Here is a 1,153,433-nt window from a genome sequence, read left to right on the forward strand (position 1 = left end):
AAAAATACAAAAAGAAATTAGCTGGGTGTGGTGGTGGGCGCCTGTAGTCCCAGCTACTCAGGAGACTGAGGCAGGAGAATGGTGTGAACCTGGGAGGTGGAGCTTGCAGTGAGCCGATCTCGAGCCACTGCACTCCAGCCTGGGAGACAGAGCAAGACTCTGGCTCACACACACACACAAAAAACTCTTAGAAGAAAGCATAGGAATAATCTTTGTGACCTTGAATTATGCAAAAGCTTCTTAGACTTGACATTAAAAGCACAAGCAATAAAAGAAAAAATAAATTAAACATCAAAATTAATGTATTTAGTGCTTCAAAGGGCACCTTCAAGAAAGAGAAGGCTGATGCGGTGGCACATGCCTGTAATCTCAGTACTTTAGGAGGCCAAGGCAGGAAAATTTGCTTGAGCCCAGAAGTTCAAGACCAGCCTGGGCAACAGAGAGAGACTCCAAATCTACAAAAATAATAATAAGTAAAAAGAAAGAGAACAAACAACCCACAGAACTGGAGAAAATATCTGTAAATCATGTATCTGATAAGTAACTTGTATCCAGAACATATAAAGAACTCTTACAACTCAAAAATAAAGATAAAAACTCAATTGTAAAAGGAGCAATGGATTTGAACAGACATTTCTCCAAAGATATACAAATAACCAATATGCACATGAAAAGATCCTCAATGTTATTGGCCATTATGTGAATGCAAAAAAACCTAAAATGAGATACCACTTCACGCCCCTTAGGATGGCCAGAGTTAAAGAGACACTAACAAGTATTAGTGAGAAAGTGGACAAATTACAGTTCTCACACATTGCAGGAGGGAACGTACAAAGGCATGGCCCCAGTCTATGGCTATACCACCCTGAACATGCCGGATCTCATCTGATCTCAGAAGCTAAGCAGGGTGGGGCCTGGTTAGTACTTGGATGGAACACTGCCTGGGAATACCAGGTGCTGTAAGCTTAAAGGAAAAAAAAGAAAAAAAGAAACAGAAGAGACAAAGGGAACTGTTTTCCATTTGGAAAACAGTTTTGTGATTCCTCAAACTATTAACCATGGTGTTGTCACCTATGGCTCAGCAATTCTATTCCTAGTACGTACTGAAAGAAATGAAACCATGTTCACATGAAAACTTGTAGACAAATATTTGCAGCGGTATTACTCAGAATAGCCCAAAAGTAGAAACAACCCACATGTCCATCAACAGATGAATAAATGAGATGTGTGGTCTATCCATACAATGGAATATTTAACCATAAAAAGGAAGGAGGGACTGACATATGTTGCAACAGAGATAAACGTTGAAAACATTATTCTAAGTGAAAAAAGTTGAAACAGAGCCCCTTGAAATTTCAGCACCCCAACATTTTTAGTGACTGAAATAATGAAAATTCTCATAGGCCCTTGCTTGCTTACACAAAAGTCAGCATCCCTTGTTCCCACAATATAATTATAATATAAACTGCTGATGTGCTGTTTCTTTGTCAAGCAGAAGATAACACCAGGGTCATGACAAAATTTTTCAGAAGAAAGGGGCAGGCGCCGTGGCTCACGCCTGTAATTCCAGTACTTTGGGAGGCTGAGGCAGGCGGATCACCTGAGGTCAGGAGTTTGAGACCAGCCCAGCAAATATGGTGAAACTATGTCTCTACTAAAAATACATAAATTAGCCAGGTGTGGTGGTGGGCACCTGTAATCCCAGCTATCCGGGAGGCTGAGGCACGAGAATCGCCTGAACCTGGTTGCAGTGAGCCAAGATCGCACCATTGCACTCCAGCTTGGGTGACAGAGCTAGACTCCATCCTCCCCCCAAAAAAAGAAAAGAAAAAATCAAAAACGAAAGAACAAAATCATGTCCTCTACTGCAACATGGATGCAGGGGGAGGCCATTATGGTAAGTGAATCAATGCAGAAAGAGAAAACTAAATACTGCATGTTCTCAATTATAAGTGGGTGCTAAACATTGGGCACTCGTGAACATAAAGCTGGCAACAAAATGAACATAAAGATGGCAACATTGGGGCTTCTACGGGGGGAGGGAGGAAAGGAGACAGGAGTTGAAAAACTACTGAGTACTATGCTCGGTACCTGGGTGACAGGATCATTCATACCCTAAACCTCAGTATCATGCAATATACTCATGTAACAAACCTGCATATGTATCCCCTGAATCTAAAATTAAACTTGAAACTATTTTATTTTATTTTATTTTGCAGAAGGAATGAACATCCTTTAAGGACGTTGTAACTGGCTGCTGCAACCCAGAAATCTGCTTATTCAAGGTGTTATCTGAGGCTGAAGAAACGCAGACTTTTCCCCCTCAGTTCCTTGAAACTCCCCCTACCTTACTCGCTAGCCACATAAAAACTACCTGCTTTTCATTCTTGATAGACAGAATTGAGAGAGTCTGCTTTTCCACCTTCTTGCTTTAGCCAAATCAAACAAACCTTTCTCTCTCTCCAAGCACCTGTGTGTCAGTGTTTGGCATCAACTGCACGCCAGGCACACAAGCCTGAACTTGGGGTTCTATTTCAAGGTCAGTCACAAAAGATCACATACGATTCCATTTATATAAACTGTCTGTAATAGGTAAATCTATAAAGATAGAATGGAGATTAGTGGTTGTCTAAGACTGGGGACATTCACATGTAACTGCTAATGGTTACAGATTTCCTTTTTTTTCTTTTAGAGACAGGGACCCATTCTGTCACCCAGGCTGGAGTGCAGTTGTGCTGTCACTCACTGTAACCTTGAACTCCTGGGCTCAAGCAATCCTTCTACCTCAGTCTCCCAAAACGTTGAGATTACAGGCATGAGCCAATGCACTTGGCCTTGAATTGTACATTTTAAATGAGTAAATGAGTAAATTGTATGGTACATGGATTATATCTCTAAAAAGGTTGTTTTAATAAGTTAACAAAACTAAAACCTATGAAACCTACGAACTCAAGGTAAAAAATGTCAAACTCGGCCAAGCATGGTGGCTCACACCTGCAACCCCAGCACTTTGGGAGGCTGAGGCAGATGGATCACTTGAGGTCAGGAGTTCAAGACCAGCCTGGCCAACATGGTGAAACCCTGCCTCTATATAAAAAAAAAAATACAAAAATGAGCGAGGCATGGTGGCATGCACCTGTAATCCCAGCTACTCAGGAGGCTGAGGCACAAGAATTGCTTGAACCCAGGAATTGAAGGTTGCAGTGAGCCAAGATCATACCACTGTACTCCAGCCTGGCAGGGCAAGACTCTGTCTTAAAAAAAAAAAAAATTAAACTCTAGTCTTAATAAAAACTCACACTTTCCAACATCATAGCTCCATCACATTCCTGGTGTCCACGGAGCACCTACTGAGGTAAAGACACCTCTGTCCCTTCTGTGTACCCACTTTGCTACCCAATGAGTCTTAGACAGTAGCAGCTTCTGCCACTAAGAGCAATCTCAGGGAATAAGAGGAAAAGAAAGAGTTCTGGACCCTCCTTTCTTCCTCTGTGCATTCACTCCCAAGGTGATCTCATCCAGTCTTTGGTATCAAATCCATCTATACAAGGACACTCCGAAAGGTATGTCTCATCCTGGACCTCCATCTCAACTCCAGACTATTATATTTATTACCTGACATCTCCATTAAGATGTCCAAAAGATATCTTGAATTTCACAGACTCAGAACTAGCCTCTTGATTACTGCCCCCCATATTTCAGTTACTCAGACCTAACATCCTCATCACCCTTGGGCCTCTCTCACTCCTCATATCCAAGCCATCAACAAGTCCTGCTAGTTCTGTACTTCTATTTTTTGGATTAAGGAGGTGGATTGTTCACATGCATGTAATTTTACATCCTCACAAATTTCACTAAATTGCTGTAAAGGGAATTTTTTTTTAAGGGCAAACCATCTGTACAAGGAGAACAAGAGAAAGAAAATTACAGAATGTCAGAAACTCAGGCCAGGCACGGTGGCTCACACCTGTAATCCCAGCACTTTGGGAGGCCAAGGTGGGTGAATCACTTGAGCCCAGGAATTCCAGACCAGCCTGGGCAACATAGTGAAACCCTGTCTCTACAAAAAAAAAAAATACAAAAATTAGCTGGGTGTGGTGGCACACACCTGTTGTCCCAAGCTACTTGGAGGGCTGAGGCAGGAGGATCACCTGAACCTTGGCAGGATGAGGCTACAGTGAGCCATGGTTGTGCCACACTGCACACTCCAGCCTGGGCAGCAGAGTGAGACCATGTCTCTCAAAAAAAGAAAAAGAATGTCAGAAACTGAACAGAAAATAGACAAGCGATAACTGATGAAAGACTTTTGAAAAGTTAAGTCCCAGCTCATGCTTGTAATCTCAGCACTTTGGGACGCTAAGGTTGGAGGAGCTCTTGAACCCAGGAGTTCAAAACCAGACTGGGCAATAGAGTGAGACCTCATCTCTACAATAAAATTGTATTAAGAATTAGCTGGGGGGCATGCCCAAGATGACCAAATAGGAATAGCTCCAGCCTCCAGCTCCCAGCGTGAGTGACACAGAAGACAGGTGATTTCTGCATTTTCAACTGAGGTACCAGGTTCATCTCACTGGGGCGTGGCGGACAGCAGAAACCTCTGCAGATGTAAATGTCCCTGTCTGATAGCTTTGAAGAGAGCAGTGATTCCCTCAGCACAGAGGTTGAGATCTGAGAACAGACAGACTGCCTGCTCAAGTGGGTCCCTGACCCTTGAGTAGCCTAACTGGGAGACATCCCCTACTAGGTGCAGGCCGGCATCTAACACCTCACACGGTGGGGTACACTCCTGAGATGAAGCTTGCAGAGCAAGAATCAGACAGCAACACTCACTGTTCAGCAATATTTTATCTTCTGCAGCCTCTGTTGCTGATACCCAGGCAAACAGGGTCTGGAGTAGACCTCAAGCAAACTCCAACAGACCTACAGCTGAGGGTCCTGACTGTTAGAAGGAAAACTAACACACAGAAAGGACACCCACACCAAAACCCCATCAGTATGTCACCATCATCAAAGACCAAAGGCAGATAAAACCACAAAGATGGGGGAAAAGCAGGGCAGAAAAGCTGGAAGTTCAAAAAATCAGAGCGCATCTCCCCCTCCAAAGGAACGCAGCTCATCGCCAGCAATGAAACAAAGCTGGACGGAGAATGACTTTGATGAGTTGAGAGAAGAAGTCTTCCGCTGATCAAACTTCTCAGAGCTAAAGGAGAAACTACATAACCAGCACAAAGAAACTAAAAACCTTGAAAAAAGAATGAATGAATGGATAACTAGAATACTCAATGCAGAGAAGACCTTAAAAGAACTGATAGAGATGAAAACCATAACACGAGAACTATGTGACAAATGCACAAGCTTCAGTAACCAATTTGATCAACTGGAAGAAAGAGTATTAGCGATTGAAGATCAAATGAATGAAATGAAGCAAGAAGAGAAGTGTAGAGAAAAAAGAGTAAAAAGAAATGGACAAAGCCTCCAAGAAATATGGGATTATGTGAAAAGACCAAATCTACATCTGATTGGTGTGTCTGAAAGTGACGGGGAAAAAGGAACCAAGTTGGAAAACACTCTGCAGGATATTATCCAGGAGAACTTCCCAAATCTAGTAAGGGAGGCCAACATTCAAATTCAGGAAATACAGAGAACACCACAAAGACACTCCTTGAGAAGACCAACTCCAAGACACATAATTGTAAGATTCACCAAAGTTGAAATGAAGGAAAAACTGTTAAGGGCAGCCAGAGAGAAAGGTCAGGTTACCCACAAAGGGAAGCCCATCAGACTAACAGCAGATCTCTCAGCAGAAACTCTCCAAGCCAGAAGAGAGTGGAGGCCAATATACAACATTCTTAAAGAAAAGAATTTTCAACCCAGAATTGCATATCCAGCCAAACTAAGTTTCCTAAGTGAAGGAGAAATAAAATCCTTTACAGACAAGTAAATGCTTAGAGAGTTTGTCACCACCAGGCCTGCCCTACAAGAGATCCTGAAGTAAGCACTAAACATGGAAAGGAACAACAGGTACCAGCCATTGCAAAAACATGTCAAAATGTAAAGTCCATCGATGCTAGGAAGAAATTGCATCAACTAGTGAGCAAAATAACCAGCTAATATCATGATGACAGGATCAAGTTCACATATAATAATATTAACCTTAAATGTAAATGGACTAAATGGTCCAATTAAAGAACACAGACTGGTAAATTGGATAAAAAGTCAAGACCCATCAGGAGACCCATCTCACATGCAGAGACACACATAGGCTCAAAATAAAGGGATGGAGGAAGATCTACCAAGCAAATGGAAAACAAAAAAAAGGAGGGGTTGCAATCCTAGTCTCTGATAAAACAGACTTTAAACCATCAAAGATCAAAAGAGACAAAGAAGGCCATTACATAATGGTAAAGGGATCAATTCATCAGGAAGAGCTAACTATCCTAAATATATATGCACCCAATGCAGGAGCACCCAGATTCATAAAGCAAGTCCTTAGAGACTTAAAAAGAGACTTAGACTCCTATACAATAATAATGGGAGACTTTAACACCCCACTGTCAACATTAGACATATCAATGAGACAGAAAGTTAACAAGGATATCCAGGAATTGAACTCAACTCTGCACCAAGCAGACCTAATAGACATCTACAGAACTCTCCACCCCAAATCAACAGAATATACATTCTTCTCAGCACCACATCGCACTTATTCCAAAATTGACCACATAGTTGGAAGTAAAGCACTCCTCAGCAAATGTAAAACAACAGAAATTATAACAAACTGTCTCTCAGACCACAGTGCAATCAAACTAGAACTCAGGACTAAGAAACTCAATCAACGGTGGCTCAAGCCTGTAATCCCAGCACTTTGGGAGGCCGAGACGGGTGGATCACGAGGTCAGGAGATCGAGACCATGCTGGCTAAAGCGGTGAAACCCCGTCTCTACTAAAAAACTACAAAAAAATTAGCCGGGCGAGGTGGCGGGCGCCTGTGGTCCCAGCTACTCGGGAGGCTGAGGCAGGAGAACGGCGTGAACCCGGGAAGCGGAGCTTGCAGTGAGCCGAGATCCCGCCACTGCACTCCAGCCTGGGCGACAGAGCAAGACTCCGTCTCAAAAAAAAAAAAAAAAAAAAAAAAAAGAAACTCAATCAAAACCGCTCAACTACATGGAAACTGGACAACCTGCTCCTGAATGACTACTGGGTACGTAATGAAATGAAGGCAGAAATAAAGATGTTCTTTGAAACCAATAAGAACAAAGATACAACATACCAGAATCTCTAGGACACATTTAAAGCAGTGTGTAGGGGGAAATTTATAGCACTAAATGCCCACAAGAGAAAGCAAGAAAGATCTAAAATTGACACCCTAACATCACAATTAAAAGAACTAGAGAAGCAAGAGCAAACACATTCAAAACCTAGCAGAAGGCAAGAAATAACTAAGATCAGAGCAGAACTGAAGGAGATAGAGACACAAAAAACCCTTCAAAAAATCAATGAATCCAGGAGCTGGTTTTTTGAAAAGATCAACAAAATTGATAGACTGCTAGCAAGACTAATAAAGAAGAAAAGAGAGAAGAATCAAACAGATGCAATAAAAAATGATAAAGGGGATATCACCACCAACCCCACAGAAATACAAACTACCATCAGAGAATACTATAAACACCTCTATGCAAATAAACTAGAAAACCTAGAAGACATGGATAATTTCCTGGACACTTACACTCTCCCAAGACTAAACCAGGAAGAAGTTGAATCCCTGAATATACCAATAGCAGGCTCTGAAATTGAGGCAATAATTAATAGCCTACCAACCAAAAAAAGTCCAGGACCAGAAGGATTCACAGCCGAATTCTACCAGAGGTACAAGGAGGAGTTGGTACCATTCCTTCTGAAACTATTCCAATTAATAGAAAAAGAAAAGAAGGAATCCTCCCTAACTCATTTTACGAGGCCAACATCATCCTGATACCAAAGCCTGGCAGAGATACAACAAAAAAAGAGAATTTTAGATCAATATCCCTGATGAACGTTGATGCAAAAATCCTCGATAAAATACGGGCAAACCAAATCCAGCAGCACATCAAAAAGCTTATCCACCATGATCAAGTGGGCTTCATCCCTGGGATGCAAGGCTGGTTCAACATATGCAAATCAATAAACGTAATCCAGCATATAAACAGAACCAAAGACAAAAACCACGTGATTATCTCAATAGATGCAGAAAAGGCCTTTGACAAAAGTCAACAGCTCTTCATGCTAAAAACTCTCAATAAATGCAGTATTGATGGAATGTGTCTCAAAATAATAAGAGCTATTTATGACAAACCCACAGCCAATATCATACTGAATGGGCAAAAACTGGAAGCATTCCCTTTGAAAACTGACACAAGACAGGGATGCCCTCTCTCACCACTCCTATTCAACATTGTGTTGGAAGTTCTGGCTAGGGCAATCAGGCAAGATAAAGAAATCAAGGATATTCAGTTAGGAAAAGAAGAAGTCAAATTGTCCCTGTTTGCAGATGACAAGATTGTATACTTAGAAAACGCCATTGTCTCAGCCCAAAATCTCCTTAAGCTGATAAGCAACTTCAGCAAAGTCTCAGGATACAAAATCAATGTGTAAAAATCACAAGCATTCTTATATAACAGTAACAGACAGACAGAGAGCCAAATCATGAATGAACTCCCATTCACAATGAGAATAGAATAAAATACCTAGGAATCCAGCTTACAAGGGATGTGAAGGACCTCTTCAAGGAGAACTACAAACCACTGCTCAGGGAAATAAAAGAGGGTACAAACAAATGGAAGAACATACCATGCTCATGGATAGGAAGAATCAATATTGTGAAAATGGTCATACTACCCAAGGTAATTTATAGATACAATGCCATCCCCATTAAACTACCAATGACTTTCTTCACAGAATTGGAAAAAACTGCTTTAAACCAAAAAAGACCCTGCATTGCCAAGACAATCCTAAGTCAAAAGAACAAAGCTGGAGGCATCACGCTACCTGACTTCAAACTATACTACAAGGCTACAGTAACCAAAACAGCATGGTACTGGTACCAAAACAGAGATATAAACCAATGAAACAGAACAGAGCCCTCAGAAATAATACCACACATCTACAGACATCTGATCTTTGGCAAATCTGACAAAAACAAGAAATGGGGAAAGGATTCCCTATTTAATAAATGGTGCTGGGAAAATTGGCTAGCCATAAGTAGAAAGCTGAAACTGGATCCTCTCCTTACTCCTTATATGAAAATTAATTCAAGATGGATTAGAGACTTAAATGTTAGACCTAAAACCATAAAAACCCTAGAAGAAAGCCTAGGTAATACCATTCAGGACATAAGCATGGGCAAGGACTTCATGTCTAAAACACCAAAAGCAACAGCAACAAAAGCCAAAATTGACAAGTGGGATCTAATTAAACTAAAGAGCTTCTGCACAGCAAAAGAAACTACCATCAGAGTGAACAGGCAACCTACAGAATGGGAGAAAATTTCTGCAGTCTACTCATCTGACAAAGGGCTAATATCCAGAACCTATAAAGAACTCAATCAAATTTACAAGAAAAAAACAAACAACCCAATCAGAAAGTGGGCAAATGATATGAACAGACACTTCTCAAAAGAAGACATTCATACAGCCAACAGACACATGAAAAAATGCTCATCATCACTCACCATCAGAGAAATGCAAATCAAAACCACAATGAGATACCATCTCACACCAGTTAGAATGGCAATCACTAAAAAGTTAGGAAACAACAGGTGCTGGAGAGGATGTGGAGAAATAGGAACAATTTTACACTGTTGGTGGGACTGTTCAACCATTGTGGAAAACAGTGTGGCGATTCCTCAAGGATCTAGAACTAGAAATACCATTTGACCCAGTCATCCCATTACTGGGGATATACCCAAAGGATTATAAGTCATGTTGCTATAAAGACACATGCACACGTATGTTTATTGCAGCACTATTCACAATAGCAAAGATTTGGAATCAACCCAAATATCCATCAGTGACAGACTGGATTAAGAAAATGTGACACGTATACACCATGGAATACTATGCAGCCATAAAAAAGGATGAGTTTGTGTACTTTGTAGGGACACATCTGCTCTCCTGCCCCAGCAGTTTCTTCTGCTCACTCTCATCACCTTTCCTGCTCCCAGGCTCGCCTGGTCATGTGTCCTTCACTATCCTCTGAGTCTCCCTCTTTCCAAGCCACCTCCACTCTACTTGACACACTCTCCCTTAAGATACCAAAGTATGGCCGGGCGCGGTGGCTCAAGCCTGTAATCCCAGCACTTTGGGAGGCCGAGACGGGCGGATCACGAGGTCAGGAGATCGAGACCATCCTGGCTAACATGGTGAAACCCCGATTCTACTAAAAAATACAAAAAACTAGCTGGGCGACGTGGCAGGTGCCTGTAGTCCCAGCTACTCGGGAGGCTGAGGCAGGAGAATGGCCTAAAACCTAGGAGGCGGAGCTTGCAGTGAGCTGAGAGATCCGGCCACTGTACTCCAGCCTGGGCGACAGAGCAAGACTCCGTCTCAAAAAAAAAAAAAGATACCAAAGTACACAAGCTCAAGTCCCTGCACCTCACCTTTACTCCCAGACGTGGGAGGGAGATGACATGAAGACCCAAACGCCACTTGGCAAGAGATCTGGGGTGTGCAGAGGGGCAGGTCTGAGGTTGTGGAAGCTGCATTGAAGCTGGCTATTGAATGTGACTCTGAGCTGAGGCCTCTTCTTGAAGCTCCAGACCAGGAGCCAGCTGCCAGCTGGACCCTCCATTTGGTGCCTCAGAGAAACCTCGCACTCTGTAGGTCTAACTCCGAACCCAGAAAATCCCCCCATCTCAGCCCTGTCTCTTAGGGAAAGCACCACCTCAGACCCAGTTCTGCACCAAACCCACATTTGAGTCATGGGGCTCCTGCCCTGCACAGTGAGCACTCTGGATAAGCCAGTGCCGAGGGGGAAAGAGCTCTAAATGCCAAGCCAAAACATGAGTTTCAACTCCACCTCCAGCTCTGAGAGCTGTGGGCAGGGAAGGGCCCTAGTCCAGTTTGCTGTAGAGAGACCAGTCTGCCACTGCAGGGCACATGGATGGCAGGGGCAGAATGTGGGTGGAGAGAACAGAAGGTGGGCAGGGTGGAGGAGGCAGGGACATGGCTGTAGCCATGGAGATGGGAGGACAGACAGGACTTGGTGGCCACTTGGATGAACCAAGGGAGGGGTCTGGAAGAGACACCCAGTTTTGTATCAGATGTGTAGAGCATGGGATGCTATTCACTGATCGAGAGAGGAGGAGGAGGAAGAGGTATGGCATGGGAGGAGGTAGCTGAGCTCTGTCATTAATGTCATTTGAAGTCCCCACAGAGAGCCAGACCCGCCAGCGCCTTCGCTGCTTCAGCCGGCCCTCAGGGTGGCTGTGCTCCTTGGCCCTCTCGGCTCCCGCTTCGTAGCTGTCAGCTGCAGTGGGGGACAGTTGCACAAGGGCCCAGCATGTCTGTGTGTTTACCCAGGGGACTGCTGCATGGCCCATGCCGAGCAGAAGCTGATGGATGACCTTCTGAACAAGACCCATTACAACTACCCGATCCGCCCAGCCATCAGCTTGTCACAGCTCGTCTCCATCGAGACGGAGCTCTCCCTGACCCAGTGCAGCAGCGTGGTAGGTGCAGAGGGAACCTGTGGCTCAGGCTCAGGTGAAGAGGCAACTCATGCCCAAGCCCCAAGCAATCAATATCCAGAGGAATGAAATGACTAGAGTTGACTTAGACTCATGAATACAGGGCGGGGAGGCCAGAGGAGAGTCCATGAGGTTTATAGGTGTCCAATATTTAATGAGGTCATGGTTTTGTCAACAAGAAAGAAATGAGGGTGGGAGCGGGATCACCACTGGCTAGGCAACCAATGGGCCTGCATAAACTCTGCTCCACTGAGTCTCCAGCACAACCATAAGCTCCTCCTCCTCATCCTCCCAGCCCCGCCCTACTCTCTCCCCCAGCTTGCTCAGCAGGTGACCTTACAGGCTCCCTACTTATTGGGGGAAATACAAAACCACACTTGGGGAACTGACGGGTACAGAGGCCCAGGTGTAGTGGTGGGACCACAGGCAGTGCAGCACCTACTGAGCCAGGTGGGTAAGGGTGTGGAGAGTGGGCATGGCTGCTGCAGGCATGGAAAGCAGGCGCAGATATGGAAAGGAGGCGCAGATGGCGGCTCTCCCAGGGACCATTGTCAGGGTCTCCATGTGTAGACATGTGCAGAGGTGGGGGTGCTGAGGAGGAAGGAGGTGCAGGGAATTTCTCATCTTCTCTCTACTGCCTCTGAGTTGGAGATGACAGAGGGAGCCGTGGCCCACTGTAAACTAACACAATGTCCTCACCCACAGGGTTAGAATCCCCCCCCTGGAGGCAGCTCTGAGAGGAGCAGTCACAAGTGAAGAGTGCCGGGTGCTTGTGTCCTGCAGGGGGAAGGAGGTCACCAAGGGGGCTGACCCTCCTCTGGCCAGGTGGCTGCCTCCTGACACACCAGCCTCTCTCTCTAGCATGGTGGCCCGCACACACTCAGCCTGTCAAACCTACAGACCCCAAGAAGGCTTTGGCCAAATTAATGAGTGACTCCCTCTCCCAAGAGGAAGCACAGCTGAAGGATGTGGAAGGCAGTAGAGTTGTGTGTGCTCCACCCCCTCTCTCCACAGTCGGACCGGAAAGAAGGGGGCTTTCAGCCAGGCTCACCCAGGCTGGGGTCTGAGTGTCACTGTCCAGCTGTTGGCTTCTTGCTTAATGGGTGAGCCCAGCTGCTCCTGTGCAGTTTCCACCCTAGTGAGGGTGAACAAGCAGGCAAGTTCCATTTCTGAAAGCGTGGATATACAGTAAGTATTAGGCTGTGGGCTGCTGGGCCAGGAAAGGGTGTTTATTTTTCAGGGTTTATTTATCTATTGACTTGATGAGGGAGGGTTGTAGGTACAACCAGTTTAAAGATGGAAATTTTGAGAGAGCAGGCAGGGATTTCGCGCTGGGGAAAGCAAGCAGGCTTGTCAAAGCAGCTGTTTTGGGGAGGCCAGAATCCTGTACCAATGTCCTCAGCACGTTCCTCAGCTGCTGGGGGAGTGCCAGATGGGATTAAAGCACAGAATTTTCTGGATGATAGAAATGTTCTGTATCTTCAAAGGAGGTGGGTTACATGGGTAATGCATTTGTTAAAACTGATCAAAATGTAAACCAGATCTGTGCATTTCACTGAATATAAATTATGCCTCAAATTAAAAACATGTTTTAAAAGACAGATGGGCCGGATGCAGTGGCTCACGCCTGTAATCCCAGCACTTTGGGAGGCTGAGGCAGGCAGATCACTTGAGTCAGGAGCTCGAGACCAGCCTAGAAAACATGGTGAAATCCTGTCTCTATTAAAAATATAAAAATTAGCCAGGCATGGTGGCACACGCCTGTAATTCCAGCTACTCAGGAGTCTGAGGCAGGAGAACTGCTTGAACCTAGGAGGCGGAGGTTTCAGTGAGCAGAGATCATGCCACTGCACTACAGCCTGGGTGACAGCGAGAATCCATCAAAAAAAAAAAGGACAGATGAAGGTTTTCAACTTTCACTAAAGGCAGAGTAGCTTTTACAGATTAGCCTCCCCACAAGAGCAGTTAGAAAAACTGGACTAAAATGTGCCCCAGCAAAAACAATTGTTTGAAGGTAATTGGAGACCTCAGCCAGGACTTGTGTGACCAGTCCTAGGAGGTGACCCTGAGTCTGTAGTGCTTTTCCCACATTTGGTGATTGGTAAACAGTAGAGGACTAAGAGGCTAAGAAAGTGAGTATGAAGTTGTAGTTAACAGGCTGGAAAGCCTAGCTGAATATTCGGCACTCTCACAGGCTGAAATGACCTAATGAGAATTTGGGTCCCACTAAGGAGACGGGACCCTGGAAGGGCCACCCCTAGGAGTCCAAGTAAATACAAAACAGACCACCCATCACAAAAACTAAAACCTTGAACCCAAACTAGATGAAGGTGATCTGCCCTTACTCCAATTGTGTGCCATAAAGTCAAAGTCAATACTCTCTGGAAGCAGGTAAAAGTTTACTAGGAAATGCCATAAGACAAGATAGGACTAAATGAGAAAGACCAAGAAAAAAAACCAATAGAAACATAAATGTAAGGAAGAAACTTTTTTTTTTTTTTTTTTTTTTTTTTTTTGGAGACGGAGTCTTGCTCTGTCACCCAGGTTTGAGTGCAGTGGCACGATCTCAGCTCATTGCAACCTCTGCCTCCCAGGTTCAAGCGATTCTCCTGCCTCAGCCTCCCAAATAGCAGGGACTACAGGCACGCACCACCACGCCTGGCTAATTTTTGTATTGGCCAGGCTGGTCTTGAACCCCTGACTTCAGGTGACCCATTCACCTCCGCCTCCCAAATTGCTGGGATTACAGGTGTGAGCCCCTGCGCCTGGCCAGTATTTTGCCACAATTTAAAATAAATACTTTTTTTTTTCAGGTTTGTGCTCAGACTATATTGTAAACAGTCACATGGCAGCTTACTCTTCTCCAGGCCTTGCTGCCAGCTTTTCGCTGTTTATGATCTTTGCCTTCTTGTGGTCTCCTCAGTAGAAGAACGGCATGCAGGGCTTGCTGTAAAGAGCTTTGGAGGGAGAAAGGCAGGGCACTGAGTGCCGTGCAAGCCCTCCCTTGCTCCTACCTGCCCACCTCACCCAAAGGCTCTACTCACCACCCTGCTTGTTGGCAGCTCCAAGATCCTGAGGGACTGGGGTCCCTGGTGCGGACTCATCAGCGGGGTTCTGGGCAGCTGCCTGCAATCCGCCATGCCTCTGGTTACGGTCACCCACAAGCGGAAACACCAGCTCCACCTGGAGGGAAAGGTGGTCCGTTGCCACGCCCATGCCCACGCCCACCTCCACCCCCACCCCCGCAGAGGTGTGGCATGTCTTAGAGGGTCCAGAGAAATCAGAAGGTGGGAAACCAAGAGCATGGGGGGGTCTGGGAGGGACCACCAAGGCAGGCAGCAAAGGAGGGGCAGGAAGTCAGGCTCACCATGGCCTCCTGGCTCTTCAGTTCCTCTGGGATGCTTGGCATGGGCCGAGGTGCCTCCTCCTCCTCCACCTCCTCCCTGTCCACTCCATCTCCTGTGGGGGGTTGCCAGAGGGCTCCTCAGACAACCCAACAAGGGAGGTAACAGTGGGCCCACCTTTGCCCCCACCCTCACTGTGTAACCCTGGGCCAGCCCCTCCCCAGAGGGAAATCAGCAGCTGTTCTTTATTTTTTTTGAAGAGACAACGTCTCCCTGTGTTGCCCAGGTGCAGTCCCACTACCAATCAACACGGGAGTTCTGACAGGCTCCATTTCCGACCTGGGCCAGTTCACCCATTCAGAGGCAACCCTGGTGGTCCCCACTCCCAGGAGGTCACCATATCTATGCTGAACTTAGTGCGGTTACCCGGTCGGCATAATGACCAACTGTTCTAAAGAGCTCTTCCAACTCCTCAGTCCTACGCTCCTAACAGTCCCCCCTTCTTCCTGGGGCTCTCTCCTCTTCCTCTGAGCGGCCTCCCATACCTTCCCCAGCGAGAGCCAGGAGGCTCAACTGGGCCTGCAGCTGCTGGTTCTGCTGGATGGCAGCTTCCAGGTGTTCCTAAGAGGCCAGGAAAGAGAGTGAGACGGCACGGAGGTTGCCAGGTCGTCGCCCTCGGGGCCCCACCCTCATCAACTCCCTCAACTGGGTCTCCTGCAACTATTGGTGGGCCATCTCAGCCACCACTTTGCCCTGAGCTTCCTGCTGCTGCAGCTGGGCAGTGCCTCCTTCTTAGAGGCCAGCTGCTGATAGACGGCCACGTACTGCTGCAGGGGACCCAGGTAATGGTCCCGCTGCTGCTGCAGACTCTGAGCCTCTTGGCTCTTCAGCTCTACCTGCAGGATAGATGTCAGGGTAGCTAGTGGCTGGCTTCCAGATTCTAGGCCCATAAACAGGGTAGCAAGGGCACTGTGGGACTCTGTTGCCTGCCCAGGTCCCTGGCCCCTGGCCCCTTCCTCCAGGCCTAAGTGACTGCCTCCCTTGCCTAGAGGCCATGCCTCCCTCCCCAGCCTCAAATCTCACACCCTACCTCCCACCATTCAAACTGCAGGCCACAAACTGGTGGAAAAGCAGAGGGAGCCAACCATCATCTGGTAATTTGTGGTGAGATCGTTCTGTATGATCTCCATGGTTTGCACACGCCTCCACCGGCTCCCTCCAGAGCTCGGCCTTCTGCCCCAGCTCCCCCAGCCTCTCCTCCAGCTCCTGCAGCTTCACCTCCTGCTCCTGCATCTTCTCCTGCTCCTGCAGCCTCACTTCCTGCTCCCACATCTCCTCCTCCTGCTTCTGCATCTTCTCCTCCTGCCTCCACATCTTCTCCTGCTTCCGCATCTTCGCCTCCTGCTCCCACAGCTTCTCCTCCTGCCTCCACATCTTCTCCTCCTGCTCCCGCATCTTCTCCTCCTGCTCCCGCATCTTCCCCTCCTGCCTCCACATCTTCTCCTCCTGCTCCCGCATCTTCTCCTCCTGCTGCCGCATCTTCTCCTCCTGCTCCCACATCTTCTCTTCCTGCCTATATATCTTCTCCTCCTGCTCCTTCTTCTCCAGCTCCTGCATCATCTCCTCCTACTCCCACAGCTTCTCCTCCTGCCTCCACATCTTCTCCTCCTGCTCCCGCATCTTCTCCTCCTGCCTCCACATCTTCTCCTGCTTCCGTATTTTCTCCTCCTGCTCATGCATCTTCTCCTCGTGCTCCTGTATTTTCTCCTCCTGCTCATGCATGTTCTCCTCCTGCTCCCGCATCTTCTCCTGCTCCCAAGCTTCTCCTACGGCTCCCGCATCTTCTCCTCCTGCTCCCGCATCTTCTCCTCCTGCTCCCACATCTTCTGCTCCTGCTCCCACAGCTTCTCCCCCTGCCTCCACATCTTCTCCTGCTCCCGTATTTTCTCCTCCTGCTCATGCATCTTCTCCTCCTGATCATGCATCTTCTCCTCCTGATCATGCATCTTCTCCTCCTGCTCCCGCATCTTCTCCTCCTGCTCCCACAGCTTCTCTTCCTGCCTCCATATCTTCTCCTTCTACTCCCGCAGCTTCTCCTCCTGCTCCAGCAGCTTCTCCTCCTGCCTCCACATCTTCTCCTCCTGCTCCTGCAGCTTCTCCTCCTGCCTACACAGCTTCTCCTCCTGCTCCCGCATCTTCTCCTCCTGCTCCCGAATCTTCTCCTCTTGCTCCCGAAGCTTCTCCACCTGCCTCCACATCTTCTCCTCTGGCTCCCGCAGCTTCTCCTCCTGCTCCCGCATCTTCTCCTCCTGCCTCCACATCTTCTCCTCCTGCTCCCGCATCTTCTCTTCCTGCCTCCACATCTTCTCCTCCAGCTCCAGCATCTTCTCCCCCTGCTCTCGCATCTTCTCCTCCTGTCTCCACAGCTTCTCCTCCTGCTCCAACAGCTTCTCCTCCTGCTCCCGCAGCTTCTCCTCCTGCTCCCGCATCTTCTCCTCCTGCCTCCAAAGCTTCTTCTCCTGCCTCCACATCCTCTCCTCCTGCTCCCGCATCTTCTCCTCCTGCCTCCACAGCTTCTCCTCCTGCTCCCGCAGCTTCTCCTCCTGCTCTTGTATCTTCTCCTCCTGCCTCCACAGCTTCTTACCTGCCTCCACATCTTCTCCTCCTGGTCCCGCATCTTCTCCTCTGCTCTCGCATCTTCTCCTCCTGCTCTCGCATCTTCTCCTCCTGCTCCCGCATCTTCTCCTCCTGCTCATGCATCTTCTCTACCTGCCTCCATATCTTCTCCTCCTGTTCCCGCATCGTCTCCTCCTGCTCCCGCAGCTTCTCCTCCTGCTCCCGCATCTTCTCCTCCTGCTCCCGCAGCTTCTCCTCCTGCCTCCACATCTTCTCCTCCTGCTCCCGTATTTTCTCCTCCTGCTCATGCATCTTCTCCTCGTGCTCCTGTATTTTCTCCTCCTGCTCATGCATGTTCTCCTCCTGCTCCCGCATCTTCTCCTCCTGTTCCCACAGCTTCTCTACTGCTCCCGCATCTTCTCCTCCTGCTCCCACAGCTTCTGCTCCTGTCTCCACATCTTCTCCTACTCCCGTATTTTCTCCTCTTGCTCATGCATCTTCTCCTCCTGCTCATCCATCTTCTCCTCCTGCTCATGCATCTTCTCCTCCTGCTCCCGCATCTTCTCCTCCTACTCCCACAGCTTCTCCTCCTGCCTCCACATCTTCTCCTCATGCTCCCGCATCTTCTCCTCTTGCTCTCGCATCTTCTACTCCTGCTCATGCATCTTCTCTTCCTGCCTCCATATCTTCTCCTCCTGCTCCCACATCTTCTCCTCCTGCTCCCGCAACTTCTCCTCCTGCTCCTGCATCTTCTCTTCCTGCTCCCGCATCTTCTCTTCCTGACTCCATATCTTCTCCTCCTGCTCCTTCTTCTCCTGCTCCCGCATCTTCTCCTGCTCCCACAGCTTCTCCTCCTGCCTCCACATCTTCTACTCCTGCTCCCGCATCTTCTCCTCCTGCTCTCGCATCTTCTCCTCCTGCCTCCTCATCTTCTCCTCCTGCTCCCGCATCTTCTCCTGCTCTCGCATCTTCTCTTCCTGCTCCCGCATCTTCTCCTCCTGCTCATGCATCTTCTCTTCCTGCTTCCATATCTTCTCCTCCTGCTCCCGCATCTTCTCCTCCTACTCCCGCAGCTTCTCCTCCTGCTCCCGCATCTTCTCCTCCTGCTCCCGCAGCTTCTCCTCCTGCCTCCACATCTTCTCCTCCTGCTCCCGCATCTTCTCCTCCTGCTCTCGCATCTTCTCCTCCTGCCTCCACAGCTTCTCCTCCTGCTCCAACAGCTTCTCCTCCTGCTCCCGCAGCTTCTCCTCCTGCTCCCGTATCTTCTCCTCCTGCCTCCACAGCTTCTTCTCCTGCCTCCACATCTTCTACTCCTGCTCCCGCATCTTCTCCTCTGCTCTCGCATCTTCTCCTCCTGCTCTCGCATCTTCTCCTCCTGCTCCCGCATCTTCTCCTCCTGCTAATGCATCTTCTCTTCCTGCCTCCATATCTTCTCCTCCTGCTCCCGCAGCTTCTCCTCCTGCTCCCGCATCTTCTCCTCTTGCTCTCGCATCTTCTCCTGCTCATGCATCTCCTCTTCCTGCCTCCATATCTTCTCCTCCTGCTCCCACATCTTCTCCTCCTGCTCCCGCAGCTTCTCCTCCTGCTCCCGCATCTTCTCTTCCTGCCTCCATATCTTCTCCTCCTGATCCCGCATCTTCTTCTCCTGCTCTCGCATCTTCTCCTCCTGCCTCAACAGCTTCTCCTCCTGCTCCAACAGCTTCTCCTCCTGCTCCCGCAGCTTCTCCTCCTGCTCTCGCATCTTCTCCTCCTGCCTCCACAGCTTGTCCTCCTTCTCCAAAGCTTCTCCTCCTGCTCCCACAGTTTCTCCTCCTGCTCCCGTATCTTCTCCTCCTGCCTCCACAGCTTCTTCTCCTGCCTCCATATCTTCTCCTCCTGCTCCCACAGCTTCTCCTCCTGCTCCCGCATCTTCTCCTCCTGCTCCCGCATCTTCTCTTCCTGCCTCCATATCTTCCCTCCTGCTCCTTCTTCTCCTGCTCCCGCATCATCTCCTCCTGCTCCCTCAGCTTCTCCTCCTGCCTCCACATCTTCTCCTCCTGCTCCCGCATCTTCTCCTCCTGCTCCCGCAGCTTCTCCTCCTGCCTCCACATCTTCTCCTCCTGCTCCCGCATCTTCTCCTCCTGCTCTCGCATCTTCTCCTCCTGCCTCCACAGCTTCTCCTCCTGCTCCAACAGCTTCTCCTCCTGCTCCCCCAGCTTCTCCTCCTGCTCTCGCATCTTCTCCTCCTGCCTCCACAGCTTCTTCTCCTGCCTCCACATCTTCTCGTCCTGCTCCCGCATCTTCTCCTCTGCTCTCGCATCTTCTCCTCCTGCTCTCGCATCTTCTCCTCCTGCTCCCGATTCTTCTCCTCCTGCTCATGCATCTTCTCTTCCTGCCTCCATATCTTCTCCTCCTCCTCCCGCATCTTCTCCTCCTGCTCTCGCATCTTCTACTCCTGCCTCCACAGCTTCTCCTCCTGCTCCCGCATCTTCTCCTCCTGCTCTCGCATCTTCTCCTCCTGCCTCCACAGCTTCTCCTCCTGCTCCAACAGCTTCTCCTGCTGCTCCCACAGCTTCTCCTCCTGCTCCCGTATCTTCTCCTCCTGCCTCCACAGCTTCTTCTCCTGCCTCCACATCTTCTCCTCCTGCTCCCGCATCTTCTCCTCTGCTCTCGCATCTTCTCCTCCTGCTCTCGCATCTTCTCCTCCTGCTCCCGCATCTTCTCCTCCTGCTAATGCATCTTCTCTTCCTGCCTCCATATCTTCTCCTCCTGCTCCCGCATCTTCTCCTCCTGCTCCCGCAGCTTCTCCTCCTGCTCCCGCATCTTCTCCTCTTGCTCTCGCATCTTCTCCTAATGCTCATGCATCTTCTCTTCCTGCCTCCATATCTTCTCCTCCTGCTCCCACATCTTCTCCTCCTGCTCCCGCATCTTCTCCTCCTGCTCTCGCATCTTCTCCTCCTGCCTCCACAGCTTCTCCACCTGCTCCAGCAGCTTCTCCTCCTGCTCCCGCAGCTTCTCCTCCTGCTCTCGCATCTTCTCCTCCTGCCTCCACAGCTTCTTCTCCTGCCTCCACATCTTCACCTCCTGCTCCCACATCTTCTCCTCCTGCTCTCGCATCTTCTCCTCCTGCTCCCGATTCTTCTCCTCCTGCTCATGCATCTTCTCTTCCTGCCTCCATATCTTCTCCTCCTCCTCCCGCATCTTCTCCTCCTGCTCCCGCATCTTCTCCTCCTACTCCCGCAGCTTCTCCTCCTGCTCCCGCATCTTCTCCTCCTGCTCTCGCATCTTCTCCTCCTGCCTCCACAGCTTCTCCTCCTGCTCCAACAGCTTCTCCTGCTGCTCCCACAGCTTCTCCTCCTGTTCCCGTATCTTCTCCTCCTGCATCCACAGCTTCTTCTCCTGCCTCCACATCTTCTCCTCCTGCTCCCGCATCTTCTCCTCTGCTCCCGCATCTTCTCCTCCTGCTCTCGCATCTTCTCCTCCTGCTCCCGCATCTTCTCCTCCTGCTAATGCATCTTCTCTTCCTGCCTCCATATCTTCTCCTCCTGCTCCCGCATCTTCTCCTCCTGCTCCCGCAGCTTCTCCTCCTGCTCCCGCATCTTCTCCTCTTGCTCTCGCATCTTCTCCTAATGCTCATGCATCTTCTCTTCCTGCCTCCATATCTTCTCCTCCTGCTCCCACATCTTCTCCTCCTGCTCCCGCATCTTCTCCTCCTGCTCTCGCATCTTCTCCTCCTGCCTCCACAGCTTCTCCTCCTGCTCCAGCAGCTTCTCCTCCTGCTCCCGCAGCTTCTCCTCCTGCTCTCGCATCTTCTCCTCCTGCCTCCACAGCTTCTTCTCCTGCCTCCACATCTTCACCTCCTGCTCCTTCTTCTCCTGCTCCCGCATCATCTCCTCCTGCTCCCACAGCTTCTCCTCCTGCCTCCACATCTTCTCCTCCTGCTCTCGCATCTTCTCCTCCTGCCTCCACAGCTTCTTCTCCTGCTCCCACAGCTTCTCCTCCTGCTCCCGCAGCTTCTCCTCCTGCTCCCGTATCTTCTCCTCCTGCCTCCACAGCTTCTTCTCCTGCCTCCACATCTTCCCCTCCTGCTCCCGCATCTTCTCCTCTCCTCTCGCATCTTCTCCTCCTGCTCTCGCATCATCTCCTCCTGCTCCCGCATCTTCTCCTCCTGCTAATGCATCTTCCCTTCCTGCCTCCATATCTTCTCCTCCTGCTCCCACATCTTCTCCTCCTGCTCCCGCAACTTCTCCTCCTACTCCTGCATCTTCTCTTCCTGCTCCCGCATCTTCTCTTCCTGACTCCATATCTTCTCCTCCTGCTCCTTCTTCTCCTGCTCCCGCATCATCTTCTCCTGCTCCCACAGCTTCTCCTCCTGCCTCCACATCTTCTACTCCTGCTCCCGCATCTTCTCCTCCTGCTCTCGCATCTTCTCCTCCTGCCTCCTCATCTTCTCCTCCTGCTCCCGCATCTTCTCCTGCTCTCGCATCTTCTCTTCCTGCTCCCGCATCTTCTCCTCCTGCTCATGCATCTTCTTTTCCTGCTTCCATATCTTCTCCTCCTGCTCCCGCATCTTCTCCTCCTACTCCCGCAGCTTCTCCTCCTGCTCCCGCATCTTCTCCTCCTGCCTCCACATCTTCTCCTCCTGCTCCCGCATCTTCTCCTCCTGCTCTCGCATCTTCTCCTCCTGCCTCCACAGCTTCCCCTCCTGCTCCAACAGCTTCTCCTCCTGCTCCCGCAGCTTCTCCTCCTGCTCCCGTATCTTCTCCTCCTGCCTCCACAGCTTCTTCTCCTGCCTCGACATCTTCTACTCCTGCTCCCGCATCTTCTCCTCTGCTCTCGCATCTTCTCCTCCTGCTCTCGCATCTTCTCCTCCTGCTCCCGCATCTTCTCCTCCTGCTAATGCATCTTCTCTTCCTGCCTCCATATCTTCTCCTCCTGCTCCCGCAGCTTCTCCTCCTGCTCCCGCATCTTCTCTTCCTGCCTCCATATCTTCTCCTCCTGCTCCTTATTCTCCGGCTCCTGCATCATCTCCTTCTACTCCCACAGCTTCTCCTCCTGCCTCCACATCTTCTCCTCCTGCTCCTGCATCTTCTCCTCCTGCCTCCACATCTTCTCCTGCTCCCGTATTTTCTCCTCCTGCTCATGCATCTTCTCCTCGTGCTCCTGTATTTTCTCCTCCTGCTCATGCATGTTCTTCTCCTGCTCCCGCATCTTCTCCTCCTGCTTCCACAGCTTCTCCTCCTGCTCCCGCATCTTCTCCTCCTGCTCCCGTATCTTCTCCTCCTGCTCCCACATCTCCTCCTGCTCCCACAGCTTCTCCTCCTGCCTCCACATCTTCTCCTCCTGCTCCTGCATCTTCTCCTCCTGCTCCCGCATCTTCTCCTCCTGCTCCCACAGCTTCTCCTCCTGCCTCCACATCTTCTCCTGCTCCCGTATTTTGTCCTCCTGCTCATGCATCTTCTCCTCCTGCTCCCGCATCTTCTCCTCCTGCTCCCACAGCTTCTCCTCCTGCCTCCACAGCTTCTCCTCCTGCTCCCGCATCTTCTCCTCCTGCTCTCGCATCTTCTCCTCCTGCTCCCGCATCTTCTCCTCCTGCTCCCGCAGCTTCTCCTCCTGCCTCCACATCTCCTTCTGCTCCCGCATGTTCTCCTCCTGCCTCCACAGCTTCTCCTCCTGCTCCAACAGCTTCTCCTCCTTCTCCTGCAGCTTCTCCTCCTGCTCCCGTATCTTCTCCCCCTGCCTCCACAGCTTCTCCTCCTGCCTCCACATCTTCTCCTCCTGCTCCCGCATCTTCTCCTCTGCTCTCGCATCTTCTCCTCCTGCTCCCGCATCTTCTCCTCCTGCTCATGCATCTTCTCTTCCTGCCTCCATATCTTCTCCTCCTGCTCCTCCTCCTCCTGCTCCCGCATCATCTCCTCCTGCTCCCATAGCTTCTCCTCCTGCCTCCACATCTTCTCCTCCTGCTCCCGCATCTTCTCCTCCTGCTCCCGCATCTTCTCCTCCTGCTCTCGCATCTTCTCCTCCTGCCTCCACAGCTTCTCCTCCTGCTCCCACAGCTGCTCCTTCTGCTCCCGCAGCTTCTCCTCCTGCCTCCACAGCATCTCCTCCTGCCTCCACAGCATCTCCTCCTGCCTCCACATCTACTCCTCCTGCTCCTGCATCTTCTCCTCCTGCTCTCGCATCTTCTCCTCCTGCTTTCGCATCTTCTCCTCCTGCTCCCGCATCTTCTCCTCCTGCTCATGCATCTTCTCTTCCTGCCTGCATATCTTCTCCTCCTGCTCCCGCAGCTTCTCCTCCTGCTCCCGCATCTTCTCTTGCTGCTCCCGCATCTTCTCCTCCTGCCTCCGTATCTTCTCCTCCTGCTCCCGTAGCTTCTCCTCCTGCTCCCGCAGCTTCTCTTCCTGCTCCCGCATCTTCTCTTCCTGCCTCCATATCTTCTCCTCCTGCTCCTTCTTCTCCTGCCTCCACATCATCTCTTCCTGCTCCCGCATCATCTCCTCCTGCCTCCACATCTTCTCCTCCTGCCTTCACATCTTCTCCTCCTGCTCCCGCATCTTCTCCTCCTGCCCCCGCATCTTCTCCTCCTGCCCCCGCATCTTCTCCTCCTGCCCCCGCATCTTCTCCTCCTGCTCCCGCATCTTCTCCTGCTCCCGCATCTTCTCCTCCTGCTCCCACAGCTTCTCCTCCTGCCTCCACATCTTCTCCTGCTCCCGTATTTTGTCCTCCTGCTCATGCATCTTCTCCTCCTGCTCCTGCATCTTCTCCTCCTGCTCCCGCAGCTTCTCCTCCTGCCTCCACAGCTTCTCCTCCTGCTCCCGCATCTTCTTCTCTTGCTCCCGTATTTTCTGCTTCTGCTCATGGATCTTCTCCTCCTGCTCATGCATCTTCTCCTCCTGCTCATGCGTCTTCTCCTCCTGCTCCCGCATCTTCTCCTCCTGCTCCCGAAGCTTCTCCTCCTGCCTCCACATCTTCTCCTCCTGCTCCCGAAGCTTCTCCTCCTGCTCTCGCATCTTCTCCTCCTGCCTCCACATCTTCTCCTCCTGCTCCCGCATCTTCTCCTCCTGCTCCTGCATCTTCTCCTCCTGTTCCCGCATCTTCTCTTCCTGCCTCCATATCTTCTCCTCCTGCTCCTTATTCTCCGACTCCTGCATCATCTCCTTCTACTCCCACAGCTTCTCCTCCTACCTCCACATCTTCTCCTCCTGCTCCCGCATCTTCTCCTCCTGCCTCCACATCTTCTCCTGCTCCCGTATTTTCTCCTCCTGCTCATGCATCTTCTCCTCGTGCTCCTGTATTTTCTCCTCCTGCTCATGCATGTTCTTCTCCTGCTCCCGCATCTTCTCCTCCTGCTTCCACAGCTTCTCCTCCTGCTCCCGCATCTTCTCCTCCTGCTCCCGTATCTTCTCCTCCTGCTCCCACATCTCCTCCTGCTCCCACAGCTTCTCCTCCTGCCTCCACATCTTCTCCTCCTGCTCCCGCATCTTCTCCTCCTGCTCCCGCATCTTCTCCTCCTGCTCCCACAGCTTCTCCTCCTGCCTCCACATCTTCTCCTGCTCCCGTATTTTGTCCTCCTGCTCATGCATCTTCTCCTCCTGCTCCCGCATCTTCTCCTCCTGCTCCCACAGCTTCTCCTCCTGCCTCCACAGCTTCTCCTCCTGCTCCCGCATCTTCTCCTCCTGCTCTCGCATCTTCTCCTCCTGCTCCCGCATCTTCTCCTCCCGCTCATGTGTCTTCTCCTCCTGCTCCTGCGTCTTCTCCTCCTGCTCCCGCAGCTTCTCCTCCTGCCCCCGCATCTTCTCCTCCTGCTCCCGCATCTTCTCCTCCTGCTCCCGCATCTTCTCCTCCTACTCCTGAAGCTTCTCCTCCTGCCTCCACATCTTCTCCTCCTGCTCCTGCAGCTTCTCCTCGTGCTCCCAGAGCTTCTCCTCCTGCCTCCACATCTTCTCCTGCTCCCGTATTTTCTCCTCCTGCTCCCGCATCTTCTCCTCCTGCTCCCGCATCTTCTCCTCCTGCTCCCGAAACTTCTCCTCCTGCCTCCACATCTTCTCCTCCTGATCCCGCAGCTTCTCCTCCTGCCTCCACATCTTCTCCTCGTGCTCCCGCAGCTTCTCCTCCTGCCTCCACAGCTTCTCCTCCTGCTCCCGCATCTTCTCCTCCTGCTCCCGCATCTTTTCCTCCTGCCTCCACAGCTTCTCCTCCTGCTCCCGCAGCTTCTCCTCCTGTTCCCGCAGCTTCTCCTCCTCCTCCCGCAGCTTCTCTTCCTGCCTCCATATCTTCTCCTCCTGCTCCTCCTTCTCCTACTCCCGCATCATCTCCTCCTGCTCCCACAGTTTCTCCTCCTGCCTCCACATTTTCTCCTGCTCCCGTATCTTCTCCTCCTCCTCATGCATCTTCTCTTCCTGCCTCCACATCTTCTCCTGCTCCCATATTTTCTCCTCCTGCTCGTGCATGTTCTCCTGCTCCCACATCTTCTCCTCCTGCTCCCAAAGCTTCTCATCCTGCCTCCACCTCTTCTCCTCCTCCTCCCGCATCTTCTCCTCCTGCTCCCGCAACTTCTCCTGCTCATGCATCTTCTCTTCCTGCCTCCATATCTTCTCCTCCTGCTCCCGCATCTTCTCCTCCTGCTCCCACAGCTTCTCCTCCTGCCTCCACAACTTCTCCTCCTGTTGCTGGTTCATGTGGTTCCACAACTCGTTCTCTTCCACCTGGGCTTGCAGCTCTGCTGCCACACTCTCCAGCTCCTTACACAGGTGGTCAGCATCCGCCTGCAGCTGCTGCTTGAACAGTGAAAATGTTGGTTTGAACCTCAGAAGGAAAAAGACTCATGAGCTAGCGATATAAATGTAATCTATAAAATAATGGTTTTCATCCAAAATCCTTTAAAAAAAAATTTTTAAGCCCTAACTCTGAGATTCTGATATCCCAGGCAGGGCCCCAATTTGTATATTTTTAGCACACTCTAGAGGATTCTATGCAGGAGAAGAACAAGGACCCAAATTTTTGAGCTCCTGGCTGGACCTCCCCATAACCTGCATGATCCCTAGACCAAGGTCCCAGCCGGATGGGGCTCCCACAACCCCCGGGGCTGCAGCCACTCGCCTGTGGCAGTAGGAGCTTGGCCCTCTCCAGCTTTCTTTTTAGCTCCTTTACGTTGAGCTGGATCTCAGACTTTTCAGATTCTACAAGTCGAAGTTTTTCTAGCAGTTCGGCATTTTTCTCCTTCAGCTCCTCATTGGTTATGCTATGGCCAGAGGCAGTAGAGAAAGGAATGAATGAAGAACAGAAAGGACCACTTTGGTGATGAACCCTCTACTTTTGCCCCACAACCATAGAACCGTGGCATTGGAAGGGACCCCAGGAATTAAAAGTCCCGGGTGGCAGGCCAGAGAGAAGACATGAGTTGCCTGAGGCTACCCATGAGTCAGTGGCACAGCTGGCACTAAAGCTTCCCTGCACACACATGAAAACCTGTGTGAGCCTCTCACCATGCTCACCTGTACCCCCCACCTCCCAGCACACCACCCATGCTAAGGGCCTCCAGACCTCCCATCCCACCTTCCCCCATCCTACATGTTTCTGTACAGCTCCAAACTCAGGGCGTCCCTCTCCTTTGTTAACTCCTTGATGTACTGCAAATAGAGACAGGTGAAGTCAGGACACAGCAGGCAGAGGAGCAGCTGGCCAACCGGGAACAACAGCTCTCGTGACTACTCCACAGTAACACTTCCTCACTCCCAACCACACCTCACATGTTCTCAAGGCATTTCCAAGCCCATGGTCTCATTTGCTTTTCTTTCTTTGTTTTGTTTCTGTCTTTTCTTTTTGTTTTTTTTTTGTTTGTTTGTTTTGTTTTGTTTTTTGAGGCAGAGTTTCGCTCTTGTTGCCCTGGCTGGAGTGCAATGGCGCAATCTCGGCTTACCACACCCTCTGCCTCCCAGGTTCAAGCGATTCTCCTGCCTCAGCCTCCCAAGTAGCTGGGATTACAGTCATGTGCCACCACACCCAGCTAATTCTGTATTTTTAGTAGAGATGGGGTTTCTCCATATTGGTCAGTCTAGTCTTGAACTCCTGACCTCAGGTGATACGCACGCCTCAGCCTCCCAAAGTGCTAGGATTACAGGCGTGAGTCAGAGCACCGGCCCTCATTTGTTTTTCAAAGAACTCAGTAAAGGTGGAAGAGACAGGGAAAGAGATTGAATTTATAGCTGGCTAACAGGGGCCCAGAGAGATCAGATAATATTGCTATTGTTATTACTGTTATTGCTACCACTGTTGGAACCTTTACTGAGTGCTTCACCAGGCACTGCGCTAACAGTCCCATTTAATTCTCACAACCTCCATAGGTGATGGTTACCATTATTACCTCTATTGTGTAGATGAAAAACGTGGGGTATTAAAGGTTAAGTGCTTGCCTAAGATCACTTAGAGCTGGGATTTCAACACCCAGGTATATCTGATTCTCTAAGCCCATTCTTTCACCGAGGGTAGGGGCACAGACAAGGAGGAGGAAATTAATCTTTTATTGACTTTTTAAAAGGATGATACATTCCCATAGTGCAAAACTCAGAAAGTACAGAAGGGAAATATCTCCCCCACAACACTGTTCCTCTCTCCTGAGTTTTTTATGAATCCTTACAAACATGTTTTATGTATATTACCATAATACATACACACACACATGCGTGCTCCCTCTCTCAACACAGATAATAACATACTCAAGATACTCTTCCGTACCTTTATGGTACAAGTACCCTAACCACCACTTAGGCCACCACTTGTGGCCAAGGCCACAGCCAAGTATGGGCAGGGCAGGCACTTGGCCTCCGAGCTCTCTATCCAGTGCTCGCTCCCCACAGTACCCCCCAACTCACCCACAGCAGCCGACTCAGCCCCCGTCTGCCTCTAACCACCACACACAAAAAGCAGCAAGAAATGGCCATGCTACCTTCTGGGCAGGACACTCCATCCTACAGAAGGGACCTTTAGGCTCACTCCTCCATCTGCGAAGCCAGGGTCCCAGGGGACAGGGCAGGTGGTTGGACTCACCCTGTCCACCTTCTTCTTCTGGGTAATGACAGCAAAGAGAGACCGCTCTAACTCTCCTGCAAACTTCCATGAATCATGCGGGCAGCTGACCAGATCCCTGGACTCTCCTGGAATGGGAGACATTCAGATGCGGCCCAAAGGACTCCCCCTAAAGGCCTGTCAAATGCCAGGTTGAAGGATGACAGGGTGCCAGATTCCCACCTTCCAACTGCTGGGCAGCATGCTGGCTGTAATAGAGTGCCGTCCGAAGCTCACTTTTCTGATATGTAAGGATTCGTATGGTATGAACCTGGGCCTTTGGGAGAAAAGACAAGCAAGTGCTGAAAGAGAAGTGAAGAAACATTCTCCAGAGGACAGGAGGGAACTTCACACCCTCCACTCACCTCTAGCTCCCTCCTTAGGGCTTCCTGATATTGCAGGCTTGCCTTCTTTTTCTATAGAAAGAGGAAGACAGAGCTCTTCCTAGGGGGAGGCAGAGATGGCACAGCAAGAGACATGCCCCCAGAATGGCACCACTGCCCCAGGACAGGCCCACCCATGGGACCAGGTTATCAGGGATCCTGTGGGGATGGGGTGGAATCTGGGGGGTGAGCCTTCTTCCTCAGGCTGGGAGTGGGCGGGATGAGACTGGGGCCTCTACATCTGAGTGTCCCCCCAAACCCAGCAGTCATGTCATGAGCAAACAAATCACGTTACTTCTTCCAGCTGAGCTCGGTTCTGTTGTTTCTGTGGGGAGAGTCAAAGGAAGGTGACTGAGGGTGGCCCCCTCGACTCTATTCCCCAGGCCAGGAAGCGATAGGCAGGGGCCAGGAATGGATTTTAAAGGCGAAGTTCTCAGACCCAATGGGAACACGAACTGGTAAACTCTCCTCAACTCCCAAAGAAAAAGGATTTGGGTCTTTGTTGGTTTTTGCCCATAGCCACAGAACTGAAAGTGTGAAACCAGATTCTCTCAAAAAGACAGTAACATAAACCTTCAGAGATGGAGTGTGAGAAAAGCCCACCCTTCTGCCAGCTTGTGATTTAGAAAGGTGCAATCATTCAACAAACACTGACTGAGCACATACCGACCAGGGATGGTTCTTCACAGCAAGGATATAGGACGGAAAAGGCAGACAGGAGCCCTTGGCCCCGAGGTTTCCATTCTAGTGGGCCTTCAACTCTCAGACTCTCAGAGCTAACAGAAACCTCTGATACTCTCTAACTACTTCAGGAAATGCAAGCCCAAGAAGGAGAGTTTACAGCAGGCCCTGGACTGGGGATTAACATAAAAACAACAATGACAAATCTCATTTAAACTTCACAAATGTAAGTAAAACAATACTACTCCTATTTTACAGAAGTGAAAAGACAGGCCCAAAGGGCTCAAGCAATTTGCCCTAAATCATATCCCTAGCAGATGGAGAGGTAAGATTCGAACCCAGAATTCTTAAGCAGTACCTGGCAGTTCTTTCAGAATCTTAACAATTACCCTCCACCACCCGTTGGGCCCTCTGTCCCTAGGAGCCTGGCCAGCCAAGACCCACATCCTCAGGTGAGTGGCAACCACCAGAAGTGGTTGTCCCAGGGTTAGTGCCATTATTTGTTTTCTTCTTTTTGGTGTCGGTTGCTCCTTTACCAACACTAGGGTTGGTCTGGGGATGATAGTCTCTCAACTGTGTAAAGGAAGAGCAGTGATACTCATGAGCACTACAAGCTCCTACAGTCACATCCGGCTTTACAGTTTATACAAAATACTATTATAGAGCATCCGATTTAATGCCACCAACAACTGTAGAAAGTGTTGTCACAATCACTTAGTGACAGAGGGATTGATACTACGGCTGAAGAAAAGGCAATGATGGAACTTAAACACAGTCTTCTGACTCTGAGTTCCAGGATTTTGCCACAAATCAGCAACTGCCAGGGACCAAAACCAGAGGCAGAGGTAGAAAAGCAAATATTAAACAGGCAGGAACTGTACATTGTGTGGTTTACAGTCAAATATCCTCACACATCTGTTAGTGTGAAGAAGTGCACTAAAACCTCTCAAGCTTTTACATCAATGTATCCTCATGGCAGAAGACAGCCTTTCTGTTAAATCTGAGAATTTAACAGAAAGAGGACAACCCAACCCTCATTTCAGGGACAAGTCTTGTATACTCATAGATCTATGTGACTGTCATCCCTAAGTACATTAATGTTTTCTCTCTCAATAGAATCAAGGGAAACTGATGCTTCAGAAAGATGCCCCATATTTATCCTGTGACACTCAAAGCGCCCCAGGTTGAGATGAGATGAGGAAGATTCAAGCTGTCAAGTTCAGTTTCCCAAGATCTGTTCCACAGAAGATAAGCAGATCTCACTCTAGAAACTACTGACTGAGGGGCCCTCTGGTCCCAGAACAATGGAGAATTCAAATCTGAGGTGGAGAACTCAGAAACAATGTTAAAGTTCCTCCAGAGAGTAGAGCCTGGGAGAAAACCAAACCAAACCCAGTCTCCCATTGCCACCCAGAGACACTGTCAACGTGTTGAGCTCATAGGGGAGGTGTAGGCTTTTCACACTGTCAATGTGTGTGTGTTAAGGAAGTAAGGCAGCTTGAAACCTCTCTCTCCTAGGTCCCACAGTCCCATTCCCCTTCCAGCTGGAAATCTGTGCTGCAACCAGAGGAACTAGAAATGACAAGAACACTTAGGGTACTGGGTCCTAAGACCAAAGGCCAGTCTGGTGGCAGTAATGACAGTTTCTAGAGGGGCTGTGACATCACTACATTCCACTCCTTGGTGGAGTGGCCGGGGGGACACAAGAGTGCAATGCCCAAGTTGTCACTTTGAGATTGGGGAGGGGGTCACAGGATTGGGACCCAGGTCCTTGGACGCGCGAGCCCATAGAGCCCACGGAGGTCAGGCTTGGGGCGGTGGGAGGTGAGGGCCAAGTATGGAGCAGGGAGCCTCAGGAGTCACCTGCCCGAAGTCACCCTGGGGCAACTGGTGAGGGCAGGTTCTGGGGCACCCAGGTCCTTGGAGACGTGAGCCCAAAAAGCCCAGGGTGCTCGGGTTTGGGGTAGCAGGAGATAAGGGTGGAGTACGGAGTGGGAAGCTCCAGGAGTCACCAGCTCAAAGTCGCCCTGGGGTGACTGGCGAGGGCAGGGGCAGGACTCACGAGGGGGGTGGGCTGGCTGACAAGATTTTGGTTTGGTGAGTCCAGAGGCACTGGGGGGCCCAGCCCAGTGTGCTTCAGGAGTGGCACGGACTCTGGCAGCAGTTTGGCTGTCAGAGGGGGCCTGGGGCTGGGTTGGGGTGCTGCAACCTGGTGCATTTTACCTTTTCCTTGGCCTCAGCCAATTTGCCCTTTCGGGTTTCTTTGGACATCACCGGACGGGTAGGAAGGTAGGGTTGGGGCCACATCAGCACAATCCAGGCGAGGACAACTATACACCTCCAGTCACCTACACGTAGCTGTGTGACTGAGCCAGAGGCCGCGTAACCAGGGCTGCACTAGAATGCAGAATAGGGGTGTGGCCTTAATGCTTCAAGCCCATTGGTCGATGAGAAAGATGAAAGGGAAAGGAGGCGTGGCCAGACAGCAGCACGTCATGAAGGACCTGTGATGTCACAGGGAAAGCCACTCCATGCAACTGCTGTCCCCGCCCACTCCCAGAGAGGGGCGGGGCTGGCTTTCACTTTAAAAACTTTAAAACTTTATTACCTCAATTGAGGTACGAATCCTATTAAAATGGAAATTTTATAGTGTGCTTGATGATTGTTAAAGCAGACTATATTATCCAACATTCCAATAAGATAAAATAATCACAATGATTTCTCTTTTTTGGAAAAACTTTCTCTGATTCTTCTACATTATTGTTAAGTTAAAAAATAAAAAAAAAAAAAACATGTCTAATATCTTTAAAAACACAAAACTTTTGAGCCAGGCATGGTGGCTCATGCCTGTAATCCCAGCACTTTGGGAGGCTGGGATGGTCTCACCAGAGTTCAGGAGTTCAAGACCAGCCTGGCCAACATGATGAAACCCTGTCTCTACTAAAAATACAAAACTAGCTGGGCATGGTGGCAGGTGCCCGTTATCCCAGCTACTTGGGAAGCTGAGGCAGGAGAATCCCTTGAACTTGGGAGAAGGAGGTTGCAGTGTGCCAAAATCATGCCACTGCACTTCAACCTGGGCTACAGAAGGAGACTCTGTCTCTAAGTACATACATACATACATACATATATACATACACACACACACACACACACACACAGAGCTTTCCATTTAATAAGCACTCAAAGTTCTTTGTAAGTTTAAAACAAATACAGGACCCTTCTAAAGTAAGGCTAAATGCTAAGTGATGGGGGAGAGAAAAAGGACATAAATAACTCCTACTCTCATGAGGTTAATCACTAAATCCTATTTTTCTAGAATCACCCGGCCTCTCTAAGCCCTGCAAATGAAACTGAATTTCTCACTCAACACTTGGCTATGACTTGCAATGATGAAAACCAAGAATTGTGTTATGTCACTGTGTATTGCTTGTTACCTGAGATCAAGGGTTGACTTTTTCATGATTTGCTCCATTACCTGTGTGCTTCTTATCCCAGACCAAACTAAGCTTTTTCTATAGTTCTACAATTTCCAGTTAGTATATAAGAGTGGTTCTCAAAAATATAGTCTCTGGACCAGGAGCACCTGGGAACTTCTTATAAATGTAAATTATCAGGCCCAACCCTAGACCTGGTGAATCAGAAACTCTGGAGTAGGGCCCAGCAATCCGTGTTGCAATAAGCCCTCCAGGTGTTCAGGAACCTCTGGCATGCAGCAGGTAGAAAAATGTGTTTCCTTCTGTAGGTCCAAAGCCAAGAATACAATATGTTCTGTCTCGATATGAAACAATGGCATGCAATTAAAAGACATAAATCTCCTTCCTACTTCCACCCTCCAGCCAGTGTGTTTTATTTTTATGAGTTCAACAAGAAAACGAGTAGCAATCAGAGATTTCATCTAAAAAGTATATTTACAGGCATCAGTTCTCATTCATCCTGATCTCATCCAGTATCATTTATGTCCTCTTACATCTAAAGTTTTAGAAAAGGATCTTCACAATGTAAGACTCAGGCACACACTTCTATGATAAAAGACCAAGTAGATCTGAATGTCCAAACTTACTAGAGAAGAAAAGTGGAATCACTGGCTATATTTTCAAATTGCATTCAATAGGAAATTAAAGTTTTGAATTTTTTTCACCTTCATCCTTCCAAGTTAATAGAATTAAACCAGAATACTCCATTCTTCCAAAGCCTCTAGCAAGGCAAAGTTTTACTGTATTACTTCTTGCTTTTCAATGGATATAAAGCAGAGTCCTGGTAGGCACATTTTGTATACCTGCGAAGATGCAAAACTAAACAGTTCCCTCTGTTCGATATTGAAACAAAAGTCCTGTAAACCTCAGATGGTGAGTGTAACACTTCAGCACTAGCACAAAAGCCTCAAATATAAAAAGATACCAAGAACACCACTAGCAAACAAAAGTAAGCTCTTGGCCGGGAGCAATAGTTCACGCCTGTACTCCCAGAATATTGGCAAGCCAAGGTGGGGTAAGTCAGGAGTTCAAGATCAGCCCGGGCAGCATAGCAAATTCACATCTCTACAAAAAAATGTAAAAATTAGCTGGGCATGGCGGCACACACCTGCAGTCCTAGAGCTACCCGGGAGGGTGAGGTGGGAAAATCGCTTGAGCCCAGGAGTTTGAGGCTGCAGTAGCTAAGATCATGCCACTGCACTCCAGTTGGGGTGACAGAGTGAGATCTAGATACTACATTCTGTCCTGCTCCTGTTTCAACTAAAACCACTAAGTTAAAATGTTTTCATTCAGCAGGATAAAAATTAAGTGAAATATGACTTTGGTGCTTTGCTAGCAAAAAGTAAATAAAGTGAAATGACAAATTACTTATTGGGAGAAAGTATTTGTAACCTCAATGACAGATAAAAGGTTTATATCTTTAGCCTATAAAGAAATCTTTAAAATTACTCAGAAAAAAAAAATGAATGATTTCCAGCAGAAAATGAGCAATGGAGAAACCAGCACTTCCCACAAGAATAAAAATGGTCCATGAGCATATGAAAAAGATTCAAAAGCACTAGAAATCAAAGAAATGTAATGAAAACAATGAGATTTTCTGCTGAAAGACCAGCAAAGATGACAAATGGAAGGGGAACCTGGAGCTCTGTCCCTGTTGATGGGAGCATAAACTCAACCAATTCTCCTACAGGATCATTTGAACATTTCTTTTAAAAATCCTAAAACTGTTTTATATTATTTTCCTCTAGAAATTCTACTTCTACGAATTCAGTAAAAAATCCTTACTCGAGTCCATTAAAATATATAAAGAAAGAAATTCACCTCTGGGGTGGCAATAATTTACTTAACATGCATCCAGCTGTTAAAAATGATGATGCCAGGATGTATTTCTGCCATAGAAGCATGCTTAAAATATAGTAAGTGACAAAAGACCATATATTATGATTTTACTTTTTAAAATGTTTATATGCATAAAAAGTATAAAAAGCAACAAACCAGAATGTTTTGAGTGGCAAAATTAAAGATTTTTCTTTATATTTTGTCATCCAAATTGTTACAAAAAGAATGTGATTTCCTTTGTAATCAGGGAGAAGTGTTATTTTCATTTATTTATATTTACATTTCTTTTCTTTTTCTCTTTTTTCTCCTGTATGTATCCCATGTAGGCTAGAGAGCTGAAATCCCTGCCCCTTGAGGGAAATCAGCCCATTTTCAGGACGTGCAGTACACAAAGCTGCCACATCTTCCCTTTATTTTTTTAGTTTTATTGATTGATTGATTGATTGATTTTGAGATGGAGTCTCACCCTGCTGCCCAGGCTGGAGTACAGTAGCACATCTCAGCTCACTGCAACCTCCATCTCCCAAGTTCAAGCGGTTCCCCTGCCTCAGCCTCCCGAGTAGCTGGGACTACAGGCATGCACCACCATGCTCAGCCAATTTTTGTATTTTTAGTAGAGAGGGAATTTCACCATCTTGGACAGACTGGTCTCAAACTCCTGACCTCAAGTGATCCATCTGCCTTGGCCTCCCAAAGTGCTGGGATTACAGGCATAAGTCACTGTGCCTGGCCTGTCATATTATTTCTAAAAATTTCAGTGACATTTCAATTAAGTTAAATTTAATTCTTACTGACCTGATCCCTTATCCTCTGTTTAATGATAGCTTCCAGTTGAAAGGTGTTTCCTCTGTAATCACAGGCACTAAAGGAGATGCAACATGTATTCATTAGGTAGATATCCACCAAACCACTGATTCTCGCATTGTCGTCCTTAGACACTCAGCATCGGCAACATGGGGGAACTTGTTAGACATGCAAATTCCTGGGCCAGCCCCACACCTCCTGAATCAGAAAGTGGGGAAGAGGGACAGCTATCTGTGCTTTAATAAGCCTTGAGATGCTCCCTGAAGTTTGAAAACTACAGAACTAGAATATATATGGTAGTAAGTGCTCATACTCTACCCAAGATACCTAGGGACCCTTCCCCTCTTTTCCATTCTCTTTTCCATTGAAATAAAATGAGAGCTCATTTTGACTTAATGGGTATAAGAAAGAAGGCAATGAGATGACCAGGGTTTCAAGTTAAGAGTTCAAAATTTAATCAGTGGACAGTGACAGGATGCAAGCCTTCTAAACAGATTACTGCAAGAAAGCTGATCATAATCTATACATTAGGTTGCAATGAGCTGAGATCGTGCAACTGTACTCCAGCCCGCACAACAGAGCGAGACTCTGTCTCAGAAAAAAAAAAAAAAAAAATTAGGGATACTAAAATGAAAACATTAGTGTTTGGAGAGAAAACCAAATGGATAAAGTGAATTGATATTAGAAAAATAAGAGAATTCTGTAAGGTAGCTGAAAAAGCTGGCATTTTATTCACTGAAGTCATAATTGTTGTCTTTTAGAAGTTAGAGATAATAAAAATTTGAGTTTAGAGTAGTGTGTGAGTTCCACAATCATGTCAAGCATATTAAAAATTCCTTAAATTCCTTTTTTTTTTTTTTCAGAGTCTTGTTCTGTCACCCAGGCTGGAGTGCGGTGGCGTGATCTCGGCTCACTGCAAGCTCTGCCTCCGGGGTTCACGCCATTCTCCTGCCTCAGCCTCCCAAGTAGCTAGACTGCAGGCGCCCGCTGCCATGCCCCACTAATTTTTTGTATTTTTTAGTAGAGACGGGGTTTCCCCGTGTTAGCCAGAATGGTCTTGATCTCCTGACCTTGTGATCCGCCCACCTCCGCCTCCCAAAATGCTGGGATTACAGGTATGAGCCACCGCACCTGGTGTAAAATGTCCTTAAATTCCTAATTACTTTTTCCTGTCTTTTTTCAAAACAGGATTTAACTTCATCAGAATTTTTCTTTACATTTAAAACACCTGCATCTTCAGTTGTGTCATGATATGGCAAAGTAAAGGTCACTCTCTTCAAGCTTTATTTACATTGTTTACTGTCTTCCCTTTCTTCCAGGTCATCATCTTCATTCCTACACTACCAAAACTCTGATAAAAAGGAAGAAACTGTTTTCCATTAGAAAAACAAAGGAAGCATATTTTCCCTTAATAAAGTTCTTTTATATGCCTAATGCAACCAAATACTCAGCACTTCCAAAATCATTCAGTTATTGAAGAAGAGAAGGTATCGTTTAAGTGAAATACTACATAAGAAACAGAACAAAAAGCGTCTAATATATAGAAAATAAATTATTCATCAATCTATAACACAAACCTCCTAGCTCACAAAAATAACGGGATTTTTGGGGCACAAAACCAAATCAAAGTTCCTGGTAAGAAAGGTTTGATTGTTACTGCCAGTAATATTTTTCTTCATTAAGTGATCTTTAATGTCCCTTTAAATCCAGTGACTTTCCTCTGGCTATCTTGAGAATATCTGATAGGAGAGTATCTAACTTCTTAAACGTATCTGAAAACCACAAGTACAAACACATGATTGGGCAATTCTAGCTCACAATGTAAAGGATGGTTCAAAATACTCACATTTCAGAAATGCTTAGTTCTTCTGCTGCTTCTTCAGCAATTTCATCATCTTGTTTGAACCCAGCTCATCATCATGATCACTTGCTGTGTCTTCATCACTTTCAACTGGATCAAAAAAATCTTTGTACCTCACATTTCTGGAACTTTCATCTGACTAAAATAAAAAGATTTTTAAAACTATTAATTAGGAATAGAAAAATACATCATTAACACATGCATATATATTTGTATGTATACTGTATGTCTGCATTACTTTCTAACTTAATAACACTACAAGTCAAAAACAGTTACTAGGTGAAATTGGCAACTAAAAACACTACCATAAAACTATTATAAGAACAACTGTAACATAAACTGAATGGAAGTACAGATTCATGTATAACCGATTGAGTATAATATTTCTTAGCTCTAAATCTTCTAAATACATATCTCCTAGAAAAACAGAACAAAAGCTAATTTGAAGAGGAAAGTGCTCTCTCCTCTCTCAAAACTTTACCTTAAGTATTTTTACTTCCAAACAGTCCCCCTTCATCTTCACCAGAATCAATATCTTCAAAAAAAAAAAATCAGTATCTTCCACCTCATCATCATTATCATCTTTTCGTTCCTCTTCTTTTTCTGTTTTCTAAATAGGCCTCCATTTCAGAGAGTTGGGAGAATTTCTCGTCTACTGTGGACTTTTCTCTTGGTTTTCCAAGTCCTTTGTTTTGCACCTTGCTCTGCTGTTCCAATCTGTTGATATCAAAGTCAAGGTCAGAATCCACATCACTGAAAGCTGGGCTTTTCCTCAGTTCAAATTTGTTGAGTTTTTAGCTTTCTTACCCACCTCAGGATTGTAACCACCCATATCTGACACTTCCTCTTTCTCCTCTAAATCTTCTAGGTCCTCCTGGCCACCAGCCTCTGTCTCTGAACCAGCCTCTTCACGCTTCTGTTCTTCACTCTCTGGGAGAAGACTGATATCTTCATCTGCGTTTCACTAACTGCATTTTGGAAGTGTTGTAAAATTGGTTCATTTCGCATTTCCAGTTGTTGTAAAGTCTGCTCATCATCAAAACTTTCTATCACAAGTTTTTATAAAGGGCTTCCACGGATCCCACTATTCTCTAATTAATTTTATTAAAGTCATAAAGTACTTTTGTTAAAGAAGTGAACTTTGATGCCAGTCCATCTTGAATCCTATTGGGAGGAATTAAATGAGATTTAGAATTATAGGTAATAATTTCACAGCCCTCTTAATTAAAAGAAAAATAAAAACTCCAACTCTTCTGTAAAATCAAATTTGAATGAAGTGTAAGTATAGATGCTGGCCCCAACAACATATAAGCTGATGAGCCACAATGATATATAAAACCTGTCAACCAAGGATTTGTGAATCAGCTGTATAGATTTTAGGCAGGAAAAGCATTATAAATCGACTTACTTGGAGATATATAGTGAATTAGCCTTAAATTATCAACTCTGCCACATTATACATCACTCCATTCATTCATTCATTCCCTTATTTCTTCAGTGATCAACATTTGCTTTGGCTACAGTGGTCAAGGAAAACCTCTCTTAGATGTGACATCTCAGATGAAACCTACAGATAAGGATAGTCTCATACAGATTGGGTAACATGTATTCCAGGCAGAAGAAATAGCAAGAACAAATTCTCTAAGATGCAATTGAGTTTGGTAAGCCAAAGGAATAAAAAAATGAGCATGGCTAGAGTGTGATGGAGGCAGAAGGCGAAGCTGGAGAGACTGAAGGGAGCCAAATTCTGCAGGGCTCAAGGGAAAGAGTTTGCCATTTTAAGTGTAATAAGAAAACATGAGAAGATTTTAAGCAGAAGGACGAAATGATGATTTACACGAAGGAAGAAGAAAGGGAGGAAGGAGGAGGAGGAAAGTAGAGTGATTAGAAGGTTGATGCAGCATCCCAGGCAAAGGATGATGGTGATTTAAGCTGGAGTTAGAGCAGTGAATATGCTGAGTACAGTTTAGAGGTAGAACTGACAGGATTGCTAAGGAATTAGATACAGAATAAGAGAAAAATGAAGACATCAAAATAGCAGCCTAGTTTTATGTGTGAGCAACTGGAAAGACAGAACTGCCATTTACTGCGATAGGCAAGGCTTGAGTGGTGGAGCATGGGGAAAGGACTTCAGGGGATGGCAGAGTACAGGTGGGTAGAAACAACATTCTACTCTATTTTGGACACAGTGAATTTGCGATGTTGAAGGTACCAAAATTTAAGAAATTGTTAAAAGCCTTACAGTGCGGATATCCCAGTTGTGTGCTACTGAATTCCAACTAAGCTCAGTCTGTAGTTGCTGTGAGCCAGGGACTCAAAGGAGAGGTTGGAGTTAAATGAGTCATAATTTTACAGATCATATTTGAAGTTCTTCAACAAAGTACGCATAAAACGCTTGTGCACGAAACAGACATGAAAGTTCTAATTCTCAAGAAGCTTAGTTGGGGTGGACAAACAAGTGACAAATATGTACTTTCAATAAAGTATGACAGTAAACACTGAGTGCCTTAGGAGCACATAGGCGGAAGGAGAAACCAACACAGTTCGTGGGGCGGGGGGGCAGTAATAAGCCTCAAGGGGAGCTTCTAGGCGTTAATAACTGAGGTTAGGTTCATTTCAATAACATTCAACTGAGAGAGCCATACTGTAAAAATTTTGAACCGTTTTGAAAATTTTGATAGCCTAGGAAAGTATAAACTCTGAAATGTGGGGAAAAGTGGTTTACATTTCCCCTTACCTTCCCTCAGCTCCACAATTTGCCAGGAGTCTGCAACTCGCGTCCACGTGCGACCCCAGTCCCACCCGAGCTCGGGATCTGCGCACTTACGTGAGGATGCACTGGTGCCAGCCGGTGGCTTTGCCGACCTCTGTGAGACACCGCTCCAGGGTCTGTCAGCGCCAGGCCCGCGGGGCCATGGCTGTCTGCTACTCTGGACACAAGCTGCAAACAAGACGAGAGAGCCGCTAGGAAACGCACAGCAAGGATGCGCCTAGCACAACTTGGAGCTCAGAGTGGAAAGTTCAGGGCTCGCAGGTTCCGGACTCACCCCCAGCGGGAGCCAATGGCAGCGCAAGCGCTTTCGCGTGTGCAGGGGGGCGGGAAACAAAAATTGCCACTGGTCAACTTAAGCGCCTTTGAACTGTCCCCAAACTTCGTTTTGTACTTTTCAGGGGCCCACAAGGGATGGCGCCTCTTGGCTCTAATTTCTGCTTTAGGTATAGTGGGTGTGTTATATGCAGTAGGAAATCAGCGGCCTTCGCCACGCCCCCTGCCGGGTGGGGGTCTCCCCGCCCCGCCCCGCCCTCCAGGGCGCAATTAGCTGGGTCAGCCGCTACTGGGGTCGCAGTGGAGATGGCGGGCGTGCTGGAGGCTGCGGCCGCCGACGTCTCTAGGTGAATACCGGGCGCCAGTGAAGGTCGCTGTGGGTCGGGCATGTGGGAACGGAGGCCAGGGGGAGAAGGAGGCCTCAAGGTGGTCAAAGCACCTTGATGATGCATTCTGTCCCCCGGGGCGCGTTCCACGGCTGCTGCCGGCACCTAGGCAGAGGGTACCTTCCAGAAACACCTCAGCTTAGCTCGGGGATGGCCTCGTGCGTGAGTCCCATTGCCACTTGGGAGCTGTGCGCCCTGGGCGCTGCACCTTCTAGTATGTGGGCCGGAGAGGCAGGGGATCTTGCCCAGCGGGTCCGGCAGGGCAGGGACGGAAGTAAATGGAAGCCGGGAGGTAAGTGTTATTTTACCGGGCACCCATAAAGAGGCTGGGGAGAAACCAGAAAGGAGAGCAAGTCTTGTTAAAGAAAAAAAAATTCAGCTGAACTGCAAGCATGACCAGCATTCTGTTGGGAACACTCAAAGAAAGGTCAGTGTTGTGAGGAATACAGAAGGAGTTACTTTTCCACGTGCCCTAGTAAGTTTATCATCGCGTGCATAAATGGAAAGATAAAGCATGTGGTTTTAGAAACTTACTTGATTTCTCTCTTCCTTCATTTTTTTAATTGTCTAGATAAAATAAGTTATGACAGAAACTAGAGTTTTCTGAGTCTCACTTTCTTTTCATCCTTTTTTTCCTCTTTCTCCTTTTATGAGAGGCAAGTGTTTCCCTTAATCTGAGATTACGCGCCAAGTGGTAAAGGCCCAGAGTTACTCCGGGACATTCGTGATAAATCCTTCTAGCACCAGAGCCCACATTCTTAACCATGAGGCATACTCACTCACTTCTTAGGTGATACACGAAATCGAAAGGTGAAAATATAAATAAAAAAATGAATATTCGGGAAAAGGTATTTTTATATCTGTATTTTTAGAACTGTACACTTTAATGATTGACGGTTTGGGAAGAGTATGACTTCCAACAGGCCATATACTTAGTGCAAGAACTGAATGCAGATAAAGATGCATTTTTGTTTTGTAACTTACACTTCTTGGCATAAAGTAAAGGAAAAATGAAAATAGTGTATTCCGAAAACTGATTTTGATTTGTCCTGTTAAGATACGTGAAACTTCATGGCTCCATTTGTGTGTGTGTGGTCGAATATATGTAAAGTAAAATTTTTAACATTTTTGAGTGTATAATTCAGTGGCTTTAACTACACTCACTTTGTTGTGCAACAGTCACCACCACCCTTCTCCTGAGCTTTTTCATCTCACCAGAACTGAAACTCTGTTCCCATTACACAACAGCTGCCCATTCTCCTCTGACCCAGCTCTTGGCAACCACTGTTCTACCTTCCCTGTGAATCTGACTACTCTAGGTGCCTCATATAATGTGGAATCACATACTGTTTTTCTTTTCTGTGTTTGGCTTGTTTCACTTGGCATCATGCCCTCAAGTTTCATCCATATTGTAGCATGTGTCAGAATTTACTCTTTTTTTTCTTTTTTTGAGAATGAGTTTCACTTTTGTTGCCCAGGGTGGAGTGCACGATCCCAGCTCATCGCAAACTCTGCCTCCCCGGTTCAAGCAATTCTCCTGCCTCAGCCTCCCAAATAGCTGGGATTACAGGCATGCACCAGCACACCTGGCTAATTTTGTATTTTTTGTGGAGACCGGGTTTCTCCATGTTGGTCAGGCTGGTCTTAAACTCCCGACCTCAGGTGATCCGCCTGCCTCAGCCTCCCAAGTTGCTGGGATTAGCAACCACGCCTTTTTTATTAACACTTCTGTTCTTAAGTATCTTATGCATTTATCCACACATGGTTGTACACTGTATTTTATTCATGCAAAGCAACCTTTATTGGAATAATTGGAATAATCACAAATTATATAATATGGTATTCAAAATAATGCAATTCTGCTGCACCATTCTGAAATGGGAGGCAGAGAGACCTAAAACTGAAGAGTTGTGAATTTCTACCAATTGAGGGCCAACCTGAAATAAAAATATCTTTAAAAAGTTAGCCTGATTGTCAGTAATCATTTCATAATTTATACATATATTAAAGCATACATTGCATACATTGTATTCATTGAAGATACATAATTTCTATGAGTCCTCATACCTCAAGCTGGAAAAATGTTACTACAAGTCAAAGGAGAAAATATAATAATTAAAAGTTCAATTCACAACAAACTTTTCAGAACACATTTTTATCAGATATAAAGCTCTGTTTCATTTTAACTCCTTTATTCAGGGTTCTCCATCCAGTTTGCTTGGTCTACACAGTTTCACCTTTGGATTTTTATTGTTGGATCATCTCTTCTTTTTTTCTTTCTTTTTTTTTTTTTTTTGAGGTAAAATTTACATGACAAAATTAATCCTTTAAAAATGTACAATTTAACCGCAATGATCACATTCACTGGGTTTATGTGACCATCACCTTTGTCTATTTCAAAACATTTTCACTGGCCGAGTGCAGTGGCTCACGCCTCTGGTCCTAGCACTTTGGGAGGCAAAGGGAGGAGGATTGCTTGAGGCCAGGAGTTCAAGACAAGACCAACATGGCGAAACCTTGACTGTAAAAAAATACAAAAATTAGCCAGGCGTGGTGGTACATGCTTATAGTTGCAGCTACTCAGGAGGCTGAGGCCAGAGGATCACCTGAACCTGGGAGGTCACGGTTGCAGTGAGCCATTATCATGCCACTGCACTCCAGCCTGGGTGACAGAACAAGACTCCGTCTAAAAAAAAAAAAAAAAAAGAAAAAAGGTGTGTTTTATGTGATCTTTTATCTTGAAGACCAGGAAGAGTTTATCTTTAAATGTCCCATTTTACTTCATGTGCCCTTAACTACACAATTGTAACTTACTCTTCACCTTTTGTTTTTTTTTTAATCCTAGTACGTGGATAGTTATGTTGATATATTTGGTTTTAGCCATAGCAAGTTTTGATGTGCATTCTTGTCAATATTGTTTGGTTCAAAAATCTATAAAGGCTCATGATTTTACTAGCTTATGACTTAAAGTTTACTGTTTTAGGAGAATTTTCCCAAATACTCAGTTGACTCGAGTTTATTTCAGCATAAATTTCTTGCAACATACTTTAAAATATTATCTCTTATTAGTTTATGCCATTGTTTTATTACTTTTTTCCTGGGACTCCAATTTTGTGAATAGTGCCTTTGCTTAACTTTGATTTCTACCACTTTTCTGTGACCTGTTTTTTCCTTATGTCATTTTCATTCTCCCGGTTGTTCTTCTACCTTTCTTCAATGCTAGTCATTATTTTTTCATTTGAGTCTATTCTCTTTTGTGGTTCTCTTTTTCTTTAGAAGGTAACTTTTTCTTTCTTTCATTTCTCTTCCAGCTTTAATTAACTATATTTTCATTTCCTTATGTTTTTGCCCATTTTTGTTCTTATTTTTTAGATATCAGGTCGGGACAGTACTTATCAGTTCAACTACACCAAGGTTTCTGAAGACAATGGTGTCTCCACCCAAGCAGGTTGTAAATAAATTCCAGATAGAATCTGGCATCACCCTGGAGGAATTCTAACTTCACACTGTTGAGTGTGAAGTCAATACAACATCACAAATTTACCAAGATGGCTTCAGAGTAAACCAGCTTTACACAGCACATTTGAAAAAAAAAGGCACATTTATTCAGGGTCATGATCAGACTATTACATTTAGCAATCAACAGCATGAGTGCAAAAAAAAATCTACATTAAAACCCTTCGCTGGAATGTTTTACACTTTCCACATAATAGAAACTAAAATAACCTGTTTTACAATTAGTTGAAAATACAGTCCTCGAGTTTTTTGCCCATACACATGAGTATTTGTCTAAAACATGTTTTAATATGTCTTAACACGGACATAAAACATGTCTTAACATGGACAGCTTAACCTAAAAGCCTGAGTCAAAAGGTGAAAGTTACAGAAGACTCTGGGAGGGAAACGTGCAAAAATAGGTACAAAATGCCTTTTAACATAGGTCAGTGGGGAAAACAAGGGCTTAGGTAATAGGGCAGCTAATGGGCCTAGTGGATTAAAATGTTCACTTTATTCCTGAAACCCAGACTGGCTGCTGTAAGTTGATCTGGTGCCTTGGACATTCGTGGCGTCTTTCTTCTATGTCAGCTCTGTCTTCTCTATGCTTCCTCTGGAGGAGGAAGCCTTGACACAATTACACATGGATTGTGTGTTTTTTTTTTTTAACTTCTGAAATTCTATCTTAATTACTCAGCTGATTTGTGCTCGCTTTTTAGAAAAGGGAAAATGGATTAGCATTTGATAAGCACCTACTGTTAGGTACTTCTAGAGACTTTATCACTTCCTGTATTTATGTCTTAGGGGAACTGTAAAAGGTAGTTAATTATTTCCGTTTTGAAGGTGAGGGAAAATTTAGAGATATTAAGTGCTCATGGTCACAAGATGTTAAGTTGTAATTAATAAGTAATTTGTGGGAAAATATTTTGAAGATATTTAAATTTCTTTCTATCAAAATTTTAACCACTACCTATAGCATTCCTATATAATGATTCCTATATAAGCCAGTTATTACAATGAAGACTGAAAAATGGTGACTTTTAAAATGCTATTCTTTCTACATTTGTAATTATTTCTTCTATGAGTAAGAACTTTCCCTTCTACTTCATTTATTTATTTTTTTATATCGGTAGGCACTCATAGATCTTTATTTTATTCAATAGGTTATGACATGTTACTATTATTATTGATTTTAATGCTGAAATTACCCAGATTTCTTCCATGGGAGTCCATTCAAATTGGCTTCTGTATCCTTTTGACATATACCTATTATTTTTATTGTTTCCTTATTTTTTATTTTTTATTTTTTTTGCCCAACGAGATATTTTAGGCTTATTTTGTTCTTTCCCTGTCCCAGTCCTGGAATCTGCCATTTCTCCAAAGAGCTTTGATTCCTTTTTGTGGTGAATGGAATTGTTGAAACCAAATCTGGGTGCTAGGTGTACACATTGCCACTACAGTATCATCACTTACAGACTCTCCCAGGGAACAAATCTGTATAAACATCCATACACACATACATATGTATACACACATATCTTTGTCTGTCTATAAAAAACTTTAATTCATGCTGAGACTAGTCTAGTACCATGGAGTTCATGCCTCTCCTTCCTGGCTGCTTGTGTTAGTCCTTTCTTCAAAATGGAGAACCAGGCTCCCATTATCCTAAATATGTTTACTCATTTGCTCAATCGTACAATCCTAGTTTTTCTTTTAACCCATATGCCTGGCCTATGGAAAGCAAACCTACTAACTATAATTTAGCATTTGCGTATGATTCTTATCATCTTTTTGTTTTTTTTTGAGATGGAGTCTCGCTCTGTCACCCAGGCTGGAGTGCAGTGGCTTGGTCTGGGCTCATTGCAAGCTCCGCCTCCTGGGTTCACACCATTCTCCTCCTCAGCCTCCTTGGGACTAAGGCACCCAAGACTGTGCCCGGCTATTTTTTTTTTTTTTTTGTATTTTTCTAGAGACGGGGTTTCACCGTGTTAGCCAGGATGGTCTCGATCTCCTGACCTCGTGATACACCCGCCTTGGCCTCCCAAAGTGCTGGGATTACAGGCATGAGCCACTGCACCTGGCCTGTAATATAGTTTTGTTCGTATTCTGGTTATGGGCTGGATTGTATCACCCCAAAATTCATATGTTGAAGCCCTAAACGCTAGTACCTCAAAATGTGACTGTGTTTGGAGATAGGGTTTTTAATGAGGTAAGTAAATCAAAAGGAGGCTGGTAGGGTGGGCCCTAATCCAGTCTGACTAGTATCCTTATAAGAGGAAATTTGGACTCAGGCACCCACAGAGGGAAGACCATCTGCAAGCCAAGGAGAGACCCCTCAGAAGAAACCAAGCTGCCAACACCCTAGCTGGTACTGCCAGTTTCCAGAACTGTGACACAACTGGGTAACTGTTATTTAAGCTGCCCAGGCTGTGGTGTTCTGTTATAGCAGCAACAGCCCAGGCTAACTAATACAATTCTATTTAGAAATGTCCCTCTGTTCTTCATGATTTTTTAAAATTATATGTGACGTTAATAAGAATCCAGAATTCAGAATTACACAAAAACAATTCATATGGAATTATCATTCCCCCTTTCTCCTTCCATTTCTTCCTCATCCAATCCGCTCCTATAGGTAGTCTCATTAGATTCAGTTTCATTTTTTTATTTTTCCTTGCAAAAATTAGCTAATACATGTAAATTTTGTTGATGCTTCGTTTCATACAAAAGGTAGCATCCTGTAATTTTTTTGCATTTTACTTATTTCACCTAACTGTATCCTAGAAATCACTGCATATGAATTCCATGAAATTTTGCTTGTTCATTTTTATAGTACCGTAGTATGCATTGAGTATGATATTAGTTTGCTAGGGCTGCCATAATTAAGTACCACAAACTGGGTTGCTTAGCAGAAATTTATTCTCTCATAATTCTGCAGCTAGAAGTCTGAGACCAGGGTGTTAGCAGGGTTTGTTCCTTCTGAGGTCCTTCTGAGAGAATGTGTTCTGTGCCTCTGTCCTAGCTTATAGTGGTTTGCTGACAGTACCATTCTTTGGGTTGTAGACACATCACTCCAGTCTTTGCCTTTATCTTCACGTGACTTTTTTTTCTGTGCACGTGGCTGTTCTGTGTCCGATTTTCTCCTTCTTAAAAAGATACCAGTCATATCGGATTAGGGCTCTCCCTGATCACTTCATCTTAACCATCTGCAAAGACCTGTTTCCAAACAAGGTCACATGTACAGGTACTGGGTGTTAGGACTCTAACATCCTTTTGGAAGACATAGTCTACCCATAACAAGTATGTACCATACCTTATTCAACCATTCTATAGAAGAGAATTTAGGTTATTTTCATTATTCTGAAACTCTAGACACACTGCATGTTGTCCACATGTATTTTCATATTATTCAATGTGTGCCTTTCTGCTTCTGTACCTTTCAGAAGTGTGTTTAAGTTTTCATCACAACGTTTTTGTGCATTTCTAATTAACCTTTTTCCTAAATTATTTTTTGCTACTGTAATGGGATTTTTGTAGTGTTATTTTTTCTAACTTATTAATTATATGTTTGAAGACTATTGATATTTGTTGGTTAACTTTTTATCATTTTACCTTGCTGAATTTATTGTTTGAACTACTTTTATCTTTTTATTGTTAAGGCTTCTGGATATGCTGTCACATCACTTGCAAAAAGGAATTGCTTTATGGTATATTTTTCAATTCATATATGCCTCTGATTGATTTCTTGAATCTGAGTTTATTTCCATGTTGATCTTGTATGCTCATATTGCTGAAATCACTTATTAGTTGAATGAATTATTTTGAAGATCCTTTGGGATTTTCCCCATAGTTCCTTATATTATTTCCAAATAGGGACAGTTTTACATCTTCCTTTATAATCTGTATGTTTTTTTTTCTTGACTTACCATGCTTGCTAGAAATTCCAGTATTGAATAATAGTGGTGAAAAGTGGACATCCTTGTGTTTTCCTTATCTTAGGCAGAACACATACATTCTTTCTTTAAATATTATGTTACCTATAGGTTTGGGGTAGATGTTCTTTATCAAGTTGTGGAAGTTCTACGCTGTTGATAATTTTCTGAGCGTTTTTATCATGAATAAGTATTGAGTTTTATCAAACGCTTTTTCTACATCAATGAGTATGATCATGTGATTTTTCTTTTCTGACATGTTTGTATGGTTAATTACATAGATTTTTAAAATATTGAACCAGCTTTGAATCTATGGAAGGAATCCCCCTTGGTCATGCCATTTGATTCTTTTATAAAATGTTGAACAATATATATTTGCTTGCATTTTGCTAAGAAATTTTGCATCTAAATATAGAGAGATACTGGTCTGTTGTTTTGTGTGTGTGTTTTTTTTTTGTTTTTCTTGTCTTTGCTTAATTTTGGTATTAAGGTTACTGGTCTCATTAAATACACGGGAAGCAGTCTCCTTTTCTATTTCCAGGAAGGCATTGTGTAGAATTGGTGTTAGTTCTTTAAGCATTTGGTAGAGTTTGGCAGTAAATCTGTCTGTGACTGGAGATTTCCTTTTGGGAGTTTTTAAATTATGAATTTGACCTGCTTTTTTATTTTATTTTTTATTTTTTTGAGATGGAGTCTCACTGTGTCACCCAGGCTGGAGTGCAGTGGCATGATCTCAGCTCACTGCAACCTCTGCCTCCCAGGTTCAAGCGATTCTCCTGCCTCAGCCTCCTCAGTAACAGGGACTCCGGGCATGCGTCACCACACCCGGCTAATTTTTTTTATTTTTCGTAGAGATGAGGTTTCCCCATATTGGCCAGGTGGGTCAAGAACTCCTGACCTCAAGTGATCTGCCTGCCTCGGCCTCCTGGAGTGCTGGGATTATAGGCATGAGCCACTGCACCTGGCCTGTTGTGTTTTTTAGAAACAGGGGCTTGCTCTGTGGCCTAAGCTGCAGTGCAGTGATGTGATTATAGCTCACTGCGGCCTCAAACTCCTGGGCTCAAACAACCCTCTCACCTCAGCCTCTCAAAGTGCTGGGATTATAGGCATGAGCCACTGTGCCTGGCCTTGATTTTCTTAATAATTTTCTTAATGATTTCTTAATAATTATTTGAGTAGTGCTATTTAAATTGTTTATTTCCTAATAATAGATGTTTGTGGTTATTTGTGTTTTTTGAGAAATTAGCCCATTTCATCTTACTTGTCAGGTTTATTATATCTGGAGAATTATTCATAATATTTCCTTAATATAATTTTTATATCTTCATGATCTGTGGTTATATCCCCTGGTGCATTCCTAATGTTGGTGATTTGTGTCTTCTCTCTTATTATTTCTATTAGTCATATTAGAGGTTTATCAATTTTACTGGTCTTTTAAAAAATGCTTTTTTTTCATTTTTCTCTATTTTTCTGTTTTCAATTTCGTGATCTCATTTGTATTGTTTTTTGCTTGCTTTGGTGTTGCAGGAAGTCAGGGACCCCGAATGGAGGTACCGGCTGAAGCCACAGCAGAAGAACATAAATTGTGAAGATTTTATGGACATTTATTAGTTCCCCAAATTAATACTTTTATAATTTCTTATGCCTGTCTTTACTGCAATCTCTGAACACAAATTGTGAAGATTTCATGGACATTTATCACTTCTCCAATCAATACTCTTATAATTTCCTATGCCTGTCTTTAATAATTTCTTGTGCCTGTCTTTACTTTAATCCATACTCTTAAAATTTCGTATTCCTGTCTTTACTTTAATTTCCTATGCCTGTCTTTACTTTAATCCCGTCATCTTTGTAAGCTGAGGATGTATGTCACCTCAGGACCCTGTGATGATTGCATTATGTCCACAAATTGTTTACAAAGCATATGTGTTTGAATAATATGAAATCTGGGCACCTTGAAAAGAATAGGATAACAGTGATTTTCAGGGAACAAGGGAGATAACCATAAAGTCTAACTGCCTACAGTGCCAGGCAGAACAGAGTCATATTTCTCTTCTTACAGAAAGCGAATAGGAGAAATATCGCTGAATTGTCTTCTCAGCAAGGAATAGTCCTGGGAAAGGAATACGTTCCCAAGGGGAGGTCTCTAAAATGGCTGCTCTGGGAGTGTCTGTCTTATGTGGTTGAGGACAAGGAATGAAATATGCCCTGGTCTCCTACAGCTCCCTCAGCCTTGCTAGGATTAGGAAATTCCAGCCTGGTGAATTCTAGTCAGACCAGTTGTCTGCTCTAGAACTCTGTTTCCTGTTAAGATGTTTATCAAGACAATACGTGCCCAGTGGGACATGGAACCTCATCAGTAATTCTAATTTCGCCCTGGTCTTGTGATCTCACTCTGCCCTTCTGCCCTTGTAATCTTTTATTGCTCCTTGAAGCATGTGATATTTGTGATTTACTCCCTGTTCTTACCCCCCTCCCCTTTTGAAATTTCTAATGAAAACCTGCTGGTTTTGTGGCTCAAGGGGCATCACAGAACCTGCCAATATGTGATGTCACCCCTGGAGGCCCAGCTGTAAAAATTTATCTCTTTGTACTCTTTCTCTTTATTTCTCAGACCAGCGGACACTTAGGGAAAATAGAAAAGAACCTACATTGAAATACTGGGGGCTGGTTCCCCCAATACTTTGGTTTTATTTTTCTTTTTGTTTTATTTTCTGTATGTGGAAGCTTCAAGTATTGATTTGAAATGTTTTCTAATATAAGCATTTAGTGCTATAAATTTCCCTCACAGCTCTTGTATACTGGTATATCACACATTTTTATGTGCTGTATTTTCATTTTGTTCTAGGTAGATATTTTTGTTATTCTTTGTTTGTTTGTTTCTATTTCTCATGAGATTAGACTTCTTCTTTGACCCACGGATTATGTAGAAGGGAGTTGATTAGTTTCTAAGTGTTAGGAAATTTTCCTGTTACCTTTTTCCTATTGATTTCTAATTTGATCCTATTTTGGTTAGAAAGCATACTCTGTATGATTTCAGTTTTTTTAAAGTCACAGGACATAATCCCAAAAGTCCCTGTGGATCTATTTCTTCTATTTTTGTCTCCCTTCTCTCTGTTGGTCAGGGTAGTTTCTATTTTCAGGTTCACTGGTTCTCTCCTCTCTCCTTTCCACTCTGTTGTAGAGCCTGTCTATTGAGCTATTTATTTCAATTCTTTCATTTTGTTTTGAAATTTTATTTGAGATGGAATCTTGCTCTGTCACCCAGGCTGAAGTGCAGTGGCATGATCTCTGCTTACTGCAACCTCCACCTCCCGGGCTCAAGTGATTCTCCTGCCTCAGCCTCCCAAGCAGCTGGGATCGTAGGCACCTGCCACCACACCTGGCTAATTTTTATATTTTTAGTAGAGACAAGGATTCATGATGTTGGCCAGGCTGGTCTCAAACTCCTGATCTCAGGTGATCTGCCCACCATGGCCTCTCAAAGTGCTGGGATTACAGGTGCAATTATTTCATGTTTTTATTTTTTATTTATTTATTTATTTTTAGATGGAGTCTTGCACTGTTGCCCAGGCTGGAGTGCAGTGGCGCAGTCTTGGCTCACTGCAAGCTCCACCTCCCAGGTTCACGCCATTCTCCTTCCTCAGCCTCCTGAGCCAACAGGACTACAGGTGCCAGCCACCATGCCCGGCTAATGTTTTTGTAATTTTAGTATAGAAAGGGTTTCACCATGTTAGCCAGGATGGTCTGGATCTCCTGACCTTGTGATCCGCCTGCCTCAGCCTCCCAAAGTGCTGGGATTACAGGCGTGAGCCACCGTGCCCAGCCTCATGTTTTTATTCTTAAAATTTTTATTTGATTTTTCATTATCTTCTATTTTACTTCTATTTTTCTACCTTTTCTTTTGATTCAAGCATTTATGTAATTGCTCACTGGAGCCTTTTCATGGGAAGTGCTTTAAAATTCTCTTGTTAGACAGCCCTGGGTGGTGGGGTGAGCATGGAAGTCTGCCTCCCTGTCCCCTCCTTAGCTGAAGGCGGTGGGGATGGAGCCACATTTTTTTCCCCTCGGTGTTTTCCTAGAGCTGGGTGGTTACTGTGTAAAAGTTTTCTGGCTTGTTAGGCTGATCCTTTACTGGGGCTTTTTTTTTTTTATCATTACCAGGTTGATTACCATTTCCAGGTTGATTCTTCTTCAGCTGCAACTATAGAATACATGAGATGACAAAACCACCCAAGTCTCAGGGGCCCTAGCCAGCCTGCCTCTCTCCACCTTTCATATTCATCTTATGTTTGTTTTTTGGTTTTTTTAATGTCAATTTTTTTTTATTATTATTTTTTAATTATACATATGTTCTAGGGTACATGTGCACAACGTGCAGGATTGTTACATATGTATACATGTGCCATGTCGGTGTGCTGCACCCATTAACTCGTCATTTACGTTAGGTATATCTCCTAATGCTATCCCTCCCCCCTACCCCCACCCCACAACAGGCCCTGGTGTGTGATGTTCCCCTTCCTGTGTCCAGGTGATCTCATTGTTCAATTCCCACCTGTAAGTGAGAACATGCGGTGTTTGGTTTTCTGTTCTTGCGATTGTTTGCTGAGAATGATGGTTTCCAGCTGCATCCATGTCCCTACAAAGGACACAAACTCATCCTTTTTTATGGCTGCATAGTATTCCATGGTGTATATGTGCCACATTTTCTTAATCCAGCCTGTCATTGATGAACATTTGGGTTGATTCCAAGTCTTTGCTATTGTGAATAGTGCTGCAATAAGCATACGTGTGCGTGTGTCTTTATAGCAGCATGACTTATAATCCTTTGGGTATATCCCCAGTAATGGGATGGCTGGGTCAAATGGTATTTCCAGTTCTAGATCCTTAAGGAATCACCACACTGTTTTCCACAATGGTTGAACTAGTTTACAGTCCCACCAACAGTGTAAAAGTGTTCCTATTTCTCCGCATCCTCTCCAGCACCTATTGTTTCCTGACCTTTTAATGATTGCCATTCTAACTGGTGTGAGATGGTATCTCATTGTGGTTTTGATTTGCATTTCTCTGATGGCAAGTGATGATGAGCATTTTTTCATGTGTCTGTTGGCTGCATAAATGTCTTCTTTTGAGAAGTAGCTGTTCATATTCTTTGCCCACTTTTTGATTGGGTTGTTTGTATTTTTCTTGTAAATTTGTTTGAGTTCTTTGTAGGTTCTAGAAATTAGCCCTTTGTCAGATGAGTAGATTACACCATGCCCAGTGAATTTTTTTGTAATTTTAGTATAGAAAGGGTTTCACCGTGTTAGCCAGGATGGTCCGGATCTCCTGACCTTGTGATCCGCCTGCCTCAGTCTCCCAAAGTGCTGGGATTACAGGCGTGAGCCACCGTGCCTGGCCTCACATTTTTATTCTTAAAATTTTTATTTGATTCTTCATTATGTCTTCTATTTTACTTCTATTTTTCTACCTTTTCTTTTGATTCAAGCATTTATGTAATTGCTCACTGGTGCCATCTCATGGGATGTTCTTTAAAATTATCTTGTTAGAGAGCCCTGGGTGGTGGGGTGAGCGTGGAAGTCTGCCTCCCTGCCTCCTCCTTAGCTGAGGGTGGTGGGGATGGAGCCACATTTTTATTTTTTCCTGTGGTGTTTTCGTAGAGTTGGGTGGTTACTGTCTAAAAGTTTTCTGGCTTGTTAGGCTGATCATTTACTGGGGCTTTTATATATTTTCTTCTATTTCCATTACCATTTCCAGGTTGATTCTTCTTCAGCTCCAACTACAGAATACATGAGATGATAAAAACACCCAGGTCCCAGGGGCCCTAGCCAGCCTGCCTTTCTCCACCTTTCATAGTCATCTTATGTTTGTTTCAAATATAACTTCCAAGATGGTTATCTACACTTAATAGGAGAAACAGAGAAAGGTGTTTACTCCATTTTGTCTGGAAGTGGAAGTCCTTTATTTTTATTTTTTAAACTATATTATTTTAACAATCAGCAGTACATAGTAGTTTGACAAAGCAGAAAGTGCATGCATTTCCCGTCAGTGTTAACTTTGAACATCTGGCTGTCTCTCTCCATGCCCATTTATGGAGATAAGTGTTGGGCATTGTAGTAAGGCAAAAAAAGAGATGAACAGATGAATGAATGAAGAGACAGAAAGAAAACTGGCATTGCTTAGTAATAAATAGGTTTAATAACAAAAAATTAATGTTACTCGAATTTAAAAAGAAAAAGTAACTAGAGAACTAAAGAAATTGCTGTTCTTCAAGAGAACTATATTGAACAAGAGAAAATTCTTGTTTTTGTAATATTTCTCTAAGAGTGAAAGAAAAAAGGTAAGACAGTTATGAGAGACTCACGGTGTTTGTGTCCACATGATTAGACATTCAACCTTGCTTTATTTATTTATTTATTTATTTATTTATTTATTCTCCCTCTCTTTTGTACTCTATGGACTGTTTTTTAAATTGTTGCAAGATTATTTTTACTTTGTCAAGATTTACTTATTTAAGTTTTCGTTCTGGACCCATATTTATTCCTGTAACTGTTTTTCTCAATTTAACATCTAAAGTCTCATTATACTATGTGTTCTACATTGATCAATTAAGTGGTTCCAACCACCCTCTTGCAAGGACAAAAAAGAAAAATATGTCTGGTCTTAACAACAATACAGTAAGCCAAGAAAGAAAAATAAAATATATAAAGATTGGGGAAAAAAACAGCCCTCATTACCATTCATTGTGTAGTAATTTTATTCCCTAGTTCTTCATTGTGATCCTTCCTTTTTTCTTGGGTGGGGTGGTGGATTTCAGTATCAAGTAGTTAAAATGTTCTTCTCTCAACCTATGTCTTGAATAATGAGAAGAAAATGTTCTTCTCTTTGTCTTTGCATGTTTGAGAATCCCTACTAAATTTATTAGCTCCATAATACATTTTTGTTCTCAGAGTAATTCATAGCTTTCCATCTCTCTTTATAAAAAAATCATGTTGGATGGTATGTGTATTTCATTAAATTCATGTCCTTATTGAATTACTCTATAGTGCAAGCATTTTTAGATTTCTTGTATTCTTCAGATCTTAGTTTTCCCAGAATGTGTTTATCCTTTGCTGTTTTTCATAGCATGTTCTTTCTCTCCTGTATTGTTGTCATTTCTGTGCATAATGATAATGACAGGATCCTTTTTAAAAAATGCTATTGATCCTAACGTGGCTGGTTTTAGCCAGACCCCTAATTGGCTGTGATTAGTACAGATGGGTTCTTGTAGACACTCCTCCAAAACTATTTGTGACATTTATCTTCTCTTCTAAGCTGCATCTAATGCATTTGATGTTGCATTCTCTGTTCCATTTTAATAGCAGAGGCCTTGGGGTGGGGGAGAACCTGTCTAAGAAAACCTTTAGCTCTTTGTTGTAGACCTGAAAACTATTCTTTCCCCTCCCAAGTTTGAATAAATACTCCTGGGGTCTCATTCTCCCAACTCTACCTGTTGCCTCAAAAATTGGCAGGCCCCCGGCAGCCCCTCCCAGTGTATGCAGGAGCGTAGTGTATAAGGGCTTCTGCTCTTGATGGTATATTTCCTTGACTTTTCTTCTCAAGCTGCCTACTCTACCTGCATCTCCCCATGTTTTAATAGTGCCTATTAAATGATGGCCCATCAGCATTGTTACTGTCATTCCTAAACTGATTTTCAAAGGATTCTTTTTTTTCTGTCAGATAAATCATTTAGGAAGAGATTCATTTGAACATTCTTGTTTATAAGCCGAAGAAGGGTTTCCAAAGAGGAATAGTTTGAAGATTGACAAAAATGGGGATAATTTGTGAGAGTGAATGCCTGGGGAGTATCAGAGAACACCTAGAACACGCAATAAGAGGATACATAGAAGGGGAACTTTTCCTTTGAGACAGGAAGGGAAAGACATATGGCTGAAATGAGTGAATTTATATAGAGTTGGAATTTCCTCTCGGTGGCTTCTTCTTCAGGTAACCACAAAGTCTGAGCACTGTCAAAAATACTTCGGGGGCCAGGCATGGACTCCTGGTGGATTGCCTGAGCTCAAGAGTTCGAGACCAGCCTGGACATCATGGTGAAACCCCATCTCTACTGAAAATATAAAACAAGCTAGCCAGGCATGGTGGCGTGTGTCTGTAATCCCATCTACTTGGGAGGCTGAGGCACAAGAACCACTTGAACCTGGGCGGTGGAGGCTGCAGTGAGCTGAGATCGTGTCACTGCACTCCAGCCTGCGTGACAGAGCAAGACTTTGTCTCCAAAAAAAAAAAAAAGGGCATGGTGGCCAGTGCCTGTAATCCCAGTGCTTTAGGAGGTCTAGGCCGGTGGATCACCTGAGGTTAGGAGTTCAAGACCATACTGGCCAACATGGTGAAAAGTTGTCTCTACTAAAAATACAAAAAAGTTAGCCAGGTGTGGTGGCGGGCACCTGTAATCCCAGCTACTCAGGAGGCTGAGGCAGGAGAATAGCTTGAACCCAGGAGGTGGACGTTGCAGTGAGCCAAGATTGCACCACTGCACTCCAGCCTGGGCAACAAGAGTGACACTCCATCTCAAACAAAACAAAACAAAACAAAAAACCCAAAACTTTCTGTTTGGTTTCTCCTCCACCTTTCCTGTGACTATCAGCTTTACACATTGTGTCAGGAACACTTTCTGGATAGCTAATAGAGGGTGAATATGCTTATATTTTAGGAGCCAGTGACATTCAGGAATGTTGTTGTAGACTTTACTGAGGAGGAGTGGAGACAACTGAGCCCACCACAGAGGAATCTGTACAGAGAAGTGGCGCTGAAGAACTGTAGGAATCTAATCTACGTGGGTAAGAGCCATTTTCTTTTGTAACTGAAAATCTTCCTATTTGAGGGTCTTTGCTTCCTCAGTTATTAACAGCCATGCGTCTTCATAGCATTTTACTCTGCTGGGCTTATATAGTCCCCAAAACCAAAGGTTTTAAAGTCTAGTTGGCCCCCAAGACACAAGATGTTCCAAATACATTTTCCCCCAGGTAAACTGTCTTTATTTTTAAAGAGTTGATATTAGGAGCTTTCTGTACTAATCCTTCGTTAAACCTCACAGTAGCCGTCATTCAGTGAACCAAATACTAAGGGGTTAGGGCTGAATTTTCAGATATTTGTTATATCTTTCTTTCCCCATGGGTGGGCTGTCATCCCTTCAAAGCCAGTGTTATCTCCCAGCTGGAGCTAGAAGAGGAGTTGTGGATGATGGGCTGGGCACCCCTAACAGTCACTTGTCCAGCTGAGAAATAGAAGCATGAAGTTCTTGGAATTGGTCAGTGAAGAAGGCATTTCTTACAATGTTGTCTGAGGAATTCATCTCATAGTCACATCTGTTTTAACTTATTCTTTATCTTGCTATCCTATTAGTTTCTCCTTCATATTTCTCAGAGGAAGATGTGTTATTCCTTAACTAAGTTCACATTTCCTTTTGTTTTCAAACTTCCTTCCCTCCTTTACTCACCCATCTCTTCCCGCTCGTCTCTGTTCTATGGCTTTGCAGGCATGATGACGCCTTCTTACTCCAGCATTCTCAGCTTTGTCTTGCACAGCCTCCTTTCTTTAGGCATTTAGCTTTTCATGAGTCTGTCACCCAATAAATAGAAATACACATACTGTACATTGTCAATCTCACTGCTTCAGAGCAAGATTTGGTTAAAACTTCCTACAAAGGAGTTTAGCCACATGTATCAAGAGTTTTAATAATACCCTTTTAGTCATTCTTCTGACAGGACACCTGTCTTGTAGATATCATAGAGGTCAACAATGAGTCATGAACAGTTCTGTTCCCTTGGCATTGTAAGTACGTGATTTCAATATCATGGCATTGTGTATGCAAATTATGCAATATCTAAACATTGAAAAATTATAATGTTATTAGAAACATGATAGTCACAGAAATTTTCAATGATGTGGATAGTGCATTATGTAAAGAAAGATAGGAAATTTTAACTACACTTAAATTTAGCAATAGAGGGAAATATTTAAATCAAATAACACTTATTATATATTGACTCTCCTCCCACCTTTAAATGCAGTTATTATGATAGGCTATTAAGTGTAATTTTTCTCCTTATTTTCTACCCAGGCATTTCCTAAGACTTGCTATTTCTGTCCCTCCTTCCTACTTCAGTGTGCTGACATCCTTGTGTATTTTGGCTCTTTTGCCCCCATTTGTTCAACAAACATTTATTGGACACCATGCAGGAAAGGATCTAAAGGGAGCACTCCAAGATGTTGAGGATAGGGATTGCTGTTGAAGCTGCAAGTGATTTTTCTTTCCTTCTTTATTCTCTTTCATTTATTCTAAACTTTCCACAATGGGCATATTTTCATTTAAAAATCCAACAGAAAGAAACACTCTGTATGATATATACTGTTACCATGTGCATTTTTCCATAATTCCTTCCTGATTAAGTTCTTTTTGCTTCTCAACCATTATTTTGGTTTCTAAAGACTGTCCTTCTACTGAAATTACTTATTCAGAGGCAACCATTAAATTTCTTCTAAAAATAGGCTAACCTTTTTCCAGCTTTCTTCATCTTCAGTCTTTCTGACATACTTTGATTTGCCATTTTGATTATTGACTTTGGGTATAATAAAAGTGTATTGTGGAAATTTTAGAAAATACAAATAAGCAAAAACTGAAATTTGAAATCAGTGATCTCATGTCTTGGAGAGAGATAACTCATGGGCATATGATATGTTTATTTATTATCTAATATCTAGAATAATCATTAGTCATCATATAAAATAACTGACAGACATTTAATTTTATGGATTTATCATTACTGATTAAATTAGGTACCTGAGATTGAACATTTAGGTTATTGCCAATTTCTTCCTTTTATAAATGATACAGATTTAAACATCCTTGTAACTGTCTTGCACATTTGTTCCATCAGAGCTTAGTATAAAATTCTTAGAAAATGAACTTTTTGCAGCCAAGATGATAAATAATAATCACTTAAAGCTTTTGTTAACATGTTGTTGATTTTTTTTTTAAGAAGGGCAATACTAGTTTGTTTCCCTATCCCTCAGTTATACCTGCATGTGGCCTGGAACACATTACAGTTCATGGTTTTTCATTACATTTTTATTACTGCTGAATTTTTTACATTTTTCAATGTAGTTACTGACCCTTTACTTTTTATGTTTTATAAATTGTCTGATCTTCTCATCAACCCATTTTTTCATTAATGTGAAAATATGTTTTCAGGATACAGATCTGCATTGTACAGTACTAATGCATTTGGCTCTTAAGGCAACTGAAACATGGCCAGTTCTCATTGGGATATGCTATGAGTATAAAATACACCCCAGATTTTGTAGACTTAGTAAGAAAAGAAAGACTGTAAAATATCTCAATACTTGTTATACTGAATCCCTGTTTAAATGATAATATTTTGGATATATTGGGTTGAATAAAATATATTCTTAAATTAATTTTACCTGTATTTTCTTACCTTTTTAAATGTGGCTACTGGAAAACTTAAAAATAAATGTGTGCATCACAGCACTTGTGGCTCTCATTATATTTCTGTTGAAAAGCAGTGATACAAATAGTAGATTCCTGTATATTTTGACTACTTTTCTCTTTTAGCTTTTTTTGAGTTCATTATTATTACAAAAATAAAACATGCTTGATTAAAACATTCAAACCATATAGAAATTTAAAAAAATACAAATCCGCTATAAAAAATCTTTCATCCCGGCCAGGCATGGTGGCTCATACCTGTAATCCCAGCATTTTGGGAGGCCAAGGCAGGCGGATCACGAGGTCAGGAGATTGAGACCATCCTGGCTAACACGGTGAAACCCAGTCTCTACTAAAAATACAACAAATTAGCCAGGCGTGGTGGCGGGAGCCTGTAGTCCCAGCTACGCGGGAGGCTGAGGCAGGAGAATGGCGTGAACCCGGGAGGCGGAGCTTGCAGTGAGCGGAGATCGCACCACTGCACTTCAGCCTGGGTGACAGAGCAAGACTCCGTCTCAAAAAAAAAAAAAAAATTTCATCCCTCTGTAGTTCCAGTGATAGCCAGTATTAAGCCATTGAGTACAGAATCTGGGATATGTTTTGCTTATCATAAGGTTTATGTGTGAAGCCACATTATCCCTAATTTTCTACCCTCAGCCTGCGGTTACCAGAGGACTGAAAACTCAGCCCTATCTTCTGAATTATTCCTTCCCTCCACCTAGGTTGTATAGGCCGCTTAGCCCCATGGGGATTTCTAAATTTTGAAAAGTAATGGCCTTCTTTTTTTCAGAAAAAAGCAATTTTATTATAATAGACAATTTTTTTCTAATACAATAGTGAAACACTACTTATTTGTATTAATGATACCAAGTTGAGTCTTCTACTCATCTCGGGCTTTGCTGATGCTAATCACAGTTATGCACTGTTAAAAATGAAGCTCCTGTCTTTCCAAGAATTTGTCCTAGGCTCGAGCTAACTGCTAACTCAGTTGAAGTGATATTGTATTGGTGGTGACTATATCTTGTGCATTGGTTTGTATGTTTAGTTTATTTATTCCACAGGGATCTGTTGTTCAATGTGGTTGATTTAAATTCCAAGCTTTAATTTTGTAATTTAAACAACATACATGCACATGTGTGCTTGTAAAGACAGAAGTCTGCTATTGGTCAGAATCATATAGACTATGTCACAGATAAGGAAGCACCTGCTATTGGTTGTTTCATTACTATGGAGAAGACCTTGCCACCTAAGTGAAACAGTTAAGGGATGGGTTTAGGATGCAGATTTGCCCCTATTGCACAGGAGAAATCCCAGGTTCTATGTGGGTGATGGGAATTTGGATTGAGCTGATAAGGGTCAGTCTAGGAAAATTTCCCCTAACATTCTTCAGATTTTTCTTATTGCATCCTTCACAACTTGTCTCAGTTATTGGTCGAATCTATTTTTTTCTTCCTGATTGGAGATCCCATCTTTATCAAGTGCTGTATTTCCATTAATTGATTCAATAAATGTGTAATGAGTCTTGCGTCTGGAGATGTAACAGTGAAGAAGACCTAAAAAGTGCTTTCTTTGAAAGAGCTTACATTTGATCTGGGGTAAAGGGGTGCAAAAATATGGAGGAGACAAACAATAAATAGAACGTTAGGTAATGATGACAGCTTTGGTGAAAACAAAACGGGATATTGTGAGAAAGTGACTACAGTGAATGACTACTTAAGACTGGGTGGTAAGGGAGGGCTTTTTCAGATGGTATCATTTAAGGTGAAGCATGAATGACAGAAAGGACCCAGCCCTTCAAAAACCTGGTATGAGAGTATTTCAGATGCTAAGGCAAGAAGAGTAAGCTTGGTGAGGGTGGTACTAGACTGCTAAGGAGTGAGATCCGGCCGGGCGCGGTGGCTCACGCCTGCAATCCCAGCACTTTGGGAGGCTGAGGTGGACGGACCACGAGGTCAGGAGATCGAGACCATCCTGGCTAACACGGTGAAACCCCGTCTCTACTAAAAATACAAAAAAAAAAAAAAAAAAAAAAAAATTAGCTGGGCGTGGTGGTGGGCGCCTGTAGTCCCAGCTACTCTAGAGGCTGAGGCAGGAGAATGGCATGAACCCGGAAGCAGAGCTTGCAGTGAGCCGAGATCGCGCCACTCCAGCCTGGGCGACAGAGCGAGACACCGTCTCAAAAAACAAACAAACAAACAAACAAAAACTAAGTGAGATCCAAGAGATAGAGAGGGATTTGGTCTCATAGAGCTATAAGAATCCAGGTGAGGATCTGAGATAGGAGGGCAACATCTGGATTATGGGGAGCAAGAAGATCCTCAGGAGACCTTTTGGGGTAGTCTAAGCAAAAGATGGTGAGGGCCAGGGCAAGAGTGGTGGAAGTGAAGACAGAGATAAATAGAGTTAAGATACAACAGGGCAGGATTTGATAAAGTTGACAAGAATCTTCAATTATTAAATGTAAGAGGTAAGCTAAGGAAGGGATATAATACTTATAAGGTTTTGGTTTGAGTAACTGTGGGGATAGTAGTGAAATTGACAGAAATGGGGAAGAACATAAGAACATGTTTGGGGGAGCTGCAAATCAAGAATTCTGTTTTGCACATGTTAAGTGTGAGATGTTCATTGTACATCTGTATGAGTGTGTCAGATAAACAGTCGGGTAAAAGGCCAGAGTTCAGGAAAGGAGCAGGCGTGGAGGTGAATTTGGAAGTCCTTGTGATATAGATGGTAATTACAGCCACAGTACTGGATGCTGAATGAAATAAAGAGATAAGAGGGATTCCAGGACAGACCTGTGGGTCAGCCCATTTGCTTGGACCTTCTGTTATTCTGGGTTACCTATAATCACTAGCTAAGTTTCTCGACATTATTTCTTTTGGATATTTATGTGTATATTTACCTTTCACCTGATTAAAAAACCTGCAGAAGGTTTGCATGGCACCTCAACATCTCCTGTAATTTCAGGGCTCTTTATGACCTGGCCTTCCATAATCTAACCCTTTTCCATCTTAGCCAATCATCCTGACATCCTCTGTGGATACACTTACTTGTGTTTGAGCCTGTTATGTGTCTTTCATCTTTTTCTGTTGTCTTAGAGTTGAATTTAGATTCCATTTTCCTCATGAAACATTTGACTTCTTCAGTCCAAACAGACCACTCACATCTCTAAACTATTACTGTAGTTACAGTCTTACTTTTAAATACTTATTATTTTTTATTTTCACAGATTATAATATACATGCTTTCTTTTCAATCCAAAAGAAAAGTTATTTGAGTTAAGTATACACGTGGCTTACAATCATACATAGAAAAATTCAATATCACTGATCATTAGAGAAATACAAATCAAAATAACAATGAAAAACTATATCTAAATGAACTAAGTATCCTTTAAAAAGGCAGAAATGGTTGGAATAGGTTAAAAACAACAAAACTACATGCTGCTTTTAAGAAATGAACTTTAAACATAAATTCACAAATACTATAGACAAACATGTTTGAAAAAGATACGGCATGCTCATCTTAAAAGAAAGCTGGAGTGGCTATATTAATAACAGGCAAAGTAGATTTCAGAGCAAAGAATATTGCTAGAGGTAAAGAAAGAAAAATGATATAATCATCTCAATCGATGCAGAAAGGCATTTGACAAAATTTAACATTAATTCCTGCAAACAGTATTAGAAAGCACCTTCCTGAATCCAATCAAGGACATATAAAAATAAAAGCTACAGTTAACAGCAACTGACATTATTCTTAATAGTCAAAGAATGAATGCATTCCCCCATGGTTAAAAAAAAATGGATGCCTCTGTTCTATTCAATAGTATTGGAGTTTCTAGCCAATGCAATAAGGAAAGCAGAAGAAATAAAGCACATGGAGAATGGCAGGAAGAAGTAAAACTGCCTTTATTTGCAGATTATGTGATTGTCTACATAGAAAATCCCATGGAATTTACAGACAGGCTGCCTGACTTAGTGTTAAAGGCGTGCCCAACACATACCCAGAGGCCCTTGGCAAAAACTGAGAGACTTTGCTTCCCAGTGTTTAGAGAAATCTCTCCAATAGTTTGCTGACCACTAAGTGAACTGATCCAGTACTTCAGTACAACAAAAAATACAGACTTTACAGATTTATTTCAGAAATGTTACTAAAACGATGCTAAATAATCACAATAACGAAACCTGGGGCAGGTGGGCAAATCTGATTTCCAGAGTTGCCATGTAATTTAAAGTGTCCAGTTTCCAACAAAAATATATTAAGAAGCATGCAAGTAAATAAGAATATATGGCCCAAAGGGTGAAAAGCAGTTAGTAGAGAATTGTTCTTGAGGAAATCCAGACATTGGGCTGACTAGACAAAGACTAAGTTGGCTATTTTAAATCAGTTATTTCAAAGAGCTAAAGGAAACCATGTCAGAAGAACTGTAGGAAAGTATGAGTGCAGTGTCTCAGAAAATAGTAAATATTGGATCAGGAAAAATAATCAGTACTAGGCCTAATAAGTAGGTGATGAAATAATCTGTACAACACCACCCTCATGACATAAATTTGCCTATGTAACAAACCTGCACATGTATCCCTGAACTTAAAGTTAAAAAAAAAAATAGAAAAATTTTTTAAAGAACAAAATAGAAAATCTGGAGTGGACAAGCACAATAACTGAAATAAAAAATTCACTAGATTGGCTAAATAGCAGAGTTGAACAGTCAGAAAAAGAATTAGGGAACTTAAAGTTAGGTCAATTGAAATTATATAATTAGAGTAACAGAAAGAAAAAGATAATGATTGAAAACTTCCAAAATTTGATTTTTTAAAAACACCAAAAGCTCAACAAATTCCAGAAAGTATAAACTCAGAAATACATCATGATAAAAAATTTGATAGACCTAACATCAAAGTATGTTCTCCAAACACAATGGAATAAAATTGGGAAACAATGATAGAAGAAAATTAGAGAAATTCACAAATATGTAGAAATTAACCAACATGCTACTCAAAGGACAGTAGGTCAAAAAATAAATCACAAAGGAAATTAGAAAATACCTAGAGATGAAGAAAAAGAAAACACAACAAAACCTATGGGATACAGCTAAAGCAGTGCTCAGCGTGAAACACACAGCTGTAAGCACCTATATGAGGAATAAATCACCAAAATTTCACTACAAGACAGTAAAAAAGAAAGACCAACTAAACTCAAAGCAAATGGAAGGAAATAGTAAAGATTAGAGTAGAAGTAAATACATTGGAGAATGGGAAAATGTAGAGAAAATCAACAAAGTAATACTTTGTACTTTGTAAAGATTAGGAGAATTGACAAACTTATAGTTAGACTCACCAAGAAAAGTAGAGAGAGCAAAAAAAGAGAAGGAAAGGGAGACAGAGATGGAGAGAGAGAGACACAAAATATTCAGTTATTACAACTGGGCATAAAAGGACATTGCTGCTGACCTTACATAAATAAAAGGATTATGAGGAAATAAAATTAACAATTGTATTACAACAAATTAGATAACATAGATGAAATGGAAAAATTTCTAGAAACACAAACTACCAAAGTTGACTAAAGAAGTAATAGAAACGTGATTCATGTATTTTGAAAAAGTTTGGCAGTTTTTTTTTAAAGAAATATGATCTGATTATTCCATTCTTAAGGATTTAGCCAAGAACAATATATGTTCATACAAAGATTCATATATTAATGTTCATTGCAACTTTATTTTAATAGCCAAAAAGTGAAAACAACCCAAATTTCTATCAACAATTGAATGGATGTGTTATGTTCATACTTATTATTAAGCAATAAAAAAGGAATGAATCATTGATCAATGCTACAATATAGATGAATCTGAAAGTAATTATGCTGGATGACAGAAGACAGAAAAAAGTACACACAATGCATGATTTCATTTATATACATTTTAAAGAATGCAAAATTTCACAGAAAGCAGATCAGCGATTATCTGGAGTTAAAGAGTGGGACAGGGATGAGTGGGAAGAAGGAATTGCAGAGACACACAGGAAAGTTTTTGGAGTGATATAAATGTTTTTATTGTCCTGATGGTTTCACAGATATATACATAGAGCAACCTATGAAACTGCACACTTTAATTATGTTCACTTTATTGTATTTCTTTTGTGCTTCAATAAAGCTGTTTAAAAATGACATATGCGGCCGGGCACGGTGGCTCACACCTGTAATTCCAACACTTTGGGAGGCTGGTGAATGGCGTGAACCCGGGAGGTGGAGCTTGCAGTGAGCCAAGATCGCGCCACTGCACTCCAGACTGGGCGACAAAGCAAGACTCCGTCTCAAAAAAAAAAAAAAAAAAAAAGACATGCATGATTTAATCAGTAGCTATAGAAATGCTCATTTTTAACTGACCTTTTGGAAACCATCAAATGTATGTTGAGTATGGGTGTCTGTGCCTGTTTTAAGGTTTTTCATTTCTCTCTCTCTCTCTTTTTCTTTTTTAAGAGGCAGTCTTGCTCAGACTGTAGTGCAGTGGTGTGTGATCTCAGCTCACTGCAACTTCCGCCTCCCAGGTTTAAGGGATTCTCCTGTATCAGCCTCCCGAGTAGCTGGGATTACAGGCGCCTGCCACCACGGTGGCTAATTTTTTGTATTTTTAGTGGAGATGGGGCTTCACCATGTTGGCCAGGCTGGTCTCAAACTCCTGACCTCAGGTGATCCGCCCGCCTCAGTCTCCAAAAGTGCTGGGATTACAGGTGTGAGCCACCTTGCTCAGCCTCATTTCTCTTCTTAGTAAAGCATTGTTCAAGTAAAATCTCTGTATCATAATATCCATCTATCAGACACTGTCTTCATCCTTTGAATCGTGGAACTTTTATCCTCAATTGGCCTAGATTATTGTACCAATTTCTCAGCCACTTTTCCTGTGTTCCTTTGCTTTAGTTTCATATGTATTTTATTTTGGCACTAGAAATGATAAGAAAGCTAGGGCCTCCTGAGGGCAGGATTATATGAGATTTCAAATAACTTCAATAGAGATAATGATAAAGGAAACTATAGAAAATAAACAATTGATAAGAAGTAGGGGAATACTGCCACCTTTGGACTAGAGAGAATAGTTAGCTTCATTTTTCTTTTGTTAAGCCTTTTTGTGAATCTTGAACTTAATAAAAATATTTCTCATGGGCCGATATCATGCCTTTTTAAAATACACTTTTAAGTTCAGGGGTACATGTGGAGGCTTGTTACATGCCTATGTAACATACATACCTATGTAACAAGTGTCATGGGGGTTTGTTGTACGGATTATCTCATTACCCAGGTATTAAGTCTAGTATCCATTAGTTATTTTTTATTTTCTCCAAGTGTTCTCATCATTTAGCTCCCACCTATAAGTGAGAACTTGCAATGTTTCATTTTCTGTTCCTGCGTTTGTTTGCTAAGGGTAATGGGACGACAACCTAGGCAATACCATTCAGGACATAGGCACGGGCAAAGATTTCATGATGAAGATGTCAAACACAATTACAACAAAAGCAAAAATTGACAAATGGGATCTAATTAAACTGAAGAGTTTCTGCACAGCGAAAGAAACTATCATCAGACTGAACAGGCAACGTACAGAATGGGAGACAATTTTTACAAACTATGCATCTAGTGAAGGTCTAATATCCAGCATCTATACAGAACTTCAAACTTCCAAAAGAAAACCAAACCACCCCATTAAAAAGTGGACAAAGGACATGAACAGATACTTCTCAAGAGATGTCTCTTTCCCATCTTGCAAGATGGTGGGTGAAAAAGTTGAGAAGCCAGATACTAAAGAGAAGAAACCCGAAGCCAAGAAGGCTGATGCTGGTGGCAAGGTGAAAAAGGGTAACCTCAAGGCTAAAAAGCCCAAGAAAGGGAAGCCCCATTGCAGCCGCAACCCTGTCCTTGTCAGAGGAATTGGCAGGTATTCCCGATCTGCCATGTATTCCAGAAAGGCCATGTACAAGAGGAAGTACTCAGCCGCTAAATCCAAGGTTGAAAAGAAAAAGGAGGAGGAGCTTCTTGCAACTCTTACAGAACCAGTTGATGGTGACAAGAACGGCGGTACCCGGGTGGTTAAACTTCGCAAAATGCCTAGATATTATCCTACTGAAGATGTGCCTCGAAAGCTGTTGAGCCACGGCAAAAAACCCTTCAGTCAGCATGAGAGAAAACTGCGAGTCAGCATTACCCCCGGGACCGTTCTGATCATCCTCACTGGATGCCACAGGGGCAAGAGGGTGGTTTTCCTGAAGCAGCTGGCTAGTGGCTTGTTACTTGTGACTGGACCTCTGGTCCTCAATCGAGTTCCTCTACTAAGAACACACCAGAAATTTGTCATTGCCACCTCAACCAAAATCGATATCAGCAATGTCAAAATCCCAAAACGTCTTACTGATGCTTACTTCAAGAAGAAGCAGCTGCGGAAGCCCAGACACCAGGAATGTGAGATCTTCAACACAGAAAAAGAGAAATACGAGATTACAGAGCAGCGCAAGATTGATCAGAAAGCTGTGGACTCACAAATTTTACCAAAAATCAAAGCTGTTCCTCAGCTCCAGGGCTACCTGCGATCTGTGTTTGCCCTGACGAATGGAATTGATCCTCACAAATTGGTGTTCTAAATGTCTTAAGAACCCATTAAATAGCTAACTACAAAAAAAAAAAAAAAAGAAGAAGAAGAAGAGATGTCTTATGAATTATAAGTAAAAATTCTTTGAGGTTCTTCATTTTTTTACTTTCATTCCAAAGCTTGACAGATTTACCACTATAATATCTTGCTTTAGAATAACTTGTGTAATTGCCCATGAAATTCCCAATTTTTTAGTTAACTATATTTAAAAATCTACATAAATATGCATGGAGCAAATGACTCTTTTTTAGTTATTCAGAAATTCTACAATAATTTTAAATATAACACCATCTCATGGATGTATTAATATAGGATCAGAAATATTTTTTGTGTATGTTTCATCCACAGTTGAATAAGACTCCATATATCTGAGTACTCCAGGACTTTAATAATTTAATAAGAATGTGTAGACATTGCGGCCATAGGCCATGCTTCCCTTTTGTCCACAGTCACTGACACGTTTTCTTATAACTTGTGTACAACAGGTTCCCCACCTTTCCTTAAGAACTCTTATCTTTTAGGGAGGTACACAATTATTATTTACTAATTTCTACACTCTTTATAACTGTGTTTTCGGTGTTTTGTTGTTTTTACAAGTAGTGTCATTATGTTTTAAAAATTCTAGAGAATGGGAACACACCTGTGTCTCTTGCCCCCTCCTTTGATTCATTCATTTAGTCATGCAGTAAATATTTGAGTGCCACCTGAATGACAGGAGCCCTTCAGGAAATATGGTTATGAAGCTACACAGGTAAAGCCACCATCCAGGTGAAGCATATTTTCTAATGAGAGGCAATATACAGTAAGCAAGTAAATAATTGGAAATAATTGGATATGTAATAAAATTTTTGGTAGTAATAAGTGCAAAGGAGAAAAAGAAAGCAGAGTGAAGAGATTGGGTACGGCAGAGGAGCTTTTTTGTTTGTTTGTTTGTTTTTTGTTTTTAGGTTTTTTTTTTTTTTTTGGCCAGAGTGTTCTGGGAAGTGCTTTTTAAAGAGATACTTCAGCATAGACTAGAATTAAGTAAGTGAAGGAACCAAGGGAAAATCTAGGAGAAGAGTAAGCAACGTCAGAAGGCCAGAATAGAGGAGAGTGAGCAGCGCAAGAGGAAATGAGCATCAAAGTGCATAGACACCAGAACCCTGCAAGCATTTGAATTTTGTTCCAAGTGGTATAGGAATTTTGCCATTAGATCTGAGTTCTACATTAAATGATCACAATAGCTGCCGTGTGAAGAATAGGCTGCAGGGAGGCAAGAACAGAAGTAAATAAAAACCAATTAAACTATTCTAATTATTGCAGGCACGTGGTAATTATAGCTTGGTTAAGGATGCAAGTGTCAGAAATAGTGAAAAGTGGCAAGATTGGGGATATATATTAAAGTTACAGCAAATAGGATTTGTTCATGGCTTGGCTATGCAGGGGTATGGGAAAGTGGAAAGAATTGTAGTTTTTAAGTATTTTTGTCTCAGCAGCTAGAAGCTGACATCAGCTGAGATGGGTAGGACTAAAGGAGGAGAATGTTAGTGGAAATGGATGGCTGTAATCAAGAATTTGTTTGGGAGCATATTAGGCATAAGATTCCAATTAGAGATTTCAGTGGAAATTTTGAGTTTTGGTGGGAATTCAACAATGGAATACAGGGAAGGAAAGATAAATTTGGGGCGTGTTCTGTTCATATACATGCTATCTAACTAATGCCTGTGACCAGATGGAATCACTTATTAACATGAATGTGAATAGCAGAAAGATCATTAACAGGAACTAAAGGTTAATGTTTTCTTATGTTAGGAGGTTGGGTGAAAGAAGAAGAACAAGCCCAGCAAAGTGCCTGAGAAGGAAGGTATGAAAACTTGGAGAGTATTACATCTGCCTCCTGTTCCCCTTTCCTTTTTCCTTTAAATGAAGGATAAAAACACAGGGATGTCTTTGGCCTATGGATGTCCAGTTGCACCATCACCATTTACTGAAAAGGCTATCCTTCTTCTATTGCGTTGCTTTTGCAATTTTGCCATGTCAAGTACTGCCAACAAATTTAAGAGGAAAAGAGTTGTCCATTAGATTTCTCAAGGTGGAGGTCACTTGCGACCTTGGCAAAAATGATTTCAGATGAGTTGTGGGGATAAAAATCTTAAAGTAGATTCAAGAGAATTGAGAGATGAGTCATATAATTTTTTTCTACAAAGGGAAGTGGGGTAAAAAATTGATAACTTGGATTAATACAGAGAGGTGCATATGTATGTGTGTGTTTGTGCATGCACACCTGTGTGTTTTGGTGGAGATAGTACACACAGCATGCTTGTGAGGTGATTGGAATGGTGCAGGAAGAGAAAAAAATGAAGATGCCAGAGAAAGGGAAACTATTATAGAAACAAAGTATTTGAGTGAGTGAAAGGGGATGGGATGTAGTGAACAAGCATTATCAAAGGCCTTTAATACATTGTAGCAGCAAAGAATAGGTGTATTCTTATGTATACATGAGAATGTATACATACATACAAATAAATGTGGATATATATACACACATATATATGTATATTCCTCTTAACAGACTGAGAAAAGCTGTATGATCTTATCAACAGATGCAGAAAAAGCTTTGAACAAAATTCAACACCGCTTGTAATCAAAATATCTAAAGAAACCCACTCAACTACAAATAGACGGGAACTTCCTTAACCGAATAAAGTATGTGTATGATGTCTGTGGCTAATGTTAGAATTCATGGCAAGAGACTTAAGTATTTGCCTTCTAAGATTATTAAGAAGTCAAGGCCAGACATGGTGGCTCAAGCTTGTAATCCCAGCACTTTGGGAGACTGAGGTGGGCAGATCACGAGGTCAGGAGTTCAAGATCAGCCTGACCAACTTGTTGAAACCCCGTCTCTGCTAAAAATGCAAAAAATTAGCTGGGCGTGGTGGCAGGCACCTGTAATCCTAGCTATTCAGGAGGCTGAGGCAGGAGAATCCCTTGAACCCGGGAAGCGGAGGTTGCAGTGAGCCGAGATCGTGCCACTGCACTCCAGCCTGGGCAACAGAGTGAGACTCTGTCTCAAAAAAAAAAAAAAAAAAAAAAAAAGTCAAATATGTCCTCTCTAACTCCACATACTCAACATCATACTGGAAGTCTTAGCCAGGGAAATAAGACAAGAAGAAAAATTATATAGATTGGAAAGGAAGAAACCAATTTTTATTCATAAATGAAATGATGGTCTATGTAGGAAATTGAAATGAATGTAACTTCTGGACCTAAGTGGGTAAGTATAACATACAAAAGTCAATTGTCATATGTAACAAAAAAGAGCAATAGAACAATTAAAATGTGAAATTTAATTTAGAAAACATTATTTAAAATAGTACACACACAAATAAATGAAGTATTGAGGTATAAAGCTGAAACATTACTTTAGTGTCTGTATGTGAAATACTACAAAACACTGATGATGGAAATCAAACAAGATCTGATTAAATGGAAATATAGTCAATATTCATATAGTGGAGGAACTGATATTGTTAAAATGCCAATTCTTTCAAACTTGCGCTATAGATTCAACACAATCCTAATCAAAATTCAGGAAAGCTATTTTGAAGATATTGGCAAACTTATTCTAAATTTTTTTATAGAAAGGTAAAAGACCAATGCAACATTAGAGAAGAGCAAAGTGATAGGACTTGCATTACCTGACATTAAATACATCACAGTGTTCTATAAATCTAAAGCAACGAAGGCATCATGGTATTGGTGAAAGAACAGACATGCAGATCAATGGGACAGAATAGAAAGTCCAGAGACAGACTCACAAATATAGTCAACTGAGATATATATATGTGTATGTGTGTGTGTGTATATATACACACATATCTATATATACACACACATATATATCTACACATATATATACACACACACATATATATATCACAAAGGCAATTCAATGAAGAGAAGACAGTCTTCTCAACAAGTGCTGCTGAAACAATTAGACATACATACGTCCTCTCCCCTAAAAAATGAACCTAGACACACATCTTATACCTTACACAAAATTAACTCAAAATGTGTTATAAATTAAATGTAAAATGCAAAGCTATACCACTTGTAGAAGAAAATGCAGGAGAAAATCTATGTGACCTTGTTGGATATTTGTACCTTGATGAAATTTTAAGTACAACCCCATGAAACAAAAAATTGACAAAAGCTTTATTAAAAGAAAAAAGCCCTTTTTACTTTGTGAAATATTATGTTAAGAAGGTCAAATGGCAAGTCATAGACTGAGAATATATTTTCAAATCACAAAGGACTTGGGTTCAAAACATACAAATGACTCTTAAAATTCAACAATAAGAAATTAAGTAACCTAACTATAAAATGAGAAAAAAACACCAGACGTGGTGGCTCATGCCTGTAATCCCAGCACTTTGGAGGCCGAGGCGGGCGGATCACAAGGTCAAGCGATCGAGACCATCCTAGCTAACACGGTGAAATCCCATCTCTACTAAAAATACAAAAAAATAGCTAGGCATCATGGCGGGTACCTGTAGTCCCAGCTACTTGGGAGGCTGAGGCAGGAGAATGGCGTGAACCCAGGAGGCAGAGCTTGCAGTGAGCCGAGATCATGTCACTGCACTCCAGCCTGGGAGACAGAGTGAGACTCTGCCTCAGGAAAAAAAAAAAAAAAGAGAGAAAAAAACAGTTGATCTTTGACAAAGTTGCAAAAGCAGCTCAATAGAGGAAGGATAGCCTTTTCAGTAAATGGTGGTGGTGCAACTGGACATCCATAGGCCAAGAAAATTGAACCTCAGCCTGAACCTCACATTTTTACAAAAATTAACTAAAAAATTGATTATGTACTTACATGCAAAACTAAAACTACCAAACTTCAGAAAAAATAGGAAAATGACTTTGCATCTAGGGCTAAGTAAATAGCTCTGTTATTTTACACCAAAAGCATGAACCATTGAAGGGAAAATGGGGAAAATGGCAAGTTGGACTCCATCAAAATTAAAAGTGTTTGCTCTTTGAAAGACTATGAATAGAAATAAAAATAATTACAGACCACTAAAAATATTTGCAAGCCAATATTCACAAAGGAACTCATGTATAGAATATATAACAAACTCTAAAACCACAGCAGAAAAACAAATAATCCAATTAGAAAATGTGAAAAGGACATGAAGAGATATTTCACTTAAGAGGATATTCAGATGGCAGGTAACCTATTGGGGGAAAACCCCACCCCCAATATTTATTGTGGGTTCTTTTCTATTTCCTAAGTATCTTGGCTGGTTTGAGAAATAAAGGGAAAGAGTACAAGAGAGAGAAATTTAAAGCAGGATGTCTGGGGGAGACATCACATGTTGGCAGGTTCCATGATGTTCCCCAAGTCATAAAACCAGCAAGTTTTTATTAGTGATTTTCAAAAGGGGAAGGAGTGTTTGAATAGGGTGTGGGTCACAGAGATCACATGCTTCACAAGGTAATAAAATATCACAAGGCAAGTGGAGGCAGGGCAAGATCACAGGACCACAGGATGGGGCGAAATTAAAATTGCTAATGAAGTTTCAGGCACACATTGTCATTGATAACATCTTATCAGGAGACAGGATTTGAGAGCAGACAACCTGTCTGACCAAAATTTATTAGGTGGAAATTTCCTCGTCCTAATAAGACTGGGAGCGTTACAGGAGACCGGGACTTATTTCATCCCTTTGGCTTTGACCGTAAAAGGTGGCCACCCCCACGGGGGCAGTTCATAGGCCTACCCTCAGGAGCGCATTCTCTTTCTCAGGGATGTTCCTTGCTGAGAAAAAGAATTCAGCAATATTTCTCCTATTTGCCTTTGAAAGAAGAGAAATATGGTTCTGTTCCATCCGGCTCACCAGCAGTCAGTTTAAGGTTACCTCCCTTGTTCCCTGAACATTACTGTTACCCTGTTCTTTTTTCAAGGTGCCCAGATTTCATATTGTTCAAACCCACATGCTCTACAAACAATGTATGCAGTTAACGCAATCATCACAGGGTCCTGAGGCGACATTCATCCTCCTCAGCTTACAAAGACGACAGGATTAAGAGATTAAAGACAGGCATAGGAAATCACAAGGGTATTGACTGGGGAAGTGATAAGTGTCCATGAAATCTTCACAATTTATGGTCAGAGATTGCAGTAAAGACAGGCGTTAGAAATTATAAAAGTATTAATTTGGGGAACTAATAAATGTCCAGGAAATCTTCACAATTTATGTTCTTCTGCCGTGGCTTCAGCTGGTCCCTTTGTTCGGGGTACAACAGTAACCAGGTGAAAAGATGTTCCATATCATTAGCCTTTAGGTAAATGCATTAAAATGACAATAAGATATCATTACCTATCACAATAAAAAACAGTAACAATAAAATGTTGGCAAGGATGTGGAGAAACTGGATCACCCATACATTATTGATGAGTTTGGCAATTCCCTACAAAGATAAAATGTTCTATACCTTGACTGCATCAACTTAAATATCAAGTTGTGATATTGTACCATAGTTTTACAAGTGTTATCATTGGGGGAAACTCAATAAAGGCTACAGAGGATCTGTAGGAAGTTGTATTTCCTACAACTTCATGTGAATCTACAAAATTTTATCTCAAAATAAAAATTTGATTTTTAAAGTGGGCAACATATCTGAAGAGACACTTCATCAAAAAATATATACAGGCTGGGCGCGGTGGCTCACATCTGTAATCCCAGCCCTTCGGGAGGCTGAGGCAGGCGGATCACGAGGTCAGGAGATCGAGACCATTCTGGCTAACATGGTGAAACCCCATCTCTACTAAAAATACAAAAAATTAGCCAGGCGTGGTGGCAGGCGCCTGCAGTCCCAGCTACTCAGGAGGCTGAGGCAGGAGAATGGAGTGAACCTGGGAGGCGGAGCTTGCAGTGAGCCAAATTCACACCACTGCACTCTAGCGTGGGCCACAGAGAGAGACTCTGTTTCAAACAACAACAACAACAACAAAACAAAGATATACAGATGACAAATCAGTATATAAAAATTTGCTAAATATCATTTTTTGGGAAATTCAAATTAAATCAACAATGAAGATACCACTACACACCTATCACAATTGTTAAAATCCAAAATCAGGAAAATTGCAATTGCTATTAACAGTTAATCTGTGGGGTGCTGGAAACTCTCATGTATTGCTTGTGGGAAAGCAAAATAGTACAACCACTTAGGACAGCAATTTGGCAGCTTCTTACAAAGTAAAACATAGTCTCCTCACATGATCCAACAATAGTGTCCCTAGGTATTTGCACACTGATTTGAAAACTTACATGTGCACAAAACCTGTACACAAATGTTTATAGCAGCCATATTCATATTCACCCAAAACTGGAAGCAAATAAGATGATGTTCAATAAGTGAATGCGTAAACAAACTACAGTACATTTTACAATGGAATACTAGTCATTAACAAAAAGGAGCATAATGCAAAACATGGATGAATCTCAAATGCATATTTCTAGGTGAAACAAGGAAGTCTGAAAAACCTACATGCATAAATTATTGAAATGATTGATTCCATTTATATGATATTCTGGAAAAGGCAAACTATAAAGATCATTGTTTGCCAGAGATTTGGAGGACAAAAGAAAGATAAAGCCTGGGTGCGGTGGCTCACGCCTGTAATCCCAGCACTTTGGGAGGCAGAGGTGGGTGAGTTGTCTGAGGTCGGGAATTTGAGACCAGCCTTGCTAATGTGGTGAAACCCCATCTCTACTAGAAAAAAAAAAATTAGCTGGGCATGGTGGCACACACCTGTAGTCCCAGCTACTTGGGAGGCTGAGGCAGGAGAATTGCTTGAACCCAGGAGGCAGAGGTTGCTGTGAGCCGTGATGGCACCATTGCCCTCCAGCCTGGGCGACAGAGCAAGACTCCATCCAGCCTGGGCAGCTTGGTGAAACTTGGTCTCTCTCGTGTGTGTGTCGGAGTTTTGCTCTTGTTGCGGAGGCTGGAGTGCAGTAGTGGCGTGGTCTCCACTTACCTCCGCCTCCCGGGTTTGGGTGGTTCTCCTGCCTCACCCTTCCCAGTGGCTGGGATTGCAGGCATGAGCCAACATGCCCGGCTAATTTTTTTTGTTTGTTTTGTTTTGGTAGAGATGGAGTTTCTCCATGTTGGTCAGGCTGGTCTCAAACTCCCGACCTCAAGTGATCCACGAGCTTTGGCCTCCCAGGGTGTTGGGACTGCAGGCATGAGCCAACATGCCCTGCTAATTTTGTTTTTGTTTTGTTTTGTTTTGTTTTGGTAGAGACGGGGTTTCTCCATGTTGGTCAGGCTGGTCTCAAACTCCCAACCTCAGGTTGAGAGATGACATTGTGCTAGCAGCCCTCCCTCTCAGCACCTCCGCAACCTCAGAGTCCACTCTGGCAGTGCTTGAGGAGCCCTTCAGCCCGCCACAGCACCGTGGGAGCCCCTCTCTGGGCTGGCTGAGGCTGGAGCAACCTCCCTCTGCTTGCCAAGAGGTGTGGAGGGAGAGGCGCGGGCGGAAACCAGGGCTGCCCGCAGGGCTCACGGGCCAGTGCGAGTTCTGGCAGGTGCCGGCGTGGGCTCTGAGGGCCCCGCACATGGAGCAGCCAGCTGGAGCCGCTGGCCCAGAACAGTGAGGGGCTTAGCACCTGGGCCAGCAGCTGCTAAGGTTGCTGGGTCCCCTAGCAGTGCCTGCCGGCCTGTGCCACACTCAAAATTCTCGCGGGGCCTTAGCTGTCTCCCTGTGGAGCAGGGCTGGGACCTGCAGCCCGCCATGTCTGAGCTCCCCGCTGTAGTGGGCTCCTGCGAGTCCTGAGCCTCCCTGACCGGCTCTGCCCCCTGCTCCGTGGCCCCTGGTCCCATGGACAGCCAAAGGGCTGTGGAGTGCAAGCCCCGCTATGGACTGGCAGGCAGCTCCGCCTCCAGCCCTGGTGCAGGATCCACCGGGTGAAGCCAGCTGGGCTCCTAAACTGGATGGGGACTTGGAGAACTTTTATATCTAGCAGGAGGATCGTATGTGCACCAATCAGCACTCTGTATCTAGCTAACGCTGTATCTAGCTAACCAGCACTCTGTGAGTCTCCCTAGCTCAAGGATTGTAAAAGCACCAATCAGCACTCTGTCAAAACGGACCAATCAGCTCTCTATAAAATAGACCAATCAGCTCTCTGTAAAATGGACCAATCAGCAGGATGTGGGTGGGGTCAGATAAGGGAATAAAAGCAGGCTGCCCCACACAACAGTGGCAACCAGCTTGGGTGGCGTTTCCTACAGTGGGAGCTTTGTTGTCTCCGTATTTGGAATGAATCTTGTTGCTGCTCACTTTTTGGGTCCACGCTGCCTTTATGAGCTACTGTAACAGGCACAGGAACGTCTGCAGTTTCTCTCCTGAAGCCAGTGAGACTACAAACCTGCGGGGAAGAATGAACCACTCCAGAGGCACTAAGAGCTGTGACACTCACCATGAAGGTCTGCAGGATCACTCCTGACAGCAAGACCAGGAACCTGCCAGAAGGAAGAAGCTCCAGACACGTCTGAACGTCTGAAGGAACAAACTCCGAATTCACCATGTTTAAGAACTAACACCGGGAGGGTCCATGGCTTCATTCTTTTAAGTCAGTGAGACCAAGAACCCACCAATTCCGGACCCAAGGTGATCCCTTGGCCTCGACTTGCCGCTGTCCTGGGATTGCAGGCGTGTCACTGCGCCAGGTCTAATTTATTAATCAGAAATGAATAGATCGGCCTGGCCTGGTGGCTCACATTTGTGATCCCAGGAGTTTGGACGGCCGGGCGCCGCGGATCACTGGAGCCTAGGAGTTCCAGACCAGTCTGGGGGATATGGTGAAACCTGGTCCTTTTTTTTTCTTCTTCTTTTTTGAGGCGTGGTTTTGCTCTTGTTGCCTAGGCTGCAGTGCAGTGGCGCGGTCCCGGCTCGCCGCGGTCTCTGCCTCCCGGGTTTGGGTGGTTCTCCTGCCTCATCTTCCCGAGTGGCTGGGATTGCAGGCCTGAGTCACCCTGCCTGGCTAATTTTGTATTTTTTTTTTTTTCTTTTTTGGTAGAGACAGGGTTTCTCCGTGTTGGTCAGGCTGGTCTCAAACTCCTGGTCTCTGGTGATCCGCCTGCCTCGGCCTCCCAAAGGGCTGGGATTGCAGGCGTGAACCACCACGCCCACCCTAATTTATTAATCAGAAAGGAATAGATGGGCCTGGCTTAGTGGCTCAAGCTTGTGATCCCAGGACTTTGGACAACCGGGCGCCGCGGATCACTGTAGCCTAGAAGTTCCAGACCAGTCTGGGCGACATGGTGAAACCTGGTCTTTTTTTTTTTTTTTCTTTTTGACGTGGGGTTTTGCTCTTGTTGCCCAGGCTGGAGTGCAGTGGCGCGGTCTCCACTCGCTGTAGCCTCTGCCTCCAGGGTTTGGGTGGTTCTCCTACCTCAGCCTCCCGAGTGGCTGGGACTGTAGGCGTGAGCCACCTTGCCTGGCTAATTTTGTAGTTTTTTTACTTTTATTTTTTTATTTTTGGTAGAGAAAGGGTTTCTCCACGTTGGTCGGTCTGGTCTCTAGCTCCCGACCTCAGGTGATCCGCCCGCCTCGGCCTCCCGGGGTGCTGAAATTGCAGGCATGAGCCACTGAGCCTGGCCCATTGATTAATCAGAAAGGAATAGATCGGCCTGGCATGGTGGCTCGCGCTTGTGATCCCAGGACTTTGGCACTTTGGACTGCAGCGCGCGACGGATCGCTTGACCCTAGGAGTTCCAGACCGGCCTGGGCAACATGGGGAAACCCGGTCCCCTCCCCTCCCCCTCTTTCTCCCTCCCTCCTTTCTTTTCTTTTTTTCTCTTTTTTTTTTTTTTTGTTTGAGACGGAGTTTTGCTCTTGTTGCACAGGCTAGAGTGCAAAGGCGCGATCTCAGGTAACCTCAACCTCCGCGTCCCAGGTTTAGGTGATTCTCCTGCCTCAGCCTCCTGAGTAGCTGGGATTACAGGCATGAGCCACCATGCCCGGCTATTTTTGTATTTTTTTAGTAGAAAGGGGGTTTCTCCATGTTGGTCGGGCTGGTCTGGAGCTCTTTACCTCAGGTGATCCGCCCGCCTTGGCCTCCCAAAGTGCTGGGATTTCAGGCATGAGCCAGCGGGCCTGGACTGAAACCGGGTCTCTTAAGGGAAAAATGAAACAAAAACCACAAAGATTAGCCGGGCGTGGTGGGCAGCGCAGGTAGTCCCAGTTACTCTGAAGGCTGATGCAGATGAGGATTGCTTGAGCCCCTGGGGGTCGAGTTGGCAGTGAGCTATAATTGCAGCTGCTGCAGTCCAGACTTGGCGACAGAGCGGGACTCTCAGGAAAAGGGAAAGAAAAAAAGTAAAAGAAAGTAAATGAAATTGCTAAATCAAGGAACAGCTTAACAGTATATTAGAGAGAAATAGAGGCAAAGGTTAGCAGACACCAGTGTTCACTTAGTGGGAACTGCAGGTGTTCCCCAGAGAGGAGGCTGCTACTTTTCCAAAAAAAATCTATTATTGACTACCAGTAAAAAAGCTTGCAGGTTTGTTACGATATACAAATAGCTAAACTTTATATAGCAATGACCCTATTCTAACACTGCTGTAAGCCTTTTCCTGCTCTGAAATAGCTACTGTTGTTACCTCCATTGTAGAGAAAAGAGATCCCAGAAGTTGTTGTGGAAGGACCCTGGAAACTGACTATGAAATTGACTTGTACATTTCAGAGTTAAATGTTCTTCCTGCTCTGCTGCTTACATTGCCACATTTTAGTTAACATACCTCTTAAAATACTGGTCCGAGGGACTACTTGCAATTTGAAGTTTTATTTTGTTGCACTAAGTATTTGGTCATAAGATCATCTGCGTTTTATGTCAGTTTAAGTACCTCTTTAGACATTCAGTTAGGAATGTAAATAGGAGCTAGCATTGTGTGTAAAAGGAAAGAACAGCTACTTAAAACCATTTTTGTTTCATAATACAAATATAAATCAATATATATAAAACTCCATCTCTGCTTGGAGTTCAGCACTGGGTCTCTTTTCCCTTCCACTTTCCTTGACAAGGCTGCCACAGTGACAGAAGCACACAGGGCTGCCTTTTAGTGACACCTGCTGGGACAGACCTGGCAGAAGGGATTGCAGATTTGCATGTTTCCTAGCTGCCTTTGCTAGCCCCTGAGTCAGCAGCCCACTCCATGCTGAGCTTGGACGGCTCAGGTTTGAAAAATTCCCCCTTCACTTGGAGCAACCGCTTTCCAGCCTCTTCATCATTCCTAAAGGAGAATGACCTACATGCCAGCATAACAGATACCCAGAAATTTATGGAAGCTTCATTGTGAGCCTAAATCCTTAACGGGCTCAAACTGCCAACACCGAATGAAGAGAGGTTTTGCAGGAAAGCAGGAAGTCATTAAAATAATGAATCACCAGGCTAGGTTTTGAGCTTGTTTCCCACTAATTTAATGCAAAGATTTATTGTCTTTACAATGTACAATGCCCATCATCAGTTGAAAATAGGAGCCGAAAATGCTTTTAAGGCTGGGTGCAGTGGCTCACGCCTGTAATTCCAGCTCTTTGGGAGGCAGAGGCGGGCGGTTCACCTGAGGTCGGGAGTTCGAGACCAGCCTGGCCAACATGATGAAACCCCATCTCTACTAAAAATACAAAAATTAGCTGGGCATGGTGGCACACGCCTGTAATCCCAGCTACTGGGGAGGCTGAAATAAGTTCATAAATTCAGCAGCTGTGAGGTAATTGGCCTAATTGCTATGCTACTTTCACTGTTTGAGGATGAACAGTGCACAGGAGAGTGCAGGTTTACAGGTCTCTGAATAGTGTCATCCAAAAATGGTGAACAACCCCACCCTGAAAAACAGTTTGGTGTGTCTTTTTCACAAAATAGAAATGTGCTTAACTGTTTACCAACTAACTGCACCCCTGGCCACTTGCCCTAGAGAAATAAAAGTTGATATTCATGCACAAACTTGTGCATGAGTTTTCAAAGAAGCTTTATTTTTAGCAACCAAACTGTAAATAACCCAAATGTCCTTCAACAGGTGGATGGCTAAACAAACCGTGGTACAGTCATACAATAGAATAGTACTTAGTAATAAAAAAGGAATGAACTATTGAATGATTTGCAATGACCTCAAAGGAATTAAACTTTAAAAATTCAATCTCAGGCCGTGCATGGTGACTCACGCCTGTGATCCGAGCACTTTGGGAGGCCGACATGGGCGGATCGCGAGGTCTGGAGTTCGAGACCATCCTGGCCAACATGGTGAAACCTCGCCTCTTCTAAAAATACAAAAATTAGCCGGGCGTGGTGGCACCTGCCTGTAGTTCCAGTACTTGGGAGGCTGAGGCAGGAGAATTGCTTGAACCTGGGAGGCGGAGGTTGCAGTGAGCCAAGATCGTGCCACTGCACTCCAGCCTGGGCGACAGAGTGAGACTCTGTCTCCAAAAAAGAAAAGGAAGAAAGGAGCTGGAAGTGCCTCGTGGGGGCATAAGGAAGGGACTGGCTGATAGCAAGGAGAGAAAGATTTCATCCTGACTTAGGTAGAAGACTTTACATTTTGAATGATGACTGAGGAATCCGTCCTACCGGCATGGTAGATTTAATCTCAGGAGCACAGAATTCAGCTGTGGCCTGGAAGTCAGTCAAGCCAGGTATTTAGCTTCATCAGTTGAGCAACTATTTAGCTCTAAGCACTGTTCTCGGTTCTTGGGAGAGAGGTATGTTACTGCCCTCCTTAGCCTAAAACCCTAAGTGGCTTCTAATCACCTTTGGAATCAAGGCCAATATTTTCCCCAGGCCTTTGACCTCATCCCTACCCACATCTTGTGCCTTTTTCCTTTCACTTTTTACACTTAAACCACGTTCACATTCATTTAACTCCCTGAAGCAGCCATGCTTTTCCCTGATTCAGGGTCTTTGCATAATAAGCGTGTTCCTCTACCTGAAACAAATCCTCCTTCCCTTCCTTTAGCTATAACTTTCAGATGCTTCCCCAGGGAAATGAAGGGCAAGAAAGAAAAACCTTTGTCCACTCCTACCTACCCAATCACCCCCACCTCACCCCTTCTCTCTCCCTCCCTCTTTCTGTCTCGCAAACACATACATGTGGTTAAGGTCTTCTGTGATGCACTCCTATAGCTCCCTGAAGTTTCACTTTTGTGATATGTCATATTCGCATTTGCCAATTCTTGTTCTGGGTCTGTTTTCCCCATGAGATCACAACTGTATAACGGCAGGGACCATACTCATCTAATTTACTACTATATCCTGTGTCTGGCAAAGTATTTGACATATAGTAGGCACTTACTAAACATTTGTTGAATGTTTTAATGGATGGATGGCAGGCTTTCTGGTTAAATGAATAAATTACTAATCAGACTCCAAGAACCAAACCTCTTAAACTCAATCATTAACATTCATGCCCTCTACTCAAGATATGCTCTCACCCGTGGCCTTTTCTTTTTTTTTTTTAAATCAGGGTCTCACTCTGTTGCCCAGGCTGGAGTGCAGTGGTGCAATCATAGCTCACTGCAGACTTGAACCCCTGGGCTCAAGCAATCCTCTCACCTAAGCCTCCCAAGTACCTGGGACCACAAGCATGCACCAGAACGCTCGGCAAATTTTTAAAATTTTTTGTAGAGATGGGGTCTTGCGATGTTGCCCAGACTGGTTTCAAACTCCTGGACTTGGATGATCTTCCCATCTCAGCCTCCCAGTGTTTTAGGATTAGAGGAGTGAGCCACTGCACTGGCTACTCATGGCCTGTTAATCCTTAACTTGATACATATTCCCAGCCACTTTACTTACTCTGTTAGCTAGTAGCCCTCCCCACAATAAAAGAAAGAAAAGCCGGGTGCAGTGGCTCACGTCTGTAATCCCAGCGCTTTGGGAGGCCGAGGCAGGCAGATCACGAGGTCAGGAGATCGAGACCATCCTGGCTGACATGGTGACACTCCGTCTCTACTAAAAATACAGAAAATTAGCTGACGTGGTCGCAGGCACCTGTAGTCCCAGCTACTCAGGAGGCTGAGGCAGGAGAATGGCATGAATCCGGGAGGCGGAACTTGCGATGAGCTGAGATCACACCACTGCACTCCAGCCTGGGTGACAGAGCAAGACTCTGTCTCAAAAAAAAAAAAAAGAAAAAGAAAAAAAAGGGTTGCCAAGAGATCATATGGTGAGCCCAGTGAAAAGAAACATCTTATAGGCTGAATGCAAGAAGGAAGACAACAATAGGTAAAAGTGTCTGTGTTAGGCCGTTTGTGTGTTGCTGTTAAAAAAAAAAAACACCTGAGGCTGGGCACAGTGGCTCATGCCAGCTCTTTGGGAGGCCAGCTCTGGGAGGCCAACGCAGCGGATCACTTGAGGTCAGGAGTTTGAGACCAGCCTGGCCAACATGGTGAAACCCCATCTCTACTAAAAATACAAAAAAAAAAAATTAGCCAGGCATGGTGGCACACGCCTATAATCCCAGCTACTTGGGAGGCTGGGGCAGGAGAATCGCTTGAATCCGGGAAGCAAAGGTTGCAGTGAGCCAGGATCCCACCACTGCACTCCAGCCTGGGTGACAGAACGAGAGTCTGTCTCAAAGAAAAAAAAAAAAGAAGAAGAGAACCAACAAAACAACAACAAAAAACCAAACTGAGACAGAATAATTTGTAAAAAGAGGTTTAGGGCTGGGTACGGTGGCTCACACCTGTAATCCCAGCGCTTTGGGAGGCCTAGGCGGGTGGATCACCTGAGGTCAGGAGTTTGAGGTCAGCCTGACTAACATGGTGAAACCCTGTCTATACTAAAAAAAAATACAAAAAAAAATTAACCAGCATGGTGGCAGGCGCCTGTAATCCCAGCTACTCGGGAGGCTGAGGCAGGAGAATCACTTGAACCCGGGAGACTGAGGTTGCAGTGAGCTGAGATCGTGCCATTGCACTCCAGCCTGGGCAACAGAGCAAGACTCTGTCTCAAAAAAAAAAAAAAGGTTTAATTGGCTCACAGTTCTGCAGGCTGTACCAGTGCCAGAGGCATTACAACCAGAGCAACTCCATCTTGAATAGGGGTTGGGTAAAATAAGGCTGAAACCTACTGCACTGCATTCCCAGGAGGTGAGGCATTCTAAGTCACAAGATGAGATAGGTCAGCAGAAGATACAAAGACCTTGCTGATAAAACATGTTGCAGTAAAGAAGCCAGCCAAAACCCAACAAAACCAAGATGGCTATGAAAGTAACCTTTGGTTGTTCTCACTGCTCATTATATGCTAATTATAATGTATTAGCATGCTAAAGACACTCCCAACCAGTGCCATGACGGTTTACAAATGCCACAGCAATGTCAGGAAGTTACCCTATATGGTCTAAAAAGGGGAGGAACCCTCAGTTCCGGGAATTGCCCACCCCTTTCCCAGAAAACTCATGAATAATCCACCCCTTGTTTAGCATATAATCTAGAACTAACAATAAGTGTAAGTAGGTAAACGGCCCACGCTGCTGTTCTGCCTGTGGAGAAGCCATTCTTTTCTTTTATTCCTTTACGTTCTTTTTTCCTTTTTTTGTGAGGGGACAGAGCCCTGCTCTGTCACCCAGGTTGGAGTGCAGTGGCCCGATCTCGGCTCACTGCAACCTCCACCTCCCAGGTTCAAGCGATTCTCCTGCCTCAGCCACCAGAGTACTTGGGACTACAGGCGCCCACCACCACAACTGGTGAATTTTTGTATTTTTAGTAGAGGTGGGGTTTCACCATGTTGGCCAGGCTGGTCTCAAACTCCTGACCTTAGGTGATCTTCCCGCCTCAGCCTCCCAAAGTGCTGGGATTACAGGCGTGAGCCACAGTGCCCGGCCTATTCCTTTATCTTTTTAATAAACCTGCTTTCACTTTACTCCATGGACTCTCCTGGAATTCTTTCTTGTGAGAGATCCAAGAACACTCTCTTGGGGTTTGGGGTCTGGATTGGAATCCCTTTCCTGTAACACAAGCACAGCGTTGGTGTCTGCTAAGATTCTGGGGAGGCCTCGGGGAACTTTTAAGCATGGCAGAGGTGAAGTGCAAGCAGGCACATCACATGGCAACAACAGGAGCAAGAGAGAGAGTGTGAGGAGCCACGCGCTTTTAATTGACCAGATCTCGTGACAACACACTCACCATTTGGAGGACAGCACCAAGCCATGAGGGCTCCGACCAGATGAGACCTCACCTCCCACCAGGTCCCACCCCTAACATTGGGGATTACATTAAACAGAAAATTTGGGTGGGGACAAATATTCAGCTATATCAGTGTCTGAAACCTCAGTGCTACAAAGCAGTTGAGGGTAGATAATACCATACCATAATACCATACCACTCCAACATCCTTGTAGGCACCATAAGGCAATAATTGTTTTTTGTTTTTGTGTTTGGTTGTTTGTTTTGAGACGGAGTCTTGCTCTGTCATCCAGCTGGAGTGCAGTGGCACAATCTTGGCTCACTGCAACCCCTGACTTCTGGGTTCAAGTGACTCTCATGCCTCAGCCTTCCAAGTAGCTGGGATTACAGGCACGCACCACCATGCCCGGTTAATTTTTGTATTTTTAGTAGAGACGGGGTTTCACCATGTTGGCCAGGATGGTCTCTAACTTGACCTCGTAATCTGCCCGCCTTGGCTTCTCAAAGTGCGGGGATTACAGTTGTGAGACACTGTGCCTGGCCATAATTGTTTTGTTTGTTTGAGACAGAGTCTCGCTCTGTCTCCCAGGCTAGAATGCAGTGACACAGTCTTGGCTCACTGCAACCTCCGCCTCCCAGGTTCAAGCGATTCTCCTTTCTGAGCCTCCAGAGTAGCTGGGATTACAGGCATGCGCTACCACACCCAAGTAATTTTTGTATTTTTAGTAGAGATGGGGTTTGGCTATGTTAGCCAGACTGGTCTTGAACTCCTGACCTCAAGTGATCCACTCACCTTGGCCTCCCAAAGTGTAGGATTACAGGTGTAAGCCACCACACCCAGCCACAGTAATTGTTTATAATGACACCAAGGGCTAAAAGGGCAGTGTGTATTTATTACCAATTGCCTGCGCTTCCCTGTGTATAAAATTAGCTATTTGTTTGTAATTTATACTGTGGGTTGAATTTTTAGCAGACAGATTCTCGTTCACAATAGCAAGAGCTGGTTTGAGGGGTAGGCCTGCTGGGCTCAGAGTATCAGTCCATAAGGGCCACAAATACCTGAATGGAATTCATCAGAGAAAAGGTGCTGGTTAACTGAGATCTCCACAAGAGACTCCTCACATACCAGGGAAAATGTAAATTTGCCTCAACCTTGCCTGAGTAAGATAGCATCTGCAAGTAAAAAATTGAAATTGATCAAAGAAAACCTTCAACTGAATTAAATTTAAAGGAATTTAATTGAATAATGAACAATTCACAAATCTGGCAGCCCCCAGAATCACGACAGATTCAGAACCTCCAGCGCAGTCACGTGGTGGAAGAAGATTTATAGACAAAAAAATTTTCTTAATATTGAGAGATTGACCAAAACTTTAGTTATTGATGTCACTATCACCATTGTAAATGTACTTATTTGGTCTTGAAACCCACTGAGAAACAGTAGAACAGTGAGTTTTGCAAAGGTAGGAACAAGGACTGAGTAGAGGAGATCTCCTTATGCTGGAACGTCCTGTTTACAGGAGAAAAACAAAACCTGGGGTTTTCTAAGATATATGTGTTTCCTCAAAGTCTTAGTTTGATTATGTCACATTTAGCATGTGCAACTCCATTTTAGTTTGGTTTGGCCCGTTGGGTCCTAGTTCATGAGCTTAGTCCAAAACAATGGCCTCCAATTTTTTGTTTTAAAAATCCCCCCTTTTTGGTTAGGTTCTCATTTAGGTGAGAGTGTGACCAAAACTTAGGGCCTTAATACCACTCTCTGTTACCATCATTTTGGGTTTCCAGTCTCAGCGTGTCATTCACAGGTCATGGTATCCTCATGGTTGCACATGTTTTTCAGCCCTTGTCATTCCAGTTGAAGAGAGACTATTTGACATTCTAGAGATGGCTGCATGCAACCAGTAAAAACTTTGAGAGAATACAGCACACCAGGGAGACTATTATTATGACTATCGGGAGGATAATACCAAGAGTTTGGAGTATGCTCATTATGCAGGGTCCCCATAAACCTAACGACCTAAAATTACGTAGATTAAAAAATGAGCTAGATGGAGAGTCTCTTCACTTGACTATTCGCTTGACTCAGTGGTTTTTTCATAAATCCCCTACAACTGAATTTTTATAATCTACATTTGATGCATTTCTTCCTAGGCTACAAGTGTTAGCAGCTGCATAGGTACTTTTCTTTTTAGCCAATTCTAATATTTAGCAAAACTTTCACAAGAGAATTGAAAGTTTGTTTTGTAACCATAGCCTTTACAGTAGAATTTGCTGTAGAGCCTATCATGAGAGATACATTTTTAATTACTGCCTCTTTTATTGTAAGCCATGAAAGAAGGACCTAACAAATGATGTCCTTCTGTAAGAGTGAAGGCCTCCTGGCAAAGTTCTCTTTAACCCATGATGTGGGTTAAGAGCAGTTTTGACTGAAAATGAGATGTCATATGTACCATTAAAGTTTCTTAAGGCCGAGTGCAGTGGCTCACGCCTGTAATCCCAGCACTTTGGGAGGCCGAGGCGGGTGGATCAGGAGGTCAGGAGATCAAGACCATCCTGGCTAACATGGTGAAACCCCATCTCTACTAAAAATACAAAAAATTATCCGGGCGTGGTGGCGGGCGCCTGTAGGCGCCTGTAGTCCCAGCTACTCGGGAGGCTGAGGCAGGAGAATGGCGTGAACCCGGAAGGCAGAGCTTGCAGTGAGCCGAGATCACGCCACTGCACTGCAGCCTGGGCGACAGAGCGAGACTCCATCTCAAAAAAAAAAAAAAAAAAAAAAGTGGCTCAAGCCTGTAATCCCAGCACTTTGGGAGGCCGAGGTGGGCGGATCACAAGGTCAGGAGATCGAGACCATCCTGGCTAACACGGTGAAACCCCGTCTCTACTAAAAATACAAAAAACTAGCCGGGCGAGGTGGCGGGCGCCTGTAGTCCCAGCTACTCAGGAGGCTGAGGCAGGAGAATGGCGTAAACCCAGGAGGCGGAGCTTGCAGTGAGCCGAGATCGCGCCACTGCACTCCAGCCTGGGTGACAGAGCAAGACTCCGTCTCAAAAAAAAAAAAAAAAAAAAAGGTTTCTTACCTACATTGGATCTTCTTTTATCTATCAGAGTATAAGGTTACTCAAGTATAAGGCTGACTGCAAAATCCTTCACAAATAAAACTATACCCTATAAATGCACATAATAGACCCCCTTTTCATTTCTGTTGTTCATAGAGGCATAAACAAGGGAAAATATTCTAAGATAAGAGACTTATTGTGTCCAGAATTGGTGGGTTCTTGGTCTCATTGACCTCAAGAATGAGGCCTAGGAGGCGCCATGAGCGAGCGAGGGCTGCTAGCATGTTGTCACCTCTCAATCCCCTCTCTAAACAGGACACCCCAACTGCTGTTGGGAATCTGGCCAGTGACTGCTCTAGCTACTTCCTGCTGGATAAGGGTGAAGATGTGGCCCTGCATTTGTAGTGTCCTCCAGAGGGGAACTCTTTAGGCCAATGGAAGGGCCAGTGGGTCGGTCCAGGGGTCCTTGGTAGAAGTTTTTAGTTGAGCTCATTTGGGGTTCCATTTGTAAGACCATCTGTAGGTTGATGGCCTAGATTCTAGAGGAAACAAATTTGACAAGAAGGTTAAAAATATAGGGTCCAAAGGCAAGTAACAGCAAGATGGCTGCCACGGGATCTAGAAAGGGGAGAAGTCATGTTGCCCAACTCCAGAGGTTGGTATAAGAGTTTGAAAGGCATTGTCTGATTTCAGAAGTCTTTTCCTGTAAACGCTGGGCAGTATCTCATAGTATCCCTGACTGGTTAGTGTAAAAACAACACTCTTCCCCTAAGAAGGTGCAGAGTCCTCCTTTCTCAGCAGTGAGGAGGTCTAGGCCTCAGCGGTTTTGGAGAGTCACTGCTGCTAAAGAGTCTATTTGGGATTGTAGAGTAAGGATAGATTTCATTATTTCTTGCAGATTCTCTGAGGAAGCCTTTGAGAGTGTGTGGTAGTAGGATAATGCATGCTACACTGTTAACTTTTGGCAAACTTTACTTTTGTTGAAAACCACGTAAGTTTGGGATTTTAATTTTTCTTTGCTATTAATAAAACATCGTTCAGTCCATATTAACTTAGAATTGGTATAGATGGTTCCTTCCTGATTCTGTGAGTACTTTAAGATTTGGCTGAGTGCAAACAACTCACATGTTTGTATGGTAATTAATTAAGATTTAGATCCCCTGTTAGGAAACCTGCTGGGTAAAGGATTTTTGATAGGAAGGCTGTGGGTTGCCAGTGGCCTCAGTGCTTTAGGGGTATGCCCTTGTTTGCACTGACAACAAGGTGGTATTGGAGTGTTATAGAGAAGACCTTCAATTATCAATTATAGGTTTTAAAGTTACCCTGGCTTTTAAAGGAGTAGGGTACACTGTTTTTTTCTTTACTACTTCTATCTCTCTGTTTCTCTCCCTTTGGCTTCTTCTTTGTCTGTCTCTTTCTCTCTTTCCTTCTTTGACTTTCTGTCTCTGTCTGTCTCTCTTTCTCTTTGACTTTGTCTATTTCTTTCTTTCTCTCTGACTTTCTCTCTGACTCCCTCTTTGTCTGTCTCTTCCTCTCTCTGTCTCTCTCTCTCATTTTCTGTATTTCTCTCTTTCCTTTCTGCTGGTCTTTCCTTGCCTGTGCCAGCTGCGTATGCTGCTGTTCTCCACTCTCCTTCTCCTTTTGATGGCTTTGGCAGTGTAAGACTGCCACCTCCTTGGGTTTTTGCACTGCGTGCAATAGCTCCATGGTTTCCTTGTAATATTTAATGGAAGTTCCCCCAGAGGTTAGGAACTCCCTTTCTTTCCATATTGCAGCATGGGCATAAAGGATTAGATAACCATACTTGCTATCTGTATATATATTTATTCTTTTTCCCTTTCCCAGTTCTAAGGCTCAGGTAAGTGCTACTAGTTCTGCTAACTGGGTGCTGGTCCCTGGGGGAAGAGGCTTACTTTCAAATACGGTTACATCACTAACTATGGCATAACCTGCTCTTCGTATCCCATTCTCCACAAATGAACTTCCATTGGTGTATAGGTTAAGGTCAGGATTAGCTAAGGGGACTTCTAAGAGATCATGTCAGGCGGCATAAGTCTGAACTATAATTTGTTGGCAGTCATACTCGATTGGTTCCCCATCTGGGAGAAAAGTGGCAGGGTTGAGGATCACGCACCTATGTATTTGAAGCACCGGTCCCTCAAAGAGTAGTGCCTGGTATCTAAGTAGGCAGTTGTCTGATAGTCATAAACTTCCTTTGGCATCTAGTATGCCATTCACATCATGAGTAGTTCAGACAGTGAGATCCTTTCCTTGTATTATTTTGATAGCATCTGACACTAAGATGGCCACCACCGCAACTACCCATAGACAGTGAGGCCAGCCTTTTGCCACTACATCAATTTCCTTACTTAGGTATGCCACTGGTTGTGGGGTGGTCCCACGAGTCTGAGTAAGGACTCCAAGAGCTATCCGTGCTCTCTCTGTGATGCATAAAAAGAAGTTTTGTCCTGTGGGAAGACTTAAAGCTGGAGCTTGTAGTAGGGCCTGCTTTAAGGTTTTGAAGGCTGTTTCTGCCCCTGGTTCCCATTCTACAAGATAAGTATTTGCCCTCTGGGTCTCCTTGATTAGAGTATAGAGGGGCCTGGCTTTCTCGTTGTATCCAGGGATCCGTAGTTGGCAAAACCAGTGATTCCAAGGAACCCCCGCAACTGTTTTAATGTCTTAGTGTGAGGATAAGCCAGTATAGGCTGTTCCGTTCCTTGCTGAGGGCCCTGGTCCCTCTGACTAACATTAGGCCTAGATATTTGACCTGCTGTAGGCAAAGCTGGGCCTTTGACCTAGACACCTCGTACCCTTGATTAGCTGGAAAGTTCAAGAGATCTAGAGTAGCCTGTTGGCACGGGGCTTCTGAACTGGTAGCCAAAAGTAAATCATCCACATACTGAAGGACCAGAGTGCCTGGACTTGAGAAGTGGCCTAGATCTTGGGCCAGTGTCTGACCAAACAGGTGAGGGCTATCCTTAAACCCTTGGGGCAAGACTGTCCATGTAAGTTGGGATGTGTGGTCTGTGGGATCCTCAAAGGCAAAGAGAAACTGGGAGTCAGAGGGCAGGGGAATACAAAAGAAGGCATCCTTGAGGTCCAGAACAGTGAACCATTCTGCTTCCTCTGGTATTTGAGAGAACAGGGTATAGGGGTTGGGTACAACTGGATATAGAGGAATTACTGCCTCATTGATGAGTCTAAGAACTTGCACTTAGTCTCCACTGACCGTTTGGTTTCTGTACTCCTAGAATTGGAGTGTTGCAGGGAATGCTGCATTTCCTTACTAAGCCTTGAGCTTTTAAGTGTTTAACAATATCCTGTAATCCTTTATGGGCTTCAGGCCTTAAGGGATATTGCCTTTGATAAGGAAAAGTGGTGGGGTCTTTTAGCCTGATTTGGACTGGGCAGGCATTTTTTGCCCTTCCAAATTGTCCTTCCAATGCCTAGACTTCAGGGTTGATTCTCTCATCAAATAGGGGACAGCAAATGGGTAACTTGTTCCATATTCATGTAGATAATAGCTCCAGCTTTGGCTAATATATCCCTCCCTAGTAAGGGTGTGGGACTTTCAGGCATAACAAGAAAGGCATTCGAAAAGAGCAAAGTCTCCCAAATTACAACTGAGAAGGTGGGAGAAATACCTGGTTAGAGGCTGTCCCAGGATTCCTCGGATGGTAACAGACCTTGAGGACAGTCGTCCAGGACAGAAGATTAACACTGAGAAGGCCGCACCAGTGTCCAGGAGGAAGTCAATTTCCTGGACCTCGATGGTTAAACATACCCGGGGCTCAGTGAGGGTGATGACATGAGCTGGCGCTTGCCCTGGGCACCCTCGGTTCTGTTGTTGGATCATCTAGTTGGGGGCTTCTGACCCAGAGAACCTTTGTCTTTTGGGGCAGTGCACCTTCCAGTGATTGCCTTGGCATAGCGGACATGGATGAGGGGGTGGCTTGTTTCTCATTGGACAATCTTCTTTAAAGTGTCCTTGTAAACCACACTGATAACAAGCCCCACCAGGTGATTGGCCTGCTCCATTTTCCGTCCTCTCTGAACCACCAAGGTTTATCTGAAGGCCATGACTAAGGCGGCAGCCTTTCTCTGATCTTGCTTTTCCTTTTGGGCCAGTTCCTCTTGGTCCCTATTATAGAACACTGAGGTTGCCAGGTTTAATAGTGCCTCCAGATTTTGTTCAGGGCCCAGGGCTTGCTTTTGCTTTTGGAGCTTTCTCCTGATACCTGTGGCTGATTGGGTAATAAACTTATCTTTTAGAATCAATTGATCCTCAAGTGATTCGGGTGACAGGGGAGTATATTTTCTTAAGGCTTTCTGTAGCTGCTCGAGGAAGGCAGAAGAATTTTCTTCCTTTGCCTGAGTTATGGTGGACATCATTGAATAATTCATGGGCTTTTTCCTAATTCTCCTTAGTCCTTCTAGAACACAAGTCAACAGATGTTTATGACTCCAATCCCTATGATTTGAGTCAAGGTCCAGGTGGGGATCCATACTGGGGATGGCTTGCTGACCGATAGGGAATTTGTCCCTTTCTTTGGCTGTCATTCTGTCATTTACTTGACTAAGATACCAGGTATCTCCAAACTCTTGGGCTGCAGCTGAAGCTGTACTCTTTTCATTAAAGGCCAGGATTTGATCTAACAGTAGCATGACATCTCTCCAAGTGAGGTAGAAGGTTTGCCATATACTCTGTAGGACATCTATGTACCTATCAGGATCATCTGAAAACTTCCCCAGGTCTGCCTTGATCTGTTTGAAATCAGAGAGGGAGAAGGGGACATGTACCTGGGTTGGGGCAAATTCGCCTCCCCCTACAGCTTGAAGGGGACCTAACCAATAGCCCAGGGATTTTTGTGGTCCTTTGAAGGTTTCTTTTCTTATTTCCTTCTGGGCAGGGAAGATTAGAGGAGGCTTATCATTAATTGGAAGGGGAGCTATAGGGAGGCTAGGATATGGGGGTAAGCTGAGAGGTCCTCCCGTGGGATGTAAATTGCAAGCTTTGCTTAGTTGTGTATTCTCCTTCAATAAAAAGAAAGCTTGGACATAAGGTATTTCACTCCATTTGCCTTCCCTCTTACAGAAAAGGTCAAGCTGCAGGATACTATTGTAATTTATACTTCCCTTGGGTGGCCATTTTTCCCCATCAGAGAGAGAATATTGGGGCCAGGCTATAGTGCAGAAAAAAATGAGCCACCTCTTTTTCAGGTTTTGTGGGTCAAATTAGTCTCAGTGGTTTAGGATGCATTTCAAGGGTGAGCCTGTTGATGCCTGAGTGTGTCCCACCTGAAAGACAAAACTGCCCATGGTTTTGGCTTGTTTTGTTTCTCCCCCTGCCCAAGAACCCACAATGGTCCCTGGACCCTGTTGATCAGAATAGTTGCACTCACCAACACAGCAGCAGAAACAACCCCTGCCCAAGAACCTGAAATGGTCCCTGGACCCTGCTGATCAGAATAGTTGCGCTCACCGACGCAGCGGCAGAAACACTAGTTTTCCCCCCAGACCACAAGGAGGCCCAAGGAAGGTCAGATTTAGTGGCCCTTACTCATGCATTCTCGAAAACCTGTTAGATTCCTAAGCATTATCTTGTTAGTATTGGGACCATACCTATGTCCTATAAAGATGTTATGCTCCAAAAATGTAGTGGACGGCCATACCCTGAGGGAGGGGAGGGATCTCCAGGGTTGAAAGAGTGACATCTTTTGTCCTCATTTATATAAATAGGAAGGATACAATTTCTGAGGCTCCCCATATCCTAGTTTCAGTAATAGCTTTTGTTAGGCCTTCTAGTCTGAGGAGGGATCCTAAAATTCCAGATAGTCCCCGCTATGATGGGGCTTTGGGCAAAAATTATGTCTTTCTGATTGGTAAGCCCGGGTGCCTAAAGAAGGGAACAGAGTCCTGGAGTTTATACTAGAAGTCATTCTTACAGGAGAAACTAGAAAAGCACCAGAGACAGGGAGTGGTTTTCAGAAGTGGGGCTAGCCTTGGAGAAAAGAGGCAAGAGGAAGTTTGTCTGGCAGGCATTAGGACCCTGGGGGCAAGGGTCAGGATAGATAGGATAGATGGGTGAGTCTCACTTGGGCAACATGCCTTTGACAGTTCCACTCATGGCCACAGGGTCAACCAACTTATTGTCGGGACCCCAGAGCTGAATGACTTTCCTCTCTGTCGACCCTTGGCTCAGCCCAGAAGTACAGGAAAAGCAGAAGCTGGTTTCAGGCAAACCAATGCTTCCAACTCTGAAGCCCTTTCCCAGAAAGCCTCACACCCATGTGTTTAGTCTGGTGGCTGTGCTAGTCACTTTTAACTGGCTGACAGGTGCCCATATTTAGCCCCCAAATTCTAAGGAAAAATAGGACAGAATAGCAAGCAAAAGGGGTCTGATGGTAGTCACTGCTTGGTAATACGCAGTAGTCTCACTGCTTGGCGATAGGCAATTGTCTCATTTGGGTCACCAAAATGTGTCCAGAATTGGTGGGTTCTTGGTCTCGCTGACTTCAAGAATGAAGCTGCGGACCCTCGCAGTGAGTGTTACAGTTCTTAAAGATGGTGTGTCTGAAGTTTATTCCTTCAGATGTTCAGATGCATCCGGAGTTTCTTCCTTCTGGTGGGTTTATGGTCTCGCTGGCCTCAGGAGTGAAGCTGCAGACCTTCGTGGTGAGTGTTACAGCTCATAAAGGCAGCGTGGACCCAGAGTGAGCAGCAGCAAGATTTATTGTGAAGAGTGAAAGAACAAAGCTTCCACAGCATGGAAGGGGACCTGAGCAGCTTGCTGCTGCTGGCTGGGGTGACCTGCTTTTATTCCCTTATCTGACCCCACCCACATCCTGCTGATTGGTCCATTTTACAGAGAGCTGATTGGTCCATTTTACAGAGAGTTGATTGGTCCATTTTGACAGAGTACTGACTGGTGCATTTACAAACCTTTAGCTCGAGACAGAGTGCTGATTGGTGCATTTACAAACCTTTAGCTAGACAAAGAGTACTGATTGGTGCATTTACAAACCTTTAGCTAGACAAAGAGTGCTGATTGGTGCATTTGCAATCCTTTAGCTAGAAAAGTTCTCCAAGTCCCCACCCATCCCAGAAGCCCAACCAGCTTCACTTATCACTGGCACTTGCCATGGGACTTTGCGGTACCTAGCCTGGGCACTCCAGCAGCCCAGAGGGAGCTTGTCCCAGACAACCAAGAGGAAAAGAGGGGAAGTGAGAAAGAGACGGAGACCTGCCATCGTGGCCAGCTGAGTGTGGGGCCCAGCTTCTATGAATCCTTTCATGACTTATACAGAACATCTATGACATGCTTGGACTTTCTGACTTGCCCTAAACATCCCTCTTTTTAAACAACCAGTCATTGTACTTTAGGACAAGAATTTACCATACCAGATCCTTTTTGTATAAAATTTATTTTCTTTATAATCTTCTTGCATAGTTGGGGGCATGGCTAATTTCATATATCCCCAGGTCTTATTTAGAATGTAATATCTGCAAAATAAATTGAATGATTCTTTTAAAGTTAAAGCAGTTTATGATCTTAAAGCATTTAGCACACCTAATATCTGACCTGCATATTTTAGACTAATGTCCTTATTTTATTAATAATCTTTAAAGCTATTTTTATTTCCTAAAGATTACTAAAGTTACATGAACTAAAAGGCATTAACATTTTTATTTTTCTTTTAAAACATTTAAGTGCTTATTTTTGCTTAAGCCAATTAATTAGTTTTTATATGACAACACATACATAACTACACAGACAGACAGAAGAAGATTGCTACAGTAGTTGTAAGATTTTTTTAGTTGCCAGTTTTTTAGTTTTTTAATTGGTTATTGGCTTTAGGGTGGAGTCCTCAGAAGAACAGAGCCCAGAAAGGGTCTCTGGTGCCTCCTGTTTTTCCCATGGTGTCCCAAGCTATTAGATCTTGAATATCTACTTTTAATTAATCTCTCTTTTAACCATAGCACTATTTAATAAACTTATTTTAAATTTTTAAAATTTCTTTTTACCCAACTTTAGCCAGGCAAAATGGCCAATATTTCTGGCTTTTAAACTTTACCAGAAGTAACCTCATAGGTGCTCTGAGAAAGGAAAATTCAAGACATTTCATGGAGGGAAAGAAAATTAAAAATGCAAAGGTCACCCAAATATGAATCAGAAAGGCTCTTCCCATAAGCTAAGGGTTGAACTGGGCCACCAATGTGAAAAGAGAAAGCACAGCCACATGGTTACAAGGTCCAGCTCCCAAGGACATACAAGACAAGAAGGAAACCTCATTCAATTTGCTAGGGCATCTTGAACAGTGGGCTTATGGGAGTCCTAGGTACCCTTCTTTTATGACAGAATGATACAGAAAGACACAAACCACACTAGATTCACTATAGCTTAAGACCAGCCTCAGAATTCTTTTTTGTATTAATTAAAACTTTACAGAGGAGATAAGCAGTGATTTTACTGTTCATGTAACCAGTTTGCACAGAGAAAAAGAGGAAAAAAAGCCAGAAATCTGACTGGTAAGAAATTATTACCCTTTGCCAGCATGCCAGGCTACTGGGATTGTTGTCCCTAAGTGTGGCCCTAGTGACCCAACTTACCACACCATGGCCCTGGGGGCAAACCACATCATGAAGGACAATTATTATTACTTTTTGTTCTGGTTGGAGCAAAATGCATATGATAAAACACAGACATTATCCACTCCTTAGCCCACAGTATAAAACTGACAAGGCTTAAATATGCCCCACATGAGCCCTGTTATCTTTAATCCCATCTCCAACTCGGAGTTTCAACATGTGGTCCCTGGGCAAAGTGGTTGCCCTGAGTAATAGAAAAGATAAGTAAGGGAAAGGAGAGAGGAAACCATGGCCTATGGCAGGGTGGGGAAGGTGAAGAGCTTAGGGAGGTCAGAGAAAGACCCAACCATTGCAGCAACACTGAAAAGTTCAGGTGGCTCCTTTTCAGTAGTGAAAGGATCTTTTTTTAAGCAGTACCATCAGCTCTTAAGTTTCCCCGGTGGGGAGGAAAAAGTTCCCCATGTCCCATGGTTCTGTACATGCCTGATCCTGTTATTATCCATAGCCATCAGCAAAAAGTTTAATCCAAATAGCAGGTAACATCCCATAGTGCCAATCCCATTCTTAGCCAAAAGGGACTTTGCTGAGAGCAATCCTCATTTTTAAATATACTTCATTTTTAAATATAGTCATTTTTAAATATACTTCAATGTATATTTAAATGTATACTTCAATGTGTTGTTGTTCATTTGAAATATTCCCCTGTAAGTCATCTTTAGTAAGATTTTGCCATTTCTGTAAGACTTCGTTGCCTTCCAGGCCTAATGTATAAGCCAAAAGGAACTCAGTTTTCCAGAAATTAAGGGTCACATTTTTACCTAAAATATTGGCTTTACTCTCAGGTTCTCTTGATTAACTTAGCCAACAACTTTTTCCTACCTAAGCATGCAAGAAAAATGAAACAAAGGGGTAGAACACGAAAATCCCATTGAATTTTTAAAAGCCAAATTTTATAATTTAATGAAAAATTTTAGATGTTAAAATATGCCAGGAGGTAATTCCATTAGGAAAACATGATCAAAAAGTTTGTAGACCACTTGTTTTATTGTATAAAATATTTATGTGTGGTTTCACAATTATGCCATTTATTTTAAGGTGATATATACAGTCAGCCCTCCATATCTGTGGATTGCACAACCACAGATTCAACCAATCATGGACCAAAAATATTTTTAAAAAATTAAATACAATTAAAAAATAAAATACAAGCTGGGTGTGGTGGCTCATGCCTGTAATCCTAGCACTTTGGGAGGCTGAGGCAGGCAATCACTTGAGCTCAGGAGTTTGAGACCAGCCTGGCCAACACGGTGAAACCCTATCGCTACTAAAAATACACCGGGCATGGTGGTGGGTGCCTGTAGTCCCAGCTACTTGGGAGGCTGAGGCAGGAGAATCACTTGAACCCAGGAGGCGAAGGTTGCAGTGAGCTGAGATCGCACCATTGCACTCCAGCCTGGGTGACACAGTGAGACTCTGTCTCAAAAAATAAATAAATAAATAAATACAAATAAAACAATACAGCATAACAACTATTTACCCAGCATTTACATTGTATTAGGTATTATAAGTAATCTAGAAATGATTTAAAGTACATGGGAGGATGTGAGTAGGTTTATGCAAATACTATGCTATTTTATATGAGGCTTGAGCAATCTTGGATTTTAGTATCCTTAGGGTCCTGGAACCAATCTCCTGCAGATACCGGGGATGACTCTATAATGCAAAGGAAAAATTCATTTTTAGATGACTGACACATATGTTCTTTGGCATTCTGTTGTGCTATCAGATCACAACATGAGTAAGAATTTTACATCCACAAAATCTGAGGCTTCAATAAGAACAAGATATATCTTGATTATAATCAGTCACTTATTCGATAAGTATTATAGCAAGTCAACTCCATGTTCAGCCCCATATTGGGCGCTGCAGTTATAGCACAGAACCAAACAGCCACTTCTCATAATCTCATAGTACTTAAAGCATAGGGAAGAAAATAGACATGAAATCGTTAAACATGTAAATAATTTATTATGGTTATAATAAGCATCATGAGAGTATTCAATAGAAATACCAGAGAGACATTTAAGGTTGTACCTAACTGTTGGAAAAGGGTGACACAAAAAGGGGTGGGGGAAGTGTGGGAGTGCAATTTTCAGTGAGGATGAAGGGGCAAGAGGGAGGGAACTCATGGTATGGAAGGGGTAGACTTTGTGCCAAGAACAGCAAGAAAACCAGCTAAGTAGGGGAAGACATGGTCAGATTTGTGTATTAAGATAGCCATTCCTGCTTCTGGGAGGACAAGGAGGTAAGATAAGGGAAAGAAGTGTTGGGTTAGCATAGTTTAGGACTCTTATTTTGAAACCATCTTGCAAAAATTATGACAGTGAGAAAATGACGATGGTGTAAGAGACCTCACCTAACCATCTCATCTTGTCTTTAAACTCCAAACCGCCCTTGTTCATTCCTGGGCATAGGCCAAGCTAACTATAGGAGGGATTTAGTTTATAGTTTAATTTGAAACAAAAATAATAACAGCTCTTTCCTCAAACAAACCCCTCCTTGCCTAGAAACGAGACTGCCTTTGTAGAACTAACAAATTAGCCCTAAAATTAGAAATTATGATTTAGGGGTCTTGCAGCCAGAGGCTACAAGATTCCTAACCTCCCCAATTGCTCCTAGGGATAACATCACTATTGTAAAACCTAAGATTGGTGTTTGAGATATTTTTAGACCCTGCATTCTGATGGAGCAGCTGGCACTACCCAGATGAGTAATCTGGCTCAACCAGTTCTGCAATCCCACCCAGGAACAGAAGACAGCAGAAAGAACCTGCTTAGACTCCCTGTGATTTCATCCCCAACTCCACCAGTGTTCCCACTCCCTAGACCCCTGCCCAGCAAATTATCCTTAAAAAACCCTACTCTCCAAATTTTCAGGGAGACCGATTTGAGTCATACAACTCCGGTCTCCCGTTTAGCTGGCTGTGCGTGTATTAAACTCTTTCTCTATTGCAATTCCCCTGTCTTGATAAATCGGTTCTGTCTGGGCAGCAGGACAGAAAAACTCACTGGGCAGTTACAATTTCAACTCCTAGCATCTTGCTCAAAAACTAAGATGAATCAGTTAACTTCCACGATCAAAAATGGCTGTGACTTAAAATCTCTTTCTTTGAAGGAATGTTAATGTCAAACATCATTTTTTGTCCCACAGATTTCAGTTGGGCAGGGCTCAGTGGGAAGGTTCATCTCTATTGTATCAGCTGGGGCAATTTGACTAAAGGCTGGAGGATCTGCTTCTGCTTCCAAACTGGCTCATTCAACACAGCTGAGGGTCAAAGGCCTTGGGTCCAATCCATGTGGTGATAACTGCAGAATTCTTGGCACATAAAGACTCCTTCCAAACCTCTGCACTTAAGAGATGACCATATCTTATGAGCAAAAGAAAAGAAAAGAAAAAAGAGAGAGAGAGAGGATCAAATTTTTGCATTGCTTCTGGGAGCTTAGGGTCAATTCTTTGGAATGATCCTGGGCTTCCTGCCCCCACTCTCCCATTGAAATCCTCAGGAAGAATAGGGGTTCTGTCTTCCAGTCTGTGTAGGGGACAGTAGCCTGATTTTCATAGTTACTGGCTAGTAGACACAACTAGCCTAGTGACATTAACATTGACCCACCCTTTGTAATTTTTTACTCAAGCTCTGCTCTCTCTCCCTCCTCTTTTACTCTTTCTTTAAAAGACCCAGTCACATCTACAAAAATTGAAATGAAGCTCAGCTCTTCCCCTGCTGTCTGTTAGTAGTTACTGAGTAAAATCTGTTTTCCACACTTTAACTAACGTTCGGCTTTGTTTATATTTGACAATAGGAGATAACGTTCGGCTTTGTTCATATTTGACAATAGGTGACCTGGTCTTTCCCACAGTATTTTGGCTGGGTTCAAAGGGTGAATGAAGAATGACTGAGAGAATGAGAGACAGAGAGAGCACATGTGCCAGTCAGATGAAAGACCTCTTACATTTTATGACTAAGCTTCGTAAGTCAAATAATAACCTCAAGGAAATTTAACTTCCCCATATCAGAGGTGTCCAAACCAGAGTGACTCCACCTTGAGTGAGGGCTAGGAAAAATGAGACTGGGACTTGCTGGGCTGCATTCCCAGAAAGTTAGGTATTCCTAGCCTCTAGATGTTCATAGATAAGGGAACACATTGGTAACATTTACTAAACAGACCCAGACTTAGGAGTGTCCTGATATCCTGATATCTTGAGAATAGAAGCATTCCTAATTTTGCTTTAAAGATAATGATATCAATTCTTGCAAAATATGGTAATTAGGAAGATTAATCCTTTATCACAAATCCTTGTAGCAGAGCACATCTCCTCATGATCTTTTTAGATCCTATATATAAACAAGTATTGTACCTAGGGTGGACGCATTCCTCCTTTTACTTTTGGGAACATCCTACTCTCTATGGAGTAACTGTTCTCTCATCATTTTACTTTCTTAATAAACTTGCTTTCACTTTGCACTGTGGACTCGCCCTGAATTCTTTCTTGCATGAGATCCAAGAACCGTCTCTTGGGGTCTGGATGGGGACCCCTTTCAGGTAATACTCACACCTCCATCCCACCCCCATTCTAAAAGGCTTTGAAAACATTGGTATTAACAAGCAAAGGATATTTTAATAAAATACTTATTTGATGGTTTATTGCCACCAATTTTACTTACATTGCAATAAGTATTTAAATTACATTTTTACTAAAAATAGTAAAGATAATTTCACATCATTTATTTAAGTTAAACAATTTGAAGTTAAACTTTAATTGTTAAAAGAATTTAAGTTTTTCTCTTAGTTGCTAAAAGAAAAACTTTGGACAAGCTAACAGTTTATTTAAGCAAAGAACAATTCATGAATTGGGCAGCACTTAAGAGATTCAGAGAGCTTCACCCTGCAGGTGAGCAGTAAGCTTTAATAGAAAACTAAAGCAATTACTTGATTAGCTACAGCTGGGTGTTTGCCTTATTTGGGTGTGTGAGCTGGGCTCAGTGGCTCATGCCTGGAATCCCAGCACTTTGGAAGGCCGAGGCGGGTGGATCATTTGAGGTCAGGAGTTCAAGACCAGCCTGGCCAATGTGGTGAAACCCCCTCTCTACTAAAAATACAAAAATTAGTCGGTTTTGGTGGTGGGCTCCTATAATCCCAGCCACTCTGGAGGCTGTGGCAGGAGAACCGCTTGAACCCGGGAGGCAGAGGTTGCAGTGAGCCGAGATTGCATCATTGTACTCCATCCAGCCTGCGTGACAAGGCAAGACTCTGTCACCAAAAAAAAAAAAAAGGAAAATCCCTAATTAGAGGTTAGTTGGCAGTCTGATTGGTTAAGCTTAAGTTTTGTTTTACTGTTGTCTTACTGTTTACATTGAATTCTGGTTTGCTTATATACAAGCTCCAGCTACAGAGACAGATGATATCAGGCTCATGGCCTTCTTATTTGCTTTGACATAGTAAAGTGTTGATAATGATTTCCAAAGGAAGCAATATCATTATTTTAAAATTAATATCCCCAGTGTATATACAGGTAAAATACCAAGATTTTAATACACTTATTATTTATTTATTTATTTATTGAAATGGAGTTGTTCTGTCGCCCAGGCTGGAGTGCGGTGGCATGATCCCAGCTAACTACAGCCTTAGGCTACTGGGTTCCAGCAATTCTGCCTCAGCCTCCTGAGTAACTGGGATTACTGGTGCCAGCCACCACTCCTAGCTAATTTTTTGTATTTTTAGTAGAAATGGGGTTTCACTATGTTTGCCAGTCTGGTCTTAAACTCCTAACCTTAAATGATCTGCCCGACTTGGCCTCCCAAAGTGTAGGGATTACCGGCACGAGCCACCGCGCCTTGCCAAATTATTTATTATTATTATTATTTTTGAGACAGGGTCTCACTCTGTTGCCCAGGCTGTAGTGGCATGGTCACAGTTCACTGCAGCCTCCCCAGGCTTAGGCAATCCTCCCACCTCAGTCTCCCAAGTAGCTAGGACTACAGGTGTGTACCATCACACTGGGTTAATTTTTCTATTTTTCGTAGAGACAGGGTTTCACCTTGTCGCCCAGACTGATTTTGAACTCCTGTGCTCAAGCAGTCCAGCCACCTTGACCTCCCAAAGTGCTGGGCATTGTGAACTCCAACGCCCAGCATATGTACTTATTTTCAGATACTTCTAAACCATTTGTGTTCAACTTCTGTTCTTGCCCCATAGTCACCTTGAGACTCATCACTTAGCCAACTCCAAAAGCATTGCTGATTACTGTGAATTTTACTAAGGTTTTCTTAAGAGGGTTTCATTGTCTCAAAATTGTTCCCGAAATATCCTGTTACCTGTCTCTACCTGATTTTCTCCTATCTTCAGGGTTCCATTTCCTGTCCTCCCGCCTGTCATCATACCTTCCATAAGCCCCTGCTTTTGTCCCAGCAGTTTTCCCTGTGTCAGTTTACATGCCCCAGGAAGCAAAACAAAAATAGCAAAACAGTAATGCCTTCTTACAGCTCCTCAATCTGGAAGATGTTTTACATCAAGCTCATTTATAAATCAAGGATTGGCAATTTTAAAAATTAAAGAAAGGAGAATTCGAAATAAAATGAATTGGTCGCTCAATTCATTTTGATGAATGGTGGCTCAGGTCTGTAATCCCAGCACTCTGGGAGGCCAAGGCGGGCGGATCACTTGAGGTCAGGAGTTCGAGACCAGCCTGGTCAACATAGTGAAACCCTGCCTCTATTGAAAATATAAAAATTAGCCGGGCGCGGTAGCACGCACCTGTAATCCCAGATATTCAGGAGGCTGAGGCAGGAGAATCGCTTGAACGCGGGAGGCGGAGGTTGCAGTGAGCCAAGATCGTGCCACTGCACTCCAGCCTGGGCGACAGAGCCAGACTCTGTCTCAAATTTAAAAAAAAAAAAAAAAAAAAAAAAAAAAAGGACTGTCTGCCCTTCAGAGTCAGCTGAAGGGCAGACAGGAGTTTGGTTATTCAAATCAGCCTACCAGAAAATTCGGAGACTGGGGTTTTTAAAGAATGACTTGGCGGGTAGGGGGCCAGGGAGTGGCGAATGCTAATTTGTCAGGTGGGAGGTGAAATCTTAGGGGGTTGAAGTGGGCTTTTGCTGTCTTCTGTTCCTGAGTGGGACTGTAGAACTGGTTGAGCCAGATTATGGTCTGAGTGGCGCCAGCTCATGCTTAGGAATGCGGGGTCTGAAAAGTATCTCCAGCACCAATCTTAGGTTTTACAATAGTGATGTTATCCCTGAGAGCAACTGGGGAGGTTAGGAATCTTGTAGCCTCTGGCTGCAAGACTCCTAAATCATAATTTCTAATCTTGTGGCTAATTTGTTAGTTCTATAAAGGAAGACTGATCCTCAGGCAAGAAGGGGTTTTTTTTGGGAAAGGGCTGTAAAAATCTTTGCTTCAAAGTGAAACTACAAATTAAATTCCTCCTGTAGTTAGTTGGGTCTTCGCCTGGGAATGAACAAGTGCAGCTCGGAGGTGAGAAGCATGGAGTCATTTAGGTCAGATCCCTTTCACAGTGGTAACTTTCTCACTGTTAGGATTTTTGCAAAGGCAGTTTCGTGAAGGTACACAGACAGGCCCTTGCTATTATCCTTGTTTTTTAGATAAGGATATCCAGGCGATGAGGAAGTTTTACTTCTGGGAACAGCCTGGATGCGAAACCTTCACACGTCAGTGTCTTTTGGACATTTTCTCGTCAGTACAACCCTGTTGAATGTTCTCACGATGGGGAGGTATGTGCTTAAAATGCGGAGAAGGTGCTTTTATTTCACTCCTGGTGAAACTAGGCGAGCTAATTTTTTTAAACATGATTTTTGGCCCCCTTGAACCGTCGGCCTGGACTACATTTCCCAGCAGGCCGTGCTCAAGACAACGGGTGCCTGCAGGAGGTCAGCGTCGTTGGCAGCGGCGCAGGCGCAGGCGCGGAGCGGGCGGCGGACGGGCGGGCGCTTTGCGGTTTGAATGGCTGCGGGCCCGGGCCCTCACCTCACCTGAGGTCCTGCTGCCCAGGGGTGCGCTATGCCGTCGGGAGGTGACCAGTCGCCGCCGCCCCCGCCTCCCCCTCCGGCGGCGGCAGCCTCGGATGAGGAGGAGGAGGACGACGGCGAGGCGGAGGACACCGCGCCGCCTAACGAGTCGCCCACCCCTCAGATCCAGCAGCGGTTCGACGAGCTGTGCAGCCGCCTCAACATGGACGAGGCGGCGCGGGCCGAGGCCTGGGACAGCTACCGCAGCATGAGCGAGAGCTACACTCTGGAGGTGCGCTCGCAGGCGGAGGGGCGCTTCCGGCCTAGTCGGCGTGAACTGGTGCCTTCCGAGCCGCGTCGCGCGCCACGAGAGACCCTCGGGCGGGTTGCGGGCTCCCAGCCGGGAGAGGCGTGGGGACCCCCTCTGCGCTATTCCGAGGCACTTAGCCGCTACGAGGGCGAACCTGCTCTCGCCGCGCTTCCCCGCGGCTTCCGAATGGGGAACGCGTTTTGCCCTAAAGTAACATAGGGAAGCTGAGATCGCGCTGGGGTCCCGATGAGGAAGATGGGTGTGTGGCCCATCTGACCCCCCGCCCGCCTTGTTAGGAGAATGAACTAGTGTCATTGTCTAGACCGCACGGAGAAGGGGAGGGGACTTGCCCTTATTTGCACCGCGATTAACCGGGCTGTGGCACCTGGGTCTCCAGGCGTCTCCGTCTGTTCGCTTCCCCCTGTTAACCAAATTGCCTTTGCCCAGACGTTGCTGGCGTTTGAGTCAACGAGCTGATGCGTTTTGGGCTGTGTTTACGTCTGTGTAAACAAATTAAGACTTATTTTCCCCCAGGCCACATGAAATGAGCCCTCCGCCGACCCGGATATAGATACATGCCCCCATTTGTCACTAGGCTCAGGATTGTGGCTACCTCGAGGGCTTTTTGGTCACCCCGGGCATTGCACAGGACTCCTGTTGTCGCGATCTGGGCGTGTTAGGTCGCAGCCTTCGGACTGGGCTTGCAGATGAGAAATATGGCCATTCTAGCCAGTGACTGTTAGCTCTGTAGGCACCTCCCTTTCATGGGCCAATGGGAAGTGACACGGAAGTACGGATTGTTTATCAGCTCTTTTACTGTGTGTGTGTGGCATTTAAACCTGAGGCCATTTAATTTCTCAAGTAGTTTTATAATTACTTTGGATAAAGAGGGGGCCAAATAGGCCCAGGATGCAAAGCCTAACCAAGGTATTATTTAAATATGATGTTTTTGGCTATGTGTACTGATGAGTGAGGTTATTTTTAATTTGTATTTGCATTAATAGAATTTTGATCCAATTACGATTTCCCTCTTTGAATTGTTACATCTGCAGAAGAAAGATAGTGTATGGTGGCTTTAGAACCCGACAGACCTGGGTGACTGAACAATTTACTTAACCGCTGGAAAGTTGAGTTTTGTGATCTCTAAACTGGAGATATGTGTGTTTACCTCACAGAGCTGTTCTGAAGATTAAATAAGGCAATAATGTAGTTTCTGGCACATAAAGCACCCATATGGACGGTGCTTTCAAGTTTCCTAAGCTCTTTGTATATTTACGTGATCTGGCTGAGTAAACTTCCTGTGCATCTCTCAGTGCCTTTCTGTAGTCTGGCAAAGAGAAGGACTGGTTGACTTTTTTTTTTTTTTTTTTTTTTTGCTTTTTTTTCCTTTGGTAAAGGGCCTTAAAGGCTTCTAAATAAGCTTTTATTTTACCCTCAGGATGATCCTGTAAATTAGATAGAACAAGCATTATCACCATTTAGTTGAGGTATGTCAACTCATAGTGGTTAAGTTGTATGAAGTCCAGTGATACATGAGCAAATACCACGTAAGAGCTGGTTAGTAAATTATTTTTGAAAACACGTTTGATTACTCAATTCTTTTGATTGCTGAGACTTTAGTTTCAGCTTCTTAGCCCAGTTTATTCAGTAAATGATTTACTCAGTAAAATATTCATCAAATATTTCTTGAGCACCTGTTCTCAGTGCTACACACTGTTCTCAGTGCTGGATATAGAGCATCAAACAAAGCCTAAAAATACCTGCCTTTGTGGGGCTTATAGTGAGCTACGCTGTGAGATAATGTGGGATGTCATTCTCATGGGAGTGTAAGGGGAAATAAAGCTCTTATGATATTTAATACAGAATACTGGTTATGGAAATTTAATTTGATTCATTGTATTTTCTGTGCATTTTTAACCTATAACTCATTCTTACAGTCCTCAGCCAAAAAAATGCAGCCTCTGAGACTGTTTAGTAATTTTCCCACTGTGTTATAGCTACTGTATGGCAGAGCCAGAATTTGAAACCAGATCTATTTGACCCTATAAGATATGGCCACGAGATGTTAATTTTGAGGATAACTATTTTTTAGTATTATGGAATTTTTCAACAAATATTTTTTAGGACCAAAGATAAACTAGGCAGAGTCTACTCTTTGCATAAATTGTTTAAAAGAGCTTCCCGCTCCGTTTTACCATCTAAGCACGGTAAAATTCTCACAAGACTAATTCTTTTCTTCTTTTTAGGAAAGATATAGTTGTAGACTTTCTTTTTTTGTCGTTGTGGTTCTCTCTCTGCCATCCAAGTAGTTGTGAATTTTCTAGAGCCAAAATAGAACATTATAGATTATCTTTTAAACCCTTTATTGAAGCACAGGATAATGCTATGACTGACTTTGTACTTTCTAAGAGATCTTGATAGAGTAGAGAAATGCAGTAGTTATGCATCTAAATTTGCTTTTACATCATAAATCAAGAATATTATGAAACCATCTCCCACAGACATATGTAATACATGAATCTTGGCTGTTTTTTTGGACAATAGAACATCTATGCTATTGATACATATAAGTGGGTTTGTAAGACAGTCTATGTGTAAATGTGAAAAATGAAGAATTTCCAGTTTTTCTCATTTTCATTTAGACCAGTAAAGAATACAGTGAAGCTAAAGGACATCTTCCATCCTTCCTCGCTTTTATAGGAAGAGGAAAGTTGTATCACTTCTTGAATAAAAAGGATTGTGAAGATGATCTTTTAGAAACAATGCCTTAAAAATTATTATTTTTGAATGATATCTGGTAGGGGATCCACAATAGTCTCATTTGGTTATAAAAATAAATTTTATGTATTCATGTATATATTTTGATTAGGTATAAAATTAGTGGCTGAATATCCATTCAAGCTTAATTTTGTATTTCTATCACTTTTCTAGATTTTGTGCAAGATTAAAAATATAAACAATAGGCCGGGCGCGGGGGCTCACGCCTGTAATCCCAGCACTTTGGGAGGCCGAGGTGGACGGGTCATGAGGTCAGGAGATCGAGACCATCCTGGCTAACACATTGAAACCCAGTCTCTACTAAAAATACAAAAAATTAGCCGGGCATGGTGGTAGGTGCCTGTAGTTCCAGATACTTGGGAGGCTGAGGCAGGAGAATGGTGTGAACCTGGGAGGCGTAGCTTGTAGTGAGCCGAGATGGTGCCATTGCACTCCAGCCTGGGCGACAGAGCAAGACTCCATCTCAAAAAAAATAAATTAAAAAAAAATAAACAATAATATTTTTCCATTACTATGGCTATGTAACAAATTGCCTTAAGGCTTTGGGGCAGAAAACAATTTGTTTGGCTCACAGCTTCTGTAAGGAATTCAGGCTGGGGACAGTGTAGATGTTATGTTTCTGCATCAAAATGACTGGTATCTCACCTGGAAGACTTGAGCAACTAGGTACTGGCAGAGCTGGAGCTCATTGGGCATCTCTGTGTGTTTGTTCCATGTGGTCTCACCAGCATGGTCATCCAGGGTAGCTAAATTCTTTCATGTTAGTTCAGTACTCCCAAGGTACATGTCCTAAGAGAGGGAACCAAGTGGAATCTGTATTGCCTTGTGTAATCTTTAGAATTACATAGTTTCACTTCCACCTCTGCTGTTGATAGAGACAGTTAATCAATGTGAGAGATGCATACCCTTGCCCAGGTCCAAGGTGAGGGAACCCTCTCTACCTCTCAGTGGAATAATGTCAATGTCACATTATAAGAAGAGCATATGGAACTGGGTACAGTGACTCAAACCTGTAATCCCAGCACTTTGGAAGGCCAAGGTGGATGAATCACTTGAGGCCAGGAGTTCAAGACCAGCTTGGGCAACATGGCAAAACCCTGTCTCTACAAAAAATACAAAAATTAGCCAGGTGTGGTGGCGCACGCCTGTAGTCCCCGCTACTTGGGAGGCTGAGGTAGGAGGATTGCTTGAACCTGGGAGGTGGAGGTTGCAGTGAGCCAAGATCGTGCCACTGCACTCAAGCCTGAGTGACAGAGTGAGACTCCATCTCAAAAAAAAAAAAAAAAGAGCATATGATATAGGGTCATCATTGAAAATAAGTTTCCCACAAAAATATAAACAACACTTTAAATTTAAACGTACTTTAAAAAATATTGAAATATATATATGTAGCTTATTAACTAAAAATCAATTTTCTCTTCTTTTACAGGGAAATGATCTTCATTGGTTAGCATGTGCCTTGTATGTGGCTTGCAGAAAATCTGTTCCAACTGTAAGCAAAGGGACAGTGGAAGGAAACTATGTATCTTTAACTAGAATCCTGAAATGTTCAGAGCAGAGGTAACTATGTTAGAGTTTGAGAAGTAGAGTATGGCTAATGTAAGCTCATAAATCATAGCGATAGTAAGAATTATGTCTGTTCATCATTTTCTGAGCATTTGTACCGGTGGACTGGTGAAATTAGATGCTAAAACTAGCATCTAATGATTTTCCTTTATTTGTATCAAAGTTAGTATCCCTTATATTTTACTTCTTTGGTGAAAATATTTAAATTTTAATATATTAGGCACTTGTATGGAAGAATTTATTCTTAAAGGTTAGGACATTGTGTAATATTGGGAGAAATGAAGGATATTGAGAAACTTTAGGAGATACTCTAAGTTGAAAAGGCAAATAAAATATTATTTGCTATTATACTTAGAAATATGTGCACAGGACTTGTGGTCTTAATATAAATAGAATGTGTAAGTATTTCTCAGTTTCCTGTTTGGAGGATAAATGACATGATTATAATCCATTTTAGATAGGGTCAAATACGTTTAAAAGAAGAGGCAGAAATTGCTTTATCTGTTGTGTAATTAAATTGATTACATTTATTTTTTGTGCCTTTTAGGTGAATTTTCTTACATGGCTTATTAAAGATAAGTGGAAAAATGATGTTTAGCATTTTTGGGGAAATTATGACTCAAAATTTATGGATTTAATGGTTTTTAAAAAATCACTTACTAAATAAAAAAATTAACTGGGTGTGGTTGTGCATACCTACAGGCCTAGCTACTTGGGAGGCTGAAATGGGAGGATCACTTGAGCCCTGAATGTTGGAGCAGTACTGCACTCCAGCTTGGGCAACAGCAAGACCTTGTCTCCAAAACAAACAAAAAAAAAGGTTACTATTTAAATAATTAACAGGCTGGGCGCGGTGGCTCACTCCTGTAATCCCAGCACTTTTGGAGGTCGAGGTGTGTGGATCACTTGAGGTCAGGAATTGGAGACCAGCCTGGTCAACATGGTGAAACCCCATCTCAACTAAAAAAAAACGAAAATTAGCTGAGTGTGGTGGCGTGCGCCTGTAATCTTAGCTACTCAGGAAGCTGAGGCAGGAAAATCACTTGTGCCCGGTAGGCAGAGGTTGCAGTGAGCCTAGATCATTGCACCATTGTACTCCAGCCTGGGTGACAAGAGTGAGACTCCATCTCAAATAAAATAAAATAAAATAATTCACAACGTCATGTTTTAGCTGACGTTGTCAATTTTGGTAATCTTTTTTTAACCTTTAACTCCATCCTGAGTTACATTGGCCAAAGAATCAGTATCCAGAATTATATAAGGAACTACTAACAGGGTTAATAAAATGAATAAAGAATATGACTTCACAAAGGTTATAATTCGTATAGCTAATAGATACAAGAAAAGATACTCAATGTCACTAATAAAGACTTTCAAAGTAGAAATATAACTTTTTTTTTTTTTTTTTTTGAGGTGGAGTCTTGCTCTTTCACGCAGGCTGGAGTGCAGGGGCGTGATCTCAGCTCACTGCAATCTCCACCTCCCAGGTTCAAGCAATTCTCCTGCCTTGGCCTCCCAAGTAGCTGGGATTACAGGCGCACGCCACCACACCTGGCTAATTTTTTAGTAGAGACTAAAAAATTAGTCTCTACTAAAAATTTGGTAGAGACGGGGTTTCACCGTGTTGGCCAGGCTGGTCTCCAACTCTCGACCTCAGGTGGTCCACCCGCCTTGGACTCCCAGAGTGCTAGGATTACAGGTGTGAGCCACCGTGCCTGGCCAACATTTTATTCTTATCATTGGGAAAATTTGAAGTCTGTTACGCCAAGTTTGGTCACTGTACAGGGAAACAGGAACTCTCTTTTTTTTTATTTTTCAATTCCTTTTTTTTTTTTTTTTTTGAGATGGAGTCTCACTCTGCTGCCCAGGCTGGAGTGCAGTAGCTTGATCTCTACTTACTGCAACCTCTACTTCCCAGGTTCAAGTGATTCTCATGCTTCAGCCTCCCAGAGTAGCAGGGATAAAGGCACACGCCACTATACCTGACTAATTTTTGTATTTTTTGTGGAGACCGAGTTCCATCGTGTTGGCCAGGCTAGTCTCAAACTCCTGACCTCAAGTGATCCGCCTGCCTTGGTCACCGGAAGTGCTGGGATTACAGGCATGAGCCACCGCGCTTAGCCAGGAACTCTATATTGCTGCTGTACATTGGTGAAAGTCAAAATTGGCATAACTACTTTACTAGGAAATTTGGTGGTATTTAGTAACATTGAAGGTACACATTCTCTTACTCTACTTCTTGGAGTAGTCCCTAAAGAAACTCCTGCACATGTGTATAAGGATGTTTTCATTACAACACTTTTTGTTATCATGGAATATTAGAAACAACCTAAATTTAGGTTGGGGGATGAATGCAAAAAATCCTTGTATGTTCATATGAAAGAATGTTTTTAGCAATTAAAATGAATATATCTTACATATCAACATTAATGTCAGAAACGTTATTGAGTGTGAAAAAGCATGTTGCAGAATACCACTGAAGTATGATACCATTTATATAAAATGAAAAAACACATAATAAGTAATAAGATATTGCTTATTGTTTACGCAGACATGTGTATGTGTAGTAAGTGTGAAAACATAGGAAGGATTAAGACCAACTTTGGAATGGTGTTTATCTTTGGGGAAGAAGGGTAGGGATGGGATTAGGGAGGAGTATAAAATGGGAATTTTGATTTTTTTTTTCCTTTTTTTTTGAGACAGAGTCTCGCACTGTCGCCGGGCTGGAGTGCAGTGGCGCGATCTCTGCTCACTGCAACCTCCGCCTCCCAGGTTTAAGTGATTTTCCTGCCTCAGCCTCCCGTGTAGCTGGGATTACAGGTTCCCACCACCATGCCCAGCTAATTTTTTGTATTTTTAGTAGAGACGGGGTTTTACCACGTTGGCCAGGCTGGTTTCGAACTCCTGACCTTGTGATTCTCCCGCTTTGGCCTCCCAAATTGCTGTGATTACAGGTGTGAGCCACTGTGCCTAGCCTTGGCTGTTTCTATAGTGTTGCTGGTTTTAAAAAAAATCTGAAGTGGCGGGGGGTGGGGGAGGTGGCTCATACCTGTGATCACAGTGTTCTGGGAAGCCAAAGTCGGAGGATCACTCAAGCCCAGGAGTCTGCAATGAGCTGTGATCTTGCCACTGAACTCCAACATGGGTGACAGAGCGAAACCCTATCTCTTAAAAAAAAAAAAAAAAAAAAAAAAGAAGAAGCAAAAATGACAAAATTTATTTAATATGTTAACATTTAAAAAATCTGGCAGTGAACCAATGTGAATGTTGGTTAGGTTACTCTTGTTAATTTTGGTTTGTATTTTCAAATATTTCATAGTTAACAAATACTTTAGGTAACCTAAACAAAATTAATTCGGAGGATCAGAGGAATATACCAATCTGTAAGAAATTAAGCTAGTCAGAGACACCAGTTATGATTTTATTTCACTGTCTAAAAGTAATATAATTTAGTGAGATAATATTGATTTACTTTTGAATACTTACTTTTGTATACTTTACCTTTATGTTAATTATGAAATATCTTATTGTTTTCTTTAATACCAGCTTAATCGAATTTTTTAATAAGATGAAGAAGTGGGAAGATATGGCAAATCTACCCCCACATTTCAGAGAACGTACTGAGAGATTAGAAAGAAACTTCACTGTTTCTGCTGTAATTTTTAAGAAATATGAACCCATTTTTCAGGACATCTTTAAATACCCTCAAGAGGAGCAACCTCGTCAGCAGCGAGGAAGGAAACAGCGGTAGGTTTTCATGTTGGTTCATCGGGAATACACATTAGTCTGTGCTGCAGTGTTAATATTTTGCTAGTTTTTCTTTTTCTAGTTTTAAAAAAGAAAGGAGATTTTAAAAATCTTTTTCCACAATAGTTTTCTTTTAATGATACTTTTTTTGCTTTTCATTGTGGATTAGCCATGAAGAGTTTGGCTTTTTTCATGTTGCTAAATGTATATGGGTCTTTGTTTCTATAAACTTTCATTTTTGTTATTTTATTTTATTTTATTATTATTTTTCCCTCAGTGATCCTTGTTCTGAAACCTTCCTTTTTCATTTAAGCAACAAAAAATGCAAACTGTACAAGTCAGACTTCAGGGATTTTCACCCTTTAGCTGCCTTGGAGATGTATCTGTATCTAGATATATATATTTTTTATTGCACAGGGGCCGTGCTAATCAATGTATTGTACCAATTTTAGTATATGTGCTGCCGAAGGGAGCACTGCCCTAGATATAGATCACTATATTAACCACTATATTTTCTACTAGTGACTGTATAGACTATTTTACTTTTGTGTCAAACTGAGTAATAAATAATCCCCTTGAAATGACTTCTCTAGTATTTTGATGTTTCTAATGAATCAAGAATAGAGAGACTGGATTGGGAAAAGACAGGAGAACTGAAACTATTATGAATTTGTGCTTTCTGATCACTTCTGCAAAGTCTATAGGCATGCTCTGACTCAGTGTTTTCTACCTTTCCTCATACATAAAGGCAGTTTTGGGATACACATTTTCCTTCTTTATCATTGAAAATTTTTTCATAAAGTAGAAATGAAAATTCTAACTATTAGAAAAGTGTTGACAAGAAAAGTAAAGGGAAAGGAGTTAAAGTTATTTGGCTAGAATAGATAATGTTTGCTTCTCTTAAAATGTAAAAGTTTTCCCAGACTGTGAAGGATGTTCACAGTAAGTGTAACCTTTTAAAAATAAAATGGGGGAATGACAAAGCAGGAGGAAAAAAATTTTTAAAAACTAAAACTATTTACATTTTAATATAGATGGCACCACTGATACAGAAGCATCTGGTCGAGCTCACTTACAGTTTTGGGGAATTGATTGTTTAAAATGAAGTATTCTGAGCCAGGCGGGATGGCTCACACCTGTAATCCCAGCACTTTAGGAGGCTAAGGTGGGCGAATCACCTGAGGTCAGGAATTCAAGACCAGCCTGGCCAACATGGCAAAACTCCAGCTCTACTGAAAATACAAAAATTAGCTCCACGTGGTGGTGCACGCCTATAATCCTAGCTACTCGGGAGGCTGAGTCAGAAGAATCCCTTGAACCGAGAGGCAGTAGTTGCAGTGAGCCAAGATCACGCTATTGCACTCCAGCCTGGGCGACAAGAATGAAACTCCATCTCATAAATAAATAAATAAATAAATAAATAAATAAATGGAGATATTCTGGCTGGGTGCCTGTAATCCCAGCACTTTGGGAGGCCAAGGCAGGTGGATCACTTGAGGTCAGGAGTTCGAGACCAGCCTGGCCAACATGGCGAAACCCCATCTCTACTAAAAATATAAAAATTAGCAGGGTGTGGTAGTGGGTGCCTATAATCCCAGCTACTTGGGAGGGTGAGGTGGAAGAATCACTTGAACCTCAGAGGTGGAGGTTGCAGTGAGCCGTGATCACGCCACTGCACTCCAGCCTGGGCGATAAAGCGAGACTCCGTTTTATTAATAAATAAATAAATAAATAAAATGACATATTCTCCTAGCACTTTGGGAGGCCGAGGCAGGTGGATTGCTTGAGGTCAGGAGCTCAAGACTAATTTGGCCAACGTGGCAAAACCCCATCTCCACTAAAAATACAAAAATTAGGCAAGTATGGTGGCATGTGCCTGTTGTCCCAGCTACTTGAGAGGCTGAGGCAGGTGAACAGCTTGAACCCAGGAGGTGGAGATTGCAGTGAGCTGCGATCGCCCCACTGCACTCCAGCCTCGGTGACAGAATGAGACTTCGTCACTAAATAAGTAAAAAATGAAGTATTCTAAAGTTTGGATAGAAGCTTTGTGTTGAGTCTGAGTGAGGCCAGTGTGATCATTTATAGGAAGATATCTTTTTTGGAGTATCTGGAAAATAATTTCAGATTGCACTTTTTCGATATTTCTTAGGATGTGTATACTACCTAATTCTAATTAAGATAATTTTAAAAGGCCGTGTGCAGTGGCTCACACTTGATCCTAGCACTTTGGGAGGCTGAAGCAGACGGATCACTTGAGCCCAGGAGTTTGAGACCAGCCTAGGCAGCATGGCAAAACTTCATCTCTACAAAAATTAGCTTGGAATGGTGGCTCACACCCGTGGTCCCAGCTACTGGGGAGGCTGAGATGGGAGGATCACTTGAGCTTGGGAGGTTGAGGCTGCAGTGAGCTGTGATCATACCACTGTACTCCAGTTTGGGTGACAGAGCAAGACCTTGTCTCAAAAAAAAAAAGTAAATCACTTTATTAGAGATTTTACATTTTTATCACTTTGAATACTTTCTAGTAGCTCTTTCTGCTACCCGTAGTCATGATGTATAGCACTTACTGAGCATTTGTTTTGGGGCAGGGACTCTTAAGACTTCAATATGTATTACTTCAGTTAATCCCTCTGACAACCTTGTGATGCTCATACTGTTATTACAGATAGAGAAAATAAGCTGCTAAGAGGTTAAGTAATTTGGCCAGAGTCACACAACTGAGTGGAGCTTTTATTGAAACTGACTGCAGAACCCATGTGCTTTACTGTGACTGTATCCTGCATCTCTCACACACTATTTGAAAATTTGTCACTATTTGTTTAGCACATATCCACAGGAAATATGGTTAGGTATTACCTAGGACATAGGCATTTTTAAAACACCAAACCCCACAGTCTTTGTCTTCTGAGAGCTTACAGTACAGTCAGCGAGATGAGGCAGGTATGAAGATTCCAGCGCATGCAATGCAGTGTGTTATAAAAGTCCCATGACTACAAGAGGGAATAGAAATGTAAAAAGACACAAAAGCAGTAAAACAAGAGAAAATGTGGGAGGTTAGTCAAGTTTTTTTTTTTCCCTAGAATTCTCAAGTAAAGCCAAAATTAAGAGTAGCTTAAGTGTTAAGCTAAAAAAATTTGAATTTTATTTTGGTAGGCAACCAAATTAGAAATAGTTTATCATGCGCCTATGGTAGAGAGGCTGCTTTTAAAAGCAGAACACTGACATTTAATCCTTGCCATGGACTGGTGAATTAAGTACAGTATTGTACCCAAATAGAATAATCTTTTGACAGATGAAATGACTAAGTCCAAGTGAGCAAGTGTACCCTAGCTAATGGTAATGCTGAACTAAATCTAATCTAATCTCCACGGAATTTCGTTCCTCTCGGCACCTTGTTAGAATAAGGCTGTTGGGATGTGGAAACCACAGATTTCTTGTCTAAAAGTTGTCAGAGGTTTTGGTAGAAAAGCCAAGCTTAAAGCAGGTCTGAAACTTTAGCAGACAACTTGGCAATATACAACAGGTACTCTTAATGAATGGAAGTATAAGGAATTATAGGAAGCTCATAATTTACATTAAAAAGGCCTTTTGTGATTTGATATAGTCTGGAATATCTTTAGGAGGGGAGGGAGGGATACAGGTCATTAGCTATGATAAAGGAGAAAAAAATGAGGACGTATCTGACTGCATATAGTGGTCTTAAAGCAGCATAGCATTGCTATGTCATCAAAAGAACTATTTTTATTCATTTTATTTTCCACCTTACCTATCTTGCCCTCAAAAAACTTTAAAAAAAATTCTTTAAGAATTTTCTTTTCTTTGAAATGGGCTCTTTCCCTGGATCCCAGCTGTTTCCTACCAGTATTTTGTTGAGGCAGAACGTCCATGTTTTCCATGTGAAGCTGAATGTGGTCTCTCTCCTTTAACTGTGGGTTTTGACACCTAATTTATAGTCATTTGGGATGTTTTTTTTGATTTTTCTGTTGTCTCATGACTTTTTTTTTTCTTCCCCAAAGGCGACAGCCCTGTACTGTGTCTGAAATTTTCCATTTTTGTTGGGTGCTTTTTATATATGCAAAAGGTAAGAAAATAGTAATATTTGTTTAGATATTAATACGTCTATTTATGTTTTCAGGTATTAATTTTGTCAACTTCTAACATGTATCAGGAAAAGATTTCCACTGAAAATTTTCTGAAGGATTTTAATCCTAGATTCTTTTTTAAGTATTGCCTTTTTATCAAAGAATCTATTGGATTTCTTTACAATATCCAGATCTTCTCTTATTAAATGGAAAGTTCTTTAATTTTGTTGTATACAACATCTTTACTACCCAAAGCGACTCTTTTAAATTATGAGCTGAAAACACATTATTCTGTATATGCTTGTATTGTGAACTCTATTTTTCATGAGATGTATCTTATTTACTTGAGTGCAATTACTGATCTACCTCAGGATAGTTCAGATTTTTTTTTTTTTTGTATCTTTTTCAGATAAGTATACTTAGTCAAATACTTTTATATACTACTTATTTTCTTTCCTTTTTTCTCATTTTCTCATCTCATTTGACCTACGCAAGGTCTGCATTCAGTGAAATACATGTCTCTATTATTTTTTGTCCTTTTTGTATTTATTTATTTATTTATTTATTTATTTATTTATTTATTTTGAGATGGAGTCTCACTCTGTCTCCCAGGGTGGATTGCAGTGGCACAATCTCGGCTCACTGCAGCCTACACCTCCCAGGTTCAAGTAATTCTGCCTCAGCCTCCCGAATAGCTGTGACTACAGGTGCCCACCACCATACCCAGCTAATTTTTGTGTTTTCAGTAGAGATGGGGTTTCGCCATGTTGGCCAGGCTGGTCTCGAACTCCTGATCTCAGGTGATCTGCCCACCTTGGCCTCCCAAAGTGCTGGGATTATAGGCGTGAGCCATGGCACCCGGTTCCTTTTTATATTTCTATGTAGAAGCAATTCTTAGTAATCTAAAGTAGATAGGAAAGTGCAGTTATATTATTACATAGGTTTCTTCTGTATACTATGTGGAATGCCTTTGCCATTAAGATAGCTCAATAAAATGCAAAGTTAACAAAGAATCATAGAGCTGGAAGGAGTTTCATAAATATAAGAGAGATTCTCATTATTAGATTAACTAGCTTAGCTTAATTTTTTTTTGAGACGGAGTCTCACTCTGTCGCCCAGGCTGGAGTGCAGTGGTGCGATCTTGGCTCACTGCAACCTCTGTTGCCCGGGTTCAAGCAATCTCCTGCCTCAGCCTCCCAAGTAGCTGGGATTACAGGTGCCTGCCACCGCGCCCGGCTAAGTTTTTGTAGTTTTTTGTAGAGATGGGGTTTCACCATCTTGGCCAGGCTGGTCTTGAACTCCTGACCTCATGATCCACCTGCCTCGGCCTCCCAAAGTGCTGGGCTTACAGGTGTGAGCCATCGCACCTGGCCTAGCTTAACTTATTTACTTTATTTTTTATTTTTATTCTTATTTTTGAGACAGGGTCTTGCTTTGTTGCCCAGGCTGGGGTGCAGTGGTGTGATCTCTGCTCACTTCAACCTCTGCCTCTTATGTTCAAGTGATTCTTGTGCCTCAGCCTCTTGAGTAGCTGCGATTGCAGGCATGCACCACTATACCCGGCTAATTTTTGTATTTTTAGTAGAGTTGGGGTTTTACCATGTTGGCCAGGGTGGTCTTGAACTCCTGACCTCAAGTGATCCACCACCTCGGCCTCCCAAAGTGTTGGGATTACAGGTGTGAGCCACTGTGCTCAGCTAGCTTAGTTACTTTAAAGATGAGGCAGCTGAGCCCAGAAACTAGCTGCTGGCAACAAAGCTAAGACTTGAACTCAGATTTCCTGGTTCCTGGTTCTTAGTTTCATACTGGCTGTGAAGGCCTCTGGGAAGAATGTGTGATATTGTTGGTCGCCAGGTTTGATTTATCTTAATTACAACTGGTCCCTCTCTAGCTAGTTAAGGTGAGAGCTGCCATCCTTCCTTCCCTAAGCTGCGTGCTTGATTCAAGAGAAAAATCTTCTGTCATACATGACACTGGCATGTTTCTTTAGTGATGACAAAGGTGACATGATCAGTGGCATGAAATAAAGGTTTTGGAGTATATAAACCATTTTTACAGTGGCTACAAATTTTAGAATGTGTGACTGCTATTATATATGATGGTAATCTTTTCATATGATTGTATTGGGCAAGTATGTCTGACTTCTAGGATTTTTATCTGTTTTGTCTGTCTCTTATGGCATATGTGTACTTAGAAGTAAATGTATTTGGTACTGTAATAATATGTACAATACAATAAAAAATAATTTCATTGCCCTTATTTTGTTCTCACTGGACCCGTTGGGGTGGTTTTTTCTCTGTAATTAGCTCAGTGTTTGAATTTTATCTCATTAATTCAGTTTATAGTAATTCCATCTTAAGAACCTTTGTGGGTTGGGCATGGTGGCATATGCCTGGAATCCTAGCTACTTGGGAGGCTGAGGTGGGAGAATTGCTTGAACCTGGGAGGCGGAGGCTGCAGTGAGCTGAGATTGCTCCTCTAGTCTGGGTGACAGAGCGACAGAGCGAGACCCTGTCTCAAAAAACAAAGAACCTTTGTCCTCTCACAATCCACCATTGATCTTTTATAATGCACGGTGATCTTTTCTAACAGTCATTTAATTGCTTTAATTCAGTTCTCATTTATTTTGGGGAAAGGGTTACTCTTTTGTAGCCACCTTTCTAATGACAAGCCAACTCCGGAGATGAAACATTTCTATTTACTTGTTATCTTTATTGATTAAAAGATAAAATATCTCACACAAAGTCAGATTTATTTGTAAGGTCAGGATTTGAAATATAAAATACTTCATGTTGAGAGAGTCCTAGAATTTAATTTAAATTAGATTCTGGTCTCTAGGGGCATTTCAGCTTTTTATTAGACATTACAGTGCTGCTGGGTTTTTTTGCCTTCTATGGCAAGTGCACACCAGTAACAAGTTTAGGCTTGTTGGTGTGATGGGCTTTGTAGCTTGACATCAGTAGGTGCTACTTACTTCCTTTTTTTTTACATGAGAAACCAAGTATATTTTAATAGTAAACCTCTTTATAGAAGAACCAAGCAAGTTGGTTTGGCTATATCAATGCACAGTTTAATGTCTACTTCCTTTTTTTTTACATGAGAAACCAAGTATATTTTAATAGTAAACCTCTTTATAGAAGAACCAAGCAAGTTGGTTTGGCTATATCAATGCACAGTTTAATGTGTTGATTATCATTTGCCTCTTTGGCAACAGAAGAATTTTTTTTCTCTTTAATTCATTTAAGTTGATTTGTTGAATGTTTCCATCTATACAAAAAAAGAATTGTTTTGTATGTGCTGAGGTAAGTGGTAACTTTCTCTGGAGGAACAGAGAGAAAGGGAAACCTGAAACAAAGCTGCGGGTGTGTGTGTGTACGTATACACTTGGGTAGGCATTACGTGTGAAAACGCTAAGGTTTGGAAATAATTCTTCATATGCATGTTAGCTATTTAAACTGAATTTGATGATACAAGAATGTAAAATCACCATGAAGCATACATGTGCGGTGTTTAACCAAAAAAGGGATGGGCTTGAAGTTATAAAATAATTAGAAATCTTAATTTCTAGGAAATTAAGATAATAATAAAATGGCTTAACTACATGTAAAAATGCGTTCAGTGTTAGAGTTCAACCAGCACTGCAGAAATGACGTGTTTCTGTCAGTTTAGGTTTTTGATTTCTTATTTCCTTGTTACCAAGCATCAGCAAATTATTCTTGGGATTATTAACTCTGGAATTGAAAGATATTTAATGGTACTCCTGTTGCATTAATTTGTCTGAGATTATATAGAAAAGTATTAAAAATGTTACTGTTGGAGTCTAATCAAAAGTTCTGGTCTTTTAAAAATATGTATATGAGAAATGGCATGAACCTGGGAGGCAGAGCTTGCAGTGAGCTGAGATCGTGCCACTGCACTCCAGCCTGGGTGACAGCGAGACTCAGCTTCAAAAAAAAAATGTATATGAGAATAATTATATGAATGATTTTTTCGGCTGTCTCCTAAGTATTTCTAATAATTTTCATGACAGAAAAATGTTTTCATGCAAAACAGTTTCTTACAGTTTGAGATTATTTATGAATTTTTAGTGTTCAGAATTTTCAAAGACCAATAATAAAGTTTTAGTCAGCTACTAGGTATTTAATAAACAATGAATGAATGAATGGCATTTTTAGTAAAGTTATAGTTTTCACTAAGCTGTTAGACATTTATTAAAGGCTGGGCATGGTGGTTTACACCTGTAATCCTAGCACTTTGGGAGGCCATGGCAGGAGGATCATTTGAGTCCAGGAGTTTGAGACCAGCCTGGGCAACATAGGAAGACTCCATCTCTAAAAAACGTTTTTAAATTAGCCATGTGTGGTGGTGTGTGCCTGTAATTTCAGCTGCCCAGGAGGCTGAGACAGGAAGATCCCTTGAGCCCAAGATGTTGAGGGTGCAGTGATCCATGATCATACCACTGCACTCCAGCCTGGGTGACCCACCAAGACTCTGTCTCTTAAAAAAAAAAAAAAAAAAAGTGTGTGTATATTTATTTATTTATTTATTTATTAAGATATAAGAGTAATATCTCAAAATTTAAATTTGCCAAAACACTTATTGTAATGAGTCAATTTTGTACAATGTTTTATAATGTCATAATAATTAAAGGAAGAAATTGTTTTTAAAATGTTGTAAAGTCAATGCTAATTTAACTCTATAAGTGCTTATAATCCTTCAGGTAATTTCCCCATGATAAGTGATGATTTGGTCAATTCTTACCACCTGCTGCTGTGTGCTTTGGACTTAGTTTATGGAAATGCACTTCAGTGTTCTAATCGTAAAGAACTTGTGAACCCTAATTTTAAAGGTAGGTTTGTAAATCAAAGGTTTTTGGACCATCTGCATTTCTGTGTTGTGTTTACCCTTGGAGTTGTACAGGTTTCCTATCGTCAGTATTTTGAAAAGCTCCTGTCATTACAGTTATCCAAGGTACTTATAACTAAGAGTCAAGCTTCCTGTAAAAATATTTTTGGAAAAACATTTGCAGATACCACGAAGTTTAAAGTCTTAAATGACAACTTTAGAAATTTCTGAAATATATACTCAACAAGGAGAAGGCATTTAGAAACTCAGAGTTGCAAAGATGACATTAAAGCCGATAGTGTTTTTCTACATTGGCAAACTTTGTGCCTGACACATTGTAGGAGATCAAAAAGAATTTGCTGAAAGAATGTTATTTCAACTTTTGGTACAGAAGAATAGTTATGGTTCTAAAATAAATAAAATGAACTTTCATCTTTTAAACTAACATATATGGAAATGATGATTTTGGCATTGCATTTAATAGAACTTAGGTATATAATTTCTATGAATGATAAGTAGTTAGTCCAAATTATGATTTACAAAGCAAATATTAAAAAGTGTGTATAGAGTTAAAATAAATATTGCTGCTGCTATTTGAGTAATATTGTAATAGGATTCTGGGTGATTCTCAGTTTTGAGGTGATTTCAGTTAAAATTTCAGCTTGTCTATCAAGGTAGATTTTTAAAATTAGTGGAGTTAGTTACTTCAGTTGCTCCTGGTATGGTAAATTTAATGTTCCTTATATTCTTTTCTGTTCTTTCTCGCATTTCTGTCCTAACTCCCTTTTATATTCCCAAAAAGCTTCCCCCTTTCACTTTTACCTTTTTTTTTTTTTTAATTAAAAAGAATTTGTTTTTGAGACAGGGTCTCACTCTGTCATACAGGATGGAGTGCAGTGGTGCAATCACAATTCACTGCAACCTCAACCTCCTGGGCTCAGATGATCCTCTCATCTCAGCCTCCCAGGTGGCTGGGACTCCACCACACCCAGCTAATTTTTTGTATTTTTTAGTAGAGATGGGGTTTCGCCATGTTTCCTGGGCTGGTCTCAAACTCCTGGATTCAAGTAATGCACCCACCTTGGCCTCCCAAAGTGGATTATAGGAATGCCTGACCTTTACCTCTTTTATTTTCATTTGATTTTTTTTCTTTTGTGCTGAGTCTAGGGCAAGAATAAACTGTAAATTAGTGTGAAATACATCTAATACATTCAAATTAAAGTGTATAATCTCTGAACAGTGTAATTTTTTAAAGTGGTGTTTTTTGTTTAAAAGTAGACTTACTTGCAAAGTTATATTTTATTTTTGTGGTTTTTAGATCTTAGTATCCTAAAATTTAATATCCTAAAATTTAAGTTTTAAGTTTCCCTTAACCATCTCTACATAGATAATTGAATAACTGAAATCTTTCGAGTAATGATACACTTTACTTCTATTTGCTATTTTTTGACAAATTCTCAGGGTTAAAATAGATGCATATATACTGTTTCCTATACATTCATATGCTAAGTGGTATACTGATTATAAATAAAATGTTAAGTTTATTACAAATTGGCTTATTGTATGCTGATATCTCTGTTTTTTGATTCTGTACACTATAGGCCTATCTGAAGATTTTCATGCTAAGGATTCTAAACCTTCCTCTGACCCCCCTTGTATCATTGAGAAACTGTGTTCCTTACATGATGGCCTAGTTTTGGAAGCAAAGGGGATAAAGGAACATTTCTGGAAACCCTATATTAGGAAACTTTATGAAAAAAAGGTTTGTAAGTAGCAAAGAAATAACGTGAAAATGTTTTCTGGAGAAAAACTTGATTTAACATGACGACTTAAGGATCTCTTCTTTTATCATAGCTCCTTAAGGGAAAAGAAGAAAATCTTACTGGATTTCTAGAACCTGGAAACTTTGGAGAGAGTTTGTGAGTACTTCTGTATAAAATGTCTTAATATTTTAAATTGTATACTTAGGAAACTTCAGAGGCTAGTGTTTTTATTGTTTGTACTCTGGAAACTGAGAATATGTTTTGTGAGAGAATACGGGGAAGCAAAAATTCTGTCACCTAATATAAGCATACTTTTTAAATGTGTTCAAAATTGTATGGCTGTTCTTTGAAGTTTCATTAAGCTTCTGGATTATAAATTTTGAAATAAATTCTTTTGGAACTATATGGGTGAAAATTGACGATGTGTAAGTGTGGAAGTCTCCAGGCGTGGCTAGAGCAGCTAGACAGATAGTTAAGCTTCTCACCAGAAGCTGCACCTACCAGCAGCTGAAACACTGTCAGCAAAATACTTGTACTGTGAGATGGATGAGCATGGGGATAGCAAGATTACATGTGATACTATCCAGTTTTTGTTTTGTTTTTTGAGATGGAGTCTCACTGTGTCGCCCAGGCTGAAATGCAGTGGTATGATCTCGGCTCACTGCAACCTCCACCTCCTGGGTTCAAGCAATTCTTCTGCCTCAGCCTCATGAGTAGCTGTGGATACAGGCACGCACCACCATGCCCAGCTAATTTTTATATTTTTAGTAGATACAGGGTCTCACCATACTGGCCAGGCTGGATTCGAACTCCTGACCTCGTGATCCACCTGCCTCGGCCTCCAAAAATGCTGGGATTACAGGTGTGAGCTACTGCGCCCAGCTATACTATCCAGTTTTTATAACTACAAGTTACCCTACCAAAGTTTAACTTTCAAAAAAATTATTAGAACTTTTAGTAAATAAAAAAATGAAATAATTAATTGAAATGGCAGTTCTGTGAGAGAGTACATTTTGTCTGTATTTGTTTTTCCTATAGTAAAGCCATCAATAAGGCCTATGAGGAGTATGTTTTATCTGTTGGGAATTTAGATGAGCGGATATTTCTTGGAGAGGATGCTGAAGAGGAAATTGGGACTCTCTCAAGGAGTCTGAACGCTGGTTCAGGAACAGAGACTGCTGAAAGGGTGCAGATGAAAAACATCTTACAGCAGCATTTTGACAAGGTGAGTTTAGCCACACCAGAAGAGTAGAAATACAGGAGCAGTTAAGCCAGGGGTTCTTTTTTATTTTGGTAATTTCATGTTTGTGTTTTACTTGCCTACAGTATGAAGGAGAAAATTCTCATCATACTTCTCTTAATTGAAAAAGGTATCTCTATGATATTTGATTTGTTAATATCAACTTTCATTCATTTTACTGAGGTCTGAGAAAAAGAGAAATTAATATAAATTTAAACAAATGTGTCATGCTGATAATTGTTGGTTTTAAAAAGATGGGCCAGTAATATATAGTCTTATATGTAGTGAACACAGTAATATATAGTCTTATATGTACTACTTTTAGGCATTTAGAAAGTGATAATTGACCTGATTGGGGCCTTCATTTAAGAGACTGGAGAAACTGAGGATCTATAGTCTTTAAGAAAATTCTTTTAAACTGAATTTCAGGACCACGTGGTATTTTTTCACACAGACATTTAGGGTGATGCAGGCCATGAGTTTCCCTTCTGCTATGTGGTGGTAACAGAAAACACAACTTCTGGCAAGTGCCCCCAGAGACACTGGGTAATCCAAGAGCCAATTCACCTGGAAGTAAGCTGCTTCAGACTTGAGACTAGTCTGCTTATTCATTCAACAAATATTCCTAAAGCATTTTATATGTCAGGTTGTGTCCTGGACACTGGAGATACAGCAGTGAACAAAATAGCCATGATAACCCTGTTCTAAAGAAGCTTATATTCCAGTGTGGGGAGATGGACAGGAAATAAACAAGTAAATACATAGTATGTTGGGTGATGACAGATGAAGAAAATAAAATAGAGTAGTAATACAAAATATTGAGGGAAGGGGAGGATGGGATGGGTGGTCTGTTGTAGGTAAGGTGGTTGGTAAGGGTGTCACACACCAGAAGTAAGCGAGGAAGCAAGCCATATGAATAGCTGGGGAAATGTATTTGAAGCTGAGAGCATAACAAATGCAAAGCCATGAGATTGGAACAGGATTAGCTTTTTGGAGGAACAGTGAGAATGACAGTGTGGTAGGAATACAGTGAGGGGAAAAAGTGATAAGAAGTGAAGGGAGGCCAGGTGTGATGGCTCATGCTTGTAATCCTAGCACATTGGGAGACTGAGGCAGAGGACTGCTTGAGCCCAGGAGTTCAAGACAAGTCTGGGCAACAAAGCGAGACCCTGTCTCTACATAAAATATTAATACAAAAAATTAGCTGGCCATGGTTGTATCCACCTGTGGGCTCAGCTACTTGCGAGGCTGAGTCAGGAGGATCCCTTGAGCCCAGGAGTTGCAGGCTGCAGTAAGCCGTGATCGCATCACTGCACTCCAGCCTGGGTGACAGAGCAAGAGCCTGTCTTTCAAAAAAAAGAAAAAAGAAAAAAACGAGAAGAAAAAGAAGTGCAAGGAAGAGGGAAGAACAAGAGAGCCAGACAGACCATGTAAGCTTTGGAAGCCATCGTAAGAACTTTTGCTTCTGCTGTGATTGAGATGAAAGCCATTAAGAGGGTGTTATTAAGAAGAGTGACTGATTTACATTTTTAAAAGTCTTGTGGGAAAGTGGGGTTCGAGGCAAGGGTGGAAGTAGGGAGTTAAGAAGCTATTGGAGTGATTATGGCAATAGTTTATGGTGGCTTGCTTCAGAGAATGGTTTGTATCTGGGCCATATTTTGGAGATAGCACCCACAGGATTTACTGATGGTTTGGATCTAGGGTTTGAGAAAAAGAGAACAGTGATGTCTCCATTTGGGTGAATGGTATAAAAGCTAAAATCCTGACAGGTGCCTGTAAGGTTGTAAGTTATCTGGCCCTGGCTCTCTCTGAATTCATCTACTACTATCCTCCCTCCTCACCCACTAATGCCACATTAACCTCCTTTTTTGTTCTTCAGATATGCCAAGCATGCCTGCAACACAAAGCCTTTGCCTTTGCAATTCCCTCTGCCTAAAACGTATTACTTCAAGATATTCATGTGGCTTCCTTCTCACTTCATTCTGGTCTCTGATAACCTGACTGCTATGTCAATAATAACCACAACGTCCTCCCCAACTTCCTTTCCCCCTGACTCTGCTTGGTAGTGTTTCTCTTCGTATTTATCACTGTTTGACAGTAAGTAGGGAGGTAGGTAGAAAGAATTACTTATTGCCTGTCTCCTTGCATTAGAATATAAGCTTCACGAAGGCTGTGACCAATGTTGTATGCAGCGCTTGGCACATAGTAGACATTCTGGGAACATTTACTACTGAAATTTATTAAGAGGGAAGAGCAAGTCTGGGGGAAGAGGAATCAAGAGTTAGGGTTATTAGTATGTTAAATTTGAGATGTCTTTTAAGCATCCTAGTAGAGAAGTTGAATAGACAGTTGAGGAATAGAAGACCAGAGTTCACAGTTCACAGTAGAGGTTAGGGGTTGTGTATATATGTCCTGGGGTCATCAGGATACAGATGGCTTTTTTTTTTTTTTTTTTTTTTTTTTTTGAGACAGAATCTCACTCTGTCACCCAGGCTGGAGTGCAATGGTGCAATCTCAGCTCACTGTGACCTCTGCCACCTAGGTTCAAGCGATTCTCCTGCCCCAGCCTCTTGAGTAGCTGGGATTACAGGCGCCTGCCACCACGCCCGGCTAATTTTTTGTATTTTTAGTAGAAACGGCATTTCACCATGTTGGTCAGCTGGTCTTGAACTCCTGACCTCATGATCTGCCTGCCTCGGCCTCCCAAAGTGCTGGGATTACAGGCATGAGCCACCGCGCCCAACTGTAGATGGCTTTTAAAGCTCTAAAATGAGGAGAGATTACTTAGAGGTATGAAATAAGAGAGAATAAAAGAGGACTAAGGGCAAAGCTCAGAGTCACTCCAAATTTTGTAAGTCTTTATTTGGAGAAGGAACATCCTAATATTTTTAAGATACCGACTTAATATTTGCACCCAAGTTAAAGAAAGATTCCTCTTGATCAGAATGAACAGGAAGCTCTAAGCTAAGCACAGTGCTATCAAGAAACACCATGTTGACCTTGAGGACTCTGGCAGGAAGCTGTTTGTGGTTGTCACACCTAGTTTCCTCTGTGAAACTATTGCTGCCTGTGGGTGATGTGGTTATATGCTGCTGGCTGCTGTTGATTCTCCTGTTCGTGTACAAGGTGTTTTTCCCTCCCAGTGCCTCCCAGTGTAGGCATTGGTTCATGCACAGTGAAGTAGGTGGCTGCAAGAAACCTTGTAAGGCAGGGAGCAGCCTTTTGAATGCGATTAATCCACCCAGATCATTTTATTGATTTAATTATAGAATGAATTTCTTTGAAACAAAGTGGAAGTCTTAGTTGTATTGCACTTTAAGACAGAGAAAACATGTAGGTTTGTTTCTATATATAGTAAATTTCTGTGCTTTTCTGTATCTTAGGAAACTTGAATAGTTGGCTCTGTTGCCAGGTGAAAATTTTGCTAGGTTTTTTAAAAAATTAGAATAAGTACATTTAATACACAGGGAAATTTGGTTTATCTTGAATATTAAAAGACACTGTTAAGTTATCTTAACCTTTCAGAGTTTATTTGAAAAATCAGAAAGATGTTTTACTAGCTCCTTTGACACCAAGTCACATCTTTTCCATATTTATTGTCAAGAATGTTGACTTTAACTTGTTTCTCTGAAGACCTGTCTACTTTAATGGGAAAAACTGTGATAGATTCTGGTAACTAAAGGTAGAGGAGGGCCAGGAAGACCAATGAAGGCTGTTCTGCATCAAGTTGCCTTTTTAGGGAATGTTCATTTTATTATCTCTCTCTGAAGCAAATTTGAATATTTGGATAGTGGGTGTATTAGTTCATTTTAATGCTGCTGATAAAAACATACCTGAAACTGGGAACAAAAAGAAGTTTAATTGGACTTACAGTTCCACATGGCTGGGGAGTTCTCAGAATCATGGTGCGAAGCGAGAAGCACTTCTTAACATGGCGGTGGCAAGAGAAAAATGAGGAAGAAGCAAAAGCGGAAACCCCTCATAAGCCCATCAGATCTCGTGGGACGTATTCACTATCACAAGAATAGAACGGGAAAGACTGGCCTCCATGATTCATTTACCTCCCACTGGGTGCCTCACACGATATATGGGAATTCTGGGAAATACAATTCAAGTTGAGGTTTTGATGCAGACATAGTCAAACTATATCAGTAGGCTTTTCTTAAATGGATTTTTTTCAACCAAATTTAATTCACAATTTTCTTTTATCTTTGAGTGTCTGCAAAAATAGCAGTAGATGGGAATTGTGAAATTCTGTTTCTCAGAGCTGAGAATAATCTTAATTTTTTCAGGTGAGCAGAATGCTTATCTTTGCCTCTGAGCATAAATTTTACAAGAGGGAATGTAGGGAGCTATACCTTATTTTAGAGTTGTAACTTTTTTGAGATGGAGTTTTGCTCTGTCGCCCAGGCTGGAGTGCAGTGGCGCGATCTCAGCTCACTGCAAGCTCCACCTCCCTGGGTTCATGCCATTCCCCTGCCTCAGCCTCCCAAGTAGCTGGGACTATAGGCGCCCACCACCTCGCCCGGTTAGTTTTTTGTATTTTTTAGTAGAGACAGGGTTTCACCGGGTTAGCCAGGATGGTCTCGATCTCCTGACCTCGTGATCCGCCCGTCTTGGCCTTCCAAAGTGCTGGGATTACAGGCTTGAGCCACCGCGCCCGGCCTAGAGTTTTAACTTTTAAGAGACAAACTTTTAGTTAGCTAAAACACAAATTATTCTTTCAAGCCTTCATCTTCACATGGATATTGGCAGATCTTAATGCTGTTACGTTTAAATTCCAAGAATGGTGACATTTGAGTCAGTAAAATGTATTGATATTGTAAAGATAAAGTTTTAGTCGTTTGAAGTCCCATTTGTAAAGTGAATTAAAGTCTTTCTGGCCTAAAATAATGTTCTTTTAAAAATTTTTATTCTATGTAACTGTTTTTTTCTCTAGTCCAAAGCACTTAGAATCTCCACACCCCTAACTGGTGTTAGGTACATTAAGGAGAACAGCCCTTGTGTGACCCCAGTTTCTACAGCTACGCATAGCTTGAGTCGTCTTCACACCATGCTGACAGGCCTCAGGAATGCACCAAGTGAGAAATTGGAACAGATTCTCAGGTTAGTTTGAGCCCTGTCTGCTTGCTAAGATTTGGTTATTGACCATTTTCCAGTTTCCTATTTTTTCATTATTAATGCCTTAATTCACCCATGAATAATTTTATATCAATTGTATACTGAGTCCTGTTGTGAGTCTGTAGAGGACCTAGCAATAAGATGTATACGTGGAAGATCTTCTTTCCTCAGATTTTTTAAATATAATACAAGACACAGTAACTGATAACACCAGACACTGTAGAATAAAGCACAGAACTGTCTTTGCCAATTGTTCTTTCAAGATTTCAGGGAGTGGTGGGGTGGGGGCAGAGGGAAGCTCAGTGAAGATGGGAATTGTCAGAGGCCTTTGTGAAGAGGGTTAAACCTGAGGTAAGTTCTGAAGGGTGACTCAGATTTGAAAAGATTAATGGAGTTCCACATGTTCATAAAGCAGGACAAAAACCACTGTAACTTTTGTAAACTCTATAAAACATCCTTATCCTGGAAAGGAAGTTCACTGCATTTAGTTTCTTTGATCTCCCTGAGACTGGTAGGGATATCACTGAGTTTTAGTTAAAAGCCCAGTAGGCTGAATCTAATCATCTTATGCATAACCTTTGGCAAGCTGATTTGAAAAGTTACCTCCAAGGTCTCTCTCAGTCCTAAAACCTTATGATATGATGACGTAGACCCAAAAGGACCCCATTTTATTTCTGATGGTGGTATATCAAGAAGACCCTATATGTACACATAAGTAATTTCCCACTCATAGCCAGGCTTCTTAAATGCCAACTACTTTTCCTTTACATTTTTGTGAAGTCTACTTTATTCATAAACTTGATTGTGATTTATACTTAACAAGTTATATCTCTGTGGCCTCTTCCTGAGTCATGTTTTTCAGATGCACCTTGTTTGCCTTGAATTTAGAAGCATTTTGTAAATACATTTCAGAATCCATCTTAATCTCTGTATCTTCCAGATCTCTTTACAGTTTCTAACTAGGCATAACAGCGTTTTAAATCTTAGGTACCATTAGTGGGGTTAAATACCAGTAAATACTAGGTAAAATAAAGGGTCCTGTTTTTGTAGAAAGGTATGTGTGTGTGTGTTCCCAGAAAACTTGTGCTTATATATGTATTCAATAGTTATCTCTAGCAGGACTATAATTGATTTTATTCTCTTTATAATTTTTTAAACTTCATTTTCACAAAGAATATGTATATAATTATATATTTTTGATCAAGATAAAAACAGCTGTTACAAAAATTTACATGGTGATAATTTGTATAATGCTTCTGCATTGAGCATATATTCCTTTCTAATAATAAAAAGACTGAAATAAACCTCATTTGTGGGGAAAAATGTAGAATGCCAGGAACAATTTATATGAGTCTGTAGTATGGGTTTTACACTCCTTCATTCTATTTTCTTCCAGGTGTTCTTAATGGGAGTTGTACTGCCCTCTACGGAAGTAGTTAAGGGCAATTTTGGATCATCAGTGACTGGGGGATGTGAAGGACAGGTGGGGGACAGTCATAGACATCGAATGAGCCCAGGCCAAGGTTGCTAAACTTCCTGCAGTGAAAGGTGTAGCCCCGGCCAGGCAAGGTGGCTCATTCCTGTAATCCTAACACTTTGGGAGGCTGAGGCGGGTGGATCACTTGAGGCCAGGAGTTCGAGACCAGCCTGGCCAACATGGCCATCTCTACTAAAAATACAAAAATTAGCTGGGCGTGGTGGCAGGTGCCTGCAGTCCGAGCTACTTGGAGGCTAAGGCAGGAGAATCACTTGAACCTGGGAGGTGGAGGTTGCAGTGAGCCAAGATTGCACCACTGCATCCCATCCTGGATAAGAGTGAGACTCTGTCTCAAAAAATAAATAAATATATAAAATAAAAGGTGTAGCCCCACACAAGAAAAGTTTTTTTTTTTTTTAATTCCAACTGGTAATACCACCACCTTTGAAAAGGAAGTATAGGATCTCTTGGATTAATTTGGGAAGTGTATAGTTTCTGTTCAGAGTGTTTTATAGGTATATGTTAGTGAAATTATAGAAACATTTTATCCCCTTGTGACTTGCCAGGACCTTTAAATTATGTTATTTCTCATTACCTTTTTAGGACATGTTCCAGAGATCCAACCCAGGCTATTGCTAACAGACTGAAAGAAATGTTTGAAATATATTCTCAGCACTTCCAGCCAGATGAGGATTTCAGTAATTGTGCTAAAGGTAAGATTTAATATTGTTATTCTGCTCTTATGTTTGAAGTTTAACTAAATGGAGTCATTTCTTACTAACTAAGAAAGATGAGGAAGAGATTTATGACTTTAGACTGAGGGCTAGGATATGGCTGTCCAATTTTTCTGGTCAACCAAGTGATTTCTGAGCCCTTCTCAGTAAGATAGAAATTTTAGAGTGGTATTTTTATTTTAATGGACTTCTGATGCTTTTTTATCTGCAAATCTTTAGTTTTTTGTTTTTTGTTTTTGTAAACTGGAAATGAAATAGAAGCGTAGTGATTCTTCAACATATTGAGAATAAGGACAGAAGATATCACTGTTATGGGCCCTGGCCTAGGAATTGTTTGATGTCAGGAATTGGAACTAAGTAGGTGTGGAATAGTAAGCCAGTTACATACCTCTTAGCGTGGGTTTGTTTTGTTCAACCATAGAGGGGAAAAAAGGGTGTAAGTCTTAAATAATATTATAGTTCTTTATGTGCAAATTAATTTAATAATTTTAGAAAAATGTGACTGTTACCATGAAGAAAATTAAGGTATCTTAGGGATAATTAAAACACCAGTCATAAGAAGTTTGCATATCTAAAGTATTGGGTTGGTTTTTAAATTTTATTTTGTGAGTAAAGAAGGAGGAATGGGCCTTTATTTTCTTTGTGTGCCATTTTTGTGGATTTTTTTATTATTTCTACAGAAATTGCCAGCAAACATTTTCGTTTTGCGGAGATGCTTTACTATAAAGTATTAGAATCTGTTATTGAGCAGGAACAAAAAAGACTAGGAGACATGGATTTATCTGTGAGTAAAATAACCAATGTATTGATCAGCGCGGTAAAACATAATTTCCTTCCTGCCCCATTCTGTAGGTTGTTTTTTTACTTTATTTATAGTCTCCTTTCATGCACAAAAGTTTTTAATTTTGATGAAATCCAATTTATTTTTTCACTAGTTGCCTGTGCTTTTTTTAAAATGTGTGTATATATGTATGTATGTATGTATGTATTATTTGAGATGGAGTCTTGCACTGTCGCCCAGGCTTGAGTATAATGCCACGATCTCGGCTCAATGCAACCTCCGCCTCCTGGGTTCAAGCAATTCTCCTGCCTCAGTCTCCTAAGTAGCTGGGATTATAGGCACGTGCCACCATGCCCAGCTAAGTTTTGTATTTTCAGTAGAGACGGGGTTTTGCCATGTTTGGCCAGGCAGGTCTGGAACCCCAGACGTCAGGTGGTCTGTGCGCCTTGGCCTCCCAAAGTGCTAGGATTACAGGCGTGAGCCACTGCGCCTGGCCTGTTGCCTGCGCTTTTGGTGCCTCAGTAGCTTTTAATTAAAAAATAATAATTGTTTACAGTGTTGGAAAATTATAAGCAAAAAGAAGAAAATAAAAATCACCTATGATTAATGTCATCCTGTGATAAACATATTGACTTTTGGTACATGGTCATCTAGCCAGTCACCTGCCTGCTTGCCTTTCTGTTTTTTTGGGTTTGTTGTTGAGACAGAGTCTCACTCTGTTGCCCAGGCTAGAGTGTAGTGGTACAATCTTGGCTCACTGCAACCTCTGCCTCCCATATTCAAGTGATTCTTGAACAGTATTGCCCAGGCTGGTCTCAAACTCTGGACCTCAAGTGATCTGCCCGCCTCGGCCTCCCAAAGTGCTGGGATTATAGGTATGAGCCACCCGCCTGGCCCCTTTCAATTTTTTTTTTCTTTTTTTTCTCTCTTTTTTTGAGCCAGAGTTTTGCTCTTGTTGCCCAGGCTGGAGTGCAGTGGCGCAGTGTTGGCTCACTGCAGCCTCTACCTCCTGGGTTTAAGTGCTTCTCCTGCCTCAGCCTCTGAGTAGCTGGGACTACAGGTGTGTGCCACCACACCTGGCTAATTTTCTATTTTTAGTAGAGATGGGGTTTCACCATGTTGGTCAGGCTGGTCTCGAACTCCTGACCTCAGGTGATCTGCCCACCTTGGCCTCCCAAAGTGCTAGCATTACAGGCATAAGCCACCGCGCCCGGCCCCCCTTTCAGTTTTTTATAGCACTGACTGTAAATACTGTTTTGAAACATCTTTCTCTGTCATCGTTCTTCTAAGCATCAGGGTGTGTGTGTATTTTGGTTAGAGATGTAATCTCTTTTAAGATATAATAGGTAAGGTTTTAAAAGTCTCATACATTCCTTTAACATATTTCCTCTACTAAAAAATGGGCTTTATTTCTATAATTAAGAAAGTTTTGTAAGAAAATAAGCATACACTTTGCACTCAGTCAGAAAATGAGACTTTCTTTGGTATTTTCACTTAAATTCACTGGGTATGAAATGACTTTTTAGATTAAGTAAATGTTTCTGAATGCTAATAACTTTATTTTATAGGGTATTCTGGAACAAGATGCCTTCCACAGATCTCTGTTGGCCTGCTGCCTTGAGGTCGTCACTTTTTCTTACAAGCCTCCTGGGAATTTTCCATTTATTACTGAAATATTTGAAGTGCCTCTTTATCATTTTTATAAGGTATTTTTAAAAATATGATATAATGTGGATATTGTAGATGAGACCAACTTCCTGTTGTTAGTCATTTAGTTCAAGTTAACATCTAAGTGTATTTATGCTGTTTTTAATTACATAATTAATCACTAGTTGTGGAGTAAAGAAATAGAATCTTAAGACCTATGTAAATTTTTTAATATTGTATGAAAGATCCATTTTGGGTAAAAGCTTTGATTCCTCTCTTTATGTAATAACAGTTTTTAGAATACTGTGATTTTTATGAGATGAGAAGTCTTAAAAAAAGTAGCACACATGTCACTAGCTAATCTTGTATAGCAGCCTTTTTTTATTTTATGAAAATTAAATACCACTGAAAATGTCAGAAAAAAATGAAAGTTCTCTTTCATGTGTTACAGAGAGGCATAGAGTTAAAGCATTGATTTGGTAGCTATTTCTTGATACTGAGTTAGCATATGAGTTTATCTTAACTCTCATAAGATAGTCAAAACTAATTTTTATAGTGGCATAGATTAAATGTTTAGAGATTTTTATATGAAATTTTAAGAGTAATGTTTTTCAACCTCAATATACATATATTTTCATTAAAAACTTTTGAAATACATCACAATGTAAACCATTTTATATAATTCACATGGTTTGAACTATAATTATTTACAAAGACAGTAAAAGGAAGAGCAGCTGTTTCCAAATATTTCAACTTGTAATTTTTGACTAATTTCTTGTCTAAATATTTAAAAATATTTAATTATTATTATTCAGTGAACCAGGACATTTTTTATTTCAGGTGATAGAAGTATTCATTAGAGCAGAAGATGGCCTTTGTAGAGAGGTGGTAAAACACCTTAATCAGATTGAAGAACAGATCTTAGATCATTTGGCATGGAAACCAGAGTCTCCACTCTGGGAAAAAATTAGAGACAATGAAAACAGAGTTCCTACATGTGAAGAGGTTTGTGAAAATAACATCTTTTTATGAGAAAAATACATCAATATCTAATCTATTAATCCTTTTGGGGATGGGAGGGTGGCAATTGGGTTTAATATGTTATAATTAATTACACCTTGTTATGAGAAAAACTTGGGACTGTAACGTCGTCCCTCTCTACCCGCAAATTGGGAAGGTGCCAAGAGACAAAGAATGACTCAGACAAGTCCAGCTTGGCAAGTAGATATGTTTATTAAGACTTAGATATGTAGGGGCTGGGCGCGGTGGCTCATGCCTCTAATCCCAGCACTTCGGGAGGCAGAGACCGGTGGATCACCTGAGGTTGGGAGTTTGAGACCAGCCTAACCAACATGGAGAAACCCCGTCTCTATAAATATACAAAAAATTAACCAGGCGTGGTGATGCATGCCTGTAATCCCAGCTACTTGGGAGGATGAGGTGGAAGAATTGCTTGAACCCGGGAGGTGGAGGTTGCGGTGAGCCGAGATTGTGCCATTGCACTTCAGTCTGGGCAACAAAAGCGAGACTCTGTCCCAAAAAAAAAAAAGAGACTTACATATGGAGGAGGCAGAGGTGGTGGGGAAAAATAAAAGACTTATATACAGCGTACTTATAGGTAGCAGCAGGACAGCTCTAGAGATCCTCACCACCTCCCATCACTAAGCTGCTAATTTTCTGGCTCTTTGCCTACTGTGTGTGTGCACGATGGGACTGTTTTCCTTGGTAGTTTCTCAGATCCTCTCTGGGATGTTTGGGTTATCAGGGACACCTGCTCCTTGGCTGGGCACCATGGCCTTGGCTCAGTACCCAGCCTTCAGGGTTTAGGCAGCAGACATACACCCTTAAGTAAGGTAAGTGACCTATCATACTTCACCCCATGTCAATGAGGAAACGAGTCAGATAATTTATAGTTGTCCTAAGATTTTGGTGACAGAGTAAAAATTCAGTGTTCTTTCTTGATTTCCTTATCAAGTTTCTCTTCCATAGAGCAGTGGTCCAACCTTTTTGGCACCAAGGACCAATTTCATGGAAGACAATTTTTCCATGGACAGGGTTGGGGGTGGGGGAGATTTTGGGATGATTCAAATGCCTTACATTTATTGCACACTTTATTTCTATTATTATTACGTGGTAATATATAATGAAATAATTACATAATTCACCAAAATATACAGTCAGTGGGAGCCCTGAGCTTGTCTTCCTGCAACTAGATGGTCCCATCTGGAGGTGGTGGGAGACAGTGACAGATCAGCAGGCATTAGATTCTCATAAGAAGCATGCAACCTAGATCCCTTACGTGTGCAGTTCACAATAGGGTTCACACTCCTATGAGAATCTAATGCCACCACTAATCTGACAGGAGGCCAGCACAGGTAGCAATGTGAGTGATGGGGAGCAGCTATAAATACAGATGAAGCTTTGCTCGCTTGCTTACTTGCCTGCCGCTCACTTCCTGCTATGTTGCGTGGTTCCCAACAGGGTCCATGGCCCAGGGGTTGGGGACCCCTGCTTTAGAGTGGTTGATATTCAAACTCTCCAAACCAGTAATGAAGGTTGACTCATATTTAGTATGCAATTACAAGGTTTTGCATTTTTTGACTGCCAAAAGTTTTTTTTTTAACTTTATTATGAAAATGGGAAAGACAGCTGATTTTATTTAGATGGAATAATCGTTAAGAGACTTTTTCCGCCTTAGATTACTACTGGATTTCTAATTAAAGTGCTGTTTTGGATCCTGGCATTCTGTGTAACCAATTCTTCACAGGTCATGCCACCTCAGAACCTGGAAAGGGCAGATGAAATTTGCATTGCGGGCTCCCCTTTGACTCCCAGAAGGGTGACTGAAGTTCGTGCTGATACTGGAGGTCTTGGAAGGAGTAAGTTTAAAATACTAGGGGAATATTTTGGGGCTTACTATCTGGAAATTTAAATTTTATTTAACCCTATAAGTAAAGTTAATAGGGTATATATTAGAAGAAAATATTCCATGCATTTTTGTGTCACATGAATCACTTAAAAGAAGGGCCTTTAAAGACTATTTAAGAACACAGGAAAATGCATGATATAACAGGTATCTTTTTAAAAGGATAGACGATAGACTGCTATATTTATTTAATTTTTTTTTTTTTTTTTTTTGAGACAGAGTCTCGCTCTGTCGCTCAAGCTAGAGTGCAGCGGCCCAATCTCAGCTCACTGCAACCTCTGCCTGTCGGGTTCAAGCAATTCTCATGCCTCAGCCTCCTGAGTAGATGGGACTACAGGCATGCGCCACCACGCCTAGCTAATTTTTTGTATTTTTGTAGAGACGTTTTGCCATATTGGCCAGGCTGGCCTCGAACTCCTGACTTGAAGCAATCCGCCTGCCTCGGCCTCCCAAAGTGCTAGAATTACAGGCATGAGGCACCATGCCTGGCCGACTGCTATATATTTAATATGATCCCTATTTTTAAAATGTATGTTTATTTATGAGCATGCAAAATGGTGGAAATGGAAAAACCAAACTGTTAAGATCATTGTTGGGTGATAGAATTCCTGGTGATTTCTGTAAAATTTTTAAGGCAAATACATATTACTTTTAAAATCAGGAGAAATAGAAAAGCCTTCTTAAAGATAGAGCTGCATGATCCAGTTAGGTATAGACAAGGCAGTGAGTTAAGACAACTGAGTATGTTCTACTGTGTTGAGCTATGCTACCCTAGTTAATGACATTAGTGCTGGCCCAAGAAATACAGAAAAGGGCAGTTTTGCTATCCATCTGGTTTATATTTTTTAGGCAGCTGTTTAGAAGATCTGCAAGGTGAAAGGTTTTAGTTTACATATGTGAGAGAGAACTGCTTTTTAAAGAGCAATTCAGTAAATCCAGAGAGTTCTAAATCCTTGGATCCAATTCAAAGAATATCCTTATTTCTAGATCACCTTTATAATGTAATTGGTAAGAACTGGCTACAGAAGAAATACCAGTTTTAAAGTCAGGAATCACTCTAGGCTGGGCATGGTGGCTTATGCCTGTAACCCCTGCACTGTGGGACACCTAGTTGGGAGGATCGCTTGAGCCCAGGAGTTCAAGACCATCCTGGGCAACATAGCAAGATGCCATCTCTACCCCCCCCCTAAAAAAAAACAAAAATTACTCTAGGTCAGTGTATACTTAATAGACTTGGATGATCCTTATGAAGAGTCCTCATTTTTGAAAGATCTGACAGTTGGTCTTTCTTAGTCTATTTTTGTAGAATTTTCCCTTCCCTAATCTACAGATTAGGAAGACTTGGCTTTAAACTTCATTTTCTTTGTACTTATCACTTCTCAGTTTTCCTGAGATCTCTTGATATTTTACAAGAAAAAATGATCATAATCTATTCTTTCTGATTCTGCAGCGTTGTATCAAATACAAATCTAGTAAGTTTATTTACTTTTGTATCATCTGGAAATTGAAATGTTAAGCCACAGTTTATTAGTATTTACTCCTATCAATACTTCTTACAAACTTCCTACATATATTTTAAAATTTAAAAACACACTGATGCACAGCTCTTAGAGGTGGACACAGAAGAAGGAAGAAATGCTTCTCAAAAATTCATACATTATTGTGAATACTTAAAAATAGACTAAGCCTTAATAGGTTGTTCAGATAATGAAGAAGTTTTACAAACAGTGGTGATTGTTGTGGCCACATTGTAAATGTAATTGATACCACTGAATCGTACACTTAATCGTACCACTGAATCATATACTTAAAAATGGATGAAATGGTAAATTTTGTTATATAAATATATATACAAATATATATATTTATATATATACACAAATATATATTTATATATACACAAATATATATATTTATAAATATATATAAATATACAAATATATATTCATAAATATACGTATATACAATTTTTATATAAATATACAAAATACATATATAAATATTAATATATATATAAATATACATATTTATATATATATTTTTTAAACCCACAATTTTAAAAAACTAGCCTGTAATACCAGCACTTTGGGAGGCCAAGGCGGGTGGATCACCTGAGGTCAGGAGTTTGAGACCAGCCTGGCCAACATGGTGAAACCCCATCTCTACTAAAAATACCAAAATTAGCCATGCCTGGTGGCATACGCCTCTAATCCCAGTTACTCAGGAGGCTGAGGCACAAGAATCACTTTAACCCAGGAGGCAGAGGTTGTAGTGAGCCAAGATCAGGCCACTGCACTCCAGCTGGGGTGATAGAGTAAGACTCTATGTCTCAAAAAATAAAAAAAAAATAACAGTTTACCCCAAACCATTGAATTGTACAATTTAAGTGGATGAAATTTATGATATATAAACTGTTTTAAAAAAATAAATTATGCTTAATTGAATCCAAATCATGCATGTCTACCTTGCTTAAGAACATTATTGAGTTTTAATAATTTTTATGTGTGGAAAAAGACAAAGATCAAAATTGATAAAACTGGTGGCGGAATGCTCCTAGATGACATACTACCAATCATGTCCCCTTAAGAAGTAGTGGCTCTGTAGTAAAATCACATCTTACGTGAGTGGTAGGTGGAAACTAAATATGGCAGAAAATATTATAGAAAAATGTAGTACAGAAAAAAGGGTAATTCCTTAAATCATGAAGGTTCTTTAGTAGTGGAAGACAGAGTCGGGTCTGATTTGGGAAAGGGGGAGTGGAGAAAGGAACACTGCAAGACAAAAAATTCCATTTTAAAATTTGCTCTCAGTTGTGTTCACTGAACACTAATGAAAACTCACTAATGGATATAGGTAAGATGACTTCTGTAATTCTTGTTTGCTTTTTGAATTATGAAGTATTTCAAACACTGTAGTTATTTTTGAACATAACAGCTTGGATGAAAGTCAGATCTGAGTCTCCTTCAGTGAAATGCTTTGTTTGATTTGTTTTGAACCTAGGCATAACATCTCCAACCACATTATACGATAGATACAGCTCCCCACCAGCCAGCACTACCAGAAGGCGGCTATTTGTTGAGAATGATAGCCCCTCTGATGGAGGGACACCTGGGCGCATGCCCCCACAGCCTCTAGTCAATGCCGTCCCTGTGCAGAATGTATCTGGGGAGCCTGTTTCTGTCACACCGGTTCCTGGACAGACTTTGGTCACCATGGCAACCGCCACTGTCACAGCCAACAATGGGCAAACAGTAACCATTCCTGTGCAAGGTAAGGAAGGCAGAGTTGGATACTGAGTTCTTTCTCTGTGGCGTGTATTGAAAAGTTACCTGAGGTTTGGCTAGAGTGACATAGGGGACAGAGGAGTGATGGGGAGAGAGGGTTTGGGAGAGGAGAAATTGTAAACCTCTGCCCGGAGAATCTCTTATTATCAACATTTTCTTCATGCCTTTTTTCTCTATCACAAACTAGGTATTGCCAATGAAAATGGAGGGATAACATTCTTCCCTGTCCAAGTCAATGTTGGGGGGCAGGCACAAGCTGTGACAGGCTCCATCCAGCCCCTCAGTGCTCAGGCCCTGGCTGGAAGTCTGAGCTCTCAACAGATGACAGGAACAACTTTGCAAGTCCCTGGTCAAGTGGCCATTCAACAGATTTCCCCAGGTGGCCAACAGCAGAAGCAAGGCCAGGCTGTAACCAGCAGTAGTAACAGACCCAGGAAAACCAGCTCTTTATCACTTTTCTTTAGAAAGGTAATTTTTCACGTACTCTTACCAGAGCATGAGCTTGGGAAATACAAGTGTTAAACAAAGTTTGAAATGTTTTTGTTTATCTCCTAGGTATACCATTTAGCAGCTGTCCGCCTTCGGGATCTCTGTGCCAAACTAGATATTTCAGATGAACTGAGGAAAAAAATCTGGACCTGCTTTGAATTCTCCATAATTCAGTGTCCTGAACTTATGATGGACAGACATCTGGACCAATTATTAATGTGTGCCATTTATGTGATGGCAAAGGTGAGTACCATTTTGGAACTGTAAAGGCAAATATAGGTCTTCATTACTGAGAACATTTTTTAACCGCTTTCTTGAAGTACAATTTACATGCTCTATAATTCATCTATTTAAAATGCACAACTAAAAGGGTCTTAGTATATTCACAGATATGTGCAATACTCACCACAATTTTAAAACAGAATATTCCATTATATAGTTATATGAGAGTATTTTTATCCATTTATTAGGTAATATATATTTTAGTTGTTTCTACTTTTGGCTATATGCATAATACTGCTATTAGCATTTGTGTTTGGGTTTTTGTATAGACATATATTTTCATTTCTCTAGGGTATATACCTAGTAATGGATTGCTGGGTCATACATTAACTATGTTTTAACCAGTTAGGGAATTGCCAGACTGTTTTCCAAAGTACTGTACCATTTTACACTTACACAGGCAGTATAATAAAGATTTTACTTTCTCCACTTTCTCATTAACACTTATTATCTTACTTTGTTTAAATAACTTATTAAGGAGAAATTCACATAACAAAATTAACTGGGTTTTTTTTGGGTTTTTTTGTTTGCTTTTTGAGATATTGTTTCACTCTTGTCACCCAGGCTGGAGTGCAGTGGTGCATCTCAGCTCACTGCAACCTCTGTCTCCCAGGTTCAAGCGATTCTCCTGTCGTAGCCTCCCAAGTAGCTGGGATTACAGCCATGTGCCACCACGCCTGGCTAATTTTTGTATTTTTAGTAGAGATGGGATTTCACCATGTTGGCCAGGCAGGTCTCAAACTCCTGACCTCAGGTGATCCGCCCGCCTTGGCCTCCCAAAGTGCTGGGATTACAGGCATGAGCCACCGGGCCCAGCCAAATTAACTATTTTAAATTGAACAATTCAGGAGCATTTAGCACATTTACAGTACTAAGTGTAATCAATGGTTGTATACTCACCACTTCTATCTAGTTCCAGAACATTTCTGTACCTGCAAAGTAAAACTCCTTTCCTGTTAAGTAGTTGCTCCCCATTCTACCTCCCACAGCACGTGGCAATCAGCAATTGGCATTCTGGCTGTATGGATTTATCTGTTCTTAATCGTTTATAGAAATGGTACAATAAGTGACCTCTTGTGTATGGCTTCTTTTACTTAGGATTATATTTTCAAGGTTTATCTATGTTGCAGCATGTATCAGTACTTCATTCCTTTTTATGACTGAATGATATTCCATTGTATGGATAGGCACAATTTTTTTCTCCACTCATACAGTGATGGATATTTGGGCTGTTTCCACCTGTTGGCTATAGTGAATAGCGCTGTTGTGAACAGGTATATCATGTACCTGTTTGAGTGCCTGATTTCAGCCCTTTTGAGTTTATTCCTAGCAGTGGAACTGCAGGGTCATATGGTGATACTATGTTTAACTTTTTTGAGGAATCCACCATACCGTTTTCCACAGAAGCAGCACCATTTGACATTGCTACCAGTAATACACAAGCGTTCCAGTTTCTCTGTATCCTTGCCAACTTATTATTATTATAGCCATCTTAGCGGGTATTGGGTGGTATATCATTGTGGTTTTGATTTTCATTTGCCTGATGACTTAAGGATGTCAAGCATCTTTTCATTTGCTTACTGGCCATTTGTATATCTTATGTGGAGAAATATCTTTAAATCCTTTGCCCATTTTTAAATTGTGTTACTATTGAGTTGTTGGAGTTCTTTGTTTTGGATACAACTACCTTCTCAGACATATGATTTGCAAATATTTTCTCCCATTTGGTGTATCTTTTCACTTACTCGGTAGTGTCATTTGAAGCATAAAAGTTTTTAATTTTGATGAAGTCCAGTTACCTGTTTTTTGGTTTGTTACTTGCACTTTGGGTGTCCTAAGAATCCATTGCCAAATCCAAGGTCACTAAGATTTATCCCTGTGTTTTCTTTTGATTTTTATAGTTTTACCTCATAGTTAGGTATTTGATCAAATTTGAGTAATTTGTGTATGGTATGAGGTAGTAGTCCATTTCTATTCTGATTATGTGGCTGTGCAGTTGTCTCAGCACCATTGAAGATTTTTTTCCTCACTGAATGGCCTTGGTGGCCTCCTTGAAAATTAGTTGACCGTTGACAACATGTGGGTTTATTTCTGGACTCTAAATTCTATTCCATTGGACTATATGTCTATCCTTATGCAATACCATATTCTCTAGATTAGAGAGTTGCTTTCTTATAAAGTTTTGAAATTGGGAAATATGAGTGCTCCTACTTTTTTTTTTAAGATTATTTCAAGAGTCCCTTGAAAAATGAATTTTAGAATCAGATTATCAGTTTCACAAAGGAATCAGCTAGGATTCTGATAGAGTTGCACTGAATCTGTAGATCAATTTGGGGAGTATTGCCATCTTAACAATTTTATGTCTTCTGATCCATGAACATAGAATGTTTTTCCATTTATTTAGATCTTCAGTTTTTTCCAACAATGTTTTGTACTTTTCAGAGTATGTTTGCAATTCTTTTGTTAAATTTATTCCTAGTCTTATTGATGCTATTCCAAGTGTAGTTGTTTCATTGTTAACGTGTTCATTGCAAGTGTATAGAAAAACATTTTTGTATAGTGATCTAGTATCCAGCAGCCTTGCTGAACTTATTAGTTCTAATAGTTTTCTAGTAGATACCTTAGGATTACTATGTAGGAAATCATGGAATTTGCTTATAATTTTACTTCTTATCCAAACTGGATGCCTTTTATTTCTTTTTCTTTCCTAATTATCTTGCTACAACCTCCAGTACAGTTGAACAGAAGTGTCGAAAGCAGAAATCCTTGTCTTGATCTTAGGTGGAAAGCATCTAGCTTTTCACTATTAAATTATGATTTTTTCCATAGTTGCCCTTTATCAAGTTGAGGAAGTTCCCTTCTTTTCCCAGTTCATGGAGTGTTTTTTATCATGAAAGGGCATTAGATTTTGTCAAATGCTTTTTTTGTGTCCATTGAGATGATCGTGTGTTTATTGTTTTTATTATTCTATCAATATAGTATATTACACTGATTAATCTTCCTATGTTAAACCAGCCTTGGATTTCTGTTGTAAATCCCTCTCAGTCATGGTGTATAATTCTTATTTTTTTCTTTTTTTGAGACAGTGTCTCACTCTGTTACCCAGGCTAGAGTGCAGTGGTGAGATCATAGCTCACTACAAACAGCCCTCCCATCTTTGTCTCCTGAGTAGCTGCGACTACAGGCACATACTACCATGCCTGGCTAATTTTTAAAATTTTTTGTAGACAGGGTCTACCATGTTGCCCAGGCTGGTCTCGAACTCCTAAGCTCAAGCAATCTTCATGCCTCAGCCTCCCAGTGTGTTGGGATTATAGGCATGAACTACTGCACCCGGCTGCTATAATTCTTTTCTTTTTTGTTTTTGAGATGGAGTTTTGCTCTTGTTGCCCAGGCTGGAGTGCAGTGGCACGATCTTGGCTCACCGCAACCTCTGCCTCCCAGGTTCAAGCAATTCTCCTGCCTCAGCCTCCCAAGTAGCTGGGATTATAGGCATGTGCCACCACCCTGGGCTAATTTTGTATATTCAGTAGAGATGGGGTTTCTCCATGTTGGTCAGGCTGGTCTCGAACTCTCAACCTCAGGTGATCCACCCGCCTCGGCCTCCCAAAGTGCTGGGATTACAGGCATGAGCCACGGTGCCCAGCCTATAATTCTTTTTATATGTTGCTAGGTTTGGTTTGCTAACAGTTTGTTAAGGAATTTTTTTTTTTCAATTAAAAACCTTACTTATTTTTTCAAGTTTCCACATGCAGCAGTGATTCCTAAGGAATTTTACCCTTATTCATAAGAGGCATTGGTCTGTGGTTTTCTTGTTATGGCTTTGTCTGGTTTTATTATCAGGGTTATACTGGTCTCATAGAATTGAGTAGGAAGTGTTCTCTCCTCTTCTGTATTTAGGGTTTTTTTTTTTCCTTTTTTTTTTTTTTTTTTTTTAATTTACAGCTGTCTGAAAGACTCATGGATATGAGCTTCTTGGTATTAATGTTTTAAAGTTTGGTAGAATTCAGCAGCGAAGCTGTTGAGACCTATCTTCCTTGTGGGAAGTTTACTGATGAATAATTCCGTCTCGTATTTGTTACAGGTCTATTCAGATCATCTGTTTCTTCTAGAATCAGTTTTGATAATGTATGTCTTTCTAAGAATTTGTCTGTTTCCTCTGGGCTAAACTGTTGGCAAATAATTATATTTCCTTCTGTTCTTTTTTATTCTTTAAGGTCAGTAGTAATATCCTTTTCCTTTTCTGATTGTACTTTTTGTTTGTTTTGTTTTTTGAGACAGAGTCTCACTCTGTTGTCCAGGCTGGAATACGGGGGCGTGATCTTGGCTTACTGAAACCTTGGCCTCCTGGGTTCCAGCAATTCTTGTGCCTCAGTCTCCTGAGTAGCTGGGACTACAGGCCTGTGCCACCTCGCCCAGCTAATTTTTATATTTTTAGTAGAGATGGAATTTCCCCATGTTGCCCAGGCTGGTCTTGAACTCCTTGCCTCAAGCAATCCATCCACCTTGGCCTCCCAAGTGCTGGGATTACAGGCGTGAGCCACCGTGCCCTGCTCTTTGTAGTAGTTTGAGTCTCCTCCCTTTTGTTCTTGGTCTAGCTAAAGGTTTGTCAATTTTCTTGATCTTTTTCTTTTAAAAACCAGGTTTTTGGTTTCATTTATCTTATCTATTTTTGTGTTCTTTATTCATTAGTATATAATCTGTTTCCTTCTTTCTGCTTACTTGAGGCTTACTTTTTGCTCTTTTCTATTGTTTTAAGATGGATGATTAGGTAATTCATTTACTGTTTCTCTTAATATCTTTTTCCCCAAATCCTTTATGTAGATCTGAGTATCTTTTAAAAGATACCTTTCCAATATCTCAGTCTCTTTTATTATTATTATTTTTTTAGACAGCATCTTGCTCTGTCGCCTAGGCTGGAGTGTAGTGCTCACGGCAGCCTTCCTCCAGGGCTTAAGTGATCCTCTTCCCTAAGCTTCTTAAGCTGGGACCACAGCCGTGCACCACCATGCTCTGCTAATTTTTTGCAGAGATGAGATTTTGCTGTGTTACCCAGGCTGGTCTCAAACTCCTGAGCTCAAGCAGTCCTCCCTCCTCAGCCTCCCAAAGTGCTGGGATTACATGCGTGAGCCATTGCCCTTCTTCATTTTTAATGTAAGCATTAACAACTATAAATTTTCCTCCATGCACTGCTTTAGCTGCGTGAGTGTTGGTACAGTGTGTCTTCATTTCAAAAGTATTTTCTGATTTCTGTTTTTGACTTCTGTTTGACTCACTGGTTATGTAGCAGTATGTTGTTAACTTTGTATTTGTAAGTTTCCCAAATTTGTTATTGATTTCTACTTTCATTGTGGTTGAAAACACACTTTGTTTTATTTCAGTTATTTTAAATATATTAAGAATTGTTTTATAGCCTAGCATATATGGTCTATCCTAGAGAATTTCAAAGTACATTTGAGAACACTGTGTATTCTGTGGAGGTTGGGGAGAGTGTTCCGTAGATGTCTGTTAGGTCTAATTGTTTTATATTGTTAGTGAAGTGTTCTGTTTCCTTGTTGATCTGCCTAGACCTTCTCTCCATTATTGAAAGTGAGGTACTGAAATCTGTAAATATTATTGCTGAACTGTCTACTTTTCCCTTCACTTCTGTCACTTCTCACTTCAAGTATTTTGTGCTGTGTTAAGAAGTGTGTGTATAACTGTTATAGATTCCTGATGGCTTGACCCTTTTATCATTATGGAATGTCCCTTTTTAATAACTTTTTGTCCTAAAGTCTGATTTATAGTGTGATACATATATATATATACACACACACACACAGTCACCCAACTTTCTTACAGTTGCTGTCTGTATATCTCTTTCCATCCTTTCATTTTTGAATGTATTTGTATTTTTTTAATCTAAAATGTCTCCTGTGGATAAAATACATTTGGATTTCTTTTGCCTTTTGACTATGTATATAATTGGATTTATATCTGCCATTTTACTTTTCGTTTTCATGTCTTTCCCTTTGCCTTTTCAGCTTTGCTTTTGCATTAGGGTCAATATTTTGTAAAGTAGCATTTTCATGTCAGGTTTCTTTCACTGTGTGTGTGTGTGTAGTGGTAGCCCTAGGGCTTGCCATATATATCTTAATTTATCAAAAATCAGCTTCAGATTATACTAATTTTATGACTTCTAAAGTAGCAGAAAGGAAAGGAGTATAAGCATGTATTTAAAACTTTTGCTTTTAACCTTATTAATAATTTCTGGTTTCTTTCTGGTTTTCTTTCTTTCTTAAGACAGAGTCTCGCTTTGTTGCCCAGGCTAGAGTGCCGTGGTGCAAACTCAACTCACTGCAACCTCTGCCTCCCGGGCTCAAGTGATCCTTCCCGCCTCAGCCTCCCATGTAGCTGGGCCTACAGGGTGCAGGCATGTGCACCATGCCCGGCTGATTTTTGTATTTTTTTGTAGAGACGGGGTTTCGCCATGTTGCCCAGGCTGGTGTCGAACTCCTGGCCTCAAGCAATTCACTTGCCTCAGCCTCCCAAAATGTTGGGATTACAGGTGTAGCCACTACGCCCACCCTACTTCTATTTCTGTTATTCATTCCTGTGTATGTGAGTTGCCATCTGGAGTAATTTCCTTTGCCCAATATGGCTTTGCTCCTGCCTACGTCCATTGTACTGTTTTTGGTAAATATATTACATTTTTGTATGTTACAGGTACATTATATATATATATTATTTTATACAATTGATTTTTTAATCAGTTAAGAAAGGAGAAGAAATTGCATTTATACTCTATTTATGATTACATAATTATCTTTACCAGTGCTCTTGGCTTTCTTCATGTATAGTATTGTCCAGGGGCATTTGCTTTTTTGGCTTGAAGAATTTTGTGTAGATTTCTTGTAAGGGGTTTTGCTAGCACCAAATTCTGTTTTTGTTTATCTGAGAGTACATTTTTTCACCTTCATTTCTGAAAGATAACTTGCAAAAATTTTGAATATTGATATTTCACAGATAAAAATCTTGAGTAACTTTTTAATAATGGATTCTTAGCTTAATATTTTTTCTTTCATCACTTTGAATATTATCCCACTGCCTCTTGGCCTCTGTAGTTTCTGATTAGAAGTCAAATTTTATTGTATTGGGGTTTCCCTGTAACTGAAAAGTTGTTTTTCTCTTGATGCTTTCAATATTTTCTCTTTCTTCGGCTTTGAGCATTTTTACTGTGATATATCTGGTTATAGATGAGTTTATCCTACTTGCAAGTCACTGAATGTCCTGGAGATGTAATTTAATAAATTTGGGAAGTTTTCAGTATTTCTTTGAACATTTTTTTCTGCTGCTTTCTCTCCTCTCCTGATTCTCCCATTACACTTATGTTGATTTCCTTAATGCTGTGCCACATTTCTCTGAGGCTGTTTATTTTTCTTCATTCTTTCTCTGTTCTCAGATCACACAATCTCTTCATGTTTGCTAATCTTTTTGTTTTTTGTTTTTTTTTGCTACTTCAAATCTATTTTCCCTAGCTTCTAGTGAATTTTTCATTTCAGTTACTGTAATTTTCTACTCCAAGTCTTTTTTTTTGAGACGAGTCTTGCTCTGTTGCCCAGACTGTACAGTGGCTCAATCTCAGCTCACTGCAACCTCTGTCTCCCGGGTTCAAGTGATTCTCCTGTCTCAGCCTCCCTAGTAGCTGGGATTACAGGCACATGCCACCATGCCTGGCTAATTTTTGTATTTTTAGTAGATACTGGGTTTCACCATGATGGCCAGGCTGAACTCCTGACTTCAAGTGAGCCACCCTCCTCGGCCTCCCAAAGTGCTGGAATTACAGGTGTGAACCACCGCACCCCACCTCTAAGTCTTGATTCACATATTATTCTTAATGAATTTTAATAGATATTCTTGAATCGATGTATCTTCATTTGCTATATGCCTTTAACACCATTTCCAGAGACTTTAAATAGCTTTTATATAATTTTCACCCCTTTTACTGGGCAGCAGGTTCACACAGCTCCTCACACTATTATGGTGGAAGTTGCTGTATCTCTCAGAGCACTCTTATTGTTTGCCAGGTCACAAAAGAAGATAAGTCCTTCCAGAATATTATGCGTTGTTATAGGACTCAGCCACAGGCCCGGAGCCAGGTAACTACATTTTCTCTATGGGCTGAAAATAACTCTTAAAGTCTGTGATGAATACAAAAAATTAACCATAGTTGACTCTGTGGCCTTTTTTTCCAAGATAAACACCTGGGACTCTACTTAAGGGAAATTTCTGCTTTAATCTTCTTTATTCTTGATGTCACATGTTGATTAAGTTCTCTTTTCCTCAGAAGGCAACAATGTTAAATATTTGATTGCCTTCTCAATTCAGAAAAATCACAAGATAGATAGGAATTAAGAAGTTCCTTGGTTTCTATGTCACCATTCTGGTTTAGTAAACATACTGTACGTTTAACCAAGAGAATGTCACATGGAAATTTAAAACCCACTTTGCCTTTATTACCATTCGTCTTTGAGAGGCAAATTGGCCAGATCTGTGTATCTGACTTAGAATGACTTGACTTTATGGTTGGGTGCTGTTACCGCGGCGTGGTACTGCAAGTAGTACTTGGCATGTGAAGCTAGATGGGCTTTGATTGAATCTTAGATCTGTTATAATTTGAGTTATGTTTCTTAACCTCTTCTGAGGATAACTATTGCTACACAGATTATTGTGAAAAGTAACATATGTCAAGGTCCTATCACCAAGGGTGTGCTCAACAAATACTAGTTTACATCCCCTTCTCATTATTTCTCTAAAGGTGTATAGAAGTGTTTTGATAAAAGGGAAAAGAAAAAGAAGAAATTCCGGCAGCAGTGATAGCAGAAGCCATCAGAATTCTCCAACAGAACTAAACAAAGATAGAAGTAAGTGGGATCTTTGTGAACTACAAGACAAAATTAGGAGCTTTTCTTACTTTTTAGGACTTGAAGTAACCATTACTAAATGAAATAACTATAGGAACTATGAAAGTGTATAAGCAAAGGGTTTAATGGATCAGTAAACCAAATTCTGGGTGGCAAAACTGTCCATTCCATAGCTTTGGGGCACATATTCTATAACATTTTTCTCCAGGAGAATTAGAGCTTTCAGTGAGGAATCTGCTTGCCTGAGTTTCAGAAAGGACTGACATGTCAGTTGGAGCCATGCTATGGAAATACCATCCCCTACCTGTTGGTTTGTCGTAGGGCTCAGGTCCTAGAAAACTTGGTGTAACTTATTAATGAATACTACTCAGAAAGCCCTTGCTATGCTTATGGCATAGGGATATCAAGTTAAAATCCTAGCTGAGCTTTGCTTTTTGGTGTGAAGAACAGAGTGCCTATTCACTGTTATTAGCAAGTAATGCAGGTAGCTGTTCCCTTTCTCCTACTTTTTAAAAATTAAAACAATCTATACTAGCAGCTTTTGTATTGACACCCTGTGTTCTCCTGGCTGCAGCCAGTAGAGACTCCAGTCCAGTCATGAGGTCAAGCAGCACCTTGCCAGTTCCACAGCCCAGCAGTGCTCCTCCTACACCTACTCGCCTCACAGGTGCCAACAGTGACATGGAAGAAGAAGAGAGGGGAGACCTCATTCAGTTCTACAACAACATCTACATCAAACAGATTAAGACATTTGCCATGAAGTACTCCCAGGCAAATGTAGTAAGTATGACAGGGATCATTTCATGCTTTTTTCATGAGTATTGAGGAATTATTTATGATTTATATATGGACCATTCACCTGGTCCATATATAAACTAGTTTTGGCCAAGCGTGGTGGCTAACACCTGTAATCCCAGCACTTTGGGAGGCTGAAGCGGGCAGATCAGTTGAGGTCAGGAGTTCGAGACCAGCCTGGCCAACGTGGTAAATAAAACCCAGTCTCTACTAAAAATACAAAAATGAGCCAGGCGTGGTGGAACACATGTGTAATCCCAGCTACTCTGGGGGCTGAGGCAGGAGAATTGTTTGAACATGGGAGGTAGAGGTTGCAGTGAGCTGAGATTGCGCCACTGCACTCCAGCCTGGGTGACAGAACGAGACTCTGTCTCATAAATAAGCTAGTTTTACAAATAATTCTATTAAGTAAAACTGAGGAGGTCTGTAATTTACCTAACCAACATAAGTTCTGTTGTTAAGCATTAAACAAGAATAAGATTGTATTTGGAGTCCCTACCAAGTATAGTAGTACAAGAGACAGGCTACATGGGTTCAAATTGTCTAGTACTTAACAGTAGTGGTAACCTTGCAAATCATTAAATTTTCTCTGTACCTTGTTTCCTCATATATGTAACATGGGAATAGAACTAGTTCTTAGCATATGGAATTGTAAGGATGAAATAACATAATGTATAAAAATTGCTTAAAATAATAACTGGCACAAACTAAGCACTTAAGGTTTGCTATTAGAATGTTTTTCTTTAGGTTAAATTAGTGCTAATATATCACTCTTAGTAAAAATACCTCATTATAAATTTCTTAGAGTTACTTTTTTTTTAACAGATGGATGCTCCTCCACTCTCTCCCTACCCATTTGTAAGAACAGGCTCCCCTCGCCGAATACAGCTGTCTCAAAATCATCCTGTCTACATTTCCCCACATAAAAATGAAACAATGCTTTCTCCTCGAGAAAAGATTTTCTATTACTTCAGCAACAGTCCTTCAAAGGTGAGCCTAACATCAATCTTGGCCTTTACTAACTCCAAAATGCTTCAGATGCTAGAAAGAGTGTTTGTGCTAAGCCTAGGCGCTCATTAGAGTGATGAGAGCTACCAGGGAGCAGTGATCAGTCAGTTCCCATGCAGCAAAACCCAGGATTTGTTGGTTTTTTGCTTTTTTTGAGGGTGGAATTTTAGGGTTGGAAACAGGGTAAGGGATTTGGATTTCTTTTTATCCCCTCTCCCATTTATACATTTTGAACATTTTGCTATAAACCTGAAGTTTGTGTTTATCCCATTTGTAACAATTTTCCACATGTGTTAGGGAAATAAATTTTGGATTCCTTACCAAAGGCCTATTTCTGGGACAGGCAGTGTCCTCTGGACTCTGGCTAAGGGGAGAAGTTGACATTTTGGACATTGCAGTGCAATAGTCATATTAGCACAGATGTATGTGGCAACAGCCGCCTCATTCTAACAAGGGGAAGGAAGCTTGAGTCAGGCCTTAATGTTGAAAAGTCAGGGAGCTGCTGAGGTATGGAAGGGCATTCAGTAGGAAGCAGGTAAGGGGAAGAAAACAGTATCCTTGAGGCAGTGATCCAAAGCTCGAATACAGGTATCATGCTATGTTAGCGAGTGGAACTGGATTGTGAAGGCCCTTACATGATGAGATTTGTATTGATAAAGGTTGCTTAGAGGCTGGGCGTGGTGGCTCACACCTGTAATCCCAGCACTTTGGGAGGCCACTGTGGGCAGATCACCTGAGGTCAGGAGTTCAAGACAAGCCTAGTCAACATAGTGAAACCTCATCTCTATTAAAAATACAAAAATAAGCTGGGCATCGTGGCATGCGCCTGTAATCCCAGCTACTCGGGAGGCTGAGGCAGGAAAATTGCTTGAACCCGGGAGGTAGAAGTTGCAGTGAGCCAAGATTGCACCATTGTACTCCAGCCTGAGTGACAAGAGTGAAACTCTGTCTCAAAAAAAAAAAAGATTGCTTAGAAATACACACACATATATAGGGCCTGAAATCTTCAAAAAAAAAAGGTATCATGAGAAAATGGTAGAGAATGGGGAAGGTATCATAGAGGAGACTAGGGAGACATGACACCCAAATGCAATGCATGATTTTTGATCCTGCATAGGAAAACACTGCTATAAAGGACATTTTGAGGAAATTTTGAATGTGGCCCTCAGTGTATTTTTTTTTTTTAAGTTTCTTTGGTGTTGATGATGCCTAGTAGATTATGTAGGAGATGGTGCTGAAAGTATTCAGAGGTAAAGTGACTCAGTGTCTGCAGCTTACTTTCAAACGGGTTGGTTGCAATATATTTAGGTAGGGAGAGAGTGACAGCAACTCTCAGACATTAATGATTGATAAGTGGGTGCTCAATGTACTATTTTTCCAACTCTTTGTAGGCTTGAAATCTTTTAAAAAGTTGATGAAAACAGTCCGGGTACAGGGCCTCACGCCTGTAATCCCAACAGTTTGGCTGGCTGGGGTGGGAAGATTGCTTGAGGCCAGGAGTTGGAGACCAGCTCAGGCAACATAGCAAGACCTCATCCCTACAACAAATAAAAATTAGCTGAGCATGGTGCCATGCACCTGTAGTCTTAGGTACCCAGAAGGCTGAGCCCAAGAGTTCAAGGCTGCAGTGAGCTATGCTCACACCACCACACTCCAGCCTGGGTGATAAAGTGAGAAACCCTGTCTCTTTGGGGGAAAAAAAAAAAAAAAGTTGAGGAAAACAAGTAAACAAGAACAGCAAAAATCTGTTAGAAAATGTAATAATGGGCCGGGCATGGTGGCTCATGCCTGTGATCCCAGCACTTTGGGGGGCCACGGTGGGCTGATCACCTGAGGTCAGGAGTTCAAGACGAGCCTAGTCAACATGGTGAAACCCCATCTCTACTAAAAATACAAAAATAAGCCATGCATGGTGGCGGACAATTGTAATCCCGGCTACTCAGGAGGCTGAGGTGGGAGAATTGCTTGAATCCCGGAGGCAGTTTGCAGTCAGCTGAGATCATGCCATTGCACTCCAGCCTGGGGGACAAGAGCAAGACTCCATCTCCAAAGAAAAATAGAAAATGTAATAATGGAGAAACTTTCTATCATAGTAAAAACAAAAAATGGGTGTAAAGGTGTCACATGCTTTGGAATAAATTTATAACTTTTGAAAACTGGAATAAATGAAGAGATACCAGTGTTTCTGAATAAGAAGACCAAATATTTAAAAGATATACTTTCTCCGTTACATAGGCTTAGTCTAATTCCAATGATATTCCTAGTAGGACTGGTTATGAAACATGGAAACATAAATTGGCAGTAACAGCCCCAAAAAGCAACTGGAGTTGGAGGAAATGATTCTGATGGCTTAAATTAGACTCTCATCCTGAAACCTATAAATTCTTTTTTTTTTTTTTGAGACAGAGTCTCACTCGTCGCCCAGGCTGGAGGGCAGTGGTGCAATCTCGGCTCACTGCAAGCTCTGCCTCCCAGGTTCACGCCATTCTCCTGCCTCAGCCTCCCTTCCTGAGTAGCTGGGACTACAGGCGCCCGCCACCGTGCCCAGCTAATTTTTTGTATTTTTATAGAGACGGGGTTTCACCTTGTTAGCCAGGATGGTCTCAATCTCCTGACCTTGTGATCCGCCCGCCTCAGCCTTCCAAAGTGCTGGGATTACAGGTGTGAGCCACTGCGCCCGGCCTGTAACCTATAAATTCTAAATGGATTACAGAGTTAAATGGAAAAAAGGAACAGAATAATATCAGGTAATAGACAAAGCAGATGAATTGGAATCATAATACTCAAAAGGCGTCTTAAAAAGGAGGAAAAAAGGAACATACAGGAAAATAGCATTTAAATGTAAATGGTCTAATAAGTGTACCAATTAAAAGTTAGAATTTATCTGATTGGACAGAAAAGCAGGACCAAACTATATGTTGTTCGTAAGTTATATACTTTAAATATAAAAATGTGTATTCATGAATGGAATATTACTTGGCAATAAAAAGGATGAAGTACTGATACATGCTACAATATGAATGGACCTTGAAAACACTGTTAAGTGAAAGAAGTCAGTCACAAAAGAATACATATTTTATGATTCCATTTATATGAGTTGTCCAGAATGGGCAAATATCTAGAAGCAGAAAGAAGATTCGTGGTTGCCAAGGGTTGTGGGGAATAGAGTTTCTGCTTATGGACAAGAAGTTTCTTTCTGGGGTGATGAAAGAATTCAAAAATAGAATGTGGTGATGGCTACTCTGGGAACATACTAAAAGCCATGGAGCTGTACACTTCAAATGGTTGTATAATAGTGTAAGAATTATATCTCAATAAAGCTGGAAGGGTGGAAAAGGTTATACCATGCTACCACTCATCAAAAGAAAGTTGGAGTGGCTGTATTAGTATCAGAGAAAGTAGATTTCAGAGCAAAAAATATTACCAGTGACAAAGTGGGTCGTTTCCTGTTATAAAGAGGACATATAACCCTAAAAAAAAAAAAAAGATAGTCAAGAGATTTCAACATAATTGGTATAACAAATAGAGAAAATCAGTAAGGATACAGAAGATGTAGCATTATCAATCAACTGCCATTTATAGAACACTATCAAGTGCAGAGAGAACATTTACCAACATAGACTGCATTCTGGACCATAAAACAAGTCTTGATAAATGTTAAAGGGTTGAAATACTGTGTTTTCACTGATCACAATGGCATTAAATCAGAAATCAGTAAGAGAAAAGATACCTGGAAAATCCCCCAATTCTTGGAAACTAAATTACATATTTCTGTTGGTCAAAGAAAGCACAAGAGAAATTAGAAAATATTTTGAACTAAATGAAAATAAAAACCCAAAATATTAAAATTTGTGGGATGTAGCTAAAACAGTGCTGAGAGAGAAATACATAGCACTGAACACCTATGTTAGAAAAGAAAAAAGGTCTCAAATTAGTGACCTAAGATTTCAGCTTAAGAAAGCAGAAAAAGTGTAGGACTCACTGAAATGGAAAACTGGAAAGTAGAGAAAAACCAAGGCAAACAAAAGCTAGGTTTTTTGGGGGCCCAAGTGCCGTGTCTCATGCCTGTAATCTCAGCACTTCGGGAGGCTGAGGTGGGTGGACTGCTTGAGGAGTTCGAGACCAGCCTGGGTAACATAGCAAGACCTTGTCTCTACTTTAAAAAAAAAAAAAAGAAAAAAAAAAAAAAAACTGGGTGTGGTGCTGCACACCTGTGGTTCCAGCTACTCCGGAGGATAAGGTGGAAGGATGGCTTGAGCCCACGTGTTGAGGCTACAGTGAGCCATGCTCACGTTACTGTACTCCAGCCTGAGTGACAGAATGAGACCGCCCGCCCCCCCAAAAAATTGATACCTCTATGTACAGAATAAACAGGAAAAAGAAATGACACATTACTAATGTACATTAAAAGTATAATGAAAGATAAAGAACTTAATGCCAGCCAGATGTGATGGCTCATGCCTGTAATCCCAGCACTTTGGGAGACCAAGGCAGGAGGATCCTTGAGCCCAGCAGTTCAAGACCAGCCTGGGCAACATAGCAAGAACTTGTCTCCGGGGAAAAAAAAAAAAAAAAAAAAAAAAAAACAAAAAAAAACGCCAGGTGTGGTAGGGTTGGTGAGGTGTGCCTATAGTCCCAGCTACTCAGGAGGCTGAGGTGGCAGGGTCGTTACAGCCTGGACAGTCAAGGCTGTAGTGAGCTGTGATGGCCCCCCTGCACTCCATCCTGGGCAACAGAGTGAGACCCTGTTTCAAAAAAAAAATTTTAAAGAACAACTTAATGCCAATAAATGTGACAATGCACATGAAATAGACAAATTCTTGAAAGACATAAATAAAACTCAAGTAGTAGTAGTCTCAATAGCCCCTGTATCTACTAAAGAAATTAATTTGTGGTTTAAAAACCTCCTGTCAGAAAACTGTAGGCCCAGATGGCTTCAATGGTAAATACTACCAAACATTTAAGGAAGAAATATGCCAATTCTATAGAAACTCTTACAAAAAGTGAAGGTGATAAATCATCTTAGTGTTTGAAGGAAAGCATCTGACAAAATCCAACATTTATTAATGTAAAATCTCTCAAGGAACTTCCTCAGCTTGGTAAACATTTACCAAAAGCACCTACAAATATCATACTTAATGGTAAAAGACTGAATGCCTTGCCCCTATGATCAGGAACAAGGCAACAATGTCCACTCTCACTACCCCTATTCAACATTGTAACTGGGGGTCCTAGCATGTGCAATAAGACAAGAAAAGCCATACAGCCTGGATTGCCTACATAGAAAAATCACAAAGAATCCACAAAAAGCTACTGGAACTAATAAGGGAGGTTATGTGATCAATATACAAAAATCAAATGTATTTCTGTATGCTAGCAGTGAACAATCAGAGGTAAAATAAAAAATTGAATACCGTAACATTTAAAAATTACTTAGGGGTATGATAAAAACTATGCAAGACATGTATCCTGAAAATTATCAAAGCTTGGTGAGAGAAATTAAAGCCTGAGAAAATAGAGAAATGTGTTCATGACATTGAATGAAAATGATACCTTATTTTCCAATTCATGGAAAATAAAACAGCAGTTTTCTCCCAATTTCAAACCAATTTCAGTCAAAATCCAGATTTATATAAAAAACTGATTCTAAAATTTGTAATTTACAAGGCAAAGGAACTCAAATAGCTAAAATAACTCAAAGTTGGAGGATTCACACTAATTACGAAGCTACACAAAATATCTGTATTATAATACCACAGTAATCAAGACAGTAGTGTTGGTGGAAGTATAGACACAGAGATCAACAGAACAGAACAGAGTCCAGAAACAGACAACATGTATATGGTAAACTGATTTTCAACAAAGGTGCAAAGGCAATTTGATAAAGGATAGCCTTTTCAACAGATGGTGCTGGAACAATTGGATATGCATTTAACAAAATAATAGTGAATTTGTTCCCATGCCCTGCACCATATACAATAACTAAAAATGAACCACAGACATAAATGTAAAATCTCAAACTACAAAACCTCTAGAAGAAAACAGAAAATCTTGGTGAACATGTTTTATGGGAAAATTTTATATACAACATCAAAAGTGCAATCCACAAAATACTGTTAAAATAGATTTTATCAAAACGAGTAATTTCTGCTCTTTGAGACACTGTTAAGAGAATTAAAAAACCAGCCATGGACTATTAGAAAATCTGTACACATTCCATATCTGATGAAGCATTTGTAATTCAGTAGGAAAACCACCAAATGTAAAAGTGAGCAAAAGATTTGAACATGCTTTACCCATTACATGCCTGTTAGAATGGCTAAAATCTAAAAAGTGACAAATCCTAAGTTCTGGAAACAATGTGGAGCAATTTTACATATTGCTGGTGTGAACGTAAAATGGCATCACCACTGTGGGAAGTTGTTTCTTAAACATGCCATTATCGTACAACCAGCAATCTCATTCCTTGGTATTTACATAAATGAAATGGAAGCTTATGTTTACACAAAATCATGTACATGACTGTTTATAATGACGTTCTTCCTAATTGCCAAAAAGGGGGAAACAACCCAAACGTCCTTCAGCTGGTGAATGCATATAAATAAGCCTGTGGTGCATCCAGACAATCGACTGCTACTTTGCAATAAAAAGGAACTGATACATTCAACGTAGACAAATCTCAAATGCATCAATGCTTAAGTGAAAGACACTGGATTCAGTAGGCTACTTATGATTCCATTTCTGTGACAATTGGGAAAAGGCAAAACCATTGGACAAGAACATCAGTGGTGGCTTGGGATAGGCGGACAAGGGAGTATGGGGGAATTTTTCAGAGGAAAAGAACAGTTTTATACGACTAGGTATTTCTAGCACAGAATCAGGAGTCTGTGCAGTAAAATGAGTGATTATTAGACTGTTGGTTGGAGAAAGATTTGTCATCTTCACTTAACAGGTGATAGCTGAAACTTAGGGGGAGAATATTACAAAGCAAGAAGTAGCTTATGTCTAGAACCAACCTATAATGTAGTAACATTTATACTATGAGAAAATAATTATCAACTACTGTACAAGATCAGTTAAGATGAAGACTGATCATTAGTGATACTTGACAGAGCAGTGTCAGTGCATTGGTGTGACTTGTTGAAAAATAAATTATAGTAGCATTGCTTATACACAATTAACAATGTATACAGTAAACAGTGTAAGAAATATTCAAGCAAATGGCAGACTGCAGAGATAGCAAATGCAGACCAGACTGTTAGGAAGGCAGAAAAGGGGCTAGAAGAGAAAGAGTTGAAGGAAAGCTTTCTTCAGATACTTAAGATTTTGTGGCCAGGTGCAGTGGCTCATGCCTGTTACCCCAGCACATTAGGAGGCCAGAGCAAGAGGACTGCTTGAGCCCAAGAATTCAAGACCAGCTTGGGCAACATAGTGCAACCCCATTTCTATTGTTAATTTTTTTAAAAAAATGAAAAACACTTGTGAAGGTACATCTGTTGATAATAAAGAACACTGACTTTCATTAAAACCCCAAAACGTTTATGACTTTAAAGAATAAAAATAACAAGTGTCATGGTAAAATATGTCTGGGATTTGTTTTAAAATAGTCTGAGGAATGGAAGTGAATGGAAGTATAAATCAAACATGCTGAAGTAGAGGAATAGGTAGGTATGTGAGGATGCATTATGCTGCTTCTCTACTTTTGTATGTTTACAATTTCCTGTAATATATGTCTGTGAATTTGCTTAGTATGCTTTCTGTAAGCAAACATGGATGAAGCAGCACATGAAAAAGAATTTTAACCAACAAACTACCCGAAAATAATGTGACAGATGACTTTTAGAGGCTTTGGAGAAACTGAATGGTAAAGGCACTGTACAGCCAGTCTTTCTGGCATTCTGGCAGTGTCTTTCTCAACTGCAGCTCCTCATCTGAGCCACTATCCAGAAAATAATTGAGTAACTTTCCTCAATTGTCCCAAGGATAATATATAGTTAACTAGTATCATTCTAGATTTTACTAATTTATTACCTACAATGAATACCTTAGGGAATTAAGGCCTACTTTTCTAGTGAAATCCCAGTTGAGAATGGCTGCTAAAAACTAACATTAGACTGAAAAAAAAGAGTATTGTATAAAATTGTACTTTAAAAAAGAGAAAAAGATGTGTCTGTCTAAGTGACTATCGGATAGCAACGTAATGCTCCATAATTGTAAAAAAATCACAAATTTGTGAACTCACAAATTATAGAAAGGTATAGGTCAAAAGTACCTGTGGAAGAGCTTGTTAAAAATAGAACTACTCAGCCCCTTCTCAAATAGCCATCAGCCTCAGCCAGCTGAAAAGGAAAGTTGGCAGGTTATGTAACTTAGTGTTTGTTTTCTCTGTAGATGTGTTCAAACTCTTCCAGATAAATTGCTTAACTCATTTAAGATTCTTTGACTTAATACTGGGCTGTGTGCATTTGCATTTTAAAATTTTTATATCTTTTTCCCACCATAGAGACTGAGAGAAATTAATAGTATGATACGCACAGGAGAAACTCCAACTAAAAAGAGAGGAATTCTTTTGGAAGATGGAAGTGAATCACCTGCAAAAAGAATTTGCCCAGAAAATCATTCTGCCTTATTACGCCGTCTCCAAGATGTAGCTAATGACCGTGGTTCCCACTGAGGTTAGTCTCTTGTATTGAAACTCTTTTCACAACATGTTTAGCCGCATCCTTTAATGCATCTAGATTATGGAGCTTTTTCCCTTAATCCAGCTGATCAGTTACAGCCTGTTAGTAACATGAGGGGATATTTTGGTGAGAAATGGGACTTAACTCCTTCCAGTATCCTTAGAACATTTTAATTCATCCCAACTGTCTTCTTTTCCCTACCATTCAGTGATTACTGTCAAGGCTGCTTAGAATCCAAACTTGGATTTTTGACTCTGACAAAGCTTTTAAAAGTACTACAAGAAAATGATGTGTACCCAAATGTGAGCATACGAGGCTTCTGTTGACATACTCCAACAGAAGAACTGTTTCAAGTTCACTCCTACCTGTTTTGTGGTCAGCTGTAGTCCTCATAAAAAGCAAAACAAAAATTAGGTATTTTGTCCTAAAACACCTGGTAGGAGTGTGTGATTTTTACATTCCTGAAACAGAACAAAGGAGAGCACACCCAGGTTTGGAGGTCCTAGGTCATTAGCCCTCGTCTCCCATTCCCTTTGTGCACGTCTTCCCCCTCCCCATTCGGTGTGGTGCAGTGTGAAAAGTCCTTGATTGTTCGGGTGTGCAATGTCTGAGTGAACCTGTATAAGTGGTGGCACTTTAGGGCTGTAAAATGCATGATTTTGTAACCCAGATTTTGCTGTATATTTGTGATAGCACTTTCTACAATGTGAACTTTATTAAGTACAAAACTTCCAGGCTAAACATCCAATATTTTCTTTAATGCTTTTGTACTTTTTTAAACTGTTAAAGCCCCTATAGTCACCTTTTGGGAATATGTTTTAATTTCTCCAGTTTTTTGTTATATAGGGATCAATCGGCTAAGAAAAGATTTTAAATCAAGTTGAATTGAGGGGATTAATATGAAAAATTATGACCTCTTCCTTTAGGAGAGTTATCTAAAAGAAATGTCTATTAAGGTGATATATTTTAAAATATTTTTGGGTGTTCCTGGCAGTTTAAAAAATTGGTTGGAGAATTTAGGTTTTTATTAGTACCATAGTACCATTTATACAAATTAGAAAATGTTATTTAACAGCTGTTGAATTATCTATACATACCTTTATTAATCACTATTGTTCCAGCAGTTTTCAAGTCAAATTAATCATCTTATTAGGGAGAAAATTCAATTGTAAATTGAATCAGTATAAACAAAGTTACTAGGTAACTTCATATTGCTCTGAGAGAAATATGGAACTTACACTGTTCAATTAGAATAGTGTTCTGCAAAAATATTTATAAAACCTCTCAAGATACTTACTGCTACTGTAATTTTATATGAAGATGTGTATTTTTCAATAAAGCATTTATAAATTAGCCTTTGTTTGGTTATATTGAGAAAAGGGTAGTTTCCTGCATAAATGGCAAAGAACAATCATTTATTGGTTTATTTTGTCTCTACTAAACACATTAGTCATTCATCATTTAAATACCGGACTTCATTAGAAACCGTTTTAACACTTTTTCTCCCTCCTGCCATAAAAATACAGTAAGTAATTTGCTTAAAAAAACAACACAACACTAGGAACAAGTGTTCTGGTTTCTCTCCCCCAACTAAAGACATTTCTCAGTGATTTCAGTTTGTAAATCAGTAAGACAGTGCAGGCTACAAATCAGTGCAGGCTGAAGACTGAGATTCAAATGATCTTCCACTTAAAAGTGCTGAGCTATGGAACCTGCTCTCTCTATACCTCTCCATTTCCTAACATATATACAACTGAAACCACTGATTTAAAAACTATTAAGTAGTGCTGAATTCTGTCTGCTCTATTAGTTTAAATGAATGCAACTTACCTTTAGCATTATATTCAGAAAAATACTTAAGCCTCAAGGTCCCCAATAATTTGGAGTACTGAACTAGATAACCACCCTAAGACACTTCTGACAGAAGTAATGCATTACTTAGAGACAGGTTTCCAAACCCTGCTGTTAGAACCTATGCATACATGGAAAACACTGGCAGTCAGTCATTGTTCACACAGTTTTACTCTTCAGGCAGTCCTCTGCCATTGGTCAGCTTGAACTAGGCCAGAGTCCAGCAGGAAAGTGCATGGTGCACCAGATTCACCATCTCTTAAGTCGCCACTGTTTTCTCTTCTTTACTGAAAGGCTGTACTGAGCCAGGCTTTACCCATGACAGGCCAGCAACATGAACACTTTTATTGTGCTGTTCTTCAGGCTTCTTCTAGGCACAATCAAAACAGATATTAAAAAAAACTACTGATGAGGAGACTTCAGCACTGTACAAACTTGTTTCCCAAAAAAGTTACTTGTATGTAATGAGCAGTCTCCAAATGAAGACATTTAGAAAAGAAACAACGAGTTGGCCATTTCATAAGTAGTTATCCACTTACTTTCTGAGTCAGCATCTTTTCTCTGGCTTCATCATGTACAGAAGGATTCCATGGAGAAAAGCTTAAGGAAGAGAAAAGTATTTAAAAACTGTTTGTTGGCTCACTAAATTTCTATAACATTCATTTTGCAGTAATTAAGTTTCAAGCCAATTCCCCTAACTTAATAAAGAAGGGTGCTTTTTTTTGTTTTCGACAAGTATGTTTTAGACATTATCTAATTAATTTTCTCACATAACTATCCTTCATACATGAATGATCTCATTTAAGCCTCACACCAACCCCTGAGTACTATTATTTAAAGATTAAGAAAGCAAAGCAAAATTAATTGCTCTGGATTACCAGAGCTAAAAAGTACAAAAGCGAAGTAGTCCATCTGCTGAGTCCATGCTCTTTTTTTTGAGACTGAGTCTAGTTCTGTCACCCAGGCTGGAATGCAGTGGTGTGATCTCCGCTCACTGCAACCTCCGCCTCCTAGATTCAAGCCCTTCTCCTGCTTCAGCCTCACTGGGACTACAGGTGCGAGTCACCATGCCTGGCTATTTTTTTTTTTTTTACTTTGAGATGGAGTTTCACTCTTCTTGCCCAGGCTGGAGTGCAACGGCAAGATCTTGGCTCACTGCAACCTCTGCCTCCCAAGTTCAAGCGATTCTCCTGCCTCAGCCTTCCAAAGTAGCTGGGATTACAGGCATGCGCCACCACACCCAGCTAATTTTGTATTTTTAATAGAGACGGGGTTTCTCCATGTTGGTCAGGCTGATCTCAAACTCCCGACCTCAGGTGATCCCCCCCACCTTGGCCTCCTAAAGTGCTGGGATTACAAGTGTGAGCCACTGTGCCCGACCAATTTTTGTATTTTTAGTAGAGATGGGGTTTGGCCATTTGGTCAGGCTGGTCTTAAACTCCTGACCTCGTGATCCACCCACCTTGACTTCCTAAAGTGCTGGGATTACTGGCATAAGCCACCACGCCTCGCCATGAGTCCAAGCTCTTAACAGCTATACTCCACTGCCTTCCCAAGCAGTACCAATGTTGCCAAAGAGCAAAATCACCAATTCGTCCATTCCCAATACTCCTCCAGACACTGTTCCTTAAATCAAATGTCATAGTGCTTCAGGAACCCACCATTCTCACGCTATTCAGTTTCCCTCCTTTTACCACATCTGAATGTCAATGAGGGTGTGGCAGTTTAAGAGGGGCTCCAGCTAAAACTGCAAGCTGAAAAGAGTCCTGACATGTGAATGAATAAATACGTCATAAGATCCCTGGGAAACCAAAGTCACCAGAGAATGTGCTGTCAGCACAGCCTGTCAGATATAAAGGTTTTTGTTTAAGAGCCTCAGAGGCATCAGAATTCGAGTTGGCACCAAGTTATAAAGGTTGTAGGCTAACAGCTTATGCATGTGCCTTTTTAAATCCCTATTCGGAGACCACCTGGAGAAAGGAAGCAGTGTATTGGAAAGGACAGCAGACAATTCATTTGGGAGATGCACCACTTACCTAATTGCATAGGGGTCTTCTATTTTAGGTTGGTCAAACAAACGAGCAGTGCACACCTTAACACTGTCAACAACTTTACTTTTAAAAAGCTGAATATCTTTTTCATACCTGTGTTAAAAGTTTAAGTCAAAAAGTTACTTAATCTACTTAGCTGCATCTTCAAATTTATTTTAAATAACAAAGCAAAAGTTACATACAGTACTGCAGCCTCTGGGTTCAGGGGGCTTGCTGTATCAATCTTGTAGAAAACTCTCCTTGCATACATTAATACCTGCCAAATATGATTATGGTTCCGCCTAAAGGGAAACATGGCATGATTACTGAGGCGTCCTTTTGCAGTATTATGTCACTAAAACAAACCCTAAAACAAACCCTTTACTTACTTACCTCCATTTTGCAAATGCTCTCTTCACATCCAGCTCACCTGAGGTGGGATCAACTAGCGGGTGAAAAACGGGAATATCGAACACCAAGCGCTGTATTTAAATAAAAAGAGACGTGTCCTTTAATGGAAGCAGTGGCACTTACGAGACCCATAGGAATCGTGATAAAAAGAGCTTCAGGACAAGGCAGTCACGTTATTTAAAGCTAAAGAGCTGCCTCAAGAGGGATACTTAACTACTTTTACCATTTTCCTGAAAAACTAAATTTTGAGATGAAGCGGGGAAAACTCCCTCTCCACTACAGCCTGAGGGCCACCATTCACCTGGTGAGTGCTACAGGATGGCAGGCAGCCAGCCTCCCTTGCAGACCCTGAGCAGAGAAACAAAGCTCTGATGGCATGCCGGAAGCTGCCGCAAAGCACAGAAGTCCCCCTGGACAACTACTGGGTAGATATATCATAAAGGTACCAGGTCAGGAAAAGAACTAGGAAAGCTGTAAGCCCTTTTAGCCCTTCTCGCTGATCCACAAATGAAGCCAGACTGTGTCTCCAACTTACCGGACAGTCACCATCTGGATAGTTATCAGGGATGTAAACTGTAAACTTAAATACGCCATCTTGGTAAAGTCCATGCCGTATGAATATTACTCCAAACCACACTGTAGGAAAAAATAAAAGAGTTAAGGCCTAAATTTGTGTGGGAGGAACTAAATGTGCCCATAAATTAAGAATGAATCCTCATCTTACTTAATGCAGAGCGATAAGATGGCTGCACATAGACGCCTGGTAGCTTCTGCTTCACAACCAAGGTACTACAACAAAAGCAGAGTAATTAATTTGTGTGGATACAAATGACACATGAAGATGAAACCACCCCACATTCACTTAGAGACAATGAATGGCCCCTCAAGGGGCAGCTGATGCCCAAACCCTGCAAGCCAAGTTCTCACAATCTCTCACCTGACACGATCAGAGCCCTGGCCCTGACCGCTGCCCACTACCAGCTTCATAGCAGCAGCTCACAGAGAAACAAGCAGGCCAGCAGGGGCCCCACAGTAAGAACTAAAGCCAAACAGGGAAAAATGAAGAATCAAGTTTCCTCCCAGAAATCCGCTCTTCCAAAACATCATCTTGGAAACCAGCCTATAGGTAATTCCAAATAATGCAACCCGAGGTAAGTTATGTACAGTTGAGGTCAATGAGAGTATCTGTAAAATTATGCTTTTGTGACTGTGGATGATCATTCAAAAACTTTTAAAATACAATGTTAGATAAATTAAGATTTCTTGGAATTGGGTCACAAAGTTGTCATTTTACATTTTAATCACAAGATCCCACAGCAGAGGGCAATGTTCAGACTCGCAGTGCTGCCTGGGGAGGGCAGGCATCCTTGTGTGGCTCTCACACGCCCTGCTCTAAAACGGACCCCCTGATGCAGACACCTGAACTCCGTGGGCCTTGCCAGAAAACGGGAAACTAGGTGCTGAAAACAAGAAACAACAAGTGCACTGACACAAAACCTACACTGGTTCTTCCAGGACCCAGTTACCCACCCACAGCCATTCTGGTCACTAACCTGCCAATCCTGGATTTTATGAAGAACTAGTTTATCAGGCCTTAAGTTTATCATCTTTATTACCTACTTTCCATTCACTTATTTTTAATCATTTTTATTATCTAGTTCATTTTTAAGTTGCTAAAATTTAGCATGTCAATAGCAACATGGCTGGCAGATGTCTCTACTACAGTGAAGTTTGCCAGAAAAGGCAGTTCTGTGTTCTAATACAGATTTAATCACCACAATAGAGGCCTGTCCAACTCGCTGCCCAGCCTCAAACACAAGGCCTCCATTATAGAGCCAAAGGGGCCATTACTACCAAATCACACCCAGCCAATTACACTGGGGCCTCAGACCCTCTGACCATTACAACATTAATACACTGAGGGAAGGGACAAAGATGCCTTTTTTTAAAAAATTTTTTTTGGTTTAAAAAAAAAAAAAAGTGCAGCACACCAACATGGCACAAGTATACATATGTAACAAACCTGCACGTTATGCACATGTACCCTACAACTTAAAGTATAATAATAATAAATTAATTAAAAAAAAAAAAAAAAAAAAAGATGAGGTCTCATAGGCTGAGTGTGGTGGCTCACACCTGTAATCTCAGCCCTTTGGGAGGCCGAGACAGGCAGATCATTTAAGGTCAGGAGTTTGGGACCAACCTGGCCAACATGGTGAAACCCAGTCTATACTAAAAATACAAAAATTAGCGGGGTGTGGTGGCGTGCACCTGTAGTCCCAGCTACTCCAGAGGCTGAAGCAGGAGAATCACTTGCGCCCAGGAGGCGGAGGCTACAGTAAGCTGAGGTTCTGCCACTGCACCCCAGCCTGGGTGACACAGTGAGATTCCATTTCAAAAAGAAAAAAAGATGAGGTCTCACTATATGGCCTATGCTTGTCTCACATTCCAGAGCTCAAGTGATTCTCCCACCTCAGCCTCCTGAGTAGCTGGGACTATAGGTCCACAGCTGGGAAATTTTTAATTGTTTTTTAGAGACAGGGTGGTCACTCTGTTGCCCAGGCTGGTCTTGAACTCCTGGGCTCCAGTGATCCTCCTGCGTCAGTCTCCCAAGTAGCTGGGATTACAGGCATAAGCCACTGTGCCTGACTGAAGGATGCTTTTAAAATAACTGTATACAAAGGAATTTTTAAATTATGGAAATTAAGAATTATCCACACTTTCTATCCTTTTAACAAATTCTCGAATGAAATGCCATCTGCGTCTGTGCAGTGCTGGAGCGCCCGTGTGTGCCAGGCACTACAGGGTCGCTGCCAGCACTCTGCACCCTGCTTGGCTTCTTGCACTCCACAACCAGGCGCAACTGCAGCCCAGTTGCAGACCTCGGTGACCAGTCAGCGTCTTCCTTACATGGAGCCCACATCTTTGTCTCTTCCCTAGAATTGCCAAGTCCTGCCTTTGGGAGTCATATAGAATAAGTCAGATCCTTCCTTGTGACAGACCTTCAAATATATTAAGACAACTTTAATACATGCTTAAACTTTCTCTTCTCCAAGAAAAATTCTCCAGTTCCTCCAACTGTTGATCCCTAAGGTCTGGTTTCCTGGTCCCTCCCTGCTAGGCCTTGTCCTCCATCTGTCAGGAGGCTGACTACAAGGCGACAACCAAATGCAGCACCACCTTCCAGATACGCCTGACCAAGAAGGCAGAGACGGCCACTCTCCCACTGTCCTGCTCTCCAGAAAAATCTCTCCAGGAGGCAGGTTCCTCACTTCACATAAACCAAGACCGCATTTATTAAGCTCCTAATCTACTGTAGGTTCTTTTTTTTGAGATGGAGTCTCGCTTTGTCGCCCAGGCTGGACTGCAGTGAAATCTTGGCTCACTGCAACCTCCACCTCCCGACTTCAAGCGATTCTCTGCCTCAGCTTCCTGAGTAGCTGGGATTAACAGGTGCCCGCCACCACACCTGGCTAATTTTTCTATTTTTAGTAGAGACGGAGTTTCACCATCTTGGCCAAGCTGGTCTTGAACTCCTGACCTCGTGATCCACCTGCCTCAGCCTCCCAAAGTGCTGGGATTATAGGCATGAGCCACCGTGCCCGGCCAATCTACTGTAGGTTCTTAATAAACCTTAGTTTCTTCCTTTTTTTACTCTCCAACACAGACATGGAAATTAAAGTATCCTCTGCCTTTAAATCGTATTCACCCGAGCTCTAAAGAATCTTTAAGAGAGGCTACTTTTATAACTCTACCTAGGTCTTGGTTAAAAAAGATTTTATCACTAGCAATAGCCTATAGTTTTATATTTATTCAGTCTGATACTGGAAAGGGACAGGTTTGAGCTTTGAGATTAAATGTCTGCCCTTTACTGCGTCCATCAGAATACATTTCATTCTTCACTTTAAAGGATCGTTCCTAATTTAACCAAATAGTTTGTTAAGAACTTACAATTCTGCAAGAAGAGAGTATTCCAGGTAGAAGGGTCCATAGGACGCATGCGTGCCATTTGTTGACTGTGCTGCTGGGGCAGGAGACGTAGGCTTAGTTATGGGCAAAGCATTTTTGGGAATAGAAGGCAGCTGTTTCTTTGGTGCAGTTCGTGGAGGACTGGTTTTCACGTCCCCTGTTAATGTCTTCTCTTCACCTTCAGATCGCTATACAAGATGAAGTTGTAAGAATATCTGTTAGGATGATTCTTAAATCACAAGAGTACATTATTAGCTCCATGGCCTAAATGCTGGAATTGCTCCTTTACAAGCACATTCTAACACCATGACCAAAATGACTAGAAAGTCCTTTGGGCAGGCAGGTCATATAAAGAGAAGACAAAGCTGAAGCAAGACCAAAGCATTAGAGAAACTCTTTCATATAGGGAAACTCATCCTATAAGGATGATACAATCAGTGTGTACAGGATTAACTGAAACACACAAAGAAATGGTTTTTCCTAGTGGCCCCAAAAAGAGGGCAAGGGGTTTCTAAGCAATTAGACAACTGTACAAGGCTAGAAAAGTCCCCCAGCACTTAGATGCTACAGAAGGTTAGGTGCTAAGCAGCTCAAAATAGTGTGGATGAAATTAGTCACTGCCTGTTAGCACTTGGGTTAGAAACAAAGAGTGAAGCTATTCTCTCACTTACTTGGGTCTGATTTTGATTTGTCCCTACTGGGTGTTTTGACATTTCAAATATCACCAGCATAAACCGTCATCCTTCATCAAAGACTAGGTCGACATGAGTCAGAGACTCAACTACCATCTCATAGGTACTTCCTTGGCACAAGTACAACCAAAGGCTGTTTAATTAGCTATATAAAAACATGTATATCATATGCATTGCTCTAGTGATGGGTGCATCTAAAGGCCCTGACTTCAGCACAATACAATATGCCAATGTAGCAAAACTGCACTTGTACCTCATTACTACGTACAAGGAAGGAAGAGATGTATGTCGTGTACATAGAAAAAAAGTAATAGTGGTGGTTGTTCTCCTAAAGGTGGGATTATGGTTTTTCCTTTTTTTTTTTTTTTGAGATGGAGTCTCACTCTGTCGCCCAGGCTGGAGTGCAGTGGCGCGATCTCAGCTCACTGCAAGTTCTGCCTCCCAAGTTGACGCCATTCTCCTGCCTCAGCCTCCCAAGTAGCTGGGACTACAGGCGCCCACCACCACACCTGGTTAATTTTTTTGTATTTTTAGTAGAGACTGGGCTTCACCGTGTTAGGCAGGATGGTCTCAATCTCCTGACCTCGTGATCTGCCCGCCTCAGCCTCCCAAAGTGCTGGGGATTACAGGCGTGAGCCACGGCACCCAACCGGTTTTTATTTTCTTATTTGCCTATTTTAATCTTTCCTAAAATGAAAAAATATTTTTTAAAAAATCATTTTATTTAGAAAAATTAAATTAGTGCCCGTCAAGTCTGACTTAATGATATCAGACTAGCCTTTCCCACAGCTGTTCTAACTGTAGAACCTTGTAGTAGAAAACTACAATATGTCACAAATTTCATCATGTGTAAATATAACCTCAATCATCTTAGAATTGTGATGACCAGAACGATTTCTATTTGCGATGCAATCCCAGTCTCAGAAACACACTTTAACCAACAAAATAATTACTTCTCAAGAGTGTAAGACCTTAACTAGAAAAATTAGGTAATTTTGTCAAGATTACAGGTGACCGTGACAGATTATTTTAGCCTTCATTCTGATCCTGTTTTCAGACACAGAAGCAAATGGGTTTCCTTACTGAATTTATCACTATACCTACTTTGCGTACAGAGCTTGTAGACATGCTCCAGAAAGGGTTCATAACGTGTATTCCAAACAAAGAAATTCAGTGGCGTGTCATCCAAATCTTCTGTCTTCAGCATTCACTTTACCTTAAAACAAGATGGGGAAACATAGAAACAAGCCAACACCAACAATTAAGAGTTTTTTTGTTTTTTTTTTTAGATGGAGTCTCGCTGTGTTGCCCAGGCTGGAGTGCAGTGGTGTGATCGTAGCTCACTGCAACCTCCAACTCCTGAGTTCAAGTGATTCTCCTGCCTCAGCCTCCTGAGTAGCTGGGATTACAGGTGCCTGCCACTATGCCCAGCTAAGTTTTGTATTTTTAGTAGAGACAGGGTTTCACCATGTTAGCCAGGCTGGTCTTGAATTCCTTACCTCAAGTGATCCACCCACCTCAGCCTCCCAAAGTGCTGGGATTACAGGCGTGAGCCACCACGCCCAGCCAACTGTTAAGACTTCTGAAATAATGAATAACTAATTATGATACCCTGGATATACAATATGTTATATAACAAAGGGTTGTAAAAACCTAGGAAAGGGTCTTCAGGCATCTTCAGAAATAGTTTCCTTCTATACCCACTTCCTTTTCTGGTTCTAATTTCTTTCACACTTTTAGATGTCTATAAGAATCTGTGCACCAGGTCCCTTGGCCAGGATTCAGATTACTCAGTGACACAGATGAGCCTTGGTGCCAGAAGTTCAGAAGATACGGACAACAGTTGCTACTAGCACATCTCGGCATTTAACTAACAGGAAAGCCAGATTCAGAATGCACTGTACCCACATACACAAAAGTTGTATCACTGTTCCCAGGGTTATGGGAACAAACAATAAAGATACAAGGAGGCTGATTTAAGAGCTGCCCCAACTCACTTGAGTACAAAATGATTCCTCCAGCAAATATTAGTCAAAGAAATAAGAGAAAACAGGGAAGGCAGAGCACACGTATGTCACTAAGACGACAGAAGAAGTTACCTGAGTCCTGTCAGTACCATCCCCCAATAAACTGCCTTCTACAACTTCGAAACATACAGAAACTGCAGGATCATGTACTTAAGGAACTGCCAAGCAATCCAGACAAATACAACATGAGGCACGCAAGAGCGACGGCAAGAGAGACGTTTCACAAGTACAGATCTTCCAGCCGAAGCTTCAAGTCGTGGATAAGAAAGCATGTATCAAAGCTCATAAAGTCAGTGGGTCATTTACTAAAAATACAAAGAAGCAAAGGAAAAGCAACCAAGCCCAGCTGTAAGAACAGCAACTTCTTTGCCCTGGTGATTTTCCCCCAGGCTCTGTCACCTTTAAAGCAGAGCTCCTTCTCTGAATTCCTACTTGCACCAGTCAAAAGGCTGAAGGTGAAAAGGGTCAAAACTAAGCAACGTTTTCCTAATTTCTTCAGCAGGTCATGAGCAAACTATGTACTAACTGTCCCCAGTCAGCAATAATTTGTCTTTTCTGACGAGCTTGTGACATCCAGGGACGTACTCAACCCAGGTCATCCATACCTTGCCAGTGCCTATTATTGCTGTTTTCTTTTCCAAGAGAAAATGCCACCCAGTAATTAAATCAGAGGAATGAAGATCCTGGTTCTTCTACTAGCATGGATAATATCCAATAAGTAAAAACAGCTCTCCGCAAATCTGCCTTTAAAGGTGAGTATGACACAGTGAATACACTTGGGATATCAATAATGTGCGGGGGAATGTTCCCGTTTGGCTCAAATGAAGACACTGATTTTCAGATCTAGTAGTAATGTGCAGCACCCCAGTGTCCTCTAGGACACACCTAACACGGGACCCTATCCCTTGGGACACAGTGGTGCACTCCACCACATACATTTAATGGGTTGGTGCAAACCTGTAAAGTCTCTTTCAGGTCAAACGCGTTAGGATTCTCTTTAAGAATTCTCCTTTAAGAATCCAATAAATTTTGTCCCCAGTTCTGCCTATCATTAAGCAGGAGATATTGTCTTCTGCTGCTTAACTTTGCCATGGATCTTTTAATCCGATGTTTCCAGCAGCAACATAATCACGAGACAGTGTAGTACACTTTTCAGGGTCTAGTCTAGGACAAGCACAGCATACATGTTCTGAGAAGAATGACATAGATGGAAGCACGACATAGGTTACATCCTTGTCATTGGGAAACAATTTTAGAATTTCTGCCTGTTCAGCCACGGCTGCATTCCTTTGCATCACCCAGCTGAGAAGTCTGGGTCTTCAGCCTGCGCGAATAATAGTGCATGGCAGAGCTAAAACTAGGCTAAAACATGAGTGCTGCTGTTACTCTTCATGCCACAGCGCACTCACATCACCCCGAATCGGACTTAAGAAATTACACGTTAAGAGGAGACAGAGCAGCGGCCAAAAAAAGATGAAAACGGCCCGGGCCAGGCTTGCTGGGGACAGCAGGGACCTGCGGCGGCCTCGGACCGGCACCCTCACCGCGGGCGGAAACCCGTCTCTGAGCACTCAGGGAATCCGGACAAACCTGTCTCGAGGTGATGCAAGGCGGGGGCCCTGTCCTGGCCTCGCAGTTAGCTCGAGGCTGGCCCGGGAGCCGCAGGACCCTCCAGTTGGGGGCTCTGGGGCCCGGCGACGCCCCCTTAACCAGAGCTCGGGATCGGGACCTGGCCGGGGAGGGCGGGCACGGGCTGGGGCGAGCCAGCTGGGCCTGCCTCTCTCCCGCGGGCCGGGCCGGCCCAGCTTGAGCCGCAGTCCCCAGCAGCGGTCCCGGGCTGCGAGGCGGCCAACGCAGCAGGTGCCTGCAAACGCGCACAGGTGCCCGGCCCCGCCTCCGTGTCCCACTGCGGCCGCCGTCGCCGCCGAGTCGCGAGTGCCCAGGATGGACAAATGCCGGGCATGTGGAGGCTGGCGGCCAGATTTACCGACACCTCAGTCCTCGCGTACCTACCAGCCTGCCTGGCAGTGCGCCTCCCCCCGTGCCTTCAATGCAGAGCTCCTGGCTGCCGAGCGCCGTCGCGGCCCGACAGCATCTCCGGCCGCAGCGCCAGCCCTGCCCCTGCTTGATCCCCGCCCCGCCCCACCCTGCCCAGCCCTCCGCACCGGGCTCCGCCCCGTGGTGCACGCTCCTGGGGCCCGAGGCTTCCGCCTTGCCTCCCGGCGCCAACTGGCTCTCACACCTGCCCGTCAAGGACGTTCTTCCGGGGGCGTTGGAAAAACCACGCTCCGTCCTGCAAATCAAATCACCCCAGTTTGGGTGGGGCTGCACTTTACCCTCCCCTTACGTAATAGCGCCTGGGATGGCCTGTCAGTCATGGAAGTATCGGCCCCCGCCCGGGGAGGGATGGGCAGAGACAAACAAGCACCGGGTCACAATTGGCCAGGGCGTCTGCCAGTCACGATGGAGACCCGCCCAGAGGTTTGTACGCTCAGGCCACAGCGCAATCGCCATGCACAGGGTTTGGGGTGTAGGAAGGCGTCCCTGACCCAAGCTTTGTGGGAGGGCCGGGCCGCGAGACTACTCCGTGGCTCCCAGCGCAGGGTCCTACTGCTTTGGGCGGCGCTGCGAGGCCCGAGGCCGCCACGTTGGGCCCACAGGGTTGCTGGGGTCAGAAGGACGCTTGGCGTAGGGCCAAGAAACGCCCGTTCGCTCGATCAGTGCAGGAGCTGAAGGGAGCTCAGCTGTAAGTCGGCGCCGGGCACTGCAGCAACCGGAGGAGCCTTGTAAACCTGTGCTTGTCGCCCCAGCCTGCAGCATCCGAGTGGGGGCCAGGGGCTGGGGGGAGGGGGGAGGCTGAGGACCAGGAATCCACATTTGTCACGGTTCCCTTGCTGATTCTGGCGCACACTAAAGTTGGAGAAGCTCTCCTATGGCAACGTAGTTCCTGGTCATTCTTTTTTTTTTTTTTTTTTTTCAGTTTTTTGTTTTTTTTAACTCACATGCTTTCACTTGGATCTCCTGTCTCCTTTCCCATAGAGGTCTCTCTCTGGCCTGATTCTGTGATCGCTGCCAGCGGCTTTCCAGGCCTCTTCTTACCAACGGTACCTACCCGTGGTTAGTCCCTCCAATCTCGGCACTCCACTTCCACACTTGGGCGACAGCCCTCTCCCCGCAAGCCGCTGCCCCTTCTCTAGACACCAGAGGCACTGACCTGTCTGTGACACCGCCTCAGTGTCTTACACTCATAAGAGAAGACACATTCTCTGGCTGGGTTGTTTGGTCCATTTTTGGTTGCCTCCGAGATCCGGGTAAGTGACTTATTGAAGGGCAGGAAGCCAGATTCTCCTGATGTTAATCCCAGGGGTCGGTTCTGAAACCCAGCTTCCTCCCCCAACTGAAAACACTTCTTAGCCACTTCCTTTTGTCCACTTAGGACACATTTAGGAATGTTACAATGCCTTTTAATACGAGTCTTAATACAGAAAGGCAGGCGAGCAGGAAATCCTTTTTTAGGCCACAGGTGGTGTTTGGCACCTCTGTGGCCCATTTCCTCCCAATCTTCTTTGAAGCTCATTATCCTCTTCAAAGCTTTTTTTCTGCTTTCATCCTTTCCCCAACCTTCAGTTTTCACCGAGGACCCACATAGGTATTTCTCCAGCTCACATCTATCCACTGAGCTTCCAGTGCATGTCGTCAACTGCCCACTTGGCACCGGATGCCTCAGACACACACTAGCATCAGACTGCACATGGCAGAAAAGTCAACTCAAACCGGCTTACTTAGCAAGGGGATTTCTCTCGCATGGGAGGCTTGTCTCCAGAGGTGGTGCCCTGGTCTTCAGGCTCTGCTTTCCTTGCAGTCCCTGGAATTGTACTTTCAGGCTGGTAGCAAGATGGCTGTAGCACTCCAAGCACACCCAGGATCTCACAAAATTAAAAGTATCCCTTTCTTCCAGTGGTCCCTTTTGAAATACATGAATACTTTTCCCAGAAGCTCCGCAGAAGAAATGCCCGCAGGTTTCAATGGCCAGAAATAAGTCTCTGGCCACAACGAAACCAGTCAACGGCAAGTGGAGTGAGTCCGCCATGATCGGCTTGGGCCGATCTTGAGATTTTCCCTAGATCTCTACCTGGACTTGAGGCAGAGGAGATCCATGATCAGATTTGTATTTTGAAAACATCACTTTGTGTGGAAAACAGATTGTAGAGGCAATTGAGAGGGTCACGGAGCAGTTGAGAAACATGGCAGTAGTTCAGGCAACAGCCAATCGCATGAATTTGAAGGTAGAGATGGAGAATTGAAGGAGTCCCAGAGATGTTTAACATAGGATGATATCGTTTACATATGGTTTGACCCTTCCAAGCCTCATGTTGAAATGTGACCCCCGATGTTGAGTGAGGCCTGTGGGAGTATTTGGGTCATGGGGGCTGATCCTTCATGAAAGGCTTGGTGCTGTCCTGGCAGTAGTGAGTTCTATTAGTTCCCGAGAGAACTGATTGTTAAAAGAACCTGTCACCTTCTCCTCCCCCGACCCCTTCCTTTCTCTCTTGCCAAATGATTCCTGCTGGCCTCTCCTCTGCCATGAGTGGAAGCTTCCTGAGGTCCTCACCAGAAGATGCTGGTGCCATGCTTCTTATACTAATGTACTTAGCTGCTTCTGTCTTTCATTTGACATATGTGTATTGCATACTTATGACATCTAGGCTTTGAATGCTGGGGAGGCAATGGAGAACAAAACAGACATTGTTCCTCCTCATCGAGCTATGGGAGATAGATGCCAGTCAAGTCATCTCCCAAATCAATGGCTAATTGCCTCAAGGAAGTGGGCAATGAGCCAAATAAACCTCTTTTTAAAAATAAATGACCCAGCCTCAGGTATTCCTTTATAGCAACACTGATGGACTCATACAGGTGGGATGGACAGAGCTTGGCCATGGACTAGGTATGGGGGATGAAAAGGCAGATATGGCTGACACCTAGATTTTTAGCATGAGCTACAGGATGGATGGTGAGGCCATTCACTGAGGTGAGAAACAGTGAACCACACGCAGGTTTGGAACAGTGGGAAATGGGAAAATCTGGGTTCTGTTTTGGGTAGGTATGTTTGGGGTGCTTCTGTAAGCACTGTTGCCTGTGTACCCGATACCCACTTCTGCCTTTTTCATTACTGATGGAACCTCCATTTTGTTGAGGAATTTAAGCCCTTCAGTGGTTCCCCAATGGGCAAAGACAAAACTCCTACCCATGGCTGTGGTCCAGCCCCGGTGGCCACAGACTCCAGCCGCTCTGGCATCTTCCAGTTCCTCGGAAGGGAGATGCTCCCACATCTCCCTACCACAAAAGGGGCCTTTGCAGTGAACGTTCCCTTTGCCTGGTCCATCCTCTTGTCTCCCCTACACAGATCTCAGCTCTAACACCACTTCCTTGGGGGCAATTTGCTGTTGATTTGGGAGATGATTAGTGTCTGTTTCCCACACTGTAAGCTCCCGGGGAGGAACCATTTTTTCACTTTCTATTGTCTCCCTGGCACCCAAAAGCTAGATGTTGTAGGCACGCAATAAATATTTGCCAAATGAAGGACAGAAGCAACTAAAGTACATTTGAAACACCAACCTGCACGCCCACAGCTCTGCACCAAGAAAGCAACTCATTATGAAAATCAGGATGATTTATTCAAAAGGAAATGAGGAGGTGGCCTCAAGGTACCATTTCTTTAAGACTAAAACATAAAGTGCTGAGAAAAATCTCAATGGACCCAAAACCTTACCTATAAAACGTCTTCAGTCGCTTCACATTACATTTACTATTCTAAATTTTTGAAGCATATTTGATATATTTGCATCAAAAGGTTCTCTTTGCATCTGGACTTAATAGATATGTGATCTGAGTATTCGGGACTTCTGCTTATGTTCTAATCAGCAAAATATTCCCTGAATCATACATCTTTCGGACTCTGGAAAAGTAATTGTACAAAGTGTTTAAATCACTGGCTTACTACTAAAGCCCTTCACAGAAAGAAAGGATAAAATGACGAAGGTTAGTTAAAATGCATATGTTTCATACACAGGCACACATATAAGCCAGTGTTTTTAGCTCAATCCATTTGCCCCCAAGTCCTTTTCTGAAAAGTAGATTCCTGTATACATGCGACTGATTACGTCTACTGTTCAAAATATGAGAGGATCTAGCTATGCATATTAATGTCTTAGAAAAAATATAATTAGCACATTAAAGCCACGACTTTATGGGTAATAATGTTTAGGATGAGACCAAAGTAGGCATTTAGTGTTTTTTTTTTTTAAGTAAATGGATTTAAGGGAGGCTATCAGATAATTGTCCTGTAGTTAATAATGATCCTCAGACATGACAGAAATCACACATTTTTAAGAATCATTGAAGGTTTAGAAATACTGCTATAGACGGATGATGTGGCTTTTTTTCTTTCCATATCCTCATCGAGCGACATAGTTCTTGCTTGTAAGAACGTCACAAACGTGCTTCCAGGTTTTGGTTGCATCATATTTTCCTCCCTGCCCCATTACCCATAGCTCCCATCCCTGAGTAAGTGGGTGGGTGGGTGGAAGAATGAATTTTACAGAGAGACTACAAAATTTCAAAATGAAATCAGAGTAGCTGATGGACCACTGTGAATATTTATGTCTTAAGGAAAAGCAACCAATATATGATACTGCTGCTCATTCAGGGCTGAAGAGAACTGATTTCCTTTTATAATCAAACAGCATTTTGAACATGGCCTGACACCACAAATAACCCCCACTCCCTCAGCATGCTGATGACTGTACCCACAGTCATAAAAGCAATGTTCTCTTTGATTGGGAAACCACCTCACTCTGTGGTTTCAAAGCATTTGGAATGATGATAAAGGCTTGAGTTAGTTTTATCTAGAGTGGCACACTCAGAAAACCAAAGAGAGAGAAAGCAATACTCATTCAGGGAAGGGGACTATTCCAGGCACAGACACCTCTTCTTTCTTGCAATAGGTAAATGGTGATTCCGTGAAAGATAGGGAAGCTCAGTGATCTTGAGTTACCCACCCAAAGCAAATGACACTGTGACCATCATTTATTCCAATATTTTACTATAAAAATGCTCAGTCATACCGAAAAGTAGAGGACAACAAACTCCCTTACGCTCACCATCTGCATTCAGCAATGTTAATGTTTTGCCATATTTCATCTTCCTATTTTTCCTCCTGAGTCATTTAAAAATAAGTTGCCGTCATCATGCCCTTCACTCCTTAGTGCTTCACAGGGTGCTTCTCTTCAGAGCAAGGATACTCCCTTATGGAACTACAGTGCCAGTCACCCCTAAGAAAATTCACATTCCTAGACTTTTGTATGCTTTTCTTTTTGGTTTTTTTTTTTTTTTTTTTTTTTTTGAGACAAAATCTTGTTCTGTTGCCCTTGCTGGAGTGCAGTGGCACAATCATGGCTCACTGCAACCTCAGCATACTAGGGTCAAGCAATCCTCCCACCTTAGCCTCCTGAGTAACAGGGACTACAGGTGCATACCACCACACCGGGCTTTTTTTTTTTTTTTGTAGAGACGGGGATGCACCATGTTGGCCAGGCTGGTCTCAAAATCTGCCAACTTTTGCCTCCCAAAGTGCTGGGATTACAGGCATGAACCACCGCACCTGGCCTTCAGACCTATTAAAATTGCCCTAATTGTCACACATCAAGAAAAATACTTCTATAGTTAAGGACTGAATGTCTGTCTCTTCAAAATTTATATGTTGAAAACCTAATAACTAATGTAATAGTATTTGGAGGTGAAGCCTTTTGGAGATGACTGAGTCATGAGGGTGGAACCCTCATACATGGGATTTGTGCCCTTATAAAAGGGACCCCAGAGAGCGACCTTCCTTCTTCCACCACATGAGGACACGGTGAGAGGATGCTATCTCTGAAGAAGCAAGAACTCACCAGACTCCTAACCTGCCAGCACCTTGCTCTCAGACTTCCCAGCCTCCAGGACTATGAGAAATAGATTTCTGCTGTTTATAAGCTGCCCAGTTTATGGTATTTTGTTCTAGCAGTCTAAACAGAATAAGACAGTTTCTTTCTCTAAACCAGGATTCAATCAAGATTCAGTCATTGCATTTGGTTATATCTCTTTAATCTCTATTCTAGAACAGCCCTCTCACGTTTTCCCCCCCAATAATATTGACAATTTGAACAGATCAACAGATCAGAGTATTCTGCATTTTGGATTTGGCTGGCTGTTTTCTTGTGATATTTAACTTGATCCTCTATCCTTGTATTTCTCATTAACTGTCAGGTGTGAAGGCTTGATTGGATTCATCAGTTTTGGTAGGAGTGCTTCATGTGTGAGAAGCTTACTGTGGCTCCTGGAGCTGTCTACAGGGTTTCCCTTTGTCTCCCACGATAGAGTGCAGTGTTGCGGTCAGAGCTCACTGCAATGTCAAACTCCTGGGTTCAAGCGATCCTCTTGCCTCAGCCTTCTGAGTAGCTGGGACCACCGGTGTGTACCACCACCTCACCCAGCTAAGTTTTTTTTTTTTTTTTTTTTTTTTTTTTTGTAGAGATGAGGGTCTTGCCATGTTGCCCAGGTTGGTTTCAAACTCCAGGCCTCAAGCCATCTTCCCATACTGGCCTCCCAAAGTGCTGGGATTACAGGTGTGAGTCATGGTGCCTTGCTGAAGCCACTGATTTAGTAAGAATTGCATCCTAATGGTTCTGCATGAACCAACGATTAAAAACAGAAATGTACTCTGCTAAGAAAAGTTACCTGAACATCTGGAACTGTACAATAGTCAGTAAATAACGAGGCTTCCGGGAGGGTATTAGGGTCCTTCCTACTTCCCACTTAATTTTAAGACGGAATTCCTGGCAATAACTTTGTTATTATGAATGTCGAAGTCCATAACCAAGATTTTTATGCTCATGGCCCTTGCTGCCTACTTCATGCTAGCCAAGTGGAATCCAGTTTTAAAATACGCCGGATGCGGTGCAGGAGACACGAGGTGGCGAACTGCGGTTGCCCTGCTGCTGAACTTTAGTGAGGGAAGCCCCCGCTTGGGTGATTACACACTCCGCACTCGGGTATTGCCGCATCCGACCTCAGGCCAAGTCAGGCCTGGGGTCCCTGATAACTGGTATGCCCTAAACTCGCTCTGCAGAACGTCCTTCCCCCCCCCCCCCGATGTGACAGGGTACGAAACATTCCTTAATGTGCCCAAGAGGAAATAAAGACTACTGGAAAGAATATTAAAGCCAGGCACACAGTTTTCTCTGGGAACGTAACACAGCAAACGTGACCGCAGAGAAACGGTGGCTGTACATCCTACTGGGCTCGCATGACTGAGAAAATTTGTATTTTTCTCAGTCACAGGCAGCAGCTTCTAGATGTCCCCTTTCAGGAGACACTTAGCTGGTCAACCTTCCCCTATTCTAACTCAGCTCCAGCCTGGGAAGGTGCTGGGTGCGGTTGAGGAACTCACGGTTTAGGGAACTCCGGCTGGCGGGTGCTTGAGTGCCCTCTGGTGGGCAGTAGGAAGAATGCAAGTAGCCAAGCCGAAATTATCTTCTCAAGTTGCTCATAGAGATTTTAAACAAACTCATTCCCTTAAAAGAAAAAAATCCTGAGTCTACATTGGTATTCCTAAAAGTTTTATATTTTCCTTAACCAAAGGGTTGAATAGTCTCAAGCAGGGTAGCATCTCCACCAAAGGTTTGAGTACATGGACATGAGGGGTGAATTCAAGGAAAACATTTTTACTGAGCCTTCCACATAAGACGCCCTAAAGCTCCTGTAAGAAGTCATTCCGCAGGGCTGCCCCACCTGAGGAAATGCATGCCTTTAGCCCCCAGAATCTCCCCATCTACAACTACGTCTCTCCCTCCACATCAAAAGCAAACCACTCCCTAAATATAAATGACTAATGAGTTTAAGCCTTCCACATGCATTAGGGCTTCAAGCCCTACATTGAAGAGATCAATCAATAATGGTGGAGTTTCCAGTACTGGCCCAGAGCATAATGACGAATTCTCTCCTCCATCACAGATGGTCCGAGGAAATGAGGGGATGGTGAAGGGACTGGGGAGAGGCTGGGAGCTGTGAGTGAGAAGCGGGGATCACTACACCCCTCCCTGAGGCTCCACGCTTACACCATGTAGGAGCGTGGTAACATGGCCTAGGTTGAAGGCCAGCCCCAAATTTGCCTATGCGATTAAGGATGAAGTGTGTAAATGAGGACACAGCATCTCTGAGTAAGGTGTGTTTAGGCGGAAATCAGGGGTGGAGGTGCCACTGGGGGAGGTGCAACATTTCTAGTGATACAAGTCACTGAGGAGCCAGGCCATCACCCAAGGCTCGTGTGACCCAGCTTCTCAGGACAAATATTTATGTAGTCACTGGCCAAATAGAACCTCATTGGGTTGCACTGGGCTGTCGGTATTAGTGGATTTAGGCAGGAAAACAGATGAAGCCAGGCGGTGAGCCCTCGGGGGCCAAAGAGAGTGTGGGAGAGCTCCCTCAGCCCCCAACCACCACCTGTCCACATCCTCATAATGGACCCCAGTGCTTCCTGGGGTGCCTCTACCTTAAGTCACATGGCATGGGGCATGGTAGCTGACCCCGTTAAGCCTCTGCTTATCTTCCCTTCTGGAACAGCCACAGCCACCTGTGTCGGAGGCAGTCCTTCTAGAAACGTGAGCCGATTAGAGGGTGTGCTGCTATTGCTTCCGGACCAGAAATATCGCTCTCCAGCAAAGGGCAAGGTCACGCATGGAGGGAGGGCAGTGGGGGGAGCAAAGTTTACCCCACAAAACAGGCAACCCCTAAATCGTTCCTACACCTCCACTGTTACTACCCTGGTTTGAACACCGTGCCCTATGCCCCTTGGCCTGGGTGAGGGTGCCAGACTCCTTGCTGGGCTCTGCCTCCCCTCCATCCTTCTCATCTGCCCTCAGCTTGGCCAGCAGAGTGACCATGCTGGACCCGGGTCAGGACAGGTCACTTTCTGCTCAGACCCCTCTGGAGGTTCCCCATCTCACACGGACTAAAAGCCTATGAGGGGGCCAGGCACGGTGGCTCACTCCTGTAATCTCAGCACTTTGGGAGGCCGAGATGGGAGGATCACTTGAGGCCAGGAGTTCGAGACCAGCCTGGGCAACATAGTGAGACTCTACAAAATAATAAAAATGTAGTCAGGACTGGTGGCTTATGCCTTCATGCTCGTAGTCCCAGTTGAGGTGGGAGGATCACCTGAGCCCACAGAGGTTGAGGCTGCAGTGACCTCTGTTGTGCCACTTGCCCTCCAGCCTCGGTGACAGAGCAAGACTCTGTCTTAAAAAAACAAAAAACAAAACAAAAAAAACCTCCCAAAACAAAATAAAAAAAACCTATATTAGTCCATTTTCACACTGCTGATAAAGACATATCTGAAACTGGGAACAAAAAGAGGTTTAATTGGACTTACAGTTCCATATGGCTGGGAAGGCCTCAGAATCATAGTGGGAAGTGAAAGGCACTTCTTACATGGCAGCAGCAAAATAAAAATGAGGAGGAAGCAAAAGCAGAAACCCTGATAAACCCATCAGATCTCATGAAACTTATTCACTATCACAAGAACAGCATGGGAAAGACCAGTCCCCGTGATTCCGTTACCTCCCCCTGGGTCCCTCCCACAACCTGTGGGAATTCTGGGAGATACATTTCAAGTTGAGATTTTGGTGGGGACACAGCCAAACTATATCATTCTGCCCCTTCCAAATTTCATGTCCTCACATTTCAAAACCAATCCTGCCTTTCCAACAGTCCCCCAAAGTCTTAACTCATTTCAGCATTAACCCAAAAGTCCACAGTCCAAAGTCTCATCTGAGACAAGGCAAGTCGCTCTCGCCTATGAGCCTGTAAAATCAAAAGCAAGCTAGTTACTTCCTAGATACAGTGGGGGTACAGGTATTAGGTAAGTACAGGTGTTCTAAATGGGAGAAATTGGCCAAAACAAAGTGGTTACAGGGCCCACGCAAGTCCGAAATCCAGCAGGACAGTCAAATTTTAAAGCTCCAAAATGATCTCCTTTGTCTCCAGGTCTCACATCCAGGTCGTGCTTTGCAAGAGGTGGGTTCCTATGGCCTTGGGCAGGTCTGCCCCTGTGGCTTTGCAGGGTACAGCCACCCTCCTGGCTGCTTTCATGGGCTGGCATTGTCTGTGGCTTTTCCAGGCACACAGTGCAAGCTGTTGATGGATCTATCATTCTGGGGTCTGGAGGATGGTGACCCTCTTCTCACAGTTCCACTAGGCAGTGCCCCATTAGGGACTCTGTGGGCGGGGGGGGGGGGGGCTCTGACCCTGCATTTCCTTTCCACACTACCCTAGCAGAGGTTCTCCACTAAGCAGAGGTTCTTCTCTGTAGCAAGCTTTTGCCTGGGCATCCAGGCGTTTCCATACATCTGAAATCTAAGTGCAGGTTCCCAAACCTCAATTCCTGACTTCTGGGCACTCGCAGGCTCAACACTATGTTGAAGCTGCCAAGGCTTGGGGTTTCCACCCTCTGAAGCCACAGCCTGAGCTGTACCTTGGCTCCTTTCAGCCATGGCTGGAACAGCTGGGACACAGGGCACCAAGTCCCTAGGCTGCACACAGCATGGGGACCCTGGGCCCAGCCCACTAAACCACTTTTTCCTCCTGGGCCTCCAGGCCTGTGATGGGAGGGGATGTCTAGAAGTTCTCTGACATGGTCTGGAGACATTTTCACTGTGGACTTGGAGATTAACATTAGGCTTCTTGCTACTTACGCAAATTTCTGAAGCTGGCTTGAATTTCTCCACAGAAATGGGGTTTTCTTTCTTATTGCATAGTAAGGCTGCAGATTTTCCAAACTTTTATGCTCTATTACCCTTTTAAAATAGAATGCTTTTAACAGTACCCAAGTCACCTCTTGAATGCTTTTCTGTTTAGAAATTTCTTCCACCAGATACCCTAAATCATCTCTCTCAAGTTCAGAATTCCACAAATTTCTAGGGCAGGGGAAAAATGCTGCCAGTCTCTTTGCTAAAACACAACAAAAGTCACCTTCACTTCAGTTCCCAACAAGTTTTTCATCTCCATCTGAAACCACCTCAGCCTGGACCTTATTGTTCATATCACTATCAACATTTTTGTTAAAGCCATTCAACAAGTCTCTAGGAGGTTCCAAACTTTCCCACATTTTCCTGTCTTCTTCTGAGCCCTTCAGACTGTTCCAGTCTCTGCCTATTACCCAGTTCCAAAGTTGCTTCCACATTTTCGGGTGTCTTTTCAGCAGTGCCCCACTCTACTGATGCCAATTTACTGTATTAGTCTGTTTTCACACTGCTGATAAAGACATACCTGAAACTGGGAACAAAAAGAGGTTTAGTTGGCCTTACGCAGTTCCACATGGCTGGGAAGACCTCAGAATCATGGTGGGAGGTGACAGGCACTTCTTACATGGTGGCGGCAAGAGAAAAATGAGGAGGAAGCAAAAGCAGAAACCCCTGATAAACCCATCATAACTCGTGAAACTTATTCACTACCACGAGAATAGCACAGTAAAAACCATCTCCATGGCCGGGCGAGGTGGTTCACGCCTGTAATCCCAGCACTTTGGGAGGCCGAGGTAGGTGGATCACGAGGTCAGGAGATCAAGACCATCCTGGCTAACACGGTGAAACCCCATCTCTACTAAAAATACAAAAAAAAATTAGTCGGGCGTGGTGACGGGTGCCTGTAGTCCCAGCTATTCTGGAGGCTGAAGCAGGAGAATGGCGTGAACCCAGGAGGCAGAGCTTGCAGTGAGCCGAGATCGCGCCACCGCACTCCAGTCTGGGTGACAGAGTGAGACTCCATCTCAAACAAACAAACAAAACATCTCCATGATTCAATTACCTCCCCGGGGTCCCTCCCACAACCTGTGGGGATTCTGGGAGATACAATTCAAGTTAGGATTTGGGTGGGGACACAGCCAAGCCATATCAAAACCCAAGAGGAAATTTAGACACACAAAGAGGCACAAGGGACCTGCACTCAAAGAACGAGGACCACAGGAAGAGACAGCGAGAGAGTGGCCATCTGCAAGCCAGGGACAGAGGTCTTAGGGGAGGAAACCAACCCTGCCAGTACCTTGATCTTGGACTTTCAGCCTCCAGAACTGTGAGAAAATAAGTTTCTGTTGCGTGAGCCGCCCAGTGAGTGGTGCTTTGTTACTGTGGCCCTAACAGACCAATAGGGCCCTGTAAGTATTTGTTGACTGGAAAGCTGGAAATGACTGCCTCCTCTACAGCTGCGGATAAGCCTCATTGTTCTTCTTCTTCCTGTATGAAGATGAGCATCCACTGTGCAGTCCTCACTCCTGAGGAATCTGCTGACCCCAGGAAGAGCCACACTGTGATTAGGAGGTTTCCCCAGTCTGTATCAAAGTGTAGACGGGCCACATCAGAGGCTGTCAGGACATGATTGTACCAAGGTTTTTTTTTGAGACAGAATCTGGCTCTGTCACCCAGGCTGGAGTGCAATGGCGCAATCTTGGCTCACTGCAACCTCTGCCTCCTGGGCTCAAGTGATTCTCCTGCCTCAGCCTCCCAAGTAGCTGGGATTACAGGTGTGCGCCAAGACGCCCGGCTAATTTTTGTATTTTTAGTGGAGATGGGGTTTTGCCATGTTGGCCAGGCTGGTCTCAAACCCCTGACCTCAAATGATCCACCTGCCTCGGCCTCCCAAAGTGTTGGGATTACAGGCGTGAACCACCATACCCAGCAAGAGGTGTTTCTTTGATTATGAAAAATACTCTCCCCCATGATCCTCTTGGCATGGCCCATAGGCACCCATGACCTGTCTCATTGATTCAGGAGAAGGACCACATTTTATTATTATTTAGCACTTTGCAAACCTATGGGCAAAGTGCCAGGGTAAGTATTTAAAACACAGCTTATAACAATGAGAAAACAGCCCACTCAGGAATAAGAAGGTGTGTCCACCAGCTGTGGCCTTCTGTGCATTGATGGCCGTTTCTGTGCAGTTCTACCACCTGTACCTGATAGGAGCGGGGCATCTCAGAGCCCATATTGCAGGGAGTTAATGGGAATATTGTGGCGCATTGGCAAAGCCTTTGTGGGACCTGGGGAGGCCTCCAACTGCTATGCATGCCTCTGCTTGCATGGGTCACAGCTCTTAGCTCTGCTCACACACGGGGCATCTGACTGCACACTGTGAAAAAGGAATTGGAGAAAGATGGGTTTCAGCACAAAAACAGTCTGCAGAATAAGCGCCTGGTGACACTGGGTTTAGTTTGACAGCCCTGGGGACAATGTGAAGAGTCTTTGATTACAGCAAATACCTCTGCTTGTCTCTTCTCTTCTGCAAACTATCCACCCAGGAAGCACATCCAATAGTGGAGGAAAAGGCGGAGACATGCCAAAAGAGCAGCCTCATCTGAAATAAGATCATGAGGACAGGCACGGTGGCTCACGCCTGTAATCCCAGCACTTTGGTAGGTTGAGGTGGGAGGACTACTTGAGCCCAGGAGTTTGAGACCAGCGTGGGCAACATAGTGAGACCCTGTCTCTAAAAAAAACAAAAAACAAAAACAAAAACAGAAAAAAAAACCTCTAAAAATTAGCTGAGTGTTTCTGCAGCCGCGGTCACTCGGGAGGCTGAAGTGGGAAGAATCGCTTGAGCCCAGGAGGTCAAGGCTTCAGTGAGACATGATCATGCCACCACACTCCAGCCTGGGTAAAAGAGAGAAAACCTGTCTCTAAAAAATTAAATAAAAATGAAATAAGATCATGAAACAAGACACACATTTTGGCTCCAGAGAACCATGAGCTGAGGGATCATGAACCATTTCTGCATAATTCAGCTGGGCCAACAATTCATTTAAGTTTGCAACTGGGACTTAGAGGGGTGAGGACTCTAGGAACAGGTGCCTCCCTCTGAGATGCAGACCTAAGTTAACCTCGCACTGCTGCTGCACCATACGCGTTTTGTCAGTGCCTGATACGGTTCCCAGCACACCTACAACTCTAGGAGCCCAGAAGAGCTGGACTCACGCTTCAGATTCTATGACATCCACACCCTTCATGAGAGCACATGCAACCGTCTGCATCATTCGTGGATTATCGTTTTCTTTTTTTTTTTTTTTTTTTTTTGAGACAGGATCTCGCTCTGTCATCTAGGTTAGAGTGCAGTGGGATGATCATGGCTCACTGCAGCCTTGGCCTCCTGGGCTAAGCAATCCTCCCATCTCAGCCTCCTGAGTAGCTAGAACCTACTGTAGTAGGTGTATACCACTGTGCCTGGCTAATTTTTATAAATTTATTTATAGAGATAGGGTCTATGTTGCCCAGGCTGGTCTTGAACTCCTGGCCTCAAGTGATCCTCCTGCCTTCGTCTCTCCAAAGTGCTGAGATTACAGGCATGAGCCGCTGCCCTGCCTGGCCGATTTATATTATTTTTCAAGACATTTGAAGACTCCTTCAGGGTCTGTCTACCCAACCCATTGCTCCAGCAACAATAGGAAGACACCTTCCAGCATGGCCACTTGCTGGGGTACCCCAGAGAAAGGCCTTTGATGCCTTAAAATCTCTCTGCTCTTGGGACAGAGAAAACTAACCTCGGGCTGCAGGGAAGGGAGGTGTAGTCAAGAATGCAGTCTCAGTCCTTGTCCCCCCATCATTGCTGCTATTAGCTGGGACCTGTCCAACTGCTGGTGGAAGAGCCTTCTCTTCTAAAACTGAATTGTGGAGACTGAGCTCCCTCATCCCTCCCCAGCTCTAAACTGTGATTCTACAAGATCTCAAGTTAGAAAGGACTTTAAAGACAAAGTGGTACAAATCTCCAATTTTGCAGAAGAAATGGAGGCCCAGGAAGATGAGAAGTTTTGAGAGTCTCACGGATAATTAGCTGCACTTGGGAGAGTGTGGGACCTGAGCGTGCAGCGTGTGCACTTTTGTGTGTAGGGGGAGGGAAGAGAGGGGTGCAGAGAGAATGCCTTTCTTTTTACAGATCCCTGTAGAGATTTTCTTGACTTTACAGGTGGAACTGAAGATAAATGGATTAGCTAGGTGAATAAGCCTGTATTAAAAACTTTCTGAAAAATCGATTTGAGAGGAAGATTTGGGAAAATAAAATATGATCAGCTGTGTCGGATAACTTGAATAAATCGATGCCTGCTAGCCTGATAAACAATTTCTGATCTACGACTCCCACCGTCTCCTCGCTGGCGATAGTTACCTCACTAATTGGACTGTGGGATGAGGCCAGGCCAGAATGAAAGCCATTAAAAATGATGTTTCTTCAAGTGAAAATTAGTTTATTTGCTGACCAACAAAGACCAAAGTAATTTCAGAATTTTAAGGATGGCGAGACATCATAAAAGTGTTTACACTTTTTACCCCCTCTTTAAATTAGACGTGGAAATGAAAAACAGACCTCTCTGTGCCCACGCGTGCTATGCCAAGTACAGAGGCAACTGACTCATAATAAGAGTAGTTTCCCGAGCATCTGACAATTTCAGGAGCAAACGTGAAGAGAGGTACGGCAGGATCCCAGGTCGCGCTACAAGAACCAATATCTCCATGCATGGCAGGAGGGAAATCAAAACAACGTGGACAGTCAGGAGGGGTTTTCTTCCCTGCTCTGGACTTTCTCCACACAACAGCAGGAGAAGTTAGAGAGAAGTCACTTTTGGCACTGGAATCCATCAGCCTCAAGAAAAGATCAAGTCCATTGCTGAGATCAGATTAAGACCTAAGACTGTGTGGTTTGCACCCTAGCAGGAAAGGCAGGCAGGATGTGGGAAGAGAACGGAAGGAAATGATGCGGTTGGCCCTGTGGTGACGGTGGGGTAGGCACCTTTGATTCGAAAGGCTCAAGAAAGTCTACAGAGCAGCCAGATGGTCTTAACAGCAATCAGAGCACACCACTCTCTGGCTTAACCCAGGGGTATGAGGAGCCACTCATCGCTTGTAATGTTTTGTTTTATAAAATGCCCTTTAAGTGTATAAAGCCGCATACTTTCAATAAAACCAATCCAGAGAAGAAAGGAGCCATCATTTTCATCCACGGATGTCTGTCTGTACACATCTCTTTTTAACTCTAAGTTTAGTGAACACTTTGGGAATTTGAAATTGGTCATCATGGGAACAGCTACACCATAGAAGTCGGCAAACACTCTCAGTCAGACTCCACGTCCCTACTCCACAGCCAGGTAAACACTTACCAGCACTCCATTGCTTAAACCCTTCTCCGAGCTTCAAACTGCAACAAAAGACCATCTGATTCTTCACGGTGGCCTTTGGGGCCACTTCTCCATGCTCAGTTGTTATGTCTCCCCCTTTCACCTACCGTCAACTAACTCACAAGCCTTACTTCTGCTTCTTGGACACCCTCTTAGCCTGTCTGCTCTGCCTGGGTTCCTTCCCCAGGTCTTTGCCTGTCTTCTTCTCTTTCGTGCCTCAGCTAAAGCGTCACCTCCCCAAGAGGTCTTCTCTGACTCCGTCTTTTTTTTTTGGTCACTGTTACATCATCTTTTTATTTTCTTCACAGCACTTATCTCTCCTTTTATATATATGATTATATATTTATGTATAATATATATGGGGTCTTGCTCTGTTGACCAGGCTGGAGTGTAGTGGTGCAATCATGGCTCACTGCAGACTTGAACTCCTGGGCTCAAAGGATACTCCCACTTCAGTCGCCTAAGTAGCTGGGACTACAGGCATGCACCACCACACCTGGCTACTATTTCATTTTTTTTTTTTTTTTTTTTAGATACAGGGTCTTGCTACGTTGCCCAGGCTGGTCTGGAACTCCTAGCCTCAAACCATCCTCCACCTCAGCCTCCCAGAGCACTGGAATTCTAGGCACGAGTCACTGTGCCTGGCCTTTATCCCTCCTTAAAATCCTCATTTGCTTGCTTGATTGTTGTATGTCATGCTAGAACACAAAACTTCCTTAAGCGTGGGGCCTTCAGTTTCTCATTTCCTCCAAGCCCAGCTCCGTCCCTGCTACACACTAAACTCTCCATCAATAGTTACTGAACTGAATGAATAAATGGTGCAGATCCTCAAACACGACCATGGGCAAGTCAGCCTTCTGAGGTAAGCAGTGTGCCTCCATTTCTGTCCTCTAAGTCAGTAATTTCAGAGAATATCCCACTTTTAGTGACTAAATCCCTCAAGGGAATACGTTTCTCTACTTAGCTCCTCCTGGGTGAAAGGGGCCAGAATAGCCATGGAAGAGGCTGAGCAATGAAAAGGGGCGTTGCATGCAAACCCAGCCCAGTAACTTCTCTGTCAAGTGACACTTCCCGGTGCCCTGTCAAAAACTACAGGCAGGCCGGGCGCAGTGGCTCACGCCCTGTAATCCCAACACTTTAGAAGGCCGAGACAGGTGAGTCACCTGAGGTCAGGATTTCCAGACCAGCCTGGCCAACATGACAAAGTCCTGTCTCTACTAAAAATACAAACATTAGCCAGGCATGGTGGTGAATGCCTGTAATCTCAGCTACTCAGGAGGCTGGGGCAGGAGAATCACTTGAACCCAGGAGGCAGAGGTTACAAGAGGCAAAGGTTGCAGTGAGCCGAGCTTACACCACTGCACTCCAGCCTGGGTGACAGAGACTCTGTCTCAAAAAAGAAACAAAACAAAACAAAAGCTACAGGCAGCCCCACCAATGGCAAGAGAAGTGCAGACTGAAATTCCTTTTTTTTTTTTTTTGAGATGAGATGGAGTCTCGCTCTATCACCCAGGCTGGAGTGCAATGGTGCGATCTCGGCTCACTGCAAGCTCCGCCTCCTGGGTTGATGCCATTCTCCTGCTTCAGCCTCCCGGGTAGCTGGGACTACAGGTGCCTGCCAACATGCCCAGCTAATTTTTTGTATTTTTAATAGAGACATGGTTTCACCATGTTAGCCAGGATGGTCTCGATCTCCTGACCTCATGATCCGCCCACTCTGGCCTCCCAAAGTGCTGGGATTACAGGCATGAGCCACCGCGCCTGGTGTGAAATTCCATTCTTTAAAACTCTCAGATGAAAGAGAAAGAATTTGGTAACAGACTATGCTGGAAAATGTATCAAAACATGAACTCTTACATGTGGCTTGTGGGAGCTTAAACTGTACCACCTTTGGGGATCTCTATTAAAAATGCAAATACACATCCCCCTTGACCTAACAATTCTGCTTCTAGGAATTTATCCAACTGATTTATATTCACACAGGTGCAAAATTAAGAGCAAGGTTATTAATTGCAACAAAAGATGGGAAGCAACGTAAAGGTCCCTGGGTAAGGGGTTGGTTAAGCAAATTACGGCACATGCACAAAAGAGAAAAAAGAGAACGAGGAAGTTCTTTATTTGTATATTAGTACACCATCTTCAAGGAATGGTCTTCAAGATGTGTTAAATGAACAGCGGGTATATGCTATCATTTGTGAAATGAAGGGCAAAGGGAGGAGTGTGTGCTCGCACCCCCACCCCCCATACCACCATGCTTGTACAGGCATGCCTGAGAGATATTGAGGGATTTAGATCCAGACCACTGAGATAAAGCAACTCACATACATTTTTTTGGCTTCCCAGTGCATATAAAAGTTACATTTACAGGCCGGGCGCAGTGGCACACGCCTGTAATCCCAGCACTTTGGGAGGCCGAGGAAGGTGGATCACAAGGTCAGGAGTTCGAGACCAGCCTGGCCAATGTGGTGAAACCTCATCTCTACTAAAAATACAAAAATTAGCTGGGCTTGATGACATGCGCCTGTAGTCCCAGCTACTTGGGAGGCTGAGGCAGAAGAATCGCTTGAACCTGGGAGGCAGAGGTTGTAGTGCGCCGAGATCGCACCACTGCACCCCAGCCTGGGTGACAGAGGGAGATTCCATCCCAAAAAAAAAAAAAAAAGGTTGCGTTTACACTGTACAACTGATTTATATATATATATTTTTTTCTTAAGACAGGGTCTCACTCTGTCTCCCAGGCTAGAGTGCAGTGGCACCATCAGCTCACTGCAACCTCCTACTTCAGCCTCCCTAGTAGCTGGGACTACAGGCACACACCACCACACCCAGCTACTTTCTGTATTTTTTGTAGAAACGGGGCTGGTCTTGAACTCCTGGACTCAAGCAATCCTCTCGCCTTGGCCTCCCAAAGTACTCGGGTTACAGGCATGAGCCACTGTGTCCAGCGTTATATACTGTAACCTTTTAAGTGGAATAGCACTGTCTTTAACAAAACATACACAGCATACACCAAGAACACTTCTAGAAGACTATGAGAAATTGGGGACCTGGCTGACTCTGGGCAAGAGGTCAGGGGGCTGAGGAGCAAGGGTGAGGGGAAGACTGTTTGCTGTGCTTTTTGAAGGTGAACCCTATGGTGAGTATATCTCCTATCCAAAAATTATATTAAAACATTTTAAGCTAGGCCAGGCATGGTGGCTTACGCCTGTAATCCCAGCACTTTGGGAGGCTGAGACGGGTTAATCACTTGAGGTCAGCCATTCAAGACCATCCTGGCCAACATGGCAAAACCCCGTCTCTACTAAAAATACAAAAATTAGCTGGGTGTGATGGTGGGCACCTGTAATCCCAGCTACTCAGGAGGCTGAGGCAGGAGAATCACTTGAACCCAGGAGGCAGTGTTTGAGTGAGCCAAGATTGTGCCACTGCACTCCAGCCTGGGTGACAGAGAAAGACTATCTCAAAAAAAGCAACAAAAACAAAACAAACAAACAAACAAAAAATATTTTAAAGCTATAGACTTGGCCCCAGTCTACGGTGCCAAAATCCCTTGGGAGGCAGAAAATTCTTTATTTTAGTTTAGTTATATAAAGAAGTCAGGGTCTTGCTCTGTCACCCAGGCTGGAGTGCAGTGGCGTGATCTCAGCTCACTGCAACCTCTGCCTCCCGGGTTCAAGTGATTCTTCCACCTCAGCCTCCCGAGTAGCTGGAATTACGGGTGCATGCCACCATGCCTGGCTAATTTTTCTATTTATTATAGAGATAGGGTTTTGCCATGTTGCCCAGGCTGGTCTTGAACTTCTAGGCTCAGGCAATCCTCCCGCCTCGGCCTCCCAAAGTGTTGGGATTGCAGGCATAAGCCATCACACCCAGCCCCTAGCGAAACTTTTTTTACTTACTTTCTTCCCTGTGGAAGATAAACTCGAGAGGAACAACTCCTAACTGACTCGCTGCTCTCTTCACTGACCTGCTGGTGTCTCCAACTGTCCTTGGCTTCTCAACGTTGGTGAGCTTAGGGCTCAGCCTGAGACCTCACCTACGGTCACCTGCTTGGTGACACACCCCGGGCTCCAGCCAGGACCCCTCTCCTGATCTTCTGACTCCTGAACTCCAGGCTTCTGTAACCAGTTGCCACCTCCTCATCTTCACTCGAACTTGGTCATCTCAAAGCCAACACGTCCCCCTGCCGCAGTGTACCTCACCCCTACGGGCCTCCTGTTTTGTAAATGGCAATGCTACGCTTCCAGCTGTTTGGGTTCATAGCCCTAGGGTAATCCTCTCATCTTGTGTCCCACACGTCACTTGTCAGCAGATGCAGGAGCCCCATTTTCGTCTGTATCCAGAATCCAGTCACTTCCCGCTGCCTTGCCTACAGACATCCCTCCTCCCCACTCCCTTCGCTCACCTAGATGACTGTTAGAGCCTGTGGATTGACTTCTCCACCTTCCTCCCCCAAACCCAGTCACCGTGATCTAATCCGGTTAAAGCCTAACTCAGGCCACTCTTCTGTTAGGCTCCCAGAGCTTTCCTATCTCAAAGTCCAGAGTGCTTGTGCCGTGCCATCAGGCCCTGTCCAAGTTTCCTCCTCCCTCGCCCTCGTCTCCTGCCACTCTCCTCCCGGGCTCCTGCAGTGGCTGCCACAGTCGTGGTCCCCTCTGGCTCTGCCTCCGGTGCACCAAGCACAGGGCATTTGCACTTGCCATTCCCTCTGCCTGAAATTCTTCCAGACAACTACATCGCTTGCCTCCCCACTTCCTTCAGGCCTTTACTCAAACAGCACCTCTTCGAGAGGTCTTCCTTATCCCCTGTATCTACAGCTGTGAGCCTCCCGCCCTCAGCCTCCTCCTCTCTGCCTACCTCACGCCAACACTCCCTCTCCCGCTGTTCCCTAGCCCTTCTTGCCATGCAGCAAACCATGTGCTTTACTTATTGTGTATATTACCTGGAAAGGGCACTCCATGAGAACAGGAATGCTCACAGCTGTCCTAGCGTCTGGAACAATGCACCTAGTGGGTGCTGAATTACTATCTGTGGAATGAGTGAGTCCTCTGCTCGGCTCCTGGTCAGTGGCCGCCAGCCTGCCTGTGTCTGTGCTGCACCGTGGACAGCCCTCAGGGGCTTCTCTGACAGGTGCACACTGCAGGCCTGGGCATCACACCCATGCATGGGCACCACCCTGACTGCACTTCCCAGGCAGAGTCCTAATGTCTGCTCTGCCTTTGGAGCTGCTCTGAAGTTACCCTGGAGCATGGACCAGATGTCTGGATGCCCACGGAGGCTAGACAGGGCACAGAAATGAAGGACTCGGGCCTGGCGAGGGAAGGTACAGGCCCAGCCCGAGGGACGGCCATTGCTCAGCTCTGGCCAGTGGGTACCAGGCATGGATGTGTTTTACAGTCATTAAAAGTCTTTGGTTTTTCCAGGGAAACTGGCATTCTGGATTTTTTTAAAAAATGGGATGGCTGGGCACCATGGCTCATGCCTGTAATCCCAAAGCTTCACGAGGCTAAGACGAGAGAACTGCTTGAGCCAGGAGTCTGAGGCTAGCCTGGGCAGCATACCGAGACGCTGTCTCTATAAATGATTTTTTAAAAGTTAGCTGCATGTGGCAGCGCATGCCAGTGGTACCAGCTCCTCAGGAGGCTGACGTGGGAGGAACACTTGAGCCCAGGCAGCCGAGACTGCAGTGAGCTGTGATTGTCCCACTGCCCTCTAGCCTGGGTGACAGAGCTAGACTCCATTTCATAAATAATAAAGAGGCCAGGCATGGTGGCTCACACCTGTGATCCCAGCACTTTGGGAGGCTGAGGCAGGCAGATCACTTGAGGTCAGGATGTTGAGACCAACCTAGCCAACACGGCAAAACCCCATCTCTACAAAAAATACAAAAATTAGCTGGGTGTGGTGGTACATGCCTGTAATCCCAGCTACTCAAGAGACTGAGGCACGAGAATCACTTGAACCCGGGAGGCAGAGGTTGCAGTGAATCGAGATCACGCCACTGCATTTCAGCCTGGCAGACACAGTGATATGGTATCTCAATAAATAGACAATTCAATGCCTCCTAACTTTTCAAAGCAGAAGACTTAAACATTCTCAACATGTATATACCTACTACATATCCACAAAATTTTGTTAAATGAAGTTAGAAAAACTTTCAACACTGAGAGTTTAATCAATGGTGTACATCTTCAAGGTCTTTAGTCTGTGGCATCTTTATAGACCTTGACCAGAAAGCTGAGACCTTCTGACACGGTAAAGAGGAAATGTCCTGTAATAGAGTTTATCTGCAGTGTAACTTGGTAGGAAAAATTCTATTTTACCATACTCCATAGTTTTTTTTTTTTTCTTTGAGATGTAGTCTCGCTCTGTCGCTGAGGCTGGAGTGCAGTGGCGTGGTCTCGGTTCGCTGCAACCTCCACTTCCTGGGTTCACGCCATTCTCCTGCCTCAGCCTCCTGAGTAGCTGGGACTACAGGCACCCACAACCACACCCAGCTAATTTTTGTATTTTTAGTAGGGACAGGATTTTACCATGTTGGCCAGGTTGGTCTCGAACTTCTGACTTTAGGTGATCCACCTGCCTCGGCCTCCCAAAGTGCTGGGATTTTTGCAAGTGTGAGCCACTGCGCCCGGCCTCTCCCATACTTTTCTAAGGAGGGAGATCCCGGGAGAATCTTGTTCATGGAGCTCAGGACCACCCTCTTTGTTGCATGGCCTTCAATGGCCTTTTCTCTGCTTGAAGAAAATATGAATGAGTCCATGTAGGGAGGCAGGCTTGGAAGACCCAGACTGAGTTCTACTGCTTTTGTGGAAAGGAGCAAAACTTGGGGAGAAGATTGGGAGGCAGGTGGACGATGGGTTGGGGATGCAGGAGGGAAGAGAGACCGAGAATGAGGCAGGTGAAATGGAGATTTTTATTCACTGAGAACTGCAGGGTGTTCAGTATCGACCCCTCCCCGCTTGCTCTTCATACAAAATCTTCAGCAAAATGTACGCTGTTGACTCAATGTCTGTCCCAGTGGAATTCACCTTGGGGGGAACTTGAATGGGGAGGGAAGGCAACCACTGACATAAGCCATTGTGGCAAAAATTAGTTTTAAATACTGATCGGAAGTTAGCAGCACTGACCCAGCAATTCAACTCCTGGGCATATATCCAGAATTGACGACAGGTATTCAAACAAAAACGTGTACCGAGTGTTCACAGCAGCCCTATTCACAAGAGTCAAAGCTGGGAAGCACCTAAATGCCCATGAACAGATGAGCGGCTAAACAAAGCGTGATAGACAGTCGTGCCTTGGTATAAGTGAGGGCTTAGGGTCCAGGAACCCCAAGTTTACCAAAATCCGTGCATACTCGAGTCCTACAGTTGGCTCTGAGGAACCCATAAGAAAAGTTAGCCCTCCATATATACAACTTTCACATCCCACAAATACTGTATTTTTGATTTGGTTGAAAAATATCCGTGTATAAGTGGACCCTCACAGTTCAAACCCACGTTGTTCAAGGACCAACAGTATTTCTACAATGGAATATTATGTGGCCATAGAAAGGAATGAGATTTGATACAGGCTACACGTGGATGAACCCTGAAAATGTCATGCTAAGTGATAAGACCACCTGTCATGATTCTATTTCTCTGAAATGTCCAGAGTGGGCAAGTCTATAGAAACAGAAAGTCAATCAGTGGTTGTCTATGGCTGGGTGGGGGCCTGTGGGGGTAGTAGTCAACTACAGGTAAGCAATTTCTTTTTGAGGTCATGAAAATGTTCTAAAATTGACTGTGGTGATGGTTACACTACTCTGTGAATATACAAAAATTCATGCATTGTATACTGTAAATAGGAGAATTGGCCGGGCATGGTGGCTCATGCTTGTAATCCCAGGACTTTGGGAGGCTGAGGAGGGTGGGTCACTTGAAGCCAGGAGTTTGAGACAAGCCTGGGCAACATGGCAAAACCCCGTCTCTACTAAAAATACAAAAATTAGCTAGGGGTGGTGGCATATGCCTGTAATCCCAGCAACTGGGGAGGCTGAGGCAGGAGAATTGCTTGAATCAAGGAGGTGGAGGTTGCAATGAGCTGAGATCGCACTACTGCACTCCAGCCTGGGTGACAGAATGAGATCCCATCTCAAAAAAAAAAAAAAAAAAAAAAAAAAAAAAAAAAAATTGTGTGGTGTGTGAATTATATCTCAATAAAGCTGTTTAAAAATGTCAAAGTTGATGGCACACCTGTGGATGATTCACAAAACACCACATGGCATGGTGTGTCCACCGGAAACCACAGCCTGAGACATGCTCAGGTGCAGGGAGGGCCTGGACTAGAAGCTTTCAGAAAGAACTCTCTCCCTGACCAGGATTCAGCTCCAACTCTGGGGTTCCACAACCCTTGGATGGAACAACAGCCTCTTCAGCTGTACCGAAGCAAGGAAGGGATGGAAGAACAAAGAATTCCCAACACCCTCTCCCAGCCAAACAGCCAAGAAGGCCTCATCTCAACCTTCCACAGCCCCTGCGTGCATGCTGTATTTTATAAACTCAAGTCAGCACCCAAGATAACATGTGCGTGCTTAGAATTAAGTCCTTTTTAATACTAGAGATGGGGGGAACAGAAATCAGTCAAGAGGAGGAAGAGGAGGGACTTGAATGTTCCCCGTCTTGCCTTGCATGTGCCTTAAAACCTGAGGGCCTGGCCAGGCGTGGTGGCTCACATCTGTAATCCTAGCACTTTGGGAGGCCAAGATGGGCGTATCATCCAAAGTCAGGAACTTGAGACCAGCCTGGCCAACATGGCGAAACCTTGTCTCTACTAAAAACACAAAAATTAGCCAGGCGTGGTGGTGTGAACCTTTAATCTCAGGTACTCAGGAGACTGAGGCAGGAGAATCACTTGAACCCAGGAAGTGGAGGCTGCTGTGAGCTGAGATCACACCACTGCAAGTCCAGCCTCACGACAGAGTAAGACTCTGTCTCAAAAACCACCGCCACCGCCACCAAACAAACCTGAGGACCTGTGGCAGCATAACCAGTGCAGCCGTGGGTTTGATCAGAAACAGCCCAGCTTGGTAGAGACTGATGAGGGTCAGGACACAGGACTCAGGGATCCTCTGTGTTGATTTTTGAGCACTAATGCCTTTGAACAAAGTGCATAGGAAGCATTTTGGAGTCCCGGGGCTTGGCTGCAAATGTTAAAGTGCTACTGACGGGGGTGATGACACGCATTCTCTTGAGGATGGTCTGTCACTGGCTTCCTTGAATACTGGACCTTCTTGGAAGGCAAAGCAAGCCTAGATCCTCAGTGACAACCTGGTGACAAGACTGCTGGTGACAAGCAGCAGCCTGAGCTGCTGTGGCTGCTGCCTTTCTCTGCATTGCTGTACTCTCAGGGCCTGCTCCTGGCCACACCCCTTCCCTGTGTCCCCTTATAGCCTTGACCAGCCGCTTCCAGAGCCTTCATCACCTCAGTCTCCTTAAATCTCAGCATCTTCACTTTTCATCAGCAGGACAAGAATGACACTTACCTGAGACAGTTGTCTTTATGGATGTTTAATGAGCGGATTCACGGGAAGCACCAACCACAGGGGCTTAGTGAGAGGCTGCAATAGGTAGAAAGTTTGTTCCCACCTGAATGTTACACTGGACAGGAGTATGGTACCCCAATATGACCAGGCTCTAGCTGAGCTGGCGAGACAAGGTCTTGGGTGCCGCTCCCTCCTTCTGAATGTCTGACTGTGCTCCAGGAAGAGCCCTCCGTCTATGAATACCGAAGCATAACCCTTAGCCACTTTAAGGTAGACTGTGGCTTCTCCCCAGCCACGCCCTGGCATTGCCCTTCCTCCTGAAGGGTTACACAGCAGCCCCAGGGCCCCAGATGAAGTCACCCTACAGCTTCCAGCTGGCTGGCCCCTCCTGTCCTTGCAGGCTGGCATCCTGTCTGCAAGCTTGCCTTAGCACGCCATGGGGGGGGGGCCACATGGGTCTCCACCCTCCTAACTGGCAATTGACTGTTCCCAAGAAGCAGGCTACGCTCGAGTGCAGCTGCCGAGTGGGCTCTGAGCACAGCCCTGGGCTCCGCAGCCACGTGCACGCCCCTCTCTCTGAACGCCAACCTGGGTGTCCGGCCACCATCAAGGTGACTGTGAAGTACTTAAGGCTGTGCGCTTTCCATTCCACAAAAATCATCACTGGGAGCCCCTTTGATTTCCAGGGAAATTGGGGCTTCTTGCTACACTTCCTGTCAGGCCGGCACTTTGAACAAGCTCACTCCATAATTTCAAGTTTGAATCTCGTTTTAAATGGCAGTTAAAAATTGTATGTGGCAGTTCACAATGAAATTTAGCTTGACAGCTTGGACATAAAACTAAAAATAAATGACTTCACATCCAAATAATAAGTAATAACAATGTTAGCCTGCATAAGAATAGCAGAGCTGGATTCAAATACAATATTAATTTTAGGAATATGAGTGACTGGGGAGAGACAGAGGCAAAGAAACAAATCCTTCATATAGCAATCGGCTCCTCTTATCCCCCAGGCAACTGGCTGCCTTTCACCTCCGCGGCACAGCAATTATGTGGTGTAATGGAGGCAGCGCAAATAAGCAGAAAGATTTTATTAAACCAAATGAGCAAATCATCTGCGTATTATTGCGATTTGATTGACACTGACAAGTGTCGAGCAGACGCGGATGTGAATATGATAAAGAAGCTTGCAGCAAAGCTCTTGATAATGTTACTCTTGATAAAGTTGCCTGGCCACCCTCTCTAAGTAAATAAAGGGGAGAGGAATATGACGCATATTAATTCACCCAGTTTGCAGCCTACTGGAAGACAAGAGGGGAAAAAAAAGTTGCAATGGGTTCAGCGCGTGGCATTTTATATGAATACCAAAATTGCATTCATGATTCACATAGACTTTACGATAATATATTAATATTAAAACTAAAGGTCATTCCACATAACAGTTAAGCTGCCTGAGCTTCAACCTTTATACCAATAACAGACTCTAGAAAGTAAGGAAGAAATATTTGAATACTCTAAAAAAAATTTTTTTTTTTAATTTGGAAGGATTGCTGGCTAACGCTAGCACAGGTGGCCCCTCACCCACCTGCCTTCTCCGGGGACAATTAAAGGGCTATCTCAAGGATGGCTGCATTTGAGACAGCTGGTGCTGCCGAGCGAGGAAAGGTGATTAATTGCCACAGGCCTTCGGGCCCTCATACAGGGCTACGTCTCACTAATGATTCCCTTATGAGCTGGAGGAGCGCCTGCCATCGTCAGAGCTCCACGGAGTCAGCACAAAACTTTACTCAGCTGCTCAGGGCGCTCCGAGCAAACGGCCCAGCATGAGGAAGGCTCTGTCTAGGACGATTTAGGGGGAGACCTGCCTGGAGGCAGGGGGCTGGCCACGATGACCTCTGGAGCTCCCCTCAGGGGGTGGTTTGCTCCCATTCTGTCAGTCGGGCTGGCTCACACAAAAGATTGTCCTGGGTGGGTGGACAGACCCTGAGAATTTTCCTGGAAGAGGGGCTTAAAGAAGAAAATGGAGACAAGGGTAGTCTGTTCGTCCACACTGAGGTGCTGTTCACGCAAAGCAGACAGCCATTTCCACAGAGTAAGTGAAACCAGTGTGAGAGAAAGGAACATTTATGCTGGAAAGTTGATCTGGCCCTCAGACTCATGGGCAGATTCAGAGGTCTTGCCTACTGAGACTGGGCAGCCAGGGAGCCTGGTGGCTAGAGTCAGCTTGTCCAGGCTCAGAGCCCACTGTGCCTCATTTAAGATAACTCTGCATCCAGTGACCTCTACAGTAGCTTGAAATTGGTGGCAGTAGTTACACCATGGAAATTGGCCATTGTGGGTGTAGTTACACCATGGAAATTGGCAAGCACTATAAATCAGGACTCCTCCCCAACAGCTCATTTTAAAACATTTTAACAGCACCCCACTGGCTGACTCAGGGCACAGATACCTGGCTATTTTATCTAGAACTGACTGAGTCTTTATGAAAGCCAATTTGGTGCAAAACAAGAGGGAAGAAAAAGGCTGAACTCACTTCAGCCTATACAATAATGCTAACAACTTCTCTAGGTGATTTTCTACCTCTTTTGGGAAAGAATTCGAGTACTCTGGCTTCCAAGGTCCTCTCTAAGGCAGCGCCAGAGTAAATGGGGTGGGACGTGGGGGTGTTGCTGAAAATGCCTGGGTCTTGTGGAAGGTGTCCTTGTCTGCTGATTACCACTGACCTTGCTGGCATCCTAAACGGGTGAACTCAGGCTCTGGTCTCCCTCGGCCTGGTCACTCTCGGGGCCTGGCTCAGCCTCACCCTCCCCCAGCCTTCTGGCCTCGTTAGGCCTCCCTCATCTGCTGTGGAGTCACCTGGCCCATGCTGAGGGGGAAGTGCCTGGGTTGTGTCCACACCTCCAGGGAGCAGAAGGCCGCTCAGAAATCCCATGCAGCTCCTCTGCTGGACCACGACCACCCACCCTACTTTGCTTATCCAGGTGGATGGAGAGCGAGCAGGGGATCTATTTCCAGGTTCTCAAGAGGAGTTGGGGCAGAGATAACCTCTTCCTTTAGCCTCCTCTTATTCCTTTATCTTACACCTTTCCATTTCCCGGCCAAGATGTGAAGGAGAGAGGTCAGGACACACGTCCAACTTCACCTCTCGTCCATCTCTGTCGCTCCCACCTTCCTCCTCTTGCATCTGCCAAGGTCAATGTTTTCCAATGTTTTCATGCTACCAGTCATGACCTATTCCTAGGAGAGTGACTGAAGTCAAGGGGTTATGACCAGCATTAATACACATTTAAAAAGAATTTTTAAAATGATAAATTGTCACAAATAAGGCTAAGAATTGTTTTCTAAAATTTGTTTTGTGTACATGTCTGTGTGCACACATGAATGCCCTGCTGTGGGTCATGGAAAAAATATGTGGCAGCCACTCTTCTGCATGATATTCTATCACAGAGCGACAGGCTGCTTATCCCAAGGCATACACGGTTGTCTTCTCCACATGGGAGATCTCCAAGCACTGAGGCTTCCTAGCCTAGCTCTTGACTTGCTGAGGATATTTTTCTTTTTTAAAAAAAAAGGAAATCTTCAGGTCTGGTTTGCCATGCAAAGTCCACTTATGAATGTCAAAACCTGAGCATACTTCTTTCTCTTGCATTTCCACTGTAAACAAGCGTAACCTCTCCCACTCCTTGAAGATGACCAATGCCTCTGGCCAACTGGGGAGAGGCTCGTTTTCAGAAAGGCCAAAGAAAAAAGGAATTAATATATTTTTTCAAACAACGTCTCTTGTTCTATGCTAATGGTGTAAGAGGCTGTCGGGCTGACCCCCCATCTATGGGGCCCTCCTCGCTTCGCCAGCGGCACATGGGTAGCGATGGACACTGAGCTGCACTTTCTCAAGAGGTGCTCAGGCTAAACTGATCTGCATCTGAGAAGCCTCTGCTGTCCATCCTGTTGCCAATGCCATGAGCCACACTTGGCTTTAACGATGCAAATCTATGTGCGATTGTGCAAAAGCCGAGTTAAGTGGCTCAGAGGTTCCTTCCACCAGGACTAAGCCAGGTTGTTCTTGTCATCACTTTTTGCCACCTCCCCTCCCCTCTAGAGGGTCAGTTTTAGGAGGGTAGAGAATGTGTCTGCTTAACTCATCCTCACCCTCAGTCCTAACAGAGCATCTGAGGCATTTGGTATTGAAGTTGTGTAGAATAAATGAATGTGGGATGGGTGTAGTCGCTCATGCCTGTAATCCCAGCACTTTGGGAGGCTGAGGCGGGCGTGAGGTCAGGAGTTCAAGACCAGGCTGGCCAACATGGCCAAACCCATCTCTACTAAAAATACAAAAATCAGCTAGGTATGAGTGGTGGGTGCCTGTAATCCTAGCTACTCAGGGGGCTGAGGCAGGAGAATCGCTTGAACCCAGGAGGCATAGGTTGCAATGAGCAGAGATCGCACCATTGTACTCCAGCCTGGGCGAGTGCATCCATCGCTCAGAATGAAGAGACTCCATCTCAAAAAAAAAAAAAAAAAAAAGAATAAATGAGTGTGAACTTATGTGGGAAAAGTGCAAATCTCCTATATTCCTTTAAAATATTTCTCTAATGTGGGGGTATCTAATTTTTTGGCTTCCCTGGACCACATCGGAAGAAGAATTGTCTTGGCTTACACATAAAAAATACACTAACACTACAGATAGCTGATGAGCTTTAAAAAAATTCCCCAGAAAGCTCATGTTTTAAGAAAGTTAGGCCTCATTCAAAACCGTCCTAGGCCACATGCAGCCTGTGGGCCAAAGGTTGGACGAGCTTGCTCTAACGGGTTCCAGGGATTATTAAATTTGGTGTCTTAATCATGCCACAACAATAAGGCCAAAACACTTCTTGTGTGTTCTTTTACAAATCTGCAAACAGGCAGAAACCTGAGAGACAAATTAGGTGATTTCTGGTGTGCCAATCTTTTTATAAAACGTTATCACTTTTGTTTATTGTTTCAGAAGAGTATTTTAACAGCCCATCATTTAAAGTAAATGTATAGCTCACTGTGCACCACAGCAGAGGATTGTGTATCCTTTGTGTCTTTAAATACTACCATTACTGCTAGTAAAAGTGAGATACACACCCATCAATATGTTTTATGCCCTTCTGTTCAGGAATACATACAACGATAACATCATTCCCTATTTAATTTTGAATACTAGTCTGAGGGGAAAGTAAACAAGGCTATATATTTTTTGGAGTAATAGGTCTCTCAATTCTACAAAATTTCAAGGGATAAAATCAGTCAGATATATCTTAAATGCTAACTGCCATTTCCCTGTGCTCTTAACAGGATTGAAAACCACAATGGTAGGATATTCAGTGTCTATAAGATATATGTATTCTAATCCTTGCTTTATGGCCTACAATAACCAAAACCTTATTTTAAATGAACAGACAATTTTCCCAAAGTACCATTTTCAATACTATTTTCCTATTTCCTATGCACAGTGCAGACTTTGTAACCTGGTGCTGAAGACACATATAAGCTGAACCTTTGTTACTTCCCCAATCTTATTGACTCATTTGTATTAAGTTCCAGAATACATGTTAGGTTTTGGCAAGACAGATAAGACCTGTACAAGAGGGAAACAAAATTCCAGATAATGGTAGGTGCTGCGAAGGAAATACACGGGGTAAAAACGGACAGACAGCACTTTGGATGGGAGAGGGTGGCTTTGGGTAGAGATGTCAGGGAGGCACTGGGGAGGCGCTATGGGATCTGAGGGCCAGCTGTGGGAAGGACCAGGTAGTCCCAAGGCCTTAGGAAGGGGAGTACCTGGCCTATTCAGAGTGAGTGGAGGGGGACGGGTGACCTGAGAACAGGTGCGTGTGGTCAGATCACACAAGGCCTCCAGAATCACAGTGAGAAATGTCCGTTTTATGTTAGAGAAATTTGAAGTTAAATATTGCATAGTGGCTTTATTCTTCATTGCCAAAAGACAGGGAAAAACTCAAATGTTCCTTGCCTGGTGGATGGGTAGGCAAACTCTGTACATCCTTTTAAAGGCATACTACTCAGTAATGAAAAGGAATGATGGGTACACGCAAAAACATGGGTGAATTTCAGATGCGTTACGCCAAGGAACAAAAGCCAGACTTTGCGGGAGTCATCCATTGCTGCCAACAAAACGATTCCTGAACTTGGCAGGAGCAGGGAAGTACAACCCTACTGTGTATTTGGAAGGAAAACTTGAAGGACAGCACAACAGCCTGTTGTAGAAGTTGTAACTGCCTACTTGGGAGGCTGAGGTGGGAGAATCGCTTGAACCCGGGAGGTGGAGGTTGTAGTGAGCCGAGATCACGCCACTGCACTCCAGCCTGGGCAACAGTGAGACTCCGTCTCAAAAAAAAAAAAATTACAACCGTGTCTCTATCTTACTTCTAGGGAGAGTCCTGTGATTCTTCACAAATGCACCTGCTCCTTGGCGCTTTGCGAGGTGGAAGAGACAGAAGCGCACCATTCACAGTACTTGTTATTCACATTACTCATTATTCACATTACTGGAAGCAAAATGTGCTATTGTATTGAGTCAGCTGGCGAAAGAGAAGTGTCCCGTGACATAGCACAAGCTGTGACAGGCAGTGAGATGGCAGGGACTGGGGTGACCAATGCAGGGTTGCACAGTCACAGAGTCCCGTGCTGGTTCTCCCACTGACACCTGTGTTTCCCCAGACTCTCAACACTTCACTTATTATTTTTTTTGGAGACAGAATCTCGCTCTATTGCACAGGCTGGAGTGCAGTGGCACCATCTCAGCTCACTGCAACCTCTGCCTCCCAGGTTCAAGTGATTCTTGTGCCTCAGCCTCCCAAGTAGCTGAGATTACAGGTACACACCACCACACCTGGCAAATTTTTTTTTTTTTTTTTTTAAGTGGAGACTGGATTTTACCGTGTTGACCAGGCTGGCCTTGAACTCCCGACCTCAGATGATCTGCCTGCCTTGGCCTCCCAAAGTGCTGGGATTACAGGCGTGAGCCACTGAGCCTGGCCCCAGACCCTCAACACTTCAGAGCCTCAGTTTCCCTCACCTGCGAAAGTTGTGCCTAGGATCTCTAAGGTCCCTTCCATCTATAAACTGTTAGTCATCATTCTGTGATTTAATGACACACTGCTTCTTGTGCGACAAGCTGGGAGCTCCCTCAATCCCTGAAGCACATGCCCATGCCTCTTCCAGGGTCATTTGGATACCACCTGTGTGATTTATGCCACATCTGCTGGCCACCTGCTCTACTGGTCGCTTATCCTGTTCCTTCAAATGAACTCACTTTTTAAAACAAATTTAAATGGGTTTATTTTAAAAGTAAACTTTTGACAGGGCACACTGGCTCATGCCTATAATCCCAGCACTTTCGGAGGCCAAGGTGGGCGGATCACTTGAGCCCAGGAGTTTGAGACCAGCCTGGCAACATAGTGAGACCATGTGTCTACAAAAAATACACACACACACACACGCCAGGGATGGTGGCACATGCCTGTAGTCCCAGCTACTTGAGGGGGTGGAGATGAGAGGATTGCCTGAGCCTGGAAGGTTGAGGCTGCAGTGAGCTGTGATTGCACCACTGTGCTCCAGCCTGGGTGGCAGAGAAGTACTGTGTCTCAAAAAATAAATAATAGTAAGCTTTTTTTTTTTTTTTTTTTTTTTGAGACAGAGTCTCACTCTGTCACCCAGGTTGGAGTTCAGTGATGTGATCTCAGCTCACTGAAACCTTGGCCTCCTGAGTTCAAAGGATTATCCTACCCCAGCCTTCCGAGTAGCTGGGATTACAGGCATGTGCCACTATGCCTGGCTAATTTTGTGTATTTTTAATAGAGAAGGGGTTTCACCATATTGCTCAGGCTGGTCTTGAAGTCCTGGCCTCAAGTGATCCACCTGCCTCAGCCTCCCAAAGTGTTGGGATTACAGGCATGAACCACCACACTTGGCCTAGAAGTAAACTTTATATCACAATGATAAATGGGGGAAAAAGTATCAGTGAGACTAGCCGATTAGAAGCCAACTAAAAAAAATACCATGAAAGCAAAGCAATGTTGCCAATTTCTGGTGTGATACTATTACAGCTGGAGACTTGAGTCTGTCTGCTTGCTTTTTTTTTTTTTTTTTTTTAAAGGAGGTGTGATTGAAGAGGTGTTAAAGACCTATTAGCTCCAAACTGAGACTTTCTCCTTGCTTTCTCTGAAGGCTTAAAAGATAATTGAAAAGGGAGTAACTTTGTCCTTTGGTGACTCAGTGTTAATACTGTCTACCTGCTACCTAATACAATTTCCCATTACACACAGGTCCGCCTCCCACACTTTGAGAAACGTTGAGTTTGGCGAGCATTATAATTTATACAGGAGCTGGTTCCCTTGCTTCCCCTGACTGAGCTCCCAGAGGCCAGGTGGGTTCTGGTTCCTCTATCTCTGCAGCCCTACCAGACGCCCCTTCTGACCTCCTGGCAGAGGGCTTGGCGGCATCTAGAGAGGTCAAGCCTTACAGAGTTGTGACAAGAGTGAGCCAGGGAATGAAGCAGGGGCAGCTACTGTCACCAGCAAGGGGGGATCTCAGTCCTGGTTGCTGTTGCACTAAATTAATGAGTTTTGTCTGAAGTTCTAAAGAAGGGGGAAAGGGGTACAGCAAAGGAGGAGTCAGGCCTGAGTTCAAGAGCTGTTTTGAGATGATTTTCAGAGATACTCGAGTCTTAGTGGGTATAAGTCTACAAAACAATAATTACAGAATGAATGCTTAAAATAAGTAAACATTTTAGATAATTTTTTAAATGAAAAAACACAAGGTTTAGGGTCTCTCATAGCTTTTTCATGAAAAATTAGAGCCGAGCCTCCCCTGCAATGGGACAAATGGAGACCCTACCTGGACAGCTCATAGCAGGCGCTATGGGGGTGCAGCTGGCCTCCACAGTTTTAAAACTTTCCCAGGTGATTCTGACAGGCAGCCAAGGCTGAGAACACTGGATCAGAAAATTCACAAATAAAGAGAAAAACTTGGCCCAGATGAATGTGTTTGCTCGTTACCACATGGGCCCCCTCCGTACCAGATAACTCCTTATGCCCCAAAACACACACCTCATCTGCATTTTGTGACCTCTGAAAGTCAGCTACACTCTTAACATCATTCGCCATTAGGGAAATGCTAATTAAAACCACAATGAGGTGCCACTTCACACCCAGTAGAATGACTATTATCAAATGAAAAATAACAAGTGTTGGCAAAGATGTGAAGAAATTGGAACCCTTGGTGCACTGCTGGTGGGAACGTAAATGGTGTAGCTGTGATGGAAAATGTGGTGGTTCCTCAAAAAGCTAAATGTAGAATTAGCCTATGACCCTGCAATTTCACACCTATGTATAGGCAGGAGAACTGAAAACAGGGACCCAGGCAAGTACCTGTACACACACAGTAGCCAAGCGGTAGGAACAATTCAAGTGTTCATCAACAAATAAATGGATAAACAAAGTGGCATACACATATACAATTATTCAGCCACAAAAATTGAACATTATTCAGCCATAAAAATAAATGCAATTCTGAGAATCCTACAAATAAGCAAACTTTGAAAGCGTTATGCTAAGTGAAATAAGCCAGACCCAAAAGGAAAAATATTGTACAATACCACTTACGCAAGATACGTAGAATAAGCAGATTCATAGAGGAAGTAGAATAGGTTAGCAGGGACTGGGAGAGGTTGGTGTCTAATGGGTTTGGAGTTTCCGTTTGGAATGATGAAAAAGTTCTGGAAATAGGTAGTAGTGATAGTTCACATGAAATTGTAAATGTGCTTGTAGGAGTCCATTCTACATTGCTATAAAGAAAAAGCTCTGGAAATGGGTAGTGGTGATAGTTACATGAAATTGTAAATGTGCTTGTATGGGTCCATTCTCACATTGCTATAAAGAACTACCCGAGACTGGGTAATTTATAAAGAAAAGAGGTTTAATTGACTCACAGTTCCACAGGCTGTACAGGAAGCATGACTGGGGAGGCCTCAGGAAACTTACAATCATGGCAGAAGGCGAAGGGGAAACAGGCACGTCCCCCACGGCCAGGGAAAGAGGAAGAGAATGAAGGTGGAGGTGCTACACACTTTTAAACAACCAGATTGTGTAACAACTCACTCCCTATCACAAGAACAGCAAGGGGGAAATCAGCCCCCAAGATCCGATAACTTCCCACCAGGCCTCTCCTCCAACATTGGGGATTACAATTTGACGTGAGATTTGGGCAGGAACACAGATCAAACCATATCACTGCTTAATGCCACACAACTGTACACTTAAAAACATTGAAATAAATCTTATATACATTTTAATCACAATCTTTTTTTAAAAAATGAATGAACTGGAAAAAAGAAAAGCCAGTTACAATGGGCCTCTCTAGGTATAGGGAGATCTTTCCAAACTCCATAGGGAACAGACCCATCAAGTCAGCGGAGACCCATAGAGTCAGTATGCACCTCCTGGGATCAAATCCCATGGATGCAGGCTGCTCTCTCGATCTCTGTGCCTCAGTTTTCTTAATAAAGTGAGGATACCAACATTGTTCACCTATTTGGTATGTAACAAAACTGAGTGAAATATGTATTCATATTGCATGAACAGGCATACATAAATATGTAAAGCATTTAGCACAGTGGCTAGTATACAGTAAGCGCTCAATGATATTAATAGCTACTGGTACCACTATCATCACCCATGCCTACAGTGAAGTGTCTACCTTGACCCTGATCTCCATTCCAAAGGCAGGCTGCATTTTGAGGGTGATGAAAATATTCTGGAATTAGTTAGTGGTGACGGTGACACAACCTTCTGAATATACTAAAACCCACTGAATTGTAGTATGCTTTAAAATAGTGGATTTTATAGTACATAAGTTATATTTTTTCCAAGGAAGATTATACAGTCATGTAAAGTTTTCTGTGATGTAGACAGAATTGTGTGTAGGGAGCCGGTACATATTTGCTAAGCCTCAAAGTCACGGACACCACACTCAAGGGCGATTTGCCAGCATAGCAGAGAAAGGCTTGTGTGCTGCTGGTTTGTAAGAGCTCCCCTGGGGGTGTCGGAGAGCAGCCTGCCTCAGACCCTGGGAGGCCCAGTCATCTCTGTTCTCTCAGCAAAACAAGAAGCCACAGCATGGACCCATCATCTTGCAACACGTGTGATAGCCTCCTCTGAACCTCCAGGCCCGGCATGAAGGATGTCACGCCTGTTTAGCCACCTGTGGGGGTCGATACCTGCCACACATTCAGTTGGCTGGAAAGGTGGCCAGCCTGAGTCTGAGGTCGCCTCTGACCAGGCAGCAACATTAGCAGCCACAACAGTGTCAACACCTGCCTGCCAGCAGGCACCATGCATCATAGGTGGCTTGTTTTCACCGACAAACTCTGAAGATGGGGGACCAGTCCCCTCCTGCCCTTGCCTGTTTCCACCACAGCCTCGGGGCCAGCCATGTCTGACTCTCTAGTTACCTACTGAAATGGAGGAGTGGAGTCGGACCTTCCACTGGCAAAATCCAACAAAACCCCCTGGGGTACGGGGGATCCTGCTGAAATACAATCAGGCTCAGCAACATCCCAAATCCATCATCTCCCTGCCCCTTCCACCTTCACACACACCGCCTCCAGCTTTTGCCCTGTCTTGTCCCTGGAATCCCTTCTTACCTTGGTTCATAGGACAAACCTCCAGGGCAAGAGGGATGGAGGAAGATCAGCCACGAATCAGCAATCCCAGTCTCACTTCTAAGCAGGGGTAACACCGGCCTTGAAAGACAGCTCGAGCAGAAGGTGGGACCGTGCTGATCACCTTCGTGGGCTCGGCCATCTTGAAGGAAATGCTCAGAAGGGACACCTGCTTCACGGTGTTAACAAGAATGGGCAGCACCTGCTTCGGCAGCGCCACGAGGTCAGCATCTGCGTGGGCCACGCCCCGCACCTGGCGGCTGCTGACACAGCACCGGGACGCATTTCCTGCCTGGGTCACTCAGAGGCGCTCAAGCCTGGGATCCAAGCTGGAGGGCTGGGTGCGGGGAGTATTTGGCAGGTGTTGTGGGAAGGTGGGAGGTGTGAGCAGAGGACGGATTCGAAATTTTCTTGTAACCCAGAGACTGGAATTTCGTGAATATGTTGGAACTGTTTCCTTCTGGGGCAGGAGAGACAATTCCTGCTCATACTGTTTGTGTGATAAGGAGGAAATCTAGAAACACCCAACCCAAATCCATCAAGAGAAGAGTTGGAAAATGTGTCGGCTCTCAGGACAGAGGAAGAGAGAATAACCAGTCTTTCAGTCTGGAGGATGATCTCCAAGGCTCAAATCTAGGTATTCAGGGAGACATTGCCCCACACACAAAAACTTCAATTCTACTATGATTATTTAGGAAAGATGTCATGCTTAAATATTCACAGTGTATTGTCTGCCAATCATACCTCAATAAAGCACTTGAAATTTTAAAAGATATTAGCTGGGCGTGCTGGCTCACACCTGTAATCCCAGCACTTTGGGAGGCCGAGGCGGGTGGACCACGAGGTCAAGAGTTTGAGACCAGCCTGGCCAACATGGTGAAACCCCGTCTCTACTAAAAATACAAAAAATTAGCTGGGCGTGGTGGCAGGTGCCTGTAATCCCAGCTACTCGGGAGGCTGAGGCAGGAGAATCGCTTGAACCCAGGAGGTGGAGGTTGCAGTGAGCCGAGACTGTACCACTGAACTCCAGCCTGGGCAACAGAGTGAGACTCTGTCTCAAAAAAAAAAAAAAAAAAAAAAAAAAAAGATATTATTAGCGACCTGCCCCTTGAAGTTTAGGTATCAGGTTCACGTTTCGTTGACTTCTTGAAGAGGGAGGAAGGGCAGGTGTGACCCACACCGCAGGGCGGAGACTCCTGGTGTTCAGGTGATTTGTTGGAGGTTGGACAGGCAGAGTGGTGGAGCTGGGCCTCTGCGAAGTTTCCACGAACATTTATGAGCTTGCTGTGGGCTGGTTGGTGGGAAAAGTATCAGGGAAATATTACAGCGAGTGTTAAGAGAGGGTTCCTCTTCGGGAGTTGCCCCCGACTTGCTGTGTAACTGAGCAGCTGACATCTTTCTGGACCTCCGTTTCTTCATCTGTAAAAGGGCCAAGAAAGGGCTCTCTGAGACCCCTTTTTTGCTCTGGGAAGCCAAAGGTGATCTGTGAATAGTTTTTCTAACTTAAAAGCAACGTGCCAGGTGCAGCGGTTCATGCCTGTAATCCCAGCGCTTTGGGAGGCCAAGGTGGGCAGATCACTTGAGGTCAGGAGTTCGAGACTAGCCTGTCAACAGGGTGAAACCCTGTCTCTACGAAAAATATAGAAAAATTAGCCAGGCATGGTGGCAGATGCCTGTAATCCCAGCTACTCGGGAGGCTGAGGCAGGATAATTGCTTGAACCTGGGAGGTGGAGGTTGCAGTGGGCTGAGATCGCACCACTGCATTCCAGCCTGGGCAACAGAGCAAGACTCTGCCTCAAAAAAAAAGAAAGAAAAAAAAAAGTAACCTCTCCATCCCACCCAAATATCGAAAAGAAGGACCCATCTCCTTTCCCAAATTAAGCGGCACTTTTCTTTCTAATTACAACTTTGATTCTGCTCTGAAATCGGCAGAGCAGAATCAAACTTTAGGATCTCTCACTCAGGATCCTAAAGTTATGAGTTATCTAATTCCAATGTCTTAGTCATGAAAGTGCCAGCAAATTATGTGTATGTGAATCAAAGCATACTTTTGGATTTAAGACTAAAAGGTTCGAATATCTGGTTTGTGTCTGTGTGTGTTTAAGAAAAACGATGCATATCAGCTGTTAGAAAAATCAGCTCACTTTGAGACCTCCATGCCATTATTGCCTCCTTTAATATTGCTGACAGTCTCTTGCAAATGTATCACAAGTTGGCATTTATTAGTGCGAGGCACAAGTAAGGGGCATGTTATTTGATTTGAATAACAGCTCGGAGCTACAGTTTGAGTCCAGAAATATATTAGTCAGAAACAATCTCATTTAATAACACAGAAACTAATAAAAGAAAAGTATTCCAACTGATTCAGAATTGAATTTATGAATATTGCTTTAGCAGGATTAATGATCAAAACCCCAACCTGTTTGTCACGTTATAACTGACTTTTCCATTTAAATGCAAAACCAGAAGTCAATGAGTCCAAAAGATTGTATATTGCTTTGAAGAAAACCAGTTCATTTTACATGTAAGCTTCCAAATTGGCAATAAACTTTAATTACAGGGTCAGATAATCAAATTATAATCAAATAGCCTCACATAAAAATCTATGTTTGAAATTAATGAGACACAAGCCTGCCACTTGGTATCACGGCACCTCTGTAACTTACTAACAGACATTTCATTTTCATTTAAAAGTCACCTTAAGGACTTCCTCCTCAATTTCCACCGTGCAGCTTAATTTGATTTAGAAAACATTTCATTCTTAGACCATGCAGTCCTTCGGATTTTCATATTCAGCTCTACGTTCCCCCGCCTCCTCTCACCTTGGGGAGGTCTGGTTTACAATTGATGATGGGATTTCCAAATTGGGACGATGGTAACCCTTTCCAACTGAGAGGTGTCTATACTGGGAAGAACCCTTGATCTGGTGTCAGGCATCATCGGACAGAGGCAGCATCCACACCATGGGACTGAGTGGCCTGGAAAGTTTTGCCAGAAGAAAAAAATGTGTATAGCAAGCTTGTCCAACCTGTGGCCCAGGATGGCTTTGAAGCCAGCCCAAAAGAAATCTGTGAACTTTCTTAAAACATTATGAGACTTTTTTTTGTGATTTTTTTTCTTTTTTTTTTTTTCGCTTATCAGCTATTGTTAGTGTTAGTGTATTTTATGTGTGGCCCAAGACAATTCTTCTTCCAACGTGACCCAGGGAAGCCCAAAGATTGGACACCCCTGGTGTATAGCTTAGAAATACTTAAGTTATTTTGAAATCAACAAATACATTGGCAAATGAATGGCATACCTGCTTCACTGTCTCATGAGATCTGAACAAGCAGAATGCGAACTAATGCTTCAAAATCTCTTTTTTATCTTTAAAAGTGGTTTCTTTGTCTTCTTCAGTAACAGCAGCGTTTTTTGTCGGCATGATAAAAAGCCAACTGCTTCCTCTTCCTGGCAAGCAGGCGAGTGGTGGCCATGGGAAAAGAATGAGGAGCCCAGCAGCCCGCGGAGGGGAATCTAAGATGTGCACGCTTCTACCATTGGCACACTTTCTTCCTCTAGGGATTAGACGTTTCTCATAGCTCTCCCATAGAATAAAATAAATGGGGTGCAAAGCATCCGACAGCGTCACCAGATAAAAATAAATTTTTTGTATATCCCAAATATTGGATGGGATATACTAAAAAAAAATTCCTTGTTTATCTGAAATACAAATTTAAGTGGGCATCCTATATTTTTATTAGCTAAACTGGAAACCCTGGCCTGCAATAAGAATGGCAATAAATGCTCCTTTAAGTGTTCAGAGCTTGACATCTTCTGAAACATTAAAGGATTTCACAGTGATTAACTTAACGTTTCCCAAACTTGCCAATGATCACCCAATCATAAGAATCAGCTGGGAGCCTTATAAAACTACAGAAGCCCAGCTGGCACGCTGGCTTACACCTGTTATCCCAGTACTTTGGGAGGCCAAGGCAGGTGAATCACCTGAGGTCAGGAGTTTGAGACTAGCCTGGCCAACATGATGAAAACCCATCTCTACTAAAAATACAAGAAATTAGCTGGGTATGTGGTGGCGGGTGCCTGTAATCCCAGCTACTCGGGAGGCTGAGGCAGGAGAACGGCATGAACCTGGGAGGCAGAGGTTGCAGCGAGCTGAGATTGCGCCACTGCACTCCAGCCTGGGCAACAAGTGCAAAACTCCATCTCAAAATAAATAAATAAAACTACAGATGCCCAGGCCCATCCTACAATTACTTATTCAGTAAGTCCAGGGTTTAAGCTGGAAGTCTGTATTTGGACAAGTTTCCAAGAAAAGTTTGGAAAACACTGCAAATATCGCAAATATCTCTTGTCACTACGTCCCTGAGAAGCAAGTGGTGATGGGGTTTGAGAGGTGAGGCAAAATTATTAACCGTCACTTTCAGCTGGGGAAATCATGGCTGAGAAAAGCTTTCAGCTGTATTTGTAACTTGGACCGATTGAAATGCCAACCTCAAAATATTTTATTTCATTGCCACGTGAAGTAAAAGATCATACGGTTAAGAGAAGGACAGGCAGGAGGCATCTGACCCTGCAGGTTACTTCTATCAGCATAATTATGATCTTTGCTGTTTTGTCTGGTGTGCCCAGGGGTCCCACTGGGAGCTATTAAAGAATGAGGTATTGATTACCTCTGCCTTGGGTGTTTTATCTGCAGTAAGGAGATCCTCCCGACCTCAAGCTTTCTCCATGTTTTTAACCCTGGAACAAAAAAATAGAGTGTGATGGACCAAAAACCCATGAGAAGTTCCATCCATCAGAGCATAGAGGGTGGAGGGAAGGTGCTACGCAGGTGAGCAATTCTGTCCCCTGGCAGCCACTTTTAGCCCCTGTCCCATTGAACATCCACAGGCCCCAGACACACATGGAAGGCGGGGACAAGTAGGAAAAACAGAACTCTCAAGATAGTCATTTGCACTCGCAGCATGATACATGTGCACTAAAAGGAAACTGCAAGCATGTCAGGGTGATGAGAGCATTCAATACAAACAGAGAGGCCCCAGGGTTACGTCCACCCTACCCTGCTCTGCACAGTTTACTGCCAGGGCAGGAAAACTGGGTTTCAAGCCAACAATTTGTCTCCTTCTCCTGAGAGGTGTTTGCCTGCAGAAGGATGAATCAGAGAAAAGAATGAGGTCTGGTTTCACCCTCCATGGTCTGTGTCACCCTGGCCAAGCACACAAGGGAACACATGGCACGAAATTGTTCCTTTCCAAGAGACTCTAGCCTCTAGAAGGAGCCCTGCTGCTGGTTCCCCATATGCAGTTGAGTGTCTTCTTGCTCTGTAACAACTAAGGCAGTCACATTTTACTTCTGTAGTGAAGTCACCCTCTTTTAAAATGATCACTGAGCCAGTAGTTAGAAAGACAGCTTACACCCATCTCTTACCATGACCATGACCTTGGGCAGCCCTTGTCTCTGCCTCAACTTCCAGTCACGCTAGTTACATTAGGTGCTAACTTTATGGGATTCTCTGCTGACGTTCTTCCTTTGCGTGTGACTGACGGGACACTGTCTACCAGGCACACAGTAAGATCAAAGCTTCTCTTTCCAAAATTAAGCCAAAACTGACTTTTGCTGTGCAATCATACTCTTGTAAAATCTGCTTTTCATATTCCCTTGAGTTGTTGCCACAACTCTATATGAACCCAATGACTGAAGGGATAATACGGAAAATGTTTCATTTCCAAAGAAAAAAGCTCAAGTCTTCCCAGAGTCAGTGTATTGAGTCCTTAAACCACATCTCACATCTGAGAGGGGCCAGGGTTTTTCTAACACCCACTGGATGTAGTTACCACTGCTCTGTGACCTCAGAAGACCCAGCTTCACCTTATAAGACATATAGGAGAGGACAGGGTAAAGTATCTGTGGGCACAAACTGTGGACAGAATGTGGGAACAGGAAAAATAAGCCAGGGGTGATATTAATCATGACAAGTGGTGTGATTTGGGTGATGAAGATACATTAAAATCATCCTATCTTTCTTAATCTCCTGAGCCCTTGGTAATGCTCTATTGACTAAATACTTACCAGGTTAAAAACATGTCTTGCTTCCTGCTTTCCTGGAGGCACTCCAGTCTAAATCATCTACAAGGTAAAGAATTTATCGAAAACCACTCTGATAGCTTTGACTACCTCCAGCTGGGATGCCCTGTAAAGCTCCCCAAACACCAAAGATCACTACTTACCATCATACTCTTTCTGGAACAGTGAACGCTCTGGGCTCCTGAAGTTAGATTTTGTTTTCAGATGTGATGTTAAATTCTAGGAGGCTGACCCTGGATGGCAACTTGATATAAATCTCAGAGGCCTTGAAACTACACGCCCTCTTTGATTCAGAAGTTCCAGAGCTAAGAGCGTATCTTAAGAAATGTCGTCAGTACAAACCTTATCATTGTTAAAAGTCAGTAATCCTGTGTGGCATAAATAAATTATGGTATGCTCATATGAAAGAACACTCTGTAGCCATGCAAAATCATATAGAGGAATATGCAGTGACATGAAAGAAAGTTCCTCTCCTATGGGTTAATGAAAATTATAGTACCATGTAAAGTTAACAGCGGTCTTTGGTCGATAGGATTATAACCGAGATCTTTAGAATTCCTTTTTGTCTTGTTTTCCAAGTTTTCTGCACAAAGCAAATATTATTTATTTATTTATTTATTTATTTATTTTCAGTGACAGAGTCTTGCTCTGTTGCCCAGGCTGGAGTGCAGTGGTGCAATCGTGGCTCACTACAACCTTGAACTCCTGGGCTCAAGCAATCCTTCCGTCTCAGCCTCCCAAATAGCTGGGACTACAGGCGTGTGCCACCGCATCCAGCTATTTAAATTTGTTTTTTTGGGGGAGGTAGAGACAGAGTCTCACTATGTTGCCTGGGCTGATCTCAAACTCCTGGGCTCAAGGGATCCTCCCACCCAAACCTCCCAAAGTGTTGGGATTATAGACATGAGCCACTGCACCCAGGCTGTTGTGCAGTGGTGTGATCTTGGCTCACTGCAGCCTCAACCTCTCAGGCTCAAGCGATCCGCCCACCCCAGCCTCCCAAGTAGTTGGGACTACAGGTGTGCACCACGACACATGGCTACTTTTTGTATTTTTGTAGAGATGGGGCTCTCCCGATGTTGCCCAGGCTGGTCTTGAACTACTGGGTGCAAGCAATCTGCCTGCCTCGATCTCCCAAAGTGCTAGGATTAGTGGTGTGAGCCACCGTACCTGACCCCAGCTGGTAACTTTTTAAGTAGGAAAAAGCTAATTCCACTTCTGAGGAGGAAAAAAATAATAGAACAAGATCTTACTGGCCTTTATGGGACTGACTTCCAGCTTCCACTTTGTCATGAAAAGATTCTATGTTCCTTGTGTTTCTAACTTGTCCCAAACACTGTATTCACAGTTGTCTCGGTTCTTCCTCTCTCACTATTCCTGTGGAAATGTTCCAGACATAAAGGACAAGTAGCAAAAATACCCTCTGATGAGTAAATAATAGGATGCATTCAGATCTGACTTAATTATTGCACTTAACATAGAACCAGACACATAGTAGGTGCTAATTAGCTGTTGAATGAACGAAAGAAAATGCAATGTTAGTATTTTAAGGACTTTTATTTTTTCCATTGTTAAAATAGGGAAAATGTGTTTTTTTAAAAAACCATTTAACTCAATTCATAACAAACCGTGGTTTAAAATAGAAATTCCAAACCAATTTTGGCTAAAAAGATGCTAGTATATTCTGAACAGCTGCTGTTGTAGACACAGTCTGAAATAAATAACTTCCAGTGTGGTTCCAAGTCTGCGTTGAATAAACAGCACAGATACAGGAATGAGCTTTATTAGCGTTAATTGCAATGAGCTTGTGCAGCTCAAAGGCCGGATTCTTGCTCATGGCGAAATCGAGCAGTGACGATCCTTCCTCCGGCTGTAGATGGAGCCATAACATTACTAAATACGATCCTACCACGTGCGTTGGGGGTTTTGTGCTGTAAAAGCCAGATGTTTGGAACTTTTCTGGCTTTAGTTTCTGAGTGTGAACAACCAGAAAACTCAGACGTCTATTTTCTCTGACGCTGACTGGGCTTGGAGAAGCCAAGAGACTCGCTGGGGTGGCTTCGACTTTCATTCTCCCAGCAATTATCACCTCCTCTCACCTTCTTCTCTGACAATTTCTCTGCTTGAGGGCATCCCGGGGCTGTCAGTCGTGCCTCAGCTGGTGAATTTGTTTAGAAAAATCAGACCTGAATCCAACTTTTCCTCACATTCTCTTGCCTTCTTTTCACAAGAGCCACTCACAAGCGAGGCGCCTGGGGCTCCCCGGACTTCCTGGGCCAGAGAAGTTCAGGGTGGGTTTTCACACCCGCAAATGGGGGCCTCTGCGAGCTGGGCGGGCGCAAACTCCACTGTCTCCCCACATCTGTTCTTTCTCCCCCTTCCTGCTCCATCTCCCCTCTTTCTGCACCACCCCCACCTCCCTCACTTCTTTCTTCCCCATCTCCTCCCTCTTCTCTTTCCCACTCTCTCCACACACACAGCCCTGCAGCCAGAGTCTTGAGACAAAGGACATTTCCACATGTGACTCTGCATGACTCCCCACTGGCCTGCGGTGTCTCATCATGTCACTCCTTCCTCTGAAGTATTCCATGGCTTCCTCTCTGCCCTCATTCTGGGGAAGTCCAACCTCCTTGGCTGAGGTTCTAGGCTATAGATCTCCCTTCTCCCTTCCCCAATCCCAGGCTGGGGAGATGAGGCCGACTCAGGCTACCTGGATGCTTCGTGCCTTGGGTCCCATTCCTCCTCCACCAGCTGAGATTTTACTCATCCCCTGAGACCAGGTCACATGCCCCTGCCTCCTTCAAGCAGCCCTCTTAGCTTGCCTCAGGTGGGAATTTCTTTCTCTCTCCTGTGGAAGGACTTTGTGACGGCACTTGATGGTATTCTAGATTCACCTTGGATTTTGATTACTTGGGTGCGCATCTGGGTGATGAGATGACCATTTGAAGGTCATCTCATCTGCACTGCAGTCTTTCCTGTTAACTTGGTGCATTCTTGCGAGGCTCATTGTTGCAAGAAAAGTGAGCAAGGAATTTATACCAGAGACAAAGGCATTGGAGCTGCCAAAGTGACTCCATATAGCTTTAGGTGACTGTGAGCCTTGAAAGAGGATGTCAGGCCTGGTGCGGTGGCTCACGCCTGTAATCCCAGCACTTTGGGAGTCTGAGGCAGGCGGCTCAGTTGAAGTCAGGAATTCAAGACCAGCCTGGCCAACGTGGTGAAACCCTGTCTCTACTAAAAATACAAAAATTAGCGGGTATAGTGGCACATGCCTGTAGTCCCAGTTACTGGGGAGGGTGAGGCTAGAGAATTGCTTGAACCCGGGAGACAGAGGTTGTAGTGAGCTGAGATCATGCCACTGCACTCCAGCCGGGGCAATAGAGTGAGACCCTATCTCAAAACAAAAAAAAAAAAAAAAAGAAAAGAAAAGAAAGAGGATATCTTCACATCCTTGGGCTGGCTAGGAGGAGGGCAGAGGGTGAGTTGAAGAGGATAGTGCAGATGCTGCTGGGTCCTTGAGAAGGTGCCCTGTACATGCCCCATAGACCTAAACCTGGGGGCAGTGGGTTGGGAAACCACTGATTCCCAGACAACTTTGTTGGATCTGAGTAGAGAGCTCTGGAGTCTTGCTTTCTGGGTAGGCGTTGGAGAGGTGAACAGAGTCTCAAGGCAACCCAGCTACTGGATGGGTCTTGGTAGAAAAGGCCTTAGCCTCGCAGAGTTTCCATCTCCCATGGTGGCACAGAGGGACTCAGGGACACAGAGTCAGGCCTTATAGCAGAGGCAGGAGGTCCCACCAGTCCCCATGGCCCTGGGGCTGTGATTTCTCCTTGCTGGCTGGCCTGACATCAGCTGCCAGCACCCAGGTCTGTCTGCCAGAGAGGTTTCTCTAGTTGCCAGGGCCGGCCCTGCCCAAGCATGTGGCAGGCCAAAGTGTTGGGAAATTGATGGAACAGCAGCCCTAATCCAATGACCAGTGGGAGCTGGTGTATAAATACCCCAGCTCCCTCGCTCCTTGTGTGGGATAACTGAGATGCACGCATGCTCTGCACTGTTTTCCAGAGCTCCCCCAAGAGATTATGCTCAGCTGGCCACAGGCAACTTGCTGAATAACACTCTCTCTGCTGGCTCTTCCTTCCCTTCTCTGTCTCACACCCCTGCTCATTTGGGGGATCACTTCCATGTAAACTATCTCATGCTCTGGTTCAAATTGATATAAACTTAAAAGAGGCTCCTGGAGAGGAACCAAGGGTGCTGCCATTGTCGGAACACATGGGGACTGATGACAGGGTGGGAGCAGAACTCTCTCAGCTGATTTCGTCACAGACAGATAATGACTGAGACCAGCTATGCCCCAGTTCCCAGAGCTCGCATCTGGTAAGCCCTCAAAGAATCTTCAGAACAACTAGAGAGAAAGGGAATGAGGGCATGTGCTTTAAATTAAGTTGATTTGTGGAAAGAGGAAACTTGCACTTTAAAAAATCGGAGTTTGTGGGCACCTCCTCCATCCATGTCTCTCTTCATCTTGCCCTCTCTTTTAGCTGCTCGAGGGTAGGGAATGGGCCTGGCTCAGTCTGTGGCCTCCCATACACTAGTGTTTTCCACGGGAATTGAGCCAAATTCAGCCCACCTGGCAATGTGACAAAGCAGGCAGATGGTCCTTAGGGAGCTGAGAGTCCCCCCTCCCTGCCGCCAGCTGACCACTAGCAAGGAGATGGGACCCCAGCCCTAGACTGGCAAGGAGCTGAAATCTGTCAGCAACCTGAGTGAGCACAGAGGCAGCTTCTTCCCAGAGTTTCCAGTTAAGAACCCAGGCTGGCCAACACCTCGCTTTCGGCATTGGGGGACCCTAAGCAGAGAGGCCAAGCAAGCCCAAATAGCATTCCGACCTACAGTACTGCAAGATCACAAATTTGGGCTCCTTTAAGTCACCAACTTTAGAGTAACTTGTTATGGCAGCAATAAGAAACTAATAAACAGGGGGCTAGGGCCAGTGAGGGCCACAATTTGTGGCAACTTTGATTGAAACGCAAGCTCTAGAAATGCCCTATTTCTCTCCATCCTAAGAAGCACGTAGGTCAGTTATGGAGAACTTCCCATCAGGACAGCTTACTAAGAGTAATGAATGAGGCTGGGCACAGTGGCTTGAGCCTGTAATCCCAGAGCTTTGGAAGACTGAGGCAGGAGCGTCCCTTGAGGCCAGGAGTTTGAGACCAGCTGGGGCAACATGGGGCAAAGATGTAAAGACCATCTTTACAAAAAGTAATAATTAAAAAATTTAGCAGGGCATGGTGGTGCCTGCCTGTGGTCTTAGCTATTCAGGAGGCTGAGGCAAGAGGATCACTTGAGTGCTCCAAGATTGCTGGGCTCAAGGGTTAGAGTTTGAGGCTGCAGTGAGCTATGATGGTGCCACTGCACTCTAGCCTGGACAACAGAGTGAAACTCTGTCTCTAAACAAACAAACATAAAGAAGAATGAAGAAAATTGACTCCTTTTGGATTTTTTTTTTTTTTTTTTTTTTTTTTTTTGAGATAGAGTCTTGCTCTGTCCTTCAGGCTGGAGTGCAGTGGCGCAATCTCGGCTCACTGCAAGCTCTACCTCCAGGGTTCACGCCATTCTCCTGCCTCAGCCTCCCGAGTAGCTGGGACTACAGGCGCCCGCCACCACGCCCGGCTATTTTGTGTGTATTTTTAGGAGAGACGGGGTTTCACCGTGTTAGCCAGGATCGTCTCGATCTCCTGACCTCGTGATCTGCCCACCTCAGCCTCCCAAAGTGCTGGGATTACAGTCTTGAGCCAGCCTCCTTTTGTATCTTAAGGGGAGAGAAATGGCTGCATATCTAAGATGGCTTTAGGTAGGTTTGGTGTGATGTGGAGGTTAGGTGGGGATGAGGTGATCACTGGGATGACTTTTGCATCGCGGAGTTTGATGAATGCTACCATGACTGACTACCCAGTGGTTTTTGGCAGATGCGGGCCCTGGGATTTGCCAGGAAGTCTGGTTGTGTGCACATAAGCAGACTCCCATGAGCATGTTTGACAGTGCCCTGTCCCATTCGTTTCTTGGTCTGGGTGGTGTGATGGGGCCAAGGTGCAGCTTCAGGCTCACTAATGCTCTTTTGCTCCTCTTCATCCAAGCAAAGGGTACTTGGAACTCAGGGTTGGAATCTGATTTTCCTCCTTAATAAAACTTTTCTGTTTCAACAGATTTCAAGCTAATGGTAGCTACAGCTGCCAACTGGAGCTGTTCATATGCGTCCTGGGGGTTGTGGTAGGGACAGGAGTTCACACTTTGATCTTCGCAATGAGGGTAAATAGCATTTTCCAGTCCCCAAAATGGAGGAAGTGGGAGCTGGTTTCCTGCCCTAATCACAGTGCTCTGTGGAATCTACTTGTCTGGGATGGAAAACCCTTGTACTGAGGCTTGACTTTCATGTCTCTCACTGGTTAATACAGAAAGATGGTGAACTGGGAAAGTAACCAAATATTCTCCTTTCTGTTGTGGAAAATGTCAACCCTATACGAAAACACAGCATGGAAATAATAACTGCCATGCAGTGGTTACTCAGCCCCAGCGATGGTCAGCTCATAGCCAGTCTCATTTGTCTGTACCGCTACCTACTCGCCTATCTTCTACGTTCTTTTAAAGTGAATCCAAGACATCACATTATTTCATCCACAAATATTCAGTAAAGCATATATCAGTTTTATAATTAGAAATAAAAAAGATTACCTGACTCATCCTGAAACTCCGTACCACACACTCTCCTGTAGAAGCTCCAGAACAGCCTGGAAATAAAAGGTAGCTCTTCATCTTTGGGGGATTTGGAAGAAATGTGTTCTCTGCCCATGTCTGTTAACAATGTTTAGGCCAGGTGCAGTGACTCATGCCTGTAATCCCAGCACTTTGGGAGGCCTAGGAGGGCAGATCACTTGAGGCCAGGAGTTCAACACCAGCTTGGCTAACATGGTGAAACCCTGTCTTTACTAAAAATAGAAAAAAATAGCTCAGTGTAGTGGCATACGCCTGTAGTCCCAGCTACTTGGGAGGCTGAGGCAGGAGAATCGCTTGAACAGGGGGATGGAGATAGCAGTGAGCAGAGATTGTACCACTGCACTCCAGCCTGCGTGACAGAGCAAGACTCCACCTCAAACAACAACAACAACAACAAATTAGCGGGGTGTGGTGGCACACACCTGTAGTCCTAGCTACTGGGGAGGCTGAGGCACGAGAATCACCTGAACCCGGGAGGCAGAGGCTGCAGTGAGCCAAGACTGTGCTGCTGCACTCCAGCCTGGGTAACAGAGTGAGACTCCATCTCAAAAAAAAAAAAAAAAAAGTTTAATCCAAAGGAAAGAATATCTAACAGTGGAATTGCCAATCTCTATGGGATGGGCTGCATTTTGAAGCAGTGAATAGGGGAATATCATCAGCTACTCATCTGGGCAGTTCCGGTCCCGGTAGGAAAATTGCAGTTCATTTTCTTCCCCCAAACCTTCTTGTACCTCAAATGCAAAATCCCTTAATAAGTACTGGGAAAATTATTTTGAATGATCTCTCAGGAGTTCACCAGTCTCTCTCCCCTCATCAAACAGTGGGAAGGTTTGGCATTCCAGTGGGTATAGCATGCCATCCCCCTCGTCAAATTGTGCTCAGCTGATGTCCACTGAACTCACAGCCCTACCTGTTGCCCACTGGGCTCTCTCTTCGACTTAATATCAGGCCTGAATTGTCCTCCTGCCTTGTCCATTTGGATTAGAAACCCCATGGTGTTCAACTGGGCTTACATTTTCCTTTCCCTTTTTGAAACAATAAAAAATGTTCTGGAGAGATTCTGGAGTGCATTAGAGAATCATTTTCAATTTTCATGGGGGACATGTGGAAAGACTCACCTTCGCTTACAGCTCATCCCCGGAGATGGTCTGGCTGACGTCTGATCACTACCAAATGGAGAAGACCTTTTCTGGCAGTCGGCGTGTAAGTACATCTCCCGCCTTCATCCTGCGTTGACCTCAGCACAACTGGGATTCAGAGGTGTGCGGGACTTTAGCTGAGGATCCAGGCCATGGAACCTTTCAGGCCCGGGGTGCCCCCTCCTCACTGAGGCTGGTGCTCACAAAAACTCTACAAAATGAGACGGGGCCTGAATTTGGGGGATGGGGGAGGGCATGGTGATGGCGCAGGTGTTTCTTTCGGTGGACAGAGAAAGACCACCAGGATTTGTTGGATTTGGCTGTAGTACTTCCTTTTTGCCCACTTGAGTTAATGGAAAAAAGCCATTAAATGCTGTCTACCAGGCACACTATATTTTCCTTGCAAATACAAATGTAAATTACTCTAGCACAGAGAGTTTTAATGGCTGAGTAAATGTTTGACCTTCAGTAAGACTCCAGAATTGAGGTGTCTGCATCATTAGAAAACATGTGCCTGCACATTGACAAGTGACAGAGGGAAAGACAGATGAGATCGTTCGCACAGTCGCGGAGTCACAGGGTGGGGAGCTGGAAAATTGGGTGTCTGCTTTTGAGGGGTTCATGAGCCTTTTGTGTGGGGATTAGGATTAACTGCAGAAGGGCCTGCAGTAGAGAGATTTTAAAGGAAATTTTCAGGTGAAGGAAAGAATGGAAGCAGACCTTGCTCTCTGACCAGGGGTGGCGGTGGTTTGAGAGTGTGCATACGGCGGGGATGTCCAATTTTTGGGCTTCCCTGGACCACATTGGAAGAAGAAGAATTGTCCTGGGCCACACATAAAATACACTAACACTAACTGTTGAGCTTAAAAATAATCACAAACAAATCTCTTTTTTTTTTTGAGACAGAGTCTCAGTCTGTTTCCTAGACTGGAGTGCAGAGGCATGGTCTCAGCTCACTGCAACCTCCTCCTTCCGGATTCAAGCAATTCTCTTGCCTCAGCCTCCCCAGTAGCTGGGATTACAGGTGCATGCCACCACACCCAGCTAATTTTTGTATTTTTAGTAGACATGGGGTTTTGCCATGTTGGTCAGGCTGGTCTTGAACTTCTGACCTCAAGTTATCCACTCATCTTGGCCTCCCAAAGTGCTGAGATTACAGGGGTGAGTCACTGCACCTGGCCAAATCTCATAATGTTTTAAGAAAGTTTATGAAATTTGTGTTGGGCTGCATTCAAAGCCATCCTGGGCTACATGTGGTCCATGGGCCATGGGTTGGACAAACTGTGTGTAGAGAGAAGAGAAAAAAGAGACTTAAGGCTGTCTTGGAGTGTGGGGACTCAGGGGAAGATCGTGACAGGATTGAAGAGACAGAGGAATGACTGTTAACACATTCTGCTGTAGAAAAGCCTGGAATCTTTGAGTGTCTCCTCAGGGACTCCTGTTGAGAGGGATCTTCTCCATGACTCTCAGTTGCCATAGTGACACTGACTGACTGTGATGCTGATGGAAGCCTGAGGTGGTCCACATATATTTGGGTTACAGAAGATGTGCTGGCACACCCTTCTTGAAGAAGGGAGGAGAAAAGCAAAATGTAGCCTTGGGAGACTGGTTGTCACTAAGAGATGAGCTGTGGGATCAGGTATGGTGGCTCATGCCTGTAATCCCAGCACTTCGGGAGACCAAGGCGGGCAGATCACTTGAGAACAGAGAGTTCGAGACCAGCCTAGGCAACATGGCGAAACCCTAGCTCTACAAAAAAAAAAAGCAAAAATTAACTGGGCATAGTGGTGCATGCCTGTGGTCCCAGCTACTCAGGAGGCTGAGGTGGGAAGATCACTTGAACCTGGGAGGTGGAGGCTGCAGTGAACCGAGATTGTGCCACTGCACTCCAGCCTAGGCGACAGAGCCAGATACTGTCTCCAAAAGAGAAGAGAGAAATGATCTGTGGTCTTTGGATGGAAGAGTAGAGCCCTCTTTCCTTTCTGATGAGGAATGGATCACGGACCCTCTCATCTAGCTCCTGGCACTTGGATCCAGGACCACACAGCACATTCCAAGCACCTTTGGAGACCTGGTCTTGTAAGAAAGCACTGGTCCTTTGGAGCTGGTTTTCCCAGTGTAGTGCTGAGCACTGCATGGATCCAGCCCGCTATGCTGAGACACAGTGTAGCATGCAGGCAGGGAAGGGGAGGCGGAGAGCAGAGCAATGAAGGACAAAGGCACATGTCAGCAAGTCCTCCATCCCTTCGGTCCTGGGGACTTGGCGGGCCAGCCAGAGTTTCCTGGCATTTGGTTCTGAAGTAGGTAAGGCCAGCTGGCTCTGGAGTTTTGTAGAGCTTATGTCAGACTGCGTCTTGGGGTCTTGTTTGCTGCCTGGGAGGTGACGATGCTGGCTGGCTGAGTCCCAGCAGTTCCCTGGGGGACCCATGTGGAGGCTTAGGACTCTGATAGGTTCTTTCAAGCCAGTAGAGGAAGGGGTACAGGAAGGTAGGGCTGGGGATGGAAAGTAGAGAGGATCTAACAGCCAGAGCTGGGCTTCAGGACTTAAGCGAGACATTGACTGTTGCAAGAAGGAATTCTTACTGACCTGGAGGCTAGACAGGGAACGTTGCTTCTTCCCCTCCTACTGTGAAGGATTCTGCATGCATCTTAGGCCCTTCCTTGGGGGGACAGGGATCTTCCCCATGGGTGTGATGCATGCTTTGAAAAGGCCTTCATAACCCCAGTACCCCCACAAAGCCTGCTTCCTGGAAAAAAAAAATGCACTGAAGTCCAAGTTTAATGCAAACCCTGAGGCAGGCAGTCTTTCTGCCTCTTTATATTACTATCACTTCAACACACCTCCACCCCAGGCCCGGCCTCGGTGGAGGGAGCTTGGGGTTTGCCTCTGAAGCCACGGATCTGTTTCCAGCGATGTTTGTGTACACTTGACTCCCACTGCTCAGGTCTTAAAGGTCATTTGCATGTAAAGTTTCTCCTTCTTTGGAGCAAAGAGATCTTTTTCCAGGACCCTCCAATTCCTCTAATGCTACCAGGAATGACAACACCCAAGGCAACCAAGAGTGACTCACAGAGCATCCTCAGCCCAGAGTTTCAGACACACTGAGCCAATCCGCCGCTCTGCCTTCTCTACCATGAAAGATAAATGCCCCACAGGCCACGAGGAAAGGAGAGTGGCTGATGTCCACTGAGTGCTTATCACGTGCCAGGCACTCTTCGAAGTGCCTTGCATGTCATATCTCATTTAACCCTCATAACAGTAACCACTGGAGATAGTATTATGGATGACCCTATTTCAGGGAGGAAGGAACTGAGCCTGGAGAGACTGTCGGACACACAGGGTTGTGCTGCAAGGGAACAGGGATTTTTTTTTTCTTTTCTTTCTAAACAAAACAAAACAAAAAACAGGGCCTCAGTCTGTTGCCCAGCCTGGAGTGCGGTGGCACAATTATAACTCTCTGCAGCCTCGAGTTCCTGGGCTCTGTAAGATTCTCCCCAGGGCCTGAAAGCTTAAGGGGATGAGTAACTCCTCCCTTCTCAGGCCCAGTCCCAAGGCTCAAGGCCACTTGCATCAGCAGCGTGTGATCTAAGCAGGAAGAGAGCAGGAGACACCTACCCCGGCTGGAAGACACGCACCCCTGAAGATCGAGAAAGAGGTCGTCCGGGTACAAGGTAGCAGTTACATCCGACTAGGACACTTCCTGTTTATAGGAGACTATAAAACCTTTGCCCCGTCCTCACTTGGGGCTGACGCCATTTTAGGCCTCAGTCCGCCAGCACCCAGTGTGTCTGCTCATTAAAACAGCATGTTGCTCCACACTGCCTCATGTTGTGTGTTGGCACGCTCTCAGGGTTCAAACGGATACAAGAACCTTACAGGCTCAAGCAATCTTCCTTCCTTAGCCTCCTGAGAAGCTGGGATTACAGGTGCACACCACCATGCCTGGCTAATTTTTACTTTTTTGTGTGTGTGTAGAGACAAGGGTCTCACTATGTTGCCCCAGCTGGAAAATCCTGACCTCAAGTGATCCTCCCACCTCAGTGTCCTAGAGTGCTGGGATTATAAGCTTAAGTCACCAAGCCTGGCCAGGGAGCAAGGATTTGTCAATAGAAAAATCAAATTCTGTAAAATAGTTAAAGAGGTTTATTCTGAGCCAGCATGAGTGACCATGGCCTGGAGAACAGTCTCAAGAGGCCCTGAGAAAGTGTGCCCCAGGCAGCTGGATTAGTTTGGTTTTATAAATTTTAGGGAGACAGAAGTTACAGGTAAAGACATAAATCAGTACACATAAGGTATACGTTGGTTCAGCTGGAAAGGTGGGACATCTTGAAAGTGCGAGGGAGTTAGTGGGGTAGAGGGTGAGGGGGTGGTGTTTACAGGTCATAGGTGGATTCCAAGATTTTCTTTTCTTTTTTCTTTTCCTTTTCTTTTTTTTTGAGACAGAGTCTCGCTCTGTTGCTCAGGCTGGAGTGCAGTGGCACAATGTTGGCTCACTGCAATCTCTGCCTCCTGGGTTCAAGTCATTCTCAGCCTCCTGAGTAGCTGGGATTACAGGCATGTGCCACCACGCCCATGATTTAAGGATTTTCTGATTGGCCTGAACTCGTGTTTCAGGTTAACTTTAGAATGGCCTTGGCTGAGGAGGGTCCATCTGTCAGTTGAAGGGCTTGGAGTTTTATTTTTGGTTTACAAGGAGGGAGCCGTTGGCTAATAAGATCTAGGAGAGTACTAGAAGCTTGCAACTAAAGCCGTTCCCTGCTAGCACAGCAATTGTTTACTATAGTCACCCACTGCCTTCCTGATCCCCACCCCAAGGATCTGAAGTACAAGTCAGTCATATGCAGTCACGTGCACTGGAGTTGATGGTGAAGTCCAGGCAGTGATAAGCATAGGAGGCCTGAGGCAGGGCCAGGCAAGATGGTTAGGAGATAAATAACAGTAGAGGAAAAGGAACAGCGCCCACAGAGTGAGGAACAGATCTGTAACAAACCCTGTCTTCTTCCACTGCCCTGGAAAGGTGAATCTTGAAAATGTAGGATGGAGCAGGGTATGGTGGCTCATGCCTGTAATCCCAGCACTTTGGGAGGCCAAGGCAGGCAGATCACCTGAGGTCAGGAGTTTGAGACCAGCCTGGCCAACGTGGTGAAACCCTGTCTCTATGAAAAATACAAAAATTAGCCAGGCATGATGGTGGGTGCCTGTAGACCCAGCTACTCGGGAGGCTGAGGTGGGAGAATCACTTGAACCCAGGAGGCGGCGGTTGCAGTGAGCCCAGATCTACTGCGCTCCAGCCTGGGCAACAGAGTGAGACTCTGTCTTAGGGAAAAAAACAAAAAAACAAAACAAAACGAAAAAACAGAAGAAAGAAAGTGTGGGATGGAGGAGGGGAGGCTAGATCCTGTTAGTACCTAGTGTGTGTTGCGGTGCTGGGACTAGGGTGAGGAAATGAGGCACTTGCCTCAGGCACAACGTTTTGGGGTGTGCCAAAAAACTCATGCAGCCAGATGATCCTATTTTAATGCAATATTTAAAAAAAAATGCCAAAATAATCTGTGATAAACTATCAAAATGTTAAATAAAGAGAGGACTGGCATTAATGATTTTTCCTTTTACCTTAGGTTCCAACATGGCTGAGCCATGCTCTAAATCCTGTCTTTATGTAATATTCTAATAGTTTATGCATTATGGTGTTTTGTGTTAATTTTGGTCTTTAAAATATTGCAGTACAACATGATTTAGCTTGATTGCCAAGTTTTGGGCCACACCCCTAAATATCGCATCTCACTTGTCTCATCCTAGTTCTGGCCCTGCATTGGGACTCAACACATTTTATCTGACTATAAAGAAAAGAGTAATCTGGGTCGGGATCAGTGGCTCACACCTGTAATCCTCGCACTCTGGGAGGCCAAGGTGGGCAGATCACCTGAGGTCAGGAGTTCGAGATCAGCCTGACCAACATGGTGAAACCCTGCCTCTACTAAAAATACAAAAATCAGTTGGGCATGGTGGCACGTGCCTGTAATCCCAGCTACCCGGGAGGCTGAGGCAGGAGAATCACTGGAACCCGGGAGGTAGAGGTTGCAGTGAGCCGAGACCGTGCCGCTGCAGTGAGCTGAGGTCGCGCCACTGCACTCCAGCCTGGGCAACAGACAGAGAGAGACTCCGTCTCAAAAAGAAAAAGAAAAAGAAGATTAAGCCGGTAGGTTTGTGGGGAGGGGCAGATACAGATACTTGAGTGAAGACACTTTCACAGAATACCTGCAGAGACCCTGTATCACCTTTGACAAAATATGTCTCTCTTCCTGCCGGTGAGTGCCCCTGGCTGGGGACAAGCCCTGTGTTCACACATCACTGCAGGCAGCAATGCTGGGGCCTTATTGGGATTCTGGACCCAGATGGTGGGCACAGCGCCAAGGTACCCACTGGTCCAGGAGGGAAGTGTTTGGGGGGTGGTGGGTTGATTTGATTTTGTCTCAATGGGAACTTTCTTTGGATCTCTTTCCCTGACTTCACTGTACATTTCAAAACAACATTCTTTTATGAACAAGCACCAGGACATCAAATACTTCCACACCCTGTGCTAGAAGCGCTTCAGGCCATGTTGTTCTTTTTCTTTTAAAGGCGTACATGTAAAATCAGATGTTAACTCTCTCTGAATAAATCCGAGTGGAAAGCCTTTTTTTTTTTCTTTATTAACACCAATGACAATCCAAACAGGTGGGAAAAATATGTGCCTCCTACCAAACAATGTACAATAGTTTAGAAGGAAAACACTACGTAGTTACATGAATAAGACGCAGTTCTTATTTATTGATGGTGAGAAAAATGAATAACAAAGCTTCAAGGGAAACTATATTAGCAGGGAGAATGATTTATTTCTTTGAACAAGGCCTATTTCTTTTATAAGTGAGTTTTGTTTTGCACCATGGTCAACGTCAGCATCCCCTCTCTTTTTATTTATTAAAGTTTATGTTGGGTCCATCATGTATTACAGTCAGCAAACCACAAAACAGACAAAAGAACCAGCATGCGGGACTTGAATGATGTGCATGGACTCCCGGAATTCCAAAATTATAGAACGCTGGGGCTGCATATGGTGTCTTGGAAGTCGACTGGTCCAACGTTACAATTCCCTCCTTGACCACATCTATATCCGTCCCCATTTTGTTGTGAGGCAAATGAGACTCGAGGGAAAAGGATTAAAGCCAGAATCACACAGTTGGCTGGTGGTGAAAATGGATCATTTTTCAAAGAGATGCTTTGTAGGGGGAGACTCAAAACCTAGAGTTCTGGTCTTTGTTCTTTCCTTTAATTTTTTTCCTCAAGTACTGCGTAAAAGATCAACTTCATTCATTGTTATTGATTATAGTAAATGTGGCTTACCCAGAAGCAATCAAATCTTTGTCTCCCTCCGAGGATTACCTTATTCAAGTTAGTGTTCTATTATATTTGTCTTTTCTTCTCTTTTTGTTGAGAGAAGGTCTCTGCTCTGTCACCCAGGCTAGAGTGCAGTGGGGTGATCTTTCATTTTCAGACACTTAAAGTGCACACAGAGGGCTGCAAGGAGCCTTAGGAAGAACTCTAATTGTTGCTAATGGTGATCCAAATGGATGATAAAATGCTGCATACTGGCTGGGTGCAGTGGCTCCCAGCACTTTGGGAGGTAGAGGTGGGAGGGTCATGTGCTCATGAGTTATAGACCAGCCTAAGCACGTGCCTGTCCCAGCTACTCAGGAGGCTGAGGTGGGAGGATGACTTGTGCCCAGGAGATGGAGGCTGCAGTGAGCCATAATTACTCCACTGCACTCCAGCCCAGGCAACAGAGCAAGACCCTGTCTCAATTTTTAAAAAATGCTGCATACTGCTAAAAGGCAAGATGAAGTAGGAAGACTATCTTTCTCTCTGCAGTCCTGGGCCTGACAGAGCTCCAAAAATGTTTGTCTTGAATATTGTTGAGTCTTGAAAATGTCATGCTAATCAACTGCTTCCTGTTGCAATAACACATATTCTTCTCTGAGTAAATACACAGGACCAGAGAAAGAAAAGTTCCTACTTGTATTCTTAGAATTTTCCCATGCTCTGAGGCATGGCCTTCAGTGCCCACCAGGTGATTCGACATATCATGGTTTTCTGCCTTTTTCCTTGATAGTGTTCATTTGATTCCTGCATTTCCAGACTTCTTCCCCATCCTATCTTTTGTTGCTGGGCTTATTTGTTTTGTTTTAAAAACTTTTATTTCACAAATAAGATGTATTCATTTTAGAACCAGAAAATACAGAAAAAGGAAGAAAAGAAATAGAAATCAGCCATAATCCTACTGGAATATTATTTCTAGCCTTTTGGTATTAATTTGTACACACTCAAGGTCTACGTTCTCTTTCTTCCCTTCTTTCTTTTTTTCTTTCTTTCTTTTCTCTTTCTTTTTTCCTTCCTTCCCTTCCTTCCTTTCCTTCCTTCCTCCCTTCCTTCCCTCCTTTCTCTCCCTTCCTTCCTTCCTTCCTTCCTTCCTTCCTTCCTTCCTTCCTTCCTTCCTTCCTTTCTTTCTTTCTTTCTTTCTTTCTTCTCTTTCTTTCTTTCTTTCTTTCTTTTCTTTCTTTCTTTCTTTCTTTCTTTCTTTCTTTCTCTTTCTTTCTTTCTTTCTTTCTTTCTTTCTTTCTTTCTTTCTTTCTTCTCTCTTTCTTTCTTTCTCTCTTCCTTTCTTTCTTTCTCTTTCTTTCTTTTCTTTCTTTCTTTCGTTCTTTCTTTCTTTCTTTTTTTCTTTCTTTCTCTCTCTCTTTCTTTCTTTCTTCTTTTTTCTTTCTTTCTTTTTCTTTCTTTTTTTTGACAAAGTCTCACTCTTGACCTCCCAGGCTGGAGTGCAATGGTACAATCTTGGCTCACTGCAACCTCTGCCTCCTGGGTTCAAGTGATTCTCCTGCCTCAGCCTCCTGTGTAGCTGGGATTACAGGCGCCTGCCACCATGCTCAACTAATTTTTGTATTTTTAGTAGAGACAGGGTTTCACCATGTTGGCCAGGCTGGTCTTGAACTCCTGACCTCAGGTGATCTGCCCACCTTAGCCTCCTGGGATTACAGGCATGAGCCACTGTGCCCGGCCTCCTTCTCCCTTTCTTTCTTTCCTTTTTTTTTTTGAGATGAAGTTTTGCTCTTGTCACCCAGGCTGGAGTGCAACGGTGCAATCTCGGCTCACGGCAACCTGCACCTCCTGGGTTCAAGCGATTCTCCTGCCTCAGTCTCCCGAGTAGCTGGGACTACAGGTGCGCATCACCATGTCCAGCTAATTTTTTTGTACTTTTAGTAGAGATGGGGTTTTGCCATGTTGGCCAGGCTGGTCTGGAACTCCTGACCTCAAGTGATTTCCTCTCCTCTCTTTTCTTCTTTTTTTCTTTTCCTTTTTTCTTCTTTTCTTTCTTCAATAGCCCTTGTCCTAATGCAGGGGTGTATCTTTTCAACAACAAAGATGGGATTATCCGGTGCCCACTGTTGCACCGCTGTTCTTTTCACAGACTGTACCCTTGTTTTAGAATTTGCCAGTATTGGCAATGGCACTTCTTTCTGGGCTAGGCTTTTAATTTGTTTCAATACAAAGAGAGTGAAGTTTCCACATATAAGAATCAGGGACCCATCAGGTAGATTTTGTTTTCCCTTTCCCTTTGGTAGGGACCAAAAAATTTTTCCCTTTGCCCTCCAAAGTTTCACTGAAAAAATCAACTCACAAAAAGCAGACTCTGTAAGCTATTTAATGTGTACACATGGGAGCCTTCAGAATTAAGACCCAAAGATACAGTGTCCTTTTTTTTTTTTTTTTTTTTTTTTTTTGCGTAGGTTCAATGAAGTCGGGACAGCCATACAGAAATATACTTGGACCAAAGAGTCTGATCTAGTGCTAACAGACCACAGGGGGAAGCCCAGCAAGGCCTGTCTAGATTCTTCTTGGCCTCTCTGAGCAAGCATTTCTTCCTTCTGGGTCTAGGGGAGGACTTTCTCTGGAATGGGGTCTTATGACCTACAGTCAAATAAGGAATGTCAGATAACATCTTTATGGCCAGTTTTACACAGAGAGGCAGAAGGAAAGTTAAAGTAGTAATTTTAGGTTTTATGGCTGGCTTTGGGGAAAAGCGATTCTGGTTTCTATGACCCACCTTGGTGAAAAGGAATTCCAGTTTCTATGGCGAGGCTCAGGGGAGAATGAAACTGGGAGAGAGCAGGGCAGAAGATGATCAGAGAAAAACTTCAGCTTCGGAGGACTTCATTTGGGGTATTGTTTTCTGAGTCCTTAATGCCCTATTTATGACAATGCAAAGCATTGCTTTCAGCCTTGTGCTGGAAGTGGGATTATATCCAACCTTGAGCAGCCATAGATAGCCACACAGTCCTGGATCTCCCACTGCCTCCACTCTATCAGTACCAAGGGAAAACACAGTGTAGTTTGTCCACCACTCACAGCCACACTCCATGAATGTGATCGGATAAACTGTCAGAGGCATTTGAACCAGAACAACTTCATCTTGAGTAGGGACTGGGTAAAATAAGGCTAAGACCTGAGGGGCTGCATTCCCAGGAGGTTAAAGCATTCTTGATCACAGGACAAGATAGAAAGTCCGCACAAGATACAGGTCATAAAGACCTTGCTGATAAAACAGTTAGCAGTAAAAAAGCTGGCCAAAACCCACCAAAACCAAGATGGCAACGAGAGTGACCTCTGGTCATCCTCACTACTACACTCCTACCAGCACCATGACAGTTTACAAACGTCATGGCAACATCAGGAAGTTACCCTATATGGTCTAAAAGGGGGAGGCATGAATAATCCAGCCCTTGTTTAGCATACAATCAATAAATAACCATAAAAATGGGCAACCAGCAGCCCACGGGGCTGCTTTGTCTGTGGAGTAGCCATTCTTTATTCCTTTACTTTGTTTATTTTTCAGAGATGGAGTTTCACTCTTGTCACCCAGGCTGAAGTGCAACGGGGCGATCTCGGCTCACTGCAATCTCTGCCTCCTGGGTTCCAGTGATTCTTTTGCATCAACCTCCTGAGTAGCTGGTTATAGGAGCCTGCCACCACACCCAGCTAATTTTTGTATTTTTAGTAGAGATGGGGTTCCACCATGTTGACCAGACTGGTCTTGAACTCCTGACCTCAGGTGATCTGCCCACCTCAGCCTCCCCAAGTGCTGGGATTATAGGCATGAGCCACCATGCCTGGCTCCTTTACTTTCTTAATAAACTTGCTTTCACTTTACTCTGTAGACTTGTCCTGAATTCTTTCTTGTGCCAAGATCCAAGAACCCTCTCTTGGGGTCTGAATCGGGACCCCTTTCTGGTAACGAAATGTCCCAAGGAGGGAGTATGTAATGCCTCCTTTTGTGGCCAGAATGGTTTGGCTTCTGCTGAAGTAACAAACCTCCAAATCTCAGTGTCTTGAGAAAGGTTTATCCCCCATGTCCATCATGCTGTACATGCTCTGACTTTGGAACACAGGTTGATAGCACATTCACTATCTTGAACATTGCCTGCTGGATTCCATGTCGGGAGGAAAAAGAGTTTTCATTGGGTGAATTTTCTGTCTTCCAAGTTATCTTGGAGTTATCACCTTCCAAGTTTTACCAAGTTTTGCCATTGCAAACCTGGATCAACGACCATCCAGGCACCAATAGAAGTCTCCATGAAGTTGGATGCCTGCATTTAAGCCTGTGCTATCTATTTCCTTTTCTTGTGGTCACCATTTTCTAGGTACTCATCTTGGTATCAGTCAGGATAGCCTAAGTTACGCTGTGGGAAAAAACAAGCACCCAAACTCACTCAGACTAAATGTTCATTGAAGGTTGGCTGGGTCTGTGCTGTCTCTGTGCTTTCATAATTGTGATGGTTGGTTGTATGTGTCAATTTCACTAGGCCTAGGGTGCCCAGGTTAAATGTTATTTCTGAATGTGCCTGTGAGGGTCATTCTGGATGAGATTAGCGTTTGAATCAGTGGGCTCAGTGAAGTAGATGGCCCTACACAAGGTGGGTGGGTATCATCCAATCTTTTGAGGACCTGAATAGAACAAAAGGTGGAAGAAGAAGAAATTTCCTCCACTTTTCCCTTCTTCACTGCTTGAGCTGGGATATCTCATCTCATCCCCTCCTGACCTTGGATACAAATTTACACCATTTCCTCTAGGCCTTTAGATTCAGAATGAATTATATCACTGGATTTCTATGTCTCCAGCTTGCTGATGACAGATCATGGGCCTTCTCAGCCTTCATCATTGCATTAGCCACTTCCTTATAATCTCTCTCTCTCTCTCTCTCTCCCCTCTCTCTCTTTCAGCTTTTTGCCTGAAGTCAGGCTTCACTCAGCCACCACCCAGGTGACTAAAGCAGAGAAACCCTTAGCCTAAGAGGCACGAATATGTAGAGGAGTTTAGGGTGACCACAGCAGCTGGAAAACAAAGGAAGGGGTTAAAATATGACAAAAGAGATGCATAAATGGGGAGCCCTAAATTCGGTGTATATACTGGCTGTCCCCTGACCTACACATTCATAGGGCAGATTTCAAGAAGTCTAACATAAGGAGGAAAAAACTGAACTTAGATTTCAGTTGCTACCCACCACAGAGGAGATAGAGTTTGGAGTTCGACTACACCCAACTGCTCATTAAACAAACAAAAAAAGTCAATAATCTTAAAAAAATATAATGAATCCAGAGTCTTACAACGTATCATTTCTAGTATCTAGGATATTATCCAAAATTACTAGACATAGAGACACACAGGAAAACAATATCCATACATAAGAGAGAAGGTCACCAATGGAGACTAACCACAGGATGACCTGGATGCTGGAACTGGTAGACAGGATTTTTAATACAGCTACTATAACTATGCTCAATGATGTAAAGAAAATATGCTTGCAGTGAATGACCAAAAAGGAAATCTCAGCAGAGAAACAGAAACAATTAAAAAGAACCAAGTGAAAATTTTAGAACCAAAAAATGGCATGTCTGGAAGATGCCTTGAGAGGAACTATCTAACCCAAAGAGTACAGAGAAAAAACGATTTTTAAAAATGAACAGATCCTGAGTGATCTGGGGGAAAATACAACAAGGTCTGATATACATGCAATTGGAATTCTAAAAAGAGGAGAGATACAATGGAGCTGGGAAAAAAATATTTCAAGAAAGCAAAAAAGGATAAGAACAAAGTAAACCATCATTAGCCACGTCCCAGTCAACCTGCGGAAAACCAAAGACAAAGAGCAGCCGAAGGGAAATGACATATCACATATACGGAGCACTGCCACAAATGACTTCATCATTAGAAACCATAGAGGCAGGGAGACACTGGAAACATATTTTAAATTCTGAAAAGAAAAAAAAAAAACCTGTCAGTGCATAATTCTATACCCAGCAAAAATACCCTTCAAGAGTGAAACAAAATGAAAACACTTTCTACGAATAAAAGGTAAGAGAATTTGTTGCTGCAAACCTGCATTACAAAAAGTGCTAAAGAAAGTTCTTCAGGCTGAAGGGAAACAACACTGGAGAGAAACTCCATTAAACTTGCCACTAATAAGGTAAAAGAGTTACAAATGAACATTATCATGGGCCCATTTCTTCCCCTACGCAGGTAGTAGAATGTGAGGTAATCACTAGTGCTGTTCACCAAATATGTCTGGTTTTCCTTCTTTCAGGCATATGGTAGAATTGCCACTCCACTTACTGGGGTGGGGCATGGCCATATGATTGCTTTAGTAAATGAGATGTGGCAGAAACTTTGTCAGAGGATGCAATTTGCCTCACTGCCTTTTTTTTTTTTTCTGGCTTTAAAAATCATCGTATTAGGGTTCTCCAGAGAAACAGAACCAATAAGAGAGTTGGGGCTTAGAAACCAATACCCCCAAAACACGGCATTTTGACCTGCTGACTTGAAGAAGAATTCCCCAGGTCTCTGACCTCTGCCTACTCCTGTCTCAATTCTCTGTTTCTCCCAAAGCACAGGATGAAATGGTTCTCTGAAGTTCTCTTATCTGCCTAATGTCTGGACCTGCCAAAGAAGAAAACAGTTACCTCTGGTCACTTTCCTGATCATTAACTAAAGTCATATCTCAGGAAGAAAGACTGAAGTCTGTCAACACATCTGGACAGACTTGTTGCAAATTATTGTCTGTTCTTTTGGCCCAGCAGACTTTGTTTCAGGCCACCGTATGTTCTTCAAGCCCATTGAATTCACCTAAAAGTCATTTACTATCCCTCTAAAATCATCCACACTTCCCTATCTTCCTCTCCCCTAAGAAGAAGGGTATATAACCATCTGTACCCCGTTGTGTGGTGGGGCAATGACTCTGTGATTCTCCCCTGTGCATGTTAACACATTTGTATGCCTTTTTTCCTATCAACCTGCCTTTTGTCGGTTGATTTTCAGTGAACCTTCAGGGGGCAAAGGTGAAATTTTCTTCTATTTTATAAAACTCTTCTTCACTTACCTTTCGTTCTAGCTGTGTCCCTTCAGAATATCCACACTGAATAATTCGTTTGAATCTTCCACATTGGGGAGAAATCTGGCCTTGAGAATCTCTCTGTGTGAATCACATGGACCTTCCATCAGCTCTGGACCCATCTGCTGTGAAGGACAGAATACCACCAAGTTTGCTGCCTGAAGTCTCCTGATTCTGAATACACTTTTTTTGCACAAGTCTGGGCCTGCAATCTCTTTCCTCCTGTTTATTCAGTACAAGTCACTACCTGACTTCCAAAGTTATGCTCCCTCTAGCATCACTGGATCCACTGTGACAATAGTCTTGAAAACTTACCACTTTATCACTATGGAAATAAAAAATGGAAAATCAAAATAAATAAATCATATTTTCAAGGTGCAGGTGGTGCAATATTCTCATATTCACATTGAGGTGCAAGATCCAAGAAAGCTGGCCTAATTATGGACATGCACTTAGTTAGCAGTGAACCTCAGTCAGTGGACTCAGCTGTTTCAAACTTTTTTTATATGGTTTGAATTCACATGTTTCTACTGTCACCCAAGAATCTTATATGAAAGAGCTTTTTAACATCCAAACAGCTTCAGTGCTTCAAAGAGGAGGCATGTTAGGACATATGTAAAGCTCTTCTGCAGTTTTTTGTTTTTGTTTTTGTTTTTAAAGTAGACTTTGTTTTTTACAGCAGTTTTAAGTTTGTAGCCAGGAGCGGTAGCTCACACCTGTAATCCCAGCACATTGGGAGGCCAAGGCAGGTGAATCACCTGAGGTCAGGAGTTCAAGATCAGTCTGGGCAACACGGTGAAACCCTGTCTTCACAAAAAATACAAAAATTGGCCAGGTGTGGTGGCATGTGCCTGTAGTCCCAGCTATTCAGGAGGCTGAGGTGGGAGGATGGCTTGAGCCTGGGAGGTCGCAGCTGTGGTGAACCATGATTGCATCACTGCACTTCAGACTAGGTGACAGAGCAAGACTTTGCTTCATAAAAAAAGAAAGTACAAAAGTACGTAGAATTTCCATAAACTTCCTACCCCTACCCATGCACAACCTCCCCCACTGTCAACATGCAACCCCAGTGTGGTACATTTGTTACAATTGGTGAATCGACATTGACACATCATTATCATTCAAAGTCCATAATTTACATTAGGGTTCACTCTTGGTGTATGTGTACCCACTATGATAGTATCATATGAAAGAGTTTCACTGCCCTAAAATGCCTCTTTTCCCCCAACTCCTGGCAACCCCTGATCTTTTAACTGTCTCCATAGTTTTGCCTTTTCCAGAATATCAAGTAGTTGGAATCACACAATATGTAGCCTTTTTAGATTTACTTCTTTCGCCTGGTAATATGCATTTAAGGTTTCTCACGTCTTTTCATTGCTGGACAGCTCGTCTCTTTTTATTTTTATTTATTTATTTTGAGATGCAGTCTCACTCTGTCACCCAGGGTGGTGTACAGTGGGGTGATCTCGGCTTGCTGCAACCTCTGCTTCTCGGGTTCAAGTGATTCTTATGCCTCAGCCTCCCAAGTAGCTGGGATTACAGGCGTGCGCCACCACGCCCAGCTAATTTTAGTATTTTTAGTAGTGACAGGGTTTCACCATGTTGGCCAGGCTGGTCTCGAACTCCTGGCCTCAAGTGATCCGCCCGCCTTAGCCTCCTAAAGTGCTAGGATTACAGGCGTGAGCCACCATGCCCAACCGCTCTTCTCTTTTTAGTGCTGAATAATATGCCATTGTCTGGGTATGCCACAGTTTATCCACTTACCCACTGAAGGACGTCGTGGTTGCTTCTAAATAGTGACAATTATAGATAAAGCTGCTATAAACATCCATGTGCAGGTTTTCGTGTGGACATAATTTTTCACCTTCTTTGGGTAAATATTTAACATCAAAGAGTATGATTGCTAGATCAGATGATAAGAGTATATTAATTTTGCAAACTGTCTTCTATAGTGGCTGTACAATTTTGTGTTCCCACCAGCAATGAATGAGAGTTCCTGTTGTTCCACATCCTCACCAGCATTTGGGGTTTTAGATTTTCTCCATTTAAAAAGGTGTGTAGTAGTATCTCAGTTTTTATTCTATTTATTAATTAATTTTTTTTTGAGACAGAGTCTCGCTCTGTCGCCCAGGCTGGAGTGCAGTGGCACGATCTCGGCTTATGGCAACTTCCACCTCCTGGGTTCAACCGAGTCTCCTGCCTCAGCCTACTGAGCAGCTGGGATTACAGGCACACACCACCATGCCCAGCTAATTTTTGGATTTTTAGTAGAGACGGGGTTTCACTATGTTGGTCAGGCTGGTCTCAAACTCCTGACCTCGTGATTTGCCCACCTCAGCCTCCCAAAGTGCTGAGATTACAGGCATGAGCCACCACACCCGGCCTTATTTTTGTTTTTTGACAGGGTTTCACCATGTTGCCTAGGCTTGTCTCGAACTCCTGGGCTCAAGAGAGCCACCTGCCTTGGCCTCCCAGAGTGCTGGGGTTACAAGCACGAGCCACCATGTTTGGCCTCATGTTTTTTTAATTTGCGTTTCCCTGATGACATACGTTTGTTGAGCATGTTTTCGGATGCGAATTGCCGTCTTATATCTTCTTTGGCGAGATGTCTGTTCAAGTCTTTTGCCTGTTTTCAGTCAGGTTGTTCATTTTCTTATTGTTGAGTTTTAAGAGTGTTTTGTCTATTTTGTTTAATAGTCCTTTATCAGATACCTCTTTTGTAAGTGCTTTTTCTCTGTCTATGGCTCATCTTCTCATTCTCTTGACAGTGTCTTTTACATAGCAGGAGATTTTAATTTTAATGAAGTTCAGATTATCAATTATTTTTTTCATGAATCCTGGTGGTGTTGTTCTATAGTTGGTTCTAATAACAAAAACAAGGACAACAACAAGACTGACCCAAAGTGGGATGTTAATTGCCACAAAAGCAGTCATTTGACATCAACCTGAGTTTTGTGGTAATGTTTTATTTGGCATGTAAAGATCCTTTTATGCAAATCATTTCCATGGACATGTAATATAAAAACATAAGTATTTCCAATTACTATATCAGTGTAGCTATTCCAAATGAAATGTCTACAGTAGCAACAGACAGACCAGACTGCATATATCAGTCCTGACTGGAGACTAGCAGGCAGCAACCACTTCCCAAGCTGCTGCTCCTGACATGTTGCTTGACTCAAAGCCAGGAATGATCAACAAAGGTGTTTTTCCATCCCGTCGGAGTCTAGTAATGGTGTTCCATAGAAGAAGCAGAGACTACTGCTGCTAATGACTGTAGACATGTTGAACATTAGGGTTTGTAGCAAGAGTTGCCTGCCATAGCAAGTACGGACGAGTGGAGCAAGACAGTCATGCTCCAGGCAGGTGGACTCCAATGAAACATGTCTCAGGAGACCTTTGGGAAAGGGGACTGACAGTCTTGTTTAAGAAATACCACTTCAGATTGGGCGCACTGGCTCACATCTGTAATCCCAGCACTGTGGGAGACCAAGGCAGATGGATCACCTGAGGTCAGGAGTTCAAGACCAGCCTGTCCAACATGGCAAAACCCCACCTCTACTAAAAATAAAAAAATAAAAAAATAAAAATAAAAAAATTAAAAAAAAAAACAGGGTGTGGTGGTAGGCACTTGTAATCTCGGCTACTTAGGAGGCTGAGGCAGGAGAATCGCTTGAACCCAGCGGGTGGAGGTTGCAGTGAGCCGAGATCACGCCATTATACTCCAGCCTGGGTGACAGAGTGAGCTCTGTCTCAAAAAAATAAAACAGCAACAACAAAACGAGATACCACTTCATTCTGTTGATCTGAGGCCTGTGTGTTTGTCAGCCAATATGCTCCAATGGGCAGGTAACTACAAAGGAACTGAAAGGAAAGGGGGGACTTCCTGAGGGCTACACCAGGAGTTCTCATAGCATCACTTCCACTGTGTTCTCTTGGTCAGAGCAGCCACATAGCACAGATTCAAGGTGGAGGGAACATAGATCCCACCTCTTGTTGGGTGCAGTGACAAATAATTTGTGGCCACGTGTAACCCACTGGCTGTGGAAAGTCTTTTATTCTTTTCTTTTTTAACCTATTGCTCCATTGGCATGAGGAGTCCAATGGTCACGCACTCATTGTGACTTTGGTGGCTCTTAGGTGAAATGGCTCTCCTATCAGAGACCAGGACTTTACAGAGCCTATGATTGTGGGGACGGGAAGCATATATTTTGCAAGTAACTAACGGGGAGTGGTGGTAAAAGGGGCATTCCTTTCAAATATATGGGTTTGTGGACCCATATATTTTAGTTACTGGAGACAAAGCACCTTACCAGCTACAGACTCAGCACAAAACTTGCATCCTGTTGGCAACTGACCAGTGCTTCAACTTGCTCAGTTGTATCTGAGCAGGCATTTCAACTGAGCCTGTAATAGGCCATTCCACCATTGTCTTTTTTTTTTTTTTTTTTTTGAGACAGAGTCTCACTCTGTTGCCCAGGCTGGAGTGCAGTAGGCTTATCACAGTTCACTGCAGTCTTGATCTCCTGGGCTCAAGTGATTCTCCCACCTCAGCCTCCCAAGTAGCTGGGAGTACAGTCGTGTGCCACCATGCCCAGCTGGTTTTTTATTTTTATTTTTTTTGTAGCTCACTATTTTGCTCAGGTGGTCTTGAACTCCTGGTCTCAAGCAATCCTCCTGTCTGGGCCTCCCAAAGTCTTGGGATTACAGGCATTAACCATCATGCCCAGCCCATTTATTTTCTTTTTTGAGACAGAATCTTGCTCTGTCACCCAGACTGGAGTACAATGGTGTGATCTTGGCTCACTGCAGCCTCCGCCTCCCGGGTTCAAGTGATTCTCCTGCCTCAGCCTCCTGAGTGGCTAAGACTACAGGCACACAATACCACACCCAGCTAATTTTTGTATTTTTAGAAGGGACAGGTTTTCACCATGTTGACCAGGCTGGCCTCGGACGCCTGACCTCAAGTGATCTGCCTGCCTCAGCCTCTCAAAGTGCTGGGATTACAGCCATGAGCCACTGTGCTGCACAAAACCATTTCATCATTTTATTAGGGTGGCTGCTTTGGGCATGACAGTATAGGGTAGAACCAATCACATGTCCTCTTTCATAACAGGGGCCAGTGATCTGAGGCAATATTACATGGGATCTCATTGGGTAAATCAGGCCTTTGTTATCCCTCTAATGGTGGTATTGGTAGAGGCGTTGTGGACCTGGAAGACAAACACATATCCAGAGGAGGTATCAATTCCAGTAAGAACAAATTACTGCTTTCTACAGAGTAGAAGGAGTCCAGTGTAATTAACTTGGCATCAGATGGCCGGCTGATCTCCTTGAGGAGTGGTACCATACAAGCAAGGACTCAGTGTTAGTTGAGTTAGGCTGGGCATTCAGCAGTGCGGCAGTTGGGACCAGCCTTGGGAGAGGGAGACTATCATATTGGGCCATGCATGTCTTCCAGCCATGCTACTGTGGGCACTCCGTTCACAGGTGTGTTGAATTAGCACTAGAATGGCCAAAGAAAGAGACAAGTTAGACCAGTCATCCCATCTACTGGGTTGTTAAGGGCCTACTTCATGGTAGATAGTTTCTGGTGGGCATGGACACCAGACACAAAAATAGATGTTATTTGTGCCCCTTCCCATGCTGCTTCTCCAGACCTCTTTGTTTCCAGTCTGCCTATTTGTTTCCCATTCTGCCTCTTCCAGGTCCTTGACCAATCAACCAACCATCTGTCACTCTGTAGGAGTCTGTGTACCTCAGGCCACTTCTTCCTTCATCAGAGTGAATGACCAAGGGTGTTACTCACAGATCTGCCCACCGTTCTCTACTCCCTCTCATCACTGTCCTTTGGAGCCATCCTTGAGTGAGGCTATTGTGTGGTGCAATCCATTTTCAACTTACACCAGCAAATCAAGACTATGGATCCATAAACAAAGCCTGAGTTTTTCTTCCTCTGATATTTGGTTGTGGGTAATACCTTTCCTGTCCCATGAGACCACAGGTGTGAGCTGAGAAAATGGCATTGGTATAACATAGTCAGGTGGCATGGCAGTGTGAGCCATCTGCTTGTTGATCTTACCAGCGCTCTCTAGATTTCTCTCTGGATTGGACTGTTGGACCTGATCCTAGAATGTTCCATTTCCATCACATAATAGCTGGCTGTGGCATGTGTACAGGCTGAGTAAACTCCTACTGTTGTGCATAGTTTCAGAGAAGTCCCAGTGTAGAAAGCAAAGAAAACAGTATGCACCCGAGGCAAGATGTTGTTAGAGTGAAGTAAATGGATACTTTTGCAGAGTTGGCTACCAAAGCCACAGCAGGAATCTGAGATGTGGCAGAGGGGATGAAGTAGGCCCCTAGCAGTATCTAATATATCCCCCATCTGTTTCGGTTCTATTGTTACAGGATCTTTGGGTGTTGCTTTTCTGGCTAGAAACCTCTGTGGCTGGTGGTGCCTTTGCCCAAGTTCTTGTTTTGTGTCCAGGAAGAATGAAGTATGCAGACAAGTAGAAGGCGAGCAAGACAAAGAGGAGCTTTACTGAGGTTAGAACAGCCCAGGGTAGCTCCTCTCTGTAGGCAGGTCATCCTGTCAAGTGTTCAGCTCTCAGAAGAGAGGAAGTCTGGAGTGGGTGGCTCCTCTCTGCAGACAGGTCATCCCAACAAGTGCTCAGTTCTCAGCAGAGAGAGTAGCTCCTCTCTGTAGCTGGTCATCCTGATGTCTGCTGCTCTCAGCAGAGAGGAGGCCCTGGAGAGGGTAGCTCCTCTCTACAGCTGGTCATCCCAATGTCTTCTCTGCTCTGGCTGAGTCCGGAATTTTTATGGTCTTCAGAGAAGGGAGGTGCGTGCTGCCATGGGTGGGCCCAAGAAGAAGCAACAGAGTTCCCTCTTCAGTCTGCAGGAATGGCAGCCTGGCCCCCAGGCTTCAGGCCTTCCCCCTGAAGGTGGGGCTTCAGTGGAGACCTGCCCCCTTCTGCCCAAGAGCCTGTCTGCCTCCTGCTACAGTCCATGGTGCCTAGGCTGCTTGGGCCAAGAGGCACCTGCAGGCCACCACTGAGCTGCCTTCAGTGCTCCCAAACCCCAGCTTCCCTCCCGTGCTTGTTGGTACCGAAAGTCCAGAAGGCGCTGAGGCAGCAGGGGGCTAGCATGTCAGCACTGCCCTGAGCATGCGTCCACCTGGCCAGGCTGCGACAATACCTGGGCTCAGCCCCACCCTTGCTCCACAACCAGAGTGAACTCTGTGAGCAGGGAGAGGCCAGGCAGTGGCAGCAGGCACTTCTGAGCCCCTACCAAGAGCACCAGCATGCCCTGGTCCACAGCCGGACTTAGGCAGCTGCAGCAGCACCCAGGGAGGGGGGGACTCCTGCATGCTCTGCTTTGCCCTGTGGTGCAGGAGGCCCGGGTCGTGCCACCCTGCTGCAGCCGGCATCTTGGCAGCAGCCACTCTAGATGGGTTGCTGCTTCCATCACTATTATCCAAAACTGATTTAGATTCTCTGCCCTCATTCTCTTCCAAGTTTTGGAGGAAACACAATGATCAGAGTGGGAAGCAGAGCAAGAGACCTTGGTAAATCTTTAGGACCACATGACACCCAGTATCTAGACCGCACCCTCTGTTAAAACACTTGATATTAAGTTTTACTTTGCTGTTTGTGGCTCCCTGCTTTTAAGGCTATTCTTTCTATACGTATGTCCAGTTCTGTATCTCTATAAAATGATTTCAGAGCTTCAAATAAAGTTCCTATGAATTTTTTAAAATTGAGCAATCTGTTCCATTTACTGTATATCGTTATATTTATCAGCATATTATTATATATTGTCCAATATAAGCCAGTGAATATTCAGAGGGTTCCTGACATCAATGTCCAACTCTCCGCTTCCTCATTCTTAAGAAACTGATATCACTGCTGTTTGGTTGGTTGGCTAAAAAAAGAAAAAGCAGGCTGAGCACGGTGGCTCACGTCTGTAATCCCAGCACTCTGGGAGGCCAAGGAGGGTGGATCACCTGAGGTCAGGAGTTCAAGACCAGTGTGGCCAACATGGTGAAACCCTGTATCTACTAAAAATACAAAAATTAGCCAGGCGTGGTGGCGGGCGCCTGTCATCTCAGCTACTCGGGAGGCTGAGGCTGGAGAATTGCTTGAAATTGCTTGAATCCAGGAGGCGGAGGTTGCAGTGAGCAGAGATCATGCCACTGCACTCCAGCCTGGGTGACTGATAAAATGCTAACTCTGTGTTACCAGGAGATTGGTTATGCATCTTCCTTTAGTGTGTCTCACATTGGCCTCAGTCTATTCAATGTACGCTAGAATGTGTCCTGCTTTCAGGGCTTAATTGCTGAGTCCTCAGTTGATATTTTAATTAATGCATCACTGTTTTACTTCTTCCCTCTTACCTGTCCTTGTGTGTTCCCTCCACCCTTCCAAACCATTGTTAGCACTCTTATATGCATCCATCCATACATTTCTCCATGCTCATACAGCCATCTTTCATTTATATGTACATGGTGTCAGGCAGTCTTCCCATTCCTCCTTGCTAGTAGAATCCTGATTTGGAATGCAAGGTGCTCAGCCCTGGCAATGGGTCATGACTGGTTCAAGTCAATAATGATAATTTGTACCCCATATTTCCTGGCCTATTCTGCAGCTAGTGGTAGTCATGTGATCCAGTTTTGACCAATGAAATATCAGTGGAAGTTAGCTGAGTGGACATTTTTGCTGACTCATTTAGCAGAGTCTCTTGCCCTTCGCTCTTCTTCCTGCCTAGAATGCATCGATGATGCTGAGTTAGTGCTGCAGGCAGCGTGTGACCGCGAAATGACAAACCAATACATTGAGGATGGTGGAGTCAAAATATGAAAAGAATCTGAGTCTTTCGGGGTCCTACTGAGCTGCTGAACCAGTGGCAGAAACAGAAATCTTTAGGGTACCAGTCATAGGAAAAAAACCCTATTTTTTCGTACCACTGTTAGTGTGGTTTACTATTATTTTGTATCCAGAAGCACTTATAACTGATACAAAATGCATATGAATGCACACACACAAGTTGTCTGGTGTTCAATTTACAAAAATACGGCCATATTACTCATTATATTTTTATATATTTGTCTGTATAGTACCTTGCTTCAGATTATAATTTGTAATGGAAACCTCTCTAAGTCAGTGAGTATAGCTCTAATTTATTATTTAAACAATGTTTTATTGATTATCTTGCATAGGTAATACCAGAACCTGGTTTAAAATTCAAAATGTATAAATGGAAAGTGATGCAGCCACTTTGGAAAACTGTTTGGCAGCTCCTTAAAAACTTAAATACACAGTTGCCATATAATCCAGAAATTTTACGTGTAGGTATATACCCAAGAGTAATGAAAACACATTACTTATACACAAACATTTGTAGAAAATGTTTATCAGTTTCATCAATAGTGCCCAAAAAGTAGAAAGACTTAAAATGTCTATCCACTGATGAACGGATAAACAGGTTGTGGTATATTCACATAATGGAATATTATTAAACAATAAAAAAGAAGGAAACACTGATGCATGCTACAGTATAAATGAACAATGAAAACATTATGGTAAGTGTGATGGTTAATATTGAGTGTCAACTGGATTGGATCGATGGATGCCAAATATTTTCCCGGGTGTGTCTGTGAGGGTGTTGCCAAAGGAGATTAACATTTGAGCTGGTGGACTGGGAGAAGGAGACCACCCTCAATCTGGGTGGGCACCATCTAATCAGCTGCCCGCACAGCTGGAATAAGGCAGGCAGAGGAACGTGGAAGGACTAGACTGGCTGAGTCTTCTGGCCTCCATCTTTCTCCCATGCTGGATGCTTCCTGCCCTGGAACATTGGGCTCCAAGTTCTTAAGCTTTTGGACTCTTGGAGCTACACCGGTGGTTTTCCGGGGGGCTCTCGGGCCTTCCACCACAGACTGAAGGCTGCACTGTCAGCTTCCCTACTTTTGGGGTTTTAGGACTTGGACTGGCTTCCTTGCTCCTCAGCTTGCAGACATCCTACTGTGGGACTTCACCTTGTGATGGTGTGAGTCAATACTCCTTAATAAACTCCCATTCATATATACATCTATCCTGTTAGTTCTGTCCCTCTGGAGAACCCTGACTAATACACTAAGTACAACAATTCAGTCACAAAAACCACATACTGTATAATTCTATTTATGTGAAATGTCCAGAATAGGTGAATCCATACAGAAAGATTAGTGGCTACCTGGGGCTGGGGGTTGGGAGTTGGGAATGGAGAATGACTGCTAATGTGTTTGTGGTTTCTTTTTGGATTGTTGAAAATGTTCTAAAATTAGATTTTGGTGATGGTTGCAAAAGTCTGTGAATACATTAAAAACCACTGAACTATACATTTTAAATGGGTGGATTTTATGGTATGTGAAATATACCTCAATAAAGCTGTAAAAAAGGTTTAAATGGAAATACAGTAAAAAGCAAGTTTCTCTTCTATCTCTTCCCCTACCTACCCAGTTCCCTTTTCCAGAGGTGATCACTCACTAACTTCCTGGTATGCTTTCAGAGGTATTTTATTTATATTCACACACATGCTCATAGGTGGGTTTACATACTTTCTTACATGTACCATACACTATTTTTTCCCTTAAAAATATATCTTGGAGACACACACAGACAGAGAGGAGAATGCCCTGTGAAGACGGAGGTGGACTGGAGTGATGACTCTAAATCAAGGAGTGCAAAGGACTTACCAGCAAGCATCAGAACTGGAAGAGAGGCCTGGAACAGATCTTCCCCTCGCCCTTCACAGGGAACAGACCCGTGACACCTTGATGTTGTACTTCTAGCCTCCAGAACTGTGAGAGAATAAATTTCTGTTGTTTAAAGCCAAAAAACAAGCAGACAAAAAATGTATCTTAAATATTATTCCATATCAGCACATTTAAGGTGGATACCTTCTTTTAATAGCAGTGTAGTTTCATGATTATTACATAATTTATTTGATGAGTTCCTTATTGGATATTTGGGGTGTTTCCAATGTTTGCTTTTTCAAGCAATGCTGAAATAATAACCTTGTCCATGCATAATTTCTTACCTTGGCAAGTATACTTTCAGGACAAACTCTTGGAGGTAGAATTGTTGGATTAAAAGATAATTATATTTCTAGGCCGGGCATGGTGGCTCATGCTTACAATCCCAGCACTTTGGGAGGCTGAGGTGGACAGATCACTTGAGGTCAGGAGTCTGAGACCAGCCTGGCCAACATGGTGAAACCCCTTCTCTACTAAAAATACAAAAATTAGCCAGGCATGGTGGTGCATGCCTGTTATCCCACCTACTTGGGAGGCTGAGGCAGGAGAGTCACCTGAATCCGGGAGGCAGGGGTTTCAGTGAGCTGAGGTTGTGCTACTGCACTCCAGCCTGGGTGAGAGTGAGACTCAAAAAAAAAAAAAAAAAAAAAAAAAAAAAAAAAAAAAAAAAGAAAGAAAAAAAGATAATTGTATTTATTATTTGAATTGTCAAATTGATCTCCATAGTGTTTGTAGGAAATTACCCTCTCACCAGTAATGTATGAGTATTCCTGTTTGCCCACAGCTGTGCTAATACCATGTGTCATATAATTTTTGATCCTGTCAATCAGGTAGTTGAAAATTCCATATAATTGTGGATTTAATTTGTATTTTTCTCATTAGGAGCATGTTAAGCATCTTTTATATATTTCATATCATCGATCAATATCATCACACTCAATAGTATTAATGTCACATTCACTTCATTAAGTCATTTGAATTTTCTTTTCTGAACTTTTTTTCATATCCTTTACCCATTTTTCTGCGGGTTGTTGCTCTTTTTCTTATTGTTTTCTTTAGGAGCTCATTACATATTAAGAAAATTAGCTTTTGTTCCAATTTTAGCAAATATTTTATCAAGTTTTTTGTTTTTTGACTTTATAATTTCTTCTTTTTTTGCCATGAAGAAGATTTTGTTTTTGCGTAGTCAAATTTAATACTATTTTCCTTTATTGCTTCTGGATTTTGTCTTCTACTTAAGTCATCCTCACTTAAGATTGTAAAGAATTATGTTTATTTCTAGGGCTTTTATGGTTTCATTTTTTACATGCAAATCTTTATAAAATTTATTTTGTGTTAAGTAATGGTGTAGAGATCTAATTTGTTTTTTTCTAGGTGTCTTTTTAATGTCCAACACCATTATTGAGTAGTCTACTTCTCCCCACTAATTTGATATGCCACTTTTCCAATTTCCTGTATGCATTTGCATCTGTTTCTAGACTTTCTGGGCCACGCTGTTTGCATTCCTAAAATAAACACCTCTTAATCATGATGTATTCTATTTTTAATGAGGTGTTCAATTCTATTTGTTAATATTTTACTTAAGATTTCTGCTTCAATATTCACAAATGAGTTTAGTCAATAGATCTATTTTGTGTACGGATGTGTAGTGTTTATTGGGTTTTCAAATCAATGACATAGTCATTTCATTAAAAGATTATAGAATCCAGCCTGGACAACATAGTGAGACACCTGTCTCTTAAAAAAGACTATCGGTTGTTTAAAAGCCTGTTAGAATTTCCCTAAAAATCCATCTGGGCCTGGTGCTTTTTTGGGATTAGCTCATTAATATCTTTCTATCTTCCATGGAAATTGATCTTTTAGATTTTCTATCTCTTTTAGGGTCAGTTTTGGTAAGCTGTATAGGACTATATAACTGAGACATATGATATTTTAGAATATCCTCTGATTCAATGGTTACTCTCCCATTATCATGTTTTTTTTTGTTTTTTTGTTTTGTTTTTTTGGTTTTTTTTTGTTTTTTTTTTTGTGACAGAGTCCCACCCTGTTACCCAGACTGGAATGTAGTGGTATGATCTCAGCTCACTGCAAACTCTACCTCCTGGGCTCAAATGATTCTCATGCCTCAGCCTCCCAAGTAGCTGGGATTACAGGCACATGCCACCACACCCAACTAATTTTTGTATTTTTCAGTAGAGATGGGTTTCACCGTGTTGGCCAGGCTGGCCTTGAACTACTACCCTCAAGTGATCCACCCACCTCAGCTTCCCAAAGTGCTGGGATTACAGGCATGAGCCACCACGCCCGGCTCCATTATCATGTTTGAATTTGTGTGTGTCTTCTCTTTTATAATGATTAGATATATTATGTTGATTATTTAAAATAACTATTTTTTTTCGTTCTAAGTTCTATTATGTGGTTTTAAACTCAATTAACTTCTGCTTTTTTCTTTATTACTTTCTTCTCTCCACTTTCATTGGATTTACTTTTTGTTCTTTTTCTCACTTTTGAGATAGATGCTTAATTCATCTATTGTCACACTTTCATGTTTATTTTTATAAATATTCTATGTATTTTAACCTTTGCTTTTCTAAGTTTTAATGTTTAATTTTTTGAGATGGGATCTCACTGTGTTGCCCAGGCTGGTCTCAAACTCCTGGGCTCAAGTGATCCTCCTGCCTCAGCCTCCTGAGTAGCTGGAATTACAGGCACACACCACCACACTCAGCTTAAACCTGTGCTTTAACCATACGTCAAGATTCTGATATGTATAATCATTATCTTTGAAAGAAATTATACCGTTTCGCGTCTTTGACTAAAGAGTTGCTTAATAATTTTAAAAATTTCCAGATGGAAAAGACTTCTCACCTTTTAATTTAATTTTATTGCATTGTGGTAAAATGATGTTTCTTTTAGTTCTACTTAATTGAAATTAAAGTTTTCTTGATTATCTCATATATGACTAATTTTCATGTATTTGAAAAGCAAATATATTCTCTTTGATAAGGCTGAAGAGTTCAATATATAGCCATAAGATCTACTTTGCGGTTATGTTGCTTACGTTTTTAATTCTTTTTTATTTCCCCATTTTCCCCGTCTTGAACCGAGGGCGGATCTTAGTCTTCTCTAATTAATGTACTTCCATGTGTTTCTCTTCTTATCACCTGTATTTATACTTTATGAAGGTTGCTGCTGTGTTATTTGATGCATAATTATTAACTTTTATATTTTCACTATGAATTATGGACTTTAGTAGTACAAAGTATCCTTCTTTGTCTCATTAAGCACTTTTTTCCATCCATAAATATTTCAACTTGTCAGATATCAAGTTCACAATTAACTATTTTAAAACAGTTTTTAAAATCAATTTGGTGGTATTGTCTTCATTCACAATGTTGTGCAAACTTCACATGTATCTATCTAGTTCCAAAACATTTTCATCACTTCAAAATGAAACCCCATAAACATTAAGCTTTCTTTATGTGTTTTTGCCTGTATAGTTTTATACTTTCTTTTAATTGTATTTATCTTTGTTTTGGGAATGTCTCTTAAAGTACAGAGTTGGATTTTGCCTTGTAAGCCAATCTGAAAATCTTTTTTCTTCTCATAAGTTAGTTAAGACCATTTACATTTATTGCTACACATTAAATGCCTGGTCTTAGATATATTCTATTATTCTATGTTATATTTACTATGCATGTTAAATTTACTATGTGTTTTTCACTCTGTAGTCTGGGTTTTTTTTTTTCTTTGCTTCTTTTAATTGAAAAAATTTTTGGTGACTAGAATGATTTGTATTTTTGTCTTAGTAATTATCATTCCACTAACATATTTATATAATGCTCACATTTTCTTTAGGCTCCTATGATATGGTTTGTCTGCTTGAAATGAGACATTTGACTATCACCTATGGTTTATATAAAAACAGTGAATATATTCAATTTCCCATTTCTTTTTTCTTTTCCTCTCATTTAAAAAATTTGTTGCTTGTACTTTGTCAGAGTACACAGCTACAATCTTTTCTTTCACCCTTACCCCCATCTTTGATTTGTTTAAGATCCATAGTTAAATATAGTCAATGCTCACTACCAGACCAGTCCTTTTAACAGTTTCCTCATTCATCTCTTAGTTGGATGAAGTTCCACCTCTAGAGAATTTTTCAGGAAGGACTTATTAGAACAACATACACTGAATTTTTTCATGTTTCACATATTTTTAAAAAATTATTTTTCTATGGCTAAGCACATGACAAGATGCTCAACATCATTAGTCATTAGGGAGAACTACAAATCAAAATCACATGAGATACTACTTCACACTCATAAGAATGACTATTTTTAAAAGAAACAGAAAATAAGTGTTGGAAGTATGTGTTGAAATTGGAACTCTCATACATTGCCAGTGGGAATGTAAGATGGTTTAATTCCTATGGAAAACAGTTTGGTGGTTCCTCAAAAAGTTAATATAGAATTGTCACATGACCCAGCAAGTCCATTTCTAGATATATACCCCTCAGAGTTGAAAACAGGTACTTAACCAAATCATTGTACTCAAATTTTCATAGCAGCACTATTCATAATAGCCTAAAGGCAGAAATAACCCAAATGTTCATTAGTGTGTGAATAAACAGATGGTGGTATGTCCATACAATGGAATATTATTCAGCCATAAAAAGGAATGAAATGCTGTTACATGCTACAATGTGGATGAACTTTGAAAACACTATGCTAAGTGAAAGAAACCAGAGGTCGTATATTGTATGATTCCATATGTATGAAATATCTAGAATAGATAAATACAGAAAAACAGGTAACAGGTTGGTAGTTACCAAGGGCTGAAGGGAGAGGTGATAGGCAGTATATGCTTAATGTTTATGGGGTTTCATTTTGAAGTGATGAAAATGTTTTGGAACTAGATAGATACATGTGAAGTTTGCACAACATTGTGAATGAAGACAATACCACCAAATTGATTTTAAAAACTGTTTTAAAATAGTTAATTTTATGTTACCTGAATTTCATAACAGATTTTTTTTTCTATACTCTTGATATTTGAAGGATAGTTGAGTTAGATGAAAAATCCCTGCTTCACATTTTTCGACAAGATTGTTTCACTACTATCTTGCTTTGTAAGTTACTCTTGAGGAATCTGATGCTCACTTGACTTTATTTTCTTTACAAACGTCTTGATCTTTTGTCTGAAGTAGCAGATAATTATTTTTCCTTAAACTGTAATGTCTACTAGTAGTTTTAATAGGTTGTTTCAGAGTTGATTGCTTTGAAGCAATTTTCCTACATGGTGGGCCTTTTAAATACATAGATTCAGTTTTTATTTCAGGAAAATTTTCTTGAATTATAGTTTTATATATTAGTTCTATTTCAGTGTTTTTTTCTCTTACGCATCTCTAATTATATTATGTTTTGTCTAACTACTACATCTATCATTTTCTTACTGATTCTTTCTACCTCTTTCTTTAATTTCATTTTCTTGGCTTTTTTTTTTTTTTTTTCATTTCTATCCACTATCTATCTTCCTTCTTCTTTAGTCTACTTTCTATCATACTTACTTTCTCTTAAGCACCTTATACTTTAATAATTTCAAGGTTATTGCTTTATTTAGTTTTGAGGCAGAATCTCACTCTGTTGCCCAGGCTGGAGTGTAATGGTATCATCTCGGCTCACTGCAAGCTCTGCCTCCTGGGTTCAAGCAATTCTCCTGCCTCAGCCTCTTGAGTAGCTGAGATTACAGGCACCCACCACCACATCCGGCTAAAGTTTTGTATTTTTAGTAGAGACGGAGTTTCACCATGTTGGTCAGGCTGGTCTCGAACTCCTGACCTCTGGTGATCCACCTGCATGAGCCTCCCAAAGTGCTAGGATTACAGGCGTGAGCCACCATGCCTGGCCAAGGTTATTTCTTTTTCTTCAGCTTCTTTCCTAATATCAGTTTCCCACTTTGTAAGTTCTAGTTTGTCCATTTCTATTTTGAGTTTTTAAATCCCTGATGTGTTTTTCCCTGTGTGCAACTGCTTAATTTTATTTAGTTCATTTGGGAATACTGTGTTACATTTTTTTTTTTCCATAAGGGCTAGTTTTATTTCTTCTGGAGTTTCTTATCCACTGAAAAGTTTGTTTTTATTTTTTAGAGACAGGGTCTTGTTCTGTCACCCAGGCTCCATGGAGTGCAGTGGCATGATCATAGCTCACTGCAGCCTCGAACTCCTGGGCTCAAGTGACCCACATTAGCTCACTGCAACCTCCGCCTCCCAAGGTCAAGTGATTCTCCTGCCTCAGCCTCCTGAGTATGGTAAACTTCTGAGTAGCTTGGACTACAGGCATGTGCTGTCATGCCTGGATAATTTTTTTATATTTATTTTTGTAGAAATGGGGTCTCATTATGATGCCTAGGCTGGTCGTGAACTCCTGGCCTCAAACAGCCCTCCTGCCTTGGTCTCCCAAAGTGCTGGGATTATAGGTATGGACCACCACAACTTGCCAAGTTTTTTTAAACTTAAAAAAAATTAAAGTATAATGAATTCAGAAAAGTAAATAGCTGATAACACAAAGCTTCACTTTCCCCCTGCATTTATTATACCTTACCATTTATTAATCTTCCACCATTAAGAATCTATCACATGACAGGGTATACTCTCAACACCACTTACCATAAATAACGTCATTATTTTTTGCCATCTGATTAGTGAGTGACCCTGGTTCGAGTCTCATTTTGATGTCTACTTTCTAGGGCTATTCCTGATTATCTACTCTCTTAACCTGGGCTTCCTAAAAGAAGAGTCTGAAACAAGGGCTTGCATGCAGATGGCTTATTTGGGAAATGATTCTAGAAAGAGTGAGTGGGAAGAAGAAAACATAATAGATGGAAAAGCCAACAGGAACTTGTATTACCAAGTTGATCATCTTGTGAGTGTGGCTTAATCCTGCTAGACCCTCTGAATAGCTATATAGAATGCACCTTAATTGTCCATTAAAGGATGGAAAGGAAGAGTATTTATCCACTGGCTCCTGGTCTCATGGGTGAAGAGGATCCCTGGGATGTTTTCTCCATTGTGTTTGGATAAAGATGGGGAAGGGGGATGTGAGGTAGGGTCCAAAGGTGTTTCATACTATTTTCTAATGGCTTCCACTGTTGCAGTTAAGACATCAGCTCTTGGGCCCGGCATGGTGGCTCATGCCTGTAGTCCCAGCACTTTGGGAGGCCAAGATGGGCGGATCACCGGAGGTCAGGAGTTTGAGACCAGCCTGGCCAACATGGCAAAATCCTGTCTCTACTAAAAAATACAAAAATTAGCTGCGCATGGTGGCAGGTGCCTGTAATCTCAGTTACTCAGTAGTTGAGGCACGAGAATTGCTTGAACCTGGGAAGTGAAGGTTGCAGTGAGCTGAGATTGCGCCACTGCACTCTGACCTGGGCGACAGAACAAGAGTCCATCTAAAAAAAAAAAAAAAAAAAAACCCAGAAATTTCCTCCTGGATCTTTAAAAACATAATGTCTCATTTGATGTCAAATTTCTCAAGATTGTCTTTGAATTCCATAAACATATCAAACATTGTTATTTTGAAGTTCATAGACGATGACTATTATCTGAATTACGGATGTTTCACTCGTCTGTTATCTTAGTCTTCATTCATGTGATCTTGTCTCCTTATATGCCTAGTTATAGTTAAAATATGTAGCAAACATCATACGTTAGTGTAGTGATAATTTGAAGGCCTGGATATCTTCTTCTAGAGATTTGTCTTTGCTTCTGACAGATGGCTAGGCTAGTTGTTCTAGCAATCTCAGATCACCTTAATCCATTCAGAGATTGAGAAGGTTCAGAACAGGGCTTCAGTGTCAGTGAGTGCTAGTCTATTTCCTATTCACTGTTATTCTCATGGTTTAGCCTTTCAAAGTCACAGCTTAAAGCCTGGGGATTTACTGGGGTCTCCATCTTTGGTGTGCCTTAATTCCAGTCTTGTCCCTCAAAGTCTCATGAGTCTGTGGAAGCTCCATTCAGCTTCTCTCACCCTTGCTTTCAGATTGGCAGAGTCTCAAGGGGAAAATCAGCCTAAGTATCTGGCTCACCCTCTGGGCTTTCTTTGTTCCCAGATCATGTTCCTGAAATTTATTACTGACTTAAATAGCTTGTGGGCATTCAAACCCTTCTATATATAATGTGTATTCTGGTTTTTCTAGTTGTTTTCAACAGGAAAGCTGGTTCAAACCATCACATTTACCATTACTGAGGGAGAGCTCCAAACTGCTGAAAAGGTTTTTCTTTCTTTTAAAAAAAAACATGGACTAATTTGTCTTACAGGCAGGCTCATGCCTGTAATCCTAGCACTTTGGGAGGCCGAGGCGGGCGGATCACCTGAGGTCAGAAGTTGGAGATCAGCCTGGACAAGATGGTGAAACCCTGTCTCTGCTAAAAAGACAAAAATTAGCTGGGCGTGGTGGTGCATGCTTGTAGTCCCAGTTACTTGGGAGGCCGAGGCACGAGAATCGCTTGAATCCCGGTGGTGGAGGTTGCAGTGAGCTGAGATTGTGCCACTGCACTCCAGCCTGGGCGACAGAGTGAGAATCTGTCTCAAAAACAAGAATGAAAAAAAGCAAGTTGTATAAATAATGCCTGCAGCCTGACATTTATATAAATAAAAAAATAATTCTACGCCTATTCTGTGGGTACGTGTACATACACAGAATGGTAAACTCTTGGTGGGCAGCAGATCTGGATAAGGGTGGTATTATTCAAGGGGATTTTACATCTGTATTATTCTGATTTTAGTGAAAATATGGTCATGTATTATTTGCTATTTTCTTTTATTAAAAACATCATCATTATTAGAGACAGAGTCTCATTATGTTGCCCAGGGTGCAATATAATGGCTAGTAACAGGTGTGATCATAGTGCACTACAGCCTTGAACTTCTGGGCTCCAGTGATCTTCCTGCCTCAGACCCCCAGTAGCTGGGAATACAGGTGCATGTGCCTAGCCACTTGTGTTGTTTTAAAAAATGTTACTCATACATAAGGAAAAGACAGGAAGCAAGCATGCCAGATATTAATGGCTAATTCTGGATGGTGGGGTTATAGGGGTTACTTAAAAAAATTTTTCTATATATATACATATAAATTTTTCCACATATATATATACATATATATATGTTTAAGACGGAGTCTCAGTCTGTCTCCCAGTCTGGGGTGCAGTAGTGTGATCTCAGCTCACTGCAACCTCTGCCTCCCAAGTTGAAGTGATTCTCCTGCCTCAGCCTCCCGAGTAGCTAGGACTACAGGCATGTGCCACCATGCCAGGCTAATTTTTGTATTTTTAGTAGAGATGGGGTTTTACCATGTTGACTAGGTTGGTCTTGAACTGCTGACCTCAGGTGATCCACCCGCCTCAGCTTTCAAAAGTGTTGGGATTACAGGCATAAGCTGCTGCACCCAGCCAATTTTCTTACACAGCTTTATTGAAGTATAACTGACAACTGCTGAAAAGTTTTGACTTTCATTTTGTTTTCTTACAGAATATGGATGTAGGATTCTCTTTTTTATTAAAACTTATTTGATTTGGAATTTTTCTGGACCAGGTAAGATATCACATGGGTGATGGAAGGATTTGGGTGGCTTACAAGTTTCTTTCTTTCTTGACAGAGTCTTGCTGTGTAGCCCAGGCTGGAGTGCAATGACATGATCTCGGCTCACTGCAACCTCCACCTCCTGGGTTCAAGCAATTCTCCTGCCTCAGTGTCCCAAGTAGCTGGGATTATGGGTGCCCACCACCACACCCAACTAATTTTTTGTATTTTTAGTGGAGACAGGGTTTCGCCATGTTGGCCAAGCTGGTCTTGAACTCCTGACCTCAGGTGATCCACCTGCCTTGGCTTCCCAAAGTGCTGGGATTACAGGTGTGAGCCACCACGCCCGGACAAGAGGCTTACAAGTTTCTTAGCTCAACAATGTCCTCTGCTGTTGTTAGTGAAGGGCCACTTCCTTTAATAAAAAATTGTATTTATTTTATTATTTACTTACTTTTTTTCAATAGGTTTATGGGGAAGAAGTGGTGTTCGGTTACTTGAATAAGTTCTTTAGTGGTGATTTCTGAGATTTTGGTACACCCATCACCCAAGCATTTTACACTGTGCCCAATGTGTAGTCTTTTATCCATCACCCACTTCCCACCCTGATACGGTCTGGCTTTGTGTCCTCACCCAAATCTCATCTTTAATTGTAATCCGAATTGTAATCCCCATGTGTTGAGGGAGGGACCTTGTAAGAGGTGATTAGACCATGCGGACTGTTCCTCCATGCTGTTCTTGTGATAATGAGTGAGTCTCATGGAATCTGATGGTTTTATAAGGGGCTTTCCCCTCTTCATTCTATACTTCTATTTCCTGCTGCCATGTGAAGAAGAACATGTTTGCTTTCCCTTCCGCCATGATTATAAGTTTCCTGAGGCCTTCTCAGCCATGAGGAACTGTGATTCTATTAAATCTCTTTCCTTTATAAATTACTCAGTCTCAGGTATTTCTTCAGAGCAGTGTGATAACTAACACACACCCTTTCTCCTGAATCCCCAAAGTCCATTGTATCATTCTTACGCCTTTGCATCCTCATAGCTTAGCTTCCACTTATGAGTGAGAACATACAATGTTTGGTTTTCCATTCCTGAGTTACTTCAGTTAAAATACTGGTCTCTAATTCCATCCAGGTTGCTGTGAATGCCATTATTTCATTCCTGTTTATGGCTAAATAGTATTCCATGGTGTGTGTGTGTGTGTACTTACACACACCACAATTTCTTTATCCACTCATTAATTGATGGGCATTTGGGCTGGTTCCATATTTTCACAATTGTGAATTGTGCTACTATCTTGTAAATTGTGCATGTGCAAGTATCTTTTTCCTATAATGACTTCTTTTTCTCTGGGTGGATACCCAGTAGCACAACTGCTGGATCAAATGGTAGTTCTATTTTTAGTTCTTTAAGGATTCTCCACACTGTTTTCCATAGAGGTTGTATTAGTTTACATTCCCACCTGCAGTTTAAAAGTGTTCCTTTTCCCACCACATCCACAGCAACAGCTATTATTTTTTGATTATGGCCATTCTTGTAGGAGTAAGGTGGTATTGCTTGTGGTTTTGATTTGCATTTCCCTGATTATTAGTGATGTTGAGTTTTTTTCATAGGTTTGTTGGCCATTTGTATATCTTCTTTTGAGAATTGTCTATTCATGTCATTAGCCCACTTTTTGATGGGATTGTTTTTTTCTTGCTGATTTGAGTTCCTTGTAGATTCTGGATAGATGTATAGATCCTCTGTCAGATATATACATTGCTAAGATTTTCTCCCACTCTGGAGGTTGTCTGTTTAGTATGCTGACTGTTCCTTTTTCCATGCAAAAGCTCTTTAGTTTAAGTCTCACCTATTTATCTTTGTTTTTGTTACGTTTGCTTTTGGGTTCTTGGTCATGAAGTCTTTGCCTAAGCCGATGTCTAGAAGGGTTTTTCCCAATGTTATCTTCTAGAATCTTTATGGTTTCAGGTCTTAAAGTCTTTGATCCATCTTGAGTTGATATTTGTATAAGGTGAGAGATGAAGATCCAGTTTAATTCTTCTGTGTTTTGCCAATTATCTCAGCACCATTTGTTGAGTAGTGTCCTTTCCTCACTTTGTTTTTGTTTGCATTGTCGAAGATCAGTTGGCTGCAAGTATTTGGCTTCATTTCTGGGTTCTCTATTCTGTTCCACTGGTCTATGTGCCTATTTTTATACAAGTACCATGCTGTTTTGGTGACTATGGCCTTATAGTTTGAAGTCAGGTAATATGTTGCTTCCAGATTTGTTCTTTTTGCTTAGTCTTGCTTTGGCTATGTGGGTTCTTTTTTGGTTTTATATGAATTTTAGGATTGTTCTTTCTACTTCTGTGAAGAATGATGGTGATGTTTTGATGGGAACTGCTTTGAATTTGTAGATTGCTTTTAGCAGTATGGTCATTTTCACAATATTGATTCTGCCCATCCTTGAGCATGGGATGTGTTTCCATTACTTTGTGTTGTCTATGATTTCTTTCACCAGTGTTTTGTAGTTTTCCTTGTAGAGGTCTTTCCCTTCCTTGGTTAGGTGTACTCCTAAGTATTTTATATTTTTCTGTAGCTATTGTAAAAGAGGTTGAGTTTTTGATTGGATTCTCAGCTTGGTTGCTGTTGGTGTATAGCAGAGCTACTGATTTGTGTACATTAATTTTGTATCCTAAAACTTGCTGAATTAATTTATCAATTCCAGTAACTTTTTGGAGGAATCTTTAGGGTTTTCTAGGCCTATGATCATATCATCAACAAATAGTAAGTTTGACTTTCTCTTGACCAATTTGGATGCCCTTTCTTTCTCTTGTCTGATTGCTCTGCCTAGGGCCATTTCCTTAATAAATGGCCTTTTATTGATACTGATACCACTTAATGATATTATCTCGTCGCACTGGGGCACATAGTTTCTGGTGGTTCCTTCTTTCATTTCACTATATCTCCAGAGATAGATTCACCTTCTAAAATGCCCCCTTTCTCTTCCAGAAGTGCTTTCCAAAGCTGCCACCTCTGGTCCTAATCTATCTTTCAGTCGCCTTCCTTTTACTTCCCCTGTAGCTAATGCTCTGGTCCACCAGCCCTCAGATCAGTTCTCAGTGTTTCCCCACTCAAAGTGGCCCTTCTCCTTCTGTGGGAACCTTAGTTGATATTATTTGCGTTCTGCCATCACTAGAATGCTGCCACACTCTCCTCTTATGCTCAATCCTTACCTTGCCTCCCCATCTGGTGTGGGCTTCTGAGCTGATGTGTATTTCCCCCTTTTACACATAATGCATGTAGAATTTTGTCTCCTAGTTATGTTGTAGGAAAGGGTTATTTCTTGTACTATTAGGACCCAGAATAGTAATAATACCTCCATAAATACGTATAATTTTTGTCAACTAAAAATATAAAACAAATATTTTTACCTTTTAGGTAGGATTGTTTTAGCTATCCTTTTGCTATTGATTTCTAATTTTGTTGCATTTTGCTTAGAGAAATATATATTGTAAGACTTCAATTCTTTGGAAATTGAGACTTCCTCTATGGCTGAATACATAGTTGATTTTTTCTTTCCATGTTCCATGTGCATCCCATATTCATTTTAGCAATCATGTTAAGCAAATCTAGACTTTTTCTTACATTTTTGGTCTGCCACGGACAGTGAAAAGCTATTACTAAAATGGATGCAGCCATAGTATTTTTCCATAGTTCTGTCAGTTGTTGCTTCATGTATTTTGAGGCTATACTGTTTGGTGTTACATAAGTTTACATCCATATATCTTTAACTTGTTCTTCCCTCTAACAGCATAGAATATCCTTCTTTGTTGTCTTTTTTGACCTGGAGCTCTATTTTGTCTGATATTAAAATTGTTACCCTGTCTTAATCTTTACATAGTCAATATGCCTTTGCTTTATAGCTGTCTTTCCTCTCTTTGTTAGTAAAGTCTTCCCAATCTTAGGTTGTATGTACAGTGTCTTACATTTTCTTCTAAAATTTCTCTTTTTTTTCCACCAACCTGATGAACAAAATTAAAAAATGTGTAAAAAATTTCTCTTATTTTCATTGTCGTTAATGATGACATGTGTACCTATGACAAAACAACATTTGCACCAAATCAAGCTGCATTTTAATGACATATATCCTTGAATTTTTAAAAAACTTCCTTATGCTTCAGTTCCTTACCAGTGATTCCTGAGAGCTTTCCGAGTTCCAGCCTCTGTTACTTCACTATAAAAAGATACAAGAAGCAAAGATACAAAAATTAGCTTGTTGTTTCCTCAGTTTCATAATGGCTAAAAGTGCTCCTGTCATGTTAAATTAAGACAAATCTTAACACAAAGGAACATTTTGGGAAGGCCACTGGAGCTGTCACAGATGCTGGTATCTCAAGAAGTGGCTGTCTCACCAAGAAAAGAAACAGTAAAGAGAAAGGAAAAAAACAGCAAAGGGGAAGGGAAAAAATGTGATTTGACTAGCTAAAAATAAGTAGGAGAACAGACAGATGGGAGGAGATGTTCAGTTGAATATAGATGTGAACAAATTAGATAGTAGGAATATAAAAATCAAGATGTTAAATTTTATTTAAAAAGAAAAATGGTGCGCAGTGAAGACAGAGGTAACGCCGTTTTAGGGATGAAAAAAGTGAATCTCAATAGAGTGAGAAGAGACAAAAAGCAGAAAAGTCAAACAGCATCTACCTCAGAAAAGAGGTCATGATCAAAGTCTAAGAGTACCAGATTGCACTTCCAAAAGCCTGAAGGAAAAACATAGCTTGATATATTAGCGAATGTCATATGGAAAATGAAAGGGCAAGAACAAGAGGTATAAGAATACCAGTAATATGGGCTCAATTTTCCAGGTGGTCAGGCTGGAAGGTGCAGTCCACTGGTGGCACTTTGAAATGGAAGTGAAAATTCTACCTTGTAAGATAAAAGAGACTAGGATGAGGAGATGTTTTCTAATTCTATATTTTTAGTTTTCAAAACACTTGTTTCTCTTGCTTTGATATTTTCTATTTCTGGTTGACCTGGAGGTTGTTTTTGTTCTGAACAAAGGGGATGTAAATCTGTGTTTGCTCCCATTCATGGATTTAATTAGGCATGTTGCCCAATCTCTAATAAATCACGGGTTTAGTTTTTCTTTGTTAAGGTAGCCAGAGGCCTCCAGGCATGAGTGACTTATTAAAATGTACTCTGATTGTTGGGGATGAATTATCATCCTGATATTGTCAATCACTCGATAATTTTTTATCCCAAAATCTCTCTCCTGGTTGTTTTGTCCTACACAAAGATGACATTTTATTTTCATATTTGTTCACAGACATGATTCACATTTTTCTATCTAGTGCATAAGGAAATAATTCTACATTCAGCAATAGTGCCAGTTTGACTAAAAAAAAAAATATTTTCCATATCCACAAAAATGTTAATCAGATTCTTGTTAGAACATGTGTAAGAACTGGTTTTCATTTTCACAGCTCTTGATGTCAGATTACTAAAATAATTTATGTTTTGTTGTGGGAACATGAGTGCACGCAAAACCTCTCCAATCACATGACCACTTCTCTGCCCACACGTCTTCATAACACATAGAGATTATTTCTGTTTTGTGGTAACGAATGAATGGCAGGAACAGCAGAATTTCAATGTGGCCTTTCTTTATTTGATTAAACATATTCTCTATTTATTCTTAAAAAAAACTAATTTAAGTTAAATGGCAGTAAACCATGATAATTTAGAAAACATGTTGAAACTGAGAGTGAAGAGAAATGTTCTTTACGTAAACCACACTGTAAACCATAAAACTTATTTTTGTCAACTGCTTTTCATGACAGTGGCTGGGAATTTGACATTTCTACTACAGTAGGCAAAAAAACATGTAAAATACACTCTCCCACGTACCACATCACATCTCTATTTATATTTCCAAACTAAAAGCATTACAGCCCAAAAAAGTGCTGAGTGCACTGGTCCAGTTACACCAAGAACTGTACATTCACACCAGCAACACCTTAAGCTGGTATCTGTGTGGTAAGGCCACTGCTGGTGGCCCCTGACACCAAGCCCTCTTCAATGGATCCAGTTTGGCTCACCAAGAGAAAACCACTGCTCTTTAACCCAAAAGGTGGTAAGCTTTTCAATGGCCTCAGGTTACCACAAGATAAAACAAACACAATTCTCAAACAGATTATGAAACCCAACTGAAGTATCCACACGACAGCATTTAATACTACCTTGCCACTTCAAAATGTGTCAGCAGCAATTAGCTATGAAAATGAGTGTTGTGAAAATTTGCAATAGTTTGAAACTGAATATTTTAAAACTAGAAATCTTTAATACGACAGTAAACAATGTGACAGAAACATGGCTGCTTCTCTAATCTTGTCTAAGATATGCATTCCGTACAGGTGACTGGGTCCCAGAAGTTTTCTAAGAAACACTTTTCCTTTCCACTTAATGATCCTAAGAAGTCAGTGCAATCTGGTTCTTCTCCTTGCAGAAGGGTTATTTAGTTTGGGATGTAACATTTTACAACAATAATACAAACCTCCTGGGAGAATACCACAATAAATGTCTCAAAAACCACTCAGTTAATCCCAGGGTATAATCTGGCTGTTTTAAATTACTGCAGGGAATATTATGGGCCTTAATGACACTGTAACTGCATAAAGCCAAAGAAAGCTAGAAAGAGGGGCCAAAAAAATGAGCTCAGAGCCAGCCTAAGTGACAACAAACATGTGGTTGTTTACTAGGATTGGAGAGGTTTAGTCTGCAGATGTTTGTGGTCTCTAGAAGGTTCCAGAGGAATGAGTTATTATGAAGATTTGCCGAGTTGGATGAGAGCAAGATTCTTCTCGGAGAGGGCAGGCCCCAGGACAGACAGGCCCAGTGGCATAGACAGAATTTATAGATTTCTGTGGTCAGATCATACTCTACTGGTCCCACAATGTACATCAACAAATTAATATTGTACGGATGTCATTTCAAAGCCTCCTAAAGACGAGAGTCATTATTGAAGCCATTAGAGCACAGATGGTTCAAACTATATGCAGATATTCATACTTGCATTTTTGCATTATAGCTGCTTTTTTTTTCTATTGAACTGTAATGAATTGTCTCATAATCTATTCCATCTTCTTGCCATTAGCAGGCTTTGAATGTTCACAAATAGGAGCAAAGAACTCATTTTCCAGAGCTTTAATCACACAAAGAGGGAATGCCTAATTCTCTAAATGAAATGGTCTGTGATCACTGAAGCAGAGATTTAATATATCACGGCAAATTAGGTAGATTTTAATAAATTACTTATCTCCCTGAATACTTTACATATGCTTAAGAAGGAACATAGCCTGTTTGCAAACAGTGAAAACCCACAGCCTATAAAAATCCTTTGAAGAAAATGACAAATAAAAAAGTAAATTAAAAAATGAAATGCATTATATCCTAGACCTCTAGAGACAATTCCTTTGCAGCATTGATTCACAGCTCCATTAAAAATATCAATTAAATCCTTCAGTGAGATTGGGTAAAAGCTAGAAAATTAACTTTCGGAGCTGCTTTTCGAGGATCTGGTTACCCAGATACACCCCGGCACTGTACTGGCTTGATGTAAATTTAAATAATGATAAAAAGATACTCCTTTCACGTCTAACTAAGCATATCAGAATTTGAGTTATACTTTTCATAATTTCTTTCTATGTCATATGCTGTTTTCAACGTGTAAATTTCACATCTATCTATATACCTATCTCCTTTTTATATATACAGCCTTGGATCCCATATCACCATTACAAATACATGAAAATAATACAAATAGAATGAACTTTTACGAAAGAAAAACAACAAACTTGCAGTCATTGAATAAGTTGGTGCTAAGTTTCATTCTTTATATTTAATTGATAGAAACTGCATGCATCAAAGAAAATGCATACTGAGCTTTAATGTGCATAAAATGGATATTAGCATTTTAAAGAGAAAGATTAACACATTAATCCAAGTAATTTTCATATATTGCTTCTAATAAAATCTTCACAGTATAAAACTCTTAATGAGGCTAATCATAGGCATTCCATTTAGTGGGACAATTAGGGATAACATAAAAGTATTTCTTTTTCATAGCTTTTCTAAGATTTATGCTTTTGCTTATTAAAAATAAAAATGGGAATTACGTTTCAGTTCTTCCTAAGAAAATGTTGCAAATGCAAATAGACTTTCTCATGCTATCATGTAGGTATACATTATTGAGAAGGTACTGCCCATTATGGAGAACTTAAGTCCTGAGGGTTGGCAGTTATGAGAAGGAGGGAGTAGAGAAATAAACAAATGAAAAAGTATACAAAACTTCAACACTTCAAACCCAAGTCTCCCCACTCCCAGCTTCCCATGAATTATGTAGATTATATACACCAGAGTAATTACAAAAATCTCATGTAGGAGCTTTCATGTGAGCATTTACTCAGGAGTAGGAGATGCTTCTGGAGCAGTTGCTTTCAAGCCTCCAAGTCATCTCTGTATTGCTTGTAGACAGACCGGAGGGCATGGAGAGCTTCGACTGTTACCCTGAGCTTGCCAATACCTTTACCATCTGCTCGTGCATCAAAAACTAGGGAGAAAAGAGCAGGAATGTGTTAATATTGTTCAACAGATTTTTCTTTGGAAAGGCTCGCAGACAGAAACAGTAGTTGAAAAGATGAAAATAGTTCTACAGAAGTCCAAAGTTCACTGGCATCTTGGGTATTTAAAGAATAAACCTTGTCACGTGTGCATGGAGATGAGCATTTGAGATGTACTGCATGGACCTGGACGTGCAGCTAAAACTAATGAGTTAATCCTGAAGTTTACCGAGTGAAAGCCTCTAGGATAATGACCCTCACATTGCAATCAGAATTTTTAAGCTAGTGGCTGGGTGTGGTAGCTCATGCCTGTAATCCCAGCACTTTGGGAGGCCGAGGTGGGGGGATCACCTGAGGTTGGGAGTTTGAGACTAGCCTGATCAACATGGAGAAACCCCGTCTCTACCAAAAAAAAAAAAAAAAAAAAAAAAAAAAAAAAAAAGCTGGGCATGGTGGCGCATGCCTGTAGTCCCAGCTACTCAGGAGGCTGAGGCAGGAGAACCGCTTGAACCCAGGCAGTGGAGGTTGCAGTGAGCCGAGATCATGCCACTGTATTCCAGCCTAGATGACAAGAGCGAGACTCCTCAAAAAAAAAAAAAAAAGTATTTTTAAGCTGGTAAGCAGTAAGTCTAAAGGGAATTTATGATAATCTATACAGTGTTTCAGAATGGCAAACCGCTGTATAGATGCTACACGATCATAGCTTGAATTACTTATTTATCTTTCTGAGGAAAACATTCCATTTAAAATAGATTTTATGTGGAATTAGAAAAGATTAAAATGGCAGACCCAAGAATCTTAAGGTCTGTGAGTTTGAGTATACGTGGGATTTTCTTGGAAGAGGGGCCACTCCTTTCAGAGGTGTCCCAAAGGTAGACTTGGGCTCAAGTGATCCCCACACTGTGGCCTCCCCAAGTGTTAGGATTAGAGACCTGAGCCACTGCACCCAGCCCGGAAGGTGGACTATTTGACTGGAGCCAAGGGCATTATCTGGGCTCAGTGGTGGGAGCCAGATGGGATGCTGATTAAACCCCTGAGACTCCATCCCTTCTGGACAACGATAATGGCTAGTGACTCAAGGCCAGAAACCTGGACTTTCTAAGTTTGATAGCACTTATCACTTATGGGTCTTTATATAGTTTCCTTTTTTTTTGACAGTGTCTGGCTCTGTCACCCAGGCTGAAGTACAGTGGTGTGATCTCGGATCACTGAAACCTCTGCCTCCAAGGGTCAAGCCAACCACCCACCTTAGCCTCCTGAGTAGCTGGGACTACAGTTGGGCGCCATCATGCCAGCTAACTTTTACATTTTTTTGTAGAGATGGGGTTTCGCCATGTTGCCCAGGTTGGTCTTAAAACTCCTGAGCTCAAGCAATCCACCTGCCTTGGTCTCCCAAAGTGCTGGGATTACAGGTGTGAGCTACCACACTGGCTTAGTTTCCAATTTATAATTCCTTGTGGTTTTCCTTGAACTTTAATATATGTGTGTGTGTGTGTGTTTTTTTTATTCCAAGAAAATTTGTTAGAAAGCCTTAAAACTTGATACATAAAGAGTTAGGTGCAGAAACTGAGCATTGGTGAAGTCAAAATGGCACGAGTGGTCCCCAGCTCATTCTCTGGAGCTGTCATCTCTGCTTTGGGACTTCTCACTTCTATGCTTGCCACAGAACAAAGCAGTAAAATCCCAACTTCACCTATGCCTGATCTTCTGGCTCTTTCCCAAAACATGGCCACAATAGTTGGCCGTGTCAGATCAGTGGGTCATATGTGATCTCACAGAAGAAGATGGGTTGCTAAACAACTGTCTGGAAAAAATACCAAGAATATAAAGTAGAGATAATTGTGGTATTTTTGTCAGACTTTCTTGGTCCTGGTAGTGTTTAATAGGGTTCAGGCGAATATTTCAATCCTCTCATCTTTTTCTCTGTGCCAAAGTTGGGACCAACTGCCACGTGGTTAGAAATGTACAGTTTATAAAGATTTCCCATAAGAAGTTTCTAATTTGGTTATTTGGTCTACTTTGGCTAATTATTTGGCTTGAGCCTGACTTTTGAGCACTTGACACACACCTAGGACAAGCAGCTTGACCATGAACCAGGGCTGAACTACAGCGTAAGCAGAATGCCTGGCTCTTAAGAGGTGCTCACTTCAGTGTCTGTTGAATGCACAAGAGAATATGTAAACAAGTCATGCACATTTTTCCAGAGATGGCTCTGCTAACTCAACAAATGGGACTAGGAATCAGCTTTATTTCTCTATTTACTACATAAAGCCTAGGCCATCTCTGATTATGATTTTAAAAAGTCTGATTAATAAAACAATTTAGCATGTTCTAGAAACAGAAGAATAGAGAATAGAAATTAAGCATTGTTGGGAATCACAACTAGTGAGGTAAAAATCCAGGACAGCACATTTGTCAGGAACAGATCAAATGTCATTACTCCTCACAAATTCCTGGTGGGAAGTAAGGTATCAAAACTACTTCCTTGCTGTGACTGTATCACTACATTGCAACACTGAATTAAAGAGAAGCCTTGAGAAAGACACTATCAGGATCACTCAGAATAACACGCTTAAGGTTAAGTACCTTAGTAGGAATAAGGCTTCCATAAACATTAACAGAATAACATGCTTAAGGTTAAGTCTTAACTGAAATGTGGCTTCCATAAACCTTGGAAAAACATCTGGCCAGGCTCAGTGGCTCATGCCTGTAGTCCTGGCATTTTGGGAGGCTGAGGTGGGCAGATCACTTGAACCAAGGAGTTAGAGACCAGCCTGGGCAACATGATGAAACACTGTCTCTATACAAAATACCAAAAAATTTAGCTGGGCGTGGTGATGCACGCATGTAGTCCCAGGTACCTGGGAGGCTGAGGTGGGAGAATTGCTTGAGTCTAGGAAGTTGAGGCTGCAGTGAGCCAAGATTGTACTCCAACTTGGGTGACAGAGCACAACTCTGTCTCAGAAAACAAACAAACAAACAAACAATGGCCAACTTTTTCTCATACCTTCACCCAATACTAAAAAATGAATAATTCCTTGTGAAGCTCAATTAATTATTTTACAATTTCTGTTCATTCAAAGGAAAGCAGGTGGGGAAGGCAGGAAAAGGATATTGGAAGACACCTCAGCTTCAACAAGGCATCAACTTGAGTTGTAAAGGATTCAAGTAACGGGTGACTCAGCACACTTGGAGCCAGCAAAAAGAAGGTTTCAATAAAGAGTATGGAGTTCAGCAATTGTTGGTTGCACAAACTGAGTAACATTTTCACCCATACCATCGATGTTTTGCTCAATGAGGTCCCTCCCTTCCTGAAACATGTTGGCAAGGTCAATGTGAGCCACGCCAATGTCCTCACACTCCAGGTCCTGCTCATCCTCTGGAGGGTCACTGACCACGGTGAAGCAAATGCTGGTAAGGTAGAGATCAGAGAAAGTCATCACCAAGTGAGAAGAAATCACCACAAGACAAAACTCCCAAATGGGGTGTGATCACTAGGTATAAAATGTTAAAGTTTCCAATTATCCCAATAAAAAGAAAGGTACACTAGGTTAGATAAGTTATTATATGAACTATTAGAATTGTTATAAAACACCCAACCTTCAAATGAACACTAATCCACTTTCTAAGCACTGATTAACATTTATCTCTATAATCTGAGAAAATTACTAGGCAAAGAGAAGGACCAGATGTTCACTCTATTACATACTATCTGATTGTATTTTGACACCTCTACTTTTAAGGCTAAAAGGATGAAGTGAATAAAGACCATGGAGGTTTTCAGCATTTTCCATAGAAACGTAACATTTCCTATAGAAACACACAACTCTGGAGTTGCTACTAAGGACTTTAACAAAACTGTATGTATTCTACAAAACGCAGAGATCATGCTCCCAGGGTAACATTTGAATCATGTTAGATAAATGTTGTAACTCTGCCCAACAGTTATATCAAATGTTTGTATTACTTCAGCAATCTTTAACTTACAATCATAGCATCCAAGTTTTATTTTACTTTAAGACATATAATTGTAGGGTTCTGATGGAACTGATTTGAATTAGTGGCTTTTGCGGAGGCCAAATGCACTTGGATTGACCAAATGACAGGAATTTACAGTTAAGTACTCTTTTGATATGTCTTGGCAGCATAGCTTAAACCATAGATGCTTGTAAACTTTACCATTTTAAACTTTTCAAAATGTATCCATCCCAAATCAGAAACAAAACAAGAAACATAAAAATCTACATCTCTGAGAAATCATGCCTTGAAAAACACAAATAAAATCCTTTCCAAACGCTTATAGGTAAACATGACAATACATTTAACCAACTTGCTGAAAGTAAGTATTCTACATTGAATTCTTTTACTAAGTCTCTGTTTTTAGCTAGCAATAAGAATTTTTTTGGTTTTGTGTTTTTTTTTTTAAACAGAGTCTTACTCTGTCACCCAGGCTGGAGTGCAGTGATGCAATCTTGGCCCACTGCAACCTCTGCCTCTTGGGTTCAAGCGATTCTCCTGCCTCAGTCTCCCTAGTAGCTGGGATTACAGGTGCCCACCACCACATCCGGTTCATTTTTGTATTTTTAGTAGAGATGAAGTTTCACTATATGTTGGCCAGGCTGGTCTCCAACTCCTGATTTCAGGTGATCTGCCCACCTTGGCCTCCCAAAGTAATGGGATTACAGGCATGAGTCACCGCACCCGGCCTGCAATAAGTTTTTATTAGAAAACAGAAATCCTTTAGGTCAAAATCACAGTTAACACCTACTCACAAAATAATTATAGAGCGTACAGATCTTGGCCTTCAATGTGGTACAATGGAATTTTTATAACATGTATAAGACAGAGGGATTAAGATGGAGTGGTTAAGGGCATCCATTCTGGGCTCAAATTCCTGCTTTCCTACTGCTTAGCTGTGTGACCTTAGACAAATTACTTAACCTCTCTCATCTCAGTTTCCTTACCAGTGGAATGGAGATAATTATACCTATCTTACAGGGCTCTTGTGAGGATCAAATGAGATGATACAAGTGAACTGTTGTCTGGAACACAGTAAGCACTGAGTAAAGTTTGCGCTTTTTTTAGTAGTATTTTTAATATAGATAGAGTTGCTTATGCTTCTACATTTCTAAGGGGAGAGAAAAACGTGGCATTGGAAAAGCTTGTTTGAATTGAAATTTTAGTTAGATTCCGAAATTATACATTGATTATATCATCCAATTAAGTAAGATGAATGATGATGAAATAAGTTTTCCTAAAATGAATTAGGAAAAGAGGAAGAATTAAAACTGCTTGGAAGAGGAGGAATTAAAAGTAACATATAATGCACATACTATAACACAAGACTTACAGAAAAGACTGAGGCTATGCAGACTGTAATAATAATGTTAAGTGTTATCTTCATACAGTGTCTCATATCTAAGGATCATGTCTGTATCACTTTACAAATGCAGACAATTACCTCCACTGAATATATGAGAATTCTGTGGCAAAAGAAAGCCTTCTAAATGCCAGAGAAAGAACTAGAAATTTAAAAATGCAATATTTCTGGCTTTAAATTCTATATATAGGAAAATAAGATGTCAAAAACAAAATTAAGAATCCAGAAAGTTAAGCTGAAAAGGGAGGAAAAGTACACTAAAATCATTTAAGAATTAAAACTAATTTTTAAAAAATAACAAAAAGACACACACAGAATCTTACTTCTTACTTCCAACACTGCCAAAACAAAAAGGAAAACTTTGTTCCATGTCTGAAAGAACGCTTACAGTCTAGTCTGAGGACCTGGATCAACACAGGGGGCAGATGTCAAGCACTCAGGTGGAAGGAAACACAGGAAGTGCTACCTGAGCTACTTCCGCCTCCTCTTCCCACCTCTTTCTCCTGCCACTCTACTTCTCAGTGAGACCAGACTTGCTAACGACCTCTGCCTGGTCCTGGAACACATCTCTCTATACTCCTTCATGCCTGGAGTTCCCTCTGCCCAAAACGATATTCTCTGAGCTTTTTGTGACTTGACTGAGTCCTCTCATCCTTCATGAACCAGCTTACGTGTCACCTCCTCAGATTCAATGCTGAGGATTCACTGAATTTGATTCAGCTTTCACTGTTATTTTCTATTTTGGCATTTAACGTGTTTGGTTTTCTCTTAGTCTTACTGCAAATGTAATTAGTTTATCTGTCTATTTATTATCATAGTCTGTCTTCCTCAGGGGTGGATCTGTTCAACAGAACACTGTTAACAAGAAAAAACTGAAACCAAAAAGGGACCTCAAGTCAGTGTTAAACTATGACTTCAAATAAATACTGTTTGAAGGCATATTTCAATATATTACCTCCCTTTTAAAGTGACACATGTATATCTGCAGATACAGCATGGGGTGGCATGCAAAGGTACTATATATAATTTATTATACAATGTCTATAACTTTAGACATGTCGGGGAAGATACATCAAACTTCTCCAACCGTCGTTTTGTAGGTTATCACCAATATTCAACAGGGTTGCTGTCTGAGAAAGTGAATTCTCATAAACTAGGAGCTACTTTAAATAATGTGACCTCTGAGTATTTAAAAAAGGTGAGAACGTTTGCTGGAATAACAATTGGCTTTTGGCTGTGGAAAAACATACATGGAAATGCCTATTTCCCTTAGGAAAATGATACTGTTGAGGGAGAGCAGTAAATGGGGCCATCCTCTCCCATGGTGGTTCGAGGAGTGCATGGCCAGCACTCAAACACTCATCCATGGTTGGAAGCCCTGAGCCAGTCACTTGGCACCTGCAACACCTCTCTATTTTTCTAAAAAATGACATGAACATTTGTTTCTTTGGCGGGTGTTGACAGAAACAACCATGGGAGAGTGGGAGTCATTACAGTTACTGTGGACTTTTCTCTTTGACACAGGGTCTTGCTCTGTCACCCAGGCTGGAGTACTGTGGCGCAACCATTGCTCACTGCAAGCTCGAACTCCTGGGCTCAAGCGGTCCTTCCTCCTCAACCTTCACAGTAGCTGGGACTACAGGTGCATGCCACCATGCCTGGCTAATTTTTAAAAATTATTTTTAGTAGAGATAGGGGGTCTCACTATGTTGCTCAGGCCAGTCTCTAACTTCTGGGTGCCAGGGATCCTTTTGCCTTGACTTCCCAAAGTGCTAGGATTAGAGGTATGAGCCACCGCACCTGGCCTTTTTAAATTTCTTAATCTATTCTGGTACAAATAAGTGGGTCCTCTGAGGAAAGGCAGGTCTAATATGAAAGCAGAACTTGCTTTTAAATTTTTAAAATAAACACTTTTGGGGTAAAAAAAATTGTCTCCCAATATGTTACAATATGATCTCACATTTCAGAAACAAAGCGAACACAGAGGCAGACAAAGAAGACTGAATAGGCTACTGAATCGCAGCCCAGGACTTGTCCATGGGAACTGAGCTCCATCCTAGACAGCCATGGTGCAGCTCGCTGACCGTGGGGAAGCAGGTGCCACGGCCACTGCTGTTTATTCCCTCGTCACTCATGACCTGGGGTGACCCTGGGGGACTGGTGGTTTTGAAGGGGGCCCTGAAAGAAGCTGAAGCAAGTCAAACCGGAGTGATTACCATCCTGGAAAAAGTAGAGCCTCAGGCTTAACAGGATTTTACCTTTCCTTCAGAAATAAAAACTGAGATCCAAAGAAATGATGTATTTCAGGAGCTAGTGAAAGAATAGTGATAAAGCTATATTATCAGATCCCAAGAGCTAAGAATTCCAGTCTCTCTTCTTCAAACAGAAGATAAAATGCTAGTTTGGAAGCTCTTTTGAAAAACATGTCTTTAACTTTATGGCCCTCTGGAAAGGAAAGAACTTGAGTCTCCCAAGGCGGCAGAGTCAGTGCTGTTTTTGAGGCAGTGATAGGCTGTGTTATCAGTAGGTCATAAGGCAAGGAGAAGTGGGCAATGGAGACAGAAAAGGTGTACTCAGGCTGAGGGAGGAGGGCCAGCAAGGGGCACTGGAGAAACCAGCTTGCGGTTAACAAGCAGCACAGGGGTAACTCCTCAAACTCTGTGGCAGAAGCTCACACAGAAGCACTAACTTTTTAAGAAAACTGTTTTTTTTTTCTTCTGAATATTATATACATATATTTTCTCTACTGAACCAGAATTGCAAGGTATCTTATTTAAATTAGAAAAAAATGCCTTCAAAAAATAATGAAATGATGGCTTATTAAACAGTGACAGTAAGATACAAATTAGTCTGAAAGGCTGATGAGCCATTACAAACAGTAATACTAATGTCACTACTTACAATGATTGCGATTAACACTCACTGTGCGCTACGTGTCAGGTACTATACTATCTGTGTTACATACATATCTTATTTAATCCTCACACCAACCCTCTATGGTGTTATCATCTCCATTTTAACGTTGAAGAGAGAGAGGTGCAAGAAGGTTAGGTAACTTGTCTGAGGTCAGTCAGCTAGAAAGCAATAAGACAAGAATTTATACCCGAGGCATGTGACTCGAGTGCACCCACCTTTCAACCTGTTAGTCTTTACAACTACAGGAGTGGCAACAGGATACTTTATACATGTTGCCCAGTCTTTGGTGTTCAAAGTCCTATAGGATCGTTACAATTACTTTGTATAGTAGGAAGGGCCATTACATTTCTAGGAAGAAGGCAATCTACAGAGATCCCGAACTCATTCAAGGACACAGAGTGAGTCACAGAACCCCAGTGTTCTGCTTCCTTATCTTGTGCCTTTTATTTTAACCACATCCTGCTACAGAGATCTACTTTATGTAAACCATTAGATAATTTGGACTGCCAAAATGTACCTTCTATTAGGCATCTCCTGTTTTTGTAGTATAGCTTTTAAGATGTCTCTCTTTGCTTGGTTGTTTTCTTTATCCACGTAGATCACTATACCAAAAGAAAAAAAATTCCAAAAAGAAAGTCACTCAGGAATAGGCTATATTAGTACCATTCTGTATTTTTAAAAATGCCTGTTTTTAAAGACACAAGTCATGCCACCTCACTTGTATGCCTGGGAAAAGAAAACAGCTCCAGAAACCAGAATCAAATCTGAACAGTCATGTGATCTAATGTCATGTCCCTGGCAGGTTTATGTGCACACTGTCAGAAAAGATACAAGCAACATCTAAGAGTGCCACATCACTGTCACTGCCTGTTAATGGCACTGGCAGTCATGACAGTAAAAGCCAATGGTCTTTATTGCTTTGTATTTGAGGGATTTACTGCATTTTCTTTCACCCAAGAAGCAAGTGATAATGATAATGTATGGCAGAGTGCTTGTCCTTCCTGACAGCCTCAGTAATTTAATCCTTCTCTCCTGCCACAACATGCAATAAAAGAGGCGTCTAGTGCATTGGGTTGAGGAAATCCACAGGCTGACGCCTGCTGGTTAGGGGTATGGGAGAGAAAGGTGCAGGGAGAGAAAGGCTTTTTAGGGTGTGAGGTTTTTGGTTTTAAAGGCACATGCTGGCTTCGAGGAATGTGGCCAGACTTCACTTGGCTGAAGCATGAGATTAGATAACTGACCTCAAGTCTCAACAGAAAGAAGATGGTAAACTCTTGACATTGTAAGTAAGCGTCTGCACTTTGGGAAAATGGCATCTCAGTGTGCGAACACTACAATTTTCCTCCTGATTATTTTTTCTCAGCTTGGCAGCCTTTCAGCCATGCATTAGCTTCTGAAGGCATTTCCTTTTCATATGCCATTTTGGATGTAAAGGCTCCCCTGTGACCAGATCTCAACTTAGAGATTATCCCTGGTGAAAAGCACACAAAGGGTGAAAGATATCATGATAATTCTAAAGCCAGTTCTCCTTAGGCTGTGCCAGGAACAAACATCTTTTATGTTGAAAATGTTTCCCTGAACAATTTTAGTTCAATTCCAAATTATGATGCTATCAACTCATTTGTTTGGCTCAGTTGAGCAAATATTAACTGAGGGCCAAAGGCACTGAGTAGGCACATAGTGGGAGAGACATAAAGGTACAGGTATAGGGATGGGTTAGTGGTTTCAGAGAAGAATCATCCAAGACATAATAACCAAGTTAATAATCAACTCTGGATAGCCAAAGTCAAACACGAGCTCCTAGCTTACTGCTCTTTGCATGGTATCATATTAGTAAATGTGGCTAGTTATATAGGTTACTGAAGTTTATAGAAATCAATACAGATTCAAAGGTTCAGAGTATTTTGTTTTATTTCTCAATGCCAAAAAGTCATGCTAACAGATCACTGGAAGATAGTACTTTGTTTTTTAGAAGCTGCTAGTTACACAATGCTAAAGGGGAACTTTTTTTCCAAATGGGATTTTTTTTTTTTTTTGCTGTTAATTACCAATTCAAGATATGGTACACCATATTGTTTTTGACTTCAGAGTTGTAAAGCTTTTATGTCATACTGGCTTCCATTGTTTGAAGACAAGGGTAATCTCAGTGGTTAAATAAAAAAGACTGAATTTAAAATGCCAGCATTCAAATAAAGGGTCTTCCAATTAAACCTAGACCAGATGTGATAAATTTCAATGGCTTAAAACTTTTTTTATTGTGGCAAAATATGCATAACATAAAATTTACCATCTTAAATTAACAATTAAGTATTCAGTTTAGTGGCATTAAGTACCTACACATTGTGATACAACCGTCACCATTATCCATTTCCAGAACTTCTTCATCTTCCCAAACCAAAACTCTATACTCATTAATCAATAATTTTCCATTCTTCCCTCCTCCCAGCCCATGGTAACCACTTTTTGTCTGTATGAATCTGACCACCTGAGGTATGTCATGTAAGTGGAATCATACAGTATTTGTCCTTTTGTGTCCAGTTTATTTCATTTAGCTTTGGTGTTCTCAAGGTTCATACATCTTGTAGCATATGTCAAATTTCATTTCTTCTTAAGGCTGTACAATATTTCATCATATGTATATACCACATTTTGTTTATCCACTTACCCTGTGACACACATCTGGATTGTTTCCACCTTTGACTATTATGGATAATGCTGCTCTAAACACGGGCATACAAGTATCTGAGTTCTTGATTTCAATTCTTTTTGGTATATAACTAGAAGTGAAATTGCTAGACCATATGGGTCATTCTAAATTTACTTTTTTTTTTCCCTTAGAGATGGAGGTCTTGCTCTGTTACCCAGGCTGGAGTGCAGTGGTGTGATCATAGCTCACTGCAGCCTCGAACTCCTGGGCTCAACTGAACCTCCCACCTTAGCTCTTAGCCTCCTCCCAGTAGCTGGGACTACAGGTGCACATCACCATGCCCACCTAATTTTTGTTTTTTGTAGAGATGGAGTCTCCCTATGTTGCCCAGGCTGATCTTGAACTCCTGGCCTCAAGTGATCTTACAGTCTTGGCTTCCCAAAGTGCTGGAATTACAGGTCTAAGCCACCATGACTGGCCTAATTTTTCTTTTTAAAACATCCTTACCATTGAAATTGGTTTTAAAAAGTGGTGTCATTGGGGATTCCCTATGCTTCTGCTTTATCCAGTTGGCCAGCATACTATATTTCCTATTCTCTTAGTAAAGATAAAAATGACTGCCACTATTTACTGGGTAATATTTATGTGCTAGGTACTACACTCAATACTTTTACTGTCATCATGTAGGTTAAGAACCTGACCCACATTTTACAGATGATTAAATGGATCCAGAGAAGGTTAGGAGTTTGTCCAAGACCACCTAGTTAGAATGCGGCAGAGCCAGAATTTGAATCCAGCAATATTAGCCTCAAGAGTCTGCTCTCTTAACCTCCATGCTACATAACCTCTCCTTCCTCCCTGTGCAGCCAAAGTTTTCCTGTTTAAGCTCTGGTCATTTTGTTAACACAAGGCTAGAGGGTAAGAGAATGTTTCATAACAGTATCAAGTGAAGTCACCTCATTTTCTTTTGTTTCATAAAGGAATACTGCTTAGATATACCTAGTCTAGGTGTGTCAAATCATATTTCTTGGCAGAAAACTTTCAAAATATTCTTTTTGAAAATACTCCAGCTACTTACCAATAAGCTTAGTTCTCCAAAAGTGTACCAAGTTGGAACTCTCCTGCTTCCACAAACAAGGCCTAGATTGGGCATCTTTATCTAGCCCAATGGTTCTCAGTCTTCATTGTGTATCACAACCCCTTAAAGGGCTTGTTAAAATGCAGATTATTGAGTTGTATTCCCAGAGTTTCTGGTTCAGTAGGTCTGGATGAGGGCCTGAGAATTTGCAATTCTAACACATTTCCAGCTTCTGTTGCTGCTGGTGGTGAGGGTTCTACACATTGAGAACCATTGTTTGGCCCAATATTCATTTGCCAAATTTTTAAATGGGATCAGGAGATAGTGAACACTTTTGGGTTGAATACTGTGGGGAAGAGGAACACTTTGGCCGCCTCTGATTATGTCATGATATCCTATGACTAACCATGGTTCATCTGGTATTCTAAAATCCTAGAGGGTTAAAAAAAACTTACAATTTCAAAACCTGAAATACATCCTATAAAAAGTGACTCTGGTGATTATTAAAAGTATCAGAACTCTCCAAAAGTTAAGGTATTTACCTTTCATTCCCCTCAGAAATCACATTTGTTTAGGACTTGTATGATTTTGACATAAACTTACTGAAAGCATATGTCTCAAAAAGGATACAAACTAGTAGTCCAAATACTTTAGTTGATCTTCAGTCAACTACCATTAAAAACATATCCTTTACTTCTGCAAGCTGGATAAATCCTTATATTCTGTTATCAATGTCATATGGCAGAAGAAATGCAGATGGCTTAATTATAAGGAGTTGATAACCTTGAATCTCAGATAATGTTTGTATTAAAGAGTTATCATCCCTATCATCCTTATCTTTGTCAAATTTCTCCTCCTATTAGTCACAAAATCTGATGTTTTACATCATCTTCATCTTTTGAATTAAACTTCAATTGTTCCAAAAGACAGACTGTTCCAAAAGACAGACTGTTCAGAGGCTAAGGGTCCAGACCTGTATAAGTCTCATAAAAACTTTGGATGATTTCATTAATCTTTTTCTTCCCACTGTCAATTCCACTGTAGGCTTTATTCGGCCCAGACAACATTCTTCAGACCTACCATTAATCTTATTTTTTCCCAAACTATTTTCTTGCTTTCTCAGCATTCTCTGAGCAAAATTTTCAGGCCCAATAAAATACAAATGTTTTGTTCTTGATACCACTGTCTGGCAAGTAAATTCAATTTTAGTTTTTCAGTGTTGGTATTCCTAAGAGATATATACATATATATATTTATTTATTTGAGATACAGTCTCTCTCTGTCACTCAGGATGGAGTGCAATGGCACAACCTTGGCTCACTGCAACCTCCGCCTCCTGGGTTCAAGCGATTCTCCTGCCTCAGCCTCCTGAGTTGCTGGGATTACAGGCGCCTGCCGCCATGCCCACCTAAGTTTTGTATTTTTAGTAGAGACAGGGTTTCACCATGTTGGACAGGCTGGTCTCACATTCGTGATCTGCCCGCCTCGGCCTCCCAAAGTGCTGGGATTACAGGTGTGAGCCACTGTGCCGGGCCAACTTTTGTATTTTTAGTAGAGGCGGGGTTTCACCATGTTGGCCAGGCTGGTCTTGAACTCCCAACCTCGTGATCCGCCTACCTCAGCCTCCCAAAGTGCTGGCATTACAGATGTGAACCACCATGCCCAGCCAGGAGATATATATTTTCTTTGTGTGTAGGTTACACTGGTTTTAATACCTCTTAATAAAGGCTGAATTCAATTATGAATAATCTAGGGGATCACTAGTCTGCATCTCTCATTTTATGTACTTAATTTGGGCCTGAACATACAAGTCTCTTTTGTACAGATTCAAGTCACAATGTAGGGTAAAATCATTGCTAGGTTCAGCTAACCTCTCTACTGCATGGTGTTCAAACAGAAGATAGCATGTACTAATTGTCCTCTAAATTATCCATTTGAATTAAAAAGTCAGTTTGGAAATAAAATTACTTTCATTGATATTTAATGAGATTTGGAAGATCTAAGTCTACATTACATTGACCTTCTGTATCAGGTAACAAGTGAATGGTAAATCATTACAATAATTACATGAGATAGTTACTTATTAACCAAAGACTCAAGGAGATCCCCCTGCAATGGAGATGCAAATATAATAATTTGAAAATAAACATCTTCATTATGTCATACTTAAATGAAAAATAAAACATTCAACAAGCTTAATATTAATTATTTCTCAAATTTGCTGATGACCTAGGAGCTCATTTTTTCAGATATAACAGATATAAAACAGCATTAGTTTGCTTCTAAGCACGGAGTACATTCCTTTCCCCTCCTCCCAGAAAAATATCCTTAAAATTATTTTCAATTAATCTTGAAAATTCTACACAGTCAAATCTCATTAGATAGGAAAAGAAACCAAAAAAAGGTATAGTAAACACTTTTACTGAATTCATTTCTAACAGATTACTGGTTTCCTTGCTGCTATCAAATGATTAATTCATTAGAAACATAAGTAACTGTTAACATACCAATTAGACAATAAAATACCCTGCAGTAAAGGGAAAAAACAAACCAAAAAGCACCAACAGGCTGGGCATAGTGGCTCACACCTGTAATACCAGCACTTTGGGAGGCTGAGGCAGGTGGATCACCTGAGGTCAGGAGTTTGAGACCAGCCTCGGCAACATGGCGAAATCTCGTCTCTACCAAAAATACAAAAATTAGCTGGGTGTGACTGCGTGTCCCTCTAATCCCAGCTACTTGGGGGGCTGAGGTGAAAGGATCGCTTAAACCCAGGAAGTGGAGGTTGCAGTAAGCCAAGATGGTACAACTACACTCCAACCTGGGCAAAAGCCTCAGACCTCAAACAGACCTAGAGGTAACCATGTGAGAATGTAAAAAATTTGGGCCATTTAAGCATATATCACAGTTTGACCTAAAGAAAGATCTGTATTGCTCTTCAAGCAAATGGAAACATCTATTCCTTGACATGGCCAAGTTTCTCAATACACAATTAATCTCTAAAAAACAATTTTGTTGCCAGTCCAACCAAATATTCTACTGCTGACCTTTACAAAGAATAATACAAAAGCCAAAGAGTTTGTCATTTTTCTTGGGGTATCTTTCTTAAAACTAGTTGACTGAACAGTTCTTTCATTATTAATAATATTTTGATATGGTTTTCTTTTCTGGTACTCTGCAATTGAGGATTTCCAGGAAGCCTGAGAAAATACTTTTGGAAATGTTTTCTTTATATTAAGTGCATGAAATGAAGGAGGAATCAGATTCTTGTCCTGTCCACAATACTTATTTCACATGTGATTTCTTAACACACCTGTTATTGTAGAATTTAAGCTGGAGTGGATCTTAGAAAGCACCTTACTTTTCAAATAAGAAACCAAGAAATCATGAAACTTAAAACATCTTGCCTTAGTTCACATAATAGTAAAAACTGGGGATACAGGGAGGACTAGACCACTAGGCCACATCTCTGGATACTTAAGACTACTGTCTTGAGGAATGAACATATTTCTAAAAATGCCAGATGGGGGGAAAAAAAGGTAATCATGAGCATTTGTAATCCTGCTGATACAACAGCATGGTTATACTGTTGATTAAAATGCAATTTCTAAGATTAGTGAGGAAAAAATAACGATGAACTAGCATGAGATGGCCTATTTTGCTAAAAATAGCACGACACTCCATTTTTATGGTTTGTTTTAATGTAGAGCTCTAGGAGAACATACTAAGCTGTTTTAGCTTAGGGTCATGGTAGCCTGATATTAGTTTTTATTTCTCTCCAATTATATACTAACAATCACACAATAAAGTTGATTGATCTCAGAATTTATAGGGTACCTGTCGGGTCTGTGCTGGTGTGGTAAACTTACATGTCAACTGGCTGCTAGATCAAGCCCTAAGACAGAAAACCTGCCTGCTGCTATGAATGGATGTGTGTGCTATATGATGAAAGGTGTAGTAAGAACTTACGCTTCACTCAATTAAAATCTTGAACATCTAGACACTGAGAGAGATATACACACGTATTGTAAAAACATCCATGTGATGACATTGATCAGAAAGGTAGACAAAAAATAGGACATTGAAAGCTTTGAATTATATGATTAAAAAACTACTTCTTTGAAAGATATTTCTTTGAAATATCATATGTTTAAATTAAACTCCTAATTATAGACCCAGCTGACATTTTTCTGTTGAACTGTTATATAGCAGGACCATCTTAGAAATATTTTTTCACATTGTTTTGTTTTCTCTTAACTTTGGTATTACCTCAACTTTCTTTTCCTTTCTTTTTTGAGACAGGGTCTCACTTTGTCACTCAAGCAAGAATGCAGTGGCAAGATCTTAGCTCACTGCAGGTTCACCCTCCCAGGCTCAAGCAATCCTCCTGCCTCAGCTTCCTGAGTAGCTGGGACTATAGGCGTGTAACACCATGCCCGGCTAATTTTTGTATTTTTTTTTTTTTTTTTTGTAGAGACGCGGTTTCGCCATGTAGCCCAGGCTGGTCTGGAACTCCAGAGCTCAAGTGATCCACCTGTCTTGGTTTTCCAAAGTGCTAGGATTACAGGTGTGAGCCACTGTGCCTAGCCCAACTTTATTTTCTTAATCTTTATGCTACTGGTTTGACTTTTATTAATCAATTCTGACAAGACTTCCACGAATTTATGTGAACATTAGAGAAATAAACTTTCTCTCTGTTCTTTCTGCTTCTTTCATAAATAAAAAAGACAAACATAAAAGTCTGTATTACAAATGAATCATACATACCATTGCTATAGTTATAGTAGACCCACTGCCCACTCTTGGGTTTTGGAAGCGACATGGGTGTCTCTTCAGCAGGAAGACTGTAGAATCGACACTCAACGAACAGCCGCTGGATAGTGTCATCCATGGTTACTTGAGAATCATTAAGGCATAGAGCTATGATCTCAATCCGAATTTTTTCTGATGGCTGTTTAAAGCGCAAAAACAAAATAAAACAAAGAAATAAAATAATTGAACAAAAAGATCCACTATTACTTTCCACTATCAATTTTAAATAAAACACGAAGGCCAATGGGCTTCTTTTCTTGAATGCAACGTACACTACTGTATGTTACACATGATAGATTATTCACGACAGAGAGCGAGAATGAGATTCTAATGCCCCAGGGTTTGAAGTTAACAGTGTCATGGCAATAGTCTCCTGATTTACATTTGAGGCTATAAATACCCCACTAGTAGTCTATCAGGAGTGAAGATTATGAGATCTTCATCTCCGATTGCTTTCAGAATGACAAGTTGTCCTTGTTTCAAACTATGTAATGAAGTACGTGTTTATCACTGCTTTTACTTAATCTACAGTACCTGAGAAAGTTTCAGTTATTCAGAGATCAAAGCCTGTTGAACACTTTATAGGTATTATGCTAATACGTGTAGCTATATGAATCAATATTAACTAGAGCAGAAACTACAGTTCATTCTCTCATATTCTGTCATAATATATTTTGTTCAATAAATAATACATTTTCAAGCAAAAGAAACAATTTTATGTCAACTTGAACATTTTCTCACAATTTATTTTTAATTTTATTTTTACAAAATTAACAACTAAAATGGTGTTTATTTAATTTTCACTTTAATTCTTGCTTAATAGATTTTGGTGTCATAGACATCAACATGGGAATTACAAATGTTTCCTCGAGTAATGATTTCAAATAATTAATAGACTAGGATTAGAAATTGTATCACACTCCAAGATAACTCCTCAGTTAAATCTGTTTTTTATAATTTAAAGTTTGTCTTTTAGTATTAAAATCCTATTTTACTAAATTTAGAGACATGCTATAAATTATATAACTTCACATAACAATTAGAAAAACCTGAAAATAAGACCTGTTTTTATGACCAGCTTTTAGGAATTCATTGTTTAATGTAAATCAGTGTGTAAATTCACCATAGTGGTTACTTAGATATTTCAAAGCATATAATTAATCAAATTGAAAAGTATAAGTATCCTATTATAAAAATATTACCATAAAGAACAATTTCCATTGCTGTCAAACCCCCTCAATATTTGATGAAGTAATTTTGCCCCCTTCTTTCAAAAGACATTTTCTTTTATTATGTATTCTAAGACACTTTAACTAAAAACCCAAATCTGAATATTTCAATAAGGTTATTTTATTATTCAGTAGATTCATGGAAATTTTACTAGGATGACAGAGAAAATTCCACACCATTCTGTCTCCACTAATACAGGTACAAGGCTGCAGCTGGCAATATTACTAGGATTAGCATAGTATGATGAAATATTTAAAGGAAAATTTTTTCTAAAACCTAATAAATCAAATGACTGCCAAATGTCATTAAAGTGATGGTCTTTGACTTGAATATGCTTTTCATATTCAAATTTGAAAAGAAAGAGATGAAAGCCTGGAAAGGTTACTCGGTTTCAACTAATAACCTCAAGCCCTCTCCGTTCACGTGCATAAAAAATGAAGTTGGCTCTATTGTCTAATCTCACTTCAGAAAACCCCTTCTCTGCTCATTGAAGACTACATGGTAAAGAAAATATTTTAAATGATATATTTTTTCTTAAAATGTATTACGGTTGTGAAAATACTGTAATACATATATTTTATAATTCTGGTCTAAGTGCAACATACTGTATAGTTAATTCTACATAAGTTGGAATTTGACAAACTTAGATTTATTATAGCAATAACATCTTATAAAACATTTATGTTTCTGCACAAAAGAATTAAAGAAAAATAGCTACAAAAAGAAAAAAGTAGTATACATACTTATTTCTACTCTGTGAAAATAGGAATTTAAAATTGTTTATCACAGAACCTAATAAAGAAGTAAACGAACTTGTAAATAGCAGGGGAATCAAATTTATCTAAGTGGTTATTTTATTAATAATATATTAGCTATACAATCCCCATATGAAAACTTGCATTATTGTAAGAACCAATTTAGGCTGTCAAATAAGACTACATGCAACTCTTTGAAGTTTAAAATACAATCCTAGATAAAAGTATTCACTTGGATCCCAGCCAAAACACAAAAACAAAATAACAAAACCCCAAACACCAAAACAACAAAAAAGAAAACTCACTGTATTATCAAAAAAGTCAAGAACTTTAAAATTCTTTTCATGATGTCCATCTTATGTCTGGTCAATTTTTTATATTTATTTGTGTGTCTCTACATTACTGCCATTACTTCGATCAAATGTCCTTTTCAATTCTCTGACCAATACACCTGGCAGAAATGATCAGTTACTGGTTCTTCATTCATTTAATGCTACATGAATCAACTTGGAATAAATCCAAAAAGGGGTAAATTTTAAGCAGCTTTTACCTAAGAAAGTAAGCTCTAAATAAAGAATTTTTCCAAACATAAATTTTGACAAACGAAGCTAGACAATTTATTTTTCAGCACTGGAACAATTCTAGTTGTGTTCAAGCCCCTCTGATTAAAAAGTTCCACCAGATTTTGTATAAAGATCTGAAGACTGGCCAGGCGCAGTGGCTCATGCCTGTAATCCCAGCACTTTGGGAGGCTGACGCGGGCAGATCACGAGGTCAGGAGTTTTGAAACCAGCCTGGCCAACATAGTGAAACCCCGTTTCTACTAAAATTACAAAAAATTAGCTGGGCGTGGTGGTGGGTGCCTGTAGTCCCAGCTACTTGGGAGGCTGAGGCAGGAGAATCGCTGGAACCTAGGAGGCAGAAGTTGAGCTGAGATTGCGCCACTGCACTCCAGCCCGGGCGACAGTGTGAGACTCTGTCTCAAAAAAAAAAAAAAAAAAAAAGAAAACTTTATCTCAACATGTCAGAAATGAACTCATTCTCGCTCCTCTCCCCCAATCCTATTCATCTTGTGTTATTTCCTACCTCAACTGATGACATCACCATCCACCTAGTCCCCTACAACCAGGAGACATAGCAGCATCCTTGCCTTTCCATTTTTCTCACACCCACTATATCCTAAAGGTCACCCATTCCTGCTCATTATACTTTCTAAATATCTCCACAATTGGCCAGGTGCAGTGGCTCATGCTTATAAATCCCAGCATTTTGGGAGGCTGAGGGGGGCAGATCGTTTCAGCCCAGGAGCCCAGGAGTTGGAAACCAGCCTGAGCAATACGTCAAAAACATGTCTCTCCAAAAAATAAAACAAAAACCACACACACACACACACACACACAGGCCAGGCCTTGGAGTGGCATGTGCCTGTGGTCCCAGCTACCTGGGAGGCTGAGGTGGGAGGATTGCTTGAGCCTGAGAGGTTGAGGCTGTAGTGAGCCATGATTGAGCCACTGCACTCTATGCACTCTGGCCTGGGTCACAGAGTGAGACCCTGTCTCAAAAAAAAAAAAAAAAAAAAAAAAAATCAATGATTCAGTGAATTGTTGAAAGCATATGATATTTCAGACATTGTTTTAACTGTTGGGGATATAAAGAAAAATAAGATGCTGTTTCTTTTCTATTTTTTATCTCAAGAGAACATGCTAAGTTCCCATGGGGGTAACTAATACAATAGCTTCCTAGTTATTAGAAGGTAGAAATCTGACAGAACAAGGAGGGAGAAAATAGAAGGATCTGACATAAGAGATTTGAGAGCAAACTGGTAGCCGATTGATGAGCGTTATGAGACTGTAAGCTCAGTGACGGCAGGGACTATTAGATTGCTCACTGCATTATGTAGTACACAATAAACAAGTGGATCTACTCTCATGACAGAGAGAGGTGAGGCACTCATCTCTAATCTCTGGTCTGCAGTCCCAACCATTCTCCTTATTGTAGCAGAACCAATCAAATATCATCTTTCCATCTGAAAAATCTTCTTATTGCCTCACACTCTAGCCACTCCTTTAAACTTGCGGTGTGCTGTTTTATATTGCTCAGTTTTTGCATCTGTTATTTATTGTGTGAAATCTTTTCCATCAAAATTCTACTCCTGTGAGGCCCTGAACCACACATCCTCTCCTTTATGGCAGTAATACTGATCTCCAGGAACGAGTTGGTTGTTTCCTCCTCTGGGCCCTCACTGCCCTTCTCCACCACATTGTACTACATGGAACCGTTCACATATTTGCCTCTCTCTATAGACTCTGGGTTTCAGGAGGGCAGGACCAATATCTTACTCATTTTTTGCTACTTCACATCCTCCCCAACATAGGCTCTCAATAAATATTTAATGAAATAGTGGAGACTATATATCTTTTATATATTCAGAATATCTTTTATTTTTCTTCAGGGTCTTGCTTTGTTGTCCAGGCAGAAGTTCAGTGGCAAGATGACGACTCACTGCACTCTCAATCTCCCAAGCTCGAGTGATCCTCCCATCTCAGCCCCCTGAGTAGCTGGGACTAGAGGAGCAAGTCAACATACCCAGATCATTTTTAATTTTTTTTTTTGTAGAGATGGGGTTTCACTATGTTGTCTGGACTGGTCTCAAACTCCTGGCCTGAAGCAATCCTCCCACCTGGACCTCTCAAAGTGCAAGGATCACAAGTGTGAGTCACAGTGCCCAGCCTAGAATATATTTTATTTATTGCCAGAACTATGTGAAGCTGCAGGTATTATTGCCTTCTCATTTAAAAAATATTTATTACGGCTGGGCGCGGTGGCTCATGCCTATAGTCCCAGCACTTTGGGAGGCCAAGGCAGGCAGATCACGAAGTCAGGACATTAAGACCATCCTGGCTAACACGGTGAAACCCCGTCTCTATTAAAAATACAAAAAATCAGCTGGGCATGGGGGCACGCGCCTGGTACTTGGGAGGCTGAGGCAGGAGAATCACTTGAACCTGGGAGGTGGAGGTTGCAGTGAGCTGAGATCGTGCCACTGCACTCCAGCCTGGGCGACAGAGTGAGACTCCACCTAAAAAAAAAAGGATATTATGTGCCTCTATGTTTTGGGGAGTGGTTATTATTAACTGCTAACAAATATATAGAACTCTTGCTCTTCTAGATTTTAATGAAATAAGGCTATCACAAGACAGCTGAATATTGTTGAATCTAAGTGGTAGGGTACTATTATTTCTACTTTTCTGCATGTTTGAAATTTTTCATCATAAGAAAATGGGGAAAAGTTTCACTCAGGTGAATTGGAAGAGGTCCTAAATAATATACTGATTCAAATGACAGTGATTGAAGCAAAGGCTTTTAAAGAGATGAATAATAATGGTTGTTCAGAATTACTAGAGCAACATAACGGGTCATTCCTCTGCAGGATATCAGCATCCTTTGATACAGGAAATTGGCCAGACAGCATAGGCTTTAGACTTTTCCTGTTTTGTTTCCCCTCTACATGTATGAACTTTTGTTACCAGGTAAGATGCTTCTTCTCAGTTCTTTTTTTCTTGTTCACCAATTACCCTATTAGCGTCGTCAGTCAGCAAGATGTCAGTATCAGCATGTAAAAAGAACATTTGTAAATTTTGATTGTGGGCTGGCTGTGGTGGCTCACGCTTGTAATCCCAACACTTTGGGAGGCCGAGGCAAGTGGATCACTTGAGCCCATGAGTTCAAGACCAGCCTGGCCAATATGGTGAAACCCCATCTCTACTAAAAATAAAAAAATTAGTCAGGCGTGGTGGTGTGTGCCTGTAATCCCAGCTACTCGGAGGCTGAGGCACAAGAATCTCTTGAACGTGGGAGGCAGAGGTTTCCGTGAGCCGAGACTGCGCTACTGCACTCCACCCTGGGTGACAGAGCGAGACCATGTCTCTCGGGGAAAAAAAAAAAAAAAAAAAATTTTATTGTGGTGAACAGAAGTCATTCAAATAAGAACTGCATGCAACTTATTTTTAGTTGTCTGTATAGATGGACACTATATATTATGTGATTAAATGATCTAGAAATGTGATGACAGCTTATATTACTCTAAAAAAATAAATTATAGCTCTTGTAATTTTGGCTCAATTCCACTATTGCTTCCTGACTGATGATAATTCATATTTTGGATCATATTTTTCTATGTGATCTAAAGTGTTTACTTAGGCTCATTATTGGCATGCTTAAAATTTTCACGTCCTACTTCACAGGATTGTGTGGAATTCTTCCTCTGGTTTCAGCCCTCACAGCAGCCACCCTGGAGTTGAATTGTTGGGCTTCTGAAAACTAATTCAACCTGACAACCCTTAAAAACAGTACTGCATAATTGAGAATGGCCTATGATAAAGGTCTTGCAACTTGTTTCAGTCAGTTATATTTAAATCTAGTTATGGTGAGATTACAGGTGAGCTTAATTGCATTCCAAGTTTCTGCAATGAATAGGCATTTCTTTAACTTTTTATTATAAAACATTTCAAACATGAGAAAGTAGAGAAAATAATGTGGCATATTCAAGTAGTCAGCCATCTCAAACAGATGTTACCATTTTTCTATAACTGATTTAAGTCTTTTTATTGTTGTTGAAGAAATAAAGTATTTCAGATACAGGTAAAGCTACCAGCTGCCAAATCGCTTCCCCTCCCTACCTCATTCCCCCACGGTTACCACTATCTTGAAGTTGGTTGAATCATTCCCAAACATGCCTTTATATTTCCTACTACATATGTGTATATCTATAAACAACATACAATATTGTTTTCTGTTTTTCGGTTTTATATTAGTGGTATCACACTCTTACTAACCATTCTGCAATTTCTGTTTTTTTATGCTCAGTACTATATTTTTGAGATTTATTCATATTTATTTTTCAAATCCAACTTACTCATATTAACTGTTGTATAGAATCCTATTTATATTGCATATATAATCTACAGTACATTTATTTACCTGCTGATGAACAATTACATTGTGTATAATTTTTTTGCTATTACAAACAACGTTGCACTGAATATCCTTTTATGTTTTCTTGTATACACGCATGATTCCCTTAGGAGCAGAATTGCTGGGTAATAGGTAAGAGAATTTCAACCATAAAGGATTATCAAATTAATCTCCAGATAACTATAAATTGGAGTATTTTATATATTTTATACTTATAAAAATACTGTGTGTGTGTGTGTGTACATAGATGCAAATACAGCCTACCTGTAGGAGCCACAGTATGTAGAACTTGTTACTTTGTAACAAAACAACAGAGACAAAATGGAACTAGAAGGCCGAGATCTATGTCAATGCTCTTGAAGAGTACAAATTTTAATTGGGGTGAGCTCTAAGACAAGCTCAAAACAGTTGGTTAAAATAATCAGACTTAACCACTGGTATTGACAGAGCCATATGTAAGTAGGGTAGGAATGCATGTTAATTAATGGTGATTCTTACAAGTTCCCTTCTTCAGGCTGGGCATGGGCAGAGACATCATCTCAAAGACTCAAAAAAGTCCCCTTGAGTCCCTCACACTAGGCTCCAAAGCTTCCTCTTACATTGTGCATCAAATCCACTCTTCATACGAGTTCTGGTTAAAGCATTTTGATTGTTTTAAACAATAACTTTTTGGGGGAAATAAATACATAGAAAGGTGATGTCTCCAGAATCTCAAACTGTTAAGGCAATAAGGTTTTTAACAAACAAAAGAAAACTACCCAGTTGTCATCAGTGGCAGTAATCTATCTTTTCTAACATGTTCTGTTAAAATGTACTATATTAAACAAATAAGGTAAATGTTGCAAACTTCAGTGATGGGGATCAAAACAGTGCTAGCTTTAACAGTGCTTACTTTTAGAACATTGTCACGGTGCCCTTATATGCCCTATAAATTACTATGTCCATGCAGTGACTTGGATTATTTTTTCCTACCCTAATATCAAATTAATCTCAATATAATTATGCCAAATAATTATAAATTGTATTATTTTATCACCATAAAAATGGTGTGTGTGTGTGTGTGTATAAATAGATACAAACCTGAGGGACATGACACATTTCCATCATTAACTGTGGTTTACTATGGCAGCAATGTGAAAGGAGAATTTAAAAAAAATCACCCTCAATTTCAGGTGATTTTGATCTGCTACTCTCCTTTCACCATCATTGAGAACAGATGTTGTAGTATGGTGGCTCTCGATTTTGGCTGCACATTAGAATCACCAGGGGAGCTATAAACAAAATTCTGACTTAATTTATCTGGGTGGAGCCTGTGCCCTGGCATTTAACAATGCTCCCCAGATGATTCTAATGTGCAGCCAAGGGTAAAAAGTACTGCTTTTTTCTAAAGCTATGGTTCTTGCACTTTAGCATACCCCAGAATCATTTGATAAAACACAGATTGGTGGACTCCATAGAACTTCTAATTCATTAGGTCTCCGGTGGGGCGAAGGATTTGCATCTCTTACAAATTCTCAGGTGATGCAGATGCTGATGTTGAACTCTGGGGATCATACTTTGAGAAATATTGCTCTAAACCAAAAAAGATTCATCTTCCACCGATGGAGACTTCTAACATCTTTATAAAAAAGCTTCCACAATATTCACGTTAAACTGTTATTTTGCTATTATTCAACATTTTAGTACAGAATTAGCTAACTAACGACTTCCTTTTTTGAGTCAATCCAAGCTCACCATTAAAAATAATCCAACAATATAAATTACCAAATGTCAAATACAGAAGTTCCTTGTTTCATTCTACCACCTAACTCAGGAGGTGGCAATTTTTTTTTTTTCTGTAAAAGGATGAATACAAATGTTTTTGGCATTGCAAGCTATATGGTATTCAACTTTGCCCTTGTAGAGTGAAAGCAGCAATAGATAATATGTAAATGAATGAGTGGCTGGGTTTCCATAACAGTAGAGGGCTGGATTTGGCACATGGGTCATTGTTTGCTGACTCCTGCTTTAGAGATATTCACTGCTAACGCTGTCTGATGTACATCTTCCCAGACATTTTCTTTGCTTACATAAAGCTAAAGGTCATGTCTGTATGCACAAATAAAAATATATGTATAGACCTTTTTGTTTTTCTTTTGTGTGTGTGTGTGTTGGAGAGACAGGTTCTCCCCTGTCACACAGGTTGTAGTGCAGTGGTATGATCACAGCTCACTGCAGCCCTGAACTCCTGGGCTCAAATGATCCTCTAACCTCAGCCTTCAGAATAGCTAGGACTACAGGCATGTGTCACCAGGCTCGGCTAATGTAAAGAAGTTGTTTCTGCAGAGATGGGGATCTTGCTACATTGCCCAGGCTGGTCCTGAACTCCTGTCCTGAAACAATCCTCTTGCCTTGGACTTCCTAAAGTGTTAGGATTACAGGTGTCAGCCACCACATCTGGCCCCATTTATTTCTTTTTAAATGAAATCATCACTGGGGCATAATTTATCCATTAGTTTGGCTAATGGATCGTGTCAAATAGGAGAAAACATGAATTTTCAAACATTGTTATATATAATAATGTTCATTTTAAGCAAAAATATTTATATTAGCAAAAAATGATAGAAACTTAAGGGTCCATCAAAAGGGGCTTATTTAAATAAATATAGTATAGCCATATAATGAAATATTATGGGTATGTTGAAAGAAATAGAGTATGCTGTCATGGAAAAATGTTGATGGTATATTAGTAATAGTTAGTTAAATTGCAAAGCACAAAAAATAGTTTTAAAAGCAATTTCTACCAGGAGAGTATGTCAACATTTCTGGTTTTACATAAAATATATTTTATTTTTATTTATTTATTTTTGAGACAGAGTCTTGCTCTGTTGCCCAGGCAGGAGTGCCGTGGTGCGATCTCGGCTCAATGCAACCTTCACCTCCCAGGCTCAAGGATTCTCCTGCCTCACCTCTCGAGTAGCTGGAATTACAGGAGCCTGCCAACACACCCTGCTAATTTTTGTATTTTTAGTAGAGACAGGGATTCACCATGTGGGTCGGGCTGATCTGGAACTCCTGACCTCAAGTAATCTGCCCAACTCACCCTCCCAAAGTGCTGGGATTACAGGCGTGAGCCACTGTGCCCAGCCAAGTAAAATATATTTTAAAATCTACTTTCTATCTAGCTTAAGCTTCCACATGTAAAACATTTGAGAGTGGCTTATTTTATCCACTGATATCATATTTGATTCCTAAGTGATTTAATAATTTTTCATATGTGAATTCTAACGCTAGTGAATTGCTTTTTGCATTGTGCCTTTCAAAGTTTTAAACATATTTTGCTGAACATCATTATTGTAATCACCTGGGAATGCCAGCTCATTGTTCAGAGAACCTAGTTTCCAGGTAGAATTGCAATTTAGTCCAACTGAATATGGCAGTTTTTACAAAACTGCTGGGAGTAGGAACAGAGAAAGAGAATGATGTAAATATGCACTGCACAGAAGAGTCCATTGCTCTTTCAGTCTGTAATTTCCCATTCTCACCTGTGGGCACATTTTAAGACAGCTGTGAGTTCATGGCGATACATTTTGTTGTGAAAAATGAAAGCTGCAGTATTGAATAAAATTAGAAATAATGCAAAAGACAGATTGTTAATTTTTTTAATGCCATGGCAGATGCAATGTTCAGTTTTGATGTCTATTTTGAGGACCTGAAACAAGGCTTTTAATCGATGTATTATACATCAAATTTATACTGTTAACTTCTGATTATTCAAATTAATAAAATATTCATAGAGAAATGTCCAAAGTTTTACATTTCTCAGACTTCTGTCCCCCCACCCTCGCCATTAATTATCATGCCTAGAAGCTTTTTAGTAAAAGCAGCAGTTGTCAGGCTGACGGAATCTGACAGGCCAGAAAGGCCCAATTACACTTGCGCTATGTGGCACTTTGATGTCCGGGAAACGAAGAGAGATAGGGGCAAATTGGGTGGCACATTATGTTAATGACTTGATTTAATCCAGCCACTAAACTTTGTGTAGCCTGTTAAAAAAGATGCTAACACTAATTACGCCACTTTGGAAAGGAAAGGAGGGGACAAGCATTTCATACCGACAAAGTGAAGCTCATAAATGTTGTAAATGAAATGAAACAAAATGAAGTAATCTATGATTAATTATACATCACAGACATGAAGAAAACAGAAATAACCACGTAATATGTAGAAGTACTGGGAAATCTGTTAGATTCCTTCTAAGGATCAACGTTTCTAAGAAATAACTATGAACTGTCAGATTCTGTAACATGAAGAACAGAAACTGAATGATCTTAAATTGCTTACACAGTATATCAGATAATTCAAATTCACACTGTAACTGGCATAAATGATACTTATCTAGGACACTACTTCTAGAGCTAATTTTGTGACATTATAAAATAGAGGCAATTTTTTAAAAAGTGGGAATAACTATAGAGTAGGGTTATCTAATTCCTTTTTAACTAGTTTGTGCCTCTAATCTATTTTTTACACTATTGACAGCATGATCTTTCAAAATGTGATCTAAGCATGCAAACTCCTTAAGATCAGGAGCTTAATTTTTTGTATTCGTGGATCTATTCCCAGTCCCTAGAACAAGGCTAGGAACACAATAAATGTTCACTACATATATATCTGTTTAATGAATGAGTGATCTTCTATCCTCATTCCTTAAAAATCTCAGAGGCCTCAATGCTCTGGATTATGCCTACGTTTTCAGCCTATTCTCCTGGGCTCCCTAAGCATACCATAATGGCTTGGCCCACCCGGAAACCATTCTGAATTCCAGAACAAGCCATGCACTATGTTCTCTAAGATTCTCATGCTTTTCATTCCTTTGGCCTATGATTTTCTCACCCTTTTCATGAACTCCTAATCATCTTCAACACTGGCTCCAGCTTTACTGACTGTAGGAAGTCATCCTTGATGAAGGGAAGGCCCCTCAGGTTGTCTTAGGGACCCCTTCTGAATGCTCCCATAGCACCCCATGCATTCCATTCTCCTGGTGCAGACCACTATACATTTTAATTGTGTTTCCCCTACAGACTATGAATTCTTTGAGGGAAGGAACTGCTTCTTGTATGCCTGCCTGACACACAATGGATGCTAATAAAGGAAGAATTGTTGTGAGGAAATATTAACATAGGATGTACTTAGCACATAACAGGCATTCAGTAATACATTCTTTCCTATGAAAGCTATGTTTCACTGTTCTGAGATTTTTACCAGAAGCAGTTCTTAAAGAGAAGACAAAAGAAAAAACTAATGAACCACAAGTACTTTTAAGCTTACAAAAGGATTTATGAAACAATACTACAACCAAAGTTAACACCATCAATAATTAGGCAAAATGACATTTTCTGCCTCCTGATGTGACGCAATGAAGAGGACATAGTATCGCTTCTGTATTCCTACCAAAATGCATAACTGGAATCTGATCTTGAGGAAACACCAGACATATCCAATGAAGAATATGTTACAATGTAAACGGCCTGTATTAAGGAGTGTCACTGTTATAAAAGACTACAAGAAAGCCTGAAGAACCATTACAGATTAATGGAGGCTACAGAGGCATGAAAACGAAATGCAATGTGTGATCTGGATTGGATCTTGGACCATATGAATAAGATGCTATAAATGATATTACTAGGACAACTGACAAAATTCTAATGAAAACTATAGATTAGATAACAATATTATATAACTGTTCTGAAGTGTTTAGAATTAAAGGGGCATGATTTCTGCAACACTCAAATGGTTCCTAACAATTATGTATGAAAGAATGTATGTTTATAAGTAAATACCTAAGTATGTGCACTATAGGCATATACAGGAGACAAACTAGAAATGATAAAACGAATAGAGTAAAAACTTAAAATCTGCGAATCCAGGTAAAGAATATACAGAAGTTTTTTGTACCACTTCCTCAATCTTAAAAGAGAAAGGTTCTATTACTCATACTAAATGACTTGCTAAAGTAGTACACACAAAAACTGGTAAAATCAATAGAAAATCCTATATTTCACTGTCTTAGTCCATTTGTGCTGCTACAACAAAGTATCACAGACTGAGTAATTTATGAATAACAGAAATTTATTTCTCAGAGTTCTGGAGACTGGGAAGTCCAAGATCAAAGTGTCAGCAGGTTTGGTGTTTCCTGAGGGCTGCTCTCTGTTTCCAAGACTGTGCCTTGTTGCGGCATCCTCTACAGAGGAGGAATGCTGTGTTCTCACATGGCAGAAGAGCAAGAGAACTTCTCTTCAATATCAAGCCCTTTCATAAGGGTGCTAATCCCATTCATGAAAGCTCTGTCCTCATGACTTAATCAACTCCTAAAGGCCATATTTCTTAATAATGTTGCATTGGGGATTAAGTTTCAACATGAATTTTGCAGGGGACGCCATCATTCAAGTGATATCATTAGCCACTATGATTTCTTGAGTTTTGTTCCCAGGCTTTCAGATGATGCCATTTTACTATATTTGGTATATAATTTACCAAAATTAAATTTCACCTGTTAACAATATGCTATGGTATGAATATGGTTTGTCTGTCTCCACCAAAGTCATGTTAAAATTTAATCCGCATTGTGGCAGTGTGGGGAGGTGGAGTCTAGTGGGAGGTGTTCGGGCCATGGGAGCAAATTCCACCTGAATAGATTAATGCCCTCACTCTGTTAGTTCCCTTGACAGCTGATTATTAAAAAGAACCTGGCAACTCTTACCTCTCTCTTTCCTGCTTCCTCTCTTGCCATGTGATCTACACATGCCCTGACTGCCCTTATCCTATGCCCTGAGTGGAAACAGCTTGAGGCCCTCACCAAATGCAGATGCCAGTGCCATGCTTCTTGAACAGCCTGCAGAACTGTGAGCCAAATAAACTACTTTTCTTTGTAAATTACCCAGCCTCAGGTATACCTTTATAATAACACAAAACAAACTAAGAACACATAGGATGCTGGTCAGTGACTGTTGCTGAAAATAGAATTTTTTAAAGCCCATGGGAGCTGAAGCATGAAGAATTGCTTGCTTTAAATGATGTTCACATTTGAGATAGCATCTGAAACCATTATAGGAAATCAAATTTTGGAATGGTAGTGAAGACCGTATCAGGCTGTAGCAAAGTAACACAAATTATTTTCCCTTAAGTAACGAGAAAAAAAAATCCAGTTTATTACAAAGAAAAAATATATGTATGCCAGAATTATGTGAATATTTTAGAAAAATAGTTATTTCTTTTGCTAAATTTCTTTGTTAAAGTTTATTATACCTTAGTTAAGAGCAATGAGATGCTAGCAATGTTGCCAACATACACATGGTTCTATTGCAGGTCTAAGTAGGAGTTTTCATACATTAGATGCTGTTATTGTAATTAATAAATATGTAATAATAATGATAATAAAACTTTGGACAGATAAAATGTTCTATTTGTATTTATCATGCATAGAAACAATGGATATCTCGATTTCCTGGAGGAATCTGTGACAACAACTGAAATGTTCTGTTCTACTGTTTTGTTTTATTTCTTTATTTTTTTAGAGACAGAATCTCACTCTGTCACCCAGACTGCAGTGCAGTGGTGCAGTCACAGCTCACTGCAGACTTGAACTCCTGGGCTCATGTGATCCTCCCGCCTTGGCTTCCCAGTGTTGGCATTACAGGTGTGAAGCACTGTGTCTGTTCTGTGGTTTTGTCTTAAAGAGAGACTAAGCTAAGAATGTGTGAAGGAAGAGTTAAAAGAAATATTCCAATTCTTATCAATAAAGTAAAAGTTCTACAAAAGAAGTATAATTAATCACAAGAAAAATTAATGTAGATGCACAGAAAAAGCTAGAGCTTTTTACTCACATTTACTTTATAAAAACTTTTTCCCTCTTGCAATAAAAAAATGCTCTGGTAAATAGTATACCTCCCATAAATATTTTAAAAAATATAATTCTCTTCTCAAAATTTCAATTTGCATACTACTTTTCAGCCATGTGCTACAAGAAAAGCAAAGTATACCAGTGCAAGATTAATTGCTTTCTAAGAAGCCTTCATTTGTTTTGGAAGAAATGAAATAACTGTAACATATTATCAGTGGATATGTCTAGGTAAGAGTAGTCTATGAATTCACATAGGCAAACTACTAGAGTTTCAAAGGGCATCTCACATTTTGAGTTCTTTAAAGTTCAAATCTGTTTCAACACATCTTGGTATGCTAGTCTTGAAAAGGAGTCAAGAAGTCAGCTAGTTTTAAGCAAATAACTATTGTAGGTACAGATTTAAGGCACTCTTTGTGAAAATAATGCTTGTATGTTATAGTCCATTACATAATGAAACCATAAATAAAAATTTCTTGTACTAGATGACTACTTGGTTAAGATTATGATAAACATTAAAGTTTTTCCAGAAACAGTTTTCCTTAAGATTTTTATATATGAAGACTGCGCATGTACTGTGAATGAAAGGCAGCCTTATTTCAGAACATTTCTAGTTGACATCAAGTTACTGACCTGTTTGATATTCTTGGAGATAGGACCTGGAATAATACAGTCATCACTGTCAGAAGCTGACATGTCCTCTTCAACTGTTAAAAAATAAAAGGGTAACATTTACACAAGTTAAACCAATTCTACTTATACCTTGTAAAATAAAGAGAAACAAGCACACACCATAAGATAACCTTAAGAAACACGGTAATTATATCTAGATCTTTTTTAGTAGCAAATTTGTTTACAGACACATTACATTTTAGGAAAAAAAAAAGACTAAAAATTTCAAGGTTAATTTTGGTAGAAGCAAAGGAAATGCCAATACAAATACAGCTTATTGTGAAATTTAAGAAAAAATTTTTAAAAAGAGAAGCATAGGGTAATAGATGTTTTTTAATAGTCTGACCAGTAACGTTATGTAAGTCAATGCTATTCTTATTAGAGTTTTAAAATTTTTATTGCTTTATTGAAATAAAACTGACAGACAATAAGCTACAGACAATTAAACTGCAAAATTTGACACACACACACACACACACACACACATACTTTAATTATTTTTAGAGACAGGGTCTTGCTATGTTACCCAGGCTGGGGTATAGAGGCTATTCACAGGCACCATCACAGCACACTGTAGCCTCAAAGTCCTGGGCTCAAGTAATCTTCCCTTCTCAGCCTCCCAAGTAGCTGAGACTACAGGCGTGCAACACCATGCTTGGCTAAAATTAGATGTTTTGCCCTAAGTGTAACTCTGTGAAACCAACACCACAGTTAAGATAGTGAACATGTCCATCACCTCAAAAAGTCTCCTCAGGTCCCCTCTTCCTTTCTGCCCCTCCCCATTCCTATTCTTACAGATTAGTTTGCTTTTACCAGATTTTTAAAAATACAGTAAGTGGTCATTTTTGGCTGGGTTTCAATTTTTAAAAAGTCAAGACCTCTACACTAACGCAGACAATAATACTGAACTCAAAGAGAAAATAAAACTGTTTAAAACATAAATTGGGAACACGGTCAGCAACAACACTTGTATTCTATTGTGGAGCTCCAAGTTGAAATAAGAAGAGATACAACAATTCCACCTAACTACAACTAAGCAGATGGAACTATATTCTATCATTTCTGTCAAGAAACAGGTATTGGGAAGTAGATGCTACTATTAAATGAAGAGTTCCATGATGCACACTCTAAAAGACAAAACAAAGCACAGAGTTAACTAAACAATGTTAGTTTAAATAAGAAAGTCACCTTCTGGTTCCAAGTTCTCTGTTATTTCTGTTTCATCTTCAGAAGATGTCAAGCTTTGTTCTGCAAGCTGACCTTCAGATAGTAAAGACACATCATCTTTTCCTTGCTGCATTTTCTCAGTATTTTCTTTTACCTCATTTACACTGCTTTCTTGTGAAACCTGAAGAAATAAAAGCACACTGGTATATTTATTATTGCTTGGATCACATTTTATAGCATTATTGCTGGAACAATTGAATAATAAAGCATGTAAATTTGAGACTTAAATATACAGATATGTGATATGTATGAGACTCAGAAAACAACCACTTCAATTTGTACAGACAAATGACAATATATAGATAAATGGAAATCTGAATATGTACTAAGAATAAAAAATGCATTAATCTCAAAATGAATTTTACATTAAGACTTTAATTCACATATCCATATATTACCTGCCAATAGCAGTATAATTATAGCTGTTACCCTTGTCATATTTTTGACTTTCTATTCCAAGGAAGTCATATATAAAAATAGGAGAAATGCTATGACTTCCTGAGTCATGTCAAAACTTATAAGACAAAGTCTTTAAGAACCAAATTAAACCTTCCAAAATAATTTTAACACAAACACATACCTCGGGAACATGTGGAACAGTTGGCATATTAATTTCTATTTCTGGTATATGCTCTACCTCTGGTGAAATTTCCTTCATATCTTCAGGAGGAGGAGAAGTCTCCTTATATTAACGTGAAAACATGCATATATGTTATTTTTTATTTATTACTAAATCCCAAATCATTCTATTACATACATATTGAACTAATAAAAATTGGCAGCAAATATAATACTCATATGACACTGAATTTACTTAATTTCAATAAAATGGTATTTATAGTCTTTAAAATATAAATATATATAATATATATGTAATTTAAGAACTGCAAGTTCAGTTCATTGAAGCACTGTTTACAATAGCAAAAAAAACTAAGAGCAATGCAAACGTCCAATAGGGCATTAGTTAAATAAAATATGCTATATCCAAATACCTGAGTTCTGTCTTACTATGAAAAAATATGATGTAGATCTGTGTTTATTAACATTACAGAGAATACATAACATGGTATTGAGTAAAAAAGCTACTTACAGAACAATATATATAGTTGTATTATGTTTGATTAAAATACAAACGAGCAAGTAAACGTATGTATGTGTATATTTCCATGGGAAAAAGCATGAAAGGAAATTCATCCAAACAGTATCTCTGAGTTTTCGATTTGGGAACATTAGAACATTAACTTTTATTTTCACTGTTTTTTTTTTCCTTCTTTGTATTTTCTAATATTTCTGTGATGATTATAAATTACTCATGTGATTTTAAAAATGTCATATGTTAGCACAGGTATGTATTCCTTGTGATCAATGCCACCTTTTTATTTCATCAAATATGAATTTATAGTTAGCTATTATTCCTGGGTTAATAAACTAACATTTAGTTTTAAAATGTAGCTTATGACTTTTACTATTTTTAAAAGTAAACATGGCCAATATAGGAAATGTAAAAGATAAATATAAAATAAATCAATATAAATCTAGTACTCAACGGTGGTATCTATTAAACTTCTTAGATTTCTATTTCTTTAAAACTAATTTTTGATGGAAATAAAAATCTTGGTTACACAGTAATAACTGCATTATAAATACAATATATCCTGTTACATTTTTTAAAATTTAATATCAGAACATAAATATTTTCTCCTGATATGAAACTTGGAAAACATAATTTTAAATGACAATAGAATATTATATTGATGGGTGTACCATGGCTTAATGAACCATTTCACTGCTGTTAGACATTTAACTACTTCACAGTTTTTAGGTATTATGACTAACATTGCAACAAACTCCTCTATGTTTGTGTCTTTTTAATGTTAGTGGTCATTTACTCAGGAATCAGGCTGTGTTCAAAGCCCAGTTCTAATACTTTGGCCATGAGCAAGTTACTCAACCTCTCTAAACATCACTTTCCCCATCTTAAATGGGAATAATTCTAGTATGAACCACATAGGGTTGTTGTGAGGATTAAATGAGTCCAATGTATATAAAGCACATAATAAGCACTCCATAAATACTAGTGATAGAACATCTACTGAATTATAATTATTGAATTCATTATTTATCATATACATATTAAATGCTCTGAATGTGCCAGGTATTATTTTAAGCTCTGGAGAGACAGAATATTTTGAGGTGGGTGGTAGTTACACAGGTGTATACATATTTAAAAATCCATTGAGCTCTATGTCTTATGATTTATGTCCTTTACTATGTAAGTTATATGCGAATTACAAAGAAGATATATTTTCTAAAAAGTCCACCAAAGAGAATGGTAACAATCTGAATACAGTATACATTTTTAAAGTACAGCTGACACCTTTTGTGGATGACCTGGGTGTGGGGGTGAGACAAAAAGAGGAGTCAAGAGGACGCCTCCAAAATTTCATGCCTGTGCAATCAAGTGAGTGATTATGTCATTTACAGAGAATGGGAAACAGTGAAAGAGGCAAACATTTTGGGAGAGGGTTGGTATAATCAGGAGTTTGGTTTCTGACATGTTAAGTTTAAATTCCTATTAAACATTCATTGCACATTAAATAGGTAGTAAGAAAATGAATATGAAATTCAGCAGTGAGGTCTAGACTAAAGATTATAGATATGAAAGTGACAGCATATAGATGCTTTTTAAAGCCATGGGGCTGTATGAGATCTCTTAATGTAGATATGGATTGAGAAGAGGTCTAAGGATTGACTACAGAGGCACGTCGACATTTAAACATATGGTTAAGGAGCGTGAGAAGTATAATAGTAAACTTGGAGGAAAGCTAGGAAGGTATGGTGTCCCAGAGGCCAAGAGAAGAGAGGCCCGTATTCCACTGTGTCAAATGCTCCTGGGAGACTAAGACAGGCACTGACTATGGCATATGGCAGAGAGAAAGTCACTGAGACCTTAGTTAAGAGTAGTTTTATGAGGATGAAAGCTTGACTGAAGTGAGTCCAAGAAACAATGTGAAGTGAAGGAGACAGAATTTAGAAAACTTTTGAAGACTTTTTTTTTAAATAAATAGGAGCAGAGGATTGGGGCAGAAGCTAAAGAGAGGTAAGGGCCCAAAAAAGGGTTTAGATAAGAAATTTGAACAGTTAACACTTACATATAGTGCCAAAACACAAAGCGATCATTTTAATGGGAAAAGACATACTTTATTCACCTGTTTCCATTTAAATTAGGTAGGGAATAGTATGCCTATATAATTTATTTCAAATACTTGTTATGAAAAAATCACTATTTTCAGTGTTGACTACTTACATCACTCTGACGTGGCATAATATCCACGAAAGATACCTTCTTATCTACAGGTGTTAAACGTTGTCTTGGTTTAGGTCTTGGTGCCTAAGACAAACCAACCAATATGTCAGACTGAGTATGATGACCATTAGATTTCAGATAAGACTTTAGCTATTACTATTAATTTTTTTTTGGTGGGGGTCACAGGCTTAGTTCTTAAGTTTTATATTCAAAATTTTATACCTGCTAAAATAATTAAAAGTCACTGTTACTCACTACAACTAGTGTACTAACAGAGGACGCTGGAGGAAGTCTTTGAACAACTTCTGGCTCTTCTCTGCGAATGAAATTTCCTAAGTCTTCCGTTGTTATTGATCCACTTGGTGGAAGGTAAGCAAATTTCCATTTCAATATAACATGGATGGTGCCAGCAGGATGCTTTTGATGGTCTGTTAACTCAAATATTCCTGTCAAATTACAACAATTTTAATTAATGCTAGGGTGAAGTTCTATTACTGTAAGAATTAAAGAACAAAGAACTCTCTACTTTAAGAGACTCATGCTATACCGACTGAGCTAGCCAGGTGGTTGTACCCCCTAATTTTGGCTTTTACTCAGAATTCAGAAGGCTTAGAGAGTAGGATAAACACAAAATGATCTATGACAGGTTCATCCCTCAAGTAGACTTCCTTCAGAAGTTAAGGCCTCAAAGATAATACTGAGAAAATTAATTTATAAATAATTTAATTCACTGAAATTAAATTCAGAGATTATTCAGAATTCTTAGCCTTCCTTCGAGAAGGCTCAAGTATCTTCCATTTTGACTTGAAAGTTTTTGCAAGGCTTGTCTCTAAAGAAAAATATATTAATACTTTAAAATTTCAAATAATTTACACATCTAAAGAAATTTTTACGTTACCATATAATTCTATTATAATTTTAAATGTATTTTGTTGGGATTTGTTAAATCACTCCAAATTAACAGTAGCACAGAAAAAGTCCATAAAATAAACGGACCATCTACAGCAAATAGCAGTAACCAAAGAAATGTGAATCTGCTATATTGAGTCTCAAATTTTAATAGTTGCACTTGATTTCTGGGTATGAAAAAAATCTCTGACTTAAAAAAAAATCTATCTATCTTTTTAATTTTTAAAAAATAGACAGGGTCTCACTACATTGCCCAGGTTGGAGTGCAGTGATTATTCACAGATGCGATCATAGCACACTGGCCACCTTGAACTCCTGGCCTCAAGTCATCTGCCTACTCAGCCTCTGGAGTAGCTGGGACTACAGGCACCGGCATAAACCTAAATTTCAAGCATTAGCTTTTGCTTAAGAGTATCCTTTACTTTGCTCTCAAATGTTGATACTCTTTTTAATGGCTGGCTGGAAGAAAAAAAAAAAACAAAACTCCCAAACTCTAGACTTTGGGTAGGATAAAAGGATGTAAGTAGGACATGAGGTGATAAACTTTTATAGGCATAGCAAGACTTCCAGAATAGCTAAGTAAAAAGCTCAGCAAATCCTCTCTTAAAAAATGATTAAAAAAACTGGACAAAATGGTCAGAAACAACCATTTAAGGATTCTGGAAATTGATCAAAGATATTGGATAAATCAAGAAGCATTTACTCAAGAAAATCTACTGCACCTTAGTAAGAAGAGTAGGAATCTGTGGGACTGTTCTCAACCTCTCCTTTCTCCCCTAGTCCCATTTTGCAGAAGTTCTCCCAGGCTAGGATAGGCTAAGAGGACTGGCAGCCTCTGTTGTAGGGCGCTGACTATATGTGGACAAAATATAGATAATTTCATGCCCAGAGCTATTGTTAAAAACAGCAGCAACCTCAATGGCAAACAATCAGAGAAGGTCAACATCACAGACAGCCTGAGGTCTCAATAGTGGTTGGGGCAAGTCAAAACAGCAGAAGGCCAGCCAACAATTTAAAAGGGTGATCCAAGGAATAAGATATCAAAAATGGGCATTGGCTGGGTGCAGTGGCTCATGCCTATAATCCCAGCACTTTGGGAGCTGAGGCAGGTGGATCACTTGAGGTCAGGAGTTTGAGACCAGCCTGGCCAACATGGTGGTGAAACCCTGTCTCTACTAAAAATATAAAAATTAGCCAGGTGTGGTGGCGGGTGCCTGTAATCCCAGTTACTTGGGAAGCTGAGGCAGGAGAATTGCTTGAACATGCGAAGAGATGTGGGAAGAGGAGGTTGCTGTGAGCCCAGGTGGCACCACTGCACTCCAGTCTGGGCGACAGAGCAAGACTCCATCTAAAAAAAAAAAAAGAAGTGGGACTTGACAAGATCCTATTTATAGCTCATGATGTGGAAGGCTACGGGCACGCATAAAGCTGTGTAAATGCTCAGGGGAAACCCTGGTAAGCTATCTCTCCCTGGTTGAATGAGAGGTCTAGTCAATTCGGAAAGTAAAAGCTGAGGCAGGCTTGTAGACCAAACTTTGATTTGAATGCATCCTCCATGCCACACACTGACCCATAGGTAAAGGGTGGAAACCTACTGGCTCAAGGTGTTTAAGCACACCTTTGAACAATCACTGGCTGACCACTAAGCTATGCTGACTTATGGTTAAAATTGAAACAAAAAGAAAAAAAGAAACAAAACTTAGCAGAAACATCAGTGGCTTACACAGCAGAGGAAATAGATTCTACAGAATTAGTCAAGGCAAGTCACCAAACAAACAAAAATAGCAACAATAATCACCTAGGAAATGACGTTATAATATATTCTCCAAAAATGTACAGTTTTCAACAAAATACTTATGAGACATGCAAAGAAACAGGAAAATGTACTGCACACACAACACAAAAACCATCAATAGACATTTTTTGAGGATGACCACATGTTAGACTTGGCAAAGATCTCAAAGCAGCTATTATCCATATGTTCAAAGAACTAAAAGAAAGTGTATTTAGAGAATTAAAAAGAAAGTATAATGATAATGTTTTATCAAATAGGGAATATAGTAAGAGATTATAATGCTTGAGTGCAGTAGCATGTGCCTGTAGTTTTAGCTGCTCAGGAGGCTGAGGCAGGAGGATCGCTTGAGCCTAGGAGTTGAAGTCCAGCCCGGGCAACAGAGCGAGATCCCTAATTCTGGAGCTGAAAAGTATAATTACTGCAATGAAAAAATTCAATAGAGGGTTCAGTAGGAAATCTGAACTGGTAGAAGAAAGAATTAATGGACGTGAATGTTGATCAGAACAGATTATCCAATCTGAAGAATGGGAGGAAAAATGAACAAAAATGAATAGAGCCTCAGAGACCTGTGGGGAAACCATCAAACATACCAACATATGGTACATGTACTGGAAGTTCAAGAAGGAGAAGAAAAAAGAAAAAAAGAGGAGGAAAAATAACTGAAAAAATAATGGTGGTAAACTCCCCAAATGTGGTGCATAACATTACACTACACATACAGGAAGCTCAACAAATTCTAAGTAGGATAAATGCAAAAGGATCCACATTTAGACACATCAGAAGAACTGTTGAAAGCCAAAACAAATAGAAAAACCTGGAAAACAACATCAAGTATGAGAGAACCACAATAAAATTAACAACTGATTTCTTATCTGAAACAATGGATGCCAGAAGTGGTCTGATGTACTCAAAGTGCAGAAAGTTAAAAACTAAGCTAAACTAAACTGTTGACCAAAAATATTATATACAGCAAGGCTATCCTACAAAAAACAAAAGCAAAATAAAAACACTCCCAGATAACAGAATCCTCCCAGATTGAGAGAATTCACTGCCAGTAGACCTAACTTACAAGACATATCACAGAAGTTCTTCAGGCTGAAGGAAAGAGACACCTATGGTAACCCAAGTCCACACAAAGGAATAGAGACCAATAAAGGTAATTACATAGGTAATTACAAAACACAGTATAAATATACATTTTATCTGGTCTTAACTGTTTTAAAAGATAACTGCATATGACGATAATTGTAAAATTATATTGTTGGGCTCATAACATAGGAAGACAAAATATATATGGTGATAGCACAAAGGAGGGGAAGGAAATAGAGCTATATTGGAATAAGAAACTGATATCAGACAGTAACTCAAATCTACAGGAAGAAATAAAGAATACCAAAAATGCAAATATGTAAGTAAATATTAAAGTCTTCTATAATTATGTATTTCCTCCCATCTCTTACTTCTCTTAACTTTTTTAAAGAACACAAGATTTTATAAAGCAATGATTACAACATTGTATTGTTGGGTATATAATACATAGAGAGGCATACTATATACATACATACGATAATAATTGCAAAAAGGAGATGAGAGAGAATGAAATATTAGATTTTCTATATTTTAATTGAATTAAATATTTAATTTAAATACCTTAAGTATTTAATTCCATTAAGTTAGTATTAATTTTAAGTAGACTGGGATAAGATGCACATTGTAATCCCTAGAGCAACTAGTAAGAAAATAATTTTTAAAATATACTAATATAGGCCTAAAGTTTAAAGACTTGGAAGAGGTTAGGATGATTAGCTATAAATCATATCCATAACAGTAAGATATAATTTTGTTTTGTTTTTACAGTTTTATAGATTCAAGAACATAGGCTTACCTGAGATACATCTGTCATGTGCCAACGAAATCAGAGGCACATTGACTTTTCCTATGTAAATATTCTCCTGGGTATCACTATCATCAAAAACATAAAAACTCAGAGACTCTGACTTAAGGTATCGATCCAAATCCATATTCATTGGCACTGGGAAACACATATGATCATCAAACTGTGGATCATTGCTACTGGGAATGATGGCTGTATCATGGTCTGCAAAATCAAAAAACTTGTACACAACATATGGGTGTGGCTGCAGGTGGCTTGCTCGGGACTGCAGGTGGTTGCAACATCTTATTGTAATGTGAAGTTCATTTAAGTTGCCATCTGTGGAATCTGTAGAACTGAGTTGAGCAGTTTTGGGTGCTTGCTGACTTAACTGGAAAAACATACATATTTATATTACGGAAACAATACAGTTAAAAGATAAACAGCAGCTGCCAAGCCCCAAATAAGATAATTTTGTCAACGACAAAAGCTGCGTATTTTCACCTCATAATTTCTCCGTAAAATAAACTTTGATTCTAACGGAAAATCAGTATTCCCTAGAACATGTGTGAATAGATGATCCTGTGTTATTAGCAATAAACCTTAGAGACTGAGCATACACGTAGAGATTGGTGCTAAAATCAAATAAAACCCAGAAAAATGATAATCTGATGTTCTTCAATTCTATTTGATAAAGACTATAGTTAGCAATGGGTCCAAAGATGAACGTCCTAACTAAAAGACATTCACCTGCCCACCCAGAGTAATGATTCTGTTATATTTGGGTTGGCCCTCATCCTGAACTATTGGGATTTGAGGAAGCAGATACCTGAGGCCAAATTAGCCAGTATAACAAAGTCGAACTGTTATGAGAAAATGAGAACAGAGTCAGAGATAAATCTTGAAGGGAAAAAGAGCTAGGACCAGGAGGATACTTCAGGAGAGAGAGGAACAAAAGGAGTTATTAGGTAGAGCCAGAAACTACTCTATGGTTCCTCTGGAACCATTACTGAGATGGACGGCACACAGGTATTTTAGAAAAGAATTGTGCTGACTGTTAAATATTCCATGGCTGATGTGATCTGGAACAAAGAAAATGCTAGTGTTTCTGTGCTTTGTTTGGTTTAGTGCTGGAGTCTCTACCTTCCACAAAGGCATCCCTCTGCATTTCTGAATCTGGATTGAGCATCTGGGACCCTGAATCCATGAGAAGTTTATTGGAGGAGGAAAAAATAAAGCTGTCGTCATAATCTCCTTAGTGGAGAAATCTGGTGTGTGGAGAGGAGAAACCTAAGTAGTGAATCACAATATTGCTTTCCCAGGGCTAGTTTGCCCTCAGCAATAGAAGGCTGAGAGGAATGACTGAAAAAGTACCTCCACTTCTCCCCTCAATCTACCTACCAGAGCTGAAATTCCACCAGGAAACAACAGAATCTGGGAATCTAAAAAGCTTTACACTACAAAACCAAACAATGTGGGTCTCCTTATTTCTAACTCCCATCCCCATAACAGCATTTCCCAAAGTGTGTTGTAAGGAATACTGGCCAGAAAGATGGTCTCTGGAAGCAGGTGCACTCTTTCTTAAGTTTGGAAATCAGTGTGATATTAGTCATGCTTCTTTAACTGAAAGTCATAGAAATTAATTCTATCTAGCAAAAACAACAAAAAAGGGACTTTAAGGTTACAGGCATATTTCATGGAATATAGACTAGAAATGTGGTTGGGCCTTCGGAAGGCAGTGGCCTAGAAACCAGCAGAATGTCCTCTCCATCTGGTCTCCATTTTTTTCTGTATGTTTGTTCATTACTCTCTTTCTTCAGACCTATTGTCTAACCTTCACTGTTTAATATGGTAGATGATGGCTGCCTACAGCCCCCAATTTTACGTGTTCCAGATATGTCTTGCTTTCTCTTGATCTCAGAGGGAAGAATCTGACTGGCTCAACTGGTGTCAAGTGGGTATTCTCAAATCATTAGTTATAATAGGGTGGGGAGTGAAAGAAAATGGGATCTGCTAACACAAATCCGGCCACTGGGAACCCAGCTCCATGGATTGGAGGTGAGGGAGTTCCAAATAAAAAAAGAGGTAAGATAATTATGACTTGAACAGACATACCAAATGTTTCTACTATATCCTATCCCTCTGTTACTCAATGTGAGTGCATACTTTACATTGCCTATTAGAATTCATGTTATATAGGCTGGCCGCAGTGGCTCACGCCTGTAATCCCAGCACTTTGGGAGGCCGAGGTGGGTGGATCACAAGGTTAGGAGATCGAGACCATTCTGGCTAACATGGTGAAACCCTGTCTCTACTAAAAATACAAAAAATTAGCCAGGCGTGGTGGCTGGTGCCTGTAGTCTCAGCTACTTGGGAGGCTGAGGCAGAACGGCGTGAACCCAGGAAGCGGAGCTTGCAGTGAGCAGTGATTGCGCCACTGCACTACAGCCTAGGCAACAGAGCAAGACTCCGTCTCAAAAAAAAAAAAAAAAAAAAAAAAGATTCATGTTGTATATGGGAACCCCTAAAGTCAAGAATCATATTTAACCTTGCTCAATTCAAGACCTTCTGCATTTATTGGATCATAGAACTAATATGAAAATATGGTCATTAAGACTCCACAAAACATTGTTTGGGAAACGCTGCCCTAAGGAGTTGCATTTAAATTCCCAGTTCCCAGAAAGAGAATATTAATTTTGTATTCTACTTTGCACTTCAGAAACCTAACATGAGGAAATAATTTGAAAGCACAGTAACTGATAGTCCAATAACAGCTGTTTATTTCCTTAACAGTAGAATTTTTAACAAAAGTCTTTTGATGCATGACAACAGTATTGTGATGATTAATTTTTCAAAAGTGTCCTGAGTAGCACAGGGGAGTTTCTTTGTGTTGATGGAACAGTTCTGTATTTTGGTTTTGGTGGTAGTTATATGAATCTATACATGTGATAAAACTGCAAAGAATAACTACACACATACGTGCACATACACACACACACACACACACACACACACACACACACACGAGTGCATGTAAAAACAGATGAAATTTGAGTAAGGTATGTAGCCTAATTAATAGTATTGTACCAATGTCAATTTCCCGATTTTGAAATTATACTATAGTTATGCAAGATGTTACAATTAGGAGAAATTGGGTAAAGGTTACAGGGGATCCCTTTGTACTATTTTTACCACTTCCTGTGAGTATATGATTACTTCAAAATAAAAGTTAAAAAAAGCCACTTGATGGCTGTGAAAGAAAACGATTTCAGTTTAAAGCACGGCACATAAATAAATATTATAAAATTTCTATGTTATAAAAGGGCCTTAAAGCCAAATGAGCTTACCGACTGCATATGCTCTGGCCCCTTAAAATTTGATGTTATATATCCCAAAGCCTTTGCCCTTTCTCGATAAAGTCGAATTGCTTGATCCATGGGAACTCTTAATCGGAACCAGTATTCCACTGTGCCAAAATCTGGGATGTCTCCTTTTGTTCCTACAAATCAATACATAACCCAAGGTTAAAATAGTTTCATACATTAAAATATTTACCAGTAAAAATACATCAATGACATTATGCATTAAAACTATACATTTTATGCTGAGTAAAATAATATGACTTGCACAAATGATGTGAGATTGGCAAACAGCAGATGAAGAAAATAGTTACTTCTGAAGTATGAGTTTCATTGTATACTAAATATTATTAAAGAACTACATCAAACTATGTTTGAGATATTCCAATTTGTACTATTTCATTCCTTCTGAAATATATTTTAAAAACCTAAACACTGAATCAAATACTCCACAGATTCTTTTTGATGCTATAGTATAATACTTTTAAAAAATAAGTTGCACTCAATGTTGTCTGACATTTACAATATGAAACCTCAAAATTATAAATATGACATTCCACATTCTAATTCAAGTTTCAAGACATCTTTGCCACCTTCCCATTTGTATACTATATCACATGCATAAGGGAAAATGTCATAGCTTTGCCAAACACATGTCGCATGCAGTATACCCTTGCACGACGTTTGCCCTCACACCCTCAATACTCCTCTCAACTCAGCCAGTTCTTCATCTGTCTTCTGCGGGGAAGACTTTCTGTATGGCTCCCAGGAGAATAGAGTCCTGTGCTTCCTTCATGGATGTTGTATGTCCTTGTTAGGGCATTGACTGCTTTGGCCCATCTGTTCACCAGTCTATTTCTCTAATACGCTGTAAGTTTCTTGAGAGCAAGTGCCATAATTTCCACCAATATATTCCTACCAGAGGAACTAGTATATAAAGGCTACTTAATATTTGTCAAATAGAGAATATTCTATACATAAACTTTTCTGAACACACCAGATTATTACAAACATTACCCCTACTCTCTCCTACTTTATCAATTTTTTTTCCCTGCTAATGGATCATTCTCATCAGCATACAAATGTGACTTACTATCTGCCTGCTATAGTTTGAATGTTTGTACCCTCCGAGACTCATGCTGAAATTTAACTATCATTGTTAAGAGTATTATGAGTAGGACCTTTAAGAGGTGATGAGGCCACGAGGGATCCACCCTCATGGGTAGGATTGGTGCCATTATAACAGCCTGAGATTGGCCCCTTCTTGCTTGCTCCCACCCTCTAAACCTTCTGCCATGTTATTATGCAAGAAGAAGACCCTTACCAGATGTGAACACCTTGATATTGGACTTAGGTATTCTGCTACAGCAGCACAAGACATAGTACGACAGAAGTAATCTTTTAAAAATAAGTCCTAAAAGAATAATATTAATGTAATATATATTTGCTTGTATATGCATAAAAGATCTTTGAAGCTGGGTGTAGTGGCTCATGCCTATAATCCCAGCACTTTGGGAGACTGAAGTGGGCGCACTGCTTGAGTCCAGGAGTTCAAGACCAGCCTGGACAACAGAGTGAGACCCTGTCTTTATGGAAAAACACCCCAAACAAACAAATAAAAATCTTTGAAAGAATCTGCAGCCTTCGGTGAGGGGACCCAGGGTGGCTAAGGAGAAGGCGAAGGAGGTAGACATTGACGTCTTTTTGATTTTTGAGTCATGTGAATATATTACCTATGCAATTGATCACTCAATTAATAAAATAAAATCCGTACCAAGACCCTAAGTCACCCTCCTTCCTTCTTCAAATACTTTCTTCACTTGGTCCCTGGGGTACCACAGACTCTTGGTTTTCCTTCTACATCACTGGCCACTCCTCAGTTTCCTTTGCTGGCTCTTCCTCCTCTTCCTGAGGCCTTACTTTTGGAGTTTCCAAAGGCTTGGTCCTTGGCCACCTTCTTTCCTTTATCTACATTCACTCTCTATGTGATTTTATCTATGCTCATGGCTTAAAATATATTCTATATGCTAACAACTCCCACTTTTATATCTCTATCCCTTACCTTCAGATTGGTGTGTCCAACCAACAGCCTGACATTACCACTTGGATATCTAATAGGCAGGTCAATCTTAACTTTGTCCAAACAGAATTCTTGATTTTCTTTATCAGATGTGCTCCTTTCCCAGTTTTCCCTATCTCAGTAAATGGTATCACCATTCTTCTAGCTTCTCACGCCAGAAATTCTTACTTCATCCATTTCCCTCATTATCACACGTTCAACTGATAAGCAAGTCTTGAAGGAGAAGTTAATAAAATATGTACTGAATATGACTACTTTTATCGCCACTTTCATTACCATCTTAACCCAAGCCACCATCGTCTTTCCTTGATCAATGCAATAGCCTGAGAACGGTCCTAATTTCCCTCTTGCCTGCTTCAGACTATTCTTTCCACAGCACTCAGGGTGATTTTTCTAAAAGTTCAGAAAATCCAAACTCCTCACTCTGACCTACAAGGCTCTGCAACATGATCTGGCCCCACCTATCACTTGAATCTCCCCTTTGCCGCAGCCACTGGGCTTCCTGCTGTTCCTCCCACTGTCAGGCTTGCACCTCCTCAGGTTTTTGCACTTGCTATGGCCTCTGCCTGAAACATTCTTCCCCTGGATCCTGGCGTGGATCTTCATTCTTTACCAACGCTACCCTCTCAGAGAAGCCCTTACCTGAATTTGCAACCTGCCATTTCTCCCTTTAGCCTCTTGCTCTGATTAACTTTTCTGTATTGCCTGTAATCCTCTCTAGAAGGTAAGCTACAAGGGGTAGTTTTGTCTGTCTTATTTACCACTGACCACCTTATTCCCAGTGCCTACTAATAGTGATAACATAAGGTCTTAAAAAAAGTAGTAATTTTATAAATAGCTTATATTATTATTTATATTAGTTATAACAAACTATAATTTAAATTATTATAAACTATTAAACTATAGTTCAATACATAAATTATTTATAAATTACATAATTTAGCCAAATAAAGTTACAAGTTTTAAAAAATTAATAGCCATTGTACTGACATCATCAATGACATTTTTTTTTGAGATGCAGTTTCGCTCTTGTTATTCAGGCTGGAATGCAGTGGTGCCATCTCAGCTCACTGCAACCTCTGCTTCCCGGGTTCAAGCGATTCTCCTGCCTCAGCCTCCCAAGTAGCTGAGATTACAGGCATGTACCACCACGCCTGGCTAATTTTTGTATTTTTACTAGAGATGGGGTTTCGCTGTGTCTGTCAGGCTGGTCTTGAACTCCTGGCCTCAAGTGATTCACCTGCCTTGGCCTCCCAAAGTGTTGGGATTACAGGAGTGAGCCACTGTACTCGGCATCAGTGACATTTAAGATAGTCCAATTAACTGTGGGTAAAGAACGCTGTCCGTGCTCTAAAGGCACCTTTAATATGTAAGAAAAGATAGTAATGTAGAGTACCGTGTCAATATATAAACCAGATTAGTAATTCAAACACCCAAAGCTTTTACATTGTACTTACCAACCAAACTTGCTGTACAAAATATTCGGCCGCTTTTTTCAAGCATTTCGTGGAATTTTAATTGACATGCTGCAATTGTTTCATATTCTGTGCTATAAGCTTGGTGGACCTCAAGGGTGATAGTATTCTTCTGAATATATTGCAAAAATAAGTCATTAACATGAACAAGATATTGAGAAGTGAAGTTATATTCAGGATGAAGGCCTCGCACTACGGGAGTTGTCTGTAGTTCAAAATCATAGAAAGCATAGGTACAGAAAGTGGCAGGCTCTTTATCTCCAGATGCCTGTAAAACTTCAGAAGAAAAGGTTACTTTGTTGATATGGATTTCAAATAGATTTTCGCCTCGTTCTAAGTGGATGGTTTCATCAAATTCATCAACAGAGTCATCTGGCATGATTTCTGGTTTAAATTTGTACTGCTTGGTGCCATAGGCAATATCCTTTAATTGGGCTGCAAGAGAAGACACACAGTTTAGAGATTTCAAAATATTGACATAAGAAAATGAAAACTGGCTTTTGAAGTGGTAGGAATGAGTACTTCTGGTGAATAGTCTCTATTTTAAATTCTATGACTACACTGTTTTTCTGTAAATAATACTTTATCGTACACAAATTTATCATTTCTGTTTTGACATCACCTATTAGGCAACAACAAAATTGCAACCTCAGTTGTAATACAGTCTAAGCCACGAAGAAGGGGAGAAAAAGATCAAAAGAAAAAAAGCCCTCTGATTGAACAGCTGAGGTAACTACCTGGCTTTCACCTGCTTTCCTGTCTCTGCTCCACCCATTGTCTTCTTTCCTATAAAGTCAGTCTCTCTTTCTGCTGCCTCCTTTCCTTTAACTTATTAAGATTTATACTCTTCTTCTTTGTGGGGTGATGGATAAGTTTATTACCCTGATCATGACGATGGTTTCAATGTTATATACTTAGGCCAACCAAATATCACCAACGTGAATATCTGCCTTACTTTTCTGTGAAACTGCTCCAGAAAAAGTCACCAATAATCAATTAATTGCTAGACGCAATGAACACTGGTCCTTGTATCACTTGATTTCTTTGCTACATTTGACCCTGATGAGGATCTCCCATTAGTGTACTCTGTCTTTCTTACCTGGGTTTCCATGTCATCATCATCTCTGCTTCTCCTCCTATCCTTCTTCTCATTCTTTTGGGATTTCTCTTTCTCTGCTGGTTTTCTGGGCTTCTGTTTTTAATTATTTTCTTAGTCTACATATTCTCATGGGTGATCTCATCAACTTTTATGACTTTTGTCATTATTAATATGCTAAAGGCTTCCATATTACTATTTTAAATTCATATTTATCTTCTCAACTCCATTCCTATATTTCTAATGTTTTGTTTAACCCTCTATGTATCTAGGTATCCCACACAACATATTCAAAACAGAATGTATCATACTGTCTTGTTTTTTTGTTTGTTTTGAGATGGAGTCTCACTCTGTCACCCAGGCTGGAGTGCAGTGGTGGAATCTTGGCTCACTGCAACCTCTGCCTCCAAGGTTCAAACGATTCTCCTGCCTTAGCCTCACGAGTAGCTGGGATTATAGGCACCTGCCATCACACTTGGCTAATTTTTAAAATATTTTTAATAGAAATGGGGTTTCGCCATGTTGGCCATGCTGGTCTTGAACTCCTAGCCTCAAGTGATCCATCCACCTCGGCCTCCCAAAGTGCTGGGATTACAGGCTTGAGCCACCGTGCCCAGCTCATATTGTCTTCTAGCTGTTTCTGTACTTTAAAGCTCAAGTGATGATTCATTCATTCATTCATCCAGTTGCCCAAGCTAGATCTCACAGAGTTAGCCTCAATTCCCCTTTTTCTTTTTTTGAGACTATCATAAAACAGCAACTCTTTTTATTTTATTTGCCTCACATCTACAGGGTCACTACTATTCAATACTGTTTCCTAACTCTTCAACAAATTTGTTCTTGTTCTATTTCCACTGTACCTAATTTTATATTTCCAGTTTACTATCCAGATTATTATGGAACTCAAAATGCTTCCTTCCTTCAGATCTTTCTCTTTCTCCTCAATACCTGTAGCAGAATCTCCAAAATGCAATTCTGAGTGTATCACTCCCTACTTTAAAATCCCTCTGTGGTTCTCCAGGTTAATAAGGTTCTACCTCATCAATCAGGGTATAAACAGGGCCTTCACAATTTTGTTCCTTCTGGCTTTATCTCCAGGTTCTCCTCCTTTTTTGACTTTCCTGAATTCCAATTGGATGGATCTACAGTGCAGTTTCTCAAATGTACTGCAACACTTCATATTTAGGGCATCTTTCCCTGCTTTGCTTACTGCCTGTAATGCCATATATTACTTTTACTTAGTAGTGAATTCTGTCATCTTTAAAGACTCCATACCTACTGTGTGAAGTCTTCCCTGAATCTTGAGGCAGAAATAGGCATTCTCTCCTCAATGTTTCCTTGATACCTTTAGATTTTCTTAGCTTTACACTCTTCATAGTAAAACATAACCATTTATTTACTTGTCAACATCTTAGGAGTTCCATGAGGGTGGTGCCTCGATTTTTCCTATTTGTATTCTCCCTGCCCAGCTCTTTGCTTAGGATGCATTAGGGGCTTGATCATGTTTAGAGTGAATCAATGAATTGAGGGGATAAAATATGATGGTTAAAATTTAGTAAGACTTGAAAGGAATAAAAATCCCAAACATTGTGACCTCCCTTTTAACCAAGAAAATTCCATTAAGCAAATTTTTATTGAGTACTACTTGGAATAAAAGGTACACATTACTCCTCGACTTTTGGAAAATGCTGCTTCTTCAGATAAAGATATTTATTGAGCTCTTCTACCCAGATCAGAGTTTCTCAAAGTGTGCATTGGAAACCCCTGACGGTCTCTGAAACCATTTTGGGGATCTGTGAGGTCACAACTATTTTTATTATAATGCTAAAATGTAATCTGCCCTTTTCATTTTTATCCTCTCACAAGTGTATAATGGAGTTTCTTGGAGGTTACATGATGTGTGATATCACAACAGATTAAATGCAGAAGCAGATATAAAAATCCAGCTGTTTTCTATTAAGCCAGTCTCTAAAAAGATTTGCGAAATGTTAAAAATTTTAAAAATCTTAAACAGTGTCCCTCTTCTTGAAGTATTTTTTTGTTTTGGAAAATATAACTTAAAAAAATAAGTACTGTAATTTATGTTAACATGCAATAAGTTTATTATTATTTTAACAAATTAAAAATATTTAAATTTTTTTCACTTTTGTTATGATAAATATCAATTAAGTATAACTCATGAATAAAGGCCTTCTCAAACCTCAATAAGTTTTAAGAGTGTAAAATTACTGCTGGCATAGACCACTGAAATAAGTATGGTATGTAGTGGACATGGACGTGAAAGAGAGACAAAATACTTATCAGTGTAGAACTTACATTGTGGTTACGGAGAATATGCAAAACTCCAACAACTGAAGAACACTTATATGCTCCCCAAACATACAGCTTTTGAGTGCATGAGAGGAAAACTGGGTTGGTAAGTGCTGAGCTAGTTTTTTTCAACATGTAGTCTTGTACCTGCATCTGAATAGCTTGCAGTTATTTCTAAAAACAATATAAAAAAGAATGGGCCCCAGGACCTCTAGGGGTAGGGCCCAGGAAACTACATTTTAAATGAGTTCCTCAAGTGATTTTTCTACTTGCTAAAGTCTAAAAATCACTGTAAGGGCATTTCAAGTAGAGGGATAGCTAGGAATAACCAGAACCAGCTTCCTAGCACAGGTGAGTATTGTGTTAGGTTTCAAAGCAGGGAAGTGTGTATCTTGGAATCATGGTAGAAAGGAGGTTTAGGCAGAGCAAACAGCAAAAACAAAGGCATGGCAGTGGGCCTGAGCACGACATACCTGCAAAGAGCAGGCAGAGGACCTGTTTGGTTGAGGTGCACAGGTTGCTTCGAAGAGAAATTAGAAAGTGCTGGTAAATTTGAATCTATAGTAATTTATGAAGTACTTTGAAATCTTGCTTGCAACACTGAATTTAAAAGCAGTAGGCAATTACTAAAAATTCTTGAGTAGAAAAGAATCAAGGCCGGGTGTGGTAGCTCACGCCTGTAATCCCAAAACTTTGAGAGTCCGAGGAGGGAAGGCCATTTGAGCCCAGGAGTTTGAGATGAGCCTGGGCAACATAGGCTCTCCAAAAATTTAAAAATTAGGAGTACTGCTTGGACCCAGGAGGTCAAAGCTGGAGTGAGCTAGCTATGAATTAGGGGTAAACACAGCAAAAATACACGGTAAGTGCAGATTTGGATGACTTTATCAGCTGTTATAAAATCCATTCCTCTAGTTACTGTGGACCAAAAAATCATGTATGTTGTACCTTCTAGTTTCTGGATACGTGCAGCCCTGATATCAAGAAGATGACCATATTGTTCCACTTTGAGTTCATAGTCTTGCTGCAAATTTTCCATCTTACGAGTCACTGCCTCAACCTCTATCTACAAAATAAGAGATAATAAGTTTTAACACTTGTGATTAGTTCTATTTTCATTATTCAAAGCAACTATGATTCAAGCATTTTCTAGATCCTGGAAATAGTAGGAGCTATGAACCATGGTTTCCTGACCTCAAATAGCTTACACTTTAGAAAATTATGCTTGGCAATATTCACAAATCAGAAGAAAGAAAAAACTCCAGATTCCTTTTTATGGAGATGTGTTTTCATTTTGTTAAAAGCTAAGACAATACGGTTATGGTATGACTTCAGGATAACTATAACTCACTTGCAGAATGTGCTAACGCTAACGAAGGTGATTTCATTGCCACTACTCATTCCCTAAAATCAGCGACTTTAAAAACATTATTTGTGGTGGGGTACAGTGGCTCAGGCCTGCAATCCCAGCACTTTGGGAGGCCGAGGTGGGTGGATCACTTGAGGTCTGAGTTAGAGACCAGTCTGGCTAACATGGTGAAACCCCGTCTCTATAAAAATATAAAAATTAGCTGGCCGTGGTGGTGGCGCCTGTAATCTCAGCTACTAGGGAGGCTGAGGTAGGAGAATTGCTTGAACCGGGAGGCGGAGGTTGCAGTGAGCCAAGATCACGCCACTGCATTCCAGCCTGGGCAACAACAGCAAAACTCTGTCTCAAAAAAACCCAAAAAAACAGAAAACACCCCACATTATTTGTTTTAAAACTATTTATTCTAAGTACCTAGTTATGAGGCTACATTGCAGACATGTGATATGTTAATAGATTACAATAGATGATAATAGATAATATAACAGGTGATAAGGTATTTAGAAAAGTAAATAATCAGCAGAATATTATAGAAAATGTACCCTCCCCATTTAGTATATTACATTACCTGATAATCTTTATTAATTTTGTGTTGCATAATTAGCATGTTTCTTGTCTTTTCCAGCTCTTGCACCGTTTCTGCATGAGTTGCTTGCAGCTCTCTCATAGAGCGTTCTAGATCTTTATTAATTTCACTATCCACTTTCACTAAAAAGGAAAGGTCTCCATTTTTTTGTTCTTTTTGAGCCTAAAATAAAAACATGCTTTATGACTGAAACAAAAATTTCTAAGATGTGATTTTATGAATTAATATAGATGTATCAATAAACAATTCATTGACTCATCAATTTTCAATTCATTAATTGAAAACAGATAGAGGAAGTCCTGATATACATATCAGGACTGCTTCATTCCTGATGGAAAAAATGAAATTTACCTGTTAATCAAATTCGAATATTTGGATAGACAATTGGAACAGTTATAGAGAAATCAAAAAATAGTTTGTTACTTTATAACATATAAAAGAAACATGCACATTTATTTTTATTTCTTCATTTGATTAAAATCTACACTGTGATCTAAAAGGAAAGAAGTGTATTTTTTGTATCTTCTTGTAAATAACAGAATATTCTAGAACTAAAAACTATCTTCTTGAGATATTTATAATTCAATATTTTACTTAAAGGGTGTGCATCAAAGTCTCTTAGGGCAGAAAATTGTTGATTAGTTAAATAGTGAAGCAGGTAAAAGTAAAATGTTTGTTATAATTAAAGAAAATGCTTTGAATGAGAGTTTTTGAGGTCTGGTTTAATGTAACTTTGATGTCATTATGAAATATGTATATGCTATATCTAAAGGTCACCTGACCACTTTCCTGAATCTTAGTAGTGTTGATATGTTACATATATATTTTTAAAGGACATACTAAGTTTCAGAAGATGCAAGAATAATTCATTCTCCAAATGTAAGGGTTACAGATAAGGGTCATCATTACGCTGAAACAGTTGTAAGCAGACATGAAAATCACAGTGAATTTCAGAACCTTACCTTTATAAGTAGGAGAGCTTCACTCAATTCATCAGCATTAATATCATTCTCCTGCAATAGATTAAGTAAAAGCTCACAATGAGTTATGAATGGAAAATACAAGAGACATTCCAAGTATTCAAATTATCCTCATGAAACATAAACTGACTGATGCCATGAACTAGCAAACTAAGTCTACAAGACGTTCCAGCGCTTCAAAATGTCCCTATGGAACATAAACTACCTGATAGCTTCAGTTAATAAACTGAGTAATTAATGTATCTGTATTCTTTTGCTTTGTAGTATAGTGCTTTCTCTATGCATAAAATATTGAGATAAAAATTCTGAGTTTTATTTTTTAATAAGGAAATAATTCACCTGGTTGTACAATTTCATGCGTTTTTTAAGTTCATCAAGTTGTTGCTTTTGTTCCAGATACTGTAACTGTAGTTCTCTATTCTCTTGAACAAGTTTTTCATTTTGATCTTAAAAATAGTCAACACAATTGGAAAGGTAAGCAAAAATCAGGTTTAAGAACACATTTCAAATTACTTTAATTCCTGTTACATACCAGTCTTGATCTAGTATTATTCTGGTCAGAAAGGAAACTGAGCAAGCCCCTCGACAAAGACAGCAGGGGAATGAGGAATAAATGAATACTATCATGTGTCTACCATATGAATCACTTGCTTATCAAAAACCCAAGACATAAGTTCACAGTATTAATATAAGGAAATTGTGGCCTCTGGGACTTCAAAGGAATATTCTATTTAAAATACCTGAGAAAATGTGTTTCTAAATCTATGATTTTTTACTTACTTATTAAGGGTCCTGAAAAGCATGTGAAAAAAAAATTGTCTTTTAGTTTTTTAGTCGATATCCTTGAATTTTATTTTCCCAACTTAGCATATAGTATTTTTATTAAAACAAGGTAACTTCCAGAACATGGTAGGGGGATGAGGGATGAAATATTACCTGTTGGGTATAATGCACATTATTTGAGTGATGGTTACAGTAAAAGTCCAGATTTCACAGCTATCTAATATACCCATGTGCACTTATACCCTCTAAATCCATAATAAAAAAATTAAAAAGGAAATTCTGAATCCATATTTAGTCAACCATACTTCCAACAGGTCTATTACAATAGGAGGAATGGATTCTTAAGCCACGCATGGTGGTATCAACAGTAATTCATACGGGTTGGGCATGGTGGCTCATGCCTATAATCTCAGCACTTTGGGAGGCTGAGGCAGGAGGATCCCTTAAGTCCAAGAGTTGAGATCAGCCTGGGCAACACAGGGAGATCCCATCTGTAAAATAAATAAATAAATACATAAAAATTAGCTGGGCATGCTTGTAGTCCCATCTACTTGGGAGGCTGAGGTGGGAGGATCAGTTGAGCCTGGGGAGTTGAAGCTGCAGTGAGCCACGATTGTGCCACTGCTCTCCAGCCTGGGCAACAGAGCAAGACCCTGTCCCGCAAAAATAAATAAATTCATATGTGCTCTTTATTCACTGAGTTCCTGCTACTAATCAGTAGGAATGGACTTGGAGCTAGTGCTAAGAAATGGAATAATGGTTATACTTGTCTAGGTCCTCAGTTGCTAGGACCCACAAACAGGAGGGTAGAGTAGAGTTTAGAAGACAGCAAATTTTTCATAAAGAGACTAATTTTTCACTCTCTGCATTAAACATGTTTAGCTTTCTTAAAAAAAAGCATAATAGCTAGTGAACAAATCCACAGTATTTGATAATCTCACGTTCTTAAGTGTACTCTTTGCTAGAGCTCACTGTGGCACTCAGGTATCCTCCTTTGTTGACTCCCTGTGGACTAACTCTAAGCCGTGTCATCTAAAGTATCTCTACCAATTTCATCCTGCTCTCAACCATTTATGTTTATCATAAGTCTTCAATTTATGATGTACATTTTTGTTTCCTTTTCTTAAAAAAATGAACACATTTGCCAAGAATTCTTTGAACAAATGCATTTGCATACTGACTGCATTTTAAACAAAAATATGTTTCCTTTATACGGCGTTGTGTTCTCAAGCTATAAATACTACATATAAATAAAAATGTTAAATTACACAGGAATAAATTTGGATGTTTTTAATGTCACATAATTCTTGGCAGTTTAAAAGTAAAATAATAATAATAATAATAATAAAAACCTGTGATCCCAGGCAATACAAAAACATTTTAATATCAAGGCTGGCACAGTGGCTCACGTCTGTAATCCCAGCACTTTGGGAGGCTGAAGCAGGCAGATCACCAGGTCAGGAGTTCGAGACCAGCCTGACCAACATGGTGAACCCCGTCTCTACTAAAAATATAAAAATTAGCTGGGCATGGTGGCACGTGCCTGTAATCCTAGCTACTCAGGAGGCTGAGGCAGGAGAATTGCTTGAACCTGGGAAGCAGAGGTTACAGTGAGCTGAGATTGCGCCACTGCACTCCAGCCTGGGCGATAGAGTTAGACTCCATCTCAAAGAAAAAAAAAATCAAATATACTGTATAAACACTTTTGTCTTATTGATGGAAGGTTAAAAGGTTATCTTAGAGTATAAATTGCTTATATCTAGTTAACTAAAGAAAAGAATATCCAGGCCAGGCGTGGTGGCTCACATCTATAATCCCAGCACTTTGGGAGACAGAGGCAGGTGGATCATGAGGTCAGGAGTTCAAGACCAGCCTGGTCAACATGGTGAAATCCCATCTCTACTAAAAATACAACAATTAGCTGGGCATGGTGGCACACGCCTGTAGTCCCAGCTACTCAGGAGGCTGAGACAGGAGAAGAATTGCTTGAACCCTGGAGGTGGAGGTTGCGGTGAGCCAAGATCGCACCACTGCACTCCAGTCTGGGCAACAGAGCGAGACTCCGTCTCAAAAAAAAAAAAAAAGAAAAAAAAGAAAACAATACCCAAATATGAACAATACTTGAAAATTTTGAAGGTATAGGTTAAATACTTGTCTTTAAACTAAAAATTCAGATGAATAATAAATATGGATTTTTATGAGATAAACTTTTTTGTCAGAGAACAGAGTAAGAACGTGGGACTCTTTATGTTAAGTTAAAACAACATCTAGACAACATGGTTAGGTAACAAAAAGAAGGCAAATATAGTCCGAAGTATGTAAAAACAAAGGTACTGAGGATAATATAATTTCATTCTCTGGCCAGTAAAACATTTTAGAGTTTCTAAGGGTGAGCTAAAGTGCGAAGGACATGACTGTTCCATCTTTATCCAGACATACCGTATTTTGATTATTATTTCTATGTTCTAGTTTTCCTTTCCTTTCAAGTTTTCAGAGCAGGGTTCCTATATGTTATTAGGTAGAAATAAACTTATTTATTTAAATGTTTCCAGCCTTTCCTAACATTTGTTTCAACAACGATATCTCCATTCACTGAGATTTTTTAAACAAGGGCATTATTAGTGGAAAAATAACTTAGTGGGAGAAGACATTACTGAGTACTGGTAACTTACCTTCTACTGAATTTTATTTAGAATTATCCACTACATTTTTCCTTTCTCAAACTGTTTATTTGGGACATAACTCCTGGGTCTTTAAAAAGTACTGAAATGCTATAGTTCAAAGAGGAAATATACTTGCTGAATTATAATAGGCAAAATCAAAGCACTCTGTACAAGATGAAAAATAACCTCTTTACCTTATGATTTGACAAAAAGCAGGTTAAGCTAAACAGCATTTTATTCAAATGAGATAACATTTCACTCTTTTAAAATTATGTTCTTCTAGCACACCATTAATAAGCAGAGTGCAGAGAACAATTCAACTAAACAATTTTCAGAGCGCCTTTGTGCTAATATCTGCAGCTGTGATCAATATAACCATATGCATTATGCTGAATTATGCATTTCAGCTAAAGATAGAAAGGAACTTTCAAAAGCAAGCCCTTAAACACATGCAGTTAATTTAAGCATTAACCAAATGCAAACTGCATTTACATATCCTTCCCCCACAGATTCACACAATCTGAAACTAATTTGTACCTTGAATAAAGAGGTGAGTATTCTCTAAAAATAATTTACCAGTTAGATGAATGACTACAAGAAGCCAGGGAAACATCTTCTGGCAAAGAACACTTGATATATGAGAAGGTAAATGTATGAAGACACTTCAAAGTAAAATTAAACAATTTCAAAATCTGTAATACAAAATGGAACTTTCTAAATATTAAAAGATTTTCTTAAATAGACGGTTACAGTTTTTTTGTGTATTATTTCCCTGGAAGAAATGGTTAAAGGCTGTAATATTTTTCTTATAACCCATTGTAAGATTTCCACAAAGAAATGAAAACTTAAATTCTTAGACTTGTAAATTTGAGGTATTCAAACAAAAATAACTGGAATATAATAGTTGCATTAAAAGTAAAGATTCAGTTCTAGCAATTTTTCTTTAGGAAATAATTGGATAAATGTGCAAAAATTTGTGTGGAATTGTTTATAATACTTAAAAAAACTGAAGCTATTTAAATATTCAATAGAAGATTGTTAAATAACCCATGTTACATTCACACACTGGAAAACTGTAACAGCCATTATAAATGATTCTGATGTAAATTTATATTAACGAATGATTTTACAACATAGCAAAAAAAGCACATTATAAAACTATATCATTTAGAAATAACTCTGAAAGGACAATTATTTTGCTAATATTTTGTGGGTTGTGGGATTGATTTTTATAATTTACATACTGGACTTTTTTCATAATGTACATGAGTTACGTTTATTATTAAAAAAATTCCCAAACAATAAAAGAGCCAGTAAAAAAGATGAGGAATAAATTAGATAAATTAAAATAACTTAAGAACTGTAATACAAAGTAAGAACCCTCAGAATTAATTCAACGACAATAAACAGGTCTAACAAAAAAATTAAGATTCTACCCCCCTTAAGAAAAGCTTCTTTGCAAAGATCAGTTCAGATATCCAAAAAATAACAGCTTTAGAATTCTTGATATCTAAGTAAATACAGAAAGCATAGAAACAAAAAAAGTTTACTTCATTTCCTTTCCTTTGAAGAATGAGCAATTTATCTGCTCTTGGAAAAGAGAGAGGGAATATAGAGCACTTCCACTTTTTTTACCTAAACAATAATTTATTGAGCAATTACTAAGGCAAAGCACTCTGTTAGGTATTCCATACTGCACATTAAAGTCAGGAACTGTATGTATTTTTGACATGAAAACTTAAAAAAAATCCACCAGGTCAGAAAACCTGTCATCACCATTTTATTCCACTCACAGTCTTCTAGAGAAAAAGTCATAAAAAAATCTATCATCAAATGTAGTCACTTGGTGAATAAACATTGCACTAGTGTGTTTCATTGAAATTAAGACTCCATTGATTATGTGTTCCAATTTCAGACTTGCTAAAGTGTAAAAATAATGTCACACTGAAATTTAAAAATGCTATCACTTATAAAATGCAACTCAATATTAGAGATGTTAAAATATGAAAAGATAATGTTCCTTACAGTCAGTGAAAGATGGCATTGTGGTCTAAATAAAAACATAAGAATACTAACTAGAAACATAACATTTTTAGTGAGTCTGTATTAAACTTTTAAACATTCTCAGGCAACTGAATTGCAAGTGTTCAAAAGGAGCATATGATTTGGTTTATCTAGGGCAGGAGCAAACAGATAATGACACTTAAAGCAAATAATTCATTTCCCCTGTTGTGCATTTGTGTGTATATCTATGTGTGTGTAACACATTAACATTAACATTCTTTAATTATAATTATTTTACTTCTATGAGATCTGTGACTTATACTGAAACTTATTAGTTATTATTATTTTAGCAGGGGGCACAAAGCTTCCTGGTATTTAAGTTCACTGTCACAGAGCAGAATTAGACATTTCATCAGAGATTTTCCCTATTCGAACTCTCAGAACGGCAAGCTACTATTTCTGCCAATCTCTGTCATCTTACACTAGTGTTTTTATGCCATTACACTTGCCATCACCTCACATATTACATATTTATTTAATTGTTATAGTTTCTTCCTATTAAATTTATATTTCATGAGGGAAAGACCTTTGTTTCTATTCATTGCTCTATCCCCAGAAATTAGAACAGTGTCTAGCACTAACTGGTGCTCAGTAAATACTTGTTGACTGTTGAGTAAAGAAAGGCTTAGAATTTAGGAAAATTGAACAATTAAAAACAACCTAAATAAGAACAGCTATGAGAAAAAGCAATTCTTTTGGCATATACACCAGGCCGAGTATGAGAAATTTTGAGCAACCACTGAATTCATGAGAGTGGATGACTGTGTTTGCCCCTCACACGTCGCAGGGTGAGTGGCAAACAGTAGGCACCAGAGTAAGTATTGACTGATTCAATGAAGAAACATTAGATGTCTGAAATGAGAAAGGCAGTGGTTATTTTAAATGTACCTCTTTCAGTTTTTAATCTGTCAAGGATTTCAGTTTTGTCTGTTAAGTCAGACTTCAAGGCAGTCTCAAGCTGAGCAATCTGTACTTTCAGCTGCTGCTCCTTTAACTTCCATTGCTCTTCATGGGCAGCACTGAAGGCACTGCAAAACACACGTGACATGCAAGGAAAGCTTGGAAATCAGCTTCAACCGAAAATAATAAAGAGAAAAGCTTTTAGTGGCACAGAGACCACTGTCATCATGTCTTAGGAATTAAGTAAACATATGCTGGTCTGCTGCTGTTGAAACCAAGGCGCCTTTCTCAGGCTGCGGTTAGGGAACATGAAAGAGTTTGTGGGATGAGCAAAGGAACTGGCCTTAATTTAGAGCTCTAAAGTCAGAAAAGCTGGCAGTGTGCAGCTTTTGTGGGACTAGTAAAGGAATTTAGATACTGTACATACTCCAGAGGAATCCACAATTCCAAACCTCAGCAATTGACATCGTACAAAACCATTCTCTCCCACATACAAACCTCTTAATACAGAGAAAACGGACTTTCCACCTGATCTTTAATTCTGTGAAACTTTTAAAGAGTCTGTGATAATAACATGTTCACAAAATAATGGCCACAGAATGATAGCATATTGAAACGAAATAGTGATAATACAGTTTTTGATAAAAAACAAAAAACAATAGGCTAAAAACAGTTTTAGTTGTAACACGTGATTGGAATGAAAACCAGTGCTCTGTGCCTGATAAGAATGATGAAAATAGAATTACTATTCCCCAATAAAAGTACAGCAGTTTAAAACATGGTTAAAATTTGCTAATGATCAAGAACCAGCATATTAGAAGAAAGAACCGGTTGAAAAATAACTAAGCGATGCACAGAAAGGATACCACAAACATTTGTTTATGCCAGTGATTCCTAAACACTGACTGAAATACTGGTAGTAAGCCAGCTGCAGTAAGGACACTTAGAGAGATTTTAAAATGAAGATTCCAGGGCCCAGGTAATCATATTTTTATAAAGCTCCCCAGATGATAGCCGGGTTTTGGAAAAACTGATCTTGATCTGAATTTCAGCAGAAAACCATTATCTGTGAAGCCTGATATGACTGAATAATCATCAGCAGCTTTGACCATTCTAGTTATTTTAAGCCCAGTAAATACAACAAAAACTTATAAAATCTGGTTTTATACTGATGATGAAGTAAATGGAAAAGAAACATATTACTGGAAATTGCCCTTAATGTTGCTCCCAACTAGTCTTCAGTTTTTATTCCAAAAAAGATACTTTTCTGGGAGGCATAGCTTTTCAAAAGAGCAAAATTGTGTATTCATTTCACATTTTGAATATTTTACTGCCTTTGAGATAACATGACCTTGAAAATAAATGGAATTCTGGAAGCTTCTCTAAATATGACATCTGTTTCTTCTATTAGTGTTCTCATTTCACTTATGGAACCTTAAAAAAATATAGAATCTATATACCAATTATTTAAGTTGATTTTATCAAAGGTACAATGACCTAGACTTAAATGAAATCCAAATAAAATATGCATTTTAAATATTAAATAATTTTCCTTTTTATGTTTGTTTTTAAAATAAAGAACAAATATAATTTCTATGTATGGCCAAATTGTATATATCAAACACATCCATATATATGCATGAATGTGAGTACACCTATGTGTGTGCATATATATGTGTGTGTGTGTGTGTGTGTGTATGTATATATATGCATGTGTCTTATTTTATTAAAAACATGTACCACCCGGAAAAAAAATTAGCATGATGAAATAGGCACAACTATACATTATATCAGATGCCAAAAATTAGAAACAGTAGTGTTCCAATAGCATTAGTACCAGCGAAAAGATCACCAACAGCTAATCTGGCAGAAACATCAGAAGCTGTATGTGTTTAAATTAAGAACAATTTAGCAGCCTGGGTTTTCCAAACCCACAAAATACTAGTGTAAATCAGCATAAGTCAACCTGAATTTAGTCCACTGCTATCTTCCCTCTAAATTTAGGATTACATTCCACTGGAGTTTCATGAGGAATTCCTTTTGAATTTACTGTATTCCTCTATGCTTAGAGCCATCTGTGTAACTATAAATGGTGAACCACATCTGGCTCCATTTTCTTTGTAAGGGCTGTGTACATGATTAAATCTGCGTATGAGAACAGTCTTTGAGAACTTTTTATTCATGAAAATGTTTTTGTATATTGCCTATAGTGAAAACTGAAGTGGGATCATAGTTAGTCTTTGTACACATTTCACTGTTATGTGATGTTACAGGACTGATCAAATGTCAGCCTGCAGTGGAATGCCCATTGCTGCCTGTGGTCAATGGCATGTCCACTGGCAGACATGGGTCAGCATACTGCAAATACACACCCTCGATCAAAAACATGATAAAGATCTAAATAAAGCCAAAGAGTTCATCTGCTTCCTAAGATCTTTCCTCTTACAGAAGAAATTCCATTTGTTCAATGTTCAAGGGCATCCTAATGTGAGAGATAGGAAAGAACAAACTCTAAATCATCCATAAAGAAATCCATAGTGGCCGAGTACGGTGGCTCATGCCTGTAACCCCAATGCTTTGGGAGGCTGAGGCAGGAGGATGGCTTGAGCCCAGGAGTTCAAGACCAGCCTAGGAAACATAGAGAGATCCCATCTCTATAAAAAATAAAATTAAAGGCCAAGTGTGGTGGCTCGTGCCTGTAATCCCAGCAGTTTGGGAGGCCGAGGTGGATGGATCACTTGAGGTCAGGAGTTCGAGACCAGCCTGGCTAACATGGTGAAACCCCATCTCTACTAAAAATACAAAAATTAGGCAGGTGTGGTGGCATACACCTGTAATTCCAGCTACTCAGGAGGCTGAGGCAGGAGAATCGCCTGAACCCGGGAGGCAGGGGTTGCAGTGAGTCAAGACCATGCCACTATACTCCAGCCTGGGTGACAGGGCGAGATTCTGTCTCAAAAAAAGAATTAAAAAATAATAATAAAATTAAAAATTAGACAGGTGTGGTGGCACATGCCTGTAGTCCTAGCTACTTGGGAGGCTGAGGTGGGAGGATTGCTTGAGTCCAGGAGGTCGAGACTGCAGTGAGCTATGATTGAGCCACTGCCCTCCAGCCTGGACAACAGAGCAAGATCCTGTCTCTCTCTCTCTTTGTTTTTTTTTTTTTTTTAAGTCACAGGTACTTTATTTAGGGCCCACTGAAAATTAAATTCATATTTACATCAGGATATTTCACTTACTGAAAGAAGATGATGCCCCAAATGTACTTGGAGTTTGATTTCTGGGAAGCATAAGCTGCTCACATTCGATCACATGAGATTTTATGGTTTCTAGAAGGTTACAGGGCACAGATGCTCACTTTATGGAAACAGAACACAGAGCATCTATGGGTGTCAGCAGTGCTCTTTTACATTTTGAGAAGTAGATGACTATCACATCATAAAAACTTGATCCACCCAATTCTTAAAAAGGTTAATATCATCTTAAAAACTAGATGAATACCTTTTTAAAATAGACATATGAGGGTCTCTCAAGAAGTTAATAGCTCAAAATCACATTCAACAGATTTTTGTAGACCCAGTCTCAAATTAACTGAATCAGAGCTGGATGGTATCGGGGCAGAGGGAAGGGTGCAGATGGATAGGCAAAGAAGCTCTGAAGAGGTGGTGAAACCTACATTTTAATAAGTTTTCCAGGTTATTTGCATACATTATAGTTTAGGAACCATTGCATTTATCAGTTACATGGCCCCAACACTAACTAACTTCAAAAGTGAAGCACAGCATTACCAAATTATAGCATAATTATATAATACTGTATTACATACCACAGTATAGAGCTTTTCTCTGACCCGAGAGAAAGATGTAATTGCCAAAAACGTATTCTGAACTTTTAAATTGAACATTTCTTAAAGTTATACTTATTTCTTGGCAGTGTATCAAAAGTGTTTTGGCATATTAAAAAAGGCTCATACTAAAAAGTAACATGAGCGTTTTATCTTCCCAGATGATTCTCTAATATGTCATATGTCAAGTAATAAACACATTCAAAATTTCATTTGAAAAAGGAAGATGAGAATGCAATCTGCAAATCATATTTTTCTCCTGAAAACTAGTCAATTTTGAATAACAAACAAATGTCCTTTTAAAAACATGTTATCGTTATGACTAAGCAAACAGGGAGTATGTGTAGTTTTTGATGAACATTAGTTGTTGGCAATAATGAATAACAGTGTCATGAAACAAAAGAGCTGTAAAAAATCTCAGAGACAATGTCGACTTTTGTCGAATTTCTCCAACTATACTTCTAAAATGTATCATATATTTCAAAAACACAATATTAGAGAATTCTGTAGTTCTGTTGACTATTACGTGTGTTTGCTGGGTTTTGTGCTTATGTGACATTAATTCTTCTTTTGACATTAAATGTTTTGACACTCATTACACACATTTACTTGCATATATCTCACATAAACTTCACGTGTGAGCAGCATAATGAAGTCTGCTTTTAGTGTGACAGGAAAAAAATTTTAGCGCAAGCATAAAACACTGAAAAAAAAACCCTTCAAATTTATACTCTTAGATCATCTTCTAATATGGAAAGATAAAGTTTTATGGTGGGAAAGTAAATATGAGAAAAACATGACTTTCTCAAAGTTTCATCTATACATTATTCCCAGCTAAGTTCGATTTTTTTTATTCCAAGTAAGTATGTTCAGTACATTTTCAAACTGGGGAGAAGTAGAAAATTTGGAAGTAATGGCCATATGGCACTATTTTCTTCTATTTGGACTATGTAAATTATTTGAAATCACAAGATACTGAAGATACATGTAAATCAGTAAGAATTTATGGATTTATAACAGTTCTGTTATTCCATGAATGTTTCCCTTCCGCATATACAATTTGCCAATGCAATTAAAATCAGAGAGATAGTGAAGCATAACAAAAAAAGAATTCAAGTTTTAGAGTAAAAAAAAATCTGGGTTTTAGTTCTAAACTACAGTCTCAGCAATGCTGTGTGACTCTGCACAAGTCTTAATTTTTCTGGAATCCCAATTTCCTCATTTATAAAAGAGAGATGATATCTTCTCTAATAGGGTGCTGTGCAATTTGTATACTGACATTTAAACTTTTTAAACACACGTATGATTTTAACTGGTGTCTGAACCTACTGTTGGTAACCCTTAATATAATGAGTCACTGTACAAAGATAGTCCCCACAAGTAGGTAAATAACATAGATGATACAAACTACTGAAATAAAGCCTACGTTAATTTACATAACTTTCCCGAAGTAAATCAAAATAAAAGCCTATCCCCACACTCCTTGGGTATAATTTTTTTAATTTACAAAATGTAAATTTAATTTATTAAAAATAAGACAAAGAGCTAAAAAGTTAAAGATGCACAGATGCACTTGTAGCTCAAATGGTTATTTTCTGAGGTTTCAGCACATGACCAGTAGAAGTAGCTGTTGAATATCAGCTATAACATATGTATTTAAGTATATATTACATTTGCTTTCATGTAAACCTGTATTTATCATTTATCAGTATCATATACTAAAAATACTTAAAATTACATACACACACACACAGAGAGAGAGAGACAGAGAGAGAGAGAGAGAGATCTGTATCACTTAACCAAACTTAGATGTGGAGTACGATTTTGTTTCTAATATTACCAGAAAGGACTAATTTCTAAAACACCATAATTATGAAGTAGATTAAGAAACAAAATTGAAGCAGCCCTTTAAAATGTACCTTGAGATAAAGATGCTTGTGTTTCTCTTTATAAGGAACAGAGACAACTGTAAGTGAACACCTTTGTTCTTCCCTAACAGAATAACTCTCAGTTAATAAGCTGGGGAGTCTAGGAAAGAGACCAAAAGAGGTTCAAATACAAGCTCTATTACTTTTTACATTTAAAAGGTATGGGCTGGGCACAGCAGCTCACCCCTGTAATCTCAGCACTTTGGGAGGCTGAGGCAGGAGGATCACTTGAGCCCAGGAGTTCAAGATCACCCTGAGCAACATAGAAAGAATTTGTCACTAGCAAAAAATTTAAAAAATTTGTCTGACATGGGGGCATGTGCCTGTGGTCCCAGCTACTCAGGCGGCTGAGGTGGGAGGATTGTTTGAGCCCAGGAAGTTGAGGCTGCAGTGAACCATGATTGTGCCACTGCACTCCAGCTTGCATGACTGAGACACTGTCTCGAAAAAAAGAGGTAGGAAGGGCCTCTTAATGTTACTTAAATTGCTTTATCTTCCTTGCTTGCAAAATGGGAATTTATAATACATACATTTCAAGGTGCTGTGAACAATTTATAACAATAAATGTAGAGTATCTAGCATGCTGTCTGTTAGTTTATAGTTAGTGTTCAATAATTGATAGCAGTTTACTGGCAACAAAGTGATAACGGTTTTCTTAGTAGTGATAGGCTACTGCTCAGGTTAAACAACTTATTACCAATGTCTTTAAAAAGCTTGTATTTCCTTTATAAAGTTTGTATATTTCTTGCTATCATTTGTTGCTAATTCTTTGATCAACATGATCTATTCTGACAACAGCAAATGCTTTCATATAAAAGAGCTCAAACAAGACAATGAAAGAACACATGGAATCATGATTTACCTCTCATAAAGTTTATCATAGTTTTCCTTTAAAAGTTCCCGTTCCTTTTCTAAATCATTAATTCTATCCTGCAGCTAAAATGAAAATAAAATCACATGTTAAGTAAATATTACATAAAACTACTTGGGAAAAAAAAACATAAAAAACTCTATATGAGAAGAGGTTAACATGTTTTAATCTCGATTGCTAAATGGTAGCTACTAACCAGACCACTTATATTGTCTGCATTTTATTCAGCACTGATTCTAAGTTGTTAAATAAACGTGAAATTAATATTTCTGTTTTAATTTAGTAGAAACGTACACAGTGCTTTATGCAACATGTGCCAGAAGTCAGTAAAGAATATGTTAAGAGCTTGCTAAGTCCCGGGAAACATAATATTTTTTACTTTTCACCATGATAACTTCTGTCATTATATTCATTTTGTATTAATTTACAATTGGCCCATAAAAAATTAAAAGGATTAAATTCTTTTTAGGTTCATGGTTCAACTGTGTTGTTCATCACAATTTACTCTGAAGATACAATTTCTCACATTATCTGAAATTTATAAATAGCTACTAACACATTTAGTGAATAAATGAATAAATAAAGTTATATACCATTTTAGCCCATGAATAGTATTTTCAGAAATAAATGGAGTAATAATTACATCTCTATGACTAAAATGTAGATTTCCGTACTCTAGCATTTATTTTTAAGTTTTATTCATAAGTATATTTTGCAGTCACAACTTTTCCCTGTGGATCAGAGTACTCTTAAACTTTACTTCCATTTTCAAAATTCTCTTTTGATGCTAGTGTGAGACAGTAGAGGATTCTCCCAAGATCAGAATAGAACGCAGGCATCTTATTTCTCTTCCTTTCTCCCTGGGAACAAACTTAACAGGCTACAGAAAATACTACGATAATAGGAAGATGAGTTTTCAAACAACTCCCTAAAAAAAATTAGATAATTTCATAAAATTACTGATAATGCAGAATACAACAGCCACCTCCTCGGAAACAGATATAGTCCTGTTATTTTGTCTTAGTATCTCAAACGATTAATAAGCTGTTATTGAGAAAATTAAGTTCCATAGGTAATCTGGTATCAGTTTCAAAATGTTGGTTTCATTTTACTCAAGGATCTTTAATCCTTTGGGTAAACAGTGGATCTTGCCACATTTGCAATACAGTTAAACACTGATTTGCCATTCATATATTAACTACTATATTTTACTGTGCTCAAAACACCATGTATATAGCTCATAATTTTAAATAAGTAAAATTTTGAAATGTTTCTATTTTACTTTTTCAAAACAGTTACCAAGAAGTTGTAATGCAACAGATGGCTAAACTCTTTGGGAGCTTACCTCTTCTATTCTTCTTTCAGAAAACTTCATAGAATGTAACTGTTTCTCAAGACTGCAGCATTTTAAACGCTGCTCTTTAAGTTGCATGTTTAACTCATCCCCATTCGCCATCAAAGCATCGTGGCTGATTCTGAGAGTTCTTTGCTTCTAAAAGATAAAAAGAACATCTTTTAAACATTATTTTTGGTTATGACTAAGCATTTGACTAAATGACTATAATTCTATAAATGAATTTACTCCTGAAGTTCACCTTATACAGATTATTTTTTACATAACAAATGATGTGTATGGTGCTACTTACCCGTAGAAGACACTCTGAACATGTGTGTGACATGAGGAAGAAAGTGCAAGGTTATGTTAGCATAGACTCACATATTTTATTTTCCTCTAGTTTTTGACTTATTGATGGTGACCAGCAAGTAAATTCATTTTAACAATAACATTTTTCTTCTTTTTGCTGTGGTTACATTGGTTGGACGTGCTGTCTAAAAATGCTGTAGCACGGGTCAAAAATGCTGACCACAGATTTGAACTGAAAGGATTCGCCGCCACATCGTATAAAGAGCCTTGGATGGTTAGCTTTTAATTTGCATACAATTAAGTTAAAATTTCCAATTTAGTAAAATTATGAACTTTTCTTAATTTTTTAAAAACGGCCTATTTATGACCATGCTGTAAATTCAATTTTATATACTTTAATGTCACATAGTTTTTTTAAATAAAAAAGGTAATCACATTAAAGTCTTTTCATAGAGACCATATAACCATAACATGCATTGCCTCACCTGCTAACTAAAATCTCTCAAGTCCTACTGAAGTTTTTCTTCACTCATTTAAATGAAACATGGCTATTGAGCCATTCAGGTCAATTTTTGTTAATCTTGGTATTATTATAGAACAGTATCTTCAGCCATTTTCTTCTAGGCTCCACACTTCACTGAGGCTGTTGGGTTTAACCTCTCAATTTTTTACCCTATGTCAGCTTCCAAAAGAGCTGCCTGTACCACAGCAGACACCTATTATTGTTGGTATTTAAACTAATACCTGGGTTCACTGTTAAATAGAAATCAAAACTGTCAAAGTGATAAGAGGATGTAAAATCATTTTTCAATTCCTTTCTTAATTCTTAATCTTGGAAATGGCTTTCAACCATAGGGATTTTTAAAATTTCCTTCTTCTAACATCTGTAGATAGCACTATCATTCTCACTCTCTAATCAGTCTCCTCTTTCACAAACTCTCACATTTATGCAGAAGTAATTACCACTTGGCATTTAAAGAGGTTCCTGCAGGATGGAAAACAAAATCCCAGAGCATGGCTGAAAAAGACTTAACTATTGAATTCAACAGTGAATTTAGGCTTCAGATGACCCTTTGCTTTGCATCAATCTACTGCTCTCCTTGTCTCGGGACTTCAAAGAAAGTATTACTTCACATAAATTCTGTTCAACTGGAATGTCTTGGAGTTCATTAATTCCAGAACCTATGTTAATTATGCAGTGCCAACAAACAGAAGCCCTCAAATGGCATATTCCTGTGGGGTCATAGTCCTTGTTAAAACAACCATGGGCATAAAGAACCCCAAGTATTGTCAACCTGAAAGATTAAGGTTAAAAATAAATACACTGATAGTTGACCTTAAGAGTAATCAAATATTTTGAGGTAATGGTAGTGACCAAAAAAGAAAAAAAATTCAAATCAAAGAAAGTTTTAACAGAACATGATTACTGACCTATTCATCACTTTGGTCTATTGCCAGTAATTTTATAAATGCTTAAAATGGAAGATATATGCAAATATAGCAAAACTTCAGTGCTATGTGTCCATAATAAATTCAGATAAAAGGAGTTAAAAATAAATTTCCTTGGTAGATGATTTATAAGAAATATGTTTATTATTTTAAGATGACACAGATATTTATAAAAAGTCCAAGCAGTTAATTATTTCTTTAGTACTTGAGTTATAAATAATAAACAATATATTAAGGGAAAGGATACACATTTGTGAATACAAAGAACAATCTTTAAAAATTACATTTTAGTGTTATGATCATTCAATGTTTAAAAAAACAACTTGAAAACTACTTTTGAATCCTTTGCATCTCTGTAACAACGTAATGAAATAAATTATCACTGTACCTCTTGAAGCTGAATAAATTTTCCTTCCATTGCTGAAAGAGCATTGCTTTTCTCCACTAGCTGTTTATGAAGCTTAATCATTTCTACATTGTCCCGAATATTTGACCTTCAGAGTTGTGTTTAAGAAAAAGAGAGACAGAAGTAAAAAATGCATGTTAGAAGAAAGAAAAGCTATGGCGGAATCACAATTTTTCAATTAATGCTACACAGAAAATATTTATATACTTGTACATCAATGAGGTTTTTGGATTATTATAAATGCAGGACAGATTAATTATTTAAAACAAACCAATAATCATTCCTGAACTTTAATAACCTTGAACTCACAAAGTTTGAAGGGAGCCCCCCAAACTTCATGACTATGTTACCTCTACAATTGATAATATGGATTTAAAATCATTTTACAGTATCCTGAAAGATGGCACAAAAACACGATAGTTTTTAGTACATCAATGATACCATTACCAAACTTCACACTTATTTTAAGGAGGACTATCATGCTACTTTTCCCTAAATGAAAAATATGCAATACAGCCATTCATCTTTCTACAACTCTCTCGATACAAATGGCATCATAAGATTACCATTTATTGGAGTTTCCTCTTGGAGTTTTAAACTTTTTAAGATATTTGCAAAAAAAGTGACCTAGCATTTTACACTAATAATACCCAAAGCTGGCATTTAAATATGTTGCAGATGTGCCTTTAGCTGTAAGAGATCATTTGATGTCCACAGGGTATACAGAAACCTTATATGTTACAATACTATTTTGTATTTTTCCTACTGAGATTAAAGCAAATGTAGAATTTAACAGGAAGATCTAGTTAAAGGTTAATCATAGATCTAAATGAGTACCTGTTTTCAAAAGGCATTTATTTTCTTGATGGAGAAAAGTTCCTTAATTTAATACATTTTATATTTAAAAATATTTTGTTAAATTTGAAGTTTCATTTCAGAGTTCACTTTTAGGAAAAATAAATGTAAAAAATTTAAAATCAGAGTTCAATATTTAAAGTAAGAGACTTTACTTTTAAAACTTATCTAGTTTACACATATTGGAAAAATTGTCATAATGCCCTACTGGAACCAGAAAATGGACTACAAAGCTCACACATCTGTAAACCAGCTGAAGACTTGAAATACTTAATTTTCCTCTTTGATATTTGAAAGTTCATTGTATTTTGGCATCGGACAGTTAGTTGTCCTCACACAGAAGATAAACAAGTTCATGGATCCGAATCTTGCCCAGGGTACAGTCTTAACATAATGTTAAAATAATTATATATCTAAAACATGTAATCTAGTAGTTCTGAGCACATATTCAACAATATACTATTATTCACTATTACCTTTAGTCACTAAAAATACAATATATATAATACAAAGAGAAAAATATATCTTAAAGTCTAAAGAAAATATTATTTTTTTCATATTTAGAAGCCAAAATACAATTTACTTATTTGCCCCAGCATTACTTTGTTTGACCACTCAGCAGTGAATGACATTTATTGATATGTAAGGACAGAATGTGATTCAAATAATTTAAAATCTTTTCATATACTTCCAGTTGTCTCTGATATTTTATTTTTGTTTTAAAGTATAATAATTTTTTTTTTTTTTTTTGAGATGGAGTCTTGCTCTGCTGCCCAGGATGGAGTGTAGGGGCATGATCTCAGCTCACAGCAACCTCTGCCTCCTTGTTTCAAGAGATTCTCCTGCCTCAGCCTCCTGAGTAGCAGGGACTACAGGCGTGTGCCACCACATCCAGCTGATTTTTTGCATTTTTAGTAGAGACAGGGTTTCACTGTATTAGCCAGGATGGTTTCGATCTCCTGACCTCATAATCCACCCACCTCGGCCTCCCAAAGTGCTGGGATTACAGGTGTGAGCCAATGTGCCCCGCTGCAGTATGTTGATATTTTTAAGATTCAGATATATTTGAATAATAGCCATTAATTAAAGTAACACAGAATTAAATCTCTATAATCCATTCAAGCACATAGGGTAACAGAAATAACAGTTTTAATTTTACATTTTTTTTGTAAGGCAAAAACCAGTAAGCATATATCAAAAACTTTCAGTGGTTTAATTGGTGGGTGCTTTCCTGAATATTTTCTTAAACTCCTTGGAGTTTAAACTTTTCAAAATACTGCCAAAAACAGCGACAGGGCATTTTAAACTGGTAATGCCCAACAGGTGGGCATATATACAACTTATGTAGTATTTAGAAAATAGCAGTAATGTACTTTAAACAATACCTTAAGTAACAATGTGGTATAATAATGTTGTACTTTAAACAAAAAGTCAGTTTGCTGCAGAGTATATCTTTCCAGGGACAATGCTAAACTTGTAAGTCTTTAATAATTACTTTTATGTATCAGTTTTAGGGGCTTTATTATTATGACTTTATATTTTTTTCATGTAACAATGAGAAGAGGATAATCTCTTAAACTAAAAGTGCTAGGTCAGTGATAACATGAAAGTTCAAATCAGCAATGTGATAAATGTGGTCTAGCCTTTAAGAAGATGTGCAATAAAAATTACCTCAAACCCAACAATCAAATCAACATTTTTATATAGATGAAATATGGTACAAGAATAATGGGGGGAAGTAAGAGAGAAACAGGGAGGGAGATGACACAAAAAGATGACCAGAAATGTGAGAAGGATGCTGTAGGCAAGATGGAGCTAGGGTGCATAGCTAAGTGACCAGTCCTAGACCTCTGTGTTTGTGGAGGAAGGCCTCAGGTTGGTCTTTGAAGAACAGACTTAGGGCTAATTTTATGAGTAATATTTTAAGTGACCTCCACACAATACTTTTTTGCCCTCTTCTACACACTACAACAGGAATACCAAATCTTCAGGATGAAGACATTCTGACAGAAAGAATAATGCATGGTAAAAACATTCAGACATTCAGATGAACTCTGACAGTCATATACCAAATCATACATGCTGCATTACACATGGTGAAATGATCTGCAAACAGATATCAAGCATACTAATTAAGTGCTTTGTAAAAATAAATTTCTCAAAATTTTCATCAAGGATTTTGAAAAAGCCAGGAATGATTAACTTGGAAAACGCAGTTTCTTTTCTTTTTCCTTTTTTTTTTTTTTTTTAAAAAAACCATGATTTAGAATTATGATCAAATCTTATAAAACTATGAGAAGAGTTGTTGGCCCATCTCTAGATTAAAAACAAACTGAAATAAATTAGATTTTATGTAAAAAAAAAAGTAATCCAGCTCAACAACCTGTGTGCCAAGTTTCTCTCATATAATTTGAAACAGTCAAGCAATAAACTCTGAAAAAGGAATTTCTAATGGAAGCCTTGAAAACACTTGACTCCAGCTTTGCTACTGGGTGCCATAATAAATCCAGAAACCTAAAACCTCAGATACACTGGAGAAGTAAAAACTTTCAGTGGAGCTATGTAATGTATAGTCTGATATGAAAGCTTAAGGAGCAAAAATCTTTGCTCCAGTGAAAGTTTCATATACTTTATTCCCCAGGCATTCAACTCCCCTCCCCTACCCTTTGCCAACATTTCATTCCTTGCTACCGTATTATGAAAGCTAAAAAACGCTTCTTGAAGTTTTGAGATAAAAATGTCATAGTATTTAACGTCATTTAGAAGAGAAGGCTTGAAAACACAGAAGCTAGGCTATGAGATTCTGGGAAGTAGTTAGGTCAAATATTTATGAGATAGAATGGACAGACTGTTTTTGAGTAATAGTTACGGGCTGCCCAAATTTTGGGCATAAGGTTGAAAACAACCTTAGGGTTAAAAAAAGCGCTCTAGATTTTCTTTTCAAACAGTGGCAGACATTCTGTAGCTGTATTGTTGAAGGAAATGTAGGTCATTCATAGTTTTTATTAGGGATACACAGATAACAATCACCAGCAAGGCTACCCCCTAGGACTAGGGCTACAGAAGGCTGCTAGTAAACCGAATAGAATAAGCTTCACTGAAATAGCTGAGCAAAGTCTATTTGAAAGATAACGATTTTGCTCAAAATTGCTACTTGACTTCACGGGTGAAAACAGTGCTCTCTGATTTAAGAATGCTCAAAGGAAAACCACTGTCTGTGTATGTTTACTTGCCCCTGAATCATTACTTTCCTGTGATGTTGGGTCAAACTATAAATCAGAACTTAGTATTTTCTTACTCTTACCACCCACAGGAATGGAGGGGACAGTTTTGTTGGCTCTCTACATGCATAAAATCACACTCAGTGGAAGGGCACTCCCAAAGGCTGGCTGGGGACAGGAAGAACTCAAATCCTGGCTCATCTTCTTATACGGACCATTTTTACGATCAAGTTTAATGGATTCCAACTTGAGATTTACAGTAAAAGAAATGGGAATCTGATTTTTTTTTTTCCTTTTTTTTTAGACGGAGCCTCACTCTGTCACCGGGGCTGGAGTGCAGTGTCGCGGTCTCGGCTCACTGAACCCTCTGCCTCCTGGTTCAAGCGATTCTCCTGCCTCAGCCTCTGGAGTAGCTGGGACTATAGGCATATGTCACCACACCTGGCAGGAATCTGAACCTTACAGTCAATATTTCAAAAAGCCCAATAAGAAACGTAGATTTACTGGCAGTGAAGTTGCAAAAGTGAACTAATGGTTTTGTGTTGTTTTCATTTTTTATAGAATTATGCCAATCCAGCGTCATAACACAGATTATTTAACAATTAGCAGAAGGAGTGATTGGCATGATACAGGTCTTTGATGAATACAGTTAATTTAGTAGGCCAAATCTTTCTGAATACAAGGTCCCTAGAGAGAAAAATAGCTGTTGTTTAAAGGCAGGAAACCATTTACCCATTTCAATCTAATCATTTTACAGTTCAGGTGGTTAACTGAGGCTCCCAGAAGTAAAGAATTTGGCCAGAGACCTTAAGTGATGAAGACAACACTCAAATCTTGCTCTAAGAGTTAAATTCTTCCCATTCTTCAAAGTTAAATTCTTCGCACGCTTCTAAGTTTTTTCCTCTAAGATCTTCCTAAGTTTTTAACTTTCCCTCCACTATCATGCATACACTCACATACTAGTAACTATTAGCTGTGACAATTTCTGTGGTTTATATAAAGTGGCAGGAGGGTCTGTTAAGTCACTAACAAGGAAATATCTTAGATAATATTAATAATAAAAACACAAGGATAAAAGAAATGGTATTTGAGCGTGAAAATTTTCATTGGGTGAACTCTAAGCTGTTCAAAATAACAGTCAGAGCATGGTGAATATATTTTAAAAAATGACAGATCACTCCCCTGTGTAATAAGGTCTGCATGGCTATCCCTGCTCCCAGTAACCCATCAGAAAACCAGATGTGCCCTTTAAATTAGGGGGCTGGGCAATCAGGCAAATCCAAAGTGAGGGACATTCTGCATATGACTGTCAATGGGCTATAAAAGAGTGGAGGACCATTAGAGAATAAAGGATACTTAAAAGACATGATAACTGAATGCAACAACACGTGACCCTCGAGTGGATCCTAGATCAAAACAAAACAAAAACGGCTATTACAAAAAGACCAAGCTGCAAAAGATATTATTGGGACAATTGGGAAAATTTGGATATGGACTGTATATTAGATGCTGCGGCTGTATCATTCATTGTTAAGTGTACTGCATGTGATAGCTGTATTGTGGTTATATAGGAGGATGTCCTTGTTCCTAGAAGATACTTACTTGTAACTGTACAGAGGTTGAAGTGATATATGTACCTAACGGGAGTAAGGAAGGGAGAGAGGTGAAGAGAAGGGAAGTGAGGAATGAGTGAAGAGGAGAGAGAGAGAGAGGGAGAAGGAGAAATAGGAGAGAAGAGGAGATGAGAGATGTTGAGAGAAGAAAAGAGGCTGAGTGAAAGAAGACTTAAGCAAGAGCAGGCTGAGTGCAATAATAGGCTTGTTGTACCATTCAAAAAGTATGCTAACGGATGAAAGGTTATGTGAGTGCTCCCTCAATTATTCTTTCCACTTTTCTGAAGGTTTGCAATTTTTCAAAATGAAAAGTTGGGAATAACTTAGAGTGCTAGAAAGTAATCTTGTATCTGTGCACAGGGGAAAGAGTGAGCCCTTAAAGCCAAACTGTTTCTTATAATGCATGGCGCGAAAGGCCTCTCTGTTGCGAGATTTGACAGTCGGCTGTCCGCCAAAGGGAAAAAGGCAAGTCAGAGTGTCTGAAATACTTATGGGTTAAATTTCCTCCACTGGGACATTATGGCAGTTACATGATTTCTAATTAAGAAGGTAAACACCCTAACATTTATTTAAAAAAAACACTTAGTACAAACTAGTTACACATTTGTAAGAGTATAAATATTTTTGGAGTTGAAAAAGGTCAATAAATGGTAAAATCATTCTGATTTTAATGTTCATGTACATATGTTCACTGGTTACTGCTTTGAATTTAATTTAAGACGGCCTTTTTAATAAGCAGAAAATGTGCATTTTTATATCGTTTAAATTTAATATGGATTTTTCTTCAAAACAACACAGACATTCAGGCTACTTGTAAATGATACAAGATTTTTTGCTAATGAGGCATTATGTAGAACATATGCAAAAATCACAACTCAGTCTTCCAAAATAGACCACAACAACAGGAAAAAACATGATTTTAATAAAAAAGAGCAGCACTGGGCTTTGACTTCAAAGCAATTAAGGGCTTTGGATAACCAAAAGTTTATGTCAAGCTGATGCCAAACCAAACTGGTCTATTAAACACATACTATGAAGAGTTTCTGTAATATTCTATGAAAAGGCTCTTTGCCATAAATATCAAGTGCTGCCACTCTGAAGATTACAACTACGTTAGGTTCATGTTTGAGAACAAGGAGTCTAAGATCCAGATCAGGCTTCTAGAATTTCAAATCTGAAATAATGCATCTGTGAAAGAGAAGTTTAAACATGTTTCCCATTTTGTGATTTTTCTCTACAGTAAATTATACCAAGTTTTATATTCTCCCTAACATTTTTTTCAAGTTTTCCATTAGTCTCAAAAAAATTGCTGTTACATATAAAATTATAAGCTATGTGTAAACATGTAAAAAAGGCATTGAAGATCCTTATTTCAAGCTATTTCCTCAGTTACAACAACTGTATTTCAAGCAACAATATGCTATTCTCTATAGGTATCTTTCCTTCTAAGCAAATAACATGTAAATTTTCAATTTTATAAAATCAGTGAGGTAGGTGACACACTGATTTATTTCTCTGGTCTCTGCAATAAAAGTTCCTTTGCCTGTAATACTCATTTTGTCTCTGCTTTTAATTCTTGATGTGACAAAAATAGACTGCTACAGAGTAAATAATATAGCCCCCTAAGAAGGGACTTACCTCTTCTATGTGTATATGTTGGTGTCTCTTGTTGGTAATATTTATAGTAGGAAAGTATGTATCCTTGTCTATCACTCTATTTCTTCTGTTGTTCTAGTTTTAGGATTGAAGGACTTTTGGATTTCCCTTTCAGTTAACACCAGCTCCTAAATGATCACATCCCTTTGGAAAAGGGAATGGCCAACACAGTGTCCACCTTACCCTATATGAACTTGAGAAATCCTTGACAACCTTGTACTCAGTGGTTGAGTAAAGATGTGGACTGACCCAAACTTGAGCTTGGCCCCTATGTGAATTTTTATATTCAGACCGTGTCTTAAACATGGCTGTTGGCATTTACTAAGATCACCATATTCAGTGTTGAGGTCTGGTCCTTTAGCACTGCTTCTCACAAGGAACCATTCTTGGTTTTTAAAGTAGGCCAAATCTAAATCTTCTTCCTACAGAAATATGAATAGCTTGTAGGTATTCAAGCTTATGCTTTAGCCAGAGTTCAAATTACATCCCCTAATGTAAATATGATTCTCAAAAATATTCATGTTTCTTTTGCCTTATACTTAGAAAGGTATATAATGTCACTAGACATATAGGATTTCTCATATAATTTAATTTTACACATAATTTTTTAGGAATAGAGTTTTCAGAGGTAAGACTAATCTGATAAATCTATGAAATATAAAGCTTTTTATATATTTTTAGTCCACTTCTTTTTAACAAGTCTGATATAAAGCATCCTTTCTTAGCTTCCTCATATATTACTACATACGTTTAGTTTGTTAAAAGTTGAATAAACTCTGAATCTGAAATGAAAAGCTAGAAAATCTTACTTGGTTTTTCTAATAAGAACCTAGCCATACAAGTATGATATCAAACTTGTTGGAAAGGAGAAAAATAAATAGAGTAACTAGGTCTGGTTTAAAAAAAAAATCCAGAGAAATAAAAGAGACATAATAACCAAATGCTACGTGTAGACCTTATTTGGATTCCAATTCAAATGAACAGTAGAAAGACATCTTCACAGAAGTTTGAATATAAACTAGTTATTAGACAATATCAAAGAACTACTGTGATTTTTATTAGGGGTGATAATGGCATGGTAGGTACGTTTTGAAAAATTCCTTTTCAGACAGAAATAGAGGTTGAGTATCTATGAGTGAGGTGACATGATATCTGGCTAGGGATAGTTAGGAAAATAAATGTGAGGGGACAGATGAACAAGATTGTCAAGATGCTGATAGTTGTTAAAGCTGAGCGATGTGTATGTGGGGGTTCAATATACTATTCTCTACCTTTTGGGTATGCTTAGTTCAAAAAAAAAAAAAAAAAAGAAATGAAAAAAATCCATAAAGGGAAAACATAATTCAAGAAAGAATATGTTAAAAAGATAAAGTATTGTTGAAAGCACAATGTCAAAGCAGAAAATGAATGAACAGGTACTAGGAACCAAAAAATGGCAAAAGAGGATTGGAAATAAAATATCGTACATTATAAAATGTCAGAGATGACAAAAACAAGCAATCCCTATTTAATAAATGGTGCTGGGAGAACTGGCTAGCCATATGCAGAAAACTGAAAATGGGCCCCTTTCTTACATCTTATATAAAAATCAACTCAAGATGGATTTAAGGACTTAAATGTAAAACCCAAAAGTACAAAAACCCTAGAAGAAAACATAGGTGATATTATTCAGGATATAAGCATGGGCAAAGATTTCACAACAAAGATGCCAAAGCAACTGCAACAAAAGCAAAATTGACAAATGGGATCTGATTAAACTAAAGAGTTTCTGCACGGCAAAAGAAACTATGAACAGAGTAAACAGACAACCTACAGAATGGGAGAAAATTTCTGCAATCTATCCATCTGACAAAGGTCTAATATCCAGCATCTCAAAGGAACTTAAGCAAATTTACAAGAAAAAAAAGTCAACCCCATTACAAAGAGGGCAAAGGACATGAACAGACTTCTCAAAAGAAGACATCATGTGGCCAAAAAACATATTTTTAAAAAAAAAGCTCAACATCACTGATGATTAGAGAAATGCAAGTCAAAACCACAATGAGATACCATCTCACACCAGTCAGAATGGCGGGTCAAAAAACAATAGATGCTGGTAAGGTTATGGAGAAAAAGGAATGCTTTTACACTGTTGGTGGGAGTGTAATTTGGTTCAACCACTGTGTAAGACTGTGTGGCCATTCCTCAAAGAACTATAGGCAGAAATACCATTTGATGAAGAAATCCCATTATTGGGTATACACCCAAAGGAATAAAAATTGTTCTATTATAAAGACACATGCACAGGTATGCTCACTGCAGTACTAGTCACAATAGCAAAAATATGAAATTGACCTAAATGCACACCAGTGATAGGCTAGATAAAGATAATGTGGTACATATATACCATGGAATACTACGCAGCCATAAAAAAGAATGAGATCATGGCCTTTGCAGGGACGTGGATGTAGCCGGAGGCCATTATCCTTCACAAACTAATGCAGAAACAGAAAACCAAACACTGCATGTTCTCACTTTAACTGAGAGCTAAATGATGAGAACAGATGGACACACAAGGTCAGGGTAATAACACACACTGGGGCCTGTCAGAGGGTGAGGGGTGGGAGGAGGGAAAGGATCAGGAAGAATAGCTAGTGGAAGCTGGGCTTAATATCTGGGTGACGGGATTATCTGCGCAGCAAACCACCATGGCACATATTTACCTAACAAACCTGCACATCCTATACATGTACCCCTGAACTTAAAAGTTGGAAATTATTTAAAAAATGTTTTTTAATGTCATAGATGAAAAGGCAGCAAGGATACTATCTACAGGTCCTACTGTCATCTTATCACAGCCAACAGATTGCAATCCAAACTTGGAATATTAGGGATCTTTTTAGGATTACAAACTGGTAGCATATTATGGAATTACCATCTTTTAAGGTTGAAAAAACTAATGCTGGACTTAATGTACAAGGTATGCCAACAGCTGAGTGCTTGTCACCCGTACTTCTCTCAGTAATTATAATATAATGGTATCAGAACTTCCTGCAATCTTGGCAAATGGGGTAAATGAACAGAGAAAACACGATGAGGGTGATTTCCACCCATTAGAAGCTGCATAAAAGCACAGCAGGTTAGGGAAAACTGTCCTTAGACTAGAGTTCTTGACAGCAGTTGGTAGGTCGAGCACAGGCTTATATGAAGAATGTTAAGTAGAAACATGATTTTTAAACAGACTAGATAAACTTATCCTTTTATGGCACATGATAAAGTATTTTAAACTAATTTTGACCTTATCCAAGTGATATTTCTGTTTTAACATACCTTTGATCTGTAGCTTGCTGTTCTCGAAGCTGAAGAAGAGATAACTCAATTTCATTTTCTTTTCTCCTCAACTGAGTTTTCAGGATCTCAGCCAAGTGCTCTAACTCCTCTATCTGGTCTCTTTGTGACTGAATAACATTTTCCCTGAAATAAACGGCCTTTGTAAGAACTTGTAGTTTGAGGAAAAATTTTCAGTAGTTAAGATCAGTGCAAAGAAAGTTCTTCATGCAAAAGAGCAAGCAGAAGTGCCTCTGCACACAGTGAAATAGTAGCAGATTAAATGTGATGATTTGGAAATACATATAGAATAATGCAAGATACTGCTTTTTATGATAAGGTCCTAGGCAATGGATTGGACTTTGGTTTGATTCAATTAAGTAAGTATTTATTGTGCAGTACACCTACTATGTATGCCACAATCTGGTCTTCAGAATATTTATAAGCCTTTGTTCTTTCATATATGCATATATGCTTATAACACCCAAATTAACACTTCAGAGAGAGGTGGCAGGAAATTTGCCAAGTGTAACTTAGTGGTCTCTGGCATGCATTTATGCCAGACTCTATCATGTCTGGCAGCATCATACTGTAATGAGCCTCCGGAACTGGTATAAACGTTGGCTTTTCAGGTGATCATCAGGTAACAAGATTATGTCTAGTCTTTTATTTTCCTGCAGGCTAATCATTGCTGTAATTGCTACTTAAAATATTCAAAAGGAAACATTTGAAGACCATATTATTCTTAAACAACTATCTTAAATAGGATACTGTGTGCCATGTTTTCCTTTCTCATGAAGTATTGTTACTTTTTGATGATCCAGGTGAAGGCTTAAAGTGGAACCTTACCTTCATTTGTGTGACTCACAGACACTGAAACCATGAGGCTTGGATTAACTAGAAAAGTAAGCTAAATATGATACAAGTAAGCTAAATATGATACTTTTAAATATGATACTTTTTTGAAACCATGATATGATGAAGAATGCAGTGCCATAGACTCACACGAAAACAAAATCTGAAATCCATATGTATCTGATAACTCCAAACTTTTATGCCACTCCCCAATTCTTTATTTTTTTTTTAACCAACGAAAGGGCTAATTGATTCAGGATCTAAAAAAATTACCTGTGATTTTCTGGGAATAAAAATGTTGCCTCTAAACCTTACACTCTGCTAACTGACTAGACTTTATGCCATTCCTCTGAGGGTAAAATTATAATAAAGAAGACTATTCGATAAATCCTTCCATTGAGGCAGCTGGGTAAGTTCTTCATTTTCCTCATTTTTCTGAGAACATGTTATAAAATATCTGTTGTTACCCTGCAGAACATAGCTGTATTTCAGTGGAGCAAACTGTTTATATGTAGCCCAGTTTGGTTTAAAATAAAAGAAAGGGAAGGATAAAAAAAAGACATTATCAATAACCAAAGTTCTCAAAAGACCACAAAAAAAGAACACATACAAATTTCTTATTTCTCCTCTGGCTTCTTCAAGTAAAGTGTTGCCATATTTTGTAAACATGGGATGTAGAGTTTCTGCTACATCTACATCTTGGAATCTTATACCTAAAAACAAAGTAATAAAATATGATTATAGAATTGAAGTTAGAAAAGAAGGATCTTTGATTTGCTATAATAAGGATATTTATAATAAAATCTCTTATTAAGTATTAAGAGGTATGTGTTTTATAGTACACAGAATTATAAATACATTGCCAAAGGGAATATATGATCTCAGCCACTAGAAGGCATTAAATAAAACATAGCAGCAAGTATTGCTCATTTTGCAAATCTACTGTAGAAATCAAATTACCTAGAAATAATTTTATTCAACTTAAGATTTAGACTCCTGCAGTAATTTCTGAAATAAATCACTCTTCTATCCAAGTTTTAACAATGTAAATAGGTTACAAAAGCTTGATTTTTCCCCAGTGCTTGTGATAAGGGTTTTTTTTTTTTAATTACTCATTTATATTCCTTGCCCTTAAATGTTTAAGTAAAAATGTTTTCTGCATTTTGATTTATTCCAACCCAATAAGAAAATCCCTATTTATGAAAAGGTACTTTGAGAATGGATCACCACTAGAATTCCTTTAAATAAAACATTTCCCTGTTGCACTTAAAATATATTTTTTCTTACAGAAATAATTATGTACAATTTTACAGAGACAGTCCCATTGTTAAAAATAAAATATATTCTTAATTATGTGAGTTATTTTACATTTATAGAATAAATACTAGAGTTTAAGGTAGATAAAGCATCACAGATGATTAAGATTTTTAAATGGAGAACAAAACAACAAATTTATTCTCTTTAGAAAAGTTAACTTTCTAAAAGTGAGATTTAATTGCTCTGCATATTCTCAGTAAAGAGAAAATTTTAAAAAAAAGAAAAAAGAGAATTTAAACAAGAATAATGGAACTATTACTTGCTCTTTCCAAAGCAGTCAATACCTACTGCTGTAATCCTGAAAAATAGAAAAGGCTCTCCCTAAAACATTAAAATAGTTTACTGTGTTAGAATTTGCCAATTATATTATTTTGGCAGTAATGCTAATTCTTACGCTTTTCCTACATACATCATGAAAAAATTCAACATTATTAGTGGAAATAAAAAATACTCAAAACATATCTTAAAACTTAAAGTCTCATGTTGATTTGCCAATGGTCATATATCTATCTATCTATCTATCTATCTATCTATCTATCTATCTATCTATAACCTTTTAAAGATTGATACATAATATTTGTACATATTGGTGGGGTACATGTGGTATTTTGATGCATGTATACAATGTGTAACGATCAAATCAGGGTATTTAGGATATCTATCACCTTGATCACTTATCATTTGTGTTGGGAATATTTCAAATCTCTTCTGGTTATTTTTGAAATATTCAGTATGCTGTTGTTGCCTACAGAACTCTACTGTGCTATAAAACACTAGAACTTCTATCTAACTGTATCTATGTGCCCATTAATCAACCTCTTTTCATCCTCCCCAGCACCCCATACTCTTCCCAGCCTCTAGTATCATTCTACTCTCTACCAATGGTTACATTTTAAAACCTTTGCTTTACAAAGATCTCTGTTCCATTGGTTCCTCACAATAAGTATTGTTGCTATATTACATTGATCACACATTTAGCCAGTGCTTTCCATCCTTTATCCTGACAAGGCACAAACAGAAAACAGTAGTATTTGTACAGCAGTTTGATGGTAAAGGCTGCTTGTGGCCAGAGAGGGGTTTTAGGGTTCTTAGCCAGCCATCCCAGGCTGAGATATTTTCTTGACAAGTCTGGCCTATCTCAGCCTCAAAGGTAGTCCTGAAGAGCCTGTTAAGGTGTCAGTTTTGGTAATGATGCTTCAGGTTTACTCATAAAGACTGATTAAGAAAGTATTCATCACTACTTAATGTTTTGTGTCACTTCCATGTCCTGAACTCTATCCTGAACAGTGAGAAAGGTCTGAATCACCAACAGAGTACAAATGTAAGCAGAAATTTAAACTATGTAGTCATGTTTTTAAGAGTCTGCTGATCTGTGGCTCTTAATTTCGCTATAGGGAGGAACTTCCAGCAAACTCTCCTGGAATTTACAGCAATTTATAGCACTAGATTAGATTGCCATTTTAATTAACATTGACAATATTATGATTTTATCAAAGAGAAAGTCAAAACTTATTTTCTCTTCCTAAAGACACTTAAAAGCATGAATAATACAGAAACAAAAATTTGTGTTTTTTGTGTTAAGTGAACTAATAAAACTACAGTTTAGATTTAATGTAAACTCTGGGCATTAGACTTATTTATTTATTTATTTTTGAGACCGAGTCTCCTCTGTCACCCAAGCTGGAGTGCAATGGCGCAATCTCGGCTCACTGCAACCTCTGCCTCCCGGGTTCAAGCGATTCTCCTGACCCAGCTTCCTGAGTAGCTGGGATTACAGGCGCGTGCTACCAAGCCCAGATAATTTTTTAAATTTTTAGTAGAGACGGGGTTTCACCGTGTTGGCCAGGATGGTCTCGATCTCCTGACCTTGTGATCCACCCGCCTTGACCTCCCAAAGTGCTGGGATTATAGGCATGAGTCACTGCACCCGGCCTAGACTTACTTATTTTTAGAGACAGTGTCTCACTATGTTATCCAGGCTGGACTCAAACTCCTGGGCTCAAGTAATCCTCCCACCTCAGTTTCTCGAGGACTTTAGGTGTACGCCATTGTGCCTAGTGTGAACATTATTTTTATTTAGTATAAAACATCTTGCAGACTTTAGAGATCATCTTGCCCAGTTCCAGTTCCAGATGGCAAAGCTAAGGTTCAGAGAGGATAGGTCACTTTAAAGGTAAAATATATTATTGTGGGAGCTACCATCTCCTGATCTCTTATCCAAGCTGTATTATTATTACTCCATTTTATACATGGGGAAAATGAGGCTGAGGTCAGTATTATCTTCCATGTAAAAAAGTTAAGCAGTGGCAGAATGTACTTTCTGATTTATAATTCATTATGCTTACTTTAGTTGTATTCTGAGTCTATTGCCAATCTCACATAGCTAGGAGTAGCCAAGCCCTTTCATCCTGCAGCTGCCTCCTGCCTGTGTGGAGGCCTTATTGACTTCAAAGGAACTCTATCTAGGGAAAAGATAGTGTTAACATTTTGGCTAGGAGAGCAAACTACAACAAATTTTTCTCCCTTTCTGTTCATGTTTTGTTTTGTTTTGTTTTGTTTTAATTCTTCAAAGAATTTAAACTAAAGTTTTACATGCTATTTTATATCCCTAAAAATGTTTGGTCTTTATGTAAAGTAAATTGCAAAAAAAAAACCAATTAGAACTAAAACCTAATTTCCTTTCCTAGTAGTTGAAATTTTAAAAATGTTACTTAGGATATTTATTGAATTGTGGTTCCATTATAATAAAGTTTCTCTGTGGGTGAACAGAACTGAAAATTTTTATTAGAAATATTTATGTTCTATATTGAGTCTTGTCTACACAATTGAATTACTTTGCAACTTGGGTACATTTTAGGTTATTAATTTTTAAAGTGAATAAAGTGATTGGCCTATGATCATTTTTAGAGATGGAAGAGACCTTTATCGTCACTTGTTTCAAGGCTTTTACTTTACATGTAAAGAAAACTCAGGGTCACAGTGATTAGGAGGTTTGTCTAAGGTCACCAGCTAGTAAGTGGAGAAATAAGGACTCAACTTTTTAAACCCCTAGTTACATGCACATGCCACTGTCATGCTACTGCCATCCAATGAGAAAGATTTCAATACTTTTGCAAATTTTTGAAATGATCTTTGGATGAAGAACTTAAATGTGATCATTCAATACAGTAAATGTGGTCATATGTAAGCAAACTAGTTGGTTTCTCTACCTGCCTGAGTACAGTGTATTTAACCAACCCAAACTCAATTCAACTCATTTTACTTAGTTTCATACATGTCTCTTACATTAAGGTTATGCAGAATGTTTTTACTAAATAAATTTGAGACTGATATAGTGATCCTTAAATAATCTTCTTTGACAATATTATTTTATCAAAGAGAAAGTCAAAAATTATTTTTCTCTTCCTAAAGACGCTTAAAAGCATGAATAACACAGAAGTAAGACTTTGTGTTTTTTCTTTGTTGTTAAACAATCCAATAAGACTTCAGTTTAGATTTAATGTAAGCTTTGTTTTACCTTTCCTGGGGCATTCCTGTAAGCCTGCATTTTCATTTGCTTTTCTACGTCCAGTGTTAATACGAGATTGTACATTATTGTATGGAGTTTGCCTGTAACCCTGGGTTTGAAGTTGCTGTTTGGCTGAAATCAGTCTGTTTTTGAGGGCTTCATTTTGTCTTTCAAGCTCATGAACTTTCTCTTGCAGCTGCTCAATCATTTCTTCCATTTCCACATCTCGTCCGAGCCGCTTGGGGCCGCCACCAACCCGCTCATATCTTTTCTTGTCATTAACTAGCCGTATTAACTTGGTGGCCATTCTGGGGAAATAATAAAAAGATGAAAAGGAATGTGAGAAGTCAGCATAAAATGCATTCTGTTGAAAGGAACATAATCACTGTGAAGACTTCAGTGCAGAACCTGAATAATAAATTTCAGGTTTTGATGTAACTATTACTGCCTGTGAAGAATCCTTTGATGATAATTGAAACCACTGGGCAACAATCTGCTTTATAGCACTGACAAATAACAGTTTCCTAAGGCTTATCATTTAAGGTTAGTAAAGAGAGGACACATATTTACTCCATATGTTCCTGAAATGCAATTTTTAACGCATGACCTTATATAGGAATGCTGTATGCAGTTGAGTGTAGTTACAGATTGTGGATGTGGTGGGTTATATCTGCAATCCACAGTAAGTTAAAACTTTTGAAAAGTGTGTTAAGACTGTGCAGCATTTAGGTAATATATTGTTTTCAGTTTCTCCAGGATTAAGACACACTATAAATACAAAAATGTTAGAATGCATAAATGCACACATATAAAGCCCAATGAAAAATCCAAAGGAAACCAAAATGCACCAATAAATGTTGCTTAGTGCTCAAGAAACACTTGTGTTTAATGGTAAAAAATAATTAGATGCAAAAGCATCATTTTAATGCTATCTTTAAATTTGGACATAAACTGTGCTTTTGACATATCAGGAGTTTAATACCCTTGATTCTTTTAAGTTTTGATAAAAACTGGTTAGAAAGAACAAAAGACAGAAAGGGCACATGGGGGTGATGTAATATACACGTACGGAAAACATGCCTGACAGTGAATGGAAAAATCTTGGCAGGACAAGAAAGAAAAGGTGGCTTTGATGAGAGACACAAGTTCAAGACTTTACAAAATTGGTCGCACATCTTCAATAGCTGATTCTAGTTTATAGTGAATCTATTTTTATAAAGACCCAGACAGGAGATTGAAAATAAAACACACTTCATTTTTCTTTAAATGGGTTTTGCTTTATTTTAGCATGGTTATGGACAGAAGCTTTTACTTAAGGGAACAAAAGTGAAATAAAAAAATCCTTAATAGCTTTGGGATGTCACAGAACAACCTTTTTTCTGCCCTAAGCGGAGTCTGCTGTAAATGCGGTAGTAATACATGTCTATCTACACTTCTGGCTACTCGGCCTACAGCATGTGGCATCAGGGAGAGCTATGCATAACATAATCAGTTAAGATTGTTTTCTCCTTCCCTGGAGGCACATCCATTAAGCATGCTTTATAAAGGATATAGGATAATAAAAACCAAGATCCAAGAGTACCACAAACACTCTAGTAAAATAATCAATGGATTAGTTCCTTTTCCACCTAATTCTGAGAATGATATATCACTGGGAAATTTGGCCAGGTATCACAGTCCAAGAGGGCCACACACCCTACCTAGTCCTTTAATGAGTTTAGGGTCCTAAGCCCCACCCAATGGCCTGTGCATAAAAGTAAGGTTGTCATACAATTGAGATGTCAACCTAAATATCTGAATTTTCTGTTACAGACAGACTTTCACACAGATATAGATTACATTCAAAAGAAAGACACAGACTTAATGTAAAAAGGCAGTTAACAACCAGAGAAAAATAAACGACCCTAATTTTTAAGGCAGGAAAAGCACATCAATAGGGGATCTTTAAATTCTTCAAATGATGCTCAAATAAACTTTGTCAAGGAACATGACTGCATGTGTTTGTCTCGTAAGAGCCATACATTCCATTTGTTGGATTTGATTATTTTATCATATTAATGAATCATACGTGATCTGGCAAAGTCTGAGTGCTTATTTAAAAAGGTAGTTTTGGCTAGACGCGGTGGCTCACGGCTGTAATCCCAACACTTTGGGAGGCCAAGGTGGGCGGATCACCTGAGGTCAGGAGTTCATTTGAGACCAGCCTGGCCAACATGGTGAAACCCTGTCTCTACTTAAACATAAAAATTAGCCGGGTGTGGTGGCAGGCGCCTGTGATCCCAGCTACTTGGGAGGCTGAGGCAGGAGAATCGCTTGAACATGGCAGGCAGAGGTTGCAGTGAGCCGAGATCGTGCCACTGCACTCTAGCCTGGGCAACAGAGTGAGACTTCCTTTCAAAAAAATAAAAAATAAAAAAAAAAATAAAAAAATAAAAAGGTAGTTTATAAAATCTACATTTATAGAAAATAATAATATTTACTTTTTTTTTTTTGAGACAAAGTTTCGCTCTTATTGCCCAAGCTGGAGTCCAATGGCACGATCTCGGTTCTCTGCAACCTCCGCCTCCCGGGTTCAAGCGATTCTCCTGCTTCAGCCTCTGAGTAGCTAGGATTACAGGCTTGCGCCACCACGCCCAGCTAATTTTTTGTATTTTTAGTAGAAATGGGGTTTCACCATGTTAGCCAGGCTGGTCTCAAACTCCTGATCTCAAGTGATCTGCCCATCTCAGCCTCCCAAAGTGCTGGGATTACAGGCGTGAGCCACTGTGCCCGGCCTATTTACTTCTTAAGGATAAATTTAAAGACAGTTCTACCCATGTATCTAGGTCACAGTCAGTGGTGTGAGATTGAGAGGAATTTAGAGCTTTTGGGTCATACTATTCATTGGATCATTACTCTCATAGCTAAGTAAAATAAACTTCCAGGAGGTTAAATGGCTTGAACATACCATAGGCTAGTGGCAGAGAGATAACAGAATGCATACATACAACTTGATTCCTAGATCAGTCCTTTTCCCATTAAACTACATGGCTCATTATTAAGTTGTTTTTTATTTTCTGGCTATGACAAATTACTAATGAGGTCAAATATGTGGATTCAATTCTTTTACTGACCAATTAGGTTTACAAAGAAAAAAATTGTTAGGTGGTCATAACCGACTACATGCCTCTTTCTGACTGGCTGATGTGTGTGGGATAATAGTCAGAAAAGGAATCAGGCAAGTAAGCCCCTCATCATGACTAAAACCCAACTCAAAGTAAAAGGCTTGCACATAGCAGGTCAGTGGGTTGTTAAAGTCCGCAGAGTAGAAACTGAACTGGAACCACCTCCTCAGGATGGAATCTAAGCAGAAAAACCCTATTTTCATTCTTCAATGGCTGTCTCACCTTTTCTTTGAACCTAGAACATAAATATGAATACAGACCTGCTCATGATTACACATCTGAACACACTTTGTTTTTAATGCTGTCCCTTCAGAAGATAGGCACAGCATTTCTGAATAAAAAAGAATGAAAGAGTATCTACTCTTAAGAAATCATTTTTGCCAAGATTTTTTGCACATAAATCAAAAGTGACAATACTGTTTCTTCAGAAACAGTAGAGACTCTTTGAAATCAATATAGAATCTAGTATAACCCAAGCAAAGTTAAATATGTTCCAGAGACTGAAGTGATGTTTTCATTAGTAAACCCCAAATCTTAAGGGAACGTGCATTCTAAGAAGTTAGAATAGTTAGTTACTTTTTAAAACTTTCATTTTAAAATCAAGAAATTTAAAACACAGATGCTTTGGCCATTTGCTTATTAAACTATAAATATTAAACCAAAAGTTATTTATAGATATGATATACTCCTGGCACTCTTAGCTATTAGCTTTTTTCTTTTAAACAGCAAATTCAGACATAATAAACACTCATTATCTTTTTGGTTTATTATTCTAGTTTGCAAGATTTTCCATTTTTAAAAATTGTACTTATTTACATCCTGGCTTGTTCCAAAAAAGATTCAAGGTGGGGTTTTCAATTAAGTTTATAAAATACTATACCCTTCAAATTTTACTGAGTCAAGAAAAAAAGCTAAAAGCTTTTTATCATAACCTTTTAATTTTATCCTCTTGCTTGCGGGCATGCTGTTTCAGTAAAATGTTCTCATCATGCAAACGCAAAAATCTGTCTTCCAGTTCCTCACGACTGACACGTGACACTGCCTGGCGAGACTTCATTGTCCGTGTTGTTGAAGCTTCTGCAAAAATGCCAAGATACTTAATTGTGAGGTTACTTAAAATAGTCTCTAAAAACTCTTGATATTAATATCACCTCTGATGCACTAATCTTAGATTTTTTTCCTTTGGGACCTACAGTTAAGATTGCTTTAGAAAATGCTGTAGTATTGTTTACATCAATTATTTAAGGTAAGAATAAAAATCTTTGCTATTAATACTTTACATACAGTACTAGGAATCTGAACAACAATAGTATCCATTCAAAAATGTATTCAAGTAGCCATTCTTTAAGAATATAAGATGGAATTCTGATTCAATAAAGACTTTTGAATTTACATGCTGAATGTTGTGACAACTAAGAGAGTATCCGAAAGTTATTTTTTTACAAAGGCAAGAGTAAGAGTAATTTGGTAAACATAATATGACTAAGATATTTTTCTGCACTATGGGTGTTTTAGAAAACAAACTATAAAAGTTGTAAGATCAAATCAAAAACCCCCTAAATTTAAAAATTATTATTTAAAAGCTTCACAAATAATTTCTCTATATACTACCTTATATAAATTTTAAGAATGTTTATACTCTTTAGCATGCATATATGATATCTTTTTACAGACGCTTAAATTTGGTATTTTCCATAACATTGTGAAGTAGGTCGATTTTCAACAATTCTCCAATAGAAACAAAGAACAAACTGATAGAGACTAAGGTCCTGTGATAGGTTACCGAGGACAAGAATTGAACTCACAGAGTATCAAAACCCAATAAACCGCTTTGCACACTTAAAATTTATTTGTATTTTAATACTTGGTGCTCCCTGAAAGATCTGCAAAGCAAAGCTTACACATACTTTTTACTTTTAACAATAAAATCTGTATAGCCAAAAATTAGCTGGGCGTGGTGGCGCACGCCTGTAAACCCAGCTACACAACGGGCTGAGGCAGGAGAATCGCTTAAACCTGGGAGGCGGAGGTTGCAATGAGTGGAGATCCTGCCACTGCACTCCATCTTAGGTGACAGAGTGAGACTTCATCTCAAAAAAAAAAAAAAAAAAAAAAAAAAAAAAAATTCTGTGTAGCCAAATTTTATCTTTTTCAATAAACAATACATTGACCACTTTTCTGGTTTTCACAGTGGCCATTTACACTGTTCTGATTAAAAAGTGTACGTAGATTCCTAAATGGAATGTATCTTAAATCCCTAGCCTTCTCAGGCTAGAGTGGGATTTCACATTTTCTATGAGCTGTTGATAATTGATACACGCATGAGAGCATAGCTGACACAATGGACAAACAAAGATAAACACAGCTCTCTGTTCTAAATTGTTCTTTAATGTGGTGCTTTCCTTTCTCAATTTGAAAGTGCTTTTTAGCTCTACAGCAACTACTAAGCGATAAAAGGATAAAGAAAACTTTTATTCCATATTAATTTGATAAAAAAGTCACTATCATGTGAGATATTCTACTTAAAAGGCAAAACACTTAAAATATGGCCTTTCCTCCCATATAAAATTTAAACACAAAGAAATGTTTTAATACTGAATGTAATCTAAACCAGGCAATTCGGTTTGGAGGCTTGATACTCTCTATGTAGTTTCTACTGATGTAATGAATTTTAAAAAGATGATTTATGTTAATTTTTTATCAGAACAGAGGGGGGATTGTACATTTTCTATGAGCTGTTGATAATTGACGCATGTAGTAAAATACCATATGTGTTCTAAACTCTCCATCTTTTTGTTTAGTACAATCAAGGACTATATAGTTACTTAAATGGTTTGGGTTGTATGAGTATCAGAAATACTTTAAATTAAAAGTAAAGAAGTCAGTGATCAAAGTTCATAACTGTAATAAATAACAGCTGGCCATACCTTGTAACCCTCCCATTCCAAAGAGGTTTAGACCCGTATCTTTCACAGGCAAGTCTCCTGCGGTCTCATCAGTTGGACCAGACATGGCCTAGCTGTGGAAAAAAGAAAATTCAAATAAACTCTTTCCAAGTTATTACATTAACGATGCAATGGAATGAATCAAATAAAATGAAAAAGGGACTAGAACTTTAATGGGCATCTTATTGTCCATATGTGCTGCTTGGAGAAGATGAAAGCTTCTACTCTAAAAGTACTACTACATTCAATCATGGAGACAGTGTTCCTTTCAACAGTATATTTCCTACAGTTTGCTTAGGAAATGAGGTAAGATTATCATTTAAGAAATACCTCCTCTCCATCCCTTTCCTCTCCCCAGCCTCCAAAAGAGAGCAGGTATCTTGGAAAAAACTCAGGTCAGGAACTTGATTCAAATGGTTGCTCTATCATTAACAAACTAGTCAAGCCACCTAAACTCTCTGAGTTTCAGTCTCTCAGCTTTAAAAAGGAGAAAATAATACCTATCTCAGAGTTATTCTAAGGGTAAATGGGATGAGTAAAGTAAAAGCACTGATCACATGTGCCTGGGATGTCAATATTACTCAAATATTAATTGTCTGCTTGATGCACAAATGAGTGGGCAGTTCCAAGTTTTGTGAAAGAGGTTTCGTTGCATAAATTTACCAGCTGGTTTAGGTTTTTTTTGTGTGTGTGTCTTGCCTTTGTTGCCATGAGGCTTAGGTTCCGCCCAGAGTTCAACTACTTCAACATATAGGCTGTCTAGCTAATTCTGGTATTTTTATAGTTTCTATTCTTTACAGAAATCCACCACAGTAGCTTTATTTTGAATGTGGATATGAGTGGTCCACATAGTATCTAGTATGCAAAAATAAAGGATTTTATATTTTCATTTCAATCTACCTAGTAAGCTAAATGCAAACTGTGAATGAAGATACTCTAAAGGGCAGAGTTCTTAAGCTCTAGAATATTGGTTCTAGAATGTAAAGACCAAGAGAGTAGCAAGCTTCATTGTCTTGTTCACCTCTGTATTCTTTGAGGCTAGCATAAAGCTTGGTGCATTCTGAGAGCAGGCATTCATTAAACAGTTGTTGAGTGAGTGAATGGAGTCCGTGGGGTTTCAAGGTCTGTGAACCCAGAGATGGTTTACCAAATTTTGTATGTATACGTATATATGTAAGATCTTTTAAGGAGGGTTCATAACTTTTGTTATAACTCACAAATGGTGGAGAACCATTGCATTTTGCTGTTACAGAAACAGCTAACAGACAAATCCTTGGGAGATCATCTACTTCTTTTGGAAGTACTGCTATAGAAAAGGTCAATTTTTAGGATCCTGTTGACACACAGGCGCATGTACGAAAATGATTAGTTTTCCATGACAGAGTTAAGGTCACTTTAAAAATAATAAGAATGATGATAATGATGATGATGATGTTGATGGTGTTAACATTCATTGAATGCTTATTATGTGCCAGGTACTGTTCTAAGTGCTCTGTTATAGGAATTAATGAAGTGTCTCGCCATATCCTTGTGAGGTTGTTACTCAAATGATTACCGTTTTACAAATGAGGAAGCTGAGACACAGATTAGTTAACTAAGGTAGTAGTTGGAAGTATTAATAGTTGTGTCTGGTGATATTTTGGTTGTCACAACAAGGAAGGGGGATGCTACTGGCATCTAGTGAGTAGAGGCCAGGGATGATGTTAAATATCTTACAGTGCTTAGGAGACATAATAATGAATTATCCAGCCCAAAATGTTAATAATAGTGTGGAAGCTGAGTAATCCTGCACAATGCTGCAATGCCTCTCCAACACCATCTCATGTTATCCTTCTTTGCTCAGTATGCTTCACCTACATTATTCTTTACTTTCCTCGAACCCCCCACACCCTTGTGTACTCAAGGCCTTTGTATTAGCTGGCTCCTCAATCTCTAGAGTTCAGCTCACTTTCTCAGACAGGCTTTCCCTGACCATCCTATGTTAGAGTAGTCTTCCCTACATTTCTTCACTGTTTATTTCTTTTCTTTTCTTCTTTTTTTTGAGACAGGGTTTTGCTCTGTTGTCCAGGCTGGCCTAGCATTCATGGGTTCAAATGATCCTCCCACCTCACCCTCCCAAGTAGCTGGAACTACAGGTGTGTGCCACCACGCCTGGCTTGTTTCTCTTATAGCAACTGTCTCTATCTGAAATTATCAAATAAATTATTGTTTGTCTCCATGAAAAAAGGATAAACATCTTGAGACGGGTATTAGTCTCGTTCACAGCTGTTCAGGAACAGTGCCTGGTACAGGGTAGGAATCAACATTAATATATATTGAATGATTATTGGCTGGGCGCGGTGGCTCACACCTGTAATTCCAGCACTTTGCGAGGCCGAGACGGGTGGATGACTTAAGCTCAGGAGTTCAAGACCAGCCTGGCCAACATGGTGAAACTCCGTCTGTACTAAAAATACAAAAATTAGCTGGGTGTGGTGGCGCACGCCTGTAATCCCAGCTACTCGGGAGGCTGAGGTAGGAGAATCGCTTGAACCCGGGAGGAGGAGGCTGCAGTAAGCTGAGGTCTTACCACTCCACTCCAGCCTAGGCGACAGAGCAAGAACCTGTCACACACACACACAAAAGAATAAAGAAAAAATATTTATTTGAATGAATAAATGAATACCAGGCACTGAGATTAAAATGGCAAGCAAAATCCCCGCCTTTATGAAGCTAGCAAGTTATGGAGGTAATCAGACGATAAACAAATAATATATAATTAAGCAAACAATAGAACAGTCAGGAGTTTTAGGGTCAACCAATCAACTCCTAATCCAGGGCAAATGAGCAAACTGTGTTAGGGACCTACAACTTGCAGGATCTGGATAGAGATGGCAATTAGCAGCATCAACTCTCACCTTCATGGCTGGGATACATTTCAGGTTGGTCCTGGATGTGAGGATAAAGGGCGGGCTGTGATTCAGGCCTGAGGATGTGGAGGTGTCTCGGGCTGGGCTGCTTTCACGCGAGCAGAACTCCAGGGCCAACTCCAGGGCCTTCTCCAGACCGCAGAGCGGACCCTAGGACCCTGGCCCGCGCTGCAGTGGGGAGGGTCCGCAACCTCCACCCACCCCCATGCTCCCGCATCCTCCCGAGTACTCACCGCTCCACTGGCCCTGCAGCTAGCTACCGTTGCTATAGCGCCGACAGCGTGGCGGGTGCCTGGCCGAGAGGAGCACGGGAGAAACATGGTAGGCACCCGTTGCCTCCTGGGAAATGTAGTTCTCCTTGGACTCCAGCCTGTTTGCTGGCGGTGTAGCGGACTACGCTCTTCCAGCTGTCGGACCTGGGAAATTCTCCTGTTCTAAATCTCGAGGCACTCGCGGGCGTCGCCGCGGTGCATTCTGGGAGTTGTAGTTTTCTCCACACTGAGGGAGAATGGCTCCGGACGGGAGCAGAACGCTGAGAGAACTACATACAGGAGGCGGGGTCCAGGGCGAGGGGATCTACGCAGCTTGCGGTGGTGAAGGCGGCTTTAGTGGCAGCATGAAGCGCACCCCGACCGCCGAGGAACGAGAGCGCGAAGCTAAGGTATGTGGGGCTCCCGGAGCTTGGGGATCTTCGTGCGCTGTGAGCTAGGATCAGGGAACCAGAAGGGCTTGGTTTGATGGCGAGCGGATGCACGGTGTTAAGCTAAGGGATGACAGGGCCTTGTCAGCAAGGGACCTGGAGACATTGGAGGGGGGTGTTACAAATTATTCTTCAGGATGCAGGCCGAGTCTTGTTGGATCGACTCAAAAATGAGAAGCAGGATACCCATTTCCTTGTCCTTCCTCTGCACCTATTCCTTGGTTAAATTTGTAGCCAGCTCTGTGCCTCAGTTTACCGGATTCTCAGGTGACTGTGATCATACCAGCTGTGCTTTCTCATAATGGTCTCTGAGGACTGAGATCGGCTTAGATGAAATATCTGTGCGGTCAGCTGTGTTTCTTTGGAACAATTGTCTCAGTGACCGGCTGATAACAGTTTGTGTCTTTCAGCGTTGTGGATATGAATCTTTAACTACATTGCTCCTCTCTACCTTTGGTGTTCAGTTTCCGGTAGTTGCCATTCCATGGGATGACCATAATAATGGCAACAGCGATTTAAAAAACATTTACTGTGGGTCAGGCACTGAGTTAGGTGCATAATATTTAAATTATTTCATATCATTGTCACAGCAGATTACAAGATAGGTATTATACAGATGAAGTATAAACAATAGCCCTGCTTCACAGATGAAGAACTGAGACTCAGAAGCATTGAGTGTTTTCCTTTCTCTCATTCTCAAAGTCAGATCCTGTTGATTTGTCTACGTGTATTGGGAATCCGTCCACTTTTTTTTCCCACCTCCACTACCTTGGACCTAGCTACCATTATCTTTTTAATGGACTGTTGGAATAGCCTCTTGATTGGCCTATACTCACTCTACACCCTAACTTAACTCTTCTTCCACCTTCTCTGCCTTCCCCCAACTACCATTGTCTTCTGCACACCATAGAGTAAGATCTTCATAAAATGCAAATCTAATCATGTCCCTTTCCTTTCTCCTTACTCTGCCAACCACCTGTTTAAAAATATTCCATGGCTTTCTGTTGCTCTTAGGATAAAGACAAAACTTCACATTGCCTACAAGATCCTGCGTGGTGTGGACCCTACCTGCTTTCACAACCCCATTGGACATGACACTCTGCTGTCTGCCTCCCAGTCACTTTGGCCTCTTAAAAGTCATTCTTCCCTGTACTTCATCTGGCTTCAGGGCCTTTGCACACGTTATTTGCTGCCTACTATATGTTAGGCAAATATTGGCAGTGAGTATCAGTGTTAAATAACATAGACACAGTTCTTGTTTTCATAAAATTTCATCTTACAAGTGAGTCTGTTTTAGGGCAATGCACCTAAGGATTTAAAATTTAAAATCTGCTCTATATTGACTTGAGTTATCGCAGTATTTCATGAGGGACTGGAAGTTTTCATGCTTGAGTCTGCAAATGATGTGGATAATATACTAAAGATAAGCACAAAGAGGGTGACTCTTCTGCTTTAGTCTACACAGTGCAAAGAAACAAATGTCGCCTCATGGTGTTGTGCACGATGTCTTTCTCATCTTTCAGGTTTATTTTTAAAGTAATTCATTTATTCTGTGAAGATTTATTGAGCACCTATTATTTGCCATACGTTGGGATTATAATTTTGGCTAAAATAGAATCCCGGCACGAAAGGAGCTCTTACTCTATTGAAACCATAACTATTGCCTGTGAGGTAGTTATTAGTGTCATCTATATTTTAGAGATGTAGAAATTGAGACTTGTAGGTAAATCGTGACTTGCTCAAGGCCACTTGGTTGCTAAGTGGAACTAGCACTCTGAGCCAGGTCTTCTGACTCCAAATTCAAGGCTTTTTCCATTTTTTGCTTGTGAAACATGTTGAATTAGTAGAGCAAGTTGTCTTCCTTTTTTCTTTAACAAATTTGCTCTTCATTTAAAATTTGTTTGCTTAATATTATTGGTTAGAACAAAGTATAAGTAGTTGTTTTAAATCTTAAATGTAAAATGTCCAATGGCTCATGAATTATTTTCTCTTTTTCTAATCAATTTTATTGAGGTATAATTTACATACAGTTATTTGCAACCATTTCTGTGTACAATTTGATGCCTTTTGACAAATGTATATGCCTGCAAAACCACCGCAATGGGAATAGCGAACATTTCTCTCCTTCTCAGTTCCCTCCCTCCACCTCGGCCCCCAAGCAACCACTGATCTGTTTTTTGTCTCTGTAGATGCATCTGTATTTTCTAGATTTCATATAAGTGGAAGCATACAGTGTATACTTTTGGGTCTTTTTTTTCATTCAGCGTGATGATTATAGAGATGGTGTCTTGCTGTGTTGCCCAAGCTGGTCTGGAACTGCTGGGCTGAAGCCATTCTCCTGCCTCTGCTACCCAAAGTGTTGGGATTATAGGCGTGAGCCACTGTGCCTGGTCAGCATAATGATTCTGAGATTAATCCATGGTGTTGTATGTATCAATAGTTTGTTCCTTTTTATTGCAGATTAGTGGCCCACTGTATGGAGATACCACATGTTGTTTATTCATTCACTTGTTGCTGGACCTTAGGATTGTTTCTGGTTTTGGACCCTTATGAAAAAAGCTGCTTTGACCATTCATGTATGAGTCTTTCCATTTTCATTTCTGTCAAAAAAAGCTGCTATGACCATTCATGTAAGAGTCTTTCCATTTTCATTTCTGTCAGGTAATGCCCAGGAGTAGAATTGCTTAGTTATAGGGGAGTTCTTTGTTTAACCTTATGAAGAAACTGTCAGTTTTCCAAAGTGATTTGGCCATTTGTTTTAGTTTCCTATGGCTGCTGCAACAAGTTACCACAAACTTGGTGGCTTAAAGCAACAGAAATTTATTCTCTTTCAGTCCTGGAGATGTGGCATTGAAATCAAGGTGTCAACAGGGCCATACTCCCTTTGAAGGACTCTAGGGGAAACTCCTTCCTTGCCTCTTCCAGCTTCTAGTGGTCCCTGGTGTTCCTTGGCTTGTGGTAGCATCACTTCATAACTTCTCTGCTTCCATCTTCACATGGCCTTCTTCTCTCTGTTTCTGTGTCTCAAATCTCTCTCTCCTTTCTTTTAAAAGGATGCCAGTTCTTGGATTAGGACCCATCCTAAATCCAGGATGATCTTGAGGTCCTTAAGAGCCTCAACTTAATTACATTTGCAAGGACACTTTTTCCAAATAAGGTTACATTCACACTTGCCGGGTTTCTGGATTTGGACATACCTTTTTGGGGGATAATATTCAAATGCACTGCACCCTTTTACATTCTTACCAACTGTTGGTGAGAACGTAAAATGAGAGTTCTACTTGTTTCATATCCTTGCAATGCTTGTCAGTCTTTTATATTTTAACCATTCTAATAGGTGTGCAGTGATATTTGTGATTTTAATTTGTATTTCAGTGATGTCTAATGATGTTACATATCTCTCTTTTTGTAAATCTTTATTGAGGTATAATTGCATACTATAAAATTCACCTGTTTTCAGTGTAGGACTTAATGGTTGGTAGCATATTTGCAGAGTTGTGTAACTATCACCACAGTCTTATTTTAGAACAGTTCCCTTCCAGAAGAAACTGTATTCATTTGCAGTTATTTCCCAATTCTACTTCATCCCTAGGGAACCATGAATCTACTCTGTTCTTTAGATTTGCCTTTTCTGGACATTTTTGTATAGATGGACTCATACAATATGTGGTCTTTTGTGTTCGGCTTCTTTCACCCAGGATGTTTTTGAGGTTCATCCATGTTACAGCATGTATTGGTACTTTGTTCCTTTTTATTACACAGTAGATAGAATTCCAGTGTCAGGCCGAGTGCAATGGCTCATGCCTGTAATCCCAGCACTTTGGGAGGCCAAGGCAGGTGGATCACCTGAAGTCAGGATAACTTAGATCAAGACCAGCTTGGCCAACATGGTGAAACCCTGTCTATACTAAAAATACAAAAATTAGCCAGGAGTGGTGGCACATGCCTGTAATTCTAGCTACTCAGGAGGCTGAGGCATGAGAGTCACCTAACCTGGCAGGCAGAGGTTGCAGAGAGCCCAGATTGTGCCACTGCATTCCAGCCTGGGTGACAGAGTGAGACTGTCTCAAAAAAAAAAAAAAAAAAAAAAAGAATTCCAGTGTCAGGATATACCATGTTTTGCTTATCTCTTCACCAGTTGATGGCTATTTGATTTGTTTCTACATTTTGACCATTATGAAAAATGCTACTGTGAACATTTGCACCCTAGTTTCTGTGTGGATGTGTTTTCATTCCTCCTGGGTAGATATCTAGGAGTGGAATTACTGGTCATATGGTAAATCTATGTTTAAAATTTTAAGAAACTGACAAACTGTTTACTTGTGTGGTTATACCATTTTACATTCCCCACTAGCCATTTTGAGGGCTACAATTTTGTCACATCCTTGTCAACACTTGTTATTGTCTGTCTTTTCTATTGTAGCCATAATAGTGGGTGTGAAGTGGTATCTCATTGTGGTTTGATTTGCATTTCTCTGATGGGTAATAATGTTATGCATCTTTGCATGTGCTTATTGGACATGTATGTATCTTCTTTTATGAAGTATCTGTTCAAAATCTTTGCCCATTTTTTTGTTGGATTGTTTGTGTTTCTATTATTAAGTTTTATGAGTTCTTTATATTTTCTAGATATAAATCCTTTGTTTACTATGTGTGTTGCAAATGTTATCTTCCATTCATCTAGGTTACTTAATAGTTTTTAAGAAAGGTCCAATTTATCAATGTTTATTTTTATGATTCGTGCTTTTTGTGTCATATCTATGCAACCTTTATCCCAAAGTCACAAAGATTTCTTGTTTGCTTTTCAAATTAAACTTTGTCATCTCCATAATGGGTACTTAGTTTTTATTTTTCTTTTCTCTTTGAAATAACTTAGACCGTAGTTTCTTCCTTGTGATTGCTTATGCTATAGATTTTTATGCTGTTTCCAAGTCTGGAGGGTGAATAAGATGGTTGGACCAAATAGCTTCCTATGATTAACATTTATCTAACTTGTGTTCAGCGTATGAGAGTACTATATGGTATTCATGCATTTTTAAAATGAACTTTTCTTATAAGGCATATAGTGGAATAGTCCAGATTAGTATTTGATGGTTTGAGTTAGAACCATGGCGTCTACTATTTCCTTACTATTGGGATAGGGGATTCATACCCTGTACCTCAGTTTCTCCAGTTATAAATGAGGTTAAGAATAGCTGCTTCTCTGGGTTGGTGTGAGGAACCAGTGTGATTAGGTCTAGCTGTTATCCCAGGAATAGAGTAGCATGCCATTGCTTGAGTTTGGTGACTTCAGGGTTCCTCTGCTGGGGTGGGGCTGGCCCTATGCATTTTTTCTCAGATGTTATAATTTATTATTTTGAATGATTTAAAACTTATTGAAGAGCAAGAGTAGAATCTAGAGCTCTCATAGACCTGTTGTCCATATTCATAGGTTAATATCTTGCTGTGTTCACTTGATTGCTCTCTCTCGCCATATATATCCATATGAACAATTATTTTTTTAATGAACCATTACGTAGTAAGTTGGAGACATCAGTCCTCTTTACCTCTAAATAGTTCAGCATATATTTCCTAAGAACATGGACATTCTCTTACATACAAATATAAACACAGTCAGTTGTTAATTTCAGAAAAAGTTAACGTTGATATAATGCCATTATTTCATCCAAAGTCCATATTCAAATTTTGCTAATTGTCCTAATAATGAATTTTATAACATTTTTTCCTAGTCCAGGTTCCATCTGGATCGCATATTACCTTTCATTGTCAGGTCCCTTTGGTCCCTTCTCCTTTAATCTGGTGTCCTTTCATGTCCTTTAAATTGGTTCCTCATCCTTTTTCTTTCAAGACATTGACATTTGTGATGTGTGCAGGCTATTTTTTATTTATTTATTTAGTAGAATGGCCCTGTATTCTTATTTGTCTTATGTTTCCTTATGATTGGATTCAGATTTGGCTTTTTTTTTTTTTTTTTTTTTTGAGATGGAGTCTTACTCTGTCGCCCAGGCTGGAGTGCAGTGGCGTGATCTCGGCTCGCTGCAACCTCCGCCTCCCGGGTTCAAGGGATTCTTGTGCCTCAGCCTCTCAAGTAGCTGGGACTACAGACACATGCCACTACACCCAGCTAATTTTTGTGTTTTTAGTAGAGACGGGATTTCACCATGTTGGCCAGGCTAGTCTCGAACTTCTGACGTAGTAATCCACCCACCTTAGCCTCCCAAAGTGTTGGGATTACAGGCGTGAGCCACCATGCCTGACCCAGATTTTACATTTTTGCATGTATATTTTTGAGGAAAGATGGTACCTCTAGAGGTCACATATTTACAATCCATATACGCATCCTGGCTGTAGGTAAGTTTCGGCCCAAACAAACTGAAAGTTGTTTCAGAATTATTTTCTAATATTTAAAAATTGAGAGATTTTGCATAAACATCTGGGTGTCTGACTCTCCTGAAAAACTAGAGTATCTGGTAACACTGGGCATGCATTTTCCTAACTAGAATTGAATAGTGGCTTCCCTTTTAGGCAGGAAATATGCTTTCCATTTTTCTGTCATCCAGTTTTGCCCCTTCAGTCACAAAATAGTGGTGTAGTATGGGGCTTTAGATACAGACTCCTGAAATTGAATTCTGCTCCCTCATTTACTTGAGCAAGCAATTTAACTTCTGTGAGCCTCTGTTTCCTCATCTATCAAATTGGAGTGATGTGGTTCTGGTAGGGATTGAGATATTATATAGCACATAAAACATTGCTGGCACACAGTAAAAACAAACATTGTGGCCGGGTGCGGTGGCTCAAGCCTGTAATCCCAGCACTTTGGGAGGCCAAGATGGGTGGATCACGAGGTCAGGAGATCGAGACCATCCTGGCTAAAACGGTGAAACTCCGTCTCTACTAAAAAATACAAAACACTAGCCGGGCGTGGTGGCGGGCGCCTGTAGTCCCAGCTACTCAGGAGACTGAGGCAGGAGAATGGCGTAAACCCGGGAGGCGGAACTTGCAGTGACCTGAGATGACGCCACTGCACTCCAGCCTGGGTGACAGAGCAAGACTCCGTCTCAAAAAATAAAATAAAATAAAATAAAAAAATAAACATAGTTATTATCACCATCTTCTTATCATCATCATCATCATCCTCATCATCATTATCACCATCATAACCACCACCTGCACTACTGCCTATCTGACCCCAGTAGATATATATTCGGTATATATATATGTGTATGTATGTGTATTCTGATCCCAGGACATTTATTCTGTAAACTTACGTTGAGTGTCTAGTCAAGTGGATTTTCTCAACTGGGGTTCCATTAACTTATTTCCCATGCAGCCAGAATGGTACTAGTTTTGTACCACCTTTCAGAAAATTGAGAATATAGTCACTCAAACCATTTTCTATGTTCTGTGGTTCAGAAAAGGAACCTGATTAAGTGTTGAGCAGTGTACTCAGCACGAGGGTAAAGATGGCAGACACAGTCCCATGGAACTGGCTGGCTGTCCATGGAAGGTAAATAAGTACCAACAGTAGAGTGGTGACTTTTATCACGGGAGGACATGGTAGCAAAGAGGATCTAACATGGCCTAGTAGTCATGGAATTCCTTCCTTAGAAGATCTGTTTAAAGGTGTATCCTTATGAGAGGCCTAGGATTCCTTACTGGGTTTATCAGAAACATTAAAACTGTTTCATTAGTCATAGAATAAAAAGCTATGAATGTTGAATTCCAAGTTAGCTTCAAAGGCTCTTATGCTGGCTTAGGTTAGATCATCTTTTAAACTATTAAAAATAGAACTAGTTTAAGTTTATTAAGGAAATGGTTATATACCTAAGAACATTTAATAATTTTGTTTGAGTAATGTACATTTTTATCAGTGAAGGAAAATATCCAGAATATCTAACCTACCGTTTTAAGTAACATGATTTAAAAACTCTTCTGCTTTTGGTGATAGTTGTCTTATCAACTTTAAATGATAAAGTTTATTGAGTTATAAAAATAATAACTTGGCCAAATGCAGTGGCTCATACCTGTAATCCCAGTGCTTTGCGAGGTCAAGGTGGAGGAGGCTTACTTGAGACCAGGAGTTGGAGGTTACAGTGAGCTGTGATTGTGCCACTGCACTCCAGCCTGGACAACAGAGTGAGACCCCATCTCTAAATAATAATAACAATAACTCAACAAAAGAAAGTTTGCTATTTATGTTTGTACTGACTGGGTATTTCTACCTTATTTTATATGTCAAATTTGGCATTTTATTGAGGTCCTGAGAATGTTCTTTTGGAGTCTAGTTTTATTATGGGACATTCTAGATTATGTCACCAGTTTATCTAAACTGGACACTAAATATAAGATGGTTTTGGTGTTAGGCCAAAGACCAGGGGACTTGAAAAATGAAAACCTCACCTGACAGATTCTACTCTGTTTGTTTTCCTTCTTCCCGAAATCCATTATTATTTTTTGCTTAATCTCTTCTTCAATATATGGGTAAGCCTTTAATCACTGTTTTGGAGGTTCAGTTGACTTCTGTAAATAGACGAAGAGTTAGTGTATTTGATCATAATTTCCAAACCACTTTAAATACTGTAACTTACTTAAAAATTAACCAGCTAAACTACCAAGTAACAGTGAGTTCTTGTTACTTTCTGTTATTTCCAGGCCTGTTTCCTAACCCTCCTAGTATTGGTTTTGAAAACTAAATTAGCCATTCAAAAAAAAAAGTCTTAGACACTTTGAGCAAACAGTAGCTTCCTTGAAGATAGCATTTGTGTCTAATTCATCTTTTCATCTCTCCATTGTACCTGGCAGGATGTCTTCCACAAAGGAGACATTAATAAGTATCTGGTGAAGAAAGATTAAATGGTTGAGAGCGGCCAGCATCTGCTATGTGATACATGTGACCCTTCATAATTATGATTCTGGATCCTTGGCTGCTGATGAGATTTATTGTGGCTGAGTTTAGCGATACAGATTTTGGCATGTAGATGATAGTCTCCAAAAAGGTAGAGATCATGTTTTTTTTTTTCAGTTTTGTCATTCACCATTTTATCCCTAGCCCTTAAGATTTTGCCAGACACATGGTAAATATTCCATACTTGTCAAATAATGAATGAATTCCCAAGAGCATCACTTGTTATTGGTCAGTAGACTTTCTAATAGTGAGAGCTGGAACCGGAATTTGAAAGAAATAATGGAAAATGGTTAATATCTTATGAATTTTAAGTTACTTAATATATCATAGGTGTGGGCATCAATTTTGAGAAACAAGACTCTTCTGTCCAACACATACTTCAGCAACTATCGACACTTGTTTTCAAGTGTTCTCTTCCAATTTTAAAATGCCAGTTCACCTTTCAGATTTAGAGTATTTTGTTGTTGTTAGTTTATCATGGTAGATTTCTTGCTAAAGTTATATTTAAAGTGTGACTTCCTAACTTTTAGAGGAGGGGAACTTTTGTTAAGATGGTCCTTTTGGAACCTTAATGAAAAAAACACACCTTAGAGAAGGTGAATTTAGAGTTCTGCTAAGCACATTCATTTAATCATCTATTATAAACTGATTTTGTAATATTTTATAAAATTGTCTCACTGGTTGATTTCACAATGTAAACTGGGAGGGTTCTTAGGATTCCTTGGGTTGGGTTAGGACAGGTTGAAGAGATGAAGATTTGTGTTGGTAAGGGCTTGTTTCCAAACTTTTGTCCTTGGCATGCTGTTTGTTAAGCCATCACATGTTTGAAAGTTAAACCTTGAATTGATGCTATGGTTTGCCTTTTAAAAAATGTATTTTATTATGGTAAGAACACAACATAAGATCTACTCTCTTAACACCTTTTTAAGTGTACAATAAAGAATTGTAAACTGTAGGTACAATGTTGGATAGCAGATCTCTGGCACTGATTCATCTTGTATAATTGAAAGTTTATGCCACTTGATTAGCTCTTTCCCATCCTCCCAGCCCTGGTAATCACCTTTCTACTCTCTGATTCTATGAGTTTGACTCTTAGGCGTGCATTTTTGTTTTTGCTATAAGCATCTGTCCTGTTGCTATGCCGATCATTTATTTACTCTGTAGTTTTGGAAATGACCTGCTTCCAAAGTGACCATGCATCTCCTTATGTTAAAAAACTGCCATATGGATAAAGGGCAGTTAAGACCTTTAAAACTGGTGGAAACCAAGTAGAAAATTCAGTTTGAAGGACCAAATTATGTTGCAGCTGCTCTGAGGAGGAGATTTGTTGCCAGAGCATGAGTGTTTTCATAATTGTTTGTGATCAGAAAATTCAGAGCTCTGATTTCTGCATTAGCCCTAAGTCTGCCCTTTGGCACCTTCATTTAGTGACTGGATCATTCAAGGCTGAGCCTCAAGGGCCAGCATTTCTCCAGTAATAATATAAAATGGGCTGATGTTGCAACCTTAACTCACTCTGCTGAATTGGGCATGATTAAAGTCTCAAGGCTGCATTAATATGGATTTTCTATTTCTATGTACAGCAGTCTGTTATCTCACTGTTTTCCAGTTTGCCATTTTTTGAAAACAAAGATGGAAAATTCTGCTGATGATTTTTTTTTTTTTTTTTGTCTGTCAGCACAACAGCATTTTTTTGGCTTAAGAATATGAGACTAGCACCGGGCAAATGAATGCAAACATTACAGTTTATGTGGACTCTAGCCTGTTGTCATGTCAATCTTGTTATTTAGGTAAATAGTGTGCAATTTTTTGCCGAATCAGCAGCCAATATGCTGCAAGCCATTTTTGTTTTAGTTCCGTTATTGGCTGGTAACACTATTAATGAGACAATAATTGGGAAATAGTAGTCATTGTTCTCATAAAACACGATCCTTGTGTTGGAAGCACAGCCAGGCAGAGGAGTTGCATATGCAGACTGCAAGGGAGGAAAGGATGAGTAGTCAGTGTTCCCAGCTTTTAAAATCATCAGACCCCTGCTGCCTAAATTGCCCCAGCTGTTAATGCTGGAACCATTACAGTAATGGACTCAGCAAATGAAGGAGAACGAAGACACGCACACTTTATTACCAGAGGGGCAATTTTCTCTTCATGTGTAATAGCAGCGGTGCCTCATATTGATCAGACCATCAAGATACTAATCCTCTGTAAAATTACTTGTTATAACTGAAAATGTGTTAATCCAAATCAGTCTGTGTCCTGACTGTCTACTTACTATTGAATACAGACTATTAGATGCTTTATTTTTCATGATTTAAAGGCTCTGCCCTGAAAATGGTTGCCTTTTCCCTTGCAACACTGAGTGCTTAATCTTAGCTATAGCCCAGGGTTGTCTTTTTGTTTTAAACAGAACATCACCCACTTAATTAAGGAGTGAGTGTCTGTCTTGCTGTCTGAGTTATGCTGGTGTTTTATGTTCCTCTGGATTTATTAAGCATCTTGTTTTACATTCAGTCTGTGGTTTGTGCTGTAAATAAAAATAGGCCCGTCTTGCACATATTAGAAATTTGCAGGTAGCAAATGTCAATAAGTACCAGAGACTTTGATTTATACTTCAGGCACTAGGTTGTGGTTTGTCGATTGAACACAGGCAGGATGCATCCTGGTGTCTTCTGTGGAGGAGATGTGTTTTTGCATTGTTGTCTGAGAAAGTTTATGTTTATTTCTGCATCCTTGGTTCAGTAGATTGCTTTTTAGACAATGAGGCATATCCGCTCCCCCCTTATGTCTTGTGAGAAATGACTACAGCTAAACATTATTATGAGAAGACTCGTTAAAAACCGATTTCTGTCTTCCTGAATATTTGGAATTTTGGGAACTTTGTAAAATTCCCATTTTTTTCATTATAATCTCTTTCCACATACCTTATATGTTTATTTGTATATAGACTCAGATGCCCTCTTGGCAGTATATTTATTCTAATATGTTGTTACAGCTCAAAGCATTTGTGTGACATTCTCTGTAGAGTTCATTCGGAAATACTTAATTAGCACCCTTTGTGTACCAGGACTTGGATTACAGGCTGGAGACTTGAGGACGAGTAAGATATAATCTTTGCCATTGAGGACCTCAGTTTAGGAGGAAGACAGGCATGTAAACAAATAATTATAACAATGCAGTATAGTAAATACTAGTCTACTGTGAATGAGTACTTCTTGGGAGCATGGGCGCAATAGTAAAATCAGCCTCACTGGTTTTTCTTGCTGTGTTATCAAAAGCAGAATTCTGACATCCACTTTGCGACTTGTTTCTGAATGACTCGTAGCTGTTTGAAAGAAATCTCTTCCTTCCTCGCTGGAGACATGTTTACTACCCTAGGGGGATAGTCAAAGGAAAGATTTCCAAAAATGTTTTGATCAATGACCACATCTTTGGATATGTATAGAGTTTCCCAAGGAGGCTACCTGAAAGGAGATAGTGCTTATGTTGTTTATGTGCTGGCATTTATGTTATAAATCAGTCTTATTGCTTTAGAGTATAGTTTATGAGGAGAAACGGTAGCCTGTGGTGGTTAAGAACATGGATTCCTTTCGCTCTGCTATTTACTGGCTGAGTGATCTTGGGCAAGTCACCTAATCTCCTTGAGCCTCCACCTTCATCTGTAAAATGGGGATCATAATAGTTGTGAAGATTAAATGATTTAATATATGTAAAGCATTTAGAATATTGTTGGGGTAAGTGCTGTATAAGGTTAGTTATTACTATGCATGTGGCTATTAAAATAATGAAATTATTTTTCATGTGCAGCTTATGAAAGTCAGCTTCATACATATAGAACCACACCGTAGATATAAGTATATGGTATATGAGATAGAGAAGCATTTCTTAAATTTCTTAATGAATTTTTTTCTGATTACATAATATTTTATTTTAGAAAAACTAACAAATACGGAAAAATATGAGGCAGAAAAAAGTCTCATAATTCTTCAGAGATAAATACTGTTTACAAAGATATATTTTAAACAAAAATTAGAATGATAATGTGTATATTTTTTACTCTGCTTTTTTTACCATCCAGTATATAATGAATATTTTTTCATATAATTCCAATTGTATAGTATTTTATCATATGGATTTTTTTCCATTCTATCATAGGTTATCCTTTAGTGAACATTCTTGTACATAAATCTCTGCAAGTCTTTGGAATATTTCATAGGATAAATTAAAAGGAGAATTGTATGGGCTAACTTTTGTTAAGATTTTTGCTTCTCATTGTCAAGTTGTTACCCAGGGAGGTAATGCCAGTTTCCAATTTAAGAAGCAATATATGAGAGTGCTTATTGGTACATCCACTGTTAACACCGGGAATTATCAGAAAACAAAAATATTTGCCAGTTTGGAGGAAAAGTAGGAACTTGTGGAGGTAATTTGTATTTTCCTAATTATTATATTTGGTTGAATTTCCTCCCACCATTTATATTGGCAAAATATAGTTCTTTTGTGATTTGTTTATTCATATAGGCTGTGTTCATTTCGCTAACGTGTTTGTCTTTTCTTACTGATTTGGAAACATATTTTGTGGATTAGGGATGTTATTTACTAATCATGTGATAGAAAGATTTTTCCAGTTTGTTTATTGCCTGACTATATTTTTGTTATTCAGAAATTTTCTTTCATTTATAATTAGAAAAACATTTTCCCCCTCAGTATTAGATTAACAGTCATTTACATGTTCTTCTGGTTATTAATATTTTATATTTTTTTCTTATAATTGTTAAAATGTGTCTAGAATTTGTTAGTGTTATGATATGGAGTAGATGTGGAAATTTTTCTTCCTCAAGGCCAATCAGATATTGCTGCTTGCATTTACTGACTTATCTTTTACGTACTGATTTGAATGCTTAAGTAATCAGATCTGCTTTTTATCCTGTTTGTTTTTACTTTGATACATCATTTTAATTGCCATAGTTTTATAATATCTTTCTATATTTGGCAGCATAAGGCCCCTATAATTAGTCTTTACTTTCAGAAATTCCGTGGCTCATCTCTTGCATTGAGAAGACAACCTAAATTTTTTCCCAGGTAAATTTAAAAATCACTTTGTCAAGGTCCTCCATGAGCCCTGCCAGTCGGTTGCTATTTTAATTGTTATTGCATTAAAAATATACATTAATCTGGAAATAACTGAAATATTTATGGTAAATAATTTTTCTCATTCAGTAATTATCTGTCTCTACATTTATTTAAGTTTTATGATCTTCAGAAAGTTTTGTAATTTTGTTCAGTTGGGAACTATTTATTACTTTGTGTAAAATACATGGGTATTTTATATTTTTGATTACTATTTTTTGGTTACTATTGCAAATGGGATATTTAAAAATTGTGTTTTTTAAATGATACTTAAGAAAGTTTTTTATGTGTGTGCTATTTTTGTATTTGGCCACAATACAGAATGCGTCCTTATCATTCTAATATTTTTGGATGATTTTCTTGGGTTTTCTGGATATATACGAGGTAGATCATCTAATTATCTGCAAATATAATTTGTTTTTTCCTCTTTCAGTAATTATACTCTCCTGTCTTTTTTTTCTTCCATTATTACCTTGTCTAGAACCTCCAGTCGGTAGCGGTTACAGCAGATAGTCATGTCTTCAACAGTTATACTTTGGGATTCTAATATTAAGTAAAGTGGTAGTTATTGGCAGTTATCTTTGATTCTTACTTTTTTTTTTTTTTCCAGGGACTGAGGTTCAATTTTAATGAATTTTAGGAACATTTTTTGGATATCTGTTTAGATGGTAGTATCTTTACTTCTCCTGAGAAAATGTAATTTATTCGACTTTCTAATTATGGTTCCTTGGGATAAAAGCCTACTTGGTTGTATTATATAGGTCTTTTAATATGTTGCTGAATTCAACTTTTTAGTATTTCAATTAGGAAAGTAAGATGGGTCAGTACAGCGATTCTTATGGAAACTGCAGAGTGGTACTCCAGGAGCTGAGGGTACATCAGAATCTTTGCATGGGTCCTGTGTAACATACATGTTGAACGTATTTCAAGCTACAGTTTGTAAAGCCTAATAAAGCATTTTTGGCTGATAGGGATAAGATCACAGTAGAAGAAGGTAAAGTGAGTAAAAATACTGAGAAACTCCTTTGTGTGCTTTCTTTTTGTCAAATTTGGTATCGTATTATGAGCTAGTGTCATGAAATGACTTGCAGAATTTTCCTCCTCCTTTTCTGCTTAGGAGCCATTTACAAAGCATCGGGATTATTTGCCTGTTGGGAATTTGAACTTTACTACTTCTTTTTTTTTTTTTTTTTTTTTTTTTGAGCAGGGTCTTGCTGTGTCACCCAGGCTGTAGTCTTAGCTTACTGCAACCTCTGCCTTCCAGGCTCAAGCAGTTCTCCTGCTTCAGCCCCTTGAGTAGGTGGGATTGCAGGCGTGCACCACTATGCCTGGCTATTGTCTATTTAGTTTAATTCTTGAGTAAATTTTCGTCATTATATCTTAGCAGGGCAGAGTTTTACATTTATTGACATGGCATTGAACATAACATTCTCTGGTTTACTAGGGTAGAATCGTGTATAGTTTTATAATTTGAAAAATTTCATATTCACTTTTTCCATCTTCTTTTAAATTATAACTTTGTATATTCATGTCTTCTCTTTAAAAATTGACTGTATTTGCTGGTAGTCTGTTTTTTTTTTTTTTTTAAACAAGCTCTTGAATTTGTTTATGCTCTAATTCATTAATTTCTACCTTTGTTTTTATTGCTTTCTTTGTCCTGCATTGCCTAAGCTGCTTTTGGCAACATCTTGAGATGAATGCTTACTTAGTTCATTATTATTCTTTTTTGTTTAATATGGAAAGTATTTCAAAATCTTGAAGTAGTTTTCTCTTTTCTGTTTCTGTATCAATTTGTGCATGTTTTTGTAGCACTTATTCAGTATTCTAATGATTTTTTTCATTTTCTTTCTCATAGCTTAGTTATACAGACTGTATTTTATTTTTCTTTGTACCCCAATGTCCACAGAGTTTTGAACACAATAGGCACTGAACTAATGTTTCCTGAAGGAATACCATGAATACCCCCATTCCCCTTTCACTCCACACAAGTAGTAAGTAGCCTGCTATAGTTAGTGGAAGTTTAGTCTTCCAACTACCAGTGCACATCACCGGTAGCTGGAGGGCTAAACTTGGAGTCTTACATATGCCACTTACTAGACATTACCTTGTATGAGTCCTCCAATCTCTGTGATGTTTCATCTGTAAAATGGGGATAATAACTCTCTTCCCAGCTTCATCTGAGATGTCATCAATAAGATAATAAATGTAAAAGCTCTTTGAATACTAACAATGTTATGTAGATATAAATATGATTTAAAATAGGTTTTTAGCATTCTTATCTCATCCACCACTTCTCCCCCTCTCCACCATGTAGAAATTATCAAGTTCTTAGGAACAGCAATTTATTTTTAAGTAGACAATATTGTACATATTCATGGAGTACATAGTGATGTTTTGATACATATCGTGTATAGTGATCAGATCAGATCAGCATAATTAGCATATTCATCATTTCAGACATTTATTATTTCTTTGTGTTAGAAACACAGAAACTTAAAAAGATATATATATATATGTATATATATATGTGTATATATATCTGTGTCTTCTGAAGTATCTAGCACAGAACTTTGTTGACAGATATACAGTAAATGTTTGTCGATCGAATGTTTTCTGAGATGTACTTTTCTCTTCCATTTTTTTTTTTTTCATTGAGACAGGGTCCTGGGTCCTGCTCTGTCACCCAGGCTGGAGTGCAGTGGCGCAGTCATAACTTACTGCAGCCTTGACCTCCTGGGCTCAAGCAATCCTCCCACCCCAGGATCCTCAGTAGCTGAGACTACAGGTGTGCGCCACCAAACCTGGCTAATTTTTGTACATTTTGTAGAGAACGGGTCTCACTATGTTGCTCAGGCTGGTTTCAAACCCTTGGGCTCAAGCTGTCTGCCTGTCTTGGCCTCCCAAAGTCCTAGGATTACAGGTATGAGCCACTGTACCTGGCCTGAGACCTACTTTTCAAACATGAATTACTAAGTGATCCTCAATTGGACCAAGACCTAGGAGCCTTGCCCCAATCACGTTGCTTCTCCCAGTTTACTCGGGTTGACCTAGACAGCTACATCAACACACAGTCTAGTGAAATGCACATGTGTAACTTGAGGAGGTCAACCTTTTGGCACCATCTCATTTCTTCTGCAGAAGATTGGCTAGAGACATTATACTCTGTTCCTGAAGTATAGACTAATAAAACAGTGGCGTTGATACAGATTGATAACAAATTATAAAATTGGTAAAAAAAATTTCTATTTTTATACAATTTAGGACAGCTATTAATATTGTTAAATTTTTTTCTCAATTGGATGAAAAATAAATGTATGATTATTCTTTCCCTTTCAATTGCAGTTACATTACATTTTCATTGTTTCTCTTGCACTGAGATTTATTTTTATTTTTAATTTACTTTGTTCGTTGCTATGGAAGGGTGATAATTGTATCAAGTAAGTCTCTTTTACTTACCTGAGAGTTCCCACGTTCTTTGGGGAAATAAATATCATCATATAAGTCAGTCTTAGGTTAACAGGTTGTTTTAAAATTGCTAAACACTGTCTAAATGCAGAGTGATAGTATTTTCTGGGTAGGTATTACATACTCTCTTTTCGAATATTGGTCACTGAAGGATTTCACAAACCACTGACATTTCAGCATTATGACATTTCAGCATTATGAAGAGCAATGTGCTCTTCTCACCCTCTGCCCCCATATTTTTTTTAAACCATTCATTGCAGTAGGAAAAACTATAATTTTTTGAAAACAGAGATTCTTACCCTTTACACAGCTTTTAAAGATTCCTGGGAGACTTCATATCTCAGATAATTGATGGTAAATTCTGCTTGGTTGTTTATAAGCTCAAACTTTGGAGATCTACAGAAAGAGTTTCATCTGAGAAATAAAAACTATTTTATTTATTTATTTATTTTTTATTTATTTGTTTGTTTTTTTTTTGAGACGGAGTCTCACTGTGTCGCCCAGGCTGGAGTGCAGTGGCCGGATCTCGGCTCACTGCAAGCTCTACCTCCCGGGTTTACGCCATTCTCCTGCCTCAGCCTCCCGAGTAGCTGGGACTACAGGCGCCCGCCACCTCGCCCGGCTAATAAAAACTATTTTAATGATTGTATGATCCACCAGACCCTGAGGTCTTTTCTTAAGTCCCTCCTCTTTCATAAAGCATTTGAGGATTATTCCCTTCATCTCTTTCCTTACCGACTTTATTTCCTATGTCAAAAAGTATGATACTAACGGTAAGTTTGTGTATGGTACACTTACTGGTGTATGGTACACTTACTGGTGAATGGTGGTTGATATTAGGTCATATTAAATTTTACATTTTATGATTGCTTATATATAGTAGTGTTTTATACAAACACAGTAATTCTCATTTCCCTATGGGGATTATGAGATCCCTCTGGCTGACAACGCTGATATAAATTTATTTTTTGTGTCTAGTAAGATGCTACAAATGTAGTTGACTCTCAGCATTTCTTTTTTTTTTTTTTTTTTTTTTTTTGAGATGGAGTCTCGCTCTGTCACCCAGGCTGGAGTGCAGTGGCCCGCTCTCTGCTCACTGCAAGCTCCGCCTCCCGGGTTCGCGCAATTCTCCTGCCTCAGCCTCCCGAGCAGCTGGGACTACAGGCGCCCGCCACCTCGCCCGGCTAGTTTTTTTATATTTTTAGTAGAGACGGGGTTTCACCATGTTAGCCAGGATGGTCTCGATCTCCTGACCTCGTGATCCGCCCGTCTCGGCCTCCCAAAGTGCTGGGATTACAGGCTTGAGCCACCGCGCCCGGCCCGACTCTCAGCATTTCTTGTCAAATGGAAACATATATAGACTGGAAGTTAAACTTTGTGTTTTTTGTTGTTTTTTTTTTTAACTTTACTGAACAGTTATTTAACCTTAACTGTCAATCTGCTCTTCATCACCAATAGAAAATATTTTGCTTAGAAAATGTTTTGTGTAGGCCAGGCGTGGTGGCTCATGCCTGTAGTCCCAGCACTTTGGGAGGACGAGGTAGGTAGATCACAAGATCATAGTTCGAGACCAGCCTGGCCAACATGGTGAAACCCCATCTCTACCAAAGATACAAAAAATTAACTAGGCGTGGTGGTGTGTGCCTGTAATCCCAGCTACTTGGGAAGCTGAGGCAGGAGAATCGCTTGAACCCGGGAGGCAGAGGTTGTAGTGAGCTGAGGTTGTGCGATTGCACTCCAGCCTGGGTGACAGGGTGAGACTCCATCTCAAAAAAAAAAAAAAAAAAAAAAAGTTTTGTGTAAAACCGTATGCCAGAATAGATCTAAGGAAACTGCATTTGTAGTCATAGGAGAAATCGTAGATTTTGGTGGCCCTTTACCTATCACTGTGTTTTTTAAAAGAGTTATGTCTGAACCACCTATGTGTCCCGATTCATTTTGCCATTTCATCTACTGCTCTTCCTCCTGTTTTTATTTAAGACTATAAAGTTACTTTAGTGTAACTGCTGCTGTCACCTTTGCCCTTAGCTAATCAAATAGTTTACCTTGAGGGAAGCATTTATCTCCCACTTTCATTATTATTATTTTTGTAGCTGTAAAGATATATATTTTATGTCTGCAGAAGGCTGTAACACTGAAACGAGGTATTGATCTGCTGTATTTAGCAATTTCTTTCCACCTTGCCATCAATAGCATGTCAGCATCTGTCTGTACCGTGGTTGACCTCACAAATAGCTCTTTATGCTCCCATTGGATTCAAATGATATAGTATGCTGAAAACTAAATCAATGAATGATTATAAAGTTTTTAGTATTATTTCATGACCTGGAGGCAACTGGTACCCCTTGCACTGACAGTTCAGTGTACAATGAATATGGTAAAATGAGTGTGTCTGGCCTTTGTTCTACTGAAAGGAGGAAAATGGGTCACCTGGTTGGGTCAGCTCATACTTCTAATGATCTCAAAACACTCAGGCACTTCAGTTAAGCATCTCACTTTACAGAATCAGGCAGAGAGAAGAGCAAGACTCCCATTTAACTTTATTCCCCATGCCTCATCACAAGTATGTAGCAAATGTTTCTAAAATTATTTGAGCTCTAATCACATAGGCTTTTGCCTTCATTTATAAAAGAAAGACAAAAACCTAAAACTAGATGCTTTGTCACTCTGTCACCAAGGATCTAACGAAAAGACACATGGTAGAAGGAGGGAGAGTGGTAACCTCGGTTTAGGTCTAAGGGGACTCTCGATTGCTGTCAGCACCTGGAACAAATACCAGGATAGGGTTGTTGGGGTCACGTTTTCCATTTGTGGGAGTTCCTACTTACCTCCACTGATCTGTGGAACACTGAAATAGCAGGAGCCACTAATTTGCCTGCTTTTGGATGTTGCTGAATTCAGCATCGTCTTGAAAAGTTCTTGCCGAATCATGGTTTCAGATGAAAGATGTTTTAGATATTAAACTTGACATTTGGGACATATGGAAAGATAGAACCGGGCGATGGTGGGTGAACAGGGAAAGCAGAACCCAGCAGTTGTCATCCTGATCTTTTGAGGATATGAATCAAATCTGTTTCTTTCTAAGAAATGCCATCCTGATGTACTCCTTTGTCCACCAGCCCAGTAGAAAGTTTGACAAGCAGTATTGGGGAGTTCACATATTAATTCATTTCCCAGACATTTATTGGATGAATAATGTCTGAATAATAGGGTATCTTGGCTTTATTTCTTATAGATGATGAGTTATCTCCTTTCCCTAGGGTCACTTAAGGAAGGGTGGGTGATAGTGATCAGAGTTTAAAGGTGTTGGTCTACACCAGTGCTGCCATGAGGTCAGGAGTTTGAGACCAGTCTACAGTGCTGCTACTGGTATAGACCAATACCTATATATAATGTTTATTTTCAAGTTCATTTGTACCACTAACGACTGTCTCTGATGAGGGCCACTAAGGCTCTATCTGTGATTAGAAATCCTATTGTTGAGAATTATTATTGTGTCCTGGGGTAGAGAGAATAGATACGAGGACTAGCTCCTCCTCTTGAATGTTCATGGAAAACTGTCATGGTCGGCTTTAGCAAATCCAGAATGTGTCTACCTGCCTCATTTTGGCCAATTGCCATTATTCCCCCCAGTAAGATATTTGAATAGGGGAAATAATAGGTGGATTTTATGACCATTTCATGTCTGGTTAGTTTCTCCTCCTGCATGAAAGGATGAAGTGTGGACTCGTCATGTAAAGTCGAGCTGGAAGCCCCAAGGAAGAAATTTAGCTTGGTCCTCTGAATTTGGGATTGAGAACAGCAAACTGAGGCACGATACCCTCTGTTTCCTGTAGTATAGGAAATTGCTGATAATTTAATAATTTGAACATTGAACTTATTCAAGTCCAGTAAAATTTTCTTAGGATCTGCTCAGGGATCTGCCTTTCCTAAATTCTTGGGTTACTTTTGTTATTCATTATGGATCTGTGACTAGTTAATCAGCTAAGCTGTTTTTGAAGTCATTTTAATTTTTGTTCTATATTATCCTTTAGGAATATGAGTACCATTAATACTCTGTGATGTCTAAAGGAGTACTTCCCTTTCATTTGTCCTGTGGTGTCTGAAGGAGAACTTTCTTTCATTTTTCCTGTATTAGTTCACGTTGTACTGTGAGGTTTGCAACTCAGGCCTAAATATAGGATTTAGGAAGGATGTTCCTGTCTCTCAATTCAGTCTTTGTGGGTACCATTAATACTCTGTGATGTCAGCAAACTATCACAAGAACAGAAAACCAAGCACCGCATGTTCTCACTCATAGGTGGGAACTGAACAATGAGATCACTTGGACTCGGGAAGGGGAACATCACACACAGGGGCCTATCATGGGGAGGGGGGAGGGGGGAGGGATTGCCTTGGGAGTTATACCTGATGTAAATGACGAGTTGATGGGTGCTGACGAGTTGATGGGTGCAGCACACCAACATGGCACAAGTATACATACGTAACAAACCTGCACGCTCTGTACATGTACCCTAGAACTTAAAGTATATATAAAAAAAAATACTCTGTGATGTCTAAAGGAGTACTTCCCTTTCATTTGTCCTGTGGTGTCTGAAGGAGAACTTTCTTTCATTTTTCCTGTATTAGTTCATGTTATACCATGAGGTTTGCACCTCAGGCCTAAATATAGGATTTGGGAAAGATGTTCCTGTCTCTTAATTCAGTCTTTGTGTACATATATACCTGAATATTAGATAAGGAACTCTCCCACTCAGATTATGCCGCTGAAAAGAGAAGTCACTTCATATTCAAATCTTTATCAAGTCTTTTGTATTGTGGAATACTCTTCACTGTGAACAGCATTATTTGATCAACTATCCAAATAGTATTTGTGTACTTATGGCTTGGAATATTTTTCTGGATCAAAACTATATGTAGTAATCTGGATTTATGCACCATAATTTCTATTTTTGCCTAGGAGTGGAAGGTTGCTACATGCTCATATATTTCTTAAAATAATTTATGTTTTGCTGTCTGCAGATGTATATTAGAAACTGCTATATTCTTGTTGGTAGAGAATAGGGCAATTAGTTGACCTTTGTTCATACAAGCTTTGATAGTGGGGTGTCTTTGCTTTATTCCTTGTAGATGATGGGTTATTTCCTCTCCCCAGGCTCACTAAGGATGGGTGGGTGGTAGTGATCAGGAGTTAAAGAGTGACTAGTGTTGCCTCTGGTGTAGACCCACACCTTTATATAAAATCATTTTCAAGTTCACACCTCTAAAGGCTGTGTCTGATGAGGGCCACTTAGGGCTCTGTTTCTTAGAAATCCTATTGTTGGTGAAAAGGCTATAAGAAGACCTGTCCAACTTAATTCTTGATCCTAGCTGGTCACTTAGTGACAATCATGTGGCCTATAAATGAGATAAGACATTTCTTTTTACTCAATTAAGATAAAGAAGAAACCTCTTTACAGGTTATTTGTTAATGCATACACATCTTAATGCATTTCCACTACACAGAAAAGCAATAAGAGCCCAAAGTTAGAATTGTGTAAGGAGGTGTTTGTGTCCTATGCTGGACTCTGAATCATTTGTGGACTACAATTTTATAAACAGACTCTAAAATAATATAAAATGTGTCGATAAACTATGTACTTAAATTACATTATTTTCATTAAATAAAATTCTCTATATACACAATAATTTTCTTAGTTCTCATAATAGTATGGTCATATTATGATGAAATTAGTCCTTCTTAAGATTATTTTCTTTTGTAGACATTTAGGAACTTTCCTAGAAAATCTGTATCCAGTTTTTTTCTGTGCCATTTTAGATTATATACTTTATCAGAAACTCCCTAAAGAAGAATAAATTAATTTTGCATTTTCTTTCATTTTTTAGAATTTGAGAATGTGTATGTGTCTGAGGCTACCTCTGTGTCTAAAAGCAGAGCATGCTTAAAACCATGACTGAGGAGTTATGCTTAACGGTATACTTTGCATGCATTTGTGATTTGAAATAGGAAAAAAGTCAAATTTGAGACAGCTTGAATGGCATGCTGTCAGTTTGGAGCTTCATGAATTGGCAATGGTCTCATTTAGGACCTTCAGATGTGTCTCTGCCTGGACAGAATGAGAACATTTTGCATGTTCAGAAGGAGACAGCCACTCCTTGCTGCTTCACAATAGGCAGTGGTGCATGACAGTTGCCCTTCATTGCTGGCTTCTTGGAGCTTAACCTCTGACCCTCCACTTAGTCACTGCGCAGCAGTTGGAGCAGGTTGGAGATGTTGGTGAATGACGGGCATTGGCCTGCAACGTGCTTGTCATTATTTGACTGTCAAAAGGAGCCTGCCATTGGTTTCCATCAAGGTTTGAAACCTCTGTGCAGCAGTCCATATTACTTAACTTTCAAGGCTGTCAGCAGGATGATCAAATGTGCATAAAAAAATCAGAGTGCTGAATCTATCTTCAATCAGGAGATGGAAGTTTCCCCTCTTCTTTTCTTTCTTTCTCTCTTTCTCTTTTTATTTTTCTTTTTGCTAAATATATTCAGATGACTTTCACAGGGCCAAGAGGTTGAATCTGTTGCTGTGGTGAGAAAAGTGAACTGTTGTCTCAAGTGGTCTAAGTTTCAAATACCACAATTTAAATCTGAGCAGCTCTGCTGGCTAAATTCTCTGACTTGTCTGGCATATTCTGTCAGCTTTCAGCTGTTAGTTTAAGGGACTAGATGCTAGTCCAGTGGTGCCTGGGGTTAGCTCACAGGATGAAACGTTTACTTTGGTCTTTATGTAGTGTTGCAAAGGGGTGCAGAGGTCTGTGTATGTGATTGCGAATGAAAGGGCTGATTTTGGATGTACGATTACTATCTCATTTAAGACTTTTTTCCACATGGTAGAGTTCAAACCGGAATTTTAATTGATCTGATCAAGTCTTAGAAACTTAACAGGTCAGTCTTATGCAATTTTTTTTTAGACATAGAAAAATATGACAGCAAAAGCCATTTTTTTTTCCTGTAAATTTGTAACTCTGTATTGAAAAGCATCTTGAAGTGGAAGAGGGTGAACCTAACAGTATTCTGAAAGTGTATGGAAAGTGTTGGTTTGCTTCTAGCCTTGTGCAGTGGATGGTTTGGGAGTCACAAGACCTGAGTTTTAGTTTTGCTTCTGCCATTTTCCAGCAGTGTCACTGTGTATAAGTCACTGAACCCCTTAGTCTCAGTTCTTCATATGGAAAGATAGAGATACTAACATGGTGAGGATGGAAGGAGGTACTGTTTATAAAGTATTTGCTTTTGTTAAGTACTGTAGTCACTTAGTAGGTATTCCCTGATCTCTTTTTTATCCTTTTCTTTTACATTCAGTGTTAGCAGGAAAGATATCAAACAGTAGTAAGGGGCCAGATGCAGTGGTTCGTGCCTGTAATTCCATTGCTTTTGGGGGCTGAAGTGGGAGGATTATTTGAGGCTGGAAGTTCTGCACCAGCCTGGGCAACATAGTGAGACCCTGTGTCTACATGAAATTAAAAAATTAGCCAGGTATGGTGGTGTGTACCTATAGTCCTAGCTACTTGGGAGGCTGAGGTGGGAGGATCCCTTGAGCCCAGGAGTTTGAGGTTACAGTGAGCTATGATCATGCCATTGCACTCCAGCCTGGGCAACAGAGCTAGACCCTGTCTCTTAAAAAAAAAAAAAAAAAAGTCACAAGACAATACTTGAGCTGAATAAACATTCCAGAGCCCGACACAGTCAATCTTTGTGTTCCGACTCTTTTTTTCCTCTCATATTTCTGATTTTCTCTCATATTTCTCATAAGCTCATAAACGTGATGCTTATGACATCACGTTTTAGTCAAGCACTCAAACCACCAATGTGAGTAGCCTGCCTTCCTTCCTTTTCCTCTCCTTCCCTCCCTTCCATTCATTCATTCACTCGACAAATATTTATTGAGCTCCTACTATGTGCCAGGCCCTGGTAAGTTCTAGGATACAGCCATGAACTAGATAGGTATCATTTGGCTTCATGGAGTTTACCTTCTGGAGAAAGAGACAAAAAAATAAACAAATAAATAATGATTTTTTGATAGTTCTAAATACTATAAAAAATTAGTGTAAGAAGATAAAGAAGTAATTTTGGTTGGTCACAGAAGAGCTCTCACTCTAGAGTTCTTTCCAGCAGAGAACTGTTTGAAGGAGGGAGAGGGCCCTGAGAAGATGGGGACGGAGTCTTCCAGACAAAACGAGGCCATACTTCCTTTTTTTTTTGGTGAGGGAGTCTCACTCTGTCACCCAGGCTGGAGTGCAGTGGTGTGATCTTGGCTTATAGCAACATCTGCCTCCTGGGTTCAAGTGGTTCTCCTGCCTCAGCCTCCTGAGTAACTGGGACTACAGATGTCCACCATCATGCCTGGTTAATTATTTTGTATTTTTAGTAGAGACACGGTTTCACCATGTTGGCCAGGCTGGTCTCGATCTCCTGACCCCAAGTGATCCGCCCACCTCGGTCTCCCAAAGTGCTGGGATTACAGGCATGAGCCACTGCCCCTGGCCAGGAGGCTACACTTCTGTCTCCTGCTCCTCTTCCAGTTGGGCACCAAGTTCTGGCCTTTGTCCTAATGTCTTTCCTTCTTTCATCTCTTCATCTTCAGGCCACTGCTGTGTTCAGCCCCTGTAGATTTCCCAAGGCTCTTGGCCTGTTTCCTTTCTACCCACTTCTTCCTTGCCATCTTAAAAAATGTAAAATGGGCCGGGTGCCGTGGCTCACGCCTGTAATCCCAGCACTTTGGGAGGCCGAGGTGGGCAGATCACGAGGTCAGGAGATGGAGAGCATCCTGGCCAACTTGTTGAAACACTGTCTGTATTAAAATACAAAAAATTAGCTGGGCTTGGTGGTGCATGCCTGTATCCCAGCTACTTGGGAGGCTGAGGCAGGCTTGAACCCAGGAGGCAGAGACTGCAGTGAACCGAGATCTCACCACTGCACTCAAGCCTGGGTGACAGACTGAGACTCCGTCTTGGGGAAAAAAATAAAAAAAAGCAAAATGACCCTGTCACTCCACTGTTCACAATTTCGTGGAGATTTGCCACTGGCTGCATGTTAAAATTCAGACTCCTGGGCTTGCTGTATAGCTTCCTGTTTTTTCAGCCTTATTTTTTGTCAGCTGCTAACCACGCCCCAACCCCAGCTTTCACCCCCATAATTTATATCTTATACTCCTACTGTTGGAAAGTGGTGTCCCCTGAACATATGCCTTTGTGCTTTTCTCTCTCTAGGCTCTTCTTCTCCCTTCTCATTGGCACCTAGAGAATGATGTATCTTTCAACAATGTCCACAAATGCCACCTCTTCTGAGACTTCTGTGATTCTGCCATCCTCAATGTTGTGTATACTTCCTTAGCTTTCATCTCACTGTCGCTGTTTGTCCGTTACGTGCTCAGTCCCTGAGCTCTTTGAGGACAAGAACTGTGCTTTTCTTCCTCTCTTGTATTTGCAATATCTGGCTGAGTGTCGGGCATACAACAAGCACTTTATAAACTCTCACCTATGATGACCTAATCTTTAGAACTATTTTGGGATAGATTTACTATGGACTTCAAATGTAAATATAATCAGACTGGACAGTATACATTTTGAAGAGCTCTTCAGTCAAAATATTCCATGATTGATAGAGGGACTTCTTTCTTTAGGCCTAGTTTAAATAAACGTCATACTGAAAGGAGAGTGATGCATGAAAACATTAGCAACTAATAGAAATATTATATATACTGACTTCCCCAAAACACCAGGATATAGTATCAGTGAGCAAGTTAGCTCCAGTTAAACTTTTATGTTGCGGTTTTTTTTTTTTTTTTTTTTTAATAATCCAACGTGATACATCTTTTTTCAAAGAAGATAGTATTAAATTTCATGTTTCAATTCAGTAAGTAAATTTCATATTTTTTCTATGTGTCCATTTATCTCTACATTTCCCAATTATACTGTATATCACTGTCATGATTTTTTTGTAGTTTTCATTATTTTAGAAGGTTTTTTTTGGAGACAAGGTCTCACTCTCACTCTCCTTGCCCAGGCTGAAGTGTAGTGGCACGATCACGGTTCACTGCAGCCTCGACTTCCTAGGCTCAGGTGATCCTCCCACCGCAGCCTCGCGAGTAGCTGGGACTACAGGTGTGCACCACCATGCCCGGCTAATTTTTTGTATTTTTAGTAGAGACTTGGTTTCGCCATTATTGCCCAGGTTGGTCTCGAACTCCTGGACTCAAGCAATCTGCCTGCTTTGGCCTCCCAAAGTGCTTGGACTACAGGTATGAACCACCGAGCCCAGCCTATTAGAAGCAATTTAATGCCAAACCAAAGTAGATTCATCATGTGAATATAATAATTTATTTAAAGTTTCCTCTATTGTTGACCAATTAGCTTGTTTCATTTATTTTATCAGCATAAATAATGCTGTGTTGAGTCAATGGGTTTAAACATTTGTACGTGCATTTTTAAATGAATAAATTCCTAGAAACAGAACAACGGAGTTAAAGATACGGATTTTTTTAAGGCTCTTGATGAATATTGACAAGTTACCTTATGGAAAAGTTGTCCAATTGTTGGATATAGGTTGTAAAAAGGATCCTGCATTAGAATGTGTTTCTTAGATTACTTGTATATGAATTTGGAATCTAACTGGGAATCTGATATTTCAGGGGACATAGGAGAGTTCAGTGATGGGCATAAAGAGAAGAAAGAGATAGAAGGAAAGGAAGAACAAAACCTCGTTTTGAACTTCTCAAATGGTGTGTAGGCTGTGTTTTAGTGATTTTCAGACTGTCCTGGCCACCTATAGGGATCTGCTTTTCCAGGTGGGGGCCTGAGAACAGCTTAGCTTCTGTTGATATATTTGTTTATACTTTTGGATAAAAGTTCTTTCATATTAATACTTCCAAATTTGAAAAGTTTGAAAGCCACTTGGTAGGTCTGTATGTTTACTACTACCATTTTCAGACACATGATTCAAACGAGAATTATCTTGTTCATGCCTCTGCTGTTTGAGATGTCAGCCTCCTAGTTCATTGTTACCTTCTTTTTTTAAAATTTAATTTAATTTAATTTTTTTGACATGGAGTCTCACTCTGTACCCCAGGCTGGAGTGCAGTGGCATGATATCGGCTCACTGCAACCTCCACCTGCCAGGTTCAAGTGATTCTCATGCCTCAGCCTGCTGGGTAGCTGGGACTACAGGCCTGCGCCACCACGCCCAGCTAATTTTTATACTTTTAGTAGACACAGGGTTTCACCATGTTGGCCAGGCTGGTCTCAAACTCCTGACCTCAGATGAACCGCCCACCTCAGCCTCCCAAAGTGCTGGGATTACAGGCATGAGCCACCGCACCCCAGCTCTCATTGTGGCCTTATTTTTATTTTTTGTTTTGAGATGGAGTCTCACTCTGTCCCCCAAGCTGGAGGGCAGTGGTGTGATCCCGGCTCACTGCAACTTCCGCCCCCTGGGTTCACGCCATTCTCCTGCCTCAGTCTCCTGAGTAGCTGGGACTACAGGTGCCTGCCACCATGCCTGGCTAATTTCTTTTTGTATTTTTAGTAGAGATGGGGTTTCACCATGTTAGCCAGGATGGTCTTGATCTCCTGACCTCCTGATCCACCTGCCTCGGCCTCCCAAAGTGCTGGGATTACAGGTGTGAGCCACCGTGCCCGGCCCATTGTGGCCTTCTTAAACGAACCACATTGCTAACCCAAATGAGAGTAACCTCCTGAATTAGGTGTTGTTACTGCACTTTACAACTATCCGGTTACCTCCTTCACCTCTGTATGGTTAAGGAAATGTGGTATCAAGTCACTTTCCAGTTCCTACTCCAGTATGGGAACTGTGAAGTATCTTTTAGGCAAAGTAGAGGTTAAGGTACATTAAGGGCAGGAACTTCTTATCTTGCTTTTATTAGCAGTCGTGTCAACATGCACTAAAATGTGATGACCCACTTTCCCTTCTGATAAAAGGAGAATGACCTGCCTGGCATGGATGGAGAGAGGTGCCTGAGGCAGATTACATTGTCACCTCTCATAATAACAGTAGCCATAAGGCAGGGGGGTGTGGAAAGGCCAGCAGATTTCTATTTACCCATGGAAATGCTTGACATTTTTGGCTCCTGATGAAATGTGCTAAGAAGAGGGGAAAAAGGAGCATTGTAGCTGGGGAAGGAATGAATGGATAAGGAAAAAAAGGAATCTGGCGTCGGGGAAGGAATGAATGAGTAATCAAAAAAAGGAATCTGGGGTCATATGAGACGTTTGAAGCCACGAAGAGCCTTAAATCCCAGCCCTGTAGCCATCTATTGGCAGAGCCCTAAGACCTCAAACCATAGAGGGAGCCCCCTTTTCTGTCTTTTTAAATTTAACGTGTATTTGTTTAGAGCCAAGATCTCTGACATGGCTTGGCTGACTTTTCGAAAGATGAACTGAGGCCGGGCACAGGAGCTCATACCTGTTATCCCAGCACTTTGGGAGGCCGAGGTGGAAGGATCACCTGAGGTCAGGAGTTAAATGTATTTGCTTACTTGGCTTTGAGACCACAGTCTGATAACTCTGGGAAAAAGTAGTTATTTTGAGATGGTTGAAATAATTTAAGGCTTTTTAAAGACAGTAATTGTGTGGTTTAACCTATCATCTTGAAATATGAATTATACAGAGATAACATTCAAAAAGGTTATATGTGACATTTCTAGGTGTCTCAGAAAAAGATCTGAGTTTGTCTCATGTCTACCATGGCAACACTCTTGAGTTATTATAAAGAACATTATATAAGGATTTCCTCTAGAATTTTTAAATCTTAAAATGTAACTTACTTTAGCCTGAATAAAAAGAGGTTTAAATTAATGGGAAACTGACTGGAAGGAAGATATAAAACAAACAACAATAACACAGCAAAAACTTCACTGAAGTACACAGTTCTACAAATTGTGCACATAAGCACACAAATTTTACAAATTGAGGGTATTTGTAGAAATTCAACTCTCTCATTTGAATCAACTCATGACAGAACATATTTACAAAGTAAGTAGAATGGAAAAATACCAAAAAAGCATTTCTTGGGTTAATGGTATTACCCAGGTCAAATCCATTAAGGAAATTCTCTGGCAGACCTTTTATTTTTTCTTAATGCATAAAGTTTTGCACTTGTTAATATAATTTGGGAGTGATCAAGAAGCTAGGTGATACAACTTCAGATTCTGGATTTCTGGTCTATTATTTGGTTTTCGTATGAATAAGAGATTCAATTTTTTCTTTAAAGGAAGTAATTTAGATTCCTAGCACTGTCAATTCTGTTCTGAATGTTATAAACTCTGTACAACAATTTGAGAGGAGCAGACATTCTCTGATGATGTGGAGAATCTTTAACGTTTCCAAAACGACAGTTCTCTTCACCTAGAATAGAAAGGTATAGTGTTCACCTAATTGCAAGTCCCAAATGTCTGCACCTGAGGCTGGGTGGCCAGTATCACATGAAAGAGTTTTGTGCCTTTTTGCTCAGTATATAAGTTTGAAAAATGTTGGCTGTAAGTAACAGAATTTCCATTTAACAGTGGATTAAACAGTAATGACATGATTTTTCCCACATCATAAGCTGTCTGGAAGGAGGAAGTTCTCAACGAGCAGTGGCTTAATGATGCAATCAAATGCAGGTACTTTCTAGTTTTCTGCTCTGTCATTCTTTAGCACATAGGCGTTTGGGTCTTTTGACTTGTAGCCTAGTGATCGCTGGGTTGTAACAGTGCCAAGTATCATGTCCTCATGTAACTGTGTTCAGGGCAGGAAGAAGAGGATGGGAAGATAAAAGAGAGTTTTTGTATCTGGAGGGAAATCCTTCCTGGAATTCCCCTAGCACACTCCTTATTATGTCCTATTGGCCAGATCTGGATTTGTTGGTCATTCCTAGTTGCAAGGGAGACTGGGAAAAGAAGTATCTGGCAAAAGGGAATGAGATTCCTATGCTTGGCTTAGAGAGCTTATGATCTGTTCCTTGGAACTGGGCTCCCCGCTGCCCCTGTTAGCAGGGAAGCAGAATGAATAGCTGTTGAGTAGGCAGCCAATGGCTTCTGCCATACTCAATTAACATATGACTGGAAATGAGATTTTTATCTTTTGTTCCATACCGGCCAAGGGATATAGCCTCTGTTACCGTGTAATATAACCCTTTGAGACAAATACATTTAAGACCAGGACTGGAACTTTGAATTATCCATCCAATACATTTAATTGACACTGACAATGTTCTAGGTTGTTGCTGGACACAGGAGATACTGCAGTGAATAAGATGGACAGTCTCTGAACTCATAGGGTTGATAGTCGAGTGGGACGGAGCAATTAGGAAAGAGTTTCAATAGATATGGGGAAGGCACAGTTTGCTGTGCAGTGAATGCACATCAGCTAACATGGACTCAGGGAGTCAGGGAGGGCCGCTTGGAGGAGGCTACATCTTCGCTAACTCCAGAGACACAGGATTCAGCTCATCTCAGAAAATGATGAGTTGATCACCCTCCTTTTGTTAGGTATTCTTGGAAATCCAAGCAAAAACAAATCTGCTCTTCATGTGGAAACTGTGGCAACTTGAGAATTGTATTCTCAATTTCTCTTCATGGAGTGGGTAATTCCAAGAGCAGCTCAGGAAACAGCATAGCAGAGTGTAAATAGCATCATCTTTAAGCCTAGTCGGATGAGGTTTCTGCCTCAATCTATCTGTGTAAGGAATAGGGTTTCTCTGAAAGTATTTTCGAAATCCTCTGCCATCAATTCATATTTCTACTTTTACCCAAGTCAATATCGAATCCTCTTTGGAAGTCTTGGGGTCATCCTTCCTTTCTGTCACCTTCTAGCTTCAGTCACCAAGCCTTTCTGTCTGTTAGCGGCTCTAAAATCTGGCCCTTCCTTCTCTTTCTTACTGCCTCTGCTTTAGTTTCTTACTCTATAAAATGGAGATAATACATCACTGTGTAGATGCCATAATAGAAATAGCAAGCACTTACAGCGCTAATCATTTTTTAATACATGTTAACCCTGTGAATAGGTCTTATTGTTATGTCCATTTTATGGATGGAGATGTTAAGTAATGTGTTCAAACTGCTCCAGCTAGCAGCTGGTAGAGTTAGGGGTTTGAACATAGGCTGAACATCTGGCTCCTGAATCTGTGCTCTGTATTGTACTGACAACCCTGTATTGTACTGAGGTACATCATCTGTGTTCTCTGTACTCTCCTATTTTGGGCTAAACCAGGTCAAACTCCTACCTTAGTGTCTTTGAAATGCTCCACTATCAATCTGTAGTTTCTGCCCTCACCCAAGTCAATATCGAGTTCTCTCTGGAAATCTCGGGGTCATCCTTCCTTTCTGTTACCTATCTTCTGTCACTCACCAAGTCTTTCAATCTGTCAGCAGCTCTGAAATCTGACCCCTCCTCATTTCCACTGCCTCTGCTTAAGTTGAGGGTGTCTCAAAATTCCTCTTTCCAGCACAGTTGCAATAGTCTCAGAACTAATGTCCTTGCCTCTATTTTTCCCTTCTCCCCAACATCCTCTCTTTTTGACAATTTATGTTTCACATTGCTGACAAGTGGTTTTTCTTATTGTTTAACTCTGGTTTGACTTTGAGTCCATGTAGGTCTTAAATGTGTCCCTATTGGCTGTAGGATAAAAGTCCAAGTGCCACAGGTTTCCAGAGCACTATCTGATGTAACCAGCCTCTCCTCCCAGTTCTGACACTCTCCATCTCCCCGCTACCAGCTCCATCTATTTGCTGTGTATTTTGTCAGGGATGCTGTCTTCCACACTCATTCCCCTCCTCCCCCAGATTTCTGTGGGGGAACTCCTTTTTAAGATTTAGCTCTAAAGTGTCTGCCTCTGCAAATCCTTCCCTTCCATTGTGCCTATTTATCACTTCAGTTTCTGGTCACTTTGTACTTGGCCATTGTGTTGGTATACTTGGTGTCTCTTTGATGGTGAGTCCTTGGAAGGCAGGAACCCTGTGTGCCCCTGTTTCTGTAGAGCACAGTGCAGTTTCTGCTAATAGAGGGCCTATCATAATACTTATGGAAGGGTTGATTGATGTCCTGAGAATATGTTTTTAATTTTGCATGGTGGACACATTTTATCTATTTATTTGCCTGTGGGAAGGAGATTCATGAATAAGTACGTATATCTCTCTATATACATACACACATATATATACACACATATACATTCACGCATTGCTTAATGACAAGGATACATTCTGAGAAATGCATTGTTAGGCAGTTTCATCATGTGAACATCATAGAGTGCATTTACACAAACCTAGATATGGTATAGCCTATTCTCTACTGTATCAGTACAGTTGCTATTTAGTACAGTAACTTGCTCTACAAGTTACTGTACTGAATACTGTAGGCAGTTGTAGCACAGTGGTAAGTATTTGTGTATCTAAACATAGAAATGGTACAGTCAAAATACATTATTGTAATCTTATGGAAGTACTGTTATATATGTGGTCCATTGTTGACCGAAATGCCATTCTGCAGTGCAAGATTGTGCATATGTGGATGTAAGAAGGATGCTTCTTGTCACCCAGCAGTAATATGAGCCATCACTTATTTTGCCTATATAGTGCCCTTTTGGGAAACATTTTTATTGGCTCCCTTAGATTAACTTTATGAAGAGAGAGTATGTACCCTTCAGTCTATTCCTCCCCCAGTCTACCCAATTAAAGGTGACTAGTCTTTTTTAGTGTTGTTGAGATGTAACTTACATCATATAAATGGAATCATACCATGTGTGTGGTCTTTGTGAATGGCTTCTTCTTCCACTTAGCATGATGTTTTCAAGGTTCATCTATGTTGTAGAATGTATAAGGACTTTCTTTCTTTCTTTCTCTCTTTTTTCTTTTTTGAGACAAGGTTTCACTTGGTCACCCAGGTTAGAATGCAGTTGCGTGACTGTAGCTTTTTTTTTTTTTTTTTTTTTTTTTTTTTTTGAGGTGGAGTTTTGCTCTTGTTGCCCAGGCTGGAGTGCAATGACGTGATCTGGGCTCACCGCAACCTCTGCCTCCTGGGTTCTAGCGTTTCTCCTGCCTCAGCCTCCCGAGTAGCTGGGATTACAGGCATGCGCCACCACGCCCAGCTAATTTTGTATTTTTAGTAGAGACAGGGTTTCTCCATGTTGATCAGGCTGGTCTCAAACTCCCCACCTCAGATGATCCACCTGCCTCAGCTTCTCAAAGTGTTGGGATTACAGGCATGAATTTCTTTTAACTTTTTGTAGAGATGAGGTGTGGCTATGTTGCCTAGGCTGTTCTTGAACTCCTGGCATCAGGCCATCCTCCCTCCTTAGCCTCCCAAAGTGCAGGGGTTACAGGTAATACTCTATCATGGCTGAATAATATTCCATTATATGGAGACATCCCACATTATCTCATTCATTAGTTGATGGACATTGGGTTGTTTCCACTTTTTGGCTATTATGAAAAATGCTGCTGTGAACAGTTGTAAGGAGGTTTTTGTGTGGCCATATGTTTTCATTTCTCTTGAGCATATACCTGGGAGTGGAATTGCTGGGTCACATGGTAAGTCTATGTTTGTCAGTTTTTGAGGAACTGCCGAACTGTTTTCCAGAGTGACACTCCCACTAGAAATGTATTACAGTTCCATTTTCTCTACACCTTTGCCAACACTTGTTATTGTCTATATAACACCGTATCACATTCCCATTAGCAGTGTATTAGTGTCCCAGTTTCTCTACATCGTTGCCAACACTTGTTATTGCCTATCTTTTAAAAACATTTTTCTTGAGATAGGGTGTCACTCTGTCACCCAGGCTGGAATGCAGTGGCAAGATCATGATTCACTGGAGCCTCGACCTCCTGGGCTCAAGCAGTCCTTCTACCTCAGCCTCCTGAGTAGCTGTAACCACAGATGTGCTTTCTAAAATTTTTTTGTAGAGACAGGGTCTCCCCTATGTTGCCCAAAGTGGTCTCAAACTCCTAGGCTCAAGTGATCCTCCAGCCTTGGCCTCCCAAACTGCTGGGATTACAAGCGTGAGCCACTGCATCCGGCCCTTCCTTGTTTATCTTTTTAATCTCTCTCATTTAATTCTCATAATTCTGTTAGCCAAAGAAAAATATTCCTACTATTATTTTTTAGATGAAATCCCCAAGACAACAGATTAAATGAGATGCCTCATATATGTGTGAATGGAAAGAAAGAAGTGGTGTGGATAATTCAAAACCACAGTTTATCCAAAAGTAATTTAGAAGTTTTTGAGTGTGTTTGATGTTGGAGATCATGTTTCCCACTCCCACATTAAAAGACAATTAGTATGATTGTATCTTTTTTGTCTGTTTTTTTTTTTTTAATCATTGAGGTATAATCTCTTAATATAAAATGAACCATTTTTAAAGTGTTTGAAATGATTATTCTGAGGATGCCTATTTTTTAGTGATTGCAATAGTGTCTTCAAAAATATTTGCATGTACTTAAAAACACTTAAAAAAAAAAAAAGAAGCAGTAATATGAAGTTTGATCTCCCAAGGAGCCATCATAGATCTATAGAGAGATCTATATAGGGAACAAGAGTAGAAATACCACGAGGCAAACCAAAAGTCACTTGTTTTAAAGTGATTAAGATAACCATGTTGACTTTTCTCCATACTTTATGTATAGCCTTTTCAAAATTAGAAGGCTATGTCTTCCTTGTTATTCTGACATGAATATTTAGCAGTGCCATCTGTAACCCTAGGATCATATGGTAAATGTTAACAAGAAGCACCAGAACTTGTGTTTTCCCTGTCCTATTGTTTTTCTACAAGAATGCTGACAGCTAGAGTGGCTTTGTGACATTGTGCCTACAAAGCTGAATATTACATGTGTAGTTACCTGGGTAGGTGTAGAGTGTATTTTTTTTTTTTTTTTTAAAGAGCAGGACATAGTGACTGGATGTCATCAGTTACATCTGTTTTATTATACTAAAAATTTTACATATATTTTGAAAACAGTTGCAAATTAGAATTTTCTAACTTGTATCTTTGTGTTATGTTCCTGCTAAGTGAGGAGACTATTTTCTGAAAATATGAAACTTCTAGTGTGCATACAGGATTGAAGACGTGCTTATAGAATATTTTCTGGTTTTTCTTGCCTTTCTGCTCCGTGTGTCATTATCTTATTTTTTGAGGGAAAACATGCACATTTTACAGTAGGTTCTCCCCATCTGTTTCAATTCTTCATCTTGTAATGCTTCCTTTCAAATAGCTACATGATTACCTTCCACTTTAGGGGCACTGAAAATGTTATCTCTGGCTCAGTTGACAGTTTTTATTGATGATCTGGTGGGAACCAGGTCTGTGGCTTTTTCAGAGCATTTCAATGTCCCAGTACCGCACAAGAAGCTTTTCTCTCTCCCCTGCACACCCCAGATGAACACAACTTTACTGTATATTCTAATAATAAAATACATAAACCATAAATTAAGACAAGGCTGAAAGGTTTAAAGAAGAAAGTAAAAGTCAACCTTAATTTTATTTTCCAAACAACATAATCACTATGGACATTTTGGCCTATAACAGTGGTGGGCAAACGATTGCCTGTGGGCCACATCTGGCCTGCCACCTGTTTTTTTATGGACCTTGAGCTGAGAATGGAATTTACATTTTTGAATAGGAAAAACATTATAGTAACAGTAACATTTTGTGACATGAGAAAATTGATATGAAATTCAAAATTGTTTCCACAAATAAAGTTTTATTGAAACATAGCCATGCTCATTCATTTACATGTTATGTAGACTGCTTTTATGCTAAAATGTCAGGTTTAGTAGTTAGTTGTAGGCCTTCAAAGCCTGAAGTGTTTATTATTACTATCTGGACCTTTACAGGAAAAAAATTTGCTGACCCTTGGTCTATCTCCTTCAAGACTTTTTCTGTGCATTTGTGTGTGTGTGTACATTTTGAAACAATGAGGTTATTCTATGCGCTTTTGTAATTTACCCTTTTTACTGAATATTGTTTACAAGTAACTTCTATTGCATTGTTTGTTTGTTTATTCCATTGGATTATAATCTATGAACCACTCTGTTGCTCTTTTTTTTTGTATTGTACAAACCCATTAGATGTTACCTGGGAACAGTAATAATAGTAGTAGTAGTAGTACTTACTATATGAATTAAAATTGATTTTAATTGTTTAATGAAATAAAGCTTTATTTTTTTCACATAATCTGAATCATGAGCTAGGTAGTGGTCAAGCTGCCCTAGAAGGTCATTGAGGAACCAGGATCTTTGCAGTGTCCTGTTCTGCCATTCTCAGCATGCAATTTCATAGAAAGTTGGTGACTAAACTCTGTTATTGTTGTGTATCAAGTTACCACAAGTCTTAGCAATCTGAAAAGACAAATATTAATTACCTTACAGTTTCCATGGGTCATGATTCCAGATGCAGCTTAGCTAGTTGTCTCTGGCTCAGGGTCTCACAAAGCTGTTGGCTGGGAATTCAGTTATTTCAAGACTTGACTGGAGTGGAGGGGATCTGATTCCAAGCTCACTCATGTACTTTTGGGAAGTGACAGACCCATACTGGCTGTTGGCTGGAGACATCAATTCCTTGCCACGTTGGTCTCTCCTTAGGGCAGCTCACAACATGTTTGTTAGTTTCTGCCAGAGTATCTGGGGAGAGTGGGGGTAGGTTATAGACTTTTTGTAACCTACTCTGGGAAGTAATATTCCATCACTTCTGCGGTATTCTGTTTGTTGGAAGTGGATTTCCAGGTCCAGCCTATACTCACAGGAGGGTGGGAGTATCAGGAGGCGGGGATTATTGAGGGCCTTCTTGGAGGCTGCTTACTATGTGGTTTCATTTAAACGTGGTGGGTGGACCTTCAGGCGTTGGCCTGGCAGGAAGGGTCAAAACCAGCCCTTCCAGTTTTTCAATTAGAACTATGCCCTACGGCCACCCCTAGCTGCAAGAAGGTCTGGGAAAGCAAGTTTTTTGAGTGGCACATTGTTGCTCAGGTCAGAATCAGGATTTTGTTGATAAGAAAAATTTCGATAAGAGACACTGGGTGGACAACAGAAGGCATCTACAATCCCTGCCTTCTAAGGTGATTATAAAGGTTCAGTGAGGCAATCCAGCACTGATCTGGCTTAAAATATTCACTCAAATAAGAGCTATGATTATTGCTCTTACTTAAAAATCACATAATATAGGTTTGAAAATTAGCTTGTTGACAAAACAAGATCCCTATGTGTTGATACTAAAAGAGGCAGCATAAAAGGAAGAAAAAATACGTTGACTGGGTACATGGTATGTACCAGGCATTTTATTTATATGCAGTATCTGAGTTAATCTTCATCATAAACCTAAGTAGGTATTGTTTACCACACTTTATAGATAAGGAAAACAAGGCCCAATAATATTAACTAGGTTGTTGAAGGAGCACTTTCCACTAGTGTGCCTTGAGTGGGTTATAGTTCGTGGAGATATTGGTTCCCTTAGTTCTTGGAATGGGCAGATGGGGACAGGGGTAACTGGAGCCCCTGGTCTCTTCATCTCTAACTCTGGGCAGCCTCTTCTGATTACTCCAGTGTGCCTTGAAAATGTAATTTTCTGCACGCTCCATGTTGTGGAAAAGGTTAGAGTGTATAACTCTATCCATGAGTGAGTGACAGAACTTGAATTTGAATCCAAGTGTGTATAATTCCAGTTGCTTGTCTTCCCCCACTGTCAGGCTCTCACCAATCTATAGAAGCCTTGAATTTCCATTAGCCTAAAATAGGAGTTGAAATGCCCCTTCATTTGCTACAAAAATATATTTCTTCATTTTCTTGGATTATAAAGTGATTTAAGTTAACATGATTTGCAGCTTCACTGTGGTCTGAATAGAAACTTACTTGGCCACTAGGTGGCGCGTTTTGGTTCTTTCTCCCAGTTGATAGGTGTGGCTTTGTCCTGTGCCACCCTCTTAGAAGGAACCTGAATTGGATATAAGGAAGACTAGACAACAAGGAGATCTGAAATGAATGGGACATGCACTCTGATGATTCCAGTTGCCTTTTCATCCTTTACTTTCCACTCCTGCTCCTCCTGTGCTCATAGGCTGATGTTTAGGTAACAGATCTAGTCCCTGGAGCCTCAGATGAGTCTTTGATATCTCTTTCTCACTTATAAAAGTGGGAAAGTGGGGGGAAAGAACTTTTGTCCTCATCTAGTATGTTAGGTAATAAAATAATTGTAACATGTTTGCAGATAATTTTAGGCGCAATTTTTAAATACAGCTTATTATCATGGGAATACTTGTGTTACTAGGCAGATAATGATTGCACTGTTAATATTAATTTCCCTATTCTTTAATTTAATAATACAAGCTTTAACTTACATGTATTATCTCCTATAATCCTCATAGGAACCCTGCCTAGTTACCATTTTTTTCCCCTGATTTTAGAGATGAGGCAGTTGAAGCTTAGAGAGATAGGTTAATTTGCTCCAAGTTTAATAGAGTTTGGTTGCTTTCAGATTTTTTTCCTGTCTGTTTGGAAGTTGTTAATTCATTATAGTTGTGGGGAGAGTTTTGACGTAAGTCAATATATTTACAATTCCTGTGAAATAATTCATAGAAAGTACTTCTGGAACCATAGTTTGGTTGCAAGCACAGACGTCAATTTCTCCGGTTGTCTTGTAGAAGTGAGCAGTAGCTGGAAGTGGGCTCCCTTCAGGAAGGCTACAGGCTCTTTGCAGAATTACAAATTGTATACACTCAGGGATCACTTCCTTTCTCTTGCCGACAAATGCAGCACCCATTATCATAGAAACTGGAGGGCATTTGACAGCTTAGGTTCAGACTTGGAGCTCATAGAATGGAACATTCTTCTTCTTCAATTAGAGACACAGTAAAAAGATGGGAAGGCACCTAGGCCTAGGGTTTTCTTTGAGACTGCTGACTGATGTATTCTCTTTTACTCAAATTTAGATTCTGCATGAATTTCCAGATTTCTCCAATTGCCTTAAAAAAATAAATCAGCTCATGCTAGGTTATCTTTAGTCACGAATAATTTAACTGTGCTTAGTATCTCTAGTTGACTCCCCAGTTGTGGTGGTGATTTCTGCAGACCATAGGAAAATGTATAACAAATGTGAGATGAGAGAGCCTTGTCAGGCAGGGGCACTTACTCTGGGAAGTCAGAACTGGCAGTGGGAGCAGTCCCCAGCAGTAACAGGCACACCCACAAGATCTGCCTCCTACACTGTCATTTCTACCTCTTTGTTCCCCTTCCCAATTCACTTCCTGCCAGTGATTTGTGACATATTTCGTAGCTGATCAAATGAGTCCCTGACACCTGATTGCCGAGTGCTTCTTGTTTACAGTTGCTTTCCAAGGACACCTAGACAAGATGGAAAGCTTAACGTGCAGTAATTAAATTTGCATCTGCTCTGTGACAGGACTCAAAGGAGTTTTCTTCCTCCCTCACATATTGTAGAGCTCCTACTGTCTTTGACCATACAGCATCTAAAAAAGGCAGGACGTGGACAGGTAAACAAACATTGGTTCAGTCTACTGCCTGTCATTATAACGATGAATATTAAATAAGATCACTGATATCCCTTTCTTATTGGGCTTTCTACTCTTCACCTATTTGTTTTGCCAGATTGATAACTGATTTTCAATATAAGAACTGTAGCTTGGAGGTGATTTAAAAAAAATATTTTTAAAGGAAAACAAATATTGCCAAACAATCTGGATTGGTTTAACACCCTTTGGATTGCACATTTCTCACAAATGCTTATGAATAATTCAGCAAAGCCAAATACAATCTGCTGGTGGTATCTAGTGTTATTCACACTTGCTAATGAATAATTCCCTTTGGCTCTTATAGGCCAGCTCTAAGGAATGACTTCTGAGACTCAGATGAGTTATTATTGGGCTATTTGTCAGTGTCCTTGGGGCATTGCGAGCCAAAGCCCAACTTGGCTACCCACTCCACATACCTTCTCCAATTCTTCTGGGAAACATGCAGCTCCTCTCCTTCTCAGCTTTTTTTTTAGCCCCAGAACGTTGCTATGAAAGAGACTCTAACAGAAGAGGAAATAAAAATAACAGAATTCAGCTTCACTGTGATTGCATTGGTTCAGTTCCTTCATTGTTTCATTCATGTAAAGAAATGTTTACTGAGCACCTTAAAAGTGTTGTATGTCCACAAAGATAAGAGAGATTTTTATGTGCAACATCCTCAAAGAAAGTAGAAAGTGTAGAGTGTATAGGAGAGGCGTAGGATCCTGGAGGAGGGTGCTCAGGGTCTTTTGTCAAAATGATCAGTTACCATTTTCTCACCATGTTCTCAGGTATACACTTAAATGCATATTTGCCATTTGTGGTGTTGGGTGAGGCTTCCGTTGCTTTGGATAAATCTAAGATTTGATTAATCTTGGAATTGCTTAAAGGATAAGCCCTATAATGTGATCCCAGATATGACTGAGTGGCCCTTGTTCATTTCTGTTGCTCTGAATTCAGGAATGTGGTGTGACCTGGCCTTACCAGCCTGGACAATCTAAGGATGGTGAACGTGGATTGATTTATGCCTGAGTGGTCTATATACTTATACCTTAGCAATCATACTGCGGAATGTATAACCCTGGGATCAGTGAGTGCATTCAGCCCTGGTGAGGTTGTTTCTGGCAGGCTGTATCTGTTTCAGTTTTCTCTATGCAACTCCTAAATTTTCCTTTAGAGGAGTGTAATCTTCCTCTGAGCACACTGGAAGATTACAGTTCCCAGCTTCCTTACGGTTAGGTGGGATCTTGTGATTAGTTCTAACCAATGAAGTGGAAGTGATGGGTATCCTTTCCTGGTCAAGACATTAAAAGCTAGTGTGCCACTTGCATTCTTTCCCTTTCCCTGTCACAGTGACCTTGGGGGCCTTGTGTTTCAGATGCTGTGGTCCCCACTGGGCTGGTCCAGGAATGACTGTGTGTAGTAGAGTCCATTCCCTTCCCCCATCAACATATTAGAGAGGTAACTTGAGCAAGACAAAGACCTTTGTTGCATTAAGTCCCTGAGATTTGGGGGTTTATTTATTACCACAGTGTAGCCTGGACCATTGTCACTAATATAAAGGGATTAGTACGGGAAGAGCTGTGTGCTTGTTATCTAGGGCCTCATACTCACATGATTTAGCCAGCTTTGGAGAATGTAGTTTCTTATTTTTTTTTAATCATTTTTTATTATAAATTGCCAAATCATAGTTGTAAATATTATGGGATGCAAAGTGATTTATAATTTATGAAAACAATGTGGAATAATTAACATATATATCACGTCAAATACTTACCATTCCTTGTGGTTAGAACATTTGAAATGAACTCTTGGTGATTTTGAAATATATAATATGTTATTATTTGCTGTATTCATCATACTGCAGTATATCTTAAAGTAGAAAAAACCTCTCAAACTTACTCCTCCTGTCTAATTGAGGCTTTGTACCTTTTGGCCATCATCTCCCCAATCTTCTAACCCTCCTAGCCTTGGGTACCCACCATTTTATTCCTTGCTTCTTTGAGTTCAGTTGTTTTCGATTCCACATATAAATGAGCGTATGCAGTATTTGTCTTTCTGTGCCTGGCTTATTTCACTTAGCATAATGTTCTCTCATTCCATCCAATGTTGCTGCAAATGACAAAATTTCTTTCTTTTCAAAGGCTGAATAATATTCCTTTGTGTATATATGTCACATTTTCTTTGTCCATTCGTCTGTTGATGGACACTTCGGTTGATTCCATAACTTGGCTTTTGTGAATAGTGCTGTAGTGAACATGGGAGTGCAGACATCTCTTTGACATACTGATTTCAAGTATGCTGGGTAAATACCTAGAAGTGAAATTGCTGGATCATATGGTAATTCTATTTTTAGTTTTTTTGAGAACTCCATAATTGTTCTACTAATTTACATTCCCACCAACAAATTTCAGGGGCTCCTTTTCTCATCCTCACTAAAACGTATTTTTATCTTTTTGCTTTGACTGGTGTGAGGGAATATCTCATTGTGGTTTTAATTTGCATTTCTTTAATGATTAGTAATGTTGAGAATGTTTTTCATGTATCTGGTGGCCATTTGTCTTCTTTTGAGAAATGTCTATTCAGGTACCTTCCCCATTTTTTAACTGGGTTATTAAATTTTTAATTTAGAGTTGTTTGAGTTTAGGTATTAATCAGATGTATAGCTTGTAAATATTTTCTCCCAATCTGTAGGTTGCCTCTTCACTTTAATTGTTTTCTTTCTTGTGCAGAAGCTTTTTATTTTGATGTAATCCTATTTGTCTATTTTTGCTTTTGTAGCCTGTGTTTTTAGGGGTTAGATATAAAAATAATTGCTCAGACAAGTGTCCTGTAGTTTATCCCCTATGTTGTCTTCTAGTAGTTTTATAGTTTCAGGTCTTATGTTAAGCCTTTAGTCCATTTGAGTTGATTTTAGTATATGGTGTGAGATAAGGGTTCAATTTTATTCTTTTGCATGTGGATATCCAGTTTTCTCAACACTGTTTATTGAAGAGACTGTCTTTTCCCCAAAGTATATAGTTGGCACCTTTGTCAAACCCATATACATGCATGGGTTAATTTCTGGGCTCTATTCTGTTCGTTGGTTGATAAGCCTATTTTTCACTAGTACCATGCTATTTTAATTACTATTGCTTTGTAGTATAGTTGGAAATAAGGTAGTGTGATGCCTCCAGCTTTGTTCTTTTTGCACATGATTGTCTTGGATATTCAGGGTTTTTTCTGGTATGTGTGGTTCCATATGAATTTTAGGATGATTTTTTCTGTTTATATGGAAAATGACATTGGAACATTGATAGGGATTGAATTGAATGTGTAGATTGCTTTGGGTAGTATGGACATTTTAACAATATTAATTCTTCAGTCTATGACGTGGGATATTATTTACTTAGTTGTATAATCTTCGGTATCTTTCATTAATATTTTACTGTTTTCAGTGTATAGGTTTTTTACCTCCTTGGTATTAAATTTATTCCTATTTTTTTTTTCACAACTCACTCTTCACAGAACTATTTTTTATAGCTATTTTATTTATTTATTTATTTATTTAGAGACAGAGTCTTTCTCTATCACCCAGGCTGGAGGGCAGTGATGTGATCTTGGTTCACTGTAGCTTCCGCCTGCTAGGTTCAAGCAATTATCATGCCTCAGCCTCCCGAGTAGCTGGGACTACAGGTGTGCACCACCATGCCTGGCTAATTTTTTGTATATTTAGTACAGGCAGAGTATCGCCATTTTGGCCAGACTGGTCTTGAACTCCTGACCTCAGGTGATCCACCCACTTTGGCCTTCCAAAGTACTGGGATTACAGGCATGAGCCACTGTGCCTGGCCTGTAGCTATTTTATTTTATTGAGATGGATCTTGCTCTGTTGCCCAGGCTGGAGTACAGTGGTGTGATCTCACCTCACTGCAACCTCTGTCTCCCGGCTTCCAGTGATTCTCCAGCCTCAGCCTCCCCAGTAGCTGGGACTACAGGCATATGCCACCGTGCCTGGTTGATTTTTTTGTATTTTTAGTAGAGACGGGGTTTCACCATGTAGGGCAGGCTGGTCTCAAACTCCTGACCTCAGGTGATCCACCCGCCTCAGCTTCCCAAAGTGCTGGGATTACAGGCATGACCCACCATGCCCAGCCCTGTAGCTATTTTAAATGGGATTGTTTTCTTCATTTCTTTTTTATATAGTTCACTGTTAGCATATAGAAACACTACTGATTTCTGTGTGTTGATTTTGTATCCTGCAACTTATTTATTAGTTCTAACAGTGTTTTGGCGGAATTTGTAGGGTTTTTTATATGTAGTGTAAGAGCATATCATCAGCAAACAGCAATAGTTTTACTTCTTCCTTTCCTATTTGGATGCTTTTTTTTTCTTTTTCTTGCCTGATTGCTCTGGCAGTACTCTAATACTATATTCCACTTCTGTACTGAATAGAAGTGGCAAGAGTGGGTATCTTTGTCTTATTCTGAATCTTGGAGGAAAAGGTTTTAATTATTTACCATTGAGTATAATGGTAGCTGTGGGCTTATGTATGGCCTTTATTATGTTGAGGCACTTTCCTTTTATACCTAAGTTATTGAGTGTTTTTATCAGGAGAGGATATTTAATCCTGTCAAATGCTTTTTTGGATCTAATGAGATGACCATCTGGTTTTTGTCCTTCATGTAGAATGTAATTTCAATTGGGAATCAAATGGCAGGTCTAATTTAGGGGCAGAAAGAGAGTTTGTTTAATCAGTTATCAAAGAATCTGTGCGAGAAATAACACTGGTGAAAACAGAGTCATGGAAGTAAAAGAATAAGTAATAAGAAGAGACAGACTTGAGTTGAGGCTATCATAACTGATGTTAATTAACTTTAAGTTGCATTTGGCATGTTTAATTGGTAAGATTATGAACCTGTAATTTTTCTCTTTGCTTATAACATATATCAAATTCTGACCCTTGAGCTAAGAATGGTTTCTTTTTGTTTTTCTTTTTTTCTTTCTTTCTTTTTTTGAGACAGAGTCTCACTCTGTTTCCCAGGCTGGAGTTCAGTGGCACGATCTTGGCTCACTGCAACCTCCGCCTCCCAGGTTCAAGTGATTCTCCTGCTTCAGCCTCCCAAGTAACTGGGACTACAAGTGCGTGCCACCACACCTGGCTAATTTTTTGTATTTTTAGTAGAGATGGGATTTCGCCAGGTTGGTCAGGCTGTTTTTGAACTCCTGACCTGAGGACATCTGCCCACCTTGGCCTCCCAAAGTGCTGGGATTATAGGCATGAGCCACTGCGCCTGGGCAAGAATGGCTTTAAAATTTTTAAAAGATTATAAAGAAGAACAAAGAAGAAGAAGAATATTTAATAGGGGCCATATGTGGCATGCAAAGCCTAAAATGTTACTATTTAGTCCTTTACAGAAAAAGTTTGCTGACCTTGGATTTATACCCTTACCATCTCTATAAACTATTATCAAAAAGGATCACACTTACCAAACTGTCAGTTCCTGGAGAATTGGGAACTCATTGGTTTTATTAATCCCTGTGTCTTTCAGTCTCGCATGGTGCATGGCAACACAGTAGAAGATCAGAGCAATTTTACTTGATTGAATTACACACAGAACATGGGCAATAGGGAAGACAGTTCAGAGGATGAGAACCAAACACAAATTGTGAAGATCATAGGTCTAAAGAAATAGAACTGTTCTTCCTCTGTTCTTGTGGGTGGTGACAGTCCTGCTTTGTGTAAACCTAAGTATGGACATTTATTTAATTTTCCCATATTCACTTTCAAATAAAAGGAAGGTTTTAAAGCAGAGGTGTCCAATATTTTGGCTTCTCTGGGCCACAGTGGAAGAATTCTCTTGGGCCACACATAAAATACACTAACACTGGCTGGGTGTGGTGGCTCATACCTATAATCCCAGCACTTTGGGAGGTTGAGGTGGGTGGATCACAAGGTCAGGAGATCAAGACCATCCTGGCCAACATGGTGAGACCCTGTCTCTACTGAAAATACAAAAATTAGTGGGGCATGTGGTGAGCACCTGTGGTCCCAGCTACTCAGGAGGCTGAGGCAGGAGAATTGCTTGAACCTGGGAGGCGGAGGCTGCAGTGAGCTGAGATCGCACCACTGCAATCAGCCTGGGTAACAGAGCAAGACTCTGTCTCAAAAAAAATAAAATAAAATAAAATAAAAAATACGATAGCTGATGAGAAAAAAAAAATACACTAACACAATAGCTGATGAGCTAAAAATAAAAAAAATCTGAAAAAAGTCTCATAATGTTTTAAGAAAGTTTATGAATTTGTGTTGGGCCACATTCAAAGCTTTCCTGAGCCCACATGCGCATGCAGGCCCTGGGTTGGACGAACTTGTTTTAAAGCTATGAACTTGTAAGTATTGTTAGAGTTTTCTTGTTAGTCTATTGGATGTTGATATTTTGTTTTCTCTTTTTTTCTCTGACAACATTCACTTTTTTTTAATATACCTTTTGCAAGTTTCTGTTTGTTTACTCACTCATTCACTTACTTGCAGGTATATACACACAGAAGTGAAAACATGTTTATACAAAAACTTGCACACAAATAGTAGCATTGTTAGCACCCCCACCCAATCCAGAAACAATCCCAAATGTCCATTAACTGATGAGTAAATAAACAAAGTGTGGTATGATGGAGTATATGGAGTATTATTCTGCAATAAGAAAGAATCAAGAGTGGAGCGTGGTGGTTCCCACCTGTAATCCCAGCACTTTGGAAGGCCAAGGCAAGAGGATCACTTGAGCCCAGGAGTTTGAGACCAGCCCAGGCAACATAGTGAGACCCTCTCTCTATTAAAAAAAAAAAATTAAAAAGAATGAAGTACTGTCACATGCTACCCCATGGATTAATGTTGAAAACATTATTCTAAGCGAAAGCCAGATACGGATGACTACATAGTGTATGAATCCATTTATATAAAATGTCTGTAACAGGCAAATCTATGAAGACGGGAAGTAGATGAGTGATTGCCCAGGGGTGGGGTGGGAATCGGGAGTGAGGGCTGATGGGTGCAGGGGTTTCTTTTTGGAGTGATAACAAAGTTCTAAACTTAGCATTTGGTGATGGTTGTACAACTCTGTGGATATACTAAAAACCATTGAATCATATACTATAAGTTGGTGAATTTTATGTTATGTGAGTTACATCTCAAAGATACTAACAAAAATAATTATGCAGTGGATTGCCTATTTCCTAGTGATGTTGCTGGTTATTTTCTCTCTTATTCAAGCAACAGTCAGGATTTGAATCACTTACATTTTACCGTCTTGAAATAAGATGTTCTAAAAACAAAATTGACTTACAGTCAAATCCTCTTTGACCCAGCTGTATTCTACTTACATGAATTTACTCCATTTGTTACTCCATTTGTTGTACTGGCACGTGGGCACAAAGACTTTTGTATAATAATATTCATTGTGGCATTATTTGTAGTGGCAGAACACGAACAATCTAAGTATCCATTAGTAGGGAACAGTTTAAATACATTAAGGGAGATGAAGCTAGTGAAGATGAAACTGTCTTCAAGACAATTAAAAGAACAAGGCGTAGAATACTGTTACTATTTGTATAAAATGCTTGCATATGAACAGAATACGTTATAAAGATTCAATAGTGGCTACCTTTTTGGGAGGCAAAGATTGGGCTGATCTAGTAATAGGAGAGGGATAGCCTATTGCAGGGTTGCACTTTAAAAAATATATACTTTCTTTTCATGGAAGCATTATTAATAATTAAAAAGCAGAACCAACGCAAATGACTATCAACTGATGAATGGATAAACCAACTATGGTACAGCCATCCAGTCACATAAGTAGGGTCAAAGGGGATTTGAATATAAATCAATTTCATTTTGAGGAAATCTTAATTCAAAAGGGTAGTGTTCAAATATTATCTTTAAAATTAAAAAAGTTGACTCCTAGATTATATCTCAGCAACCAATCTGGCATCTCTTTTTGCATACTTTTTTTCAATCTATGTGGAATAATTTGTCTTAAGACTCATCCCTTCAATTCACCCTCCAACCACTAATGCTGCAGCAATTATGTGGTTCCTCTGTAATTTTAACACTGTCTTCTAACCCGGCTGTGTGGCAGCAGTGTATCTGCAGGGTAGGAATGTGGCTTGCAAGGGTCAATATCACACTGCCCACAATTATTTTAATGTCTCCTCTGAAATGACAAATGAACTTTATAGTTATAATAAAAAGTAAACCCATTCCCCCTAAGGTATAAAGGGTGTAAAATTTACATAGTCAGATGTGACTGCCTTTTTTTTTTTTTTTTTTAAAGAATCCTTCATTGAGGGCTTTAAAAAAAAAATCAGGGCTAGGGATAGGAATAGGTGGCTCATGCCTGTAGTCCCAGCACTTGGGGAGGCTGAGGCAAGTAGATCACTTGAGCCCAGGAGTTCGAGACCAGCCTGGGCAACATGGTGAAACCTTGTCTCTACAAAATATTTGCTGTGCATGATGGCACGCACATGCAGTCCTAGCTACTCAGGAGGCTGAGGTGGGAGGATCACCTGAGCCTAGGGAGTTGAGGTTGCAGTGAGCTGTGATCACATCACTGCACTCCACCATGGGCAACACAGTAAGACCCTGTCTCAAGGAAAAAAAAAAAAAAAAAAAAAAGGAAAACCAGAAAAACCAGGGATAGGTTTTCAATGTGGGCATTTATTTGATGCAGCCCAATAAACGTGATTAAAATATGAAAATGTTATTGGATTTATAGCTGCTTCTGTAGAAACTTACACTTTTTTTTTTTTTTCTGTTGTTGGTATAATTGGAAGAAATTCTTCCAAGTTTTGCATCTGCGTTGCTTGTCTTATAACGCTAACCTCATGTAACTTACGAAATATTTGCTGGCATTTTTCTGGCCCTAGGAGGACCCATAATTTATAACTCCTGCTTTTTATTATTTGGTGCCACTTGTGGCTTGTGTCCTTCCTAATTATTGCAAATCCTCTAGCCTGTCCCCACATTCACTCAGTAAGACTGCCACTTTGAGAGATGAGCTGTTGTTCTTCGCAGTATTTAACACAGCACCTACTACCATCATTTAGCTATCTCTGACAAAGAGCTCATTGGGCCCTCTTGCACCATTTCCTCAGCTGGGAAGTGTGGGATTGTAGAAGCTGCTTCACTTCTCCCCACATCTGAAGCTTTGTCCTATCACATGAAGCTAGGATTTAGGATTTCCACGCTATCTTTCTAGCTGCAGGAGAACTACCTGCTCAGGGGGCTGCATTTTCATTTAAAACGTACTCCACTTTCTTCATGTTCCTGCTGCTTTCTACCTACTGACCCACAGCCAGAGGCAGCTCCCACTGCAAGTTTTTCATTTGCATTACATGCACCTGGCTTTATACAGTTGACATCTCTGTTTAATTTTTATATCTTGCCTGTATCGTTAGAGAACAGGGTTTGGAGGTGTTCATGACTTATAGAAACCCCCACAGTTAACCCTTTTATGATCCCTCTTTTAGTTAGGCCCTATTTACCAATTTTGTAAATTTAGATGACTTCTTATTATTAAATGATGTAAACCCATCCATTTGTACTGTTAAAGCTGTCATGAATGGTATGGCATTTTTGAGTCAGACCTTCCTATAGCACAGCTAAGGCACACTGAGGTCCAGAGAGTTTATTGACTTCTTCAAGATTAAAAAGATAATTTGCAGAGCTGAATTTGGAATTCAGAATTCCAGGTCCAGAGCTTTTTCCATAAACTGAACTGATGTAAAAGCTCCAGACTGGGCGCAGTGGCTCAAGCCTGTAATCCCAGCACTTTGGGAGGCTGAGGTGGGTGAATCACTTGAGCTTAGGAGTTCAAGACCAGTCTGGCCAACTTGGCGAAACCCCGTCTCTACTAAAAATACAAAAATTGGCCGGGCGCGGTGGCGGACGCCTGTAATCCCAGCTACTCGGGAGACTGAGTCAGGAGAATCACTTGAACCTGGAAGGTGGCAGTTGCAGTGAGCTGAGTTCGTGCCACTGCACTCCAGCCTGGATGACAGAGTGAGACTTCGTCTCAAAAAAAAGCAGCTCCATGATACTTTGAATTTAAGGGTAAATTAATGGTGAGTTAGGAAAGGCATGATACACAATGCACCAGACAACACTCCATGAAAATACCTCAACAATGAAGTACTTTGGAAAGAGGTGATGCTGAGGTATTTAAAATTTTGTTTACTTTCATTATCATCGAAGAAGTAACAAATCTTTTTTTTAGATTATTTCTGATAGTCTTTAAATGTTCTTCCAGGTACTTCTGTAGCAACTTAACAGATTGTATGACAATATGCTGATAGTGCTTCTTCCTTTTGATAACAGTATTGGAGAAGACAGACAGTGCTAGGACAACCGTACAAACACCATTTCTCATGGCTACAGGCAAGCCAGAAGCCACATCTTTCTAGGGAAAAGGGCTGACCTGTTACCATTACTAGTTGTGTGTAAAACATGTGTTAGAAGAAGTAATTATGTTTAGCTGACTGACTATGACCAAGATTAATAGCTCTTGAAAGGGCTGTAATGAAAGGCTGCCCCAACTGGCTTCTACATTATTCTTTATTTATCCGGCTCTCATCCCTGTCACCTTTGGGCACCAGCCAAATGTCATTTATGTGAGATTTGCCCCTTGGATGTGAAAGGCCTCTCTTTCTTAATGATGGGAGGCAACTGGGCTGCAGGGCTGGAGAGCTTGGATGGTTAGCGTGACCCAGAGGAGATGCTCCAGGTCTGTGGGAGTCAGAGGACCGGGACTCTCCCTCCTGAAGGAGAAAGAACATTAAGATATTCGGCTGTCTGATCCAGGCCATTGAGGTGTACTTGGGAGATTACAGGGCGTACTTCAAACACTCTGTTGTCAAGTCCATATATTTCAGTGGCTCTTCAGTTTGGAGCAGTTGGAAGTTTCTTATTCTGAAGACCATTTGTTTGAATGAAATCATCAACTATTTCTAGTTTTGTAAAACTTGGAAGTCTCCTTGTGGTAGAGACTGCACAGATCCCTTCTTGCCTCCTTGAGTCATGGACTTTTCAGGCTGGACTGCTGCCCAAAATGCAGATTGCATTTCCCCAGCCTCCTCTGCAACTGGGTGTGGCCATGTGACTGAGAGAAGGTGTACTATGGGAGTCTCTGAGGTGTTTCTTTAAGAGAAAGCTGGTGTATGCCCTTTACCCTTTGCTTCTTAGGCCCTTCCTTCTGTCCCACTGCCTGGAATGTACATGCTGGACTTGGATCTTGAAGGTGAAGCCCAAGCCTTACGGGCTAAAAGGGGCCTGGTCTCTGAGAACTGCAGGAGAACCACTGTCCCAGCCTGGTTAAGCCACTGTTATTTTGGATTTTCTGTCACTTGTAGGCAAATCTAAACTTACATAATACACTGTTTCTACACTTGCAGAAGATGAAAACACCAGACCCTTGGATTGCCTTTTCCCGTCCTAAGTATTAATATCAAAACTTTAACAGGTTCCTTTCCCCTTCTTCTTTCAACTCCTCCAAATTAAAACAACCTACAAAAAGATCGCGCAGTAATTTATTTAAAAACTAAAGACATGAAAGAGATACCAGTATGAGAGATATACGAGAGAGAGATTAACAAGAAGTCTAGAAGGGAAAATAACACTTTTAGGAAAATGATAACGAGGACTGGCCTTCATGGCCTTCTGTAATAGGTCAGGGAGCTCTAACTCTCTCTGCCTTCTAGTGTTGGGGGCAGCAACAGCTTCTTTTCTTCGATTATGAGAGGCCCTAGGGATTCCATTTCACCTGCATTGTTAAGGCCATAGGAAGCTTTTTACAATTTCAGATTTCAAATGTCAAGTCTCTCTTCAGTGCTGTTGGGCCCCTTGCATGAGAGTGTTTATGTTTTGCCTGACTCTTTGGTTTCCGGCCATCAAGTTTGCATGTCCTCGTCTTTTCTCTGACACTATGTGTATTAGATAACGTGTACTATAGTAGCTATCGTGGGTTACAAATGATTCTTAACACAACCCTTTTAAAAGAGTTGCAGAGATGTGTAATTATTTTCCATGATTTTCAAAACTTTTGAAAGAGAAAAGCAGCTGTTTGGTTCGCTGTTCTCATTAGCATTTATATAGTGAACTAAGAGAGAGGTTTTCTGTGCAGTGTTTTTCCTTGCCGTTTCTTGCCTTTTAATTTGAAGAATAGCAGGATCTTGTCTTTTGTTCACATGAGTAAAAGCCCGTTCAGCTGGAAAAAGAACAGTGCACTCTTTGTGTACTCAGAGCATTTGAATGCTTTTGGTCACACACTAGTTGCTGTTTAACTACAATAAAATTGTGACCAAAGGAGATAAACATTTAAAGGGTAAGTGACAGGCCTGTTAATCTGAAAGCAAGTTTTGTAGCATTGTTGTTTTTAGCTAATAGGTATATAGCCAGGAGTCACGGTGATGACTTTTAAATCTGAAACTGAGTGAAGTCTGTGTTTACAACCAGTTTAAAAAATGTTGCCACTGGACTTTTTAAAAAAAAAATAGACAAAAATTTTATGTATTTATGGTGTACAACATGATGTTTTGACATGTATACATTGTAGAATGGCTGGATCAGCCTAATTAACATATGCATTATCTCACATACTTTTTTGTGGTGAGAACACTTACAATCTACTTTCTTAGCAATTTTCAAGTATATAATACATTGTTATTAACTGTAGTCACCAGGTTGTACAAGAGATCTCTTGAACATCACTGGACATCTTTATGGCTGATTATTTTGTGTTTTAACAATCATTTGAACGTGACTAAACTGTCTTTAGAAACTGGTAGGGATTTCTTTGCTGTATTTGCTAAGCTTGGCCATGTCATCCGCATATATATCTGAATATATTCATATACGAATACATGCTATATATAACATGTGTGTATATATGAATACATAATACATATATTTATATATGTAATATGTGCATATATAAAGTGCCCAAGTATATTGTTTAAGAAAAGAGCCACTGGGGTTTTTATAAGTCTATGCTTTCAGAACTAGGTCCATCTTTACAGCTCTGAAGTATTATGATTTACCTGATTTGGTGGAGGAAAGGCATTTTTGGTAATTTTCTGTCCCTATGGGAATTCAAAGGATAAATTTCAATCTCTTTTTCTTTCTTTCTTTCTCTCTCTGTCCATCTTATGCAGCTGAAAACTGGCATATGACTCTTTGAGAAGAGCTCAAACAGTTGTGGTAAGGATGCTTAGATGCTGAGTGTTATCTATTTTCTGGGGTATGAAACATACAGGGTTTTTCTAGTCTGTTGTTGCAGAGTGCTGGGTGTATTTTGCTTTAGTTGACTGTTCCGTTGGAGTATTCAGCCTTTTTTTAGGATAACAAAAAAAATAAAATTAATCAAAGGCATAATCAAGGACTTTTTCCTCTTGTGCAGTCACGTCTTATTATACAACAGTAATCTTAAGCTTTGCCCACCTGCCAGATAGGTGTAAGATGATTAATGAAAGCTGAAACTCTGTGTCAGTCTAGAGGAGACAGCAGGGACTGGTGGTGCCAGTGGTGAAGTAAGAAGTACATATGCTGCCTAAAGGGACTCTGGTTCAGTGTGTGAATGTCAGCCCAATGTTGCAGATATTCTGATTTTTCAAAAGAAGCAGGACACGTAGATTTTTATTTGAAAGCTCTTTATTTTAATGAGCCATCGACTAATTGAAATTTAAAACCCGTGTAGTCCAAACAGACCATCTCTACAGGCTGGAAGGAATAGGGGGCCTGCCTTTTCGGACCTCTGTTATTTGGAGAGGTTATGTAACCATTGTCACCAGGGAAGGATACATGAGGATTCCTCTTCAGGGAAGCTGACCAGCCCAATAAAAAATATATAGGTTGACATTTGGAGATGTCTAAAGAGAAGGCCAGGTTTCCATCCTATCACTCCAGTTGACAAACGAAGCTTCTGCACATTCAGCTTCTGATCCGTTTCATATTCCCTCCCTTGAAATTATGAACTGATAGGCAAAGATCATTGAACATCGCGAAATGCCTCAAACAGGAATGACAAAATACAGAGCACAGAAACAGAAGAAAAGGAACCCAGAGAAATAGGAAGAGGTGGAGAGCAGAAGACAATTTCAAAACAAATTGTAATTAATATTCCCAGAGAGATGAGAGAAAATACACGAAACAGGAACAAGGTGCCAATAAAAAGGAACCTTCACACTGTTAATTTGTGTTAGTTGTGATAATGTGTTGTTAAACATTTTTAAAAATGTTATACGGTTTTTAAAAAGTTGTCCGTAGGTATTAGAGATTTATGCTAAATAATTACAATTTGAATATTGTGATGTCTGGGATGTGATTTGAAATAATTCAGAAAAACGGACAGAGTTGTGTGGGAGATAGATAAAATGAGATTGGCAAAATGTTGATAATTATTGAAGCAAGCTGTGTAATGGGTGCATAGGAGTTTATTATATTATTATTTGTACTTTTGCGTGTTTGAAATTTTCCATTATACAACCTTAAAAAAAAAAGAATCATTTAGAGAGCAAGAAAAGCTCTCAAATTAAAAATATGATAGCAGAAATTAAAATTTCAACAGAAGTGTTAGAAAATACAGTTGAAGACATTTGTCCAGAAATCAGACCAAAACAAAGCAATGGAAAATAGGAAAGGAAAAATATGAAATTAGAGGATCAGTCCAGGTGGCCCAGTGTTTAACTCTGGGAGTTACAGAATGAGAACCAAAATATCAAAAGGAAAGAGATTATCAAAGAAATAACATAGGCTGGGTGCAGTGGCTCATGCCTATAATCCCAGCACTTTGGGAGGGCCAGGCAGGAGGATCACCTGAGGTCAAGAGTTCAAGACCAGCCTGGCCAACATGGTAAAACCCCATCTCTATTAAAAGTATACAGATTAGCTGGGCATGGTGGTGGGCATCTGTAATCCGAGCTACTTGGGAGGCTAAGGCAGGAGAATCACTTGAACCCAGGAGGCGGAGGCTGCAGTGAGCTGAGATCATGCCACTGCACTCCAGCCTGGGTGACCGAAAAAAAAAAAAAAAAAAAAGAAAAAAGAAAAAAGAAATAATACAGGGTCATTTCCTTGATCTAAAAGACATGAGTTTCCAGATCAAAAGGGCCCAGTGACCGCCCAGCACAACGGATGAAAAATGATCCCACTATGGCATTTTATCATGAAATTTCCTAATCCCAGAGGAGAAGAGAAGATTCTAAGAGCTCTCACTGGCATCCTGAGCTGGTCTAGGTGCTCTAGGATCCAGAGCTTCCTCGGGCCAATGCTTCAGACAGTTAGACTCATCTTTTGCTTGGTCAGGGATGTGGTGGTTGCCTGGTTGTTGGGATTGAGAGAAAGAATCTAGGGTCTAACCTCTGCTCTTGACTTCCAGCTAGTCTTCCTGTTTTCAGCTTCACTGTTGAAATGCACCTTCCTTCAGTAGTTCCTGGTTCTTGTATTCCTGAGCCTTTCTGGAGATGGTGGCATGGGAGCTCACTTCTTATTGGTCTTCCCCTTTTCTCCCTCAGTCCTGCCTACCAGTTAGTCTTCAGCTTTGGTGTTTTGTTTTTGTTTTTTTTTTTGGAGACAAGGTCTGATTTTGTCACCCAGGCTGGTGCAGTAGTGCAATCTTGGCTCACTGCAGCCTCGACCTCTAAGGTTCAAAATCCTCCTGCCTCAGCCTCCCAAATAGCTGGGACTACAGGTGTGTACCACCATGCCCAGCTGATTTTTGTATGTTTTGTAGAGATGGGGTGTTGCCATGTTTCCCAGGCTGGTCTCAAACTCCCGGACTGAAGCCATCTGCCTGCATTGGCCTCCCAAAGTACTGGGATTACAGGTGTGAGCCACCACACCTGGCTTTAGGATTTGGCTTTTGCTGTTACATTACTTGCCGTTCCTTTTTCATCTTTTAACGTCTCTCATCTGCTTTTTTTTTTTTTTTTTTTTTTTTGAGACTGAGTCTGACTCTGTTGCCCAGACTGGAGTGTAAGTGGTGTGATCTCAGCTCACTGCAACCTCCGCCTCCTGGGCTCAAGTGATTCTCCTGCCTCAGCCTCCCAAGTAGCTGGGATTACAGGTATGCACCACTATGCCCAGCTAGTTTTTGTATTTTTAGCAGAGACAGGGTTTCACCGTGTTGGCCAGGCTGGTCTCAAACTCCTGACCTCAAGTGATCCGCCTTCCTTGGCCTCCCAAAGTGCTGGGATTACAGGTGTGAGCTGCTGCACCTCATCTGCTCTTATCTTTCAATTGACTTTGACAGTTTATTTTTATTGTTGTTATTGTTGTCTCCTTTTCTTTTTTCTTTTCTTTCTTTTCTTTCCCTTTGCCTTTCCTTCCTCTTCCCTCCCTCCCTCCCTCCCTCCCTCCCTTCCTCCCTTCCTTCCTTCCTTCCTTACTTCCTTCCTTGGTTCCTTTTCTTCCTTTTCTTTCTTTTCTGTTTTTCTGGAGACAGGGTCTTGCTCTGTTGCCCAGTCTGGTGTGCAGTGGCACAGTCATAGCTCACTGCAGCATCAACTCCTGGGCTGAAGGGATCCTCCTGCCTCAGCTTCCCAAGTAGCCGGGACATCAGGTGCGCACCACCACACCCAGCGAATTTTTTTTTTTTTTTCAGTTTTGTAGAGATGGCGCCTTATTATGTTTCCCAGGCTTGTTTCCAAATCCTGGGCTCAGGAGATTCTCCCACCTTGGCCTCCCAAAGTGCTGGGATTGCAGGTGTGAACCACTGCACCCAGTATATTGTTTTAATTTCTTTACAGGCATTCCAGTGAGGTTTTGGGAAGGAGCCAAGCGCGTGTTTTGAATCCACCACATTAGAATGGAAGTAAATTTGTTGTGTTAATCATTAATTTGTGTGTCACAGTTTCTTTTCCTGAGGTTTATTTGAAAATCAACGTAAGAAAACAAAATTTAATATGGAGAAAATAATTTCCTCCTTCTTAAAGTCTCCTTTGACTATCCTCACTCAGATTGGTTTGTTTCTACCTTCTCTGAAATACTGTGGCCCCAGGAGACTCCCTCTCAGTTTAGCAAATAATTCTCTACTGTTTTAGGTCTTACTGTAAGCACTGGATATGTGCTTTTCACTCAACTAGATTATGGAGTCTCTGTGAATCTAGGGTGATATCTTAGTCTGCTCATTGATTACCTTATGGCTGCTTATGGATATGAATTGAATAAATACTTAGCTGACCAAGGTATACTACTCAAATTTGTATTACTTTGTTTTTATGTGTGTTATATGTGATTCTTTTTATACCTTCTCAGCCTTTTGCCCAGAGATTAGTGGGAAGGAATAAATTTAACAAGTAGACTTTGGGGGTAATATTGATAAATTAAAAATGTCATTGGTTTATAGCTTCAAGGGTATTTTACTGAAATTGCAAATGTGTTATTATATTTAGAAAGAGGAGAAATGGAAACCTGACTAGTCATTATACTGAGGTTAGGAAATCTGGAACTCGAGTTCTGAATCCGTTTTCTGTAGATAGCCTGTTTCACAGTGGCTTTGCTTAATGTTTTACCAGTAAACAGGCACTCCTGTTCATTTTCAGCTCTTGCCTTTCAGCACAGGATAGCTACAATTGTTCAGAGTATGCCTCTCTTGTATAAATAGCAATGCTGTCATTTTCTCTAAAGTCGTCTTTTTTATTAAAGAAACCCTTTAATAGTCCCACATATTCTGTAGTTATGCATTTCTGTGAGTGCTTACTGACCCCTGCACAGTGTTTAATAAATTATTGAACTTTGAAGAACCTTTGAGAAGCAAGGGCTTTATGTGACTGAGCAGCAGACATGAAAAAACATTATCCTCCAGAGTATCTAACAGACAGAAATAGAGGCTTGATCAGACAATATAAGCACCGAGTGAATGATGGTAATACCATGAAATATTTACACCCATAGAGCATGCTAGGGTGGGGAGGAGAGTGTGTGGGTTTTTATCATTTTGGGTTGAACCTGGTGCCATACAACTCACCACTCTATGATCTTAAAAGCAAAACAGAAAGAAAGAGAATGGGAGAAAGAAAGGAAGAAAGGAAAAGGAAAATAAAGAAATGATGAATATTGATTTGGTGATATTTTGTTGTTTGCATTATCTTATCACAAAAGCAAGGCTCCTTTTGTAGACAGGAACCTTACTAAGAGTCAAGTTTTAATCAGTCTTTAACAGAAACTGAAGGTATCTGAAGCGATTTCTTGCCACTACAAGTTGAAAGTTTTAATTTAATCAATATCTCATGATTTACCATGCCTCAAAAGCTGTCATTTTATTATCTGTAAAAACTAGAGATTTGAAGAGTAAAGAACTGAATAGCCTGATACGATCTTACTTTTAAACAGAATATGCAATTTGTTTATTTTTTCATGGAATGCTATGTTAAAGTGACTTGTGATTTCTTTAATAATGATCCACAGAGAAAATTAACATAAAGGAAGAAATGTCTAATTATTTAGGGAAGGTTTGGAAGATACTTATCCTAGCTAATATATTTAGAGAATGCCTAATATCTTATAGCATAGAAAGGGGCTAAAACAAATGTGCCAACCAATTTGTTTTGCCCCTGTGCCCAGTATTTTGTATATCCATTTTTAAAAATAAGGAGGAACCTTTTAAGATTTCATGGTGTTATCTAACGCTATTAAAAGTAATTACTGTTGATGATAAATAAAGGTTGACAATCATGTGCTTTATTGAATTTAATTTTACTCATGATTTATTTTAAAAACCCACAGGTTGTGTTTGGGAGATATTTTAATGCAGTGTGTCTGTTTTTTGCTTTTTAGTTATGGAAGAAAGAATCGAATTATGTATTAATAAGGGAGGCTCAGATTGACCATAGACATTGGCCTTTCAAGGGGATCATCTGGTTTTAGAGGCTTTAGTCTCCTTTGAGTACCCTGGATGTTTGGTATGCATTATGCTAACCTAATGCATGATTACATTGATCCCATGGTTATAGTGACCTCAATTGGCAAGTTTCTGTCACTTGTAAAGTCAAGGTAGTAATGTTGGAAGAGAAACTAGTGAGACTCCCCTTTGCAACTGTAATGTTTTGTCTGTAGATTGCAAATGAGGGAATTTTATGAAGGCTTTATTATTATCAGGAACCCACTGCATACAAAGAAATTTTTAGTCTAAGGACCCAGTATTAGCGAAATGTGACATAGATCCATTTGTGAAAGGGTGTACCCAGTTGAAACAGCAGAAGCAAGATTTTATTTGTAGGTTTATTATTTTTGTTGCCAAAATGATGCCCTGGAAAGAATCGAGAGTTTTGAGTGTGAATGATGTGATGTGGATTTAAATCCTGTCCTTGCCACTTAGTGGTTTCACTTCCAGCAAGTCCTGAACCTAAGACTTATTTTTATTTCAAAATGGGGCTCATGATGATTTACTTTGCAGATTTGTTAAAGCTTGTAAGCATTTAGCACAGCATCCAGGGTGTGGGAGGCACTCAGTGAATATTAGCTCCTTTCTCCTTCCCTTTCAGCTAAACTAAAAAGGCTTTATCTAGGAGGTGAGACTTGTAGAAACTCTTGATTGATGGAAGGAATGAGTCAGTGAACTAGAAGGGTTCTCAAGGCCTGTGGATAACCATGTGAGAAGGTGAGAAGTGTGTGTATAGTGATGGGAGAGTGTGGCTGGACAGATGGACAGATAAAGAAAAGAGGGTCTGGTCGGGCGTGGTGGCTCATGCCTGTAATCCCAGCAGTTTGGGAGGCCGAGGTGGGCGGATCATGAGGTCAGGAGATCAAAACCATCCTGGCTAACACAGTGAAACCCCATGTCCACTAAAAATACAAAAAAAAAAAAAAAAAAAAAAAAAAAATTAGCTGGCCATGGTGGCGGGTGCCTGTAGTCCCAGCTATTCGGGAGGCTGAGGCAGGAGAATGGCGTGAACCTGGGAGGCGGAGCTTGCAGTGAGCCAAGATTCCGCCACTGCACTCCAGCCTGGGTGACAGAGCGAGACTCCGTCTCAAAAAAAAAAAAAAAAGCAAAGAAAAGAGGGGCTGAATTAACTGACTTGTAGAGGCAAATGTGATATTGATGTTGGGACACATTATCTGAACTTCCACTGTCATCATCTACTTCTCAAAATTGAGTTGAGAGCATGTGCAAACTCGAGAATGTATTCTTCTTGTCTACTTGAACATCTCTCTTTTAAAAAATGCAAAATGTTAGAAATGTTTGATCCAATATAGGGCAAATAAAAATTTGTCTGTTCTTCTTTTTTTATATATATATTTTTTGAGACACAGTTTCATTGTCACCCAGTCTGGAGTGCAGTGGCACAATCTTGGTTCACCGCAACCTCTGCCTCCAGGGTTTAAGCAATTCTTGTGCCTCAGCCTCCCGAGTAGCTGGATTACAGGTGCATGTCACCATGCCTGGCTAATTTTTGTATTTTTAGTAGAGACAGAGTTTCACCATGTTGGCCAGGCTGGTCTTGAGCTCCTGACCTCAAGTGATCTGCCTACTTCGACCTCCCAAAGTGCTGGTATTACAGGCATGAGCCACCATCCCCAAACTGTTTGTTCTTAAATTCTACCTCTGACTGTAGTACTTCGATAGAGAATACATTGCTAATACTTTTAGCATGATGGGTACCAATATGGGATTTCCAGTTGCTTCCCGCATGTTCATTTTGCAGATTTTAACTGAGGCTGATATATGCTCAGGGCTGTATTGTACTCTGGGGATTCAGTGGTAACAGACCAGGGTCCCTCTTTTCATGGAGATTAATATTCTATTAGAGGAAGAAGGCCAGTAAATAAGTAAACAGTGGCCAGGGCATGGTGGCTCATGGCTGTAATTCCAGCACTTTGGAAGTCCAAGGCAGGTGGATCACCTGAGGTCAGGAGTTCGAGACCAGCCTGGGCAATATGGCAAAACCCCGTCTACTGAAAATACAAAAATTAGCTGGGCGTGGTGGCAGTTGCCTATAATCCCAGCTACTCGGGAGGCTGAGGCAGGAGAATTGCTTGAACCTGGGAGGCGGAGGTTGCAGTGAGCCGAGAGATCACGCCACTGCACTCCAGCTTGGGCGACAAGAGCGAAACTCTATCTCAAAAAAAAAAAAAAAAAAAAAAAGAAATAGTATTTAAGGTAGTAAATACGACCATGTCTAATAGTGATAAACAGTATGTTGTGTCAATGACTGAGGAGAGGGGACTGCTTTAGATACAGTGGTCTGAGGTCGCCTTTGATGTGAACTCCAAAGGATGACAAGGGCATTCATTTCAGCCTCAGGGACAAAGCTCTGAGGTGCTAAAAACCTAGCATGTAGAAGGAACAGAGGTGGTCAGTGGCCAGAACTTAAAGAGAAGGAAATGAAAGGACGGAGGAATGAGGCCAGATCATGAAGGTAGAGACTTTAGGCTGTGGTGAAGATTTCAATTTTATTCCAGGTCCCATTGGAAATCACTGGAGTGTTTCAAGGTAGGGAGCGTGTGTGTGGAGTGACTTACTCTGATTTGATTTCTATAAAGATCACTGTGGCTCTGTGCGGGGAATATTGGAAGGCCAGAGTAGAATTAGGGAGAAATATTGGGAAAGGAATGTTCTGATGGCTTGGCCCAGGTGGTGACTGTGCAGGTAGACTGAAGGGGAAGGATTTAAGATATATTTTGTAGGCAAAGCTGCCAGGATTTACTTTTAGACAGGATAAGGAAGTTTGAAAGAAAAGAAGAATCGAAGAAAACTTCTGGGCTTTTAGCTTGAGTAACTAGATTGATTTTGTTTGCTGGTTGTTTCTTTTGGAGACAGGGTCTCACTCTGTTGTCCAGGCCGGAATGCAGTGGTGCAATCGTGGCTCACGGCAGCCTTGACCTCCCAGGCTTCAGCGATCCTCTCACCTTAGTCTCCTGAGTAGCTGCGACTACAGGCATGCATCACTACTCCTGGCTATTTTTTTTATTATCTGTGAAGTTGCCTCACTGCGTTGCCCAGGCTGATCTCCAACTCTTGGGTTCAAGTGATCTACCCATCTCGGTGCCCCAAAGTGCTGGGATTACAGGTGTGAGCCACTGCCCTGGGCTGAGCAACTAGATTGTGACCATTTACTGAGATAAGAAAACGGAGGACGAAGCAGGTCTGGGGTGAATCAGGTGCTATCCCTTTGGACAATCACATGACTGGTGTCTGTTCAGGACCCAAGGGACCATCAAAGAGGCCATTGTGGAGAGGGAATCCGAAGGTCAGGGCTAGAGAGAGGAATCTGGGGAGTCATCCAGTATATAGCTGATGGGTTAAAGCCTTAGAACTCTTCTTTTCATGAATCATTGTTGTTCTTTAGGTTGTAATGAAGTTTTAGGCCTCAGTTTCCCTGAACTGGAGTGTTTTCCCTTCACCTTTTCCGGTCTCTTGGTTGCATTGCCAGACTGTCTCTAAGCCCAACAAACGCATTCCTTCCAGGCAAAAGCAGAAGATGACACACACCATGAGCCAGATTTTCCATGACAGACTTGTAAGGAACAAGATAATCTCATTGTTCCTCCTGCTACTTAAAATAAAGGTAATATTGATTTTATAGTAGCAGTTCAGGTCCTAAGGCATGATATTGATTAAGTGTCTGATGAGAATTTGTAGGGTAGCCTCCCAGACCTGCAGCTACAGGGCATCTCCCCACTGGACCAGGCCTCTGTGCTGACCTCCACTATTGTAAGTGGTGTTTTTCTTAGGAATCCTTAGCCTTGTTTAGTCTACGCACTGTCCAGAAGCATTTATTTTACCTGATGGATGGCTCAATCCAACCTATTACCTTAATCTGACCTTAAAGATGGGAACCTAATGTTTTTGTTCTTAGTAAATGTGAAGACTAATTTTGACACTGTTTAGAATTATTTTCTTATTAGTAGCAGTAGATTTCATGAGTTTTCTGCTACGAAATTTCCTATTAAAATGCCATAATCTGACTTTTTTATTTTTACTTTTTAACTTTGGAGCCTGGCTTTATGAATTTTTTTTTTAAAACAGGGGAAGGTACCTCTTTTCAAGGTGTCATTATTAAGCCCATGGGACTCTTCAATTTTAATGTTACATTAAGGAGAGCAAATTTATTGTGGTTATTGTGATGTGTTGCATTCAACTGCAGGTCAGGTTTTATATCATTTACAGATCAGATTTTGAAGATATCTTCAATCAAATTTAATAACAATCAAGGAATATATTATTCACTGGCCTGAAGTATAGAAAGAGTTCCCAGAAATCATCTAAAAATAACTGTTTCATTTAAAACATTTTGACTTTCTATCGTAATAAGATTGATATATTTTTTCTCCTGTGTCTAATTCTGGCCGGATTGTTCATGGGGTTAATGCGAGGATTCAATGAGTTAATATAGGCTCAGGTGCATAATATAATGCCTGACACATAGTAAATGCTCAATTTATGTTAACTACTGTTAGCTCCTTTAGGCTGATGTTCGTTGCAAACTCCTTTTACATTATCCAGCACAGGCCTGGGCACAAGTATGATATTTAAGTAGATGCTTAGTGACTGATCGATGTCTCCAAACATTTGGGATTTCCTTCCACATTTGCCATAGCATAGCTTGTTTTATGTCTTTTCTAAAATGGTCTAGGTACCTGACATCCTTTGATCCTTCATATGGTTGCACTCAAAAGGAGCCATATGAATTTTGACCATTTGCACATCTGCCTCTCTTTTTGGTTAGCTGCCAGATAGAGCTTAGGTTTTAAATCCTTTGCAGTTAAGAGAGACAATAAATGTTAACATTCCTAGTACAGTGCCTGGCACAGAATGTGTAAATATCATTTGATTCGGAAACATGACTGCTGGTCAATTCTGCCTCCAGGGAGACAAAACTATGGAGTGGGGTTGTGGCTCTTTTTGAGGTAGGGGATGAAATAGATATTACTTACCCGAGTAGAAGATGATGCCAGGGGGATCTAATGCTTCTTTTAAATTTCCCTTTTGATGCACAAAGGGACAACTCCGTGTGGCAGGACCTTGGTGGGATGGATAGGCGGCTTTGTAAGTGGAGAAATGGCCTCTGTTTAGCTTATGAGCACAGTCATTTTGGGGGTGGTTTATGAGTCATCTGAAATATGCATTTAATCTAGATTTGTGGCCTGCTGGTGAGGCTGCTGCTTTTTATGATCTCAAGTGTCTTGTCCATGTCAAAACTTGCCTTGTTTTTTTGTTTGCTTTGAATCAGACAGATGTCCACAACCACCCTTGGAATTCCTTCTCAAGTGTGCGTTTGGTCACATCACCCCTGGCTACCACCGGTACATGACTGTTTATTTTGGATGTCCTTTTCTGATGTTCAGCTGATTTAACCCACAATGAAGTTAATCCTTGCTTCTTTGGAAAAGTACAGATTTACTTATTAGCTGCTTTCAGAGACATTTGCATTTTCATGAAAGCGAGTATATAATTCCATTGACTTTTGGACTCATCTACCCACATATGGGTGGGCACCTTTTGAAAGTCAGGATTCAGAGTAAATCAGTACTGTCTTGAGTTAGCTGAAGTTCTCTTTAAGGCTAATAATAAACATATCTGTGACAAACATGCAGAAGTGATATTGAATATTCTATTATGTCCATTTATCTTTCCTTCTTCTGGGTGAGAGAGGAGATGAAAATGAAGCTACCTTGGAATTCAAGTTTTCACCTTGTTTCTCCGCATTTATAGCATACTGATTGAAAGCATGGCTGCCAGAGCCATATTACTTGGGCTTGAGTGGTAGCTCTGTCACTTACTCATTGTTTAACTTTGGGCGAGGTACTTAATTTCTCTGTACCTCAGTTTCATAATCTCTCAAGTGGGAATAATTATGGTAACCACCACTGAGCATTGTTATGAAGATCAAATAAGTTAATTCATGTAAAATATTTAGAACAGAACTTAGTACATCGCAACTGCGATACAAGTGTTAGATATCGTTTTTATTAGTGTTTAGTAATTGTGTAAATAAAAGAGATGAAAGTCGAAATTATTAATCAGGACCGTTTATCTATGAGACACTACAGGCATTGTGTCTAGCCCTGTGGGTTTATGTTAGTTAGGGTAGGTTACTGCTGCAACCTACCCTAACTTGATATGATTTTTGCTGCAAAAATCATATCAAAATAGTCTATAATGGCTTAAACATAACAAAATGCATTTCTTGTTTATGTAACAGTAATGAGTAGGTAAACAGGGTGGTGGGACATTTTCCTCTCTGTATTCATTTAGGGATCTAAGCTGAAGGAGGCTCTGCCATCTTCCACACATGGCTTCTAAGGTCACCTTAGGTTATCTCTATTCCAGCCAGCAAGAAGGGGAAGAGAGCTGCAGAAATGTGTTTAGGGGTTTTTTATGGGCCAGACCTGGAAGTGGCACTCATCACTTCTATTCACATTCCATTGGCCAGAACTCAGCAGGAAGAGGAGGAAAACAGCTGCCACTCATGTCAGCCACAGAGTTTTTCAGGGGCCTCTAAAAATGTATGAGACTTGAAAAAAATGTTTTGACTCCAAGCTCCAAACATAAAATTGCAGAATTGAGATGAATAAATGTTTAACTAAATGCTTATAAAATAGAGCCTTATATCAGCTTCCAAAGTTGTTACATTTTATATGCAAAAAAAAGGTAATTTCTTCCTACCTAGCCTCCTTGCTTCTTTCCTTGCCTTCTCTACTATATTTGAAAAGATTTTGTAAGTTGGAGTTTGGAATTTCCAAGAATTCCCAAGTACTCTCCAGTGATTGCTGAGAAATTATAGTCAGTCATAATTGAGTTTCTCAAGGCCAAATAAATTCAAAGGAAAAATCTTCTCAAATTAGTTTGTATTGCAGAGAAACCTTTTAATGCGAAATATGGATACAATTTAATATGTTTATTTTGATGTTGAGTTAGGCCTTCAAAAGTAGCAGGATCATGGCTTACAGAGGTCTTAAAATAGTCTTGTCGATTCCTATTGTATGCAGACACATTTTGATTGCTTTGAAAAGGTGTATGTTGCAGGTAACTAAATACATTTTACATTTTGAGCTCAGAAAATTTCCCCTTTAGATTCCCTTTTCTTTTTGCTTTTATTTTCTAATAAAATATTTACTGCTGTGATATCCAAGAACATGAATGACACTGCATTAAAAAACCCAGGCGCTTGGTCTGGTGGATGCCAGTGGCAGAGAGGAAAAGTGCCCTATTTTTTCAGTTATCATGTTTCAAGGCTAGGCTTTGGTCTTCCTTCTGAGTCATTTTTGGCTTCTTGGATGATAGATTTCTTAAATCCTTCTATTCTCCTAACTCAAGACGCTTCTGAATAGGTGTTTGCGAGCTGTTGTTTGAAAAACCACTTATTGTGATGGATTTTTGTTCTTCTCTTTTTTGCTCTCTTATACACTTTGCTGTTGTCCTGCCAATTGGAATTTGATTTGTTAATTATAAAAGCAAACGGTCCAGGATAGCTCTAAAGGGACTCTGCTAAAGGTTGGGGCTATGATAGAGACTTTCTCGAAAGGGATTGGCAATTAAGAAATACAGCAACTGCTTGTGATGATTAAACATTTCAAGCATCTCTGAAGGTAGAATGTGGGGAACCTCCAGAGAAGGAGGGGAATAGAGAGGGAACTAATATTTATTGTTACTCCTACAGTCATCTCCATCTCAGTACAGGACATCTTCATCCTTCCAGTTGTTCAGACCAAAAATTCTGGAAACATCCTTGACTCCATCTTTCCCATTCCACTTTCACCCATCAGCAAATTCTGTTACATCTGTCTTCAGAATATATTCAGAATCCAGCCACTTTTTACAACCTCTCCTTCTGCCATCCTTCTCCAAGCCACTAGCATCACTCTCCTGGATCATTGCAATTTCTTCCTATCTAGTCTCCTTGCTTCTTTCCTTGTCTTTCTCTACATAGCAACCAAAGTTTAGTCTTCAAAACAAAACAAAACAAAAGATCATTTCTCTTTTCTGTTCAAACTCTTTTATGTTTCCTCAAAATGTTGTACGTAGATAGAGTTACCATATAATCCGGCAGTTCCACTCCTAGTTACCCAAGAGAAATGAAAATGTATGTCCACACAAAATCTGTACATGAATGTTCACAGCAGCATTATTCATGACAGCCAAAAGTGGAAACAACCCAAATGCCCATCCATGATGAATGTACAACTAAAATGTGGCATAACCATACAATGGAATATTATTTGGCAATAAAAAGAATGAAGTACTGGTACCATGCCATAAAGTGGATGAACTTTGAAGCCATATGCTCTGTAAAAGAAGCCAGTGACAAAAGGCCACATATTACATGATTCCATGTACAGAATAGATGAATCCATAGAGACTGGAAATAGATTAGTGATTGCCAGGAGCTGGGGAGAGAGGAATGGGGAGTGACGGCTAATGGATACATGGTTTCTTTTGTGGTAGTGAAAATGTTCTGAAATTAAGTAGTGGTGATGATTGCATAACCCTATGAATATACTTTCTGGCTTGTGTACTTTTTTGAAGGGGAAACTTGTGTGGTATGTTGACGATATCTCAATAAAGCTGCTATTACAACAAAAACAACTTCTTTGGCTTTCTTTCTGATCTTTTCCCTGAATCGTTTCTGACCTCTTCTTCTAATATTCTTCTCTTTCTCTTTAACCCATCCAGACTGGCCCCTATTTTGTTCCTCTCACAGGGCAAGTGCTTTCTGCCACGGGCCTTTGTATTTTCTCTTCTCTCTTTTTGTAGGACTTTCTTTCCCCAGGTATCTGCATGGCTGGTTCACTTGCTTCTTTTAGATCTCTATTTAAACATCCTATTCTCAGGAGACTTTCTCTGATTACCCGAAAATAGCACTCCCTACCTCATGGCCTGCTGGCATTCTCTGTTTCTTTCATCCTGTTTTTTTTTCCTCTGTATCATCAACATGTGATACACTGTTTTCTTGTTTGTTTTTTGTCTGTCTTCCTCCATTAAAATGTAAACTCTATGAGGCAGTAACTTGGCTTTGTTGGTGACTGTATCTGCAGTGATACATACCACACCTCTTTTCACTAGACCATTAGCATGAGGAAGACATGGATTTCCTTGGCACTGGTGCTGAATTGGGACTAACTGTATTTGCAGGAGGAATATTCAGTGTGTCTATTAGATGCTGCATTAGAAATCATCAGCTTGGAAGCAGTCTCCATGGAAAAGTAATTTTGGTTCAAAAGGTAGAATGGAACTACTCAGGTTACATGGTCTTTTATTGTCATATAAATCTTGGTACAGAGTTCCTACTTTTTAAATCATTAGCATTATGCTAATATATAAAGTTTGCTACTTTTCATGTTTGTCTTACAGATTCAAAGCCTTTAGTTCTTTTCAGTCTAATTTACCACCTGTCTACTCTCTCCTTTTCTCCCTTGGAATGTTCTTAAGGTTTAATTTTGAAGGCGCTTTCTGTCAGACGATTATTGGTAAAGTAAATGTATTTCTGGGAAGCAGCTGATTAGTTGTTTTTTTTTTTTTTTGAGGAGTTCATATTGAGATATGCCTATTTTGTGGTTATTTAGAAAGGCCAAGGTAGGGGGAAAAAGAAAAGAATAAAATATATGTATGCTTTAAAAAAGCAAGCATTTAGTTTGGGGAGCCCTCAAAATGTGATTTCTTCTGCTCCTGTTTTCCTGCTTCCAAGCATAGGTGGAAGATACTGTCAGTTTCTCTGAACTCCTAAGTTGAAATGTGCAAGTCGCTAGGTGGCGCTGAAGCATCATTCTCCGCACAGCCACGCCGTAGAACACTTTTGTTATCTTGCTCCAGCTGACTGGATTTCTAGGTGTCAGGGAAATTGTTTTATTGGTACAGGGCATAGTGTAATATATTCCTCTCCACCCTAGGCAGCTATTTAATGCCCTGAAACATGCACCTCTTGTGGCCATGGCCTGTTAACTATGCTTATTTGGTGTAATAATTAGCAGAATTTCTCACTAACAGGGGTACTTACCAACGCCTCACATCTTCACTGTGTTTTTGTACGTGATGGATTGTACATTCTGTGGAGAAAGTTGGGAAGGTCAAAGCTTAACCTCTGCCTAACAGGACTAGTTTTTGCAGTTTTGTTCAGAATGGGTTTATATTAACTGGCTTTTGAGCTTCTTCAGACCAGAATTGTGTGTAATGTAAACATATTTGAGCTTTTATGTAAGGACCTAGTGAAGGTTTGTAAACACAACACTGTTAATTTTCCAACTCATAGAATGACAGAAAAATAAATAAAAAGCTGCTGGAATAATTGGACGACACTTGTTACTCAGAACTGTGAGTGTTGGAAGCGTGTCAGAGGAACAGTGGGCCTGCCACAAGCACCACATTTTAGGTTAAAATCGGAGAAGAAAATTGCACATGGAATTTTAATTTTTTCCATGGTCGTAAGTTCGGCCCCATTTAATTCTTTGTGGTTTTTACAAGCCCTCTTAGGCTCCTAATATTTCTATAGCAACAATTTTAACGTTTATTTTAGAACGTGGTCAGAATTAACCGACAGAAGACCAAACAGGAGAAAATAGGTTTAAAGCAGGAAATACTTTAGCCGGGCCACTAACTTACCCTCTATGACCTTAGGCAAACTGTTTGCCTTCTCTGTGCTTTGAATCTCTTATTTCTTAAAATGGAGATTATAATACCCACCCCTTTGTGTCTCCTACATCAGGTAAAAGTGAAACAATAACTCCTCAATATACCTTTGCTTATATTCAAAGCTCCAGGTAAATGTAAGATGTTGCTATAATTACCTAAAAAAGCTAAGAGGATTTTTCTTTGTTGATTCCAGGGTGAGTTGTAGAAATTCCAGAGGATAGATTAACGTAGTTGGAGGGCTCAGACTTCTACATCTGTGTAGATAGTACCTATTTTCATACACTGTGGCCTGGCTCTGTTTCTGGCCTGGCCCTGTTTCCAAGGTTTAAGTTCCATTCTTTTAACTGTGTATCAGCTATTTTCACTTGGTTATTCTGCTTTTACTTAAGCCCTTTATATATGGCTGGATTTAGTTTTAGGAAACAGAAACTATGTGAGATAGGAAAATAGGTTCATATAAAGTCATTAGGAGGACCAGAGAAATGGGCTGAAGGTGGAGCCTCCAGAGATGGGCTTCTGAAACAATATCACAGACTGGCTTGCCAGGGTAGCCGCTCATCCATCACACTCGGGAAGGGCTAAGAATCAGGAGTCATTCCTGGAACCATTGATTTGTAAGAACACACAACCATAGTTGTAGTTGGGATCAGGAAGGTACCACCATTAAAATTGGCATTTGAGAACTACAAAGTGAATGGCCAGATTCTGGTAATGTTACCACCTCATGACTATGTTGCCTGTGAAAAAAGTTGAAACAGTAAGGTGATGGCCTCCATTTTATTTTTGACTTCTGATTCTCACATGCCGCCATTAAATTGATGAAACTTATTTCTCATCCAGAACTCCTAGCTGCAAAAGGGTCTGAGAAATATAGTGTTTACCTTTCATCCTCTGCACCACAGGAAGGCACAATAAGAGGAGATTGGAAGGGTGTTGAGTGCCACCTTATCTACCTCTTCCCCCATCATGTTTAAAATAAAATACCTTTACCTCCGACTCGTATTGCATTTTCTGTCCAGCACAGCAGCTAGCTTATTGGACCCTCAGTAGATGTGTTAATGACATTGACTTCCTTATTTCTTTGTATGGCCCCACCTTTCCTAGTCATGTGTTTTGGTACCATATTAGATTTCAGATCCACCTACCTATCTGTAACTCTTGATTCCTATTCATTTCCATTACTGTCTTCTTGTTCACGTCCAGCTCCTCTCTGCCTAGGCTTTTGCGGTGGTCTCTTTATCTGGCCTTTGGTTTCTTTCACTGTAACCATATTATAAGTAGATTGGTGTTTAAAAATCAGAACAACAAATAACAAACATGCTTCCATTGTGCTCCCTGTCCTTCTCAAAAGCTTTTTGAGGCTCCTCATTACATGCAGGATAGAATCCAGACTCCTTAGCTTGACTTTCAGGACCTACCATAATCAGGGTGCAATCTATCATTCCAGCCTTATCTTCCATTTTCCCCCTGCTGGAACTGAATTTTAGCCAAAAGGTCTAATCACTGATGTCTGAGTGTCTTGTCCTTTACTAACTTTTCAGCTCTGCTATCCTTTTGCCTGCTTTTAATAGTCTGTTTTCTTTTCTCATTTATTTATTCCTTTGATCGCTTAGGCACAGTTTTTTTCTCCTTCTTCATACTTACAGCATGGTTTACTAAGGCATTTTAATTTTATTACCTGTATTGTTAGTTTTCTTTTTATGACTGTATACCTTCCACTCCTTTTTATGTAGACAATGTAAATATTTGTTGTGGATTGATTTGTTGATTTTTCATGGTTTAGACATCTACTTGCATGGGAAAAAGGGGATGGTAGAGGGTCAGTCTGGGGGCTGAAGCGGTACTCTAGCTGTGTGATTTTGTCCTTTTGATTACTATTGAAAGGACAAATTAACTATTTGCTTTGAGCAAACTAATGCCGAGTTTTGTGGATTTAGTGTTTGAAAAGGGCCCTGGGAAGGAAAACCCTGGAGTTGAGCTCCTTATCCCCGTTTGCCAGGCTGGATGAGCTCCATGTCCATACCCCTGCATTGCAGTTTGCTGAAGTGTGGGTTGTGAAATAGCAATGGAATTTGTCTGTGGTTTCTTGCCAGCGAGGAGGAGGAAGAAGGATTCTGAGTAAATCAGACATGCAAATTAGTAAGGCCCATGGGCCTTAAGCGAATTACACAATAAAGCCCAAAGAAATTCACTTTGGCTTCTTTCTGCTTTTTGTGTGTGTGAGAAGGCAGCTATTATGTATTTGCTTTAGGCCAGAGGTTCACAAATTTTTTGGCTTCAGGACCCTTTTTTACTCCTAAAAATTATTGAGGACCCAAAAATCTTTTGTTTATATGGGTTATACCTATCAATATTTACTGTACTAGGAACTAAAAAGCCTTTATTGATTTAAAACTAGCAACACCCTTTCATTACAAGTTAACGTAATGTTTTTTATGAAAAATAACTCTTTTCCAATGTAAAAAATTAGCAAGAAGTGTGCCATTGTTTTACTTTTCTGCAGATCTCTTTACTGTCTAGCTTGATGCTTGATTCTTACACTTTTTTGTTTAGTCGCTGTAATACGTTGTTTTGGTTGAACTATATGAACAAAATCTGGCCTCACACAGACATTAATGGAAAAAGGGAGTATTTTAATTGCTTCTTCAGCTATTAAATGTAGATATTTTTCTTTGATATTATTCCAAAACTTGTCAAGTGATAGCTTCTATTTTAAAACATTTTTGTTTTGAATTGACAATAATTATCTATATTTATGGGGCATGTTGTGATGTTCCATGCACACATTGTGGTGTGATTGAATCAAGCTAATTAACATACCTATTGCCACACATACTTATTATTTCCTTGTGGTGAGAATACTTAAAATCTACTATTTTAGCAAATTTGAAATATACATTACTGTAAACTAGTCAGCATGCTGTGCGACAGACCACTAGAACTTAGGTATCCTGTCAAACTGAATTTTTTACCCTTTGACTAACATCTCCCCTTTCTCCGCTCTATCCCACCAACCTCTGGCAATTACTGTTCTACTCTCTACTTCTATGGGTTTGACTTTTTTAGATTCCATATTTTAGGGAGATCTGTACCTGGCTTATTTCACTTAGCATAATGCCCTCTAGATTCAAGATTCATCCATGCTGTCACAGATGACCGAATTTCCTTTTGTAAGGCTGAATATTATTCCATTTTCTTTAGACAAGTGATAATTCCTTAAAGGTTACTTGCAGGGTGGAATCTGAAGCTATCTTAATTAACTTTTCCTACTTTGTTATATTAAAATCTGTTTATCTCTTTTGCACTTCGAATGCATCTTTTACATTCAAATGATTTTGTAACATTACGTTTTGATCATTTGGAAAATTATCATGTCACTGAGTTATACAGATCTTCCAAATGTTGATGCATTTCATTGTATAATGTAAAAAAAGGTCACACTCATTAGTACCACCACTGATCTTATGGTACAAGTCTTTAAGTATTGGGAAGCCCCAAGCTCAAGGTAGCAAATATAAATTTTCTAAATTTCTGATTTTTCTTGACAATCTGAAGTTTATCATTGGCAGCAAATATGGTCAGTTGTTTTTCTTGAAGTGGCAAGCTCACTTTATTAATTGTTGAGAAATGTCTGTCAAATACTCAAGTCTGATTAACCAGAAAAATATCAGTCAGCTATTTTTTCAAGTAAAAATGGTGTTCTGTGGGGCAAATTCAGCCCTGAACTCAAATCACACGTGTACTTTTCTTTGAGATGACCATTTTACTTTAGTATTTATCAGAAGTACTTTATGTATGTTTCCTAATTTGTCACACAGTATAGTAAAAAGATAGCTACTTAAAGCTCAAGATTTAATAGAATTGATGATTTTTCCTGCTTTACCAAGGACATGCTTAAGTGAAACTAACTTCCTTTTTCTTCTTTCTCTTTTAAATGGAATGCGTGGTAAAGAACACAGTGACTGGTAAGTTTTTGAGGTCTATTATGACAGCCTGCTGACTATAGTTAATAATAATGTATATTTCAAAATTGCTAAAATGGTAGATTTTAAATGCTTTCATCACAAAGTATGTGAGGTGATGGGTAAGTTGATTAGCTTGACTTAATTATTCCACAATGTGTACAAATGCGGAAACATCACATTGTACTCCATAAATATGTATTACTTGTCCGTTAAATATAGATATTAAAAAAACTGAATACTAGTTTAGTTGGGTACCGCTGGCTTGATTAGTGACAAGGCACCTGCAGTTTTACCCAGCATTCTTTTAAACCATCAGTGGAAATGTCCACACAGCAAATAACAGTATTGTTACGAAAATAGTATTGATCTTGTGGAACCTTTGCCAAACTTCCGCACTGTACCAAATAGGAAGATTTGAGTAGCTAAAAATTCAAAGAGTGGAATAAGAGGCAACCTGGAGGAGAAAATTTATCTCCTGTTCTGAGATTGCTGTTAGCCCAGGGTCAGAATTCCTGGGGCCTGATTTTGTGAGTTTAAGAAGCACAGGGAGATTTTTTTTTTTTTTCCTACCTGCCTTTGGTGATAATACATGTTTAACCTAACTCAATGTGATTGTGGGTTTTTTTGTTTTGTTCTGTTTTGAATTGTTGTTTCTGTTAGAAAAATAATGAATGGCAAGGGCTGCAGAGGTCAGTTGTTTGTGAGATGACTGACAAGGTATAGGACCTCCTATTTGGGACATTAAGAAAAGCCTTCTCTAAAAAAAGAACCCATTTTGAGCAACATGCGAAAATTCTCTGAGTCAGTTGGCCTCATTTGTAAGCCTTTGATTGCTTTATTTGTTTGTTTGCTTGCTTGTTTATTTATTTATATTTGGAAGGCAATCTTTCTGCTTCCTGAATGGCTGTCAGAGCTCCCAAATAACCTCATCCCTTTACTGGTGTGAATATAGCCTAGACTTGAGGCAGCAATTAACTGATCGTGTAATAGAAGAATCCCAATTTTCCAGTTTCTTTTTTTAACTTCTTGGGTGGTTGGGGCACATCATTGAAACAATTATTACATTTACTTAAGAGTTTGTCTTTTCTATTAAAAAAAAAATTCCATCTAAGTGCCTTACGGTGAAGAGGAGGAGATTGTGTAACTGGAGTCTCCCCTTAACTGGTCTTTATTGTTAAAGAAGAGTGATCCCTTTGTGTTTCAGCTTGGCACACAGAAACGGTTTTAATTTAACAGTCCAGCTCCTTAAATAGATCAATTCTCTATTGTGGTTTGAATTTGGTGCACTCCCAATTTACTCTAAGCTTCTACGGGCTTCCTTGGAGAAACTGGGGCAGAGATGCCAAAGAGTCATTTTGGGTACAATTTAGAGTTTGTTTGTTTATATAAATGTATAAATGTGAAGGGTACCAGTGCAGTTCTGTTACATGGGTATATTGTGTAGTGGTGAAGTCTGGGTCAGCTTTTAGTGTAACCATCATCTGAATAATGTACATTATATCCATTAATTTATGGTTTTATCTCAAACCTCTTATTAATTGTTGCTAGCCATGGAAGGTAACTAGCACTTGTAAATGCCTGCTGTGTGTTAGATGCTCTAGTAGGTGTTTTAGACACCCTCCTCTAATCTTCATGGTGACTTTCTGATATATCCTGAACCTGTACAGTTCTCTCCACTTCTGTCACTACTACTACAGGCCAAGCCACCATCATTTCTTGCACAGACTTCTGCACCCCCAATTTGGCCTCCCTACTTCAACTTTTAACAGTCTCCTCCTCCCTCTCATAATCCACTTTCCATACATAAGTTGGATTTATTTTAAAAATATATATCAAATGATGTCACCTCACTGCCTGTAAGACTCTTCAGTGACTTAATGACAAACAGAATGAGATCCTTCTCCTGCTCTGGCTGACAGGACCAGAACAACCTGGGTTCTGTAGCTCTGAGAGCTCACCAGCCACTCTGTCCTTGCCTGTCCACTGTGCTCCAGACTCGCTGGCTTGCTTTCTGTCCCTGGAAGCCACCAGACTGGTTCTTCCTTAGGGCCTTTGTACCAGCTATTTTTCCTGCTTGGAACACTTTCCCCAGATCTTTAGTCTGGGCCTGGCTTCTTGTGATTTGTGTATTGCCTAAAATAACACCCACTCAATGTGTCTTCCCTGACCAGCTGAGCTACAGCAGTGTCCCTCCACTGCATCAGTAGATTTTATTTATTTATTTCTTTTTTTTTTGAGATGGAGATTTGCTGTTGTTGCCCAGGCTGGAGTGCAGTGGCGTAATCTGGGCTCACTGTAACCACCTCCTGGGTTCAAGCAATTCTCCCGCCTCACCCTCCCAAGTGGCTGGGAATACAGACATGCACCACCACGCCTGGCTAATTTTTTGTATTTTCAGTAGAGACAGGGTTTCGCCATATTGGTCAGGCTGGTCTAGAACTCCTGACCTCAGGTGATTCACCTGCCTTGGCCTCCCAAAGTGCTGGAATTACAGGCATGAGCCCCTGAGCCACCGCACTCAGCCTAGATTTTATTGTCATTAAATCACTTGATGCAGTGCAGAGTGAGTTTCTGCTGTTAGACTGTCTGGATTTCAATCATGGCCTTATCATTTACTGGCTGTGTGATTTTGGAGAAGTTACTTAACTTTTCAGGACTTTCATTTTCTTCTTTATAAAATGGAAATATTATTATATCCTTCCATTGTAAGAATTGAATAAGGTAGTACTTAGCATCTTTTATGGTTTCTGACACATTGTACATAATCAAGAACTGTTAAATATTACTATTTTAATGTAATGTTATTAAAATCATTGCATATTTTATAGCTTATTTATTTGGCTATTTTTCTGTCTCTTCTACCAGGAATATAAGCTTTACGAGGGAAAGAATCTTATCTGTCACATTCCCAACTGTGCCCCTAGAGCTTAGAACAGTGCTTAGCACATAGTAGGCATTCACCAAATCTTTGCTGATTATTAAAATCTAAGATATAATTATCCCTGTTTTTCAATTTAAGTAATTAGGATTCAGAGAGGTAAAGTAACTTACCCAAGGCTACACAGCTACTAAATGCTAGTAGTCCTTGGTATTTGGACTGAATGCTGATTACAAAGACCATGTTCTTTCTGTTATGCCACAATACATAAGTGGATCTTTATTTCAGATTCTGTCGTTTATAGCAGATGGATTTTCAGGTTGCCTTTTTATGTAAATATGACATGACTCATGAAATGTAAACAGCCATTTGTGTGACTATGAAAGGTCAGAGACAAGAGTTAGACCCACAGGCAAGTTAGGAAAGTGAGATATGGCATATCCACCACCTTCAATGGTGGCAAAAAAGTGACCTGATTCCTGCCTTGGAGATGTGTAGGGTGGTGACCTTGGGCTTGGGCTGCCTGAGGAGGTTCCTATGCTTTGACTTCTGAACGGACAGGATCCCTAAAGTCATCGACCCTAGTTTGGGCTCTTGTACTTCTATCATCTTGTTCTAGTTGGTGGAGGCAGAAGTTGAAAAATTAAAATGTTGACTCCTGCAGCCTCTAGAAAATAATAGGCTTGAATTTGCTTTTGTCACTAACATGATTATGGTGCTTGGTCTGTGGGGGCTTCACTGATACATTCTTTTTAACAGCCCTGTTTGTTTGTTTTTCATAAGCGAGCATAGCACAGAGGAAAAAATATAGGTTTTGGAGACTGGCACATCAGGGTTCAGATTTCTGCTGTGCTACTTCTTGGCTGTGTTTCGGCACATGAACTTCTCTACACCTCAGTTTCTTTGTTTATGTAATGGGGATTCATATGACAATTAAAGAGAGAGCTTGTCTAAAGTGTCTTATGTAGTGGTATCTCCAGTTTGACCCTTTTGAGAATGATGAAAGTTATGGAACCCTCCCCCCAGACAAGTGCCCCTATACCCAGAACTTTGTATTTAATTTCATGGGGTTCATGAAGCCTCTGAAACCCAGCTTAATTCAGAATCCACACCAACCAAGGTCCTTGTAGGAAGACCTTGTGTTTTTGTTTTGTTTTGGCTTTCTGCAGTCTTTTAATAATGTTTATTGAATGAGAGAATGTAACTAATTTCTTGTTTCCATAATCACTTTAAATTCGAGATTTGATTTCCTTTTCCCTGGGGCCTGTGACAGTGCCAGCTTCATAGCCTAGTCTAGGCATGCCAGTTGCCCACTGTGGCAATAAATATCTGAGCCTGTGGTTTTTGCCTTAGGTAAACTGTAGAGGTGGACTCATGGAATGCTTGGAAATTTTTTCAGTTTATAAAAATGTGTAAATGTCAAGAGCCAGTTATTGAGGAATGGCTCCTCAAAGTGTTTGGGTACTCTAGATCGGACATGACCATCTTGGTGTGTGAAATTTTGCTAATGCATCTTTCCTAATAGAATATACAATCTCAGGGCTAGAAAGTCTTAGAGATCATTTAATTTAATTCCTCCAGATTGATTAAGCGGTTTGTCCAAGGTCATTCGACTGGTATAGTGGCAGAGCTCAGGCTGTACAAATCAGGTGAGTATTCTTCAGCTCCTCAGAAGCCAATAACTTCCACTGACTTCTGTGTCTGAAATTCATTAAACCTTCGACACAAAGTGCAGCCATTTTAATGCTGAATGATATTCATCACTGTCTGAAATGGGCTTATTTATGTATGAATGTTTATTCCTGTTTCTTCCTCCATTCTCCCAAAATGTAAACACCATAAAAACAGGAATCTTGTCTGTCTTAGTCACCCTCAGTATCCTTAGAACCTTGTGTGTAGTAGGTGTATAATACATTTTGGTTGAATGAGTGGCAGTTCTAATAATGTCAGAAGATTTGGAATTTCTTTACAGAAATCTTTGTCAGTAATTTAACAAACATCAATTGAACCTACTATGTATCAGGCACTATCCCAGGCACAGGTATGAATGAGATGTGGTGCTCAGCTTCAAGGAGTTACGGTCTAAATACCAAAATAGCAGAATCAATCAAGAGCAGCAGACTAAATTGGACCCACTGTATTTTTTAAAAATTTAATTTGACTGCTGGGTGTGGTGACTCACTCCTGTAATCCCAGCACTTTGGGAGGCTGAGGCGGGTGGATCACGAGGTCAGGAGTTCGAGACCAACCTGGCCAACTTGGTGAAACCCTGTCTCTACTAAAAAAAAAAAAAATACAGGCCGGGCGTGGTGGCTCACACCTGTAATCCCAGCACTTTGGGAGGCTGAGGCGGGCAGATCATGAGGTCAGGAGATCGAGACCATCCTGGCTAACACGGTGAAACCCCGTCTCTACTAAAAATACAAAAAATTAGCCAGGCGTGGTGCCGGGCACCTGTAGTCTTAGCTACTCGGGAGGCTGAGGCAGGACAATGGCGTGAACCCGGGAAGTGGAGCTTGCAGTGAGCCGAGATCGCACCACTGCACTCCAGCCTGGGCAACAGAGCAAGACTCTGTCTCAAAATAAATAAATAAATAAATAAATAAATTAGCCAGGCGTAGTGGCACGTACCTATAATCCCAGCTACTCGGGAAGCTGAGACAGGATAATCACTTGAACCCGAAAGGTGGAGGTTGCAGTGAACTAAGATTGTGCCACTGCACTCCAGCCTGGGTGACAGAGTGAGACTTCGTCTTGGGAAAAAAAAAAAAAAAGAATTAATTTGAATGCAGGTTCCATTATTTCCTGCATCTTTTACCTTCCTGCTTTGCTCATTTAACTGCCTAATTTCTGATAACATTTAAGTTCAGGTCTTAGATTCTGTAGATCAGTGGTTTCTAAACCTGGTTGATCATCACCTCACCTCAGTGGCTTTAGAAACAATACAGACCCTACTTTTGGAGATTCTAAACCAGGGCTGAGGTGGGCCCTTGGAAACTGTATTGAAAAACAGTAACTCTGCAGTCACTTGCAATAAGCAGCCAAATCTAGCTAGATACCCCTGCTTTATGGGTGAGTGTTGAGGATGAGGGTTTCATCTTAAAACCCGGACTTGATATTCTATATTCATAGCATCTTTCTTATCCTTAAAGATTCTATGTACTTTTCAGCACATTGTTCTCTTCCAAGGGGCTCTGCAAAGTATACTTGCTGTCTGTACGTTTCCACTGTGAAAACTTGAAATCATGTAGACAAATGAAAGCTAAACATCAAATAAATAACCTAAACCGGTAATACTCCCATTTGGCTCTCCTTGTGTCTTTTCATGTGGGTTAGCTCGTCAACCAGATTCAGCATATAAATTGAGTATGTATGGTTACATGGTGACTTTCAAGAGTAAATACTTTTTCTGTGGAACAAGAGAGATGGATTTGTGGTTTTCCAGGATTCCTTCTCCCTGACTTGGTAGAAAGATAGCCAGGCATAGCTCAGCACACCTGAAAATAGGCAAGCTGTCAAGGTGTTGGCAGGGAGAGGCTCCTCTGGGTAGGACTTGGGGCATCCTACCAGCGAAAAAGAGACTAGGTTTAAGTGATTTCACATTTGGGTTTTACGTATTTTAATTGCTGAAGTGCTAAATTGAGTGTGACAAATCTAACAGGTAATTGCCAAGTAGGTTTCATTACCAGTCATTGCATAGATAAATGATGTTCCTTATGTGAAAAAATAAAACCAAACTAAAGAAAAAAATTGGACTATATTTGGAGTTAGAATTACAGATATTACAGATATGTTCATATACATCAAAGCCGTTTCAGTGTGTCAGCAAACTCAGTTCATTTACCTCTGCCAAGGTGGTCTAGTGTATGTGGGGGTGCAGAGTGGGGAAAAGTAGGGAGGGGTTGTGATTTATGACAAACTGTAAAAGAGGTTAGAATTGGGAAACAAGTTTTTTTCTTAGAGGAGTGGCAAATAGTAAGTAGCATTTGGACCTCACTCAGCTCTAATAGTTAGAGCTAAGCTTTTTGACATTATCATTATATATTAATAACGTATCTGTGTGACCAGCCTCAGTAGATTTTATTCATTAGTAACTTGGTTGATTTTATGAAAAGATTTTATGAAAAGATTTTAAAAATACTGAAGCACAGTAAAACCTAAGGCTCACACCACTGTCTGCGGAGTCAGTGAGGAACAGGGCAGAGTGCCAGTGCATATGAAGAGGGATTTTTTTTTTGCCTCCTCGGTTCACTGCTTATTCCCAGTAACTTGAACAATGTCTTACATGAAGTAGACATAAAATAATTACTGAATGAAAGAAGAAAGGAAAGTATACTTAGTCTCTGCTTTCATGGAGCTTACATGCTAGTGGGAGAGAGACAAAAATTAAGTGCAAATAAATAAACAGAATATGTGATAGCAACTAGGGTGAGAGTGCTGTTTTTGATAGGATGGCGGGGATTGGGACATTTGGGGAATGAATTGATGAGAAAGAGAAAGTTGTGCAAAGCTGGGAGAGGAAACATCATTTGAAGAACAGAAAGAAGGCCTACATGATTTGAGAATGGTGGAGAGAGAGATTTGAGGGAGAGACTTGCTACGATTAAGAAAGATAGTCGGCTGGGTGCGGAGGCTCATGCCTATAATCCCAGCACTTTGGAAAGATGAGGCAGGTGGATCACGAGGTCAAGAGATCAATACTGTCCTGGCCAACATGGTGAAACCCTGTCTCTACTAAAAATACAAAAATTAGCTGGGTGTGGTGACACATGTTGGTAGTCCCAGCTACTAGGGAGGCTGAGACAGGAGAATTTCTTGAACTCGGGAGATGGAGGTTGCAGTTAGCCGAGATCGCGCCACTGCACTCCAGCCTGGCAACAGAGTGAGACTCCATCTCAAAGAAAAAAAAAAAAGAAAGATAGTCATGATAAAGAGTGTGGATTTTATTTTATGCAAAGTGGGAGCTCATTAAGAAGGTAAAAGTTTTTAAGCAAGGGAATGACATGATTTCACCTACTTTTTAAACGAGGTTGCTCTGATTGCTGTAGAGGATAGACTATAGGCAGGGGACAAGAGGGAGACCAGGAGGAGGCTCTTGGAGTGTGGTAGGCGAGAGATGGTGGTGACTTGCCCCAAGAGGGTAGCAGTGGAGATGGGAAAAGTGGATGGATTTGGAATGTATTTTGGCATAGAGCAAACTGTTGAGTGGTTTCAGAGGGTTGCATGAGAAAGTTGATACACTGCCCCTACCCCACACAAACACACACATTCTTTTTTTATGATGAACTTTCTTTAAAAGCATTTGTTGGAATATGAGATTATAGGCCATAAGTGAGAAAACAACTCTTTTTGAGCTGTGAGGAATACTAGGAGAGGAGAAAGTGAATTGTGTGTGCTGCTCATGGTGGTACGCTACGATGGTTCTACAGTTCCAGGCATTTTTGACAGCATGGATTCAATGCAAAATGGCAACACACACTGTATCTTTTGGCAGATCAGAACATAATGAAAATAACATAAAAATCTTCAAAACTGGCTCTTGAATGAAATAGGATTCAGAAGAGATGATCTCAAATCTACTTTATGAGATAATGTCCTTTTTAAAAAGAAACACTAACATCAGTTATTCATTTAGAATGTCTGAATTATTATTCTAGATTCTTTGTGACTGCTGTGAATTCATGATGCACTTGGATAGTCTCTGTTACTCTGAAGTTTTAATAGGTAACAGTCAGAAATGGAGTGGGAGAACATAAAAGCAAACTGAAATGCTCATAGCTGGTACCCTGAAGCCATGAACTTTAAGCTGGTTATTCCTGATCTACTGTTTGGACATAAAATGGTAGAGAGGCTGAGTATGACTTGAACATTGGTTCCTTAGAAACACCATCCTTGGGCCGGGTGTGGTGGCTCACACCTGTATTTCCAGCACTTTGGGAGGCCGAGGAGGGCAGATCACGAGGTCAGGAGATCGAGACTATCCTGCCTAACACGGTGAAATCCCATCTCTACTAAAAATACAAAAAATTAGCTGGGTGTGGTGGTAGGCACCTATAGTCCCAGCTACTCGGGAGGCTGAGGCAGGAGAATCGCTTGAACGCAGGAGGCGGAGCTTGCAGTGAGCCAAGACCATGCCACTGCACTCCAGCCTGGGCGACAGAGTGAGACTCCCTCTCAAGAAAAAAAAAAAAAGAAACACCATCCTTGTAAAGAGAGCATATACCTTCAATTTCTAGGGCAGCAGCATTTGCTTTACAACTTGTGTGTCTTGGTGGGAGTAGCGCTATCTATCACCTTATGGGCCAAAGGGAAAGAGTCCGGTGAAAATGGCTCTGGTGTTCTTGGAAGTGGGAAAGCAGGATAATAGGTTCTTCTTAATGGAAAATGCAGCCAATATTGGCCAACTTACTTTGATTTTGGTAGTCCTAACACCACCCTAGAAGGCACCCTAGACGGAGGTCCCTTGCTACCACTCATTTTGCAGATCAGGATACTAAGGATTTTCCTGATTTTAAGCATTAAGTATAGATATCCCTGTTGGCCGAAGTTAAATTGGCCAACTAAAGTTCAAAAACAAAAATTAAAAAAACATTTATTTTGTATTAGGTTTCAAAGGAATCGTCAGTAGGAGAAGCCTGATTGTTCCTTTTACGCCGACTCACACAGTTTCAGCAGATTACATTTGAGGCCTTAATGTTGAAATCTCATCTGTAAGTCTGGTATATCTAACTAATCATATAAACATCTTTCATCTTAGACTGTGTAGCATGTCTCTAGTAGACTAGGTGGGCCAAATGACATTATAGTTAAATCAAGCCAATAAATATATGAGAAAGAAAGCAAATGAGCGTGGACTCCATAGTGAGTGATGGAGGTTCCGACGAGTCAAAGACACTGAATTATTCATTGCTCCTGGTTTATGGAAGAGTAAACCCAGATATGTGTTATGCTGATTCTGCATGATTGGCTACTTCCAGGATTGACCCTATTTTCCTGTCCTGCTCAAGTCTCCTTCCTTCTTAACCATATGTTGTGGGTATTTAGAAATGCCGTGGTTTTGTTTAGAGTAGCAGGACTGGTGTTGAAGATCAACAAGAAAAAGCAAAATGGGCTTGTCTGTCCCATCAAGTGATGTGCTGTCAACATTTGTAGACTATGTGCCCTGAATTAGGAGGAAAAAAGTAGAGATTCCTGAGTTTAGGAAATTATAATCTGATGCATCTTCTTCAGACTGAAGCCTTAACTAAAGTTTGTGAATTCTTTCTCTTTTGTCTTTGTTCTTTCTCTACTCTTAACATTTTTCTCCCCACCTCTTTGGCTATGTGCTGTTCTGCTTTTGATACAGAATTGACCTTATTTGGCTGGGTGTGGTGGCTCATGCCTGTAATCCCAGCACTTTGGGAGGCTGAGGCGGGCGGATCACTTGATGTCAGGAGTTCGACACCAGCCTAGTCAACATGGTAAAACTCCGTCTCTACTAAAAATACAAAAATTAACTGGGCATGGTGGTGGGCGCCTGTAATCCCATCTACTAGGGAGGCTGAGGCAGGAGAATCGCTTGAACCCAGGAGTTAGAAATTGCAGTGAGCTGAGATCAGGCCACTGCACTCCAGCCTGGGTGACAGAGCAAGACTGTGTCTCATTAAAAAAAAAAAAAAAAAAAAAAAAAAAAAAAGACCTTTTTCATGCCCAACCTCTATCTCCATTATCTCCTAGCTTTTTGGAAAATATTTAATACTGGCATTTGTTCTTCACTGATTTTTCCTTCTACTTGTTTCTTTAGTATCATGGGGGTAGTTACCTCAGCGGGAGTAAGGAGACCTTTGTTATGTGTCTCTTACTTGTACATACTCTGTCCTCTATCAGTAAGTGTGTAAATACACTGTGTTTTCCCATTCAGACATATTGTGTAAGTAATAGGAACCAGGTGTTTGAATAAATTAACCAAGTGCCAAATTTCATTTTGGAAATGAAATATTTTAGTTTAAGACTCTAGGACATTTCTAAAGCTGAAATATATTGCAAAGTGATGAAAGCTTTCTTAAATTCTGTTATAGTCATGCACCTTAAAATTATTCATTATTACTTATAGTTATTATCTATCTGTATATGCTCATCTACATATGCTAAACATGAAGATATTCTCTCCAGCGAGGACTTCATGTGCCAGATTTTGCAGCCTGGATTGAATTTTATGGATGAGAGAGATACCCTGGAAATGGAACCATTGGCATAACCTTGTGTCTAATGTAATAACAGAGCTCTAATGAACTGCAACATGAGCTCAGATCTGCAAAATATTCAGAGAATATAGGCAAAGAGCAGTTTTTTCCTCCTTATGAGCTAGGTTGTTCTCCAAAAGCAACAAGTACTGCTTGTCTTTGCAGAGAGCTGTCATGGAGCTGTAAGTCTCTTTGTGGTTGAGACTTAATGTGAGTAAGATTCCTCTGCATTCTCAGCCTAGAAAAACTTGACAGTTCTCTTGGAATTTGATGAAAGTTTCCTAACTTTGAGGCTAGAGAATACTCTCATTTCAGATTAGGCAATTGTTAACATTTTTTTCTGTTCTAATTTCATGATGCCAAAAAATCATGTATGGTTGCTCTATTTGGAGAATAATATGTAGCCTCAGACACTTAAGATCATATGTAGTTTAGAAATAATATCAATTGCATACGAATGTTTTGATTTTTTTCCCCCAGCCTTTCTGAATTTTTTGATTTCTTCAAATTCTACATGGTTTTTTATTTTTGTTTTTGTTTTTGACTTTCACATAAATTGTCTATAGTGTCTGGCACATGTATATATACATGTATATGTATGTATGTTTTATACAAATTATATATATGTAGGTATATGTGTATATATATATGTATATGTATGTATGTTCCATACAAATTATATGTGTGTGTGTATGTACATGAATTATATATATAATATACATACATGTATATACACACAAATTATAACACAAATTATATGTACATATATTTTGTATATATACAAATAGATAATATATTTGTGTATGTATAGTTATATATACACATATTTTGTATTTTGTATATATGAATACATATACATTTTGTAATATATACATATATATTACTATATATATTTTTAATTGTAAAATACACATAGGATAAAATCTATAATTTTAGTCCTTAGCCATGTTTTCAACCATTTAACAAGTGGTATTAAGTACATCCTCATTATTGTGGAACCATCACCACTATCCATCTTCAAAATTTTTTCAGCAGCCCATACTGAAACTGTACCAATTAAACAATAACTCCTTGTTTCTACCTTCTCCCTGCCGCTGGCAACCACCATTCTATTTTCTGTCTCTACAAATTCAACTATTTTAGGTAACACAATGCATATAAGTAGAATCATACAGTATTTGTCCTTTTGTGACTGACTAGTGATGACATTAATTTAAGATTAAAATCAGGAGAAACAGGGTGGGCGTGTTGGCTCTCATCTTTAATCCCAGTACTTTGGGAGCCCGAGGCAGGAGCATTGCTTGAGCCTAAGAGTTTGAGACCAGCCTGGGCAACAGAGTGAGACCCCCATCTCTACAAAGAAAACAAAACCAAAATAAAGCAAAAAAAAAAAAAAAAGAAAAAAAGAAAAAGAAAAGAAAAAAATAGGAGAAACAGATTTAAGATAGTCAGGAAAGAAAAATATTGACTTTGATTTTGGTCTTATTGAATCTTAGGTGCTGGCAGGTGAGGACTTTCATATTGTAATATCCTGAAGACAGTTTCAAATATAGGTTTAGAATAGAGATGAGGACTTCAGAGTTATCCATAATGAACTCATTTTAAGAATATGAGATTGCCTAGAGGAAGAATGTTTTGTAGAGTTAGAAGAGTGGGATTTATCTAATGATCTTCGGAATTCTGGACATTTATCTTAAATTGCTCTTTAGGAAGTTTAGTAGAAAAAGAAAGGATGCAGATAGTGTCTGCTATTAAGGTCAGAGGAAGAAAGACCTGAAACAGAGACAGAGAAGAAGGGAGCTTAGGTTATAGGAATAAAAGGGAGAGGATGTCATAGAAACCAAGGGAAATGAGGATTTTGAGAAAGAGATGCAAGTGACTGATGGGTGTTTCCCTAATGACCAAGAGGATAGTTCTGGGTTTTAGCAAGTACAAGTTGGCCTTTGGCCTTGGGAGGAATAGTTTCAGCAGAATGGTGGTGGTGGAAGCCAGATCCTTATAGGGGTCAGGGCCAAAAGAAACAATAGGAATTCTAGGCATTTATCTTAAATTGCTCTTTAGAAAGTTTGGTGGGGAAAGAAAGGTTGCAGATAGGGAATCTCAGGCACACAGAGGTTAAGTGACTTGCTGAAGGTCACACCGTAACCTTAAGTAGCAGAGGCAGGATAAGCTCTGGTTCTGGAGCTGGTGCTCTTCATCATTACTTTAGGTTATATTCTCCCACCTTTTTTCTTTGTGGTTGTAGGCTACTTAAAGAGATACCTATGCACCTGCAGTTAAAATCCAAATAACTCAGTGGAGAGCCTGGTCCTTCATTATTATGTCTCAGATTGAAGTTTTATATCTTACAGCATGATGAAATTACATATATGATGGTTAGGATAGGTTGCAAGTCTTGGAAAATATGCAGAAGAATAACTTTATTACAATGACTATTTACTTTTTATAAGACTATCCAGCAATGGTGATTTTTCATTAGTGATATAATTGCAAGAGGTAACTTGAGAACATAAAATGCACATATTGAAATGAGATTAAATACAATGCTGATGAAGTTATAGAGTTTTATGCAACAGTTCAATCAAGAAAGCATGATAATAAAGCATGTGTACTGACTTTCCGGAATCTTGAGAATGGATAAATGGAAACAAAGAGAAATACCTATTTTGTATTATAAACCTCTAAAGTAGTTATGAAAGAAGTTATTCTTTTAGGTATTTTTCTTTCAGTTTTCATCACTATTAGGCAAAACTGATAGTTGATATAGCTCTGTCAGTAGCTAAGGGATTTTTGTTGTTGTTAAAGTAACATGTCATATCTTGTATAATTCAACTGTGGCTACGCAGGGGGAAGTATTTAATGTCTGATTATACAGCCTGTGCTTTGGAAACAGCCGAAAGCCAGACAGCGACAGTAGAGGGCAAAGGATTATTAAATGGACAGTCACTGAGGTCACTTATAGTGACTTTACTGAAGCACCATGTGCATCTGCTTTCCCATGGCAGGTTGTTTGATCATGGCTTAATGGCTAAAGCTTTGTAAAATTACAAAAAAACAAAACAAAACAAAAGAACCCCAGAAATCCTGCTGATCTCAAGTGTTATTATTTACAGTTGGATGCTTGGCAGGGAAGTGCTAAGTCTGATCATACTAACGCTAAGTCAGGCAGAACACGTGGTGAAATCTCATGGAGCTCTATCCTCTGAACCTTGAGAAGACTACCAAAGTGTAAGATTTCAAGGTAGAAAATATCCTGCAATATGATTGAGAGAATTTGGCTTTTTCATCTGAACAAGTGTGGCCGAGTGGAGGAGCTGCTCCTCTTGGAAATGTCAGGGGGTGTATCATTAGGTCCTTGGAGCTAGGATGTAGGTAGAATGGCAAGTAAGGAGTTTTAATTAGTTCTTTTATCTTTCTTTTATGGTTTGGAATGGTATTTTCTTTGGTCATGTATTCACTTACAAAATTATGGACAGTATTTGATTGTGAGGAAGAATCTTGGGTAAGTTGTTATCTTTGTTTTCAGTAGAATTTACTTGGAGCTGGCTCAAAGACGTTATATTAATAGTTTGCAAGTGAGTTACAGCTAATGGAATCAAAAGAAGTTTGAACAGGGTCAAAAGAAGTTAGAATTGTTCCATCTGAGTCTTTGGCCCTTAGTAAAGGATTCAGCATTTCATTTTGTTTTTACTTATGTCTTTGATATTAATATGTTTTTCAGAATATGATAAACCACTCTTCCCCACAGTTTTGTTTATTTCTACAATCCCTCCCTAACCTTTATTTCTTTTTTGCTTCTCATCATATACATTTTTCTCTTCAGGAGACCTTCCTTTCCCTTTTGAAACTTGGACTATGTTCTTAAAATTGACGATTGTAGGTAAGAACTTAAGACCAAGTTTGTGAGACAAATAGAATTTGATATTCAAATTATCTGAAGAACTGAAGTACATTATTTTGTACTTGTTGTTTTTATTTATTAAAAAAAATTTCCCTTGGAAGAGAAATTGGTGAGATTAAGGAATGCTATAGCTAACTTCGTAGAATATTCGGAAAATTATGAGTTATAGTGAAAGGTGCTGTCTTAGGGAGAACATTTTAAAAGTGCTGGAAAATATAATATTACAGCTTGAATCAAGAGAAGTGAACTCTGCTAGGGACTAAGTAGTTTGTTAGAAAGGTGCTCATAATAGAATGGCGTGAACGCGGGAGGTGGAGCTTGCAGTGAGCCGAGATCGCGCCCCTGCACTCCAGCCTGGGCGACTGAGCGAGACTCCGTCTCAAAACAAAAACAACAACAAAAACGAAAGTGCTCATAATAAAATGAGAAATAAAAAAAATTCTAACTAATCAAATGGGACAAAACCCAGATTCATTGTCTTTATATGCAAATAAAGTATAGATTCTTAGATTCAGAACAGTAAAAGAAAAATACCCTAGAAAAAGATAAGCAAAAGGCATGAACAGGCATTTCACAAAAGAGCTACTGCAAAGTCACAAACATATTAAAAGTTACTCACCCTAACTAACAATGAAATAAATGTAAATTAGAGTAAGCAAACTTGTTTTTCCATTTATGAACTTGCCAAAGATTTAAAAGTTTGATGATAGCGAATGTTTGAGTATGTGAAGAACTGGGTATTATTTGTTGATGGACATGTACCATAGCATTTTTCTGGAGGGTAATTTCACAATGTGAATCAGAAGCCTTAATAGTGCATACGTTTTAACCTATAGTGAATCTCCTGCTAAGACTTTTTATCCTAAAGAAGTCATCTGTGGGCCGGGCGAGGTGGCTCACGCCTGTTATCCCAGCATTTTGGGAGGCCGAGGTGGGTGGATCATGAGATCAGGAGACCGAGACCATCTTGGCTAACACGGTGAAACCCCATCTCTACTAAAAATACAAAAAATTAGCCGGGCACGGTGGCGGGTGCCTGTAGTCCCAGCTACTCGGGAGGCTGAGGCAGGGAACCCGGGAGGCGGAGCTTGCAGTGGGCCGAGATCGCGCCACTGCACTCCAGTCTGGGAGACACAGCGAGACGAGGCTGAGGCAGGAGAATGGCGTAAACCCGGGAGGCGGAGCTTGCAGTGAGCTGAGATCTGGCCACTGCACTCCAGCCTGGGCGACAGAGCGAGACTCCGTCTCAAAAAAAAAAAAAAAAAAGTCATCTGTGCCTTCTTGTCAGGATGGTACAGTAAGCTGACAGTTTGTACATACCTTCTGCTCTAAATTCATGGGAATGGCAGATATAATGCATTAAAAGAATTAAAGGAAAGAAAAAAGTTGTAGCTGGGCTTATAGACAAGATACTGTTGTAGACTTGAAAGCTAACTAAACATAAAGGGCTAGTAAGCTGGATAGAAGTGATGGTGCCACAGAGGTTCTGGGTGCAGAAACAGAAAGCTAAATTTAGCTCCCATAGCCTACTAGGGACTGAAAGTTTACCACTTGAAATGGGACCATAACTAAGCTCACTGCTTGAAGCCAGGGGCAGGATGAAGTTGTGCATCCTATAAAAGAACACTAAATAAAGACTCCACTTGGAGGCTCCAGTTTATATGAAGCTGTGGGTCTTGAGGGGCAGGAGGAGATATATTCAATTTCAAGAATAGGAACTGACTCAGGCTGACTGATTGTGGGGAGACAATGAGGAGAAAATGTAGTGTTCCATGTTGCCATTATGAGGTTTGGTCCTGGACAGTAGCACAGGGATCCTGGTGGAGGCAGCTGCAGGAACACTATGGAGGGATAGGTGAGCACAGGTGGAGAGAAAGGGGAGTGAGAGAAGCAGAGAAGAAAAGCCTTTCGCTTGGAATTAGCCTTCAAAATGCAATACCAAAATACTGGAAGAAAATAAATACCAAGAAAGATAGCTAACAAAATTAACAATGAGAACAAAAATTTATCCCAGACGAGATGAATTTTTACAGAAAAGTCAGTCAAAAATTAAAAGAAGCATGTTCAGAATACTCAAGGTGATAAATAAAGGCCTTACACTGATTAAAAAATGATGTTTAAAAATACTCCCAGGATACGCAGAAATGAATAGGAATAATGACATGAAAAAGAATCAGTTACAAATTTTGGAAATGAAAAAGATGGTCATAAAAATAATAAACTTAATAGAGGGGATGAACTTTAGACCTCACACAATTAAAAAGAGAATTGATGAATTAGAAGAGAATACTAAGGAATTCACTCAGAATGTATCATAAAGAGACCAAAGATTTTTAAAAAGGCATTTAGGAGATTTAAAGGATAGGTGGAAGAGTTCCAACATATGTCTAATATGAGTTCTGGAAAAAAAGAGAAGACAGCCTTGAACTTTTGGCATCAAGTGATCTTCCTGCCTCAGCTTCCTGAGTAGCTGGGACTACAGGTACATGACACCAGACCGCGCTAATACGAGTGTGTGTGTGTGTGTGTGTGTGGGTGTGTGTGTGTAGATTAGATTCTCGCGATGTTGCCCAGGCTGGTCTCAAACTCCTAGGCTCAAGCCATCCACCTGAGGTCTCAGCCTCCCACAAGTGTTGGGATTACAGGCATGAGCCACCGTACCTGGTCAAGAAGCAAAATGTAAAGAGCCAAGAATTGAGAATTTTCCTATTTAAAGAATGATGAGTTTAGATAGGTTGAGTAGTACCATCATATTGACACTGTAGAATTTAAGGGAAAAAACATTTTTGAGATACAAAACAAAAAAATGCCTATTACCTACAAAAGATTAGCAACAATAGATGCTAGAAGACAGGAGAATAATATACTGATATATTCAAAATGCTAAGGGAAAGTTATAGTTAATTTTGATTTTTAAACCCAGTTAGTCTTTGATTCAAAAGTGAAGGAAAAATGCAGATACTTTCAGATATAAAGAAAGACCAAGAAAGTTACCATCCGTGGAAACCTCACCAGGGAAACTGTTAAATGCTGCTCTTTAGCAAGAAGAAAAGTGAAACCAGAGGTAAGGTCTTTTCTTTTCTTTTCTTTTCTTTTCTTTTCTTTTTTCTTTTCTTTCTCTCTCTTTCTCTCTCTCTCTGTCTTTCTCTCTTTCTCTCTTTCTTTCCTTTCTTCCTTCTTTCTTTTCTTTTCTTTTTTCTTTTCTCTCTCTCTCTCTCTCTCTTTCCTTCCTTCTTTTCTTTTCTTTTCTTTTTTTTTTCTTTTCTTTTCTTTTCTTGAGTCTCACTCCGTTGTGTAGGCTGGAGTGCAGTGGTGCGATGCTCACTGCAACCTCCGCCTCCCAGGTTCAAGTGATTCTCCTGCCTCAGCCTCCTGAGTAGCTGGGATTACAGACATGTGCCACCACACCCGGCTAATGTTGGACTTTATTAGTAGAGATGGGATTTTGCAATGTTGGCCAGGCTAATCTGAAATTCCTGACCTCGGGTGATCTGCCTGCTTTGGCCTCCCAAAGTGCTGGGATTGTAGGAGTGAGCTGCTGCTCCTGGCCTGGTTTTTAACTAAAACAAGCAAACAAACAAGGGTGGGCATAGAAATTGATAAAATGTATTGGAAAGTTCGCTAAGTTATTGGTTTTAAATACTACTTTTTGTTCTAAAATGAATATAAAACTAAAACTTTGGAGAATGATGAGAATGTGAGAAGGGAGGAAGTAAATTATGTGTGATCCAATATTAGGGACACAAAAGGGGACATACTACATGAATTACTAGTATCTAAGAAAATACGGTACATTTGAGAACTAACTTAGATGAAGTTGATACATACCTAGAAAAACAGGCATTATATAAATTGCTTCAAGAAGTAGAAAATCTCAATAAAACAATGAAATAAATTAAATGATAATGAAAAGTCCATCTGTCAAATGACAGCAGGCCCAGTTTTATAGGCAAGTTAAACCAAATTTAAGTAATCCTTACTTACTCTTCTTCCCTTTTTAAAGAGTTTTATTGGGGTAGAGTTGACATAGAACAAACTGCACATATTTAAAGTTTTGACTTATGCATATATTTGTTAAATCACCAAAATCAAGATTAGGAGACGTGTTCATTATCACTCCTAATCTGTGTCCCTCAGAAATCCTTTTTTCCTTCTCTCCTCCAGTGGCTCTGGGCAGCCACTAATCTGCTTTCTGTCGCTATTGACTAGTTTGCATTTTCTAGAATTTTGCAGAAATGGAATCACTCATACAGTATATGCTTTTGCACGCGCGCACTCTCTCTCTCCCTTTTACAAAATGGATTCTGTGTTTTTAGAGTAGGTTTAGGTTCTGGCAAAATTGTGAGACAGGCACAGAGATTTCCCATATACTCCCTACCTCCACACATGCTCTGTTACACACACTCCACTGTTGTCAATATCCGCCATTAGAGTGGTACATCGGTTACACATCATTATTACCCAATGTCCATAAGTTTAATGAACCATTAGGGTTTACTTTTGGTGGCATATATTCTGTTGCCTGAGACAAACGTATAGTGACATGTACTTGCCACTGTGTTACAGTATCACACAAAGTAGTTTCACTGTCCTAAAAATTCTCTGCACTGTGTGCTCTTTTTCGGGGGTTTAAGTGGAGGCCTGTCTTCCTTCACTCAGCATTGTGATTTTGAGATCCATCATGTTGTTGTATGCTTCACTAATTCATTCCTTTTTATTGCTGATTGGTGAACTATTGTATGGATATACCATAATTTCTTTTTCTTTTTTTCCATATACTGCGATTTCTTTATCTGTGCACTTGTTGATGGACATTTGGGTTGTTTCCAGTTTTGGGCAATTACAAATAAAGCTGCTGTGAACATTCATGTGCAGATTTTTATGTAGACATGTGCTATCATGTTGTAAGTGTTACTAGATATTTTTTAAAGAAAGTGCCAGATTGTCTTCCAAAGTGGTTGACCATTTTGTTTTCATGAGGGCAGTGTATAAGAGTTCTAGTTTTGAGAGTTTTGAGAGCAGGTTTTCTTAAATTTGAGGAAGTTTATCCTTTTTTTTTCTTTTATGGATTTTGCTTCTGGTTTCATATCTGTGAAATCTCTGCCTTGCGTAACTTAAATACGAAAAGAGTTTTGTGTGTTTTCTAATACTAGTTTTATAGTTTTAAGGTTTTATATTTATAGTTAGGTTTTATATTGATGTATTTATTCATTTTGAGATATTTTTGTGTATAGTACAAGGTGTGGATTGGAGTTCTTTAAAAAGTATAGATATCTAATTCTTCAAGTACTATTTGTTGAGGACTGTTCTTTCTCCATTTGAATCTTTGTCACAAATCAATTGAACATAGATATCTGGGTCTATTGTGGACCTCTGTTTTGTTCCATTTATCTGTTTGTTTAGCACTGTCTTGATTTCTGTAGTTTTATACTAAGTCTTGAAGTTGGGTAGTAAAGTCCTTCAACTTTATTTTACTTTTTTCAAAGCTGTTTTGTCACTTTAAGTCTTTGCATTTCTAAATGAATTTTAGAAATAGATTGTCAGTTTTTACAAAAAAAACCTTCAGAGATCTTAGTTTGCAATTGCATCAATTTGGGGACAACGAATTATTGAGTCTTCCAGTCCACTAACATGGCATGTCTCTTTGTTTAATTTCAGTAGTGTTTTTAAATTTTCTTTGTGTAAGTCTGGAAAACCTTTTGTCCGGTTTATCTCTGAGTACTTTATAATTTTTGTTAAGGTACATAGTATTTAAAAATATTTCAATTTCAGATTGTTGGTTGCTAGCATATAAAAATAAACTAATTTTTGTATATTGATCCTACAGTGTAGCTAAACTTATTTATTAGTTCTAATAGCTGTTTTGCAAATTCTGTATAATTTTCTACATAGATGCTTATGTCATATTTAATGACATTTTTACCTTTTAAAAATTTATTCTCGATCCAGATACTTTTCACTTCTTTTTCTTGCCTTGTTGCACTGGCTAGAACCTTTAGTACAATCTTGCATAGAGTGAGTGATGGGAAACATCCTTGGCTTTTTTCCTCACCTTAGGGTAAAATCATTCACTCTTTTACCACTAGGCTGGGGTTCATTGATTCCTTTATTAAGATGAATAAATTCCCTAGTTTACTGAGTGTGTTTATCAGGGTCATTGTTGGGTATTGTCTAATCCTCTTACCACATCTCTTCAGGTGACCCTCTAGTTTTTCTTTCTTAGCCTGATAATATGATGGATTTATGTAGATTTTTGAATGTTAAACCAGCCTGGCATTCTGGGGGTAACACTTGGTTATTCTATATTGTCCTTTTTATGTGTTGTTGGATTCAGTTTGTTAACATTTTGTTAATACTTTTTACATTTATATACATGAGGGATATATATTGGTCTGTAATTTTCTTGTAACATTTCTGCTTGCCTTTGGGATTGAAAGCCATTACTTTTCTGGATTAAGTTATGTAGAATTATTATTATTTCTTTCTTAAATGCTTTGTAGACTTTATCAGTGAAGGCTTTGGGTTTGGAGTTTTCTTTGTGGGAAGTTTTTAAAATACAAATTCAGTTTCATTAATAGATATAGGACTATCTATGTCTACTAAAAAGGGGCTCTCCTTTTCTTTTTCTTTTTTTTCTTTGAGGGCAAGGCCTATATCTTGATCACCATTTTGTCCCAAGCATATCCCTGGCACATAGTGGGTCAGGAGTAAATGTTTGGCGAATGGATGAATGAATGAGGCAAACTCAGAGAGAGAAAGTGGGTACTGTGCTGTCATACATTTTATTTCTACATATGTTGTCTGTGCTTGGCCCAGCGTGGGGTTGTTTGTGGATGGCATCTCATTCTCATCCTGTAGCAGAGGGATAACACAAAAGTGTGGAGCCTCAGGGCTCCAGAGTCCTCATCCTCTGAGCTACATCTCCTGCTTAGCCGAGGTCTTTTCACTCTCTGGGCAAGACTCCTCACTTTGCTGAAATGACAGCGTTCCTGGTGCATGCCTGGTTTAGCCTAGGCTAACCTCTTCTTGAGTGAACCTAGGTAATTTGTGTCTTTCAAGAAATTTCTCTATTTTATTTAAGTTCTAGAATTTATTAGCATAAAGTTTATAACATCCCCTTATTATCCTTTTAATTGGCATATTGAAACTTCTGTGTGTTTTTTCAAATCATTCTGGCTAGAGATTTTAAATTTTCTTTTCTCAAATAACTAGCTTTTGGCTTCATTTATTTTTAACTTTTCTATTTTCTGTTTCATTGATTTCTATTGTGGTCTTTTATTATTTTCTCCTGTTTATTTTATTTGTTCTTCTTTTTCGAGTTTCTCCAGGTGGAAGCTAAGGTAATTTATTTGTGACCATTTTTCTTTTTTATTATAAGCATTCAGTGCCATAAATTTCCCTCAGTTTACTAGTTTAGGGGCATCCCACACATTTTGAAATGTTGTATTTTCATTTTTGTTCAACTTAAAATACTTTCTCATTTCTCTATTGTTTTCTTCTTTGACTCATGTATTATTTAGGAGTCAATTATTTAGTTTTCAAATATTGGGGTTTTCTAGATGTGTATCTGTTATTATTTTAAGTTTAACTCCATTATATAGTTTTTATGATTTCAATCCTTATAAATGTATTGAGACCTAGAGATGGTCTTTCTTAGCAAATATTCTATGTGTATTTGAAACAAATGTCTATTTTGCTGTTGTTTGGTGGAGTGCTATCTACTTGTCAGTTCAAGTTGGTTGATGGTGTTGTTCAAGTCTCTTATAGTGTTTTTGTCTACTTGTTCTACCAGTTATTAAGACAAGGATATTGAAATCTTAGACTATTAACTATGGAATTACCTATTTCTTTTTGTTCTTTCTGTTTTTGCTGCATGTTTGAAGACCTGTTATTAGGTGTATAAATGTTTAAGATTTTTATGTTCTTGATGATTTGACTCCTTTATCATTATGAAATGACTTTGACTCTTGTAATATTTTTTGTTCTGAATTCCATTTTGTCTGTGTCTATATCAATATAGCCACTTCAACTTTCTTTTAATTAGTATTAGTGGGTAAATTTTTTTTCCAACTTTTTACTTCTTTACAAATCTTTTTTTTATTGCAGGAGAATATACATAACATATAATTTATCATTTTAATAATTTTAAAGTATACACTTATGTGGCATTAAATACAATTTCACAATGTCCTGTCCATCTTTTTACTTTAAACCAGTTTGTTTCTTTATATTTGAAGAATATTTTTTATAGGCAACCTATGGTTGCATACTGCTTTTAAAAAAATCCAATTTGACAGTTTCTCCCCTTTAATTGGGTTATTTAGATCATTTACAGTTATTGCAATTGTTTCTGTGGTTGGATTTAATTCTACCATTTTTGTCTTTTTTTATCCTTTTTTTCTTGAGTTTTGCCTTTTTTTGGATTGTTTTTTTGTAATTCCATTTTATCTCTTTTGTTGACTTATTACTTGTAAGTTTTTTTTTTTTTTTTTTTAATTTATTTATTATTATTAAACTTCAAGTTGTAGGGTACATGTGCACAACGTGCAGGTTTGCTACATATGTATACTTGTGCCATGTTGGTGTGCTGCACCCATCAACTCATCATTTACATCAGGTATAACTCCCAATGCAATCCCTCCCCCCTCCCCCCTCCCCATGATAGGCCCCGGTGTGTGATGTTCCCCTTCCCGAGTCCAAGTGATCTCATTGTTCAGTTCCCACCTACGAGTGAGAACATGCGGTGTTTGGTTTTCTGTTCTTGTGATAGTTTGCTAAGAATGATGGTTTCCAGCTGCATCCATGTCCCTACAAAGGACACAAACTCATCCTTTTTTATGGCTGCATAGTATTCCATGGTGTACATGTGCCACATTTTCTTAATCCAATCTGTCACTGATGGACATTTGGGTTGATTCCAAGTCTTTGCTATTGTGAATAGTGCTGCAATAAACATACGTGTGCATGTGTCCTTATAGCAGCATAATTTATAATCCTTTGGGTATATACCCAGTAATGGGATGGCTGGGTCATATGGTACATCTAGTTCTAGATCCTTGAGGAATCGCCATACTGTTTTCCATAATGGTTGAACTAGTTTACACTCCCACCAACAGTGTAAAAGTGTTCCTATTTCTCCACATCCTCTCCAGCACCTGTTGTTTCCTGACTTTTGAATGATCGCCATTCTAACTGGTGTGAGATGGTATCTCATTGTGGTTTTGATTTGCATTTCTCTGATGGCCAGTGATGATGAGCATTTTTTCATGTGTCTGTTGGCTGTATGAATGTCTTCTTTTGAGAAATGTCTGTTCATATCCTTTGCCCACTTTTGGATGGGGTTGTTTGTTTTTTTCTTGTAAATTTGTTTGAGTTCTTTGTAGGTTCTGGATATTAGCCCTTTGTCAGATGAGTAGATTGCAAAAATGTTCTCCCATTCTGTAGGTTGCCTGCTCACTCTGATGGTAGTTTCTTTTGCTGTGCAGAAGCTCTTTAGTTTGATGAGATCCCATTTGTCAATTTTGGCTTTTGCTGCCGTTGCTTTTGGTGTTTTAGACATGAAGTCTTTGCCCATGCCTATGTCCTGAATGGTACTACCTAGGTTTTCCTCTAGGATTTTTATGGTATTAGGTCTAACATTTAAGTCTCTAATCCATCTTGAATTAATTTTCGTATAAGGAGTAAGGAAAGGATCCAGTTTCAGCTTTCTACTTATGGCTAGCCAGTTTTCCCAGCACCATTTATTAAATAGGGAATCCTTTCCCCATTTCTTGTTTCTCTCAGGTTTGTCAAAGATCAGATGGCTGTAGATGTGTGGTATTATTTCTGAGGACTCTGTTCTGTTCCATTGGTCTATATCTCTGTTTTGGTACCAGTACCATGCTGTTTTGGTTACTGTAGCCTTGTAGTATAGTTTGAAGTCAGGTAGCGTGATGCCTCCAGCTTTGTTCTTTTGACTTAGGATTGTCTTGGAGATGCGGGCTCTTTTTTGGTTCCATATGAACTTTAAAGCAGTTTTTTCCAATTCTGTGAAGAAGCTCATTGGTAGCTTGATGGGGATGGCATTGAATCTATAAATTAGCTTGGGCAGTATGGCCATTTTCACGATATTGATTCTTCCTATCCATGAGCATGGTATGTTCTTCCATTTGTTTGTGTCCTCTTTGATTTCACTGAGCAGTGGTTTGTAGTTCTCCTTGAAGAGGTCCTTTACATCCCTTGTAAGTTGGATTCCTAGGTATTTTATTCTCTTTGAAGCAATTGTGAATGGAAGTTCATTCCTGATTTGGCTCTCTGTTTGACTGTCACTGGTGTATAAGAATGCTTGTGATTTTTGCACATTAATTTTGTATCCTGAGACTTTGCTGAAGTTGCTGATCAGCTTAAGGAGATTTTGGGCTGAGACAATGGGGTTTTCTAAATATACAATCATGTCGTCTGCAAACAGGGACAATTTGACTTCTTCTTTTCCTAACTGAATCCCCTTGATTTCTTTCTCTTGCCTGATTGCCCTAGCCAGAACTTCCAACACTATGTTGAATAGGAGTGGTGAGAGAGGGCATCCCTGTCTTGTGCCAGTTTTCAAAGGGAATTTTTCCAGTTTTTGCCCATTCAGTATGATATTGGCTGTGGGTTTGTCATAAATAGCTCTTATGATTTTGAGGTACGTTCCATCAATACCGAATTTATTGAGCGTTTTTAGCATGAAGGGCTGTTGAATTTTGTCAAAAGCCTTTTCTGCATCTATTGAGATAATGATGTGGTTCTTGTCTTTGGTTCTGTTTATATGCTGGATTATGTTTATTGATTTGCGAATGTTGAACCAGCCTTGCATCCCAGGGATGAAGCCCACTTGATCATGGTGGATAAGCTTTTTGATGTGCTGCTGAATCCGGTTTGCCAGTATTTTATTGAGGATTTTTGCATCGATGTTCATCAGGGATATTGGTCTAAAATTCTCTTTTTTTGTTGTGTCTCTGCCAGGCTTTGGTATCAGGATGATGTTGGCCTCATAAAATGAGTTAGGGAGGATTCCCTCTTTTTCTATTGATTGGAATAGTTTCAGAAGGAATGGTACCAGCTCCTCCTTGTACCTCTGGTAGAATTCAGCTGTGAATCCATCTGGTCCTGGACTTTTTTTGGTTGGTAGGCTATTAATTATTGCCTCAATTTCAGAGCCTACTATTGGTCTATTCAGGGATTCAACTTCTTCCTGGTTTAGTCTTGGAAGAGTGTAAGTGTCCAGGAAATTATCCATTTCTTCTAGATTTTCCAGTTTATTTGCGTAGAGGTGTTTATAGTATTCTCTGATGGTAGTTTGTATTTCTGTGGGGTCGGTGGTGATATCCCCTTTATCATTTTTAATTGCATCGATTTGATTCTTCTCTCTTTTCTTCTTTAGTAGTCTTGCTAGTGGTCTGTCAATTTTGTTGCTCTTTTCAAAAAACCAACTCCTGGATTCATTGATTTTTTGGAGGGTTTTTTGTGTCTCTATCTCCTTCAGTTCTGCTCTGATCTTAGTTATTTCTTGCCTTCTGCTAGCTTTTGAATGTGTTTGCTCTTGCTTCTCTAGTTCTTTTATTTGTGATGTTAGAGTGTCAATTTTAGATCTTTCCTGCTTTCTCTTGTGGGCATTTAGTGCTATAAATTTCCCTCTACACACTGCTTTAAATGTGTCCCAGAGATTCTGGTATGTTGTATCTTTGTTCTCATTGGTTTCAAAGAACATCTTTATTTCTGCCTTCATTTCGTTATGTACCCAGTAGTCATTCAGGAGCAGGTTGTTCAGTTTCCATGTAGTTGAGCGGTTTTGATTGAGTTTCTTAGTCCTGAGTTCTAATTTGATTGCACTGTGGTCTGAGAGACAGTTTGTTATAATTTCTGTTCTTGTACATTTGTTGAGGAGTGCTTTACTTCCGATTACGTGGGCAATTTTGGAGTAAGTACGATGTGGTGCTGAGAAGAATGTATATTCTGTTGATTTGGGGTGGAGAGTTCTATAGATGTCTATTAGGTCTGCTTGCTGCAGAGATGAGTTCAATTCCTGGATATCCTTGTTAACTTTCTGTCTCGTTGATTTGTCTAATGTTGACAGTGGAGTGTTGAAGTCTCCCATTATTATTGTATGGGAGTCTAAGTCTCTTTGTAAGTCTCTAAGGACTTGCTTTATGAATCTGGGTGCTCCTGTATTGGGTGCATATATATTTAGGATAGTTAGCTCTTCCTGTTGAATTGATCCCTTTACCATTATGTAATGTCCTTCTTTGTCTCTTTTGATCTTTGATGGTTTAAAGTCTGTTTTATCAGAGACTAGTATTGCAACCCCCGCTTTTTTGTGTTCTCCATTTGCTTGGTAAATCTTCCTCCATCCCTTTATTTTGAGCCTATGTATGTCTCTGCGTGTGAGATGGGTCTCCTGAATACAGCAGACTGATGGGTCTTGACTCTTGATCCAGTTTGCCAGTCTGTGTCTTTTAATTGGAGCATTTAGTCCATTTACATTTAAGGTTAAGATTGTTATGTGTGAACTTGATCCTGCCATTATGATATTAACTGGTTATTTTGCTCGTTAGTTGATGCAGTTTCTTCCTAGCCTTGATGGTCTTTACATTTTGGCATGTTTTTGCAATGGCTGGTACCGGTTGTTCCTTTCCATGTTTAGTGCTTCCTTCAGGGTCTCTTGTAAGGCAGGCCTAGTGGTGACAAAATCTCTAAGCATTTGCTTATCTGTAAAGGATTTTATTTCTCCTTCACTTATGAAACTTAGTTTGGCTGGATATAAAATTCTGGGTTTAAAATTCTTTTCTTTAAGAATGTTGAATATTGGCCCCCACTCTCTTCTGGCTTGAAGAGTTTCTGCCGAGAGATCTGCTGTTAGTCTGATGGGCTTCCCTTTATGGGTAACCCGACCTTTCTCTCTGGCTGCCCTTAAGATTTTTTCCTTCATTTCAACTTTGGTGAATCTGGCAATTATGTGTCTTGGAGTTGCTCTTCTCGAGGAGTATCTTTGTGGCGTTCTCTGTATTTCCTGGATTTGAATGTTGGCCTGCCCTACTAGGTTGGGGAAGTTCTCCTGGATGATATCCTGAAGAGTGTTTTCCAACTTGGTTCCATTTTCCCCGTCACTTTCAGGCACCCCAATCAGACGTAGATTTGGTCTTTTTACATAATCCCATACTTCTTGCAGGCTTTGTTCATTTCTTTTTCTTCTTTTTTCTTTTGGTTTCTCTTCTCGCTTCATTTCATTCATTTGATCCTCCATCGCTGACATTCTTTCTTCCAGTTGATCGAGACGGTTGCTGAAGCTTGTGCATTTGTCACGTATTTCTCGTGCCATGGTTTTCGTCTCTTTCATTTCGTTTGTGAGCTTCTCTGCATTAATTACTCTAGCCATCAATTCTTCCACTTTTTTTTCAAGATTTTTAGTTTCTTTGCGCTGGGTACGTAATTCCTCCTTTAGCTCTGAGAAATTTGATGGACTGAAGCCTTCTTCTCTCATGTCGTCAAAGTCATTCTCCGTCCAGCTTTGATCCGTTGCTGGCGATGAGCTGCGCTCTTTTGCCGGGGGAGATGCGCTCTTATTTTTTGAATTTCCAGCTTTTCTGCCCTGCTTTTTCCCCATCTTTGTGGTTTTATCTGCCTCTGGTCTTTGATGATGGTGATGTACTGATGGGGTTTTGGTGTAGGTGTCCTTCCTGTTTGATAGCTTTCCTTCTAACAGTCAGGATCCTCAGCTGTAGGTTGTAGCTGTAGGAGATTGCTTGAGGTCCACTCCAGACCCTGTTTGCCTGGGTATCAGCAGCAGAGGCTGCAGAAGATAGAATATTTCTGAACAGCGAGTGTACCTGTCTGATTCTTGCTTTGGAATCTTCCTCTCAGGGGTGTACTCCACCCTGTGAGGTGTGGGGTGTCAGACTGCCCCTAGTGGGGGATGTCTCCCAGTTAGGCTACTCAGGGGTCAGGGACCCACTTGAGCAGGGAGTCTGTCCCTTCTCAGATCTCAACCTCCGTGTTGGGAGATCCACTGCTCTCTTCAAAGCTGTCAGACAGAGTCGTTTGCGTCTGCAGAGCTGCTGCGTTTGTTATTATTTACTGTGCCCTGTCCCCAGAGGTGGAGTCTACAGAGACAGGCAGGTTTCCTTGAGCTGCTGTGAGCTCCACCCAGTTCGAGCTTCCCAGCAGCTTTGTTTACCTACTTAAGCCTCAGCAATGGCGGGCGCCCCTCCCCCAGCCTCGCTGCTGCCTTGCCGGTAGATCACAGACTGCTGTGCTAGCAATGAGGGAGGCTCCGTGGGTGTGGGCCACTCCCGGCCAGGTGTGGGATATGATCTCCTGGTGTGCCTGTCTGCTTAAAGCGCAGTATTGGGGTGGGAGTTACCCGATTTTCCAGGTGTTGTGTGTCTCAGTTCCCCTGGCTAGGAAAAGGGATTCCCTTCCCCCTTGCGCTTTCCAGGTGAGGCAATGCCTCGCCCTGCTTCAGCTCTCGCTGGTCGGGCTGCAGCAGCTGACCAGCACCGATCGTCTGGCACTCCCCAGTGAGATGAACCCAGTACCTCAGTTGAAAATGCAGAAATCGCCGGTCTTCTGTGTCGCTCGCGCTGGGAGTTGGAGACTGGAGCTGTTCCTATTCGGCCATCTTGCTCCGCCCCCAAGTTTTTGTTTTTTTTTTAATGTTTGTTTTAGGGTTTCTGGTATCCATCTTTATCGTATTGGAATCTTTCTTGAAGTATTACTGCACTTCACATGTAGCATAAAAATTTTTACCACAATATACTTTTCATATCTCTTTGGCCATTGTGATGTTGCTGTCATACATTTTATTTCTAGGTATGTTGTGAATCCCACAATGTACTACTCTTGTTTTTGCTTTAGTCAGTTATCTTTTATAAAAACTTAGTGAGAAGTCTGTTATATTTCCCATATAGTTACTATTTCTGATACTCTTCATTCTCTTAAGTAGATTCAGATTTTTATCTGTTGTCCTTTTCTTTCCACCTGAAGGTCTTCCATTGAGGTCTGTTGGTGTTGAATTCTTTCTGCTTTTGTATATCTGAAAAAATATTTATTTCTCCTTTATTGTTGAAATATATTACAGCATTTCCCCACTATCTTCTGTCTTCTGGCACCCATTTATTTTTACAATGAGCTATTTGGTGTTATTCTTTTTTCTTTTTTTTTTTTGAAACAGAGTCTGACTCAGTCACCCAGGCTGGAGTGCAGTGGTGTGAACTCGGCTCACTACAACCTCCACCTCCCAGGTTCAAGCGATTATTGTGCCTCAGCCTCCCAAGTAGCTGGGATTACAGGTGTGCGCCACCACACCTGGCTAATTTTTGTATTTTTAGTATAGACGAGGTTTTGCCATGTTGGCCAGCCTGGTCTTGAACTCCTGGCCTCAAGTGATCCACCCACCCACCTCAGCCTCCCAAAGTGCTGGGATTACAGGTGTGAGCCACCACACCCAGCCTTATTTGGTGTTATTTTTATAGTTTTTTTGTGTGTACACAGTACCTTCATCTCTTGCTATCTGTGGGGGAGTGGTTCCAGGACCCTTGCAAATATAAAAATTCATAGATTCTCAAGTCCCTTATATAAAATGGAATGTAGCATTTGCATATAACCTATGCACATCTTCCTATGTACTTTAAATCATCTTTGGATTACTTATAGTACGTAATACAATATAAATGCTATATAAATAGTTGTTATATTTCATTGTTTAGGGAATAATGATAAGAAAAAAGTCTGTACATGTTTAGTATATCTATAACCATCCATTTTTTTTTTCAGGAATATTTTTTATCTGTGGTTGTTTGAATCCATAAATGGGGAACCCATATATATGGAGAGTCAACTGTATTTTCTTTTGTCTGACTGCTTTTAAGACGTTATCTTTTTCACTGGATTTAAGTAATTTGATTATGATGCGCTTTAGTGTTATTTCCTCTTGTTTTTTGTGATTGAAGTCCTTTGAACATCTTAAATCTGTGGATCGATGGTTTTCATCTAATTTGGAAAATATTTGGCCACTTTTTTTCTGTCTTCCAGTCTCTCTCCTTTCCTTTGTTAACTCCAATTACATGTATTAAGCTGCTTAAAATCATCCCATAGCTCACTGATGCTCTGTTAACTTTTTTCTCCTATCTTTTTCCTCTCCGTTTTTCATTTTGGATAATTTTCCTTGCTGTGTCTTCAGGTTCATTATTCTTTTCTTCTATTATAACTAATTTGTGTTGAATTATTATTATCCAGTGTATCTTTCCTCTCAGATATTGTGGATTTACTCTAGAAGCTTGATTTAACGTTATTTCTGTTTCTCTACTTACCATGCTCAATCTTTTCCCAACTTTTTGAACTTGTGAACTACAGCTGTACTTACTGTTTCAGTGTACTTGTCTACTCATTTTGTCATCTGTTCTGTTTTTGCACCAGTTTCAATTAGTTGATTTCTCTCTTTATTATCAGTCATATTGTCTTGCCTTGTAGTATTCTCTTAGAAACTTACATGTCTTGATGCTTTTGATTGGATGACAAACACTGTAAATTTTTAACATTGAAGTGCTGGATTCCGTACTTGCTGTTCCTTTAAATAACTCATTTAAGTTACTTGGAAACAGTTGGATCTTTTCAGGTATTGCAGTTAATTAGAAAGGAACAGTGTGACATTGAGGCTAGGGCTATCGCACTACTGCTGAGGTGAAATCCTTCTGAGTATTCTTCCTGATGTTTTCTAAATTATGACGTTTTCTATCCAGGCTAGATTTTTTTGGTCTGCTGTAGTGTTGGCTCCCATTATTGGAAACAGAACAAGACTTGCTAAATATTAATTAAAAAGATCTCTTTTGAAAGCCTTGTAGAGCTACCAAAGCAGCCAGGACATGAGGGTCCAAGAGCAGTGGCTGTAAGTATTGGTTTTAAAAATCTGTAAGTAGGATTGATTTTAATTAAAACTTTAAAAAAATGTGTGTGGTGTTGTTTTTCAGTTAAAAATTAAACAGTTCTTAAGAGAGATGATTTCTCTTGCCTCAGGGATGGTGTGGTGCAGTGGGTGTGACCTTGTACCTGGGAACTAAGAATGTGAGTTGTGATTCTCTCGTAAGCAGCAGTATAGTCTCTTGCCAGTTGCTTAATAGCTCTGGATGGGCCTTAGTTTCTTTATATGTTCTAGCATTTTGCAATTTTGTCATATTAAAAATTAGACGATCACCACCGCATAGTTAATTGACACATTTTATATGTGTAAACTCTTATGGGAAGTTTTTATACATTTCTCCTGTAGATCACTGAGGTTAATTAATATCTGGATTTGTATTAATCCAGTAGCATTAATCTGTGGCCTAAAGTATAATTTGATGTGCTACACATAGATTCCTATATAAGTAATTTATAACTAGGAAATAAAACTGTCTTTTCCAGACATGAATAAACAACAATAACAATGAATGGTTGCCAAAGTGTATTGAGGGCTGTTTATGTGCCAGGCACTGTTCTTAGAGCTTTATGTATTAATATCATTTACATCTCACAGGGAGATAAGAAAGTAGTTCCAAATCATACACCTAGACTGGCACTGGAATTCAAGAGTTTGGCTCCTTAGGCTATAAACACATACCAAAGGAGTTTGCTTTGTTATACAGACCCCTGCCCCACTGTCTGAATGCTATTTGCCTAATATCTGCATAGTTTATAGTTTACAAAATGCACTAATATATATGAATAATTTTTATTTTATCATCACAACTCTATGAAACAGTGTCTCTTACAGATGAGGGAATTGAGAATGAGCGAGTTTGCTTCCGATGTGGGACCTCATCGAGGAGTCTCCATTCAATCCTACTTTTGCCTCCAAATCCAGTTTACTTTTACTGTGCCATATTTTCATGAAGAGGAAAGTTTTTCATTGGACAGGGAATGCTGAATTTGTTGAAATGGTTGAGGCCGGGCGCGGTGGCTCAAGCCTGTAATCCCAGCACTTAGGGAGGCCGAGACGGGTGGATCACGAGGTCAGGAGATCGAGACCATCCTGGCTAACACGGTGAAACCCCGTCTCTACTAAAAATACAAAAAACTAGCCGGGCGAGGTGGCGGGCGCCTGTAGTCCCAGCTACTCCGGAGGCTGAGGCAGGAGAATGGCGTGAACCCGGGAGGCGGAGCTTGCAGTGAGCTGAGATCCGGCCACTGCACTCCAGCCCGGGCTACAGAGCAAGACTCCGTCTCAAAAAAAAAAAAAAAAAAAAAAAAAAAAAAAAAAAAAAAAAAAAAAGAAATGGTTGAAATACTTTTTTTCTTCTTATCTAAAGCAAATATGGTACAAGTATATGTGAAATATTTATTTACACTTCTTTTGGTTTAGCTATTTCTTATTGATCTTTTCTTTTCTTTCTGTTCTTTTTTTTTGGGGGGGGGGGGAAGAATCTTGCTGTGTCACCGTGCAGTGGTGACTCACTGCTATCTCCACCTGCCAGGTTCAAGCGATTCTCTTGCCTCAGCCACCCTGGTAGCTGGGATTACAGGTGTGCGCCACCATGGCCGGCTAATTTTTGTGTTTTTGGTAGAGATGGGGTTCCCTTTGATGGCCAGGCTGGTCTTGAACTCCTGGCCTCAAGGGATCCGCCTTCCTTGGCCTCCCATAGTGCTGGGATTACAGGCGTGAGCCACTGCGCCTAGCTCTTGATGATCTTTCTAGTGTTAGTTTAGATATGTCTTCCTTGCCCACTAAGCACCCTGCTTAAGGACTAGGTCATTTTCCCACTTAAAACCCTCATAAGATCATGCAGTTATTTTCACAATGAACGTTCATTAGCCATTATTTGTCATTGTATTTTGAAAAGACTCAGGTAATAAAGTTAAATTTTTATTGAACCTGACACAATAGGATGCATAGTTGAAGAAGTATTATGTGGAACATCATACATGGATAAAGAATAAATGTCCTTAGGAGCATAATCTTGACACGGTTGAAGAGTCAGGAGTGGGATGAAAAATATGCTTCATTTGTAGGTGAGATACACCCTTACATGATGAGTCATAATCCACTTAATCTTTTTATGTTATTACTGTAAGACTCTCAAACCATATCTCTATGTGACAAGATGTACAAGCTCAGATACAGCTTAACTTTTTCACAGTAAAGCAGAGGACTAGGGTTGGTGTAGTTTCTGATATCTAACTTGAAACCCTTAGGAATTTGAGTTGTGGTGCTTTTTTTTTTTTTTTTTTTTTTGAGACAGAGAGTCTTACTCTGTCACACAGGCTGGAGTGCAGTGGCGTGATCTCGGCTCACTGCAACCTCTGCCTCCCAGGCTCAAGTGATCCTCCTACCTCAGCCTCCTGAGCTACTGGGACTACAGGTGCACACCACCACACCCGGCTAGTTTTTGTATTTTTTCATACAGACGGGTTTTTGCCATGTCCTGAAGCTGGTCTCGAACTCCTGAGCTCAGGTGATCCTCCTGCCTCCGCCTCCCAAAGTGCTGGGATTATAGGTGTGAGCCACCGCCACTGGCTGTGGTGTGTTTCACATAGGTCTTTTGTCCTCTTTTACTTTGCCAGAGCTGTGGAAATGGGTGGTAGCCTGCGTGGAAAGATCTTCATCTGCCCCTCCTGCCAGGTAGGAGAGCTGAGGCTTCATGCTCTCTCTGGCTCTCCGTGTGGCATTTGTGAGCAGCTTGATGTATTTGACACAAGTGTGACAGCAAAGAAGTGTGTGAGCAGAGCAGTGTGCTGCAGGGCCCAGCTGTGTGGATTTATCTGTACATCAGGCCGAGGAGCAGCAGTTAGCCAGATCTGACAGTCAAACGTGAGCTCCTTCTACCTGTGCTCCAGAGTGCATTTTAATGTTGTGTGTTTTTACCATGGTTGGCATTTGACACAAAGAAAATTGTCAGAGCTGTTTTTTTTCCTCTCCTCTTTAGTGTGCTAGTCGGCAATAGTTTTCCAAATAAATACTTCATTGTACATGGACAAAAGTATGCACTTTCTAAAACAATGCCAAAAATCATGTTGTCTTTATCTTTATACTGAATTTCATGTGAGGAATTAGTAGGTTAGATGTTTGAATTGGTAATAGGTAAGACGTTTACATAGTGCAAAAATCAAAACAATATAAAATGGAATATTTTGAGTAGTCTTGGCTCTGCCTTTGTCCCTTTCTAGTAATTTCCTGCCTCTGTTGACAGTTAATCACTTTAATAGTCTGTCATTCATCCTTTGTGTTTCTGTGTGTGAATACAAGCAGAGTTTTGTGCCTTGCTTTTTACTCCCCAATATCTTCTGGAGAGCTTTTTAGTTCATAAACAGAAAGCGTCCTTGTTTTTGTTTACTGTTGCTTTATACCTCATCACATGGATGTCCTGTAGTTTATTCAACTGTCCCCTGTGGCTGGAGATTTGCATTGTTTCTAATCTGTTTGTTTTATTGAGATAATAATTTCCATATCATAAAATTCACCATTTTAAAGTGCAAAGTTCAGTGGTTTTTAGCGTGATTCCGAACTTTTGTTCTACAAATCATGATGTAATGAATATCCTCGTGCATATATTCTTCTGAACATGGTACAAGTATATTAGAAGGATAAATCAAAAGTAGGATCGCTGGCTCACATGGCACATGCATTTGCGTTTTGAAAGTTGACTGTTACCCTCTCTAAGGATCCTGTTGTTTTGCCCTCCTGACAGCAGAGAGCAAAAGGGCCTGTTTCTCTTAGTCTTGCCCATAGTGACCTCGCTTTTCATAAAACAATCTTAATGTTTGATTTTTATAAAGCAGTTAAGAATTTTTAATTTTGATGTTTATGAGCTACCAACTTAATTTACTATTGATATCTGATTGATTTCACTGATGTAAACATGGCCAAAACTTCTCTTTACGTTTGTAAATATTGTTATTTAATAATTGATCTTGTCAGTTACTTGGTAAAATTGCAAGTAGTGAGTGTTGATGTTCAGAGCAGATTTTTATCTGTAGGGTCTTAAGTTGGGTGATTTTCTGGTCCTCATTCTCTGCTGTCGCGTAGACACAACATTGCTCACAGTATGAAAATGAAAATTCCTAGTGAAAGATCAGTTATATGCTACTTGCTCTAGAGTAGGAAAAATCTTGTCAAATTTTATCCTTTTGAAACAGCCTTATAAGTTACAATGTTTTATACCTGTCTGATGCTCAATTCCGAAATGAACTAAGAAATGGTGGTTGTTACAGAATTTAGCTGAAGCATTAATTATAAGCAGAGGTTCAGCCTACACTGGCACTTGTCGACCTATGGGACAGGTCTGTTGCTGTTTCACTTGATTTAGGTGGAGTATGTAATTACTTTTGGGAATCCATACTTTTGTGCTCCTCTTTATATGTAGATTAGCTTTATTGATGGACTGTCATGTAGAGATCTTAAGGTGGTGTTTGCAAGGTGGAGGCATTTCAAGGTTTGAGAAATGTGCATTTGAATTATTCAAGGCTTACCTTTTTTGGCATTTATAAATATTCTGGCACTTTGTGTCTATAAAAAAGACTAAGAATTGATAAAATATTCATAGGAAAATGGAGGCATTTCTGAGCTTGAAGTAAAAATTGAGGTATAGATTTTGATTAAATTTATGGGGAGTAGAGAAATGTATAAGTATGCGCATGGAAATATCATTGGTTCTTTCTATGGCCCAAATAATGGTTAATACTGAAAAATAGATAAATTGATTAACCAATAGTGAGTTATCCAAACTGGTTTGTCGATTATCTGTAATGGTATGTGTTACATTAGTATTATAACTATAAAAGTATCATAATTTAGGCCAGGCATGGTAGCTCACTTCTGTAATCCCAGCACTTTGGGAAGCCAAGGCAGGCATATCATTCGAGCCCAGGAGTTTGAGACCAGCGTAGGGAACATACTGAGGCCTCATCTCTACAAAGAATAAGTAAAACAAAACTAGCCAGGCATGATGGCATTGCACCTTTAGTCCCAGCTACTTGGGAGGCTGAGTTGGGAGAATCATCTGAGCCCAGGAAGTCAAGGCTGCAGTGAGCTGTGATTGGGCCACTACCCTTCAGCCTGTGGGACAGAGTGAGACCCTGTCTCAAAAAAAAAAAAAAAAAAAAAAAAAAAAAAAAAATCATAGTTGAACTGTAAGTCAACCTTTTTGTTATAAATGAGAAAACACCTATAGTCAAAACAAAGACTTTGACTAAATAAATATAATAGAATATGCCTAAGAGTAGAATTTGGTTTTGTGTCTCTTAGGTCAATTGGTTGCTCTACTTCTATTCCCTTTCTCTTTCTTCACTTTAGATAATGATACAAAAAAGTTCCAGAAAGGATTTGTGTTTTACCTAAAAGGACGTTTCCTTTGACTGCTCTGATTGTGATGGGTTTGTGAGAGAAGGCTGCTATCCTGGGGTGGGAGGGGGTAGCACTTAGGGCCACCGCATCTGGTTGAGTAGGTTGTGCACTTTGTAAAGACAGTGGCCATTGGAGCAGGTGGAGCCTGAAATCCAGTTTGTGTTTACCAAGTCATATTCTTATGGAGTGGGACTGTATTGGCCCAGAGCAAGGTATACCATTATCTAATTTTTATAAATGTGACTTACTGGCTGACAGTAGCTTTGATGATGCATTTAATTGCATTTTTATTTGAAACCCAGTTGTTTCTGCTGTTTTTGCTTGCTTTCTTACAGATAATGTCTGTTGTATGTACATGTCTATATGTCTGTGAGTGTATGTGCACATTTATGCCATTTATGTGTCACGTACACACACAAACTCCATATATTCTTGAATGTAAAGTCAGATATTCTTTGAAAAATATCCCTCAGAAGGAAGCAGGTGCCCTATATGTATCTGATTTCTTATAAGATACTTTATAATATGAGATCCTCTTTCAGTTACTTTGTTTGAATAGCACAGTACTGTTTGGGGAAAACATAGTCTCTGGAAACAGCCTCAGACAATGCTGGCTTTGACTGCTTAAAAAGGCTGCTTCATGGAATTGGAAAAGAAAAGAAACAAAGATGTTTAACACAGATTTAGTAATTATTGTAGAGATGATAGATCACTCTAAGAAAGCAATACTGTAAGTGGATATGATCTCAAATAAATGTTTAAAAGATGAATAACTATTCCACATATCCTGACATTATGCAGATAGATACTTGTGGCTTGGTTTGGTATTTCCAGTGATAGTACCATAAAAGGATTTACAAGCTACTATGTCTCAAGCAGATTGTACAGACAGGCATTTGCTCTGGAAAACTGTATTGGATGACTTGTAAGCTGGCTCTAGTGATGAAAAAGACCTGAATGTCAACAATACATGTGAAAAGTGAATCAAATTGTCTCATGAAATGTGAGAGTGAATAAAATAATTTCTAAATTTATGCTTCATGCCATGTGTAATTTAGTATGTATGTAAATTGACTGGGTGCCATGACTCATGCCTGTAATCCCAGCACTGTAGGAGGCCAAGATGGGAGGATTGCTTGAGGTCAGAAATTTGAGACCAGCCTGCGCAACATAGCAAGACCTTGTCCCTACTGAAAATAAAAAGAAAATTATCCAAGCATGGTGGCACCCCTGTAGTCCCAGCTACTTGGGAGGATGAGACGGGAGGATCGCTTGAGCCCAGGAGTTTGATGTTATAGTGAGTTATGGTCACACCACTGTGTTCCAGCCTGGGTGACAGAGCAAGACTCTGTCTCTAAAAGAAAAGAAAAAAAAAAGATGTATGTAATTTAATTAATACATTTTATAATTGCGATTTGACTAATTTCTCTCTCTAAAAGATTATAAATTCAAAGTTGGCTAAAATTTGTTTGTATGTCTTATTTGAAAAATAAGAGAATGTCTTATTTCGGGTCATTGTATATTCACTTATATGTAATTATTATTATTTTCAAACAGAAACTGAGGCTTCTTGAAGAGCTTGAAGACACTTGGCTTCCTTATCTGACTCCCAAAGATGATGAATTCTATCAGCAGGTAAGGTATTTTAATATTTTTATCAATTTCAGTGATGTGTTCTGATCAACCTTATTTTACCTATGAGGAAGCTGGGCTAGAGAGGTTAAATGACAGGTGAAAAGGTCAAATTAGATCACCCATGACTCCTCATGGCCTACAGAGCATGTACATTTCTTCAGAGTCGGCTTTTTGCTATGAATTTAATGCTTTAGCATAGTGACTGTTTTTATTTCCTCGGACATTCCACACTTCCTTGCCTCTGCTCATGCTGTTTCTTCTGCATAGCTCCTCCTCCTTCCTTTTGCTCCTTATCCTGTTGCAGATGGCTAATTCTTCAAGAGTTCAGTTAAACATCACCTCCTTTGTGAACATTTTCCCAGCTTATGCTACCTACAAGTCAAGTTGATTGCACTCCTTGTAAATAACTCTGCATCACCTAGCACAGGTGGTATTGCAATTACAGGATCCCGTGTCTGTCTCTCTGAATTAGACACCACTCTTTCAATTACAAATGACAAAAACCCAAATCAAACTCACTGTGGCAAAAAATAAGGGGAATGTATTGACTTGCCTTAGAAGTCTAGGAGTAGGTGGCTAAATCCAACTTTACAAAAGATGTCACCCAATCAGTTTCTTTCTGTTTTTCTTGGCTTAGCTTTCCTCATTGTGATCTCATGCTCAGTAGGCTCTCATCTAAGAGCATAGCAGGACTCTGACAGCCCAAGGGGTATGTGGTCTTTGGCATCTGGGATCTTAGAAAAAGGTAGGGAGCCTGGTTCCATCAAATTCTCCAGGAAGTAATCCTGTTGGCCTGGTTGGAGTCGTATGCTTATCACTGAACTAGTCATCATGTTCAGGAGAGTCAAATGCTCCTGATTGCCTGGCCTAGTTCTTGCACCTACTCTTGGAGTGGGGTTGGAGTGGGAGTACTCCCACCAAACTGCATGCACTATGTGAGTTAGACATGGGTGGCCTTCCCAAAGGAAAATCGGAGTCCCGTTTCCAAAGAAGAAGGGTAGGCCCTCTGGGCATGTAAAAATAATAAATTTTCACCTCTTCTTTCCTACTAGAATGTGAAGTCTTAAAGTGGAGGGTTACCATGAAAATCGGAATAGGAATTAGGTCACAGCATCTTTGTATCTCTAGCACCTGCATGTACATAGCTGACCATCAGTAACCAATGAAGGAAGAGAGGAAAGAAGGACTTTATTCATCTAGAATCCAGGTCAATATGATTTCTGTGACTTCTAGCTCAGTATTATTCCTAGGCCACTGTCTCTTATCTCCATTCCCATTTGATTTACACCATCTTTCCTCTTCTCTATCAGTCCTCTTATAGGTCTGTCTGGTTTTCCTCTTTGCCCCTCTTCATACTTGAAGCTGTAGTATTGTCTAACCAAGATGTAAATCGGAGCATGGCAGCCCTCTGCTTCAAATCCCACATCTTTGCCTGGCTCCTGCATTTTCAGCCTCATCTCCCCTGCTCCTACACCTTTTTATCCACACTGGATTTTTGTAGTACTTTAAATATGGTATGAGTTTCATCTTTGGGGCCTTCTTGCTACGTCCTCTGCTGACGTACCTCCTTCTCTTTATCTGTCTCTTCTTTTTTTTGTTTATTTTTTGACACAGGATCTCACTCTGTTGAGTGAGACTGGAATGCAGTGGTGAGATCTGGGCTCACTGCAACCTCTGCCCCCCAGGCCCATGCGATTCTCCCACTTCAGCCTCCCAAGTAGCTGAGACCACTGGTGCGTGCCACCATGCCTGGCTAATTTTTTGTATTTTTGTAGAGACAGGGTTTCACCATGCTGCCCAGGCTGGTCTTGAAATCTTGAGCTCAAGCGATTGGCACACCTTGGGCTCACAAAGTGCTGGGATTACAGGCATGAGCCACCATGCCTGGCCTGTCCTTTCTTTCCTTGGTGAACTTCTGTTTTACCTGTTAGTAATAGCTCATATGCCATCTCCTGTAGGAAGCTTCCCTGACACCTCTACAAGTTGTCTGTGCTTCCTCTCTTGTACTTAATACCTTTATCAGCACTTAATCTCACTTAATGGTTTTTTTTTTTTTTTTTGAGATAGTCTTGCTGTGTTGTGTCCAGCCAGGAGTGCAGTGGCGCGATCTGAGCTCACTGCAATCTCTGCCTCCTGGGTTCAAGCAAGTGTGTCTGGCTAATTTTTGTATTTTTAGTAGAGACATGGTTTCACCTTGTTGACCAGGCTGGTCTCGAACTCCTGACCTCAAGTGATTTGGCGTCCCAAAGTGCTAGGATTACAGGCTTGAGCCATCACATCCAGCATTAATCTCACTTAATTGTAATGAATTTTTTTGTGTGCTGACTTCCTTTATCCTCTGTACTTCATTCAGTGCCTGGTGCCTATCAGGTGCAGAATGAGTTTGCTTAAATGCATGCATGCAATAGCTAATTTGGAAAACCAGTTATATATAATAATAATGAGTTTAGTATGATATGAATTTTGCTTCTACACACATAGACACCTCCCCAGGGAGTGGGCATCTGGAAAGATTTGACAGATGTGTACAGAAATGTCATACCGCATAGTGATAGAGTGGGTGTTCTCTTTTGAACTTTCCCAGTTTTCTAAATTTTCTGCAGTGAATGTATATTCTTTTGCAGTCAGGCAAAAAATAATTTTTAAATGTTCCCTTAAGACAGGTAAACCCACAAAAATGCAATTAGTTCTGAAATGCTTACTAATATTTTCATAGCTATAAGCCTTCTAGTACATGATTACATGCATTGTCAGAAAGCAACTGCTGAGCCATTTCAGCTTTTGTGGTGTGAAAATGGTGCAGGAAGAATGAGATACAAAAGGTTATCAGCCCACTGTGCTCTGAACCAGCCATCCGCTAAGGGATAAAAGGAAACCCAAATGCAAACAGAACAACCATCAAGCCTTCTCTGTTATCTTTTCAAGGCCCACAGCAAACCCTGATACCAATATCTCATCACTCTAAGTGCACCTTCTTGTTTTTCTTTTCTTTTCTTTATTTATTTATTTTATTTTTTATTAGTAGTATTATTTTTGAGACGGAGTCTCACTCCGTTGCCCAGGCTGGAGTGCAGTCGTGCGATATCAGCTCACTGCAACCTCTGCCACCCGGGTTCAAGCGATTCTCCTGCCTCAGCCTCCCGAGTAGCTGGGATTACAGACACCTGCCACCATGCCTGACTAATTTTTGTAATTTTAGTAGAGATGGGGTTTCACCATGTTGGCCAGGCTGGTCTCGAATTCCTGACCTCAAGTCATCCACCCACCTCAGCCTCCCAAAGTGCTGGGATTACAGGTGTGAGCCACTGCGCCTGGCCAAAGTACACCTTCTAAGAAGGCTTAGTACTTCAGTAAAACTTTAGTAAAAGTAAACCTCTTCTCTTAAAAGATGAAATGAAAATACTTTTTAATGACACGAATAAATAGAAAGTTCAGACCTGACACTGGGTTCCTTAAACAGGCCCTCACCACAGGAATGCCAATCCAGCTGCCAGTCATAAACACAGGAGTCTGTGCAGCTTCCATTTTGGGTCTGTCAATTGACCCTTACAGCGTGCTAGGCTTTGTGCTACACGTTTTATGCATACTGTCACATGTAATCCTCACAACATTCATTCATTCCACAAATAGGTATTCAGCAACTACTCTTCTTCAGGCTTGAGGTACTTGAGGTAGGTATTATTTCTGTTTTAGAAATCAAGAGAGGAACCAGGCACAACTGTAAGTTCTACCTACTTGGGAGGCTGAGGCGGGAGGATCATTTGAGCCCAGGAATTGGAGTCCAGCCTGCATGTCATATAACAAGGCCCCCTCTCTAAAAAAGGAGGAAATCAGGAGAGACTAGTTATCCGAGTAGAAGAGCTGGAGTTCAGCCCATATTTGTCTTACTTGGAATGCCCATGCTCTTTCTGTTGTATTGTCTACCTCTTGGTCTACCGTGCTCCAATTCAAAACACCTTCAGAGAAGTTTTGCAGTTTCTTTTAATAAGACCATAGATAAAAGAAGCAAAACCAAACCACCAAAGGTCAAAGCAGAAAAGCAGAGAGAACCTCTGTTAGCTCATCGTGGAATACAAGGAAGCAAGGACTTACATAGTCAGAAAACAGACTGTGGCTTCCAGAAATATGAATGCAGCCCCTCTTATCCAAAGAAAATGAGACTCTCCTCAAATGAGACCCCCTTGCTTTCATTGATTGTGTGCTAGCTATGTGCTAGGTTGTTCTGCATTACATGTGTGGGCTCATTGAAATCTTGCTGTACTCTTCTGAGACAGGTGTTACTAAAACCCTATTTTAGAGATGAGGAAACCAAGGGACAGAGAGGTTTAAAAATTCGTTCAAGATTTATATGCAGGATATGTTGGGACTAGGATTTAAGCCTGGGCTGTTGTCTTTTGGGTCTCTACTCTTAAGTCCTATACTGCTTCTCTCTTCCCTTGTGTTTCTTCATCCTTCTGAGATGATTCTGCTCTTGTCTCAGTGGTTCCAGACCTCTGTCCCCATCCCAGCTCTCCCTCTGACCTCCAGCTCTCCACTTCCAACTGTCTATGGAGTGGCTCTACCTGAAAGTCTTCCAGCTACGTCTAACTCAACATGATTCATATTCATTAAGTTACTTACTCCATTAAACAAATGGATTTCACTCCCCGACTCTGTGCCAGGTAGTGTTTTAGGCATTAGAAATGAAGTTGTGAAAACTGACAAGAGATTCATGTCTTCTTTGAGCTTATTTCTTGTGGGGCAGGTGGTGTAGGAGCAAGCCATGTAGATACTTGTGGGAAGAATGTTCTGGGCCTACGGAACAGCAAAGCCTCTGAGGTATATTTGGCAGGAAAAGCACCCGAGGCCAACATATCTGGAACAGAGGGAGAGAGCTGGTGAGAGCAGGGGAGACAGTCAGAGAGAGAGAGAGGGGCCCGGTTATATAGGAACTTACAGTTTGTAAGTTTTGTAAGAAGAACATTGGTGGTTACTCTGAGATGAGGAGGCATGAGAGGGCTTGGAGCACAAGCATGACAGGATGTGACTTACATTTTAATAAGGATTCATTCAACAAGGCTCCTCCCATGCAGCCTCTTCTGTAATGGTATCCCCTAGTCCCATTCTTAAAATTAGAAAGCTCACCACCCTCAACTTCTACCCATTGCTTTCTTCCCTCATTTAGTCGCTGGGCCCCTGGTGGTTTTCTTTCTTTAGAATCTCTCAAATTGTTTTTTCTTTTTCCATCCCACAGACACTACCTCAACTATGTAGGCCTCATTGATCACCTTCCGCCTCCGCAGTTTTAGCATCCTCCTGATTGGCATTCCTCATGCCCTCGCCAGTGCCATCAGAACTGACTTGTACCTCCTTGTTTTATAAATTTTGTTGAGTCTCCTTTCTTTCCAAGGTCAAGTTCAAATTCCTCAGCATATCCACCCTATAAGGACATTGACTTTCTTGGTTTTTTGTTTGTTTGTTTTGTTTTTGTTTTTGATATAGAGTCTTGCTCTGTCGCCCAGGCTGGAGTGCAGTGGTGCGATCTTGGCTCACTGCAACCTCTGTCTCCCGGGTTCAAGCGATTCTCCTGCCTCAGCCTCCCGAATAACTGGGACTACAGGTGCACGTCACCATGCCTGGCTAATTTTTGTATTTTTAGTAGAGATGGACATGGCGAGGCTGATCTCAAACTCCTGAGCTCAAGTGATCTGCCTGCCTCGGCCTCCCAAAGGGCTAGGATTACAGGTGTGAACCACCACACCTGGTTGCCATTGACTTTCCGACCCTAAACTAACCTCTCTGGTGTAATCTCATTCCATGGCTAAAATGGCACCCAACCATAAACTCTCGTCATAGGGAGTTCTTGGTTCCACCCTGACTCTGCTGTGCCCTCTTATCCTTCCTTGCCGTTGTGCCCACTAGTACTCTCTTCCCTTTTCTGTCTGGTAAGCATCTACTCTTAAAGACTTTACTTAAACCCTACATATTCTGTGAAGGCTTCAGAAAATCCCTTTTGTTCTGAAATGTATGCAAAATCTGACTGCTTCTCACCACCTCTGCTGCTTACACCGTGGCCAAAACTGCCATCATCTCTGTTGCAACAGCCTCCTGACTGGTTCTGCCTCCTTCCTCCGGTCTAGTTGATTTTAACACGGCATCCGGAGTGTTCTTTTGAAAACATAAATCAGCTCGTTACACTTTCTTGCTCAAAGCCCTTGAATAGCTTCCCATCAGCCCAGGACCTGACATGCACCCACAAAGCTCTACATGCTTGGGTTCCTAACTGCTTCCCTCACCTCATTTCCTGCTCCTGCCCACTCCCCACCGTCCTCACACTTTTATTCCTATTCTGGCACTTTACTCTTCCTGGAATAAACCAAGCTCACTCCTGCCCCAAGGCCTTTGCACTGAATGTTCCTTCAGCCTGGAACTCTCTTATCCCCCCAGGCATCTGCAGAGATTGTATCCTTATTTCTTGCTTTCTTCTGCTCTGTTGTCGCTGTATCTAGAGGCCTTCCCTCACCACCCTGTGTAAAATAGGCATACTTACCCCAGCACTCCCTATCCTACTTTCTTGGCTTTATTTTTCTCCATAGACTTATCATCATCTAAAATACCACATATTTTATTTATTTATATGCTTATTGTATGGCATAGAACATGAGCTTCTAGAGAGAAAATAGACGTTTTGCTCTCTTCCATGTTCTCAGCACCCAAGTGCTTTGCAAATAGTAAGTGCTCAATACATATGTATTCAGTACCTAAGGGCTTTCCAGCTTTTCCTTCCTAATTATTCTCCGCTCCCATAGCAGTATACTCACACTTCTATTGTAGTAGGTTCTTCTCTTTTTGTTTCCATTTCGGTCTATACTGTTCAATTATGAGATGCTGTCAAATAGGACCTATCTTCTTTCAATCCTTCTATGTCTGACACTTTCGACAGTGCCTGGTACATAGCAAGTATTTGGGAAATGTTAAGTAAACAAAATGAAATGAAGTATTGAATGAATGAATGAATGCATGAATGAACGAGAATCTCTGTGTCATTTTGTAGCAAAGCACATGTTACCTCAAGTCTTGTGATAGCTGTGGCAGAGTCTGAACAGTGACTCCAGAAGTGTATCCCTTCTGGGGCTCCAGTTTGTATCATGCAGACAGAGTCTGGGTCAGATGAGTGTTTAGCCCATTAGTCGTCGGACAGCTGCCACGTTGCAAGCATTTTACAACAAAAATTGTATAGAAAATGAGTGATAGGGTGCAAATTGCTGAGTGCAAAATAGAGTTAGGAGCAATATCTATTAACAGCTAGATTAGAAATACGCTCCTCTAAAATCAGAATATTCTAGCACTTTTCAGTGAAGGGCATTTCCCAAGTCACTTGAAGATTTAAAATTTTTTTTCTCTCTACCCAAGGTTGAGTTCCACTGGGCTTCATTTAAGTGAGCCTCTGGTAAACTGGTATCTTACTCAGTTAAAACCATGTCTGACTTCTCTGTCTGAGGAAATCTTTCAGAAGCATCTCTTGATATGGGAGGAAAAGGTAGAATTTTTATGTAATGGCTTAAAATAGACAGAAAATGAAGCCTGATCTCCAGAGAGCTTAGCTTTCCACATCTTTCAGCCATTGACAAAGGCCTGGCATGCTGGCATTTTATATCTAAAATACTTTTCCAAATACTTATTAAACTTTATAATCATCATTTATGCCACAGGATCATTTGTGGATCTCAAGAAATACAGTATGTGACCAGACAACTACTAATATAAATTTCATGACTCATTGGAAAAAACTCTAATGGGATTAAATGAAAAAAAGTCTAGCATATTTGAAAATCTGCCAACAGCTGTTCCAAATTATTTGTGATATCTGATGTTCTACATGTACCTGTCCAAAATGGAAAGTGAACTTATTTGTTTGACAGAATGAATTAATATTAAGTTACTTAATGTTCACTTATTCTCCAAAGTTACTTGCTCTTTTTTTTTTTTTAAAAGAAAAATTGAACAAATGCTCCGTAGTATGTTTATGTGTCAGGCACTAATTTAAATTACTTTATAAACAATAAAAGAGGGCATTTAGGTTGGGATTTTTTTTTCTCTTACATTTTCTTTGAGATAGTGACAAAATTAGCCAGTTATTATTGTTTTCACTGTGGCACAATGAAAATTCTCAGTCTTGAACAACAGATTTAAATAGTACCAGAAGTTCTCTTGAAGATTTTTGACCATTTAGAGCCATCAGAAAGAATCTCTTGGCAAATATAAGAAATGTCATGAAAATTAAGAAGTTTTTTAGTGCAGCATCTTCGCTCTGATTTTTTTGATTAAAAATATTTTACACTTATTTTGGGAAATTTGAAAATAATATAGATGTCTAAAGAAGAAAACTAAAATAATGCTCAAGTACGTTACTCAGGGATAACCACCATAAACTTTTGGCTATCTTTTTCTCCAAGTTTTTTTTTTTTTTTTTCTGTGAGCCTTTACAGTAACGTACTGTTTTTCTTTTAATGAAACTGAGATCCTCTTGTCTGACTATTTTGTTACTAACTTATTCTATGACTATAGTTTCCTACTGACTTTCAAACAGTTAAGTTTGTTACTTTAATATTCCATCACGTGGTTGTACCATTTTCCCTTCTAATCCCTTCTTGGGCATTTCGGTGGTTTTCAGTTTTTAATTATTATCAATAGCAGTGTGATGAATATTCTTATAATCTTGTGTGTTTAATAACTTCCTTATGACAAATTCCTAAAAGTAGAAAAACTGCATGAAAAGACATAGGCATATTTAGATTCTGAAAGATCTTGTCCAATTGGCCTTAAGCAACGTTGTAATAATTTGCATTCCTAATTGCTCGCTATCAGAATATTGAATTTTGTCATTATCAACAATATGTATTACTATTATAAAATGTTTTAATGCAAATTTGATAGACAGTAACTAATTTAAGTATAATTTAATACCAATTATATATTTTCCAACTTTGATACAGTTAATATTTATTTATCTATCTATCTTTGAGATAGGGTGTCACTCTGTGGCCCAGGCTTAGGCTTACTGCAGCTTCCACCTCCTGGGCTCAAGCCATCCTTCCACCTCAGCCCCTCACATAGCTGGAACCAGAAGTGCGTGTCACCACACCCGGATAATTTTTTTGTATTGTTAGTAGACAGGGGGTTTCACCTTGTTGCCCAGGCTAGTCTCGAGCTCCTGAGCTCAAACAATACACCCGCCTGAGCCTCCCAAAGTGCTGGGATTAAAGGTGTGAGCCACCGCGCCCAGGCAGTTAATTTTTTTATGTGCTAAGAGGCTTCTCTATTAATTTGCTTGTGAATGTGTGTGTGTGTTTGTAGATTTAAATTTTTAATGGTTCTGCATTAATGGTTCTACATTCCTGCCAATATAGGTTATACTTTGGTTTCCAGTTTGTTTGCCTTTTATTTTTATGATTTATTTTATACAAAAATTTAAAATTTCAGATATTCACATCTATCAATCTTCTTTTTTAAAAAGTTTATTGATTAACTGTATATGTGTATAATTTACATACCATAAAATGCACCTTTTAAAATTGTATAATTCAGTGATTTTTGGTAAACTTCCAGAGGCATACAACCATCATCACAGTAGTTTTAGAACATTTTTAGCACCCCAAAAAGATCTCTCATGCCTCTTTACATTTAGTTTTCTTTCCTACCCCAGCCAAGGTCTCCACTCATCTGCTTCAGTCTTTTAAAGCTTTTATTCTTAGAAAGGAGTCTTGAGCACTTATGTGGAACCAAGTGCTGTGGCTATAACAGGTACTAATGCTATTTTCTTGTTCTTTTTTTTTTTTTTTTTTTTTTTTTTTTTGAGACGGAGTCTCACTCTGTCACCCAGGCTGGAGTGCAGTGGTGCGATCTGGGCTCACTGCGACCTCTACCTCCCGGGTTCAAGTGATTCTCCTGCTTCAGCCTCCTGAGTAGCTGGGATTACAGACGCCGGCCACCACACCCAGCTAATTTTTGTACTTTTAGTAGAAACGAGGTTTTACCTTGTTGGCCAGGCTGGTCTTGAGCTCCTGACATAAGGTGATCCACCTGCCTCAGCCTCCCAAAGTGCTGGGATTACAGGCGTAAGCCACTGCTCCTGGCCACTAATACTGTCTTCTTTTAGGAGCTTGTGATTTTACAGGACAGATTATTAAACCAATAACAGTTTAAATAAATATAGTTACAAATAGATAAGTGCTATGAAAGAGAAGCAAAGTGTGTGGAGTGATAACAGAGGGCACCTATTTGAGGGTGGAGATTCAGGAAAGGTTTCTATGAGAAAATGACCCAGGGATGAGAAGGACCATCCAGGTGTGCAGTTGGGGGAAGAGCCTTGGGGAAGTACTTAAGAGCTGGACACTTGAGGACTGCAGGAATAGAAGCACTTATGGTCAGAGAGAAAAGGGACATGATCTAAGTGGAAAAAAAATGGAATATTTTCCCATGCCATTATTTTCTTTTTATGCTGTTTTTTATGTCAAGGTATTTACAGATGATATTTATGTGGTTTTATGGTTTTCCTGGTCCATAGGGTTATAATTTCCCTGTATTAAATAGATCTTATATAGTGTTGAGACCCAGTGTATGTTGAACAAGGGCAGCAAGATTTCAATGGGGGGAGGGCAGGCATTTGTGCATATGAGTGCATTATTTTCAGTGTTCCTTTCGTAGTCCCAGAGGGGAGTGTGTTCAGAAACAGAGTTCTTTGGAATTACCATACTTTTCTTTATTATTTTATACTAAAGACCATTCAGAGAGTACTGGAGGTGTGAAGACAGTGTGAAGAAATTACCTTCTTCATCACTTCTTCATCATTGCTTTGAGTATACTGGGGCCTCAGGGACTTGCTTAGAAAGTAACCAGTATAGTGATAGAATTAGAGTTACTGCTCATGGCTCCAGAATATTTGGTCTCTGCCTACAGGATTGCATTGCTTTCTTCATAAGCTATGTAAATAGAAAGTACGATATCACTGTTTCTGTTTTCCAATGGGGATAACTGAAATATGGAAACTCTAAATCCTTAGTGGATCCCTGACAGTCTCAATGACAGTCCATAGTGGTATGCCACGTGACTCCTCTCTTTGTCACTTTCAGTTCATGGTCAACACCTCAGATAGGCATTTTGAGAAGCAGAGCAGTCTTACCACACTTACCTAGTAAAGTCATTTTTTCACATTCAAACTTGACTCATTTATTTTTCTTATGTGTACTTCCTCCCACTTTCTTCATGTCTTCTATAATATCTCCTGCACTCTGCCTCAGAACAGGCTGGATTATGCTATAGTAACTGATGACTCTCAAATCTCAGTGGCTCCACACAATGATATTTCGTGTCCATTTTATGTATCATTTGTGGGTTGGCACAGAGTCACTACCCATTAAAGTAGCTCAGAGATCCAAGCAGCCACCAGCTGGTTGCTGTGGCAGAGGGGTGCAGAGTATGCTGGAGGGTCTTGCAGTGACAATGACATGTTCCAGGCTGGAAGGATGACCATCATTTTTCACTGGACAGAAGTAATCCCATGTTTCATCCATCATGAGGGGGCCAGGAAGTGTAATTTTATACTGGGCCCAAAAAGCTGGGTAGCAGGGGAGGAATCCAGAATTATTTAGCAAACAGCTCTAATGACCAGCATGCATTCTTAGCTAGTGATTCACCTTAACTTTGCTGAGAAAGTCAGAGCTTTCTGTAACCACCACCCCTCCAAAAGAAACCCTAGAACTTACTCATCTGCCTACTATTATTACATTTATCATCTTATCTGAATTCATACCTTCTTTCTCCTTCTAGCCTATTGCAATATAAGAAGTATCTTCTCTCCTATCCAAATATTTTTGATCACATACTGCTATCAGTAGATAAGCACATATAGTGAGGTCCTAGAAAATGTTTAACAAGTGGCCTGTAGGGGAAGTGAACCAGCCTTGATTTTTAGTGTTTTTCGATTTCCGCAATGTAAATACTCTCACTGTGGACAGTTTCAAGCCACCATCATGGTGTTACTGAATGCCTGATTGGAAAGAGATGTACACAGTAAGCTCTCATGAGCCGCTGTGGAGTGACTCCAGCACGCCACTGGTAGTGTTCTGGTAGTGGTACTTATGTACTTGTGTCTGTTTTATAATAATATTCATATTAAACCTATTTGTGTGTGTGTATATATATATGCATACATATTTTAAGAATGCTTGATTTCTTTTCTTTTATATTAAAAATAAAGCAGTTCTGTCTCTCCCGTGTCCCCCACCACTCTACCAGATTGCCTTACAAATCCCTACATACCTGACTTGGGGGCTACTGCTCTAGACACTCAAAGTCTCCACTTTGGTTATTCACTCTCTCTGCGTCATCAGCCTCTTTCTCTTGTATCATTCTCGTGAGTGTACTGAGAAACTCTAGTGTTCTCTAGCATCTTCCATCATTAGAGATTGTCGCTTAGTCTAGCCTTCTCCTTTATCAAAAGCTCCATTTTTCTACTCCCCTTCATAACAGAACCATTCAGAGACATCTCTACATGCCATTTCACTTCCTCCTTTTTCATTCCGTCTTCGCCTACTCCAATATGACTTCCATCCCCAGCTCTCTACTGAGATTGCTCTTGTCATTGCCATAAGTGATTTCCATGCTGCCAAATCTACTGGATCATCTGGCGTCATCTCACTTGGCCCCTCAGTGTCAGGTGACATAGTTAACTACCCCATCCTTCTAGAAATGCTCTCCTCTTGTAGCTTCTGCATTAATACATACACTCTGCTGGTTTTCTGCTGGTTCTCCTTTGTTGAGGCTTCTGCTGTGACTCAGGAAATAGCTTTGGTCTCCTTTTGATATTTGTACTGTTTCCTTAGGTGATCTCATTCATTTCTAGGCCTTTAAAACCAAGCTGTGTGCTGATCACTCCCGCATTGCGTTCCTCTGCCCTCCTTTCTCTTCTGAGCTCCAGATGTGCACATCTAATTCCCCCCCATATTTTCACCTGGAGGTTTCATAGGTGTCTTCAAGACTGCAGCTCCACAGTGAACGCTTCATTTCCCCCTTTTCTTCTTTCTACTATTTCTCTTTTTTTTCAGTTTTCCTTATTTCACAAAATAGCAAATTATTTATTTAGTTGTTAAATCCAGAAATCTGGAATGTATCCTTAACTTCTATCCTGAGCAACAGGGAGAAACCCCGTCTCTACTAAAAATACAAAATTAGCCGGGTGTGGTGGTGCATGCCTGTCATCTCAGCTACTCGGGAGGCTGAGGCAGGAGAATCACTTGAACCGGGGAGGCGGAGGTTGCAGTGAGCCGAGATCGCGCCATTGTACTCTAGCCTGGGCAACAAGAGTGAAATGCCATCTCAAGAAAAACCAAAAAACCCCAAATCTTTTTTTATCCCTTACATCTAATTCATAAACACATCCTTTTGTTCTACCTACAACATATGTATTTCATCTGTCCACTTATCTCTGCCTCTATTTTAGTCCAGACCATCATCACTTTTCTCCCAGATGATTGTAATAGCACATTCCACGCTCACATGTGCCTCTTTCCAATCCATGCCTGATATTATAACTGAGAGTGATTTGTATAAGATGTAAATCAAGTTATTTTTCTCCCTTCTACATCCTCCAGTGCATCTAGAGTTAGCTCCAGATTCCTTACCATGACCTCTAAGGCTGTGTGTGATCTGGCCTCCGCCTTCCTCTGCCTCCTCATCGCACGTCACTCTGTCTTTGGCTCTTGTGCTCTAGTAAAACAAGCCTTTTTTTTGGTCCCTAGAATAGATTGGTCTTTTTTCTGAGTGCCTTTGGCTTCTTTAGTCTCTCTTTCTGGGAAGCATTTTCTCTGACTTGTCATATTTTCTGGTGCCTTCTTTTCCTGAAGATCTCAGCTTAAATCCCGTCTCCGTAGGGAATTCTTCCTGCTCTAATAAGATTTCCTACTGGTTTGTTTCTGTCTTAGTACTTAACACAATTTGGGGTTGCTTTTCTTTATTTATTTACTTGATTTGGTAGAAAGCTTTCTGAGAGCAGGGACCTTATTTCCACCTGGTGGTAGGTGCTCAATAAACAGATGTTGCATGAAAAAAAAAATGTATGGAAGAATACTGGACTTGCCCTGTCTATCATATGAATGGTAATTACTGCATGAAGACAGAGAAGGAAGGTATCTTAACAATGGTGGGCAGCACAATACAGGGAGGACAGGTTAATGTGTTGATCATGTCTGACTGTTTCTTTAAGACAGCCTAAAACTAGGAAGGAACAGATCCGATCAAACGTTACAGAGGTAAACGTTACAGAGGTAAATGTAAAATCCTGTGATTTGGTTACAAATAAATCAGTTGTATTATACAGAATCAGGAAACTCCAGCCTGACACCGATTCACATGCCAAGTTCTAAGGAAAGTGGTAGCCGAAAAGCTAATGCAGCCCTAACCTACATTAATCATTCCATGTATTTCTATATTAGGGGAGGGAATTGGCTAATATTACTCTTCTCCAGTGACACCAGTAGAATTATTAGAACTTTCAAAAAAAAAAAAAAAGAATTATTAGAACTTTCTAGAATTGCAATGTAATAACACCTCATTCATCCATCCACAAATCCATTTATTCATTCCTTTACCATTTACTGAGTAAATTCTGGGCACTTGTATTATAGTCATGAGCAAAATTACCATGACTTTTGTGTTCATGGAACTTAATATCTAACTCCTGAAGAGAAGTGAGTTCTCTTTCTGTGAAAGTATGAAGCAGAAACCAGTTTGTCATTTATTGAGAGACAAGGCATACTCATGGTTAAGAACTCATGCCCTGGAAGCCAGGGGTTGGTGTCCAGGGGTTTTAAATTCCAGCTCCAATATTTGCCAGCTGTGTGACTTTGGGCAAATTAATGTCTTTGGTCAAATTAATGTCTCTATGTTTCAGTGGTCTCGTCTAATAAACTTGAGATAATAATGCTATGCATAGAGTTAAAATGAGCTAATGCTCACAAATAATTTAGAATAGTACCTGGTACCTAGTAAGCACTTAATAAATAAGTATTTTAGATAATAAACAGTTAATAAAATGGTGTTGAGATTTAGGGTGAGAAAAAGTGGTCACACAGCAATGCTGGTGTATCAGGACCCACATTATTATTTTTTGTTTTTTATTAAAGATTGTTAGTAATTTGAGCTTGAACTTGAAAATCTTGACTGTAGAGTTTGATGACATTTGTTTTATTTGGTTTTCTGTTTTGGGCTAGGAAGATGTGACTCCTGTTTAGAAATAAGCACCAGGTAGTCCCCCAACAACTCCCCAAATGCTTACAAAGAAACACACCTTTGGAAATAATACAATTGTAACTATACATCAACGTCTGTTTTTGCTTTGGTTTTGTTTTAGTGGCAGCTGAAATATCCTAAACTAATTCTCCGAGAAGCCAGCAGTGTATCTGAGGAGCTCCATAAAGAGGTTCAAGAAGCCTTTCTCACACTGCACAAGCATGGCTGCTTATTTCGGGACCTGGTTAGGATCCAAGGCAAAGATCTGCTCACTCCGGTATCTCGCATCCTCATTGGTAATCCAGGCTGTACCTACAAGTACCTGAACACCAGGCTCTTCACAGTCCCCTGGCCAGTGAAAGGGTCTAATATAAAATACCCCGAGGCTGAAATAGCCGCTGCTTGTGAGACCTTCCTCAAGCTCAATGACTACCTGCAGATAGAAACCATCCAGGCTTTGGAAGAACTTGCTGCCAAAGAGAAGGCTAATGAGGATGCTGTGCCATTGTGTATGTCTGCAGATTTCCCCAGGGTTGGGATGGGGTCATCCTACGATGGACAAGATGAAGTGGACATTAAGAGCAGAGCAGCATACAACGTAACTTTGCTGAATTTCATGGATCCTCAGAAAATGCCATACCTGAAAGAGGAACCTTATTTTGGCATGGGGAAAATGGCAGTGAGCTGGCATCATGATGAAAATCTGGTGGACAGGTCAGCGGTGGCAGTGTACAGTTATAGCTGTGAAGGTACAGTCTGCTCTGCGAAAAAGCAGCCCTGTGTGTGGTAATATGACCCGAGTTGTTTAGGCTCTGGAGATGCACACATACACGAACGTGCTTGCGTGTGTACATGCACATGCTTGTGTGTGTATCATGTGTACTTTTTAGTCTTGTCACACCCGTGTGTCTGCAGAATATGCCTCTTTCTCATCTAGCCATGCTAGCTGGCTCATCGTTATACTGTACTCAGAATATTTTCGCATGTAAGCACTCCTGTCATTTGTCTCTCGTGTGCCCAGGAGAGCAGCCTCTTGGTTTCATACAGCCAACTGTCTTTCTCTACAGCTCACAGGAGATTGTACAGTTGCTATAATTAACTTGCTGATGAAGAGCTGGGAAAACAAAAAATCTGTCAAATCTTTCCAGGTTCCCACAGGTGCACATTTCCAGACTTGCCAAAATATTTTATTATGGTTGACATCACTATCTTGATGGGTGTGATTTGTCAAATATGGACTTGTTCTTGGCTTCACACAGTTTGTAACTACTGTCCTTCCTTGCCAGAAGCAGTTGAGGTAGGTTTTGTAAGCAGACAGTCCTCCATTTTCAGGAAACTCCTTAGCCCTCTACCCAATTCTGCAGTTTTAGACCTTGTTGGGTGGCCGTGGTAGACTTGTTCTTGCATTTTCTGATATATAATCCCCTTGAAACAGAGATCATAGCCTACCTCTTAGGAGCCCACCCAAATTTCTCTTCTTCTATTATTGTTTCTGTGTGTTTATGGCCCTCATTGTTCCTTAGAATAGAATTACAAAAATGGTAGTTGAACAGATCGAGGAGAGCATGACCTCTGTTGACTTTCTTTTGTGCCTGATTATTTGGCAAAGGGATACAAGACATAGTATTAGCTCTCTTGTCTGATTTACTGAAAGATGTTTGGAAAACCAGAATTCTGGATATCCCATCAGGGAATGGGATATCCCATCAAGTCCATATTTGACTGGAACTTTCAAGGTTCATTATTTTCTGACAACTCTAGTTATTTGACTGGATTTTTGTTTGTTATTGTTATTTGTTTTTTGTTTACTAAAATAACTGTTTTGGAAAAGAGATTTAAGAAAAAAAAAGATCTTTAAAGTACCCTTTAAATTTCTTACAATTTCCCAGTCTCAAAAATTTCCTCAGAACTACTCATTTTTTTCTAACTTTACCTTGTGTCTTCAGTCTGAAACAAGGAACAAGTTTAGCGTTTGGAAATTTCACCACTTTCTCTGGCATCTCAAATAATGATGCTGACCTAAGAAAATCGCTTGAAGGGATTTAATGCTGTCCTAATGGAAAGAACTGAGATCCTCTGATCTTTCATAAGGACTTGCCAGGGATTTAAGAACTATCACATCCAAGAACTCTGATGTGAACGAACAATGGAGTTAGTTTCTTTCTTAAGGAGACAACTCTCCAAACCTGAAGCAGTGGTATGTGATAGTGCAAAGCTCTACAAAGATGTCTTTGTGCTCCCAATTACTCTCAGCCCTCCAGTTTAATGGTCCTATTGTACTCCCTTCGCGTGGGTGATCAAGTACTTTTTGAAACCTAGAATATCTTTCAGAAAGGAATTTAAATGTCTAATGAATAGTTTCTATGCTCAGGAGTAATTAAGACTGATAAAGTATACAAATATAAATTACATATAAATATAGAAATGTTGGGACTTGCAGTTGTCACCGGAAAGAGACAACTGCAGACTTTGAATCTGTAAGAGCAGTGTAGAAACTCCTTTGTTCTCTTAACCTCAGAAATTCTCAGAACTCCATCTAATAATAATAGCAATACTGGGAATGCTCATTTGTTGAGCACCTACTATGTGCCACATGCTGTTATAAGCATTTTACATACATTAACTCATTTAATCTTCCCAACAATTCAAAGAACAAAATAGTAATGAAGTACTATTGCTATCCTCATTTTACAGATGAGGAAACCGAGTCACAGAAGGTTGATTAACTTGTTCATGGTGATGCAGCAAGTAATTAGCAGAGTTAGGATTTGAGCACAAATATCCAGACTTCAGAATCTGAACACCTAAGGCTATGTGCATTATGAGCAGGTGTTTCTTATCCCAGCAGTGTAGCTGTCTCAGGGATTTTATTTTATTTTTTCACTTTTTAAATTTTTTGAGACAGAGTCTTGCTCTATGTCCCAGGCCAGAGTGCAGTGGCACAGTCTTGGCTCACTGCAACCTCTGCCTCCTGGTTCAATGGATTCTCCTGCCTCAGCCTCCCGAGTAGCTGGGATGACAGGCACGCACCACTATGCCCAGCTAATTTTTTGTAATTTTAGTAGAGATGGGGTTTCACCATGCTAGCCAGGCTAGTCTTGAACTCCTGACTTCGTGATCTGTGCGCCTCGGTCTCCCAGAGTGCTGGGAGTACAGGCGTGAGCCACGGCACCCGGCCAGGGACTTGGGTTTTTAAAATGTCCACCTCTGGAAAGGTTAAGGGGACGTTCCACTTGCGTTTTCTTGCACGTCTTGGTGTCTTCCTTTCTCCAGTTTTACTTCTCACCCACATCTGCTGTAGCTTTCTAGCACATACTCTCAGATGATTGGAATGCATCAGATTATCTTATCCGATGAAACAACCTTTCTGTAGGTGTCTGGCTATGTGTCAGATGGTGTACAAAGCATGTGGCTCTGGGTCAGATGGTGTACAAAGCATGTGCCTTGAAACTCTGTGGTGGGTGCATGTCTTCTAAGTGACAAGTGATATCTGTTTAATTTTCTGGTCTTATAATCCTTGGCAGAATGCCAGAACTATGGTAAAGGTGGACTTGAAGAGAATCATTTGGTTTAAAACCTTGGTTGAGGTTGAGAAGGGCTTAAGGAGGTCCACAGAGAGTGGACACTTCAGAGAATTGTATTTTTTTCTGTGTCCTTGAACTTGTTTGTCTAGACAGTATGGGAACTCCAAAGGTAAATCAATGGCTTTCTCACTTAGAGGTAAGAGGTGAGGTTAGGGGGCTCTTTTGATTATAATTATGAAATGATGAAACATTAGATCTGAAAGAGACTTTTGAAATCACTTGATTCCAGCCTCTCATTTTACAAATGAAAACACTGAGAAGGGAAGTGGCTTGGCCAAGGTCACATTGTTACTTAGTGACAAGAGCAGGGATTTAAGTTGGAAAGTGTTCCTTGCCACTGGAGAGGTTCACGTAAAATGCATTGGGAATTCAGATACAGAAGTGATTGCTTCCTGCTGAAATTAAATTCAATTGAAGCTTAAGATCTTTCAAGACTCTGCTCTCAATACCTTTTCCCAGGGAAATCTTCTTGTAGATTTATAATGAGCCAGTCATCCCTCTTTGGTTTATTTTCATGAGTAGAGGTCATTGAGAAGTAATTTGTATAGGATACGTGTAATTATATACTAAATTCATTGGCTTTCACATGCCGTTCTAGTTAATAGATATCTCCAGTAGGAAGATTGAAATGGTACAAGTTTTAATCAGGAATGGCTTCGGGGAACCATATGTAAATAGGCAGAATATTTGATTTTCCTATTCCAGCTTTGCTGGCAATTGCTTGTTACTCCTAGCTATAAAAAACGAACTTTAGTGGGGAAGGCATTAAAAACCCAATGTTTAATATAGTCCAGCACCTTGTTCTTTGACTGGAACACCTTCAGAAACATCACTTAGATCAACAGTAACTATTGGCTACCATTTTTGTTTCTTTGTTTGGAAGGAAACATTCTCGGTAAAATTGTCTTTCTAGAAAAGCAATTCTTAAGATTTTAAACTAGTGCCAAGTATTGCGTATTCTTGACATTATTTTCCAGGCCTCCCATAAAGAGCCAGGAAGGCAGCTGGGTGCGGAGGCTCACGACTGTAATCTTAGCACTTTGGGAGGCCAAGGCGTGTGGATCACGAGGTCAGGAGTTTAAGACCAGCCTGGCCAACGTCGTGAAACCCTGTCTTTACTAGAAATCCAAAAATTAGCTGGGCGTAGTGGTGCGTACCTGTAGTCTCTGCTACTCGGGAGGCTGAGGCAGGTTAATTGCCTGAACCTGGGAGGCAGAGGTTGCAGTGAGCCGAGATTGCGCCACTGCACTCCAACCTGGGCGACAGAGCAAGATTCCGTCTCAAAAACAAACAAACAAACAAACAAAAACCCAGGAAGGCTCACAAAAGGAAGAAGCTGATCCATGTTTCCTGTTGAGCATGTCATGTGATAGCCTGGAAAGTAGAGACTTCGCAATAATGTTCTTGGAATTCTAGGGTTTCCATTCCTGTCTTTGATTTGGGAAAAATTGCATCCCTTTAAGGATGGAAATGTGTTCCCATAATTCTTGAATCTCTATTTTAACATGACTTGCTCTCTATTTCTCAGTTCATCACTGAGACCATGAAAAGCTAGTTTATAATTGCAACTTGGAGTTTTGGAGTATTCATAAAAACGCTGTGATGTTTAATGTTATCTTAGCTTCCCAGCATCCCTGTCTAGAATCTCAAAGCTTATTTGATCTAGCTTTGTTTTATTGTATCATGCTATGCCTTGTCAATGATTTTTGAAATCACTTATACTGCTCAGTAACCTTGTTTGGTCTTGTAAGTCACATTTTTTGGGGTGACCAGCCAGTTATTTATTCATTTAACAATAAGGTCTCCCATGAAGAACCAAGAAGACTCACAAGAAGACCAAAGGGGGGGGGCGGGGAAACTTATTTGATCTACAAAGTTACATTTTTTTTCATGCCTATGCAACTATTTTTTCATTTAACAATAAGCATCTACTATTTGCTAGACAGTTGTCTAGATGCTGAGCATGTAGCAGTGAACAAGACGGACAAAAATCGCTGCCCTCATCGAGCTCACATTCTAGCAAGGGAAAACAGAAAATAAAAGTAGATTGTGTAACAAGGGTGAGGGATAATCTTACAATTTTAGATAGGAGAGCCAGGCAAGGCCTTGTTTAGGGGGTAACATTTAAGCAGATTGGAAGGAGAGAATGTGCCACTGAGAAATTTCAAGGGGGAGCACATAGGCGGAAAGATAGAACATGATTGGGATGTTTCAGAAGCAACAAGTGTGGATGAAATACAGTGAGAGAAGAGGAAACGAAATGAAGACAAAGGGACAAGTAAATGGATGGCGGAAGATAGGGCTTTGTCGTGTTAGAATACAAAGTAGTAGGTTTGGATTTGGAGTGAGATGGGGAGCCACTGAAGAGTAGAAGAAGGGAAGCAATATGAGAAACAGGAGAACTCACAGAGGCGACCAAAGTAATCCAGACTAGGGATATGATGGTCTAGATTAGAAGAGGCAGGGCAGGGGAGAAATGTGTAAATACTGTCCTGTAACTTTTTACCAACAAAGAGAGTGGCAGTATTTCAGCACCGGTGAGAAAGGATGACCAGCAGTAATGTCTCCCATTTGTCAAAAGAAGACTAAGCCTATAAGAATGGCTACATTTTCTCCCCTCTGTGAATGGCTTTATTCAGGAATAATTGACATACAATTAGCTATACATATTGAACATTTATAGTTTTATAAGTTTCAACACACTCGTGAAACTATCCCCACTATCAAGATAATGAACATACCCATTATTTCAGAAGTTTCCTTGTGCCCCATTGCAATTCCTCTTCCTGACAGATCTATTTTTTTTTTTTTATTGTTTTTTATTTGTTTGTAGAGACTGGGTCTCAATATCTTTCCCAGGCTGGTCTTGAAATCCTGGCCTGAAGAGATCCTCCTTGCTCAGCCTTCCAAAGAGCTAGAATTACAGGTGTGAGCCACAGATTCAGCCTGGATTTGTTTTCTGGCACTAGATGAGTTGGCATTTCCTAGAATTTTAAACAGTTGGAATTATATATGTGTACTTTTTTTTGTCTGGATTCTTTAACTTAGCATAGTTATTTTGAGATTCATCCATGTTGTTATGTATATCAATAGCTCATTCCCTTTTATCCTTTTTTATTGCAATAAAATATACGTAAAATTAAGCATTATAACCATATTAACTGTACAGTTGCGTGGCATTAAGCATCATCCCACACCGAATCTCTGTACCCATTTAAACAATTACTCCCCATTTCTCCTTCCCCCATTTCCTGGTAACCACTGTTCTGCTTTCTGTCTATATTATATTTGACTATTCTAGGTACCTCATATAAGTAGAATCATACGCTATTTGACCTTTTTTGTCTAGATTATTGATATGGTTCGGCTGCATCCCTGGCCAAATATCAACTTGAATTGTATCTCCCAGAATTCCCACATGTTGTGGGAGGGACCAAGGAGGAAATGGTTGAATCATGAGGCTGGTCTTTGCCAGGTTATTCTCTTGATAGTGAATAAGTCTCACGAGATCTGGTGGGTTTATCAGGGGTTTCCGCTTTTGCTTCCTTCTCATTTTCTCTTGCTGCTGCCATGTAAGAAGGCCTTTTGCCTCCCGCCATGATTCAGAGGCCTCCCAGCCATGTGGTACCGTAAGTCCGATTAAACCTCTTTTTATTTCCAGTTTCGGATATGTCTTTATGAGCAGCATGAAAACGAACTAATACAATCATTTTACTTAACATAATGTCCTCAAGATTCATCCATGTTATGGCATGTATCAGAACTTAATTCCTTTTTAAAGATGAATAATATTCTATTGTATGAATATACCACATTTTGCTGATCAAGTTATCCATTGGCTATTCATAATACCCATCTTTTGGCTATGGTGGATAAAGTTGCTGTGAACATTGGTATACAAATATCTGTGTATACAAATATCTGTGTGAGTCTCTGCTTTCAGTACTTTTGTGTATATACTTTTTTTGTGTACATACTTTTGTATATGTACTTTTGTTTAGGATTGCTTGATCAAATGATAGGTCTATGTTGATATTTTTGAGGAACTGCTATACTGTTTTCTACAGTGACTGAACTGTTTTACTTTCTCGCTGACAATGTACAAGGGCTCTAATTTCTCCACATCTATGCCAATGCTTACTGTTGCTGTTACTGTTACTGTCCCTGTCTACTGTTCCCTGTTTTTTGATAACAGCCATCCTAATGGGTATGAAGTGGTATTTCCTTGTGGTTTTGATATGCATTTTCCTAATGATTAATGACATTGAACATCTTTTCATGTTCTTAGCCATTTATATATCTTCTTTGGAGACATGTCTATTCAAGTTGTTTGCCCATTTTTGAATTTGGCTGTTTTTTAGTTGTTGAGTTTTGTGAGTTCCTTATGTATTCCAGATATTAATTCCTTATCGGATACATGACTTGCAAATATTTTCTTCAAGGATAGCTGAACTTTTAATGATATATTAATGTGATGAGCAAGGGATCACAGAACAGTGGAATAGACTTTACTGTCCATGACATTGATTAGGCACTTAAATTCTGTACTATTGAATGACATCATTCGTATTGGTATTAATTAGCTATGGGACCTTAAGCAAGTTACTTAAATCCTTTGTGACTCAGTTTTCTCGTCTGTAAAATAGTGATCAGAGCTGTATCCACCTCAAGATTGTGAGAATTAAACACCTGTAAAGTGCTAAGAACGTAACAGCAGTAATTAGAATGTAGTAAGCATTCAATACTGTGTTATTTTTAGCTTTTATCAAAATTATTCATATAATTTTTGCAAGTCAAAAATTTCTATAAGGTTTGTTAAGGAAAAAAAATGCAGGAGTTATTTACACCTTTCCATTTTCATTTCCACAGGCAATCATTTCTACTCTTTTCTTTCAGGTAATGTTTTTGGTAGTTGATAACATATTTATATTGTTTTGAATATTATATATTGGCTTCCTGATATGGAAGGTGAAGATTTACTTAGCTCTCTTCTTTCTCCCTGCCTGCCTACACATGTGCATGCTTCTGATTCCCATTATAGGTTTATTGTAATTTTGATTGTACTGCTATTCAGCCTTTATAGTTATTATATACATAAGAATGCCTTCCAGAATCTGTGATCTGTTATCCTTTTCTTTTCAACTTTTTTTCTTGCATTAATAGTAGTCTTGTTTTTTGTGTATTTGTATAGTTTTCTATGTTGTTTTGTACGTAGTTACGACTAATTAAATCCCTTGCTCTCTACCAAATCTCCTCTTCTCAAGAGCTTCAGAACCATCAGATATTCTGTCTGTTTCATTTTCTTGGAGCAATGTCTTCCAGAGTCTTCTTCTCTGCTCCAATCTGGCATTCTATGCCTGATGCATGGGGATCCCCTTCTGTGATCTCTTCATTGTAATCCAGCAGATTCCCTTACTTCTCTCTTTTGTGGACTCCTCATATTCCTGCATCCTGGCCTCGCTCTTTCCTGACTGTTTTCTTATTTTGGTGGAGCATGTGCTGCAATGGTTTCTTCACAAAGGATGCTTTGGAGGTAAATTTTTAAGACGTTAAATGTCTTCAATGATCTTTATTCCACCTTGGCATGTGTAGCTTCTTCCAGTATGAAAATCTTGGTAGGAAATAATATTTTCTTCAGAATCTTAGTGACATTGCATTACTGTCTTTTATCTGACAGAGTTCGTGTTAAGAGTTCTGAATTTTTCTTCAGCTTTTATGTTGCTTTTTTTTGTTGGATCTTTTTTTGAATATTTTACAATTTCACAGTGATATTTTTCACTCATTTTACTCTCATTGTGTAGGGCTTTCAATCAGCCCTTCAATTGTTGGACATTTTCTTGAACTGCTTTGTTAGTTATTTCTTCCTCTCCAGTTTTCTCATCTCTTTGGAATCTGTATGATTTAGTTAACCTTCTGGACTCTTCCTCTAGTTTTCCTGTTTATTCCCTTATTTTCAATCTTTATATTTGTTTTTTAGTTTAATATCTGGGAGATTTTCTTAACTTCCAACTTGTCTATTGATTTTTTTTTTCCTTGATGGAGTTTTGCTCTTGTCACCCAGGCTGGTGTGCAATGGCACTTGGCTCACTGCAACCTCCGCCTCCCAGGTTCGAGTGATTCTCCTGCCGCAGCCTCCTGAGTAGCTGGGATGACAGGTGCAGGCCACCATGCCCAGCAAATTTTTGTAGTTTTAGTAGAGACAAGGTTTCACCGTGTTGGCCAGACTGGTCTCAAATTCCTGACTTCAGGTGATCTGGCTGCCTCAGCCTCCTAAAGTGCTGAGATTACAGGCATGAGCCACTGCGCCTGGCCTGTCTATTGAATTTTCAGTATTGAAATATAACGTATATCATAAACATACAGCTTGAAGAATTGCCATAAAGTAAACATATCTGTGTACCTAGCACCCTGGTCAAGAAATGAAACATATCAGTGTCCTAGAAGTGCTCCCTTCCAGTGTCTGGTTCCCCACAACAGTAAACACTCTTCTGACTTCTAAGGCCATAAATATTTTTATGTGTGTTTGAATTAGACTTGTAAACTTGTAAGCTCCTTAAAGATGTAATTTGTGTCTTCATCCTTCTTTGTATCTGCATATAGTGGCAAATGAGTATTTTTTACCCCAAATCAGTTAAGTATTTGTTGTTCTTGAGGTGTTTGTACTATTTAGTTACATCGTGGCCACTGTTCAGTAACTCTGTGATTTCTGCAACTGCAGTCTCTGTTTAGTATTAGGATTCTTTGGATAGCAAATAACAATTCCAGACCTAAACAGGCTTAATTTAAAAAGGTAAGGCATTATCTCACTTCATCCTAAGAACAGGGGTCTCACTGACTTCAAGTGGACCTTGTTCCAACAGTAATGATGTAATCAGTTTCAAATTTCTTCCCCTTCCTCTTTTGGCCATTCTAAAGCTCATGGCCCCCAAATTACTGCCCCTAGCTTTTGTGGCCACTCTCTCTTTCTTTTTCATGAGCTTTGGGGAGGAGAGAAACTGGGTATTGGGTGTGTACTTTGAACTCTGGATCAAGCTTTACCTGAAGCTAGATGAACAAATAATGACCCTCTTTGATTAACCCAGTTCGGTTCTGGTTTCTGTGTTATTTACAATGTAAAGGTTTCCTGTGAGTCTTCACAACTCTCTTCATAACTTCCTGAGGTTGCCCAAGGAATTGAAACCTCTACTGTTAGAAGCTCTGGTTTGGAGAATATTGTTTGAGAAGTATCTCTGCTTCCTTACCTGATTTTGTATTTTACTTCGGATAATACAGTGATTTTGAAGCTTTAGCTAAGGGCCCCCGTAGCAGTTTTTCTCTCCTTTTCATACTTTCAGTTTTTCTCCCAAGTCCATGAAACATGATGTAATGAGGTTCTCCTCTGTATGTGAATATTTTTATCTTAATTTTTTCCCCCAAATGCTTAATCTGAAAGCTGACAGAGCCAGACATTATGTTGAAGGGCTTCAGATTTTTCTGTAAAGAGTTTTCAATATTTTGCCTGAAATCCTAGAGAACTTATGATTAATTTTACAATTTTTCTGTGTCAAGGGACTATGTTTATCTTGAATTGCTTGTTTCGAGGCATCTGAGAGCAGCTTCTTGTTATAGATTCTGAGCTGGGAATGATCAGTTTTTTGGTTTTTTTCCCCCACCCCTTCAGACTTTTCTAAATTCTCCATTTCTTCAGAGCACTCATTGCTCCATGACTGAGAAGGAGTATGTGCTGTGTCAGCAGCAAGCCTGACTCCCTGTTTCTTGCAACCCATCAAGGAAAGCATTTCCAAACTCTGGAACTCTGGCAGGGAGGCTTCTCCTTGGCTAACCTTTCTTTCCTAGTGATGTAGTCCATCAGCTGTGTTTCCTAAATGCTCTCTGGCTTATACAGTACCCGTTTGTTACTACGTTGGGAACCTGTCTAGAAAAAGTGTAGTAATTATGCACGAAGAAGCTCGTACCTTCTAGAGAGATCATTCTGAAAAGAGATCTGACTGGTGAAAAAGGCTAGTGTCTGTCAGTAGCCTCAGTGTAAGTTCTAGATTCTTTCCTATGGTTCATAAACCCATGTCCTGGTCTCCTCCCACCTCTCCAGGCTTTTCTCTTGCAAGTTCATGTCATTCATATGACACTCTTGCAGTCGGGAATTGATTGTGCTCTTATACACACACCATGCCATTTCCCTCCTAGAATGTGTCTTCCCTATGTCACATTTTCCCCTTTCGCCTTCTGTCTCCCTTCATTCTACAAAATGGGTTTCCCATCCCAGACATGAGAATGTCAAAGATCAGCATTGGACAGATAAGGCATCATTAGACTCCATGGTACCAGCTGGCCATCTACAACTTGTGAGTTTCTCCTACCTCAAGATCTATGACATGGGTAGGAAGGGACCGGCCTTTTAAAGCTCCTCTAGGTGTGGAGTTAAGGCAACAGAGGAAGTAATCACAAGGGTGGGAATCTTTTTTTTTTTTTTTTGGAGATGGAGTCTTGCTGTGTCACCCAGGCTAGAGTGCAGTGGCACGATCTCGGTTCATTGCAACCTCCGCCTCCCAGGTTCAAGCAATTCTCCTGCCTCAGCCTCCCGAGTAGCTGGGATTACAGGCATGTGCCACCACACCCAGCTAATTTTTGTATTTTTAGTAGAGACAGGATTTCACCATGTTGGCCAGGCTGGTCTTGAACTCCTGACTTCAGGTGATCCGCCTGCCTCAGCCTCCCAAAGTGCTGGGGTTACAAGTATGAACCACTGCACCCAGCTGAGAATCTTTTATATCTTAGCTCTTGGCTAAGGAAATAGAAAATAGAGAATAAGAATAGGGCTATTTTTAACAAAAAAAATTAGCCAGATGTGGTGGCGCACGCCTGTAATCCCCACCACTCAGGAGGCTGAGGCAGGAGAATCACTTGAACCTGGGAGGCGGAGATTACAGTGAGCCAAGATTGCAGCACTGCACTCCAGCCTGGGCGACAGAGCGAGACTTTAGTCTCAAAAGAAAAAAAAAAAAAGGGCTATTTAAATGTATGGTGATGATGAATATGTACTGAACCTATGAGGGAAGTTCTTGACATACACTATTATGTATGTTATTAAATATGGTACAAAATTTTTTGTGATATATTTTATTTGAGTATCACCGTAGTCTCTACTGTCATACTCTGGCTTCTGTCTTTGTTTCTTATAGAGCAGTGGTTATAATTAGAAATGTAAACAAAATATTTTGTCCTTTATTATATAGAATTTTTTCTCAAAAATTAGCTGGCGTAAAACATTGAATTGGTTATTTTTGGGGGGAAGTCTTGGACAATTTAAACTTGACTTTTAAACTTAACAGTCTTTTGTATTTTGTCACATCTTCTACTTATTTAACAGTTTGGTTAGTGGGAGCTGGGAGTGCACCAAACACACTGAGGTACTTAAAATCTTTTTAATTTTATTGAGGCTTAAAGGCAAGTAAGAACCTGTTGCCTCTGCTTGTTGCCAAAATAACATGGGGCAAGAGTAATCAGTTACAGTTGCTATACGTAATTACAAGTTGATTTCATTGAGAAGTAAGAACACTATATTTAACAATAAAAAGTTTATCAGACATAAAACTTTCCTCTTCCCTACACAGCCCAAGGAGGGGAAAAACTCTCACCAAAATATCATTTTAATGAGCAGATTTCAAAAGTGCTGGATTTTTGGGAGACATCGAGAAAGACTAATTGCAATTATTGTCTCTGGTTGTCTTTATTGATGCCACATTGAGAAGAGTACCAGGATGAAAGTTAGAAGGGACAGTAGTCAAGCAGACTTTTATACTATAAAGATTCCCACTTATTAGACTGTCCACATGCAGTGGCATTAAAACTTCCTGAAACTGTTCCTTGTAGTTTGAAAATTATTTCTTTTTGAAGTCATTATAATGGTTTTCTTTTTATTTATTTTCTTTATTTTAAGACGGAGTCTCGCTATGTCACCAGGCTGGAGTGCAGTGGTGTGATCTCAGCTCACTGCAACCTCCGCCTCCTGGGTTCAAGCGATTCTCCTGCCTCAGCCTCCTAAGTAGCTGGGATTACAGGCACGTGCCACCACACCCAGCTAATTTTTGTATTTTTAGTAGAGATGGGGTTTCACCATGTTGGCCAGGATGGTCTCAATCTCCTAATCTCGTGGTCCGCCCGGCTCGGCCTCCCAAAGTCCTGAGATTACAGGTGTGAGCCACTGTGCGGCCCTTTTTATTTCTTTTTAATTTTGTGTGGACTTCAATGGTAGAAGTTATAGTTGATTTGACCAGAAAGGGACATGTGCAAAACCTTCCTAAAATATTTCCTTTTTATTTTCTTGTGCTGTTTGCTATATCTGTCATCATTAGGGCCCCCCTAGAATGAAGCAGCCAAGTCTTGGGTTATCACAAATATAAAGATAATTTTTATATCATTTTCTTTCGCTAAAGTGATCTGGATATCAATTAATTTAGCATTAATTATTATGTTGTATGCTGTCATTAGTAATGTTACATTATTAGGTATTAGTCACATTACATCAGAACTATTTTATGCAGCCTCAACTTCTTTACTAAAATGTGCAGTAGACATCAAATCACAAATATCAAGACTTTTGAACAGGGGTGAGGGCAAATTTTTTTTGTAAAAGGCCAGAAATAAGTAGTTTTGGCTTTGTGGGTCTTACAGTCTGTGTCTTATCTATTCAACCTCGCTGTCTGTGTGAGAGCAGCCATTTATGTAAATGAATGGGCACGACTGTGTTGTGGTTAAACTTTATTTTACAAAAGCAGGTCATGGGACTGATTTGCCTGTGATCTCTGCAACCCAGCTCTTGAGCAAGGGTCACAGACTTTGCTGTGGTTAGACAGGTACCTCAAATGAGTAAAGTGAAGTGGCTGTGGGGACTGTGACTAGCAAAGATCACATCCTTGTCTAAAATGGGCAGCTACTTCTTCCCTATAGCCACTTGTGACTGGCTCAGTGATACCAGATCTTGTAATTCAAGGGTAGATGGGAATTTGGATTTTTAGGCAAAGTCCTTTTATCAGTTGGCAACTCATTTAGATTTGTTAAGGAAATATGGTTCAGGTCAAGCTAGCTACACACCTTTGTGAGTTCTTTTCTGGTCCACGAGCTCTAGTTAGCAAATTCTGGTATTTTCAAGTGTAACAGTGTATTATGTGTCAATAAGAAGTGCCTGTAGAATGTCATCAGACATGGATAGCAAATGTCTAGCACTGGTGCTGCCACTCACTAACCCTTGTAGTGCCCATGACAGACATCAGTAATTGATCATAACACTGTTTCCTGCTGAGCTAAGAGAAAGTTTCAGATTTCTTCACTAGGGCTCTAAAAAGCTGCAACCAGCCAATCAGTCATGTTCCCTGATATAAAGGTATTCATCATTCCCATTCTAGAGGTTTCGAAAAAAATGTTTTTTTAATTAACCTAGGAAATGGCTTTGGACTTTTATTGTTATTCTTTAAAAAAGAAAAACCCAGTTAAAAGATGCTCTTAATTAAAAAGTACTTGAGAAAACATGTATTAGAATGGCAGGTATGAAAAAAGGTAAGATTCTGTTAATATGGCAGTGTTAGATTTTAGACCAAACTAAGGGAACTAAAGAGTATCCAAAGTAAAATGTGTCCTTAAAAGTCACTTAGCAGCATTCCTTCCTTACAGAGACCATGAACTTGGCTTTCTGATTTGTTCATTTTCAGCATGCCTAGTGCAAATTAATGCAAATGAATAGTTATAAAGGGGAGTTTCTTTTTTTCCTTCCTTTCACTGCCTTTGACCCTTCTGCACGGTTGGTGGTAGAGTACGACATTCAGAATTAGGTGCCATCTGGGATGCATGTATTTTTTAAATTTTTTTTGTGATATGTACATGATACAGCCCAAGGAAAGCATGCTTTATTGTCCATTTTGAAAGCTTTGCATCTTTTTGTCTTCCTGCTTTACTTCTTCTACCCTCTGCCAGTCTAAACACTGTTGTCTTTCAGGTTTGACCTTCTCTAAGAGTTCTGCTCTAATTCTGTCGTTGAACCTCTGTCTTCTCTAAACTTCTTTAGTACTGAGGACTGTACTAGTTTAGCAGCAGTGCCATGCTTTCTTATGTCCTTTGGTTTTAAATTTGAGGCATTTTTGTTTTTTTCTTCCAAATTAACATTTTCTTTCCCTGCCATCTAGCACAAGGACTGTGAATGGTGTGATCTAAAAGAACATTTTGTTTAAGCAAGCCATGGTGTTCATTGAATGCCTTCTCTGTGCCAGTCACTAGGGCTATAATAGTGGATGAAACAGAAAAACAGACTCTGCCCTGGAAGATCAGAGTCTAGTACAGCAGTTTAAAGTCTGATGGAATTTCAATTTAAAATGTCCCCTTCGTGGTAATCAGTGATGCACATTTACAGCTCCACTAAAAGGAAAAGCTCCAGTGGAGCATAGCTCTGTTTCAGTCACTGACATATCCCATATGCCTGGCACAGTGCCCAGTAAATAGTAAGTGCTCAATAAATAATTATTAAATTAGCTTTTAAAAGTTTTCATGTAGGGTTATTCCTGCAGGGCTGTGATTATAGGCAAATCATAGCGTGTACACCTTCTACTTTTTTTAGTATGTCTCCCACTCTTGTACCCCAGAAAAATCAGTCTTGAGTATCCTTTCAGAAATGTTGTATTCCAGTCTTGTGTATCCTTCCAGAAGTATTATAAATATTATATTATTATCCTTCCAGAAAAATCAGTCTTGAGTATCCTTCCAGAAATATTATAAGTGCTTGATATTTATTTATTTATTTATTTTTATTTTGAGACAGAGCCTCACTCTGTTGCCCAGAATTGAGTGCAGTGGTGCAATCACAACTTACTGCAGCCTCGACCTCCCAGGCTCCAGCAATCCTCCCACCTCAACCTCCTGAGTAGCTGGAGCCACAGGCAGGTGCCACCATGGCTCACTAATTTTTTTTTACTTTTTGTAGAGATAGGGTGTCACCGTGTTGTCCAGGGTGGCCTTGAACTTCTGAGCTCAAGCAATCCTCCTGCCTTGGCCTCCCAAAGTTCTGGGATTACAGGTGTGAGCCACTGCACCCAGCCTGTACTTTGTTTTCAATATGAGTATAGCCTATTGATTTTTTTCTCTGCAAATATATTAGATAGTTCCATGTCTGTATATAGTCATATTATTTTTGGTGACTACGTAGTATTTTATTGTCTGGAGAGATCAAAATTTATTTACCCAGAAACCTACTGATGAACATTTGAGTAATTTCTGATCTTTTGCTCTTACAAACAATACTACAATAAATATACTTGCTCAGCAGTCATTTTACAACCCCTGAAAGTAGGACTTTTCGTATACATTCCCAAAAGTGCAATTTCTATAAGAGTCAAAGAGCTTATGCATTTGTAATTTTGATAGTATTGCCAAATTGTCCTCTACAGAGAGTGTGAGTGTGCCATTTTACTGTACTCTTACTAACACTGTATTGTTTTCAAACTGATGTTTTCTGATTTGATAGGTGAAAGTTTACATCTTTTTGGCTTTAACATGCATTTCTTTTATGTGAATAAATTGGAACATATTTTTATATGTGTATGAGCTAGTTTTATTTCCTTTTATGTACTGTGTCTTTATAACATGCTCAGTTTTTAATTTGTCTATTGGCCTTTATCTTATTGATGTGTTGCTGCTCTTTATATATTTAGAAAAACATTCCTTGGCTATTCTTGCTTGTTTATATTTCCATGTATATTATAGAAACAGCTTTTCTAGTTGCTAACCCCACTCATCTAAAAAACGATCCCTTTGGTCTTTTTATTTATATTATGTCAGATTTCTAGATGAATTTAGAAAGTACTGACATTTCTGTGATGTTCAGTCTTACTTCCTAAGAACATGATTTCTCTTTACATCTGTTTTTTATTTTTAAAAAGTAAAACAAAATTTTTTAAAAATAGAGATGGGTCTTGATTTGTTGCCCAGGCTTGTCTTGAATGCCCGACTTTAAGCGATCCTACCCCTTGGTCTCCCAAAGTGCTGGGATTATAGGCGTGAGCCTCCACACCTGGCCTATTTAAGGTTTCTTGATGAAAAAATTAATGACATGTTAAAAATAAGCTAGAATATCTTTTAAAAAAATATGACATAAAGGGAAGATATATTCCATTTAATATTCGTATTTTATTAAAATGTCAATTCTTTCTAAAATAGCAGTTATAAAATTCAGAAGCTTAGATTAAACATTTCCTTTCTGATCATTTTCCTCTCTTTTGGCAGGCCCTGAAGAGGAAAGTGATGACGACTCTCATTTCGAAGGCAGAGATCCTGATATTTGGCATGTTGGTTTTAAGATCTCGTGGGACATAGAGACACCTGGTTTGGCGATACCCCTTCACCAAGGAGACTGCTATTTCATGCTTGGTAATCTTTGGAAAGTCAAAATTATATTGAGACTCTAGTGTCTAAATTTAGATTATTGGATATATATTTTGAATATGTCTTATGAAATAAACTTTTGGAGTATTTTATATTAATAGTGAAACTTCTTTATAAGAACATGTATACTGCTAAAATTTTTTTTTTTCTTTTTTTTGAGATGGAGCTTCACTCTTGTTGCCCAGGCTGGAGTGCAGTGGTGCAATCTCTGCTCATTGCCATTTCCACCTCCCGGGTTCAAGCGATTCTCCTTCCTCAGCCTCCCAAGTAGCTGGGACTATAGGCACATACCACCACACCCAGTTAACTTTTGTATTTTTAGTAAAGACGGGGTTTCACCACGTTGGCCAACCTGGTCTCGAACTCTTGACCTCAGGTGATCCACCCGCCTTGGTCTCCAAAAGTGCTGGGATTACAGGCGTGAGTCACCATGCCCAGCCCTAAATTTTTAAAAGTTGTTTTTCTTTTTATTCTACGTAGATGTAGAGTTCCTCAAATATGCTACACAATTTTCTGGATTCTTTATGAAAGGTATTGAATTATCCAAGTCAAATTATAACTTTAAAAGATACCTTCCTGTCTGTATTAGTTTTTAGTAGAGTTTTGTTTTTCTTTTTTTTTTTTTTCCTCCTAGTTTTGAATGTTGTTTCTTCTCAGGAACAGCTGACCTGACAATGGGGCCTTTCTCTCAACTTGTCATTTAGTTCTTTGGGAAGCAATATCTCAGCTGTGGTTAGGCCAGCTGAAGCTGTGGAGTTTGTGAGGCTTTGTTTTTTTCTTCTTTGCTGTAAGTTTTTAATTTTATTTTTGGACTTTCTACTTGTTTTCCAATGCACGATGTGTAAACAGTATCCTTTTTTACTCACAAAGCTTCTCGGGGTTTATTCTCTACTTGGCTCTAGTTCCTGATTATTTGGGGTTTATCTCATTCCTGTCTATCTGGAGAAATCTACTCATATGTTGCTTTTGGAGCCAGGAAGAACCAGGGCTGAAGCCCAGGATTTATGATAAGAGTTGATTCCCAGTTGATTGGGTATTTTAGAGTCCGCTATATTCCAGGTACTGTGTAAGGTTCCAGGGGAGATATTGGAGGTGGATGAATCTTGGTTCTTGCCTTTTGGGAATTTGGAGTACGGAATAGCTCTTTAGGCCATTCTGCCACTAAGCATCTTCCAAATTTTAGCTCATTGCGTATCAGCTTCAAGGTTTTGGTCACATTTGTGTGCTTCTGCCTAAGTAAAGTAACCTGTAATCTTTCACTGAATTGAATTTATTTTAAAAGGAGATTTTACATCACTATCTTAAATGGAAATCCAGTATCACTAGGAATAATTAGAAGGGCTTCAGAAATGTAAATATAGAGAAACCAAAACAGTACTAAGGGTCTGCTACTTTTGTTTGCTGGAGATCCTGAGTCTGAGTCCTATTCTGCGTTTCTTAAGAGAGGAGATTAGTAACAGAGAGGTGTTAACTGTATAGTGGTACCAGTCTGAGACTTTCTCCTTAACGTCTGCAGGAGGGTTGGGGGATCATTGTGTAGGGACTCTTTCAAGTCGTGTTATTTAATGGCACTTAGTGCAGTGTCCCTTTACCTCTTAAATACTTCTCATGAGGAGATTCCTTCATATCTTGAACACTGATCTAAGTATGCCCTTCATCTCTTGCCTTCCATGTGAACATTGCTTTGCAGTTTACATATCAGTTTCACACAGGCAGCCCCAATCTCCTGTCAGCTTTGTGAGGGAGATGGCAGAGATTGTTCATCTTTTAAGTGATCTTCCTAAAGTCACTCAGTTATGAGACAGAACAGGGACCAGAATGGGTGGCAGGCATCTTATGCAGTGCTTTTCCTACTCTAAATGGGACTATTTCAACCTGATCCCAATACACTGAAATCTCTATGTGGGAATGGTTTTAGTGTTAAGGTTCTCTCTTCCCCACTGTCTCTCCTGCCTGATCTCAGGAAGTAAGTTTATTTTTTAAAGTTCCTACCCCATCATTGAGTTTCATTTGTAGGTAAACATTATTTCATCTTTTTTTGTACCACCCAAATACAGATGTTCGGCCTGAGTCTTAATAGATATTAGTATCAGCCAATAAATCACTTTCCTTTGGATACTTTGTTCAGAAGTTTCTATTAGCAATGTGTATCTTTCAAAGAAATAAGAGCCAGAATGTTATCTTTTAAAATAGCTTTTAAATTGTTTAAAATATAAAAGTGGCTGGGTGCTGTGGCTCATACCTGTAATCCTAGCACTTTGGGAGGCTGAGGCAGGTGGATCACCTGAGGTCAGGAGTTCGAGATCAGCCTGGCCAGCTTGATGAAACCCCTTGTCTTTGCTGAAAATACAAAAATTAGCTGGGTGTAGTGGTGCATGCCTGTAATCCCAGCTACTTGGGAGGCTGAGGCATGAGAACTGCTTGAACCCAGGAGGTGGAGGTTGCAGGGAGCCGAGATTGCACCACTGCACTCCGGCTTGAGCAACAGAGCAAGATTCAGCCTCAAAAAAAAAAAAAAAAAAAAGTATATAAGTACTCTAAAAATTCAGCTGTATTGCATATACTTAATAACATCTTATGTGTTATTTTCTGATTAAAAATGCAATATGTGCTTATTTGGGAGAAAAACTCTGGAAAAAAAAAGAAAGTCTGAAATGAAGAAAGAATATAAAAATCATGTCAACGCCTGATTTAATGTATTTCTTTTCAGTCTTTTTCTGTACATATATGTCTGGAATTATAGTAGTAATATGAATAAAAACCAGATTTACTGGGAATTAATGACAAACATTCTTTTAATCTTCTCAGCAATCCTGAGAAGCAAATATTAGCTATACTGCAAAAGAATAAATTGAGGTTAAATTTATGTAGTTACTTAACCATGGCTGCACAGCTAGTAAGAAGCATGGATTGTATCTTGTCATCTTACCCCACTTGGAGTCTGACATGTCATGTCAGGCCACCCCTCCTTCTCCCTTAGGGATGCCCTCCTCACCCTACTCCCCACTGAACCCTGCTCAGGGTTCCTGTGCCTTCTTCTTTCCATCTGGCATGATGCCTCTGTCTCACCTAATGGCTTTAAGACTAAATTGTTCAGGAAGGGAAGAAAAGAAGTTAATGATATTCTGTTTGTTTCTTTTCTATTCTTCTTAAGGTTATGGGTTTCTTGGGGTTTAAGAACTGGATTATAGGCCGGGTGCAGTGGCTCATACCTGTAATCCCCGCACTTTGGGAGGCTGAGGTGAGCGGATCACCTGAGGTCAAGAGTTTGAGACCAGCCTGGCCAACATGATGAAACCCTGTCACTACTAAAAATACAAAATATAGCTGGATGTGGTGGTGGATGCCTGTAATCCCAGCTACTCGGGAGGCTGAGGCAGGAGAATTGCTTGAACCCGGGAGGCAGAGGTTGCAATGAGCCAAGATCATGCCATTGCACTCCAGTCTGGGCAACAAGAGGGAAACTCCGTCTCAAAAAAAAAAAAAAAAGAACTGGATTTTAATGAAAATTTTTAATAATGACATTATTCATTGGATTTTTGTGTTATAATGAGTATACACTGTAAAATATACTTTGGGTCCCTTGAGCTATTGTGCATGATAAACAGAAGAAGTTAGTGTTATTTTATAGGAGCTGATATCCAAGACATAATATAAAATCTACTCTTGATTTCCCATGTCTTATTTTTAGATGTAGGTGATAATAGTTGGTATCCTACTGAACTGTGCCAAACACAGCACAGTATGTCCCAAAGTCTGCACTTAGAATATATATTTTTATTAGGATGTCATATTTGATTTCTGAAACGAGTCTTCCTAAAGGAAGATTCTTTTTTAAAAAATTCAGAAGTAAGGCAACCATGGTCTAATGCTGCCTTTTCTGTTTACTTTTAAGTCCAAACAGCACAAGGAGCCCCGTAGAGGGAGGAACTTCGGCCCCGTGCTGATATCTGAAATCTGAACTTCATAGCACTTATGAAAAGGAAACAGTTTAGCTCAATTTATAATAATATATTGGTCTGCAGAGGAAGTGCAGGCTGAACCCTGCTGTCTCAAGTAAATACTCCAGGGGTGTCTGATGGGGAACGTGTCGGGTGCCTGTAATAAATCCACTGCCCATGGAAGTGAGTGAAGTCCTTGTTGGCAGTGCCTGAGGACACGCTTAACTGGGGTTGTCACGGTTTTACTTTTAAATTGGAATCTTTGCCCTAATCTCAGAGTTAGACATGACCAGATTTGCAAACAGATTTACAATTTTCACTAATTTTCCAACCAGGACTTCAAAACACACTCAGAGAAAAAAAAAACACTCTGGTCTTTCTCAGAGTAGGATGATTTACTTTGCCACAGATGTTTTCCATAGACTGAATGTAACCAGGGAGTTAGGGACTTAAAAGTGGCTTGGAGACAAACTGTGGGTTTGTTTTTTGTGGAACAGATTATACAGTTCAAGGGACATCAACAAAATTATGTTTATTAACCAGGAGCTGGGTGTGGAGGTGGGATGTTTCAGGACAAAGGTGAGTGCTAGGTAAACATTTGGGGCAAAAGCCCTCTTTTCCCCCTTAATTTATTATTGTTGTTCTTTACCTGTCACCATTGATGACTCTATTCTCTCTGCTCTATTTACTTTTGTTTCTTAAGCCCAACTAAATCTCACTTTCAAGGATTTGTTGTTACTATCACAATCAACAGTTTCAAAACTTAAGTTGCCAGGTAAAAATTCCACTGCGAAAAAAGAAAACTGCAATAGAAATGTAAACGCATAGCCCTTCTTTTTCGGTTTTTCTTTACCTCGTCAACAGTTTAGGGTAGAGTAATGAAAGGACCATATTATTTCTATCAGGTAACTGAGTCCCAGACACACCGCATTGTCAATTGCCTGTGTATTGCTAGTGCCTTTCTGAGTCTCTGCCTTCACTGTAAAATGGGAGCTTCATGATTCTTCCTTCTCAGAGTTTTTGGGAGTACAAATAAGAAAATATATGGGAATAGGCTTTGCAAGCTATAATTTGAAAGTGCAGCCTTATGAAGAGTGGGAACTGGACCATGGCATATTGGAGAATCAATGAGACAACTGGGTGATAGAAGAACACTGAATGCTGTTTTCTTATCCTGCTTCACGCCCAGTTTTGTCACCTTCGCAAAATAGCATTCCATATGTGTATTTGCCACATACAGGAACCTCAAGAAAGGGAAGTTTTACCAATGGATTCTCAAGGGTGAGAAGAGTTAACATCTCGTCTGTTGGTTATCGGAGCCCTGTAGTAATCAGTCTTACTTTGGTTGAGGCCAGCTTTACTTTCAGAGCCTGGCCAGTAGTTTTTTACAGATTAAGTTCACCTTCCTTGAAATACCTATGGCTTAGAGGCAGCAAGAACCAGAGCACAGAAATATTTGATGTGGTCTAAGCTGTAAATTGCCATGCTTCTATTTTTTGACTCAACATGGCCACTCTCATTGGAGTCTCCAGCCCTGTGAGCAGGAAGAACAGAGGCCTCCAGGCGTTTAGACTCTTAAGCGGGAGCTCCCTTGGGACTGAGCATGGAAACTGTGGTATCTTTGTAAATCCTCCAGGTGTCCCTCAGTTTTGCTCTGATTTAGACATTTTATTCAAAGGAAAAAGCTTTTGTTATTTCTTTCTCTGACCCCATTCCCTTCCTCCCCAACCTCTGAATGACCAACTAAAGTAAAAAGTACATATAATTTATGGCTTAATCATAAATTTAAAATAATTATACTTTATTACCTCTCATGGGTCTTGAAATGTAGGTGCTATGTTCTGCTTTCTGCCGAGGCAAGGGAATAATACAGAAACCAGTAATAAATTATAACTTCAGGCTGCAGTTGGTAAGCTTGAGGAACTGCTATTTAAGTGGAAAGTGCTTGAACAGCCAAATGAGCACCTGTCATGTTTATTTTCACTTTGAAAAGTAGAAACATGACAGTATAGTTTCCACTGCTTGTCCAATATGAACTTCTGGTATTCTTGTTATCTTCTCAGGAATTGCACTGTTTGCTTCTTGTTTCAATTTTTTTTTTTTCCAGGGGTGAGGATGTATCTCTCCTTCTGAAACTTTCACTCTAAAATATGCCCCCAAATGCTGACATTTTCAAACTTGTGCTTTTTTACTTGATACCTGATTTTTTTTTTTTTTTTTTTTTTTTTGTATTTAATAGGGAGAAGGTCATGACTTGTGAAATTTACTGGAAGGATAGGGATCTGAGCAGGCTCCTGAGTACTTGAAAGGCTTTATCTACCTCTTACACTTTTTTGTTACATCCAGATTTTTGCTCATTTCTCTATCATTTGGTGTCTTGAACTTTACCTGAAATGCATGTCTTGAGTGCCTACTAAGGTCCAGGCATTATGCTGGCAGATTTGATGTATTTTTGTTTATTCCTTATTACAGGACTATTAAATAGTAGACTCTCATTCTGACACTCACTTTTTTTTTCCAGAAAAAAAAATTAATGGAGATTGATTGCTAATGGGTACAGAGCTGCCTTTAAGGCTATGAAAATGCTCTAAAATTAGTTTGTGGTGATGGTTGCACAACTCTGAACGTACTAAAATACATTGAATTGTATACTTTCTTTTTTCTTTCTTTTCTTTTTGCAGCTCTTGCTCAAAGGAGAATTTGATATTTACAATGAGTGAATTATATGGTATATGAATTAGATCTCAATAAAACTCTTAAAAAAAAAAGAAACTAAAGCTTAGAGAAGTATAATATCTTGTTCAAGGTGACACTACCTGTTGTGAAGCTTTTGTCCAAATTTTTCTGAGACCAAAGCTATTCTTTCTTCCACTGACCCGTGCTATCTCTACTAATTATATAGTCAGGGTATCCTTTTTCTTTAAAAATGTAGGAAAAAATGGCCGGGTGCGGTGGCTCATGCCTGTAATCCCAGCACTTTGGGAGGCTGAGGCGGATGGATCACTTGAGGTCAGGAGTTTGAGACCAGCCTGGCCAACATGGTGATACCCAGCCTCTACTTAAAAAAAAAAAAAAAAAATTAGCCAGGTGTGGTGGCATGCACCTGTAATCCCAGCTACTCAGGAGGCTGAAACGTGATAATTGCTTGAACCTGGGAGGCAGAGGTTGCAGGGAGTCAAGATTGCGCCACTGTACTCCGGCCTGAGCGACAGAGTGAGACTCCGTCCCCATGCCCCCCTAAAAAAGGAAAAAAATAATTAAATTACTAATATGTGAACACACATGTATTCTCATTCAAACTTTGTGGAACTATATGAAATAAAATGTAGACATTCTTTTTCACCTTGCTTTCCTATCTGGTCCTTTGTAAGTCTTAACATAAATATAGTTGTGTTGGCATATTTAAAATATATGTTGCTGCTGCTGTATTTTTAAAAAACATAAATGATACTTTATTATAAATATTACTCTAGTATTTGTTTTTTGTACTTAGTATGTGCTGGAAATTTTTTTATGGTAGAGTGTCATTCATATTATTCTTATTATAAAAATACTACATGCACAAGGAAATAAAAATTGAAAGATTTAAAATGGAAAGTTGAGGAAGATCTAAAATGGAAAGTGAAAAACTCCACCTATCCCCAAGTTCCATTCCTTAGAGGTAACTGCTTTTCACTGTATTTGCATTTTATTCTTTGATTACCTCCCTAACCCTTAAACATATGTATACTTGTACTTTTATTTCTTTATCTAATAACTTAAAGCACTCTTGGTTGTTGATCCATTAAGAATGACAGAAGCAGGCAGATTGCTGGAGCCCGGGAGTTTGAGACCAGCCTGGGCAACATGGCAAACTCTGTTTCTACAAAAAATACAAAAAAAAAAAAAAAAAAAAAAAAAGCCAGGTAAGCCAGGTATGCCAGGTATGGTGGCAAACACCCATAGTTGCAACTACTTGGGAGGTTGAGGTGGGAGGATCACCTGAGCTCAGGAGGTTGAGACTGAAGGGAACCATGATCACACACTGCACTCCAGCATGAGTGACAGAGCAAGACCCTGTCTCAAAAAAAAAAAAAAAAAAAAAAAAGAGTTATGGAATTAGTGTTCTGATACTACCTCTCACTCTTGCCAAATTTGGCTAGTTAACCTTTACTTTTAGGGGTTTATTTCCTTAATTACTTTCCTTTAGAACCAGTTGATAGATACAGTCTCTTGAATTTTAGTGTGTAGTATGGGGAATTAAAGTTCTCTTTCAGCCATATCATTACTTTGACATGATTGAGGTTTACAACTTTACATACAGATCTGTAATTTTGATAAGACAAGCACGCGTATAAGTTGATCTGAAATTAGAAAGCCAGTACATAATGACGTTGATGTAAGTGTTGTTTATTGCAAAACCAGATAAGAGTGATGGAATTAATAGGTAGAAAATGTAATCTACTATAACCATCCAACCAGTGCCAATGAATGAGGAGTACTGCACATGTCAGGTCAAGATTTTATACTTCATCAAAAGCTTAAAATCACACTACATTTTAGCTTGCTTTGTATTTGAATCATGACTTTGTTGCGTAGTTTCCCTCTCCCCCTGGAATTTATAATTGTCTTTTTTTACTCTTACTGATAGAAGAAGCGTGCTATAATGATTGCTCAATGTCACTAGATGTTTCATCATGTGACTTGTTCAATGTTTGATAAATACTGACTTCTTCAGATCCCACCTACCATAGTTATCATACTGGGATTTCTTCTCATTGAACACCTTTGCAAATTCCATTAAAACATCATTTTAGGCCAGGTGCGGTGGCTCACACCTGTAATCCTGTAATCAGGCGGTGGTTTCAGTGAGCCAAGATCATACCATTGCACTCTAGCCTGGGTGACAGCAGGACTGTCTCAAGAAAAAAAAATTTTTTTAAATTTTGGTAGCTTTAGGTATATAAGCAGTTTTTGGTTCCATGGATGATTTGTATAGTGTTGAAGTCTGGTATTTTAACGTACCTGACACCTGAGTAGTATACATCTGATAAGTTTTTTTTTTTTTTTTCATAATCCATCACCCCCTTCCCACCCTCCTCTCTTCTGAATTTCTAATGCCCATTGTACCACTCTCTACGCCTTCGTGTGCCCATAGCTTAGTGCCCACTTATAAGTGAGAACATGTAATATTTGTCCAGTTACTTCACTTAGAATAATAGCCTTCAGTTTCATCCATGTTGCTGCAAAAGACATGATATCTTTTTTTTTTTTTTTAATGACTGAGTAGTATTTCATGGTATATATACACACCACATTTTCTTTATCTACTCACCGGTTGTTGGGCACTTTGGTTGATTCCATATCTTCGCTATTGTGAAATGTGCTCCAATAAACATATGTGTGCAGATGTCTTTTTGATATAATGACTTCTTTTCCAGGTAGATACCCAGCAGTGGATTGTTGGGTCAAATGGTAGAGTTACTTTTAGTTCTTTGAGAAATCTCCATACTGTTTTCCATGGAGGTTGTAGTAATTTACATTTCCACCCCCAGTGTATAAGCACTCCCTTTTCACTACCTTTCTAGCAACATCTGTTATTTTTTGACTTTTTAATAATGGCCATTCTGGCTAGGATAAGGTGGTATCTCATTATGGTTTTAATTTGCATTTCTTTGATGATATGTGATATTGAGCATTTTTTCATATGTTTGCTGGCCATTTGTATATTTTCTTTTGAGAAATATCTATTCATGTCATTTGCCTACTTTTTAATGGAACTGTTTGTTTTTTTTTTTTTTCTTGCTGATTTGTTTGGATTCCTTATAGGTTCTTTGTCAGATGCATAGCTTGCAAATATTTTCTCCCATTCTGTAGGTTGTCTGTTTACTCTGATAATTATTTATTTTGTTGTGCAGAAGCTTTTTTGTTTAATTAGGTCTCATTTATTTATTTTTTTGTTGCATTTGCTTTTGGGGTCCTATTCATAAATTCTTGCCTAGTCCAATGTCTAGAAGAGTTTTCTTCTATAATTTTTATGGGCTCAGGTCTTAGATTTAAGTCTTTAATCCATGTTGAGTTAAGTTTCATTCTTCTACATGTGGCTATCCAATGTTCCCAGCACTGTTTTGAATAGGGTGTCCCTTTTCCAGTACATGCTTTGTTGAAGATCAGTTAGTTGTAAGTATTTGGCTTTATTTATGGCTTCTCTATTTTGTTCCATCAGTCTGTATCTACTTTTATACCAGTACCATGCTGTTTTAGTTACTACAGCTTTGTGGTATAATTTTAAGTTAGATAATGTGATGCCTCCAGATTTGTTCTATTTGTTTAGGATTCCTCGGCTATTCAGGCTCTTTTTTGGTTCCATATGAATTTCAGGATTTTTTTTTCTAATTCTGTGACAAATTACTTTGGTATTTTGATAGAAATTGCATCAAATCTCTAAATTTGTTTGGGCAGTATGGTCATTTTCATGATATTGATTATTCCAATCCATGAGTGTGGATTTCCGTTCATTTGTGTCATCTGGGATTTCTTTCATCAGTGTTTTGTAGTTTTCTTTGTAGAGATCTTTGACTACCTTGGTCAAGTTTATTTCTAGGTACTTTATAATTATTTTTTTGTAGCTATTGTCAAAGGGATTGAGTTATTGATTTGATTCTCAGCTTGGTCATTGTTAGTGCATTGCAGTGCTACTGGTTTTTGTACATTGATTTGGTAACCCAAAACTTTATTGAATTTGTTTTTCAAATCTGGGAGTCCTTGGAAGCATTGTTAGGACTTTCTAGGTATACAATCGTATTACTGGCAAACAGAGATAGTTTGACTTCCTCTTTTCAATTTGGATGCCCTTTATTTCTTTCCTTTGCCTGATTGTTCTGGCTGGGACTTGCTACCAATTCCACTTTTGCTTGGATCACTTGTGTTTCTCTTTCTTATAATTTTCTAAAAATTATACCATATTTTAGATTCTTCCAGGCAAGGGCTGTTTTAGCTTTGTGTCCTGTACAGCACCTAACACAGTACTTTGAATATGGCTGGTGATTACTAAGTAATTGTTGAACTAATAAGTGAATGAATGAACCAAGGATTGGCTTTTTTTTTTTTTTTTTTTTTTTTTTTTTTTTTTTTTTTTTTTTTTTCCATTTCATGGTAGTGTGTCTTGGTTTTATACAAGCAAAAGGAAGTATTAATTCTATCCTTGAAAGCCCCTGACTGGGAAAGGTTTTGAAATTCCTTCTCAAACAGATGGCCATTCACCTAATGCTTGGAGATTACCAGAGACAGCATTTAGAATCTTCCATGGCAGCCTATTCTTTTTCACAGTAACTCATGCTTAATTTCCTTACATCTAGTCTAACCACGTGACATCACAGAACTTTCTAAAGCGACACAGTATCTGGATCCATCTGTACATTCTCCTCTAAATTTTTTATAAGAAAACCATCAAAGGTAAAAATAATGTGTTGGTTTCTTTTAAGCTGAGGAGGAATGTTTTATTGTGCATTTTGAAATGTTTTTGTTCTCTCATATTTCATTCAATTAGAGTCACACTGTTTGGGGGTAATTCTGCATCTGAATTTGGTGGTGGAATTTTTCCCATTGGCTAACAGTTTTCATGTGCCCTCTTTGACCACCTGTCTATTGAACATAATTCCCAAAGGCATGAGCTACAGAAATTTTTTTTTTTTTTTTTTTTTAGGTCTTTATTTAGGTTGTATATCCTATGTGTGTTACTTGCCACTCCTGTAAAGACAGTGGAAGAATGACTGTGAATGATGCCATTCTTTTTTTTCAGTTGATCTGTATTGAAGGTTTGAATTTAGGACTAGGCCGGGAATTAGTTTGACTTTCCTCATCCAGTCAGTCCCTGCAGCACATTTCAAGGTCAGACTATATACCTCATGCTGGATGGTTCCTTAGACTTTGCAATCTAAGCCCAATAAATACCGTCAGTTTTTTTTTTGTTGTTGTTCAGGGTACTTATTTACCAAATAAATAGGACAGTGCACAGCCATCACTCAAGGTGATAAGAGCTTTGGCTACTTTTATAAATCTTCCCCTAGATATAATTTTCTATGGGAGTGAAAACTTTTATAAAAACAATTGGGAGACCGAGGCAGATGGATCACTTGAGGTCAGGAGTTCGAGACCAGCCTGGCCAACATGGTGAAAGCCTGTCTCCTCTGTTAAAAATACAAAACTTAGCTGAGTGTGGTGGTGCGTGCCTGTAATCCCAGCTACTCAAGAGGCAGAGGCAGGAGAATCACTTGAACCCAGGAGGCAGAGGTTGCAGTGAGCTGAGATCGCACTACTGCACTCCAGCCTGGGCAACAGAGCCAGACGCCATCTCAAGAAAAAAAAAAAAAAAAAAAAACAAGCATGGGGGGAAGATGATCTCAAGGTACATAAGATACATACCTAAAGGTACAAAGATATAAATCATAGTCCTTGGTTAGTTCATTATAGTAGTTTTGTAGTCTGTCCTACAATTGGTTGGGGTAACAACCTTTTTTCTTATTTTTGTTCACACTGCTCTCTCTACCCCCTCACCTAGGTATGTGTATAGCTCATTTATTTAGGGGCGATGTTAAAAAATTGAATGCCCTTAATGGCAAGGGAACCAACCAATCATTGTGGATGCCACAACTTTTTCCCCTGTAGACTGTAGTTATTGGTATAGAAGTATTTTTTTTTTCTCCCAGCTTTTATTTCAGGTTCCGGGGATACATATGCAGGTTTGTTACATGGGCAAATTGCATATTGTGGGGGTTTAGTATACAGACGATTTCATCACCCAGGTAATAAGCATAGTACCTGATAATTTTTTTTTTTTTTTTTTTTTTTTTTTTTGAGACGGAGTCTTTGCTCTGTCGCCCAGGCTGGAGTGCAGTGGCACGAACTCGGCTCACTACAAGCTCCGCCTCCCAGGTTTACGCCATTCTCCTGCCTCAGCCTCCCGAGTAGCTGGGACCACAGGCGCCCGCCACCTCGCCCGGCTAGTTTTTTGTATTTTTTAGTAGAGACGGGGTTTCACCGTGTTCGCCAGGATGGTCTCGATCTCCTGACCTTGTGATCCGCCCGTCTCGGCCTCCCAAAGTGCTGGGATTACAGGCGTGAGCCACCGCGCCCGGCCACGTACCTGATAATTTTTTTATCATTACCCTCCTCCCACCTTCCACCCTCAAGTGGGATCTAGTGTCTATTGTTCTATTCTTTGTGTCCATGTTTACTCAGTGTTTAGCTCCCACTTATAAGAGAGAACATGCAGTATTTGGTTTTCTTTTCCTGCATTAATTCACTTAGGATAAGGGATTCCAGCTGCTTATGTCAGCTACTAGTAGACCTAAGCTTTCTGACTCTCTCTCTCTCTCTCTCTCTCTATCTATCTATCTCTATATATATCTATATATATCTCTCTCTATATATCTATATATATATATTGTGCTGTGGCACGATCTCGGCTCACTGCAACCTCCGCCTCCTGATCAAGCAACTGTTTGCCTTAGCCTCCTGAGTAGCTGGGATTACAGGTGCCTGCCACCACACCTGGCCAATTTTTGTATTTTTAGTAGAGACAGAGTTTCACCATCTTGGCCAGGCTGGTCTTGAACTCCTGACCTCATGATCCACCCACATCAGCCTCCCAAAGTGCTGGGATTACAGGCGTGAGCCACCACACCCAGCCCTATATATATATATTTATACTACAGACAGCAGGTAGAACCTTGCACATAATAGGAACTTACCACATATTTGGAGAGAACATCCTTTTTCTCTCTCTCCCGGGTATTAGCCAGAAACCATAGCTATCTTTCTTAATTGCTAATGCAAAATTGGATATGAGATAGGATGCGTAAAGAAGGAGGTCAGAAAACATAGAAACAGAAATTAGAGGTTGAAATGGCTTCTTCTGTTTCATTCATCAACTTTGGGAGATTCTGGTCCTCACAGTTCACAGTTTAGTGGAACTGTGGGCAGAAGTGATGGCTCTGCACATACAAAGGGGGAAATGGAGAAAACCATTAAAATATCATCTTTTCTGTCAGTCTAGCCTGTCTCCCTTTTCATTTTTTTTCTGTTAATATAACTTCTCTCCCTTCTCATCCTTCCTTTTCCCCAACTCACTATACACTGCAGTTTCCTGGGAAGAATTACAACTTGTAGGAATAAAAGAGAAAGGTAGCCCTGGCTAAAGTGGATTGATCTTTTTGCTTATTTAGAAAGCAAAAATCGGCCAAGTAAGGTGGCTCATGCCTGTAATCCCAGCACTTTGGGAGGCCGAGGTGGGCAGATCACGAGGTCAAGAGATCGAGACCATCCTGGCCGACATGGTGAAATCTCATCAGTAAAAGTACAAAATTAGCTGGGCCTGGTAGCACATGCCAATAGTCCCAGCTACTCGGGAGACTGAGGCAGGAGAATTGCTTGAACCCGGGAGACAGAGGTTGCAGTAAGCCAAGATCCCACCACTGCACTCCAGCCTGGGCGACAGAGCAAGACTCCTTCTAAAAAAAAAAAAGAAAAAAAAAAAAAACCAAAAAACAAAGCAACAAAAATCAATTATTAACCTCAAGAATCTATTCTCTTCAAAACCCATCAACAAGCTAAGCATTCCACAAAAGTTAATTTTAAAAAAAGGGGAAAGGGGAAGTTATGTACCTTGAGATTGTCTTTATCTCCATGCTTGTTTTGATGAAAGACTTTTCACTTCCATGGAAAAATTTTATTTTGGGGAAGATTTACAAAACTAGCCAAAGCTCTTACCAATTTCACTGATCACTGTTTACTGTCCTATTTGTTTGGTGACTGAATCACCTCTTTTCTGAGAATCTCTTCATTGAACATTTCCATTTGAAGCTTTAAAACATAAATATACTTATTTTTAAAGTTTGTATTGCTTAATTTAAAAGTAATAATATATCATCCAGTCAGAGAAGGCATCAGTTTAAGATGGATTCCAATTTCAGAGATGTTAAATATGAAGCAAAAATGTCTACCTTGGAACTGATGAATTAGGGTACACGCTTATTGTAGAGAATTTGCAAACTATAGAAAATTGTAAAGAAGAGAAAATATTATTTATAATTATTTGGTCTAATTCCTTCTAGTTTTTTTTTCTATACTTAGTAACGTGTTTATCCTTTGTTTATATAAAATTGATATCATGTTGTATAAACATTTTGCATCTTTTTTCCCTGATACTTTTATATTTTGAGCATTTTCTTCTTATCAGTAAACAGTTCTTCAAAATGATTGTTTAAAACTGGTTTAAAAATTAATCCCTTACTTATATCAAGCAAGATGTCAGAATAGCACTTGTCTCCTTGTAGAAACATCAATTTGAACAACTATCCATGCACAGAATACCTTTATATGAGTAAAGGAATCCAGGTTAAAGACTACATTGCCTGGGTGGAGCACAGAAATGAGAAAAGACACATTGAAGAGAGTAGGAAGAACAGTTTCAAATTACCTACGTCACCTCTCCCTGAAGCCTGAGCAGCACAGTGTCAAGAGGGATACCCTTTGTGTAGGGGAAGGAGAATGAAGTGAGTACCCAACTTCTTTGTAAACTAAGCAAGAGGCCCACCCCAGTGAACCTCAGTGCTAGGATGGCCTCCAAAGACGAAGACTCCAAGCCTACTGTAGCACCAGGTATGCCCTCATGGACTCAGGCTCCAGGTCAGCCCTCAAAGCCCCAGAATCCAGGACTTCCCATATAGACCCAGTCTCCAGTGGACTCAGGATCCAAGCCTGCCTCACAGACTTAAGCTTCAGGACTGTGTTAGCACCAGCTCATTCCTGTGGATGCAATTGCCAGGCCCACCCCAGTGGACCCAGGATCTAGGCTTACACCCACAGACCAACATTCTAGGCCTGCCGTTGGGGATGCAGGGACCACACCCACCCAGGTGAACTTAAGCTCCAGGTGTGCCCTAGTGGACCCAGGTTCCAGGCTCCTCCCAATGGACCCAGGTATTAGGGCTGCCTGCCTGCTGATCCAAGCACCAGGCCAACTCACCTAAGGAGTCTAGCAACAAGCCTGCTCATGGACTCCACTAGATGGCACACACATAATCTCTGGATGAGGTGACTGTTGAAAGATTTTCCCAGCTGAAGCTAGCCTGGAAGAGATTCCTACTTCTTCAGATGTTCAGACATCAGCACACAGCCACAAGGATCATAAATAATCAGGGAAACATGACCAAAGGAAAAAAAATAAAACACTAGTTATTGACTCTATAGAAATGGAGATCTATGAGCTAACTGACAAATAATTTAAAATATTGTATGCTGAAGGACACTATGACTGGAATGAAAAATTCCATAGAGAGCTTCAGAATCAATCAAGCAGAAGAAAGAATCAGTGAGTTTTAAGATAGGACATTTGAAATTGCTCAGTCTGAATAACCAAAAAGAAAGAAAACAATGCTTGTGGGACTTATGGGACATCATCAAGTAAATTCATACATACGTTATGGGAGTTATAAAAGGAGCAGAGAGATAAGTAAGGAGCAGAAACCTTATTTGAAGAAATAGTGACAGAACACTTCCCAAATCTGAAGAGGGAAATGAATATTCAAATCCAGGAAGACCAAAGAAACCCAAATAAATTAATAATAAAGTTGAATTCACCAAAACATATTATAAGCAAATTTTCCAAGGTCAAAGACAAAGAGAAAATTTGGAAAGCAGTAAGAGAAAAGTGGATTATTATATATAAGGGAACCCATGTAAGACAATCAGTGGATTTCTCAACAGCAACCTTGCAGGCCAGAAGTGAATGGGATAATGTATTCAAAATGCTGAAAGAAACAAGACTGTGCCAACCAAGAATACCAACCTGGCAAAGCTATCCTTCAGAAATAAAATAGCAAGATTTTCCCAGACAAACTAAAGCTGTGGGAGTTCATCAAAACTAAACCTGTCTGTAAGAACTGCTAAAGGTTGTTCTTTAAGTTAAAATGAAAAAGTCCTAACTAACATGAAAACATACGAAACTGTAAAGTTCACTGTAAAGGTAAAAATATACTCAAATTAAAAATACTCTAATATTGTGATGGTGGTGCATAGATCATTTGTAACTCTATCAAAGTAAAAAGTGAAAAGTATTAAAAATAGTTACTGCCACAATAATTTTTAATGGATGCACAACATATAAAAGATGTAAATTATGACATCCATAACATAAAATGTGAGTGGACAAGTTAAAGTGTAGGGTTTTTATATGCAGAGTTAAGTTGTTATGATCATAAAGTAGACTGTTATTATAAGATGTTTTATGTGGGCCTTATGGTAACCACAAGGAAAAACAAAAACATGTAGTAGATTAGTAGATACACAACAGGTAAAGACAAAGGAATCAAAGCATACTACTGAAAAAAATTCTTAAATCATAAAGGAAGATAGCAAGAGAAGAAAGGAGCGAAGGACGACAAAACAATCAGAAAACAATTAACAAAATGACAATAGTATTTACCTACCAGTAATGACTTAAATGTAAATGGATTAAATTTCCCAATCAAAAGACGTAGAGTGGCTAAATGGATTTAAAAAATAAGATTAAACTATAGAGACTCACTTTGGCTAAAAACACACATAGGCTGAAAATAAAGGGACTGAAAAATATTTTATGCAAATGATAACCAAAAGAGACTGGCTATACATATATCAGACAAGATAGACTTTAAGTCAGTAACTGGCACAAGATACAAAGAATTTCATTATATAATGATAAAGGAGTCAGTTCATCAAGAAAATGTAACAATTGTAAAGACAGTTGGCCCTTGAGAATCATCGGTGTGAACTTTGTGAGTTTACTTATATGCAGATGTTTTCAACCAAGCACTGATCGAAAATGCAATATTAATGGGATTAGAAACTCATATGTATGGAGAGCCAACTTTCCATATACACAGGTTCGGCAGGGCCAACAGTAGGACCTGAGTACACACTGATTTGTGGATACACACACAGTCCTAGAACCGATCCCTCCTGTATACCAGGGGATAACTGTATATATGCACTCAACATTGGGACCTAAATATTTAAAACAAATATTAACAGAACTGAAGGGATAAATAGTGATACAGGAACAGTAGGGGTGTTGAGTACCACATTTTGGAAAATCAGTAGAAATCCATTCAGAAAATAGATAGGGAGCCAGCAGACTTGAACAGCACTACAGACCAAATGGACCTAACACATATACAAAACATTCCATCCCACAGCAAAAGAACACATTCTGTTCAAGTGCACATGAAACATTCTCAAACATAGATCATATGTTAGGCCACAGAGTAAGTACTAACAAATTAAAGAAGACTGAAGTCATATCAGGCATCTTTTTTGACCACAATGATATAAAACTAGAAATCAATAATAAGAGGAAAATTGGAAAATCCACAGTGATGTGGAAATTTTCTTGAACAATCAATTTGCTAGAAATGAAATAAAGAGGGAAATCAAATAATCTTTTGAGACAAGTGAAAATGGAAAGACAATATCCCAAAACTTATGGGATGCAAAAATATGGAAATGCAAAACTTATGGAAAAGCAAAAGTACACGTATGTGATTGCATCAAACTATCAAGCTTCTCCACAACAAAGGAAACAGCAACAGAGTGAAGAGACCACCTATGCAATGGAAGAAAATATTTGCAAACCATGCATTTGATAAGGAATTCATATCCAAAATATGTAAATAACTCATAAAACTCAATAGCAGGTTAACAAGTAACCTGACCTAAAAACGAGCAAAGGACTTGAATAGACATTTCCGAAAAGAAGACGTATGAATGCTCAACATGTATATGAAAATGTGCTCAACATCTAATCATCAGTGAAATGTAAATCAAAACCATAATGAGATATTACTTTGCACTTGTTAGAATAACTATTATACAATAGACAATAGATAACAAGTGTTGGTGAGGATGTGGAGAAAAGGGAACACTTGTACACCATTGGTGGGAGTGTAAATTGGTACAGCCATTGTGGAAAACTCCATGGAGGTTTCTCAAACAGTTAAAAATAGAATTTCATATGACCCAGCGATTCTACTTTGGGATACATATCCAAAGGAAATGAAATCAGTATCTCAAAGAGATATCTTTATTCCCATGTTCATTGGTGCATTATTCACAAAAGCCATGATTTAGAAACAACCTAAATATCTGTTAACAGATGAATGAATAAAGAAAATGTGGTAGGTATATCTATATCTATATCTACATCTACACACACATACCCACACTTATCCACACATAATGAAATATTACTCAGTCTTAAAAAAGAAGGAAATCCTGTCATGTGTGACAATGTGGATTAATCTGGAATATGTTATGCTAAGTGAAATGAGGCACAGAAAGACGAATATCACATGATCTTACTTATATGTGGAATCTAACAATGTTATAAATGCACAGAGTTGAATGGTGGTTTCCAAGGGTTTGAGAGATGTTGGGTAGATGTTGGTCAAAAGATGCCAAGTTTTGTTTATGCAGAATGAATAAACTCTAGAGACCTAATGTACAGCATTGTAACTGTATTAGTCTGTCACATTGCTCTGAAGAAATACCTGAGACCGGGTCATTTATAAAGAAGTTTCATTGGTTCACAGTTCCCCAGGCTGTTCAGGAAGTAGGATGCTGGCTTCTGCTTGGCTTCTAGAGAGGCCTCATAAAATTATGCTGGAAAGCAAAAAGGGGGAGTCAGCACTTCACATGGCCGGAGCAGGAGGAAGAGAGAGTGAGGGGGGATGTGCCACACACTTTTAAACCACCTGATCTTGTGAGAACTCACTGTCATGAGAACAGCCCCGAGAGGATGATGCTAAACCATTCATGAGAAACCGCCTCCATGATCCAGTCACCTCCCACCAGGACTCACCTCCAACCTTGGGGATTACAGTACAGCGTGAGATTTTATGGGGACACAGATCCAAACCGTAGCAGTAACTATATTTATTAATATTGTATTACATACGTGAAATTAGCTAAGAGAGTAGATCTTAAATGTTTTTAGCACACATACACACACACACACGATTATGTTAATTAGATGTTTACATAATTAACATGGGTATGTTAATTAGATTGGTTTTAGAAGTCATTTCACAACGTATATATATATTAAAACATTACATTTTTACATTGTAGATATATAAAATTTTTGTCAATTATCCTTCAGTAAAGTTCAGTAAATGTTTCAAATCACAAAATAATCTACTTTGGTTATTCAAGTTTTTTGATATTATATGTATTGCTACAGTGAACCTCTTTATATATATATCTCTTTATTTCCCCAGGAAATATTGCTAGAAGTTGAATGCCTTGGTGAGGTATTATGGTGTGAACATTTACACAGTACATACTCTATTGTCAGGCTGTTACTTAGAGAGATTTTTATTTTCATTCCTACCTGCAGTGTATGAAATGTGATCATCAGTTACTTCCACCAGCCTCCTTTACCCTACTCTATACAGTGCTAAGCGTTACAACTTACAAATATTTTTGCCAATTTGATGGGTGAAAATATGCTGTTATTTTAAATTTCATTTCTTTATTCATGAAGTTGAATATTTTTTATTTTTGTTGGCCACTGTTTACTTCTTTCTGTTATTCATTGGCTGATCGTATTTTGCTCATTTTTCTGTTGAGATGTTAGTGTTTTTCTTAACATTTACTTTATCCAACCCTTCTGCCCACTTCCCAGGTATTTTCTTATACCCAATTTTCAGTTTTGTACTTAGATTTTTAATATTTATTTTAGGTGAAACATCTTTCCATTTAAGTCTTAACTGTAATACTTACATTAAATTAAATAACAATATATGAAATTATTTAACTGTGTTTATGCTTACTGCTAGCCTTTTTGTACTGTGATTTAAAAAAAATTCTTGATTGTTCTCTTGGTCAGCCAAAATGTAATTTCTAATAATATTCATGAAGACTAATGGCAGGGAAGTGGTCGTGGCATATTCTTTGAGTCTTTGCATTATGGAAGAGTGACTTCCTATCCTTTCATTTGTAAATATCTCCTTGATTGGCTATAGGATTATTGAGTATCAAACTTTCACCCTTAAAACTCTATAGAGGCTGGGCGCAGTGGCTCATGCCTGTAATCCCAGCACTTTGGGAGGTCGAGGTGGGTGGCTCATCTGAGGTCAGGAGTTCAAAACCAGCCTGGCCAACATAGCAAAACACCATCTCTACTGAAAATACAAAAATTAGCCAGGTGTGATGGCGCATGCCTGTAATCCCAGCTACTCAGGAGGCTGAGGCAGGAGAATCACTTGAACCTGGGAGGCAGAGGTTGCAGTGAGCCAAGATTGTGCCACTGTACTCCAGCCTGGGCGATGAGCGAGACTCCATCTCAAAAAACAAACCAAACCACCCACCACCAACAACTCTATAGATATTGTTCTGTGACCTCTGATATTTGATGTTGGGAGATGTCTGAGGCCATCTTCATATATGATTTCATTGTGGTAAGCTGTATTTTCTGTTTGGACATTTGTAGTATTTTATATTTAATTTTTTGACAGAATATGTTTATGTCCTTGCTCAACCATTTTATAGTGCAGACTCTGGTCTTTTCACAACCTTGGAAAACATTCTTCTAGTGTTTCTTTGATTATTCTTATATCTTTCTGTATCTTACTTTTTTTTTTTGAGGTGGAGTCTCACTCTGTTGACCAGGCAGGAGTACAGTAGTGTGATCTCGGCTCACTGCAACCTCTGTCTCCCAGGTTCAAGCAATTTTCCTGCCTCAGCTTCCCAAGTAGTTGGGATTACAGGTGCCTGCCACCATGCCCAGCTAACTTTTTTTGTATTTTTAGTAGAGACAGGGTTTCACCATGTTGACAGGGCTGATCTCGAACTCCTGGCTGGCCTTAAGTAATCCATCTGCCTTGGGCTTCCAAAGTGCTGGTATTACTGGTGTGAGTCACCATGCCCGGCTTGTATTTTACTTTCTTTCTCTTTTTTTTTTTTTTTTTTTTGAGATGGAGTCTGGCTCTGTTGCCCAGGCTGGAGTGCAGTGGCGTGATCTCGGCTCACTGCAAGCTCTGCCTCCTGGGTTCATGCCATTCTCCTGCCTCAGCCTCCCTAGTAGCTGGGACTGTAGGCGCCTGCCACCACACCCGGCTAATTGTTTTGTATTTTTAGTAGAGACAGGGTTTCACCGTGTTTGCCAGGATGGTCTCCATCTCCTGACCTCGTGATCCACCCACCTCAGCCTCCCAAAGTGCTGGGATTACAGGCGTGAGCCACCGCGCCCGGCCCCGGCCTGTATTTTACTTTCATTCTGTGATTCCTGTTAAGTACATTTTGATCTCCAGGATCTGTTCCTCATGTCTTAGGTTTTCCATCACTCATTTCTTATATTTTCCCTGAGTTATAGGAGAATCTCTTGAGTTCACTCATCCAGCTCAGTAATTTGGTTTTTCTGCAGCATGCTTTCTGCTGTTCAGTCCATCTATTGCCATGTTAAATGAAGAAACGGTATTAAAAAAATCAATTGCAAGTGGTTTTTCCTGATCTCATACTGTTCCAGCTTCATGTCTGCTTACCTTATTTTCACAGATGCAGTGCCCTCTTGAATCAAGTGTCTTCTTGAAAAACTGAGAATTTTCTAAAATTTTATCATGTCAGTTCAAGTAAACCTTTTTCAGAAAAGACAGTTTTGATCAAAGTGCCTCCATTCCTTTGAACTGTAGTAATTTTGCAGTTCTGGCAATGACTCCTTACCTCTTTATCCTCATAGAAAGTGGACTAGTACTGGCTTATATGCAAGTAGCTGAGATTGGTTCTGTGAGAGATTAGTATGGATTCCTGGCCAAATCCTTTACTTGAAGGTGGAAGAAAATGTGTCTTTACACAGCCAGATAGAGATTTTATAAATTGGAGTGTGCTTAAGCACTTGTTTTTGTCTTTCTGTGGATGCTTGCAGTATGAGCAAACCATGGTAGGTTTTGGCCCACTCCTATCGTTGCTGGTTGCTCCAGTTCCTTGTTTCTGCAATGCCTGGTACTCAGAGTCGTGGCTTATAACAGCAACACATCCTGGGGTCTATGCGTATCACAGATTGTGTGCATAGAATTCTTGCTACAGTGAGTATCACAGGTTGTGTACATAGAATGCTCACTACAGAGGCAAGAGCCTTGCTCTCTGGGTGCCCCGTAAGCTTCCCTTGCCCTCCTGCTCTCTGCTTTCTGAGTTAAGAGGTGAACATTTCACTTAGGATTTGATTGGTGTGTTTATCAGGCTCGCTGCTCTTTTGGAGAGACAATCACGTGTCAGCCGCCTTTGCCCTTCTTTAATCTAATTCCACCTATACTATATTCAGCACAATCATTTGCACTTCTGGCATATTGAGCACCTTTCTCTAATATATAGTGCCAGAAGAGGTTTTGATCCATTTTTATGTTCCATTGATTGACTCATTGAGAATCTAGGAATGGGACAGGGCCTGTGTCTATACTGGCATCTTGCCAGGAACCTTCCCTTCCCCCTTTCATTGGCTATCAAATTCTGAAAATGTTTTCAGCCATGGATGGCCCACATCTAGGAAAAATAAGGTCATAAATATTAAGATTGAGAGATGAGAATGGACAGGTAAGTAAGAATGAAAAGCTTCAGTGATTGTCTGAAGCTGGGAAGATTGGATTTCAGTATTGGGCTTATTTACCCCAAGAGTGCCTTTAGCAAAAGTCATGATTGTTTCTGTAAGAAATTTGGGTGAAATGGCCCTGGTAACATACGTGACAACAAACCCAAGGAAATAAGGGCTGGGGTAAATTTAGGGTGACCAACTGCCCTTTTCGTCTGCGGTCAAGGGGATCTCGGGATGCAGGACTTTCGGTATTAAAACCAGGAAAGTCTTGAACATGAATTGGTCACTGTAGCGTAAATTATAGCATTGCTTCTGTGGTCTTTTATATATGAGATGAGATTTCATGCTACAGTGAATGTCCAGAGCTGTCTTCACCACTGCCAGGGCACGCAGCATTCAGCCAGCAAAGAGTGAGAGCGTCCTTTCTTTTTGTATGTGTGTTGTCACATCATCTACAAACTCTTACTCCAGTGGGATCCAGTGTCAGTCAAATTTCAGCTATATTCTGAGATAGCTTTGGTAAATAGACATTCTTTAATTTATTTTTTCTAAAAATTATTAGGAATAATCTTTTAAAGCTGGGAAGGTCTTAAGCATATCCTTTGAGATGCACAATCCATGAAACTTGAGTCACTTTTATAGACTTGGAGTTTTTGATAAATTAGAAGCTCTTAAATGAAAATTACAAGTTTCTTTTTAAAAAGTCATAAAGGATTAGATACAGTTGGAAGCAATTTCAAAAGAACTGTTTGATTAGAGAGTTGCCAAGGATTTAAATGAAGGTGGAAGCCTCAAAGTATACCTTCTAGTGTTGTGTTTGCCATTTGGCCTGAGTCACTAAGTGACTCAGTGTTCCCCTCAGTGGAACAAAAGCACTTAACAAACATGCTCATTAAGGTGGTGATTTTTCCCCTAATTATGTCTGTGGGTCCCAGTATTAATAGCATAGGAGTAATAAGGCTTTTATTTGGGTAGATGAGACTGACATTTATGTATTTCCTAGAAATTGTCCCAGTCTTTTATGGGAATCTAGTCAGGGGAGCCACCTTCAAACTCCACTTTTTTGTTATTTTGCTTGACTCTGAAACCTCCTTTAGGCAACATAATCAGGATCAACCAAAACTGCTCAGGAATGTCCTCAGAGATGGCAAACGGGAAGAGAGAATGGCCACTTAGCCTTCTTCATCAGCCCTTAAAGTCACACTTCTGAGCCCGTCTTGGCTTTTGATCCTCTCTATTGTTGTGTTTATATTTGGATTTAAAACTCCAAATGTATAACTGATGTTTTCATCCTCACCTCTAATTGCATTTTGTAGTATTATTTTGCAATGTCCTAAGGTTTTGTGACTTATTCACCTTCAGTTAGTTGTTGCTGTGAAAACCCCAAGAGTTGCTCTTGAGTTTACTTTTTCCTGACTTGACTCATCTAATTCATTAGTATGTCCTATTATCTTTTCCTAGAACATTCTAAATCTATTGTCTGCTCATCATCTCCTCCCCTGTCTCTGCAGTTCAAGTCACTGTTAACCCCTGCGTGACTTACTGCAACAGCTTCCTCACTGGCCTTCTGCTTCCATTCTTGTTTCCCCTTTAGTTCTTCCTCTTTCCTATAAAGCTGCCAGAGTGGTCTGTTCAAAGTCAGATTAAATTATTGATCCTTTTGAATTTGCTACACAGACAATAATATAATCTGTGAACAAAGATACTCTAATTTCTTCCTTCTCTATCCATATACCTTTTGTTTTCTTTTCCTGTCTTAACTGTGTCAACCAGGTCTTCCAGTATGATACTGAAAAGAAATGTTGAGAGGAGACATCCTTGTCTTATTCTTCCTTTGAGCAGAAAAGCTTCTAGTTTCACACTGCTAAGTATGATGTTCACTGCAGGTTTCCTTACACATTCTTTATATGTTGAGGATGTTCTTCCCTATGTCTAGTTTACTGAGATTTTTTTTTATCATGAATGGGTATCACATTTTGTCAAATGGTTTTTCTGTACCTATTGGTATGATCATATTTTTTTTTTCTTTGTAGCTTGTTTGTGTGATAGATTACGTTAGTTGATTTTTGAATGTTGAATCAGTTTTTTATACCTGGGAGAAATCTCACTTGGTTGTGGTGTATAATTCTTCTTATACATTGTTGAATTCAATTTGCTTATATTTTGATGTGGATTTTTGCATCTGTGCTTATGAGATAATATTGGTCTTTAGTTTTCCTTTTTGTAACGTCTGTCTGGGCGATGCTGGCCCCATAGAATGAGTTTGGAAGTATTCCCTGTGTTACCTTATCATAAAGATTGTTAAGAATTAGTATAATTTCTTCCTTAAATGTTTGGTAGAACTCAACAGTGAACATATTTGGGCCTGGTGCTTTGGAAACATGTTAATTATTGATTCAATTTCTTTAATAGAGATAGGCCTATTCATATTACTCATTTCTTCTTGTATGAGTTTTGGCAGATTTTATTTCTCAAGGAATTGTGCATTTTGTATAGGTTATCAGATTTTGGGGTAAGTAACTGTTCATATCATTTTAAAATTATCCTTTTAATGTCCATGGGATCTGTAGTAATGTCACCTCTTTCATTTCTGACATTAGTGATATGTTTCTTGTCTCTTTTTTTCTTAGTCTGACTAGAGGCTTATCAATTTTATTGATCTTTTAAAAGAACCAGCTTTTGCTTTCATTTTCTTTATTAGTTTTCTGTTTTTTATTTCATTGATGTACATTAACTTTTATTGTTTCTTTTCTTCTGCTTACTTTGGATTAATTTGTTCTTTTTTTAATTTCACAAAGTAGAAGCTTAGCTTATTGATTTTAGACCTTCCTTCTTCTAACATAAGCAGAATGCTATATTAATGCTATGCATTTGTGGCATTTAATGCTATAAATTTTCCTTTAAGCAGTGCTGATGTTGCTTCCAACAAATTTTGATAAGTTGTATTTTCACTTCATTTAGTTCATTTTTCTTAAGATTTTTTTTGACCCACAGATTATTAGAAGTATATTGTTCTATTTCTAAGTATTTGGGAATTTTCCAACTATCTTTCTGTTATTGTTTTCTAGTTTAATTCCATTCTGGCCTGAGGTCAGACATTGTATGATTTTCATTCTTTTAAATTTGGTAATATGTGTTTTATGACCCAGAATGTGGTCTATTTTGGGGAATGCTCCATGTGAGCTTGATATTAGTGTGTATTCTGCTGTTGTTGAATGAAATAGCCTATGTAGGCCAGTTATATTCAATTGACTGATGGTATTGTTGAGTTCAACTATGTCCTTAATGATTTTCTGCCTGCTGTATCTGTCCTTTTCTGATAGAGGGATGCTGACGTCTCCAGTTATAGTAGTGGATTTGTCTGTTTTTCCTTGCAGTTCTGTCAGGTTTTGCCCTATACATTTTGATGCTCTATTATTGGGTGCATACATGTTAATGACTGTTACATCTTCTGGGAGAATTTAACCCCTTTATCATTATGTACTACCCTTTTTTCCTCTGTGATAATTTATTTTTGCTCTGAAATCTGCTTTGTCTGAAATTAATATAGGCACTCCAACTTTCTTTAATGTTAGCATAGTGTATCTGTCTTCTTCATTTCTTTAAGTTTAATCTGTGTGTATCTTTATATTTGAATTGAGTTTTTGTAGACAACATATGCCTTGTTTTTTATCCATTCTGATAATCACTTGTTTTTCAATGTGTGTATTTAGACCACTGGCATTTAAAGTGATTATTGATACACTTGGATTAATATCTACCATATTTGTTAAGTTTTCTATATTTTGTCTTGTGTTTCCCGTTTTGGTCTTCCACTCTTTTTCTGCTTTTGTAGTTTTGAGTATTCCATGATTTCATTGCATCTCCCTTCTTAGCATATCAATTACTTTTTTTTTTTTTTTTGCTTTTTAAGTAGTGACCTAGAGGTTGCAGTATACATTTACAAGTGTTCCAAGTCCATTTTCAAATAACACTATACTGTTTCACAGATAGTGCAAGTACAGGAAAATAAAATATTCCTAATTTTTTTCTCTCATCTCTAATACTCATTGCTATCATTAATTTCAGTTACAAATAAGCATACATAGGCACATATATATATATATATATATATACACACACACACATGTGTGTGGCATACAGAATTGAATACATTGTTGTTATTATTGTGAATAAATTGTTATCTCTTCTATCAATTAAAGGTAAGAAAAAGAATGGTTTTTATTTTGCCTTCACTTATTCCATCTCAAAGTTTCTTCCTTTCTTTATGTAGATCTGAGTTTCTGACCTATATCATTTTTCTTCTGACAAATTTCTTGCAATATAAGTCTACTAGCAACAAATTCCCTGAATATTTATTTGTCTGAAACATTTTTTAAAAAATCTTTTCTTTCTTTCTTTCTTTTTTTTTATTATTATACTTTAAGATCTAGGGTACATGTGCATAACGTTCAGGTTTGTTACATATGTATACTTGTGCCATGTTGGTGTGCTGCACCCATCAACTCGTCAGCACCCATCAACTCATCATTTACATCAGGTATAACTCCCAGTGCAATCCCTCCCCCTTCCCCCCCCATAATAGGCCCCGGTGTGTGATGTTCCCCTTCCCGAGTCCAAGTGATCTCATTGTTCAGTTCCCACCTATGAGTGAGAACATGCAGTGTTTGGTTTTCTGTTCTTGTGATAGTTTTCTGAGAATGATGGTTTCCAGCTGCAAAGGACACAAACTCATGTCCTTTTTTATGGCTGCATGGTATTCCATGGTGTATATGTGCCACGTTTTCTTAATCCAGTCTGTCACTGATCGACATTTGGGTTGATTCCAAGTCTTTGCTATTGTGAATAGTGCCGCAATGAACATACGTGTGCATGTGTCTTTATAGCAGCATGATTTATAATCCTTTGGGTATATACCCAGTAATGGGATGGCTGGGTCATATGGTACTTCTAGTTCTATATCCTTGAGGAATCGCCATACTGTTTTCCATAATGGTTGAACTAGTTTACAATCCCACCAACAGTGTAAAAGTGTTCCTATTTCTCCACATCCTCTCCAGCACCTGTTGTTTCCTGACTTTTTAATGATTACTATTCTAACTGGTGTGAGATGGTATCGCATTGTGGTTTTGATTTGCATTTCTCTGATGGCCAGTGATGATGAGCATTTTTTCATGTGTCTGTTGGCTGTATGCATGTCTTTTGAGAAATGTCTGTTCATATCCCTTGCCCACTTTTTGATGGGGTTGTTCGTTTTTTTCTTGTAAATTTGTTTGAGTTCTTTGTAGGTTCTGGATATTAGCCCTTTGTCAGATGAGTAGATTGCAAAAATGTTCTCCCATTCTGTAGGTTGCCTGTTCACTCTGGTGGTAGTTTCTTTTGCTGTGCAGAAGCTCTTTAGTTTAATTAGATCCCATTTGTCAATTTTGGCTTTTGTTGCTGTTGCTTTTGGTGTTTTAGACATGAAGTCCTTGCCCATGCCTATGTCCTGAATGGTATTACCTAGGTTTTCTTCTAGGGTTTTTATGGTATTAGGTCTAACATTTAAGTCTCTAATCCATCTTGAATTAATTTTCGTATAAGGAGTAAGGAAAGGATCCAGTTTCAGCTTTCTACTTATGGCTAGCCAATTTTCCCAGCCATATATTAAACAGGGAATCCTTTCTCCATTTCTTGTTTTTCTCAGGTTTGTCAAAGATCAGATGGCTGTAGATGTGTGGTATTATTTCTGAGGACTCTGTTCTGTTCCATTGGTCTATATCTCTGTTTTGGTACCATTACTATGCTGTTTTGGTTACTGTAGCCTTGTAGTATAGTTTGAAGTCAGGTAGTGTGATGCCTCCAGCTTTGTTCTTTTGACTTAGGATTGTCTTGGCAATGCGGGCTCTTTTTTGGTTACATATGAACTTTAAAGCAGTTTTTTCCAATTCTGTGAAGAAAGTCATTGGTAGTTTGATGGGGATGGCATTGAATCTATAAATTACCTTGGGCAGTATGGCCATTTTCACAATATTGATTCTTCCTATCCATGAGCATGGTATATTCTTCCATTTGTTTGTGTCCTCTTTTATTTCACTGAGCAGTGGTTTGTAGTTCTCCTTGAAGAGGTCCTTTACATCCCTTGTAAGTTGTCTTTTTTTTTTTTTTTTTCCTTTTTGTGGAGAACGGGGTCTCGCTATATTACCCAGGCAGGTCTCGAACTCCTGGGCTCAAGCTATCCTCCCGCCTCTGCCTCCCTGAGAGCTGGGATTACAGGCGTGAGCCACTGCGCCCGGCGTAAGTTGGATTCCTAGGTATTTTATTCTCTTTGAAGCTATTGTGAATGGAAGTTCATTCATGATTTGACTCTCTGTTTGTCTGTTACTGGTGTATAAGAATGCTTGTGATTTTTGCACATTAATTTTGTATCCTGAGACTTTGCTGAAGTTGCTTATCAGCTTAAGGAGATTTTGGGCTGAGATGATGGGGTTTTCTAAATATACAATCATGTCATCTGCAAACAGGGACAATTTGACTTCTTCTTTTCCTAACTGAATACCCTTTATTTCTTTCTCTTGCCTGATTGCCCTAGCCAGAACTTCCAACACTATGCTGAATAGGAGTGGTGAGAGAGGGCATCCCTGTCTTGTGCCAGTTTTCAAAGGGAATGCTTCCAGTTTTTGCCCATTCAGTATGATACTGGCTGTGGGTTTGTCATAAATAGCTCTTATTATTTTGAGATACGTTCCATCAATACCGAATTTATTGAGAGATTTTAGCATGAAGGGCTGTTGAATTTTGTCAAAGGCCTTTTCTGCATCTATTGAGATAATCATGTGGTTTTTGTCTTTGATTCTGTTTATCTGCTGGATTACGTTTATTGATTTGCGTATGTTGAACCAGCCTTGCATCCCAGGGATGAAGCCCACTTGATCATGGTAGATAAGCTTTTTGATGTGCTGCTGGATTTGGTTTGCCAGTATTTTATCGAGTATTTCTGCAGAGGTTTCTGCTGTTTTTTGTTGTTGTTGTTGTTTAGCTGTGCCCTGTCCCCAGAGGTGGAGTCTACAGAGATAGGCAGGCCTCCTTGAGCTGCTGTGGTCTCCACCCAGTTCGAGCTTCCCAGTGGCTTTGTTTACCTACTTAAGCCTCAGCAGTGGTGGGAACCCCTCCCCAGGCTTGCTGCTGCCTTGCCCTTAGATTGCAGATTGCTGTGCTAGCAATGAAGGAGGCTCTGCGGGTGTGGGACCCTCCCGGCCAGGTGTGGGATATAATCTCTTGGTGTGCCATTTACTAAGACCCTTGGTAAAGCACAGTATTGGTGTGGGAGTTACCCAATTTTCCAGGTGTTGTGTGTCTCAGTTCCCCTGGCTAGGAAAAGGGATTCCCTTCTCCCTTGCGCTTCCCAGGTGAGGCAATGCCTCGCCCTGCTTCAGCTCTGGCTGGTTGGGCTGCAGCGGCTGACCAGCACGGATTGTCCGGCACTCCCTAGTGAGATGAACCCGGTACCTCAGTTGAAATTGCAGAAATCACCTGTCTTCTGTGTCGCTTGCACTGGGAGCTGGAGACGGGAGCTGTTCCTATTTGGCCATCTTGCTCCACCCCTGTAAATGTCTTTTTGTTTTTTTGAGACAAGAGTCTTACTCTGTCTCTCAGGCTGGAGTGCAGTGGCGCAATCTCGGCTCACTGCAACCTCCACCTCCCGGGTTCAAGTGATTTTCCTGCTTCAGCTTCCTGAGTAGCTGGGATTACAGGTGTGTGCCACTGCGCCCACCTGATTTTTGTATTTTTAGTAGAGAAGGGATTTTACCATGTTGGTCAGGCTGGTCTTGAACTCCTGACCTCAAGTGATCCACCTGCCTTGGCCTCCCAAAGTGCTTGGATTACAGGCATGAGCCACCACACCTGGTCTGTTTCTCCTTTACTTTTGAAGGATAGTTTTGTAGGATCCACAATTCTAGCTTGCTGTTTTTTTTCCTCTCAACACCTTAGGTATTTCACTTCACTTTTATATTGCTTGCCTGGTTTCTGAAGAAACATGAAATTTTTTTTTTTTTTTTTTTTTTGCTCCTTTATAGATAAACTGTTTTTCCCTTCTGGCTTTTTTCAAAATTCTTTATCTTTGACTTTCTGCAGTTTGAATATAATATGCCTAGGTGTAGGGTTTTTTTTTTTTTCCTGAGCTTTCCGAGTCTCTAGTTTGGTGTCTAACATTAATTTAAGAACATACTTAGTTATTATTGCTTCTAATTTTCTTCTGTTCCTTTCCCTCTTTCTTCTCCTTCTGTTACTTCCATTATACATATATTATACCTTTTGTAGTTGTCCCATACTTATGTTTGTTTTTTCTTTTGTTTTTCAGTCTTTTTTCTCTTTGCTTTTCAGTTTTGGAAGTTTCTCTTAATATATCCCCATGCTCAGAGATCTTTCATCTACCTTGCCCAGTTCTCTAATGAGCCCACTAAAGGCATTCTTCATTTCTGTTACAATGTTATTGATTTCCAGCACTGTGTTTTTGAGTCTTTCTTAGAATTTCCATTCCTCTGCTTACATTCCCCATCAGTTCTTGCATGTTATCTATGTTGTCCTTTACAGTCCTTAGAATAGTAATCGCAGTTTAAAATACATTTCTGATAATTAATTTCTGCCATTTCTGACTCTGGTTCTGATTTTTGCTCAGTTTTTTCAAACTTTTTTTTTTTTTTTTTTTTTTTGCCATTTAGAAGTCCTTGTAATTTTTTCTTGATAGGCAAATGAGATGTACTGGGTAAAAGGAACCGCAATAATAATGCAGTGGTAAGGTATGTTGGGAGGGGAAGCATTTTATAATCTTATGATTAAGTCTCAGTCTTTTAGTAAGTCTATGCCTGTGAATTGTGAACCTCACAAGTGCTTCTCATTTTCTTTTTTCTCATTCTTAGTTGCGATAGGAAGCCTAGCAGGGGCTAGGAGTTGTAGGTGGCACTGAGGTATGTTCATGCCACTACACTCCAGCCTGGATGACAAGTGAGACCCTGTCTCCTGAGAAAATAAAGAAAGAAAGAACGAAAGAACGAAAGAAAGAAAGAAAGAAAGTGGCTATTTTTTCCCTTCCTTCTGCCAGAAGCATGAGAAGATGTTTTTGGATCTTCACTGTGAGAACCTGTTAGCGCTTTTGGAGATAAAACTCACAAAAGTCTGGGAGTTCCCTAAGACTGAGCTCCCCTGGACTTTTTAACTCTTAGTCCTGTCTACATTTAATCTCCAGCAATTCAGTAGTTACAGTTACGATTTTTCTACCCTGGTACTGGTTCCCATGCATGTTGCTGCTGCTTGTTTTTTACTCTGATAAATTGTCATTCCCTATTTCCAGTCTGTCTCTCCAGAGTGAGGAATGACAAAATTACATGTCATTGAGAGCCATGCTCTTGGTTTTATAATATCTTTACGTCTTTGACTTACCATAATGTAACTTTGAATGCTGTACCACTTTTCGTTACATCCTCCTGTCTTTTGTGCTTTTTCATGTGTTTTATGTCTGCATATGTTATAAACCTCACAATACATTGTTATTATTTTGGATTTAAACAGGCATTTATTCTTTCCTGATATTTTTTACTTATGTTACTTTTTATTCCTTTGAGCAGATCTAAATTCCTTCTGATATTATTTTTCTTTTGCTGTAGAATTTCATAACAATGCTTATAGTGTAAATCTACTGAATATAAATTGTTTCAGTTTCTTTCTGAAAAGTCTTTATTATCACTTTTATTTTAGAAAGGGTGTTCACTATGTATAGAATAGTAGATTGACAGTTTTTTCCTTTAGTATTTTGTCACCTAGTTGTCTTCTGAGTTTTATAGCTTCTGATGAGAAGTCTGCTGTCATTCTAATCTTTGCCCCTCTGTATTTAATGTCTCTTTTTCTGACTGCCTTTAACATTTCCACTTTGTAACTGATTTTAAGACATTTCATTATGACATGCTTTAGTTTAGTCTTATATCATTTTTTTTGCTTAGAATTCATTGAGCTTATTGGATCTCTGGGTTTATAGTTTTCATGAAATTTGGTGAATTTTGGCCATTGTTTCTATAAAAATGTGTATGTATTTGTCACTCTTCCTTCCCTAGAATTCAAATTAAATTTTCATTAAATGGCTTAATATTGTCCTGGAGGTCACTTATGCTCTTTCATATTTTTGTAGTCTTTTTTCTTTAGCCACTTTGTTTTGCATAGTTTTTATTTTTTATGTGTTCTAGTTCACTGACCTTTTCTTCTGCAGTTTCAAATTGCTGTTCATCTCATTCAGTGTGAGTTTTGTTTCAGACACTACATGTTTAACCTTTAGAAGCTTCACTTATATATATCTGAAAGGGCAGACATGTACATTTAGAAGAAAAGAGAGATGTGACTATCTCGCATATTGTGTGTGTGTGCATCTTTCATTTATTTCTCTGTTACTTTTTGAATGGATGTTGGATATTGCACATAGTATTTGTTGGGTGCCTGATTTTGTTATATACTTTTACATACTTTGGCTTTTGCTCTAATGAATAATTAAATTACTAAGAAGAAGTTAGATCTTTTTTTTTTTTTTTTTAGTTTTGAGATGGAGTTTCACTCTTGTCTCCCAGGCTGCAGTGCAATGGCACGATCTCGGCTCACTGCAACCTCTGCCTTCTGTGTTCAAGCGATTCTCCTGCCTCAGCCTCCCGAGTAGCTGGGATTACAAGCACCTCCCACCATGCCCAGTGAATTTTTGTATTTTTAGTAGAGACAGGGTTTCACCACGTTGGCCAGGCTGGTCTCGCACTCCTGACCTCAGGTAATCCACTCACCTCGGCCTCCGGAAGTACTGAGATTACAGGCATGAGCCACTGTGCCTGGCCAGAAGTTGGATCCTTTCGAGGCTTAGTTTTAAGCCTTGCTAGGTGGGACTAGAGCAACATTTAACCTAGGACTCATTTAGCCCTAGTTCCGCAGTGATGCTTTCCTAAGGATTTTCTAGTATCTCGTAGTGAGAGCCATTTTGGCTGCTGGGATCATAAAATACTCCTAGCTGTGTGTAAGATCTGAAATTGGTTCCACCTGCTGCATTCTGGTGCTTCTTTTTATGGCCCTTGGGAAGTTTTTATTCATACATGCACAGGTCAGTGCTCTTCCAAATACCTAAGGGAACCCTTCTGCAGTCTCTGTTTGCTCTCTCTCTGTATATCTGTTTCTGTTTCAGCATTCTGCCTTTCAAGGCCCTATGGCCTTGGCCTCCCTATACTCCAATCTTTGTCTTCTCAACTTGGCAAGAAAGAAACAGAGACCGGGTTTTGACTTCCTCTTCTTTATTCTGTGGCGTTGAAACTGTTTCCATGGAGAAAGTTAGGGCAATTGTAGGCATCTCTCACCTATTTTGTTTCTCTTCTCCATGGGATTATATCTTGCTGAAACCGTTGATTCATATTTTTGGCTTGTTTTGTAGTTGTTTAAGGCAGAAGGGTAAATCTTGTCACTGTTACTTCACAAATTCCTAAGTGGAAATCCTGCCTTAATATTTTGCATTTCCTTTCTATGTTTAGAGATGATATTGTAGGTTGTTTTTGCTGACACATAAGGGGCCTGGTGGCATTTGCCTCTTAGTTTAAGTCATTATCATTTCTGGTATCTTGATTAAAATCTTGTATTGCCTGTATAGGATATCATTGCTGGAAACATTACCACTCTCTTTTTTTTGTAGTAGAGGAAGTCATGTCCTAAGCAGAGGTTGTATAGATTTTGCCTGACTTGTGGTATCATTTCTCAGGATCTGCAACAACTTGGTCATTGGTTTTTCTCCCACTGCTTGTGGTTTTAGGAATATTCTTCAACTGATGAATTCACCACCTACTTCATTCTTGGGTTGTGAATCCCTAGACTTGAATTCTGTTCTAAGGGCCAAACATGCAACATGCTGAATTGGTTAGTTTGTTGCCTGGAAAATTGTTAGGGCAAAATTGATACTTTGATTACAGAAGGAAAGAGGCAGATTTTTCAGATGAAAGGTGTTCAACTCCAAATTCTGGTTTATTCTAAAGAGTAGAAGTAGATGTGTCATGAGAAAGTGAAAGAAGCTCAATCCATACATAGTGAATTTTTTAGTGGGTGGGCATTATAGGACCACAAATAAGCAGAGTGACCCTATATCTTGTTTGCTGAGGGCAGTCCTGGTTTATACCTGTTGTTCTGAAATAATTGTAAATAGCACCCCCTTTCACTCTTCAAAGTGTCATACTTTGTATGATAGAATATATACATGTTTAATTATAGACATATGATTATATATCTACTTACACTTACATATACTTGTGTATGTATAAGTATATATAAGTATATAATATTTATTATATACTTATATTTGTATTATTACACTTGTTATATATCTACATATGTAATCTCTACTTATAAGTAGATACATATATAATGGAACATATATATACACACATGTATATAGTCACCTACTTATAAGGGATTGATTAAAGAATACAAGGTAAGTGTTGATTCCTTGGTTATTGTCATTTCTTGAAAGATGGATTTACTGTTTACTTTGTGTTTTAGTTAAATAATATATAGTATATACTGACTAATAAATATGGTTTTATAAATTTCTGGTGTTTTTCCTGTAGATGATCTCAATGCCACCCACCAACACTGTGTTTTGGCTGGTTCACAACCTCGGTTTAGTTCCACCCACCGAGTGGCAGAGGTAAGTGTAAATAAAAATGTAATTCACACCTAATTGGATGTGACAGAAGTGGTTGAATGAGCAATTTATCATAGAGCTTTGGAAGAGTATTTGATGGGGAAATTGCTTCCATCTAACTTGACTTTCATCTGTTTACTTGCTTTTTGAGCTTTGGATTGTGTTGGATACAGTTTTAGAAAGTGTATGCATGGCATGAGATAAGTGTATTTTGCTTCTTGGGGTTATGTTTCTTGGAGAAGGAAAATGCCATTGACAAGTGTTTATAGTTAGAGGTTTATTTAGACGGTTGTATCTGTCAAGGGCAAGGGCAAGAGATGACCAGAGGAATTGGGGCAGATTTTTGTGCTTGTGCATGTGTTAGCTGTGGCTGGGTTTGGATGTTGAGAATTTTCATTTTCCTTAACTTTTTGGTCAGACTTCTGGGCATGTGAATGTAAATGAAAGAGAAAGTTACAGCGTTGCCAAGGAGTTTCTGAGCTCCCAGATGTGTTCATAACCCAGACTTTATTGCTAAATTCTGCCACCACTTGCAATGGCTGATGGTTAGCTGTTCAGACTAGTTCAGAATGGAAAACTAAGAAATGAGAAACACTCATATTAGTCATGTTGGGGTCCCATGTACTCAGTTAAGAGGGGTTCCAGAGAGCAAGGCATGAAAGGGATTACAAGTGACCTTCTACCTAAGCTTGCTATGCATGCTTTGCTTTATAGCTTGACCTTTTATGGAACTACAGGGGACAAGTGTGAGAAAATTGGGCAGAAGTGGTACAGGAAGGTGGGAGGTATAAGTGCATGGTGTTCCAGTGGCAGTACTGCCTGAGTCTATACGGCAGTGTTGTGTCTTTTGGTCATTAAGTAGCTTTACCAGTGGACCGATCATATTGCTGTATGGCAGAGAGAGAATGAGTGAGTATTTAAACCAAGATGCCAGCCAGCCCATCCAGCACCCCTTTCTTCCTTTCTCACCTTTCTTCTCTTTTCCATTCACTCATTCATTTAAATATTTGAGTGCCTGTTATGTGTCCAAAACTGTAGGCCTGGGAGATAGAGCCATCAACATGGCCATCATGCCCACCACCTTTGTGAACTTTTGTTGGGGGGACAAATTTTAAACAAACACAGAAATAATTGTCTTAGAGACCTAAAAGGAGTTCTGTTAGAAAAGAGGGAAGGGAGGGAGGAAGGTAGGTAAGGCCGAACAGAGGAAGGAAAGAAGGGAGGGAGGGAAGAGCTAGTATTTATAGAACATCTAATATGTGCCTTGTGTTGTATGGAAGGATTTCATTTCCCCAGTTATAGGCATCTGTCTTTCTAGCTATAACCCTCCCAAGAATCCCTTTCTTGTGGATCACTTGAGTATATGGCTACTTAAATGCACCCTTCAATGTCTTTCCTAATCTAAGCCGGAAGAATAGACAGTCTCGTTAGTGCTGGGTTCAAAGGGCTGTACAAAAAGATAAATAAAAAGTTTGGGAAATATGTTCATGGGGATAATAATCATACTTAATTCATAGTGTTCTTATGAGGATTAAATTAGTTAATACATGTAAGTCTTTTTAGAACAGAGACTGGTATACATTCAAAGAAGTTTGCCACTACTACTATTATTAAATTACTTCCACTGCTACTACTGTCTTTTCATTTTATTCTGATGAAAAACTAATAGGAGATAGGAACAACTAAAGCTTACTGTGTGGAAGGTGATTCTGTCTTCATTTGTACACTAGAGTATACATAATAAAGCAAGAGAGATTAAATCATCAGCAATTTTTGATTGCAGGAATTACAATTCAGAAGGGATTTCAGTTTGTTCATTCTTCAAACTTTTATTGAACTTTGTAGTATTCAAGTTATTATTGTAGGGACTTGTGAACGGGAATGGTCATATTCAGTGTCTTCAAGATGCTTATAGTCTAAAGAGTATGCACAGCGCAGAGTAGAAAGTAGCAGATAGCCCGGCTAATTTTTGTATTTTTAGTGGAGATGGGGTTTTGCCATATTGGCCAGGCTGATCTTGAACTCCTGACCTCATTTGATCCACCCACCTCGGCCTCCCAAAGTGCTGAGATTACAGACGTGAACCAGTGCGCCCAGCCTAGATTTTAGTTTTTGATAATTGTGTCAGAATGTTCTTGGGATTCAATACAGAATGTCTTCTTAAAGAAATTTAAATTTTATGCATAATTATATTTTGAATAGGTAGTTAATGCAAATGGTTCAAAATAAAAACAAATACCTAAGGGTATACAGTTAAAGTCTCTTTCTCCTTGGTCCAACCAGTCCCTGTCCCCAGAGGCAACCAGTGTTAAAAGGTTCTTGTTACTCTTCTGGTAATATTTAATATATAAGTAAAAATGTATGTAATTTCAAAAACATTTTAAAATATTTTTAAATATAAAAATACATGGTTCTGTAGTTTTGTTTCAGAAAACTTTGGTAGTAATTACTCATTAATATATAGTTCTTATCTTGGAGTAGGTAATGGCTTTTTAGATATGATATCGAAAGCATAAACAACTAAAGAAAAAAACAGATAAATTGGACTTCATCAAAGTTAAAAACTTTTCTGCTTCAAAGGGTACCATAAATAAAGTGCAGAGGATCCATGGAATGGGAGAAAATATCTGTGAATCATTTATCTCATGAAGCACTTGTATCTCAAATATTCAAAGAATTCTTACAACTCAATAATTCAAGAGAGAAATGATCCAATTTAAAATGGCGAAGGAACTGAATTAACATGTCACAGCCTGGGTGCAGTGGCTCCTGCCTGTAATCCCAGGACTTTAAGAGGCCGAGGTGAGCAGATCACTTGAGGCCAGGAGTTTAAGACCAGTCTGGCCAACATGGTAATACCTCGTCTTCACTAGAAATTCAAAAATTAGCCAGATGTGGTGCCACATGCCTGTAATCCCAGCTATTCAGCAGGCTGAGGCAGGAGAATCGCTTAAGCCTGAGAGGTGGAGGTTGCAGTGAGGCGAGATTGCGCCACTGCACTCCAGCCTGGGCAATAGAGCAAGACTCCGTCTCACACACACAAAAAAAGACGGTATACAAATGGCCAACAGACAAATGAAAAATGCTGAACATCATTAGTCATAGGGAAATACAAATCAAAACCATGATGGGATAACATTTCACACCCACTAGAATAGCCAGAATAAAAAAGATAGTGACAAGTGTTGGTGACGACCTGCAGGAAGTGGCACCCGCGTGCGCTGCTGGAGGGAATGGATAGTGGTGCGGTTACTTTGGGAAACAGTCTGGCACGTCTTCAGAAGGTTAAATCCAAAGATACCCTGTGACATAGCAATTCCATGCCTAGGTAGATACCCAAGAGTGATGGAAACTTCTACAGGAATATTCATAATCAGCAAAAAGTGGAAACAACCCAAAGATTCATCACTTAATGAATGGATAAATAAAACGTGGCGTATCCATGCAGTTGAATATTATTGGGCATTCAAATAGAATACAGTAATGATGCATGTTACAACATGAATGACTCTTGAAAACATATGAAATGGAAGCAACCGGTCACAAAAGATACATATTATATGATTTCATTTATATGAAGTGTCTAGAATAAGCCTCTCCATGGACGTAGAAAGTAGATTAGTGGTTGCCTAGGGTTGGAAATGTTGGTGGAAATCAGGCGGGGTTGGGGGTGACTGCTAAACGGTACAGGGTTTCTTTTTGGGGTGATGAAAATGCTCTAAAATTAATTGCAGTGATATTTGTATAACTCTGTGAATATGTGAAACAACATTTCATTATATGCTTTAAATGGTTTAATTTTATGATATGTGAATTATAGCTTAATAAAGCTGTTACCAAAAAAAAAAAAAAAACCTATCTCAGACTAGGCCTGATTATAGGTTATTTAAATAAAACAAAACACTATATATCCAGAAAAAAATTATTCCACACACTCTCTCTCTCTCTCTTTTTGTTTTCTGCAACCATAATTCATTAAACTAGTTTTCCTATTGTTGAGAAATTTAGGTGGTTTCCAATCTTGCATGAAAATGCAATTAATAACCTATGTAGCTCACTACTTGGGAAAGTAAAGGTGCACGTAGGAAAACTTTCTAGATGGAAGTCATTTTAAAAAGATGTTGTAGGCTGGGTGCGATGGCTCATAACTGTGATCCCAGCATTTTGGGAGGCTGAGGTGGGCGGATCACTTGAGGTCACGAGTTCGAGACCAGCCTGGTCAACATGGTAAAACCCTGTCTCTACCGAAAATACAACAATTAGCCAGGTGTGGTGGTGCACGCCTTTAATCCCAGCTACTTGGGAGGCTGAGGCAGGAGAATTGCTTGAGCCTAGGAGGCAGAGATTGCAGTGAGCCAAGATCACGCCATGGTACTGCACTCCGGTCTGGGCCAGAGAGTGAGACCCCGTCTCAAAAAGAAAGATGTTGTAGAGGTTGCTGTGGGACAAAAATGAGTGGTCGTTCACCTTTATTCTTTGTGGGGTTTTCTTGGCAGGAAATTGGAGTTGTCTGCCCTTATGCACCCAGCACTCTGGGATCTTCATATTAAAATACGTATTAGTCAAACTTCTGTTTCTTGGCACAGAAACTTTGTTTTTCCCAGGCTTGTCGATGTTGCATTGGATACAATGGTAGTAAATGTGCAAGGAAATTTTATACCAGAGGATTAGCCTTCAAGGTTATTTACAAGGACTCAGTTTAAATTACAAATAATAAAACCAAAGTATTTTAGGGATACATTTTCCTTGTTGGGATTGAAGGGTATTTATAGCTGACTTTTTATTATTCTAGGAAATCACTTCAATATCAAAACAAGCAGATGCACTGCCCATGTACATCGGCCTCTTTTCCAACATATGATCCTTTATAAAAAGGAGTTTGTCCATTTGACCTCTGTTTTGCTCCCACGAACTCAGAGAGGGATGAACTAGTTATCTCTGTCCTTGCTGAGACCCAGGTACTAAGTTGTGGCTTTGAATGTGCCTTGAGGGCATAAGCCAAATATTCTCCATTGTTTGAAGAATCTATTCTGCCAAAAACTGCCACTGCCTAATGTATGCTTTTTGCAGAAAAGGGAAATGAGTTCTTTGCCTTGTGATTATAACTTCATTTTTCCCCTCTGTTTTTACGGAACCATTTAGTGTGCTTTTGAACCAGTTCAGCAGCCTGTTTACCTTTCTTTCCTATCGTTAGTCTCAGGGCATTTGAGATAAAAAGTCAGTGTCCTTGACTTCTTGGTTAACCAGTTATTCATCCAATAATTATTTATTAAATTTCTTCTAGTTTTCGGACTCAGTTCTAAATGTTGTAGTATATATAGAAAATGTATTTAACATATATAAATAGGGCATTAGCCTCAGGGACCCAAATGTTTAGTTAGAGATATGAGGCCCATGTAAAAGAAAACCAGCAAACTAAGTGGCCCACGTGAGGCCAAACTGGCAGCACAGAGCCCAGTGGAACAGGCCACTCTAGTAATTCTTGAGTTAAGGAGTACAGGCCGGGCACAGTGACTCATGCCTGTAATCCCAGCACTTTTGGAGGCTGAAGTGGGAGGACTGCCTGAACCCAGGAGTTTGAGACCAGCTTGGATGATATAGCAAGATCCTGTCTCTCTCTACAACATAAAAATTTAGAAAAATTAGCTAGGCAGAGTGGTGCCTGCCTGTGGTACCAGCTATTTGGGAAGGTGAAGTGGGACGACTGCATGAGCCCTGGAGGTTGAAGCTACAGTGAAACATTACACCACTATACCCCAGCCTGGGTGACACAGCAAGACCCTATCTCAAAATTTAAATTAAAAAAAAAAAAAAAAAAGGAGTATAGACTGAGCCATGGGGTCAACAGGTGAATTCACAGCCAGGGACAAATATGAACAATCCTAGGAAGGGCGGCATAGTAAACTTAGATTTTGCCCATAATTGTAATTGCTGGTTCTGTCTCAACAGTGCTCAACAGGAACCTTGGATTATATTTTACAACGCTGTCAGTTGGCTCTGCAGAATGTCCGTGACGATGTGGACAATGGTGATGTCTCTTTGAAATCCTTTGAGCCTGCAGTTTTGAAACAAGGAGAAGAAATTCATAATGAGGTAAGGATTTTTTTTTTTTTTTTTTTTTTTTTTTGAGACAGAGTCTCGGTCCATCACCCAGGCTGGAGTGCAGCGGCATGATCTCGGCTCACTATAACCTCCACCTCCCCCGTTCAAGTAATCCTCCTGCCTCAACCTCCTGAATAGGTGGGACTGCAGGTGCACATGCCACCACCCCTGGCTGATTTTTATATTTTTAGTAGAGACGAGGTTTCACCATGTTGGCCAGCCTGGTCTCGAACTCCTGACCTCAAGTGATCTGCCCACCTCGGCCTCCCAAAGTGCTGGGATTACAGTCGTAAGCCACCGTGCCTGGCAAGACTTTCAAGAATTGTGAAAGATCTGAGATTGAGATTCTACCCTACCTGCAAGCTAACAAGTTAATCTGCCGCAGTTTCATATCGGTATAAGACGTGAGACTCTTAGGTCAGAGATGGAGGGCAGGTTATTACATACATCAATAGCAGTCACCAGAGTGTCAGTATTTTTGTGTTAGTTCACGAACTTCTTTTGTTCAGGCTGCAGTAACAAAATAGCATAAACCAGGTTGCTTGTAAACAACAGAAATTTATCCTCACTGTTCTGGAGGGTGGCACGTTCAAGATCAGGTGGCATCAAGTTCCAGATCTGGTGTCTGGTGAGGACTTGTTTCATCATTCATAGATGATACCCTCTCACTTCCTTACATGGTGCAAGGGCCAGGCGAGCTTCCTGTGGTCTCTTTCATAAGGCTACTCAACTCTTTCATGAAAGCCTTCATGGTCTCTCACCTCTGAAAAGCCCCACCTCTTAATGCCATCGCCTCGGATGTTAGGATTTCAACAGAAGAATTTTGGAGGGACATGGCCGGGCATGGTGGCTCACGCATATAATCCCAGCATTTTGGGAGGCTGAGGCAGGCAGATCACAAGGTCGAGACCATCCTGGCTAACACAGTGAAACCCCGTCTCTACTAAAAAAATAATAATAATAGTACAAAAATGAGTCAGGCGTGGTGGCGGGCGCCTGTAGTCCCAGCTACTCGGGAGGCTGAGGCAGGAGAATGGCATGAACCCAGGAGGCGGAGCTTGCAGTGAGCCAAGATTGCGCCACTGCATTCCAGCCTGGGCAACAGAGTGAGACTCCATCTCAAAATAAATAAATAAATAAATTAATTAATTAAATAAAAAAGAATTTTGGAGGGACGTACACATACAGAGCATAGCATTCTCCCAGCTTCTGTTTCTATAGGGCAATGCAAAGTAGGCCAGATAACATGTACACATTGAGGGGTTACATTATAGGAGAGGAACCATGAGCTATGGAAACCTAGTCTTTTTCAAAGGATAGTAAGCATGCCTGTCCTTCGCTGTAGGTCAAGACGCTGTCTTTAACTTCCAAGCCTATATGCTCACCTGGCCTTTTGTTCTGGAGGGAGAAACTCTCTCTATCAAGGTTGTTGCTGTATAAACATCCTTGCGATGAGAGTCCGTAACACAGGACAGTCATTGCTTCCTCACAAGACACGCAGAAGCACAAGAGACTCAGGAAGAATAGTCTCCCAGCAAAGACTGCTGGGAATTGAGGATAGGCCCTGCGAGCAAGTGTCAATGCCTTGCTTTTCATTGATGAAATCAGTTGGAATTCTGCAGTCTGTGAGACCAGCAGGTCTGGATCCCATGGGTCAAAGTTTCACAAACTCTACTCTTCCCACTAATACCCTCTCAATATTTACTTTATCTTCGGACTACATACATTGTTTAGTTACTTAATATTTTACTTTAAATCAACTCTTTTTTAACATATATAAATTTTTTTAAAAAGGAAGCTTTATATTGCTACTTTAAGTGGAAATCCAGTGTCATTAGCCAAAAGAAAAAGTATCCAGAAAAATAGGTCCAATGAAAACAGAGTAATGTTATTACATTCCAGTAGATATTCTTGTCTGGAGGACGCTCTGAGCCTCAAATTTCCTTTCTTCGTGTTAAGAAGGGAGATTAGTGGTAATGGTTGCACAGCTTCATACATTTTCTAATAATCATTGGAGTCTGCACTTACAATGTGTGAATTTTATGGCTGGTAAATTATACCTCAAAAAAAAAAAAAACCGTTAAAAGAAAAAAAGGAGACACTAAAATGTGGTAGAGAACTGAAGTTCATTCACCTATCTGAGACTTTCTTTTTGATATAATAAGAAGGATTGATGGAGAATTTGAAGTTAAAAAATGTTCTTGTGCATCCTTTCTATAATTAATTGCTGAACATGTGCCAGACACTCTTCTAGGTGCTTTAGAATATATTGGTAAATAAAATAGACATTCTAGTACAGGAAGATGATGGTAAGTAATAAACATAATACGTTGGTAAATCATACAGTATGTTAGAAGTTGCTAAGTGCTACAGAAAAAAAAACTGAGCAAGATGATGGAAACTGAGAGAACTAGAGAGCCTCCCTGTTGAAAAGATGTCGTTTGAGCAGAGAATTGAAGGACGTGAGAGACAGCCATGTGGGTATCTGGGGAATTGCCTTTTGGGCAGAAGGAACAGCCACTGCAAAGGCTGTGTGGTGGGGGAATGTCTGGAGTCCATGGAACAGTCCAGGAACAGTACTGTTTGGGTGGAGGGAGTGAGGTTGCTACTTATAGGAGAAGAGGTCACAGAGATAGTTCCAGGAGACTGGGGAGCAGCAGATTGTATAGGTCCTTGGAGGCCCTTGTAAGGACAAGGCCTTTCCTTTTTCCTCTGCAAGAAACAGGGGCCCATTGAAGAGTTTTGAGCAAAGGAGAAATAATGTCATCTCCTATAGTGACATAATATCTTTTTAATGTCTTTATAAGTTATTTAATATCTTGTGAACTGCTCCACACTTTGTGAAACATTGTCATAATCTCCAGAACCACAGGGGAAGCTATTCTGCCTTTCAGGGGATTGGTAACCACTTCTAATGCTGAGCTCAGGTCTGACTTGCTTCCCTTCATTGTGCCTGATGGGTGTTCTACTTTCTGTCTTATTAGTCCCTGCTGGAGGCATTGCTGATAGCCAGAACTTCAGGAAGGAAGACATTTATGGGCCTGATGACCTCACTGAATTAGACCGGGGAGCAAAGTTATGTCTTTCTGCATATTTACAGTACAGAAATTCTAATCTTGAAATTTAGTTATTTCCTTCTCAAAAAATCTCATGGGCTGGGTGCGGTGGCTCACGCCTGTAATCCCAGCACTTTGGGAGGCCAAGGTGGGCAGATCATGAGGTCAGGAGATCGAGACCATCCTGGCTAACACTGTGAAACCCTGTCTCTACTGAAGATACAAAAAAATTAGCCGGGCGTGGTGGCGGGCGCCTGTAGTCCCAGCTACTCAGGAGGCTGAGGCAGGAGAATGGTGTGAACCCAGGAGGCAGAGCTTGCAGTGAGCCGAGGTTGCGCCACTACACTCCAGCCTGGGTGACAGAGTGAGACTCCGTCTCAAAAAAAAAAAAAAAACTCACAATTTTCGTGTCAGACTGGCAGAATGGGTGCTTTCTTTAACATGCATACAGGCTTTCTTATTTCCCTATCCTTTCTCATCTTTTGTGACTGTGATGTTTTGTTACCATCAATGGATGGGAGAAATCTGTAAGATCACACTGTGTATCTAACAGAATATTGTCATCTCAGTCTATCTGCTTCTGGCTGAGTGCGGTGGCTCACGCCTGTAATCCCAGCACTTTGGGAGGCCAAGGCGGTGGATCACCTGAGGTCAGGAGTTTGAGATCAGCCTGGCCAACATGGTGAAACCCTGTTTCTAGTAAAAATACAAAAAGTTAGCCAGGTGCGGTGGCGGATATCTGTAATCCCACCTACTTGGGTGGCTGAGGCGGGAGAATCTCTTGAACCTGGGAGGCGGAAGTTGCAGTGAGCCGAGATTGTGCCATTGCACTCCAGCCTGGGCAACAAGGCCAAAACTCTATCTCAAAAAAAAAAAAAAAAAATTTGTCTGCTTCAGAAAGTGACTGGCTGCTTTTGACCTTGTATGTTAGGCAGGTGGGGCAGAGATGTACTGTATCAGAAACCTCAGCCCCTGGGGTTGAATAGATACAGTGATCTTGAATTTAAATAATGTGTGTGCCAGTCTTTACCATTCCCCCGATCTCTGATTCTTCAAGGTCATCTCCTTACTTTCACAATTAATTCCATATGTCAGGGCACATTGTCAGATATTGTTCTTTTGCCATACAAGTTGGCCTGGGATTTAGCAGTTGCATGCCTGCTGTTTACTTTGTCCTATTGTTCAGTGAAAGCCCACTTGTCCATAAGAGTTCTCCCAGTTGCTTGCTTGCTTGCTTGCTTGCCTATTTCTGCAAGGCCATGTGTCTTTGCTGGACAAATCATGGGATGAAACCCTTGATTTTACATACTGCAGGCTCTCAGTCTGTGTGGGTTAAGAAGTGGTTTGTTTTCCTTGTCTAGGATGGTTTCTAACTAAGCAGTTTTCGGAAGTTTGGGCATGTGTTTTGGGGTACCTTATTGGAGATATAGTTTTTCCAATTTAAGATGCTTAGGAAAGATTCTTGTTTAATTATAAGCAGAATCTTCTTCCATGTTATTAAATGGCCCACTTTCCTTTTTAAAGATAGTAAAATGTGGAATTCAGCCTCCTATCTTAGTAAATGTCCCCTAGAAGAATGGAATGTTTGACGGTATTGTTTGGCTCTCATTTTCTTCTGACCAGACCTGTGGCTTCCTTATAACCACTGCGAAAGGGCCTTCATAGGGTACCTCTTTGTAGATAGAGCCTTACCATGTCTTCCTGGTCTAATTTCTTTCTCAGCAAAGTAACTTCTATCCGTTATTACAGTGAGACATTAATCCCAAGGGGCGTAGTCACACATCTCATGAGGGAACTCCATGACTGACTTGGGACCATGTCAAGAGCCTAAACAAACTCAGCAGAAGAAAAGTAGGTGACATTTACTGACCCATTGGAATGATGGAGATGATTTACAACTATATGGTGATAAAGTGGCTCAGAAATATTCTTTTGAAATCTTATTAGCTTTGCTTTCCAAGGCCTAAGTACCCAATGACTGAAGTCCAGATATGTGGGTTGATTCTATTCCTTTCTCCCCTTCTAGACTTATTTCCATCAAGTGCATGTTCAAAATCAGGGAGTTTGGTTTGTAAGTATCATGAAAACTTTGAGAGAACCCTGAGAGCTCCTACAGGTTGTCTCCCTGCTGTTGACGTCTTCAGGGATGTGTCACCCGTGGAATGTTCCTTGGCCCCAAGTCAGCATTTGCTCTCCTGACCACTTGCCTCTTATTTCTGCTCTGTTAGCTATGAGCCTCCTTTGATGGCCTACAACTCTGGAGAAGGGAAGAATACCCAACTTCTGTCGTGGTTACCACTTTGTCAGTCAGTCAATATGATTCGACATGGATGTTTGTTTGGTTTTTTAGCCCCAAAGTAATAAGGACTTGCTATATTTTGAGTCCTGATTCTGGTTTTTGTGCAGTGTCCATGCTATAGCTTTCCTTCCTAATTTCCAGAGTTTGTTAACTCAGACTCTGAATCAAGCAGGTGGAAATGTTTTTTTGCCTTCTTACTTAATTTTAAGGAGAGAGTCAGCTACTTCTTTCTGTTGGCAGGGGGGAACTGGTAAAGGTGGCATTTGATTAAAATCCTGTAATAGTTTTTACCCACAACATCGAAATGAAAAAGTCAGGTCATGGAGTTGAAGAGAAGGCATGCCACTGGATTTGATGACCACAGAGATTGTATCTCATGGGCAATATTTCAACTCATGAATAAAATTCGGTTGGGAGAAGGTCTTCAGTGTTGTTGAGCGTTTCTAACTGGCATTAGTGGGAAGGGGTGGGCATGAATTGACGAGGACATTAAAGCTTCTCCTGGTCAGAAAATTCGTAAGATTGTGAGATGCTTGAGGACAGGAAGTCCAAAGCCTTGTGGTCTTGTTTAGTATGCACTCTTGACATCTAGCAAATAAATGCCTGACAGAGAGTAGGCAGTAATTATTTCTGTCTTACAGATGACGTAGCTATTCTGTAGTGGTACTCACTTTTGAACTGACTCCAGAGCCCATATTCTTTCTTTCTTTTAGAGACATGGCCTCACTGTGTTGCCCAGACTGGCGTGTAGAGGCGCAATCATGACTCACTGCAAACTTGACCTCCTGGGTTCAAGTGATCCTTCTGCCTCAGCCATCTAAGTAGCTGGGAGCACAGGCAGGTGCCACCACAACCATCTAACTGTTTGTTTGTTTGTTTTGTAGAGATGAGGTCTCACCGTGTTGCCCAGGCTAGTTTCAAACTCCTGGGCTCAAGTGATCCTCCTGCCATGGCCTCTCAAAGTGCTGGGATTATAGGCCAGAGCCCTTATTTTTAACCATGATACTATCTGTCTCAAAAGATAGTTGGGCATCCAAGGGAAGATGAAGGCATTATTTATTAAAATAGCCAGGGCTCTCTCTTTGCTCTCTTGTCCAATAGCAGAGCCCCTAGATATAGCCTTCTCCTTGCTTCCAAGTTTTAATGTACTGAAATCCAGTTTCTACTGTACCCTGATAGACTGGATGAACTAATTACATATGATAGTCTATTTCCAGAGTCACCATGGTTGCCAAGCCGTATCTATTCTGTCCTCTTCAACGGGCATAACCAGCCCAAAGACTGGAAAATCTTTTAAAGCCTTTACAACTCTTTCTAACATAGGACTTGATGTTTTGCTAACAGGCTCTTTCCATAGTGTGAACAAATTTTATGTGAAATCCATCAAAAGGAACTCATTTTTTTCTTGAAGTATGTTGTTAAACCTGTATCTTCACAGAAGTTGAAACACATTTGTATTCATTCATCTTTCAAAGTACTCAAGGTTACATCTGTTAACCACTGTCTTTTAATAGCACAGATAAGTTTTAGCAACTGTTGTATTAATATTGTGTCTACATTCCTTTTTTGTTTTGTTTTGTTTTGTTTTGTTTAAACAGCTTTAACTGAAATCAGTCCTACATAGCAAACAAATGTTTAGTTAATGTAAACTAAAACTTTTTCATATGACTTGGTATTCTCAGGTTACTTATTTGAGCCATTTTCACCATTGTTAAATCTTCACAAGTTGGTTTTGTTTGCCTCATGAAAGTTCAATATGGATAAACAGAAAAAAAAATTCTTTGCGGTAACAGGTGAAGATTATAATAGCTCCATGTCTATATATGGAATATGATCACCTTAGCAAAGCCAGGCAACCCAGCATGAAGCTGTGGTGGCTCCACATTTCTTTCTTTTTTTTCTTTTTTTTTGAGATGGAGTCTCGTCGCTCTGTCGCCCAGGCTGGAGTGCAGTGGCTTAATCTCGGCTCACTGCAAGCTCCACCTCCCAGGTTCACGCCATTCTCCTGCCTCAGCCTCCCGAGTAGCTGGGACTACAGGCGCCCGCCACCACACCTGGCTAATTTTTTGTATTTTTTAGTAGAGACGGGGTTTCACCATGTTAGCCAGGATGGTCTCGATCTCCTGACCTCGTGATCCGCCCGTCTCGGCCTCCCAAAGTGCTGGGATTACAGGCGTGAGCCACCGCGCCCGGCCGGCTCCACATTTCTTTAGCTGGCAGTGGTAAAAAGAGTATTTAGGATCAGTAGCATTGTACCTTGATTTTCAAGTTGATGAATCATAGAAGAATTATAAAATGGATAGAAAATTTTTTATTTTTCCATAGGTTAACTCAGCCCATCATCCAAATATGTTGGGATTATTTTAGTTGCAAAGGGCAAAACATTCAACCTGAACCGGCTTAAATAAAAACAGTTTCCGGAATAGTTTGATCAAGGGTCAGTTGATATCATCAGGATGTGGTTTTTGTCTTTTCGTCTTGCAGTTACCCCCTATGTTGGCTCCATTCTTCCCATTGCTGGCAAAATAGCTGCAGAGTCTTCTTCCTGTAGTTTCTGATAGTCTTGAGACTTCTTCTGATTGGACATATTCCTATTCCTCTCAATCCTAGTTCTGTGACTACAGAATCTAGTGGACTGATTGGCCTAGACCTGGGTTGCATATTCCACCCCTGGCGTTGGAGTTGGAGCCTCTTCAGACCACATGGGCTGTTTGGGGAAGGGGCGGGTGGGATTTGACTGGAATAGGAGGACTGCCAAGGTGGCAAACAGTTGAAGTTTACCGTAGTAGATTCATCGGAAGGAAAGTAAGTTACTTGGATATTTCTGATCTGCAAATCTGAAATTTGAGGTGCTCCAATATTCAGAGCTTTTTGAGCATAAACATGATGCTCAAAGGAAATGTTTATTGGAGAATTTCAGATTTTGGATTTGAAATGCTTGACCAGTAAGTATATAACACAAATATTCTAAAATCAGAAATACTTTTGCTCTCAAGCATTTCAGATAAGAGATATTCAGCTTGTACTAATATGTTTGCTACTCTTCTTTTTAACCTATTGTCACCTGCCCTGAGTTGACAAGTGACAATTTGAATGGCTTTGTAGGTTTAATGTGTGCTTCCATAATTAGTTTTATATATACAGGTTAAGATTATCACCAGCTCCTCCTGGTCCATGGGTAAGTTATTTTAATTTATTGCAATTTAAGAAACTTATAATTAATATTTCCTAATATGTATCCATGTTTTGCTTTTAATATCAGCCTTAAATAAAGACATTTAGTAAAAACACATTTGGTTTATGTCTTTCCCATCAAACATAGTACAGCCTGCTTTATAATTAGGATCTCAGTATTTATTGTTGATTGACTTATAGTTTCCTCACGTCTGACTAATAAATGTGATTGAAAACCCCTCTCTGGCGTGAGCTGGGTTGTGTAAGAGAATTTCAGCTTTTTAATTATTTCATTTTATTTTATTTTAACACAGAGACTCTTGCTCTGTTGCCCAGGCTGGATGGAATGCAGTGGCACAATTAGAGCTCATCACAGCCTCAAACTCCTAGGCTCAAAGAATCCTCTTGCCTCAGCCTCCCAAGCAGCCAGGACGACCAGCACACACCACTGTGCTTGGCCAATTTATTTTTAATTGTTTTTGTAGAGACAGCATCTTGCAATGTTGCCCAGGCTGGGCTCAAACTCCTGGCCTCAAGCGATCCTCGTGCCTCGGCCTGCCAAACTATTGAGATTATAGGCATGAACCAACACGTCTGGCCAGACCTCAGTTTTAAGACTACTCTTTTCTTAGCATTGCAGAAATGCTCTGGAGATGCCAGCTTATATTGGGAACTGGTTAGGCTGACCTTTCTCACCTTTTCTCATCCTATGGCTGTCAAGTTACCGGAGGAGAATTAAGAGACGAAGTCATTGTCCTTGTTTGTCTATCACAAGGGAATTAAAACCACCATCTTCTCTTTATGGTCCACAGGTCGAGTTTGAGTGGCTGAGGCAGTTTTGGTTTCAAGGCAATCGATACAGAAAGTGCACTGACTGGTGGTGTCAACCCATGGCTCAATTGGAAGCACTGTGGAAGAAGATGGAGGGTGTGGTAAGTCCATGAGGCCTGGGACCGTGTTTTGTGGGCTGCTGTGTTATACAAATCCTCCACTGCCTCATTTGCATAGGCAAATATAGATTTAATTATTCCTAATTATCACGTTAGGTTCTTCTTGGTAAGGTGATGGGTATAGCCAGGATTTTGTCAGTACAACCTCAATTTAGTTCAATAAGCATTTATTATTTTCTCCTCATAAGGCATGTGCTGGACATATACTAGGAAGTGGTGATAAGAGGATAACAATTTGAAAATAGTATTTAACATTTATTTGCATTTTTATATGCATCAGGTGCTACTCTGTTTTCCCAGTATTAACTTTAAAAAATTTTACAGCAATGCTAAGAGGTATAGAAACTTTTCCAGGCCTGAATGTATGGATGTGAAAACTGAGGGACAGGGAAATGAAGGGCCTCCCCCAAGGTCACTGAGTAAGTGGCAAAGCAAGGGGGAACTCCAGGCAGGCTGGCTCCACAGCTTACGTTCTCCTCTCAACCACTGTGATCCAACAGTTGAACAAGGAGAGGGGCACGAATATCACCAGGTATGACGTTAGCTAAAATGAAATCCGGTCATATATGTTAAATGTTAAAAGAAAATCACAGTTCCAGAGGAGGGAGCATTACTTTGAGACCACTTGAGCTGGCTGGGATGGTGGTGAAATGGCAGATGTGGTTTTTGGCGCCCTTGAATGCTGAGGAGTATGATGGGATAGGGGATCTGGGGACGAAAAGCAAGGCCAGAAGTGAGGAAGTCCGGTATGACCAGAGCAAGGAGTGCAGATGATGTGGGAGGAAATGCAGCTGGAAGGCAGGCTGAAGCCACATGGAGGTCTTGCATTAAGTCTTAATTTAAATAATAGTAATAATAATAATAGCAAACACTTACATAATACTTATTAAGTACCAGACATTATTCTGTGTGTTTTCTATATAATTTCTTTAACTTTTATGACACCCTATAACATAGGTGTAATGTATTCCCCATTTTTCTTTCTTTCTTTTTTTTTTTTTTTTTTGAGACGGTGTCTCGCTCTGTCACCCAGGCTGGAGTGCAGTGGCGCGGTATCGGCTCACTGCAAGCTCCGCCTCCCGGGTTCACGCTATTCTCCAGCCTCAGCCTCCTGAGTAGCTGGGACTACAGGTGCCTGCCACCGCGCCTGGCTAATTTTTTGTATTTTTAGTAGAGACGGGGTTTCACCGTGGTCTCGATCTCCTGACCTTGTGATCCGCCCGCCTCGGCCCCCCAAAGTGCTGGGATTACAGGCGTGAGCCAGCGCGCCCGGCCCTGTATTCCCCGTTTTTCTAACGAGGAGACCAAAACACAAAGGGTTTATGTAACTTCCTCAAGGTCACCCGGCTAACAGGTGAGGGAGCTGGAATTTGAACTCTAGAAGGCTGCCTCTGGGGTCCTTGCTCTTCACCGCCTCACTGTTCTGCCTTCAAACAATCGGATTTGGAATGTAGTAGAAAAGTGATAAACGCCTGCAAACTCTGGAGATAGTACCTCTGCACAGAATTTGAAATGTGCTGGAAACAATGAACTAATCTGCAAAAATGGATAGCTATTGCTAATCCCTATTTTATTTTTTTAAAGCCACTTTATTGGTGTATGATTGCCCTACTAAAAGGTATACGTATTTAATGTGTACAACCTGAGTTTAGAGATACGTGTACATTTGTGAAACCATCACAGCAGTCTATGCCATAAACCTATCCATCACCTCTAAAAGTTTTCTTCTGTCTTATTTATTATTATTATTATTTTTGTGATAAGAACACTTAACATAGGGTCTACCCTAATTCCTACTTTATGATAATGAAAATGTCAAGTCACAACTCTGAAGGCCCCAGTTTAAAAGTCGGGATCAGAATCCAAAAGTCCTTGCTTTCCAGACATCTCAAATCTTTAAATCATACCTTTTCATGGATATGTGTCTGGGGAAGGAATGTTATAATCCTTTTAATGTATTAATAGTATCACAAAAATTGATTTCTCCAAAGACCTGAATCAATGCAAAACCGAGCATTGTGAAACTGAATTGGAGTTAATGAAAAGTCTGTGCCTAAATCTCCTTGGTCAGTTCTGTTCCTAAACTAAGCCTGTTATGAGTATTCTCCATTTTTATGGGCTTCTTATATAAAGGCAGCTTCAGTTTCAGGGCAACTTTTTTTTCCTCCTACTGTGTAATTCTGATTTTGTCCATTTACATATGAGTTAGAACCTCTTAACTTGATGAACCTTGGCACTAAGACATCAGCTTGACTTTGAAGTTGTAATTGGACAACTCTGTGAATTAGAGTTGAAGAGCAAATAAGAAAGGAGCTCTTACTGATTTTTTTTTTTTTTTTTTTTTTTTTTTTTTTTTTTTGAGACGGAGTCTTGCTCTGTCATCCAGCCTGGAGTGCAATGGCACGATCTCAGCTCCCTGCAACCTCCGCCTCCTGGGTTCAAGCGATTCTCCTGCCTCAGCCTCCTGAGTAGCTGGGATTACAGGTGCCCACCACCATGCCTGCCTAATTTTTGTATTTTTTAGAAGAGACGGAGTTTCACCATGTTGGCCAGGCTGGTCTCCAACTTCTGACCTCAGGTGATCTGCCCATCTCGGCCTCCTAAAGTGTTGGGATTACAGGCATGAACCACCGTGCTTGGCCCTTGATTTTGTTTTTGTTCAAGAGCTTTTTTTTTTTTTCCTTTTTTGTAAAATCTGGCCCAGCAAGGTGGCTCATACGTGTCTTCTCAGCATTTTGGGAGGCCAAGTTGGGAGGATTGCTTGAGCCCAGGAGTTTCAGACTAGCGTGGGCAACATAGTGAGACCTCATCTGTACGAAATAAAAAACATTATCCGCCTGTGGTGGTGCATGCCTATAGTCTGAGCTACTTGGGAGACTGAGGTGGGAGGATCATTGGAGCCCAGGAGGTCAAGGCTACAGTGAGCTGTGATCGCATTACTGCGCTCCAGCCTGGGTGACAGAGTGAGACCTTGTCTCACATACACACACACACACACACACACACAAAATAAAATATTTGGTATTGTGAGTTTACCAGTGATATTCATTATGAATTCATTTAAGGGATTTAGTTATATCTATGTAAATTTGTGCATAAATAATTTGAAGGTGGTGGCACATTCGTTAAGAGGAAATCTCTTTTGTTTTGTCGCTCTTGTATAAAAAATACCAAAAGGAAAAGCAGTTCTGCGAACTCTCTGGCGGTAGTTTCCCAGCAGTTGGCATGGCATTTCTAAGTGTTCTGAGGGAGATCAGTGGCCTCAGTGTCTCCTCAGCATGCCTTGGGATGATCTTTATCAGCAGAGTCAAGATTTAGGCCCAGTTAAAAGGGATGTTTCTTCCAAATTAAATGTAAGCATTGCTTCAAGCCTTTTACAAATGACTTTTTACAAATTCAAGTAATTTTTTCTTTCTATTGGAAAAGACAGAACAGAATAATTGTTGGATGGGTCTACGGTTCTGTGGCTGTGTTCGTGCAGTGCCATCTGGTATTTGTATACTCTGGTGGAATTGGCAGTGGCTGGTTAGGTTTCCACTTAGTACCAGCCCACCTCATATTTTCTCAGTTGCGAGCAGTAGGGGGCAATGTTGAGCTACCAGATTGAGGCCCCAAGATGTTAGCCTTTCAGAAAAATGCATACAAAAATACCATTAACTGTCAAGAATTATCCCTGTTGCTTCAAGTTAGCTGTAATCTCCAAGATTCCATAACACAGGATATCAGTTGTGGGTTAACAAATTCAACAGCAATTTAACATAAAAAGTACAGTGTTTGGTGCACATTTGGATTGTATAGCATTAGACTAATCCAAATGGAATTTCTGAGTGTCCTCACTTTGCTTCCAGGGACTATCTGACTCAAAATTATTATCATTTTAGACAAATGATTCTTTTTTATCTTTATGCTTTTTTTGAATTGTAAAATCGTGTGTGTTGTGGAAGGATTTCTTTAATCAGTGCATTTTGTCTGTTCTGCAAAATAACATCGATCTCTTTTGCTGAGAAAATAAAATAAAAAACCTCAGGGAATATGTACATTACTTTTCCCCTTTTGCTTATGAGTAAAGCAACCTTTATCGGCCCTTGTACCAGGGAAGAGACTTGCGCTGTGATTTCTGTCTTTGTGTTCTTTTTTCACTTTGTGGTTGGAAGGTGTAGTCTCAGGAAGGATATAGAAGAATGGAAAATGAGCTTTGAAATCGCTTTTCTTCCATTAATGGTAATTGCTTCACATGTCATAACCAGTCACATATTTCAAAAAGTTTAGTCAGCTGTCTCTAAAACTCCCCCATCCTCCACTTCCCATTTCCTGTCCCAGCAAACACCATTTTTATCACACTGTTTATTCTTGCCATTTTTCTCCCGGCGGATAGTTTTACTCCGTCCATGCTCTTGTGATGTAAATGTTAAACCTTATATTTGAATGACATTCTGATAAAATATCACATTTTCCCTGAATATTACCTCATGAATGTATGAGCCATTAAGCCCAAAGCAACATAACCCTTTCTTATAACCCAGGAATTTAGTCTGGCCTTTCCCCTCCTCTTTGCTCCCTATTGAGGATGGCATTATAACACTATAATACTATTCAAATATTTGTTTTTTATTTTAATTTTTTTAAAACCCGATGCACTTCCTTCCTGCCACTGCCCCCGCCATCCAAGATGATTGTATTATGAGAAGACTCTTCAGGATAAGAGAGAGTTACCATTTGAAAGAAACTGTGCAACTGCTTTGCTTTCTGGGTAAAGAGAAATATGAAAAGCTGAAGTCTCCTGTGAGGTGAGGAAGTCTTGCTGTAGCCAGAGATTCAACGGATAGGCCATTTGTCTCTCAGGGTCTGGTATCGCTCTTTGCAAAACTGACATTTATTTTACCTATAAAAATGTTTTAACACTGTCAAATTCACAATGATACAGAAAAGAATGCTAGGTGCGAAATCCTCTAAATTGGTGACATTTATTCCTTTCCTGTTGACCTTAAAAAAAAAAAAAAAGGTCAATTTGGTATAATCCAATGGAAATATTTGACAATCGTTTTCCGAGTAAACATTTTCAAAAGTATTGGTGATTTCTATACTGGAGAGAAATTCTTCTTGCTGTTTTCCTTGGTTTTTTCTTTTAGAAGAAAAAGTAGATCCTGATGGTTTTGAATGTTTTTAATTGCATTTCCTGTTCTGACAATTCCTTGTGCTGTTACAGCAATGCATTTATATGGCAGTTGGCCTTAATAACCTTTATTGACTTTAGTGGGTAGAAGCCAAGACTGGATTATTTTAATGTATCCGTTTTGAAACAGTGTAAAACACAACATATAATTATGTTAGGTAAGCTATAGGCTACATTTATTTCTCTCCATTTATGTTAAAATTTGGCACAGGAGAGCAGAGATGTGGAAAATGAGTAGGTGTTTTATTTAATAATGTAACCAGTTTCTTGTTGTTAAAGTTTTAAGAGAGAAATGTACTTAAGAAGGTAAAGGTTGTCCCTGACAAGTTAGTTATAATAGTTTAATTTTAAGATGAGTCATGCCTTTTCCCCTGCTATTTTGGCCTGTGTAAATCATCTGGGAAGGCCCTTGCCAGGAGCCTGCCCGTGGCTGTGTGGATGAGTCTTCCTCAGCGTAGGTTACACTTCATGTAGGTTACACAGTCATAGGGAATGATTGAGCCGAGCAGTAGTTTGTTTATTTTTGGAGAGATTAATGAAGCTGTCATGAGAGTGCTTTAGAATAAATTCTTTAAAACTGAATACAGGAACAAGGTTGCTTTTCCATTTACTGAAATATTTACTGAGTATACTGGTATTTGCTATTGTATTATAGTTCAATTAGCTAAGTTTATTTTAAACTTCCTTCTAGGATTGAAAATTTTTGGGGATGTGCAGAAGAAAGTGATGTAAATATAAATATTGAATTTTTTTTGTTTGCATTAATGGGAAAGTCACCAGTTAGTGTGTGTGTGTGTGTGTGTGTGTGTGTGTGTGTGTATGTGTGTATAATTTTTTTCTCCCTTCTTTTCAGTGTTAATGTGCACAGTAAGTTACATCAGCCAACATAATCCAGTCTCCCCATTTTTTTAGGGTTAGCATTTCTGATTTAGGAGCAGAGTATATTATAATAATTTAGGATCCGATGTGAGATATCTAGTGGTTTTAAATTAAAATGTAAATTCTCTTTTTTGACTGGGGCAGTGCTGAGTGACTCAAGATAAGCACAGATTAGAGGTGGATAAAGAGTCATAAGCATCCAAAAATTCAGTTTCTGAAACCGGTATGCAGACCTTTATGTTTAGTTTTGAAAATTTGGAAAAACGAAAAAGTCACTTGCAGCTGGAGCAGCTTAAAATCTTTGGTTTAAATCTTTGGTTTTTGGTTATCTTAAAAGTGTTCAGGGAAGCTCGATTCTTTCCATTCTCCTTCCTACCCACCCACTCCAATTCCCCACCCACTCCAATTCCCCACAGCTATATTGTTCTATTAAAAGTAAAACATCCCAGCACTTTGGGAGGCCGAGACGGGTGGATCACGAGGTCAGGAGATCGAGACCATCCTGGCTAACCCGGTGAAACCCCGTCTCTACTAAAAAAATACAAAAAACTAGCCGGGCGAGATGGCGGGCGCCTGTAGTCCCAGCTACTCGGGAGGCTGAGGCAGGAGAATGGCGTAAACCCGGGAGGCGGAGCTTGCAGTGAGCTGAGATCCGGCCACTGCACTCCAGCCTGGGTGACAGAGCGAGACTCCGTCTCAAAAAAAAAAAAGTAAAACATCTGGGGAGAAATTTTACATGTGATTTAGCAATGAATTTCTTACACGTTTTGATTCCTTTTTTGATTATCTTATGAATTTCAGAGTTTTCCATTTTTTTCCCCTAAGCGTCTGCACCTTTAGTAAGGAATTTTACAAGAAAGTGTTGTGTATCCTGTCTTTTTGGGAAAAAAGAATATACAATTCCAAGAGAATTCAGGCTTAAGCCTCAAAAACACAGTGTGCATCAAAAGCACAAAGGACTGTGTTTATGATTCTCTTTGAAGTGTTTTTGCAACTGGATAAGGAAAATTTTAGAAACCGTCTGATAGTGTTCAGGGTAAATACTTAAACCCCTTTAGAGAATTTCACACACAGATACTGTGCAGCAGAAAAAAGGGATACTTATGTTTCTTAAAGCTGCTACAGCCTACAGCTTTGTACTTAAAGACAGAGGTGTTGAATAGAATTCTACTGAGGATACATCCAGTGACAATATCTCCAGGAACATCAGAGCAAACCAGTGGGTAGGACTTTCTGTTTTTAACCCTTACATGAGCTGTGTGAGAGTTGAGCTTTATTGGTAGCAAGTCCTAGGATGTGCCTGGTACATCTCAGGAATGTTAAGAGGATCGTTCCTAGTGCCTCTGCTCTGCACACAATAGGAGCAAGACTAAAAATGCTGAAGATGCTGAGACAAAGTGACAGGAGCTAGGAAATTCCAAGTGACAGCCTTGCCATCTCTCTTAACGCTTAGTGTGTGGAGAGAAAAACTGGAGTAAACAACCAGGGTTTCTGTTTTAACCTCGATTCCGTAGGATTTGGCTAAATTTTGACAACCTTCGTTAAATACACACATGTACTTGTGCACACACACACATATGCGCATTTCACACATTCTATATGCCAAGAAAAAAAGATGAATTCTGCTGCTTTAAATAGTTTTAACCACCCTGAAATTCAAATTGATGTAAAGGTGTGAAGATCCTGCTATTTTCCCTGGGGTGCTATTTTAGCCTTGGCTGCTGGAATTTATTTTGGATTGCTTTGACTAGCAGACCATCATAGCATTTCAGATATGAATTAAGAAACCCTGGCACAAGATTGGAATGTCAGAAATTTCTATTTTTCCTGGAAAAGATATAACATAAAACAAATTATATACCTTATTTCATCTAGGTTGTTTTTTTTGGAGGGGGTGGGGAGCATGGTAGAGGGATTAAATTCAGCTCTAGTCTGTTATTTACTTTATTATAATTGCCTCTGAAATATCCTAGAAGAATCTCAGTCTAGAAGAATGAAGTAGTTTGCATAATAATAATAATAATCACCACACCTGCAGTTTTGAAAGGGAAGCAAGATTTCCAAAGGATGTCATGCCATTTATTTGGAATATTATCAAGGTGTTAGAATCTTTTTTTTCCCCAAGTTGGTTAATGAATAATCGCTAAACCTGTTACCTTTTGAAGAGTATTGTTATGATGATCCAATGAGAAAGTTTGTAAAATATAACACACGTAAATGCAAGGTATCACCAGTATTGATTTTAGAAGGAAGCGTGAACAGTCTTCAGCTGAGGAATCCTTATTTCGAGGCCGGTTGACCGAGTCTTCCTTGGTGACAGCATCCCTTTTCTTTCCTCATTTTCCTTCCTCTGGAGCTGGGGTTCAGTCCAGGAGCTAAAGGGACTCACAACAATTTGGAACTCAGTGCTCCTCTTGCAATGCATCTATCCACTGTGGGTTAAATACTTCGGGAGGCTGGGCTGGGAATCTTTCCATATTGTACAAAAATGTCTCTATGGAGAAATGTGCTCCCAGTGCCAAAAAATGACTTACCAGAGAGCCCCGGGAACACATTAAGTTGGCCCTTCCGTGCCTTATGGGTAACATAACCACCATCCTGTTCCCTCCTCATTGACATCTGCAAAATAATGACCCTTTTTTAACCAAAGGGAGCTGTGATCTATTTTTTCTGCATTCCTGAAAGGATCTCTGTGATTGTAGATGATATTTTTAATAGCATCTTTTCCTAACAAGTTAAATGTGGTTGACGTGGTTTTTTTCATTTTCTTTGCATGATCTCAGTCCATCTGGAACCACCTGTGACAACCTCAATTGTAAATTTTTCCTTCAGATGTGTAAAAATCTCAGGCAGATCATCTCCTGCTTGTTTTTTTTTAGTACCACTCAATGAATCTCCTACTTGTTTTGATTGACAAAATTAGCTTTCAACTAAAAATCTGGAGTCTTCGGCACTATTCATAATTAAAGTTTAATGTTGTACACATACCTGCATAGCCATATCTGCATTGGTTATAAAGACTTAGAACTGATGGTAGCTTGAACATATATAGCCCTCTTATTAAATATTATTAATTGAAATGACAAATTATGAAATATCCAGAATAATGCATCAGATGTTCTTTAACAGATGTTGGGGGATTAAGAGGTTTCATATTTTACTTAATGACATAAACTTTTCATGCAGTTAGCAGTGACATTTTTTAAAGGATGGGAGTGGTGGCATAGACCAATGCCTACAATACATTCATATGTTCCTGATACTGAAGTTTCGTGTCCTGGACACCTGAACATTGTTTGGGAAGGGTGGGCAGTATTCAGCCATCCAGTAATAAATATCTCAAAGGTAACATATCCAAAACCCATGGTTTGATTTCTGTAATCCCTAGTGTTTCACAGTTCAGTAATTTGAACCATCCAGTTGCCCAGACTAAAACCTTGGAGTCTTCTTTATGTATCTCTTGATTTATCAGTGAATCCAGTTAGCTCTACTTTCAAAATATACTCATGACCTGACTACCCATCACTACCTCCTGTGCTACCACCTTGGTAAAAACTACCATCGTTTATAAAATAGCCTCTCAACCAGCTTTCCTGCTTCTACTACCCTATGTCCATCCCAATCAGAATGTTCCTTTGAGATACAAGGCAGGTCGTCACTTCACTCCCCTGTTTCAAACCTACTGTCATGTTTAGAAATCCACCTTCCTTGCAGTGGCCTAATGCCCTGCAGGATCTGTCCATTCCTCGACCTCCATCAGTGCTCCCCCTCTTTCCCTCCCCTAACATCTGCCGTATTATGTCTAGAACATGTCCAGCCCACTCTTGCCCAGGATTTTTGCGTATGCCGCTGCCTCTGTTTTGAATGTTCGTCCTTCTGTAATTTACATGACTCTCTCCCTCATTTCATTCAGATCTCTGCTCATATCACTTTCCTGGAGAGAGTTGCTCTGACCAAGCACTCTCTTATTGTAGCAGGGACTTACTCTTTTCTACTGTACTCTTAACACTTTCCACCAACTGCGATTATCCCATATATCCATTTGTTGTCTGTCTCTACCTGAAATAATCTCCGTGAGGGCAGCAGGGACTTGGTCTGTTTTAGTCACTCTTATTTCCCCAACCTCTAGAACAGCATCTGCTGCATAGGAGGTACTCAACACATGTTTGTTAAAAGCAAGAGTTCACGTGAGGTCTGTGTTCTAGTCCTGCCTTTTCCTCCTACCCATGTTGATCGGTGTGGCCTTAAATCTATTATGTATTTATTTATTTATTTTGAGACGGTCTTACTCTGTCACCTAGGCTAGAGTACAGTGGTGTGATCATAGCTCACTGTAGCCTCAAGCTCCTGGGCTCAAGTGATTCGCCCACCTCAGCCTTCTGAGAAGCTAGGACTACAAGCCACCATGCCTGCCTATTTATTTTTATTTTTGCAGAGACAGGTTCTTGCTGTGTTAACCAGGCTGGTCTTGAACTCCTGGCCTTAAGTCATCCTCTCACCTTGGCCTCCCAAAATGCTGGGATTACAGGTGTGAGTAACAGTACCTGGCCAATAAATTCTTTTTAACTTTATACCTTTTCCTAAAGTGTTACCTCTTATTACCTGCTTCACAGGAATATTTTTGGGTTAGTTTTATTCTTAAACAAACATAACTCTCAAAATAAGACCCCAAACATCTTTAACTTCTTTTTAAAAACAAAATAATATCGAGGGCACAGAGGAAAGTCTTGTTTTATGCCTCTGGCATTTATAGCAGAGAAGATTGAGCAATCACAGGCAAACAACTTATGCAAATATGGAAAATCTTTTTTTTTTTTTTTTTATGAGAGGATTAAGTAGATTATTAGTTTCCCAGAGTACCAGTGTTGCTAAAAGTTACAATCATAGCGTTTTGTCTTATTTGTTTTCATCTTTCATGTTTTAGATTTCCCTCTTCTGGTAAAACTTAGTAAATTGTCACAAAATTAAATGACTTCTCCAACAAAGCTTGGACTTTCTTGTTACAAATTTTCAAAATTATATAGAGAAAGCAGCATGGGCTGGACAGGTTTTGGGCACAGAACTAGGGAAGTCCCTGAGGAGTAAACTGACTTCCTCTAGACAAGCTGAAAACTGATTAAAATATTTATCATCCTTTGGGTATGCAATAGCTTTTGATGATGGAAGGCGTATTAATATTCATCTTTGCTGCTTGTCTACACTTCAGACAGATCCCAGGAAAGGATGTTCAAATGACCAGTTATCTTTCCTCACCAGGAGTCCTTGAGAAACCAGTACAGCTTGGAACCAAGAAATGCCTTGTGATGTGGATTGAGCTTTTCCTTTGGGGGATGGGAATGGGAGAATACAAACCAGGGGAGACCTTTGGACTGGAAAGCTTTAAAGGATGACTGCTTTCTCACAGGAAGTCTTTTGCCAGAACAAAGGAAAAAGTTTGGTTGTAATTCTATAAGCAGCAGAACTGTTATTGCTTATGTGAATACGTGAAGCCGACTTCATTCCTTAGGTAAAGTCGGAAGATTGAAGCCTTATACAAGCTGAAGATTTTTCTTCCTCCCCACCAACCACCCCACCACTTTGTTGTTGAAGGAGAGAAATCAGTTGTATTTGCAGCTGATGCTCAGGTCTTCCGACTGGTTCTAGAGTGCCCCATCTCCGTTTTATCCTGAGACAGAATTTGGATGCATATGGTGTCCACACAGCCTGGCATAAGTAGCCAGGGTGGCCCTCTGGGATTCTCAGGATCTGTCTTTTTTTTTTTTCTTTAATGTGAGAAAGAGTCTGGCTTTATTAGTTGAGTTAATTAAGCAGTGTTGTTTTTTGTCTGGATTGAAACAGCCTTGATTACATTTTTGGTTGCAAATAAGACCTCTGAAAGAACTCAATCTTTATATGAACAGTCTGAAAAACCTGAAAGTTAAATAGAATATTCTCATAAAAAGGGCAATGTGTTAAGACTCTTGGTTTCTGTCTTTTAAATCTGAAAATTCAGAATCCTCTTCTCTCGCATTTCAGTTTCTATTATTCCACACTACTGAGATATTTTGATGAAAGGTAACCTTAAACATTGGACAATAATTATGTTTGAAATCTATTTTAATATAGTGACATCAGAAGTGCTCTTTCTTCATCCCAGTCATTTAATCATTCATCTGCTTTTTTTTTTTTTTTTTTGCTGTAAGTGTGAAGTTATACAAAGAACTAGGACTTATGTCTCCCAGGTTGATAAGGTACAAGGCAGTAAGTAATTCAGAGGAAGGAAAAGGAGAAGAGCAGATTCTGACAGAGGCCTTTGGGAATACGAAGGATTTTGATAGATGGAGATGGGTGGAGAATATTCAAAAATGGCAGAAGCAGGGCCATCGCAGTGGGAAAACACAGACCTGCTCTCAAACTTGATTAGACTGGATGGAGTTTGGTTTGTGTGAGTCCAGCAGCTAGAGATAAGATTAGGAAGATTAGCAAGGACCCTTTTTTCTCTAATGCATTTCTTTGCAAGGTATGGCACTTTCACCCCTTAATGACTGGCTTCCTATCAAAGTCATGGGAAGCAAAGTGCTAAACATGTGCAACTAAAAATAAAATGAAAACCGTTGGATTATCTTGCACTTGCAAAGGTTTTACTTTGAAAGCCAGTCAAATTCAATTATTTGCACTACTTTCAAGACCTGTCTGCTTTGTGAGTACAGCAAACAAGCAACACCATACATTTTTAGAATGAGAATTACAAATGAGATTAGGTAATTTTTCTACCAAGATTCTTTGGTTTTCTCTCGTAAATTGAATACCAGCTTAATAATTTTGGACTTTGGTCAGAAGTAGGTCTTCCCGTGTATGAACCACTTACGATTCTCTTCCTTATTAGGAACCCTAAGTGTATTTCATTTGATCTTTTGCTATTAGAGTTGTGGTTTGGAGGAAATGACATCTTCACTGCCTCTTGTCCAGGTGACAGTCTTGTGAACTCAATACTTGCATAAAAATTATTTTGAAATACAGCCAAGATGTCATTTATGAGCTATTTGATTTGATTCAAGAGAGTGGGTGTGGTCAGCTGTCACTTCCACTGCTGAAATAGAGTGGTTTCTTTCCCACACGTACCTCTCCACTCCTTGGCTAACAGTCCCACGTTAGTGATTGTGCACTCTCTGCTGTCTCTATTTGCCATTGCACTTCAGCTTGTCAGTCATACCAATTGAAAGACTGAGTAAATGTTCAGAACGTAAATGGCTGTTGTTCACTCTGGTCTTTCCCACCTTTGCACATAGGTTTCTGCTAGACTCTCATGTTCTCCCTCTATGTGTTGCTCTTATTTTCCAATGACTGGTTTTATTACTTCTAAGGCACAAGATGTTAATTGTTGAGTGATTAATAACTCTCCATTTGTTCTTCAAACGTGGGCTTCTGAAAGATTGCCTTTACTTTGATCCTGCTTAGGAATCTAAGGTCTTGGGGTAAATTTAGAGGCCACCATTCCCCTTAAATGATAGTGACATAGAGGAATGATATTATGAGACTACTGTTTCATTTTACCAAAGAAACTGATGAAAGTCACACCAGAGGGCCATTGCTCCCCTAGAGAACAAATGGGCTTCAGGCTTTTTAGAATGCCTTCTTCTTTGATACCTCATTATTGCTCATAATGCCATATGTAACTTCAGCATAGTGGTATTGGGCGCTGCTTAATTTCTTTCAAGGCCTGGAACATTTATCCTCTATTCTTTATTTATTAGGGACTCACCCTAATGGTACTCAAACTACTAGGCTCTAACAAGCTGAGGTCCAAATGCCATGGCATCCAGGAATGTCAGTGTTGGAAGGGACCCGAGAGAGGATCATTTTCTCTTCCTTTTTGGAAAGGAAGGATTCAGAAGGATGTAGGCTTTTCTCGGGGGCATATAGCCAGATAATATAGAACTCCAGATTTCCCAGTTCCTAGTTCAGTGCTTTCTACCACTCCCTAAATATCCCGTGGCTGTGCTTGGGATATTTCTCTGCTGCATTCACCAACTTTCAACGGTATGCCAATAGCAAAATAAGATAAACTGAGTGTTTCTCTGGAACTTTTTCTCTACCCTGTGTTTGGACCTGGCATATCAAAATTAGGCTATCTGGTGTTGAGATGGACACTATTTTTGCTCACCCAGCATTCATTCCTCCTTCTCTGGGAGCATCCTCATGTTGCCTTCTGGAGCCATTTTCTTCATTGGCTAGAGGGTGAGGTGCATTGTCTTATTCTGGCTACTCCATGAGCATGTGACCTGAGCCGGATCTTTCACATGAGCTTTCTCAGAGCTGTTTGCTTGTAAATATAGATACAATATCATAGACACAGGATGCAGATTTCAAAAGTTATCAACATGGCCGGGCATGGTGGCTCATTCCTGTAATTCTAGCTCTTAGAGAGAGTGAGGGGCGAGGATCACTTCAGACTAAGAGTTCAAGACCAGCAACATAGCAAGACCTTGCCTCTGCAAAACATACAAAAAACTTAGCCAGGCGTAGTGGCGCGTGCCTGTGGTTCCAGCTCCTTGGGAGGCTAGGGCAGGAGGATCACTTGAGTCCAGGAGTTGGAGGTTACAGTGAGCTGTGGTAGCACCACTGTGCTCCAGCCTAGGTGACAGAGTGAGACCCTGTCTCTTAAAAAAGATAAATAATAAACAAAGTTATAAAAGCCTATGCTGTGAAAAGTGTGTTTCTCCCCACTCAGTCCTCCAGCTACTCATTCCCTTCTCAAGAGGCTAGCACTATTCCCAGTTCTTTCCATACCTTTCTAGAGTTATTCTATTTTTTTTTTTTTTCTCCCTTGAGATGGAGTCTTGCTCCTGTTGGCCAGGCTGGAGTGCAGTGGTGCAATCTAGGCTCACTGCAGCCTTCCCCTCCTGGGTTCAAGCGATTCTCCTGCTTCAGCCTCCCGAGTAGCTGGGATTCCAGGTGTCTGTCACCACACCAAGCTAATTTTTGTATTTTTAGTAGAGACAAAGTTTTGCCATGTTGGCCAGACTAGTCTCGAACTCCTGACCTCAAGTGATCTGCCCACCTCAACCTCCCAAAGTGCTGAAATTACAGGCGTGAGCCACTGTGCCCAGCCGAGATATTCTGTATAGTTACAAACATTTATCTGTTTTTTCCCCACACGAATAACACTATGTCTTAGAGACTGTTCCATATTTGTATGTTCTTTTAAATTACTGTGTATCTTTTTTATTATATGGTTCCATAACTTATGTAACCAGACTCCTACTGTCTTTAGTCTTCTGCTGTTACAAATAATATTGTAGTGAACATCCTAATACATAACATTTTTCACAAGTGAGATCTATGGTAATTAATACCTAGGAGTAGAATTGTTGGATCAAAGGGTATGTGTATTTTTAATTTTAAGATAGATGGTCAAATGCCTTCTGTAGAATTTGTAGCAGAGTTTATATGTGTGTGTAAATGTGTGTATTTATAGATACATATATACTATCTATATGTATATATGTAGAGTTTATGTACATATATAAATGTGTCTATTTATATATAGATTAGTTTATGTACATATATAAACATAGAAAATATACATATATGTTATCTATGTACATGTGTGTATGTATCTATATTTATGTATAGATGTGTGTATATACATATACATATATGTACATGTGTACATATGTGTCCATATAACACCAGTTTCCTGACATCCTCACCAGCACAGTGTATCATCAGACCTTTTTGCAAGTACGATTGGTGAAAAATGGTGCCTGATTTCCATTTGCATTTCTCTCATTTCTGTTTTACTGAGAAAGAAACTAAGGCTCAGATGTATGAAAAGATTTGCCAGCCCATAGGAGTAGTGAACAACAGAGCTGGGGTTTGCAGTGAGGTGAGAGCAACTATTCTCTTAATCGCTACAATAATCTTTACCCAGGCTCCATTCTGTTACTGCGACTGAAGAATCCAAATACATATAGCGGTTCCCATGAGGAACACTCATCTATCCTTGACTGGTAAATGTGGGAAGGTTGTTCTCTTTCACCATGGACTTGTGCGTCAAATCAACTGATCAGTCTGGGCGATGAGTGCGGTTAGCGTGACATGCAGTGATGTTGTTACATGGTGGAATTGAGTTCCACACGGGGTGTAGGTGGCCCTTTATTTACCCTGTTGAGTTCTAGGGCTTTGTGCTGTAACTATTTTTGGTGATGGATGGTGAAGGGAGGGTTCCCCATGCCTGGAAACATGGCACTTTGCCTGATTTTCTGTTTAAAGTTATGTTCCTGCTGGAATCTATTCAGGTCTGAGTTTCAGTTGTCGCTTTCTGATACGATGAGCCTCCTTGGCCTCTCCTGCTCGCCTCATTCTTCCTCCACCTGTCAGTCTTCATTAGGATCATTTAAACACTGACTCATTCTCTGTTCTGGGCCTTTTCCTGCCTAGCTATGGAACTGCAGGTTGAAGCCTTTACCTTGCACACAGTTTGTTAGGTAAGAGTTTTATTTCAAGAAGACTTTGCGGAGAACTGAGATGATTGGGGAGTGGTTAGAACAATATTTTCTAGTAAAGGCAAGGACGAAAAGAGATCTCAGCAGGGGTGGAGAGCTTTCTTTGACCCCTTACTATATTTGAGTGGGTAGACACTAATTCTCGGGAGTTGGGGGCCTTACTAGACCACATCCCTTGCTGTGTTATCTCATGCTATGTTGTAAAGTGAACATCTGTTGCTGGCTCTATGACCCATGTGATCAGCCACTCCATCACCTTTGAAGTGGTCAGGCCTAGATACTCTTGGGTTAAGAGCTTTAGCTTTCAAGTTAATTATACTGGGGTTTGGGCCCTGACTTCATCATTTTGTTGTGTATGACACTGGCAGTCATATGGAGAGTCTCAAGTTTCTTCATTTGTAAAATGGGGATAATAATAGTACCTCCCTTAGGGGATTGTTGTGAGATTTCCTTGAGATAATACACGTAGTGTTTTGTGCATTGCCTGGCATCTTTTGCATTATTGCTTTGAATCTGCTTCTTTTATTCCTCCTGCCATCCTGCTACTTCGGTGACCCCTTACCTTTCACCTGAGTTCCTGTTGCTCCCTTAGGCTCTCATCTTATGTTTGTGTATATGTATAATTCATGCTTTCCATTTGGTTCTCTGTTCAAAAGTCACCTCACAGTGGCCCTTTCTCTTTTTATCAGGTTTTATTTTTTTCCTGAGAGTATTCATCACTATCTGAAATTATGTTTTATGTGTTCACCTATTACCTGTGCTATTCTATAAGCACATTGAGAGCAGGGACTCTGTCTCGTATACTGCTGTGTTCTTGGTGCCTGAAACGAAGTCATAACACAACACATATTGGTTGAACAAGTGAAGAAGCAAATGCTTCATGGGTGTACGCTCTCTCAGAGGTGCACCCTCTTGTGCTAGTGGTGCTTTGTTTGTGATATTTGTTGAATGCCTTGCTGTTCCTTCTTTTTGGTGTAATCCATTTGAAAAACTCCCTTATTTTAAAAGATTCAATAATTTTCCATTACTAACTGCAGATATCTTATCTTTTTCACTTTCTCTGGAATGTAATTTCTCTGCATTAGACTCTTTCAACATTAGCATCTATATCAAAGACACTTCATGCAACTTTTTAAAGACATAAGCACCAGCTCCAGGCATTGGGGTTCAGTAGCCATAGCTCTCAATCTTGGCTGCATATTTGAAACACCCAGGACAATTTTTAAAATGTTTCATCAGTTAGATCCACCTCCAGAGATACAGATTTCATTGGTCTAAGCTGTGGTCCCATTTGATTCTAATGCTTCACCAAGTTGCAGTATGGGTCAAAACCTCCCAAGTGATTCTGACATGTGTTTAGGGTTGAGAATTGCTGTTCAACAGGTACCTGGCCTCTCACCAAGTTAGGTTTGATTGAATGGATGAATACATGAACAGATTAGCGAATGAACAGGAAGGCTCTCTCACTTTAAGCCAACAGAGAGGTACTGAGTGCCTGCTGTGTTTCCTTCATTCTGTGGGGGCCTCGGGAGGGAAACAGCTATGTTTATGATTCTTATGTAAGGTGGAAGATGATGTTGATAACGATGGTAGAAACAGACTATGAAAGCTTGGAAGATGGTAGGATACATTTAGGTGGATCAGATTTCACAGCTTCACAGTGAAGCATTTTGAGTTGATTCTTATAGAATGGAGAGAATTTTAACGGGGGCATAGGCATGAGAAAAGAGTGGCTATTTCCTATGAAGAGAATAACGTGTAGAGTGGTAGAAGTAGGAAGATGCAGGTTACATAAGGCTTCTAAAATGGACCAGTGGCTGGCAGTCCCCACAAACTAGCCCCCTTCTAGAGTTCCCTAACTGAAGAAGCAGCACCACTCCACATCCAGGTCTTCATGCCAGAAGGAGAGGAATCCTTCTAGAACCTTCCCTCTCTCCATCCCAGGTACCCAGTGGGAGAACTCTAACCTTTGAAATACCCCTCAAAGTTGTCCGCTTTTCATCTCTCCTGCTACCAGCCTTCCTCTGGGCTATTGCAGTAGCTTACTCTATGGTTTCCTGTACTCTTCACACAGCAGCCAGGGTAATGGTTTCATATGCAAATCTAATCATACCCCTCTCTGTGTAAACTCATTAATGGGTTCCACTTGCTCTTAGGATAAAGACTAAAATATAGATGCTCCTCAACTTATGATGGGTCTGTGTCCTGATATACCCATTGAAAGTTGAAAATATTGTGAAGTTGAAATTGCATTCAATACACCTAACCTACTCAACATCATAGATTAGCCTAGAGTGACTTCAACATGCCCGGAACACATTAGCCTACCCTTGGCGAGGTCATCTCAGACACAGCCTATTTTACAATGAAGTGTTGGATATCTCATGTAAGTTATTGAATACAGTACACTGTAGAGTACAGTATTGGTGGTTTGCCCTCGTGGTAGCTTGGCTGACAGGGAGCACAAACTCTCTGCCACAGCCCAGCATCATGAGAGAGTATGGGACTGTGTATCGCTAACCTGGCTAATGATAGAAATGCAAAATTCAAAGTATGGTTCCTACTGTGTGCATATAGTTTTTGCACCATTGTAAAGTTGAAAAATTGTAAGTCAGACAAACCATCATAAGTCAAACCGTCGTAAGTCAGGGACCGTTTGTCCTTTATCCTCATCCCATCTTTTCCTCCTCACTTTTCCTCCAACCCCTTCACTCCCTATATTCCTACCACGTTGGCCCTTTCTCAATCAGTCCAATTCATTGTGCTCCCTTCTTCCTCCAGGCCTTTGCACATGTCATTTCTTCTTCCTGGAATGTCTTCTCTCACCAAGAGAGGCACAGAAATTATTTCTACTCATTTTTAAGATACCAGCTCAATTACTCCTCCTTCAGAAAAGACTCCCTTGACCTGTCTGACTAGGTCAGGTCCCTGCACTATACTTTACCATTATTCTCATGAAAGCCTTGCTTAGGAGCTCAAGCTTTATTCTGGAAGCATTGAGGTTCTATGGCAGATAGAGGTTGAGAGTACGTACCTGTTTCGTGGAGGTCCACTGCTTCTAGAGACATTAAAGTTGCTGAAGTGGTTTTTGGTCATTAATTTGTGAATCTTACTAACCATCACTTGACAAAGAACTGAGAATTGTTGATCATATTGTAAAATAGAATGTAAATGGCCATGCAGTTTCTTTGTGCAGATTCTCCCAATTATTGGAATATGAGCCAATTCCGTAGTATTAATTTGGGTCCTGTTATCTGCAATAAGACATCCCTCATCAGATTTTCGTTGTAAGGGGCAAGTCCGAAATGTCCAACCATTCCATGCAAACCTGTAGTAAAGCCATTGTCTAGTTATTAACGAATGATGAGCAGATGAGTGAATTGACAGGAGTTATTCTTTTGGGATGTTGCCTCTGGTAGAACCTCAGTTATGGCCTCTGTCATTCTTCTTTCCTACTTTCCTAATTCCATTATCTTCCAAACACTATTGACCTCAGATGTTAAGAAAGGTCCAGATTCCTGGGGGTTGCCGCATCGTTCCTTCTTTTGCCAGATATAAGCAACTTTGGGGACCTTGGCCACCAGCCTTTTCCTGCCAGGAAGGTCTGGTGCCATCCTCTTTGATATTGCCCTGTGCCTGTCTAGGTTGGCAGTCTTGTGACAAGCCAGGACCTGTCATGGCCTGTGGGTACTTTGGCACTTCAGAGCCATGCAGTATCTGGACAGTGGGTTTGGAATTGTCTTTGAGATGCCACTTTCTTATTTTTCTTGTGTTGAGTGCCTAGACTCACAATCCAGCCTGAAGGACCAGGAGGTTTTCTGGCCCAGGGTAGACCCCCTTGGCCCATGTACAAGAATCTTCATGCTGACTGAGTTGGAATCTCCTGGTGAGAAGTGATTTGTTGTCCTGATGAGAATGTAAACACTTGCTAAAGTTGAGTTTCGTCTCTCATGTGAGTTCTATTATAGCCTTCTGTGTTTATAAACATGTCTTGAGCTTGAGGGAGAAATGTGGTAACCTTTGAGCCCCCAAGAGAATGTTCATTTGTTTTCTCTATGGGCTGAAATTAAGATAACTCAGCATCCTTCTTTGAGCATCCCACATCCCTCTTGCTTTTCCAAGCAGGCCTGGGATGACGCCCAGTTTGCCATTTACTAATTGCTCCGTCCTCTTCCAGTAGAGTCTGTAATCTTTTGAAAAAGTACAGCTCATATTCAGCAGGCATCTGCCAGCGGGGCTCAAAGTCCAGGGAAGTCCTCAGTCCAGTCTAACAAACTGTTATTAATTTTTTTTTAAGGTTTAAGGTGTCGAGCATTTGAGAAAATGGAGTTGCTGCCCTTGTGCTGCTCACATGTGTGTTAGCACACATAACAGACATATACATGAGAAAGGCATGTTGTGCAGTGTCAAATGAGGGGTAGAAAATACATGTTCTGAGGGTGCTGCAGAGAGCAGAAGTTAGATTCAGGACACTGGGCAAGGCACTATGGAAGAGGAGGTACCTTTCAATTGTGCCTTGAAAGGTGGATTAGATTTTAACAGTCAGAGATTTGGTGGGTGAAAAAGAGGGACAGAGAGCCCCATGTTTTTTGTTTTGTTTTGTTTTGCTTTTGAGATGGAGTCTCGCTCTGTCACCCAGGCTGGAGTGCAGTCGCATGATCTTGGCTCACCGCAGCCCCTGCCTCCCAGGTTCAAGTGATTCTCCTGCCTCAGCTTCCCAAGTAGCTGGGATTACAGGCACCTGCCACAACGCTTGGCTGATTTTTGTATTTTTGGTAGAGATGGGATTTTACCGTGTTGGCCAATCTGGTCTCGAACTCCTGACCTCAGGTGATCCACCTGCTTTGGCTTTCCAAAGTGCTTAGATTACAGGTGTGAGCCACCACGCCCGGCCAAGAACCCCTTTTTTAAACAATTTTTTTAAAGAGGCAGGATCTTGCTCTGTCATTTAGACTAGAGTACAGTGGTATAATCATAGCTTACTGCAGCCTCCAACTCCTGGGCTCAAGCACTCCTCCTGCCTCAGCCTCCCAAATAGCTGGACATATAGCTCTACCACCACACAGTCTAGCTTCTATGCCCGGCTAATTTATTATTTGTAGAGATGAGGTCTCACTTTGTTGCCCAGGTTGGGACGAGCCCATTTTAGACGGTACAAACAAGAGGCACAAAAGGGATGGCTCTGTAACATTAGTAGGGCATGTTTGCAGAAAAGTATGTGGTACCTTGTAACCAGCACTTCCGGTACCTAGGTGGAGTGGAACTAGAGAACAAGTAGAGAGGGGAGAATGGGGCCAGCTGATGACGAGCTTTGAATGATACACTTAGAAATTTGGCCTTTGTTCTGGAGATGGTGGTTGGAACTGGATTCAAAGATTTTTGAATAGGGAAGTGATCCAATCGACCCATTCTTCTAAATTAAAACTGGTAGCATTGTGGATAAACTGTAGAGAGGAGAGGCTGGAAACATGAGGACCCACTGCAAAAATTTTGGCACAAAATAATGAGATTCTGAACCAGGGCAATAATTGGAGGGAATTAAAAGGAGCGGTAAATTCAGAGTTTTTGTTTATTGTTTGTTTGAGACTCAGTCTCACTGTGTGAGACTGAGTCTTGAGTGCAGTGGTGCGATCTCTGCTCACTGCAGCCTCCACCTCCCAGGTTCAAGTGATCCTCCTGCCTCAGCCTTCCAAGTACTGGTATTACAGGTGCGCACCACCATGCCTGGCTAATTTTTGTATTTTTAGTAGAGACGAGGTTTCGCCATGTTGGCCAGGCTGGTGTCGAACTCCTGACCTCAGGGGATCCACCTGCCTCAACGTCCCAGAGTGCTGGGATTGCAGGTGTGAGCCACTGCGCCTAGCCTGTTTTGTTTTTAGATAGGTACATAGAATTCACCATCAGTTTGGATGACAGAGCCGAGAGACGATGAAGTCACAGGCAATTTTACAAGATTTGTTCTAGTCTTAGTTATTAGATGGATGGTGACACCATTTACCTACTACACCCAAGAAGGAAGTTTAGGGGCAAGTGAGTTTGAGCAGCCGGTATACCGAACATCTCAGAAGAGCTGAAAATACCAGTCTGGAGCTTGGTAGAGACGTCGGAGCCAAAGGTAGATTTGGGAGTTTGATTTATGTCTGCAGTAGGCATTCCTTTCATGCCTATCATGTGCCAGGCAATGTTCTCTCATAGGTTAACTGAGGCTTGAAAGCACTTAGCACATGGCAGGCATCTCCATAGAGACAGTGGCTGAGCGATTGGAGTGAGTAAGAGAGCATGCAGTTTCAAGAGTAAGGGAGAACAAAGTAGGGTGACCTAGTCTGAAGGACACGCACAGGACAGCCAGTGAAACAGCCAGAGAGGTGAGAAGAGGACCAGGAGTAGGTGGTAGAATGGAGTGGAAGAAGGTCAGTGAATGTAATAGTGTCGAACCCTGCAGGGAAGTTAAGAAATGGCCATACTGTTGCATTCAGCATGGGAAGAATTTCAGTGGAATGGTAAGGACATGAGGACAAGGTGGGGGAAGATAGGTGAATCTATAGAGGCATTTGTGTGATCTGGTCTGAAGGGACATTTCTCAAAACCATCCTGTGTGGCACTGATGTACAGGTCAACCTGGAGGTTCCCAAGAGGAAGTGCACTGTAGCCAGACATGGGCTGTCCCAGCTAGCTTTACTCCGAGTGCTCCAGAAATCAGCCTGTAGATATTCAGTTGCCTGGTAGCTGACTAAATACAGGCTAACCTAAAGCCTTAAACATTTTAATTTGCAAAACCTTTGTTGTATTAAATCACAAATGGGAGGCAATTTAGCAATGCATCTCTAAAATTGCACTGGGCTCTGGCTGTGGTTTCGCAATTTATGTTGAAAACGAAAACTGAACTCTGTGGCATAAAAACAGATTGTTGATTTTGTGATTAATTTGGTCTCTAAGGCCAAGGAAACTGTTAATGCTGTATATCAGTTATAAAGTTGTGGGAGTATTTGTGGAGCAAAATGAAAAATCAATATCGTAACTACAGGATAGCTCTTTTAAAATCCAAGGTGCATTTTGTTGCAAATTGCATGGAAGAAACTGTCCCCCACAGGGACAAACATACCTTCCTTTATTTCACAAGTGTGTGTCTGTTGTGGAAAAGCAGAGGCAAATGGTTGGGCATTATTACAGTATAGCTGGGGGTACTAGGAGAAGGATCAAATTGTTGCAATTTAGAGTAAAACCTCACTTACAGTTACCTGTGTCCTAAGGCAACCTCCAGGAGTAATCTCTAGGAGGGTTGTGAGTCAGAAGTCTAGATACCTGGGTTACAATTTAGTCTCTGCTAATCACATTCTGGTGTCAGACTAGCCTCTTCCCCTCCCTGGCGTGTTTTGTGGTTTTATGTGTTAACTTCAGAGATGCACTGACATGCGTCAGTGAAAAAGGAGTCTCTTCCATTAGCATCACTATGAATACTACACCAAAGGGGTTTGTTTATGTTTTCCATTCCTAGAAGTGAATAGACTTCTTTTCTATTAAGCCCATGTATTTAGAGAGGAGTGTGGGGAAATTCTTTCTTGTTTTGCCTTTTGTTTTGATAAAAGCGAATGGTTGCCATTCGCCATAGCAAAGAATCATCATCAACAGATTGCATGGGGAATGTTGAGGTTGGAGCCTATTCTTAATGGGGATTTTGAGAACCAGGACATGACTTGTTCACCGGTTCATTTCTGCTGGCAACGATGCTAGATGAGAAGTAGATCTCTCAACATCCAGGCACATTTGTTCTGCAATTCCACCTACCATTTTCCTGAGTAGTGCTGGGATTAATTAAGTCTGATCCCCCATCCAGTTGAAATTTACTACCAGCTTCTTAGCCTAGTATATATTATCCTTACAAGTCAGGCCTCACCTTGAGGTCAGAAGAAGATGCCGCTTCAAGAAAGTAGTGTTAGTGGAAATACGAAGACTTCCTTCCAGTGAACTGTGCCTCAAGTGGCCTTTGTAAACTGTTTCTGTTCCGTGTGACTTATAATTATTTGAGTGCTGGGGTTTTTGTGGTAGATTTTCTTTGATGTATGGGCAGTGGTGGTAATTTGTTTCTTTCTTCCCCCTTCTATTTTGCTTTGCCTTATTTCAACTTAAGCAATGAATTGTGTGGTCTTTTGTAATATAGAGATTAGTGTAGCCATTTTTAGCCAGTTTTTATCATCTCCCTTAGGAGCTGACTCTATGCAAAAGAAACACTTCTGTCTTGTCAGAATGACAGTGATTACCCCACAGTTTGGATCATCTCCAGCAGCTTTGTTCCCTGAAAAGCGAATTTGATTTGATGAATAAAAGTTTGGTGTATTTGATGAGTCAGAGGGCAGGAGAATGTCCTTGTCTCTGATGAGGTTCTTACAGTCAGACACATTGAACATCAGGGATAAAATAAACCTTAATCTCCGAAGGAAAAACCCTGGAGCATGAAACTGTTCCCACTAGAAATGCTGTAAATCTTGCAAACCATGTAGGTTTTCTGTTTGGGGCAACATCAAAGCCCAGTGACTTTAGAGATTAAAGTATATTTGACAAGCAAAACTTTCCCTGTGCCTTGCTCTTTACGAGATTTGGCCTGTCTCTTGCCTTTGTTTCACCTCGGTATGACTTCCTTTCTTCCTGAGAAGTAGGAAGTATCACCTCAAGTCTGGGGTAGGCGGCCATGGTTTGTTCATTTAAAGCCAGTCATAGACCTGGTGCAGTGGCTCACGCCTGTAATCCCAGCACTTTAGGAGTCTGAGGTGGGTGGATCACCTGAGGTCAGGAGTTCAAGACCAGCTTGGCCAACATGGTGAAACCCCATCTCTACTAAAAAGACAAAAATTAGCTGGGCGTGATGGCGCACGCCTGTAATCCCAGCTACCCAGGAGGCTGAGGCAGGAGAATCACTGGAACCCGGGGAGCGGAGGCTGCCTTGAACCGAGACCACACCACTGCACTCCAGCCTGGGTGACAGAGTGAGACTCCGTCTCAAAAAAAGAAAAAAAAAAAAAAAAGCTGGTCGTAGGCCCTGGCCACAGTCCCTTGGCCTTCTCGCATTGTCCTGCCCCAGTGGAGGACAGCGTCTTCTCACAGTCACTTCCCAGGGACTCTCTTATTTGTGGAAGAGTTTCAGAGCCTTTTGCTGACTCGAAGAAGATCAAAAGACAGGAAGACAGTGGTTTGCCTCAGCTTGGATTTTAGCATTTCTGTTTCTCTTAAAACCATCTTCTGTGATGTCTCAGAAGAAATCTTTCTTTCTTTCTTTCTTTTTTTTGTTGAAATAAATTTTTTTTTGCAGATAAATTATTGTTTAACAGAATAGAAATTTTTCTTCAGTAACGTCTTTTTTTGGAAAGTAAGGTACAAGATTTTGCTTTGAAAAAAACAAACTATTTTTAAAGAACTGTACTCTCTAAAGTCAAACATTCCTGCCTCCTGCCAAGGCCCTGTAAGATTTGGTCTGTGGCTACTTCTCAGGGTGGTCAGATAGCAGGAGAAGTACAGACTGTGAAGGCAAATGGCTTTAAGGGTAAACCCCACAGCGTAAAATCTCATTACTGGAAAAGCGCTTTGTGTTTAAGGATAGGTATCCCCATGTGGAAGGACGGCCATGGCCAATGCTTAGGGGACTCACTAAAATATCTTAAATTGTCTCCGTTAAACTGTAGCATCCTTAGAGGTCAGACAGAGCTGAAACTTGAACAGCTGTACAACAAGCATCTGAGATTGTTTTTAATTGTGTTTCCTTTCTCTAACAGCAGTAATTCTTGTTTATATTGTCAAGAACCTTTCCACTGAGCACAAGCACACCATACTTGAAGGTCAAATGCTTAACCCTTCTGCATGGTTACAATGAAAATGGACCCTTTTGTTTTCATTAATGTATACCCCAGCCGTGTCTACAGGGAGAATGGGGGCCCCAAGCGTTCACCAAGCTGAAGTAACTTATTGTAAAAGAGCCACAAAGAGAGCATATTTTTGTTTCCATACAGCAGTTGTTTAGCTTTTGCCTTGTGCACCCAACCACAAGGCAATATGCTTACTTGTCAATGGGCAGAATTTGGGGGGACCGTTTTGTTCTTTTGACCTGTGTTACTTTTTACTGACCCGACCAAATTGCTTAAAAATTTCCCCTTTCTGCTGTCAGTGTTTAAAGCTGCTTAATGTCTCTGAAGTGATCCCTTCTTTCTTTTTAACACTTTACATTTCTGTTTACCACAGCACCTGTTACTGTAGTGAACCATGAAATCGCAAATGCTATGCAGCTCTTATTGACCAATAATACTTTATTAAATATAAATAGAGTGTCCTCCCAGCTTCTGTATGGTATATAAAGGTATCAGTATATAAAGACAATTGCATATATGTCCATAGCTGCACATGTATTGGTTGGTGGGCAACAATCGGGAAAAGAGGATGGTGTATTTATTTGTCAGGCAAGAAATCTTTCTTTTTCTGCTCCTTAAGAGTTAACCAAAACTAAAGGGGCCAGTTCAGCAAACATTAAATATGAGCCTCAAACATGAAGGCTTCTTTGTTACTGAAACAAAAATACCACAGCAGGTGGTAGACTCGAACACAGGAGGGAGGAGGAGGTTCAGTTGTTGCCCATTTTTCTAATCCTTTCAGAATACCCATTGTCTGAACCCCAAAGTTAACGTGTTCCTGCTCCGTCTCATGGAGACAATTTCAGCGTGAAAAGGCTGTGCCCATCACTGGTTTTCGACAACAGTTTAATCTTTGGGTATGGAATGTATCACCACTCAACAAGGCAGGAGAGGCAATTGTCTGTCTGAGATGAGCCAATAATATCTGCTTATCAAAGCATAAAACTGTTCTGAATGTGGCAAGTTAGAGTTAAGTAGGAATTCATGCCAACCGCAGCAGTAGTTTGCAGGTTTTAGGCTGTTTTAATCAAGACAGAAATGTGGCTATTGTTGTCCTTGTGGCAGCTCAAAGCAACTTTGTGGTAACCACATTAGGTTTCTAAAGCTAAGGCCAAACTCTGCACAGTCCGTATCTGTTTATATCAAGATGCTTCAGTGGGGATACAGCTTTTAAAATGGATTCATAATTGAAGTTGGAATATTGTTTTCATTCCCTAAAAATGAATGAAATGTAGTTTATAACTCTGGACCTCAGAGCACCCTAAGTAGGAGGCATTAAAAGATGAGTTAAAGGGCAAAGGTGGGCTACTGAGCTGATGCCTGTTACTGCTCATGATGAAGGGCACCACGTATCCCGTTCATATGCCGGGTCCCTCTGTGTTCTCATTGAGCCATCCATTCGTTTCTTTTATTCCAAATCACAGTTGGAACAATACAAGAAAATGAATGCAGTATAACGAGAATTAAAAAAATAAATCTGTGAGAAGTATAGAGTTGGAAATCTTGTTCTTATAAACGTAAGACACAAATTCTAATGAGCTTATAGATGGTCCGTAAATCATGTTCGTGGGTAAAAAATACCCATGGACACGGGTATTCTTTCCTAACCAGAGAGAAGCTACGATCCTGCTGCCTACATCACACATTAGACGGAATCATGGCCTCTTTTAGTGGCACTAAGCATATACACAGAGCACTAAATGTATACACAGAGCAGTATCTGCAAACTTACAGACTTTTGTGATCTTCTGGATAATACTAGCATTCAGAAGTTAGCGTTTCATCTGACACATTCCTTTCATGTGTAGTATTCGTAAATGTGAAAATAGCCCTAAATCATTATTTTCACCCTTGACCTGGGACACTATAGCTAGGGAGAATCTCTGTGATATCTGGAATGGAGCTAAGGCTCGTCAACTATTTGGTTGTTGTCTTTCTGAGTTTAAAAAACAATGCTGTTTACTGTGACCTCAGGTCTCTGTCTGTGTGTCCAAGAGAGACTCCAGTTGGGTAGAGTCCCTGATTGGAGTCTCAGTCACCAGAAGTCCAGTCACCACTTCTTCCACCAGTGGAGACCGTCTCTGAACCCTAATCTGTCAGTGAAATCATGGTCAAGCGCGTAGCATCATTAACCCTGATTTTGTCAGCCATTCTTACTCTGCTACCCCATGAGAACCTGGGCCACTCATTGAACACTCCGAGCCTGGATTTCTTCACTTGGAAAATGAGTTTGCTGAAGATACCAACCTGTCATGTCAGCTTGTTAAAGGGAATACATGAGATGCTGTATCCCTGCCTCACAGAAAGTGCCTTATAGTTTGTCATTTCATAGTTTAGTGGGTAAGAGAGGGAACTCTACTACCAGACTACCTGGGTTTAACTCTTAGCCCCACTGCTTATCAGCTGTGTGATCTGAGGCAAGTTACTTAGTGCTTTGATTTTCTTTTCTGTAAGTTGGGATAATAATAAAACTGATTTCACTGAATTGTTATGAAGATTTAAATTGGGATTACATGAAAAGTGATTAGGACAGGGCTTGGCACATGGTAAATGTAAAATAAGTAATAGTTATTTTTATGTTTTGTTATTGTTGTTGGCACATTTCTGATTATGTGTTTTACGTAGTCACTGTGATGGTTTTTTTTCATAGCTAGTATTAATACATTAATAAATGCACTGATATTTCCAATTAATAGGTCCTGAATTCCTATTTGAGAGCCATATCACAAAATTGAGTGTGTGTGTGTGTTTGTGTGTCCGTGTCCGTCCATCCGTCTCCTCTGGGTAAATATGTACCAAGTAGCAGGTAGTTCTGACATTGAAGACTCTGTAGACAGTGGCGTTTAGGCAGGGACTGCATTTGTCTTAGGTAGATGTTATCTATGGACCAGTACAGCAACTCTGCCTGTGTGATTTTCACTGGATTGTCTTTTTCTACCAGATTGTTATTTTATTTAAGTTTTAATAGTCACAACATCAATAGCATGAGCTTAGTGAGACATAGCTTTGACGTCAGGAATCTTAAGAAAAATAAAATTATTCTTAATAATAATAGAAAAATAAGATTATTAAGGGTGGGCTGGGTTTGTGGTGATATTTGTTAGTTGTATCTTTGTTCCTACAGGTCTACATTTTAGTTCCATTGTCTCAAAATGAAAAGATAATAGCACAGTCATGTGTTGCTTAATGATGGGGATATTTGCCAGGATATGTGTCATTAAGTGATGTTGTTGTTGTGTGGACATCATAGAGTGTACTTACACAAACCTAGATGGTAGAGCCTACCACACACCTAGGCTATGTGGTGTAGTCTATTGCCCCCAGGCTACAAACCTGTACAGCATGTTACTGTACTGCACACTGTAGGCAGCTGTAACACAGTGATAAGTATTCGTGTATCTAGAGATACCTAAACATAGAAAAGGCAGAGTAAAAAATGGCATGACAATCTTATGGCACCACCATCGTATATGTGATCTGTCATTGACTGGAACATCATTATGTGATACACAACTCTATTTAGTGAATCAGTGTTACGTGATAACATGAAGATTATGATAGGCAAGGAACAGGACTTTCTAGTAGAGCAGAGTAACTGTTTTATAAATCAAAATCAATCCTAAAAGCTTAATCAAATTGAACAGTTATTTTATGTCCCCCTTTATCATCTTCCACCCTTTGTATATGTTGTATTTCCCAACATAGATTGTAAGCTCCTAGTGGCCAGGTATTGTGACCTTCTGAATGTCTTCTGTATAACAGAGACTCAAATGTCGTTGATTGGTTTATCACATGGCAGTTTACCTTCAGTATGTTCCATTCCATGTGTTCTGTATAAAACGTGCTGGACCTGGAGTTTGAACACCTGGTTTCTAGTCTGAGCTCAACTTCTTTACTAATTTTGATACAATGAGTTACTTAATTTAGCTGAGCCTCAGTTTCCTTATCTATAAAAATGTGGCTAATACTTGCTCTACCCAACACATATAGTTTGTATGAGGATCAAACGAGATGAAGTTAATGAAAGCACTTTCCGAACTTTGCCAGTTTACATATATGTTAGTTTCGGGCACGGGTGTCTGATGTCTGGGTTAGATTTGACTCTGTTGCTTACTAATGATACAAAATTTGACAAATTACTTAACCTTTCTGAGTCTCAGTTTTTTCCTCTGTAAAATGGAAATGATAATACCTTTATCTTACAGATTTATTTTTAGGATTCAGTTACATAGTGTATGTGAGCAGCACCCGGCATATAGAAAGCACCCAATAATGTTGACTGCTATATCATCATCATCATCATTATCATGAGTCAGAAAGTATCGAGGTTATGAGATATCATCTTATCTGATATCAGTGCACTCTGCTACCCCATGAGACCCTGGGGTAAGACTGAATAGGGGGTGGAAAACAGTGTGGAGATTCCTTAAAGAACTAAAAGTAGAACTACCATTTGATCCAACAATCCCACTACTGAGTATCTACGCAGAGGAAAAGAATTCATTGTACATAAAAAAGATACTTGCACATGCATGTTTATAGCAGCACAATTCACAGTTGCAGAAATATGGAACCACTCCAAATGCCTATCAGCCAACGAGTGGATAAAGAAATTGTGGTATATATATACCAAATGGAATACTATTCACCCATAAAAAGAAGCAATATAATGGCATTCACAGCAACCTGGATGGAATTGGAGACCATTATTCTAACTGAAGTAACTCAGGAATGGAAAACCAACCATTGCATGTTCTCACGCATAAGTGGGAGCTAAGCTATGAGGATGCAAAGGCATAAGAATGATACAGTGGACTTTGGGGATGTGGGGAAAAGGGTGGGAGGAAGGTGAGGGATAAAAGACTTCACATTGGGTACAGTGTACACTGCTTGGGTGATGGCTGCACCAAAATCTCAGAAATCACCACTAAAGAAATTATTCATGTAACCAAACACCACCTGTTCCCCAAAACCTATTGATATAATAATAATTTTTAAAAGACTGAATGGGGGAAAGAGAGGAATAAAGAAAGGCTTCATTTTTATGACTCATTTTAGTAGATTTAATATGACTCTGAGTGGCCAGTACTTTAGATTTATCCTAAATCTCAGTAGCAAAATTCTAGGGAGAAAAAGGAGCTAACACTTACGGACTGGCTGCCATGTGTCAGGTACTATGGAAAGGGCCTTATGTGTAAAAACTGAATCCTGTGAGCTCTCTGAAGTAGCCGCTCTAAGCATCCTCATTTTACACATGAGGAAACTGAGGTCCAGAGAAGATAAGTAACTTTCCTGTGGTCAACTTGGTCACTAAGGCAGTTGGCCTTCAGGGCCTTGGTTCTTCCTCCCTGTGCTAAAGTCCTCAAGGACAAGGGAGACCTCCTGAATCACCAAACATAATTTTTTCTTCATTGCAGCCAAAAGCAGAGAAGTTTATGCATCAGCTTTGCTTTAATTTGAGTTTTGTACTGTCCAGATCCCAGCCTACATAGGGTGACATATAAAGTGTAGAATTTGTATGTGTGTGTATATATAATTTTCCCAAATCTTTCATTTTTAGATATACATTTCTCTCATGTTCCAAAACCCTGCCTGCTTAACGTCCCAAAGCATCTCCAGCTCCGTGTGTCTAGTATGGAACTCGTCCCTTGTGGCTTTACAGTGTCGGGGTTGGCAGTGGTTGGCAGGGGGGATATACTGTCTTTGTGCCTCAGTTTTTTCATCTTTAAAATGGAGATGCTTGATATAGGGTGATCGCTGGATTAAGTGAGATAATGCTGATGACAAATGGTTGTTGGCATGGCAGGTCGTAAGCACTAAATAAACATAGCTGTTGTTCTTACTGCCACTCTGCGGGGACCAGTTCTGTAGGCCTGGGGGCAGTAGTAACGTCTCAGTCGGACCTTCTGGCTTCACTCTTCTGAGCAGATAAAATTTCCACTAGGGCTTTGGTTCGGGTATTGCTGAAAGAGGAGGTGGGTGGGTAGGTGGGTGGGGGTAGATATATACAAAGGAGCGAATTATAACAATGAGCCTTTTCTGCTTCAGTTCTTGCGTAGAAAACATATGTTCAGTGATGCAGGCAGCAGTTGGGTTAAAGACACACTGTAGGGCCGCAGACAAAAGCCCTCTGCCCTTCCTGCATTCACAATGTTTCCAAACATATTCCCTTGTCTCACTTGTTAGGGACTGAGCTGTCAGCTGGATCCTCTTGAAAATGTGATTTCTTTTTCCCGTTCCCTTTCAAAGGCCGTCCCTCCCTTCCCCTCTCCCCCAGTGTTTTACACTTCATATAATCCAGTGTGCCCGACAGACCACTTCGGCCTTTGTGCTACTGATGTTTAGGGGAAGGAGAGAATTGATCTGATGGAGATCTTGGGTCACTTTTCACTTGTCCAAGGATCAGAAAGTGCTAAGCCACTTTTAGGCCAAACATCATCAGTGGCTCAATTATTTCATACTTGGTGTAGTTAGCCATTCTTCACCTTCAATTAACAGTTAAGACAATGAACAGATTAGTGCAGTGGAATTCTTAGAAGTAGCGGCTGGGAATTAGGGGCATGTGTGTGTTGTGGTGCGGTTGGGAGAATTCTTGCTTTTATTTATAAAGTGAATAGTTTTTGATAAAAAGATAAAGATACGGCAAGGCACTGCAGAAGTATTTGGAGAGAAGTCAGCCGTCATTCTGGTATTAATTATGTGAAACGTACGGGTATGTCCATGTTTAGTTCTAGATTCAGGTAGTATTGCTATGTGCCATGGCTGCAGTTTGAGCATTTTCCTTTTCTTTATTGAAGTTGTTTGTGGCTCTGATGGGTTTATTTTCATCAATGAGACTTTAAAAAGATATATTTATGTGTATTACTTTTTGTTATGTATATATATAACAGTTATGTATATATAACATAACAGTATTAGGTATAATACTAATACATTAGAAAAGAATTAGATATAATACTTTTATGTATAATCTACTAACACTACTATTGAGGTAACAGTGAGCTAGAGATTTAAAGAACTAGCATGCTAAGTACTTCCATCACTGATTACTCTTGGGCATTTCACCCTCCCAAAGTGGACAAGTGAAAATCTGCAAAATGGGGATTACATGATTATCTTTATAAAGCATACCATAATAAAATAAAAACAGTTTTATAGATGATGGTCAACAACAATTTTCTTGTCTTTGTAGAGATCTTGGATTGTGTCTTCGTTGCCATTATCATTGAGTCAGTTTTAATGCTCTTGTTTCCTCTTTTTCCCCAAGAGTCTTGCTCTTGCTTTCTTTCTGTTTCATGCTATTGTTTATTAATTGGGTCGCTCATCCTGAAAAGCAGCAGCATATCCCAAGGAAGGAGAGGCAGTAGGCAGGCAGAGAATTTCCCATTGGCTTAGAGCTGTAAATGGGTTGTTAGTTCATTTTAGCAGTGGAGCAATTATAATCCCGCTAATGAGTAGGCAGATAAGTGGAGTTTCCCATATATGGTGTCTTCTGGTGTGAGGATAATTTCAACACCTAAAAATCCATAGACCAAAAAAAAAAAAAAGTCATATAAGTATTTTTTAACAGAAAATGCCAACAGAGTCATCCTCCCAATACGTGTCAGAACCAACAAAGGAAACTACTGATGGTGTTTTAACTTTTAGTACTGTCATCTGAAAAATCCTTGAAAGGAAAACGTTGTGGTAACTCATACATATTCCCCTGAGACTGAAAGTAACAGCCTGCAAAGATCTCAGTAGTGGGTAAAGCTAATAGACTGCAAGTTGGGATGACTTGCACCTAAGGTGGCACCTTTCTCTTGTGCCTGGAGTGGAATGTCACCCAGAACCAACAGTAGAACAACTGGGAAATAAATTGATATTCTTTCCTACATCGAATGAATTCATTTCACAGAGATGGGGAGGAAGTGAGGGTAATAAGAGTGTGTTTCTGAGGCTCTTCCCTCCAGCAGATAGGTTTTGTGTTTTCTTGGTTGTAAAGGAGGCTAATGCTTCAGAAGCTAGAGTGATTCCTGGGCTCTCTCGGTAAGACTAATTGTGCTGTTTCCTGCTCCCGTCTGTGAATCAGCTTTGTTACATAGAGTGCATGTAATAGTGACGAAGAGTAGACGCTATTGAAACAAACAAATCTATTAGGCTGCTTGGAAAACGGAGGGAGAAAAAAGAACAATGATTTTGTAAACTCCATAAAGGCCAAAAAAAGGCTTTCAGTAAGTATGCAGAGACTAGAAATCAAATCCCATTTCCTATCATAAGAAGCCTGTTGTTTCAGCCGTAGTAGTTAATGTACTGTATGTGAAAGATTTAAGACTGGTTGGAAAGCTCTGCTTCTGTTTTATTAGGCTGCTATTGAAAAGCCAACAGCATAACTTCGACTAGGTGCTTTGAGATTTCTTAATGGGCTGTCAGGGGCAAGACACCAGGGCTGTGCTATACTAGCTCTTTCCTGTACATTAAAACAACAGGGGCCAAACGATCACATACAGAAGTATGAATTACTTGATGCTTTCTCTGTTCCATATGGCCAGCCATGTCTTTGGCAATTAATCATGTACAAAATCAGTCGAGTGCTCTCTGAAGCATTGAAGTCAACATTTAGTTGTACCTGTGCCAGTAGGGGCAGTGGGGTTGCAGGCGTAAAATAGCAGGATGAGGGGCTGCTGGCGCCAAGGCCCAAGCAGCTGGCTTCTATAAACAACACTTTTTTTTCCTCTTTACCTTTCTCCCCCACTTTTTCTTTCTTTCTATTTTTTTTTTTTTTTTTCTTTCCTTGACAAGTACATGGGGCTGTTTTTCACTATCATCTGAAACACCAGAGTTGCCAACTGGAGCTCTGAGGTCTAGCTTTCGTACATTGCCCCAGCACCCGAGCTTAAACGTAAGGGGCAGGCCATCTTTTTCCACAGCAGCCTGAACATTCCAGCGGTCGCCCACATGACTGTCCCCGAGAGTTTCTGCAGTGGCAGGCAGGCTCCTGTGGTTCCATGGCTTTTTGTCAGAGGAGGCAGAGTGATTTCTCTACTCATAGGAGAGAGATGGGAGATACGGTGTAAGTGCTTTGGGGAAAAAGCAAAAATAAGTAGTCATTCGTAGTCATGGCTGTGATATTTTAGGATTTTGGGTTTTGTAAATCAATATCCATTTCTTTTCCTCTGCGATATTTCCCCCAAGACTTTATACATATAATGCTGCTTCCAATAGTCCTGATACCAATTTCTGACATTTATCAAGCATTTTGTATATGCTGAGCACTGTATGAAGCACTTTACATGGATTATTTCATTTACTCTTCAGAAGAGCTTCACGAGTTCGGTGTTATTACTTATACCCCTTTATGGGTGAGGAAACTGATCAAAGAAACATTTTCCCTGAATTCTTTCCCCACAGACATTCTTGATTACTCTCAGCTAGCCCTCTTAGCGCAATAGTACATGATAGAAAAACACTAAAATATGTCTTACTGGCACATTTTTGAGGAGTCATGTGGTGAACTCTGCGGAGATGTTCAGTCAAATAAAGTGGGTCTTTGAGATGAACTGAACCAAGTGTGTCTTTAAGGTGGGAATAAAAGCCTGCTTTGTTGGCAGCCTCTTGAAGACTTCTGCCTTTGTGCCTTCCTTTCAAGACAGTGGAGCTTATCTCCTGCTTTCCTGGGTGAGTAGACTATGAAGGGCGGGGGAGGGGAGGGAAGGATGAAGACAGCAGCCTTAAGTAGTCCAGTAGACGTGGCACCCAGTGGTGACTTGGTGTTATCTCTTAGCGGAGGTCATCCAGGATGCGTTTTCTCAAATTCAGGAAACAGGGGAAAGAAAGTTTTAACATTGTGTAAACATTGGCACCCCCAAAACCTCCTGCTCCCGGAGAGGGAGATAAGGTAGGCAGAAGGCCTGGGAGGAATGTTTATTTGTTCTGCCGCGCTGTGGATCCAAGCATGCTGGAAATCTTTGGTGGTGCCCAGTCTAGTTTAGAAAATGTGAAGGCATCACTCAGCATTGAGCCAAAGAGGCCTCACAAAAGAGTCATCTTAAACTGACAATCACTAAATGAAGGAAGACCTGAGATCGACCTTTCTTTGATGGGACTAAGGCTATCTCAGTGGGTTCTGTGCCTTTCTTCTTCTTCCTTTTTTTTTTTTTTTTTTTTTAAAGTTTAAAAAAAAAAAAAACGAAAAGAGAGAAAGAAAAAAAAAAAAAGTGTTCCTGGACTTTTGAAGAGGGGAACCCTGGTTGGGGGTTTTGACAGCCTGTGGCAATGTTGATGTGAGGAAATAGCTTTCCCAGCTGATAACATCTTAAACCAAGTTTCTTCACAAGTTGAACCTTTAGCCCTCATTATCAGTCAGAGCATATCTTTGTAATTTGTGTGTGCAGAGGGGAAATACAACGCTAACATGAGACAGCTATGTATATAAAAAGTGTTGGGGGTGACATTTTTCCCATAATGACAGTATTACTTCTGTGGTGGTGGTGAGGATGGGTAGAGAGGGAGGTCAGAAAGGTACGCAGTTCTGGGATCCCTTTTGAAATTGCAAGAACAGTAGTAGTTTTTTTTTTTTTTTTTTTTTTTGAATGAGCGCTGTAGAGGGATTACCAGCCATATTTGTAGAATGCCATCCTGTTTCCGTGCATTTCCTTGGACGACATTCTTGGATTTGTAAGATGGAGAGATTAAGTCTGAGTTTTGGAGTTACAGGCCTATCAGAAGCTGTTGCATCTTATCAGAGAGGAACCAAAAGGATTAAAGACTTGCATAGAAGTATTAGTAAAGAGTAAATGGTGTAAGTCTCCTTTTAAATCTCAGAGTGGTTCCTCTCTGAAAACCCTACATGTGACAAATTCTGCTATGATACAGTGGAATTAGGACATACTGAAAGTTACTGACTATAGCAATATGCCCTACAAGAATTAGGTGAATTGCTGAGTTTTAATTGAATCCGTTCAGAATTAGGAGACTTTTTCCAAGAAAGATAGGAAACTTAAGCCTAAAATTCAAGGCTTCTTAGAGTTCTTGGCTTTTCTTTTCTAATTTGCATTCAGTCTCTCTCTCTCTCTCTCGCTCTCTCTGGCTGTGGATTTTTTGCTTTGGTTTTATACATGAAGTTTTGAGCCAGGAGAAATGAAAGACTCTGGGAAATTCTTAGGGGTCCTTAATATACTGTGTGTTGCCAGAGTCCAAACTAGTTTTCTCTACTGAAATGGAGAAAGTGGGACTTCTTCCTCCTATGCATACCCTTGTATTAGGAGGGTGTATTTTTAGACACATCCATCCAAATGAGTATTGCCCTTTTAAGTAATCACCTACCAAGGGCATATACTCATTTTTCTGGATTCTGTTGCTTAAGAATAGTTTTTCCGACCCCATTCTTAGACGCATCTTCAGGAATAGTTTGAATCAAATCAAAGCTGGTTTCGCATACTGTTTTAGACCTTGAATAGTGCTTTCTGGCCTGATTGTTAGCTTCACTTCCCAGACATGTTTCAGCATGCCATTTGGCTTCATTTATTCCAAAGTATCCATCAGGAGTCCACTTTCATGGCATGTTGCTATACTAGGTACCTTGGAGATTATTAAGAAATGGGTATGGACCCTTCTGGTTTAATGGAGCCCTCACTCTGGAAGAGAAAAATTTAAATGAATATGTAAGTGCAATAGAGTACAACATGGTGGTGCATAAAAAGAATGATCAGCTCCGCCTAATTTGGTGGAAGGACGTAGTTTGTGGAAGACTTCATAGAGGAGGTGTTTTTGAGATGTTTCTTAAAGAATGAGTAGTTACTGAAAAGTTATACGGCAAAGGTACAAATCGAAGTATAGTATAGAACAGTCGTGTGTTTTCGGGGAATTACAGTTTTAAATGAAACAGATGATAGGAGATAAAATTTGAGAAGTAAGCAGGACCTGTATCAAAAAGGGTTTTTTTCCCCCAGGCTAAGGAATTTGGACTTCAAAAAAATCATTTTTTGTGTGTGTCCTCCAAATGCCAATAACCGAAGCGTATATAAACAAAGGTGCTCTGGTTTAGGTGGGATTTTGAAGCCAAAGCTCCTTATCTCCTTGGTGACCCTAACGTGATATTTTTACTTTGTGGAAGTAAAATATTTTTGCTTTGTGGAAGCACTAGGGCTTCATGACAAAAGCCTAAAAACCACTATTGTAGGTGATGCTGAATTATTTAAAAGGAAGTAACATGTTTGGCCATATACTTTTAAAAGATCACTCTTGAAGCAGGAAAATTCATGAAAGGGGTGAGATGGACACAGACCAATTTGGAGGCCATTATATGGTCCAGATGAGAGATGGGCCTGAACTAAGCCTATGGCAGTGGGGAAGGGGTAAGTTTCAGTCATATTGAAGAGAGAGGAATCACAGGATTTTTTTATGTTTAGGTATAGAAGTGCAGGAAAGGAAAGGGAAGAAGATTAGGGTGATTCTTAGGGTTCTAGTTTGGGTTATTGCATTGATCGTAGTACAGTCACCACTCTGGGTAACTACGATGGAAGCAAAAATAGTCAGTTCAAATGTGGACAGGTGAAGGTCAGAATCTTATGTTTGAGGCAGCATATTTAAGGAAGATAGTCAGTTATTGGCTATATGGGACCAGAGCTTAGTGGAAAGGTCCGCTTGAAGGTAGAAGCGTAGAGTTGTCAGCAGTCTACAGGGAACCCTTAAAGCCATTGGAAGGGCAGATCACCCAGAGAGAGAGCAAGCCGAAGAGATGAGAGGAGGATGAAAGGTGTGACCTTGGGATAACAACAGTTCCTCATCCTAGAATGAGGAAAGGCATACAGGAGACTGAGAAGGACCAGCTTAGTGTCAGGCACTGGCCCAGGAGAGACAGATGTGCGCAAACCGAGAGAGATCAAGTAAAATAAGAACTGGTTCTAAAAATAAAACCCACCCTCAGGATAAAGAGATAGATTTTCTACCACTAGGGATATGCAAAAAGATATGCCTCTGGCTTCTGGTACATAAAAATTTTATGATTGTGATTGTTCAGTGGTTGCCTGATTTCCTTTAAAGTTTTTCCACTTAAAGTAATAGACATTTTCAGGAATCCCTTTGTTACACTAGCATAACCTAGCACAAGGTAGATCGGCAGAGCTTAAGATGAAAGTAAACAGTAATAATCATGACGGCATATGTACCAGGCAACTGATACTTACAAGAACTGTGGAGAGGTTCTGTTGCTATCGTGATTTGGAGTTATGGGAAAGACCCACAGCTAGGAGGTGACAGCGGGGATTTGAACAGCCAGCACTCTAAAATTAATACTTAGTTCTTTCTGATCTGGCCTGCATTCCCGTAGATTTCTATTGAAAAAAAGTACTAATGAAATGAAATTTAGCCTCTCGTGCACGTTTCCTAAACCTGGGGGGTTTTCTTCTGTATTTTGGGAGGAGGGGAGGGAGAATGTGTTTTTGGTAATAGGAGACTTTTTAAAAATTGTTACTCGTTTGAAGACAGTTCTATGTTACTACTAATGGGAAAATGGCCTATAAACATTTCCTGGGGAAGTCAACCCTTGAAAAGCCGACACTGTTATAAGGAGTAAAAATATCACGTTAATTGCCTTGTAAAAAGAATGCTCTTTTGACACTGATGATTTCTTTTCACCCTAAATTTTCGAGTTTGAATGTTCAAAGTTCACCCTTCCTTTTCTAATATTAAAATAGTTTTTTGTAACAGAATTTGTTTTTTTTTGTCAAGTTATATTTCTCTATATTTTTACTACTTATATGCTAAATGTGTTTTCTGCACTCTTTCGTGTTTTAAAAATGTGATGCAAATGTTTTTAAGTTAAATTCTTATAAAATTTACATACGATAAAATTGGCCTTTTTTTGGGTATACAGTCCTATAGATTTTTTATGGTTTTTGTTTGCTTGGGTTTTTCTTGAGGTGGAGTCTTGCTCTGTTGCCCAGGCTGGAGTGCAGTGGCATGATCCCAGCTCACTACAACCTAGGCCTCCTGGGTTCAAGCGATTCTCCTGCCTCAGCCTCCCGAGTAGCTGGGATTACAGAAGTGTGCCACCACAACGGCTAATTTTTGTATTTTAATAGAGACAGGGTTTTGCCATGTTGGCCAGGCTGATCTCGAACTCCTGATCTCAGATGATCTACCTGCCTCGGACTCCCAAAGTGCTGGGATTACAGGCATGAGCCACATGTCCTGTGAGTTTTAACGTTTGTATAAACTCATGTAACCACCACCACAATCAAGGTACAGAATGGTTCCATCATGCTCAAAAATTCCCTCATGCCACGTCTTGCCCAGTCGAATCCCTAGCAACCACTGTTATGTTCTCTGACCCTACAGTATTGCCTTTTCCAGAATGTCAAATAAGTGGTTTTGTTCACTGAGCATCATGTCTTTGAGATGCTGAGTGGTAGCATGCATCAGTTGCTCAGCCCTTTTTATTGCTGTTGTAGTGTTCTGTTGTGTGGATGTACCACATGTGTTTATCCATTTACCCTTTGAGGAACATTTAGGTTGTTTCCAGTTTTTGGTGATTATGAAGAGAGTTGCCGTAAACATTTGTGTACATGTTTTTGTTTGAATATAAGTTATCATTTCTTTAGATAAATCCCTAGAAATGAGATTGCTAGGTTGTATTCTAAATATATGTTTAACTTTATAAGAAATTGCCAAACTGTTTGTCAGAATGGTAGTATTTTGCATGCCTCCTAGCAGTGTCTCAACTTTTAAAAACTTGAATGCTGTTTTAGATGCTCTTGGGTTGGGGTTGGCGAACTGTGTTTCACAGTGCCTTGGGGCTTTGAGAAGATGCCCCATGACAGAGGGAGGACCTCTAGGTCCTCCACACCAGCTTCAAAGAGAATTGTCCCAGTTTTGTTTGTTGTATATATTGGAGTTGCATGTAAGGATACCTTTGGGGAGAAAAGAACTTTATCTGCAAAGTGTTTAAAAACCATTGCAATAGGGAAGTGCACCCACAGTGTGCGATGTGGACCACAGGTGATAGAGGGTGATGCAAGGTGGCACTTGGGGACTCTGCACATGAGGACCACACTGAGGCAGTGATTCTCTCTTCAGCTCCGTCTGTTTATGTGATTATGTCAAGGAAGTTTTCATTTAAATCTGCTGCATCATTGTTCTCCACCACTTGTTAATATCTTCCTTTACAAAGAGGGAGCATGCTTTAGTCTCAGAGCCTTCAACAAGCAACAATTCCTGTCTAGAGTGAAATAAATATATAGTTTTCTTTATAATATATTTACTTTTATGATTATCTTCTCATTTATAAGTACCATTGGTTTTTCCATTTTTCTTTTGAAGTGAATTTATATTTTTAAAAAATGAGCCAATTTTCATTGTATTTTTTCTTTTTTTACTTTTATCTAGAAATTACTATGAAAAATGAGTCAATTTAAAGAAAAATATTAAATACTGTATTATATAGTTCATATACAAATATGGCAAGAATTATGAAGATGTGCTAGAATAACTGAAGTTTAGGAAACTCTTGAGCTAGAGGATCTGGTTATTTAAAGAAACCTTAGAGTGAATCCTTTTGTAAAGTGATAAAGCACATAACTATTTCTTAGTTTATCCATTTTATGAGTTTATCATTTATGTAATAGTAATTTCTTAAAAGAAGAGAGCCTTCATTGTTCTTTGTTTTTGTAATACTTATTTTTCAAGTCCCTTCTTTATTCACTGATTTGACAAATATTTTGTGGGCAATGGGGATACATTATTGACTAAACAGGCAACATTCCCTTTCTTTGTGAAACTTTCTTTCTTACATCCTTGTTCCTTCCCCTCTTAGAGACGGTTCAGGGCCTGTGGAAAACAAGGGCCCCTGGATAAAATGTAAGTGATATGAAAGGCAAGGAAGAGGTAAATGACTTTAAAAAATAAACATTTTAATAGATTTACAGAGGGAAATAATTTTGTTTTGATCATGTTTTTGGAGCTAGCTGGATGTCTACTTTGTCTTTCGTTGGATGCATTTTTGCATTTTGGTAAGATGATATGTACCCACAGACATAACGATAAACTATGTGACCTTTTTTTTTTTTTTGAGACAGAGGTTCGCTTTTATTGCCCAGGCTGCAGTGAGATGGTGCGATCTTAGCTCACTGCAAACTCCGCCTCCTGGGTTCAAGCGATTCTCCTGCCTCAGCCTCCTGAGTAGCTGGGATTACAAATGCCTGCCACCACAACCAGCTAATTTTTTATATTTTTAGTAGAGACGGGGTTTCGCCATGTTGGCCAGGCTCGTCTTGAATTACTAACCTCAGGTGATCCACTCGCCTCAGCCTCCCAAAGTGCTGGGATTACAGGTGTGAGCCACTACGCCTGGCTGATAAACTGCATGACTTTTTGAGGTTCCTTTCAACTTTAAGTACATGAAGTAGGGTGTCACAGACAAGGAGTAGTACTGTTGTTAGAATACCTGCTAATGCTCAGACCTCTCTGAAATCAGACATCTCTTAGATTAGAGATCACAGATTGGTAGCTGCCTAAGTTCTATTCAGCCCATTGGTGTTTCTCGTTTGACCCACATGGTATTTTTTGTTTAATTTTAATGAGTTTACAAGATTTACAAAAATTGGTTTTCACATTAAACACACACACACACACACACACACACACACACACACACACACACCCCATACACCAGATTTCTTGTTTATTTTGAAAATTCATGAATCTGGCATCAATGAGCCAGCTTTTCTGAGTGGCAGAGCTGGCTGGATTTGAATAGTGGCTGCCTTTTTAAGGCAGAACATGTGCTCTCTTTTAGTAACCTCTGCTTAACTCATTCATGGTTATGTGCCTGGCCTAGTGAGTATTTGAATTTGCAACCTCCGGATCTTGGGTTTCATGCCCTGGAATTACCTAGAGAAGCTGAACGTTCCTCCCTGTGCTGGAGGGCTGAAAATATTGTTACCACAGAAGCTGCTTGACTGTCCAACTGGGCACATCTTCCAGCACAGTAGATGGAATACTGGGCCTAGGAGGCAGGATCAGGGTCCTCTTCCTGGCTAGTGTCAGGTAGATTATCCAGGCTTCTTCACAATGGAGGTACTATTTTCTGACTTACCTGTTTGCATCCGTTAACATTTTTGATAAGTAACAGAAACAGGTTCTGATGAATTTTTTTTTTTTTTTTTTTTTTTTTTTTTTTTTGAGATGGAGCCTCACTCTGTCGCCCAGGCTATAGTACAGTGGTGTGATCTCAGCTCACTGCAAGCTCCACCTCCCGAGTTTCAAGCTATTCTCCTGCCTTAGCCTACTGAGTAGCTGTTATTATATGTGCGTGCCACCACGCCTGGCAAATTTTTGTATTTTTAGTAGAGATGGGGTTTCGCCATGTTAGGAAGGCTGGTTTCGAACTCCTGACCTCAAGCAAGCTGCCCACCTCAGCCTCCCAAAGTGCTGGGATTACAGGCATGAGCCACCGTGCCCAGCCCTGGTGAATTTAAACAAAATGGGACTTTATTGAAAGGATATTGGGTGACTGACACTATCAAAGGAACAATGAACGATCTGGACTCAGAAAGTTCCGGAAACTAGAGATACTCTGAGGACCATGGGTGGAAGGAATTAAGGGAATTGATAAATTGCCTCAGCATTTTCCCCCATTTCTATATCATTCCTCTCAAGAGTCTAAAGTCCTGGAAAAGGATCAGGTTGGTCTGGCCCACATCCTTCAATAGGGGAGGATAGGACACCTTGGTGGACAGTCCCTCTAAGACTTTATACCATGAAAGAAAAGACTTTGTAAGAGGAGATTTAGGTGATGTTGCCAGACAAAGGGGATGAGGTATGGATTTAGGCAATAGAAACAACAAATGTTCACTACTCCTCAGGGTTGTCATGATGATATTAAATATGCACTATCAAATGCTATAAAAGAGTACAAAGTAGTGTTTCCAGTTACAGGAGAACCAGGTTATGAGTGTGCTCTTTAAGTAAACAAACATATTGGCATCTGTTAGATAAGGAATATATTGAATGACTTAGAACACAGACAGTTTCATTGACATTGTAGTGACAATTTCATTCCTTTTACCAATTGCTTTGGTTATAAAATCTCCAAAGAAGCCACACTAACTTTAAATTAAAAAACAACATCTATAAAATCTAAAGATGTTCTTTGAGATATTCATTCAAAGAAATGGTCTTTCTGATTTTTGTGTTCCCTTTTTTGGGCAAGATCTTGATTTGCAACAAGCAAGGAAAATGAGTGAATCTTCTCCCTTCTTTCCCCGCCAAGCATTGCTGGCATGGGTAGACATTTAAAGTAATGATTCAAATAAGAGAGGCAAAGAAAGCCTCAGCTGGGTGGCAGGAAACAGAGAGTGAAAGTCAGAGGCTGCTCTTTTTTAAAAAGGCAAAACAAACAACTCACAGTGAAGTGAACGTGAAAATCATTTCTAATAATAGCTCATGGTAGGCAATTCCCAGGGAAAAAAAAAAATCATTGGTGTGCTGAGAAAATTAGAGTAAGAATGTGCAGTATCTTGATGTGTTACTTAAGGCAATGGAGCTTTAGAGTTTACCTTATGTGCCATGTACATTGATTAAATACAAAATATATGCTGGCCATTTTTGGCCATCATTTACTGTATTGATTTGTTAGCAGGGGAACTGTAATAAAAAAGCCATTGATTTACTGTCCTTATTTGCTTATGGGCTTTTTTTTATTATTAATTTTTCACTTTTTCTTTCTGTTTTGGATCATTTCTTGTAGACAAATGCTGTGCTTCGTGAAGTTAAAAGAGAGGGGCTCCCCGTGGAACAAAGGAATGAAATCTTGACTGCCATCCTTGCCTCGCTCACTGCACGCCAGAACCTGAGGAGAGAATGGCATGCCAGGTTAGTTCTGTTATGAAACGGGATTTGTTGTTCTTGACAAACAAGAACTATATTTGGCCAAGCCCTCCCTTACGGCTGGCCTCGTCCCTTTCCTTTGAGGGGCCATGAAAGATAAGCACATTTAAGATGCTTTCAGCTAAAGTTAGCTTTCCTATCCACGGCATCTACATGAATTGTAATGATCCATTGACATCATCAGTATATTTACACAATTTATTCCTGAATATAACATTTAGCGTAAATGTTTGCATTTTGAGCATAATGTAATATAAGCACCTGATGCCGAAGAACCCTTTTTAATCAACAGTCTAAAAGACTAACATTGCTATTTCATTAGAGCAGCTGTCTGGGAAATCCATATAGTGCTCCTATATCACTCTGTGCAAGGCAGATTACTTGCAAGTATCGTCATGCATCGCTTAATGATGGGGATAGGTTCTGAGAAACGTGTTCTTAGGTGATTTCGCCATTGTATGAACATCATAGAGTGCACTTACGCAAACCTTGATGATATAGCCTACTATACACCTAGGCTATATGGTATAGTCTGTTGCTCCAGGGCTGCAAACCTGTACAACATGTTGCTGTACTGAATATTATAAGCAATTGTAACACAGTGGTAAGTATTAGTGTATCTAAGCATAGCTAAATATTGAAAAGGTACTACAAAAATATGCTGTTATAATCTTATGGAACGGAACCACTGACATATGTAAAGTTCGCCGTTGACCAAAACCTCAAAATGTTGTTATGTGGCAATGACTGTAGCCTATTTATCAACCCGATTTTTAGGGTTAACCAACTAGAAGTGACTCTTGTTTCAACCTGGTCTCTTTCCATGGAGTTACCTGTGCTTAGAAACTGTGTTACTGGTGAAGACTTTCTTTAAATCATCAGTTTTTACAGAACTGATGCTTGCGTAGTAAATATCATGTTATCCTGTTCTTTTTTGAAAAACAGTTGATATGTGGGAGGCTAGAACTAGTTCTCCCGAATGTTAAGATTATCTTTCAGATCTGCAGTTTGTAAAAATTATTGAATTGTCATCTGTCTCTAAGCCAGAGGGAGAGGAATCAGGAAGGGTATGGCATATTTTGTCTCAGAGTCTTATTTGGTGCTCAAAAATTCTATGTGCCTGGAAGTCAAGAACATTTATTGATAGACATAATATTCTCCAAATGACTTCATGCAACAGAATTTATAATAATTGATAGCTTTACTAGTAATAATTATCATAAAATAGGTTTGTCTGAACAAGGCTAAAGATGAGCATTTTCCAAGAAAGGAGATAATATAAGTATTTATTCTCATTGGATATCAGAAAGCTGCTTTTTCAAATATGTACTATTTTTAAATTCAGACTTGTATTTAAATAGTAATTTAAAAATTCCCAATGATACTCACCCTCCCCTTCCCCCATCTTTTTGGTGGTGTGGTCAGTGTAAATGGCAGACAGTTTCTTTTTTTTCTTTCTAAAAAAAAAATGTTTATAAAAATAGACACAGAGTCTTGTCATGTTGCCCAGGCTGGTCTTAAACTCCTTGTCTCAAGCGATCCTCTTGCCTTGGCCTCCCAAAGTACTCAGATTACAGGTGCAAGCCACCACACCTGGCCAGTGGCAGACGGTTTCAACTAAAGTAATGACTAAATGATTTCTAATTTACCTTTCAATAATTAATTCTAAAATTTTCTTTGTATTATAAGTTAAGCATGTATATTCATTAAAGTATACATATTAAGGCATGGAATATCAGTTTGTGGACATCTAAGGGGTTTCTTTGTCTCTGTTTGATGTTTTATGTCATCCTCATGATGATTCCAATTAAATAGAAAGGGAAGAAGAAAGAATTTCCCTGTAATCTTTCCTCCGGTTCCCTTCCATCCAAAGACCGTGTGGTCCAGTGAGAGCGCAAATGGATGTTTTTTGTTGAGTGCATTTGGTTTGTTAACAATAATTTTTTAATACACTAAATCATTAGACAACATGGTCAAAGTGGCCTGTTTAAGAGGAATCTGCTTTCAGCATTTCTGGCCCTTACTGTTAACAATTTAATCAGGAGCTGGAGCCAGTGTTGAAGTTGATGTAGTCTAGCAACTGAAACAAAAATTCTCAAGTCCTTTGTGTTAAGGGAGGAGGAAAGAAAGAGTTTAACAGCTGACACTGTGCAGACCCCCTTAAAACTAAACACCTGAAAGAAAATTTCAAGAGGCTAGTGTCTTGAGATCTCAGAAGGAGAAGTGTCCTCAGAGTATTAAATAACTATAATCCTTCTCCCCACCGCTTCTCCACCCTCATTTGATGTTTCCCATCTTAGTGACCTATCTACAGACTCATCCATGCGATCCGTATAAACAGACGGTTATCATACACCTTTCTTTTCCTCATCAAAGTGTCATCTGGCTGTCTGGAATTGGGCATTGCCTCGAGTAGCCGTCAAACGGATGGTGGTGAAAGTTATAAAACATCCACTGCAGTGCTTACTGAGCAGCCTGTGTTTTAGAGATTGGCCTATTGTGTACTTCGGAATTACACAAGGAAAAATGTGCTTTGACAGAAAATAATTAGCACTCACCAAAGGCCAAGCAATAGGTTACAGTATTTTACTTTCATCAAAGCTATCAGGGGATCAGTTAGATTAGATAATAGAAATTTTTTTCCTCTGAAAGTTAAATACAGATGACTCTAATTACCTTATATTGCACATTAGAGAGTGCATTATGAATTGTACAACTTCAAGAAATTTAGGTCAATGGAGCCGCTGCAGCTGGCAATAACTTTAGTATAAGTCTTTTGTAATAAAGGTTTTTACCTCTCTTTAGCAGGTTCATTTGCGATCATATTAGGGAGAATTTTTAAAGTAAAACTTGTAACCTAGTTATAAAATATTTGTCTGTCTCTCAGGTCGGGCGCCAAGCCATTGTTTGGGACTCACTGAAGTCTCTTAAACTGAAGCATATGTTCCTTGTAATTTAGCTTCTTGAGGAAAGTGTCAATTTTGCATGACTTGGGGTAACCGAGTTTGTCACAGTGTCACACAACCCAGCGACTCTAGAGGCACATCTGAGTGCTGCGGGTTTCCTTCTCCAAGCTTCGTAATCCCATAAACAACCCTCTCCAAATAGGCTTATTAGGGCTGTCTATTCACTTCCCTAGAGTTGAATGATCCAAAGGACATCGGGAGAAGCTGTGTGAATGCAGGGTAAGTGTTAACAGAAGTGGGACAGAATTTCTGAAGATTCGCCTTTGTTTATCCAGTCCCCTCTGCCTGATGGACAGCTTGTTATAGCTTTTAAAGAACTGGGCGAGCCCTCTGATCTGACCCCTTCTTGACCTGCGTAGCCCAAAGGTCAGTCTGCAGCTAATAAACTCTGAGGTTCTTAGGGTCTACTGTAGGAGAAGGCAGAAAAAGAGCAGCTGCAAGGACCGGGTGTCCCAGGATAGGCTACTTTAGGGTCACTCTCTGATAATGAAAATGATTACCAAATTATATGGAAGTTTAACCGCAATCGTGAGTGAGAGGAGGGTGGGGCCCGGCGTATTAGGTTTGATAAATGAACTGTGAAGAGGCCCATCTGGCTCTCAACATCTTTTCTCCCCCTCTTTCCTACCAAGGGGAAACATTTTAAAATAACAGCAGTACATATAGACTCAATGACCCATACAAGGAGCTGGAATGGATTAAGATTTAATGGTGACAGTGGAAGAAATTATCATTTGAAAAGTGCTCCAAAGAAAAGGTGCAGTTCAGTGTCCACACCCGAGTTGTCTTTCTAAATAAAATATAATAAAAATCACTGCCTTGTTTATTTTCTACAAAGCCCTGGCGTCTTTCCTAGATGGCTGAAAATTTTGAGGGTATTGTTTATTATGGAATAATTATTTATAGTTTAGCTTCAGAAACGGAATGGGCTTCCTTTGCCTTGAAGAAGTCAGAATGGGAATCAAAGATTTTGTTCTGCCTGTTTGCTTCATTTCAGTAATGTAGGTAAATCAAGTGTTAGAGAAAGTGCTTTTCCAAAAAATGTGTGTCCATGTCAGCATCTGACCACTGACTATTGTGCACTCTTTAGTACGAATTATATGTGTGACTCTTGAACAGAGTCTTATTCCTACTACAACCTGGCAGTTTTTCTGTAAATATAAGAAGAAAGCACATAATGTTAACTGAGTAGTTATGTTTGGTTCTTTCTTTATTCCTTTTTTCAAAGAAACATCATAGCGATGCTAATTATTGCCAACAATGGATGAGGTCACTATACACTATTTGTCTTTTTATTTACCACTAATTGATAAGATTAGTCTATTTAAAGCTCTCCCCCAGTTTCTCATGAACATAGAGTCCTGATTTCAGACCAGTGATGATGGAGGCCATGCAGCTCTGTCCTTTTCTGCAGAGATGAGTGGCACATGCCATGAGTCCGCTCTCTGAAATGAGAATGATTTCATTCAGTAAGCATCTTTTCGTATATTTTGTATACCTACTGCATGAGATGCTGTGCATAATAGAGAGTGAGGTAAGTGGCCAATTTCAGGGTTTATCTGGGGATGAGAAGTAGAAGTTTCCTAGAAAGAGGCTGTGAGAGGCAGTGGCAAGGAAAGCAGTGGAACCATCATTACCACAACAGAGTGGCAAGTTCTCTGACCCACTCGGGAAAGTATTTAATGGTAGATGTCTTGGAAGACTAGAATTGTTGTGTTATTGAAAACCCTTTATATTGAACTATATTGTCTTGTAACACAAGCCTTACCCAGACAATAATTATGTTAAAAAATCAAAACAGAAGGCTTGTAAACATTATCCAAAGTTAGCATATTTTTCATCAAGATTTTGGCTTGGCTGTCTTACGTCTGTGGGGATTTTGAGTGAGCAGAAAGCCAGGTAGAGGATAATTCAGGGAGGAGGCAAATACTTGAGAATCAATTATGCTTTTTAACTTTAAAGCCATGGCCCTAAATTTTTGCTAAGTGAGGTATAAATACAAAAAAAAAAAAAAAAAAGAAAAAGAAAAAAAGAGAGAGAGACAAAAAGCAAGGTCGTTAGGGTTTTTAAAAAATTGAGGTACAAGTCATATATAATGTAAAATTTCATACAACAAAATTTATCATTTTAAAGTGTACAGTTAACTGTTAAAGTTTACACTTAATTGTGCAACTATTACCACTATCCAATTCCAGAGCATCTTCCTTCCCGCAAAATGAAACCCTGCATCTGTTAACAGCCACCTTCAATTTCCCCTTCTCTCCACAGTCCTGAGCAAGCACCAATCTACTTTTTATCTCTACAGATTTGCCTATTTGTAACATTTCTTATAAATGAAATCATACAATACGTAGCCTTTTACGTCTGACTTCTTTCATTTGGCATACTGATTGTAGGATGCATCCATGCTCTAGCATATAAGTACTTCATTCTTTTTTACTGCTGAATAATACTCCGCTATATAGATGTGCCAAATTTTATTTATCCAGTAATCAACTGATGGGCATTTGGGTTGTTGGACAGTAATCAATTGATGGACGTTTGGGTGGGTTGACTTCCTGGCTATCATGAATAATGCTACTGTAAACATTCATGTACAAGTTTTTGAGTGACATGTTTTCAGTTCTCTTGGGTGACATGTTTTCAGTTCTCTTGGGTATATACCTAGGAATGGAATTGCTGGGTCATATGGTAATTCTGTGTCTAACTTTTTGAAGAACTGCCAGGCTGTTTTTCACATCTTTTACACCATCTTATGTTCCCACCAAAAACGCACAGTTTCCAATTTTTCTATGTCCTCGTCATTACCTGTTATTTTCATTTTTTTTTTTTGAACTATAGACATCCTAGTGGTATATTATTGTGGTTTGAATCGCATTTCCCTAATGACTTATGGTGTCGAGCATCTTTTCCGGTGCTTTTTGAAAACTAGTGTTTTTTCAATAGGACGTTTTCAAACATGGCAGACTTAAGGACTTCCTTACCCCTCTTGTTAGTGGTAAAGAGCTCACAAGCCTATTAAGAATATTTGGTTTGTAGAAGGAGTGGGGTTCCAAATGGGGCTGTCATTAAGTTGCAGCAGTGCTTGTTTCCGCGTTACCATGGTCAGACCTGGCTCTTTATTTATTTGCATGTGGCCCCACTTATTTTTTTCTAGAGATTACCTGCTTATTTCTCCTACCATTCTCTTACAGTTCATTCAGCATTGCACACTGGATAGGAATGTAGCCTGATTAAATGGAAACTCGGTCCATTTATAGCTCTTTAACTTTTAGGCTCAAACAGGACTTACTGTACTCCCATAGGAGACAACTTCATTTGGGTCCAAGGAGCCTTAAAAATGGTGCTGAGATTCGTTTCAAATAATGTTTATGGAAGTTTCTTAGAAAAGCTTTTAGAAACTACTTGCTTCTAGTTAAAAGTGACTCTCTTAAGGTCCAGATAATCCTCATATTGGGCTTTGACAGCTCCAAAAAACTTCCAAGTTTCCATTTTTTTCTGGACTAGTAAAACAGCGGTCTTATTATTAGTCATCTTTCTATTCTCTGTGACCCCAGCCATCACCACCTACCCCAGAATGGATCCACTCTGGACATCTTTGTTAAGTCTGTAAAATCTGGTTGTTAGAACCTAGAATGTGTAATGAATAGGATTTACTATTCCAAGCTGATCAGCTTTAGAACTTTGATCTGGGCTCAACAAGTATAACACTTTGTGTAAGTTACTTATGTGGATCAGCTTGGGTTCTAAAACTAGCACATTGAGGTGTTCTCCTCGGGTATCTGTCTCTCCTTCTGCCTCCTAGCTAGTCACGGATTGTATGCAAAACCGACAAGTCAGCACCATCCAGTTTAGCAATTAACTATTATTTATTGAGTGTTTATTAGGTGCAAGTAACTGTGCTAGACACTGTGGGGAATATCAAGATGAGTATGACTCGAGTCTCAACTGTGGAATAATTTACTTTAATGTGGAGGTGGTAGTTAATAAGAATACAATGGCTAGCACACACACTTGAACTCTTTTTACTGTGAGGCACTGTGAAACCGTAAGGTAATTTAGCAATGGGGTCTGCCCTAAGGGAACTTATATTTTGATAGAAGCTTTAAAAATGAAGTAACCTGACATTAATTATATATGGACCTGATTCTGTGTTTACATTTTATCTCTTCTTCCGGAATGAAAGTTTTGTAAGGATAGGATATTTGTTTGTTTGCCAGCTGTAAAACATACACCCCAGGCGAGGTGCAGTGGCTCGCACCTGTAATCCCAACTCTTTAGGAGGCTGAGGTGGGCAGATTGCTTGAGCTCAGGAGTTCAAGAACAGCCGGGGCAACATGGTAAAACCCCATCTCTACAAAAAGTACAAAAAACTAGCCAGGCATGGTGGCGCACACCTGTTGTCCCAGCTACTTGGGAGGCTGAGGTAGGGGGAAGCACTTGAGCTCAGGAGGCAGCGGTTGCAGTGAGCCGATTGCATCACGACAGTCCAGCATGGGCGACAGAATGAGACCCTGTCTCAAAACAAAAGAACAAATTTGCACCCCAGATCTTTGTAAAAATTAAGCTATCTCTTCCATTAGAATAATGCCCTCTATCAAAGGACCTCATTACCTGTTTACTGCATATCCCTGGCATCTAGAAGAATGCCTGACACTCAGATTTATGAAATAACTTTCAATCTATTCCAGTGTTTATAAGTACTTTGTCTTTATTAATTTGGAAGGGGTTATGACCACTTGTGATATTGGCCTGTTTTTTTTTTTGCTCTTTTTCTTAACCTTGCCTGGTATGGAAATCTTGAAATTGGAAGTCAGGATGGATCTCTGATATTGGAAGTAAGCATTGGTTACTCGTCTGACCTTGCCAGGGGGTGGAAGCCTTGAAACTGGAAGTAAGGAGAAATCTCTATTATGCAGTTCTCTGGTGCTTAAGCCCCAAGATGGTACCTCAGGCCCTTATTCCAGCATGAGCGAAGAGGGATGCCATGTGCACAGGCTGACTCCAGTGTACTTGAGGAAGAGAACACCATGTGTCTGGGCTAAGACCAGGGCAAAAAGACATGGTCTCCCTGAGCCACCATTCCCAATTTGTTGCCTTTCCTGGAAGTGAAATGGAGCTGGGTGAGAAGAGGAAGAACTGGCATGGTGGGAAGAAGAGAGTTGTAAAGACCGCCCCTGGGACATGCCTTTGAATAAAGGGATGGGTTTTAGTTCAGTAGGGATAGGGATAAAGCTGAGGCTAATATGGCTTCCAGTCTGTAGACAGCTATTTTTTCCTGGTCACCTGCTAATGTCCTGGTCTGCTTTAGTGATATCAGCACAGTTATGAACCTTAGCATTGGTGACTTGGCACGTGGACTACAACTTGGAGCTGTGTTCACAAAAAGTGGAGCTCCTCACCTTGACGATGGGCTATGGGATAATGAGACTGATGCGGTTATCTGCTGAGACAGCCTGTGATTGTGTCATCGGACCATGTCAGCTGCTATCATTCGTGCTGAAGAGACTGGGTGCTTACTCCGGCACAGCTAGTTAGTTGGGAACTAGAAGTTGTGGCATCGGTAGTTCAGTAGCTGTCCATTGCTACTAGGTAAAGTTGTTTGCAGTGTTGGGGTGGGCATGAGGAATAAATGGAAGAGATTCCAGGGAGAAGCAGGGTGGCATTGGCCTGCTAGTTGCCATCCGGGTCTTTTTTAAGACATCTGTCCCTTCTCTTTTAGTAAGTCTCTGCTTTTTGCTGCCCTTAGCGAAAGAAAGTTCTTTGTGTCTCTGATCCAGATTACTCCATAAAACCTGATAACTCCATAAAACCTCCTCATAAATGTGTAGGAATTGAAACATTGTATAAATTTAGAGCAAAGATTAAATGAGTCTAGAGATAGGGTTACTTTTTTCCCCCAAGATACAGCAACTTATCTTAAGAAGGCAAGTGTTGTTAATGTTATTACCATTGTTACTGTCATTATTTGAACAGTTTTATGGGGGACAAAAGCCAATTGACTTCTGTGCATCTTATTTATAAAATCAACACATGGGCTTTAGCATGAACTCTGTTTCTGGCAGGTTTCTGACCGCGATCAGTTGCTGGCTGGCTGTTTCTTATGGGCCGTGCTTCTTAAACTTTTTGAGAAAACAGTTGATTCATTTAATTTTCCAACATACATTGATTAAGTGTCTGTTGTTTTCTAAGCACCGTTCCAGGTTCTGGGAATACAGCAGTGAACAAAACTGATGACAGTTCTTTCACGGAGGTTGTATGCTAGTGGAATGACAGATACGAACTGTTTTCCTAAGCAGAACTCTGAAAATTTCTATTATAAAATGTACATGTAGTTGCTATTCCCTGTATATTCACCAGCACTCAACAGTGACCAAAATGAAGTCATTCAGTTGAGATAAAGATACACCATTCTATTTTCTGAGCTTTGTCATAAAGTAATCACTTGTTGTAAAATTTGCATTTCTAGTTGCAGTGGGTCATATTTGGGAAGTAGCCGTGGGATGCCAGTTTTCTGAGGAACACCATCCTAGGGAATCCATAACATTAGTTCTCCTTCAGTTATCCACACCCTGGTCCCCATTTCCTTTTCCAAGACCTGTGTCATTTTAAAGGTCTTCACTTGAAGGAAGGCTTAAATTCAGGCCACATTATATTGACAAATCTCTCTGAAGCGAGAATGGGCAAAGCCAGACCTATCTCATAGGTGTTGGGGGATTACCTGTGATAATGCACTCAAGTACTTCATAAATGCTAGTTTTTGTTGTTGGGAGTGATCTGTCAGTCATGCGTTGGTTCTACAAAGATTTCTTAAGTGCCTCCCTGGTATGAGGCACTATCTTAGGTCCTGAGGTTATAGAGATGAGTAACATGTGATTAGGGGAAATGTATTACACAATGTAGAATAATAAATACCATGGAAGAGATTGAGTCATGGTTCCATGGAAACCCACATCCCAGGGAAGAAGACAGGCTCTCCTTAAGTGTTCTCATAAGACCCTCATTATGTGCCCAGCCACAGTGAGAAATACTGCTCCATCACCCAATTGTGTTGGCTACCAGTGGATAGGTAGCTGTTTGTCTCAAAGCATGAGTGAGAAATAGGAGAGAAATTTATACACGAGGATAGGTCATTGTATAAAAGTTGTGCTACCTTCTTTCCATTGTATAAAGTTTGTGGAGGAAAAATGGTTTTCTTTCAGAGTAGATTTCATTAATATGGTTGGGGGCATAGATTCTGAGTCAGATTGCTTGGGTTTGAATCTCGGATGCACTTCTATAACTCCAGGCAAGTTACAATTGTGGATTCTAGCCAGATGAGTTACTTAACCCCTCTGAGCCTCAATTTTCTCATTTGTTATTTGCCTAGGGGATGATAACAATAGAACCCATTTCATAGGGTTGATTAAGCAATTAAATGTAAAACACCCAGAGCAAGTACCTGTAACATATTAGATGTTCAATAAAAATGACCTGTCATGATCTTCAGATCAAAACAACAAAGCCAGGAATAAACCCAGCCACGCTTATCCAAATTGGCCTCTCCTTTGAGAGAATGCCCCATGTAGTAAATATCCTAGCCTCCTTGTAGGGGCCTGATATTGCAATACTGGTGCAGGGAAAAACACCAGACAGAGTTGGTGTTCTGCGCTCAGCACTGTCACACAGAATTGACAGGTGGAGGGCTGGACTTAAGTTGGAATCCCATCATTAGTGTCTGTAGGACTCTGGGCATGTCATAGACATTCTGCGCCTTAACAACTTTATGTAAAAAACAAGCGACTTGATCTCGATCACCCCAAAAGTAGAAGGCATCTTCCAGCTCTCACAAGGAGTGGCTCCATACGTGAGCTCCCCGGGAGCAGGGAAAAGTGGGTGTTACTCCTGATGGGTTTCACTCTTCTACTTCCACTTTCCCTAAAATCTGCAATGGTACTAATTTTAATAACAATAGCAGCTGGCATTTATTGAGAATTCACTATGTTCCAGACAGAGTTTTACATGCTTTATATGATGAGAAAACCGAGGCATAGAAGTGCAGAGTAACTTGCCCAAAGCAACAGCTAGTAAGTAGTGAAGATGGAATTTAAGCTAAGATGGCCCAGGTTGGCTAAGAGCAGTAACAAGCTTTAGTTTTTATCAACCACTCGTATGGTTCACTTAGTGTTTCAGAGACCTTCTAGGATCCTTCTCAGTGTGGAGATAGGTAGGTATGTATCTTTACATATTTATTTCCTCTGGTACTGAGCATGTTTTACAGTTTTTAGTTGTGGGTGCATCTCTATAAGGAAATAGTAGCCAGCTAATGCATTATCAATCTCCCTACTATTGATCTTTTAAAGGAAAGTTATCACCTTTATATGCTGTGTCATTTCTTTCATATTTGTTACAGTCTTTTAGAAGTTGGGAGAGTAGGGGTGAAAATTAGAACACCAAAGTTTAGCCTCTGAGAATCTGTAAATCTCTGTAAATCCTCTAAGTCAAGTAATTTTGGGGCTATGTTAGTCAAGGCTGATTTCAGTAGGTGCCCTTAAGGTGAAAGGGTAGCAATTTATCTACTCCATAATGGGTTAATCACCAGCTGTACAGTTTGTTTATATCTAGGAAACAATTTACTGCACATGAAGAGTAGTAATTTTATTCTATCTCAGGGGTATCCCCAGTGTATTTTACAAATTTACTCTGTAATGTTACAGATAAAAGTTTAACTCTGGCTTTCAGTTGAGGAAGTCATGGTAGAGGAGGATGGGGGAAGGGGAAGGAACAGCTCTGCTGGCCTGTAGGGGACACTGTTGCATCATTTATTAGAATTTGCCAGTATATTGTCCCAGGACAAAAATCCAAAACCAAACAAATCAGAAAACAAAACAAAAAATAGGTTAATCACCTTAAAAATGCTTATTAGAATTATTTGAATCGTTCCAACATGTTTAGAATGTTCAGTACTTCTCAGGTATTGGTTAGACTGTTCAGTATCCATGCATGAAAGGAATAGGTTCGTGCTTCTTTCTGAGAAAGGAGTGTTTGACAGAACTCTTCTGATTAGCTTTCTCTCCATAGTCAACTTTGGATAGGGTGCTCAGGACTTTACTTTTTAGTTTAATAAACCTTTAGGTTTAGTTAATCCTCTTCATTTTTTTATTAAGATATGCTCATGTTAAGTTGTTTGCTTCCAGAATGTATGCTAAATAAATGTAATCGTTGGAAGGGCATTTTGGAAGTTCTCATTGTCTTCTTTTTATCCTCATATATATATTTTTTTTCACTGAAAAAGTTGCTGTTTACTGAGAACATGAAGTCATATGTACAAGGAAGGCTTCTGTAGGGCCTGGTCTGAACTCCAGGAAGCATACGGCCAGATGCTCTGCTATGGCGCTCTCTCCAGACTGTTGACAGCCATTGTATCTGTCCAGGTACCCCATGGCCTTGCCAGCAAAACCTCCACCCCTCTGCCCAGCTCTGGCCTCTCTCCTACCAGAATACGGGCCTGAGAGGCAACTGCAATGAACCCTCAGAAAGCATAGGTTTTGCTAAGGCAGCCTGCACAGTAATGATATTGTTAGTTTTCTTCATTTCCAGTTTCACCATCAATTACGCCATGTGTTTCATCCAGTTGGTGCTACCCTCCCAGTGTTAATTATAACCTACAAGACTGTTACAGTTAATTTTATGGCAAGCATATTGTCTCTTCAAGGCTCCAGAGCAGCTCATAAATTATCTTGAAGGTAAAATGTAACTTGGGGAACTAGTTATGAAAATTCCATCCATCTCGCTTAGGAGCTGCAGCTGCTACTGTCAGCTGCCTTGCCGCTGCACTGTGAAGGAATTACGGTGGGTCAAGTTTAAGAGGGTAGGCCCAGGCTGTCACTGAGGAGAAAGGCTGTCCTGGCCCTGTCAGACAAGTACCTTCTGCCAATCCCTGGTGGTTTCACTTTGCAGGCAGGAAGAGGCAGGCAGCGCAGGTGGATGGTCCCCAAGCTGTCTGTATTCATTACTTTACAGAAACTTCTTGTAGGTAGGCAGGTCCAGAGACCTTTCCTCTTCTCTGTTGTCATGATGTTAGGCATCATCTGCAAAGTGTGAGATAGATAACTCTATAACTAACTCTGGGCTTGGTTCAGGACAGGAGGAGAATAAGGGGGCGGAAGCTATTCGTGGCAGCACCTCCCAGCCACCCCTTGCTGGTCTCCTACATGGTAATTTCTATCTTGCAAAAGCCCCTGGCTTGAACGAGCATTTTATTTGTGGTGGTGATTTTTCCTATAATCTGATAAAGTGAGATTTCACTGTGAACGAATGTACTCGAAAATTGCCTACTAAATAAATTAACAGGTTATCTTATTGGGATAATAAACACACTCCTTTTCTATTTCCTCACACGAAGTCTAAGCTTTACATTTCAGCCCTCGGGGCTTTAGCATTATTATTTTTAATGACTGAACACAAGTCTTTCATTTAGCTTGTTTGTATAGTTACTGTAAATGATCTTTCTGCTGTTGGTACTTCATTTGAAATTCTGCATGTTATGCTAGCTTTAAAAGCTTTGAGGGGGCCTTGGAGAATTGGGAAGCTGTATTAAGCACAGCATCTTCTAGTAGCATTGGAAACGGGCTGTGGCAGGAAAGTCGGAGAGGGTGTGCTAAGAAGGTACATCTGCATGTATAAATCAAAGTGTGAGTCTGAGTGAAGCGTACACAAACAGTGGTGGTTTTGGTGGCAGGTTGAGAACTCGCCATTGTAAAGTAAGAGAGCCATTCCCTTAGCTGGTGATTCCTCCTTGTGTGTTTCTGAGCACTTTATTGCATCCACACAGCTACTAGTTTTTGCACCAAGGATGCCTAAGATCGTTACACTGTGGCTGTATAAGAGACTTGGTTTGGAGGGATTTGAAGGACACATGGAACAGGGAATTCATGTCCAAAGAGGCACCGGCCTTTCTGAAGGAAGTATTCGCCTGAGCTCTTGATGATGGGGGCATGAGAGTTGGATACTTGTGAGTTTTCTAGTGAATGCTAGTGAACTCAGACCAGGGATTGCAGATTCAGATGTCTGTAGGGCCTGGTAATCATGTATGTATTAATGAAGCCAGAGAGGTGAGACACTGTTAAGTTCAAGGCAAAACACACACACACACACACACACACACACGTGTGTGTGTGTATGCCAGAACCTACATAGAGTAGAACAATGTTACAAAGTCACAGAGGCAATACCCAGATTGTCTTCTTGTCTCCTGGCCAGCGGGCATTCACACTGTCTCAAGTGGGCAGCCAGGCAGCTGCTGTCCAGCCTTGCGAGCAGGCGGGATCTATGTTAGTAGATCTTCCACATTGTCAAGAGAAGTGCAACATTCATATTGTATGTGTATGCTTCCGAAGTCTCTCAGCGTTTTAAATGTTAGCATGAATTCGAATATTTGTAACTGTTATTCAGGCTAATCAAAACATGTATGGTGGCTGGACGTTGTGGGCAGGATTCTGCTATAGAATGCAAGTCCTGACTGCTTTGAATTTAAAACCTTCTCCATCTTCTCACACTTCTCAAGAATAGAGGGAACGACCCTGGCTGGGAGACCAGGGCACAATCTGGGTATTGCCTCTGTGAACCTTGTGACCTTGTAACACTGTCTTATTCCATCTAGGTTCTTGCGTGTGTGTGTGTGTGTGTGTGTGTATGTGTGTGTGTGTGTATGTGTGTATGTGTGTATGTGTGTGTGTTGCCTTGAACTTGGCAGTATTTCGTCTGTCCTTTTATAAACAAAGTATATGAGAGTTTCCAAAAGTGAATGAGGTGGATATGGTGCTCGTTGTCACCATAAAAAGGTGTCCACAAAAATGTTGGCAGTTTTGAATTTGATAAAGAGTTTAATTCTCAGAAAGGAAGGGCCAGAACTTCATTGCTAGTGAATCACCATTTCTCCTGTTACACCCTTGAGCTCCTGCTTTAGCTCCCAGCTCCTGCATGGGGGAACCCAGCTGTTCTTTCACGGTAGAAGTGAAGCTTGAACAAAGACATCATGTGGCCAGAATCATCTTTTAGTCTCACCCCTCCACACTGATGGTCACATAGAGGTGTGATTTGGGAAGTTGTTAAATACAAGAGGGTTTGCACTTCTGGAGAAGAGGAAAATATAAAAACATTTTTTCCTTTAAGAAAGATAAAAAGATAAGCCTAAACCTTGGCTGCCACTGAAGTCAGCTGTTACACATGTGTAGTTAAATTTCATTGTAAATATTTCATAAGGGTTATTAGAATGGAGCCGGGTTGACATCACAGCCCCAACTGTACCAAAGGAACCATTTCATTAAAATAAGCCAACATTTCCAAAGAAACATGAATTGCTATGGCAAAGTTAACATAAGGTCAGAAAATCCTCTGGAAGAAATTTCGGTATCAATGTTTATAATCTCTGCATTTATGGATTTGCAGTTTGTGCAAAAAAAAACTCCCAAGGAGACTTTAGTTTGGTTAAATGAGACTAGCTTGTGAAATAGTCTGTATATCCAGATCCATCCTAACCCAATGCCTTGGCAGCCTTTTGGATAAATAATGTCTTTTCCAAAATGTGTGTATTTGAAAAAGGAAGAGGTAAATTAAGTGGCAAACTGTGTCTCTGGGTTGCCATAAACGAACAGAATCCAGAAACAGAAAGCAAAGACTGACAGTTCATTCATTCTTTGAACAAATTACATAGCTGTACGTTTATTTATTGATGCATGAAGGGTAGCAGTGAAGAGCAAAATGTTTACCCTAACTACTTTCATTTTCTTTTTTAGGGGGAGGTGGAAGTAAAGGTTTATTTAAACATGTATTTGTGTGTGTGTGTGTGTGTGTGTGTGTGTGTGTAACACAAAATACATATGAGGTTTAGAGGCATTTGGTGGAAAAAAAAAAAAGATATTCACATTAAAAAAAAAAAAAACCTTAATCCATGCTCACAGATGGTCCTGTTCAGGTGCTATTTTAATTATGAGGTAAAAAAACAGCCCCACACAGTAGGAAGTCGTCTTAATAAATGGACTGGAGCTTTTGTCTTCAAGCGTCAAAAAGCCTTGTTACTGAGAAATTTAAATACTTAGTATTATAGGGGAGAGTCTCAAAATGACCACGATACTTGGAGAAAGCAAAATGATGGATTCTTCTAAAGATCAAATGAGTGTACGAGAAATGTTTTACAATTGTATAGCTTTGAACTTCCTTAGTATTGGTCATTTTAGTGATATTTTTTCCAGTGATAAATGTCACAGATTTATCCATGCAGCCAGAGGACAAATAAACAGAACAAATTGCAAATACATTAAAACATTTTAATCCTTGTGGAAGTATTTCTTTACTGTTCTTAAGTGCAAAGGGCTGCTTTGCCCTTCACGTGAGAGAGTGCCCAGAAGAACTAATAGTAATTCAAATGATGTGGTAACTTACAGCTTGCATTAATAACACACAAATAGAACAGTCTTCTTACTAAATATTAGTAATATATTATAATAATGTTTTACTGTCTTTCCCTTAGTGGGGAATTATGAGGACCTCATGTTAGGACCTCAGTGTCCTGACATAGTTAATTATCCGTGGATAATGGCTTCAGCCACCCGAGTTCTCAGTGAAGCAGCTTTGTTGTTGAGGGCTTATTAAGTGTTAGCAGACTCAGGTGTGGTGCACCTAGGCACTTTCCTACAGAAGCAAACAGCTGTGTTTGCTTTACCATATTATACATCACATAGAGCATCTCATTTATTATAACGAAGCTAATGATGCTAGTGGAAACCTTTATGTCCCGTTCTATATAGTGATAATATATTTGCTGTAAAGTTGTTAGCTTGTTTTTCTTAAGTAATTAATCTTTTCTTATGCCAAATGTATCACATGAAAATGGGTTAGCACAGGGTCAAAATACATTTAAACCGGTCTGCAGAGATTGGATAAGACCTTTGAATAGAGCATCATTTTTTTTTTTTGCTTTCACAAGGGCTTCACCCCATCTCCAAGCTACCCCCAACACAATCCTCACATTACTAGGAACTTAGGCTAATAACGGAACCGTTTTCCGTTTTTTAGTGCTGAGACAGGATTCAGACCTGAATGTGTGCTAAGCCAAGTAAGCTTAGTGACGGTCATCCATGTTCAGTCCCTTAACAAGGCTATGTATTATCCATGTGGATAATTTTGGTGGTGGGTTTCTGTCTAACCTACAGTGTCTTTGAATTTGTGCATAGTGAGACTCTATTGAAATGTGCCGAGGCCTAGCGCAGAGAGTCCTGAAGTATAGTGCGCTGGGCATGGCACACAAGATGATTCTGTGAGACACTGATGCATACTTTTTATTTGAAAATGTATATGTTTCGCTTTTTGTGTATATAGGGAGACATTTGAAATTCACTCTCAGCAATTTTGAAATAATGCACTCTATTATTATTAACTACGTTACACTGCTATGCAGTATATCTCAAAAACTGATTCCTCCTGTCTAACTGAATATATTTTACGTTAGGTTAGAAAAGCATAATTAGAATATTGGATCCATGGTTCTCAACTAATGTTATTGAGGACAAGACTCCAATCAATCTTGTTTTGTTTTTTTTTTAAGTCGATTTAAAGAAAAATGCTAGAAATGCAGTAATGTGGGTGGTTCATGGATATGGCTAAAATCATGACAGTGGATCACGTCATCAAAGTTTATAAAATGCTAGCCTTATAAATGGGAGGGGTCCAGAAACATATGTTTCAATCATAATTATGCTATTGTATGAAGGAGATGATCATCATGATCATCATAATGGCAGCTAACCTCCACTGAGTCTTTACTGTATGCCAGGTACTGTTTTAAATGTTTTGCCTGTATTCCTCACACCAACCCAGTGAAGTAGTTTTGTTTTGTTTTCTTTCATTTTATAGTTAAGGTGGCTAAGACCCAGAGAGATTAGGGAGTTTTTACTCAGGATAGCACAGGTTGTCATTAGTCAAGCCAGCATTTGAGCCCAGGCAGTCAGCTTCTGATGTCCTCTTCTTAATCCACTGCCTTTTTCTGTATTGCAATAGATTAAGAAATATTATTTTCTGTCTGTTCTCTAAAGAAGAAAGGTGGAGAAGCAACATGGAAACATGTAACATAGCATATGATAATGCCATGATTATCCATGTTTTCTGAAGGGCTCTAACCTGTGCAGCTGACTGGACCCTGCTGGGCCCTTGGCTTCCTTATGTAGCATCCTGGACATGTACTAGAGCAGATGACAAGGGTCAGTGGAGCAAGAAAAAAATCTTTGGCAACTTCCTTTCTTTTCATACTTAGAAAAGTATCATAATTCTTTTCCCCATTCACTTTAAATGTATGCAAGCAATATCTAATCTTGTGGGAGACTGAAAGAGAAATTCTCTAGCAAATAGCATGTTTATACTCTGAGAAAGAAGAGACAGAGTTAACCTATGAAAATTAATCTTGACTGTTAACAAATGTGCTGAAATGGGTGGAGGAATACAGCCCACGAGACTGAGATGTATGTGGGAATTGGATCTGCCAGGTCCCAGAGCGAGACCTAATGCACACGTTTGAAGTTCTTCTGTGACTCTCGATTAACCTTGATTTAAAGTTCCAGAAAAATGCTCAAGCAAGCGAGAATTCTCATACTGTCTTTCTCATTTGATATTTTTCTGAGCCAAAGTGCCTGCTTTTTTGAGTGGTATTTATGACTGGTTACATTGCACAAGGAAACTTGACTTGGGTGAGGTTTTAAGGTATGGAGAAATGGGTAATTGGGGAACTTAGAAAACCCATCCGGTGAACGTTTCCAAGTCACCCTCCCCACGGGCCCAGCGTCATCCTGAACAATTACTTGAGAATTGCGACGGGCTCAAAGAGGAAAACTGCAGAACAAAATGGGTTGAAAGAATTTATACTTTTGTCATTTCAACTTGAAGCCAGGGGCTAAAACTCATGTCTTACACCATGGTAATCTACAACCATTTAATTTGCTAACAAGACTTAACTGATCAGGCTCTGCAACCTCCTTCTCCAGTATAATCAAAACAAGAAGCATTTGGCTCTGGAAAGTAAACGTTGTCTATCTTTTATTGTCTGGCCCCACCATTTTCTTTCTGGCAGGCTGAGATGAAACAGAAAGCTGATATTTGGAGCCACTGGAATTGCAGGCCTTGTAATTTAGAAATATCCATTTTATCCCGTGTAATTTCTTCCCTAAGATTCCTCAGTCTAAATCTGATACAGGTAGGAGCCAAGACAAACAGTAACCATTTATAGTCACCCAGACCAGTTTGAATTTCACTCTAATGTAAAGCAAAAAGAGTTTTTGGCTTCATTTCAGGTGTGTAACAGGGGTAGAAAATGCATTTAAAATTTAGCAGCAAATGTTACCATATGTTTCCATAACAACTGCAAACTTTTATGTTAGAAAAGCAATAATATAAACACGTAGGAATCTTGGAACAGTAAACTATTAATTTACCAAATATAAAAAAATCCAGCATGAAGGGGCTTTTATAGCCACAGAAGCCATGAGGGGCCCAGCATCCTGTGAATTTCTCCATTATGTGGCAGAAAATGCTGCCGGTTCATTTAAATGAGCAAATCTTTTAAAATTATAGATACAGTGTCCGTTCTCCACAGTGCATTTTTGTGAAACAATGTGTGGTGGTGCCAGCTGTGGCTGAATTCTTCTTAATGTATTGAACTAGTAAAATACCCTTCAGAACCTACTCCCAATGCATGTCTATAAAACAATGGCATTTTCTCCCTTCACTCATAGCTTCACATTTGACGATGAAGGCTCGGGTCCTGCAGAAAGTGCAGTGCCCAGTAGTTGGCCCTAATGCTTGGCAAGGAGTAGATGTTCATAGGTTGTTGATAGATATGAGCAAGGTTCTCAGTTTCCTCACCTACCCATTTTGAAATATAAAAAAGACAACGGGAAAAGGGGAAAGGCAGATCTACTTAACCATATCTCAAGAATGAGGGGTCAGTAAGAGTTGTTGAAATCAAATTCACTGTTGTTTGATTTCTCTGTGGAACAAAGAAATAAATAACCTTCTTTTAACATGGCTACCTGTGGATGGGCCTTTTATTTAAAAGGAGGCATAATTTTTTTTCCCCTAAACCTCCCTCAGAGGGTACATAGGTTTTGAATCTTTATCTACAATGAAACCGACAATGTTACCTTGTCATTTAAGGCAGATGGCGTACCTTGACTAGTCCTGAAACTTGGGTTCATGATATCACTGTCATTAAAAAAACATATACCAATCAATGAAGGGTAAAGTCAAAGAGAAAAGAAGGTCAAAGGGAAGTGGCCGACATAAAACGTAGGTGCAGAACTCTGAGGGTACAGGGGGTGCATTCAGAAAGGGTGCTGATGTAGCTACAGGGTAGAGAGAAGGGTGAAATCTCCAAAATTTTAGAAGGCAGAGTAAAGAGACTAGAGTTTCAGCTGTGGCAGGGTTTTCACCTTGGCCTCTCTTTAGCCTTCACAATAGAGCCCATGGGCTGTTGAGCCGTAAGTGGTGCAGCAGGGGCTTTGGTTAAGAAGGCTCACATCGTTAGTCGGCCAAAGGAGAAAATGGACGCTAATGTTTAAGGAGCCTGAATGCATCTGAGAAAATGTGGCCAAGCAGAAGCAAGAGTGAGTGACATGATTTAGAGTAGCAGAGATGGGACTGGCAAAAGAAGAGCTGCTTTGTGAAGACCTGATTCATTCCCAACTCTTTGGTGGGCCTCTATTTTTAGAGCAGAAACCTAATTTCACCCAAGTTACCACCATCTCTAATTGGACTAATAAGAAAGTTTCTCGTGTTTCCATCAGTGCTTGACCAGTTCTAGAGTGTTCTATCCTATGAAGCATTCTTTAAGCATTAGTGCCATTGGAGTCTAGCATTGACCATATGGGTTCTTAATTTGTGTCTGAGTATCCAGTTGCATGAAGATGGATGGTTAACAAAAAAACCAAGAGCCATTCATTTATTCCACAATTATTTATTGAACACCTAACAGTGTCCCTGGAACTGGGTAAAGAAGAGTGAACAAAAAAACCACAGCCTGTTTCTTGTGCTGGTAGAGCTTACAGTCTAGTGGCAGGAGGCTGACTAAAAATAAGCAAGCAAGTAAAAAAGAGGATGTCAGATAACGACATGTACTAAGGAGAAAAGGCAACAGGTAGGCAATGGAGCTTTTTAGGGAAGCCTCATTTGAGCTGAGATGAAGGGGAAGAGAAGGAACCAGTCAATATGACAGAGGGATGGGATGAGAGAGGAAGGAGGGGTCACATTTTAGGGTTGGAGTAAAGACTTCATCATGGAGTTTGCTGACAGATGAAACATAAATCCAAATTCTTATTACAAAGTATACGGAAAGTTTCCACTGTGTAGCCAGTGCTGTGTTAGGTCCTGTGGAAAACACAGTTCCTCTAGTCAAGGTTATGGTTTAGTTGTTGGGAAAGAGACTTAATTGATTGTGAGATAAATGTCAAATTAAATAACATTGACCATAAGTAAATCATGAGCTCTTTGAAATAAGTAATCAGTGTGAGTTGGGGAAGTCTTTATGGAAAGAAAGAGGGCATCAAAATTGGAGCTCAAAACTATTGAGGCTGGGCGTGGTGGCTTATGCTTATAATCCCGGGGCTTTGGAAGGCTAAGGTGGGAAGATTGCTTGAATCCAGGAGTTTGAGACTGGCCTGGGCAACATAGCCAGATCCCATCTCTACAAAAAAAAATTTTTTTAATAAAAATGGAAAAAAAAATCTATTTTGTACTTCCTATGTGTTGATGGTTTGTGTGTATCTTTAATTTTTTTCCTTGAGTAATCATACAAAGGTAAGTGGTTTCATCCCCATGTTATAGATGATGAAACTGAATTCAGAGAAAGTTAAAGATAGCTATTGACAAAACTTAACTCAAACCATTTAACATCTGAGAACCTAAAAATCACTGACCACTAACTAAAAACATGACGGGCTTTGAGCATCCCTGTGATATTTCTCTCCCTGTCTCTTTCTCCTTTTTGCAGTTGATATGCTACATGTCAGAACCAAGAGGATCTGTGTGCTTGTTTTTAGGGCTGTGGGGAGGAAAGAGCACTCTGGGGAATGGATGGTCTATTCTGAAGCCTGTCTTTGGAGAAAATTCTCTCAAATTGAGCAGGTAGTGGCAGCTACTAAGTGCTGAAGAAAGCAGATCTAGTCTCTGGAGGAGAAGAGGAAAATTAGTGGAAGAAGTAGGTACTTCTTCCTTACCTTGTAAGGTTCAGGAGACCATCAGGGTGAAAAGACCATGAAGACCATCGCAATGTAGAACACATCTCACCAGTGTATTTCCCAGAGACAAGCAGAAATGCTATAAAAGGAGGCATAATACAGTCATGAAACACCCAAATTTTCCTCTTTGTTGTTTTGTTTTGTTTTGTTCTTTTTTTTAGATGGAGTTTCATTCTTGTTGCCCAGACTGGAGTGCAATGGCACAATCTTGGCTCACTGCAACCTCCGCCTCCTGGGTTCAAGCGATTCACCTGCCTCAGCCTCCCAAGTAGCTAGGATTACAGGCATGTGCCACCACGCCAGGCTAATTTTTTGTATTTTTAGTAGAAATGGGGTTTCTCCATGTTGGTCAGGCTGGTCTCAAACTCCTGACCTCAGGTGATCCGCCTGCCTTGGCCTCCCAAGGTGCTGGGATTACAGATGTGAGCCACCGCACCTGGTCCCCTTTGGTTTTAGAACTAAGACAACCCTATTTAAAATGTATTTCTATAATATGTAGATGTTTGCTTCAGGGATCCTTTCCTTAGATTATCTTTTTAAGGGATGGCCTGGGCATAGATAGGTCAACTTTAAGATGATCTTTTTTCAATTGAGGGCATATCCCAATAAAATTTTCTTATCCCCTGGCTTCTCTGGGGCTGGCATTTCTGACAGACGTGTAAACAGATGCAAGCATTGTTGCTAATGACAGGTGATTATAAGAGGCATGGGGGCCAAGGTAATTAAACAACAATTTGACAGGGACATTTGGCAATGTAATATTTCAGCATTAGAACTCTCTTTGCAACGTACTTCCTCCACTTGGCTTGGTGAATATAATTCATTTTTATTCTTCAGAGTGTGTTGCTTTGAGATCTGAAACTGTCTTCTCTGAATTTCTTCATGCTTCATTGTAGAACACTAGAAAATGATTACCATTGGACCGTGTGGGCGTCTAGTCAATATCTAAGACCCTATCCAAGGTTTGTCCAGTAGTAGTATAATAGGGTCTGTGACCCTACTGCTGGCATTGTATTTGACATATTATTATGCCCTGTGTGATAGTGATAGTGCCTTTGGAGACAAACGTGAGTTATTTTCATACCAGTCTAATTTCAGTTTCTCTGTTACCTGCATTTACTTGACGTTGCTCTCATGAATCAAAAGATAGCTTATTCAATTCTCTTCTTTCCTAAATTTCCACGACTGGCAGTAGGAGAAAATCTCAAATTATCAGTAACCTGGTATTAGGAGGAATGATGGTAGAAATGATCATCAAGACATGGAATTTATTTATTCATTAGAGTTGAATGTATTTTTTTTTAAAGTACCTTCTTTTTGTTATCAGTAACAATGCCTCTTTAGGCATTTAGAGACCACCTCCTACTAACCGCTAATGTGGCAAACTTATGAATATATATTTGGGGGAATCCTATCTTCTGTTGTATAAATAGCTGACCCTCATGGACTGAATATTTATAGTTTTGATATTGACTAGCTATATGAATTATATTATTTATAATGAACATAGTAGTGTGGTTTCATCTAATAAAATAACAGCTCACATTTACTATTTATTATGGTCCTGGCACTTGTCTAAAATAGCAACTTTTCCCAAGTAGGTCAATCCATTCCTTGACTGCAAAATCAGCTTTTTAATACTCTTGGTATAGGGGATGCCTGGCCATTTTAAGAGATCAGAGAATTGGCCCACTTAGAGAAGGTTAACCACTGGCTAGATAGCTGTTTCTTTTCCTCGACCAATTTTGATTTTCCCCAGAAAGGGATGTAGAGGGAAATGAACTTGTGAATATAGTTTCTTATGCCAGAGGAGTGCTGAGTGATTGTGCCTCTTCGTGGGTTGCCTCCCCCAGTGTGGAAAGCTTGGGAACACTTCATCGGGCAGCCTGGGAAGCTGGCGGCTGGCTTTTACATTCTGCTTCAGGCTGCAGTCTGTTTCTAAGCAGAGGCTTTTTTAAAGCTTTGTCAGATAGGTTAAAAGGTGTCCCACCCCTGGTGTATAAAAAAGAGAGAGCGAGATTAAGCTCACTAAGCCTGCCATGTTCCCTGTAAAATATCAAGTCAAAATGATTTTGAAATCCAAAGTTACCAGGCTTAGGGGTGTGACCTTGAGTGGAAGCAGCCTGGGAACTGGGAAGGAGAGATCTGTGCAAAACACAATTGGCCACAGGCTGGTGGCCTCGGGAAAACTGCCGAAGCCAAAGTGAATTGTCTTGTTTCTCTGCCTTACAGCCAACAGAGCACAACCCCAAATAAATACCCAGCCTGACTTCTAGGCCGGTGGATTCACCACGGAACTCCAGGCAGCCAACCTTTCTCAGAGTGCCTGCTTAAAGCAAAGCCTGGGTTAAGCTCCAGCAGCTGATGGGGGTGAATAAGACAGGGTCTCTGCCCTCGGAAAGCTTAAACTCAGAAGAATACCACTAAAAATTAAAAATTTCATTGAACCCCTACGAAAGCATCCAAATCCTTTGCATGTATTATGAATGTGTTTAATCCTAAATAATAATAATACTAACTAGTACACATTAAGTGCCTCTCTGTGCCAAGTACTTTTTAAGTGTTTTATGTGAATTAACCCTTACAATGGTAGGTATGTTTATTATCTCTAATTTTAAGAAAAGGGTACCTGAAGCCAAAAGACGTCACGTAACATTCCCAGGGGCACAAGGCTGGGAGGCAGGGGAGCTGGGATTCCCAAGCAGGAAGTTTGGTTCCAGAGTCCGTGCTCTAGGCCAGTGGTTCGGTAATTTTAGCATCATAATCACCTGTGGGCTTGTGAAACCCAGATTGCAGGCCCTTCCTGAGTGGGGCTTGAATATTTGCATTCCTAACAAATTCTCAGGTGATGTGGAGGCCCACAGCTCTCTGCCAAGTGGAAAGAGCACAGTGGAAACCAGTCACTGTAAAACAAGAAAAAGTGAAATACCCTGCTACTGATGTAAGCAGAGTGCTTTGAGAATGTCAGTAGTAGCTAATAATAATATTATTTATTATTATTATCATTATTATTGTCATTATAACTGTCACTTATTGAGTGTACTGGACACTTTTGTAACCATGTAACCATTATAACTGTTACTGTGGGCTATCTCATTTAATCCACACAACCACCATGTGAGGTGTTAACTGCACTTTACAGCTGAGGAAACTGAGGCACAGAGCGTTTACAAACTTGCCTAAATGACAGGCCAAGGATTCAAACTATCCCAGGCTAATTCTGGAGCCTTAGCTTTTAACCATGAAGAAGATAGTGAAAAGAGGGGTCTCAAACACCCATCCATAGAGCAGGTAGGGTACAAGCTGGGCCCTGAAGGAGGAAGATGCCATAAAAAGCCTTCCCAAATGGAATGGATATGTGCAAAGGCCCAGGGGCGTGCAGGTGCAAAGTGTGATAGAGAGTGAATAACATGGAGGCTTGTGTGTAAACTTCTTGGCAAGAAATGACGAACCGTAAGGATGGGAAAGCAGGTTGGTTGAACAGCCTTGAAAATGGGGAGTCAGCAGTATTCAAGACTGGACTTGGGGATTTTTGAACCTTTCAGGGACACACTCAGCCTCAAAACTCATTTTTTGAGACTTCCAAACAGAATGACAGTCATACTTTGTTAAAGATGCAATGGGGTCGTCTCTTCTCTCCCTTACATAGTTTGAGAGTCTCAAAATATGTTCAGAGAAGAGCTGGATGTCTAAGGTTACGAAGCCTGTGACAGTGAATCACGCCCTGCCAGGAAGAGCGTGTTTTGTACACAGCCACATCAAAAAAGCAGTGGGAATGTGTGTGCCCGGCTGTGAGTGTATCCGTGTATAAATCCACACACTACACTTAGAAAATGCCTGCTGTGCATGGCACTGGTACAATGGTATCGTTGGAGCTGCCAACTTGTTTTATTTCTGATAGTGCTTGGCAGCCCCTGAAGGAGGGAAAGTATGAATTTTTATCTCCCATTTACTAGACTTTCATTATATTGCGCTTACAGACACAGTGTCAGCACATAAAATGTTAAACATCACTGGTCTGAAAGAGGCTCCCATTGTCTTACCTCTGGTGCTGGGGGAGTCTTGCTAGCTTTGCTGTAGTGGTTCTGTCAGTGTAATATGACATGAAGCATTTCTCAGTAATGACAGACATTGAATATGAGTGACAGGAACCCTGACCACAAGGAATGGGTTCAATTACCAGAGATTGGGGGGGTTACCTGAGATAAAACCAAAGGGCCCAATTGTGCTTGGTTTTGACCCCTTGACTCTCAGATCCAGAGCAAAGACAAATGGCTGATTAACCAGCCCCTAACCCTCTTTTTCAGTGATAAACTTGTTTGGATTTCCCTGTCCGAAAAAAAAAAAAAAAATCTATGGGTGGCATAGTTTCTAAAGGAAACATGATCAGAAACAGGAGGGCTGGTGCTGGTCATTTTTGTCTCTTGCAAGCACAAAACTGAAAACTGTCATTCTATCTTGGACTGGATCTAGGACGGTGTCCAGAAATCAATACAAGATAAACGATTGCTCTCTTCACCCCACCTTTATTCTGCTGCAGTGCCTACATTGCTCCAGTTCACCTGTAGCCAACCTGACGCCAGTGTAAATGAGAGATCCTGCCATCAGAGGCTCTCCTTTTTTTCCCCCTTTCCTGCAGGCTGTTCTGCTCTGCATCGAGTGCAGCTTTGTGCTTGTTTATAGTCCACTGCTTACAGCCCCCAGATAGAGTTATAGCGAGCAGACCAATTAAACTGTCGCAGGCTGCCCTCACTTGACTAGCTCTGCAGAGTCATTTAGCCAGCAGACATTCCTGACTATTAAAGCTAGTAGCAGCATGTCTCCAGTGCTGGAGATAAAATGAATGAAATTTGTTATTCTGGGCTGACACTTGATCCTAGCTGTTGAACTAATGCTGTTGCACCTGAAGTTTTTCTTTATGGTAATTGCTGTCTATGTTATTATTTCATATACTAAATTGGAGAAAATTGCAACAAGTATTAAATTCTTTGAGCTAATTCGCGAGAGTTCTATTGTGCATTCTTCCAAGGTAGATCCCAACTTCTGTTGAAGCCTGGGAAGACAGATGTCGCTAGCCAGATGCACTGGCTTGTGTTTCATTATTATCAGAGACATTTCAATTTCAGGTCTGGCCAGGCATTTATCAGCTTTACCTGAAATCTGTTTTAAAATACACTTTCGCTTCTAATTCAGTCAGCATATGTTGGGATCTACCCTGGGAATTCAGTTATGATGACCAACATTGACAGTGATTTGCATTAGTCTGGTTGATTCAGTGACAGATTCTTGGTATCAGGAAGTCTCTGGCACAGTATACACTTAGGTAAATGGGCAGTGTGAAATAAGACTTCCCACTGGGCACCTTTGGAATCCACAGCTCTAACTGGGAGTCCTTGAACACCTCAGGTAGTAGCACTTCAATGAGGACCTATCAGAACAGGTACACGCAAGGTACAGCGCCTCCCAAAGCATCCGAATCACTGGTCCTCACTGCCCTGCCCGTTCATGTTCACTATCTCCTAATTTCTGTTAACTTCTTTTACCAGATCTCCTTCCAGAATTAGGGAGATTATTTTAGACTTTTCAATATAAACCACATTCAGAGTTTAGTGAAATCTCTGAAGCCCATGTTTCTGTAGTAGATTGCATAGAAGATCATTTCTTTTACAGCATTCATTTGTATGCTTAGCTTGTGGTTGGAGCTCGTGGTGAAGGCTCCAGACAGGACCCAGAATAAGAATTCAGGTCTGATTAGTGGTAGAAGTACTATGCTTGCTTTCATGTTAATGCTTTGGGAAGACACTGACCCCAATCATAATGTTACTTTAATTTCTACCTGAAGACCACACCTGACAGACATAGCAGGGCTCTGTCAGTTACACGGACATACATCTCTAGAATCCCAAGACTTTGTCAAGTCCTTACTAGGAAACAGTAGTGAGGCTGTACTCCATATTTTGATTAGAGGCAAATGTGAGAGGCTTGAACCTCAAAGTACTAGAAGAGAGACGTGGGGCTTTGTTATTATGTTTTATCATTCTACCCCCAAATTTAGGGACAGTCCACAGATAATGATGCATCCTGCATAAGTGCTTTCTCTCTTAACATAGACAGACATCTGTAATTTGAATGATAATGGCTAGTATTAGAGTATCTGTCTTGGAGGATTTATATTGTAAGTTGAAGTCCATATAGTTTGTGAGGCCCCAAATATACTGAATGTATGCTGGTCTGCATTATTTCTGATATTCATAAGCTTCGTTTAAAGAAGCTCTTGTAACAACTCAAATCTGCTAAAATTGAATTACTGTAGTTTGCAGCAAAGTTCAGCATGAGAAATGTATATTTTCTTTCCCCACTGAGAAAATGAAAGAAGCATTAGTCTTTCATTTATATATGAGATGGGTAGATTATGTATAGAGTGTCAAGTATAGAAGATTTATTTTCCCACCCTCAAATCCAGTAGGAAAAACTGGCATTTTCATCAAAACTAAACTAAGACTAATCTTTGTTCTATTTTCTGAAATTGCCAAATATATAAGTTTTAGGTATTTTAAAACAGTATATTCACAGGCAAACATTAACTTGCTCCCAGCGGTCCTCCAGATGCACATTCATTCTTGTCTTTGGTATTTGAGGATCCTAATGATATCATAATAACACAAGTAAAAGTTGCCATATAATAGCTGCGTGTGTGCATTTCAGACCCAGAACTAATTCTCCATGTTTCTGTCTCTGTATCTATCAAGCAGGAGTGGTAAGCTCTTCTCTCCAAATCTTACCTGGACTTCTTTTTCTGTATATTTTGTGTTATTGTTGGAGCTTAGATTCACCTGTTTTGTGTGGACAGCACAGAGAACGTAGGGGAGACCTCAGCATGCAAGCTGATTGACATCATTTGGATCTGTGTCTCTGCCCAAATCTCATGTCAAATTGTAATCCCCAGTGTTTGGAGGAGGAGCCTGGTGGGAGGTGATTGGATCACGGGGACAGAGTTCTCATGAATGGTTTAGCACCATCCACCCTTGGTACTGTGTAGTGAGTGAGTTCTTGTGAGATCTTGTTAAAAAGTGTGTATCACCTCTGCCCTGACCCTTGCTCCTGATCTGGCCATGTGACTTGCCTGCTTCCCCTTTGCCCTCCACCATTGTAAGTTTCCTGAGGCCTCCCCAGAAGCTGAGTAGATGCCAGCATCATGCTTCTTGTACAGCCTGCAGAATGCTGAGCCAATTAAACCTCTTTTCTTTATAAATTATCCAGTTTCAGGTATTTCTTTATAGCAGTGCAAGAATGAACTAATACTATAAGAGCTTGTTTGGAAGCTGGTTATTTTAACAGTATAGAGTTGGCTGTCCATATCTGTGGGTTTTCACATCTGTGGATTCAACCAACTGGGGTTCAAAAATATTCAGGAAAAGAAATGGATAGTTGTGTCTGTACTGAACATGTACAGACATTTTTTCTTGTCATCATTTCCTAAACAACACAGTATAACAACTATTAACATAGCGTTTACTTTGCATTGCAAATTATGAGTAATCTCCAGGTGGTTTAAAATACGTAGGAGGATGTGTGTAGGTTATATGCAAATATTATGCCATTTTATGGAAGGAACTTAAGCATCTATGGATTTTGGTGTCTGAGGAGGCTCCTGGAAGGAATCCCCCACAGGTACAGAAGGATAACTGATTTAAAGTAATGGTCAGGGCCGGGCATGGTGGCTCACGCCTGTAATCCCAGCATTTTGGGAGGCCGAAGTGGGTGGATCACCTGAGGTCAGGAGTTCAAGACCAGCCTGGCCAACATGGTGAAATCTCATCTGTACTAAAAATACAAAAAATTAGCTGGGCATGGTGGCGGACACCTGTAATCCCAGCTACTCAGGAGGCTGAGACAGGAGGATTGCTTGAACCTGGGAGCAGAGGTTGCAGTGAGCTGAGATCGCGCCATTGCACACCAACCTGGGCAATAAAAGCAAAACTCCATCTCAAAAAATAAATAAATAAAACAAAGGTCAGAATTTGGAAGATTCTTGAAATGTGAGTGCAGCAGAGAAGATGACTGAGTTTGGGACTGTCAAGAGGCCAAGTTAAAGGAAAATAAAGACCCTTCTTCATGGTACTAAGAATGGAAACATCTGTATGTATATAGACAGTTCACTAAAGTAAAAAATGTCTTAAGATGGCAAATATTAGGGCCGGGCCCAGTGGCTCACGCCTGTAATCCCAGCACTTTGGGAGGCTGAGGGGGGTGGATCACAAGGTCAGGAGATAAAGACCATCTGGCTAACATGGTGAAACCTCGTCTCTACTAAAAATACAAAAAATTAGCCGGGCGTGGTGGCAGATGCCTGTAGTCCCAGCTACTTGGGAGGCTGAGGCAGAAGAATGGCCTGAACCTGGGAGGCAGAGCTTGCAGTGAACTGAGATTGTGCCACTGCACTCCAGCCTGAGCAACAGAGCAAGACTACATCTCAAAAAAAACCAAAAGATGGCAAACATTTGGATAAGGTGAGAGTGGTGCATAAAGAAGGGCTCCTGCTCCAGAAAGTTTCTTCTGCAAATCTTGAAATACAGTAAGTCCTTTCCTCTTTCATATGCTTACGTTTAGAGAGCATCAGACCTCGCCTTAAGCACCTTGCATTCATTGTCACGTTTCAGTTCCATTGAGGTAGAATACCCTCACTTTACCTGTGAAGAAACTGGGCCTCTGAAAGCTTAAGATTCCCACTTACCATTTGTTAAGAAATTTTGGAAGGTGGGTGTTGAACCTGGAGTCTGTTGCTTCTAAAGCCCCTTCACCAGTTTTGAGCGGCCAGAACTTTGTGTCTCTGAAATTAATTGCACTTATCTTACAAAGTAGAAGAACTTCCAGCAGGAAATATGCAGACTGCTTAAAATCCTTGTAGTTGTTCTTGATAATGGTGCCAACCCAGTGCTGGGCTTTTGGTCACTAAAGCCAAAACTAAACCCAGCCAGGATATAAACCAATGTTTTGTTTTGTTTTTGTTTTTGTTTTTGTTTTATTGAGGCAGAGTCTCGCTCTGTCTCCCAGGCTGGAGTGCAGTAGCACGATCTCAACTCACTGCAACCTCTGCCTCCCAGGTTCAAATGATTCCCCTGCCTCATCCTGCCAAGTAAGCTACTTGGGATTATAGGCACCTGCCACCACGCCTGGCTAATTTTTATATTTTTAATAGAGACAGGGTTTCACCATGTTGACCAGGCTGGTCTCAAACTCCTGGCCTCAGGTCATCCTCCTGCCTTGGCCTCCCAAAGTGCTGGGATTACAGGCGTGAGCCACTGTGCCTGGCCTACCAATGTATTTCTTAAAATTTAAACTTTAAACCTGTTTTCCTAAGTGTGGATTACTTAGAGTGGGTTGAGCTGACTTGGTCCTTCCCGTGTGAATTATAGGTCTTTGTTCAGGTCAGGCATCAGCAAACTTTTTCTTTAAAAGGCCAGATAGTAAATATCTCAGATTTTGTGAGCCATACAGTTTCTGTCACAACTGTTCTCCTCTGTTGTTGTAGTTCAAAAACAGCCCTGGACAATATGTAAATGAGTAAGTGTGGCTGTGTTCCAGTAAAACTTTATTTACTAAAACAGGTGGCAGGATTTGGCCGTCAGGCCATAGTTTACCAACCCCTAGCTGAGGCCATGAGGAAGGGTTATGTTTAAGGGAACCAGAACACAACCAATGTTGTATTCTTTTTTCATTCATTGTTCATGTAAATTGCTGGTGAGAGATGTTCTCTTAGCAGAACTTGAAACCATTTTCATTGGCTGGGGTTTAAATTTTTTTTTTTTGTTTTATCTCTTGTTTAAGCACATATTAAATGTGTCCATGTTCTTTCCATTAAATATCTTGGTTGCCTTCCCAGACTTCAAATTGCAGTGAATTTATCCCCAAAGGATGTTTGGTATCAATTCTCAAGATGCAATTTGAATGTAGTCTGCTTCTATGATGGAAACAGTATTCCAAATCTTCATTATTTAAGTTTCATAGAAAATAATGAATCATTGAATTGGTTATTACTCAACACTGTTAAGGCATATATGGAGTTCTTTATAGCCTTATATCAGCTCAAAGGATAAAACAGTATGAAGATTTCATTTTATGGTTACATATGAGACATTAGATTATTATTTTCTAGCTAAATTGTGGTAAACACAGATTATATTATAATGAAGCTTTTTTCCCCTGATAAGCATTTTATAAGAGGAAAACCTAAATACAACAACCAGCAAAAACAGTTTATGAGTCATTTACCCTAACAATTTTAATAGTTTCCTTGTTACTCCATTACTGTAGTGATGACCCCGCCCGCGCCCCCCCCCCCCCCCCCGCTTTTTTTTTTTTTGAGATGGAGTCTCACTGTATTGCCCAGGCTGGAGTACAGTGATGTGATCTTGGCTCACTGCAACCTCCGCCTCGTGGGTTCAAGTGATTCTCCTGCCTCAGCCTTCCAAGTAGCTGGGACTACAGGCATGCGCCACCACGCCTGGCTAGTTTTTTTGTATTTTTAGTAGAGATGGGGTTTCATCATATTGGCCAGGTTGGTCTTGAACTCCTGACCTTGTGATCCGCCTGCCATGGCCTCCCAAAGTGCTGGGATGACCCCCTTTTTATAAAACATCCCATCATGTTAGCTCCATATAGTAGGGATTAGTGATATCAAATTCTTTTTGGGAATTAATAGTGGCACTAGGGGTAGCAGTGTCATTTAACTGTGTGGCATGTTTGCGTAGGTAGCTTTTCTGTTTAAAAGTCATCACCCTTCCCCACCCAAGGGCAACTGTAATGGGGATGGAGGAGAGGTGTCAGCAGAAATTGCATTCTCAACATCTCAACTTCCTTGCTCCCTGCCTGAGTGCCTCCTCACCCATCGGCTTACTATAACTAAAGGTTCTTGTGTTCTCTTGATTTATCTAATGCTGTACCTGTGAAATATTTAGTTACCCTCATTCTCTCTTTTCTCTCTGTTTTCTAGAGCAACGACACAGGGCAGTGGAAAAAGTATGAGTTTTGGAGTCAAAACCCCTGTTATCTTGGAAAAGCCATTTAACTTCCTTGACCTTCAGTTTCTTCTTGTGTAAAATCAGAATAATAATGCCAGCCTTACAGAGTAATCTTGAAACTTTTTTTTTTCTTGAGATAGAGTCTTGCTTTGTCGCCCAGGCTGAAGTGCAGTGGCACAATCTCGGCTCACTGCAATCTCTGTCTCCCAGATTCAAGAGATTCTCCTGCCTCAGCCTCCCAAGTAGCTGGGATTACAGGCATGCGCCACCACGCCTAGCTAATTTTTGTGTTTTTAGTAGAGATGGCATTTCACCATGTTGGCCAGGCTGATCTCGAACTCCTGACCTCAAATGATCTGCCCGCCTCAACCTCCCAAAGTGCTGGGTTTACAGGTGTGAGCCACCATGCCCAGCTGTAATTTTGAAACTTAATGAGGATGTATATTTAAGTGCTTTGCAAATTGTGTTTATAATGTATTTGTTATTTTTACTGTTTAACTAACTGTCTTCCCCTACCCTGTTCTGGAGAATCTTCTACCATCATTAAAATAAGTAAATCCACAGTGGTGTTAATCTTGGAACATCCTATGTGGAGTTGCCCATATGAGAAGCAGTTTAATTATGACAGAATGCCAGGGAGCAATGTTCCCATTGTGTTGAATAAATGGCATCTCCACAATCACAATCTCAAATATGAAAATCAACAAGGAAAATTCCAAGCAGCTGCCTTTATAACTTCTGATTTGTAGGCCACATATGAAACCACAGTTTGCTTTCCCAGTCTACAACATTTTAATTCATAGAACAGGTCTTTCTCTATTAGCACACTCTCAAGATCTTTTCTTGATCTTGGTTTCAGTTGCTCTGGAAAACAACTGCCTTCCAAAGTTCCCTAAAGTAAATTTTCTTTTTGATAGCTAATTCTGTTTAGAGGTGGACCAAGCCAAGAATAGCCTCCAAGTTCAGCGACCATCTTTGCAGTCATATGTAAGTGATGCAATCACAAAAAGAAAGAAACTTAATTTTATGCAGATAGATATGAGAGACAGGTAGCTATGAATGCGTGGCTCCAGGACCTTCTGCCATGTCAAATGAGCTAAACCCTTCCCCGAAAGCCAGCCAAGAAAACATATGATACCATTTGCAATGGTAGAATATTGCATGCTGTTCTTCTGTAATTATAATGGCCCGATCCGTGTGGAGTGGGTGAGTCCTGCTTAACAATCGTTAATCTACTGAGTCTTAGTATCAGCCTCCCATCTTGAGGAGCAGCAGTTCTTGGCTGGATGAGTCGGTCTTTGATTTCATTATAATAAGGATAGCTTTGTTAAAATTCTGCGGCGCAGTGGTGCCTAAGGATTCTGGGAAAAGAAGGTTTTTCTTTTTTATTTTCCCCTTTTTTGCGCGGCGGGGATGAATTGTTTCTCTCTCTTCCATCCCCTAGGTTACTGTTTGTGCTCTCCCTTGATCTCCTGCTTGTCCCTTTATTTCTCCACGTTGTGAAAGTTTCTTTCTGTGTGACCAGGAGTCTGTTTAGCAGACCATATTGTGAGTGAAGGGCCAGCGTTTGTTGCCTGATTTTGGCAACGCTGGGCAGTCAGCTGGGATGTAATTAAGACTCTGAGAACAGGCTGTCTTCTCCACGGGAAGGGCATGTTAGATGGTGCTGGGATTTGGGGCTGTCAGTTTGGCCAAGGCTGGAGACAGAGAGCTAGGGACAGAGATATTTCCTTTCATTTATAATCCCTTTATGTACAGTGTGTGCACTTGGCAAAGTTTACATATAACCTAGTGGCTAGAGCTTACAAGCCAACGCAGTGAAATTAGCATATGTTACATGTATATTTTAGTAATATTTTAAAGCAAGTGCATATTTCCAAAGTGAATTATGCATGGATGACAGCAATACGGTTGTGTTGCACTGGGTGTCAAATCCCACAACTTTTTGTCGAGACTGTGGGTTTTACACTAAAAAGGCAGAAAGACTAAACGAAGTAAAACAGTTTTAATTTTTAACAGTTTGGTTCGGCCCAAGGAGCCAGGCTGTGACAGATATAACTGACATTTGAATAATTGGATTAATTTAGAGAAGGGCAAATCCGGTTTTGACGGTTGTGCTTGTGTGTGCGTCTTTTTTTATTATTATTTGCAGGAATGGAGTTGTGTGGTTTAAATATGCACTTTTTGTGCTGCCAAGCAAATCTTGAGAAAACATCATGAAATTTATGAAATTATCATTTAATTAATTTGTTTTAATTTATAGGTATGTGTATGTGTGTGTTCACATATTATGCAGCCTTCATATGTATATAAAAGAAATTCACCACATATACTTGATTCAGCTCTATCAGTGATATACATATATACACATTGCATATATAAGCACATTGTATGTGCACTTAGGAACTTAGTAGATCCAGCTTGAGATAACGTGCATGATTTCATAGGATGTATAGAAAATGCACAGAGAAGGAAGCTCACTGTGACATCGGCAAGCCCCTTTCCTCGCCATATCAATGTGTTGTAAAACATCACAGTGCAGAAGCAGAAAAGCCTAATTTGGTATCAGGGGTATCAGTAGCCAAATTCTACATGGTTGATTCCTCAGTCCTAAGTTCCTTCAGATTCATACAGCTTTTTAAGTTTCATATATGAAGATAATCTCAGCAACATAAAACCAAGTACAGCCCATCATAGCCACCCTCCTCCAGAAATTCTGGTAATGAAATACCTCATCTAAAATCAGCAGGCCAAGTCTAGGACCTTGTGGCAGGCAGTCTTGAATTGTGGCTGTGGGCTGGCTCTAAGAGCCTTTTCCCCAGCAGGACATTAATAGACATTAACACTCGGACAAGAAGTGTTGATGTGTGGTTTATAATGTTAGCACCCAGTTAGGCAGGTATAACACATGCTGTAGGAATCTTGTACCAACACATGTGTGTGTTGAGTCAGATTAATGAGAACCATAAAAGGAGAGACGTTTCACTCGAGCTGGGGACTTCATCCTATCCTTTTACCAAACAAACCAGTGCTCAGCTGGGCGGCAGTGTCCTGGTGGGGTGTTTTCGATATTAGCATAAGGAGGATATTTGAAAGTTTTGTTTTGCTCTGTTGTTATGTGATCATGAAGCCTAAACTGTTAGGCAGTGCAGCACATTCAAACTCCCTTGCATCTAGTACTGTTTGGCTCAGAGGAAAGGAAACTTTCACGATATTCACAACTACATGGTGGGGCAAAAGTTATTATTTTCCTCTCTCAGATTTACCTGACTATTCTTCAAGTGTTTCTGAATGATTCTGAGACACTTTCTGGTTTACTTTGTAAATGGGGCAGTGAAGCATTCTTGTCTCCTGACTGGCTCTCCTTAGAGAATTCTCAAAGCCTTTTAAAATTGTGTGTTTTTCTGGGGCAGCCTTGAAAGTCCCAGGAGTGAAGTTGCCATCTGTCCTTTATATTAAAAGAATCTTCTGTATCGTATACCTGATGTGCTTGTCCCAGAGATAGATGTTGTTAATTAAAGGACAGCATTTGTCCTTTATCTGAAATAAATCTCTTGCCTGAATAACAGTTTCCCAAGCCTTAGGAAACAGGTAAGGACATTTGGCCCAGAGCCCTGATGTTTACTAAAGGTCCTTGGTCCAGTAGCTGTCCCTCAGCCTTCACTAGATCAGATGTGTAGACTAGAAAATTACCTGCTTACTTTTTTTTTTTTTTTGGCTTGTTTTCTATTAATTCATTTATCAACATTATGGCCTTTTGCATGGGTGTAAGTAAATGAACATAATATATACTGTTATTAGTAGTTTGTGCCTTTTTTGTGGCGATTCACAAACAGCAAGTTCCCAGACATTCTCACCACACTGCATCTTTATGCAGTAGATGTGACAGGACCTATATCCTCCAGTGTCACCTCTTTACTACTGCACACTCTCTGTTCCTATACCTTCTGCCCCTGGGAAAAGAAAAATGCAAACATCTGCTTACAGCAAACAGAGCCAGAGTTCTGCCAGACCATAGCTAGAATATGTAGAGGGAGGAAGAAAGCCTCGCCCTTAACCTACTCCATCTCTGTCTCAGGAAACACAGAAAATAATTTGTCTCTGTAATATCGAAAAGCAGTTAGGGTAACGTGGCTGTGAACTGCAGTCTGAAAGTGTGCTCGCCTCTGTAGTTGCTAAGCACAGAGGAGGAGGCTAGCCAGGGCCTTGCCACAGACTAACTTCAAGAAAAGAGGAAAAGAGTGCACCAGCAGACTCTGGACTGAGGAACACGTCCTGCGGGAGGAGGCGAGGTGTGGCCAATGGTTCTTTTGTTGATAAGAAAGACCCTGAAATTGCCTGTGGCGTGGTGAGGAGAGTAGTAGATTGGACCATAATTTTCTGCTGACCTAACACACCAAACTAAAGCTCAAGTTTAATAGGCAATGATTCCCGTTTAAGGGGAATTCAAATTATTTACAGTTCTCCATCATCATTTTCCCCCCTTAATCATATGGACTAGGAATTGAGCAGGTGACATACAAGAGGGAAGCCGACTTGGGTGAAAAACAGCAGGGGCTGGGCGTGGTAGCTCAAGCCTGTATTCCCATCTCTTTGGGAGGCCGAGGCAGGTGGATCCCCTGAGGTCAGGAGTTCGAGACCAGCTTGGCCAACATGGAGAATCCCTATCTCTACTAAAAATACAAAAATTAGCCGGTCCTGGTGGCGGGTGCCTGTAATCCCAGCTACTCTGGAGGCTGAGGCAGGGAGAATTGCTTGAACCTGGGAGGCAGAGGTTGTAGTGAGCCGAGATCTGACCATTGTACTCCAACCTGTGCAACAGAGCGAGACTCCATTTCAAAAAAAAAAGAAAAGAAAAAGACAACAGAGATGGTGGTGGGTGTGGCAAACAGGTGGGCACTTATGCTGTCTACAGGGGACAGTTCCTTCCAACTCCAAATAGTTATTAGCTTAGAGAGGTGTGGGCCCAAGATTGCAAAACTAGATTTTTCGGTGAAAGCCACAAATGTGACACTTTCTAAGTTTTCAATGTTGGCAGATAATTCACTGTTTTAAAACATGCAGATAAAACTCAACTGTAGTTGGATGTACTTTATGGGTTGCTAGTTTGCACACACTTATATACATAATGCAGTAACATAAGTGGGACTATTCTAAATAATGAACAGTGTGGAAACTTTTCTTAATAATAGTAAGAAACTGAGCCCCAAACAACTATTAATATGTTTAGATATTTCCCTTTGGGTCTTTATTTACTGCATATACATTTTATATACATGTTTTAAAATAGTTGTAATCATAGGAGCCTGTGATTTTTCACTTATCATTAGAAGCAGTTTCTTTATAAAATTTATAATGGCTATTGGATATTCCATCTAGGGGATGTATTACAACATGCAAAATCATGTCCTTATTGTTGGACATTTAAGTTGCTTTTGATTTAACATTGTTGTAAGTAACGCTGCAATTACATATTTGCTTATACTACTTTCTCCTTTTTCTGGATTAGATCCTTAGAATCTAAAAGGAAGATTACTAAGTCAAAAGATATGAACGTTTTTATGGCTTTCGGTACATGTTACCAGATTGCTCTCCAAAAGTGTTGTGCCAATTTACACTGCAGTCAACAAAGTATACATTTATCCTTGAAGCATTATTATATTTTGGAGTTTTTTCCTTCTAAATTGGTAGGTGAAAATTGGACTTCATTGATGTTTGAGTTTGCATTTCTTGAGGTTTTCCCGTTAATCTGTGGACAATTGTATTTGTTCTTATAACATCTGTACTTTCTGAGGTTAAATTTTGTGGAGATTTTGTTTGCTTTGTGTATGTGTGTGTATTTTTGAAGTTCTCTTTATAACAATTGATAAATAATTTGGGAACAGCCCCCTTGGCAAGGCCTTCCTCTAGGGGACCCTCTGTCTCAACAGTGCTGCAGCTGCTACTTTTAACTGTGTGTTAACTTGGAGTTGGGCCAGGGCCTAAGCAGGATCCCCTTCCTGAAGAGGGGCTCTTGTGTGTCTGGTGAACCACAAGCTCAGGGCTGTATCTGCCAATATGTTTTTGGCAGAAGCCCTCTAATAAAATCCCATCCGCGCTGTTCTATGAAATGCAGTCACAAATTTGGATGATGATTACCTGATGCCATATTTTGGTAACAGCTAATCTCCATGTCTTAGATGGTTTTTGTTCATTGCTTCCCCCCTTTCCTTCTTCACCACTCTGCTTGGTGCATGTTTTAACTACAAACGATGTATAATCTGAGTTTCATGTTGCATGGTCTAATGGAAAGGCACTGAGCCAGTCATATGGAGACAGGGGTCCTATTATTGGCACTGCCCTTTGTTTAATAATAGCTTAACAACCGCAAAAAATGCTCCTTTAGCATTCTTCATGTATTCTTGAAGCTTCCTAACAGTCCTGTTAGACAATATTATTATCCTCATTTAGGTCAGGAAACTAAGGCTTGGAGTATTGGAAATTTCCAGTACTTGTATTGGAAAGTATGATATTGGACAAGTATTTTCAATACTTGTGTTGAAGATATTGGAAATACTTGTCCAATATCATCCTTCATCTCTCTGAACTAAAAATCAGTTTTTTATTTCTAGAAATCTGTCTCCCCATCTGCAAAATGGAGTTGCTTCTCCTCAACTCAGAATGGTGGCATGGAACTAAAATGATGCCACGTAGATATTAAGTTGCCTTGAGGATTGAAATCCAAGACAATAAATTGGTAATAAATTGTAGTTATTAACTAGTTCACCTGTGTGGCTCTCAGCTTCTTCATTAATTAAATGTAGGGATTGAACCAGATTCATTTCATTGGTTACTTTCAGCTATCACATTTTCCCATCAGCCACGGACTCAAATGTTGGTGGATAAAGCCTACATGGTTCCCAGAGGCTGTGCATGCTGCCTACATTTGAATCAGCTCTACATTTTAGGTACATCCATCCCTCTCAGCCAGTGTTCTTAGGAAGAAAGTGCAAACTTTTAGGAAGGAAAAAATCTCACTCTTCAGTGTTTGTGGAGCGTACAGGGAAATTCTCTTAATGGAATAGTAGAGATACCGTTGTCTGACGGCCACTGTAAAGCCCTATGGAGCTGCTTGCTTTTGGCTCTGGAGATATGGTGACCTCTTAAAATATGTTTTTCTAAAAACAGAACATGCCTTATTTCTGTTTTTCTTTATACTTCATGCCCAGGTAGGAATTTAACCAAGGGGGTTAACGGAGAAAGTAAGGCATTGACTCAGCTCCACACAAAAATGCATTCTGGCTTGTTTTCATACATATTACAAAAAAGTAGGGGTTCAGGATCCCATATGGCACTTAGACTCCTAAGCAAAGATCATCAGCCATAGACAAGAAGCAGGTGGCCTGGCACCGAGAGCAGAGGTTATTTTTGCTGCTGGGCTCCCGCCATTTCAGAGTTTAACAGTGGCAAGTCTACTCAGCAGGAGGCTGACCCCAGATGCTCTCCCCTTGGCGGAGATGGAGCCATCCCATGTCCCACCTCTGCTGCTGGGAGTAAACCTGATCAAATCTAGGCCACAGTTAGACTCCCAGATAAGTCTCTGTTTAAGCTTATTCCCATTTGTTACTTAAATACCACTTCCAAATCTGATTCATTTGGGGTGAAGTCACAGACTTAATTGTTCACCTATCCTGGGTGGCTCTTGAAAGCCTGTGATAATGATATCTTGGCATTTTATTTTAGGTGAACCCTGGTGCAACAGGTTGGAAAGGCCTAGTTTTGAGGATAGTGTTAGAGACCACAGGTGTGGAAACCTGGATTCTGCCTCTGGCTCTGCCTCTCCCTAGAGCTCAGTCTCACTGTGTGTAATATGAAGAGATTTGGACCACTTCTGGGGTTTCAAATTCAGATGCCAACGGGGAAGTATCAAAAATGAATGAGAAGGGAAAAGAAAGGAAGAGGGAGACCCAATGGAAAGGGGCATGAGGGAACGTTGGGGCGGGTGTGAAAATGTATACCGTGACTGGATGATGATTATGTGGGCATATACATTTTTCAAAACTTGTAGAACTTATTCTAAAGATCTATCCACTTTACCATATGTAAAGTAAGTGTAAAATGAGTGAAATGGACTAGGTAGTAAACTGCAGAGCATATACCTCATTTAAAGGGGGCGATGATGAGCTCTAGCCAATGACTTCTCTTCAGAATATAGGCCCAGTGTTGCTACATTTTCAAGTAAAGTCAGAAATTCCCCTATTTATATAAAATCTCAGGATATGTAGATTTATGGGCCCTGTTTGGTCAGACAAAATACCAGTTTTGTGATCTCTGAACTTTGGGCTTCTTAATTTGACTCTGAGGATCATTTTAGCTTCAACATTGAATGATGCTGACTTGCGGTGAGACCTCAGACAAAAAGATTAAACTTGCCTACACCTCAGTTTTTTTCACCTATAAGATGTTGATAATCCATGACTAACAGTACAGGGGTCTGATGAAGAGCATATGAAGTACCTTGTACAAAGCCACTTTGAAACATGAATAACCGACATAAAAATGCAAGTCACTATTACCTTTTTTATTATTATAAAGAATTATTTCCATTTTGAGAATTGTTATTGTTCAGAATTGAAGCACTAAACTTAGTAAAGATGACTAATAAAAACATCAAGATTCACCATGAGTAAATGACTTGCCTGCAAATGACCATGCAAACCTTTCATTATCCTTAGAGGGGAATGTTTCTGTTGTGTGTGACAAAAAGAAAAGGCATTTCATTTGTACAGCTGCTCATATAAATTGCAAAAACCATGGGAACTGAAGTCCGAGGTACGGCAATAGCATATAACGAAATGAACTTGATGCTGTATTAAAGATTCTTTGTCACATGCACTCACTGCTTAGGAATTGGAATGCTCCAGCCTTGTCACTGACATTTTGTGAACAAGCAGCCTGTATTGGATGGTGATAAATGGATTATCTTAAATGTCATTCTGCACTGTTTTAGAGTTGCAAAGAGAGTTTTGATATTGAGTTGTTGGTTAGTATATTCTATATCAATCCTTTATGATGAAATAATCTCCTCAAGTTACATCCAGAAATGTCAAAGTTGCTTATTTCTTCAATCACCCGTAGCAGTGTTTCCATTACAAGATATGCAGAGAAGATTGTGTAATAATGTCAAACTATTTATAGAAACATTTCCTAGGAATCTCTACTCTCCTTGAGTTGTTTGTGTATTTAATACTAGAGATTTGTTTTTATATGTGTGTGTTTGTGTATATATATATCTATTTCTAAATTGACTTCAGCTGAGGATGTTGTACTTTAGTTTTTATAGAGAGCACATTGAAAACTTGATAATATTAGCATTCAACAACTAAAACTAAGGCCACGCTAACATTTTGTAAATAGAAAGATTCATGTATTTTGGTTTTAAATATTGTAATTTTTTTTTTTTTTTTTTTTTTTTTAGTGTTGCAGTTGCAGCTGTGTCCTAAAGGCTGTCAGGTTGTTATATGCATAACAAATTTAAACCTATTTATTTTGTCTAAAGTAGTATGCAATACTTTGCCCAAAGAAGTTTTAGTATTTATTTTATGCTAATTTCTGCATTATTTTATCTTTAATATTTTTTTATTTTCCAAATTTAATAAAATTATTACGATTACACAGAATGTAGTCCTTTGTATAAAGATTTGGTCCAGTGGATTTGTGTGGAAAGAAGCACAAAGCAGATTTTGAAAGCATATCTCACGTTTTACTTGGCAAACTTATTCTAAATATTGGCTTTCTTCCCTAAAGATAAGATCTTTCTAGATACAGATATTGAAAATACTCAATTAGCATATACAGAGTGGCTCCCTTCAGCCTCTCTGTACTCTACTAATCTTAACCGTCATCCCCTCCTTCTATAGTCCTCAAAACAAAAGACATGTAATTTATGTTTGAAAAATCAAAACAATATAAATAATATTAGAGTGGACCATATAAAATTACTGTTTTTATAGATCCAAACAGTCACATATGAGCAATTTTATATGGCTCACCCAAACAGTGAAGATTTATATTGTATTTACTACATGCCAAACATGTGCTGGATGTATATGAATTCATGTACTGATTATGGCAACCCTATGAGTAGGTACTATTATTTTCCCTAGCCTACAGATGACAACTTCGGGACACAGATTGATTAAGTAAGTATCAGAACCAGGCAGCCTACCACCAGAGTCTTTGCTCATCATCAGGACTCTGTGCTACCTCTCCAAAAAACGCGCTCTCCCACCCCAGTGTAGTGCTTTTCACTGCAAAAATTTCATCATGTCTTTCATCTTACATGTCTTAATGTAGTATTCCTTTCAGCTATGCTAATCAAATATATTATTCTTTTCCTTCATAGTTTTTGTGCGTTATATCTTTCTTAAGATCAACTTTCTTTAAAAACTCTGTGTTTTTAAAGAAATTCACTTTCATGGTATTCTGATGCTTTCATAGTTTTGTTTTCAGTATTTACCTCTTTAATCCACCTGAACTTTACCTTTGTGACTGGTTGTTGAGTAGGGATTAACTTTATTATTAGGTTTTCAAATGGACAGGCAATTGGCATCTTTTATGGAATAAACCATTCTTGCCTCCACTGATTTGAAAAGACACTTTTATCATGTACTAAACTTGCAGAAATTTGTGTGTCAGAGTTTTTTTGCCTAATTACCAAAACTTTGTGTGTTTTTAGATAATAGGGCCTGCCCTCCTCCATTTTCTTTTTAGAAAATTTCGTTAACCATTTTCATGGCCTTTTTGTCAGATGAATCTTAGATTCCGATAGTCAGATGCCATAAAAAATTCTAAATCCTGTTGGCATTTTCATATAAATGCATTGAATTTATAGGTGTGTATGTTGGATAATTTCTTTAATGTCTCCTCATCTATTAACATGTTTTACTTCTTCATTTATTTATGTCATCTTTTGTGTTCTTAAGTGAATTTAAAAATTTTTCTTGACATTCTCCTTCATTTCTAGATATTTGTGTTTATTGCTGTTGTAATGGAATTATAGATATGTCTGGTAACTGTTGAGTTTTTACATTTATATAGTTACCTTGCTAAATTTTATTAGTTCTGGTAGTTTTTCATTTGATTCTTCTGGAATTTCTAAGTAAGGAATTAAATAATTTAAAATAAAATGTTGTTGCCTTTGTCTTTCCAACGTACTTTTGTTGGTCTTTTTTCCTGTCTTAGCTGATTTTTTTTGAATAATGTTAACTGATAGTAGGGATAATAGGCATCCTTTGATTTTTTTTTTTTTCCTGTTGTTAATTCAGATATTTCAAGTGTTTTGCAGTTAACCTGGAGATTTACTGAGATTTCTGGTTAATATCCTTTATTCAGTAAAATAATTCTTACTCTCACTAATTCTCTTTAATAGTTGTTGCATTTAATCAGATACTGTTTTGAGGGGAGAAGGGTATCTACTGAGATGATGACATGAGTTTTCGCCTTTGTTTTTTAAATTGTGGCATATTACATTATTGGATCTTATATTGTTGGATCATCTTTCCATTCCTAAAATAGAGCTTACTGTATCTTGATGTGATATACACAGGAACTTAATTTGGTAATATTTTATATATAATTTTCTATAGGTGATATTTTTCTATAGCAGTATTTTCTGATGCTCTCTGACCCTAGTTAACAGGTCTCGGTAGAACTCATTCATTCCTAACATTTCTGTGACGTTACTATTTTGAAGCTTATCCAAAGCTTGATTGGCTTTTGATTATTTTAGCATTAAGGCTTTTGCATGCAATTTCCCTCAAATCTTTGAAGTTTATTTCTGTTGATAGCTTTCCTTAGGAAAGGCATGAGTTTACTCTTCCAACTTTTTTGCTCTTGCCTCCTATCTTCTTTATGGGGAAAGAGTATAAATATTTCTTTGAAGCATGATGAGTGTAAATATTTCTTTGACACCTTTATGAAACCTGGAATTTTCCCTTTTCATTTGGAAAGAATAAACTTTTCTTGCTCCTCATTCTTTATGCATAAAACTATAGTTTTAGTTAGTCCGATTTATATGCAGTGTTCCCCAAAATACAGATATTTATTTATTTATTTATTTATTTAGAGACAGGATCTCGCTTTGTTGTCCAGGTTGGAGTGCAGTGCTGCAACCATAGCTCACTGCAGCCTCAAACTCCTGGGCTCAGAGGATCCTCCTACCTGTCTGCCAGGTAGCAAATACTGCAGGCATGCCCCATCATGACTGGCTAATTTTTAAAAAAATTTTTTGTGGAGACAGGGCTCTCACTGTATTGCCCAGGCTAGATGTTTAGTATAGTATGGTGAAAAACAGTGGGGTTAGAGTAGACAGTATTGTTTCATTGTATGTATGTGTGTCACTCTTGGCAAATATCACTAATCTCGATGCACATTTTCCTTCTAAACTTGCATAGAGCCTTCTTAACACAGCACATCAAATAACTAGTACCAATTGATTGACACTTGCAATTTAAATGAGACCTATTTGCACCCCCTAGTATGGAAATAGCATTCTTTGGAAGCCAGGAGTCCTAAGCTTTCAGTCTCTAATTTGCAGTGTGAAACATCAAGCTATTTCAAAATTTAATCTTAGTTTTCAACAGCTATACAACGAAGAGATTAAACCGGATAATATAATAGATTTTCTGATTCTGTTTACATATGCCGCTTCATTATTTCAGGGCCAGCCAGACATCGTTTTAGGATTTGTAAATCTCGACTAAACTGTGTAATTGTAACTTTATTATTCCTATTTTGTTATTTTCTTGTTCATTTGTGATTTTGAGATTGTAAATACATCTGCCGTTTAGCTAATTCTCTTTTGTGGTCAAGTACTTTCTCTTACTTTTAAAATTAATAAAGGCTCGTTGTAGAAAATATGAAAATTGTAGAAAAGCACAAAAAGAAAATAAAAATTACCCATAATCACTGGGTGTGGTGGCTCACACCTGTAATCTCAGCACTTTGGGAGGCCAAGGTGGGCGGATCACTTGAGACCAGGAGTTCAAGACCAGCCTGGCCAACATGGTGAAACCCCTTCTCTACTAAAAATACAAAAATTAACTGGGCGTGGTGGCGCATGCCTGTAATCCCAGCTACTCGGGAGGCTGTGGCAGGAGAATTGCTTGAACTCAGGAGACAGAGGTTGCAGTGAGCTGAGATCGTGCCGCTGCACTCCAGCCTGGGTGGTAGAGCGAGACTCTGCCTCAAAAAATAATAACCAAAAAATTACCCATAATCCTGCCACCCCGATGGTTAACATTTAGTGTATGATTAGAAATATTTCTGTTGTTAAAATTGTTATACTCTTTTTCATAGAATATTATTATATACGTCACTGAAAAATGATTTTCCTCAATATATACAATCATTTATTTTTATCATATCTCTTTAGGGTTTCACTTTTAAATATTATGACAGACATCTTTTTATAAGAATCTTTGATGCTTTCTTGAACAGATTCCTAGATATGGAATTACTAGGTGAAGGAGAGTGTACATTTTAAGTTCCTAACAAATTGCAAGTTCTTGAAAAATATGTCTGGAATGGGTGTTTGAATAAAATATTGCCAATTTGATTTCTAGAAAGGTGGACCAATTTACAGATTCATCAAGAGTTTTTTTTAGAATGCCTCTCCCATCTCAAGTTTGGCAGCATGTTTAAAAACATCTTTTCCAATTTTATGGATGAAAAGTAACAGAATTTCTTTATCACTACTGTGATTGGGTATTTTTTATGTTTATGGCTGTGTGTGTGCGTGTGTGAATTTCTTGTCCTCTACATTTTCCCCTTCCTTTTGTGGCATACATGTTAATTGTTAACAACTGCAGTGGCTATGAGCTCATTATCAAAGTGTTGCTCCATAATTTATGATTATACCTAACTTTGGGGGCAAAAATCCCAATTTGGAGGTCAAAAAGAGACCAAAAAGTCTCTGTACATCTCACATGACTTTGCTTGCACTAACTCTGCCTTCCTAAATTACAGTCTCTAATTAAGAAGTGTTAGTCTCCTGGCCAACTCTTAGGGTTATTTTCGAAGGTCCTTGGATGCTTGCACCCTTCCAGAGGGCTGTTACTTTGCCCCCTCTCTGGCAGCTCATTTGCTTCCACAGGCAGCCTTAAGCCAAAGCACATTGGCTTATTCAATCTGGTGTCTGGACCTTAAAACCTGGCTTCTCAGTTTATGATGCTCACCAGCAAAATACTCATGGCTCTTCTTGCCATGAAGAGAACCAGGCTTGCTTAGCTTAGCTTCATGTGTGGCCTTCGAGAATCAACATAAGAAGGTAGAACTAGTACCACCCTTAAGTCAAGAAGAACTGGTTAGTCATGAGGTGAAGCCACATGACTTTGCTCTTTTCTATTGTGTCTTCTAATTGTTTCTGACAAGAATCCCTGGATTTCTCCCACACTCTTCTAGCTTGATGCTATCAGGCTCCTTTTCAAACAATTGTGAAATTAGTAACAAACCTCTGCTTGCTGATGAGATTGTTTGACAGCCTTTTGCTACCTGGAAACCAGAATGACTGGAAAGAGACCTGTTTGTGCATTTTTCATGTTCCATGCTAGGCAAAGAGGTTATAGCCTACATGTGGACTCTAAGCTGAGGAGGCTGACACGTGGGGAGGGAAAAGGGCTGAAATCCAATGCATATGCCCCTCCTCAATCCTGGGAGATTGTATTTGCCAGTCAGAGGCATCTTTTTCTAATTTGCCCAGAGGTGCTGAAAAAGGTGACTGAGGCCCTGCTCAACTGCCTGAACAACTTACAGAAGCGCCTCTCCTTCCAACCAGGTTAGGATCCAAAAAGCTGTATGTAACACCTCTTGTTTGTAAATCCACGGTGGCATTAAGCAGCTGCTGGGAGTACAATCTATTAGGGACAGGCTTTTGCTCCAGTATTTTGGTTTGTTCTTATCAGTAAATCTAAAGTTCCTAAGTAAAGAAGCTTCTGTATTTAAATAGCTCAAAATACAACAGGCTTGTTTTTTTAATAGCAGCATTGTTTTTCTTTCCCAAAGCAACCATAGCTGAGACAGGATTAGACGCAAAAACCACTTGCTGATACAGTTTGGAATTGCAAAATTCTAAATTCCAACAGATTCATATTATACACCAGTATAAACAGAGTGTAGCCAGTTTTCCTCAAAGAGATAACATGGGTTCTCCACAGTATTTTTGACCCAACAAGCCATTATTAAACTTGGAGAGAAATTTTTGGCTGGGCACCTTGGCTCACACCTGTAATCCAGCATTTTGGGAGGCTGAGGCAGGAGGATCACTTGAGACCAAAAGTTTTGAGAGCAGCCTGGGTAGCATAGCAATGCTCTGTCCATACAACGAATTTAAAAATTAGCTGGGTGTCATGGTGTGTGCCTATAGGCCCAGCTAACCAGAAGACTGAGGCGGGAAGATTGTGTGAACCCAGGAGGTTGAAGCTGCAATAAGCCATGATTGTGCCACTGCATTCCAGCCTAAGCAACAGAGCAAGACCCCATCTCTTAAAAAAATGGGGGCAGAGTTCTAATGGCATCCAAAGGCAAAGGCCCATATTCCCTGGTGTTCCCCAAATCATTGCAACAAAAAAGCAAAGCCATTTACCCTCCAAGTAATGTCAGTAAACATGAAGGAAAACCTGAAGCTTTCCTGCTTAAGAGCCATCCTGAGGCCTGGCATGGTGGCTCATGCCTGTAATCCCAATGCTTTGGGAGACCAAGACAGGCAAATCAGGAGTCTGGAGTTTGAGACTAGCCTGGCCAACATGGTGAAATCCCATCTCTACTAAACATACAAAAATTAGGGCCGGGTGCAGTGGCTCGCACCTGTAATCCCAGTACTTTGGGAGGCCGAGACGGGCAGACCACCTGAGGTCAGGAGTTTGAGACCTGCCTGGCCAACATGATGAAACCCTGTCTCTACTAAAAATACAAAAAATCAGCTGGGCATAGTGGCGGGCACCTGTAATCCCAGCTAGTTGCGAGGCTGAGGCAGAAGAATCACTTGAACCTGGGAGGCGGAGGTTGCAGTGAGCCAAGATCGCACCACTGCACTCTAGCCTGGACAACAAGAGTGAAACTCTGTTTTAAAAAAAAGAAAAATTAGCTGGGCATGGTGGTGGATGCCTGTAATTCCAGCTACTCAGGAGGCTGAGGCGGTAGAATCATTTGAACGCAGGAGGTGAAGTTTGTGGTGAGCCAAGATCATGCCACTGCACTCCAGCCTGGGCGACAGAGTGAGATTCTGTTAAAAAAAAAAAAAGAAAAAAAAAAGAAAAGAAAAGAAAAGAAAAAAAAAGCCATTCTGAGCTTCATTTCAATATCTCCATCCTAGGCCTTAGAGAAAAATTCAGTCCTCACCTTACCACACTCTGTTATTAGAAAGCATTAAGAAGGAGGTGTTTTAAGTTCTTCTCAACATTATTGTGGATGAAGGTGAAAGATTGCACCCTTATGAGAGGGCACGGTACACCTCCAATACACCTCTTTTCTTTTGTCTGCCCACGTTTGTGACTCTGATGTCCTGGAGCACTTTATGTGAGACTTAGATTTTCTTTTTTCATGGTGTAAGTTAAATATGAAGTAATCTTGATTAGGCCTTTTATTCACATAACCAATGAACCAGTGAAAATCTTGCTGATATTCATGTGTCTAATGTTATCATCTGAGGGGTTTCAGCGAAACACCTTAACTTTAGGATTCAGAGAGGTTTCATTCTCACGCCAGATCCAGAAGTTCCTATTATAATACCTGCTTGCATGAACTTGTTCATGGTACTCACTGGTACAAATTGATGGCTTCAAGTGACAGAGTGCTCAGTAATATTGCCCTCTTGGAAGCTGTGCCCAAGAAACTTCGTTTTCTCACTGGGCTCTGCGGCTGTCGAAACTTCATCACTTCACCTGAATCCCTACAATGCCTTTTGCAAGTGAGGAGCTAGCGAGAAAAATATGCAGCTCGAAGCTGGCAAAGTTTTAAGTGGGTAAAGCTGGTAGTGTTAAGATCATAGCCCCAAATTACTTAAGGGCTTCTGCTAACATGAAAATAAGACTCTTGACTGCTGAGAGATTGGATATTCAGATAGATTTTTTTATGAAGGAAATAAATATTTCAACATGCAAACACTACCCAAGCGGGTAGTGATGCTTCAAAACAGGGTCAGAGGTCAGGTTTTTTTCGTTTGTGTTTTTTGGGATGGCTCCAAGTTTAAAGGTATTACACATCACTACCTACCCCGAGCCTCACATGGTAAAGTAATTACTGCTAGCTAGTGGAAAATATGTACATTCATTTTTATTTCCAAAGATCCTGAGATTTCTCTCTGTGCTTTTTGCGGTCCTCATTATAAAAAAATATATCATGAAGAATGATGGTTTTTCTCCATCCTAACAGTAAAAGAGTCAAGCTGAAAATGCATGTCTGATGCTCAACTTTTTTTAACAAACTTAATTTTGGAGAAATAAAGAAGCATAGAATGTATTTATTCTTTAGAGAATAGTAGAGTTCATTTTTATAGTTTGGCTTTAAAACATACAACAGACCCGTAGGGTACTGGATAATTTTTAGAGGAGACGCTGACCTGCTGGTCAGCCAGTTTGAGGGAATTGGGGCCCAGGATGTCTTCAGGCAAGCATAAAGATGTGTGGCATACATTGTTATGAAACTTAAACACTGACTTTCTCAGTGGAGTGGAATTTGGGTGACTGTTGGAATTGCTAAACAGGACTTAGGGTTTCAGAAACCCTTTTCTCTCTGCCTTCAAGTAGGGAAGATAATTATTTGCTGAGCAATTAATTTAAATTTTCTCTCTCTCACACACACACACACGTGCACACACACACACACACACACACACCCCCACACACCCCAGATATGGTAAGCTCAGATCTCTGCAGAAGCCAGCAGATAATGTCAACGAGTGAAGCAGGGTTGGTATAACACATTAGGGAGTTGTGGGGACAAGAAAGAACTAGAAAGCACACCCCCGGTCTAAGAGGACAGCCAGCGCTCTGCTCCCAGCCAACTGCTGCCATGAGACAATATGGGCCTATTGTTGCGTACGGCTCCGGTTTTTTGTTTTTTGTTTTTTGTTTTTTTCCCAAAAGAAGCCAGAAATCCAGATGTTTGTATGAAAAGTATTTTTATAAAAATTTTAGCATCTAATTTAAAACACTGTTTGAAAATGTATTTGAGGGCTAACTTTGGCCTCCCGGCCACTAGGTTGTAACTTCAGCTTTCAAAAACTGCAAAAGTTAGAGCCAGCGGCAGTAGTGGCCATACCTTCTCATTCTCTAAGGGTGGTGTTTGGAACCTGGTGCATTCTGAACAATGGCTGTTCTGTGGCTTAAAACCCTATTGTGAAGAACACAGAGTGACTCTGAAATTGAGGGCAGCTTGTCTCATTTATATCATTTCTTTTTAGTGACATAGATCCTTCGTTAAGGCCAACTTTTAAGGGAGTCGAGTTGCAGAAAAGTTTACAGGGGCATAACTGCCCTCACCTTGCTTTTCTTACTGACTTTTAACCATCACAAAGTAATTACTTTCCCTCCTCTATCCCTCCCTTGGAATGTGTCTTTTTTTTTTTTTTTTTTTTTTTTTTTTTTTTTTTTGAGACTCACGCTCTCACCCAGGCTGGAATGCAATGATGCCATGACGGCTCACTGTAGCCTCGACCTCCCCAGCTCAAGTGATCCTCCCACCTCAGCCCCCTGAGTAGCAGGGTCTACAGCACCCACCACGAAGCCTGACTACTTTACTTTGTATTTTTTTGTAGAGACAGGGTCTTGCCGTGTTGCCTAGCCTGGTCTCAAACTCCTGGGCTCAAGCCATCCTCCTGCCTCAGCCTCCCAAAGTACTGGGATTACAGGCATGAGCTACTGTGCCCAGCCAGAATGTGTTACTCTTTAAAGTACATTGTGAGGCAGGACAGTATTCACATTGCCTTTCCCAGAGCCCCTAAGCATCAACTGAAAATAGTGTCCCTACTGCAGTCAAACAGGAATTCTGAGTAATGACTGGTTTAATAATGATCAGATAGACCAGAAAAGTCCTCGACTAAGTCAGTGATACTAGGATAGGATTATTTTAATTATTTTAATATTGATTCTTTTGTTGTCTTTTGGATTGTTTAGCTGTCACTTTTTCTCTTGGCATTTGAGGTTTCGGGACACGGAGTAAAATGATGGGAATGTGTTTGTTTTTCAGGGCAGAGAAGAGTGGTGGTGAGTAGAGAAATTACATTGTGTCCTCAGCTACTATTGATGTCCTTCCAAATAGGTGAAGTTTAGTTTAAAACCTGCCATTAATTCCTGGCCTCTGGCAAGAGTGGTACAAGGTTACCTGTTTGTTCCAGTATGTGTAGGGAGGGGCTGGGGGTTGGGGAGAGAGAAGGGGGACAATTAGTCAATGACATTTATGACCCATTTATAAAATACAAATGAAATAATTGGTTACAAAATCATGACAAGCCTTCACTTGTCTTTTACAAACTTGTTCTCAACACACTGTGAAACTTAATGGACACCCTTTGTAGAAAGTGAGGAACAACAGCCATTCTGAAGAGACCGATTCATAGCATTCAACCTGAGACTAGCTGTGGTGGCGAAGATTCTCCAAGTACGTTCCTCATTCTCATCTCAGATAGCCGCATTATTAGTGTAGATCCAGAGGCAGGGAATTTGTAGATGCCTCAGTCAGGGAATTGCCACAGTTTTGGTGTAGGATGACCAGATATGAGAAAGAAAAAATTTTCCCACAAATATTTAAATGCATGGGGCCCTTTGGGGTCTTTGCTGAGATTAGAGCCCTGTGTGTTTATAAATAAAAGGAGAATAAACAAAAGGCAGCATGCACTGGCAGTGCCCTCCTTCCTGCCCTATTAAAATGCTGTGTGAGGTGGCATCGAGAAAATAAACGCCAAGGTTGACCCCCAAATGTAGGGCCCGGGTGATTTTTCTTTCAAATCCCCTTTCAGTTCCCCACCTCTGACTCTTAGTCTTTCTCTCCTTCCCCACCTCTAGAAAGAGGACATTTCCCGAATAAAATGAAAATCAAAGCTAGAAGCTAATCATATTTTTAAAGTCAGATGTGTTGGGGGTATAACTGGAAGCTAATTTTTAAAAGAATCCTGCCGTATCTTTGATAAGGAAGTGCTTGGCTTAAAGAGTGTAACCCCCAGTTTTAGCAGAGATGTTTCCTTTAGTTTTGAAACATTCTTCCTTTAGTTTTGAAACATTCTTCAACATTTCAGGTTCATGATCAAAAACTGCTGACTGGATTTAAGTCCTTTATTTTCTACACTCCTGAGTAAAATTCTGAAAAACTGGCCGGTCTAGTTTAGAGAAGAACGCTGATGTGGGAGTATTTTCACCATGCATTCCTGCTCTAAATTCTTTGCTCCTAGTGATAGACTATTCTACTTTTGAAATAAGTTCACATTGCTCTAACACTTCATAAGTTCAATCTTTTTCTCATTCTGTTTAAAATAACCACCATGACCACCAAACGCCTGAAGTTCATTGTCGTTAAAATTATGATTGAAATAGGGAAAACCTAAGAGTGAACGCTACCCGGCAAATCTGGGTTAAACAGGTTCGAGTTTTTCCAGAGCACACTGTTTAGGATTTCAGGTTCCTGTTCCTTTAAACTGACTTTGGGAAAGCCATTTACCATCTCAGAAACATGGTGTTTCTCTGCTCCTTTGTGAGGACTAACCATATGTCCCCACCACTGTGCACCAAAGCTGAATATCATCCCAAACACTCTGGATCCTTCTGACGGGCGTTTGTGTGGTACACAGGAAGGGGTGCATTATGAATATGCAATCACTGGCATGTAATGTTAATGTTGTCTTCTGCTAAAAATACAAAAAGGGTACTCTGATCTCAGAGTTGGGAGCTGATTTCTGATTTCAGCCTAGACAGGTCTGCTTAAAACTATAATCAAGCTGATTGTATTGTCCTGGAATTCTAATTTCCAATTTAGGGTTTTGCTATATAATCTCTAGTAGAGTGTGTCTAATCTTTATGAAACCCAGAGTCTTTGTATAAACTCTATGGATTTTCTTCCATGCGTCTAGGTTGAGCTGAGCTGTATCTTTAGGCTGAGCTATAGAGACATTAAATTACTGAGTAAATGAAGGCAACGTTGTTATGTCACTCTGTCTTTCTGAAAGACCAACTCAAATTCTGTCTGCTGTAGCTTTGATCCTTTTCATTTAATTCTAAGTACACTTGTTATTATAGTAACTGTTGTTTGTATGTTATTTTAGCTTTTTACTTAAGTAGCTATTTAGCAATTTAAATGAAAATGTAATTAGGTTACATCTGTTTTACATGCATGTAATACCACGCAGATGTAAACTTCTATTAAAGCCATATTTTCTTTTTGGCAAGAAAAAGCAAAAACAAAATCGTACCAGTCACTGAAATACATCTTGCTCTTAAAAATAATAATAGTAAAAAAAAGAATATACAGACCACTGTGCCATTATGTATATGGTGGTTAGAGTACACCACTTCTATTTTTTGAAAATTAAAAAAAATATATTAACAAGTAAGAAACAAGCATTCTGTTCTGTGTTCCTTCTTATAGTTTATCTGGTTATGGTGTTTAAAATGACAACACAGCCAGGGGTGGTGGCTGACGCCTGTAATCCCAACACTTTGGGAGGCCGAGACAGGCAGATCACCTGAGGTGAGAGGTTCAAGACTAGCCTAGCCAACGTGGCAAAACCCCATCTCTACTAAAACTACAGAAAAATTAGCTGGGTATGGTAGCGTGCGCCTGTAATCCCAGCTACTCGGGAGGCTGAGGCAGGAGAATCGCTTGAACCCGGGAGGTGGATGTTGTATTGAACCGAGATCACGCCACTGCACTCAAGCCTGGGCCACAGAGAAAGACTCTTGTCTGAAAAAAAAAAAAAAAAAAAAGAAAGAAAAATGACAAAATGACAATACAGCTTCCCCCCATTCTATGGGTTTGTGCACACAGAAATATACCCATCCTCCCATCACAAACACTGGTTCTTCCAACTCCATAGCTAGTGGAAAGAGTCAAAAGCAGCCGAGATTCTAACCTAGCTCTGCTTTAAACTGACTTTGGTAAAGCCATTTTACTCTTCAGTATTATTTTTTAAAAAACCAAGAGTAATATTTGCCCAATTTGCCTCATAGACATGTTGTGAGGCTCAAGGGAGATAATGAATACGTAGGTACTTTGAAAAGTATAAAATGCTATCGTTAGAAGGTATTATTAGTATATTAGTCTGAAAACAGCATAAGCAATAAGCCCCCCAGATACCCACACATTTTTGTATGTACAATGGGGATTGAACTTAGAAAATTAATTCTCCTGTTTTGGGAACCATTGCCTCCCTTATAGCCTGTTAATAGGATTTATAAAACATCATTTCAGACAAAGTCATTTATCTTATTTGCTAATGAGACACAAAATTTGGACTGTCTGGAACCAGGTAACATTTTAAGAGTTGCCCATTTGTTTCATACATGTTCAGCTTTTCAGTGCAGTCATTTTTAATGGGGGTTTTTATAGCATCAATAAAAATATTTTCATATAATTCTTCCTTGTAAATATGGTTAAACTTTTAGCTTTCTGCTACTTGGTGACCTGTTAAATAACTTAATGTACTTTGAAATTGATTGTTCAGTGCCAAGACAATAAGAAACCAGGAGGAGCCAGCTTTATTTTTTACATTGGAGCCTTAAGTTGGGCTATGAAGAAAAAATTCTGGCAGGGTTTGCAACATCCAACTTTTAAGGGTTTTTTAATCTGAAAGAGGGAACATGGACTAGAATGCCTATTTCTCTTCCTCTCTGTCTTAAGTAATATCTTAGATGGCAGGGAAAGGAAATATTCTACCCGTGTAATAACATATCTACCATTTATTGAGCACCTACTATGTGGCAATTTGCATTCTAAATGCTTCATATATTATCTGATCCTTACGGCAGACTCATAGGTAGGTACTACTGTTATCTCCTATTTTGTAGTTGAAGAAGTTGAAGTCTAGAGAGGTTAAGAATCTTTCTCAAGGCAAGATAGCTAGTGAATGGTAGAGCTAAGGGTTTAACCTTGGCCATCTGGCACCAAGACCTAGGTTTGAACGCATTATGCCTCATCATACCTCATATAATACTAGGGATTCGGTTCTTTTTTCTTTGTATTGGTTTTGTCATCTGAATCAAATGTCTTTGACCTGGAAAGAATCTTAAAATATTATTCTGCCCCCTCCCTCTTTTATCCCAATTCAGAAAACCATTTTTAGGAGACCTAGGTGACATAAAAATGAAAAGAAATGAGGCATGGTGCTCATGGTACTCACAATTCAGTTAGTGAGGGGGGTTGATAAATAAAGGGGTATAGCTAAGTAGACCGCCAAGGAGGATGACGTGCGCACTAAGCTGATACTTGGCTGATGTGCTCTGAGAGGCCAGTGCAGGCAGCAGTCAAGGTCAGTTGAAGCTTCATTTGACCTGGGCATGAAAGAATGTGCAGGACTGTGGTAAGCAAAGGAGACAGGTGGTGTTTCAGGCTTCAGGAATAGAATGAGCAGGGAGTTGGAGGAAAGAAAACACAAAGTGGCCTATTACAATAGTTCAGGCAAGAGATGGGGAAACCTTCAACCTGGTCACCGGCAGACAACATAAAGCAGGAAGTAAAATGACATTGCAAAGGCAAGGTGATGGGATTTGGTGATTGATCAGCAGTCAGGGGGGAGAGCATTGGAGGCAGGTACTGGGGTCTCGAACCCAGTAGAATAGTAGGAATGTTAATCATAAAAGGCAACTCCAATTTGGGAACACTCATTGTCGTTAGGGAGGTAGAATAGGGCAGATGGCAAGAACTTGGAGTCTATATTCAGATGGTCCTGGATGGCAGTCTGTGCTCTCCCACTTGCTGGTAGAGTTACTTTCAGCAAGTCACTTGTTTAGACTCCAGTCTCCTCCTCCATGAGGTGGGAATAATCTTAATACAGCTCACTCTTGAACAACACAGGTTTACGCTGTGCAGGTTCACTTATACGTGGATCTTTAAAAATAAAAGTTGCACCAAGTGTGCCTGCCTCTCCTGCCTCCCCTTGCACCTCTTCTGCCTCTGCCACCTCTGAGACAGCAAGACCCACCGCTCCACTCTCTCCTCCTCCTCCTGAGCCTACTCAACATGGAGACAATGAGGATGAAGACCTTTAAGATGGTCCACTTCCACTTAATGAATAGTAAATGCATTTTCTCTTCTTTGTGATTTTCTTAACATTTTCTTTTCTCTAGCTTACTTTATTGTAAGAATACAGTATAGAATGTGTGTGTGTGTGTATATATATATGTATATATCCATCATACAAAATATATGGTAATTGACTGTTTATGTTATCAGTAAGGCTGCCGGTTAAATTTGGGAGGAGTCAAAGTTTGTACACAAATTTTAGCCTGCAGGGGGTCGAGTGCCCCAATCCCTACATTGTTCAAAGGTCACATGTAGTGACCTCATAGTGTTATTGGAGCTAAGGTAATACCTGTAGCGTGCATAGCACAGTGCCTCATAGCATACATTCAATAAATTATCACTTAGTAGCCTCCTAATTTGGGTGAGTAGGATTTTATCCCCATTTGATAGCTGGGGATATTAAAGTTTGAGTAGGGAGAGTAGCTTTCCAAAGTCCTAAAGCCAGTGAGGGCTGGCAGGGGTGAATAGAGACTCAGGCTCCTGCCTCGTGGTGCAGTCTCTGACTTCCTCAATTCTAAGTCCCTTACTGCCCTCACATCAGACAGTGGCAGGCCAAGTCTTCTGGTGCTGTTACTTTGACCTTCCTCCCATAGAGGCTGGATATAGCAGAGGCAGGCACTGTCTCTTCTCTTACCTTACCTTCTGTGGCCATTTATTGAGCATGTGTGATGTGTCTCACATGCTTTTACATGCTTTGCATACATTTCTTTTTCTTTATTTCTTTCTTTTTTTTTTTTTTTTTTTTTTTGAGACGGAGTCTTGCTTTGTTGCCCAGGCTGGAGTGCAGTTGTATGATCTCAGCTCACTGCAACCTCGGCCTCCCAGGTTCAAGCAATTCTCCTGCCTCCACCTCCCACGTAGCTGACATTGCAGGCGCCCGCCACCAGACCTGGCTAATTTTTGTATTTTTAGTAGAGACAGGATTTCACCATGTTGGCCAGGCTGGTCCTGAACTCCTGACCTCAAGTGATCCACCCGCCTCAGCCTCCCAAAGTGTTGGGATTACAGTGCTTTTCATACATTTCTAATGACTGAGTATAGGTTTCCATTTTCTCCCTTTGCTTTCTTCCTATAAATCAGACCTTCGTTTTTTTCTAGTCCTTTTGGGCACCCCAGAGGGAGTTGTATCCTTTTGTGTGTGCCCTGTGGAATTTTCGTGGCAACGTAAGTTGTATTTCTTCATGACTCGCCACCATAGGAAGACCACCCAAAACGCACCCTCTTCTGTACCCCAGATCTCAGCGTGTATCCTTATTTTCCTTGTTTTCAGCGTGTCTGAGTGAAGCCATTAAGTAGGTAATATACTGTTAGACCCAGATCATGGTGCTTGGGAAAACAACACCCAAGCCTCGTGATTAATAAGCACTGTTAATTGTTAAGCTGTTGTTGCTGATGTCTGACCTCACGAGGTTTGTGCTGTGACAGCTCTTTCACGTTGATGAGGTAAATGAGTCTCTGCCATGATGGCTGGGAGAAGCAGGACAGAGTATCAGATCGTGTTTCACCAGCAAAACAAGGTTGATTTACTGTGTTACACGAGGGTGAAGTGGACCCAGCACCACTGCACCCCATGCTTTGATTCCCTTGTCTGCTAAGTATGCAAGCACAAAACAGCTTTAACACAATTTTTTACCTAGAAAGGAGCCTGGGGCTGCATCCAAGTACATTTAACATATGAAAATTGAGCTGCTTTGAACTTGTATGTTTTTGATAACTGCTTGGTATGCTTCCTGGAGGATCACCTGTAGGCTTTTCTTTCCAAATCCTAATCCCTTTGATTGAGTGCCAGGACAGATAGCTCTCATTGAATAACTCCAGTCTCATAATTCTTCCTTCATTCAGAGTTGAAAGGGAACAGCTCCAGATTCAATAGGCACATCCTCAGATTCTAAAGTCATTCAAACACTTTAAAACTGAAATTGTTTTGTTCTCAAGTAGGGTTCAGTTGGGCTACTGAATGTTTACACAAGCTAGTTGCTGCCAGGAACTGTAGGATGGGGAAGAAAACCACACTTCTCTCCGCCTCCACCCAGCCCCCTTGCCTTGCTTCTCTCTGCCTCTGTAACCAAGAAGGATTACAAGGACGACTTTGAGTGTTAGAAGTTTCAAAGCAACCTGGCAAGATTGTTTGTAAACGTGGACATAAGAACATGCTTGACTCTTCCTCTTTTCTCTCCTCCATGAGACCAGGCTGAACATTCCTCCCCTCTCCTCCCAACCCCCTTTCGGAGGAAGGAAAACAACCATGTTCTTTTTATCTTTACAAATGTGCCTGGTGGGGACTAATCTAAACCAGTTCAAGATGCCTTTGCTTAAGCCTGTTTAGAGGAACCGAAGGTGCTGCAGAATTGGAAATAGAGTGGCATATGGGCCTCTTTGCCACCCTGCTCCTGAGCTTGCTGCCTCTTTTTTGTTTTTGTAGGTTTCTTGGCACCTACCTGGATTTCTGCTGAGATCTCTGTTTCAGGTCTTTTCAGAGATCATGTTTCCTAAAAGATGGTTCCTTTCTGCTGAACATCCTGTCTCTGTCCTATTTGGCCAGATAGTACTTCAATTGGGAAAAGCCATCTTTCTCTTCGTGCCTGGTGCCCTATTTCAGAAGGAAGCCTGAAAAGTCATTTCCATGTTCTGTGTGTGACTGTGCCCTGCCCAGCTTGTCACGGTTGTTCCCTCTCGGAGGAGCAATTCCTATCCTCCTGTTTGCCCACCAGAGAAGGCAAGGATTGTAACCCATTATTAGAGTATCGAGGACCTGAGTTCCCCACTCATGTTGAACTTGAGGCAAGACTGGGAGGTTTATTCCCCTCTGGCTACTCTCCCACTTGTAAAATGGGGCAACGTCACTAATCATTGACGCCAAACCTTTGTAAAGAACATAGCATAATAATAAAATGAATGGTGTTACATAGTGATCAAGAAGGTTCAAGACTGGAATCTACTCCATAAGGAAGGACACAAAAAGATTCAACAGTGAGTTAGACAAATCTCATCTGAACACATTTTACAGACGCCTGTTGAACTACAAGTTCTATCTAGGACTGTAGTAAGACTTGACCCTGCTTAGCCTGAGAATTTTGACTCATTGATGGTAGAAGTTTATTAACAGCCCTATTCATTTAGAACCTTCCCTGTTTCTACTTTTCTCTTTCTCTCCCCGGAAGCTTTTTATGACATTGTAATCATTCATAATTTTAAAATGTCTTCAGTTGTGCTTAAAAACAGCACTTGATTTTAATGGGTACTGCTTAACCATAGAAAGATTGTATCTGCATTACTGTCGGTTCTTACAACAATACTTTGGAACGAAAGTAGAAAGTTTATGACACATTTTATTATATTCCTAAATGTGAAAGAGGATTCTAATTTAAAAATAAGTGGCTATACTTTTTAATTCTTATTTAGCCTCTGTAGCTGTTTTAATATCCCTTTTATGGTTGACTGGTTGATGTTTTAAAACAAGTTCTTCAGGGACTCTATGCCCATTAGTCTTTGGCAATAAAATCTGAACTTTACTAAAATAAAACATGATGCCATGGAGCAATTAAGAGGGGAACTTTCAGAGATGACCATGAATATGAAATACCGTGATTTATATTATTAATGGATTTGGGGAAAACCAGCCCACCTCTTTTAAGCTCAACTATGTGTATTTGGGGGGTTTTATATTTTTAATTTATTTCTTTGTTTCTCTCAAGGCAGTAGGGGTTCCATCGCAAGCTCTTAAGGTCTACCAATCCTCCTTTTGTAGCCTGCTGCTTCTGAATATGAGCCTTTCTTTTTTCATTTTATTTGGAAAATGGGGTGATGTCACTTAGGAAAGCATTTTTCCCAAAAGTGGTTTCAGGAACCAGAATCTGGTGAAGTGTTATTTAAAAGCGATAACATAGTAAAGCTGTGCTTTGTGCTTTAAATAATTGTAGGATTTATGGGATATATCCCTAACCTGTTCAGTTTCATGGAAGGACAAAATACAGGGATTCATTTTATCATAGTTTTCTTAAAAATTTTGAAACCCAGTTGACAGTCATTTCTCTAGCATTATAATAAGCTCTTTGTGTTTATAAACGTAGTTCATAGTAATTTTTGGAGTGCTGCAATTTGGTAGTTATTTAATTTGCAAATGGGATTGGCCTCTCTAACCTCTAAAGGAACTAGTTCCTTTTAATGCTTTAAAACTTTCATTGACTCTCAATTGCTAACTACAGGAAAAAGTTCAGGTTTTAAAAGTCCTTACTTGCATTTCAGCCTCCTCTCCCTGTTTCCTCTATGAACAGCCCCCTCCCACTCCCTTTCTTTCAATATAGGTTTGCTCCGGAACATTCTGCATCTCTTAAGCTTTATATGCACTGTACTTTTCAGTCTCCATTCCTCTGCTCATGTTGTGTTCTCTCCATGGATTCTTTCTTTTTATTATTTAATTTTTTTTTAAGGGATAGGGTCTCACTCTGTTGCCCCGGGCTGGAGTACAGTGGCACCGTCATAGCTCGCTCATAGCTCACTGTAGCCTCCTAATCCTGAGCTCAAGCGATCCTCCCACCTCAGCCTCCCAAGTAGCTGGGATACAGGAATGCACCACCATGACAGGCCACTTTTTAAATTATTTTTTGTAGAGACAGGGTTTCACTATATTGCCCAGGCTGGTCGTGAACTCCTAGCTTCAAGCAGTCCTTCTGCCTTGGCCTCCCAAGGCTCTGGGATGACAGATGTGAGCCACCAGGTCTGGCATCAGGGATTTCTTCTTTACCATGTCTTAGTCTCCAGAATTGTACCCTTCCTTTCTGTCAACTCAATTGTTTCCTCCTTTCTTTTTTCTTTTTCCCTTTTTTTTTTTTTTTTTTTTTTTTGAGGCAAGATCTCGCTCTGTTGTCTGGGCTGTAGTACAGTGGCACGATCTCTGCTCACAGCAATTTCCGCCTCCCAGGTTCAAACTATTCTCATGCCTCAGCCTCCCAAGTAGCTGGGATTACAGGCGTGCACTACCACGCCCAGCTAATTTTTGTATTTTTTGGTAGAAATGGGTTTCACCATGTTGGCCAGGCTGGTCTCGAACTCCTGATCTCCAGTGATCTGCCCACCTCGGCCTCCTCTTAAGAGTTCTTTTTGACTCTGTATCCAGGGCTTCCTCATATACCCATGCAGCATATGGAAAACAGCCTATACTGCTGTATGCCGTGGTCCTGTTGGAATCCTGCTTCCCAGAGAATTGCCCACACCCCAGACAATGGCACTGTCTCCAGATCTTCAGCATTGCAGTTATCATGTTAAACTTAGCTATTTGTGTATGTGATTGTCTCATTCACCAAACAGTGAGGCTGTTAAGGACAGAAGTTGTCTTAACTGGCTTTGTGTCCCCAACTGCCACCAGGGAGATGCATGGTAACTAGCCAATGAATGAATGTTTTCTTCCCTTAAAAAATACCAACAGATGCCTCACATAAGCAGTTAAGTGAAGGAAAGCTTTTTTGCCATTTTAAAAGTAATTCATCAGCCCACACAGTACCACTGAGGAAGCCTCATGTGAGAGCTAATGAACATTAAACCCAGACACCATCGGGAGCTCACCAGAAACCCATGACTGGCTAGTGAGAAACCTGGGGCTAGAAACTTGATATTTTGGTTTCACAGCCAGGTACCCTGGCAGCCACAGCAATGTTACGCTGGCAAGCACGCTTTGTCTGCTATCTGTGGCCTGAACTTTACTCAAATAAAGCATGATGCCATGGAGCAATTAAGAGGAGAACTTTCAGAGATGACTGTATATATGAAACACAGTTCCTGCTCTGCTTCCCTCACCCCTGATGAGAGAATCCAGATTTTATTCAACTGGTGCATAGAGGTCTCTTGATTTTGGAGAAGGTGGCAGCTGCCAGCCTGAGATGGTAAATCATGGTTGGGTTAAGCCAGTCTTCAAATTCCTGTTCCCCTTCGCTGGATGCTTATTTTCCCAGGTTCCCTTGCAAGTCAGGGGATGTGTGAAAAGTTCTGACCTGTGAGACAAAGGCCAAGTCCACTAGGGGAATTCTGGGAAGGATTTTCTTCTTGGTAAAAAGACAGAGCCTCACGTTTGCCAAAAGAGCCTGATTCTCTGCCCTTTCAGAAGCTTCCTGCCTTTGCACACAGTGACAAGACATGATGCTGGGGCTTTAGCAGCCACCACCAGGTGACAGGTAGGAGGATAAAAGTGATTACATTGATGTTGGTGAAGCAGGATAGAAAGAGCCTGAGTCCACAATGACCAACCTTGAAACCTCCCGTTTCCGGACTTCTGGTTCAATAAGAAGCATCCCAGTGGTTTCAGCTTTTGATGGTTGTTTTTTTGCTGCTTGAAACAGGACACATCCTAACTGATTCAGTTACTTTTAGAAGGAAAAATAAAAGTGGAGACAGCATCCTAAGAGGAAAGGTGGTGACTGGATAAACTATATGGCAGTCCTGACAACATATTTAAGAAATTTGGTGGCCGGCCTCTATTCTTCTATTAATTGTAGGGAAAACCCACTGAGTAACCCTGGAGCATTCATCATTCAAGAAACATTACATTTTAATCTTGGATATTCCTAGCATGATGCAGGATTCTGAGGATACAGAAATAAAAGGCAGTTTCTGTCCTTAAGGAGCCTGGAGCCTAGTAAGGGAGACTAGTGAGTAAACAATTACCTGAAAGTATGAGGATCACTCTCTTTTGATAGGGGTATTGTATCAGTTAGCTCTTACGCTGCTAATACCACATACTTGAGACTGGGTAATTTACAAAGGAAAGAGGTTTAATTGACTCACAGTTCCACAGGGCTGGGAAGGCCTCAGGAAACTTGCAGTCATGGCATAAGGAGAAGCAAACACATCCTTCTTCACATGGTGGCAGCAAGCAGAAGTGTTGAGCAAAAGGGAGAAAAGCCCCTTATGAGACCATCAGATCTCAGGCCGGGCATGGTGTCTCATACCTGTAATCCCAGCACTTTGGGAGGCCGAAGCGGGCAGATCACCTGAGGTCAGGAGTTCAAGACCAGCCTGGCCAACGTGGTGAAACCCCATCTCTACTAAAAATACAAAAAAATTTAGCCAGGCATGGTGGCAGGTGCCTGTAATCTCAGCTGTTCGTAAGGCTGAGGCAGGAGAATCGCTTGAATCCAGCAGACAGAGGTTGCAGTGAGCCGAGATCGTGCCATTGCACTCCAGGCTGGGCAACGAGAGCAAGACTCCATCTAAAAAAAAGAAAGAAAGAAAGAAAGGAAAGAAAGAGAGAGAGCGAGAAGAAAGAGAAAGAGAGAAACCATCAGATCTCATGAGAACTCAATCACTATCAGCATGGGGGTAACCACCCCCATGATTCAATTATCTATCACTAGGTCCCTCCCACAACACATGGGGGTTTTGGGAACTACAATTCAAGATGAGATTTGGGTGGGGACACAGCCAAACCATATCAGGTATGTTTAGGGTACTATCAGATATCAGATCAGGACCACAAAAACCTGGATGGGCTGAGGAATAGGAGAAATCAGGAGATGTTTCCTGGCAGAAATAATGGCCAAATCTTGAAGCAGGGATCGGATTTTGCCAGACCAAGAAAGACAAGGAAAGAAGAGAAGCAGGGCAGGGGGAGCAGTATACAAAACAGAGGGGATGTGTTATAAGGCAGAGAGGTATGAGAGAAGTCGAACATTCAAAAATTGTCAGTCTTAATATTTTTGCCATATTTGATTTGGATCTTTTTTTTCAGGAAAAAGCTGCTGGTGGCTACAAATGTGTCTATTATGTTATTCTCTATGCTTATTGTTATTTTAAAAACATTTTATAATAATTCGTGAGTGAATAAATGAGAAGGGAGAAAAGAAGCCAATTAGTATCAACTATCGTTCTATTTTTAAGCATAATAAAAGCAGGAGGTGACTTCCACAGTCAAATAAATTTGGGAAATAATAGAAAATTAAATAGTTCATTATTGTGAGAATTCCTAGAACCCTTAATATTCCCATGTTGATTGTTACTGTCCAAGATGGGGCCACTGTCTAGCACACTTCCTAGGATAGATTTGTCCATAGGCCCCTTCTTTTATGTAACCCTTTGCCGAACTGAGGCACTGGAAAGGCTTGATGCAGACTGCTCCTTCAGAAAACTTGACTGAGAAAGGAAGTACACTTCTAGGATGGCGTCAGAGCAGAACATGGGGAAAGGTAGACATTTCACAAGAAGGGAGAGTCAAAATCATGTGTGTTTATTTGCCAAGGGCAAAAAGTAGTAGTGAGGAAAAGCAAACAAAAACCAGTTGAAGACACAGCAACAGAGGAGAATGATTGACAAGGTAAGCAAGGTGCTTGAGGTTACAAAAGGGATCAGCTATTAAAGGACTTCTGCTAGTGTCTGCTTGTCATATTCAAGATGGCATGATTTTTACAGTACCGTGTATCTGTGTTGCAGGAAAAGGTAGGCCTCTCGAACAGAGACTTAGCCTATAAACCAGAATCTACTTAGTGAATTTAGGTATCCCTCAGTGTTCTTCTGTTAGAAACAGAAAACCCAACTTTGACTTACGTAAAAGAGTTTGTTGGTGTAATTGAAAAGTACATGGTTAACTAGCTTCAGACATAGTTTGATCCAGGTATCAACTATGTCACCAGGATCCATTTCTCTGCTCATAAGCTCTCTCAGTTGGTTCCATTCTTATGTTCCTCATGGCTCCTGGAAATTTTAGCCTCTTCTGGTTGCAAGATGGTTGTAGCTCCATAGACATCACATCTGCCCTCACACTGCAAGTCCTATAAAGAGGAAACACCTTGTTTCTCAGAAGCCCCACCTTCTTACTATTAGTCTGATTGAATTATATGTCCATCCTTGAACCAGTTCTTATGACCAGGAATAAGGCACAGTCCCGATGTATGTAACTTCTTTCTCCTGAGTTGTACAAATCATCAAAGGAAAACCAAGAGAATTATATCTCAAGAGTGGATTATGTTAAGAAAGTAAACCTTTCCCTCCAAAAAAGGAAACTTCCCTAACAGAGCCCTTAGATTTTTTTACCCAGTGTGATTTTAAACTCTAAATGTTGGAATGTTTAGGGTGCCAGGTCTGACAGGATGAATTAGATCCCTCCATGTGGAGCACCCAAGTAAGTGAAGGGTGTTGACAGCCATCATGGGGAACGCTGATGCTTACTGAAGAAGTCATGCAATAAATCCTCTTTGGAAATAAACAAAAAGCAGCTTTTGAGAACCCAGCTTTTACCCAAGACCAAAACCTGTCAGCCACAGGCAGAAGTCATTAGGCAGGATTTATATGTGCCGGTATCCAACACTGAGTCAAAAGGAGATCCGTAGAGGGGATTTCTCTCTTCCGGAAACCCAGCAGAGGAACAGGGAAGACTTTCCGGGTAAAGTTTCAGAGAACCTAATGCATAAATCCCCTTAACAAACACTGGGATTTAGGTTTGTAACTCATCTCTCCCAGTTTAGGTCCTGTGGAGACAAGCTGTCATAGGGCTGACACAACCAAACCAAGAAAGAAAAGAGTAGAATTTATAGTGAAAATCAGGAAGCTACTTAAAATGGTGGGTTTCTCGGAATGTGGTACTCCGCATTTTTTGCTTAGTAGTCCCTGAGATGTTATTAAAGACCCCATGGAAGCAGATGGATGCTGGCCAGTAGGCATTGTCCCTTTTTACATTTATAACTTCACTGACCTTCATTTCACCTCTAATAGAGAGTGTACCATTAATTGGCTGGATTCTCCCAAGCTCTGTGGCAAGTAAGAATGGAAAACTGGATTTTCTCCATACCCCATTGCAGAGGATATCATTAATTTGCTAGGTTTCATCCCCACAGGGAAGTGTTAAAAACCAGCACCGTTGGTTTTTTGCCACTCTGGATTGACAGACATTCTTTGTGTAGGTGCCTCTGGTTTTGAGAAACGAGGCCAGAGTCTATATGCAGACAGTGAGCAGTGATCTTCCGTTGCCTACTTGTTACAGTAGGTATAAGATCAGGGCAAATGGTGAGTTCCAGAGGAAAGGATCCAGCATGCAGCCTGCTGAATAAGAGAACAGGAATGATCTCGAATGATGATAAATGTTTATGCTCTATTAGAGCTTTGGCCATGGGTTTGGCCACCATTCAATTGCCTCTACAGCTGATTTTTTATATGGCTTTTCTTTTCTTTCTCCTGTTTGGTTGCAAACTTATTTTGACTGAGGATTTCCTTGTCACCTCATGTTGACATTTCAAGTTATTGCATTAAGAAAAACATAGGAGAAAGCAAACAAGCAAGTATATTCCAACAGGTCAACAGGCACAGAAGTCATACTCACATTTCAAAGAAAAATAGTAGGGTTGAAATAGAGAATGGAGAATAGATACATTTATGAGGGGGAAAATCTTCTTGGCGTTTGAGCTCAAGTCAGATTCTGGATTCTGGATAGTTTTCTCAGCTAATGGTGATTCCTGGGACTGCTTGAGCAGGGGACATTCTGGTCCAACTGAAGTTGCCATGTAATTCTGTGGACTTATACTAACATTTTGATTGCTCTGATTATAAATGACTGCAACAACAAAGAGAGTAACTGTTGTAAGAACTGTTTCCACAGTGTCTCCAGGGACAGTTTTGCTTTAGTCTGTAAATTCTCCAAAGGCAAGCTGAGACTACATAAATTAAAGAAATAGAGCCAGTGACAACTGACCCTGTGGTTTTATTTGATTTTCTAAAACATATGTCCATCGGTATGTCTTAGACAACACAATATGATTAAAGCACGGTAATAATCACCCATATATTGCATTTTAATTGGCATAATGTGTGATGAATAGTAAAGTTGGAACCACTGGGCATACTTTTACCTTTAAGGTATTTCTTTGATTCATCAGAATTTCTAAGAACATAAAATAGAAGTCAGAAAGTCTGTTTTCTGAGCTGGGACCTGCCACTCATCAGCTGTGTGATCTTGGATATGTTACTTTATTTCTCTGGACCCCACTTTCCCCAGCTATAAAATGAGGGGTTTAAACTGAATGAGCTCTAAAGAGCTTTTCACTTCAGAATTTGGCTATTCCAAGACCTTTTCTAGTCTTGTGAATTTAATTACTGAATTCTGGGATCTTAAGTCTCTTTATCAGTTGAGTCTCCTTTGTGGTCCTACAGCAAAGATGACTGTTGGCCAAACTTTGGATTTCTGAGACTGATTTCAGTGAATTGCATTACACAGTTTTAACTAGCTTATATTAAATGAGAGAAAGTGCAAGAGAGAAATAGCAACCACAATTTAAATAGCTTTTTTCCCTGCCATTCTATTCCAGGAGCACCTGCCTTGGAGTAGGTGTGAAACAGGAGTCAGGAAATCTGTGCAAGCCTCTCAGAGGGTGATATCTTCCTGTTCTGAGTATGATTCCATACCATGAATATGTTGGTTGTGGATTTTTCTTTTCTGTACAACATGAGGCCCCTAAACATAAGGAAACTACTTCCTTTGGCGCTTAACCTAAGAAGCATCTATTCTAATGATGGAGGAAAACCTAGCTGTATTGGACTTATTGAAAGTGATGTAGTGGGTTACAAAGTGACGGGTAAATATTTGTGTTCCATTTAAGGGGTTTGTGAATATAATTTTGATTCTTCTAACTGTTGCTTTCTCTAATGATTTTAGAACCTGATACACCCACCCTCCCCTTTCCCCTACTCTCCAAGCATAGGATAGATTTCATCTATAACATTCATTGGATTTTGTGCTTTTCCTCTTCTAATTGGTCTCTGAAATGGTCAGAATGGAGTTGGAAATGGGACAGCCTATTAGTACAATCTACTTTTAAAGCCCTGAACAGCCTCACAAGACCCCATGCGTCCCAGCATCCCTTGGGACCTGGGTGTTTAGTTTGTGATCAACAGGTTGTACTCTCAGAAAACGCACAAGCCACTAGCTTCTCGTTCAAGCTGTTTATAGGCCTCAGAAGGGACTTCCTTTGGGCCACATGATTGGTCACATTTCGTTTCAAACACCTGAGGAAAGGTACAGCAACTCGCTACTTGAATGCATGCTTTCACCAGCTAAAGGCAATTGGTTGGGAGAAGATTTGAGAGAAGACATTGATAGAGTCCAGCAGTCCTTTTATCTGTTATAAAGCTGAATGCATGTTTATCAAGTTTTCAGCAAAGATATAGGTTCCACTTTAGCCTCCTTGTTCTTATGTTCCACTTAGAGGTAGAGACTGGGTCTCGCCATGTTGCCCAGGCTGGTCTTGAACTCCTGGGCTCAGGCTCAAGTGATCTTCCCACCTTGGCCTCCCGAAGTGCTGGGATTGCAGGCATGGCCACAATACACGCTTGACTGTCATTTATAAACTCAAATGACTCAGCTATCAAGACGCCGAATTGAATTTTAGAGAGCCTCCTCCTGGGCACCTGATACTTTCATGCTTGGCTTATTGTACAAAGTAACTCCACTTTCTGTTCATCTCAAAAGTGTTGGGAAGTGTTTGGAGGTTACCTTCCTAGCACCTGCCCGACCTTCTAGAGAAGTGGAGAAACCTGTGAGGAAAGCAGCACAGGTTTTGCTACTTAGGGACAGTTTCATGGAAAGAGATCTCTACTTCTTGATATCACATTACCCTTTAGAATTCCAGAATCATTTCAGATCTTCAAAGCTTTTAACAAGCAGTGATGGCCTTTTACAATGATTTTTTAAAGCAGTGATACTTAAAAATTTTTATTACGTGCTCTCGTAAAACCTTGTGTCTACAAAAGACAGATAATAACAAGTGTTGATGAGGATAGGGAAAAACTGGAGCTCTCATACATTGGTAGTGAGGATGTAAAATGGTGCAACCACTATGGAAAATAGTGTGGAAGACCCTTTTTAAAAGTTAAATGTAGAATTACCTTAAAAAGCACAGACTTGTGTTGACTTTCCCTGGGGGCCAGGTGCACTTACCTTGGTACATCCTCCCCTGGTGGCCTCTGGCGTGGGAAGCCAGCTTTCCTACCATTCTGCATGCAGCCCTGTACTGGGTCCATGGGGAAAGAGAAAGACTATGAAATAGATGTTTCCCTTTTCCCAGAAATACCAACCCAAGATCCCCAGCAGTGACCCCTTATGGAATTCTGGGAAGAACTAAAGAGATAACGGTATCTTTTCCTGCCTTTTATCAACTCTGGATGGCAGGAGGGACTCTGGGGCTTGGAACTGGCTGCCCTCAGGAGTTCATGGCCTAGTACTAATGCCAAGGGGCAGAAATTTGTGAGGGAGAAGGCCTCCTCCAGGAGCTGTTGGTATGAGTCCCAAATGCGATCATGAGATCCTACATACGCAACTATGGGAAGAAGAAAGGATCTAGCCAATATCTGTTGTTATATTTTAAAAGGTAATTTAATTTGTTTACATTACTTGTCATTATTGTCACCCACTTATATTTGATTATCCTTTAAGCACATAGTAGAAAAATGAGGTTTATGTTAATTTTTCTGGTATTACATTTCCCTAGGCTACATCTCCATATAGAACTTTCCTTTTTTAAAATCTGTTTTTTATTTTTTATAGAGACAGGGTCTCACTATGTTGCCCAAGCCAGCTTCAAACTTCTGGCCTCAAGTGATCCTCCAGCCTCGGCCTCCAAAAGCTCTGGGATTACAGGCAAGAGCCACTATGCCCAACCTCCGCATATAGGATTTTCTATAGCGATCTTGTCCTAGGAAATATCATAGAAATAGTTCAGGTTTTAAAAAGAAGGGCTGTATGTCATTTCAACTCTTATTTAACCTATGGTTGACAGCATTTTCTATAGCGATCTTGTCCTAGGAAATATCATAGAAATAGTTCAGGTTTTAAAAAGAAGGGCTGTATGTTATTTCAACTCTTATTTAACCTATGGTTGACAGCCTTGCTATTAAAAAAAAGATCTTGGCCGGGCGCGGTGGCTCAAGCCTGTAATCCCAGCACTTTGGGAGGCCGAGACGGGCGGATCACGAGGTCAGGAGATCGAGACCATCCTGGCTAACACGGTGAAACCCCGTCTCCACTAAAAAATACAAAAAATTAGCCGGGCGAGGTGGCGGGCGCCTGTAGTCCCAGTTACTCGGGAGGCTGAGGCAGGAGAATGGCGTAAACCCGGGAGGCGGAGCTTGCAGTGAGCTGAGATCCGGCCACTGCACTCCAGCCCGGGCGACAGAGCGAGACTCCGTCTCAAAAAAAAAAAAAAAAAAAAAAGATCTTAAGTCATTTTACATTTTATATTCTTTTTATAAAAAGATGATTAGACATTTCTTGAGTGGGTGCCATGTTTAATGTTGTTACTTCCTAAGAACAAATATAATTTTTGTGAGAACATTATATTACGCTGAAACAGAGAACAGTACTCTCTGTCCTTTTAGTACCTCAATTTTTGATAGGGTAAAATAAGGTTATCTTATATGGCTAATGTGTACTACCTTATATCTGTATGACACTTCATGTTTTTCAGTGACTTTCTTCTAGAGGTTTTGTTGAAACACAAAAGGAATTGTACCCAAACTGACTCTACTTTCAATTCTGGATAATAGATAATTATTGCCTTACAACTTTTAAAAATAATTAAGAAATCAGCTTAGAAAATGTTTGATGATTTTTACTTGGCATGGAAGATCCTATTATGAATTTAGCAAGCAAGTTGAGCATGGGGATATGCACCTGTAATCCCAGGTACTTGAGAGGCTGAGGCGAGAGAATCACTTGGGCCTGGGAGTTCCAGACTACAGTGAGCTATGAAGGCACCCACTGCACTGCAGCCAGGGCAACAGAGCAAGACCCTGCAAATAAATAAATAAATAAATGGGGGATTTTTTTTTTTTTTTAATTTAGCAAGTAAAGTGGCAGAATATCCTATGTTGGATTAGTGGATAAAAAATGTCTTTCAAATCACATTTAAGTTGGTGTTTGCTCACCATTATTATGAACTAAGCTATTCCATGGAACTAGAGTATAGCTGTCAAGTAATTATGAAGCACCCATGCTCTAGGGACCACATGCCATTTAATGAGTTTACATCAGTAAAAAAAGAGGACAGATTCAAAATGGGACATGTCACACATATGAGAATTTTCCCATAGGCCAAAGAACCTCTTCCTTGGTTTGGTATCAGGCATCAACTCTAATAGGATGAAGCCGTGTAGCTTGATGAAGTAGAAATTCATTGGAGTGGCTGGGCGCGGTGGCTCACGCCTGTAATCCCAGCCCTTTGGGAGGCCAAGGCGGGCGGATCACGAGGTAAGGAGATCAAGACCATCCTGGGTAATACGGTGAAACCCGGTCTCTACTAAAAATACAAAACATTAGCCGGGCGTGGTGGCAGGTGCCTGTAGATCCAGCTACTCTGGAGGCTGAGGCAGGAGAATGGTGTGAACCCAGGAGGCAGAGCTCACAGTGAGCCGAGATCACGCCACTGCACTCCAGCCTGGGCGACAGAGCGAGACTCCGTCTCAGAAAAAAAAAAAAAAAAAAAAAAGTTGTTCACTGGAGTACCTTAGCATTATGGGATATCTCTAGGCAGCACCAGGTTTCTTGTCTTCATAGCTAAGTTAGATGTTAAAGGAAGGAGAACCTTTTTCTTTTTTTTTTTTTTTTTTTTTTTTATTATTATTATTATTTTTAATTTATTTATTATTATTAAACTTCAAGTTGTAGGGTACATGTGCACAACGTGCAGGTTTGCTACATATGTATACTTGTGCCATGTTGGTGTGCTGCACCCATCAACTCGTCATTTACATCAGGTATAACTCCCAATGCAATCCCTCCCCCCTCCCCCCTCCCCATGATAGGCCCCGGTGTGTGATGTTCCCCTTCCCGAGTCCAAGTGATCTCATTGTTCAGTTCCCACCTACGAGTGAGAACATGCGGTGTTTGGTTTTCTGTTCTTGTGATAGTTTGCTAAGAATGATGGTTTCCAGCTGCATCCATGTCCCTACAAAGGACACAAACTCATCCTTTTTTATGGCTGCATAGTATTCCATGGTGTATATGTGCCACATTTTCTTAATCCAATCTGTCACTGATGGACATTTGGGTTGATTCCAAGTCTTTGCTATTGTGAATAGTGCTGCAATAAACATACGTGTGCATGTGTCCTTATAGCAGCATAATTTATAATCCTTTGGGTATATACCCAGTAATGGGATGGCTGGGTCATATGGTACATCTAGTTCTAGATCCTTGAGGAATCGCCATACTGTTTTCCATAATGGTTGAACTAGTTTACAATCCCACCAACAGTGTAAAAGTGTTCCTATTTCTCCACATCCTCTCCAGCACCTGTTGTTTCCTGACTTTTGAATGATCGCCATTCTAACTGGTGTGAGATGGTATCTCATTGTGGTTTTGATTTGCATTTCTCTGATGACCAGTGATGATGAGCATTTTTTCATGTGTCTGTTGGCTGTATGAATGTCTTCTTTTGAGAAATGTCTGTTCATATCCTTTGCCCACTTTTGGATGGGGTTGTTTGTTTTTTTCTTGTAAATTTGTTTGAGTTTTTTGTAGGTTCTGGATATTAGCCCTTTGTCAGATGAGTAGATTGCAAAAATTTTCTCCCATTCTGTAGGTTGCCTGCTCACTCTGATGGTAGTTTCTTTTGCTGTGCAGAAGCTCTTTAGTTTGATGAGATCCCATTTGTCAATTTTGGCTTTTGCTGCCGTTGCTTTTGGTGTTTTAGACATGAAGTCTTTGCCCATGCCTATGTCCTGAATGGTACTACCTAGGTTTTCCTCTAGGATTTTTATGGTATTAGGTCTAACATTTAAGTCTCTAATCCATCTTGAATTAATTTTCGTATAAGGAGTAAGGAAAGGATCCAGTTTCAGCTTTCTACTTATGGCTAGCCAGTTTTCCCAGCACCATTTATTAAATAGGGAATCCTTTCCCCATTTCTTGTTTCTCTCAGGTTTGTCAAAGATCAGATGGCTGTAGATGTGTGGTATTATTTCTGAGGACTCTGTTCTGTTCCATTGGTCTATATCTCTGTTTTGGTACCAGTACCATGCTGTTTTGGTTACTGTAGCCTTGTAGTATAGTTTGAAGTCAGGTAGCGTGATGCCTCCAGCTTTGTTCTTTTGACTTAGGATTGTCTTGGAGATGCGGGCTCTTTTTTGGTTCCATATGAACTTTAAAGCAGTTTTTTCCAATTCTGTGAAGAAGCTCATTGGTAGCTTGATGGGGATGGCATTGAATCTATAAATTACCTTGGGCAGTATGGCCATTTTCACGATATTGATTCTTCCTACCCATGAGCATGGTATGTTCTTCCATTTGTTTGTGTCCTCTTTGATTTCACTGAGCAGTGGTTTGTAGTTCTCCTTGAAGAGGTCCTTTACATCCCTTGTAAGTTGGATTCCTAGGTATTTTATTCTCTTTGAAGCAATTGTGAATGGAAGTTCATTCCTGATTTGGCTCTCTGTTTGACTGTCACTGGTGTATAAGAATGCTTGTGATTTTTGCACATTAATTTTGTATCCTGAGACTTTGCTGAGGAGAACCTTTTTCTATCCCATTTTTCTGGTGACCTTTATAGGACTTGGGTTAATATTTTTATTTTATTTTATATTATATTATTAAATTAATTTATTTTTATTTTATAAAATAAAAATATTAAGCCAAGTCCTGTGAAGGCCACCATACTTTGTTTTATATATATAAAAATTTTTAATATGAAATAATATATTTTTAAAATATGTAATATACATATATGTATGTGTATACACAGTGTGTTTACAATTGTTATATTATTACTTATCCTACCTAGTATATTAATGGCTATATAACATAGCTGTGTCCCAAATACATGTAATACATATTACTTCTCATCTCGTTTAACCTCACAAGAGTTCTTTGGTGAAGATATGATTACCATTTTACAGATGAGAAAACCTGAGAAGAATAGAAATTAAGTAGCATGCCAAGCTTACCCAGCTAGCTCTCATTCATTCATTCATGATTCATGAAGTATTTATCAAACAACTACTATATGCTATCATTAAAGATACAAAAAGGATCAAACATAATCCTTGCCTTCAAAGAAGCCACAGTCTAAGGTTAACAAGTGGGCTGGAGTGGAATTTAGTTTTATCATTTCAAAGGCAAAGGAACCCAGATTGGAGAGTTTTCTGGCAACTGCCTTAGGACTTTTTGACCAATATTAATGTACTATATAAAGGTAAGCATCAATGTGTTGGTGGGAAGAAGTATCCTAGAAAAGCTTTTTTTTTTAACTATGTCTAGGACTCTTATGAACTACGAATTCATTATTAAGTTATTTGGTGACACAGACTATTGTTCAAGAATTTCCTCCCAGAGCAATTGATAAATATCAAATACTTTTATGATGAGCAGTTCCAGGAAGGGTTAAAGTTAGCTTCTGTGGGACATATGACGGGAAAGTAGCTGAACATGATTTCAAAGGGATTTTTTAGGAGAAAATTCCAATTACAGAGAAGTAATTTCCCTTTCTAGCTTACTAAGCCCTATTTCAGACTAATGCAGTTTCAAGATCATATCCCTTCTCCCCTTATTTCAACAGATATTTTGAATATGAAAATCTTATGTCAAAACTTAGCTGAAGCCTTCATCAGGCTTTTGAAAGTCTAAGTAAGAATTCTGTTTCTAGGAATAAAAAGATTTGGATCAGAAAGATTCTTTGCTGGCTAGAGTTCCTTTTCGGATGGTAGTTCAAGCAGTCTTTAATCATATTTTTGTTGATTATTTATTAGTTTCCTTGGGAAATCAAAGACTCGGTAACGTAAAATGTGTTTTCCTTAAGATATTTTATGAATCAGAACCCACAGTAAAGAAATAATGGGAAATACATTTCCTTTGCTGATATGGACTAATTGAGAATTAAAATCCCTTTCTCTAGTCAATTTCCCACATGGAAATGCTGAATGACCCAACTGGCCCAATTGCACCAACCACAGTTTCTGCCTACACAAAACTCTTATGCCACTAGTAGATAAAGAGAGTGCTTTCTCAGTAAATCAAAACTGCAGAGAACTAGAACTAATTTAAGTGAAAGGATAGACTCCAAGCCAGCTGTTTGGGTAAACCCACACTGAACCAAGTGAGGGATTGATGAAACTTAATACATGTGTATTCCAGTCATCAGCCTGGAGTATGTGTAATGCACGCCTGTGGTGTTTGTCACTGTGAGAAATGCAAAGGCAGACCTTCATTCTCAACTGTGTGGGGCTGCCAGCCTGTGGCAGCTTTGGTCAACATCGGGCTTGCTTTTGGGTGAGCCAGACTTTGGCTGGTTGCCTGATGGAGGTTAGGGGAATTGTGAAATGTGTCTCCTTACACAGATTGTCCCGATCGAATGAAATAAAAAGGTATTTAAAAAATAATTTGCTTAGTGAAATACAAAGGAAATAGGATGCATTTCATACTGTTAAGGCCGATATGGTTTTGGGGGACACGAGAGGTACATACGTGAAAAATTTGAAAACAATTCAGAGTAATAAAGAATGGTCATATAATAGAGACAGCAGATCACAGGGGTGAAGAGCAGGACTCTGGAGCCAGCTGTTCTGAGTTCAGAACCCACTCTGCCACTTACTAGATCTGAGACCTGGAGCAAGTTATTTGCCCTTTCCTTGTTTGGCTCTTCTGTAAAATGGAAATAGAAGAGTACCCACCTCATAAGGTAGACTTATGAATTAATAGATATAAAGGTATGCAGAATTATTGCTATCATTAGTTACTGTTATTAATAGATCAGAAGTCACAAGCTCCAATGCCTGCAGTGCCCATGAATACCAGTACAGGGATCACCAGCAACAGTGGCATGGAGATAAAATAAAGTGGTAGGGACAGTGGCAGACAGCCATCACCCTACTCCCCATTGATTGTGACCTTAAGGGAATGCTGGTCCTGTGTTGCCAGAGCTTCTGATATTGCCAAAGAAACTTGAAATCTGGACTTGGTCAAGACTCTCAACTTGTAAAGGTGGTTGCTTTATTTAAAAATACTCTACAAGCCAAATAAAACACTGTCTTCCAGGCTGTTGGCCACCAGTGAATGACCCCTTTGGACTAACAATGAAACTCAGCTATAGAAATTCATCTGATTACTTTATTGTCACACTGTGAAACAGGGATTCATTGTCATTCCAGAAACAGCCATTGAGTCCCCACTGTGTGTCCACACCTGTGCTGGTGCTAAGGATATGCCCAAGAATCAGGCAGACAATCCGAAGAAGCCACCTGCTCCTTTACAATTTGTTGACAATTAAGAAACACCTAGCACTTAATAGATATTCCATAAATGTAGGTTCCAGCTCCTTCCATTACCTTTGATAAGTCTAGACCTGATCCAGTGAGTATTTGAGGGCCAATTTCGGTTCATGAGTAGGAATAGTGATACTGTTGAAAACTAATGAACCCACCGACCATATCACAGAAATACTCCTATACTTCTTCGATGTGAGTTTCCTGCTTTTTATCTGATTTGTCATCCTCTTTTATTTGATGTCTCTACTCAGTACTTATGGACTTGGGCTGTGATATTTTGCATGTTACCTCACAATTTTTTTTCTGTTTATTTTTTTTTTCTTTAAGTGTATAAACTTCCTTTATACTTCCAAAGGATGTTCAATGGAACTCTGCTTCTGTGAGGTAAACCAGTATCATACTGCAATGAAAACTGCAGGTGATAAACATTGTCTAAATCAAATTTCCAAAATGTATTTGACCAAGAAATACCTTTCCCTTGCATTCCCCACTTAATGCATCTTAATATGCCAAGTTACTGATATTGTTTGACCCATTTGGGGAAATGCTGGCTTGCCAAATTATTTCTTTTGTTAGGAATTACAGATTCTTGTAATTTCTTCCGCACTCCAGCATCCACACAGGTATCTCCCAAGGCTCTGACTTTATCTTCAAGAAGTCTATTTGAGACCAGCCTGGGTAATAAAGTGAGACCCTGTCTCTACAAATAACAATAATAATAATAATAATAAATTAGTTGGATGTGGTGGCATGTACCTGTAGTCCCAGCTACTTGGGAGACTGAGGTAGGAGGATTGTTTGAGCTCAGGAGTTCGAGGTTGCAGTGAGCTATGATCATGCCTTTGCACTCCAGCCTGGGCAACAGAGTGAGACCCTCTCCCCAAAACAAAACAAAGTATAGCAACTTGAGTGTGGCAGTGGCCAACTTGATGGTACCTAACAATGGGATTGCAAACTCTTTGAGGAAAGGAATTCTCATCCTGTACTTGGCATAGAACCAAGCACTGGGTTGTTACATGGTGGGTGTTAAGTAAATGCTATGGAATGCCATAGACCCCTTTTTTTGCTGCTGTAACTGGTGTTTTAACCTAGCAGTGAATGGCTCGAGGAAAAAAAATACAGCAGGGAATGTAACAATATATGAATTTGGATAAAGAGTATATGAGTGTTTTGGAGTATTATTCTTATAACTTCTCTGCAAGTTTAAAATGGTAATCCAAATTTTAAAAACTCATTTTCAGTTCATCAAACTACTCTTAAAATGTGTAAAACTATACCTGAATTTAAAAGCAACAAAACTCATATTGCAAGTCTTGGCAAACTGAGAGATAGGAGCAGCACACAATGGTGGATGCCCATAAATGGATCAAGAAAAGGGAGTGAGAATTTACTGGAAAGAAGGACAAATGAACATCGAAATCAGCAGGTTTGGGTTTTTCCAAAGATCAGTGCCTGATACTGGTTCCCAGATGATACCTCCCAAGAGCCCAGTTCCCAGGGTGCGTTCCAGCCTCTGTCACCTAGGCTTCCCACCAAGTCTTGTGCCAATAGTAGTTGCCAGCACATTCTGCCTCACAAGTTGCTGGCTCCACCACTACTACCCTGTCCCACCCACGTCCAAGATACTAATCTGGCTTTTCTGCTTTGAATTCAGGAAGTTTGTCTCCTCTCCTGTCATGTAACTCCCTCTGTGACCCAGCCTACCCAGCCACACTCCTCAGTACTTTGTGGCAAGACTCAACCTGACCCCCCTTCAGAGAAAGAGAAATAAGTGTTGGGGTTGAAGTTTCAGCTATACAGTGATGTTTCCCACACTCATAAACTTACATAGCAATGAGGAACTGGAGTCTATTTTTGACTGTTGTAGTGACCTTTGTGCATACCCCGAAAGACAGAGGAACATTGAGCTAATGTAGCCATCCCATTAAGCCTCAGTAGCTCTGACAGGTCCTTTTAGTTGTGGTCAGGGTGCCAGTTCTTGCACTTTAATACAATTCTTGGCTGGGCACCATGGCTCACGACTATAATCCCAGCACTTTGGGAGGCCAAAGCAGGAGGATCACTGGAGGCCAGGAGTTCAAGACCACCCTGGGCAACACAGCAAGACCTCATCTCTACAAGGTCAAAAAATTAGCTGAGTGTGGTGGTTCATGCCTATAATCCCAGCTACCCAGGTGATGGGAGGATCCCTTAAGCCCAGGAGTTGGAGACTGCAGTGAGCCAAGATTGCGCCACTACCCTCTGGCCTGGGTGATAGAGCAAGACTCTGCCTCAAAAACCAACCAGCCAAACAAAAAATGCAATTTCTCCCATCCTAACTCTTCATATTTGTAAATCTTCAGTAAAATGTATATGGGAAATCAATATGGCACCCTCAAACCTAGTTGTAATAGTCAGGAGAAGACCATTCTAGCCTTTAAAATCAGTCCTGTTGACATCAATGTTTTTACCTCAAGTTCCTCTCCACCCTTCTCTGCCTCCTGATTTCATGTAGGCGAGCAATTTAGGACAATGAGAGTCACAGGATTTTAAATAACTTAATTCCTAGGTGTGTTTGGTATGGAAACAAAGATAACCCTGTTCAACAGTGAATTTGTGCCCCTGGGTGAACGGCCAGGTGTTCTTTCAACTGAACTGTGAGACTAATTTCTTCCTGGCCTCTGGAAACCAGCTGAAGCAGTGGGCCAGCTGGTCTATCTTCAATCTTGCATACCAACATCTTTCTCCGATTCACAGATTTCCTTTATCCCCAGCACTTCCTCTGGTATGTGCATCCCCAACAGTAAGTGATATCTATTATTGGATTTGGGCATTTTAAAATCATGAACCTTCTGGAGGGGAGGGGAGAGGAAGGAGGCTAAATAGTTACATTAGAATATTTCCAGAGGGAACCTCATTTTAACCTCATCCACCTCTGACTTCTGTGCCTCCGGTAACCCCCATATTTGGGAGGGATGACTTCACAGTAACTGACAATGGAATTATGACCATTGCTTTTTTTAATATTTAAATGATACACAGACTCAGAGAAAACAAAATGAGTTTACATATAGTCATAATATCCATAACTAGGAATAGAAAACAAGAAGCTATGGAGAGTCTTATCTAGCAAAGAAATCTCTTTTAGAAAGTTTCTGATGACTTTCAGTTTCAAAGCATAGCTCTTTCATAATGTATCAACTCACTTTCAGTGATTTGAGATTTGGAGAGGACCCAACCATAGATTTACCTGGTGAGTCACAGAGTAGAACTTGTTATGAGAAAGCAAGACCCTAGATCTATCAGCCTAATAGTTCTCAGAATACCAGGTCATATCCATCATTTCTTCTCCCAAATAGCTGTAATAGGCATACCTCGTTTTACTGGGTTTCACTTTCTTGTGTTTTGGAGATGATATGTCTTTTACAAACTGAGCGTTTGTAGAAACCTGCATTGAGCAAATCTACTAGTGCCATTTTTTCAACAGCACGTTCTCACTTCGTGTCTCTGTCACATTTTAGTAATTCTTGCAATCTTTCAAAAGTATTTATTAAGATAAAAAACAAAAAGGTAATAAAAATAAAGAGAAAAAGGAAGAAAATTTGTTTTTATTATATCTGTGGTGGTGACCTGTGATCCATCATCTTTCATATTACTATTGTAATTGTTTGGGGTCACCATGAACTTCATCCATATAAGATGGTGAACATAGTAAACGTTGGGTGTGTTCTGACTATTCCACCAACCTGTCATTCCTTCATCTCTCTCCCTCTCCTCAGGCTTCCCTATTCCTTGAGACACAGCAGTATTGAAATTAGGCCAATTAATAAAGTTATAGCATCCTCCAAGTGTTCAAGTGAAAGGAAGAGTTGCACGTCTCTCACTTTAATTCAAATGCTAGAAATGATTAAGCTTAGTGAGGAAGGCATATCAAAAGCAAAGACAGTCTGAAAACCAAGACCTTTGTGCCAGACAGCCAAGTTGTGAATGCAGAGAGAAAGATCCTGCACCAAATTAAAATGCTACTCCAGTGAACACATGAATGATAAGAAAGGGAAAAACAGCCTTATTGCTGATATGGAGAGGGTTCGAGTGGTCTGGATAGAAGATCAAACCAGCCACAACATTCCCTAATGTTTATAAGCCAAAGGCTAATCCAGAGCAAAGCCCTAACTCTTCAATTCTGTGAAGGCTGAGAGAGGTGAGAAACTGCAGAAGAAAAGTTGAAAGGTAGCAGAGGATGGTTCATGAGATTTAAGAAATGAAGCTGTCTCCATAACATAAAAGTGCAAGATGAAGCAGCAAGTGCTGATAGAGGCTGCAGCAAGCTATCCAGAAGATGTAGCTAAGATCATTGATGAAATGGTTGCACCAAACAGCAGATTTTCAATGTAGACAACCTTCTATTGGAAGAAGATGCCATGTAGCATTTTCATAGCTAGAAGAGAAGTCAATGTCTGACCTCAAAGCCTCAAAGGACAGGCTGACTCTCTTGTTAGGGGCTAATATAGCTGGTAACTTTAAGTTGAAGCCATGCTCATTTACCATTCTGAAAATCTTAGGGTACTTAAGAATTATGCTGAATCTATTCTGTGCTCTATAAATGGAACAACAAAGCCTGAATGATAGCACATCTGTTTATAGTATGGTCTACTGAATATTTTAAGCCCATTGTTGAGACCTGCTTCTCAGAAAAAAAAAAAAGATTCTTTTCAAAATATTACTGCGCATTGACAATGCACGTGGTCACCCAAGAGCTCTGATGGAGATAAATGAGATTAATGTTGTTTTCATGCCTTCTAACACGACACCCATTCTACAGCCCATGGGTCAAAGAGTAATTTCTGCTGTTAAGCCTTATTATTTAAGAAACACATTTTTTAAGACTATAGCTGCCATTCCTCTGATAAATCTAGGAAGGATAATTGAAAACCTTCTGGGAAGGATTCACCATTCTAGAGGCTGTTAAGAAAATTCACGATTGGCCGGGCGCGGTGGCTCACGCCTGTAATCCCAGCACTTTGGGAGGCCGAGGCGGGCGGATCACAAGGTCAGGAGATCGAGACCACGGTGAAACCCCGTCTCTACTAAAAATACAAAAAATTAGCCGGGCGCGGTTGTGGGCGCCTGTAGTCCCAGCTACTCGGGAGGCTGAGCCAGGAGAATGGCGGGAACCCAGGAGGCGGAGCTTGCAGTGAGCCGAGATCGCGCCACTGTACTCCAGCCTGGGCGACAGAGCGAGACTCCGTCTCAAAAAAAAAAAAAAAAAAAAAAAAGAAAATTCACGATTAATGGGAGGAAGTCAAAATATCAGCATTAACAGGAGTTTGGGAGAAGTTGATTCCAACCCTCATGGATGACTTTGAGAGGCTTAAGACTTCAGTGGAGGAAGTTACTGCAAACGTGGTAGAAATAGCAAAAGAACTAGACTCGTAAATGGAGCCTGAAGATGTGGTTGAATTGTGTAATCTCATGATCAAACTTAACAAATAAGTAGTTGCTTCTTATGGATCAGCAAAGTGTTGTGTTTTTTTGTTTTGTTTTGTTTTGTTTTTGAGATAGAATCTATTCTTGGTGAAGATACTATGAACAACGTTGAAATAATAACAAAGGATGTTGAATCTTAAATAAGCCGAGTTGATAGAGCAGTAGCAAGGTTTGAGAGGATTGACTCCAATTTTGCAAGTAGTAAAATTGTGGGTAAAATGCTATCAAACAGTATTGCATGCTACAGAGAAATCTGTCATGGAAGGAAAAGTCAACTGTTGCAGTCAACTTCATTGTCTTATTTTAAGAAATTGCTACAGCCAGCCCAACCTTCAACAGCCACCACCCTGATCCATTAGCAGCCATCACCATTAAGGCAACACAATTGTGACTTGCTAAAGGCTCAGATAATTGTTAGCATTTTTTAGCAATTGGGTATTTTAAAATTAAGTATGTACGTTGTTTTTTACACTATATTGTAGTCTGCTATGCATGCAATAGCATTATGTCTAAAAGACATAATTTTTATATGCACTGGGAAACTAAAAAATTCATGTGAGCTACTTTATTGCTATATTTATTGTGGTGGTCTAGAACTGAACCTGCAGTATCGTCAATGTGCACCTGTATAAGATTCTCCTTGCACTAAAAAGGACATAGAAGTGATAGAGGAACCCTGATGACTTGAAGCTTGTCTACTTTTAGCAGTGTGTGCCTGTTGATGCTTCTGGTATAATTTATATTCTTTCTCTCATAAGTATTTTACAGGAAATGCGTTTTCCTTTGCTAGTGATATATGCACTTTGGTTTTCCAGAAGTTGTAGTGCTTTGGTTGAAGCTCTGTGTTTTAGAGAAAAGACTTACAATGACCTCCTGATATAGTTTGGGTATTTGTCTGTTCCAAATATCATATTGAAATTTGATCCCCAATTTTAGAGGTAGGATGTAATGGGAGGTGTTGGGTTATGGAGGCAGATCCCTCATGGACAACTTGGTTCTGTCCTCTGTGTAATGAGTGACTTCTCACTCTATTAGTTTTTGCGAGAGCTGACTTTTGAAAAGAGCCTGGCACCTTCCTCCCCTCTCTCTCTCTCTCGCCTCCTTTCTCTCTCTCCATGTAATGCCTGCTTCTTTTTGCCTTCCACCATGAGTGGAAGCTTCCTGAGGCCCTTAGCAGAAGCTGATGCTGGCATCATGTTTCTTGTACAGCCTGCAGAACTGTGAGCCAAATAAGCTTCTTTTTTATAAATTACCCAGCCTCAGGTGTTCCTTCATAGCAATGCAAACAGTCTAGGACACCCCCCGAATGTGAGCTGCACCGTAAGGCAAACCGGGAAACCTCCTTTAGTTTTGCATATGTGAGAATTTTGATTGACTGAACCAAGGAATCACCCTCATAACTCCACTGCAGAAGGCTGTTCTCGTGTCATTCGCACACGTTTAGCTTGCCTGAAGTGTGTTCTATAAAATGCACCCAGATTTTCAGGCATTGAAATTTTATGTATTTTTTATTATTTTAAATCTCATAATTTTTTTTTTTTTTTTTTTTTTTTTGAGATGGGGTCTTGCCCTGTCATCCAGTCTGGAGTGCAGTAGTGCAATCACAGCTCGCTTCAGCCTCCAACTCCTAGCCCCAAGCAATCCTCCTGCCTCGGCCTCCCAAGTAGCTAGGACTACAGGTGTACACCACTGTACCTGGCTAATTAAAAAAATTTTTTTTTCTTTTTAGAGACAGGGTCTCACTCTAAGTCTTGTCTAGGCTGTTCTCAAACTCCTGGCTTCAAAAAATCCTCCTGCCTCAGCTTCCTAAAGTGCTGGGATTGCAGGCATGAGCCACCGTGCCCAGCTACATTTTTTAATGGAGAGAGATGTCCTGGGCATTTGAACTGCAGATTCCCTTAAACTGGACATTGTCAGCTATTTACATATTACAAAAACAATTGTGTTTCATGTAAAGTATTAAACATCAACATTACGTCACCACAAGGGTGATTACAGCAACCTTCACTCCTAAGTGCGTCGCCTACACAAACAGAGTTGTTTGTCTGCAGCAGTTGTTTTCATGTGGTAACAGTTGTAGGAGTTGAAGTAGCACCTTAAGGAGCAATTTTCAGAGGTGAAGAAATCAGTTTTCAAAAGTGAACTCATGGTTAATAACTAACCAATAAAAAAAATAAAGCTACGTCCATGGCACAAATGCCCATGGCAAAAGGAAATAAGACAAGAGTCGTTTAAAAAGTAGCCTTGGAGAAAGAAAAAAAAAGGATTTAAAATTCAAAGACTTTGGGGAAAATTCAACTTAATCAATAACATGAGTAACAACTATTACTATTTCCTGAGTGCTTACCATATGCCAAATACCATTGTACTTGCTTCACATAGATTATTTCATCTCATTTTCACAACATTCTGTGGGCAGGTACTTTATTATCTATCCCTGTTTGCCGGATAAGGAAGCTGAGACTTCATACACTGTCCGCAAGTTTGGACAACCTCCAGCAAACATAGGAAACAGGATTCGAACCCATGCAGTTTGCCTCAGAGCCAAAGCCCTTGGCCATTTTTCTATCCTGACTTCCACAGATCATTTCTGCCTACAGCAGAGGTCAGAAACTAACAACCAGCTGGCCTTACCTAGCCTTAGGTAACAGTGATGGCTATTGAACACTTACTATGTGTCAGGATTATTTTACACACAGTCATTTGTTCCTTCATTTAATCTTCAAAGCAGCTCCGTGAGGTACGTTTCAGTTATTATCCCCATTTTACAGATGAGAAAACTGAGACCAAGAGGAAGTAACACTTCCCAAATGTTAGCAGAACTAACATCCAAATCCAGACTTTCTCATTCCAGATTCTCCCCCTCTTCACTATTATGCTAAAAATACAGTTGTCTGCCAACATGACAAACCTGGATGTTTCAGAAAAAAATGAAGGCTTCTGACTTGTCATGAGAAAAAAAAAAAAACAGACTTGTCCCCTTGGATGGAGCAACAATCACTTGTAACTGAGTAGCTGCCCATTTTAGATGGGGTATCTCCTACCTAGTTGCCACTACCCCTCACTTAGGCTGCTTTGCTCTTTGATTGCCGGCCTGAACTTTGGGGACATTCCATTTTGCAGTCTCAGTCTGAGGTATCCCTAATACTGGATCTGCCTCTCTTAACAAGCTAAATGTCTGTGTGTTTTATGTTTCTTATTGTAGCATAAGCTGTTTAACGTTCTCTAAAAAGCATTCCCCCCAAATAGCAATAAATGCCTCTTTCCTATTTTCTTCCCTCTCCCTTGCCCCAAAAGAAAGGCAGCTCTGCAGAACTAGTATTTGTGCCCAACCAAGTGGGAAGATATGAGGCTGATAGCCTTTTCTCTCTCTTCTTGGTTGGTGGCACTCTGGTATTGCTTGGTTAGCAATAACAGAGCATCTCCCGGCTTTGTTATGTATTACAGTAGGCTATTGTGTGACATAGAGACACCTGGCTTTTGTACATGCCAGAGCGAAATTCAACTACAACATCCAGAATTGAAGAGAAGGATATTGACAGGTACATGCCTCCTTCTCAGACCAGAGATTTATATATTTTAAAAGGGCTTTTCTAAGAACTCAGTCTTGATTATTTGTTCCATGTTGGGCCAAACCAGTGCATTATTGGGAAGATAATGAGTGGCATTCACCCAAGGGTAATCCTTTCAGGGATTTTGATGATGCAGTAAATCATGAGTGTAAAGCCTGAGTGGTTTATGCCATTAAAACCTCAAGATAGAATTAGACTTGTAATCACCACTTGCCCATGTTTTGTCATTTATGATAATTATAGTAGTAATAATCCATGTATTGTTGAGAAGTAGCAGTCAGAAGCATCCATCAATTTTTTATCGACACCAAATCAAGTTGATACTTCATCTTTGCTGCAAAAATGTAGATTGCACCAATTAGTCTAAAGAAATTGGGCAGTCATTAGCAACGAAGCAAGCAGTTAATCTACAGAACATTTCTGGCCCCTCTGATGCCAACAATTCCTCTTAATTATGTGGAATATCATGAGCTTCTTTGGGACTCTGTCAACAGTGCCATTGTTGGCTTACATTAGAAGGAGCATCTATGTCCCTGCTCTTATTTAAAAGAATGCAGTGCCTTCCAGTCCCCACCTTGCACTCTTAGGCGCTTCTAGGCAAATTTATTCTGAAGCAGAACACTTGAATCAAAGCAGTGTGCATTTTCTTTCTTATTTAGAAATAAGAATTTTCCCCAGTGGGCTTCTTTCGGTGATGGCACGTTAGCTCACCATCCCATATGTGTTAACTATTTTTGTTCACCTTACCCAAATCATGGAATAATCATCTCCTTGAAAAAAAGGAAAGAAAAGAAAAGTCAGGGTTTAAAAGAAAAATCCAACTAGTTGTGATGAAATCCTGGTGCTAATGAGCTTTCTGCATCTGCCTCAAGTCTTTTCCCCAGGCTAGCCCATTCTCCCTCTCTAGACATTTTCAATCAGCCTCGCCCGCAAATTGTACTAAGCAGCTGAATAATGTAGGGTAGAAATTTCAAATATAAATATTATTTCCTATTTAGGAAATTTGGAAAAGAAAGAGCAGGAAAAAAATAAGTCACCCCTGGTCCCCCACCATGGCACTACCTCTGTGAATATTCTTTGGACTCTGACACATACACACATATTGACTTTTATCATCATCATCATCATCATTATTCTAGTACTCTCTTTTTCACTTTGCTAACAGTTTGAATCATCTTTTCTAATGGATGCATAATATTCTACCAAATATAGAGTGTGTATTTGTCCATGTTTTGGATTATTTCCCTAGGATAGCTTGCCCAAAGTAAAATACTTGGTCAAAATTTATAAGCCTCTTCATAGCTATCAATATGAAGCCTCTTCATAGCTCTCAAAATGAAGCTTCTTCATATTGACAAACTCTCTCCAAAAGGATGATACCAATTTTTAAAATCCCACCAGTAATATATGCAGATACTGGTTTGATGTTAGTGAGATTTAAATTCAGTTGTGTTGGCATGGTTACAGCTAAGATAGATAGATCGATAGATGCATACGCGCGTGTGTGTGTGTGTTACTCCTCCTTAATGGACAAATGGTAATATGGTTTGACTGTGTCCCCACCCAAATCTCATCTTGAATTGTAGTTCCCATAATTCCCACATGTGGTGGGAGAGACCTGGTGGGAGGTAATTGAATCATGGGGGCGGTTTCCCCATGCTATTCTCATGATAGTAAGTTCTCATGAGATCTGATGGTTTTATAAGGGGCTCCCCCTTTGTTGGGTTCTCATTCTTCTCCTTCCTGCTATCATGTGAAGAAGGATGTGTTTGCTTCCCCTTCTGCCATGACTGTAAGTTTCCTGAGGCCTCCCCAGTCCTGTGGAACTGTGAGTCAATTAAACCTCTTTCCTTTATAATTTGCCCAGTCTTGGCTGTTCTCTATAGCACTGTGAGAATGGACTAACACAATGGGCACAGTATCAAATTGTACCCTGACTCATATTACTGTAAACAATGATAGTTGTTATCTCACATCACAGGAAGTTCAGAAATAGGACAGCTGTAGGTGTGATACGATCATAGGCCCAATGATATGATTGGAGACTTGAGTTGTTTTCTTCAGGTTCTGCCATCATCACCACCCTCATGCTGGCCTCCTTCGGGCTTCAAATGGCTACAGTAGCTCCAGGCACCACATCCAGATGTAGAAACAACAGAGATGGAAGGAAATCAATTCTTGTATCTCCTTCTCAAGAGTGAGGAGATCCTTCCTAGAAGCTCCCAACTGAAACCCCTAAACTAAGACTGGCAAGGGAAATGGAAGCACCATTACTGACTGATTAACCAAGATTTTCTCCCCATCTGGCAATGGAGTCAACTTCCTTTGAGTGCTGAATACCTGAATAAAACAGATTCTGTTAGCAAGGAAGAAGGAGGGAAGGTTGTTGAGGCACAGTGCCTCGCGTAGGCATCATGATTTTTTTAAGTCTCTGTCATACTCATAGAACCATATAAATTTCTTTAGTAACAATTGATGCATTTAATGGGCATATGCAAAAGTTGTTGGCAGATCTACTAAGTACTGGGCTTTGTCCAATGTGGAAGGTCCTCCCAGGCAGTGATCATGCTCCACAATTCCTTTACATTTTCCTAAAAACCTACCTCAGTGTTGGGCCCCTCAGGTAGAAACCAGGAACACCTTGGTTTCTAGATTGCTTTGGCATATAGGTTTCCTATGGGAAAGAAATAGGAAAGCTGACTTTCCTCTTTGAGAATCTTCTGTTTGGTGGAGATTTTACATCCAGGATACCATTGTTAGGACTTCCACTGAGATGAAGGTTTACAGCCTGATGAAACAAGTCTCACTTTCCACTTTGAATTACTCAGGCTCTGTGCATCTTATTCCACTGCACAGCCTAGCATTTTGAACACTTCACTACTCATTAGCACCTCCAGTGAAAGATCAGAAAAGAAGGTGGCTGGAAGAGGAGGATTGAAGAATGCGGATTAGTCAAATTGTTTTTTGTTTTATCTAGTTAGAGAAACAGCTAAAATTACTGCCTCAAAAAATTTTGGAAAATTATCTAGTTTATAGTTTATTTCTGCAGTTATTTTCCCACTAATTGTAAAAATTATTAGGAGTATTACATTTTAGAGTAAAATAATAAATAAACAATAACAAAAAATGGCTACAACAGAAGAAAACATGTTCCCGGATTGAAGAAACCAACCTAGAAATTATACTGTATGCCTCAGAATTTTAATGTTATTTTGCCTTTCCTGTACGCAATTGGATTATAGAGTACAGATATTATCTCTTTATTAATGCATGATTTATAAATATTATTTGGCACTAAGGATATCAAGGTGATCGTGGACCAAAGCTGCCCATCCCTTCACCCTGGTAGATGAGAACACAAAATATATTCATTTCCTATACACCATGAAGCGTCATTGCTTGCAGTAGGTTTTCTTGGTGGAGACAAAAAGGAAAAAAGAAGCACCTACTGTACTCGTGCACTTTCTGTTTTACAGTTTCATAAGGATTTTTACAACATAATTACATGCTCTATGATATTACATACATTTCCACCACTTATATAATCAAGTGCAATTATACTGACTGCTAGAATAGATGATGGGAAAAATGACTTGAATCAAAAATTACACAACAGAACGCTGTATCAGAAAGGCTTTTGGAGTGTACGTGCCACAGACCCCAAAAAGAGATGGATCAAGATGATTATAATAGCCTTGAAGTCACTTTCAGAATTTTCCTAGGTTGGTCGGGCGCAGTGGCTCATGCCTGTAATCCCAGCACTTTGAGAGGCTGAGGCGGGCGGATTACCTGAGGTCAGGAGTTCGAGACCAGCCTGGCCAACATGGCAAAACCCCGTCTCTACTAAAAATACAAAAATTAGCTGGGCATGGTGGCACGTGCCTGTAGTCCCAGCTACTTGGGAGGCTGAACAGGAGAATCCCTTGAACCTGGGAGACAGAGGTTGCAGTGAGTTGAGGTGGCACCACTGCACTCCAGCCTGGGCAACAGAGTGAGACTTTGTCTCAAAAACAGAAAAAAGAATGTTCCTAGGTTTATGGCACCAAGAATAACTTGTACTATTTTGGAAGATTCATCTTTTTTCCCATATAACACAATGTAGCATGTAGTATTTGTGACACATACCATAGCTACCTGTGCAGGAGCTCGGTGAGTTCTGGTTTTGTCATTCTTCCCCTCACTTTCTATCCCTTCTTTTCTTTGTGCTTCTTCCACTCTCCTCTTTCTATTCTTCTACCGTCCTCCTTATCTTTTTATTTAGAGGCTTGGAGAAGGGCTTGAAACAATAGGTAATGGGGAGAAATGGAGTTTATTCATGCAACATAATTTCCCACTGTAGTAATCCATGGATCAACACATTTGAGGGCAGCTGGTTTAGAAGAGGCCCTTACATTGTCTTAACTTACTCCTCAGAGGGAAGGCTGGGTGCATAGCCAAGGTCTATTAGGTTACATGGCCTTTACAAGGAATTTTTGGGTAGTGTTATTCTTTTTTTGTTGTTGTTTTTTTGAGACATAGTCTCCCTCTGTTGCCCAGGCAGGAGTACAGTGGTGCAATCTCGGCTCACTCCCACCTCTGCCTCCTGGGTTCACGCGATTCTCCTGCCTCAGCCTCCTGAGTAGCTGGGACTACAGAAGCTCACCACCACACCCGGCTAATTTTTGTATTTTTATTGGAGACAGGGTTTCACCATGTTGGTCAGGCTGGTCTCAAACTCCTGACCTCATGATCCGCCCGCCTCGGCCTCCTAAAGTGCTGAGATTACAGGTGTGAGCCACTACACCTGGCTTGGGTGGTGTGATTCTAATGTAGGAGAAAAAAGAGGAACGTAAATGCAGAACACAATTATGCAAAATTAGGAGCCTTTAAAATGAAATATGATATTATAGGTAGTTTCTTCAAAACAGCATGCTAGTTTATTATAAATAACTGTTTATTCATCACTGAAAACAAAACATACTTAAACGGCAATTTTTCTCACAGCCAACCCCTTTTCCTCGGGTATTGTTTCAAGAAAAATTTTACAGCAGATGTTTTCAAATAGATTTCTATTTATTTGTGGACTACTATTATATCAGTAGGATTTCTCTAGAACCTTTCCATCACTTCACCTGAGTTTTCTTTATTGGAAGAAAAAAACAAACAAACAAACAAAAAAATGAAATGTCTGATCACCTGCCCTAAGTCTACAGTTGACAGCAATTTTTGAGACTAGTAAGTCATGTTATCTTAAGGACAGCGTCTCCTAGGTGAGCGGCCCGTAGTCCATATGGAGCAAATTAGACAGTGAAAGAATGGTGCTGCCACTGTTTCTGATTGGTTACGGTAGTATTAAAAAAGAACAACAACCGACTTGCCCAGCTCTGAAGAAGAAAGATGGATAAAATGCTCTTTGAACACACTAGTCTTTTTTTTTTTTAATGCCTGTACAGAAGGGTTGCATTTATATTTGGCTTTCCAGACCTGTCTCTTGACCTTCTAATTACTTTATTTGAAACAGCAGTGAGGGTATAATAAACCTGGAGGTTGTCTCTCCTTTGCTTTATCATAAATTAAAGCTGCTGGTTTGTTGAGGTGAAAGTGGAGGCTGAATGTTCATTACTGCTCAAGTGACGGCTTGTCAATAGCAGTGCTTTTTAGTTTGTTCTAGTCAGCACTTGCTGTGCATTTTGTTGGACCACTGGGAAATAAATACAACAAGATTATACATTTGGAATACCACAAGAGTTCACACACACACACACACAAAACCCACAAATGATAAATTATACACTTGGTAGAAAGTGACATGCTATCTTGTGCTATTAACAACCAAAGATAATTGCAACGAATTGTAATTGCAGTTTGCAACTTACAGTACAGTGTGTCCAACATCAATCTTAATAGTGAACAAAGCAATTTATATTAAAACTTAATTCACTTGGTAACTTTCCGCTGTATACACGGGAGCTAACAGATGTAGCTTTTCAGAAAGTTCAAAGGCATTTGAAACGTGGAGAGAAATGCTAATGCAGTAAGCCTTGGAGAAATATTGCATTACTACTTGTAATGAAAACAAATGTATGTCATTATCTCCTAGTTTGTGTTTATTTAATAAAATATGCAGTTTGCACATTGGTGAATTCAGTGTTTCTGAATGGATATGGAATAATGTTCTGTTCAGAATCAAAGGCCAAACAGGACTAGCAATTACGCATCTTCTGTAAATAGTCTGCTGTAGTGTGCACATTGATGCTTGAGTGGGTTTTGTATGAGGTGTAACAGCAAACCGGGGTAACTTTATTCATGACTTTCCTTAGATTGGATGTCTTTGAAGCAAGAAAGGGAGATCTCCTGGAATTACTTAAGAGAACAAGCATATTTGTTTTGTGAGCTTGACTGATGGCCAGTAGAGCAGTTGAGTGAAATCTCTAAACTGATTAGGGCTTTCGTTCAAATAATCTTCTACCGTTTTCATTAATTTATTCTTTAATGCTATTTTGCTGCTCTTCTACCAAGGATAATAATCTCACACTTGCTGACCTCCATGAGTGGATGACCTGGAGCTCATAACTAATCTTATTTACTCTTCTGACCAGCCCAACTTCATTTACCTTGACTGGATAAAGAGCCTTGCGTTGCTAAGCCTCCCTTCCTTCGTAGCATTCTCGTTAATCTACAGTGAAGGGGGAACGATGGGCTTTCCCAATCAAGATCCCAAAGCATGCTGGGGCATTGGGAACTTCATGCGATTTCTCTTCCTTTCGTGAAAGCATGTTTTCACTTTATTCTCCCTCCTTTTTGATTTGAAAATAATAGAGAAAAATGGGGGAGCGGGACTTCCCCATGATCCCGCTCTCCTAATACAGCTATTTTTACCTTGAAAGTTCATTTCCAGCCATTGACCATAGGAATGTGTGGGTTAATTTAGGTGGTATTGTTGAATACATGTAATTTTGTATCATGCTTTTTTTGTTTAATGCTACATTGGTTTCTGTGTTGCTTCAGAATTTTATAATTATGCATTTTAAAGACTGAGTGATAATGCATTGTTTATATGCTATTTTGGATTTAATTGTTCCTTAGTATTGAAGTTAGGTTACTTCTACTTGGTTTTGCTATTAGGAGTAACACTGCAATAAAAATCTCTGTTTTCTTCAGTTAGATTGTTTCTCTTGAATATAATATTACAGATGAAATTATTAAGTAAAAGGTATCAGTGTTTGTATGGCTCTTACCAGACATTACCAAAAAAAATTCTGGGCTTTTTTTTTTTTGTTCTTTGCTTTTTGTTTTTGAGATAGAGTCTCACTCTGTCACCAGGCTGGAGTGCAAAGGCATGATCTCGGCTCACTGCAACCTCTGCCTCCTGGGTTCAAGCAATTCTCCTGCCTTAGCCTCCCGAGTAACTGGGATTACAGGTGCACACCACCATGCCCAGCTAATTTTTTTTTTTTTTTTGTATTTTTAGTAGAGACAGGGTTTCACCATCCTGGCCAGGCTGGTCTTGAATTCCTGACCTCGTGATCTGCCCGCCTCAGCCTTCCAAAGTCCTGGGATTACAGGCATGAACCACCACGCCCGGCCTGGGCTGGTTTTATATTAGTTTGTATTGCCACCAGCGATAGAGGATTATATAATTTTATCACGGTAGCTTTGAGAATTATCCTAACTCTTCCACTTACAAACTACATGGCACTGGGCAAATTAACCATTCTCCCTCGGTTTTCCTGTCTGAATAAAGGGAATAATAGCAATGCTTAACTCATAGGTTATCATAGGTATTATATTACCTTATATATTTAAATATCGGGGAGTAGTGTCTGCCACAAAGGAAATACTCCATAAAGGTAAGCTGTTATTATTCCCAAAATTTAATTTTTCACCCAGTTTAATATTACCTTCTATTTAAGCTGCAGTTTTTAGAGTAAATGTTTTAATAGTTCATTGAAGCTAAGTAGTCAATAGATTTTATAATCAGCAACTTCTGTATTTAATGAAAAAATTTAAATCACTTAGGCAATGAGCCATTAGGAAAAATTCACAGTAAGGAATGTTCAGTGTGTAAGGTAGAGGCTTTTAGAAATTCCATCTCTTAATTTATAATAAAACAGCTTTTATTCCAGAATCATCTAAATGGGCCTTGAAGCCTTAATCAAAGTCTGAAGGGGTTTAGTCTGGATCTTGTACTTGCTCCTCGATTAGGGGAGGCCAGAGCCCCTTGATGACAGTCCCACTAAGACTGCACACTATAGGGGGAAGAAATTTCCCAGAAGAAATTGGAGCACTATTAATACTAGAAGAGAGAGAAATGGAGGCTGGACAGCTAGAAATTACAAAGGTACACCAAACTTCTTAAAGACCTTGTTACTCCAGTATTCTCAACACTAGTGATTGGGAAGACAACTAAATGATTGTAGACACCTTGAAGTATTTGGGTCACCCAGTAACCACTGCCTGTGACATTTACCGTAGAGATAAATGTTTCTTATTTTTGGCCAGGCATGGTGGCTCACGCCTATAATCCCAGCACTTTGGGAAGCCAAGGGGGAAGGATCACTTGAGGTCAGGAGTTCAAGATCAGCCTGGCCAACATGGTGAAATCCTGTCTCTACTAAAAATACAAAAATTGGCTAGGTGTGGTGATGCATGCTTGTAATCTCAGCTACTTGGGATGCTCAGGTGGGCAGATTGCTTCAACTGGGAGGCAGGGGTTGCAGTGAGCCTGGATTGTGCCACTGCATTCCAACCTGGGTGCCAGAGTGATACTCCGTCCCCCCCCCCCAAAAAAAAAAAAAGTGGGCACAGTGGCTCATGCCTGTAATCCCAGCACTTTGGGAGGCCAAAGCAGGTGGATCACCTGAGGTCAGAAGTTTGAGACCAGCCTGGCCAACATGGTGAAACCCTCTCTCTACTAAAAATACAAAAATTATCGAGGTGTTGGGGCGGGCGCCTGTAATCCTACCTACTCTGGAGGCTGAGGCAGGAGCATTGCTTGAACCCGGGAGACGGAGGTTGCAGTGAGCCGACATCATACCACTGCACTCCAACCTGGGCAACAGGGCAAGACTCTGGCTCAAAAAAAAAAAAAATTACTTATTTTTATTAGTCAGCACGACATTGAGAACTCATATAATTAGACATTTTGCAGGAGAAATGGCTCATGTTTGGCTGCAAATATCAAAGACTGGAAAAACGGTAACTTAAACAATGTCAGGATTTATTTTCCTTCATCTGAAAGAAATTCCCGAAGAATAGGGTTATTCTGGTGGCTCCACAACATCACCAATGTTCATGGCCCCTTTGGTCTTTATGTTCTGCTATACTTTGACTTGGCTTCTAGCTTCAGGTTTCCCTCATGGTCACAAAAGAACTGCTGTGGCTCCTAATGGCTCACCTACATTACAGGTAGGAAGAAGGAAGAAAGGGAGGGAAGGGTAAAATGTGCCTGGCAGCTGAGCCAAACCCCAACCCCTTTTTAAGGAACTTCCCCAGAAGCCTTGCCCAACAATCTCTACCTAGACTCCATTACCTAAAACCTAATCACTTAGTCACCTCTATGTGTAAGGGAAAACTGAGAAGTGTGTTCAGCTGGGTACATTGCTGCTGTCACAAAATCAGGCTTGTGTAAAGGAGTAGAAAGGGAAGAATGGATGTTAGGAAGGCAACCTGCAGTTTCTGGCACAGCTCCCTTGTGTGAAGGAGACAGTCTTCAGCTCTGTGAACTCTCCTGGCGGTCCCTGATGTCGGCCAGTATTATAGACGAGAAGCCAGGAGAGTCATAATGAAGCACTTTCCAGGGTAGAGAAAAAAGTAAGTGGAGTGAATGATGAAAACTTTAGGTCATTAAATAAAGTTCCAACATTTTCTTCCTGCCCAAAACATTCACAACAAACTCTGTGGAGTAGGAATTGAAGGAAAATGTGCCATGCCATTTTTCTTTAGCCTTTTTGCAATGCAACGCACAATCAATACAAATCTTTGCAGTAATCATATATTGATTTTCCTAGAATATAACTCCATTTAAAGCACTTTTATCCCCAAGAGTAGAAACATTGGAGGCTATCAAAGGAGGAAGTAGATTTCCTTGACCCCATCTGCAGTGCACAATTGATTAACAGGATAGTTATGAGAGTGCGAGAGAGAGACAGAGAGAGAGAAGAGAGAAGTCACTGAAAGGTTAATACCAGCTAAAGAGAAACATGATTATAGGACATTAGGCTTTTTGTAAAATCATAAGGTCAGGATAAGATAATGATACCATCTAAAATTACACAAGATTTTGAGTACTTAGCATCCTCTGACTGCCCCAGCAACCCAACCCAAACCCCAACAAGCAGAGCTGAATTTTTGGGCTTGGCAAAGCCACAAATGGAATGATAGGTTTAGGTTCAGGCCCCATGAGCTGGCTTGATAAGGGAATGAGTAATACTGATTCAGTTTTTCCTGAATCATAGCTGTGTACTAAACTAAAACCTTAGCATACATCCCATCGAATGTTTCTTTGCTTCAGACAAAGCGAAAAGGAAAAAGGACATTAGGAACCCTCATTTTTATGCCTTTTTTTTAAGGAAAGTTAAACACTTCCTTTCTTATACTTTCCCTCCTCTCTATCACTTTACTCCCTAAAGATTACCAAAAAAAAAAAAAAAAATCCGCTTTCCGAAAATCCCATGAGTTTAGGTCTGCTGAATATTTCTATGCACAGATGTCTTCATCCCAGAGACAAGAAGAGTAATTGGATGGTAAGTTGCAAAAAGCATGCAAGTTCTGCTCTGCCTCTGGCCTGAGTAACTGGGATGTAGCCAAAACGGAGAATGGTACCCCCTGAAGCAATCCTGAGTTAATGTCTCTTACATAGTCCTTGCTGAAAAGGCAGAGGGTGTACTCTTGTTTACAATGTATTGTTCTCACTGTATTTCTCTCCCTAAGTCCCTCTTGTTTTTTTGTATCAAGACTGAGTTCTCACAAACAAGCTCTTTATTAAATTAAATGGTGCATGTAGCCTCATTATCCTTCTCAATGTGCAATGCTTGATAGTTTATTTTACTAGCAACTTCTGGAGTTTGTGTGTTTTTGTTTTGGGGGGCTTTTTTACATTTTGGCTTCAGGCAAAGCAACTAATACACATTGTTAGATGAAGTATCTTATCTGTCAGCAGCACCCTTGTGAATTAATCATAATTCAATAGGATTACTAATCAAGATTTGAGATGAATGTTTTGATAGAGCAATCAGATTTGTCTAATCTATCATTAGTTGACAGCCGCTGCAGGCAGAGTGCAAACTTGGCAATAGTAGACCTGTTTCTGATCCCTTTGGCTTGGCCCACCAGTTGGGTAGCTTCACTGATTATAGCAGTGGACCCAGGCGTTGCAACTAATTAAGTTCTGTTTCTCACTCGCCAGGATCCTCCCTCCTCCTCCCACCGTTTTCAAAATATGTTGGGTGGAGTTCAGCTCTCATGAACCTGCCCATGTAATGAACAGATTTGGTAACAAGGTGTTCGTTTTGGTCATTTTCACTTGATAACAAAGATGTGCCAAGCCAGGTGACAAATCTCAAGGGTGATTTATGGTGTCACTTGCAAAAAGCGGTCAAAGAAAAAAGAGAAACTTAACCTATTGTTAAAAGATACTACTGATTACAACTCTTTTCACGTCACTAAAATCCGTGCCCCATTTTACCAAGTTGTACATTCTTGGAAGTAATTTATAGCATATCTTGCACATTTGTTCAGTTTGATTAGATAAATGAAAGCTTCTAGTGTAGATTGGTATTTTATTTTATACAGTATATACAGTATTTAAAATTATATTAAATTTTGAAATAATAAATTATGCTCTGCATATTATGTGGCAGTCATTAATACAAAGATGGGATCATTTTATAAAGGAGTCCTTTACCAATTTTTCTTCCTCTCTCCACATTGTTATTAATATATAGATATTTTTTCATTATAGAAAGCTTGGAAAATTCTAGAAAAGTCTAAAAAAATTTAAATCTACCATAATCTCGTCATCTCAGAATGATCAATATTAACATTATATCATTCTATTAAAATTAAATAACAGCGCAAATACCTTACTTAGTAATTGCTTGATAGTATTGTCAATAAAATATGATTCTACCTGGCATGGGGTTCTGGAATCTGTAGGCAACCCAAAGGAATCCAGAAAGATCGTACTTTCTCTCAAGGCTTCACTTTCTACATGAAAACCATATGGGAAAACTCATTTAGGCTGTTAGTGTATCCCACATGTTAGAAGTGACAACTTCTTAATTTCACAAGCACGTCACAGGCCTCACTAAATGAATGCTAGCCACACTGAGAGATTTGTAGCTTGGATGATTTAGACAAGGGATAGTTGAGAGTTACCTAATTAGACTCCAGGTGTAATTATGTAAGGCGTTCCAGGCAGCAGTGTGCTGTCTGTTAATTAACTCTCATGCTGAACATGCAATAGCCCCTGAACAAAGAACAGTTCATGGAGGAAGAAAAGCTTCCTTACTTTGCCCTAGCTTTAGTTATTCTCCTACTAAAGTTAACCTCTCATGCTCCCCCTTTCTTCTAGTTGAGAGATAAGCCATCAACACAAGCTACTTTGCGAAGTGTTCATCATTGGTCCCTGTAACTCTCTTCCTACTGTCTTCCGTTTTCTTAAAACATTCTTTGGAATGATCTTTTAAAAAATCAGATGTGTATGTATTTTTTATGTACAACTCTGTTACTGGTTTGAAAAATCCAAGTGACTTCTAATCCTGATTTTTTTGCTGCCCATTAAACTCCACAGGTATCTTTCTGTAGTGATGGGGAGAATGATATTTACTGAATCACAGGATTAGCTAATATCCCATCAATAACTGAGTGCCATAGACTGCCTCAGTTGATCCCGTTCCTATCTCTAGGTAGCCACAGTGAGAAAAGCACTGATTAAAGAATATTTTTTCTTCCACTAAATTAGTCCATTACTTCGTTTGTGCTGGTCTCTGTTGTCGATTGCTGCCAAAAAATGTTTAATTCATGCAATAAAGTAAACTTCGTAAGTCTATATAATTCAACTCAACACTTGCATGAGAAAATATTTCAGGTAACCAGTTAAGCCCTGTGTATGGATGGTGACTGATTGATTTTCCAGTCTCCCAGTTCTCAAGTGAGAAAATCCCATTTCGAGGTTCTCTCTTCCTCCTAATCCTGTCACCTTGACATCTCCTGCAGACTTTAGTTTTTTACTAATAATGTCTAGAATGACACACAGGACCACCTTGTTCATATGGAAGATGAATAATAGTTCTAGAATTCTGTCTACAATAACATGCAATTAACATAGAGTAAGGATTTGCCTGAAACGTTAAGAACAGATAGGATTCAACATTTTTTTCTTCTAGTACCTCTTACCAATTATGAGAAAGAAACTGCCTACTAAAACAGTCTTGATTTTTATTGTCTGTTGGAAGAAAGGTAGAATAAAGGCTTTGTTGTATAAAAAGCATTATCTGGCAGCCCTTTTAGCCATATGAGAAATGCCTAGTGAAGATGAGGGACATTTGGACAATTTGAGTGCTCTCTTTCAGTTGGATATTTTTCAGTTGGATATCTAGTGAAACTTAGTCCCCCTCATTTTTTTTTTTGTTTGTTTGTTTTTCCTCTGACATGCAGCGTAGACTACATCAGGCCTTTATAGTCAAAATCAGACCAACCAGTTTGGACCAAGCACTTCCTCTCTTCAAGGTTACGTTTAGTGCATCAGGAATCGAAAGACGTCTAAGACATAAACCCTATCGCCAGAGAGTATACTATCTGTTAGGGAAGATTAGACATTAAAAACTTGTATATGTGCTGCCGAAGCGAGCACGACATTAAAAACTTGTAAAGTAAAACTCTAATAAAGGATTTAAAGAACAGTTCAAGATAACAGTAGGAAAGATATGCCACATGACAATACATGATTGTCAAATGCATTTACAGATTTCCTTTAGAACAAAAACTGTTCTTGAATCCTTCTAATAGTAGGGACTCATAGAAACTATTATGAATCCTTATGAACCCTTTTTTTTTTTTTGAGACGGAGTCTCACTTGTCACCCAGGCTGGAGTGCAGTGGCACAATCTCGGCTCACTGCAAGTTGCAAGTTCCACCTACGGGGTTCACGCCATTCTCCTGCCTCAGCCTCCCGAGTCGGAGAGACTACGGGCGCCTGCCACCACGCCCGGCTAATTTTTTGTATTTTTAGTAGAGACGGGGTTTCACCGTGTTAGGCAGGATGGTCTCGATCTCCTGACCTTGTGATCCGCCTGTCTCGGCCTCCCAAAGTGCTAGGATTACAGGCGTGAGCCACCACGCCCAGCCTATGAATCCTTAAAATATTAAGAAACTGAAGTATTATTCCCTAAGAATGACTTTCAATTTAGAAATTTCAATGCAAAGCAGAAATCTGGTTTATGTAACTGGTAAAGTCATTCTTTTAGGTTATCACTGAATTGAAAGTATAAAATGTGAAAATTCTTATATAAACAGTAGATCTCTGAGAAAATGCCAGTGGACCAACCCCACAGAGCCAGGAGAGGTAATCAAATAATTTCTTTAGCAAGTTCCAAATATGATGAGGTTGTTTTAAGCTACATACATAAGATCTTAGGGGAAAAAAAATGGATTTTTTAGTTGTCTAAATGAAACTGCAGTTTGTTACAGCCCCACGGATACTTCTTGCCTGCTGCACAGAAAAGCCAATGCACTGAGACAGTGGTGTTGCAGCAGAAAAAGAGTTTAGGAATATCAGGGCCAGCCAAGTGAGGAGATGGGAGATACTTCTCGAATTTGCCTTCCCAAGAATTTGGAAGCTAGGGTTGTTAAGGAAATTTGGTGGGCATGGGACTAGGGAATGGATACTTCTGATTGGGTGGGGATGAAATAGCATGGGCGTCAAAACTGTCTTTGTGCCTGAGTCAGTTTCTGGGTGGGGCTCACAGAGCTGGTGAGTCAGTTCCTTGGTATGGGTCACAGATCTGGGTGGCATCATTGGCTCATCAGAATGCAAAGTCTGAAAAATACCTCAAACACCAGTCTTAGGTTTTATGATACTGATGTTATCTATGAAACAATGGGAGAAGTTACAAATCTGTGACCATCAGCTATGTGACTCCTGAGCTGTAAGCAATTATAGAAAAGCAAAGAAAAGCAAGTTATGAAACAATAACTGCTTGTGATTTAACTATGCCCATACCTTAGCAGACCTTAAGTCCTTATCACAATTCTACTCTTGTGGCCTTTTATTAATTTTTTGAAGGTGGTTTCATAAGACATGGACAGACAGATGGAAAGAGGTCTTTCCAGTTAGGTAGAATTCCATATGAGAGTAGGAATAAGGTAGTGTATGGTAGGTTTAGTGTGTTAGGCTATCTGACTGAAACAGAAAATTCAGGAAACTTAGACCAATATATGGGAGGCATCAAAAGATGGCTCCATTCTGGGAAGCCTTCAAAGGTTTCCAAGACAAACAGTGACATGATGCTGGTGATATTATAGGCAGATTAATCTAGTGGGCAGTGTCTACAATGGATCTGAGTTGTTCTTGCTTAAGGCAAAGGGTTGTATCTAGAGAAAAGCAATGTTCCTGAAATGAGGTGATGTGAGCATGCGTCTGACAGAGCAGTGATAACAGAAAAGACATGTGAATTTCAGAGGACTTCTAAGTTGACAGAGCTTTGTAATCAATTGGTTTGGAGGATGAAGAAGAGGACCGAGCCAAGAGTGATTCTCTGATATCAAACCCAGAAGCAAGTGGACATTTGGAGGCTCCAAAACCAATTTGAGCATGGGAAGAGGTTTTAAAGATACAGCCACGTAAATTAGCTATTGGGAAGACCTAAAGTGCACAACATTCTTCTGGCTGTGAAAATTACAAAATTATTCCCCAAAGGACTACTTAGATCATTACATCAACGCAGTCACCTGAAATATATTGATATCCAAAGTACACATCCAGTAATTAAAAGAAAAAAAATCCAAACAGTTTGTTGATTTTGATATTTTGTTATGGGTTTGTAATTGCCTTGACTATCTTCTTGCAGAGCTTGTAGTTAAAGGCTTGCGTATTTCTTCATCAATTAACAGCTGAATTTCTTCTTTCTTCCTATTGATATAGTTTAGATACTTGTCTCCCCAAATCTCATCTTTAAGTATGGTCCCCAGTGTTGGAGGTAGGGCTTGGTGGGAGGTGTTTGGGTCCTGAGGGTGGATCCCTCATGGCTTGGTGCTATCCATGAGATAGCAAGTGAGGTCTCATAAGATCTGTTTGTTTAAAGTGTGGCATCTCCTTCCCCTCCACTCGATCTCTCTTGCGCCTGCCGTGGCCATGTGACATAACTGCTCCCACTTCACCTTCTGCCATGAGCAAAAGCTCTCTAAGGCCTGCCCAGAAGCCAAGCGTATTCCGGCACCAAACCTACTGTCTAGCCTGCAGAACCGTGAGCCAATTAAACCTCTTTTCTTTATAAATTACCCAGTCTCAAGTATTCCTTTGTAGCCATGCGAGAATGGCCTCACACACCTATTTAGGTTAAAAGGTTTTCTTATCATCTTGGTTTTCAGAAATGGACAAATTGCCAAGGGCCTGTCAATTCTGGACTGACATTGTTTTACCTGCTTGAAGAGATATTGTTTTCTCTTAAGAATTAGTGATTTTCTTCATTTGTGTGACTGACTTACATAATACTTGCAGAATTGGCCACTTAGTGTCCAACAGAGAAATGAAGTTGAGACTGTGGGGCTGGGAATTCTCTGGGGCATTCAAGTCTGAAAAGTGAGGAGAAATTAAGCTAAAAAATAAAAGCACTGTACCTTTTGTCAAACCCTTTGCTTAGATCGAGGAATCTAGATTTGGCCAAAAGGTTGAACTGAATGCATACAGTTGTGTGGTATAAATTTGTCTTTGTAAAGGTCAGACTTGGCCAGGCACAGTGGTTCATGCCTGTAATCTCAGCACTTTGGGAGGCTGACACAGGAGGACCCTTGAGGCCAGAAGTTCAAGACCAGCCTGGGCAATGTAACGAGACCCTGCCTCTGCAAAAACGAGAAAACTTAACAGGGTGTGGTGGTTCATGCCTGTAGTACCAGCTACATGGGAGGCTGAAGTAGGAGGATTGCTTAAGCCCAGAAGTTCAAGGCTGCAGGGAACTATGCTCATGCCATTACTCCAGGCTGGGCCACCGAGCAAGACCCTGTCTCTTAAAATAAATAAATAAAAAATAAATAAAGCTCAGATTCCTCCCATTCCAGGAAATAGGGAAAGTTCCCCATTGGTCAGAACTGAGTCCTGTAAGCTCCAAACAATAGGATTCACCTTTGAAGTCCTTCTGACTATACCTTTCCAAGTGTCTGACTTATGATGTGTTCCTTGTTGTATAGACTTGTACCTACCTGGGTTATATAAGTATCACTTCTGAGGGTACAGGTAGGAGGGTTTCTGCGAGGGCCCACTGTCACTTCAGGAAAGTGTAGCAGTACTTGCCAAATTTAAAAGCCATTGAAACAACTGAAAATAAAAATTAAAGGTGGTTATTTCCCCCATTACTGAAAGGTATATGTGAAATCTTGCATTTACCTTTTTTTAATAGACTTTAAACATTGACTTTCCTTTCTCTGGGAAGGCAGATGTTTGTGTAACCAGGAAAGAAAGCTGCTCTCAACAGCAGTTTTCTAATAAAAGGCCTACTTGCTTTTCCATCTTAAAACCAGTGTTTAAGAGCTTTATGATTCTAAAATGAAAATAATTCCCTTGCTATGCAAGGAAAAGGAAGAGTGTTGGAATATTTTTGCAAGAAAAACGTACCTTACTTTGCCACCTTACAGTAGCCTGTTGGCATGAGTGCATTGGAATGAGGAAGCTTTTATTAGGAAATAATCATTTCCAGTTCTGTTACAGTCATTATCCCAAAAGTTTCCCAAATTCTGTGTACATTACTGTGTCTTGGAACCTGTTTAGCCACACGTGGGGAATGAACTGAGCTTTTGAGACCAATAGGATGGTGTGAACATAAGACCAGGTAACAGAGCTGCTCTTCTAGTAGTTTTAGGGTCTTAAAAGGGGTCATTAACGCTTTCAAGTCACAAAACAATCTTTAAAGTTCTGGAACTATACTTTCCTATAATCATATGTCACATTTGCACATAAGTTAGCTTGAATGAATGTTTAATAAAAAGCTGGCTACATTCACAATGTTGTGCAAAAATAAAGTAAAAAATTAAAGCTGGTCTCTGTAACTACTTATATGAGGTTCTGAGCCCCCACTGACAGTGTGTGTTTTAGGGAAGGAAGCACATTGAGTCACCAGCAAAACATAACTGGGAAAGTGCATCCCTTCCAAACTAATGATGTATGGTTGCTACTCTAAATAAATAGGGGTTGGGATTATCCATTTTGTTAACCTGTTTTGTGTTGCTGTAACTGTTCAGTTCAGAAAATGCAGAGTTGATTCCAAATTTTTCCTGCTGGTTTGAAAGAATTCATGCATCTTTCAAAGTGTGACTGATACTCAGCAAGGAAGTGCCTCACTGGTTGAACAGGAATCTGATTTGTCATTCTTGTTTTTGCTGTAAAACAAAATCTACTTTTGGTTAAATCAGTAATTTACAGGTATATAAACTAAAGCATCGAGAAAACAGTAAAGAAGTTGTTTCCAAGATCACATAGCCATTCACATCCAGAAATGAAATGAGACCCCTAAGAGGCTCCTTCTTCATTGTGATGGGGTCATTGTGGTTCTGGCCCCTCAATTTGGTTGAGGGCAACATGCGGAGTATCTCAGCTGAACACAGATCCTTCATTTGATGTCCTGTCTACACATGACTTCACAAAGATCTTTTAGTCAGACACTGGCTAGCACAACTCCTCCCCTGGGAGAAAAGGTCTTTAAGGTATTTTGAGGGGAGGAGAAGGGTTAAGAGGTCTAATCCATAACTCTAAATCCCCATGCTTGGAGGAGCTCATTGACATAGTCGGTTTTAAGGGCTCCTTTGGAGCCATTATGGTGTGTCACGCTGAGACCCACTGGAGAACACTTAATTGTAGATCATCGTCCCAGTGTGTTTCAAGGCCTTTTCAGGGTTTTGACAAAGCAGCTTCCTCTGCCACGCACGGGAAACCTTGGGAAAGTTTTGATACTGACAAACCCAAGAATATTCTTCAGGTTTGTGCTTTTAAATTAAATAGCTAGAATTATCAGAGGTTTTTCTGTCTTCCTTTCACCCCCTTCCTCTTGAAATGAAACCTCAACTGGACATAGACCCCTGGCTGCTGGATATGTGTTGGCTACATGTCTTTCCCTTTCTAATTTCTTTGGTTTTGAAGTCGAGATTTTGTTTTTGTTGGTGGCAGAGGTGGTATAATGAGCGAACACAATTATCACATGCAGAACCTGTAAGCTTTGATTTCAAAATGTAATAGAAATCACATCATCTCATATGGAACCAATTTCTCCTTGCGTCTTTCCCCTGAGGAGTGAAGGAAATATCTCTGGTACATTGTTAAATACCTGATAGATTAGACCTTCAGATAGGTTGGTGGATTAAGGCAAAGCACAAAAAAAAACTCGTGTTTTCAACTGTCTATCCTATTTTAAGGCTCCTATTGGCCCTAAGTATTCTGAATGTACCAGATTAGTCCTAATCTAATATTTAGCCCCATAATGTTTTAAACATTTTGGCCAGACTCAGTTCCCAGCTTCCATGTTGTCTATCTCTGTTAACATCTCTGCATGCATAAGAGGGTGTTCATTATGGCTGGATTGAGGGGAAGCCACCAAAAAACCAATTCCCATTTCTTGGGCCTGGGAATCCAAGACCCTAACAGTGAGATCAGAATGAATTGAGAGAATCCCTCTGGGTCATAAAGATAGACTGCAGGGTCAAAACTCAAAACCTTGAGATTCTTTTTGCTTAAAATTCCAAACTCTTTCAAAAATGAGTTCATTTCTAAAAATGCTGAAATGCCTTCTCATGGTTTTCCACACTGTCAAACAGAAGTTAAACTCTAGGGTCAGAAATAGTTAACAAAGAGAGCCTTTGTGCTAAGCAGGAGTCTGTGGATTGAGTTCTGGCTCAGCCAGTATATTTCTGTGTCGTTTGGCTTTTTATAAGCTCTTTGCCTCAGTTTCTCTTCTATAAATGGAGGTAATAATACTGTTTCATTTCTGTCTTATAAAATTACCAAGAGGTATAGATATGTAGTAATACAGAGGACACTTTATGAAGACTGTTAACTGTGAGTCCTTTTTGCTATGTGAGATATACCGGTAAAATAAGGAACATGATTGTTCTGGTAGAATTCTGTACAGATACAGGATATCTCATTGAACCCGATCTCAGGAATTATAGATTAGAAAGTTGTCAGTCTTTGATTTCTGCATCTCCCTATGTGTCCACTTGCTCCCCTCTTTCAGCAAACCAACTGCCACTGTATCTTTGGGCCACATGACCAAAAAGATGGTTATCAATGGGTTTTGAGTTTTCATGTCTCAGGTCCAACAACCTTGGTAGAGACAGAATCTCTTTAGGATCTCAATTCCAGATTCCCAGGGAAAGAATTCTGATTGTTTCACCCACTTCTGGAACTAACAGCTGTGGCTAGGGAGTTCAGGCCACACTGAGCAAGCATGGCTGCCTGGAACCTGCTACTTAAATTGTACGCATATTGGGGAGGTCAGTTCCCAAAAATGGAGAATGTGGCATGCACCCAATGTATTTGCACTGGAACATTCCTTTAGGGAGTAAGTTGAAGTACCCAGAGTTCTTTGTATTCCTCAGAAGAAAGTTGCTTTAAGGCATGAACATAAAACTTTAAAGCAGGAAGGGATTTAAAGTTCACCCAACTCTACCCTCCTTGTCATGTTGGTGAAACTAAGGCAAATTAAAGAGATTAGTTTTCCAGAGGTCCTAAAGCTACTTAATAGCATCCAGTGCTCATGCTTTTAGTAAAGAGCATCTAGTGTATCTTTTATTCAGTTTTCTTCTGCCATCTCACAGTTGTACATATTTCAGGTGTCATTTTTTCCTATCGCCTAGATGTGTTTCAATTATAAGAGATTTATATTTATAGTCTCTCATTTAATAGGTGGTTTAAGTTTTATAGACTCTTCTACTTTAGAAAAACATAGATAGTATTTACAAAGACAACATGGAAACATGGAGAAATGCATATGATATACCATTACGTGGAAAAAGCAAATGAATGCTTATATATAGTCGTTATGTTCAAAAATATGTAAAAATTACATATGCATATATCAACTAGGCTTGTTAGAATAGTAGTATTACGTGTAACTTTAAATTTTTCTTAACACCATCATTAAATTATTTTAGCAGTTAATTTTAGAAAACATTTAATACAAATACATCCTATACTACTTCTCATCTTAGAGCTACCTGAACCTGTATACCTACTGTTCTTGCACACGAAGGCAAACTTTCTCTAATGTAAGCCATATATATTTTGGGCACAGCTGGAACCTTTATTCCAGCAGTGAACACATTGAAAATCGAGTCCTCATAGCTGTGTCTAAAGCTGCATTAAATTGTGATCTTAGTAGAGACTTGGCTCCAGACAGGATGACCCACTAGAGACAATCATCAGAGGATAAGATGTTTTCAAGCATGAGTAGAATCAGACTCTAGGAGCTGGGACGAACCTAACCTGATGACCCTTGTGGGCTTCAGAACTGTCAGTGGAAGCATAGAACGTTTCCAGCGTTTAGAGGTGGAACTCGGCTAAAGTGCAGAGAGAGGACCCTCAGTGAAGTTCTTTCTGCAGCCATAGCAGCTGCATTGTGATTGTGCCCAACCTGGAAAGTGCCTTCCCCGCCCACTCGGCTGGCTCCCTCACCTTCCCAGGAGCCTCACGGTCTACGTCTGGTGGCCAAACCTGGGGAGTAAATCAGTGTCTCTCTCAGATCTCATCTGATATGGTTTGGATGTGTGTCCCCTCCGAATCGCATGTTGAAATGTGACCTCCATTGTTGGAGGGGGACCTAGTGGAGGGTGTTTGGGTCATCGGGGTGGATCCCTCGTGAATGGCTTCACACTGTCTTTGTGGTAATGAGTGAGTTCTCACTCTATTAGTTCATGAGAGAGCTTGCTGTTTAAAGAGCCTGGCACCTCTCCCCTCTCTCTCTCTTGCTCCCTCTTTCGCCATGGGACATGCCTGTACCAACTTCGCCTTCTGCCATAAGTAAAAGCTTCCTGAGGCCTCATCAGAAGCCAAGTCGATGCTGGTGCCATGTTTGTACAGCCTGTAGAACCATAAGCCAGATGAACCTCTTTTCTTTATAAATTATCCAGTCTCAGGTATTCCTTTATAACAACACAAAACAAACTAATACATCCTCTGACTTCGAATCTGCCCTCGTGTAAATACATCTGTTCACATGTAAAGGAAGACAGGGACACAAGAGCAGCCAGCAGGGCTTGTGGGGGCAGGAGTCACCCGAGAGGTGGGAGGCCTCCTGTTAACACTGCTTGCTTTTTCTCCTTGAAAAAAGCAAACTGGGTTTTCAAGGAGAATGAGAATTTCAGGGAAGGGATCAGAGAGAGCAGGCACTACATGTGCCACGTCTGTCAGGTGTCTTCAAACCGTTAACTCCCAGACCCCAGGAACCTGCTCTTCCTAGCATTTTCTAGAGCATCTAGCAGAGCACTCAGTGGTAGTGGCTTAATGATGATAATGTTTTGTGAACTTTGATGAGGAGGGAGATTTTCTCAAGAGCAACTTCAGAGGTGCCTGTACTTCCGCGAAAGTAGGAGTCTCTGTTTCAACGTGGATATAGAGGGGTGGGAGAAGGAGGCCAGGATACTTTGCTTTCTGGAAAGAAGGTAGAGATCAAGAAGGAGATGTAGGGATGGAGGGAGGATTTCCACCTATGAAGGGTTATTTAAGTCGTACAGGGCCCATGTGACCCATTCATTCATTGATCAGTTTATTCGTCCATTGATGTTTTTCATTCAACAGACTTTTGCTGAGCATCTTCAACTATGCTAAGTCCTGAGCAGACAGTGAGGAACTAGAAAGACATGGCCCTGCCCTCATGAAACTTACAAGTTAGGCCTGTTCTCCACACTTGTTCTAACTCAATCCACTACATCTATCTTGAGTGCCCAGTATGTGTTAGGTACTAAAAGGAGCTACAAAGATGAACCAGACACAGTCTTCAAGAACTTCAGGGATCAGGGAAGGTTTATCCTGATTGTAATCCCTCCAGAGGTTTTGATCGTTTCTGTAATTATTTATTAGGCCTCTTGCTTCCTGTAGGAATTTGTTCTCTATATTGGATTGAAATCTGCCTGTTCTAATTTCAACTTCCTTTCTTCTGGCCCTGGCTAGTCCTCAGTGTAAAGAATTGCCGTTGGTACCTGCTGTTCAAGGCCAAGTGTTGTGAGCCAAGGTTTCTAACTTTGGCTGCAGTTGCACTTAACTGCTCCTCTCCGAAGCTGGATTTAGCAGGGATTTGATGGAAGCTCTGCAAACCTCGATTCAAATCAGAGTTCAAACCTAGTGACTGGTTGAGTGAACTGCTTTAATAATAACAGTGCAAAAATTGAATTTAAAATAATCCTTTTAGGGACGCAAGATGCAGTGGTTTGGCCTTTTATTAATATTCTTTTCTTTCCACTAATAAAGGTTTTAAGTCAACATCTCCTTAAATTTGATTAATTCCATTAGGATCACTCCAAAAAAAGGTTTATCAGTGGCTTTGAAATCCAAATGGGATGAAGAAAAAATCATTTATATGGCAAAATCTCAGTTACACTAACTAAAGACTTTCTGCTGAGTTAAAGAAAAAAATCAACACATAGATTATTTGAAACTAATTGTAAATATGCAACTTTTAAGCACGTAGAGAAATCTACCCTAAAGTTGATGTTTTTTGAAGTTCTCTTGGAGCTTACATTCCAATGGGAGACACCCATGTTAAACAAATACATAGAAGACAAATTTCAGATTGTGAGCTAGGAAATTGGGGTAGGGGAATGGGTAATATTAGAGAGATCGGGGAGGCTTCTCTGAGAGGTGACATGTGAGCTGAGATCTGAAAGACACAGCCACAGTCACATGAAGACATGGAGTTAGTGTTCCGGGCAGAGCAAATGGTTAAGTGCTAAGTCCCTGAGGTTGGAATGGGCTTAATGTCTTGGAGAAACAGGAAGAGAGTGGAGGAGTGATGCGAGATGAGAATAGTCAGAGAGGAAGGTAGGGCCGTAGGAAGAAGTTTCGATTTTTATTCCAAGCACAGAGAATACTTCAGAAAGCTTAACACTGACTTTTAAAAGTCATCAACAAAGGGAAAATATGCCTAAGGTATGTTTTATATGGGACTGGAGAAGAAAGTACCGAGGCTTCTCCCCATTTTATTCTTCCACATTGAGTGTACAGCTATTAGTAAAATGAAATATTCTACTTTTTTTTTTTTTTTTCTGAGATGGAATTTTGTTCTTTTTGCCCAGGCTGGAGTGCAATGGCATGATCTCGGCTCACCGCAACCTCCGCCTCCTGGGTTCAAGCGATTCTCCTGCCTCAGCCTCCCGAGTAGCTGGGATTACAGGCATGCGCCACCATGCCTGGCTAATTTTGTATTTTTAGTAGAGACGGGGTTTCTCCATGTTGGTCAGGCTGGTCTTGAACTCCCGACCTCAGGTGATCCACCCGCCTTGGCCTCCCAAGGTGCTGGGACTACAGGAGTGAGCCACCGCGCCCGGCCTAAAATGAAATATTATTTGCAAAAATGCTTTGAAAATGTTAAAGCACTATTCTCCTTAAATTTAAGAATATTGTCATGAAAAGGTTCAAAATGACTAAGGATACTATTACTTTATCATAAAAGAATCATGCTGTATTAGTCCATTCTAACACTGCTATAAAGATGCTACCTGAGACTGAGTAATTTACAAAGGAAAGAGGTTTAAGTGAGTCACAGTTCCTCATGGTGGGGATGCCTCAGGAAACTTACATCATGGTGGAAGGCAAAGGCAAAACAAGATGGCAGGAGAGAGAGAGAGCACGGGGGAAACTACCACTTCTAAACCATCAGATCTCATGAGAACTCCCTCATTATCATGAGAACAGCATGGGGGAAACCATCTCCATGATCCAGTCACCTCCCACCACTCCCCTCCCTTGACACCTGGGGATCACAGTTCGAGACGAAATTTGGGTGGAGACACAGAGCCAAGCCATATCACATGTTAAACTTTAAGCAAACTCTCCCTAGTAGACCCATCTAGCGATTCAAAGAAATACATGGCTATGAGGATTCCGTTGCCATTTTCCTCATCTCATATAGGTCTAAGGGAGGAAGATTTCCACTGTTTAGACCGGAAGACCCTGAGGACAGTATCCTTTCTGGCTGCCCTGCTGTCATATGAGTCCATAGGGGGCAAAGGTGAGGCTTTCCTGGGCTTGTGATTCCCAGGACGTCTCCACTTCTAGGGCCACATTAGCTAAATGGTAATTATGAAAATATCCAGGGCAAGAAGCTAATAAATAAGAACTGACAGGCATTGCATAGTAAGGGATTGTTGTGCATGCTGGCTCTTCTGCAAGACACACGATGGAGGTTGAGAGTGTCTAACAATCCTCCTGAAACGTTCTGCCCAATGCGCTGATGATACAAAAGGAAACCTGCTCGAATAGAAGAGCACGGGAGAAGATTGATGTCCTGCGGATGGCTGTTCCTATTGTCGTGGATGCGTGGGATGTTTCTAAGAGCTTTCTTGTGACCTTTGGTTTCTAAATGTAGAACCTGGCTGTGATCTCTGGGAAAGAGGAAGAATATGTCCCAGGTTTGTTCAATGGTATCGGGAATAAAGAAGCTAATATTTGACTTCCTCGGATGGAGAAGGTACAAGATGATGATTACCATTCAGGTTGGCTGCCATCTGGTTAGGGATCCCTTCACAAAAGGCCCCAGCAGGGAGACTGTAATCAGTGCTCAATGAAGGCAAAAGTCGTTTTGATATCTTTTTACTGAATCATTCCACCAACGCTGCCCGAGCCATAAATGTGGCACAGATTAATTGAGCAAAAAAAGTGACTTGCATACAGTTGGCACTTCTGTTCTTATTAGGATCAGAAAGAACAATTGGGTGAAGATCACTTCAGGAAAAAGAAAAAAGCATATGTTACTGATTGTTTTGGGTGAATGTTTTTATGAGAAACAGGGATGCCGCGTCATTAATAACTCTGGCATGCCATCCCAATTCTGGTCGGCCTGATAGATTAAACATGAGCCCTCTCTCATTATTCCAGCAGCCGTAGAGCATTGACTTCGTCTCCAGCCTGATATGTATTCCATGCACATTCAAGCCTCTGAGTTGACATCTTCTTCTAAAATTGTTTGGCTGTAATAAATATAAAACTTTCACCACTGATGTAAAGCATTGCTGGTTGGCATCATTTCCTACCCCCTTTTAATTATTCCTGACACTGTGGAGAAACATCTAATATAAATCTGTAATGTGCGCTGATGACGAACTACACGGTTGAAGGACCATGTAATTTCTCCACAATTAATTAAAGTGCATGGAGATTTTTTTTTCTCTTTCATTCTTTCTTTCTTTTTTTCCCCCCAGCAGCCAGATGTCACTGACTGGCTCAAATAACACTGCTGTCAACTGTAAAAAATTAAGATCCAAACCGTAAGAAAGGTACTTAGATAAAGAAACCAGATGCCAGGTTATTTGTGATACTACCACATACATCTTGGTGGAAGCCACCATTGTTCAACATCTGTAGTTCCACAGCCTTAATTACGCACTTAACTCAGCAAGCCTGTCAGCGGTTTATTTCCGTAAGTACCGTCACTTTTGTAAATCTTCCCTTAAAAATTGAATGCTGCCAATCAGCACAGGGAAGAGAGACAGAAACCCTGGAAGACCTTGTGCAAAAAGAGGCGGCTGCCTGTTTCTGCTGGTGGCGCATGCTGGTGTTTACGGGCATGTGTGTGTGGTCACCCAGAGAGGAAGAAATGCTCTGCTACCATTTCAGGCTGATCTACCACCTGGAATTGATCAAAAGCAAATTAATTTTCATTTTCAATTAGGAATACAATTAAATTCAAAGTGGTGAGGGGGGGAAATGGCCATGTTTACATCCAGCTCCTGCTGGTGGGAGGGCTTGAGGAAATACCAGATGAAATGAAATACTTGTCTTTGTATCTTTGCATTTAACTCATTCAAGTGTTAAGGTGGTGGCTGGGCCTGCTGCTGCTGGGACTGCAGTTTACCTCCCCTGGAGCTGCGCCTCCTGCCCTTCAGGCAGAATGTAGGCAAAGGGAAGAGGGAGGGCGGTCAGAAGGTGGCCACTCTGAGATGCCCATTCATGTGCTCTTTTCCCAGGATTTGGCCGTGGATCCAAGATATGGGTGTTTTCTTGTAGAGCCTGAATGAGGAAGCAGGAGTTCGGTTTTGCATTCTGCTGGCTCTCGGCGTCAAAGCATTACCTGGCAAATGGATCCACGTCTGGCCATCATGAGAGATATTGAGTGATTGTGTGAAAACAATCTGGCTGTTGAATGCCTCATGTCACAGGATCCCAGCCCTTTTCACTTGACTTTTCTCTACATTCAACTGCTGCCTTTTGTTGGAATAACTGAGTGGGGGCCTGTGGGGCAGACAGGATTCCTCCTGGCTGCCTGGGGAACAGTTGACCCAGTGTGTTCATCACCAAGGGTGGTAATTTGGGGAGCTTTGACCCTGATTTTAAGGAAAGTCAATTATTTGTCAATTATGAGTCCTAGAAATCCTGATATGGGACTCAGATGTTAAAGGCCTGGCTCTCTGGTTTCCGGATAGATCACGGTGGATCTGAGAATATGAAGTAGTCATATTCTCCCAGAGCAGTGCACGTTGTTTGCCATAAGCCTTCTGTCATGCTGATGAGAATCTTCTAACTATCCATCTTGGAGATCAGTTTCTTTGAAAAAGCAGAGTGGGTGATAAATATTTGGTCATATGAATAACAATGAAATAGCTTCAGATAATGGCTTACATCTTTATAAAATCCTCTGGGTGATGGATGAAGAGGAAGAGAAGGTTCTGGGTCATGGAAACAGCTGCTTTGGGTGAAAGATTATCCAAAGCAGTGTGGTGACCAGGAATCTTTGCTGTTCCACTCCATATTTTACCTCCTACCCACACCCCCAACCACCTTTCTTGTCCCAAAGCAAGGGTTTACGTTTCCTCCCTGCATGGTATTTGTGCTCTAAAAGAAGATTTTATTACTTCTGCTACAGTGGAATTTCTCTTTTTACTAGACAGTTGGCATGACCGCAGCCTGAAACCGCAATGGAGTTGTTAACACGCTGGGATCAGTTTTTCCCCCTTTAAAGCTATTCTTTTCTTTTCTTTATTTTTTTAAAGAGGAAAAAAATGCTCCAACAAATCAACAGAACTATTAACTTTCTGATTTATTTGCTAGAGAGAGCAAAAAAAGTCAATGTGAAGTGACAGAAACGCCAGAACAGACAGTATGAAAACATTCTATGTGAAAGTTTCCGACTGAAATCGCAGCACAAGCAGTTGGTTATCTGGAGATAGACATCTTCAATTTCCTGATTGCATAATAGAAATGGGATTTCTTTTTCCTCTACAAAAAGCGTTATCCATAATGTTGACATGAAGTTTTCTGTGCCTTGGGTTCCAAAGAGTACTCTTCTCAACAACAGTCGAGCATCTTCTCAACTGCTAATGGTTACTGCCATTTCTTGTCCTTCAAGGGAAAAGGTAAATGTTGCTAACACGATGAAGGCCAGAAGAAGAAAACCTCAAGAGCCTGGGAGATTAACTCTGCCCAGCTGGCCAGTGTCATGGCATCTAGTAAATAGGCCGATCTTCTGCTATAAGGAGAAATAACCCTGAGAAAAATTAACGTGGGTATGGGTTGGCAACCCAATAGCTGCCTAGCCAGTGCATGTTTCTCCCTTTGCAAGTATCTCAGGATTAGAAGTACCTAAGGATTTGAGACTGTGGTTCTGGGAGATTCAGGACAGTTGTCCTGGCTGGGCCTGGGCCAGGCTTTGCTGTGGATCTGCCTACCTCAAGAACTGGCACAGGTGATATGTAGTCTTCAAATCTACATGGCGTCCCAACACAGTTGATGACAGTGCACTGTATTTTCCTCACCCCTCAGTTTCTGAGGACCCATTTCTGAGATGGAAAATTCTTGGCCCTGGCCTGTAGCTTACATCACTTTGGTATTTTTAAATGCCCATGATCTCAAAAGCAGTCCTCGTTTTAAAATCACCCTTTATATCAATACTTCATTTTATGTAACACAGTGTTTTAAAATTATATTTAAAAGGCAGCTTCTTTTGTCTTATGTGCCCTTGGCTAGGAAACAAAGGAAGTCTCTTTTAAGAGGTGTTTTACATTTTATGACTACTGAGAGAGAACATAGTTCTTTAATAGGTAGATATGTAAGACAGTTTCACATTATAGGTTTTCAGAGATTAGAAGTTCTGGAACAAGGTTGTTTGATAACATCTCTGAAGGGCAAAGGAGCAAACGGAAACCTCAGAGGACTGGATGCCAAAACAGAACACTCTCTAAACTTGTGGGCAACAGGAGCTTTTCTGAGATCGTATTATTCTCACTGATAATAGCATCCTGCCTTGACTGTGGGTGAGGGTGTGCAAGATGGATCATTCATGTCTTATACTTCATGGTTATGGGCATGTAATATGTTCTTCATTGAGCCAGGCAATTGACAGAGACGCCAGTGCATTTAAGACTTGAGTCTACTGGAAATGAGACTTGCTCTCTTGCCAGAAATGGATGCTTTTCTGTGTCCACCACTATCACACATCTTGACTTTTTTTAATCCTGACTCTTAAAACAATAATATCAAACAACTTGAGGGGGAAAAAAGTTAAATATTTCCATATGAAGAGCTGATTAAATTTGTATGGTTTTCTTTGCAGTAAAAATTGATATGTGATGAAACACAGTGCAGCTGGATGACTGGTTTGGGTTGATGCTGTCACGTCCTCTGATCTCGCTACCCAGCTCTAAGGGCCAGCACCCGGTGAGCTGCCATGCTGTTCGGAATGCCCATTCCCAGGCACTAAACACTAATCACTGATCAGCTGGCTCAAGTCTTTCCTCTTAACTCTCATCGTTCTTCTGTATCCCTTCCTCTTCAAGGGCAGGCTGAGTCTATAGGAAGCATTATGGTTGACAGGCATGCGATGCCCATCTAAAATACGGGTAATAAGAGGAAAGGGCTTCTTAATTATTGGTATGAATATAAGAACTTGACTTTTTTTTTTTTTTTTTTGAGACAGAGTCTCACTCTGTTGCCCAGGCTGGAGTGCAATGCAATGGCGCTACCTCTGCCTTCTGGGTTTAAGAGATTCTCCTGCCTCAGCCTCCTGAGTAGCTGGGACTACAGGTACATGCCACCACGCCCAGCTAATTTTTGTATTTTTTTTTTTTTAGTAGAGACAGTGTTTCACCCTGTTGACCAGGCTGGTCTCGAACTCTTGACCTCAGGAGATCCACCCACCTCAGCCTCCCAAAGTGCTGGGATTACAGGTGTGAGCCACCGCACCCGGCCAAGAACGTGACTTTTGATTTTCCCAGTATTTGGAGTGGGTGGGCTGCTTCTGCTGTTGCCGTCGGTGGCCAAAGGTAACAACAGTGTATTTTTCTGTAGCAGATTTTACAGAGATGAAACCAACTTGCCAGTTCTATGCTTAATAACTGTTTCCATCTTTCCTCTCTGAAGAGATGAAATTGCCAGAGAGTCAGAAGCTCCTCCAGGCTTAGCCAGCTTTCGCCTTTGCTCATCATACATCTTCGGGGCTCCTCTTAACCCACAGATGGGCTAGCGCCTGTTTTCAGCCTTTATCCTGATCCTTCGTGTCTCCATCCCCACGCCATGTCTCTCTCTCCAATGTCCCATATCTCTGTCATGCTTAACCAGGACCAGTTCTTCCCCCTCCCTCTTTCAGTTTCCAAAGGTCATCTCCTGCCAGATCTTGGCCTAAAGTTAACTTGATTCTCTGGCCTCACTTACAGAAGTCGAACTGCTCTAAACCACCCTTGGTGGCAGTGACTCCTTCCTGAATGAGGTCAGGCACTCAAAAAATTGATAGGGGACACTCACTCTGGGGCTCCTCACATATATTCCTCAGTCGGGAATGGTAAAGGTCCCCCCATTCAGAGGCTTCAGTTTCGTGACAGAAAAAAAAGACAAATTTGTCAACATTTGTTGGGCTCCAAGGAAGTCACACGTGTAACCGAGCTATTTCAGATCTCTATTTGTCAAGCCCAGCATTCACTGTGGGTTTCCTCACATCCCTTGCCTGCCCAAACCCCCACCTATGAGAAGCAGTCTACAAACAAAGCATTTACCCTCTGAGGATTGCTTTCTAATTAAAATTTTACAAATGCCAAATAAACAAGGGCATTTTTGAAATGTAAATTTGTCATTTTTCGTAAGCAACTTAAATCAACTCCACCTGCCTTGAGACTGGTTTCTCCTTCAGCACAAAGCAATGTGCTCCTAGCCTCTCTTTCGGCTCCTGCCGCTCCGATTCCCCATGCACTTAGATCCTAGTGTCGAATTTTTTTTTTTCCTTGAACACTTTCTGCAGTTTAGTTATTTGTTGTAATTATCAAGTTCATTTTTCTCTAATAGATGTGATTAAGTATATTTAGCACTGTGTAATGAGTTTTCTGCCTGGTTGCATCTTAGCTAATAAGGAATTCCTTAGCGGCATCTCTGACAGCTGCTAGAGTCCCAGGTCTGCGCTGCCACAAGAGACTCCTTCCATGAACTGCTAGCATTAGAGAAATTAACTCCATTACACTAACCATAAAATTGAGGCTGAAATTTGATTACTAATAGATCCTCAATTCAACTAGAAACTGTAGAAACGGGGTGGTGCCAGTGGAGAGGAAGGTGAATGCGTGTGAAATGCCAGCATCCACGTTTTCATCAGTGTGTGTGTTCACCACACTTCCAATTTATTTCCTGGGCAGGAAGGAGAGAACAGAGCCAAGCTGATGGACTTAAAACTGCGTGATTCAGCCGGTATAGGACTGGAAATCTTTGTTACTGCCATGATGGTAATACCTTGTTATTAGTACCTCTGTCTTCGCTGAGCTGAGAAACCTCCTGGTGTGTTTTTGGCCATCAAAACTACTTGCCATTGTCACCGGCAGTCCAGATTTGTAAGGCTAAAGTGCTGAGGACAATTAGTAATTGGCGACTGGCTGCTATGATGTATAGTTGCTTAGCAACAGTCCCTGAATTAAGTCTCTGGAAGTGGCATACAGGAAGAGACAAGACGGGAAGATGAAATAGGTACCATTTCAATGTGTAGGTGAGTCAGTAATGAAAAAAGAGTGAAAGATATTTGTAATCATAGAGACGACTGAGTGGAGAATTGGGGCTAAAGGAAAGAAAAGGCGGAACTTAGTTCCTCTCTTGCTAAGTAAAATAAGAGTAAATGGCAGTTGAACCACCCCATTGATACAAGAGCTCATTCTCTTTCTTTGACACTATACTGTAAACTCAATGCTAGCTGAACTCAGGGTGCGTTATTTACCCAAAATGCAGCATGAAAATTCATGGAAGGAAGAGATGGAGAATGAAGTTGCACTGGCTTGAAATCTTTAGAACAAGATTAATTTAGCTTCCGTTATTTCGTACCAGTGAACTAGGATTAAGTGGACAACAGAGCCCAGGTTTGATTCAGCCCTGCTCGCAATACCAGGTGGAATTAGTGTTCTGATATACTGATGTTCAGCCTTGCTCTGTTTGGAGTAGAGAAGTATCTTGAAGAGGCCACGAACAGCATATTCATTTCATTAGACTTGGCTGTTTTGAGACTCTCAGCAGACTAAGATATCACCCTGAACTACATGATTTAGTGAGCTGGTTTAGCCTCTGGAAGGCCAGATGAGCAAAAGAGTGGAGAAGCTGCACAAGACCTTGATCCAGATACTGAGCCTTGTTAAGGGGCCGCCTTATCTATGGCAACGAGCTATGTCTAGAGGTCTGCAAAGGTGCAGGGGCTCATTACCGTTAGTGAGGGCTGTTTTGCAATTAGTGGTGAAACACTGAGATAAAGAAAGGATATATAGGAATTAAAAACAGATAACGTAAATACTAACAAAGAGTCTTAATCCCCTCGGCTGAGTGTTTTGCATGTTTACCTCTGATCAGAATTCTTAATAATTTCGAGTGTGTTGCAACTCAATAAAGATTCCCTAGGAAGAAACAAGTCGATTCTGGGATTAAAAAACAAAACAGAAACAGAAAAATGTATGCCCATGTCTATTACTTTAAAAATAAAAATTAAGGAAATTAAATGACACAGGAAGGTTTTGTTTGGGTTGAGTTTGGTTCAGACTACTCATGGGTACAATTCAGTCCCCCATTGTCTACTGATTAGCAGGATATCTTTAGGGCTCAGAAAGCAGGCTTTCTGTCTCTACCAATGACTTGTTTTCTGTCTGAAGAATGAAGGTGTTTTGATACAAAGTTATTATTGTTCAACTGAGAAAGTCTTTGCCCTCCTGGCCTGAAGTTCCCCACTGGAGAGAGGAAGTTGATAACCATCTCTGGTTCTTGCCTAGTACCTGTAAAGGGCTCACCCTCACTTACAATAGAGCACTGTATTTTCAGGACAATGTATAATTATTTGGGAAGAAGCCAAAATGATGACTAGTACATAACAATAGTGTGCATGATATCACAATCTGTCTAATGGCTGATGGTTCCAGTTTAAATATCTTAAGCTAAGGGTGCTCCGTGCTCTCACATTCATTCCCACAGTCCCACCACTGCTGTCCCTTAGTTAAGTAACACTCAAACTCTAGTTGTTTAATACTCAGCCTCCCTGTGACTATAAACTCTGTGAGAATGGGGATCATATACCTTGCTTCCCACTGACCATTTATTCCCAGCACCCAGCGCAGGGTTTGTGATGCAGAGGGCACCCAATAAACGTTGGTTGAATTAAATTGTTAGAATTTCCAAGATGGTCCCTAGTGATCCACACTTCCTGGTATTCACAGCCTTGTATAATGCCCTCCCTGTCAGTGTGATCTGATGCTTCTAGTAAGGGGGAGTAAACTAGGTTACAAAAGGCGTGTGGCCACTTACGATCTCTTTCTGTCTGGACTACTCACTCTGGGAGAAGCCAGTTCTACATTGTGAGCAACCCTATGGAGAAGCCCTTAAGTTGCTGAAGCCTCCAGCCAACAGCCATGTCGGTGATTTTGGAAGGTGATTTTGGAAGCTTATCTCCCAGACCAAATCAAGCCTCAGGTGACTGCAGCCGCAGCTGAAACATTGATTGCATTCTTATGAGAAACCCTAAAACCAGAGCTACCCAGCTCCCAAATTCCTGACCCACAGAAACTGTGAGATAATAATGTTTGTTGTTTTAAGCTGTTCAATTTTGGAGGTAATTTGTTACCCGGCATTAGGTGATGAATATACTGGCCAATTACCACATGTATCAGTTCATTTATTTATTCATTCAGTAGTCATTGAATGACAACTTTGCCAGGGACTGTGCTAGATGCTGGGGATACCAAGACACATAAAGCAAGGTCCCTGCCTTCAAAGAACTCGCAGTCTAGGACAGTGAGATGGAGGCGGAGACAGAGAACACTGAAGGTTGGTTTATGAGCAGCAGGCATACAAAGGAGGAAGCTGGAGTGGAGGGAGCCGTAAAATTGACAAAGTGGTCTCTAATATAACCCTCCCCCGACACGCATACAAATACATCACCGATAACACTTTCTTCCTAACTTTCGCTTAGCCTAGCTGTAGACAGTTCCAGCAAACCTTGTTTAACACTGCTCCATGTTACATTGACTCCTCATGGAGCTGGCTGGCCACTGTGGAAGAGGGAGCCTCTCCCACGTTCTCAGCCCTTGGCTGTGGGCATCCCATGATCAACGTGATTCAGTTTGAGTGATTCTTGCTGGTCTATCAGTTTTCTTTCCTCTTCCCTGGTCTCTCTGTCATTAACACCCTATTACCTATGGGTGTCTTCATTAGAAGCAAATTTTTTTTGTTGTTTTTGGTTTTTTGTTGTCACAGGGTCTCATTCTGTCGCCCAGGCTGGAGTGCAGTGGCACGATCTCGGCTCACTGCAACCTCCACCACTCAGGTTCAAGTTACTCTCCCACCTCAGCCTCCCGAGTAGCTGGGACTATGGGCACGTGCCACCATGCCTGGCTAATTTTTTTTTTTTTCTGTATTTTTGGTAGAGATGGGGTTTCACCATGTTGCCCAGCTGGGCAAATGGTTTATTTTTTAAATGACCAAAACAAGTGAGATTATTTTAATGCTTTGTATGCTTGCCCGATGTATAAATGCAAGTTTCACTGTGGCTTGAGGCTACACATGGTTGGTAGATGTGAGTCATACCATGGGCCTAGCTGCGTCCACCAACAGAATACTTCTAAGGAGCGCCAGGAAGATAAAGCAAAATGCTCTACTATGTTGATGGTGAGCAGTAAATCACAGTGGTAAGAATGCATCTCCATGGGGACCCTGCTATCATGGCCCTTCTCATGGCTGATTCTTTAGAAGGCTCATTCCCACAGCCTCTTCCTCTGGGTGACACAGTGCCCTGGACCTGAGTGGCACTGTGTGGTTGACATAGGGCCTGAGGGTGGGTGACAGTCGTTATGGAGGAGAATTTTTTTTTTATTTCATTTTTTGAGGGGGGAGACAGAGTCTCGCTCTGTTGTCCAGACTGGAGTACAGTGACACAATCTCAGCCCACTGAAACCTCCGCTGTCTCCAGGGTTCAAGTGATTCTCCTGTCTCAGCCTCCCAAGTAACTGGGACTATAGACACACACCACCACACCCAGCTAATTTTTTGTATTTTTAATAGAGACAGGGTTTTGCCATGTTGACCAGGCTAGTCTTGAACTCCTGACTTAAGGTGATTCGCTCACCTCAGCCTCCCAAAGTGCTGGGATTACAGGTGTGAGCCACTACACCCGGCTGGGGGAGAGACTCCAGTGAGTAAAGAAGCAGCCCTGCTGGGACTGGGTCCTTTACCCTCCGGAGTCGGGCTCAGGAAGAAGGAACAGGACCAGGTACCAAAAGCCCCAGTAATACCGTCAAGATGTGCCCAGGTTTAGAGATGACTTCAAGGAGGAAGAAAGCCAACACACTCTTTTTCCACCTGCTGCAGGCCGCAGTGGCAAAGCAATAAAATGCTGATACCGTCCTCCTGCAGGTATAACTGATTTAAGTGGGGAAAGGCAGACAATCTATGAGAGACAGCAACGATTACTTGGCTTTTCCCCCACCTCCTGTGCGTGAACCGGAGAATGATGGAACAATTGGTTGTGTTTGGGGCCTTTATTTGCTTTTTTCCCTTCCTCTCTTTAAAGAAAAAAAAAATTCTGCCTTTGTCTGCTGCTACTGTGTCTATTTTTGTGGTGGTGGTTGTTTTAAATAGGAGAACTTGTGAAATGAGACTGCATAAAAGATGGACCTGTTTTATATATGGGATATTGCCTGTCCTTCAGATCTATGTGTCTCGCTTATGGAATGAACCAAAGTAGGAGAGATAAACTAATATTTTGTATCAGCTCAGCCAGACAATACAGATGATAAAGATGTTTCATCTTCTTATGCATGCAGAAAATATGAAAAATCGTAGTTTACACACATTTGCTCAATTCAAGTGTAAAATTGGGCCCCTCGATTGCCCTGGGCCACAGTGGCTGTGTTAAGGAAGCTCGATTTACCTTGCAGCCGAGTGAAAAATGATCAGAATATTAGACTCATCTAGCCCACATTAAGGAGCCATTGCATTTCCCGACAATTTTATGCTATCTCAATATGAAAACAGAGCAATTTCAACTCATATCAGGTTATGATCGGCAATTACAGTTGCATAATTCACCTAGTCATCTCTTTGCAGGGCCTTTATTTTCCCTCTTGGTGACATTCCTGAGAAAGTGCCTGATAAAAATGTCATATATCATCCCAGCTTTAGAACTCGTGAGGGGGTAATCTGCAATGCCTTGCTGAGCCCATATTCATCACTGGATTTTTGACTTGGAGGGGTCATGGCACTCATAATTTCCTGTTTGATATTGTCCTCACCAGCTCTGACAAGGGGCTGTAAAAGCTTGGTTGTAGGCAGTGGTGAAGCGCTGCTCCAGTGGGGCCCATCACCAGCAATAAGAGTGCATTACTGTGGCTCGTGCTGGAGTTGGCCGTTTTGAAGATAATTAGATTTGATGTCAACATTTCTTTATCACCTGCATCCTTTTGTGCATCTGTGTGTCAAGTTGTTCTTTCCGGATTTATTAGCACCCTCAGAGCTACTCTCTATCTGTCAGCTTGTGTGCTGTTTGTGTTGACAGTTGTAAAGTTAATTACTAGTACTAATGAGCATCGGGCTTTTGGTGGACATGGCGTTTTGGACATTTAAAACTATAATTAGTTGGTTTTTTTTTTTCTTTCTGTGTGTGGTGCTTCAGTACAAAATAAAACGTGTTTTAAAAAATACCTCCCTTCCATTGCATTTTGACATTCTGTGTGCAGTCAACTTATCTTTTATTCAAAGGCTCCAAAAACTCAGTTCTGTTTCTTTTTAAAATAGACTTCCTTTTCATTGTAACTCCATGAATAATTTCTTTTGTTCCTTACTTCTCTTCCAACTTGATAATGTGACCATTTCATATGCCTTGAGAATTAAGGATAGTGATGGTGGAATGATCAAAAAATGTGCTGGGTAAATGTTCATCTGTGCCCAATCGGTGGACTACAAATCTTCCACTTTTAACTCTCCTCTTTTCAAATCGTACTCTGGGTCCAACCAAAAGACTCAGTGAATGAAGAAGATTGGATAAAATGAAAAGTGTAATAAATTGTTCTCTGAGTGGCTGGCCCCAAAATAATAGTGATAGCTCATATCGGTGTAATGTTAACTCTGCCAAGAATCACGGTAAGCTCTTTATACAGATTACCTCATTTAATCCTTGCAACAAACCTAAGAGGTCAATTCTATTATCTCCATTTTACAGATGGGGAAACTAAGGTTTAGAAAGGTGAAGGGCCTAACAACTAGGAAGTGGTGCTGGGATTTGAATCCAATCAGTGTAGCTCAGAGCCTGTGCTCTTCAACACTATTCTATAGACACAAAGTATGCTTTCAAGGAAAATTAGCAGACTCCTGGGGCATGTATTCTGGAACAACAAAAAACAATCACTTACTAAATCAGATCGGCTCATTTGTATTTCACTCCCAGCCATACCGGGACGGACGCTAGTTTCAATGTAATGGCAATTATCTATGGCATGTACTTTATGGAGGTATTTTGTTTGGTCTATTGCGGCAGCAAAGCACCACTCCCTTGCTGCTATTCATATTTACTTTCTATTCATCATTATCTGCCATTTTGCTAAATAACTATCCTTCCCAGACATAAATCATCTATAAAAAATACTCTGGCTCAGAGAAAATTTCGCCCTGGCCCTGCAATGATGAGATAACCATTTTCATCTCTTGTTGAAGCATTGAGATTTATTGGCTTTCGATGGGCAGCAGACCAGGCATCACTCTCTGCTAAACAGACTCCCACTTGCATTTATTCTTATTGCATTTAGTGATTCAAAATGGAGCTCTCGGAATCCCTCGAGGGTCCATTCCCAGCCTGGGTGGGGTGTTATTACTTTATATTAGATAAGGGAAGGACACACAAAGAAACATGCGGTGATTCGGATGATTTTTTATTTCCGTTTAGCAGTGATGACAGAATGTCATAGTGAAATGACTTCAAAAGTCATTTTTCCCCACTGCCCTGGTTCTGCAGCCTTGTCCCTTGAGGGCTCTTCCATTGTACAGTGTTATTAATTCTGCTAACTTTCAGACTTCATTGCTGACAACAGGCCTCTTGGCTTTCGCAGCCTATTACATTAAATTTCCCATCAAACCATGTCAGCCTCTGAGGTCACAGATTTCGAGAGAAGCTTTAGATATTTTGCCATCTGACTTCATGGGCAGGTGTTTTCTAAATTGCTTTTAGGTTTGTTTTTCCAGTGTCAGAAATCAGATTGAACCTATTTAAAAAAACTCAAGACAGTGAGTGCTCATCAGGATAAGAACAAAGCGGAGTTTGAGGCATGCCTGAACTGGCGTGTGTGTTTGTGTGTGTGTGTGTAGAGCCACACGCGTGCACTTGTGTTTCAGTTGACCTTTCAAAGGCAGAGCAAAGCCTTCTGACTCAACTTCATCCCCGGCCCCGCCTGGTGAGTACAGTGTCCTGTTGACTATCTATTTTTCTAATACTTACTGAAGCCCCCAAAAATAGTGTGACTGCCCTGGTGAACAGAGATATGCTATACTGACCTTGACTTTGGAATTCTCTGTGAAACTACTGAATAGCATCAGAAGGTCACTTTGGGCAGAACAGTGAAATGACAGAGGACCTGGTCTAGGGCTAGCACGCCTTAACATGGACTCCGTAAGCAAGTTCCTGGTGGCAATAAAATTTCAGTGTTTCCCTTGACGCCTTTATTTTGGTGTGCTGTTGTGGGATCAAAATAAAGGAAAAGCAGAAACCTTCCTTCCAAGTAACATGGCCACAGGCATCACATTGCTGTCAAAATTACATTTTGAAGGAAGCCTGTGCAGGAACATGGAACTGGGGCTCCGTTTAAAAACAGAAAAGAAATGAGATGTTATTTTTGAAGCAGTCAACTCACGGAAATAATTACAGGTCATTTGGCAAACCCAAAGTCCCCTTGAAATTCTTATTTATTATTAGTTCCAGTTAATATTTCTGCTCTGAAAATGACAACATTCAAATATTGGCTTGCCCTGATAGTTCAGATTTACAGGCTTGGCAGTTAACAGCTTTTTGGTCCTCTTAACTAGGTATTGTAGCGTGCGTGGCAGGGGGGTGGGGCAGGAAAGTGACAGACCTTGGAAGCTGAAGAGGTGGGAGGACCCACCCGCTAGCTTCCTCGGTGATGGATATCTAAGCACTTCAGTGCCTCACCTAAGAGCAGGTGGCAAGAGCTTGGTGGCTTGCAGGAAGCATTGCAGTTAACTCTAGCCCCGCCCCCTTTTTTTCTTTATAATTTTTAGAGACCTCGGAAGCTGCTGTTGTCTGAGCCCATCATTAGCCAGCTCTACCTGCAGGAGGAGATGCTGAACCAGGCTAGGACCAGAGAAAGATGAGTGAGGCGAGGTAGTGTCACTGTGTTTCCCCCTGCTAGCAGCCATAAGGAGAGAGAATCATTTGTGGCACTCTGGGGACAGTTTTGTCACCCTGACAGTAATGCTGTTATGCACTGGCTTGACACACAGGATGAATCCATAAAGACAGATAAGTAACTGTGAAAGTGGCTGGGGATCAGGCTGAGTGCCACCACTCACCTGCAGTGACAAATAGATAGTCATGAAGGATTGGAAATCCTGCCCAACACAGAGATCTGTCAGCAGAGAGATGGACTGCACCCCCAGCGACACAGGCAGCTGGAGCAAAGTGCGTGTGTGCGCACATGCGCCCCCGCAGGGTGTGCAGGGAGGTTAACTTCAGAGCCTTGTTTCCAAGAGGGCGGGTGTGGTGGTGCAGGTGGGATGAGAAGATTTCAACACTGTTTTCCTTTATGAAGTAGAACTGTGAATGTTGTGTCTTTTGGTTGGTAAGTTCAGGCATATTTGGTTTAGAAGGTTGCGCTTACTTTCCGTTTTCCCCGGAATTTTTCTGATACCAATAGGGGTCCCCATCTGCAAATCAAATGAATCTGAGTTATGAGAGCAAAATACTATTGCTGAACTGCTGGTGTCGGTGGCACCAGGCACGGGACAGGCGGAAGCAGGGGGGGCCCTTATTTATCTTTTATGCTGGAAAGGCTTGTTCTTTCTGGTTGGAAATCTGCTTTTCGTCAATGAAAGAAATTCCGAGGGAATTGTTTGAAAAAACAAGCACAATGCTGGAACCGCCGTTTCCCACTTGGGCTTGAGATCCAAACAGCACTGCGTTTCACAGATTTGAAATCTGTCACTGTTATTATGCAGAATAGATCATCTTTGTTGTAATTATCCTTGAGATCACAAATGCCTGATTGTGTCCTATTATCTTTCTGGAAAGTTACGAAATAGATTTGAGGCAAAAAGTAAACATAAGCAGTAAGAGTCAAACCTCACTGGGTCACTGTCAGCCATTTGGACAGAAGCCCTAAATGGCCCAGAGGCACAGCTATTTAGAGCTCTTTTCTTTTTATCAGTAGAATATTTTGACCCTCAGAGGTATGCGTAACTATATCGGGGATCCAAAGGTTTCACACAGGATAGGTCCTGTGTCTATGTGCAGTGTAGCAGGAGCTGGGAATGGAAGCAAACCAATATTCCAGCATCTGCTTCTAGAACAGTGATCAGGATTGCTGTCGTTAATAAGATGGGTGTATGTGGGACCCAAGACTCATCTATCAAGCCCTTGTTCTGACTGCTTTTAAGGTAATATTTTTTAAAAACTAGCAATTATAGTAATAAGCTTTTTTTTTCAAGTGAGTCTTCTTGTCCTATTCCGTTATTATTTTTGCCACCTACCTTTATCATCGGTGGAATTGTACTTCATCTATTTCAGCTTTACTTATCCTGCTAATTTTACTTCTAGGAGCTTAACGTAGGGTACTGGTAATTCTAGAAGTGGTTCCTGAAAAATGGTTACATGTAGCTTTAAACTATTATCACCAGTGTTGCTGCTTCTATTAGTATTACTACTTCTACTTGGGTGCTATATATTTAAATATTTATTCTTTCTATGTAGGCAAGCCCTTGCAACCAGATATTTCTTTCTAAAGCCCTGGGCTCTATGTGTTAGCTTTAAGATTCTTTATTTTAGTTTATCATTTTGGGAGACTAAGAATATTTTAAAGCAGTTCAGCTGTAATGAAAACATTTTCTTTGTGACCCTAGGTTCTGAGTTTGACATGTTTTGACCCTATCATTCTAACCATGATTTAAATTCTGAATTTCCAGAAGCCTTATTAAAGATGTCAATTTGTGCACCAGAATGGTAAATGTTCTTGTGAACTTTGACTCCTAAAGGAAACTCTATTTTAAAAGAATAAAAGATTTTCCTGATAAATATGTTCCTCATTTTGGGCTAATACTTTCAGTCTGAACTGGGGAATGGGGCAGGGAGAGACCATTGCCTGACCCTACTTGCTCCCTCATTCTGTGATCCAAAGCTATTTTACAACCCACAGCATTCGATTTTTATTTTGCCAAGAACATGTCAGTAATGGGATATAAATCTCCCAGTGCACACCTGATTAAATAGGCCTGTATACGTGAATTAAAAAAGAGGGTGAGCCCCTTGCCATCACGGGGTGACAGGGAAGCACACCAGATAACCCGAGCTCAGTTGGCTGAAGGGAGCTCGGTGGCTGTTTTTATTAACTTGAGAGCTAAGGTCATTCGGCTTCTTGGGGCCTTGGCGATGAAATGTAAGCGAGAGGTCTTTCCCTGGCTGCGGATCTCCTCATTCTGATGTGCAAGGATGCTCCTGGAAGTGCTCCAGCCCCTACCTGCCTGACTCATTGGCCACAATGGCCACTGTAAGTTGGTCACCAAGGCAAGTACCACTGAGGCTGGAGACAGCTGAGTGTAGTATAACACTTTATTGTATTTTATTTGTTAATGTACTGATTTTTGACATGGGGTCTTGCTCCATCATCCAGTCTGGAGTGCAGTGATACAATCATAGCTCACTGCAGCCTCGAACTCCCAGGCTTGAGCCTTCTTCTGCCTCCGCCTCCCCAGTAGCTGGGACTGGGGACTATAGGTGCACACCACCACACCCAGCTAATTTTTATACTTTTTGTAGAAATGGGGTCTTACTGTGTTGCCCAGGCTGGTCTCGAACTCCTGGACTCAAGCGATCCACCTACCTTGGCCTCCCAAAGTGCTGGGATTACAGGCGTGTGCCACTGCACCCAGCCCACAGTTACTCATTCTGCTGACCTCTATGGCTGCTTTCCTGAGTATATTCCAACTTTGTAGTCAGGACATCAGATACCAGCATTTATCAATAAAAAGTGTCAAATGATGCAAACTTCCTCAGTTTTACCACCAAACCCTACTTTTCAACGAGAGTGCTTGAGGAGAGGAATTTCTTCTGGAGAGTCTGGCTTACCTTGTCACTCACTGGTTCTCCCTGTCTTCACCAGATCAAACTATTCACAGAGAAAACTGGGCCACCTCTTGGACCTTTCTGGGAATGGAAAGATTATTTCAGTGATAAGATGTTTCCAGCCCATTGTTAGGGATCTTAGCGCTGTGCCCATCAACATTTGGTATTACCCCAGCCTCCTTGGAGTCCTCGTCCCCATCTCCCTCTGACCTGAGTAACTTTGAGGAACTTTAGTATATTTGGAACCCATAGGCCAGCAGCACTGTTGGAAGCTATCAGGAGGACACCTGGTAACTAACTAACTTACTAACTTATACAGCTCAACTAACTTACACAGCAGAGCTCTGTAGACTAGCCGCTTTTGCACACAGTACTTCTCTTGATCCTCTAACCCAGTGAGATGAATGAGGTAGATATTATTGGTCCTGCCTTGCCTTGGGGACACTAGCAGCTGAGGAGTTACAGCTACTAGTGAGTGTTGGGACTGGGATTCCCCATAGCATTTTTGCTGTCCCAGGAGACTTTCATATGCATTGTTTTCCTGGGTCCTTACGGTAGTCCATGCAGTAGGTGAGACAAGTGATGAAGTCTTGGTTTGCAAATGGGGATGCTGAAACTCAGAGAGGCTGACTGGCTTTCTTGGGGACATGGCAGCTGACAAGTGACACAACTGGAACATATCCCAGCCCTTCCAACTTTTAGACCAACACCCTTCCATTACACCAGGATTAACTCCACAATTATGAAAATCTCAAAAACAAAACTACTCTGAAGTCTTTATATAGCTTCACCCTTCATATGATTCCAAATTCCCATGCCAATCGAGCGCAGTTCCGGGGAAAATCCCGTGAAAGGAAAGTCTTCTTTGGCTAGCTATTCAGACCAGGCCAGGGAGGCCTTAGCAGAGTGCCTCACACCCAGCACGTGTGCTCACCAACCCGTTGGCATTGAAGGTGCTGACAGTCTGGACTCAGATCCTGGCACTGCCCACCGTTTGCTGACTCATGTCCCAGGTATTTGCAAAGTGTATGGGCTGTCACACAGAAATAGAGTGGATGTTTGGAAGAAGAGTATCAGATGTAGCTCAGGACCAGAAGGAAAGATGTCCCTGTCAGTAGGGACAGACAGCAAAAGCAACCATCCCTTGGGGCAAACATTGAAGGCACAATACCGCACTGTAGAAGCCTCCCATCTCTGCAGCCCCAGCTTGGATCACAAGGGAAGTTACTGCACAGCCAAGTGTGCTGCATTTGCAAAGGTCAGGCTTTAATTACATGCACAGTTAAATGGAAATACTGTAGAGAGGTCACACTCATATTTCTTTGGCCTTCATTAATATTATTGCTCTGTCACTTTCTCTCTCCTTGGGTTTGTAAATGAAAGTTCCTTTAGTACATTTAAAAGCATTATTTATTTTTAATTGTCTTACCTCTGGAGGGAGAGGTTACTTCTTTTTGTGTTGTTTTTTTTTTTTTTTTAGAGTAGACTTAAAAAAAAACTTTGCCTATGCATTTCTGGTTAATTTATTTCAAACCTTTTGCTTTTTATAGTCTTATCTACTAATGCTTTTGATTAAAACACAAGCAAAAACCAGCCAACATGAACAGGTTGAATGCCACATCTGTGCAGAAGATAGCAGCTCACTTATTTATGGCTCAAAGAAATGGAGCCTAAATTAAGCTAGCTATTGCTGGAGAGTGGATAAGCGGCCATTATGAATTATCCTTAATTATAGCGATTTCCTAAACTAATAAACCTGCTAAATCTTTATTGCAAAGGTTAGTTTACGCAGTGCATATAAAACCCGCATGTGCTCCGCATCAGCCACCAGCTGTCTGACAGTGTGTTGCTATTGCAGTGAGTGTTCACATAAATTTTATGTTGGTTATATTAACAGTCAGTCCATATCACTACCCACAGATGCCAGTAGACATAAAAATTGCTCTCTAGTGAGCCTAAATATCCCTAGAAGCTAGTTGTGTCTAATGTTCCATGTAGTATTTGTACGTGAAAGCACCAGATTGGAGGGTTATTTACAGATGAATATTTCAATCCAGTTAGTTCATATAGGCCTACTTAGCCTTCTTTGCTGGTTTATTTGTATGCTAAATAATTCACCAAAGGTTCTTGTTTACTTTCTATAGTAGTTTCTATGAAATGCAAACAAGGGAGCCAACTTTAGGTGTTCAAAAGGCTAAGCAGCTCTGTGTTTAAATGCAGGTCAGAGCAGCAAATGCAGTCTTACTGACGGGCCGTCACTCAGTTTTACGCATTCCTCTTTTTTTTTTTCTTCCTCCTCCAGATATAACTAGAGCTTGCTGCTTTCATAGGAATTTTTGGTTGGATTATCTTTATTCTAAATTTGTCTTTTTCAATACCTGCCTGTGTGCTACCTTCAGCTTGCACAATTAACCACCCAGTGCCAGCAGCAAAGAACACGTCCCTGGCTTTGAGAAGCTTCCCCATGGTCCTCTGAGCTAACAAGAGCAAGTCAATCCTCAGCTCTTGAAATGCCCTTGTTTTCTTCCTTGTTTTCCTTTCTCATTTTCTTATTTTTCTTTTCTTTTTCTTTCATTTCTCTCCCATGATTTTTTCTAGTGCATTTCCAGATCTCAAGATTTGAAAGGACAGCAAATAGGACTTTTTTCCTTGAGAGCCCTGAGCTCGGCCAGCCTCTGTCACCCTGAAAATCGGAAGGGCAAAGTCTAGCTCTAAAAGATGCAGCCTTGAGAAGCCCTTAGAATATATGTTCACCCAGGGGTGAGAAGGATCGTTGTTTTCTAGCAAGGTAACAGTTACCTGGCCCTATTGTTCACATGTCCCCATGGCTCGGTTTATGAATGAAAAATACCTCTCTGCCCCCATGTTTTGCAAATGTTTATGATCCTAAACATTTGCCCCCAAAGAGATGGGAAAATAGCCTCCTCCATTTTCAGCCGGGCGCTGCCAAGATCATGAGCGAGTTCAATAGCAGTGCTAACTTTTTATTTAATAATATTGATTTTATCATTTTTACTACTTACAATGGGGATTGGTCGGCTGATAGTTATTTGACCTCCCTTTGTGCATGGCTGTGGAGTGCTTCGTTAAGGCTATTGACATATATCTCTCTTCCCCACTCTTCTTCCAGCAGCCCATCTCGGCAAATAATATTGAGATGCAGTAACTGTTCCCTGATATTGATTTCAGATTGTGTTCATCACACCCTTCTCGGGGCCAGGCAGAGAGCAGCAGCCCCAGTTCTGCAAACCCTTGACGGCTGCAGGCTGAAGTATCATTTCCATCTTTCAAGCAAGAATATCAACCATATATATTTCCAAAAAATTACCCAAGAAAATGAAAGCATTTTTTGATCAAGATTATTTTTTTACACATACATAATTAAACTGATCTCCCCAGTTTTATGTTGGGCTTTTTCTGCACTTTTCTTTTTAAGGAATGCTAGAAGATCCATGGGTCCCTGAACTGGTAGAAGGAACTCTGATTACATTTTAAGCTTCTGGGATTCAGGATTTGGCACACTCGGCCAGACCTAGGGCCTCGCTGACCTTCAGTTCTCAGCCAGCTGGGGCTGTTCGCACCACCTGGGCCTAAAAAAGTCCCATGTTTGGCCCCTGTGGAGTCAGTTGAGATGGCAGGGTATTAAAAGAACTAGAAGTTTAACATTCAGGGAGGGCCTACCTAATCTAGTGATTACAATCAGACGTAGGAAGGACATGACACAGAGTTTAGGTTTGCATATTTATTTAAAACACCAAACATCAACCAAATACTAATAATACTGGAAATGATAAGTTCCATGGGGAAAAACAAAAAGGCAATAGAGAATCTATACCAAGAGTGATTTTATCTGAGCAGTAGAATTGCAGGTTATTTATATTTATTCTCTTTGGGCATTTCTGTATTTTCTTAATTTTCTTTTGTAATTAGAAAAAAAGAAATCTATTCATAAGTATAATTTTTTTTAAATGGAAAGATTAGTAGGATTGGAGCTCCAGAAGATCCCTGTCCACCAAAGTGAATGCATTAGCCAGGGTTGAAATTGACTCACTGGCCATGCTAATCTCTGCCCCAAGGGACGTGGGACAGACATCACTCCTATCATTGTGCACCTGCCAGTTTTCATTTTGTAAATCCAGTGGGGATTGTGCTAGCCCTTGTCACTAAAGCAGACATACAAAATGGTTAGGAAGAAGGGCCATGGAATCAGATAAGCCTGGGTTTGATTATTGGTGCTTTCTCTTGCCAGCTATGACTTTGAGCAAGTTACTTAACTTCTCTATGCCTTGGTTTTTTCATCTGGAAAATGAGTTTTTCATAACCCATCTCATTTAACAGGTTATCTCATTAAATGAGATAGTATACAGTAAGCTCTTAACCTAGTGCCTGGCATCTAGTAAGCAATCAATAAGTGTTAATTATCATTACTGGCATCTGTAGAGCAATTTCCTCTTCAAACTAGACTCATAATGAGAATTAGCATAAACACAGTCTACAGAATGGTCACTTTTTTCTCCTTAAGCACAAATGAGACTCCGTTGAGATCTGCCCCAGTGCCTTATACCTATAAGATTTTCCAGGACATCCTGATTTTATATGTCACTCTTATTAAAGGCAATTCATTTTAAAATGTATTTCTAAATGGAAGTTTTTTTGAGAATTTTAAAATAAATAAATACATGTGTGTATCACGAGAAAACCTTAGAGGTCTTTATTCATGGTTCTGAACATATGATCACCATACCACTAGCTCTTTGACATAGAAGGTGCTCCTCCCCACAAAACACACACATACATGTACACCTTCTATCCAAAGCAAGTATTAGTCCATAAAAATACTGGAAACCTATCAGGAATCTTTAGAATATCGTCTCATTTGTTTTAGAGTCAGTTTTGCTATTCTCATGCGTTTTTTACTTGTAGGGTCAAAAACACTTTCTAATATCACGGATGGCATGGAATTCTTCCCTGCAGGCAGCCATCTTCAGAGCCGAAAGCAGAATATAAAAAGCAGCTAAATTAGAGAGTTTACACAGTTGCTGGATCCTGCTTAATGAGAGACAGCGAACATTTTGCAGGCTACTGAACTTCTGAAATGTGACAATCCAAGCAAATGAAATCATGGTACCTTTCATTGTAGTTTAATTGGACTCAAACTCGGCAAGAGGGGCTGCTGAAAGCTGTATTCAAAGAAACAGACAGGAAATGTACAACTAATTCAGCCCACACAACACATCTTACAACTGTCCAAGCTCCACACTTGCTCTCAAGACTGACTCTTTTGGTCAAGAGAGAGAGCTAGACCTGCAGTGAACAAAAGCAGAGATTGTAAGGCAGGCCAAATACTGGCATTGGGAATGGCATAGCTGTCACCCCAAGTTATGCATTTGAAATAGCTCAGCCTCATGGCAGCCAGTACAGGCCAATTTATTTTAAAGAGGAAAAGAGAAGTGAAACAAACTTAGGCCCTCTCTTCTGCCTGTTAGGGTGTCAAGATATCAGTGTCAAGGAGTCCTGTTAACAGAAGGGTGAGGATGAGTTGAGCATAAATACTAACAAGAGAAGAACTTAGCACAGGCCTCCTGTTGAGTGGAGCTAAATGGCAGTCCCAGTTGAGTAACCCAAAAAGCAGAGAATTACCATAGCTGTCAGGAGTGGGACCAAAATCCTGTCAGGCAGCAGTAAAGGGGATGGGAATGGTTTGAGGGAAAGATGAGTTTTGTGGGGGAGTGAGGTCAAGAAGCAGACTGTTTTAGGATGTGCGTGTCTGGACTTAGGAGGCCCTTGAACCGTTTAGGAGGGTGTCTTGGCTTCCTTGTTTTGTTCTTGTATCATTTGAGCTCTCTGGCCTGAAACTGATTATATCATCTCAGCCTCTTCTGGTGTAACCATCCCGCCTGACCACTTGAGTGCACGTTCACTGTTATTATGGCTGTAGGTTTAGCCAGTAGGGCTAAAAGAGTGGACAAATTGGGTGCCTGCATGTAACAGGCCATCCTGGACATTGATTTTTGAAGGTTCATTAGATAAATGCTGACATCACAGATTGATGTCTCTTTAAACCAGTACCTAGTGCAGGACTGTCTGGGGAATCAAAAATATTGATGTAACATGTTTGAGCAGAAGGCCCACTGGAGAATTCCACTGCCTAAATGGGATCCATCAATTTAGGCTTTCTTTAATTATTCTAATTCTGTGCATCACATCGGTAGGGGAGTTTGTCTGCAGAACCGGTTTTTCTAGGGGGTGCCGCCCCTACGTTAGGGGCAAAGGAAGGCCAGACGAGGTATCCACATCTATTTTTCATTGTTGTTTTGAGTTGCTGTTTAGTAATTAAAATTTTTGATCATAGACTAATTTTCCCATACCATGTGGCCATGCAATTGACAAGGGACTGATTAATGGGCCGACCCCAGGGCCAGGAGGCTGCTGGGCTGTTCTCTTGTGGAAGGCATGCCGGCAAAATAAAGTTGATGGTTTTGTTTGTGTTTAACCCTTCACCTTGGCACTATCAATAGATTGAAGACATCATTTGTATCTGCAAGTGTTTCTTTAATTAAGACCTCCTAAAAATCTTTGCTATTGATTCATTCCATTATCCTATTGATTAACTGCAGTGGATCATGTACTTGGTCTTCAGTGGAAGGCAACAGCCTCAGCCGTCTGTCATGACTACAGATGCAGACCACAGGCAGCCAGCAGCCAGCGCCCAGGGCTGGCAGGAGTGTCTCGTGTTCTAATGAGGCATCAGCGGTGGCTCACTGAACACCGCAGAGAAAGCCAGTTGTCTCCTGCTGGAGGGGTGGCCAAGCATAAAGCATTCCTTCCAGTTATTTATACTGCAGCCACTTAGCTAACAGTACGTATGGGGCTACTGGCAGTCTTGAGCTGGGGGAGGGGAAGAATTCTGCTGTGCATCTGAATTTGAAAATCTTGAGCTTTGAAGTAAAAGCTGACTCTGAAATCTAAGTGCAAGGCATAGTTCAGAGGCTGACTGTTCGTGTTCCTGTCCCCAGGCTATAGTTTTGTGCCCTGCCCATCCTCACACTGTCCCCCATCCTATCAGCCTCCTCCCTTGGCTGGCTAACTAGGAAGTACCACAAGGGGCTTCCGGTTTGGAAGGAGCTTCCCTCTGACTCGGTCAGAAAGAAGGGCTGGCCCTTGATTTTACCTTCTGCCACTGGACATACATCTAAATCATCCCCTGCTATTAAAAATAAAGAAACCTGTGGCTGGACTAGTTCTTAAACTTCATGTTTTACAATATTCCTTAATATTGATGGTTACAAAGAATTATTCTGGTTGGAGTTTAAAGAGACAAAGACTTTATAAGGCTGTAGTTGGGTATTCTGGGATATGCGAAATCAAGTGAGGTAAAACACTAGGCACGTAGTAGCTTCTCAATCAACAAACCAGTAATTGTTGATCCACCAAAAAATTCACCTTTATTCCTCTCCTACGTGTCCTGTTGCATCCCTATTCAGGCATTTTCTGCCTTCCCATCCTTCAAGTAGACTCAAGAAAATGGCCTTCTCAAGGGGAGGGACACCCTTCTTCCCAAATGGAATCCAACAGGAAAGAGAAAATGTAGAAGGAAGGGTGCCAGGCAGGAGGCAGATTAAGTTTAGAAAATTTGATGTCTCTCTTCTCTGAGTCTTTAGTAGGCAAATTAAGTTTTACTTTTGGTGTGAAAAATTCTAAGACTTTGAAACATCTCTCCTAAGTAAGTTTATAATGGTCTTCATCTTCAAGATCAGGCTTGGCGTGGGTTTTCAGGAATGTGTGTGATTCTGAGTTAAAGTCAGTGGCTTTTTTTAAATAGTCCCCAAGAAAGGAAGGCAGAAAGTCCCACCTCCCCCCATGTGTATTTTGGGATTAGGAAAGCTAGTGGTTACTGGGAAGAGCTCTCTCTCTTCTCTCTCTCTCTCTCACTCGCTCTCCCTTTTTTTTTTTTTTTTTTTTTTGGTAGAGACAGTCTCACTGTGTTGGTCTCAAACTCCTAGCCTCAAGCTCTCCTCCCACCTCAGCCTCCCAAAGTGTTGGGATTGATTACAAGCATATGCATTGCACCCAGCCCAGGAACTCTTCTTTCTAATATGAGTATTTATAGAATACTCACGTACAGAATTTTCATTCTATAAATTTAAAGAATGAAAATTTATAGAATACTCATTTATAGACTCCCATCTACAGAATATTAAAATCAAAACTGAGTGCAAATTCAGGGCTGATTTGTGTTTCTTCTATCAGCAGTTGTTAATAACTGATTGTTTGCACCAAACCCAAGGGCTTGATTTCCCTTGGCACTAAATGTCATGTTTTGGGTGTCCTATAGTCTGTCCTGTGAGTTAACATTGTACAATAAACTGTTTTCTCAGGCCTTGGCTGATCATCCTGCCTGCCAAGTCCACCCTCGAAAACTGCTTTTTTATTGCTTATTTCCATACTTCTGTGAAATTTGACATCACGCAGATATCCCCAAACTCTTCTCCAAAAAAAACAGAGATTTACTTAGATCTAAGTGTACTTTTCCTTAACCAAGTGATTTAGAAACTTTTAGGAAATAATTTTGAGGCTAAATGTTTCTGGGTTTTGCTTTTTCAATTAACAATGTTTTAAATTAGCATGTAATCTGTCTTCATTAAAGACATGTTTTGAAAATTCAGAGAAGTATAAAACAGAAAGGAGAAGTCTCCTAGAAGCCTACCACCTTGAGTACCACTAGGAATATTTGAGCCTGTTGTCTCCCGGTCTGTTTTTAATGCATATATACTTTTTAAAGCAATATTAGGATCATAATATTTTATAACTTGCCCCTTTTCACCTACTGTATCATAAGCAGTTTTTCTTATCTTTAAATATTCCTTGGGAACATGATTATTAAGGGAAACTAGAATTCCCTTGTATGGATATGCCATAATTTATTTAACTTTTCTCCTATCATTAGACATTTAGATTGTTTCCTGTTTTTTTCCCTATCATATAAAATGCTGGGATGAATATCCTTGTCTAAAAATTTTGTGTGACTCTTTATCACCTAAGGAGAGATTCCTAGAAATTGAATTACCAAGCCAAGGATTCACACATTGTTAAGGCTCTAACACATACTGCAAAATGTTCTTCCAAAAGGTGGAACCAGTTATATAGGCTCCCCAAGTAGCCAGTGAGCATACCTGTTTTTCTGTAGCTTTAACCAGAGCTGGAAAGAGTGTGTGTGTGTGTGTGTGTGTGTGTGTAAACTGTTTTAGTTTGATAGTTTAGAAAACCAGCACAGTATCTCATTGATTTAATTTGCATTCTTTTGATAATGAATGAGGTAGCAGTATTTTCTTATATTTAATGGCTATTTCTGTTTCTTCGTTTGTGAAATATTTGTTCATGTCGTTTGCCCATTTTGAGGGAATGTTTAGCTTTTTCTAATTGATTCAAACATTTTTTTTCTTTTTAATTAAGAATTGTGGCCCTTTTTCATAGATAATCAGATTAGATTGTTAGAGATAACTAGATTGGATTTTTCATGTAGACAGTAAGTTATATTTGGAGTATCTGTTGGTAATGGCAATATTATTAATGGACTTTTTACTTTTAAAAATGGTTTGTTCACCTCTGATAAAAAAGATGTATGAAAAAGAATCAGACAGTGTCAATCCAGCTCTCGTTAACTATCCCAGGACACTACCAGCATTTTATTACAGTTGTCAAGAAAAAAGAAAACCAATAATTTTATTGTTTTGATTATTGAGATCCAGCCACAGATCAACTGAGCAATTAAAATCTCTAAATAACATTCTCTGAATTGTCAAACAAAGGATTAGTTCCCAGTGGAAAGGACTTTTTTAAAAGATGATAGTTTTCTCTGTAATGTCTGTGCCAGTAAATGGTTGCACTAATTGGAGTATACAGAAATATTTTACCAGTTTAACAATGCATGACATCCTAATAAGATTGTGATGACAAGCTTTTCTTTTTATGAAAGGTGATGTTACTGCATGCTTCTAATATACATGGACTCATGTGTCTTTTTTGACATGTTATAAATGAAATTTTTCAATGAAGTTAATCTGTTTTACTAAATCTTTACTATATGTGAAACTGTTTTTTTAAGCAGGACAACAGAGTCTTGATGCTTATTGTTTTTATTTATAGTTCTTAGAATAGCATATTTTAAGGAATCTTAGAGTTGAGTAGAAAGGATCACAATTAAATGCATATTAAAGCACTTGTCCCAAATCCTATGAATCTGTCACTAGAATATGTGAGGCCGGATTCCCATCTTCCCCTAGCTCAGGTAGCTGGCTGAGTGCAGGCTTGGGATGGTTAATGACAATCCTCCAAGACAAGCAGGACTTAACATCAATATCCCTCTTCCTGATAATCTATATACTCTGGAGGTGGTGAGCTCTGGCAGGGTTTTGATGATTTTATGATGGCTTGTGTATATTTATAGTGTGTTTAAAATACTCTTTTTAATTATCATTTGAGTGACAAAACTTAATCTTTCAATCTTTACCTGCACCTCCTGGTGATGTATGTTTGTTAGGTAACTAAAAAGAGGAAACTTAGCAAAGCCGGAGCTTTATGCCAGCAGTTGGACTGAGGAGTCAATAGATGATTAACCTGCCCTTCTCCTCTTCATGAGAATAAAGGAGTCACTTTTTCAGAGCAGCACCCTAGAAACATATAATAGCTGTGCAGAACTGGGCAACATTTGAGTTCCACAAAGCAAGTATACAGGGAAGAGAATAGTAGGAAATCATTTGAATGCTGTTCTTTAAACACGCTGATGTATACCCCCGTTGAAACTGTCTGTGACAGTGAGAGTGTCCTTTGCATTTTATATACACATATGTGTTTGTGTGTATATGCATATATATGTGTATACATATATATTATATATGTATATATTATGTACATATAAATTACGTGAGTGTAAGCAGCATATGTGATTAGATACTGATATTTTGTTAGATTTTTGGGACTTAAATAAACAGGATATAATCATTATCTTAGTCTATCAAAGCTACGCCTTAAATACATCCCTGTGTTATTTCATTTGAAAAGGCATGAAAGGCCAGGGTAATTACTCCTTACCGCAGATGAGTAAAGGCATCTGTGTTAATAATGGATGCTTAGGATTTCGAATTAAATATTGAACCTCTGGCTTGCTTTTCCCAAATGATGAGGCATAACCACCACTCTTTTTGAAAGCTCTTATTTCTTATATTATTGGTCAAATTTTTAAGCAAAAGCTGAGGAAAACAACTTCAGTGAATCGGCCTATGTGATTATTTGACATATGTGATTAACTGACCGAGGTAATGAGCGTCATTATTATATCATAATCATCATTATATACAAAGGAACTCCAGGCTTAGACTGCCCTCAAAGAAATGTTAAAAATCATGGATTGATTTGCAGATGTAGTGGGATGTGGAGAGCTGATGTTTTGCCTGAATAAGGTAAGCATTCTATATTAGACTGTACTGGAGAAAGCCCTCACATGGCCATGTGATTTTATTGACAGCTCAGAACCAAAGACCATAAATTCTGTCAGGCAATATACTGTCCTAGGAAGTGGACATCACAGATGCCAAAGTGGCCTTTGGGAGCCCAGTAAACACTGTGGAGTCAAGTGAAGCATTAAAACCCAGACCAAGCCCAACACCTGCACAGTTATCTTTTTTAGCTGGTATTCGTGAGGCTTTTTGCTGTCGTTTGTAACACATCCGTGCCCCAGGAGCAGTTTTTCTCTGACATCACCTGTGAGTCCCACTAAAGGCTCAGTAGTCATCCCGAAGCCACCTCCCCCATCAGGCTACTAACACCAAAATGATGTTTATCATATGATTGCCACTTTGAGACATAGGCAGCAGTAGGACAATGTGACGTTTGTGCCAGAAGTTCAGCTAGACAGGAAAGAAAGCTTCCTGAGTCCCCCCGGTCAGGCAGGCAAGTGTTCATGTTCAGAGAAATCATCAAATGCAGAGAGGAAAGAATGGTGAGCTGAAAAAAGCAGATGGCAGGGGGGCAGGTCAGGGTGGGGAGCTGAGTCAGAAGGAAGAGGCAGGCAAGGCCTGGAGGCCAGAATGGCAGGCAGTTGGATCAAGAATCCAGATTAGTGGATTTGGGAAGAAAAGATCAGAGACTCAGAAAGGGTCAGGAACCCGGACCAGAATGACTTAATCATAAAAAGTAGAAATCAGGTTAAGAGGTGGGCCCTTAAGAGAGTGACATACCAAGGATGGGGCAGTGGGGGCCATCCATTTTAGCTCCCGGGTCCCACCCCCATCCATGCTGGTGACAAGGGGGTGCACTGTCTGTCGAAAAGCTTCCAAACAATAATAACACTAAGAGTCAGTCTGCTTTTTACTATCCCCTTTCACCATCAGTTGTGATCAATGTAATAATCCTAACAAAATCTTCTGTTGGTCTAAATTCTAAACAGTGTTCGAAGTTACTTCTAAAGTTTACATATACAAATACACATATATGTATATGTAAACTTATAAACTTTACTAAAGTATATGTTACTAAAATGTGCTAATTTGAAGTGTGTGTGGGTAAATATATATTATTTAGTAAAATAATACATAATTATATATAATATTCTAAATATATAATTAGTAAAATAATAAATATTTATAATATACGTAAATTATAAATACATATTTGCACGCATACACTTCAAATTAGCACATTTTAGTAATGTATCCTTTACTAAACACTGTATTCTTCATGGATGCAGAGTTCTCAGTTACACAGTCAGCTGCTGACACACACACAGTCAGCTACACATGCTCATTTCTGGAGTCAATTCATTCCCATTTGGGTTATTTGAGTGCACTTCAGATAGAGTTTGTGTCTCCAGTCACTGTAGTGCCGCATCGTTCTGCATCTGAACGGCAGATTCCAAATCAACAGTGATTAAGACAAAGAAAGAATATTTGGGGTATTTCAGCTCTTCCCTACCGTGTGACCACTTGAAGTTTTTCTTTTAGTTTAAAATCTAAAACAGAAAGGACAGGTATGGTGGCTCATACCTGGTGGGTCACTTGAGGCCAGAAGTTTGAGACCAGCCTCAGCAACGTGGCAAAACCCTGTCTCTACTAACAAAACATAAAATTTAAAAATTAAAAAAAACCTAGAACAGAGAAACAATTTATAAACTACTCAGTGTAATATTTTCATTTGGTAAATGAACATGTTAGTTCTCTACATAAAATATTTAGCTGAATTTTCATAACGTTTTTAAGTTGAAATTTATTTCTCAATAGTTAGAAAATTGTTTTTTAATAATTTGATTGTTAAAACTAATAAATTTTAGAAAACATTATTACTGATTATTATGTGACTGTTACTGGGAATAATTTGTTATAAAAGACAGATAGGTAAAAAATAATCTGCTTCAGCTGTCAGATATGCTAGGTACGTCCTTAGAGATGGGGTAGTATTTATGAAGATCTGGTGAGTTCAGTGCCTGCTGACAGAATCAGTGGTAATAAGGTAATATAAGCACAGGGCGGCCAAATCAAGAATGAAGCTTGATTCTGAGCTTTATGAACTGGCATCTTCCTTCATTTTCCGGGTCTGAACTGGCCTCAAAGTGAAGCCAGGGCTGAAGCCACAGAAGAAAATACGTAAGTAAATTTTACTGGAGTTAGGGAATAGAAACAAATGACAAACAGACTTATTGTTGATGGCAGTCACTACAAGAAAAACACATAGATGCTACCCAAGTAATTGCTGCGGGATTGGGAAACGCATGAGACTTCGGTAAAGCAACTCCAAGGCCCTGAACTAAAACTCCAGAAAGTGCAGTAGATGGGCAACCCCCAGGGTGAGGGGCCACACTGAATGGGCTGGCTCTATTACAGCCCAATGGACCAAGCAGGACCTGGGGATAAATAGGAACGAAGCAGGCCACACAGAGAGAGGCGGGACTGCTTTCAAACTGGAGCGTGTACATCCTATCTAAGGAGGCAGTCGTGACTTGGCTCTGGCCAGTTATTGTCATGGCAGAGTATCGATATGGGCCCAGATAAGCAGATCTACCCACTTTTCAAGCAGAGTCAAAAATCTGGACTTTTTATTAAGATCTTGATTTATTTTTCTTTTTAAGAACCAATTCGCATTTTTTAAATATTGCAAGAGTCATTACTGTTTAGGCCAAAATAAATAAATATTTGTAGGCTAAATGTAGCCCCTGAACCACCATTTTGTCTCCTCTGAGCCAGAGCCTTAACCTGTTCCAGTTGAATCTGTTGGTGGTTCTCCATACCAATCATAAGATAGTTTTCATGCTTAAGGCTATTAGAGAGGTTTAATAATCATAAGAGGAGTAGGCCAGGCATGGGGGCTCACGTCTGTAATCCCAGGACTTTGGGAGGCTGACACAGGAAGATTGCTTGAGGCCAGGCATTCAAGAGCAGCCTTGGTAACAAAGCAAGACCCTATCTCTAGAAAGAAAACAAAGACTAGAAGCATTCCTAAATATTACAGACAGTAACAGAATGACTATCACAAAACAGTCACAGCTTGCAGACACCAACCTCCTCAGAAAATATTCTACTACTAATAATAGCTGTCATTGGGCTAGTTACTGAGTGCCAGGCATTGTGCTATACGTTTTGCATTCATGATCTCATTGAGTCCTCACAGTAGCTCTATGAAATGGATATTTGTGCCTGCATCTACAGATAAAAAAACTTAGCAAAGTTTTATACTTTTCCCACGTTCAGTTGTACAGTCAGGACTTCGGTCAAAGCCTCTCTTCGACTGAGCCTAAATTGCTGATGGTTAGGGGACTCTGTTAGCTAAACTGAGGAACCACAGGCTGGGTGGCCTTGAATTTCAGGCTGAAGGACCCATCACTCAAGAGTCTTGGCAGCTTCCACAGCAAAGATGAACAGGCTTGTTAGGTGGTTTTTGTTACCTGATCAGTAATTGTTTCAACACCAGAGTTTGTCGTTACTGTTGTCCTGTTATGAAGAATTCTCTTTAACAAAACTCATGGGAAAAGGGACTGACTTGTGCAGTTTGGCCTGAAGCATTTGCGTCAGTATTCTGCTCCTGGAAGAGTATACTTTGACTTATGCATTGCTTGCTTAACAGACCACAAAAGTCAACATCCCTCTGGAAGAACAGCTCGTGCTTGGAGGCGTCACAAGCTCCAAAAGATCCTGTTAAGGCAGGATGTTGTGTGAAACCCACAAGCGAAGCAAAACCCTGTGTCTCCTAATTATAATGTTAATATTTAAGAAAGCTTCAGAGGCTGCCTCTGTGCTTTATACCAAAAAAAGAGTTGGGATTTTTTTTCCCCCCTTTTGCTTTTCAGACCTGGAATCGCATCAACATTTTTTTTCAACAAAAGAATGTGTCTCTTGTCCCCAGATATGGCAAGGGTACAAAGAAGCCAACTTGCAGAGGGCAGAGAGAAGAGAGGTAACTGACAGAGTCAGAGCACGTTGGAAAGTGATATGAGAACAGGGGCTTATGGTTACAGCCCTACCCCCTTTCCAAAGAAGGCAATTAGATATTATTTCAGATAGTTTCTCACTGTGTCCTAATTCCATTTTCCAGCAACCCTGTGGCAGGTCCCCAGTTTTTCTTGGGCTTATGTGATTGGCTAAACTAGCCATGCAAGTATTGGCGTTACACTCACAGATATGAAATCCAGCCTGACACCCAATCAGGATGCATTCTTGAATGGCTGTGTGACTGCAGAATCTCCCACTGTCTTCCACTTATGCACAGTGTATCTAAATAAACACTGGCCATGTTCAGTCCACCCTAAACCCTTGTGTGAGTAGCCAAAGAGGAATCGGATTTGAAGCAAAAATAACAAGCACTATCTATAGATTACTAAATGCCCCCAAGCACTGTGGCATTGTTTGGAGATAGGGCATGTGTAGGAATAGTAGGAGGCACCTAATCAAAAATTCAAAATGAACAGCCTCACCGAACAGATGGGCAAAGTCTATGGACTTTCCTTCCTTCAGGAAAGGATAGGCCATTATTTAAATTTATATACAGTGGAAGCCACTGGAACCCCATTCTGATGATTAAATCTGGATGATCATAATATCCAGATGCATTAAACAGTGACCTTCTCAAATCATAACAGAACAGAGATGTCACATGGCTCTGGCCAAGGACGCAAGTGAGTTTGTTCGATAGGCATTTTAGTTCTAGTGCCAGGTCACTGGGGACAGAGCAGAGATACAGCCTGATTTTCCTCCACATCTACCTGCCCCTTCAGACAGGGGGCAATAATTCTTCTCCCTTAGTCCAACTCTGCCCCGCACCCTGCTTATCTGAAAAATTACTTCAGTCAGATTGTCCTACTTAAATAGTCATGAAGAGGTTGCGAGAACTATATGATGTCAAGTAAAGGGACGTGGCTTTTGTGAAATTCTATTTGAACTGTTGAAATGAGGGTGGTGTCACTCTCTCCACACTTTCCGATTCCCTCCAATAAACCTGTAGAAAGCAGACCACCAGATGTTTCAAACAGTTTGGATCTCAATTGCACTTGATTCTTGCCCCAGAAGCTGAGAACTTAGGAGCAACTTTCCGTGGAAACCAACATTCCCACCACTACCAAAGTGTTATAATACGTAGAAAACTTGACCTCTAAGAAATGCATGTCAAGTGCAACCTGGGGCTTGGGGTGTCCAGTCCAGAAATCTGCCTTTGGTTAAGGTATCAGAAGATTAGGGAGTTACTCAAATCGTCCCTAACATTGCTTTAATATGTGTTACGGACCACGCATGCTCCATGACTTTTATAACTTAGGTACTCTCATAGACTTAGAGGACAGTCCTGCTTCCACCTCAGGGTTTGCTGGTAGCCTAGATGGTAGAATTGCAGTAAGGTTAAACAGATGTAGGGCCTCATATGGCTTCTCAGACAATTTTAAGAATCTTTAAAGTCAGTTCTCGTGGTAAGTAAACTTTAATTTAAAAACTTTGAGATAGGAGGGATCATTCTTCATTCCTTTCATCCAGGTTCGAGGACTCCTTTTGGTTGCAACTGACCTGCCATGCTGCTTCAAAAGAAACCCTTTAGAAACTTTATGGGAAGAGAAAAGGGTTACAGTTTGGGGGCTTTTTAGAAATTACTGTTGGATTTTTCCAAGCTCTCATCTTGAGTAGAAAGCAGAACATGTCACAGATACATATTTTCTTAATTGTAAAAAGTAAATACTCTAAAATGTATTTTTTTAAATTGTGATTATGTTACAGTGGTTTCTATGTACCATAGATTAGATTTTTATTAAGGGTTTTATTGAATAACTGGTGTTTCACCAACATCTAATTAAATCTTCTATCTAAATTGAACAGAAAATTATGGGGGGAAAAGAAAGCATTTGTAGGAGACTTTATTACAGATAAGACTATTATTTGTTCATCTTAAGAATTTGAGATCAAATTTACAAGCAGCATCCTCATCGAATTTCTTTTCTGGGCTGCTGAGCCCTGGCCCCTTGAAAGCAGCCTATTATCTCCCCGCCTCCCCCCTTTTTATTATAGTGTCCTGGTTGTTGGCAACACGCCCGCTGTTTAAGGTTACTTTCATTAATTAACCGAAAGTTAATTTCTTTGCAAGCAAAATCTCTGATCTCATTATGTTGTCTTTAAAGCCGAAAGCTTCAGGTTTTCTGGTCTCCTTTGATGACACAATAAAAAGCATGCTCTTTATCTTAAGGGAAACTGTCTCCGGGGTTTAATTTAATAGTCCTTGAAATAGTTACAGCACAGCCAGGCAGACTACAATACTATGCCAGTTTTAGAAAACCTTAGCTTTGTCGTGGTTAGAGAGCCCAGTGACTGATGTGAGCTACGATGGATCCATTTCCAAAGAAGTTCTGCACTTTGCCTCGAGTCCCATTTTTACACACAACACCGCCCTCCCCACCACCATTATGGAGCCTATTTGAGAAGAGACCAACACCAACACCAGCATTCGTCCAAAGTGCACCACTGCCCAGCCATTTTACTCTCTGGGATTTCAGAAAGTTTGTGGGAGCTGGCATTTTGTCTGTTTGCCTTTACTAAGCTATCTTTTGTTCCTCTGGGGGAAGCAAGGCAACATTGGGTGGGACAAAGAGTTTGGGGTAGTGCTTTTGGGGCCTGGCAGGCCTGGATTTGAATCCCAGCCTTTCCCTGTACAGGTTAAGCATCCCTAATCTGAAATCTGAAATCCGAAATGCTCCAGAATCCAAAACTTTTTGAGCACCAACATGATGCTCCAAGGAAATGCCCATCGGAACATTTCAGGTTTTGGATTTTGGATTAGTGATGATCAACCAGTGAGTATAATGCAAATATTCCAAAATCTGAAAAAGTCTGAAATCTGAAACACTTCTCGTCCCAAGCATTTCAGAGAAGGGATATTCAATCTGTACTGGCTCTCTGTCCTTGAACGTGTTATTTAACACCTCTGAGCTTCAGTTTCCTCATCAGTAAACTTTGAATGATTATATAAAGAAAATTAAGTGAGATAAAACAAAGTAGTAGGCACTTGACAAATATTACTCCCCTTCCTTTGACAGTCCTGTCCTAGTCTTTTCCGAGGACAAATGCATTTCTGGAGATGGAGTTCATCCTGATATTTGGGGGCTGGCCTACCTACAGATTGCTATACCAGAAGTAGTAGTTTGGGGGAGACAGTCAGATTCCACAGAGCATGTTTTGGTGTGGATTGGATAAGTTAGGTTCTGTATTGCCCCAGATGCCCTTTTACAGACATGGGGACTTCCACAGCGTATTTTCTTTGTCTCTCTGCGTTAGCTTCATCTTCAGTGATGAAATCTTGTTGCTTCCTGAAGCATTAAATTCAGTGAGTTGAGAGTGGTCAAAATGTCTTTTCAGAGCCACCAGGTGTAGGTCACACAGAGGGGACAGAACTCTTCAGGTGGCTCAAGTCTCAGGAGCAATCTAGATACACGGAGAAGCCATTTGTATACCACTGAGTCCTGTGAAGCTGTGCACACACAGCTGAGATTTACAGAGGCCGGGCGGGGAGGGCTGCTGAGAGGGGGTAATGGCATGACCCGCCATGCTGCTTCAGATGCCTGGGAGACTGGGTCTGTGCCATTTGCATATGTCCTCTGTACCCATTCCTGATGAAGGATGCCATTGACTCAACTCAAGCAGGTCAAAATCACTTAGGCAGAAAATCTCAGGTCTTGGGAAGAAAAGTCATGTGCCTCTTGGGCCCTTGGCAGAAGTCAAAGGTCCAACGTAATGTATTGGCAAAGATCCTGTCTGCTTTGGTGACTTACTTACTGCTCCCCCATGCTTTTAGGTGGAAATATTGTCAACGCTATTGATTAGTTGATCTGATAATCCAGCAGGCTCCCTGATGTGTTAAATTTCCTACTTTTGGAGGACTGTAAGTATGGGCAGAGTGTATATTTCTGTTGGAAAGAACTCTCAGCGGACCTTGCTAAGACACTGCTTCTACAGTGAGATTGCTACAGGCATGACAATTCCAATTATTCTTTTGGCTGTGACATTTAACCCTTCCCAAGACAAATTTTCTGTAGTTATCCATTTTTTCTAGCCTTCCTTTAGATTTTGGAAAAACGCTTTGTCTTCTGCATTGGGCCCGTAGGGTGTCTTGATTTATTAGCATGGTTTACCTGTACATTTTTAGATTTTTATTTTTTAATGTATTATGAGTACATTCCATTATCTAGATCTTTCCCTCCTTCACATGCCCTCCATGGCCAAAATCATATTTGCCTTTCTCCTTGTCTTATACCATCTTTAAACATTCCATCAGCCATGTCCCTCATTTTTAAAGTATATAGCAACTTCATGAAGGATATATAATTCATGATGTGTAGATATCAAAAGGAAAGGTGACCTTAGGCCAAGGCAGTGGAACTTTCTGTAAGTCAGGAGCATAGAGATGATATATAAACATAGTGATGACAAATAAGCATTGAAATTTGTTTGCAAATTGTTTGTTTAGAGCTTGGTCTGGAATAGTAAGAAACCTACATACCCTCTGACTCGTCTCTCTGTAGTTGTTGGTTATTCACCCCACCCTGTCTCTGGCTCCAGTCTCCAAGCTCTTCAGCCTTGTTGAAAGGGTCTAAAGACACCCCTGCACATCCAGAGGCCACTTGGACAAATGATGCCTTCAGCTTTTGGGGTCCGCAGTGCCATTTCTTCTACATCCCAGCTTACTATGCTTGACTTCAATGACATTCCCCAGTACCAAGAATGCAGGAGGACTACTTTAATCCCCAAAAGAATCACAACAACAACAATAAGGCTTCCAGGCAGAGCACATTGAGCCTAATTCGGATTTTTGAAAAGTGGAAAACAAATCATAAATACCTGAGAAATGAGGTTCATAATGGAAGCCCCACGAAACCCCTTAACCTGGGCAAAATCCTATAACACAATTATATAAAATTTCACACCTGACTGGAGCTGTTATTGGAACAAAATAACCATTTTTCTGCTCATGCTAAATGAACCACAAGATCCATGTATCCAGCCGCAGAAAAACACAGGATTGCCCATTCTGTCTGCATATAATCAGCGTACTTGCTGGCAAGGGCACTGTAGGATCAAAAGAGTTAATAATTGGATCCTGCCCACAGCAACCACACAATTAAGGACAAGATTAGCAGAGATGAGAAATTTATGGTGAAAATGCAATGGTAGTCTGAAAAACAAAATGATTTCACCGAGCAGTTGTTCTGTTACCATAATCCTAATGATCAACTCTATTGCACTAATAATAGGAGCAAAACTAATTGCAGTGAGGACAGGACAAATCTTTTTAAATCTGCATTGTCATCCCAACTAAGTCCCAACCCATTTGTATTAACCTTTGCTGACAGAGTCACATGATGGACATAATTTCTTATAATTTACCAGCTATGGATCTAACCTTTCTTCATCAAATATTCATAAAGGCAGGATTCTCAATGATTTTCTGTCTGTCTTCAATTTAGAGCTTGTTGTCTTCTTCCTTTTTATAGTAACTTGGACACAATTGAAGTCAAATGGAATTAAAGTTAAATGCCTTTAAAAACTGAGGTGCCTAAAAGCAAACACTTAGGGGAGGGGTTGTGAACTGAACGGGGAGAGCTTGTATTCCCAAGACCCTCCAAGTCCCAAAGGAGTTCAGTGGGCTGCCGGCCCCCAAAAGGAAAAAACAAACTCAGCCAGAGAATGAGATGCCATTGCTTTCTCTTGGCCTTGCTTGGGCTTCTTGTGCTGGATGTTCTGTAGCTGAGTTGAAACTGAGAGCCCCAGGCCTTCCCCTGTCTTCAGGGCTTGCCAGGAACTTAGGCTGCCATGACCAGGCCCTGTTTGAGCGTGTGTGCCCAGCAGGGTACAAGAAACACGCCAGGGGCTGGAATAGTGGACAAGAAAAGTTGGTTGGTACAGTTACTTAGAAAACAAGCGTGAATACCTAAAACCATTCCTGAGAGCGTTTTTGGTTTCTAGAAAAACATCTGTTTCCACTTTGCATCTTTGTTGCTTTGACACTTTTCTTAACAGGGATGTAGATAGGAAAAATCTTCTAAAGTTTAGGTGTTTAAAATAAGTATAGTAAATGGTTCTTTATCTTCACTCTTCCCCTTGCAAGGCTTCAGTTGTATTGGGATGGCAGAATTTTGGGGAAGGTGAGATAGACAATCAAAAGAACTCCCTTTTTCTACTCCAATCCTCAGACAACCCTGCCTTTACTATAATGGCAAGGAATGTTGTAGTTAAATTCTCCCTCAAGATGCAGAGGAGGCTGGGCACAGTGGCTCACACCTGGGAGGCCAGAGAGGAAAGATCACTTGAACCAACAAGTTCGAGACCAGCCTGGAAAACATAGCGGGTCCCCATCTCTACAAAAATGTAAAAATTAGCTGGATGTGGTGGCATGTTCCTATAGTCCCAGCTACTCAGGAGGCTGAGGCAGGAGGATTGCTTGAGCCCTGGAGTTCACAGTGAGCTATGATCATGCCACTGCACTCCAGCCTGGGCAACTTTAGAGACCCTGTTTCTAAAAAAAAAAGACAAATTACAAAAGCAAGATGCAAAGAAATTGTTTCACCTAGTTGACTTCAAAGAATTTACTTCTTGCTAAGTTCCCAGAATTTTGTTTGTTAGAAAGGAAATGAGAATTGAAGGCAGTTATAATCTTTAACAGCTGATTCATGTTCCCAGCTAAAGTATTTAGTTCTAGTCACCACCACTTTTAGCATCTTTATCAATTTTTAACTATACAAGTAATGCACAATACATTCACTTTGTAAAAATTAAAACTTTATAGATAAGGATAAAGTCTTTTGACCACTGTTTCCAAACGTAGACCTTCTTGCCCTTCCAAATATTCTTCTGTGCATTTACAGACGTACATGTACCCGACGACAAATATATGTTTTCCTTATTTGTTTTACATAAGGGGTAATTATGCCATACAAATCAATACCCACATTGCTTTTTTACTCAGTAATATGCCTTATGTTTAGAAATCTTTCTATGTTAGAACATATAAATCCATTTAATTCTTTCAGAGAAGTCCATATACTGTAATTTAGTATCATTCCTTCAGTGATGGATTTTGCTTCCAGGTTTTCAGGTTATAAGCAATTCTGCAAAATATCATTATCTGGTTGGAACTAAGTTCATATAATTGTCTTAATGGCATGCTTAACTAGCTTTTGCAAGTAGTTTTCTTCGGTATGTTTCTACTGATCTGATCATTCAAAACTCTCTTTTAATGTTTTCTACCAAGCCACACTTCTTTTTTGATGGTAAGGACAAAAACAATTTTGAGACATTTCATATTTTAAATGCCCCACAAATAAACAGATATTCCAAATATGGCAGTGAATTAAATGTTTTCAATAGGGGGAAAATGAGAATCTGTTGTCAGAAATGCCCAAGGAAAGGTTGTTATAAAAGGAAAACATCATTATGGCAAGTTTCTTGAAGATCAGACCATGTCACTTGAACCACCACTGCACTCTGGGATAATTCATTCATTCATGGTAGCGTCCTTCCACACAGTATTGAGTTTTCCATTTACCTTGTTTGCTAACACCTATGTTATAAAGAGGTGTCACTGATTACATAAAGGATGGTTTGCCAATCAAGATATGCATATGTGGCCTTGATAACCATCCCTTAGTCCAATATAAATCTCTTACAAATCCAATAGGAGAAGGCAGGAAGTTCTTTTGAAGAATGAGAAAAATTTCCCAAGAAGTTTTGAGGGCGAACTCTGTGAGAAGTTTTTCACTAGGGATCTCAGGTACTGTCATTCCTCTGGACAGGAATTGAATAGGTGCTGAGATACTCACCAGTTAATTGCCTTTGGGTTAGTGGAAGAAGTAAGTCACCTAGCCAGATCTTAAGCATTTGCACAAGTAGAGAATGGAAACCTCCAATCTGAGTGAGTTTAATTAAAGATTCTAGAATATTTTTAAAACAGTTCACACTAATTACTTTTAGTTTAGGGAATAACTCAAAGTTGAGTTAATTGTGTTGTCAGTAGAGGTTTTGCTTGAGTGAAAACCAACAACCGACTTGAGAATGGCAGAGATAGGGAAACAGTCCTTCCAGAGTGTAAGAGATACTGGATATCTCATATTTCTTCAGCTCCAATTCGTACTGTTAATGAGCTCACTCTTTCATTCTATATTGAGCATCATATCTGTGTCTTATGAAAAGGGAAGTTGGGGGACATGGTTAAGAGTTAATGGAAAAAACAGATAAATTGGACTTCATCAAAATTACAAACTCTTATGCATCAAGAATGTTACCAAGAAGGTGAAAAATAGCCTATAGAATGGAAGAAAATATTGCAAATCATATAATCTGATAAAAGTTTAATGTCCAGAATATGTAAAGTACCTAAAACTCAATAACAGAAAGACAACCTAATTTTTAAAATGAGCAAAGGATTTCATTAGACATTTCTCCAAAGAAGATATATAAATGGCAAATAAGTACATGAAAAGATCCTTAACATCATTAGTCAAGAGAGAAATGCAAATCAAAACCTCAAGGAGAGACTACTTCACACCTGCTGGGATGGCTACAATTAAAAAAAAAAAATCAGAAAATAACAAGGCAAGGATGTGGAGAAATTGGGCTCGTCCATTATTGGTGGGAGTGTAAAATGGTGCAACACCTTTCAAAAACAACTTAGTGGGTCCTCAAAAGAATTAAACATAGAATGACCATATGACCCAGCAATTCCACTCCTAGATACATACACAAAAGAATTGAAAGCAGGGACTCAAACAGATACTGTACATCAGTGTTCATTGTAGCATTATTCACAGTAGCCTAAAGGTGGAAACAACGCACGTATCCATCAACAGAGGAACGGATAAACAAAACGTGTTATATGCATACAGTGGAATATTATTCAGCCATTCTAAGGGATGAAATTGAAACATGTGCAACAGTATGAATGAACCTTGAAAATATTATGCTATGTGAAATAAGTCAAACACAAAGGACAAATATTGTATGATTTAACTTAAATAAAATATCTAGAATAGGCAAATCCATGGAGAGAAAGTAGATGATAGGTTACCAGGGGCTGGGAGAGGGGAAATGGGGAGTTTATTGCCTAACATGTACAGCATTTCTCTTTGGTGTAATGGGAAAATTTTAGAAATAGATAGTGATGATGGTTGCACAACATTGTAAATGTAAATGTAATAATGCCACTGCACTATATACTTAAAAATGATTCAAATGGCATATTTTTGTTATATATATTTTATCACAATAAAAAAAAGTTAATGGAACCAGATACAGTATTTAAGCATATCATCGACAGTTACAAAGGAATCCAATGAAAGATCTTATAATACGGAAAACACTATTTCACTTATGCATTGCAACATAACAAATCATCCCGAAATGTAGTGAGTTAAAACAACCACAGTTTATTATTCCTCATCTAAGACTCTGGCCTTCTGGGGTTGACTAGGGCTCAGCTGGACAGGTGGTTCTTCTGCTGGGTTCACTGGGGGTCTTACCTATGACTATAGTCAGGGAGCAGCTGGGACCAAAAAGCTGGTTCTGCTGTGACTCTGAGATTTCTGAGCCTTTCTTTCTCCATGTAGTCTCAGGGCCTCTTCTTCTCCAAGTGGCCTTTCCATGTGGGCTCTCCAGCAGGGCAGCCATGCTTCTTACATGGCGGCTCAAGACTCCTAAGAGCACAAAAGCAGAAACTGCCGGGCTTTTTTAAGAAAATGGCCCAAAGTCACCTCTGTTGTGATCTGTTGTTGAAGGCAAGTCACAGAAAGGGCCAGCCCAGGCTGAATGTAGGAGTGAGTGCTGGAGGTGTGGTGCACTGGGGGCCACGTTTGGAGGCTAGTTACCACAAACACCATGTACATATGCACAGAACAAGTGAGAGCAAAATCCTCATGAAACATTACAGGAAACCAACAGATAATATCAAAAATTAATCAATCGAGAAATGGTTTGCCGGGTACAGTGGCTCACAGTTGTAATCCCAGCACTTTGGGAGGCCAAGGCAGAAGGATTGCTTGAGGCCAGGATTTAAGACCAGCCTGGGCAACATAGTGAGACCATGTCTCTACAAAAATAAAAATAAAAAGTAAGCCAGAAATGGTGGTGCACACCTGTAGTCCTAGCAACTCAGGAGGCTGAGTCGGGAGGATCACTTGAGCTCAAGGGTTCAAGGCTGCAGTGAGGTGTGGTCACACCACTGTGCACTCCAGCCTGGTGACAGAGCAAGACCCTGTCTCTTAAAAAGCAAACAAAGAAATCGTCATACATGCATATTAGTTAGAGATACAGAAGGTAACTACCATACGAAACAAATCTGCAGGTTGGATGGACTGGAATGGAACAGTCTTGCTTTTTCATTATGAACTCTTCTATGTCATTAGATGTAAACCTGTGAGCGGGCCGTGTTTCTGTCATATTATAGGGGAGTGGTTTGGAGCATGGGCTCTGGAACCAGACTGCCTGGGTTCACATCTTGGCTACATCACTCACAATCTTTGTGACCTTGGGCAAATTACATAACCACTCAGTGCCTCACTGTTTGCATCTGTAAGATGGGGATAATAATCATAGCAACCTGATGGGATTACTGGCATTATTACATGAGTAAAGCACTTACAGTGCCATCTGGCACATAGTAGATGCTCAGAAAATGTTAGTAATTAACAATTACAACATTAAAAAAAGAAAAAGGACTGGGCACTATAGCTTATGCCTGTAATCCCAGCACTTTGGGAAGCCAAGGTGGGAGGATCACTTGAGGCCAGGAGTTCGGGACCAGCCTGGGCAGCATAGTGAGCACTGTCTCTACAAAAAGTAATTTTAAAAAATTGTCTGGGTATGGTGGCACATGCCTGTGGTCCCAGCTACTTGAGGGGCTGAGTTGGGACGATCACTTGAGCCTGAGAGGTCAAGGCTGCAGTGTGCCATGATTGTGCCACTGGACTCCAGCCTGGGCAACAGAGTAAGAACCTGTCTCAAAACAAAACAAAACATTAAGAGGGAAAGGGAAAATTTGCAGGCAGGCCCATAGTGAACTAAGGATCTCAAGATCTGGATTCTAGCCTCCTGACTTTGACACAAATGGGTTGAGCAGTCTATTAAACTTGCCTTTAAACTAAAGGGGTAGGAAAGAAGCTAAGAACCTCCCAAGAACAGAGGCTTTACCAAATCTGAAGTCTAAAAGAGCAAGTCATGGCTGTCCAAAATTACCTTGCTGGAAGATGAGAATTTTTTCTCTTTGAGGAAAGAGTGCTAGATTCTTTACAGTTGAACCTGTTCCTTCATCCTCACACTGTACGCACCTTGGAGAAATAATTCACAGGCCCATTCGCTGCCTGCCCAAAAGACCCTTCTCCTGGGAAAGAACTTTATCAATCACTTTAAGTTAGCAACCATAACTCTCAGACGCTTACATGAGACCCACTGAAAAAGGACATTAACTTGGAACCAATGAAATTGCTTCTAGTCTTTATTTGCTGGCCTCCTGCTCATCTCTCCCAGAAGGCTATTCACGTGATCAACCCTAGGTGAGACTGTAAGGAAGTTTACCTCTGCTTCTCACCCAGGGACTGCAGAGGTCATGGGATTCTTCCTTCTTCACACCAGGAAGCAGCATGCTCTGTCCAAGAGGTGACTTCAACTGTTATCCTCCTTAGAGGTAGTTGCATTGTAAAATACCTTCCCCTCCTTTCCCCATACATTTGAAGAAAATGAATTAATAGCAGACTACCTGGCATTAGTTGAAAGCCAGAGCAAGAGTGTTTCTGGAGGGAACACTATTCTGGGACCTGTCCATTCATGCCACACAGGCAGGCCACTTGCTGATGGCACTTACACATCCAACCCTGGCCTCGGATTGGCGGATGCCTTTGGGCACTAGGACCTTTGCGAGTCAGTCTCCTGCTAGAAAGAACAGTTTAAATTAAGAATAGCAAGTTCTCCAGGTCTCGCAGTCTCACCCAAGCTAACCTATCAGCTAGCGCTGCAGAAAACGCATAATGGAGCCTCCATAAAGTATTCTGTGCCAACTCCCAGGTGGTCTCGGCTGCAGGACTGTTCTTCCAAAAAGTGTAAATTCTAACTTCGCAGTCTGCTGAGAAGTCCGGCTCCCTGGCAGGCCGGGCACGGGGCAGGAGGTCACAGCAGCTAATCAAGTCCTTGCTGTGTTCTCCTGACTCACCGCCGAGCTCTGGCCCAGTCCCAGCTGACCCCTCTCCTGTAATGCTCAGTGAGGAGCCAAACTTCTCCATTAATCGGCCTGTTTGCGGGAGCTGGAAAGGTGACTTGTAACAGGCCTCTTGTTCCCAGACTCCTCTGTAATGACATTCTGCACAAGCAGATGTCGTCCTTTGATTCCTTATGACCTTCTGAATTTTGGCAAATGAGAAAGCATCTGGGATCCGCAGTGAGGGCCTAAGGGTGTCCTTCCTACAATGAGCTACTGTCGTCCTCCACCCCACCCTACCTTCACCCCCATCTCTACCAGGCACGTGGCAAGGACATGGCCTTGCTCATTTTCCCTGTTGGAAAAAGCCTTCTTCCCGGAGCCAGGGGACTTTGAGATGAGGTGGCCCGGACCGTCCCATGCTTGAGCATTTACCAGACGTGACTTCGGGTCCCTGTGGCTGTCTCAGCTTGATAGATGAGAAAACGCTGTTGCTAAGTGCCCTTCCCAAGGTCACCCCACAAGCAAACACTAGTGCTGGGAGAATGAGATCACCCCCAGACAGTGAAGGAACGACAGACCCATGCTTTCAAAGCCCGGAAGTGTGACACTGCACCAGCCCATTGACCAGAGAATACAAGACAGTAAGTAATAAATAGATAATGGCCTGTCTCTCCTCTTGCTTTCTCCTTAAAGATGCCCAGGTGGGAAACTTGTGGTTGTGATGATTAATTAATAAGTCCGCCCAGTTAACCTGAAGTTTGCAGGCCATACTGCAAGCCTAAGGCGGTCTCTTTGGCAACTCATCCTTCTTTTCCAAGGCTCCAGTGGGCTTTATTCAGGGGCGGCATTGCTAGCAGCACTGCAAAAACTTCAGTCGGAGGGCTTCAGAATTTGGCCTGCTCCCTATTGAACTACGATGTTTTAAAACTCCTTTCAAACCAAGTCATTTCAGAAGCAAACCCTGCACTGACTCAGAGGCCTGTTCAGTCTTCCGTGGCTCTCAGCATATAGGATTACCCTTCTTCTTCAGTCTGAATTCACGGCACTCAAAAGAAAAAGAACAGCATACATTGGATGTGTGTTGAGTTCTGAAGATAGACATCAGGTGGATTGGGAATACAGGGAGGCCTTGGCGTGATTCCTTCTTTTCTATTCCAGTGCAAAGGCGAACAATACATCAAAGCCTTGAAGGGTAAGGTTAATAGCCTTCCCTCCCTCCAGCCCCAGAACGGGAGTGGCCTAGGATGCCACCAAAGAGGCTTAAGACATTTTGCTTCATCAAACAAATACTGTGTGTAGGTAGAGCATAGAAGTTTACTTTCATGAGGTGACTCCATTCCTAAAGGAATCTAGAGACTTTCTGCAGAGCACCATGACAGAGATCCTATCGTCTTCCTGCTTAAAACCCTCCAGTGCTTCCCCATCTCACTTAGAGTCAAATCCAGTCTTCACAGTGGCATCCAAGAGCTCAGACTTCACTGACCACATCCTCTCCATCCCCTCTCCTCACCGCCTTCCGCCAGCCACAATGGCCCCCTTGCTGTCCCCTGAGCATACCTAACTCTTTTTTCTTTCTTTTCTGGCGGAGACAGAGTCTTGCTATGTTACCCAAGGTGGTTTCAAACTCCTAAGCTCAAGCAATCCTCCCACTTCAGCCTCCCAAGTAGCTGAGACTGTAGACTCATGCCACCATGCCTGGCTAATTTATTTATTTTTTGTGGAGACAGAGTCTTACTCTGTTGCCCAGGCTGATCTAGAACTCCTGAGATTAAGGGAGCCTTCTGCCTTGGCCTCCCAAAGTGTTGGGATTATAGGCGTGAGCCACTGCGCCCAGCCCTCATGCCTAACTCATTCTAACTTACAACGCCCTTCCCCAGGACAAGTGTCCATCACAACCACCCTAGCCTAGACTCTTCCCTCAGCCTCTCTATTCACTCTTTTTTTTTTCCATTTCTCTGTTTGATTTGCTCCAGAACACTTAACTCTAGCAGAAATTATCTTGATATTTATTTGCTTACATTGTGTGGCAGAGGATGTTAGCTTTTCATCCTGTCTCACTGTTTCCTTCTTCCTTGAAGTCTTGGTTTTGACAGGAAAAGGGAGCAATGTCCAGCTAAAATCTCACACTGTGTGTAGTGACTTAAGTTCTAATCAGTGAGATCCAGAGCTTACTTGTCTTCCTTTCAAAGAGGAGGTAAAGGGAAATTTTAGCCCTCTTTTTTTTTTCTGCTGCCCCCTGCCTGGGACTCAGATATGGTGGCTGGAGAGTCCTGGCCCCATAGGTGACTTCAGGGATGGCAGCTATGTGCTGAGGATGACTGAGCAGAAAGGTGGATGGAACAGCCTGGGTCTCAGATGTCCATGGTCTGCTTCTGAGTGATGCTCCTTAGACTTCTTTAATGTGAAATAAAAATAAGCTCCCATCTACTTTGACCACTGTTATTTCCAGTCCCACTTGCTAGCGGCTGAATGCAGTTTATAACCAATACCTGTGTTTATGACCTGACTTTCCTGCTAGAATGTAAGCGCCACAAAACCTGGGACTTGGTGTAGTTCTCTACTGGATCTCTAGATCCTGACACCTAGTAAATATTTGTTGAATGAATGGATACTAAAAGCATGAAAGTCACAGAAGTCCTTCTGCCCAAATCCTGGCTTCAGGAGACACTTAGCAAGCATCTTCTTGATCACTGACCCAGCGGCATAGATATTTATGTGAGACAAAGCAATGTTAGTTTCCAAATATTAGCTGTAGAAAGAGTGTCATTCATTTCCTAGGTGTTTAAAATGCAGACTTGCTTTGGATTTAAGGCCAGGACACTATGACATCTTTGGAGTTTAGGGGCTTGTTAACACGACAGTCCCGATGCTGCAGTGGCCTGGACTTCCTCCCTTTCTACAAAACAGCTGCACCAACATATAACTGTGCTCCTGTCATAAAACATCCGTAGGCAAATGGAGCAGTTTATTATCTGTAACCTTGGAATGAAGCGGCAGCTTAAAGACTCCATAGGTTCTTTGGCTAGAGTGAAATAGTGCCCAGGAAGTACTGGAGTCAATGACACATATCGCTCAAAGGATTAGAACTTGCCTGCAAAAGTAGCTTTTGAATCAGAGCTTAAGAGTGAGTGGTAGTAATTCCAATTTTACCAAGTTCAGTTGAGTTGAAAAGTGTTGGACTAGTGAATGACCTAAGTTTCAGCCCCAGTTAATGTGACTTACTATTTATGTGGTCATGTGACCTGGAACACCACTTTCACTTAAGGGCACTAATCCCTTTCATAGGTGCCACCCTCATGACCAGAATACCTCCAAAAGGCCGATACCCTCACACTAGAGGCTAGGAGTTTAAGATATGAATTTTAGGAGGACACAGATATTTAGTCCACAACAGATGATTGTCACTGCTCCAAGTGGTGTCAGCTGTGTTGTCCTAGGGCTGGAGGCCCCAAGGTGGACTCATGTGTTGAGGCCTTGGCACTACTGTGGCCTCATTTTCAAAACTGGGATTCCACTTTTCTTTGCTGCCCAAGTAGCAAGGATCATATGGGATAATGCATATGGACGTAAGCCATAATGTTTATGTATATATACCTACAGTTTTTTAGAGATGGGAAGACCTATAGGGATTGTCTAACTCAAGCCCTCATTGTACAAATCTAAGTAATGATGGCCAGAAAGTCACAGTTTTGCCCAAGATCACAGGGTAAAGTAGTGGCAGAACTGGGTCTTTAACTCACAGACCAGTGTTCTCCCTACTATATACCATTTGGTTTGTTATGTTGTTAGCTTTTTCTCTCTCTCTCTCTCTCTCTTTTTTTTTTTTTTTTTTTTTGAGACAGGGTCTGGCTCTATTGCCCAGGCTGGAGTGCAGTGGCGTGATTACTGCCCACTGCAACCTCGACCTTCTGAGCTCAAGTGATCCTCCTGCCTCAGCCTCCCAAGTAGCTGGTACTACAGGGTACTATTACTTTTACGTGCCCAGCTATGACTTTGGCTTATCCTTGTTATTAAAGTGCTGTGTAGCAGGGAAATCAGCTCCCTGTTAAGGAGGTACAATTCAGATGCAAGATGCTTTCAATCACTTGTGCATTCCACAGTGTTTATTGCTGCTACCATGTGTCAAACTCTGCTCTAGGCTTTGAGGATATAGCAGTGAGCAAAACAGACAGAAATCCCTGCCTTCAGAGAGCTTAGCTCACACGCATGTGCACACACAGACACACACACACAAATGGTGTCAAGTGCTACAGAGAAAAATGGACAGTGAAGAAAGATGGGGAGTGCTAGAGTTGGGGGACAGGGAGGGGTGATGTTTGCTGTCCTGAGTAAGGCGGTCAAGGAAGATCTCCCTGATTGGATTAAGGAGTGGCCTGAAGGGGTAGGGGGAGGAAGCCATGTGGATATTTTAGGGGAAGACTGTTCAAGGGAGAAGGAGCAGCAGGTTCTAATACCCTGAGACTGCTCTTGGCCTCTTCAGGGTAAGCAAATAAGCCGGTCTGACTGGAGCACAGTGAACAATGGGATGAGTGCGAGGAGAGGGCAGAGAATCAGGGGTAGGAAAGGGCCCATCATGCAGGGCCTTGTGGACCACTATAAGAATTTTGACTTTGACTCAGCTTTTAAATCAGTGCAAAGCATAAATTCATCAGAAGACTGATATGACCTTTATAAATTAGCATTTTTCTTTTGATCTACCATTTTCTCCCTAATCCTGAATTTGAACTGTGTCACATGGTTGGTATTGGGTGCCACTGAGTTCCCTACCCTAAGTGACCTGTTAGCGAATATTTCTAAAGAAGACAAACCCAGAAGGGCTCAGGAAGCTCATGTTCCAAATAAGGTTAAAATGAACTTGTGAGGTGTTTCTCGGCATCCAAAAACCAATTAAGCAGGTTACATGGAAGTATTTCTAAAAACAGCAGTACAGTGGAAGGAGACTGACAGGTGAGCAGATGGAGGAGCCATCAACTCAAATTTATTTCACAGCTTACAACTCAAATGAGCATTCCAAAATCAGAACAGCTGGCCTTTTATTCTGTAAGCCATTGTCCCTTGCTTTGCTTATCTCTCAGGAGTATGAGTGGATTATACTCACTGGCAGTCTGTCTGTCGGTCTTTGACTTTGCAGGGGAAAATCCTTTGTAGAAAAACAGGCTCTTTGTGTAAATCAGATTTTTCTGTAATGTCTGCCGCTTCCCGCAGATTGTGAAGTTTCTAGATTCTGGAAATCAATGACTTTTCCTTTTTAGCTTCTATTTTCCTAACTGTATTTGTTACTTACATGACTGCTGTTATTTACTCAGAATCAAGTTGATTCTGAGTAAATGGAATTGAATCACATAGTCAAAAAGCACAATCTTCCAATTTGCAAGAAGAAATGTTTTTTTAAAAATGTTGTAGTGCATTTAAAAATCACAGCCACCTTGGATTTCTAATCAGAAGTTATTCTGGAATCTTTCTGAAGTTTGAGACTGTCCCATGCAAACTTTACTTAAATTTCAAGCAACAGGAAGTCATGAGATTTGGAAAGGGTTATCTTTTGTCAATCATGGTCCTTTGCGGGGTTCTGTGGTGACAGAGGACAGTGGAGAGACCGTATTCTGTGGCTGAAAGGAGGGCTTGATACTACCCTGTGGGGATTTTGTTCCAGTAATGGCATCAAATTGGACCTGCTGCCGTGTCATAGGTATAGCATGATTATCATTCATTAAGTCATGCACCTATATGCCTTCCCTCCCAATGGCTGAGTCACTAGCAGAATATATTTTCTTCCAAAGTGTTTGTTTTCATTGTTGCCCTTTAAAAATAATGAGTTCATTCTATTCCCTTGCAAGGAAAGTTACTCTAGACTGCTTTGAAATTGTATATCTTTTGTTGAGCACATTTCTGCAGTGGTTCCATAGCATTGTGTGCTGGGGAACCCAACCCGGCCTCTCTTAAAGCGTCCAACCAAGCGGCCTCCGACTTGATACATATAATCGTCCAGCCCATTTGACCTTTATATTGTTACCCTTGGGCAGGTAGAAGTCATGCAAGTTTCGGGTGACCCTATCGTGTGACCAGAGATCAAAGGTCAGCAGCTCCTAGATGTTCGGCTGTCAAGGTAGCCCATTCATCACTATCATTATGTAACTGACAAGCCCACAAATGAACCTGGGGATAAAATTATTCTCAGCCCTCTACCTCCTGGGTTTACACCCTAGTGGTGGGCCAAGCAGTCTCACATATTAAGTGGTTCCAAGGGCCTGCCACAGTCCCTGAAGTAGGGGGAGGACTTCAGGAGACCTATTTCATGTGCCAGACCCTGGGAAGTCACCAGCTGCCTGCCTGGGGAGCCAAGTTGCCGCTCTGCAGGAGCTGACCCTGAGTCTGGTTTCCTCTGAAATGGAGCTGAATTGAATGTTAGTTCTTTCTGGACCCAGAGGCACACATATGTCCCTGCCACCACAGCCCACTTTGAGCATCTTTGTGATCCTTTGTGGCAGGTTAACACAGTGCAGTGTTTTCACTAACTGGCCTGATCTTAAGAGTCACCTGTGAAAGTGAAGATTCCCAGGATGCTCATCTGGAAAGTCTGACTTAGGACCAGGTTCCGTTAGGAAACTCAGTTTCTAACAGGGGTCCAAAATGATTCTCATGATGTCTGTATTTTGGAAGAATGCAAAAAGATTTGGAGTCAGACAATTTTGGCTTCACATCCTGACCCTATCCTTTGTTTGGCTGTGAAATCTTGGATGGGTTAGTTAATCTTCTGGGCCTCAGTTTCAATTTTGAGGACAAACATTTTAATAGAAGATGAATAGAATGCCTAGCACTCGTCTTCATTATTATGGGTTTTTTGTTTGTTTGTTTGAGACAGGGTCTTGCTCTGCCACCTAGGCTGGAGTGCAGTGGCACAATCACGGCTCACTGTACCCTCAACCTCCCAGCTTCCCAGGCTCAAGTGATCCTCCCACCTCAGCCTCCCAACTAGCTAGGACTGCAGGTGCCTGCCACCATGCCTGAGTAGTCTTTTTAAATTTTTTGTAGAGATGGGGTTTCGCTATGTTGCCCAGGCTGGTCTTAAACTCCTGAGCTCAAGCCATCTGCCTGCCTCGGCTTCCCAAAGTGCTGGGATAACAGGCGTGAGCCACTGTGCCAAGCCTTATTGGCTCTTTTAAAGGTTTTTATTAGTATTTTTATGATCCCTTTGGTGTGAGAGGAGATGTCATCGAAAGAGCATTGGCATGAGGTCGAATGTCTTTATAATCTCTCCCATGTCAACAGAAGTCTCCGATAAACCTACAGGGGTGGTTTTGAGAGGGACAGGAGAAAAGCAGTGCTGTGAGGATCACACAGGCTCATCACATGGCTGGGAGGTGCCCTGGTGGAGACTGCACATTCTAGCAGTAGAAGGGAAAAGGCAGGGCACTCCTCTGGACCCCTGAAGAAACAGTGGAGATGCCTTTGAGCTATTTCATTACCAGAAAGTGGCCCTGACTTCCAAACCAGCAAGGGGCTCTTGCATCCCTTATCTCCTCGTCTTCTGACCTCCTGGAGGTGCGATCTGAGCACTTCTACCCCTCACCCAGGGTCCTCTTTTCTTTCATAGAGCCTTTACCATAGGCCAGAGGAGCTGGGTCTGTTTTTTTTTTTCTTTTGTCTTTTTCACTTTTATTTTAGGTTTGGGGGTATGTGTGGAGGTTTGTTACATAGGTAAACATGTGTCACGGGAGTCTGAGGTACAGATTGTTTCATCACCCGGTTATTAAGCCCAGTACCCAATAGTTATCTTTTCTGCTGCTGCCGCTCCTCCCACCCTCCCTGCTCAAGTAGACCCCAGTGTCTCTTGTCTCCTTCTTTGTGTTCATAGGTTCTTATCATTTAACTCCCACTTATAAGTGAGAACATGCAGTATTTGTTCCTGGGTTAGTTTGCTAAGGAAAATAGCCTCCAGCTCCATCCATGTTCCCACAGAAGATATGATCGTGTTTGTTATGGCTGCATTGTATTCCATGGTGTATATGTGGATCTTGTTGTTTTTTATGGCTGTATTGTATTCCATGGTGTATATATTTTCTTTATTGAATCTTTCATTGATGGGCATTTAGGTTGATTCCATGTCTTTGCTATTGTGAATAGTGCTGCGGTGAACATTTGCATGCATGTGTCTTTATGGCAGAATGATTTATATTCCTCTGAGTGTATACCTAGTAATGGGTTTGCTGGGTTGAAGATTAGTTCTGCTTTTAGCTCTTTCAGGAATTGCCATACTGCTTTCCACAATGGCTGAACTAAATTACGCTTCCACCAACAGTGTATAAATGTTCCCTTTTCTCCCCAGACTTGCCAGCATCTGTTATTTTTTTACTTTTAATAATAGCCATTCTGACTGGTGTGAGATAGTATCTCACTGTGGTTTTGATTTGCACTTCTCTAATAATCAGGGCTATTGAGCTTTTTTTTTCATATGCTAGTTGGCCACATGTATGCTTTTTTTTTTTGAAAAGTGCCTGTTCATGTTCTTTGCCTACTTTTTAATGGGGTTTTCTCTTGTACATTTGTTTATGTTCCTTATAGATGCTGGATATTAGACCTTTGTCAGATGCATAATTTGCAAATATTTTCTCCCATTCTGCAGGTCATCTATTTACTCTGTTTATAGTTTCTTTTGCTGTGCAGAAGCTTTTAAGTTTAATTGGATCCTACTTGTCAACTTTTGCTTTTGAAACCCTGGAAGACAAACTAGGCAATACCATCCTGAACATAGGAATGGACAGAAATTTCATGACAAAGACACCAAAAGCAATCACAGCAAAAGCAGGGGAGCTCTTAACCATGATTTACAGTGAGACACTCTGGTTCCATGGCCAGGATGATGGGAAACCTTTACCAAAACAAATCTCTTCTTGGAATCCCAAGTTGGAACTCTAAATATTCTATCTCATGAAAAATAACAATAAGCTGGGCACTGTATCTCAGCTACATAAGATACATGCATGCCTGTAATCTCAGCTACATAAGAGGCTGAGAAAGGAGGATCACTTGAGTCCAGGAATTCTAGACCAGCCTGGGCATCATAGTGAGACCCCATCTCAAAACAAAACAAAAAGCCCTGATTGTTCATGGCTATTGCACTATATAGTATTATTAATATTACATTTCAGACAAACTGTAGGTCATGTAGGCGCTGAGGAAAAGAATTGGGAACTGTGAAAACCATTGTTTATATAGAAGATGCCTTTTGAGCTCCAAACAAATGTGGAGAACATAAGCCATTGACAGCAGCTGGGCACTGTCCACACTGTCCCCTTCTCCAAAGCAGCAGGACGGCACAGACCCACAGGAGGGACTCTAATTATACTAATTGGCCAAGATCCAGGCTCTGTGCTAAATGGAAGAAAGATTTCTTGCCTGTGCTGGTGGCTCTTTCCCGTATTCTCGACACTTTGAGAGGCCATGGCAGGAGGATCACTTGAGCCCAGGAGTTTGAGACCAACCTGTGCAACAAAGGGAGACCCCATCTCTGCAAAAAACAAAAACAAAAATAGCCAGATGTGGTAATGCATGCCTGTACTCCCACCTACTCGGGAGGCTGAGGATCGCTGGAGCCCGGGAGTTGGAGGCTTCAGTGAGCTATGACTGTGCCACTGTGCTCCAGCCTGGGCAACAGAGTGAGACCCTGTCTTAAAAAAAGAAAGAAAGAAAGAGTTCTTGAAAAATGGATGGTTATTTATGTGGCTGAATGGCGTTATCTTGGTGTTCAAAAGCACTTCGGGTATATTTGGCAGTCAAAGCATTTTTAAAGCACCTAAACAGCCTATCTTGTATTGGACTTCTCACCTCTTCCCAGAAGCGTGAGGCCAAAAAGTAGATGTATATACAACTAGGAGTTAAGCCAAACCCGGCTTCTCAAGTGGTCATGGTTGAAGAACACTAACTACTAAAAAGGTGTATTGACCCAGGGGGGGAAAAAAGCTGACCCCTGGGGAAAAGTCTGAATTTTCCTCACTCTCTGATGTGTGTTGACTTTACTCATCTGGAAACTTTAACATGGGGAACAGAGGCAAGAGGTTAAAAGCCTTTCAAAGAAAAAGCGAACGTGTCTTTTGTGAAAACTCATTTAGGAATTGGTTTGGTTTAGTGGTTCTGCAGTAGGTAAACTGAGTTATTTGACATACTGACTTGATAAAGCCACCTTTGTCCGAGTAGACCATTATGGTAGCTCTAAGTATGACTGGGTGGCCATTTACTTGTAAAGTTGTCCACAGTGCCATGATAGTGACAAAAGTCCAAGAAGACACATTACAAATTCATTAACTTGTTCTTCTCTTTTCAGAGGATTTAGAGTGTCAGGGGAAAGATTATTATAAACTAGACTGCATAGTTTTGTCACCACTCACTATAACAGATTATTTGGAGCAAAACACAGTGAGACTATGAAAAACAGTGCAGTGGAGTGGCTTCTTCCTTGAGGTTAAATTTTAAATGTAGCACTTAAGGTAGGCATTGTAGAGGTGAGAATTAGACATGGAAATCCCTTCAGTTTGTACATCAGGTACTGGCAGGGATTTAGATACCATGTTAATAGGAAAAATACTTATCTTTAAACCCTGAATCACTCTGTATGGCAAGACGGTTGCCACACAAATACACATTAGAGTGAAATGAACCCTCAAGATACTGAATTGAACGGAGCACATTAAGGTCCCATATTGGTCTCACGCTCCCTTTAAAGCGTAAGGCCATTGAGAGGAGTGTTGCCCGATGACATCATTATTTCCTGCTTTTTTCATGCGGATCCTGGCAGGTGGGTTTTGCAGGTTCATGTGGATTTGATGTAACACCAGTGTTTTCTACCTGAGGCCTGGTTTTTTGTTTTGTTTTGGTTTGGTTTGGTTTTTTTGTTTTTTTGATGGAGTTTTGCTCTGTCACCTAGGCTGGAGTGCAGTGGCGCCATCTCAGCTTGCTGCAACCTCTGTCTCCCAGGTTCAAGTGATTCTCCTGCCTCAGCCTCCTGAGTAGCTGGGATTACAGGCACGCACCACCACGCCTGGCTAATTTTTGTATTTTTAGTAGAGACGAGGTTTCACCATGTTGTTCAGGCTGGTCTCGAACTCCTGACCTCGTGATCCGGCCACCTCAGCCGCCCAAAGTGCTGGGATTACAGGTGTGAAGCACTGCGCCTGGCTCCTGAGGCCTCTTAAGCCTTGGTATTGGCTTATGCTATGGTGCATTAGGAGAATGCATTATCACGTAGCTGATGCCCTCAAACAGACTCCTACTCAGCGTTAGGCCAGGTGACTGTCAACTCCTTAAATTCAAATTCCAGAAAAAACACTGACTTAAAGAAGAGCAGACGTTTACACATTGGGTATTTTCTGATGAAGCTGTCTGTTTAAACTGCTCTATTCTTTAGAAGTGTGATTTCTTTCATTTTTATTTGCGAGCGTTACAAACCCTCTGGCCAATGTTGCGTGATCAGCTAGGTTTTAAAAATAGGACTTGTATCACATAAGAAAAGGGATATTGAGGCATAATTATACATTTATATGGTACTTTACATATTTTACAGTGCTTTTATATACGTTATTTGATTTTATCTTCACATAACCCAGTAAAGCAAAGAAGCATTAACTTCAGTGTAATAGTTGAGGAAACTAAGAGGTTGAGATATTTTTCTCAAGGTCGCCCAGGGAATATATTAATAATTAGAGATAGTTTATGCCCTCAGAAGCTGAACATGTATCTTTTATTTCTATAGACTGTAGATACTTACGCTCTAAGAGCCTCACCATCAAAAGAATGAAAAAAAGAAAACTAGGTTTTATCAGTCATCTGACATAATAATAGTCCTTCTAGAAACTGGTGGTAAAAACAACATTTGCTTCTTCCCTCTGAAATGATTTGGAATGTCCTAAATATCTAAATTTGACAAGAATAGCTGACTAGTCAATGGACAGGATCCATTTTAGTCCAAATGGAAATCCATGAAAAAGATGGAACGGAAAGGGCAGCCAGCCAGATGTCCAGGGGTCTGACCCGCCCTGGCTCCCCTGTGCACCATTCCATCAAACCTTGAGTAAGGCGGCCCTCACCCAAACTGGGGATCCAAATACCTACCCCTGCCATCTCTCCTAGGTTATTAGGAAAGTAAGAAGCAGCGCTGTGGATTGACATTATTTGGGACATTTAAACATTGTACAAAATACAACTGTTATTTTTATTAGGAGTTGTTCTCCTCTTTCCCATTGAAGAATTCCCTCTTAGGAGTTCATTTCTGTTCATTTCTTTTCAGTGGCCCATGCTTGCTAATATTTCTCCATCAAGTTCTAGTCTCTGTGTGTGTGTGTGTGTGTGTGTGTGCGCGCGTGTGTATGTGTTACACTTGCTTATTCTGATGAACCTTTCAGCAGAAACCATTTCTCCTGAAATCTTTCTTTATCATTTCATCAAGAGTAATGGAAATGTTACCTGTCCTTCTTTATTTGTTGCAAAATTTAGGGACAAGGAAGAAGACCGTGTATGTTTTCTTAAAATCAATGGCCAGCACATTACTGTAAAACCTATTGATTAAAAACACAAAGTATAATGTTAGTCATTTAGTCTGTGAAGTGATGCAATAAGGGAAGAAATTTATCCTTTGACTTTTGCATTAACCTTTTATTGACTGCTTGCATACCCATAATTAACACACACTTTAGCTAAAGTGGTTAATTTTAGCATGGTGACCAGTGTTCACTAATGTAGCTGCAATCCCGATCATCTAAATGTAAGTGCAGCCCTGGGGGAAATCAGCGGGCAGTGAAGCCCTTCATGAGTTACACCTTGGTCGGGGGGACTTCTGGACAATCTGCTGGCAGTCAGCCAGTGTGACACCTTTCGGCTGCTTCCTGTTACGTCACTAGGTCATTCAGGGAGAACCACTCCTAAGTAGCTGAGAGTTTTAAGAGGTGGTTTATACAGTGCTTTGAGTCAAAATAATGTGAATTTAGGAGGTGGTTTATATAGTGCTTTGAGTCAAAATAATATCTATATATTATATATACTTTATATACACATATAATATGTAATATACTATATATTGTATATAGTTATATGTATTTATTATGTAATTATTTTATATATGATATATTAGATATAATTATATATTTTATATTTATTACATAATTATTATATATAATATATATATTATATATTATTATATATTATATAATGATATAATAATTATGTAATAAATATATAAAATATATAAATGTATAATAATAAATACATATAATTGTATATTTTAATAAATATATAATTACTTATATATACAATGTTATATGTAATTATTTATGTATGTCATCTATAATTATATATAATATAATAAATATATTGTATATAAATATATCATAATATATAATATATTAAAAGTACATGTACATACTATATTATGTATATACTTTATCTCTCTTCCTCCTAAATTCATATTATAAATTCACATTACATATTATATATAATATATAATAAAGTATATTGTATAAAATATGTATATATAAAATTTTGTAATATTATATTTGAAATACTTATATATAAAATAATAGGTATACATATAAAGCACATGTATATAATATTTTATGTATATATATGTATTATTTTCCTTTGCTCTCCTTGAACTGCTTCATGAAAGGGACAGTATTTTCTGAACAGATCCAAGTTGATTTGCTAACCCAACAAACATTTTTAAAAATGGGATTTTTCCTTAGGATAGGATTAGAGAGGACAGGATTGAAAGGGGAAATTGTAACTTTTTTATTGTTTAGCTGGGTTCAGTAGGACTTGGGAATGACACCGAGAAGGGAATCTTGTTAACTTTCTTTAGCAACATTATCCAGCTTTAGTCCTGAAAACTGGCCTATTTTCATGCAAAGGCCAGTGTGGATGGACCAGCATTCTCTTGTGTTCTGGGCAGAAATCTGTCCCAAATAGAAATACTATTTGAAACAAAACCAAATGTCAGTGTTTTCGTGGGTTCACACCCAGGTATTCTCTGCACACACTACACTGTATCAGCCACAACATCTCAGTTTAGAGAGACTACCTGAATCCACTTGGCAAAGGCAATGGATGTTGTAAAAGGCAGGAAATAACTGAGAGAAAGGAAGCATGGCCAGCATATCAGCTAGGATTCTTTACAGAAAAACCTAACTCAGACAATAAAGTCTCATGAAACTGAAACATCTAAGTGAAGCATGACCCAGATACTCAAACAGCATGGTCCAGGATCCACCCCTTGCTGGATGGCAGCAAAATGTTGATGGCAGTTCCAATTCACACATCCTAATTGTTCATAGGCCAGGAGAGGAGAAAGTCTTTTCCTTTAGCTCCCATACCAGTCCTCTGATTTAGTCTCTTGATTTTGCCCCATATTGGGTCATATGCCTCCTCTTAAACCACTCCCTGTGGCTAGGAGAGCATGATGTACTGACGTAGCGGAAGCCAATCAAGGCTCTCCTCTGGCTATAGTGGTGGAGCTAGTCCCACCCACATCAAGTCATGAAGGATAGGGAAGGAACAGGTACCCCACAGGAAAATTAGAATCCTGTTGGTGGGAACGTTGGGAGTAAATACAGGACAACAAATTTCCATCACAATCAGTATTCCTCACCCATTTCATAAGACAACTTGGGGCCCCGTTATTTTATAAGAGACTATAGAGTATTATGTGCTAAGAAACAATCCAACTTTATTTCCTGTAAATGCAAAAATCAATCTGGAACAACCACCACTTAGAAGGCCAGACGCCAGTGCCTTTTATCAGTCCTAGGTCTTCAGGAACAACTGTTGATCCCTTCTGAATCTGAACATTTTAGCCTGACACTGGGAAGTTGTAGCAGCTTGAATATATAAGCCTCAGGGTCTTGGGATGTCACAGTGTGGTAGGATCCAGCCTTAGGTGCAATTTGATTCAAGCCAGAAAGAGTTGCTCTTTTATCCCCAGCGCTTCCCCTGGGAGTCCGTCTAGAGGCTCCGCACCCAGTTAGTATGAAGGAAGGAGAGAGCACAAGTATAATAGGCAGCTCTCTCATTGGCATTTCTCGTCTGCCACTGGTACCTGGAGTAGAAGTAACCATAGTGATAATATTATTTAATGGGTATTGGGCACTTGCTATGTACTGGGAAATGTTCTAAGCACTTTCTGCATATAATTCATGTAATCTTCACATCAACCTCATAAATAAGATACTGTTATTACCATCACCACTTGGCAGACTGAGGCTCAGCGAGGTAACAAAACCTGCCCAAGATATCATGCCCCTGGAGAGCAGCAACTCCAGCAATCCAGAGAACACACTCTTTACCACCATGCGGCAGTCTCCCTGCTTCCCATCTTTGGAAATTGAGATCCAAGAAGGAAGAATGAGTGACCCGAGCAAAAGAAATGAAACCCTAAAGGGGGACAGGTGTGCCTTCAAGTAATTCCCAGCCTTCTCTTTATCAGTTCTGTAGGCTGGGATGATGCTAAATCACACAGTATCATTTGAGTTAGGGATGTCTGTCCTTTTTCATGGGTAATACATCACCTCCCATAACGAGCCCTTTCCCGGCCCCTATTACTATCAGTTGGAAATTGGCAAGGAACACTGGACATTAAAGAAAAAATTTTAAAGCAATCTTGAAATTTCTGAATGAAGGCTCTGAAGAAACCCAACAAAGGGTTCTACTCCTGACCCAGATGGATGCAGTGACCGTGTACAGCTTGTCTATCAGAGCTTGAATGCAAAGGAGCCACTTCCCATACCAGCCAGTCTTTTTTTCTTTCCTTTTTTTTTTTTTTTTTGAAACAGAATCTTGCTCTGTTGCCCAGGCTGGGGTGCAGTAGCACAATCTTGGCTCACTACAACCTCCACCTCCTGGGTTCAAGTGATTCTCGTGCCTCAGCCTCCTGAGTAGCTGGGATTACAGGTATGCATCACCGTGCCCAGCTAATTTTTGTATTTTTTAGTAGGGACAGGGTTTTGCCATGTTGCCCAGGCTGATCTTAAACTCTTGGCCTCAAGTGAGCTGCCTGCCTTGGCCTACCAGGATGCAAGGGATTACAGGTGTGAGCCACCATGCCTGGCCCCGGCCAGTCCTTTGATGAGAAGAACAACAGCTGAAAACTGCAACAGCTTTGCCCAAAAGAAAAGCCATCGGGATTGGGAAACTTGTACAACACAGCACAAGCAAACCTCTGCAGCAGGCTTCAATGTGTTTAATACTTTCACAAAGTACGGAGGCAAAACCCATTTGACAGGTGAAAAAGCATCTCTATTGACTTTCTACAAGCCTTATGATATTCTAGGTGGATCGACACTTATCATAGCCCTTTAATCTGCCAGCCAGGATAATGTGTGCATGGATAATTTATCCACTGTGAGATTGAAACGCTCCATTTGGAATAACTTTCCCTACCCAGTAAATTGAGCATTACTCCAGGATTCTGAGACAGAGAGAAAGCACAATTTTAAAAGCTTTGCAGAGTTCCTTTGTAATTAGTCGCAGCTTTCCTTGAATATTAATTTCCCCCACATCCCTTTCAAGTGGTTTAGAGACTGTCTCTAGAACTACAGAGATGCACCCTCAGAACCATGACAGCAAGCGGCATGGTCTCAAACACCTATGATTAAGTAGTCTGCAGAACGCACCCTCTGTTCTTCGGTGCAGTGTGTAGCTTATCAGTGCAAACAGTTTAATATTTATGCTAAGAGGATTGTCAAAAGCAGCTTCTGTTGCTTTAATTCTTGTTTTAAATAAATAATGAGAACATTTAAACACATTACTCTTCTTGAGGCCCCGGGGTCAGCTAATCTTATTATTTATGAAGTGATGTGCTACATAATAGTACTTAGTGCATGTTAACAGGCGCTATTATCAGGGCCTGATGCAGAGAGCCGAAGATATATTAGAATGTTACGTGTAATGTACGACGGATTGAGTGCATAGGATGCCGGTGTAGCAATTAACCACACGCAAAAATAGGTGTAAAGTTGAAGTATGTTTTCCCGGGGGGATCCCCTCACCATTAATAATTCCCCAGAGAAGAAGATGTCTTTCCGTTAGGAACCCTCTCTACCACCAGGCTTGGAAATGGGGCCAGGATATTCCATTCTTTGATCTCTCCATAGTCAGTCCTACACAGTCAGAAGACAAATAGTGAGCATGACTTTTTAGTTGATTTAGACAAAAATGCAGAGAAGGCGGGGGTGGAGGGAGGCACGTGTGCAATGTCCCAAATGTCCTCACAGTGTCTGGTTTTGGTCCACACATTTTCACTGCCACGTACTCCAGGAGAGTCGAGAAATCGTTCATTCCTTATTGCAATCTGTTTCCTTCTCTCTGATCCTCATTTTGCAGATAAATAAAGCTGAAGCCACTGAGTTTTCCCAGGTCACTTTTAAATAAGCCAATCTCTCTGAGAGATAGATGCCTGCCAAGGTGTGAGAACGTTGCCCCAATTTTTTTCCTGTGAGGCTATAATTTAGCTTCATATGATAATTAATTTCTCTACTATTGATGAATAATCCATTCAATAAAAACCGTGATTTAAGTGTTTTCCTTAGGGACTAACTCTTGCTAGCCTCTTAATTTAATTTTGTGGAAGTTTTTCCCACCTCTTCATCAGTGGAAATGATTATTAACCTCTATTTGCATATATCCTTATAAATCGGTGTCTCCTTGGAGTGCCTTTTTCTGAGCACAGCAAGCTGGGACACTTGTAAATCTCCAGGATCTCCAAAGTCAATCCCAGCCTGTAATATTGTTTAATCTATTCTTGGACGTTTTAATGCAGTAAATTCAATTTAATCTTTCCCAGTAATCTAGTAATACATCGAAATCCCACAAACATTTAAATCTGATAATGGCTTAATCACACACTTTAAATAACAGTTGAGATAATGAAAAAATAATTCACCATTTTAAAGGCAGAGTAACTGAATTTCCCCGATGATTGGCTTCTACACAGCCACCTGAGATGATACAAATCTGGGAGTCCAAACACAGGAAGCCCGGACCATCAGGAACAGCCTTCCTTCTTAGAAACACCTGCGTTCCGCCTGTAGCCTCATTCAGTCATCGCCATGACCTTCACCCCAGAGGACTGTCTTTGGAGCATTGGCCGGTGTTGCTCCAAGCTTCCTGTGGGTTGAGGTCTTCTGGGGGTTTCCTCCCATGGATTAATTTCCTATTGTTACTCTTCCAGGTGCCAGTCGCGAATTGCCCGAACTTTACCTGCTGATCAGAAGCCAGAATGTCGGCCATACTGGGAAAAGGATGACGTTTCGATGCCTCTGCCGTTTGATCTCACAGACATCGTTTCAGAACTCAGAGGTCAGCTTCTGGAAGCAAAACCCTAGAAGGAGCACAAGTGTCAGGCAGAGGAGAAAAAGAGATCGGCTCTTCTCCTCCAGTGTTGTCATGGGCTTAAGCAAGGGCAGCGGAGACTTCTCTTGGCCCCTAGATTGTAGCATCCGGGTCCCCATCCAAAACAGCTAGGAAATGGTGCCCATGAATTTTTAAATGTTTTAAAATGACCCTGTGCTATAGTCTGATGTGGTGTGAAACAGGACCTTCTTCCCCCAAAATTGTTCAGATTTTAAAATGTGAGCCATTCAGCCCCCAAGGTCCAGGGCAGGCGACAGGAACAAGCCCAGCATGTGACAAAGCCTAACCTACTTTCCTCTTCCCCAAGCTTTTTCAGAGACTCTGGAGTGGACCCAGCCCTCTGGGGAAAGACAGAACTTAGAGACATCCCAGTTTCTCACCACACCCATAACTGCTGTCCAATATGGTAGCCCCTAGCTAGCTGTGGCTACTTCAATTTAAATTCAGTTTTAATTTTAATATAAAATGCAGCTCTTCAGTTGCCCTGGCCACATTTCAAGTGCTTAATAGCCTCATGTGACTAGTGACTGCTGTATGGACGGTACAGATATGGAACATTTTCATCATCGAAGAAAGTCCTATTGGACAACGCTTCTATAAAAAGTTTGAGAGCAGGAATTCTCATTTCCATTCCTCTGTAGCCTCTATCCCCAAAGGCAAAGAAACTAAAAGAGAAGTGACTCATTGAAGACTGGCCTCTTTCCTTTCTCTAAGACGAACCTAAATAAAAGCCCGAGCTTTGAGTTCTATGCTCAGCGCACAGGAAGGAGATGTTAACAATTAAAATAAAGTTGATATCCTGTCTTTAGGGAGTTTTGCTGATCTCTTGAAAGAGACACAGCCCTATTTACATCATTCCGCAGATTTCACCAGCATAGTATAATTTTTTCTGTAAGTCCCTCATTCTTATGTAATAACAAGTGGAACTGAGGTTTGAAGAACCTCAGTGGCCCATCCTGATGACATTGGAGACTCAGAGAGACAAGAGAGAGTAGGGTTTAAAACCTGAGCTTTAAGACTCCCACTAGCTTTGTGTCCTTTGGTATTAACGTGCCTCAGTTTCCTCATCTGTATAATGGGGATATATGAAAGGCACCACTCCCAAGGTGAACATTAAGTGAGATGATTCTAGTTACAGACTTAGAACAATTTCCAGCACATAGTCAAATATCCAGGAAATTCTAGTACTGTTATGTGTGGGTGAACTGACCTGGATGTAGATGCTTTCATCTCTCTTTCTGACCCCTCCGCCAGTTTTGTCTTGTGATGCCGTTAACACATCTCTCCCTTTCCGACCTGGCTCCTGCCCACTGATGTCCCAAGAAATCGTGAGAATAGTTAGCCCCCCTCTCCCCAGCCTGTTGCCCTCTCGTGGAGGTGTTCACAGTAGTTGAGAAGTTGAAGAGCTTTTGCCCGTTGAAGGTGCACTGAGAATAAACTCTTTCCTGCCACCAGAATTGCAGCGGTTCACGGCCTGCACTCATTCCCATGCAGTTAATAGACACAGAAATGTCTTGTTAAGCAAAGCGGCCAGGGTCTCATCATGTTGAGACTCGAGTCTCTCAGACCTTGGATTCATCCCCTGGTGTCTTTGAGCCTCGGTTTCCGCATTGGTAAAAGAGAAGTGAAGCACTGTCTCACAGGGTCATCGCAGAGATTAAATGAATAACGTAGACCAGGAGGGCGTGGCATTTAAAAGTCACAGATGGGGCACCCTCGGGCCTTCCAGCCCAGTGTTTTCTTTAGCCCCTATGATGTTCATTTTTTGTTATATTCCATTAGGTGCCAATATTTTTAAAATGGGAGATTTCACATAAAATTAAAAGGTCTGCATTTTCTTTCTTTTTTTTTTTTTTTTTTTTTTTTTTTTTTTTTTTTTTGAGACGGAGTCTTACTCTGTCACCAGGCTGGAGCGCAGTAGCACGATCTCAGCTCACTGCAACCTCCGCCTCCCAGGTTCAAGTGATTCTCCTGACTCAGCCTCGCGAGTAACTGGGGCTACAGGCACGTGCCACCATGCCCAGCTAATTTTTGTATTTTTAGTAGAGATGGGGTTTCACCATGTCGGCCAGGATGGTCTCTATCTCAACCTCGTGATCCACCCACCTCGGCCTCCCAAAGTGCTGGGATTACAGGCGTGAACCACCGCACCCAGCCAAGGTCTGCATTTTCTTTAGAACTCAGAACACCCAGTAGTCCTAGGCCCCCATCCTCGCATGGCAACAAGCTAAATAGCATCTTCCCATTGCGAGTTGGGGCATGACCCAGCCTATGGTTTGCTATACTCCCTCTTTTTCTCCATTTTATCATTAATTGTGAACCTGACCCGTGTCACCTCTTCATGTTAGCGCTCTCCAAACCTGCTTGCTTTCACCCCTCTAGTCAAAATGTTTTGTGCTCACCCCAATATATGTGTGACTATTGAACTCTATTTGTAGACTGCTTGTACTAATGTCATGTGCATCATAAAATATTCATATCCAATAAAAATATTAAAAGGATGAGATAAGAAACCAAGAGAGGTTCTGCTGTTTTTTCCTTTTGCATGGATGAGCCAGCTTCACTGGCCTGGGTGGGGCCCAGGTGGAATTAGTTCTCAAAGTCCTCCAGGTGGAGTCAGGGGATGTGCAGCAGGGTTGGAGAAATCACTACCTTAAGTGAATCCGAGAGGTGATATCACATTTGCTCTAAAGAAATGGTGATCCCAGCACTTTGGGAGGCTGAGGCGGCAGATCATTGGAGGTCAGGAGTTGAAGACCAGCCTGGCCAACACGCTGAAAGCCCATCTCTACTAAAAACACAAAAATCAGCTGGGTGTGGTGGTGTGTGCCTGTAATCCCAGCTACTCGGGAGGCTGAGGCAGGCAAGTCGCTTGGCCTGGGAAGCAGAGGTTGCAGTGAGCTAAGATCATGCCACTGCACTTCAGCCTGGGCCACGGAGCAAGAGAAAAAGAAATGGTGAGTTTCACTGAGCATGTGTTTGAGGATTTCAGGGAGGTTTCAGGTGGGTAGAAGGAGGTAGGCAAGATCCAATAAAAAGGCGGCTGGTGCGGACAATGACAATGAACTCGTATCCTGCAGGGTCAAGGGGAGGCTTGCTTCTGCCCTATGAATTGGAGAAGGACTTTCCTGGAAGCACAGGCTCAGAAATCGCACCCTTCCCCCCATGTGTGCGGATAACAGACCACCTCCATCAGCAGCAGCCCCCTCCTGCTTTCCTGCCAGTCCTCCCTCTAGTCCCAGCTATCTTGAGAAAAGTGATCTAAGAGATCTCTTTGCACTGAGGTGCTACTGACTGCCCTGCCTCCCTCCCTTCCTCCCGCAAACCCTTCTTGGTGCTGACCACAGCCTCAGCAATGGGGCAGGCCTGGGGACCCAAGACAGATCTCTGCCTCCCAGGCTAGTGGATGCCCTGGGATATGTAGTGACCAAAACAAGAACTTACCCCATAGTGGGGAAATAGACAGTAACCAGCAAACCAATAACAAGAGTGTCCAGGTGGTTGTAAGTGCCAGGAAGGGAACCAACTGGGAGAGGGACAGGAGGAGATGGTGACTGACCAAGGGAACCTCAATCAGGCTGTGGGGAAGGAAGGTGGTCGGGAAGAGCTTCCCAGGAAAGGGGACGGCGGGCCCAGGCAGGAGAGCCCTGGGAGGGGTGCCCAAGGAAGGAAAAGGGCCCTGAGCCCAAAGCCAAGAAGACCAGGAGGGGAGAAGGGGAGATGTAGGGCAGAGCAGGCGGGAGCCGCTCGGGTTTTATTCCACACACCCCAGGAAGCATGAAAGGGTTTCAAGCAGCAAGGACGTGGAAGTAACTTGGTGAGATATTTTCATGCTTTAGACCATCGCTCTATCTGGATTCCAGAGGGTCTCTGAGAGAGCAAACGGCTCAATCCAAAGGAGCGGCTTTCCAACTGGGGATGTCCCGCTGGCTGGGTGAGATCTCAAGATGGCCTGCGGCCCCTCTAGGTTGCCCACCTGCTGAGTTCACTCTAAGCAGCACGTCCTCTCCGCACCCCTGCAGATCCATTCCTGCCGCCCTCACTGGCAGGCTCCAGCCCCTCAGAGCTTTCTAGACATGACAGAGCCGGGTCATGGCATCATTGGTGACACAATTTTAGTAATCAGCTTCAAAATCCATCACTCACTGAATCGAGGGATGCCGGAATTGAGAGTCCATAGGCCCTGTTTAATGGACCCCACGTTTAGTAGACAGTTTTTTGTATGCTTCGAGGGAAGGAAGGTATTTTCAAATGCAACTTCTTTTTTTGTTGTTGTTGCTCTAGTTAGGGCTGATTTTACCACTGGGCAAATTGCATACATTTGGATCCATGCCACGCTAAATACTGTTTATTTTGGAGATCTGTCAGAGGCAAGCGCATGGAAGACAAGGGGGTTCTGGTTTGAAAAGGCAATTCTCATCCAGACAGATTCAGATGGAGAGGCACGGTGCGGATTAAAATGCACCGAAGTGGTAATGCCGTTTATCCCGTTTGCCTTTGTTACTCTGTGATTAAATGGTATTTTTAATTAAGTTTCATTGGGAGCCATAGGTATCACGGTGGTGAAATCAATTTGACAACCATAAAGGGGAGAGAAGGCACAGGCGTGTTGTGATGATTGCGGCTGTAGGGAAAGCGGGCAGCTTGCAGAGGATGGGTGGGAGGAGGGGAGCCGGCTAAGAATGACTTCCCACAAGGCAGCAAGGGCACCCCTGGGCCGCTGCTGTGTTTGGGAGGCAGGTTTTGGGGATTGTCAGAAGGCATTCACCTGGTTCTCTCGTTCACCTGAGACACCCAATAGATTCCTGGAAACTCCAGGAAAGTATCCGAAGTTCTGTTTCTCCATTGTCTCTTATTAACAAGGAGAACCACGAGTGCCCCCCAGATCCTGGCTAGAAGGACCAGACAGCTTTCTACCCTGGTTCCCGGGCAGCTCTGCTCCCATAGTCCTGTGTCCCAATGGCCCCATGCTCCCAGGACGGTCCTAATTCCCACCTCTGGGAACCTTGTCAGCCAAGTCCTTCCTGCTCTCTGGTCCAAATCCTCCTCCTACATTGGAAACTGAGCGTTTCTGCACCCTCCGCTCTTTCTATCCCACTGTCATTCATCAGACTTTCCAAATCTTTGGATTCCTGAGTGGCAGAAGAGGTTTCCTGAGTTTAAGTCCTGGTTCTGTGTGTGATCCTCACTCTACCACCTCTTCAAACCTTTGTTCTCTTGTCTACAAAATAGAATAGTAGTAATCCATCACCTAAGGTTGCTGTGAAGGTTCAATAAGTTAATGTGCATTTAAAATGCCTCCTGCAGTACCTGGCATATACAGGTCTTCAGTGAGGTACTAGCTATCATTATTAACGAAGTTTCCTGTGATAACAGTTGTCGCCTTGTGACTGGGGCAAATCACTAAACCCCTCTGTGCTCCAGGCTTTGTTTATATAATGCGGATGATGATAATGCCTAGCTCACTGGATTGTTCTGTCCCCTGCGACCATCCATATTAAGCGATTCATATCATGTCTGGTACTCAAAACTCACTCCACGCATGTACATTATGATGATGAAAAATATGATCTGTGGTATCCTGACCAAAATATTCAAGGGACTAAAGATAGCTGTGGCTTGTTCAAGAAGAATATTGTGTCACTATCCCATATATTATCCCATTTGCTCTTCACAGCTTCCATTTTTCGCTAGGCGGATGGCATGGAACTTTTTATAAATGAGATATTATGAAAAATGATGTTTTAGTACTCCCATTTCTACAGTGGGAGTAGGTCACCCATTGCAATTTTAGATTTGCTTAAAAAAAAATTCTTGCCATCACCTTCTAATGGATGATCTGTGTACAACAATTGTTTATTGACTCTGAATGTCTAAGTACCAGGGTCAGTCTATTTCAAGGGGAGGGAAGCATTAATTAACCTCCAGCATTAGATTCAGTGATTCTTTTCCAATGATGCAGTTCATGACTTTGCTCGCATTTACTTTTCATCAATCCTGAAAGAATTGAGGTAAAATAGTTCCTCTGCACATGTGTGTCAAGCTAAATGGATAACAGCAGATACAGATCTGTTTGCCTGTCTGCACTTGCCTTTAGACAAAATTCATCAATTTTACAAAAGCCACTGACTAAACATGGCACCAATACAAATGAAGCACTTCTAGCAGGCGGGGTTTCCCTTTGTTTCTGATCTGGTAAATGCAGTAGTTTCCTGCTGAGCCATGGGAAGTACTGGTCTAGGACAGCAAGGTGCCCTACAGGTGGGGCCAAAAGGGTCAAGACCATTCTACAGGAAGTTTAGGAGAAGTTCAGTGGTTCCAGATCCTGTGTGCTTCGGGTAGATCTGACCCTCTTCATTAGTGATAATGGCATGAAGCTCTTTCGCAGTCTTTTTTTTTTTTTTTTTTCCAGACAGGGTCTCACTCTGTTACCTAGGCTAGAGTGTGGTGGTGAGATCATGGCTCACTGCAGCCTCGGCTTCATGAGCTCAACCATCCTCCTGCCTCAGCCTCCTAAGTAGTCAAGATCACAGGCACTTGCCACCACACCCGGCTAATTTTTTGTAGAGATGGGGTTTCACCACATTGCCCAGGCTGGTCTCAAACTCCTAGGCTCAAATGATCTGCCTGCATCGGCCTCCCAAAGCCCTGAGATTACAAGCGTGAGGCACTACGCCTGGCCCTCCACATAGCCTTGCTTGGTGTTAAAGATTAAACAAAGACCACAGGTGATCACTCTCTTCGTGGTGCCAGTTTCAAGGGCACCCTTCTTCCCTTCCCAGCCTCCGAGAGAAGGAGAGAGGGTCCACAAGCCAGATTCATCCCCACAGGTAAAACCACGACTGTGCAGCTAGCAGGTGGAGATAACATTTGGAGAAGCGCTTATAAATGCTAAAGTCCTACTCAAGTCCAAGGGAGAGGAATTATTATTATTCATTTTGTGAAACCAATTTAGTTTGGGTGGATAATGGAAGAATTTCTACACACATTCATTACTTCTGATCAGGCAAGACCAGTCTGACACAGGAACGGTATGTGGCTCACTCTTAAAGCCACAGCAGGCAGCCAGGGCTTGGAGAAATAGAAACCTCCCTTGCACAAGAATAGTCTCAATGAATCATGTTAAGGCCTCTTTTAAGTTTTTCAGACTCCATGCACCCTGTGAAAACTGCTTTCCTGAGTAGAGGTACGTTCAGCACTTCATAAAACAATCCTGGAGCCTCCAGACACACGGATAGAGGAGCATGATTGCGTTTGTTTCTTTGCAAAATTGCTGTCCCCAACTGAAAAACCTGATTATCCTTTCAAAGAGGGAATTTGGCTTTCCATGTTGATACCAGCACAGTTAACCTTCAAACCCCCAAGGCCTGCAAGAGATGAATCAGTTTCTCAGAGCAGCCAAAGCTGTGGCTTATAACTCTTGCAACCCAGAAAACTGGACCACTGGTCACCGTCCTTCCCCCTGCCCCCAACTCTGCAGACAGAGGTTTCTAGTTGATTATGCCTTGATTAGAGTCAGGAGAGAAGCAAGCCAGGTATATAGGATTCCCATTATCCTTCCCTCCTCTGTTCCCGACCAGGGTCACGCTGAGAGGGATCTCGGTGAACATGTGAACAATCAAGCCATGTTTACCATGGACGTTTAGTTTTCTTTTCTCAAAATCAAAACAGAGTTTAGTAGGCAGTATATTTCATACATGCCCCTTGATCAATGGAACGATCTGTCAGAAGCCATTAAAGCCCCCATTAGCTTGAATGCATTCAAAGCTAAACTATTGGATCATTTAAGGGTTGCAGTGATTGTTTTTAATATACCGTACATTGATTTCTCCCTGTGAGCAGCAACATAAGTTTGAAACTAACTGTGTATGACTAAGGCTCCATTTGCTGTCTCCAGCCCTCTGTGAGAAGCATGGTTTCACTTCGACCAGAAATGTCTGTGTATAGTTTTCAAAGAGATGCAGACCCTGTTCGATTTCCCAAGGTTTAGACTGGGTCGGGTTGTTATTTCTTTTTTCCCTGAGCTTTCTCCCATTTCTTTGTGCCCATTAAGTGAGCTGTGCATGCAGAATGGGAGAGGCATCCCTGCCAAGGACCTCAAGTGAAAGGCGGTGGGAGAAATTGTTCTGAAAGCATGAAGCCCAGCTGAGGCCAAAATCAAAGTGAATTTGACAGCCTTGGGCCAGCAAAACTCTGTACCCAGCAGAAAGCAATAGATGTGTGACTGTGTCAGGGGCATCCTCACTGGTGAGCTGAAGGTACCTTGGAAGGGCCAGATGAGGAAGGTAGCCAAGGCCACAGGCCCTCTTTGGACTGCCATATTGCCAGCTCTTCATAGTATTGACTCTTCAGTCTTAGCCAACACACACTTGCTGATTCCTTCCTAAAAATCAGACTCTGCTAGCACCACAAAGTCCCTGTCCTCAAAATCCTATTGTTAATCAGCATTTCTGGTTTCTGTCCTTTGCTCATTTTAATACCGAGCCTGAGGATAGGAGTGCAGCATGGTGAAAGAAGCAATAGTTACCACATTTGCAAAGGCACATACCCCAAAGAGAAGTTTTTAATATGTCACACCCATTTTATAGATGGGGCAATGGAAGTCCAGATGGGAGAAGTTATTTCAGGTGAATTACAGAAATTGGATTTTGAGTTTCTGGTATGTACTGAGATTTGGGAAGACTGTGAACATTCTTAAGCCCTCCTCCCAAGTTCACCTTCAACATCCTAAAGCATGTTGAAGAAGGTGGTTCCAGGTCACTTACAAGAACAGGAACAGCCTCTCCCTCAAAATTTGAGCCCAGAAAGGAGAACCTCTGTTACTCTAGAAAACAGTGTATGTGCTATTGTTTTTTCCATGGGTCACAAAGATCCACAAGATACTGGTGATTTTACATATTATTAGAGCCACTGAAATTTATGATGCAGGATATGAACGTCAAAGAGGCCAAGATGCATCGTTCAGAACACTGGCAGGTCAAGCACGAACCACCGTAGTAAAATCAAAAGCTGGAGTCAGCAAAGTATAGCCCACAGCCAAATCTGGCCCATCCCCACTTCTTATAAAGTTTTATTGGAATGCAGCCATGCTCATCAGTTTATGTATTATCTATGGCTGTTTCCAACTACAGTGGCAGAGTTGAGTGGCTGCAAAGGACCACAGGGCTCCCAAAGCCCCAAATAGTCATTGTCTGACCCTTCCTAGAACAATTTTACTGACCTGTAGCCTAGCTCCAAGGATTGGTGTATCACCTGTGGTCGTGCCTATTAAGCAATTAACGTCATGTCTAGTACTTGGTAATGACTCCGCATGTATCAATTACGATGATAAACGTCATCATGGCATCCAAACCAAAATACTCATGCCAGCATCTCTCTGTACAGAAACATGGGAAAAAGAGCGATGCTATTAAGGAACAAAATCGACTCAGGAGCAAAACCTAAGGCTCTTTCTGAATTAAAGAGGCCTGAGTAAGGTAGTGAGAGGACCATGGAAAGCCTTTCCAGGAGGATGGAGAGCCACCCTCCCGGCTTTCAGGTTCAGATGTCTTGTCTCAACAGAGGCCAGCTCTGCAGGGAAGCAGGCTGAGCCCGATCTTCCCTGCGTTAGAATTGCTCAACGGGCGAAGCACTCCTGAGCCCTTCGCGTTGCAGAACAGTGCGAAGATTATTCCAATGCCTCATTAGGAAAGGTGATAATCTGGTCTGTGGTTTCTTTTTCGGTGGGGCATGGGATGGGGGTGAGTGTCATGCTTTCTAAGGCGCAAGGCTGACTAAAGGGTGTCCTATTTATAAAAGCCGGTAAAACACAGCAGCTTCCTATTCTGTGCTTATTACCCAGAAGCCCCTGGCTCTTAGAGTTTCTATTAAGATGTACCCTATAAATACATATGCCTCCTATGTACCCACAAAAATTAAAAATAAAAAAATTGAAATCACTCATTTATGCTTGGTGTTATGATTGCAACTAAGAATCCTGGAGTGAGCTGGTTACAAAGTGAGCCCGACTTTCCATGGATGCACCGTCCCAGGGTGCGCGGTGAGCCCTGCTGTCCATGGAGGCACTATACTACCGTGTGCTCCTCCTTAGAGCTCTCTGCACTCTGCCTTTGCTGCCCGCACTCTCCAGGAGCACCTTAGTTGGATCTTTACTTCCTTACTGCCTCTCTTGCCACTCGAATCCTTAAGTCACTTGTAAGACACTCCACGTTGATCATTTTCATTTGTTCTGTAACCAGAGTGTTTATGAACACAATTTTACTTGCCAAATTTGGTTTCCATGTTGGACTAGAGGAACTAGAGGGCAGGACTTACTGGATCGAATTTTTACTTCCATTTTATGACATCCCACAGGACTCAAGACTTCATGTCCCCCAGATTATTTGATCTTCAACAACTGTCAATCCAGCTAACTTTTATCTGACACATAATAGGTGCTCAGTAAACATTTGTTAGGTGATTATTTGCTAAAGCAAAATTGATCTGATCTCAGCATCCCCTGCTTTAAGATCTCCTCTAGTTCACCCTTCCCTTTGGGTTTTCCGACCACAGCTTGCAAGACTGTTTGAAATCTTCCCCTACCTCTTACAGTTTCACCTCCCAAAACTTGCTTCTAACCTTTGTTCCAGTTACACCCAATTTTGTGCCACATCCTGAGTTGTTTCATGTCACCAGTGCTGTGTAAGGTGAGTTGACCATGATCCCAGTGGAACCTTAGCAGCAGATAAGAGGAGAAAGCTGAGAATGGGCAAAGCTGGGGGGAATTTGGTCAGCGAAGTTAGTGTCTCAAAGCGACACTTAACTGAGGAGGTACCGATATGATAGACAGGTGTCTGAGCTGGTACTTGGGGCATGGCAGCCAGTGGGGTCTGCAGAAGGTCTTGTTCTGTCTTGATTAAAGGAGTATGAGGAAGCACTCCAAGCAAGGCACTGCAAGGCCACAGTCCAGCTCTCAGAGAGCAAAATCACAAAAGACAAACTGCTTTGGCCAATGGAGGTTGAGGGAACACTGGAAGAACTTGGTGGACATGGACTTGGGGCACTGAACTGACATCAGATCCCACTGTGCTACTAAGATGGTGGAGTCACCTCATAAACCTTTTTTTTTTTTTTTTTTTTTTTTTAGACAAAGTCTCACTCTGTCGCCGAGGCTAGAGTGCAGTGACACAATCTCGGCTCATTGCAACCTTCGCCTCCTGAGCTCAAGAAGTTCTCCTGCCTCAGCCTCCCTAGTAGCTGGGATTACAGGCACCCACCATGCCTGGCTAATTTTTTGTATTTTTAGTAGAGACAGGGTTTCACCATGTTGGCCAGGCTGGTCTTGAACTCCCAACCTCAAGTGATCCACCCACCTCGGCCTCCCAAAGTGCTGGGCTTACAGGCATGAGCCACCGCACCTGGCCCCATCGTAAATATTTAACTTACGAATTCAGTTACCTGTGCTCAGCAAACACACACAAAAAGGCAAAAGAGCATAAGGGTTCCATCCCCAAACTGCACTCAGGGATTGCACAGCCTGGAGTGTGGGAAGATGTGAGAACAGAGAATCTCTGTTTTCTCATTTGGGAAGCTACTACGTGGCTTCTAACTCAAGCCAGAGACTTCACATTGTGCTCAACTGAAGAACAACGATCTGCTCCTGCACCTGACGAAGAACTATCGAGACATTTCACTGAAGGGGATACACCGGTGGCAAATAAGCACATGAAAAGATGATCAACACCCTTAGCCATTAGGGAAATGCGAGTTAAAACCACAATGAGAAATCAACACACACTTCTGAGAATGGCTATATTTTTCTCTGTTGAGAATGCAGAGATGCTGGATCACTCACACATTGCCGGGGGAGAATGTCAAATGATATCGCCACTTGGAAAAATCATTTGGCAATTTCTTCTAAAACTAAACATGACCCAGCAACTGTACTCTCAGGCATTGTCCCAGAGAAATGAAACCTGTATCCATGCGAGACCTGTACATGAATGTTCATAGCAGCTTTCAGAAGAACCCCAAGCTGTAAACAACCCAAATGTCCTTCTGAGTCATTAGTTACATTTTGGTACATCCATACCCTGAAATACTACTCAGCAATAAAAAAGGATAAACTATTAGATGAATGTCAAGGGAATTATGCTGAGAAAAAGATCCAATCTCAAACAGGTTTATGCTGTATAGTTCCATTTACATAACCTTCTCGAAATAACAAAAATCTGGAGCTGGAGAACAGAATCCTGGGTGCCAGGGCTTAGGGAAAGGAGGGATGGGGTGGGCGTGGCTATAAAGAAGCAGCAGCACAGGCCCCTTGTGATGGTGAAACAGTTTGTATCTTGATTGTAGCAGTGGTTGCATGAATCTACACATAGGATAAAGTCACGTAGAATTGTGCGTATGTGCACATGTGCACACACACATAGACACCATGTGTGTGAAATTAGTGAAGTCTGAAGCAGCTCTATAGATAGTCCCAATGTCAGTTTCCTGGTTTGGATATTGCATTATAGTTATAGAAGATATTACTGTCTGGGGAAACTGGATGAAGGATACACGGGACCCCCCTATATGTATATTTTTTGCAACTTCCTGTGAATCTATAATTATTCCAACATAAAAAACTGAACAATGAAACTGACCAGGAGAGAGCTTACTGGCTTCCAACCTGGCAGCTCCCTAGGGGATTCTCATGAGTAGTTTCCACTGTACATAACTTCATGCACGGAGCCCTTGTAAGATAGGACTCCTCTCTGGAAGCACAAGTGCATATCATATCCACGCTTTGTTCAAGCAGATTGACCTCCCTGGGCTGCTGCTGCTGTGTCCTCATGCATCCTGCTGGGAGGACACTCATCTCCCCATTCACTGGGAAGAGACTCTTTTGTACGAGGTAGGATGTTTGGTCACAAGGACCTTTGGCAATCTGAAATGTGCTTTTAGGTTATTTTAAAATATTTTGGGGCAAACATGTAGTATTTAATTTTTTTTTTTTTTTTTTGAGATGGAATCTCGCTCTGTCACCCAGGCTACAGTGCAGTGGTGCAGTCTCAGCTCACTGCAGACTCCACCTCCCAGGTTCAAGCCATTCTCTTGCCTCAGCCTCCTGAGTGACTGGGACTACAGGCACATGCCACCACGACTGGCTCATTTTTGTATTTTTCATAGAGACGGGGTTTCACCATGCTAGTCAGGCTGGTCTTGAACTCTTGACCTCATGATCCACCCGCCTCGGCCTCCCAAAGTGCTGGGATTACAGTCGTGAGCCACCGTGCCCAGCTACATTTAATGTTTTATTGGTATGCAACATGCATATAGAAATGCACACGGAAACATTCACGTAAGGCTTGATGGGATTTACTCATGTAACTGAGAAATAGAACTAGCTTCACTCCTGCCCAGACCGTAACTTTCTCCTTTCCTCCCTTGCCAAAGGTAACCAAGTTAGCATTGTAGGTGAATTGTGTCTATTTATACAAGTATTTTACTGCACAATTTTTAAACATAAAAATAAAATCATAGAATAGACCTGTCACCCAGCTGCAACAACGGCTAACCCTGTGTGAAATGGACTTTTAACCAAACATGTTTGGAATACGTTGACCTAGGCTATGTTCCTAAGTGTCCTCTGAAACCCAGGGATGGAAACTAGGCTTCCGGATGTTGAGAGTTCTCTATGTGCCAGGCAAAGTTGTGAGTGCTTCACACTGCTGTCTCACACAACTCTCACAACCACCATATGTGGTCGTTACTCTTTTTCTCTCTCTTCCAGGTGATGAAATTTAGACACAGAGAGGCTATGTAACTTGCCCTAGGCCACACAGCTAGTATCTGGCAGAGGTGGGTTTCAAACCCAGGCACTGTGGTTCCAGAGCCTGAGCATTTAACCTCTTAACCTTAGCAACACTTTCAATTTCATTCATGTGATTGGTTCCGTCAAGCATAGAAGATACCAGATGTGGTAGAGGGAGGAGACAGAATTCTTTCCAGCCACTGCCGTTTGAGAGCAATGCACCATAGCGAAGTGGTTAGATACTTCAGCTTTGAGGTAAATTGCACCTAGATTCTAGTCCCCCACTACACACACAGACAGCTGTGTGACCACAGGGAAATTGCTTAACCTCTCTGTGCCCCAGTTTCCCTTGTATAAAATGGGGCTACTGACAGTACCTTTAACATAGGATTGCTTGAGGGTAAAAAAAAAAAAAGTGCACAAAGCTGTTAGCATAAGTGAAATACTTAGCATAGTGCAATACTCATAATGCTCATTGCTCACAAATGTTAACTGTTATGATTAATGAATGGACACACCTGGCCTTTCGAGAAAGCAGCTTTGCTCTTGGGTTCTGGGTGGTAAGTTGGGGAGGGGGGCAGCTTCTGCATGAGCACTATTGTATAAAAGAGGGCAATTTCTGATCCCTGGTGAAAAACAGAGGTGCCATCTAAGAGTCCCACTGTTTGAAAGTAAGTCCATGCCCTTTATAGCTTGGAAGCCGTCTGATTAACATGTCGCCTCTGAAACCAAGGCGGAGGAGGTTTCAGGCATTCTACCTTTATGTGACAGGGACCCTGGGGAGGACCTCCTGCAAGGATGGCAGAGATGCCACGGCAAACTCATTCTTAAACTAGCCAAGAAGCTACAAAGGAGGGCTTTGGAGTGAAACTGATGGATAACCCTACTCTCTCCTAATATTCTGTTTAGGAAAATGTTGACGATTTTGATTCAGCTTCCTAGAACACAGAAGGAAACTCTTGTTTTTTTCTGGCACCTCTCTGATCTCATCACCTATGACCTACCTACCCCGCCCCCACTTCCTGCCATCTCTGTCCGCACCATTCACTCTGCTTCCCCACACCAGGCACCCACCCGTCTCGGGGCCTTTGCACCTGCTCTTCCCTTGGCCAGAACACTCTTTTCCAGGCAGTCAGGGGTTCATTACCTTAGGTCTTTCCTCTGTTACCTTCAAAGTGAGCCTTGCGTGGCTGCCCTCTACAAAAGTGAGCATTAGGGTTTTTCAACATTAACCCCAACAACACTTTTAATAACACTTTATTGAGATACAGTTCACATACCACAACCAAGAGAACAGTGTGAAGACACCTCATCTAGTTTTACGGACTGTATTTTGTGGATTCTAAAGTGCATTTATTTATTTATTTATTTTTATTTTAAAGACAGGGTTTTGCTCTGTTGCCCAGGCTGTGGTGTAGTGGCGCAATCATAGCTCACTGCAGCCTTGACCTCCTGGACTCCCGTCTCAGCCTCCTGAGTAGCTAGGACCACAGCCATGCACCATGACACCTGGCTAATTGGTTTATTTTTTGTAGAAATGGGTTCTCATTATTTTTTTTTTGCCCAGGTTGGTCTCAAACTCCTGGGCTCAAGTGATCCTCCCACCTTGCTCTCCCAAAGTGTTATAGGCGTGAGCCACCATGCCCAGCCTTTTTGCAGTTTTAACGTCTCTGACATCAGGATGCAGCTTACAGTGATAGTATGTCATAGTCTAACTGGCAGTGTTTTATTTTTTCTTTCTTAGTGATACATAAAATGATGGTGTACCTTACAATTGAAGGAGTCTTTGAATCAATGAAATACGGTATCCAAAGTCTTCATAATCATTCATTCTCAAGAGCTCCAAGTACAGATTTCAGCTGGACAGTTAGTAAAGATGTAACGTACATTCTAGAACCTCCATTTGGGGTTAGATGACACTGGGGTGGGGTGTAAGGTATTGAATCTGCAGTTGCATCTAAGTTCATGTGTATTGGATGGTGGGAATTTTTTTCATTAATGTATAATTCTTACTCTTCTTTTTAGAATTACTTCTTTTCTGTTCCTGCTTCTCGAATGCTTGCTGGGGGATTTCTTTTCTTTTGAGAATGTTAAAAACAATAATAAGGAAAAAACTTCACAGTGACTCCGTCTTTGAAAACTGATATTAAGGTGAACATCTAGTGGAAATTTGGGGTTTGCTGGGCTGCCACAGGCAGTTTGCATTTAAACGAGCTGCAGCTTTGATTTAAGAATCTGACTTGATGGGTAATATATCTAAAGCAGAAGATAATATATATAGTGTTTCCATCAGAAATATCAAGTTCTTTGTGCAACGTGTTTATTTCTCTGAGTGATTATGTATTTAATAAATAATGTGTTTCAATGGGTATTATTTTCATTTCAGTGTTTAATACTTCTACAATATGTCTCAGATTCGGGGTTGAATGGCACCTGATAAATTACGAGCTGTTATTAGCTGCTTTCTTGTTGCATCTTAATTATTAGGTTGAAAAGAAAGGGCAGACTTTTATAAGCATTCATATTTTCTGTTTACAAGGCTTTTACTGACATCTAATAAATTTAATTACCTCTAATAAGAAGAGGAAATGAAGTTCTATTTAGCAAATTCATAGCTTTGAAATGCATCTTGTAGCTTTATGAGCATGGCAAGCTCCAGGAAGGTGAAAGCTATTTAAGGAGCTGTTGCTGGGTTAAACTAACTGCAAAACTGTTAAATTATTTTTGTTTCCATTTTATTGCTTAACCTCCAGGGTAAACTTCGGGCTACCTGATAAAGCAGCCACTGCGGAACTTTAAACTTTACATGCTTTACCCCACAGGGCTGAAGCGGGCTCCTGTATTAAAGCTACATTTTTCAAACATAATTTTAAATTTGGAAATTGATTGTGTCTTGACCTACTTATTTCCAAGAGCTGTTCATTCCAAACTCCTTTGTTTTGCTCATATTATAAATCTATTGTTCTTTCAGGAGGGCCCCCAGCTGCTAAGGGGGTGGAGGGAGGAATCAGTGCAGGGAAGATGAGCTCATTCTGCCAGCACCACCATCATTTGAATCAGACCCACCATTAACTGGGACTCCGGCTGCAGAAAAAACACCTCGGGTCCGTGAGCGTCCACTTCCGACAGCGGGGCTAGGACAGAAAGAAGACTGCTGGCTTAGAAGGGTTGTGTTTGGGGAAAGAGGGATCCTACAAAATATTTAAAGGCTTATTTTATAGGGCATCAGATAGTTAATTTGGATTTATTTTTTGGTCCAGTATCTTCCCAGATAATACTTTATAAGCGTCTAGGTTTCCATTTGTTGTAGTCTACTGGCAGACAGACCCTTGACAGAAAAAACCATGCTACTTTGTGATAGCTCTTTCTTTTCGTGGTCTTTCTTTAAAACCTAAAAACAAGCCAGGTATTAACAGGAAGGTCTTGTGAATCAATGATCATCTCTGAAGATCCCCAGCCCTGAGGCCTGCTCTCACTGGGATAACTGCTCTCCTCTGAGGAGCTGCCTCGGGGTCCGTCCTCAGCTCCTTCTTGGTCCTCATCACACACTCCCCATCCCTCCAGCCGAGGGGTCGCATCCTGCAAGAGTTTAAGACGAGTCTAGGCAACACGGCAAGACCCCCATCTTTAAAGAAAATAAAAATTAGCCCAGTGTGGTGGTCCCTGCCTGGAGTCCTAGCTACCCAGGGGTCTGAGATGGGAGGGTCACTGCAGCCCAGAAAATTGAGGCTGCAGTGAGCTGTGGTCACACCACTGCACTCCAGCCTAGGCAACAGAGTGAGACCTTGAAAAAAAAAAAAGGAAAAAGAAAAAAAAAAAGAAAGAGAAGAGAAAGAAAGAAAGAAAGAAAGAAAGAAAGAAAGAAAGAAAAGAAAAGAAAGAAAGAGGAAAAGACAAGACAGAAAGAAGGAAGAAAGAAAGAAAGAAGACATGAAGAAAGAAAGAAAGAAAGAAAGAAGAAAGAAAGAAAAGAAAGAAGAAAGAAAGAAAGAAAGAAGAAAGAAAGAAAGAAGAAAGAAAAAATATACAGAAAAAAAAATATTTTCTTTAGAAATGGGGTATTGCTTGTTGCCTAGGCTGGTCTTAAACTCCTGGCCTCAAGTAATCCTCCTGCCTTGACCTCCCAAGATGCTGGGAGTGCAAGTGTGAGCCACTGCACCTGGCCTTTGAGCATATGCATGTTTGCCATTTCAATTTCTTTTTTTGAGAATTGCCTGTTCAGATCTTTCAACATTTAAAAAATCTCAGTCCTTTTTTTATTGATTTGTGGGAGCTCTTTGTATATTGTGGAGCCACTGTACCTGGCCTTTGAGCATATTTTATATGCATATTTGCCATTTCAATTTCTTTTTTTGAGAATTGCCTGTTCAGATCTTTCAACATTTAAAAAAAATCTCAGTCCTTTTTTATTGATTTGTGGGAGCTCTTTGTATATTGTAGATGTTATCCCCCTCTCTGTTGTATGTGTCACAAATATTGTTTTCCAGTCTATTATTTATCTTTGAATGCTGTGATTAGATGGCTGAATGAAGAGTTGTATAACAGATGGACATTTTCGATTTCAAAGGGAATGGAGCCATCATTTCCCCTGGACTATCCCACTTACTTTTCCAGTAGTCATTAGTGCTGTTTGTCAAAGACTTCTGGCTTTCCACCTTCTGAGAACGTGGTAAGATTGCACTTCCCAGCCTTAGGTAGGACACATGATGGGTTCTGGCCCAAGAGTTTTGAGCAGAAGTATCGTGGGTTGCGTTCAAACTAAAGAATTTACTTGCTGGTGCAAGAACTTTGGACATCTTTTTCTCTGTCGTGTGCTGCTCAGTCAGCTGGAGTCCCTGGATGAGTAGGAGGAGCCCTTTTGACAACCCATGATGGATCAATAGCATGAGTGAGAAACATGGGGGGTACTTGTTACCTAGCATAACCTAGTCTAGCCCAACTGGCACACCTTCTGATCTAATCTGAACTCCAATTATAACTATTCCTGGAGGAAAGAAAAAGGAAGCCTAGTTTTCTGTTACCAAATTTCTTTTCTTTCCTTTGTAAAAAAATGTTTTGTGGTAAAAAATATGTAATAGAACCTTTATCATTTGTTTAGGCCGGGTGCAGTGGCCCATGCCTGTAATCCCAGCACTTTGGGAGGCCAAGACAGGCAGATCACCTGAGGTCAGGAGTTCAAGACCAGCCTGGCCAACATGGTGAAAACCCGTCTCTACTAAAAAAAAAAAAAAAAAACACCCAAATTAGCCAGGCGTGGTGGTAGGCGCCTGTAATCCCAGCTACTCAGGAGGCTGAGGCAGGAGAATCGCTTGAACCCGGGAGGTGGGGGTTGCAGTGAGCTGAGATCATGCCATTGCATTCCAGCCTGGGAGACAAGAGTGAAACTCCATCTCAGAAAAAAATTATCATTATTAATATTTTTAAGTATACTACTCAATGAAATCAAATACATTCGCATGGTTGTGCAACCATCACCACTATACATCTCCAAAACTGTTTTTATCTTTTAATTCTGAACTTTGTACCCATCAAAGAATAATCCCCATTCCCCCATCCCTCCAACCCCTGGTGACCACTGTTCTACTTCCTATCTCTGTGAATTCGTCTATTCTAAGCACCTCATGTAAGTGGAATTGTATCGTATTTGTCCTTTTGTGTCTGGCATAGTACACTTAGCATAATATCTTTGAGGTTCCTCTCCACTGCAGCATGTATCAAAATTTCATTCCGTTTTAAGGCTGAATCATGTGCGACTGTCTATTTTGTTCCATATTCTACATTTTGTTTGTCCATTCAATCTCAATGGACATTGAGGGTTCTTTAAACCTTTTGGCTACTGTGAATAATGCTGCTATGAATATGGATGCACAGAGACTTGTTTGAATCCTGCTTCCAATTCTTTTGTATATGTAACCAGAAATGGAAGTGCTGGGTCCTACGGTGATTCTATGTTTGATTTCTAAGGATTCGCCATACTGTTTCCTACAGCAGCCATGCACATGGGTTCCAATTTCTCCATTCTCAACAACTCTTGTTTTCTTTTCTGTTTTTTTTTTTTTTTTTTTTTTTTTTTTTTTTTTTTTTAATAATAGTCATCCTAGTGGATACGAAGTGATATCTCACTGTGGATCTGATGGTGTCTTCTCAACCCTTTCTTTGCCAAGTAGGAATGAAGCCATAGTTATCCCTGTCTCTATAGGTCGGAAAAATACATTCAGTTTGACTCTAAGTAGAAAAGCACCCCTTGACAAAATTATGATATGGATGAATTCAGGTTCTTCTACCTCTTCTTCCTGTGTCTTACGCCCCTTTCCAAATGCCCCTTTGAACAATCCCTGTTCCTTACTGAGGACCTCATTTACACTAACAAGAGACTGAGACCTCCCAGAAATGTTTGCTGTTTAAACACAGGGAGGGAGGAACCCATTGCCAATGGCGCAAGTTCAAAATTCCGTGAGGAAATATTTTGGGGGTGGGGAACCCCTGTAATTGAATGCCATGGACAGTAATGCCTCCTGAGAAGGATGCCCCCTCCCCACAAGCCACATCCTGAGTCACAGCTCTACCTATTCATCGCGCTGCTGTTTGATTTACTGTATTTGGAGTTAGGCTCTCCTGGATGTGCTGTTTAAGTGACAGCATGATTCTATGACTTTACCCCGAAGTTTCCCTGGGAACCCATAAAGCCCAACTATAACATTCAGCAGCTTTACTGGAGTTGAGCCTATAATAGGACTGAAATGGAGTTCTGACATTCTGGAATGTTCTTAGGCTCTACCAAGCGATGGCTACGTGCAGGATCTCGGAGGCTTGATCTGGGCACCGTGAGGCAAAGGCGTCAGGATATAGACCCAGGCTCAGCATGTCTGGTCTGTCAGGCCTTGTCAGATTCCATCTTCAAATAGGACACTCATTAGCCCTGGAAGCACCCCAGAGTGACAGCCAGAGTGGCCCCAGGGCTACTTAGCCGTGCGCCTTTGGGCATGGAAGCTGGGGGCTGCCACTTCCTGTCCCCGTAGGAGGTGGGGGTGTGGAGCTGTGACCGGTGAGACTGAGGCTACAGGAAGGTTGGCCTCCCCAGCTCTGGTCAGTGATTTGGTCCTAAGTAGCTCTGCTTGGCTGTTACAGGAGATAACTAGAGCCGGGTCTAAGGAATGGAGATTGTGGAGGTGATTTCTGAAGCAGTTGGCAGCTCAGGATAGGCAGTGCCCCCTCCTCTTTCCTCTGGGGTACTGTGGGCAAGAGCCATGCTGACCGTGTGGCCCCACTGTCGCCTGCTTCTCCTATCTCTGCTCCACCTTGGATGCCTCTCACTTGGCTCCTGGGCACCTACTGAGGCTCCAGGGCTACATCTTTGCCATGAAGAAGAACCATCATGGGGAAAAGACACTTTCTTTTCGGTCCCTGCTCCAAAAGGAGACAAGACCCCATCCTATAATTCCTCATAAGAAAGCTGAGACCACACAGCAATGAAGGCTGAAGTTTGAGCAAGGGTTTGGTGACAACTACAGGGACCTACAACATCCAAAAAGAAAACCTAATGCTAAAACTCAGACTCTCTCCCTAGAAACCAGGGGTCCTTCCACTTCACAAGGGAGGCTATGTCTGCCACCTCTTTCTTTATCCCCCACTTTGCTACGCAATGCAGGAACCAGACAAGAAATCTCTTCCTGATGATCCTCTCTTTCCTCACTCCTGGTCCGAAGTCCTGACTGTTGAGCTCTTGTAAGAAAATGTTTTTTAAAAAATCAGATAACATTGTTATAGTTTCTGCAGAGATAAGCATTGTTCTTTGTGAGGCCAGCATTTGACATGAAGAAGCAGATGTCTTAGCATCTCATCTATGACATGTGTCTCTGGATGACTGTACTACCTCAGGATAGTGAGGGAGGGTCTTATCCTAACGTCAGCATGAATTAACTTGCACCCTATAAGGGTTCCCTCCCACAGTGGGAGTTACCTCAAAGGCCAGCCCAAAGACCTGTCCTTGGAACTGCTAAGAGTTCAGAAACACTGGAGTCGAGTTGCAAGCTACCCTGCTAATACTTCCTATTTCTCAACTACAGAATGGCCAGTTGCCCCCACAGCTGCAGGGAGATAGCAACCAGATGGTTAGATTGGATCCCAATGAACAGTCCAGTCCACTCTCCAACAGGCTTTCATTGAACACCCTCACCTCCTGCTACGTCCTGGAAGGACCCTGGGCCAGATAAACCCACTTTAGTAGAAAGAAAGAACACAATAGAAATAATACGATGTGATTCATAATCAAAGACCAACTCAGAAAAGGAGACTTCAGTTAGCAAGAAACGTGTCATAGAGCCGTATTTTAGAGTACATTTGCTCTGGGAATTTGTAACAGTCTTAGAATTCCAGAGTTGGAAGGATCTTGGAAACCAACTATTCTAATTCCTTCATTTTCAAGGAAGGAGGCTGAGATCTCAAACAGTGATATGACTTGCCCAAGGTCAAACAGCTTAGTGAGGTCGCAACTGGGCCTGGTGCTTGGGTTTGCTGACTTCTTGTTCTTCATGTGTATCATGGCAAAACTGGTGCTCTCAGTGGGAGTTGGCACCTGAGGCTTTAAAGGTTGCAGAAGGATTCATCTTACCTGAACTCACTGGGGCTTAAGTTGGCTGGAAGCAGTGTGAGCTTCCTCTGCTTCTGAAGACCCAGGCCTGACTCATTTGTGACTGGATCATTTGCCTGGCAAGCCAGCAGCATCCTGGCTAATCTCCACCCTCTCCCTCTCCCCTTCAATGCACCAGCAATCTCCCTCACACCCAGCTCTAATCGATGTCATGCCTCCACTCAGGTCCTCCCAGTGACTCCTACCACTCTCTTGGGATCTGCTTAAGTTAGTGGATGCACTTTTTTCCTTGACTAAGTCTTACATTGATCCTTTTTATCACTGCCAAAGAGGTTACTTTCTAAAAATGGACATATATTTCATACACCAAAAAATTCATCCTCTCAAAGTGTTCAAGTCAGTGATTTTTTAAAATTTTTTATGGATACACATTTGTACATATTTGTGAGGCATGTGATATTCTGATACATGCATACAATGTGTAATGATCAAATCAGGGTGATTAGGATATCCATCACCTCTAACATTTTTCATTCTTTGTTTTGGGAACATTTCAAATCTTCTCTTCTAGCTATTTTGAAATATACAACAAATTGTTGGCAACTGTAGTCACCCTACTGCACTATCAAACCTTAGAACTCATTCCTTCTACCTAATTCTATGTTTGTACCCATTAACTACCCTCTCTTCATCCCACCTTCCACCACTCCCAGCCTCTTGTAACCATCATTCTGCCTCTACCTCCATGAGATCAACATTTTTAGCTCTCACATATGAGTGAGAATATGTGATATTTGTCTTCTGTGCCTGGCTTGTTTCAATTCAGTGATTTTAGCACATTCACAAAGCTGTAACATCATCACTGTTATCTAACTTTAGAATATTTTCATCACCTCCAAAACAAATCCCATACCCATTAGAGATCACTTCTCATACCCACTACCTTACAGTCCCTGGCAACCATTTATCCATTTTCTGTCTCTCTGGACTTTATTATTCCAAACCTTTCATATAAATGGAATCATACAATATGTGGCCTTTTGCATCTGACTTCTTTACCTTAGTACAATATTTTTGAGATTCCTCTATGCTGTAGTATGTATCAGTACTTCGGTGCTTTTTTATGGCTGAATAATATTCTGTTACATGGCTAGACCACATTTTGTTTATTCACTAACAGATGAACACTTGATTGCTTCCACTTTTTGGCTGTTATAAATAATGTTGATATAAATATTCATGTTCAAGTTTTTGTGTGGACATATGTTTTAAGTTGCCTTGGATGTACACCTAGAAGTGGAATTCCTGTGTTTTATAGTAGCTGTGTGATTTAACTTGTGAGGGAACTGCCAAACTGTTTTCCAAAGTGGCTGTACCATTTTGTATTCCCAGTAGAAGTTTATGAGTATTCCAGTTTCTCTGTATTTTCACCAACACTTAGTATTGCCCATCTTTTTTATTATAACTGTCCTATAACTGGCACAGGAGTTGTATGACAGGAAATGGGGATGAAGACCAAATATATATTTCACAGCATGTTTTCAGGTACTTATTTGCCATTTGTATATAATCTTTGGAAAAAATGTCTATTTAAATCCTTTGCTTATCTTTTTTTTTTTTTTTTTTTTTTTTTTTGACAGAGTCTCACTCTGTCACCCAGAGTATAGTGGCATAATCTTGGCTCACAACAACCTCCATCTCCAGGGTTCAAGCGATTCTCCTGCCTCAGCCTCTTGAGTAGCTGGGATTACAGGTGTGCACCAACACACCCAGCTAATTTTTGTATTTTTAATAGAGATGGGGTTTCACCATGTTGGCCGGGCTGGTCTTGAACTCTTGACCTCAAGTGATTTGCCTGCCTTGGCCTCCCAAAGTGCTGGGATTACAGGCATGAGCCACCACTCCTGGCCCTTTGCTTACCTTTTAATTGAGTTGTTTCTGTTTTTATTGTTGAGTTGTAAGAGTTCTTTATATATACTGGATATTAGTCCCTTATCAGCTGTAAATATTTTCTCTCATTCTGTGGGTTGTCTTTTCACTTTCTTTGTAGTGTCATTTGAAGCACTAAAGTTTTTAGTTTTGATGAAGTCCAAGGTATCTGTTTTGTTTCCTTTGGTTGCGTGTGCTTTTGGTGTCCCATTTGTCCAAAGGTTTTTAAGAGCCCCCTTTATTTTATTTATGTCCAAGACAATCCTGAGTGACTTTGCAATGGTAATGGCACATCTCTGTAGGCATCGCCTCTTTTTGGTTGTGCTGATCAGGGCTCCCAAAACCGTCTTAAGGGAGGACATAGAGGGGTTACACTATGGGGGCATGACTGAGCAGCTGCTTCCAAGGGGTAGGTGGGAAAGCTTTCAAGCAACAAATTGTGGGCCATGATGAGATCCAATTTCAACTCTCTTTTATTTCATTTGAGAGGAGCAAGTACTTCCTATTTGCTTTAAAACATTTAAAGGATAGATAGAGACAGATGTCAAGCTCTCCTCTGGGGGCTTTTTTGCATATTTGGCTGGTCTCTTGGCTTGCATTTGATTGAGGTTTAACCAACTGACATCTTCTTCTCCATGGACAGCAGGCTTTGGGGGTAGAAGCGGCAGAAGGGCCTTCCCACTTGGCCCTTGCCTCTACTCCTGCAGCTGATTCTGCTAATCTTGGTGATTCAGGGATATTTCCTCTGTCCCACTCTCTGCAGGGTAGACTGTCTGAGCCCTTGTGTCAGTGATAGGTTTTGCCCTCCTGATTCTAACAAAGCCCAACTGTAGGTCCTGGTGGATGTCACTCAGAGAATGACTCAGAGTCCTCACAGGGTCCTTTGGGGAACCTAGTCTGTCTTAGAGCAGGAAGGACCCAACGGGAGCCCCGATAGATCTTAGCACTCTGGAATTTGGGGGATTTCTGTCGCCTGCTCAGGGAAGTCATCTTGCTTTCCCCATTGGACTAAGATCCCTGCATTCTGACATTCTGATGTGTAGGGTTTAAAATCAGATGGTTGCTTTCTTCTATCTGTGCTTTCCCCCCCCCCCCCCTTTTTAGAGTCTCACTCTGTCACCCAGGCTGGAGTGCAGTGGCACAATCTCAGCTCACTGCAACCTCCACCTCCTGAGTTCCAGCAATTCTCGTGCCTCAGCCTCCTGAGTAGCTGGGACTACAGGCATGTGCCACCACGCCCAGCTAATTTTTGTATTTTTAATACAGACAGGGTTTCACCATGTTGCCCAGGCTGGTCTCAAACTCCTGGCCTCAAGCAGTCCACCCACCTTGGCCTCCCAAAGTGCTAGGATTACAGGCTATTGGTTCTCTCCCCTCCTGGTCCAGGTCCCTCTGCCAGCTTCCAACCAGCAGCCTGGACACAGCCAAAGCTCCAAATTCGCTATGAAAATAAATGAAGTAAGGCCTTCGAAGAGGAAAGCCCTGGTGGTTTTTGAGTGAAGCCTTTAAGTCCACTACCTTGTGGCTTGGCCAGTGGGACGTGCCATTGAGTAGATCTTAGAAAGAGGAGAGCTAAGCAGGGGTTGGCCAAGAAGGCACTTCGAATGGAGAAGGAGGAGTTGATGGATTTGCCGCCTGTCATGTTCCCAAGCCTCACGCCCACATCCCTAGGATGGATCATGCCATTGAAAAGTGAGAGATGAAGCACCCTGCCTCCTTCTCATTTATTAGGACTTAGAGAAAATGAATCTGATCTGGAGCTCTCTGGGGTCAGCACTGGACTCATTCCTTTTTAGCTGGGAGGTGGTGGATTTGGAAAGGTTAGCATCCATCTAGTTTCCCAAAGCTGTTAGCCAGCAAGCTCGGAGGCCCAGGAAGTGGGGGAGGGGAGGTTATGGGGGAGGGACGCAGGGAACCACAACATTAGGGAATGAAGTTTGCTGTTTGACCCTCCTGGCCATGAAGGTTAAGGGGCTCATGACAACTGATGATTTCTCAAGGGCATTTTGTTTGCAGATGGCTTTCTAGTGATTTAGGCAGGTTGTTAGTGGATCAATACTTTTCTTAGGAGTTCCTGAAATCCCTGACTGCTTAGTAGTTGAACCTAGGCAGTTATTTCTAGCAATTGTGCCCAGTGGTAGAGAAGCCACCTTGCTATTTGTAGCTGCCATCTGACAGCCCGCTATGTGACAGACACTACACGAGATGTTCTGTGAATTTGTATCATTAGTTTGTATCATTTTGTAGATGAGTCAGTTGAAACTCAGAGGAATTAAGTCTCTTGAGCACTGTCCTATGATCAAACTGCCCGAGCTGGAATAGTCCCCCTGCTTGCGAGGTTATATAGGGCACCCAAACCTGCTAAGCCTCCGTTTCCTTATGAGTTAAATGAGATAAGACATGCTAAGTCCTTGGCCCTGAGCCTGGCATGTAGTCAGCTCTCAATAAATGACAGCTGAGGTGTAGTGCAGACTACCCCAGAGTCTGCTCGCTTGCTTGCTTTCTCTTTTCTCTTTTTCTTTTCTTTTTTCTTCTTTTCTTTCTCTCTTTCTTTCTTTCTCTTTCTTCTTTCTCTCCTTCCTTCCTTCCCCTTCCTTCCCTTCCTTCCTTCTTTCCCTCTTTCTTTCTTTCTTTCTTTCTTTCTTTCTTTCTTTCTTTCTTTCTTTCTTTCTTTCTTTCTTTCTTTCTTCTTCCTTCCTTCCTTCCTTTCTTTCTTTCTCTTTCTTTCCTTCCTTCCTTCCTTCCTTCCTTCCTTCCTTCCTTCCTTCCTTCCTTCCTTCCTTCCTTCCTTCCTTCTTTATCTTTCTTTCTTTCTTCAATACAAGGTCTTGCTTAGTCACCCAGGCTTGAGTGCAGCAGCACAATCACGGCTCACTGCAGCACTGAACTCCTGGACTCAAGTCACCCTCCTGCCTCACCTTCCCAACTAGCTGGGACCACAGATATGCACCACCATGCCTGGCTAATTTTTTCTTTTTTTGTAGAGACAGGGTCTCTTTATATTGTCCAGGTCAGTCTCAAACTCCTGGGCTCAAGTGATCCTTCTGCCTCAGCCTCCCAAATTGTTAGGATTATATGCATGAACCACTGCACCCAGCTAGACTCTATGTTCTTTTCATAATATCACAGGAACCTTGAGATAAGAAGGAAGATGTGGGTTGGATTTTGCAAATGTGTATACTTCTAAGTCACAGTCAACCAGAAATACACAACACTAAGCCACTGACCTGCTCAGCAGGACACAGCGTGCTCAGGCTCTAGATCCAGGCCAGGCACCCATCCCGGGTCCACCACTCCCCAGCTGTGTGACCTTGGCAAGTTAAAGAACCATCCTGTGTCTCTGATGCTTCACCTATAAAATGAAGATAATAACGGTACCTACTTCATAGATTGCTGAGAAGATTAAATGAGTTAACATGCAGAAACACTCAATGAACATTAGCTGTTGTTTTTACCATACTTTCACAGGCAAGGAATGGTATCATAGCCATTTGCTGTGCAAGATTTCTGGTAGGTCAATGGTTGAGTTCATGGGAGTATAAGCTGCTGCTTCAAGGCTATGGAGTAGACATTGGGAAGAAGCTTCTGATATCGCTGGATGTTAAGCACAGGAATAAGTACTGAAAGGAGACTGAAGATCTTTGGAAAGAAGGCAGCAGGTGGGAGACAGTGGAGGAAAGTGTTGGATGGAGTCAGAAGACCTGGGTTCCTGTCCAGGCTCTGCCAGGGGGCCAGGGGGAGGAGGTCTTGGCTGGGTATAAACTCATTGAGAGTTAATTCCTTCATCCATAAAATGAGAAAGTTAACATGAATACATTTATTTGGACATTTATTCAACAGATATTTATCAATCACCAATGTGCAAGGCACTGAGGATACATTAGAGAAGACTTCTCTCCTGGGGCTTACCTTCCTGTATGGTGTGCAGCAGGAGGACAGAAAGCAAATAGACTGGGCACGGTGGCTCATGCCTGTAATCCCTGCACTTCAAGAGGCTGAGGCAGTTGGAATGCTTGAGCCCAGGGGTTCCAGACCAGCCTGGGCAACATAGTGAAACCCCGGCTCTACCAAAAATACAAAAAACAAAAGAACTTAGCAGGGCATGGTGGCACACACCTATAGTCCCAGCTACTCAGGAGGCTGAGGTGGGAAGGTCACCCGAGCCTGGGGAGATTGAGGCTGCAGTGACCTGTGATTGAGCCATGGCACTCCAGCCTGGGTGACAGAGCAAGACTCTGTCAAAAAAAAAAAAAAAAAAAGAAAAGAAAAAAAATGGAAGCACATAAACCACCAAACAAGATAATTATAAATGGTGATATGTGCCTCTACTGCACTAAAACAGAGTTGGAGGAGGTGGGGTTGGCAGGGAAGGCCTCCTGGAGGAGGTGGTGTTTATACTGATCCTGGAAAAACGGTCAGATCTGAGGAAGAACATTCTAGGCATAGACTTGGGGGTGGCAAACAAATTGGTGTATTAGGGGAATAAAAAGGTGGCTGGGTGGCAGAGACTAGTGAGCGTCGTGGGGAGAAGTGCAAGCTGCAGAGATGAGACGTGCAGGAGAGCTTGGTCAATGGAGGCCGTGCACGGGGCGAGGGGCTGAGATTTTCTCTTAACAACTATGGGGAGTCTTGGGGGCTTAAGCTGGGGAGTAGCATCATCAGATTTTCCCTGTTTGAAACCCAGTCCAGCTGCTGAGTGGAGAAAAGATGGAAAGTGAACTCGGAGCGAGTACAGAAGTGGTCCAGGAGCTGGCGGGACAGCAGGGATGGGAAAGTGGATGGATTTAGATAGAGTTTGGTGCTAGAGATGGCAGGATGGTCTAGATTGGTGTGGAAGCTGAAGAAAAGAAGGTGTGAGGGATGAGCCCCCACTGTGGCGCCCCAATTCTTCAGATTTGATTAAGTTCTGCTGCAGTAACAAAACCCTGAGTAGCTTGTAACACAAAGCTTCATTTCTCACTGAGATCACATGTCAGTTACCACTCGCTGTGGGCTGCATGTGGCACCTGCTCCACGTCTTTTTTGTTCCAGGATTCAGCCGGAAGGAGCAGCTTCTATTCTGGGTAGACTGAAAGACAGGAAGAGAACTGGCAGAAACATGCAATGGCTCGGAAAGCTTCTGCCAGCTGGGCGTGACGGCTCGTACCTGTAATCCCAGCACTTTGGGAGGCTGAAGTGGGAAGATTACTTGAGCCCAGGAGTTTGAGAACAGCCTGAGTGACATAGCAGGACCTCGTCTCTACAATAATAATAATAATAATAATAAAAAATTAGCCTGGCTTAGTGGTGCATGCCTGCAGTCCCAGCTACTTGGGAGGTTGAGATGAGGGTATTGATTGAGTCCAGGAGTTCAAAGCTGCAGTGAGCTATTGTATTGATTGTGCCACTGCATTCCAGCCTGAGCAACAGAGTGAGACAAAAGAAAAAGATGAAAGAAAGAAACAAAAAGAGAGAGAGAAAGAGAAAGAAAGAAAAAGAAGAAATAAATAAGAAAGAAAGAGAAATAAAGAAGGGAGAAAGAAAGAAAGAAAGAAAGAAAGAAAGAAAGAAAGAAAGAAAGAAAGAAAGAAAGAAAGAAAGAGAAAGAAAGAAAGAAAGAAAGAAAGAAAGAAAGAAAGAAAGAAAGAAAGAAAGAAAGAAAGAAAGAAAAGAAAGAGAAAGAAAGAAAGAGAGAGAGAGAAAGAAAGGAAGGAAGGAAGGAAGGAAGGAAGGAAGGAAGGAAGGAAGGAAGGAAGGAAGGAGAGAAAAAGAAAAAGCTTTTGCCTACATCACGTCCACTCATATGCCTTTGGCTAAAGCAAAGGCCAAGCCCAATGTCAAGGGGAAGAACTGCAAACTCTTCCCACAGGATGCATGGCAAGTCGCAGGGCAGTGAGCAGAGACGTGGGATCCTCCCACAGGGAGGGCAGTGATTATTTAGGAGCAGCAACAAAATTTACCACAGTGCCCAGGCCACCAGGTGAACAGCGGTAGGGAGAGGGGCTTAATACAGGGCTAATACGGACCTGGGTGGAAGGTAGAGAGAGGAGGTTTGGAGCAGCAAGTTTGGGGGCGATGTCCATGTCTGTAATCATCCTTTCACCTTTTGTCATCTGAGTTCCCAGCAGCGTTTGGATCAAATGTTAATTGAATGCATCAGGCCTGGGCCCGCCTGAGAACAGCGTGCCCCAGAGGGGGCGATCCTATGCGGTTAAACTGTTTCAGAGAACACAGACCAGGTGTTCTTGAGACGGAGGGTGTCCAGGTTAACTTCCCTCAAGAAAAAGGCAGTTAACCCAAGCCCTTCTGTTTTGTCCATCCACTCATTTCAGTCCAACCACCAAGTTCTTGGCAGGAGAACAGGGGCCCCCTTCTTTGTTTTCTCTTCTCGACTCCAGGCTCAGGATCTCAAGGGCCTCTGGGAAGGTCAAGCGCTAGTCCCCCGCCTTCCTTTTCAGAGATCAGAAAATGGTTCCCTGATTGAACAATGGCCCGGCCATCTGCGAGATGTTAACTGCATAATGGAATGTAACTCGAAGGGCTTTTAAAAACACGAAGAGAGATTTTATTGTAACTAATCGTGATGGATGGTGAGTGTGGTCACACTAGGAACATAAATCTTGGTGCCAAGCCTGGGACTGAAAAAGCCAACTAACTCCGGAGTTCAGAGAGCCTTGTCCTCAGCCACGGGCATGTCACATGGGAAAGGTTCTGAGACCTCCTCTGGAGTAGAGGGGCAGATGCCCTCGCTTTCGGTGGCCTTTGCCTGCCTGGCTCTCAGCTCCTCCGCCTGTGAAGTTACTCTGGCGGCCCCTGCTTGAGGGATAGGCTGCCTGGTGCACCCCCTCTCAGTTCCCATGAGTGGACAGGGAGGCAGGCTCCCTGGGAAGGGGCTGGACAGAGCTGTGGAAGCTCGGAATCCTCTTCCATTTACTAAAAGAGAAGAATGAGTCAAAGATCAGGGCATGCTCTCAGCAGAAAAGTTCATGTGTAATAGCTGCTCCTATTAGCGATGTTCACTCTTTTAGAACCATCTCAGCTCCCATGAACATGGCCAGGACTCTTCCTTCAAAAAGTTTGTCAATTAATCAGGTCAAGGTTTTGTGGCTGTTGGTGAAGAGCAAGAACACGGGACCTGGACTCGGAGGTTCTGAACCTGTTTTCCCCTCCGTCATCTGTTAAATGGGTATAATAATACTCAGGTTACCTGATTAAAAGGGTTCGTTTGAGGAGATTATGAGATGTATGTCTCAAAGTATTTTGTAAAATATTAGAATATATTATTTTTGTTCAATTTGAATTTGGAAAACAGCTAAAAAAAATCCCCAGATTTCATGGTTATTTTTTTTTCCTGAAAAAACATAGAGCAACAAAACACAACAAAACAAAAAAGCCAAAAAGGAGATGAGAATACTGGATTAGCCTCTTTTTCAAAATGGAGATGTGACTTGGCTTCCAGTTCCCACCTCCCACCTCCAACTTTTAAAGAAAAAATTTCTGAAACTCAGCACTTTGGAATCTGATAATGCTATGGTCTGAAAGTTTGTGTCCTGCTCCTCCCTGTCAAATTCATATGTTGAAAACCGAATCACCAAGGTGAGCTTTGGGAGGTGACTAAATCATGGGGACCTCACCCTCCTGAATGGGATTTGTCTCCTTATAATAGAGGCCACAGAGAGCTGCCTTGACCCTCCACCTTGTGAGGACTGTATTAGAAGGCCCTGTCTATGCGGAAAGGAGCTCTTTACCAGATGCCAAATCCGTGTTCATCTTGGACTTCCCAGCCTCCAGAGCTGTGAGAAACAAATATCTCTTGTGTATACATTTATGGCATTTTTGTGACAGTAACTGGAATGGACTAAGACAGATAATATGTTGCATTTTTCATATGGAGACTGGGGCAAAATCTTGCTCTGAAAAAAATCTCTTTCTGGATAACTTTTCTGTGGGTCTTTGCCAGATGACGTTCTAATTTGTATAATACTGTGCTGAGACTAGCCCAGCACTTTCTGATACTGAGTAATACACCATCTTCAGGGCAAGGGACCAGTGTCCAGGGGCCACCGAAAGCATTGCAGACCAGGAAGAGCACATGGCTTTCACCCAGGTGACTGTTCCCATCCACTCGTAGTAGCTGGCTTGTCATCTGGAAGAGCCAGGATCAAAGCCAAAGAGGATTATGCCTGAGCACCCTATGAGCTGCCCAGGCCATCTGCATACTAAACCCTGCCCTTCTGGGATTGGGGGTTCTCCTGGGTTCCTTGAGTTTCCAGATCCTTCTCAGGGTTCCTCTATGTCTGGCATTGGAAATGGACTCTTTGTCACTCCTTGGATTATTTTTCATTTCTACTTCTTCAGCTTCCAGAAGTACTTAAAAATTTGGGGTCCATTAGTTGTAGTCTTTTCAGTTTTCAAGGATAGTTACAGACTGTTTTTTATTCTTAGATGTCTTTTCTATATAATTTTGGAAATTAGGGGGAGATAACTGTCAGACTCAATTCTCCATGTTAAAACCACCTCTCTGGAGTTATATAGTTCTTTCTGAATGTATTAAGGTCATCCTTAGAACGTAAAAGATAATTTTTTGGGTAAATAGTCTATGAATAATTTTTAAAATATAGTCTTCTTTGTATGGGATATAATTTGATACATAAATATTATTATATTATTACCTAATATGATAGCATATTATTATACAATATTTTATTATCACAAATTATATAACATATATGATCACAAATATATATATTATATGATCACAAATTATATAATATATAATAGCATATTATTATATAATAATATTATATATAATATATAAACATATGACCTTATATTATCCAAACAGTTTATATTCTTACTGTTGAATCCTTTTGTTTTAGGGTTATCTACCTAAACAGCGGGTTTTTTTTTTACTTTATTTGAGACTCTCTGAATTTAACAGGGTTAACTCATTTGTATGGGTTTGTATTTAATAGTTAATCCATGTATGGTGACAGTAATGTTTGGTTTTATATTGTTTTGTTTTGATTTTTAGGCTTATTTGATTTCCCTTCATTCCTTTTTAAAAAATATGAACTATCTTTTCTTCCTTCCTTTTATTCAAAAATAATTTAGAGGGACAGACCCCATTTTTGTTCTGCTAACGACAACCTTTAAGTTTTTCACGTGTCTTCGATCATTTTTCTCTATCACTATAAATCAGTATCTATCAAACTTTCCCATGTGTATAATGGAAAATGTCTTGAATTTGTCTTTTACCTCATTAAATTGGTTTTCTGCAGTCTCCAACCTGCTGTTCATATGAGGGTTTTTAATTAATCAATTGTGTTTTCTCTCCATTCACTCTCCCCTTATCTCAGATGGTTTCTTTCTTACCCTGCTTGCTCTAGTTTCTGGATTCAATGTCTTCTTGAATATTGTTGAAAAGGCAAATCAGAAGTTTCCTAAGGCTGTGTCTATTTCCTGCTGTAAGTCTGTAGGGCAAGAGAATGTTTTCTACCGCCCATCAGGCAACCTCCTTCTGCAGATCTGTGGGCCCTCCTAAGGTGTAGGGAGCTTTTTCTGTCCATGTAGCAGGAGTCCTGGCTCTTCTTGCCATCTCCCTCTGAGCAAGGACAGTCCTGTGGGTTTTTGTCAAGGTCTTCTCCACTTGCTTCTGGGTAGGCTGCTCTGAAATTGACAGGGATCTTGATCTGCTCTTCTGCACCCCTCTCTGCCACGCTAAGATCACTCTTAAGAAGAGCATCCTATTTGACCAATAGGATGACAACAACCAACCCTTACTGGGTTTTCATTGCCTTGTGGGAGACACAAAATAAAACTTATAATGTCACTCAATCGATGTTGGGCCTGTCTCTAGAATACAGGTAGTCTCTGATCTCATACAAAGATATTCATAACCAGTTTCTTTCTATGAAAAGTTTAATCTTTTTTAAAAAAGTATATTAACAGATACAGCAACTCCTGTTCTTGCAACTGATCCATCAGCAGTAATTGCGACTGTGTACAGTTGATCCGTGATGCTGGAGGCAGAGTTGTCTTACATTAACATAAAACTGTAAATAGACAAGGGGCCCAAAAAACTGTAAATAGACAAGGGGAATGATTGATTGAGTGATCGATTGATCAAATAAGGCTTGGTCTTGCAGCCCCTAAAAATAATGTAGGAATATTTAATGAAATGGTAATATTTTCATTGTTTAGCAATTAGAGTCACAAAACCTTGTTTGATCCCATTGAAAAAAAATAATATTCATGGCCAGGCGCAGTGGCTCACACCTGTAATCCCAGCACTTTGGGAGGCCGAGGTGGGCAGATCATCTGAGATCAGGAGTTCAAGACCAGCCTGGCCAACATGGTGAAACCCTGTCTCTACTAAAAATACAAAAATTAGCTGGGTGTGGTGGTGAGCACCTCTCATCCCAGCTACTCAGGTGGCTGAGGCAGGAGAATTGCTTGAACCCGGGAGGCGGAAGTTGCAGTGAACTGAGATGGTGCTATTGCATTCCAGCCTGGGTGACAGAGTGAGACTATGTCTCAAAAACAAAAACAAAAAAACCCCAAAACAAAACAAAAACGAAACAAGCAAAAAATTCATAAGAGTGTATGAGTGTGTGTGTGTGCATGAAAGACAGAGAGAGGGAAAGAGAGAAAGGAGAGAGAAATAACTGTACAACAATATGCCAATACATTAATTTCTGGATGAGGTAATTACAGAGATTTAGACGTTTTCCTTTAAATTAGTTTTCTGAATTTGCCTGCATTATCTTCAATACACATGCAGTACTTTAATAGTAAGAAAAAAAGTGATAATTTTTGAAAAAGCAGTTCATTGGAGGACTTCTGGAAACACTTATAGACATTATCTCCGTATTAGATGATTTTCCTATTGCTTTTTTTTTTAGAAACAAAATGAGAAAAATCTGTATATTCTGGACTTGGTATTGATGAGAAATCGTATTAATATTCATTTTTATAATCCTGTTACATTGGAAGGTTCTAAAATAACTTCTGAATTACAAAAAAGAGATGTAATTCTCTTCTGTGTATGTGCATTTAAACTTAAATTTAAATTACATTTATAAACCCATGCAATTCTTGAACCTTGGAGGATCTTAGAGGCAGTGGTCAGCTGGGGCTGGTTCGAGGTGGCTTGCAGCATCTCTTCCCAACTATGCATTCAGTAATGTCAGGTTGGTAGCTTGAAATCAGTTACAGTCACAGTATTTACACCACGGCAATTAGCAGATGCTACAAATCAGGACTCCCCTCTCTAGAGCTGGTTGCTAAACATTCGCCAGCACACCATTACTTTAGGGGTGATCTAAACCGTGAAGAAACTGGGGATGGGGGAAATGATCTGCCCAAGGTCACTTGACAGCTTGGGGACAGAGCTGGCTTGACAGTCAGGCCTCCCTACTCATTCCAGCTTCCAAGGGCTCTGCTGAAAACAGCATAACTCAATTTTTGCCAGTGCTGAAGACAAGTGTGTTTATTGCTTTGAGGAGGAGGGAAAACCTCACTTCTCATGGCTCAAGAAAAATGAGCAGGGTGCTCATAACCATTATTTTGTTTTACGTGAATTCACAGAGAGACTTAGAGTGATAAGTAAAGACAATTAATCTACATGTGAAGCTAAGCATTTCCCAGATAATTGTTTTTTTTTAAAGCTTAAATCCCTGTATTAGACAACACAATATTCTTAGCATTTGTGCAATGATTTGTTAATTAAATTGCTGCTAAAACAATCTTTATTTTTCACCTTAAAATCAGCGGAATATCAATCTACAATCAATACAATGTTGCCTGGAGCCATCTCTTGCTTCAAATTTGCTTCACAAATCTGCTGCAGGTAATTTATACCCAGTCAATAAGACATGTTTCAAAAGCCACTTTTCCCTCCCAACAGGCAACCCTGGTCTAATTTACAACTGGATAAGAACTGGCAAACTATACACACCTGAGTTAAATGTAATTTGTAATAGGATTTTTTTTTTAAGCAGTAGTGAAAGATTTGATTTCGTCTGTTCGGTATGCAAGTAATCTTTGGCTATTTCCAGGATGATAACCAGAAAACATAAATTGCTTTGTTTCCCTTTCAGGCATAATTTTTTGTTGTTGTTCTTTAGGTGGGGAGTCAGGGGGAGAACTTCAGGGACACGGAACGTAATGATTGCTGTCTGCGGTTCACGTTTTCCTAGTCCACGGGTAATAAGTGGAAAAGGCATCATGATTGTTTAGGTTTTTGTTTTAAGGAAAGGAATTTTTTAATTCTAAGGCAGTTCTTTCCCTTGTTCCCTTATATTTTAGAAGCAGCAAGAGCTGTCAAGTTTCAGCTGAATGAATGACTTACAAATTAATCCCAGGGCTTGAAATCTCAACAAAGGTTGAAGTCTATAATTAGTGTTAGAAACTGTAATGAACTTATTAGGAAGCCCCGTACAGTTTGGGTACCTCGTCCCCCACGGGTGGGTACCATCATTAGCAACATTCTCCAGAAAGTGGGTCTCTTAGCTCTCACCCCTCCATTTCATTCTGCCAGCTGCCAATTTGATTGGTTAAGTAGTTTGAACTGCTCAATCCTCTCCTTTTCTTTTGGATTGATGTGTTTATTACTTTTTGTGACAGTGGCTCCCAAGGCAGATGTTCAATAAAGAAAAGAAAAAAATCTGATACAGACCCAAGTCAAGAGAGAAGCGGTGGAGATTGCAGAAAATTGGGAAAGTTATCATAAGCATGGAGCTGTTATTGGAGATTTTGCTTCCAGCGTTTGTAGCAGTTGTGTTATTTACTCTTCAGCAGACGGAAACCTAGCGGGGAATTATTGAAAGCCGAGTTTCCTGAGTTTTAAATTGCACTCGTTTTGTGCACACCGTGGCGGCAGCTCATCAAAGGGAGGGCTAAATTGAAGCTCGGAGAAACTGGAGCTCTTTAGCCTCTGTCTCTGCCTCTGTTTTCCAGAATGAGAGGAATGGACTTAGCTGCTTGACGATTAGGTGGTGTCTATTTGGTGGCATCGGGGAGCAGGGTCGCACTTGGACATGACTGAATATGTACCACTGTCTTCGGGGTTCTCTGGGAACCCCCGACTCCTCACTCCTCACCCACCTTTGTGACTTTGCCGGGCCTCAGTGCTCAGTTCTGCTGGCTCCTCTCCTGTTTGTCCTCTGTCCCCATGACTCTGGACATCTGCTGCTCTGCTGGGGACCTGGTGACAAACCCGTGCAACTCGACTTCCTCTGGAGCATCTCCTTTGTCTTTTCACACCTTTGTCTTTTCCATCACTGATGTAACCAAAATGCCTTGACTCGGGTACCTTCTAGAGGCAGGGCCTTCAATCAGCATTTCCCTCCAGTGGGCTTCAAGACGTCCGGGTTTCCAAAACCTCCAGGTTTCATGTCTGGACAGCTGCTCCTCCAGTCACCCCAAGGGCCATTTATATCGGGTTTATGCTCCTTCAATTCCCCTTTAGTGTCCTTCAGCACAGTGGATGAAGCTCTTGAATCTATGAAACTACTCTACCATAGAACAAGATGACCTCAAGCTGCTGGTTAACTGCATTTCAGAATTTTAGATCCAAACAAATACATTTGCAGAGCAGTTCCTTTTCTCGACATTTCGTAAAGTATGTTCGTTGACTAAAGCTCTGAGAAAGCCCAAAGTAAGAAAACTGACTTCATTTTGGCTTTTATCTGGTGTTTCCCAAGATAACACACACACACACACACACATATATATATTTTCTTTGATTTTTAAAATTTTTAGTTATTTTAATAATTTATTCTATTTTATTTTTGTAGAGAGGAAGTCTCATTATGTTTCCCAGGCTGGTCTTGAATTCCTGGCCTCAAGCCATCCTCCTTCCTCGGCCTCCCAAAGCACTGGGATTACAGGTGTGAGCCAATGCACTCAGTTCTGAGATCAACTTTCTTTTTTTTCTTTTTGTTTTTTTTTGAGACGGAGTTTCGCTCTGTCACCCAGGCTGGAATGCAGTGGCGTGGAGATCAGCTTTCTTGACTTACAAAAAGACCTATCCCTGAGAGAAAAAAAGCTTCGAAACACTGGAAAATATATGTTATAGGAACACAGAAACCCACTTTCCTCCACGCCACCTGTCCTGACAAGGCTACTCCAATCTTTTCATTGAATCTTTCAGAAGGCCGGGAGATGAGTGCCCGGGAGAGAGTTTGCTGACATTACTGCCCGCATTCTCTCCAGGTGAGCTGAGACACGTGCAGTCCAGGTCGGGCCGTCTGACTGGCTTTGGTTATTCATCGCAGGCTAAAGAGTGGCCTTGGAATTTCAGAGTAGAGACTAATGGCTTTTCTCCTGAGAACATGCAATGATATGACATTTTAGAGAGGTCAAAACACCACAAACCATGGGGACTATCAGTGTTTCCACCACTCATAAGTGGCAGATGAAAATCACAGTTAATCCCATTACTTCTTTTTCTGTCCAAAGTGGCTTCATAGGTGGAGAAAGGTGATCCGAGAGAGGTGATGTTTGTGGACTTGTGCACACAAATAAAATAGGAAATGCGTCTCTGAGATAGCAGGGATGATAGGCACGTCTTTTAAACATGATTCATGCATCCTTGGCCCTCTTGTTGAGGTTTAAGTCCTGGGGGATCCACTTCTCCACTTAGCAGCATTGCAAACACAGTGAGAGGCATAAAAACCCCCCGAAGACACACCCCCCTCATTAGCAGAAAGCGTAGCATCCAGCCTGGGACGATGTTAGGGGCCGAACTGTGTCCCCTCCCAAATTTCTATATCGAAGCCCTAACCTCCAGTGCCTCTGAATGACTACGAATGAGACTGTATTTAGAAATAAGGTCTTTAAAGAGGTGATCAAGTTAAAATGAGCTCTTTAGCATGGGTGCTCATCCGGTCATCCTGGAGTCTTTATGAGAAGAGAAAATGTAGACGCCAGGCGTGTGCATGCACTAAGATAAAAAAAAAAAAAATAGCCACATGAAAACACATTGGGAAGGTGGCCGCCTGCAAGCCAGGAGAGAGGCCTCAGAAGAAACCAGCCTCGTGGACACCTTGATCTTGGACTTCTGGCCTCCAGAACTGTGAAAAAATAAATTTCTGTTGTTTAAGCCACGCAGTCTGTGGTCCTTTGGTCAGCCTGAGCAAACGAATACAGAAAGGAGGCTGGGTTCAGGTGTGGAAAATGATGATAATTCAATGTCAAACTGTTGCGACAGAAAATAAATGTTTGGACAAAGAGGAAGGAGAGAGAAAAGAGGGAGTGGGCTTAAGCAAGGATCCTGGAGTTGGGAAGGACTTTCCCTGATGTCTCCCCACAATCTCTCCTCCATGGATCCTCCCGTGACCGATGCCCCCTCATCCTCATGAGAGGCCCTGGCTGAGCAGAACCGGCCCGGGGACCTCGAGGCAGAACGTGTGGGGAGCACAGTGTGTTTCTTAAGAGATGACAGTGGGTTCATTTGATCCTACACTGCTGAGGTTGGTTTTTGTTTTTTGGGTTTTTTTTTTTTTAGATGAAAAGTGAATTTTTGAACTTGCCGTTAGCATTGCCCATGAACTGTTTCCAGCTATTTCCAGCCTCCATGCTTGGCTACTTTAGGACCTGAAATGGTGATGCTGCTTCCTGTAGAGATGAAATGATGGAAGGGAGATGGGGTAACGTCCATGTACTTATTTCAAAAATTTTTATTTTAAATCAAGAAACTGCCATGCAGCTGGATGATCGGCAATGGAATGGCTGTTTGGTTGAGGCTCGGAAGAAATGCTCTAAACAGCACTGGAAAATGACCATTAAAAAAAACAACCATAACAAAAAAAAAGCCAAATCTCTCTCGGAGTCTGCATCATATAAATCTAATAAGACAGAGCGAAAAATATTGGATTTATTTTTACAAGTTAGCTGTGACCTTTCCAACCTTCTGAATGGATTCACTTCGCACGGTTCCTCTTCAGGGCCTTAGGGTTATGAGTAACTCATAAAAATAAATCCAATATTTTCCCCTTAGCCATGTCATAGCCAATGTAGGAATTCAGATGATGGGGCAAGCGAGGTGGGTTTTCATTTCGTTTGACCTCCCATTATGAGAGGTGCTGAGTCCTCAGCCCTGGCCGGGCCTCCCCAGAACCTGTGTACAAAGAAACAAAAACAAGGCATTTGTGTCAGGGCCAAGCCCAGGGCAGGGCATGGTGGGGAGTTGGTGGCCAGATGAGATGGCCCATGTCCAGCTGGATAGAGACACGGGATTCCTGGCCTGAGAGGCATGGGGAAGAGGGTTATTAAAGTGGCATGTTTTCAGTGAGAAGAAAAATCTCACCTTTGAAGAAGGGTCTTCCCCACAAGAGGGATTCGGTCTCCATGGGGATGCTATCTGAGAGAGCAGGGATGACAGGCATGTCTCCTAAACATGATTCACACATCCTTGGCCCTCTTGTTGAGGTTTAATGACACAAGTCTTCGTGGATCCACTTCTCCACTTAGCAGCATTCCAAACAGGGTGAGAAGCATAAAAACCATCTGAAGACACACCCTCCTTGTTAGCAGGAAGCTTAGCATCTAGCCTAGGAGGACGTTAGGGACTGAACTGTGTCACCTCCCAAATTCCTATATTGAAGCGCTAACCTCCAGCGCCTTCATTGAACCTTCATTGGTCAGGAATTGCCACCTGAGTCAGAGCCTCACCCTTGTCACCTGCAGGGACCTTGTTCGTGGGACAGATGTCTCCTGATTACCTACTGCATGCCAGGCAGTGAGGGCCCTGAGGATATGGGGTGAACAAAACTAGCACTGTTTCTGTCCCAGAGGAGCCTGTAGGCTAACGCAGGATTCAGACACTTATCAAATAAACAACAATCCATGTGTAATCATAAGGTAAGTCCTAGGGAGAAGACACAGGAGTCTTATGGAAGTGAATTGTGACGGGACGGTGGCTGAGTGGGAAGGAGGAACAGTCCCAGGGGATTTCCTGGAAAAAGTGGCGATTGAGCTGATTGATGACTGGATTCTAACACATGGAGGAAGGGGTGGAGGAGAGATTTCCGGAAAGAGGCATTGGCACTCCTGTAGCAGGCTGGGCTCCCCGGGAGTGACTCTGAGGCAAGAGAGGTTTATCAGGCAGTTCACCGGTGATCAGTGCTTGAGGAAGGAAGGAAGGAAGGAGGAAGGAAGGAAGGAAGGAAGGAAGGAAGGAAGGAAGGAAGGAAGGAAGGAAGGAAGGGAGGGAGGGAGGGAGGGAGGGAGGGAGGGAGAGAGAGCTGGGCAGAGGGAGAGGTTGAATATAAGTGGATCAAAGGAGGCCTCAGCCAATCCTGGAGAGCTGAGAAGCTGGGATGACCCCTGGTGTATTAGTCCACTCTCATGCTGTTATAAAGAACTGCCCGAGACTGGGCAATTTATAAAGGAAAGAGGTTTGACTGACTCATAGTTCAGCATGGTTGGGGAGGCCTCAGGAAACTTACAATCGTAGGGGAAGCAAACATGTCCTCCTTTACATGGCTGCAGGAAAGAGAATGAGGGTCGAGTGAAGGGGGAAGCCTCTTATAAAACCATCAGATCTTGTGAAAACCCGCTCACTATCATGAGAACAACATGGGGGAACCATCCCTATGATTCAATTATGTCTGCCTGGTCCCACCCTTGACATGTGGGGATTATTACAATTTGAGATGAGACTTTGGGTGGGGACACAGCAAAACTATATCACCTGGGACGACCACAGTGACTGGTCCCTGAATGCAGGCCACTCTGGGGAGGGTGTGGGAGCTTGAACAAGGCAACTCTCTTTCATTGACACAATCTTTGAAGAGGGTTGACTGTGGATGGCTGTCAGCTGCTAGATCAGAGGCGCATTCCAGGATCCACTACAATGTACAAAGGTCTTCCAGCAGAAAGAAACATGGGACCTTCTAAAAACTGGAAAGAGGTCACTGGGGAAGAGAATGAGAGGGGCTCAGAGTAAGGTGGGCCTGGAACATGCAGGTGTTGGGGCACCACCAGGATGTCAGCTGCAGAAAACTGGAAAGGAGCCCCACAGCACGTGGCTTCCCAGAATGCAAGCATCATATTGAGCCCACGTGATTGACAAGTACTAATTTTAGGGCTTCTTCTATGTGCTGAGGACGAGGGAGAAAACTAAGAGAAAGATCCCAGCCCTTCAGCAGCTTTCACTCTTATGGGTGAGAAAAGACATATGTGCCTACATACACACACACACGTACACACAGGCACACACACATGCATGCACACACACACATGTGCACACACATGCATGCACGCAAATGTGCACACACATACACACAGACACACATGCACACACACGTGCATGCACACAGACATGCATGCACATACACACGTGTACACACAGGCACACACATGCACACACACGCACACACAGGCACACAGACACATGCAAACACACAAGCCTAGAGAGATAAGTCAAGAGAGGAGCATGCCACACATTTAGAAGTGGGTGAATTTCTGTCTGTACTCTCAATGTCTGCAAATTCCTCCCCTCCCACTCCTCCTAAATCCATTCCAGTTGTGCCAGTCCACAGCAACTATGCTCACCGAAGACCCAGTGACCAGTATGTTGCTCAATCCAATTCTCAGTCCCCAGTGTCCTTGACCTATCACACCCCATTGGACACATGAGGTCACTTCCTCCTCTGCAGAACCCCTGCCCGTGGCTTCCAGGACCCCACACTCCTGGTTCTCTTCCTACCTCCAGGCCCACTCTTTCTCAGCACCCTTCATGGGCCCTGCTTCTCCCAATCTCTTCACTTTGTAGGACCCCAGGACTCAATCCTTGCACCCTTTCTCTCTTCCATCCTCATTCTTTCCCTGGGTCATTGAATACCTTCCCGTGGCTTTAAATTCTTTTTTGTTTGTTTTACAGATGGAGTCTCCCTCTGTTGCCCAGGCAGTAGAGCAATCTCGGCTCATTGCAACCTCCACCTCAAGCTATTCTCCTGTCTCAGCCTCCTGAGTAGCTGGGATTAAGGGTGCCCACCACCATGCCCAGCTAATTTTTTTTCTTTTTGTATTTTTAGTAGAGACAGGGTTTCACCAAGTTGGTCAGCTGGTCTCAAACTCCTGATCTCAAGTGATCTGCCCACCTCGGCCTCCCAAAGTGCTGGGATTACAGGCATGAGCCACTGTGCCAGGCCCGTGACTTTAAATTCTATTAGCAGATGACTCACCCGTGTCTTCTACCCAAACCTCTCTGCCAGCCTGCGAAGCCATCTACCCAGCGGCCTCCTCAATGTCCCCATTTAGCTGTCTAATAAACCTTCAGGTCCTACACGGAACTGCAGAGCTCCCCGGTCTGCCAAACTCAGACTTCTCCGTCTCAGTAGGGGCAGCCCCATCCTTCCAGTTGCTTAGTCTATGAACCTTAGCGTTGTCTCCAACTTCTTCCTGTCTCTCGTCTCCCACTTCCAACTCATCAGCAAATCCTGCTGGCTCTCAGCTTCACACATGCTCACCAGCCAGTGCTCCTCACAGCTCCCTTGCGGCCATCCCCGTCTGAACTGTGGCCATCGCACTCTTTGGTACCTCGGTAACTTCAGCAGCCTTGTCTTGGGTCTCCCTGCTCCAACCTTTGACCCCACCAGATGGTCTGATCGTAACACTAATGCCTGACCATGATTCTCTGCTTAAGACCCTCAGTGGCTCCTGTTTCACTCAGAGTCAAGGCTGAGCTTGCATAGTGGCCCTCGAGGTACACTGTGACCTGCCTTGGTCCCTCTCTGAGCTTTTCTAGTCTCCTCATCACTCATTCTGCTTCCACCACTAGGGCCTCCCTACAGCTCCTCGCAACACCCAGGCTCACCCCATCCCAGGGCCTCTGCACCTCCTTCCACTATGCCTGCTGCTCCTTTCTCAACATTGTCTCATGGGTGAGGCTCCTGCCACCTCTAAGACTTTCTTCCAATCCCACCTTCCCTAGGAGACTCAACCACCACCCTCCACACTGCAGGCTGCTCTCCCTCCCCGTGCTCCTGGTCCCTTTGCCTCTACCCACTCATCCTCTCTCCTAGCACTTAGCACTTTTCTAACATACTTTTGCTGGGTGCAGTGGCCCACACCTGTAATCCCAGCTACTCAGGAGGCCAAGGTGGGAGGACCGCTTGAGGCCAGTGGTTTGAGACCAGCCTGGGCAACACAGTGAGACCCCATCTCTACCCTACCAAAAATTTTAAAAAATTAGCTGGGTGTGGTGGTGCACACCTGTAGTCCCAGCTAATTGAGGGACTGAGCCCAGTAGTTCAAGCCTGCAATGAGCTATGATTGCATCACTGCACCCCAACCTGGGTGACAGAGCAAGATTCTGTCTCTTAAAAACAATAACAAAAACCAACCAAACAAAGAAACAAAATCCCCACACTGTATGATGTTTTCATATTTGCTGTCTGTGCTGGTCACTGTCAGTATCATACTAGAGGGTAGGCTGCGGGGGGCAAGGATCTTTATTCACGGATGTACCAAGGGCCTAGAATGCCGCTGGGTTCTCAACAAATACTCGCTGAATGAACGAATGCTAAAATCCAGCTTGAACTCTTTCCAATCTATCTTCCCCTTGTAGTCAGCAACCTTCAAGAAAGTTCTCAATGGTATCTGCTGCAGTTATTCTCACGCTTGTGCAATTCCCTCCACCAGGCTGAACCTAGTGACTCACTTTTTATGTATTGTAGTAAAATGTGCATAATGTAAAATTTACTATTTTAATCATTTTTAAAGCATACAATTCAGTAGCATTAAACACATTCACAATATTGTGTAATCATCACCACTATCCATTGCCAAAATATTTTCATCATCCCAAATAGAGACCCTGCACCCATTAAACACTGACTCCTATTCCTGAGGCAGAGTCTCACTCCGTTGTCCAGGCTCATTGCAGCCTCAAAGTCCTGGCTTCAAGCAATCCTCCTGCCTCAACCTCCCAAGTAGCTGAGGCTACAAGTGAGCACCACCATGCTCAGCTAATTTTGTACTTTTTACTTTTGTAGAGGCAGAGTCTTGCTCCATCACCCAGGCTGGAATGCAGTGGTAGGATCATAGCTCCACTGCAGCCTCAAACTCCTGGGTTCAAGTGATCCTCTTGCCTCAGCCTCCTGAGTGGCTAGGTCTACAGGCATGCACCACTATGCCCAACTAAGTTTTACATTTTTTTGTAGAGGTGAGATCTTGCTCTGTTGCCCAGGCTGGTCCTGAACTCCTGACCTCAAGTGATCCTCCCATATCAGCCTCCTGAAGCACTGGGCATGAACCTCCGCACCTGGCTGGTAAACTCACTTCTAATGAATATACAATGTAAGTGGTGGATGTCACGTCTGACATTAGGTCATAAAAGATGGTGACTCTCATCTTGCTGGCTCTCTCTTGCTTCTCTCCTGACTCGCTCCGAGGGAAACCAGCAGACCCCTGTGGCAAGCTGCTGTGTAGAGCAGTCAACAGCGGGCGAGGTTCTGAAAGCTGTCAGCAGCCACGTGAGTGAGCCTGAAAGTGGATCCTCCTCGTGTCGAGCCTTGAGATGGGATCACAGCCCTGGCCAACACCTGCGTGTAGCCTGTGAGATGCTGAGCCATTGCACCCAGCTAAGGCCTGCCAAGATTCCCGACCTGCAAAAACTGAGATCACACGGGTGTGTTGTTTTAAGTCGTCAGGCTGTGGGGTAATCTGTTTCACAGCAATAAATAACGACTACATCCTTGCTCCTGGAATTGATATAAAGTAGAGGACTCCGATGCTCAGACTCCATCCTACTTAAGGCTACGTGACCTCCGATGACCTGGAACGCCTTCTCATGGGACAGCATGAGGCTCCTCTGAGCCTAACATCACATCCGGACAGAGTCCGGCTTCCTGCAAAGCTGCGTATGGTTCTGGCATTTGGAATCATGCCCATGTCCTACTTGCACCCATTTATTTTTTCTTCTAACACCACCCTGAACTTGGGGAGCATTGGAAGTGTAGGTGCTACCTTGTGAAGGAGTGTTTATTTCTTCTTTGGACTAACCTCTTTCCTTATTCACTTCCAGTAACCTGTTACTGGAAGAAGTTACAGGTTACTTCTTTGGACTAACTTTCCTTATTCACCAAGTCCTTGGAGGACTGAGGGTGGATTGTGCTCTCTGTCTAAGCGGGGCCTGTTGCGTCTCTCTCAACAAGCTCCGGGATGATTGCTGCTGGGGTGGAGGCTACTAGAGCATCACTACCACTGCCTCTTGGCCACCAATAAAGTCTGGGATAGTGACCTTTAACTCCCCAGGGACCTCTTCAGAGTTCTTCGCATAACCAGGGCTCCCTTTACAACCTACGCCTTTTCAACACAGCTGGGACATATAACAATGCCTTTATTTGGAGAGGTTGTGGCAAAACTCCCCAACATTATCTTGTGCAGGTAATGCTTGCTTTTATTTGTCCACAAACAACCTCTTTCAAGCTTCTGGGGGAGCCCTTCCTGTTGTGTTGGCGAGCAGAGTGACTTAGTATTCACACCGCCACGTGCTTTCGGATGTTGCATCCTTTGATCACGTCTGCTCTCAGACGCATCTCCTGACTGATGACACCTGCTTTTGGGTCTTTCATCCAACAGAAGCCCTTTGACTTCTGGGCCTTCGCTGCATCTTCTCTTGTTTGGCTGTTGTTTTCCTTTTTCTTTTAAAAAATATTGACCCTTTTACTAATTAGAAAAATAAACCACTTTTTTTTGGTCTTGGTAAATCTTTAAATAATTCAGGATTGTATAAACAACACAAACGAAAGTTGGTGTCTCTCTTAGGATGAATAATAAGAATTGCATGCAGCCTCCATCTAGGGTGGAAACAAATAAGGTTTCCTTCAAGGTGAGGTTGATGAGAGGTGGCGTGGTGCAGTGGTCGGCATCTCAGATCTGTGTGTTCGAATGCTGGCTGTTTCACTGTTCTAGCTCTTTCCATCCTCTCTGAGCTCCACTTAAATGGTGTGTTCGGCCATTTGTACATTGCTACAAAGAAATACCTGAGACTGGGTACCTTTTTTTTTTTTTTTTTTTTTTTTTTTGAGACAGAATCTCTCTCTGTCGCCAGGTTGGAGTGCAGTGGCATGATCTCAGCTCACTGCAACCTCTGCCTCCTGGGTTCAAGTGATCCTTCTTCCTTAGCCTCCCGAGTAGCTGGGACTACAGGCGTGCACCACCATACCCAGCTAATTTTTGTGTTTTTAGTAGAGACGGGGTTTCACCATGTTGGCTAGGATGGTCTCGAACTCCTGACCTCAGGCAATTCACCCACCTCGGCTTCCCAAAGTGCTGGGATTACAGGCGTGAGCCACCACATCTGACTGAGACTGGGTAATTTATGGAAGAACAATGGGTTTCATTGGCTCACAACTCTGCAGGCTGTACAGGAAGCATAGCGGCATCTGCTTCTGGGGAAGCCTCAGGAAGCTTCCAATCATAGTGGAAGGTGAAGGAGGAGCAGACATCTCACATGGCAGAGTGGGAGCAAGACAGAGAGGGGGAGGTGCCACACAGTTTTAATCCACGAGATATCAAGAGATCTCCCTCGTTATCACGAGGACAGAACCAGGAGGATGGTGCTAAAACATTTGTGAGAAATCCACTCTCATCATTCAATGGCCTCCCACCAGGCCCCACCTCCAACATTGGGGATTACAGTTCAATGTGAGTTCTGGGCGGAGACGCACATTCAAACCCAATCAGATGGCTCGGCGAGGACTAAATGACATAATGGGCTGGTGCAGTAGCTCACGCCTGTAATCCCAGCACTTTGGGAGGCTGAGGTGGGCAGATCACTTGAGGTTAGGAGTGCGAGACCAGCCTGGTCAACAAGGTGAAACCCCGTCTCTACTATAAATACAAAAATTAGCTGGGTGTAGTAGTGGGTGCCTATAATCCTAGCTGCTAGGGAGACTGAGGCAGGAAAATTGCTCGAATGCAGGAGGTGGAAGTTGCAGTGAGCTGAGATCACTGCACTGCACTCCAGCCTGGGCGAGCAAAACTCCATCTCAGAAAAAAAGAAAGAAAGAATGGAAGTCAACCCTGGAGAATGGCGCTTGGGACAGGGAGAGCTCTCTGTAAATACTACCTTGGCCAGCACCCAACTTATGGGCCACCCCCAAGCACTGTCCTCTGCAGAATGTCTGCCTCAGCGACTGGTACCACTCTCCACCCAGAAAGCCAGGCCTGTCCTTGACACAGCTTTATCCCTCGCTCCCCAGGGTCAACGCATCGGCAAGTCACAGTGATGTCATTGTCTGCTGTGGAAAATTTATCTTTATCTCCTTAGATCTCTATCTTGCTGCCCCCTGCAGGGTTACTGGAATGCTGATCCATTGGCGGTCACAACGAAAATAAAAAAGTTAAAAGGTGGGACCCCATCTCTACAACAAATTAATTCGCCAGGCATGGTGGTGTGCACCTTGTAGTCCCAGCTACTTGGGAGGCTGAGGCAGGAGGATCATTTGAGCCCAGGAGGTTGAGGTTGCAGTGGGCCATGATTGTGCCACTGCACTTCAGCCTGGGTGACAGAGCTAGACCCTGTCTTAAAAAAAATAAAGTTAACCGTAGAATTACCATAAGATCCAGCAATTCCACTCCTAGGTATATACTCAAATGTATCGAAGGCAGGTATTCAAACAAAAACTTACGTACAATGTTCATAGCTGCTCTATTCACAACAGCTGAAAAGTGAAAACAATGTAATATTCATTAATGGATGATCAATAAACATAGTATGGTTATCCATACAAGAAGCAAAATATGGTTATCCCAAAGACCTCTTGGACAGAAGAACTGTGATGCTGACACTGACCACTGCACCGCCATACCAAGGAACAAAGCACCAATGCAAGCTTCAACACAGATGAACCTCGGAGACATGATACCAAGTGAAAGAAGCCAGATACCAAAGGCCACGTACCATATGATTCCATTGGTGCGAAATGTCCAGAATAGGCCAATCCATTCAGACAGAAAGTAGACTCAGAGGAGGGGCAATGGGAAGTGACTGTCTAACGGGTCACTGTTTAAGGTGATAAGAAATGTTCCGGCTGGGCGCGGTGGCTCACGCCTGTAATCCCAACACTTTGGGAGGCTGAGGCAGGCGGAACATGAGGTCAGGAGATCGAGACCATCCTGCCTAACACGGTGAAACCCCATCTCTACTAAAAATACAAAAAATTAGTTGGGCGGGGTGGCGGGCGCCTGTAGTCCCAGCTACTCGGGAGGCTGAGGCAGGAGAATGGCGTGAACCTGGGAGGTGAGCTTGCAGTGAGCCAAGATCACGCCACTGCACTCCAGCCTGGGTGACAGAGCGAGACTCCATCTCAAAAAAAAAGAAAGAAAGGAAGTTCTAAAACCAGTTGGTGGTGATGGTTATGCAACATTGTGAATATACCTAATGCCACTGAATTGTATATTTTAAAATGATTAATATGATAAATTTTCTAGTATGTGTAAACACATACTACTACAAAAGAATTGTGCTGTTTCTCTGCAATTGAAATTTAACTGAATCTCATGTGTTTTATCAGGCAACCCTGTCCCCAGCATGGCATGGCCCACAGGACTGTTTGAAGGAGCTCTGATGTCTTCTGGCAGGGCCATCTGGGTGGGTCCCCTGTTTCCTGGAGGTCCCCCCAGGGCAGGGTGTCCCCTTCTGCTCTACCCCTCCCTGTACCAGCAACCTGGATAGCATGAGGTGAATGCCTGAGACTCTGCCTAGCTCTTCCTCTTCTGTTTTTGCCCCACCCTTAGCAGTGGCCTTGTTGCATGGTGGCCCAGGCTTTGCCTGCAAGGAGAGCTCCAACATGACTGAGAATCTCAAGCAATGTCTTTTGGACTGGTTAAGTGGTTCATCTTGGTGCAAGGGGTTGGGGGAAGTTTTGACCTTCCAGAAACCACAGCCCCTCCCTCCACCTCCTGTGTGTTCTTCCAGATGTTCAATCATGGGCTCATCTTTCCTGGAGCTCTCTGATCCAGGCGGTCGTCTCTGGCTGTACTGCTGCAGGTCAAAGCTGGTTTCTCCCTCCATTCTGATCTTTAATATAAGCAATATCCTCCCAGCCGGGGCTCCTACGACAGCAGTTTGCTTCAAGAGCACAAATTAAAGTGATGCCACCAAGGGCATGAATGGTCTTAGCAGAGTCAACATGGGGAGCATTGCGCATTCCCTGTGTAATATTAAGAATGACTAAGCGGAGGCACTGCCCTTCCAGCCAAGCCTGGTCTGAATACCAAAGAGTCGGGCTGAGAGAAGGGAGGAGGGGGGAGCCCAGGGCTGCCACTCAACTGCAGAGGCCCAGCTCATCTGCTGGCCCTGCGGGGCTGAGGGACAGAAGGTAAAGGTCAGGAACTCTCAGCAAATATTTAGAGGGCTGTTCTCATGCCCAGTGGGTTTGGACACAAGGTAATCCTCTCTTGGAAGGGCCCAGTAATCCCTGAGCAAATGCACGGCCTAACTGGTAACTATGGCTGAGCCAGCCCAGCTCCTCTGGGACAGTCAGTGAGGGTGATGGTGGGCCCAGCACCCAGGCTCAGGTTTAATGGGAGGGGAGGAAGCCTCAGCTCCAAGAAAGAGCCCACCTCCTGGCGAATGCTTCTGTGTGAGACCTGTTGCATTGAGGTGTACAATATTTTGTTATGTAGGTTGGGTGCTGTGGCTCCTGTCTGTAATACCGGTGTTTTGGGAGGCTGAAATGGGAGGATTGCTTGTGGCCAGGAGTTAGAGACCAGGCTGGGCAAAATAGCAAGACCCTATCTCTACAAAAAATACAAATAAAAAAATAGCCAGGCACGGTGGTGCATGCCTGTAGTCTCTGCAACTCAGGAGGTTGAGGGAGAAGTATCACTTGAGCCCAGGAGTTCCAGGCTGTAGTGAACTATGATCGAGCCATTGCACTCCAGCCTGGGCAACACAGAGAGATCCTGTCTCTTAAAAAAAAAAAAAAAGGAATTATGGAGCATGTATTGTATACCAGGCTCTGAGCTAGGGATGAGGCTTCAGAGATGAAAGACATGGTCGCTGTAAGGAGCCCAGAGTCTGACTGGGGAGCCAGTCCAGCTCTCTGAGGACACTCTTGGATCCCCGGCAGTTAACATCATGAATAAATGAATAAATAAACGAATGGGTGACTTGTAATGCGCTGGAGCCCTTTACTTCTCCCATACGACTCAAGGATGGCTTCCTGGAAATGAACTGAAAGGGAGGTCAAAGAGTTGTGCAGAAAAGTGAAGGAAGGGTGGGTCTAGGCAGAAGGAACAGCATGTGCCAATACATGAAGGTGCAGGGGGTCCCGGCACAGCTGGGACCTGCCAGTGTCTGCATGTAGAGCCCATTGGGTGCAAGACCTAAAGCTGGAGCCACCTGCAGGATCCAGATCTGGAAGAACCGGCTCTGGTGAGGAGCTGGGATTCCTTCTTGAAGCTCCTGAGGGATTTTAACTAGCAAAGCAACAAGATCTGACTTGCATTTTCCATCGTCTATACGGAGAATGAGTTTGCTCATTCTATCTATTAATGCATCTTAAAAACAAACTCCCGCTACTTAACAGTGTTGTGCTGGGTCTAGACTGATGTAGTCCAACAAAAACATAATGTGGGCCATGTGTGTAATTTTATATATTTTATTTTATGTTTTTCTTGAGACAGAGTCTTGCTGTGTCACCCAGGCTGGAGTACAGTGGTGCGATCTCAGTTTACTGCAACCTCCACCTTCTGGGTTCAAGCAATTCTCCTTCCTCAGCCTTCTGGGTAGCTGGGACCACAGGCACGTGCCACCATGCCCGCCTAATTTTTGTATTTTTTTAGTAGAGATGGGGTTTCACCATGTTGGCCAGGCTGGTCTTGAACTCCTGACCTCAAGTGATCCACCCACCTCAGCCTCCCAAAGTGCTGGGATTACATTCTGGAGCCACCGTGCCTGGTGTGTAATTTTAAATTTTCTAGTAGCCACATTTAAAGAAGTAAGAAAACCCAGGTAATATGCTTTCATATATTTTATTTAACCCAATATATCTGAAATATCACAATACATTTTACATTATTTTTTTCATTTGAAGTTTTTGAAATCCAGGTGTATTTTACCTTCATAGCACATCTCAATTCATGGCTGCCTCACTTAAGTACCCAGTTGCCACACGTGGCTCATGGCTGCCATTCTGAACAGTGGGTGCAGGTCTAGACAGTGGTGCATGAGGCCAGCAGGACCTCTGTCCTCACAGCACTTAGAGCGTAGAAGAGAAGAACCTCAATTAAACAAGCAAACAAAATAGTGCAACAGAAGTCACAGGGGAGAGAAGGGATGGAAGGAAGGATCATGACACCCAGGGGACATGGCAGAGGGACCTAATTTAGGGTAAATTTAAGTTGAGTCTTTAAGGATGCATGGGAGGGGTCAGTGAAGTGAGGGGCAGGCATTCCTGGCAGCAGAACTGAGTGTATGAACGGCCGTGGCCTCGCTTGATGAACGGCCCTAAGCCCAGGAGAGTTGGCCTGACACATCCGGCAAGGCTAGCAGGGCCAGATCAAGCATGCCTGTAGCCATGGTGGACAAGTTTGGCTTCATTCTAAGAGCAATTGGAAACCACCAGAGGGTCATAAGTGACCATGGTCAGGTCATTACAAATCTATCACCGTGGGTGGGTGTTGTGTACAGGTGGATCAGAGTGGGCAGGATGGAACAGAACAGCCAGTTGTCTAGAACAGTTATTCTAGCACAAGATGCTGATGGTTTGGACAAGGGTGGTGGCCATGGAAATGGGAAGAAGTGAGTGGTTGCAGGTTAATGAAATTACAACCAATAGGCCTTAGTAACGGATTGGAGGGGTGTGCTTGTATGCATGTGGATAGGGCTGAGGTTCAGTTTTTTTTGTTTGTTTGTTTGTTTTCCTTTGAGACGGAGTCTCGCTCTGTCACCCAGGCTGGAACGCAGTGGCAGAGTGGCAGGATCTCGGCTCACTGCAACCTCCTCCTCCCAGGTTCAAGTGATGCTCATCCCTCAGCCTCCCAAGCAGCTGGAATTACAGGTGCCTGCCACCATACCTAGCATATTTTTGCATTTTTAGAGACAGGGTTTCACCATGTTGGCCAGGCTGGTCGCGAACTCCTGACCTCAAGCGATCTGCCCACCTTAGCCTCCCAAAGTGATGAGATTCCAGGCACTGGGCTGCAGTTTGAAAGAAAGGAAGCAATAAAGAATGATTCCCAGGTTTCTGCTGCTGTTTCTGGGATGGGGAATGTGAAAGAGGGATCGTAGCTTTAAAGATCTGGGGAGATGGTGGGTTCAGTTTTGAATCTGTTGAATTTGAGGGGATTGTGAGATCTTCAGGGCTGAATTTTTAAATGACAATATATACATTCAAACTTGGGAGAGAGGTCTGGGCTGGACAAGCAGGCTGGGAAAAGGGTTGGTATCTGGATGTGTAGCTGGTAGCTAAATACATGGAAATTGATAAAATCATCTAGAGCAGTGGCTCCCAACAGGGGGCCAATTTTGCACACACATTCCTGCACCATCAAGGGGCATCTGGCAATGCCTGGAGACATTTTTGCTTACGACAATTTTGGGAGCAAGCTGGCATCAAGTGAGTGGAGGCCAGGGATGCTGCTAAACACTGCGCAATAAACAGGACAGCCCCTGTGGCAAAGAGTGATCACCCCCAAAATATCAGCAGTGCTGAGGTTGAGAAATCCAGACGGAGAGACAGAGCCCTGAGAAGCTCTGGCGTTTAAGGTGAAACAAGTAGATGTGGAAGGAATGATTAGTGAATTAGGAAGAAATGCAGATGAGAAAGGAGGAAGATGTGAACAAACAGGGCGCAGCGGCTCTAGTTAGGAGACTGTGAATTCAGTGATAGAGAACAATCACATCGTTGTATCTTTTAGTTGAAATTTTTTCCATTTTCATTTTCTTTCTGCAGGTGAGACCTATGGATGCCCCAGATTTCAAGCACCTGGAATACAGAACCGCGCATGAAACAAGTCCATGGCAGGTTGGGAAGAGCCCAGGCTCCTTGCTTACTTGTTAGCTGTGTTTGCTTGGACATGTGGCTCACTTCTCCCAGCCTCAGTTTCCTCATCTGGAAAATGGGTTTGTGGGACGGTGATCAAGGGAGAAGATAAATTTCACACATGGTAAGTGCTCAATTAGTGGTACTTTTCTTCCTTTCATTTTGCATCTTCTGGCAAGGCTTGCCGATAGGTTATTCTTCTCTCAACTCTGCCAAAATCCTACTGAAAACAGGACTGGTTTTGGGATGAAGCCTCTGGCTGCTCCCTTTCCTTACAGATACAGTTTTGCTGGTTGTTTCCTAGGCTGTCGTGTATGCTATTGGTGAAGAACAACTTCTTCCACCCTCTCCCCACGCCCCAGCCTTTTCTTCCCCCTCATTAAGGTCCTTCGTATTAAAGATGACCTGATTGGCAGACGAGGTCTGCTGCTGCAACATGATTTGGTTCATTATTTATCAGACTAGGAAGCAGGAAATGATGTACCAGACTGGAAACTCTTTGAGGACCATTAGGATCCCAGATCTTTTTAAACTTTCTCACTACTATTATCCAGTAAAGGACACTAACCCTGAACCACCTTTGACCCAGCTTTCTAGGGTTTGGGGTGTGATGGGGATGAGGATTTGGCAATGTACTCCAAGAATGTATTTTCTTTGAAGTCTCCTGGCTTATCATAAAATTTCAATAAATATAAAGTCCTAGTAATGTATCACTTTTCATTTTAATATAATGATACCATTTTGGCCAGGTGCAGTGGCTCATACCTGTAATCCCGCCACTTTGGGAGGCCTAGGCAGGTGGATTGCTTGAGCCCAGGGGTTCGAGATCAGCCTGGCCAACATGGTGAAATACTGTCTCTACCAAAAACACAAAAATTAGCTGGGCATGGTGGCATGCGCCTGTAATCCCTGCACTTTGGAAGACTGAGGCGGGCGGATCACCTGAGGTCAGGAGTTCAAAACCAGCCTGGTCAAAATGGTGAAACCCCGTCTCTACTAAAAATACACAAATTAGCTGGGCGTGGTGGTGGGTGCCTGTAATCCCAGCTACTTGGGAGGCTGAGGCAGGAGAATCACTTGAACCTGGGATGCGGAGGTTGCAGCGAGCAGAGATCATGCCACTGCACTTCAGTCTGGGTGACAGAGTGAGACTCAGTCTCAAAAAAAAGAAAAGCAAAACGAAAATCATAATACCATTTTATTCTCTTCTAGTTAAATTGTATAGTCTGCCCCTCCCCCATTGGTTTTCCCAAGGATCCTGTCACACCACCCCCAGGAGATGGGAGTATCTCAGCTTGAGATCAAATCCAACTTGAATGTCATAAACACCCAAATGCTCTTCTTGGGTACCATGGACCCCTTGGACATCTGACAAATTTCTAATGAGGTAGGGGATGATAAGCTATGAAGGCAACCACAGAGAACCCAATTGTGGAATAAAGAATTCTCTTGGGAAATGAGAAGATTCCTGAATTCTCCACAGCTTGGAAGAGAATTAGATTTTATTTTTCCAGTGTAGAAAAAACGTTTCCAACTGATTTGGGGAATCTATGGAAGGCACTTGATATTTATGTTTGGTAATTGCTTGGTCCTCAAAAGTATTGAAGTTGGAGGTGTTGGTTTGCTTACTGTGAAGACATTCATTATAGACATTCTCTGTGTTAGCAGGCATGGTCTAGCAAACTGGCTGTCAGAGCCTCCCAAGAATGATGCGGAGAGAAACGGAATGTCAAAGACAATGTCCTGTTCTTTGTCTCTTGAGAAAGAAGTCATCCCAAGACCCTCAGGGAGGGGTGTAGTTGACTCTTCTCTGACATATCACACATATTGCACTTAAGTTTGCGGAGATCCCAAATGGATGAACGCTCCCTCTAAGAAAAACACTGTCTGCTTATTTTTTTCTCCTGTGAACAAAATGGCTCTGAATTTACATAATTAAAATTCTAGTGTCTTTTCAGATCATAACAATGGGTAATTAACATTGTTACTTGTCAGCTGGGAAATACCTTGAGAGGAGGCGATCAGAGCCCAGCCGTTTTATTTTGGACCACATCTCGTGGACAATCAGGGCTAATTGAATCCCTCCCCATCTCATCGAAAATGAATGAAAGAACATTGAAGGCTGCTGGCCGGGCTCAGAATCAACCCAGAAAGGCCATGTGTTCACACAAGCCAGCTCTAGATCAGAACCTCAACTCTGCATTGAGGATGGCTGCCTGACAGTCTAATTCAGAAGCGTTGCTTAAAATCTTAATCAGCGCAGTAAAATGAACACAGGCGAGTTTCGACACCATGTTTGTTGTTTATGGTTATCATTTTTAATAAACGTTAAAATGTTTTCACAGGTGTGGAAAAAGGCACGTCCCTGGGACATCGCTCTGTTAGGTCTGTACTCTCTATCAAGAAAAAAAAAATGTCATCGTGGAGAATGAAGACGTAACGTATTCATCAGAGCCTGCCCGCTTTTTATTTTGCGATTCCCTGAAAGCTATCTGCACTCCTAAGCCTGAGTCCATCTTCCCTGCACAAGTGATATCTTGATTGACACATCTCCAAATAAGCTTCTGAATAGCTTTCCGTATTAGCCTCAGAATAATTCAGATGTCAAATTACGGCTCGCAGACTCCCTGACTCCACTCAAGCCCCAGAATGAATTTTTTAAATATTTGGGAGAAAATATTAAATTTGGTTCAGGTTGGGTCAAAGTTCATATCATTTGGTAATAACGAGCCACAGAGGGTGTTTGCCCGGGGTGGGCTGCGTTGATTTTATTTTGTGCAACAGCTGCAGGTTGAGCTGACCCTTGGTAGGCGGTTTGGAGTTGGCTTGCGTGCCTGCGGCATCTATGCAGTTTGCTGTGGGTTTCCTTTGGACAGAAAAGGGAACGGGGAAAGGAAGAAGGAAAAAAACGCAACGAGATTTTCTCTCTGTGCAGGACTCCTGGCTGATGTCATCTCTAAATATGCAGCCTTAATTGCTCTTCTGCAGCAATAAGGGAAGAAGAGATCTTAGTTACTTGTTTTCATCACCATTGAAACTGCACTGCTGATTCAGCCTGGATTCCTGTCTTGAAACCCATGCAGCAGCATTCCTCACAAGCAAGACGGCAGAGCAGTGTTTGCCGGGCTGATAATGACCACTTTTCATAGTATTCGTTGGGTGCTCTAACGTGAGGCTGAGAAAACTCTCATTATTACCGGCTGTTTGTGCAGCTGTAAATATTTAACCAGGAATGCTACCTGCTTTGTGGAAAGACTTGCTAATTACACCTGCTTCTCTCTATAATTACATATTGTTGTAAAATTCTATGATAATGACACAGCTGTGTCTTCCTCTTGCAAAGGGTAAATTTATACCAAACGCGGTACCTGAATTTCCATCAGCAATTAGCCTACACATTTACATCCCTGTGTTTTCCTGTGATTTTATTGAAATGAAAGATAATGAATTAAATCCAATTATAGCAGGAAGACAGCTAGTAACTTGATGTTTGTTTTGAACCGCAGCTTCACTTCATAAGCAAAGTGGGGAGAATCAGGCTGCTGCTTAATATAGTTGAAGCATCCCGATAAATTAAAAATACCACTCTGGTAGCAGGGACCCTGACGAGCAGCCCTTATTGGAGACTGGAGTTCCCTCGATAAAATACTTCTATAGAAGCTGCATATTTCTAGTCTGATGAATGTGAAGTACTGCTTTTGGCTTGCAGCCTGATTATTGGAGGGACATCACTATAAAAAATAAGTTTCACTAGATGCCGTAATAAAACCCAGGGCTATCATCCATAGTTCACAGGGTTTGCTGAGAGGCGGGTGGGAGGTAGGGCCTTGGAATTCTGGAACTAGGAGACTAATAATATCTGTATTTTGTTATTTTAAAACATGGGCATTCCTATTCTTTTGGAAAGCTTGGCTCTCTGGGAGATGCAGAGAAATATAGCCCCTATCTAGGCTACAAAAAAGGTTCATTTGCTTTAATCAGGAAACTGCGTGTTCAAAAGACGTGGACCCAAAATTCTCGAAAAACAAAAACAAAACGAGTGGCGCATCCATACATGTTTCCAAAATGAATATGTCTCTAACGTCTTTATTGTTTTTCCTTTCTGCTCTCATTGCAGTTTTCTCTCTCCAGCCCTCTTTCTCCCTCTGTACAGATGCAAACATCTCAAAATGTCACATGCAGAGGGGTGACCCATCTTTTCACGGCACAGGGGATGATTTTGCTCTGATCTCTGTGTGATTTCAGACACAAACACAATTCCCAGATTATAGGCTCTCCAGCACAGTTTTCAACCTGATGATGAATTTACTTACTTTTTAGCGGTCACGACTATTCCAACATTTTGGTAACTATGAGGGTGATGGCGTTGTCATGCGATGCAGGGAGAGGAGCCGCAGCCTGGGCTGGGATGACCAGTGACAGCGACCAGGAGCTGATACGTTGTCCTGCCTGGCCCAGCCGGGGAACTGTTCTCTTCGATTTCCTCTCAGTGGCCGGGCTGGAGTGTGGCTGCCTAATGGTTCGCTGTCGATACAGTAAAAATGCTAACCTGTCTTTACATTTAATCCATTCTGAGAGGGCTCTTTACATAAATGGCCTATTCCATTTCTTCATTTTCAGTAAAGGCAATCAAATAAGATTGAACTGCACAGGCTGTTGGTACAGAATTTGTGTGTGTGTTTAAAAAGCACGTTGATTAATTTGGAGACACAGCATTTTGTGTTGTCTCTGACTATTTTCTTCCTTTTTTTTTTTTTTTTTTTTAAGGGCTCTGAAAATCAATGCTATCCTTCACTCCCATCCATCTTCATATAGTAATAAATTAAGTGGGAGGTATTGATATTTTAGACTGAGCTTTTAAAATTTACATACTAATGACAATTAGATCCTTGTGACTGTTGATTTCTGTGGCTGTGTACTGTTTGTGACTTGGGAAAAGTCTCGCCTGTTTCGCCTGCTCTTCCTGAGTGTCTCAGATCCTAGACTAGTTGGGACTGTAATTCTAACAAGGGATGAGCTCAGAGAAGCTGGTCCATCTGCTGTCTTTCTCACTCCCAGGAGGAGGTACTGCAGAGGGTCACAGCATGAGAACCCAGGACAGGCCAAATGACATCAGGTTGGGGCGCCCATGAGGATGTGAGCTAGGGGTAGAGTCAGAATATGGGCACTGACCACCCCCCCACCCCCACCAGTCAGCACTGGGGTCTGGGTGCTGGGAGTTCCTGCTGCCTTAGATGTTAATCCTTTAGGTGCTGAATTAAGGGAACGGGAGGAAGTTCTGAGGAAAGGCCAGAGCTGTGGGCAGCAGAGGGCTTGGGGAGGGGGGTGATGACTATGTTTCAACTGGTACAAAGCAGACCAATATTTGATAGTGGTGCAGACTGGGTGAGTTTTACCTCCAGATATGAACACCCCTCCCCCAATTCCTCCCACACAAATTTAGGGATCTTGGGGAAGTCACAGGACTATATGTGCCCTTTGTATTCCTTAAGAAAAACTAGAATTTTGCAATCTCGACATTGAGTGCCTTGCTTACCCAAGCTTCCAAACTATTGCTGATAAGCTTCAGGGTTTGGGCAGCAAGGTAGACAATCACTGCCCACTTCTCTCTTGCCTCCTGCCTCCCTCAAGATAGGTGAAGGGCAGGCATCTTCTCAGCATTTGGCAAGAGTGTTTGTTCTGAAGCCGGGACAGAGCTCTAGCACTGAGGGAGCTAATGGAGCAAGGTCAGGGCCACTGTATGATTTTATTTTATAAAACCAAGTCCCTCTGGACAACCTGAGTGCTACCCACAGGTAGACAACCAGAAAAAAATAGCCGTAAACTGGTGAAAAGGCCTCAACTTCATTTAAGCAATTATTCCGGGGACGGGGACAGCCTTGAAGGTAACAACAGTTTATGTGCCGAGATTAATTTGTCAGTAATATTGATTGTCGGGGGCCTGTTTCATCCTATTTAAGATTCCATAAGGCACAGACAGCAGCAACTCGTGCGTGATTTTTCCGTCTAGAATTTCCAGGATGTCGAGGAGACGCTGTGCAGCAAGTTCTGTCAAACTAGATCTTGCCAGGCCGATCCCCAGGGCAAGGTGCGTGGGTTCTGTTTACATTTTGCCAAGGCAGCAAGAAATTGTTTGTTTACATAGAGGGATCTTCCCCCCACCCTCGCTTTTTCTCCCCCAAAGCAGGTCACCCAGCAGTCCCGGCACCTAGCGTGCATAGAGAAGCTGCTAGAACATTCTGTGACTTAACTCTGAAATCATTATGCAGGATTATCCAAATATTAAGGCTGCTGAAAGTTGGGCTTCTCCGGTTTCCCATTGCATGGAGATTGCTCAGTTATATCCAAGTGTCCAGGAAGTGCCTGAGCAAGAGTGTCTGCAAAGAAAGGACAGAACAGAGGAGAGGTGTGGAGGAGAACTCACTTTCATCAGAGGATCGACTTTCAGGATGGCCGGGGAGCCCAGAGCATTATTGTATTACACATGGCACTGAAATGCGCCTTGTTCTGCCCCCCTCCGCCCCGCCCCCTCCTTCTTTCTTTTCTTTGAGTGTTTTCGAAATGAAAGAGTTTCTTCTTCCAAATTGCGCTGGGAGGCAAATTCTTGAACGGTGTAATAGAAAATGTTAGACAATATTCCTTACCGGAGCTATTGACATTTTGGATAGTTGTGACACTTTGATTTTTCTCAAAACATATGGATCAAGCCTGGCTGCATTATTGGACAGGAAGTCCTGATGAAAGGCCTGCCTTTATCTTTCTTTGTATTCCCCCCTCTCTGTTTGCTCATGGCTTTCTCTCTGAATATAATCGTGGTTTTCTTAAGCTGTCCGGGGAGTCGTTATTGCCTTACTAAATATTTCATGGTGCACAGCACACCGTACCTGCCAAATGCCTCTTATTTGTTGTCAAAAATAAAGGGTTCGTCCTTCGGAGGGGGAAAGAAAAAAGATAGAAGGTTTCTTCTATTGTTTTTATTTTCAAGTTTCTCGTATGCGCCAAATGCATGGAAATGCTGGAAGCCTAGGAGGGTGCGCCTTTTTATTTGCCGGGGACAAGGCTGGCCACTTGTTTATTTGTGGTTTATTTATTTATTTGCTGCACGCTTTTTTCTATGATTCCCAGCACTTGTTTCCTTGCAGTTTCCCTTCCTATTTGTTCAGAAGGGAAAAGTTCAAAGCGGCTCTGTCAGCAGAGGGAAAAGCTTTGCTGAATACTAACCCTCCAGCGCCCGCCTGCGCTGACCTTGAGCAGCGGTAAACGGTCCCATCGCAAACAGGCATGTGTGTTTGGTTAGGCCAGGTCAGCAGGGGTCAGGGCTCACCTGAGGCCAGCGGTGCGGGGCCGACCTGCCTGAGCGAGGAGTAATGCATTTTTAAAAGGGACATTCTCGCCTTCGAATGGGCCTAATATGGTCTCTGTTTAAAAACCTGTCAGAATCCCAAGCACACACTCCATAAAATATAAATAAGTACTTACTGTTTGCAGATGTTGCTTGTTTTTCATAATGTTTGTATTTGAAGTTTCGAATCCTCACTTCCTGTCAGCCTCCCTCATGCCTCCCCCTCCTGTGTCTCTAGGAACAAGGGGGAGCTTCAGATGGCAATTTCTCAATGAAGACACTTTCTGTCAAATCTGTCAGCATCCCTGGCACAATTAGCATTCTCTTTTTCTTTCTTTTTCTTCTCTCCCTCTCTCTCACTCTAACACAGAGGCTTATTTCTCACCACGGCTTTACCTGTGTGCCGGGGGAGAGCCACCTCTCCTGTTAGTGGCATTTGAAAGAGGCTTAAGTCTCAGCGAGCTGTGATTTTCTAGGCCCTGAACAGCGATGCTGTAACTTGAGAGGCCTGTGATCTGCACACTTAGATTAATTGGAAAGAATTAGGAAGGGGACCACGGGGAGCCTCCGACACCATTCCTGGGGACATTCATAGATGGGGTCTCATACATCTCTGCCACTTCCACCCTGGGAGCCCTGTTGATAATCCATGGTGTAGGTGTCAGATTAATTTCCATGTGCCTTTGGCTGCATTGGGCCATTGGGTCCCTGTCTCTGACCTAGGATTCCTAGCCTTGGCAGTGGTCTTCCCTGTGTCTCCAGCACACGGCCTCTGACTCACTCCACAGCTCCAATCCCTCTCCAAAGAGGATCGTCTGGGGACCTGGTGGAGAGCCTCATCTCTTTCGGTGTGTCTGGTTTAGCTTCTTCCGCCACTGCCTGGCTTCCTTCTTGGTTACTATCTTCTGTCTCGATGGGGACGGTGCGGGATGGCTGGACAGGACCACATCTTTTTGCATGACAAAGTCAGCAGGTCATTTATTCCAGCGTTCCCGCTGGATGGTGCGTGGAGAGGACTGTAGAAGTTGGTATTTGTTCCGCAGCCCTCCCACCATCTGCCTGAACATTTTAATAAGGCACTCTCTTAGAGCACCCACCACAGGATGCGTGAGCTCTCCCTGCAAACCTGTGTACTTGCTGAAATCGGCAGTTTATGCTTGTTTTTTTTAAAGATGCTTATTTCGTACTGCTTATGCAGTCCTCCAGCTAAAAAGGCCAGCAGAACCCTTGTTTCTTAGCCCTTGCCACTTTGAAAGTGGTGGGTGATGCTATTCAGGTGCTGGGTCCGCTAGACGCCCAAACTCCAGCATTACACAATACGCCCATGCAATGAACCTGCCCATGCACCCCTGAATCTATTTTTTTAAAGTGGTGGATTACAGGGACCCATGTGAGATCCCCGCTCTGCCTGTGAAGCTCTTATTACTTAGTTGTCCTGTTTTGAAGCCAGTGGTCACCAAGAACCTCAAGAACTTAAACAGCCACCAGGAATCAAAGACTCCCCTTCTCCCACTGTAGCCAGCAGATTCAGGACAAATGTTATTCTCTTGCAATTTGCCATAATACCTATTATTTTAACAAAAAGAAAAAGAGACACACACCAAGCCCTCCCTCGTTTCTAGGCGGTTTTGGGAGGATCTGATTATAAACACGTGCCCAGGACGGCACGTCTGCGTGCTTGAATCAGGTCAGTGCAGTTTGCTTCTTCTTTAAAGCACAGAAACCATAAATCAAGATGAAAATCCGTCAGCCCAAAAGCCTTCCCAATTGATACAATTTGAAAATGGGCAGCTGGAGAGGCTGGGGAGAAAGCTGACATGATGACTTTTATAATAGCAGAACGTTTAAGGTTATAGAAATAAAAGGAAGAGGATGAAATCAGGCCCGTTGATCTCTGCCTGCAGGCTCTCTCAGCTCACTGGAAGCTCCAGCAATTATTTCTGCTCCGGCTTTCCCCTCCTTTTTTTCCAGCAGACTGTTTGAAATGAAGCAGAACCAGGCATGGCAGGCTTATCAGTGTCGTTAGCTGACAGGGCGCCCAGCACACCTGCTTTTACTTGCTGCCGTTTCAGGCACTAATGCCACAGAGAATGTTGCTTCGGCCCTTATAATGTGTAAAGATTCATTTATTTCACCTTTTGAACCTGCCTGACCCCCTGGGCTTGTGTTGGGGAGGGGGTGGAGGGCTGCAGAGGGCTTTTTTCCTGGCACTTAGAAGAAGCTGGCAATTAGGGGTCTGGCCCTGGGGCTGTTGCTATGATAGAGGCTTAAAAGAGAGGTAGGAGCTCAGCCAGGGAGGCGCTGGGAGCTGGGACTGGGGGCTGGTGCAGGGCAGAACTCCCTTGGCCACCGCTTCCCTGACTCCACCGTGTCCCATGTGCAGAGCTGTTTAGAGACCCAGGCAGCCTGTCTCTTGGAGACCCTACCCCACATCATCACATCATCACAGGAGTTAAAGTGCATCCACCTCTCATTTTCACTGCGATTGATGAAAAGATTTTTAAAAACCATTTTATCTTTGAAGCGATTTGGCTGTGAGTAACTTATCTCATTGATGATGGCTGAGTTTTCTTGGCAATCATTGTGTGAACTTCAGAATTTCTGCAAAGGGAACACTACCCTTCCAATTGTTTTTAATATAACGAGATTTTTATAAATATTAAATTTAGCCACTAATAAAGTTGACACAGTATTAAGTTTTGCACACATTTGGACATTCAATTACACACCAATTGATTTCAAGTTTATAGTTTGGAACCAAAACAATATATATATTTTGGTCTCAAACATTTTTAATAGGCCGCTGGAAAGGAACTGTAGCCGGATATCTGATACCTCAGGTGTCTAATGATACCTTTTTTTCCCCTTGCCTTATTTTGGTATGGGTTTGCTTCAAATATTTTCCCTTCTATATAAGTCTTAGTTTCCTTGGAATATAAAAAGTGGTTTTTATTGGTGGACGTTAAACTCTTTCAAGCCTTTGGTTTTAGTTCCTTCAATTTCTTTTCTTTTCTTTCTTTTTTTGAGACAGGGTCTTACTCTGTTACCCAATCTCCCAGGCTCAAGTGATTCTCCAGCCTCAGTTTCTCAAGTAGCTGGGACTACAGATTCACACCACCATGCCCAGCTAATTTTTGTATTTTTTTGTAGAGATGGGGTTTCACAACATTGCCCAGGCTGGTCTTGAACTCCTGAGCTCAAGTGATCTGCTTGCCTCAGCCTCCCAAATTGCTGGGACTACAGGCATGAGCCACTGCACCTAGACAGTTTCTTCAATTTCATATATCATGACTAGTACTGGAAAGAGGGGCTCATATTCCTCAACCTTAGCCTGGAAATCGGGAACTTCCTTCATTTCTTAATTTTCCTTCTTTCAAAGAGGTTTACTCTATTGGACTTCTGTTGTTTATGCCTCGTTAGCATGTTCTTCTGTTCTTCTGTGAACAGAACTCAGATTTCCCTTGGGAAAGCCATCCTTCCTCACTGGTTCAGTCCCTTCGTCTCTAGGAATGGGCACATGACTCAGGCCTGGCCAAAGCGAGCATCTTATTGCCCTGGTCACAGTTATTGGTTCAGTGACTTCTATACTTATTTGGGAAAAGGAGCTTTCTTTTTATACAGAGATTATTAGCTTATAGAGCTTCTAAGAGAACCACTAGGTAGAAAGACCCTGCCTGACAAGAAAGTCAATGCAGAGAAAAACAAAGTGGTTGAGCGAGGGAAGCTAAATCTTAATAAATATCATGAGGGTCCCTGGATTCAGCCATATCCAAAGCCAGAAACTCATACCACTTCTAATATACTCAGTTACATGAATACTTTGCTTAAGCCAGCTTGACTTGGGTTGCTGTCACTTGCAACCAAAAGCATCCTGACAAATACATACTCTGGTATCACTAAGGGGCAAGTCCTACTGGAGAGATTTCATTTCAGCTGCTCTGTTAGGAAACGATTTGAATTAGAATGTGGGACTGGTGGGTGTAGGAGTGATGGGAAGGAGACCAAGGTTAATAGCAAGGAGGATAACGTCATGGAGAGCGTCCCATGCACCAAGCACTGATACCTAGAACGAAAGTTTGGGGTTCACATCTTAATCCTTAGGGCACAAGGACCTGGAGACTCAGGGCCTGATGTTGGTCCCTATGGTCTTGGGTTAGATGTTTCATAAAGTTATTTGTTTCCATTATCTCACTTTCTTCTCTCTGCAACCCGTATGGACTTCCAACCATGAAAAATTCCATTCCTTTGAGTTCTGAACAATTTTACACCACAGTAGTTAGAATCTCTTACCACAATGCACATTCTAGTTAATATTTAGGTAATCAGACTACCTGGAAGGTGTGAAGGGAGGCTGGGAAGGATCAAGGGTGGACATAACTATCAAAGGAAAACAAACTTGTGTCTGTCACAATTATTTCAAGATTTGGACCTGTCAAAGAAAAACAGGCCTATGTGTGATACAAAAGAGGTAAGGGTCTGGAATAAGTGGGTTTTGGATTATTTCTGCCCGTTTTGGGTCTTGATGTGAGTAAATTTTATGTGTATCCCTCCCCTTTCCATCGTTCCAGCTGTCCTTCTGTTGGGTCTCATGCCTCCTCAAAGTGAAAGGATCTCAAAACCTGTCTCAGGAGGTACTTTATTAAAACAGATGGATTGGGTTTCTGGGTTCCTCTCTTGCCAACGAGAACCCCACCAAATCTTTGATCTTGCAGCATGGACAGATGTATGTGCAATTAACTCCTGTTTCCCAGGCTACCCAAATGAGGCAGGTACTAAAAGGAGGGTCCCAATAAGAGTAACAACAATCCCCTGCCCTAAGTTTGCTTCTACTGGTTTTGCGGACTCTTGAGCCTGTCTTATTGTTTCTGAGACAAAGTCTTGCTCTGTTGTGCAGGCTGGAGTGCAGTGGTATGCTCATGGCTCACTGTAGCCTTGATTTCCTGGGCTCAAGTGATCCTCCTGCCTCGGCCTTCTGAGTAGCTGGGACTAAAGACATGAGCCGCCATGCTTAGCTAATTTTTTACTTTTTGTAGAGACAGGGTCTTGCTATGTTGCCCAGGCTGGTCTCAAACTCCTGAATTCAAATGATCCTCATGCCTCAGCGCCACAAAGCACTGGGATTACACGCAGAAGCCATGATTCCCGGCCAAAAATTTCCTTCAACTTTTTTTTTGGTGGGGAGGGGGGATGGAGTCTCACTCTGTTGCCAGACTGGAGTGCAGTGGTGCGATCTGAGCTCACTGCAACCTCCACCTCCCGGGTTCGAGCAATTCTCCTGCCTCAGCCTCCTGAGTAGCTGAGACTACAGGCGCATGCCACCACTCCTGGCTAATTTTTGTATTTTTAGTAGAGACGGAGTTTCACCATATTGGCCAGGATGGTCTCGATCTGTTGATCTCGTGATCCGCCCACCTCGGCCTCCCAAAGTGCTGGGATTGCAGGCGTGAGCCACTGCACCTGGCCATTCTCTCCAACTTCTTAAACTCGCTCCAACTCATTCTGGGAGGTGTCTCCTCTGCATATACTCTCCAGTCTTCTCAGCTACTATCAAGAGGCCATCATTTTTCTTATTTCCCACCCTCAATGTTTTGCAGCCACTGCTGCTGCTGAAGCTGCCCCATGAAGTCCTCTCCCATTTCTCCACCTGGTACGTGGCCTCTTCTGTCTTCTGAGTCCATTCACCACTCTAATATTAGCTCCTTCCTGTACCCCCTCACTCTGGGCATCAATTATAGAACAGGTCTGACTTGTGCTCTCGGTATTTCACAGAGATACCAGTGAACCAGCTCTTCACATTTTAATTGCTCTTTCTTTTGGCTTCTTCTTCCTAGAAGAAGAAGATTCCTGGGCTGGGCAGGCTGGCAATCTGAGCAGTAGACCGTTCTCCTCTCTCACACTGGCTCACTGTCCTAGCACTGCAGGTCTGCAGCTGACTTGTCACTTCCTATAGGATGTATTCTTTCCCAGGAAATCTTAGGGCTCAGGGTAAATTACCCTCCTTGCTTTGCTGGACTCATGTTGGGTTTTCTTTCTTTCTTTCTTTCTTTCTTTCTTTCTTTCTTTCTTTCTTTCTTTCTTTCTTTCTTTCTTTCTTTCTTTCTTTCTTTCTTCCTTCCTTCCTTCCTTCCTTCCTTCCTTCCTTCCTTTATTTCCTTTCTTTCCTTTCCTTTCCTTCCTTCCTTCCTTCCTTCCTTCCTTCCTTCCTTCCTTCCTTCCTTCCTTCCTCCCTCCCTCCCTCCCTCCCTCCCTCCCTCCCTCCCTCCCTCCCTCCTCTTCTTTCTTTCTTTCTTTCTTTCTTTCTTTCTTTCTTTCTTTCTTTCTTTCTTTCTTTCTTTCTTTCTTTCTTTCTTTCTTTCTTTCTTTCTTTCTCTCTCTCTCTCTCTTTCTCTCTCTCTCTCTCTCTCTTTCTTTCTTTCTTTCAACTGAGTTTCCCCCTTGTTGCCCAGGCTGGAGTGCAATGGCGTGATCTCAGCTCACTGCAACCTCCACCTCCCAGATTCAAGCGATTCTCCTTTCTCAGTCTCCCAAGTAGCTAGGATTACAGGTGCACGCCACCACGCCCGGCTACTTTTTTGTATTTGTAGTAGAGACGGGGTTTCACCATGTTGACCAGGCTGGTTTCGAACTCCTGACCTCAGATGATCCACCCACCTTGGCCTCCCAAAGTTCTGGGATTATAGGCATGAGTCACCATGCCAAACTCATGTTGGGTTTTCCACCCGAGGGCATCAGTATTCCACATATTAGAGCCCCCTTGAAACTCCAAAGAGTCTATGCCAGAAAAGAGCCTGTTTCTCAAACATGAAATGAACTCCTTTGTCATTTCCCAAGCTAATGATTTTAAGGGTTTAGCATCTTTTGTGAATGTGTGACTTTCCAATGGTTCTGTTTTTCTACTCTTGATGGCAAAATATTTCTGGATTTGTGATAAGATTTGTTTTATTGCTTAAAGTAGCAAATGCCAAGTGGAACCCATTATATCAGTTGACTTCTATCAGAATACCTTCCCCGGTGGAATTTCATTCTTGCAGACATTGCACAGTTCAAAGTTTATAGACTTGAATCGGGAAGTTTCTTCTAGATGGAAATATCTCAGCTCATAGTCTTCGAAAGTGAGTAGAGCTTCATAGAATCTGGGTATGTATGTGGCTGCACTGAGAATTAATACGTGTCAGGCCTTGCTATTGTGAAATAGCTGTGGCGGGTAATGACCATCATTCATTCTATTTTATTACTTTTTAAATGTGATTCCATTTTGGCTTTGGCAGAGGTGAGGGAACTGACTTGTATTTTCTGTTTATACTTGATATCTAAAAGCCCCTTGGGGGAAATGACGCTAGCTAAAAACATGTAAATTAAAGAGGAAATTTACTAAGACACCTTGACAAACTCAAAAATGAAAATACTGAGCTTTAACTGTTTGGTCAACCTGATTCTTGACTCTTACACTCATAATTAGTGAAGGAGGTGTGGACAGGGCATGGAGCCAGAGTATTTTTTGTATGAGTGGCTTTTTTACAAGCAAGTGAAATGATGGTTAAGGTTTAGTGTCCATAAGCAGAGAAACTAAGCCTGACATAGCAGATACTTTAGAATAAGAAGCAACTGAATGATGAAACTTCAACTGAACCTAATCCTCCTTAGATCTGTTAAAGTACCTACAATCATTACCTAGGGCACTCAGTGAGGTCCAGTAGTGGGGGGGCGTTCCCAGCCCAGGGAAAGAGCCTATTCGTTTTCTTTTTTCTTTTTCTTTTTTTTTTTTTTAAGACGGAGTCTCGTTTGTCGCCAGGCTGGAGTGCAGTAGTGCAATCTTGGCTCACTGCAACCTCTGCTTCCTGGGTTTAAGTGATTCTCCTGCCTCAGCCTCCCGAGTAGCTAGAATTACAGGTGCACGCCACCACGCCCGGCTAATTTTTTGTATTTGTAGTAGAGATGGGGTTTCACCATGTTGGCCAGGCTGGTCTCGAACTCCTGACCTCAGGTGATCCACCTGCCTCAGCCTCCCAAAGTGCTGGGATTACAGGCGTAAGCCACTGTGCACGGCCGGAAAGACCCCATTCTAAGCGAGGACTTAAGAGCAGACATTTGGTGCTGAGACAGGAGAAAGCACGGATTAATGGGAAGCACTATGAGTTCAGATCTCATCTGACACTTACTAGATATGTGACTAATTTTAAAAAAGATTGTTTTATCTTTTATTACAAAAGTTTTGTAGTTTTTTATAAAAACAAAAGAAGAGAAAAACACTCTCAATCTCATTCAGAAAACAAGGTACTCTTAATTCTTTCATGGTTTTCTTTCTAAATCCTCTTTCATGTACGAACATACCTACTCATCACAAAAATAAGATTGTTCATGGCATTTAGTAATCCTCTCTTTTATCTTACAGATTCTGTACAATGCTGACATCATTTCTGATGGCTGCATAATGTCCCATCTTATATATGTGTTTTAATTTGCATAATGTCCCATCTTATATGTGTGTTTTAATTTGTTGAGCAAGTGTTCTATTGTTGGACACATAGGTTGTTCTAACTCTTCACAATTACAAAATGGCTGTGATAAATAATTGTAGGTAACTGTTCACCCAAGTTCAAGATTGTAGTATTTTCTTAAGAAAAAAAATCCCCAGAAGTCATATTTCTAGATGAATGAGCACATTATAATTTTCCTACTTGGAGTTTGTTGAGATTTTTGAATTATACATTCATGTTTTTCATCACATTTGGGAAGATTTTGGCCATTATTTCTTCAGAAAACCTCTCTGCCTCTTTCTCCCTCTCTCTTTCCCTTCTCTCTAGGGCTCCCATAATGCATATATTAGTCTGCTAAATGGTGAATCACAGTCCCTTAGGCTCGTTCACCTTCATTCTTTTTTCTTGTCAGACTTGATAATTTTAAATGACTTCTCATTAAGGTCACGGATTCTTTCTTCTGCCTGTTTGAGTCTGCTCTTGAGTGAATTTTTCAACTCAGTTATTGTTTGTCAGCTTGACAATTTATTTGGTTGTTTTTGTTATTTATAATTTATATGTCTTTGTTGATATTCTGAATTTGTTCCTACATTGTTTTCCAGATTTTCTTTAGTTCTTTGTGTTTTCTTTAAGCTCTTTGAGCATGTTTAAGATACTTGTTTTAAAGTCTTCACCTGGTAAGTCTGATGCCTGTGTTTCTCAAGGACTGTTCCTGAAGATTTACTTTGTTCTTTTGAATGGGCCATGTTTTCCTGTTTCTTTGTATGCTCTGTATCTTTTGTTGAAAATCGGGCATTTAAAAAAATCAGCTACCTCTCTTAGTCTTTGGAGATTTGTGGATAAGGCCTTCACTAATTAGCAGAACGTGTTCTGAGCTTTGGAATCAGCCTAGCATAAAGGCTTAAAGTCTTCTAAGGCCTTTTCTGAATATATGTCTTACCTGGGCCTGCATGTGTGATTTTTTTCCCACAATTCTCCTGTATACACAGTTGCTTTTAAATATCTTAATTTTCCCAAGAGTCTCACCCATTTCTTCTCTGAACCTTAGCTATTTTATTAAACTTACCCATCAGTCATCTTTGTCTCAGGTGTCTGCAGGCTGCTTGCTCCCTTGCTGTTTTCATGAGACATTCTGGCTACTTCCTGTAGCCTCTTCTAGCCTGAGGTCCAGGTTGTACTGTTGTTGGCTTTCTGAGCTCCAAATTAGGTGACACAGACACTGATCCCTCAGGCAGCCCCCAGATGGGTTAGACCATTGCAAATTAGATCCACTCTGCTCTCTCTGGTTTAAAGACAGGAACTGGGGATTAAGGTGTCATTTCTTTCAAACCATGGCATGCCACACTAGAGAGGGGGTAAGGAAAGAATGAGTAAAAACACCATGACATTTCCTTCCATCTGAATGTAAATTTTTCTTCATTCGGCATTTGGTTGGTTGTTGTAGATTTTTGATTCATTTCCAGAACTCCTATAAAGTTCTTGTAGCCAATCTCTGATTGTTTAATGTTTCCATGTAAGAATAAGTGCCTGGAGTTTTCAAGTCTGCCATCTTGCCAATGTCATTCCTGAGCATATGTATTTTTAAGGTTGTTGATGAAACAAGAAGTTTTGAGGATTGTAAGAATCCTGTATCCGTTGAACTAGCATTTGCCAAAATTTGGAACACCAATTTCTCAAGATGCTCTGGAAAAGAGGTAGGGAGGAAGAGGATTTCCTAGTAAAACAAGCTTGGGATTTACAGCAGACTATGTTCATCTCTGTGATATTGCCTGTGGACAGAGGCATATCGAAAGCTCTGGAAAGTCCTGCAATAAAGAAACCCATTCGATTCTATTAAAGCCAGTATTCCCAGATTTGATTGATCACAAAATACTTTTGTTTTCCAAAGGATCAATCTCCTCCAGAACTCATGTTTCTGAACAAAATTTGGGAAATGCTGCTTAAAGCTTACAGAGAACTCATGAGGGCTCCTAATTTTCATGCCAAGCTGAAACAAATTTCGTGATGTTTTCCCAAATAGTCAAGGGTCTAGAGCAAAGCCATAGTGAAACCCAGGTCTAAAATCCTCGTGAGTGTGGCTTGCAGCCCTGCTTCATTCATTTCACCTGTTTCTAGAAGCCCCTAACCCCCAGTGTCCAGGAGAGGAAGATGTTTCATACAAGGCAGGATTAAACAACACCAGGCTTATAACAGTGACTTCTTCTGGAACGTGTAAAGAGATTGTCTCAAATATAACATCTGTGTTCTTAGAAAACATTACACTATTTTCTCATTGACTTTTGTGTTTTGATACCAAAAAAAGGATTCTCAGGCCATTGTTTCTGGTTTTTTGATTGTGTGTGTGTGTGTGCGCGTGTGTGTGTGTGTGTGTGTGTGTGTGTGTGTTTTAGGCATTAGCTTGCTTCATGGCCTGCACAAATCAGATTGCATGGGTCAGTTTCAGTCCCCAGCATGGGCTCATCATCTTCAACATCTGCCACCAAGATCTGTTTGTCTTCTACTTTGAACTCTCATGAGACTTGGCATGTTGTGTGAATTTCACTTTCTTAATTTTGATGAGAGCCAATGATACTTTCTTTCATTGTTTGATGTATCTGTGTCTTTTCTCCTCAACTAAGGGAATAGAATGCTCAAAGACAGATTACTTAGCCAGGAAAACAGAAGCCATTCTAGGTACTCAAGGTATGGAGGCTTTAATGTTGGGATTTGAGGGGTGCACAACCATCGGAAGAGCTGGGAGAATGAAAGTGAAATCCTCAGCCGGAAGCACTTAAGTGAGTGGTTCTCCAATAACTTGCTAGGAAGGCTGGATAATTCTCAGGAAAGTCTGGGAAGCTCCTAACACCTCCTTCTACAGTACCAAAGTGAGTTATTCTTAAAGTTCTTCAGAAAGCTGCTGAAAACCTCCTGTCATCTTATGCACTTGGCTATAACTGCCTCCAAAGAAAAATGGCACCTTCTCTTTCACTTTCCTAAGTGTAGTGTGTACTACAGAGGTGTAGTGTATGAGTCACCTGGCATGGAGACGAACAGGCAGGTGACGGAGTTGGTGCTGGTTGACACATTGAAATCTGCCTTTGCATACACGAAGGAGTCTTTGTTCTAGAGCCCATGATTGGCCTTCAGTGTCCTTTCCCCTCAGTGATATTGTTATTTGAGCTGAAGCTTTAAGTAATGAAAGTGACAAACATAAATGAGGAGGCTACTGTGTTCCAGATACAAGAATAGGGGCATCAGTATGTATTTCTTTGGCCAGTGGTGATAACAGCCATAAGAGGATAAGAGTAATTCAATTCACACCCATTAAGATGGTTATTATCCAAACAAAACAAAACACAACAGAAATTAAAAAGTGTTGGCAAGGACGTGGAGAAATGGGAACTCTTGTCCATTGCTAGTGGGAATGCAAAATGTGGTGGCCACTGTCGAAAACATTATGACCATTCCTCAAAAAATTAAACATGGAATTACCATATGATCCAGCAATTCCACTTTTAGGTGTATCCCTAGAAGAATTGACAGCAGGGACTGAAACCTGTATTTGCACGCCAATGTTTATAGCAGCATTATTCACAATAGCCAATAGGTAGAAGCAACCCAAATGGCCATCAATGAAAGAATAAACAATACATGATATATACATATAGTGAAATACAATTCAGCCTTAAAGGGAATGAAATTCTGATACATGCTACAACATGGATGAACCTTGGAAACTTTGCGCTAAGTGAAATGAGCCAGACATAAAAGGGCAAATATTATATGATTCCACTTACACAAGGTACACAGGACAGTCAAATTCAGAGAGAAAGACAGCAGCACGGTAGTCCCCATGCACTGGGGGTGGGGAAATGGGGAGTTGTTGTTTGGTGGGTATACATTTTCAATATGGGAAAATAAAAGTTTTAGAGTTACTTCTGGAGATAGATCATGTTTCACAACAACGTGAATGTGTTTAATGCTACTGAATCATACACTCAGAAAGGATGAAAATGGTAAATTTTACATTATGTATATTTTACCACTATTTTTAAAAAGTTATTTACCCTTTTTGTAATTGAGAAAACAGGCTCTGAGAAAGGGAGATGGCATAAAAGTTTAACCTTTTGAAATTTTGGGCATATCTTCCTTGTTTCTGCTTGCTCCCTTACCTGAGAACTTCTTCAACAAGCATTTATGGAGTATCTTATAAATGCAAAACACAGTCACCCACACTGTGTGCTGGGGGCTTCGGAGAGCCTCGAGGACTCACATTTAGCAGGGGGTGTGTTAGAGAGTGCGGGAGAATGGGGAATGAAGACCTGGGTATGATGGTACCTCGAAAGGCAGAATGTCATCAGGGCTGAGGAAGGTGGAAAGAGGGGTTGGGAAAGGCAGGGAAGTGGAGAATAACTTCTAGGTGGGGAGGCAGAGAGATCCAGAAGAGCTTTACAGAAAGAGTGGGTAGGATGTTCTAAGAGGAGTTAGGGATTCCTGGAGGAGGATACAGTGTTAACATGGCAACAAGAATGAGAATACAAACAGTGCTTACTCCGTGCCAAGTGGTGTTCTTAGCACTTGATACGCATTATCTCATTTTATCCTCATAACCTCTCAGAGAGGCAGGCATTTTTATTATTTATTATCATTTTACAAAGGAGGAAAGAGAAGCCCAGAAATGTTAAGATACCTGTCAAAGGTCACACAGCTAGTTTTAGCAAACATGCCTTTGGATGGGTGGTGTTCAGGGATCTTTAAGTCACTGAGTTCAGCAGGAGCATGAGATGATAGAAGGGAAGTGGTAGAAACAATATAGGGAATTATTGGAGTCATATCCTCTCAAATCTTCAATGCAGAATGATAGGGTGGACACTGTTTTAATAATTGAATGAACCAGCCAGATACAGTGGCTCATGCCTGTAATCCCAGCACTTTGGGAGGCTGGGACAGGAGGATCACTTGAGGCCAGGAGTTGGAGATGAATCTGGGCAAAATAGTGAGATGCCATCTCTACAAAAAAATTGAGAAAAAAATTAGCTGGGTGTGGTGGCAAGTGCCTGAGGTCCCAGCTATTCAGGAGGCTGAGGCAAGATGGTTGCTTGAGCCTGGGAGGATGAGGCTGCAGTACACCGTGACTGCGCCACTGCACTCCAGCCTGGGCAACAGAGCAAAACCCTGTCTCAAAAAAGGAAACTGTCAGAGGTCACACAACTGGTTTTGACAAACATGCTGCTGGGGTGGGGGCTGACCTCCATTTTCAGGGATCTTTAGATCACTGAGCTTAGAAGGAACATAGGATGATGGAAAGGAAGTGGTAGAAACAAGACAAGAAGGTATTAGAGCCAGGTTCTCTTGGATCCTCAATGCAGGATGATAGGTTAGACACTATTTTAATAACTTTAATGAATAAATTACACTCTCTTCTGTTCCAAAAGGAGTTAGGGAAGGAGTAGCAAGTGGGAATCTTTGTGGAACAGGTGAGAGATTGGGAGGCCAGTGGCTAGGAGAATGAGGGTTTAGAGTCAGGAGTGGTGGTATTCAGTGCTGCTGATTATGAATATTCATCACATAATATCAGGAGGTGGGGCTCACTGGGGCCATCTTGAAGGTGGTAGCCAGCTTTCAAGATGGCCCCAGTGAGTACCACCTCCTGATATTCATGCCTTCAAGGACATCCCTCTCATACTGAACAGAGATGTTCTGTGTAACCAGTAGGATATGGGGCAAATGATGGCATACAACTTCCAAGGCCAGGGCATACAAGACATTCTTGTGTGGCTTTTATCTTACCTCCACTTGCATCACTTGCTCTGGAGGCAGCTGGCTGCCATGTTGTAAGGACACTCAAGCAGCCCTATGTAGAATTCCACCTGGTGAGGAATTGAGGCATCCTGCCCACAAACATGGGAGTTAGCCATCTTGGAAATGAATTCTCCATCCCCAGTTGAGCCTTCAGGTGACTGCAATCCCACTGACATCATGACTGCAACCTCGTGAGAAAGCCCTGGACTTACGTCACTCCACATTCCTGCTCTCAAATTCCTGACCTAGAGAAATTGTGTGAGATAGTAAATGTTGATTGTTTGTTTAAGCTACTACATTTTGGGCTTAAAAATTACCCCAAGGTAATTTTTTATATAAGGCAGATGAAATAAATAGCTACTGTAATAGCCAAAATGATTCATTCTTTGGCCTCTGTCTAGACAATAATGTTTCTTTCAGAATGAAAAAAATGCATGGGTCATTGGTAGCTGAACTTTAAGCTTAAGGAATATTTCATTCCAGCAAGGAGTAGAGGAAGCTCGCAGAATAATTCCTACATGCTGACACTCCTGATACTGTACTCTACACTTCTTCAACTCATGGTTTCTTACTCTGGGCTGCCAGCTGCCTCACACAGATGTGGCTGTATCCTCTGGGTGAAGGGAACCTTCAAGGACCAGAGGAAGGCATCCATGGAGAAAGGATAACATACAATGCTGGATAGATATGGGATAGCAAAGTAATTCCTTTCTTTTCCAGAGCTGCAGGTGCATTCCCACCAGGATCCCTTGGCCCGCCTGCCTGGCCACCCCCCAACACTGGCTGGCCCATGAGCTCCTTGAGGGTAGGGACCGAGCCTCATTTTCTTTATGGCTGTAAACCCTGCTGTGTTGCTTAATCTTGGGTGGTGCATGACCCTGGACTCAACCAGACCCTGGTGATGGATGATACAGTAGTTTCCAGTTGTTTTGCTGTTATGAAGAATGCTGCCAAGAACGTCTACTGAAAAGTTTTGTCTAGTGTATTCACAGTGTAAAACTCTTGTAATAGACATCTACATAGGGTGCTTTAGTTCTTCACTTTCTGAATTCGGGGAGATACCCCTCACAGCAGGAGATGCAGGAGTCTTAAGGGGAGGGCAGCAGAAGATAGACACCTCCTCCAGAGGAGGCCAATCGTGCCCTGAGGCAGGCGGATGGCAGAGAGGCTTCCTGGAGTTCCTTCCTCATTGCCAGCCCCCAACTCTGGGTCATGTTTTAAGTAAACAAAGGTTGTTGGGAGGGGGTGGAGCCAGGTGGAGGGGCCCATGCGACTTGGGGAAGACTGCCAGTCGCACGCCATTGCCAATCCTGGCTCTAGGGAGCGTGCGGTGGATGCCAGCTTTGAGCCCTCCTCTTCGTCCTCTGCTTCCGGCCTTTCCCTCTGCATTGCCCCCGAGCGGCCTGCTGGTGTCACCAGAGCGCACTCCTTCCTGGAAGCGGCCTGGGCCCTAGAGAAGCGGCCACGGAATACCTGCCTGAACCGGGCGCCCATGGCACCTGGAAAGGAATCGGAGGCAAGGACACAACGGCAGTATTCTGAGCCGAGAACACAGGAAGGAGTTCTGGACGTCATAAGACGTCCTTGTCCCCTTTTGTCTCTGTTGGGTTGAGTTTTGAGAAGCCATTCATTGTCAGGCGAGTAACATGAGACTCTGAGGCCAAATGTGTAACGATTTGCGGCTGAGTGTTCTCTCTGCCCACTCCCTCCCTCGCACTCTGCCTGTGCTCACGCCCCTTTCAGAAGGTGCTCTTGGCCCAGCGATTTGGCCTCCCCAGTCCTCTTCTGGGTGCTGCTGGGCACTGCTGGAGGAATAGGAAGAGGACTTGGGCAGGCGCCAGCCCCACGCAGTAATGCGCGAATGTGACCCCAAGGCACACAGTATGTGCCCCGACAGCCCAGACGGGTGTGGGCAGCCCCGGGCCACACGGGCCACAGCGGAGAGTTGCTGCGCCTCCCTACCCAGCAATTAAGCCGAGGCTGTGAGAGCGACGTGGGCCGGGTGCTTTCTTCCCGGGCCGGTTGTGTGCCCAGGGCCCCCGGGAATCTGGGATAAGACGCCGGGGGTGCTGCCGTGGGAAAGGCCAAGGGACACCGTCTGGACGGGTTCCCCGAGACCACGTGCTCTAAGCCCCGAATCTGATCCCAGGCAGGGTGCCCCGCCTCTCCCAGCTCTGTCTCTGCTCCCCAGGGGACCTGCTGTCTCCAGTAGACCTGGAGGTGAGCCCAGCCCCTGGCCGCGGAACTGGGAGAGAAAGGCCTCCCTGGGGCCTGGGAGGAGTGTTGCCAGTCAAAGCCTCGGCACAGGCGCTGGCCTCCTTCCGCTGCCTTTGTGTGGCTGCGATGGGAATGGTATCCTGGGAGAGCTGCGAGTGCGAGTGCGTTTTCAGATGGAATGACAAGGAGGAGGAGGAAGAATGGGAGAAGGAGGAGAGAGAAGAGGAGGGACGGGAAACAAAAGGGAGGAAGAGGCAGCTTTGGTCAGCGTGGGCGTAGGCAGAGGAAATGCAGCTCCATGCAAGATGACCTTCTGGAAACCATAATATAATACACAGTGTAAAAATGCCTCAGCGCAATGGCAATGGGAGAGAAAGAATGATCCCTGGGACAGGCCACAGGGAGGCCTGCTGGGGTCTCAGTGGCCAGAGCTCAGCTGGAGACACCCCGCCTAAGAAGCCACGCCTCTCTGTCTGGCAAGGGAAGAAGAAAAGACTCCCCATGACTGTCGTGCGGGCAGAAACATTTGCAGCACGTGTAATCCCTAACTCACACTGGTCTGCCCTGCCTACACCAGGCTCCCCATCCACCCTTACTGCCCATCCAGAGATGTGGGACGAGCTATAGGGCAGCCAGCAGGAGCGGTCCTTCTGTGCTCTTCAGCTGGAAAGGTCTCTCGCGCTGCTTGGAGTGTGCTCAGAGAAGAGGATTTGTTCCCTTAATTGATAATGAATATCAGAAAGGTCATCTTTACATTATGAGCGGGGTGGGAATTGTGTGTGTGCCAAGGGTGAGGAAAAAATCACAAAAATAAATGACATCCAGCTCTCTGTGTTTGCATCTCCAGAAGGGGCAGGGAGATGATGAATCCAGGGGGACTGAGAAGCTCGAAGAGGCAGAAACGAAGGGGAGATGACAGAGGGGGAGTGAGAGAGGCAGAGCAAGAGGGGAAAATGATAAGAGAGGGAAGGAGGAAAGACAGGCCTAGGAGAGGAGATCCAGAGAGGGAGATAGGCAGGATGGAGGGGAGGGGTGGCCAGGTGGGCTGTTCCCACCCCAGAAGCCCATCCTACCTCCTGGGGCATAAGGGATCATTTTTCAAATACTACACGTGGCCAAAGTGGAGTGCACATAGGATGGTGCTCCTCTCCCTCATTCAGCAGTTCCATGGATCCACATTGACCTCAGTAGTCCAAAACACAGTTCCTCAACATGGTTCACCGGACCCTGGATCGTCCCAGCACACCAGGACCTACCCCTGTATTTTCCTTGACTAAGCTCCTCCTCCAAAAAGTCTTACCAGATTCCTAAGAGCTTTCTCTATGTGCCGGCCTCCCTGTCTGAGACATCTCACTGTGCTGTAAGTGCCTGTTGAGGTGTCTGTGTCTCCCAGGAGACTCTGTGCTGCCCGAGGGTGGGGACCCATCTTAGTTACCATCACATGCATGCACAGAGTCACCTTTGCATGTGTGTTAGTCCATTTTTCGTTGCTATAAAGGAACGCCTGAGGCTGCATAGTTTATGAAGAAAAGAGGTTTATTTTGCTCATGGTTCTGCAGGCTGTACAAGAAGCATGGTGTCTGCATCTCCTTCTGGTGAGGGCCTCTGAGAGCTTTTACTCATGGTGGAAGGTAAAGGTGGAGTAGGTGTGTCACATGGAGAGAGAGGAAGCAGAGAGAAAGCAAGAGAAAGGAGGTCCTAACTTCTTTAACAACCAGATCTCATGTGAACTAACAGAGTGCATGAGAACTCACTCATCACTAAGGGGATGGCACCAAGCCATGTGTGAAGGATCCACCCCTATGACCCAAATACCTCCCACTACACCCTACTCCAACATTGGGGATCACATTTCAATAAGAGATTTAAAGAGGACAAACATCCAAACCATATCAGTGTGTATCTGGGATTGGCATGTAGGACATATTTGTTGAATTGTGTGGAACCATTTAACCTCTTCTAGTAGAGTCGCCACGAAAGGGTGTTCTTCCTTTTTCTTATATTTGGGGAACAGACCTAAAGGAACACGGCACCTAGTTCCTGCTGGAGGTTCAATATGGGGAGGGGATAAACCAGCTGAGCCTCAGTTTCCCTTCGGCCATATTTTGGATGGAAAAGTAAAGCATCCACAGGAGAGGTTCCCTGTGCCCCAGGGCATCAGCAATGGGAGAGTCCCAGGGGCTCCCTCTTCTCTCCTACTGACCTTGCTCTTGACCCTGGGCAGGATGGGAGGGCAGGCAGCTGCACACAGGGATGAGCCTGTGATGTCATGTGACCATCACAGAGAGGGCCCTCCAATGAGGCTGACCTGGACACATGTCACCTCAAACAATTTGATGCTTCTTGATGTCTTTGATGACAAAAGGCAAGAGCCAGTGACTTGGGGACATTGCTTCCAGCTGGCCCCCTGACTGGGAAGCCTGGCATGGCATCAGTGGTAGGCGACTGATGAATAGCAGGGGTAACCCAGCTTCCCTCCATATGAGAAGGTGGGAAATTATCAGTGCAGGAAGACAGTTGTGTATGTGCGGGCGTGGGTGTGTGTATGCACATCTTTGTAAGTTTGAGTGTGTGTATGAGTGTGTGGTGTGTGTATGCACATATGTGTGTATGTATGTGTATATGTGTGTATGCACGTGTGTATGTGTGTGTGAATGTGTGTGTGTGAGTGAGTGTGTGTGTGTGTGTGTGAGAGAGAGAGAGAGAAATGAAAACCTGGGGATGGTGATGGAGGAATATGGGGTTCTCAGACTTTATTGTTCTCCAGACAGAAGAGGGGAATTATTTTTATTTCTGTGAATACTTTTATCACTTTTCTTACAAAAAAATATAATCTAAAAATTATTTTTGTGTGTATTTCTTTCCATAAATGGTATCATATGATAGCCATTTGTTCCCATCAAAATGGATTTGGCAGTGGGCGAGGGAGAGAGAGCCACCTCTCTAGCCGTGCTGATTAAGTGGGCCAGTTGACGGCAAGGTGATGCCCAGCCTGCTCTGCAGAATGGCTTGGGAGGCAGAGGCTCTTCTGAGACCCCGGACAGGGTGGTAGAGAGGAGGGTGTGGGAGATTTGAACCTCCATGTAAGTGACCATGTTTATTCTATGTTTTCATTGCAGAGTCAGGTGGGGAAGGTGCAGTGTTCAGAACATTCACTGTGCCCTTCTCTGTGCCCGTCATAGCAATTCCTTCTCCATATTGATGGAACACCTCCTATGGGCAGCACAGTTCCAGGCACTGGGGAGACAGGGATGTATAAAGGAGATAGTCTGCTTATTATATTTTATAACAATATTCTAAAATTATAAATATATGTAGATACAGTTTGGCTCTGTGTCCCCACCCAAATCTCACCTTGATTTGCAATAATCCCCACAGGTAATGGGGAGGGACCCAGTGGAAGGTAATTGAATCATAGGGGCGGGTTTTTCCCATGCTGTTCTCATAATAGTGAATAAGTCTCATGAGATCTGATGGTTTTATAATGGGAATTTCCCCTGTACCAGCTCTCTTGCCTGCCACCATGTAAGACGTCCAGTTGCTCTTCCTTTGTCTTCCGCCATGATTTTGAGGCCTCCCCAACCATGTAGAATTGTGAGTCCATTAAACCTCTTTCCTTTATAAATTACCCAGTCTTGAGTATGTCTTTATGAGCCACATGAGAACTGACAAATACATGTATTGACTAGTATATTTTATAATAAAATATGATATTATCTATCATAAGCATTTGCTTATTGTTTTATTTAATGGTAATAATAATAATAATGGCTTTCATTAATGAACCTCTCATTATGTTCAAGGTTTTGCCTCCATCATTTGCTTTAATCCTCACAGTAGCCTTTTATGGGGATATTCAATATCTTCATTTTACACACATGAAAACTGAGGCTCCTGGAAATTAAGTGGCCCGGGCTGAGACTGAGTGTAGGACCAGATTTTCAATCTTAAGAAGTCTAACCACCATGTTTATTATGCGTCAGAGGGTCTCAGAGTATAAACTCTAGGCCGCCCTCTGAGCGTGCTGGCATTCAAGGGCTGACTGCTCTAAAATGCCCAAGTCCCAGGGAGGGTCGGCACACACATCAGGGAAGCCCGGTTTCGTGCAAGACGCCCTGCAATTAGTCAGTCCCTGCTTTTTGATTTAATTCTTCCCCTAATGTGTGTTCATCATGTAACTCAGGAAAGATTGGTATTCAGGGAAGGAGCATCAAAGATGGTAATTAACTGTCTCTGCTGATGCGCTCAGTCTCTGGGAACAGACCTGTTTGATTCCGCAAAGGAAATCATTGGTATTTTAACAGGAGGCAGGAAACTTTTGATTAGCGAGTGATAGATAAACAGATCGATGTCTCTGCTGGCGACATTTTCAGCTTCATTATTGTCACTGGAAAAGAGATGGGGGTGGAGGGAAGATGAGAAGAGGTCCTGGTGGGTCCTCCAGGGTCTGAAGGTGGGGAGGGGCTTGCAGGGGAGGGGGCAGTGCCTGGCTGGGCACGGGGCCTGGGGCTGGCAGGCTTGGGGCCTTAGGAAATCAAGGCTGGGCCCCTGTCCCTGAATGGGGGTGGTGGGAGAGGAAGGCTCCAAAGGCCACTGCTGCGCCGCTTTAGAGCTGCTCCAGACAGGGGCCTGATGAGATTCTGCTGGCAGCGGAGCTTTACCGTGATCGTCTAAACCTGTGTTCCCAGCCTCTGCAGCACCCCCCGCTTGATTGCTGCTCTCTCAAGGTCAGGGGGAGTTAAGACCAGAGATTATGCAGTGTCAGTCGCGCCTTTTTGAAATATGACTCAGTGTAATCTCTTTCCACACCAGAGGAGAGATGCCAAAATCGCACTTCAATCTCTAGCTCGCAATGGGCTTATTGGGATTTTAGCAGGGCTCTGGCTAGATAAGACCGTTTCTTCTCCCAGGGTGCCCTTTTACAAACTTTGGATAAGTGAGGCCATAACTTAGCGAGGGTACATTTCCAGGTGTCGGGGACCCTGTGCCCAGCTGACAGAGCAGGGGCCGGGCCACCCAATACCATTAGTCCCGGCACCAGGGCAGGAGGGACAAGTGGGCTCTTGCAGTATGTGTCTCCCCCTGACAGCCACACACGCGCAAAAATCCCAGCTCATCTTCATCTTTCTGACCCTCAGTGTCCTCATGTGCAAGATAGAAATCAGCAGGTTCCCCTCTCAAGGTCATGCTGACGTTTAGCAATGACATAGAAGAAGCCTCTGGCCCCTTAATAGGTGCTAATCAGTGGGAAGTCCATTCTGTTTTCCCGGGTTTGACCTTTGTGTTTTTAGATACGTCGTGGAGGGTGGGGGAAAAGTAAAAGGCAGCCAGAAAGTTCCATGATGGTTACCTGGGACACATAGATAGCTGGCAATCTGCCAACCCCTACCTTCCCCAAGCACATTAGAGACATCCACCTGCAATGCAGTCCTCCCCAGAGACGTCGCGTCTCTGTGATTCAGTCACTATATGGTGCATGTGTCTGCTACCTTGACTCATTGGCTAAGCTTGACTCGCTGCCCAACTCCTTGGCCAGGAGAGACGGTGTTCAAACAATTGGAGAATCTCATTGGCTAAGCCTGACTCACTGCTCCACTCATTGGCCAGGAGAGACAGTATTCAAACAATTAGAGAATCTCATTGGCTAAGCTTGACTCACTGCCCCACCCATTGCAGAGCCCTTGATTGGTAAAAGGAAAGGGTTTGAGGGGAGCGGATGGTGAGGAGGTGGTTGCTGGCAGCAAAAGAGACAATGAGTATGTTGTTCTGGAGCCAAGATTCCAGGCTTCGGTTTCCTGCTTCCTCATGTTGGTGCCTTGAGTTTTCCCCTAAACTCTCTCCTTCTCTTGCTTTTTTCCCCTCTTCCCGTGTGTGCTTCCATTCTGCCTTAAGAATCCGTGTTATGGAGAGTTTGACTGCACAGGCCTTGGAGTCCAACAGCTCTACAGTCACATCCTGACTCTGGGAGTCGTGAGCTCAGTGCAGATCCTTTAGCTGAGCCTCACCTACGAAGTCCATCGCCTTGTATGGCTGTTAGGAGGTTGAAATGAGATCATGCCTACAACATGCTTAGTTCACTGCTCAGCACAAGGTGAGGGCTCCATAAATGTAGATATAGCAGCAGCTGTTCTTACTGACCCATTTCCCTCCTTAGGGCTTGGAGAGATACTTCCTAGTCACTTGATAGGGCATAAGTAGATACAGAGTGGGATTCTTAGGAAAATCATCTTTCCTGCTCATTGATGACCCTTGTCGTGGCCAGTTATTGTTTGTTGCCTAACATCCATCCCTTCTGTCTCCCCACTCCATTTATGGTGAGAACAATGAATGGCCTTTCCACAGTCCTCTCGTTGGTAGGACTGTCAATCAAGTGCTCTGCCAATGGGTGGGGCAGGGAATTAAACTTAGCCAATGGGATTCTCCTTTTGTTTGAATGCTGTCTCTTCTGGCCAGTGGGTGGGACCATGAGTTAATCTTAGCCAATAAGATTCTTCTATTGTTTGAACCTGTCTCTCCTGACCAATGGATAGGGCAGTAAGTCAAGCTTAGCCAATGAGATTCTCCTATTCTTTGAACCTCTCTCTCCTGGCCAATGGGTGGGATAGTGAGTCAAGCTCAGCCAATGAGATTCTCCTATTGTCTGAGCCTCTCTCTCCTGGCCAATGGGTGGGTACCTGGTCAGAGCTCAGCCATTAAGATCCACAATCTCAGCCAGGCCGGTGGCTCAAGCCTCTAATCCCAGCACTTTGGGAGACCAAGGCAGGCAGATTGCCTGAGGTCAGGAGTGTGAGACCAGTCTGGCCAACATGGTGAAACCCCGTCTCTAGTAAAAATACAAAAATTAGCTGGGCGTGGTGGCGGGCACCTATAATCCCAGCTACTTGGGAGGCTGAGGCCAGAGAATCACTTGAACCTAGGAGGTGGAGGTTGCAGTGAGCCAAGATCCTGCCACTGCACTCCAGCCTGGGCAACAAAGTAAGCCTCTATCTCAAAAAAAAAAAAAAAAAAAAAAAAAAAAAAAAAAAAAAATTCGCTGTCTCAAGATGAAAAATGAATGGTTAGTGCTTGGTTCCAGTCTCATCTCAGCAGACTTTGTACAGGCTCTTGCTGCCCAGGTCCCTCACAGCTGCCCCTTTTGAGCCTAGCACTTTGGCTGATTCTGAGAGCTACCCCACATCTTTCAAGAGAGGTCCCCTCTGTGCCTAGGCCAGCCAGGGTCAGTTTCTGTTGCTTGTCTCCAAAGAGCCCTGACAAGGCCCAGCCTGTCTCCCTCAGGTATTAAAAGAAGGAGGTGGAACCAAGGGCGAAGAGCACTCCTTGGGTTATCCGTGATGAAGAGAGGAAGAACAATCCCCTGACTTCCTCCCCGTCCCCTCAGTCACCCTCTTCTCCCTCATCCTACAGTGAGGGGTGACCCAAAGGAAGTCATCATGGGAAGGGGTCAGGAACACTGTGTGAGCGACCTCAGACCCCTGAAAGGCTCTTCTAAGAGGGTCCTTAGCTTTGCCCTCTTAACGAATCCCCAATCCGTTACTCAAGCTCTGGTGCTAAGATTCATCTTGGACCTCCTCCTGCCTTCACTTATATTTTGTTATTGTTCTGTTCTCTGTCTTATCTCCCAGAAGCTATTTCCCAAGATTCACTGAATTCAGACATTGACAACTTCCTGGCAGGAGCTGCCTCTGGTAGGAGGAGGGGAGCTGCCACGGCCAAGGGGATTTGCTGCGACTTTCCTCTTCTCCAAAAGTTCCCCCAAACCCTCAGTGGCAAGCAGAGTGTATGTAAGTGGGCGGGGCCTCCCACTCCTTTTCCCTTTGGTTTCTGAAGGCTTCCAGATCCTCATGGCACCCAGACCTACTTAGGGCAGCTGCACTAGCCCTGACCCTGGCTCAGAGTGAGGCTTGGGGGCGAGAGGGGGCTGGTCTCCCTTCTGATTGCCTATTGACCCCTGAATCATTAGCTGCTTGGAATCAAATGTTCCTGACCGGCCAGCTCTGGTGGGCACACAGCCATGAGATCAGTCAGGCCTGCCTGATATATCTGTGGCCCAGCTCATTCAAAATCAATGCCATGATCCTCTCAAATGGAGCCTCCCTGGGAGAATGCATTGATTTCTGGGCCATAAAGAATCGAGTGCCTCCAAACTGCAATGCTGAAATTCCCATTGTCTTTTTGGCGCCTGCTGGGGGCCAGATGCGATATTTCTCCCCACTTCTTTGGGGAGCACGCCACTGTTTTTAGAATATGGTGATGGCTGGCCGGGCGCGGTGGCTCAAGCCTGTAATCCCAGCACTTTGGGAGGCGGAGACGGGTGGATCACGAGGTCAGGAGATCGAGACCATCCTGGCTAACACGGTGAAACCCCGTCTCTACTAAATATTACAAAAAAACTAGCCGGGCGAGGTGGCGGGTCCCTGTAGTCCCAGCTACTCGGGAGGCTGAGGCAGGAGAATGGCGTGAACCCGGGAGGCGGAGCTTGCAGTGAGCCGAGATCTGGCCACTGCACTCCAGCCTGGGCGACAGAGCAAGACTCCGTCTCAAAAAAAAAAAAAAAAAAAAAAGAATATGGTGATGGCTAACACTAGACTACCCCATGAAGGAGAGGGAGAAGGCCATGACTCTCTCATGCCCTGCACATGGGACAGGCTGGGCTCCTAAACATCCCCCAACCCTATTTCAGAATTGCTATTATAATTTTTTTCTCCTTCTCTCTGTTGTAAAAACCATTTTCAAGTCACCAAACCCAAATCAAGTAGCAAGAAAGGAAACATTTTGGCTTAGGTAACTTGGAATTCTGGCTTTAGGAGCAGCTACGTTCTAGAGCTAACATAATGTTGTTGGCCAATGGGTGGGGCAGCAAGTCAATCTTAGCCAATGAGATTCTTTTATTGTTTGGACCTCTTTCTACTGGCCAGTGGGTGGGCACCTGATCAGAGTTCAGCCATTAAGATCTGCTGACCCCCTCTCTCTCACAGCCTCTCAGCTCTGCTCTCCTTTGCTTGGTGCCATTCTCATAGTAGCATGATGGTGGCCAGCTGCCCCAGGCTGATCTGTACCCTCAGGTTTAAGTTCAGTGAAGAGAATGTCTCTTCCCTGATAATGCTAATGATAATCCTGGAACAGACTCTGTTTTTATCTGATTTGCCAAGATTTGGACTCATACCCATCCTTAAATCAACTCTAATATCTCGGAAGATGTGATGCTCAGATCGGTCAGACCAAGGTCGCGTGATTGTTGAGAGTCAGCCCCACTCAAACCGTGTGGACCCAGTGTGTGTGGGGTGGTTCCCTAAAGCAGCATCTGTTGCTTTTGGCTCAAGCCTGTAATCCCAGCACTTTGGGAGGCCGAGACGGGCGGATCACGAGGTCAGAAGATCGAGACCATCCTGGCTAACACGGTGAAACCCCGTCTCTACTAAAACTACAAAAAAACTAGCCGGGCGAGGTGGCGGGCGCCTGTAGTCCCAGCTACTCGGGAGGCTGAGGCAGGAGAATGGCATGAACTCGGGAGGCGGAGCTTGCAGTGAGCTGAGATCCGGCCACTGCACTCCAGCCTGGGCGACAGAGCCAGACTCCGTCTCAAAAAAAAAAAAAAAAAAAAAAAGAATAATGGGATGGGTGCCGGGCAGGCAGAAATGTCTGCTGCGTGCCTTAACTCCAAAGCCTAGCTGTGGGGCACAGGGTGTTTCCGGCCCTTTCTGATACCATTAGGGCTAGAAGAACCTCATTCAACTCTTGAGGGGACAGGTGGAGCTCCACTGACAAGGAGCGATGGCTGTATCTGAGTCCAGCCGGGCTGTGTGCTTTCCTTTTTCCTCACCTGACCCTGTCCTGGCCTCACCTTGCAGGGAGCCAATAATGACAGTTTCTCTCATGCCTGGGGTCGGGGGGTGGCCATGGGTCAAAGAGCACTTGGGGCACTTGGCAGAAAATGGAAAATGCCTTTGATCTGGTGGGAAGAGTCAAACTTTTAGCATCAAGTTACAGCCAAGGGCTTTGAAGTTAGGCTAGTCCTGAGTTCAGATCTCACCTCTGCCACTTCCGTGGGCAAATGTTGTAGCTTCTCTGTGGCTCAACATTCTCACACGCAAGGGGGTAATGATGGTAATAATGATGGGTGACATAGAATACGCTGTGTGCCTTAAATAACGTGTGTGTGTGTGTGTGTGATCTTATTGAAACAGTAATCCTATGATCCAAGGTACTGTTCTTTGCATTTTACAGATAAGTTATAGGAATTTGAGGCACAGAAAGACTAAGTCACTTGCCCAAGGTCACACAGCTTGAAAGCAGCAGAGCTGAGATTTGAAACCAGGCAGTCTAGCTCTAGAATCCAAGCTCCTACTACTAAACTATACCCACTTGACCGGCCTAGTGTGCAGAATAAATGAGGCACTGCACACAAACAGCTTATCATGGTGCCCGGTGTTTGAAAGTGCTCAGGGGATGTCTGCAATCCCTCCCTCTCTCTGCTGACCTGCAACCTCACAGGCAGGGTTGGCCATCATGCCCCAAGTCCGCGTGAGCTGGATTCTCAGCATTGTAGGGTTTCCATGGCAGGCTGGGCAGAGCAGGCAGCACACTGCCCTGCAGCTCCCAGCTCCCGGCCACACACACCAAAGACTCATTGTTGGAGGCTCCTGTTTGCCCATTTCGCCCATCACCAAGCAACAGGGGTGCTGCGGGGAGGCTAAGTGAAGGGAAAATGGAAATGGCTTTGGAAACAAAGAGCCGACTTGAGAGAGGTGTTTATCTATAGCATCTGTGATTTGTAGGTACCTGGCAGGGTTGGGATAGTTGGCTCTTTGCAGCTCTAGTGGGGAGTTAGCATCAGACTGGGTATGGAGGCCTCAGGAGGCAATGTCAGGGGTCCAGAAGCTGATGACTGCCCCACCGACTTGCAGTGGCTGCAACTCTAATGGGGTTGAAGACCACGAAGCCGGTCTTTAAGCACATTCAGATCATGAACTCTCAAAAGGGACAGTCCGATTTCTGAGACCATCTTCCATGACCTGGGGAGGCTCCGAGTTGCAGAAAGACCCTTCTAAGGCCCCCACTCTCTTTTTCCAAGGTGACCCTGGCCTTGAATGGAAAGCTCTGTCTCCTTCTACCCATGATGGAAGGTGCTTATTAACAAAAGTGGGACTCACTGCTGATTACCTTCCCCACCCCATTAATTTTCATTTTTCCTGAATCCTTTGAGGCAGGCTGTGGGCCGAGGCAGTGGGGACCAGCGTGCTCACGTTACACTGAAATGCACCGTGGTGACTTGCTTCTGATTTCTAAGTTAGAACATCTTACCATTTGGCCAGGGATTTTTCTGCTCAGTGTTCTGGCCACACACCCACCCTTATTTCTCATCAGCTACTTTTCCTCTTTCCCCCATATAACCAGAGCCCTTAGGCCCAGCCCCTCTGACAGCGGCACTGAGAAAGCACAGGTTAGAGTACCTTCCCAAACCAGGCAGAGAGAGCTCAGCCACGGGAGAAACCAGCACAGCCCTCAGTCTGAACAGCAGCTGACTTCTCCTTTGGGCAGTTTGCTGTGGGGAACTGATCAGCAGGGTGTCTCCTGGAACAATATTTCAGCAGGTAAAGGTGTGTCCATGGAAATTCTCAGCACTCACATAGCATCGGAGAGCATTTACTGACTTCAGATCCCTGGATCCAGTCTTCAGGGGCTAGTTTCCGTTATTCTAGACTCTAGAATCTAGAATATGGTCCAGATATTGGGTGTCTTCTAAAAGTATCTCAGATGATTCTAATATGCAGCCAGGGTTGAGAACTCTTTGTCCGTAGCCTCTTCTCCCTTAAGTGGGTGAGTGCATGACTTATTCATCTTCTCCCAGGGAAGCTTTTAGTACTGTACCTGGATGTCACAAAGGAATAAATCCCTAATGGTGAAATACAGGGAAAGTCAAAGCAGTATATCGGACAGAGTGGCGATGGTTTGCTTATCTCTTGAGTGGCATACATTCCCCTGCAACTCACAAGGCAAGCCCTTGTTGCCACAGTTTGCATTTCTGCCTGTCTTTAGAAGGCATGTGCCCTGATAGGGAGGGATTAGACTGTGCTTTTTCCTTTTCTTCACTGGGAAGAGTTCTCAGGTACATGGACAATCTCCTTTAATTTGTTGAGATTACCCTTTACCCTATCTTTCCAAAAGATGTCTAGAATAGAGTCTAGAAAAGAAGAAATTAAGCCAGAGTCTTGTGGTCAGCATGGGGGAAGGAGGGGAAAGTGGGTCTGTGAGGGTGGACGGGGGAACTGGCCCAGCCTGGGGATCACGGAGCCACATTCCAATTCTGGAGAAGCCAAGTGCTCAGATGGCTGGGTGGACGCATGGGAACTTGAGCGTCTCCTGATGGGCCTAAGATGGGTACTTCTCCTGCTTTGCTTTCTTCTGCATGGAGGCTGAGGAAAGGTCTCTGATTCTGTTTTGAGCCCCTCATCTTTGAGGCCTTATTCTCAAGATCTGGTGGCTGTGAATCTTTGCTTCTGTTTCCTGTACTTGCTGAGGGCACGCTCTCATGCATTCTTTCTCTTCTCCCCGCCCCCAACCTGTGATTGGAAATCAGGACTATGCATCACCTCCTGGGGCCTTCAGAGGGTCTGAAGTGAGCTGTGAAGAAGAGTTAGGGACCTGGGCATGCCTGGATGTCAGGGGATGGTCCTTGGGCTGATGGGCCCCAGAGGACATACTTGCTCCTTTGTCCTTTCAGCAAGCTGGGTGCTAGAGAATGTCCAGAAGCAAGAAGACATGGTTCCCATGCTTATGACCCTGCAGTTCAGTTTCCCTCCCCATGGGGGCTCTTCCCAGTTCCTCGGGCACCCCTGGTTCCCGTTGGGGTGTTCTCACCATGATTCCCTCCACTAGAACACTTTTTCCTCTGCCTTTCTCTTGGTTAAGATTCCTTCACTCCCTTCTTGCTTTGACACACCCCGCCTGGGGACCCACCCTGAAGACTCTAGCTAAGCACCGACCCCCTCCTGACCCAGTGCCTCAGTTTCCCTTGTCTCTGTACCCTGCATGTTTCCTTCATGACACACATTCCATTTGTTATCTATTTACTTGTGTGTTTCCTTCTCTAGGGTCTGTTCCCCCGCTGGACTGGAAGCTCCAAGAGGGCAAGACCCACATCTGACCCATACCCCATTGTGTCCTTAGTATCTAGGACAGGGCCCACATAAAAAAGGCCCTCGGAAGATAACTATGATATTAAATAAACAGACGAATAGTTAGATCTACTCAAGAAAAATTCAAAGATTAAAATGCTATAATGCTGAAAGATTGAGAATTTGTAGCTGTGGGGAAGCAGAAGAGTTCTGCTGATACAGGGACACCAAATATCACAAATCAGTGCTAGCAAGAGATAATAATAGAAATCCAGTGTGTATGTGTGTGTATGTGTGTGTATGTGTGAGTGCGAATGTGTGTGTGTGTGTGTGTCTTCCTTTATACTGAGCAGTATATTGGGTCATTATTTTACAAACATTATGAAAACGAACTTCATTTAAGTGTTAATTATCCCCATGTTAGAGATGGAGAAGTTGAGACTCGGAATGGTTAAGTAATTTGACCCAGGTCACATGACTAGTAAGTGGGAGCGTTACCTGGGCAGTCCTGGAGAAACAGCTGGGACAACAGAACAGCTGCAAGAACTCATTATTTTCTTAAGCAGAAGATAGCTGAGAAAGCTTAATATTGTCTCACAAACAGTTTCTTTTAGCCTCTTTATCTCTATGTGGGTGTGCTAGCTTACAAGGACTGCAGATGGCCCAGGAACCTCAGGACCCCCTGCCAATTATCAGAGGAAGATAAGGCCTGTTCAAAACCAGAGCTAACAGGAGCCAATGACTCCTCGTTACCTTTAAATCATTAACATATCATCATAATTCAAAAATCCCTGCCCATAGAAGAAAATCGCTGTTGTTTTCTGAACATGAATCATAAGAAGGGACATGTTAATGATTTGCGCCCGCAAATCTGAAGTTCCTTCTTGCACAAACTTACAAAACTCCCCACTCCATATCGGACTCCTGAAAATCCTCCAGCTTCCCACGGTGTGGGGAGGAGGAGGTGTCTTGGGAGCAAGAGCCCACTCACTTTCTCTGGCCAAAGAGCAAATCCTGCTTGCCTTTCCCTGCCACCAACTGGGTGTTCTTTCTTTCTTGCTGATACAAAAGTAGGGAAAGAACTGAGTCTACCAGTGAGTGAAGGGCTGTAATTTGAATTCTGCTTTTTCTCTGATTCCGGAGTCCATGCTCTTAACTATCATACAATTTAGAAACCAAACGCAGAAAAAGTGATGCTGGGGAAGTGGCTCTCATTCCTTGGGGCCATTTTTGGTTGTTTTGTTATCAGCAGTGGGGACCAGAGATGCACATGTGTAGGACAGCTGGAGAGAGCTGAGGATGCCAGAGAGGCTCCCACGCACGGGGGCAGTGGGCAGTAGACTCTCAATGCAGTGATGACTATGTATGTAAAGGCAGTGTGAGGCCTATACACTACTCTGGAAGCTTTGGGTCCAGGCCTTCTGAAATAGACCAGACACCTCAGTGGTGCAAATGATATAGGAGGTTGCATAGGTCTCAAGTTCACCTCCAAAGAGCATCAGATTGAAGGCAGCAGAATAGAGGTGCGAGGAGGCTGGGTAAGACAAAGCAGAAGCACAGGCCTGGAGGTGAGTGTTCAACACTACTGACATCTTTGCTCAGGATCGAGGTGCACAGCTCGGGGGTTCCGTAGTAGGACTGACAGTCCAATGGATAGAGTCAGGACCTAGACAGAGCAGATGGGTGCCCAGTCGCAGAGCATCCGTCTTGGAGTTTATTCATTCATTCATTCACCACATATTTCTTGAGCACATACTTCATGCCCTGTGCTGCTCTAGATGAGTGGGTAGAGCACTGAGCAAGGGAGATGCATCCCTGCCCTCATGGAGCCAATGTTCTGGTGGGAAGAGGACAATAGCATGAACACAAATGAGATCACGCTATGAAGAAATAAGTCATGGTGATGTGGTAGAGAAGGGCTGGGGTGGGATGGAGAGAGAGACTGGGAAGCAACTTTGGTGGGAAGTCAGGGAAGGCTTCTCTGAAGAGGTGACATTTGAGCTAAGGCAGGCATAAGATAAGATATCTTTAGCTATAGCTATAAATACAGATAGAGGTAGAGATATACTTAGCAGTGCAACCGTACATGGGACTCCCAAAGAGCAGTCCAGTCAGAGGAATAGACTTGGCAAACTCTCTGAGGTTAACATAAGCTTGGTGTGCAGGGAACAAAAGGAACACCCTCTCTAGAACACATGTGGGTATGAGAACAGCCTAGGGGATGAATCCTGCAGAGGCTTGCAATTCCAAGTGCAACGGAAGGGTTTTAAACACAGGTGCAAGAAGACCTGATTTATCACTTGTTTCCTTTTTTGTAGAGACAGGGGTCTCACTATGTTGTCCAGGTTGGTCTTGAACTCTTGAGCTCAAGTAATCCTCCCACCTGGGCCTCCCAAAGTGCTGAGATTACAGGCATAAGCCACTGTGTCCAGCCTGATTTATAATTTTAAAAAATCACTTGGGGCTGGGTGCAGTGGCTCACGCCTGTAATCTCAGCACCTTGGGAGGCTGAGGCGGGTGGATCACTTGAGGTCAAGAGTTCGAGACCAGCCTGGCCAACATGGTGAAATTAAATTATAATTATAATTACTAAAAATACAAAAATTAGCTGGGTGTGGTGGTGCATGCCTGTAGTCCCAGCTACTCAGGAGGCTGAGGCACAAGAATCACTTGAAACTGGGAGGTGGAGGTTGCAGTGAGCTGAGATCGCACCACTGCACTCCAGCCTGAGTGACAAAGTGAGACTCTGTCTCAAACAAACAAACATCACTTGATTGCCTTGTGGAAAACAGACTGAGGTGGGTGAAAGTAGAAGCAGGGTAACTGACCAGGAGGCTCTCAGAGGATCTCCCGCGTGTCCAAGCTGAGTGTTGCTGGCTTGGTGTGGCAGTGGTCATCAGAAGTGAGCCAATTCAGGATGTGTTATCGGTGGAGCTGCTGGCGGTTCTGGGATCCTTCCCCTTTAGGGAGGCTCTTATTAGCAGGAGCAACTCCAAAAGGGTCCCGAAAGGTGACGGCCTGCCCTTCCACACCAGCCTCCCTGCAGGCCCTGGCAGCATCCGGAGTTAGCAGCGCCGCCTTTGTCTTCGGTCTGCTCTGGTGTTTGTGATTAAATCGATCTGCACATAATTGATGTTGCTTCTCACCAACCTGCAAACTGGACCCGTATCACTGAGGCTACGCTGCTCCCCACAGCGCAACTACTCAACAGAATCCTCCTCCTTTCTCTCTCCCAGACCAAGAGTGGGGGAAATACAGCACCCTGTAACAACAACAAAATTCTTGGCCCCTATAATTTTTATGATTTCGAAAGAGTGTCGGCCAGGGTTTCAAGACAGCACATGTTCCCAGAACATAGGCCTGGCTTTCAGATGGTGCAGGCATTATCCTATTCAAATCACAAACAAATAAATCATCACTCCTCACCATCTAATTTAGTCGCAACGGAAATTAGAAGAGCTTGCATATTCACTGTGGCCGGGTTCTGTCAAATTGGAAATGCTTATGATAATCGCGACGCAGCATAGATGCAAAGTTGTGGCGTGTTAAATAACCAATTATGAGGTTTTTAAAGGAGAAGCTTGTTTGGTTCTGAGAGACAGATTCTTACCATTGGAACTTGCTTTTGCCTTTGCATAATATGGATGTAATTTAAAGTATCCCTGGGTGCTCTCCTTGTGCTATTTATTTAAGGTATTTATACAAGAATAAACTCTATCGAGATGAGGCAGCGTAGCTTGAGGAGGGCTCCGATAAAGCCAGAGTGATATTGATTACAATTGCAGAAGATTGTGGTGTCAGGTCACCTTCCCACCATTGATTGTTGATTGCTCTATAACGTACGCCCCCTCCCTGCTGCCAGTCACAGACACATTAATTGTGGGGACAAATTTAATCATTGCTCACTTGGAGTACTGTTGCAATTCCAAGCCATTTTTCACACACAGTAAACTTGTGGTCAGGATGCAGAAAGAGAATTGTGAGAGCAGCATGCTACTGCAGAGAGACACAACATATTTCCATCCTTTAATGAATAGAGCTGGAAGGATAGTTAATTCTCTCTGATTAAGCTATGGCTGTGTCTGAGTGTTGGGCTAGGCAGAAAAATGCAGGATTGACTCTTTTCACTGCTAGGAAAATTCTCCTGTCTTTGTCAAGATCAGCTGGCTCCTACCCTCTGGGCGGTGATAGCAGAAAATAAGACAGCCTTGCAGGTGATCTACCTGCTTCCTTAACCATGACAGCAGGAGCCAGGCCAGCAATTACCACTGTGGTTGCTGTTAATTTGTTGGGGAACACACACACACACACACACACACACACACACACACACACACACACAAACAAAACACTTTTGGACTGCAAAGATTTTAATCTTGCCAGTATAGATAGCTAATTGAATCCTTAACTAACTTTGCAAAGCAGGATTTAAATCCTGACCAGTCCAGGTTTTCTTACAGTAATGAAAACAGCACCAACATCATGTTGTAAGCAGTCATTCATTTTTGTATAAGTATTTTGGTGCTAGGTCCTGGGAATTTAGGAGTGAACAAGATGTTTAAGATCCCTGCCTTCACAGAGTTTATGTTCTAGAAAGAGCAGTGGTTTTCAAGTTTTAGCCTGTTTCGGAATTACCTGCAGGGCTTGTTAAAAACCCCAGTTTCTGAGGTCCAGTCCTTGAGTCTGTGATTCAATAGGTCTAGAGTAGGACTCAGGACTTTGCGTTTCTAACACATTTCTAGATGCTACTGATGCTGCTGGCCCAGAGAACCCCACTTTGAGAACAGCCACTCTAGCGTGGACAGTGGATTTCAATTCTGGTTGCACATTAGAATCACCTTTGGAAAGCTTTCGAAAAATACCAATTTCTGGAGGCATTTACTTGGTCTGAGCTGGGGTCTGGGCATGGGTGTCTTTCGAAAGAGCACCCCAGGTGATTCTATGGAGCAGCTGGGTTCAAGAGCACATTTCCTAATCTAAAAATGAGGAATAGAGGACGGAAACATTTAGCATAGGAGCTAAGAGTCTGACAGCTGTCGTTTGGCACTCCAGTTCCATTCCTAGGCCTGGCAATTTTCTTGTTCTTCCTGCACCTCCATGTCCTCATCTATAACAGTAAGAATGTCCAATTCATAAGCCGTTGTAAGGATCAAGTGAAGTAATATATATGCCTGGCATACAGCAAGCCCTCCGCACATGCTAGCTTTTAGTACTGTTTTTAAAGTGGTGCACACAGCAGGGCTTTGCCAATTTCAATTTAATTGCTTGGTATATTTCCAGCTAAATTCCTTGCCTGTTAAGAGACCAGCAGAGGTTTTTCTCTATTTGTCTTTCTTAGACCTGCCATTTGCCCTGATGAGGAATCCTGCCGGAGGAATCCCTGCCACCTTCCTTCTCTTTCTTTATTCAAACACCATATATAATCAGGTCGGCAGCCTTCTCCAACAGCCCTAACTTCTTCGCAAAAGTGCCTTGTTTGCAGCTGTGGAAACATTCGTCATCCAGTGTAACTAAGCAAAACACCCTGCCCGGGACGTATCTGATACACACACTGCGGTACAGTGCCAGGACTGAAAATGGTACCCGAGAATAATTCCCCAGATGAGCCACGGGCACGTAGTGAAAGCCATTGGAAGCCAGAGGACCCATTTTCAAAACTGTGACTGGCAGTGAAGTTCACTCCTCTCTCCATAGCTTTCTCGTGACCCGCTGTGGTTTGTGCTGTGTGAGATTTTAAAAAGTCATTCATTTGGGGGTTGTTAGGGAGTGGGGGTGGGAGTGGCTGGGTGTTGGGATTGAGAGGACCCTGGGGAAAGGGGCTGTGTGTGTGTGCCCATGAGGATGACATGCAAGACAAGGCAGCAACCCTGGCTGGTGCAGGAAGGGTGATTTGGGGCAAGTTCAGGGTTCAAGAGGGTGGGGCAGGGAAGAGAATGTGCTCTCTTGAATTAGCTTCGTTGGATCTCACATAAGCTAAATATATACATGGCAACAGCCCGGACCAGGAATCCAGGCGAGTCTGGGGGTGGGGAAGGCAAGGAAGTGCTTACAGAAGCTCTCGTAACACAGATCGACTTGCCTTTGCCTCTGGTTACCTGGGGGACTGGACACCCTCCTGCTGGATTATCCATTCATTTAGCCTAGTGGTGGAGAATGCCATCTCCAGGGTCAGAATTGAGTCTGGGCTTGAGTCACTGCCTCCTCTGGATAGGTTGTGTGCCCTTGGGTAAGTGCCTTACCTAGTTGGGTTTGTTTCATTTGTAAAATGGGTACACTATAATAATTGGACAGGGTTATCACAAGGAGTCAGTGAGATTATGTTTGTAAAGTTCTTCACATCCTGCCTGGTGCTTGGTAACTACTATGCTTCCTCCAATCTGCAACATTTTATTTGTCGAGTGTAGCTCAACAAATATGTGCCTATCCCTGCTCTGGGAATTGGACACACAGCTGTGAACAAAGGCAGGCAAGACCTCTGCCTCAAAAAACGTACATTCGGGTACAGAGAGGATGCATAAACAACAACATAAATAAATAAGGGAAAAGGGTAACACTAAATGCTCTGCTGATCGTCACAGTCGGGTGCTGTCACAGGGAATGACGAGGCCCACTTTCCACTGGGTGGCAAGATAAGGTTTCTAAGGGGTGGGGGCATGGAAGCTGAGCTTCACATCATAAACAGGCAGCCATGCAAGTAACTGGAGCAATGGCATTCCAGGCAGGGGGACCACAGTGTGGAAAGGTTGGAGTCTGGAGTGTGGAGGGACAGAAGGGGGCCAGAGTAGCTGCCACAGAGGGACCTAGGGGAAGAGTGGAGGGATGTGACATGATGGGAAGAGGCAGGAACCTGCTGGCGTAGGGCCCCATGGGCTCTGGGAAGGGCATTGGATGCTCTTTTGAGTGCAGTGGGAAGTCACAGGAGAGTTTGAACAGGGAACAAAGAGAGAGTGACTTGGTTTTATTTCTATTTTTTAATTCAATTTTTAATTTTGAGTAGTTTTAGATTCACATGCAGTTGTGAAGAATAACACAGACAGATTTTTGTACCCCTTACCCAGTTTCCCCCAATGGCAATATCTTGCAACTAAGTATAACAACTATACTTGCAACTATAGTATAACATGGCAACTAAGATATTGACACTGATACAGTTGAGATACAAAACATTTCCATCACAACCAGGGTCCCTCATGTTGTCTCTTATTCCCACACCGGATTCCCTTCTCCCTTCCTCCTCCCTAACCTCTGACAATGAATCTGTTCTCCATTTTTATAGTTTTAGCATTTAAAAATTATTTTATTTTTATTTCAATAGATTTTTAGTTTTATCATTTTAAGATGATCCCTGAGGCTACTGTGGGACAATGGATTGCAGGGGGTGGGAGTGGAATGTGGACTCCAGGGAGAGGGATCCTGCTACCTTCAGAGCGAGGACCTGCCGGTAGCTTGGGCTGCCCCTGTTGACTTCTCCTCCCAGCCCACTCTCACTTAAGGTGAGAAGCAGAGAGCAAAACATCCCGTTCAATCTTCCCACCATGGGAGTCCTTCTCACTGTGCCTCCTCCTGCTTCAGTGAAGCCAGCTGAGATGCAGCTGGAGGGAAGACCCTCCTGTTCACAGGCACCCAAAGCCCCTGCTTTCTTTCAGGGAAGTAGGACACCAGCCTTGAACTGCCCGGCCTAGAAAGCAGCTTCCTGAACAAGCAGGTTTGCCTGGGGATGGAGCTGGGGCTGGTTTCCAGGGGTTTTCTGGATCACTTCTGCTCTTGGAAGCAAGCACATCGCCAACATGTGTGGGAAACATGCACACTCTGCCTGATGCCCAGACGCCTGGCCAACTGTTAGGAAGTTGCTCGGAATGTTTCTCCCATCTTGCTAGGTCCATCTGCTTTTGATCCTAGAGGAGCTCAAGCCCAAATGTCTGACTGGCTCTGTCCTCAGCCCTCTGGCCCTCTTGTCGGCTAAGTTCTCTTTGAAGACCAGACCATGGGCCTTTGGGATAGACAGGATTTAGGAAGACATGAGGAGGAATGTGGCCATTGGGAAAGCGTCTCTTGTCCAAGCCGGGTGGCATAAAATTCCCTTGGCAGGTTATCAGGCTTGGGTTTATCAAACTAGGCTTCTGGGAGCCCCGCTCCCTGGTCTGTCTCATGTAACCAGAGAACTTGATCTTCCATTAAAATAAATTTCTGCTCCTCATCTGGTCTCCTACATAAGCGCCCCCTCCTGCAGCTTGAAAAAATTCCCTCCCCACTCTGTGCTTTTTTGAGCCAATCTTTGTATTTCTTCAATTTTTATAGCTGACCATTTTGTACGTGAACTAAGTACTAAACAAGCATTATTATCGCTTTGTGCATAGTGCACCAGAGGCATAAATCCCACATTAACCTCATGCTAAAGAGCGGCTGAATGCATTTTAATAAATGTCCCAAATGGTTTCAATGTCTAGTAGCCAAACGGAATAAAAAATGCACACACATTATAGGATGTTATGAACCTTTCTATCAAAAGTAATAATAAACAGACTGCTTGTTGGGCTGGGCGATTGGGTTACATTTTTAAACAGTATATTGAGAGACAAATCAAAGTAGAGCTGAGATGATTATGTGATATGATCCAGGGAGGCCCAGCAATTTCCAGGGGTTTGCTGTGAGCAGGTAGACATCTCTCTTGCCTCTTGATACGATTTCATTCTAAGCCCTCATTCTACATGGTACCGAGAGAAACGAGCAAATTAAGAAATCTTTGCTGCACTCAGATATTTAATATAAGCAGCCGGATAAAGGCAGAGATGCACGTCATTTGTCAGCTGAATAAAAATTCAGATGAGGTATTTTCCTGACGCTGTGCCAGGCACCATTAGGAAAGCATTTTATTTTCATGTGTCAGTGACGGCATGCTGCTGAGGCCAAACTTCATCAGCCTACAAGGTGTTACTTGAAGTCAGGCACAGCCTGGCCTCCTATTTTGGACAGCGCGTCCGAAAGCCTGCCACCCGCATGTCTTTTCCTCCCCTAGATGGGATTTCCACTCTGAGAGTTTCAGAAGTTAATTAGCCATTTCAGTTATCAACCCAGAGTAGACTGAAAAATAAATAATAACGCCATGCCGGTGGCCATGTTGGATGTGCAGATGTTTTGGTTTGGGCACATCTGTAGGCAATCACTCTGTGTTCTGGGCAGGCACGGTGTTTTATTATGGGATTATATGTGTAATCTTGGATAAATAGTAGAAATTGGAGGAGTTCAGTTGGAAGACTTGTTTTCTCTCCCAGAGAGCAGTGTAAATAGCAAACCAGAAACCATTCGCTCATTATTGAAGCAATAATCTAACTTGCCAGCCTTTTCCCTTATGGCTGGACATCCGAGGTCAGTGTAAAACTCTTGGCAAGTGAGAGGCTGTGGGGTGTCAAGCCAGGAACAGGGGCCAACGACTGGGGCTTCTGCTGGGTTCTAGCAACAGCCGTTGACGCAGTTGCCCACCCTACCACCCCCTGGTTGTGGTGGAAGCAGTTGCTGGTCTTTGGTACCTGGCCACCAGGGAATCCGGACTGTGACTCAGTACCTCTCTGCATTTGTGGAGGGCAGCTGTCTCCCCAGGCCCGACCAAATGTCTTCCCCACCAAGTGTGAGGAATGCTGAAACGTGGAGGTAGCGTGGAGGCAGCCTGGGGTGATACTGATACTTTACCCCAATTCTGGGAATACATATAATGATGCTGCTCAGTTTTGTTTTTCATTTCCAAAACAGATGTACCAAATCCCTGTAAACTGATCTACAGTAATGCACTTAATTTTAATCTTCAACGTTAAAAGTAAAAACTGATCACTTAAAGCAGAGACATGTGTCTCTTCACCCTCAGTTGGCAGAGGATGCAGCACACCCCCTGTGCCTACAGCCTGCCCCCTGCGCCGCTGAAGGCTCTGTCCCTGCTGCTGGCCTTCTCTTGGTTTTGTCCTCCTTACGACTTCTGCTCCTTCTCCTCCACCTTCAGGCTCTTCTCTCTAGTTGTCTCCCAGCCACCCAGTGTCCTCTCTGATGCCCATTACTTGTCTTGGATATTTCCCAGTACTGCTTAGCTTGTGGCTACAATGAGTGAACTCTGCAAAGCATGTATCCAGTGTGGTTTGGAAAGTTAGAAAGACATGTCATCGTAGTGCTGGATTGTGGAGAGCCGTTGTACGAGGCTCCCTGACCAAGACATTGGCTAAATATTAAACCAAACGGTGTGATAATGACCACCCATCTTTATTCATGAACGAGGACTGGGGTACAACTTCTGAATTTTTATTTCTAGAAAATGCATTGTGGCGTTTTTGTTTTGTTTTGTTTTTGTTTTTTTTTTTAGATGGAGTCTTACTCTGTCACTTAGGCTGGAGTGCAGTGGCATGATCTCAGCTCACTGCCACCTCTGCCTTCTGGGTTCAAGCTATTCTGTCTCAGCCTCTGGAGTAACTGGGATTACAGGCGCCTGCCACCATGCCTGGCTAATTTTTTGTATTTTCAGTAGAGATAGGGTTTCACCATGTTGGCTAGACTGGTCTCAAACTCCTGACCTCAGGTGATTCGCCCACCTCAGCCTCCCAAAGTGCTGGGATTACAGGCGTGAGCTACCATGCCCAGCTGCATTGTGGCTTTTTGATAATGAGGTCAGTGCTACTCAGAGGCTCAACATTGGTGGCAATTAAGAAAGTCAGCTTAGACACAATGAGGGATTCGTTGGGGTATAAAAATAGAGGCAAACGCTAGTGATATATCAGAGCAGCTTGAAATGGTAAGATGCAAGGTAATCATTTTTCTTCTGGTGTAGACCTCAGACCTCCCGACTTTGCTCATTATCTGCTGAGTGTGCCACACGGTGCCAGGTTTTTTTCTGAATAGCTCCTGGTGGCAGTCACTGAATGGCATGGAATTGCTGAAACTTGCATTCTTTGACCTTGAGGTTAGGAAGACTCAAAGGCAGATGGACATCTTTTGCACTAGAGTTGGTTGGGGGGTGGGGTGGATGGAACAGACTGCCATTGACCCTTGGGGTTGACCTCTTGGGAACAGGTGCCTAGAGACATCCCTGTAGGTGAATAAGCCCAGGCAGTAGGAAGGGCTTATTAACAGGGACAAGACCAAATGTGGAGACCAGAGAGAGCAGGTGCAATGGGGGAACCGGACATTTCTGGCAGTCTTGGGGTACTCAGCGTTAGGTGAGCGGGGGATGAGGCTGGGGAGATAGCAGGGGCCAGGTCATGAAGGGTCTGTGCTAGGCAGTTTTAGACTTTAGCTTGAGCTCAGTGGGGAGCCTCTGAAAGGACTGGTGTAAGTGGCCTGTGACTTAGATCTCTTTGACAGCTTTGCAGGCAGAACTGAAGGATCAGAGACCGAGGAAGAGAAGTTGGTTGACCCCTTTCAGTTCTGACATTCTGCCTTCTGCTCACCTGTGAGGACGTATGGTACTGCCGGGTCATCGCATTCTGACTCAGTTTCCCATTTTGCTACTTGTTCTTCCCATTCTATCCCTACCTTCCTACCTGATTTTCCATCCAAGATTTGGACAACTCCCTTCCCCTTCTTGGATCCCAAATTCCTCATTTGACCAAAGTCAGGGTGCATTCTTTCCTTCAAGAATTGAATCCCATCAAGGGAAACAGCAAAGCTGATGCTGGACAAGGGTGGTGACAGCAGGGTCTCCTGGAGGACTGGAGAAAACACAGATTTCTGGGTTCCACCCCCGGAGTTTTGGATTCAGTGGTCTGGGGGTGAGCCTGAGGATGGAAATTTCTAACAAGCCCTCAGGTGTTTTTGATGTTGCTGGTGCAGGACCACACACTGAGGGACCAGAATCTTGGTGTCTTCAATTCCTCTTTGTCTTCACCGGTGGGTTTGGGAACCTGCAGAGGGGGGGCCAGATGTCCCTGGATGCCACAAGTGGAGATATTTTCCCAAGGGAGCTTCAGAAATTAAATGTAGAGGTCGTGTCCTTGAGCCGGGCTCCAGAGACCCCGTGTACCACTCTTGGGGACAGACTTATCTCGGCTCTAACCTTACATGGAGGGCCCACTTATTCGTCCAAGAACAACACGGCAAACAAGAAATTCAATTTGGCAGGGGCACTGTCTGTTTAAGCATACTTTCTCTTAATTTAATCCCCCATGCAAGAGCTTTCCAGACATTTAATGTACGTTTTTAGAAATGTGGCTTATTTTCTCAGATATTTTCATTCTTGAACATCTGGTGGGGGATGGAGGGCAAGAGGTGGAGAGAGATGCAGTGAGACGGAGATTATTCAAGTAGGTTTGGAATGCAGATGGAAGGATTTTTGAAGCACAGAGTCGTGGGGAAGACGTATGTTCTGGAGTCAGGCCCAACTGGTTGGAATTCCAGTTCTGCTGCTCATTGGCGTGTGGTCCTGAGCAAGTCACCTGACCACTCTGACCCTCAGTTTTCTCATCTGGAAAATTTTGTTCTCTCATTCCTTTGCTCACGGGTTCTTTCATTCCATCAACACTCTTGGTGAGTCTACTTGGACCAGGCACTGTTCTAGGCATTAGGGACAGACCATGAGTGAAATGAAAGGAGTCCCAGATTCAGCCTGGTGGAGGTGACAGCGATCAAGAAGTCACATGCTGGTGACAACTGCTGTCAACCAGCAACCGGCACCATAGAAGGAACCGGTGAGCAGCCGTGCCTGACCTGAATTTGGGGAGTTGTAAGGAAGGCTGCTGGGATGGAGGGACAGTCCAGTTTATCCTGGGTAAAGTCCATTCTTGGGAACAGCAAGATAAAATGGAAAATGTCACGTAGGCTGGCGAAAAGTGGACTCTCTCTCCTGCCCTCTCAATGATGGTCTGATCCAATCCATACCCTCTGCAACTGTGTTTCCGACTGCTGGGAAGAAAAGGGATGAAAAGGACTTTTCTGCAGTCAGGCAGACCCGCTTCAACTGCGGCGTGATCTCGGGTAGATTGCATGACTTCTCTGTCTCGGTTTTCTTGTCAGGCAGGGAGACAGAGGAGATGAATGTAATAATTATAATCATGGCTCACCTGTGTTGGGCACTTGCTATGTGTCTGTCAATGCATCACCTCATTTAATCTTTGAAACGGGCCAGGCGCGGTGGCTCACGCCTGTAATCCCAGTACCTTGGGAGGCCGAGGCAAGTGAATCATTTGAGGTCAGGAGTTGAAGATCGGCCTGGTCAACATGGTGAAACCCCATATACTAAAAATACAAGAATTAGCTGGGTGTGGTGGTGGGCACCTGTAATTCCAGCTACTTAGGGGGCTGAGGCAAGAGAATTGCTTGAACCCTCGAACCCAGGAGGCAGAGGCTGCAGTGAGCTGATATGGCACCACTGCACTCCAGCCTGGGCAACAGAGTGAGACTCCGTCTTAAAAATATATATGTATATTTGAAACAACCCCCATGAGATTGGCACTATTCTCGAGAACTGAGACTGGGGCGAGGTAAGGGAAACATTTGCCCCACAGACAAAATCTAGAGGGGCACCCCAAAACTCAATAATGAAGACAGTATTTCATTGTAATTAAAAAAAATCAAAGTTAATGCAAAAAAATTCATGTTGAACAGATTATCAACGTTTAAAATAAAGATACCATCCTTCCCTGTACTTGCAGGATCTGACCTCACTCATCTCACCTTAATCCTGACCCGACATCACCCCCAATTTGCAAATGGAGAAACTGAGGCTCAGGTGGTTTCCTTCCCTCCGCCTTGTACTTCAGGGCCTTCTAACTGTGGTGACAAGGCAGGCTGCCTTCCTCCTACTCTGGATGTCGTTCTGAGAGCCTCTGTTCATCCATCCCTCACAGGAAGGAAGGAAAAGGGACAGTAAAGGGCAAGAAAACGGGGGCAGCTGGCCATTTCTGCTGTGACGGTCGTTACTGTTTAACATGCATTAAGAACCTGGAGTGTACTTTGAAATTGAAAAGTACCAGGAAGTGTCTTGTAAACTTAGCTCTGTAGTCTTTTGGGGGCACCTGGCTGTACTTCAGAGAGAAATCAGATAAAGCAAAGACAAGACCATTGTCCGTGACCCCAGATGGGAAGAAAAGAGAGAACTGGACACCAGAAAAGAACACGTGGGTGCTTGAAAGAGATCGCCTGGCAGACGGAAGGGCACATCATGCTTTTCCTTTTTTAAAAATGACTTTCACAAACTTTAGTTCATTGTCTGTTCATGATGAGATAGATATGATGGTTTCTATCCTACTACTGAGAAAAACTAAAGCAGAGAGAAGATGTGGAATTAACTTATGGTAACATGGCTAGTTTCTCTTTGAGAAATGGAGACTAGAGCGCAGGGCCTCTGCTCTCATTCCTGCCCCGTTTCTGGTATTTCCATTTCATCCGCTACACAGAAGATTAAACTCATTACACAGGGTTTGTTTGTATTAAACTCACAAACACGGCACTAAACTCATTACATCTTTCAGTTGGAAGGAAGCAGTGGTTCTCTCACCCAAAATCTATGGGCCACAAGCACACTCACTGTCCCCTTCCTATGCAAGTTATTCTTTGAACCAGTGTTCTGGACTTGGTACTCAAAACTAGTTAAATTTCATTGTACTTCTGCCAAGGTCTTTTTGGATGTCCCTGTTGTCATTTGGTTCTGTTGTAGATCTGGATTATAAAATGGCCTCCAGTGAATCAGGTCTTCCTGCATTCTTGTCCCTTAAAATGTGGCGTTGCTGCTCCTCTCATCAATTGATAGAGTCTGTATCACTGACCTCTTGAGTCTGGGCTGGCCTTGGGGCTTGCTTTATCCCATAGCACATGGCAGAAAATGAGGCTGGATTAAAGCACTCAAGTGCCCATCGACAGGTGAATGGATAAACAAAATGGGCAGTATGCATACAGTGGAATATTATCCAGCCATAAAAAGAAAGGGCATTTTGACACATGCTACAATATGGATGAACCTCAAAGACATTATGCCAAGAGAAATAAGTCACAAAATGATACATACTGGACAATTCCATTTTTATGAGGTATTTAGAGTCATCAAATCCGTAGATAGATATTATAGTGGTAGGTGTGAGGGACTGGGGAAATGGGGGAATGGGGAGTTAGTATTTGATGGGAACAGGGATTTGGTTTGGGAAGATGAAAAAGTCTTAATCCACCAGGTGGATGCTGGTGATGGTTGCACAACAATGTGGATGAAGTCAATGCCACCGAGCCACACACTTAAAAATGGTTAAAATGGGCCAGGTGTGGTGGCTCATGCCTGTAATGCCAGTACTTTGAGAGGCTAAGGCAGGAAGATGGCTTGAGCCTAGGAGTTCGAGACCAGCCTGGGCAACATAGGGAGACTCTGTCTTTACAAAAAATGAACAAAATTAGCCCATGTGATGGCACACACCTATAGTTCCAGCTACTCAGGAGGCTGAGGTGGGAGGATGGCTCAAGCCTAAGGAAGTTGAGGCTGTAGTGAGCTGTGATCATGCCATGACACTCCAGCCTGAGCCACAAAGCGAGACCCTACCTCTAAAACAAACAAACACACACACAAAGATGGTTAAAATGGTACATTTTATGTTCTACGTATTTTACCACCATACTAGTAAATTTACAGAAAAAAGTGAAGGCAGGCGAGTTTGGAATGTAGGTTTTGAAGCCTTGCCGCTTCTGCCTGGGCCCTTGTGAAAGGCTACCCTAAGATCACAGGTAAAGAAGCCCATCCAGACTTCTAGAGGCTGGGAGGCCACATGGAATGCCTGTGTGAGTGGGGCCCTCTGGGACTTCCCAGCCCAGCTTCTCCTCCAGCTGACTTCAGTGGCAAGACTGAGTCCAGGCAGAAGCCACAGGAGAATTCCCCAGCCAACCCACAGAACCAGGAGAAATTATGAACTATTGTTGTTTTCAGCCAGTCAAGGTGGCTTTCCTTCCAGTTACCCAGACACTCCTTTTCTCCAGTCCTTTGCTGTTGTGTTCATGGATTTCAGGAGGATATATATTATGTTATTCCAACCGATTCCTTCTATTTGATTTTTTTTTCTTCTAAACACAAAATAATATCTTCCCTTTTATTGTCAGATCTCAGCCAGGAGTTTTCATCCTACCAAATTTTAGTGATTCCTGAAGGATCAGAAAATAAAACCTAGGCTGAGTGCGGTGGTTCACGCCTGTAATCCCAGCACTTTGGGAGGCCGAAACAGGTGTATCACTTGAGGCCAGGAGTTCAAGACCAGCCTGGCCAACATGGCCGAGGCAGGAGAATCGCTTGAACCGGAGAGGCAGAGGTTTCAGTGAGCCAAGATCACACCACTGCACTCCAGCCTGGGCAACAGAATGAGACTCCATTTCAAAAAATAAATAAATAAAAATGAAACAAATAAATGAAACCTAGAGATACTAACATAGGCCTAATATCACTCAAAAGGCTTACAGGTGTCACTTGAATATCTTTTTACTAGCTATGGACTCCCTCCCCCCTGAACTCTCCCCAGCTCCTCCATTAACTACAGGTGATTTTTTTTCCTATTGCTCCAGAAGGGCCCAACCTCCCAGTAAATCCATTGTCTACATTTCTCCTAGACTGAGCAGCAACTCACTTATCAGAGGCTTTTTTCTTACTTTTATTTTTCTGATCAAACTTACAGCAAATGAGGCTTTTTTTCTCAACCAATTAAATTAGGGCTCAGGTCAGTGAACCTTGGAATCTCACATACTGATGATGGGGAGAAGCAGTGGTGTAATCTTTCTAGAGACAATCTGGCAACATTGACCAAAATATTACAAATATTTATATCTCATGACCCCTACATTTCACTTTTTAGGGATTGCCCTAAGTAATTGTGAATAGGAGCAGCTACACAGATGTACCTTGCAACATTAATTATATTAGTGAAAAATTCAGAACAACCTAAATGTTGTTCAGGAGGGGATTGGAAAGTATTTTAAGGTACAGCCAAAGGCAGGAATACTATGCACTTGCTAAAACTATGTTATAGAAGACTCTGACATAAAGAGACGCTCATAATCTATTGTGAACCAATATATCAGTGTATTAGTCTGTTCTCACACGGCTATGAAGAAATATACCGGAGACTGGGTAATTTATAAACAAAAGAGGTTTAATTGACTCAAAGTTCTGCATGGCTGGGGAGGCCTCAGAAAACTTACAATCGTGGCAGAATGTACCGCTTCACAAGGCAGCAGGAGAGAGAATGAGTGCAAGCAGGGGAAATGCCAGACGCTTATAAAACCGTCAGATCTCGTGAGAATCATTCATTCTCACGAGAACGGCATGGGGGAACCACCCCCATGATCCAATCACTTCCCACCGGGTCCTTCCCTTGACACTTGAGGATTATGGGGATTATTGGGATTACAATTCAAGATGAGCTTTTGGGTGGGGACACAGCGAAACCATATCATCAATCAATAAAATAATTGAGTATGCTTTCACTTTTATAAAAACATATACATGTTATACATATGATAGTTACACGTATAAAAAGTGCAGAGGGGTTTATGCCAAAACGGTATAAAGAGAACCATTAAGAATGGTTACCTCTGTGGGGTGAAATCAAGATTGATTTTAATTTTCTCTTTTTTTTAGCTTGTCCATAGTTCCCAAATATTCTACACTCAACTGCTATTACTTTTGTATGGAGGAGAAAACAATAAAGGAGGTAGTGGCGCATCCAGTTAAACATACCTATCCACTAATCCCAGTGCTTTGGCTGGCTTGAGCCCAGGAGTTTGAGGCTACAGTGAGCTATGATTACACCACTGCACTCCAGCTTGGGTGACTGAATGAGACGCTGTCAAAACAAAACAAAACAAAACAAAAAACAAAACAAAAGAAAAACGGCCATGCATGATGGCTTATGCCTGTAATCTCAGCATTTTGGGAGGCTGAGGCAGGTGGATCACTTGAGGTCAGGAGTCTGAGACCAGCCTGGCCAAGATGGTGAAACCCCGTCTCTACTAAAAATACAAAAATTAGCAAGGCATGGTGGCGGGTGCCTGTAATCCCAGCTACTTGAGAGGCTGAGGCAGGAGAATCACTTGAACCCAGGAGGTGGAGGTTGCAGTGAGCTGAGATCGCGCTGCTGCACTTCAGCCTGGGCAACAAAGCCAGACTCTGTCTGAAAAAAAAAAAAAAAATCATCCGAGAAAACATTTTATTTTGTAATCACAGGAGAGAAGTTTTCAACGTGTATAATTTGGAAGCAGTAAGACCAGGCATCTGAGTCTCTGCTGTGGGGCAAAAGAGTGAACTACTGACCTGGTCAGAATCACTGAGGGACATTCATTCACTCAGATTCCTGGATATCCTTGTTTAGAGAGTATGGCTCATGAAATCTAAATGTAGTCTCTACCTGGATGGCCCAAGGCAACTGGATTAGTACATGGCTCGTGGAAGCAAATCTGCTGGATTGGAATCCTGCTTTTTCTTGCCAGCAGCTTTGGACCCTGGACGAGAAAGGAGACCCCAGTCTTTTGTTTACAGGGAGCTGGGATCAGTCACCCTGCTTGCACTGGTCCTTCTGTCAGTAGAGCTTCCTGGGTGCCTACGGCTGATGAATATTTGAGGAGAAAGCACTAGAAATAATTTAAAAATGTCCAGGACCAAAGATTGCTTTCTAGATGAGTTAATGCTTCACTTCTTCCTGCCCTTACTGGAGCCTACTGGAGTTGGCTGTCTGGGGTTTCCAGGGTGGAGAAGGCCAGTGCCCTTGGAACACATCCATTCAGCCTGAGCTCTGTTCTTGAGTCTGAGTCAGATGCTGAAACCTCAAATGGCTTCCCGAGGGGGAGAGGCACTGAGAAATAGCCTATCCACATGGAGAGGCCAGAAAGAAAGACAAATGTTTCCTTCTCAACCACCCAGCCTCCTGTTCTTGATGTTTCCCTAACATATGCTAACATATGCTTTCCTCAAGAACTTCAAAAACATGCTTTTAGCAGCAATGAAAATAGGACCATGAGTCCAATTCAACTGTAAGCGCCATCGTTTCCCTCTAATACCATTACCTCATGTACAGAGAAAAATGTAAATCTGAAATATGCTGGTGATTATAACCTTTCTTCCTGACAGACATTGTAATATAAATGCACATAAATTGAATTTCTTCTTTAAAGAAATTTGAATACCTTTGGAGCATCTTAGCAAATCATCTGCAGCCCTTATGGCACCACATCAATGATCTGTGGAAAAGCGATCTCTCTGTAGCATGACTTCTGCAATAGAAGGATGGAGTGGGGCTGGGACATGCCAAGAAAAATAGAACGCACTTTATTGATATTCAAAATTTATTTTATTAACCTTGCACAAAAGAGAGAGATGCGGGGAGCTGGTGCTATCAGGGAAGGAGTTTCACATATTAACTCCCTACGTCCTGCTCATGTCATCCACCTGCCAGAATGGGGGAAAAGGAAGAAAGAAGGGTGATTGCAGATTTGTAGTTTTGCTTCGGTTTGACTCTGCTTGCTGAGGCTACACGTGGAGGCCTTGTGTTAACTATTGAATCAGAAATGTGAATAGCACTGAGTATTAGTGGGAGGCTGCAATGCATCAGATAAGAGTGCTTGGGCCCAGATGTCCCTCGAGGACCAGGGAAAGAGTGTTGGAGCAATCTTGTGCTCATCAGCTTGCATTTGGATGAACATGAGAACGTGGGAGCTAAGACGTTGTATTAGTTAGAGTTCTTCAGGGAGACAGAATTAATAGTATATAAATATATGTAGTATATACATATATACTGTATATATAAAATAGTGTATATATTGTGTATATGTACACAGTATATATAATAGTGTATATGTAGTGTATATGTACACTTATATATAATGGTATATATACACACTATTAGTATATATACTATTAGTATACCTATATAGTATATATTGTATATATGTATATTATTAATATTATTAATAATTATTAATAAAATTATTAATATGTATATATTATATATACATATATAGTATACGTATGTAGTATGTATTGTATATATGTATATTATATATACATATATGGATTATATATACATACACATATAATATACATATATACGTATATAATATACATACATACAATATATACTGTATAAGTATATATGTATATTACATATGATACATTATGCATTATGTACCTGTATATACTATATATGTACACTATCTATACTTAGTATATATACTATTAGTATACATATATGTATATATTATATATGCTATATATACTAATAGTATATATGTGTGTATTATATACATAGTATAGAATATGTAGTATAGAATATATACATATTGATACACATATATGCTCTTCATTTTATTTATATATATTTTTATATATTATATATTCATTTTATTTATATATATATTTATTTATTTATCATAAGGTATTGGCTTCTGCAATCATGGAGGCTGAAAAGTCCCATAATCTGCTAGTACAAGTGGGAGGCCCAGGAAAGAGGATTCCTAGTTCAAAGGCCTCAGAACCAGGGGAACCAATGATGTTGATGCCAGTCCAGGAATCGGAAGGCTTGACAACCAGGAACACTGAAAGCAGAAGAAGTGGATGTCTCAGCTCAAGCTGTCAAGCAGACAGTGAGTTCAACCTTCCCCCACTGTTGTGTTCTATGTAGGCCTTTGGTGAATTGGAGGATGCCGACGCACATTGGAGAGGGCAATCTGCCTTACTCAGTCCACCAATTCCGATACTAATCTCTTTCGGCAACACTCTTGCAGATATACCTAGAAATGCTGTTTAGCCAGCTATCTGGGCACCCCATGGTCCAACCAAGTTGACACATAAAACTGACCATCACAGACGTCTTCTACATCTCAGAGGCTGAGTGCAGGGCTCCTTGGGCCTTGATTGTCACTTGTCATGGCTAAGCTGGTAGAGTTAAAAATAAAATTAAAAAGAGCATCCGACCTTTGAAAGCACTGACTTGACCACCACACAACCTATGCACGTAACAAAATTGCATGTGTACCCCATACATTTATACAAATAAATACATTTTAAAAAGAGCATCTGGACCTCAACCTTCCAAGCTTCTACACCCACTGGTCAAGCCCTGGTCCTGTGCCTGGGTTCCTCGCTCACTTCTGGGTGGGTATCTTTGCCAGTGACGAGTGCACCACGAGTGCACCAGTCCCAGTGCTTCTTTGGTTCTGTGCCAAGTGGGCATCCAAGGACTCTATTGCTGTGGTTTGGTGGCTTAACCCTGGTCTGGAGTTACCCACTGTCTAGTAATCTCTGGGGTGTTAGGAAAGAATCTGGCAAATTTCAGTCAGAGTGATTTTTTTTTTTTTTTTTTTTTTTTTTTTGAGACAGAGTCTTGCTCTGTCACCCAGGTTGGAGTGAGGTGGCACAATTTTGGCTCACTGCAGCCTGGAGCTCCCAGGCTCAAACAATCCTCCCACCTCAGCCTCCTGAGTAGGTGGGACTACAGGTGCATGCCCAGCTAATTTAGTTCATCTTTTGTAAAGATGAGATCTCACTATGTTGCTCAGGCTGGTCTAAAACTCCCAGACTCAACAGATCCTTCTGCCTAGGCCTCCCAAAGTGCTGGGGTTATAGGCGTGAGCCACAATGCTGGGCCAGAAAATTTAAGCTTGGGTGTCCCTCACCTACAAATGTTGGGAGAACCAGAGAACTACAGAGTTCTGCTGTCCTCCAGAAGCAAACGTGGTCCATGCTCCCTCTGGTCACCTGTCCCGAGTGAGCCACCACATAGATAGTGGGTGTATTCACTTCCACCATCACCTCCTGACTATAAGAAATAATTTATTATAAATAAATACATATTTATATATAAATTATGATATAATTTCTATTATAATGTATAATATAAAAACACAGAAAGCACTTATAATAGTGCAAAGCACATGTACGAGCTCACTAAGTGTTAGCTGTCTGATGTGTATCCTACCTGTCCCTCTGTTGCTCAATGGAGAATTAATCCCTAGAGGGGCTCATTTTCCTGGGGGTTGTCTGGACTCACGGTGAAGAGAGAGGACACAGGTGACACCCCTGTACTCCTAGCTGCTCCCATTTTTCTCACCTGCACTTAACGCCAGCACCTAACACGGCAGCACTCTGCACTTGTCTAAGGTTTGTTCATCTTGCCACAAATGCACGCATTCATTCAGCCAGGGCTGAGATCAGGGTGAGACAAACGAGACCAAATTTAAATGGGCACCAGAAAACCTCAGGCATCAGGCTAAATAAAATTTTAATGCAATATTTCAAAAAATCAAAATTAATACAAAAAATCTACACTGATCAAAATATCAACATTTCAGAGAAGACAGCACCCAATATGGTGGGGATTGGCGAGGAGGGGAGTGGGGGAGTGCGGGGCGGGGAAGCAGCAGTCAGCCACATGGGCTAGGGAGGCGCTGCTGGGGGAAGGGCAGCCTCCCCCCATTTCCTCTTGAGCCAATCATTATTGCTAACCCTTTTCCATCTGTTACATTCAGTTGGAGCTTTACGTTATTTTATTTTTCATGAATTTTGATGATTTATTTTTGTTTGAAAAACAACAACAACAAATCTAATGAAAAGCAACAACAGCAAATCTAAACCATCTGAGGTGCCGGGTGAGCAGAACCACCACAGAGCCTGGTCTCCCCCTCCGACAGTGCTGGTTAGAACTGATCTGTACTGATTTGTAGAGGCTCAATCTTTCTGCTGGTCTCGGTTCCGCAGGGTCCCACGCCAGGAGCTTGCCCAAGAAGCTCATTTTACTAGAATACAGAAAACAAAGATGGAGAGCAAAGCACACTTACGGATGTGGAGGCTGAAGAACGCTCCACTTCCTATACCTGTAATTATTCCAAAGCCACAGAGCCAGTTGGGTATGGTGGCTCACCTCTGTAATCCCAGCACTTTTGGAGGCCCAGGTGGGTGGATTGCTTGAGCCTAGGAGTTCCAGGCCGGCCTGGGCAATACAGAGGAACCCCATCTCTAATACAAAATTAAAAAAAAAACTTAGCCAGGCATGTGGCACATGCCTGTAGTCTCAGTTACCCCGGAGGCTGAGATGGGAGGATCGCTTGAGGTCGAGGCTGCAGTGAACCCATGATTGTGCTACTGCACTCCAACCTGGGTGAGACAGGGAGACTCTGTTTCAAAAAGATAAATAAAAATAAATAAAAGTCACATAATCACAAGCGAGGATGGGGTATCTTCCGAACAAGTCCAGACTCTTTCCCAGGTCACCCGAGGTTCCACCAAACTCTCCTTTCCTCTGGAACACATAAAAAGATGTTAAATTTTAACAGTTGAAACTTCCCAGAGCTGTTCCTTTGCAGACCCTGGGGAGAGTTAAACAAGAGGGATTTGCAAAGCTCTTAACTGTAGAAGGTCAGGAAGGTTCCTGTGGGCACTGGTGAGAGTCAGCTGGTCCCAAGGGGGCATGGCAACTTGAAGGCTGAAAACGTGGGCTTTGAAGCCATAAAGCTTCCGTGGTCATCCAAGCTCCGAGACTTCCTAGCCATGTGGCCCTGGACTAGTGAGTTAACTTGGCCAAGGCTCAGTTTTCTCATCTGTAAGATGGGACTTCTTCACTGGGCTAGTGTTTGATGGAAAGAATTGACATGTGTGAAGCGGTAAGAAGAGTGTATAGTACGTGCTTAATAAAAGCTGATTGATACAGAAAGGTCACAGTGCTGCAGGAAGAATCAAATGTTTCTTTTTCCCCACTTCTACCATTCTCAAGAGTGAACTCTGGGAGACAGAGGCATGTTTATTCTCTTCTGCATCCAGCACAGTGCCTCATATCTGTTGGGCATCAAGAAACAAGGTTAATAATGAAAAGACGGGATTGGGAGCTGGGAAGTCTGACTTCTAGTCTCAGCTCTGTGACTTTGGGCAAGTCTCTTCCTCTCTCTGGGACTCATGGACCTGGGAGATGAAGCCTGGGTTGGAATGAGCATTTCTTGAAGTTTGCCCTGGGACTCTAGGAATGCAATAATGTTTTATGTTTCAGGGCAAGGGAAGATAGAAGAAGGGTTCTCTGGTCAAATAGGATTAGGCAAGGTTAGGATAAACAGCCAAACCAAGTCTTTTTGCAGAACTTCTCAGAGCCCTTGCACATCCAGCATTTCTGAGATCCTAGAATTTGGAGCCCATCTTTGGCAGAGCATCTTGTGGAACTTACTGTGGGAAATGCTGGGCTCCGTGAGATCTTCTCCAAGGTCTTTCTGCATCTGGATATTTTGTAAGGGTGGCCCAAGTACAGGTCATTCTGCTTTGTTGGGCTTATAGCTCAGTCTCCTAAGAAGGCAGGGAAGTGAGGGAACAGCTGGGAATCCTTCAGCACTGGGAGGCTCTCCAGGGCAAACAGGAGGTCTTTGCAATCTTCTCCGAGGCAGAGATGGATGGGGGAAATATTTTTATTTTTATAGGTTTAGGGGTACAAGTGTAATTTGGTTCCTTGGATTTATTGCATAGTGGTGAAATCTGGGCTTTTAGTGCAGCCATCACCTAAAGAGTGTTCAATGTACTCATTGCAAAAGAAATCACTATGTAAAAAGATACCTGCACTGGTATGTTTATCTCAGCACTATTCATAATAGCAGATATAAAGTCAGCCTAAGTGTCCATCAACAATGCTTCGATAAAGAAAATGTGGTGTGTATACATATACAATGGAATACTACGCAGTCATACAAAAGAGTGGCATTATGCCTTTTGCAGGAACATGGGTGGAACTGGAGGACCTGGGAAATCTTTGAACCCCTGAGCTCCTGGTCTGAGCATAGGAGTCTTTGAGGAGGACAGCGAGAATGACTTTGAGTGCCCAGGAAGTTAGTTATGTCGAGGAATGTGCTCAGCCCAGCAGAAAGGCAGGCCTCCCGCTATGTAGATGGGAACCCTCTCTGGGAGGCTAATGTCCACGATTTATCTGAGACTCCAATACTGAGGGGCGGGCTGGGGCATGGCAGAGGCTGCCCGACTAGGGAGGGAGTGGAGGAGAAAGGAAGAGGAGACAGGATGAGGAGATCTGGATGGAGTGAGGGAGCCAAGTGATTATCTGAGGAAATCCAATTCTAGGGAGAGGGAAGAGCAGGTGCAAAGGCCCTGGGGCATGAGTGCACTTGGTGTATTCAAGGAACAGGGAGGAGGCCATGGCGACTTGAGTGGAGTGAGTGCGTGAGAGAGAATGAGAATGAACTGAGAGATGCAGCTGTAGAGCAACATATAAGCCTTTGTAAAATGTGCGAGAACTTGGATTGTGTTTAAAAAAAAAAAAAAAATTGGCCAGCGATGGTGGCTCATGCCTGTTATCCCAGCACTTTGAGAGGCCAAGGCAGGTGAATCACTTGAGGCCAGGAGTTCCAGACCAGCCCAGCCAACATGGTGAAACCCCATTTCTACCAAAAATACAAAAATTATCCCGGTGTGGTGGCATGCACCTATAGTCCCAGCTACTTGGGAGGCTGAGGCAGGAGAATTGCTTGAACCTGGGAGGCAGAGGTTGCAGTGAGTTGGGATCACACCATTGCACTCCAGCCTGGGCAACAGAGCGAGACTCCATCTCAAAACAAACAAACAAACCACTTTATTGAGGCGCATATTGCATATTATGGAATTCACCCTTTTCAAGTGTACAACTCAATGCTTTTTTTAAAAGTAAATTTACCAAGTTGTACAACCATCACTCAAAATCCATGTTAGAGCATTTTCATCACCCCGATACGATCCTTCATGCACATGTACGATTAATCCCCTTTCTCCTCTGCCCCCTTCCAGACAGCTGCTAATCTACTTGCTGCCGTCTTTACAGCTTTGCCTTTTCTGGATCTTCCCTGGAAATGGAATCATATAATGTGTGGTCTCTTCTGTCCAGCTTCTTTCACTGAGTATAACGTTTTCGAGGTTCATCCGGGCTGTGGCACCTACCCGTCGTTCATCCCTTTTTATTGCTCAGTGGTATTCTGACTTGGATTGTGTGTTCCGTGGTGGCAGGAATCCAGAGGCAATGCTGGAGCATGAGGGGGACTTGTCCTGACAGCACCTGAACTTTCTCACAGGGAAGTGTCATTCCCGGCAAGGTGAGCCCGGGCTTTGCATGAGTGGGATCTGGTTCTGCCACTCGGGGGCTGCTGTCCTTGGATGAGTCCTTTCACCTTGCTGAGTCTTAGTTTTCTCATTTCTTTTCTTTTTAAAATTATTTATTTCTGATTGTGGTAAAATATACAGAACATAAAATTTACCATTTTAATGATGCTTAAAGTGTGCAGTTTTTGCAGCATTGACATTTAATACATTCACATCATTGTGCAACCTATCTCCAGAACTCTTTCGTCTGGCAAAACCGCAACTCTGCACCCATTATACACGAACTCCCTATTCTCTCCTCCCTCAGCCCCTGGCAACCTCCATCCCACTTTCTGTCTCTGGAAAGTGACTGCTCTAGGCATCTCGCACAGTCTACAGGGGACTATCTGCTGCCCTACAGATGCATCTCTGAGTTCATTCTCATTCTCTTTCTCTCTCTTGCTTACTCCACTCAAGTCACTATGAGGTATTCCTACAGTATGTGTCATTTTGTGATTGCTTAATTCAGCGTAAATCCTCAAGGTCCACCCACGTTGTAGCATATGTCAGCATCCTTCCTTTTCAAGGCTGAGTAATATTCCACGGTATGGATAGACCACATCGTGTTTATCCATTTATCTATTGATGGCCACTTGGGCCAAAGTTTCCACCTTTTGGCTGTCAGGAATACCACTGCAATATGGTATATATGCATGTTAACAACAGGAGTGAGAACATTTACCTACTTGATACAACTGTGGTGAGGATTAGGTGAAACAATTCACACAGAGTCCAGAGCACAGGGCCTGGCACACGTAAGTGCGGAGCGAACACCTTTCAACAATGATGCAGTGACCATGGAGCCCTTATTACGAATGGGATCTGTAAGCCAAGCATTTGATAGAAAAATGTCACAGGACGGGGCGCTCAAAGAGAGGGCAAAGGGAGTTTTGTTTTTTTAATATAAACGGTAATGTGACCTTAATTTTTAAAATTTAGAAAATCGAGAAGAAAAAAACTGCACCCGTAATCTGGTCTCTTTAATTGAGTTTCAATTTCCGTCTACTTCAGAAGGATTAAGCAGACCTTCTGGTTTCAGAAGAACAGAGGAAAACTGGAAGGACCTGGGGTGCTCGCTGGGGGTGATGAGGAAACACTGCAGAAGGTTCTCCTGCCAGAGGAATCATGTCCCTGTTTTGCTTTGGAAACCCCGGGGCCCGACTGGTTCAGCCAAGAGGGGGATGCATTTTTTGGCTTCAGCACTGAGAGGGAGAGGAATCAAAAAAAGGAAGTATCATTTCCTTAACTACTAGGTATTAATATCCTGTTTAATTTAATTTCAGCTTTCTGCGCCGGTGAGCTCTTTTCCCTCTAACATACAGTGTCAGCTTGGCAGGGAGTTTCTGACAGTATCAAAAGAGGATTTAGCTCTGAACCCTTGCCATGAAAGTGTCTCTATCTGCACACAGAAGAGAGCATTGTGTCCTGCGAAGACGGTAATTGACTGAATGAGGCCTGGCACCTGGGCCTGCCGTGGAGCCCTGATAAGGACATAAAGACAGGCTTAAAGGGCCTGCTTGCCAGAGGCAGAGACGCTCACACGTCCCTGGGAGGAGGGAAGCCCAGCCATCCCTGCCATCCCCGAGGAGAGCTGAGTGCAGGTTTCAGCTCCTGAAGCCCTGCAGAAAGAGGGTCCTGGGTGGATGCTGGCTGGGAGCATTCCTCACTTCAGCATGGTGACCTGGCACTCCTCGTGGGAGATAAGCGGGGAGCAAGTGGGCGGGGCTGGCACCAGCTGGCTGATATGCCTATTTGCCCACTCTTTCTTTCTCTCTTTCTGTCTTTCTCTCTTTCTGTCTTTCTTTCTTCCTTTCTTCCTTTCTTCCCTTTCTTTCCTTCCTTCCTTCCTTCCTTTCTTTCTCTCTTTCTTTCTTTCTTTCTCTCCTTCCTTCCTTCCTTTCTCCTTCCTTCCTTCCTTCCTTCCTTCCTTCCTTCCTTCCTTCCTTCCTTCCTTCCTTCCTTCCTTTCTCTTTCTTCTTTCTTCTTTCTCTTTCTTTCCTTTTTTTCTCCAGGGTCTCACTCTGTCACCCAGGCTGGAGTGCAGTGATGCAATCACAGCTCTCTGCAGCCTCAACCTTCCAGGCTCAAGCAATCTTCCCACCTCAGCCTCCCGAGTAGCAGGGACCATGGGGGCACGCTACCGTGCTTGGGGAATTTTTCTATTATTTATAGAGGCAGGGTCTTGTTATGTTACCCAGATCCGTCTTGAATTCCTGGGCCCAAGTGATCTGCCCACTTCAGCCTCTCAAAGTGCTGGGATTACAGGGATGAGCCACCGTGCCTGGCATTAAGCCCCTTATTTTTTTGATAAACACACCCTATTCTTGTTTGGCTGGCCCTCATCTAGCAAGATCCAGCCTCCACTGTCTGGACTTGTTTGTCTTTGGTCTTCTTGTCTTGAGCTACACAGCCACTGTAGAAAATGAATCAGGAGCTCTGTGAGTCTGTGTAGTTAATTTTCCTAGTGATTTCATGATGCTCTGTGCTCTGGGAGGCCCTTGCTCAGGCCTCACAACCTTGAATGGGATTGCCTATCTCTCTGAGAACTTTGGGTTGATCACATTGCTTCTTCCCACCTTTCAAGATAAACAAATACTTTCTGGTTCTTTCTCGTAAATTGATGGCAATTTAGTCTGTAAGTGACCACAAGGTCATTGCCCACACATCCATCCATCCATCCATCAATGAATCCATCCATTCACCCATTCCTTCATCAATATATTCATCCATCCATCCATCCATCCATCCATCCATCCATCCATCCATCCATTCATCCATCCATCCATTCACCCATTCATTCACCAGCCTATCCAGCCAACCAGCTAGCCAGTCAACTTTGGAGAGCTTATTATACTTCACATACAGGTGGACAGTATCTTTAATAGACTTTGAATGGTGGGAGCTGTCGAAGCCTGAATTCCTGCGTGACCTTGGCTAAGTCACTGCCTTAGAGTTTGCCATAATTAGAGTCTGCATTGGTCAGAGGCAGGCTAACTTTTAAAAGATAGCTCCTAATTTCAATGGCTTAACGTAATATACATTTATTTCTAATTCGTGATCCAAAACAGATGTTTTTGATTAATGCACATCATTCCTCCATGCAGTGACTCAGGGATCTAAGTTCCTTCGATGCTGAAACTCAGCCCTTCTTAGTCATTCTGCTGGTACATTGAGTAAAAGTGAGGATTAGCTATGGGAGCCCTAGACATGGTGCACATTCACTTCTGCTCCCCTTCCATTGACCAGAACTCAGTCATATGGCCACATATGACTGTAAGGGTGGCTGTGTACCCAGGAAGGGGAGGAGAGTGTAGACATTGGTGGGTGCCAGCTGTCTCTGCCACTGGGCTTCCAGATGGCTTTTAATCACAAAGAAACAGTAAAATGTTAGAGACCAAGAGAAAGAGGTTAAAGGGCTTTCAGATATCCTTTATTCCATAAGCAGAAAGTTAAGTGTTATCTACATTACCTCTGACTGCTGCCAATATAGGGAGATTCCTCAACTGTCCGAAAAGCTTGAGGAATCACAGCTGGCGGAGTCAGGAGTGGAGAACAGAGGAGTTTTTCCGAAACCTGAACCCAGAACCTTTCAAATATGACCAGAATACTCCTCCAAAATGGAGATGGGGAGGTCACGTTCTGACTTCTTTAAATTTTTGACATTGGGAAGAAATGAAAGACCCGTAATACAACCTGATCATAATCTTCTTTTATCTTGCATAGAATTCTGATGTACAAGATTATAGCTACTGTTTTCTAGAAACACTTAAAAATGTATATTTCGAAATCACTACTATCACCACTGTCATCATCATCACATTTACTGAGAGTTTACTATGTGCCGGGAACTATTCTAAGAGATTTATATAATTATCTCATTTAGGCTGGGCGTGGTGGCTCACACCTGTAATCCCAGCACTTAGGGAGGCTCAGGTGGGTGGATCACTTGAGGTCAGGAGTTCGAGACCAGCCTGGCCAACATGGTGAAATTAAATTATAATTATAATTACTAAAAATACAAAACTTAGCTGGCGTGGTGGTGCATACTTGCAATCCCAGCTACCTGGGAGGCTGAAGCAGGAGAATTGCTTGAACCCGGGAAGCAGAGGTTGCAGTGAGCTGAGATCAAACCACTGCACTCCAGCCTGGGTGACAGAGGGAGACTCCATCTCAAAAAATAAATAAATAAAATCAAAATAACATAAAAAAATAAAAAAATCTCATTTACTCCTTGCAACAACTTTATCAGTCAAGTATAATTATTATTCCATTTAAGGAAATTTGCAACAGGAAGACTTTGCCCAGGGTCCTGCAGCTCCTAAGTGGAAGGACAAGCAAGAAGGATCTTGTTGACCTTGCTTGAGCCCAATAGTGCCATGAGTGCCATGGGGGCCTTGGGCCCAGTGCTGGAGGTTCTCTTGAGGGTCTTTTTTATGGCCTTTTAAACTCTGTGTGTCACTCATATAACAAATCTGCACACGTATCCCTTAATCTAAAATAGAACCTAAAATCGTTAAGAAATTAAAATAATAAAAGTATTCAGATAGAAAAGACAAATTACTTATAAAGAATAACAGGTGGTTTGACAAAAGCAATAGCGATAAGAGTTGCATATTGTAGCAATAAGAATAGCAATCAGAATCCAGAAAATAGTGCAATAATATCTTCAAAATTCTGGGAGAAAATAACTGCTCATCTAAACATATAACCAGCTAAATTGTCTTTTAGGAATGAGAATGAAGCAAAGACATTTTTAGAAAAACAACGAAGAAAATGTTCACCTTTCTCTCACTAAAAACTTCTAAAGTTTATACTTCAAAAAAAGAGACTATGAGATATGCAGGGAGGGGTGGTTTCAGAAATATTTGAATTTTTAAATTTACTTGTCCATCTTTTCCAACATATTTATGCATATATGAATTAATACAGTGTTTGCCATTCTTGTTTCACAATTAGCAGCATACTATACATACTCATTGTCGCCTTGTTTGGTTGCTGTTGCTTACTTAACATTACAGCCTGACAATATTTTCATAGCAGTATAAAAATTGAATTCACAGAATAAGAAGAAGAAGAAGAAGAAGAAGAAGAAGAAGAAGAAGAAGAAGAAGAAGAAGAAGAAGAAGAAGAAGAAGAAGAAGAAGAAGAAGAAGAAGAAGAAGAAGAAAGGTCAGGTATGGTGGCACATGCTGTAATCCTAGCATTTTGGGAGGCTGAGGTAGGAGGATTGTTTGAGCTCAGGAATTTGAGACCAGCCTGGGCAACATGGTGAAACCCTGTCTCCACATCCATACACAAAATTAGCCAGGCGTGATGGCATGCACCTGTAGTCCCAGCTACTTGGGACGTTGAGGTGAAAGGATTGCTTGAGACCAGGAGGATAAGGCTGCTGAGAGCCGTGGTTGTGCCACCGCACTCCAGCCTGGATGACAGTGAGACACTGTCTCACAAAACAAACAAACAAAGAAAAGAAAAAGAGAAAATTCTGCATGCCAGTTAGTTTTCTCATCCATAAAATGGGGAAATGGGGTTGCCAGTCACGGTCCTGTCTTTCAGGGTAGCTTTATTGAAGGGATCATATGAAAATGGATTTGGAAGCATTTGTCCCAGTAGATGATATCCCGAATGTGTAGAATCATTGCTTTATGATTTACTATCATTTGTTTGCAGGACTTCTTCTGATCCCGGCCTCAAAATTGCTAAAAGGCATCAAGTGAGTTATTCAGCAAAGAGCTTACGACAGAATATGGTGTTCAAATGAAGTCTTTGCCCTTGAAATATTAACCTCGGGAGGCTGGGGTGAACTGGGAAGTTCAGAGCCTTCCCCTAGGTCTCTGGCAGCCTGCTCAGCTGAGTGTATTTTTCCAGCTCGAGGAGAGACAAGCCTCGTCTCCACACTCCAGATGTTCCCAGCTCTGCAGAGCCATCATCACCTAAGCGAGCTGTCGGGCACCGACTCTCTGGGCTACATTCTCCCATGGGTTCTCTTTAACCTGCTTGGTTTCACTGCAGGGGAATGCTGAAGAGACACAAGTGTTTTTGTTTTCTTTCTTTAAAAATACAGAAACTGTAATCTGTTTTACATCTGGGTCTGAGTGCAGACAAGCAAGAGTGGGCGGAATGGAGTGATGGGCAATCCAGCTGCAAGAAGAGGTGCATATACCCCTCTGCAGACAGCACATCTGTGCAGGTGTATCAGCCGCCTCATGGAAGGAGCCATGGAAAACGCTGGGCCCCTCCTGTTGGGGTAAGGGGATGGCTTGTTTTTCTTTTTCAGTGATGCTGGAACCTTTTCTCTTGGAGCGTGTCTGGTTCTGTCTAGGTTCTCTGGAAACAGTTAGCAGAAACAGCCGGATGTTTGAGGGAAAATGTCTAATGTGCTTAACATCTTTATAAAGCCGGTTCACATTTAGAGAAGTGATTTATCCAAACTGATTCTCCCAAACCAGCTCTATTCTCCCCGTGCAAAGGGGCTTTCTTGAACCTTCCAAATGTTTATAGGACGGATGAAACAAACTTGAGGTCCTAAAGTGCAGCTGCTATTTAAATATAAGGGTCTAGGGCCTAGGCAGCTGATTATCGATGGGTGTTGAGTGCCACATTGCAAAGTGCGCAGCCGGCCTGCCTTAAATAACTCTAACTAGGCCCAAACAGTCCTGAAGAGGTTTCTAGGATTAGGTCACAGCCTGGCAAAAGCAGAGAAAGTCTGGAAAAATCCTAGGAGGATTTAAAAAGTTTTTTTCCTTTTGTTTCAATTTATCAGATCAAGCAACTGATGCAAGCTTTGGACCAAATGGAACATTTCAAGAACTCAGATTCTAAAATCACAATCAGCTGGAGGAATTCGGGTTTGCATCTGGCCCAGAAGAACATTCTTGAGGATCTTTTGAAAGTATCACCAAGAGCAAGACTGGTGAAGCGAATTACTGCCATTGTTCCCCAAGGAAAAAAGGATTCATTTCATTCCTAACTGCAAGGCATTCAGCAGGTTAACTGGCAAGTGGAAAAGAGCCTAACCAAATTATCCCTTGGGACCATCAAAACATTTAATAAACCAAGACACAAATGCCTCCCAAAAATTCCATCTGCAAGAAACGTTTTCTGCATTAAGAAGCACAAAGGAGATAAGTGTTCTATTCATCCACGCAGGCAACGCTGTCACCCAGGAAGTGTCGCTCAGGGGGCTGTACTCTACACCTGGCCTCTGATGTGTAGGCAGGCCTGGAACAGAAACAACTGCACAAAAACCAGCGTCATCTGTGGGATTCTCCCTCAATGTCTGTTCCGTGAAAGATGCATTTTGTCCTCTGGAGCCTGGTGTTGGAAATAAACTTGGCTGCACAGGTAAACTCTTAAGAGGCCAGCTAATGCCAGGTGATTCTCTCAGCTTGTGAAATCTCAGCCTTTTACTTGGTCATATTTTCAAAAGAGAAGACAGCTAATGGGAGTAAGTTCCTTACATTAAAAACATACTTCCAGTTAACAGCACCAAACCACTTAAGTTGGAAGCAGACCAATTATTAATTAGATGAATGGCCTTTTATAAATCCCTCTGCAGGCTCAGGACAACTGATGGGTTTATGGTCCATGCATTAGAGAACATGGTTCCTCCGTGGTTGTAATTATCTATAGTTGCTGGCAATTGGGGGTTATTGCACCAAAATCAGATGCCCCATGAACATGCTGTCCTGAGCTGCCACGGGGTGATGGGGAGAAAGCTGAAATAGCAGGGCATGGTTTATTCTCTTGTCCTTCTTAAGCTGTTTGATTTTGGGACAATCCCTAGAGGTTTTTTCTTGGTTTCCTCATCTGAATGTGCATGTAATTGATATCTCTAGTTTTTCTCTGCCCAGCATCCATTCCCCCGTTCTTTTGATAGCAATCTCTTGGTTTCCATGGAGAAAACATCCCTTCTCCACTCCCAGGCCATTTTCTTTGGGAGAATTGGCTACCCTCTTAGCTCGAGGGATGGGCATGTGGCCCAAGTCTGGCCAATCAGAACACTGAATCCTTCTAATCCCAGCGATCGGTTCAGATCTAATCAGAAACAAAGAAACTCAATTTTCTGGCACCATATAAACAACCATTGTTCGTGGAGAGCAGATCTGACATGTTTTGACTCTGGTGCTCAGCTTCATTCAAGTCTGTGAATGTTTGTAAGTTGAAAGTTTGGGAAGTTCATACATTTTCTGGAATTCTTTTAAAAATATTTGGAAGACTGTAAAAGAAATCCCTTGCTTTTATAAACTACAGAAAGTAGAGCCACGCAAGGTCTTGGCTGGCGGGGTTGGGAAACACTGATTTAATGGAGAATCCCCTGGACATGGAGACATTAGTCAAGGGTATAACTACTGCTGGAAAATATAGTTCACAATGCCCAGTGGCTTTAGATGCACAAAGTTTAGTTTTTCTTCATGTCACTGTCCTGCTGATAGTGGGTAGGAGGGACTCTGCTCCCCCAGACATTCAGTGTCAGGTTCTTTCCATCTGGTGGCTCCACCATCCCCTGTACCTGCTGAGCTCCCACTGGATCTTTGCATTCTGACAACAGGTGGCAGGAAGAGAATGCTGGAGTATTGTGGTGAGGTTTGATGGGAAGACTGGCAGTGATGCATTCATTCTGCCTACGTGCCATTGGTCAGAACGCAGTCACATGGCTCCCTAATTGCAAGGGATGCTGGAAAATATAGTCTAGCTGGGTGCCCAGGAGGAAAAGGGGAAAATATAGGTGGACAGCAACCAGATGGCTTCTGCCTTGCCATAGTAACACAAATTACAACCTGGTGGTTAAGTCAAAAGCATGCTTTATTTTTGTGAATGTGGATATCACAGGTGTGCTTTCTTTGGGGGATGGAGAATACAGAAGAAAATAACAAAAACTCAAATCTGGCTGGGCTTGATGGCTCATGCCTGCAATCCCTGCACTTTTGGAAGTCAAGGCGGGAAGATCACTTGAGCCCAGGAGTTTGAGATCAACCTGGGAAATATGGCAAAACCCTATCTCTACAAAATATACAAAAGTTACCCAGTCATGATGGTACACCTGTAGCTTCAGCGACTCGGGAGACTGAAGTTGGAAGATTACCTGAGCCAGAGAGTTTAGGGTTGCAGTGAGCCATGATTATGCCATTGCACTCCAGCCTGTGTGACAGTGAGATCCAAAATAAATAAATAAATAAAACTCAAAGCCAGCCATTTCTGGTGTATTCTACCTCTAAACGATGGAAATTATTTAGACATAACAAGCTTCTTGGTTATCATTTAATGTCACCTTCATCTTAAGTGATTTATTTGATGTTAGGTAATAGAGTTGAAGGGTCCAGTGTTGCTCAAGTCAGAACTGGGTTTTCCTTTAACCAGGCATGAATCTAGTATCCAATCTGGTCATTTGTTTGTGACTGTCTCAAAATCTAGTCCCCAAAAAAGCTGAAGTTTTATATATATCAAATCATCTTAAGGCTCCACACTCGTCCTATGGGTGACATTATATGTGTTCATGAGAAAATCATTTCAAGGGCTACAAATGAGTCCTTTAGTAATACCCAGGAGTCATAATGTCTGTGACATAATGAACCTTCCTAAATTACAACCTACAATAATTAGATCACTTATTGCAGCATTCCAGGCCCTGAAACAATTTGCTTAAAGTGATAGTTACCTCTAATGAAAAGATACATAACGGAAAATGTCAGCAACCTTTTAAATCCTCCACGACTTATCATGAGAACTGTCTTGTGCAAAGTGCCCATGGAGGAACATCTGTGTCACCATCTCCTCCTAAATTAGGTGAGTATTTTATGATCACTTGGAAATGGAGAGAATTCCCCAGGGTGGTAAGAAGATTAGATAAGGGTTCGTTGCCTCTTTCAGCCTTTTTCCTACCCTGTCCCACCTCCACCTCTCTCTCTCTCCCTTCCCCAGCATTCACTGTCGCTGAAATGCCTCCAGAATCTTAACTAGAAAGATCTATGGTTGGGCTGGGTGCTGTGGCTCATGCCTGCAATCCCAGCACTTTGGGAGGATGAGGCAGGAGGATTGCTTGAGCCCACGGGATTGAGGCTGCAGTGAGCTATGACCATGCCGCTGCACTGCAGCCTGTGTGACAGAGCAAGACCCTTGCCTCTTAAAAAAGAAAAGAAAAGAAAAATAGATGGAATGGTTATCAGCTTCCCGTGAGGTGGGCTTTCCTTGAACTCCTGGAGTCCCTGGCCATGTGGCAGACGGGAGGTTCCTAGTCTCCCTCCAAGCCCATTCCAAATGGGCGTACTTCATAGCCACCTCTCTGATGAGGATGGAGGGGGAGCTCCATTCTGGGGGCTGATGGAGAACATTGTCTGCAGAGGGCTGGCTATGTCTTCATGCCCTCAGCAGGAGACAGGATCATTTGAGGAGGCCTTCAAAAGGCACTGTTTACGAAGATGTGGGCAGGAAGCAGGGAAACCAATGACAGTGGAACCGTTGCTCCCCTCTAGACCTAAAGCAACAAGGGGAGAGAGCAGTTATCAGAATCCAGAAGAGACAGGCGGATAGAGGGGGCCACCTGGAGCCATCTGCTGAGGCCACAGCCTGTCCTGGGTGCCCCAGAGGGAGGGAGCCTGGGAATAGACACCCGCCGGCTTTCCTCCTTCCTCTCTGCCTCCCTCTACTCTCTTATCAGGGCTCCCTGCTGGCTCTCCTGTAAGCTGTATGGGGAGTTGGGGTGGGAGGAGGCATGGCAACTCTGATTCTTTCCAGGGATGAGCCTCCTGGGCCACGGAGCAGTGCGAGGAGAGGGGAGAGCAGATCTGGGGCAGGGGAGATACGGATGTCCTCCAGGTCAGTTTCTGCCTAGAGCCCTTCTGTTTGGGAAACCATCTTCCCTGCCTGCCACAGCTCTGACTCCTCCTCCATGCCCTAGGTCCCTGTCACACTCCTCTGGGTGGGTGGGAACCAGCCTCTGGGGGCTCCAGCAAGGCCAGCAGCTCACAGAACTGAGGTGCCTGACCCGGGGCTGCGTTCCCATCCTCAGCTTTGGCTCTTTCCAGAGGAGATCAACGGGGCTGCCTGTCGGGGGCATCTGATGACAATGTGTGGTGCTCCCCTGCCCAGAAGGCAGACAGATTTTGTTTGTTTGTTTTTGTTTTGAGACAGAGTCTTGCTCTGTTGCCCATGCTGGAGTGCAGTGGTGTGATCTCCATTCACTGCATCCTCCATCACCTGGGTTCACATGATTCTCCTGTGTCAGTCTCCTGAGTAGCTGAGATTGCAGGCATGCACCACCACAACTGGCTAATGTTTGTATTTTTAGTAGAGACAGAGTTTCACCATGTTGGTCACGCTGGTCTCCAACTCCTGACCTCAGGTGATCCACCTGCCTCAGCCTCCCGAAGTGTTGGGATTACAGGCATGAACCGTGGAGACTGGCTTAGCAGCCAGAATTCGAGGCTTCCTTCACTTTACAAGCCCACCCTAAAAGTCTGAGGCTATGCCCTCATGAGAATGAAGGAGTTCCACCAGAAAAATAGTTGATCACCACACTCTTCTAGAAAAGGGGTTCACTAGGGTACACTCCTAGTTCTTGAGAAAAAATAGGAACTGAAAGGAAATTATTATTGTTTAGACATTCTGGCTTCCAGAAAATTTATTTAAAAGCACCCAGAGTGACTCCTGGCATATGGTGGGTGCTGAGAAATCATCAGGGGGATCTGAGTTCAGGACCTGAAAGCTAGTTCTCAGAGCAAAACCTTCCTTGATGCCAGCCATGCCCCCGAAAAGAATCGGATCCATTTTGCAGCTAAAAATCATTTATTTGCCTTCAGGTTTAAGTGTCTATAACAATTGTGATAATAATAACAACTTATTTTGATGCAATAGGTAATTTATTGATGTATTCCCATTGTGAGCCACAGGACAACTCTGTGGAGCTAGAGATGAGGAACAAGCCTCAAGAGCCAGAGGCACCGAGGTGCTGGGAGTGCAGCCCGCTCTGCTTGACACAGAAGCTGGTGCTCCATCCCTCCATCCCTGCTTTGCAAGCCTAGCTGTGGAAAAGAAAAATCCAGAATTATAAGAGGTCATCCCTTAAGGGGCTAATGGCTTCCTTGAAGAAACAAGCAAATCCTTAGGGAGGATTTGCAAGTACTGTAGGACTCAGATGTCAGTGTAAATGTGTGTATATGCGAGTGTGTGATAGTGTGTGTATGTAAGAGTGCGTGTGCGAGTATGTGTGTGTGAGAGAGAGTGTGTGTGAGACAGTGTGTGTGTGAGCATGTGAGTGAGCTTGTGAGCATGTGTGATTGTGTGAGTGCGTGAGAGTGTGTGCTTGTGTTATCAAGCATGTGAGTGTGTGAATGTGTGAGTGTGATGGTGTGTGAGAGACAATATGTGCGTGACTGTGTGTGTGAGCATGTGAGTGTGTATCTGTGTGTGTGTGTGAGTGTGTGTGTCTGTGAATGTGTGTGTGTGACAGTGTGAGTGTGAGTATCCATGTGCGTGAGAGTGTGTGCACATGTGTGTGTGTACAAGTGGGTGGGATCAGGCTGCCCTGCTGGGAAGAAACAACTTCAGTCATTCTTTCTTTTTCTCCCGTCCTCTGTGACTTCACTCAAGAATCAAAGTCCCAGGGAAGCTTCTGATTGGTTGATCTGGAGTCATGTACACACCCATTGGGCAGGGAAGGGGTGTGGAAACTTGATTGACAGTCCTTCAAGACTACACACAGTGGGGAAGTGTTAGGTAATTCCCACACACAAATCCAATTACTGTTATGAAAAGAAGATGGAATTTAGTAGGAGAGGTTGAAAAATCAACAAGCATCCACTGTGCAAGACATTGTCGTGCCTGTAGATTTTTACCCCACCCTCTACAGCCCCACAAGCCAGGCAGAACAGGTGGCACTAGAGAAGTGGAAAACAAGAGAGGGAAGTGACTTGCCCAGGTAACACACAGCATCTACCTTACTCCCATGCCACCACCTGCCCCACCTTGCTGTCTCTCAGGCTGCACAGCCTGTGTGTACCTGCTCAGGCCACCCAAGGCCTGTATGGCAAGGGAGGAGCTGAGGTGAGCCCAAGACAACAAGGGACATGCCTTACCCACCCCAGGCTGGAGGCAGAGTGGGCCATGGGGTCAAGGCAAGAAGAAGGTATTCTTTTTAACAGCTTCCGAGCAGGGACAGGCAGTCACCTCCTCCCACCTGGAGATCATGGGCCTCCGCCCAGCGTGGTACCTGCTGTGACTCTTACTTGCTGGAAGAAGAATCTGGAGATGAGGGCAAGGGTGACAGTGGGCTGGGGCTCCAGGTGAGCAGAGCAGGTTAGGAAGGTTCCAGAACCCAGGAGAAGAGCAACGCTGACCTTCTTCCATTCTACAAAATTATCAGCAGCCGTGAAATGTTGGCTTCCTAAGACTTGGGGAATGAACTTTCCAAAGTCCCTGCCTATCTGAAGCAAATAGCCCTGAGTCGGAACTTCTTCCTTCTCCTGGCTCCCAGGGTGGGTCAGAGGCCAAGAGTGTTCTGTTCCACTTTTAGTGCTGTCACTGACTAGCTGTAATCTTGCAGTCATCTTCCTGGATCTCATTTGTACAATTGGAAGTTTGAATTAGAAAACAATTACAGTTAAAATACTAATATTAGTGAGTAACACTGCCCTAAGTGCTTGAGGCAAAGAGCAGCTACCTGTCCACCAAAAAGTTGAGCTTTTTCTGCCGTAGTGTAGAGTTCACCCTGGGAGGCAGCAACCCAGCCAGGGTCTCCATTTCCCAGGCCCCTTGTGTACAGGCGCAAAACAGCAATGTTTTCTGGCTTTTGGCTACTATGAACAGTGCTGCTATGGACATTTGTGTACACGTTTTTGTTTGCATATCTATTTCCATTTCTTTTGGGTATATATCCAGGAGGGGAATTTCTAGATCTTATGGTAATTCTTTTTTTGGGGGGGAAGGAGTTGTTTTAGTTATTTATTTGTAGTAGTCCATTTTCTTTTTTTATTATACTTTAATTTCTAGGGTACATGTGCACAATGTGCAGGTTTGTTACATATGTATACATGTGCCATGTTGGTGTGCTGCACCCGTTAACTCATCATTTATGTTAGATATTTCTCTTAATGCTATCCCTCCCCCGTCCCCCCACCCCACGATGGGCCCTGGTGTGTGATGTTCCCCACCCTGCGTCCAAGTGTTCTCATTGTTCAATTCCCACCTATGAGTGAGAACACATGGTGTCTGGTTTTCTGTCCTTGTGATAGTTTGCTCAGAATGATGGTTTCCAGCTTCATCCATGTCCCTACTAAGTACATGAACTCATCCTTTTTTTATAGCTGCGTAGTATTCCATGGTGTATATGTGCCACATTTTCTTAATCCAGTCTATCATTGATGGACATTTGGGTTGGTTCCAAGTCTTTGCTGTTGTGAATAGTGCTGCAATAAACATACGTGTGCATGTGTCTTTATAGCAGCATGATTTCTAATCATTTGGGTATATACCCAGTAATGGGTTGGCTGGGTCAAATGGTATTTCTAGTTCTAGATCCTTGAGGAATCGCCACACTGTCTTCCACAATGGTTGAGCTAGTTTACAATCCCACCAACAGTGTAACAGTGTTCCTATTTCTCCACATCCTCTCCAGCACCTGTTGTTCCTGACTTTTTAGTAATCATATGGTAATTCTATGTTTAACTTACTGAGGAACCACGAAGTCTGATTACCACTTTGTTCCAAGATGCATACAACTTTATCATAAGACGTTTAGAAAATGCATACACACATAACAAAACATTAAACATTTGCAAAAACAGGCAGTGGACTGAGTTTGGTCCACAGGCCATAGTTTTCCTCTGGTATAAGGAACGCCTACAATATTCTTTCTCCAGATTGCCAAGCAGTAACATTTTCTAATCACCCATTTAGGAACATTCACTAATCTGTACCTGCCCTGTTGGGGAATGCGGCAGGGTCCTGGATTTTACTGTTTAATTCTTTCAGCCAATATTTATTGAACCTCTCTTGTGTGCCAGGTGCTGAGTTCTTCTGTTCTGTGAAAAACGGAAGTCCAGACTCTGCCCACAAAATTACATTCTAGGGGCCATGGCTGATGCGGGTGAGCACAAGGCTATGGAAGCCAGTAGGAGGGCGTCTAACTCCAAATGTGAAGTTCTGGTGGGTGGGAGGGTATAGACACACACAGAGCCAAAGAGGTTTTCCTTAACAGATCTATTGAGTTGGGGTAACCTGTGAAATGTTATTCATCTCTACATTCAGAGGACCCAGCCCACTGCCTCTTTCTCCTTCCTGAGACTAGAAGCAGAGGACACTTGAACCCCAGGAGATGACAGACATGGAATGGAGGGATTCCAAACCACCCAAATCATCACAGGGAGAAAAGCTGCCTGCTGACTAGAAACACCCTCCTTGAATTGTCAGGCGAGGGAAAAAGGTTTATTGTGTTCAGCCACTGAAATTGTCGGGACTATTTGTTACAGCATCTGGCATTACTCTAACTAATAAAGTGCTCTTTGCATATCATCTCACTGAAGTTTCTCAAAAATCATATGAAAGGGAGATTTGAATCATCCCAGTTTTACTTACAAGGAAGCTGAGTCTCAGAGAAGTTAAGTGGCTTGTCCAAGGTCACACAGCTAGTAAATTCAAGAGCCTGAACTCTAACCTGGAGAAGTCTATCCTCAAAGCCCATGCTTTGGGCCACTCTCTGTTAACAAAGGGCTCCACTGGCTCTGATTCTGCTCGATATATCACCCAGCCCTGCTGTCTGGTCCAGGCAGTGGAATCCAGGAAGAAGGAGGCAGCCCTGTCCTGGGAATTGTATTAATGGGATGAGACAGGATTTCCCCAGGGCAGGGACCTGAAAGCCAGAGGCCAGGCAGAAAAGGGCAGTCATCCTGGCTTACAGAGCCAGCTTTTCCAGGGGTTTGGAGACTGCTGTCTGCAGACCTGGGCAGAGTCACACACCCCAGATCCCAAACTCTTCCTTTACAGGCTGTGGGAGAGAGATGGCAGGCAAGCTCCGAGCAGGAGGACTCCCAAGGTACCTTCTCAGTTCCTGCTCCCTTGAAAATGTTTTTCTTTGCAGGCCGGAGAGGTACCTCTCTCTTTGTAGCCAACATGTCCAAGGCTGACAGGCTAAAACTGCTTGCTTGCTTTTAAGTGTCAGGAGATGTAAATAGTTTTAGTCTTCAGTGGTTTCTGATTGAATATCCTTTTGAAGTAATGATAGCTATAATTTAAAGCAACAGTTACCATATTTTCCTTGCTGGCTGGCCTTCTTTGAAGCACTAAGTATAAATCTGCTTAAAATCTTAAAATAGCTGTAGCTCTGTCTCAATATTCTACCAGGAGCCAGAGAGATTCGGCCTCTAATTGCCATCATCTGTAACTAATATCAGCAGCACAGCGGGCTTGTGACAAGGTGGCTGGGAGAATTGCTCTGACATGGACAGGAAGGTGGAGGCAGAGACATGGTCTCCCTTTGGGGATCTTGGCTTTGGTTGGAGTTCGGAAGAAACCCGTTCTGAAATTAGGACCAAATGGGCTCTGGCTGTTGGAGATTTTTCAGGAAGATTTTTTCCACCCCCAGCCCCCTGCCCTTCTGGGAGCCTGGGATGGAAATGAGGGGGCCTCCTTGCAAAATCAAACTCAGAAAGCTCAAGGATTGGTGATGACCTGATTCTAGCCAACAGGATTCCCAGGGACCACATTTGTGCCTCAGATAAAGCATTTTGAGAAAGAACGAGGGCCGTGGAGATTCCAGTGCGGATGATCACCAACAGGAAATAATGCACAACCATTTCTGCTGCACATTGGCAAATGCATTTGAAATTCGGTTTAAATTTTGAATGGGTTGCCTTTTCATTCATTTAAAAATATTAATTCACTTGACAAATACTTATCGCATCTCTGTGTGCCAGGCATTGCACAAAACAGTCAGCAATCCTGTTTATGATAAGCACGACATAGACGAGATGGAGGATGGCAAATGCCAGGGAGTAAAATCATACTGGGAAGTAGCAGGAAGTACTGAGGTTCGGTTTTAATCAGGCTTGTCGTTGAGAAGGTGGCATTAAAGTGTGGCATTAAATGGCATTTATACAATCCCACTTTTGTATACACTTTTAATTATATAGTAATATGTATATATTTAGGCATTCTAAACAATTCTAGTGGGAAACATTCAGAACAGTTGACAATGTTTATCTTCGAGTACCAGGACTATTTTTAATTTTAATGCTTTCTTATGTGTGTATGCATTTTCTAGATGTCCTATGATAAAGGTGTATGCATCTCAGAATGAAATGGTAATAGGACTTGGTGGTTCCTCAGTAAGTTAAACATAGAATTACCATATGATACAGCAATTCCACTCCTGGATATATCCAAAGAGAACTGAAAATAGATGTGCAAACAAAAACATGTACATAAATGTCCATAGCAGCGCTGCTCATATAGCCAAAAGCTAGAAACAATAAAAATGTCCGCCAATGAATGAATCAATGATTTGTGGTATATTCATACAATGAAATATTATTTAGCCATAAAAAGGAATGGAGTCCTGATCGTGCTACAACACAGAAGAATCTTGAAAATATTAGGCTAAGTGAAAGAAAGTAGACACAAAAGGTTACATATTGTGTGATTCCATTTCTACAAAATGTCCAGAATAGGCAAGTCCATAGAGACAAAAAGCAGATGAACAGTTGCCTAGGCTGAGGGTGGGAGTTAGGGGAGGGGGGAATGGGGTATGGGATTTCCTTTAGGGGTGATGAAAATATTCTGGAACTCAAGTAGTGGTGATGGTTGTATGACATCGTGAATGTGAATGTAGATGCCACTGAATGATAGACTTGAATGAGAGAGAATGGTTATAATGGCACATTTTCTGTTATATATATTTTATTACAATAAAGAAGCGGTCGTTGGAGGAGTTACTGAGAAGACTTGGTGACTGTAGATGGCAGGTAACAGTTGCCCGGGAGGTCTTTGCTGAGTAACCAAGTGTCAGGTGCAGGGAGATTTGGCAGAGACCCCATTAGAAACATTCATGACTCCATTGAACCAGTATTTACCAACCACCTCCTTGATGCCATGCAGGAAGGCCACAGCTGTGGGCACCCATAGGCCTGCTCTGCTGTGATTCCAGTGGGGAGCTCTCCTGGGGACCAAGAAGGCACCCCATGTGGACAGAGATGTGGAGTGGGAGTGAAGCTATGTGGGGCTGAGCTATGGACATGGCAGCTTCCACCCTAGCCCTGACATGCTTCTCTCAGCTGAGAACACATGTCTTAGAAGATAGTCCAGACAGACATGCTGGGAGGCCACACCAAGTGTATGATGGGAGCCAGCGGGAAGAGAGCTGGGTGGCTCTGGAGCCCATTCAGGCATGGGTCTCCAACCTCCTGACCACACGATCGTGGCCTGTTAGGAACTGGGCCACACAGCGGAAGTGAGCAGTGGGTGAGAGAGCAAAGCTTCATCTGTATTTACAGCTGCTCCTGATCACTCACATTACCACCTGAGCTCCACCTCCTGTCAGATCAGCAGGCATTAGATTCTCATAGGAGTGTGAACCCTATTGTGAACTGTGCATGTGAGGGATCTATGTTATGTGCTCTTTATGAGAATCTAATGCCTGATGATCTGTCACTGTCTCCCATCACCCACAGATGGGACTGTCTAGTTGCAGGAAAACAAGCTCAGGGCTCCTGCTGCTTCTACATTATGGTGAGTTGTATAATTATTTCATTACATATTACAATGTAATCATAATAGAAATAAAGTACACAATAAAGGTAATGCACTTGAATCTTCCTGAAACCATCCCCCAACCCCAGTCTCTGGAAAAACTATCTTCCACAAAACTGGTCCCTGGTGTCAGAAAGAGTGGGGACCACTGCACTAAGGGATTAATGTTTTCCCTAGGTGGGATTTGCAGAGAGGGCAATCTGGACATCAGTAATTGAGAAAAAGCCCATGTCCCTAAAACCAGGGCAATCCAGTCTTCCTTAGAAGACGTTTCCAGGCTTTTTAGCATGGTGGCAATCAGGATGTGTTTTTACATGCAGAGGGAAGGGAGAAGATGGGCCATTTCCTCTCCCCGAGTGCATGTGGCCAAGCCCTCTTTTGATGTCTGCCTCCTTGCTCTCACCTCCAGAAGAGCCCAGACACTAGCCCCTGTGACTCTGCCTCCTCTGTGCACCCTGGGACTTCGCCTGTGCTCCTGGCCCACAAGAGCTTTCTGGGTCCTACTTATTTCATGCTGAGTCGGGCCAACATACAATAGAGCGAGGCTCCAAGGCAAGCTGAGAGCCCTTGGCCCATTCCCACGCTGTCAGGACTCCTAGAAGGCCATGGCACAGAATTCATTTATGCAGGGGCAAAGCACTCAGCTCCAATGAGAAAAGACAAAGGTTTGCTCCCGTCTGGGTTCCACAGATGTGGGCAGGTGCTGGACCCAGTGGGGGTCTGAAGCCCACTCTGGCCCCAAGAGAAGTCGCCCTGTCCTGGGACGTAGCTGGATGAACCTGTCCCACCACAACAGGGGTGCTCCGGTGTTGGCCTGTCCCCAGCCAGTGCCTCTCAACACTGCCTTCTGTGTACGTGCTCTGTACCCCAGCCAAACTCAGCTCCACACTGTCCTGGAACAGCCCCTGCCCTTTCCTAGCCCCTGGACCTTGTACTTCCCGTTCCCTCCTCCTAGCATGCCCTCCCCTGAAGTGCCACCTGTTGAAATCCTAGCTGCTTCTCATCTCATCTCAAATGCCACCTCCCCGTGCGCTCCTCCTCCCTCCCAGTGTGCTCTTGCTCCTGTGCCCCATCCAGCGCACCTCTTACGGATGCCCCAGCACTCTGCCAAGTACAGACTTCATTTATGCTATTCTTGGGCTATAAACGAATCCCACAGAGCCCTGTGGGTTAGAGCATAGCTTTAAAGTTGGATGGCCTAGGGTTTAAGTCTGGACCTCAACTTAGGCAAATCAAATCACTTTACCTCTCTGCACCCCCCAGTTTTCCCATCTGTAAAATGCTGATGATGATAATCACGATACCAGCCTACAACACAGGCTTCTTCTGAGGAGTAAATGAGACGATGTGTGCAGAGTGGAGCCAGGACTAGGGTGAGGCAAGCGAGGTGCCTAAAGTGCAAAATATAAGGATGCCCTCCATGAAAGCACCACCTGAAGGCGCTTGGCCACCTGAGGGCACATGAGGATGCCCTCCCCCAAAAGCATCCTGGGGATGTGAGAGTGCAGAGTGCCTTCTGAAATTTTGCATCACAGGTGCCTCACTTGATGCGTTTGGGCAGCAATTTCATGACAGCGTTGATGGCTAGAGATGGAGAATGTTACCATATTCTACTGCAGTGCCATATTGCACAGCAGAGGCAGCAGGTATGAGCAGGACTATTAGAAGGCCATGGTGCAGAATGCATTTATGCAGGGACCAAGCGTTCAGCTTCTGGCGCCGTATTTCCAACCTCAAATCCTCCTGCCACTGCTCATGATATATGTGACCTTGGGCAAGTCACGTAGCCTCTCACTGCCTCAGTTTCTTGATCTTCAAAATGGGAATAATATTATTAGAATTAGAATTAAGCAAGTGCCTGGACTGGAGCCCATGAGTGACAGAAGCACATATGTGCATTGAGAAATCTTTCTATTTGCAGGGAGAAGGATGAATTCTAGAGAAATAAAGGCAGGAGGGTGCCTGGGGGCAAGAGGCTGGGTTAGTCATAGGGAGAAGGAACAGGGTGGGAAGTGTTGAAAGACATAACGGAGATAAGATCTAATGAACTTGGCAATTGATTAGATGGAGAGGCCAAGGCAGTGCGGGGATGTGGTGGGGTAGGGGCCAGGAGGGGTGAGTAGGGGATTAATAAGCAGGGGAGGGAAGAACCTAGGGAAAAAATGGTGATGTTATCAGAGAGCTACATTCTGTAATGAAATTGGGCTAGGCATGTTGAGTTTGACGGACCGTGGGAATTGAGGCTGAAATCCTGGAAATAGGAGGGTGTGACTCTAGTTAAAGGTAATTGGTGTAAACTTGCCTGTCACCTTTAAAATAGGTTTCTAATTTGTACATCCTGAGGTCTTGGAACTGGTTATTAAAATGCAACCTCATATTTTGCACAGCTGCCTAATCCTAAAGATGAGGTAAAGAATTGTGGTTTCCTCTCTTACAAGTAAAGGCAGTGCTTCCCAAAATACATTCTACAATTGGGTGTTCTAGGAAAAGAAGATTTTGTGGCCAAATAAGTTTGGGAAGCATTCAGTGAAACACAAGTAAATATGTTGCTTTAATGCAGGACTTATCAGGGCCATGAATATACTAATGTATTTTGTGCACTCGGGAGGAACCTGGCATGTAATATTTCTCAAACTTTCCTTCTGGAAGAACTATTTATTCATTTGTCAAGGTACTCATTCCTGAAAGCTAAGCTGTCTGGATTTAGGGTGGGGTGTTGGGGAGGGCTCCAGGTCTTCAGATCTTGGAGCGGAGTTTCACGGACATGAATGTGCACGTCTTAAGGTGGAGTCTAAGGCCCTGGATTTCTAAGTTTCCGGGTGATGTGGATGATGCTGGTGCACAGATCACACTTTGAAAAGGACAGTCTTAGAGCACTGACTTCCTCAATTGGCCAATGACTGCTCAGGCCACAGTGGGAAGATACAGCCCATTATTAGTGGCATCCCATCCCTCTTATTCCATTCCCAAGACTTGAATCTTAGTTACTCACAGGTCACAGTTGCCTTCCTTTATGGACATGGGGGAGTCGGGGAGCAAGGGAAATCCAAAAAGGTTCTAGCTGGGCACAGTGGCTTGTGCCTGTAATCCCAGCACATTGGGAGCCTGAGGCAGGCGGATTACCTGAGGTCAGGAGTTTGAGACCAGTCTGGCCAACAAGGTGAAACCCTGTCTACTAAAAATACAAAAATTAGCCAGGCATGGTGGCGTGTGCCTGTAACCCCAGCTACTTGGGAGGCAGAGGCAGGAAAATTGCTTGAACCCAGGAGGCAGAGGTTGCAATGAACCGAGACTGTGCCATTGCACTCCAGGCTAGGAGACAAGAGTGAGACTCTGTCTCAAAAAAAAAAAAAAAAGAAAAAAAAAAGTTTCCAAAGGGGAGGGAGAAGACAGACCCAGGCAATGAACTAACCAAATATTTTGTTTATATTTTATTTTATTTTGAGACAGGGTCTCACTCTTCTGTCACTCAGGCTGGAGTGAAGTGTCACCATCATAGCTCGCCACAGCTTTGACCTCCCAGGCTCAAGTAATCCTCCTGCCTCAGCCTCCTGAGTAGCTGGGACTACAGGCATGTGCCACCATGCCAGGCTAATTTTTTAAAAAATTGTTTATTGTAAAGACGGAGTCTTGCTATGTTGCCCAGGCTAATCTTGAACTCCTGGGCTCAAGGGATCCTCCTGCCTCAGCCTCCCAAAATGCTGGGATTATAGGCGTGAGGCATTGTGTTGGTCTCAGTGGACCAAATCTGAATGAGCAGCCTCTGAAATGACATGCTGACTGCCCACCTGTCTGTAGATGGATTCATGGTTGTGGGCAGATGTGAGTGTGGCACCAGGCTGATATCAAGCTCAATTCTGGAAATGATGCAAAGGTTCTGCCTAGTGGGAGGGGTGCGTGTGTGTGTGTAATACTTCTTTCAAAATGCAAAAATCATCTTAATTAGATTTAACAGCCCTCCCATCCCTTACTTAGAATGGAATGTGGGGCCCAGGCTCTGCTTTCTTCCAACATGGGGAAGTGGGGCAATGAAAATAAACTTTGCTTTTACTGTGGCTGAGAAGCAAAGGGGGAAATCTGCATTTCAACCAGTGGATGCTGTGTGCCAGCAGCTGTCTTTGCACATGATTGGGTCTTTTGTAGAATGAAGGCTTCTGGGGACTTGTGGAAGACCCACCCCAGAGGACACCCTCCCATCCAAGCTGCACTTTTGAGCTTTTGAAAGACTTTCTGCCAAAGGACCTGACTTTTTTTTTTTTTTTTTTTTTGAGACAGGGTCTCACTCTATTGCCTAAGGTGGACAATGCAAGGCAGTGGTGTAATCATAGCTCACTGTAGCCTCGAACTCCTGGCCTCGAGCAGTCCTCCTGCCATGGCATCTCAGAGTGCTAGGATTGCAGGTATGAGCCACAACCTCTGGCCCACACCCAACTTTTTAAGACTATAGATTTGGTGTCAGACAGCACTATGTTTGGATCCTAAATCTGCTATTTGCTGACTCTGTGACCTTGGGCAAGCCTCATAACCTCTCTGAATCTCATCTACAGCAAAATGGGGATGATAATAGCTGCTTCCCACACCCATGGCATGGTTGTAAGGGTGAGATGAGAGAATCCATATAAAGTATAGGAACATAGTAGGTGTTCAATTAATGGGAGGTTTTTTTGTTTTGTTTTGTTTTTTTTGATCTTATCCAAGAATTTAATGAGTAAGAACTAAGGTGCTTACTCAGACACATTTGTTTTGTCAACCTGAGCACTTTCTGGTACTTCAAACATCCAGAGCAGAGCTTTTATGGGCGTCTCAGAACACCCTGAGGGGAAAGGGAGGGCAATTTCCAGAGACTGAGACGTGTCCAGGGCTGCACAGCCAGTGGTCACTGGGACAATACTAAATTATACGTTGACATCCCGGGAGTCCTGAGTGTAAGGAAAGTGATTCCTTAATGAACAGCCCCTTGGGGACAAAACTCCTTTAGATCCAGCATGTTAGGGCATGAAAAAGGGAAACTTTCTATATCTTGATGTGCGGTGGCCTCTTGTGGGCCCCTGGGCCTGTCATGCTGTCTGGCTCTACCTAACAGAGGGTTAGGAGGGTCAACCCTAAGAAGCGTGGAAAATCCCTTACCTGTGGTTTTCTACCCTTTCTCCCTGGGGGGCTGTAGCTCGGCATCTCCCAAGAAGGTGTTTGCCCTCCTCCTTTCTGTAATCCTCCGTCCAAGTGGGAGAAGGGTCTGGTAACCAGACGTGAACACGTAGGGAAGGACTGACTGAGAACTTTCATACTAAATGATATGATAGTAACTATTTTTTAAAAAATTGAGGCAGGATCTTGCTCTGTTGCCCAGGCTGGAGTGCAGTGGCATGATCATGGCTCACAGCAGCCTCAACCTCCTGGGCTCAAGCAATCCTCTCACCTCAGCCTCCTGAGTAGCTGGGATTACAGACGTGCACCACCATGCCTGGTTAATCTTTTTTTTATTATGTGTAGAGATGAGGTCTTGCTATATTGCCCAGGCTGAGCTTGAACTCCTGGGCTCAAGCGATCCTCCAGTCTCAGCCTCCCAAAGTGCTGGGATTATAGGCGTGAGCCACCACACCCAGCCATGGCAGTAACTATTAATGATTAATAAATGCCTTGTTGAATCTTTAATCTATCCTTCAATTCTCCCCACAGCTCCATGCTAGAAAGCAGAGTGTGGATGAGAAAGTTGAGGCCCCAGAGGAACGAAGTGACTTTATGGTTGTCACTCATAAAGCTGGGGTGTGAACTCAGCTCCATCACACTCCAAAACCCTAGCACTTTTCACCGAGCCACTGTGAGAGTCCCCTTTTCTTTGTTCCGGAGCAGAAATCCAACAGCTCAGTCCCCACTCCTCCTACCCAACTGAACCTCATCCCTCTGCAGGCTCCGCTCCCAAACTCACACATAAGCGCTTTGCCTTTACTGGCACTCCTGACATCATTCTTTTAGTATGTAACGCCATTTTGTATGACAGTCCCTATTCCCTCTGGGATTAACCTGGGCACTTTTTAAAGTCTCTTGATACATTTGCTTCTCTTGGTGACATTGAGTACATTGTTACTTTCACCTCTGGGAAAGATAGTGGCATCTGGCTTTGGGGTTTATCTCCTTTGCTTGTTGAAGGATCATTGATATGGTTTGGCTGTGTCCTTACCCAAATCTCATCTTGAATTGTAGCTTCCACAATTCTCCTGTGTCATGGGAGGGACCCAGTGGGTGGTCATTAAATCATGGGGGTGGGTCTTTCCCATGCCGTTCTCGTGATACTGAATAAGTCTCACGAGAACTGATGCTTTTATAAAGAGGATTTTCCCTGCACAAGGTCACATCTCTTGTCTGCCTCCATGTGAGAGGTGCTTTTCACCTTCCATGTGATTGTGAGGCCTCCCCAGCCACGTGGAACAGTGAGTTCATTAAACCTCTTTCTTTTGTAAATTGCCCAGTCTCGGGTATGTCTTTAGCAGCAGCATGAAAACGGATTAATACAATCATTGTATTATCCCTTCTCGTGAAAACACCTGTCCCTCTTGGTGGTTCACATAACAGGGTGGCCCCAGTGAATGCATTCTCCTGGACATTCCCGTGGAGCCGGTGGCCATCACTCCCACTGGTCCCCAAGCAGGGAGGGCCCTAGACTGGTTCAGAACTATGAGAATGCACCTCAAATTATCCCAAAGTACTCCGGGGAGAGAAGTGACTTTTTAGGACACCCTCATAAACAAAAGGTGTACTGGTTGTATAGCAGTGATAGAAGGAGTGAAAATTTAACTGTAGTAACATGTGGTAGGGATTGCTAGTTACCCAACCAATACACAATTTCTCCCTCCTCCTCAACTAAAGAACCCTAATCGTGGCTCACGCCTGCAATCCCAGCACTTTGTGAGGCCGGGGCGGGCAGATCAGGAGGTCAAGAGTAAAACCCCATCTCTACTAATGGTAGAATGCGCCTGTAGTCCCAGCTACTTGGGAAGCTGAGGCAGGAGAATTGCTTGAACCCGGGAGGTGGAGGTTGCAGTGAGCTAAGATCGCGCCACTGCACTCCAGCCTGGTGACACAGCGAGACTTCATTTAAAAATAAATAAATAAATAAATAAATAAATAAATAAATAAATAAATAAATAAATAAAATACTGAAGGTAGTGATGTGACCAGCTGCAAGACTATTTTCCCCAACCTCCCTGAAGCTATGTGACTGAACTCTAGAAGATAAGACGTAAATGAAAGTTGTTGGGAGACACTTTCAGAATGTCTCCATAAAAAAGTAACAGCTGAAGAAAGCCCTTTTTGATCTTACATCCTTTTCCTTCCTGGAGCGTGAATGTGATGGTGGGAGTATCAGCAGCCGTTTAGAATATGAGGTAATTAAGTATGGAAATAACATACTAAGAATGGAAGAACAGAATGACAGAAGGAGTCAGGTTCCCTCATGAGCCACAGTAACAACCTGGACTTCTTGCTTCTGGATCTTTTTTTGCGTGGCTAGCAATAACCTATTATATATTTCTGTTATTTTGAGTTTTCTATTACATAAAGTTGGATCTAATCCTTACTGATACATAACATTTAAAAGTAGCTAACATTCCCATAAGGTGAAAATATCTATGCACAAGGTATTAATTGCTACATTGTTTGTAATTGCAAAACAGTGGACACAATCTAAACACCGGAGACAATCTAAACACCCACACACATGAGATTAGTTAAGTGATTACAGTGTATTCACCCAATGGAGTTCTATGCGGCTGTAAAAAAGAATAAGAATGATACCTATGGATATATGTGGGATGACTCCAGGGCATACTGTTAAGGTAGGGTGCTACCTTTTGTGTAAGAAGGAGGGGAAATAAGAAAATATTTCCTCATTTAGGCAAGAAAAAAAAAAAAAAAAAGAACCAGTAGAACTAGAAGGATATGACAGAAATAATGAGATTGGTTAGTTACAGGGGTAGGTGGTAACGAGGCTGAAAGCAGAGAAGGAATGAAAAGGAAATGACACTACTCTGAGTATATCTTTTCATATAGTTCTGACTGTTGGAACCCTGTTAAGATTTCATGTATTCAAAGAGAAAGAAAAAGAGACAGAGAAAGGAGGAAGGAAGGAAGCAGGAAGGAAGGAAGGAATGAAGGAAGGAAGGGAAGGAAAAAAGGAAGGAAAAGACAACAAGGAGGAACAAAAAAATCTTAAAATGAGATGTAAGTAGAAACAAATGAAGTCAACTGTATTTCAAATGAAACATGCAACCACATTGAAAGGAAGGTGGAGGTGGGAGGGGGGCTGAACCAGTGACTGGAGCACAGTGCTTGGAATAAGGACTAAAGAACTCTGAGTTTTGTTTGTTTGTTTGTTTTTGTTTTTGTTTTGAGACAGGGTCTCCCTCTGTCACCCAGGCTGGAAGGCAGTGGCGCAATCACCATGTACTGCAGCCTCAACTTCCTGGGCTCGAGTCATCTTCCCACCTCAGCTTCCCAAGTACCTAGAACAACAGGCACATGCCACCACACCCAGCTAATTTTTAAAATCTTTTGTAGTGATGGGATCTCGCCATGCTGCTCTGGCAGGTCTCAAATTCCTGGGACTAATGAGTCTTAAATGCTAGATGGGAAGTTTCTTTTTTGCAGATGAATAAATGATGAATTCTGAAAATACTGATTGTATTCTGGGATTAGGCATAAAGTAAATACACTGTGCGTAGTGGGAGCCAGGTTTCTCACTGATGGGAAGAGAATTACCAGTATGGGAAGCAGAAAGATCTAATGAGCTCTGCAGTGTTGAATAGGAATTGCAGGTACCAGTGGTTTTTAATGTGTATGTGTGCACATATATATATACACACACAGAGAGAGAGAGCATGTATGTATACCTGTGTATACATATACTTGTATATATGCATATGTCTCTATTTGTAATGCTTGTGTATGTTTATGTACTTGTATATATTTGTATCTGTCTATCAATTGAGAGGGAAAGATGAGATGGGGCATCTGGGTGAAAGGCTTGTAGACATTCTTTTATTTAAAAATTATTATACTTTAAGTTCTGGGTTACATGGGCAGAACATGCAGTTTTGTTACTTAGGTATACCCGTGCCATGGTGGTTTGCTGCACCGATCAACCTGTCACCTACTTTAGGTATTTTTCCAAATGTTATCCCTCCCCTAGCCCCCCACCCCCTGACAGGCCCCAGTGTGTGATGTTCCCCTCCCTGTGTCCATGTGTTCTCATTGTTCAACTCCCACTTACGAGTGAGAACAAGCGGTATTTGGGTTTTCTGATCTTGTGATAGTTTGCTGAGAATGATGGTTTCCAGCTTCATCCATGTCCCTGCAAAGGACATGAACTCATGCTTTTTTATGACTGCATAGTATTTCTTGGTGTATATATGCCATATTTTCTTAATCCAGTCTATCATTGATGGGCATTTGGGTTGGTTCCAAGTGTTTGCTATTGTGAATAGTACTGCAGTAAACCTACATGTGGATGTATCTTTATCATAGAATGATTTATAATCCTTTGGGTATATGCCCAGTAATGGGATTGCTGGGTCAAATGGTATTTCTAGTTCTAGATCCTTTAGGAATCGCCACACTATCTTCCACAGTGGTTGAACTAATTTACACTCCAGCCAACAGTGTAAAAGTGTTCCTATTTTTCCACAACTTCTCCAGCATCTGTTGTTTCCTGACTTTTTAATGATCACCATTCTAATTGGCACGAGATGGTATCTCATTGTGCTTTTGATTCGCATTTCTCTAATGACCAGTGATGATAAGCATTTTTTCATATTTCTATTGGCTGCATAAATGTCTTCTTTTGAGAAGTGTCTGTTCAGATCCTTTGCCCATTTTTTTTTGATGGGGTTGTTTGTGTCCTGAATGGTATTGCCCAGGTTTTCTTCTAGGATTTTTATGGCCCTAGGTCTTACGTTTAAGTCTTTGATCCATCTTGAGTTGATTTTTGTATAAGGTATAAGGAAGGGATCCAGTTTCAGTTTTCTGCATATGGCTAGCTGGTTTTCCCAACACCATTTATTAAATAGGGAGTCTTTTTCTCGTTGCTTGTGTGTGTCAGGTTTGTCAAAGATCAGATGGTTGTAGATGTGTGGTGTTATTTCTGAGGACTCTGTTCTGTTCCATTGGTCTATATATCTGTTTTGCTACCAGTAACATGCTGTTTTGGTTACTGTCGCCTTGTAGTATAGATTGAAGTCAGGTAGCATGATGCCTCCAGCTTTGTTCTTCTTGCCCAGGATTGTCTTGGCTATGTGGGCTCTTTTTTGGTTCCATATGAACTTTAAAGTAGTTTTTTCCAATTCAGTGGTAGTTTGATGGGGATAGCATTGAATCTATAAATTACTTTGGGTAGTATGGCCATTTTCACGATATTGATTCTTCCTATCCATGAGCATAGAACGTTTTTCCATTTATTTGTGTCCTCTCTTATTTCCTTGAGCAGTGGTTTGTAGTACTCCCTGAAGAGGTCCTCCACATTGCTTGTAAGCTGGATTCCTAGGTATTATACTCTCTTAGTAGCAATTGTGAATGGGAGTTCACTCATGATTTGGTTCTCTGTTTGTCTGTTATTGGTGTATAGGAATGCTTGTGATTTTTGCACACTGATTTTGCATCCTGAGACTTTGCTGAAGTTGCTTATCAGCTTAAGGAGATTTTGGGCTGAGATGATGGGGTTTTCTAAATATACAATCATGTCACCTGCAAACAGAGACTATTTGACTTCCTCTCTTCCTATGCAAATACGCTTTATTGCTTTCTCTTGCCTGATTGCCCTGGCCAGAATTTCCAATACTATGTTGAATAGGGGTGGTGAGAGAGGATATCCTTGTCTTGTGCCAGTTTTCAAAGGGAATGCTTCTAGTTTTTGCCCATTCAGCATGATATTGGCTGTGGGTTTGTCATAAATAGCTCTTATTATTTTGAGATATGTTCCGTTGATAACTAGTTTATTGAGAGTTTTTAGCATGAAGGGGTGTTGAATTTTATCAAAGGCCTTTTCTGCATCTATTGAGATAATCATGTGGTTCTTGTCATTTGTTCTGTTTATGTGATGGATTGTGTTTATTGATTGGCGTATGTGGAACCAACCTTGCATCCCAGGGATGAAGCCAACTTGATCGTGGTGGATAAGCTTTTTGATGTGCTGCTGGATTCAGTTTGCAGGTATTTTATTGAGGATTTTGGTATTGATGTTCATCAGGGATATTGGCCTGAAATTTCCTTTTATTGTTGTGTCTCTGCCAAGTTTTGGTATCAGGGTGACCCTGGCTTCATAAAATGAATTAGAGAGGATTCCTTCTTTCTCTATTGCTTGGGATAGTTTCAGAAGGAATAGTACCAGCTCCTCTTGTACCTCTGGTAGAATTTGGCTGTGAATCTGTCTGGTCCTGGACTTTTTTTGGTTGGTAGGCTGTTAATTACTGCCTCAATTTCAGAACTTGTTATTGGTTTATTCAGGGATTCAGTTTCTTCCTGGCTTAGACTTGGGAGGGTGTATGTGTCCAGGAATTTATCCATTTTGTCTATATTTTCTAGTTTATTTGCACAGAGGTGTTTGTAGTATTCTCTGATGGTAGTTTGTAGTTTGTTTTTCTGTGGGGTCAGTGGTGATATCCCCTATATTTTTTTTATTGCATCTATTTGATTCTTCTCTCTTTTCTTCTTTATTGGTCTGGCTAGCAGTCTATCTATTTTGTTTATTTTTTCCAAAAAAACAGCTCCTGGATTCATGAATTTTTTGAAGGGTTTTTCGTGTCTCCATCTTCAGTTCTGCTCTGATCTTAGTTATTTCATGTGTTCTGCTAGCTTTTGAATTTGTTTGCTGTTGCTTCTCTAGTTCTTTTATTTTTGATGTTAGGGTGTCAATTTTAGATCTTTCCTGCTTCTGCTTTCTTTTGTGGGCATTTAGTGCTATAAATTTCCCTCTACACACTGCTTTAAATGTGTCCCAGAGATTTTGGTACATTGTGTCTTTGTTCTTATTGCATTCAAAGAACATCTTTATTTCTGCCTTCATTTCGTTATTTACCCAGTAGTCATTCAGCAGCAGGTTGTTCAGTTTCTATGTAGTTGTAAGGTTTTGTGTGAATTTCTTAATCCTGAGTTCTACTTTGATTGCATTGTGGCCTGAGAGACTGTAATGATTTCCATTCTTTTGCATTTGCTGAGGAGTGTTTTGCTTCTAATTATGTGGTCAATTTTAGAGTAAGTATAATGAGGTGCTGAGAAGAATGTATATTCTCTTGATTTGGGGTGGAGAGTTCTGTAGATGTCTATTAGGTCCACTTGGTCCAGAGCTGAGTTCAAGTCCTGAATATCCTCGTTAATTTTCTGTCTTGTTGATCTATGTAATATTGACAGTGGGGTGTTAAAGTCTCCCACTATTATTATGTGGGAGTCTAAGTCTCTCTGTGGATCTCTAAGAACTTGCTTTATGAATCTGGGTGCTCCTGTATTGGGTGCATATATATTTAGGATAGATAGCTCTTCTTGCTGCATTGATCTCTTTACCATTATGTAACGCCCTTCTTTGTCTCTTTTGATCTTTGTTGGTTTAAAGTCTGTTTTATCAGAGATTAGGATTGCAACTCCTGCTTTTTTTCACTTTCCATTTGCTTGATGAATATTCTTTCATCCCTTTATTTTGAGCCTATGTGTGTCTTTGCACATGAGATGGGTCTCCTGAATACAGCACACTGATGGGTCGTGACTCTATCCAATTTGCCAGTTTGTGTCTTTCAATTGGGGCATCCTAGAAATTATTTTTACAATTCTTGCAGCTTTTTTGTAGATCTGAAATTATGTCAAAATAAAAAAAATGTAATAAAAGAAGGAAACCAAAGTGGTGGCCCATTAGACTTGGTGCTGAAACTTCAGCTACTCCTTCTGGCTCCAGTCAACGTTGTTGTTGTTGTTGTTGTTGTTCTTCTTCTTCTTCCTTCTTTCTTCTTTCTTCTTCCTTCTTCCTTCTTTCTTCCTCCTCCTCCTCCTCCTCCTCCTTCTTCTTCTTTCTTCTTCTTCTTCTTCCTCTTCTTCCTCCTCTTTCTTCTTCTTCTTCTTCCTCTTCTTCCTCCTCTTTCTTCTTCTTCCTCCTCTTCTTCTTCTTCCTCTTCTTCTTCCTCCTCTTTCTTCTTCTTCCTCCTCTTCCTCCTCTTCTTCTTCTTTCTTCTTCTTCCTCTTCTTCTTCTTTCTTCTTCTTCTTTCTTCTTCTTCTCCTTCTCCTTCTTTCTTCTTCTTCTTCTTCTTCTTCTTCTTCTTCTTCTTCTTCTTCTTCTTCTTCTTCTTCTTCTTCTTCTTCTTCTTCTTCTTCCTTTTTCTTCTTCTTCTTCGTCTTCTTCTTCTTCTTTTCTTCTTCTTCTTCTTCTTTTTTTTTGACAGGGTCTTGCTCTGTTGCCCAGGCTGGAGTGCAGAGGTGCAATCACAGCTCACTGCAGCCTCAAACTCCTGGGCTCAAGTGATCCTCCTGACTCAGCCTTTTGAGTAGCTGAGACTACTGGTACACGCCGCCATGCCTGGATAATTTTTAAATTTTTTCTTTTGTAGAGATGGGATCTTGCTATGTTGACCAGACTGGTTTCAAACTCCCAGCTTCAAGTCATCCTCCCGCTTCAGCCTCCCAAAGTACTGGGAGCCACTGCACCCAGCTGATGTTCTCCTTCTTGTCCCACAGACTTCTCCCCCTGGCTCAGTGTGGATCTACCGAGAAACTTCAGGTTAAGTCTACAGTGGGCAAATGTGTTTTGTAAACCTGTTCTCATTCATCTATGGGTAGGATCCCTGAATGGAGTGCAGGGAGAAGGAAAAGAGAAGGAGGCAGTGCCTTTCACAGGAGGACCCTTTGGTTGCTGCTGGAACATGAGGTGAGGGGTTTCTGTCTGTGTTGTGGAGTGGACTAAGGTAAGAGGACCTGGACCAGTCTTTGATTGGCATCTTTGTACTCTTATCTTCCTCACTCGCCCCTGCTCCTTCTGTCTTCCCTAAACATGTGCAGAGAGATTTTTTTTTTCAGTATAATTTCTCCAATTTCTTTTCTTTCTGTATATTGGATGAGGATATTTCTCTCATATGCTTCTTGTATTCAGAAATGTTGCCTCTCGAGAATTTCAACAATAATTCAATGCCATGGCCGAAGAAAACAAAGAACAAGCTTCTCCCTTCCTCTGCCATTCCTCCCCTCTTGGTTTGTAAGCCTGTGTTCAGAGCTCCTGCTTTTGAAGCATAAGTGATTATGACTTGGCAATGGTGTCAGGCAGAACTGGGTTCAAAACTTCATTTGCCCCCTTGGACCTCAGTTCTCCACCTGCAAAGTGGTCGTGATGATGGCAATGACCTCATTGAGTGGTTCTGAGGATGAAATGAGATAAGCATGTAAGTATTTATCATTGTGCTCAACAAGTGTCAGATATCAGTAGTGGCAGCACAGTCAAGTGTGGTAACAGTGTGCAGCAGCACAAAAGATGAGTCATCGAGCGGGCCACATTGTTTTCCTGAACCCAAACTCATCTGCCCTGGAATTGCATTTAATCAGTGAGTGCATTTGTTACTTTGGAGGCCCCTCTGAGAAAGACATGGATTTATTCTGCTTGGCAAATAGCCTTCCCTCATGTCCCCACACAGTATATAACTCAGGGCTCCCTGCCGTGGCCTGGGTGTGAGCTACAAGGCCTCCATCTTTCCCAGACATGGAACTGAATCATTGCATTGTAATTTCCCAGAGAGCATCTTCTTCCACTGCCTCTCATCGGTTGGTGTTAGGCAGAAGCAGTTTGCTGGTATGGCAGGGAGATTGTGTTCTTTCTGAGGGGGAAACAGCACCAGGATTTTATAAGCTTCGTGTAGGTGTCTCTTCAAATATTACCATTGGGAGTCCTATTTCTGTAATAATAGGCATACAGGTACAACTCCTAGAAACTGCCCAAATAAGAAAGTTCCAGAACATAATTATTTGAGGGCACAAAAGCTTCTTATTCTTTTGGGGAGGTAAATAAAATTATATGTATTTTTAGCAGGACCTCCTATGCCAAAACTATGCAGCAAGAATTCACTCTTTGTGGCCGCCCTTGTAAAAAATATTCACAACCATTCGTATTGATCAGTTTCTCTCAATTTCTTCTTCTCATGTTTGTGTCTGCTTGGGGTGTGTTTGTGCATGCACTCATGCACACTCATGTCTGCATTTTTAAACAGCATGTTTGTGTATTGGCCAATGTGGCACATCTAATGACTTTCCAGGGATAGAATTCACATATTATGCAATTCACCCATTTAACGTGTACAGTTCTACAGCATGTAGTATATTCACAGAGTTGTATAACCATCAGTACAGTCAATATTGGAACATTTTCATCACTCTAAAAAGAAACTATGTACCCATTAGCAGTCGCCCTCATTTCTTCCCAGTTCCTGTAACCCTAGGCAACAACTAATCTTTTTTCTGTCTCTATGGATTTGCCTATTCTGGACATTTCACATAAACAGCATCATATAATATGTGATCTTTTGCAACTGGCTTCTTTCACTTAGGATGGTTTCAGAGTTCACTCATGCTGGAGTATACATCGGTGCTTCATTCCTTTTTATGGTTAAATAGCATTCCACTGGATGGCTATACCAACATTGCTTATCTGTTCCTCAGTTGATAAACATATGAGTTGTTTCCATTTTTTGTTATGAATAATGCTGCTATAAATATTTATGTACAAGTTTTTTTTTATATGGACACATTTTTATTCATTTGGCTATATACATAGAAATGGAATTTCTGGGTCATAAGGAAACTGCTTAATTTTTTTTAGTAACTGTCAAACTGCTTTTCAAAGGCATTATATTATTTTGCATTCCCATCAACATTGTATGAGGGTGACAATTTCTCCATATTCTTGCCAACACTTGTCATTTTTCATTTTAAAAATTATAGCCATCCTAGCAGGTGCAAAGTAGTATCTTATTGTGGTTTTGATTTGCATTTCTCTAATGGCTAATGTTGTTGGACATCTTTTTACGTGTTTCTTGGCCATTTGTATATTATCTTTGGAGAAATGTCTATTGAGATCCTTTGCCATTTTCATATTTGTCTTTTATTTCTGAGCTGTAGTAGTTCTTTCTGCATTCAAGATATGATTCCCTTATCAGATATATAATTTGCCAATATTCCCCTTCATTCCGTTGGTTATCTTTCTACTTTCTTGGTGCCATCCTTTGCATACAAGTTTTGTATTTTGATCTATTTCTTCTCAGGTTTCTTGTGTTTTTGGTGTCTAAGAAAGCTTTCCTTGGTCCAAGGTTACAAACATTTATATCTATATTTTCTTCTAAGGATTTTATAGTTTTAGCTCTTATCATTAAGTCTGTGGTACGTTTTAAGTTAATTTTTGCATATGGTGTGAATGAAGAAGGGATGCAACTTCATGGTTTCATATGTGGATATTCAGTTGGCTCTGTTTTTATCTTTTTAATTTATTTTTATTTTTATTTATTTATTTTTTTTGAGACCGAGTCTTGCTCTGCCACCAAGACTGGAGTGCAATGGCGAGATCTCGGCTCACCGCAACCTGTCTCCCAGGCTTAAGTGATTCTCCTACCTCAGCCTCCCTAGTAGCTGGGATTATAGGCGAGTGCTACCACACCCGGCTAATTTTTGTATTTTTAGTAAGACAGGGTTTCACCATGTTGGCCCGGCTGGTCTCAAACTCCTGACCTCAAGTGATCCGCTTGCCTCGGCCTCCCAAAGTACTCGTGAGCCACTGCGTCTGGCCTCTCTGTTTTTAAAATAAAGAAATAGTTCCATGTCAATTGGTAAATAGCACTGCCCTGAAATCCCCAAGTGTCCCGTCTTCTGCTCTGGCGCTTCCCTGGGACCTCCTGGAGATTCCCATGACTCATAAACCAACCTGTCAATGCCAGGCACAGGATAATGTCTCAGAACCTTGTCCCCTTGGTTCCGATTGCTGGTTGGTTGCTGGTTCTGATGCAGTTGAGGCCCCAGGCACTAAATATTTCCAATGTCACATCTATGCATTGGTGTGTTTTAGGACGCATTCTCAGGGTTGGAGATAGTCATAGCAATTCAGAGGTGCCCCATGACTTGTCATTAATAATCATTTATTATAGATTGTACGTTGATGGGGGCATTGTTAGAGCAAAGATGAATGCCAGCTTTTCTGTAACTATCACACCAGTGAGGACTGGCGCAAGAGTGTCACACGACCTGAAATGAGCTTAGCAGTTGCACTAAAGCCTCTGGGTCAAAGATCTCAGCGAATATTCCTCTGTAATTTCTCCACAGATGAGCTTGTAGCCCACCTTTTGTTCCCATCCCCTCTGAGGAGCAGGAAGATTAGTTTTGCCTAACACGGAGTGGGCAGAGGAGAGCTGCGTGGGTTCCTCCTCTGCTTCTCTTTAGGGAAGATGGCCTGATTCTTCCATTACAAAGTGACCCTTCACAATTTTGCAGGATGGAAAGGGCTTCTCTCTTTCCAGAAAGGTTAGAGAGTCAAGTCAACTTCCTTAGAAGCTTCTAGTTTGCAGATGCATCTTCCCTGGTGCCTGGGGCCTCTTATTCTCCAGCCTCAGCTCACTGGGCCACTGAGAGGGACTCTGTCCGTCCCTCAGAACCAGCCCTACTTCCTCCAGCCTCTCTGTCCCTCCCCCACTGTCCCTGCTCAGTCTCCTCTGCTGCATTGTCTTGGTTCCACATTTCTGGGTAATTATATTTTTGGCAGTGGCTCTCGTGTGTGCTGTGGAGCAAGCAGTTGAGTCTGTGGCCTTTTCCCAAGTGCTGTTTCCAACACGGCCATGCCATCCTGCTCTTCTGCTTTATTCCAGGACCCAAAGGTCAGGGGCCCGCCAGAAGAACAGAGCCTGGTGTGGAGACCTCCTGGCCTGACTGTTATGTAGGCAAAAAAGGAGCATCTTAGGAGAATCAGTGAGAGTGTACGTCAGGGTACCCCAGTCCCAGCCTTGCTGGCTGACCCCATAGTCTCAATTGTGTCTGGTTTTTTGTTTTTTTTTTCTGAGACAAGTCTTGCTCTGTCACCTAGACTGGAGTGCAGTGGTGAGATCTCGGCTCACCGCAACCTCCGCCTCCCAAGTTCAAGCTATTCTACCTCAGCCTCCCAAGTAGCTGGGACTGCAGGCATGCACCACTATGCCCAGGTAATTTTTTTGTGTTTTAGTAGAGATGGGGTTTCACTTTGTTGCCCAGGCTGGTCTCCAACTCCTGAGCTCAGGTGATCCGCCTGCCTTGGCCTCCCAAAAGGTTAGTTGACAGTGACTTAATATTTAGGTGGGGGTCAGGAGGAGCTGGATGTATATTTAGGGCACTCAGTTGTGGCAAGGAGAGGATATAAAACAATAAAAAATAGAGTGACTGCTGTTTTCAAACCTTACTCTCATACTGACCTCATATAGGAAAACACAATGCCAAGTCTGTTACGTGGAAAAACTGAACAAAGGACAACTCTTACTGTCTTTTATAATTGCTAAATTTTATAATTATATATAAACAGTTATAATATTTGATAATTATTAGAATATTTTTACAAAATTATTATTTTTTATGATTGTAGTTGATGATTTTTTCTTATTTTATGAAATATTTCCAAAGTGATTTTCATAAAGACCTAAAAGACATTTTTAGGAAACATCTAACTTTATTGCTGAATTCTAAAGCAGCAATGCATTTGGTGAATATCTATCGAATGCTTATTAATACTGGGTCCTGGGATGTACCCAGCACCAGGATAGTCTCTCGGCCCCAAGATGCACCCCCTCCCCAGTTCCGGTTCAATTGTGAATGAAGAACAGGGATGGAGGGTCAATGAAGAGAAGGGGGAATGTCAAGCTGGCTTTGGGCAAAGTATGAATCCCCCAGGAGTATCCCATATCAATGCCACCCTTCTGCCCTTTGCCGTACTCCATGCCATTGGGGTCTGGATTTGCCAACCATATGTGCCCAAGCTTCTTGAATCAGGGCACCGAGAGCTCTATGGTACACAGCGGCATCCCAGCAGCTACCAAGGCCACAGGGTGAATATAGGCCCTGAATTAACCATTTTATTTAAAGGTCTTTACAGGATAAACTACCTTTATAACAAGACACACAGTAAAGTATCATGGAGTGTGATGCAAACTCTGATATGTTTAAGACAAAAAGTGAGACCAAAAAGAACCTTCCTGCCAGTGAGGGGCTACTTTGGGTCTGACCTCAGATTCTTCAGGCCAGTTCACCCACCCCTTTTCCTAGGGAAAGCTTGAGAAAGGTATGGCGTCTTCCATGCCCATTTCCAATATGGGATCAGATGGAGACTGCTAGGCCTGGAGGGCTTGAGAAGGGCTGAGAGATGGTCCAACCTTGATTTCAGCCTGTGCTCAGTCCCAGCCCTGCAGACTGGCCTTTGGAAAAATGACTGATTGCTTTCCCTTCTTAACTCCTCCCAAACCTCTTCACATATCTTCTTCCTGTAAATCTCCTGTCCTCTCCTCCTTCAGTGATTGTGTCTGCCTGATCTACTCTCCCCTACCCCTTTTTATGATAGAATCACCCCTAGTTTCTCCAAGGAATTGCCACTTCCTGTCACTCCCTCTGGCCGTTACAATTGGCCCAGTAATGAACATATGACCGAAGCTGAGCCAATCAGAAGTTTTCCTTGGTATTTCAGAACTGAAACTAGGCAAGAGAAATCATTTCTTTCCCTTTGCATCAGCAACTCTCAGGCCATGGCCACTGAGTTAATGATGACTGTGAAGATCAGCACTGGGACAGAAGCTGAAATGAATAAAGAAGTTACCAGTGCTTTCAGATCCCTGCATTGCTTCCTGCTTTACATTCAGCACCTACCTCATAAGGTCTTTATAAGGATTAGGTGAGTTGAAACATGTGCTTAGCATGTAATATGAGCTCAGTAAATGTCAGATATTATTATTTTTCCACCTTTGTTTTCCTCAGCTACGTGAACCAATAAAACCAACAAAATCATCCTTTTAAAAGGAAGATTTGAATCAGGCTTCTGTCCTCGGCTCTTAGGCACCTGGTCTTTTGAAATTCCAGAAGTGTGTTTTCCTAGAAAGGAAAGCAGGAGCTAAATTAAGCTACATAGATGTATCAGTGACAAGTAGCCAGCCTCCAAGATGGCCCCAGTGACCCCTGACTCTTGGCATTAGTGCCCTTGTGTAGTCTTCTCCCATATTGAATAGGGCTGATTTGTGTAACCACAATAGGATATTGCAGGAATGGCAGAATGAGACTTCACAGCTAGGTGATAAGAGCCACTGTGGCTTCTATCTTGTTCTCTCTTGGATCACTGGCTCTGGGGGCAGTTGGCTGCCATGTTGTGTGGATACTCAAGCAGCTCAGTGGAGGGGACCACATGGTAATGATCAGAAACCTCCTTCCCACAACCAGGTGAATGAGTCATCTTGGAAGTGGATGCCCCAGTTTCAGTCAAGCCTCCAGATGACTGCAACCCTGTGTGACATCACGACCGCCACCTCATGAGAAAACCCAAGCCAGAACCACCCAGTTAAGCTGCTCCTGAATTTCTGAGGCACAGGAACTGTGAGATAATACATGTTTGTTGTTTTATGCTACCAGGCTTTGGGATCATTGGTTATGCATCAATGGATAATTGATACAGTGCCTTAATGTGCAACTCCCACCAAAGCAGGTCAGTGCTTTGCATAGCCTCATTTGACTTTTTTTTTTTTTTAGTAAATAGTCCTTTGTTAAATAATATTAACTATCACTATGGAGCTTACTGATATGGTGTCTGGTACAATACAATACTACGGGCTTTGCATACATCATTGCCTCAGTGAAATTCTCGGTGGCAATCCCGTGCAACAGGTACTATTGCTGTTTTGTAATAGAGTCTTGGGAGCCAGACTACTTGGGTTCAATTATACTTCCCCCTACTTCCTGGGGCTGTGGCTTTTGGTGAATTATATCTTCCTGAGCCTCCATTTCTCCAGCTGCAAAATGGAGGTAATTGTAGTACCTACATCATTGGACCTCGTAAAGATTGGATACATTGCTATATGTGCTTAACACACGCAAGCTACACAATAAATGCTAGATAAGATTATTTACAAAGGACAGCACTGAGGCTTAGTGTGGCTAAGCTAATTTGCTCAAGGTGCCTTAACTGGCAAACAGTGGTGCTGGAATATGGACTCCTGTACCTCAGTCTTTTGAGGTCAGTGCTGCTCACTAGGAACAACATGTGCCATGTACGTCATTTAAAAATTTCTGGCCAGAGGCTGTGGCTCATGCCTGCAATCCCAGCACTTTGAGATAACAAAGCGAGCGGCCCACCTGAGGTCAGGCGTTTGAGACCAGCCTGGCTAACATGGTGAAACCCCATCTCTACTAAAAACACAAAAATTAGCAGGGTGTGGTGGCTCACACTTGTAATCCCAGCTACTCAAGAGGCTGAGGCAGGAGAATCACTTGAGAGAGAAAATCCTGGGAGGCGGAGGTTGCAATGAGAAGAGATTGTGCCATTGTTCTCCAGCCTGGGCAACAGAGTCTCAAAAAAATTCTAATAATTACATTTAAAACGTATAAAGAAACAGATAAAATTAATTTAAATAATAGTTTCAAACTTACGATGTTTCAACTTACAATTTTTTGGCTTTACAATGGTGCAAAATCATTGCAATGTAATATTTTCCCAGGCTGGAAATATGCAGTATGAGAGATAGTCAACACTTTATTATAAAACAGGTGTTGTGGCCAGGCGTATTGGCTCACGCCTGTAATTCCAAGACAGGCAGATAACTTGAGGTCAGGAGTTCGAGACCAGCCTGGCCAACATGGTGAAACCCCATCTCTATGAAAAATATAAGAATTAGCTGGGCATGGCGGTGCATGTCTGTAGCCCCAGCGACTCGGGAGGCTGAAGCAGGAGAATCGCTTGAACCTGGGAGGTGGAAGTTTGCAGTGAGCCAAGATCGTGCCACTGCACTCCAACCTGGGTGACAGAATGAGGCTCTGTCTCAAAAATAAAATAAAATAAAATAAAATAAAATAAAATAAAATAAAATAAAAATAAATAAAACAGGCTTTGTGTTAGATGATTTTGCCTAACTGTAGGCTAACGTAAGCGTTCTGAGCATGCTGAAGGCAGGCTGGGCTGAGCTATAGTGTTCAGTAGCCTAGATATAATTAAGTGCATTTTTGACTTACAACATTTTCAACTTATAATGAGTTTACTGAGTCATAATGCCACAGTAAGTTGAGGAGCATCTGTATATCTTATTTAACCCTGTATGTTCAAAATACTGTCATTTCAATATGTAAAAACATAAAATCATTGTGATGCTTTACATTCTTTTTTCTTTTAATGTCTGGAGTCTTCGAATTCCAGAGTGCATTTTGATGGCACAGCTCGGTTAGGACCAGCTGCATTTCCAGTGCTCAGTAGCCATGTGTGGGCAGCGGCTGCCATGTTGGAGGATGGCGCAGGTCCAGGGCCCTCCTCTTCCTCTTTCCCACTGTGCTGCAGGCCTCCTTTGTGTCCCCAGGCCCATGAATGCATAAATCCTTCCCCATCCCAAACTAGGCTAAGTCCTCTTCATCATGCATACTTAACAGCATCTTGTTCTTATCCCTCATATTCCAGACAACACAACACATTCTTACCGTTAGTTTTATAAAACTGTTTCCAGTAGACTGAAGGCACCAGGAAAGCAGGGACTTTGTTCACATGTTGTCTCCCTGTGTGATGTTGTTGAATAAATGAATGAATGAATAAAAAGATGTGAATGAGGCCTGGTGCGATGGCTCATGCCTGTAATCTCAGCACTTTGGGAGACCAAGGTGGGAGGATCACCTGAGGTCAGGAGTTTGAGACCAGCCTGGCCCTAATGGTGAAACCCCATCTCTACTAAAAATGCAAAAATTAGCCAGGTGTGGTGGTGGATGCCTGTAATCCCAGCTACTTGGGAGGCTGAGGCAGGAGAATTGCCTGAGCCTGGGAGGCAGAGGTTGCAGTGAGCTGAGATTGCACCACTGCACTCCAGCCTGGGTGACAGAGTGAGACTGTGTCTCAGAAAGAAAAAGTGAATGACACAGTCCTTGCCCTCAAGTGCTCCTACCTGTTTTGTGCTTATCCAGAATGACCTTCCTTCCTTACTCTTTCTTTCTTTTCTTCTTTCCTCTCTCTTATTCTATCTTTTCTTTCATGAGACGTACCCAAGTTTAGTGGGGATCCGCTATGATCTCCAATGCATAAGAAGTTGGTTGCTATTAATAAAGTCCTACGTTTGTCTAACTAGGTCTCTCCCCTGTCACTATGCTGTGAAGTATCTGGAAGGCTATGAGGGCAGAGGCTGTGGCCATGAAAAACCCAGTGTTACAGCCAATCACAAACATGTTTAAAGGCAGAGAAAGAGGCCAGATCCATCTTCTGTCTTGGTGTAATCAGCCTCGGGTTGCTGCTTGGCTCCTTCTCCCTCGACCTCACTCAGTCTTTCCTTTCCTGCCTCCCTCCTTGGTCTCCGCCACAGCATCCCAGCCCCATTCTGCATTTCCCATGGAGATCCAAGTCTCAGAGACTGTTCCAGCTCCATCCTGGTGGGCCCTCAGGTTTTACTGAGGAGTACCTAGACCAGTACTTCTCACCTTTTAGTATGCACACGCAGCAGGGCACGGTGGCTCATTCTTGTAATCCCAGTACTTTGGGAGGCTGAGACTGGAGGATTGCTTGAGGCCAGTAGTTTGATATCAGCCTGACCCCTTTTCGACAAAAACTTTAGAAAAAAATTAGCCAGGTATGGTGGTGTGTGCCTGAAGTCACAGCAACACAGGAGGCTGAGTGGGGAGGATTGCTTGAGCTTAGGAGTTCCAGGCTGCAGTGAGTTATAATCATATCACTGCATTCCAGCCTGGGTGACAGAGTGAGACCATATCTCAAAAAAAAAAAAAAAAAAAAAAAAAAAAAAAAAAAAATTGCACTGGCATCACACAGGTACTCCTAGGAAAATGCAAATTCTGATTGACTGGACCTGGAAGGGGCCTGAGAATTCACATTTCTAACCAGCTCCCAGGCTGATGCTGCGGGTGCTGGTCCAGGGACCACACATTGAGGAGCGAAAATCTAGAAGGAAGGCAAGCCTTTCTCCTGCTAATGTGGATGGCCTCTCACAGCAAAATTTCCATGTGCGATTACCCCCAAAGCCTCCTTCCACCAGGAGTGAAGATGAGAAGCAATTAAAGGAGTGGACAGAGATCTTCGTCCTGTCCTGTTCCTACTGAAAAAATAAATGAGGTGGCCGGGTGCAGTGGCTCAACCCTGTAATCCCAGCACTTTGGGAGGCTGAGGCTGGGCAGATCACCTGAGGTCAGGATTTCAAGACAGCCTGGCCAACACGGTGAAACCCTGTCTCTATTAAAAACACAAAAATTAGCTGGATATGGTGGCAGGTGCCTGTAATACCAGGTACTCAGGAGGCTGAGGCAGGAGGCTTGCTTGAACCTGGGAGGCAGAGGTTGCAGTGAGCCAAGATCATGCCACCGCACTGCAGCCTGGACTATAGAGGGTGACTCCATTTCAAAAAAAAGAGAGAGAGAGGAGAGAGGACAACAGATTCCAGGTTATTCCTCTGACACAGCTCTCAGATGCCCTTGCATTCTGTCTTCCACAGTGGAGGCAGGTGGATGCGATGTGCTAGGGCTGCACGTGGCCCTGGCCCATCCAAGACAGTGTCACGCCCGTGAACATCAGGTAGGTCAAGTAGAGGGATAGCATGGGATTAAAGTGGGTTCACAGCTGCAGAACACTCCACTCCAAATCTCGATGCATGAACCAATGTAGATTCCAGCACAGACAAATGCATGCCTGTGCATTCTGGAGTCAGAAAGGCCTGAATCAGTGCTGGCTCCACCCTTGATGGGCCATGCTGAACAAGTGGCTGAGCTTGGATTTACCTATCTATAAAATGGGGACAATTATGCTTATGGCCAGGGTGGTTGTTATAATTAATAAAAATAACATATGTAATGTATTAGTTAATGATTGTGCATGAGGTCAATCATTATGAATGATGCGTTGCTTTTGGCATGAATTCACTCACTTCATTTTCTCAGCAGCCTATGAGAAAGGTAATATAATTATTATTTCTATTTTAGGAGAGAGCTAAGCTCAGAGAGGTGAAGTTGGTACCCCAAGGTCCCACAGTTAGACTGCGATGCAGCTGGGATTTGAACGAAGGCAGTCTGATTTTGAGTTCCATCTTCTGGAGCACCACGCCTGAGGTGCACGTTCCTACACAGGTGCTTTTGTGAATATCTGTGGTGTCCAATGAGTGAGTCATTTTCAACTTCGCTGAGAGATCCGGAGAAGGTGGCTTCTTGCCTTTCTCTTTCTCTCTCTTCTCCCAGATGCATTTTAGTGATTTTAAAACAAACAAAATAGGCCAGGCACGATGGTTAACGCCTGTAATCATAGCACTTTGGGAGACGACGGCGGGAGGATTGCTTGAATCCAGCAGTTAAAGATCAGCCTGGGCAACATGGTGAAAAAATAGAAAATTTAGCCAGGCGTGGTGGTGTGCACCTGTAATCCCAGCTACTCGAGAGGCTGAGGCATGAGAATCGCTTGAACTCGGGAGGTGGAGGTTGCAGTGAGCCAAGATCCCACCACTGTACTCTGGGCTAGGCCACAGAGCGAGACTGTGTGCAAAAACATAAAAATAAATAGAGACGGGCGGATCACGAGGTCAGGAGATCGAGACCATCCTGGCTAACACAGTGAAACCCCGTCTCTACTAAAAACACAAAAAACTAGCCGGGCGAGGTGGCGGGCGCCTGTATTCCCCGCTACTCGGGAGGCTGAGGCAGGAGAATGGCGTAAACCCGGGAGGCGGAGCTTGCAGTGAGCTGAGATCCGGCCACTGCACTCCAGCCTGGGCGACAGAGCGAGACTCCGTCTCAAAAAAAAAAAAAAAATAAATAAATAAATAAATAAATAAATAAATAAATAAATAAAAATAAAAAAATAAAACCACACAAAACAGCTTTTTAAAGAGCTGTTGCATGATTCAAAAGGAGCAGAGGGATACACCCTGGAAAACTTTCCTCCTGTCTCAACTCCCAGCTGCCAGCTCCTTTCCCTGAGGGAACCACTCTTACCAGCTTCTTGTGTGCACACACACACATATGCCCCTTGAGGTTCAGATGACAGCACACCCTATGGAATATTCTGCCTTGACTTTGTCTAATCCATGGAGATTGCTCTGTGTTTCCAGAAGAGTTTCCTGATACCCCCACCCTTCTGCCCCGCTCAACTCCAAGCCTTAGTTTCCTTATCTGTGAAAGTGAGATAATAATACTGCCTTCCATAGGGGGGCTATGAACATTAAATAAAATGCATGGACAGTGCAGAGAAGAGGTCTATCACATCATCAGCACATACTTTACTCCATTCTATTTTTATTTTTATTTATTTTTTGGAGATGGGGTTTTGCTCTTGCTGCCCAGGTTAGAGTGCAATGGCGCGATCTCAGCTCACTGCAACCTCCGCCTCCCGGGTTCAAGTGATTCTCCTGCCTCAGCCCCCAAATAACTGGGACTACAGGCATGCACCACCATGCCCAGCTAATTTCTGTATTTTTAGTAGAGACTGGGTTTCGCCATGTTGGCCAGGCTGGTCTCAAACTCCTGACCTCAGGTGATCCACCCACCTTGGTTTCCCAAGGTGCTGGGATTAAAATATAAAATGAGCCACCATGTCAGCTCATTTTATATTTTAAAACAGGCCAAGGAAGTGAGCACTGAAACGGCCTCCACTCTGCGCAGGCCACCAGGGCCAGCGCCAGCTCCTGGAGGTGACAAGACTTCTTGTTGCTGTTTGTCCACAGATAACGAGCCATTCACCCCAAAGACAGGAAGGGAGGAAGGAAGGGGCAAACAAAAATATGGACAAAGAAAACTTTAAAGCCACTCTAAGAAATAGAAACAGAGGCCCCCGGACACCCAGCAATCCGGGCTGACTCTCCCCCTCCACGGGCCTCACGAGCACTGAGGTGGACGCCATCTGGCTTCAGACACTTTTCCTCAGTGCCCCAGCGTCAAGCAAAGTGGGGCGGCGAAGAGAAATCAGTGGGGCCGGTTCACATGGAGCCTCCAGATTCCATTCTCCAGTGATAAATAATGTACCAAACCCAGGAAACACTGCTATGTGGAGCCTGGGCCTCTTATTCCAGAGGTGTGAGGAATCAGACAAGCACTTCTGCTCAGTCTGTGGAGCTGTGGATTCCAGGGGCACAGCAGGGGCCTCGGGTGACCAGGCCAGTGCGGGCCTCAGGCTTGACTAGGGTACACCCACCATCCGGGCAGGAGGAGTCTGTCTCCTGCTATTCTGAATCTATTTCTCCCCTCCTGGTCATCAAAGTCCTTTAACACATACAAACACACACACACTAAGATAATAGTAACATTGTTTTCATCTGTATTCATTTTTATCATCATTTAAAAGATTTTTTCACATAACCTCTGGAAACTCCTGCTATCTAATAAATATCAGGAAAAAAAGAGGAAAGGGAGAGAGAGAGGAGAGAGAGACCAGCAAGAGGCAGGGAAGCTCTGCTTTGTCAGGGAGAAGAAAATAAAGAGAAATCAGCCCAGCTTCAAAGGGCGCATTTCCATAATTGCCCTGTAACTTTGGCAAAATAAATCTGAGCGGCGGGGAAAAGCACAATCTCTCAGATGAGTGCACTCCAAAGGCCCCAGAGGGCTGCGGGCCCACTTGTTAGTGGCCTGGTGCAGTGAGAGAATGCAGGCTCGCCACCCAGTACAAAAGCCATGAAATCATAGCCTTCCCGTCCTGGCCGGCCAGGCCCCAGAGAGTGAGCTTACCCTTCCTTTGTCTCCCTCCTGCACCCTGACACGGGACACACACAAACACACACGCGCACGCACACACACACACACACACACGAAAAATAAGCGAGTAAATAAATACACCCATACAAGGCAAAAGCCACACTAGTTAAGTTCTCATCTGCTAGAATCTTCTAGTAACCTGCACCTGACATTAAGATTCAAGGGAGACAGGCCCCAGCTTTCCAGACACACATCTCACTGGGGGTGACTCCCACTCTTTCACCCCAGAAGGTTTTGCCTCCAGACACTCCGACCCTGGGCACCAGGCTGAGTTGAAACCAACTCTTCTGTTTTCCTCAGGCTCACGCAGTTTTGTTTGCTTTCTCTCTCACCTGACTTCCCCGTTCCAGGGCCAAAAGTTGTTAAAGAACAAAAATGCTCTGCTTAGCACCCTGTTTTAATGTTTCTCTCAACAAGGCTGTGGCTTGCAGGAGAAAATCTTGCTGTGGCTGCCTTAGACACCTCTCCCTGCTTCAGCTCTGTGTTTCTCAACCTCAGCAGTACTGAAATTTGGGGCTGGATAACTCTTTGTAGTGGAGGATTGTTCTGCAGCACCCCTGACCACTACCTATGAGATGCCAATAGCACCCCTACCCTAGTTCTGATGATCAAAAATGACTCCAGACATTGTCAAATGTCCCCAGGGAGGGGGCAAGGTAAAAGCACAATTGCCTGGTTGAGGACAACTGCTCTACTCTTAAGACCCTTTCCAGTCATGCCCTCACCTCGAGAAGAGATGCCTTCGTGGTGGTTTTCCATTCAGACCATTGGGATGGCCTTTGGAGAGCCTCCTTAGAGGGGAGGGGCAACTGCATCAAAGCTAGGTTCGTCACACAATAGACGGGCATTTTTTTTGTTTTTGTTTTTGTTTTTTTTGAAACAGAATCTCACTCTGTCACCAGCCTGGAGTGCAGTGGCGCGATTTCGGCTCATTGCAACCTCTGACTCCCTGGTTCAAGCGATTCTCCCACCTCAGCTTCCAGAGTAGCTGGAATTATAGGCGCGTGCCACCATGCCCAGCTAATTTTTGTATTTTTAGTAGAGACAGGGTTTCACCATTTTGGCCAGGATGGTCTCGATCTCTTGACCTTGTGACCTGCCTGCCTCGGCCTCCCAAGGTGCTGGGATTACAGATATGAGCCAGGGCGCCAGACGGGCATTTTTAATTGGTCAAGTTGGCTGAATCCAAGGACAGCATCGAATTTGGATCAAGAGGCAGTATCCAGAGAGGTCAAAGGGCCCCCTCACCCCCACAATTATCTTTGAATTCACAGTTCTTTCCTTTATGCCTAATCCTAGACAACACCGGCTTTGGAAGAAAGCTTGGATAAATTCATCTAATCCAAGCCCTCCATTGCACGGATGTCAAAAGTGGGCCTAGAGAGAGTATGAGCCCTGCCTCCACTCAAGCTGGTGTTAGTTCATCACAGACACAATTTTTACAAACAATTGTCCATTTTCACTCAATGAGGGTGAAGGGTAGCTGCAACTAGAAATTGTAGGATACAGAGGACATTTCTAGAAGGATATAAACAATTAGGCCCAAAGCAAGTCTCCAGCAAAAACTCCCAATAAAACTAAAACAGAAAATGTCTGACATCCAATTCTTACCCAAGCATTCAATCCCTATGGCCGACCTTGCAGAACTCAGGCAGGGCTAAGCCAGTGGAGTCTCTGAGCCCGGCTGTCCTCCGGGTGCTCAGAGAACACCCGCCTGGTAGGTGGGACCCTGCCCTGTCCTCATTCCTCACCTGGGACAGGTGATTGGCTTCTGTTGCACCTGCCCTCTGGTCCTTCCATGTTGTTTTCTAGCTGTACCCCGCCTCCCCCTTCCTGTATTCCCCTAGAGAGAAATTCAATTGGAAACCATTAATATGCTGGTCCCAGAGGTGGACAATCACTTAGGGAGATAATTTCATTCTCCTCCGGCTCCCTGGCTCTGGGATGCTCCCCCGCTCCCCAGCTCCACACAGATAATGAGGGAAGCAGTGCCACACTTCTCCTCCTCTGACCTAATTGATTATCCCCACACACCTTGGAGCGCTTTGCATAACCAGCCCCGACAGCAGGAACCCCTTCCAGGAGGAGTGATTGACATATTTTATTTCTAATTGAAGCTTAATCAGGACCAGGGATGAGATTCCCATAGTCCCTCTCCTTCTCTCCCTCCTGGTTTCCCTTTAAGATTTTTAAGGACAGACAATAAGGGATGGAGGCATTCCAGGGACCCCTGAGAGGAGGGAGATGAGGGGAGGGCTTAGGGAGGAGGTTCTGGGAGGAAGAGAAGAAATGGGAGTTCAGTCAAGTGAAAGAGACGCCAAGAGGACTGTGTCCTCTTCCCTCTTTCAGCTGCGAAGCTGAGATTCTTTTTCTGTTTTGATTAGGTTATCTTATTGGGGTCAACTTGGGACCAGTTGAGGGCTCATGTGTTCTATGGGATAAGAGAAAATACGGATGCATGGGAACTGCTCCTAGGTTTATGCCAAGTCTCCTCTGGTACCTAAACATACTGCTTTTTCAGTGGGGACAGAAGGTGGCTCATGCAAGGACCATTATCCCTGGGATGTGGCCTGAGAAGCTGACCTTACTCCGGGGTCTCTACCAGAGAAACACCTAGAGACCTGCACTCAGGCATCTTCAAGCCCCACCTGCTTCTCCATACCCATCTGGCTGTGAGCAGATCCCCTGCCTCCTCTTGGGTGGTGTTCAGTGTAGAGAGGCCACCTAACTTCTGCTGTCACCTCCATGATCACAGCCCCCTCTCTGCTGTGCCCCTGCCTGGGAAGTTTCCTCTCTTGCTTAGCTGAGCTGGAGTTGCAAAGGATCCTGGGATGCCTGAATGCAGACACCTCACTTTTGTTGCTAATGAAAGGGGTGGATTGTAATACTGCTGGGAGTTTAAAAAGCGAAGTTGGAGATTCTGAAATGTAATTTTAATAGTAAAATGACCAGGTGCTGAGGATCAAGCCTGTACTCCCAGTGCTTTGGGAGGCTGAGGTGGGAGGATTAGCTTGAGGCCAGGAGTTGAAGATCAGCCTGAGCAACATAGAGAGACCCTGTCTCTACAAAAATAAAAAAATAGCTGGGTGTGGTGGTGTGTGCCTGTAGTTCCAGTGAGTAGAAGGCCGACATAGGAGGATGATTTGAGCCCAGAAGTTTGAGGTTGCAGTGAGCTGTGATTGCACCAGCCTGGACAACAGGCTGGGCAATACTCCAGCCTGGACAACGGAGTGAGATCCGTCTCTGAATTAAAGAAAAAAAGAATAAGATTGCTTCTGCCCACCTACCTCGTGTCAGCCCCGGACATTCTTCCTTTTTGCCCTCATTATTCCCATTTTGTAGATGAGGAGATAAGGGCTCAGAGAAGTGAATCGTCTGCCTTGGGTTTCACAGGGGGTAAGTGGGAGCAGAGTCGGTGCCACAGTTAAGCTTGTGAGGCCTGAGCTGTTGAGGTGTCGGAGTGCTGTCCTTGTAAAGTCATTCAATGTGCTAACCAGTCTCTGCCCCGGTCCTGGCGTTCCGGCCTCAGGTCCAAGTCCGCGAGGATGAGCGGGCTCCACGTCTGGGGGCGCTGTGAGCAGGGCCAGAGCGAAACCTCAGTCTGAGCTTACGAACTGGGAAGGAGCCTGAACCCCAGAAACACCGTTAACAAAGAGAGGGAACGCTGGGGAGCTGAGGAGACTTCTCTTTGACCTCTGAGGAAGGGGCTGGAGGAGCAAGCCAGCGGAGGAGCGGCTTTGCCGGGTGTCCACTAACGGTTCGCCAGTCCTCTGTGCGCCCGCAGAGTGACACAGAGGCCGACACAGCCCCTCCCCACTCGCCCATGGGGCGCCGCCGCACCTTGATCGCCCCCTTCGCGGAAGGGACTCCGAGGCGCGGCGCTGACCGCTGGGCCCGCACGGCCCAGTCCTGTCGGGCTCCGCTCTGCTACCGCCGAGTCTCGAAGTTGTGCAGTGTTGAGCCGTGTCTTGTTCCGTGGCTTCGGGGAATGTGCGCGCTTCCCATACCTCCCTGCAACGCAGGAGATAGTCACACGCGCCACTCTGAGGGTCAAACACCCCGCATCTGGCCACACCGTACCTTTAGTAACGTGGGGAGGGGGCAAAAAAAATGTGTCTCTCCTTCTTACCCCGAGGTGTCACTCGCCCAAACACTCCCTACAGCTTCTTCAAGTCAAGCTTGGGCCAGGCTGGCTGGCTGACTGCGAGAGGAAAAAGAGGGTGCGAAGGGGGCGCGGCGCGCGGCAGGGTGGAGGAGAGGCCAGGGAGGCGAGGCGCCGAGCGTCCCCTTTGTCCTGTAGAGGGAGCTCCAGCCCCAAATTTCCCAGCTGCCTCCCCTGGCCCGCCCACCCCAGGCCCGCCTGGAGCCGGAATCCCGGCTAGAAAGGTGCTGCGGGTCTGACTCCCCCGCAACCCCTGCGCCGGGACCTTAGCAGGATGCCTCTTCTAGGGCACGTGGGAAAACCCACCAGGGTGCCAAGACGCACAGATGCTGCCAGGACCCGGGCTCCCAACTCTCAACTAGAGCTGGGCAGTCACACATCATCTAGAGGGTTGATATGTACCCCTAGGCTCCCCTCTTCTCCATATCTGCCTCCACCGTCACCCCACACCCTGGCATTTATAAAGACAGAAGGGGTGCAACCGGCTTGGAAGGAGGATGGAATCTGGGCTCGCACAACCTCTTATAGGTAACACTGAGAAAGCCTCAATTGTGTCGATCAAAGAATGGGGACGGGGGCGGGGGGGGGGGAGTGATGAGAACACGCCCCCACCACCCGCGCAGGCTAACCCCGTTGTGTCCAGACCCTTCTCTAAATCTTTTGGCAAGGTTGCCAGAGAAGGATCCAAGACACCGCGGTTGCTCCCGTAGAACTGTGGGTCGGGCCCAGATTCCCGGCTCTTAGCGAAGAATCTTGCCGGGGTCTCCCACCTGTCTCCTGCTCCCGTTCTCTCCGCCGCCCCAACTGCTTTTCCAGCCACTTCTCCTGCTGCGGCGCCCCCAGCCCCGCTACTTCTGCGCCCCCTCAGCTACTGCTGTCGTTTGACTACTCGGTCCTGATTCGTCTCTCGTCCTTTCCCGCGAATTCTTCAAACAACCAAGGGGAGAAAAAACCCAAAAAACAAAAAAACACCAAACAGATCCGTCGAGGGGGCAGACAGGCGGGTTATAGTCAAAGTGGCAGCAGCTCATTTATTTAGCCAAAAATAGATACTTTCTCGTACAATTTGGTTCACACATATGTACATTTCTCTGTATATATACACACACACACAAAGGCAGACACGTTTATTCTCACTGAAACTCCACCCCCCAAAATCAACCGAACAAACAAACCTCACAGCGAATGCGGGGTGCCACAGAAGCGACTTGGGGAGGGCTGAGGAGGACTGGTTTTATTTCTTTTTTCTTTCTTTTTTTTTAGTTTTGCTTTTAGGTATTTATACACGGACATGCTTACAAGTTGTAACTATACAGAGCGATTTTTTTTTACAATTATTACAACGATTAAAAAAAGTTTTTGTTTTGTTTTGTTTTGTTTTTTAAAGAACTAGGATGAGGAGAGAGCCGATAAGACCAGGGCGGCGTCCAGATGGTTCTGGGGCCTGGAAGAGAGAGACAGTAATAGCAAAAAAGGTGAGATTCAGGAGCGCAGAGGCGGCCTAGGGCCGAGAGATCCTACTTGGGTTAGGGCCGAGAGTCAGGAAGGTGTCGCAATGTAAAATTATGTCCAGTTGTAGATGTGTGTGTTGGGGGTTTAACTGTAGAGTGGGCACGAGGCGTCAGGACCCGAGGTCTGGGGCTGGAAAGAGGTGAGCGTCAGAGAGTCGCCACCCGCCCCAGTGGCCTGTGGGCCCAGCCACGTAAGGCTTCCCCTAGAAGGTACAGGCGCTGTACCCACCGGCCGCGCCTGGGGTGCTTGGGCTGGACCTGGAGAGCTGTCGCAGGGCCTACAGGGGCGACCGAAGAAGTGACTTTCGTCCCCTTTTACAAAATGCGTCCCAGCAGGGTTCCATGCTATTTCCGGGCAAAAGGCCGTGCGTGGTGCTCCACGTTCTCTCCTTTCCCCTCCAGTCAGTCCCCCCAGCCCCCCAACCTCGGGGTCTTACCGCCTGGGCACGGGCTGGAAAGCTGTCTTGAGTAACTTTTTCTCCACTTCCAAGGCACTACAGCGATCTAAGGGAAGCGGGGGAAGAAAAAGGAGGGCCTTTAGAGCGCTCGGTTCCGGCGCCCAGGGCCGCAGAAAGCAGGAGCCGAGAGGGACGCGCCCTGCGCCTCCCGGACCCTGCCCCTCCCGGCCAGCTCCGGCACTATCCGCAGAGCCCGCCCCCGCTCCGCGCCCAGCGCTCAGCAGTCACCTGTTCCGCCTTCGGGCTCCGCGGGCCGAGCGAAGGCGGCAGCGGCAGCCGGGTGGCCCGCGGCTCCGGGAAGTCCCAGCAGGTGCGGAGGGGCCGAGCCCAGCAGGGAGAGCGGGTGCGGGCGGGGACCGGGCGGCGGACCTGGAAACGGCCGGTTGGTCCAAGCCGGGAACTTGCCCAGCGGCGCTGAGACCAGTCTGTGAGCGGCGGCGGCGGCGGCGGCCGGAGAGAGCTGCAGGGCGGGAGGCGCGACCGCTGCCCCCGGTGGAGACCCCCCCGCGCCGGGAGGCGAGCGGCGCGGGTTGTCCGGGCTTGTGGCAGTCTCCGCGAGGGACCAGATCTTGGGCTTCTGCAGGGCGGAGGCGGGGGCTGGTGCGGGAGCGCAGGGGTCCAGGCCCACGGGGGGCGAGGGCGGCGACGGCGAGGCCACGGCCACTGGTGGTGGCGCTGGAGCCAGACTCAGGACCGGTAGTGGCCGGTCCTCCAAGCCCTCAGAGCTGTCTTCTGAGTCGCTATTTTTGGAGTCCGAAATGGGTCCCAGGCCGAGGTCGCCATCCCTGCGCGCCGCCCCAGCCAGGGACAGCTCAGGCCCGGTGGCCGCGCCGTCTAAGTTCTCCAAATCGATCTCCTCGTCCTCGTCGTCGTCCGCCAGGCCCTCGCCCCCCGTGTCCTCCTCCTCCCCCCCGAGCTCCTCCTCCTCCAGCTCTAGCTCGCGTTTGCCATCCTCCTCGTCCTCCTCTTCGTCTTCCTCCTCGCGCTCGCTCCCATAAGCATTTCCCTCCTCGTCAGTGCGGCTGCGAGGCGCCCAAGTCATCTTATTCTCCTTCTTGAGGCGCCGGCGCGCATTGGCGAACCAGGTGGACACCTGGGTGAGGGTCATCTTGGTGATGATGGCCAGCATGATCTTCTCGCCCTTGGTGGGGTAGGGGTTCTTGCGGTGCTCGTTGAGCCAGGCCTTGAGCGTGCTGGTGCTCTCCCTGGTGGCGTTCTTGGGACGGGACGGGTCCCCGAATTGATACTGGCCATACGGGTAGAAGGCGGGATGCGGGTGCGGAAACGCAGCAGCCGCGGCCGGATGCTGCACCCCGGGGCTGTCCTTCAGCTCATACTGCGCGCCCTGTAGGCACATGGAGAAGGAAGGGACACGCGCGGAGGGAGCGCGGGTGAGCCCCAGCCGTCGCTGCCTCCCCCCTCCTGGCCTGCACCCCTCTAGTCCGAACCCCGCGCGCTCAGCTCGCCCTGCGCCCCAGCGCCAACCCCTCCTTCCCTGGCTCCGCGGGCTCTTACCAGCTGTGGGAAGATGGGCAGCTCCGCGGCGTAGGGCAGGAAGGCGCCGTAGCCTTGGGCGGCGGCGGCCGCCGCGGCCGCGGCGTAGGGCGCCCCATACACGGACGAGAGCACGTTGGACAGGGACCCCGAGGCGGCCAACTCTGAGGCTCCGGCACCCGGGCCGCCCCGGGCCCCCGCGCTGCCGCCGCTGCCGCCAGCGGCCCCCGGTCGCTCGGACGGGTAAAGCGGGCGGATGTATTGGTATCCCAGCTGGGGGAAGGACATGGTGGCCCGCGGGGCACGGACGGAGAGGGGGCCCGGCCCCCGGGCCGCCCAGCTCAGCGCCGCCCGCGGGCTCCGGCGCGCATCGGGAGCTGGGCCGGGCTTGGGGCCGCGCTGCCGCCGGCGCTGCGCTGTGCTCCGCGTTCGCCTATTGATCTGCTCCGCGGCGGCGACGGCGGCGGCGAGGAGCCAGGTCAGGTCCGAACAGATTGGCGGAGATTCCCGGGGCTCCGGGCTCTGATTGACATTTCTACGGGGCGCAAGCCCCTCCTCTCTGCGCCGCGCTCCCTCCTCTCGGCCGCCGGAGCTGCCTCTGCCCGCGCCTCGCTCCTCACTGCCCTCCTCTCCCCAGCAGTGTCGCGCCTCGCTTCCTTCTCCCTCCTCTAGTTTTCACTCCCCCTCCTCGCCCTTCCTCTCCCCTCCCCTCTCCGCACTCCTCTTCTCCCCAGGATCGCTTCCGCTCCTTTGGGCTCCTGCACTGCCCTGGACGCTATGAAACTCTCCCTTCTCCTCTCCCCTTCCCTTTCCCTTTCTCACGATGGCTTTTGCTCTCCGGTCCGTTCCCTTCACTTTTTCCTCTCTCACTACTTCTATTCTTTAAATCTCTCTCTTTACTCACACGATACTTCCCCCAACCTTTCCAGCCTCTGCACCCTGGGCTAAGTAAGGCAGCCAAAAGTTGTGAACACTTAGGGTGCCGCGCGGGGGGTGTGTGTCCGTGTCTGTGTGTGCATCCCCGCCCTTCCACCCCCTCCCTCGCCCTTCCCCAAATCTCGGGTCTGACGTCGCGCCCTCTTATTCGACTTTTCCCCGCGTCTCTTCCCCGAGTCGCCAATCGCCTGGGCGCCTTACGGGCGAGGCCGCCCACCCCCGCGGATTCCGCGCGCAGGGCGGGGCGGGGCAGGGCGGGAGCCGGAGCGCCGCGAGTCCCTGCCCGACCCCTCCTGCCCGCGCCGGGCGGGGGAGCGAGAGGCGCGGGGACTGGGTGAGTGCAGGGTCAGCTCGCCTCTCCCGCCTCCCGCCCCTCCAAGCCTGTCCCCAGGCCGAGGCGCGGGACCGTGGCCGAGGCTGGCTCCTGGGGCCCCCCTGTGCCCGAGCCCCTTTTGCAGCTCGCACCTCTCGACTCCTGGCCACTTTCAGCAGCGTAGGGAGGGAGCTAGCAGCCGGCGTGGGGGTGGGGAGCAAGGGAGTGCGTGCTAATATCGTCTTCAGAGGCCACTTCGCTGCCCTGCGGGGGCGAGGCAGCCCCCCACCCAGGAGGACAAAACCCTGAGATTAGCCACTTAACGCCGCCCCCGGGTCCGCGTGCGAATCCCTTACTAAAAATGGCGGGCTGGCTCCAGGGGCTGAAGGGTGGCAATCCGGGGGCTCTGGAAGGGTGGGGAGCCGCCACAAATCGGTGAAGCAGGCCTGCGCCCCAGGCGGCTGAGAATGGGGGAGGAGCAGGGCGCCGGGCCAAGGAGGCCCTAGGAACTTTTGGAGAGCTCTTCGAGAAGTTTCTATATTGGCGTTTTCGTCTGTAGAGATCTTTCCTTGCGCGACCCCTACCTCTTCTCCCGGTCCCGGCGCTAACCTCTTTTCTCTGTACAAGGATCCTCCCACCGCCTCCGGTGGGGATGGAAGGCAAGAGTTTTGGTTTAATGATGGGATATTTCCTGAATCAAACTTGAAATCTCAGGATCGGGCGCCCACCTTCACGGATTAGGGCGTGCAGTCGTCAGCAGCATTGAAATTCCCAGCATTGCCGCGGCTGGGGGCTCAGAGCTTTAGGCCGCGGCGGCGACCCACAAGCCAGCCAGGCCTGCAGTGGGCACGCCCCGGAGACAAAACGGGGGTGGCGACTCTGCCGTGGAGTGGCCAGCCCCAGCTCGGAGGCGGAAACCGTCACCTTGCACGGATGGATCCCGGAATCGAATTCGAATTCCACCAGAGTGGCGGGATTAGAGGAGATCAGAGGGTCTCGGCCCCGGCTGTCTCTGATCACAGCTCTGGGGAGCCCAGCTCTGGAATGAAAGATGCTTCCACCTCCACGGCAGACATCCAGTTTTGATCCCATCCCCACCGCCCACCTCCCACTTCCCACCTCTTTCCGGGGGTCTTGGCACAGGCCGGTGGCCCTAGTAGGTGTGAATGCCAAAAACCCTGCGGGGGCGGGGCGGGGGCGGGGAGGAAGCATGGGAAAGTTTGAGGAGGACCAGGTTTGGTGGCAATGAGGGAAAGTGGGGTATTCCCAGACTGCATCTGAGCAGTTTCCCTATCACCTTCCCTCCCGCCTCAGCCTGGTGTCGGGGAGCCTGGTGCCTTCTCAGGAGCCTAGCCGAAGGAGGCGTCATCAGGGGCCGCCCTAGCTTTGAAATATCTCCTCGACGCCTGATTTCGTTTCCCGTTACACCTCTCAGAGAGTAGCATAGGGAATGTTGGGCTAACTTTCACGCGAAGAAACTTGGGATTACAAAATTGAGAGTAATGTTATTTTCCAGGATATTTCCTAGGTGTCAGACCTTGAGCCTCGACGGCCCTGAAGTCATAGTGTTTGTACAAAGTGGTGGCACCAGACCACGGGGGAGCCGAGAGCGAGATTCTGAGGTGGGGGGAATAGGGCTACGCTGTAAGTGATCGAGTGAGACTCCCGAGATTTAATTCAGCTTTTTTCAGAAGGAAAAGAAAAAACAATAATGAGCTTCGGATATGCTCCTTCCGCATTAACCAGCTATCGACCTGGCTGCGTCGGACTGCGGGCGGTGAGAAAGAGGCCAGGGAAGGGCCAGGCGGCTCTTAGGGACTCAGTCACGCTGGCTGGGGGGTGGGGGACGCCCACAGCCCAGGGAGTGAGCCTCCAGACCCAGACGCGGACCCAAGAACCTCGCATATTAGATCTCTCCAGGCTCCCCAGGCCTAGAGCAGAAGCGGCCTCCTGGCTACCCTACTTTCCAACTGAGAACAGCCCTGGTCTGTCCGGGCCATCTGCGCGCCACGTCGAGACTCAGCCTCCCAGGCAGCAGCGTCCCAACGTGGCGCTGGTCCGCCAACTCGACCGGGCCAGTGGAGCCCGGCTGTGGGCTGAATTCGAGGGTCCGAGGGCAGCTGAACCTTTTCCAGGGATTTTTAATCCAACAGATTAAATGGTCAGAGTGACACACTCGCACAGGGAAGAAAAGCAGGTGCATGGAAGTAGATTTGGGAAAGTCGCGCGCACGAACGCGCTTCACGCAGAAGCTTCTCCATCATCTTGCCTTCTTTCAACATTCCTAGCGCACAAAGCGCTTTGGAGACTCACTGCAGGCCCTCTCAATGCTGCCCAGGGAGCGGGGAGTGTTCAGAGAGGGTGTCTGTCCATCGCATGCACTTGGCGCGCGTGCGCTGGTTGCGCACCAGGAGCCGCTGCCCGACGTGTGCCCAGAGTCCGCGGCCCGCCAGGCTCTGTGGGCTGCGCCGCGCACTTCACAAGAGCTGAGTCACCAGGCCCGCTTCCTGCCCCCTCCTTACCCAGCCTCACGGTGCTCACGCGTCCCGGTCAAGGGGAGCCGCTGCAGCCCTGGGACTCCCAGCCCCGGCCCATCTTCTATCCATCCCTCCTAGGCCCTGAGTCCCTGGGCTGCGGTGCCAACCCGCGATCTCTGAGCTTCCTGCAGACGCTGCGGCGCGCGCTCCTACGGTTCCCTCCCCCTCGCGCTCGGGTTACAGGTTAATGAAATGCTCGTTTTCCTCAGTCATTTGTTTTGTTTTCCTGCAAAGTTCTGATAAGTAGCTAACCAACGAAGCTTGTAATTACAATCTTACAGAAACCGGGCCGATCTGTATATAAATCTCACCATCCAATTACAAGATGTAATAATTTTGCACTCAAGCTGGTAATGAGGTCTAATACTCGTGCATGCGATAATCCCCTCTGGATGCTGGCTTGATCAGATGTTGGCTTTGTAATTAGACGGGCAGAAAATCATTATTTCATGTTCAAATAGAAAATGAGGTTGGTGGGAAGTTAATTTCTCTCCGCTCTGTGAAGCGTAGACAAGAATTTAATGATTTAATTACAGTTGTAAGCCCTTTCCATGAGACTTAAATTGAGCTGAGAATATTTTTTTTCCTTCTCTCTCTCTCCCTCTCTCTCACTTTCGCGTTCTCTTTCTCCGCTATTAGCAGCGGCGGACTCCTGAGAGCGTGGCCTGGCGTCCGCACAGGGTGGAATTCGTATTTGGCCAGGAATCCGGACTCCGAGCATCCCAGGAGACGCGGACCGGGGGCCTCCAGAGCTCTCCGGAGCGTGCTGCCGCTCTCCACCGGCCACCAGGGACTTGGAGGCCCTTCCTGGGTCCGGAGAAGCGACGGGGAAACTTAGGGGTAAACTTTGCCAACTTCGCTCTCGGCGCGGGAGAGGCCGCCGGCCGGAATGGTGCAACAGCGGTGGCGGGCCGCGACGCGCAGGATGGGCCCCGGGCCAGGGCTGGGCACCCGGGAGCGGGTCGGAATGCCCAAGGTGGGGCGTGAGGGCGGTGGGCTCTTAGGTCCCCCGCTCCATCCCTGCGCCTCCTGCGACCCGGCTCACTTCCCTGCGTCTGTCAGCGGCCCGAGAGGCGCAGCGCCCTGAGTGACCTGGATGGAAGATCCTGGCCCTCCGCGGGAATGATTTTCTTTTCTTTTACCTCTTCCGGATCAGCCGTTTTCCACCTGACTTGAGCAGCCCCCTCCCCCGTGCCTTTGTTTTTCTCTTTCCTTCCGTCTGTCCTTCCCATTTCCTCTATCTTCGATTTCTAGATCATTCACTTTTCTTCTCTTTCCTCTGCTCCCTCACTGTGCTGTTTTTATGCCTTTGCCCTGGACCACTTTTCAGTTCACTTTTCTCCCTTCTGCTCCATCCTTCACCCCCTTCTTAATGTCTCTTTTTTCCTCTCCCTGCGTCTGTGACTGTGTCCCTTTCCCCTATCCGCAGTTCTCGTTTTTAATTTTCTTTCTTTCCTCCCCACTTCCATCCGGATCCTCTCCTATTTCATCCTTGGATTTCTTGTTCTGTCTCTCAGGTTCTCCTCTCCGTAAATATTCTCTCTTCTTCTTTCCCTCTCCGGGATCCGTCCCCTCCCCCACGTGGATCTGCCTCCCCGGCGCCCCCTCCTCATTCATCCTGGGAGATGAATTTGTCGCCTTATTGGACGCCGAGGCCAGAGCGGTGTGAGGGGGCTCGGCCAGCGCTGTGCATTTTCTTCATGCATATTGAGGAGATGGTAATGAGGGCGTTTGCATTGTTGCTTGGAAATGTTGTGTTTCCTGCTGCAGTTCGCAGTTCGGAGTGGGCGAGGGTGGTGCGGGCCCAGGACAGCCCCTCAGTAGGCACCCGGCCTGGCGGCCGCTGCTGACCCTCTCCGGATTCCCGGGCTCTCGGGGCCGGGGGAGGAAGCGACCTTGCCAAGCTCCTGACCCAGCCGCCGCCTCCTCCTCCGGTTTCTCGACAAAGGCCGGCGCGCTCCCCTCATTAAAGCCTCGTTACAGGAACCCCTGGCTGGCTCGCGACGGCTCCTCCGAGCCCCCCTGCCCACCGGCCTCTGAGCCCCTCCCCTGGTGTTGAGAGGCCTGTGATGGAGCGCCACGAGAAAATTAGTGCCCGACAACGTCGTCTATTGGCAATAAATTGAGATTCCAAGTGACACGTCGCGGGATCAAACACAACCACATTGTGTACCCTGCTCCGCTCACTCCTCGTTAATTTTGGAGGGCGCCTTGGCATCGCTTGGCCAGGGGAGGTTGTACGCAGGCCTTTCGGCTGTCAGGACTCCGGTCCTGCCTGGGCTCAGCCAGGGCAGAGCCCACTTCAGTCATTCAGGAGGGACTGACTGCCCCTCCCTGGTAAGGTCCAAGGTGCTCAGGAGGCGTGACCCAGGCACTCCTTTCACTAAGCTGAAGGTTTATGAAAGTCAGGAGCTTCGAGGCGCAAACTCTGAGTTGAGCTCATGGGGAATCGACGTGAGCCTTGCTGGGAATTGAGAACATCAAGGTCTGGCCTTGTCTGGAATTGTCTGGTGTCGAGTTTCCTAAACTTCAAGCTTCTTGCTACCACCTTTATTATTTACTTAACATTTTTCCATAAATTGACTCATTTTTAAAACCAAAGTACATATTTTTGGAAAGAAAACCTGATACTACCACTGTAAATTGAAAAGTAGCTGTTACTCACCAGAAAAGGAAATGGTAAAAGATAAACACAGCTAAAACCAAGCAGTGTTAATACATTTTAGCCTTTTTACTGGCTTGGAAAGACTCCTAGAGGCTCAGGTGTGTGTGTGTGTGTGTGTCATTAGAGAATGTTGGAAGTGTTAAATACTGAATCTTTCTCAGAAGAAATGAGACAATTGAAAAGAGAATGTTTCTCACTATTCAATGTTCATTTAATTCAATGTTAATTTAATTCTCTGACCCCAGACTGCACCCTACCTAAAATAATGTTGAGAACCTCAAGAGCTGGACTGTTTTAGGCCGGTTGAGGAGCATATAAAAACATTAAGATTAGGCCGGGCACACGGTGGCTTACACCTGTAATCCCAGCACTTTGGGAGGCCGAGGCAGGCGGATCACCTGAGGTCAGGAGTTCGAGACCAGCCTGGCCAACATGGTGAAACCCCATCTCTACTAAAAATATAAAAATTAGCTGGACATGGTGGCAGGTGCCTGTAATCCCAGCTTCTCAGGAGGAGGAGAATTGCTTGAGCTGGGGAGGTGGAGGTTGCAGTGAGCTGAGATCGCGTCATTGCACTCCAGCCTGGGGGGCAACAGCGAGACTTCATCTAAAAAAAAAAAAGATTAAAAACATAACGTTGATTTATTGTTATTTACCAAATAATTGTGTTAAGCATTTTCAAACAGTGTCATATTTAATTCTCACTATAAGTCCACAAGTGAGAGGCTATCCAGGGTGGCCATGTGTGGTAGTACAGGATGTTCACTGAACAAGGGCACTGAGGGGCAAAAAGGGTGTGAAGTCTAGCCCTTCTGTGTGCACCAATATGTGTACCTTGGCTTGGGGCCACACTGGAGGAACAGCACCTTTCTCTCATGTGCACAAATTTTATACAAAATTTGCACAAAATTGGGTTATGACCTAACCCTAATCTTAGAGATGGGGAAGCTGAGGCTTAGAGAGTTTTGCAAAGCCCAGACTAGAATACTGTCTGATATTTTTAACTATGATCCCTTTGGGAGGGAGAGCAGTCCTTTTGTGGGCCTGGGGAGGTAATGCTGAGAGTTTGGGGGAAAGATGCTGAAAGACTAGTCCCTGATTTGACTGAAGGAAAGGGGCGATCAGGCTGCCCAACTTTACGTCCCCCTGAATCTTTACACTTCCCACAAATATTGGGGAAGATTTGGGCAGAAATACAACTGGGGTCAAGGATCCATTATCCCTGCTAGCGGCTAGGTTGAGGGAGAGGAAGAAGGTGTTCTGGTTTGCTTAGGCCTAACTCTGGATGTCTGGAACTGTTTCTTGACTTTGTTGTTTTCGTTCAGCTTATCCGTATGAGTCTACGCACCAGAGTTCTGCCTTGTTCTCATTTACACTGTTTGGAAATTGCAGATTCTTAAAGACAAACGGAGGGATTGCAGCACACCAGCGGTTGTGAATCAGTGGTTGCCTCTGATCACAATCTCTTTTTTTTTCATTTTTGGTTTGGCCTCCATAGTGGCCTTTCCCTCCCTCCCCCCTTTTTGATTGAATTGCTTGCTAACACTTGCTAATTAGGTGATTTCATTTAAAAATCCAGGCCTGTGGGTTTGTTTAAAAAATTGGAAGGCTAAGAAATACAGGACTTGTTTATGAGAACAAATACCTAGAGTTCATAGCTGCTGCCCTTCTATCTGGACACGCTCTAGTTTGCTCCAGTCCCCATCTGGCCCACATCTCTCAATTGCTTTCAGGCAGCTGAGTTTGTTAGCCCTATTTTGTATCATCAGTTGTGATAATGGGACACCCTTGCAAGTAGACACTGTCCTCCAGTGTGAGGGACAGAGCACATGCAAGTGTCAACATGGCAAGTGACCCTTCTGTCTGTAATACTCCTGGTTAGCTGGGCAGCTGCTTTGCCATGGTGGGGTAAGGGTGAGGGCAGGTGTCTAAGAGTGACAGGGATGAAGAGTTCTGACTCCCCCGAGACTATCCAGGTATCACAGCTGGGCCTGTTCTCAAGCTCCTGGGAAAAGAATGGTAAGAAAGATCCTGCAACAGGAGTTAGGAGGAAGCCCCAACTTTTTCTTGATTCGCCCCAACTTAGGCCCAGCCCTCCCTTGAGTCCCAATCACCATCTTAAACATGTCAAGCCAGAAAATCTGCAATTTCCCTTCTTTTCTACCCCTCTTCTTTTTTCTTCGCAACACGTATTTACAGAGTGCCTTCCATGTGCCAGGAGCAGTGCTAAGTGCTGGGGATAGAGCAGTGAATTAGAGAAGCACCTTGTTTTAATGGAGCTTAGATTTTAGTGGGGTAATCCGATACTGAAAAGGGACACACACAGGACAGCTGAAGAGAGCGTTACATTCTACAAAACAAACAATAACACGCAGTGTACTGGCTTGGATAGTGTCCTTCCCAGATTCAAGTCCTTCCCAGAACCTCAGGGTGTGATCTGATTTGAAAACATGGCCATTGCTGATGCTGAAGTTTCATCTCATGCTTGAGTGAGGTGGACTCTTAATCCAATACAACTAGTGTCCTTCTAAGAAGAGAAAAGATACAGACACTGTGACCCAAGGGAGAAGACAGCCACCTGAAGACAGAGGCAGAGATTGGAGTGATACGGCTATAATCCAAGGAATGCAAGGGGTTGCTGGCAGCCCCCAGAAGCTGAGAGGGGGTGAGAAAGGCTTCTCCCCTAGCGACTTCAGAGGGACCAGCGCACTGTCAATACCTTGATTTCAGATTCTAGCCTCCAGAACTGCAAGAGAGTAAACCGCTGTTTCTTGTTTTGTTTTTTTGTTTGTTTTTTTGTTTTTGTTTTTGTTTTGTTTGTTTTTTGAGGCAGAGTCTCGCTCTATCGTCCAGGCTGGAGTGCGGTGGTCGGATCTCAACTCACTGCAAGCTCCGCCTCCCGGGTTTACACCATTCTCCTGCCTCAGCCTCCCGAGTAACTGGGACTACAGGTGCCTGCCACCACACCCGGCTAGTTTTTTGTATTTTTTTTTAGTAGAGACGGGGTAAACCTCTGTTGTTTTAAGCCACCCAGTTTGTGGTAATTTCTTATAGCAGCCCTGGGAAACAAATGTCCGAGGTGATGTGAGAAGAGGCAGGAGGGCTGCGGCTTTAGATAAATGGCACAATCACAGGAGGCATTTGTGAGGAGGTAACAATTTAGTGGAAGTGGAACAAGTCACAGAAAACCTGGGGGAAGTGTATTTTAGAGTTGCTATGCCCAATGCAGTAGCCACTAGCCATATGTGGCCATGGAGCCCTTGAAATGCAACTGGTCCAAACTGAGATAGGCCGAACATGTGAAATACACACCAGATTTCAAAGGCTTGCGAAGAACAGAAATAATGTAAAATATCTTTATTTTATTTTATTTTATTTTATTTTTTTGAGACAGAACCTTGCTCTGTTGCCCAGGCTGGAGTGCAGTGGCATGATCTTGGCTCACTGCACCATCCACCTCCCAGGTTCAAGCAATTCTCCTGCCTCAGTCTCCTGAGTAGAGTAGCTGGGACTACAGGCTCCCGCCACCATGCCCAGCTAATTTTTGTATTTTTAGTAGAGACAGGGTTTCACCATGTTGGCCAGGCTGGTCTCGAACGCCTGACATCAAGTGATCCATCCACCTCGGCTTCCCAAAGTGCTGGGATTACAGATGTGAGCCACTGTACCTGGCCTCTTTTAATTAATTTTAAAATATTGATTACACATGGAGATGATTGCATGATGAGTTAGTCTACTTGCATTGCTATAAACGAATACCTGAGACTGGGTAATTTATCAAGAAATGAGGTTTATTTTGGCTCATGGTTCTACAAACTGTCCAGAAAGCATGGTGTCAACATCTGCTTCTGGTGAGGGCTGCAGGAAGATTACAATCACGGTGGAAGGCAAAGGGGGAGCAAGCACATCAGAGGGTGAGAGAAAAAGCAGTAAAGCGAGGAAGTTCCAGGCTCTTGGGTTTTTTGTTTTTTTTGTTTTTTGTTTTTTTTTTTTTTGAGATGGAGTTTCACTCTTGTTGCCCAGGCTGGGGTGCAATGGCACGATCTCGCCTCACTGCAACCTCTGCCTCCTGGGTTCAAGCAATTCTCCTACCTCAGCCTCCCAAGTAGCTGGGATTGCAGGTGCCTGCCACCATGCCTGGCTTTTTGTATTTTTAGTAGAGACGGGGTTTCACCATGTTGACTGGGCTGGTCTCAAACTCCTGACCTCAGGTGTTTCACCCACCTCGGCCTCCCAAAGTGTTGAGATTACAGGCATGAGCCACTGTGCCTGGCCCCTGGCTCTTTTAAACAACCAGATCTCGTGTGAACTCGTAGAGTGAGAACTCATTCATTACCGCAAGGATGGCACCAAGCCATTCATGAGGGATCCACCCCTATGACCCAAACGCCTTCCACCAGGCCCCACTTCTGACACTGGGGATTACATTTCAACATGAGATTTGGTGGGGACAAACATCCAAACAGTATTAAATGAGTCATCTATTGAATGTCACTCTTTGGGGTGGACAAGGGAGGAGGATGCAGAGAGGAACAAGATATGAGTCCTAGCCTCAAGGAGAGGGGCCATCTGGATATATTGGGCTAAATAAAGTATGCTATTAATATTTATTTTACTTTTTACTTTTCTAAATGTGGGAACTAGAAGATTTTGGCCAATGAAATATGAGCAAATTTTTACATTTATGGCTCATATTCTATTTCTACTGCATTGTGTTATTCTAAACAGAAGATGCAGCAGATGCAAAGGCCCTGTGGTAGGGACTGAGCTTCCTGTGTTTGGTGGTTCTGTACTCAGTTTGCATGTTGATACTTACTTGCTAATGTCACTAGACCTGGAGAGGTGATGTGGGAAGCCCTGTTGAACTTACATGGGGGAGTCTATGAATCTTTGTCCTTTCTTCTCAAGCAGAGAGCAAGGTCATGAAATTCAGTCCTTCAGACTGAAGCCTCCTTCTTACTTACCAATCTCACATGCTCCTTTAGACCTCAGATGGAGAAAGAAGACAGCCCCAAACTTCCTGCTTAGTATGTCGATTTCACTGTCTCCCTAAGCTCAACAGTGTCAAGGACATGGAGCTAGGCCTAACTCCGGAAACCTCCTTGTGTGCTGATGGCTGGCACCAAGGCCATGGTATTACAGTATAGAGCAGAGACTCCCCAGACCCACAGCTTGCAAAGTGAACTAGAAGGACCAGGTTAGTTCATTTATTAAGCTAGAATTTTGTTCTTCTAAGACAGAGTTTACAAAAGGGCATCTTGGGGCTAACTCCCACATGTTTTGTTTGCATGATTTCACAATTCTTTTTAGGTGTGATTTAATTGCTGTATCAGTCAGGTTGGGCTGGGCTTTGCTGCAGTAACAAATAAGCCTCATATCTTCATGGCTGGTAATCACCCACTCTATATGTTGTTTGCTATGGCATTACTCCATGCCTTCTGCACTTCAGGATCCAGGCTGACAGAATAGCTTCCATCTGGAGTGTTGCTGAATGCCATGACCAAGGGCAAAAGGGCACAGCATACCACAGACTGGCTCTTGAAGTTTCTATTTGGAAGCGACCCATGCTACTTCTGCTGATATTTCATTGGCCAAAGGAATCGTGTAACCATGCTTGAAGTCAAGAGGGCAGGGATGCATATGCCCCCCTGCAGGGAGGGGCACTCTATGGGTCATCTACTGTGCATCTCTTCAAATCCTTTTAGCCCCACCTTCTATTCCAGCTGCTGCTTCAACAAGCCTTGAGCAGGGCTAGCCTGACAGTACCCACTACATACCTCTTACTTTTCTGATACAGTGCCCTGGGTACCAGCAGGAACCTGTGAGCACTCACACACATGCCACCAGCAAGTACAGAGGAATTAACACCTGTGGGGCCATGTTTAGGCAAAGGGGAGGGCAGGGATGACTAACTGTCCCCCTCCATTCTCAGGTCAGGCTGTTAGTTCTGACACGCTAGCACCTAGAGCAGCACTCACTCCAATTACCCATCCTTACCCATCCTTCCGTGGCTTCCCTCTCATCCCTGTCTCACTCCCTGGGCCTGCACTCACTCCCAGGGATCATTTCCCCAGTAAACCACCTGCATGTAAGCATTTGCCTGGGGACCTACTATGGAGGGAAACCAAGCTGAGACAGACAGGAAATTGGTGGACAGTAACACGATCTACCACTTTTGCCCATATTGCAAAGTTAGAAAGTTTAATATAAAATTTCAATGTTAAGCTTTTCTTGATAAATCAGATCTGGCAGCACATAACTGAAATCCTGGCAAGTCCACAAGAGGCTGGACTTGAATAGGGGCAGTGACTTCCTTGAGATGGGACCCAAGCTCTTCGTTGACAACATTGGCTATCTGAGAGGGAAAGTCTTCACTTTTTTATGCTGTCTACCTGGCTCCAGGAGTCATTTATTTTTCTGGGTTTTTGTTGTTGTTTGTTTTAAATCTCTGTTATAGGAACTGTTGGCTTGAGCTAGATATCTATGAATCCTTGGAAATTTTTTTTTTATTATATGGAGAACTTTCTCATTTTGGGGGGTTTTATTTACTTATTTCGTTTCTCTTTCTCTGTTTTATAACAAAAGGATCAATTAAAAAAGAAAAAAAAAACTTAGACTGGTAGTGCCAGGCTGGCAGGGACAGCCTGTCTGGTCACCACTGTATTCTCAGTGGTATATAGTAGGTGCATAAAGAATCTTTGCTGAATGGATGACAAGATGAGTGACTTGAAGTAGCCTGTTCCCAATACGATCCTGAGCTCCTGACTCTCATGTCCTTGTAGCGCCTACTCTTTTTGAGTATGGGCTAAACTTACTATTTGCCTCTAATGAAGCAATAGGATGCCACTTCTGAGATTAGGTTATAAAAAAGACTGTGGCTTCTGTCTTGGCCCTCTCTGACTCTCTCTCTCTAACATCCACAGCTGTGATGCCACAAGAATACTCAGATAGCACACGGACAGGCCCACATGGCAATGAATTGCAACTTGCCAGCAACCATGTGGGTTAGCTTGAAGCAGATTCTCCAGTCCTGAGTCTTCAGGTGGCTGTAGCTCTGGCTGACCATGTGACTGAACCTGAGGAGAAACGCTGAGCCAAAGACACACAGATAAGCTGAACCTGGATTCCTGACCTACAGAAACTGTGAAGTAGTAAATGTTTGTTGTTCAAAGCCAAGGGTTGGCAAAATACATTCCACTTGTTTTTGTAAATAAAGTTTTATTGGACCTTGGTAATGTTCGTTAATGTGCCTATTGTTATGGCTGCTTTCATACTTCAACAGCAGTAGCTATTGAGTAGTTGCAGCAAAAGACTATATGGCCCACAGGTCTAAAATATTTACTATGTGGCCCTTTAAGGAAAAGTTTGTCTATCCCTGTTTTAAGCTGCTAAGTTTGGGAAAAATGGTTACCTAGCAATGGATGACGAATACAATAGCTTTCAAATCCAAAACATTGGTCCTAACTGGGCTTGCAGGTCTTGAGGTAGGGCATCTAATTTCAGTTTAGCTTTGTTTAATAGATATTAACTGAGCACCTACTGTGTGCCAGGCATGGTCTCAATCATATTCCAGAATGCCACATTCAGTTCTTTCTCCACTGTCCCCTCCAGCATTTTCTTGGTCTATGGCATGATTTGCCAAATATTTGTGGATTTAAGTTGGCTTTTAGGGACTGGAATTAGCAAGACACTCTTTGGAATGCAACAGATAACTCTGTAATCATGGGGAGGTGAGCAGGGAGCAGGAGGACATTTAGCTGGTATTTCCATGCAAAGTTCTGATGGTTATTAAAATATGGAAATGTTTCCATCCCACCCTATGGAAATAGAGGGCCCCAAAGGCCCTACCTCCAGTAAACAAAGGGGTCAGGTATAGCACAGCAGGGCCACCCACAATTCTGAAGGCCACTCTAATTGGTCAGTTCCCATGCCATGCTAGTGATTAAATATTGGCACATGGTTCCAGGACAAATTTCTGGCTTTTCCAGCAGGGGTGCTCAGTAATGTTGCCTGCATGATGGAATTCATAGACATCTATTGAATATTTGCCCCTTTTTGGAGTGGACAGGGAAGAGGACGCAAAGAGGAGCAAGATGCAGGTCCCATCCCCAAGGAGAGGGGCCGTCTGATTCTCTAAGTGTGTCTACTCCTCACTTGGCAGGAGGGTCTGAAGCCAGACCTTCAGGGTTGAAATCCAACCCCACTTCTTACCAGCTGATTGACCTTGAGCCAGTGATTCAGCGCCCTGTGTGCCTCAGTTTCCTCCTCTGTGACAATAATGGTTCCTACCCCATAGCATTTTAGTAGGGATGTGCTAACAGTAATGCCTTGTACCTGGTTAGCACTCAGAAAATGTTAGAAAAGGAATTATCACTGTCCAGGAGCCAAAAGAACATGCTCTGAGGGGGTCATAATAATATCAAGAAGTACGTTAAGAAGAGTTGTCAGTTTTTTGTTTTTTTTTTTCAGTTGAGAAGGAGTTTTGCCCTTGTTGCCCAGGCTAGAGTGCAATGGTGCGATCTTGGCTCACTGCAACCTCTAACTCCTGGGTTCAAGAGATTCTCCTGCCTCAATCTCCCAAGTAGCTGGGATGACAGGCATGCGCCACCCGGCTAATTTTGTATTTTTAGTAGAAATGGGGTTTCACCATGTCAGTCAGGCTGGTCTCGAACTCCTGACCTCAGGTGATCCACCTGCCTTGGCCTCCCAAAGTGCTGGGATTATGGACATGAGCCACCGCGCCCATCCAGGAAGAGTCCATTGATCATGGACTAGATTCCTGGCTCTGGTCTAGGCCCCATGCAGGCAGACAAGGCTGGCTTCATGGGCATGTCGCCTGTGCAAGAGACCTTCCTTTGGTTTAATGCTCTGCTGTTGCCATCTTGAGATGCTAAAGAATTTTCGAACTAGTGCCTTGCAGTTTTATTTTGCACTGGGTCTCACAGATTATGTAATTGGTCCTGCTTATAGAAGTGGACATAAGACATGGCAAACTTCTGATCATCAGGAGCTTTGCAAATCTGCCCGGGAGAGCTAATGTGCCCACCAATCTTTGCATCACAGAGCTACAGGCATTCTGGTGGAACACCGGGCCTAAGGCTGGCTCCCTTGCTTCTTGGTTGTGTTGAAGCAGCCAAAGAGACTTCCCTGAGGCCACAAAGGAAGCCACATCAAGGGCCTAGCGTGTCTTATACCACCATCAAAACCTGGAGAGGAAAACGGATAAGGAGATCAGGTCCCATGATGCATCCGGTTAAGGGAATGCTGCTTGGATTTATTTTCTGCAAGAGGAGTAAGGCCTTGAATTCTGCAATACTTTTGAAACCTTTGGAAAATCCCCCTTTAATCACTGATGACAGGTTGACATTTTTCCAGCTGTTTAGAAGCAGTAGACAAGTCAAGTTGCTCGGCAGGGCACAGGCTGGCATGCTGGGATATGTGTGGGTTCTAACCTTCCCTTTCCCTGGTTCTTTGCAGCTTTGAGGAAAAAGAAGAGAAAAATAAACCAACCAAAACAAAAGCCAGGCTCTTGCAGTGTTCTTGCCAGTCTATGCCATCTGCATTTGGGGATTTGCTCCTGAAAGTAAAATCTTAATTGGGTAACATTTTCCTGCTTCTTCCCAGCTCATGGATTCACCTTTTCGGCAGCGTCCCTCTACGGCAGCTTGTGTCTCTCTCTGTATTAAATCTACTTCTTGGTTGGGAGAATTGTTTTATTGGCTCATCAGGTGCCAGCATGAATCCTTTATTTCCCTCCATCCCCAGTTCCACGTGTGATCAAGACCTGGGTGTGGAGTAGAATCCAGGATCCACCACAAGCGAACCTGTTGGTTAAGGGTATGTACTCAAATCCCAGCTCTGCTTCTCAGTCTCTGGGGGGCCTTGGGGAAGTGACTTGGCCTCACTGTGCTTCTGTTTCCCCATCTATAAAATGCTATGAGAAGAATGACATTACTTCACACATGTAAAGCTCTTAGAACACATAATTAAGTGCATAGGCACATAATCATATATTTAACGTTTTATATATATATATGCATCTGATTAAGGGAATGTGTGTGTGCGTGTGTGTGTGTATATATATGTGTATATATATACACACATATATATGTGTATATATATACACACATACATATGTGTATATATATACACACACCCACACACACGTATACATATATATACACACACATATATACACATACACACACACATATATATACACACACACATATGTGTGTGTGTGTGTGTATATGTATGTATCTTGCTCTGTCACCCAGACTGGAGTGCAGTGGCATGATCTCGGCTCGCTGTAACCTCTGCTTCCCTGGTTCAAGCGATTCTCTTGCCTCAGCCTCCCAAGTAGCTGGGATTACAGGTGTGCGTCACCATGCCCGCCTAATTTTTGTATTTTCAGTAGAGACGGAGTTTCACCATGTTGGCCAGGCTGGTCTCAAACTCCCGATCTCAAGTGATCCTCCCACCTCAGCCTCCAAAAGTGCTGGGATTACAGGCGTGAGCCACTGCGCTCGGACTTAAACATATTTTAAAGGCATCTTTTCCATTTATTATTATGAATGGATATAGTACTACCTCCACCATCCTATTCCCCCATTGATAAAAGCTCACAGGTACATAACACCATGTTCCAGGTGCAATTTTAAGCCTTTTAGAAATATTTCCAAGCTTAAATCTCAAAACAACCTTATGAGGCAGGGACCGTTGTTTCTCCCATTTTGTAGATGAAGAAAACTGAGGCACAGAGAGGTTAAATAACTTGTCTGAAGTCACACAGCTAGTAAGTGTCAGAGTCAAAGTTCATTCTCAAAAATTCAGCCCCAGAGGCACCCCATTCTTAATCATGGTGCTCTGTTAACATGTATAACTTGTGCCTTGCTGGACATTTAGAGTTTTCTCTTTTTCAACAAAAATTTAAACTTCTTATTGAAGAACGCATGTGTATCAAAAGCATAGGATGGGCTGGGCACAGTGGCTCATGTCTAGAACCCCAGTGCTTTAGGAGGCTGAGGCACGAGGGTAGCTTAAGCTCAGGAGTTAGAGACCAGCCTGGGCAACATAGTGAGACCCTGTCTCTACCAAAAATCAAAAACTTAGCTAGGTGTGGTGGCACTTGCCTGTGCTTGGGAGGCTGAGGTGGGGGGATCTCTTGAAGCTGGAAAGTCAAGGCTGCAATGAGCTGTGATCACACCACTGCACTTCAGCCTGGGCAGCTAAGCCAGACCCTGTATCCAAAAAAAAAAAAAAAAAAAAAAGAGTGGAGAATGCATTCATTTTCACAAACTGAAAACACCCATGGAATCATCACGCAGCCTTCAACACAGATGATAACACCCCTCAGAAGCCCCTTGTGGTCACTCCCTCACCCCCAAAGGTAGCTGCTAGCCCCACCTCCAACAACAGAGATTCATGTTGCCTATTTTTGTACTTTATGAAAATGAAATCAAGAGGTATGCATTCTTTCATTTCTGGCATCTTTGGCTCGATGTTATGTTTGTGATTTATCCATATTGTTGCACACGGTTGTAGATTGTTTATTTTTATTACCACATAGTGTTCCACTTACAGTTTATCTTATCTATTCTACCACTGAGGGGCATTTGGGTAGTTTTTGTGAGTAACGCTGCTAGGAGCATTCTGGTGCATGACTTTCAGAGGGTGGATGGGTGCATTTCTGATTGGCGTGTCCCTAGAAGTGAAACCCCTGGGTCAGAGGGGATACATCTGCCAATCAGTTTGCTGGAGGCTTTTCAGTGTGTTGAGCAGTGGGGTAGGGGAGTGAAATGGAGGGTTGGGCATTTTTTAAGTGATTTCTCTCGTTTCTGGCCATCGACTGGATATAAAACATGACGTTTGGACCCTGTGGAAGGCCGAGTCATCAAGGCATGCCAGGAGCTTATTTATGGGGTTTTGTTGAACATCCCACCTTTCTTTAATTTCTGCAGGATATCCTCTTCCTGTGAAGTGAGCTGAAAGGGCAAACCGTGAGGGCATCATGGTGTCACTGTTAGAACTGTGAGGCAATGCTGTCAGCTAAGAACAGTGGGGCCGGTGCAGAAACTACCACTGAGGGAAGCGTGCAGGCATGGCACGTACGCCTCCCAACAGCCCCAGAATCCGCCATGGATGATCAAGTGGATCATCCACTCACTCACTCGCCGAACGCTGACTGAGCACGCTGTGTGTGGCCAGCCATGTGCTGGGCACTGGGGACAAAGTAGCATACAAGGCTGGTCAGGTCCCTGCCCTCTCTGAGTTTACCTTCTCCTGGGGATATAAACATGAACATGAGCAAATTAAAAAAATATTTTCAGGCTAGGCGCGGTGGCTCACACCTGTAATCCCAGCACTTTGGGAGGCTGAGGTGGGTGGATCACCGAAGGTCAGGAGTTCGAGACCAGCCTGACCAACTTGGTGAAACCCCATCTGTACTAAAAATATAAAAAAGTAGCTGTGCATGGTGGTGGATGCCTGTAGTCCCAGCGACTTGGGAGGCTGAGGCAGGAGAATCACTTGAACCTGGGAGGTGGAGGTTGCAGTGAGCAGAGACTGTATCAGTGCACTCCAGCCTGGGCAAAAATAGTGAAACTCCGTCTCAAAAAAAAAATTTAAAAAAAATTCTTTTTTTCAGAGCATGATAAGGAAATGAAAAGAATAAAATGAGAGGATGGGAAAATGAGTGCTTGGGGAGGGAGGCAGTACAGGAGACAGCCCAGGGAAAGCCAGTTTGAGGACATCATATTCGTAAGCTTGGAAATAGCGGTTGAGCAGGGCTGGCCTCGTGAGCGTGCACACCTGTGCATGTGCTAATGCTCTGCTGTTGCTGTCTTAAAGGTCGTCATAATTTTTGAACAAGGGGCCCCACATTTTCATTTCACACCAGGCTCTGCCAATCACATAATTGGCCCTCTCAGATTGTTCAGGTTTCTAGAAAAGAAGAAACCTCCCACCATCTCTTCTGGGGTGGGGAACAAAGCAGCTGCCTTGCAAAAACACCCTTGGTGTCTAAACAATGAGGACGGCCTCTGTTTCCCCTGCCCCTTCCCCTTCACCCTCATTTCTTTGCATCTTACAAGTTCTCAACCTAGCCCTGGAGCTTCAGTGAGAGCAAATCAGGATCGAGTGGAGCAGTCGCTTTTGATGTGGGCTTTTCATGGCTTAGAAATCTTGCAGTTCCCATCCCTGGAGGCCCCTGGGTGATTAATGATAATGGGGCTTTCTCCATTGTGCTAACCAGAAGGAAGGAAGGAAGAGTGCTTTGAAAGGAGAGGGTGTCCGAGTGCTAGGCTCTTGTAATTCAAGTCCCCCGGGGAGGAAAGTTTAACCTCTCACACAGGGCCTGGCTGGGTTGCTGGCTGGGGTGGCTTTGGGGAGCCGGATGAGCTGGTGACCTGGATCGGGTCATCGGGCTATGATCCCAGGTCATCTCTGTTGTGCTTTGAAGGTCAGCCACTGCATCAGGAACAGCTGAGGCCCACAGACTGCTGCTGAGGATCTGAGACCCCTGCAAAATGCAAATTCTGGACTTGTCCACAAGGATGCTCCCAGCATCTCAGGGAGCCCTGTGTTCCAGGCACAGCCCCAGAACCCAGGGCATCTGCAGACAGAGGCCCAAATCTTCTACCCATAACATGAGCCTCATAACACCCCTGTCTCCACTTTTTCAATGTGCTTGTCAATGTCAGATACCATAAAGCATGGAGAAAGAATAAAGGGTAGTGAAGTGTGGATGCTGGGCTGGCTGATACCTGCCCTAGTGGACATTGACTGTGTATACTACACAAACAGCACTTCCCTTCCCACTTGTGAGCACAGCGTCCCCACCTTCTTGAGGAACCGAATCTTTCTCAGCCTCAGGTCTTGTTTTGGATGGCAGGCTTCAGCAGTGAGGGTGTGGCCCAGGCCTTGGTAAGAAGCATACTAGGCATACTTGGTGTCACAAGACACAGTCATGGGTTCAAAATTGACCACGAGACTCAAATGAGTCCCATGATGCTCATCTCTGTTGCTGCTGTTGTGTTTTACTCTGAAACCACTGGGCAAAGGAGACTCCTTTCCTGGTAGGACTGGCTGAACGCGGGGATACGGCATGGAGCTGAGGATGGCTATCTCATCACTGCAGGGCAGACATTGAGTAAGATGGTGAAAAGAACACACAGAAAGGCAGACCTGAGACATGAGGAGGGGTTGGGGAGGAAAGAATGAGCCTGATGACATTATTACACAGTGCTAGAGGGCCTAGATCTAGCCATGCCTGAAATCTACATGGTTTCCTTATTTGCTTCAGTCTGTTTGAGGTGAGTTTCTGTTTCTTTGTGACCAAGAGGCCCAGCAAATTTATCTACTCAGACGTTAGGGGGTTAATATTTGGCTGAATATTTTTAATTCTGTCTCCCTAGCTAGTCCCCAGCTTTGGGGACTGTAAGTTCCCTAAAGGCAGGTACCAGGCTAGCTGTGGTCAGTACGTTTTGTGGTGTATGTTGATGGGAGACTGAGCAGAATGTTTGGCTGTGGTGAGGCAAGGACAAAATGATTGAAGCATTGGGGAGGAGAGGAGAGTACATGGAGGCAAGGCAGATTGAAGGCTCCCTCGTTCCCGCATGACTCTGTGCGATCTCTGGGCTAGAGACTGAGGCTGCAGCAAGGGGCAGTCCACACACCATGTCTGTCCTCACAGAGTTCACCGTGAAGCGGCGCAAACAGGCACCAAACAGGACATCACAGTAATGACGTTTCGTAGACAAAGATAGGGGCTGTTAATGTGTGTGTGTCTGTGTGTGTGTATTTATGTTCTCTGTTTCTTTGTCTCTGTCTCTCTCTGTCTCTGTCCATCTCTCTTTCTAAATATATGTGTAAGTCATATACATATCTCCCTAAGGTCCTCATAAATAAGCTCCTTAATGTAAAATTGTTGTGGGAAGGATGGGGTCACTCTGGGTAGCCCAGGGAGAAATAGAAGATTGTGTCAGGGCACCTGGTAGTGTTCAGAGCAGTCTGGCCATGATCCCCCAGTCAGCAGAGTGCTTTTATGGAAAGATGTGTGCCTGGTGCCTTTGGAGTCATTTGCTTATGACCAATGGCCAGGATGGCTGCTGTGATTAGTGCTGAGGCACTTTTCTAAGTTCTGCAAAAGGGAGAAGGCAGAGCCTCCTAGCAACCTGTCTTTACAGGTTTCCAGAGTCTTTTCCTTAGACTCGCTCTCTGCCTCCAAAGGATCTGAGACTGGGAGAAAACAAATGTATAAACAGTATCAGCCATTGGGAAATGGTTTTTTCTCATGTTGCCTTGAGGCCTGGGTAGGAGGTGCTCTGTGGGTGAAGACGAAGGAGAGTGTCTCATACCTCTTTGGTGAATGGTCATCCAGAGTAGGGGTGTGTTCCCGTGAGCTGAGGGCACGTACCCAGTTGCTCTTTTGATGGACAGCCCTGCCAGATGGAGGCTTCAGCCTGTCTCTCTGTACCTGCTCTATCTGTGCCACACAAGAAACCAGGTCCCAGTGGTTGGAGCCCTGGAGAGACAGGAAAGGATGAGGGTATAGAGATGTGCAGAGCAGGAGCTTTGAAATCAGACAGGCCTGGATCCTGGCCCTGCCCCTTTCTATGCCGGTGACGTTTGGGAAGTTACTTACCCCCCTGCATGCCCGTTTCCACATCTGTAAAATGGGGATTCTTGCAGGGTTGCACCCCCAGGATGGCACTAATGATGATGATTCCTGGGCAGAGAGGTTTGAGTGATGGTAATTTTCTTTGTCCTTTTCTGTACTTTCCCATTTTTGCCTGATGTAAATGTAAATATTTTTAATTCAGAGAAAAACAGTGTGTGCTATTAGAAAATAAAAACATTTTTTGAAAGACTGGAGTCCACTGGGTAAGAGGAGAGATAAGAAGAGAGAGAGTGGAATTTGGAGGTAACCAGCAGTCATTTTGTTGCACTGATACTATGGACTGATCAGAAACACGAGTCTCTTCTGGAGGCAACTTGGGAGCCCAGAGGTCTGCAGTGAACCAGGGAAGCCTGGACTGGGATGCAAGACTCCTTGTCACGCCTTGAGAAGGGGCTGATGCTGCACTTTCCATCAGGATTGGAACAGCACAGTGGAAGGACAACAGGAGTGTGAAGGGGTTGGAAAAGGAGGGAGAGAGAACCAGGCCACGTGGAATTGATGAGGGCAGAGGAGAGGCCCAGAGGACACACACCCACAACCAAAGAAAGGTCACGTGGTTTGTAAAAAAGAAAAATAGAAAGAAGGCCAGGTATGGTAGCTCACGCCTGTAATCCCAGCACTTTGGGAGGCCAAGGTGGGCAGATCACTTGAGGCCAGGAGTTTGAGACCAGCCCAGCCAACATGGCAAAACCCTATCTCTAAAAGAAATACAAAAATTAGCTGGGCTGGTGGTGCACACCTGTAGTCCCAGCCACCCAAGAGGCCGAGGCACGAGAATGGCTTGAAGCTGGGAAGCAGAGGATGCAATGAGCTGAGATGGCACCACTGCACTCCAGCCTGGGCGATAGAGCGAGATTCCATCTCAAAAAAAAAGAAAAATAGAAAGAAATGGTAATACCCTCAAAACCCCAAGTATTTCTAATCAGTCTCATTTCCTGCTGTCAGCCCGCCCCTCTGATGGGCTTCTTGGTCTGCGCAGGGGCAGCCCTGATACAGGAACATCTCTGTTTCCCGTATTGCCATAAACCAATGCCTGGCACATAGACAGTGTGCAACAAATCTTATCATTCAACTGGTTTCACCCAAATATAACTTGGGGTCTTATGTGGCCCAGTATTACCTTCATGTTGTATTTAGAAAAAATAGAGTCCAAAGTAAAAACTGTAATTTTATTGTTTTTGAAACAGGGTCTCACTCTGTCACCCAGGCTGGAGTGCAGTGGCATGATCACCACTCATGGGAGCCTCTGCTCCTGGGCTCAAGTGATCCTCCTACCTCAGCCTTCTGAGTAGCTGGGTCTACGTGCACACCGCTATGCTCGGGTAACTTTTAATTTTTTTGTAGAGATGGGTTCTCCTTATGTTGCCCAGGTTGGCCTCGAACTCCTGGGCTCAAGTGGTCTTCCCACCTTGGCTTCCCAAAGTGGTAGGATTACAGGTGTGAGCCGCCAACGCACCAGTCCCATTTTAAAAAGATTCTAATCTTTACTCCTGACTTTGAAAGCACTTTATGTAGATCCATTTGTGATTCAGAGAGACACTTCCCCAAATCCCCTCCCTCTCTTCTCTCCTTTTCCCACATTCTGTGGTTGCCCCTAAATCTGTTCCTCATCTGCAACCTGCGTGGTGCTTCTACTTCCTCCTTCCCACATGCCACATTTTATTGTCTCTGCCAGAGGTCCCTGAAACATCTGCTCTGGTCAAAAAATACAGCAGAAGAGTAGAGAAAATGAACGCTCTTTGCCTCCAAGCCTGTCCTCACTCTGTACAGAGAAATTCAAGCAGAGATGGCTGATGAAGTGAACAAAGGGGGACTTGGCTAACAGAGGATCCAGGTTCAAATCTTGGATCCTTTTCTTGGTCACCATGTGACTTTGGACACGGTATGGAGCCATTTGGAGATTCAGTTTCCTTGTGAGTAAAACAAGGAAAATAGTACACTTACCTGAGAGAGTAGTTAGGTTTAAATGAGTTAATTGAGAGAGGAGTTAGATTTAAATGAGTTAATTCATTTAGATACTCTAACAGAGCCTGACTTGGATTAAGTGCTAATAAGTGTCTGTTTCCTCCTCCTCCACTTCTTCATTTATTGTTACCATCATTATCATTATCATGATTGTTATCGTCACATGGTTATTGGAACCAGACTGAATTCAAATCTTGGTTCTACCACTTACTCGAATCCAAGTAAACTGTTTAACTGTTATGCACTTTCTTCCTCTGTAAAATAAGATTAAGACTAGTACCTATTTTCTAGAATTGTTGTGCAGATTAACCTCTGCTAACATAAGTAGAAGAGGTTAGAAGAACATTTGACGTATGCTGAGTGCCCAACAGGTGTTAATTATTTTGTTCTATGCAGAGTTAGAGGTAGAATCAGGATTTGAAACCAGTTCTGTTTGACTGTAAAATCTGTGTCCGTAACTACTATCCTGCCTTCTTCTCTCAGGCTTGTTGTGGGGCCACTTGAAGTTACAAAAATGTTTCTTCCATATGTACCTGAAAAAAACGCAAAGTAGAGTCTCAAAGAGACATTTGAACAACCATGTTCATAGAAGTATGATTCACAGTAGCTAAAAAGAGGACATGACCCAGGTGTCCCTCAACAGATGAATGGATAAAGAAAATGAGATATTCCGTACAATGCAATATTATTTAGCTTAAAAAAGAAAGAAAATTCTGACACTTGCTGCAACATGGATGAATGCTAAATGGAATAAGCCAGAGGGAAAAAAACACGTACGGTGTAATTCCGCTTATATGAGGTTTCTTAGAGTAGTCAAACTCATAGAGACAGAAAGCAGAATGGTGGCCACCAGGGGCTTAGAGGAGAGGGGCATGGGGAGTTAGTGCTCATTAGTTTGGGAGGATGAAAATGTTCTAGAGATGGATGGTGGTGATGGCCACATAATGTGAATGGACTTAATACTGTTAAACTGTACACTGCAAAATGATGAAGATGATAAATTTTATGTTACATGTATTTTACCACAATAAAAATATTGTGGGGTTGCCCATCCCTGTAGTCCCATCTACTTGGGAGGCTGAGGTACGAGGATGGCTTGAGCCCATGAGATCGAGACTGCAGTGAGCTGTGATCATGCCACTGAACTCCAGTCTGGGCAACAGAGTGAGACCCTGTAAAAAAAAAAAAAAAAAAAAAGAGTTCCCTTCTTTCTGCCGCAGGAAAGAGAGGTGACGGGGACTCAGTTTTCCTTAAGTCCTTTTGTTGTTTTTTGGGGGGGACTGTGGTTACCCCACTCAGCAGCTCCATCTCTTGCTTATGCCCTGACCTTGTGGTGCAGTGACGTTAGCAGTGACCACTGCCTCCTTCTGGGAGTCGGGGGTGAATGACCAACACCTGTTCTCACTTCCCCGCTGAGAAGAAGGTGAGTGTGAGGAAGTCGGATAGTGCTGGTGGCTCAGGCAGCCAGGAGGTCTTTGAAACTGATTAATTTTGAAAATGTGGAGGAAAAGTCTTATTTTGTAATTGTCTGTGCAGTGTTGGGAGAAAGGGGAATCCCGTGTGTTTTTGGCGCAGCCTCGTTGGTTCATGCGTGTGTGTTGCTGTGGAGCCCTGATTCCCTCTTCCCCTGTCATGGAGCTTCCCGCAGATGGCCCGGCCACCTTCTCATTAGGGGCAGGTGAAGATAACGGCACCATCACTTGTGGATCCTTTCTCTAGCTGACTTGCTAATGTCTGCTGGGATTCTTTTAGCTAAAGTTTTGAGCTATTCTCCCAGGTCAGCAGGTGGGAGACCATGTTCCGGCAGAAATTGCTTCCTCTGGAGGAGCCCTGATTGGAATTCTGAGAAAGTGAAGGCAATTTGGAACTTCGAAACAGAGGCAAGCAGTGAGCTCACTGGCAAATTGAGGTTTCTTTTTTTTTCTCTCCTCTTCTTTCTGTCTCTTTCAGCTTAATTTTTCTCCCTGTCTTTCCAGGGTTCCTTATCCCATTTCTCTCTGCCAAGCTATTTCTATTTCTTACTTAAAAACCTTAGTTCAGACCTCTGGCCCATCTAGAACTCTGATGATTTCTGATTAAAACCTTGTCTTAGCCTGGACTCCTTCAAAAGCAGATGCCAAGGCAAAGGCTGCTGCTCAGGTAATTTATTTGGGAAAATCCCAGGGGCCAGGAGTGCAGGCTGGGGCGGGAGTGCTGGGGCATGGGCAGGAGGTGCAGCAGAAATGCATCTCAGGACTGCCCACCCAGGAGATGAAAGCGGAAGTGTTTTCCCATCAGTTTCCACCCCTGTTGGTCAAGGCAGTCCCACAGGCATTAACCCCCTTATATTCTTGGGGTGCACTGGTGAATGCTGAGTGGGTTTCTACAGGCCTGAAAAGTCTCATGGTGTCACAGAAGCCCTGGGACAGGAAGCAAGATGAATATGGTGGAGTGAAGGCAAGAGGGTGTCTACCTGTGGCTCCAAGAAGCTGGTCAAAGCCCATATGGTGATAGTGATCCCCAACCTTTAAGCACCAGAGACCAGTTTCATGGAAGACAGTTTTTCCATGGACTGGGAATGGGGAATGGTTTGGGGATGATTCAAGCCCATTACATTTATTGTGCACTTTATTTCTATTATTGTTACATTGTAATAGATAACGAAATAATTATACAACTTGCCATAATGTAGAATCAGTGGGAGCCCTGAGCTTGTTTTCCTGCAACTAGACAGTCCCATCTAGGGGTGCAGGGAGACAGTGCCAGATCATCAGGCATTAGATTCTCATAAGAAGCATGCAGTCTAGATCCCTCACAAGTGCAATTCACATACTGTTTATGCTTCTATGAGATTCTCTTGCTGCAGCTTATCTGACAGGAGGTGGAGCTAAAGTGGTAATGCAAGTATTGGGAAGCATCTGTAAATACAGTGAAGCTTTGCTTGCTAGCCCACCACTCACCTCCTACTGTGTGACCCTCAGTTTCTAACAGGCCAGGGACTGGTACTGGTCCCTGGCCCAGGGATTGGGGACCCCTGCTGTATGGGACTGACCACCCACCACAGCCATGGCTGGAGTAAGAGGTGGGCCAACACCTACCCTGTATAGATCTTTAGAGGCCCAGCTCTGAGAATAGTGGGTGCCTTAAAACATACAGGAATGCAATTCAGCACACAACTGCTATGTAAAGTGTCAGGGGGTTCAGCGAGAGCCGATGTTTCCCCCAAAGGCCTACTTCGATGACTTTTGAAAGAGTGTCTATCAAATGCTTTAATTTTCCTCTCTAATTCTCAGTGATCCCAGATCCTGCTCTGCTCAGACCCTACATGTGTGCTCAGCCTGCCTGTCAGGTGTGACCGACTGGCAAGACCACAGCCACTGCTGACAGTGCGCACCTCACAGTCAGGCTGGAAGGACTGGACTCACTTCTATATATAAAGTATTCAGAACATGACAGCTCCCCAAACGTAGTCATTGGCTTTTTCAATTATATTATTATGTCTTTGTTTTGGAGTCCTGGATGTTATTGAGACTTGAGAGAAAGGATTAAAGAAAAGCCTCCTCATATTTGAGGGGTAGAGGGGAGTTGCTAGTTTAGTTGAAGTGTGTCTATATTATATGTATATATCTGATACATATTTAGTTGGACTCACATCATGTTTCCTGGGTTACCAGCATGGGTTAAGCACTGTATGGGACAGGCACGGTAGAGTGCATGAGAAGCAAATTGTTGCAAAAACACATGGCCTCAGTGTCCACGCCAGAGGTCCCCTACTGCCTCTGTAGACAATTGCACAGACAATGGCTTCCTAGTTGGAGCACCCAGACCAAGGATTCTTTCTGGCATCTGTTCAGTCTTTGGGGTCAGTCTGGCATGTTGCTAAGACCTCCAGGAGTAACCCCCAACCCCTGAGAAATAGGAGATGCTGGAGGAATACCCCAACTTCCTTGCCCCTTGATGGGGTGCTCTGAGATATGTTCTACACACTGTCTCAGGAGTTCCCCAGTGAGATGGGGACCATTATCCACTTTTCTAGGTTTTCTTCCCTATCTCCCTTGCGTTCCTTCACTGCACTTCTTGGGGTCATGGTGTCTACTTAGGAGACTTAAAAAATGACTTTTAAATGTCATTCTGATTATAGCAGTGATTCTTGCTTATTGTTAACAGTAGTGACATCATGATTTATAGCACAGGAAATGATAGTTCTTTTAGATATCAGGTCCCTCCCCCGTCAGCCGTAACCATTCTTAATTGTTTGATGAGCACCTTTCCACACTTTAGCAAAGATAACAATTTTTGGAATCACATTGGATATGGTCTGGCTCTGTGTCCCCACCCAAATCTCATCTTGAATTGTAACCTGAACTGCAGTCCCTAGGTGTCGAGGGAGGGACCTGCTGGGAGGTGATTAGATCACGGGCACAGTTTTCCCCATGTTGTTTTTGTAATAGTGAGGGAGTTCTCAGGAGATCTGATGGTTTAAAAATGGCATTTCCGCCTGCTCCCTCTCTCTCTCCTGCTGCCTTGTGAAGAAGGTACTTGCTTCTCCTTCACCTTCTGGCATGATTGTAAGTTTCCGGAGGCCTCCTCAGTCATGTGGAACTGTGAGTCAAACCTCCTTTTTTTTTTTTTTTTTTTTTTTTAATTTGTTTTGGGATGGATTCTTGTTCTGTTGCCCAGGCTAGTATGCAGTGGTGCAATCTCAGCTCACTGCAAGCTCTGCCTCCCAGGTTCAGACCACTCTCCTGCCTCAGCCTCCCAAGTAGCTGGGACTACAGGCACCCGCCACCATGCTCGGCTAAATTTTTTGTATTTTTTCACCATGTTAGCCAGGATGGTCTTGATCTCCTGACCTTGTGATCCACCCACCTTGGTCTCCCAAAATGCTGGGATTACAGGTGTGGGCCACCGCGCCTGGCCCAAACCTCCTTTCTTTATAAATTATCCAGTCTTGGGTATGTTTTTATAGCAGTGTGAAAATGGACTAATATAATGTTATATTAATATTCTGTAACTTTTTTCCATGTAATATGTATTTTTCCGTATAGTCCATACAGTTCTATCCCCTTTTTCTTAGTAGATGCCCTGTGTGTCAGTAAGAGAACACACAATGCTTCACGTAACTCGGACCCTATCGATCGACCATTATGTTACATCTAGTATTTTGCTGCTATAAACAGTGGGCAGTAAGTCTGTTTAGAAACATTTGTTGTACTCTGCCGTTGGCATGTCCATGGGATAAGTTTTTAGAAAAGAAATCTTGACTAAAAGAGAACCCACATTAAAAATACTAATAGATATTATCTAATTGTATTCCAAGATAATTGAACAATTTATACTCATGAGGTTTTCAGATACTGGCTATGGCCTGGGAGGCTGGTGTCATTGTAGGGCAGTCATGAACCGCAGAGAGGAGCAAGTGGGGACCGGCTCTGCCACCCCAAATATGTACCTGTCACTCTTGCCTTACTAATCCAGATCACTGACTCCTACCCTCCAGAAGCCCCATTAGAAACTCACTTTTTCTTGGAGAGAGGAGAGTACACCAGTGCAATGTTATGGAAGGCACAGGGGTGGGAAAAGCATGTTTGTGTTGGTTTATGTGTCTTTGGACAATCAGGAGGGAAACAGTGTCCAGAGTCAGATAGTCCTGTGCTGGAATCCCAGCTGCGCCACATCCGAGTCTATTACTTTGGTAAGTCACTTACCTGTTTGGATTTACTTTTCTTACCTGAAAAAACAGAGACCAGAATACTTGCTTTATGCATATGTGATATCAGTTAGGCTAATGCTTAGCTGCTGTAACAGAAAGGCCATCAGTCTCAATGGCTGAACACAATAGAAGCTGTTTCTGGTAAGTGGGTAGCTGTTCTTCATGCTGTGGGTACAACTTCTTCCATCTCTGGTTCTTCAACACACAAGCTTCTAAGTTCCTCACCTTGCCTGCATCTGGAAGAGGAGGCAGAATGAGCTTGAGGACCACCTGTGGGAGGTTGCATGGGCCAGGCCTAGACGGGGTGCACATCAGTCCTCTGCACATTCCATTGACTGGGCCTCAGCTATGAAAACCAGCCTCTCAGATCTCCTGCCATGGGGAGTGTGACCGACTGGCAGCCCCAGCTGCCATCACCCTGGATTTACCATCACTTTCATGTGAAGGGAGGCCCTGCTTCTCCCTGGCTGCTCCCACCAAGAATTGGGACTCCTTCAATGGGCAGCTCTGGTGCAAAGACTCCCCACTGGGCTGGCAGAAACTTTCTTGGAATTGTGATGCAGTCTGAGGCTTCTGCTACGCAACCCTCTTCTCCCCCTGCTTTGCTCCTCCAGGAGTCAAACTTCAGGTAGCCTGAAAGCTCTCCCTGCTTTCTCCTGCTCTCCCCTGACCCCAACAAAATACTTGCAAATCAAATCTCATCTAGGTGTCTCTTTCTCTGTCAGCCTGAACTAAAGCACAGGACCATACTTAACTGCAAGGGACTCTGGGAAATGTAGTTCAGCTGTGTGGCTGGGTGGAAAAGGAAGTGGGTTTGGTGAAGAGTGAGCCAGTCCCTGGCACAGAGAATTATGAGGATTAGATAATATGTAAAGTCCTTAGCTCTGGGCCTGACGCACAGCAACACAGTAAATGGCTTGTCACCGTTGCCATTTGTACCAAGATAGTGAGTCCCTTCAAGCAAGCAATGTGTCTCCTTATTGCACATGTGTCTTGGCCCAGCAGGTGGGCTGACCACTCAGTGAGGTTCCTCCAAATCAGAGCAAGGAGAGTCACAGGCACATGCCCCGGTGTTCCAAGGAGGTCTGAGACGTTAGCTGGAGAGGAGCCGCCTCCGGGAACGTCTCTCTGCCACCCACTCTAGCTCACCATCCAGGGCCGCGCTACTTGGCTCCCTCCTCAGATGACAGCACGGTGTGATGTGACCAGCTTAGCCAATGCCGGTCCTCAGGAGAAGCCCATACATCCCAAAGGCAGCATCTTCACCCATCCCCAGCACCTCCCTCCATGCCTGCTTCCAAGCACTGCCACCGCTTTAAGAGTTCCATAAATGCTGATAATTGCTGCATTAAACTTCAGTTTATTATTTTCCCTGGGTGCAGGTATGCGGATGATATGAGGCTTCGCTGCATTTACATACAAATTGAAGATTTTTATTAATCAGTCCAGTACCAGGAATCCAACGTTAACAGTCCATCAGGCCCTTAAATACATTTGGTGACATTTTTACCATGCATTAGCATGATAGGGCAAGGCGAATATAATGTACCAATGATTGCTTTTCCATTGAAAGCACAAACGGTTTCATTTTTCCTGTCATCTCAAATAAGTGTTAAAGAGGGTTTGGAGGCTGTTGTGTCCGCGCCGTATGCTCGGGACTTACAAACACTGATGAGCACATTAAATAACCATTAGCGTCTGGGCCTGGACCACAGCACCGTCCCTTCTCTTCAGAATTTATTCTTTGATTTAAAGTGAAGGCAATCTGTGGTTGCTTTCATAAAGTCCTGCGGCCCCTCCATTCTCCCTCCAACAAAATGCATTACAACAGTAATTTTATGACTGTTAAAATAACTGTCGTTAACAAGCACTTAATTAAAATGTACAATAAATAGCCGACTACAGCCTTATCTGCTCTCCGGAGCAGCCTCAGCCCGAGACTGCAATGCCCAGGCCTGCTGTTGCCCAGCTTGTTTGCAGATTAATTGCTTTTCGAGCTGGCAGGAGCTGCCTCTTCAGCGGCCAGATCGTAAATGACCAGATAGGGACTTTATCAATCAGGCGAGTGCGTCTGTGACCACTGGTGGATGGGGAGGCTGGCTGGGGAGCGGTTGGAGGGCAAGTCTTGGATAGGTGGAGGTACTGATCGGAGAGGGGGCCGAAACGGGCATTGGTGGAGGTAGATAAGGGAGAAAACCTGCAGGAAGGTGTCCCCAGTGGGCTGGCCTGCTCCAGACCTCATTTTGGACATCTCTAGCCTAGTCATTGCTTTGATAATAATAATAGTTAGTCCTCATCGTGTACCAGGTGCTTCCTTTTTATCAACTTTTTTTCTTGTTTTGAGACACTGTGTTGTCCAGGTTGGAGTGCAATGGTGCAATCATAGCTTACTGCAACCTTGAACTCCTGGGCTCAAGCTATCTTCCTGTCTCAGCCTCCCAAGTAGCTAGGACTATAGGCACGTGCAATCATGCCCAGCTAATTTTTTTTTAATTTTTATTTTTGTAGAGATGGGGTCTTGCTATGTTGCCCAGGCTGGTCTCCAACTCTTGGCCTCAAGCAATCCTTCCACCTCTGCCTTTTAAAGCACAGGCATTGAGCACTGTGCCCATATCAACTTCTTTAATTCTCACAACTATGTCAGGTTGTTATTATCAGGATTCTCATTTATAGATGAGGAATCTGAGGCCCAGAGAGGTTAAGTAACCTACCCAGGATCATACAGCTAATAGTGGCTCAGGTGGAGTTCAAACCCAGGCAGGATTGCTCCTGCAAGGGGCACTTAAGCACTGCATTGTGCTGTTTCTCAGTAGATATGAATTTATCTTGTGCTAGTCAAGTGCCTGGAGTTGCCCTAAACTCTTCAAGGCAATGTTCATTCCTTTAATAAATACCTGTCTATTAATGCCTACTTTGTGTCAGGCCTGTGCTAGAGGTGAGAGGTACAAAGGTGAGCCTGAAGGATCTCATCTCTGTCCTTCTACAGCTCAGCGGCCAGTGGAGAAGGCAGCTGTGGCTCAGGGGAAGGGACCTTAGAGCAGAGCACCTTTAAAAGGGTGTGTGTGTGTGGGTTTCAATTCTTGCACCTCTAGAATTCTTGCATGTGTGTGTGTGTGTGCATGCTTGTGTGAGTGGGGTTCAGGAGAGCTTTCAGGAGGAAGTGACTTTTCAGTTGAGGCTGAAACTGAGCAGGGACTAGCTAGGAGAAAGGCAGGGGAGTAAGTGTTCCAGGCAGGGGAACAGCATTTGTGAGGGCATTGAGGAGAGGGCGCATTCAGCAGGGCTACAGTGGCATGTGTGAGTGATCAGAGGTGGGGCTCAGGAAGTTGGCTGGTGCTAGACCGTGGAGGGTCTTCTGAATAAATTCAGGGGTTCAGCAGGGCACCTGATTTGTGTTTTAGAAGGGGTCTTATCTGGAGAAGGTTCTCATCAACAACGTGGTAAAGTAGGTGTCATGATTCCCACTTCTACAATCGAAGAAAGAAAAGGCATATAGTAGAGTTAAGTGACTTGCCAAGGTTACTGGCTCAGAGCATCAGGGCAGACAGTGGTGAGCTTGAGGCCAGCTTCCCACACAGAGGCCCACAGCTTGCCCACCTGTTCAGCTACCCTCAGGTGACTCATTACAGCCCAGGCTGGGGACTTTTCTGGGTTTTGGAGCTGGTATCTTGGAGCTGGAACTACTGAGTCATGAAAATAATTATCCTAAGAATGTAGGTTGTCTTCCTTTGCAAGTCTGTATTGCTGTGGTTTTTCCCTGGAGCCCCAGGCTGGGAAGTAATCATGGCTAGGAATGCTTTGGGCTGCAAGTAGCAGAATACAATAGAAGACTCCAACAACATGCTGAAGCAATGCAATCATTTAATCATATTCCAAAATGAGAGGTCTGTGGAAGAGCACTTTCAGCTTGGCAAAGAGTCCACCCATATCAACAAAGACCCAGGCCCTTTCTGTATTCTCTTCTGCTCTCTTCAGTATATTGGCCCTTTATTCTTAGACATTTGCAGAATGGTCACAAAATGGCTGCCAGATTAAAGGTAGGAAGAGAAGGAGCTTACTGGGAAAGAGCACTTCCTCTTGGGTGCCATTGGTCAAATCTAAGTCATATGACTGTCTTTAGTTGTGGGGGTAGGCTGGGAAAGGACTCTCCAGCAGCTGACCTGTGGTGCTGGACTGAGCACCAGGCACATAGTCACCCTGAACAAAATCAGAGCACTCTCAGCAAGCAAGAAAGAATGGGAGAGACGAGGGAAGGCATCAAACAGCCATAGCAGTTATCATGTGTCAGGAACTAAGAAGGGTTTTGCATGGTCTCTCTCTCTCTCTCTCTCTCTCTCCCTCCCCCTCTCTCTTTCATTTCTCACTTTTTAAAGACAGGATCTTCCTTTGTCACCCAGGTTGGAGTGCAGTGACACAATCAGGCTCACTACAGCCTTGACTTCCTGAGCTTAAGTGATCTTCCTGTCTTAGCCTCCTGAGTAACTGGGACCACAGGCATGTATCACCATGCCCAGATAATTTTTAAATATTTCTTGCGAGACAGGCCAGTCTCAAACTCCTGGCCTCAAGTGATACTCCCCTGCTTTAGTATCCCAAAGTGCTGGGGTTATAGATGTGAGCTGCCTTGCCCTGCTGTAGATTCTTTTTTCAATTTTTGCACCTCTAGAAGGTAGCTGAGAAAACTGAGGCTCAGAGAGGCCCCGGAGGGGGATCTCTGATCTGTCCAACCTCAGGATCCCTGCTCTTGACCTCCAGAATGTAATTATGTGACCATCATAGCCTCTGGGAGTATATGCGAAGGTGGTTCTCCTCAACTCTCAGATGCCTGTAGGCATCTGAGATGCCTGTTGCCCCATCTGTACCAGGCACCCAGAGCCTTCAGACTTGGGCCTGATTTCTAGTTCTTTCTCCCAAGGGCCACATTCATCCACCCTGATCGCCTAACAGGTTGACAGAGCAATTCCGTCAACACCTAATGGTGAGCTCATTTTGCGCAAATCCTAGATCTCAGACTCATTTTAAAAAGTCAGTTTCATTATAGTAAGGAATAGCTCTGTCCCCAAAGAAGATAGAAGGCAATGGTAGATTGCTTTTAAAATAGGAAAATGGTCAAACTCTTTTTTGGGGTGTCTGTGTGTGTGATGACTCTGAGGCCAGCATGTACAATCTGCCTTTCACTGGGGAGGTGATTGGTGATCAAGTAAATGCAGGCAGCTGAAGGGTCAGGCCAGGGGCTTGGCTGCATCCCGCAGCTGGAGATACATGAGACTCCTACTAATGTGGAAGCTTTATTCATATGGAGCTATCCCAGCCTCACAAATAAATGGAGACCAGCCAAAGAACTGATCTGGAAGCCACTGCAAACACACAATCAACTGTCAGGGAGAGGGGGTGGCATGGAGCAAAATGCTTCCCCATCTTGGCTTCTCAGAAGATGTTTAACTAAGGTCTCTACCTGGCTGTTATTTAAACAAACATAAAAGATGAAGGTAAGCAGTCCAGGGAGAATGCTTGAAACCCATCAGCAAACAGGGGAGCTCAGCTGGGAGGGAGGTGCTCTGTGTGTGTGTCAAATCCATTTGCATCAGAATCCTGCAGGGACAGAAATGCTCAAATGCGGAGTGAGTATGCACAGCCATTTGCCTGTGTGAAGGCCTGGGAAGGAGCTGAGCAGGCCCCAGGGATGTGCAGAGGGGGACATCGTCGGGTGGCCAGCGTCTCCTGTGTGCATTCATTAAAGGGCCAGCTTGGTGGCTCCATGGCTAGACAGTGACGGCGCCATTTATGCACCAGGAAGAGTGTTACCCAGGCATGCGCCGTTTCGATTTATTTTGATTAACTTGTTATGAGTCCGCTTACTGAGTGTTGCCTGTGCTTGCAGAGCCACAGAGCAGCCTCTTTGCTGAGGGTCCCTGTCATTCTTCATATCCTCTGGCTTTGCCTCTCCTGTTGCTTGCCCTATGGAAATCAATAAAGTGGGGTGGGAAGAGCAGGGGATGGTAATTGGATCCATGAGTCCTGGGATGGGCTAATTGTGTCATTTTGGGTAAGTCACTGTCTTGCTGAGCTCTACATTCCTTTTGGTCAAATAGGAATAATCCCCATCTCTCAGCATTGTTGGGAGTATTGAAAGAAATCCTGGACACTGGGAGGGTTCTCTTGCCTGCTTGCTTTCTCACCATGTTAGATCCAGATGTTAAATCATGTGCTTGCTGCAAGACCAAAGATCTAGGAGAGAAACCTAGGGATCATTTGTGCAATATTTGCAACTTATGCATTGAGAGGCATCGGGTAACATTGTGACACTGAGTCCCAGAGAGTGAACTGTACTGCCTTTCCCACTCTCTTTCAATCAGAGCTAAGTCAAAATGAGTCTCCATTTGTGCTAATAAGCCTTTAACATCTCTCCAACTCTTTTAAATCTCTCTTTAAAACAAAGATAGTATGGGGACAGAAAGTAGAGGGGTGGTTGCCAGGGGCTGGAAGGAGGATGGTGGTGGTGGTGGGGTTGTGATTGAATGGATATGGAGTTTCAGTTTGGGAGGATGAAGAAAGTGCTGGAGATGGATGATGGTGCTGGTTGCATAACAGTGTGAATGTACTTAATGCCACTGAACTGTACAATTAAAAATAGTTTGGTAAATTTTATATTATGTATATTTTCCACACTAAAAACGAAAATTAAAAACAAAAAACAAAGAACAGGCTTCAGGCACAGAGGTTTTAGTAAGCAATGGTGTCTAACCAGACTTTAATAACATTATTTTAAAAAATTAATATGACTCTTTAGGTGGCTTCTATTTAGCACAAAGGATACTGGCTTTCCATTTCCAAATATCCACTTGATACAAAGTTTCCTTTTGAAATACATTTAATTAAGCCAGGAGAAATGGTGAGGAAATAATAGTGCATGAATAGAACAACATCAGGAAGCTGGAACTTGAATGTCTGAAGTTGGGGAAATTGATGCCTGCGCTTCATCTTCAGGTGGGGCACCTGAACCCTGGAGGGACAGCGCTGGGCCTGGGCCCTCAGCACACTGCTCCTTTGCATCCACTCTGCTCCCCCTTGATTCTTTGCCTTGGCTACCTTCACTGTGCACACCCCAGCCAGGATTGCTTAATCACGGCTGGGGAGATGGCTGAGCAGGCACCTCTCTTGCCCAGCCTGAAGCTTCTGGGGCACTTACTTTGTCCTGAGGTCTGCTGTGGCTGCTCTGAGCTTTGGGGGACAGATCCCAAATACCCTGATAGCAAAATGACAAAGCTACTTAGGTGACAATTGGGTAAGGTCTTCCAAGATTCTTTTTTTGTTTGTTTCTTTTAGAGATAGCATCTCCTCTGTCACCCTGGCTGCAGTGCAGTGGTGCAATCATAGCTTACTGCAGTCTCTCAATTCCAGGACTCAAGTGATCCTCCTGCCTCAGCCTCCCAAGTAGGTGGGACCACAGGCAAGCACCACCACACTGCAGTAATTAAACACTTTTTGTTTTTGTTTTTTTGTAGAGATGGGGGTGTCGCTATGATGCCCAGGCTGGTCTGAAACTCCTAGCCTCGTGACCTTCCTGCCTCAGCCTCCCAAAGTGCTGGGATTACAGTTATGATCCACTATGCCTGGCCTTCTTTCAAGGTTCTGATTGCAATTTAGGATTAACTAGAGCAGGGGTTCCCAAATATGGCTGCACTTTAGAATCTTCTAGGCCCCACACCCAGGAAAATTAAATCAGAATCTCTTGAGGGTGAAGTTTGGCTATCCCAAATCCTCAAAGCTTCTCAGGAGATTCTAATGTACGACAGATTGAGAACCCGCATCACAGCCAAAGGTGATTGCCTATCAATATCTTCATCTTCTCCCTGGAATGGCCTCTTCTTCCTCTTTACAAATTCCAAAATGTGTTTTAAGACTCAGCTGAAATGTTTCCACCTCTAGGAAGGCCTCCATGCTCTTCCCAGCTTTGATATCTGATGGTTACACCTTATTATACTATATTGTAATCCTGATTCTTGGACAGTTTCCACCAGTAGGTGAGATGCTTCTTAAAGACTGGAGTTACGCATAATTCACTATCGCATTCTCGTGGCCTGGCATGTAGTGTTCAATACGTGTCTTTGCTCCTAGGGTAAATGAACATACAAACCCTAAGAAACATATTCACTTGGGCAGCTGAACAGGGTTCCTTTGAGGTCAGTGATGGGTTCTGGGGCTGGTCCTGCTTTAGGCCATCATGGATACCTTCCAGATTTATGCGTCTTAAGACTTCTGCCTGATTGGGTCCCCAAGACTTCCCTGGTCTTACCTGCAGTCACTCTCTCCCAACTCTTCTCTCTCTTGCTTTAAATTCTTAGGTGTTTTCTAGTCCTAGAACCTTTGTGCAAACTGTTCTCTCTTCCTAAAATACTTTTTAGTCCAATATGGCCTGGCTTTCTCCTAAATGTCCCTTCCTTAAGTGACCTTCCTTGAGACTTATCCCTAAAGATGTTTCTCAGTTTTGATTTTTGTTTGTTTGTTTGTTTGTTTATTTTTTTGAGACAGAGTCTCGCTCTGTCGCCCAGGCTGGAGTGCAGTGGCCGGATCTCAGCTCACTGCAAGCTCCGCCTCCCAGGTTCACGCCATTCTCCTGCCTCAGCCTCCCGAGTAGCTGGGACTACAGGCGCCCGCCACCTCGCCCGGCTAGTTTTTTGTATTTTTTAGTAGAGATGGGGTTTCACCATGTTAGCCAGGATGGTCTCGATCTCCTGACCTCGTAATCCGCCCATCTTGGCCTCCCAAATTGCTGGGATTACAGGCTTGAGCCACCGCACCCGGCCATTGATTTTTTTTTTTTTTTTTTTTTTTTTTTTGAGACGGAGTCTTGCTCTGTCCCCCAGGCTGGAGTGCAGTGGCGCGATCTCGGCTCACTGCAAGCTCCGCCTCCTGGGTTTACGCCATTCTCCTGCCTCAGCCTCCCGAATAGCTGGGACTACAGGCGCCCGCCACCTCGCCCGGTTAGTTTTTTTTTGTATTTTTAGTAGAGACGGGGTTTCACCGTGTTAGCCAGGATGGTCTCGATCTCCTGACCTTGTGATCCGCCCGCCTCGGCCTCCCAAAGTGCTGGGATTACAGGCTTGAGCCACCGCGCCCGGCCTGATTTTTTTTTTTTTAAGAGTCAGGGTCTTATGCTGTCACTCAGGGTGGAATGCAGTGGCCCAATCATAGGCCACTATAGCCTCTAACTCCTGGGCTCAAGTGATACTCCCACCTCAGCCTCCTAAACTGATAGGACTATAGACATGGACTACCACGCCCAGATAATTTTTAAATTTGTTGTAGAGATGGGAATTCTCACTATGTTGTCCAGGCTAGTTTTGAACTCCTGGTCTCATAGAATCCTCCTGCGTCAGCCTCCCAAATTGCTGGGATTACAGGCATGGACCACTGTGCTTGACTCATTTTTTATTTGTAATTGCAGCACATTCTTTGTTTATTCACAACACTAATGTTGGCTTTTAATTATATATTTGTCACCCCCATGTGATTCTTTGATTAATATCAGCCACCCCAACTAGCATAGTTAGGGGCCAATAGTAAGTGTTCAATAAATATTGGTTAAATGAAGATTTAGGTATCATATATTGGTAAATGAAGATTTAAGCATTGTGTTATCCTTGAAAGCAATTATGCCTGGGGGCCAGGTCAACCTCCACAAACAGCCAGCATCTCCACTATCCCATGGTTTTTGGTTTAGTCTCAGCCTCCTCTTGTTGCAGTCTCTTTCAGTTTCATTTACTCTCAGGAGGGAATGAGCTGAGTCTCCATTTTCATGCCTAGATAATGCTCGGGGCCTGGTGAAACAGTGGTGAGCCAAGGCTAGTAAGGGAGGCTGCCATTAATCAAAGACTCTCATATGAAACCAAGATGGTGGGAGGGTGGCTATGGCTGCTGCCTCCACACCATCTGAAAGGCAGCGCTGGCCTGCACTGTGGTCAGTGGTGCACGGATTCTTGAACGTGTCCTCAGCTCACTGTGCAGGGTGCCACTGGGCACACACAAGCCCATCACAGTGGCTACACTCCCACTTAGTGGAGCTTAGACTTCTCTTAGGCAAATGTTTTCCTGGCCACAAAAATAAAGGGCAGGTCAGTTGCCAGTGACATGGGAGCCTAAAGCCCAGAGGAAGCCACTGCAGTCTTCAGATGACACCAGCCTTCTTTTCCTTCATTCCACCTGAGTCAGAGCTTAGCTCAAATCCCAGGACTTTGGGAGGCTGAAGCAGGAGAACTGCTTGAGGCCAAGAGTTTGAGATCAGCCTGGGCAACATAGCAAGGCCCTTGTTCTGTGAAATTAAAAGAAATGAGCTAGGTGTAGTGGCATGTATCTGTGGTCCCAGCTACTTTAGAGGCTGAGGGTTGAGGCAGGAAGTTGGCTCGAGCCTGGGAGTTCAAGGCTGTAGTGAGCCACGGTTGTGCCACTGCACTCCAGCCTGGGAAACAGAGTGAGACCCTGTCTCAAAAAAAAGGAAAGAAAGAAAAGAAAAACAAAAGTGAAATCACGAAAAGAACCAGGATCCTGCTCCCTGACCCCAGAAGTGGAGAAGGATTTGGAATAGAGAGGGAGGTGAATGATGAAGCACTGCGTTGCCTTGTCTATGCACTGCTCTTCTATCGATGACACTTTTCAGATCTCTCCTCTCTGTATCCTTCTGTGTTTGCAGTCTTCTGGATCAGTCGGTTCCACTGTGGCTCAGTTACTTAAGACCAAATTAACAAACAGTTGATGGCCTAATAGTGACCAGAATCTCATATCAAAACTAGTAAATTAGACCAAAATATGACTTCTCTTCAGCTTTTGCAAACTTCCAGGTTTTATTTTTCATGTATGTGTAGTCCTTCAACGGAGAACATTTTCTTAGAGCATCTCCTCTGTTTGGTACCAGCTGTCAGAGCTGCTGGCTGTGGTGGGGAAGCAGGGGTTTGGAGGTCCAACCTGGCTGACAGTTGGACACAGGTGGAAATCTTGGGAGAAAAGAGAGTAGAGAGAGAAGGCTCATGGCCTTCCTCTCCAGCTAAGAAGTTTGAGATAAGCCCTGAAATGGCATCTCCAAACTGATATTAACAGATCCCAGAATTTATTAGTTTTTGAAAGGCACAACTTAAAATGTATCAGTAAGGCAGACTTGGTGGACAAAGGAAACCAGATTGTGGTCAGACAATGGTTCTGCTTGCCACAGGGCAGCGGTGAAGTAGGAGGCAGGAGTTTATCCTGGTTCCAGCCAGATCAGCTCTGCATTTGAACAGAACATTGCTGCCAACACCCACCTTGGGGGTTAGTAACCACGGAAGCCATGGGGAATTTCTACTTCAACCTGCTCTGATGAGGGATTGTGTTTTGATATTTCTCTCTGCAGATAAGTTTCATTTCTAATTTTAATTTTAACATTTGGATTGTGTTCTGGCCAGATTGGAAAGGTCTCTCTGCTCATTTGCAGAAAGAACACGCTCTTCCCAGTGAAATCTAAGTAACAATACTCTGCAATTTCCAAGAACCCTTCCCTCCTCCTCACTCCCTACTCCTACTGATTGCCAGAGTGTCAGAGACCTGAAATTGCCTCTTTTCTCACATGACTGATCCACTTGTACGAGTCAGGAGTGCCTAGATTAAAGTGTGGTAACAAAGAGCTCCAAATGTCATATGTCATTGGCTTCAAGCAAAGGTTTATTACTCATATGCACTTCATATCCAGCAGAGATTGGTGCAGAAGTCAGGGTGTAGGGGGCCCCAGGACCTGAGTGACGAATGACCCCTCCATCATTTATCACTCAGGTCCTGGGGCTGAGGAAGCCTCTTCCATCTCATACCACTGGCATCTCCACACAAAGCTTCCAGATCCTGGGAAGAGATGGCTGGAGAGTCAAGATGGCTCATACCTCACTGCCCATGAGTAGTCACAGAAACAAGGAATTACGACCCTCTATGTGTGTGGAAGCAGAAGAGAAGTGGCTTCAGGTGACCTGTAGTAACCTGTGCAGACTGAGCCTTTGCTTTTTGATCCTGTCGTGCGATTCCTCTCCAAGTCCAGGTGCTTTTGCCCTTCTTGGGAGCCCCTCAATAGTTCTCAAAGGATTGCTTTTTGGAGAGCTTGTCTTGGATTCTCTGGAGAGAGAGTCTAACTTAGTGGTTAAGGGCACAGATTCTACAGCCAGACTTCCTGGGTTTGAATTCAGCTCCAAGCAAATGTTCTAACGTCTCTTACTCTCAGTTTCTCATCTGTAAAATGGAGACAATGATAACACCTACTTTCTAGGGTTATTGTCAGTATGACATTGTGAATACGTGTAACAGGCTTAGGAAAGTTACTGGGCACACAGTAAGCTCTATATAAGAATTGCGGGCTGGGAGCAGTGGTTTACTCCTGTAATCCCAGCACTTTGGGAGGCTGAGGCAGGTGGATCACTTGAGGTCAGGAGTTGGAGACCAGCCTGGCCAACATGGTGAAACTCTGTCTCTACTAAAAATACACAAATTAGCTGGGTGTGGTGGTGCATGCCTGTAGTTCCAGCTACTCAGGAGGCTGAGGTGGAAAGATCGCTTAAACCCAGGAGGCAGAGGTTGCAGTGAGCTGAAATAGTGCCACTGCACTCCAGACTGGGCAACAGAGAGAGACTCCATCTCAAAAAAAAAAAAAAAAAAAAAAGAATTGTTTAACTTGACTATATTAGGCTACAAGATACACAGAAAAATAAGTCACAGGACAGCCTGGGGCTTGGGTGGGGGTTTGTGGGGTCAGCAAAGTACTGCCATGTCAGCTAGGCTGTTGCTTTGCTTTGTGATTGCTCACTAATCTACCAAATTCCTTACACTTTATGGAATGAAACTCCATGACAATGACGGGATGTGTCTTTCTCCTGTGCCTTCTGGAATGAGGCCCAAGTGGGGCCTGGGCCTGAGGCCAGAGGCAGAGCAGAAAGAAAACTTGCCTGAGGAGTGGCTAACATCTCTGGAGATGTTGTTCTCCCAGAGCAGCTTGGCTCATGTTAGAGGTGACCGTGGGCTTTCATCCTTTCTCTGTTGCTTATGAGCTAGGTGAACCTGGGCAAGTCACACTTCAGTTTCCTAATCTGTAAATGGGGAATTACTGTATCTATCTTACAAGATGCTTATGAGGACTCAAAGAAACATATAATGCAAGAAAAATGCTTAGTGTTGGCCTGGTATAGAGTAACTCTGCATGGAACCATGATTACTAGTATTATTACTGATGCTAATCAATAATTTGTGGGATGGGGGAAGAGGAGAATTAAATAGGAACTGTCTAATCACCTGGGGAATTTAAAGTGTCATGAGGACAATGGGTCACCACTGAAGGCTTTAATCGAAGCGTGACTCCCTTGGGGTCTGCACTTTGGAAAGATCCCTCTAGCTTCATTATAGAGAGTGGATAAATGACTGTAAGATGGGGGCAATAAAACCTTCCAGAAAACACCCTGGATTAGGGGGATGTCTGTGGGGGATAGAGGAAAATGGATTCTTAATATGTTTATCAGATAGTATATTAATGCAAACTACTTATGCAGCATTATACTATTTACTCATTTAATCATCACAGCATCTCTTCCTGTAGGTTCTTCTACCATCAGCTCTCATTTTTAGATAAGGAAACTAAGGCACCGAGAGGTTAAATAATTCACCCAAGGTCACATAGATAGTGGGGGAGATGGATTTGAAACCAGAAAGTCGGGTTCTGACATTGGCCTTTTAACAAGTGTGCTTCAATTTGGTGATTTATTGGGTATGCAGGAATATATCAGTTGTCTGTGACCACAAGGATGCTGTATAACAATCATGAGAACCTCAGTGGCATATAATAATAAACATTTATTGGTCATCACAAGTCTATGGATTGGCTAGATAGTTCTGGTGCTCTGAGCTCGTTGGTGGAGCTCACTCACTTGTCTGCAGTTAGCCACGGGCTAGGAGGTAGCTTTGCCCATCTTGGGTGGCTTGCTCAAGTCTGAGGTGCCAGGTGGACTCAGCACTGCTCCGTGTCTCATCCTCCAGGAGGCTAGCTGGAGCTTGCTCTCATGGAAATGCAGAGGTACAAAGGATGAGCCAAAACACGAAAACACAGGAGTGGAACACTGTCACTTAGCCATATGCTATTGGACAAAGCCAGTCCCGTGGCCAGCCCAGATTCAAGGAGTGGGGAAATGGACTCCATCTCTTGTTGGGCCAAGAGTGTGGGTACAGAGAAGATGAGAGATTTGAGCCATTTTGGCCATCAGTCCACCAGGGGAGTGAATCTTTCGTAACTCCTAGAATTTTTGCTTGGGCAGCTCAGAGCATAACATTACAAGTTACCGAGAGGGTGAAGCAGAGGAAAGGCAGTTTATGGGAGAAGTCAAGGAGGCTGAGACTTGGTGAGGCCAGAGGTCTACCCCAAGGTCTCGTAGCTAATAAAATCAGGATCCAGACTCCAGCTGCTCAGAACTGAAAATGACCCTTTGAACAGGTAGATGTGATTGTGTGTCTATAAATGACCTTGCTGTGTGTAAATAATTACTTGGAAGTGCCGAATATGAACACTTCTGTATTTAGAATCCAGGTTTTCTGCCAGTTCAGTTCTGAGAATCCTGTTTTCCTTTTCTATTCTTGGAGTTCTTTCCAATAATGTCCCCGAAGGGGCTTCCTTCTTCACACTGTAGGGACTGAATGTAGGTTTTTACCTCCAGGGAATAGTCTGGTGGTGTTCCTTCAGGTGCTGGCCTCTGGGGACTGGAGCAAAGTCTTTCTCTAGGACTCTAGACAGCCACCGTGCATGGCCCACTGTGGCTTGGGGCTGGGCCATGGCAGAAGTGGTGGCTGACTCTTTTCCACTATAATCACTGAACGACATTCCCTGCTACCCAAGGGGACTTGACTGGGTGCGTGCAGGTGGAGGTCATCTCTGATATGGCTTTTCTGAAATCACCAGCACCTGAATTCTTAGGCACCTTCCTGACACCCAGAAGCCTCCCAGGCAGCGTCATCAACTTCCCTAGTCATAAGAAATGTCTCCCCTTCTCAGGTTGAACCAGCCTCACCTGCAGACCTCCTTTCCTCCACTTTCCAGGATTCCCAGACTCTGCAGGTGTTAGCACAGCCTGGATTCAAACCCAAGCTCCCCGCCCCTACACCACATTGACAATGGCCTCTGGGGGTGGGGGAGCTGAGACCCCCCCTCATCATGTCACTCTCAGAGAAGGCTGAGTGAGTGTGTGTTCCCCGGGGGGCAATTATTTCTTCTGGAAATGCCATGGGTGCAGCCTAGGCGACACCCCAGACAAAGGTAGTCTCAGAAGGGGCCCTCTTCATGAGAAATGATTAGAAGTACTCCGAATTCTAACTGGCGTATATCATCGTGTTAGCTCTTGTAGTGCTAACAGTCAATATTTCATGAATGCTTGCCACATACGGAGCATTGCATCAATGCCCTTGCTTCTCCTACCCTCTCTCTCCTTTCTCTCTTCCTCTTCTGCAGAGGTGGGCTGTGGGCTTACCAGTGAAGCACTCTGGAGTCAGCCAGGCCAAGATGTGGGGCAAGTAACTACTTAACCCACTTTGGACTTCAGTTTCCTCCATGGGGAATTTAATGGGACTAGCGTCCATCTCCTGTAGGGTCATTGAAGGGATTAGAAGTGATGTGTGTAAAGGGCCTGGTACATAGTAGGTGCTCAGTTCCTGGTGGCTGAGCTTGTTACTTTTGCCCTTGTTCATGAGCCCAGGGTCCCTGAGGCTACCCTGGGGTCCTGCTTTCTTCTCTTCTCAGCCTGATTTCTTCCCTCTGAGGCACTTGGGGGACACTACCTACCCTGCTGAGATGGAGAGAGGGGCTCATGCCTGTGGTCCACTCTGTTGGGTAGATCTGAAGGGGTGTTTTATCGCCCCCTGTAGAAATGACTTGTCCACTGGCAATAGGTTGAGTGTGGCCTGAACTGAAGCCCTGGTAGCTGAGGAACACGGCACCCAGCAGGGCTGGTCAGGTAAGAGGATTGGTGGTGGCACTGGACCACAGTCTGCTGGTGGGGCAGTCCTCTTCCCTTCCTTCTTTTCTCCTCCAGGTCCCTCCTCCCTTACCTGGAGTGGCTAACTGGTCTTATCGACTTACTCTGCCATTTCTTCATAAACCCCTGAAGTTTATCCATCAAGCTGTATTTCCCATTAAAATGTGGTCCCGAAGAGGTATCCAATTCTGCAAAAAACATGTAGCCACAAGCCTCTCGTTGCCAGTTTATTATCAGTGCCAGGGTCCCTGGGGTCTGGGACGGCCAGGCCTGGCTCTGTGCACAGGATAACAGTGGGAGTCCTCCTGTCGCTGCCCCCCTCCTCTGCTGGAGCCTCTGCCTTGGGGAGACCTGCCTGCTAATTTATCTTGGAATGTTTGGGCTTGGTGCTTAATTGCTCTGTTTTCTGACTTTCTAAGTAGATGAGTGTGAAAAGCAAGTCAGTAAATAAACATAAGCTTCTACCAGAAGACCCTGAAACAAAGCAAACAGCTGCCTGCATAACTGAAGCAGAGCAGAGCATCCCTGGGGTCAACCAGCAGGAGACAAATTCCACACACCGTCTTGGGGCTAGGAAAGACAGAACTGGGTCTTGTGTCATATGGAAACGAGGAGATCTTGGTTCCTCCACTTTCTGGCTGTGGGACCTGAGAAAGTGACTTTCTGTGCTGCAGTTTTCTTGCCTATAAAGTGGGGATGATACTGGTGCCTGTCCCATAGGATCATTTTGCAGATTACATGAGATAAAACAGGTAAAGCATTTGGAATAATTCCCAGTGTATGGTGTGCCTGATAAATGTCAGCTATTTCAGTTACAATTCTTTTTTTCTTTTCTTTTTTTTTGAGACTAGGTCTTGCTCTGTGGCCCAGGCTGGAGTGCAGTGGTGCAAACATGACTCACTGCAGGTTTGACCTCCCTGGCTGAAGTGATCCTCTTGCCTTAGCCTCCTGTGTAGCTGGGACCACAGACACGTACCACCATGCTTGGCTAACTTTTTTGATATTTTGTAGAGACAGAGTCTTTGTTCCCCAGGCTGGCCTTGAGTTCCTGGGCTTAAGCAATCCTCCTGCCTCGGCCTCCCAAAGTGCTGGTAATATAGGCACAAACCACTGTGCCCAGCTTCAGTTACAATCCTAATGGTTATTAATAGAGTGTGAATGGCTCTGTGATCTTAGATAAATTACCCAAACTTTTCATGCTCATTTCTTCATCTGTAAACAAAGAAACAACCATAGCTACATCATGGAGGTAGCTATAAACATTATTAAGTGAAATAACATTTATGAAAATGTTAGCCCCATGGTTAGCACTTAGCCGAACCTGAATAAAATCACTTTCTTTTCTTTTACGTAGGCAGAACTCAATCATCCAGACAGTTAAAATGATGAGGTTGTTTAAGAAATAAATTTTTTTGCACTTATGTTTTAAAAAATTTATTTTTATTTTTATTCTTAATTGACAAATCAGAATTGCATGTATTTGTTATATACATCATGTTTTGCTGTATGTATACATTGTGAGATGATTAAATCAAGCTACTTAGCGTATACCTGACAATGGTACCTTCTTCTTTTGTGATGAGAAAATTTAAAATCTGCTTTCCTAACAAGTTTCAAGCATACAATATGGCCCAGCACAGTGGTTCATGCCTAGAATCCCAGCACTTTGGGAAGCTGAGGTGGGCAAATCCCTTGAGCTCAGGCGTTCAAGACCAGCCTAGGCAACATGGCAAAACCCCATCTCTACCAACAACACAAAAAATTAGCCAGGAGTGGTGGCAAGTGCCTGTGGTCCACGCTACTTGGGAGGCCAAGCAGGAGGATCACTTGAGCCCATGAAGTTGAGGCTGCAGGGAGCTTTGATCACACCTCTGCACTATAGCTTAGGTGACAGAGTGAGACCCTGTCTCAAAAAAAAAAAAAAAAAAAAAAAGGCATACAATACATTGTTATGAACGATAGTCACTATGTTGTACCTTAGTTCTTCTGAACTTATTTTTTAGGTCTAAATGACATTTTGTATTCTTTGACCGCTTCTCCCTCACTCCCAATTTGTAATTATAGCACAACGTATATAAAGTATACAGTATTTAAGAGTAAAACTCAGTGAATTTTTTTTTTTTTTTTGAGATGGAGTCTTGCTCTGTTGCCCAGGCTGGAGTGAGGTGGCATGATCTTAGCTTACTATCACCTCGGCCTCTCAGGTTCAAGTGATTCTCGTGCCTCAGCCTCCCGAGTAACTGGGACTACAGGCACGTGTCACCACATCCAGCTAATTTTTGTGTTTTCAGTACAGATGAGGTTTTGCCATGTTGACCAGGCTGGTCTCTAACTCCTGGCCTCGAGTGATCTCCTGCCTTGACCTCCTAAAGTGCTAGGATTACAGGTGTAAGCCACCGCCCCTGGTACTCAGTGAATTTTTATAAATATATGTATGACCCAGATCAAGATAGAGAACATTTCTAAAACTCCAGAAAGTTCTATTACCCCTTCTCCACAATACTCGACCCCTTACAGATAGCCGTGATCCTTATCTCTAATACTATAGACTAATTTTGCATGTTCCTAAACTTTATATAAAAGGGAGGATAGAGTACGTACACTTTTGCATCTGGCTTCTTCAGTTCAGCACCATGCCTTGAGATCCATCGTGTTATTGTGCATATCCATTGGTGCATGATTTGTTTTGTTTTGTTTTGCTTTTTTTTTTGAGATGGAGTTTCTCTCTGACGCCAGGCTGGAGTGCAGTGGCGTGATTTTGGCTCCCTGCAATCTTTCCCTCCCGGGTTCAAGCAATTCTCCTGCCTCAGCCTCCTGAGCAGCTGGGACTACAGGCATGCACCACCACATCCAGCTAATTTTTGTATTTTTAGTAGAGACAGGGTTTCACCATGTTGGCCAGGCTGGTCTCAATCTCCTGATCTTGTGATCCGCCCGCCTCTGCCTCCCAAAGTGCTGGGATTATAGGCGTGAGCCACCGTGCCTGGCCTGTTTTGCTTTTTAGAAAGGATCTGTTGCCCAGACTGGAGGGCAGCGATGTGATCATAGCTCACTGTAACCTTGAACTCCTGGGCTCAAGCGATCCTCCCACCTCAGCCTCCAAAGTAGCTGAGACTACCTGTGTGTGTCACCATGCCTGGCTAATTTTTAAAAAAACATTTTTTTTTGGTAGAGACAAGGTCTTGCTATATTGCCCAAGGTGTCTTGAACTCCTGGCCTCAAGCGATTCTCCCACCTCGACCTCCTAAAGTGCTGGGATTACAGGAGTGAGCCACCATGCCCAGCTGGGGCATAGCTTTGTTACTTGTGAATAAAGCTGTTGTGAAGGTTCTCATACATATCTTTGTATGGCTATATAAACTTATTTTTGTTAGCTGTGTACTTGAGGAATTGAATTGCTGAGTCATAAACAGGTGCATGCTTAACTTTATCAGATCTTGCCAAATATATATTTAAAGTGGTTATTCTCAGGTTACTTCTTGAATTGTTAAAAAAAACAAAAAAGGAAGAGTTAACTCTAGAAGAGAGGGAATGTTGAACTTATTTGATTGTAATTGTATTGCATTCTATTTTTCTCTTGTTTTATGTTACTTATAATTCACTGAGAATTGCCCATCTTCTATAGGAACAGTTGCAATTGTAACTAAATATATTGCTACCAAAATATTCATTATTTATAATGGAAAAAAATGAGAACAATCTAAATGTTCATCTATAGAGGAATGGCTTATAAATCACAGTATATATATATTGTGCAATTATAAGACAAATAAAAAAGTACTAGTCTGGTATGGTGTAGAAGCTATAGCAAGAGTTTAAAAAGCATGTTGGAGAATATCAAGCAGAATATGGACTACATATGATGTTTATTATATGTCAGAAAACTTTGATGGTATACTGTTTTGTAACTTGTTTAAAGTTACAAAATCTCTCTCTCTCTCTCTATTGAAACTGGGTAAAGTGTATAAACAGGTAATTCACACAAGGGCAACCTGGAAAGGCTGGTAAACATATAAAAGGTGCTCAATGTCATTGGCACTTATGAAAATGCAGTGAAAACAATCATGAAATATCAGTTCACACTCAATAGACTGCCAACAATTTGAATGCTTGACAGCACTTTGTTGGCAAGGACATACAGCAACAGAAATTTTCATGTACTGAAAATTTGGATATTGTCAAATTGTTCTCTAAAGTGGTTGTACTAATTTATATTCGATGGTGGGAATATAAATTAGTACAAGCATTTGAGAGAGCAATTTGGCAATATTTAGTAAAGTTGAAGATACTCATGCTGTGACCCAGACATTCCATCTCCAGCTCTAGATTTCACAGAAACTCCTGCATATGTATTTAAGGAGTTGGGTTCACTGCAGCACTGTTTGTATAGTGAAAATTTTGAAACAATTCAAAATACTTCTCAAGAGGAGAACTGATAAACTGTGGCATAATTACACAGTGAAATATGACACAATGTTCCAATGAATGAAATAATGCTACAATGTAACAACATGAGAAGTCTGGAAACAAGGTAAGTGGGGAAAAAGCAAGTTGTAGAAGGCTACATACACTATGATAGGTCAGAAAGAATAACATGTGAAACATAGTTATATATTGTTATAGATACCAATAACACTAGTAGAAGATTAATGAGTATGGAAATGATAACCTCTAGACATAAATTACTTTTGGGGAGGGAAGGAGAACATGATGCAAGAAAGAAACAGTGGCTTTCAATTTTGTCTGTGATGTTTTATTTCTTAAGCTGAGTGCTGTGTTCTTGGATGGTCATTGAATTAACACCAGAAATACTTAATATAAAAAATAAGATTTATCTATCCATCCATCTGGAATACTATATATCAAACAGTTAATGGTGGTTATTTCTGAGAAGATTATGGGGGAGAGTATATTTCATTTCCTACTTTATATATTTCTGTATTGTGGGAATTTTAATGAGCAGATACTCCTCTAAAAAAAAATATATATATATATAGGCCGGGTGTGGTGGCTCACACCTGTAATCCCAGCACTTTGGGAGGCCAAGGCGGTGGATCAGTTGAAGTCAGGAGTTTGAGACCAGCCTGGCCAACATAGTGAAACCTTGTCTCTACTAAAAATACAGAAATTAGCTGGGTAAGGTGGTGGGCACCTGTAGTCCCAGCTACTTGGGAGGCTGAGGCATGAGAATCACTTGAATCCAGTAGGCAGAGGTTGCAGTAAGCTGAGATCTTACCATTGCACTCCAGGCTGGGTGACAGAGCAAGACTCCGTGTTGGGAAAAAAAAATTAAAAAAAAAAAAAAAGGAATAATAAAAAACAAACATTAGCAATCGCATGCACGCTAGATGTGGTAATTTTCAGTTAAAGAGAAAATCCCCATTTTCTAACGATTTTGGGTAAAGCCCACCTAGAAATGAGAGTGGCTTCCTCTGTTAGAGTGGGGGTAATTTCCCCTGGGAGGGTGAGGGAGATGAATAAGAAGAGCCAGAGACACCAGGGGCAGGTGGGGTCATCTCAGGCCTCAGAGTGGCCTCGAGCTTAGCGGGAGGGCAGGAAGATGGGGGAGGGATGGACTGCTGGTGTCTGAATCCTGTAATCCTCAGATATTCCCCCATTATCACAAAGCTGTGATCCCAGTGGACCATTTTAGGACCAAGACACTCCTTTAATGAAAACTCTTAAAAAGCAGAGACAGACCAATAAAACCCTTCTGGGTTATGGTCCGTTCACTTGGAGCCAAATGGTTTGCTCGTTAATACCTTTTCCGCGTTTGCCTTATGACCAGTTAGCAGTTATTAAGACCCAACTCATCCTGGCATGAAGCGTTTCCCTAGCAGCAGCTGCCATAGCAGTAAGGGCTTTGGGGACGGCGGGGAGGAGGAGGAAGAGAAGGCAGAGGAGGAGGAGAAGGAGGAGGAGGAAGAGGTGGAGGAGGAGGAAGAGAAGGCAGAGGAGGAGGAGAAGGAGGAGGAGGAAGAGGTAGAGGAGGAGGAAGAGGTGGAGGAGGTAGAGGAGGAGGAGGAGGTAGAGGAGGAGGAGAAGGAGGTAGAGGAGGAGGAGAAGGTGGAGGTGGAGGAGGAGGAGGTGGAGGAGGAGGAAGAGGTGGAGGAGGAAGAGTAAAAGGAGAAGGAGGAGAAGGTGGAGGTGGAGGAGGAGGCAGTAGAGGAGGAGGAAGAAGAGGAGGAGAAGGAGGGAAAGAAGGTGGAGGAGGAGGAGGAGAAGGTAGAGGAGGAGGAGAAGGAGGAGGAGGTAGTGCTGGAGGAGGTAGAGGAGGAGGAGTGGAGTTAGAGGAGGAGGAGGAAGAGGAGAAGGAGGGGGAGAAGGTGGAGGTGGAGGAGGTGGAAGAGGAGGAGGAGAAGGAGGGCTAGAAGATGGAGGAGGAGGAGGAGGGGAAGGTAGAGGAGGAGGTGGATACAGAGACCCAGAGAACTCAGTATCTATGACATCAAAGCCAGGACTCATTTATAACCTTCTGTGGCCTTTGTTCTGAGTCGTTTTCATGGAAAGGACTGGAGAGAGTGAAGGCAGCGTTAGTCTGAAGGATCAGGGACAGTTTGCCATCCAAAGTGCTTGGTTCCCTGGGGCAGACCCCCACAGCGTGTCCCCTGCCACAGGACCCTGCAATTCTCAGTGGGCTGTGTTCGACACTAGGCATCCCTCCCTGAACCTGTCCCTGCTGTCGCTCCCAGCATCTCAGCAACCCAGAACTGCATGGAATCACTGAGACCCCTTGTTCCCTCATCTCCTAGGTCAGGATGCCTGTGCTCAGCACTCTGCTGAGACATCTCACTCCACTCTGAAGAATTTCTGGGGCATGGTGGCTCACACTTGTAATCCCATCTACTCAGGAGGCTGAGGTGGGAGGATCGCTTGAGGCAGGAGTTTAGGACTAGCCTGGGCAACATGACACAAACCCCGTCTCTACCAAAAAATACATGTTGAAACAGAAAAGAACTTTTGGGGAATCCAGAGACATCCTCTGTGCAGTAAGAGAATGCTCTGCTCTGCCCTGCCCCAAGAAAAGCATGAGCTATGGGGCCTTGGGCAAATTATATGACCTCTTTGAGCCTCAGTTTTCTCATCAGTAAAATGGGGTAATAAATCTCTGCCTCATAAGCATGTCCTGAGGACAAAATGAGATAATGTGGGTGAAACACAGGGCCCAGCATAAAGAAGCTTCTTGGATATGATGAATTTCCTTTTACGAAGGTGAAAGTCACATAAAAGTAACGATTTTATGCTTTAAAGTTCAGCATCATTTAGTACATCCACAATGCTGTGCAGCTATCAAGTCGTTCTAGTCCCAAAACATTTTTTTTTTTTTTTTTGAGACAGGGTCTCATTCTGTCCATCAGGCTGGAGTGCAGTGGTGTGACCTCGACTCACTGCAGCACGACAAGCTTCACCTCCCAGGTTCAAGGAATTCTCCCACCTCAGCCTCCCAAATAGCTGGGACTACAGGAGGTGTGCCACCAGCCCCGCTAATTTTTTTTTTTTTTTTTTTTTTTTTTTTTTTTTTTTTTTGAGACGGAGCCTCCCTCTGTTGCCCAGGCTGGAGTGCAGTGGCATGATCACGGCTCACTACCTCTTCCCTCTGGGTTCAAGCAATTCTTCTCCCTCAGCCTCCTGAATAGCTGGGACTCCCACCACGTCTGGCTAATTTTCGTATTTTTAGTAGAGAGAGGGTGTCACCATACTGGCCAGGCTGATCTCGAATTCCTGACCTCATGATCCACCCACCTTGGCCTTCCAAAATGCTGGGATTATAGACATGAGCCACTGTGCCTGACCAATTTTTGTATTTTTAGTAGAGACAGGATTTTGCCATGTTGGCCAGGCTGGTCTCCAGTTCCTTAGCTGGAGGGGTCCTCCAGCCTCAGCCTCCCAAAGTGCTGGGATTACAGGCGTGAGCCACTGTGTCCAGTCCCAAAACATTTTTATCACTCCCAAAAGGAAACCTTATATCCATTGAGCAGTCACTCCCCAGCACCCCACTTGCCCACTCCAATCCCTGGCAACCATTAATCCGCTTCTGTCCCTGTAGATTTACCCATTCTGGGTATTTCAGATAAGTGGAAGTAGGCAATCTGTGCCCTTTTGTGTCCAACTTCTTTCATTTAGCATAACGTTTTCAAGATTCATCCATGTTGTGGCATGTATTAGAACTTCATTCCTTTATGTGGTGAATAAAATCCTAGTCTATGGCTGTATTTCATTTTTAAATCTATTCTTCCGTTGATGGACATGGGGTTGGTCCCACCCTTTGGCTATTGTGAATAGTTGAATTTTCATTTTTGTTTTTTGTTTTTTGAGTCATGGTCTCACTCTGTCACTTGGGCTGGAGTGCAGTGGCAGGCACCTTCATACCTCACTGCAGCCTCAAATTCCTGGGCTCAAGTGATCCTCCCACCTCAGCCTCCTGAGTAACAAGGACTATCGGCGTGCGCCAACATGTCCTGCTGTTTTTTAAATTTTGTCGAGATGAAGTCTCACTGTGCTGCCTAGGCTGGTCTTGACCTCCTGTATTGCGAATATCTCTCTTGGGAACACGCATGCGCATGGACATGTGTGAGTGCCTGTTTTCAATTCTTTTGGGTCTCTCCCTAGGAGTGGAATTGCTGGTTGATATGTGGTGTTAATAATTCTATGTTTAACATGTTGAGAACCCACCAAACTTTTCCAAAGGAGCTGCAGCATTTTGCATTCTTACTAATAGTGTAGGAGGGTTCCAATTTCTCCATATCCTCACAACACTTTTCATTTTTTGTTTATCGTCATTGAAGTAGGTAGGAATCAGTACCTTATGGTTCATTTTTAAGCAGTGGCATGAAGGGAGATGGTTTTGGGGACCTGGGTAGTCCACAGTCCTGAGAAATGGCCCTGTCATGCTGATCAGCTGTACACAGAGCTGCCTGTCCCCCGGTGTGGCCTGGACATCCTCTCCACTGCACCCCAAACTCTGGAAGGCAGGTGTGCCTCTCTTCAGTCCCACTCCCTCTTTTCTCCTTCAGAGCTGGGACCTCTGAGGGCAGCAGGGGACCACCCTCCCATCCTGGTCTGCCTTTCCTTATTCCTGAGCTGGAGAAAAGGCCGACTTTCAAAGCACTTCTATGAGGGAGGCCAGGACTGTCTCCTTTTGGTTTTGCCTTTCCTCCACCATATTGCTGTCCCTAAGACAGTATGTGGCCTGGAAGGCCAGGCCACACTGGAGCTGCCGGGAGTTTGGATATAAAGCTCTTGGGTCTCCTCTCAGCAGCTGCTGAGTTCCTGACTTAGGGAGTAAGGAGACCCAAGCCATGCTCACCTAGCAAGGGACCTGACCTCCTCTCAGACCAGCTCCTCCTTCCTCAGTCTTCCTGCAAAGCAGCAGGGTAGGGCCCCCTCCTCAGCTCTCCCAGCCCAATGGGTTTCTCTGCCGCAGAATCAAGCCCAGCTACTAAGGCAGGTTTGGGTTTGAACCCAGTTTTGGTCCATGTGTTGCTTCCCTGTCTATGAGAAGACAAACCCTCTGGTCCCATCGCTGGATCCATCCTGTGCTGAGTGGAAGCTTGTTTTGGATTTGAGGGCCCCAAGCCCTCTCCTAATTCCTAGGTGCTGCTGCCACACCCTACGTAACCCAGAAGACCACGCTTAATTAAGGAGACTCAGCAGTACCCCACCGACCTGCCCTGGCTCTGGGAAATGGTGGCCCCTGTGTGTGGGGCTGGTGCACTTTTAGCAAATGGGCCAGGCCTGTGGAGCCATAGACTGTGTCTCTGACCTTGTGGGTCCTTTGGACAAGGCAAGGCCATCAAATCTGTGTTTTCTGTAACTCTCTGGCCTCCACTAGCTCCTGGCACTTCCCTTTCTCTGGGACACGCCCCACTGCCACTCCCCCTAAGCCTCAGGACCAACATTCAGAGCTCCTCCCCCAATTCAGCTCCTCCTTTTACTTAGTTGATTAATAACTCTTTCCACTCCAGCCCCTTCTTAACCCACCCAGGGCTCTGATGCGTAGATCCCAGTGGGGGGTGAGATGGGTGTGGGGGGACAGCGAGGGGAGGAGCCAGGCATATCCACTTTGTTTTCCAATATGCATCCGAGAGGGTCCTGCCCTCTTTTGCCCTTCTTGTCTTGGGGGTAGGATCTATCAGAATGCAGTCCTCACCTGCTGAGGTCACAAACCTCAGCTGAGTGACGCCTTTGATGCATCCAAGTTTCCCTCTTTAAAAGCAACAACTCCCTCCCCACGCCCCAGTAACTTTATCAGCTTCAAAAATATATATATATATATATTTTTTTGTCATTGCAATGGCAGTACCTTCTAGGAAACAGACAAGGAAAAACAACCAAATATTCAAAGAGAAAAATACTTGTAATCCTACCACCCAGAGTTAACCATTTTTATACGACAATAACAGTAATTACAACAATTGAATATTTGTTTTATGCTGGGGCAATGCTAAGCACGTTACACAGGTAATTTTCTTTAATCTTTGCAACAGCCTTGTGAAGTAGGTATTTTCTGCATTTTAGAGACGAAAAAGCTGAAGCATAGAGAGGTTATGTAACTTGTACACGGTCACAGGGCCGGGAAGATTCGAACCCCAAACCCATCTGTCTGCCTGCAGATCACACACCCTACCTCCCTAGCACTATTCAAGTAACTATATTTATATAAAGTCTTTTAATGGAATTAATTCTAGTTATTGCTTTGTAACCTACTTTTTCTCCCTCATTTAATAGCTGATGGTTAACACGCTCCCCAAGTTACTGAGTATTCTCCTGCAATATTACTTTAAATCGTTGCCCAGTAGCTCCCTGTCTGCATGCTCCAAAGTTTGTTTAACTAATTCCCCATTGTTGAATAGGTAGGTTGTTTCTAAAGCTTTTGTTATTATAAACAACACCGCCAAACAGACCAGTGCTATTTTTTTTTTGCCCACAGTTCACAGTAATTTCCTTGGGGGTAAGTTCCCAGAAGGAAGGGATGGGAGGGTGGAGGCCCATGCCCTTTGTTTTTCAAATGTCTGTAACATCTTTGGATCAATTACATGTAATTTGTGAATACAAGCTGTGCCATTAACAGAGGGAAGGTTGACACCTTGCCTAACTTGTTGGGCTTTGCACAACCTAGAATTACATGAGTTGTAAACAAGGCTTCTAATAGCCGTGGATTATCTGTGGCTATTGTCAGGTCATGTAAAGGTGGTAATTTATTAAACAGATTTTTTAAATGTGTCTAAGTACACCTGGGAGGAGTGGAGCGTGGGCGGGGCTCCTGGGGGAGGAGATGGGGTGTGGTGCTTCAGGGGCTGGGAGCACCTGGTGGTTATTGGTTCTGGGAGTCCTCGTACCTGAAAAGGGGCTGGCTCAGAGGCCCCGCTCCCCACCATCCCACGGTCCCTCTGCCTGGTGTCAAGGTGCCCAGGAGTGAGCTGCACTAGGGGTTTGGGGGGGGGGGCGGTGGGTGGGGGGTGGAAATATGGGACAACAGAGGTGGAGGCTGCGCAGGCACGAACAGGTGACAAGTCATGCCCTGTTCCTACAAGGCCGTGGGTGCTGTTTCAACTGCCAAGAAATACCAGCTGGTGATGGCGAAATATCCCAGAAGAATTTCTTCAGGGAAGTGATTTGGCAGTGAAAACAGCCTCTCATTCTATGAAAGCTGTGAGGAAGGAGGATCTCTGTGTGCGAGGGATGCCTAGCCTCCTGCCACTCCCAGGCACCCCTCAGCCATCTGGTCACATTCTTTGGACATCACTTGCTGGACCACATTATGTGGTGGCTTCCAGGCCACCTGGAGGGGTTGTGGGGTGGGGCTTCATGGGCACATGCGCCAGCCCAGCCGAGGCAGAACCAGTTTGGACTTTAAGCCAGTGAGCTGTTCGATGAGGTATATGGCCTGGTTTCCTGTGCAGGCAGGGTGGATGGAGTCAAGAAGCCAGTCCCTTAGAGGCAGGGACTGTCGCCCCTTCAAGTGGGGCGACACACTCAGAGCACTGGAGGAGCCTTCCTTAGGCAGAGGTCAGTGTGGTGGGTGCCAACCTGTTGCCTTCTGGGTGTGAAAACCGAACAAACAGAAGCCTGTGGGCAGGTAGTGTTATGGGAAGGAACTCCCCTTAAATAACTCACCATTTTCCAGGGGCACCAGGCTTCTGTGCGTTTCCTGGTCATATACCTTTTCCTTACCCACCATTGCCCCTCTCCCCTTAGTAATTTTTCAAGAGTCAGTGTAGCATCATGTCTCAGATGCCATTTATTGAGAACTTACTATGTACCAGGCACAGCTGTAAGCATGCTTTGTGCGTTTTTTAAAAAAAATTCCCAATAGTTTTGCAATGATATCATCTCTATCTCACAGATGGGTAAATCCAGGCTAGTCATTTGCCGCAAGACACCCAAGCAGTTAAGTTGCTGTTCACCCCAAGGTTTGTGTAACCCCAGAGTTCAGTTTCTTGACAGCAACAGTCTCGTGCTGCTCGCTGAAGCTTTTCCTCGCTCCTAGCATGTAGCTGTGTGCCCCTTAAACCCTGAGCCTCCTTCCAGGGTCTCCACCACTGTCATCTACCACCTCCACCTTCCAGGTTCGAGTGATCTTCCTGCCTCAGCCTCTTGGGTAGCTAGGAGTATAGGTGTGCATCACTACACCCAGCTAATTTTTCATATTATTTTCTACTTGTTCTTTTGTTTAAGCGTCTGTTTATTTGTCAACCTGGATAGGAAACTCCCTGGTGTCAGGCATTGTGTGTGACCCATATTCATAGGTCAGTATCTGGCTTAGGACTGGCATATAGTAGGTGCTTAATAAATATTTGAAGAACGAGTGCATCTTCAATTGTAATAACTCAGCTGGATGCCTGGGTATCTGTATTTTATCTTCTAGAAACTTACTCTGGAACATCCCGAGAATAGAGTACATCCACAAGACAGACAGAGTCGGAGAAGGGCCCAAGTCAACATGAAGGTTTTGTTTTTGTTTCGTTTTGTTTTTACATGTTTCCTTCTTGACATTCCTTCTTTTGATTTTCATGGCATTCTGGAACATTCATATGCTTCCCATTCGTGATATCTCTTGATCTTCACACTTACCCTGTGAGATGAATAAATCAGGTGTACAAAGAGCCTGTCTTATAAATGGGACCCCTTGATGCTGGGAGATTCATTTCTGAACCCACCGTCTCACAGGAACTCATGTGGAATCAGTGAGGATTCTGGGCTACCTGACCCTCCAACCAGGACCCTCTCCCTGGGTGCTGGAGATGCGAGGTGTCAATTTTTTTTTTTTTTTTTTTTTTTTTTGAGACAGAGTCTCAGTGTTACCCCACTGGAGTGCAGGGGCCCGATTTCAGCTCTTTGCAACCTCCACCTCCTGGGTTTAAGCAATTCTCCTGCCTCAGCCTCCTTAGTATATGGGATTACAGGTGCCCACCATAATGCCTGGCTAATTTTTGTATTTTCACAGAGACAGGTTTTGGCATGTTGACCATGCTAGTCTCAAACTCCCGACCTCAAACGTTCCACCTGCCTGGGCCTCCCAAAGTGCTGGGATTACAGGTGTGAGCCACCACACCCATTGTGATCAGGTTTCTTTACAGAGGCTCTGTGGTGGCCTGGGGACAATGGCAGAGTCCAAGGCCAACTACACTTCTCTACATGGGGCTGGAGCCCTTTACTCTTATCGTGCATCCTTTCCCCAGTTTGATCAAGTCCCACTGGGGAACAACAGTCTTTTTGCTTAGGGTCCTTCATGGGTCACTGTCAATTATCATTGACAGTATCACTTCCCAGGTTCAAACACAGCCCATGTCAATATGGCATTCACCTGCCTTAAGTCTGGGGTCCATTAGACTCTGGGGCTATATTGTCCTCAGGGAACTGGTCAGTCATTAGAACTGCCCTCTCCACCCACCAACCTTCCCCACAACACCAGATTTTCATAGCCTGGAAAGGGTGGGGAGATTCTCACACAAGCCTGAGGGCTGAGCAGTGAAGGGCAGTGGCGCGTTGAAGAGGGAATGAACAGAGCCACTGTCGTGGAGTACAAAGTCCTTAACCTTGGGAATGTGGGACTGGGCTTTTTTTCTAGCTCCCAGGAGAGCTAGAGAATAAAAAACGAAGATGATGCATCTATCAGGAAAGGACAAAATGCTACTTAAAAGCGTTAGGGACGTCCACGGAGGACGGGTCTTGTTAACTGGCTTCCTAGAAAAGTGACCGGCTGAGGACTCCCTGGTGTTTCCATCCCAGTTTTTCTGCATGAAAGAAAATTCCACCTGGTCGCTTCTCTAATGACAGCATGATTCACTAGAATAATTTTTAAAAGAAAAGGGAAAGGAACTGATGCTCGACCCCTTGGCGACTCTTCCACACAGGTGTGATGGCTCTGATGGGGGCAAGGGTCATGACAAAAGTCACCTCCACTGGCCCTGGTGGCTGCTCCGGGCTCTTCTTCTCTCCCCTCTGGGATCACACAGTCAGGCAAAGCTGGTCAGTGACAGGACGCTGCAGAGGCCTCCGCTCCAGTGTCCTTCCCAAGGACATGCCCACTGTCCAACATGGCTCCCTTGTCAGGCAATGAACTCAGGGCAGAGGAGAGTGGAAGGGAAGGCATTGGCTGCCAGCAGCCAGTCCTCGGCAGGGTGGCCCCTCCCTAGCCCTGGCTGTCAGGGCCTGCAGGAGGCAGGCAGGGCTTAAGCATGCAGCCCCAGCCTTCCCAAGGAGTTCGGAGTCTGGGCTGATGCCAGGAGAGACAGGAAGAAAAGAAGTCAGTCACTGCCCCTCCAGCTAAATGCTTGTTTCCTCATTGCAGTCAGAGCTGGGGAGGGTTTTATATTTTTATTTTTAAATTTTTGAGATATAGTTTACATGCTGGAAGATTTATTTATTTATTTATTTTGAGACAGGGTCTTGCTCTGTTGCCCAGACTAGAGTGCAATGGCATGATCTCAGCTCACTGCAACCACTGCCTCCCAGGTTCAAGTGATTCTCCTGCCTCAGCCTCCCGAGTAGCTGGGATTACAGGCTCCCACTGTCATGCCCACCTAATTTTTGTATTTTTAGTAGAGATGGGGTTTCACCATGTTGGTCAGGCTGGTCTCGAACTCCTGACCTCAGGTGATCCACTCGCCTTGGTCTCCCAAAGTGTTGGAATTACAGGCATGAGCCACCACGCCCAGCCAGATCTACTTCTTTAAATTATTAGGTTTTTAGGAAAGTTACAAAGTTATGCAACCATCATTACTGTCGAATTCCATCACTCCAAAAAGAATTTTCATTACCCCCAGAAGAAATCCCATATCCATTAGTGGTTACTCCAATACTCCCTTATCCCCTCCGCCTCTGATAATCATGAATCTGCTTTCTGTCTCTATGGATTTGTCTGCTCTGGACATTTCATATAAGTGGAATCATACACTATGTGGTCTTTTGTGATGGGCTTATTTCACTTAGCACGATGTTCTCAGGGTTCATCTGTGCTGTTTGTTGCATGCCCCAGTACTATGTTCCTGTCTGTGGTTGAATCATATTCCATGTGTGGATAGAGCTCCTTGTGTTTCTCCCTTCATCAGTCCATAGACATTTGGATTGTTTCCACTTTTTGGCTATGATGAACAATGTTGCTGTTAGCATCTGTATAAAAGTTTTTGTGTGAACATATGCTTTCAATTCTCTCAGGTAGATACCTGAGAATAGAACTGCTGGGTCCTATGATAACTCTATGTTTAACCTCCTGAATAACTTCCAGACTGTTTTCAAAGCAACCGCACCACTTTACATTCTCGCACTAGCAATGTACAAGGGTTCCAATTTCTCTACATCCTCGCCAACATTTGGTATTGTCTGTTATTTTGATTATAGGCATCCTAGTGGGAGTGAAGTGGGGGGCTGGAAATAGACTTAGGGTAACATATGCAATTAGGATGACCTGAGTGTGGATTGCAGGGAGGAATTGGGATATTGGGAAAGTCCCAAGTAACATTCCTGTGAGATTTGGGCACACGTCTCATGCAAGGTGAGGAGAGTTTGGCAACCTCATAGCCCCAGCACCCCGCATGAAGCCTACACTAGTAAACACTCCACTGTATGTTGAATGAATGATTGAATTAATGCATGTAAGCCCCAGTCACTGGAGACCTGGTGAGAATGAAGGAAGTAGCAGAAGGGCCAGGCCACTCTCTTCCATTCCAGGAAAGAAGTACCCACTTTGTGTCACATCTTTAGTCTTTTTGTGGTTGGGATGGATGCAGCTTCTTCCCTCCCTCCCTTCCTTCTCTTCCTTCTCTTCCTTCCTTCCTTCCTTCCTACCCTCCCTCCCTCCCTCCCTCCCTCCCTCCCTCCCTCCCTCCCTCCCTTCCTTCCTTCCTTCCTTCCTTCCTTCCTTCCTTCCTTCCTTCCTTCCTTCCTTTCGACAGAATCTTGCTCTGTCACCCAGGCTGAAGCGCAGTAGCACGATCTCAGCTTACTGCAAACTCCACCTCCTGGGTTCAAGAGATTCTCCTGTCTCAGCCTCCCGAGTAGCTGGGACTACAGGCACGTGCACCACACTCAACTAATTTTTGTATTTTTAGTAGAGATGGGGTTTCACCTTATTGGCCAGGCTGGTCTTTATCTCCTGACCTCAGGTGATCCACCCGCCTCCACCTCCCAAAGTGCTAGGATTACAGGCATAAGCCACTGTGCCTGGCCTCCCCTCTTTCTTACAAATGAGGGAAAGAAGCCGGTGAGAAGTGAGGAGTGGGGAGGGCCAGAGCTTGCAGTGTGGAAGCAGCAGGCTGTGAATTGTGGCTAAAACAACCCTGAGCACGACAGCTCCACCCAGGCCTCAGTGCCCTCTGAGCTGTTCTTCTGTCACACTTGACTTCTCAAATCTGCTTTCCATGGTAATTCTCAGTTTCAGATCTCTTCTCTGTTGTCTTCTTCAGATCTCTCTTTGCAGACTGCTGTGACCGTTGCTTTCTGCAGCGGGGGAGAGGGCAGCTGGTCTCCTGCTGCACATCCTCCTGGGATGAACTACCTGGCTCTTCCTGGTATGGCTACATGGGTGCAGGGGACATGCTGAGCTGGAAGTCTGAGGGCTCTGTGTCTTCTGGAAGCTCAGCACTGAGGAGGGAGCGTGTGCTGGAAAAGCCACCCTCTGTGTGAATGGCAGCACATTTAGCTTAGCTTAATCATAAACACACTTCCAGTTACTGAGTATTTTCTATGTGCCAGATTCTGCCCAGAGTGCAGAGTGCTTTTTTATTGTTTTGGGAGACAAGGACTCTGTCACTCAGGCTGGAGTGCAGTGGTGTGATCATGACTCACTGCAGGCTCTACCTTCAGGGCTCAAATAATACTCCCAGCTCAGCCTGTTGAGTAGCTGGGGCTACAGGTGAGCACCACCATGCTTGGCTAATATTTAAATTTTTTTTTCTTTTTTTTTGTAGAGGTGGGGCCTTACTATGCTTTCCACTGGTCTCAAACTCCTGGGCTAAAGCAATCTTCTTGCCTTGGTCTCCCAAAGCATTGGGATTACAGGCATGAACCACCACACCTGGTCCCAGAGTGCTTTATATAATCTGGCAACTGCTGTTGGTTGTCTCCCTGGAGGTCATTTTCCTACTTATTTCTCTTAATAGATGACCAGAGCATAAAGTATAATTGGCTTGCCATCCCAGCATCCCTTGCAGCTAGGGGTGGTGGTCATGTGATCTAGTTCTGGCCAATGAAATATAGGGGGAAGTGTGCTGGGTGTTCTTTTAACCCGTTTTCCATTTTCCCAGAGAATACTGCACTGGCAGTCAGCAGCACTTTTTTTTTTTTTCTAAACAGGAAAGGGGTTTCAAAAATGAGAGAGATGTGGCAATGAAAGGCTTTATACAGAGGGTTCTGCACTTAGGGCTTGCAAGCCTAAAGGAAAAGCCATGTTGATGGCAGAGCCACTGAGTTAACCCTGGTACTACCTGCCCTGATGTCTCGTTATTTGAGAAAAATATATATCTCTGTGTTTTAAGTTGCAGTAAATGGAATTTTCTCTTCTTTACAGCCCCAAATCATAATCGACATGCATATTTTCTTTTTCTGTTTTTTTTTTGTTGTTGTTGTTGTTGAGACAGAGTCTCGCTCTGTCACCCAGTCTCTAATGCAGTGGTGTTACCTCGGCTCACTGCAACCTCTGCTGCTTGGGTTCAAGCGATTATCCTGCCCCAGCCTCCCAAGTACTTGGAATTACAGACGTCTGCCACCATACCCAGCTAAGTTTTGTATTTTTATTAGAGACAGGGTTTCATCATGTTGGCCAGGCTGGTCTCAAACTCCTGACCTCCAGTGGTCCACCTGCCTCGGCCTCCCAAAGTGCTGGGATTACAGGTGTGAGCCACCACACCCAGCTGACATGTGTGTTTTCTGATTAATTCTTATCATGGCTGTGGGGGGAGGTATACTTATTTCCACATTAGATGATGTAATTGATGTTCAGAGAAGGTAAGGTACTTGTCCTAAGTCACACAGCTAGAATAACTGGATGTGTCAGAATTTGAGCCCAGGTCTGTCTGTCTCCAAAGCCCTTGTTATTTTCATTGTTCCAAGCCTCTGCCCACTCTGGCTTCAGAGTGGAAAAATATGTGACCTACAGCCAGACAGAGATTTTTACAGAAAGGAAAAACATGTCTCGACTTTTTTTAACCCTAATACGTGCCCTGGGTGTCCCAGGCTCCTGGGATTTTTCTTGCCTTGTGGAATCAGTCTCTGAGCCCTTCCACACAGCAGGTGCACAGCGGTCTCTTGGGATGGGATCTTGTAGGGGAAAACACACTAGATTTGGAATGAAGAGGCTGGGGCTTGAATCTCAGCTCTTCCCTATGACTTCATTGGCCCTATGACCTTGGGTAGATGGCTTAAGGTCTGTGAAACTTGATTCTTCATTTGTAAAATGTATGAGAACTCATTTGAGCAGAAAACCCATGCGATGTATTTCAGATATTTGTCCCCTCCAAATCTCATGTTGAAGTATGCTCCCCAGTGCATTGGAGGTGGGGCCTGGTGGGAGGCGTCTGGGTCTTGGGGGCAAGTACCTCATGAATGTCTTGGTGCCTCCCTGCAGTAATGATTCATGTGAGATCTGATGGTTAGAAACTGGGACCTCCTCTTTCTCTTGCTTCCACTCTCGCCATGTGACATGCCTGCTCCTGCTTCACCTTCCACCATGAATAAAAGCTTCCTGAGACCTCACCGGAAGCCGAGCAGATGCTGACGCCATGCTTCTTGTAGAGCCTGCAGGATTGTGAGCCAAAGAAACCTCTTTTCTTTATAAATTACCCCATCTCAGGTATTCCGGTGGAGCAAGGCAAAATGGACTAACACACCGTATCAGGCTATCTTGAGCCAAGGAGGGAATGTGTGGGCTTTTATTTACTGAAAAATTTAAGCCGTAGACCTGGCTTTCCCCTTAGAGGTAGGGGTGTTAGCAGAAAGGGAAAACAGACCCTGCCTTTCCAAATTCCACTGCCCAACTTGCTCCCATCTCCCCAGGTGAATGACGTTTCTTCTTCCCCCGCTGTGTAATGTTCAGCCCAGCGGAAAGAGCTTCTTGTCTCCCGGTGGCACTGGTGACAGTTCTACGGTGAATGTCAGTGGCTCTGCCTGGCTTGGCTTGCTCACATGTCCTCTCTGGGAGCTGGAGTTAGCTTCACCAGAACCTTCCCTGAAAGTGGGGACTGGTTGGTTTCCAGTGGAAAAATGGGGCCGGGGGGAGGTTGTCTTGGTCCATTTTGCTGTGCCGTAAAGGCATACTTGAGGCTGGGTAATTTATCAATCAAAGATTTATTTGGCTCACAATTCTACAGGTTGTACGAGAGGCATGGCATCCGCATGTGTGTCTGGTGAGGGCTTCAGGAAGCTTCCAATCATAGTGGAAGGAGAAGGGGTAGCAAGCGTGTCATTTGGTGAGAGAAGGAGCAAGAGAGGTGCCAGGCTCTTTGTAAACAACCAGCTCTCCTGTGAATGAAGAGAGCAAGAGCTCACTTATTACCTCCAGGGAGGCACCAAACCATTCAAGAAGAATCTGCCCTCGTGACCCAAACACCTCCCACCAGGCTCCGTCTCCAACACTGGGGATCACATTTCAACCTGGGATTTGGAGAGGACAAGTATCCAAATCATGTTAGAGGTCCTATATCCAGGAGTGAGGAATAGACACTGGGCAGGTCCCCTTCTGCCCCTCAGGAAGCATTGAATAAAACAGCTACCTTCTGTGTAGGTGCCGACCACAGTCACTGACCATGGTAAACCCTTCGTAAATGCCAGCAGGCCTCTTCCCAGGATGCAGTGGTGTTCTCTCCAGCAATAGCCCACCGGGGAGGGGAACCAGGCCCATCTCCACAGTGCATCCCCTATCCATCACCCCAGCCTTTGTGCCTGCACCCAACATGACAATCACAGGGTGGCTTGAGATGAGACTCTCTAATCCTATTACTCATTCATCAACCAGCAGATGAGAGCAGGCGCTGGATCGAACACTGCTGAGGAAGCTGGGAGATGCCTTCTTCACCGCTGTGAAACTGGGCTTAGCTCAGGCACAATAGGTGTGTAATTTAAGGTTTTGTTGAGGCAGAATCCAATCACATACTTGACTGGTGGATCACAGAGACTCACAGGCTAAAAGAATGAGATAATTCCACCTCACGCAAACACTGGCATTGTGTGACCAACCTTACACTGCTTCATTCTCTCTTTTTTGTTTTAATGCATTTCCACCTCCTTCCCCTCTCTCCTCTCTCCTGTATCCTCCTTGGTACACAGAGATAGAATGAGGCTTGGCAATGTCCTAGAGCCAGAAAATAAAGGCAGAGAAGCAGGAAGAAGCTTTTAAAATGGTGACTGGCAGGTGGGATTCGCCCAGTCCCCACTGCTCTGTGGCTTTCCTGTTTACAGCCCACGTTGCAGTTTATATTCATAGCTTGTTTAATGCCCGTGCCCACTGGGAAGACGGTGGCTGCATCTTCCTTGACCCTCAGAACTGAGCACAAGTACCTAGCACAACCCAGGTGCCCAGTGGATTTTTTGTTGAATGACTTCGTGGAGCTTCCAGGGATGGATTTATTCTAATTCTTAGTGATCTTGGTTCTTCCTTTCCAGGAGTGGTTCAGAATGAGGAAAGGCAGCATGCAGGAGAGATGTATGGTCATATTCATTAGATGTTTTCTTTATTCATTTTTTTGTCTGGTGGGGATTAGTCAGTGTGGGATAGGGAAGGGTTGTAAGAAGAAATAGAACATTTAGTTTCTGATCCCTGTTAAGTGGTGCTATAACTGTTTATATAGGCCGGGCATGGTGGCTCATCCCTGTAATCCCAGCACTTTGGGAGGCTGAGGCATGTGGATCACTTGAGGCCAGGAGTTCGAGACCAGCCTGGCCAACATGGCGAATCCCTGTCTCTACTAAAAATACAAAAATTAGCTGGGTGTGGTGGCACGCACCTGTAGTTCCAGCTGCTTGGAAGGCTGAGGCAGGAGAATCGCTTGGACCTGGGAGGTGGAGGCTGCAGTGAGCTGAGATCGCACCATTGTACTCCAGCCTTGGTGACAAAGCAAGTCCCCACCTCAAAACAAAACAAAACAAACAAACAAACAAACAAACTCCACAAAAAAGCTCTGTTCATATAATTAGAGAAAACACTATAAATGAGTCACCCAACTTTGTGAGTTTCTTCAACTTACATTTATTCGTACAACAATCATTATATAATGGCTACCATGTGCCAGGCACTCTGCTAGGAATTGGGTAATGCACTGGTGAAGAAAGGCATTAAATGGAACAGGCAATAAATAGTATGTAATGAGGAATAGCGAAGAGTGCTGTTTTAGAAGTGAAAAGGGTGCAGTGGTGTAGAGAATTACATTGGAAGGCAATGGTTAGGGAGAAATTCTCTGTGAAAGGGACATTTGAGCTGACACCTGAAAGACGAGAAAGAGACATTTATTTCAAGATTTCAGGGGAGGCCACCAGGAGTCGAAGGCTAGGCCCCAGAAGAGAAACAGCAAGGTAAGCCGGGAGCCCTGGATTCAAGCTCTGGCCTGCTGTTTCTGTGTGCCACATCTCAGGACAGGTCATGCATCCCTTTGAGTCTCTTCTTAACCATATCTGCCAACTTCACAAGGTCTCTGTGAGGCTCCGCTATGGTCATAGTGTGCCATTTTGTACAATGATAAGCAGAATGTAATTGCCAGGAGTGTTATTAAATTCATGTTTCTTTATCTCGTGGGCATATTGGGTGTGGGTATGTAGGAAGGTGTGATCCCTAGCAATGAAAGCGGTCTGGGACCAATTCTGTGGAATCAGTTTCCATTCAATTTTCTTTCCTGGTACTTCCTTTTATGTCTGCCCTTGGCTGGCATTGTCCATATAAATATTTTCTATTGGCAAAGAGCTAAACTGAGCTATAAAACCAGAATCCTGGGTAGTTGCCTCCATAAGTAATTGGAGATGAACGTGACTATCACCGTTCCTGCTCTGGCCTCACAGGGGATAGATTTTGTAGCCAACAGTAATTGAATATTTACTAACTGCCAGATACTTACACTATTTCATTTTTACTAAAACCCTATTCTAAAGACAAGGAGGCTGGGCACGGTGGCTCACACCTATAATCCCAGCGCTTTGGGAGGCCAAGGCAGGCGGATCACTTGAGGTCAGGTGTTCTAGACCAGCCTGACTAACACGATGAAGCCTCGCCTCTACTAAAAATACAAAAACTAGCTGGGCACGGTGGCGCATGCCTGTAATCCCAGCTACTCAGGAGGCTGAGACAGGAGAATAGCTTGAACCTGGGAGGCAGAGGTTGCAGTGAGCCAAGGTCACGCCATTGCACTCCAGCCTGGGCAACAAGAGCAAAACTCCGTCTCAAAAATAAAAACAAATAAAGACAAGGAAACCAAGGCTTTTAAAGGTTAAGTGACTTACTCCACGTTCCTCAATAACACAGTGGCAGAGCTGATTTGAATACTTCTACTACTATCATTACCGTTACAAGCACTAATAATGATAGTTTCTATTTATCCAATGTTCACTGAGTGCCATTACTATATTGTTGTTGAGATGTCAGTTATTATTGTAGTCGATTTTCCTAAGCAGGTAATTTTTTAAAATTTCAAGATGCTTTTAAGATCTTCTCTTTGTCTTTGGTGTTCTTTTACTAAGGTATGTCTAGATGTCAATGTTTATTTATTTATTCAGCTTGGGGTTCCTGAATCTCAGTGCTGCTGACTTTCATCAATTTTGGAAAATCCCAAAGCACTTTTGTTGAATATTGTCCCCCCTCACTACAGTCTCTTTCTGGAACTCAAATTAGATGTATGTTAGATGTTTTTCCTCTAACTTCCCTGTTTTTTTTAACCTCTCTTCCAAGCTTTTCACCTCTATTTTTCACTGTGCTACAGTCTGAACAGTAGTCCTCCCATGTTGGGGAAATTAACTGGGGATACATTCTAAGACCCCCAGTGGATACCTGAAGCCACGAATAGTACCACACTTTATATATACTATGTTTTATAGAGCATGTACTGAAACCATGGAAAGCAAAACCACAGATAGGGAGGAACTACTCTACTTCCTTTAAACTTGTCATCCAGGGCACTAATTTCCCCTCAACTGTGTCTAATTTATCTAATTCATCCATTTCTTCTTTTGAATTGAAGTGTAAATACATAGAGAAAAGTGTAAAAATCATAGGTTTACATCTTGATGAATTTTCACAAAATGAACATACATACAGGACCCTAACCAAGGTGAGCAAACAGACCATGGTCAGCATCTCTGAAACTGACACGTGCTCCTCCTTTCATCATCTACTTTCTCCACAGAAATGACTCTTCTGGCTTCTAACACCATAGATGGTTTTGCCTGTTTTCAACTTTACATACATGGAACAACATGATTGCACTTTTTTGTGTCTGACTTTACTCAATAGTACATTTTTTTATTTTTTGTTTTTTATTTTTTTGAGACAAAGTCTGGCTCTATCACCCAGGCTGAGTTGCAATGGTGCAATCTCTGCTTACTGCAACCTCCACCTTCTGGGTTCAAGTGATTCTCTTGTGTCAGCCTCCTGTGTAGCTGGGATTACAGGTATACACTACCACGCTTGGCTAATTTTTGTAGTTTTAGTAGGAACAGGGTTTCACCATGTGGGCCAAGCTGGTCTTGAACTCCTGACCTGAAGTGATGTGCCTGCCTTGGCCTCCCAAAGTGCTGGGATTACAGGTGTGTGAGCCACCAAACCTGGCCAATAGTAAGTTTTTCAGATTCATCAGTGTTGTGTGTATTATCAACATCTAGGCATCTAGGAGTTTCACTTAGTTCTTAAAACATGAGGAACATGCTTGGTTTTAGTATTCTGTTTGTGTTTCTTTAAATATCTGCAGATTTTGTACATCTTATTCTCATGGTGGTTTGTTCCCTTGTGGTTTTTTGATTTGGGGCTTGTGAAGCCATGTTCTCTGGCCCTTTATCTGTAGAAATTTTTTGACGTCTAGTTTCTTGGGCATGACTCTAGAGAAAATTTGCATTTGTTCCTGCCAGACTTCCTGATTAGTCACCAGCAAAGGACCACGTTAAAATAAATGGCTTAGGGCTTTCGGTGCTGTATACATAGGTACGGTAAATGGATTCTTACCCCAAACCCAAGTTAAGCTTGTGAGTAGGAGTTCACAGTGGGGACTGGCAAAAGTCCCAGGATCTCTCCTGTGTGGAGTGGTGGCTTTTTGTTTTTGTTCCCTTTGTTTTTCTAGTAACATCTTTATTGAGGTATGGGATGATGTTTTTCATGTTAATTAACTCACTGAGGGGGGTCACGTTTCTGGCTTTATGCAGGGGGTCCCAATCTAAACAGCCACCTTGCTTAGGTTCCCAAGCCTTGTCTTCACCCCTCCACACATCAGAGACCCTTACAAACAAAGGCTGAAGTCCACCAGGTGTTAGCAGCTGCTCCCCAAGCAAACACTAGTTCATGCTTACTTACTCTCCGCTTCTGAGAGTACTTTCTCATTGTTTCTGGTCTCCAAGGGTTGCACCTGATTTTCCTACCAGCTCACCCAGGCATTTTAAAAAATACTGAATCCAACGTATCTGTGTATGTATGCCTATTATGTAGCAGGAAGGTTTTCTCTTAACATCTATTCTGCTATCATGCTGGGCCAGGTAAACAAGCTCTTTATATGCAATATCTCATTTAATCCCGGAAACAAACCCTCAAGGTTAATAATCAGGAAAATCCCCATTTTACAGATGAGGAAACTGAGACTCTGAGAGGATGAGCAACACATCCAGAGTTGCCCAACTGATACAGGGCAGAAGCAGATTTAGATCCAGGTCCTGTGACCCTGGTGCCTATGTCAGTAAATATGACACTTGCTGAAGTTGGTGTCCAGGATGGCTTGGGTTTCACTCCAGGTCTCAGGGCCAATAGAGCAATCACATTATTGAGAGGACCTGGTCAGTTGCCAAGGCTGGTGCCTGCAGGGCAAACAACGGCCAAGCTTTAGAGCTAGGATCCAGGCTGGACACAGGATTAGGCTGTCTCACTGGCTTCTTTGGGAGGTAGAGATGGCCACATGGAAAGGTGTCATTTGCTGAACTGAGCATCTTCAGATATCATAAATGTGCCAGTTCAGATGTAGGGAACATCCCAGGGGAAGAAATCTTGGTGGATGGAACATTTCAGGCCATTAGGCTATTACAAAGGGAGGTTCTTTGAGTGTAGCTTCATAACTAGGCTTCCCGAGTCACCCAGGGAACGCTCCCATGGTGTGCCTCCCCTCCTTTGGGTGTCCTGATCCCTCTTTATTTTTCTCCCAGCCCCACTCCCCAACCTAGTTTGGTCTAGTGGGCTCCATGGTGCAGTCCCCTCTAGCCTTTTCCCGGTTGGGATCTGGACTCCTGGGTTCCAGAGCTGGGTGAATAGGAACTAGGGATGGGGATCTGGAGTGCCTTCATCTCTGCGGCATTTGTCCCACTTGCTGGGCAGGAGTGTGCCAGGCTCCTAGTGCCTTTTCCTCCAATGGGTGATTGCTTGCATATTAGTTAAAAAAGAGGTTCAAAGAGTTGGAAGCATAGAAACTAACTCCTGTTGAGCATTTGCTATGTGCCAAGCACTTGTTTCATGGTAATGAGACAGGAGTTATTTTATTCCAATAATCCTTTTATTCTTATTTTTCTTTTTTTGAATGTCATTAGAGTTCATTTTCATCTTACATCATTTTTCATTGCATTCTGTTTGGAGAGTGTGACATGGGACAGTGGTGTAGCCCACCAGGTCAGAGCCTGAGCTCAAGTCCCAGCTTTTCCACCTTCCACCTGTGTGACTGTGAGTCTCCCTGAGTCTCAGCTTCTTCACCTGCGAAATGGGGATATGAAGAATAGCGGCTTCGGAGAGCTTCCTGGAGTGCAGGACACATTGTTGGGGTGCTGACTATAACCCCCTGGCCCACTTGAGAGGTCCCCTGTTGTCAGTTCCCCTACTTGCCAATGGCTTTGCATCTCAGGCTCTGCCTGAGAATGTTATTGAGAACTGCAAGAGGAACAGTTTGGAAAATTAAAGTTTCAAGAAAGACCCTCACCCAAAGAGGGCTGGGAGATGGTGGGTAAATGCCTCAGATTCTTTCCCCTTGGTGGGACCATTCTGTGTTGTTTTCTGCAGCCTCTCAGAGGGTTGCCAGCAAGATTAAGCCCAGCTGTCCATCCTGGGAAACTGCTCCTTAATGCACCCTGCAAAGACGTTTCTTCCTCCTTGTCTTACTTCCTTGCCGTCTCACTGTGCTTCCTGAGGTCACCTTCCAAATCAACATGTGCACCTGGATTCTTGTCTCAGTCTGAATTGTTGGGGGGTAGGCCCAACCTAGGAGTGGAGGGGAAATGAGCTATGATGAACCCTGTCGCTGGCATGCATCCACCTCAATACCTGCCCTTTTTGGTTTGCTTCCCATTGTACATCGCCTTGGGGATGCTCCAAGCCCCATTCTGAGATGTTACTTTGTTGCTTGGGGATAACAGGACACTGGGCTTATTGGGGTAAGGGATATAGTATTGGAATCACACTGCTTGTTGTGTTTAAATAGCAGAATTCTTGCCTGGCAACATCAGCCCATGTGCCATCATGAAGCTGCCAGCTGGGTGGCAGTGACTTCTTGACCTGCAGATCTTGCTCTGTGAAATGGCAATGAATTTTAACATTTATTTCTGCTAAAACACTGAAACCTGCAGCCAGTGGACTGGTGTCCCTAGATGGTAGGCTTTGGCTGGCCTGAGTGGGTGGGAGCCCTTTTCCTCCCATCCACGCAGACATCTAACCCAAGCAGGGGCTCTATGACCTGTCCCTGAAATGGATGGAGGTGGGCCTAGCGCAGCCAGCTGTGGTCAGGACTTTGGCCATTGGTCTTCGGCTGAGTGGTAGGGGCCGGTTCTCCATGGCTGGGACTTGGTACAAGGTTGGCTTATCCTCTTCTCTGTGATTTTCCATCACCTACTATTTATCACACTCTGCATATCACACTAAGCGCTCTGCAATCCACAACAACCTTGCCACGTGGGTATTCTTACTTCTCCCATTTTACAGATGGGAAAACGGAGGCTCTGGGTGGGAAAGTGACTTGCCCCAGTAGACTCTGATGGTAAGGGGAAGGCCAATTAGCAGCCAGTGTGACTCCGAGGCAAGGAAGGAGATGGGAGTCTAGGGCAGAGCTCCAAGGACAGTGGTGCTGCTCAGAGAGCTTCCTGGTGGAAGTCCCTCTCCTTCTCTTTTCCCTTGGAGAGAGGCAGCAGGGGTCTTGGGAGCGTGACTTTTTGGGCAGTGACTGAGTGGGCTTCTCGGGGAACAGTGAGGCCGGGGAGCCAACACAGGGGGGCGTCGTGTCCCCTTCCTTCTTGTGTGGGTAGTTCCTTCAAAGCTGGCAGAGGGCAGAGGAAAGGTAGCCTTGGAAGAGGCCTCCAGGCATGCAGGAATCTGTTCCCAGCTGTGCGAGGCTGTGCTGAGAGCCTGGGATTTACTGTACTCCAAGCAGTGGCATTCCAAATTTAAAAGGCATCGGGCACACCCCTGCCTCCTCCCATGCTGGGGTCATGGGGCCAATCTGTGGAACAGAGAGAATCACCTGGGGCTGGATTGCACCAGAATCTGCCTTTTATAGGACAGGCCTTGATAATGGTGAAATTGAATGGCAATTGGTGAAAATGAGCGGAGGAATGCTGAAGTCCTTCCTCTGGAATAGGAGCTACATCAGCGGTGTGACATTTCATTGACATATCATCATCATCATCATCATTTTTGTCATCATTGTCATCATTAGCATCCTCATGCTAACTTTCTCTCAGCAGTTACCATGTAGCAGATGCTACTCTAGTCCTTAGCTTATATCGTCTGATTTTAAAGCTCATAGTCTCCTTGAGGTTGGATCAGGCTGCTAACCACACAACATGTGAATGTGAACGAGATGTGGTCAAGTGATACGGACTGGATCTCAGCCCCCAATGGCCTTGGTTGAGCACCTTTGGGCAGCCCACAGACCACACAACTATAGTGTCCCTGGATAACAACCAACATGGTACCCATTGATCAGATGAAGAAACAAAGGTCAAGAAGTACTAAGCCTGAGGTCACACAGCCAGTGGGTGGCTGAGTCAGGATTCGAATCAAGACCTGCCTGCGTCCAAAGCTGCTGGAATTCACAATGACACCACATTTTATAATCACACCATTTTATAAACACTCTTGGGTGCACTGGGAGGGGGGTGGGGGAATAGGGGTCCATCTATAAAGATGCCTTTCATTAAAACCTTGTAATTACCAGACTTGTGTAAAAAGAAGATAATTTGCTATAGTTTTAAAGTCATCACTGGAGGGGAAAAAAACCCCACAACAACATGTAAATAGTATTAGCTGCTCTCCAACTTTGTTGAATTTAGCTGATGTTTTTGCTGTTGACTTTCCCAGCTATCAGCTTAACTATATAAATCCAGTTGACGTGTCTTTATTCAGATAAAACTCTAATACTGCAAGTGTAGCAAATTAGATGCAAATGCCCCTTTTTTATTTTAAGTATACTTAAAGCTGCCTTTCCAATGCAAATTTTATAGGAAATCTCAACCAGCTAGGACAGACGTCCTAGCTGTCAGCAGGCAAACGCTTTCATTTTGGTCTCAGGCAAGGGAGCTGCCTGCTTTTTTTCTTTTTGCCCCTGCAGACTGAGATAATTAAAACTACAGAGAAATAGTTTTAAATATACATGATACACACAGTTCCTTAAATTATGGGATAATGCATAAATTCACCCATTACCATATTTGATAGCGGCCTCGCTGACCAAAGCTGGGAGGTGGGGGCAGCCGGTGAAGCAATTTCCTCCAACAACTTGCTTCCCTTGTCAACAACCTCACAGCTCCTATCACTTCACCTGGTGTCCTAAGGAGCCCTGGTAAAGGTTCAAAGAGAGGTTGTGAACACGCTCATTAAAAAGGGATTGCTATGTGTTTTTTGTTTTTTTTTAAAGAAATAAAAATGTTAATGGCAACTTTTTTTTTTCCTTTTTCCCCCAGCAGTTCTCAGTCTCCTTGGAATACATATCCATTTCGGCTTTGATTTGTTGAGCTCCCTGAATGAGTTTATCCAAACAATGTGAATTTACTCAGATCTCTCTCAAATCCCACATCTCTTGTGGTTGATAAAGCTGACTTTAGCTAAGAAGGGCTGGATCAGTGTGATTTGAAATTCACATTGAAAATGATAAGGGCTTTGCTGGAAATAATAAGCACAGTCAAATGCTGTCAGGAGGAAACAGCTGAGTGTGCGGGGAGAAATTTGGTAAGGCCCTGCCCTGCCCCCCCTTCTCTTTCTAGAATCAAGGTAGGGAAATGGGGGGAAAGGTGACTGGGGCTCTGCTTAGACAGACACTTAAGCTTTGCAGATGAGGGGGCTGATAGTTCTAAAGAGCTTTGTGTAGTAGCTTCATTCTTTTTAATTAGAAAATGGCAGTCATTTCTTGATAGTGATGGACGTTCTCCTCTTCCCATGGGGTTTGGGGTGGCAGTGACCATTGGCTGCCATGGTGCCTGACACCAGTTGAAATATCTCTCTCTCTCTCTCGCTCGATTCCTTTTTGAGCACTTAACATATGCCTGGTACTGGGCTAAATGTTTTCTCATTTTCTCCTTCCAACCCTATGAGGCAGTGAAATTATTATACCCATTTTACAGAGGTGAACATTGAGGCTAACTTCGGGCCCAGGAGCGTAGTCAAAGTTCCATCAGGATTTGCCACTAAGTCCTTGCTGCTGAGTCCTAAACACTCATTCTCTTTCCCTCTAGCTGGCGGACTGAGACCTAATGCCTTAAAGGAAGAAATTGGTTTGGAATGTCATTCTTAAGACATTCTAAGGGAAGATGTTTCTCTGGAACGTGTTAACCAGTGGCATTAAAGGGGAGGAGAGGGAGTGGGGTATGAGGGCGGGAACCGACATTCTGGGAACAGAGTGGAGCAAAGAGTAGGATCTTTACTCGGTGAGTGTGATTTGAGTAGACCAGGGCTTTTGACCTGGGCACTGCTTACATTTGGAACTGGATAGTTCTTTGTCGTGCGTGTGTAGGAACTACCCACACAAGGCTGTCCTGTGTGTTGTAGGGTTTGCACCATCCCAGACTCTACCTACCAGATGCCAGCAGTACTTCATCCCCAGTTATGACGACTTCAGATGTCCCCTGACATTGCCAGATATCTCACAGGGGAACAAAATCATCCCAGTGGAGAAATGCTGAAATAGACGTGGATCCTTCAGAGCCTGGATTCCTCATTTTCCTTAAAAGGCAGGTTCCATGCGGGTTATGGCTCCTCCTCCCTGTTTCCCTTTGTCTCAGAAGACCCCACTTTCACACGCCCTCCTAAGCAGCTAAGAGCAACCTTCCTTGGAAATAGGTGGATCAGAGGAGCTTTGCCATTGAAACCTTTTTTCCAATTACAGTAATTATTCCCTCTCGTCTTCACCATCAGGGCAGTTGGATAAGGCGCTAGACTTCTTGCTGCCTTAATCTATACGATTCCAGTTCTGCCTTGATGAATGACTTTTCTGAATGCTTCTGCCTTGTGTGGTGTGGTGTGTGTGTGTGTGTGTGTGTGTGTGTGTGTTTTGGGGGGAGCGCTGTGGCCAGGCTGGGGCTGGGGGTGGGGTGCATTAATTCTTCCCAGTCCTTGTCCCTTGGATGCCTCGCAGCCCAGGGCAGCCCCACCGCAGCAATCCTTTTCCCACCAAGCTGAGCTCACAGCTGACCTCTCTCTTCCCCTTAGCTCGGGGCCTCCTCTCTCCCTCCTTCCACCCTCCACCTGGGCCGCCTCTCCTGACCCCATGACTCCGTGTTTCCTAACCAATGCTGCTAATAGCCACTGATCACCGAAGGGCAGTTTAAATTCTATTTAGACTTAAAAAGGGGTGGGGAGGGGGAGAGCAAAACTTCAAAAGCTGTTTCCTGCAAGCAGGGCGGAAGCCAAGTCCGGCCATCAGCAGCAGAAGCCGGATCGATATTTCAGCACCATCCCCTGGCTGGGGTTTCGAGGAACTTTTATTATGATTGCGGTTAAGCTGTTCTAAAGTGGAGCATCGTTTATAAAACAAACGGATCCCTTCCAAATAGGCTATTTTCCTGGTTAATGACCGATGGTCTGCCCCGGGGTCTGTCTGAGTTGCGATTCCAGATGGGAACAGACACTACCAGCCCAATTATCTTTATTAAGTGTTTTTCCTCCCCCTTTCTGAAAAACGAAATGGCAGCCAGCTCCGCTGTCCCCTCTTCCCCTTGCTCTCACCCTGCGCCATTTCCTGCATTCGCCTCATTATGGACAAGTATGTCCTTTAAGACACAGAGACTAATGAGGCGGTTTTATGAGACTAATACATTTTAAATTTTAACACTGGAGCTAGCATCTTTAATTGTACAATTATACATTCATTTGGCACACACTGTCTCTCGCTGTCTTTTTTTTTGCTTTAAAAGATAACAAAACCACAGGTGACCAAAGGCATGTGAAAAGACCGAATTTATGTCATTCTTTAGGGTACTAAATCATGCAAGAATAAAAATTGTTTTTCTCCTGATAGATTTCTTAAGCAAAAGTAGTTCACTACTGTTTCAATGAGAATGATTTTTTTTTTTAAACTGGAGCAAGGAAGGATGGGAGAGGGTTAAATTATATCTTATTGCAAACTTCTATCTTTACAGTCATCTATTTCTACATATAAAGCCTGTAGCTAGAAAACATTTTGAGAATGAAAGAAATTTTGATATTCTGTGGCCCAGCAGCTGGTGAGAGAGAGAAAGAGAGAAGAGAGAGAGAGAGAGAGAGAGAGAGAGAGAGAGAGAGAGAGAGAGAGAGAAGCTACATATCCTGTCTCTAACAAAAGCCCTCTGCAGTCCCTACCTGACAGGACTTTATCGGGGAGTAATAAATAAGGCTGAATTATTGATGATGAGAACTGCTAATATTATTATGACCTCAATTAAGTGCTTTTTTTCAGACACATTAGCAACAAAGGGTCTTCCCTCTCCTGGTTGCTGTTTTTCCCCCCCAGGCCCCACTTTACATTAAAATCGAATTGATCAAACCTATTTGCCATTCGCACAAGAGTGATCACCATAAGGGGTCATCTATCAGCATGGACTCCTCATCTGGCGATTAACACCTTTTGTTGCCGGCCTCAGTTCTGTACCAGCTGAGAGGATCAGAAAAGCAGGGCCTCCCATCTGTGTGTGTGAGGTCTGACTTGTAGGACCCTTTAATTACCTCCTTTAACACCCTTGCGAAACACAGAAGATGTCCTTGCTTTTGAGGAAGTCCTGCCAGGCAGGCTTGGGGTCACAAGATGGCACCCTCCTTATCTGGAGCAGAGGTGTCCTGGTGGGGACCTTGCTGTCTCCACGCCTTCCGCTCACTGCCCACTCCCCCAACTCCCCATCACATGGCCTGCTTCAGGGAGTCTCTGTGTCCTGTCTTCAAGGAGTTTGGAACTTGGTGATAAGTATGGGAGTGGACGAAGAGTGGAGAGAAGCCCTTATCAAAACCCGAGGCTGGGGCTGGGCTGAAAATGGAGACCTGCACCCTCCTACCCCAGGGAGTGGAGCTCCCCATGAGTTCCCGGCCTGTGATCACTCAGGACCATGCACCACCCATAATCCCCTTGAAATGTGTACAAAAATATGTTTACATGTATTTTTCGGGAGAGGATTAGAGTTTCCATCAGATTCTCAAATTTGTCCATGACCCCAGAGTGGGTTAAAACTATTTTCTCAGGAACACCTTTATACATTTAATTTTATTTGTTTTATTTTTTAATTTAGACAGGGTCTTGCTCTGTCACCCAAGTTGAAGTGCAGAGACACAATCGTAGCTCACTGCAGCCTTGAACCCTGGGCTTAAGCACTCTCGCCTCAGCCTCATGAGTAGCTAGGACTATAGGAACGTGCTGCCACATTCAGCTAATATTTGAATTTTTTTGTATAGATGGGGTTTTCCTATGTTGCCAAGACTGGTCTCAAACTCCTGGCCTAAAGAGATCAGGAGCTTCTTAAACGGCAGAGGTCTTTCATGGGTTTGACTCTCAGGCAGGAGTCTCTGGTTTTGGGAATGTGACTCTCAGGTAGGAGTCTCTGATTTTGGGAATGTGAGGAAGCCATTGGGATGAGCTTGGCTCTTGGTGCGTGGTGTGATGTCGGGTCAAACTCTCTCTCTCTTTTCACCTCCTTTCCTGGGTCTTTGTCTTCTCTGCCCATTTGGTCAAAAGAAAAAATGCTCATCAACTTTCTGCTTCCAGTAGTTAGTGTAAGAGTGGACTTTTTAAATGAGCGCAGCTTGTACAGAGCCTGCCACTGGGTGTTGGAAGTAACGAGGATGTAGGCAGCGCCTTGCACAGGCTGTATTGCTGCTGATGGAGAGGAAGCAGGTCCCAATATGGCCCAACGGGAATGCTCTTGGGGTGACCTTGGACAGCTTGGAGCACTATTCAAGGTCATGTTTTTGACTCGCTCAACTCCACCTACCCACCATGAAAATCACATTATCATTTTTTTCCTGATTATAAATCAATACATTTGCAAATCAGTCAGAAAAGATTGAAGGCTGGGCGCATGACTCATGCCTGTAATCCTAGCACTTTGGGAGACCTAGGTGGCAGATTGTTTGAGCCGGGAGTTCAAGACCAGCCAGGGCAGCATGGTAAAATCTGGTCTCTACAAAAAAATACAAAACATTAGCTGCGTGTGGTGGTTTGCACCTATGGTCCCAGCTATTTGGGAGGCTGAGGCAGGAGGATCACTTGAGCCCAGGAGGCAGAGGTTGCAGAGAGCCGAGATCAGTTTGCACCACTGCAAGTCAGCCTGGATGACAGAGTGAGACCCAGTCTCAAGAAAGAAAAAAAGGTGAAACATTCCCAAATCTTCACATTTTGGCCTACCTCAATTTTTATTTTTTTTCTTATGCAAATAACGATAGAAAGATATCCAGGAAAATTTAAAAAAAATTTAAGAAGGGAACTATGTGTATTGTTTCTTATTTTTCTTATTTACATAGTAACATACATTGTAAACATCTTGCCATGTGAATAAGTATTGTTTGGCATCATCACTTTAAATGACTGAATAATATTGAATTGACTAGATTTACCGTATTTGCCAATCCCTTCTTGCTTGGTATTTAGGTGGTTTCTACTTTTGTCTATTAGAAACAGCACTGCAATAAATGTCCTGATAGAAACATGAGGTACTTACCTGATTATGTTCTTAAGATGGATTTGTAAAAGTAGAATTTCTGGGTTAAAGGGTTTGTGTTAATATTTTTTATTTACAATACAGATTAAAGGATAAGATGCATCCTTTTTTTAACTTTTAAGACATCGTAAAAGAGCATTTTCTGTCAAATATTTGTCCAAAGCAAGGAGGTTTGGAAGAGAGGAGAGTGGAGTTACATAAGGGCTGACTCGGTGAGTTTTCTTTCTCCAAGAGTGAGTCTGAAGGGCCTAGAGCAAATAGGCTTAGTTTTCTGCCCAGTGGAGGCTGAAGTAGAGACAGATCTTTGGCCTCTTCTGGAAGTGCTGTTGAACGACTTGGCCCCCTTCGATACACAGATCTCCTCCAGGTCAGTAAAGAGGCTTTGAGGCTCGCAGTGGTGATGATCATGGCCTGGCTCACCCTTATCTCAGAGCTCTGATCTGATGCAACCAGTCCCCATGCCAGGCGGCCAGGCGGGGGTCGGTCTGCCCACAGCCCCTCCAGAGAATGGGGCTAGGCAGAAGGCGGCACGGACATGAAACATTCTGCCACGAAGTGCAGCTTGTCCATTTAGCACTGCCTAGTGGCTTTTCAGCTTATGTTGTCTTAATTCAAGTTGTCATTCATAGACAAGTAGAAAACTAAAATCAATAAATGGTGAAAATGGGCTTTAAAGGCAAACTGAAGTCACAGAGGAGGGAGAGAAACAGCATCCATTTCCTCAATGGGTTATGTTTTTCCTTCCTATTTAGAATGACTGGATCTGGGGCCTGTTTTTTTTTTTTTTTTTTTTTTTTTTTAAAAAGGAAGGGAGAAGAAGACAAATACATATCTCTTTTAAAGATGTACAGAGTGTTCATTGGATAAAATCTCAGGCCTGGAGCATCATTTGATTAGGCTACAGAGAATGATGAGGATGGTGATATTTGGGGATGAGTCTCTATTTTCTCCCAGGACCATCGTAGGTATATTTGGGGATGTCTGTCTGTCTGATTGCTATGTTACTTCCCTTACGTTTATGCACTTCTCTGGGCCAAGTCTTCTCAGTTGGAAAATGGAGTTGGACGAGGTGCAGTGATTTTGCAGACCGTTCTCTGGTGACAAACCAAGCAGATGTGCCTCAGGAAGCATCAGGATAGGAGTGGGGTTTAGGTGGAAGGGGCTCTGGTCCTGCAGCTGAACCTTGACAGAACAGCCCTGGGCTCCTGCCAAAGATTTCATTCGAAGTTAGAATTTCATGGCAGAGACGATCATTAGAAAAAAAAATCACCGAAAGAGGGTTTCCAAGCTTCCTTCCGCTTCTGAGGGTTATAAACATCTGTTACATGTCTACACGTTATTTCTGAAAACCCAGCTTGGACTAATTCCACCTTCTTCCTGTGATTACTGTAGAACTGACAAGAGTAGAGAAGGTGCCAGGTCCAGGTAGGGGAGGGAGTGCTGGTTCCAACTATTCCTGGAAATACTGAAGGAGTCCTTTGTGACACATGGGACATCTCAGCCTGGGTTGTCATCTCATGGGCTCGGGTGTCAGAGATGGAACGAGGGGAGACACAAGTCATACCAGGGATAAATTTCAAACCAAGAGAAGATTGTATCAAACCACAAATAGGGTAATACCATTTAGGTGGCACTCTGTGACCCAATCTCTGTGGCAAAACCAGGAAACAATTTCTTGTGTTTCTTTTGAAGAAACCAGACCTGCTGTTTATTGGCACTAACTGGTGACCTAGAAGACGAAGGAGAAAGAAGAGGTTTCTTTGGCAATCCCAGTCACTGACATCTTTCTCTCCCAAACCCACTCCCACCTCTACCCGCCTAAAAAAAATCAAAGTCAGATTTGGGCTTGCCACACAGATCTAGACAGGTCCCCTAGCAGCCTCTTTCTATGAGTTTGTTACCACTAGGCCCTTCCTATTTAGAAACTCTGGAGTCTCTGAGAGGCAGACTGATTTGCCCAGCCCAAATGTAGAAAACCACTTACGGTTAGTAAAAAACTCATTGGCAAGAGGAATAGAAATTCGAGCTTACCTGTATTTTGGACATACAAAAGCAGCCAACATGTTGGGAAAACTTTCTAAGAAATGTAGCACTGAAAAGTTGACTCAGAGCTAGAGAACTGGTGCTGGCAGTTAGCTAGTTTCGTGAGGTGGGACTATACTGAGCCTCCTGGTGGGAACGGAGACCTGAAGTCTGAACAGTTGTGGATGATCTCCCTATAACCAGCAGCAGCGATGTTGAATCTACCTTCCTGTCAAGCAGCCAGTATTCCAAGGGCCTGGGGCTGCTGTATTCACTTGGCTTCTGAGATAAGTGGACCTGGAAGTGCAAAGAAAAATCTCTATCCATGCCCTGGCCGAACTCAGCAACCTTGGGGTGAGACAGATGCAAAAGTGGTCCCACTTTTCCTTGAGCTGTTCCTACAAGTCAGTTTGATTAGGTGTTATCAAAAGGGGCCTCCAGGCCGGGCGTGGTGGCTCACGCCTGCAATCCCAGCACTTTGGGAGGCTGAGGCAGGTGGATCATTCGAGGTTAGGAGTTTGAGAACAGCCTGGCCAACACAGTGAAACTCTGTCTCTATTAAAAATAATAATAGTAATAATTAGCTGAGCATGGTGGTGCGTGCCTGTAATCCCAGTTACTCGGGAGGCTGAGGTGGGAGAATCGTTTGAGCCGTGCAGTGAGCAAGATCACGCCCCTGAACTCCAGCATGGGCCACAGAGCAAGACTCCATCTCAAAAAAAAAAAAAAAAAAAAAGAAAAAAAGCGGGAGATTGGGGGAGGGAATCCATCACATGCCCATCATAATATCTTCTCATTTTATTTTAATTTTTTAATTGAATTTTATTTTTGTTTTTAGAGACAGAGTTTTACTCTGTCACCAGGCTGGACTATAGTGGCACGATATCTCGGCTCACTGCAACCTCTTCCTCCTGGGTTCAAGCAATTCTCCTGCCTCAGCCTCCAGAGTAGCTGGGACTACAGGCATGTGTAACCACGCCCATTTAATTTTTTTGTATTTTTAGTAGAGATGGGGTTTCACCATGTTGGCCAGGATGGTCTTGATCTCCTGACCTCGTGATTTGCCCACCTCCCAAAGTGCTGGGATTACAGGCGTGAGCCACCATGCCTGGCTGAAATTTTTTTTTTTTTATAGAGATGGGGTCTTGCTATGTTGCCCAGGCTGGTCCCAAACTCCTGACTTCAGGCAATCCTCCCTCCGTGGCCTCCCAAAGTGGTGGGATTACAGATGTGAGCCACCGTGCCCAAGTCATAATAGCTTCTGACATTTAATGAGTATTTACCCTGGGCTGCACACTGTTCAAAGCCTTTGACATGTACTCACTTCACAGATGAACACACTGAGGCTCAAACAGGTGAAAGTGGTAGAGCCAGGATTGGATTCTGACTCGAGTCTAGGTGTGTAATCCTGAAACTATTTTGTCTTTGAAACCACATCAGTCTACATTTGAAGGATGAGAGAGAGAAAAAGAGAGAGAAGCCTGAAGGCTGGAACCTTCCATGCTTGATCTTGGCCATGATCAATGCTCTATCTCATGGGGTCTCCAGGAACCGTGCACTGAGAGCAGGCACAGGGCTGCTCTGTTCATAGCTGAGGCTTCAATCCCAGCAGCCCCCAGTTCAGTGTTCTGCTGCGACAGGCTGGGCCGCATGGCACACTCCCTTTGCCTAGATTACAAGGAAGGGAAACAAGAGGAATGTTCTCTGTGGCTGAGATACAGGCCCTCTGAGATGGGGACAGTTACAAGTGCAGAGGGACAGGCCAGCCCCTCTTAGGAAGGCACAGCCCATGCTCCTGTGATTGGACTAAAACTCCCTATTTGAGGGCCCGGGTCCATGGAGATGTCCTCCAACCTGGCCAGTGATGGAAAAGACCTGTGCCTGGCTCCTATGGGAAGAAACCCACTCTCTCTTTTATCGTCACTCTGCCTCTCACAAGCGGTTTCCAAGGTGGCAATGAGGATGGCTGTTCACAAATCAGCAAAGTGCAGAGCTCTTGCTGCGAGATGCTTAATTTTTGTGAGTTGCGGAACCCTATTTATTTTATGTGACAGTCTCTTCCTTCCCCCTACCGTGACAGAGTGTTCTGTGGCGTATGTTATGATCTTTAATTAAAGGGAACTTAATTTGGTTTTGAGGCAGCCTTTGTTCGTTGGCGACACCCTAGGGTGTTTTAAAACCAGGTTTTGGAATCATTGCCATTGAAGCCTGGAGTCTAAGGCAGACTCACTCCTATGGACCGACTCTGGTTGCCTGGATATCAGGGAATATGTGTCCCCCTCACCCCCCTCCTGCACCTCCATGGAGAAGCTGGACCTTTACCAGGCTTTTCCCACTTGCCTTGGGATTTTCTGCCCATCTTCCCAGGAACACCCGGCAGGCCCCATGAATGGACCCTGGGCCAAAATGATGTTTGAGAAGGGGACGGACCATTTAGATGACAAATGGGCTTCAGGGCACTGTCAGAACGTCCAGGCGGTGGGGACTATTAACCGTCACATGGAGGCGGCCGCATCTGTGATGGCAGAGCGGGTCGGTGGGTCCCCACTGCTGTGTTTACTGCTCCTTAATGTGGTATTGTTTACTCACAATTAAACCCTTTACCATTAATTTAACTTTCAGATGCTGAAATTGGTCACACAGCCTCGAGTCCCAAGGCCCGGACAGATGTGTTCTATACACTTGTTTAAACACGGCGCTCATTAGGAGGTAATGCATGTATGGCAAGTTGATTACACCACAAAGCAGAATGCTTTATCATGGGGGCCTCTCAGGAGGCGGCGGGAGGGGCGGTCAGCTGCCGCTGTCACTCTTCCCCCCTCGGATCCTGAGTGACGGCTCGGCCCGCCACCTCCTCAGCCGCCTGCTCGGAAGTACACAGCTTCCCGTCAGAGCGCCGCCGAGCTGCCTGGGAGGAGGTATTAATTGTTGTCAGCCTCCATTTCACACCCCAGATAACAAACGAGAGCCACCCTGGCAGTGTTTAACGAAGATAAACAAGTTGCCTGAGCCCCTGCAATTAAACACGCTTGCATATTTAACTGAGATGTTTCCTGTAAAAACGCAGGGCTGCCCTGAGCACGTTCGCACAGAGTGGCCCTTCCAGATGCCGGCAGCAGTGTCCTGTGACCTGGAGGCTGCCCACCCCATGTGGCTCAGAAAGAGGCCCTATATTTGCAGAGTCTCTTGATAAACCACATTTCTCCGTCTTGATCCAAACAGACATCAGAGTTCAGGGGGATGTGGAAAGAGCAGAATCTCTCTTATTTACTATCTTATAGGAAAAAGGTAGTGTAGTGTAGTGGTTAAAAGAAAGGATTCCAGGACTGGGTGTAGTGGCTCACGCCTGTAATCCCAGCACTTTGGGAGGCTGAGGTGGGAGGACTGCTTGAGCCCAGCAATTCCAGATCAGCCTGGGCAACATAGCAAGACCCAGCCTCCATGAGAATTAAAAATAAATTAATTGGGAGTGGTAGTGCACACCTGTAGTTCCAGTTATTCTAGAGGCTGAGGCAGGAGGATCTCTTGAGCCCAATAGCTCAGGACCAGCCTGGACAGAAGAGCAAGACCTACAAAAAAAACACAAAACTTAGCTGGAGGTGGTGATACACGCCTGTAGTCCCACCTACTCTGGAGGCTGAGGCAGGAGGATCCCTTGAGCCCAGGAGTTTGAGGTTGCAGTAAGCTAGGATCTTGCCACTGCACTCCAGCCTGGGTGACAGAGCAAGATCCCATATCTTTACAAGAAAATAAAATAAAAGAAAAAATTCTTGGAACCAGACTACCTGGATATAGATTCCAGATCTGTCTTTCTAAACTGGATTAGTTTGATCAAGTAGCCCTTTGAGCCTCAGTTTTCTCATCTATAAAATAGTTATAGTAATAACACGTATCTCCTGTTCTGTTGTTATGAGCATTAGAGGCTTACATTGTGGCCCTGTGCCTGACCCATGGTAAATGGTGAGAAAATGCTAGAATTGTTAATAATTATGAGACTATAACAACCATCTCATAATAATAACGACGATGTTATCAAATGTTACTTTTACCTTTCAATACACAAAATTGCTTAGGAATAGATGGTTAGAGGAACTAGTTGTAGGCCATCCCTAAACTGAGTGCTGTGACAGCAAGGTTTGATTGTCACATCCCTCTGCTCTGCAGATCCGAGGAGGCGGCATCTGATGAGCATGACTGAAGTTGTTCTTCAGTGCTTTTCCTCAGTCTCAGGAATTGGACAGACCTCCATCTTCCAGATATTTCTAGATACTTCCAGATATTTCTGCCCCAACCCCGGACAGGGTTGAATCTGCTAGACAAACTGGTTTGCTTCTCAAGTTGTTGTTATTGTACTTTTTTTTTTTTTTGAGATGGAGTCTTGCTCTTGTTGCCCAGGCTGGAGTGCAATGGCATGATCTTGGCTCACTGCAACCTCTGCCTCCCGGGTTCAAGAGATTCTCCTGAGTTGCTGGGATTTCAGGTGCCTGCCACCACACCCAGCTAATTTATGTATTTTTAGGAGAGACAGGGTTTTGCCATGTTGGCCAGTCTGGTCTCGAACTCCTGACCCTGTGATCCACCCGCCTCGGCCTCCTAAAAATGCTGTGATTACAGGCATGAGCCGCTGTGCCCAGCCCATTGTACTTCTTTTAAGGTGGCTCTGCAGCAAAGTCCCAAATCCACCATTACGTAGTAGCCTGTCCCTCCATTCCCTGCCCTGGGTGCCTCCCCAACCCCAGTTATGCAAGGGAACTGAGGCAACTGGGATGGACACTCCTTGCTCCACTGTCCTGGTCACATAAAGGAAAGAATGAAAAGCCCAGAAGGAAGAATATGGACTTTCCCCTTCTCCAGATCCCCAAGGAAAATGGTCTGACTCATTCTTGTGATCCACTGCAGTGTTACAAACATCTTTTTTTTTTTTTTTTGAGAAGAAATTTTACTCTTGTTGCCTAGGTTGGAGTGCAACGGCGCCATCTTTGCTCATTGCAACCTCTGCTTCCTGGGTTCAAGTGATTCTCCTTCCTCAGTCTCCTGAGTAACTGGGATTATAGGCACCTGCCACCATGCCTGGCTAATTTTTGTATTTTTAGTAGAGATGAGGTTTTGCCATGTTGGCCAGGCTAGTCTCGAACTCCTGACCTCAGGTGATCCACCAGTCTCGGCCTCCCAAAATGCTGAGATTACAGGCATGAGCCACCATGCCCAGCCACAAACATCTCTTGAGCATCTACATGCAGTGTTCTAGGTGCTGCCGTTTGGTACTCTGTCCTGGGCATCTTATCCTTGTTGGGTAAGTCCAAACCATATCCCTCTTGTCACTGGGCCTTTCCATGTGTCCCTTCTGCTGCAAGAACCACTTCTACTGAGATCTGCACCCTCTTTGCCTCCCAGGCTCTCAGGACGTGGCTTTTCCTGACCTACTGGACTGTGGAGCAGATCTTTCTGTTTTAGGTCCTCAGAGCACTCTCATGTTCCCTTTGTAGCATCTTTCAAAATACTCATTATCTGTTTAATTTCCACCTTCCCAGTGAAGATGGGGCTGTCTGTCTTGCTTACCCCATCACGCCAGCACCCAGGACCCGTCTTGTAGATGCTCAAGAGATATTTGTGACACTGCAGTGAATCATGAGAATGAGTGAGAACATTTTCCTTGGGGATCTGGAGAGAGGGAAAATCCTTATGACTCCTCGTGGCCTCTTTATTCTTTCCTTTATGTGGTTCAGTGATGATGGCACTGCTCCATTGCCTCCATTTCCTTGTAGGAGAAGGAGGCAGGGAAGGGTTAAAGTGGACTTGCCCCAGATTAGGCGTTTGCGGTGCCCCTTCTGGAGGTCTGCAAGTCATCACTTTTGCCTTCAGCCACGCTGACACCACCAACTGCCCAGGAACCCGTGATGATTTGTCCTTGGACAATGCAGAGGATGTGGCTCTGTCTTGTGGGTATGTTTCAGGGAGGTGGGACCTTCACTTATTTGTCTCCACAGCTGCTTCCTCTGGGCTTTGTGGTTGCCCATTCACCGCCTTCTCATCCGATCGCGTTACCCTTAATAACCATCGCCCTGGCGGGAGAGGAGTGCCGAATTCCGTCTCCTGCGTGCCTGCGTGTGTAATGTGCCGAGCAAGTGATCCTAATGATGCATTCAGCACACCGCTCCCCCCAGACCCGGCTTCCAGCTTATCCAAATCCATTTATATTCCCGCTCAGACCTTTGGGATCAAAATTCCTGACCCTTTTGTGAAAAGCAAAAACACCTTTTGAAAAAAACAGAAGAGGGAGGTGAAATTCCCCAAGCTTTCATTTCCCTTCATGGTTGAACTTCGATGACTCAAGTCATTTGCAGTCAATCTATTCCGCTGACTTGTCCTGCTGACTGCCAGGAGGTCAACATTTCTGGCTTTGCCCCTCCAGGGGCAGCATGTGGTCCCAGCTGGTTGTGCTGTGGTGGGAATGGGGGCTCACGGGGCGGGGGGTGGCTGTGTTGTCTGGAAGCTACGTTGGGGGCTCTCTTCTTTTGCACTGGAGCTTCACATTCTGCAAAGATGATACTTCTAGGATAGTGCTTTTGTTTGCTGTTTGTGTTGAGTGGGATTAGCTCTGATTACATATTAATAACCTGGAGCACTATCTAGTAATTAGATGTTATCTTCCAGATGTTTAAAAGAAACCTTTAATATTTTAAGCTGCTTGGAGGTCTCTTGGCACTTTATTAAAATGGATGGAATTTAAAATGGGAGTCGGTGGTGAAGCTTTTTCCAGATTCTCTTGTTGGTCTAAAGCCCACGGCCCAGGGTATCTATGAAAGAACCCAAAGCATTTATTGTGGTAGTCCCTATTTGGGAACAATTGGAGCAGCCACCCATTCAATGGGTGGCAGAGAGATGGCCACGGCACTTCTGGCCCCTGTCAATCGGCTGGGGCAGCCCATTGATTTCTTTGAACCACTTGAGTGAATCTCTCAGAAGTTCCCCTCCTCTGAATCCCACACAATTGCCTGTTCTCTCTTTATTAGGCGCTCTGAAGGACGGCCTGGTCTACACCTGCCTTTGAAGGCGCCCCCTCCGTGGTTTTAATGACCTCCATCCATCAAAGGAAAAGTTCAGAGTTCATTCTTTTGTGCAAGTCCCAGCAACTGAGGAGTTGAGGGTGCTGGCTGGTCCGGGCTCTTTAAGTCACCCGCCCGAAAACTTTCCCTGTGACCCGGCTCATGTCAAAACAGCAAGCTGGCCGCTCTGGCCATTGTCATCGGAATAAGGGCTAAGTGATGCTGCTTGGTCATTACGTGTGCCCTGATTGGCAATCAGGGTACAATAGGGGGTCATTAAAGGCCATAAAACTGCCAAAGCTCTGAAAAGGGGATTTTGAATGGAGCCAGAAGGCTCTGGGAGCCTGTCTTTGCCGTGCCTTCAAGGAGAGGGGGTTTGAGCTGATCTGGGGGGAAAAGTCAGCTTGCTCTGGATTAAGAAGTGTCTCCCCTGTGACATCAGAAAGAACTGATCTACTGGTGTCATCTTCCTACTGCTCGTTCCTCCATTCTTAAATGAGATCCACCAGGAGCAACAACCCAATTCACATTTCGGGAAGTGAAGGTTAGCAAGATAAGGCTTTATACAAGGAGGTGAAAGTTATTCATAGATATAGAAATGCTTATTGGATTAAAGACTCATCATGGCTGGGCACAGTGGCTCACACCTGCAATCCCAGCACTTTGGGAGGCTGAGGCAGTGGATCACTTGAGGTCAGGAGATCGAGACCAGCCTGGCCAAAGTGGTGAACTTCAGTCTCTACTAAAAATACAAAAATTAGATGGGCATAGTGGCGCATTCCTGTAATCTCAGCTACTCGGGAGGCTGAGACAGGAGAATCTCTTGAACCCAGGAGGCAGAGGTTGCAGTGAGTTGAGATCATGCCACGGCACTCCAGCCTGGGTGACAGAGCAAGACTGTCTCCAAAAAATGAAATAAAATAAGATAGTAATCATGCATATATGTAAGTATATAGCTCTCTGTAATGAAAGAGGCAGCTCTTATGGAACATTCATTTTATTTATTTATTTAGAGACAGGGTCTCACTCTGTCACTCAGGCTGGAGTGCAGTGGCCCGATCACCGCTCACCGCAACCTCCAACTCCCACCTTAGCCTCCTGAGTAGCTGGGACTACAGGCATGTGCTACCACGTCGAGCTAATTTTTAAAAAGAATTTTTGTAGAGATGGCATCTCACTATGTTGCTCAGGCTGGTGGCCTCCAGCAATCCTCCTTCCCTGGCCTCCCAAAGTGCTGTGATGACAGGCATGAGCCACTGTACCTGGCCTGAACACTCATTTTGTACCAGGCCTTGTTCCAGACTTTTTGCAGGTGTTAACTTAGTTAAGCTTCACACCAACCCATGGAGGTAGGTTAGCATGATATATAGCTAGAAAAGGCACTCTTATTAAACTTCCCCCACATGACCTGACTTGGAAAGGAACCATGGAAAGAGAAGGGGTGTCTTTTTTCTTAAGTAAATATGATGGTAGCATTAAAAATTTTGTTGTCTTGAGTCTACTGTGTGCTAGGCACATGCAATATCTCACTTAATCCTCATGCCCATGGCATCGATACTGTTATCATTCCTGTTTTATAAGAATTAACACTATGAAAACTGAAGTGCAAAGAAGGGGGATGTGGATGGCATGCAGGCACCGCCCAACCCCAAGGGGCGCGGAACACATCTATTAACTTGTGAGTGACATCTCCTGCAATTGTGCAGCTCGGTGGCCCTGCTGGGATTCGCGACAGCTCTACTGCCTGTGCCTTCAACCATTGTGTCCCATGCGGCATAGGGATCCTAGATTAGGCTTCAGCAGGTGTGGGTCCTAGATCCTACCCTGCTGTGCAGCCTTGGACAAAACACTTTACCTCTCTGTGCCTCAGGCTTCTCAGCTGCAAAACAGTAAGGCTAGATGGGGCTTGGACTAGTTTCGAGTTGCTCAAACTGGGCTCTTCTCTGCTTTGGGATAAAGCCAGGAGACACACGGGTCATCTTTTGAGATTGTCTGTTTCATTCCTGGGCAAGTAATTACAAACATTATTTTTCTGTTTTCTTAGCAACATATTTTGCGGTAGAATACAAAACCCCCGTGAATTTTTCAGATTAAAAATGAGACTTTATGGAAGTTTGACATTTGCTCTGTATGCCATTGGGCTCTTTCCACGACCCCCAAGATCTCCCGGAGCTACTGTTCCCTCCCCTCTGCCTATAGGGGGGCTTTTGAATAAAAGTGTAGGATCCTCCACATCGCATGGCATGAGAACAGCTTGAAATCCTTTTGAGCTAGCCTACTGGTTGGATAAAGACAGATAAGGACCAAGGATCCTCTTGGTCTTCCAAATGGAGCTCCCAAACCTTACTGGGGACATCAGTGAGAAAATGCACTGTAAACTGTAAATGTAGGCATAAATGGGGGTGATATGGTTTGGAAGTTTGTCCCCTTCAAATTTCATGTTGAAATGTGATCCCCAGTGTTAGAGGTGGGGTCTGGTGGGAGGTATTGGGTCATGGGGGCGGATCCCTCATGAATGGCTTGGTGGTCTCCTTGGAGTAACGTCTGAGTTCGCACTCATTTAGCTCACACAACGTCTAGTTGTTTAAAAGTGTGTGGCACCTCCTTCCTCTCTCTTTCTTGCTCCTGCTCTTGCCATGTGACACCACCTGCCCTCCCTTTGCCTTCTATCTGATCAGAAGCTTCCTGAGGTCCTCACCAGAAGCCAAGCCGATGCTGCTATGCTTCCTGTACAGCCTGCAGAACTGTGAGCCAATTAAACCTCTTTTTTTAATAAATTATCCAGCCTCAGGTATTTCTTCACAGTGATGCAAGAATAGACTAACACAGAAGGGTGAGCCCAAGCTGAGATGGCTGGGGATTCCCGAGGTTGTAGCCCCAAGTTCCATTTAGGGTTAGGAGGAAGGGCTCTAGGGACTGGGAGAGATTCTGGCTCCACGCAGGACTAGCTCTGGGACCCTGTGCAGAAGATGAGTTCTCTGAACCTCTGTGTCCTTATCTGTACTAGAGGAATAATCAGAGTGCCCACTGCTTAAGGTCACAAGGGTTAAATGAGAACATCTATGCAAGGAACTTACAACAGAACTTATATCATAAACGCTCAATAAACATCAGGCATCATGACTATTATCATCGTGGTGTTTTATCTCTGCAGTTAAAACCATTCCTTTAAAGAGCTGAACGCCTCTCCTCATCTGTGGTCCTTATGAACTCTGCCCTGTGATTCAGAAAGATAAAAGAGAAAATAAAAGAAAGAAAAAGAGGAAGAAAGAGAGAGAAATAATGTGTACTCTTATGTTGTTTTTCCTTCGTTCAAGGTTCTTTCTTTCTTTCTTTTTTGTAGAGATGGGGTCTCTCTGTGTTGCCCAGGCAGGTCTCAAACTCCTGGACTCAAGCCGTCTGCCCACCTTGGCCTCTCAAAGTGCTTGAATTATAGGCATAAGCCACTGCACCCTGCCCTGTTCAAGGTTCTTTTGGAATTAATTTTTCCTCTTTAATTTTACATTTAGAGCCATTGAGATTCGGTCTCACTTTCTATCTCTTTGTTGGGTTATTTAGAGTCTGTATGTCCAACTGTCTCTTAGACCCTATCTTTCCCTCTCTGAGTCTCTTGGAATCTCCCTCCTCCCTCTTCCTTGGTTGGGGAGTGTGTGATTTCCTTTGAATCTCTGGATGCAACCTTTCTTCCTCCTCATTGTAGGAGGTGGGGCCTCAAGGACGGAGAGAGGGAGGCATTTTGGAGTGAAGCCATTCTCTGGTGGTTGGGAGCCTGGGGCTTCTGTGCCATGTGAAATGCCTAATCCACCCCACACTGATTTACCCAGGAAACTTCTGGAATGTTAAGGAACCACCCTGGGCCTTCTTTCTCCTGCCTGAGTGAGGCCAGACTTGCCTATGTAGATGGAGATTCCCCACGATGTCCTCCTTCCCTCCGGGAATTTTCCAGAGCACATTTGTCTCCCTCTGTGAGACAAACAGGATTTCCTGCACTCCAGTCCAAGTTATGAATGCCCAGAACACGACACCATTTAAAATCTTATCAATCTTGCATCCTACTCCCTTGAATAAATGGGGATGGAACCTGGCATGGACATTTGCTTAAGTTTGCATTATCCCAGTGATGCCTTTGGGAAAAGGACCAATCGATTTCCTGCTTGGGATAATCTGAAAATGGACTGAGCTTGCCAGTTTGCTCTTGGTTCTATCAGAGGGATGAAGATCTATAGATTCTGACCTGGTCTGGCCACTTTCTTGCTGTGTGACCTTGGGCCATTCCCTTTCCTTGCCTAAGCCCTAGTTTGGTCCTCTGTAAAATGAAGAAGTTGAACTCCCTAAGGCCTCTTCTATAATAACTTTAATAGTCAATTTTCAATATTCCTTTATTCATTTATTCAACACATATTTACTTGGCACCTACTATGTGTTAGGCAGTGCAGTCACTGAATGCATCAGTGAATAAGAATAATGTTTCAGCTCCCATGGAAGTAAGGAAATCTAAAAGTCCAGATGGAAGGAAGGAGAGTTGGGGGACAAGGAGAAGGAATGAGGAAAATCAGTGAGGAGAGTTTACAGGGAGGCAGTTTTCAGACCAGTTATCAGACTTGCCCACAAAAAGAGCTATCCCAATGAGATGAGATTCCACATGAAGAGCTGAGTTCCCCAGCAGCAGAAGTGTTCAGGGATGTCAGAATGACAACCTACCAGATCTGTGCAGGTAATTCCCCCACTGAGAGGCTAAGAGCTGGCCAGCGGAAGGGCTTGGAAGGATAGTTTTAGGCACAAGGAACAGCATGTGTGAAAGCTGGGAGACCAAGTTTTGACCATGTGGAACCTTGCACATAGGGTCAGGTTTCATCCCAAGGGTCATGGAGGAGTTTCAAGCAGAGCAGTGAAATGATCAGAGTTCTAGGAAAGATGTGTTGACTGCAGAGAGGTGAGTGGATGGGAAGGAGAAAGCCTGGGGCAGAAAGGCAATCTTTAGGAGGCTGACAGGGTAGTCTGGGTGACAGATATGACTCTCTGAGCCAAGGGGGCATCTGTGTGGTTAGAGAGGAAGGACAGGTTCTAGACACCAAGAGGAGGTGAGCACCAGGGTGCTGGGTGACTGACTGATTGGCCAAAGGTTCAAGGAAGAGAGAGGACCAAAAGTTCACATGGGTAGATCATTGTGAACTGATTTTGATTTTGAAACAGTCACCTCTGGAAGTTAGCTAGAGGGAAGTGAGTGAGCTCTTTTTATAGGAAAAGGTGCCAGCAGGTGATAAGGAAAGTACTGACGGTTTGGTACAAGGCGTGCGAGCCAAACCATCAGAACAGCTCGGGCTACCATTTTGAAATACTATAGACCATGGAGGCTTCAAACACAGAAATTTATTTTCTCACAGTGCCGGAGGCTGGAAGCCAGAGATCAAGGTGCTAGCAGGGTTGATTTCTGTTGAGGTCTTTTTTCTCCTCTTGTAGATGGTGCCTTCTTGCTGTGTCCTCATATGGCAGCCTCTCAAAGACTGGGATTCCTAGGCCAGGCGCAGTGGCTCATGCCTGTAATCCCAACACTCTGGGAGGCCAAAGCAGGCAGATCACTTGAGGTTAGGAGTTCAAGACCAGCCAGGCCAACATGGTGAAACCCCATCTTTACTAAAACTACAAAAAAATTAGCTAGCTGAAATGGTGGGTGCCTGCAATCCCAGCTACTCAGGAGGCTGAAGTCGGAGAATCACTTGAACCTGGGAGGTGGAGGTTGCAGTGAGCCAAGATCACACCACTGCCCTCCATCCTGGGTGACCGAGCCAGACTCCATCTCAAACAAAAACAAAAACAAAAATGATAACAAAAATTGGGATTCCCACTCCAGGGTTTCTCTTTCCCACCCACTCACCTCTCTGTAGTCAACACAACTTTTCTAGAACTCTGATAATTTCGCTATCCTGCCTGCCTTTTCTCTATAGGTGGGTGGAAAGAGAGAAAGTACACAATCTAGTTAGTCTTCCTCATGTTATAAGACCACCAGTCTTGTTGGTGTCCCAATAGGACTGATTTACATATGACCCCACCCTTTTGACCTCATTTAATTATCTCCCTAACAGTGCTATATCTGGTCATATTGGAGGTCAGGGCTTCAACATCCATATCTTGAGGTGGACACAGTTCAGTCCATGTCAGCTTGCCTGTCCCTAGAGTGCTGGGCATTAGGTATAGGGTCATCTGGAGATCCTAGGAAGAGTAGGGTGTCCAGGCAGTGGGCATGGACACTGAGGGGCCAATGTATTTACCGACTAGCATGGAAATATTTTAGCTTCTGACAACTTGGTAAGGCTTCACTTGTATAGACCCCACAAATTCCAGCCCTGTGTGGGCTGCACGTGGCAAGTTGTGCCAAGCCACCAGGAACAGGATGTCATCGAGCCAAAAATCAATTGGGGTGGTGGTGTTGGGAGTGGCCTTTAAAATGCAGATTAAATATTTGCTTTTAAAAGTATTAAGACTCAGTGCATGGTCCGTGGTTGCTTTTCTTTTTTTTTTTTTTTTTTTTTTTTTTTGAGACTGAGTCTCCCTCAGTCGCCCAGCCTGGAGCACAGTGGCACGATCTTGGCTCACTGCAAGCTCTGCCTCCCGGGTTCATGCCATTCTCCTGCCTCAGCCTCCCGAGTAGCTGGGACTACAGGTGCCCGCCACCACACCTGGCTAATTTTTTGTATTTTTAGTAGAGATGGGTTACTAGTTAGCCAGGATGGTCTCGATCTCCTGACGTCGTGATCCACCCGCCTTGGCCTCCCAAAGTGCTGGGATTACAGGTCTGTGCCTTTTAAGAGAGTAACTTCGTATTTTTTTTTTCTCCTTGGACTAAATATCTGTCTTGATGACTGTAAGGGAGTCACCATATTGAACATCAAAGTTCTCATTACTAACCAGAGGGAGGTATTTCTTTCCCCTCTCACTCTCTCATAAGCCCAACCTTATCTGGAGGGACCTCTGTCCCCAGAGCTGTAAAACAAGCTCTTTTTCTAAGCGAACGGTGCACAATAGTGTCAAATTATGTATAATGATTTTGTAATGTGAACTAATGCCACCAGGGACCTTGCAGAAAGTACCACTTTCATTAAACTTATCCAGAAACAGTGTCTGAATATGAATTTAGCGGTGGTGGTAAATTGCAAGGCGCATTTATTTTAAGCATCTGCCGGCTGCTCTCAGATGCAGAGACTCACTGTGCAGAAATCAACAGCTCGGGTGCGTCTGGGTTTCTTGGTATGGCAGTGGGATGAGGCAAGAGTGATTTATTCCCTCCCTTCTCTTCACCCCGGGACCTCAAGCCTTGTGAGATTCTCTGCCAGCAGATGCCAGGGCTGCCAGCCCCTCTTTGTTTGAGACATGCTCACCTCTCCAGGAAAGTTCTCCTACCCTTCCAGTGGATCACAGAGGGCATCTGGGCATGGCCTCGGAATTAATGAGACCTCCAATTACATTTATTTGCTCCAAGGAATTATACTCAGCACTGACCCCATATATCAGACTTTCCCCACCCCCTTAGCGTTTCTTCAGAAGAAGTAGCTAATTATAAGAAAATCATACCCAGGAAGGACAAATGGAAGAGACCTCAGAAGAAAATACCAGGGAAATGCCACCCCTCCAGCCCAGAGTCTGGTCCACGAACCCCACTCTGGAAGTCGGCCTTGCCTTCCCTGTGACCTGATAGAGCCAAACTCCACCTGTGTTCAGGCCACCACCACCAAGAGATGAGAGAGAAGACAATACTAATCAAAACTAACCCATGCCATTTTTCCAGCTCTGCTAATCTTAATTGAATCAATCTCCCAGCCTCTCTTGACAGTGAAAGATTGCTCAAATCTGGGAGGCCAGGCTGGACACGACTCCTAGAAGAAAAAAAATCTTCCTTAATCATTAATTTGTCCATTCCCTCCCATTTGGCCCCATTCTTCACTGTCTTGCTGGTGCACCCCCCACAACCTTCCTCTGTTATAATCACTCCTAAGTGTTCTTCCCAATACGCTCAGATAGCCAGAAACCAATTTGCTGGAAAAGAATATGGCAGAGCAGCCCCCAGCCTCTCTCCTTCTCTCTGGTATGCTCTTTTCCCTTCTTTCTATGAAGTCTAGTTTGGCTTTAATTAAGTCCAATGAGGTCTCTGGTACTATTTTCTTGACACATTGGTAAATAGGCTTAGAGTGGACTTTTCCCCAGAAGCTAGAACTACTGGGCATCAAATTGGCCTTAGGTAAATTATTGGAAGGAATTCTATCATTGTAGGATGCACCTTTTCCTAGTGAATGGATCACATGATGAAAGCAATTGCACTATCCTTGACATGTCTCAGAAACGAAAGGACTTATTTATATCCTCTGGACTTACAACTTTTCAGGAACTGCACTTTTTCCAAATTATCCAGAGCTCCCAGGCTCTAGGTTTAACTGTGATTTTTGTCTTTCTTAAAATAGGTTCAATGGTTAGTAAGACATTCACATGGGGTGTGCAGAGTGAGTTGAGATTAAAGTAGAGTGAGTGAGGGATTTGTCATCCATTGCTATTAACTCTGGCTTGGACTATTGAAATAGTATGTTAACTGGTGTCCTAGCTTCTATCCTTGCCTCCCAATACTATCCTTCATGAAGAGAGTGAGGCCTTCCAAACATAGATCACAACTGGTTCCTCCTTGGCTCAACCTTCTGGAATTCCCATTCCACTCCCATCTCCCTAGTGTTTCTTAAAGACATCAATCTTCTTCCCACCTCCAGCCTTTGCCCTGGCTGTTCTCCTGCCTTTTTTTTTTTTTTTTTTTTTTTTTGAGATGGAGTCTCACTCTGTCGCCCAGGCCGGAGTGCAGTGGCGCAATCTCGGCTCACTGCAAGCTCTGCCTCCTAGGTTCATGTCATTCTCCTGCCTCAGAGTCCTGAGTAGCTGGGACTACAGAGGCCTGCCACCACACCTGGCTAATATTTTGTATTTTTAGTAGAGACAGGGCTTCACCGTGTTAGCCAGGATGGTCTCAATCTCCTGACCTCGTGATCTGCCCGACTCAGCCTCCCAAAGTGCTGGGATTACAGGCTTGAAACACCGCGCCCGACTGCCTTCAATGTTCTTACTGTCTTGTCTGCATGACTTCTTCCTTCACTCCACTCAGGACTGTAATTAAATGCCACCTTACCACAGAGACATTTCCTGACCACCCTGTCTACTAAAGCATCCCCATCACTCTGCTTAATTTTCCTCTGTATCACTTCTTGTTTTCTGATCTATTATTTATTTATTTTCTGTCCCCTCCATGAGGTGACGTACCTGCCACATAATAGATGCTCATTAAATATTTGGTTAATCCCCATGACAAGATTCATTGAGAGGGCTTTAATGACTAAAGACTCTTGAAGATACATTTTCACATTTTCAAATAACTCTTCAGGACAAACTTTCATAATTTCAAAGTTCATAAGACGTCCCTGAAAACATTTCATACTGACCTCAAATCTCCAAATACCAACAGTGAAGGTGGAGAAAACCCATAACGTATGCTCTCCAATGCTAATACTAGTAATAGCAATAATAATAATAATAAATCAGCAGTGTTTAAAGCTAAGAAAGGCATGGCGGTTGTCATATTGGACTTCCAATTCGACATTATCCCTGATCAGGATAAAGAATCTTCCACCAGACAGAATTACTTTGAGGTTATTTGAGACCAAGTTTTTAACCCAAGGTGGGTTGCCATTCACAGGCGGATTTATTGTAACCTTGTGGATTACTTCCCAGCCCTCACAGGCCAACCCCCACAAGGCTCCTCTGTGTGTAAATGTCAGGTGGTAAATAAAACACACTGTTCTTCTCTCATGCCTCACCATAAATCGGTCCCAGCCTTACTTGTGGGGCTGGAGTCAAGTCTGATTTATGCAGTTTGTGAGATTTATAGTGTAGTCATTTAACAAAAACAAAAAACCCTCTCAAACATTAGTTCTTACGCATAAATTCCAGAGCTTGCAAATGTTTGGAAACTTTTGTTTTCTTTAGATGATGCTGAACATGCCTGTCTTATCTTGGGAATCATTTTAGGTGGGAACCTTCACTCCTGAAAATTCAGTAGAGAGGAACGGAGGATGTTGAGTGTGACCAGCATCAGGCTTTGTGCATAGTAGGTGCCAGATAATGGTCAATTGAGTTGTTGTTCAAACTGGGGTCTAAGCTAAGCATGGCAAAGGGTAACTTCAGCTGGGTCCCCAAAGTGCCTCAGACCTGCCTCAGTGGAAGATGTGCAGATTTTATGTGGACATAGTTGACATCATCAGTGGACACTGAATTTTCTTTGGTTGCCCTGGTAAAGTTGGTGGGCAGAAGTGGGAGGTTCTAGAAAGTTCCCTGCATTAGATATAAGGAAATGTAGACTTGAATGAGTTTGCTATGTTTAAGTCCCAGTTTCCATATCTCTAAAATAAGGGAATAGATTACTGTTGCTGAGTTATTTCACATTCTATTTTATGATTCTATGCTTTAAAGGGGGAGGAATCCTCCTTAATTTTTCTTTGTATTATCACAGGCTTTGGCACAAGGAGCAATGCTAATATATTTGTTGAAACGAATTTGATTTTTCACTCTGTAAGTTTAGGGTGGGGGTAAACCTGGGGAAAGAGCTTCTTTTAAATTTTGAAAATTCCTCATTGGCTCAGGAAAATAAAAATAGTTCTTTATTTGATTTAGTTTGTGTATGCCGTTTGAGAAATGTCTGAGAACTTCAACGTCAAGAATCTTTAAACAGAAAAATAGATCTGCACAAACTTTCATTTGCTTAGAATTTGAATTTTTTTCGGGATAGTTGGCTATCAAAAATTTTTTATTTATTTCTTTGAGGCCAATAATTGTCATTTTGAAAGCAGTTGGGTGTTCGAGTGTTTTCCAGCACTCAGAAAATTATAAACTTGCCATATGCACACTTATATGGAATATATATATGTTTTCCTGTTTAGGTGACAGTTTTAGGATTCTTCTAAGCAGTGATAAAAAACTCGCAGTTATAACGTGTGATCATTTTGCCTTTCATTATAATGCAGAATTTCTCCACGCAAAATCGGGCCAAGATATAAGCATAAACCCAGGGGCAAAATTCATTCATTATGTATGTACATTATTTCCCCAAAATATTGATAATACTTTTCATAATAATTATTTTACATATATTAGCTCTTGCTGCCATATTAGTATTAAAGATACCTTTATTAAATAATCTTGAATATTTTGTTGAATAATAAATAGAATCTCAGAAGCTTGAGTTAAAAGCTGCTTTTAGCTAGAATGCAGTCAATCAGATGTTTTATGAATAAAATTGGCTTTTGTATTTTTTTCCTGGGGACTGCTTATTTAAATAATTTTCTTGTTTATTGAATGTGTGTGTGCATTTTTTTTTTTTTTTTAACTAGTGACAAGCCCTGGTGATTCCACCTTCCTTCCTGGCTCTCTCTGTTGGAGTAACATGCAAAATCATATCAGCCTTCTTCTAAACCTCCATCTGAAAGGACAAGTGCCCTGCGTTATTTAGCAGGCCATACGCGTGGTTGTCCCAGCGATGGTACTGGCTGAAGCTCTCTTGCAGTAGACGGACTCCATGGCAAAGGAATGCACTCACAGGGAACCCTCACTGGTGAAACGTGAGACGCACCCTCTTGGATGGAAGCATTTCAACTTGGGCAGTAGGAGTAGGTTCTTATCTCTCAGATCTACCATCCAGAATTGACTCTGTTCTTTCTCCTTTCTTCAATTTTTTTTTTTTTTTTTTTTTTTTTTTTTTTTTTTTTTTTTTTTTTTTTTTGAGACGGAGTCTCACTCTGTCGCCCAGGCTGGAGGGCAGTGGCGCCATCTTGGCTCACTGCAAGCTCCGCCTCCCAGGTTCACACCATTCTCCTGCCTCAGCCTCCCCAGTAGCTGGGACTACAGGTGCCTGCCACCACGCCCGGCTAATTTTTTGTATTTTTAGTAGAGACGGGGTTTTGCCGTGTTAGCTAGGATGGTCTCAATCTCCTGACCTTGTGATCTGCCCGCCTTGGCCTCCCAAAGTGCTGGGATTACAGGCGTGAGCCACCACCCCCCACCTTCCAATTTTCTTAAACTGTGCATCCTCTCATTTCCTTTCCTCACAATCTTTGGCTAGGCAGGACTGGAGAGGGCTGCAGAAGGAAAAGAATAACATTTATTGAGTATCTACTATGTGCTAGCCACATTTGTGTTTTCTTGTCTTCAGGGTAGGTGGTATACTTATTTAAATAGATACCAACAACAACAATAATACATGCCATTTATCCAGAGTTCTGTGCTGGGCTTTGGAAGTATCAGCTCACTTAGTGCTCACTCTGCCAGCTGAACACTATCATTTTCTCCATTTTCCACAGGATGAAACTAACGTTTAAAGAGCTCAGGGAAGTCAAGATTTAAACTCGAGTTTGCCTAACTCCAAAGACTGTACAGTGCTGCCTCTGTGATGAAAGCTCAGGGAGGGGTGCTTGTGTGGTTCTGAGGAAGGTGCTAGGTCACCATGTCCGGCCTTGCAGGTCGTTGAGTGCCCCAACTGGAAAGCCCTGTGCTGCCATTGGTGGGTATGGATGTCCACAGAACAGAGATGTGGCTGTTGAAAGACAAGCTCGGATGTGAGGCACACCACCATATATCAGCCTCTTCCTTTTGTATGCAGTTCAGTCTCTACATCTTTTGATTGTACCAAGGAGCAAAGAAAGCTAATATCTTCTTAGATTTTCATAATCTCATCTGTGTAAAGGCCAAGGGCTGGGCTAGTCTAGTAGCGCCTGCTCTGATGGATTGATTGGGTCTGCCTGGAGTTAGACTGAGTCTGAGGCAAGATCTCCATAGATTGGTGATGTCTGCCATGGGAACAGGCCGGAGACTGGACAGTGAGCTTATTGAGCATATGCTAAACCTGGGCTAGATTGTGTAGCTGTTGGACAACCTGACTTTCAAAAAATTCCGTATTGGGGACTTGGAATTATTGGCCTCATATTCCAAAGAGAAAAAAAGATTCAACAAAGGTGTGATTTTTTTCCAAAGTCATACAAGACAAAAAAGGGAAGAGTGCAATACAGGCTCCACAAGTGGCTTTTGTCTTTGAGCTGCTTTTCTGGGAAGTATCTCCTCATTGCTCTGAGAGGGAGAAACAAGACCAGCTCCATTTTCTTCACAGCACTTATGCCTGGCCTAAATGACCTTAGTTATTATTTGTTCTGTCTGTTCTCTCTGCTGGGATGTAAACCTTATGAGAGCAGGAACTTGGTCTGACCTGTTTACTGCATGATCCTGACACCTAGAAGTGCATCTGACTTCCTGTACGTGTTTTTTGAATGGATAAATGAATGAACAAATGAATAGTTTTAGTGATTTTCCCCAGGACCTACTTTATCCTTTGAGAAATTTGAGCCACTCTCATCTCAGGTTCATCCTTCTCCAAATCCATCTTTTGCGTTTGACCACTGTATGGGGTTCTGGATTTTATTTTTCAATTCATCTAGTATCTTCCAATTTTGCCATTTAATCATGACCCACATGTCTTCCTTGGGAGCAGTCCAGGGCATGGAAACGTATTCCAGAAGTAATTTGTATTCTTAAATATGGCCTCTTCAGCTCCCACAGCTAGGGGCAGCCTGGCTGAGTCGGTTTTTAGATATGCATATTATTATGTAAATGTAGTTGAATTGAATATAATTTCCTTAAAAATATTTTCCGCTGGAAGAAAATAGATCTCCTTGCAAAGGGAACCTAGCCAGGCAGTACCTGAAGAAAGCTTCATTGTTTGCACTAAGCATGCATGAGACATTTCAACAAGCTATTTTTAGAATTAATAATGATAATAACAATAGCTAGAATTTATTAAATACTTGCTGAGTGCCAAGCACTGAACTAATCACACTAAAAATGTTTTCTCATTTAAGTTTTTCAACAACCCTAGAGTGCTTACAATCATCACCCTCAGGTTACAGATGAGTAAACTGAGGTACAGAGGCTTGAAAACTATCCTAAGGTTATCCAGCTTGGAGAAAGAGCTGGCATGTAATACAGGTCAGGATGACCCCAGGTTCCCTGGTTAACCTCTCTGTGTTCCTGGCTCCAGGCACTAGCATCCCAACTTTGAGTCATCATCAAAGGCATCTCAGAGAAAATGTCTGAACAAATCTGGAGGATTAAGAAGACAATTGGCAATATCTGTCTGTTCTTCATACCTTTTTTTCCCATTATTCCAGCTGGTTCTAGTGCCTCTCTCAGGGATATCTTGCAGAAGCCAGATTATTCCCAGTTAATAAACTATGTGAAATAAATCAGGAAATATCCCAACTCCAATACAACACGCAGAATCAGACCCACTTGGTTTTTTAAATGGAAATCAGATTTGCATTAAAAGACTAAGCGTGTTGTTCTCTCTACAGAGCCTCTGGAGGAGACATTCCAGGGGGGATTCTGCTTCTTTCTTTAAAAGGACATTTGAAATCCCATGCACACATGAGCCCCATAGACTTTTTCTCCACATGACTAATCCAGTCTCCTGCGACCTCTCTTTAGTGTGACGGGGACGAGAAACGAAGCCTGCAGCTTCCGCCGACCCCAAACATTTAGTTACATTAATCACAGAACATTTTTGGACTTTGAGCATCCAGAATGAAAGACACTTTCTTGGGGAGACATTGATCAAACAGTCTACAGGTATCTGTACATCGAGGGACATTAATCATTTCTGCATTATCTCGCTCACCAGTAGAATATGTAAATGTGATTCCTGTCAATGATAAGGGGAAGTGAAATTATTCTTAGAGATTGGTCCATCTGGAGCTGTTGATACAATCTTACCTAAGACAATAGGTTGTAAAGATAAATTTTTTAGCATTACTAATCCAGCCTTGCCAATACCCATGGAGAATGGAGAAATCTAAAACCAAACTAAGACTGTACAGTCAGTGGAAGAAAAGAAAACAAGTCCCGGTTTTGCTGTTTTTTTTTTTTCTTTCTTTCTTACTTTTTTCCTATAATATTATATTAGTTGGCAACCTAGCAAGAAAGATGCTTTCAGGTGCTTTCAGTTTGATTAAGGAGGGCATTTTTGGAAGGATCTTGTTAGGCATTTGGAGAGTGTATTCTGAAAGGGTTCACGTCCAGCCAAAGGTTTAACTCTTAACACAAATAGGACAAAGACCTTAAAATCCAGGAAGGAATATCCATTATTTTTGCAGATTCTAAGTTCAGGAGTTTCATCTTCGTAAAAGGAATCTCCTTAGACTCTTCTGACCCACCAACTATGCTTTATAAGATTGATAAAAAATGTTCAGTATAGAAAGGAACAGGAGGAAACGGGTAGATCTGTCTGCTGAAGGAGACCCAGGGTTCTAATCCCAGCCATGCAACTCAATCACTTTGCAGCTTTGGGCAAATTTCTCCCTATCTCTGGCTCATTTTTTGCATATATGAAATGGAATGGGTTGGACAAGATATTCTTTTCTCTATGATAGAATGATCAGCTTTCCTACCTGCTCCGTCTTCTCTGTCAAGGTTGAGTAAGTTAACAAGTTCAGTAGAAGGCCTTGGGATGCTGACCTTCAGAGAGGTCTCTTGGTTTATCAGTGTGTGACCATGATGCCCAGAAACTTAGGGCTGTTTGGTGCTGGTGATGGTGTGGGATGTCCTGTCATGAAAAAGGCCTCTGGAGAGGGGACATATATGCTTGAATATCTACTGTTTTAATAGAATTTATAGTACTCAGAAATCATTGAAAACAGAAGGGCATCTTGGAGAGCTGTTAGAGTGTGAATACTGAGCACGTTTTGCTAAAAGTCCCAAAATTCAATGTTACACTGGAAGATTACTGAAAATCAATGGTAAGAGTGAGATTTCTTCCCCACATTCCAACTGCCCACCCCCCCTCTTTTTACTTTGATAAATAAAAGAAGAGAAAACTCTAAATTATTATTTTTCAGCTCAGGTGGGAAGGGGAAAAGAAAGAGTTTTGGTGGGCATGAGAGTAATCTTTCTTGGAAATTAATGATGGATCAGCATGAGGTGAGCGATTAAGGGATCAAGGAACTCGCCCTTTGGAGGGGACTAAGTGATGAGTTGCTTAGAAAGAAGGAACAAGGTGATTTTCTTCTATGATGTCAGCTTCCAAAAGGTCAGGAATGTTTTCTTCCCCCAGATCCTTAGCTTGCTTCAAATAATCCATTCTGAATCTGACATCCACAAATTAGCTTAAATGTTCCTTGAACTTTATGGAATAATGAGTTCTTTAACTTTGTCATGTCCTTGTGAAGGTTAAATGGTGTCCCTCAAGCTCTATGGCTGTCTATTTTATTTCAGGATATGGTAGTCACCTTGCCCATTGTGTTGTATCCCCTTCATCTTCCCTCCTTCCAGAATGTGTGGTCTTCATTTTCTTTTCTTTTTTTTCTTTTTTGAGACTGAGTTTCACTGTTGTCACCCAGGCTGGAGTTCAATGGCACGATCTCAGCTTACTGCAACCTCTGCCTCCCGGGTTCAAGTGATTCTCCTACCTCACCCTCCTGAGTAGCTGGGATTGCAGGAGCCAGCCACCATGCCTGGTTAATTTTTGTATTTTTAGTAGAGATGAGGTTTCACCATGTTGGCCAAGCTGGTCTCAAACTCCGGACCACAAGTGATCTGCCTGCCTCAGCCTCCCAAAGGGGGTCATCATTTTTAAAGCTTGTTCTCATATAAAATTATTATATTATTTGCTAACAACCTTAATTCCCCCCCCCTTTTTTTTTCTTAGTTTGTTATGTTTGTCATGCTGTTTAGTAGGGTTATTGGATTGGATGGGAACACTAACATTTACAATGATAAGATGATGCTCTTTGGCCTTGCATTAGACCAGATTCTCCAAAGTTGTTCTGAAGAGCTAGTTGGTTGAATCTCAAATAGGCATTACTTGAAGAAAGAATTTGGTTTGGCAAATTCTGGGTTAAAGAGCTCAGTGGTTCTAAATGGGATGCAAGTATATTTAATGCTTTTAACATGCCAGCGAGCTCTGGGACTCTCAAAGAAGGGGATGACAGTACTTAGCCATCTCCTACATTTATTTATTTGACCACAGAATCCTCTTTGCTCAGCTCACCTCCTGCAATGAGTGTCCAGAGAGCACATTTTGGGGAAAGGCTAAGTTGAAGGCCACATGCCTGGGATGTGTTTGGGAGAGTTTACTTAATGCAATGTTCAAGAAAGAGAGAATAGATTGCGTTAATGCAGGATATTACTTATGAGTTTAAAAATTCCTGATAACTGGTGAAATTTTCTTATTAAAAAGATCCTTTGTAGAAAAGAGATATTTTCCTAGTCTGCTGGTAGGATTAAATATTGGTATAGCCTTTTTGAAATTGTTTTCACAATGCTGTGAAAAATGTTAAAAAAAAAGTTAATGCTTCATTTTACATCTATGTAATAAAATATTTCAAAGCTATTAAAAATAGTGTTATTTAAGAATACTCAATAGTATAAATACTGTTTCGATATTAAGTGGGGAAGACAGGCTAAAATTACGTATAGATAATGATTCTGTTTTGGAAATAAAATATATATGCATGGTGGAAAGATGGGAAAGAAACACACTCACATATTAACATTAGTTATCTTTGGGTGGTAGGATTCCAGGTAATTTTGTTTTCTTCATTTTATTAGTCTATATTCTCTATATTAAGGGTCAGCAAAGTATGGCTTGCGAGCCAAATTTGGACTTCCATTTGTTTTTATAAATAAAGTTTTATTGAAACACCACCAAGCCTATTCATTTATGCCTACTTTTACACTACACCAACAGAATTGAGTAGGTGCAACAGAGATCATACGGCCCACAAAACCTGAAATATTTGCTACAGGAAAATGTTGCTGCCTCCTGGCCTAGGTTATGTATAAGGAACACCTTTTACTTGTATAATGAAAAAGCCTAAAATAGAAAACAATGAACTATTGGGTTTAAATATCAAAACTATCCCTTTTTAGAGGTGAAAAGGTAAAGAAATAACATTCAAACATTTAGTAATATTTACTTCCAATATTCATACCTCTAGGAAAAGTTTCAAGGGGAGAATGTAACAGAAATCTAACAACCTACTAGATGCTATCTGAGATGAAATTAAAACACAGAATGTGTAGATTAAAGTGTTGACGTTTTCAGGCAAGAATATCTTTTAGCCAAGACATCAGTAAGATGTATCCCCTCTGCCTATCCATTTTTTTCATCTCCCTGTTCCCAATGACTTCCCAGAAGATCATAATAACACATCTGCCACAGACTAAATATTTGTGTCTCTCCAAATTTTATATGTTGAAATCCTAACCCCCAATGTGATGGTATTTGGAAGAGAGGGTTTTGTGGGGCTGGGTGATGAATGGAATTCATGTCCTTCTAAAAGAGGCCCAGAGAGCTCCCCCACCTTCTGCCATATGAAGGCACAGCATAAAGACAGCCATCTGGTGAGCAGGCCCTCACCAGACACTGAATCTACTGGTGTCTTGAACTTGAACTTCCCAGCCTCCAGAACTGTGAGAAATAAATTTTTGTTGTTTAAGCCACTTTATGATATTTTCTTATAGCTGCCCAGACTGACTAAGACATTACATTCAGAATATTCAGTTGTTGATCCTCTCGTTGCTTAAATTTCCGTTGCTTGCTCTCTGACTATCCCTCCATTTTTTCCCCACTCTTACCCTTCAAGAGATCAGAAGATATTTTTTTGGAGAATAGGAATGTCCCCCAAGGAATGATGACTAGATATTGACTTATGGGAGCTCCCCAAAACAAAATATGGCCTCTGACCAATGATCAAAATACAAAGAACTTCCCATTTGCTTCTCAGCACCTCTCTCTTAAATATAAACAGGCAAGAATCTTCAGACATTTGAGAAGTTTTCACCATGAAAAAAAGAGACACTCTGCTCCACAAAAATAATGAAGGCAGGAAATAAAGACAACACAGGATCCAGGTGATTTTAAAAAACCTATAATATCTTTAGAGTTATATGATAATGTATTATAGTTATGAAAAAAGACAATAAAAGTCAACAAATATATAACAAGAAAGAGTTTTGGGGAACTGAAAATGTAACAAAAGTAAAAATAAATTAATACAGAAGTTGGAAGATAAAGTTGAGAAAAAGTTGAGAAATATTTCAAAAGATCAAGTTTTAAAAAAGAACAAAATTATGACCGTTAGGAGGAAAAGAGCTTTTAAATATAGAGGTCAAATCCATGTGTTCTTTATCCCACTATCAGGAAGCTTAGAAAGAATGCAAACAGAAAATACAGACAAAGAAATTATCAAAGAAAAACTATAAGAAAACTGCCCGGAAGTCTTCAAGTTACATGACCCACTGGTTTTTCAGTGCAATGAATGAAAAAAAAAAATGACACTAGGCTCATAGTGGTGAAATTTTAAGAATGCCAAAGATAAAGAGAAGATCTTTAAAGATTTCAGAGGGAAAAGAATGTCCATACTTGAAGACTGGGAATAAGAATTACATGAGACATCTCAATTGCTACAGCGGAAGTGAGAAGACAATGGAGAACTCTGAGAAAACCCTGAGACAGATCTTTCTAATCCTAGAATACTATAACCAGCAACTTTTTTATTCAAGTTTTTTTTTAAAGAAGTGGAAAGTTAAAAGATGCAATGATCTCCCAGGAAGCAACTCAAAGATTTATTTTAGCAAAGTGAGGGTTGTATTAGTCACTTTGGGATTCCATAACAAAAATTATAGACTAGATGGCTTATACAACATAAATTTACTTTCTCACCATTCTGGAGGATAGAAGTTCTGGATCAAGGGCTGCCAGGGCTGGTTTCTGGTGAGGGCTCTCTTTCTGGCTTGCAGATGGCCACCTTCCTGGTGTATCCTCACTTAGTGAAGGGACCATGACTTGGTGTTTCTTCCTTTTCTTTTAGGGGCATCAGCCCTATCAGATTAGGGCCCACACCCTTATGACCTAATGTAATCTTTGTCACCTTACAGGCCCTATCTTCAAATACAGTTACATTGAGGATTATGGCTTCAACATACGAATTTTGGGGAGACACAAACATTCATTCTATAACAATGTAAACCAAAACAGAGGAAGATAAGGAATCTAGGAAACCAGAGAGAGAGGCAAAGGGAAGCCCCAGGAACACACATCTTTGTAGCAGGGCTGTGGAGCATGCAGCCTGGCCTAGACTGCAAGGATAGAGGCTCCAGGAGGGCAATATTCAGGAAAAATACAAGTTGGAGAATGAAAACCTGTAATGAGAGGCTGCTGGGGTTGGGGAGAGGTACAGTGGAGGAAAGAAGGAATATTTAGCATTGCTTTTAGAAGACTGAGTAAATAAAAATGTGATAAACTGAGCTATAGCACGTGCCTTAGTTCCTCATTGGAAAATATTTGTGTAATTCAAAATAATGTGAATAGTGACTTAATAAAAGATTATACCATATCTCAGATCATACCCATTCCCTGTGCAAAATTTGACAGCTTTTTATTGCACGTAGCATAAAATCCAACCTCCTTTCCTGCCTCCCAGCATCCTGGGTGAGCTGAGCTGCCCTCTCTTCCTTATTCAGCTGTCTCTGGCCACATAGGTTTCATTAGTTCCTCTCAAAACACTGAGCTCTTGTGATCCTAGGGGACTCTGTTCGTGTTCTTTCCTCTTCTTGGAATGTGCATCTCTACTTTCCCATAACTAATTCTCTCTCTGCCTTTGGGGGTCGCTTACAGTGTTACCTCTTCAGAGAGGCCTTCCCTGAAGGAAACACCAGACAGCCATATTTTTTTTTTTTTCTAGTTCTGCGTCTTGCTGGTTTCCCCTATAACTCTAACTCTAATGAGTAATTTTTGGGAACTTATAAAGGAAAAGCCTCCTCCTCATCCTTCCCTCTTTCTCCCTCTAAATGGAACCCTTGGAAAACTGCAGGTATATACCCTTTTCAGTGAGACCAAATTATATCTCAGCTGGGCTACAGGGCCCTCTCTCTTCAACTCAACTGGCGCTTCAGTAGAGAATGCAGCCTCTGCCTTGTGCTCTTGTATTCATCACCAGCCCAGAGCCTTGGGATAAGGAAGCCTTGGTTTTTCCCTGCAAGGCCCCAGCCTGCCATCCTCCAGGGAGATGAGAAGGGTTAAACTCTTCTGACTTCTATGGAAGCCCCCATAGGAGACTGATGGGCTTTGGAATCTAACGACTGAGGTGTAGTTTTGCCCCAGTGCTTCCTAGTACGGTAACATTTCTGAGTCTCCATTGTTCCTTCTGTAAAATGGGTAAAATAACAGGACTTGCCTCCTAGGGTTATTCTTAGGATTCAAGAGATAACAGCTCTAAACCATCAAATGCACATTCTGGCGGGTAGTGCTTGCTACATGCTTATTATGATTGTTAGGAGTATTGTTGAGGAAGAACATGCTGGAAATAGGGACTGCCTAGTCAGGCTCTTCAGTGTGGGTGGTCTAGGAAGGAAAGGAAATGTAAGATGGAAAAGAGATGAATCGTTAGCATTTATTGAGCCAGACCCTTTGTGTTCCACGCACTTTCTCATGGTAGTGGTGTCCCCATTCTACAGATGAGGAAACTGAGCCCCAGGAAGATAAAATCGCCCATGCAGCCGGAAGCTGGGAGAGGCAGATGTGGAAGGTACATTTTCTGTTCTGGGCTCCGAGAGGTGAGAGTTCCAAGGGCTTCCGTCCCTGTCCTTTGTCATCACCAAACCCTGCTCCCAGAGTGCCCAGTTCTCCTGCATTTAGCCTTTGGGAGCCACGTTGGGGAACTTTCAGGCCAAGTCAAGGGCAGGAAGTGAGATCATCAGCCATCTTTTAAGGGGGTAATTAGCTGACTATGAAAACAGCTTCTTCAACCACAGCAATTTGCCCCACCGGGGAAGAAGGGAAGTTGATGTTTTTATTATAAACGGAATCATAGTGGGGTTTAAGGCTTAGTAGTGTTTGGTTTAGTTTTGTTTTTTAAAGGCCTGAAGTGGAACTTGGAATCTCCTGCCCCATCCCAGAAGAAAGGAAGTTTATTTTCTGGGTCAGATTAAAAGACTTTGGCTACCTTGATTTTTATTTTCATGGAAGAGGAGTAACTTGTGCTTGCTGAATCTCCCAGAGTCTTTCTCTCCTTCTTGCACTGGCCTTCTCCGGATTTTCTAGCCAAATGATGTGGGTCTTGGGCTAAGGGCAATAGGTAGGAGAGAGGGAGAGACTTGTAAGGCAGCTCTAAGGTCTTTGGATCCAGTGGGAACAGGGTGGAGCCCAAGGGAAGTGCTTCAGAAGCCACTTACTGCCTGTATGACCTTGACCAAGTTACTTAACCTCTCTGAGCCTAGTTCTCACATCTGTGCAATGAGAGGGGTACCTGTGGCTTGTTCAGAAAACAAGTTTCCCAAACATGATGTCATGGTTTAAGGTATGGACAACCCAGCTTTGGGCAATAGCCCCAGCCTTTACTTTCTGTATGAGCAAGTGACTTGAGCCTTTGTTTCTTTGTCTATAACATGGGAATGATATTATTAGAGTCGTGATGATCAAATGGCAAAAGTGTTTAAAATAAAGCCTGGCACGGCCGGGCGCGGTGGCTCACGCCTGTAATCCCAGCACTTTGGGAGGCCGAGGCGGGCGGATCACAAGGTCAGGAGATCGAGACCATGGTGAAACCCTGTCTCTACAAAAAATAGAAAAAATTAGCCGGGCGCGGTGGCAGGCGCCTGTAGTCCCAGCTACTCAGGAGGCTGAGGCAGGAGAATGGCGTGAACCCGGGAGGCGGAGCTTGCAGTGAGCCGAGATCGCGCCACTGCACTCCAGCCTGGGCAACAAAGCGAGACTCCGTCTCAAAAAAAAAAAAAAAAAGAAAAAAAAAAAAGAATTTATTGCTATTGTTACTGTTGGCATTGTTAGTAGGGTCTGTCTGGTTTTTGTAGGCGAGTAATGGATACTAATGCTGAGTTGAAGGTCATATGATGGAAAGATTTAAATGTTGACCTAAGAAATTTGGATTTAAGGAATCAACTTTTGGGATAAAGAAACCTAAGAGGCCATTTCATTCAACTCACTCAAGCATCAAGAATGTATAACCAAGGTCTCAGGCAGAGAATGTAAGTTGCTCAAGGCCCTGCTGTGGCTGATCTATAACCAAGAAGGGGCAACTCGACAGGTTCATCAATGACCATCAGTGGGGAGGCTTTCCTTCAAGAAGGGCCCAGATTAGAGCCTTATTGCTTGTGTCTAGAATCCTTCCCAATGGACCTGGATAAAGGCACTTTTCACATTCCCATGCAAACACATTAAGCCCTCGTAGGACCATTCACACTTTAGTATGAGTTCATTTATATGAAGATTTACAGTGTGCTGGTTAGCTGAGGGAAGGGCCCTGCTGGGAAGGTCAAGGGGCAGATGCATCATGATATATGGTAGAGGTTGAGCTTGGGGTCTACCTAAATTAGCTTGGTGTGGTGGGGATAGGGCAGCTGAGAAGCCAGAGGCAGCCTGAGGACTGTCCCTCCTGACTTTCCAGAGACACCAAATACATGTCTCATACGTCCTTACAGTTCAGCCAAGACATTTATAATTCGGAATCTACTCACTTTTGGGCAGAGATTCCTCATCCTTCCTGATCACTCAGAACCAAAAAATGCTCTAAAAATGTGGTCAGTGGGGCCTTAACCTCAGAGGCCCATCTGCAAATAGGCCAGTGCATTGGGTGAAACCATGTCCCCAGCCCGCAGCATCTTTGGGTTACATTATTATTGCATTCATTACTTCAGCTCTGCCTCCAACTGGAAAGGACTTTGGGCAGTTTATAAGGAGAAGTTAAATAAAACAAGATGGTCTCCCTATCTCTCCTCTCCCACCCTCCTTACCTTAAAGAACAAAGGAAGGGAACAAAAAATTAGGGTAGGGTAGACTGTTCAATTAGGACAGAGGCCCAAAAGGGCAGTCCGTTAATTCACGAATCTCACCTAACAGTATGCACATTTGACTTGATTCTGGGAGCAATTTCAGCCTTTCTGGAAACATTGATGGAATCTGCTTCCTTGACCAATCCTCCAGACACCATCAGTGTTCTTGGTACTAATGAAGAAACAGCTGAAGTAGGGACAGGGGTATATGCTTGTTTCCTCAGATAACTTGACGATGATCATTGAACCTCCTTCCCCTAAGAGGAGGCTGCCTCTCAATGAGCTATCTTTTCATTTCATTGGTTTATTCTTTCCATGCATATTTATAGGATGCCTACTGCGTGTCTGCACTCTTCTGGGCTTTGGGAATGCAAGGGTTAACAAAACTGTCCCAGATCCTCACTGGGTAGAGCTTACTATCTAGTGTGTGTGTTTGCATAGCATCTATGAAAAGCTAAATGCTGGCCAGGCACAGCGGCTCATGCCTGTAATCCCAGCGCTTTGGGAGGCCAAGATGGGAGGATCGCTTGAGGCCAGGAGTTCAAGACCAGCCCGGTCAACCTGGTGAAACACCCACCTCTAAAAAAATATTAAAAGTAGCCATGTGCGGTGGCACATGTGTCTAGTTGCCTGTAAGTCCTAGCTACTTGACAGGCTGAGGTGGGAGGATTGCTTGAGCCCGGGAGTTCAAGGTTACAGTGAGCTATGATTACATCGCTGAACTCCAGCCTGGGTGACACAGCAAGACCGTGTCTCAAAAAAAAAAAAAAAAAAAAAAAAAAAAAAAAAAAAAAAAAAAGAAAGAAAGAAAAAAGAAAAAGAAAAAAATATTAATGCTAAGAAATTCTCCAGGACCTCAGCTTGTATGAACATAAGAAAGGTGCTTTGGAGAGGGAGCACAGCAGGCAGGAACATGTGAAGGCTTCAAGCATTTTCAACAGAGGGAAATTAACACAGGGATCACTTACAGAGAGAGGCAGGCTGAGATGCCAAGTGGGGGACAGTGAAGTCACTTGGAGATCAGTAGCAGCTGGATGCAGCCACCACTCCCATCCCTCCAGATGGGTGGTACAAAGCGGTGAGGCTGTGTCTCTGAACTCCAGGGATCAGGATCGGCTGGTGGAGGCTGCTGGCATGCCTGACTCTCTGGAAGGAGCCTGAGCCACAGAGAGGATTCAGTTTCTTCTGAAAACCACCCAAGGCAGAGAGAACACTGGGAGAAATACCCGGACTTTTCCCTTCTTTCACCCTGCAGATGCCCACTGAGGCCTCTTATCAGCTCATTCCACTGAGAAGCCAGGCTTTTTGGGAGTCTAGGATCCACAGAGAGCTTGTAGGATCCCCCTCTTTCCTCCCCACTATGGGGTAGAGCAGCAGGATGATCCATAGATCTGTTTACAAAGCAGGCCACCGGCCATGAAAGGAATCACTGGACAAGATGTTATGTGAGAGCCCAGTATAGAAACTCACCCTAGGCCAGGCGTGGTGGCTCACGCCTGTAATCCCAGCACTTTGGGAGGTTGAGGCGGGAGGATCCCCTGAGGCCAGGAGTTCGAGACCAGCCTGACCAACATGGAGAAACCCTGTCTCTACTAAAAATACAAAATTAGCTGGGCGTGGTGGTGGGTGCCTGTAACCCCAGCTACTCAGGAGGCTGAGGCAGGAGAATTGCTTGAATCCCGGAGGTGGAGGTTGTGGTGAGCTTAGATCACACCACTGCACTCCAAACTGGGCAACAAGAGTGAAATGCTGTCAAAAAGGAAAGAAAGAAAGAAAGAAAGAAAGAAAGAAAGAAAGAAAGAAAGAAAGAAAGAAAGAAAGAAAGAAAGAAAGAAAGAAAGAAAGAAAGAAAGAAAGAAAGAAAGAAAGAAAGAAAGAAAGAAAGAAAGAAAGAAAGAAAGAAAGAAAGAAAGAAAGAAAGAAAGAAAGAAACTCACCCTAATGGTCAAGGGGAACAGCAAAATTCAGTGTCAGATTCTCCTGGAAGTATAACAACAACAGTGACAATGGCAGTGATCACCACCACCACCATAGAATGCCTTCCCCAATTCTAAATACGTATGTGTGCATACTTACTCAGGGGGCTGTCATTGGGCCATTTTGGAGATGAGGAAACTGAGGCTGAGCAAAGGCAACTCGTTTGTCCAAGGTCATAGGGTGAGCAAGAAGCAGGACCGGAATTTTGAATTGCAGTCTGTCAACTGCCGAGCCCTGAACCTTGATGCTCCTGGGGCAATGGACTCTAGAGCAAAGCCAGTTCCTGGCATCAGGAATCCTTGGGAAGAAAAGGCAGCTTTTGCAGGACTGAGGGATGGGATCAAAACCTATAGGAAGAGCCTCTTCTGAACACTAGTCCACACTCCAAGTAGCATCCGAGCATCTGGAGCTGGCCAAAAGCCTGAGGAACGGGCCAGTGGGCTACTGGCAAGACCATGGCAGGGGTGCCCAGAGAACTCGAGCCAGTGATACAAAGGGCAGTGTGTGCTCATTTCAAAATATGTAGTGGGTGTCCCCAGTGCTGGGACGCCTCTGCTCTGCCTTTAGGCTCTGGGTGGTTGCGTTGGATGGGGCTGGATCCCTCTCTGGGATCTTCCTGCTGGCTTCTCCTTTGGGGCCTTCAGATGTTGCTCTGAGGCTGTTTGGTGTCAACAGGGGGCCTGGCACTGGGGAGCCGAGAATGGCTCCTTTCCCTGCCCCTGGAACTCTCAGCATCCCACCCAGGTCTGTGAATTATCTAAACTGGGAAGGGAGGGGCAGGCAGCATCCAGCCACAAGGATCAGGCATTTCTTTGAGGACACATCCTCATGGCCCTACCTGGCAGTCTCCAGAAACACCTAGATGCCGAGCGTGAGCCATGCCTTCTTGAGAATACTAGATTGTCAAAAGAAGAAAAGTCAAGTAAAGGTGGGGACCCGGGGGTGGGGTGGGGGCCTCAGCGGGTTTCTTTGGAGGGCCATGTCACCAAGTTTCTGCTGTGGCTTTCACACGTTGTAATAGTCAGGCCTCCATATGTTACAGCGTTCTTTGCAGCCTGGGACCCTGGCTTTATCACTCCCTAATCTCAGTTTAATTGCTGTGGTCAATTTACCCTGCACTTAATAACCCACAGCTTGGTGTATTGTTTAATATGGTTGACACATACTTTGCTTAAATGTCAGCACTGGCCAGGTCTGGGGACTTGGCAGCCTCCCTGGGAGAGATGGCAGAGGAGCAGCATCATCTGCCCGGCGTCTGGGACGCTGGTATGTTGGCTGCAACTTTTCTTGGCTTGAGGGCTCCGCCACTGCCCAGAGCTGAGTTATGGGATGGGAACCGCGGGGATGCCTGGATCTGGGGCCCACTCAGCCCTGATCTGCTTTCCTCTTGCTGCCTCCCACGTGGGGGCCAGTGGAGAAGGGGTGTTGGAAGGCAGCGTCCTCAGCTTGGAAAATGTGTTGAGTCCAGGCACAGACAGGGAACCCTGAAGCCCCAGAGCTATGTGTGGGCTGCTCCTGGTTGTGTGTTTGTGACAGAGACCCAGGGGCAGCTGTTGGGTAAATATCACACTCTGCTTGAGGGACTGTAAGTGACATCAATGATGGCAGCTGTGCCACAATGCTCTGCTCACCAACCATCCACCATGGTTAGCATCAACTGGCAAACTGGATACATTTTTGCCATCCACTCAACTTCCACTTCTTCTGCTTCTGATGGACTAAACGGTCGTAAAGATGCCTACCAAGGTGACCTCCCAGCTCCCTGTGACACCCCACTGCAACTTTCTATGGAAACTGCCCTTCAAAATCCAAAAACCAAGGACACTGGAGAGTGCTGTTGGCATTGGGTGTTTCCGTCTCCCTGGCAGGAGCCCTGACCCAAGCTGGGCTGATCACCTCTCTCCTGGAGATGAGGAATTCAAGTCAAATAGACAGGGTGGCAGTATCTATGGGTGCCCATGGCAGTATCTACTGTGGGGCGGTATCTATGATAACTCAGAGACCTGGGAGTTGCATTTTGCCACATGGGCAAGATTGCAGAGGAAGCTAACTTGCTGGGCACGTGCAAAGAATATGTGCAGAAACAGGCAGGCAAGAGGAAAAGGGAGAGAGAGAGCTACTCTCGGAGGCTCTCTAGTTCCAGGTTCCAGTCTGTCCCAGAGGAGCAGTGTTTTCCTGTCTTTGGCTTCTCTGAGACACTCTAGAGCCTTGTGATAAATTCCCCCTTTTAAGGTAATTTGGGTTGGATTTGTCATTTTCAAGCAAAAGCTCTGCCTCAAACAACAATGTTGTCCTCTGCACTGAGCTGGCGTGTGCTGAAGGCTGATCCTAATGTTAAGTTGTATTTGGCATATGATTTTGGGGAGAATATGGGAGTCTGTTAAGGGCTGTACGGGCTTTGGGTGGGGAGTATGTTCCTAGGGCTAGAGTGTTGCTCTGACTGCCTCATCTTGCATGGGTTTCTCCTGCCACACCTGACATTCAAGCTATTGCAGGAATCCTGTGTCTGTACCCTAGGCCATAGCTTGGGGGCTTTGCTCCAGTCTCTGGTCTGGTTCTACCATCCAGGTGATGAATGCCAGGTAATGACTGCCCTTTCCAGGCAGTTTTGGAAACTTGGGCTTATCCTGGAGTACCTGAAAGTCAGCTTGGGACCCTCTTCTCCAAGGACATTTTCTCCTCCGGACTCAGCCCCTGGGTACAGCCAGGCTGATCCTCTCCACCCTGAGACAGCTCATCCTTCAGGCACGGTGGGTACATGGTCTAGGCTTATGGTGCCTCTAGGGGCCCAGGAAAACGTCTTAATGTTAATTTCTTTTAAAATTAGAAAAAAAAGACTAAAACAATAAAAAAGGTATAATAATGAATCCAGCCTGGAACCTATTTTTCCATTTGTCTTTATACCAACAGAGTTGTAAAATATGTTTTTTTTTTTTTTTTTTTTTTTTTTTTTTTTTTTTTTTGAGACGGAGTCTCGCTCTGTCGCCCAGGCTGGAGTGCAGTGGCCGGATCTCAGCTCACTGCAAGCTCCGCCTCCCGGGTTTACGCCATTCTCCTGCCTCAGCCTCCCGAGTAGCTGACCCCGTCTCTACTAAAAAAAATACAAAAAATAAGCCGAGCGAGGTAAAATATGTTTTAATTTTTTTTTTTTTTAATGGAGGAAGAGGCTCACAAGGGCAAAAGTGCTCAACGCCTGCAAACAATGTTACAATGTGGCTCTGTCTACACTCTCCTACTCCTAAGTATATATGGAGACATCAGCTTCCTGGGGACCCTAGATGGAGCCCACTACAAAAGCAGGTAGATGTGCCCTGGATTGTTTAGGGAGTCTCTAGGGAGGGCGGTGCCTCCTGCTGCTCTGGCTGGGGGAGCAGACCAACCTGCTGATCTGAGGTCATTACTTCTTATCAGCTTGGATTGAGCTCAAAGTTCAACCAAGAAGAGGCTTGAACCCAAGGCCTGAAGACACTGAATTTGGAATCTGGAGGGACAATCAGCCCAGAGGTGTGACCATCAGTCATAGAAGAGCGTCAGGCACTTGATCCCTGCCCTGACCCCTTGCAGGCTGGATCTAGGCACTGCTCTGCTTCCTCTCCATCCCAGTAGCCACAGAACTTTATGCGAGCTGCCCAGCGCTGAGCTTGTCATATGCATTCTTGCATTCAGTTACCCTGGGAGCCCTGCAAGGTGGATGGGTGCTCTTAATGGCACCATTTTATAGACACAGAAGCTGAAGCTCAGAGACATGAAGAAGTTGGGCCCAGTTCAGAAAGCTGGTAAGTGGTAAGGCCAAGATTTGAATTCAGGTTTGGCTAACCCCAGAGCCTATGCTTCCCTCACACTCTAGCCCCCAACCAAAAGGCTGGCCAGAGATGGAAGAGCAGGATCCCCCCGCCACAAGGAAGCTGCCTGGTGTCAGGTGGCATTTCCAAGGCGAGGTACAAAAGTAGTATCCTGGAAGTTTGCCAAAAAGTGACATCTGAGGGGTACACAAAATAAATTTTCTCTTTTTTTCCATAGGTAGGCGTATAAGCAAACATAGAGACTTTACACACCAAACTTCCTAGGTATTCCTGCTAGAGTAAGGTCTGTATATTTTTAAACATAGATTTAAACATATGATTTAAAGAAAAAGATGAAGTAAATAATGGTACAGATGACATATAAGTAAAGCAAAAAACCAAAAACCAAACAAAACCAACTGTAAATACTGGTCTATGAGAGAGAGGTGTAAACCTTAAATCAGAATCTTTGGGTTTGAGTTATTTTATGAGCTGTGTGGCCTTAGTAAGATTCTTCAGTTCTCAGACTCAGTTTCCTCATCTGCAGAATGGGAAGGGTCATTGTAAAGATGCATCTTCACTGTAGATGCTGCGCCGTGCTCTGTTTAGATCCATAGGGAAGTGGATCAGGGAGTCCCCTGGTCAAGCGTTTCTTGCTGCAACTCTCAGGCAGGGAGTGGGAAAGGCATTTTTGGATGAGAAAGACCGTGGAAGGGCTAGGTTTGGAGCTAGGAGTTCCCTGGGCTGGATTCTGCTCAGGACCTACCCCAGACTGCTGGGCCTCCCAAGTAACATGGTACACATCTGTTTAACTGGACATGAGTCTTAATGGCCAAAATTACCTGTAACATTAGCTTCTTTCACAGCTGTGCCCTCTGCTGGGGCTGGTGCCGGTTCTGAAGCCAGGTCCTGATGGGGTAGGCTGTCAGCGGGCCCGAAAGCTCAGCACAGGGTCTTGGACAGAGGGCAAGGTGCAAGGGCTGGGAACTCACATGTTGGTTCCATGACTTCTCAGCTTGCTCTTCCCAGGATGGTCCTAGCCTCTTGTCCCAGCCACTCCAATTTCTCCCTGAGGAAGACTTCTCTGGTTAAAAGTGTTGGAAAAGCTTCATTTTCCTGAACTCACTTCAGGTCCTGGAAGGCAGGGTCTCTGCCCTCATTCCTATTATAACCCCCAACCACAGAGGTGGTGAGGTGCAACCAGGGGGACTGCTCAGCATCTCCTAAGTTTTTTATTTTTTAATTTTTTTTGAGATGGAATCTTGCTCTGTCGCCCAGGCTGGAGTGCAGTGGCTGGATCTCAGCTCACTGCAAGCTCCGCCTCCTGGGTTTAAGCCATTCTTCTGTCTCAGCCTCCCGAGTAGCTGGGACTACAGGTGCCCGCCACCACGCCCAGCTAGTTTTTTGTATTTTTTTAGTAGAGACGGGGTTTCACCGTGTTAGCCAGGATGGTCTCGATCTCCTGACCTCGTGATCCGCCCGTCTCGGCCGGGCGCAGTGACTCAAGCCTGTAATCTCCTAGGTTTTATGGTGACTGGAGGGACAGGAGGCATGAGATGAATTTTGAGGAAGTGGTGACCATCATTGGGGGTGTGTTTTTACCGTGAACTTCTCTTCATTGAATAACATAAGAAAATAAAAATGGCCAAAAGAAAGTAAGAAAGAAGAGATAAATGAGACCCATCAGTTATTAGGGAAATGCAAATTAAAATAAAAAGTACAATTAGGGAATGGAGGGTGGGAAGAGGGAGAGCAGCAGGAAAAGTAACTAGTGGATCCTAGGCCGAAAAGCTGGGTGATGAATGACCTGGACAATCAACCCCCACGACACATGTTTACCTGGGTAACTAACCTGCACATCCTGCACATGTACTCCCGAACTTAAAAGTTCCAAAAAAGTTACATACATGTGTTCACCTGTAAGATTACAAATAATTTTAAAGTTTAATCATTTCAATATTGTGTAATGTGGGAAAATGCACATTTTCTTTTTCCAGTGGAAGTATGATGTGAGAACATTTGGCAATATTTACAAAAATTAATAATGCGCATGGGGATCCTCCTTGACCCCCCAGCAATTCCACCTCTAGTTATCACTATCTACCCCCAGGAAAGTCCTTGTACATGAACCAAGGACACTTGGCACAAAGATGTTCATGGCAGCATTGTTTAGCCAGCAATTGGAAACAACCTAACTTTTTCTCCAGAGTTCAAAAATGCACGGTCCTGTGGTAGCCATTATCTCCTCCAGGTTGATTTCATTTCTCCGGTCCCCTGTGGTCAGCATGAACGCTCAGTGATGACTAAGGGATGGGACTCAATGCACATATTTGGAAATCTCTCTAAGACTTACTGTTTGGTGAAAATAATCAGTACACAGAAAGATCCAGTATGAAATAAACTATACAGGAGCGACAACATACAACATACAATCAAAACTATAGAACAAAACCATAGCAATATAATGTATTCCTAAAAGTACACAGATACACAAAACTCTGTAGAAAAAGGCCAGGAAGGGATTCCTCCAAATACTAGTAGTTACCTCTGGCATAGGGTGTGAGCCTGCGGGAGGTGGTTAAGAAGATATTGAGCTTTATATCAACTGAAAATGATTTTTACAAATGAATGTTTTCTTGTGCTATTTATGAAATTAAAAGTGAATTTATTAATGGAATTGAAGGAAAGACATGTGGAGGTGTGCTATTTTCTGTCAACTTGTGTGTTTGTCCACATTCTCTATAAGAAAAATTTAAAATTAAAAAAATACAATTGGTATTATACAAGCGATGATCTCACTGAGATATGGCTCCTTCTAAGAGGTTCTTTTGATGTGCCCAGCTCTTCCCCAAGGTGAACTTGGCTGACTTTGGCCCTCTGTACCATGGGCAGAGACTGATGGTCTCATTCACTGAATAAAGAAATGAATGGATGGATAGATGGATAGTTCCACTGAAGCAAAGCAAGATCTTGTCCCTTGATGACCCATTTCTGGTATTTCTGGAGGCTTCAAGGGGTGCTGTGACCTCTTTGGGCCCAGTAGAAGATGTGGCTTACATTCTTCTTCAGGACTAGAGAGGTGAGTATCTTGGGATGGTAGGTATTTCTGACAGAGAAAAAAACTTTGCCAACAGACAACAATAAACAGGAAACATGTTTCATATGACTTGAACAATAAAAATCACCATTTGTACAGTCTGCAAAATGGGAAGAATATGGAATGTATCCTGTTCCCAACCCCATCTGCAACATGAGATTCCTGGATAGCAGCCCAAGCTATTCCTTCATCAGGGCTCTGGGCTAAGTCCTGGCATGTGGAAGTGTTTTCAGGGATGGTTTCTAGACGACTAAACAGGCTGAGCAAACGGACTTGATGTGAAGAGTCCCGGAGAGGATCCATGTGTCTAAAATCCACCCTAGAGCAAGACTGGGAGCCCATCCACATTCTTTGCCACTCTCCACTTGGGTTCAGGGCAGACAGAAATCAACCACAATGTTCGCCTTTCCCACGGAAGCATTACTTGGCCTTAGACTCTTGTCCCATAGATAGCTCCAGGGCAGCTATATTAACTGATAAGGTTTAACGTGGTAATTAAAATGTATTTGCCGTTCCTGCCTGATGGTATCAGTGAGAATCACCTTTCTCAACATCCAGTGTTTGAAAATGAAAATGGGAGGAAGATGGGAAGGGTGTGTGTAGTTGTCTGTGTGTGTCAGGGTGGTGATGGAGACATGAGGTTGGAGAAGAGAGAGGTGGGGGACAGATGCAGAAAGAGGAGTACAGGCTGCTGAAGGCACATTTTGGGTGCATGCTGAAGGCACACACGTTCAATTATAGATCAGTCACTTGTAGGGGCTATAAGAGAGACGGAGGTTCTTGCTGAGTATTCCGTCTTGGAATCTCTGAAGTCTCAGGTTGTAGGGAGAGGCAAATGTCCTCAGAACACCCCTGCAGGGTCTGCAGAAATCTCTTTGTCTTCAGGCCCTTTGTGATTGTCATATGTTCTAAACATCTCAACATACCTGAGTCAGACAATTCAAATCAACTGCGAACTGAAATCACCAGTCTTGCCAAAGATGTGGGTTTCATGAAGCAGATGAAAGCAATATTGCAGGACTACTTGGAATAGTTCTCAAAGCCAGCGTTCAAGGAAGACCTGGCCATGGTAGAGTAGTTGGCAAATGAAAAAGATGAAAATCATCAGGGATAATGGCACAGTAACTGCATGACAAGAGGATGGGTTGAATATCAAGATCTTGAGAGTTTCTTGAGAAAATGAATGAAACTCTCTGATAATTTCACGAAATGACCTTTCTAAGTAATCTTGCTACCAAAGCCAAACATCAAACTGTCATATTGATTTATCACATAATTATATAGGAATTATAAATGGAGGCCAGGAATTATTCCTTGCTGGTTCTCAAAATTAGCACATAGTTGTGATGGTAACTAAAATGTGCTTAAAAATCAGATAAATGTATTTTGAAGTAATTTTCTATTCATTTATCAAGTTGAAATCTAAGTCAAACCCTTTTTCACTACTAACATGATATTTTGTTCATAACTTGTTTATTTATTTATTTATTTTTGAGATGGAGTCTTGCTCTGTCACCCAGGCTGGAGTATAGTGGTGTGATCTTGGCTCATTGCAACCTCTGCCTCCTGGGTTCAAGCGATCCTCCCGCCTCAGCCTCCCAACACTGGGATTACAAGTGTGTACCACCACACCTGGCTAATTACTATTATTATTTTTTATGGAGAGTTGGGACTTCACCATGTTGGCCAGGCTGGTCTTAAACTCCTGACCTCAAGTGATTCACCCGCCTTGGCCTCTCAGTGTTGGGATTACAGGCATGAACCACCACGCTTGGCCTCTAATCATTTTTTTTTTACAATTTTAAAAAATAACCTTGAATTTTAAGTAGTTTGAGCTTTGTGATTTTAAGTAGAGGCACAGGTAGCACATTTCTGCTGTTTCAGTGCCTAACCCCGTCCATGGAGAAAGAATCAAGGAAGTTCTCTTGAGGAACTGATATTTGAACAAGCTTGGACACAGGAGGAGAAGTTTGCCCAACAATGGACAAGATGAGGGAGAGGCAGGACTGACAGAGCGTGCAGCATGGGACTGCACAGGAGCCTGAATGAGCCAGGTGCATCTGGGGGGCAGTCATGAGGCTGGCATTGTGGCGTCATTGAGGACAAATGACAAAGGGCAGAGCAAGAAGTTGTAGAAATCGACTGGAGACAGATCACAGAAGCCCATGGGGGCCATTGTGAGAAGTTAGGACTTCATCATGGGGAGAGTTTACAGCAGAGAAATGACGAGATGAGGATCAGCTTTTGGAACCATTCCTCCAGGAGGCGCGGAGAAGCCCAGTGCAACAGTCTGGAGTTCTCCAGTAGTGAGGAGGCAACACTGTGCGACAGCCACCCTGCTCAGTCCAGCAGTAACTCACCTAAACCTCATTGCAACCCTAGGAGGAACACAGAGAGGTTAAAGAACTTGCCCAAGGTCACACAGCTAGCCAATTACAGAGTCGGGCTTCAGACTCAGGCTCGAGTCCTCACCTAGCACATCATGTGGCCTCTGTTTTGCTCTATGTGCATGCTACAAGCTGCCTGTCTTAACTTTTCAAAATGTAAATGAACTTACTTCTTTTTTTTTCCTGAGATGAAGTCTCGCTTTGTCACCCACGCTGGAGTGCAGTGGCACGATGTCGGGTCACTGCAATCTCCACCCCTGGGTTCCAGCAGTTCTCCTGCCTCAGCCCCTGTAGTAGCTGGGACTACAAGCATGCGCTATCACGCCCAGCTAATTTTTGTATTTTTAGTAGAGATGGGGTTTTGCCATGTTGGCCAGGCTGGTCTCGAACTCCTGACCTCAGGGGATCTGCCCGCCTCAGCCTCCATGCCTGGCACAATGCACAATGAAGCAATGAACTTACTTCTTTATTTAGATATGCTTACTTGAAAAGATAGCTTTATATTATTACTATAAAACGAAAAAGCAACTTATTTTCTTCCTTTTTTTTGAGACAGAGTCTCACTCTGTCACCCAAGCTGGAGTGCATTGGCACAATCTCAGCCCACTGCAGCCTCGACCTCCTGGGCTCAAGTAATCCTCTCACCTCGGCCTCCTGAGTAACTGGGACCACAGGCATGCACCATGACATTGAACTAATTAAAAACTTTTTTTTTTTTTTTTGTAGCGATGAGGCCTCCCTATATTGCCCAGGCTGGTCTTGAACTCCTGGGCTCAAGTCATTGATCCATCTCAGCCTCCCAAAGTCCTGGGATTATAGGCATGAGCCACCATGCACCACCCCAATTTATTTTCTATTACCCATTAAAATAAACATCTAACTGTAATATTAAAATAAAACATTTGCCCATGCTGGAGTCTAATAAGAGAGGTGAAGGTGGGAACAAAGGTGGTGGTAGCTGACAGATAAGAGGGGACACTCTGGACACCCATTTAGGGGGTTTTGGCAAGAGGAGGATGTCGTGGCTGGCTGGCATGTGGCAATGGCCTCCTCAGAATCGCTTGAGGTCTGCATGATTAGTGACACGGTTCACACACCTGGGTGCAGGCTGTGGGCATGACGAGAGGGTCCACAGTGCACATTCAAGTTAAAATTCTAAAGAAAGTGCTTTTGAGAGTTAGGTTACACCTGAGCTAGCGGGGCAGGGTGGGGCAGAGGACTTGGTCACTGACTTCCTGGACGTGATAGAAAGGGCTATGGCTCAGGAAGCATGCAATTAACATCATGGGGACATGGAAATTCCCAGCGAGTGCAGCAGAAGAGCAGAGAGAAGGCTGGGAGGGCTGCTGTCTACCAGGCCCCTGTGCACAAGCCCAGCACAGCCTGAAGCTGGAGCCCTGAGATCCTGAGGAAGGTGACATCAGGGCTGTATCCGCGGTGGCGCAGGACAGGAGGTTGGAGCATTTGTTACTTGACTGCTTTTCAGCACTGAACCAAGGAACAGGAGTCTGTGGCACTGGCTCTGCCAACTCTGCTCCCAGGGCACTGGCCTTTTCCATTTCCCCTTAGCCTATTCCAGCTCCAGGTTAAGCAAGGCCCCTCTCCCCTCCTGTTGTCTTTTGTTTCCGTGGCGGAAAATTTGAAAGCCCAGCGTATTACGTTTCTTTTCTGCACACTGATAAGGCAGAGGAAACATCTGCGACTAGGGACAAAATGTGTGAAAGATGGGGGTGGGGTAGGGGTAGAAGTTTTCTGTCTTAAAAAACGTTTTATCTCCTTGCTGGACACCTCCTTTATTAAAATGAAATTTATAGGTTGAAATGTTCACGTGAACACAGAGGAGACAGAAGGTTTAAATCCAAGAGGAGAGAATTCAAAATGAATAAAAAGGAAATCCTGGAAACGCACACTTCCGGGACTCAGTGCAGACACATTCGTCTCGGTTTCCTATACTTCTCTCGGCCATCACCTCAGAGAAGTCTACCACCTGTGATACACGCCTCAGATTTATGATCGGTTTCCAGGGACCAGCCGAACAACCTCACTGCCTGCCTCTTCATAAATCAGGCGCTGAAAGCAGTTCAGATGCGAATTTGACGGAAGAGGCCCACATCTCAGAGAAAGCAAGCTCTGGAGCCCCCAAGTCTGGCCATTTGCCATTTTGCCTAATCCCAAAGAGGGAGAAGACCTGGCGGAGGATACGATGTGGTGTTTTCTGGAATTAGACCAGGAGTCAGAGACAGCTGCATTTTGTGGCATCCTTCCACCTTGCCCATCATCCCTGTTTGCTGCCGTTCAGGTCCTGGGTGCTGGGAGTGAATCCAAAGGGCCAGGCTGGGGGAAATGGCTCGTGCCTGTAATCTCGGCAATTTGGGAGGTCAGGGTTGGAGGATCACTTGAGCCTGGGAGTTTGAGAGAAGCCTGGGCAACATAGTGAGACCCTGTCCATAAAAAAAGTTTGTAAAATTAGCCAGGCATAATGGCGCACAACTGAGTCCCAGCTACTTGGGAGGTGGAGGTAGGAGGATCTCTGGAGCCCAGGAGTTTGAGGCTGTGGATTGCACCACTGTACTCCAGTGTGGGTGACAAAGCAAGACCCTTTCTCAAAAAAGAAGAAAAAAAAAAAAAGCAAAAGACCAGTAACCAAATGGTGCCAGGCTGGTAGGTGGGCAGGAGCTGCCAGCTTCAGGAGGGGAAATGCCTTGCTTCAAAATAGCCACGAGTACACTCTGTAAGTGGGCCATGTATTGTTTGATGTGTTAGAAGTTTCATCAAACCTCTGGGCATATTTATACAATTAGAGCAGCCGGCAAAAGAAAACAGCACAGTGACAAATTGGGCTCGTGGACTCTGATTAACTTGTTAAGCTAAATAAATTGTGTAGGAAACGTGCCCCGTTTGAATTTATGAAATTGCTTCTCATCTAGATAGATGGCTGCTGGGCCAGTCTGGGGCAGGCAGCTGGTACACTCTCCGGTCGGAATGAGGTGCAAGTCCAGAAGCACAGGGGAAACCATCCCTCTGCTGCAAACAACATGGCAAATGCCTTATACAGTAGCAAGGCAGGGCTGCTGTTTTGTCCAAAGCGTGTAGTGTTGATTTGCTGCAATATTGTCAACTCCTGTTAAGGCAGAAGCCAGGCAGCAAGCTGATGCCTGTCACCCAGAATTTGCTAGTTCTTGGTTTTTAAGAACAAGACAAGTAGCAGAAATATAAGAGAACATCAGGTTTTTAGTTAAAAGCCCTACAGTATCCAGCATGCATCTTGCACATTGTCAGCCATTGAGGATCTAGGAGGGTGGCCCCTGCGCCTTGCAGTATTGAATTCTGTCCAATCCTAGCAAATAGAAGCAATCATTTATCAAGTACTTACTCTGTGCTGAGACAGAGGCTGAAGGCTTTTAAGTCAATTATCTTATTAAGTCCTCACAATGACCCTAGTATTATTCCCATTTTCCAGATGAGAACAGCGAGGGGATCATGGAAGTGTGCAGGGGAGCCAGAAAGAGGCAGCACCAGGATTTGCACCCACGTGAGCCCGGTTCCGGGGTCTGCAACATTAACCTCCCTGCATCAGGGACTCCCAGGGGACCCCTGAGCCTTGTAGGGTCTGAAACATCCTTCTGACTCACCAAAGAGGTCGATTCCATTCCCTCCAGCTTGCTTGTTATTTTATGACAGTGCATTATTTGAAAATTGATATGTACAGGGATTGCCCCTTCATCTGGCGCAACCCAGAAAATTGGATTAATCCATTCACCTTATGCCTTGACCATTCCAATGCTTAAGAGGAGATGGTATTTACAGCATGTCAGTGCCACAAGTAATAGCAACGGCGACCCTTGCAGCACTCGTGCGATTTATGTGGCCCCGTTTGAAGTATTTGCCTGTATCAACTCATTTGATCTTATCATCGACCCTAGGAGACAGGAACTTCTTTTTAAAAAGTCCGTTTTTCAGATGAGGAAACAAAAGCACTGGAGGTTAAATAAATGCTGAAGGTCACACCATGGCATGGGGACCCACCGAGCCAGAGTCTGGAGTCCACGTCCTGACAACTGTGGATGTGGGTGAGGCCATGGAAGTCCTGTGTTCCCCGCAATAGGGACTGCCTGGTGCACAAAGTCAAGCCCTTCCCTTTCACCTGGGGAGATGGTCCTGCGGGCTGGCATTGGGCTCTGCCCAGTACTCTGGGAAGGAGGCTTATCCTACTTGACACCCAGAGGAACCTGCTTCCAGAGAGCCAGTGATCAGCCGGAGACCCTGTCCTTGCCCAGGTGTGGGTGCTCCTGCTCTGCTGGAGGAAGCTGGGAGGCTTTGGCTCCTGCCCCTTGGTGAGCGTGGCTGGAAGACCCGTTCTTGTCAAGGAGTATGTGACGCTAGAAGCCCACCTGGAAGACCAGGAGCCCGGCCAGGAGCATGAGGGCAACGGGAACACACGAAGTTGTGCTTCTTCACAGGGCTGTGGACCCAGCTCCAGGGAACCAGGTGTCTCCAGGGTATGGTAGAACTGGTTCCTTGGTCACAAGCTGTGGGCCTGTCTTCTTGGGTAACATAGGATGGAAGAAGTGAGATACTTTTCTTGCAGAATGACAGACCTAGGCCTGCTCGGGCAGGGGCACATGTGGTGAGTTGTAAAAGACTGATCTGAAGTGGAGGTAGGGCCCAATTTTCCCTAGAAACAGAGAGCCAGGAAAGAAAGGTGACTGACCTTCTTTTAGAGTAGAGAAAGACTGCGCTCTGGGATGTCATCATTTTCTTTTTTCCTTTTCTTTTCTTTCCTTTCTTTCCCTTTCCTTGCCTTTCCCTTTCTTTTCTCCTTCCTTCTTTTTCTTTCTTTCTTTCCTTCTTCCTTCTTTCCTCTTCCTTTCTTTCTCTTTCTTTCTTTCTCCTTCCTTCCTTCCTTCCTTCCTTCCTTCCTTCCTTCCTTCCTTCCTTCCTTCCTTCCTTCCTTCCTTCCTTCCTTCTTTCTTTCTTTCTTTCTTTCTTTCTTTCTTTCTTTCTTTCTTTCTTTCTTTCTTTCTTTCTTTCTTTCTTTCTTTCTTTCTTTCTTTCTTTCTTCAGGGTCTCACCTAGGCTGGAGTGCAGTGGCACAATCTCGGCTCATTGCAAGTTCTGCCTCCTGGGTTCAAGCGATTCTGCTGCCTTGCCCTCCAGAGTACTTGGGATTACAGGCACCTGCCACCACACCCAGCTAATCTGTATTTTTAGTAGAGACGGGGTTTCACCATGTTGGCCAGGCTGTTCTCTAATTCCTGACCTCAAGTGATCTACCTGCCTCAGCCTCCCAAAGTACTGGATTACAGGTATGAGCCACCGTTCCCCGCCTGAGGTCATCATTTTCGTTGGTGATCTAGGACTTTAGCAGGTCGTTCATTCACTCACTTACCCACTCATTCAGCCCGTATGGAGCAGGCACTCTCTAATGCACTGGGACGCAGCAATGAATAGAACAGATGCGGCCTCTCAGGAACGAATGATCCAGGCGACAGGGAGGCGGTTACAGCAGCACATCAACAAGGGCAAAATGTGTTCATCTGCCATGAGAACTGGAGAGGAGAGCAACCCAGTGCTTTGGGAGCCGTAGGGCAAAAAACCCTGGTCAGCAAAGTCAGAAAAGGCTTCCCCAGGAAGGGGAGACTGGGACTGAAACCTGAAGCATGAGAAGAGTTCACCAGACAAGGAAACGACAGGAAGAGGACATTCCCGGCAGAGGGAACCGCAAGTGCAAAGGATCCACAGCAGAAGAGAGCATTGCAGACATGAAGGACTAAGGAGGCGTGAAGATATGAGGGGTGGCTGGAGAACAGAGTCAGGGGTGGGTCTGGAGAGGTCCGCTTTGACCACACTAGGCTGGGTCATGTTGATGATGCCAACACCATGTAAAATGACGGACTTGATCACAAAAGCAATGGGAAGCCATTACATGATTTTAAGCATGTGGGGGTGGGGCGGAGAGTGGACATGTGGGGAGGGTGGTGACCTACCCATTTGTGTTTGGCAAAGATCACAGTGGCCCAACCTCCTTTTTTTATGGCAAAATTTCAAGCAAGGGCTGGATGTTTCCAACACAGAAACTCAAGAGGCTGAGACACTCACTGGGTGTTGCAATCTGGCTTGGAGCCCAGGAGAAGACCCGAGTGCAAAAGAAGTGAATGAGCCAAGCAATGTGGGGAAGACCTCGACTTTTAGGCACAAAAGCTAGCATGGGGGAACGTTTAGTGTGTGGTCACCAGCACCACACTCCGTTGTCTTTGGGCCGGGTTTTGCCATCCTGCAATAACAAAAGTTTATCCTCATGACCTCAGGGCTAGCCAGAAAAGATAAAATTATAGTAAGCATTATTTGTTTTAGAAAATACAATACTGGGCCAGGCGCAGTGGCTCACCCCTATAATCCCAGCACTTTGGGAGGCCGAGGTGGGTGGATCATGAGGTCGGGAGATCGAGACCATCCTGGTCAACATGGTGAAACGCCGTCTCTAGTAAAAATACAAAATTTAGCTGGGCGTGGTGGTGTGTGCCTGCAGTCCCAGCTACTTGGGAGGCTGAGGCAGGATAATCATTTGAACCCAGGAGGTGGAGGCTGCAGTGAGCTGAGATCGTGCGAGTGCGCTCAAGTCTGTGGATAGAGCAAGACTCCACCTCAAAAAAAAAAAAAAAAAAAGAAAAAAAAGAAAAGAAAAAAGGAAAATACAATATTGAACTATTGAACAATAGAGTACGTTGCAGGTGTATTGCCAAACAAAATGGTTAAGATGAAAAAGAAATTGGTGCAAAGAAGGAACACATCCCATAACCTCTGATGAAATGGCCCCTGAGCCAGCCAGATAGCCAAGCCTGCCTGTATGACAAACATCTTATTCACTGATGAGATTTTCAGCTGGCTAAAGGAAGTGAGATGCCCCCATGACATTAGCTGAAAAATGTGGCAGTGGCTTTGGAATCGAAAAGTGGATAGAAACAGGAAAAATTTTAAGGTGCATGAGGGAAAATAAAACCCTAGATTGTCTCAATCAGGCTGTTGGCAGAAATAATAGACATTCAAGGTGCTTCTGAGGAGGGATCAGAAGAAGACACACACACAGAGGAGATGAGGAGGTAAAGATGGAGGCAGAAACGGGAGCGATGCCGTCACAAGCCAAGGAATGCTGGCAGCCACCAGAGCTGGAGGAGCAAGGGAGGGAGGGAAAGCCTCCTATGGAGTGTGACCCTGAAGACACCGTAATTTCACGCTGGGGATACTAATTTTGGGCTTCTGGCTTACCAAACTGTAAGAGAAGAAATTTCTGTCATGTCTAAGCCACAAAGTTTCTGGTAGTTTCCAGTAGCCTCAGGAAACAAATCCATTCTGAGCATCATTTCCTTCCTGTGCCACAAACACCCACAATCTCGCATGGCTGATGTGTTCCCTTTTTAAAAAACATTATTTTTAAAATTTATCTATTTATTTATTTTTATTTACTTGTTTATTATTTTTTTAGAGATAGGGTCTCACTCTGTTGTCCAGGCTGGAGTGCAGTGGTACAATTATAGCTCACTGCAGCCTCTAACTCCTGGACTCAAGTGATCCTCCTGCCTCAGCCTCTTGAGTAACTGGGGCTACCGGCATGTGCCACCACGCCTGGCTAATTTTTACTATTTTTTGTAGAGACAAGGTCTCTCTGTGTTGCCCAGGCTGGCCTTGAATTTCTGGCCTCAAGTAAGATTCCCGCCTCCACCTCTCAAAGTGCTAGGATTATAGGCAAGAGCCATGGAGCCTGACTGGCTGATGCATTCTCATACTCCAGGGCTCCAGACTAAACGACACCTCCTCCGAGTGGCCTCACAGACTTCCCTAACCAGAGTAGGTTAACTCCTGTCAACCTCAGTTGCAGTATTAAGTTAAACCTAAATTCTTTCTTTAGTTTGTGTACTTGTATTTTGCCTGCCTTCCCCCACTAGAGGAGGAGCTGCAGGTGGTCAGGGACTGTGGCATTCTGCTCCCTGCTGCACCCCCAGCACCTAGCAAGCAGACTGGAGGAGAGCGAACACTCCATGGATGTTTGTGGATTGAATAACTGACCTTTCACTATATTCTGAAGGTCAATTGAGAGTTTGACCAGTGTTAATAAGACAAAGTCTTCTAGCTTGCCTTGATCAACAGGTATTGATGGCTATTTAAATTATTATTTTGGATCTTTAGTGTGCCCTAGCCAGTGAGGCTGTTTAATATTCAGTCACTCATTCACTCATTCGATAAATATTTATTTATTTGGGGCTTATCATGTGTGCGGCAGTCTGCTGATGATTCGTAATTGGGCTCTTTTTTTCCCCTGTTGAATTTCAATTGAGAAAGAATAAAGCAATTGCAGCATTTTTTCAAGGCAAAACAAGCCATATAACAACCACAGACCACAAACAACAAAACAGTCTTTCATGAGGCTAATTAGCCCTAAGCCTTAAAAAAATAATAATTGCCAATTCTGGAGTGGTCTTTGAAGGCTTTTTGAGCTGAATAGTAATCAGGAAACTACAGCCTTCACGAAGCAAGCTCTCAGACAAAAACAAGCCACTCTAGAGTTGTGTACTTCTCGTGCCTCTGATTTGGCTGAATTTCCTTCTGATAAGGAAATTTTAAGGACATTGATGGGCAAGGCAAGCACATTTATTGCACACACGAATTCTTTCAACAGACTTCATGATACACAGCCAGTCTCATAATCAGAAGTATTTCTCTCTGTTTAAAACCCAGAAGGGTAGCTGACATCTTTTATCAAAAAGACAGACAATTCTTATCCCTTGACAATTCCAGATTATGGATCTCAGGAGGCTCTCCTTACACTGGTATTTTATCACTGGAATCAGAGAGACTGCTGTTTATTTTCTAAACCTCTGCGTAGTTTTCAAGGTGTTGCCAGCAGGGCCTGGGCTGACAGTGACACGTGTTATTGTCACATTGCTAGATCTGAAAGAAAACAGAAGATAAATAAATATCAGTGTTTTCTTGGATCTCTTTTTGCTATTGTGGGCACCGGAGGCACTGGTATTTGTTAATTCACGTATCTGCTCTGTTTGATGGGGCCATTTTCCCTTTCATCTAATGGGGCACGGGGGAGGGGGAGCACAGGCTGACCGACTGGTATGGACTAGGACAGCCAGTTCCTCCAATTCCTACTCTGGGCGAGGGACAGAGTGTGGAACTCTGGACAAAAAGTTATATGGAGGATGCAGATTCTGGCTGCAGGATCTTGTTCACGAATTACTGGAGCCAGAAACCTAAGACCCATCTCGACTCCCTCATTCCTTCACACTCTGTATCTAATCCATCAGCATGTCTGCCACCTCTACCTTCAAAATATGTCCTGTATAGGCCCTCGTCTCACTATCTGCACTGTGTCCAGCCAAGTCTAAGCTGCAGACATCTCTTGCCTGGATTCCTGCAGCAGCCTCCAAATTGGGTTCATCTCCAAATGTGGTTTGTCTTCTGCACAGCAGACAGAGTGATCTTTCTGAAACTCAAATCCAATCACATCCCTCCCTGGCTTTAAGGAAAAGATTTCAGGTGGCTCACACCTGTAATCCCAACACTTTGGGAGGCTGAGGCGGGTGGATCACGAGGTCAGGAGATCGAGACTATCTTGGCTAACAGGGTGAAACCCCTTCTCTACTAAACACACACACATACACACACACACACACAATGGCCGGGCGTGGTGGTGGGCGCCTGTAGTCCCAGCTACTCGGGAGGCTGAGGCAGGAGAGTGGCGTGAACCCAGGAGGCAGAGCTTGCAGTGAGCTGAGATCAAGCCACTGCACTCCAGCCTGGGCAACAGAGATTCTGTCTCAAAAAAGAAAAAAAAAAAAGAAAAAGAAAAAGAAAAAGATTTCTGTTCCAACCAGAATAAAATACAAACTTCTAGGAGAACTTTCCAGGCCCTGCATGATCAGGTCTTAACCTTTCACCTCTGACCTATTCTGCTTCTCAAACCTATGAACTCAGTGCCTTTGCACATGCTGTTCCTTCAGCTTGGAAAGTTCAACTCACTCCACCCTTCTCCCTGTGACCCTTGTCTTTTCAAGGCCTCTTTTGATCCTTCTTTATTGTTTAGGTCTCAGCTTCAGGATCTTCAGGGAGACCCTTGCTGATATAACCACATATACATCGTTTCTTTGTATCAAATTATTCTTGTTGATCATTCTTCTAGCTCTTACTGGGAACTGAAATTGGCTGATCTATTGTTTCCATGTCTTCTGTCTCCCTCTGAGTAGAAACTTCATGAAGAGAAGGAGCAGGCCTGTCTTCCTTTTCCACCACTGGGGATGCAGAGCCTAAGACAGTGTCAGGCCTACAGTAGCTATTTGATAATGGCTATTTGTTGACAGAATGACTCATAATCTCCTTGGTCCATGGAGCACCTTTTGTACTAGCAGTTTACACTATTATTATAACAACAACAATTACACTTGACATTTGTTCCACTCCTAGGTGTTTACCCAAGAGAGGTGAAAGCATATGTCAACGTAAAGACACATGCAAATGTTCATAGCAATATTATTTATAAATAATAGATTTATTGGTTTAAATTCCCCAAACTGGAAACCCCTTAAATCTCCATCAACAGGTGGACAGATGAAGAAATTATGGCATACCCCCACGATGGAGAACTACCCAATAATAGAAAAGAACAAAATATGAAGGCCCACCACAACATGGATGAATTTCAGAAGTATATGTTAACTTTGGGAGGCTGAGGCAGGCAGATCACGAGGTCAGGAGTTCGACATCAGCCTGACCAACATGGTGAAACCCCATCTCTACTGAAAATACAAAAATTAGCTGGGTATGGTGGTACATGCCTGTAATCCCAGCTACTCAGGAGGCCAACGCAGGAGAATCACTTGAACCCAGGAGGCGGAGGTTACAGTGATCTGAGATCGCACTACTGCACTGTAGCCTGGGCGACAGAGTAAGACTCAGTCTCAAAAAAAAAAAAAAAAAAAAAAAAAAAAAAAAAAAAAAAAAAAAGTATATGTTAAGTGAGAGAAATGAGAAAAAAAAGACTGCACACTCCGTTATTCCACTTTTATGACCTTCTTAGAAAAGGCAAAATGTAGCGACAATAGTTTGCTGGAACCTGGAATGAGGAGAGAGGAGTGAGATAAAGGAGCTGAGAAGCACTTTTTGGGGATGCTCTCGATGGCCTCGATGGTTACACGGGTATATAGATTTGTCCAGACTCATGAAATTGTGCACTTAACATGGGTACATTTTATTGTATGTAAAGTACACCCCAATTAAGTTAATTAAAATAAGATTTTAAAGGAAAAACAGATAAACGATAAGGTAGGTATTGAATGAAGAGGCAAAACTCATAAAGGCGGTAAAGGAATGGCTGAGGTTTAGGAAGCCCTGGACTGGAGTTCCACCGCCCTGAGCAGGGGGTCTGTCTGTATTCTCTTGTTCTCTTAACTGTCATCAAAACATTCCTTAATCAATCTTAATCTTAATGCAGTTGTGACTTTAACTCTGTCAACCTTTTCTTTTATGAATTCTGTATTTTATGTTTTGCTTAAGACAACAAAAAGCCCTTTCCCACGCTAAGATTATGAAAAAGTAGGATCTCATATTCTCTGATGATCATATAATATTTAAAAATACGACTTTGAGAAGTTATTTTCTAAATTGCGGTAAAGTACATATAATGAGAAATTTGCCATCTTCATTTTTAAGATGGTGAAAGCCCATCTCTACTAAAAATACAAAAATTAGCCTGGAGTGGTGGAGGGCACCTGTAATCCCAGCTACCCTGGAGGCTGAGGCAAAGAATTGCTTCAACCTGGGAGGTGGAGGTTGCAGTCAGCCGAGATTGCGCCACTGCACTCCAGCCTGGGCGACAGAGCGAGACTCAGTCTCAAAAAAAAAAAAAAAAAAAGTATAGTTCAATGGTATTAAGGACATTCACATTGTTCTGCAACCATCACCACCATCCATCTCTGGAACTCTTTTTCAAAAAACATCTTTTTGATACATGATAATTGTACATATTTATAGTGGTACATTGTGATGATGTTTTGATGTATATATACAATGTGTAACAATTGAATCCAGAACACTTTTCATCTTACAAAACTGAAACTCTGTATTCATTAAACAATAACTCCCTGTCCCCATTTCCGCCAGGCCCTGGCAGACATCATGCCACTTTCTGTCTTCATGAATTTGACTACTCTGGGTAACTCATGCAAGTGGAATTTATTTAGTATTTGTCCTTAGTAACTGACTGCTTTCACTAAATGTGACATTCATATAATTTAAAAAATCATTAGACATTGAATCCACCTGGAATTTATTTGTGTGTGTATGTCTGTGTGTGTGTGTCTAGTGTAGGCAATAATTTAATTTTATTTCTCCCGACAAATGATTAACTAGTTTCCCCAGTATTGTTTATTAAAGAGACAGTGTTTTTCACAATCATTCAATATCCACCGGTATCATACTCAGTGTTCCACAGATAAATGCATCTTGTTTGGGGGCCTCTTCTTTGTTCCCTTGATCTGTTTTCTTCATTCCTATGCCTGTTCCACAGTGTTGACCACTTCAGCTTAGACCTCACCCACCTTAAGCAAGGGGCCGTGCTCTGGCTTAGTGCCTTGTCAGTGTTTTTATTTATTTATTTATTTATTTATTTATTTATTTAATTTTTTGAGATGAAGTCTCCCTCTGTTGCCCAGGCTGGAGTACAGTGGTGCGATCTCAGCTCACTGCAAACTACGTCTCTCAGGTTCAGATGACTCTTGTGTCTCAGCCTCCTGAGTAGTTGGGATTACAGGTGCCTATCACCATGCCCTCCTAATTTTTTTTTTTTTTTGGTATTTTTTAGTAGAGATGATTTTTCGCCACGTTGGCCAGGCTGGTCTTGAACTCCTGACCTCAAGTGATCTGCCTGTCTTGGCCTCCCAAAGTGCTGGGATTACATGCATGAGCCACTGTGCCCGGCTCTTGTTAGTTTTTTCAACTGTTTACAAGGATAGAGGATGCTCCCCAAGCTCCCTAAAACTCTCTCATCTCTCCTTTTCCCAAGGGAGTTTAGCATTCAGGGGTCTCAGTTTGGGTCGGTGAAGAAGGCCCGGGCCATGTTTGTGAGATTGCACAGAACCCAAGAGCCCTGGGCACCTTCTGTCTCCTGCAGGGCTGGGGTACCAAGAGGCTATTTTGCTGTCCTTGCCTCAGAAAGATGTGTTGGGGGTTAAGGTGCCCTGGGATGGTTCGAATTTCTCTGCCGGCAGTGGAACTTTGCCATAACCCAGTTGACTGTGAGGCAGAATTCAAGATAAGGCAAGTTAATCTTGGTTCCCCTCCAAGGACATTTGGTACTGACATGCAAAACAGGATCCCTTCAAAGTTCATTGCAGCAGGAGACCCTGGAGGCAGTCATAGAGTGTCCTCCGTATTTCTGCAGAGGGTATGTGGAGTGCTGCTGGGGCCATCTGTTGCAGGCTGTGACCTGGCACTGAAGGAAGACAGAATAGGCCCATCGGGGCAGGGCTGGCCAGCAGCTTTGTGGGCCCACAGAGTCTCCATGACTATCTCCAAGGCTGTGCTAGGCGCACCGGATCTAGGCACTTCAAACTCCTTTCTCAGGGCCAGAGATGTGGGCAGAGAGTGGCAAGGGGTGATGTTTCCACGAACCTCTTGCCATTCAATTTCTGATGAGTCAGGTCGTGTTCATCAGTCAGCTCCCTCTAGGTTTCTGGTAGGAGGCAGGAGAGAGAAGATGGGCCAAGTTGGAGCTGAGATAATATGGGGAGCTTGCTGGAGAATAATGGACATCTTCTTCCCCTGCCGCTGCAAGCCTCTGGTGGCAGGGAGGCCACCTGGAGAGTCTGGTTGCCTTTGGTAAAGGCCCTTGGGCACAAGGTATCACATGGGGACATGCAGCTCAAGGAGAATCATGCTGGGATTGTGGGCATAGCAGGCAGGGAGGCAGACTGACTAAACCAGTTATGTGATGGTTCAGTGTTTCCCAGATTACAGTCATTTCTGTACTACCTGTCCAGGCCTCCCATATCCTCCAGCTTCTGCACTGGCCTTCATATTTTATTTATTTATTTATTTTTATTTTTTTGAGACAGAATCTGGCTCTGTCGCCCAGGCTGGAGTGCCGGGGTGCGATCCCGGTTCACTACAACCTCAACGTACAGGGCTCAAGTGATTCTCCCACCTCAGCCTCCTGAGCAGCTGGGACCGCAGGCACACACTGCCACAACCAGCTACATTTTTTGTAGAGATGGAGTTTTGCTATGTTGCCCAGGCTGGTCTCAAACTCCTGGGTTCAAGCGATCATGGGATTACAGGCGTGAGTCACTGCACTAGCCTATATTATATATATATATACACACACACACGAACACACATGCTCATACAACATACATATATATTTGAACCACTTTTTCAACATAAATTTAGCATTTTTAAAAGCGGTAATATCTGTAATAATCACACGCAACACTCAGAGAACACTTATGCTACGCCAGGCACTGCTGTAGGTAATCAAATAGATTACTCTGGTCAACATCAACTCCCTTGAGGTGGTTCTATTTTGTGTTATTTCCTCCCATTTAAAATATAGGGAAACTGAGGCACAGAGATGTTATAAATTACCTGCTCAAAGTCTCACTGATTCAAACCCATGCTGTGTCTGGCACCAGACCCTGAAACAGGCTGCCTCTTAAGGAATGAGTCAGATATGGATTAGGTTGATTTTTTTTTTCCTAAGTCATATTAATAAATCACAAATAATATACACATATCAAAGTTTTTTAAAAGCTCATCTGTGTACCATCTGGTTCTTTCTGCAAACCACCAGTTTTGGGCACCCACTTAGGCATTGCTGAGCCCAGGAGGTGTAATATATGTGTCCCGTCCAATTCTGGAGCCCTGACAGCTTCCTTCCCCTGGGTGGTGGGACAAGCAAGGCCACCATCCTCCTGACACACGTGATTTAGCTCCATCAGCTGTCTATATAATTTATACCTGGCTGCCACCTCCAGCCACTGTGGGGATTTGGTGTGCATGTGTTGGACAGGAGAGTGGGAGGAGAGAAAAACCACGCAGAGTCCTGCAGATCCCATTGATTCAAGCCTCGCTATCATCAAGCACCTTACCTTACTCACTCCTGAAAGGTTCTCCATGAAGTCGGCAAGGAGCAAGTTCAAGGTCCAGCTCCGGAGCCGCCCCCCATGACCAGGAGGACATGACCCTCAGCACCAGCCTCTTTTGTGATTTTCATGAGCAGTTGCAGCATTGTTTGTCAGGTCACGATCACCTGGGTGTTTTATGGGAGAACTGGGCAGCTCTTTGGGAAACCCTGGGGCACATTCCATTCCCCTTAGCTTCAGCCCATGCTAGAGTGAAGTTTGAGAAATTATCTTGTCCTCTTTTGAAAGCAGCAGGTCACATGGAGAAGGAATGGGCTTTTTCTCCAAGCCTTGGCCTGTGGCCTGCTACCTGTCCATCAGGCTGAGCATCTGGGACTGAGATTTTAAAGGCCTGGACTCATGAGGCCTCCTTTAAAGAATAACTTAGTCCTGTCCTCTGCTCTCAGCTGTGGATAATTAGAGCAGGTGGCTCTGGGTCAAATCCTGCTGCTCCTAATGAGCTGGTGGCAGGGCAAGTCATTTAGCCTCAATTACAGGCCAGTTTCCTCATCTGTAAAATGGGCATAACATTGTCTACTTTGCAGTGTTGCAGAGAGAGTGGGATGAGTTCATTCATGGAGTCCTTGGCCCCTAAAAGCTGCCCAAGAAATGTTGGCTGATGCTACACCAGTGTGGTGCCTGTTGTTGGCTTGCTTGTCTGTTTCCACCCCTGTATTTATTGTGTACCTCCTCTGAGCCAGGCTCGGTGTTACATGAAATTCAGTGGCAACTGACAACAATGTAGTTCTAGCCCTCATTGACCAAAATGACTATTTTTCCCTGGTTCTATATCACTGATTTTTGTATCTCTTAAAGATGAGTCTTTTCTAAATCTTAGTGGGAAGGTCACGAACTCTTACAAAAGTCAGACAAGTGCACATAGGTACAAGGGACATAAATTTGCAAACAAGTTCTTGCTTTTGCAAAGCAGGCAGGACCTCCTCTTGGTGCCAGGCTAAGAAATCCTAAAGATGGAATGGAGATAGGAAAGGTAACTTCAGCAATTTACGCTCATTCTACTTTCCTCTTCCCAGCCTCCATGGGTGCCCAGGGAATGGTGAAATACTCTCCTTAAAAGTCGAGTTGTTTACACTGACCATATTTATTCTCAACTTCTAATTATTAAGTCAATATCATTTTTCCTTCTCTCCTTCTGCCCCTTGGCTCACAAAGCAAGCAGCTGTATGAAACCTACCTGACTGTATCTCTTTATTCTATTTTAAATTTCACTCGCACCAATAATTAAATTACAGAGGCCAGGAGGGTCTAGAAGAGAGCCACTGTCTAGGCTGATGTGTTTGCTGCTTCTGCTAGCATTGGCACTTCCCTCTTCTCTTGACATAGCTTTCAGCCCCCCATGTCTTAGGTGAGCTTTCACTACACCTCTGTCACATTGTAAACATTTTTTCAAAGTTTTCCTCCCTAGCTATGACCTGAGACGTTGCTACAACCAACATGGGAGGGTGAGAATTTTCTCCACATCTATGACCACGAGGGAGTTTCTGAACATACTGTGATTACAGGAACCAACCCTCTTATCGGCTTTCCCCATCACTGCCTGTGTGAGGCTTTCAGGCTCTGCCCTGCTCCTGGGCACCCTGTACCCAGAAGTGAGCTTCCAAGCACTGAGCTGTACTCAGCAAACTGATTTGTTCAGTCGTATCTCAGATGCCGTGGGCAGATGAGAGTGATAATACCTCCTCTGTTTTGCAATGGTGGACATGATTGAGATGGGAGATAAGGCGAGGGAGAGGTGTGGCGCAACCTCGAACCAACTCCCTGGACAGCAGTGAGGCCATACAAATCCTTTTTCTTGTTGAACAACATGTCCTATCTCCAGTAGTCGTCTTACCAATCATCCTGTAATTAACCATGCTAATAGCATTCTCTGCGGTACTAGTGCTCAGTGCTCTCCTAGGACCCCTTAGGAACAATGCCCTGCAATTAACAGCCAATGGTGACTCAGATCTCCTGGCTGGATGGTGATGGTCCTCAGATACCATCCCAGGGCCTGCCCAATTCTGCAGAATGTCACCTGGGGCTCTTGCCATCCTGGAGTGAAGGGAACCTTCTGTTCCCCTTCGAGCAATTCCTCCTCCTGCCAAAAAATGTGGGCTCAGCAAACTGGTTTGTATTTGTACGTCTCTCTTTCTCCCCACAACAGAGCTTCTCAAAGCCTCGGTCTGTCTCTGGTCAGTTCACCTCTGGGTCCCCAGAGAGCCTGGTGCTGGGCCCAGCCTACTCCTGACCTGTGACAAATGTTGAATGAATAAATTCTAGAGAACAAACACACCCCAGCACTCCCCGGTGGGTGCCAGTTTATTTCGCAAGTCTACTTTCTATCCTGCTCCCACCTCCTTCCTAGGCCTAAGGACAAGCTGCAATCTATAAGCTGAAAGGAAGCTGAGCAGTTTAGTTCTGAGGTGTGAGTACAGCTCTTGCTGTGGGTGGATGAGATAAGACAATAAAGGCTGGTGGCTGTGGTCGCTTCCAGAGAGCTCTGTAGGGCACTGTGCATAGGTGTTCTTAATGAACCGATGTCAGCCATCTACTCTGCAGACACGTGGAGGCTGCAGTATTGGTGAAGAGAGAAGCGGGGCAGGGCTGAAAGGGGGTGTCATGGGTGAGGGGGTGCCATGAGTTCAGCCCTGTGGTATTTCCAAATACTAGGAGCTAGGAGGGAAAGGCAGGGAGTAGATATAAAATAACACCAATATTTGTTGGTATATATCCGTATAGACCTATATAAATTGTTTCTTTAATAGACATGACCATTTTCTGAGCTGTTATTTGATGTGGTTGGTTCACTGATTGGAGTCACTGCAGGAAATAGATTCCAACTCAGATGGTCCAAAGGTCTTTAAGGAAGGGCCTGCTTTGGGGGATATTAAGGGCATGATCAGGGGATGACAAGAACCCCAGAAACTAGTAAGGTGTTGTGACTACCTGTAGGTCTGAAGGGGCACAGGAGGAAATGGGTCTATGAGGGTGGAGACCATGGAGCAGCACCGGCCACCAGGAGCTGGAGCCTTGGAGGGACATGGCCACTGCCTGCAAACACCGCCTGAAGCAAGAAGAGAGAGGAACAGCTTGTCCCGTCCTCTTCCTGATTTTTTGCTGGGGCATCCCATTGGCCAACTGGGAAGAGCCCATGGAGGTCTGAGTGTGCCATCCATGGGACCAGCTTGGATGAGAAAGGGGCAAAGCAGGGAAGAGAATGGATGTGGGGTACACGGCAAGTGGGGAGAGCAGCACAGTTGGGGGACAATGACATCATTGCCTGGTCCTGGGATGGAAGTCCCCCTTGGCTGTGTGAGTGATGCTGCTGGCTGTCCTCCTGTGTCACCTGCCTAGGAGATGCTAGCAGTACACAGTAGGTGACACATTGGTTCCTTTAATCTATTATCTATTAACTCTAACACACTAACTATTACTTAGCTACTTTGATGCATCTTTTTATTTAATTCCAGTACAGTGCCTGGCACTAGGAAGATGCTCACTAAGTACTTCTTAAATAATGAGTAGGTGAATAAATTAATACATGAGTAAATAATTGGATGGATGTGAGTCACCTTTGGAGGGGGTACTATGAAACCTCTTTGACAACACTAGAAACTTGGGTTGTGAGAGGTTAAGAGAGCAGCCCAAGTCCATTTTATCACTCAATGCATTCCATAAATACAGTTGTCCTTTGGTATCTATAGAGGATTTGTTCCAGGACCTCTGCAGACACCAAAATCAGCAGATGCTTAGGTCACTGATATAAAATGACATAATATTTGCATATAACCTATGCACAGCCTCCTGTATACTTTAAATCACCTTCAGATCACTTACAATACATACTACAATATAAACCCTATGTAAATAGTTTCTATACTGTACTCTTTAGGGAGTAATGACAAGAAAAAAGTCTACACATGTTCAGTACAGATACAGCTTTTTTGAATGTTTTTGATACTGGTTTGGTTGAATCCACAAATGTGGAACCCATGTACACACAGAGCCCTGTGTGTATTGAGACTACAGACTATCTGTTGAGCACTCACTGTGTACCAGTGGTGTTACATTTGACTGGAGGAGAAAAAACACACAAACCTATATATCCTGTATAATATCTAAGTGCTACAGATGAATAAAGTAGACTAGAGGGACAGGGAGCCCTGTGCCCAGCTTTTTAGAGTGTTGACAAGGATGGCTTCTGTCACAAGGAGGGACATGGGAAGTGAGACCTGAGGGAGGTGAGGACATGTCATGTGGCTTTCTGGGACAAGAGCCTTCCTGGAGGAAGAGAGTGAGTGAAGAGGCTTCGAGTAGGAACGTGTCTGAGGGATTTGGGAAAAAGCAAGAAGACCAGTGTGGCTTGGGCAGGTGTAACTGGTGCTGCTCTCTGCCCAGCAGCTGGAGGGATGTCCTGTAATGCCAGTCTGATGCCATCTTTCCCCAGTTGGAACCCTCTAATGATTTATCCTTTTACTTGGAATGCAGGCCAAACTCCTACCTGGCCAGGCCTACTTGGCAAGGCACAATCCATTCTACCCAACTCTCTGAGGCTCACCTTCCTCTGTGGCTCCCCACCTGACTGCCCCACGGCTACACTTGCCTTTGCCTGTCAAGCCTTTGCCCTGGCCATTCCTCCTGCTTGGAACATTTGTCCTGGCTCTTCAGCTGCCACTCCTGAGAACGGCGTCTTCTGACTCCCACTCCCGAGAAGGCTGTCCCCAGGCTCTCGTAGTCTATCGTGGCACCCTTTTTGGTTTCTTCTTACTTGACAGTATTATCTCCTATTACCTGGTGGCAGAGGAAGGAAAGAATGAAAGGGAGTGACTCAGAAAATTTGCCCCACGATAATGGGAGTATAGGAGAAAGAGAGAGAAAGATGGAGAGAAGAGAGATGTCACTACCAGGTAATTCCACATCACTCTGCCTCACTGTGAGCGTCTCGAAGGAAGGAACCTCATCAGTCTCATCAGTTTTGTTCTTCACAGGGAACAGCTCTGAGGGACATCTGTAGTCACCTGAGTATCTTCTGTGCTTGAAGCAGTGCCGGGCACACAGCAGCTCTTCAGTAAATATTTATTGAATAATGAGTGAATGGGTGAACCAGCGAGTGACCTTTGTTTGAGACATCAGAATGAGACTCAAGAACATATTATCCTTTTCCTTGATCTTTTGACCTTACAGGTTTTCTTGTGAGACTTCAGGCTTCCCAGGGAAGATTTAGGCCAAACGTCTACACTCAAATGTCCACATTTGTTGACCAAAAGAGAAAATCTGTGGGGATGCCAGGTGGAGAGGTTGGGGAAAGCTTTCTTTTGCACTCTCCCCATGTTTTCATCAAAAAGACATTTTATGCAAGTTCTCCCCAGTGCCAGGAGCTCCTAGAACCCTGGGCAGCCCTTGAGGGCTGATTGTTGTTGGGCACACCACAAAATCTGCTGCCAGCACTCTTGTTGTGACGTTTTTCCTTTTAGCAAATGAATTAACGAACAAGAAACCACCCACTCATAAAGCCTAAAGCTGACTCGAGTTTGTGCTTTCTACCTGGGAAGCTTTGAGAAATCCAGATTCTCTCACCTCCAGGGTGAGAGGTCCCAGATCCAAACATCTAAGCTTAGATGGGGACGGGCTTGGCATCCTGCCTTTAGAACAAGGTTCCCAGTTACTTTAATATACTTGGTCTGACACCATACTCTGAGGGTCATATACTGGGTCTTGGGCCCCAGGCTTGGTTTTGGGTATGAAGAGATGGTGTATGTGTGTAGTTTGTGTGTATTATTAGTGTGTGTGTGTGCAGTCTATATATCTAGGCAAGTTTTTAATGTCTGATAAAGATGTCTGATAAAGTCCCATCAGAATACTGGCATAGAAGTCTGCCATCATCAACCTTATCCTATCACTTTCAATTATAATGCCTTTCCTGTCCTTTAAATTTTCTAATAGGGCTCTGTGGTAGATGGGACAAGCATGTTTCTTGTCCCCATTCTACAGAGGAGATAACAGTTCTGAAGTTAAATGGCTTCAAATCTCAGGATCCTCTCACCAGGGACTCTGCAGTCCACCAATTTCCTCTATACTCATGGGCAACCATGTCATGACATGCTGGTGGCCGAAGGAGAAAGGACAAGGATGGAGACAACTCAGAAAATCTGTCCCACATGGAAGTATAGGAGAGAGAGACAGATATAGAGGGGTGAAGAGAAGAGAGGAGTCGCACACAGGACTGTCCATCACCTGGAGTCCAGCCTGTGTATTTCAGAGAAAGCAAAATACCAAGAAACCTCATGCGCTGAGAAGGAAGTCCTGGGATCAAGACGAGCCTTGGTTCACCTCTCAGTGCTGTCCCCCAACTGTCTTGTCTTTGGCAGCACATCTCAGCCTGGGGCCCAAACAAATACCCCCGAGGAGGCTGGGCTCCAGAGAAGCCGGTATTTACACACAATCTGTGTTTTGGAAGTAATTAATCTTCGAATGCAGGAGCCCCTTTGTGGTGGAAAGCGCACGCTGACACTTTTGTGTAAACACCCAGCTTAGCATATTGACAAACTGGTGGCTGTTACTTTGATCCCAGGCTGCCGGCTCTGAAAAGGCAAGCCAGCTCCAGGCTGCCCCACCGGCCACAAAGGCAGCTCTAATCCCCTCTACACTCCTCTGCAATCCATATTTAGAATTCGGAGTCTTTATTTTCTACATCCACTTAAGCTCTGCTTGGAGTTTGTTTAGTAACCTTCTTCCTTCTTCATGCTCGCTGGTGACTCAGAAGTTCGTTTTCTTAGCAAGGCATGCAGCAAAATGCCAAAGTAGCAAATGACCCGAATGAAAACCCTTAAACTCACATAGATTTAATCACTGCAGCAAATTGGAACCATTTGTGGTCAGGTTTTGATGGCGATCTATAAAGATTTCTGCCATTCTCCCCTCTGCTTTCTTTTTAAGTGGCTTAGTGAAGGTTAGTGAGAAAAGGAGACATTGATGCCAAGGTCCATGGGGTGGGGAAAAGGGACACTTACATTGTTTGTCATCAGCTCTCAGGACATCTGTAGTGTCTTCCAATAGCATGGGGCAAATTTTTGGGGTAGCCAGCAACTGAGTGTCTTCCAATAGCATGGGACAAATTTTGGGGGTAGCCAGCAACTCTCCCACACATCACAGTAGCCAGGACTGTGCAATCCAGAAAACAGGGAGGTTTCATTGCTGGAGTTTCTGCTGAAGGCTTGGGGCCCTCTTAAGAAAATATTGTGTTTTGTGACTTTTGTCGCCTCCAGATACCCTAATAAGGTAAGGGAAAGGTCGGTGCATTTTTTTTTCATGAACAAAGAAGAAATCAAACCTGATCTGTTATGATTTCTCCTTAAGCAAACCAAACAGAGAGAGCTTTAATGAAGACGCCGATCTGGGACTGAGGCTGACCCAGGCAGCGCCATGAGAGTGTCAGATCTGTTTCTGATAAAATCGACATTGAGGTTTTGAAGAATGAATCAGAAAGGAAGTTCAATTCTATTTCATGACTGGGCTGAACTAAATAGAAGGGGAAAGCTCATCTGTAATTAAAGGGAAGCTTTTCTTAAATTTTTTTTCTGCAACATTTTTAGAAATTTCTAGAATTTGGATTGCTCTCAACAATCAGTTTTCAGGGTTCTGTTTGATTTCTTGAGAGCAGATGGGAAAGCAAATTTGCAGACTTCGCAACAAATTTCACCGAACAAATGATGGAAAAAGTTACCCAATAGGGTCCTTTCCCCAACCTCCTTTTTTTTTTTTTCTCTCCGTCTCTAGTTTCTATGATTATAGTTGGAGAGAAAATTCAGGCTGAAAGAAATTTGATATTTATTTTCTGTGAACTTTAATAAAGAAAGTGGTGGGTTCAGGATTTTTTTTTTAAGGCCCTTTGGACAAGTCAATTTTTAATTTTTAAAAATAGCACCTTTTGGCATAAAGCTGCCGGGGGGTGATTTATGGAACTGTGAAGGGGTTGTGCTGAGAGCTGTTCCCGGCAGGTTGGTGAGAGACTTTGAAGAGGCTTTTGACTCTGGGAACCCACTCTTCCTAGGACCTGTGTTCACCCAGGCAGGCCTTTTAAAATGTTTAGTTCCTGAGCCTTCGCTTGAAGTCCCATGTTTGTTTGGGTTTGTGGAATCCCTTTCCTTTCTTCAACATTCTCAGATATCCTCGGTTTAGGCCCAGTGATCAGCCATAATCCACTCCAGCCCTGCCTAGGAATAGTCCACTTTGTTCATAAGCACATAACATAACTTCAGCCCCCAGGGACTCTGTTGTGAAATGGAATCCCAGATGCTCCAAGATGTCTTGGAAGATAAGCGCAGCTCTAATCCCAGGGTCACCCCGGCCCTGAAGGAGCAGGAGTTCACCTATACATCACGACATCGTTATCAGCCGGGGACCCCAAGCAGCCACAACCCGCCACATTTTCCACAGGGTTTGGCGGTGTTAAGAAAATACCCTCTAGCACGGTGTTATTTTAGGCTGAAACAAAAGTCGACATGAATGGCTGGGGGGAACAGAGGGGGCATTGTTCTCCCTGCGGCTGGGTGCTCAGAACTGGCCTGAAACTGGAATCCAACAAACGGAGAAGTAAATGCCATCACGTACAAATGAGCTCTCGAATGTCCAAGGGATCAAGGGAGCACAGAGGGCGGCCGGGCCGAGGATTTTGCCAGGCCCCAGGTCATGGGAAGTTTGGTTTCCAGAGGACAGACGGAAAGTGCCACCTGATTTGCAGTGGTGTGACAACTGCCTTCTAGGGGAAGCCACCTGCTCGTGAGAAACAGGAGAACCAAATATCAGGGGCTGGCTTTGGGGGGACACTGACCGGGGCATGCCAGGCACTCTCGTGAGCCCCTCAAACAGATTGTCCCATTCGATCTTCCCAGACACCCTATAAGGTGAGTACTATCGTATGTCCCTTTTACAGATGAGGAAACTGAGGCAGAAGGTGGTAGACTTTCCCAAGGCCACATGACTGGAGGTTGGAGGACCCATTATTTAAAGCCAGGAAATCTGGTTCTAGAACCCACACCCCTTTCATCTGTGCCTGATTGCCTTATTCTCCTTTTCCTTCTCCCTGTGTTTCTTATTCTTGGCACCTGGGTGATGTGGCAGGTGCTGTCAGTACCCTGCACAGAAGCCCTCAGCTCTTACTGTGTCAGTGTGAACTGGTAGCCCAACTTTCATCTGCCAGTATCTGCATGCTTTTGCTTGAGGGCTTTCTTTTGCCGTGGGAGTCTACTCTGCCCATTTTTGCAACAGACCAGAAGTGCCAGGAAATGAACACCATAGAAGTGCTGGGAAATTCACAACCAATGACAGTTGGTGTTTCAATACCACTGTTCCCTTGTCTATCTGGTGGGAAAAATCTGAGGTGGGTGTTTTACGCTGGTCCCCAGAGTTCTTTCCTGTGGTTGAGCCCACAATAGTGACCTCCTTGAAAATGCATGTTTTAGCGGCCCTCTTTTCTTCCTGGCCTCACATCCTTACTCCCCAGCAGTCATCCTGAGATTCACTTCTTAATATCACCTTTTCTTTTTTCCTTTTTTTTTTTTTTTTTGACAGAGTCTCGCTCTGTTGACCAGGCTGGGGTGCAGTGGTGCGATCTCGGCTCACTGCAATCTCCACCTCCAGGGTTCAAGCTATTCTCCTGTCTCAGCCTCCCAAGTAACTGTGCCACCATACTTGGCAATTTTTTTGTATTTTTAGTAGAGACAGGGTTTCACCACGTTGGTCAGTCTCCTCCCAAACTCCTGATCTCAAATGATCCTCCCACCTCGGCCTCCCAAAGTGCTAGGATTACAGGCGTGAGCCACTGTGCCCGGCTACCTTCATTTAAATCCTCATCTCTAAAACAGTTTCTGGAGGAACACAAGACAAGCCTGAGGATTGTACCTCTGTGTGATTATTTGATTAATGTCTGTCACCTTCATAAACCTGTGAGTTTAACATTGTATTCCTGGGAACCAGCTGAATGCCTGGCTCATAGTAGGTGCCAAGTAAATACCTATTAAATGAAAGGATTTTGAAGTAGAAAGTCCCTTTCTATCAAACAGAAGTTTATACTTTGATAGTTCTCTTATGACATTATCTTACATTTAAAGCAGTTTTATTTATTTATTTATTTAGAAACAGGGTCTCTCTCTGCTGCCTAGGCTGGAGTGCAATGGTACAATCACAGCTCACTGCAGCCTCGACCTACTGGGCTCAAGTGATCCTCCCGCCTCAGCCTTCTGAGTGGCTTGGACTACAGTAGCATGCCACCATGCCCAGCTAATTTTGTAAATGAATAAAAATTATTCTTTTGGAGATGAGGTCTTGCTATGTTACTCAGGCTGGTCTCAAATTCTTGGCCTCAAGCAGTCCTTCTGCCTCAGCCTCCTGAGTTACTGGGATTGCAGGCATGAGCCACTGCACTTGGCTAAAGTAATTCTATTTAAAGTAGTTTCATTCTTCATTGAGGAGCTGCTTTGTGGGAGGTTGGAGACCCCCTTCCTATTCCTCTTCTGTCTCGCCTAGAGTTAGGATGAACCAGCTTCTCTATTAGGGTCAGATTAAGACCTTTTGAAGTTGTTTCAGAGACTGGCCAGCTTTTACCAAATCTTTGTCCTCTTCCTAGACCGTATTTCCCAGTTTCCTTTGTAATTAGCTGTGCCACGTGACTGAGTTTTAGCCAACGGAATTTGAGCAGATATATATACCATTTCCAGCCCAGCCCAGCCCACAAACATCCTCCACTGGCAATCTTCTGTGCTTCCCCCTTCTGTGGGCTAAGGCCAATGAATGGCCCACATTAAGTACAGCAGAGAACACCATACAAGAAGTCTAGGTCCTGGAGTCGCTGCTTGGAGGAGAGCTACACATTAACAAGTAAGAGTCATTTTGGACTTTACTAGTAAGACATTTTCTATTGTATTTGAACCCTCACACATTTTGGGGCTTGTTTGTTACAGCAGCTGATGTGATCCTAATACTGAAGCTCTAGGTACTAACAAGAGTTAATGTTCTTTGCTTCTTCCCAGTTGTGTATAAAATAAGTATTAAATGTGTCCAACACAATTCCAATTTCCCTATGATAGCTACTCTCATTAAAAAACAAATCAACTAGCAAAGTCTTAATTATTTTCAGTACTAAAAGGGTAGTGTCTTGCTTTACTGGCACTGTAAGTAAATACTTATTTGGCCTCCTAGATAATCCCACAAGCTGTTTTTCTGGAAAGGACGTGTGTAATCGGCTGGTGCACAGAAACCTGCTTCATCCAATAACCTTGGGTTGACCAAATGGAATTCAAGGGCACTGCTGTTTTCCATAGAGGTTCAAGGACATTGCTGTTTGCTACAGAGGTTTAGGCAGCAGTACCTGGCCTCCTATAGGCTCCAGGACCAATGAAGGTGGGTCTGAGGATTAAGGACAGAGAAGTGCGGATCCCTCGGACCTGTCTTTCAGCTTCCAAGCTTTGGAAATGTTTTCCTAAGCTTCCATAGAACCCAAAGGGAAACACAGGCATGCAACCACTAGAAGGCTCTGTGGTCATTCTCCTCACCAGTTGCTACCTTTCTTGAGAGGAGCTGGGCGTGTTGGGAAGCTGGTGATTCTGGAACCAGGTGGAGATTAGGGTTTGACTCTTTGATCTGTCTTCTCCTTGTCATTATCCCCATTTTATAGATAATAGTTGGGGACTGACTCCTGAACCTACACCTTGACCCCAAATCAAGCCATACTTATGTAGTGAGATGTGGCCCATTCAGAGGCAATGGTCTGGGTAGAGAGTGCTATAGGGTGCTTAACAGCATGGGCCTTCCCAGGCTTGCAGCATGGCTCTGCCTCCATGGACAAGTTACTCAGCCTGTCTGTGCCCATGTCTTCATGTGTGAAATGGGATTATGAATAGTATCTATGTCAGGGGCCCATTGTGAGACTGAAATGAGGTGATGCCTGTGCATTTATGACAGTTTCTGCAGACATTATGCTCTTATACTTCTTATTGGAAGTCTGTGGGGATTATCAGACCCCATCCTTGTAGTCAACAGCCCTGTAGCTTCTCCAAAGAAGGAGCAGGCGACAGTGGTCTGAAGATATGTTTGGGGCCTAGCCTGTGAAGAGAATGGTCACTGGGGTGGGGGTACATTTGGAGCCTTTGCAGTCTCAGGAGACCACAAAGCAGCACTCCTTTGACCTACAGGGTAGATGCTCTATCTGAGGGGTATGCCTCCATCACAGGAAGGCATGGGTCTTTCATTGGACCCTCCTTCCAAAGGCACAGTGACTGCTGAACAAGAGAGAGGAGCCCTTTGCTGGTTTTTGGGCTTAAAGAAGCTGTTTCTAGGAGGAGGACTGGGGAAAAACCCAGGAGATTCTGGTCTGAGTTGATCACCCATGCCAGAGGAAACATAGCATTCCTTACAGTCAAGGACCTGGCCATTAGCCACATATACCTGACTATGCATTCCACACATCCACATAAGCAAGTCTTTAACTTCTCTTCCCCAGTTTCTTAGCTGTAAAATGGGACTGTTGATAGTACTTTCCTCATAGGATGGCTGTGAGGACCGTGTGGGATGATGACGTCCATATAAACACTTTGCATCATGGAAGCAGTCAATGTATCCCTGAATACATTTTTTCCACAAGTGTAAAATTGGCATAGGGCTTAAAGGATTCTAGCATTATAAAACGTTATGCAGTGAAAAGTAACTCTTTCCTACTCTTGACCCCTTAGTCACAGAGGGTCTCTACAGAGAAGACACTGGTTATCAATGTCTCGTGTAAAATGCCAAAGATGGTCTCCATATACCAACATGGAAATTTTATACACACACACACACACACACAGCAATTTTGGATCTACAAAAATGGGAGTTTCATATGGTTCAATCTAAATGGTATGTGTGTGTGTATAAACAATGGTAGCCTGCTATATACACTGTTTACATCTTGTTTATTTTTTAACGTAATAATATCTTTTAGAGAACATTCCATGCCACTTCTTACAGACATTTCTCATTCTTTTCAACAGTCGTGAAGTCATCCAGCATGAAGGCATACCTTCTTTTATTTAACTCTTGGTGAATAATACCTGGGTTTTTGTGTGTGTGACATTTTTGGAGGAGGAAAGGAAAATCGTGCATTCAGGCATTCTCCATCCCCCAGATCCCAGGCCAGCCCCCAGCCTCCAGCACCTGTTATTTCTTCTCTGTTCAGTAATTCCCTGGAGTGCACATTTTTCTCATTGCAACTGCACTAGACCCAAGTTTTGGGTTCCTGCTCTGTGCCTAAATATGCCTTAGATCTCTTCATAACTCAACTTGTAAGTTGAGGCCTCTTAATTTGGCCCACAGGACTCTTTAACGCCCTTTAAACCCCGTTAAACCCATGTAATGAGTTTCCCCTTGCTGTGCTCCTGGCCGTGAAAGCTGAGAGCTGAGGCTCAGGCCTCCCACCTGTTCCAGAGATTAGGCTGCGCTGTGGAGGCTGTGGGGCCAGAGGGAAGGGACAGGGGTCAGCTGTGAAGCAGGACTTCTGGTTGCATTGGGTGTGTGGGTGCCCTGAGGCCATGAGCAGGCATTCACTGGGGGTGTCAGAGCATTAACCTGTGGTGGCTGGGGACAGTTTCAGCACCCAGTGTTCCCATGGTGTGTGGCGGTGTGCGGGCCACTTTGCATGGAGCAGGGGAGTGGGTCAGAGCTGTCAGGGGTCTGCTGGGATGGGATGCAGATGCTCGAGGTGGCTTCCTCTCTTTAGAGAATCTGGGGGCACAGAGATGGTGTAATGAGTCTTCCTAAAATGCTGTCCTCAGCATGTTGGCGTTGTTGCAGAATCTTCTTTCCATGACTATGAGGGATGTCTCCTGGTTTATATGCATGAGGTCCTGCCTCCTCCTTTAGCTCTCACACACACAGTCTGCGTGACTAGAGAGGGCGGACTCCGCAGTTCCCACTTCCAGCTCCCTGCACGTGACCCAGGACTAGCCAATCAGAGTATTCAAGGCTGCTGCCCATCATGATTGGTTCAGGGGGTAGTCCCTGCCCAGCCTGTGATTGGTTAAGGGGTGGGCCCATGACCCAAGTCTGGCAAATCAGAATATTTAATCCATTGGCCATAGTCACTGTTTTAGAGACAGACGCATAGTTCAATGGTGGTTCAAAGAAATTCCATCCCAGAATACTATGTGGGAATAATTAGGAAAGAGATACACTCTTTCCATGGAGGTAACTGGAGGTGAGAATGCCAGCTTAGAGGTTGGAGGCCAGCTTGTCACCATGAGGGAAAGCCTGCTTGACATGGCTTAGACAGAGGAGAACAGGGGCTAGAGAGAGAAAAGGCAAGATTGAGGCTGCTGGTATCCTTGAGTATCTGGATCCACCCATACCTGAAGATGTATATTTACATGAACAGATACACCTCTCTTTTTTACTTAAATCATCTTGAACTGAGTTTGTGGATTTCTTTCAACTCAGAGGTCTAACTAAAACACATCACCCACTACAGATACCACATTCTGCAATACGACTTTCAGAGTGGCCTCAGCCTACCTCTCCTTCCTTTCCTCTCTGGGCAACCTTCCTTCACATAGCACTAGAATTTGCCTTTGACACATCCTGCTTTCAGTTCATCGTTCAGTCCTTTCTCTCTACATTGTAAGTCATTTCCCACTCCTTCTCAACAAGTCATTGCCAGCTAACATTTGGCTCCTAAGGCTCTCAGTCTGGGGAGAGCACAATGTTCTTTTTAACACACAGGAGCTTGTCATCCAGTTGCGGGTAGCTTTGCACAAAATGCGTGCTCAATAAAGAACAAATGAAGTAATTGAATGAATGAGGAAGTGGATCAAAGAGAGAGGAGGTGGGCTTATATTAATAATGTTTATATGCATCCAAGACAGACTTAGCTAGTTTCCAAATGAGAGGGACAGACAATCCAGCGTTCTGGCAGGGATCAGGAATACAAACGACAGGCACTAGGAAAGATTTGGAGGCAGCTGCCAGTGGAATGTCAAGCTAAAGCTTTTAGATGCTTCTTATGGGCAATGGACATTCACTGAAGGTTTAGGAATGTGCGTGTCACATGCAAAACTGTGTTTCAGAGATGCTAAGCAGACAATGGTAAGAGGGCTGGATTGGACAGGAAAAGACCAGTGACAGATGAACTAATGATGGGGGATTTGAAATACATCCTCTGAGGGTTGATGTGAGCCTGGCATAGGGGGCGATAGAGATAGATCATGGGTGGCTTTGGGGAGCTCCCTAGGTTCCACTCTTGAAAACTCTTCTTTAGTAGGTCTGAGGTTGGGCATGATGATCCCCATTTCTAAAAGAACTCACAGAAGATTCCAGTGTACACTTGCGTCCTAGGGTTCAGGTTCATGGGTACCAGAAGGGTGATGGGAGAAAGAGAGACATATGAGAGAGTCATGGGTTTAGAGGGAAAATTGCAAGCCTCCTATTTTTTAAAAAAAGTTAAAGAAATGGCAGCATTTTGGGAATTGGTAGGATGTTCATGCGTAAGTCCCAGCACATCCATGAAGAAAGACACGTAGCTAGAAGTCAATAATACTGGAAACCAGATCGGGAGGCTGTTCTTGTAGAGCTGGTGGACTCATCAGAATTAGTTGCCAATGGATTAAAATAGGAAAATATCATAAAATGCTGGATTTCTGAATTTTGTGGAAAAGTTAGCAGATCTGCCCTGTTGGAGCCACTTTCCCATGTGGTATCCCTAGGTCAGAGCTGAGATGTGGCTGCTCCTCTTAGCAGGAGTCTGTGCTCTCAGCTTGTCACAGTTTCCATCATTCCCTAATAACTCACACACAACCCATGTGGTTCATTGACATTACCTGCCTAGCATCTGTTGGCATTTATAATAGTGACCTTCGTGTCCTCACATGTGGGGATAAGCATGTGAGTGAGAAGGCAGCAAAAGACCTAAAATGTGACCCTAAGAGGTTGAGTAAAACAGAGCCTTGGATGCCCTGGAAAAATAAAGGCTGAAGTTAACAGTGTCAAGGGAGCAGCTCTGATCATGAGTAAATAATTATTTCACTGGTCCCTGGTCCCAGTTTCTTCTTCTTCATCTTCTTTTTTTTTTTTTTTTTTTGAGACAGGGTCTCACTGTCACCCAGGCTGGAGTGCAGTGGCACGATCTCGGCTCACTGCAACTTCTGCCTCCTGGGTTCAAGTGATTCTTGGATTCTCATGCTTCCCGAGTAGCTAGGATTACAGGTGTACACCACTGAACCCAGCTAATATTTGTATTTTTAGTGGAGACAGACTTTTGCCATGTGGCGAGGCTGGTTTTGAACTCCAAACTTCAGGTGATCGGCCTGCCTGGGCCTCCCAAAGGGCAGAGATTACAGGCATTCACCACTGTGCCCAGCCTCAATTTCTTATTTCTAAAGAAAGCGTAATAATATCTGTTAAAAGGGCTGATAGGTGCTTCAGATGTCTTAATGCTTGTGAGACTCACTTATGGCTTAGAAAGGGCTACAGAGCAGTAAGTTATTGCTGTGAGAGGTGGGTGGGGTAACCCAAGGAGCATAGGTTTGCATTCCACTTCTGCAACTGACTAGCTGTGTGACATTGAACTAGATAGTTGATCTTCAGACTAAACGTCCTCCACTGTAAACTGGGACAATGATGGCCACACATCAGGGCTGTTGGGAAGATAAAATGAGACACAAGAGAATTTCATTTTCTGTGGGTGTTAGGTTCTGAGAGCCAGCACATAAGCCAAAAATTGTGTACATTTAAAATTATCATTGCAAATTATTAAAAATAGTCTTGAGCAGTTTTGAGGACAGACATAAAGCATGTACAGTGATGGACACTATATAAATAGTGTAAATACCAAATACACTTCTGTGGAATGCCAAGTATTTTCAAGTAAAATTATTTGGCTAAGCTCACGTTGAAGATTCGTGTATACTTACTAGCGGCTTCCCTATATAGGTGAGCAACACTTGAAAACTTCCTGCAGGACTTTTGGGCTGCTGACTGAATACTCTGTATGCTCTCACCAGGTGATGGTTTTAGGAGGTCATTAAGAGGCTTCATAGTTTCAAACAAAATCTTTGAAAGCAACTGTTGGGGTTACATAATGCTTTGTAATAGCTTTGATAGTCAAGAATAGTTGACTTAATTAATGATGTTTTATTTTAGAGAATATCATTTTAAATGCATGAAGTACGGTTAAATGAAGTGCTTACCATATACCAGATACTTTTCTAAGTGCTTTCATTGTGTTACTTCACGTAATCTTTGCAATGACTCTGTGAAGTAGGGTCTTTAATTATCCCCATGAAGGCATTGAGGCATGCCATATTAAAGTCAAGTCACATAGCTAGACAAGAGCAGAGCCACACCTGAGCCATCACTGCTGGGTCCTATATCCTGATTTTAGTCACATACCTAATTGCAGCTTGAAGCAGTGTGGAGGGAATTATTTAAATGTGTGAAGTATTTGGAATGTATTAGATGGAAAAGTATGTGTTTAAATAGGTGAAAGTGATTGCTCCCTCTGTAGACCTTGGGTGTATCATCTGTTGCCAAGGGATAGGGAATGCCTTGGTTTACACATCAAAGCTCCTGAAGGAGTTCTTTGCATGGTGGATAATTTGGTTACTGTCTCAATGAGAGCTAGTTTAGGGGCTCAAGGAAAAATCCCCGGAGGCTGGAGGTCTCCCTGGAGGTGCAGATGCTCCAGTAAGGACAGTGACTCTGAGTGACAACTTTCTATTTGTGGCTACTCATTCTCAGGCCATGAACATCACGACCTTGGGGGGAAGGTGTTCCTGGGGTTGTGGGGCTTGGGAGAAGTACCAGGGAGACACATAAAACCTCTCGCTATAGACTGAAGCTGGTGCTTCACCAAAAACAAGGAGAACAGGAGAGCTGTTGGGTATGTCTTTGGGTCTTTGCATCACGGGAAGGTAAAGTGAGCACAGAGAGACCTCCAAGGTACAGAGGGGCCCTGCATGCTGGCTCACCACTGGGGAATATGGACATTTTTACAAACAATGGATGGCTCTCAGCTCCCTCCTGAAGGTCACTGTTTATGCTGGAAACTTGGTTGTTGTAGCTGAGGTTGCTGAACCTCAAATGAACCCCTCTTTTATGAAGTAAAGAGTTGCATTGTCTTTCTTCCAACCCACAGTTCTCAGAGGTGAATTGTGCTCTCTTCATCCTCCACGATCCCCAATGCATCCCCTTATCGCATCACACTTTGGACTTTCTTATCTGAAAGTGCAAGAAGGCCCATGATACTGATATGACGCTAGTAAAGACAACCTGGTTAAGACCAGTGGCAGTTTTTAAACTATGGATCCCAGATTTTGTGACTCTCCTCCCATGAAGAGATGGAGTCCCTTAAATCTGGTGAAGCTAGGGACTACTTTGTCCAACAGGGGCTGGTGGAAGCTATACCATGTGACTTCTGTGGTGAGGACAGACAAATGCTATGCAGCTTCCTCCCGGTCCTTGGGACTTTTGTTTTGGGGTAGCCAGACAGGTGCAAGGAGTTTGACTACCCTGAGACCACCACGCTGGAGAGGCCACACGCAAATGCTGAGATTGCTCAGATCGGCAGCCCAGCTGTGCTTCAACTGTAAGCCGTGTGGATGAGCCTTTTGGGAGGTTCAGCCCCCTCAATCCCTCAGATGTGTGCAGCCCCAGCTACCAGTTGATTGCAACTTCACAAAAGACCCCCAGTGAGAAGAACCTCCCAGCTGAGCCCTTCCCAAATTCTTGACCCACAAAGTTGTAAGCAAAATAAAATTGTTATTTTAAGCTGCTGGGTTTTGGGTACAGTGTGTTGTGTAACAGTGGTAACTGGAACAGGACCAAAGCTTCCTGAGAACCTTCTGGAAATCTTGAGATGGAATATGGACAGGGAAAAGGGTTCCAGGAACAGACAATACCAACATCTTCAGGTGTGCCTCACTTGGAAGGGCTGAGTGGACTGAAGTGCATGGAGGGGAGGAAGCTTTTGTCTCATGCATCCTGAGTTAGCAGCCTTCCTTGAATTGCACTCAGGGCATCTCCCCAGAGGAAGCCTGAGGCTTCAACAATCTCCTGACTCACTGGTACACTCAGCACATTGGGCATAGTCTAGGAGTACAAGGGGAAGCCTGGCTCTCCTCCTCACCTAGCAGGCCTCATTAGGCGATATGTCCCTGGTGAGGCAGTATTGACCCATGGTTAGATGACTGACTCTGGCTTCAGAGAGATCAGGTTCGAATTCCAGCTCTGATGACACACCTGTGAGCCCATGGTTGAGTAATTTACTCCCTCTATACTTTACTTTGCTCTCCTATAAAGTGGGACTCATAGATATGCCTACCAAGTATATGGCTAGGTAGAGAATTAAATTAGATTGTAAATAGCAAGAGTTCAGAACATATAATAAATGTTGGACACTATTTGTTATTATTTAATTCACCATGTTGAATTTAGGGATCTGGTTCTCAAGCTTTTAGGATTAGAAACTCAATTGTATGGGCCAAGGGAGAATGAAATAGTCTCACATTAACCAGAATGGAGTCTGATGTATAAACCTGAATGTTTCTAAACTAAATGACAATCAGAAATATGGCTATCCAACAATGTAGTATGGTCACATGGGCAAAGCAGTGTACTCCTTTTACTTGTGGGAGGACTAATTTTAATGGGAAGGTTACTTTGGAGAGTATACAGTGGGAAGAAATAGGAGTAGAATCTCAACTAATCTGAGGCCTCTCACCTCTCCAGAGAGACTTCTAGAAGGAAATGCAGTGTTCAAGTCTACCAGGCCCCGATGTCCTTCCTTTGGGACCCACAACCTTTTGACTGCATAGGTTTTCTTTTTCTGTGACCTAAGCCAGCATGGCCCAGATTTCAGTCATTTCTGTTGGGAGATAATTCTCCATGGACCTCTCCCATTTCTGGGTCTTGCAAGGGAGGTACTAACTGGCTTTTGTCATCTCTGTGAGGAGAGCAAGAGATGCTGTTTGTACAGCAAACAGCTTTGGAAGATGGAGATAGTGTCTGCCTCCAAAACAAAGGGCAGGCATATTTATTGCCCATTATAAAAGATTCTGGTTCCCTAAGCTATGGGTTTCTCTTCCATGAGGCAACCCTCTGCATGTACAGAAATCCATCTGGCCATCTGCATCACTCCTGTGGGTTTCAGAACAACAGGAACTTTTGCAAATATGTGGTACTCACATAATTTGCTGAACCATAAGTAATCGAACTCTTTGTCTCTGACCCCAAAGTCTTGTGTCTTCTGCCAGCATCCATGAAACTGGCAAGTGAACTTAACTTGCAGGTAGGATGAAATTTCAGATCCTTTCAAGTTCTTAACTATTCCCATCCACTCTTTCTGATTTTTTTGCCATGTCTGCAGAATACCTATGCAACTACTACTTTATATGTCTATAAATCAGAACCCTCTTTGAAATTGTTGATTTATTTAAAAAGAAAACTTTATAGAACAACAGTCTTTCCCCTCTTATCTGTGGTTTTGCTTTCTGAGGTTTCAGTTACCCACAGTCAACCATGGTCCAAAAATAGGTGAGTACAGTACAAGAAGATATTTTGAGAGTGAGATGACATTCATATAACCTTTATTACAGTACATTTTTATAAATGTTCTGTTTTATTGTTGATTATTATTGTTAATTTCTCACTGTGTCTAATTTATAAATTAAACTTTATCACAGGTGTATGTATAGGAAAAAAACAGTCTACACAGTCTACTATCCATGGTTTCAGGCATCTACTGGGGATCTTGGAACATATTCCTCATGGATAAGGAGGAACTACTCTACCTTAAATTAAAAACCAGTTGCTACTTCATAAATCTAAACTCAAGATAAGTACAAGATAAAAAAAGAGTACACATTGTATGACTCTGTGTTTTATGGAGTTCTGGAAAACACAAAGCTATAGGGACAGAAAACAGATTATTGGGTGTCAGGGGCTAGGGAAGGGAAGATAATTGACATCAAGGAGCATGGGGGAGGTATTTTGATGGTGGAAATCTTCTTTATTGTAATTGTGGTTGTGGTTTTTCTACTGTATGTGTTTGTCAAAGCTCATAGAACCATATTACAAAAAAGGTAAATTTTATTGTATGTAAATTTTACTTTGATAAACTTGACTTGCAGAAGAAAAATTAAAACCAAGGTCATTAAATTCTGGTCAGGTATTCTTGCTTGCCCAAGGCTTGAGCCTAAAGTCTGTTCTTTCTTTGCCAAAAAGGGAGGTGATGACCATGTGTTGAAGTGATATTAAAGATTTCTTAGCACCAAACTGAGACTTTGTCCTTGTCCTCATCAGATAGACCAACCCCATGAATCATGGGATTCAGTGCTAGGAAAGATGCATCCTCAAAAAACCCCAAACCTTCTGTGTACTACCTGAAACAACAGTGGCATGTTTTGGAAACAGTGCTTCTAAGCTGACATCTCTTCTTAGCTCTCCACTCACTCCCAGGTCTGTCTGCTTGAAATTACTCCCAGGCAACCCAATTCTCCTGCCGCATTGTACGCTGACAACGCCTGGTTGCTCCAGAGAGAGCCTTGCAAACCTGCTGCCTATAGAATTTATTCACCACACTCTCTGGGGGAACTTGCCTTGGTCAGTGCCAAGTTCTTGGGATCATTTTGTTGTTGCTTGAAGGAACAATTAATGCAATGAAACTGCATATACCTGTGCCTCCATTTCCCCTTCTGTCTCAGTCCACCCCCTCTCCCCACCCCCTGCTCCAGCCACAAATCCATCTGCCAGTCTCAGCAATGCCCCACTGGGCCCACCAGTCAGTCTCCCAGACTACAGTGGGGGAAAATGGTGGCTTCCTTTCACTAGAGGGTGTGATAAATGCTACTGTGTTTTTCTTGACTGCTCCTCTATTTTTCCTGGCATAGGCCTGGAGCAGGGAGTGCTTTGTGGCTGTGTCACTGCCAATTATTAATGTGAACATCATCATCGGTGGCTGTTGCTGCTGCCTGGTGTTGCAAGCTAAGCTCAGCCGGGCTTTGCACGGCTCCGCAATGATCTCTATAATTAACTTAGATGATTCACTGCTGTACACCCATTGTGCTCTTTTCAAGGCCGGCGACATCCATTTACATGAGGAGCTAAAAACAAGTATTGCCTTCTCTTGGAGGAGTTTCCAAGTGCTCACCCACCCGTTCTCTCCCTAATGAAACAACTTGACCTCACCGTGCCCTCGCCGCCTGTTGGAAAACCTAGTACTTGAAACTAGGCCACTGAGGATAAACTAAGTGTTTGGTCCCCCTTTTTTCAAGGCCACATGCACTGCCCTCCACCTTTTTCAGAGACAAGGTCTCATTCTGTCACCCAGGCTGGAGTGCAGTGGTGCAATCATAGCTCACTGCAGCCTCAAACTCCTGGGCTCAAGCGATCCTCCTGCCTCAGACTCACAAGTAGCTAGGACAATAGGCACGAGCCACCACACCACAGCTACCCTTTATTATTGACCCTGTTCAACGCTTAGCACAGGGCCCAGCAGAGAGTAGACATGCAGGAAACGCCTTATTTGAATTTTTCTCTCCCAAATTTCAGCTGCCCAAGAGGATAGAAGCTTAGAAGCGTGGTCCTCAGCCCAGAGTGCTTTTGTGCTGCAGGGGACACTTGGCAATGTTTGGGGACGTTTTTGGTGTAGGGAGGTGCTACTAGCGTTAGTGGGTAGAGGCCAGGGATGATGCTTAGACATCTTGCAGTGCACAGACAACTCCCTTCCCCCCTCCATACACCAAAGAATTATCTGGCACCAAACGGCAGTAATGCCAAGGTGGAGAAATGTCAGCTTAGACGGTATTGCACCAAGCTCATCTCGCCTGGATTTATTCCTGTTGGCCTTTGGTTGGGCTCGGGGAAGCCCGGAGAAGTTTTTGAAGCTCTGGAATGATTGACGTTTTACTGCCTGGATTTTATGTGAACTGCTGCTAATGAACACGGCCTGCCTTGATGACTCTGCAGAGGGCACCATTCAAACGAACCAATTATGAAGGATTTTTTAACGTAAACTTTTAACCAGGTAGCCTGAGGGCTTGCTGAGCATAAAAGTACAATTTAGAAAACATGAGGTTTCCTGAGGTTCCGAGAGGCCCCAGCAGGATCGATGCTAGTGCAGGAGCTTCAGGGTTGAGAACACGGTTCTCTGAAGTCGGTGGGAGGCTCCAGCCACCGTGTTGCCCCCACACCTTCCCCGGCAAAGAGGGGCAGAGGGCTTTTTCTTTGGGAGGAACTGGGTGCCAGGGCGGATAGGTCTGGAGTGGGGCACCTGGAGGTCGGGGTCTCTGGCACACACTCCCCAGGCCGCTGCTATGCTCCAGCCCTTGCACTAAAATCACTGATTCCCAGCACCTTGCTGACTCACTGCTTTCCTGCGTTTAGCCAGAGTGCTGGGATTTTAAGTAATTTAATGATTCATTCCCTCCCTCCCTTGGCAGTTATCTGCTCTGACACCTTGTGTGTCATCCATCAGAAGCTGGGACTCAGCTCCCCCAAGATAACATGAAGGCCAGGGGCCCCCTTTGTTTTTCCTTGTTCCTCTTCTCTCTCCAGCCCTGATTCTCCTGTAAACAGTGGATGCTGCCCAGGAAAATTGCTTCCTTCAGGGAAGCTGCTAAGGACCCTCCGGCCTGCCTCTGTTTTCTGCAGTGTTATTTCTTCTGCCGCTCCACACTTCTGGGCTTTTCCTGCAGAGTCCCCCACTCCCGTCTTCTTCATCTGCCCTTTGCCACTTGATGCTATGTTACTACTCCAGGCCCTTTGCTTTGCAAACTGACATTTGACCTGGTATGGTGACTCACATCTGTAACCCCAGCATTTTGGGAGGCTGAGGCGGGAGAATTGCTTGAGCCCAGGAATTCAAGAGTAGCCTGGGCAATGTGGCAAAACCCTGTCTCTACAAAACATACAAAAATTAGCTGGGCACCCTGGCATATGCCTCTGGTCCCAGCTACTCAGGAGGCTGAGGTGGGAGGATTGCTTGAGCCTGAGGATTGCTGGAAATAGAGGCTGCAGTGAGCTGAGATCAAGCCAGTGCACTGCAGCCCGGACGATAGAGCAAAACCCTGTGAAAAACAAACAAACAAACAAAAACAAAAATAACTGACATCAACACAAATCATTGAGTGGTGCTGGTATGACCCAATCATGGATTTTATTTTATTTATTTTTTCTTGAGACAGAGTCTAACTGTCACCCAGGTTGGAATGCAGTGGTACAATCTTGGCTCACTGCAACCTCCACCTCCTGGGTTCAAGCGATTCTCATGTCTTAGCCACCTGAGTAGCTGGGACTACAGGCATGAGCCACCATGCCCGGTTAATTTTTTTGTATTTTTTTTCTTTTTCTTTTTCTTTTTTTTTGAGACAGAGTCTCACTCTGTTGCCCAGGCTGTAGTGCAGTGGCATGATCTTGGTTCACTGCAACCTCCGCCCCTGCAGGTTTAAGCAATTCTCTGCCTCAGCCCCCAGAGTAGCTGGGATTACAGGTGCGTGCCACCATGCCTGGCTAATTTTTTGTATTTTTAGTGGAGTTGGGGTTTCACCATCTTGGCCAGGCTGGTCTTGAACTCCTGACCTCGTGATCCAACCACTTTGGCCTCCCAAAGTGCTGGGATTATAGGCATGAGCCACCGGGCCTGGTCATTTTTTGTATTTTTAGTAGAGACGAGATTTCACCATGTTTTGGCCAGGCTAGTTTTGAACTCCTGACCTTAAGGGATCCACCCACCTTGGCCACCCAAAGTGCTGCGATTACAGGCACGAGCCACCATGCCCGGCCCCAACCATGGATTTTAGACCCAGCACTAAACTGGTGGCTTTAGATATTTTCTTTTTTAGATCTGTGGCCTTTAAAATGTCTTTTTATTTATTTGTTTTCCTTAGCAGGAGAACCTACTCATTCATTCCACAAATGTTGAATGAGCATCTGCAGTTTGCCAAGCACTAGTCTAGCCACAGGGGACAGAGCTGTGAACAAGATGGACAGGATTCCTGCTCATCTGAAACTTACATTCTAATGAGGGAAAGTCAACGATAAATGAAAAACTATATAGTTAGTCAGGTGGTGACACATGCATTGAAAAGAAAGAAGCAGGGGAAAGGGTGTGAGAATGACAGTGGGGAGCGCATTACTGTGGATGGGGTGCACGGGGAAGCCTCTTTGGGGGAGATCTTACTTGAATGAAATCTTCCCTGAAATGCCAATATTTAAAATAGCTTAAGGCCTGCTTCAGTGTCTCACGCCTGTAATCCCAACACTTTGGGGAGCTGAGGCGGGTGGATTGCCTGCGGCCAGGAGTTCAAGAGCAGCCTGGCCAACATGGTGAAACCCCGTCTCTACTAAAAATGCAAAAAATATTAGCCGGGTGTGGTGGCGGGTGCCTGTAATCCAGCTACTCTGGAGGCTGAGGCATAAGAATCGCTTGAACCTGGAAGGCAGAGGTTGCAGTGAGCTGAGATCATGCCACTGCACTCCAGCCAGGGCGACAAAGTGAGACTCAGTCTTAAAAAAAAAATAGCTTAAAAGGGGAGCTACTCTGCAGGGGGAGAGGAAAAACAAGGGTGATTGGCATAGAGTCCTCCAGGAAGGCTGTGCCGAAGACTTTGCATTTCAACTGAGCACTGAAAGATGAGAAGGAACCAGGATATGAAAAATAAGTTTATTTTAAAATTTAAAATGTAAGGAATGGCATTTTAAAAAATCTAACAGCACAAAACAGTATATGGGAAAAGATTCCTAATTCCCTGGGACACTGGTTTCCTAGTCTTATTGCCCTCCCCTTCACAAATTTTATGTGTCTCCTTCCAGGAGTATTTTTTATTTACCTAAGCATTTATGTGTCAGTATCTCTGTCTCTGTTACCCTTCATTTAAAAACCAGTAATAGCATATGACATACAACCTTCTGCACGTTCAGTTTTTCATTTAACATAATACCCTGGAAAATTTCCTGTACTAGCTGGTAAAGTTTTCTTCCATTCTTTTAACAGTTAAGTGGTATTCCTCTGTGAAACTGCATTTTCACTTATGCCACCCATCTATTGCTGGTATTAGGTGGTTTCTTGAATGATTTCAACATTGATTTGCAGATGTGTGACACTATATATATTATACATATATCATACATCATATCATATATAGTATCATATATATTTGACAAATATTATTGGAAATAATTTATTAAACATATTAATTGGAGATATCTATCTACAGATAGATACATAGAGAAATTCTTAGACGCAGAATTGCTGGGTCAGAGAGGATGTGTGTTTTTCATTTTAATAGGCATTGACAATTTGCTCTACAAAAGGATTTTACATATTTATATTCCCCATTGATTTACAAAGGCACCTTTTACCTCCAATACTTATCAGCAGTGTGTCTTAAATGTTTTGATCTCTCTTGGCTACATTGATTGGTGAAAAGTATCTCACTTTTGTTTTCATTTGCATTTTATTGACTCTCAGTGAGGCTGGACACCTTCAGCCTGTCTGAAAAGCCTGTTGTATTTCTTGCTCTGTGAACTGCCTAGTCATGGTAATGTCAAGTTGAGAGGCCTGTTAGACACCCAAGAGGAGATGTCAAGAAGGCAACCAGATATACAAGTTGGAGCTCTAAGGATCCTTCTGGGCTGGGGCTATAATTTGAAAGTCAGTAGGACATAGATGGTATTTAAAACCATGGGAATGAAGGAACTCAGCTAAAGAGAAAATGAAACAAGAGTGAGAAGAGGGCTGAGGATTAAACCCAGGGGCACCCCAACGTCTAGAATGTGGGGACAAGAACGGTCAGTGAGAGACCAAGAAGCAGAAGCCAGAGAGAGGAGAGGGCAGGAAAGCAGAAACAAGGAGAAGAGATGCCTCAAAAGGGAACAAGGGGTCCCCTGAGAACACAGAGAAGAAAGATTCTCTTGCACCTGAGGAAATGGAGCTCATTAATAAGCTTGACGAGAACAGTTTCCATGGCATGATGAGGAAGCCAAGTTGGATTTGGTTGAAGAAAGAGAGACCGGGCTTGGAGACACTTGTGAGATATTTTGCCAAGATGGGAAATAGCAAAACAGGACTTAACTGGGGAAAGATGAGGGATCAGGGGATATTTTTTGTTTTGTTTTGGTTTCTTGAGATGGGAGATACTGAGGTATGTGTGATTGCTGGTGAGAAGGATCCAGGACAGAGGGAGTCGTTGAAGTGAGTGTGTAACTGGAAGGGTGGAGACTAGTAGAAGGGGAGAAGTTTCCGGATACAAGTGGAGGGTAGCCCATGGTGGGAGGAAGAACATGTCTTTCACTATATCCAGAAGGATAAAGGAGAGTAGGGCACAGGTGTGGGCAAGTTTGTGGCAAATGAGAGAGTGTGAATCTGATCACTTCCAGTCCTTCCACAAAGAATGAGGCAGGGTTGTCAGCCCAGGGTGAGGGGAGAGGAAGTGACACAAAATCTGAAGAGGGAGGAGAAGGCATGAGGCGAGCATCTTGCTGAGCAGGACAGGGACTTCACCAAGGACCCAGCATAGAAGTGCCAGGCAAATTTCAATGCCCGTTGGAGCCCTGCCCTAGGCAGCTCTGCAACCAAGAAATAAATCTAGCCCAGTAGTAGGAGGCTTTGTGTTGCCGGGAGTGGTTAGTTTTGATGTGTCTGATCTCGACACTGCTCCTGGAATTATTTATGTCTGAAATGATGAAAATTCCCTCCCCACATAAGAAGTGTTGGGGAAGTGGCCAAAATACCAGCCTGCCTCCCTGGGTCGTGTGGATTACTGCTGTCACGGGCATGTTTCGCGCCCCCATCCATCTTCAGGCCAGACTCCCCAGCTCATGCCTGTCAGGACGGGGCACTGACCCCTGCTGTGGGCGAGGTTCCAGGCTTTGGGCACCATGTGGGCCTGAACACAGCTTGTGAGCAAGTGCTTTTAATAAGCATCAAGTTCCAGAGCCTCTTTTTCTTTCTGGCCTCCTTCTCAGCATCTCAAGACAGCCGACCTCCGGCTCCCACTGAGTGTGGGATATGGTTTCCTACCTAAGTACACACTTGCCTCGGGATGGGGTATGTCCTGAGGCTGTGGGGGTCATGTACACGTAGGTTTTGTGTTACTGTGTTCTACATTGTCCAGTTTCAGGATCCTCATTTCCTGGGAAATCCAACTCAAGGAAAAGTCTGGGTGGAGGCTTGTCTCAGATCCCACCCCCTGCTGTCTTGAGCATTGCCACGTGCTTTCTAGTCTTACTGCATCAGTCCACTCCTCTGTAAAGTGGGACACTAATATCTGCTCTAAATATTTACTGTGTGTTTTTTTAGGGATGGCATATAAAATTCAAATTAAAGAATGAATGCAAAATTGTATTCCATCAAGAATGATGATGATGATTATTACTACTTTTGAGACAGAGTCTCATTCTGTCACCCAGGCTGGAGTGCAGTGGCAAGATCATAGTTCACCGCAGTCTTTAACTCCTGGGCTTGAGTAATCCCCCCACCCCAGCCTCTCAAGTAGCTGGGACCACAGGTACACACCCTCATGCCTGGCTAACTTATTACACCCAGTTTTTGTAGAGATGAGGGTCTCGTTATATTGCTCAGGGTGGTCTCGAACTCTTGGCCTCAAGTCATCCTCCCACCTTACCTTGTCCTCCCAAAGTGAGAGCCCAGGAGTTGAGACCAGCCTGGGCAAGATGGAAAAACCTGATCTCTACAAAAAATATAAAAAAATTAGCCAGGTGTGGTGGTGCATGCCTGTAATCCCAGCTACTTGGAGACTGAGGAAGGAGAGTTGCTTGAATCCGGGAGGCAGAGGTTGCAGTGAGCCGAGATTGTACCACTGCACTCCAGCCTGGGCAACAAAGTGAGACTCCATCTCAAACAAAACAAAACAAAACAAAACAAAACAAAACAAAACAAAACAAAACACTAGAGTGTCTAATGCAGAGCCAGGCCCATCATAGGTGTTCAATAAATGTTTGGAGAATGAATGAATAAATGGAAGGGGAAATTTGCCTGTTGGTAAATCTGTGCATGTAATAATAACTATAATTAATCAACACTTACTATGTGCTAGGCACTCAGCTGAGGATTTTACAAAACCACATCATTTATTCCTCACTGGTAGTAAATGGTCCTATTTCCATTTTATAGATGACAAAATAGCAGCTCAGTGAGGTTGACTTGCTTACCCAATATCTCCTGCTACGTAAGTCCTGGGGATGGGATTCTAACCCAGCCCTTTCTGGTTCCAGAGGCTACATTCTTAACCACTAGAGTAGATATTGTGCATGACAGCAGAGGCGCCAACTTAGAAAGTGACACCAAGGTCTTGTGCTGAAGTCACATGCTTCTCCCTGGGGCTAAAAGAGTTATTCCCCTGAGTCAAAGGCTGGTTTGTGAGAACATCAATATGCAGGGATTGAATGGGTAAATGAGCAGCTTTTTGTTCAGAGGAAGAGGAAAAGGAGTTGTGTGTGGACACGCCGGGGGCCATCGTGCTGGTGTGGACACTGGTCAGCCACATAGGCTCAGCCAGTGCATGCTCAGAGCTGTCCCAGGTCAACCAGGATGCTGAATGTGTTGGATTACAGAATGAAGCAGGATAAGCCACAAGAGTTAATTTCTTGGCCGGGCATGGCGGCTCATGGCTGTAATCCCAGCACTTTGGGAGGCCGAGGCAGCCGGATCACCTCAGGTCAGGAGTTTGAGACCAGCCTGGGCAACATGGTGAAACTCTGTCTCTACTAAAAATACAAAAATTAGCCAGGCATGGTGGTGCACACCTGTAATCCCAGCTACTCGGGAGGCTGAGGCAGGAGAATTGCTTGAACCCAGGATGCAGAAGTTGCAGTGAGACGAGATCGCACCGCTGCGCTCCAGCCTGGGCAACAGCGAGACTCCATCTCCAAAATAAAAAAGGATTAATTTCTTGCTGCCTCTCAAAATCAAGTAGATTTGGATTGAATAGGGCTTGTTGGCTTTTGTATCATTTCATTCTGCATCTCGGTTGGAAACAGTATGTTGTATGGTAAGGGTGGTGTTTGCATCTCCTCTCCTTCCGACTCTTGGCCTACTGGGGCCATTTGGCACCCCAAGTGGCCTGTCAGACCAGGAGATCCCTCACCAAGCTTTTGGGGCAATGGACTCCACAGGCTGAGTGGTCTCAACTCCCACCCTGTGGTCTATTATCCAGATGATGAAACAGTGGGAGCAGGCAGGGACAGGGACGATCATTTGAGGTTCCACCTTCTTCAGCTCTCTTCTGGCCTTTAGAGAATAATGGGCTTAACCTCAACCTCGTGAAGCCAGGTGTTTGCTCTAGAGAGAGCCCAGGGAGCTGCTCTCTGAACGTGGGTATTGTGGTGGTGCAGTTGGGGCTGGATTCAGGAGGAGACCGGACAGGCTTTTTCCACCCAGGAATGACGGCCCCACTCTGCCGGCGGGCACGCACTCTGTGTACTCTGCTGGCTGGCTGCTGTCTCGTTCTAATAAATTAAATCTGTTATATCATCACTGTTATATTCCTGAGACAAGCACTTCCAAGGCAGATTAGAAAGGAACTTAAGGGGATTAAAAGCTTCTCTTAGTGAAAAACAATGTTTCAGATGGGAAATCCATTTACCAATATGAATTTCAGCAGAAATGCATGTTTTCTTTAATGCATTGCTACTGCTCAAAGAAACTGGGATTTCCCCCCATGCCTGCCGTCCTCTGTTTTGCATAAGTTATAATGCAGATTCTGTTGAGCGTGGCAAACCTCTCAGGGAGATTGATGGCTTCCATAAAGTTGCACGAAAACATTTCTCCTTTGTTCACAAGGGAAAAGAAAAGTGTCTAATGGATTTAGAGTATTAAAAGAGTGTTGGCTTGTACTGTAAACCAGGGGAAGTCTAGGAGTAAATACCAGACACCAGAGGAAATAGATTAATTGGAAATAGAAACAGTCAATTCTCAGTTATCTGCGTGTGGCTTATCTGCAATAAGTTAAAAAAATAATAAAAAGGAAAGAATGCCAGTGTTTCAGCTCCCCTGCCTGGCTGTCTATCGCCGTGTGCTCAGGGAATTGAAAGCCATTTTAATAACTTGGATCCAATATAATTTGGAAGGTACTTCTGCTGCTAGTCATATTTTTAAAAATCACAGAAGGCAGTCCAAAGAATATGTAATTAATTTTTTTCCTATTATTCACAGATTGGGATGCATTAACTTAAGATCATGAGCTAGTTCCCAAAAGCCAACATGGAGCTCCTACTTAAGAGGGACTTAAAAGTTTGGGAACCTGTTGTCAGCCCCCAACACTCACTTGCAGGGGTTCAGAGAGAAGATTTCTCCAGGAGATGGGTGGTACCCAGAAAGCCTCTGTTTAGATCCATGTAAGTCAGAACCTGGGCAGAGAGAAAGGCCAGGTGCTGGCTGTTGGATCTGGCCACTGTTGGTTTGTTCTAGGTGATTCTCAGGAATCCTAGGGGTGCCGTGTCAAACTCTGCTTCCCACTGCACTCTGTGGAGCTGGGTATCTGTGAACATGGGTTCTTTGCCTTGGTCGTGCTGTAGAAAATCCCTCCCTGACACTTTATATGACTGCTCAGAGTGGTGGAGACAGCTCTTTTGGTGACCGAGGAACAGACGCCCACTCGTGACAAGTCAGGTGAGAGGAAGGTTTGTGGTAGACATATGACTTTCACGGGAAGGAGCAGAGATGGGCCAGGATGTTGTGGACTAAAGATGGCTTTCTTCCTTCCTCCCTCTGTTCCTTCCTTCCTTCCTTCCTTCCTTCCTTCCTTCCTTCCTTCCTTCCTTCCTTCCTTCCTTCCTTCCTTCTTTTCCCTCCCTTCCTTTTTCCCTCCTTCCCTCCCTCCCTCCCTCCCTCCCTCCCTCCCTCCCTTCCTTCCTTCCTTCCTTCCTTCCTTCCTTCCTTCCTTCCTTCCTTCCTTCCTTCCTTCCTTCCTTCCTTTCCTCCTTCCTTCTTTCCTCCCTCCCTCCCTCCCTCTATCCCTCCCTCCCTCCCTTGCTCCTTCCTTCCTTCCACAGGAAAGTTCCCTCGTCCGTCCTCCTCGTAGGGTGTGTGATGGGAGTGTGGCTTGCTTCTTCAGTGCCCAGACCTCTAGGGGAGCAAGTAGCTAGGCAGGTTATAGGGTTCTGACCCCATGGCAGTGTCTGGGGCGAATATTTAGAGCTGAAGCCACAGTGGGCTGCGTTACAGGGTGCTCTTTTTAGTTTAGCCTTCTATAGGCAACTTATAGTAGTCAGCTCAATTAGACCCCTGCCTTATCGCAAGGACAGGGTTTTCTGTAACATGGGGTTTCTTGCCTTTGTGGACTGGAAGAATCAGATCACATGTGGGCTTGGAGAATTAGTGCAAGGTTTTATTGAGTGGAAGTAGCTCTCAGCAGATGGGGTAGCCGGAAGGGAGGTGGGTTTTCCCTGGAGTCGGGCTGCTCAGTGGCCTGGGCTCTCCTCCGACGGCCCCAGCCAAACTCTGAGTCGTTTTGCCAGTCAATGGCCTGCCAGCGACTGTCAGTGTGCTCTTCCACAGGTGCACTCCTCTCCACGTCCAGCCACTTGTGTCTCGGCCTGTTAGGGTCTCAGAGTTTTTATAGGCACGGGGGGTGGGGGGGTGGGGGGGGTGGGGCATGGCAGGCCATGGCGGTTTTGGGAAATGCAGCATTTAGACAGGAAAACAGAAATGCCTGTCCTCACCTAGGTCTGTGGGCAGAGGTCCAGGGTGAAGTCCTAGCCAGGGACCACACCCTTCCCTACCCAGCACTTCCCTACCCCTCTTCCCTTTCATTTCCTTCCTTCCCCCTTTTCCCCCTCCCTCCCTCCTCCTCCCTCCCTCTCTCCTTTCCTTTCCTTCCTTCCTTCCTTCCTTCCTTCCTTCCTTCCTTCCTTCCTTCCTTCCTTCCTTCCTTCGTTCCTTCTTTCCTTCCTCCCTTTCTTCTCCTAGTTCCTTTCTGCCTTTCTCTTGCCTCCTTTTTTTTTTTTTGACTGAGGGAGGCCAGAACAGAGTCTCTCTAAGTTCCCCGGCCTCCGCTGCACATTTATCTGCTCCAGCTTCTTTAGGAGGCGAGCATGAGCCCTCACGCCTGAAGCCAAGATGTTCCTTTCGCAAAGCTCCCCAGCCTTGGCTAAGAGGCCCCATATTTCACCACGTAAGAACTTCCATTTTGTCTGCACTGTGCTGCTCCCACATCTGGAAGAGGGCTTTGCCTCTTAAAAGGAGAGGCTGAACTCCAGGAGTTAACTTTCCTAATTCTCAGCCCTAATAAATAACAATATTTGCCCACGGTTATTGGGTGTAAACTAGGTGCCAGGCCACTGCGTTAAGCGCTTTGCCCAGAACATCTTGTTAAAGAGTCTTGGCAACTGTAAGAATAAGGTGCCATCACTGTCCCAGTTCACAGCTGGCAAAAACGAGGCTCCAAGAAGTTAAAGAATTTGCCTAAGGTCACACAGCTAGCACACGGAAAAGCAAGATTGGAACCCAGGTCTGCTGGCTCGAGAGTCCACACTTTTAATTGTCTTATTATATGGTCTTCATGATCTTCTAACCGGAGTTCTTGTGCGTGACTTTACAAAAGGTTGTTTTTTTGCAAGAATCTTTCAGATTAAAAATGCCAGTCTACAGGCCATGAAGCCAGTTTTCTACATCTATATGGATGGAGGTGAAAATAGTAGATTAAAAAATAAATATTGTTAGCTGGTGCCTGGGGATTCTGAATAGCATCTGTGGGATTTCTTTACCTATGTTGCAGAGAATCCCTACCCCTCCTCACAGACATCATCACCGACTCTGCCCTCCTCCCCTGGGCCACCGCACATTTCAGGATCCTTCTAGAAAACCTGGTGCTAAAATGTTGCTCAATTTTAATTACACTTTCAAGCGCCTCGCTGTCAGCTGTCTTTCTGAAATTGTTTTAATTGAAGTTCCATGAATCCTGGCGAGTTCAGATGGAGTTCATCTCTGAGCCCATCCTGATTTCATTAAAGATTTGATCTTTCTTTTTTCGCCAATAAAACATTTATTATCGTTATCTGTTTTGTAACCATTTTCTTTCGCCAAAGTAGGGAAGAAAATCAACCTCATTTTCATGCCAATAAAACTAAGGAATCATCTGTTGATTTTTCTGCATGCGATAACAGTAACATTTAAAAAAACTAATAATTAATTATTTTTCTTTTATATGAAGGCAATCCTCATTCAAGAGGATTTTTTAAGCCTGCAGGTGAATATTTATTATTAAACCACACACAGGGCTTAAGAAAGAATCCCCTTCCTAAACACAGGTGTTTGTTTTTGTTTTTGTTTTTATTTTTGTTCTAGTTGAGGAGATGTCAGCGTTTTTTAACAACTGAAGCAGAGAGAGTTCTCAAACACTTGCCCCCACCATCTCCACTACCCCACCACCCTTACTACCCCCACCAGGAAGTAAATTATGGGAAAAATAAGTAAATTATGGGAAAAAACAGTTACAGAGGAAACGTATAATACAAAAGTAAAACGTTACCCAAAAGTAGTAATTTGTTGACCCCTGAGTGTTAATAATTAACAGTTAATTACTATTAAATCATCATTGCCCAGCCTTGGCTGGGATCACGATTTATGCTCAGGAGTCAGGTCTCAATTTGTGTTTGTGATTATCTGCTCTGGGACATTCTCAGCAAACTCGATACCTGTCTCCTGCTTGGTGGATTTGAGTCACAATGTTTTTGTTAAGATTTCAGCTGCAGCTCCTTCTAGATCTTTGTTTCATGTATGTAATATACTTAAAATGCACTAAATGACAGTTTATAATATCATTATCTACAGTTAAAGATATTATAACTTCAAAAATGAAAAGAAAGTGTAGCCATATGTGGAAATGGTCTATTTTGTGCCCTTTTAACCCTCTTCTCTCAATAGTTTCAACGGGACCAGACAGGCAACAGCACAAAAATCACAGGTCTGCAAAATCATTTTGCTCTTTTAGCCCACAGTTGTCATGAAAGGAAACTGGGTTATTTAGACAGTAAATAACAACGCGGACTAATTTATTTTTCTTTTCTTTTTTTTCTGTTATTTTGGTACTGAGTTTCAATATGTTATTACATGGTTTGATAATTCAAGGATGGTTCAGAAATCCCTGTTACTCTGCCACCGCCCCTCAATGCCCGCCCCCCGCCAGCCCCCAGTAACATGGAAGTTGATTTAAAACTTCACTCTGAACAGCCCTGGGGTTATTAGGAACAGTGTGGACCGAGTATGGATTAGGTTTAAAAGTAATAAAAAAGTAGACCTGTTGGTTAGGTGAAAAATTCACTATCAGATTCTTGAGTGTAGCGTTTCTTTTCATGTGCAAACGGCACTAAATGAGGCATTTAATTCAACAAATCCAAAGTTCTGATCCGCCAGAAATAGAGACTGGGTTAGTTCAATTTGTAACAAACGATCTCCGTATGATCAAAGTCCTGAGCGCTGATTTCAACATGCTGCTTAAATTAGTCTAACACCAAAGTCTTTGGCTCGGAGACAGTATTTGGAATGTCTTACCAGAGGAGAAATTCCTTCTCACACATGGTTCTAATATCATGCCATGCCAGCTTTGCTTTTTAATGGGCTGACAAGGAGGCGCAGTGCTAACTTTCTGACTCCAGAAAGTTCTTGTGCTGTCACCCGCAAACCAGCTAGGATAATTTTTCCTTGGCTTCCTTATTAAAGACTGAATGAAGGGATTGTGCGGCTTTCTTAATGTCACTTGGTCTGTTTGCCATAAATTCAGGCGCTCATGATGAAAGCTGCAGTTATATTTCGCTGGGAAATGGAATCAAGGAGAATGCACCCAGGTTCACAATAAATAACTACGCGTGAGTTATTAAGTGAATTTCATATACTAGGGCCTTATTACATCAGCAGTTTAGATAATGGCTTCTGAAAAACTGCATCTATGTCTTTTGCGGCCAAAGCTTGCGGGGGTGGAGTGGGGTCTCCAGAGGGCGCCGAGGTGGACAGACAGAGCCAGCTGGGGCGAGAATGGAAAAGGTGGTATTTGAAAAATAATATAATATTTACATTTTTGCATGCTGTTTGCCTTTTCAGCTCAGCAGGGAGACTAGCAGGCCTGTTGGCCAACATGACATGCATCACTGCAGGCTTCCTGCCTGCGATTGTTTGTTTTTTTGCAGAAGGAAGACTTGGGGTTGTTTAGACTATGAGCCTAATTTTAGAGGATGATAATTATGTTGCTTCTAAACCACATATTTTCCAGAATTTGCTGCCCCATGAAAATAACTCGCATGTGTGTCCAGCCTGGCTGGCAGCCAACCGGATGCCCAGGGCCTCAGTCTCTGTCATCCTGGGGTCCTCTCAGTGACTGGGACAGGGTCGCCTGGTGTGACGAAAAGGCCTTAGTTTTAGGAAACAGAAGAACTGGGTTTGGGCTCCCACTCCACCATCCTTTTAGGTCTTGGGGAGGGTCAGGTAACTTCTAGGGCAGTGCTTTTTAAAGGGTCTTGCTCTGCAGAACATCAGTGCTATGCAATGCTCTGCAGGATGCCAGGATCAAAAGTCGTTGGGAACCCTTGCCATTACCCTCTTTTTTCTTCATGATTCGCCATGCACATGGATTCATCCTCCATGTTGTCTTTAGCCTAGGCTTAGCCTACCCATCCATCCTCCAGGTCTCTGATTCTCAAATACACTCTTTTATTATGGTATAAATCACAAATATAGCCAAGGAACCAGTTACTTGAGAAGTAATTTGTGGATGTCGGTGTCCACTCAAGACTAACTCCATGAGATCAGGTGCGATTATCTGTCTTGTGATAAATCCCTAATGCTCGGCACAATGCTTGCCACGTCATAGATGAGGGGCGTCCAATCTTTTGGCTTCCCTGGGCCACACTGGAAGTAGAATTGTCTTGGGCCACACATAAAATACATGAACACTAATGAGAGCTCTCGAGCTGAAAACAACAACAAAAAAATCGCACACAAAAAATCTCACAATGTTTTAAGAAAGTTTACAGATTTGTGTTGGGCCACATTCAAAGCCATCTCGGGCCACATGCAGCCCATGGGCCACAGGTGGGACAAACTTGTAGTAAATACTCGATAATGATTTGAGAAACCACTGACTTAAGACAAAGTTCCTAAACTTCAGTGAACATTCAAATAAACTTTGGAGGGGGCATTTCTTCAAATGCAAGTTCTGATTCAACAGGTATGAACTGGGGACTAAGAGTTTGTATTTCTAATATTCTCCGATGTGATGCTGATATTTTTTCATTTGAATAGCAAGAAATTGAAGAGTTTAACTGTGAATAATCCTAAATATATCAAAATCTGTTTGCCTTTTTCTGGTGCAACACCTAGTAACGTCTATGAGCTGAACCTCAGTTTGTTCATTTGTAAAATGAACTAAATGGTCTTCAAGGACACTTGCAGCTTAAAACATTATAGCCTTTGGGTGCATTGCTTTGAAATTGTTGCTGAGGCAGCTCTGGGATGAGGATGAGGGGAGCTCCCCCAAGCATATCATCTCATGAGGTACACGGGCAATTTCTGAAGTCTACTGGGGGCCTTGTTTACTGGGGGCCTTGTTTACTGGGGACCTTAGGGATGTCCAAAAGGGGTGGGCTCAGTCTGACTGAGCTTTTTCAGGCTCAGCCAGGACTCTTAGGCAGCTAAGTGGTGGTCACAGCTGGGAAACTGCTCATTTTTAATTCTCTGAGCTTTGGTATGCACGGTTGGGGACATGAAACATTTCATGTATTCTAAACTCAGAATGATTCAGATGCAGGGAGATAGGGACAACACGAATGGAGCTGGCCCCAAAAGTATGACAGAGATAAGAAAAAAATAATTTATTAAAAATATACAAAGCACTCTTAAAATTGAACTGTGAGAAAACATAATGACTCAATTTAAAAATGGGCAAAAGGTTTGAACAAATACCTTACTAAAAAAAGAGATGCAGATGGCAAATAGGAGTAAGGAAAAATACTTGGCATCATGTGTCAGTAAGGAATTGCACATTAAAATAACAATGAGACACCACTACACATCTATGAGGAGGAGTAAAATCCAAAAACTGATGATACCAACTGCTGATTATGCAGCAACAGGAACTCTTATTCATTGCTAGTGGGAATGCAAATGGTGCAATCACTTTGGAAGACATTTTGGTAGTTTTTTTTTTTTTTCTTTTTTGAGACAGTATCTTGCTCTGTCACCCAGGCTGGAGTGCAGTGGTACAAACATGGCTCACAGTAGCCTTGACCTCCTGGGCTCAAGCCATCCTCCTGCCTCAGCCTCAAGTGTAGCTGGAACCACAGGTGTGTGGCTAACCAATAAGCCTGGCTAACTTTTTTTGATTTTTTGTAGAGCTAAGATCTCCTTTTGTTGCCCAGGCTGGTTTTGAACTCCTGGCCCCAAGAAATCCTCCTGCCTTGACCTCTCAAAGTACTGGGATTACAGGCATGAGTCACTGCACCTGGCATGGTAGTTTCTTATTAAGCTAAACCTAATCTGACTATATGATCCAGTAGTTCAACCCCTAAGGATTTTCCCAACTGACTTGAAGACACAGCTACACAAAAACCTTCATGCGAATGTTTATAGTAGCTTTATTCATAATTGCTCAAAACTGAAAGCAACCAGTATGTCCTTCAATAGGTGAATGAATGAATTAATTGTGGCATGCTCACACCACAGTTTTATTGTTTTCGGTAATAAAAATAAATGAATTAGCAAGCTTCCAAAAGACAATGCAAAATGAAAAAAGTCAATCTGAAGAAGCTACATATTGTGTGATTTCACCTATATGACATTCTGGAAAAGGTAAAAATAACAGAGACAGTAAAAAGATCAGTGGTTGCCAGGGATTCATGGTGAGGCAGGGGGATGATTGATGAGATGAAGCACAGTAGATTTTTTAGGTGAGGGAAACGATTCTGTATGTCATTGTAATGATGAATATGACGCATTTGTCAAAATCCACAGAACTTTACAGGGCAAAGAGTAAACCTTAATGTCTGCAAATTAAAAAATAATAACTTAAGAGGTTGGGGAATCCCAAGATGGAGTGCCGAATGTGACAAAGGAACCTAACTATATTACAAATGTATAAACCAACTTCACTGAAATAGATGGGAGAATAAGATGCTGGCTTAAGTAACTGAAAATGAGGGGAGTCTGTAAGACAAGGGAAACGTACATAAGCACTGTACTCTAGTTGATATAGTTGTTTCCTACAAAGGGAGAGGTTAGCAATTTGGAAATTACTAGACATGTGCATTGGAGCAGAACTACTAAGTAAACAATGGCAGAGGGTGGGAGCCAAGATTTTCATGGTTGGAGTGGTTGGTTACAGACACGGGTCTGAGGTTAAAATAAAGCCATATAGTAATGGTTTACAGTTAAGAGACATCACGGTGGACTCATGTTTAGCCTGATATGGAAACATATTTACATGTAGACATTTTTATACATATGTGTGTATTCATAGGTTAGTATACATACCTATGTCTTGTTGCACTGCCAGCTGAAAGGGCTTAGTAGTGATACCATATCTAGTTGTGATGTCCATGTCTAGTTCCCTGATCTTGGTTTATAATACCATTCTCCAATAAATGGAATCAGGCTTTAGCGAAATGGCGGATTCTAGGATTCTAGATCTGGGGCAACAAATCTATAAGTTGGAAGCATGCTATAGTGCTAGAAAGCAAGAAAGTGCTAAAAGCAAGACAAAACCAAACCCAAATCAAGCCATCAGACCAAACCCCCAATGTTGGGACTATGTCTGAGAGATACAGCACAAAGCTCCCAATGGCCAGAGCTAGAGCAATTTGAGCAATACAATAAAGTAGCATTGGGTTATACCTAAAGAATAAAATAAATACCCACAAGTTCATGATGATATAAATAAACAGTTGGGTAAACAAATAAATGGGGAAGAATACATCAATTTTCTGTGCAGAAGAATGCAAAATAATTTATGTAGATACCGCGCACTTAAAGAAGTTGAGGACAATTCTCCACTCCTTAAGTGTGGGCTGCACATAGTAACTTTCTTCCAAAGAGCACTGTGTGAAAAGTGAGAAAAGAAAGAATCACTTCACGATGGTACTTGAGCCAGATGATCAAGGTCAACATCAACAGTGGTAAGTCATGTTGGCAGTGTGGTCCCTTGATATGATGTGATGGGAATGACACTTTATCTCTGTCATCCTCCTCCCCAAAACACATCATCCCACTCTAACCATGAGAAAAATATCAGAAAAATTTCAGTTGAGAGACATTCTGCAAAAACCTGACTGGTCCTCTTCAAAATTGCCAAGGTCATCAAAAACAAGGAAGGCCTGAGAAATGGTCACAACTCAGAGGAGCCCAAGGAGACATGAGGACCAAATGTCATGTGGGGTCCTGGATGGGATCCTGAAACAGAAAATGACATTAGTTAATAATAATGTATTACTATTGGCTTATTAATTATGACACGTGTAACATATTAATGTTAAAGTGTTAATAACAGGGAAACTGGGTAGGGAATATGTGGGAATTCTTTATACTGTCATTACTGGTAGATGGTCTGGACTGCAAGTTGTCCAGGTTCTTGGCGTTTTGAACAAAGAATTGGACAAAATGCACAGCAAAGAAAGGAAAGAATGAAGCAATGAAAGCAGAGATTTCTTGAAAGTGAAAGTACACTCCACACTGTGGGAGTGGGCTGAGCAGCAGCTCAAGGGCCCCAAGTACAGAATCTTCTTGGGTCCAAGTACCCCCTAGAGGTTTCCCATTGGCCATGGGGTGAAGTGTAAGTGAAGTGGTGGCCTGCAATCAGTATCAGAATCAGTAGCCTCTAATCCTTTTGTTACTTAGTCAGGGAAAGTTGGGGTTTTCCTTTCAATTTAGTTCTAGGAAGTCAGCGTGAAATGGCGTTAGGCTCCCTACCTCCAGACCCTATTCTCCTGCCTCACTATCTTCATGATAACTCTGCAAATCTAAAAATAAAGTTTACTTAAAAATGTGTCTTCATCAAACAACAAGACTTGCCAGTTGGAATAGACTTGGGGAGAATGATGTTAGCTTAACCTGAGCACCAAGTATGTGTCAGGCACTGGGCAAGATTTGCTTTGCCCTGAGCAAGAGTTTTTTTAATCTTTACAAGAACTTTATAGGAAATGTAGTGTAATCCACCTTTTTTTGGATGTGGAAAGGAGTGGAAAGGTAGGAAAATTGTCCAAAGTCAGATAGCTATTATGGGAAGAATAGAATTCTACAAAGTCTGGAGTTCGAAATACACTTTTTGTGCATTTCCGCCAAAATACTCAATAAATTATGAACTCTCTGACCTCCACTCTCTTCACCAATTGTGTGGTGGACTGGGATGGGAGGGTGTTTCTGTCCAGTGTCTGAAAGAGTTAGCAGTGACTTTCAGCTGAATACCCTTGAGGTGGAGGCCTCGTGGTTGGACGTAGGGTGGTGTGGAGTCCACGGCATAGGGGAATAGCCAACCTTGAGGTGATTCCCAGACACATAGGAAGGGCCTTTCTGTTTTTATTACTTTGCACGGCCAGCGCAAGGTCACTGCATAAGCAGACTCTTCGGCAAGGGAGACCATTCAAGTGCTGCCTGCAGATAGGTGTGGCCAGAAAGTCTTAGGCCCCTCTTGCATGGCCACTGTTTCTCATGAAGTTTCACAAATTCTTTAATAGGGTGTTCAAGTCCTTCCTAATTAGAAACCCAAACTCTGCCTTTTGCTATCATTTCTCCCACCAGGTGCTGTGATCCTGCAGAGAGCGGGACTGGAATTATGCCTCTATGGGTGCCCTTCTATGATGTGTGTTTGTGCAGCTGCCTAGTAACGAACGTGTGCTGCTGCTGATCCCAGTGCCCACACAGCCACTCTAGCCCTGCTGGTTTTCCTCCAGTAGGAATATTTGCAGTCAGACTGGGTTTGTATCCCAGCTCTGCAGTTTACAAGTTGAGTAACAGGGAAAGCTACGTAATCTCTTGGAACCTCAGTTTGCTCATCTGTAAGATGGAGCCAACGACAGTCTCAATCCTTTAGGTGGTGGGAGAGTTAGGTGACACAGTACATTAGTGCATGGCTAGAACAGGTGCTCAATAAATGCAAACATTACTATAATAGCATTATTATTCCTAAATAACTCTGCCTCCTCTATCTGACTCTCTTTCCATTTTGAAGGGCCATTTCTTCTCATCTTCACTCAGCCAAATCCTTCCCTAAGTTGGGCCTTTTTAACTTGTGTTCTCTGCTTTGTCTACACATTGTAGGGGCTTCAGGGACTATGGATGACTCCACTGAGAATGAGGATAAGATGCTGGGCTACAAATGAGGTAAGTGGTAAATGAGGTAAGGGGAGGAATGTTCTCCAGCAGCTTGAGGGAAGGATGGAGGTGTAGTTTTGCTGCTAAGGTAGAGAACTGCTTTCCCCCTGATTTCTAGCGCCAGAGGGGGCTGCCCTGGGCATGAGTCACAGCTGTCGGCATGGGGACAGTGCTTCCCACCAATGGCTGCTGGTGTGGGTCCCTGCCTGCCAGCCTGTCTGCTTGCACTGTAGCACAGAGCCTAAGAGACTTCCTCCTGCCTGCATGGGGTGACACTCATGAAGCTTTCTCGCCCCAGGTCTCTGTCTCATCTTCCCTGTCTTCACAGTGGTGGCTGCTGTCTGAGGGACAGAGGGTTACCCATATGGTATTCCTAGAATTCCACTAGGAGCAACCCTGGAGCCCATTTCTGAAAACGGGCAGGAGCTACATGGAAGGGGCTGTCCCGCTCCATTCAGGCTGCTACACTTTCGGGCCATGACCATATCTCCACTTCAAGCCCTGTGTTCTGACAACTGCATCATCATTTGTGAAATAACCGCAACAGGAGTTGGTAATTTTCCTTTTCAAAATGTTCTTCTTTAGGAAAAAAAGGTAATTTTAGGGGAATCACCTTAATGAATGCATGAAAAAAGTTTAATGGCCAATGAACCTAAAAATCTTGGCCCATTCCCCAGGCCACACAGACCTTTACTCCGTGAAATTTACTCAGTGGGTGAGAAACCAGAAGACCACGACAAGGAGATCTCTGTATTGCTTAACCTACTTGAATTTGGAAATAGATACTTACGTTTCTGTGGCCCTCTTAATAATGATGATGGTAATGATGAGAATAATAATAATAAATAATGTTAAGGAGTAAATGCCTTCCTCTTTTTTTTTTTTTTTATGGTGGGGGAGAATTCCAGAGCAACAGATTTTTCAATGCCTTTCAATCCTCTCTCAGGAGAAAGAGTTCAGAGACACTCTCGGTCAGATAATGCTTCTCCTCTCCTTAAAATATCCACTCAGATGGCGTTTAAGTGTCTTTGTTCCCTCTACTCAAGTTGCAAGAGATACATGTCATTTCAAGAAGTATGGAACTAATTGAGGAATATGTCCAGCTCTTGTAGAGGTGAACAGGGCAGATAAATAAAAACTCCATTGCACATAAATCTTTGCTCCCAACATCAAAGAAGCAGGATCCTGCTAAGTGTATTTGTATAATGCAGTAATTTATGCAAAAAGCAGCTTTGATAAATGTCCCCTAATTTATTGTCATGTATCTCAAATCAAAGTCAAACATTTATAGCCTGAGCCTGAAGGAAGCCAGGCCTCAGAGAGCCAAAGGGGTTTGAAGTAGGTAAAGCTATGTTGGGCAAAAGGTTAAACAGGATCTGGTTTGAATGTTATGAACTTTCTACCAATATGGTGAAAGAAAGAGGGGACTAGTTTGGCTCCTAAAAACAAAGCGAGGCAGAACTCTCATACATTTTTCTTCCCAGTACAGACATGATCCATGCACTGAAATGGTCTTAAGGGAACAGAACAAAGGGATGCCCTATATCCTTTTATAGATAATGGTAATAAGACAAATAATAATAAGAGCCAACGTTGATTGGATTCTTAAATATAGGTCAAGCTTCATGCTAAGCATTTTACATTTATTATCTTATCACTTCTCAACACAACCCAATGAAGGGATAATCCTACCATCCTCATTTTATAACTGGGGAAACTGAGGCAGCACATGGAATGTGGAGTCACAAGACCCAGGAGGCTGTGTAGCCATGTGTTACTGAGCACTGAGCCATAGACCCTTTTTTCTATTTGAGTTACTCATTTCTTTTATGATTATTTGTTCCAAGGTGGGTATTGTTCCACAGATGGATGGGAATCATTATGAGTGGGGAAAATCCCCAAAGGTAAAGGCCTAGGTTTTATCATTAGGAACACCTTGATTCAAATTCCCTCTCTACCAATTTCCAGGTGTGTAATTCTGGGTGAATCCTTAACACCTCTAAGCCTTGAAATACCCATCTATTGAATGGATCAAATATTGTCTACTTACGCGGTTGTCACGAGGATTAAATGAGACAACACCTGCTAAATACATGGCAAGCGTTCAATCCATGGATGTTGTCATTGCTGTGCAATTCTCTTTTATTGGCAACAGTTCCTCATTATGGCCCCAGAGTATAAAAGAGCCTAGGGTTCCCCAAGCTAAACTCCAGGGAGCAGCTACACTCCTAAGATGCTGGGAAGTTGAACAAGCTTTTGTAAGATGGTCATTTTGATTTTCAGTCTGAAGGGCTCTGTTTGCCTACAATCCCTATAAAATCAACTTACAACTCCAGTAGTGGCATAGCCATAGACAGCAGCTGTTTAAAAGATTTTACCGCCCATCTGGTGGCTTGGCGTGGCCTCCAGGCTGGTTCCAGGAGAAAGGGCTTTGCTCTCTGATTCCACCAGCTGGTAACTGGTATTGCAAACCCACAGTCAGCTCTCAGCCTTCTGGTTAATAAAACTGAGAAAGGAACGAACTTGTAAAGGGCAGGATTTTTTCCCTACCCAGGGGTTTAGCCTCCGAGGCCTGGATCATGATGCTGGGCTGGTTTCTAGCCAAGACGAGGCCCTTGGCAGTTGCAAATCTCATGGTTCAGGGTGTGTGTGGGTTGGGAGGAGGTTAAGGATGTGTTTGCCATCGACTTGTTGGCTTTGTTCAGTTCCGGTTGCCATGGACGGCATGGGAGGGCAAGGCTTTTCCCACCCAGATGGTGGCTGGGAAGTTTCACCACTTGACTTTTGAAACATGCTAACAAAGAACTTCCTGTCGGCCAGGCACGGTGGCTCACGCCTGTAATCCCAGCACTTTGGGAGGCTGAGGTGGGTGGATCACGAGGTCAGGAGATGAAGACCATCCTGGCCCACATGGTGAAACCTTGTCTTTACTAAAAATACAAAAATTAGCTGGGCATGGTGGTGCGTTCCTGTAGTCCCAGCTACTCAGGAGGCTGAGGTAGGAGAATCGCTTGAACCTGGGAGGCAGAAGTTGTAGTGAGCTGAGATCACGCCACTGCACTCCAGTCTGGGCGACAGAGTGAGACTCCATCAGAAAAAAAAAAAAAAGAACTTCCTGTCCGTTTTTACCTTCATCCAGAGTGGGAAAATATTTTCTGTCCTTTCACATAGAATCTGGGCCTTTATAGTTTAGCCCAGAACATATGCTGTAGGGAGTCCTCACCTTGAGAGAGCAGCAGAATTGAAAGAATCTGATTCTTGAGTTTGAATCCCAGGAATACCACTTCCTGGTTTTATAAACCTTGGGTCTGTTCCTTGACTGCTCAGAACTCTAGCTTCCTCATCTGTAAAATGGAAATGAATACTAACAGCCATCTAACAGGGTTGTTTAACACATGAGATGAGCAACCTACTGTATTGCTCAGGGGAGAGTTGACACGATAAATGTTTCTTTCTTGGCCTCAGTTTCTATAAAGCACTGGGTAGTTGTGCTGTGAGAATTCATTGATACCATGGTTGCAAAACACTTCACTCAAACACCAGAGTATCCCCCCCAGTTTCCACGTCATCCCTCTATCCCACTGTAAACTGGTGGAACTGGGTACTTCAAACCAAAATCAAATACCAAAATCCACATTTCTTCTTCCCCAGTTCTGGCGATCTGGGTAAAAGTCCCATCTTAAAACCAGAGACTTTTTAAAGGCAGTTAAAGAAAGGGTGGTGATATGGTTTGGCTGTGTGCCCACCCAGATCTCATCCTGAATTGTAACTCCTATAATCCCTACGTGTCGTGGGAGGAACCTGGTGGGACTTCATTGAATCATGAGGACAGGCTTTTCCAGTGCTGTTTTTATGATGGTGAATAAGTCTCACAAGATCTGATGGTTTTATAAAGGACAGCTCCTTTGCACATGCTCTCTCGCCTGCCACTATGTAAGATGTGCCTTTGCTTCTCCCTCATCTTCTGGCATGATTATGAGGCCTCCCCAGCCATGTGGAACTGTGAGTCCGTTAAACCTCTTTTTCTCCACAAATTACCTAGTCTTGGGTATTTCTTCATAGCAGTATAAAAATGGACTAATAGAGGCGGCCAGTTCTTTCTTGAAGAGGGATCCAGGCATCACATCTCCATTTTGACCCTCTCCTGGTGGAGAGGATGTAATGCTTTACCAAGGGCATTGGATAAGAGTCCCTGGGGCCTCTGTTAGAGGCCAGTTCCTGGGAAGTTGCCATTGGGCACCAGCTACCCTTGTCCACAGAGTCGCCATGTCAGACTTCCAAGGGGAACAGAGAGAGGACTTCCTTCTCTTTGCTAGTGGTCCTGGGAGATTCCCAGCCAAGAGGAGAGGACAGATCCCTCCCAGCAAGTGCACCAGGGCTCAAAGAATCCTTCAAAGCCACACGAAAGCAAGCGCCAGTGAAACCTGGGTATCCGCTCCCACACTACAAGCTGCCCAGAAAGCCCTATTTCGATCTCAATCTGTACCAGTGTTCTCTCACTCTTTCTGGCTCCCAACTCCACCTCCAACTAGATCCCAGAAAATTGCCACCACTGGGCCCTCTGCCAAGGTTTGAAGGAATATGTACCATGTCCTGGGGGCCAGCAGGGGGAAATGAGCCACTCCATTTCCAGTTGCACGTCATGTACTGATAGCCACCGTATGTGGATTTTGCCGACGATCTTCATGTTTGTGTCTCCACTTGCCTCTGGGCAGTGAGCAGACCAGTCTAATTAGAAGAAATGGAAGAGTGTTTGTTTTTATTGCATTGTTTTCTTCCTTTCTTTTTTTGCTTTTGGTTACACTCTTAAGTTCTCTCAGCTGCTTGGAAAGCGTCCTTTGTCTAAACTATACCATGCTTTTGTGCAAATTAGAAAATGATGCCCCACTCCAGGCAGACACATAGCTTCTCAAGCGAATAGTGGTGTCCTTTCCCTTGGCAGGTGCCTCCCTGTAATAGGTACACTGCTTGGTAACTGCAGCACAGGCTGGATTTTAGTCCTTGCTCATCCCTCAGAAGGGCCTTTTGCAGTGTGTGACATACACATCTGTCTGTGGCTGCCCTGTTCCTGGGCTCCCCTTCTCCTCTGCCATCCCAGTGGTTTCAAAGCTGTTGTCCTCTGTGGTGTGAAGGCTTTCTCTCTCATTACCCTTCTGAAAGCTCTTCATAATGTGACTATACTCAGAAGTAATACCCTGAAAGGGGTCCTGGAGATGGGAAGAGTCACACAGACGGGTTTGGGGTTTGGGAGCAGGAATGGGACCCACTTGGAACCAGTTTTCTCGAGTGTCTAGAAGGTGGGGTAAGAGGAGGAAGAGGTGCAGGAGAAAGTGCAGCCTGAACAGTGTCTGCTGAGGCTGGCTCCATGGTGTGATTCCCAGGCCTTGCCCACCTCAAAAGAACTTCTCTAGCTATCTACCATGGCATTCCGGGTGGGGCTGGCTTCATGGGAAGGAGACCTGTGTGGTTGCATGGAAGGGTCCTGCTCTTGGTCTAACGCTTTGCTGTCATCATCTTGAAATTTAGAATACTTTTGAAGAAGGGGCCTTGCATTTTCATTTTGCACTGGGCTCTGCCAATTATGTAGCTGGTCCTGTTCTCGGTTCTTATCAGTCTTTTTGGGGAGTTGTTTTCCTGCGGGTATGTTTGTTACCTACACCTGCATTCAACATGTCTTTGTGGTGCACTTGCTGCGTGGCAGGTGCTAGAGATACAGCAATGAGAAAAGCAAGGAAGGTCCTGGCTCTTAGGAAGCTCATAGGCTGCAGGTGCACAAGGGAAAAAGCATCAATGTCAAATAAGCAAATGGGACAGTGTCAGAGGCTGAGGAGTCATGAAGGATGAAGAGCGGAATAACCTGGAAAGGGCTTAGAGTGCGGCTCCTTTGGACGAGGCCATCAGAGCAGGCCTCTTTGAGAAATGACATTTGAGCTGACATCCCAATCATGAAATAAGAACCAGCCACGCCATAGTGGGAGGCAGGGGAAGTGGGACCAGCATCCCAAGTGGAAATAACAGTGAGTACTAAGGCCCTAAGGTGGGACAGATCTCTGCTGCTTGGGGGCTGAAGGCACAGAAATGGGTTTGGATTTTAAACACAAGAGAACAGTAGTAAGTAAACAGCACTAGTAAGAGCAGTAAGAACTACCTTTGTTAAGTGGTTACTCTGTTCCAGGCATTCTACAAACATTCATTTTTCTGATCAGCCATATAAGATGTAAGATATGTTTTATACCCATTTTCCAGATGAGAAAACCGATATCCAATGGCCCAAAGTCAACCAACCCGTCCATAAGAGAGCTGTGATTAGAACTCATATCTATCTGATTCCAACAACACTGCTCACCCCTCTGCATGAGCAGTCTTGGTCCCACGTTGTAACCTGGCTGCCTGAGGGTGGGGCTCTCCGCTGGGGTGATGGCTCCCTCCCTCAATGTCTTATGTCCCATTTTGGGCTGAGGGACTTCTGAACACCAGCCCTGGAGTAGATAGATGAAGCAGTCTTTCGTCACGTTCACTGGTGATCGTGATGAAATTTTATCCCATGATCACTTAAACAAAGCCAGCTGGAAGTAGCTGTTGAGGAGACACAAACAAGAATTTGGTCCAAGATATCTTTGTTTAACACCATATTTTGGCTGTGCCCAGCTTCAAGTCCAGAAGAAAGGGAGAGACCAAAACATTAATTAGTTGTGATGGAAACTCTGTGTTTAAATGCATGCCTTCCTTTAGCCCAGTGGTTTAGAAAGGGTGAGTTGACTTGTATCTTACGGACAAGCTCCAAAACCTCCTGGTCTATGTATCTATGTTCCTGCCTCAACTGAATTTTAGAACCAACGTGGGCAGGGCATGATTCTAAGCACTGCTGCAGGTGCAAACACAGATGCCTTCAAAGTCCTTTTAGTTTTGAAGGGGCTAGATGGGGCGGGATGGGGTGAGCGTGTAAGGCAGAATGCTAGTGCCATAAGGTGTGTAAAAGACAAAGCATGGAGGTTTTAGGGAAGGAAAAGTTGAATCCACAGTGGAATTCATTCATACATGCAATATACGTACATATATATACATGTATCTATATATATTCATCTGTGTATATCTATATACCTATATATACACTGTGTGCCTACTATGTGCCTGGCACTGGGAATTCAACAAAATGGTCAAGGTCAAGGATCCCTGTCCTCACAGATCTCACATTTCAGAAAGTGAAAAAGACAATAAATAAGTAAACAGATGAACAACCACCATCATTTCAGACTGGGAAGGAAACAAGGAAGGCGACAGGATGTGACTAGGACATGGTGGGGACAAGGTAACTTTGGACTGGGTCAGTAGAGAGGGTCTCCTGACTGGTGACCTTCAAGCTGAGACTCAAAACATGAGCAAAATAAAGAGAAATGGCTTCAAAAAGGAAACAGCCATCACAAGTTGAGGAATCTCAAATAATATTTGTCATTGTTTTTATGAGTTTTTGGTTGATTCACGTAATGCTGTGATGTTTGAGAATACATTCTCATAACAATTTCTCAGAATTAGACTGGTACCCAAACCTAGCATGTTGCATAAGTAGAAGTGGTGTGTGGTTCACCTTATTTCTTCGGCAACACTAACTGAACATAGCTATTAATATCAAAGTGCTGGTCTTGATGCTGCTGTGTGACCTTGGGTAAGTCACTTAACTTCTCTGGGCTACTACTCCTCTGAAAAAGGGCCAGGCAAAACCCAAAGATCTCAAACTTTAAAGGTCAAGGATTCCACGATCTAATAGATCAAAACAAACCCTCCGGATGGGTCATTGGGAACACATGGATTCCCCCACTTTGGCAGAAAATTGTATTACCAGGTTCTGACCTGGGATCATAGCAAAGGTTGTGAGCTAGGGGTGAGCGCTCAGCCTTGATCCCCAGCTTGAGCTACCCACGAGCTCTGGGGACATGTCCTGACCATCACCCACATGTGTCTTGTATTAGTGTTATTTTCTTAATGGCAGCAGCCCTGAAACAGACCTATTTTACTATTGAGTTACTCAGCTTAGTCTCTGTATCACTTACACATAAACACTGGCTCTGGCTGATGAGTCCACTGTTTTGTTTTTTACTTTCCCTACCGCCTCCTTCCTTACACAGGTGTGTGTGCAGCAGTGATCAAAATAAAGTGGATCAATCATCTTGCTGCCTCTAAACAAACCAAGACATGTTTTTGAAATTTTGCTTTAAGACAGAAGAAAGGAAGGAAGGAAGGAAAGAAAGAAGGAAAGAAGGAATGAAGGAACGAAGGAAAGAAGGAATGAAGGAACGAAGGAACAAAGGAACGAAGGAAAGCAAGAAAGCACACTTGTTGTGTGCCTTCAGCTATCTGTTCTCTTGTCCACATGGGATTCATGAAACAAAACAGAATAGAGGATGGTGTTTTGGATGAGAGCGGACAAAAACAAGGAAAACGAAAGAGCAGAGGGAACAGCTGCCTTTCTTTAATGGCTGCTTGGTCTGCAGCTGGAGCTCAGATAGATCCTTAATTTCAGCTAAATTATGCCCTTGGCAAGCACCCCTCCTGGAGACCTGTGACAATGGCCTACGCTGCCCTGCAGGTTGGAAACGATCACCTTTGACTTTTTGTGGAAAGAGAGTATTCATTATTAAAACCAGCTTCTTGAAATAGTTTATCATACTTGAGGGTAACAAGAAAATGGACACCACTTGAAAATGTCTCCTAAGTGCCTTGACTCAGTTTCCCAAATTTTCATTCCTGCATGCTATTTCTACTATGAGTTCCTTAGCTCACACCCTTCCCCAACCCACTGGCTTCCATATTTAGAAACACATTGTCCTAGGTGACCCTACATTAGGGTTTCTCTCAGGCTGTGTTTGTAGAGCTCCAAGTCAACTGTCACTGTAAAGCAGAAGAGTGACCAAGCTAATTGATGAGTTCAGCAGACCATGCCAAATATATTGACCCATTTAAAAAAAATTTTGCCAGTTTTTGTTGGAAAATATTCTGTACATCACCATCATACCACTCCCAAAGGCCAATTGAACAGCCCAAGTCAATGGTTTCTTGTTTTTGTTTCTAAACTTACTGTCTTTTAAGTTTTCAAAATGATAACTATTTACATAGCTCAATAATTCAACAATATAAAGTATTAGGTGAGAAGACTCACTCCAGTTCCCTGCCTGATTATCACATACCCTGAACAGTTCCTTCATGTAAATATAAATACATACCTTGCATCTTCCCTTTGTTTCACTCAGGCAGCAGCTTACACAAGCTGTTCACCTTCTGCCATGGCTTTGGAAGGAGGGCCCTTGTTTGAAGCTGTATCTATAAGGCTACCAATGTTATTTCTAGGGTCTGATGACGTTGTAGAAAAATATTTTGAAAAATAATCAAGAAAGCCACACACATTCAGGGGAAGGAGGTAGAGGGTGGCTCTACCCTTTGCTATGCGAATTTTAAAACTGGAGTACTTACATGTCAGAAAAAAAGGAAAGAAAGAAAAGAAAGTTCTCGAATCACAGCAATTCAAACTTAGATGGGCCTTTAGACCCAAATCAACGTTATATTAAGCAATCTCAGGTAGTGATTATGAAATTTGAGAGAAAACCAATTAGGAGGTAAGGATAAAGTATTTTTTTCATTGATTTTGTTTTTGAGAGAAAGAGAGGGGAGCCAGAGCTGGGTGGGTGAAAGAGAGAGAGAGAATGAGAAAGTGGTAGATCCAGGCTTTGCCCACATGAAGAGAGGCCTGTTTGGTGAAACTGAGCAGCTTGTTGATTTCTTTGATGCTTCTGGATGGAACTAACCATTGTTTCTATCTGAGACTGAATAGAGGAATGATGGAAGACACAGTCGTGTGCCACCCCCAGTGTCACAGTCCTTGAGATGGAAAGCCATGTGTCCATCCACATGTCTGTTCTCATATTGCTATAAATAAATACCCGAGACTGAGTAGTTTATAAAGAAAGGAGGTTCAATTGACTCACAGTTCCACTTGGCTGGGGAGTCCTCAGGAAACTTACAATCATGGCAGAAGAGGAAGCAGGCATGTCTTACATGGCAACAGGAGAGAGTGAGAGAGAGGAAACCACAACCTATAAAACCATCAGATCTCGTCAGAACTTACTCACTCTCAGGAGAACAGCATGGGGGAAATCACCCTCATGATCCAATCACCTCCTCGCAGGTCCCCTTCTTGTCACATGGGGATTACAATTCAAGATGAGATTTGGGTGGGGACACAGAGCCAAACAACTGTGTATAAAGTGAAGCAGGTTTAACTTAAGGATCCAGGAGTCTTCAGTGTATATAAGCGCGTGCGTACACTCCCCTAGACCCTTACCTGCATACAAGCACTCAAGGGACTGAACACCCAGCCCCAAGCATCAGAACACACAGGCATGGCCAGTCAGGGTACAGTGATCCACTAGTGAGAACCTGAACACCTTCATGCCAGCTCAGAAGAAATGCTCCTTCTCTTTCTGTAAGGGTGGCATCCCAAATTACAGCTTTCCTCTGCTGAAGAAACTTGCTGTTTATTATGTTACTAAAGAAAAAATTGAAGGACTATTTAGTAGGAAGTTAGGATGAATTACTAACAAAATATTTACAGCCAACGTCTTGCTCACGCAGATTCTCCTGTTCATTTAAGTGCCACAAACTCTGAGAGAGGGAACTAATATTGGCTTGCTCCAAAATGAAGGAGTATCTCTAACAAAAAAATGAAGGCGATAGAGCCAACTTCTTTATAGGATGAACAGAACAGTGGGGCAGTTTTTTAAAATGCGATGTTCCACATCAAGAACATTTGGGCCTGTTAATTACTTGAATGCACCTCTCTTTGTCGCCTGAGTTTCCTTGCAGCTGTTTTTGTTTTGTGATGCAGTTTGACATCCCTGGGGTTTTCTGTCCTGGGATTTGACGTGGAGAAAGCTCCTCTCAGCATCGGGCTGCTTACCCAGTGTTTATTGTGTGCACAGATGAACCCCAGCAGCAGGCGTCCTGGCCACATGGTATTGGCAATGTGTTTCTAATGAGCACGGTGTTTCCGAGCTCTGGTTTTCATATGTTGGAGAGTGGAAAAGACCTCAGAGCTCTGTGCTCCTTTGCAACTTGTGACCCAAACTCAGGGCAAAGCAGAAACCTATTCTGGGGGCGATATGTGCTTCAAGTTAAGTTCTGCTAACTGGCCTCTTAATATGGATGGAGACTGCTTTTTTAATTCTCTCTCTTTCAGAAAAATCAATGGAAAAACAGTTTCTCTTTGCCTACCCGTTGGTTGTCTCTCAAATTCCATAATCACTTTCTGAGATTGCTTAATACAACATTGATTTGAGTTGTTCAACTGGCAGTTGGGAGTTATATGACTGGCAAGTGTAGAATATTTTCAACCTCATATTTCATGTTATATTAGTCGAAAACATATTTTTAAGATGTGTATTATTAATGATACAATAAAATCTCATTAACGGATGGGGTTGATAGATGTGGTTTATCTAACATTAAGCAGAAATTGACATCTTGAGGGGAGTATCAAGATTCTGTGATCCCAGACACTGATATTGAACAAGCAGGGGCCAGGAGCAATCCGCTATTGATTAGATGGTGCAAGTAATTATATTTACCGAGCCGTTTTATTGGGTGGGGCAGAAGGTGAGGTGGCTCTTCTTTAGAGTGCAGAGAGAGCAATCAACAAAGGTGGTGTTGGCAAGAGCCCCAGAGCCGGTGTGATTTTCTCGGGCTTTCCTCTGGCTTTGCCCTGGTCCTAGTCATTATTTAGAATTGCAGCTTATGCTGGAAGGGTCCCAGTGGCTTCCATGGTCCAAACGCTTGTGTTTCCCAGCAATTTCCTGGGTAGGGCTCTGGTAGGGCTAAACCTTGCATTTTATTCACTCGTTACCCCCACTCTCCTCCCTACTCTCATTATTGCCACCACCACCATCACCACTACCACTGTGACCACCATTACCAACACCTGCAGCTCCAGTAGCATTAACATGACCGCTACTACCATCGGGAATCATGTCACCACCACCACCACTGCTATAATACCACCATTGCCACTACTATCACCATGGCTGTCACTGCCACCAACCTTACTGATGATGCCAACATCAACACAGATATCATTAACTACTACCTCCACCATCACTATTACCAATACTACACCACTGCTTCCACTAACGCCACCAGTATTGCCACATCCACAACCACCACCATTGCCACCACCATTATCACCAACATCATCACCACTAATACCAATGGCAGTCACACCACCACTACCACCACCCTGCAACCAGTGAGGAAGAAGTAGGCTTTGGGGCTTGAC

General features: G+C 42.2%; 6 protein-coding genes, 1 long non-coding RNA gene and 3 pseudogenes across 22 annotated transcripts; 4 read left to right on the forward strand and 6 right to left on the reverse strand.

Moving 5' to 3' along the window:
- The first annotated feature begins 847 nt into the window (after positions 1 to 847).
- On the forward strand, positions 848 to 966 carry LOC119627751 (5S ribosomal RNA; annotated as a pseudogene).
- A 15,241-nt stretch (positions 967 to 16,207) lies between these two features.
- Positions 16,208 to 32,096, reverse strand: LOC119627696 (uncharacterized). Its single transcript, XM_073015721.1, is given in 21 exon segments — positions 16,208 to 16,639; positions 17,338 to 17,480; positions 17,836 to 17,985; positions 18,487 to 18,583; positions 19,227 to 19,352; positions 20,330 to 20,445; positions 20,743 to 20,939; positions 21,589 to 21,708; positions 21,918 to 22,349; positions 23,153 to 23,317; positions 24,025 to 24,087; positions 24,580 to 24,698; positions 26,446 to 26,466; positions 26,761 to 26,902; positions 27,232 to 27,290; positions 28,708 to 28,867; positions 28,869 to 29,002; positions 29,091 to 29,141; positions 29,404 to 29,433; positions 30,234 to 30,362; positions 32,013 to 32,096. Coding segments are annotated over 21 exon segments (2,964 nt in total). The 3' UTR covers positions 16,208 to 16,213.
- A 4,907-nt stretch (positions 32,097 to 37,003) lies between these two features.
- Positions 37,004 to 40,685, reverse strand: LOC103232839 (U3 small nucleolar ribonucleoprotein protein MPP10; annotated as a pseudogene). The gene is made up of 4 exons (XR_005243923.2): positions 40,597 to 40,685; positions 38,246 to 38,933; positions 37,755 to 37,908; positions 37,004 to 37,243 (listed from the first exon to the last, which is right to left on the reverse strand). The product of XR_005243923.2 is annotated as a U3 small nucleolar ribonucleoprotein protein MPP10 (transcript).
- A 26,912-nt stretch (positions 40,686 to 67,597) lies between these two features.
- LOC103232903 (large ribosomal subunit protein eL6 pseudogene) lies at positions 67,598 to 68,781 on the forward strand (annotated as a pseudogene).
- A 36,760-nt stretch (positions 68,782 to 105,541) lies between these two features.
- Positions 105,542 to 163,419, forward strand: RBL2 (RB transcriptional corepressor like 2). 2 transcript variants are annotated; one of them, XM_007993261.3, is made up of 22 exons: positions 105,542 to 105,899; positions 110,125 to 110,255; positions 113,808 to 114,008; positions 118,025 to 118,089; positions 122,811 to 122,939; positions 124,537 to 124,697; positions 124,790 to 124,854; positions 125,737 to 125,923; positions 130,878 to 131,044; positions 133,140 to 133,249; positions 133,951 to 134,054; positions 135,620 to 135,757; positions 136,539 to 136,703; positions 138,466 to 138,577; positions 141,625 to 141,894; positions 142,096 to 142,376; positions 142,464 to 142,640; positions 150,746 to 150,817; positions 151,477 to 151,582; positions 152,157 to 152,362; positions 153,203 to 153,367; positions 161,889 to 163,419. In XM_007993261.3, the coding sequence occupies exons 1-22, from the start codon at positions 105,660 to 105,662 to the stop codon at positions 162,057 to 162,059; spliced, it is 3,423 nt and encodes a 1,140-aa protein (XP_007991452.1). In that variant the 5' UTR covers positions 105,542 to 105,659; the 3' UTR covers positions 162,060 to 163,419. The 2 variants fall into 2 exon arrangements, with proteins under 2 accessions (XP_007991452.1, XP_007991462.1); XM_007993271.3 differs by lacking the exon at positions 105,542 to 105,899 and adding an exon at positions 106,758 to 106,844.
- Positions 163,420 to 163,460: 41 nt separating this feature from the next.
- On the reverse strand, positions 163,461 to 175,166 carry AKTIP (AKT interacting protein). Of its 6 annotated transcripts, none has more exons than XM_007993289.3 (10): positions 175,060 to 175,166; positions 172,124 to 172,235; positions 170,310 to 170,515; positions 167,083 to 167,147; positions 166,894 to 166,994; positions 166,341 to 166,429; positions 166,151 to 166,249; positions 165,954 to 166,061; positions 164,457 to 164,517; positions 163,461 to 164,284 (listed from the first exon to the last, which is right to left on the reverse strand). In XM_007993289.3, the coding sequence occupies exons 2-10, from the start codon at positions 172,163 to 172,165 to the stop codon at positions 164,177 to 164,179; spliced, it is 879 nt and encodes a 292-aa protein (XP_007991480.1). In that variant the 5' UTR covers positions 172,166 to 172,235; positions 175,060 to 175,166; the 3' UTR covers positions 163,461 to 164,176. The 6 variants fall into 6 exon arrangements, with proteins under 6 accessions (XP_007991480.1, XP_007991472.1, XP_007991484.1 ...); XM_007993281.3 differs by having other exon boundaries at positions 163,461 to 164,287; XM_007993293.3 differs by having other exon boundaries at positions 175,056 to 175,160.
- A 91,833-nt stretch (positions 175,167 to 266,999) lies between these two features.
- On the reverse strand, positions 267,000 to 366,902 carry RPGRIP1L (RPGRIP1 like). 8 transcript variants are annotated; one of them, XM_038008473.2, is made up of 28 exons: positions 366,810 to 366,862; positions 366,565 to 366,595; positions 363,650 to 363,741; positions 361,655 to 361,799; positions 357,568 to 357,866; positions 353,344 to 353,446; positions 351,882 to 352,025; positions 341,210 to 341,315; positions 339,073 to 339,219; positions 337,719 to 337,792; positions 331,073 to 331,212; positions 325,455 to 325,466; positions 325,014 to 325,120; positions 324,657 to 324,707; positions 323,677 to 323,856; positions 322,691 to 322,808; positions 318,322 to 318,774; positions 314,773 to 314,924; positions 311,438 to 311,816; positions 307,104 to 307,294; positions 306,849 to 306,932; positions 304,122 to 304,223; positions 303,503 to 303,662; positions 302,276 to 302,349; positions 286,760 to 286,943; positions 278,785 to 278,869; positions 273,249 to 273,382; positions 267,000 to 269,961 (listed from the first exon to the last, which is right to left on the reverse strand). In XM_038008473.2, the coding sequence occupies exons 3-28, from the start codon at positions 363,732 to 363,734 to the stop codon at positions 269,849 to 269,851; spliced, it is 3,822 nt and encodes a 1,273-aa protein (XP_037864401.1). In that variant the 5' UTR covers positions 363,735 to 363,741; positions 366,565 to 366,595; positions 366,810 to 366,862; the 3' UTR covers positions 267,000 to 269,848. The 8 variants fall into 8 exon arrangements, with proteins under 8 accessions (XP_037864401.1, XP_072871478.1, XP_007991501.1 ...); XM_073015377.1 differs by lacking the exon at positions 366,810 to 366,862 and adding an exon at positions 366,018 to 366,270 and having other exon boundaries at positions 366,565 to 366,803; XM_007993310.3 differs by lacking the exon at positions 366,565 to 366,595 and having other exon boundaries at positions 366,810 to 366,902.
- Positions 366,903 to 366,969: 67 nt separating this feature from the next.
- On the forward strand, positions 366,970 to 789,765 carry FTO (FTO alpha-ketoglutarate dependent dioxygenase). Of its 2 annotated transcripts, none has more exons than XM_007993307.3 (9): positions 366,970 to 367,237; positions 480,761 to 480,838; positions 496,227 to 496,854; positions 513,955 to 514,098; positions 550,269 to 550,348; positions 556,295 to 556,438; positions 565,789 to 565,908; positions 611,086 to 611,210; positions 787,067 to 789,765. In XM_007993307.3, exons 1-9 carry the CDS (start codon positions 367,085 to 367,087, stop codon positions 787,218 to 787,220), a joined length of 1,626 nt encoding a protein of 541 aa, XP_007991498.1. In that variant the 5' UTR covers positions 366,970 to 367,084; the 3' UTR covers positions 787,221 to 789,765. The 2 variants fall into 2 exon arrangements, with proteins under 2 accessions (XP_007991498.1, XP_007991499.1); XM_007993308.3 differs by lacking the exon at positions 366,970 to 367,237 and adding an exon at positions 376,240 to 376,272.
- Positions 789,766 to 916,311: 126,546 nt separating this feature from the next.
- LOC119627642 (uncharacterized) lies at positions 916,312 to 942,886 on the reverse strand. The gene is made up of 3 exons (XR_005243835.1): positions 942,524 to 942,886; positions 917,770 to 917,891; positions 916,312 to 916,566 (listed from the first exon to the last, which is right to left on the reverse strand). It is a non-coding gene; the product is annotated as an uncharacterized lncRNA (long non-coding RNA).
- A 13,481-nt stretch (positions 942,887 to 956,367) lies between these two features.
- IRX3 (iroquois homeobox 3) lies at positions 956,368 to 959,837 on the reverse strand. Its single transcript, XM_007993320.3, has 4 exons — positions 958,847 to 959,837; positions 957,560 to 958,676; positions 957,311 to 957,377; positions 956,368 to 956,806 (listed from the first exon to the last, which is right to left on the reverse strand). The coding sequence occupies exons 1-4, from the start codon at positions 959,111 to 959,113 to the stop codon at positions 956,752 to 956,754; spliced, it is 1,506 nt and encodes a 501-aa protein (XP_007991511.2). The 5' UTR covers positions 959,114 to 959,837; the 3' UTR covers positions 956,368 to 956,751.
- Between the last annotated feature and the right edge of the window lie 193,596 nt (positions 959,838 to 1,153,433).

This window comes from Chlorocebus sabaeus, chromosome 5 (genome assembly GCF_047675955.1).
Source record: "Chlorocebus sabaeus isolate Y175 chromosome 5, mChlSab1.0.hap1, whole genome shotgun sequence".
NCBI lineage: Eukaryota > Metazoa > Chordata > Mammalia > Primates > Cercopithecidae > Chlorocebus > Chlorocebus sabaeus.

Coding starts and splice junctions, on each gene's coding strand:
- RBL2 (XM_007993261.3), top strand. CDS start 105,660: ATGCCGTCGGGAGGTGACCAGTCGCCGCCGCCCCCGCCTCCCCCTCCG. Junction 114,009..118,024: donor CAGCGAGGAAGGAAACAGCG/GTAGGTTTTCAT, acceptor TCTTCCCCAAAG/GCGACAGCCCTGTACTGTGT. Junction 124,698..124,789: donor GGAAACTTTATGAAAAAAAG/GTTTGTAAGTAG, acceptor CTTTTATCATAG/CTCCTTAAGGGAAAAGAAGA.
- AKTIP (XM_007993281.3), bottom strand. CDS start 172,165: ATGAACCCTTTCTGGAGCATGTCTACAAGCTCTGTACGCAAA. Junction 167,148..170,309: donor TACTCTCTTCTTGCAGAATT/GTAAGTTCTTAA, acceptor CTTTTGTTGTAG/TACCTTGGTTGTGAAGCAGA. Junction 166,062..166,150: donor AACCCAGAGGCTGCAGTACT/GTATGTAACTTT, acceptor CTTTTAACACAG/GTATGAAAAAGATATTCAGC.
- RPGRIP1L (XM_007993310.3), bottom strand. CDS start 363,734: ATGTCTGGTCCAACTGATGAGACCGCAGGAGACTTGCCTGTGAAAGAT. Junction 352,026..353,343: donor AGAGGAGAAATAAGAAATTT/GTATGTGTTCTT, acceptor CGTTTATTTCAG/GGAAAATGTTATTCAGTCAC. Junction 337,793..339,072: donor CTGAAAGAAGAATAGAAGAG/GTAAGCTCCCAA, acceptor TTTTCATTTTAG/CTGCAGGATAGAATTAATGA.
- FTO (XM_007993307.3), top strand. CDS start 367,085: ATGGCTCCGGACGGGAGCAGAACGCTGAGAGAACTACATACAGGAGGC. Junction 480,839..496,226: donor ATGATGAATTCTATCAGCAG/GTAAGGTATTTT, acceptor GTTTTGTTTTAG/TGGCAGCTGAAATATCCTAA. Junction 514,099..550,268: donor AGACTGCTATTTCATGCTTG/GTAATCTTTGGA, acceptor TTTTTCCTGTAG/ATGATCTCAATGCCACCCAC.
- IRX3 (XM_007993320.3), bottom strand. CDS start 959,113: ATGTCCTTCCCCCAGCTGGGATACCAATACATCCGCCCGCTTTACCCG. Junction 957,378..957,559: donor GGAGCCCGAAGGCGGAACAG/GTGACTGCTGAG, acceptor CGCTTCCCTTAG/ATCGCTGTAGTGCCTTGGAA. Junction 956,807..957,310: donor TTCCAGCCCGTGCCCAGGCG/GTAAGACCCCGA, acceptor TCTCTCTTCCAG/GCCCCAGAACCATCTGGACG.